Source organism: Astyanax mexicanus, chromosome 5 (genome assembly GCF_023375975.1).
Source record: "Astyanax mexicanus isolate ESR-SI-001 chromosome 5, AstMex3_surface, whole genome shotgun sequence".
Classification (NCBI taxonomy): domain Eukaryota; kingdom Metazoa; phylum Chordata; class Actinopteri; order Characiformes; family Acestrorhamphidae; genus Astyanax; species Astyanax mexicanus.
The window spans coordinates 35,935,528-37,050,026 of NC_064412.1; positions in this window are offsets into that span (position 1 = coordinate 35,935,528).

A 1,114,499-nucleotide genomic window follows, 5' to 3' on the forward strand; every position below is an offset into this window, starting at 1 on the left:
GGTCCAACATTTTTTTGGTCTCAAAATTTTTCGAATTTTTTTTTGGTCCAAAATTTTTTTGGTCCCAAAATTTTTCGAAGTTTTTTTTGGTCCAAAATTTTTTTGGTCCCAAAATTTTTCGAAGTTTTTTTGGGTGAAAATTTTTTTGGTCCCAAAATTTTTCGATGTTTTTTTTGGTGAAAATTTTTTTGGTCCCAAAATTTTTCGAAGTTTTTTTTGGGTGAAAATTTTTTTGGTCCCAAAATTTTTCGAAGTTTTTTTTGGTCCAAAATTTTTTTGGTCTCAAAATTTTTCGAAGTTTTTTTTGGTCCAAAATTTTTTTGGTACCAAAATTTTTCGAAGTTTTTTTTGGGTGAAAATTTTTTTGGTCCCAAAATTTTTCGAAGTTTTTTTTGGTCCAAAATTTTTTTGGTCCCAAAATTTTTCGAAGTTTTTTTTGGGTGAAAATTTTTTTGGTCCCAAAATTTTTCGAAGTTTTTTTTGGTCCAAAATTTTTTTGGTCTCAAAATTTTTCGAAGTTTTTTTTGGTCCAAAATTTTTTTGGTCCCAAAATTTTTCGAAGTTTTTTTTGGTCCAAAATTTTTTTGGTCCCAAAATTTTTCGAAGTTTTTTTTGGGTGAAAATTTTTTTGGTCCCAAAATTTTTCGAAATTTTTTTTGGGTGAAAATTTTTTTGGTCCCAAAATTTTTCGACGTTTTTTTTGGTCCAAAATTTTTTTGGTCTCAAAATTTTTCGAATTTTTTTTTGGTCCAAAATTTTTTTGGTCCCAAAATTTTTCGAAGTTTTTTTTGGTCCAAAATTTTTTTGGTCCCAAAATTTTTCGAAGTTTTTTTGGGTGAAAATTTTTTTGGTCCCAAAATTTTTCGATGTTTTTTTTGGTGAAAATTTTTTTGGTCCCAAAATTTTTCGAAGTTTTTTTTGGGTGAAAATTTTTTTGGTCCCAAAATTTTTCGAAGTTTTTTTTGGTCCAAAATTTTTTTGGTCTCAAAATTTTTCGAAGTTTTTTTGGTCCAAAATTTTTTTGGTCCCAAAATTTTTCGAAGTTTTTTTTGGGTGAAATTTTTTTTGGTCCCAAAATTTTTCGAAGTTTTTTTTGGGTGAAAATTTTTTTGGTCCCAAAATTTTTCGAAGTTTTTTTTGGTCCAAAATTTTTTTGGTCCCAAAATTTTTCGAAGTTTTTTTTGGGTGAAAATTTTTTTGGTCCAAAAATTTTTCGAAGTTTTTTTTGGTCCAAAATTTTTTTGGTCTCAAAATTTTTCGAAGTTTTTTTTGGTCCAAAATTTTTTTGGTACCGAAATTTTTCGAAGTTTTTTTTGGGTGAAAATTTTTTTGGTCCCAAAATTTTTCGAAGTTTTTTTTGGGTGAAAATTTTTTTGGTCCCAAAATTTTTCGAAGTTTTTTTTGGTCCAAAATTTTTTTGGTCCCAAAATTTTTCGAAGTTTTTTTTTGGTCCAAAATTTTTTTGGTCCCTAAATTTTTCGAAGTTTTTTTTGGTCCAACATTTTTTTGGTCTCAAAATTTTTCGAAGTTTTTTTTGGTCCAAAATTTTTTTGGTCCCAAAATTTTTCGAAGTTTTTTTTGGGTGAAAATTTTTTTGGTCCCAAAATTTTTCGAAGTTTTTTTTGGGTGAAAATTTTTTTGGTCCCAAAATTTTTCGAAATTTTTTTTGGGTGAAAATTTTTTTGGTCCCAAAATTTTTCGAAGTTTTTTTTGGTCCAAAATTTTTTTGGTCTCAAAATTTTTCGAATTTTTTTTTGGTCCAAAATTTTTTTGGTCCCAAAATTTTTCGAAGTTTTTTTTGGTCCAAAATTTTTTTGGTCCCAAAATTTTTCGAAGTTTTTTTGGGTGAAAATTTTTTTGGTCCCAAAATTTTTCGATGTTTTTTTTGGTGAAAATTTTTTTGGTCCCAAAATTTTTCGAAGTTTTTTTTGGGTGAAAATTTTTTTGGTCCCAAAATTTTTCGAAGTTTTTTTTGGTCCAAAATTTTTTTGGTCTCAAAATTTTTCGAAGTTTTTTTAGTCCAAAATTTTTTTGGTCCCAAAATTTTTCGAAGTTTTTTTTGGGTGAAAATTTTTTTGGTCCCAAAATTTTTCGAAGTTTTTTTTGGGTGAAAATTTTTTTGGTCCCAAAATTTTTCGAAGTTTTTTTTGGTCCAAAATTTTTTTGGTACCAAAATTTTTCGAAGTTTTTTTTGGGTGAAAATTTTTTTGGTCCCAAAATTTTTCGAAGTTTTTTTTGGGTGAAAATTTTTTTGGTCCCAAAATTTTTCGAAGTTTTTTTTGGTCCAAAATTTTTTTGGTCCCAAAATTTTTCGAAGTTTTTTTTTGGTCCAAAATTTTTTTGGTCCCTAAATTTTTCGAAGTTTTTTTTGGTCCAAAATTTTTTTGGTCCCAAAATTTTTTGAAGTTTTTTTTTGGTCCAAAATTTTTTTGGTCCCAAAATTTTTTGAAGTTTTTTTTGGTCCAACATTTTTTTGGTCTCAAAATTTTTCGAAGTTTTTTTTGGTCCAAAATTTTTTTGGTCCCAAAATTTTTCGAAGTTTTTTTTGGGTGAAAATTTTTTTGGTCCCAAAATTTTTCGAAGTTTTTTTTGGGTGAAAATTTTTTTGGTCCCAAAATTTTTCGAAATTTTTTTTGGGTGAAAATTTTTTTGGTCCCAAAATTTTTCGATGTTTTTTTTGGTGAAAATTTTTTTGGTCCCAAAATTTTTCGAAGTTTTTTTTGGGTGAAAATTTTTTTGGTCCCAAAATTTTTCGAAGTTTTTTTTGGTCCAAAATTTTTTTGGTCTCAAAATTTTTCGAAGTTTTTTTAGTCCAAAATTTTTTTGGTCCCAAAATTTTTCGAAGTTTTTTTTGGGTGAAAATTTTTTTGGTCCCAAAATTTTTCGAAGTTTTTTTTGGGTGAAAATTTTTTTGGTCCCAAAATTTTTCGAAGTTTTTTTTGGTCCAAAATTTTTTTGGTCCCAAAATTTTTCGAAGTTTTTTTTGGGTGAAAATTTTTTTGGTCCAAAAATTTTTCGAAGTTTTTTTTGGTCCAAAATTTTTTTGGTCTCAAAATTTTTCGAAGTTTTTTTTGGTCCAAAATTTTTTTGGTCCCAAAATTTTTCGAAGTTTTTTTTGGGTGAAAATTTTTTTGGTCCCAAAATTTTTCGAAGTTTTTTTTGGTCCAAAATTTTTTTGGTCTCAAAATTTTTCGAATTTTTTTTTGGTCCAAAATTTTTTTGGTCCCAAAATTTTTCGAAGTTTTTTTTGGTCCAAAATTTTTTTGGTCCCAAAATTTTTCGAAGTTTTTTTGGGTGAAAATTTTTTTGGTCCCAAAATTTTTCGAAGTTTTTTTTGGTGAAAATTTTTTTGGTCCCAAAATTTTTCGAAGTTTTTTTTGGGTGAAAATTTTTTTGGTCCCAAAATTTTTCGAAGTTTTTTTTGGTCCAAAATTTTTTTGGTCTCAAAATTTTTCGAAGTTTTTTTGGTCCAAAATTTTTTTGGTCCCAAAATTTTTCGAAGTTTTTTTTGGGTGAAAATTTTTTTGGTCCCAAAATTTTTCGAAGTTTTTTTTGGGTGAAAATTTTTTTGGTCCCAAAATTTTTCGAAGTTTTTTTTGGTCCAAAATTTTTTTGGTCCCAAAATTTTTCGAAGTTTTTTTTGGGTGAAAATTTTTTTGGTCCAAAAATTTTTCGAAGTTTTTTTTGGTCCAAAATTTTTTTGGTCTCAAAATTTTTCGAAGTTTTTTTTGGTCCAAAATTTTTTTGGTACCAAAATTTTTCGAAGTTTTTTTTGGGTGAAAATTTTTTTGGTCCCAAAATTTTTCGAAGTTTTTTTTGGGTGAAAATTTTTTTGGTCCCAAAATTTTTCGAAGTTTTTTTTTGGTCCAAAATTTTTTTGGTCCCTAAATTTTTCGAAGTTTTTTTTGGTCCAACATTTTTTTGGTCTCAAAATTTTTCGAAGTTTTTTTTGGTCCAAAATTTTTTTGGTCCCAAAATTTTTCGAAGTTTTTTTTGGTCCAAAATTTTTTTGGTCTCAAAATTTTTCGAAGTTTTTTTTGGTCCAAAATTTTTTTGGTCCCAAAATTTTTCGAAGTTTTTTTTGGGTGAAAATTTTTTTGGTCCCAAAATTTTTCGAAGTTTTTTTTGGTCCAAAATTTTTTTGGTCTCAAAATTTTTCGAAGTTTTTTTTGGTCCAAAATTTTTTTGGTCTCAAAATTTTTCGAAGTTTTTTTTGGTCCAAAATTTTTTTGGTCCCAAAATTTTTCGAAATTTTTTTTGGGTGAAAATTTTTTTGGTCCCAAAATTTTTCGAAGTTTTTTTTGGTCCAAAATTTTTTTGGTCCCAAAATTTTTCGAAGTTTTTTTTGGGTGAAAATTTTTTTGGTCCAAAAATTTTTCGAAGTTTTTTTTGGTCCAAAATTTTTTTGGTCTCAAAATTTTTCGAAGTTTTTTTTGGTCCAAAATTTTTTTGGTACCAAAATTTTTCGAAGTTTTTTTTGGGTGAAAATTTTTTTGGTCCCAAAATTTTTCGAAGTTTTTTTTGGGTGAAAATTTTTTTGGTCCCAAAATTTTTCGAAGTTTTTTTTTGGTCCAAAATTTTTTTGGTCCCTAAATTTTTCGAAGTTTTTTTTGGTCCAACATTTTTTTGGTCTCAAAATTTTTCGAAGTTTTTTTTGGTCCAAAATTTTTTTGGTCCCAAAATTTTTCGAAGTTTTTTTTGGTCCAAAATTTTTTTGGTCTCAAAATTTTTCGAAGTTTTTTTTGGTCCAAAATTTTTTTGGTCCCAAAATTTTTCGAAGTTTTTTTTGGGTGAAAATTTTTTTGGTCCCAAAATTTTTCGAAGTTTTTTTTGGTCCAAAATTTTTTTGGTCTCAAAATTTTTCAAAGTTTTTTTTGGTCCAAAATTTTTTTGGTCTCAAAATTTTTCGAAGTTTTTTTTGGGTGAAAATTTTTTTGGTCCAAAAATTTTTCGAAGTTTTTTTTGGTCCAAAATTTTTTTGGTCTCAAAATTTTTAGAAGTTTTTTTTGGTCCAAAATTTTTTTGGTACCAAAATTTTTCGAAGTTTTTTTTGGGTGAAAATTTTTTTGGTCCCAAAATTTTTCGAAGTTTTTTTTGGGTGAAAATTTTTTTGGTCCCAAAATTTTTCGAAGTTTTTTTTTGGTCCAAAATTTTTTTGGTCCCTAAATTTTTCGAAGTTTTTTTTGGTCCAACATTTTTTTGGTCTCAAAATTTTTCGAAGTTATTTTTGGTCCAAAATTTTTTTGGTCCCAAAATTTTTCGAAGTTTTTTTTGGTCCAAAATTTTTTTGGTCTCAAAATTTTTCGAAGTTTTTTTTGGTCCAAAATTTTTTTGGTCCCAAAATTTTTCTAAGTTTTTTTTGGTCCAAAATTTTTTTGGTCCCAAAATTTTTCAAAGTTTTTTTTGGTCCAAAATTTTTTTGGTCCCAAAATTTTTCGAAATTTTTTTTGGGTGAAAATTTTTTTGGTCCCAAAATTTTTCGAAATTTTTTTTGGGTGAAAATTTTTTTGGTCCCAAAATTTTTCGAAGTTTTTTTTGGTCCAAAATTTTTTTGGTCTCAAAATTTTTCGAATTTTTTTTTGGTCCAAAATTTTTTTGGTCCCAAAATTTTTCGAAGTTTTTTTTGGTCCAAAATTTTTTTGGTCCCAAAATTTTTCGAAGTTTTTTTGGGTGAAAATTTTTTTGGTCCCAAAATTTTTCGATTTTTTTTTTGGTGAAAATTATTTTGGTCCCAAAATTTTTCAAAAATTTTTTTGGGTGAAAATTTTTTTGGTCCCAAAATTTTTCGAAGTTTTTTTTGGTCCAAAATTTTTTTGGTCTCAAAATTTTTCGAAGTTTTTTTGGTCCAAAATTTTTTTGGTCCCAAAATTTTTCGAAGTTTTTTTTGGGTGAAAATTTTTTTGGTCCCAAAATTTTTCGAAGTTTTTTTTGGGTGAAAATTTTTTTGGTCCCAAAATTTTTCGAAGTTTTTTTTTGGTCCAAAATTTTTTTGGTCCCTAAATTTTTCGAAGTTTTTTTTGGTCCAACATTTTTTTGGTCTCAAAATTTTTCGAAGTTTTTTTTGGTCCAAAATTTTTTTGGTCCCAAAATTTTTCGAAGTTTTTTTTGGTCCAAAATTTTTTTGGTCTCAAAATTTTTCGAAGTTTTTTTTGGTCCAAAATTTTTTTGGTCCCAAAATTTTTCGAAGTTTTTTTTGGGTGAAAATTTTTTTGGTCCCAAAATTTTTCGAAGTTTTTTTTGGTCCAAAATTTTTTTGGTCTCAAAATTTTTCGAAGTTTTTTTTGGTCCAAAATTTTTTTGGTCTCAAAATTTTTCGAAGTTTTTTTTGGTCCAAAATTTTTTTGGTCCCAAAATTTTTCGAAATTTTTTTTGGGTGAAAATTTTTTTGGTCCCAAAATTTTTCGAAGTTTTTTTTGGTCCAAAATTTTTTTGGTCCCAAAATTTTTCGAAGTTTTTTTTGGGTGAAAATTTTTTTGGTCCAAAAATTTTTCGAAGTTTTTTTTGGTCCAAAATTTTTTTGGTCTCAAAATTTTTCGAAGTTTTTTTTGGTCCAAAATTTTTTTGGTACCAAAATTTTTCGAAGTTTTTTTTGGGTGAAAATTTTTTTGGTCCCAAAATTTTTCGAAGTTTTTTTTGGGTGAAAATTTTTTTGGTCCCAAAATTTTTCGAAGTTTTTTTTTGGTCCAAAATTTTTTTGGTCCCTAAATTTTTCGAAGTTTTTTTTGGTCCAACATTTTTTTGGTCTCAAAATTTTTCGAAGTTTTTTTTGGTCCAAAATTTTTTTGGTCCCAAAATTTTTCGAAGTTTTTTTTGGTCCAAAATTTTTTTGGTCTCAAAATTTTTCGAAGTTTTTTTTGGTCCAAAATTTTTTTGGTCCCAAAATTTTTCGAAGTTTTTTTTGGGTGAAAATTTTTTTGGTCCCAAAATTTTTCGAAGTTTTTTTTGGTCCAAAATTTTTTTGGTCTCAAAATTTTTCAAAGTTTTTTTTGGTCCAAAATTTTTTTGGTCTCAAAATTTTTCGAAGTTTTTTTTGGGTGAAAATTTTTTTGGTCCAAAAATTTTTCGAAGTTTTTTTTGGTCCAAAATTTTTTTGGTCTCAAAATTTTTAGAAGTTTTTTTTGGTCCAAAATTTTTTTGGTACCAAAATTTTTCGAAGTTTTTTTTGGGTGAAAATTTTTTTGGTCCCAAAATTTTTCGAAGTTTTTTTTGGGTGAAAATTTTTTTGGTCCCAAAATTTTTCGAAGTTTTTTTTTGGTCCAAAATTTTTTTGGTCCCTAAATTTTTCGAAGTTTTTTTTGGTCCAACATTTTTTTGGTCTCAAAATTTTTCGAAGTTATTTTTGGTCCAAAATTTTTTTGGTCCCAAAATTTTTCGAAGTTTTTTTTGGTCCAAAATTTTTTTGGTCTCAAAATTTTTCGAAGTTTTTTTTGGTCCAAAATTTTTTTGGTCCCAAAATTTTTCTAAGTTTTTTTTGGTCCAAAATTTTTTTGGTCCCAAAATTTTTCAAAGTTTTTTTTGGTCCAAAATTTTTTTGGTCCCAAAATTTTTCGAAATTTTTTTTGGGTGAAAATTTTTTTGGTCCCAAAATTTTTCGAAATTTTTTTTGGGTGAAAATTTTTTTGGTCCCAAAATTTTTCGAAGTTTTTTTTGGTCCAAAATTTTTTTGGTCTCAAAATTTTTCGAATTTTTTTTTGGTCCAAAATTTTTTTGGTCCCAAAATTTTTCGAAGTTTTTTTTGGTCCAAAATTTTTTTGGTCCCAAAATTTTTCGAAGTTTTTTTGGGTGAAAATTTTTTTGGTCCCAAAATTTTTCGATTTTTTTTTTGGTGAAAATTATTTTGGTCCCAAAATTTTTCAAAAATTTTTTTGGGTGAAAATTTTTTTGGTCCCAAAATTTTTCGAAGTTTTTTTTGGTCCAAAATTTTTTTGGTCTCAAAATTTTTCGAAGTTTTTTTGGTCCAAAATTTTTTTGGTCCCAAAATTTTTCGAAGTTTTTTTTGGGTGAAAATTTTTTTGGTCCCAAAATTTTTCGAAGTTTTTTTTGGGTGAAAATTTTTTTGGTCCCAAAATTTTTCGAAGTTTTTTTTGGTCCAAAATTTTTTTGGTCCCAAAATTTTTCGAAGTTTTTTTTGGGTGAAAATTTTTTTGGTCCAAAAATTTTTCGAAGTTTTTTTTGGGTGAAAATTTTTTTGGTCTCAAAATTTTTCGAAGTTTTTTTTGGTCCAAAATTTTTTTGGTACCAAAATTTTTCGAAGTTTTTTTTGGGTGAAAATTTTTTTGGTCCCAAAATTTTTCGAAGTTTTTTTTGGGTGAAAATTTTTTTGGTCCCAAAATTTTTCGAAGTTTTTTTTGGTCCAAAATTTTTTTGGTCCCAAAATTTTTCGAAGTTTTTTTTTGGTCCAAAATTTTTTTGGTCCCAAAATTTTTCGAAGTTTTTTTTGGTCCAACATTTTTTTGGTCCCAAAATTTTTCGAAGTTTTTTTTTGGTCCAAAATTTTTTTGGTCCCAAAATTTTTCGAAATTTTTTTTGGGTGAAAATTTTTTTGGTCCCAAAATTTTTCGAAGTTTTTTTTGGTCCAAAATTTTTTTGGTCCCAAAATTTTTCGAAGTTTTTTTTGGGTGAAAATTTTTTTGGTCCAAAAATTTTTCGAAGTTTTTTTTGGTCCAAAATTTTTTTGGTCTCAAAATTTTTCGAAGTTTTTTTTGGTCCAAAATTTTTTTGGTACCAAAATTTTTCGAAGTTTTTTTTGGGTGAAAATTTTTTTGGTCCCAAAATTTTTCGAAGTTTTTTTTGGGTGAAAATTTTTTTGGTCCCAAAATTTTTCGAAGTTTTTTTTTGGTCCAAAATTTTTTTGGTCCCTAAATTTTTCGAAGTTTTTTTTGGTCCAACATTTTTTTGGTCTCAAAATTTTTCGAAGTTTTTTTTGGTCCAAAATTTTTTTGGTCCCAAAATTTTTCGAAGTTTTTTTTGGTCCAAAATTTTTTTGGTCTCAAAATTTTTCGAAGTTTTTTTTGGTCCAAAATTTTTTTGGTCCCAAAATTTTTCGAAGTTTTTTTTGGGTGAAAATTTTTTTGGTCCCAAAATTTTTCGAAGTTTTTTTTGGTCCAAAATTTTTTTGGTCTCAAAATTTTTCGAAGTTTTTTTTGGTCCAAAATTTTTTTGGTCTCAAAATTTTTCGAAGTTTTTTTTGGGTGAAAATTTTTTTGGTCCAAAAATTTTTCGAAGTTTTTTTTGGTCCAAAATTTTTTTGGTCTCAAAATTTTTAGAAGTTTTTTTTGGTCCAAAATTTTTTTGGTACCAAAATTTTTCGAAGTTTTTTTTGGGTGAAAATTTTTTTGGTCCCAAAATTTTTCGAAGTTTTTTTTGGGTGAAAATTTTTTTGGTCCCAAAATTTTTCGAAGTTTTTTTTTGGTCCAAAATTTTTTTGGTCCCTAAATTTTTCGAAGTTTTTTTTGGTCCAACATTTTTTTGGTCTCAAAATTTTTCGAAGTTTTTTTTGGTCCAAAATTTTTTTGGTCCCAAAATTTTTCGAAGTTTTTTTTGGTCCAAAATTTTTTTGGTCTCAAAATTTTTCGAAGTTTTTTTTGGTCCAAAATTTTTTTGGTCCCAAAATTTTTCGAAGTTTTTTTTGGTCCAAAATTTTTTTGGTCCCAAAATTTTTCAAAGTTTTTTTTGGTCCAAAATTTTTTTGGTCCCAAAATTTTTCGAAATTTTTTTTGGGTGAAAATTTTTTTGGTCCCAAAATTTTTCGAAATTTTTTTTGGGTGAAAATTTTTTTGGTCCCAAAATTTTTCGAAGTTTTTTTTGGTCCAAAATTTTTTTGGTCTCAAAATTTTTCGAATTTTTTTTTGGTCCAAAATTTTTTTGGTCCCAAAATTTTTCGAAGTTTTTTTTGGTCCAAAATTTTTTTGGTCCCAAAATTTTTCGAAGTTTTTTTGGGTGAAAATTTTTTTGGTCCCAAAATTTTTCGATGTTTTTTTTGGTGAAAATTTTTTTGGTCCCAAAATTTTTCAAAGTTTTTTTTGGGTGAAAATTTTTTTGGTCCCAAAATTTTTCGAAGTTTTTTTTGGTCCAAAATTTTTTTGGTCCCAAAATTTTTCGAAGTTTTTTTTGGTCCAAAATTTTTTTGGTCCCAAAATTTTTCGAAGTTTTTTTTGGTCCAAAATTTTTTTGGTCCCAAAATTTTTCGAAGTTTTTTTTGGTCCAAAATTTTTTTGGTCCCAAAATTTTTCGAAGTTTTTTTGGGTGAAAATTTTTTTGGTCCCAAAATTTTTCGATGTTTTTTTTGGTGAAAATTTTTTTGGTCCCAAAATTTTTCGAAGTTTTTTTTGGGTGAAAATTTTTTTGGTCCCAAAATTTTTCGAAGTTTTTTTTGGGTGAAAATTTTTTTGGTCCCAAAATTTTTCGAAGTTTTTTTTTGGTCCAAAATTTTTTTGGTCCCTAAATTTTTCGAAGTTTTTTTTGGTCCAACATTTTTTTGGTCTCAAAATTTTTCGAAGTTTTTTTTGGTCCAAAATTTTTTTGGTCCCAAAATTTTTCGAAGTTTTTTTTGGTCCAAAATTTTTTTGGTCTCAAAATTTTTCGAAGTTTTTTTTGGTCCAAAATTTTTTTGGTCTCAAAATTTTTTGAAGTTTTTTTTGGGTGAAAATTTTTTTGGTCCCAAAATTTTTCGAAGTTTTTTTTGGTCCAAAATTTTTTTGGTCTCAAAATTTTTCGAAGTTTTTTTTGGTCCAAAATTTTTTTGGTCTCAAAATTTTTCGAAGTTTTTTTGGTCCAAAATTTTTTTGGTCCCAAAATTTTTCGAAGTTTTTTTTGGTCCAAAATTTTTTTGGTCCCAAAATTTTTCGAAATTTTTTTTGGGTGAAAATTTTTTTGGTCCCAAAATTTTTCGAAGTTTTTTTTGGTCCAAAATTTTTTTGGTCCCAAAATTTTTCGAAGTTTTTTTTGGGTGAAAATTTTTTTGGTCCAAAAATTTTTCGAAGTTTTTTTTGGTCCAAAATTTTTTTGGTCTCAAAATTTTTCGAAGTTTTTTTTGGTCCAAAATTTTTTTGGTACCAAAATTTTTCGAAGTTTTTTTTGGGTGAAAATTTTTTTGGTCCCAAAATTTTTCGAAGTTTTTTTTGGGTGAAAATTTTTTTGGTCCCAAAATTTTTCGAAGTTTTTTTTGGTCCAAAATTTTTTTGGTCCCTAAATTTTTCGAAGTTTTTTTTGGTCCAACATTTTTTTGGTCTCAAAATTTTTCGAAGTTTTTTTTGGTCCAAAATTTTTTTGGTCCCAAAATTTTTCGAAGTTTTTTTTGGTCCAAAATTTTTTTGGTCTCAAAATTTTTCGAAGTTTTTTTTGGTCCAAAATTTTTTTGGTCCCAAAATTTTTCGAAGTTTTTTTTGGGTGAAAATTTTTTTGGTCCCAAAATTTTTCGAAGTTTTTTTTGGTCCAAAATTTTTTTGGTCTCAAAATTTTTCGAAGTTTTTTTTGGTCCAAAATTTTTTTGGTCTCAAAATTTTTCGAAGTTTTTTTTGGTCCAAAATTTTTTTGGTCCAAAAATTTTTCGAAGTTTTTTTTGGTCCAAAATTTTTTTGGTCCCAAAATTTTTCGAAGTTTTTTTTGGTCCAAAATTTTTTTGGTCCCAAAATTTTTCGAAGTTTTTTTTGGGTGAAAATTTTTTTGGTCCCAAAATTTTTCGAAGTTTTTTTTTGGTCCAAAATTTTTTTGGTCCCAAAATTTTTCGAAGTTTTTTTTGGGTGAAAATTTTTTTGGTCCCAAAATTTTTCGAAGTTTTTTTTGGTCCAAAATTTTTTTGGTCTCAAAATTTTTCGAAGTTTTTTTTGGTCCAAAATTTTTTTGGTCCCAAAATTTTTCGAAGTTTTTTTTGGTCCAAAATTTTTTTGGTCCCAAAATTTTTCGAAGTTTTTTTTGGTCCAAAATTTTTTTGGTCCCAAAATTTTTCGAAATTTTTTTTGGGTGAAAATTTTTTTGGTCCCAAAATTTTTCGAAATTTTTTTTGGGTGAAAATTTTTTTGGTCCCAAAATTTTTCGAAGTTTTTTTTGGTCCAAAATTTTTTTGGTCTCAAAATTTTTCGAATTTTTTTTTGGTCCAAAATTTTTTTGGTCCCAAAATTTTTCGAAGTTTTTTTTGGTCCAAAATTTTTTTGGTCCCAAAATTTTTCGAAGTTTTTTTGGGTGAAAATTTTTTTGGTCCCAAAATTTTTCGATGTTTTTTTTGGTGAAAATTTTTTTGGTCCCAAAATTTTTCGAAGTTTTTTTTGGGTGAAAATTTTTTTGGTCCCAAAATTTTTCGAAGTTTTTTTTGGTCCAAAATTTTTTTGGTCTCAAAATTTTTCGAAGTTTTTTTGGTCCAAAATTTTTTTGGTCCCAAAATTTTTCGAAGTTTTTTTTGGGTGAAAATTTTTTTGGTCCCAAAATTTTTCGAAGTTTTTTTTGGGTGAAAATTTTTTTGGTCCCAAAATTTTTCGAAGTTTTTTTTGGTCCAAAATTTTTTTGGTCCCAAAATTTTTCGAAGTTTTTTTTGGGTGAAAATTTTTTTGGTCCCAAAATTTTTCGAAGTTTTTTTTGGTCCAAAATTTTTTTGGTCTCAAAATTTTTCGAAGTTTTTTTTGGTCCAAAATTTTTTTGGTACCAAAATTTTTCGAAGTTTTTTTTGGGTGAAAATTTTTTTGGTCCCAAAATTTTTCGAAGTTTTTTTTGGGTGAAAATTTTTTTGGTCCCAAAATTTTTCGAAGTTTTTTTTGGTCCAAAATTTTTTTGGTCCCAAAATTTTTCGAAGTTTTTTTTTGGTCCAAAATTTTTTTGGTCCCAAAATTTTTCGAAGTTTTTTTTGGGTGAAAATTTTTTTGGTCCCAAAATTTTTCGAAGTTTTTTTTTGGTCCAAAATTTTTTTGGTCCCAAAATTTTTCGAAGTTTTTTTTGGGTGAAAATTTTTTTGGTCCCAAAATTTTTCGAAGTTTTTTTTGGTCCAAAATTTTTTTGGTCTCAAAATATTTCGAAGTTTTTTTTGGTCCAAAATTTTTTTGGTCCCAAAATTTTTCGAAGTTTTTTTTGGTCCAAAATTTTTTTGGTCCCAAAATTTTTCGAAGTTTTTTTGGGTGAAAATTTTTTTGGTCCCAAAATTTTTCGATGTTTTTTTTGGTGAAAATTTTTTTGGTCCCAAAATTTTTCGAAGTTTTTTTTGGGTGAAAATTTTTTTGGTCCCAAAATTTTTCGAAGTTTTTTTTGGTCCAAAATTTTTTTGGTCTCAAAATTTTTCGAAGTTTTTTTGGTCCAAAATTTTTTTGGTCCCAAAATTTTTCGAAGTTTTTTTTGGGTGAAAATTTTTTTGGTCCCAAAATTTTTCGAAGTTTTTTTTGGGTGAAAATTTTTTTGGTCCCAAAATTTTTCGAAGTTTTTTTTGGTCCAAAATTTTTTTGATCCCAAAATTTTTCGAAGTTTTTTTTGGGTGAAAATTTTTTTGGTCCAAAAATTTTTCGAAGTTTTTTTTGGTCCAAAATTTTTTTGGTCTCAAAATTTTTCGAAGTTTTTTTTGGTCCAAAATTTTTTTGGTACCAAAATTTTTCGAAGTTTTTTTTGGGTGAAAATTTTTTTGGTCCCAAAATTTTTCGAAGTTTTTTTTGGGTGAAAATTTTTTTGGTCCCAAAATTTTTCGAAGTTTTTTTTGGTCCAAAATTTTTTTGGTCCCAAAATTTTTCGAAGTTTTTTTTTGGTCCAAAATTTTTTTGGTCCCAAAATTTTTCGAAGTTTTTTTTGGTCCAACATTTTTTTGGTCTCAAAATTTTTCGAAGTTTTTTTTGGTCCAAAATTTTTTTGGTCCCAAAATTTTTCGAAGTTTTTTTTGGTCCAAAATTTTTTTGGTCCCAAAATTTTTCGAAGTTTTTTTTGGGTGAAAATTTTTTTGGTCCCAAAATTTTTCGATGTTTTTTTTGGGTGAAAATTTTTTTGGTCACAAAATTTTTCGAAGTTTTTTTTGGGTGAAAATTTTTTTGGTCCCAAAATTTTTCGAAGTTTTTTTTGGTCCAAAATTTTTTTGGTCCCAAAATTTTTCGAAGTTTTTTTTGGGTTTAAATTTTTTTGGTCCCAAAATTTTTCGAAGTTTTTTTTGGGTGAAAATTTTTTTGGTCCCAAAATTTTTCGAAGTTTTTTTTGGTCCAAAATTTTTTTGGTCTCAAAATTTTTCGAAGTTTTTTTTGGTCCAAAATTTTTTTGGTCCCAAAATTTTTCGAAGTTTTTTTTGGGTGAAAATTTTTTTGGTCCCAAAATTTTTCGAAGTTTTTTTTGGTCCAAAATGTTTTTGGTCTCAAAATTTTTCGAAGTTTTTTTGGTCCAAAATTTTTTTGGTCCCAAAATTTTTCGAAGTTTTTTTTGGGTGAAAATTTTTTTGGTCCCAAAATTTTTCGAAGTTTTTTTTGGGTGAAAATTTTTTTGGTCCCAAAATTTTTCGAAGTTTTTTTTGGTCCAAAATTTTTTTGGTCCCAAAATTTTTCGAAGTTTTTTTTGGGTGAAAATTTTTTTGGTCCCAAAATTTTTCGAAGTTTTTTTTTGGTCCAAAATTTTTTTGGTCTCAAAATTTTTCGAAGTTTTTTTTGGTCCAAAATTTTTTTGGTCTCAAAATTTTTCGAAGTTTTTTTGGTCCAAAATTTTTTTGGTCCCAAAATTTTTCGAAGTTTTTTTTGGGTGAAAATTTTTTTGGTCCCAAAATTTTTCGAAGTTTTTTTTGGGTGAAAATTTTTTTGGTCCCAAAATTTTTCGAAAATTTTTTTGGGTGAAAATTTTTTTGGTCCCAAAATTTTCCGAAGTTTTTTTTGGGTGAAAATTTTTTTGGTCCCAAAATTTTTCGAAGTTTTTTTTTGGTCCAAAATTTTTTTGGTCCCAAAATTTTTCGAAGTTTTTTTTGGTCCAACATTTTTTTGGTCTCAAAATTTTTCGAATTTTTTTTTGGTCCAACATTTTTTTGGTCTCAAAATTTTTCGAATTTTTTTTTGGTCCAAAATTTTTTTGGTCCCAAAATTTTTCGAAGTTTTTTTGGGTGAAAATTTTTTTGGTCCCAAAATTTTTCGATGTTTTTTTTGGTGAAAATTTTTTTGGTCCCAAAATTTTTCGAAGTTTTTTTTGGGTGAAAATTTTTTTGGTCCCAAAATTTTTCGAAGTTTTTTTTGGTCCAAAATTTTTTTGGTCTCAAAATTTTTCGAAGTTTTTTTTGGTCCAAAATTTTTTTGGTCCCAAAATTTTTCGAAGTTTTTTTTGGTCCAAAATTTTTTTGGTCCCAAAATTTTCGAAGTTTTTTTTGGTCCAAAATGTTTTTGGTCTCAAAATTTTTCGAAGTTTTTTTGGTCCAAAATTTTTTTGGTCCCAAAATTTTTCGAAGTTTTTTTGGTCCAAAATTTTTTTGGTCCCAAAATTTTTCGAAGTTTTTTTTGGGTGAAAATTTTTTTGGTCCCAAAATTTTTCGAAGTTTTTTTTGGTCCAAAATTTTTTTGGTCCAAAAAATTATTCGAAGTTTTTTTTGGGTGAAAATTTTTTTGGTCCCAAAATTTTTCGAAGTTTTTTTTGGGTGAAAATTTTTTTGGTCCCAAAATTTTTCGAAGTTTTTTTTGGTCCAAAATTTTTTTGGTCCCAAAATTTTTCTAAGTTTTTTTTGGTCCAAAATTTTTTTGGTCCCAAAATTTTTCGAAGTTTTTTTTGGTCCAAAATTTTTTTGGTCCAAAATTTTTTTGGTCCAAAATTTTTTTGGTCTCAAAATTTTTCGAAGTTTTTTTGGTCAAAAATTTTTTTGGTCCCAAAATTTTTCGAAGTTTTTTTTGGGTGAAAATTTTTTTGGTCCCAAAATTTTTCGAAGTTTTTTTTGGGTGAAAATTTTTTTGGTCCCAAAATTTTTCGAAGTTTTTTTTGGTCCAAAATTTTTTAGGTCCCAAAATTTTTCGAAGTTTTTTTGGGTGAAAATTTTTTTGGTCCCAAAATTTTTCGAAGTTTTTTTTGGGTGAAAATTTTTTTGGTCCCAAAATTTTTCGAAGTTTTTTTTGGTCCAAAATTTTTTTGGTCCCAAAATTTTTCGAAGTTTTTTTGGGTGAAAATTTTTTTGGTCCCAAAATTTTTCGAAGTTTTTTTTGGTCCAAAATTTTTTTGGTCCCAAAATTTTTCGAAGTTTTTTTGGGTGAAAATTTTTTTGGTCCCAAAATTTTTCGAAGTTTTTTTTGGTCCAAAATTTTTTTGGTCTCAAAATTTTTCGAAGTTTTTTTTGGTCCAAAATTTTTTTGGTCCCAAAATTTTTCGAAGTTTTTTTTCGGTGAAAATTTTTTTGGTCCCAAAATTTTTCGAAGTTTTTTTTGGTCCAAAATGTTTTTGGTCTCAAAATTTTTCGAAGTTTTTTTGGTCCAAAATTTTTTTGGTCCCAAAATTTTTCGAAGTTTTTTTTGGGTGAAAATTTTTTTGGTCCCAAAATTTTTCGAAGTTTTTTTTGGGTGAAAATTTTTTTGGTCCCAAAATTTTTCGAAGTTTTTTTTGGTCCAAAATTTTTTTGGTCCCAAAATTTTTCGAAGTTTTTTTTGGGTGAAAATTTTTTTGGTCCCAAAATTTTTCGAAGTTTTTTTTTGGTCCAAAATTTTTTTGGTCTCAAAATTTTTCGAAGTTTTTTTTGGTCCAAAATTTTTTTGGTCTCAAAATTTTTCGAAGTTTTTTTGGTCCAAAATTTTTTTGGTCCCAAAATTTTTCGAAGTTTTTTTGGGTGAAAATTTTTTTGGTCCCAAAATTTTTCGAAGTTTTTTTTGGTCCAAAATTTTTTTGGTCTCAAAATTTTTCGAAGTTTTTTTTGGTCCAAAATTTTTTTGGTCCCAAAATTTTTCGAAGTTTTTTTTCGGTGAAAATTTTTTTGGTCCCAAAATTTTTCGAAGTTTTTTTTGGTCCAAAATGTTTTTGGTCTCAAAATTTTTCGAAGTTTTTTTGGTCCAAAATTTTTTTGGTCCCAAAATTTTTCGAAGTTTTTTTTGGGTGAAAATTTTTTTGGTCCCAAAATTTTTCGAAGTTTTTTTTGGGTGAAAATTTTTTTGGTCCCAAAATTTTTCGAAGTTTTTTTTGGTCCAAAATTTTTTTGGTCCCAAAATTTTTCGAAGTTTTTTTTGGGTGAAAATTTTTTTGGTCCCAAAATTTTTCGAAGTTTTTTTTTGGTCCAAAATTTTTTTGGTCTCAAAATTTTTCGAAGTTTTTTTTGGTCCAAAATTTTTTTGGTCTCAAAATTTTTCGAAGTTTTTTTGGTCCAAAATTTTTTTGGTCCCAAAATTTTTCGAAGTTTTTTTTGGGTGAAAATTTTTTTGGTCCCAAAATTTTTCGAAGTTTTTTTTGGGTGAAAATTTTTTTGGTCCCAAAATTTTTCGAAGTTTTTTTTGGTCCAAAATTTTTTTGGTCTCAAAATTTTTCGAAGTTTTTTTTGGTCCAAAATTTTTTTGGTACCAAAATTTTTCGAAGTTTTTTTTGGGTGAAAATTTTTTTGGTCCCAAAATTTTTCGAAGTTTTTTTTGGGTGAAAATTTTTTTGGTCCCAAAATTTTTCGAAGTTTTTTTTGGTCCAAAATTTTTTTGGTCCCAAAATTTTTCGAAGTTTTTTTTTGGTCCAAAATTTTTTTGGTCCCAAAATTTTTCGAAGTTTTTTTTGGTCCAACATTTTTTTGGTCTCAAAATTTTTCGAAGTTTTTTTTGGTCCAAAATTTTTTTGGTCCCAAAATTTTTCGAAGTTTTTTTTGGTCCAAAATTTTTTTGGTCCCAAAATTTTTCGAAGTTTTTTTTGGGTGAAAATTTTTTTGGTCCCAAAATTTTTCGATGTTTTTTTTTGGGTGAAAATTTTTTTGGTCACAAAATTTTTCGAAGTTTTTTTTGGGTGAAAATTTTTTTGGTCCCAAAATTTTTCGAAGTTTTTTTTGGTCCAAAATTTTTTTGGTCCCAAAATTTTTCGAAGTTTTTTTTGGGTTTAAATTTTTTTGGTCCCAAAATTTTTCGAAGTTTTTTTTGGGTGAAAATTTTTTTGGTCCCAAAATTTTTCGAAGTTTTTTTTGGTCCAAAATTTTTTTGGTCTCAAAATTTTTCGAAGTTTTTTTTGGTCCAAAATTTTTTTGGTCCCAAAATTTTTCGAAGTTTTTTTTGGGTGAAAATTTTTTTGGTCCCAAAATTTTTCGAAGTTTTTTTTGGTCCAAAATGTTTTTGGTCTCAAAATTTTTCGAAGTTTTTTTGGTCCAAAATTTTTTTGGTCCCAAAATTTTTCGAAGTTTTTTTTGGGTGAAAATTTTTTTGGTCCCAAAATTTTTCGAAGTTTTTTTTGGGTGAAAATTTTTTTGGTCCCAAAATTTTTCGAAGTTTTTTTTGGTCCAAAATTTTTTTGGTCCCAAAATTTTTCGAAGTTTTTTTTGGGTGAAAATTTTTTTGGTCCCAAAATTTTTCGAAGTTTTTTTTTGGTCCAAAATTTTTTTGGTCTCAAAATTTTTCGAAGTTTTTTTTGGTCCAAAATTTTTTTGGTCTCAAAATTTTTCGAAGTTTTTTTGGTCCAAAATTTTTTTGGTCCCAAAATTTTTCGAAGTTTTTTTTGGGTGAAAATTTTTTTGGTCCCAAAATTTTTCGAAGTTTTTTTTGGGTGAAAATTTTTTTGGTCCCAAAATTTTTCGAAAATTTTTTTGGGTGAAAATTTTTTTGGTCCCAAAATTTTCCGAAGTTTTTTTTGGGTGAAAATTTTTTTGGTCCCAAAATTTTTCGAAGTTTTTTTTTGGTCCAAAATTTTTTTGGTCCCAAAATTTTTCGAAGTTTTTTTTGGTCCAACATTTTTTTGGTCTCAAAATTTTTCGAATTTTTTTTTGGTCCAACATTTTTTTGGTCTCAAAATTTTTCGAATTTTTTTTTGGTCCAAAATTTTTTTGGTCCCAAAATTTTTCGAAGTTTTTTTGGGTGAAAATTTTTTTGGTCCCAAAATTTTTCGATGTTTTTTTTGGTGAAAATTTTTTTGGTCCCAAAATTTTTCGAAGTTTTTTTTGGGTGAAAATTTTTTTGGTCCCAAAATTTTTCGAAGTTTTTTTTGGTCCAAAATTTTTTTGGTCTCAAAATTTTTCGAAGTTTTTTTTGGTCCAAAATTTTTTTGGTCCCAAAATTTTTCGAAGTTTTTTTTGGTCCAAAATTTTTTTGGTCCCAAAATTTTTCGAAGTTTTTTTTGGTCCAAAATGTTTTTGGTCTCAAAATTTTTCGAAGTTTTTTTGGTCCAAAATTTTTTTGGTCCCAAAATTTTTCGAAGTTTTTTTGGTCCAAAATTTTTTTGGTCCCAAAATTTTTCGAAGTTTTTTTTGGGTGAAAATTTTTTTGGTCCCAAAATTTTTCGAAGTTTTTTTTGGTCCAAAATTTTTTTGGTCCAAAAAATTATTCGAAGTTTTTTTTGGGTGAAAATTTTTTTGGTCCCAAAATTTTTCGAAGTTTTTTTTGGGTGAAAATTTTTTTGGTCCCAAAATTTTTCGAAGTTTTTTTTGGTCCAAAATTTTTTTGGTCCCAAAATTTTTCGAAGTTTTTTTTGGTCCAAAATTTTTTTGGTCCCAAAATTTTTCGAAGTTTTTTTTGGTCCAAAATTTTTTTGGTCCAAAATTTTTTTGGTCCAAAATTTTTTTGGTCTCAAAATTTTTCGAAGTTTTTTTGGTCCAAAATTTTTTTGGTCCCAAAATTTTTCGAAGTTTTTTTTGGGTGAAAATTTTTTTGGTCCCAAAATTTTTCGAAGTTTTTTTTGGGTGAAAATTTTTTTGGTCCCAAAATTTTTCGAAGTTTTTTTTGGTCCAAAATTTTTTTGGTCCCAAAATTTTTCGAAGTTTTTTTGGGTGAAAATTTTTTTGGTCCCAAAATTTTTCGAAGTTTTTTTTGGGTGAAAATTTTTTTGGTCCCAAAATTTTTCGAAGTTTTTTTTGGTCCAAAATTTTTTTGGTCCCAAAATTTTTCGAAGTTTTTTTGGGTGAAAATTTTTTTGGTCCCAAAATTTTTCGAAGTTTTTTTTGGTCCAAAATTTTTTTGGTCCCAAAATTTTTCGAAGTTTTTTTGGGTGAAAATTTTTTTGGTCCCAAAATTTTTCGAAGTTTTTTTTGGTCCAAAATTTTTTTGGTCTCAAAATTTTTCGAAGTTTTTTTTGGTCCAAAATTTTTTTGGTCCCAAAATTTTTCGAAGTTTTTTTTCGGTGAAAATTTTTTTGGTCCCAAAATTTTTCGAAGTTTTTTTTGGTCCAAAATGTTTTTGGTCTCAAAATTTTTCGAAGTTTTTTTGGTCCAAAATTTTTTTGGTCCCAAAATTTTTCGAAGTTTTTTTTGGGTGAAAATTTTTTTGGTCCCAAAATTTTTCGAAGTTTTTTTTGGGTGAAAATTTTTTTGGTCCCAAAATTTTTCGAAGTTTTTTTTGGTCCAAAATTTTTTTGGTCCCAAAATTTTTCGAAGTTTTTTTTGGGTGAAAATTTTTTTGGTCCCAAAATTTTTCGAAGTTTTTTTTTGGTCCAAAATTTTTTTGGTCTCAAAATTTTTCGAAGTTTTTTTTGGTCCAAAATTTTTTTGGTCTCAAAATTTTTCGAAGTTTTTTTGGTCCAAAATTTTTTTGGTCCCAAAATTTTTCGAAGTTTTTTTGGGTGAAAATTTTTTTGGTCCCAAAATTTTTCGAAGTTTTTTTTGGTCCAAAATTTTTTTGGTCTCAAAATTTTTCGAAGTTTTTTTTGGTCCAAAATTTTTTTGGTCCCAAAATTTTTCGAAGTTTTTTTTCGGTGAAAATTTTTTTGGTCCCAAAATTTTTCGAAGTTTTTTTTGGTCCAAAATGTTTTTGGTCTCAAAATTTTTCGAAGTTTTTTTGGTCCAAAATTTTTTTGGTCCCAAAATTTTTCGAAGTTTTTTTTGGGTGAAAATTTTTTTGGTCCCAAAATTTTTCGAAGTTTTTTTTGGGTGAAAATTTTTTTGGTCCCAAAATTTTTCGAAGTATTTATTGGTCCAAAATTTTTTTGGTCCCAAAATTTTTCGAAGTTTTTTTTGGTCCAAAATTTTTTTGGTCCCAAAATTTTTCGAAGTTTTTTTTTGGTCCAAAATTTTTTTGGTCTCAAAATTTTTCGAAGTTTTTTTTGGTCCAAAATTTTTTTGGTCTCAAAATTTTTCGAAGTTTTTTTGGTCCAAAATTTTTCGAAGTTTTTTTTGGGTGAAAATTTTTTTGGTCCCAAAATTTTTCGAAGTTTTTTTTGGGTGAAAATTTTTTTGGTCCCAAAATTTTTCGAAGTTTTTTTTGGTCCAAAATTTTTTTGGTCCCAAAATTTTTCGAAGTTTTTTTGGGTGAAAATTTTTTTGGTCCCAAAATTTTTCGAAGTTTTTTTTGGTCCAAAATGTTTTTGGTCTCAAAATTTTTCGAAGTTTTTTTGGTCCAAAATTTTTTTGGTCCCAAAATTTTTCGAAGTTTTTTTTGGGTGAAAATTTTTTTGGTCCCAAAATTTTTCGAAGTTTTTTTTGGGTGAAAATTTTTTTGGTCCCAAAATTTTTCGAAGTTTTTTTTGGTCCAAAATTTTTTTGGTCCCAAAATTTTTCGAAGTTTTTTTTGGGTGAAAATTTTTTTGGTCCCAAAATTTTTCGAAGTTTTTTTTTGGTCCAAAATTTTTTTGGTCTCAAAATTTTTCGAAGTTTTTTTTGGTCCAAAATTTTTTTGGTCTCAAAATTTTTCGAAGTTTTTTTTGGTCCAAAATTTTTTTGGTCCCAAAATTTTTCGAAGTTTTTTTTCGGTGAAAATTTTTTTGGTCCCAAAATTTTTCGAAGTTTTTTTTGGTCCAAAATGTTTTTGGTCTCAAAATTTTTCGAAGTTTTTTTGGTCCAAAATTTTTTTGGTCCCAAAATTTTTCGAAGTTTTTTTTGGGTGAAAGTTTTTTTGGTCCCAAAATTTTTCGAAGTTTTTTTTGGGTGAAAATTTTTTTGGTCCCAAAATTTTTCGAAGTTTTTTTTGGGTGAAAATTTTTTTGGTCCCAAAATTTTTCGAAGTTTTTTTTGGGTGAAAATTTTTTTGTTCCCAAAATTTTTCGAAGTTTTTTTTGGTCCCAAAATTTTTCGAAGTTTTTTTTGGGTGAAAATTTTTTTGGTCCCAAAATTTTTCGAAGTTTTTTTTGGTCCCAAAATTTTTCGAAGTTTTTTTTGGTCCAAAATTTTTTTGGTCCCAAAATTTTTCGAAGTTTTTTTTGGGTGAAAATTTTTTTGGTCCCAAAATTTTTAGAAGTTTTTTTTGGGTGAAAATTTTTTTGGTCCCAAAATTTTTCGAAGTTTTTTTTGGTCCAAAATTTTTTTGGTCCCAAAATCTTTCGAAGTTTTTTTTGGGTGAAAATTTTTTTGGTCCCAAAATTTTTCGAAGTTTTTTTTGGTCCCAAAATTTTTCGAAGTTTTTTTTGGGTGAAAATTTTTTTGGTCCCAAAATTTTTCGAAGTTTTTTTTGGTCCAAAATTTTTTTGGTCCCAAAATTTTTCGAAGTTTTTTTTGGTCCAAAATTTTTTTGGTCCCAAAATTTTTCGAAGTTTTTTTTGGGTGAAAATTTTTTTGGTCCCAAAATTTTTTGAAGTTTTTTTTGGGTGAAAATTTTTTTGGTCCCAAAATTTTTCGAAGTTTTTTTTGGTCCAAAATTTTTTTGGTCCGAAAATTTTTCGAAGTTTTTTTTGGGTGAAAATTTTTTTGGTCCCAAAATTTTTCGAAGTTTTTTTTGGTCCAAAATTTTTTTGGTCCCAAAATTTTTCGAAGTTTTTTTTGGTCCAAAATTTTTTTGGTCCAAAATTTTTTTGGTCCAAAATTTTTTTGGTCCCAAAATTTTTCGAAGTTTTTTTGGGTGAAAATTTTTTTGGTCCCAAAATTTTTCGATGTTTTTTTTGGTGAAAATTTTTTTGGTCCCAAAATTTTTCGAAGTTTTTTTTGGGTGAAAATTTTTTTGGTCCCAAAATTTTTCGAAGTTTTTTTTGGTCCAAAATTTTTTTGGTCTCAAAATTTTTCGAAGTTTTTTTGGTCCAAAATTTTTTTGGTCCCAAAATTTTTCGAAGTTTTTTTTGGGTGAAAATTTTTTTGGTCCCAAAATTTTTCGAAGTTTTTTTTGGGTGAAAATTTTTTTGGTCCCAAAATTTTTCGAAGTTTTTTTTGGTCCAAAATTTTTTTGGTCCCAAAATTTTTCGAAGTTTTTTTTGGGTGAAAATTTTTTTGGTCCAAAAATTTTTCGAAGTTTTTTTTGGTCCAAAATTTTTTTGGTCTCAAAATTTTTCGAAGTTTTTTTTGGTCCAAAATTTTTTTGGTACCAAAATTTTTCGAAGTTTTTTTTGGGTGAAAATTTTTTTGGTCCCAAAATTTTTCGAAGTTTTTTTTGGGTGAAAATTTTTTTGGTCCCAAAATTTTTCGAAGTTTTTTTTGGTCCAAAATTTTTTTGGTCCCAAAATTTTTCGAAGTTTTTTTTTGGTCCAAAATTTTTTTGGTCCCAAAATTTTTCGAAGTTTTTTTTGGTCCAACATTTTTTTGGTCTCAAAATTTTTCGAAGTTTTTTTTGGTCCAAAATTTTTTTGGTCCCAAAATTTTTCGAAGTTTTTTTTGGTCCAAAATTTTTTTGGTCTCAAAATTTTTCGAAGTTTTTTTTGGGTGAAAATTTTTTTGGTCCCAAAATTTTTCGATGTTTTTTTTGGGTGAAAATTTTTTTGGTCACAAAATTTTTCGAAGTTTTTTTTGGGTGAAAATTTTTTTGGTCCCAAAATTTTTCGAAGTTTTTTTTGGTCCAAAATTTTTTTGGTCCCAAAATTTTTCGAAGTTTTTTTTGGGTGAAAATTTTTTTGGTCCCAAAATTTTTCGAAGTTTTTTTTGGGTGAAAATTTTTTTGGTCCCAAAATTTTTCGAAGTTTTTTTTGGTCCAAAATGTTTTTGGTCTCAAAATTTTTCGAAGTTTTTTTGGTCCAAAATTTTTTTGGTCCCAAAATTTTTCGAAGTTTTTTTTGGGTGAAAATTTTTTTGGTCCCAAAATTTTTCGAAGTTTTTTTTGGGTGAAAATTTTTTTGGTCCCAAAATTTTTCGAAGTTTTTTTTGGGTGAAAATTTTTTTGGTCCCAAAATTTTTCGAAGTTTTTTTTGGGTGAAAATTTTTTTGGTCCCAAAATTTTTCGAAGTTTTTTTTTGGTCCAAAATTTTTTTGGTCTCAAAATTTTTCGAAGTTTTTTTTGGTCCAAAATTTTTTTGGTCTCAAAATTTTTCGAAGTTTTTTTGGTCCAAAATTTTTTTGGTCCCAAAATTTTTCGAAGTTTTTTTTGGGTGAAAATTTTTTTGGTCCCAAAATTTTTCGAAGTTTTTTTTGGGTGAAAATTTTTTTGGTCCCAAAATTTTTCGAAATTTTTTTTGGGTGAAAATTTTTTTGGTCCCAAAATTTTCCGAAGTTTTTTTTGGGTGAAAATTTTTTTGGTCCCAAAATTTTTCGAAGTTTTTTTTTGGTCCAAAATTTTTTTGGTCCCAAAATTTTTCGAAGTTTTTTTTGGTCCAACATTTTTTTGGTCTCAAAATTTTTCGAATTTTTTTTTGGTCCAAAATTTTTTTGGTCCCAAAATTTTTCGAAGTTTTTTTTGGTCCAAAATTTTTTTGGTCCCAAAATTTTTCGAAGTTTTTTTGGGTGAAAATTTTTTTGGTCCCAAAATTTTTCGATGTTTTTTTTGGTGAAAATTTTTTTGGTCCCAAAATTTTTCGAAGTTTTTTTTGGGTGAAAATTTTTTTGGTCCCAAAATTTTTCGAAGTTTTTTTTGGTCCAAAATTTTTTTGGTCTCAAAATTTTTCGAAGTTTTTTTTGGTCCAAAATTTTTTTGGTCCCAAAATTTTTCGAAGTTTTTTTTGGTCCAAAATTTTTTTGGTCCCAAAATTTTTCGAAGTTTTTTTTGGTCCAAAATTTTTTTGGTCCCAAAATTTTTCGAAGTTTTTTTTGGGTGAAAATTTTTTTGGTCCCAAAATTTTTCGAAGTTTTTTTTGGTCCAAAATTTTTTTGGTCCCAAAATTTTTCGAAGTTTTTTTTGGTCAAAAATTTTTTTGGTCCCAAAATTTTTCGAAGTTTTTTTTGGTCCAAAATTTTTTTGGTCCAAAATTTTTTTGGTCTCAAAATTTTTCGAAGTTTTTTTGGTCCAAATTTTTTTTGGTCCCAAAATTTTTCGAAGTTTTTTTTGGGTGAACATTTTTTTGGTCCCAAAATTTTTCGAAGTTTTTTTTGGGTGAAAATTTTTTTGGTCCCAAAATTTTTCGAAGTTTTTTTTGGTCCAAAATTTTTTTGGTCCCAAAATTTTTCGAAGTTTTTTTGGGTGAAATTTTTTTTGGTCCCAAAATTTTTCGAAGTTTTTTTTGGTCCAAAATTTTTTTGGTCTCAAAATTTTTCGAAGTTTTTTTTGGTCCAAAATTTTTTTGGTCCCAAAATTTTTCGAAGTTTTTTTTCGGTGAAAATTTTTTTGGTCCCAAAATTTTTCGAAGTTTTTTTTGGTCCAAAATGTTTTTGGTCTCAAAATTTTTCGAAGTTTTTTTGGTCCAAAATTTTTTTGGTCCCAAAATTTTTCGAAGTTTTTTTTGGGTGAAAATTTTTTTGGTCCCAAAATTTTTCGAAGTTTTTTTTGGGTGAAAATTTTTTTGGTCCCAAAATTTTTCGAAGTTTTTTTTGGTCCAAAATTTTTTTGGTCCCAAAATTTTTCGAAGTTTTTTTTGGGTGAAAATTTTTTTGGTCCCAAAATTTTTCGAAGTTTTTTTTTGGTCCAAAATTTTTTTGGTCTCAAAATTTTTCGAAGTTTTTTTGGTCCAAAATTTTTTTGGTCCCAAAATTTTTCGAAGTTTTTTTTGGTCCAAAATGTTTTTGGTCTCAAAATTTTTCGAAGTTTTTTTGGTCCAAAATTTTTTTGGTCCCAAAATTTTTCGAAGTTTTTTTTGGGTGAAAATTTTTTTGGTCCCAAAATTTTTCGAAGTTTTTTTTGGGTGAAAATTTTTTTGGTCCCAAAATTTTTCGAAGTTTTTTTTGGTCCAAAATTTTTTTGGTCCCAAAATTTTTCGAAGTTTTTTTTGGGTGAAAATTTTTTTGGTCCCAAAATTTTTCGAAGTTTTTTTTTGGTCCAAAATTTTTTTGGTCTCAAAATTTTTCGAAGTTTTTTTTGGTCCAAAATTTTTTTGGTCTCAAAATTTTTCGAAGTTTTTTTGGTCCAAAATTTTTTTTGGTCCCAAAATTTTTCGAAGTTTTTTTTGGGTGAAAATTTTTTTGGTCCCAAAATTTTTCGAAGTTTTTTTTGGGTGAAAATTTTTTTAATCCCAAAATTTTTCGAAATTTTTTTTGGGTGAAAATTTTTTTGGTCCCAAAATTTTCCGAAGTTTTTTTTGGGTGAAAATTTTTTTGGTCCCAAAATTTTTCGAAGTTTTTTTTTGGTCCAAAATTTTTTTGGTCCCAAAATTTTTCGAAGTTTTTTTTGGTCCAACATTTTTTTGGTCTCAAAATTTTTCGAATTTTTTTTTGGTCCAAAATTTTTTTGGTCCCAAAATTTTTCGAAGTTTTTTTTGGTCCAAAATTTTTTTGGTCCCAAAATTTTTCGAAGTTTTTTTTCGGTGAAAATTTTTTTGGTCCCAAAATTTTTCGAAGTTTTTTTTGGTCCAAATTGTTTTTGGTCTCAAAATTTTTCGAAGTTTTTTTGGTCCAAAATTTTTTTGGTCCCAAAATTTTTCGAAGTTTTTTTTGGGTGAAAATTTTTTTGGTCCCAAAATTTTCCGAAGTTTTTTTTGGGTGAAAATTTTTTTGGTCCCAAAATTTTTCGAAGTTTTTTTTGGTCCAAAATTTTTTTGGTCCCAAAATTTTTCGAAGTTTTTTTTGGGTGAAAATTTTTTTGGTCCCAAAATTTTTCGAAGTTTTTTTTTGGTCCAAAATTTTTTTGGTCTCAAAATTTTTCGAAGTTTTTTTTGGTCCAAAATTTTTTTGGTCTCAAAATTTTTCGAAGTTTTTTTGGTCCAAAATTTTTTTGGTCCCAAAATTTTTCGAAGTTTTTTTTGGGTGAAAATTTTTTTGGTCCCAAAATTTTTCGAAGTTTTTTTTGGGTGAAAATTTTTTTGGTCCCAAAATTTTTCGAAGTTTTTTTTGGTCCAAAATTTTTTTGGTCCCAAAATTTTTCGAAGTTTTTTTGGGTGAAAATTTTTTTGGTCCCAAAATTTTTCGAAGTTTTTTTTGGTCCAAAATTTTTTTGGTCTCAAAATTTTTCGAAGTTTTTTTTGGTCCAAAATTTTTTTGGTCCCAAAATTTTTCAAAGTTTTTTTTGGGTGAAAATTTTTTTGGTCCCAAAATTTTTCGAAGTTTTTTTTGGTCCAAAATGTTTTTGGTCTCAAAATTTTTCGAAGTTTTTTTGGTCCAAAATTTTTTTGGTCCCAAAATTTTTCGAAGTTTTTTTTGGGTGAAAATTTTTTTGGTCCCAAAATTTTTCGAAGTTTTTTTTGGGTGAAAATTTTTTTGATCCCAAAATTTTTCGAAGTTTTTTTTGGTCCAAAATTTTTTTGGTCCCAAAATTTTTCGAAGTTTTTTTTGGGTGAAAATTTTTTTGGTCCCAAAATTTTTCGAAGTTTTTTTTTGGTCCAAAATTTTTTTGGTCTCAAAATTTTTCGAAGTTTTTTTTGGTCCAAAATTTTTTTGGTCTCAAAATTTTTCGAAGTTTTTTTGGTCCAAAATTTTTTTTGGTCCCAAAATTTTTCGAAGTTTTTTTTGGGTGAAAATTTTTTTGGTCCCAAAATTTTTCGAAGTTTTTTTTGGGTGAAAATTTTTTTAATCCCAAAATTTTTCGAAATTTTTTTTGGGTGAAAATTTTTTTGGTCCCAAAATTTTCCGAAGTTTTTTTTGGGTGAAAATTTTTTTGGTCCCAAAATTTTTCGAAGTTTTTTTTTGGTCCAAAATTTTTTTGGTCCCAAAATTTTTCGAAGTTTTTTTTGGTCCAACATTTTTTTGGTCTCAAAATTTTTCGAATTTTTTTTTGGTCCAAAATTTTTTTGGTCCCAAAATTTTTCGAAGTTTTTTTTGGTCCAAAATTTTTTTGGTCCCAAAATTTTTCGAAGTTTTTTTGGGTGAAAATTTTTTTGGTCCCAAAATTTTTCGATGTTTTTTTTTGGTGAAATTTTTTTTGGTCCCAAAATTTTTCGAAGTTTTTTTTGGGTGAAAATTTTTTTGGTCCCAAAATTTTTCGAAGTTTTTTTTGGTCCAAAATTTTTTTGGTCTCAAAATTTTTCGAAGTTTTTTTTGGTCCAAAATTTTTTTGGTCCCAAAATTTTTCGAAGTTTTTTTTGGGTGAAAATTTTTTTGGTCCCAAAATTTTTCGAAGTTTTTTTTGGTCCAAAATTTTTTTGGTCTCAAAATTTTTCGAAGTTTTTTTTGGTCCAAAATTTTTTTGGTCCCAAAATTTTTCGAAGTTTTTTTTGGGTGAAAATTTTTTTGGTCCCAAAATTTTTCGAAGTTTTTTTTGGTCCAAAATGTTTTTGGTCTCAAAATTTTTCGAAGTTTTTTTTGGTCCAAAATTTTTTTGGTCCCAAAATTTTTCGAAGTTTTTTTTGGGTGAAAATTTTTTTGGTCCCAAAATTTTTCGAAGTTTTTTTTGGGTGAAAATTTTTTTGGTCCCAAAATTTTTCGAAGTTTTTTTTTGGTCCAAAATTTTTTTGGTCTCAAAATTTTTCGAAGTTTTTTTGGTCCAAAATTTTTTTGGTCTCAAAATTTTTCGAAGTTTTTTTTGGTCCAAAATTTTTTTGGTCTCAAAATTTTTCGAAGTTTTTTGGTCCAAAATTTTTTTGGTCCCAAAATTTTTCGAAGTTTTTTTTGGGTGAAAATTTTTTTGGTCCCAAAATTTTTCGAAATTTTTTTTGGGTGAAAATTTTTTGGTCCCAAAATTTTCTGAAGTTTTTTTTGGGTGAAAATTTTTTTGGTCCCAAAATTTTTCGAAATTTTTTTTGGGTGAAAATTTTTCGAAGTTTTTTTTGGGTGAAAATTTTTTTGGTCCCAAATTTTTTCGAAGTTTTTTTTTGGTCCAAAATTTTTTTGGTCTCAAAATTTTTCGAATTTTTTTTTGGTCCAAAATTTTTTTGGTCTCAAAATTTTTCGAAGTTTTTTTGGTCCAAAATTTTTTTGGTCCAAAATTTTTTTGGTCCCAAAATTTTTCGAAGTTTTTTTTGGGTGAAAATTTTTTTGGTCCCAAAATTTTTCGAAGTTTTTTTTGGGTGAAAATTTTTTTGGTCCCAAAATTTTTCGAAATTTTTTTTGGGTGAAAATTTTTTTGGTCCCAAAATTTTCCGAAGTTTTTTTTGGGTGAAAATTTTTTTGGTCCCAAAATTTTTCGAAGTTTTTTTTTGGTCCAAAATTTTTTTGGTCCCAAAATTTTTCGAAGTTTTTTTTGGTCCAAAATTTTTTTGGTCCCAAAATTTTTCGAAGTTTTTTTTGGGTGAAAATTTTTTTGGTCCAAAAATTTTTCGAAGTTTTTTTTGGTCCAAAATTTTTTTGGTCTCAAAATTTTTCGAAGTTTTTTTTGGTCCAAAATTTTTTTGGTCCCAAAATTTTCTGAAGTTTTTTTTGGGTGAAAATTTTTTTGGTCCCAAAATTTTTCGAAATTTTTTTTGGGTGAAAATTTTTCGAAGTTTTTTTTGGGTGAAAATTTTTTTGGTCCCAAATTTTTTCGAAGTTTTTTTTTGGTCCAAAATTTTTTTGGTCTCAAAATTTTTCGAAGTTTTTTTTGGTCCAAAATTTTTTTAGTCTCAAAATTTTTCGAAGTTTTTTTGGTCCAAAATTTTTTTGGTCCAAAATTTTTTTGGTCCCAAAATTTTTCGAAGTTTTTTTTGGGTGAAAATTTTTTTGGTCCCAAAATTTTTCGAAGTTTTTTTTGGGTGAAAATTTTTTTGGTCCCAAAATTTTTCGAAATTTTTTTTGGGTGAAAATTTTTTTGGTCCCAAAATTTTCCGAAGTTTTTTTTGGGTGAAAATTTTTTTGGTCCCAAAATTTTTCGAAGTTTTTTTTTGGTCCAAAATTTTTTTGGTCCCAAAATTTTTCGAAGTTTTTTTTGGTCCAACATTTTTTTGGTCTCAAAATTTTTCGAATTTTTTTTTGGTCCAAAATTTTTTTGGTCCCAAAATTTTTCGAAGTTTTTTTTGGTCCAAAATTTTTTTGGTCCCAAAATTTTTCGAAGTTTTTTTGGGTGAAAATTTTTTTGGTCCCAAAATTTTTCGATGTTTTTTTTGGTGAAAATTTTTTTGGTCCCAAAATTTTTCGAAGTTTTTTTTGGGTGAAAATTTTTTTGGTCCCAAAATTTTTCGAAGTTTTTTTTGGTCCAAAATTTTTTTGGTCTCAAAATTTTTCGAAGTTTTTTTTGGTCCAAAATTTTTTTGGTCCCAAAATTTTTCGAAGTTTTTTTTGGTCCAAAATTTTTTTGGTCCCAAAATTTTTCGAAGTTTTTTTTGGTCCAAAATGTTTTTGGTCTCAAAATTTTTCGAAGTTTTTTTGGTCCAAAATTTTTTTGGTCCCAAAATTTTTCGAAGTTTTTTTTGGGTGAAAATTTTTTTGGTCCCAAAATTTTTCGAAGTTTTTTTTGGGTGAAAATTTTTTTGGTCCCAAAATTTTTCGAAGTTTTTTTTGGTCCAAAATTTTTTTGGTCCCAAAATTTTTCGAAGTTTTTTTTGGTCCAAAATTTTTTTGGTCCCAAAATTTTTCGAAGTTTTTTTTGGTCCAAAATGTTTTTGGTCTCAAAATTTTTCGAAGTTTTTTTGGTCCAAAATTTTTTTGGTCCCAAAATTTTTCGAAGTTTTTTTTGGGTGAAAATTTTTTTGGTCCCAAAATTTTTCGAAGTTTTTTTTGGGTGAAAATTTTTTTGGTCCCAAAATTTTTCGAAGTTTTTTTTGGTCCAAAATTTTTTTGGTCCCAAAATTTTTCGAAGTTTTTTTTCGGTGAAAATTTTTTTGGTCCCAAAATTTTTCGAAGTTTTTTTTGGTCCAAAATGTTTTTGGTCTCAAAATTTTTCGAAGTTTTTTTGGTCCAAAATTTTTTTGGTCCCAAAATTTTTCGAAGTTTTTTTTGGGTGAAAATTTTTTTGGTCCCAAAATTTTTCGAAGTTTTTTTTGGGTGAAAATTTTTTTGGTCCCAAAATTTTTCGAAGTTTTTTTTGGTCCAAAATTTTTTTGGTCCCAAAATTTTTCGAAGTTTTTTTTGGGTGAAAATTTTTTTGGTCCCAAAATTTTTCGAAGTTTTTTTTTGGTCCAAAATTTTTTTGGTCTCAAAATTTTTCGAAGTTTTTTTTGGTCCAAAATTTTTTTGGTCTCAAAATTTTTCGAAGTTTTTTTGGTCCAAAATTTTTTTGGTCCCAAAATTTTTCGAAGTTTTTTTTGGGTGAAAATTTTTTTGGTCCCAAAATTTTTCGAAGTTTTTTTTGGGTGAAAATTTTTTTGGTCCCAAAATTTTTCGAAGTTTTTTTTGGTCCAAAATTTTTTTGGTCCCAAAATTTTTCGAAGTTTTTTTGGGTGAAAATTTTTTTGGTCCCAAAATTTTCCGAAGTTTTTTTTGGTCCAAAATTTTTTTGGTCCCAAAATTTTTCGAAGTTTTTTTTGGGTGAAAATTTTTTTGGTCCCAAAATTTTTCGAAGTTTTTTTTGGGTGAAAATTTTTTTGGTCTCAAAATTTTTCGAAGTTTTTTTTGGTCCAAAATTTTTTTGGTCTCAAAATTTTTCGAAGTTTTTTTTGGTCCAAAATTTTTTTGGTCCCAAAATTTTTCGAAGTTTTTTTTGGGTGAAAATTTTTTTGGTCCCAAAATTTTTCGAAGTTTTTTTTGGTCCAAAATTTTTTTGGTCCCAAAATTTTTCAAAGTTTTTTTTGGATGAAAATTTTTTTGGTCCTAAAATTTTTCGAAGTTTTTTTTGGTCCAAAATTTTTTTGGTCTCAAAATTTTTCGAAGTTTTTTTGGTCCAAAATTTTTTTGTTCCCAAAATTTTTCGATGTTTTTTTTGGGTGAAAATTTTTTTGGTCCCAAAATTTTTCGAAGTTTTTTTTGGGTGAAATTTTTTTTGGTCCCAAAATTTTTCGAAGTTTTTTTTGGTCCAAAATTTTTTTGGTCCCAAAATTTTTCGAAGTTTTTTTTGGGTGAAAAATTTTTTGGTCTCAAAATTTTTCGAAGTTTTTTTTGGTCCAAAATTTTTTTGGTCTCAAAATTTTTCGAAGTTTTTTTTGGTCCAAAATTTTTTTGGTCCCAAAATTTTTCGAAGTTTTTTTTGGGTGAAAATTTTTTTGGTCCCAAAATTTTTCGAAGTTTTTTTTGGTCCAAAATTTTTTTGGTCCCAAAATTTTTCGAAGTTTTTTTTGGGTGAAAATTTTTTTGGTCCCAAAATTTTTCGAAGTTTTTTTTGGTCCAAAATTTTTTTGGTCCCAAAATTTTTCGAAGTTTTTTTTGGGTGAAAAATTTTTTGGTCCCAAAATTTTTCGAAGTTTTTTTTGGTCCAAAATTTTTTTGGTCCCAAAATTTTTCAAAGTTTTTTTTGGATGAAAATTTTTTTGGTCCCAAAATTTTTCGAAGTTTTTTTTGGTCCAAAATTTTTTTGTTCCCAAAATTTTTCGATGCTTTTTTTGGGTGAAAATTTTTTTGGTCCCAAAATTTTTCGAAGTTTTTTTTGGGTGAAATTTTTTTTGGTCCCAAAATTTTTCGAAGTTTTTTTTGGATGAAAATTTTTTTGGTCTCAAAATTTTTCGAAGTTTTTTTGGTCCAAAATTTTTTTGTTCCCAAAATTTTTCGATGCTTTTTTTGGGTGAAAATTTTTTTGGTCCCAAAATTTTTCGAAGTTTTTTTTGGGTGAAATTTTTTTTGGTCCCAAAATTTTTCGAAGTTTTTTTTGGTCCAAAATTTTTTTGGTCCCAAAATTTTTCGAAGTTTTTTTTGGGTGAAAAACTTTTTGGTCTCAAAATTTTTCGAAGTTTTTTTTGGTCCAAAATTTTTTTGGTCTCAAAATTTTTCGAAGTTTTTTTGTGGTCCAAAATTTTTTGGTCTCAAAATTTTTCGAAGTTTTTTTTGGTCCAAAATTTTTTTGGTCTCAAAATTTTTCGAAGTTTTTTTTGGTCCAAAATTTTTTTGGTCCCAAAATTTTTCGAAGTTTTTTTTGGGTGAAAATTTTTTTGGTCCCAAAATTTTTCGAAGTTTTTTTTGGGTGAAAATTTTTTTGGTCCCAAAATTTTTCGAAGTTTTTTTTGGGTGAAAATTTTTTTGGTCCCAAAATTTTTCGAAGTTTTTTTTGGTCCAAAATTTTTTTGGTCCCAAAATTTTTCGAAGTTTTTTTTGGGTGAAATTTTTTTTGGTCCCAAAATTTTTCGAAGTTTTTTTTGGTCCAAAATTTTTTTGGTCCCAAAATTTTTCGAAGTTTTTTTTGGGTGAAAAATTTTTTGGTCTCAAAATTTTTCGAAGTTTTTTTTGGTCCAAAATTTTTTTGGTCTCAAAATTTTTCGAAGTTTTTTTGTGGTCCAAAATTTTTTGGTCTCAAAATTTTTCGAAGTTTTTTTTGGTCCAAAATTTTTTTGGTCTCAAAATTTTTCGAAGTTTTTTTTGGTCCAAAATTTTTTTGGTCCCAAAATTTTTCGAAGTTTTTTTTGGGTGAAAATTTTTTTGGTCCCAAAATTTTTCGAAGTTTTTTTTGGGTGAAAATTTTTTTGGTCCCAAAATTTTTCGAAGTTTTTTTTGGGTGAAAATTTTTTTGGTCCCAAAATTTTTCGAAGTTTTTTTTGGTCCAAAATTTTTTTGGTCCCAAAATTTTTCGAAGTTTTTTTTGGGTGAAAATTTTTTTGGTCCCAAAATTTTTCGAAGTTTTTTTTGGGTGAAAATTTTTTTGGTCCCAAAATTTTTCGAAGTTTTTTTTGGTCCAAAATTTTTTTGGTCCCAAAATTTTTCGAAGTTTTTTTTGGGTGAAAATTTTTTTGGTCCCAAAATTTTTCGATGTTTTTTTTGGGTGAAAATTTTTTTGGTCCCAAAATTTTTCGATGTTTTTTTTGGGTGAAAATTTTTTTGGTCCCAAAATTTTCCGAAGTTTTTTTTTGGTCCAAAATTTTTTTGGTCCCAAAATTTTTCGAAATTCTTTTTGGTCCAAAATTTTTTTGGTCCCAAAATTTTTCAAAGTTTTTTTTGGTCCAAAATTTTTTTGGTCCCAAAATTTTTCGATGTTTTTTTTGGGTGAAAATTTTTTTGGTCCCAAAATTTTTCGATGTTTTTTTTGGGTGAAAATTTTTTTGGTCCCAAAATTTTTCGAAGTTTTTTTTGGTCCAAAATTTTTTTGGTCCCAAAATTTTTTGAAGTTTTTTTTGGTCCAAAATTTTTTTGGTCCCAAAATTTTTCGAAGTTTTTTTTGGTCCAAAATTTTTTTGGTCCCAAAATTTTTCGAAGTTTTTTTTTGTTCCAAAATTTTTTTGGTCCCAAAATTTTTCGAAGTTTTTTTTGGTCCAAAATTTTTTTGGTCCGAAAATTTTTCGAAGTTTTTTTTGGTCCAAAATTTTTTGGTCCCAAAATTTTTCGAAGTTTTTTTTGGGTGAAAATTTTTTTGGTCCCAAAATTTTTCGAAGTTTTTTTTGGTCCAAAATTTTTTTGGTCCGAAAATTTTTCGAAGTTTTTTTTGGGTGAAAATTTTTTTGGTCCCAAAATTTTTCGATGTTTTTTTTGGGTGAAAATTTTTTTGGTCCCAAAATTTTTCAAAGTTTTTTTTGGGTGAAAATTTTTTTGGTCCCAAAATTTTTCAAAGTTTTTTTTGGGTGAAAATTTTTTTGGTCCCAAAATTTTTCAAAGTTTTTTTTGGGTGAAAATTTTTTTGGTCCCAAAATTTTTCGAAGTTTTTTTTGGGTGAAAATTTTTTTGGTCCCAAAATTTTTCGAAGTTTTTTTTGGTCCAAAATTTTTTTGGTCCCAAAATTTTTCGAAGTTTTTTTTTGGTCCAAAATTTTTTTGGTCCCAAAATTTTTCGAAGTTTTTTTTGGGTGAAAATTTTTTTGGTCCCAAAATTTTTCGAAGTTTTTTTTGGTCCAAAATTTTTTTGGTCCGAAAATTTTTCGAAGTTTTTTTTGGTCCAAAATTTTTTGGTCCCAAAATTTTTCGAAGTTTTTTTTGGGTGAAAATTTTTTTGGTCCCAAATTTTTTTTGGTCCCAAAATTTTTCGAAGTTTTTTTTGGGTGAAAATTTTTTTGGTCCCAAAATTTTTCGAAGTTTTTTTTGGGTGAAATTTTTTTTGGTCCCAAAATTTTTCGAAGTTTTTTTTGGTCCAAAATTTTTTTGGTCCCAAAATTTTTCGAATTTTTTTTTGGGTGAAAATTTTTTTGGTCCCAAAATTTTTCGATGTTTTTTTTGGGTGAAAATTTTTTTGGTCCCAAAATTTTTCGATGTTTTTTTGGGTGAAAATTTTTTTGGTCCCAAAATTTTGAGAAGTTTTTTTTTGGTCCAAAATTTTTTTGGTCCCAAAATTTTTCGAAGTTCTTTTTGGTCCAAAATTTTTTTGGTCCCAAAATTTTTCGAAGTTTTTTTTGGTCCAAAATTTTTTTGGTGCGAAAATTTTTCGAAGTTTTTTTTGGTCCAAAATTTTTTGGTCCCAAAATTTTTCGAAGTTTTTTTTGGGTGAAAATTTTTTTGGTCCCAAATTTTTTTTGGTCCCAAAATTTTTCGAAGTTTTTTTTGGGTGAAAATTTTTTTGGTCCCAAAATTTTTCGAAGTTTTTTTTGGGTGAAAATTTTTTTGGTCCCAAAATTTTTCGAAGTTTTTTTTGGGTGAAAATTTTTTTGGTCCCAAAATTTTTCGAAGTTTTTTTTAGGTGAAAATTTTTTTGGTCCCAAAATCTTTCGAAGTTTTTTTTGGTCCAAAATTTTTTTGGTCCCAAAATTTTTCGAAGTTTTTTTTGGGTGAAAATTTTTTTGGTCCCAAAATTTTTCGAAGTTTTTTTTGGGTGAAAATTTTTTTGGTCCCAAAATTTTTCGAAGTTTTTTTTGGTCCAAAATTTTTTTGGTCCCAAAATTTTTCGAAGTTTTTTTTGGGTGAAAATTTTTTTGGTCCCAAAATTTTTCGATGTTTTTTTTGGGTGAAAATTTTTTTGGTCCCAAAATTTTTCGATGTTTTTTTTGGGTGAAAATTTTTTTGGTCCCAAAATTTTCCGAACTTTTTTTTGGTCCAAAATTTTTTTGGTCCCAAAATTTTTCGAAGTTCTTTTTGGTCCAAAATTTTTTTGGTCCCAAAATTTTTCGAAGTTTATTTTGGGTGAAGATTTTTTTGGTCCCAAAATTTTTCGAAGTTTTTTTTGGTCCAAAATTTTTTTGGTCCCAAAATTTTTCGAAGTTTTTTTTGGGTGAAAATTTTTTTGGTCCCAAAATTTTTCGAAGTTTTTTTTGGGTGAAAATTTTTTTGGTCCCAAAATTTTTCGAAGTTTTTTTTGGTCCAAAATTTTTTTGGTCCCAAAATTTTTCGAAGTTTTTTTTGGGTGAAAATTTTTTTGGTCCCAAAATTTTTCGATGTTTTTTTTTTGGGTGAAAATTTTTTTGGTCCCAAAATTTTTCGATGTTTTTTTTGGGTGAAAATTTTTTTGGTCCCAAAATTTTCCGAAGTTTTTTTTTGGTCCAAAATTTTTTTGGTCCCAAAATTTTTCGAAGTTCTTTTTGGTCCAAAATTTTTTTGGTCCCAAAATTTTTCGAAGTTTTTTTTGGTCCAAAATTTTTTTGGTCCGAAAATTTTTCGAAGTTTTTTTTGGTCCAAAATTTTTTGGTCCCAAAATTTTTCGAAGTTTTTTTTGGGTGAAAATTTTTTTGGTCCCAAAATTTTTCGAAGTTTTTTTTGGTCCAAAATTTTTTGGTCCCAAAATTTTTCGAAGTTTTTTTGGTCCAAAATTTTTTGGTCCCAAAATTTTTCGAAGTTTTTTTTGGGTGAAAATTTTTTTGGTCCCAAAATTTTTCGAAGTTTTTTTTGGTCCAAAATTTTTTGGTCCCAAAATTTTTCGAAGTTTTTTTTGGGTGAAAATTTTTTTGGTCCCAAATTTTTTTTGGTCCCAAAATTTTTCGAAGTTTTTTTTGGGTGAAAATTTTTTTGGTCCCAAAATTTTTCGAAGTTTTTTTTGGGTGAAAATTTTTTTGGTCCCAAAATTTTTCGAAGTTTTTTTTTGGTCCAAAATTTTTTTGGTCCCAAAATTTTTCGAAGTTTTTTTTGGTCCAAAATTTTTTTGGTCCCAAAATTTTTCGATGTTTTTTTTGGGTGAAAATTTTTTTGGTCCCAAAATTTTCCGAAGTTTTTTTTGGTCCAAAATTTTTTTGGTCCCAAAATTTTTCGAAGTTTTTTTTGGGTGAAAATTTTTTTGGTCCCAAAATTTTTTCGAAGTTTTTTTTGGGTGAAAATTTTTTTGGTCCCAAAATTTTCCGAAGTTTTTTTTGGTCCAAAATTTTTTTGGTCCCATAATTTTTCGAAGTTTTTTTTTGGTCCAAAATTTTTTTGGTCCCAAAATTTTTCGAAGTTTTTTTTGGTCCAAAATTTTTTGGGTCCCAAAATTTTTCGAAGTTTTTTTTGGGTGAAAATTTTTTTGGTCCAAAATTTTTTTGGTCCGAAAATTTTTCGAAGTTTTTTTTGGTCCAAAATTTTTTGGTCCCAAAATTTTTCGAAGTTTTTTTTGGGTGAAAATTTTTTTGGTCCCAAATTTTTTTTGGTCTCAAAATTTTTTTGGGTGAAAATTTTTTTGGTCCCAAAATTTTTCGAAGTTTTTTTTGGTCCAAAATTTTTTTGGTCCCAAAATTTTTCGAAGTTTATTTTGGGTGAAGATTTTTTTGGTCCCAAAATTTTTCGAAGTTTTTTTTGGTCCAAAATTTTTTTGGTCCCAAAATTTTTCGAAGTTTTTTTTGGGTGAAAATTTTTTTGGTCCCAAAATTTTTCGAAGTTTTTTTTGGGTGAAAATTTTTTTGGTCCCAAAATTTTTCGAAGTTTTTTTTGGTCCAAAATTTTTTTGGTCCCAAAATTTTTCGAAGTTTTTTTTGGGTGAAAAATTTTTTGGTCCCAAAATTTTTCGATGTTTTTTTTGGGTGAAAATTTTTTTGGTCCCAAAATTTTTCGATGTTTTTTTTGGGTGAAAATTTTTTTGGTCCCAAAATTTTCCGAAGTTTTTTTTTGGTCCAAAATTTTTTTGGTCCCAAAATTTTTCGAAGTTCTTTTTGGTCCAAAATTTTTTTGGTCCCAAAATTTTTCGAAGTTTTTTTTGGTCCAAAATTTTTTTGGTCCGAAAATTTTTCGAAGTTTTTTTTGGTCCAAAATTTTTTGGTCCCAAAATTTTTCGAAGTTTTTTTTGGGTGAAAATTTTTTTGGTCCCAAATTTTTTTTGGTCCCAAAATTTTTCGAAGTTTTTTTTGGGTGAAAATTTTTTGGTCCCAAAATTTTTCGAAGTTTTTTTTGGGTGAAAATTTTTTTGGTCCCAAAATTTTTCGAAGTTTTTTTTTGGTCCAAAATTTTTTTGGTCCCAAAATTTTTCGAAGTTTTTTTTGGGTGAAAATTTTTTGGTCCCAAAATTTTTCGAAGTTTTTTTTGGGTGAAAATTTTTTTGGTCCCAAAATTTTTCGAAGTTTTTTTTTGGTCCAAAATTTTTTTGGTCCGAAAATTTTTCGAAGTTTTTTTTGGTCCAAAATTTTTTTGGTCCCAAAATTTTTCGAAGTTTTTTTTTGGTCCAAAATTTTTTTGGTCCCAAAATTTTTCGAAGTTTTTTTTGGGTGAAAATTTTTTTGGTCCCAAAATTTTTCGAAGTTTTTTTTGGTCCAAAATTTTTTTGGTCCGAAAATTTTTCGAAGTTTTTTTTGGTCCAAAATTTTTTGGTCCCAAAATTTTTCGAAGTTTTTTTTGGGTGAAAATTTTTTTGGTCCCAAAATTTTTCGAAGTTTTTTTTGGTCCAAAATTTTTTTGGTCCCAAAATTTTTCGAAGTTTTTTTTGGGTGAAAATTTTTTTGGTCCCAAAATTTTTCGAAGTTTTTTTTGGGTGAAAATTTTTTTTCGAAGTTTTTTATGGTCCAAAATTTTTTTGGTCCCAAAATTTTTCGAAGTTTTTTTTGGGTGAAAATTTTTTTGGTCCCAAAATTTTTCGAAGTTTTTTTTGGGTGAAAATTTTTTTGGTCCCAAAATTTTTCGATGTTTTTTTTGGGTGAAAATTTTTTTGGTCCCAAAATTTTTCGAAGTTTTTTTTGGTCCAAAATTTTTTTGGTCCCAAAATTTTTTGATGTTTTTTTTGGGTGAAAATTTTTTTGGTCCCAAAATTTTTCGAAGTTTTTTTTGGTCCAAAATTTTTTTGGTCCCAAAATTTTTCGAAGTTTTTTTTTGTTCCAAAATTTTTTTGGTCCCAAAATTTTTCGAAGTTTTTTTTGGTCCAAAATTTTTTTGGTCCGAAAATTTTTCGAAGTTTTTTTTGGGTGAAAATTTTTTTGGTCCCAAAATTTTTCGAAGTTTTTTTTTGGTCCAAAATTTTTTTGGTCTCAAAATTTTTCGAAGTTTTTTTTGGTCCAAAATTTTTTTGGTCTCAAAATTTTTCGAAGTTTTTTTGGTCCAAAATTTTTTTGGTCCCAAAATTTTTCGAAGTTTTTTTTGGGTGAAAATTTTTTTGGTCCCAAAATTTTTCGAAGTTTTTTTTGGGTGAAAATTTTTTTGGTCCCAAAATTTTTCGAAATTTTTTTTGGGTGAAAATTTTTTTGGTCCCAAAATTTTCCGAAGTTTTTTTTGGGTGAAAATTTTTTTGGTCCCAAAATTTTTCGAAGTTTTTTTTTGGTCCAAAATTTTTTTGGTCCCAAAATTTTTCGAAGTTTTTTTTGGTCCAACATTTTTTTGGTCTCAAAATTTTTCGAATTTTTTTTTGGTCCAAAATTTTTTTGGTCCCAAAATTTTTCGAAGTTTTTTTTGGTCCAAAATTTTTTTGGTCCCAAAATTTTTCGAAGTTTTTTTGGGTGAAAATTTTTTTGGTCCCAAAATTTTTCGATGTTTTTTTTGGTGAAAATTTTTTTGGTCCCAAAATTTTTCGAAGTTTTTTTTGGGTGAAAATTTTTTTGGTCCCAAAATTTTTCGAAGTTTTTTTTGGTCCAAAATTTTTTTGGTCTCAAAATTTTTCGAAGTTTTTTTTGGTCCAAAATTTTTTTGGTCCCAAAATTTTTCGAAGTTTTTTTTGGTCCAAAATTTTTTTGGTCCCAAAATTTTTCGAAGTTTTTTTTGGTCCAAAATTTTTTTGGTCCCAAAATTTTTCGAAGTTTTTTTTGGGTGAAAATTTTTTTGGTCCCAAAATTTTTCGAAGTTTTTTTTGGTCCAAAATTTTTTTGGTCCCAAAATTTTTCGAAGTTTTTTTTGGTCAAAAATTTTTTTGGTCCCAAAATTTTTCGAAGTTTTTTTTGGTCCAAAATTTTTTTGGTCCAAAATTTTTTTGGTCTCAAAATTTTTCGAAGTTTTTTTGGTCCAAATTTTTTTTGGTCCCAAAATTTTTCGAAGTTTTTTTTGGGTGAACATTTTTTTGGTCCCAAAATTTTTCGAAGTTTTTTTTGGGTGAAAATTTTTTTGGTCCCAAAATTTTTCGAAGTTTTTTTTGGTCCAAAATTTTTTTGGTCCCAAAATTTTTCGAAGTTTTTTTGGGTGAAATTTTTTTTGGTCCCAAAATTTTTCGAAGTTTTTTTTGGTCCAAAATTTTTTTGGTCTCAAAATTTTTCGAAGTTTTTTTTGGTCCAAAATTTTTTTGGTCCCAAAATTTTTCGAAGTTTTTTTTCGGTGAAAATTTTTTTGGTCCCAAAATTTTTCGAAGTTTTTTTTGGTCCAAAATGTTTTTGGTCTCAAAATTTTTCGAAGTTTTTTTGGTCCAAAATTTTTTTGGTCCCAAAATTTTTCGAAGTTTTTTTTGGGTGAAAATTTTTTTGGTCCCAAAATTTTTCGAAGTTTTTTTTGGGTGAAAATTTTTTTGGTCCCAAAATTTTTCGAAGTTTTTTTTGGTCCAAAATTTTTTTGGTCCCAAAATTTTTCGAAGTTTTTTTTGGGTGAAAATTTTTTTGGTCCCAAAATTTTTCGAAGTTTTTTTTTGGTCCAAAATTTTTTTGGTCTCAAAATTTTTCGAAGTTTTTTTTGGTCCAAAATTTTTTTGGTCTCAAAATTTTTCGAAGTTTTTTTGGTCCAAAATTTTTTTGGTCCCAAAATTTTTCGAAGTTTTTTTTGGGTGAAAATTTTTTTGGTCCCAAAATTTTTCGAAGTTTTTTTTGGGTGAAAATTTTTTTGGTCCCAAAATTTTTCGAAGTTTTTTTTGGTCCAAAATTTTTTTGGTCCCAAAATTTTTCGAAGTTTTTTTGGGTGAAAATTTTTTTGGTCCCAAAATTTTTCGAAGTTTTTTTTGGTCCAAAATTTTTTTGGTCTCAAAATTTTTCGAAGTTTTTTTTGGTCCAAAATTTTTTTGGTCCCAAAATTTTTCAAAGTTTTTTTTGGGTGAAAATTTTTTTGGTCCCAAAATTTTTCGAAGTTTTTTTTGGTCCAAAATGTTTTTGGTCTCAAAATTTTTCGAAGTTTTTTTGGTCCAAAATTTTTTTGGTCCCAAAATTTTTCGAAGTTTTTTTTGGGTGAAAATTTTTTTGGTCCCAAAATTTTTCGAAGTTTTTTTTGGGTGAAAATTTTTTTGGTCCCAAAATTTTTCGAAGTTTTTTTTGGTCCAAAATTTTTTTGGTCCCAAAATTTTTCGAAGTTTTTTTTGGGTGAAAATTTTTTTGGTCCCAAAATTTTTCGAAGTTTTTTTTTGGTCCAAAATTTTTTTGGTCTCAAAATTTTTCGAAGTTTTTTTTGGTCCAAAATTTTTTTGGTCTCAAAATTTTTCGAAGTTTTTTTGGTCCAAAATTTTTTTTGGTCCCAAAATTTTTCGAAGTTTTTTTTGGGTGAAAATTTTTTTGGTCCCAAAATTTTTCGAAGTTTTTTTTGGGTGAAAATTTTTTTAATCCCAAAATTTTTCGAAATTTTTTTTGGGTGAAAATTTTTTTGGTCCCAAAATTTTCCGAAGTTTTTTTTGGGTGAAAATTTTTTTGGTCCCAAAATTTTTCGAAGTTTTTTTTTGGTCCAAAATTTTTTTGGTCCCAAAATTTTTCGAAGTTTTTTTTGGTCCAACATTTTTTTGGTCTCAAAATTTTTCGAATTTTTTTTTGGGTCCAAAATTTTTTTGGTCCCAAAATTTTTCGAAGTTTTTTTTGGTCCAAAATTTTTTTGGTCCCAAAATTTTTCGAAGTTTTTTTTCGGTGAAAATTTTTTTGGTCCCAAAATTTTTCGAAGTTTTTTTTGGTCCAAAATGTTTTTGGTCTCAAAATTTTTCGAAGTTTTTTTGGTCCAAAATTTTTTTGGTCCCAAAATTTTTCGAAGTTTTTTTTGGGTGAAAATTTTTTTGGTCCCAAAATTTTCCGAAGTTTTTTTTGGGTGAAAATTTTTTTGGTCCCAAAATTTTTCGAAGTTTTTTTTGGTCCAAAATTTTTTTGGTCCCAAAATTTTTCGAAGTTTTTTTTGGGTGAAAATTTTTTTGGTCCCAAAATTTTTCGAAGTTTTTTTTTGGTCCAAAATTTTTTTGGTCTCAAAATTTTTCGAAGTTTTTTTTGGTCCAAAATTTTTTTGGTCTCAAAATTTTTCGAAGTTTTTTTGGTCCAAAATTTTTTTGGTCCCAAAATTTTTCGAAGTTTTTTTTGGGTGAAAATTTTTTTGGTCCCAAAATTTTTCGAAGTTTTTTTTGGGTGAAAATTTTTTTGGTCCCAAAATTTTTCGAAGTTTTTTTTGGTCCAAAATTTTTTTGGTCCCAAAATTTTTCGAAGTTTTTTTGGGTGAAAATTTTTTTGGTCCCAAAATTTTTCGAAGTTTTTTTTGGTCCAAAATTTTTTTGGTCTCAAAATTTTTCGAAGTTTTTTTTGGTCCAAAATTTTTTTGGTCCCAAAATTTTTCAAAGTTTTTTTTGGGTGAAAATTTTTTTGGTCCCAAAATTTTTCGAAGTTTTTTTTGGTCCAAAATGTTTTTGGTCTCAAAATTTTTCGAAGTTTTTTTGGTCCAAAATTTTTTTGGTCCCAAAATTTTTCGAAGTTTTTTTTGGGTGAAAATTTTTTTGGTCCCAAAATTTTTCGAAGTTTTTTTTTGGGTGAAAATTTTTTTGGTCCCAAAATTTTTCGAAGTTTTTTTTGGTCCAAAATTTTTTTGGTCCCAAAATTTTTCGAAGTTTTTTTTGGGTGAAAATTTTTTTGGTCCCAAAATTTTTCGAAGTTTTTTTTTGGTCCAAAATTTTTTTGGTCTCAAAATTTTTCGAAGTTTTTTTTGGTCCAAAATTTTTTTGGTCTCAAAATTTTTCGAAGTTTTTTTGGTCCAAAATTTTTTTTGGTCCCAAAATTTTTCGAAGTTTTTTTTGGGTGAAAATTTTTTTGGTCCCAAAATTTTTCGAAGTTTTTTTTGGGTGAAAATTTTTTTAATCCCAAAATTTTTCGAAATTTTTTTTGGGTGAAAATTTTTTTGGTCCCAAAATTTTCCGAAGTTTTTTTTGGGTGAAAATTTTTTTGGTCCCAAAATTTTTCGAAGTTTTTTTTTGGTCCAAAATTTTTTTGGTCCCAAAATTTTTCGAAGTTTTTTTTGGTCCAACATTTTTTTGGTCTCAAAATTTTTCGAATTTTTTTTTGGTCCAAAATTTTTTTGGTCCCAAAATTTTTCGAAGTTTTTTTTGGTCCAAAATTTTTTTGGTCCCAAAATTTTTCGAAGTTTTTTTGGGTGAAAATTTTTTTGGTCCCAAAATTTTTCGATGTTTTTTTTTGGTGAAATTTTTTTTGGTCCCAAAATTTTTCGAAGTTTTTTTTGGGTGAAAATTTTTTTGGTCCCAAAATTTTTCGAAGTTTTTTTTGGTCCAAAATTTTTTTGGTCTCAAAATTTTTCGAAGTTTTTTTTGGTCCAAAATTTTTTTGGTCCCAAAATTTTTCGAAGTTTTTTTTGGGTGAAAATTTTTTTGGTCCCAAAATTTTTCGAAGTTTTTTTTGGTCCAAAATGTTTTTGGTCTCAAAATTTTTCGAAGTTTTTTTGGTCCAAAATTTTTTTGGTCCCAAAATTTTTCGAAGTTTTTTTTGGGTGAAAATTTTTTTGGTCCCAAAATTTTTCGAAGTTTTTTTTGGGTGAAAATTTTTTTGGTCCCAAAATTTTTCGAAGTTTTTTTTGGTCCAAAATTTTTTTGGTCCCAAAATTTTTCGAAGTTTTTTTTGGGTGAAAATTTTTTTGGTCCCAAAATTTTTCGAAGTTTTTTTTGGGTGAAAATTTTTTTGGTCCCAAAATTTTTCGAAGTTTTTTTTGGTCCAAAATTTTTTTGGTCCCAAAATTTTTCGAAGTTTTTTTGGGTGAAAATTTTTTTGGTCCCAAAATTTTTCGAAGTTTTTTTTGGTCCAAAATTTTTTTGGTCTCAAAATTTTTCGAAGTTTTTTTTGGTCCAAAATTTTTTTGGTCCCAAAATTTTTCGAAGTTTTTTTTGGGTGAAAATTTTTTTGGTCCCAAAATTTTTCGAAGTTTTTTTTGGTCCAAAATGTTTTTGGTCTCAAAATTTTTCGAAGTTTTTTTGGTCCAAAATTTTTTTGGTCCCAAAATTTTTCGAAGTTTTTTTTGGGTGAAAATTTTTTTGGTCCCAAAATTTTTCGAAGTTTTTTTTGGGTGAAAATTTTTTTGGTCCCAAAATTTTTCGAAGTTTTTTTTTGGTCCAAAATTTTTTTGGTCTCAAAATTTTTCGAAGTTTTTTTGGTCCAAAATTTTTTTGGTCTCAAAATTTTTCGAAGTTTTTTTTGGTCCAAAATTTTTTTGGTCTCAAAATTTTTCGAAGTTTTTTGGTCCAAAATTTTTTTGGTCCCAAAATTTTTCGAAGTTTTTTTTGGGTGAAAATTTTTTTGGTCCCAAAATTTTTCGAAATTTTTTTTGGGTGAAAATTTTTTGGTCCCAAAATTTTCTGAAGTTTTTTTTGGGTGAAAATTTTTTTGGTCCCAAAATTTTTCGAAATTTTTTTTGGGTGAAAATTTTTCGAAGTTTTTTTTGGGTGAAAATTTTTTTGGTCCCAAATTTTTTCGAAGTTTTTTTTTGGTCCAAAATTTTTTTGGTCTCAAAATTTTTCGAATTTTTTTTTGGTCCAAAATTTTTTTGGTCTCAAAATTTTTCGAAGTTTTTTTGGTCCAAAATTTTTTTGGTCCAAAATTTTTTTGGTCCCAAAATTTTTCGAAGTTTTTTTTGGGTGAAAATTTTTTTGGTCCCAAAATTTTTCGAAGTTTTTTTTGGGTGAAAATTTTTTTGGTCCCAAAATTTTTCGAAATTTTTTTTGGGTGAAAATTTTTTTGGTCCCAAAATTTTCCGAAGTTTTTTTTGGGTGAAAATTTTTTTGGTCCCAAAATTTTTCGAAGTTTTTTTTTGGTCCAAAATTTTTTTGGTCCCAAAATTTTTCGAAGTTTTTTTTGGTCCAAAATTTTTTTGGTCCCAAAATTTTTCGAAGTTTTTTTTGGGTGAAAATTTTTTTGGTCCAAAAATTTTTCGAAGTTTTTTTTGGTCCAAAATTTTTTTGGTCTCAAAATTTTTCGAAGTTTTTTTTGGTCCAAAATTTTTTTGGTCCCAAAATTTTCTGAAGTTTTTTTTGGGTGAAAATTTTTTTGGTCCCAAAATTTTTCGAAATTTTTTTTGGGTGAAAATTTTTCGAAGTTTTTTTTGGGTGAAAATTTTTTTGGTCCCAAATTTTTTCGAAGTTTTTTTTTGGTCCAAAATTTTTTTGGTCTCAAAATTTTTCGAAGTTTTTTTTGGTCCAAAATTTTTTTGGTCTCAAAATTTTTCGAAGTTTTTTTGGTCCAAAATTTTTTTGGTCCAAAATTTTTTTGGTCCCAAAATTTTTCGAAGTTTTTTTTGGGTGAAAATTTTTTTGGTCCCAAAATTTTTCGAAGTTTTTTTTGGGTGAAAATTTTTTTGGTCCCAAAATTTTTCGAAGTTTTTTTTGGTCCAAAATTTTTTTGGTCCCAAAATTTTTCGAAGTTTTTTTGGGTGAAAATTTTTTTGGTCCCAAAATTTTTCGAAGTTTTTTTTGGTCCAAAATTTTTTTGGTCTCAAAATTTTTCGAAGTTTTTTTTGGTCCAAAATTTTTTTGGTCCCAAAATTTTTCAAAGTTTTTTTTGGGTGAAAATTTTTTTGGTCCCAAAATTTTTCGAAGTTTTTTTTGGTCCAAAATGTTTTTGGTCTCAAAATTTTTCGAAGTTTTTTTGGTCCAAAATTTTTTTGGTCCCAAAATTTTTCGAAGTTTTTTTTGGGTGAAAATTTTTTTGGTCCCAAAATTTTTCGAAGTTTTTTTTGGGTGAAAATTTTTTTGGTCCCAAAATTTTTCGAAGTTTTTTTTGGTCCAAAATTTTTTTGGTCCCAAAATTTTTCGAAGTTTTTTTTGGGTGAAAATTTTTTTGGTCCCAAAATTTTTCGAAGTTTTTTTTTGGTCCAAAATTTTTTTGGTCTCAAAATTTTTCGAAGTTTTTTTTGGTCCAAAATTTTTTTGGTCTCAAAATTTTTCGAAGTTTTTTTGGTCCAAAATTTTTTTTGGTCCCAAAATTTTTCGAAGTTTTTTTTGGGTGAAAATTTTTTTGGTCCCAAAATTTTTCGAAGTTTTTTTTGGGTGAAAATTTTTTTAATCCCAAAATTTTTCGAAATTTTTTTTGGGTGAAAATTTTTTTGGTCCCAAAATTTTCCGAAGTTTTTTTTGGGTGAAAATTTTTTTGGTCCCAAAATTTTTCGAAGTTTTTTTTTGGTCCAAAATTTTTTTGGTCCCAAAATTTTTCGAAGTTTTTTTTGGTCCAACATTTTTTTGGTCTCAAAATTTTTCGAATTTTTTTTTGGTCCAAAATTTTTTTGGTCCCAAAATTTTTCGAAGTTTTTTTTGGTCCAAAATTTTTTTGGTCCCAAAATTTTTCGAAGTTTTTTTGGGTGAAAATTTTTTTGGTCCCAAAATTTTTCGATGTTTTTTTTTGGTGAAATTTTTTTTGGTCCCAAAATTTTTCGAAGTTTTTTTTGGGTGAAAATTTTTTTGGTCCCAAAATTTTTCGAAGTTTTTTTTGGTCCAAAATTTTTTTGGTCTCAAAATTTTTCGAAGTTTTTTTTGGTCCAAAATTTTTTTGGTCCCAAAATTTTTCGAAGTTTTTTTTGGGTGAAAATTTTTTTGGTCCCAAAATTTTTCGAAGTTTTTTTTGGTCCAAAATGTTTTTGGTCTCAAAATTTTTCGAAGTTTTTTTGGTCCAAAATTTTTTTGGTCCCAAAATTTTTCGAAGTTTTTTTTGGGTGAAAATTTTTTTGGTCCCAAAATTTTTCGAAGTTTTTTTTGGGTGAAAATTTTTTTGGTCCCAAAATTTTTCGAAGTTTTTTTTGGTCCAAAATTTTTTTGGTCCCAAAATTTTTCGAAGTTTTTTTTGGGTGAAAATTTTTTTGGTCCCAAAATTTTTCGAAGTTTTTTTTGGGTGAAAATTTTTTTGGTCCCAAAATTTTTCGAAGTTTTTTTTGGTCCAAAATTTTTTTGGTCCCAAAATTTTTCGAAGTTTTTTTGGGTGAAAATTTTTTTGGTCCCAAAATTTTTCGAAGTTTTTTTTGGTCCAAAATTTTTTTGGTCTCAAAATTTTTCGAAGTTTTTTTTGGTCCAAAATTTTTTTGGTCCCAAAATTTTTCGAAGTTTTTTTTGGGTGAAAATTTTTTTGGTCCCAAAATTTTTCGAAGTTTTTTTTGGTCCAAAATGTTTTTGGTCTCAAAATTTTTCGAAGTTTTTTTGGTCCAAAATTTTTTTGGTCCCAAAATTTTTCGAAGTTTTTTTTGGGTGAAAATTTTTTTGGTCCCAAAATTTTTCGAAGTTTTTTTTGGGTGAAAATTTTTTTGGTCCCAAAATTTTTCGAAGTTTTTTTTTGGTCCAAAATTTTTTTGGTCTCAAAATTTTTCGAAGTTTTTTTGGTCCAAAATTTTTTTGGTCTCAAAATTTTTCGAAGTTTTTTTTGGTCCAAAATTTTTTTGGTCTCAAAATTTTTCGAAGTTTTTTGGTCCAAAATTTTTTTGGTCCCAAAATTTTTCGAAGTTTTTTTTGGGTGAAAATTTTTTTGGTCCCAAAATTTTTCGAAATTTTTTTTGGGTGAAAATTTTTTGGTCCCAAAATTTTCTGAAGTTTTTTTTGGGTGAAAATTTTTTTGGTCCCAAAATTTTTCGAAATTTTTTTTGGGTGAAAATTTTTCGAAGTTTTTTTTGGGTGAAAATTTTTTTGGTCCCAAATTTTTTCGAAGTTTTTTTTTGGTCCAAAATTTTTTTGGTCTCAAAATTTTTCGAATTTTTTTTTGGTCCAAAATTTTTTTGGTCTCAAAATTTTTCGAAGTTTTTTTGGTCCAAAATTTTTTTGGTCCAAAATTTTTTTGGTCCCAAAATTTTTCGAAGTTTTTTTTGGGTGAAAATTTTTTTGGTCCCAAAATTTTTCGAAGTTTTTTTTGGGTGAAAATTTTTTTGGTCCCAAAATTTTTCGAAATTTTTTTTGGGTGAAAATTTTTTTGGTCCCAAAATTTTCCGAAGTTTTTTTTGGGTGAAAATTTTTTTGGTCCCAAAATTTTTCGAAGTTTTTTTTTGGTCCAAAATTTTTTTGGTCCCAAAATTTTTCGAAGTTTTTTTTGGTCCAAAATTTTTTTGGTCCCAAAATTTTTCGAAGTTTTTTTTGGGTGAAAATTTTTTTGGTCCAAAAATTTTTCGAAGTTTTTTTTGGTCCAAAATTTTTTTGGTCTCAAAATTTTTCGAAGTTTTTTTTGGTCCAAAATTTTTTTGGTCCCAAAATTTTCTGAAGTTTTTTTTGGGTGAAAATTTTTTTGGTCCCAAAATTTTTCGAAATTTTTTTTGGGTGAAAATTTTTCGAAGTTTTTTTTGGGTGAAAATTTTTTTGGTCCCAAATTTTTTCGAAGTTTTTTTTTGGTCCAAAATTTTTTTGGTCTCAAAATTTTTCGAAGTTTTTTTTGGTCCAAAATTTTTTTGGTCTCAAAATTTTTCGAAGTTTTTTTGGTCCAAAATTTTTTTGGTCCAAAATTTTTTTGGTCCCAAAATTTTTCGAAGTTTTTTTTGGGTGAAAATTTTTTTGGTCCCAAAATTTTTCGAAGTTTTTTTTGGGTGAAAATTTTTTTGGTCCCAAAATTTTTCGAAATTTTTTTTGGGTGAAAATTTTTTTGGTCCCAAAATTTTCCGAAGTTTTTTTTGGGTGAAAATTTTTTTGGTCCCAAAATTTTTCGAAGTTTTTTTTTGGTCCAAAATTTTTTTGGTCCCAAAATTTTTCGAAGTTTTTTTTGGTCCAACATTTTTTTGGTCTCAAAATTTTTCGAATTTTTTTTTGGTCCAAAATTTTTTTGGTCCCAAAATTTTTCGAAGTTTTTTTTGGTCCAAAATTTTTTTGGTCCCAAAATTTTTCGAAGTTTTTTTGGGTGAAAATTTTTTTGGTCCCAAAATTTTTCGATGTTTTTTTTGGTGAAAATTTTTTTGGTCCCAAAATTTTTCGAAGTTTTTTTTGGGTGAAAATTTTTTTGGTCCCAAAATTTTTCGAAGTTTTTTTTGGTCCAAAATTTTTTTGGTCTCAAAATTTTTCGAAGTTTTTTTTGGTCCAAAATTTTTTTGGTCCCAAAATTTTTCGAAGTTTTTTTTGGTCCAAAATTTTTTTGGTCCCAAAATTTTTCGAAGTTTTTTTTGGTCCAAAATGTTTTTGGTCTCAAAATTTTTCGAAGTTTTTTTGGTCCAAAATTTTTTTGGTCCCAAAATTTTTCGAAGTTTTTTTTGGGTGAAAATTTTTTTGGTCCCAAAATTTTTCGAAGTTTTTTTTGGGTGAAAATTTTTTTGGTCCCAAAATTTTTCGAAGTTTTTTTTGGTCCAAAATTTTTTTGGTCCCAAAATTTTTCGAAGTTTTTTTTGGGTGAAAATTTTTTTGGTCCCAAAATTTTTCGAAGTTTTTTTTGGGTGAAAATTTTTTTGGTCCCAAAATTTTTCGAAGTTTTTTTTGGTCCAAAATTTTTTTGGTCCCAAAATTTTTCGAAGTTTTTTTTGGGTGAAAATTTTTTTGGTCCCAAAATTTTTCGAAGTTTTTTTTGGTCCAAAATTTTTTTGGTACCAAAATTTTTCGAAGTTTTTTTTGGTCCAAAAATATTTTTGGTCCCAAAATTTTTCGAAGTTTTTTTTGGTCCAAAATTTTTTTGGTCCAAAATTTTTTTGGTCTCAAAATTTTTCGAAGTTTTTTTGGTCCAAAATTTTTTTGGTCCCAAAATTTTTCGAAGTTTTTTTTGGGTGAACATTTTTTTGGTCCCAAAATTTTTCGAAGTTTTTTTTGGGTGAAAATTTTTTTGGTCCCAAAATTTTTCGAAGTTTTTTTTGGTCCAAAATTTTTTTGGTCCCAAAATTTTTCGAAGTTTTTTTGGGTGAAATTTTTTTTGGTCCCAAAATTTTTCGAAGTTTTTTTTGGTCCAAAATTTTTTTGGTCTCAAAATTTTTCGAAGTTTTTTTTGGTCCAAAATTTTTTTGGTCCCAAAATTTTTCGAAGTTTTTTTTCGGTGAAAATTTTTTTGGTCCCAAAATTTTTCGAAGTTTTTTTTGGTCCAAAATGTTTTTGGTCTCAAAATTTTTCGAAGTTTTTTTGGTCCAAAATTTTTTTGGTCCCAAAATTTTTCGAAGTTTTTTTTGGTCCAAAATTTTTTTGGTCTCAAAATTTTTCGAAGTTTTTTTTGGTCCAAAATTTTTTTGGTCCCAAAATTTTTCGAAGTTTTTTTTGGGTGAAAATTTTTTTGGTCCCAAAATTTTTCGAAGTTTTTTTTGGTCCAAAATTTTTTTGGTCCCAAAATTTTTCAAAGTTTTTTTTGGATGAAAATTTTTTTGGTCCTAAAATTTTTCGAAGTTTTTTTTGGTCCAAAATTTTTTTGGTCTCAAAATTTTTCGAAGTTTTTTTTGGTCCAAAATTTTTTTGGTCCCAAAATTTTTCGAAGTTTTTTTTCGGTGAAAATTTTTTTGGTCCCAAAATTTTTCGAAGTTTTTTTTGGTCCAAAATTTTTTTGGTCCCAAAATTTTTCGAAGTTTTTTTTGGTCCAAAATTTTTTTGGTCCCAAAATTTTTCGAAGTTTTTTTTGGGTGAAAATTTTTTTGGTCCAAAAATTTTTCGAAGTTTTTTTTGGTCCAAAATTTTTTTGGTCTCAAAATTTTTCGAAGTTTTTTTTGGTCCAAAATTTTTTTGGTCCCAAAATTTTCTGAAGTTTTTTTTGGGTGAAAATTTTTTTGGTCCCAAAATTTTTCGAAATTTTTTTTGGGTGAAAATTTTTCGAAGTTTTTTTTGGGTGAAAATTTTTTTGGTCCCAAATTTTTTCGAAGTTTTTTTTTGGTCCAAAATTTTTTTGGTCTCAAAATTTTTCGAAGTTTTTTTTGGTCCAAAATTTTTTTGGTCTCAAAATTTTTCGAAGTTTTTTTGGTCCAAAATTTTTTTGGTCCAAAATTTTTTTGGTCCCAAAATTTTTCGAAGTTTTTTTTGGGTGAAAATTTTTTTGGTCCCAAAATTTTTCGAAGTTTTTTTTGGGTGAAAATTTTTTTGGTCCCAAAATTTTTCGAAATTTTTTTTGGGTGAAAATTTTTTTGGTCCCAAAATTTTCCGAAGTTTTTTTTGGGTGAAAATTTTTTTGGTCCCAAAATTTTTTGGAAGTTTTTTTTTGGTCCAAAATTTTTTTGGTCCCAAAATTTTTCGAAGTTTTTTTTGGTCCAACATTTTTTTGGTCTCAAAATTTTTCGAATTTTTTTTTGGTCCAAAATTTTTTTGGTCCCAAAATTTTTCGAAGTTTTTTTTGGTCCAAAATTTTTTTGGTCCCAAAATTTTTCGAAGTTTTTTTGGGTGAAAATTTTTTTGGTCCCAAAATTTTTCGATGTTTTTTTTGGTGAAAATTTTTTTGGTCCCAAAATTTTTCGAAGTTTTTTTTGGGTGAAAATTTTTTTGGTCCCAAAATTTTTCGAAGTTTTTTTTGGTCCAAAATTTTTTTGGTCTCAAAATTTTTCGAAGTTTTTTTTGGTCCAAAATTTTTTTGGTCCCAAAATTTTTCGAAGTTTTTTTTGGTCCAAAATTTTTTTGGTCCCAAAATTTTTCGAAGTTTTTTTTGGTCCAAAATGTTTTTGGTCTCAAAATTTTTCGAAGTTTTTTTGGTCCAAAATTTTTTTGGTCCCAAAATTTTTCGAAGTTTTTTTTGGGTGAAAATTTTTTTGGTCCCAAAATTTTTCGAAGTTTTTTTTGGGTGAAAATTTTTTTGGTCCCAAAATTTTTCGAAGTTTTTTTTGGTCCAAAATTTTTTTGGTCCCAAAATTTTTCGAAGTTTTTTTTGGGTGAAAATTTTTTTGGTCCCAAAATTTTTCGAAGTTTTTTTTGGGTGAAAATTTTTTTGGTCCCAAAATTTTTCGAAGTTTTTTTTGGTCCAAAATTTTTTTGGTCCCAAAATTTTTCGAAGTTTTTTTTGGGTGAAAATTTTTTTGGTCCCAAAATTTTTCGAAGTTTTTTTTGGTCCAAAATTTTTTTGGTACCAAAATTTTTCGAAGTTTTTTTTGGTCCAAAAATATTTTTGGTCCCAAAATTTTTCGAAGTTTTTTTTGGTCCAAAATTTTTTTGGTCCAAAATTTTTTTGGTCTCAAAATTTTTCGAAGTTTTTTTGGTCCAAAATTTTTTTGGTCCCAAAATTTTTCGAAGTTTTTTTTGGGTGAACATTTTTTTGGTCCCAAAATTTTTCGAAGTTTTTTTTGGGTGAAAATTTTTTTGGTCCCAAAATTTTTCGAAGTTTTTTTTGGTCCAAAATTTTTTTGGTCCCAAAATTTTTCGAAGTTTTTTTGGGTGAAATTTTTTTTGGTCCCAAAATTTTTCGAAGTTTTTTTTGGTCCAAAATTTTTTTGGTCTCAAAATTTTTCGAAGTTTTTTTTGGTCCAAAATTTTTTTGGTCCCAAAATTTTTCGAAGTTTTTTTTCGGTGAAAATTTTTTTGGTCCCAAAATTTTTCGAAGTTTTTTTTGGTCCAAAATGTTTTTGGTCTCAAAATTTTTCGAAGTTTTTTTGGTCCAAAATTTTTTTGGTCCCAAAATTTTTCGAAGTTTTTTTTGGTCCAAAATTTTTTTGGTCTCAAAATTTTTCGAAGTTTTTTTTGGTCCAAAATTTTTTTGGTCCCAAAATTTTTCGAAGTTTTTTTTGGGTGAAAATTTTTTTGGTCCCAAAATTTTTCGAAGTTTTTTTTGGTCCAAAATTTTTTTGGTCCCAAAATTTTTCAAAGTTTTTTTTGGATGAAAATTTTTTTGGTCCTAAAATTTTTCGAAGTTTTTTTTGGTCCAAAATTTTTTTGGTCTCAAAATTTTTCGAAGTTTTTTTTGGTCCAAAATTTTTTTGGTCCCAAAATTTTTCGAAGTTTTTTTTCGGTGAAAATTTTTTTGGTCCCAAAATTTTTCGAAGTTTTTTTTGGTCCAAAATGTTTTTGGTCTCAAAATTTTTCGAAGTTTTTTTGGTCCAAAATTTTTTTGGTCCCAAAATTTTTCGAAGTTTTTTTTGGTCCAAAATTTTTTTGGTCTCAAAATTTTTCGAAGTTTTTTTTGGTCCAAAATTTTTTTGGTCCCAAAATTTTTCGAAGTTTTTTTTCGGTGAAAATTTTTTTGGTCCCAAAATTTTTCGAAGTTTTTTTTGGTCCAAAATGTTTTTGGTCTCAAAATTTTTCGAAGTTTTTTTGGTCCAAAATTTTTTTGGTCCCAAAATTTTTCGAAGTTTTTTTTGGTCCAAAATTTTTTTGGTCTCAAAATTTTTCGAAGTTTTTTTTGGTCCAAAATTTTTTTGGTCCCAAAATTTTTCGAAGTTTTTTTTGGGTGAAAATTTTTTTGGTCCCAAAATTTTTCGAAGTTTTTTTTGGTCCAAAATTTTTTTGGTCCCAAAATTTTTCAAAGTTTTTTTTGGATGAAAATTTTTTTGGTCCTAAAATTTTTCGAAGTTTTTTTTGGTCCAAAATTTTTTTGGTCTCAAAATTTTTCGAAGTTTTTTTGGTCCAAAATTTTTTTGTTCCCAAAATTTTTCGATGTTTTTTTTGGGTGAAAATTTTTTTGGTCCCAAAATTTTTCGAAGTTTTTTTTGGGTGAAATTTTTTTTGGTCCCAAAATTTTTCGAAGTTTTTTTTGGTCCAAAATTTTTTTGGTCCCAAAATTTTTCGAAGTTTTTTTTGGGTGAAAAATTTTTTGGTCTCAAAATTTTTCGAAGTTTTTTTTGGTCCAAAATTTTTTTGGTCTCAAAATTTTTCGAAGTTTTTTTTGGTCCAAAATTTTTTTGGTCCCAAAATTTTTCGAAGTTTTTTTTGGGTGAAAATTTTTTTGGTCCCAAAATTTTTCGAAGTTTTTTTTGGTCCAAAATTTTTTTGGTCCCAAAATTTTTCGAAGTTTTTTTTGGGTGAAAAATTTTTTGGTCCCAAAATTTTTCGAAGTTTTTTTTGGTCCAAAATTTTTTTGGTCCCAAAATTTTTCAAAGTTTTTTTTGGTCCAAAATTTTTTTGGTCCCAAAATTTTTCAAAGTTTTTTTTGGATGAAAATTTTTTTGGTCCCAAAATTTTTCGAAGTTTTTTTTGGTCCAAAATTTTTTTGGTCTCAAAATTTTTCGAAGTTTTTTTGGTCCAAAATTTTTTTGTTCCCAAAATTTTTCGATGCTTTTTTTGGGTGAAAATTTTTTTGGTCCCAAAATTTTTCGAAGTTTTTTTTGGGTGAAATTTTTTTTGGTCCCAAAATTTTTCGAAGTTTTTTTTGGTCCAAAATTTTTTTGGTCCCAAAATTTTCGAAGTTTTTTTTGGGTGAAAAATTTTTTGGTCTCAAAATTTTTCGAAGTTTTTTTTGGTCCAAAATTTTTTTGGTCTCAAAATTTTTCGAAGTTTTTTTGTGGTCCAAAATTTTTTGGTCTCAAAATTTTTCGAAGTTTTTTTTGGTCCAAAATTTTTTTGGTCTCAAAATTTTTCGAAGTTTTTTTTGGTCCAAAATTTTTTTGGTCCCAAAATTTTTCGAAGTTTTTTTTGGGTGAAAATTTTTTTGGTCCCAAAATTTTTCGAAGTTTTTTTTGGGTGAAAATTTTTTTGGTCCCAAAATTTTTCGAAGTTTTTTTTGGGTGAAAATTTTTTTGGTCCCAAAATTTTTCGAAGTTTTTTTTGGTCCAAAATTTTTTTGGTCCCAAAATTTTTCGAAGTTTTTTTTGGGTGAAAATTTTTTTGGTCCCAAAATTTTTCGAAGTTTTTTTTGGGTGAAAATTTTTTTGGTCCCAAAATTTTTCGAAGTTTTTTTTGGTCCAAAATTTTTTTGGTCCCAAAATTTTTCGAAGTTTTTTTTGGGTGAAAATTTTTTTGGTCCCAAAATTTTTCGATGTTTTTTTTGGGTGAAAATTTTTTTGGTCCCAAAATTTTTCGATGTTTTTTTTGGGTGAAAATTTTTTTGGTCCCAAAATTTTCCGAAGTTTTTTTTTGGTCCAAAATTTTTTTGGTCCCAAAATTTTTCGAAGTTCTTTTTGGTCCAAAATTTTTTTGGTCCCAAAATTTTTCAAAGTTTTTTTTGGTCCAAAATTTTTTTGGTCCCAAAATTTTTCGATGTTTTTTTTGGGTGAAAATTTTTTTGGTCCCAAAATTTTTCGATGTTTTTTTTGGGTGAAAATTTTTTTGGTCCCAAAATTTTTCGAAGTTTTTTTTGGTCCAAAATTTTTTTGGTCCCAAAATTTTTCGAAGTTTTTTTTGGTCCAAAATTTTTTTGGTCCCAAAATTTTTCGAAGTTTTTTTTGGTCCAAAATTCTTTTGGTCCCAAAATTTTTCGAAGTTTTTTTTTGTTCCAAAATTTTTTTGGTCCCAAAATTTTTCGAAGTTTTTTTTGGTCCAAAATTTTTTTGGTCCGAAAATTTTTCGAAGTTTTTTTTGGTCCAAAATTTTTTGGTCCCAAAATTTTTCGAAGTTTTTTTTGGGTGAAAATTTTTTTGGTCCCAAAATTTTTCGAAGTTTTTTTTGGTCCAAAATTTTTTTGGTCCGAAAATTTTTCGAAGTTTTTTTTGGGTGAAAATTTTTTTGGTCCCAAAATTTTTCGATGTTTTTTTTGGGTGAAAATTTTTTTGGTCCCAAAATTTTTCAAAGTTTTTTTTGGGTGAAAATTTTTTTGGTCCCAAAATTTTTCAAAGTTTTTTTTGGGTGAAAATTTTTTTGGTCCCAAAATTTTTCAAAGTTTTTTTTGGGTGAAAATTTTTTTGGTCCCAAAATTTTTCGAAGTTTTTTTTGGGTGAAAATTTTTTTGGTCCCAAAATTTTTCGAAGTTTTTTTTGGTCCAAAATTTTTTTGGTCCCAAAATTTTTCGAAGTTTTTTTTTGGTCCAAAATTTTTTTGGTCCCAAAATTTTTCGAAGTTTTTTTTGGGTGAAAATTTTTTTGGTCCCAAAATTTTTCGAAGTTTTTTTTGGTCCAAAATTTTTTTGGTCCGAAAATTTTTCGAAGTTTTTTTTGGTCCAAAATTTATTGGTCCCAAAATTTTTCGAAGTTTTTTTTGGGTGAAAATTTTTTTGGTCCCAAATTTTTTTTGGTCCCAAAATTTTTCGAAGTTTTTTTTGGGTGAAAATTTTTTTGGTCCCAAAATTTTTCGAAGTTTTTTTTGGGTGAAATTTTTTTTGGTCCCAAAATTTTTCGAAGTTTTTTTTGGTCCAAAATTTTTTTGGTCCCAAAATTTTTCGAATTTTTTTTTGGGTGAAAATTTTTTTGGTCCCAAAATTTTTCGATGTTTTTTTTGGGTGAAAATTTTTTTGGTCCCAAAATTTTTCGATGTTTTTTTGGGTGAAAATTTTTTTGGTCCCAAAATTTTGAGAAGTTTTTTTTTGGTCCAAAATTTTTTTGGTCCCAAAATTTTTCGAAGTTCTTTTTGGTCCAAAATTTTTTTGGTCCCAAAATTTTTCGAAGTTTTTTTTGGTCCAAAATTTTTTTGGTGCGAAAATTTTTCGAAGTTTTTTTTGGTCCAAAATTTTTTGGTCCCAAAATTTTTCGAAGTTTTTTTTGGGTGAAAATTTTTTTGGTCCCAAATTTTTTTTGGTCCCAAAATTTTTCGAAGTTTTTTTTGGGTGAAAATTTTTTTGGTCCCAAAATTTTTCGAAGTTTTTTTTGGGTGAAAATTTTTTTGGTCCCAAAATTTTTCGAAGTTTTTTTTGGGTGAAAATTTTTTTGGTCCCAAAATTTTTCGAAGTTTTTTTTAGGTGAAAATTTTTTTGGTCCCAAAATCTTTCGAAGTTTTTTTTGGTCCAAAATTTTTTTGGTCCCAAAATTTTTCGAAGTTTTTTTTGGGTGAAAATTTTTTTGGTCCCAAAATTTTTCGAAGTTTTTTTTGGGTGAAAATTTTTTTGGTCCCAAAATTTTTCGAAGTTTTTTTTGGTCCAAAATTTTTTTGGTCCCAAAATTTTTCGAAGTTTTTTTTGGGTGAAAATTTTTTTGGTCCCAAAATTTTTCGATGTTTTTTTTGGGTGAAAATTTTTTTGGTCCCAAAATTTTTCGATGTTTTTTTTGGGTGAAAATTTTTTTGGTCCCAAAATTTTCCGAACTTTTTTTTGGTCCAAAATTTTTTTGGTCCCAAAATTTTTCGAAGTTCTTTTTGGTCCAAAATTTTTTTGGTCCCAAAATTTTTCAAAGTTTTTTTTGGTCCAAAATTTTTTTGGTCCCAAAATTTTTCGAAGTTTATTTTGGGTGAAGATTTTTTTGGTCCCAAAATTTTTCGAAGTTTTTTTTGGTCCAAAATTTTTTTGGTCCCAAAATTTTTCGAAGTTTTTTTTGGGTGAAAATTTTTTTGGTCCCAAAATTTTTCGAAGTTTTTTTTGGGTGAAAATTTTTTTGGTCCCAAAATTTTTCGAAGTTTTTTTTGGTCCAAAATTTTTTTGGTCCCAAAATTTTTCGAAGTTTTTTTTGGGTGAAAATTTTTTTGGTCCCAAAATTTTTCGATGTTTTTTTTGGGTGAAAATTTTTTTGGTCCCAAAATTTTTCGATGTTTTTTTTGGGTGAAAATTTTTTTGGTCCCAAAATTTTCCGAAGTTTTTTTTTGGTCCAAAATTTTTTTGGTCCCAAAATTTTTCGAAGTTCTTTTTGGTCCAAAATTTTTTTGGTCCCAAAATTTTTCGAAGTTTTTTTTGGTCCAAAATTTTTTTGGTCCGAAAATTTTTCGAAGTTTTTTTTGGTCCAAAATTTTTTGGTCCCAAAATTTTTCGAAGTTTTTTTTGGGTGAAAATTTTTTTGGTCCCAAAATTTTTCGAAGTTTTTTTTGGTCCAAAATTTTTTGGTCCCAAAATTTTTCGAAGTTTTTTTGGTCCAAAATTTTTTGGTCCCAAAATTTTTCGAAGTTTTTTTTGGGTGAAAATTTTTTTGGTCCCAAAATTTTTCGAAGTTTTTTTTGGTCCAAAATTTTTTGGTCCCAAAATTTTTCGAAGTTTTTTTTGGGTGAAAATTTTTTTGGTCCCAAATTTTTTTTGGTCCCAAAATTTTTCGAAGTTTTTTTTGGGTGAAAATTTTTTTGGTCCCAAAATTTTTCGAAGTTTTTTTTGGGTGAAAATTTTTTTGGTCCCAAAATTTTTCGAAGTTTTTTTTTGGTCCAAAATTTTTTTGGTCCCAAAATTTTTCGAAGTTTTTTTTGGTCCAAAATTTTTTTGGTCCCAAAATTTTTCGATGTTTTTTTTGGGTGAAAATTTTTTTGGTCCCAAAATTTTCCGAAGTTTTTTTTGGTCCAAAATTTTTTTGGTCCCAAAATTTTTCGAAGTTTTTTTTGGGTGAAAATTTTTTTGGTCCCAAAATTTTTTCGAAGTTTTTTTTGGGTGAAAATTTTTTTGGTCCCAAAATTTTCCGAAGTTTTTTTTGGTCCAAAATTTTTTTGGTCCCATAATTTTTCGAAGTTTTTTTTTGGTCCAAAATTTTTTTGGTCCCAAAATTTTTCGAAGTTTTTTTTGGTCCAAAATTTTTTGGGTCCCAAAATTTTTCGAAGTTTTTTTTGGGTGAAAATTTTTTTGGTCCAAAATTTTTTTGGTCCGAAAATTTTTCGAAGTTTTTTTTGGTCCAAAATTTTTTGGTCCCAAAATTTTTCGAAGTTTTTTTTGGGTGAAAATTTTTTTGGTCCCAAATTTTTTTTGGTCCCAAAATTTTTTTGGGTGAAAATTTTTTTGGTCCCAAAATTTTTCGAAGTTTTTTTTGGTCCAAAATTTTTTTGGTCCCAAAATTTTTCGAAGTTTATTTTGGGTGAAGATTTTTTTGGTCCCAAAATTTTTCGAAGTTTTTTTTGGTCCAAAATTTTTTTGGTCCCAAAATTTTTCGAAGTTTTTTTTGGGTGAAAATTTTTTTGGTCCCAAAATTTTTCGAAGTTTTTTTTGGGTGAAAATTTTTTTGGTCCCAAAATTTTTCGAAGTTTTTTTTGGTCCAAAATTTTTTTGGTCCCAAAATTTTTCGAAGTTTTTTTTGGGTGAAAAATTTTTTGGTCCCAAAATTTTTCGATGTTTTTTTTGGGTGAAAATTTTTTTGGTCCCAAAATTTTTCGATGTTTTTTTTGGGTGAAAATTTTTTTGGTCCCAAAATTTTCCGAAGTTTTTTTTTGGTCCAAAATTTTTTTGGTCCCAAAATTTTTCGAAGTTCTTTTTGGTCCAAAATTTTTTTGGTCCCAAAATTTTTCGAAGTTTTTTTTGGTCCAAAATTTTTTTGGTCCGAAAATTTTTCGAAGTTTTTTTTGGTCCAAAATTTTTTGGTCCCAAAATTTTTCGAAGTTTTTTTTGGGTGAAAATTTTTTTGGTCCCAAATTTTTTTTGGTCCCAAAATTTTTCGAAGTTTTTTTTGGGTGAAAATTTTTTGGTCCCAAAATTTTTCGAAGTTTTTTTTGGGTGAAAATTTTTTTGGTCCCAAAATTTTTCGAAGTTTTTTTTTGGTCCAAAATTTTTTTGGTCCCAAAATTTTTCGAAGTTTTTTTTGGGTGAAAATTTTTTGGTCCCAAAATTTTTCGAAGTTTTTTTTGGGTGAAAATTTTTTTGGTCCCAAAATTTTTCGAAGTTTTTTTTTGGTCCAAAATTTTTTTGGTCCGAAAATTTTTCGAAGTTTTTTTTGGTCCAAAATTTTTTTGGTCCCAAAATTTTTCGAAGTTTTTTTTTGGTCCAAAATTTTTTTGGTCCCAAAATTTTTCGAAGTTTTTTTTGGGTGAAAATTTTTTTGGTCCCAAAATTTTTCGAAGTTTTTTTTGGTCCAAAATTTTTTTGGTCCGAAAATTTTTCGAAGTTTTTTTTGGTCCAAAATTTTTTGGTCCCAAAATTTTTCGAAGTTTTTTTTGGGTGAAAATTTTTTTGGTCCCAAAATTTTTCGAAGTTTTTTTTGGTCCAAAATTTTTTTGGTCCCAAAATTTTTCGAAGTTTTTTTTGGGTGAAAATTTTTTTGGTCCCAAAATTTTTCGAAGTTTTTTTTGGGTGAAAATTTTTTTGGTCCCAAAATTTTTCGAAGTTTTTTTTGGTCCAAAATTTTTTTGGTCCCAAAATTTTTCGAAGTTTTTTTTGGGTGAAAATTTTTTTGGTCCCAAAATTTTTCGAAGTTTTTTTTGGGTGAAAATTTTTTTGGTCCCAAAATTTTTCGATGTTTTTTTTGGGTGAAAATTTTTTTGGTCCCAAAATTTTTCGAAGTTTTTTTTGGTCCAAAATTTTTTTGGTCCCAAAATTTTTTGATGTTTTTTTTGGGTGAAAATTTTTTTGGTCCCAAAATTTTTCGAAGTTTTTTTTGGTCCAAAATTTTTTTGGTCCCAAAATTTTTCGAAGTTTTTTTTTGTTCCAAAATTTTTTTGGTCCCAAAATTTTTCGAAGTTTTTTTTGGTCCAAAATTTTTTTGGTCCGAAAATTTTTCGAAGTTTTTTTTGGTCCAAAATTTTTTGGTCCCAAAATTTTTCGAAGTTTTTTTTGGGTGAAAATTTTTTTGGTCCCAAATTTTTTTTGGTCCCAAAATTTTTCGAAGTTTTTTTTGGGTGAAAATTTTTTTGGTCCCAAAATTTTTCGAAGTTTTTTTTGGTCCAAAATTTTTTTGGTCCCAAAATTTTTCGAAGTTTATTTTGGGTGAAGATTTTTTTGGTCCCAAAATTTTTCGAAGTTTTTTTTGGTCCAAAATTTTTTTGGTCCCAAAATTTTTCGAAGTTTTTTTTGGTCCAAAATTTTTTTGGTCCCAAAATTTTTCGAAGTTTTTTTTGGGTGAAATTTTTTTTGGTCCCAAAATTTTTCGAAGTTTTTTTTGGGTGAAATTTTTTTTGGTCCCAAAATTTTTCGAATTTTTTTTTGGGTGAAAATTTTTTTGGTCCAAAATTTTTTTGGTCCGAAAATTTTTCGAAGTTTTTTTTGGTCCAAAATTTTTTGGTCCCAAAATTTTTCGAAGTTTTTTTTGGGTGAAAATTTTTTTGGTCCCAAATTTTTTTTGGTCCCAAAATTTTTCGAAGTTTTTTTTGGGTGAAAATTTTTTTGGTCCCAAAATTTTTCGAAGTTTTTTTTGGGTGAAAATTTTTTTGGTCCCAAAATTTTTCGAAGTTTTTTTTTGGTCCAAAATTTTTTTGGTCCCAAAATTTTTCGAAGTTTTTTTTGGTCCAAAATTTTGTTGGTCCCAAAATTTTTCGAAGTTTTTTTTTGGTCCAAAATTTTTTTGGTCCCAAAATTTTTCGAAGTTTTTTTTGGTCCAAAATTTTTTTGGTCCCAAAATTTTTCGAAGTTTTTTTTGGGTGAAAATTTTTTTGGTCCCAAAATTTTTCGATGTTTTTTTTGGGTGAAAATTTTTTTGGTCCCAAAATTTTTCGAAGTTTTTTTTGGTCCAAAATTTTTTTGGTCCGAAAATTTTTCGAAGTTTTTTTTGGTCCAAAATTTTTTTGGTCCCAAAATTTTTCGAAGTTTTTTTTTGGTCCAAAATTTTTTTGGTCCCAAAATTTTTCGAAGTTTTTTTTGGGTGAAAATTTTTTTGGTCCCAAAATTTTTCGAAGTTTTTTTTGGTCCAAAATTTTTTTGGTCCGAAAATTTTTCGAAGTTTTTTTTGGTCCAAAATTTTTTGGTCCCAAAATTTTTCGAAGTTTTTTTTGGGTGAAAATTTTTTTGGTCCCAAATTTTTTTTGGTCCCAAAATTTTTCGAAGTTTTTTTTGGGTGAAAATTTTTTTGGTCCCAAAATTTTTCGAAGTTTTTTTTGGTCCAAAATTTTTTTGGTCCCAAAATTTTTCGAAGTTTTTTTTGGGTGAAAATTTTTTTGGTCCCAAAATTTTTCGAAGTTTTTTTTGGGTGAAAATTTTTTTGGTCCCAAAATTTTTCGAAGTTTTTTTTGGTCCAAAATTTTTTTGGTCCCAAAATTTTTCGAAGTTTTTTTTGGGTGAAAATTTTTTTGGTCCCAAAATTTTTCGAAGTTTTTTTTGGGTGAAATTTTTTTTGGTCCCAAAATTTTTCGATGTTTTTTTTGGGTGAAAATTTTTTTGGTCCCAAAATTTTTCGAAGTTTTTTTTGGTCCAAAATTTTTTTGGTCCCAAAATTTTTTGATGTTTTTTTTGGGTGAAAATTTTTTTGGTCCCAAAATTTTTCGAAGTTTTTTTTGGTCCAAAATTTTTTTGGTCCCAAAATTTTTCGAAGTTTTTTTTTGTTCCAAAATTTTTTTGGTCCCAAAAATTTTCGAAGTTTTTTTTGGTCCAAAATTTTTTTGGTCCGAAAATTTTTCGAAGTTTTTTTTGGTCCAAAATTTTTTGGTCCCAAAATTTTTCGAAGTTTTTTTTGGGTGAAAATTTTTTTGGTCCCAAATTTTTTTTGGTCCCAAAATTTTTCGAAGTTTTTTTTGGGTGAAAATTTTTTTGGTCCCAAAATTTTTCGAAGTTTTTTTTGGTCCAAAATTTTTTTGGTCCCAAAATTTTTCGAAGTTTTTTTTGGGTGAAGATTTTTTTGGTCCCAAAATTTTTCGAAGTTTTTTTTGGTCCAAAATTTTTTTGGTCCCAAAATTTTTCGAATTTTTTTTTGGGTGAAAATTTTTTTGGTCCCAAAATTTTTCGATGTTTTTTTTGGGTGAAATTTTTTTTGGTCCCAAAATTTTTCGATGTTTTTTTTGGGTGAAAATTTTTTTGGTCCCAAAATTTTGAGAAGTTTTTTTTTGGTCCAAAATTTTTTTGGTCCCAAAATTTTTCGAATTTTTTTTTGGGTGAAAATTTTTTTGGTCCCAAAATTTTTCGATGTTTTTTTTGGGTGAAAATTTTTTTGGTCCCAAAATTTTTCGATGTTTTTTTTGGGTGAAAATTTTTTTGGTCCCAAAATTTTGAGAAGTTTTTTTTTGGTCCAAAATTTTTTTGGTCCCAAAATTTTTCGAAGTTCTTTTTGGTCCAAAATTTTTTTGGTCCCAAAATTTTTCGAAGTTTTTTTTGGTCCAAAATTTTTTTGGTCCGAAAATTTTTCGAAGTTTTTTTTGGTCCAAAATTTTTTGGTCCCAAAATTTTTCGAAGTTTTTTTTGGTCCAAAATTTTTTTGGTCCCAAAATTTTTCGAAGTTTTTTTTGGGTGAAATTTTTTTTGGTCCCAAAATTTTTCGAAGTTTTTTTTGGGTGAAATTTTTTTTGGTCCCAAAATTTTTCGAATTTTTTTTTGGGTGAAAATTTTTTTGGTCCAAAATTTTTTTGGTCCGAAAATTTTTCGAAGTTTTTTTTGGTCCAAAATTTTTTGGTCCCAAAATTTTTCGAAGTTTTTTTTGGGTGAAAATTTTTTTGGTCCCAAATTTTTTTTGGTCCCAAAATTTTTCGAAGTTTTTTTTGGGTGAAAATTTTTTTGGTCCCAAAATTTTTCGAAGTTTTTTTTGGGTGAAAATTTTTTTGGTCCCAAAATTTTTCGAAGTTTTTTTTTGGTCCAAAATTTTTTTGGTCCCAAAATTTTTCGAAGTTTTTTTTGGTCCAAAATTTTGTTGGTCCCAAAATTTTTCGAAGTTTTTTTTTGGTCCAAAATTTTTTTGGTCCCAAAATTTTTCGAAGTTTTTTTTGGTCCAAAATTTTTTTGGTCCCAAAATTTTTCGAAGTTTTTTTTGGGTGAAAATTTTTTTGGTCCCAAAATTTTTCGATGTTTTTTTTGGGTGAAAATTTTTTTGGTCCCAAAATTTTTCGAAGTTTTTTTTGGTCCAAAATTTTTTTGGTCCGAAAATTTTTCGAAGTTTTTTTTGGTCCAAAATTTTTTTGGTCCCAAAATTTTTCGAAGTTTTTTTTTGGTCCAAAATTTTTTTGGTCCCAAAATTTTTCGAAGTTTTTTTTGGGTGAAAATTTTTTTGGTCCCAAAATTTTTCGAAGTTTTTTTTGGTCCAAAATTTTTTTGGTCCGAAAATTTTTCGAAGTTTTTTTTGGTCCAAAATTTTTTGGTCCCAAAATTTTTCGAAGTTTTTTTTGGGTGAAAATTTTTTTGGTCCCAAATTTTTTTTGGTCCCAAAATTTTTCGAAGTTTTTTTTGGGTGAAAATTTTTTTGGTCCCAAAATTTTTCGAAGTTTTTTTTGGTCCAAAATTTTTTTGGTCCCAAAATTTTTCGAAGTTTTTTTTGGGTGAAAATTTTTTTGGTCCCAAAATTTTTCGAAGTTTTTTTTGGGTGAAAATTTTTTTGGTCCCAAAATTTTTCGAAGTTTTTTTTGGTCCAAAATTTTTTTGGTCCCAAAATTTTTCGAAGTTTTTTTTGGGTGAAAATTTTTTTGGTCCCAAAATTTTTCGAAGTTTTTTTTGGGTGAAATTTTTTTTGGTCCCAAAATTTTTCGATGTTTTTTTTGGGTGAAAATTTTTTTGGTCCCAAAATTTTTCGAAGTTTTTTTTGGTCCAAAATTTTTTTGGTCCCAAAATTTTTTGATGTTTTTTTTGGGTGAAAATTTTTTTGGTCCCAAAATTTTTCGAAGTTTTTTTTGGTCCAAAATTTTTTTGGTCCCAAAATTTTTCGAAGTTTTTTTTTGTTCCAAAATTTTTTTGGTCCCAAAAATTTTCGAAGTTTTTTTTGGTCCAAAATTTTTTTGGTCCGAAAATTTTTCGAAGTTTTTTTTGGTCCAAAATTTTTTGGTCCCAAAATTTTTCGAAGTTTTTTTTGGGTGAAAATTTTTTTGGTCCCAAATTTTTTTTGGTCCCAAAATTTTTCGAAGTTTTTTTTGGGTGAAAATTTTTTTGGTCCCAAAATTTTTCGAAGTTTTTTTTGGTCCAAAATTTTTTTGGTCCCAAAATTTTTCGAAGTTTTTTTTGGGTGAAGATTTTTTTGGTCCCAAAATTTTTCGAAGTTTTTTTTGGTCCAAAATTTTTTTGGTCCCAAAATTTTTCGAAGTTTTTTTTGGTCCAAAATTTTTTTGGTCCCAAAATTTTTCGAAGTTTTTTTTGGGTGAAATTTTTTTTGGTCCCAAAATTTTTCGAAGTTTTTTTTGGTCCAAAATTTTTTTGGTCCCAAAATTTTTCGAATTTTTTTTTGGGTGAAAATTTTTTTGGTCCCAAAATTTTTCGATGTTTTTTTTGGGTGAAAATTTTTTTGGTCCCAAAATTTTGAGAAGTTTTTTTTGGTCCAAAATTTTTTTGGTCCCAAAATTTTTCGAAGTTCTTTTTGGTCCAAAATTTTTTTGGTCCCAAAATTTTTCGAAGTTTTTTTTGGTCCAAAATTTTTTTGGTCCCAAAATTTTTCGAATTTTTTTTTGGGTGAAAATTTTTTTGGTCCCAAAATTTTTCGATGTTTTTTTTGGGTGAAATTTTTTTTGGTCCCAAAATTTTTCGATGTTTTTTTTGGGTGAAAATTTTTTTGGTCCCAAAATTTTGAGAAGTTTTTTTTTGGTCCAAAATTTTTTTGGTCCCAAAATTTTTCGAATTTTTTTTTGGGTGAAAATTTTTTTGGTCCCAAAATTTTTCGATGTTTTTTTTGGGTGAAAATTTTTTTGGTCCCAAAATTTTTCGATGTTTTTTTTGGGTGAAAATTTTTTTGGTCCCAAAATTTTGAGAAGTTTTTTTTTGGTCCAAAATTTTTTTGGTCCCAAAATTTTTCGAAGTTCTTTTTGGTCCAAAATTTTTTTGGTCCCAAAATTTTTCGAAGTTTTTTTTGGTCCAAAATTTTTTTGGTCCGAAAATTTTTCGAAGTTTTTTTTGGTCCAAAATTTTTTGGTCCCAAAATTTTTCGAAGTTTTTTTTGGGTGAAAATTTTTTTGGTCCCAAATTTTTTCGAAGTTTTTTTTGGGTGAAAATGTTTTTGGTCCCAAAATTTTTCGAAGTTTTTTTTTGGTCCAAAATTTTTTTGGTCCCAAAATTTTTGGAAGTTTTTTTTGGTCCAAAATTTTTTTGGTCCCAAAATTTTTCGAAGTTTTTTTTTGGTCCAAAATTTTTTTGGTCCCAAAATTTTTCGAAGTTTTTTTTGGGTGAAAATTTTTTTGGTCCCAAAATTTTTCGAAGTTTTTTTTGGGTGAAAATTTTTTTGGTCCCAAAATTTTTCGAAGTTTTTTTTGGTCCAAAATTTTTTTGGTCCCAAAATTTTTCGAAGTTTTTTTTGTGTGAAAATTTTTTTGGTCCCAAAATTTTTCGAAGTTTTTTTTGGGTGAAAATTTTTTTGGTCCCAAAATTTTTCGAAGTTTTTTTTGGTCCAAAATTTTTTTGGTCCCAAAATTTTTCGAAGTTTTTTTTGGGTGAAAATTTTTTTGGTCCCAAAATTTTTCGATGTTTTTTTTGGGTGAAAATTTTTTTGGTCCCAAAATTTTTCGATGTTTTTTTTGGGTGAAAATTTTTTTGGTCCCAAAATTTTCCGAAGTTTTTTTTTGGTCCAAAATTTTTTTGGTCCCAAAATTTTTCGAAGTTCTTTTTGGTCCAAAATTTTTTTGGTCCCAAAATTTTTCGAAGTTTTTTTTGGTCCAAAATTTTTTTGGTCCCAAAATTTTTCGAAGTTTATTTTGGGTGAAGATTTTTTTGGTCCCAAAATTTTTCGAAGTTTTTTTTGGTCCAAAATTTTTTTGGTCCCAAAATTTTTCGAAGTTTTTTTTGGGTGAAAATTTTTTTGGTCCCAAAATTTTTCGAAGTTTTTTTTGGGTGAAAATTTTTTTGGTCCCAAAATTTTTCGAAGTTTTTTTTGGTCCAAAATTTGTTTGGTCCCAAAATTTTTCGATGTTTTTTTTGGGTGAAAATTTTTTTGGTCCCAAAATTTTTCGATGTTTTTTTTGGGTGAAAATTTTTTTGGTCCCAAAATTTTCCGAAGTTTTTTTTTGGTCCAAAATTTTTTTGGTCCCAAAATTTTTCGAAGTTCTTTTTGGTCCAAAATTTTTTTGGTCCCAAAATTTTTCGAAGTTTTTTTTGGTCCAAAATTTTTTTGGTCCGAAAATTTTTCGAAGTTTTTTTTGGTCCAAAATTTTTTGGTCCCAAAATTTTTCGAAGTTTTTTTTGGGTGAAAATTTTTTTGGTCCCAAAATTTTTCGAAGTTTTTTGTGGTCCAAAATTTTTTGGTCCCAAAATTTTTCGAAGTTTTTTTGGTCCAAAATTTTTTGGTCCCAAAATTTTTCGAAGTTTTTTTTGGGTGAAAATTTTTTTGGTCCCAAAATTTTTCGAAGTTTTTTTTGGTCCAAAATTTTTTGGTCCCAAAATTTTTCGAAGTTTTTTTTGGGTGAAAATTTTTTTGGTCCCAAATTTTTTTTGGTCCCAAAATTTTTCGAAGTTTTTTTTGGGTGAAAATTTTTTTGGTCCCAAAATTTTTCGAAGTTTTTTTTGGGTGAAAATTTTTTTGGTCCCAAAATTTTTCGAAGTTTTTTTTTGGTCCAAAATTTTTTTGGTCCCAAAATTTTTCGAAGTTTTTTTTGGTCCAAAATTTTTTTGGTCCCAAAATTTTTCGATGTTTTTTTTTGGTCCAAAATTTTTTTGGTCCCAAAATTTTTCGAAGTTTTTTTTGGTCCAAAATTTGTTTGGTCCCAAAATTTTTCGATGTTTTTTTTGGGTGAAAATTTTTTTGGTCCCAAAATTTTTCGAAGTTTTTTTTGGTCCAAAATTTGTTTGGTCCCAAAATTTTTCGATGTTTTTTTTGGGTGAAAATTTTTTTGGTCCCAAAATTTTTCGATGTTTTTTTTGGGTGAAAATTTTTTTGGTCCCAAAATTTTCCGAAGTTTTTTTTTGGTCCAAAATTTTTTTGGTCCCAAAATTTTTCGAAGTTCTTTTTGGTCCAAAATTTTTTTGGTCCCAAAATTTTTCGAAGTTTTTTTTGGTCCAAAATTTTTTTGGTCCGAAAATTTTTCGAAGTTTTTTTTGGTCCAAAATTTTTTGGTCCCAAAATTTTTCGAAGTTTTTTTTGGGTGAAAATTTTTTTGGTCCCAAAATTTTTCGAAGTTTTTTGTGGTCCAAAATTTTTTGGTCCCAAAATTTTTCGAAGTTTTTTTGGTCCAAAATTTTTTGGTCCCAAAATTTTTCGAAGTTTTTTTTGGGTGAAAATTTTTTTGGTCCCAAAATTTTTCGAAGTTTTTTTTGGTCCAAAATTTTTTGGTCCCAAAATTTTTCGAAGTTTTTTTTGGGTGAAAATTTTTTTGGTCCCAAATTTTTTTTGGTCCCAAAATTTTTCGAAGTTTTTTTTGGGTGAAAATTTTTTTGGTCCCAAAATTTTTCGAAGTTTTTTTTGGGTGAAAATTTTTTTGGTCCCAAAATTTTTCGAAGTTTTTTTTTGGTCCAAAATTTTTTTGGTCCCAAAATTTTTCGAAGTTTTTTTTGGTCCAAAATTTTTTTGGTCCCAAAATTTTTCGATGTTTTTTTTTGGTCCAAAATTTTTTTGGTCCCAAAATTTTTCGAAGTTTTTTTTGGGTGAAAATTTTTTTGGTCCCAAAATTTTTCAAAGTTTTTTTTGGGTGAAAATTTTTTTGGTCCCAAAATTTTTCGAAGTTTTTTTTTGGGTGAAAATTTTTTTGGTCCCAAAATTTTTCGAAGTTTTTTTTGGGTGAAAATTTTTTTGGTCCCAAAATTTTTCGAAGTTTTTTTTGGTCCAAAATTTTTTGGTCCCAAAATTTTTCGAAGTTTTTTTTGGGTGAAATTTTTTTTGGTCCCAAATTTTTTTTGGTCCCAAAATTTTTCGAAGTTTTTTTTGGGTGAAAATTTTTTTGGTCCCAAAATTTTTCGAAGTTTTTTTTGGGTGAAAATTTTTTTGGTCCCAAAATTTTTCGAAGTTTTTTTTTGGTCCAAAATTTTTTTGGTCCCAAAATTTTTCGAAGTTTTTTTTGGTCCAAAATTTTGTTGGTCCCAAAATTTTTCGAAGTTTTTTTTTGGTCCAAAATTTTTTTGGTCCCAAAATTTTTCGAAGTTTTTTTTGGTCCAAAATTTTTTTGGTCCCAAAATTTTTCGAAGTTTTTTTTGGGTGAAAATTTTTTTGGTCCCAAAATTTTTCGATGTTTTTTTTGGGTGAAAATTTTTTTGGTCCCAAAATTTTTCGAAGTTTTTTTTGGTCCAAAATTTTTTTGGTCCGAAAATTTTTCGAAGTTTTTTTTGGTCCAAAATTTTTTTGGTCCCAAAATTTTTCGAAGTTTTTTTTTGGTCCAAAATTTTTTTGGTCCCAAAATTTTTCGAAGTTTTTTTTGGGTGAAAATTTTTTTGGTCCCAAAATTTTTCGAAGTTTTTTTTGGTCCAAAATTTTTTTGGTCCGAAAATTTTTCGAAGTTTTTTTTGGTCCAAAATTTTTTGGTCCCAAAATTTTTCGAAGTTTTTTTTGGGTGAAAATTTTTTTGGTCCCAAATTTTTTTTGGTCCCAAAATTTTTCGAAGTTTTTTTTGGGTGAAAATTTTTTTGGTCCCAAAATTTTTCGAAGTTTTTTTTGGTCCAAAATTTTTTTGGTCCCAAAATTTTTCGAAGTTTTTTTTGGGTGAAAATTTTTTTGGTCCCAAAATTTTTCGAAGTTTTTTTTGGGTGAAAATTTTTTTGGTCCCAAAATTTTTCGAAGTTTTTTTTGGTCCAAAATTTTTTTGGTCCCAAAATTTTTCGAAGTTTTTTTTGGGTGAAAATTTTTTTGGTCCCAAAATTTTTCGAAGTTTTTTTTGGGTGAAAATTTTTTTGGTCCCAAAATTTTTCGATGTTTTTTTTGGGTGAAAATTTTTTTGGTCCCAAAATTTTTCGAAGTTTTTTTTGGTCCAAAATTTTTTTGGTCCCAAAATTTTTTGATGTTTTTTTTGGGTGAAAATTTTTTTGGTCCCAAAATTTTTCGAAGTTTTTTTTGGTCCAAAATTTTTTTGGTCCCAAAATTTTTCGAAGTTTTTTTTTGTTCCAAAATTTTTTTGGTCCCAAAATTTTTCGAAGTTTTTTTTGGTCCAAAATTTTTTTGGTCCGAAAATTTTTCGAAGTTTTTTTTGGTCCAAAATTTTTTGGTCCCAAAATTTTTCGAAGTTTTTTTTGGGTGAAAATTTTTTTGGTCCCAAATTTTTTTTGGTCCCAAAATTTTTCGAAGTTTTTTTTGGGTGAAAATTTTTTTGGTCCCAAAATTTTTCGAAGTTTTTTTTGGTCCAAAATTTTTTTGGTCCCAAAATTTTTCGAAGTTTATTTTGGGTGAAGATTTTTTTGGTCCCAAAATTTTTCGAAGTTTTTTTTGGTCCAAAATTTTTTTGGTCCCAAAATTTTTCGAAGTTTTTTTTGGTCCAAAATTTTTTTGGTCCCAAAATTTTTCGAAGTTTTTTTTGGGTGAAATTTTTTTTGGTCCCAAAATTTTTCGAAGTTTTTTTTGGTCCAAAATTTTTTTGGTCCCAAAATTTTTCGAATTTTTTTTTGGGTGAAAATTTTTTTGGTCCAAAATTTTTTTGGTCCGAAAATTTTTCGAAGTTTTTTTTGGTCCAAAATTTTTTGGTCCCAAAATTTTTCGAAGTTTTTTTTGGGTGAAAATTTTTTTGGTCCCAAATTTTTTTTGGTCCCAAAATTTTTCGAAGTTTTTTTTGGGTGAAAATTTTTTTGGTCCCAAAATTTTTCGAAGTTTTTTTTGGGTGAAAATTTTTTTGGTCCCAAAATTTTTCGAAGTTTTTTTTTGGTCCAAAATTTTTTTGGTCCGAAAATTTTTCGAAGTTTTTTTTGGTCCAAAATTTTGTTGGTCCCAAAATTTTTCGAAGTTTTTTTTTGGTCCAAAATTTTTTTGGTCCCAAAATTTTTCGAAGTTTTTTTTGGTCCAAAATTTTTTTGGTCCCAAAATTTTTCGAAGTTTTTTTTGGTCCAAAATTTTTTTGGTCCGAAAATTTTTCGAAGTTTTTTTTGGTCCAAAATTTTTTGGTCCCAAAATTTTTCGAAGTTTTTTTTGGGTGAAAATTTTTTTGGTCCCAAATTTTTTTTGGTCCCAAAATTTTTCGAAGTTTTTTTTGGGTGAAAATTTTTTTGGTCCCAAAATTTTTCGAAGTTTTTTTTGGTCCAAAATTTTTTTGGTCCCAAAATTTTTCGAAGTTTTTTTTGGTCCAAAATTTTTTTGGTCCCAAAATTTTTCGAAGTTTTTTTTGGGTGAAAATTTTTTTGGTCCCAAAATTTTTCGAAGTTTTTTTTGGTCCAAAATTTTTTTGGTCCCAAAATTTTTCGAAGTTTTTTTTGGGTGAAAATTTTTTTGGTCCCAAAATTTTTCGAAGTTTTTTTTGGGTGAAAATTTTTTTGGTCCCAAAATTTTTCGATGTTTTTTTTGGGTGAAAATTTTTTTGGTCCCAAAATTTTTCGAAGTTTTTTTTGGTCCAAAATTTTTTTGGTCCCAAAATTTTTTGATGTTTTTTTTGGGTGAAAATTTTTTTGGTCCCAAAATTTTTCGAAGTTTTTTTTGGTCCAAAATTTTTTTGGTCCCAAAATTTTTCGAAGTTTTTTTTTGTTCCAAAATTTTTTTGGTCCCAAAATTTTTCGAAGTTTTTTTTGGTCCAAAATTTTTTTGGTCCGAAAATTTTTCGAAGTTTTTTTTGGTCCAAAATTTTTTGGTCCCAAAATTTTTCGAAGTTTTTTTTGGGTGAAAATTTTTTTGGTCCCAAATTTTTTTTGGTCCCAAAATTTTTCGAAGTTTTTTTTGGGTGAAAATTTTTTTGGTCCCAAAATTTTTCGAAGTTTTTTTTGGTCCAAAATTTTTTTGGTCCCAAAATTTTTCGAAGTTTATTTTGGGTGAAGATTTTTTTGGTCCCAAAATTTTTCGAAGTTTTTTTTGGTCCAAAATTTTTTTGGTCCCAAAATTTTTCGAAGTTTTTTTTGGTCCAAAATTTTTTTGGTCCCAAAATTTTTCGAAGTTTTTTTTGGGTGAAATTTTTTTTGGTCCCAAAATTTTTCGAAGTTTTTTTTGGTCCAAAATTTTTTTGGTCCCAAAATTTTTCGAATTTTTTTTTGGGTGAAAATTTTTTTGGTCCCAAAATTTTTCGATGTTTTTTTTGGGTGAAAATTTTTTTGGTCCCAAAATTTTGAGAAGTTTTTTTTTGGTCCAAAATTTTTTTGGTCCCAAAATTTTTCGAAGTTCTTTTTGGTCCAAAATTTTTTTGGTCCCAAAATTTTTCGAAGTTTTTTTTGGTCCAAAATTTTTTTGGTCCCAAAATTTTTCGAATTTTTTTTTGGGTGAAAATTTTTTTGGTCCCAAAATTTTTCGATGTTTTTTTTGGGTGAAATTTTTTTTGGTCCCAAAATTTTTCGATGTTTTTTTTGGGTGAAAATTTTTTTGGTCCCAAAATTTTGAGAAGTTTTTTTTTGGTCCAAAATTTTTTTGGTCCCAAAATTTTTCGAATTTTTTTTTGGGTGAAAATTTTTTTGGTCCCAAAATTTTTCGATGTTTTTTTTGGGTGAAAATTTTTTTGGTCCCAAAATTTTTCGATGTTTTTTTTGGGTGAAAATTTTTTTGGTCCCAAAATTTTGAGAAGTTTTTTTTTGGTCCAAAATTTTTTTGGTCCCAAAATTTTTCGAAGTTCTTTTTGGTCCAAAATTTTTTTGGTCCCAAAATTTTTCGAAGTTTTTTTTGGTCCAAAATTTTTTTGGTCCGAAAATTTTTCGAAGTTTTTTTTGGTCCAAAATTTTTTGGTCCCAAAATTTTTCGAAGTTTTTTTTGGGTGAAAATTTTTTTGGTCCCAAATTTTTTCGAAGTTTTTTTTGGGTGAAAATTTTTTTGGTCCCAAAATTTTTCGAAGTTTTTTTTTGGTCCAAAATTTTTTTGGTCCCAAAATTTTTCGAAGTTTTTTTTGGGTGAAAATTTTTTTGGTCCCAAAATTTTTCGAAGTTTTTTTTGGTCCAAAATTTTTTTGGTCCGAAAATTTTTCGAAGTTTTTTTTGGTCCAAAATTTTTTGGTCCCAAAATTTTTCGAAGTTTTTTTTGGGTGAAAATTTTTTTGGTCCCAAATTTTTTTTGGTCCCAAAATTTTTCGAAGTTTTTTTTGGGTGAAAATTTTTTTGGTCCCAAAATTTTTCGAAGTTTTTTTTGGTCCAAAATTTTTTTGGTCCCAAAATTTTTCGAAGTTTTTTTTGGTCCAAAATTTTTTTGGTCCCAAAATTTTTCGAAGTTTTTTTTGGGTGAAAATTTTTTTGGTCCCAAAATTTTTCGAAGTTTTTTTTGGTCCAAAATTTTTTTGGTCCCAAAATTTTTCGAAGTTTTTTTTGGGTGAAAATTTTTTTGGTCCCAAAATTTTTCGAAGTTTTTTTTGGGTGAAAATTTTTTTGGTCCCAAAATTTTTCGATGTTTTTTTTGGGTGAAAATTTTTTTGGTCCCAAAATTTTTCGAAGTTTTTTTTGGTCCAAAATTTTTTTGGTCCCAAAATTTTTTGATGTTTTTTTTGGGTGAAAATTTTTTTGGTCCCAAAATTTTTCGAAGTTTTTTTTGGTCCAAAATTTTTTTGGTCCCAAAATTTTTCGAAGTTTTTTTTTGTTCCAAAATTTTTTTGGTCCCAAAATTTTTCGAAGTTTTTTTTGGTCCAAAATTTTTTTGGTCCGAAAATTTTTCGAAGTTTTTTTTGGTCCAAAATTTTTTGGTCCCAAAATTTTTCGAAGTTTTTTTTGGGTGAAAATTTTTTTGGTCCCAAATTTTTTTTGGTCCCAAAATTTTTCGAAGTTTTTTTTGGGTGAAAATTTTTTTGGTCCCAAAATTTTTCGAAGTTTTTTTTGGTCCAAAATTTTTTTGGTCCCAAAATTTTTCGAAGTTTATTTTGGGTGAAGATTTTTTTGGTCCCAAAATTTTTCGAAGTTTTTTTTGGTCCAAAATTTTTTTGGTCCCAAAATTTTTCGAAGTTTTTTTTGGTCCAAAATTTTTTTGGTCCCAAAATTTTTCGAAGTTTTTTTTGGGTGAAATTTTTTTTGGTCCCAAAATTTTTCGAAGTTTTTTTTGGTCCAAAATTTTTTTGGTCCCAAAATTTTTCGAATTTTTTTTTGGGTGAAAATTTTTTTGGTCCCAAAATTTTTCGATGTTTTTTTTGGGTGAAAATTTTTTTGGTCCCAAAATTTTGAGAAGTTTTTTTTTGGTCCAAAATTTTTTTGGTCCCAAAATTTTTCGAAGTTCTTTTTGGTCCAAAATTTTTTTGGTCCCAAAATTTTTCGAAGTTTTTTTTGGTCCAAAATTTTTTTGGTCCCAAAATTTTTCGAATTTTTTTTTGGGTGAAAATTTTTTTGGTCCCAAAATTTTTCGATGTTTTTTTTGGGTGAAATTTTTTTTGGTCCCAAAATTTTTCGATGTTTTTTTTGGGTGAAAATTTTTTTGGTCCCAAAATTTTGAGAAGTTTTTTTTTGGTCCAAAATTTTTTTGGTCCCAAAATTTTTCGAATTTTTTTTTGGGTGAAAATTTTTTTGGTCCCAAAATTTTTCGATGTTTTTTTTGGGTGAAAATTTTTTTGGTCCCAAAATTTTTCGATGTTTTTTTTGGGTGAAAATTTTTTTGGTCCCAAAATTTTGAGAAGTTTTTTTTTGGTCCAAAATTTTTTTGGTCCCAAAATTTTTCGAAGTTCTTTTTGGTCCAAAATTTTTTTGGTCCCAAAATTTTTCGAAGTTTTTTTTGGTCCAAAATTTTTTTGGTCCGAAAATTTTTCGAAGTTTTTTTTGGTCCAAAATTTTTTGGTCCCAAAATTTTTCGAAGTTTTTTTTGGGTGAAAATTTTTTTGGTCCCAAATTTTTTCGAAGTTTTTTTTGGGTGAAAATTTTTTTGGTCCCAAAATTTTTGGAAGTTTTTTTTTGGTCCAAAATTTTTTTGGTCCCAAAATTTTTGGAAGTTTTTTTTGGTCCAAAATTTTTTTGGTCCCAAAATTTTTCGAAGTTTTTTTTGGTCCAAAATTTTTTTGTTCCGAAAATTTTTCGAAGTTTTTTTTGGTCCAAAATTTTTTGGTCCCAAAATTTTTCGAAGTTTTTTTTGGGTGAAAATTTTTTTGGTCCCAAATTTTTTCGAAGTTTTTTTTGGGTGAAAATTTTTTTGGTCCCAAAATTTTTCGAAGTTTTTTTTTGGTCCAAAATTTTTTTGGTCCCAAAATTTTTGGAAGTTTTTTTTGGTCCAAAATTTTTTTGGTCCCAAAATTTTTCGAAGTTTTTTTTTGGTCCAAAATTTTTTTGGTCCCAAAATTTTTCGAAGTTTTTTTTGGGTGAAAATTTTTTTGGTCCCAAAATTTTTCGAAGTTTTTTTTGGGTGAAAATTTTTTTGGTCCCAAAATTTTTCGAAGTTTTTTTTGGTCCAAAATTTTTTTGGTCCCAAAATTTTTCGAAGTTTTTTTTGTGTGAAAATTTTTTTGGTCCCAAAATTTTTCGAAGTTTTTTTTGGGTGAAAATTTTTTTGGTCCCAAAATTTTTCGAAGTTTTTTTTGGTCCAAAATTTTTTTGGTCCCAAAATTTTTCGAAGTTTTTTTTGGGTGAAAATTTTTTTGGTCCCAAAATTTTTCGATGTTTTTTTTGGGTGAAAATTTTTTTGGTCCCAAAATTTTTCGATGTTTTTTTTGGGTGAAAATTTTTTTGGTCCCAAAATTTTCCGAAGTTTTTTTTTGGTCCAAAATTTTTTTGGTCCCAAAATTTTTCGAAGTTCTTTTTGGTCCAAAATTTTTTTGGTCCCAAAATTTTTCGAAGTTTTTTTTGGTCCAAAATTTTTTTGGTCCCAAAATTTTTCGAAGTTTATTTTGGGTGAAGATTTTTTTGGTCCCAAAATTTTTCGAAGTTTTTTTTGGTCCAAAATTTTTTTGGTCCCAAAATTTTTCGAAGTTTTTTTTGGGTGAAAATTTTTTTGGTCCCAAAATTTTTCGAAGTTTTTTTTGGGTGAAAATTTTTTTGGTCCCAAAATTTTTCGAAGTTTTTTTTGGTCCAAAATTTGTTTGGTCCCAAAATTTTTCGATGTTTTTTTTGGGTGAAAATTTTTTTGGTCCCAAAATTTTTCGATGTTTTTTTTGGGTGAAAATTTTTTTGGTCCCAAAATTTTCCAAAGTTTTTTTTTGGTCCAAAATTTTTTTGGTCCCAAAATTTTTCGAAGTTCTTTTTGGTCCAAAATTTTTTTGGTCCCAAAATTTTTCGAAGTTTTTTTTGGTCCAAAATTTTTTTGGTCCCAAAATTTTTCGAAGTTTTTTTTGGGTGAAAATTTTTTTGGTCCCAAAATTTTTCGAAGTTTTTTTTGGTCCAAAATTTTTTTGGTCCCAAAATTTTTCGAAGTTTTTTTTGGTCCAAAATTTTTTTGGTCCCAAAATTTTTCGAAGTTTTTTTTGGGTGAAAATTTTTTTGGTCCCAAAATTTTTCGAAGTTTTTTTTGGTCCAAAATTTTTTTGGTCCCAAAATTTTTCGAAGTTTTTTTTGGGTGAAAATTTTTTTGGTCCCAAAATTTTTCGAAGTTTTTTTTGGGTGAAAATTTTTTTGGTCCCAAAATTTTTCGATGTTTTTTTTGGGTGAAAATTTTTTTGGTCCCAAAATTTTTCGAAGTTTTTTTTGGTCCAAAATTTTTTTGGTCCCAAAATTTTTTGATGTTTTTTTTGGGTGAAAATTTTTTTGGTCCCAAAATTTTTCGAAGTTTTTTTTGGTCCAAAATTTTTTTGGTCCCAAAATTTTTCGAAGTTTTTTTTTGTTCCAAAATTTTTTTGGTCCCAAAATTTTTCGAAGTTTTTTTTGGTCCAAAATTTTTTTGGTCCGAAAATTTTTCGAAGTTTTTTTTGGTCCAAAATTTTTTGGTCCCAAAATTTTTCGAAGTTTTTTTTGGGTGAAAATTTTTTTGGTCCCAAATTTTTTTTGGTCCCAAAATTTTTCGAAGTTTTTTTTGGGTGAAAATTTTTTTGGTCCCAAAATTTTTCGAAGTTTTTTTTGGTCCAAAATTTTTTTGGTCCCAAAATTTTTCGAAGTTTATTTTGGGTGAAGATTTTTTTGGTCCCAAAATTTTTCGAAGTTTTTTTTGGTCCAAAATTTTTTTGGTCCCAAAATTTTTCGAAGTTTTTTTTGGTCCAAAATTTTTTTGGTCCCAAAATTTTTCGAAGTTTTTTTTGGGTGAAATTTTTTTTGGTCCCAAAATTTTTCGAAGTTTTTTTTGGTCCAAAATTTTTTTGGTCCCAAAATTTTTCGAATTTTTTTTTGGGTGAAAATTTTTTTGGTCCCAAAATTTTTCGATGTTTTTTTTGGGTGAAAATTTTTTTGGTCCCAAAATTTTGAGAAGTTTTTTTTTGGTCCAAAATTTTTTTGGTCCCAAAATTTTTCGAAGTTCTTTTTGGTCCAAAATTTTTTTGGTCCCAAAATTTTTCGAAGTTTTTTTTGGTCCAAAATTTTTTTGGTCCCAAAATTTTTCGAATTTTTTTTTGGGTGAAAATTTTTTTGGTCCCAAAATTTTTCGATGTTTTTTTTGGGTGAAATTTTTTTTGGTCCCAAAATTTTTCGATGTTTTTTTTGGGTGAAAATTTTTTTGGTCCCAAAATTTTGAGAAGTTTTTTTTTGGTCCAAAATTTTTTTGGTCCCAAAATTTTTCGAAGTTCTTTTTGGTCCAAAATTTTTTTGGTCCCAAAATTTTTCGAAGTTTTTTTTGGTCCAAAATTTTTTTGGTCCGAAAATTTTTCGAAGTTTTTTTTGGTCCAAAATTTTTTGGTCCCAAAATTTTTCGAAGTTTTTTTTGGGTGAAAATTTTTTTGGTCCCAAATTTTTTCGAAGTTTTTTTTGGGTGAAAATTTTTTTGGTCCCAAAATTTTTCGAAGTTTTTTTTTGGTCCAAAATTTTTTTGGTCCCAAAATTTTTCGAAGTTTTTTTTGGGTGAAAATTTTTTTGGTCCCAAAATTTTTCGAAGTTTTTTTTGGTCCAAAATTTTTTTGGTCCGAAAATTTTTCGAAGTTTTTTTTGGTCCAAAATTTTTTGGTCCCAAAATTTTTCGAAGTTTTTTTTGGGTGAAAATTTTTTTGGTCCCAAATTTTTTTTGGTCCCAAAATTTTTCGAAGTTTTTTTTGGGTGAAAATTTTTTTGGTCCCAAAATTTTTCGAAGTTTTTTTTGGTCCAAAATTTTTTTGGTCCCAAAATTTTTCGAAGTTTTTTTTGGTCCAAAATTTTTTTGGTCCCAAAATTTTTCGAAGTTTTTTTTGGGTGAAAATTTTTTTGGTCCCAAAATTTTTCGAAGTTTTTTTTGGTCCAAAATTTTTTTGGTCCCAAAATTTTTCGAAGTTTTTTTTGGGTGAAAATTTTTTTGGTCCCAAAATTTTTCGAAGTTTTTTTTGGGTGAAAATTTTTTTGGTCCCAAAATTTTTCGATGTTTTTTTTGGGTGAAAATTTTTTTGGTCCCAAAATTTTTCGAAGTTTTTTTTGGTCCAAAATTTTTTTGGTCCCAAAATTTTTTGATGTTTTTTTTGGGTGAAAATTTTTTTGGTCCCAAAATTTTTCGAAGTTTTTTTTGGTCCAAAATTTTTTTGGTCCCAAAATTTTTCGAAGTTTTTTTTTGTTCCAAAATTTTTTTGGTCCCAAAATTTTTCGAAGTTTTTTTTGGTCCAAAATTTTTTTGGTCCGAAAATTTTTCGAAGTTTTTTTTGGTCCAAAATTTTTTGGTCCCAAAATTTTTCGAAGTTTTTTTTGGGTGAAAATTTTTTTGGTCCCAAATTTTTTTTGGTCCCAAAATTTTTCGAAGTTTTTTTTGGGTGAAAATTTTTTTGGTCCCAAAATTTTTCGAAGTTTTTTTTGGTCCAAAATTTTTTTGGTCCCAAAATTTTTCGAAGTTTATTTTGGGTGAAGATTTTTTTGGTCCCAAAATTTTTCGAAGTTTTTTTTGGTCCAAAATTTTTTTGGTCCCAAAATTTTTCGAAGTTTTTTTTGGTCCAAAATTTTTTTGGTCCCAAAATTTTTCGAAGTTTTTTTTGGGTGAAATTTTTTTTGGTCCCAAAATTTTTCGAAGTTTTTTTTGGTCCAAAATTTTTTTGGTCCCAAAATTTTTCGAATTTTTTTTTGGGTGAAAATTTTTTTGGTCCCAAAATTTTTCGATGTTTTTTTTGGGTGAAAATTTTTTTGGTCCCAAAATTTTGAGAAGTTTTTTTTTGGTCCAAAATTTTTTTGGTCCCAAAATTTTTCGAAGTTCTTTTTGGTCCAAAATTTTTTTGGTCCCAAAATTTTTCGAAGTTTTTTTTGGTCCAAAATTTTTTTGGTCCCAAAATTTTTCGAATTTTTTTTTGGGTGAAAATTTTTTTGGTCCCAAAATTTTTCGATGTTTTTTTTGGGTGAAATTTTTTTTGGTCCCAAAATTTTTCGATGTTTTTTTTGGGTGAAAATTTTTTTGGTCCCAAAATTTTGAGAAGTTTTTTTTTGGTCCAAAATTTTTTTGGTCCCAAAATTTTTCGAATTTTTTTTTGGGTGAAAATTTTTTTGGTCCCAAAATTTTTCGATGTTTTTTTTGGGTGAAAATTTTTTTGGTCCCAAAATTTTTCGATGTTTTTTTTGGGTGAAAATTTTTTTGGTCCCAAAATTTTGAAAAGTTTTTTTTTGGTCCAAAATTTTTTTGGTCCCAAAATTTTTCGAAGTTCTTTTTGGTCCAAAATTTTTTTGGTCCCAAAATTTTTCGAAGTTTTTTTTGGTCCAAAATTTTTTTGGTCCGAAAATTTTTCGAAGTTTTTTTTGGTCCAAAATTTTTTGGTCCCAAAATTTTTCGAAGTTTTTTTTGGGTGAAAATTTTTTTGGTCCCAAATTTTTTCGAAGTTTTTTTTGGGTGAAAATTTTTTTGGTCCCAAAATTTTTGGAAGTTTTTTTTTGGTCCAAAATTTTTTTGGTCCCAAAATTTTTGGAAGTTTTTTTTGGTCCAAAATTTTTTTGGTCCCAAAATTTTTCGAAGTTTTTTTTGGTCCAAAATTTTTTTGGTCCGAAAATTTTTCGAAGTTTTTTTTGGTCCAAAATTTTTTGGTCCCAAAATTTTTCGAAGTTTTTTTTGGGTGAAAATTTTTTTGGTCCCAAATTTTTTCGAAGTTTTTTTTGGGTGAAAATTTTTTTGGTCCCAAAATTTTTCGAAGTTTTTTTTTGGTCCAAAATTTTTTTGGTCCCAAAATTTTTGGAAGTTTTTTTTGGTCCAAAATTTTTTTGGTCCCAAAATTTTTCGAAGTTTTTTTTTGGTCCAAAATTTTTTTGGTCCCAAAATTTTTCGAAGTTTTTTTTGGGTGAAAATTTTTTTGGTCCCAAAATTTTTCGAAGTTTTTTTTGGGTGAAAATTTTTTTGGTCCCAAAATTTTTCGAAGTTTTTTTTGGTCCAAAATTTTTTTGGTCCCAAAATTTTTCGAAGTTTTTTTTGTGTGAAAATTTTTTTGGTCCCAAAATTTTTCGAAGTTTTTTTTGGGTGAAAATTTTTTTGGTCCCAAAATTTTTCGAAGTTTTTTTTGGTCCAAAATTTTTTTGGTCCCAAAATTTTTCGAAGTTTTTTTTGGGTGAAAATTTTTTTGGTCCCAAAATTTTTCGATGTTTTTTTTGGGTGAAAATTTTTTTGGTCCCAAAATTTTTCGATGTTTTTTTTGGGTGAAAATTTTTTTGGTCCCAAAATTTTCCGAAGTTTTTTTTTGGTCCAAAATTTTTTTGGTCCCAAAATTTTTCGAAGTTCTTTTTGGTCCAAAATTTTTTTGGTCCCAAAATTTTTCGAAGTTTTTTTTGGTCCAAAATTTTTTTGGTCCCAAAATTTTTCGAAGTTTATTTTGGGTGAAGATTTTTTTGGTCCCAAAATTTTTCGAAGTTTTTTTTGGTCCAAAATTTTTTTGGTCCCAAAATTTTTCGAAGTTTTTTTTGGGTGAAAATTTTTTTGGTCCCAAAATTTTTCGAAGTTTTTTTTGGGTGAAAATTTTTTTGGTCCCAAAATTTTTCGAAGTTTTTTTTGGTCCAAAATTTGTTTGGTCCCAAAATTTTTCGATGTTTTTTTTGGGTGAAAATTTTTTTGGTCCCAAAATTTTTCGATGTTTTTTTTGGGTGAAAATTTTTTTGGTCCCAAAATTTTCCAAAGTTTTTTTTTGGTCCAAAATTTTTTTGGTCCCAAAATTTTTCGAAGTTCTTTTTGGTCCAAAATTTTTTTGGGCCCAAAATTTTTCGAAGTTTTTTTTGGTCCAAAATTTTTTTGGTCCGAAAATTTTTCGAAGTTTTTTTTGGTCCAAAATTTTTTGGTCCCAAAATTTTTCGAAGTTTTTTTTGGGTGAAAATTTTTTTGGTCCCAAAATTTTTCGAAGTTTTTTGTGGTCCAAAATTTTTTGGTCCCAAAATTTTTCGAAGTTTTTTTGGTCCAAAATTTTTTGGTCCCAAAATTTTTCGATGTTTTTTTTGGGTGAAAATTTTTTTGGTCCCAAAATTTTGAGAAGTTTTTTTTTGGTCCAAAATTTTTTTGGTCCCAAAATTTTTCGAAGTTCTTTTTGGTCCAAAATTTTTTTGGTCCCAAAATTTTTCGAAGTTTTTTTTGGTCCAAAATTTTTTTGGTCCGAAAATTTTTCGAAGTTTTTTTTGGTCCAAAATTTTTTGGTCCCAAAATTTTTCGAAGTTTTTTTTGGGTGAAAATTTTTTTGGTCCCAAATTTTTTCGAAGTTTTTTTTGGGTGAAAATTTTTTTGGTCCCAAAATTTTTCGAAGTTTTTTTTTGGTCCAAAATTTTTTTGGTCCCAAAATTTTTGGAAGTTTTTTTTGGTCCAAAATTTTTTTGGTCCCAAAATTTTTCGAAGTTTTTTTTGGTCCAAAATTTTTTTGGTCCGAAAATTTTTCGAAGTTTTTTTTGGTCCAAAATTTTTTGGTCCCAAAATTTTTCGAAGTTTTTTTTGGGTGAAAATTTTTTTGGTCCCAAATTTTTTCGAAGTTTTTTTTGGGTGAAATTTTTTTTGGTCCCAAAATTTTTCGAAGTTTTTTTTGGTCCAAAATTTTTTTGGTCCCAAAATTTTTCGAATTTTTTTTTGGGTGAAAATTTTTTTGGTCCAAAATTTTTTTGGTCCGAAAATTTTTCGAAGTTTTTTTTGGTCCAAAATTTTTTGGTCCCAAAATTTTTCGAAGTTTTTTTTGGGTGAAAATTTTTTTGGTCCCAAATTTTTTTTGGTCCCAAAATTTTTCGAAGTTTTTTTTGGGTGAAAATTTTTTTGGTCCCAAAATTTTTCGAAGTTTTTTTTGGGTGAAAATTTTTTTGGTCCCAAAATTTTTCGAAGTTTTTTTTTGGTCCAAAATTTTTTTGGTCCCAAAATTTTTCGAAGTTTTTTTTGGTCCAAAATTTTGTTGGTCCCAAAATTTTTCGAAGTTTTTTTTTGGTCCAAAATTTTTTTGGTCCCAAAATTTTTCGAAGTTTTTTTTGGTCCAAAATTTTTTTGGTCCCAAAATTTTTCGAAGTTTTTTTTGGGTGAAAATTTTTTTGGTCCCAAAATTTTTCGATGTTTTTTTGGGTGAAAATTTTTTTGGTCCCAAAATTTTTCGAAGTTTTTTTTGGTCCAAAATTTTTTTGGTCCGAAAATTTTTCGAAGTTTTTTTTGGTCCAAAATTTTTTTGGTCCCAAAATTTTTCGAAGTTTTTTTTTGGTCCAAAATTTTTTTGGTCCCAAAATTTTTCGAAGTTTTTTTTGGGTGAAAATTTTTTTGGTCCCAAAATTTTTCGAAGTTTTTTTTGGTCCAAAATTTTTTTGGTCCGAAAATTTTTCGAATTTTTTTTTGGTCCAAAATTTTTTGGTCCCAAAATTTTTCGAAGTTTTTTTTGGGTGAAAATTTTTTTGGTCCCAAATTTTTTTTGGTCCCAAAATTTTTCGAAGTTTTTTTTGGGTGAAAATTTTTTTGGTCCCAAAATTTTTCGAAGTTTTTTTTGGTCCAAAATTTTTTTGGTCCCAAAATTTTTCGAAGTTTTTTTTGGTCCAAAATTTTTTTGGTCCCAAAATTTTTCGAAGTTTTTTTTGGGTGAAAATTTTTTTGGTCCCAAAATTTTTCGAAGTTTTTTTTGGTCCAAAATTTTTTTGGTCCCAAAATTTTTCGAAGTTTTTTTTGGGTGAAAATTTTTTTGGTCCCAAAATTTTTCGAAGTTTTTTTTGGGTGAAAATTTTTTTGGTCCCAAAATTTTTCGATGTTTTTTTTGGGTGAAAATTTTTTTGGTCCCAAAATTTTTCGAAGTTTTTTTTGGTCCAAAATTTTTTTGGTCCCAAAATTTTTTGATGTTTTTTTTGGGTGAAAATTTTTTTGGTCCCAAAATTTTTCGAAGTTTTTTTTGGTCCAAAATTTTTTTGGTCCCAAAATTTTTCGAAGTTTTTTTTTGTTCCAAAATTTTTTTGGTCCCAAAATTTTTCGAAGTTTTTTTTGGTCCAAAATTTTTTTGGTCCGAAAATTTTTCGAAGTTTTTTTTGGTCCAAAATTTTTTGGTCCCAAAATTTTTCGAAGTTTTTTTTGGGTGAAAATTTTTTTGGTCCCAAATTTTTTTTGGTCCCAAAATTTTTCGAAGTTTTTTTTGGGTGAAAATTTTTTTGGTCCCAAAATTTTTCGAAGTTTTTTTTGGTCCAAAATTTTTTTGGTCCCAAAATTTTTCGAAGTTTATTTTGGGTGAAGATTTTTTTGGTCCCAAAATTTTTCGAAGTTTTTTTTGGTCCAAAATTTTTTTGGTCCCAAAATTTTTCGAAGTTTTTTTTGGTCCAAAATTTTTTTGGTCCCAAAATTTTTCGAAGTTTTTTTTGGGTGAAATTTTTTTTGGTCCCAAAATTTTTCGAAGTTTTTTTTGGTCCAAAATTTTTTTGGTCCCAAAATTTTTCGAATTTTTTTTTGGGTGAAAATTTTTTTGGTCCCAAAATTTTTCGATGTTTTTTTTGGGTGAAAATTTTTTTGGTCCCAAAATTTTGAGAAGTTTTTTTTTGGTCCAAAATTTTTTTGGTCCCAAAATTTTTCGAAGTTCTTTTTGGTCCAAAATTTTTTTGGTCCCAAAATTTTTCGAAGTTTTTTTTGGTCCAAAATTTTTTTGGTCCCAAAATTTTTCGAATTTTTTTTTGGGTGAAAATTTTTTTGGTCCCAAAATTTTTCGATGTTTTTTTTGGGTGAAATTTTTTTTGGTCCCAAAATTTTTCGATGTTTTTTTTGGGTGAAAATTTTTTTGGTCCCAAAATTTTGAGAATTTTTTTTTGGTCCAAAATTTTTTTGGTCCCAAAATTTTTCGAATTTTTTTTTGGGTGAAAATTTTTTTGGTCCCAAAATTTTTCGATGTTTTTTTTGGGTGAAAATTTTTTTGGTCCCAAAATTTTTCGATGTTTTTTTTGGGTGAAAATTTTTTTGGTCCCAAAATTTTGAGAAGTTTTTTTTTGGTCCAAAATTTTTTTGGTCCCAAAATTTTTCGAAGTTCTTTTTGGTCCAAAATTTTTTTGGTCCCAAAATTTTTCGAAGTTTTTTTTGGTCCAAAATTTTTTTGGTCCGAAAATTTTTCGAAGTTTTTTTTGGTCCAAAATTTTTTGGTCCCAAAATTTTTCGAAGTTTTTTTTGGGTGAAAATTTTTTTGGTCCCAAATTTTTTCGAAGTTTTTTTTGGGTGAAAATTTTTTTGGTCCCAAAATTTTTCGAAGTTTTTTTTTGGTCCAAAATTTTTTTGGTCCCAAAATTTTTGGAAGTTTTTTTTGGTCCAAAATTTTTTTGGTCCCAAAATTTTTCGAATTTTTTTTTGGTCCAAAATTTTTTTGGTCCGAAAATTTTTCGAAGTTTTTTTTGGTCCAAAATTTTTTGGTCCCAAAATTTTTCGAAGTTTTTTTTGGGTGAAAATTTTTTTGGTCCCAAATTTTTTCGAAGTTTTTTTTGGGTGAAAATTTTTTTGGTCCCAAAATTTTTCGAAGTTTTTTTTTGGTCCAAAATTTTTTTGGTCCCAAAATTTTTGGAAGTTTTTTTTGGTCCAAAATTTTTTTGGTCCCAAAATTTTTCGAAGTTTTTTTTTGGTCCAAAATTTTTTTGGTCCCAAAATTTTTCGAAGTTTTTTTTGGGTGAAAATTTTTTTGGTCCCAAAATTTTTCGAAGTTTTTTTTGGGTGAAAATTTTTTTGGTCCCAAAATTTTTCGAAGTTTTTTTTGGTCCAAAATTTTTTTGGTCCCAAAATTTTTCGAAGTTTTTTTTGTGTGAAAATTTTTTTGGTCCCAAAATTTTTCGAAGTTTTTTTTGGGTGAAAATTTTTTTGGTCCCAAAATTTTTCGAAGTTTTTTTTGGTCCAAAATTTTTTTGGTCCCAAAATTTTTCGAAGTTTTTTTTGGGTGAAAATTTTTTTGGTCCCAAAATTTTTCGATGTTTTTTTTGGGTGAAAATTTTTTTGGTCCCAAAATTTTTCGATGTTTTTTTTGGGTGAAAATTTTTTTGGTCCCAAAATTTTCCGAAGTTTTTTTTTGGTCCAAAATTTTTTTGGTCCCAAAATTTTTCGAAGTTCTTTTTGGTCCAAAATTTTTTTGGTCCCAAAATTTTTCGAAGTTTTTTTTGGTCCAAAATTTTTTTGGTCCCAAAATTTTTCGAAGTTTATTTTGGGTGAAGATTTTTTTGGTCCCAAAATTTTTCGAAGTTTTTTTTGGTCCAAAATTTTTTTGGTCCCAAAATTTTTCGAAGTTTTTTTTGGGTGAAAATTTTTTTGGTCCCAAAATTTTTCGAAGTTTTTTTTGGGTGAAAATTTTTTTGGTCCCAAAATTTTTCGAAGTTTTTTTTGGTCCAAAATTTGTTTGGTCCCAAAATTTTTCGATGTTTTTTTTGGGTGAAAATTTTTTTGGTCCCAAAATTTTTCGATGTTTTTTTTGGGTGAAAATTTTTTTGGTCCCAAAATTTTCCGAAGTTTTTTTTTGGTCCAAAATTTTTTTGGTCCCAAAATTTTTCGAAGTTCTTTTTGGTCCAAAATTTTTTTGGTCCCAAAATTTTTCGAAGTTTTTTTTGGTCCAAAATTTTTTTGGTCCGAAAATTTTTCGAAGTTTTTTTTGGTCCAAAATTTTTTGGTCCCAAAATTTTTCGAAGTTTTTTTTGGGTGAAAATTTTTTTGGTCCCAAAATTTTTCGAAGTTTTTTGTGGTCCAAAATTTTTTGGTCCCAAAATTTTTCGAAGTTTTTTTGGTTCAAAATTTTTTGGTCCCAAAATTTTTCGATGTTTTTTTTGGGTGAAAATTTTTTTGGTCCCAAAATTTTGAGAAGTTTTTTTTTGGTCCAAAATTTTTTTGGTCCCAAAATTTTTCGAAGTTCTTTTTGGTCCAAAATTTTTTTGGTCCCAAAATTTTTCGAAGTTTTTTTTTGGTCCAAAATTTTTTTGGTCCGAAAATTTTTCGAAGTTTTTTTTGGTCCAAAATTTTTTGGTCCCAAAATTTTTCGAAGTTTTTTTTGGGTGAAAATTTTTTTGGTCCCAAATTTTTTCGAAGTTTTTTTTGGGTGAAAATTTTTTTGGTCCCAAAATTTTTCGAAGTTTTTTTTTGGTCCAAAATTTTTTTGGTCCCAAAATTTTTGGAAGTTTTTTTTGGTCCAAAATTTTTTTGGTCCCAAAATTTTTCGAAGTTTTTTTTGGTCCAAAATTTTTTTGGTCCGAAAATTTTTCGAAGTTTTTTTTGGTCCAAAATTTTTTGGTCCCAAAATTTTTCGAAGTTTTTTTTGGGTGAAAATTTTTTTGGTCCCAAATTTTTTCGAAGTTTTTTTTGGGTGAAAATTTTTTTGGTCCCAAAATTTTTCGAAGTTTTTTTTTGGTCCAAAATTTTTTTGGTCCCAAAATTTTTGGAAGTTTTTTTTGGTCCAAAATTTTTTTGGTCCCAAAATTTTTCGAAGTTTTTTTTTGGTCCAAAATTTTTTTGGTCCCAAAATTTTTCGAAGTTTTTTTTGGGTGAAAATTTTTTTGGTCCCAAAATTTTTCGAAGTTTTTTTTGGGTGAAAATTTTTTTGGTCCCAAAATTTTTCGAAGTTTTTTTTGGTCCAAAATTTTTTTGGTCCCAAAATTTTTCGAAGTTTTTTTTGTGTGAAAATTTTTTTGGTCCCAAAATTTTTCGAAGTTTTTTTTGGGTGAAAATTTTTTTGGTCCCAAAATTTTTCGAAGTTTTTTTTGGTCCAAAATTTTTTTGGTCCCAAAATTTTTCGAAGTTTTTTTTGGGTGAAAATTTTTTTGGTCCCAAAATTTTTCGATGTTTTTTTTGGGTGAAAATTTTTTTGGTCCCAAAATTTTTCGATGTTTTTTTTGGGTGAAAATTTTTTTGGTCCCAAAATTTTCCGAAGTTTTTTTTTGGTCCAAAATTTTTTTGGTCCCAAAATTTTTCGAAGTTCTTTTTGGTCCAAAATTTTTTTGGTCCCAAAATTTTTCGAAGTTTTTTTTGGTCCAAAATTTTTTTGGTCCCAAAATTTTTCGAAGTTTATTTTGGGTGAAGATTTTTTTGGTCCCAAAATTTTTCGAAGTTTTTTTTGGTCCAAAATTTTTTTGGTCCCAAAATTTTTCGAAGTTTTTTTTGGGTGAAAATTTTTTTGGTCCCAAAATTTTTCGAAGTTTTTTTTGGGTGAAAATTTTTTTGGTCCCAAATTTTTTCGAAGTTTTTTTTGGGTGAAAATTTTTTTGGTCCCAAAATTTTTCGAAGTTTTTTTTTGGTCCAAAATTTTTTTGGTCCCAAAATTTTTGGAAGTTTTTTTTGGTCCAAAATTTTTTTGGTCCCAAAATTTTTCGAAGTTTTTTTTGGTCCAAAATTTTTTTGGTCCGAAAATTTTTCGAAGTTTTTTTTGGTCCAAAATTTTTTGGTCCCAAAATTTTTCGAAGTTTTTTTTGGGTGAAAATTTTTTTGGTCCCAAATTTTTTCGAAGTTTTTTTTGGGTGAAAATTTTTTTGGTCCCAAAATTTTTCGAAGTTTTTTTTTGGTCCAAAATTTTTTTGGTCCCAAAATTTTTGGAAGTTTTTTTTGGTCCAAAATTTTTTTGGTCCCAAAATTTTTCGAAGTTTTTTTTTGGTCCAAAATTTTTTTGGTCCCAAAATTTTTCGAAGTTTTTTTTGGGTGAAAATTTTTTTGGTCCCAAAATTTTTCGAAGTTTTTTTTGGGTGAAAATTTTTTTGGTCCCAAAATTTTTCGAAGTTTTTTTTGGTCCAAAATTTTTTTGGTCCCAAAATTTTTCGAAGTTTTTTTTGTGTGAAAATTTTTTTGGTCCCAAAATTTTTCGAAGTTTTTTTTGGGTGAAAATTTTTTTGGTCCCAAAATTTTTCGAAGTTTTTTTTGGTCCAAAATTTTTTTGGTCCCAAAATTTTTCGAAGTTTTTTTTGGGTGAAAATTTTTTTGGTCCCAAAATTTTTCGATGTTTTTTTTGGGTGAAAATTTTTTTGGTCCCAAAATTTTTCGATGTTTTTTTTGGGTGAAAATTTTTTTGGTCCCAAAATTTTCCGAAGTTTTTTTTTGGTCCAAAATTTTTTTGGTCCCAAAATTTTTCGAAGTTCTTTTTGGTCCAAAATTTTTTTGGTCCCAAAATTTTTCGAAGTTTTTTTTGGTCCAAAATTTTTTTGGTCCCAAAATTTTTCGAAGTTTATTTTGGGTGAAGATTTTTTTGGTCCCAAAATTTTTCGAAGTTTTTTTTGGGTGAAAATTTTTTTGGTCCCAAATTTTTTTTGGTCCCAAAATTTTTCGAAGTTTTTTTTGTGTGAAAATTTTTTTGGTCCCAAAATTTTTCGAAGTTTTTTTTGGGTGAAAATTTTTTTGGTCCCAAAATTTTTCGAAGTTTTTTTTGGTCCAAAATTTTTTTGGTCCCAAAATTTTTCGAAGTTTTTTTTGGGTGAAAATTTTTTTGGTCCCAAAATTTTTCGATGTTTTTTTTGGGTGAAAATTTTTTTGGTCCCAAAATTTTTCGATGTTTTTTTTGGGTGAAAATTTTTTTGGTCCCAAAATTTTCCGAAGTTTTTTTTTGGTCCAAAATTTTTTTGGTCCCAAAATTTTTCGAAGTTCTTTTTGGTCCAAAATTTTTTTGGTCCCAAAATTTTTCGAAGTTTTTTTTGGTCCAAAATTTTTTTGGTCCCAAAATTTTTCGAAGTTTATTTTGGGTGAAGATTTTTTTGGTCCCAAAATTTTTCGAAGTTTTTTTTGGTCCAAAATTTTTTTGGTCCCAAAATTTTTCGAAGTTTTTTTTGGGTGAAAATTTTTTTGGTCCCAAAATTTTTCGAAGTTTTTTTTGGGTGAAAATTTTTTTGGTCCCAAAATTTTTCGAAGTTTTTTTTGGTCCAAAATTTGTTTGGTCCCAAAATTTTTCGATGTTTTTTTTGGGTGAAAATTTTTTTGGTCCCAAAATTTTTCGATGTTTTTTTTGGGTGAAAATTTTTTTGGTCCCAAAATTTTCCGAAGTTTTTTTTTGGTCCAAAATTTTTTTGGTCCCAAAATTTTTCGAAGTTCTTTTTGGTCCAAAATTTTTTTGGTCCCAAAATTTTTCGAAGTTTTTTTTGGTCCAAAATTTTTTTGGTCCGAAAATTTTTCGAAGTTTTTTTTGGTCCAAAATTTTTTGGTCCCAAAATTTTTCGAAGTTTTTTTTGGGTGAAAATTTTTTTGGTCCCAAAATTTTTCGAAGTTTTTTGTGGTCCAAAATTTTTTGGTCCCAAAATTTTTCGAAGTTTTTTTGGTCCAAAATTTTTTGGTCCCAAAATTTTTCGAAGTTTTTTTTGGGTGAAAATTTTTTTGGTCCCAAAATTTTTCGAATTTTTTTTTGGTCCAAAATTTTTTGGTCCCAAAATTTTTCGAAGTTTTTTTTGGGTGAAAATTTTTTTGGTCCCAAATTTTTTTTGGTCCCAAAATTTTTCGAAGTTTTTTTTGGGTGAAAATTTTTTTGGTCCCAAAATTTTTCGAAGTTTTTTTTGGGTGAAAATTTTTTTGGTCCCAAAATTTTTCGAAGTTTTTTTTTGGTCCAAAATTTTTTTGGTCCCAAAATTTTTCGAAGTTTTTTTTGGTCCAAAATTTTTTTGGTCCCAAAATTTTTCGATGTTTTTTTTGGGTGAAAATTTTTTTGGTCCCAAAATTTTCCGAAGTTTTTTTTGGTCCAAAATTTTTTTGGTCCCAAAATTTTTCGAAGTTTTTTTTGGGTGAAAATTTTTTTGGTCCCAAAATTTTTCGAAGTTTTTTTTGGGTGAAAATTTTTTTGGTCCCAAAATTTTCCGAAGTTTTTTTTGGTCCAAAATTTTTTTGGTCCCATAATTTTTCGAAGTTTTTTTTTGGTCCAAAATTTTTTTGGTCCCAAAATTTTTCGAAGTTTTTTTTGGTCCAAAATTTTTTGGGTCCCAAAATTTTTCGAAGTTTTTTTTGGGTGAAAATTTTTTTGGTCCAAAATTTTTTTGGTCCGAAAATTTTTCGAAGTTTTTTTTGGTCCAAAATTTTTTGGTCCCAAAATTTTTCGAAGTTTTTTTTGGGTGAAAATTTTTTTGGTCCCAAATTTTTTTTGGTCCCAAAATTTTTTTGGGTGAAAATTTTTTTGGTCCCAAAATTTTTCGAAGTTTTTTTTGGTCCAAAATTTTTTTGGTCCCAAAATTTTTCGAAGTTTATTTTGGGTGAAGATTTTTTTGGTCCCAAAATTTTTCGAAGTTTTTTTTGGTCCAAAATTTTTTTGGTCCCAAAATTTTTCGAAGTTTTTTTTGGGTGAAAATTTTTTTGGTCCCAAAATTTTTCGAAGTTTTTTTTGGGTGAAAATTTTTTTGGTCCCAAAATTTTTCGAAGTTTTTTTTGGTCCAAAATTTTTCGAAGTTTTTTTTGGGTGAAAAATTTTTTGGTCCCAAAATTTTTCGATGTTTTTTTTGGGTGAAAATTTTTTTGGTCCCACAATTTTTCGAAGTTTTTTTTGGGTGAAAATTTTTTTGGTCCCAAAATTTTTCGAAGTTTTTTTTTGGTCCAAAATTTTTTTGGTCCCAAAATTTTTCGAAGTTTTTTTTGGTCCAAAATTTTTTTGGTCCCAAAATTTTTCGATGTTTTTTTTGGGTGAAAATTTTTTTGGTCCCAAAATTTTCCGAAGTTTTTTTTGGTCCAAAATTTTTTTGGTCCCAAAATTTTTCGAAGTTTTTTTTGGGTGAAAATTTTTTTGGTCCCAAAATTTTTCGAAGTTTTTTTTGGGTGAAAATTTTTTTGGTCCCAAAATTTTCCGAAGTTTTTTTTGGTCCAAAATTTTTTTGGTCCCATAATTTTTCGAAGTTTTTTTTTGGTCCAAAATTTTTTTGGTCCCAAAATTTTTCGAAGTTTTTTTTGGTCCAAAATTTTTTGGGTCCCAAAATTTTTCGAAGTTTTTTTTGGGTGAAAATTTTTTTGGTCCAAAATTTTTTTGGTCCGAAAATTTTTCGAAGTTTTTTTTGGTCCAAAATTTTTTGGTCCCAAAATTTTTCGAAGTTTTTTTTGGGTGAAAATTTTTTTGGTCCCAAATTTTTTTTGGTCCCAAAATTTTTTTGGGTGAAAATTTTTTTGGTCCCAAAATTTTTCGAAGTTTTTTTTGGTCCAAAATTTTTTTGGTCCCAAAATTTTTCGAAGTTTATTTTGGGTGAAGATTTTTTTGGTCCCAAAATTTTTCGAAGTTTTTTTTGGTCCAAAATTTTTTTGGTCCCAAAATTTTTCGAAGTTTTTTTTGGGTGAAAATTTTTTTGGTCCCAAAATTTTTCGAAGTTTTTTTTGGGTGAAAATTTTTTTGGTCCCAAAATTTTTCGAAGTTTTTTTTGGTCCAAAATTTTTTTGGTCCCAAAATTTTTCGAAGTTTTTTTTGGGTGAAAAATTTTTTGGTCCCAAAATTTTTCGATGTTTTTTTTGGGTGAAAATTTTTTTGGTCCCACAATTTTTCGATGTTTTTTTTGGGTGAAAATTTTTTTGGTCCCAAAATTTTCCGAAGTTTTTTTTTGGTCCAAAATTTTTTTGGTCCCAAAATTTTTCGAAGTTCTTTTTGGTCCAAAATTTTTTTGGTCCCAAAATTTTTCGAAGTTTTTTTTGGTCCAAAATTTTTTTGGTCCGAAAATTTTTCGAAGTTTTTTTTGGTCCAAAATTTTTTGGTCCCAAAATTTTTCGAAGTTTTTTTTGGGTGAAAATTTTTTTGGTCCCAAATTTTCCGAAGTTTTTTTTGGTCCAAAATTTTTTTGGTCCCAAAATTTTTCGAAGTTTTTTTTGGGTGAAAATTTTTTTGGTCCCAAAATTTTTCGAAGTTTTTTTTGGGTGAAAATTTTTTTGGTCCCAAAATTTTCCGAAGTTTTTTTTGGTCCAAAATTTTTTTGGTCCCATAATTTTTCGAAGTTTTTTTTGGTCCAAAATTTTTTTGGTCCCAAAATTTTTCGAAGTTTTTTTTGGTCCAAAATTTTTTGGGTCCCAAAATTTTTCGAAGTTTTTTTTGGGTGAAAATTTTTTTGGTCCAAAATTTTTTTGGTCCGAAAATTTTTCGAAGTTTTTTTTGGTCCAAAATTTTTTGGTCCCAAAATTTTTCGAAGTTTTTTTTGGGTGAAAATTTTTTTGGTCCCAAATTTTTTTTGGTCCCAAATTTTTTTGGGTGAAAATTTTTTTGGTCCCAAAATTTTTCGAAGTTTTTTTTGGTCCAAAATTTTTTTGGTCCCAAAATTTTTCGAAGTTTATTTTGGGTGAAGATTTTTTTGGTCCCAAAATTTTTCGAAGTTTTTTTTGGTCCAAAATTTTTTTGGTCCCAAAATTTTTCGAAGTTTTTTTTGGGTGAAAATTTTTTTGGTCCCAAAATTTTTCGAAGTTTTTTTTGGGTGAAAATTTTTTTGGTCCCAAAATTTTTCGAAGTTTTTTTTGGTCCAAAATTTTTTTGGTCCCAAAATTTTTCGAAGTTTTTTTTGGGTGAAAAATTTTTTGGTCCCAAAATTTTTCGATGTTTTTTTTGGGTGAAAATTTTTTTGGTCCCAAAATTTTTCGATGTTTTTTTTGGGTGAAAATTTTTTTGGTCCCAAAATTTTCCGAAGTTTTTTTTTGGTCCAAAATTTTTTTGGTCCCAAAATTTTTCGAAGTTCTTTTTGGTCCAAAATTTTTTTGGTCCCAAAATTTTTCGAAGTTTTTTTTGGTCCAAAATTTTTTTGGTCCGAAAATTTTTCGAAGTTTTTTTTGGTCCAAAATTTTTTGGTCCCAAAATTTTTCGAAGTTTTTTTTGGGTGAAAATTTTTTTGGTCCCAAATTTTTTTTGGTCCCAAAATTTTTCGAAGTTTTTTTTGGGTGAAAATTTTTTGGTCCCAAAATTTTTCGAAGTTTTTTTTGGGTGAAAATTTTTTTGGTCCCAAAATTTTTCGAAGTTTTTTTTTTGGTCCAAAATTTTTTTGGTCCCAAAATTTTTCGAAGTTTTTTTTGGGTGAAAAATTTTTTGGTCCCAAAATTTTTCGATGTTTTTTTTGGGTGAAAATTTTTTTGGTCCCAAAATTTTTCGATGTTTTTTTTGGGTGAAAATTTTTTTGGTCCCAAAATTTTCCGAAGTTTTTTTTTGGTCCAAAATTTTTTTGGTCCCAAAATTTTTCGAAGTTCTTTTTGGTCCAAAATTTTTTTGGTCCCAAAATTTTTCGAAGTTTTTTTTGGTCCAAAATTTTTTTGGTCCGAAAATTTTTCGAAGTTTTTTTTGGTCCAAAATTTTTTGGTCCCAAAATTTTTCGAAGTTTTTTTTGGGTGAAAATTTTTTTGGTCCCAAATTTTTTTTGGTCCCAAAATTTTTCGAAGTTTTTTTTGGGTGAAAATTTTTTGGTCCCAAAATTTTTCGAAGTTTTTTTTGGGTGAAAATTTTTTTGGTCCCAAAATTTTTCGAAGTTTTTTTTTGGTCCAAAATTTTTTTGGTCCCAAAATTTTTCGAAGTTTTTTTTGGTCCAAAATTTTTTTGGTCCCAAAATTTTTCGAAGTTTTTTTTTGGTCCAAAATTTTTTTGGTCCCAAAATTTTTCGAAGTTTTTTTTGGTCCAAAATTTTTTTGGTCCCAAAATTTTTCGATGTTTTTTTTGGGTGAAAATTTTTTTGGTCCCAAAATTTTCCGAAGTTTTTTTTGGTCCAAAATTTTTTTGGTCCCAAAATTTTTCGAAGTTTTTTTTGGGTTAAAATTTTTTTGGTCCCAAAATTTTTCGAAGTTTTTTTTGGGTGAAAATTGTTTTGGTCCCAAAATTTTCCGAAGTTTTTTTTGGTCCAAAATTTTTTTGGTCCCATAATTTTTCGAAGTTTTTTTTTGGTCCAAAATTTTTTTGGTCCCAAAATTTTTCGAAGTTTTTTTTGGTCCAAAATTTTTTGGGTCCCAAAATTTTTCGAAGTTTTTTTTGGGTGAAAATTTTTTTGGTCCAAAATTTTTTTGGTCCGAAAATTTTTCGAAGTTTTTTTTGGTCCAAAATTTTTTGGTCCCAAAATTTTTCGAAGTTTTTTTTGGGTGAAAATTTTTTTGGTCCCAAATTTTTTTTGGTCCCAAAATTTTTTTGGGTGAAAATTTTTTTGGTCCCAAAATTTTTCGAAGTTTTTTTTGGTCCAAAATTTTTTTGGTCCCAAAATTTTTCGAAGTTTATTTTGGGTGAAGATTTTTTTGGTCCCAAAATTTTTCGAAGTTTTTTTTTGGTCCAAAATTTTTTTGGTCCCAAAATTTTTCGAAGTTTTTTTTGGTCCAAAATTTTTTTGGTCCCAAAATTTTTCGAAGTTTTTTTTTGGTCCAAAATTTTTTTGGTCCCAAAATTTTTCGAAGTTTTTTTTGGTCCAAAATTTTTTTGGTCCCAAAATTTTTCGATGTTTTTTTTGGGTGAAAATTTTTTTGGTCCCAAAATTTTCCGAAGTTTTTTTTGGTCCAAAATTTTTTTGGTCCCAAAATTTTTCGAAGTTTTTTTTGGGTGAAAATTTTTTTGGTCCCAAAATTTTTCGAAGTTTTTTTTGGGTGAAAATTTTTTTGGTCCCAAAATTTTCCGAAGTTTTTTTTGGTCCAAAATTTTTTTGGTCCCATAATTTTTCGAAGTTTTTTTTTGGTCCAAAATTTTTTTGGTCCCAAAATTTTTCGAAGTTTTTTTTGGTCCAAAATTTTTTGGGTCCCAAAATTTTTCGAAGTTTTTTTTGGGTGAAAATTTTTTTGGTCCAAAATTTTTTTGGTCCGAAAATTTTTCGAAGTTTTTTTTGGTCCAAAATTTTTTTGTCCCAAAATTTTTCGAAGTTTTTTTTGGGTGAAAATTTTTTTGGTCCCAAAATTTTTTTGGGTGAAAATTTTTTTGGTCCCAAAATTTTTCGAAGTTTTTTTTGGTCCAAAATTTTTTTGGTCCCAAAATTTTTCGAAGTTTATTTTGGGTGAAGATTTTTTTGGTCCCAAAATTTTTCGAAGTTTTTTTTGGTCCAAAATTTTTTTGGTCCCAAAATTTTTCGAAGTTTTTTTTGGGTGAAAATTTTTTTGGTCCCAAAATTTTTCGAAGTTTTTTTTGGGTGAAAATTTTTTTGGTCCCAAAATTTTTCGAAGTTTTTTTTGGTCCAAAATTTTTTTGGTCCCAAAATTTTTCGAAGTTTTTTTTGGGTGAAAAATTTTTTGGTCCCAAAATTTTTCGATGTTTTTTTTGGGTGAAAATTTTTTTGGTCCCAAAATTTTTCGAAGTTTTTTTTGGGTGAAAATTTTTTTGGTCCCAAAATTTTCCGAAGTTTTTTTTGGGTGAAAATTTTTTTGGTCCCAAAATTTTTCGAAGTTTTTTTTGGGTGAAAATTTTTTTGGTCCCAAAATTTTCCGAAGTTTTTTTTGGTCCAAAATTTTTTGGTCCCAAAATTTTTCGAAGTTTTTTTTGGGTGAAAATTTTTTTGGTCCCAAAATTTTTCGAAGTTTTTTTTGGTCCAAAATTTTTTGGTCCCAAAATTTTTCGAAGTTTTTTTTGGGTGAAAATTTTTTTGGTCCCAAATTTTTTTTGGTCCCAAAATTTTTCGAAGTTTTTTTTGGGTGAAAATTTTTTTGGTCCCAAAATTTTTCGAAGTTTTTTTTGGGTGAAAATTTTTTTGGTCCCAAAATTTTCCGAAGTTTTTTTTTGGTCCAAAATTTTTTTGGTCCCAAAATTTTTCAAAGTTTTTTTTGGGTGAAAATTTTTTTGGTCCCAAAATTTTTCGAAGTTTTTTTTTGGGTGAAAATTTTTTTGGTCCCAAAATTTTTCGAAGTTTTTTTTGGGTGAAAATTTTTTTGGTCCCAAAATTTTTCGAAGTTTTTTTTGGTCCAAAATTTTTTGGTCCCAAAATTTTTCGAAGTTTTTTTTGGGTGAAAATTTTTTTGGTCCCAAATTTTTTTTGGTCCCAAAATTTTTCGAAGTTTTTTTTGGGTGAAAATTTTTTTGGTCCCAAAATTTTTCGAAGTTTTTTTTGGGTGAAAATTTTTTTGGTCCCAAAATTTTTCGAAGTTTTTTTTTGGTCCAAAATTTTTTTGGTCCCAAAATTTTTCGAAGTTTTTTTTGGTCCAAAATTTTGTTGGTCCCAAAATTTTTCGAAGTTTTTTTTTTGGTCCAAAATTTTTCGAAGTTTTTTTTGGGTGAAAATTTTTTTGGTCCCAAAATTTTTCGAAGTTTTTTTTGGGTGAAAATTTTTTTGGTCCCAAAATTTTTCGAAGTTTTTTTTGGTCCAAAATTTTTTTGGTCCCAAAATTTTTCGAAGTTTTTTTTGGGTGAAAATTTTTTTGGTCCCAAAATTTTTCGATGTTTTTTTTGGGTGAAAATTTTTTTGGTCCCAAAATTTTTCGAAGTTTTTTTTGGTCCAAAATTTTTTTGGTCCGAAAATTTTTCGAAGTTTTTTTTGGTCCAAAATTTTTTTGGTCCCAAAATTTTTCGAAGTTTTTTTTGGGTGAAAATTTTTTTGGTCCCAAAATTTTCCGAAGTTTTTTTTGGTCCAAAATTTTTTTGGTCCCAAAATTTTTCGAAGTTTTTTTTGGGTGAAAATTTTTTTGGTCCCAAAATTTTTCGAAGTTTTTTTTGGGTGAAAATTTTTTTGGTCCCAAAATTTTCAGAAGTTTTTTTTGGTCCAAAATTTTTTTGGTCCCATAATTTTTCGAAGATTTTTTTGGTCCAAAATTTTTTGGTCCCAAAATTTTTCGAAGTTTTTTTTGGGTGAAAATTTTTTTGGTCCCAAAATTTTTTTGGTCCCAAAATTTTTCGAAGTTTTTTTTGGGTGAAAATTTTTTTGGTCCCAAAATTTTTCGAAGTTTTTTTTGGGTGAAAATTTTTTTGGTCCCAAAATTTTTCGAAGTTTTTTTTGGTCCAAAATTTTTTGGTCCCAAAATTTTTCGAAGTTTTTTTTGGGTGAAAATTTTTTTGGTCCCAAATTTTTTTTGGTCCCAAAATTTTTCGAAGTTTTTTTTGGGTGAAAATTTTTTTGGTCCCAAAATTTTTCGAAGTTTTTTTTGGGTGAAAATTTTTTTGGTCCCAAAATTTTCCGAAGTTTTTTTTTGGTCCAAAATTTTTTTGGTCCCAAAATTTTTCGAAGTGTTTTTTGGTCCAAAATTTTTTTGGTCCCAAAATTTTTCGAAGTTTTTTTTTGGTCCAAAATTTTTTTGGTCCCAAAATTTTTCGAAGTTTTTTTTGGGTGAAAATTTTTTTGGTCCCAAAATTTTTCAAAGTTTTTTTTGGGTGAAAATTTTTTTGGTCCCAAAATTTTTCGAAGTTTTTTTTTGGGTGAAAATTTTTTTGGTCCCAAAATTTTTCGAAGTTTTTTTTGGGTGAAAATTTTTTTGGTCCCAAAATTTTTCGAAGTTTTTTTTGGTCCAAAATTTTTTGGTCCCAAAATTTTTCGAAGTTTTTTTTGGGTGAAAATTTTTTTGGTCCCAAATTTTTTTTGGTCCCAAAATTTTTCGAAGTTTTTTTTGGGTGAAAATTTTTTTGGTCCCAAAATTTTTCGAAGTTTTTTTTGGGTGAAAATTTTTTTGGTCCCAAAATTTTTCGAAGTTTTTTTTTGGTCCAAAATTTTTTTGGTCCCAAAATTTTTCGAAGTTTTTTTTGGTCCAAAATTTTGTTGGTCCCAAAATTTTTCGAAGTTTTTTTTTTGGTCCAAAATTTTTTTGGTCCCAAAATTTTTCGAAGTTTTTTTTGGTCCAAAATTTTTTTGGTCCCAAAATTTTTCGATGTTTTTTTTGGGTGAAAATTTTTTTGGTCCCAAAATTTTCCGAAGTTTTTTTTGGTCCAAAATTTTTTTGGTCCCAAAATTTTTCGAAGTTTTTTTTGGGTGAAAATTTTTTTGGTCCCAAAATTTTTCGAAGTTTTTTTTGGGTGAAAATTTTTTTGGTCCCAAAATTTTCCGAAGTTTTTTTTGGTCCAAAATTTTTTTGGTCCCATAATTTTTCGAAGTTTTTTTTTGGTCCAAAATTTTTTTGGTCCCAAAATTTTTCGAAGTTTTTTTTGGTCCAAAATTTTTTGGGTCCCAAAATTTTTCGAAGTTTTTTTTGGGTGAAAATTTTTTTGGTCCAAAATTTTTTTAGTCCGAAAATTTTTCGAAGTTTTTTTTGGTCCAAAATTTTTTTGTCCCAAAATTTTTCGAAGTTTTTTTTGGGTGAAAATTTTTTTGGTCCCAAAATTTTTTTGGGTGAAAATTTTTTTGGTCCCAAAATTTTTCGAAGTTTTTTTTGGTCCAAAATTTTTTTGGTCCCAAAATTTTTCGAAGTTTATTTTGGGTGAAGATTTTTTTGGTCCCAAAATTTTTCGAAGTTTTTTTTGGTCCAAAATTTTTTTGGTCCCAAAATTTTTCGAAGTTTTTTTTTGGTGAAAATTTTTTTGGTCCCAAAATTTTTCGAAGTTTTTTTTGGGTGAAAATTTTTTTGGTCCCAAAATTTTTCGAAGTTTTTTTTGGGTGAAAATTTTTTTGGTCCCAAAATTTTTCGAAGTTTTTTTTGGTCCAAAATTTTTTGGTCCCAAAATTTTTCGAAGTTTTTTTTGGGTGAAAATTTTTTTGGTCCCAAATTTTTTTTGGTCCCAAAATTTTTCGAAGTTTTTTTTGGGTGAAAATTTTTTTGGTCCCAAAATTTTTCGAAGTTTTTTTTGGGTGAAAATTTTTTTGGTCCCAAAATTTTCCGAAGTTTTTTTTTGGTCCAAAATTTTTTTGGTCCCAAAATTTTTCGAAGTGTTTTTTGGTCCAAAATTTTTTTGGTCCCAAAATTTTTCGAAGTTTTTTTTTGGTCCAAAATTTTTTTGGTCCCAAAATTTTTCGAAGTTTTTTTTGGGTGAAAATTTTTTTGGTCCCAAAATTTTTCAAAGTTTTTTTTGGGTGAAAATTTTTTTGGTCCCAAAATTTTTCGAAGTTTTTTTTTGGGTGAAAATTTTTTTGGTCCCAAAATTTTTCGAAGTTTTTTTTGGGTGAAAATTTTTTTGGTCCCAAAATTTTTCGAAGTTTTTTTTGGTCCAAAATTTTTTGGTCCCAAAATTTTTCGAAGTTTTTTTTGGGTGAAAATTTTTTTGGTCCCAAATTTTTTTTGGTCCCAAAATTTTTCGAAGTTTTTTTTGGGTGAAAATTTTTTTGGTCCCAAAATTTTTCGAAGTTTTTTTTGGGTGAAAATTTTTTTGGTCCCAAAATTTTTCGAAGTTTTTTTTTGGTCCAAAATTTTTTTGGTCCCAAAATTTTTCGAAGTTTTTTTTGGTCCAAAATTTTGTTGGTCCCAAAATTTTTCGAAGTTTTTTTTTTGGTCCAAAATTTTTTTGGTCCCAAAATTTTTCGAAGTTTTTTTTGGTCCAAAATTTTTTTGGTCCCAAAATTTTTCGATGTTTTTTTTGGGTGAAAATTTTTTTGGTCCCAAAATTTTCCGAAGTTTTTTTTGGTCCAAAATTTTTTTGGTCCCAAAATTTTTCGAAGTTTTTTTTGGGTGAAAATTTTTTTGGTCCCAAAATTTTTCGAAGTTTTTTTTGGGTGAAAATTTTTTTGGTCCCAAAATTTTCCGAAGTTTTTTTTGGTCCAAAATTTTTTTGGTCCCATAATTTTTCGAAGTTTTTTTTTGGTCCAAAATTTTTTTGGTCCCAAAATTTTTCGAAGTTTTTTTTGGTCCAAAATTTTTTGGTCCCAAAATTTTTCGAAGTTTTTTTTGGGTGAAAATTTTTTTGGTCCAAAATTTTTTTAGTCCGAAAATTTTTCGAAGTTTTTTTTGGTCCAAAATTTTTTTGTCCCAAAATTTTTCGAAGTTTTTTTTGGGTGAAAATTTTTTTGGTCCCAAAATTTTTTTGGGTGAAAATTTTTTTGGTCCCAAAATTTTTCGAAGTTTTTTTTGGTCCAAAATTTTTTTGGTCCCAAAATTTTTCGAAGTTTATTTTGGGTGAAGATTTTTTTGGTCCCAAAATTTTTCGAAGTTTTTTTTGGTCCAAAATTTTTTTGGTCCCAAAATTTTTCGAAGTTTTTTTTTGGTGAAAATTTTTTTGGTCCCAAAATTTTTCGAAGTTTTTTTTGGGTGAAAATTTTTTTGGTCCCAAAATTTTTCGAAGTTTTTTTTGGTCCAAAATTTTTTTGGTCCCAAAATTTTTCGAAGTTTTTTTTGGGTGAAAAATTTTTTGGTCCCAAAATTTTTCGATGTTTTTTTTGGGTGAAAATTTTTTTGGTCCCAAAATTTTTCGAAGTTTTTTTTGGGTGAAAATTTTTTTGGTCCCAAAATTTTCCGAAGTTTTTTTTGGGTGAAAATTTTTTTGGTCCCAAAATTTTTCGAAGTTTTTTTTGGGTGAAAATTTTTTTGGTCCCAAAATTTTCCGAAGTTTTTTTTGGTCCAAAATTTTTTGGTCCCAAAATTTTTCGAAGTTTTTTTTGGGTGAAAATTTTTTTGGTCCCAAAATTTTTCGAAGTTTTTTTTGGTCCAAAATTTTTTGGTCCCAAAATTTTTCGAAGTTTTTTTTGGGTGAAAATTTTTTTGGTCCCAAATTTTTTTTGGTCCCAAAATTTTTCGAAGTTTTTTTTGGGTGAAAATTTTTTTGGTCCCAAAATTTTTCGAAGTTTTTTTTGGGTGAAAATTTTTTTGGTCCCAAAATTTTCCGAAGTTTTTTTTTGGTCCAAAATTTTTTTGGTCCCAAAATTTTTCAAAGTTTTTTTTGGGTGAAAATTTTTTTGGTCCCAAAATTTTTCGAAGTTTTTTTTTGGGTGAAAATTTTTTTGGTCCCAAAATTTTTCGAAGTTTTTTTTGGGTGAAAATTTTTTTGGTCCCAAAATTTTTCGAAGTTTTTTTTGGTCCAAAATTTTTTGGTCCCAAAATTTTTCGAAGTTTTTTTTGGGTGAAAATTTTTTTGGTCCCAAATTTTTTTTGGTCCCAAAATTTTTCGAAGTTTTTTTTGGGTGAAAATTTTTTTGGTCCCAAAATTTTTCGAAGTTTTTTTTGGGTGAAAATTTTTTTGGTCCCAAAATTTTTCGAAGTTTTTTTTTGGTCCAAAATTTTTTTGGTCCCAAAATTTTTCGAAGTTTTTTTTGGTCCAAAATTTTGTTGGTCCCAAAATTTTTCGAAGTTTTTTTTTTGGTCCAAAATTTTTTTGGTCCCAAAATTTTTCGAAGTTTTTTTTGGGTGAAAATTTTTTTGGTCCCAAAATTTTTCGAAGTTTTTTTTGGGTGAAAATTTTTTTGGTCCCAAAATTTTTCGAAGTTTTTTTTGGTCCAAAATTTTTTTGGTCCCAAAATTTTTCGAAGTTTTTTTTGGGTGAAAATTTTTTTGGTCCCAAAATTTTTCGATGTTTTTTTTGGGTGAAAATTTTTTTGGTCCCAAAATTTTTCGAAGTTTTTTTTGGTCCAAAATTTTTTTGGTCCGAAAATTTTTCGAAGTTTTTTTTGGTCCAAAATTTTTTTGGTCCCAAAATTTTTCGAAGTTTTTTTTGGGTGAAAATTTTTTTGGTCCCAAAATTTTCCGAAGTTTTTTTTGGTCCAAAATTTTTTTGGTCCCAAAATTTTTCGAAGTTTTTTTTGGGTGAAAATTTTTTTGGTCCCAAAATTTTTCGAAGTTTTTTTTGGGTGAAAATTTTTTTGGTCCCAAAATTTTCAGAAGTTTTTTTTGGTCCAAAATTTTTTTGGTCCCATAATTTTTCGAAGGTTTTTTTTGGTCCAAAATTTTTTTGGTCCCAAAATTTTTCGAAGTTTTTTTTAGTCCAAAATTTTTTGGGTCCCAAAATTTTTCGAAGTTTTTTTTGGGTGAAACTTTTTTTGGTCCCAAAATTTTTCGAAGTTTTTTTTGGGTGAAAATTTTTTTGGTCCAAAATTTTTTTGGTCCGAAAATTTTTCGAAGTTTTTTTTGGTCCAAAATTTTTTGGTCCCAAAATTTTTCGAAGTTTTTTTTGGGTGAAAATTTTTTTGGTCCCAAATTTTTTTTGGTCCCAAAATTTTTCGAAGTTTTTTTTGGGTGAAAATTTTTTTGGTCCCAAAATTTTTCGAAGTTTTTTTTGGTCCAAAATTTTTTTGGTCCCAAAATTTTTCGAAGTTTATTTTGGGTGAAGATTTTTTTGGTCCCAAAATTTTTCGAAGTTTTTTTTGGTCCAAAATTTTTTGGTCCCAAAATTTTTCGAAGTTTTTTTTGGGTGAAAATTTTTTTAGACCCAAATTTTTTTTGGTCCCAAAATTTTTCGAAGTTTTTTTTGGGTGAAAATTTTTTTGGTCCCAAAATTTTTCGAAGTTTTTTTTGGGTGAAAATTTTTTTGGTCCCAAAATTTTTCGAAGTTTTTTTTTGGTCCAAAATTTTTTTGGTCCCAAAATTTTTCGAAGTTTTTTTTGGTCCAAAATTTTGTTGGTCCCAAAATTTTTCGAAGTTTTTTTTTTGGTCCAAAATTTTTTTGGTCCCAAAATTTTTCGAAGTTTTTTTTGGGTGAAAATTTTTTTGGTCCCAAAATTTTTCTAAGTTTTTTTTGGGTGAAAATTTTTTTGGTCCCAAAATTTTTCGAAGTTTTTTTTGGTCCAAAATTTTTTTGGTCCCAAAATTTTTCGATGTTTTTTTTGGGTGAAAATTTTTTTGGTCCCAAAATTTTTCGAAGTTTTTTTTTGGTCCAAAATTTTTTTGGTCCCAAAATTTTTCGAAGTTTTTTTTGGTCCAAAATTTTGTTGGTCCCAAAATTTTTCGAAGTTTTTTTTTTGGTCCAAAATTTTTTTGGTCCCAAAATTTTTCGAAGTTTTTTTTGGGTGAAAATTTTTTTGGTCCCAAAATTTTTCGAAGTTTTTTTTGGGTGAAAATTTTTTTGGTCCCAAAATTTTTCGAAGTTTTTTTTGGTCCAAAATTTTTTTGGTCCCAAAATTTTTCGATGTTTTTTTTGGGTGAAAATTTTTTTGGTCCCAAAATTTTTCGAAGTTTTTTTTGGTCCAAAATTTTTTTGGTCCGAAAATTTTTCGAAGTTTTTTTTGGTCCAAAATTTTTTTGGTCCCAAAATTTTTCGAAGTTTTTTTTGGGTGAAAATTTTTTTGGTCCCAAAATTTTCCGAAGTTTTTTTTGGTCCAAAATTTTTTTGGTCCCAAAATTTTTCGAAGTTTTTTTTGGGTGAAAATTTTTTTGGTCCCAAAATTTTTCGAAGTTTTTTTTGGGTGAAAATTTTTTTGGTCCCAAAATTTTCCGAAGTTTTTTTTGGTCCAAAATTTTTTTGGTCCCATAATTTTTCGAAGTTTTTTTTTGGTCCAAAATTTTTTTGGTCCCAAAATTTTTCGAAGTTTTTTTTGGTCCAAAATTTTTTGGGTCCCAAAATTTTTCGAAGTTTTTTTTGGGTGAAACTTTTTTTGGTCCCAAAATTTTTCGAAGTTTTTTTTGGGTGAAAATTTTTTTGGTCCAAAATTTTTTTGGTCCGAAAATTTTTCGAAGTTTTTTTTGGTCCAAAATTTTTTGGTCCCAAAATTTTTCGAAGTTTTTTTTGGGTGAAAATTTTTTTGGTCCCAAATTTTTTTTGGTCCCAAAATTTTTCGAAGTTTTTTTTGGGTGAAAATTTTTTTGGTCCCAAAATTTTTCGAAGTTTTTTTTGGTCCAAATTTTTTTTGGTCCCAAAATTTTTCGAAGTTTTTTTTGGGTGAAAATTTTTTTGGTCCCAAAATTTTTCGAAGTTTTTTTTGGGTGAAAATTTTTTTGGTCCCAAAATTTTTCGAAGTTTTTGTTGGTCCAAAATTTTTTTGGTCCCAAAATTTTTCGAAGTTTTTTTTGGGTGAAAATTTTTTTGGTCCCAAAATTTTTCGATGTTTTTTTTGGGTGAAAATTTTTTTGGTCCCAAAATTTTTTGATGTTTTTTTTGGGTGAAAATTTTTTTGGTCCCAAAATTTTCCGAAGTTTTTTTTTTGGTCCAAAATTTTTTTGGTCCCAAAATTTTTCGAAGTTTTTTTTGGGTGAAAATTTTTTTGGTCCCAAAATTTTTCGAAGTTTTTTTTGGGTGAAAATTTTTTTGGTCCCAAAATTTTTCGAAGTTTTTTTTGGTCCAAAATTTTTTTGGTCCCAAAATTTTTCGAAGTTTTTTTTGGGTGAAAATTTTTTTGGTCCCAAAATTTTTCGAAGTTTTTTTTGGGTGAAAATTTTTTTGGTCCCAAAATTTTTCGAAGTTTTTTTTGGTCCAAAATTTTTTTGGTCCCAAAATTTTTCGATGTTTTTTTTGGGTGAAAATTTTTTTGGTCCCAAAATTTTTCGAAGTTTTTTTTGGTCCAAAATTTTTTTGGTCCGAAAATTTTTCGAAGTTTTTTTTGGTCCAAAATTTTTTTGGTCCCAAAATTTTTCGAAGTTTTTTTTGGGTGAAAATTTTTTTGGTCCCAAAATTTTCCGAAGTTTTTTTTGGTCCAAAATTTTTTTGGTCCCAAAATTTTTCGAAGTTTTTTTTGGGTGAAAATTTTTTTGGTCCCAAAATTTTTCGAAGTTTTTTTTGGGTGAAAATTTTTTTGGTCCCAAAATTTTCCGAAGTTTTTTTTGGTCCAAAATTTTTTTGGTCCCATAATTTTTCGAAGTTTTTTTTTGGTCCAAAATTTTTTTGGTCCCAAAACTTTTCGAAGTTTTTTTTGGTCCAAAATTTTTTGGGTCCCAAAATTTTTCGAAGTTTTTTTTGGGTGAAACTTTTTTTGGTCCCAAAATTTTTCGAAGTTTTTTTTGGGTGAAAATTTTTTTGGTCCAAAATTTTTTTGGTCCGAAAATTTTTCGAAGTTTTTTTTGGTCCAAAATTTTTTGGTCCCAAAATTTTTCGAAGTTTTTTTTGGGTGAAAATTTTTTTGGTCCCAAATTTTTTTTGGTCCCAAAATTTTTCGAAGTTTTTTTTGGGTGAAAATTTTTTTGGTCCCAAAATTTTTCGAAGTTTTTTTTGGTCCAAATTTTTTTTGGTCCCAAAATTTTTCGAAGTTTTTTTTGGGTGAAAATTTTTTTGGTCCCAAAATTTTTCGAAGTTTTTTTTGGGTGAAAATTTTTTTGGTCCCAAAATTTTTCGAAGTTTTTGTTGGTCCAAAATTTTTTTGGTCCCAAAATTTTTCGAAGTTTTTTTTGGGTGAAAATTTTTTTGGTCCCAAAATTTTTCGATGTTTTTTTTGGGTGAAAATTTTTTTGGTCCCAAAATTTTTTGATGTTTTTTTTGGGTGAAAATTTTTTTGGTCCCAAAATTTTCCGAAGTTTTTTTTTGGTCCAAAATTTTTTTGGTCCCAAAATTTTTCGAAGTTCTTTTTGGTCCAAAAATTTTTTGGTCCCAAAATTTTTCGAAGTTTTTTTTGGTCCAAAATTTTTTTGGTCCCAAAATTTTTCGAAGTTTATTTTGGGTGAAGATTTTTTTGGTCCCAAAATTTTTCGAAGTTTTTTTTGGGTGAAAATTTTTTTGGTCCCAAAATTTTTCGAAGTTTTTTTTGGTCCAAAATTTTTTTGGTCCCAAAATTTTTCGAAGTTCTTTTTGGTCCAAAATTTTTTTGGTCCCAAAATTTTTCGAAGTTTTTTTTGGTCCAAAATTTTTTTGGTCCGAAAATTTTTCGAAGTTTTTTTTGGTCCAAAATTTTTTGGTCCCAAAATTTTTCGAAGTTTTTTTTGGGTGAAAATTTTTTTGGTCCCAAATTTTTTTTGGTCCCAAAATTTTTCGAAGTTTTTTTTGGGTGAAAATTTTTTTGGTCCCAAATTTTTTCGATGTTTTTTTTGGGTGAAAATTTTTTTGGTCCCAAAATTTTTCGAAGTTTTTTTTGGGTGAAAATTTTTTTGGTCCCAAAATTTTTCGAAGTTTTTTTTTGGTCCAAAATTTTTTTGGTCCCAAAATTTTTCGAAGTTTTTTTTGGGTGAAAATTTTTTTGGTCCCAAAATTTTTCGAAGTTTTTTTTGGTCCAAAATTTTTTGGTCCCAAAATTTTTCGAAGTTTTTTTTGGGTGAAAATTTTTTTGGTCCCAAATTTTTTTTGGTCCCAAAATTTTTCGAAGTTTTTTTTGGGTGAAAATTTTTTTGGTCCCAAAATTTTTCGAAGTGTTTTTTTGGTCCAAAATTTTTTTGGTCCCAAAATTTTTCGAAGTTTTTTTTGGTCCAAAATTTTTTTGGTCCCAAAATTTTTTGAAGTTTTTTTTTGGTCCAAAATTTTTTTGGTCCCAAAATTTTTCGATGTTTTTTTTGGGTGAAAATTTTTTTGGTCCCAAAATTTTTCGAAGTTTTTTTTGGGTGAAAATTTTTTTGGTCCCAAAAAATTTCGAAGTTTTTTTTGGGTGAAAATTTTTTTGGTCCCAAAATTTTTCGAAGTTTTTTTTGGTCCAAAATTTTTTTGGTCCCAAAATTTTTCGAAGTTTTTTTTGGTCCAAAATTTTTTTGGTCCCAAAATTTTTAGAAATTTTTTTTGGGTGAAAATTTTTTTGGTCCCAAAATTTTTTGAAGTTTTTTTTGGTCCAAAATTTTTTGGTCCCAAAATTTTTCGAAGTTTTTTTTGGGTGAAAATTTTTTTGGTCCCAAAATTTTTCGAAGTTTTTTTGGTCCAAAATTTTTTTGGTCCCAAAAATTTTCGAAGTTTTTTTTGGGTGAAAATTTTTTTGGTCCCAAAATTTTTCGAAGTTTTTTTGGTCCAAAATTTTTTTGGTCCCAAAATTTTTCAAAGTTTTTTTTGGTCCAAAATTTTTTTGGTCCCAAAATTTTTCGAAGTTTTTTTTGGGTGAAAATTTTTTTGGTCCCAAAATTTTTCGAAGTTTTTTTTTGGTCCAAAATTTTTTTGGTCCCAAAATTTTTCGAAGTTTTTTTTGGTCCAAAATTTTTCGAAGTTTTTTTTGGGTGAAAATTTTTTTGGTCCCAAAAAATTTCGAAGTTTTTTTTGGGTGAAAATTTTTTTGGTCCCAAAATTTTTCGAAGTTTTTTTGGTCCAAAATTTTTTTGGTCCCAAAATTTTTCGAAGTTTTTTTTGGTCCAAAATTTTTTTGGTCCCAAAATTTTTTTGGTCCCAAAATTTTTCGAAGTTTTTTTTGGTCCAAAATTTTTTTGGTCCCAAAATTTTTCGAAGTTTTTTTTGGGTGAAAATTTTTTTGGTCCCAAAATTTTTCGAAGTTTTTTTTGGTCCAAAATTTTTTTGGTCTCAAAATTTTTCGAAGTTTTTTTTGGTCCAAAATTTTTTTGGTCCCAAAATTTTTCGAAGTTTTTTTTGGTCCAAAATTTTTCGAATTTTTTTTTTGGGTGAAAATATTTTTGGTCCCAAAATTTTTCGAAGTTTTTTTTGGGTGAAAATTTTTTTGGTCCCAAAATTTTTCGAAGTTTTTTTTGGTCCAAAATTTTTTTGGTCCCAAAATTTTTCGAAGTTTTTTTTGGGTGAAAATTTTTTTGGTCCCAAAATTTTTCGAAGTTTTTTTTGGGTGAAAATTTTTTTGGTCCCAAAATTTTCCGAAGTTTTTTTTGGTCCAAAATTTTTTTGGTCCCATAATTTTTCGAAGTTTTTTTTTGGTCCAAAATTTTTTTGGTCCCAAAATTTTTCGAAGTTTTTTTTGGTCCAAAATTTTTTGGGTCCCAAAATTTTTCGAAGTTTTTTTTGGGTGAAACTTTTTTTGGTCCCAAAATTTTTCGAAGTTTTTTTTGGGTGAAAATTTTTTTGGTCCAAAATTTTTTTGGTCCGAAAATTTTTCGAAGTTTTTTTTGGTCCAAAATTTTTTGGTCCCAAAATTTTTCGAAGTTTTTTTTGGGTGAAAATTTTTTTGGTCCCAAATTTTTTTTGGTCCCAAAATTTTTCGAAGTTTTTTTTGGGTGAAAATTTTTTTGGTCCCAAAATTTTTCGAAGTTTTTTTTGGTCCAAATTTTTTTTGGTCCCAAAATTTTTCGAAGTTTTTTTTGGGTGAAAATTTTTTTGGTCCCAAAATTTTTCGAAGTTTTTTTTGGGTGAAAATTTTTTTGGTCCCAAAATTTTTCGAAGTTTTTGTTGGTCCAAAATTTTTTTGGTCCCAAAATTTTTCGAAGTTTTTTTTGGGTGAAAATTTTTTTGGTCCCAAAATTTTTCGATGTTTTTTTTGGGTGAAAATTTTTTTGGTCCCAAAATTTTTTGATGTTTTTTTTGGGTGAAAATTTTTTTGGTCCCAAAATTTTCCGAAGTTTTTTTTTGGTCCAAAATTTTTTTGGTCCCAAAATTTTTCGAAGTTCTTTTTGGTCCAAAAATTTTTTGGTCCCAAAATTTTTCGAAGTTTTTTTTGGTCCAAAATTTTTTTGGTCCCAAAATTTTTCGAAGTTTATTTTGGGTGAAGATTTTTTTGGTCCCAAAATTTTTCGAAGTTTTTTTTGGTCCAAAATTTTTTTGGTCCCAAAATTTTTCGAAGTTTCTTTTGGGTGAAAATTTTTTTGGTCCCAAAATTTTTCGAAGTTTTTTTTGGGAGAAAATTTTTTTGGTCCCAAAATTTTTCGAAGTTTTTTTTGGTCCAAAATTTTTTTGGTCCCAAAATTTTTCGAAGTTCTTTTTGGTCCAAAATTTTTTTGGTCCCAAAATTTTTCGAAGTTTTTTTTGGTCCAAAATTTTTTTGGTCCGAAAATTTTTCGAAGTTTTTTTTGGTCCAAAATTTTTTGGTCCCAAAATTTTTCGAAGTTTTTTTTGGGTGAAAATTTTTTTGGTCCCAAATTTTTTTTGGTCCCAAAATTTTTCGAAGTTTTTTTTGGGTGAAAATTTTTTTGGTCCCAAATTTTTTCGATGTTTTTTTTGGGTGAAAATTTTTTTGGTGCCAAAATTTTTCGAAGTTTTTTTTGGGTGAAAATTTTTTTGGTCCCAAAATTTTTCGAAGTTTTTTTTGGTCCAAAATTTTTTGGTCCCAAAATTTTTCGAAGTTTTTTTTGGGTGAAAATTTTTTTGGTCCCAAATTTTTTTTGGTCCCAAAATTTTTCGAAGTTTTTTTTGGGTGAAAATTTTTTTGGTCCCAAAATTTTTCGAAGTTTTTTTTGGGTGAAAATTTTTTTGGTCCCAAAATTTTTCGAAGTTTTTTTTTGGTCCAAAATTTTTTTGGTCCCAAAATTTTTCGAAGTTTTTTTTGGTCCAAAATTTTTTTGGTCCCAAAATTTTTCGAAGTTTTTTTTTGGTCCAAAATTTTTTTGGTCCCAAAATTTTTCGATGTTTTTTTTGGGTGAAAATTTTTTTGGTCCTAAAATTTTCCGAAGTTTTTTTTGGTCCAAAATTTTTTTGGTCCCAAAATTTTTCGAAGTTTTTTTTGGGTGAAAATTTTTTTGGTCCCAAAATTTTTCGAAGTTTTTTTTGGGTGAAAATTTTTTTGGTCCCAAAATTTTCCGAAGTTTTTTTTGGTCCAAAATTTTTTTGGTCCCATAATTTTTCGAAGTTTTTTTTGGTCCAAAATTTTTTGGGTCCCAAAATTTTTCGAAGTTTTTTTTGGGTGAAAATTTTTTTGGTCCTAAAATTTTTCAAGGTTTTTTTTGGGTGAAAATTTTTTTGGTCCAAAATTTTTTTGGTCCGAAAATTTTTCGAAGTTTTTTTTGGTCCAAAATTTTTTGGTCCCAAAATTTTTCGAAGTTTTTTTTGGGTGAAAATTTTTTTGGTCCCAAATTTTTTTTGGTCCCAAAATTTTTCGAAGTTTTTTTTGGGTGAAAATTTTTTTGGTCCCAAAATTTTTCGATGTTTTTTTTGGGTGAAAATTTTTTTCGTCCCAAAATTTTTCGAAGTTTTTTTTGGGTGAAAATTTTTTTGGTCCCAAAATTTTTCGAAGTTTTTTTTGGTCCAAAATTTTTTTGGTCCCAAAATTTTTCGAAGTTTTTTTTGGGTGAAAATTTTTTTGGTCCCAAAATTTTTCGAAGTTTTTTTTGGTCCAAAATTTTTTTGGTCCCAAAATTTTTCGAAGTTTTTTTGGTCCAAAATTTTTTTGGTCCCAAAAATTTTCGAAGTTTTTTTTGGGTGAAAATTTTTTTGGTCCCAAAATTTTTCGAAGTTTTTTTGGTCCAAAATTTTTTTGGTCCCAAAAATTTTCGAAGTTTTTTTTGGGTGAAAATTTTTTTGGTCCCAAAATTTTTCGAAGTTTTTTTGGTCCAAAATTTTTTTGGTCCCAAAATTTTTCAAAGTTTTTTTTGGTCCAAAATTTTTTTGGTCCCAAAATTTTTCGAAGTTTTTTTTGGGTGAAAATTTTTTTGGTCCCAAAATTTTTCGAAGTTTTTTTTTGGTCCAAAATTTTTTTGGTCCCAAAATTTTTCGAAGTTTTTTTTGGTCCAAAATTTTTCGAAGTTTTTTTTGGGTGAAAATTTTTTTGGTCCCAAAAAATTTCGAAGTTTTTTTTGGGTGAAAATTTTTTTGGTCCCAAAATTTTTCGAAGTTTTTTTGGTCCAAAATTTTTTTGGTCCCAAAATTTTTCGAAGTTTTTTTTGGTCCAAAATTTTTTTGGTCCCAAAATTTTTTTGGTCCCAAAATTTTTCGAAGTTTTTTTTGGTCCAAAATTTTTTTGGTCCCAAAATTTTTCGAAGTTTTTTTTGGGTGAAAATTTTTTTGGTCCCAAAATTTTTCGAAGTTTTTTTTGGTCCAAAATTTTTTTGGTCTCAAAATTTTTCGAAGTTTTTTTTGGTCCAAAATTTTTTTGGTCCCAAAATTTTTCGAAGTTTTTTTTGGTCCAAAATTTTTCGAATTTTTTTTTTGGGTGAAAATATTTTTGGTCCCAAAATTTTTCGAAGTTTTTTTTGGGTGAAAATTTTTTTGGTCCCAAAATTTTTCGAAGTTTTTTTTGGTCCAAAATTTTTTTGGTCCCAAAATTTTTCGAAGTTTTTTTTGGGTGAAAATTTTTTTGGTCCCAAAATTTTTCGAAGTTTTTTTTGGGTGAAAATTTTTTTGGTCCCAAAATTTTCCGAAGTTTTTTTTGGTCCAAAATTTTTTTGGTCCCATAATTTTTCGAAGTTTTTTTTTGGTCCAAAATTTTTTTGGTCCCAAAATTTTTCGAAGTTTTTTTTGGTCCAAAATTTTTTGGGTCCCAAAATTTTTCGAAGTTTTTTTTGGGTGAAACTTTTTTTGGTCCCAAAATTTTTCGAAGTTTTTTTTGGGTGAAAATTTTTTTGGTCCAAAATTTTTTTGGTCCGAAAATTTTTCGAAGTTTTTTTTGGTCCAAAATTTTTTGGTCCCAAAATTTTTCGAAGTTTTTTTTGGGTGAAAATTTTTTTGGTCCCAAATTTTTTTTGGTCCCAAAATTTTTCGAAGTTTTTTTTGGGTGAAAATTTTTTTGGTCCCAAAATTTTTCGAAGTTTTTTTTGGTCCAAATTTTTTTTGGTCCCAAAATTTTTCGAAGTTTTTTTTGGGTGAAAATTTTTTTGGTCCCAAAATTTTTCGAAGTTTTTTTTGGGTGAAAATTTTTTTGGTCCCAAAATTTTTCGAAGTTTTTGTTGGTCCAAAATTTTTTTGGTCCCAAAATTTTTCGAAGTTTTTTTTGGGTGAAAATTTTTTTGGTCCCAAAATTTTTCGATGTTTTTTTTGGGTGAAAATTTTTTTGGTCCCAAAATTTTTTGATGTTTTTTTTGGGTGAAAATTTTTTTGGTCCCAAAATTTTCCGAAGTTTTTTTTTGGTCCAAAATTTTTTTGGTCCCAAAATTTTTCGAAGTTCTTTTTGGTCCAAAAATTTTTTGGTCCCAAAATTTTTCGAAGTTTTTTTTGGTCCAAAATTTTTTTGGTCCCAAAATTTTTCGAAGTTTATTTTGGGTGAAGATTTTTTTGGTCCCAAAATTTTTCGAAGTTTTTTTTGGTCCAAAATTTTTTTGGTCCCAAAATTTTTCGAAGTTTCTTTTGGGTGAAAATTTTTTTGGTCCCAAAATTTTTCGAAGTTTTTTTTGGGAGAAAATTTTTTTGGTCCCAAAATTTTTCGAAGTTTTTTTTGGTCCAAAATTTTTTTGGTCCCAAAATTTTTCGAAGTTCTTTTTGGTCCAAAATTTTTTTGGTCCCAAAATTTTTCGAAGTTTTTTTTGGTCCAAAATTTTTTTGGTCCGAAAATTTTTCGAAGTTTTTTTTGGTCCAAAATTTTTTGGTCCCAAAATTTTTCGAAGTTTTTTTTGGGTGAAAATTTTTTTGGTCCCAAATTTTTTTTGGTCCCAAAATTTTTCGAAGTTTTTTTTGGGTGAAAATTTTTTTGGTCCCAAATTTTTTCGATGTTTTTTTTGGGTGAAAATTTTTTTGGTGCCAAAATTTTTCGAAGTTTTTTTTGGGTGAAAATTTTTTTGGTCCCAAAATTTTTCGAAGTTTTTTTTGGTCCAAAATTTTTTGGTCCCAAAATTTTTCGAAGTTTTTTTTGGGTGAAAATTTTTTTGGTCCCAAATTTTTTTTGGTCCCAAAATTTTTCGAAGTTTTTTTTGGGTGAAAATTTTTTTGGTCCCAAAATTTTTCGAAGTTTTTTTTGGGTGAAAATTTTTTTGGTCCCAAAATTTTTCGAAGTTTTTTTTTGGTCCAAAATTTTTTTGGTCCCAAAATTTTTCGAAGTTTTTTTTGGTCCAAAATTTTTTTGGTCCCAAAATTTTTCGAAGTTTTTTTTTGGTCCAAAATTTTTTTGGTCCCAAAATTTTTCGATGTTTTTTTTGGGTGAAAATTTTTTTGGTCCTAAAATTTTCCGAAGTTTTTTTTGGTCCAAAATTTTTTTGGTCCCAAAATTTTTCGAAGTTTTTTTTGGGTGAAAATTTTTTTGGTCCCAAAATTTTTCGAAGTTTTTTTTGGGTGAAAATTTTTTTGGTCCCAAAATTTTCCGAAGTTTTTTTTGGTCCAAAATTTTTTTGGTCCCATAATTTTTCGAAGTTTTTTTTGGTCCAAAATTTTTTGGGTCCCAAAATTTTTCGAAGTTTTTTTTGGGTGAAAATTTTTTTGGTCCTAAAATTTTTCAAGGTTTTTTTTGGGTGAAAATTTTTTTGGTCCAAAATTTTTTTGGTCCGAAAATTTTTCGAAGTTTTTTTTGGTCCAAAATTTTTTGGTCCCAAAATTTTTCGAAGTTTTTTTTGGGTGAAAATTTTTTTGGTCCCAAATTTTTTTTGGTCCCAAAATTTTTCGAAGTTTTTTTTGGGTGAAAATTTTTTTGGTCCCAAAATTTTTCGATGTTTTTTTTGGGTGAAAATTTTTTTCGTCCCAAAATTTTTCGAAGTTTTTTTTGGGTGAAAATTTTTTTGGTCCCAAAATTTTTCGAAGTTTTTTTTGGTCCAAAATTTTTTTGGTCCCAAAATTTTTCGAAGTTTTTTTTGGGTGAAAATTTTTTTGGTCCCAAAATTTTTCGAAGTTTTTTTTGGTCCAAAATTTTTTTGGTCCCAAAATTTTTCGAAGTTTTTTTTGGTCCAAAATTTTTTTGGTCCCAAAATTTTTCGAAATTTTTTTTGGGTGAAAATTTTTTTGGTCCCAAAATTTTTCGAAGTTTTTTTTGGGTGAAAATTTTTTTGGTCCCAAAATTTTTCGAAGTTTTTTTTGGGTGAAAATTTTTTTGGTCCCAAAAAATTTCGAAGTTTTTTTTGGGTGAAAATTTTTTTGGTCCCAAAATTTTTCGAAGTTTTTTTTGGTCCAAAATTTTTCGAAGTTTTTTTTGGTCCAAAATTTTTTTGGTCCCAAAATTTTTAGAAATTTTTTTTGGGTGAAAATTTTTTTGGTCCCAAAATTTTTTGAAGTTTTTTTTGGTCCAAAATTTTTTGGTCCCAAAATTTTTCGAAGTTTTTTTTGGGTGAAAATTTTTTTGGTCCCAAAATTTTTCGAAGTTTTTTTGGTCCAAAATTTTTTTGGTCCCAAAAATTTTCGAAGTTTTTTTTGGGTGAAAATTTTTTTGGTCCCAAAATTTTTCGAAGTTTTTTTTGGTCCAAAATTTTTTGGTCCCAAAATTTTTCGAAGTTTTTTTTGGGTGAAAATTTTTTTGGTCCCAAATTTTTTTTGGTCCCAAAATTTTTCGAAGTTTTTTTTGGGTGAAAATTTTTTTGGTCCCAAAATTTTTCGAAGTTTTTTTTGGGTGAAAATTTTTTTGGTCCCAAAATTTTTCGAAGTTTTTTTTTGGTCCAAAATTTTTTTGGTCCCAAAATTTTTCGAAGTTTTTTTTGGTCCAAAATTTTTTTGGTCCCAAAATTTTTCGAAGTTTTTTTTTGGTCCAAAATTTTTTTGGTCCCAAAATTTTTCGATGTTTTTTTTGGGTGAAAATTTTTTTGGTCCTAAAATTTTCCGAAGTTTTTTTTGGTCCAAAATTTTTTTGGTCCCAAAATTTTTCGAAGTTTTTTTTGGGTGAAAATTTTTTTGGTCCCAAAATTTTTCGAAGTTTTTTTTGGGTGAAAATTTTTTTGGTCCCAAAATTTTCCGAAGTTTTTTTTGGTCCAAAATTTTTTGGTCCCATAATTTTTCGAAGTTTTTTTTGGTCCAAAATTTTTTGGGTCCCAAAATTTTTCGAAGTTTTTTTTGGGTGAAAATTTTTTTGGTCCCAAAATTTTTCGAAGTTTTTTTTGGGTGAAAATTTTTTTGGTCCAAAATTTTTTTGGTCCGAAAATTTTTCGAAGTTTTTTTTGGTCCAAAATTTTTTGGTCCCAAAATTTTTCGAAGTTTTTTTTGGGTGAAAATTTTTTTGGTCCCAAATTTTTTTTGGTCCCAAAATTTTTCGAAGTTTTTTTTGGGTGAAAATTTTTTTGGTCCCAAAATTTTTCGATGTTTTTTTTGGGTGAAAATTTTTTTGGTCCCAAAATTTTTCGAAGTTTTTTTTGGGTGAAAATTTTTTTGGTCCCAAAATTTTTCGAAGTTTTTTTTGGTCCAAAATTTTTTTGGTCCCAAAATTTTTCGAAGTTTTTTTTTGGTCCAAAATTTTTTTGGTCCCAAAATTTTTCGATGTTTTTTTTGGGTGAAAATTTTTTTGGTCCCAAAATTTTCCGAAGTTTTTTTTGGTCCAAATTTTTTTTGGTCCCAAAATTTTTCGAAGTTTTTTTTGGGTGAAAATTTTTTTGGTCCCAAAATTTTTCGAAGTTTTTTTTGGGTGAAAATTTTTTTGGTCCCAAAATTTTCCGAAGTTTTTTTTGGTCCAAAATTTTTTTGGTCCCATAATTTTTCGAAGTTTTTTTTGGTCCAAAATTTTTTGGGTCCCAAAATTTTTCGAAGTTTTTTTTGGGTGAAAATTTTTTTGGTCCCAAAATTTTTCGAAGTTTTTTTTGGGTGAAAATTTTTTTGGTCCAAAATTTTTTTGGTCCCAAAATTTTTCGAAGTTTTTTTTGGTCCAAAATTTTTTGGTCCCAAAATTTTTCGAAGTTTTTTTTGGGTGAAAATTTTTTTGGTCCCAAATTTTTTTTGGTCCCAAAATTTTTCGAAGTTTTTTTTGGGTGAAAATTTTTTTGGTCCCAAAATTTTTCGAAGTTTTTTTTTGGTCCAAAATTTTTTTGGTCCCAAAATTTTTCGAAGTTTTTTTTGGTCCAAAATTTTTTTGGTCCCAAAATTTTTCGAAGTTTTTTTTTGGTCCAAAATTTTTTTGGTCCCAAAATTTTTCGATGTTTTTTTTGGGTGAAAATTTTTTTGGTCCCAAAATTTTCCGAAGTTTTTTTTGGTGCAAAATTTTTTTGGTCCCAAAATTTTTCGAAGTTTTTTTTGGGTGAAAATTTTTTTGGTCCCAAAATTTTTCGAAGTTTTTTTTGGGTGAAAATTTTTTTGGTCCCAAAATTTTCCGAAGTTTTTTTTGGTCCAAAATTTTTTTGGTCCCATAATTTTTCGAAGTTTTTTTTGGTCCAAAATTTTTTGGGTCCCAAAATTTTTCGAAGTTTTTTTTGGGTGAAAATTTTTTTGGTCCCAAAATTTTTCGAAGTTTTTTTTGGGTGAAAATTTTTTTGGTCCAAAATTTTTTTGGTCCGAAAATTTTTCGAAGTTTTTTTTGGTCCAAAATTTTTTGGTCCCAAAATTTTTCGAAGTTTTTTTTGGGTGAAAATTTTTTTGGTCCCAAATTTTTTTTGGTCCCAAAATTTTTCGAAGTTTTTTTTGGGTGAAAATTTTTTGGTCCCAAAATTTTTCGAAGTTTTTTTTGGGTGAAAATTTTTTTGGTCCCAAAATTTTTCGAAGTTTTTTTTTGGTCCAAAATTTTTTTGGTCCCAAAATTTTTCGAAGTTTTTTTTGGTCCAAAATTTTTTTGGTCCCAAAATTTTTCGAAGTTTTTTTTTGGTCCAAAATTTTTTTGGTCCCAAAATTTTTCGATGTTTTTTTTGGGTGAAAATTTTTTTGGTCCCAAAATTTTCCGAAGTTTTTTTTGGTCCAAATTTTTTTTGGTCCCAAAATTTTTCGAAGTTTTTTTTGGGTGAAAATTTTTTTGGTCCCAAAATTTTTCGAAGTTTTTTTTGGGTGAAAATTTTTTTGGTCCCAAAATTTTCCGAAGTTTTTTTTGGTCCAAAATTTTTTTGGTCCCATAATTTTTCGAAGTTTTTTTTGGTCCAAAATTTTTTGGGTCCCACAATTTTTCGAAGTTTTTTTTGGGTGAAAATTTTTTTGGTCCCAAAATTTTTCGAAGTTTTTTTTGGGTGAAAATTTTTTTGGTCCAAAATTTTTTTGGTCCCAAAATTTTTCGAAGTTTTTTTTGGTCCAAAATTTTTTGGTCCCAAAATTTTTCGAAGTTTTTTTTGGGTGAAAATTTTTTTGGTCCCAAAATTTTTTTGGTCCCAAAATTTTTCGAAGTTTTTTTTGGGTGAAAATTTTTTTGGTCCAAAATTTTTTTGGTCCGAAAATTTTTCGAAGTTTTTTTTGGTCCAAAATTTTTTGGTCCCAAAATTTTTCGAAGTTTTTTTTGGGTGAAAATTTTTTTGGTCCCAAATTTTTTTTGGTCCCAAAATTTTTCAAAGTTTTTTTTGGGTGAAAATTTTTTGGTCCCAAAATTTTTCGAAGTTTTTTTTGGGTGAAAATTTTTTTGGTCCCAAAATTTTTCGAAGTTTTTTTTTGGTCCAAAATTTTTTTGGTCCCAAAATTTTTCGAAGTTTTTTTTGGTCCAAAATTTTTTTGGTCCCAAAATTTTTCGAAGTTTTTTTTTGGTCCAAAATTTTTTTGGTCCCAAAATTTTTCGATGTTTTTTTTGGGTGAAAATTTTTTTGGTCCCAAAATTTTCCGAAGTTTTTTTTGGTCCAAAATTTTTTGGTCCCAAAATTTTTCAGAGTTTTTTTTGGGTGAAAATTTTTTTGGTCCCAAAATTTTTCGAAGTTTTTTTTGGGTGAAAATTTTTTTGGTCCCAAATTTTTTTTGGTCCCAAAATTTTTCGAAGTTTTTTTTGGGTGAAAATTTTTTTGGTCCCAAAATTTTTCGATGTTTTTTTTGGGTGAAAATTTTTTTGGTCCCAAAATTTTTTGATGTTTTTTTTGGGTGAAAATTTTTTTGGTCCCAAAATTTTCCGAAGTTTTTTTTTGGTCCAAAATTTTTTTGGTCCCAAAATTTTTCGAAGTTCTTTTTGGTCCAAAAATTTTTTGGTCCCAAAATTTTTCGAAGTTTTTTTTGGTCCAAAATTTTTTTGGTCCCAAAATTTTTCGAAGTTTATTTTGGGTGAAAATTTTTTTGGTCCCAAAATTTTTCGAAGTTTTTTTTGGTCCAAAATTTTTTTGGTCCCAAAATTTTTCGAAGTTTTTTTTGGGTGAAAATTTTTTTGGTCCCAAAATTTTTCGAAGTTTTTTTTGGTCCAAAATTTTTTGGTCCCAAAATTTTTCGATGTTTTTTTTGGGTGAAAATTTTTTTGGTCCCAAAATTTTTCGAAGTTTTTTTTGGGTGAAAATTTTTTTGGTCCCAAAATTTTTCGAAGTTTTTTTTGGTCCAAAATTTTTTTGGTCCCAAAATTTTTCGAAGTTTTTTTTGGGTGAAAATTTTTTTGGTCCCAAAATTTTTCGAAGTTTTTTTTGGTCCAAAATTTTTTGGTCCCAAAATTTTTCGAAGTTTTTTTTGGGTGAAAATTTTTTTGGTCCCAAATTTTTTTTGGTCCCAAAATTTTTCGAAGTTTTTTTTGGGTGAAAATTTTTTTGGTCCCAAAATTTTTCGAAGTTTTTTTTGGGTGAAAATTTTTTTGGTCCCAAAATTTTTCGAAGTTTTTTTTTGGTCCAAAATTTTTTTGGTCCCAAAATTTTTCGAAGTTTTTTTTGGTCCAAAATTTTTTTGGTCCCAAAATTTTTCGAAGTTTTTTTTTGGTCCAAAATTTTTTTGGTCCCAAAATTTTTCGATGTTTTTTTTGGGTGAAAATTTTTTTGGTCCTAAAATTTTCCGAAGTTTTTTTTGGTCCAAAATTTTTTTGGTCCCAAAATTTTTCGAAGTTTTTTTTGGGTGAAAATTTTTTTGGTCCCAAAATTTTTCGAAGTTTTTTTTGGGTGAAAATTTTTTTGGTCCCAAAATTTTCCGAAGTTTTTTTTGGTCCAAAATTTTTTTGGTCCCATAATTTTTCGAAGTTTTTTTTGGTCCAAAATTTTTTGGGTCCCAAAATTTTTCGAAGTTTTTTTTGGGTGAAAATTTTTTTGGTCCAAAATTTTTTTGGTCCGAAAATTTTTCGAAGTTTTTTTTGGGTGAAAATTTTTTGGTCCCAAAATTTTTCGAAGTTTTTTTTGGGTGAAAATTTTTTTGGTCCCAAATTTTTTTTGGTCCCAAAATTTTTCGAAGTTTTTTTTGGGTGAAAATTTTTTTGGTCCCAAAATTTTTCGATGTTTTTTTTGGGTGAAAATTTTTTTGGTCCCAAAATTTTTCGAAGTTTTTTTTGGGTGAAAATTTTTTTGGTCCCAAAATTTTTCGAAGTTTTTTTTTGGTCCAAAATTTTTTTGGTCCCAAAATTTTTCGAAGTTTTTTTTGGGTGAAAATTTTTTTGGTCCCAAAATTTTTCGAAGTTTTTTTTGGTCCAAAATTTTTTGGTCCCAAAATTTTTCGAAGTTTTTTTTGGGTGAAAATTTTTTTGGTCCCAAAATTTTTCGATGTTTTTTTTGGGTGAAAATTTTTTTGGTCCCAAAATTTTTCGAAGTTTTTTTTGGTCCAAAATTTTTTTGGTCCGAAAATTTTTCGAAGTTTTTTTTGGTCCAAAATTTTTTTGGTCCCAAAATTTTTCGAAGTTTTTTTTGGGTGAAAATTTTTTTGGTCCCAAAATTTTCCGAAGTTTTTTTTGGTCCAAAATTTTTTTGGTCCCAAAATTTTTCGAAGTTTTTTTTGGGTGAAAATTTTTTTGGTCCCAAAATTTTTCGAAGTTTTTTTTGGGTGAAAATTTTTTTGGTCCCAAAATTTTCCGAAGTTTTTTTTGGTCCAAAATTTTTTTGGTCCCATAATTTTTCGAAGTTTTTTTTTGGTCCAAAATTTTTTTGGTCCCAAAATTTTTCGAAGTTTTTTTTGGTCCAAAATTTTTTGGGTCCCAAAATTTTTCTAAGTTTTTTTTGGGTGAAACTTTTTTTGGTCCCAAAATTTTTCGAAGTTTTTTTTGGGTGAAAATTTTTTTGGTCCAAAATTTTTTTGGTCCGAAAATTTTTCGAAGTTTTTTTTGGTCCAAAATTTTTTGGTCCCAAAATTTTTCGAAGTTTTTTTTGGGTGAAAATTTTTTTGGTCCCAAATTTTTTTTGGTCCCAAAATTTTTCGAAGTTTTTTTTGGGTGAAAATTTTTTTGGTCCCAAAATTTTTCGAAGTTTTTTTTGGTCCAAAATTTTTTTGGTCCCAAAATTTTTCGAAGTTTATTTTGGGTGAAGATTTTTTTGGTCCCAAAATTTTTCGAATTTTTTTTTGGTCCAAAATTTTTTGGTCCCAAAATTTTTCGAAGTTTTTTTTGGGTGAAAATTTTTTTGGTCCCAAATTTTTTTTGGTCCCAAAATTTTTCGAAGTTTTTTTTGGGTGAAAATTTTTTTGGTCCCAAAATTTTTCGAAGTTTTTTTTGGGTGAAAATTTTTTTGGTCCCAAAATTTTTCGAAGTTTTTTTTTGGTCCAAAATTTTTTTGGTCCCAAAATTTTTCGAAGTTTTTTTTGGTCCAAAATTTTGTTGGTCCCAAAATTTTTCGAAGTTTTTTTTTTGGTCCAAAATTTTTTTGGTCCCAAAATTTTTCAAAGTTTTTTTTGGGTGAAAATTTTTTTGGTCCCAAAATTTTTCGAAGTTTTTTTTGGGTGAAAATTTTTTTGGTCCCAAAATTTTTCGAAGTTTTTTTTGGTCCAAAATTTTTTTGGTCCCAAAATTTTTCGAAGTTTTTTTTGGGTGAAAATTTTTTTGGTCCCAAAATTTTTCGATGTTTTTTTTGGGTGAAAATTTTTTTGGTCCCAAAATTTTTCGAAGTTTTTTTTGGTCCAAAATTTTTTTGGTCCGAAAATTTTTCGAAGTTTTTTTTGGTCCAAAATTTTTTTGGTCCCAAAATTTTTCGAAGTTTTTTTTGGGTGAAAATTTTTTTGGTCCCAAAATTTTCCGAAGTTTTTTTTGGTCCAAAATTTTTTTGGTCCCAAAATTTTTCGAAGTTTTTTTTGGGTGAAAATTTTTTTGGTCCCAAAATTTTTCGAAGTTTTTTTTGGGTGAAAATTTTTTTGGTCCCAAAATTTTCCGAAGTTTTTTTTGGTCCAAAATTTTTTTGGTCCCATAATTTTTCGAAGTTTTTTTTTGGTCCAAAATTTTTTTGGTCCCAAAATTTTTCGAAGTTTTTTTTGGTCCAAAATTTTTTGGGTCCCAAAATTTTTCGAAGTTTTTTTTGGGTGAAACTTTTTTTGGTCCCAAAATGTTTCGAAGTTTTTTTTGGGTGAAAATTTTTTTGGTCCAAAATTTTTTTGGTCCGAAAATTTTTCGAAGTTTTTTTTGGTCCAAAATTTTTTGGTCCCAAAATTTTTCGAAGTTTTTTTTGGGTGAAAATTTTTTTGGTCCCAAATTTTTTTTGGTCCCAAAATTTTTCGAAGTTTTTTTTGGGTGAAAATTTTTTTGGTCCCAAAATTTTTCGAAGTTTTTTTTCGTCCAAAATTTTTTTGGTCCCAAAATTTTTCGAAGTTTTTTTTGGGTGAAAATTTTTTTGGTCCCAAAATTTTTCGAAGTTTTTTTTGGGTGAAAATTTTTTTGGTCCCAAAATTTTTCGAAGTTTTTGTTGGTCCAAAATTTTTTTGGTCCCAAAATTTTTCGAAGTTTTTTTTGGGTGAAAATTTTTTTGGTCCCAAAATTTTTCGATGTTTTTTTTGGGTGAAAATTTTTTTGGTCCCAAAATTTTTTGATGTTTTTTTTGGGTGAAAATTTTTTTGGTCCCAAAATTTTCCGAAGTTTTTTTTTGGTCCAAAATTTTTTTGGTCCCAAAATTTTTCGAAGTTCTTTTTGGTCCAAAAATTTTTTGGTCCCAAAATTTTTCGAAGTTTTTTTTGGTCCAAAATTTTTTTGGTCCCAAAATTTTTCGAAGTTTATTTTGGGTGAAGATTTTTTTGGTCCCAAAATTTTTCGAAGTTTTTTTTGGTCCAAAATTTTTTTGGTCCCAAAATTTTTCGAAGTTTCTTTTGGGTGAAAATTTTTTTGGTCCCAAAATTTTTCGAAGTTTTTTTTGGGTGAAAATTTTTTTGGTCCCAAAATTTTTCGAAGTTTTTTTTGGTCCAAAATTTTTTTGGTCCCAAAATTTTTCGAAGTTCTTTTTGGTCCAAAATTTTTTTGGTCCCAAAATTTTTCGAAGTTTTTTTTGGTCCAAAATTTTTTTGGTCCGAAAATTTTTCGAAGTTTTTTTTGGTCCAAAATTTTTTGGTCCCAAAATTTTTCGAAGTTTTTTTTGGGTGAAAATTTTTTTGGTCCCAAAATTTTTTTGGTCCCAAAATTTTTCGAAGTTTTTTTTGCGTGAAAATTTTTTTGGTCCCAAAATTTTTCGATGTTTTTTTTGGGTGAAAATTTTTTTGGTCCCAAAATTTTTCGAAGTTTTTTTTGGGTGAAAATTTTTTTGGTCCCAAAATTTTTCGAAGTTTTTTTTTGGTCCAAAATTTTTTTGGTCCCAAATTTTTTTTGGTCCCAAAATTTTTCGAAGTTTTTTTTGGGTGAAAATTTTTTTGGTCCCAAAATTTTTCGATGTTTTTTTTGGGTGAAAATTTTTTTGGTCCCAAAATTTTTCGAAGTTTTTTTTGGGTGAAAATTTTTTTGGTCCCAAAATTTTTCGAAGTTTTTTTTTGGTCCAAAATTTTTTTGGTCCAAAAATTTTTCGAAGTTTTTTTTGGGTGAAAATTTTTTTGGTCCCAAATTTTTTTTGGTCCCAAAATTTTTCGAAGTTTTTTTTGGGTGAAAATTTTTTTGGTCCCAAAATTTTTCGAAGTTTTTTTTGGGTGAAAATTTTTTTGGTCCCAAAATTTTTCGAAGTTTTTTTTTGGTCCAAAATTTTTTTGGTCCCAAAATTTTTCGAAGTTTTTTTTGGTCCAAAATTTTTTTGGTCCCAAAATTTTTCGAAGTTTTTTTTTGGTCCAAAATTTTTTTGGTCCCAAAATTTTTCGATGTTTTTTTTGGGTGAAAATTTTTTTGGTCCCAAAATTTTCCGAAGTTTTTTTTGGTCCAAATTTTTTTTGGTCCCAAAATTTTTCGAAGTTTTTTTTGGGTGAAAATTTTTTTGGTCCCAAAATTTTTCGAAATTTTTTTTGGGTGAAAATTTTTTTGGTCCCAAAATTTTCCGAAGTTTTTTTTGGTCCAAAATTTTTTTGGTCCCATAATTTTTCGAAGTTTTTTTTGGTCCAAAATTTTTTGGGTCCCAAAATTTTTCGAAGTTTTTTTTGGGTGAAAATTTTTTTGGTCCAAAATTTTTTTGGTCCCAAAATTTTTCGAAGTTTTTTTTGGTCCAAAATTTTTTGGTCCCAAAATTTTTCGAAGTTTTTTTTGGGTGAAAATTTTTTTGGTCCCAAATTTTTTTTGGTCCCAAAATTTTTCGAAGTTTTTTTTGGGTGAAAATTTTTTTGGTCCCAAAATTTTTCGAAGTTTTTTTTGGGTGAAAATTTTTTTGGTCCCAAATTTTTTTTGGTCCCAAAATTTTTCGAAGTTTTTTTTGGGTGAAAATTTTTTTGGTCCCAAAATTTTTCGAAGTTTTTTTTGGGTGAAAATTTTTTTGGTCCCAAAATTTTTCGAAGTTTTTTTTTGGTCCAAAATTTTTTTGGTCCCAAAATTTTTCGAAGTTTTTTTTGGTCCAAAATTTTTTTGGTCCCAAAATTTTTCGAAGTTTTTTTTTGGTCCAAAATTTTTTTGGTCCCAAAATTTTTCGATGTTTTTTTTGGGTGAAAATTTTTTTGGTCCTAAAATTTTCCGAAGTTTTTTTTGGTCCAAAATTTTTTTGGTCCCAAAATTTTTCGAAGTTTTTTTTGGGTGAAAATTTTTTTGGTCCCAAAATTTTTCGAAGTTTTTTTTGGGTGAAAATTTTTTTGGTCCCAAAATTTTCCGAAGTTTTTTTTGGTCCAAAATTTTTTTGGTCCCATAATTTTTCGAAGTTTTTTTTGGTCCAAAATTTTTTGGGTCCCAAAATTTTTCGAAGTTTTTTTTGGGTGAAAATTTTTTTGGTCCCAAAATTTTTCGAAGTTTTTTTTGGGTGAAAATTTTTTTGGTCCAAAATTTTTTTGGTCCGAAAATTTTTCGAAGTTTTTTTTGGTCCAAAATTTTTTGGTCCCAAAATTTTTCGAAGTTTTTTTTGGGTGAAAATTTTTTTGGTCCCAAATTTTTTTTGGTCCCAAAATTTTTCGAAGTTTTTTTTGGGTGAAAATTTTTTTGGTCCCAAAATTTTTCGATGTTTTTTTTGGGTGAAAATTTTTTTGGTCCCAAAATTTTTCGAAGTTTTTTTTGGGTGAAAATTTTTTTGGTCCCAAAATTTTTCGAAGTTTTTTTTTGGTCCAAAATTTTTTTGGTCCCAAAATTTTTCGAAGTTTTTTTTTGGTCCAAAATTTTTTTGGTCCCAAAATTTTTCGAAGTTTTTTTTTGGTCCAAAATTTTTTTGGTCCCAAAATTTTTCGATGTTTTTTTTGGGTGAAAATTTTTTTGGTCCCAAAATTTTCCGAAGTTTTTTTTGGTCCAAATTTTTTTTGGTCCCAAAATTTTTCGAAGTTTTTTTTGGGTGAAAATTTTTTTGGTCCCAAAATTTTTCGAAATTTTTTTTGGGTGAAAATTTTTTTGGTCCCAAAATTTTCCGAAGTTTTTTTTGGTCCAAAATTTTTTTGGTCCCATAATTTTTCGAAGTTTTTTTTGGTCCAAAATTTTTTGGGTCCCAAAATTTTTCGAAGTTTTTTTTGGGTGAAAATTTTTTTGGTCCAAAATTTTTTTGGTCCCAAAATTTTTCGAAGTTTTTTTTGGTCCAAAATTTTTTGGTCCCAAAATTTTTCGAAGTTTTTTTTGGGTGAAAATTTTTTTGGTCCCAAATTTTTTTTGGTCCCAAAATTTTTCGAAGTTTTTTTTGGGTGAAAATTTTTTTGGTCCCAAAATTTTTCGAAGTTTTTTTTGGGTGAAAATTTTTTTGGTCCCAAATTTTTTTTGGTCCCAAAATTTTTCGAAGTTTTTTTTGGGTGAAAATTTTTTTGGTCCCAAAATTTTTCGAAGTTTTTTTTGGGTGAAAATTTTTTTGGTCCCAAAATTTTTCGAAGTTTTTTTTTGGTCCAAAATTTTTTTGGTCCCAAAATTTTTCGAAGTTTTTTTTGGTCCAAAATTTTTTTGGTCCCAAAATTTTTCGAAGTTTTTTTTTGGTCCAAAATTTTTTTGGTCCCAAAATTTTTCGATGTTTTTTTTGGGTGAAAATTTTTTTGGTCCTAAAATTTTCCGAAGTTTTTTTTGGGTGAAAATTTTTTTGGTCCCAAAATTTTTCGAAGTTTTTTTTGGGTGAAAATTTTTTTGGTCCCAAATTTTTTTTGGTCCCAAAATTTTTCGAAGTTTTTTTTGGGTGAAAATTTTTTTGGTCCCAAAATTTTTCGAAGTTTTTTTTGGGTGAAAATTTTTTTGGTCCCAAAATTTTTCGAAGTTTTTTTTTGGTCCAAAATTTTTTTGGTCCCAAAATTTTTCGAAGTTTTTTTTGGTCCAAAATTTTTTTGGTCCCAAAATTTTTCGAAGTTTTTTTTTGGTCCAAAATTTTTTTGGTCCCAAAATTTTTCGATGTTTTTTTTGGGTGAAAATTTTTTTGGTCCTAAAATTTTCCGAAGTTTTTTTTGGTCCAAAATTTTTTTGGTCCCAAAATTTTTCGAAGTTTTTTTTGGGTGAAAATTTTTTTGGTCCCAAAATTTTTCGAAGTTTTTTTTGGGTGAAAATTTTTTTGGTCCCAAAATTTTCCGAAGTTTTTTTTGGTCCAAAATTTTTTTGGTCCCATAATTTTTCGAAGTTTTTTTTGGTCCAAAATTTTTTGGGTCCCAAAATTTTTCGAAGTTTTTTTTGGGTGAAAATTTTTTTGGTCCCAAAATTTTTCGAAGTTTTTTTTGGGTGAAAATTTTTTTGGTCCAAAATTTTTTTGGTCCGAAAATTTTTCGAAGTTTTTTTTGGTCCAAAATTTTTTGGTCCCAAAATTTTTCGAAGTTTTTTTTGGGTGAAAATTTTTTTGGTCCCAAATTTTTTTTGGTCCCAAAATTTTTCGAAGTTTTTTTTGGGTGAAAATTTTTTTGGTCCCAAAATTTTTCGATGTTTTTTTTGGGTGAAAATTTTTTTGGTCCCAAAATTTTTCGAAGTTTTTTTTGGGTGAAAATTTTTTTGGTCCCAAAATTTTTCGAAGTTTTTTTTTGGTCCAAAATTTTTTTGGTCCCAAAATTTTTCGAAGTTTTTTTTTGGTCCAAAATTTTTTTGGTCCCAAAATTTTTCGAAGTTTTTTTTTGGTCCAAAATTTTTTTGGTCCCAAAATTTTTCGATGTTTTTTTTGGGTGAAAATTTTTTTGGTCCCAAAATTTTCCGAAGTTTTTTTTGGTCCAAATTTTTTTTGGTCCCAAAATTTTTCGAAGTTTTTTTTGGGTGAAAATTTTTTTGGTCCCAAAATTTTTCGAAATTTTTTTTGGGTGAAAATTTTTTTGGTCCCAAAATTTTCCGAAGTTTTTTTTGGTCCAAAATTTTTTTGGTCCCATAATTTTTCGAAGTTTTTTTTGGTCCAAAATTTTTTGGGTCCCAAAATTTTTCGAAGTTTTTTTTGGGTGAAAATTTTTTTGGTCCAAAATTTTTTTGGTCCCAAAATTTTTCGAAGTTTTTTTTGGTCCAAAATTTTTTGGTCCCAAAATTTTTCGAAGTTTTTTTTGGGTGAAAATTTTTTTGGTCCCAAATTTTTTTTGGTCCCAAAATTTTTCGAAGTTTTTTTTGGGTGAAAATTTTTTTGGTCCCAAAATTTTTCGAAGTTTTTTTTGGGTGAAAATTTTTTTGGTCCCAAATTTTTTTTGGTCCCAAAATTTTTCGAAGTTTTTTTTGGGTGAAAATTTTTTTGGTCCCAAAATTTTTCGAAGTTTTTTTTGGGTGAAAATTTTTTTGGTCCCAAAATTTTTCGAAGTTTTTTTTTGGTCCAAAATTTTTTTGGTCCCAAAATTTTTCGAAGTTTTTTTTGGTCCAAAATTTTTTTGGTCCCAAAATTTTTCGAAGTTTTTTTTTGGTCCAAAATTTTTTTGGTCCCAAAATTTTTCGATGTTTTTTTTGGGTGAAAATTTTTTTGGTCCTAAAATTTTCCGAAGTTTTTTTTGGTCCAAAATTTTTTTGGTCCCAAAATTTTTCGAAGTTTTTTTTGGGTGAAAATTTTTTTGGTCCCAAAATTTTTCGAAGTTTTTTTTGGGTGAAAATTTTTTTGGTCCCAAAATTTTCCGAAGTTTTTTTTGGTCCAAAATTTTTTTGGTCCCATAATTTTTCGAAGTTTTTTTTGGTCCAAAATTTTTTGGGTCCCAAAATTTTTCGAAGTTTTTTTTGGGTGAAAATTTTTTTGGTCCCAAAATTTTTCGAAGTTTTTTTTGGGTGAAAATTTTTTTGGTCCAAAATTTTTTTGGTCCGAAAATTTTTCGAAGTTTTTTTTGGTCCAAAATTTTTTGGTCCCAAAATTTTTCGAAGTTTTTTTTGGGTGAAAATTTTTTTGGTCCCAAATTTTTTTTGGTCCCAAAATTTTTCGAAGTTTTTTTTGGGTGAAAATTTTTTTGGTCCCAAAATTTTTCGATGTTTTTTTTGGGTGAAAATTTTTTTGGTCCCAAAATTTTTCGAAGTTTTTTTTGGGTGAAAATTTTTTTGGTCCCAAAATTTTTCGAAGTTTTTTTTTGGTCCAAAATTTTTTTGGTCCCAAAATTTTTCGAAGTTTTTTTTTGGTCCAAAATTTTTTTGGTCCCAAAATTTTTCGAAGTTTTTTTTGGTCCAAAATTTTTTTGGTCCCAAAATTTTTCGAAGTTTTTTTTTGGTCCAAAATTTTTTTGGTCCCAAAATTTTTCGATGTTTTTTTTGGGTGAAAATTTTTTTGGTCCCAAAATTTTCCGAAGTTTTTTTTGGTCCAAATTTTTTTTGGTCCCAAAATTTTTCGAAGTTTTTTTTGGGTGAAAATTTTTTTGGTCCCAAAATTTTTCGAAATTTTTTTTGGGTGAAAATTTTTTTGGTCCCAAAATTTTCCGAAGTTTTTTTTGGTCCAAAATTTTTTTGGTCCCATAATTTTTCGAAGTTTTTTTTGGTCCAAAATTTTTTGGGTCCCAAAATTTTTCGAAGTTTTTTTTGGGTGAAAATTTTTTTGGTCCCAAAATTTTTCGAAGTTTTTTTTGGGTGAAAATTTTTTTGGTCCAAAATTTTTTTGGTCCCAAAATTTTTCGAAGTTTTTTTTGGTCCAAAATTTTTTGGTCCCAAAATTTTTCGAAGTTTTTTTTGGGTGAAAATTTTTTTGGTCCCAAATTTTTTTTGGTCCCAAAATTTTTCGAAGTTTTTTTTGGGTGAAAATTTTTTTGGTCCCAAAATTTTTCGAAGTTTTTTTTGGGTGAAAATTTTTTTGGTCCCAAATTTTTTTTGGTCCCAAAATTTTTCGAAGTTTTTTTTGGGTGAAAATTTTTTTGGTCCCAAAATTTTTCGAAGTTTTTTTTGGGTGAAAATTTTTTTGGTCCCAAAATTTTTCGAAGTTTTTTTTTGGTCCAAAATTTTTTTGGTCCCAAAATTTTTCGAAGTTTTTTTTGGTCCAAAATTTTTTTGGTCCCAAAATTTTTCGAAGTTTTTTTTTGGTCCAAAATTTTTTTGGTCCCAAAATTTTTCGATGTTTTTTTTGGGTGAAAATTTTTTTGGTCCTAAAATTTTCCGAAGTTTTTTTTGGTCCAAAATTTTTTTGGTCCCAAAATTTTTCGAAGTTTTTTTTGGGTGAAAATTTTTTTGGTCCCAAAATTTTTCGAAGTTTTTTTTGGGTGAAAATTTTTTTGGTCCCAAAATTTTCCGAAGTTTTTTTTGGTCCAAAATTTTTTTGGTCCCATAATTTTTCGAAGTTTTTTTTGGGTGAAAATTTTTTTGGTCCCAAAATTTTTCGAAGTTTTTTTTGGGTGAAAATTTTTTTGGTCCAAAATTTTTTTGGTCCAAAATTTTTTGGGTCCCAAAATTTTTCGAAGTTTTTTTTGGGTGAAAATTTTTTTGGTCCCAAAATTTTTCGAAGTTTTTTTTGGGTGAAAATTTTTTTGGTCCAAAATTTTTTTGGTCCGAAAATTTTTCGAAGTTTTTTTTGGTCCAAAATTTTTTGGTCCCAAAATTTTTCGAAGTTTTTTTTGGGTGAAAATTTTTTTGGTCCCAAATTTTTTTTGGTCCCAAAATTTTTCGAAGTTTTTTTTGGGTGAAAATTTTTTTGGTCCCAAAATTTTTCGATGTTTTTTTTGGGTGAAAATTTTTTTGGTCCCAAAATTTTTCGAAGTTTTTTTTGGGTGAAAATTTTTTTGGTCCCAAAATTTTTCGAAGTTTTTTTTTGGTCCAAAATTTTTTTGGTCCCAAAATTTTTCGAAGTTTTTTTTGGGTGAAAATTTTTTTGGTCCCAAAATTTTTCGAAGTTTTTTTTGGTCCAAATTTTTTTGGTCCCAAAATTTTTCGAAGTTTTTTTTGGGTGAAAATTTTTTTGGTCCCAAATTTTTTTTGGTCCCAAAATTTTTCGAAGTTTTTTTTGGGTGAAAATTTTTTTGGTCCCAAAATTTTTCGAAGTTTTTTTTGGGTGAAAATTTTTTTGGTCCCAAAATTTTTCGAAGTTTTTTTTTGGTCCAAAATTTTTTTGGTCCCAAAATTTTTCGAAGTTTTTTTTGGTCCAAAATTTTTTTGGTCCCAAAATTTTTCGAAGTTTTTTTTTGGTCCAAAATTTTTTTGGTCCCAAAATTTTTCGATGTTTTTTTGGGTGAAAATTTTTTTGGTCCCAAAATTTTCCGAAGTTTTTTTTGGTCCAAATTTTTTTTGGTCCCAAAATTTTTCGAAGTTTTTTTTGGGTGAAAATTTTTTTGGTCCCAAAATTTTTCGAAGTTTTTTTTGGGTGAAAATTTTTTTGGTCCCAAATTTTTTTTGGTCCCAAAATTTTTCGAAGTTTTTTTTGGGTGAAAATTTTTTTGGTCCCAAAATTTTTCGAAGTTTTTTTTGGGTGAAAATTTTTTTGGTCCCAAATTTTTTTTGGTCCCAAAATTTTTCGAAGTTTTTTTTGGGTGAAAATTTTTTTGGTCCCAAAATTTTTCGAAGTTTTTTTTGGGTGAAAATTTTTTTGGTCCCAAAATTTTTCGAAGTTTTTTTTTGGTCCAAAATTTTTTTGGTCCCAAAATTTTTCGAAGTTTTTTTTGGTCCAAAATTTTTTTGGTCCCAAAATTTTTCGAAGTTTTTTTTTGGTCCAAAATTTTTTTGGTCCCAAAATTTTTCGATGTTTTTTTTGGGTGAAAATTTTTTTGGTCCTAAAATTTTCCGAAGTTTTTTTTGGTCCAAAATTTTTTTGGTCCCAAAATTTTTCGAAGTTTTTTTTGGGTGAAAATTTTTTTGGTCCCAAAATTTTTCGAAGTTTTTTTTGGGTGAAAATTTTTTTGGTCCCAAAATTTTCCGAAGTTTTTTTTGGTCCAAAATTTTTTTGGTCCCATAATTTTTCGAAGTTTTTTTTGGTCCAAAATTTTTTGGGTCCCAAAATTTTTCGAAGTTTTTTTTGGGTGAAAATTTTTTTGGTCCCAAAATTTTTCGAAGTTTTTTTGGGTGAAAATTTTTTTGGTCCAAAATTTTTTTGGTCCCAAAATTTTTCGAAGTTTTTTTTGGTCCAAAATTTTTTTGGTCCCAAAATTTTTCGAAGTTTTTTTTGGGTGAAAATTTTCGAAGTTTTTTTTGGGTGAAAATGTTTTTGGTCCCAAAATTTTTCGAAGTTTTTTTTGGTCCAAAATTTTTTTGGTCTCAAAATTTTTCGAAGTTTTTTTGGTCCAAAATTTTTTGGTCCCAAAATTTTTCGAAGTTTTTTTTGGGTGAAAATTTTTTTGGTCCCAAAATTTTTCAAAGTTTTTTTTGGGTGAAAATTTTTTTGGTCCCAAAATTTTTCGAAGTTTTTTTTGGGTGAAAATTTTTTTGGTCCCAAAATTTTTCGAAGTTTTTTTTTGGTCCAAAATTTTTTTGGTCCCAAAAATTTTTCGAAGTTTTTTTTGGTCCAAAATTTTTTTGGTCCCAAAATTTTTCGAAGTTTTTTTTGGGTGAAAATTTTCGAAGTTTTTTTTGGGTGAAAATTTTTTTGGTCCCAAAATTTTTCGAAGTTTTTTTTGGTCCAAAATTTTTTTGGTCTCAAAATTTTTCGAAGTTTTTTTGGTCCAAAATTTTTTGGTCCCAAAATTTTTCGAAGTTTTTTTTGGGTGAAAATTTTTTTGGTCCCAAAATTTTTCAAAGTTTTTTTTGGGTGAAAATTTTTTTGGTCCCAAAATTTTTCGAAGTTTTTTTTGGGTGAAAATTTTTTTGGTCCCAAAATTTTTCGAAGTTTTTTTTTGGTCCAAAATTTTTTTGGTCCCAAAAATTTTTCGAAGTTTTTTTTGGTCCAAAATTTTTTTGGTCCCAAAATTTTTCGAAGTTTTTTTTGGGTGAAAATATTTTTGGTCCCAAAATTTTTCGAAGTTTTTTTTGGTCCAAAATTTTTTTGGTCTCAAAATTTTTCGAAGTTTTTTTGGTCCAAAATTTTTTTGGTCCCAAAATTTTTCGAAGTTTTTTTTGGGTGAAAATTTTTTTGGTCCCAAAATTTTTCGATGTTTTTTTTGGGTGAAAATTTTTTTGGTCACAAAATTTTTCGAAGTTTTTTTTGGGTGAAATTTTTTTTGGTCCCAAAATTTTTCGAAGTTTTTTTTGGTCCAAATTTTTTTTGGTCCCAAAATTTTTCGAAGTTTTTTTTGGTCCAAAATTTTTTTGGTCCCAAAATTTTTCGAAGTTTTTTTTGGGTGAAAATTTTCGAAGTTTTTTTTGGGTGAAAATTTTTTTGGTCCCAAAATTTTTCGAAGTTTTTTTTGGGTGAAAATTTTTTTGGTCCCAAAATTTTTCGATGTTTTTTTTGGGTGAAAATTTTTTTGGTCACAAAATTTTTCGATGTTTTTTTTGGGTGAAAATTTTTTTGGTCACAAAATTTTTCGAAGTTTTTTTTGGGTGAAATTTTTTTTGGTCCAAAAATTTTTCGAAGTTTTTTTTGGTCCAAAATTTTTTTGGTCCCAAAATTTTTCGAAGTTTTTTTGGGGTGAAAATTTTTTTGGTCCCAAAATTTTTCGAAGTTTTTTTTGGTCCAAAATTTTTTTGGTCCCAAAATGTTTCGAAGTTTTTTTTGGGTGAAAATTTTCGAAGTTTTTTTTGGGTGAAAATTTTTTTGGTCCCAAAATTTTTCGAAGTTTTTTTTGGTCCAAAATTTTTTTGGTCTCAAAATTTTTCGAAGTTTTTTTGGTCCAAAATTTTTTTGGTCCCAAAATTTTTCGAAGTTTTTTTTGGGTGAAAATTTTTTTGGTCCCAAAATTTTTCGAAGTTTTTTTTGGGTGAAAATTTTTTTGGTCCCAAAATTTTTAGAAGTTTTTTTTGGGTGAAAATTTTTTTGGTCCCAAAATTTTTCGAATTTTTTTTTGGGTGAAAATTTTTTTGGTCCCAAAATTTTTCTAAGTTTTTTTTGGTCCAAAATTTTTTTGGTCCCAAAATTTTTCGAAGTTTTTTTTGGGTGAAAATATTTTTGGTCCCAAAATTTTTCGAAGTTTTTTTTGGTCCAAAATTTTTTTGGTCTCAAAATTTTTCGAAGTTTTTTTGGTCCAAAATTTTTTTGGTCCCAAAATTTTTCGAAGTTTTTTTTGGGTGAAAATTTTTTTGGTCCCAAAATTTTTCGATGTTTTTTTTGGGTGAAAATTTTTTTGGTCCCAAAATTTTTCGACGTTTTTTTTTGGTCCAAAATTTTTTTGGTCCCAAAAATTTTTCGAAGTTTTTTTTGGTCCAAAATTTTTTTGGTCTCAAAATTTTTCGAAGTTTTTTTGGTCCAAAATTTTTTTGGTCCCAAAATTTTTCGAAGTTTTTTTTGGGTGAAAATATTTTTGGTCCCAAAATTTTTCGAAGTTTTTTTTGGTCCAAAATTTTTTTGGTCTCAAAATTTTTCGAAGTTTTTTTGGTCCAAAATTTTTTTGGTCCCAAAATTTTTCGAAGTTTTTTTTGGGTGAAAATTTTTTTGGTCCCAAAATTTTTCGATGTTTTTTTTGGGTGAAAATTTTTTTGGTCCCAAAATTTTTCGAAGTTTTTTTTTGGTCCAAAATTTTTTTGGTCCCAAAAATTTTTCGAAGTTTTTTTTGGTCCAAAATTTTTTTGGTCCCAAAATTTTTCGAAGTTTTTTTTGGGTGAAAATATTTTTGGTCCCAAAATTTTTCGAAGTTTTTTTTGGTCCAAAATTTTTTTGGTCTCAAAATTTTTCGAAGTTTTTTTGGTCCAAAATTTTTTTGGTCCCAAAATTTTTCGAAGTTTTTTTTGGGTGAAAATTTTTTTGGTCCCAAAATTTTTCGATGTTTTTTTTGGGTGAAAATTTTTTTGGTCACAAAATTTTTCGAAGTTTTTTTTGGGTGAAATTTTTTTTGGTCCCAAAATTTTTCGAAGTTTTTTTTGGTCCAAAATTTTTTTGGTCCCAAAATTTTTCGAAGTTTTTTTTGGGTGAAAATTTTTTTGGTCCCAAAATTTTTCGAAGTTTTTTTTGGGTGAAAATTTTCGAAGTTTTTTTTGGGTGAAAATTTTTTTGGTCCCAAAATTTTTCGAAGTTTTTTTTGGTCCAAAATTTTTTTGGTCTCAAAATTTTTCGAAGTTTTTTTGGTCCAAAATTTTTCGAAGTTTTTTTTGGGTGAAAATTTTTTTGGTCCCAAAATTTTTCGATGTTTTTTTTGGGTGAAAATTTTTTTGGTCACAAAATTTTTCGATGTTTTTTTTGGGTGAAAATTTTTTTGGTCCCAAAATTTTTCGAAGTTTTTTTTGGGTGAAATTTTTTTTGGTCCAAAAATTTTTCGAAGTTTTTTTTGGTCCAAAATTTTTTTGGTCCCAAAATTTTTCGAAGTTTTTTTTGGGTGAAAATTTTTTTGGTCCCAAAATTTTTCGAAGTTTTTTTTGGTCCAAAATTTTTTTGGTCCCAAAATGTTTCGAAGTTTTTTTTGGGTGAAAATTTTCGAAGTTTTTTTTGGGTGAAAATTTTTTTGGCCCCAAAATTTTTTGAAGTTTTTTTTGGTCCAAAATTTTTTTGGTCTCAAAATTTTTCGAAGTTTTTTTGGTCCAAAATTTTTTTGGTCCCAAAATTTTTCGAAGTTTTTTTTGGGTGAAAATTTTTTTGGTCCCAAAATTTTTCGAAGTTTTTTTTGGGTGAAAATTTTTTTGGTCCCAAAATTTTTAGAAGTTTTTTTTGGGTGAAAATTTTTTTGGTCCCAAAATTTTTCGAAGTTTTTTTTGGGTGAAAATTTTTTTGGTCCCAAAATTTTTCGAAGTTTTTTTGGTCCAAAATTTTTTTGGTCCCAAAATTTTTCGAAGTTTTTTTTGGGTGAAAATTTTTTTGGTCCCAAAATTTTTCGATGTTTTTTTTGGGTGAAAATTTTTTTGGTCCCAAAATTTTTCGAAGTTTTTTTTGGGTGAAAATTTTTTTGGTCCCAAAATTTTTCGAAGTTTTTTTTGGTCCAAAATTTTTTTGGTCCCAAAATTTTTCGAAGTTTTTTTTGGGTGAAAATTTTCGAAGTTTTTTTTGGGTGAAAATTTTTTTGGTCCCAAAATTTTTCGAAGTTTTTTTTGGTCCAAAATTTTTTTGGTCCCAAAATTTTTCGAAGTTTTTTTTGGTCCAAAATTTTTTTGGTCTCAAAATTTTTCGAAGTTTTTTTGGTCCAAAATTTTTTGGTCCCAAAATTTTTCGAAGTTTTTTTTGGGTGAAAATTTTTTTGGTCCCAAAATTTTTCGAAGTTTTTTTTGGTCCAAAATTTTTTTGGTCCCAAAATTTTTCGAAGTTTTTTTTGGTCCAAAATTTTTTTGGTCCCAAAATTTTTCGAAGTTTTTTTTGGGTGAAAATTTTTTTGGTCCCAAAATTTTTCGAAGTTTTTTTTTGGTCCAAAATTTTTTTGGTCCCAAAAATTTTTCGAAGTTTTTTTTGGTCCAAAATTTTTTTGGTCCCAAAATTTTTCGAAGTTTTTTTTGGGTGAAAATATTTTTGGTCCCAAAATTTTTCGAAGTTTTTTTTGGTCCAAAATTTTTTTGGTCTCAAAATTTTTCGAAGTTTTTTTGGTCCAAAATTTTTTTGGTCGCAAAATTTTTCGAAGTTTTTTTTGGGTGAAAATTTTTTTGGTCCCAAAATTTTTCGATGTTTTTTTTGGGTGAAAATTTTTTTGGTCACAAAATTTTTCGAAGTTTTTTTTGGGTGAAATTTTTTTTGGTCCAAAAATTTTTCGAAGTTTTTTTTGGTCCAAAATTTTTCGAAGTTTTTTTTGGGTGAAAATTTTTTTGGTCCCAAAATTTTTCGAAGTTTTTTTTGGTCCAAAATTTTTTTGGTCCCAAAATGTTTCGAAGTTTTTTTTGGGTGAAAATTTTCGAAGTTTTTTTTGGGTGAAAATTTTTTTGGTCCCAAAATTTTTCGAAGTTTTTTTTGGTCCAAAATTTTTTTGGTCTCAAAATTTTTCGAAGTTTTTTTGGTCCAAAATTTTTTTGGTCCCAAAATTTTTCGAAGTTTTTTTTTGGGTGAAAATTTTTTTGGTCCCAAAATTTTTCGATGTTTTTTTTGGGTGAAAATTTTTTTGGTCCCAAAATTTTTCGAAGTTTTTTTTGGGTGAAATTTTTTTTGGTCCCAAAATTTTTCGAAGTTTTTTTTGGGTGAAATTGTTTTTGGTCCCAAAATTTTTCGAAGTTTTTTTTGGGTGAAATTGTTTTTGGTCCCAAAATTTTCCGAAGTTTTTTTTGGTCCAAAATTTTTTTGGTCCCAAAATTTTTCGAAGTTTTTTTTGGGTGAAAATTTTCGAAGTTTTTTTTGGGTGAAATTTTTTTTGGTCCCAAAATTTTTCGAAGTTTTTTTTGGTCCAAAATTTTTTTGGTCTCAAAATTTTTCGAAGTTTTTTTGGTCCAAAATTTTTTGGTCCCAAAATTTTTCGAAGTTTTTTTTGGGTGAAATTTTTTTTGGTCCCAAAATTTTTCGAAGTTTTTTTTGGTCCAAAATTTTTTGGGTCCCAAAATTTTTCGAAGTTTTTTTTGGGTGAAAATTTTTTTGGTCCCAAAATTTTTCGAAGTTTTTTTTGGGTGAAAATTTTTTTGGTCCAAAATTTTTTTGGTCCCAAAATTTTTCGAAGTTTTTTTTGGTCCAAAATTTTTTGGTCCCAAAATTTTTCGAAGTTTTTTTTGGGTGAAAATTTTTTTGGTCCCAAATTTTTTTTGGTCCCAAAATTTTTCGAAGTTTTTTTTGGGTGAAAATTTTTTTGGTCCCAAAATTTTTCGAAGTTTTTTTTTGGTCCAAAATTTTTTTGGTCCCAAAATTTTTCGAAGTTTTTTTTGGTCCAAAATTTTTTTGGTCCCAAAATTTTTCGAAGTTTTTTTTTGGTCCAAAATTTTTTTGGTCCCAAAATTTTTCGATGTTTTTTTTGGGTGAAAATTTTTTTGGTCCCAAAATTTTCCGAAGTTTTTTTTGGTGCAAAATTTTTTTGGTCCCAAAATTTTTCGAAGTTTTTTTTGGGTGAAAATTTTTTTGGTCCCAAAATTTTTCGAAGTTTTTTTTGGGTGAAAATTTTTTTGGTCCCAAAATTTTCCGAAGTTTTTTTTGGTCCAAAATTTTTTTGGTCCCATAATTTTTCGAAGTTTTTTTTGGTCCAAAATTTTTTGGGTCCCAAAATTTTTCGAAGTTTTTTTTGGGTGAAAATTTTTTTGGTCCCAAAATTTTTCGAAGTTTTTTTTGGGTGAAAATTTTTTTGGTCCAAAATTTTTTTGGTCCGAAAATTTTTCGAAGTTTTTTTTGGTCCAAAATTTTTTGGTCCCAAAATTTTTCGAAGTTTTTTTTGGGTGAAAATTTTTTTGGTCCCAAATTTTTTTTGGTCCCAAAATTTTTCGAAGTTTTTTTTGGGTGAAAATTTTTTGGTCCCAAAATTTTTCGAAGTTTTTTTTGGGTGAAAATTTTTTTGGTCCCAAAATTTTTCGAAGTTTTTTTTTGGTCCAAAATTTTTTTGGTCCCAAAATTTTTCGAAGTTTTTTTTGGTCCAAAATTTTTTTGGTCCCAAAATTTTTCGAAGTTTTTTTTTGGTCCAAAATTTTTTTGGTCCCAAAATTTTTCGATGTTTTTTTTGGGTGAAAATTTTTTTGGTCCCAAAATTTTCCGAAGTTTTTTTTGGTCCAAATTTTTTTTGGTCCCAAAATTTTTCGAAGTTTTTTTTGGGTGAAAATTTTTTTGGTCCCAAAATTTTTCGAAGTTTTTTTTGGGTGAAAATTTTTTTGGTCCCAAAATTTTCCGAAGTTTTTTTTGGTCCAAAATTTTTTTGGTCCCATAATTTTTCGAAGTTTTTTTTGGTCCAAAATTTTTTGGGTCCCACAATTTTTCGAAGTTTTTTTTGGGTGAAAATTTTTTTGGTCCCAAAATTTTTCGAAGTTTTTTTTGGGTGAAAATTTTTTTGGTCCAAAATTTTTTTGGTCCCAAAATTTTTCGAAGTTTTTTTTGGTCCAAAATTTTTTGGTCCCAAAATTTTTCGAAGTTTTTTTTGGGTGAAAATTTTTTTGGTCCCAAAATTTTTTTGGTCCCAAAATTTTTCGAAGTTTTTTTTGGGTGAAAATTTTTTTGGTCCAAAATTTTTTTGGTCCGAAAATTTTTCGAAGTTTTTTTTGGTCCAAAATTTTTTGGTCCCAAAATTTTTCGAAGTTTTTTTTGGGTGAAAATTTTTTTGGTCCCAAATTTTTTTTGGTCCCAAAATTTTTCAAAGTTTTTTTTGGGTGAAAATTTTTTGGTCCCAAAATTTTTCGAAGTTTTTTTTGGGTGAAAATTTTTTTGGTCCCAAAATTTTTCGAAGTTTTTTTTTGGTCCAAAATTTTTTTGGTCCCAAAATTTTTCGAAGTTTTTTTTGGTCCAAAATTTTTTTGGTCCCAAAATTTTTCGAAGTTTTTTTTTGGTCCAAAATTTTTTTGGTCCCAAAATTTTTCGATGTTTTTTTTGGGTGAAAATTTTTTTGGTCCCAAAATTTTCCGAAGTTTTTTTTGGTCCAAAATTTTTTGGTCCCAAAATTTTTCAGAGTTTTTTTTGGGTGAAAATTTTTTTGGTCCCAAAATTTTTCGAAGTTTTTTTTGGGTGAAAATTTTTTTGGTCCCAAATTTTTTTTGGTCCCAAAATTTTTCGAAGTTTTTTTTGGGTGAAAATTTTTTTGGTCCCAAAATTTTTCGATGTTTTTTTTGGGTGAAAATTTTTTTGGTCCCAAAATTTTTTGATGTTTTTTTTGGGTGAAAATTTTTTTGGTCCCAAAATTTTCCGAAGTTTTTTTTTGGTCCAAAATTTTTTTGGTCCCAAAATTTTTCGAAGTTCTTTTTGGTCCAAAAATTTTTTGGTCCCAAAATTTTTCGAAGTTTTTTTTGGTCCAAAATTTTTTTGGTCCCAAAATTTTTCGAAGTTTATTTTGGGTGAAAATTTTTTTGGTCCCAAAATTTTTCGAAGTTTTTTTTGGTCCAAAATTTTTTTGGTCCCAAAATTTTTCGAAGTTTTTTTTGGGTGAAAATTTTTTTGGTCCCAAAATTTTTCGAAGTTTTTTTTGGTCCAAAATTTTTTGGTCCCAAAATTTTTCGATGTTTTTTTTGGGTGAAAATTTTTTTGGTCCCAAAATTTTTCGAAGTTTTTTTTGGGTGAAAATTTTTTTGGTCCCAAAATTTTTCGAAGTTTTTTTTGGTCCAAAATTTTTTTGGTCCCAAAATTTTTCGAAGTTTTTTTTGGGTGAAAATTTTTTTGGTCCCAAAATTTTTCGAAGTTTTTTTTGGTCCAAAATTTTTTGGTCCCAAAATTTTTCGAAGTTTTTTTTGGGTGAAAATTTTTTTGGTCCCAAATTTTTTTTGGTCCCAAAATTTTTCGAAGTTTTTTTTGGGTGAAAATTTTTTTGGTCCCAAAATTTTTCGAAGTTTTTTTTGGGTGAAAATTTTTTTGGTCCCAAAATTTTTCGAAGTTTTTTTTTGGTCCAAAATTTTTTTGGTCCCAAAATTTTTCGAAGTTTTTTTTGGTCCAAAATTTTTTTGGTCCCAAAATTTTTCGAAGTTTTTTTTTGGTCCAAAATTTTTTTGGTCCCAAAATTTTTCGATGTTTTTTTTGGGTGAAAATTTTTTTGGTCCTAAAATTTTCCGAAGTTTTTTTTGGTCCAAAATTTTTTTGGTCCCAAAATTTTTCGAAGTTTTTTTTGGGTGAAAATTTTTTTGGTCCCAAAATTTTTCGAAGTTTTTTTTGGGTGAAAATTTTTTTGGTCCCAAAATTTTCCGAAGTTTTTTTTGGTCCAAAATTTTTTTGGTCCCATAATTTTTCGAAGTTTTTTTTGGTCCAAAATTTTTTGGGTCCCAAAATTTTTCGAAGTTTTTTTTGGGTGAAAATTTTTTTGGTCCAAAATTTTTTTGGTCCGAAAATTTTTCGAAGTTTTTTTTGGGTGAAAATTTTTTGGTCCCAAAATTTTTCGAAGTTTTTTTTGGGTGAAAATTTTTTTGGTCCCAAATTTTTTTTGGTCCCAAAATTTTTCGAAGTTTTTTTTGGGTGAAAATTTTTTTGGTCCCAAAATTTTTCGATGTTTTTTTTGGGTGAAAATTTTTTTGGTCCCAAAATTTTTCGAAGTTTTTTTTGGGTGAAAATTTTTTTGGTCCCAAAATTTTTCGAAGTTTTTTTTTGGTCCAAAATTTTTTTGGTCCCAAAATTTTTCGAAGTTTTTTTTGGGTGAAAATTTTTTTGGTCCCAAAATTTTTCGAAGTTTTTTTTGGTCCAAAATTTTTTGGTCCCAAAATTTTTCGAAGTTTTTTTTGGGTGAAAATTTTTTTGGTCCCAAAATTTTTCGATGTTTTTTTTGGGTGAAAATTTTTTTGGTCCCAAAATTTTTCGAAGTTTTTTTTGGTCCAAAATTTTTTTGGTCCGAAAATTTTTCGAAGTTTTTTTTGGTCCAAAATTTTTTTGGTCCCAAAATTTTTCGAAGTTTTTTTTGGGTGAAAATTTTTTTGGTCCCAAAATTTTCCGAAGTTTTTTTTGGTCCAAAATTTTTTTGGTCCCAAAATTTTTCGAAGTTTTTTTTGGGTGAAAATTTTTTTGGTCCCAAAATTTTTCGAAGTTTTTTTTGGGTGAAAATTTTTTTGGTCCCAAAATTTTCCGAAGTTTTTTTTGGTCCAAAATTTTTTTGGTCCCATAATTTTTCGAAGTTTTTTTTTGGTCCAAAATTTTTTTGGTCCCAAAATTTTTCGAAGTTTTTTTTGGTCCAAAATTTTTTGGGTCCCAAAATTTTTCTAAGTTTTTTTTGGGTGAAACTTTTTTTGGTCCCAAAATTTTTCGAAGTTTTTTTTGGGTGAAAATTTTTTTGGTCCAAAATTTTTTTGGTCCGAAAATTTTTCGAAGTTTTTTTTGGTCCAAAATTTTTTGGTCCCAAAATTTTTCGAAGTTTTTTTTGGGTGAAAATTTTTTTGGTCCCAAATTTTTTTTGGTCCCAAAATTTTTCGAAGTTTTTTTTGGGTGAAAATTTTTTTGGTCCCAAAATTTTTCGAAGTTTTTTTTGGTCCAAAATTTTTTTGGTCCCAAAATTTTTCGAAGTTTATTTTGGGTGAAGATTTTTTTGGTCCCAAAATTTTTCGAATTTTTTTTTGGTCCAAAATTTTTTGGTCCCAAAATTTTTCGAAGTTTTTTTTGGGTGAAAATTTTTTTGGTCCCAAATTTTTTTTGGTCCCAAAATTTTTCGAAGTTTTTTTTGGGTGAAAATTTTTTTGGTCCCAAAATTTTTCGAAGTTTTTTTTGGGTGAAAATTTTTTTGGTCCCAAAATTTTTCGAAGTTTTTTTTTGGTCCAAAATTTTTTTGGTCCCAAAATTTTTCGAAGTTTTTTTTGGTCCAAAATTTTGTTGGTCCCAAAATTTTTCGAAGTTTTTTTTTTGGTCCAAAATTTTTTTGGTCCCAAAATTTTTCAAAGTTTTTTTTGGGTGAAAATTTTTTTGGTCCCAAAATTTTTCGAAGTTTTTTTTGGGTGAAAATTTTTTTGGTCCCAAAATTTTTCGAAGTTTTTTTTGGTCCAAAATTTTTTTGGTCCCAAAATTTTTCGAAGTTTTTTTTGGGTGAAAATTTTTTTGGTCCCAAAATTTTTCGATGTTTTTTTTGGGTGAAAATTTTTTTGGTCCCAAAATTTTTCGAAGTTTTTTTTGGTCCAAAATTTTTTTGGTCCGAAAATTTTTCGAAGTTTTTTTTGGTCCAAAATTTTTTTGGTCCCAAAATTTTTCGAAGTTTTTTTTGGGTGAAAATTTTTTTGGTCCCAAAATTTTCCGAAGTTTTTTTTGGTCCAAAATTTTTTTGGTCCCAAAATTTTTCGAAGTTTTTTTTGGGTGAAAATTTTTTTGGTCCCAAAATTTTTCGAAGTTTTTTTTGGGTGAAAATTTTTTTGGTCCCAAAATTTTCCGAAGTTTTTTTTGGTCCAAAATTTTTTTGGTCCCATAATTTTTCGAAGTTTTTTTTTGGTCCAAAATTTTTTTGGTCCCAAAATTTTTCGAAGTTTTTTTTGGTCCAAAATTTTTTGGGTCCCAAAATTTTTCGAAGTTTTTTTTGGGTGAAACTTTTTTTGGTCCCAAAATGTTTCGAAGTTTTTTTTGGGTGAAAATTTTTTTGGTCCAAAATTTTTTTGGTCCGAAAATTTTTCGAAGTTTTTTTTGGTCCAAAATTTTTTGGTCCCAAAATTTTTCGAAGTTTTTTTTGGGTGAAAATTTTTTTGGTCCCAAATTTTTTTTGGTCCCAAAATTTTTCGAAGTTTTTTTTGGGTGAAAATTTTTTTGGTCCCAAAATTTTTCGAAGTTTTTTTTCGTCCAAAATTTTTTTGGTCCCAAAATTTTTCGAAGTTTTTTTTGGGTGAAAATTTTTTTGGTCCCAAAATTTTTCGAAGTTTTTTTTGGGTGAAAATTTTTTTGGTCCCAAAATTTTTCGAAGTTTTTGTTGGTCCAAAATTTTTTTGGTCCCAAAATTTTTCGAAGTTTTTTTTGGGTGAAAATTTTTTTGGTCCCAAAATTTTTCGATGTTTTTTTTGGGTGAAAATTTTTTTGGTCCCAAAATTTTTTGATGTTTTTTTTGGGTGAAAATTTTTTTGGTCCCAAAATTTTCCGAAGTTTTTTTTTGGTCCAAAATTTTTTTGGTCCCAAAATTTTTCGAAGTTCTTTTTGGTCCAAAAATTTTTTGGTCCCAAAATTTTTCGAAGTTTTTTTTGGTCCAAAATTTTTTTGGTCCCAAAATTTTTCGAAGTTTATTTTGGGTGAAGATTTTTTTGGTCCCAAAATTTTTCGAAGTTTTTTTTGGTCCAAAATTTTTTTGGTCCCAAAATTTTTCGAAGTTTCTTTTGGGTGAAAATTTTTTTGGTCCCAAAATTTTTCGAAGTTTTTTTTGGGTGAAAATTTTTTTGGTCCCAAAATTTTTCGAAGTTTTTTTTGGTCCAAAATTTTTTTGGTCCCAAAATTTTTCGAAGTTCTTTTTGGTCCAAAATTTTTTTGGTCCCAAAATTTTTCGAAGTTTTTTTTGGTCCAAAATTTTTTTGGTCCGAAAATTTTTCGAAGTTTTTTTTGGTCCAAAATTTTTTGGTCCCAAAATTTTTCGAAGTTTTTTTTGGGTGAAAATTTTTTTGGTCCCAAAATTTTTTTGGTCCCAAAATTTTTCGAAGTTTTTTTTGCGTGAAAATTTTTTTGGTCCCAAAATTTTTCGATGTTTTTTTTGGGTGAAAATTTTTTTGGTCCCAAAATTTTTCGAAGTTTTTTTTGGGTGAAAATTTTTTTGGTCCCAAAATTTTTCGAAGTTTTTTTTTGGTCCAAAATTTTTTTGGTCCCAAATTTTTTTTGGTCCCAAAATTTTTCGAAGTTTTTTTTGGGTGAAAATTTTTTTGGTCCCAAAATTTTTCGATGTTTTTTTTGGGTGAAAATTTTTTTGGTCCCAAAATTTTTCGAAGTTTTTTTTGGGTGAAAATTTTTTTGGTCCCAAAATTTTTCGAAGTTTTTTTTTGGTCCAAAATTTTTTTGGTCCAAAAATTTTTCGAAGTTTTTTTTGGGTGAAAATTTTTTTGGTCCCAAATTTTTTTTGGTCCCAAAATTTTTCGAAGTTTTTTTTGGGTGAAAATTTTTTTGGTCCCAAAATTTTTCGAAGTTTTTTTTGGGTGAAAATTTTTTTGGTCCCAAAATTTTTCGAAGTTTTTTTTTGGTCCAAAATTTTTTTGGTCCCAAAATTTTTCGAAGTTTTTTTTGGTCCAAAATTTTTTTGGTCCCAAAATTTTTCGAAGTTTTTTTTTGGTCCAAAATTTTTTTGGTCCCAAAATTTTTCGATGTTTTTTTTGGGTGAAAATTTTTTTGGTCCCAAAATTTTCCGAAGTTTTTTTTGGTCCAAATTTTTTTTGGTCCCAAAATTTTTCGAAGTTTTTTTTGGGTGAAAATTTTTTTGGTCCCAAAATTTTTCGAAATTTTTTTTGGGTGAAAATTTTTTTGGTCCCAAAATTTTCCGAAGTTTTTTTTGGTCCAAAATTTTTTTGGTCCCATAATTTTTCGAAGTTTTTTTTGGTCCAAAATTTTTTGGGTCCCAAAATTTTTCGAAGTTTTTTTTGGGTGAAAATTTTTTTGGTCCAAAATTTTTTTGGTCCCAAAATTTTTCGAAGTTTTTTTTGGTCCAAAATTTTTTGGTCCCAAAATTTTTCGAAGTTTTTTTTGGGTGAAAATTTTTTTGGTCCCAAATTTTTTTTGGTCCCAAAATTTTTCGAAGTTTTTTTTGGGTGAAAATTTTTTTGGTCCCAAAATTTTTCGAAGTTTTTTTTGGGTGAAAATTTTTTTGGTCCCAAATTTTTTTTGGTCCCAAAATTTTTCGAAGTTTTTTTTGGGTGAAAATTTTTTTGGTCCCAAAATTTTTCGAAGTTTTTTTTGGGTGAAAATTTTTTTGGTCCCAAAATTTTTCGAAGTTTTTTTTTGGTCCAAAATTTTTTTGGTCCCAAAATTTTTCGAAGTTTTTTTTGGTCCAAAATTTTTTTGGTCCCAAAATTTTTCGAAGTTTTTTTTTGGTCCAAAATTTTTTTGGTCCCAAAATTTTTCGATGTTTTTTTTGGGTGAAAATTTTTTTGGTCCTAAAATTTTCCGAAGTTTTTTTTGGTCCAAAATTTTTTTGGTCCCAAAATTTTTCGAAGTTTTTTTTGGGTGAAAATTTTTTTGGTCCCAAAATTTTTCGAAGTTTTTTTTGGGTGAAAATTTTTTTGGTCCCAAAATTTTCCGAAGTTTTTTTTGGTCCAAAATTTTTTTGGTCCCATAATTTTTCGAAGTTTTTTTTGGTCCAAAATTTTTTGGGTCCCAAAATTTTTCGAAGTTTTTTTTGGGTGAAAATTTTTTTGGTCCCAAAATTTTTCGAAGTTTTTTTTGGGTGAAAATTTTTTTGGTCCAAAATTTTTTTGGTCCGAAAATTTTTCGAAGTTTTTTTTGGTCCAAAATTTTTTGGTCCCAAAATTTTTCGAAGTTTTTTTTGGGTGAAAATTTTTTTGGTCCCAAATTTTTTTTGGTCCCAAAATTTTTCGAAGTTTTTTTTGGGTGAAAATTTTTTTGGTCCCAAAATTTTTCGATGTTTTTTTTGGGTGAAAATTTTTTTGGTCCCAAAATTTTTCGAAGTTTTTTTTGGGTGAAAATTTTTTTGGTCCCAAAATTTTTCGAAGTTTTTTTTTGGTCCAAAATTTTTTTGGTCCCAAAATTTTTCGAAGTTTTTTTTTGGTCCAAAATTTTTTTGGTCCCAAAATTTTTCGAAGTTTTTTTTTGGTCCAAAATTTTTTTGGTCCCAAAATTTTTCGATGTTTTTTTTGGGTGAAAATTTTTTTGGTCCCAAAATTTTCCGAAGTTTTTTTTGGTCCAAATTTTTTTTGGTCCCAAAATTTTTCGAAGTTTTTTTTGGGTGAAAATTTTTTTGGTCCCAAAATTTTTCGAAATTTTTTTTGGGTGAAAATTTTTTTGGTCCCAAAATTTTCCGAAGTTTTTTTTGGTCCAAAATTTTTTTGGTCCCATAATTTTTCGAAGTTTTTTTTGGTCCAAAATTTTTTGGGTCCCAAAATTTTTCGAAGTTTTTTTTGGGTGAAAATTTTTTTGGTCCAAAATTTTTTTGGTCCCAAAATTTTTCGAAGTTTTTTTTGGTCCAAAATTTTTTGGTCCCAAAATTTTTCGAAGTTTTTTTTGGGTGAAAATTTTTTTGGTCCCAAATTTTTTTTGGTCCCAAAATTTTTCGAAGTTTTTTTTGGGTGAAAATTTTTTTGGTCCCAAAATTTTTCGAAGTTTTTTTTGGGTGAAAATTTTTTTGGTCCCAAATTTTTTTTGGTCCCAAAATTTTTCGAAGTTTTTTTTGGGTGAAAATTTTTTTGGTCCCAAAATTTTTCGAAGTTTTTTTTGGGTGAAAATTTTTTTGGTCCCAAAATTTTTCGAAGTTTTTTTTTGGTCCAAAATTTTTTTGGTCCCAAAATTTTTCGAAGTTTTTTTTGGTCCAAAATTTTTTTGGTCCCAAAATTTTTCGAAGTTTTTTTTTGGTCCAAAATTTTTTTGGTCCCAAAATTTTTCGATGTTTTTTTTGGGTGAAAATTTTTTTGGTCCTAAAATTTTCCGAAGTTTTTTTTGGTCCAAAATTTTTTTGGTCCCAAAATTTTTCGAAGTTTTTTTTGGGTGAAAATTTTTTTGGTCCCAAAATTTTTCGAAGTTTTTTTTGGGTGAAAATTTTTTTGGTCCCAAAATTTTCCGAAGTTTTTTTTGGTCCAAAATTTTTTTGGTCCCATAATTTTTCGAAGTTTTTTTTGGTCCAAAATTTTTTGGGTCCCAAAATTTTTCGAAGTTTTTTTTGGGTGAAAATTTTTTTGGTCCCAAAATTTTTCGAAGTTTTTTTTGGGTGAAAATTTTTTTGGTCCAAAATTTTTTTGGTCCGAAAATTTTTCGAAGTTTTTTTTGGTCCAAAATTTTTTGGTCCCAAAATTTTTCGAAGTTTTTTTTGGGTGAAAATTTTTTTGGTCCCAAATTTTTTTTGGTCCCAAAATTTTTCGAAGTTTTTTTTGGGTGAAAATTTTTTTGGTCCCAAAATTTTTCGATGTTTTTTTTGGGTGAAAATTTTTTTGGTCCCAAAATTTTTCGAAGTTTTTTTTGGGTGAAAATTTTTTTGGTCCCAAAATTTTTCGAAGTTTTTTTTTGGTCCAAAATTTTTTTGGTCCCAAAATTTTTCGAAGTTTTTTTTTGGTCCAAAATTTTTTTGGTCCCAAAATTTTTCGAAGTTTTTTTTGGTCCAAAATTTTTTTGGTCCCAAAATTTTTCGAAGTTTTTTTTTGGTCCAAAATTTTTTTGGTCCCAAAATTTTTCGATGTTTTTTTTGGGTGAAAATTTTTTTGGTCCCAAAATTTTCCGAAGTTTTTTTTGGTCCAAATTTTTTTTGGTCCCAAAATTTTTCGAAGTTTTTTTTGGGTGAAAATTTTTTTGGTCCCAAAATTTTTCGAAATTTTTTTTGGGTGAAAATTTTTTTGGTCCCAAAATTTTCCGAAGTTTTTTTTGGTCCAAAATTTTTTTGGTCCCATAATTTTTCGAAGTTTTTTTTGGTCCAAAATTTTTTGGGTCCCAAAATTTTTCGAAGTTTTTTTTGGGTGAAAATTTTTTTGGTCCCAAAATTTTTCGAAGTTTTTTTTGGGTGAAAATTTTTTTGGTCCAAAATTTTTTTGGTCCCAAAATTTTTCGAAGTTTTTTTTGGTCCAAAATTTTTTGGTCCCAAAATTTTTCGAAGTTTTTTTTGGGTGAAAATTTTTTTGGTCCCAAATTTTTTTTGGTCCCAAAATTTTTCGAAGTTTTTTTTGGGTGAAAATTTTTTTGGTCCCAAAATTTTTCGAAGTTTTTTTTGGGTGAAAATTTTTTTGGTCCCAAATTTTTTTTGGTCCCAAAATTTTTCGAAGTTTTTTTTGGGTGAAAATTTTTTTGGTCCCAAAATTTTTCGAAGTTTTTTTTGGGTGAAAATTTTTTTGGTCCCAAAATTTTTCGAAGTTTTTTTTTGGTCCAAAATTTTTTTGGTCCCAAAATTTTTCGAAGTTTTTTTTGGTCCAAAATTTTTTTGGTCCCAAAATTTTTCGAAGTTTTTTTTTGGTCCAAAATTTTTTTGGTCCCAAAATTTTTCGATGTTTTTTTTGGGTGAAAATTTTTTTGGTCCTAAAATTTTCCGAAGTTTTTTTTGGTCCAAAATTTTTTTGGTCCCAAAATTTTTCGAAGTTTTTTTTGGGTGAAAATTTTTTTGGTCCCAAAATTTTTCGAAGTTTTTTTTGGGTGAAAATTTTTTTGGTCCCAAAATTTTCCGAAGTTTTTTTTGGTCCAAAATTTTTTTGGTCCCATAATTTTTCGAAGTTTTTTTTGGGTGAAAATTTTTTTGGTCCCAAAATTTTTCGAAGTTTTTTTTGGGTGAAAATTTTTTTGGTCCAAAATTTTTTTGGTCCAAAATTTTTTGGGTCCCAAAATTTTTCGAAGTTTTTTTTGGGTGAAAATTTTTTTGGTCCCAAAATTTTTCGAAGTTTTTTTTGGGTGAAAATTTTTTTGGTCCAAAATTTTTTTGGTCCGAAAATTTTTCGAAGTTTTTTTTGGTCCAAAATTTTTTGGTCCCAAAATTTTTCGAAGTTTTTTTTGGGTGAAAATTTTTTTGGTCCCAAATTTTTTTTGGTCCCAAAATTTTTCGAAGTTTTTTTTGGGTGAAAATTTTTTTGGTCCCAAAATTTTTCGATGTTTTTTTTGGGTGAAAATTTTTTTGGTCCCAAAATTTTTCGAAGTTTTTTTTGGGTGAAAATTTTTTTGGTCCCAAAATTTTTCGAAGTTTTTTTTTGGTCCAAAATTTTTTTGGTCCCAAAATTTTTCGAAGTTTTTTTTGGGTGAAAATTTTTTTGGTCCCAAAATTTTTCGAAGTTTTTTTTGGTCCAAATTTTTTTGGTCCCAAAATTTTTCGAAGTTTTTTTTGGGTGAAAATTTTTTTGGTCCCAAATTTTTTTTGGTCCCAAAATTTTTCGAAGTTTTTTTTGGGTGAAAATTTTTTTGGTCCCAAAATTTTTCGAAGTTTTTTTTGGGTGAAAATTTTTTTGGTCCCAAAATTTTTCGAAGTTTTTTTTTGGTCCAAAATTTTTTTGGTCCCAAAATTTTTCGAAGTTTTTTTTGGTCCAAAATTTTTTTGGTCCCAAAATTTTTCGAAGTTTTTTTTTGGTCCAAAATTTTTTTGGTCCCAAAATTTTTCGATGTTTTTTTGGGTGAAAATTTTTTTGGTCCCAAAATTTTCCGAAGTTTTTTTTGGTCCAAATTTTTTTTGGTCCCAAAATTTTTCGAAGTTTTTTTTGGGTGAAAATTTTTTTGGTCCCAAAATTTTTCGAAGTTTTTTTTGGGTGAAAATTTTTTTGGTCCCAAATTTTTTTTGGTCCCAAAATTTTTCGAAGTTTTTTTTGGGTGAAAATTTTTTTGGTCCCAAAATTTTTCGAAGTTTTTTTTGGGTGAAAATTTTTTTGGTCCCAAATTTTTTTTGGTCCCAAAATTTTTCGAAGTTTTTTTTGGGTGAAAATTTTTTTGGTCCCAAAATTTTTCGAAGTTTTTTTTGGGTGAAAATTTTTTTGGTCCCAAAATTTTTCGAAGTTTTTTTTTGGTCCAAAATTTTTTTGGTCCCAAAATTTTTCGAAGTTTTTTTTGGTCCAAAATTTTTTTGGTCCCAAAATTTTTCGAAGTTTTTTTTTGGTCCAAAATTTTTTTGGTCCCAAAATTTTTCGATGTTTTTTTTGGGTGAAAATTTTTTTGGTCCTAAAATTTTCCGAAGTTTTTTTTGGTCCAAAATTTTTTTGGTCCCAAAATTTTTCGAAGTTTTTTTTGGGTGAAAATTTTTTTGGTCCCAAAATTTTTCGAAGTTTTTTTTGGGTGAAAATTTTTTTGGTCCCAAAATTTTCCGAAGTTTTTTTTGGTCCAAAATTTTTTTGGTCCCATAATTTTTCGAAGTTTTTTTTGGTCCAAAATTTTTTGGGTCCCAAAATTTTTCGAAGTTTTTTTTGGGTGAAAATTTTTTTGGTCCCAAAATTTTTCGAAGTTTTTTTGGGTGAAAATTTTTTTGGTCCAAAATTTTTTTGGTCCCAAAATTTTTCGAAGTTTTTTTTGGTCCAAAATTTTTTTGGTCCCAAAATTTTTCGAAGTTTTTTTTGGGTGAAAATTTTCGAAGTTTTTTTTGGGTGAAAATGTTTTTGGTCCCAAAATTTTTCGAAGTTTTTTTTGGTCCAAAATTTTTTTGGTCTCAAAATTTTTCGAAGTTTTTTTGGTCCAAAATTTTTTGGTCCCAAAATTTTTCGAAGTTTTTTTTGGGTGAAAATTTTTTTGGTCCCAAAATTTTTCAAAGTTTTTTTTGGGTGAAAATTTTTTTGGTCCCAAAATTTTTCGAAGTTTTTTTTGGGTGAAAATTTTTTTGGTCCCAAAATTTTTCGAAGTTTTTTTTTGGTCCAAAATTTTTTTGGTCCCAAAAATTTTTCGAAGTTTTTTTTGGTCCAAAATTTTTTTGGTCCCAAAATTTTTCGAAGTTTTTTTTGGGTGAAAATTTTCGAAGTTTTTTTTGGGTGAAAATTTTTTTGGTCCCAAAATTTTTCGAAGTTTTTTTTGGTCCAAAATTTTTTTGGTCTCAAAATTTTTCGAAGTTTTTTTGGTCCAAAATTTTTTGGTCCCAAAATTTTTCGAAGTTTTTTTTGGGTGAAAATTTTTTTGGTCCCAAAATTTTTCAAAGTTTTTTTTGGGTGAAAATTTTTTTGGTCCCAAAATTTTTCGAAGTTTTTTTTGGGTGAAAATTTTTTTGGTCCCAAAATTTTTCGAAGTTTTTTTTTGGTCCAAAATTTTTTTGGTCCCAAAAATTTTTCGAAGTTTTTTTTGGTCCAAAATTTTTTTGGTCCCAAAATTTTTCGAAGTTTTTTTTGGGTGAAAATATTTTTGGTCCCAAAATTTTTCGAAGTTTTTTTTGGTCCAAAATTTTTTTGGTCTCAAAATTTTTCGAAGTTTTTTTGGTCCAAAATTTTTTTGGTCCCAAAATTTTTCGAAGTTTTTTTTGGGTGAAAATTTTTTTGGTCCCAAAATTTTTCGATGTTTTTTTTGGGTGAAAATTTTTTTGGTCACAAAATTTTTCGAAGTTTTTTTTGGGTGAAATTTTTTTTGGTCCCAAAATTTTTCGAAGTTTTTTTTGGTCCAAATTTTTTTTGGTCCCAAAATTTTTCGAAGTTTTTTTTGGTCCAAAATTTTTTTGGTCCCAAAATTTTTCGAAGTTTTTTTTGGGTGAAAATTTTCGAAGTTTTTTTTGGGTGAAAATTTTTTTGGTCCCAAAATTTTTCGAAGTTTTTTTTGGGTGAAAATTTTTTTGGTCCCAAAATTTTTCGATGTTTTTTTTGGGTGAAAATTTTTTTGGTCACAAAATTTTTCGATGTTTTTTTTGGGTGAAAATTTTTTTGGTCACAAAATTTTTCGAAGTTTTTTTTGGGTGAAATTTTTTTTGGTCCAAAAATTTTTCGAAGTTTTTTTTGGTCCAAAATTTTTTTGGTCCCAAAATTTTTCGAAGTTTTTTTTGGGTGAAAATTTTTTTGGTCCCAAAATTTTTCGAAGTTTTTTTTGGTCCAAAATTTTTTTGGTCCCAAAATGTTTCGAAGTTTTTTTTGGGTGAAAATTTTCGAAGTTTTTTTTGGGTGAAAATTTTTTTGGTCCCAAAATTTTTCGAAGTTTTTTTTGGTCCAAAATTTTTTTGGTCTCAAAATTTTTCGAAGTTTTTTTGGTCCAAAATTTTTTTGGTCCCAAAATTTTTCGAAGTTTTTTTTGGGTGAAAATTTTTTTGGTCCCAAAATTTTTCGAAGTTTTTTTTGGGTGAAAATTTTTTTGGTCCCAAAATTTTTAGAAGTTTTTTTTGGGTGAAAATTTTTTTGGTCCCAAAATTTTTCGAATTTTTTTTTGGGTGAAAATTTTTTTGGTCCCAAAATTTTTCTAAGTTTTTTTTGGTCCAAAATTTTTTTGGTCCCAAAATTTTTCGAAGTTTTTTTTGGGTGAAAATATTTTTGGTCCCAAAATTTTTCGAAGTTTTTTTTGGTCCAAAATTTTTTTGGTCTCAAAATTTTTCGAAGTTTTTTTGGTCCAAAATTTTTTTGGTCCCAAAATTTTTCGAAGTTTTTTTTGGGTGAAAATTTTTTTGGTCCCAAAATTTTTCGATGTTTTTTTTGGGTGAAAATTTTTTTGGTCCCAAAATTTTTCGACGTTTTTTTTTGGTCCAAAATTTTTTTGGTCCCAAAAATTTTTCGAAGTTTTTTTTGGTCCAAAATTTTTTTGGTCTCAAAATTTTTCGAAGTTTTTTTGGTCCAAAATTTTTTTGGTCCCAAAATTTTTCGAAGTTTTTTTTGGGTGAAAATATTTTTGGTCCCAAAATTTTTCGAAGTTTTTTTTGGTCCAAAATTTTTTTGGTCTCAAAATTTTTCGAAGTTTTTTTGGTCCAAAATTTTTTTGGTCCCAAAATTTTTCGAAGTTTTTTTTGGGTGAAAATTTTTTTGGTCCCAAAATTTTTCGATGTTTTTTTTGGGTGAAAATTTTTTTGGTCCCAAAATTTTTCGAAGTTTTTTTTTGGTCCAAAATTTTTTTGGTCCCAAAAATTTTTCGAAGTTTTTTTTGGTCCAAAATTTTTTTGGTCCCAAAATTTTTCGAAGTTTTTTTTGGGTGAAAATATTTTTGGTCCCAAAATTTTTCGAAGTTTTTTTTGGTCCAAAATTTTTTTGGTCTCAAAATTTTTCGAAGTTTTTTTGGTCCAAAATTTTTTTGGTCCCAAAATTTTTCGAAGTTTTTTTTGGGTGAAAATTTTTTTGGTCCCAAAATTTTTCGATGTTTTTTTTGGGTGAAAATTTTTTTGGTCACAAAATTTTTCGAAGTTTTTTTTGGGTGAAATTTTTTTTGGTCCCAAAATTTTTCGAAGTTTTTTTTGGTCCAAAATTTTTTTGGTCCCAAAATTTTTCGAAGTTTTTTTTGGGTGAAAATTTTTTTGGTCCCAAAATTTTTCGAAGTTTTTTTTGGGTGAAAATTTTCGAAGTTTTTTTTGGGTGAAAATTTTTTTGGTCCCAAAATTTTTCGAAGTTTTTTTTGGTCCAAAATTTTTTTGGTCTCAAAATTTTTCGAAGTTTTTTTGGTCCAAAATTTTTCGAAGTTTTTTTTGGGTGAAAATTTTTTTGGTCCCAAAATTTTTCGATGTTTTTTTTGGGTGAAAATTTTTTTGGTCACAAAATTTTTCGATGTTTTTTTTGGGTGAAAATTTTTTTGGTCCCAAAATTTTTCGAAGTTTTTTTTGGGTGAAATTTTTTTTGGTCCAAAAATTTTTCGAAGTTTTTTTTGGTCCAAAATTTTTTTGGTCCCAAAATTTTTCGAAGTTTTTTTTGGGTGAAAATTTTTTTGGTCCCAAAATTTTTCGAAGTTTTTTTTGGTCCAAAATTTTTTTGGTCCCAAAATGTTTCGAAGTTTTTTTTGGGTGAAAATTTTCGAAGTTTTTTTTGGGTGAAAATTTTTTTGGTCCCAAAATTTTTTGAAGTTTTTTTTGGTCCAAAATTTTTTTGGTCTCAAAATTTTTCGAAGTTTTTTTGGTCCAAAATTTTTTTGGTCCCAAAATTTTTCGAAGTTTTTTTTGGGTGAAAATTTTTTTGGTCCCAAAATTTTTCGAAGTTTTTTTTGGGTGAAAATTTTTTTGGTCCCAAAATTTTTAGAAGTTTTTTTTGGGTGAAAATTTTTTTGGTCCCAAAATTTTTCGAAGTTTTTTTTGGGTGAAAATTTTTTTGGTCCCAAAATTTTTCGAAGTTTTTTTTGGTCCAAAATTTTTTTGGTCCCAAAATTTTTCGAAGTTTTTTTTGGGTGAAAATATTTTTGGTCCCAAAATTTTTCGAAGTTTTTTTTGGTCCAAAATTTTTTTGGTCTCAAAATTTTTCGAAGTTTTTTTGGTCCAAAATTTTTTTGGTCCCAAAATTTTTCGAAGTTTTTTTTGGGTGAAAATTTTTTTGGTCCCAAAATTTTTCGATGTTTTTTTTGGGTGAAAATTTTTTTGGTCCCAAAATTTTTCGAAGTTTTTTTTGGGTGAAAATTTTTTTGGTCCCAAAATTTTTCGAAGTTTTTTTTGGTCCAAAATTTTTTTGGTCCCAAAATTTTTCGAAGTTTTTTTTGGGTGAAAATTTTCGAAGTTTTTTTTGGGTGAAAATTTTTTTGGTCCCAAAATTTTTCGAAGTTTTTTTTGGTCCAAAATTTTTTTGGTCTCAAAATTTTTCGAAGTTTTTTTGGTCCAAAATTTTTTGGTCCCAAAATTTTTCGAAGTTTTTTTTGGGTGAAAATTTTTTTGGTCCCAAAATTTTTCGAAGTTTTTTTTGGTCCAAAATTTTTTTGGTCCCAAAATTTTTCGAAGTTTTTTTTGGTCCAAAATTTTTTTGGTCCCAAAATTTTTCGAAGTTTTTTTTGGGTGAAAATTTTTTTGGTCCCAAAATTTTTCGAAGTTTTTTTTTGGTCCAAAATTTTTTTGGTCCCAAAAATTTTTCGAAGTTTTTTTTGGTCCAAAATTTTTTTGGTCCCAAAATTTTTCGAAGTTTTTTTTGGGTGAAAATATTTTTGGTCCCAAAATTTTTCGAAGTTTTTTTTGGTCCAAAATTTTTTTGGTCTCAAAATTTTTCGAAGTTTTTTTGGTCCAAAATTTTTTTGGTCGCAAAATTTTTCGAAGTTTTTTTTGGGTGAAAATTTTTTTGGTCCCAAAATTTTTCGATGTTTTTTTTGGGTGAAAATTTTTTTGGTCACAAAATTTTTCGAAGTTTTTTTTGGGTGAAATTTTTTTTGGTCCAAAAATTTTTCGAAGTTTTTTTTGGTCCAAAATTTTTCGAAGTTTTTTTTGGGTGAAAATTTTTTTGGTCCCAAAATTTTTCGAAGTTTTTTTTGGTCCAAAATTTTTTTGGTCCCAAAATGTTTCGAAGTTTTTTTTGGGTGAAAATTTTCGAAGTTTTTTTTGGGTGAAAATTTTTTTGGTCCCAAAATTTTTCGAAGTTTTTTTTGGTCCAAAATTTTTTTGGTCTCAAAATTTTTCGAAGTTTTTTTGGTCCAAAATTTTTTTGGTCCCAAAATTTTTCGAAGTTTTTTTTTGGGTGAAAATTTTTTTGGTCCCAAAATTTTTCGATGTTTTTTTTGGGTGAAAATTTTTTTGGTCCCAAAATTTTTCGAAGTTTTTTTTGGGTGAAATTTTTTTTGGTCCCAAAATTTTTCGAAGTTTTTTTTGGGTGAAATTGTTTTTGGTCCCAAAATTTTTCGAAGTTTTTTTTGGGTGAAATTGTTTTTGGTCCCAAAATTTTCCGAAGTTTTTTTTGGTCCAAAATTTTTTTGGTCCCAAAATTTTTCGAAGTTTTTTTTGGGTGAAAATTTTCGAAGTTTTTTTTGGGTGAAATTTTTTTTGGTCCCAAAATTTTTCGAAGTTTTTTTTGGTCCAAAATTTTTTTGGTCTCAAAATTTTTCGAAGTTTTTTTGGTCCAAAATTTTTTGGTCCCAAAATTTTTCGAAGTTTTTTTTGGGTGAAATTTTTTTTGGTCCCAAAATTTTTCGAAGTTTTTTTTGGTCCAAAATTTTTTTGGTCTCAAAATTTTTCGAAGTTTTTTTGGTCCAAAATTTTTTGGTCCCAAAATTTTTCGAAGTTTTTTTTGGGTGAAAATTTTTTTGGTCCCAAAATTTTTCGAAGTTTTTTTTGGTCCAAAATTTTTTTGGTCTCAAAATTTTTCGAAGTTTTTTTTGGGTGAAAATTTTTTTGGTCCAAAATTTTTTTGGTCCCAAAATTTTTCGAAGTTTTTTTTGGGTGAAAATTTTTTTGGTCCCAAAATTTTTTGAAGTTTTTTTTGGTCCAAAATTTTTTGGTCCCAAAATTTTTCGAAGTTTTTTTTGGTCCAAAATTTTTTTGGTCCCAAAATTTTTCGAAGTTTTTTTTGGGTGAAAATTTTTTTGGTCCCAAAATTTTTCGAAGTTTTTTTTCGGTCCAAAATTTTTTTGGTCTCAAAATTTTTCGAAGTTTTTTTGGTCCAAAATTTTTTTGGTCCCAAAATTTTTCGAAGTTTTTTTTGGGTGAAAATTTTTTTGGTCCCAAAAATTTTCGAAGTTTTTTTTGGGTGAAAATTTTTTTGGTCCCAAAAATTTTCGAAGTTTTCTTGGTCCAAAATTTTTTTGGTCCCAAAATTTTTCGAAGTTTTTTTTGGTCCAAAATTTTTTTGGTCCCAAAATTTTTCGAAGTTTTTTTTGGGTGAAAATTTTTTTGGTCCCAAAATTTTTCGAAGTTTTTTTTGGGTGAAAATTTTTTTGGTCCCAAAATTTTTCGAAGTTTTTTTTCGGTCCAAAATTTTTTTGGTCTCAAAATTTTTCGAAGTTTTTTTGGTCCATAATTTTTTTGGTCCCAAAATTTTTCGAAGTTTTTTTTGGGTGAAAATTTTTTTGGTCCCAAAAATTTTTGAAGTTTTTTTTGGGTGAAAATTTTTTTGGTCCCAAAAATTTTCGAAGTTTTTTTGGTCCAAAATTTTTTTGGTCCCAAAATTTTTCGAAGTTTTTTTTGGTCCAAAATTTTTTTGGTCCCAAAATTTTTCGAAGTTTTTTTTGGGTGAAAATTTTTTTGGTCCCAAAATTTTTCGAAGTTTTTTTTGGGTGAAAATTTTTTTGGTCCCAAAATTTTTCGAAGTTTTTTTTGGTCCAAAATTTTTTTGGTCCCAAAATTTTTCGAAGTTTTTTTTGGTCCAAAATTTTTTTGGTCCCAAAATTTTTCGAAGTTTTTTTTGGGTGAAAATTTTTTTGGTCCCAAAATTTTTCGAAGTTTTTTTTGGGTGAAATTTTTTTTGGTCCCAAAATTTTTCGACGTTTTTTTTGGTCCAAAATTTTTTTGGTCCCAAAATTTTTCGAAGTTTTTTTTGGGTGAAAATTTTTTTGGTCCCAAAATTTTTCGAAGTTTTTTTGGGTGAAAATTTTTTTGGTCCCAAAATTTTTCGAAGTTTTTTTTGGGTGAAAATTTTTTTGGTCCCAAAATTTTTCGAAGTTTTTTTTGGGTGAAAATTTTTTTGGTCCCAAAATTTTTCGATGTTTTTTTTGGGTGAAAATTTTTTTGGTCCCAAAATTTTTCGAAGTTTTTTTTGGGTGAAATTTTTTTTGGTCCCAAAATTTTCCGAAGTTTTTTTTGGTCCAAAATTTTTTTGGTCCCAAAATTTTTCGAAGTTTTTTTTGGTCCAAAATTTTTTTGGTCCCAAAATTTTTCGAAGTTTTTTTTGGGTGAAAATTTTTTTGGTCCCAAAATTTTTCAAAGTTTTTTTTGGTCCAAAATTTTTTTGGTCCCAAAATTTTTCGAAGTTTTTTTTGGGTGAAAATTTTTTTGGTCCCAAAATTTTTCGAAGTTTTTTTTGGGTGAAAATTTTTTTGGTCCCAAAATTTTTCGAAGTTTTTTTTGGGTGAAAATTTTTTTGGTCCCAAAATTTTTCAAAGTTTTTTTTGGTCCAAAATTTTTTTGGTCCCAAAATTTTTCGAAGTTTTTTTTGGGTGAAAATTTTTTTGGTCCCAAAATTTTTCGAAGTTTTTTTTGGTCCAAAATTTTTCGAAGTTTTTTTTGGGTGAAAATATTTTTGGTCCCAAAATTTTTCAAAGTTTTTTTTGGTCCAAAATTTTTTGGTCCCAAAATTTTTCGAAGTTTTTTTTGGTCCAAAATTTTTTTGGTCCCAAAATTTTTCGAAGTTTTTTTTGGTCCAAAATTTTTTTGGTCCCAAAATTTTTCGAAGTTTTTTTTGGGTGAAAATATTTTTGGTCCCAAAATTTTTCAAAGTTTTTTTTGGTCCAAAATTTTTTGGTCCCAAAATTTTTCGAAGTTTTTTTTGGTCCAAAATTTTTCGAAGTTTTTTTTGGGTGAAAATATTTTTGGTCCCAAAATTTTTCAAAGTTTTTTTTGGTCCAAAATGTTTTGGTCCCAAAATTTTTCGAAGTTTTTTTTGGTCCAAAATTTTTTTGGTCCCAAAATTTTTCGAAGTTTTTTTTGGGTGAAAATTTTTTTGGTCCCAAAATTTTTCGAAGTTTTTTTTGGGTGAAAATTTTTTTGGTCCCAAAATTTTTTGAAGTTTTTTTTGGTCCAAAATTTTTTTGGTCCCAAAATTTTTCGAAGTTTTTTTTGGGTGAAAATTTTTTTGGTCCCAAAATTTTTCGAAGTTTTTTTTTCGGTCCAAAATTTTTTTGGTCTCAAAATTTTTCGAAGTTTTTTTGGTCCAAAATTTTTTTGGTCCCAAAATTTTTCGAAGTTTTTTTTGGGTGAAAATTTTTTTGGTCCCAAAAATTTTCGAAGTTTTTGTTGGGTGAAAATTTTTTTGGTCCCAAAAATTTTCGAAGTTTTTTTGGTCCAAAATTTTTTTGGTCCCAAAATTTTTCGAAGTTTTTTTTGGTCCAAAATTTTTTTGGTCCCAAAATTTTTCGAAGTTTTTTTTGGGTGAAAATTTTTTTGGTCCCAAAATTTTTCGAAGTTTTTTTTGGGTGAAAATTTTTTTGGTCCCAAAATTTTTCGAAGTTTTTTTTCGGTCCAAAATTTTTTTGGTCTCAAAATTTTTCGAAGTTTTTTTGGTCCATAATTTTTTTGGTCCCAAAATTTTTCGAAGTTTTTTTTGGGTGAAAATTTTTTTGGTCCCAAAAATTTTTGAAGTTTTTTTGGTCCAAAATTTTTTTGGTCCCAAAAATTTTCGAAGTTTTTTTGGTCCAAAATTTTTTTGGTCCCAAAATTTTTCGAAGTTTTTTTTGGTCCAAAATTTTTTTGGTCCCAAAATTTTTCGAAGTTTTTTTTGGGTGAAAATTTTTTGGTCCCAAAATTTTTCGAAGTTTTTTTTGGTCCAAAATTTTTTGGTCCCAAAATTTTTCGAAGTTTTTTTTGGTCCAAAATTTTTTTGGTCCCAAAATTTTTCGAAGTTTTTTTTGGGTGAAAATTTTTTTGGTCCCAAAATTTTTTGAAGTTTTTTTTGGTCCAAAATTTTTTTGGTCCCAAAATTTTTCGAAATTTTTTTTGGGTGAAAATTTTTTTGGTCCCAAAATTTTTCGAAGTTTTTTTTGGGTGAAAATTTTTTTGGTCCCAAAATTTTTCAAAGTTTTTTTTGGGTGAAAATTTTTTTGGTCCCAAAAATTTTCGAAGTTTTTTTTGGGTGAAAATTTTTTTGGTCCCAAAATTTTTCGAAGTTTTTTTTGGTCCAAAATTTTTTTGGTCTCAAAATTTTTCGAAGTTTTTTTGGTCCAAAATTTTTTTGGTCCCAAAATTTTTCGAAGTTTTTTTTGGGTGAAAATTTTTTTGGTCCCAAAATTTTTCGAAGTTTTTTTTGGTCCAAATTTTTTTTGGTCCCAAAATTTTTCGAAGTTTTTTTTGGGTGAAAATCTTTTTGGTCCCCAAATTTTTCGAAGTTTTTTTTGGTCCAAAATTTTTTTGGTCCCAAAATTTTTCGATGTTTTTTTTGGGTGAAAATTTTTTTGGTTCCAAAATTTTTCGAAGTTTTTTTTGGGTGAAATTTTTTTGGTCCCAAAATTTTTCGAAGTTTTTTTTGGTCCAAAATTTTTTTGGTCCCAAAATTTTTCGAAGTTTTTTTTGGGTGAAAATTTTTTTGGTCCCAAAATTTTTCGAAGTTTTTTTTGGGTGAAAATTTTTTTGGTCCCAAAATTTTTCGAAGTTTTTTTCGGTCCAAAATTTTTTTGGTCTCAAAATTTTTCGAAGTTTTTTTGGTCCAAAATTTTTTTGGTCCCAAAATTTTTCGAAGTTTTTTTTGGTCCAAAATTTTTTGGTCCCAAAATTTTTCGAAGTTTTTTTTGGTCCAAAATTTTTTTGGTCCCAAAATTTTTCGAAGTTTTTTTTGGGTGAAAATTTTTTTGGTCCCAAAATTTTTTGAAGTTTTTTTTGGGTGAAAATTTTTTTGGTCCCAAAATTTTTCGAAATTTTTTTTGGGTGAAAATTTTTTTGGTCCCAAAATTTTTCGAAGTTTTTTTTGGGTGAAAATTTTTTTGGTCCCAAAATTTTTCGAAGTTTTTTTTGGGTGAAAATTTTTTTGGTCCCAAAAATTTTCGAAGTTTTTTTTGGGTGAAAATTTTTTTGGTCCCAAAATTTTTCGAAGTTTTTTTTGGTCCAAAATTTTTTTGGTCTCAAAATTTTTCGAAGTTTTTTTGGTCCAAAATTTTTTTGGTCCCAAAATTTTTCGAAGTTTTTTTTGGGTGAAAATCTTTTTGGTCCCCAAATTTTTCGAAGTTTTTTTTGGTCCAAAATTTTTTTGGTCCCAAAATTTTTCGATGTTTTTTTTGGGTGAAAATTTTTTTGGTTCCAAAATTTTTCGAAGTTTTTTTTGGGTGAAATTTTTTTGGTCCCAAAATTTTTCGAAGTTTTTTTTGGTCCAAAATTTTTTTGGTCCCAAAATTTTTCGAAGTTTTTTTTGGGTGAAAATTTTTTTGGTCCCAAAATTTTTCGAAGTTTTTTTTGGGTGAAAATTTTTTTGGTCCCAAAATTTTTCGAAGTTTTTTTTGGGTGAAAATTTTTTTGGTCCCAAAATTTTTCGAAGTTTTTTTCGGTCCAAAATTTTTTTGGTCTCAAAATTTTTCGAAGTTTTTTTGGTCCAAAATTTTTTTGGTCCCAAAATTTTTCGAAGTTTTTTTTGGGTGAAAATTTTTTTGGTCCCAAAAATTTTCGAAGTTTTTTTTGGGTGAAAATTTTTTTGGTCCCAAAAATTTTCGAAGTTTTTTTGGTCCAAAATTTTTTTGGTCCCAAAATTTTTCGAAGTTTTTTTTGGTCCAAAATTTTTTTGGTCCCAAAATTTTTCGAAGTTTTTTTTGGGTGAAAATTTTTTTGGTCCCAAAATTTTTCAAAGTTTTTTTTGGTCCAAAATTTTTTTGGTCCCAAAATTTTTCGAAGTTTTTTTTGGGTGAAAATTTTTTTGGTCCCAAAATTTTTCGAAGTTTTTTTTGGGTGAAAATTTTTTTGGTCCCAAAATTTTTCGAAGTTTTTTTTGGGTGAAAATTTTTTTGGTCCCAAAATTTTTCGAAGTTTTTTTTGGGTGAAAATTTTTTTGGTCCCAAAATTTTTCGAAGTTTTTTTTGGTCCAAAATTTTTTTGGTCCCAAAATTTTTCGAAGTTTTTTTTGGGTGAAAATTTTTTTGGTCCCAAAATTTTTCGAAGGTTTTTTTGGTCCAAAATTTTTCGAAGTTTTTTTTGGGTGAAAATATTTTTGGTCCCAAAATTTTTCACAGTTTTTTTTGGTCCAAAATTTTTTGGTCCCAAAATTTTTCGAAGTTTTTTTTGGTGAAAATTTTTTTGGTCCCAAAATTTTTCGAAGTTTTTTTTGGTCCAAAATTGTTTTGGTCCCAAAATTTTTCGAAGTTTTTTTTGGGTGAAAATATTTTTGGTCCCAAAATTTTTCAAAGTTTTTTTTGGTCCAAAATTTTTTGGTCCCAAAATTTTTCGAAGTTTTTTTTGGTCCAAAATTTTTCGAAGTTTTTTTTGGGTGAAAATATTTTTGGTCCCAAAATTTTTCAAAGTTTTTTTTGGTCCAAAATTTTTTGGTCCCAAAATTTTTCAAAGTTTTTTTTGGTCCAAAATTTTTTTGGTCCCAAAATTTTTCGAAGTTTTTTTTGGGTGAAAATTTTTTTGGTCCCAAAATTTTTCGAAGTTTTTTTTGGGTGAAAATTTTTTTGGTCCCAAAATTTTTTGAAGTTTTTTTTGGTCCAAAATTTTTTTGGTCCCAAAATTTTTCGAAGTTTTTTTTGGGTGAAAATTTTTTTGGTCCCAAAATTTTTCGAATTTTTTTTTTCGGTCCAAAATTTTTTTGGTCTCAAAATTTTTCGAAGTTTTTTTGGTCCAAAATTTTTTTGGTCCCAAAATTTTTCGAAGTTTTTTTTGGGTGAAAATTTTTTTGGTCCCAAAAATTTTCGAAGTTTTTGTTGGGTGAAAATTTTTTTGGTCCCAAAAATTTTCGAAGTTTTTTTGGTCCAAAATTTTTTTGGTCCCAAAATTTTTCGAAGTTTTTTTTGGTCCAAAATTTTTTTGGTCCCAAAATTTTTCGAAGTTTTTTTTGGGTGAAAATTTTTTTGGTCCCAAAATTTTTCGAAGTTTTTTTTGGGTGAAAATTTTTTTGGTCCCAAAATTTTTCGAAGTTTTTTTTCGGTCCAAAATTTTTTTGGTCTCAAAATTTTTCGAAGTTTTTTTGGTCCATAATTTTTTTGGTCCCAAAATTTTTCGAAGTTTTTTTTGGGTGAAAATTTTTTTGGTCCCAAAAATTTTTGAAGTTTTTTTTGGGTGAAAATTTTTTTGGTCCCAAAAATTTTCGAAGTTTTTTTGGTCCAAAATTTTTTTGGTCCCAAAATTTTTCGAAGTTTTTTTTGGTCCAAAATTTTTTTGGTCCCAAAATTTTTCGAAGTTTTTTTTGGGTGAAAATTTTTTTGGTCCCAAAATTTTTCGAAGTTTTTTTTGGGTGAAAATTTTTTTGGTCCCAAAATTTTTCGAAGTTTTTTTTGGTCCAAAATTTTTTGGTCCCAAAATTTTTCGAAGTTTTTTTTGGTCCAAAATTTTTTTGGTCCCAAAATTTTTCGAAGTTTTTTTTGGGTGAAAATTTTTTTGGTCCCAAAATTTTTCGAAGTTTTTTTTCGGTCCAAAATTTTTTTGGTCTCAAAATTTTTCGAAGTTTTTTTGGTCCATAATTTTTTTGGTCCCAAAATTTTTCGAAGTTTTTTTTGGGTGAAAATTTTTTTGGTCCCAAAAATTTTTGAAGTTTTTTTTGGGTGAAAATTTTTTTGGTCCCAAAAATTTTCGAAGTTTTTTTGGTCCAAAATTTTTTTGGTCCCAAAATTTTTCGAAGTTTTTTTTGGTCCAAAATTTTTTTGGTCCCAAAATTTTTCGAAGTTTTTTTTGGGTGAAAATTTTTTTGGTCCCAAAATTTTTCGAAGTTTTTTTTGGATGAAAATTTTTTTGGTCCCAAAATTTTTCGAAGTTTTTTTTGGTCCAAAATTTTTTGGTCCCAAAATTTTTCGAAGTTTTTTTTGGTCCAAAATTTTTTTGGTCCCAAAATTTTTCGAAGTTTTTTTTGGGTGAAAATTTTTTTGGTCCCAAAATTTTTTGAAGTTTTTTTTGGGTGAAAATTTTTTTGGTCCCAAAATTTTTCGAAATTTTTTTTGGGTGAAAATTTTTTTGGTCCCAAAATTTTTCAAAGTTTTTTTTGGGTGAAAATTTTTTTGGTCCCAAAAATTTTCGAAGTTTTTTTTGGGTGAAAATTTTTTTGGTCCCAAAATTTTTCGAAGTTTTTTTTGGTCCAAAATTTTTTTGGTCTCAAAATTTTTCGAAGTTTTTTTGGTCCAAAATTTTTTTGGTCCCAAAATTTTTCGAAGTTTTTTTTGGGTGAAAATTTTTTTGGTCCCAAAATTTTTCGAAGTTTTTTTTGGTCCAAATTTTTTTTGGTCCCCAAATTTTTCGAAGTTTTTTTTGGTCCAAAATTTTTTTGGTCCCAAAATTTTTCGATGTTTTTTTTGGGTGAAAATTTTTTTGGTTCCAAAATTTTTCGAAGTTTTTTTTGGGTGAAATTTTTTTGGTCCCAAAATTTTTCGAAGTTTTTTTTGGTCCAAAATTTTTTTGGTCCCAAAATTTTTCGAAGTTTTTTTTGGGTGAAAATTTTTTTGGTCCCAAAATTTTTCGAAGTTTTTTTTGGGTGAAAATTTTTTTGGTCCCAAAATTTTTCGAAGTTTTTTTCGGTCCAAAATTTTTTTGGTCTCAAAATTTTTCGAAGTTTTTTTGGTCCAAAATTTTTTTGGTCCCAAAATTTTTCGAAGTTTTTTTTGGGTGAAAATTTTTTTGGTCCCAAAAATTTTCGAAGTTTTTTTTGGGTGAAAATTTTTTTGGTCCCAAAAATTTTTGAAGTTTTTTTGGTCCAAAATTTTTTTGGTCCCAAAATTTTTCGAAGTTTTTTTTGGTCCAAAATTTTTTGGTCCCAAAATTTTTCGAAGTTTTTTTTGGTCCAAAATTTTTTTGGTCCCAAAATTTTTCGAAGTTTTTTTTGGGTGAAAATTTTTTTGGTCCCAAAATTTTTCGAAGTTTTTTTTGGTCCAAAATTTTTTTGGTCCCAAAATTTTTCGAAATTTTTTTTGGGTGAAAATTTTTTTGGTCCCAAAATTTTTCGAAGTTTTTTTTGGGTGAAAATTTTTTTGGTCCCAAAATTTTTCGAAGTTTTTTTTGGGTGAAAATTTTTTTGGTCCCAAAAATTTTCGAAGTTTTTTTTGGGTGAAAATTTTTTTGGTCCCAAAATTTTTCGAAGTTTTTTTTGGTCCAAAATTTTTTTGGTCTCAAAATTTTTCGAAGTTTTTTTGGTCCAAAATTTTTTTGGTCCCAAAATTTTTCGAAGTTTTTTTTGGGTGAAAATTTTTTTGGTCCCAAAATTTTTCGAAGTTTTTTTTGGTCCAAATTTTTTTTGGTCCCAAAATTTTTCGAAGTTTTTTTTGGGTGAAAATCTTTTTGGTCCCCAAATTTTTCGAAGTTTTTTTGGTCCAAAATTTTTTTGGTCCCAAAATTTTTCGAAGTTTTTTTTGGTCCAAAATTTTTCGAAGTTTTTTTTGGGTGAAAATTTTTTTGGTCCCAAAAATTTTTGAAGTTTTTTTGGTCCAAAATTTTTTTGGTCCCAAAATTTTTCGAAGTTTTTTTTGGTCCAAAATTTTTTTGGTCCCAAAATTTTTCGAAGTTTTTTTTGGGTGAAAATTTTTTTGGTCCCAAAATTTTTCGAAGTTTTTTTTGGGTGAAAATTTTTTTGGTCCCAAAATTTTTCGAAGTTTTTTTTGGTCCAAAATTTTTTTGGTCCCAAAATTTTTCGAAGTTTTTTTTGGTCCAAAATTTTTTTGGTCCCAAAATTTTTCGAAGTTTTTTTTGGGTGAAAATTTTTTTGGTCCCAAAATTTTTCGAAGTTTTTTTTGGGTGAAAATTTTTTTGGTCCCAAAATTTTTCGAAGTTTTTTTTGGGTGAAAATTTTTTTGGTCCCAAAATTTTTTGAAGTTTTTTTTGGTCCAAAATTTTTTTGGTCCCAAAATTTTTCGAAATTTTTTTTGGGTGAAAATTTTTTTGGTCCCAAAATTTTTCGAAGTTTTTTTTGGGTGAAAATTTTTTTGGTCCCAAAATTTTTCAAAGTTTTTTTTGGGTGAAAATTTTTTTGGTCCCAAAAATTTTCGAAGTTTTTTTTGGGTGAAAATTTTTTTGGTCCCAAAATTTTTCGAAGTTTTTTTTGGTCCAAAATTTTTTTGGTCTCAAAATTTTTCGAAGTTTTTTTGGTCCAAAATTTTTTTGGTCCCAAAATTTTTCGAAGTTTTTTTTGGGTGAAAATTTTTTTGGTCCCAAAATTTTTCGAAGTTTTTTTTGGTCCAAATTTTTTTTGGTCCCAAAATTTTTCGAAGTTTTTTTTGGGTGAAAATCTTTTTGGTCCCCAAATTTTTCGAAGTTTTTTTTGGTCCAAAATTTTTTTGGTCCCAAAATTTTTCGATGTTTTTTTTGGGTGAAAATTTTTTTGGTTCCAAAATTTTTCGAAGTTTTTTTTGGGTGAAATTTTTTTGGTCCCAAAATTTTTCGAAGTTTTTTTTGGTCCAAAATTTTTTTGGTCCCAAAATTTTTCGAAGTTTTTTTTGGGTGAAAATTTTTTTGGTCCCAAAATTTTTCGAAGTTTTTTTTGGGTGAAAATTTTTTTGGTCCCAAAATTTTTCGAAGTTTTTTTCGGTCCAAAATTTTTTTGGTCTCAAAATTTTTCGAAGTTTTTTTGGTCCAAAATTTTTTTGGTCCCAAAATTTTTCGAAGTTTTTTTTGGTCCAAAATTTTTTGGTCCCAAAATTTTTCGAAGTTTTTTTTGGTCCAAAATTTTTTTGGTCCCAAAATTTTTCGAAGTTTTTTTTGGGTGAAAATTTTTTTGGTCCCAAAATTTTTTGAAGTTTTTTTTGGTCCAAAATTTTTTTGGTCCCAAAATTTTTCGAAATTTTTTTTGGGTGAAAATTTTTTTGGTCCCAAAATTTTTCGAAGTTTTTTTTGGGTGAAAATTTTTTTGGTCCCAAAATTTTTCGAAGTTTTTTTTGGGTGAAAATTTTTTTGGTCCCAAAAATTTTCGAAGTTTTTTTTGGGTGAAAATTTTTTTGGTCCCAAAATTTTTCGAAGTTTTTTTTGGTCCAAAATTTTTTTGGTCTCAAAATTTTTCGAAGTTTTTTTGGTCCAAAATTTTTTTGGTCCCAAAATTTTTCGAAGTTTTTTTTGGGTGAAAATTTTTTTGGTCCCAAAATTTTTCGAAGTTTTTTTTGGTCCAAATTTTTTTTGGTCCCAAAATTTTTCGAAGTTTTTTTTGGGTGAAAATCTTTTTGGTCCCCAAATTTTTCGAAGTTTTTTTTGGTCCAAAATTTTTTTGGTCCCAAAATTTTTCGATGTTTTTTTTGGGTGAAAATTTTTTTGGTTCCAAAATTTTTCGAAGTTTTTTTTGGGTGAAAATTTTTTTGGTCCCAAAATTTTTCGAAGTTTTTTTTTGGTCCAAAATTTTTTTGGTCCCAAAATTTTTCGAAGTTTTTTTTGGGTGAAAATTTTTTTGGTCCCAAAATTTTTCGAAGTTTTTTTTGGTCCAAATTTTTTTGGTCCCAAAATTTTTCGAAGTTTTTTTTGGGTGAAAATTTTTTTGGTCCCAAATTTTTTTTGGTCCCAAAATTTTTCGAAGTTTTTTTTGGGTGAAAATTTTTTTGGTCCCAAAATTTTTCGAAGTTTTTTTTGGGTGAAAATTTTTTTGGTCCCAAAATTTTTCGAAGTTTTTTTTTGGTCCAAAATTTTTTTGGTCCCAAAATTTTTCGAAGTTTTTTTTGGTCCAAAATTTTTTTGGTCCCAAAATTTTTCGAAGTTTTTTTTTGGTCCAAAATTTTTTTGGTCCCAAAATTTTTCGATGTTTTTTTTGGGTGAAAATTTTTTTGGTCCCAAAATTTTCCGAAGTTTTTTTTGGTCCAAATTTTTTTTGGTCCCAAAATTTTTCGAAGTTTTTTTTGGGTGAAAATTTTTTTGGTCCCAAAATTTTTCGAAGTTTTTTTTGGGTGAAAATTTTTTTGGTCCCAAATTTTTTTTGGTCCCAAAATTTTTCGAAGTTTTTTTTGGGTGAAAATTTTTTTGGTCCCAAAATTTTTCGAAGTTTTTTTTGGGTGAAAATTTTTTTGGTCCCAAATTTTTTTTGGTCCCAAAATTTTTCGAAGTTTTTTTTGGGTGAAAATTTTTTTGGTCCCAAAATTTTTCGAAGTTTTTTTTGGGTGAAAATTTTTTTGGTCCCAAAATTTTTCGAAGTTTTTTTTTGGTCCAAAATTTTTTTGGTCCCAAAATTTTTCGAAGTTTTTTTTGGTCCAAAATTTTTTTGGTCCCAAAATTTTTCGAAGTTTTTTTTTGGTCCAAAATTTTTTTGGTCCCAAAATTTTTCGATGTTTTTTTTGGGTGAAAATTTTTTTGGTCCTAAAATTTTCCGAAGTTTTTTTTGGTCCAAAATTTTTTTGGTCCCAAAATTTTTCGAAGTTTTTTTTGGGTGAAAATTTTTTTGGTCCCAAAATTTTTCGAAGTTTTTTTTGGGTGAAAATTTTTTTGGTCCCAAAATTTTCCGAAGTTTTTTTTGGTCCAAAATTTTTTTGGTCCCATAATTTTTCGAAGTTTTTTTTGGTCCAAAATTTTTTGGGTCCCAAAATTTTTCGAAGTTTTTTTTGGGTGAAAATTTTTTTGGTCCCAAAATTTTTCGAAGTTTTTTTGGGTGAAAATTTTTTTGGTCCAAAATTTTTTTGGTCCCAAAATTTTTCGAAGTTTTTTTTGGTCCAAAATTTTTTTGGTCCCAAAATTTTTCGAAGTTTTTTTTGGGTGAAAATTTTCGAAGTTTTTTTTGGGTGAAAATTTTTTTGGTCCCAAAATTTTTCGAAGTTTTTTTTGGTCCAAAATTTTTTTGGTCTCAAAATTTTTCGAAGTTTTTTTGGTCCAAAATTTTTTGGTCCCAAAATTTTTCGAAGTTTTTTTTGGGTGAAAATTTTTTTGGTCCCAAAATTTTTCAAAGTTTTTTTTGGGTGAAAATTTTTTTGGTCCCAAAATTTTTCGAAGTTTTTTTTGGGTGAAAATTTTTTTGGTCCCAAAATTTTTCGAAGTTTTTTTTTGGTCCAAAATTTTTTTGGTCCCAAAAATTTTTCGAAGTTTTTTTTGGTCCAAAATTTTTTTGGTCCCAAAATTTTTCGAAGTTTTTTTTGGGTGAAAATTTTCGAAGTTTTTTTTGGGTGAAAATTTTTTTGGTCCCAAAATTTTTCGAAGTTTTTTTTGGTCCAAAATTTTTTTGGTCTCAAAATTTTTCGAAGTTTTTTTGGTCCAAAATTTTTTGGTCCCAAAATTTTTCGAAGTTTTTTTTGGGTGAAAATTTTTTTGGTCCCAAAATTTTTCAAAGTTTTTTTTGGGTGAAAATTTTTTTGGTCCCAAAATTTTTCGAAGTTTTTTTTGGGTGAAAATTTTTTTGGTCCCAAAATTTTTCGAAGTTTTTTTTTGGTCCAAAATTTTTTTGGTCCCAAAAATTTTTCGAAGTTTTTTTTGGTCCAATATTTTTTTGGTCCCAAAATTTTTCGAAGTTTTTTTTGGGTGAAAATATTTTTGGTCCCAAAATTTTTCGAAGTTTTTTTTGGTCCAAAATTTTTTTGGTCTCAAAATTTTTCGAAGTTTTTTTGGTCCAAAATTTTTTTGGTCCCAAAATTTTTCGAAGTTTTTTTTGGGTGAAAATTTTTTTGGTCCCAAAATTTTTCGATGTTTTTTTTGGGTGAAAATTTTTTTGGTCACAAAATTTTTCGAAGTTTTTTTTGGGTGAAATTTTTTTTGGTCCCAAAATTTTTCGAAGTTTTTTTTGGTCCAAATTTTTTTTGGTCCCAAAATTTTTCGAAGTTTTTTTTGGTCCAAAATTTTTTTGGTCCCAAAATTTTTCGAAGTTTTTTTTGGGTGAAAATTTTCGAAGTTTTTTTTGGGTGAAAATTTTTTTGGTCCCAAAATTTTTCGAAGTTTTTTTTGGGTGAAAATTTTTTTGGTCCCAAAATTTTTCGATGTTTTTTTTGGGTGAAAATTTTTTTGGTCACAAAATTTTTCGATGTTTTTTTTGGGTGAAAATTTTTTTGGTCACAAAATTTTTCGAAGTTTTTTTTGGGTGAAATTTTTTTTGGTCCAAAAATTTTTCGAAGTTTTTTTTGGTCCAAAATTTTTTTGGTCCCAAAATTTTTCGAAGTTTTTTTTGGGTGAAAATTTTTTTGGTCCCAAAATTTTTCGAAGTTTTTTTTGGTCCAAAATTTTTTTGGTCCCAAAATTTTTCGAAGTTTTTTTTGGGTGAAAATTTTCGAAGTTTTTTTTTGGGTGAAAATTTTTTTGGTCCCAAAATTTTTCGAAGTTTTTTTTGGTCCAAAATTTTTTTGGTCTCAAAATTTTTCGAAGTTTTTTTGGTCCAAAATTTTTTTGGTCCCAAAATTTTTCGAAGTTTTTTTTGGGTGAAAATTTTTTTGGTCCCAAAATTTTTCGAAGTTTTTTTTGGGTGAAAATTTTTTTGGTCCCAAAATTTTTAGAAGTTTTTTTTGGGTGAAAATTTTTTTGGTCCCAAAATTTTTCGAATTTTTTTTTGGGTGAAAATTTTTTTGGTCCCAAAATTTTTCGAAGTTTTTTTTGGGTGAAAATTTTTTTGGTCCCAAAATTTTTCGAAGTTTTTTTTGGGTGAAAATTTTTTTGGTCCCAAAATTTTTAGAAGTTTTTTTTGGGTGAAAATTTTTTTGGTCCCAAAATTTTTCGAATTTTTTTTTGGGTGAAAATTTTTTTGGTCCCAAAATTTTTCGAAGTTTTTTTTGGTCCAAAATTTTTTTGGTCCCAAAATTTTTCGAAGTTTTTTTTGGGTGAAAATATTTTTGGTCCCAAAATTTTTCGAAGTTTTTTTTGGTCCAAAATTTTTTTGGTCTCAAAATTTTTCGAAGTTTTTTTGGTCCAAAATTTTTTTGGTCCCAAAATTTTTCGAAGTTTTTTTTGGGTGAAAATTTTTTTGGTCCCAAAATTTTTCGAAGTTTTTTTTTGGTCCAAAATTTTTTTGGTCCCAAAAATTTTTCGAAGTTTTTTTTGGTCCAAAATTTTTTTGGTCTCAAAATTTTTCGAAGTTTTTTTGGTCCAAAATTTTTTTGGTCCCAAAATTTTTCGAAGTTTTTTTTGGGTGAAAATATTTTTGGTCCCAAAATTTTTCGAAGTTTTTTTTGGTCCAAAATTTTTTTGGTCTCAAAATTTTTCGAAGTTTTTTTGGTCCAAAATTTTTTTGGTCCCAAAATTTTTCGAAGTTTTTTTTGGGTGAAAATTTTTTTGGTCCCAAAATTTTTCGATGTTTTTTTTGGGTGAAAATTTTTTTGGTCCCAAAATTTTTCGAAGTTTTTTTTTGGTCCAAAATTTTTTTGGTCCCAAAAATTTTTCGAAGTTTTTTTTGGTCCAAAATTTTTTTGGTCCCAAAATTTTTCGAAGTTTTTTTTGGGTGAAAATATTTTTGGTCCCAAAATTTTTCGAAGTTTGGTCCCAAAATTTTTCGATGTTTTTTTTGGGTGAAAATTTTTTTGGTCCCAAAATTTTTCGAAGTTTTTTTTTGGTCCAAAATTTTTTTGGTCCCAAAAATTTTTCGAAGTTTTTTTTGGTCCAAAATTTTTTTGGTCCCAAAATTTTTCGAAGTTTTTTTTGGGTGAAAATATTTTTGGTCCCAAAATTTTTCGAAGTTTTTTTTGGTCCAAAATTTTTTTGGTCTCAAAATTTTTCGAAGTTTTTTTGGTCCAAAATTTTTTTGGTCCCAAAATTTTTCGAAGTTTTTTTTGGGTGAAAATTTTTTTGGTCCCAAAATTTTTCGATGTTTTTTTTGGGTGAAAATTTTTTTGGTCACAAAATTTTTCGAAGTTTTTTTTGGGTGAAATTTTTTTTGGTCCCAAAATTTTTCGAAGTTTTTTTTGGTCCAAAATTTTTTTGGTCCCAAAATTTTTCGAAGTTTTTTTTGGGTGAAAATTTTTTTGGTCCCAAAATTTTTCGAAGTTTTTTTTGGGTGAAAATTTTCGAAGTTTTTTTTGGGTGAAAATTTTTTTGGTCCCAAAATTTTTCGAAGTTTTTTTTGGTCCAAAATTTTTTTGGTCTCAAAATTTTTCGAAGTTTTTTTGGTCCAAAATTTTTCGAAGTTTTTTTTGGGTGAAAATTTTTTTGGTCCCAAAATTTTTCGATGTTTTTTTTGGGTGAAAATTTTTTTGGTCACAAAATTTTTCGATGTTTTTTTTGGGTGAAAATTTTTTTGGTCCCAAAATTTTTCGAAGTTTTTTTTGGGTGAAATTTTTTTTGGTCCAAAAATTTTTCGAAGTTTTTTTTGGTCCAAAATTTTTTTGGTCCCAAAATTTTTCGAAGTTTTTTTTGGGTGAAAATTTTTTTGGTCCCAAAATTTTTCGAAGTTTTTTTTGGTCCAAAATTTTTTTGGTCCCAAAATGTTTCGAAGTTTTTTTTGGGTGAAAATTTTCGAAGTTTTTTTTGGGTGAAAATTTTTTTGGTCCCAAAATTTTTTGAAGTTTTTTTTGGTCCAAAATTTTTTTGGTCTCAAAATTTTTCGAAGTTTTTTTGGTCCAAAATTTTTTTGGTCCCAAAATTTTTCGAAGTTTTTTTTGGGTGAAAATTTTTTTGGTCCCAAAATTTTTCGATGTTTTTTTTGGGTGAAAATTTTTTTGGTCACAAAATTTTTCGAAGTTTTTTTTGGGTGAAATTTTTTTTGGTCCCAAAATTTTTCGAAGTTTTTTTTGGTCCAAAATTTTTTTGGTCCCAAAATTTTTCGAAGTTTTTTTTGGGTGAAAATTTTTTTGGTCCCAAAATTTTTCGAAGTTTTTTTTGGGTGAAAATTTTCGAAGTTTTTTTTGGGTGAAAATTTTTTTGGTCCCAAAATTTTTCGAAGTTTTTTTTGGTCCAAAATTTTTTTGGTCTCAAAATTTTTCGAAGTTTTTTTGGTCCAAAATTTTTCGAAGTTTTTTTTGGGTGAAAATTTTTTTGGTCCCAAAATTTTTCGATGTTTTTTTTGGGTGAAAATTTTTTTGGTCACAAAATTTTTCGATGTTTTTTTTGGGTGAAAATTTTTTTGGTCCCAAAATTTTTCGAAGTTTTTTTTGGGTGAAATTTTTTTTGGTCCAAAAATTTTTCGAAGTTTTTTTTGGTCCAAAATTTTTTTGGTCCCAAAATTTTTCGAAGTTTTTTTTGGGTGAAAATTTTTTTGGTCCCAAAATTTTTCGAAGTTTTTTTTGGTCCAAAATTTTTTTGGTCCCAAAATGTTTCGAAGTTTTTTTTGGGTGAAAATTTTCGAAGTTTTTTTTGGGTGAAAATTTTTTTGGTCCCAAAATTTTTTGAAGTTTTTTTTGGTCCAAAATTTTTTTGGTCTCAAAATTTTTCGAAGTTTTTTTGGTCCAAAATTTTTTTGGTCCCAAAATTTTTCGAAGTTTTTTTTGGGTGAAAATTTTTTTGGTCCCAAAATTTTTCGAAGTTTTTTTTGGGTGAAAATTTTTTTGGTCCCAAAATTTTTAGAAGTTTTTTTTGGGTGAAAATTTTTTTGGTCCCAAAATTTTTCGAAGTTTTTTTTGGGTGAAAATTTTTTTGGTCCCAAAATTTTTCGAAGTTTTTTTTGGTCCAAAATTTTTTTGGTCCCAAAATTTTTCGAAGTTTTTTTTGGGTGAAAATATTTTTGGTCCCAAAATTTTTCGAAGTTTTTTTTGGTCCAAAATTTTTTTGGTCTCAAAATTTTTCGAAGTTTTTTTGGTCCAAAATTTTTTTGGTCCCAAAATTTTTCGAAGTTTTTTTTGGGTGAAAATTTTTTTGGTCCCAAAATTTTTCGATGTTTTTTTTGGGTGAAAATTTTTTTGGTCCCAAAATTTTTCGAAGTTTTTTTTGGGTGAAAATTTTTTTGGTCCCAAAATTTTTCGAAGTTTTTTTTGGTCCAAAATTTTTTTGGTCCCAAAATTTTTCGAAATTTTTTTTGGGTGAAAATTTTCGAAGTTTTTTTTGGGTGAAAATTTTTTTGGTCCCAAAATTTTTCGAAGTTTTTTTTGGTCCAAAATTTTTTTGGTCTCAAAATTTTTCGAAGTTTTTTTGGTCCAAAATTTTTTGGTCCCAAAATTTTTCGAAGTTTTTTTTGGGTGAAAATTTTTTTGGTCCCAAAATTTTTCGAAGTTTTTTTTGGTCCAAAATTTTTTTGGTCCCAAAATTTTTCGAAGTTTTTTTTGGTCCAAAATTTTTTTGGTCCCAAAATTTTTCGAAGTTTTTTTTGGGTGAAAATTTTTTTGGTCCCAAAATTTTTCGAAGTTTTTTTTTGGTCCAAAATTTTTTTGGTCCCAAAAATTTTTCGAAGTTTTTTTTGGTCCAAAATTTTTTTGGTCCCAAAATTTTTCGAAGTTTTTTTTGGGTGAAAATATTTTTGGTCCCAAAATTTTTCGAAGTTTTTTTTGGTCCAAAATTTTTTTGGTCTCAAAATTTTTCGAAGTTTTTTTGGTCCAAAATTTTTTTGGTCCCAAAATTTTTCGAAGTTTTTTTGGGTGAAAATTTTTTTGGTCCCAAAATTTTTCGATGTTTTTTTTGGGTGAAAATTTTTTTGGTCACAAAATTTTTCGAAGTTTTTTTTGGGTGAAATTTTTTTTGGTCCAAAAATTTTTCGAAGTTTTTTTTGGTCCAAAATTTTTTTGGTCCCAAAATTTTTCGAAGTTTTTTTTGGGTGAAAATTTTTTTGGTCCCAAAATTTTTCGAAGTTTTTTTTGGTCCAAAATTTTTTTGGTCCCAAAATGTTTCGAAGTTTTTTTTGGGTGAAAATTTTCGAAGTTTTTTTTGGGTGAAAATTTTTTTGGTCCCAAAATTTTTCGAAGTTTTTTTTGGTCCAAAATTTTTTTGGTCTCAAAATTTTTCGAAGTTTTTTTGGTCCAAAATTTTTTTGGTCCCAAAATTTTTCGAAGTTTTTTTTTGGGTGAAAATTTTTTTGGTCCCAAAATTTTTCGATGTTTTTTTTGGGTGAAAATTTTTTTGGTCACAAAATTTTTCGAAGTTTTTTTTGGGTGAAATTTTTTTTGGTCCCAAAATTTTTCGAAGTTTTTTTTGGGTGAAATTGTTTTTGGTCCCAAAATTTTTCGAAGTTTTTTTTGGGTGAAATTGTTTTTGGTCCCAAAATTTTCCGAAGTTTTTTTTGGTCCAAAATTTTTTTGGTCCCAAAATTTTTCGAAGTTTTTTTTGGGTGAAAATTTTCGAAGTTTTTTTTGGGTGAAATTTTTTTTGGTCCCAAAATTTTTCGAAGTTTTTTTTGGTCCAAAATTTTTTTGGTCTCAAAATTTTTCGAAGTTTTTTTGGTCCAAAATTTTTTGGTCCCAAAATTTTTCGAAGTTTTTTTTGGGTGAAATTTTTTTTGGTCCCAAAATTTTTCGAAGTTTTTTTTGGTCCAAAATTTTTTTGGTCTCAAAATTTTTCGAAGTTTTTTTGGTCCAAAATTTTTTGGTCCCAAAATTTTTCGAAGTTTTTTTTGGGTGAAAATTTTTTTGGTCCCAAAATTTTTCGAAGTTTTTTTTGGTCCAAAATTTTTTTGGTCTCAAAATTTTTCGAAGTTTTTTTTGGGTGAAAATTTTTTTGGTCCAAAATTTTTTTGGTCCCAAAATTTTTCGAAGTTTTTTTTGGGTGAAAATTTTTTTGGTCCCAAAATTTTTTGAAGTTTTTTTTGGTCCAAAATTTTTTGGTCCCAAAATTTTTCGAAGTTTTTTTTGGTCCAAAATTTTTTTGGTCCCAAAATTTTTTGAAGTTTTTTTTGGGTGAAAATTTTTTTGGTCCCAAAATTTTTTGAAGTTTTTTTTGGTCCAAAATTTTTTTGGTCCCAAAATTTTTCGAAGTTTTTTTTGGGTGAAAATTTTTTTGGTCCCAAAATTTTTTGAAGTTTTTTTTGGTCCAAAATTTTTTTGGTCCCAAAATTTTTCGAAGTTTTTTTTGGGTGAAAATTTTTTTGGTCCCAAAATTTTTCGAAGTTTTTTTTCGGTCCAAAATTTTTTTGGTCTCAAAATTTTTCGAAGTTTTTTTGGTCCAAAATTTTTTTGGTCCCAAAATTTTTCGAAGTTTTTTTTGGGTGAAAATTTTTTTGGTCCCAAAAATTTTCGAAGTTTTTTTTGGGTGAAAATTTTTTTGGTCCCAAAAATTTTCGAAGTTTTCTTGGTCCAAAATTTTTTTGGTCCCAAAATTTTTCGAAGTTTTTTTTGGTCCAAAATTTTTTTGGTCCCAAAATTTTTCGAAGTTTTTTTTGGGTGAAAATTTTTTTGGTCCCAAAATTTTTCGAAGTTTTTTTTGGGTGAAAATTTTTTTGGTCCCAAAATTTTTCGAAGTTTTTTTTCGGTCCAAAATTTTTTTGGTCTCAAAATTTTTCGAAGTTTTTTTGGTCCATAATTTTTTTGGTCCCAAAATTTTTCGAAGTTTTTTTTGGGTGAAAATTTTTTTGGTCCCAAAAATTTTTGAAGTTTTTTTTGGGTGAAAATTTTTTTGGCCCCAAAAATTTTCGAAGTTTTTTTGGTCCAAAATTTTTTTGGTCCCAAAATTTTTCGAAGTTTTTTTTGGTCCAAAATTTTTTTGGTCCCAAAATTTTTCGAAGTTTTTTTTGGGTGAAAATTTTTTTGGTCCCAAAATTTTTCGAAGTTTTTTTTGGGTGAAAATTTTTTTGGTCCCAAAATTTTTCGAAGTTTTTTTTGGTCCAAAATTTTTTTGGTCCCAAAATTTTTCGAAGTTTTTTTTGGTCCAAAATTTTTTTGGTCCCAAAATTTTTCGAAGTTTTTTTTGGGTGAAAATTTTTTTGGTCCCAAAATTTTTCGAAGTTTTTTTTGGGTGAAATTTTTTTTGGTCCCAAAATTTTTCGACGTTTTTTTTGGTCCAAAATTTTTTTGGTCCCAAAATTTTTCGAAGTTTTTTTTGGGTGAAAATTTTTTTGGTCCCAAAATTTTTCGAAGTTTTTTTGGGTGAAAATTTTTTTGGTCCCAAAATTTTTCGAAGTTTTTTTTGGGTGAAAATTTTTTTGGTCCCAAAATTTTTCGAAGTTTTTTTTGGGTGAAAATTTTTTTGGTCCCAAAATTTTTCGATGTTTTTTTTGGGTGAAAATTTTTTTGGTCCCAAAATTTTTCGAAGTTTTTTTTGGGTGAAATTTTTTTTGGTCCCAAAATTTTCCGAAGTTTTTTTTGGTCCAAAATTTTTTTGGTCCCAAAATTTTTCGAAGTTTTTTTTGGTCCAAAATTTTTTTGGTCCCAAAATTTTTCGAAGTTTTTTTTGGGTGAAAATTTTTTTGGTCCCAAAATTTTTCAAAGTTTTTTTTGGTCCAAAATTTTTTTGGTCCCAAAATTTTTCGAAGTTTTTTTTGGGTGAAAATTTTTTTGGTCCCAAAATTTTTCGAAGTTTTTTTTGGGTGAAAATTTTTTTGGTCCCAAAATTTTTCGAAGTTTTTTTTGGGTGAAAATTTTTTTGGTCCCAAAATTTTTCAAAGTTTTTTTTGGTCCAAAATTTTTTTGGTCCCAAAATTTTTCGAAGTTTTTTTTGGGTGAAAATTTTTTTGGTCCCAAAATTTTTCGAAGTTTTTTTTGGTCCAAAATTTTTCGAAGTTTTTTTTGGGTGAAAATATTTTTGGTCCCAAAATTTTTCAAAGTTTTTTTTGGTCCAAAATTTTTTGGTCCCAAAATTTTTCGAAGTTTTTTTTGGTCCAAAATTTTTTTGGTCCCAAAATTTTTCGAAGTTTTTTTTGGTCCAAAATTTTTTTGGTCCCAAAATTTTTCGAAGTTTTTTTTGGGTGAAAATATTTTTGGTCCCAAAATTTTTCAAAGTTTTTTTTGGTCCAAAATTTTTTGGTCCCAAAATTTTTCGAAGTTTTTTTTGGTCCAAAATTTTTCGAAGTTTTTTTTGGGTGAAAATATTTTTGGTCCCAAAATTTTTCAAAGTTTTTTTTGGTCCAAAATGTTTTGGTCCCAAAATTTTTCGAAGTTTTTTTTGGTCCAAAATTTTTTTGGTCCCAAAATTTTTCGAAGTTTTTTTTGGGTGAAAATTTTTTTGGTCCCAAAATTTTTCGAAGTTTTTTTTGGGTGAAAATTTTTTTGGTCCCAAAATTTTTTGAAGTTTTTTTTGGTCCAAAATTTTTTTGGTCCCAAAATTTTTCGAAGTTTTTTTTGGGTGAAAATTTTTTTGGTCCCAAAATTTTTCGAAGTTTTTTTTTCGGTCCAAAATTTTTTTGGTCTCAAAATTTTTCGAAGTTTTTTTGGTCCAAAATTTTTTTGGTCCCAAAATTTTTCGAAGTTTTTTTTGGGTGAAAATTTTTTTGGTCCCAAAAATTTTCGAAGTTTTTGTTGGGTGAAAATTTTTTTGGTCCCAAAAATTTTCGAAGTTTTTTTGGTCCAAAATTTTTTTGGTCCCAAAATTTTTCGAAGTTTTTTTTGGTCCAAAATTTTTTTGGTCCCAAAATTTTTCGAAGTTTTTTTTGGGTGAAAATTTTTTTGGTCCCAAAATTTTTCGAAGTTTTTTTTGGGTGAAAATTTTTTTGGTCCCAAAATTTTTCGAAGTTTTTTTTCGGTCCAAAATTTTTTTGGTCTCAAAATTTTTCGAAGTTTTTTTGGTCCATAATTTTTTTGGTCCCAAAATTTTTCGAAGTTTTTTTTGGGTGAAAATTTTTTTGGTCCCAAAAATTTTTGAAGTTTTTTTGGTCCAAAATTTTTTTGGTCCCAAAAATTTTCGAAGTTTTTTTGGTCCAAAATTTTTTTGGTCCCAAAATTTTTCGAAGTTTTTTTTGGTCCAAAATTTTTTTGGTCCCAAAATTTTTCGAAGTTTTTTTTGGTCCAAAATTTTTTTGGTCCCAAAATTTTTCGAAGTTTTTTTTGGGTGAAAATTTTTTTGGTCCCAAAATTTTTCGAAGTTTTTTTTGGTCCAAAATTTTTTGGTCCCAAAATTTTTCGAAGTTTTTTTTGGTCCAAAATTTTTTTGGTCCCAAAATTTTTCGAAGTTTTTTTTGGGTGAAAATTTTTTTGGTCCCAAAATTTTTTGAAGTTTTTTTTGGTCCAAAATTTTTTTGGTCCCAAAATTTTTCGAAATTTTTTTTGGGTGAAAATTTTTTTGGTCCCAAAATTTTTCGAAGTTTTTTTTGGGTGAAAATTTTTTTGGTCCCAAAATTTTTCAAAGTTTTTTTTGGGTGAAAATTTTTTTGGTCCCAAAAATTTTCGAAGTTTTTTTTGGGTGAAAATTTTTTTGGTCCCAAAATTTTTCGAAGTTTTTTTTGGTCCAAAATTTTTTTGGTCTCAAAATTTTTCGAAGTTTTTTTGGTCCAAAATTTTTTTGGTCCCAAAATTTTTCGAAGTTTTTTTTGGGTGAAAATTTTTTTGGTCCCAAAATTTTTCGAAGTTTTTTTTGGTCCAAATTTTTTTTGGTCCCAAAATTTTTCGAAGTTTTTTTTGGGTGAAAATCTTTTTGGTCCCCAAATTTTTCGAAGTTTTTTTTGGTCCAAAATTTTTTTGGTCCCAAAATTTTTCGATGTTTTTTTTGGGTGAAAATTTTTTTGGTTCCAAAATTTTTCGAAGTTTTTTTTGGGTGAAATTTTTTTGGTCCCAAAACTTTTCGAAGTTTTTTTTGGTCCAAAATTTTTTTGGTCCCAAAATTTTTCGAAGTTTTTTTTGGGTGAAAATTTTTTTGGTCCCAAAATTTTTCGAAGTTTTTTTTGGGTGAAAATTTTTTTGGTCCCAAAATTTTTCGAAGTTTTTTTCGGTCCAAAATTTTTTTGGTCTCAAAATTTTTCGAAGTTTTTTTGGTCCAAAATTTTTTTGGTCCCAAAATTTTTCGAAGTTTTTTTTGGTCCAAAATTTTTTGGTCCCAAAATTTTTCGAAGTTTTTTTTGGTCCAAAATTTTTTTGGTCCCAAAATTTTTCGAAGTTTTTTTTGGGTGAAAATTTTTTTGGTCCCAAAATTTTTTGAATTTTTTTTTGGGTGAAAATTTTTTTGGTCCCAAAATTTTTCGAAATTTTTTTTGGGTGAAAATTTTTTTGGTCCCAAAATTTTTCGAAGTTTTTTTTGGGTGAAAATTTTTTTGGTCCCAAAATTTTTCGAAGTTTTTTTTGGGTGAAAATTTTTTTGGTCCCAAAAATTTTCGAAGTTTTTTTTGGGTGAAAATTTTTTTGGTCCCAAAATTTTTCGAAGTTTTTTTTGGTCCAAAATTTTTTTGGTCTCAAAATTTTTCGAAGTTTTTTTGGTCCAAAATTTTTTTGGTCCCAAAATTTTTCGAAGTTTTTTTTGGGTGAAAATCTTTTTGGTCCCCAAATTTTTCGAAGTTTTTTTTGGTCCAAAATTTTTTTGGTCCCAAAATTTTTCGATGTTTTTTTTGGGTGAAAATTTTTTTGGTTCCAAAATTTTTCGAAGTTTTTTTTGGGTGAAATTTTTTTGGTCCCAAAATTTTTCGAAGTTTTTTTTGGTCCAAAATTTTTTTGGTCCCAAAATTTTTCGAAGTTTTTTTTGGGTGAAAATTTTTTTGGTCCCAAAATTTTTCGAAGTTTTTTTTGGGTGAAAATTTTTTTGGTCCCAAAATTTTTCGAAGTTTTTTTTGGGTGAAAATTTTTTTGGTCCCAAAATTTTTCGAAGTTTTTTTCGGTCCAAAATTTTTTTGGTCTCAAAATTTTTCGAAGTTTTTTTGGTCCAAAATTTTTTTGGTCCCAGAATTTTTCGAAGTTTTTTTTGGGTGAAAATTTTTTTGGTCCCAAAAATTTTCGAAGTTTTTTTTGGGTGAAAATTTTTTTGGTCCCAAAAATTTTCGAAGTTTTTTTGGTCCAAAATTTTTTTGGTCCCAAAATTTTTCGAAGTTTTTTTTGGTCCAAAATTTTTTTGGTCCCAAAATTTTTCGAAGTTTTTTTTGGGTGAAAATTTTTTTGGTCCCAAAATTTTTCAAAGTTTTTTTTGGTCCAAAATTTTTTTGGTCCCAAAATTTTTCGAAGTTTTTTTTGGTCCAAAATTTTTTTGGTCCCAAAATTTTTCGAAGTTTTTTTTGGGTGAAAATTTTTTTGGTCCCAAAATTTTTCGAAGTTTTTTTTGGGTGAAAATTTTTTTGGTCCCAAAATTTTTCGAAGTTTTTTTTGGGTGAAAATTTTTTTGGTCCCAAAATTTTTCGAAGTTTTTTTTGGTCCAAAATTTTTTTGGTCCCAAAATTTTTCGAAGTTTTTTTTGGGTGAAAATTTTTTTGGTCCCAAAATTTTTCGAAGGTTTTTTTGGTCCAAAATTTTTCGAAGTTTTTTTTGGGTGAAAATATTTTTGGTCCCAAAATTTTTCACAGTTTTTTTTGGTCCAAAATTTTTTGGTCCCAAAATTTTTCGAAGTTTTTTTTGGTCCAAAATTTTTTTGGTCCCAAAATTTTTCGAAGTTTTTTTTGGTCCAAAATTTTTTTGGTCCCAAAATTTTTCGAAGTTTTTTTTGGGTGAAAATATTTTTGGTCCCAAAATTTTTCAAAGTTTTTTTTGGTCCAAAATTTTTTGGTCCCAAAATTTTTCGAAGTTTTTTTTGGTCCAAAATTTTTCGAATTTTTTTTGGGTGAAAATATTTTTGGTCCCAAAATTTTTCAAAGTTTTTTTTGGTCCAAAATTTTTTGGTCCCAAAATTTTTCAAAGTTTTTTTTGGTCCAAAATTTTTTTGGTCCCAAAATTTTTCGAAGTTTTTTTTGGGTGAAAATTTTTTTGGTCCCAAAATTTTTCGAAGTTTTTTTTGGGTGAAAATTTTTTTGGTCCCAAAATTTTTTGAAGTTTTTTTTGGTCCAAAATTTTTTTGGTCCCAAAATTTTTCGAAGTTTTTTTTGGGTGAAAATTTTTTTGGTCCCAAAATTTTTCGAATTTTTTTTTTCGGTCCAAAATTTTTTTGGTCTCAAAATTTTTCGAAGTTTTTTTGGTCCAAAATTTTTTTGGTCCCAAAATTTTTCGAAGTTTTTTTTGGGTGAAAATTTTTTTGGTCCCAAAAATTTTCGAAGTTTTTGTTGGGTGAAAATTTTTTTGGTCCCAAAAATTTTCGAAGTTTTTTTGGTCCAAAATTTTTTTGGTCCCAAAATTTTTCGAAGTTTTTTTTGGTCCAAAATTTTTTTGGTCCCAAAATTTTTCGAAGTTTTTTTTGGGTGAAAATTTTTTTGGTCCCAAAATTTTTCGAAGTTTTTTTTGGGTGAAAATTTTTTTGGTCCCAAAATTTTTCGAAGTTTTTTTTCGGTCCAAAATTTTTTTGGTCTCAAAATTTTTCGAAGTTTTTTTGGTCCATAATTTTTTTGGTCCCAAAATTTTTCGAAGTTTTTTTTGGGTGAAAATTTTTTTGGTCCCAAAAATTTTTGAAGTTTTTTTTGGGTGAAAATTTTTTTGGTCCCAAAAATTTTCGAAGTTTTTTTGGTCCAAAATTTTTTTGGTCCCAAAATTTTTCGAAGTTTTTTTTGGTCCAAAATTTTTTTGGTCCCAAAATTTTTCGAAGTTTTTTTTGGGTGAAAATTTTTTTGGTCCCAAAATTTTTCGAAGTTTTTTTTGGGTGAAAATTTTTTTGGTCCCAAAATTTTTCGAAGTTTTTTTTGGTCCAAAATTTTTTGGTCCCAAAATTTTTCGAAGTTTTTTTTGGTCCAAAATTTTTTTGGTCCCAAAATTTTTCGAAGTTTTTTTTGGGTGAAAATTTTTTTGGTCCCAAAATTTTTCGAAGTTTTTTTTCGGTCCAAAATTTTTTTGGTCTCAAAATTTTTCGAAGTTTTTTTGGTCCATAATTTTTTTGGTCCCAAAATTTTTCGAAGTTTTTTTTGGGTGAAAATTTTTTTGGTCCCAAAAATTTTTGAAGTTTTTTTTGGGTGAAAATTTTTTTGGTCCCAAAAATTTTCGAAGTTTTTTTGGTCCAAAATTTTTTTGGTCCCAAAATTTTTCGAAGTTTTTTTTGGTCCAAAATTTTTTTGGTCCCAAAATTTTTCGAAGTTTTTTTTGGGTGAAAATTTTTTTGGTCCCAAAATTTTTCGAAGTTTTTTTTGGATGAAAATTTTTTTGGTCCCAAAATTTTTCGAAGTTTTTTTTGGTCCAAAATTTTTTGGTCCCAAAATTTTTCGAAGTTTTTTTTGGTCCAAAATTTTTTTGGTCCCAAAATTTTTCGAAGTTTTTTTTGGGTGAAAATTTTTTTGGTCCCAAAATTTTTTGAAGTTTTTTTTGGGTGAAAATTTTTTTGGTCCCAAAATTTTTCGAAATTTTTTTTGGGTGAAAATTTTTTTGGTCCCAAAATTTTTCAAAGTTTTTTTTGGGTGAAAATTTTTTTGGTCCCAAAAATTTTCGAAGTTTTTTTTGGGTGAAAATTTTTTTGGTCCCAAAATTTTTCGAAGTTTTTTTTGGTCCAAAATTTTTTTGGTCTCAAAATTTTTCGAAGTTTTTTTGGTCCAAAATTTTTTTGGTCCCAAAATTTTTCGAAGTTTTTTTTGGGTGAAAATTTTTTTGGTCCCAAAATTTTTCGAAGTTTTTTTTGGTCCAAATTTTTTTTGGTCCCCAAATTTTTCGAAGTTTTTTTTGGTCCAAAATTTTTTTGGTCCCAAAATTTTTCGATGTTTTTTTTGGGTGAAAATTTTTTTGGTTCCAAAATTTTTCGAAGTTTTTTTTGGGTGAAATTTTTTTGGTCCCAAAATTTTTCGAAGTTTTTTTTGGTCCAAAATTTTTTTGGTCCCAAAATTTTTCGAAGTTTTTTTTGGGTGAAAATTTTTTTGGTCCCAAAATTTTTCGAAGTTTTTTTTGGGTGAAAATTTTTTTGGTCCCAAAATTTTTCGAAGTTTTTTTCGGTCCAAAATTTTTTTGGTCTCAAAATTTTTCGAAGTTTTTTTGGTCCAAAATTTTTTTGGTCCCAAAATTTTTCGAAGTTTTTTTTGGGTGAAAATTTTTTTGGTCCCAAAAATTTTCGAAGTTTTTTTTGGGTGAAAATTTTTTTGGTCCCAAAAATTTTTGAAGTTTTTTTGGTCCAAAATTTTTTTGGTCCCAAAATTTTTCGAAGTTTTTTTTGGTCCAAAATTTTTTGGTCCCAAAATTTTTCGAAGTTTTTTTTGGTCCAAAATTTTTTTGGTCCCAAAATTTTTCGAAGTTTTTTTTGGGTGAAAATTTTTTTGGTCCCAAAATTTTTCGAAGTTTTTTTTGGTCCAAAATTTTTTTGGTCCCAAAATTTTTCGAAATTTTTTTTGGGTGAAAATTTTTTTGGTCCCAAAATTTTTCGAAGTTTTTTTTGGGTGAAAATTTTTTTGGTCCCAAAATTTTTCGAAGTTTTTTTTGGGTGAAAATTTTTTTGGTCCCAAAAATTTTCGAAGTTTTTTTTGGGTGAAAATTTTTTTGGTCCCAAAATTTTTCGAAGTTTTTTTTGGTCCAAAATTTTTTTGGTCTCAAAATTTTTCGAAGTTTTTTTGGTCCAAAATTTTTTTGGTCCCAAAATTTTTCGAAGTTTTTTTTGGGTGAAAATTTTTTTGGTCCCAAAATTTTTCGAAGTTTTTTTTGGTCCAAATTTTTTTTGGTCCCAAAATTTTTCGAAGTTTTTTTTGGGTGAAAATCTTTTTGGTCCCCAAATTTTTCGAAGTTTTTTTGGTCCAAAATTTTTTTGGTCCCAAAATTTTTCGAAGTTTTTTTTGGTCCAAAATTTTTCGAAGTTTTTTTTGGGTGAAAATTTTTTTGGTCCCAAAAATTTTTGAAGTTTTTTTGGTCCAAAATTTTTTTGGTCCCAAAAATTTTCGAAGTTTTTTTGGTCCAAAATTTTTTTGGTCCCAAAATTTTTCGAAGTTTTTTTTGGTCCAAAATTTTTTTGGTCCCAAAATTTTTCGAAGTTTTTTTTGGGTGAAAATTTTTTTGGTCCCAAAATTTTTCGAAGTTTTTTTTGGGTGAAAATTTTTTTGGTCCCAAAATTTTTCGAAGTTTTTTTTGGTCCAAAATTTTTTTGGTCCCAAAATTTTTCGAAGTTTTTTTTGGTCCAAAATTTTTTTGGTCCCAAAATTTTTCGAAGTTTTTTTTGGGTGAAAATTTTTTTGGTCCCAAAATTTTTCGAAGTTTTTTTTGGGTGAAAATTTTTTTGGTCCCAAAATTTTTCGAAGTTTTTTTTGGGTGAAAATTTTTTTGGTCCCAAAATTTTTTGAAGTTTTTTTTGGTCCAAAATTTTTTTGGTCCCAAAATTTTTCGAAATTTTTTTTGGGTGAAAATTTTTTTGGTCCCAAAATTTTTCGAAGTTTTTTTTGGGTGAAAATTTTTTTGGTCCCAAAATTTTTCGAAGTTTTTTTTGGGTGAAAATTTTTTTGGTCCCAAAAATTTTCGAAGTTTTTTTTGGGTGAAAATTTTTTTGGTCCCAAAATTTTTCGAAGTTTTTTTTGGTCCAAAATTTTTTTGGTCTCAAAATTTTTCGAAGTTTTTTTGGTCCAAAATTTTTTTGGTCCCAAAATTTTTCGAAGTTTTTTTTGGGTGAAAATTTTTTTGGTCCCAAAATTTTTCGAAGTTTTTTTTGGTCCAAATTTTTTTTGGTCCCAAAATTTTTCGAAGTTTTTTTTGGGTGAAAATCTTTTTGGTCCCCAAATTTTTCGAAGTTTTTTTTGGTCCAAAATTTTTTTGGTCCCAAAATTTTTCGATGTTTTTTTTGGGTGAAAATTTTTTTGGTTCCAAAATTTTTCGAAGTTTTTTTTGGGTGAAATTTTTTTGGTCCCAAAATTTTTCGAAGTTTTTTTTGGTCCAAAATTTTTTTGGTCCCAAAATTTTTCGAAGTTTTTTTTGGGTGAAAATTTTTTTGGTCCCAAAATTTTTCGAAGTTTTTTTTGGGTGAAAATTTTTTTGGTCCCAAAATTTTTCGAAGTTTTTTTTGGGTGAAAATTTTTTTGGTCCCAAAATTTTTCGAAGTTTTTTTCGGTCCAAAATTTTTTTGGTCTCAAAATTTTTCGAAGTTTTTTTGGTCCAAAATTTTTTTGGTCCCAAAATTTTTCGAAGTTTTTTTTGGGTGAAAATTTTTTTGGTCCCAAAAATTTTCGAAGTTTTTTTTGGGTGAAAATTTTTTTGGTCCCAAAAATTTTCGAAGTTTTTTTGGTCCAAAATTTTTTTGGTCCCAAAATTTTTCGAAGTTTTTTTTGGTCCAAAATTTTTTTGGTCCCAAAATTTTTCAAAGTTTTTTTTGGGTGAAAATTTTTTTGGTCCCAAAATTTTTCAAAGTTTTTTTTGGTCCAAAATTTTTTTGGTCCCAAAATTTTTCGAAGTTTTTTTTGGGTGAAAATTTTTTTGGTCCCAAAATTTTTCGAAGTTTTTTTTGGGTGAAAATTTTTTTGGTCCCAAAATTTTTCGAAGTTTTTTTTGGGTGAAAATTTTTTTGGTCCCAAAATTTTTCAAAGTTTTTTTTGGTCCAAAATTTTTTTGGTCCCAAAATTTTTCGAAGTTTTTTTTGGTCCAAAATTTTTTTGGTCCCAAAATTTTTCGAAGTTTTTTTTTGGGTGAAAATTTTTTTGGTCCCAAAATTTTTCGAAGTTTTTTTTGGTCCAAAATTTTTTTGGTCCCAAAATTTTTCGAAGTTTTTTTTGGGTGAAAATTTTTTTGGTCCCAAAATTTTTCGAAGTTTTTTTTGGTCCAAAATTTTTCGAAGTTTTTTTTTGGGTGAAAATATTTTTGGTCCCAAAATTTTTCAAAGTTTTTTTTGGTCCAAAATTTTTTGGTCCCAAAATTTTTCGAAGTTTTTTTTGGTCCAAAATTTTTTTTGGTCCCAAAATTTTTCGAAGTTTTTTTGGGTGAAAATCTTTTTGGTCCCCAAATTTTTCGAAGTTTTTTTTGGTCCAAAATTTTTTTGGTCCCAAAATTTTTCGATGTTTTTTTTGGGTGAAAATTTTTTTGGTTCCAAAATTTTTCGAAGTTTTTTTTGGGTGAAATTTTTTTGGTCCCAAAATTTTTCGAAGTTTTTTTTGGTCCAAAATTTTTTTGGTCCCAAAATTTTTCGAAGTTTTTTTTGGGTGAAAATTTTTTTGGTCCCAAAATTTTTCGAAGTTTTTTTTGGGTGAAAATTTTTTTGGTCCCAAAATTTTTCGAAGTTTTTTTCGGTCCAAAATTTTTTTGGTCTCAAAATTTTTCGAAGTTTTTTTGGTCCAAAATTTTTTTGGTCCCAAAATTTTTCGAAGTTTTTTTTGGTCCAAAATTTTTTGGTCCCAAAATTTTTCGAAGTTTTTTTTGGTCCAAAATTTTTTTGGTCCCAAAATTTTTCGAAGTTTTTTTTGGGTGAAAATTTTTTTGGTCCCAAAATTTTTTGAAGTTTTTTTTGGTCCAAAATTTTTTTGGTCCCAAAATTTTTCGAAATTTTTTTTGGGTGAAAATTTTTTTGGTCCCAAAATTTTTCGAAGTTTTTTTTGGGTGAAAATTTTTTTGGTCCCAAAATTTTTCGAAGTTTTTTTTGGGTGAAAATTTTTTTGGTCCCAAAAATTTTCGAAGTTTTTTTTGGGTGAAAATTTTTTTGGTCCCAAAATTTTTCGAAGTTTTTTTTGGTCCAAAATTTTTTTGGTCTCAAAATTTTTCGAAGTTTTTTTGGTCCAAAATTTTTTTGGTCCCAAAATTTTTCGAAGTTTTTTTTGGGTGAAAATTTTTTTGGTCCCAAAATTTTTCGAAGTTTTTTTTGGTCCAAATTTTTTTTGGTCCCAAAATTTTTCGAAGTTTTTTTTGGGTGAAAATCTTTTTGGTCCCCAAATTTTTCGAAGTTTTTTTTGGTCCAAAATTTTTTTGGTCCCAAAATTTTTCGATGTTTTTTTTGGGTGAAAATTTTTTTGGTTCCAAAATTTTTCGAAGTTTTTTTTGGGTGAAATTTTTTTGGTCCCAAAATTTTTCGAAGTTTTTTTTGGTCCAAAATTTTTTTGGTCCCAAAATTTTTCGAAGTTTTTTTTGGGTGAAAATTTTTTTGGTCCCAAAATTTTTCGAAGTTTTTTTTGGGTGAAAATTTTTTTGGTCCCAAAATTTTTCGAAGTTTTTTTTGGGTGAAAATTTTTTTGGTCCCAAAATTTTTCGAAGTTTTTTTCGGTCCAAAATTTTTTTGGTCTCAAAATTTTTCGAAGTTTTTTTGGTCCAAAATTTTTTTGGTCCCAAAATTTTTCGAAGTTTTTTTTGGGTGAAAATTTTTTTGGTCCCAAAAATTTTCGAAGTTTTTTTTGGGTGAAAATTTTTTTGGTCCCAAAAATTTTCGAAGTTTTTTTGGTCCAAAATTTTTTTGGTCCCAAAATTTTTCGAAGTTTTTTTTGGTCCAAAATTTTTTTGGTCCCAAAATTTTTCGAAGTTTTTTTTGGGTGAAAATTTTTTTGGTCCCAAAATTTTTCAAAGTTTTTTTTGGTCCAAAATTTTTTTGGTCCCAAAATTTTTCGAAGTTTTTTTTGGGTGAAAATTTTTTTGGTCCCAAAATTTTTCGAAGTTTTTTTTGGGTGAAAATTTTTTTGGTCCCAAAATTTTTCGAAGTTTTTTTTGGGTGAAAATTTTTTTGGTCCCAAAATTTTTCAAAGTTTTTTTTGGTCCAAAATTTTTTTGGTCCCAAAATTTTTCGAAGTTTTTTTTGGTCCAAAATTTTTTTGGTCCCAAAATTTTTCGAAGTTTTTTTTGGGTGAAAATTTTTTTGGTCCCAAAATTTTTCGAAGTTTTTTTTGGTCCAAAATTTTTTTGGTCCCAAAATTTTTCGAAGTTTTTTTTGGGTGAAAATTTTTTTGGTCCCAAAATTTTTCGAAGTTTTTTTTGGTCAAAAATTTTTCGAAGTTTTTTTTGGGTGAAAATATTTTTGGTCCCAAAATTTTTCAAAGTTTTTTTTGGTCCAAAATTTTTTGGTCCCAAAATTTTTCGAAGTTTTTTTTGGTCCAAAATTTTTTTGGTCCCAAAATTTTTCGAAGTTTTTTTTGGTCCAAAATTTTTCGAAGTTTTTTTTGGGTGAAAATATTTTTGGTCCCAAAATTTTTCAAAGTTTTTTTTGGTCCAAAATTTTTTGGTCCCAAAATTTTTCGAAGTTTTTTTTGGTCCAAAATTTTTCGAAGTTTTTTTTGGGTGAAAATATTTTTGGTCCCAAAATTTTTCAAAGTTTTTTTTGGTCCAAAATTTTTTGGTCCCAAAATTTTTCGAAGTTTTTTTTGGTCCAAAATTTTTTTGGTCCCAAAATTTTTCGAAGTTTTTTTTGGGTGAAAATTTTTTTGGTCCCAAAATTTTTCGAAGTTTTTTTTGGGTGAAAATTTTTTTGGTCCCAAAATTTTTTGAAGTTTTTTTTGGTCCAAAATTTTTTTGGTCCCAAAATTTTTCGAAGTTTTTTTTGGGTGAAAATTTTTTTGGTCCCAAAATTTTTCGAAGTTTTTTTTTCGGTCCAAAATTTTTTTGGTCTCAAAATTTTTCGAAGTTTTTTTGGTCCAAAATTTTTTTGGTCCCAAAATTTTTCGAAGTTTTTTTTGGGTGAAAATTTTTTTGGTCCCAAAAATTTTCGAAGTTTTTGTTGGGTGAAAATTTTTTTGGTCCCAAAAATTTTCGAAGTTTTTTTGGTCCAAAATTTTTTTGGTCCCAAAATTTTTCGAAGTTTTTTTTGGTCCAAAATTTTTTTGGTCCCAAAATTTTTCGAAGTTTTTTTTGGGTGAAAATTTTTTTGGTCCCAAAATTTTTCAAAGTTTTTTTTGGTCCAAAATTTTTTTGGTCCCAAAATTTTTCGAAGTTTTTTTTGGGTGAAAATTTTTTTGGTCCCAAAATTTTTCGAAGTTTTTTTTGGGTGAAAATTTTTTTGGTCCCAAAATTTTTCAAAGTTTTTTTTGGTCCAAAATTTTTTTGGTCCCAAAATTTTTCGAAGTTTTTTTTGGTCCAAAATTTTTTTGGTCCCAAAATTTTTCGAAGTTTTTTTTGGGTGAAAATTTTTTTGGTCCCAAAATTTTTCGAAGTTTTTTTTGGTCCAAAATTTTTTTGGTCCCAAAATTTTTCGAAGTTTTTTTTGGGTGAAAATTTTTTTGGTCCCAAAATTTTTCGAAGTTTTTTTTGGTCCAAAATTTTTCGAAGTTTTTTTTGGGTGAAAATATTTTTGGTCCCAAAATTTTTCAAAGTTTTTTTTGGTCCAAAATTTTTTGGTCCCAAAATTTTTCGAAGTTTTTTTTGGTCCAAAATTTTTTTGGTCCCAAAATTTTTCGAAGTTTTTTTTGGTCCAAAATTTTTTTGGTCCCAAAATTTTTCGAAGTTTTTTTTGGGTGAAAATATTTTTGGTCCCAAAATTTTTCAAAGTTTTTTTTGGTCCAAAATTTTTTGGTCCCAAAATTTTTCGAAGTTTTTTTTGGTCCAAAATTTTTCGAAGTTTTTTTTGGGTGAAAATATTTTTGGTCCCAAAATTTTTCAAAGTTTTTTTTGGTCCAAAATTTTTTGGTCCCAAAATTTTTCGAAGTTTTTTTTGGTCCAAAATTTTTTTGGTCCCAAAATTTTTCGAAGTTTTTTTTGGGTGAAAATTTTTTTGGTCCCAAAATTTTTCGAAGTTTTTTTTGGGTGAAAATTTTTTTGGTCCCAAAATTTTTTGAAGTTTTTTTTGGTCCAAAATTTTTTTGGTCCCAAAATTTTTCGAAGTTTTTTTTGGGTGAAAATTTTTTTGGTCCCAAAATTTTTCGAAGTTTTTTTTTCGGTCCAAAATTTTTTTGGTCTCAAAATTTTTCGAAGTTTTTTTGGTCCAAAATTTTTTTGGTCCCAAAATTTTTCGAAGTTTTTTTTGGGTGAAAATTTTTTTGGTCCCAAAAATTTTCGAAGTTTTTGTTGGGTGAAAATTTTTTTGGTCCCAAAAATTTTCGAAGTTTTTTTGGTCCAAAATTTTTTTGGTCCCAAAATTTTTCGAAGTTTTTTTTGGTCCAAAATTTTTTTGGTCCCAAAATTTTTCGAAGTTTTTTTTGGGTGAAAATTTTTTTGGTCCCAAAATTTTTCGAAGTTTTTTTTGGGTGAAAATTTTTTTGGTCCCAAAATTTTTCGAAGTTTTTTTTCGGTCCAAAATTTTTTTGGTCTCAAAATTTTTCGAAGTTTTTTTGGTCCATAATTTTTTTGGTCCCAAAATTTTTCGAAGTTTTTTTTGGGTGAAAATTTTTTTGGTCCCAAAAATTTTTGAAGTTTTTTTTGGGTGAAAATTTTTTTGGTCCCAAAAATTTTCGAAGTTTTTTTGGTCCAAAATTTTTTTGGTCCCAAAATTTTTCGAAGTTTTTTTTGGTCCAAAATTTTTTTGGTCCCAAAATTTTTCGAAGTTTTTTTTGGGTGAAAATTTTTTTGGTCCCAAAATTTTTCGAAGTTTTTTTTGGGTGAAAATTTTTTTGGTCCCAAAATTTTTCGAAGTTTTTTTTGGTCCAAAATTTTTTGGTCCCAAAATTTTTCGAAGTTTTTTTTGGTCCAAAATTTTTTTGGTCCCAAAATTTTTCGAAGTTTTTTTTGGGTGAAAATTTTTTTGGTCCCAAAATTTTTTGAAGTTTTTTTTGGTCCAAAATTTTTTTGGTCCCAAAATTTTTCGAAATTTTTTTTGGGTGAAAATTTTTTTGGTCCCAAAATTTTTCGAAGTTTTTTTTGGGTGAAAATTTTTTTGGTCCCAAAATTTTTCAAAGTTTTTTTTGGGTGAAAATTTTTTTGGTCCCAAAAATTTTCGAAGTTTTTTTTGGGTGAAAATTTTTTTGGTCCCAAAATTTTTCGAAGTTTTTTTTGGTCCAAAATTTTTTTGGTCTCAAAATTTTTCGAAGTTTTTTTGGTCCAAAATTTTTTTGGTCCCAAAATTTTTCGAAGTTTTTTTTGGGTGAAAATTTTTTTGGTCCCAAAATTTTTCGAAGTTTTTTTTGGTCCAAATTTTTTTTGGTCCCCAAATTTTTCGAAGTTTTTTTTGGTCCAAAATTTTTTTGGTCCCAAAATTTTTCGATGTTTTTTTTGGGTGAAAATTTTTTTGGTTCCAAAATTTTTCGAAGTTTTTTTTGGGTGAAATTTTTTTGGTCCCAAAATTTTTCGAAGTTTTTTTTGGTCCAAAATTTTTTTGGTCCCAAAATTTTTCGAAGTTTTTTTTGGTCCAAAATTTTTTTGGTCCCAAAATTTTTCGAAGTTTTTTTTGGGTGAAAATTTTTTTGGTCCCAAAATTTTTCGAAGTTTTTTTCGGTCCAAAATTTTTTTGGTCTCAAAATTTTTCGAAGTTTTTTTGGTCCAAAATTTTTTTGGTCCCAAAATTTTTCGAAGTTTTTTTTGGGTGAAAATTTTTTTGGTCCCAAAAATTTTCGAAGTTTTTTTTGGGTGAAAATTTTTTTGGTCCCAAAAATTTTTGAAGTTTTTTTGGTCCAAAATTTTTTTGGTCCCAAAATTTTTCGAAGTTTTTTTTGGTCCAAAATTTTTTGGTCCCAAAATTTTTCGAAGTTTTTTTTGGTCCAAAATTTTTTTGGTCCCAAAATTTTTCGAAGTTTTTTTTGGGTGAAAATTTTTTTGGTCCCAAAATTTTTTGAAGTTTTTTTTGGTCCAAAATTTTTTTGGTCCCAAAATTTTTCGAAATTTTTTTTGGGTGAAAATTTTTTTGGTCCCAAAATTTTTCGAAGTTTTTTTTGGGTGAAAATTTTTTTGGTCCCAAAATTTTTCGAAGTTTTTTTTGGGTGAAAATTTTTTTGGTCCCAAAAATTTTCGAAGTTTTTTTTGGGTGAAAATTTTTTTGGTCCCAAAATTTTTCGAAGTTTTTTTTGGTCCAAAATTTTTTTGGTCTCAAAATTTTTCGAAGTTTTTTTGGTCCAAAATTTTTTTGGTCCCAAAATTTTTCGAAGTTTTTTTTGGGTGAAAATCTTTTTGGTCCCCAAATTTTTCGAAGTTTTTTTTGGTCCAAAATTTTTTTGGTCCCAAAATTTTTCGATGTTTTTTTTGGGTGAAAATTTTTTTGGTTCCAAAATTTTTCGAAGTTTTTTTTGGGTGAAATTTTTTTGGTCCCAAAATTTTTCGAAGTTTTTTTTGGTCCAAAATTTTTTTGGTCCCAAAATTTTTCGAAGTTTTTTTTGGGTGAAAATTTTTTTGGTCCCAAAATTTTTCGAAGTTTTTTTTGGGTGAAAATTCTTTTGGTCCCAAAATTTTTCGAAGTTTTTTTCGGTCCAAAATTTTTTTGGTCTCAAAATTTTTCGAATTTTTTTTTGGTCCAAAATTTTTTTGGTCCCAAAATTTTTCGAAGTTTTTTTTGGGTGAAAATTTTTTTGGTCCCAAAATTTTTCGAAGTTTTTTTTGGGTGAAAATTTTTTTGGTCCCAAAATTTTTCGAAGTTTTTTTTGGGTGAAAATTTTTTTGGTCCCAAAAATTTTCGAAGTTTTTTTTGGGTGAAAATTTTTTTGGTCCCAAAATTTTTCGAAGTTTTTTTTGGTCCAAAATTTTTTTGGTCTCAAAATTTTTCGAAGTTTTTTTGGTCCAAAATTTTTTTGGTCCCAAAATTTTTCGAAGTTTTTTTTGGGTGAAAATCTTTTTGGTCCCCAAATTTTTCGAAGTTTTTTTTGGTCCAAAATTTTTTTGGTCCCAAAATTTTTCGATGTTTTTTTTGGGTGAAAATTTTTTTGGTTCCAAAATTTTTCGAAGTTTTTTTTGGGTGAAATTTTTTTGGTCCCAAAATTTTTCGAAGTTTTTTTTGGTCCAAAATTTTTTTGGTCCCAAAATTTTTCGAAGTTTTTTTTGGGTGAAAATTTTTTTGGTCCCAAAATTTTTCGAAGTTTTTTTTGGGTGAAAATTCTTTTGGTCCCAAAATTTTTCGAAGTTTTTTTCGGTCCAAAATTTTTTTGGTCTCAAAATTTTTCGAATTTTTTTTTGGTCCAAAATTTTTTTGGTCCCAAAATTTTTCGAAGTTTTTTTTGGGTGAAAATTTTTTTGGTCCCAAAATTTTTCGAAGTTTTTTTTGGGTGAAAATTTTTTTGGTCCCAAAATTTTTCGAAGTTTTTTTCGGTCCCAAATTTTTTTGGTCTCAAAATTTTTCGAAGTTTTTTTGGTCCAAAATTTTTTTGGTCCCAAAATTTTTCGAAGTTTTTTTTGGGTGAAAATTTTTTTGGTCCCAAAAATTTTCGAAGTTTTTTTTGGGTGAAAATTTTTTTGGTCCCAAAAATTTTCGAAGTTTTTTTGGTCCAAAATTTTTTTGGTCCCAAAATTTTTCGAAGTTTTTTTTGGTCCAAAATTTTTTTGGTCCCAAAATTTTTCGAAGTTTTTTTTGGGTGAAAATTTTTTTGGTCCCAAAATTTTTCGAAGTTTTTTTTGGGTGAAAATTTTTTTGGTCCCAAAATTTTTCGAAGTTTTTTTTGGTCCAAAATTTTTTGGTCCCAAAATTTTTCGAAGTTTTTTTTGGTCCAAAATTTTTTTGGTCCCAAAAATTTTCGAAGTTTTTTTTGGGTGAAATATTTTTTTGGTCCCAAAATTTTTCGAAGTTTTTTTGGTCCCAAAATTTTTCGAAGTTTTTTTTGGTCCAAAATTTTTTTGGTCCCAAAATTTTTCGAAGTTTTTTTTGGGTGAAAATTTTTTTGGTCCCAAAATTTTTCGAAGTTTTTTTTGGGTGAAAATTTTTTTGGTCCCAAAATTTTTCGAAGTTTTTTTTGGTCCAAAATTTTTTGGTCCCAAAATTTTTCGAAGTTTTTTTTGGTCCAAAATTTTTTTGGTCCCAAAAATTTTCGAAGTTTTTTTTGGGTGAAATATTTTTTTGGTCCCAAAATTTTTCGAAGTTTTTTTGGTCCAAAATTTTTTTGGTCCAAAATTTTTTGGTCCCAAAATTTTTAGAAGTTTTTTTGGTCCAAAATTTTTTTTGTCCCAAAATTTTTCGAAGTTTTTTTGGTCCAAAATTTTTTTGGTCCCAAAATTTTTCGAAGTTTTTTTTGGTCCAAAATTTTTTTGGTCCCAAAATTTTTCGAAGTTTTTTTTGGGTGAAAATTTTTTTGGTCCCAAAAATTTTCGAAGTTTTTTTTGGGTGAAAGTTTTTTTGGTCCCAAAATTTTTCGAAGTTTTTTTTGGTCCAAAATTTTTTTGGTCCCAAAATTTTTCGAAGTTTTTTTTGGGTGAAAATTTTTTTCGTCCCAAAATTTTTCGAAGTTTTTTTTGGTCCAAAATTTTTTTGGTCTCAAAATTTTTCGAAGTTTTTTTTGGTCCAAAATTTTTTTGGTCCCAAAATTTTTCGAAGTTTTTTTTGGGTGAAAATTTTTTTGGTCCCAAAATTTTTCGAAGTTTTTTTTGGGTGAAAATTTTTTTGGTCCCAAAATTTTTCGAAGTTTTTTTTGGTCCAAAATTTTTTTGGTCCCAAAATTTTTCGAAGTTTTTTTTTGGTGAAAATTTTTTTGGTCCCAAAATTTTTCGAAGTTTTTTTTGGTCCAAAATTTTTTTGGTCCCAAAATTTTTCGAAGTTTTTTTTGGGTGAAAATTTTTTTGGTCCCAAAATTTTTCGAAGTTTTTTTTGGTCCAAAATTTTTTTGGTCCCAAAATTTTTCGAAGTTTTTTTTGGTCCAAAATTTTTTTGGTCCCAAAATTTTTCGAAGTTTTTTTTGGGTGAAAATTTTTTTGGTCCCAAAATTTTTCGAAGTTTTTTTTGGTCCAAAATTTTTTTGGTCCCAAAATTTTTCGAAGTTTTTTTTGGGTGAAAATTTTTTTGCTCCAAAATTTTTTTGGTCCCAAAATTTTTCGAAGTTTTTTTTGGGTGAAAATTTTTTTGGTCCCAAAATTTTTTGAAGTTTTTTTTGGTCCAAAATTTTTTTGGTCCCAAAATTTTTCGAATTTTTTTTTGGGTGAAAATTTTTTTGGTCCCAAAATTTTTTGAAGTTTTTTTTGGTCCAAAATTTTTTTGGTCCCAAAATTTTTCGAAATTTTTTTTGGGTGAAAATTTTTTTGGTCCCAAAATTTTTCGAAGTTTTTTTGGGGTGAAATTTTTTTTGGTCCCAAAATTTTTCGAAGTTTTTTTTGGGTGAAAATTTTTTTGGTCCCAAAAATTTTCGAAGTTTTTTTTGGGTGAAAATTTTTTTGGTCCCAAAATTTTTCGAAGTTTTTTTGGTCCAAAATTTTTTTGGTCCCAAAATTTTTCGAAGTTTTTTTTGGTCCAAAATTTTTTTGGTCCCAAAATTTTTCGAAGTTTTTTTTGGGTGAAAATTTTTTTGGTCCCAAAATTTTTCGAAGTTTTTTTTGGTCCAAAATTTTTTTGGTCCCAAAATTTTTCGAAGTTTTTTTTGGGTGAAAATTTTTTTGGTCCCAAAATTTTTTGAAGTTTTTTTTGGTCCAAAATTTTTTTGGTCCCAAAATTTTTCGAATTTTTTTTTGGGTGAAAATTTTTTTGGTCCCAAAATTTTTTGAAGTTTTTTTTGGTCCAAAATTTTTTTGGTCCCAAAATTTTTCGAAATTTTTTTTGGGTGAAAATTTTTTTGGTCCCAAAATTTTTTTGGTCCCAAAATTTTTCGAATTTTTTTTTGGGTGAAAATTTTTTTGGTCTCAAAATTTTTTGAAGTTTTTTTTGGTCCAAAATTTTTTTGGTCCCAAAATTTTTCAAAATTTTTTTTGGGTGAAAATTTTTTTGGTCCCAAAATTTTTCGAAGTTTTTTTGGGGTGAAAATTTTTTTGGTCCCAAGATTTTTCGAAGTTTTTTTTGGGTGAAAATTTTTTTGGTCCCAAAAATTTTCGAAGTTTTTTTTGGGTGAAAATTTTTTTGGTCCCAAAATTTTTCGAAGTTTTTTTGGTCCAAAATTTTTTTGGTCCCAAAATTTTTCGAAGTTTTTTTTGGTCCAAAATTTTTTTGGTCCCAAAATTTTTCGAATTTTTTTTTGGGTGAAAATTTTTTTGGTCCCAAAATTTTTCGAAGTTTTTTTTGGTCCAAAATTTTTTTGGTCCCAAAATTTTTCGAAGTTTTTTTTGGGTGAAAATTTTTTTGGTCCCAAAATTTTTCGAAGTTTTTTTTGGTCCAAAATTTTTTTGGTCTCAAAATTTTTCGAAGTTTTTTTGGTCCAAAATTTTTTTGGTCCCAAAATTTTTCGAAGTTTTTTTTGGGTGAAAATTTTTTTGGTCCCAATATTTTTCGAACTTTTTTGGTCCAAAATTTTTTTGGTCCCAAAATTTTTCGAAGTTTTTTTTGGGTGCAAATTTTTTTGGTCCCAAAATTTTTCGAAGTTTTTTTTGGTCCAAAATTTTTTTGGTCCCAAAATTTTTCGAAGTTTTTTTTGGGTGAAAATTTTTTTGGTCCCAAAATTTTTCGAAGTTTTTTTTGGTCCAAAATTTTTTTGGTCTCAAAATTTTTCGAAGTTTTTTTGGTCCAAAATGTTTTTGGTCCCAAAATTTTTCGAAGTTTTTTTTGGGTGAAAATTTTTTTGGTCCCAAAATTTTTCGAAGTTTTTTCTGGTCCAAAATTTTTCGAAGTTTTTTTTGGGTGAAAATATTTTTGGTCCCAAAATTTTTCGAAGTTTTTTTTGGGTGAAAATTTTTTTGGTCCCAAAATTTTTCGAAGTTTTTTTTGGTCCAAAATTTTTCGAAGTTTTTTTTGGGTGAAAATATTTTTGGTCCCAAAATTTTTCGAAGTTTTTTTTGGTCCAAAATTTTTCGAAGTTTTTTTTGGGTGAAAATATTTTTGGTCCCAAAATTTTTCGAAGTTTTTTTTGGGTGAAAATTTTTTTGGTCCCAAAATTTTTCGAAGTTTTTTTTGGTCCAAAATTTTTCGAAGTTTTTTTTGGGTGAAAATATTTTTGGTCCCAAAATTTTTCGAAGTTTTTTTTGGGTGAAAATTTTTTTGGTCCCAAAATTTTTCGAAGTTTTTTTTGGTCCAAAATTTTTTTGGTCCCAAAATTTTTCGAAATTTTTTTTGGTCCAAAATTTTTTTGGTCTCAAAATTTTTCGAAGTTTTTTTGGTCCAAAATTTTTTTGGTCCCAAAATTTTTCGAAGTTTTTTTTGGTCCAAAATTTTTTTGGTCCCAAAATTTTTCGATGTTTTTTTTGGGTGAAAATTTTTTTGGTCCCAAAATTTTTCGAAGTTTTTTTTGGGTGAAAATTTTTTTGGTCCCAAAATTTTTCGAAGTTTTTTTTTGGTCCAAAATTTTTTTGGTCCCAAAATTTTTCGAAGTTTTTTTTGGGTGAAAATTTTTTTGGTCCCAAAATTTTTCGAAATTTTCTTTGGGTGAAAATTTTTTTGGTCCCAAAATTTTTCGAAGTTTTTTTTGGGTGAAAATTTTTTTGGTCCCAAAATTTTTCGAAGTTTTTTTTGGGTGAAAATTTTTTTGGTCCCAAAATTTTTCGATGTTTTTTTTGGTCCAAAATTTTTTTGGTCCCAAAATTTTTCGAAGTTTTTTTTGGTCCAAAATTTTTTTGGTCCCAAAATTTTTCGAAGTTTTTTTGGGGTGAAAATTTTTTTGGTCCCAAAATTTTTCGAAGTTTTTTTTGGGTGAAAATTTTTTTGGTCCCAAAAATTTTCGAAGTTTTTTTTGGGTGAAAATTTTTTTGGTCCCAAAATTTTTCGAAGTTTTTTTGGTCCAAAATTTTTTTGGTCCCAAAATTTTTCGAAGTTTTTTTTGGTCCAAAATTTTTTTGGTCCCAAAATTTTTCGAAGTTTTTTTTGGGTGAAAATTTTTTTGGTCCCAAAATTTTTCGAAGTTTTTTTTGGTCCAAAATTTTTTTGGTCCCAAAATTTTTCGAAGTTTTTTTTGGGTGAAAATTTTTTTGGTCCCAAAATTTTTCGAAGTTTTTTTTGGTCCAAAATTTTTTTGGTCTCAAAATTTTTCGAAGTTTTTTTGGTCCAAAATTTTTTTGGTCCCAAAATTTTTCGAAGTTTTTTTTGGGTGAAAATTTTTTTGGTCCCAAAATTTTTCGAAGTTTTTTTTGGTCCAAAATTTTTTTGGTCCCAAAATTTTTCGAAGTTTTTTTTGGGTGAAAATTTTTTTGGTCCCAAAATTTTTCGAAGTTTTTTTTGGTCCAAAATTTTTTTGGTCCCAAAATTTTTCGAAGTTTTTTTTGGGTGAAAATTTTTTTGGTCCCAAAATTTTTCGAAGTTTTTTTTGGTCCAAAATTTTTTTGGTCTCAAAATTTTTCGAAGTTTTTTTGGTCCAAAATTTTTTTGGTCCCAAAATTTTTCGAAGTTTTTTTTGGGTGAAAATTTTTTTGGTCCCAAAATTTTTCGAAGTTTTTTTTGGTCCAAAATTTTTTTGGTCCCAAAATTTTTCGAAGTTTTTTTTGGGTGAAAATTTTTTTGGTCCCAAAATTTTTCGAAGTTTTTTTTGGTCCAAAATTTTTTTGGTCTCAAAATTTTTCGAAGTTTTTTTGGTCCAAAATTTTTTTGGTCCCAAAATTTTTCGAAGTTTTTTTTGGGTGAAAATTTTTTTGGTCCCAAAATTTTTCGAAGTTTTTTTTGGTCCAAAATTTTTTTGGTCCCAAAATTTTTCGAAGTTTTTTTTGGGTGAAAATTTTTTTGGTCCCAAAATTTTTCGAAGTTTTTTTTGGTCCAAAATTTTTTTGGTCCCAAAATTTTTCGAAGGTTTTTTTGGGTGAAAATTTTTTTGGTCCCAAAATTTTTCGAAGTTTTTTTTGGTCCAAAATTTTTTTGGTCTCAAAATTTTTCGAAGTTTTTTTGGTCCAAAATTTTTTTGGTCCCAAAATTTTTCGAAGTTTTTTTTGGGTGAAAATTTTTTTGGTCCCAAATTTTTTCGAAGTTTTTTTTGGTCCAAAATTTTTTTGGTCCCAAAATTTTTCGAAGTTTTTTTTGGGTGAAAATTGTTTTGGTCCCAAAATTTTTCGAAGTTTTTTTGGTCCAAAATTTTTTTGGTCCCAAAATTTTTCGAAGTTTTTTTTGGTCCAAAATTTTTTTGGTCCCAAAATTTTTCGAAGTTTTTTTTGGGTGAAAATTTTTTTGGTCCCAAAATTTTTCGAAGTTTTTTTTGGTCCAAAATTTTTTTGGTCCCAAAATTTTTCGAAGTTTTTTTTGGGTGAAAATTTTTTTGGTCCCAAAATTTTTCGAAGTTTTTTTTGGTCCAAAATTTTTTTGGTCTCAAAATTTTTCGAAGTTTTTTTGGTCCAAAATTTTTTTGGTCCCAAAATTTTTCGAAATTTTCTTTGGGTGAAAATTTTTTTGGTCCCAAAATTTTTCGAAGTTTTTTTTGGGTGAAAATTTTTTTGGTCCCAAAATTTTTCGAAGTTTTTTTTGGGTGAAAATTTTTTTGGTCCCAAAATTTTTCGATGTTTTTTTTGGTCCAAAATTTTTTTGGTCCCAAAATTTTTCGAAGTTTTTTTTGGTCCAAAATTTTTTTGGTCCCAAAATTTTTCGAAGTTTTTTTGGGGTGAAAATTTTTTTGGTCCCAAAATTTTTCGAAGTTTTTTTTGGGTGAAAATTTTTTTGGTCCCAAAAATTTTCGAAGTTTTTTTTGGGTGAAAATTTTTTTGGTCCCAAAATTTTTCGAAGTTTTTTTGGTCCAAAATTTTTTTGGTCCCAAAATTTTTCGAAGTTTTTTTTGGTCCAAAATTTTTTTGGTCCCAAAATTTTTCGAAGTTTTTTTTGGGTGAAAATTTTTTTGGTCCCAAAATTTTTCGAAGTTTTTTTTGGTCCAAAATTTTTTTGGTCCCAAAATTTTTCGAAGTTTTTTTTGGGTGAAAATTTTTTTGGTCCCAAAATTTTTCGAAGTTTTTTTTGGTCCAAAATTTTTTTGGTCTCAAAATTTTTCGAAGTTTTTTTGGTCCAAAATTTTTTTGGTCCCAAAATTTTTCGAAGTTTTTTTTGGGTGAAAATTTTTTTGGTCCCAAAATTTTTCGAAGTTTTTTTTGGTCCAAAATTTTTTTGGTCCCAAAATTTTTCGAAGTTTTTTTTGGGTGAAAATTTTTTTGGTCCCAAAATTTTTCGAAGTTTTTTTTGGTCCAAAATTTTTTTGGTCCCAAAATTTTTCGAAGTTTTTTTTGGGTGAAAATTTTTTTGGTCCCAAAATTTTTCGAAGTTTTTTTTGGTCCAAAATTTTTTTGGTCTCAAAATTTTTCGAAGTTTTTTTGGTCCAAAATTTTTTTGGTCCCAAAATTTTTCGAAGTTTTTTTTGGGTGAAAATTTTTTTGGTCCCAAAATTTTTCGAAGTTTTTTTTGGTCCAAAATTTTTTTGGTCCCAAAATTTTTCGAAGTTTTTTTTGGGTGAAAATTTTTTTGGTCCCAAAATTTTTCGAAGTTTTTTTTGGTCCAAAATTTTTTTGGTCTCAAAATTTTTCGAAGTTTTTTTGGTCCAAAATTTTTTTGGTCCCAAAATTTTTCGAAGTTTTTTTTGGGTGAAAATTTTTTTGGTCCCAAAATTTTTCGAAGTTTTTTTTGGTCCAAAATTTTTTTGGTCCCAAAATTTTTCGAAGTTTTTTTTGGGTGAAAATTTTTTTGGTCCCAAAATTTTTCGAAGTTTTTTTTGGTCCAAAATTTTTTTGGTCCCAAAATTTTTCGAAGGTTTTTTTGGGTGAAAATTTTTTTGGTCCCAAAATTTTTCGAAGTTTTTTTTGGTCCAAAATTTTTTTGGTCTCAAAATTTTTCGAAGTTTTTTTGGTCCAAAATTTTTTTGGTCCCAAAATTTTTCGAAGTTTTTTTTGGGTGAAAATTTTTTTGGTCCCAAATTTTTTCGAAGTTTTTTTTGGTCCAAAATTTTTTTGGTCCCAAAATTTTTCGAAGTTTTTTTTGGGTGAAAATTGTTTTGGTCCCAAAATTTTTCGAAGTTTTTTTGGTCCAAAATTTTTTTGGTCCCAAAATTTTTCGAAGTTTTTTTTGGTCCAAAATTTTTTTGGTCCCAAAATTTTTCGAAGTTTTTTTTGGGTGAAAATTTTTTTGGTCCCAAAATTTTTCGAAGTTTTTTTTGGTCCAAAATTTTTTTGGTCCCAAAATTTTTCGAAGTTTTTTTTGGGTGAAAATTTTTTTGGTCCCAAAATTTTTCGAAGTTTTTTTTGGTCCAAAATTTTTTTGGTCTCAAAATTTTTCGAAGTTTTTTTGGTCCAAAATTTTTTTGGTCCCAAAATTTTTCGAAGTTTTTTTTGGGTGAAAATTTTTTTGGTCCCAAAATTTTTCGAAGTTTTTTTTGGTCCAAAATTTTTTTGGTCCCAAAATTTTTCGAAGTTTTTTTTGGTCCAAAATTTTTCGAAGTTTTTTTTGGGTGAAAATATTTTTGGTCCCAAAATTTTTCGAAGTTTTTTTTGGGTGAAAATTTTTTTGGTCCCAAAATTTTTCGAAGTTTTTTTTGGTCCAAAATTTTTTTGGTCCCAAAATTTTTCGAAATTTTTTTTGGTCCAAAATTTTTTTGGTCTCAAAATTTTTCGAAGTTTTTTTGGTCCAAAATTTTTTTGGTCCCAAAATTTTTCGATGTTTTTTTTGGGTGAAAATTTTTTTGGTCCCAAAATTTTTCGAAGTTTTTTTTGGGTGAAAATTTTTTTGGTCCCAAAATTTTTCGAAGTTTTTTTTTGGTCCAAAATTTTTTTGGTCCCAAAATTTTTCGAAGTTTTTTTTGGGTGAAAATTTTTTTGGTCCCAAAATTTTTCGAAATTTTCTTTGGGTGAAAATTTTTTTGGTCCCAAAATTTTTCGAAGTTTTTTTTGGGTGAAAATTTTTTTGGTCCCAAAATTTTTCGAAGTTTTTTTTGGGTGAAAATTTTTTTGGTCCCAAAATTTTTCGATGTTTTTTTTGGGTGAAAATTTTTTTGGTCCCAAAATTTTTCGATGTTTTTTTTGGTCCAAATTTTTTTTGGTCCCAAAATTTTTCGAAGTTTTTTTTGGGTGAAAATTTTTTTGGTCCCAAAATTTTTCGAAGTTTTTTTTGGTCCAAAATTTTTTTGGTCTCAAAATTTTTCGAAGTTTTTTTGGTCCAAAATTTTTTTGGTCCCAAAATTTTTCGAAGTTTTTTTTGGGTGAAAATTTTTTTGGTCCCAAAATTTTTCAAAGTTTTTTTTGGTCCAAAATTTTTTTGGTCTCAAAATTTTTCGAAGTTTTTTTGGTCCAAAATCTTTTTGGTCCCAAAATTTTTCGAAGTTTTTTTTGGGTGAAAATTTTTTTGGTCCCAAAATTTTTTGAAGTTTTTTTTGGTCCAAAATTTTTTGGTCCCAAAATTTTTCGAAGTTTTTTTTGTTCCAAAATTTTTTTGGTCCCAAAATTTTTCAAAGTTTTTTTTGGTCCAAAATTTTTTTGGTCCCAAAATTTTTCGAAATTTTTTTTGGGTGAAAATTTTTTTGGTCCCAAAATTTTTCGATGTTTTTTTTGGGTGAAAATTTTTTTGGTTCCAAAATTTTTCGAAGTTTTTTTTGGGTGAAATTTTTTTGGTCCCAAAATTTTTCGAAGTTTTTTTTGGTCCAAAATTTTTTTGGTCCCAAAATTTTTCGAAGTTTTTTTTTGGGTGAAAATTTTTTTGGTCCCAAAATTTTTCGAAGTTTTTTTTGGGTGAAAATTTTTTTGGTCCCAAAATTTTTCGAAGTTTTTTTCGGTCCAAAATTTTTTTGGTCTCAAAATTTTTCGAAGTTTTTTTGGTCCAAAATTTTTTTGGTCCCAAAATTTTTCGAAGTTTTTTTTGGGTGAAAATTTTTTTGGTCCCAAAAATTTTCGAAGTTTTTTTTGGGTGAAAATTTTTTTGGTCCCAAAAATTTTTGAAGTTTTTTTGGTCCAAAATTTTTTTGGTCCCAAAATTTTTCGAAGTTTTTTTTGGTCCAAAATTTTTTGGTCCCAAAATTTTTCGAAGTTTTTTTTGGTCCAAAATTTTTTTGGTCCCAAAATTTTTCGAAGTTTTTTTTGGGTGAAAATTTTTTTGGTCCCAAAATTTTTCGAAGTTTTTTTTGGGTGAAAATTTTTTTGGTCCCAAAATTTTTCGATGTTTTTTTTGGTCCAAAATTTTTTTGGTCCCAAAATTTTTCGAAGTTTTTTTTGGTCCAAAATTTTTTTGGTCCCAAAATTTTTCGAAGTTTTTTTGGGGTGAAAATTTTTTTGGTCCCAAAATTTTTCGAAGTTTTTTTTGGGTGAAAATTTTTTTGGTCCCAAAAATTTTCGAAGTTTTTTTTGGGTGAAAATTTTTTTGGTCCCAAAATTTTTCGAAGTTTTTTTGGTCCAAAATTTTTTTGGTCCCAAAATTTTTCGAAGTTTTTTTTGGTCCAAAATTTTTTTGGTCCCAAAATTTTTCGAAGTTTTTTTTGGGTGAAAATTTTTTTGGTCCCAAAATTTTTCGAAGTTTTTTTTGGTCCAAAATTTTTTTGGTCCCAAAATTTTTCGAAGTTTTTTTTGGGTGAAAATTTTTTTGGTCCCAAAATTTTTCGAAGTTTTTTTTGGTCCAAAATTTTTTTGGTCTCAAAATTTTTCGAAGTTTTTTTGGTCCAAAATTTTTTTGGTCCCAAAATTTTTCGAAGTTTTTTTTGGGTGAAAATTTTTTTGGTCCCAAAATTTTTCGAAGTTTTTTTTGGTCCAAAATTTTTTTGGTCCCAAAATTTTTCGAAGTTTTTTTTGGGTGAAAATTTTTTTGGTCCCAAAATTTTTCGAAGTTTTTTTTGGTCCAAAATTTTTTTGGTCCCAAAATTTTTCGAAGTTTTTTTTGGGTGAAAATTTTTTTGGTCCCAAAATTTTTCGAAGTTTTTTTTGGTCCAAAATTTTTTTGGTCTCAAAATTTTTCGAAGTTTTTTTGGTCCAAAATTTTTTTGGTCCCAAAATTTTTCGAAGTTTTTTTTGGGTGAAAATTTTTTTGGTCCCAAAATTTTTCGAAGTTTTTTTTGGTCCAAAATTTTTTTGGTCCCAAAATTTTTCGAAGTTTTTTTTGGGTGAAAATTTTTTTGGTCCCAAAATTTTTCGAAGTTTTTTTTGGTCCAAAATTTTTTTGGTCTCAAAATTTTTCGAAGTTTTTTTGGTCCAAAATTTTTTTGGTCCCAAAATTTTTCGAAGTTTTTTTTGGGTGAAAATTTTTTTGGTCCCAAAATTTTTCGAAGTTTTTTTTGGTCCAAAATTTTTTTGGTCCCAAAATTTTTCGAAGTTTTTTTTGGGTGAAAATTTTTTTGGTCCCAAAATTTTTCGAAGTTTTTTTTGGTCCAAAATTTTTTTGGTCCCAAAATTTTTCGAAGGTTTTTTTGGGTGAAAATTTTTTTGGTCCCAAAATTTTTCGAAGTTTTTTTTGGTCCAAAATTTTTTTGGTCTCAAAATTTTTCGAAGTTTTTTTGGTCCAAAATTTTTTTGGTCCCAAAATTTTTCGAAGTTTTTTTTGGGTGAAAATTTTTTTGGTCCCAAATTTTTTCGAAGTTTTTTTTGGTCCAAAATTTTTTTGGTCCCAAAATTTTTCGAAGTTTTTTTTGGGTGAAAATTGTTTTGGTCCCAAAATTTTTCGAAGTTTTTTTGGTCCAAAATTTTTTTGGTCCCAAAATTTTTCGAAGTTTTTTTTGGTCCAAAATTTTTTTGGTCCCAAAATTTTTCGAAGTTTTTTTTGGGTGAAAATTTTTTTGGTCCCAAAATTTTTCGAAGTTTTTTTTGGTCCAAAATTTTTTTGGTCCCAAAATTTTTCGATGTTTTTTTTGGGTGAAAATTTTTTTGGTCCCAAAATTTTTCGAAGTTTTTTTTTGGGTGAAAATTTTTTTGGTCCCAAAATTTTTCGAAGTTTTTTTTGGTCCAAAATTTTTTTGGTCCCAAAATTTTTCGAAGTTTTTTTTTGGGTGAAAATTTTTTTGGTCCCAAAAATTTTCGAAGTTTTTTTTGGGTGAAAATTTTTTTGGTCCCAAAATTTTTCGAAGTTTTTTTGGTCCAAAATTGTTTTGGTCCCAAAAATTTTCGAAGTTTTTTTTGGGTGAAAATTTTTTTGGTCCCAAAATTTTTCGAAGTTTTTTTTGGGTGAAAATTTGTTTGGTCCCAAAATTTTTCGAAGTTTTTTTTGGTCCAAAATTTTTTTGGTCCCAAAATTTTTCGAAGTTTTTTTTGGGTGAAAATTTTTTTGGTCCCAAAATTTTTCGAAGTTTTTTTTGGTCCAAAATTTTTTTGGTCTCAAAATTTTTCGAAGTTTTTTTTGGGTGAAAATTTTTTTGGTCCCAAAATTTTTCGAAGTTTTTTTTGGTCCAAAATTTTTTTGGTCCCAAAATTTTTCGAAGTTTTTTTTGGGTGAAAATTTTTTTGGTCCCAAAATTTCTTGAAGTTTTTTTTGGTCCAAAATTTTTTTGGTCCCAAAATTTTTCGAAATTTTTTTTGGGTGAAAATTTTTTTGGTCCCAAAATTTTTCGAAGTTTTTTTGGTCCAAAATTGTTTTGGTCCCAAAATTTTTCGAAGTTTTTTTTGGTCCAAAATTTTTTTGGTCCCAAAATTTTTCGAAGTTTTTTTTGGGTGAAAATTTTTTTGGTCCCAAAATTTTTCGAAGTTTTTTTTGGGTGAAAATTTTTTTGGTCCCAAAATTTTTCGAAGTTTTTTTTGGGTGAAAATTTTTTTGGTCCCAAAATTTTTTGAAGTTTTTTTTTGGTCCAAAATTTTTTTGGTCCCAAAATTTTTCGAAGTTTTTTTTGGGTGAAAATTTTTTTGGTCCCAAAATTTTTCGAAGTTTTTTTTGGGTGAAAATTTTTTTGGTCCCAAAATTTTTCGAAGTTTTTTTTGGTCCAAAATTTTTTTGGTCCCAAAATTTTTCGAAGTTTTTTTTGGGTGAAATTTTTTTTGGTCCCAAAATTGTTCGAAGTTTTTTTTTGGTCCAAAATTTTTTTGGTCCCAAAATTTTTCGATGTTTTTTTTGGGTGAAAATTTTTTTGGTCCCAAAATTTTTCGAAGTTTTTTTTTGGGTGAAAATTTTTTTGGTCCCAAAATTTTTCGAAGTTTTTTTGGTCCAAAATTGTTTTGGTCCCAAAATTTTTCGAAGTTTTTTTTGGTCCAAAATTTTTTTGGTCCCAAAATTTTTCGAAGTTTTTTTTGGGTGAAAATTTTTTTGGTCCCAAAATTTTTCGAAGTTTTTTTTGGGTGAAAATTTTTTTGGTCCCAAAATTTTTCGAAGTTTTTTTTGGGTGAAAATTTTTTTGGTCCCAAAATTTTTTGAAGTTTTTTTTTGGTCCAAAATTTTTTTGGTCCCAAAATTTTTCGAAGTTTTTTTTGGGTGAAAATTTTTTTGGTCCCAAAATTTTTCGAAGTTTTTTTTGGGTGAAAATTTTTTTGGTCCCAAAATTTTTCGAAGTTTTTTTTGGTCCAAAATTTTTTTGGTCCCAAAATTTTTCGAAGTTTTTTTTGGGTGAAAATTTTTTTGGTCCCAAAATTGTTCGAAGTTTTTTTTTGGTCCAAAATTTTTTTGGTCCCAAAATTTTTCGATGTTTTTTTTGGGTGAAAATTTTTTTGGTCCCAAAATTTTTCGAAGTTTTTTTTTGGGTGAAAATTTTTTTGGTCCCAAAATTTTTCGAAGTTTTTTTTGGTCCAAAATTTTTTTGGTCCCAAAATTTTTCGAAGTTTTTTTTGGGTGAAAATTTTTTTGGTCCCAAAATTTTTTGAAGTTTTTTTTGGTCCAAAATTTTTTTGGTCCCAAAATTTTTCGAAATTTTTTTTTGGGGAAAATTTTTTTGGTCCCAAAATTTTTTGAAGTTTTTTTTGGTCCAAAATTTTTTTGGTCCCAAAATTTTTCGAAATTTTTTTTGGGTGAAAATTTTTTTGGTCCCAAAATTTTTCGAAGTTTTTTTTGGGTGAAAATTTTTTTGGTCCCAAAATTTTTCGAAGTTTTTTTTGGGTGAAAATTTTTTTGGTCCCAAAAATTTTCGAAGTTTTTTTTGGGTGAAAATTTTTTTGGTCCCAAAATTTTTCGAAGTTTTTTTGGTCCAAAATTGTTTTGGTCCCAAAATTTTTCGAAGTTTTTTTTGGTCCAAAATTTTTTTGGTCTCAAAATTTTTCGAAGTTTTTTTTGGGTGAAAATTTTTTTGGTCCCAAAATTTTTCGAAGTTTTTTTTGGTCCAAAATTTTTTTGGTCCCAAAATTTTTCGATGTTTTTTTTGGGTGAAAATTTTTTTGGTCCCAAAATTTTTCGAAGTTTTTTTTTGGGTGAAAATTTTTTTGGTCCCAAAATTTTTCGAAGTTTTTTTTGGTCCAAAATTTTTTTGGTCCCAAAAATTTTCGAAGTTTTTTTTGGGTGAAAATTTTTTTGGTCCCAAAATTTTTCGAAGTTTTTTTGGTCCAAAATTTTTTTGGTCCCAAAATTTTTCGAAGTTTTTTTTGGTCCAAAATTTTTTTGGTCCCAAAATTTTTCGAAGTTTTTTTTGGGTGAAAATTTTTTTGGTCCCAAAATTTTTCGAAGTTCTTTTTGGTCCAAAAGTTTTTTGGTCCCAAAATTTTTCGAAGTTTTTTTTGGGTGAAAATTTTTTTGGTCCCAAAATTTTTCGAAGTTCTTTTTGGTCCAAAAGTTTTTTGGTCCCAAAATTTTTCGAAGTTTTTTTTGGGTGAAAATTTTTTTGGTCCCAAAATTTTTCGAAGTTTTTTTTGGTCCAAAATTTTTTTGGTCTCAAAATTTTTCGAAGTTTTTTTTGGTCCAAAATTTTTTTGGTCCCAAAATTTTTCGAAGTATTTTTTGGGTGAAAAGTTTTTTGGTCCCAAAATTTTTCGAAGTTTTTTTTGGGTGAAAATTTTTTTGGTCCCAAAATTTTTCGAAGTTTTTTTTGGTCCAAAATTTTTTTGGTCCCAAAATTTTTCGATGTTTTTTTTGGGTGAAAATTTTTTTGGTCCCAAAATTTTTCGAAGTTTTTTTTTGGGTGAAAATTTTTTTGGTCCCAAAATTTTTCGAAGTTTTTTTTGGTCCAAAATTTTTTTGGTCCCAAAAATTTTCGAAGTTTTTTTTGGGTGAAAATTTTTTTGGTCCCAAAATTTTTCGAAGTTTTTTTGGTCCAAAATTTTTTTGGTCCCAAAATTTTTCGAAGTTTTTTTTGGTCCAAAATTTTTTTGGTCCCAAAATTTTTCGAAGTTTTTTTTGGGTGAAAATTTTTTTGGTCCCAAAATTTTTCGAAGTTCTTTTTGGTCCAAAAGTTTTTTGGTCCCAAAATTTTTCGAAGTTTTTTTTGGGTGAAAATTTTTTTGGTCCCAAAATTTTTCGAAGTTCTTTTTGGTCCAAAAGTTTTTTGGTCCCAAAATTTTTCGAAGTTTTTTTTGGGTGAAAATTTTTTTGGTCCCAAAATTTTTCGAAGTTTTTTTTGGGTGAAAATTTTTTTGGTCCCAAAATTTTTCGAAGTTTTTTTTGGTCCAAAATTTTTTTGGTCCCAAAATTTTTCGAAGTTTTTTTTGGGTGAAAATTTTTTTGGTCCCAAAATTGTTCGAAGTTTTTTTTTGGTCCAAAATTTTTTTGGTCCCAAAATTTTTCGATGTTTTTTTTGGGTGAAAATTTTTTTGGTCCCAAAATTTTTCGAAGTTTTTTTTTGGGTGAAAATTTTTTTGGTCCCAAAATTTTTCGAAGTTTTTTTTGGTCCAAAATTTTTTTGGTCCCAAAATTTTTCGAAGTTTTTTTTGGGTGAAAATTTTTTTGGTCCCAAAATTTTTTGAAGTTTTTTTTGGTCCAAAATTTTTTTGGTCCCAAAATTTTTCGAAATTTTTTTTTGGGGAAAATTTTTTTGGTCCCAAAATTTTTTGAAGTTTTTTTTGGTCCAAAATTTTTTTGGTCCCAAAATTTTTCGAAATTTTTTTTGGGTGAAAATTTTTTTGGTCCCAAAATTTTTCGAAGTTTTTTTTGGGTGAAAATTTTTTTGGTCCCAAAATTTTTCGAAGTTTTTTTTGGGTGAAAATTTTTTTGGTCCCAAAAATTTTCGAAGTTTTTTTTGGGTGAAAATTTTTTTGGTCCCAAAATTTTTCGAAGTTTTTTTGGTCCAAAATTGTTTTGGTCCCAAAATTTTTCGAAGTTTTTTTTGGTCCAAAATTTTTTTGGTCTCAAAATTTTTCGAAGTTTTTTTTGGGTGAAAATTTTTTTGGTCCCAAAATTTTTCGAAGTTTTTTTTGGTCCAAAATTTTTTTGGTCCCAAAATTTTTCGATGTTTTTTTTGGGTGAAAATTTTTTTGGTCCCAAAATTTTTCGAAGTTTTTTTTTGGGTGAAAATTTTTTTGGTCCCAAAATTTTTCGAAGTTTTTTTTGGTCCAAAATTTTTTTGGTCCCAAAAATTTTCGAAGTTTTTTTTGGGTGAAAATTTTTTTGGTCCCAAAATTTTTCGAAGTTTTTTTGGTCCAAAATTTTTTTGGTCCCAAAATTTTTCGAAGTTTTTTTTGGTCCAAAATTTTTTTGGTCCCAAAATTTTTCGAAGTTTTTTTTGGGTGAAAATTTTTTTGGTCCCAAAATTTTTCGAAGTTCTTTTTGGTCCAAAAGTTTTTTGGTCCCAAAATTTTTCGAAGTTTTTTTTGGGTGAAAATTTTTTTGGTCCCAAAATTTTTCGAAGTTCTTTTTGGTCCAAAAGTTTTTTGGTCCCAAAATTTTTCGAAGTTTTTTTTGGGTGAAAATTTTTTTGGTCCCAAAATTTTTCGAAGTTTTTTTTGGTCCAAAATTTTTTTGGTCTCAAAATTTTTCGAAGTTTTTTTTGGTCCAAAATTTTTTTGGTCCCAAAATTTTTCGAAGTATTTTTTGGGTGAAAAGTTTTTTGGTCCCAAAATTTTTCGAAGTTTTTTTTGGGTGAAAATTTTTTTGGTCCCAAAATTTTTCGAAGTTTTTTTTGGTCCAAAATTTTTTTGGTCCCAAAATTTTTCGAAGTTTTTTTTGGGTGAAAATTTTTTTGGTCGCAAAATTTTTCGAAGTTTTTTTTGGTCCAAAATTTTTTTGGTCCCAAAATTTTTCGAAGTTTTTTTTGGTCCAAAATTTTTCGAAGTTTTTTTTGGGTGAAAATATTTTTGGTCCCAAAATTTTTCGAAGTTTTTTTTGGTCCAAAATTTTTTTGGTCCCAAAATTTTTCGAAGTTTTTTTTGGTCCAAAATTTTTTTGGTCTCAAAATTTTTCGAAGTTTTTTTGGTCCAAAATTTTTTTGGTCCCAAAATTTTTCGAAGTTTTTTTTGGTCCAAAATTTTTTTGGTCCCAAAATTTTTCGATGTTTTTTTTGGGTGAAAATTTTTTTGGTCCCAAAATTTTTTGAAGTTTTTTTTGGGTGAAAATTTTTTTGGTCCCAAAATTTTTCGAAGTTTTTTTTGGGTGAAAATTTTTTTGGTCCCAAAATTTTTTGAAGTTTTTTTTTGGTCCAAAATTTTTTTGGTCCCAAAATTTTTCGAAGTTTTTTTTGGTCCAAAATTTTTTTGGTCCCAAAATTTTTCGATGTTTTTTTTGGGTGAAAATTTTTTTGGTCCCAAAATTTTTCGATGTTTTTTTTGGGTGAAAATTTTTTTGGTCCAAAATTTTTTTGGTCCCAAAATTTTTCGAAGTTTTTTTTGGGTGAAAATTTTTTTGGTCCCAAAATTTTTCGAAGTTTTTTTTGGTCCAAAATTTTTTTGGTCCCAAAATTTTTCGATGTTTTTTTTGGGTGAAAATTTTTTTGGTCCCAAAATTTTTCGAAGTTTTTTTTTGGGTGAAAATTTTTTTGGTCCCAAAATTTTTCGAAGTTTTTTTTGGTCCAAAATTTTTTTGGTCCCAAAATTTTTCGAAGTTTTTTTTGGGTGAAAATTTTTTTGGTCCCAAAATTTTTTGAAGTTTTTTTTGGTCCAAAATTTTTTTGGTCTCAAAATTTTTCGAAATTTTTTTTTGGGGAAAATTTTTTTGGTCCCAAAATTTTTTGAAGTTTTTTTTGGTCCAAAATTTTTTTGGTCCCAAAATTTTTCGAAATTTTTTTTGGGTGAAAATTTTTTTGGTCCCAAAATTTTTCGAAGTTTTTTTTGGGTGAAAATTTTTTTGGTCCCAAAATTTTTCGAAGTTTTTTTTGGGTGAAAATTTTTTTGGTCCCAAAAATTTTCGAAGTTTTTTTTGGGTGAAAATTTTTTTGGTCCCAAAATTTTTCGAAGTTTTTTTGGTCCAAAATTGTTTTGGTCCCAAAATTTTTCGAAGTTTTTTTTGGTCCAAAATTTTTTTGGTCCCAAAATTTTTCGAAGTTTTTTTTGGGTGAAAATTTTTTTGGTCCCAAAATTTTTCGAAGTTTTTTTTGGTCCAAAATTTTTTTGGTCCCAAAATTTTTCGAAGTTTTTTTTGGGTGAAAATTTTTTTGGTCACAAAATTTTTCGAAGTTTTTTTGGTCCAAAATTTTTTTGGTCTCAAAATTTTTCGAAGTTTTTTTTGGGTGAAAATTTTTTTGGTCCCAAAATTTTTCGAAGTTTTTTTTGGTCCAAAATTTTTTTGGTCCCAAAATTTTTCGAAGTTTTTTTTGGGTGAAAATTTTTTTGGTCCCAAAATTTCTTGAAGTTTTTTTTGGTCCAAAATTTTTTTGGTCCCAAAATTTTTCGAAATTTTTTTTGGGTGAAAATTTTTTTGGTCCCAAAATTTTTCGAAGTTTTTTTTGGGTGAAAATTTTTTTGGTCCCAAAATTTTTCGAAGTTTTTTTGGTCCAAAATTGTTTTGGTCCCAAAATTTTTCGAAGTTTTTTTTGGTCCAAAATTTTTTTGGTCCCAAAATTTTTCGAAGTTTTTTTTGGGTGAAAATTTTTTTGGTCCCAAAATTTTTCGAAGTTTTTTTTGGGTGAAAATTTTTTTGGTCCCAAAATTTTTCGAAGTTTTTTTTGGTCCAAAATTTTTTTGGTCCCAAAATTTTTCGAAGTTTTTTTTGGGTGAAAATTTTTTTGGTCCCAAAATTTTTCGAAGTTTTTTTTGGTCCAAAATTTTTTTGGTCCCAAAATTTTTCGAAGTTTTTTTTGGTCCAAAATTTTTCGAAGTTTTTTTTGGGTGAAAATTTTTTTGGTCCCAAAATTTTTCGAAGTTTTTTTTGGTCCAAAATTTTTTTGGTCCCAAAATTTTTCGAAGTTTTTTTTTGGTCCAAAATTTTTCGAAGTTTTTTTTGGGTGAAAATATTTTTGGTCCCAAAATTTTTCGAAGTTTTTTTTGGTCCAAAATTTTTTTGGTCCCAAAATTTTTCGAAGTTTTTTTTGGTCCAAAATTTTTTTGGTCTCAAAATTTTTCGAAGTTTTTTTGGTCCAAAATTTTTTTGGTCCCAAAATTTTTCGAAGTTTTTTTTGGTCCAAAATTTTTTTGGTCCCAAAATTTTTCGATGTTTTTTTTGGGTGAAAATTTTTTTGGTCCCAAAATTTTTTGAAGTTTTTTTTGGGTGAAAATTTTTTTGGTCCCAAAATTTTTCGAAGTTTTTTTTGGGTGAAAATTTTTTTGGTCCCAAAATTTTTTGAAGTTTTTTTTTGGTCCAAAATTTTTTTGGTCCCAAAATTTTTCGAAGTTTTTTTTGGTCCAAAATTTTTTTGGTCCCAAAATTTTTCGATGTTTTTTTTGGGTGAAAATTTTTTTGGTCCCAAAATTTTTCGAAGTTTTTTTTTGGGTGAAAATTTTTTTGGTCCCAAAATTTTTCGAAGTTTTTTTTTGGTCCAAAATTTTTTTGGTCCCAAAATTTTTCGAAGTTTTTTTTGGGTGAAAATTTTTTTGGTCCCAAAATTTTTCGAAGTTTTTTTTGGTCCAAAATTTTTTTGGTCCCAAAATTTTTCGATGTTTTTTTTGGGTGAAAATTTTTTTGGTCCCAAAATTTTTCGAAGTTTTTTTTGGGGTGAAAATTTTTTTGGTCCCAAAATTTTTCTGGTCCCAAAATTTTTCGAAGTTTTTTTTTGGGTGAAAATTTTTTTGGTCCAAAATTTTTTTGGTCCCAAAATTTTTCGAAGTTTTTTTTGGGTGAAAATTTTTTTGGTCCCAAAATTTTTCGAAGTTTTTTTTGGTCCAAAATTTTTTTGGTCCCAAAATTTTTCGAAGTTTTTTTTGGTCCAAAATTTTTCGAAGTTTTTTTTGGGTGAAAATTTTTTTGGTCCCAAAATTTTTCGAAGTTTTTTTTTGGTCCAAAATTTTTTTGGTCCCAAAATTTTTCGAAGTTTTTTTTGGTCCAAAATTTTTCGAAGTTTTTTTTGGGTGAAAATATTTTTGGTCCCAAAATTTTTCGAAGTTTTTTTTGGTCCAAAATTTTTTTGGTCCCAAAATTTTTCGAAGTTTTTTTTGGTCCAAAATTTTTTTGGTCTCAAAATTTTTCGAAGTTTTTTTGGTCCAAAATTTTTTTGGTCCCAAAATTTTTCGAAGTTTTTTTTGGTCCAAAATTTTTTTGGTCCCAAAATTTTTCGATGTTTTTTTTGGGTGAAAATTTTTTTGGTCCCAAAATTTTTTGAAGTTTTTTTTGGGTGAAAATTTTTTTGGTCCCAAAATTTTTCGAAGTTTTTTTTGGGTGAAAATTTTTTTGGTCCCAAAATTTTTTGAAGTTTTTTTTTGGTCCAAAATTTTTTTGGTCCCAAAATTTTTCGAAGTTTTTTTTGGTCCAAAATTTTTTTGGTCCCAAAATTTTTCGATGTTTTTTTTGGGTGAAAATTTTTTTGGTCCCAAAATTTTTCGAAGTTTTTTTTTGGGTGAAAATTTTTTTGGTCCCAAAATTTTTCGAAGTTTTTTTTTGGTCCAAAATTTTTTTGGTCCCAAAATTTTTCGAAGTTTTTTTTGGGTGAAAATTTTTTTGGTCCCAAAATTTTTCGAAGTTTTTTTTGGTCCAAAATTTTTTTGGTCCCAAAATTTTTCGATGTTTTTTTTGGGTGAAAATTTTTTTGGTCCCAAAATTTTTCGAAGTTTTTTTTTGGGTGAAAATTTTTTTGGTCCCAAAATTTTTCGAAGTTTTTTTTGGTCCAAAATTTTTTTGGTCCCAAAATTTTTCGAAGTTTTTTTTGGGTGAAAATTTTTTTGGTCCCAAAATTTTTTGAAGTTTTTTTTGGTCCAAAATTTTTTTGGTCTCAAAATTTTTCGAAATTTTTTTTTGGGGAAAATTTTTTTGGTCCCAAAATTTTTTGAAGTTTTTTTTGGTCCAAAATTTTTTTGGTCCCAAAATTTTTCGAAATTTTTTTTGGGTGAAAATTTTTTTGGTCCCAAAATTTTTCGAAGTTTTTTTTGGGTGAAAATTTTTTTGGTCCCAAAAATTTTCGAAGTTTTTTTTGGGTGAAAATTTTTTTGGTCCCAAAATTTTTCGAAGTTTTTTTGGTCCAAAATTGTTTTGGTCCCAAAATTTTTCGAAGTTTTTTTTGGTCCAAAATTTTTTTGGTCCCAAAATTTTTCGAAGTTTTTTTTGGGTGAAAATTTTTTTGGTCCCAAAATTTTTCGAAGTTTTTTTTGGTCCAAAATTTTTTTGGTCCCAAAATTTTTCGAAGTTTTTTTTGGGTGAAAATTTTTTTGGTCCCAAAATTTTTCGAAGTTTTTTTTGGTCCAAAATTTTTTTGGTCTCAAAATTTTTCGAAGTTTTTTTTGGGTGAAAATTTTTTTGGTCCCAAAATTTTTCGAAGTTTTTTTTGGTCCAAAATTTTTTTGGTCCCAAAATTTTTCGAAGTTTTTTTTGGGTGAAAATTTTTTTGGTCCCAAAATTTCTTGAAGTTTTTTTTGGTCCAAAATTTTTTTGGTCCCAAAATTTTTCGAAATTTTTTTTGGGTGAAAATTTTTTTGGTCCCAAAATTTTTCGAAGTTTTTTTTGGGTGAAAATTTTTTTGGTCCCAAAATTTTTCGAAGTTTTTTTCGTCCAAAATTGTTTTGGTCCCAAAATTTTTCGAAGTTTTTTTTGGTCCAAAATTTTTTTGGTCCCAAAATTTTTCGAAGTTTTTTTTGGGTGAAAATTTTTTTGGTCCCAAAATTTTTCGAAGTTTTTTTTGGGTGAAAATTTTTTTGGTCCCAAAATTTTTCGAAGTTTTTTTTGGTCCAAAATTTTTTTGGTCCCAAAATTTTTCGAAGTTTTTTTTGGGTGAAAATTTTTTTGGTCCCAAAATTTTTCGAAGTTTTTTTTGGTCCAAAATTTTTTTGGTCCCAAAATTTTTCGAAGTTTTTTTTGGTCCAAAATTTTTCGAAGTTTTTTTTGGGTGAAAATTTTTTTGGTCCCAAAATTTTTCGAAGTTTTTTTTGGTCCAAAATTTTTTTGGTCTCAAAATTTTTCGAAGTTTTTTTGGTCCAAAATTTTTTTGGTCCCAAAATTTTTCGAAGTTTTTTTTGGTCCAAAATTTTTTTGGTCCCAAAATTTTTCGATGTTTTTTTTGGGTGAAAATTTTTTTGGTCCCAAAATTTTTCGAAGTTTTTTTTGGGTGAAAATTTTTTTGGTCCCAAAATTTTTCGAAGTTTTTTTTTGGTCCAAAATTTTTTTGGTCCCAAAATTTTTCGATGTTTTTTTTGGGTGAAAATTTTTTTGGTCCCAAAATTTTTCGAAGTTTTTTTTGGTCCAAAATTTTTTTGGTCCCAAAATTTTTCGAAGTTTTTTTTGGTCCAAAATTTTTCGAAGTTTTTTTTGGTCCAAAATTTTTTTGGTCCCAAAATTTTTCGAAGTTTTTTTTGGTCCAAAATTTTTTTGGTCCCAAAATTTTTCGAAGTTTTTTTTGGTCCAAAATTTTTCGAAGTTTTTTTTGGGTGAAAATTTTTTTGGTCCCAAAATTTTTTTAAGTTTTTTTTTGGTCCAAAATTTTTTTGGTCCCAAAATTTTTCGAAGTTTTTTTTGGTCCAAAATTTTTTTGGTCCCAAAATTTTTCGATGTTTTTTTTGGGTGAAAATTTTTTTGGTTCCAAAATTTTTCGAAGTTTTTTTTTGGGTGAAAATTTTTTTGGTCCCAAAATTTTTCGAAGTTTTTTTTTGGTCCAAAATTTTTTTGGTCCCAAAATTTTTCGAAGTTTTTTTTGGGTGAAAAATTTTTTGGTCCCAAAATTTTTCGAAGTTTTTTTTGGTCCAAAATTTTTTTGGTCCCAAAATTTTTCGATGTTTTTTTTGGGTGAAAATTTTTTTGGTCCCAAAATTTTTCGAAGTTTTTTTTGGTCCAAAATTTTTTTGGTCCCAAAATTTTTCGAAGTTTTTTTTGGTCCAAAATTTTTTTGGTCCCAAAATTTTTCGAAGTTTTTTTTGGGTGAAAATTTTTTTGGTCCCAAAATTTTTCAAAGTTTTTTTTGGTCCAAAATTTTTTGGTCCCAAAATTTTTCGAAGTTTTTTTTGGTCCAAAATTTTTTTGGTCCCAAAATTTTTCGAAGTTTTTTTTGGTCCAAAATTTTTTTGGTCCCAAAATTTTTCGAAGTTTTTTTTGGGTGAAAATTTTTTTGGTCCCAAAATTTTTCGAAGTTTTTTTTTGGTCCAAAATTTTTTTGGTCCCAAAATTTTTCGAAGTTTTTTTTGGGTGAAAATTTTTTTGGTCCCAAAATTTTTCGAAGTTTTTTTTGGGTGAAAATTTTTTTGGTCCCAAAATTTTTCGAAGTTTTTTTTGGGTGAAAATTTTTTTGGTCCCAAAATTTTTCGAAGTTTTTTTTGGGTGAAAATTTTTTTGGTCCCAAAATTTTTCGATGTTTTTTTTGGGTGAAAATTTTTTTGGTCCCAAAATTTTTCGAAGTTTTTTTTTGGGTGAAAATTTTTTTGGTCCCAAAATTTTTCGAAGTTTTTTTTGGTCCAAAATTTTTTTAGTCCCAAAATTTTTCGAAGTTTTTTTTGGGTGAAAATTTTTTTGGTCCCAAAATTTTTCGAAGTTTTTTTTGGGTGAAAATTTTTTTGGTCCCAAAAATTTTCGAAGTTTTTTTTGGTCCAAAATTTTTTTGGTCCCAAAATTTTTCGAAATTTTTTTTTGGGGAAAATTTTTTTGGTCCCAAAATTTTTTGAAGTTTTTTTTGGTCCAAAATTTTTTTGGTCCCAAAATTTTTCGAAATTTTTTTTGGGTGAAAATTTTTTTGGTCCCAAAATCTTTCGAAGTTTTTTTTGGTCCAAAATTTTTTTGGTCCCAAAATTTTTCGAAGTTTTTTTTGGTCCAAAATTTTTCGAAGTTTTTTTTGGGTGAAAATTTTTTTGGTCCCAAAATTTTTCGAAGTTTTTTTTGGTCCAAAATTTTTTTGGTCTCAAAATTTTTCGAAGTTTTTTTGGTCCAAAATTTTTTTGGTCCCAAAATTTTTCGATGTTTTTTTTGGGTGAAAATTTTTTTGGTCCCAAAATTTTTCGAAGTTTTTTTTTGGGTGAAAATTTTTTTGGTCCCAAAATTTTTCGAAGTTTTTTTTTGGTCCAAAATTTTTTTGGTCCCAAAATTTTTCGAAGTTTTTTTTGGGTGAAAATTTTTTTGGTCCCAAAATTTTTCGAAGTTTTTTTTTGGTGAAAATTTTTTTGGTCCCAAAATTTTTCCAAGTTTTTTTTTTGGTCCAAAATTTTTTTGGTCCCAAAATTTTTCGAAGTTTTTTTTGGGTGAAAATTTTTTTGGTCCCAAAATTTTTCGAAGTTTTTTTTTGGGTGAAAATTTTTTTGGTCCCAAAATTTTTCGAAGTTTTTTTTGGGTGAAAATTTTTTTGGTCCCAAAATTTTTCGAAGTTTTTTTTGGGTGAAAATTTTTTTGGTCCCAAAATTTTTCGATGTTTTTTTTGGGTGAAAATTTTTTTGGTCCCAAAATTTTTCGAAGTTTTTTTTTGGGTGAAAATTTTTTTGGTCCCAAAATTTTTCGAAGTTTTTTTTGGTCCAAAATTTTTTTAGTCCCAAAATTTTTCGAAGTTTTTTTTGGGTGAAAATTTTTTTGGTCCCAAAATTTTTCGAAGTTTTTTTTGGGTGAAAATTTTTTTGGTCCCAAAAATTTTCGAAGTTTTTTTTGGTCCAAAATTTTTTTGGTCCCAAAATTTTTCGAAATTTTTTTTTGGGGAAAATTTTTTTGGTCCCAAAATTTTTTGAAGTTTTTTTTGGTCCAAAATTTTTTTGGTCCCAAAATTTTTCGAAATTTTTTTTGGGTGAAAATTTTTTTGGTCCCAAAATTTTTCGAAGTTTTTTTTGGTCCAAAATTTTTTTGGTCCCAAAATTTTTCGAAGTTTTTTTTGGTCCAAAATTTTTCGAAGTTTTTTTTGGGTGAAAATTTTTTTGGTCCCAAAATTTTTCGAAGTTTTTTTTGGTCCAAAATTTTTTTGGTCCCAAAATTTTTCGATGTTTTTTTTGGGTGAAAATTTTTTTGGTCCCAAAATTTTTCGAAGTTTTTTTTTGGGTGAAAATTTTTTTGGTCCCAAAATTTTTCGAAGTTTTTTTTTGGTCCAAAATTTTTTTGGTCCCAAAATTTTTCGAAGTTTTTTTTGGGTGAAAATTTTTTTGGTCCCAAAATTTTTCGAAGTTTTTTTTTGGTGAAAATTTTTTTGGTCCCAAAATTTTTCGAAGTTTTTTTTGGTCCAAAATTTTTTTGGTCCCAAAATTTTTCGATGTTTTTTTTGGGTGAAAATTTTTTTGGTCCCAAAATTTTTCGAAGTTTTTTTTTGGGTGAAAATTTTTTTGGTCCCAAAATTTTTCGAAGTTTTTTTTGGTCCAAAATTTTTTTGGTCCCAAAATTTTTCGAAGTTTTTTTTGGGTGAAAATTTTTTTGGTCCCAAAATTTTTTGAAGTTTTTTTTGGTCCAAAATTTTTTTGGTCCCAAAATTTTTCGAAATTTTTTTTTGGGGAAAATTTTTTTGGTCCCAAAATTTTTTGAAGTTTTTTTTGGTCCAAAATTTTTTTGGTCCCAAAATTTTTCGAAATTTTTTTTGGGTGAAAATTTTTTTGGTCCCAAAATTTTTCGAAGTTTTTTTTGGTCCAAAATTTTTTTGGTCCCAAAATTTTTCGAAGTTTTTTTTGGTCCAAAATTTTTCGAAGTTTTTTTTGGGTGAAAATTTTTTTGGTCCCAAAATTTTTCGAAGTTTTGTTTGGTCCAAAATTTTTTTGGTCTCAAAATTTTTCGAAGTTTTTTTGGTCCAAAATTTTTTTGGTCCCAAAATTTTTCGATGTTTTTTTTGGGTGAAAATTTTTTTGGTCCCAAAATTTTTCGAAGTTTTTTTTGGGTGAAAATTTTTTTGGTCCCAAAATTTTTCGAAGTTTTTTTTTGGTCCAAAATTTTTTTGGTCCCAAAATTTTTCGAAGTTTTTTTTGGGTGAAAATATTTTTGGTCCCAAAATTTTTCGAAGTTTTTTTTGGTCCAAAATTTTTTTGGTCCCAAAATTTTTCGAAGTTTTTTTTGGTCCAAAATTTTTTTGGTCCCAAAATTTTTCGAAGTTTTTTTTGGTCCAAAATTTTTTTGGTCCCAAAATTTTTCGATGTTTTTTTTGGGTGAAAATTTTTTTGGTCCCAAAATTTTTTGAAGTTTTTTTTGGGTGAAAATTTTTTTGGTCCCAAAATTTTTCGAAGTTTTTTTTGGGTGAAAATTTTTTTGGTCCCAAAATTTTTTGAAGTTTTTTTTTGGTCCAAAATTTTTTTGGTCCCAAAATTTTTCGAAGTTTTTTTTGGTCCAAAATTTTTTTGGTCCCAAAATTTTTCGATGTTTTTTTTGGGTGAAAATTTTTTTGGTCCCAAAATTTTTCGAAGTTTTTTTTTGGGTGAAAATTTTTTTGGTCCCAAAATTTTTCGAAGTTTTTTTTTGGTCCAAAATTTTTTTGGTCCCAAAATTTTTCGAAGTTTTTTTTGGGTGAAAATTTTTTTGGTCCCAAAATTTTTCGAAGTTTTTTTTGGTCCAAAATTTTTTTGGTCCCAAAATTTTTCGATGTTTTTTTTGGGTGAAAATTTTTTTGGTCCCAAAATTTTTCGAAGTTTTTTTTTGGGTGAAAATTTTTTTGGTCCCAAAATTTTTCGAAGTTTTTTTTGGTCCAAAATTTTTTTGGTCCCAAAATTTTTCGAAGTTTTTTTTGGGTGAAAATTTTTTTGGTCCCAAAATTTTTTGAAGTTTTTTTTGGTCCAAAATTTTTTTGGTCTCAAAATTTTTCGAAATTTTTTTTTGGGGAAAATTTTTTTGGTCCCAAAATTTTTTGAAGTTTTTTTTGGTCCAAAATTTTTTTGGTCCCAAAATTTTTCGAAATTTTTTTTGGGTGAAAATTTTTTTGGTCCCAAAATTTTTCGAAGTTTTTTTTGGGTGAAAATTTTTTTGGTCCCAAAATTTTTCGAAGTTTTTTTTGGGTGAAAATTTTTTTGGTCCCAAAAATTTTCGAAGTTTTTTTTGGGTGAAAATTTTTTTGGTCCCAAAATTTTTCGAAGTTTTTTTGGTCCAAAATTGTTTTGGTCCCAAAATTTTTCGAAGTTTTTTTTGGTCCAAAATTTTTTTGGTCCCAAAATTTTTCGAAGTTTTTTTTGGGTGAAAATTTTTTTGGTCCCAAAATTTTTCGAAGTTTTTTTTGGTCCAAAATTTTTTTGGTCCCAAAATTTTTCGAAGTTTTTTTTGGGTGAAAATTTTTTTGGTCCCAAAATTTTTCGAAGTTTTTTTTGGTCCAAAATTTTTTTGGTCTCAAAATTTTTCGAAGTTTTTTTTGGGTGAAAATTTTTTTGGTCCCAAAATTTTTCGAAGTTTTTTTTGGTCCAAAATTTTTTTGGTCCCAAAATTTTTCGAAGTTTTTTTTGGGTGAAAATTTTTTTGGTCCCAAAATTTCTTGAAGTTTTTTTTGGGTGAAAATTTTTTTGGTCCCAAAATTTTTCGAAGTTTTTTTTGGGTGAAAATTTTTTTGGTCCCAAAATTTTTCGAAGTTTTTTTGGTCCAAAATTGTTTTGGTCCCAAAATTTTTCGAAGTTTTTTTTGGTCCAAAATTTTTTTGGTCCCAAAATTTTTCGAAGTTTTTTTTGGGTGAAAATTTTTTTGGTCCCAAAATTTTTCGAAGTTTTTTTTGGGTGAAAATTTTTTTGGTCCCAAAATTTTTCGAAGTTTTTTTTGGTCCAAAATTTTTTTGGTCCCAAAATTTTTCGAAGTTTTTTTTGGGTGAAAATTTTTTTGGTCCCAAAATTTTTCGAAGTTTTTTTTGGTCCAAAATTTTTTTGGTCCCAAAATTTTTCGAAGTTTTTTTTGGTCCAAAATTTTTCGAAGTTTTTTTTGGGTGAAAATTTTTTTGGTCCCAAAATTTTTCGAAGTTTTTTTTGGTCCAAAATTTTTTTGGTCTCAAAATTTTTCGAAGTTTTTTTGGTCCAAAATTTTTTTGGTCCCAAAATTTTTCGAAGTTTTTTTTGGTCCAAAATTTTTTTGGTCCCAAAATTTTTCGATGTTTTTTTTGGGTGAAAATTTTTTTGGTCCCAAAATTTTTCGAAGTTTTTTTTGGGTGAAAATTTTTTTGGTCCCAAAATTTTTCGAAGTTTTTTTTTGGTCCAAAATTTTTTTGGTCCCAAAATTTTTCGAAGTTTTTTTTGGGTGAAAATTTTTTTGGTCCCAAAATTTTTCGAAGTTTTTTTTGGGTGAAAATTTTTTTGGTCCCAAAATTTTTCGAAGTTTTTTTTGGGTGAAATTTTTTTTGGTCCCAAAATTTTTCGAAGTTTTTTTTGGGTGAAAGTTTTTTTCGTCCCAAAATTTTTCGATGTTTTTTTTGGGTGAAAATTTTTTTGGTCCCAAAATTTTTCGAAGTTTTTTTTGGTCCAAAATTTTTTTGGTCCCAAAATTTTTCGAAGTTTTTTTTGGTCCAAAATTTTTCGAAGTTTTTTTTGGGTGAAAATATTTTTGGTCCCAAAATTTTTCGAAGTTTTTTTTGGTCCAAAATTTTTTTGGTCCCAAAATTTTTCGAAGTTTTTTTTGGTCCAAAATTTTTTTGGTCCCAAAATTTTTCGATGTTTTTTTTGGGTGAAAATTTTTTTGGTTCCAAAATTTTTCGAAGTTTTTTTTTGGGTGAAAATTTTTTTGGTCCCAAAATTTTTCGAAGTTTTTTTTTGGTCCAAAATTTTTTTGGTCCCAAAATTTTTCGAAGTTTTTTTTGGGTGAAAAATTTTTTGGTCCCAAAATTTTTCGAAGTTTTTTTTGGTCCAAAATTTTTTTGGTCCCAAAATTTTTCGATGTTTTTTTTGGGTGAAAATTTTTTTGGTCCCAAAATTTTTCGAAGTTTTTTTTGGTCCAAAATTTTTTTGGTCCCAAAATTTTTCGAAGTTTTTTTTGGTCCAAAATTTTTTTGGTCCCAAAATTTTTCGAAGTTTTTTTTGGGTGAAAATTTTTTTGGTCCCAAAATTTTTCAAAGTTTTTTTTGGTCCAAAATTTTTTGGTCCCAAAATTTTTCGAAGTTTTTTTTGGTCCAAAATTTTTTTGGTCCCAAAATTTTTCGAAGTTTTTTTTGGTCCAAAATTTTTTTGGTCCCAAAATTTTTCGAAGTTTTTTTTGGGTGAAAATTTTTTTGGTCCCAAAATTTTTCGAAGTTTTTTTTTGGTCCAAAATTTTTTTGGTCCCAAAATTTTTCGAAGTTTTTTTTGGGTGAAAATTTTTTTGGTCCCAAAATTTTTCGAAGTTTTTTTTGGGTGAAAATTTTTTTGGTCCCAAAATTTTTCGAAGTTTTTTTTGGGTGAAAATTTTTTTGGTCCCAAAATTTTTCGAAGTTTTTTTTGGGTGAAAATTTTTTTGGTCCCAAAATTTTTCGATGTTTTTTTTGGGTGAAAATTTTTTTGGTCCCAAAATTTTTCGAAGTTTTTTTTTGGGTGAAAATTTTTTTGGTCCCAAAATTTTTCGAAGTTTTTTTTGGTCCAAAATTTTTTTGGTCCCAAAATTTTTCGAAGTTTTTTTTGGGTGAAAATTTTTTTGGTCCCAAAATTTTTCGAAGTTTTTTTTGGGTGAAAATTTTTTTGGTCCCAAAAATTTTCGAAGTTTTTTTTGGTCCAAAATTTTTTTGGTCCCAAAATTTTTCGAAATTTTTTTTTGGGGAAAATTTTTTTGGTCCCAAAATTTTTTGAAGTTTTTTTTGGTCCAAAATTTTTTTGGTCCCAAAATTTTTCGAAATTTTTTTTGGGTGAAAATTTTTTTGGTCCCAAAATTTTTCGAAGTTTTTTTTGGTCCAAAATTTTTTTGGTCCCAAAATTTTTCGAAGTTTTTTTTGGTCCAAAATTTTTCGAAGTTTTTTTTGGGTGAAAATTTTTTTGGTCCCAAAATTTTTCGAAGTTTTTTTTGGTCCAAAATTTTTTTGGTCTCAAAATTTTTCGAAGTTTTTTTGGTCCAAAATTTTTTTGGTCCCAAAATTTTTCGATGTTTTTTTTGGGTGAAAATTTTTTTGGTCCCAAAATTTTTCGAAGTTTTTTTTTGGGTGAAAATTTTTTTGGTCCCAAAATTTTTCGAAGTTTTTTTTTGGTCCAAAATTTTTTTGGTCCCAAAATTTTTCGAAGTTTTTTTTTGGTCCAAAATTTTTTTGGTCCCAAAATTTTTCGAAGTTTTTTTTTGGTGAAAATTTTTTGGTCCCAAAATTTTTCGAAGTTTTTTTTGGTCCAAAATTTTTTTGGTCCCAAAATTTTTCGATGTTTTTTTTGGGTGAAAATTTTTTTGGTCCCAAAATTTTTCGAAGTTTTTTTTTGGGTGAAAATTTTTTTGGTCCCAAAATTTTTCGAAGTTTTTTTTGGTCCAAAATTTTTTTGGTCCCAAAATTTTTCGAAGTTTTTTTTGGGTGAAAATTTTTTTGGTCCCAAAATTTTTTGAAGTTTTTTTTGGTCCAAAATTTTTTTGGTCCCAAAATTTTTCGAAATTTTTTTTTGGGGAAAAATTTTTTGGTCCCAAAATTTTTTGAAGTTTTTTTTGGTCCAAAATTTTTTTGGTCCCAAAATTTTTCGAAATTTTTTTTGGGTGAAAATTTTTTTGGTACCAAAATTTTTCGAAGTTTTTTTTGGTCCAAAAATTTTTTGGTCCCAAAATTTTTCGAAGTTTTTTTTGGTCCAAAATTTTTCGAAGTTTTTTTTGGGTGAAAATTTTTTTGGTCCCAAAATTTTTCGAAGTTTTTTTTGGTCCAAAATTTTTTTGGTCTCAAAATTTTTCGAAGTTTTTTTGGTCCAAAATTTTTTTGGTCCCAAAATTTTTCGATGTTTTTTTTGGGTGAAAATTTTTTTGGTCCCAAAATTTTTCGAAGTTTTTTTTGGGTGAAAATTTTTTTGGTCCCAAAATTTTTCGAAGTTTTTTTTTGGTCCAAAATTTTTTTGGTCCCAAAACTTTTCGAAGTTTTTTTTGGGTGAAAATTTTTTTGGTCCCAAAATTTTTCGAAGTTTTTTTTGGGTGAAATTTTTTTGGTCCCAAAATTTTTCGAAGTTTTTTTTGGGTGAAAATTTTTTTGGTCCCAAAATTTTTCGAAGTTTTTTTTGGGTGAAAGTTTTTTTCGTCCCAAAATTTTTCGATGTTTTTTTTGGGTGAAAATTTTTTTGGTCCCAAAATTTTTCGAAGTTTTTTTTGGTCCAAAATTTTTTTGGTCCCAAAATTTTTCGAAGTTTTTTTTGGTCCAAAATTTTTCGAAGTTTTTTTTGGGTGAAAATATTTTTGGTCCCAAAATTTTTCGAAGTTTTTTTTGGTCCAAAATTTTTTTGGTCCCAAAATTTTTCGAAGTTTTTTTTGGTCCAAAATTTTTTTGGTCCCAAAATTTTTCGAAGTTTTTTTTGGTCCAAAATTTTTCGAAGTTTTTTTTGGGTGAAAATTTTTTTGGTCCCAAAATTTTTTGAAGTTTTTTTTTGGTCCAAAATTTTTTTGGTCCCAAAATTTTTCGATGTTTTTTTTGGGTGAAAATTTTTTTGGTCCCAAAATTTTTCGAAGTTTTTTTTTGGGTGAAAATTTTTTTGGTCCCAAAATTTTTCGAAGTTTATTTTTGGTCCAAAATTTTTTTGGTCCCAAAATTTTTTGAAGTTTTTTTTGGGTGAAAATTTTTTTGGTCCCAAAATTTTTCGAAGTTTTTTTTGGTCCAAAATTTTTTTGGTCCCAAAATTTTTCGATGTTTTTTTTGGGTGAAAATTTTTTTGGTCCCAAAATTTTTCGAAGTTTTTTTTTGGGTGAAAATTTTTTTGGTCCCAAAATTTTTCGAAGTTTTTTTTGGTCCAAAATTTTTTTGGTCCCAAAATTTTTCGAAGTTTTTTTTGGGTGAAAATTTTTTTGGTCCCAAAATTTTTCGAAGTTTTTTTTGGGTGAAAATTTTTTTGGTCCCAAAATTTTTCGAAGTTTTTTTTGGGTGAAAGTTTTTTTCGTCCCAAAATTTTTCGATGTTTTTTTTGGGTGAAAATTTTTTTGGTCCCAAAATTTTTCGAAGTTTTTTTTGGGTGAAAGTTTTTTTCGTCCCAAAATTTTTCGATGTTTTTTTTGGGTGAAAATTTTTTTGGTCCCAAAATTTTTCGAAGTTTTTTTTGGTCCAAAATTTTTTTGGTCCCAAAATTTTTCGAAGTTTTTTTTGGTCCAAAATTTTTCGAAGTTTTTTTTGGGTGAAAATATTTTTGGTCCCAAAATTTTTCGAAGTTTTTTTTGGTCCAAAATTTTTTTGGTCCCAAAATTTTTCGAAGTTTTTTTTGGTCCAAAATTTTTTTGGTCCCAAAATTTTTCGAAGTTTTTTTTGGTCCAAAATTTTTCGAAGTTTTTTTTGTGTGAAAATTTTTTTGGTCCCAAAATTTTTTGAAGTTTTTTTTTGGTCCAAAATTTTTTTGGTCCCAAAATTTTTCGAAGTTTTTTTTGGTCCAAAATTTTTTTGGTCCCAAAATTTTTCGATGTTTTTTTTGGGTGAAAATTTTTTTGGTCCCAAAATTTTTCGAAGTTTTTTTTTGGGTGAAAATTTTTTTGGTCCCAAAATTTTTCGAAGTTTTTTTTTGGTCCAAAATTTTTTTGGTCCCAAAATTTTTCGAAGTTTTTTTTTGGGTGAAAATTTTTTTGGTCCCAAAATTTTTCGAAGTTTTTTTTGGTCCAAAATTTTTTTGGTCCCAAAATTTTTCGATGTTTTTTTTGGGTGAAAATTTTTTTGGTCCCAAAATTTTTCAAAGTTTTTTTTTGGGTGAAAATTTTTTTGGTCCCAAAATTTTTCGAAGTTTTTTTTGGGTGAAAATTTTTTTGGTCCCAAAATTTTTCGAAGTTTTTTTTGGTCCAAAATTTTTTTGGTCCCAAAATTTTTTGAAGTTTTTTTTGGTCCAAAATTTTTTTGGTCCCAAAATTTTTCGAAATTTTTTTTGGGGGAAAATTTTTTTGGTCCCAAAATTTTTCGAAGTTTTTTTTGGTCCAAAATTTTTTTGGTCCCAAAATTTTTCGAAATTTTTTTTGGGTGAAAATTTTTTTGGTCCCAAAATTTTTCGAAGTTTTTTTTGGTCCAAAATTTTTTTGGTCCCAAAATTTTTCGAAGTTTTTTTTGGTCCAAAATTTTTCGAAGTTTTTTTTGGGTGAAAATTTTTTTGGTCCCAAAATTTTTCGAAGTTTTTTTTGGTCCAAAATTTTTTTGGTCCCAAAATTTTTCGAAGTTTTTTTTGGTCCAAAATTTTTCGAAGTTTTTTTTGGGTGAAAATATTTTTGGTCCCAAAATTTTTCGAAGTTTTTTTTGGTCCAAAATTTTTTTGGTCCCAAAATTTTTCGATGTTTTTTTTGGGTGAAAATTTTTTTGGTCCCAAAATTTTTCAAAGTTTTTTTTTGGGTGAAAATTTTTTTGGTCCCAAAATTTTTCGAAGTTTTTTTTGGGTGAAAATTTTTTTGGTCCCAAAATTTTTCGAAGTTTTTTTTGGTCCAAAATTTTTTTGGTCCCAAAATTTTTTGAAGTTTTTTTTGGTCCAAAATTTTTTTGGTCCCAAAATTTTTCGAAATTTTTTTTGGGGGAAAATTTTTTTGGTCCCAAAATTTTTCGAAGTTTTTTTTGGTCCAAAATTTTTTTGGTCCCAAAATTTTTCGAAATTTTTTTTGGGTGAAAATTTTTTTGGTCCCAAAATTTTTCGAAGTTTTTTTTGGTCCAAAATTTTTTTGGTCCCAAAATTTTTCGAAGTTTTTTTTGGTCCAAAATTTTTCGAAGTTTTTTTTGGGTGAAAATTTTTTTGGTCCCAAAATTTTTCGAAGTTTTTTTTGGTCCAAAATTTTTTTGGTCCCAAAATTTTTCGAAGTTTTTTTTGGTCCAAAATTTTTCGAAGTTTTTTTTGGGTGAAAATATTTTTGGTCCCAAAATTTTTCGAAGTTTTTTTTGGTCCAAAATTTTTTTGGTCCCAAAATTTTTCGATGTTTTTTTTGGGTGAAAATTTTTTTGGTTCCAAAATTTTTCGAAGTTTTTTTTTGGGTGAAAATTTTTTTGGTCCCAAAATTTTTCGAAGTTTTTTTTTGGTCCAAAATTTTTTTGGTCCCAAAATTTTTCGAAGTTTTTTTAGGGTGAAAAATTTTTTGGTCCCAAAATTTTTCGAAGTTTTTTTTGGTCCAAAATTTTTTTGGTCCCAAAATTTTTCGATGTTTTTTTTGGGTGAAAATTTTTTTGGTCCCAAAATTTTTCGAAGTTTTTTTTGGTCCAAAATTTTTTTGGTCCCAAAATTTTTCGAAGTTTTTTTTGGTCCAAAATTTTTTTGGTCCCAAAATTTTTCGAAGTTTTTTTTGGGTGAAAATTTTTTTGGTCCCAAAATTTTTCAAAGTTTTTTTTGGTCCAAAATTTTTTGGTCCCAAAATTTTTCGAAGTTTTTTTTGGTCCAAAATTTTTTTGGTCCCAAAATTTTTCGAAGTTTTTTTTGGTCCAAAATTTTTTTGGTCCCAAAATTTTTCGAAGTTTTTTTTGGGTGAAAATTTTTTTGGTCCCAAAATTTTTCGAAGTTTTTTTTTGGTCCAAAATTTTTTTGGTCCCAAAATTTTTCGAAGTTTTTTTTGGGTGAAAATTTTTTTGGTCCCAAAATTTTTCGAAGTTTTTTTTGGGTGAAAATTTTTTTGGTCCCAAAATTTTTCGAAGTTTTTTTTGGGTGAAAATTTTTTTGGTCCCAAAATTTTTCGAAGTTTTTTTTGGGTGAAAATTTTTTTGGTCCCAAAATTTTTCGATGTTTTTTTTGGGTGAAAATTTTTTTGGTCCCAAAATTTTTCGAAGTTTTTTTTTGGGTGAAAATTTTTTTGGTCCCAAAATTTTTCGAAGTTTTTTTTGGTCCAAAATTTTTTTAGTCCCAAAATTTTTCGAAGTTTTTTTTGGGTGAAAATTTTTTTGGTCCCAAAATTTTTCGAAGTTTTTTTTGGGTGAAAATTTTTTTGGTCCCAAAAATTTTCGAAGTTTTTTTTGGTCCAAAATTTTTTTGGTCCCAAAATTTTTCGAAATTTTTTTTTGGGGAAAATTTTTTTGGTCCCAAAATTTTTTGAAGTTTTTTTTGGTCCAAAATTTTTTTGGTCCCAAAATTTTTCGAAATTTTTTTTGGGTGAAAATTTTTTTGGTCCCAAAATTTTTCGAAGTTTTTTTTGGTCCAAAATTTTTTTGGTCCCAAAATTTTTCGAAGTTTTTTTTGGTCCAAAATTTTTCGAAGTTTTTTTTGGGTGAAAATTTTTTTGGTCCCAAAATTTTTCGAAGTTTTTTTTGGTCCAAAATTTTTTTGGTCTCAAAATTTTTCGAAGTTTTTTTGGTCCAAAATTTTTTTGGTCCCAAAATTTTTCGATGTTTTTTTTGGGTGAAAATTTTTTTGGTCCCAAAATTTTTCGAAGTTTTTTTTTGGGTGAAAATTTTTTTGGTCCCAAAATTTTTCAAAGTTTTTTTTTGGTCCAAAATTTTTTTGGTCCCAAAATTTTTCGAAGTTTTTTTTTGGTCCAAAATTTTTTTGGTCCCAAAATTTTTCGAAGTTTTTTTTTGGTGAAAATTTTTTGGTCCCAAAATTTTTCGAAGTTTTTTTTGGTCCAAAATTTTTTTGGTCCCAAAATTTTTCGATGTTTTTTTTGGGTGAAAATTTTTTTGGTCCCAAAATTTTTCGAAGTTTTTTTTTGGGTGAAAATTTTTTTGGTCCCAAAATTTTTCGAAGTTTTTTTTGGTCCAAAATTTTTTTGGTCCCAAAATTTTTCGAAGTTTTTTTTGGGTGAAAATTTTTTTGGTCCCAAAATTTTTTGAAGTTTTTTTTGGTCCAAAATTTTTTTGGTCCCAAAATTTTTCGAAATTTTTTTTTGGGGAAAATTTTTTTGGTCCCAAAATTTTTTGAAGTTTTTTTTGGTCCAAAATTTTTTTGGTCCCAAAATTTTTCGAAATTTTTTTTGGGTGAAAATTTTTTTGGTACCAAAATTTTTCGAAGTTTTTTTTGGTCCAAAATTTTTTTGGTCCCAAAATTTTTCGAAGTTTTTTTTGGTCCAAAATTTTTCGAAGTTTTTTTTGGGTGAAAATTTTTTTGGTCCCAAAATTTTTCGAAGTTTTTTTTGGTCCAAAATTTTTTTGGTCTCAAAATTTTTCGAAGTTTTTTTGGTCCAAAATTTTTTTGGTCCCAAAATTTTTCGATGTTTTTTTTGGGTGAAAATTTTTTTGGTCCCAAAATTTTTCGAAGTTTTTTTTGGGTGAAAATTTTTTTGGTCCCAAAATTTTTCGAAGTTTTTTTTTGGTCCAAAATTTTTTTGGTCCCAAAATTTTTCGAAGTTTTTTTTGGGTGAAAATTTTTTTGGTCCCAAAATTTTTCGAAGTTTTTTTTGGGTGAAATTTTTTTGGTCCCAAAATTTTTCGAAGTTTTTTTTGGGTGAAAATTTTTTTGGTCCCAAAATTTTTCGAAGTTTTTTTTGCGTGAAAGTTTTTTTCGTCCCAAAATTTTTCGATGTTTTTTTTGGGTGAAAATTTTTTTGGTCCCAAAATTTTTCGAAGTTTTTTTTGGTCCAAAATTTTTTTGGTCCCAAAATTTTTCGAAGTTTTTTTTGGTCCAAAATTTTTCGAAGTTTTTTTTGGGTGAAAATATTTTTGGTCCCAAAATTTTTCGAAGTTTTTTTTGGTCCAAAATTTTTTTGGTCCCAAAATTTTTCGAAGTTTTTTTTGGTCCAAAATTTTTTTGGTCCCAAAATTTTTCGAAGTTTTTTTTGGTCCAAAATTTTTCGAAGTTTTTTTTGGGTGAAAATTTTTTTGGTCCCAAAATTTTTTGAAGTTTTTTTTTGGTCCAAAATTTTTTTGGTCCCAAAATTTTTCGATGTTTTTTTTGGGTGAAAATTTTTTTGGTCCCAAAATTTTTCGAAGTTTTTTTTTGGGTGAAAATTTTTTTGGTCCCAAAATTTTTCGAAGTTTATTTTTGGTCCAAAATTTTTTTGGTCCCAAAATTTTTCGAAGTTTTTTTTGGGTGAAAATTTTTTTGGTCCCAAAATTTTTCGAAGTTTTTTTTGGTCCAAAATTTTTTTGGTCCCAAAATTTTTCGATGTTTTTTTTGGGTGAAAATTTTTTTGGTCCCAAAATTTTTCGAAGTTTTTTTTTGGGTGAAAATTTTTTTGGTCCCAAAATTTTTCGAAGTTTTTTTTGGTCCAAAATTTTTTTGGTCCCAAAATTTTTCGAAGTTTTTTTTGGGTGAAAATTTTTTTGGTCCCAAAATTTTTCGAAGTTTTTTTTGGGTGAAAATTTTTTTGGTCCCAAAATTTTTCGAAGTTTTTTTTGGGTGAAAGTTTTTTTCGTCCCAAAATTTTTCGATGTTTTTTTTGGGTGAAAATTTTTTTGGTCCCAAAATTTTTCGAAGTTTTTTTTGGTCCAAAATTTTTTTGGTCCCAAAATTTTTCGAAGTTTTTTTTGGTCCAAAATTTTTCGAAGTTTTTTTTGGGTGAAAATATTTTTGGTCCCAAAATTTTTCGAAGTTTTTTTTGGTCCAAAATTTTTTTGGTCCCAAAATTTTTCGAAGTTTTTTTTGGTCCAAAATTTTTTTGGTCCCAAAATTTTTCGAAGTTTTTTTTGGTCCAAAATTTTTCGAAGTTTTTTTTGGGTGAAAATTTTTTTGGTCCCAAAATTTTTTGAAGTTTTTTTTTGGTCCAAAATTTTTTTGGTCCCAAAATTTTTCGAAGTTTTTTTTGGTCCAAAATTTTTTTGGTCCCAAAATTTTTCGATGTTTTTTTTGGGTGAAAATTTTTTTGGTCCCAAAATTTTTCGAAGTTTTTTTTTGGGTGAAAATTTTTTTGGTCCCAAAATTTTTCGAAGTTTTTTTTTGGTCCAAAATTTTTTTGGTCCCAAAATTTTTCGAAGTTTTTTTTTGGGTGAAAATTTTTTTGGTCCCAAAATTTTTCGAAGTTTTTTTTGGTCCAAAACTTTTTTGGTCCCAAAATTTTTCGATGTTTTTTTTGGGTGAAAATTTTTTTGGTCCCAAAATTTTTTGAAGTTTTTTTTGGTCCAAAATTTTTTTGGTCCCAAAATTTTTCGAAATTTTTTTTGGGGGAAAATTTTTTTGGTCCCAAAATTTTTTGAAGTTTTTTTTGGTCCAAAATTTTTTTGGTCCCAAAATTTTTCGAAATTTTTTTTGGGTGAAAATTTTTTTTTGTCCCAAAATTTTTCGAAGTTTTTTTTGGTCCAAAATTTTTTTGGTCCCAAAATTTTTCGAAGTTTTTTTTGGTCCAAAATTTTTCGAAGTTTTTTTTGGGTGAAAATTTTTTTGGTCCCAAAATTTTTCGAAGTTTTTTTTGGTCCAAAATTTTTTTGGTCTCAAAATTTTTCGAAGTTTTTTTGGTCCAAAATTTTTTTGGTCCCAAAATTTTTCGATGTTTTTTTTGGGTGAAAATTTTTTTGGTCCCAAAATTTTTCGAAGTTTTTTTTGGGTGAAAATTTTTTTGGTCCCAAAATTTTTCGAAGTTTTTTTTTGGTCCAAAATTTTTTTGGTCCCAAAATTTTTCGAAGTTTTTTTTGGGTGAAAATTTTTTTGGTCCCAAAATTTTTCGAAGTTTTTTTTGGGTGAAATTTTTTTGGTCCCAAAATTTTTTGAAGTTTTTTTTGGGTGAAAATTTTTTTGGTCCCAAAATTTTTCGAAGTTTTTTTTTGGGTGAAAATTTTTTTGGTCCCAAAATTTTTCGATGTTTTTTTTGGGTGAAAATTTTTTTGGTCCCAAAATTTTTCGAAGTTTTTTTTGGGTGAAAATTTTTTTGGTCCCAAAATTTTTTGAAGTTTTTTTTGGTCCAAAATTTTTTTGGTCCCAAAATTTTTCGAAATTTTTTTTGGGGGAAACTTTTTTTGGTCCCAAAATTTTTTGAAGTTTTTTTTGCTCCAAAATTTTTTTGGTCCCAAAATTTTTCGAAATTTTTTTTGGGTGAAAATTTTTTTGGTCCCAAAATTTTTCGAAGTTTTTTTTGGTCCAAAATTTTTTTGGTCCCAAAATTTTTCGAAGTTTTTTTTGGTCCAAAATTTTTCGAAGTTTTTTTTGGGTGAAAATTTTTTTGGTCCCAAAATTTTTCGAAGTTTTTTTTGGTCCAAAGTTTTTTTGGTCTCAAAATTTTTCGAAGTTTTTTTGGTCCAAAATTTTTTTGGTCCCAAAATTTTTCGATGTTTTTTTTGGGTGAAAATTTTTTTGGTCCCAAAATTTTTCGAAGTTTTTTTGGGTGAAAATTTTTTTGGTCCCAAAATTTTTCGAAGTTTTTTTTTGGTCCAAAATTTTTTTGGTCCCAAAATTTTTCGAAGTTTTTTTTGGGTGAAAATTTTTTTGGTCCCAAAATTTTTCGAAGTTTTTTTTGGGTGAAATTTTTTTGGTCCCAAAATGTTTCGAAGTTTTTTTTGGGTGAAAATTTTTTTGGTCCCAAAATTTTTCGAAGTTTTTTTTGGGTGAAAGTTTTTTTCGTCCCAAAATTTTTCGATGTTTTTTTTGGGTGAAAATTTTTTTGGTCCCAAAATTTTTCGAAGTTTTTTTTGGTCCAAAATTTTTTTGGTCCCAAAATTTTTCGAAGTTTTTTTTGGTCCAAAATTTTTCGAAGTTTTTTTTGGGTGAAAATATTTTTGGTCCCAAAATTTTTCGAAGTTTTTTTTGGTCCAAAATTTTTTTGGTCCCAAAATTTTTCGAAGTTTTTTTTGGTCCAAAATTTTTTTGGTCCAAAATTTTTCGACGTTTTTTTTGGGTGAAAATATTTTTGGTCCCAAAATTTTTCGAAGTTTTTTTTGGGTGAAAATTTTTTTGGTCCCAAAATTTTTTGAAGTTTTTTTTGGTCCAAAATTATTTGGTCCCAAAATTTTTCGAAGTTTTTTTTGGTCCAAAATTTTTTTGGTCCCAAAATTTTTCGAAGTTTTTTTTGGTCCAAAATTTTTTTGGTCCCAAAATTTTTCGAAATTTTTTTTGGGTGAAAATTTTTTTGGTCCCAAAATTTTTCGAAGTTTTTTTTGGGTGAAAATTTTTTTGGTCCCAAAATTTTTCGAAGTTTTTTTTGGGTGAAAATTTTTTTGGTCCCAAAAATTTTCGAAGTTTTTTTTGGGTGAAAATTTTTTTGGTCCCAAAATTTTTCGAAGTTTTTTTTGGGTGAAAATTTTTTTGGTCCCAAAATTTTTCGAAGTTTTTTTTGGTCCAAAATTTTTTTGGTCCCAAAATTTTTCGAAGTTTTTTTTGGGTGAAAATTTTTTTGGTCCCAAAATTTTTCGAAGTTTTTTTGGTCCAAAATTTTTTTGGTCCCAAAATTTTTCGAAGTTTTTTTTTTGGTGAAAATATTTTTGGTCCCAAAATTTTTCGAAGTTTTTTTTGGGTGAAAATTTTTTTGGTCCCAAAATTTTTTGAAGTTTTTTTTGGTCCAAAATTTTTTGGTCCCAAAATTTTTCGAAGTTTTTTTTGGTCCAAAATTTTTTTGGTCCCAAAATTTTTCAAAGTTTTTTTTGGTCCAAAATTTTTTTGGTCCCAAAATTTTTCGAAATTTTTTTTGGGTGAAAATTTTTTTGGTCCCAAAATTTTTCGAAGTTTTTTTTGGGTGAAAATTTTTTTGGTCCCAAAATTTTTCGAAGTTTTTTTTGGGTGAAAATTTTTTTGGTCCCAAAATTTTTCGAAGTTTTTTTTGGTCCAAATTTTTTTTGGTCCCAAAATTTTTCGAAGTTTTTTTTGGGTGAAAATTTTTTTGGTCCCAAAATTTTTCGAAGTTTTTTTTGGTCCAAAATTTTTTTGGTCCCAAAATTTTTCGAAGTTTTTTTTGGTCCAAAATTTTTCGAAGTTTTTTTTGGGTGAAAATATTTTTGGTCCCAAAATTTTTCGAAGTTTTTTTTGGGTGAAAATTTTTTTGGTCCCAAAATTTTTCGAAGTTTTTTTTGGTCCAAAATTTTTTTGGTCCCAAAATTTTTCGAAGTTTTTTTTGGTCCAAAATTTTTTTGGTCTCAAAATTTTTCGAAGTTTTTTTGGTCCAAAATTTTTTTGGTCCCAAAATTTTTCGATGTTTTTTTTGGGTGAAAATTTTTTTGGTCCCCAAATTTTTCGAAGTTTTTTTTGGGTGAAAATTTTTTTGGTCCCAAAATTTTTCGAAGTTTTTTTTTGATCCAAAATTTTTTTGGTCCCAAAATTTTTCGAAGTTTTTTTTGGGTGAAAATTTTTTTGGTCCCAAAATTTTTCGAAGTTTTTTTTGGGTGAACATTTTTTTGGTCACAAAATTTTTCGAAGTTTTTTTTGGTCCAAAATTTTTTTGGTCCCAAAATTTTTCGAAATTTTTTTTGGTCCAAAATTTTTTTGGTCTCAAAATTTTTCGAAGTTTTTTTGGTCCAAAATTTTTTTGGTCCCAAAATTTTTCGAAGTTTTTTTTGGTCCAAAATTTTTTTGGTCCCAAAATTTTTCGATGTTTTTTTTGGGTGAAAATTTTTTTGGTCCCAAAATTTTTCGAAGTTTTTTTTGGGTGAAAATTTTTTTGGTCCCAAAATTGTTCGAAGTTTTTTTTGGGTGAAAATTTTTTTGGTCCCAAAATTTTTCGAAGTTTTTTTTGGGTGAAAATTTTTTTGGTCCCAAAATTTTTCGATGTTTTTTTTGGGTGAAAATTTTTTTGGTCCCAAAATTTTTCGATGTTTTTTTTGGTCCAAAATTTTTTTGGTCCCAAAATTTTTCGAAGTTTTTTTTGGGTGAAAATTTTTTTGGTCCCAAAATTTTTCGAAGTTTTTTTTGGTCCAAAATTTTTTTGGTCTCAAAATTTTTCGAAGTTTTTTTGGTCCAAAATTTTTTTGGTCCCAAAATTTTTCGAAGTTTTTTTGGGGTGAAAATTTTTTTGGTCCCAAAATTTTTCGAAGTTTTTTTTGGTCCAAAATTTTTTTGGTCCAAAATTTTTCGACGTTTTTTTTGGGTGAAAATATTTTTGGTCCCAAAATTTTTCGAAGTTTTTTTTGGGTGAAAATTTTTTTGGTCCCAAAATTTTTTGAAGTTTTTTTTGGTCCAAAATTATTTGGTCCCAAAATTTTTCGAAGTTTTTTTTGGTCCAAAATTTTTTTGGTCCCAAAATTTTTCGAAGTTTTTTTTGGTCCAAAATTTTTTTGGTCTCAAAATTTTTCGAAGTTTTTTTGGTCCAAAATTTTTTTGGTCCCAAAATTTTTCGAAGTTTTTTTTTGGGTGAAAATTTTTTTGGTCCCAAAATTTTTCGATGTTTTTTTTGGGTGAAAATTTTTTTGGTCCCAAAATTTTTCGAAGTTTTTTTTGGGTGAAATTTTTTTTGGTCCCAAAATTTTCCGAAGTTTTTTTTGGTCCAAAATTTTTTTGGTCCCAAAATTTTTCGAAGTTTTTTTTGGGTGAAAATTTTTTTGGTCCCAAAATTTTTCGAAGTTTTTTTTGGGTGAAAATTTTTTTGGTCCCAAAATTTTTCGAAGTTTTTTTTGGGTGAAAATTTTTTTGGTCCAAAATTTTTTTGGTCCCAAAATTTTTCGAAGTTTTTTTTGGGTGAAAATTTTTTTGGTCCCAAAATTTTTTGAAGTTTTTTTTGGTCCAAAATTTTTTGGTCCCAAAATTTTTCGAAGTTTTTTTTGGTCCAAAATTTTTTTGGTCCCAAAATTTTTTGAAGTTTTTTTTGGGTGAAAATTTTTTTGGTCCCAAAATTTTTTGAAGTTTTTTTTGGTCCAAAATTTTTTTGGTCCCAAAATTTTTCGAAGTTTTTTTTGGGTGAAAATTTTTTTGGTCCCAAAATTTTTTGAAGTTTTTTTTGGTCCAAAATTTTTTTGGTCCCAAAATTTTTCGAAGTTTTTTTTGGGTGAAAATTTTTTGGTCCCAAAATTTTTCGAAGTTTTTTTTCGGTCCAAAATTTTTTTGGTCTCAAAATTTTTCGAAGTTTTATTGGTCCAAAATTTTTTTGGTCCCAAAATTTTTCGAAGTTTTTTTTGGGTGAAAATTTTTTTGGTCCCAAAAATTTTCGAAGTTTTTTTTGGGTGAAAATTTTTTTGGTCCCAAAAATTTTCGAAGTTTTTTTGGTCCAAAATTTTTTTGGTCCCAAAATTTTTCGAAGTTTTTTTTGGTCCAAAATTTTTTTGGTCCCAAAATTTTTCGAAGTTTTTTTTGGGTGAAAATTTTTTTGGTCCCAAAATTTTTCGAAGTTTTTTTTGGGTGAAAATTTTTTTGGTCCCAAAATTTTTCGAAGTTTTTTTTCGGTCCAAAATTTTTTTGGTCTCAAAATTTTTCGAAGTTTTTTTGGTCCATAATTTTTTTGGTCCCAAAATTTTTCGAAGTTTTTTTTGGGTGAAAATTTTTTTGGTCCCAAAAATTTTTGAAGTTTTTTTTGGGTGAAAATTTTTTTGGTCCCAAAAATTTTCGAAGTTTTTTTGGTCCAAAATTTTTTTGGTCCCAAAATTTTTCGAAGTTTTTTTTGGTCCAAAATTTTTTTGGTCCCAAAATTTTTCGAAGTTTTTTTTGGGTGAAAATTTTTTTGGTCCCAAAATTTTTCGAAGTTTTTTTTGGTCCAAAATTTTTTTGGTCTCAAAATTTTTCGAAGTTTTTTTGGTCCAAAATTTTTTTGGTCCCAAAATTTTTCGAAGTTTTTTTTTGGGTGAAAATTTTTTTGGTCCCAAAATTTTTCGATGTTTTTTTGGGTGAAAATTTTTTTGGTCCCAAAATTTTTCGAAGTTTTTTTTGGGTGAAATTTTTTTTGGTCCCAAAATTTTCCGAAGTTTTTTTTGGTCCAAAATTTTTTTGGTCCCAAAATTTTTCGAAGTTTTTTTTGGGTGAAAATTTTTTTGGTCCCAAAATTTTTCGAAGTTTTTTTTGGGTGAAAATTTTTTTGGTCCCAAAATTTTTCGAAGTTTTTTTTGGGTGAAAATTTTTTTGGTCCAAAATTTTTTTGGTCCCAAAATTTTTCGAAGTTTTTTTTGGGTGAAAATTTTTTTGGTCCCAAAATTTTTTGAAGTTTTTTTTGGTCCAAAATTTTTTGGTCCCAAAATTTTTCGAAGTTTTTTTTGGTCCAAAATTTTTTTGGTCCCAAAATTTTTTGAAGTTTTTTTTGGGTGAAAATTTTTTTGGTCCCAAAATTTTTTGAAGTTTTTTTTGGTCCAAAATTTTTTTGGTCCCAAAATTTTTCGAAGTTTTTTTTGGGTGAAAATTTTTTTGGTCCCAAAATTTTTTGAAGTTTTTTTTGGTCCAAAATTTTTTTGGTCCCAAAATTTTTCGAAGTTTTTTTTGGGTGAAAATTTTTTGGTCCCAAAATTTTTCGAAGTTTTTTTTCGGTCCAAAATTTTTTTGGTCTCAAAATTTTTCGAAGTTTTATTGGTCCAAAATTTTTTTGGTCCCAAAATTTTTCGAAGTTTTTTTTGGGTGAAAATTTTTTTGGTCCCAAAAATTTTCGAAGTTTTTTTTGGGTGAAAATTTTTTTGGTCCCAAAAATTTTCGAAGTTTTTTTGGTCCAAAATTTTTTTGGTCCCAAAATTTTTCGAAGTTTTTTTTGGTCCAAAATTTTTTTGGTCCCAAAATTTTTCGAAGTTTTTTTTGGGTGAAAATTTTTTTGGTCCCAAAATTTTTCGAAGTTTTTTTTGGGTGAAAATTTTTTTGGTCCCAAAATTTTTCGAAGTTTTTTTTGGTCCAAAATTTTTTTGGTCCCAAAATTTTTCGAAGTTTTTTTTGGTCCAAAATTTTTTTGGTCCCAAAATTTTTCGAAGTTTTTTTTGGGTGAAAATTTTTTTGGTCCCAAAATTTTTCGAAGTTTTTTTTGGGTGAAAATTTTTTTGGTCCCAAAATTTTTCGAAGTTTTTTTTGGTCCAAAATTTTTTTGGTCCCAAAATTTTTCGAAGTTTTTTTTGGGTGAAAATTTTTTTGGTCCCAAAATTTTTCGAAGTTTTTTTGGGTGAAAATTTTTTTGGTCCCAAAATTTTTCGAAGTTTTTTTTGGGTGAAAATTTTTTTGGTCCCAAAATTTTTCGAAGTTTTTTTTGGGTGAAAATTTTTTTGGTCCCAAAATTTTTCGATGTTTTTTTTGGGTGAAAATTTTTTTGGTCCCAAAATTTTTCGAAGTTTTTTTTGGGTGAAATTTTTTTTGGTCCCAAAATTTTCCGAAGTTTTTTTTGGTCCAAAATTTTTTTGGTCCCAAAATTTTTCGAAGTTTTTTTTGGTCCAAAATTTTTTTGGTCCCAAAATTTTTCGAAGTTTTTTTTGGGTGAAAATTTTTTTGGTCCCAAAATTTTTCAAAGTTTTTTTTGGTCCAAAATTTTTTTGGTCCCAAAATTTTTCGAAGTTTTTTTTGGGTGAAAATTTTTTTGGTCCCAAAATTTTTCGAAGTTTTTTTTGGGTGAAAATTTTTTTGGTCCCAAAATTTTTCGAAGTTTTTTTTGGGTGAAAATTTTTTTGGTCCCAAAATTTTTCAAAGTTTTTTTTGGTCCAAAATTTTTTTGGTCCCAAAATTTTTCGAAGTTTTTTTTGGTCCAAAATTTTTTTGGTCCCAAAATTTTTCGAAGTTTTTTTTGGGTGAAAATTTTTTTGGTCCCAAAATTTTTCGAAGTTTTTTTTGGTCCAAAATTTTTTTGGTCCCAAAATTTTTCGAAGTTTTTTTTGGGTGAAAATTTTTTTGGTCCCAAAATTTTTCGAAGTTTTTTTTGGTCCAAAATTTTTCGAAGTTTTTTTTGGGTGAAAATTTTTTTGGTCCCAAAATTTTTCGAAGTTTTTTTTGGTCCAAAATTTTTCGAAGTTTTTTTTGGGTGAAAATATTTTTGGTCCCAAAATTTTTCAAAGTTTTTTTTGGTCCAAAATTTTTTTGGTCCCAAAATTTTTCGAAGTTTTTTTTGGTCCAAAATTTTTTTGGTCCCAAAATTTTTCGAAGTTTTTTTTGGGTGAAAATATTTTTGGTCCCAAAATTTTTCAAAGTTTTTTTTGGTCCAAAATTTTTTGGTCCCAAAATTTTTCGAAGTTTTTTTTGGTCCAAAATTTTTCGAAGTTTTTTTTGGGTGAAAATATTTTTGGTCCCAAAATTTTTCAAAGTTTTTTTTGGTCCAAAATGTTTTGGTCCCAAAATTTTTCGAAGTTTTTTTTGGTCCAAAATTTTTTTGGTCCCAAAATTTTTCGAAGTTTTTTTTGGGTGAAAATTTTTTTGGTCCCAAAATTTTTCGAAGTTTTTTTTGGGTGAAAATTTTTTTGGTCCCAAAATTTTTTGAAGTTTTTTTTGGTCCAAAATTTTTTTGGTCCCAAAATTTTTCGAAGTTTTTTTTGGGTGAAAATTTTTTTGGTCCCAAAATTTTTCGAAGTTTTTTTTTCGGTCCAAAATTTTTTTGGTCTCAAAATTTTTCGAAGTTTTTTTGGTCCAAAATTTTTTTGGTCCCAAAATTTTTCGAAGTTTTTTTTGGGTGAAAATTTTTTTGGTCCCAAAAATTTTCGAAGTTTTTGTTGGGTGAAAATTTTTTTGGTCCCAAAAATTTTCGAAGTTTTTTTGGTCCAAAATTTTTTTGGTCCCAAAATTTTTCGAAGTTTTTTTTGGTCCAAAATTTTTTTGGTCCCAAAATTTTTCGAAGTTTTTTTTGGGTGAAAATTTTTTTGGTCCCAAAATTTTTCGAAGTTTTTTTTGGGTGAAAATTTTTTTGGTCCCAAAATTTTTCGAAGTTTTTTTTCGGTCCAAAATTTTTTTGGTCTCAAAATTTTTCGAAGTTTTTTTGGTCCATAATTTTTTTGGTCCCAAAATTTTTCGAAGTTTTTTTTGGGTGAAAATTTTTTTGGTCCCAAAAATTTTTGAAGTTTTTTTGGTCCAAAATTTTTTTGGTCCCAAAAATTTTCGAAGTTTTTTTGGTCCAAAATTTTTTTGGTCCCAAAATTTTTCGAAGTTTTTTTTGGTCCAAAATTTTTTTGGTCCCAAAATTTTTCGAAGTTTTTTTTGGGTGAAAATTTTTTTGGTCCCAAAATTTTTCGAAGTTTTTTTTGGGTGAAAATTTTTTTGGTCCCAAAATTTTTCGAAGTTTTTTTTGGTCCAAAATTTTTTGGTCCCAAAATTTTTCGAAGTTTTTTTTGGTCCAAAATTTTTTTGGTCCCAAAATTTTTCGAAGTTTTTTTTGGGTGAAAATTTTTTTGGTCCCAAAATTTTTTGAAGTTTTTTTTGGTCCAAAATTTTTTTGGTCCCAAAATTTTTCGAAATTTTTTTTGGGTGAAAATTTTTTTGGTCCCAAAATTTTTCGAAGTTTTTTTTGGGTGAAAATTTTTTTGGTCCCAAAATTTTTCAAAGTTTTTTTTGGGTGAAAATTTTTTTGGTCCCAAAAATTTTCGAAGTTTTTTTTGGGTGAAAATTTTTTTGGTCCCAAAATTTTTCGAAGTTTTTTTTGGTCCAAAATTTTTTTGGTCTCAAAATTTTTCGAAGTTTTTTTGGTCCAAAATTTTTTTGGTCCCAAAATTTTTCGAAGTTTTTTTTGGGTGAAAATTTTTTTGGTCCCAAAATTTTTCGAAGTTTTTTTTGGTCCAAATTTTTTTTGGTCCCAAAATTTTTCGAAGTTTTTTTTGGGTGAAAATCTTTTTGGTCCCCAAATTTTTCGAAGTTTTTTTTGGTCCAAAATTTTTTTGGTCCCAAAATTTTTCGATGTTTTTTTTGGGTGAAAATTTTTTTGGTTCCAAAATTTTTCGAAGTTTTTTTTGGGTGAAATTTTTTTGGTCCCAAAATTTTTCGAAGTTTTTTTTGGTCCAAAATTTTTTTGGTCCCAAAATTTTTCGAAGTTTTTTTTGGGTGAAAATTTTTTTGGTCCCAAAATTTTTCGAAGTTTTTTTTGGGTGAAAATTTTTTTGGTCCCAAAATTTTTCGAAGTTTTTTTCGGTCCAAAATTTTTTTGGTCTCAAAATTTTTCGAAGTTTTTTTGGTCCAAAATTTTTTTGGTCCCAAAATTTTTCGAAGTTTTTTTTGGTCCAAAATTTTTTGGTCCCAAAATTTTTCGAAGTTTTTTTTGGTCCAAAATTTTTTTGGTCCCAAAATTTTTCGAAGTTTTTTTTGGGTGAAAATTTTTTTGGTCCCAAAATTTTTTGAAGTTTTTTTTGGGTGAAAATTTTTTTGGTCCCAAAATTTTTCGAAATTTTTTTTGGGTGAAAATTTTTTTGGTCCCAAAATTTTTCGAAGTTTTTTTTGGGTGAAAATTTTTTTGGTCCCAAAATTTTTCGAAGTTTTTTTTGGGTGAAAATTTTTTTGGTCCCAAAAATTTTCGAAGTTTTTTTTGGGTGAAAATTTTTTTGGTCCCAAAATTTTTCGAAGTTTTTTTTGGTCCAAAATTTTTTTGGTCTCAAAATTTTTCGAAGTTTTTTTGGTCCAAAATTTTTTTGGTCCCAAAATTTTTCGAAGTTTTTTTTGGGTGAAAATTTTTTTGGTCCCAAAATTTTTTGAAGTTTTTTTTGGTCCAAATTTTTTTTGGTCCCAAAATTTTTCGAAGTTTTTTTTGGGTGAAAATCTTTTTGGTCCCCAAATTTTTCGAAGTTTTTTTTGGTCCAAAATTTTTTTGGTCCCAAAATTTTTCGATGTTTTTTTTGGGTGAAAATTTTTTTGGTTCCAAAATTTTTCGAAGTTTTTTTTGGGTGAAATTTTTTTGGTCCCAAAATTTTTCGAAGTTTTTTTTGGTCCAAAATTTTTTTGGTCCCAAAATTTTTCGAAGTTTTTTTTGGGTGAAAATTTTTTTGGTCCCAAAATTTTTCGAAGTTTTTTTTGGGTGAAAATTTTTTTGGTCCCAAAATTTTTCGAAGTTTTTTTTGGGTGAAAATTTTTTTGGTCCCAAAATTTTTCGAAGTTTTTTTCGGTCCAAAATTTTTTTGGTCTCAAAATTTTTCGAAGTTTTTTTTGGGTGAATATTTTTTTGGTCCCAAAAATTTTCGAAGTTTTTTTTGGGTGAAAATTTTTTTGGTCCCAAAAATTTTCGAAGTTTTTTTTGGGTGAAAATTTTTTTGGTCCCAAAAATTTTCGAAGTTTTTTTGGTCCAAAATTTTTTTGGTCCCAAAATTTTTCGAAGTTTTTTTTGGTCCAAAATTTTTTTGGTCCCAAAATTTTTCGAAGTTTTTTTTGGGTGAAAATTTTTTTGGTCCCAAAATTTTTCAAAGTTTTTTTTGGTCCAAAATTTTTTTGGTCCCAAAATTTTTTGAAGTTTTTTTTGGGTGAAAATTTTTTTGGTCCCAAAATTTTTCGAAGTTTTTTTTGGGTGAAAATTTTTTTGGTCCCAAAATTTTTCGAAGTTTTTTTTGGGTGAAAATTTTTTTGGTCCCAAAATTTTTCAAAGTTTTTTTTGGTCCAAAATTTTTTTGGTCCCAAAATTTTTCGAAATTTTTTTTGGTCCAAAATTTTTTTGGTCCCAAAATTTTTCGAAGTTTTTTTTGGGTGAAAATTTTTTTGGTCCCAAAATTTTTCGAAGTTTTTTTTGGTCCAAAATTTTTTTGGTCCCAAAATTTTTCGAAGTTTTTTTTGGGTGAAAATTTTTTTGGTCCCAAAATTTTTCGAAGTTTTTTTTGGTCCAAAATTTTTCGAAGTTTTTTTTGGGTGAAAATATTTTTGGTCCCAAAATTTTTCAAAGTTTTTTTTGGTCCAAAATTTTTTGGTCCCAAAATTTTTCGAAGTTTTTTTTGGTCCAAAATTTTTTTGGTCCCAAAATTTTTCGAAGTTTTTTTTGGTCCAAAATTTTTTTGGTCCCAAAATTTTTCGAAGTTTTTTTTGGGTGAAAATATTTTTGGTCCCAAAATTTTTCAAAGTTTTTTTTGGTCCAAAATTTTTTGGTCCCAAAATTTTTCGAAGTTTTTTTTGGTCCAAAATTTTTCGAAGTTTTTTTTGGGTGAAAATATTTTTGGTCCCAAAATTTTTCAAAGTTTTTTTTGGTCCAAAATTTTTTGGTCCCAAAATTTTTCGAAGTTTTTTTTGGTCCAAAATTTTTTTGGTCCCAAAATTTTTCGAAGTTTTTTTTGGGTGAAAATTTTTTTGGTCCCAAAATTTTTCGAAGTTTTTTTTGGGTGAAAATTTTTTTGGTCCCAAAATTTTTTGAAGTTTTTTTTGGGTGAAAATTTTTTTGGTCCCAAAATTTTTCGAAATTTTTTTTGGGTGAAAATTTTTTTGGTCCCAAAATTTTTCGAAGTTTTTTTTGGGTGAAAATTTTTTTGGTCCCAAAATTTTTCGAAGTTTTTTTTGGGTGAAAATTTTTTTGGTCCCAAAAATTTTCGAAGTTTTTTTTGGGTGAAAATTTTTTTGGTCCCAAAATTTTTCGAAGTTTTTTTTGGTCCAAAATTTTTTTGGTCTCAAAATTTTTCGAAGTTTTTTTGGTCCAAAATTTTTTTGGTCCCAAAATTTTTCGAAGTTTTTTTTGGGTGAAAATTTTTTTGGTCCCAAAATTTTTCGAAGTTTTTTTTGGTCCAAATTTTTTTTGGTCCCAAAATTTTTCGAAGTTTTTTTTGGGTGAAAATCTTTTTGGTCCCCAAATTTTTCGAAGTTTTTTTTGGTCCAAAATTTTTTTGGTCCCAAAATTTTTCGATGTTTTTTTTGGGTGAAAATTTTTTTGGTTCCAAAATTTTTCGAAGTTTTTTTTGGGTGAAATTTTTTTGGTCCCAAAATTTTTCGAAGTTTTTTTTGGTCCAAAATTTTTTTGGTCCCAAAATTTTTCGAAGTTTTTTTTGGGTGAAAATTTTTTTGGTCCCAAAATTTTTCGAAGTTTTTTTTGGGTGAAAATTTTTTTGGTCCCAAAATTTTTCGAAGTTTTTTTTGGGTGAAAATTTTTTTGGTCCCAAAATTTTTCGAAGTTTTTTTCGGTCCAAAATTTTTTTGGTCTCAAAATTTTTCGAAGTTTTTTTGGTCCAAAATTTTTTTGGTCCCAAAATTTTTCGAAGTTTTTTTTGGGTGAAAATTTTTTTGGTCCCAAAAATTTTCGAAGTTTTTTTTGGGTGAAAATTTTTTTGGTCCCAAAAATTTTCGAAGTTTTTTTGGTCCAAAATTTTTTTGGTCCCAAAATTTTTCGAAGTTTTTTTTGGTCCAAAATTTTTTTGGTCCCAAAATTTTTCGAAGTTTTTTTTGGGTGAAAATTTTTTTGGTCCCAAAATTTTTCGAAATTTTTTTTGGGTGAAAATTTTTTTGGTCCCAAAATTTTTCGAAGTTTTTTTTGGGTGAAAATTTTTTTGGTCCCAAAATTTTTCGAAGTTTTTTTTGGGTGAAAATTTTTTTGGTCCCAAAAATTTTCGAAGTTTTTTTTGGGTGAAAATTTTTTTGGTCCCAAAATTTTTCGAAGTTTTTTTTGGTCCAAAATTTTTTTGGTCTCAAAATTTTTCGAAGTTTTTTTGGTCCAAAATTTTTTTGGTCCCAAAATTTTTCGAAGTTTTTTTTGGGTGAAAATTTTTTTGGTCCCAAAATTTTTCGAAGTTTTTTTTGGTCCAAATTTTTTTTGGTCCCAAAATTTTTCGAAGTTTTTTTTGGGTGAAAATCTTTTTGGTCCCCAAATTTTTCGAAGTTTTTTTTGGTCCAAAATTTTTTTGGTCCCAAAATTTTTCGATGTTTTTTTTGGGTGAAAATTTTTTTGGTTCCAAAATTTTTCGAAGTTTTTTTTGGGTGAAATTTTTTTGGTCCCAAAATTTTTCGAAGTTTTTTTTGGTCCAAAATTTTTTTGGTCCCAAAATTTTTCGAAGTTTTTTTTGGGTGAAAATTTTTTTGGTCCCAAAATTTTTCGAAGTTTTTTTTGGGTGAAAATTTTTTTGGTCCCAAAATTTTTCGAAGTTTTTTTTGGGTGAAAATTTTTTTGGTCCCAAAATTTTTCGAAGTTTTTTTCGGTCCAAAATTTTTTTGGTCTCAAAATTTTTCGAAGTTTTTTTGGTCCAAAATTTTTTTGGTCCCAAAATTTTTCGAAGTTTTTTTTGGGTGAAAATTTTTTTGGTCCCAAAAATTTTCGAAGTTTTTTTTGGGTGAAAATTTTTTTGGTCCCAAAAATTTTCGAAGTTTTTTTGGTCCAAAATTTTTTTGGTCCCAAAATTTTTCGAAGTTTTTTTTGGTCCAAAATTTTTTTGGTCCCAAAATTTTTCGAAGTTTTTTTTGGGTGAAAATTTTTTTGGTCCCAAAATTTTTCAAAGTTTTTTTTGGTCCAAAATTTTTTTGGTCCCAAAATTTTTCGAAGTTTTTTTTGGGTGAAAATTTTTTTGGTCCCAAAATTTTTCGAAGTTTTTTTTGGGTGAAAATTTTTTTGGTCCCAAAATTTTTCGAAGTTTTTTTTGGGTGAAAATTTTTTTGGTCCCAAAATTTTTCAAAGTTTTTTTTGGTCCAAAATTTTTTTGGTCCCAAAATTTTTCGAAATTTTTTTTGGTCCAAAATTTTTTTGGTCCCAAAATTTTTCGAAGTTTTTTTTGGGTGAAAATTTTTTTGGTCCCAAAATTTTTCGAAGTTTTTTTTGGTCCAAAATTTTTTTGGTCCCAAAATTTTTCGAAGTTTTTTTTGGGTGAAAATTTTTTTGGTCCCAAAATTTTTCGAAGTTTTTTTTGGTCCAAAATTTTTCGAAGTTTTTTTTGGGTGAAAATATTTTTGGTCCCAAAATTTTTCAAAGTTTTTTTTGGTCCAAAATTTTTTGGTCCCAAAATTTTTCGAAGTTTTTTTTGGTCCAAAATTTTTTTGGTCCCAAAATTTTTCGAAGTTTTTTTTGGTCCAAAATTTTTTTGGTCCCAAAATTTTTCGAAGTTTTTTTTGGGTGAAAATATTTTTGGTCCCAAAATTTTTCAAAGTTTTTTTTGGTCCAAAATTTTTTGGTCCCAAAATTTTTCGAAGTTTTTTTTGGTCCAAAATTTTTCGAAGTTTTTTTTGGGTGAAAATATTTTTGGTCCCAAAATTTTTCAAAGTTTTTTTTGGTCCAAAATTTTTTGGTCCCAAAATTTTTCGAAGTTTTTTTTGGTCCAAAATTTTTTTGGTCCCAAAATTTTTCGAAGTTTTTTTTGGGTGAAAATTTTTTTGGTCCCAAAATTTTTCGAAGTTTTTTTTGGGTGAAAATTTTTTTGGTCCCAAAATTTTTTGAAGTTTTTTTTGGTCCAAAATTTTTTTGGTCCCAAAATTTTTCGAAGTTTTTTTTGGGTGAAAATTTTTTTGGTCCCAAAATTTTTCGAATTTTTTTTTTCGGTCCAAAATTTTTTTGGTCTCAAAATTTTTCGAAGTTTTTTTGGTCCAAAATTTTTTTGGTCCCAAAATTTTTCGAAGTTTTTTTTGGGTGAAAATTTTTTTGGTCCCAAAAATTTTCGAAGTTTTTGTTGGGTGAAAATTTTTTTGGTCCCAAAAATTTTCGAAGTTTTTTTGGTCCAAAATTTTTTTGGTCCCAAAATTTTTCGAAGTTTTTTTTGGTCCAAAATTTTTTTGGTCCCAAAATTTTTCGAAGTTTTTTTTGGGTGAAAATTTTTTTGGTCCCAAAATTTTTCGAAGTTTTTTTTGGGTGAAAATTTTTTTGGTCCCAAAATTTTTCGAAGTTTTTTTTCGGTCCAAAATTTTTTTGGTCTCAAAATTTTTCGAAGTTTTTTTGGTCCATAATTTTTTTGGTCCCAAAATTTTTCGAAGTTTTTTTTGGGTGAAAATTTTTTTGGTCCCAAAAATTTTTGAAGTTTTTTTTGGGTGAAAATTTTTTTGGTCCCAAAAATTTTCGAAGTTTTTTTGGTCCAAAATTTTTTTGGTCCCAAAATTTTTCGAAGTTTTTTTTGGTCCAAAATTTTTTTGGTCCCAAAATTTTTCGAAGTTTTTTTTGGGTGAAAATTTTTTTGGTCCCAAAATTTTTCGAAGTTTTTTTTGGGTGAAAATTTTTTTGGTCCCAAAATTTTTCGAAGTTTTTTTTGGTCCAAAATTTTTTGGTCCCAAAATTTTTCGAAGTTTTTTTTGGTCCAAAATTTTTTTGGTCCCAAAATTTTTCGAAGTTTTTTTTGGGTGAAAATTTTTTTGGTCCCAAAATTTTTTGAAGTTTTTTTTGGTCCAAAATTTTTTTGGTCCCAAAATTTTTCGAAATTTTTTTTGGGTGAAAATTTTTTTGGTCCCAAAATTTTTCGAAGTTTTTTTTGGGTGAAAATTTTTTTGGTCCCAAAATTTTTCAAAGTTTTTTTTGGGTGAAAATTTTTTTGGTCCCAAAATTTTTCGAAGTTTTTTTTGGTCCAAATTTTTTTTGGTCCCCAAATTTTTCGAAGTTTTTTTTGGTCCAAAATTTTTTTGGTCCCAAAATTTTTCGATGTTTTTTTTGGGTGAAAATTTTTTTGGTTCCAAAATTTTTCGAAGTTTTTTTTGGGTGAAATTTTTTTGGTCCCAAAATTTTTCGAAGTTTTTTTTGGTCCAAAATTTTTTTGGTCCCAAAATTTTTCGAAGTTTTTTTTGGGTGAAAATTTTTTTGGTCCCAAAATTTTTCGAAGTTTTTTTTGGGTGAAAATTTTTTTGGTCCCAAAATTTTTCGAAGTTTTTTTCGGTCCAAAATTTTTTTGGTCTCAAAATTTTTCGAAGTTTTTTTGGTCCAAAATTTTTTTGGTCCCAAAATTTTTCGAAGTTTTTTTTGGGTGAAAATTTTTTTGGTCCCAAAAATTTTCGAAGTTTTTTTTGGGTGAAAATTTTTTTGGTCCCAAAAATTTTTGAAGTTTTTTTGGTCCAAAATTTTTTTGGTCCCAAAATTTTTCGAAGTTTTTTTTGGTCCAAAATTTTTTGGTCCCAAAATTTTTCGAAGTTTTTTTTGGTCCAAAATTTTTTTGGTCCCAAAATTTTTCGAAGTTTTTTTTGGGTGAAAATTTTTTTGGTCCCAAAATTTTTTGAAGTTTTTTTTGGTCCAAAATTTTTTTGGTCCCAAAATTTTTCGAAATTTTTTTTGGGTGAAAATTTTTTTGGTCCCAAAATTTTTCGAAGTTTTTTTTGGGTGAAAATTTTTTTGGTCCCAAAATTTTTCGAAGTTTTTTTTGGGTGAAAATTTTTTTGGTCCCAAAAATTTTCGAAGTTTTTTTTGGGTGAAAATTTTTTTGGTCCCCAAATTTTTCGAAGTTTTTTTTGGTCCAAAATTTTTTTGGTCTCAAAATTTTTCGAAGTTTTTTTGGTCCAAAATTTTTTTGGTCCCAAAATTTTTCGAAGTTTTTTTTGGGTGAAAATTTTTTTGGTCCCAAAATTTTTCGAAGTTTTTTTTGGTCCAAATTTTTTTTGGTCCCAAAATTTTTCGAAGTTTTTTTTGGGTGAAAATCTTTTTGGTCACCAAATTTTTCGAAGTTTTTTTGGTCCAAAATTTTTTTGGTCCCAAAATTTTTCGAAGTTTTTTTTGGTCCAAAATTTTTCGAAGTTTTTTTTGGGTGAAAATTTTTTTGGTCCCAAAAATTTTTGAAGTTTTTTTGGTCCAAAATTTTTTTGGTCCCAAAAATTTTCGAAGTTTTTTTGGTCCAAAATTTTTTTGGTCCCAAAATTTTTAGAAGTTTTTTTTGGTCCAAAATTTTTTTGGTCCCAAAATTTTTCGAAGTTTTTTTTGGGTGAAAATTTTTTTGGTCCCAAAATTTTTCGAAGTTTTTTTTGGGTGAAAATTTTTTTGGTCCCAAAATTTTTCGAAGTTTTTTTTGGTCCAAAATTTTTTGGTCCCAAAATTTTTCGAAGTTTTTTTTGGTCCAAAATTTTTTTGGTCCCAAAATTTTTCGAAGTTTTTTTTGGGTGAAAATTTTTTTGGTCCCAAAATTTTTTGAAGTTTTTTTTGGTCCAAAATTTTTTTGGTCCCAAAATTTTTCGAAATTTTTTTTGGGTGAAAATTTTTTTGGTCCCAAAATTTTTCGAAGTTTTTTTTGGGTGAAAATTTTTTTGGTCCCAAAATTTTTCAAAGTTTTTTTTGGGTGAAAATTTTTTTGGTCCCAAAAATTTTCGAAGTTTTTTTTGGGTGAAAATTTTTTTGGTCCCAAAATTTTTCGAAGTTTTTTTTGGTCCAAAATTTTTTTGGTCTCAAAATTTTTCGAAGTTTTTTTGGTCCAAAATTTTTTTGGTCCCAAAATTTTTCGAAGTTTTTTTTGGGTGAAAATTTTTTTGGTCCCAAAATTTTTCGAAGTTTTTTTTGGTCCAAATTTTTTTTGGTCCCAAAATTTTTCGAAGTTTTTTTTGGGTGAAAATCTTTTTGGTCCCCAAATTTTTCGAAGTTTTTTTTGGTCCAAAATTTTTTTGGTCCCAAAATTTTTCGATGTTTTTTTTGGGTGAAAATTTTTTTGGTTCCAAAATTTTTCGAAGTTTTTTTTGGGTGAAATTTTTTTGGTCCCAAAATTTTTCGAAGTTTTTTTTGGTCCAAAATTTTTTTGGTCCCAAAATTTTTCGAAGTTTTTTTTGGGTGAAAATTTTTTTGGTCCCAAAATTTTTCGAAGTTTTTTTTGGGTGAAAATTTTTTTGGTCCCAAAATTTTTCGAAGTTTTTTTCGGTCCAAAATTTTTTTGGTCTCAAAATTTTTCGAAGTTTTTTTGGTCCAAAATTTTTTTGGTCCCAAAATTTTTCGAAGTTTTTTTTGGTCCAAAATTTTTTGGTCCCAAAATTTTTCGAAGTTTTTTTTGGTCCAAAATTTTTTTGGTCCCAAAATTTTTCGAAGTTTTTTTTGGGTGAAAATTTTTTTGGTCCCAAAATTTTTTGAAGTTTTTTTTGGTCCAAAATTTTTTTGGTCCCAAAATTTTTCGAAATTTTTTTTGGGTGAAAATTTTTTTGGTCCCAAAATTTTTCGAAGTTTTTTTTGGGTGAAAATTTTTTTGGTCCCAAAATTTTTCGAAGTTTTTTTTGGGTGAAAATTTTTTTGGTCCCAAAAATTTTCGAAGTTTTTTTTGGGTGAAAATTTTTTTGGTCCCAAAATTTTTCGAAGTTTTTTTTGGTCCAAAATTTTTTTGGTCTCAAAATTTTTCGAAGTTTTTTTGGTCCAAAATTTTTTTGGTCCCAAAATTTTTCGAAGTTTTTTTTGGGTGAAAATTTTTTTGGTCCCAAAATTTTTCGAAGTTTTTTTTGGTCCAAATTTTTTTTGGTCCCAAAATTTTTCGAAGTTTTTTTTGGGTGAAAATCTTTTTGGTCCCCAAATTTTTCGAAGTTTTTTTTGGGTGAAATTTTTTTGGTCCCAAAATTTTTCGAAGTTTTTTTTGGTCCAAAATTTTTTTGGTCCCAAAATTTTTCGAAGTTTTTTTTGGGTGAAAATTTTTTTGGTCCCAAAATTTTTCGAAGTTTTTTTTGGGTGAAAATTTTTTTGGTCCCAAAAATTTTCAAAGTTTTTTTTGGGTGAAAATTTTTTTGGTCCCAAAAATTTTCGAAGTTTTTTTTGTCCAAAATTTTTTTGGTCCCAAAATTTTTCGAAGTTTTTTTTGGTCCAAAATTTTTTTGGTCCCAAAATTTTTCGAAGTTTTTTTTGGGTGAAAATTTTTTTGGTCCCAAAATTTTTCAAAGTTTTTTTTGGTCCAAAATTTTTTTGGTCCCAAAATTTTTCGAAGTTTTTTTTGGGTGAAAATTTTTTTGGTCCCAAAATTTTTCGAAGTTTTTTTTGGGTGAAAATTTTTTTGGTCCCAAAATTTTTCGAAGTTTTTTTTGGGTGAAAATTTTTTTGGTCCCAAAATTTTTCAAAGTTTTTTTTGGTCCAAAATTTTTTTGGTCCCAAAATTTTTCGAAGTTTTTTTTGGTCCAAAATTTTTTTGGTCCCAAAATTTTTCGAAGTTTTTTTTGGGTGAAAATTTTTTTGGTCCCAAAATTTTTCGAAGTTTTTTTTGGTCCAAAATTTTTTTGGTCCCAAAATTTTTCGAAGTTTTTTTTGGGTGAAAATTTTTTTGGTCCCAAAATTTTTCGAAGTTTTTTTTGGTCCAAAATTTTTCGAAGTTTTTTTTGGGTGAAAATATTTTTGGTCCCAAAATTTTTCAAAGTTTTTTTTGGTCCAAAATTTTTTGGTCCCAAAATTTTTCGAAGTTTTTTTTGGTCCAAAATTTTTTTGGTCCCAAAATTTTTCGAAGTTTTTTTTGGTCCAAAATTTTTTTGGTCCCAAAATTTTTCGAAGTTTTTTTTGGGTGAAAATATTTTTGGTCCCAAAATTTTTCAAAGTTTTTTTTGGTCCAAAATTTTTTGGTCCCAAAATTTTTCGAAGTTTTTTTTGGTCCAAAATTTTTCGAAGTTTTTTTTGGGTGAAAATATTTTTGGTCCCAAAATTTTTCAAAGTTTTTTTTGGTCCAAAATTTTTTGGTCCCAAAATTTTTCGAAGTTTTTTTTGGTCCAAAATTTTTTTGGTCCCAAAATTTTTCGAAGTTTTTTTTGGGTGAAAATTTTTTTGGTCCCAAAATTTTTCGAAGTTTTTTTTGGGTGAAAATTTTTTTGGTCCCAAAAATTTTCGAAGTTTTTTTGGTCCAAAATTTTTTTGGTCCCAAAATTTTTCGAAGTTTTTTTTGGTCCAAAATTTTTTTGGTCCCAAAATTTTTCGAAGTTTTTTTTGGGTGAAAATTTTTTTGGTCCCAAAATTTTTCGAAGTTTTTTTTGGGTGAAAATTTTTTTGGTCCCAAAATTTTTCGAAGTTTTTTTTCGGTCCAAAATTTTTTTGGTCTCAAAATTTTTCGAAGTTTTTTTGGTCCATAATTTTTTTGGTCCCAAAATTTTTCGAAGTTTTTTTTGGGTGAAAATTTTTTTGGTCCCAAAAATTTTTGAAGTTTTTTTTGGGTGAAAATTTTTTTGGTCCCAAAAATTTTCGAAGTTTTTTTGGTCCAAAATTTTTTTGGTCCCAAAATTTTTCGAAGTTTTTTTTGGTCCAAAATTTTTTTGGTCCCAAAATTTTTCGAAGTTTTTTTTGGGTGAAAATTTTTTTGGTCCCAAAATTTTTCGAAGTTTTTTTTGGGTGAAAATTTTTTTGGTCCCAAAATTTTTCGAAGTTTTTTTTGGTCCAAAATTTTTTGGTCCCAAAATTTTTCGAAGTTTTTTTTGGTCCAAAATTTTTTTGGTCCCAAAATTTTTCGAAGTTTTTTTTGGTCCAAAATTTTTTTGGTCCCAAAATTTTTCGAAATTTTTTTTGGGTGAAAATTTTTTTGGTCCCAAAATTTTTCGAAGTTTTTTTTGGGTGAAAATTTTTTTGGTCCCAAAATTTTTCAAAGTTTTTTTTGGGTGAAAATTTTTTTGGTCCCAAAAATTTTCGAAGTTTTTTTTGGGTGAAAATTTTTTTGGTCCCAAAATTTTTCGAAGTTTTTTTTGGTCCAAAATTTTTTTGGTCTCAAAATTTTTCGAAGTTTTTTTGGTCCAAAATTTTTTTGGTCCCAAAATTTTTCGAAGTTTTTTTTGGGTGAAAATTTTTTTGGTCCCAAAATTTTTCGAAGTTTTTTTTGGTCCAAATTTTTTTTGGTCCCCAAATTTTTCGAAGTTTTTTTTGGTCCAAAATTTTTTTGGTCCCAAAATTTTTCGATGTTTTTTTTGGGTGAAAATTTTTTTGGTTCCAAAATTTTTCGAAGTTTTTTTTGGGTGAAATTTTTTTGGTCCCAAAATTTTTCGAAGTTTTTTTTGGTCCAAAATTTTTTTGGTCCCAAAATTTTTCGAAGTTTTTTTTGGGTGAAAATTTTTTTGGTCCCAAAATTTTTCGAAGTTTTTTTTGGGTGAAAATTTTTTTGGTCCCAAAATTTTTCGAAGTTTTTTTCGGTCCAAAATTTTTTTGGTCTCAAAATTTTTCGAAGTTTTTTTGGTCCAAAATTTTTTTGGTCCCAAAATTTTTCGAAGTTTTTTTTGGGTGAAAATTTTTTTGGTCCCAAAAATTTTCGAAGTTTTTTTTGGGTGAAAATTTTTTTGGTCCCAAAAATTTTTGAAATTTTTTTGGTCCAAAATTTTTTTGGTCCCAAAATTTTTCGAAGTTTTTTTTGGTCCAAAATTTTTTGGTCCCAAAATTTTTCGAAGTTTTTTTTGGTCCAAAATTTTTTTGGTCCCAAAATTTTTCGAAGTTTTTTTTGGGTGAAAATTTTTTTGGTCCCAAAATTTTTTGAAGTTTTTTTTGGTCCAAAATTTTTTTGGTCCCAAAATTTTTCGAAATTTTTTTTGGGTGAAAATTTTTTTGGTCCCAAAATTTTTCGAAGTTTTTTTTGGGTGAAAATTTTTTTGGTCCCAAAATTTTTCGAAGTTTTTTTTGGGTGAAAATTTTTTTGGTCCCAAAAATTTTCGAAGTTTTTTTTGGGTGAAAATTTTTTTGGTCCCAAAATTTTTCGAAGTTTTTTTTGGTCCAAAATTTTTTTGGTCTCAAAATTTTTCGAAGTTTTTTTGGTCCAAAATTTTTTTGGTCCCAAAATTTTTCGAAGTTTTTTTTGGGTGAAAATTTTTTTGGTCCCAAAATTTTTCGAAGTTTTTTTTGGTCCAAATTTTTTTTGGTCCCAAAATTTTTCGAAGTTTTTTTTGGGTGAAAATCTTTTTGGTCCCCAAATTTTTCGAAGTTTTTTTTGGTCCAAAATTTTTTTGGTCCCAAAATTTTTCGATGTTTTTTTTGGGTGAAAATTTTTTTGGTTCCAAAATTTTTCGAAGTTTTTTTTGGGTGAAATTTTTTTGGTCCCAAAATTTTTCGAAGTTTTTTTTGGTCCAAAATTTTTTTGGTCCCAAAATTTTTCGAAGTTTTTTTTGGGTGAAAATTTTTTTGGTCCCAAAATTTTTCGAAGTTTTTTTTGGGTGAAAATTCTTTTGGTCCCAAAATTTTTCGAAGTTTTTTTCGGTCCAAAATTTTTTGGTCCCAAAATTTTTCGAAGTTTTTTTTGGTCCAAAATTTTTTTGGTCCCAAAAATTTTCGAAGTTTTTTTTGGGTGAAATATTTTTTTGGTCCCAAAATTTTTCGAAGTTTTTTTGGTCCCAAAATTTTTCGAAGTTTTTTTTGGTCCAAAATTTTTTTGGTCCCAAAATTTTTCGAAGTTTTTTTTGGGTGAAAATTTTTTTGGTCCCAAAATTTTTCGAAGTTTTTTTTGGGTGAAAATTTTTTTGGTCCCAAAATTTTTCGAAGTTTTTTTTGGTCCAAAATTTTTTGGTCCCAAAATTTTTCGAAGTTTTTTTTGGTCCAAAATTTTTTTGGTCCCAAAAATTTTCGAAGTTTTTTTTGGGTGAAATATTTTTTTGGTCCCAAAATTTTTCGAAGTTTTTTTGGTCCAAAATTTTTTTAGTCCCAAAATTTTTCGAAGTTTTTTTTGGTCCAAAATTTTTTGGTCCCAAAATTTTTCGAAGTTTTTTTTGGGTGAAAATTTTTTTGGTCCCAAAATTTTTCGAAGTTTTTTTTGGTCCAAAATTTTTTTGGTCTCAAAATTTTTCGAAGTTTTTTTTGGTCCAAAATTTTTTTGGTCCCAAAATTTTTCGAAGTTTTTTTTGGGTGAAAATTTTTTTGGTCCCAAAATTTTTCGAAGTTTTTTTTGGGTGAAAATATTTTTGGTCCCAAAATTTTTTGAAGTTTTTTTTGGTCCAAAATGTTTTTGGTCCCAAAATTTTTCGAAGTTTTTTTTGGGTGAAAATTTTTTTGGTCCCAAAATTTTTCGAAGTTTTTTTTGGTCCAAAATTTTTTTGGTCCCAAAATTTTTCGAAGTTTTTTTTGGGTGAAAATTTTTTTGGTCCCAAAATTTTTAGAAGTTTTTTTGGTCCAAAATTTTTTTTGTCCCAAAATTTTTCGAAGTTTTTTTGGTCCAAAATTTTTTTGGTCCCAAAATTTTTCGAAGTTTTTTTTGGTCCAAAATTTTTTTGGTCCCAAAATTTTTCGAAGTTTTTTTTGGGTGAAAATTTTTTTGGTCCCAAAAATTTTCGAAGTTTTTTTTGGGTGAAAATTTTTTTGGTCCCAAAATTTTTCGAAGTTTTTTTTGGTCCAAAATTTTTTTGGTCCCAAAATTTTTCGAAGTTTTTTTTGGGTGAAAATTTTTTTCGTCCCAAAATTTTTCGAAGTTTTTTTTGGTCCAAAATTTTTTTGGTCTCAAAATTTTTCGAAGTTTTTTTTGGTCCAAAATTTTTTTGGTCCCAAAATTTTTCGAAGTTTTTTTTGGGTGAAAATTTTTTTGGTCCCAAAATTTTTCGAAGTTTTTTTTGGTCCAAAATTTTTTTGGTCCCCAAATTTTTCGAAGTTTTTTTTGGGTGAAAATTTTTTTGGTCCCAAAATTTTTAGAAGTTTTTTTGGTCCAAAATTTTTTTTGTCCCAAAATTTTTCGAAGTTTTTTTGGTCCAAAATTTTTTTGGTCCCAAAATTTTTCGAAGTTTTTTTTGGTCCAAAATTTTTTTGGTCCCAAAATTTTTCGAATTTTTTTTGGGTGAAAATTTTTTTGGTCCCAAAAATTTTCGAAGTTTTTTTTGGGTGAAAATTTTTTTGGTCCCAAAATTTTTCGAAGTTTTTTTTGGTCCAAAATTTTTTTGGTCCCAAAATTTTTCGAAGTTTTTTTTGGGTGAAAATTTTTTTCGTCCCAAAATTTTTCGAAGTTTTTTTTGGTCCAAAATTTTTTTGGTCTCAAAATTTTTCGAAGTTTTTTTTGGTCCAAAATTTTTTTGGTCCCAAAATTTTTCGAAGTTTTTTTTGGGTGAAAATTTTTTTGGTCCCAAAATTTTTCGAAGTTTTTTTTGGGTGAAAATTTTTTTGGTCCCAAAATTTTTCGAAGTTTTTTTTGGTCCAAAATTTTTTTGGTCCCAAAATTTTTCGAAGTTTTTTTTGGGTGAAAATTTTTTTGGTCCCAAAATTTTTCGAAGTTTTTTTTGGTCCAAAATTTTTTTGGTCCCAAAATTTTTCGAAGTTTTTTTTGGGTGAAAATTTTTTTGGTCCCAAAATTTTTCGAAGTTTTTTTTGGTCCAAAATTTTTTTGGTCCCAAAATTTTTCGAAGTTTTTTTTGGTCCAAAATTTTTTTGGTCCCAAAATTTTTCGAAGTTTTTTTTGGTCCAAAATTTTTTTGGTCCCAAAATTTTTCGAAGTTTTTTTTGGTCCAAAATTTTTTTGGTCCCAAAATTTTTCGAAGTTTTTTTTGGGTGAAAATTTTTTTGGTCCAAAATTTTTTTGGTCCCAAAATTTTTCGAAGTTTTTTTTGGGTGAAAATTTTTTTGGTCCCAAAATTTTTTGAAGTTTTTTTTGGTCCAAAATTTTTTGGTCCCAAAATTTTTCGAAGTTTTTTTTGGTCCAAAATTTTTCGAAAATTTTTTTGGCTGAAAATTTTTTTGGTCCCAAAAATTTTCGAAGTTTTTTTTGGGTGAAAATTTTTTTGGTCCCAAAAATTTTCGAAGTTTTTTTTGGGTGAAAATTTTTTTGGTCCCAAAATTTTTCGAAGTTTTTTTTGGTCCAAAATTTTTTTGGTCCCAAAATTTATCGAAGTTTTTTTTGGTCCAAAATTTTTTTGGTCCCAAAATTTTTCGAAGTTTTTTTTGGTCCAAAATTTTTTTGGTCCCAAAATTTTTCGAAGTTTTTTTTGGTCCAAAATTTTTTTGGTCCCAAAATTTTTCGAAGTTTTTTTGGTCCAAAATTTTTTTGGTCTCAAAATTTTTCAAGATTTTTTGGTCCAAAATTTTTTTGGTCCCAAAATTTTTCGAAGTTTTTTTTGGGTGAAAATTTTTTTGGTCCCAAAATTTTTCGAAGTTTTTTTTGGGTGAAAATTTTTTTGGTCCCAAAATTTTTCGAAGTTTTTTTTGGTCCAAAATTTTTTTGGTCCCAAAATTTTTCGAAGTTTTTTTTGGTCCAAAATTTTTTTGGTCCCAAAATTTTTCGAAGTTTTTTTTGGGTGAAAATTTTTTTGGTCCCAAAATTTTTCAAAGTTTTTTTTGGTCCAAAATTTTTTGGTCCCAAAATTTTTCGAAGTTTTTTTTGGTCCAAAATTTTTCGAAAATTTTTTTGGTTGAAAATTTTTTTGGTCCCAAAAATTTTCGAAGTTTTTTTTGGGTGAAAATTTTTTTGGTCCCAAAAATTTTCGAAGTTTTTTTTGGGTGAAAATTTTTTTGGTCCCAAAATTTTTCGAAGTTTTTTTTGGTCCAAAATTTTTTTGGTCCCAAAATTTATCGAAGTTTTTTTTGGTCCAAAATTTTTTTGGTCCCAAAATTTTTCGAAGTTTTTTTTGGTCCAAAATTTTTTTGGTCCCAAAATTTTTCGAAGTTTTTTTTGGTCCAAAATTTTTTTGGTCCCAAAATTTTTAGAAGTTTTTTTGGTCCAAAATTTTTTTGGTCTCAAAATTTTTCGAAGATTTTTTGGTCCAAAATTTTTTTGGTCCCAAAATTTTTCGAAGTTTTTTTTGGGTGAAAATTTTTTTGGTCCCAAAATTTTTCGAAGTTTTTTTTGGGTGAAAATTTTTTTGGTCCCAAAATTTTTCGAAGTTTTTTTTGGTCCAAAATTTTTTTGGTCCCAAAATTTTTCGAAGTTTTTTTTGGTCCAAAATTTTTTTGGTCCCAAAATTTTTCGAAGTTTTTTTTGGGTGAAAATTTTTTTGGTCCCAAAATTTTTCAAAGTTTTTTTTGGTCCAAAATTTTTTGGTCCCAAAATTTTTCGAAGTTTTTTTTGGTCCAAAATTTTTTTGGTCCCAAAATTTTTCGAAGTTTTTTTTGGTCCAAAATTTTTTTGGTCCCAAAATTTTTCGAAGTTTTTTTTGGGTGAAAATTTTTTTGGTCCCAAAATTTTTCGAAGTTTTTTTTTGGTCCAAAATTTTTTTGGTCCCAAAATTTTTCGAAGTTTTTTTTGGGTGAAAATTTTTTTGGTCCCAAAATTTTTCGAAGTTTTTTTTGGGTGAAAATTTTTTTGGTCCCAAAATTTTTCGAAGTTTTTTTTGGGTGAAAATTTTTTTGGTCCCAAAATTTTTCGAAGTTTTTTTTGGGTGAAAATTTTTTTGGTCCCAAAATTTTTCGATGTTTTTTTTGGGTGAAAATTTTTTTGGTCCCAAAATTTTTCGAGGTTTTTTTTTGGGTGAAAATTTTTTTGGTCCCAAAATTTTTCGAAGTTTTTTTTGGTCCAAAATTTTTTTAGTCCCAAAATTTTTCGAAGTTTTTTTTGGGTGAAAATTTTTTTGGTCCCAAAATTTTTCGAAGTTTTTTTTGGGTGAAAATTTTTTTGGTCCCAAAAATTTTCGAAGTTTTTTTTGGGTGAAAATTTTTTTGGTCCCAAAATTTTTCGAAGTTTTTTTGGTCCAAAATTTTTTTGGTCCCAAAATTTTTCGAAGTTTTTTTTGGTCCAAAATATTTTTGGTCCCAAAATTTTTCGAAGTTTTTTTTGGGTGAAAATTTTTTTGGTCCCAAAATTTTTCGAAGTTTTTTTTGGTCCAAAAGTTTTTTGGTCCCAAAATTTTTCGAAGTTTTTTTTGGGTGAAAATTTTTTTGGTCCCAAAATTTTTCGAAGTTTTTTTTGGTCCAAAATTTTTTTGGTCCCAAAATTTTTCGAAGTTTTTTTTGGTCCAAAATTTTTTTGGTCTCAAAATTTTTCGAAGTTTTTTTGGTCCAAAATTTTTTTGGTCCCAAAATTTTTCGAAGTTTTTTTTGGTCCAAAATTTTTTTGGTCCCAAAATTTTTCGAAGTTTTTTTTGGGTGAAAATTTTTTTGGTCCCAAAATTTTTCGAAGTTTTTTTTGGGTGAAAATTTTTTTGGTCCCAAAATTTTTCGAAGTTTTTTTTGGGTGAAAATTTTTTTGGTCCCAAAATTTTTCGATGTTTTTTTTGGGTGAAAATTTTTTTGGTCCCAAAATTTTTCGAAGTTTTTTTTTGGGTGAAAATTTTTTTGGTCCCAAAATTTTTCGAAGTTTTTTTTGGTCCAAAATTTTTTTAGTCCCAAAATTTTTCGAAGTTTTTTTTGGGTGAAAATTTTTTTGGTCCCAAAATTTTTCGAAGTTTTTTTTGGTCCCAAATTTTTTTGGTCCCAAAATTTTTCGAAGTTTTTTTTGGGTGAAAATTTTTTTGGTCCCAAAATTTTTCGAAGTTTTTTTTGGTCCAAAATTTTTTTGGTCTCAAAATTTTTCGAAGTTTTTTTGGTCCAAAATTTTTTTGGTCCCAAAATTTTTCGAAGTTTTTTTTGGTCCAAAATTTTTTTGGTCCCAAAATTTTTCGAAGTTTTTTTTGGGTGAAAATTTTTTTGGTCCCAAAATTTTTCGAAGTTTTTTTTGGTCCAAAATTTTTTTGGTCCCAAAATTTTTCGAAGTTTTTTTTGGGTGAAAATTTTTTTGGTCCCAAAATTTTTCGAAGTTTTTTTTGGTCCAAAATTTTTTTGGTCCCAAAATTTTTCGATGTTTTTTTTGGGTGAAAATTTTTTTATTCCCAAAATTTTTCGAAGTTTTTTTTTGGGTGAAAATTTTTTTGGTCCCAAAATTTTTCGAAGTTTTTTTTGGTCCAAAATTTTTTTGGTCCCAAAATTTTTTGAAGTTTTTTTTGGTCCAAAATTTTTTTGGTCTCAAAATTTTTCGAAGTTTTTTTGGTCCAAAATTTTTTTGGTCCCAAAATTTTTCGAAGTTTTTTTTGGGTGAAAATTTTTTTGGTCCCAAAATTTTTCGAAGTTTTTTTTGGTCCAAAATGTTTTTGGTCCCAAAATTTTTCGAAGTTTTTTTTGGGTGAAAATTTTTTTGGTCCCAAAATTTTTCGAAGTTTTTTTTGGTCCAAAATTTTTTTGGTCCCAAAATTTTTCGATGTTTTTTTTGGGTGAAAATTTTTTTGGTCCCAAAATTTTTCGAAGTTTTTTTTTGGGTGAAAATTTTTTGGTCCCAAAATTTTTCGAAGTTTTTTTTGGTCCAAAATTTTTTTGGTCCCAAAATTTTTCGAAGTTTTTTTTGGGTGAAAATTTTTTTGGTCCCAAAATTTTTTGAAGTTTTTTTTGGTCCAAAATTTTTTTGGTCCCAAAATTTTTCGAATTTTTTTTTGGGTGAAAATTTTTTTGGTCCCAAAATTTTTTGAAGTTTTTTTTGGTCCAAAATTTTTTTGGTCCCAAAATTTTTCGAAATTTTTTTTGGTCCAAAATTTTTTTGGTCCCAAAATTTTTCGAAGTTTTTTTGGGGTGAAATTTTTTTTGGTCCCAAAATTTTTCGAAGTTTTTTTTGGGTGAAAATTTTTTTGGTCCCAAAAATTTTCGAAGTTTTTTTTGGGTGAAAATTTTTTTGGTCCCAAAATTTTTCGAAGTTTTTTTGGTCCAAAATTTTTTTGGTCCCAAAATTTTTCGAAGTTTTTTTTGGTCCAAAATTTTTTTGGTCCCAAAATTTTTCGAAGTTTTTTTTGGGTGAAAATTTTTTTGGTCCCAAAATTTTTCGAAGTTTTTTTTGGTCCAAAATTTTTTTGGTCCCAAAATTTTTCGAAGTTTTTTTTGGGTGAAAATTTTTTTGGTCCCAAAATTTTTTGAAGTTTTTTTTGGTCCAAAATTTTTTTGGTCCCAAAATTTTTCGAATTTTTTTTTGGGTGAAAATTTTTTTGGTCCCAAAATTTTTTGAAGTTTTTTTTGGTCCAAAATTTTTTTGGTCCCAAAATTTTTCGAAATTTTTTTTGGGTGAAAATTTTTTTGGTCCCAAAATTTTTCGAAGTTTTTTTTTGGGTGAAAATTTTTTGGTCCCAAAATTTTTCGAAGTTTTTTTTGGTCCAAAATTTTTTTGGTCCCAAAATTTTTCGAAGTTTTTTTTGGGTGAAAATTTTTTTGGTCCCAAAATTTTTTGAAGTTTTTTTTGGTCCAAAATTTTTTTGGTCCCAAAATTTTTCGAATTTTTTTTTGGGTGAAAATTTTTTTGGTCCCAAAATTTTTTGAAGTTTTTTTTGGTCCAAAATTTTTTTGGTCCCAAAATTTTTCGAAATTTTTTTTGGGTGAAAATTTTTTTGGTCCCAAAATTTTTCGAAGTTTTTTTGGGGTGAAATTTTTTTTGGTCCCAAAATTTTTCGAAGTTTTTTTTGGGTGAAAATTTTTTTGGTCCCAAAAATTTTCGAAGTTTTTTTTGGGTGAAAATTTTTTTGGTCCCAAAATTTTTCGAAGTTTTTTTGGTCCAAAATTTTTTTGGTCCCAAAATTTTTCGAAGTTTTTTTTGGTCCAAAATTTTTTTGGTCCCAAAATTTTTCGAAGTTTTTTTTGGGTGAAAATTTTTTTGGTCCCAAAATTTTTCGAAGTTTTTTTTGGTCCAAAATTTTTTTGGTCCCAAAATTTTTCGAAGTTTTTTTTGGGTGAAAATTTTTTTGGTCCCAAAATTTTTTGAAGTTTTTTTTGGTCCAAAATTTTTTTGGTCCCAAAATTTTTCGAATTTTTTTTTGGGTGAAAATTTTTTTGGTCCCAAAATTTTTTGAAGTTTTTTTTGGTCCAAAATTTTTTTGGTCCCAAAATTTTTCGAAATTTTTTTTGGGTGAAAATTTTTTTGGTCCCAAAATTTTTTTGGTCCCAAAATTTTTCGAAGTTTTTTTTGGTCCAAAATTTTTTTGGTCCCAAAATTTTTCGAAGTTTTTTTTGGGTGAAAATTTTTTTGGTCCCAAAATTTTTCGAAGTTTTTTTTGGTCCAAAATTTTTTTGGTCCCAAAATTTTTCGAAGTTTTTTTTGGTCCAAAATTTTTTTGGTCCCAAAATTTTTCGAAGTTTTTTTTGGGTGAAAATTTTTTTGGTCCCAAAATTTTTCGAAGTTTTTTTTGGTCCAAAATTTTTTTGGTCCCAAAATTTTTCGAAGTTTTTTTTGGGTGAAAATTTTTTTGGTCCAAAATTTTTTTGGTCCCAAAATTTTTCGAAGTTTTTTTTGGGTGAAAATTTTTTTGGTCCCAAAATTTTTTGAAGTTTTTTTTGGTCCAAAATTTTTTGGTCCCAAAATTTTTCGAAGTTTTTTTTGGTCCAAAATTTTTCGAAAATTTTTTTGGGTGAAAATTTTTTTGGTCCCAAAAATTTTCGAAGTTTTTTTTGGGTGAAAATTTTTTTGGTCCCAAAAATTTTCGAAGTTTTTTTTGGGTGAAAATTTTTTTGGTCCCAAAATTTTTCGAAGTTTTTTTTGGTCCAAAATTTTTTTGGTCCCAAAATTTATCGAAGTTTTTTTTGGTCCAAAATTTTTTTGGTCCCAAAATTTTTCGAAGTTTTTTTTGGTCCAAAATTTTTTTGGTCCCAAAATTTTTCGAAGTTTTTTTTGGTCCAAAATTTTTTTGGTCCCAAAATTTTTCGAAGTTTTTTTGGTCCAAAATTTTTTTGGTCTCAAAATTTTTCGAAGATTTTTTGGTCCAAAATTTTTTTGGTCCCAAAATTTTTCGAAGTTTTTTTTGGGTGAAAATTTTTTTGGTCCCAAAATTTTTCGAAGTTTTTTTTGGGTGAAAATTTTTTTGGTCCCAAAATTTTTCGAAGTTTTTTTTGGTCCAAAATTTTTTTGGTCCCAAAATTTTTCGAAGTTTTTTTTGGTCCAAAATTTTTTTGGTCCCAAAATTTTTCGAAGTTTTTTTTGGGTGAAAATTTTTTTGGTCCCAAAATTTTTCGAAGTTTTTTTTGGTCCAAAATTTTTTTGGTCCCAAAATTTTTCGAAGTTTTTTTTGGGTGAAAATTTTTTTGGTCCCAAAATTTTTCGAAGTTTTTTTTGGGTGAAAATTTTTTTGGTCCCAAAATTTTTCGATGTTTTTTTTGGGTGAAAATTTTTTTGGTCCCAAAATTTTTCGAAGTTTTTTTTTGGGTGAAAATTTTTTTGGTCCCAAAATTTTTCGAAGTTTTTTTTGGTCCAAAATTTTTTTAGTCCCAAAATTTTTCGAAGTTTTTTTTGGGTGAAAATTTTTTTGGTCCCAAAATTTTTCGAAGTTTTTTTTGGGTGAAAATTTTTTTGGTCCCAAAAATTTTCGAAGTTTTTTTTGGGTGAAAATTTTTTTGGTCCCAAAATTTTTCGAAGTTTTTTTGGTCCAAAATTTTTTTGGTCCCAAAATTTTTCGAAGTTTTTTTTGGTCCAAAATATTTTTGGTCCCAAAATTTTTCGAAGTTTTTTTTGGGTGAAAATTTTTTTGGTCCCAAAATTTTTCGAAGTTTTTTTTGGTCCAAAAGTTTTTTGGTCCCAAAATTTTTCGAAGTTTTTTTTGGGTGAAAATTTTTTTGGTCCCAAAATTTTTCGAAGTTTTTTTTGGTCCAAAATTTTTTTGGTCTCAAAATTTTTCGAATTTTTGGTCCAAAATTTTTTTGGTCCCAAAATTTTTCGAAGTTTTTTTTGGGTGAAAATTTTTTTGGTCCCAAAATTTTTCAAAGTTTTTTTTGGTCCAAAATTTTTTTGGTCCCAAAATTTTTCGAAATTTTTTTTGGTCCAAAATTTTTCGAAGTTTTTTTTGGGTGAAAATTTTTTTGGTCCCAAAATTTTTCGAAGTTTTTTTTGGTCCAAAATTTTTTTGGTCCCAAAATTTTTCGAAGTTTTTTTGGTCCAAAATTTTTTTGGTCTCAAAATTTTTCGAAGATTTTTTGGTCCAAAATTTTTTTGGTCCCAAAATTTTTCGAAGTTTTTTTTGGGTGAAAATTTTTTTGGTCCCAAAATTTTTCGAAGTTTTTTTTGGGTGAAAATTTTTTTGGTCCCAAAATTTTTCGAAGTTTTTTTTGGTCCAAAATTTTTTTGGTCCCAAAATTTTTCGAAGTTTTTTTTGGTCCAAAATTTTTTTGGTCCAAAAATTTTTCGAAGTTTTTTTTGGGTGAAAATTTTTTTGGTCCCAAAATTTTTCGAAGTTTTTTTTTGGTCCAAAATTTTTTTGGTCCCAAAATTTTTCGAAGTTTTTTTTGGGTGAAAATTTTTTTGGTCCCAAAATTTTTCGAAGTTTTTTTTGGGTGAAAATTTTTTTGGTCCCAAAATTTTTCGAAGTTTTTTTTGGGTGAAAATTTTTTTGGTCCCAAAATTTTTCGAAGTTTTTTTTGGGTGAAAATTTTTTTGGTCCCAAAATTTTTCGATGTTTTTTTTGGGTGAAAATTTTTTTGGTCCCAAAATTTTTCGAAGTTTTTTTTTGGGACCAAAAATTTTTTTGGTCCCAAAATTTTTCGAAGTTTTTTTTGGTCCAAAATTTTTTTAGTCCCAAAATTTTTCGAAGTTTTTTTTGGGTGAAAATTTTTTTGGTCCCAAAATTTTTCGAAGTTTTTTTTGGGTGAAAATTTTTTTGGTCCCAAAAATTTTCGAAGTTTTTTTTGGGTGAAAATTTTTTTGGTCCCAAAATTTTTCGAAGTTTTTTTGGTCCAAAATTTTTTTGGTCCCAAAATTTTTTGAAGTTTTTTTTGGTCCAAAATATTTTTGGTCCCAAAATTTTTCGAAGTTTTTTTTGGGTGAAAATTTTTTTGGTCCCAAAATTTTTCGAAGTTTTTTTTGGTCCAAAAGTTTTTTGGTCCCAAAATTTTTCGAAGTTTTTTTTGGGTGAAAATTTTTTTGGTCCCAAAATTTTTCGAAGTTTTTTTTGGTCCAAAATTTTTTTGGTCTCAAAATTTTTCGAATTTTTGGTCCAAAATTTTTTTTTGGTCCAAAATTTTTTTGGTCCCAAAATTTTTCGAAGTTTTTTTTGGGTGAAAATTTTTTTGGTCCCAAAATTTTTCGAAGATTTTTTGGTCCAAAATTTTTTTGGTCCCAAAATTTTTCGAAGTTTTTTTTGGGTGAAAATTTTTTTGGTCCCAAAATTTTTTGAAGTTTTTTTTGGTCCAAAATTTTTTTGGTCCCAAAATTTTTCGAAATTTTTTTTGGGTGAAAATTTTTTTGGTCCCAAAATTTTTCGAAGTTTTTTTGGGGTGAAATTTTTTTTGGTCCCAAAATTTTTCGAAGTTTTTTTTGGGTGAAAATTTTTTTGGTCCCAAAAATTTTCGAAGTTTTTTTTGGGTGAAAATTTTTTTGGTCCCAAAATTTTTCGAAGTTTTTTTGGTCCAAAATTTTTTTGGTCCCAAAATTTTTCGAAGTTTTTTTTGGTCCAAAATTTTTTTGGTCCCAAAATTTTTCGAAGTTTTTTTTGGGTGAAAATTTTTTTGGTCCCAAAATTTTTCGAAGTTTTTTTTGGTCCAAAATTTTTTTGGTCCCAAAATTTTTCGAAGTTTTTTTTGGGTGAAAATTTTTTTGGTCCCAAAATTTTTTGAAGTTTTTTTTGGTCCAAAATTTTTTTGGTCCCAAAATTTTTCGAATTTTTTTTTGGGTGAAAATTTTTTTGGTCCCAAAATTTTTTGAAGTTTTTTTTGGTCCAAAATTTTTTTGGTCCCAAAATTTTTCGAAATTTTTTTTGGGTGAAAATTTTTTTGGTCCCAAAATTTTTTTGGTCCCAAAATTTTTCGAATTTTTTTTTGGGTGAAAATTTTTTTGGTCCCAAAATTTTTTGAAGTTTTTTTTGGTCCAAAATTTTTTTGGTCCCAAAATTTTTCGAAATTTTTTTTGGGTGAAAATTTTTTTGGTCCCAAAATTTTTCGAAGTTTTTTTGGGGTGAAAATTTTTTTGGTCCCAAAATTTTTCGAAGTTTTTTTTGGGTGAAAATTTTTTTGGTCCCAAAAATTTTCGAAGTTTTTTTTGGGTGAAAATTTTTTTGGTCCCAAAATTTTTCGAAGTTTTTTTGGTCCAAAATTTTTTTGGTCCCAAAATTTTTCGAAGTTTTTTTTGGTCCAAAATTTTTTTGGTCCCAAAATTTTTCGAATTTTTTTTTGGGTGAAAATTTTTTTGGTCCCAAAATTTTTCGAAGTTTTTTTTGGGTGAAAATTTTTTTGGTCCCAAAATTTTTCGAAGTTTTTTTTGGGTGAAAATTTTTTTGGTCCCAAAATTTTTCGATGTTTTTTTTGGGTGAAAATTTTTTTGGTCCCAAAATTTTTCGAAGTTTTTTTTTGGGTGAAAATTTTTTTGGTCCCAAAATTTTTCGAAGTTTTTTTTGGTCCAAAATTTTTTTAGTCCCAAAATTTTTCGAAGTTTTTTTTGGGTGAAAATTTTTTTGGTCCCAAAATTTTTCGAAGTTTTTTTTGGTCCCAAATTTTTTTGGTCCCAAAATTTTTCGAAGTTTTTTTTGGGTGAAAATTTTTTTGGTCCCAAAATTTTTCGAAGTTTTTTTTGGTCCAAAATTTTTTTGGTCTCAAAATTTTTCGAAGTTTTTTTGGTCCAAAATTTTTTTGGTCCCAAAATTTTTCGAAGTTTTTTTTGGTCCAAAATTTTTTTGGTCCCAAAATTTTTCGAAGTTTTTTTTGGGTGAAAATTTTTTTGGTCCCAAAATTTTTCGAAGTTTTTTTTGGTCCAAAATTTTTTTGGTCCCAAAATTTTTCGAAGTTTTTTTTGGGTGAAAATTTTTTTGGTCCCAAAATTTTTCGAAGTTTTTTTTGGTCCAAAATTTTTTTGGTCCCAAAATTTTTCGATGTTTTTTTTGGGTGAAAATTTTTTTATTCCCAAAATTTTTCGAAGTTTTTTTTTGGGTGAAAATTTTTTTGGTCCCAAAATTTTTCGAAGTTTTTTTTGGTCCAAAATTTTTTTGGTCCCAAAATTTTTCGAAGTTTTTTTTGGTCCAAAATTTTTTTGGTCTCAAAATTTTTCGAAGTTTTTTTGGTCCAAAATTTTTTTGGTCCCAAAATTTTTCGAAGTTTTTTTTGGGTGAAAATTTTTTTGGTCCCAAAATTTTTCGAAGTTTTTTTTGGTCCAAAATGTTTTTGGTCCCAAAATTTTTCGAAGTTTTTTTTGGGTGAAAATTTTTTTGGTCCCAAAATTTTTCGAAGTTTTTTTTGGTCCAAAATTTTTTTGGTCCCAAAATTTTTCGATGTTTTTTTTGGGTGAAAATTTTTTTGGTCCCAAAATTTTTCGAAGTTTTTTTTTGGGTGAAAATTTTTTGGTCCCAAAATTTTTCGAAGTTTTTTTTGGTCCAAAATTTTTTTGGTCCCAAAATTTTTCGAAGTTTTTTTTGGGTGAAAATTTTTTTGGTCCCAAAATTTTTTGAAGTTTTTTTTGGTCCAAAATTTTTTTGGTCCCAAAATTTTTCGAATTTTTTTTTGGGTGAAAATTTTTTTGGTCCCAAAATTTTTTGAAGTTTTTTTTGGTCCAAAATTTTTTTGGTCCCAAAATTTTTCGAAATTTTTTTTGGGTGAAAATTTTTTTGGTCCCAAAATTTTTCGAAGTTTTTTTGGGGTGAAATTTTTTTTGGTCCCAAAATTTTTCGAAGTTTTTTTTGGGTGAAAATTTTTTTGGTCCCAAAAATTTTCGAAGTTTTTTTTGGGTGAAAATTTTTTTGGTCCCAAAATTTTTCGAAGTTTTTTTGGTCCAAAATTTTTTTGGTCCCAAAATTTTTCGAAGTTTTTTTTGGTCCAAAATTTTTTTGGTCCCAAAATTTTTCGAAGTTTTTTTTGGGTGAAAATTTTTTTGGTCCCAAAATTTTTCGAAGTTTTTTTTGGTCCAAAATTTTTTTGGTCCCAAAATTTTTCGAAGTTTTTTTTGGGTGAAAATTTTTTTGGTCCCAAAATTTTTTGAAGTTTTTTTTGGTCCAAAATTTTTTTGGTCCCAAAATTTTTCGAATTTTTTTTTGGGTGAAAATTTTTTTGGTCCCAAAATTTTTTGAAGTTTTTTTTGGTCCAAAATTTTTTTGGTCCCAAAATTTTTCGAAATTTTTTTTGGGTGAAAATTTTTTTGGTCCCAAAATTTTTTTGGTCCCAAAATTTTTCGAATTTTTTTTTGGGTGAAAATTTTTTTGGTCCCAAAATTTTTTGAAGTTTTTTTTGGTCCAAAATTTTTTTGGTCCCAAAATTTTTCGAAATTTTTTTTGGGTGAAAATTTTTTTGGTCCCAAAATTTTTCGAAGTTTTTTTGGGGTGAAAATTTTTTTGGTCCCAAAATTTTTCGAAGTTTTTTTTGGGTGAAAATTTTTTTGGTCCCAAAAATTTTCGAAGTTTTTTTTGGGTGAAAATTTTTTTGGTCCCAAAATTTTTCGAAGTTTTTTTGGTCCAAAATTTTTTTGGTCCCAAAATTTTTCGAAGTTTTTTTTGGTCCAAAATTTTTTTGGTCCCAAAATTTTTCGAATTTTTTTTTGGGTGAAAATTTTTTTGGTCCCAAAATTTTTCGAAGTTTTTTTTGGTCCAAAATTTTTTTGGTCCCAAAATTTTTCGAAGTTTTTTTTGGGTGAAAATTTTTTTGGTCCCAAAATTTTTCGAAGTTTTTTTTGGTCCAAAATTTTTTTGGTCTCAAAATTTTTCGAAGTTTTTTTGGTCCAAAATTTTTTTGGTCCCAAAATTTTTTGAAGTTTTTTTTGGGTGAAAATTTTTTTGGTCCCAATATTTTTCGAACTTTTTTGGTCCAAAATTTTTTTGGTCCCAAAATTTTTCGAAGTTTTTTTTGGGTGCAAATTTTTTTGGTCCCAAAATTTTTCGAAGTTTTTTTGGTCCAAAATTTTTTTGGTCCCAAAATTTTTCGAAGTTTTTTTTGGTCCAAAATTTTTTTGGTCCCAAAATTTTTCGAAGTTTTTTTTGGGTGAAAATTTTTTTGGTCCCAAAATTTTTCGAAGTTTTTTTTGGTCCAAAATCTTTTTGGTCCCAAAATTTTTCGAAGTTTTTTTTGGGTGAAAATTTTTTTGGTCCCAAAATTTTTCGAAGTTTTTTTTGGTCCAAAATTTTTTTGGTCTCAAAATTTTTCGAAGTTTTTTTGGTCCAAAATGTTTTTGGTCCCAAAATTTTTCGAAGTTTTTTTTGGGTGAAAATTTTTTTGGTCCCAAAATTTTTCGAAGTTTTTTTTGGTCCAAAATTTTTCGAAGTTTTTTTTGGGTGAAAATATTTTTGGTCCCAAAATTTTTCGAAGTTTTTTTTGGGTGAAAATTTTTTTGGTCCCAAAATTTTTCGAAGTTTTTTTTGGTCCAAAATTTTTCGAAGTTTTTTTTGGGTGAAAATATTTTTGGTCCCAAAATTTTTCGAAGTTTTTTTTGGTCCAAAATTTTTCGAAGTTTTTTTTGGGTGAAAATATTTTTGGTCCCAAAATTTTTCGAAGTTTTTTTTGGGTGAAAATTTTTTTGGTCCCAAAATTTTTCGAAGTTTTTTTTGGTCCAAAATTTTTCGAAGTTTTTTTTGGGTGAAAATATTTTTGGTCCCAAAATTTTTCGAAGTTTTTTTTGGGTGAAAATTTTTTTGGTCCCAAAATTTTTCGAAGTTTTTTTTGGTCCAAAATTTTTTTGGTCCCAAAATTTTTCGAAATTTTTTTTGGTCCAAAATTTTTTTGGTCTCAAAATTTTTCGAAGTTTTTTTGGTCCAAAATTTTTTTGGTCCCAAAATTTTTCGAAGTTTTTTTTGGTCCAAAATTTTTTTGGTCCCAAAATTTTTCGATGTTTTTTTTGGGTGAAAATTTTTTTGGTCCCAAAATTTTTCGAAGTTTTTTTTGGGTGAAAATTTTTTTGGTCCCAAAATTTTTCGAAGTTTTTTTTTGGTCCAAAATTTTTTTGGTCCCAAAATTTTTCGAAGTTTTTTTTGGGTGAAAATTTTTTTGGTCCCAAAATTTTTCGAAATTTTCTTTGGGTGAAAATTTTTTTGGTCCCAAAATTTTTCGAAGTTTTTTTTGGGTGAAAATTTTTTTGGTCCCAAAATTTTTCGAAGTTTTTTTTGGGTGAAAATTTTTTTGGTCCCAAAATTTTTCGATGTTTTTTTTGGGTGAAAATTTTTTTGGTCCCAAAATTTTTCGATGTTTTTTTGGTCCAAAATTTTTTTGGTCCCAAAATTTTTCGAAGTTTTTTTTGGGTGAAAATTTTTTTGGTCCCAAAATTTTTCGAAGTTTTTTTTGGTCCAAAATTTTTTTGGTCCCAAAATTTTTCGAAATTTTTTTTGGGTGAAAATTTTTTTGGTCCCAAAATTTTTCGAAGTTTTTTTGGGGTGAAAATTTTTTTGGTCCCAAAATTTTTCGAAGTTTTTTTTGGGTGAAAATTTTTTTGGTCCCAAAAATTTTCGAAGTTTTTTTTGGGTGAAAATTTTTTTGGTCCCAAAATTTTTCGAAGTTTTTTTGGTCCAAAATTTTTTTGGTCCCAAAATTTTTCGAAGTTTTTTTTGGTCCAAAATTTTTTTGGTCCCAAAATTTTTCGAAGTTTTTTTTGGGTGAAAATTTTTTTGGTCCCAAAATTTTTCGAAGTTTTTTTTGGTCCAAAATTTTTTTGGTCCCAAAATTTTTCGAAGTTTTTTTTGGGTGAAAATTTTTTTGGTCCCAAAATTTTTCGAAGTTTTTTTTGGTCCAAAATTTTTTTGGTCTCAAAATTTTTCGAAGTTTTTTTGGTCCAAAATTTTTTTGGTCCCAAAATTTTTCGAAGTTTTTTTTGGGTGAAAATTTTTTTGGTCCCAAAATTTTTCGAAGTTTTTTTTGGTCCAAAATTTTTTTGGTCCCAAAATTTTTCGAAGTTTTTTTTGGGTGAAAATTTTTTTGGTCCCAAAATTTTTCGAAGTTTTTTTGGTCCAAAATTTTTTTGGTCCCAAAATTTTTCGAAGTTTTTTTTGGTCCAAAATTTTTTTGGTCCCAAAATTTTTCGAAGTTTTTTTTGGGTGAAAATTTTTTTGGTCCCAAAATTTTTCGAAGTTTTTTTGGTCCAAAATTTTTTTGGTCCCAAAATTTTTCGAAGTTTTTTTTGGTCCAAAATTTTTTTGGTCCCAAAATTTTTCGAAGTTTTTTTTGGGTGAAAATTTTTTTGGTCCCAAAATTTTTCGAAGTTTTTTTTGGTCCAAAATTTTTTTGGTCCCAAAATTTTTCGAAGTTTTTTTTGGGTGAAAATTTTTTTGGTCCCAAAATTTTTCGAAGTTTTTTTTGGTCCAAAATTTTTTTGGTCTCAAAATTTTTCGAAGTTTTTTTGGTCCAAAATTTTTTTGGTCCCAAAATTTTTCGAAGTTTTTTTTGGGTGAAAATTTTTTTGGTCCCAAAATTTTTCGAAGTTTTTTTTGGTCCAAAATTTTTTTGGTCCCAAAATTTTTCGAAGTTTTTTTTGGTCCAAAATTTTTTTGGTCCCAAAATTTTTCGAAGTTTTTTTTGGTCCAAAATTTTTCGAAGTTTTTTTTGGGTGAAAATATTTTTGGTCCCAAAATTTTTCGAAGTTTTTTTTGGGTGAAAATTTTTTTGGTCCCAAAATTTTTCGAAGTTTTTTTTGGTCCAAAATTTTTTTGGTCCCAAAATTTTTCGAAATTTTTTTTGGTCCAAAATTTTTTTGGTCTCAAAATTTTTCGAAGTTTTTTTGGTCCAAAATTTTTTTGGTCCCAAAATTTTTTGAAGTTTTTTTTGGTCCAAAATTTTTTTGGTCCCAAAATTTTTCGATGTTTTTTTTGGGTGAAAATTTTTTTGGTCCCAAAATTTTTCGAAGTTTTTTTTGGGTGAAAATTTTTTTGGTCCCAAAATTTTTCGAAGTTTTTTTTTGGTCCAAAATTTTTTTGGTCCCAAAATTTTTCGAAGTTTTTTTTGGGTGAAAATTTTTTTGGTCCCAAAATTTTTCGAAATTTTCTTTGGGTGAAAATTTTTTTGGTCCCAAAATTTTTCGAAGTTTTTTTTGGGTGAAAATTTTTTTGGTCCCAAAATTTTTCGAAGTTTTTTTTGGGTGAAAATTTTTTTGGTCCCAAAATTTTTCGATGTTTTTTTTGGGTGAAAATTTTTTTGGTCCCAAAATTTTTCGATGTTTTTTTTGGTCCAAATTTTTTTTGGTCCCAAAATTTTTCGATGTTTTTTTTGGGTGAAAAGTTTTTTGGTCCCAAAATTTTTCGAAGTTTTTTTTGGTCCAAAATTTTTTTGGTCTCAAAATTTTTCGAAGTTTTTTTGGTCCAAAATTTTTTTGGTCCCAAAATTTTTCGAAGTTTTTTTTGGGTGAAAATTTTTTTGGTCCCAAAATTTTTTGAAGTTTTTTTTGGTCCAAAATTTTTTGGTCCCAAAATTTTTCGAAGTTTTTTTTGTTCCAAAATTTTTTTGGTCCCAAAATTTTTCAAAGTTTTTTTTGGGTGAAAATTTTTTTGGTCCCAAAATTTTTCGAAATTTTTTTTGGGTGAAAATTTTTTTGGTCCCAAAATTTTTCGAAGTTTTTTTTGGGTGAAAATTTTTTTGGTCCCAAAATTTTTCGAAGTTTTTTTTGGGTGAAAATTTTTTTGGTCCCAAAAATTTTCGAAGTTTTTTTTGGGTGAAAATTTTTTTGGTCCCAAAATTTTTCGAAGTTTTTTTTGGTCCAAAATTTTTTTGGTCCCAAAATTTTTCGAAGTTTTTTTTGGGTGAAAATTTTTTTGATCCCAAAATTTTTCGAAATTTTTTTTGGTCCAAAATTGTTTTGGTCCCAAAATTTTTCGAAGTTTTTTTTGGGTGAAAATTTTTTTGGTCCCAAAATTTTTCGAAGTTTTTTTTGGTCCAAAATTTTTTTGGTCTCAAAATTTTTCGAAGTTTTTTTGGTCCAAAATTTTTCGAAGTTTTTTTTGGTCCAAAATTTTTTTGGTCCCAAAATTTTTCGAAGTTTTTTTTGGGTGAAAATGTTTTTGGTCCCAAAATTTTTCGAAGTTTTTTTTGGTCCAAAATTTTTTTGGTCTCAAAATTTTTCGAAGTTTTTTTGGTCCAAAATTTTTTTGGTCCCAAAATTTTTCGAAGTTTTTTTTGGGTGAAATTTTTTTTGGTCCCAAAATTTTTCGATGTTTTTTTTGGGTGAAAATTTTTTGGTCACAAAATTTTTCGAAGTTTTTTTTGGGTGAAATTTTTTTTGGTCCCAAAATTTTTCGAAGTTTTTTTTGGTCCAAAATTTTTTTGGTCCCAAAATTTTTCGAAGTTTTTTTTGGTCCAAAATTTTTTTGGTCCCAAAATTTTTCGAAGTTTTTTTTGGGTGAAAATTTTTTTGGTCCCAAAATTTTTCGAATTTTTTTTTGGTCCAAAATTTTTTTGGTCCCAAAATTTTTCGAAGTTTTTTTTGGTCCAAAATTTTTTTGGTCCCAAAATTTTTCGAAGTTTTTTTTGGGTGAAAATTTTTTTGGTCCCAAAATTTTTCGAAGTTTTTTTTGGGTGAAAATTTTTTTGGTCCCAAAATTTTTCGAAGTTTTTTTTGGGTGAAAATTTTTTTGGTCCCAAAATTTTTCGAAGTTTTTTTTGGGTGAAAATTTTTTTGGTCCCAAAATTTTTCGAAGTTTTTTTTGGTCCAAAATTTTTTTGGTCCCAAAATTTTTCGAAGTTTTTTTTGGTCCAAATTTTTTTTGGTCCCAAAATTTTTCGAAGTTTTTTTTGGGTGAAAATTTTTTTGGTCACAAAATTTTTCGAAGTTTTTTTAGGTGAAATTTTTTTTGGTCCCAAAATTTTTCAAAGTTTTTTTTGGGTGAAAATTTTTTTGGTCCCAAAATTTTTCGAAGTTTTTTTTGGGTGAAAATTTTTTTGGTCCCAAAATTTTTCGAAGTTTTTTTTGGGTGAAATTTTTTTTGGTCCCAAAATTTTCCGAAGTTTTTTTTGGTCCAAAATTTTTTTGGTCCCAAAATTTTTCGAAGTTTTTTTTGGTCCAAAATTTTTTTGGTCCCAAAATTTTTCGAAGTTTTTTTTGGGTGAAAATATTTTTGGTCCCAAAATTTTTCGAAGTTTTTTTTGGTCCAAAATTTTTTTGGTCTCAAAATTTTTCGAAGTTTTTTTGGTCCAAAATTTTTTTGGTCCCAAAATTTTTCGAAGTTTTTTTTGGGTGAAATTTTTTTTGGTCCCAAAATTTTTCGATGTTTTTTTTGGGTGAAAATTTTTTTGGTCACAAAATTTTTCGAAGTTTTTTTTGGGTGAAATTTTTTTTGGTCCCAAAATTTTTCGAAGTTTTTTTTGGTCCCAAAATTTTTCGAAGTTTTTTTTGGGTGAAAATTTTTTTGGTCCCAAAATTTTTCGAAGTTTTTTTTGGTCCAAAATTTTTTTGGTCCCAAAATTTTTCGAAGTTTTTTTTGGGTGAAAATTTTTTTGGTCCCAAAATTTTTCGAATTTTTTTTTGGTCCAAAATTTTTTTGGTCCCAAAATTTTTCGAAGTTTTTTTTGGGTGAAAAATTTTTTGGTCCCAAAATTTTTCAAAGTTTTTTTGGTCCAAAATTTTTTTGGTCCCAAAATTTTTCGAAGTTTTTTTTGGTCCAAAATTTTTTTGGTCCCAAAATTTTTTGAAGTTTTTTTTGGGTGAAAATTTTTTTGGTCCCAAAATTTTTCGAAGTTTTTTTTGGTCCAAAATTTTTTTTGGTCCCAAAATTTTTCGAAGTTTTTTTTGGGTGAAAATATTTTTGGTCCCAAAATTTTTCGAATTTTTTTTTGGTCCAAAATTTTTTTGGTCTCAAAATTTTTCGAAGTTTTTTTGGTCCAAAATTTTTTTGGTCCCAAAATTTTTCGATGTTTTTTTTGGGTGAAAATTTTTTTGGTCACAAACTTTTTCGAAGTTTTTTTTGGTCCAAAATTTTTTTGGTCCCAAAATTTTTCGAAGTTTTTTTGGTCCAAAATTTTTTTGGTCCCAAAATTTTTCGAAGTTTTTTTTGGGTGAAAATTTTTTTGGTCCCAAAATTTTTCGAAGTTTTTTTTGGGTGAAAATTTTTTTGGTCCCAAAATTTTTCGAAGTTTTTTTTGGTCCAAAATTTTTTTGGTCTCAAAATTTTTCGATGTTTTTTTGGTCCAAAATTTTTTTGGTCCCAAAATTTTTCGAAGTTTTTTTTTGGGTGAAAATTTTTTTGGTCCCAAAATTTTTCGAAGTTTTTTTTGGTCCAAAATTTTGTTGGTCCCAAAATTTTTCGAAGTTTTTTTTGGGTGAAAATTTTTTTGGTCCCAAAATTTTTCGAAGTTTTTTTTGGGTGAAAATTTTTTTGGTCCCAAAAATTTTCGAAGTTTTTTTTTGGGTGAAAATTTTTTTGGTCCCAAAATTTTTCGAAGTTTTTTTTGGTCCAAAATTTTTTTGGTCCCAAAATTTTTCGAAGTTTTTTTTGGGTGAAAATTTTTTTGATCCCAAAATTTTTCGAAATTTTTTTTGGTCCAAAATTGTTTTGGTCCCAAAATTTTTCGAAGTTTTTTTTGGGTGAAAATTTTTTTGGTCCCAAAATTTTTCGAAGTTTTTTTTGGTCCAAAATTTTTTTGGTCTCAAAATTTTTCGAAGTTTTTTTGGTCCAAAATTTTTCGAAGTTTTTTTTGGTCCAAAATTTTTTTGGTCCCAAAATTTTTCGAAGTTTTTTTTGGGTGAAAATATTTTTGGTCCCAAAATTTTTCGAAGTTTTTTTTGGTCCAAAATTTTTTTGGTCTCAAAATTTTTCGAAGTTTTTTTGGTCCAAAATTTTTTTGGTCCCAAAATTTTTCGAAGTTTTTTTTGGGTGAAATTTTTTTTGGTCCCAAAATTTTTCGATGTTTTTTTTGGGTGAAAATTTTTTGGTCACAAAATTTTTCGAAGTTTTTTTTGGGTGAAATTTTTTTTGGTCCCAAAATTTTTTGAAGTTTTTTTTGGTCCAAAATTTTTTTGGTCCCAAAATTTTTCGAAGTTTTTTTTGGTCCAAAATTTTTTTGGTCCCAAAATTTTTCGAAGTTTTTTTTGGGTGAAAATTTTTTTGGTCCCAAAATTTTTCGAATTTTTTTTTGGTCCAAAATTTTTTTGGTCCCAAAATTTTTCGAAGTTTTTTTTGGTCCAAAATTTTTTTGGTCCCAAAAATTTTCGAAGTTTTTTTTGGGTGAAAATTTTTTTGGTCCCAAAATTTTTCAAAGTTTTTTTGGGTGAAAATTTTTTTGGTCCCAAAATTTTTCGAAGTTTTTTTTGGTCCCAAAATTTTTCGAAGTTTTTTTTGGGTGAAAATTTTTTTGGTCCCAAAATTTTTTGAAGTTTTTTTTGGGTGAAAATTTTTTTGGTCCCAAAATTTTTCAAAGTTTTTTTTGGGTGAAAATTTTTTTGGTCCCAAAATTTTTCGATGTTTTTTTTGGGTGAAAATTTTTTGGTCACAAAATTTTTCGAAGTTTTTTTTGGGTGAAAATTTTTTTGGTCCCAAAAATTTTCGAAGTTTTTTTTGGGTGAAAATTTTTTTGGTCCCAAAATTTTTCGAAGTTTTTTTTGGTCCAAAATTTTTTTGGTCCCAAAATTTTTCGAAGTTTTTTTTGGGTGAAAATTTTTTTGATCCCAAAATTTTTCGAAATTTTTTTTGGTCCAAAATTGTTTTGGTCCCAAAATTTTTCGAAGTTTTTTTTGGGTGAAAATTTTTTTGGTCCCAAAATTTTTCGAAGTTTTTTTTGGTCCAAAATTTTTTTGGTCTCAAAATTTTTCGAAGTTTTTTTGGTCCAAAATTTTTCGAAGTTTTTTTTGGTCCAAAATTTTTTTGGTCCCAAAATTTTTCGAAGTTTTTTTTGGGTGAAAATGTTTTTGGTCCCAAAATTTTTCGAAGTTTTTTTTGGTCCAAAATTTTTTTGGTCTCAAAATTTTTCGAAGTTTTTTTGGTCCAAAATTTTTTTGGTCCCAAAATTTTTCGAAGTTTTTTTTGGGTGAAATTTTTTTTGGTCCCAAAATTTTTCGATGTTTTTTTTGGGTGAAAATTTTTTGGTCACAAAATTTTTCGAAGTTTTTTTTGGGTGAAATTTTTTTTGGTCCCAAAATTTTTCGAAGTTTTTTTTGGTCCAAAATTTTTTTGGTCCCAAAATTTTTCGAAGTTTTTTTTGGTCCAAAATTTTTTTGGTCCCAAAATTTTTCGAAGTTTTTTTTGGGTGAAAATTTTTTTGGTCCCAAAATTTTTCGAATTTTTTTTTGGTCCAAAATTTTTTTGGTCCCAAAATTTTTCGAAGTTTTTTTTGGTCCAAAATTTTTTTGGTCCCAAAATTTTTCGAAGTTTTTTTTGGGTGAAAATTTTTTTGGTCCCAAAATTTTTCGAAGTTTTTTTTGGGTGAAAATTTTTTTGGTCCCAAAATTTTTCGAAGTTTTTTTTGGGTGAAAATTTTTTTGGTCCCAAAATTTTTCGAAGTTTTTTTTGGGTGAAAATTTTTTTGGTCCCAAAATTTTTCGAAGTTTTTTTTGGTCCAAAATTTTTTTGGTCCCAAAATTTTTCGAAGTTTTTTTTGGTCCAAATTTTTTTTGGTCCCAAAATTTTTCGAAGTTTTTTTTGGGTGAAAATTTTTTTGGTCACAAAATTTTTCGAAGTTTTTTTAGGTGAAATTTTTTTTGGTCCCAAAATTTTTCAAAGTTTTTTTTGGGTGAAAATTTTTTTGGTCCCAAAATTTTTCGAAGTTTTTTTTGGGTGAAAATTTTTTTGGTCCCAAAATTTTTCGAAGTTTTTTTTGGGTGAAATTTTTTTTGGTCCCAAAATTTTCCGAAGTTTTTTTTGGTCCAAAATTTTTTTGGTCCCAAAATTTTTCGAAGTTTTTTTTGGTCCAAAATTTTTTTGGTCCCAAAATTTTTCGAAGTTTTTTTTGGGTGAAAATATTTTTGGTCCCAAAATTTTTCGAAGTTTTTTTTGGTCCAAAATTTTTTTGGTCTCAAAATTTTTCGAAGTTTTTTTGGTCCAAAATTTTTTTGGTCCCAAAATTTTTCGAAGTTTTTTTTGGGTGAAATTTTTTTTGGTCCCAAAATTTTTCGATGTTTTTTTTGGGTGAAAATTTTTTTGGTCACAAAATTTTTCGAAGTTTTTTTTGGGTGAAATTTTTTTTGGTCCCAAAATTTTTCGAAGTTTTTTTTGGTCCCAAAATTTTTCGAAGTTTTTTTTGGGTGAAAATTTTTTTGGTCCCAAAATTTTTCGAAGTTTTTTTTGGTCCAAAATTTTTTTGGTCCCAAAATTTTTCGAAGTTTTTTTTGGGTGAAAATTTTTTTGGTCCCAAAATTTTTCGAATTTTTTTTTGGTCCAAAATTTTTTTGGTCCCAAAATTTTTCGAAGTTTTTTTTGGGTGAAAAATTTTTTGGTCCCAAAATTTTTCAAAGTTTTTTTGGTCCAAAATTTTTTTGGTCCCAAAATTTTTCGAAGTTTTTTTTGGTCCAAAATTTTTTTGGTCCCAAAATTTTTTGAAGTTTTTTTTGGGTGAAAATTTTTTTGGTCCCAAAATTTTTCGAAGTTTTTTTTGGTCCAAAATTTTTTTTGGTCCCAAAATTTTTCGAAGTTTTTTTTGGGTGAAAATATTTTTGGTCCCAAAATTTTTCGAAGTTTTTTTTGGTCCAAAATTTTTTTGGTCTCAAAATTTTTCGAAGTTTTTTTGGTCCAAAATTTTTTTGGTCCCAAAATTTTTCGATGTTTTTTTTGGGTGAAAATTTTTTTGGTCACAAACTTTTTCGAAGTTTTTTTTGGTCCAAAATTTTTTTGGTCCCAAAATTTTTCGAAGTTTTTTTGGTCCAAAATTTTTTTGGTCCCAAAATTTTTCGAAGTTTTTTTTGGGTGAAAATTTTTTTGGTCCCAAAATTTTTCGAAGTTTTTTTTGGGTGAAAATTTTTTTGGTCCCAAAATTTTTCGAAGTTTTTTTTGGTCCAAAATTTTTTTGGTCTCAAAATTTTTCGATGTTTTTTTGGTCCAAAATTTTTTTGGTCCCAAAATTTTTCGAAGTTTTTTTTTGGGTGAAAATTTTTTTGGTCCCAAAATTTTTCGAAGTTTTTTTTGGTCCAAAATTTTGTTGGTCCCAAAATTTTTCGAAGTTTTTTTTGGGTGAAAATTTTTTTGGTCCCAAAATTTTTCGAAGTTTTTTTTGGGTGAAAATTTTTTTGGTCCCAAAAATTTTCGAAGTTTTTTTTTGGGTGAAAATTTTTTTGGTCCCAAAATTTTTCGAAGTTTTTTTTGGTCCAAAATTTTTTTGGTCCCAAAATTTTTCGAAGTTTTTTTTGGGTGAAAATTTTTTTGATCCCAAAATTTTTCGAAATTTTTTTTGGTCCAAAATTGTTTTGGTCCCAAAATTTTTCGAAGTTTTTTTTGGGTGAAAATTTTTTTGGTCCCAAAATTTTTCGAAGTTTTTTTTGGTCCAAAATTTTTTTGGTCTCAAAATTTTTCGAAGTTTTTTTGGTCCAAAATTTTTCGAAGTTTTTTTTGGTCCAAAATTTTTTTGGTCCCAAAATTTTTCGAAGTTTTTTTTGGGTGAAAATATTTTTGGTCCCAAAATTTTTCGAAGTTTTTTTTGGTCCAAAATTTTTTTGGTCTCAAAATTTTTCGAAGTTTTTTTGGTCCAAAATTTTTTTGGTCCCAAAATTTTTCGAAGTTTTTTTTGGGTGAAAATTTTTTTGGTCCCAAAATTTTTCGATGTTTTTTTTGGGTGAAAATTTTTTGGTCACAAAATTTTTCGAAGTTTTTTTTGGGTGAAATTTTTTTTGGTCCCAAAATTTTTTGAAGTTTTTTTTGGTCCAAAATTTTTTTGGTCCCAAAATTTTTCGAAGTTTTTTTTGGTCCAAAATTTTTTTGGTCCCAAAATTTTTCGAAGTTTTTTTTGGGTGAAAATTTTTTTGGTCCCAAAATTTTTCGAATTTTTTTTTGGTCCAAAATTTTTTTGGTCCCAAAATTTTTCGAAGTTTTTTTTGGTCCAAAATTTTTTTGGTCCCAAAAATTTTCGAAGTTTTTTTTGGGTGAAAATTTTTTTGGTCCCAAAATTTTTCAAAGTTTTTTTGGGTGAAAATTTTTTTGGTCCCAAAATTTTTCGAAGTTTTTTTTGGTCCCAAAATTTTTCGAAGTTTTTTTTGGGTGAAAATTTTTTTGGTCCCAAAATTTTTTGAAGTTTTTTTTGGGTGAAAATTTTTTTGGTCCCAAAATTTTTCAAAGTTTTTTTTGGGTGAAAATTTTTTTGGTCCCAAAATTTTTCGAAGTTTTTTTTGGTCCCAAAATTTTTCGAAGTTTTTTTTGGGTGAAAATTTTTTTGGTCCCAAAATTTTTCGAAGTTTTTTTTGGTCCAAAATTTTTTTGGTCCCAAAATTTTTCGAAGTTTTTTTTGGTCCAAAATTTTTTTGGTCCCAAAATTTTTCGAAGTTTTTTTTGGGTGAAAATTTTTTTGGTCCCAAAATTTTTCGAAGTTTTTTTTGGTCCAAAATTTTTTTGGTCCCAAAATTTTTCGAAGTTTTTTTTGGGTGCAATTTTTTTTGGTCCCAAAATTTTCCGAAGTTTTTTTTGGTCCAAAATTTTTTTGGTCCCAAAATTTTTCGAAGTTTTTTTTGGTCCAAAATTTTTTTGGTCCCAAAATTTTTCGAAGTTTTTTTTGGGTGAAAATGTTTTTGGTCCCAAAATTTTTCGAAGTTTTTTTTGGGTGAAAATTTTTTTGGTCCCAAAATTTTCCGAAGTTTTTTTTGGTCCAAAATTTTTTTGGTCTCAAAATTTTTCGAAGTTTTTTTTGGTCCAAAATTTTTTTGGTCCCAAAATTTTTCGAAGTTTTTTTTGGGTGAAAATTTTTTTGGTCCCAAAATTTTTCGAAGTTTTTTTTGGTCCAAAATTTTTTTGGTCCCAAAATTTTTCGAAGTTTTTTTTGGTCCAAAATTTTTTTGGTCCCAAAATTTTTCGAAGTTTTTTTTGGGTGAAAATATTTTTGGTCCCAAAATTTTTCGAAGTTTTTTTTGGTCCAAATTTTTTTTGGTCTCAAAATTTTTCGAAGTTTTTTTGGTCCAAAATTTTTTTGGTCCCAAAATTTTTCGATGTTTTTTTTGGGTGAAAATTTTTTTGGTCATAAAATTTTTCGAAGTTTTTTTGGGTGAAATTTTTTTTGGTCCCAAAATTTTTCGAAGTTTTTTTTGGTCCAAAATTTTTTTGGTCCCAAAATTTTTCGAAGTTTTTTTTGGGTGAAAATTTTTTTGGTCCCAAAATTTTTCGAAGTTTTTTTTGGGTGAAAATTTTTTTGGTCCCAAAATTTTTCGAAGTTTTTTTTGGGTGAAAATTTTTTTGGTCCCAAAATTTTTCGAAGTTTTTTTTGGGTGAAAATTTTTTTGGTCCCAAAATTTTTCGAAGTTTTTTTTGGTCCAAAATTTTTTTGGTCCCAAAATTTTTCGAAGTTTTTTTTGGTCCAAATTTTTTTTGGTCCCAAAATTTTTCGAAGTTTTTTTTGGGTGAAAATTTTTTTGGTCACAAAATTTTTCGAAGTTTTTTTAGGTGAAATTTTTTTTGGTCCCAAAATTTTTCAAAGTTTTTTTTGGGTGAAAATTTTTTTGGTCCCAAAATTTTTCGAAGTTTTTTTTGGGTGAAAATTTTTTTGGTCCCAAAATTTTTCGAAGTTTTTTTTGGGTGAAATTTTTTTTGGTCCCAAAATTTTCCGAAGTTTTTTTTGGTCCAAAATTTTTTTGGTCCCAAAATTTTTCGAAGTTTTTTTTGGTCCAAAATTTTTTTGGTCCCAAAATTTTTCGAAGTTTTTTTTGGGTGAAAATATTTTTGGTCCCAAAATTTTTCGAAGTTTTTTTTGGTCCAAAATTTTTTTGGTTTCAAAATTTTTCGAAGTTTTTTTGGTCCAAAATTTTTTTGGTCCCAAAATTTTTCGAAGTTTTTTTTGGGTGAAATTTTTTTTGGTCCCAAAATTTTTCGATGTTTTTTTTGGGTGAAAATTTTTTTGGTCACAAAATTTTTCGAAGTTTTTTTTGGGTGAAATTTTTTTTGGTCCCAAAATTTTTCGAAGTTTTTATTGGTCCCAAAATTTTTCGAAGTTTTTTTTGGGTGAAAATTTTTTTGGTCCCAAAATTTTTCGAAGTTTTTTTTGGGTGAAAATTTTTTTGGTCCCAAAATTTTTCGAAGTTTTTTTTGGGTGAAAATTTTTTTGGTCCCAAAATTTTTCGAATTTTTTTTTGGTCCAAAATTTTTTTGGTCCCAAAATTTTTCGAAGTTTTTTTTGGGTGAAAAATTTTTTGGTCCCAAAATTTTTCAAAGTTTTTTTGGTCCAAAATTTTTTTGGTCCCAAAATTTTTCGAAGTTTTTTTTGGTCCAAAATTTTTTTGGTCCCAAAATTTTTCGAAGTTTTTTTTGGGTGAAAATTTTTTTGGTCCCAAAATTTTTCGAAGTTTTTTTTGGTCCAAAATTTTTTTTGGTCCCAAAATTTTTCGAAGTTTTTTTTGGGTGAAAATATTTTTGGTCCCAAAATTTTTCGAAGTTTTTTTTGGTCCAAAATTTTTTTGGTCTCAAAATTTTTCGAAGTTTTTTTGGTCCAAAATTTTTTTGGTCCCAAAATTTTTCGATGTTTTTTTTGGGTGAAAATTTTTTTGGTCACAAAATTTTTCGAAGTTTTTTTGGGTGAAATTTTTTTTGGTCCCAAAATTTTTCGAAGTTTTTTTTGGTCCAAAATTTTTTTGGTCCCAAAATTTTTCGAAGTTTTTTTTGGGTGAAAATTTTTTTGGTCCCAAAATTTTTCGAAGTTTTTTTTGGGTGAAAATTTTTTTGGTCCCAAAATTTTTCGAAGTTTTTTTTGGTCCAAAATTTTTTTGGTCTCAAAATTTTTCGATGTTTTTTTGGTCCAAAATTTTTTTGGTCCCAAAATTTTTCGAAGTTTTTTTTGGGTGAAAATTTTTTTGGTCCCAAAATTTTTCGAAGTTTTTTTTGGGTGAAAATTTTTTTGGTCCCAAAATTTTTCGAAGTTTTTTTTGGTCCAAAATTTTTTTGGTCTCAAAATTTTTCGATGTTTTTTTGGTCCAAAATTTTTTTGGTCCCAAAATTTTTCGAAGTTTTTTTTTGGGTGAAAATTTTTTTGGTCCCAAAATTTTTCGAAGTTTTTTTTGGTCCAAAATTTTGTTGGTCTCAAAATTTTTCGAAGTTTTTTTTGGTCCAAAATTTTTTTGGTCCCAAAATTTTTCGAAGTTTTTTTTGGGTGAAAATTTTTTTGGTCCCAAAATTTTTCGAAGTTTTTTTTGGTCCAAAATTTTTTTGGTCTCAAAATTTTTCGATGTTTTTTTGGTCCAAAATTTTTTTGGTCCCAAAATTTTTCGAAGTTTTTTTTGGGTGAAAATTTTTTTGGTCCCAAAATTTTTCGAAGTTTTTTTTTGGTCCAAAATTTTTTTTGTCCCAAAATTTTTCGAAGTTTTTTTTGGTCTAACATTTTTTTGGTCTCAAAATTTTTCGAAGTTTTTTTTGGTCCAAAATTTTTTTGGTCCCAAAATTTTTCGAAGTTTTTTTTGGGTGAAAATTTTTTTGGTCCCAAAATTTTTCGATGTTTTTTTTGGGTGAAAATTTTTTTGGTCCCAAAATTTTTCGAAGTTTTTTTTGGGTGAAAATTTTTTTGGTCCCAAAATTTTTCGAAGTTTTTTTTGGTCCAAAATTTTTTTGGTCTCAAAATTTTTCGATGTTTTTTTGGTCCAAAATTTTTTTGGTCCCAAAATTTTTCGAAGTTTTTTTTTGGGTGAAAATTTTTTTGGTCCCAAAATTTTTCGAAGTTTTTTTTGGTCCAAAATTTTGTTGGTCCCAAAATTTTTCGAAGTTTTTTTTGGTCCAAAATTTTTTTGGTCCCAAAATTTTTCGAAGTTTTTTTTGGTCCAAAATTTTTTTGGTCCCAAAATTTTTCGAAGTTTTTTTTGGGTGAAAATATTTTTGGTCCCAAAATTTTTCGAAGTTTTTTTTGGTCCAAAATTTTTTTGGTCCCAAAATTTTTCGAAGTTTTTTTTGGTCCAAAATTTTTTTGGTCCCAAAATTTTTCGAAGTTTTTTTTGGGTGAAAATTTTTTTGTTCTCAATATTTTTCGAAGTTTTTTTTGGTCCAAAATTTTTTTGGTCCCAAAAATTTTCGAAGTTTTTTTTGGGTGAAAATTTTTTTGGTCACAAAATTTTTCGAAGTTTTTTTTGGGTGAATATTTTTTTGGTCCCAAAATTTTTCGAAGTTTTTTTTGGTCCAAAATTTTTTTGGTCACAAAATTTTTCGAATCTTTTTTTTGGGTGAAATTTTTTTTGGTCCCAAAATTTTTCGAAGTTTTTTTTGGGTGAAAATTTTTTTGGTCCCAAAATTTTTCGAAGTTTTTTTTGGGTGAAAATTTTTTTGGTCAAAAATTTTTTTGGTCCCAAAATTTTTCGAAGTTTTTTTTGGTCCAAATTTTTTTTGGTCCCAAAATTTTCCGAAGTTTTGTTTGGTCCAAAAAGTTTTTGGTCCCAAAATTTTTCGAAGTTTTTTTTGGGTGAAAATTTTTTTGGTCACAAAATTTTTCGAAGTTTTTTTTGGGTGAAAATTTTTTTGGTCCCAAAATTTTTCGAAGTTTTTTTTGGTCCAAAATTTTTTTGGTCACAAAATTTTTCGAAGTTTTTTTTGGGTGAAAATTTTTTTGGTCCCAAAATTTTTCGAAGTTTTTTTTGGGTGAAATTTTTTTTGGTCCCAAAATTTTGCGAAGTTTTTTTTGGTCCAAAATTTTTTTGGTCCCAAAATTTTTCGAAGTTTTTTTTTGGTGAAAATTTTTTTGTTCCCAAAATTTTTCGAAGTTTTTTTTGGGTGAAAATTTTTTTGGTCCCAAAATTTTTCGAAGTTTTTTTTGGGTTAAAATTTTTTTGGTCCAAAATTTTTTTGGTCCCAAAATTTTTCGAAGTTTTTTTTGGGTGAAAATTTTTTTGGTCCCAAAATTTTTTGAAGTTTTTTTTGGTCCAAAATTTTTTGGTCCCAAAATTTTTCGAAGTTTTTTTTGGTCAAAAATTTTTTTGGTCCCAAAATTTTTCGAAGTTTTTTTTGTTCCAAATTTTTTTTGGTCCCAAAATTTTCCGAAGTTTTGTTTGGTCCAAAAAGTGTTTGGTCCCAAAATTTTTCGAAGTTTTTTTTGGGTGAAAATTTTTTTGGTCCCAAAATTTTTCGAAGTTTTTATTGGGTGAAATTTTTTTTGGTCCCAAAATTTTGCGAAGTTTTTTTTGGTCCAAAATTTTTTTGGTCCCAAAATTTTTCGAAGTTTTTTTTGGGTGAAAAGTTTTTTGTTCCCAAAATTTTTCGAAGTTTTTTTTGGGTGAAAATTTTTTTGGTCCCAAAATTTTTCGAAGTTTTTTTTGGGTTAAAATTTTTTTGGTCCAAAATTTTTTTGGTCCCAAAATTTTTCGAAGTTTTTTTTGGTCCAAAATTTTTTTGGTTCCCAAAATTTTTCCAAATTTTTTTTGCGTGAAAATTTTTTTGGTCCCAAAATTTTTCGAAGTTTTTTTTTGTCCAAAATTTTTTTGGTCCCAAAATTTTTCGAAGTTTTTTTTGGTCCAAAATTTTTTTGGTCCCAAAATTTTTCGAAGTTTTTTTTGGGTGAAAATTTTTTTGGTCCCAAAATTTTTCGAAGTTTTTTTTGGTCCAAAATTTTTTTGGTCCCAAAATTTTTCGAAGTTTTTTTTGGGTGAAAATTTTTTTGGTCAAAAATTTTTTTGATCCCAAAATTTTTCGAAGTTTTTTTTGGGTGAAAATTTTTTTGGTCAAAAATTTTTTTGATCCCAAAATTTTTCGAAGTTTTTTTTGGTCCAAATTTTTTTTGGTCCCAAAATTTTCCGAAGTTTTGTTTGGTCCAAAAAGTTTTTGGTCCCAAAATTTTTCGAAGTTTTTTTTGGGTGAAAATTTTTTTGGTCCCAAAATTTTTCGAAGTTTTTTTTGGGTGAAAATTTTTTTGGTCCCAAAATTTTTCGAATTTTTTTTTGGGTGAAAATTTTTTTGGTCCCAAAATTTTTCGAAGTTTTTTTTGGTCCAAAATTTTTTTGGTCCCAAAATTTTTCGAAGTTTTTTTTGGGTGAAAATTTTTTTGGTCCCAAAATTTTTCGAAGTTTTTTTTGGTCCAAAATTTTTTTGGTCCCAAAATTTTTCGAAGTTTTTTTTGGGTGAAAATTTTTTTGGTCCCAAAATTTTTTGAAGTTTTTTTTGGTCCAAAATTTTTTTGGTCCCAAAATTTTTCGAAGTTTTTTTTGGGTGAAAATTTTTTTGGTCCCAAAATTTTTCGAAGTTTTTTTTGGGTGAAAATTTTTTTGGTCAAAAATTTTTTTGGTCCCAAAATTTTTCGAAGTTTTTTTTGGTCCAAATTTTTTTTGGTCCCAAAATTTTCCGAAGTTTTGTTTGGTCCAAAAAGTTTTTGGTCCCAAAATTTTTCGAAGTTTTTTTTGGGTGAAAATTTTTTTGGTCACAAAATTTTTCGAAGTTTTTTTTGGGTGAAAATTTTTTTGGTCCCAAAATTTTTCGAAGTTTTTTTTGGTCCAAAATTTTTTTGGTCACAAAATTTTTCGAAGTTTTTTTTGGGTGAAAATTTTTTTGGTCCCAAAATTTTTCGAAGTTTTTTTTGGGTGAAATTTTTTTTGGTCCCAAAATTTTGCGAAGTTTTTTTTGGTCCAAAATTTTTTTGGTCCCAAAATTTTTCGAAGTTTTTTTTTGGTGAAAATTTTTTTGTTCCCAAAATTTTTCGAAGTTTTTTTTGGGTGAAAATTTTTTTGGTCCCAAAATTTTTCGAAGTTTTTTTTGGGTTAAAATTTTTTTGGTCCAAAATTTTTTTGGTCCCAAAATTTTTCGAAGTTTTTTTTGGGTGAAAATTTTTTTGGTCCCAAAATTTTTTGAAGTTTTTTTTGGTCCAAAATTTTTTGGTCCCAAAATTTTTCGAAGTTTTTTTTGGTCAAAAATTTTTTTGGTCCCAAAATTTTTCGAAGTTTTTTTTGTTCCAAATTTTTTTTGGTCCCAAAATTTTCCGAAGTTTTGTTTGGTCCAAAAAGTGTTTGGTCCCAAAATTTTTCGAAGTTTTTTTTGGGTGAAAATTTTTTTGGTCCCAAAATTTTTCGAAGTTTTTATTGGGTGAAATTTTTTTTGGTCCCAAAATTTTGCGAAGTTTTTTTTGGTCCAAAATTTTTTTGGTCCCAAAATTTTTCGAAGTTTTTTTTGGGTGAAAAGTTTTTTGTTCCCAAAATTTTTCGAAGTTTTTTTTGGGTGAAAATTTTTTTGGTCCCAAAATTTTTCGAAGTTTTTTTTGGGTTAAAATTTTTTTGGTCCAAAATTTTTTTGGTCCCAAAATTTTTCGAAGTTTTTTTTGGTCCAAAATTTTTTTGGTTCCCAAAATTTTTCGAAATTTTTTTTGGGTGAAAATTTTTTTGGTCCCAAAATTTTTCGAAGTTTTTTTTTGTCCAAAATTTTTTTGGTCCCAAAATTTTTCGAAGTTTTTTTTGGTCCAAAATTTTTTTGGTCCCAAAATTTTTCGAAGTTTTTTTTGGGTGAAAATTTTTTTGGTCCCAAAATTTTTCGAAGTTTTTTTTGGTCCAAAATTTTTTTGGTCCCAAAATTTTTCGAAGTTTTTTTTGGGTGAAAATTTTTTTGGTCAAAAATTTTTTTGATCCCAAAATTTTTCGAAGTTTTTTTTGGGTGAAAATTTTTTTGGTCAAAAATTTTTTTGATCCCAAAATTTTTCGAAGTTTTTTTTGGTCCAAATTTTTTTTGGTCCCAAAATTTTCCGAAGTTTTGTTTGGTCCAAAAAGTTTTTGGTCCCAAAATTTTTCGAAGTTTTTTTTGGGTGAAAATTTTTTTGGTCCCAAAATTTTTCGAAGTTTTTTTTGGGTGAAAATTTTTTTGGTCCCAAAATTTTTCGAATTTTTTTTTGGGTGAAAATTTTTTTGGTCCCAAAATTTTTCGAAGTTTTTTTTGGTCCAAAATTTTTTTGGTCCCAAAATTTTTCGAAGTTTTTTTTGGGTGAAAATTTTTTTGGTCCCAAAATTTTTCGAAGTTTTTTTTGGTCCAAAATTTTTTTGGTCCCAAAATTTTTCGAAGTTTTTTTTGGGTGAAAATTTTTTTGGTCCCAAAATTTTTTGAAGTTTTTTTTGGTCCAAAATTTTTTTGGTCCCAAAATTTTTCGAAGTTTTTTTTGGGTGAAAATTTTTTTGGTCCCAAAATTTTTCGAAGTTTTTTTTGGGTGAAAATTTTTTTGGTCCCAAAATTTTTCGAAGTTTTTTTTGGTCCAAAATTTTTTTGGTCCCAAAATTTTTCGAAGTTTTTTTTGGGTGAAAATTTTTTTGGTCCCAAAATTTTTCGAAGTTTTTTTTGGTCCAAAATTTTTTTGGTCCCAAAATTTTTCGAAGTTTTTTTTGGGTGAAAATTTTTTTGGTCCCAAAATTTTCGAAGTTTTTTTTGGTCCAAAATTTTTTTGGTCCCAAAATTTTTCGAAGTTTTTTTTGGTCCAACATTTTTTTGGTCACAAAATTTTTCGAAGTTTTTTTTGGGTGAAATTTTTTTTGGTCCCAAAATTTTCCGAAGTTTTTTTTGGTCCAAAATTTTTTTGTTCCCAAAATTTTTCGAAGTTTTTTTTGGGTGAAAATTTTTTTGTTCCCAAAATTTTCGAAGTTTTTTTTGGTCCAAAATTTTTTTGGTCCCAAAATTTTTTGAAGTTTTTTTTGGTCCAAAATTTTTTGGTCCCAAAATTTTTCGAAGTTTTTTTTGGTCCAAAATTTTTTTGGTCCCAAAATTTTTCGAAATTTTTTTTGGGTGAAAATTTTTTTGGTCCCAAAATTTTTCGAAGTTTTTTTTGGTCCAAAATTTTTTTGGTCCCAAAATTTTTCGAAGTTTTTTTTGGGTGAAAATTTTTTTGGTCCCAAAATTTTTCGAAGTTTTTTTTGGTCCAAAATTTTTTTGGTCCCAAAATTTTTCGAAGTTTTTTTTGGTCCAAAATTTTTTTGGTCCCAAAATTTTTTGAAGTTTTTTTTGGTCCAAAATTTTTTTGGTCCCAAAATTTTTCGAAGTTTTTTTTGGGTGAAAATTTTTTTGGTCCCAAAATTTTTCGAAGTTTTTTTTGGGTGAAAATTTTTTTGGTCCCAAAATTTTTCGAAGTTTTTTTTGGTCCAAAATTTTTTTGGTCCCAAAATTTTTCGAAGTTTTTTTTGGGTGAAAATTTTTTTGGTCCCAAAATTTTTCGAAGTTTTTTTTGGTCCAAAATTTTTTTGGTCCCAAAATTTTTCGAAGTTTTTTTTGGGTGAAAATTTTTTTGGTCCCAAAATTTTCGAAGTTTTTTTTGGTCCAAAATTTTTTTGGTCCCAAAATTTTTCGAAGTTTTTTTTGGTCCAACATTTTTTTGGTCACAAAATTTTTCGAAGTTTTTTTTGGGTGAAATTTTTTTTGGTCCCAAAATTTTCCGAAGTTTTTTTTGGTCCAAAATTTTTTTGTTCCCAAAATTTTTCGAAGTTTTTTTTGGGTGAAAATTTTTTTGGTCCCAAAATTTTTCGAAGTTTTTTTTGGTCCAAAATTTTTTTGGTCACAAAATTTTTCGAAGTTTTTTTTGGGTGAAAATTTTTTTGGTCCCAAAATTTTCGAAGTTTTTTTTGGTCCAAAATTTTTTTGGTCCCAAAATTTTTCGAAGTTTTTTTTGGTCCAACATTTTTTTGGTCACAAAATTTTTCGAAGTTTTTTTTGGGTGAAATTGTTTTTGGTCCCAAAATTTTCCGAAGTTTTTTTTGGTCCCAAAATTTTCCGAAGTTTTTTTTGGTCCAAAATTTTTTTGTTCCCAAAATTTTTCGAAGTTTTTTTTGGGTGAAAATTTTTTTGGTCCCAAAATTTTTCGAAGTTTTTTTTGGTCCAAAATTTTTTTGGTCCCAAAATTTTTCGAAGTTTTTTTTGGGTGAAAATTTTTTTGGTCCCAAAATTTTTCTAAGTTTTTTTTGGTCCGAAATTTTTTTGGTCCCAAAATTTTTCGAAGTTTTTTTTGGGTGAAAATTTTTTTGGTCCCAAAATTTTTTGAAGTTTTTTTTGGTCCAAAATTTTTTTGGTCCCAAAATTTTTAGAAGTTTTTTTTGGGTGAAAATTTTTTTGGTCCCAAAATTTTTCGAAGTTTTTTTTGGTCCAAAATTTTTTTGTTCCCAAAATTTTTCGAAGTTTTTTTTGGGTGAAAATTTTTTTGGTCCCAAAATTTTTCGAAGTTTTTTTTGGTCCAAAATTTTTTTGGTCACAAAATTTTTCGAAGTTTTTTTTGGGTGAAAATTTTTTTGGTCCCAAAATTTTCGAAGTTTTTTTTGGTCCAAAATTTTTTTGGTCCCAAAATTTTTCGAAGTTTTTTTTGGTCCAACATTTTTTTGGTCACAAAATTTTTCGAAGTTTTTTTTGGGTGAAATTTTTTTTGGTCCCAAAATTTTCCGAAGTTTTTTTTGGTCCAAAATTTTTTTGGTCCCAAAATTTTTCGAAGTTTTTTTTGGGTGAAAATTTTTTTGGTCCCAAAATTTTTCGAAGTTTTTTTTTGGGTGAAAATTTTTTTGGTCCCAAAATTTTTCGAAGTTTTTTTTGGGTGAAAATTTTTTTGGTCAAAAATTTTTTTGATCCCAAAATTTTTCGAAGTTTTTTTTGGTCCAAATTTTTTTTGGTCCCAAAATTTTCCGAAGTTTTTTTTGGTCCAAAAAGTTTTTGGTCCCAAAATTTTTCGAAGTTTTTTTTGGGTGAAAATTTTTTTGGTCCCAAAATTTTTCGAAGTTTTTTTTGGGTGAAAATTTTTTTGGTCCCAAAATTTTTCGAAGTTTTTTTTGGTCCAAAATTTTTCGAAGTTTTTTTTGGTCCAAAATTTTTTTGGTCACAAAATTTTTCGAAGTTTTTTTTGGGTGAAAATTTTTTTGGTCCCAAAATTTTTCGAAGTTTTTTTTGGGTGAAATTTTTTTTGGTCCCAAAATTTTGCGAAGTTTTTTTTGGTCCAAAATTTTTTTGGTCCCAAAATTTTTCGAAGTTTTTTTTGGGTGAAAATTTTTTTGGTCCCAAAATTTTTCGAAGTTTTTTTTGGTCCAAAATTTTTTTGGTCCCAAAATGTTTCGAAGTTTATTTTGGTCCAAAATTTTTTTGGTCCCAAAATTTTTCGAAGTTTTTTTTTGGGTGAAAATTTTTTTGTTCCCAAAATTTTTCGAAGTTTTTTTTGGGTGAAAATTTTTTTGGTCCCAAAATTTTTCGAAGTTTTTTTTGGGTTAAAATTTTTTTGGTCCAAAATTTTTTTGGTCCCAAAATTTTTCGAAGTTTTTTTTGGGTGAAAATTTTTTTGGTCCCAAAATTTTTTGAAGTTTTTTTTGGTCCAAAATTTTTTGGTCCCAAAATTTTTCGAAGTTTTTTTTGGTCAAAAATTTTTTTGGTCCCAAAATTTTTCGAAGTTTTTTTTGGTCCAAATTTTTTTTGGTCCCAAAATTTTCCGAAGTTTTGTTTGGTCCAAAAAGTTTTTGGTCCCAAAATTTTTCGAAGTTTTTTTTGGGTGAAAATTTTTTTGGTCTCAAAATTTTTCGAAGTTTTTTTTGGGTGAAATTTTTTTGGTCCCAAAATTTTGCGAAGTTTTTTTTGGTCCAAAATTTTTTTGGTCCCAAAATTTTTCGAAGTTTTTTTTGGGTGAAAATTTTTTTGTTCCCAAAATTTTTCGAAGTTTTTTTTGGGTGAAAATTTTTTTGGTCCCAAAATTTTTCGAAGTTTTTTTTGGGTTAAAATTTTTTTGGTCCAAAATTTTTTTGGTCCCAAAATTTTTCGAAGTTTTTTTGGGTGAAAATTTTTTTGGTCCCAAAATTTTTTGAAGTTTTTTTTGGTCCAAAATTTTTTGGTCCCAAAATTTTTCGAAGTTTTTTTTGGTCCAAAATTTTTTTGGTCCCAAAATTTTTCGAAATTTTTTTTGGGTGAAAATTTTTTTGGTCCCAAAATTTTTCGAAGTTTTTTTTGGTCCAAAATTTTTTTGGTCCCAAAATTTTTCGAAGTTTTTTTTGGGTGAAAATTTTTTTGGTCCCAAAATTTTTCGAAGTTTTTTTTGGTCCAAAATTTTTTTGGTCCCAAAATGTTTCGAAGTTTTTTTTGGTCCAAAATTTTTTTGGTCCCAAAATTTTTCGAAGTTTTTTTTGGGTGAAAATGTTTTTGTTCCCAAAATTTTTCGAAGTTTTTTTTGGGTGAAAATTTTTTTGGTCCCAAAATTTTTCGAAGTTTTTTTTGGGTTAAAATTTTTTTGGTCCAAAATTTTTTTGGTCCCAAAATTTTTCGAAGTTTTTTTTGGGTGAAAATTTTTTTGGTCCCAAAATTTTTTGAAGTTTTTTTTGGTCCAAAATTTTTTGGTCCCAAAATTTTTCGAAGTTTTTTTTGGTCAAAAATTTTTTTGGTCCCAAAATTTTTCGAAGTTTTTTTTGGTCCAAATTTTTTTTGGTCCCAAAATTTTCCGAAGTTTTGTTTGGTCCAAAAAGTTTTTGGTCCCAAAATTTTTCGAAGTTTTTTTTGGGTGAAAATTTTTTTGGTCTCAAAATTTTTCGAAGTTTTTTTTGGGTGAAATTTTTTTGGTCCCAAAATTTTGCGAAGTTTTTTTTGGTCCAAAATTTTTTTGGTCCCAAAATTTTTCGAAGTTTTTTTTGGGTGAAAATTTTTTTGTTCCCAAAATTTTTCGAAGTTTTTTTTGGGTGAAAATTTTTTTGGTCCCAAAATTTTTCGAAGTTTTTTTTGGGTTAAAATTTTTTTGGTCCAAAATTTTTTTGGTCCCAAAATTTTTCGAAGTTTTTTTTTGGGTGAAAATTTTTTTGGTCCCAAAATTTTTTGAAGTTTTTTTTGGTCCAAAATTTTTTGGTCCCAAAATTTTTCGAAGTTTTTTTTGGTCCAAAATTTTTTTGGTCCCAAAATTTTTCGAAATTTTTTTTGGGTGAAAATTTTTTTGGTCCCAAAATTTTTCGAAGTTTTTTTTGGTCCAAAATTTTTTTGGTCCCAAAATTTTTCGAAGTTTTTTTTGGGTGAAAATTTTTTTGGTCCCAAAATTTTTCGAAGTTTTTTTTGGTCCAAAATTTTTTTGGTCCCAAAATTTTTCGAAGTTTTTTTTGGTCCAAAATTTTTTTGGTCCCAAAATTTTTCGAAGTTTTTTTTGGGTGAAAATTTTTTTGTTCTCACTATTTTTCGAAGTTTTTTTTGGTCCAAAATTTTTTTGGTCCCAAAAATTTTCGAAGTTTTTTTTGGGTGAAAATTTTTTTGGTCCCAAAATTTTTCGAAGTTTTTTTTGGTCCAAAATTTTTTTGGTCTCAAAATTTTTTGAAGTTTTTTTTGGTCCAAAATTTTTTTGGTCCCAAAATTTTTCGAAGTTTTTTTTGGGTGAAAATTTTTTTGGTCCCAAAATTTTTCGAAGTTTTTTTTGGGTGAAAATTTTTTTGGTCCCAAAATTTTTCGAAGTTTTTTTTGGTCCAAAATTTTTTTGGTCACAAAATTTTTTGAAGTTTTTTTTGGGTGAAAATTTTTTTGGTCCCAAAATTTTTCGAAGTTTTTTTTGGTCCAAAGTTTTTTTGGTCACAAAATTTTTCGAAGCTTTTTTTTGGGTGAAATTTTTTTTGGTCCCAAAATTTTTCGAAGTTTTTTTTGGTCCGAAATTTTTTTGTTCCCAAAATTTTTCGAAGTTTTTTTTGGGTGAAAATTTTTTTGGTCCCAAAATTTTTCGAAGTTGTTTTTGGGTTAAAATTTTTTTGGTCCAAAATTTTTTTGGTCCCAAAATTTTTCGAAGTTTTTTTTGGGTGAAAATTTTTTTGGTCCCAAAATTTTTTGAAGTTTTTTTTGGTCCAAAATTTTTTGGTCCCAAAATTTTTCGAAGTTTTTTTTGGTCCAAAATTTTTTTGGTCCCAAAATTTTTCGAAATTTTTTTTGGGTGAAAATTTTTTTGGTCCCAAAATTTTTCGAAGTTTTTTTTGGTCCAAAATTTTTTTGGTCCCAAAATTTTTCGAAGTTTTTTTTGGGTGAAAATTTTTTTGGTCCCAAAATTTTTCGAAGTTTTTTTTGGTCCAAAATTTTTTTGGTCCCAAAATTTTTCGAAGTTTTTTTTGGGTGAAAATTTTTTTGGTCCCAAAATTTTTTGAAGTTTTTTTTGGTCCAAAATTTTTTGGTCCCAAAATTTTTCGAAGTTTTTTTTGGTCAAAAATTTTTTTGGTCCCAAAATTTTTCGAAGTTTTTTTTGGGTGAAAATTTTTTTGTTCCCAAAATTTTTCGAAGTTTTTTTTGGGTGAAAATTTTTTTGGTCCCAAAATTTTTCGAAGTTTTTTTTGGGTTAAAATTTTTTTGGTCCAAAATTTTTTTGGTCCCAAAATTTTTCGAAGTTTTTTTTGGGTGAAAATTTTTTTGGTCCCAAAATTTTTTGAAGTTTTTTTTGGTCCAAAATTTTTTGGTCCCAAAATTTTTCGAAGTTTTTTTTGGTCCAAAATTTTTTTGGTCCCAAAATTTTTCGAAATTTTTTTTGGGTGAAAATTTTTTTGGTCCCAAAATTTTTCGAAGTTTTTTTTGGTCCAAAATTTTTTTGGTCCCAAAATTTTTCGAAGTTTTTTTTGGGTGAAAATTTTTTTGGTCCCAAAATTTTTCGAAGTTTTTTTTGGTCCAAAATTTTTTTGGTCCCAAAATGTTTCGAAGTTTTTTTTGGTCCAAAATTTTTTTGGTCCCAAAATTTTTCGAAGTTTTTTTTGGGTGAAAATGTTTTTGTTCCCAAAATTTTTCGAAGTTTTTTTTGGGTGAAAATTTTTTTGGTCCCAAAATTTTTCGAAGTTTTTTTTGGGTTAAAATTTTTTTGGTCCAAAATTTTTTTGGTCCCAAAATTTTTCGAAGTTTTTTTTGGGTGAAAATTTTTTTGGTCCCAAAATTTTTTGAAGTTTTTTTTGGTCCAAAATTTTTTGGTCCCAAAATTTTTCGAAGTTTTTTTTGGTCAAAAATTTTTTTGGTCCCAAAATTTTTCGAAGTTTTTTTTGGTCCAAATTTTTTTTGGTCCCAAAATTTTCCAAAGTTTTGTTTGGTCCAAAAAGTTTTTGGTCCCAAAATTTTTCGAAGTTTTTTTTGGGTGAAAATTTTTTTGGTCTCAAAATTTTTCGAAGTTTTTTTTGGGTGAAATTTTTTTGGTCCCAAAATTTTGCGAAGTTTTTTTTGGTCCAAAATTTTTTTGGTCCCAAAATTTTTCGAAGTTTTTTTTGGGTGAAAATTTTTTGTTCCCAAAATTTTTCGAAGTTTTTTTTGGGTGAAAATTTTTTTGGTCCCAAAATTTTTCGAAGTTTTTTTTGGGTTAAATTTTTTTTGGTCCAAAATTTTTTTGGTCCCAAAATTTTTCGAAGTTTTTTTTGGGTGAAAATTTTTTTGGTCCCAAAATTTTTTGAAGTTTTTTTTGGTCCAAAATTTTTTGGTCCCAAAATTTTTCGAAGTTTTTTTTGGTCCAAAATTTTTTTGGTCCCAAAATTTTTCGAAATTTTTTTTGGGTGAAAATTTTTTTGGTCCCAAAATTTTTCGAAGTTTTTTTTGGTCCAAAATTTTTTTGGTCCCAAAATTTTTCGAAGTTTTTTTTTGGGTGAAAATTTTTTTGGTCCCAAAATTTTTCGAAGTTTTTTTTGGTCCAAAATTTTTTTGGTCCCAAAATTTTTCGAAGTTTTTTTTGGTCCAAAATTTTTTTGGTCCCAAAATTTTTCGAAGTTTTTTTTGGGTGAAAATTTTTTTGTTCTCACTATTTTTCGAAGTTTTTTTTGGTCCAAAATTTTTTTGGTCCCAAAAATTTTCGAAGTTTTTTTTGGGTGAAAATTTTTTTGGTCCCAAAATTTTTCGAAGTTTTTTTTGGTCCAAAATTTTTTTGGTCTCAAAATTTTTTGAAGTTTTTTTTGGTCCAAAATTTTTTTGGTCCCAAAATTTTTCGAAGTTTTTTTTGGGTGAAAATTTTTTTGGTCCCAAAATTTTTCGAAGTTTTTTTTGGGTGAAAATTTTTTTGGTCCCAAAATTTTTCGAAGTTTTTTTTGGTCCAAAATTTTTTTGGTCACAAAATTTTTTGAAGTTTTTTTTGGGTGAAAATTTTTTTGGTCCCAAAATTTTTCGAAGTTTTTTTTGGTCCAAAGTTTTTTTGGTCACAAAATTTTTCGAAGCTTTTTTTTGGGTGAAATTTTTTTTGGTCCCAAAATTTTTCGAAGTTTTTTTTGGGTGAAAATTTTTTTGGTCCCAAAATTTTTCGAAGTTTTTTTTGGTCCAAAATTTTTTTGTTCCCAAAATTTTTCGAAGTTTTTTTTGGGTGAAAATTTTTTTGGTCCCAAAATTTTTCGAAGTTGTTTTTGGGTTAAAATTTTTTTGGTCCAAAATTTTTTTGGTCCCAAAATTTTTCGAAGTTTTTTTTGGGTGAAAATTTTTTTGGTCCCAAAATTTTTTGAAGTTTTTTTTGGTCCAAAATTTTTTGGTCCCAAAATTTTTCGAAGTTTTTTTTGGTCCAAAATTTTTTTGGTCCCAAAATTTTTCGAAATTTTTTTTGGGTGAAAATTTTTTTGGTCCCAAAATTTTTCGAAGTTTTTTTTGGTCCAAAATTTTTTTGGTCCCAAAATTTTTCGAAGTTTTTTTTGGGTGAAAATTTTTTTGGTCCCAAAATTTTTCGAAGTTTTTTTTGGTCCAAAATTTTTTTGGTCCCAAAATTTTTCGAAGTTTTTTTTGGTCCAAAATTTTTTTGGTCCCAAAATTTTTCGAAGTTTTTTTTGGGTGAAAATTTTTTTGTTCCCAAAATTTTTCGAAGTTTTTTTTGGGTGAAAATTTTTTTGGTCCCAAAATTTTTCGAAGTTTTTTTTGGGTTAAAATTTTTTTGGTCCAAAATTTTTTTGGTCCCAAAATTTTTCGAAGTTTTTTTTGGGTGAAAATTTTTTTGGTCCCAAAATTTTTTGAAGTTTTTTTTGGTCAAAAATTTTTTTGGTCCCAAAATTTTTCGAAGTTTTTTTTGGTCCAAATTTTTTTTGGTCCCAAAATTTTCCGAAGTTTTGTTTGGTCCAAAAAGTTTTTGGTCCCAAAATTTTTCGAAGTTTTTTTTGGGTGAAAATTTTTTTGGTCCCAAAATTTTTCGAAGTTTTTTTTGGGTGAAATTTTTTTTGGTCCCAAAATTTTGCGAAGTTTTTTTTGGTCCAAAATTTTTTTGGTCCCAAAATTTTTCGAAGTTTTTTTTGGGTGAAAATTTTTTTGTTCCCAAAATTTTTCGAAGTTTTTTTTGGGTGAAAATTTTTTTGGTCCCAAAATTTTTCGAAGTTTTTTTTGGGTGAAAATTTTTTTGGTCCAAAATTTTTTTGGGCCCAAAATTTTTCGAAGTTTTTTTTGGGTGAAAATTTTTTTGGTCCCAAAATTTTTCGAAGTTTTTTTTGGGTGAAAATTTTTTTGGTCCCAAAATTTTTCGAAGTTTTTTTTGGGTGAAAATTTTTTTGGTCCCAAAATTTTTCGAAGTTTTTTTTGGGTGAAAATTTTTTTGGTCCCAAAATTTTTCGAAGTTTTTTTTGGGTGAAAATTTTTTTGGTCCAAAAATTTTTCGAAGTTTTTTTTGGGTGAAAATTTTTTTGGTCCCAAAATTTTTCGAAGTTTTTTTTGGTCCAAAATTTTTTTGGTCCCAAAATTTTTCGAAGTTTTTTTTGGGTGAAAATGTTTTTGGTCCCAAAATTTTTCGAAGTTGTTTTTGGGTTAAAATTTTTTTGGTCCAAAATTTTTTTGGTCCCAAAATTTTTCGAAGTTTTTTTTGGGTGAAAATTTTTTTGGTCCCAAAATTTTTCGAAATTTTTTTTGGGTGAAAATTTTTTTGGTCCCAAAATTTTTCGAAGTTTTTTTTGGTCCAAAATTTTTTTGGTCCCAAAATTTTTCGAAGTTTTTTTTGGTCCAAAATTTTTTTGGTCCCAAAATTTTTCGAAGTTTTTTTTGGGTGAAAATTTTTTTGGTCCCAAAATTTTTCGAAGTTTTTTTTGGTCCAAAATTTTTTTGGTCCCAAAATTTTTCGAAGTTTTTTTTGGTCCAAAATTTTTTTGGTCCCAAAATTTTTCGAAGTTTTTTTTGGGTGAAAATTTTTTTGTTCTCACTATTTTTCGAAGTTTTTTTTGGTCCAAAATTTTTTTGGTCCCAAAAATTTTCGAAGTTTTTTTTGGGTGAAAATTTTTTTGGTCCCAAAATTTTTCGAAGTTTTTTTTGGTCCAAAATTTTTTTGGTCTCAAAATTTTTTGAAGTTTTTTTTGGTCCAAAATTTTTTTGGTCCCAAAATTTTTCGAAGTTTTTTTTGGGTGAAAATTTTTTTGGTCCCAAAATTTTTCGAAGTTTTTTTTGGGTGAAAATTTTTTTGGTCCCAAAATTTTTCGAAGTTTTTTTTGGTCCAAAATTTTTTTGGTCACAAAATTTTTTGAAGTTTTTTTTGGGTGAAAATTTTTTTGGTCCCAAAATTTTTCGAAGTTTTTTTTGGTCCAAAGTTTTTTTGGTCACAAAATTTTTCGAAGCTTTTTTTTGGGTGAAATTTTTTTTGGTCCCAAAATTTTTCGAAGTTTTTTTTGGGTGAAAATTTTTTTGGTCCCAAAATTTTTCGAAGTTTTTTTTGGTCCAAAATTTTTTTGTTCCCAAAATTTTTCGAAGTTTTTTTTGGGTGAAAATTTTTTTGGTCCCAAAATTTTTCGAAGTTGTTTTTGGGTTAAAATTTTTTTGGTCCAAAATTTTTTTGGTCCCAAAATTTTTCGAAGTTTTTTTTGGGTGAAAATTTTTTTGGTCCCAAAATTTTTTGAAGTTTTTTTTGGTCCAAAATTTTTTGGTCCCAAAATTTTTCGAAGTTTTTTTTGGTCCAAAATTTTTTTGGTCCCAAAATTTTTCGAAATTTTTTTTGGGTGAAAATTTTTTTGGTCCCAAAATTTTTCGAAGTTTTTTTTGGTCCAAAATTTTTTTGGTCCCAAAATTTTTCGAAGTTTTTTTTGGGTGAAAATTTTTTTGGTCCCAAAATTTTTCGAAGTTTTTTTTGGTCCAAAATTTTTTTGGTCCCAAAATTTTTCGAAGTTTTTTTTGGTCCAAAATTTTTTTGGTCCCAAAATTTTTCGAAGTTTTTTTTGGGTGAAAATTTTTTTGTTCCCAAAATTTTTCGAAGTTTTTTTTGGGTGAAAATTTTTTTGGTCCCAAAATTTTTCGAAGTTTTTTTTGGGTTAAAATTTTTTTGGTCCAAAATTTTTTTGGTCCCAAAATTTTTCGAAGTTTTTTTTGGGTGAAAATTTTTTTGGTCCCAAAATTTTTTGAAGTTTTTTTTGGTCAAAAATTTTTTTGGTCCCAAAATTTTTCGAAGTTTTTTTTGGTCCAAATTTTTTTTGGTCCCAAAATTTTCCGAAGTTTTGTTTGGTCCAAAAAGTTTTTGGTCCCAAAATTTTTCGAAGTTTTTTTTGGGTGAAAATTTTTTTGGTCCCAAAATTTTTCGAAGTTTTTTTTGGGTGAAATTTTTTTTGGTCCCAAAATTTTGCGAAGTTTTTTTTGGTCCAAAATTTTTTTGGTCCCAAAATTTTTCGAAGTTTTTTTTGGGTGAAAATTTTTTTGTTCCCAAAATTTTTCGAAGTTTTTTTTGGGTGAAAATTTTTTTGGTCCCAAAATTTTTCGAAGTTTTTTTTGGGTGAAAATTTTTTTGGTCCAAAATTTTTTTGGGCCCAAAATTTTTCGAAGTTTTTTTTGGGTGAAAATTTTTTTGGTCCCAAAATTTTTCGAAGTTTTTTTTGGGTGAAAATTTTTTTGGTCCCAAAATTTTTCGAAGTTTTTTTTGGGTGAAAATTTTTTTGGTCCCAAAATTTTTCGAAGTTTTTTTTGGGTGAAAATTTTTTTGGTCCCAAAATTTTTCGAAGTTTTTTTTGGGTGAAAATTTTTTTGGTCCAAAAATTTTTCGAAGTTTTTTTTGGGTGAAAATTTTTTTGGTCCCAAAATTTTTCGAAGTTTTTTTTGGTCCAAAATTTTTTTGGTCCCAAAATTTTTCGAAGTTTTTTTTGGGTGAAAATGTTTTTGGTCCCAAAATTTTTCGAAGTTGTTTTTGGGTTAAAATTTTTTTGGTCCAAAATTTTTTTGGTCCCAAAATTTTTCGAAGTTTTTTTTGGGTGAAAATTTTTTTGGTCCCAAAATTTTTCGAAATTTTTTTTGGGTGAAAATTTTTTTGGTCCCAAAATTTTTCGAAGTTTTTTTTGGTCCAAAATTTTTTTGGTCCCAAAATTTTTCGAAGTTTTTTTTGGTCCAAAATTTTTTTGGTCCCAAAATTTTTCGAAGTTTTTTTTGGGTGAAAATTTTTTTGGTCCCAAAATTTTTCGAAGTTTTTTTTGGTCCAAAATTTTTTTGGTCCCAAAATTTTTCGAAGTTTTTTTTGGTCCAAAATTTTTTTGGTCCCAAAATTTTTCGAAGTTTTTTTTGGGTGAAAATTTTTTTGTTCCCAAAATTTTTCGAAGTTTTTTTTGGGTGAAAATTTTTTTGGTCCCAAAATTTTTCGAAGTTTTTTTTGGGTTAAAATTTTTTTGGTCCAAAATTTTTTTGGTCCCAAAATTTTTCGAAGTTTTTTTTGGGTGAAAATTTTTTTGGTCCCAAAATTTTTTGAAGTTTTTTTTGGTCAAAAATTTTTTTGGTCCCAAAATTTTTCGAAGTTTTTTTTGGTCCAAATTTTTTTTGGTCCCAAAATTTTCCGAAGTTTTGTTTGGTCCAAAAAGTTTTTGGTCCCAAAATTTTTCGAAATTTTTTTTGGGTGAAAATTTTTTTGGTCCCAAAATTTTTCGAAGTTTTTTTTGGGTGAAATTTTTTTTGGTCCCAAAATTTTGCGAAGTTTTTTTTGGTCCAAAATTTTTTTGGTCCCAAAATTTTTCGAAGTTTTTTTTGGGTGAAAATTTTTTTGTTCCCAAAATTTTTCGAAGTTTTTTTGGGTGAAAATTTTTTTGGTCCCAAAATTTTTCGAAGTTTTTTTTGGGTGAAAATTTTTTTGGTCCAAAATTTTTTTGGGCCCAAAATTTTTCGAAGTTTTTTTTGGGTGAAAATTTTTTTGGTCCCAAAATTTTTCGAAGTTTTTTTTGGTCCAAAATTTTTTTGGTCCCAAAATTTTTCGAAATTTTTTTTGGGTGAAAATTTTTTTGGTCCCAAAATTTTTCGAAGTTTTTTTTGGTCCAAAATTTTTTTGGTCCCAAAATTTTTCGAAGTTTTTTTTGGGTGAAAATTTTTTTGGTCCCAAAATTTTTCGAAGTTTTTTTTGGTCCAAAATTTTTTTGGTCCCAAAATTTTTCGAAGTTTTTTTTGGTCCAAAATTTTTTTGGTCCCAAAATTTTTCGAAGTTTTTTTTGGGTGAAAATTTTTTTGTTCCCAAAATTTTTCGAAGTTTTTTTTGGGTGAAAATTTTTTTGGTCCCAAAATTTTTCGAAGTTTTTTTTGGGTTAAAATTTTTTTGGTCCAAAATTTTTTTGGTCCCAAAATTTTTCGAAGTTTTTTTTGGGTGAAAATTTTTTTGGTCCCAAAATTTTTTGAAGTTTTTTTTGGTCAAAAATTTTTTTGGTCCCAAAATTTTTCGAAGTTTTTTTTGGTCCAAATTTTTTTTGGTCCCAAAATTTTCCGAAGTTTTGTTTGGTCCAAAAAGTTTTTGGTCCCAAAATTTTTCGAAGTTTTTTTTGGGTGAAAATTTTTTTGGTCCCAAAATTTTTCGAAGTTTTTTTTGGGTGAAATTTTTTTTGGTCCCAAAATTTTGCGAAGTTTTTTTTGGTCAAAAATTTTTTTGGTCCCAAAATTTTTCGAAGTTTTTTTTGGGTGAAAATTTTTTTGTTCCCAAAATTTTTCGAAGTTTTTTTTGGGTGAAAATTTTTTTGGTCCCAAAATTTTTCGAAGTTTTTTTTGGGTGAAAATTTTTTTGGTCCAAAATTTTTTTGGGCCCAAAATTTTTCGAAGTTTTTTTTGGGTGAAAATTTTTTTGGTCCCAAAATTTTTCGAAGTTTTTTTTGGGTGAAAATTTTTTTGGTCCCAAAATTTTTCGAAGTTTTTTTTGGGTGAAAATTTTTTTGGTCCCAAAATTTTTCGAAGTTTTTTTTGGGTGAAAATTTTTTTGGTCCCAAAATTTTTCGAAGTTTTTTTTGGGTGAAAATTTTTTTGGTCCAAAAATTTTTCGAAGTTTTTTTTGGGTGAAAATTTTTTTGGTCCCAAAATTTTTCGAAGTTTTTTTTGGTCCAAAATTTTTTTGGTCCCAAAATTTTTCGAAGTTTTTTTTGGGTGAAAATTTTTTTGGTCCCAAAATTTTTCGAAGTTGTTTTTGGGTTAAAATTTTTTTGGTCCAAAATTTTTTTGGTCCCAAAATTTTTCGAAGTTTTTTTTGGGTGAAAATTTTTTTGGTCCCAAAATTTTTTGAAGTTTTTTTTGGTCCAAAATTTTTTGGTCCCAAAATTTTTCGAAGTTTTTTTTGGTCCAAAATTTTTTTGGTCCCAAAATTTTTCGAAATTTTTTTTGGGTGAAAATTTTTTTTGTCCCAAAATTTTTCGAAGTTTTTTTTGGTCCAAAATTTTTTTGGTCCCAAAATTTTTCGAAGTTTTTTTTGGTCCAAAATTTTTTTGGTCCCAAAATTTTTCGAAGTTTTTTTTGGTCCAAAATTTTTTTGGTCCCAAAATTTTTCGAAGTTTTTTTTGGTCCAAAATTTTTTTGGTCCCAAAATTTTTCGAAGTTTTTTTTGGGTGAAAATTTTTTTGTTCCCAAAATTTTTCGAAGTTTTTTTTGGGTGAAAATTTTTTTGGTCCCAAAATTTTTCGAAGTTTTTTTTGGGTGAAAATTTTTTTGGTCCAAAATTTTTTTGGGCCCAAAATTTTTCGAATTTTTTTTTGGGTGAAAATTTTTTTGGTCCCAAAATTTTTCGAAGTTTTTTTTGGATGAAAATTTTTTTGGTCCCAAAATTTTTCGAAGTTTTTTTTGGGTGAAAATTTTTTTGGTCCCAAAATTTTTCGAAGTTTTTTTTGGGTGAAAATTTTTTTGGTCCCAAAATTTTTCGAAGTTTTTTTTGGGTGAAAATTTTTTTGGTCCAAAAATTTTTCGAAGTTTTTTTTGGGTGAAAATTTTTTTGGTCCCAAAATTTTTCGAAGTTTTTTTTGGTCCAAAATTTTTTTGGTCCCAAAATTTTTCGAAGTTTTTTTTGGGTGAAAATTTTTTTGGTCCCAAAATTTTTCGAAGTTGTTTTTGGGTTAAAATTTTTTTGGTCCAAAATTTTTTTGGTCCCAAAATTTTTCGAAGTTTTTTTTGGGTGAAAATTTTTTTGGTCCCAAAATTTTTTGAAGTTTTTTTTGGTCCAAAATTTTTTGGTCCCAAAATTTTTCGAAGTTTTTTTTGGTCCAAAATTTTTTTGGTCCCAAAATTTTTCGAAATTTTTTTTGGGTGAAAATTATTTTGGTCCCAAAATTTTTCGAAGTTTTTTTTGGTCCAAAATTTTTTTGGTCCCAAAATTTTTCGAAGTTTTTTTTGGGTGAAAATTTTTTTGGTCCCAAAATTTTTTGAAGTTTTTTTTGGTCCAAAATTTTTTTGGTCCCAAAATTTTTCGAAGTTTTTTTTGGTCCAAAATTTTTTTGGTCCCAAAATTTTTCGAAGTTTTTTTTGGGTGAAAATTTTTTTGTTCCCAAAATTTTTCGAAGTTTTTTTTGGGTGAACATTTTTTTGGTCCCAAAATTTTTCGAAGTTTTTTTTGGGTTAAAATTTTTTTGGTCCAAAATTTTTTTATTCCCAAAATTTTTCGAAGTTTTTTTTGGGTGAAAATTTTTTTGGTCCCAAAATTTTTTGAAGTTTTTTTTGGTCAAAAATTTTTTTGGTCCCAAAATTTTTCGAAGTTTTTTTTGGTCCAAATTTTTTTTGGTCCCAAAATTTTCCGAAGTTTTGTTTGGTCCAAAAAGTTTTTGGTCCCAAAATTTTTCGAAGTTTTTTTTGGGTGAAAATTTTTTTGGTCCCAAAATTTTTCGAAGTTTTTTTTGGGTGAAATTTTTTTTGGTCCCAAAATTTTGCGAAGTTTTTTTTGGTCCAAAATTTTTTTGGTCCCAAAATTTTTCGAAGTTTTTTTTGGGTGAAAATTTTTTTGTTCCCAAAATTTTTCGAAGTTTTTTTTGGGTGAAAATTTTTTTGGTCCCAAAATTTTTCGAAGTTTTTTTTGGGTGAAAATTTTTTTGGTCCAAAATTTTTTTGGGCCCAAAATTTTTCGAAGTTTTTTTTGGGTGAAAATTTTTTTGGTCCCAAAATTTTTCGAAGTTTTTTTTGGGTGAAAATTTTTTTGGTCCCAAAATTTTTCGAAGTTTTTTTTGGGTGAAAATTTTTTTGGTCCCAAAATTTTTCGAAGTTTTTTTTGGGTGAAAATTTTTTTGGTCCCAAAATTTTTCGAAGTTTTTTTTGGGTGAAAATTTTTTTGGTCCAAAAATTTTTCGAAGTTTTTTTTGGGTGAAAATTTTTTTGGTCCCAAAATTTTTCGAAGTTTTTTTTGGTCCAAAATTTTTTTGGTCCCAAAATTTTTCGAAGTTTTTTTTGGTCCAAAATTTTTTTGGTCCCAAAATTTTTCGAAGTTTTTTTTGGGTGAAAATTTTTTTGGTCCCAAAATTTTCCGAAGTTTTTTTTGGTCCAAAATTTTTTTGGTCCCAAAATTTTTCGAAGTTTTTTTTGGGTGAAAATTTTTTTGGTCCCAAAATTTTTCGAAGTTTTTTTTGGGTGAAAATTTTTTTGGTCCAAAATTTTTCGAAGTTTTTTTTGGGTGAAAATTTTTTTGGGTGAAAATTTTTTTGGTCCCAAAATTTTTCGAAGTTTTTTTTGGGTGAAAATTTTTTTGGTCCCAAAATTTTTCGAAGTTTTTTTTGGTCCAAAATTTTTTTGGTCCCAAAATTTTTCGAATTTTTTTTTGGTCCAAAATTTTTTTGGTCCCAAAATTTTTCGAAGTTTTTTTTGGGTGAAAATTTTTTTGGTCCCAAAATTTTCCGAAGTTTTTTTTGGTCCAAAATTTTTTTGGTCCCAAAATTTTTCGAAGTTTTTTTTGGGTGAAAATTTTTTTGGTCCCAAAATTTTTCGAAGTTTTTTTTGGGTGAAAATTTTTTTGGTCCCAAAATTTTTCGAAGTTTTTTTTGGGTGAAAATTTTTTTGGGTGAAAATTTTTTTGGTCCCAAAATTTTTCGAAGTTTTTTTTGGTCCAAAATTTTTTTGGTCCCAAAAGTTTTCGAAGTTTTTTTTGGTCCAAAATTTTTTTGGTCCCAAAATTTTTCGAAGTTTTTTTTGGTCCAAAATTTTTTTGGTCCCAAAATTTTTCGAAGTTTTTTTTGGGTGAAAATTTTTTTGGTCCCAAAATTTTTCGAAGTTTTTTTTGGGTGAAAATTTTTTTGGTCCCAAAATTTTTCGAAGTTTTTTTTGGGTGAAAATTTTTTTGGTCCCAAAATTTTTCGAAGTTTTTTTTGGGTGAAAATTTTTTTGGTCCCAAAATTTTTCGAAGTTTTTTTTGGGTGAAAATTTTTTTGGTCCCAAAATTTTCCGAAGTTTTTTTTGGTCCAAAATTTTTTTGGTCCCAAAATTTTTCGAAGTTTTTTTTGGGTGAAAATTTTTTTGGTCCCAAAATTTTTCGAAGTTTTTTTTGGGTGAAAATTTTTTTGGTCCCAAAATTTTTCGAAGTTTTTTTTGGGTGAAAATTTTTTTGGGTGAAAATTTTTTTGGTCCCAAAATTTTTCGAAGTTTTTTTTGGTCCAAAATTTTTTTGGTCCCAAAATTTTTCGAAGTTTTTTTTGGTCCAAAATTTTTTTGGTCCCAAAATTTTTCGAAGTTTTTTTTGGGTGAAAATTTTTTTGGTCCCAAAATTTTTTGAAGTTTTTTTTGGTCCAAAATTTTTTGGTCCCAAAATTTTTCGAAGTTTTTTTTGGGTGAAAATTTTTTTGGTCCCAAAATTTTTCGAAGTTTTTTTTGGGTGAAAATTTTTTTGGTCCAAAAATTTTTCGAAGTTTTTTTTGGGTGAAAATTTTTTTGGTCCCAAAATTTTTCGAAGTTTTTTTTGGTCCAAAATTTTTTTGGTCCCAAAATTTTTCGAAGTTTTTTTTGGTCCAAAATTTTTTTGGTCCCAAAATTTTTCGAAGTTTTTTTTGGGTGAAAATTTTTTTGGTCCCAAAATTTTCCGAAGTTTTTTTTGGTCCAAAATTTTTTTGGTCCCAAAATTTTTCGAAGTTTTTTTTGGGTGAAAATTTTTTTGGTCCCAAAATTTTTCGAAGTTTTTTTTGGGTGAAAATTTTTTTGGTCCCAAAATTTTTCGAAGTTTTTTTTGGGTGAAAATTTTTTTGGGTGAAAATTTTTTTGGTCCCAAAATTTTTTGAAGTTTTTTTTGGTCCAAAATTTTTTGGTCCCAAAATTTTTCGAAGTTTTTTTTGGGTGAAAATTTTTTTGGTCCCAAAATTTTTCGAAGTTTTTTTTGGGTGAAAATTTTTTTGGTCCAAAAATTTTTCGAAGTTTTTTTTGGGTGAAAATTTTTTTGGTCCCAAAATTTTTCGAAGTTTTTTTTGGTCCAAAATTTTTTTGGTCCCAAAATTTTTCGAAGTTTTTTTTGGTCCAAATTTTTTTTGGTCCCAAAATTTTTCGAAGTTTTTTTTGGGTGAAAATTTTTTTGGTCCCAAAATTTTCCGAAGTTTTTTTTGGTCCAAAATTTTTTTGGTCCCAAAATTTTTCGAAGTTTTTTTTGGGTGAAAATTTTTTTGGTCCCAAAATTTTTCGAAGTTTTTTTTGGGTGAAAATTTTTTTGGTCCCAAAATTTTTCGAAGTTTTTTTTGGGTGAAAATTTTTTTGGGTGAAAATTTTTTTGGTCCCAAAATTTTTCGAAGTTTTTTTTGGTCCAAAATTTTTTTGGTCCCAAAATTTTTCGAAGTTTTTTTTGGGTGAAAATTTTTTTGGTCCCAAAATTTTTCGAAGTTTTTTTTGGGTGAAAATTTTTTTGGTCCCAAAATTTTTCGAAGTTTTTTTTGGTCCAAAATTTTTTTGGTCCCAAAATTTTTCGAAGTTTTTTTTGGTCCAAAATTTTTTTGGTCCCAAAATTTTTCGAAGTTTTTTTTGGGTGAAAATTTTTTTGGTCCCAAAATTTTCCGAAGTTTTTTTTGGTCCAAAATTTTTTTGGTCCCAAAATTTTTCGAAGTTTTTTTTGGGTGAAAATTTTTTTGGTCCCAAAATTTTTCGAAGTTTTTTTTGGGTGAAAATTTTTTTGGTCCCAAAATTTTTCGAAGTTTTTTTTGGGTGAAAATTTTTTTGGGTGAAAATTTTTTTGGTCCCAAAATTTTTTGAAGTTTTTTTTGGTCCAAAATTTTTTTGGTCCCAAAATTTTTCGAAGTTTTTTTTGGTCCAAAATTTTTTTGGTCCCAAAATTTTTCGAAGTTTTTTTTGGTCCAAAATTTTTTTGGTCCCAAAATTTTTCGAAGTTTTTTTTGGGTGAAAATTTTTTTGGTCCCAAAATTTTCCGAAGTTTTTTTTGGTCCAAAATTTTTTTGGTCCCAAAATTTTTCGAAGTTTTTTTTGGGTGAAAATTTTTTTGGTCCCAAAATTTTTCGAAGTTTTTTTTGGGTGAAAATTTTTTTGGTCCCAAAATTTTTCGAAGTTTTTTTTGGGTGAAAATTTTTTTGGTCCCAAAATTTTTCGAAGTTTTTTTTGGGTGAAAATTTTTTTGGTCCCAAAATTTTTCGAAGTTTTTTTTGGGTGAAAATTTTTTTGGTCCCAAAATTTTCCGAAGTTTTTTTTGGTCCAAAATTTTTTTGGTCCCAAAATTTTTCGAAGTTTTTTTTGGGTGAAAATTTTTTTGGTCCCAAAATTTTTCGAAGTTTTTTTTGGGTGAAAATTTTTTTGGTCCCAAAATTTTTCGAAGTTTTTTTTGGGTGAAAATTTTTTTGGGTGAAAATTTTTTTGGTCCCAAAATTTTTCGAAGTTTTTTTTGGTCCAAAATTTTTTTGGTCCCAAAATTTTTCGAAGTTTTTTTTGGTCCAAAATTTTTTTGGTCCCAAAATTTTTCGAAGTTTTTTTTGGGTGAAAATTTTTTTGGTCCCAAAATTTTTTGAAGTTTTTTTTGGTCCAAAATTTTTTGGTCCCAAAATTTTTCGAAGTTTTTTTTGGTCAAAAATTTTTTTGGTCCCAAAATTTTTCGAAGTTTTTTTTGGTCCAAATTTTTTTTGGTCCCAAAATTTTCCGAAGTTTTGTTTGGTCCAAAAAGTTTTTGGTCCCAAAATTTTTCGAAGTTTTTTTTGGGTGAAAATTTTTTTGGTCCCAAAATTTTTCGAAGTTTTTTTTGGGTGAAATTTTTTTTGGTCCCAAAATTTTGCGAAGTTTTTTTTGGTCCAAAATTTTTTTGGTCCCAAAATTTTTCGAAGTTTTTTTTGGGTGAAAATTTTTTTGTTCCCAAAATTTTTCGAAGTTTTTTTTGTGTGAAAATTTTTTTGGTCCCAAAATTTTTCGAAGTTTTTTTTGGGTTAAAATTTTTTTGGTCCAAAATTTTTTTGGGCCCAAAATTTTTCGAAGTTTTTTTTGGGTGAAAATTTTTTTGGTCCCAAAATTTTTCGAAGTTTGTTTTGGGTGAAAATTTTTTTGGTCCCAAAATTTTTCGAAGTTTTTTTTGGGTGAAAATTTTTTTGGTCCCAAAATTTTTCGAAGTTTTTTTTGGGTGAAAATTTTTTTGGTCCAAAAATTTTTCGAAGTTTTTTTTGGGTGAAAATTTTTTTGGTCCCAAAATTTTTCGAAGTTTTTTTTGGGTGAAAATTTTTTTGGTCCCAAAATTTTTCGAAGTTTTTTTTGGGTGAAAATTTTTTTGGTCCCAAAAATTTTCGAAGTTTTTTTTGGGTGAAAATTTTTTTGGTCCCAAAATTTTTCGAAGTTTTTTTTGGGTGAAAATTTTTTTGGTCCCAAAATTTTTCGAAGTTTTTTTTGGTCCAAAATTTTTTTGGTCCCAAAATTTTTCGAAGTTTTTTTTGGGTGAAAATTTTTTTGGTCCCAAAATTTTTCGAAGTTTTTTTTGGTCCAAAATTTTTTTGGTCTCAAAATTTTTCGAAGTTTTTTTGGTCCAAAATTTTTTTGGTCCCAAAATTTTTCGAAGTTTTTTTTGGGTGAAAATTTTTTTGGTCCCAAAATTTTTCGAAGTTTTTTTTGGTCCAAAATTTTTTTGGTCCCAAAATTTTTCGAAGTTTTTTTTGGTCCAAAATTTTTTTGGTCCCAAAATTTTTCGAAGTTTTTTTTGGGTGAAAATTTTTTTGGTCCCAAAATTTTTCGAAGTTTTTTTTGGTCCAAAATTTTTTTGGTCCCAAAATTTTTCGAAGTTTTTTTTGGTCCAAAATTTTTCGAAGTTTTTTTTGGGTGAAAATTTTTTTGGTCCCAAAATTTTTCGAAGTTTTTTTTGGGTGAAAATTTTTTTGGTCCCAAAATTTTTCGAAGTTTTTTTTGGTCCAAAATTTTTTTGGTCCCAAAATTTTCCGAAGTTTTTTTTGGTCCAAAATTTTTTTGGTCCCAAAATTTTTCGAAGTTTTTTTTGGGTGAAAATTTTTTTGGTCCCAAAATTTTTCGAAGTTTTTTTTGGTCCAAAATTTTTTTGGTCTCAAAATTTTTCGAAGTTTTTTTGGTCCAAAATTTTTTTGGTCCCAAAATTTTTCGAAGTTTTTTTTGGGTGAAAATTTTTTTGGTCCCAAAATTTTTCGAAGTTTTTTTTGGTCCAAAATTTTTTTGGTCCCAAAATTTTTCGAAGTTTTTTTTGGTCCAAAATTTTTTTGGTCCCAAAATTTTTCGAAGTTTTTTTTGGGTGAAAATTTTTTTGGTCCCAAAATTTTTCGAAGTTTTTTTTGGTCCAAAATTTTTTTGGTCCCAAAATTTTTCGAAGTTTTTTTTGGTCCAAAATTTTTCGAAGTTTTTTTTGGGTGAAAATTTTTTTGGTCCCAAAATTTTTCGAAGTTTTTTTTGGGTGAAAATTTTTTTGGTCCCAAAATTTTTCGAAGTTTTTTTTGGGTGAAAATTTTTTTGGTCCCAAAATTTTTCGAAGTTTTTTTTGGGTGAAAATTTTTTTGGTCCCAAAATTTTTCGAAGTTTTTTTTGGGTGAAAATTTTTTTGGTCCCAAAATTTTTCGAAGTTTTTTTTGGGTGAAAATTTTTTTGGTCCCAAAATTTTCCGAAGTTTTTTTTGGTCCAAAATTTTTTTGGTCCCAAAATTTTTCGAAGTTTTTTTTGGGTGAAAATTTTTTTGGTCCCAAAATTTTTCGAAGTTTTTTTTGGTCCAAAATTTTTTTGGTCCCAAAATTTTTCGAAGTTTTTTTTGGGTGAAAATTTTTTTGGTCCCAAAATTTTTCGAAGTTTTTTTTGGGTGAAATTTTTTTTGGTCCCAAAATTTTTCGAAGTTTTTTTTGGTCCAAAATTTTTTTAGTCCCAAAATTTTTCGAAGTTTTTTTTGGGTGAAAATTTTTTTGGTCCCAAAATTTTTCGAAGTTTTTTTTGGTCCAAAATTTTTTTGGTCCCAAAATTTTTCGAAGTTTTTTTTGGGTGAACATTTTTTTGGTCCAAAATTTTTTTGGTCCCAAAATTTTTCGAAGTTTTTTTTGGTCCAAAATTTTTTTGGTCTCAAAATTTTTCGAAGTTTTTTTGGTCCAAAATTTTTTTGGTCCCAAAATTTTTCGAAGTTTTTTTTGGGTGAAAATTTTTTTGGTCCCAAAATTTTTCGAAGTTTTTTTTGGTCCAAAATTTTTTTGGTCCCAAAATTTTTCGAAGTTTTTTTTGGTCCAAAATTTTTTTGGTCCCAAAATTTTTCGAAGTTTTTTTTGGGTGAAAATTTTTTTGGTCCCAAAATTTTTCGAAGTTTTTTTTGGTCCAAAATTTTTTTGGTCCCAAAATTTTTCGAAGTTTTTTTTGGTCCAAAATTTTTCGAAGTTTTTTTTGGGTGAAAATTTTTTTGGTCCCAAAATTTTTCGAAGTTTTTTTTGGGTGAAAATTTTTTTGGTCCCAAAATTTTTCGAAGTTTTTTTTGGGTGAAAATTTTTTTGGTCCCAAAATTTTTCGAAGTTTTTTTTGGGTGAAAATTTTTTTGGTCCCAAAATTTTTCGAAGTTTTTTTTTGGTCCAAAATTTTTTTGGTCCCAAAATTTTTCGAAGTTTTTTTTGGTCCAAAATTTTTTTGGTCCCAAAATTTTTCGAAGTTTTTTTTGGGTGAAAATTTTTTTGGTCCCAAAATTTTCCGAAGTTTTTTTTGGTCCAAAATTTTTTTGGTCCCAAAATTTTTCGAAGTTTTTTTTGGGTGAAAATTTTTTTGGTCCCAAAATTTTTTTGGTCCCAAAATTTTTCGAAGTTTTTTTTGGGTGAAAATTTTTTTGGTCCCAAAATTTTTCGAAGTTTTTTTTGGGTGAAATTTTTTTTGGTCCCAAAATTTTTCGAAGTTTTTTTTGGTCCAAAATTTTTTTGGTCCCAAAATTTTTCGAAGTTTTTTTTGGGTGAAAATTTTTTTGGTCCCAAAATTTTTCGAAGTTTTTTTTGGTCCAAAATTTTTTTGGTCCCAAAATTTTTCGAAGTTTTTTTTGGGTGAACATTTTTTTGGTCCAAAATTTTTTTGGTCCCAAAATTTTTCGAAGTTTTTTTTGGTCCAAATTTTTTTTGGTCCCAAAATTTTCTGAAGTTTTTTTTGGTCCAAAATTTTTTTGGTCCCAAAATTTTTCGAAGTTTTTTTTGGGTGAAAATTTTTTTGGTCCCAAAATTTTTCGAAGTTTTTTTTGGGTGAAAATTTTTTTGGTCCCAAAATTTTTCGAAGTTTTTTTTGGTCCAAAATTTTTTTGGTCCCAAAATTTTTCGAAGTTTTTTTTGGGTGAAAATTTTTTTGGTCCCAAAATTTTTCGAAGTTTTTTTTGGTCCAAAATTTTTTTGGTCCCAAAATTTTTCGAAGTTTTTTTTGGGTGAACATTTTTTTGGTCCAAAATTTTTTTGGTCCCAAAATTTTTCGAAGTTTTTTTTGGTCCAAATTTTTTTTGGTCCCAAAATTTTCTGAAGTTTTTTTTGGTCCAAAATTTTTTTGGTCCCAAAATTTTTCGAAGTTTTTTTTGGGTGAAAATTTTTTTGGTCCCAAAATTTTTCGAAGTTTTTTTTGGGTGAAAATTTTTTTGGTCCCAAAATTTTTCGAAGTTTTTTTTGGTCCAAAATTTTTTTGGTCCCAAAATTTTTCGAAGTTTTTTTTGGGTGAAAATTTTTTTGGTCCCAAAATTTTCAGAAGTTTTTTTTGGTCCAAAATTTTTTTGGTCCCAAAATTTTTTCGAAGTTTTTTTTGGTCCAAAATTTTTTTGGTCCCAAAATTTTTCGAAGTTTTTTTTGGGTGAAAATTTTTTTGGTCCCAAAATTTTTCGAAGTTTTTTTTGGGTGAAAATTTTTTTGGTCCCAAAATTTTTCGAAGTTTTTTTTGGGTGAAAATTTTTTTGGTCCCAAAATTTTTCGAAGTTTTTTTTGGGTGAAAATTTTTTTGGTCCCAAAATTTTTCGAAGTTTTTTTTGGGTGAACATTTTTTTGGTCCAAAATTTTTTTGGTCCCAAAATTTTTCGAAGTTTTTTTTGGTCCAAATTTTTTTTGGTCCCAAAATTTTCTGAAGTTTTTTTTGGTCCAAAATTTTTTTGGTCCCAAAATTTTTCGAAGTTTTTTTTGGGTGAAAATTTTTTTGGTCCCAAAATTTTTCGAAGTTTTTTTTGGGTGAAAATTTTTTTGGTCCCAAAATTTTTCGAAGTTTTTTTTGGTCCAAAATTTTTTTGGTCCCAAAATTTTTCGAAGTTTTTTTTGGGTGAAAATTTTTTTGGTCCCAAAATTTTTCGAAGTTTTTTTTGGTCCAAAATTTTTTTGGTCCCAAAATTTTTCGAAGTTTTTTTTGGGTGAACATTTTTTTGGTCCAAAATTTTTTTGGTCCCAAAATTTTTCGAAGTTTTTTTTGGTCCAAATTTTTTTTGGTCCCAAAATTTTCTGAAGTTTTTTTTGGTCCAAAATTTTTTTGGTCCCAAAATTTTTCGAAGTTTTTTTTGGGTGAAAATTTTTTTGGTCCCAAAATTTTTCGAAGTTTTTTTTGGGTGAAAATTTTTTTGGTCCCAAAATTTTTCGAAGTTTTTTTTGGTCCAAAATTTTTTTGGTCCCAAAATTTTTCGAAGTTTTTTTTGGGTGAAAATTTTTTTGGTCCCAAAATTTTCAGAAGTTTTTTTTGGTCCAAAATTTTTTTGGTCCCAAAATTTTTCGAAGTTTTTTTTGGTCCAAAATTTTTTTGGTCCCAAATTTTTTCGAAGTTTTTTTTGGGTGAAAATTTTTTTGGTCCCAAAATTTTTCGAAGTTTTTTTTGGGTGAAAATTTTTTTGGTCCCAAAATTTTTCGAAGTTTTTTTTGGGTGAAAATTTTTTTGGTCCCAAAATTTTTCGAAGTTTTTTTTGGGTAAAAATGTTTTTGGTCCAAAAATTTTTCGAAGTTTTTTTTGGGTGAAAATTTTTTTGGTCCCAAAATTTTTCGAAGTTTTTTTTGGTCCAAAATTTTTTTGGTCCCAAAATTTTTCGAAGTTTTTTTTGGGTGAAAATTTTTTTGGTCCCAAAATTTTTCGAAGTTTTTTTTGGTCCAAAATTTTTTTGGTCCCAAAATTTTTCGAAGTTTTTTTTGGGTGAAATTTTTTTTGGTCCCAAAATTTTTCGAAGTTTTTTTTGGTCCAAAATTTTTTTGGTCCCAAAATTTTTCGAAGTTTTTTTTGGGTGAAATTTTTTTTGGTCCCAAAATTTTGCGAAGTTTTTTTTGGTCCAAAATTTTTTTGGTCCCAAAATTTTTCGAAGTTTTTTTTGGGTGAAAATTTTTTTGTTCCCAAAATTTTTCGAAGTTTTTTTTGTGTGAAAATTTTTTTGGTCCCAAAATTTTTCGAAGTTTTTTTTGGGTTAAAATTTTTTTGGTCCAAAATTTTTTTGGGCCCAAAATTTTTCGAAGTTTTTTTTGGGTGAAAATTTTTTGGTCCCAAAATTTTTCGAAGTTTTTTTTGGGTGAAAATTTTTTTGGTCCCAAAATTTTTCGAAGTTTTTTTTGGGTGAAAATTTTTTTGGTCCCAAAATTTTTCGAAGTTTTTTTTGGGTGAAAATTTTTTTGGTCCCAAAATTTTTCGAAGTTTTTTTTGGGTGAAAATTTTTTTGGTCCCAAAATTTTTCGAAGTTTTTTTTGGGTGAAAATTTTTTTGGTCCAAAAATTTTTCAAAGTTTTTTTTGGGTGAAAATTTTTTTGGTCCCAAAATTTTTCGAAGTTTTTTTTTGGTCCAAAATTTTTTTGGTCCCAAAATTTTTCGAAGTTTTTTTTGGGTGAAAATTTTTTTGGTCCCAAAATTTTTCGAAGTTTTTTTTGGTCCAAAATTTTTTTGGTCCCAAAATTTTTCGAAGTTTTTTTTGGGTGAACATTTTTTTGGTCCAAAATTTTTTTGGTCCCAAAATTTTTCGAAGTTTTTTTTGGTCCAAATTTTTTTTGGTCCCAAAATTTTCTGAAGTTTTTTTTGGTCCAAAATTTTTTTGGTCCCAAAATTTTTCGAAGTTTTTTTTGGGTGAAAATTTTTTTGGTCCCAAAATTTTTCGAAGTTTTTTTTGGGTGCAAATTTTTTTGGTCCCAAAATTTTTCGAAGTTTTTTTTGGTCCAAAATTTTTTTGGTCCCAAAATTTTTCGAAGTTTTTTTTGGGTGAAAATTTTTTTGGTCCCAAAATTTTTCGAAGTTTTTTTTGGTCCAAAATTTTTTTGGTCCCAAAATTTTTCGAAGTTTTTTTTGGGTGAACATTTTTTTGGTCCAAAATTTTTTTGGTCCCAAAATTTTTCGAAGTTTTTTTTGGTCCAAATTTTTTTTGGTCCCAAAATTTTCTGAAGTTTTTTTTGGTCCAAAATTTTTTTGGTCCCAAAATTTTTCGAAGTTTTTTTTGGGTGAAAATTTTTTTGGTCCCAAAATTTTTCGAAGTTTTTTTTGGGTGAAAATTTTTTTGGTCCCAAAATTTTTCAAAGTTTTTTTTGGTCCAAAATTTTTTTGGTCCCAAAATTTTTCGAAGTTTTTTTTGGGTGAAAATTTTTTTGGTCCCAAAATTTTCAGAAGTTTTTTTTGGTCCAAAATTTTTTTGGTCCCAAAATTTTTTCGAAGTTTTTTTTGGTCTAAAATTTTTTTGGTCCCAAAATTTTTCGAAGTTTTTTTTGGGTGAAAATTTTTTTGGTCCCAAAATTTTTCGAAGTTTTTTTTGGGTGAAAATTTTTTTGGTCCCAAAATTTTTCGAAGTTTTTTTTGGGTGAAAATTTTTTTGGTCCCAAAATTTTTCGAAGTTTTTTTTGGGTGAAAATTTTTTTGGTCCCAAAATTTTTCGAAGTTTTTTTTGGGTGAACATTTTTTTGGTCCAAAATTTTTTTGGTCCCAAAATTTTTCGAAGTTTTTTTTGGTCCAAATTTTTTTTGGTCCCAAAATTTTCTGAAGTTTTTTTTGGTCCAAAATTTTTTTGGTCCCAAAATTTTTCGAAGTTTTTTTTGGGTGAAAATTTTTTTGGTCCCAAAATTTTTCGAAGTTTTTTTTGGGTGAAAATTTTTTTGGTCCCAAAATTTTTCGAAGTTTTTTTTGGTCCAAAATTTTTTTGGTCCCAAAATTTTTCGAAGTTTTTTTTGGGTGAAAATTTTTTTGGTCCCAAAATTTTTCGAAGTTTTTTTTGGTCCAAAATTTTTTTGGTCCCAAAATTTTTCGAAGTTTTTTTTGGGTGAACATTTTTTTGGTCCAAAATTTTTTTGGTCCCAAAATTTTTCGAAGTTTTTTTTGGTCCAAATTTTTTTTGGTCCCAAAATTTTCTGAAGTTTTTTTTGGTCCAAAATTTTTTTGGTCCCAAAATTTTTCGAAGTTTTTTTTGGGTGAAAATTTTTTTGGTCCCAAAATTTTTCGAAGTTTTTTTTGGGTGAAAATTTTTTTGGTCCCAAAATTTTTCGAAGTTTTTTTTGGTCCAAAATTTTTTTGGTCCCAAAATTTTTCGAAGTTTTTTTTGGGTGAAAATTTTTTTGGTCCCAAAATTTTCAGAAGTTTTTTTTGGTCCAAAATTTTTTTGGTCCCAAAATTTTTCGAAGTTTTTTTTGGTCCAAAATTTTTTTGGTCCCAAATTTTTTCGAAGTTTTTTTTGGGTGAAAATTTTTTTGGTCCCAAAATTTTTCGAAGTTTTTTTTGGGTGAAAATTTTTTTGGTCCCAAAATTTTTCGAAGTTTTTTTTGGTCCAAAATTTTTTTGGTCCCAAAATTTTTCGAAGTTTTTTTTGGGTGAAAATTTTTTTGGTCCCAAAATTTTTCGAAGTTTTTTTTGGTCCAAAATTTTTTTGGTCCCAAAATTTTTCGAAGTTTTTTTTGGGTGAAATTTTTTTTGGTCCCAAAATTTTTCGAAGTTTTTTTTGGTCCAAAATTTTTTTGGTCCCAAAATTTTTCGAAGTTTTTTTTGGGTGAAATTTTTTTTGGTCCCAAAATTTTGCGAAGTTTTTTTTGGTCCAAAATTTTTTTGGTCCCAAAATTTTTCGAAGTTTTTTTTGGGTGAAAATTTTTTTGTTCCCAAAATTTTTCGAAGTTTTTTTTGTGTGAAAATTTTTTTGGTCCCAAAATTTTTCGAAGTTTTTTTTGGGTTAAAATTTTTTTGGTCCAAAATTTTTTTGGGCCCAAAATTTTTCGAAGTTTTTTTTGGGTGAAAATTTTTTTGGTCCCAAAATTTTTCGAAGTTTTTTTTGGGTGAAAATTTTTTTGGTCCCAAAATTTTTCGAAGTTTTTTTTGGGTGAAAATTTTTTTGGTCCCAAAATTTTTCGAAGTTTTTTTTGGGTGAAAATTTTTTTGGTCCCAAAATTTTTCGAAGTTTTTTTTGGGTGAAAATTTTTTTGGTCCCAAAATTTTTCGAAGTTTTTTTTGGGTGAAAATTTTTTTGGTCCAAAAATTTTTCAAAGTTTTTTTTGGGTGAAAATTTTTTTGGTCCCAAAATTTTTCGAAGTTTTTTTTTGGTCCAAAATTTTTTTGGTCCCAAAATTTTTCGAAGTTTTTTTTGGTCCAAAATTTTTTTGGTCCCAAAATTTTTCGAAGTTTTTTTTGGGTGAAAATTTTTTTGGTCCCAAAATTTTCCGAAGTTTTTTTTGGTCCAAAATTTTTTTGGTCCCAAAATTTTTCGAAGTTTTTTTTGGGTGAAAATTTTTTTGGTCCCAAAATTTTTCGAAGTTTTTTTTGGGTGAAAATTTTTTTGGTCCCAAAATTTTTCGAAGTTTTTTTTGGTCCAAAATTTTTTTGGTCCCAAAATTTTTCGAAGTTTTTTTTGGGTGAAAATTTTTTTGGTCCCAAAATTTTCAGAAGTTTTTTTTGGTCCAAAATTTTTTTGGTCCCAAAATTTTTCGAAGTTTTTTTTGGTCCAAAATTTTTTTGGTCCCAAAATTTTTCGAAGTTTTTTTTGGGTGAAAATTTTTTTGGTCCCAAAATTTTTCGAAGTTTTTTTTGGGTGAAAATTTTTTTGGTCCCAAAATTTTTCGAAGTTTTTTTTGGGTGAAAATTTTTTTGGTCCCAAAATTTTTCGAAGTTTTTTTTGGGTAAAAATGTTTTTGGTCCAAAAATTTTTCGAAGTTTTTTTTGGGTGAAAATTTTTTTGGTCCCAAAATTTTTCGAAGTTTTTTTTGGTCCAAAATTTTTTTGGTCCCAAAATTTTTCGAAGTTTTTTTTGGGTGAAAATTTTTTTGGTCCCAAAATTTTTCGAAGTTTTTTTTGGTCCAAAATTTTTTTGGTCCCAAAATTTTTCGAAGTTTTTTTTGGGTGAAATTTTTTTTGGTCCCAAAATTTTTCGAAGTTTTTTTTGGTCCAAAATTTTTTTGGTCCCAAAATTTTTCGAAGTTTTTTTTGGGTGAAATTTTTTTTGGTCCCAAAATTTTGCGAAGTTTTTTTTGGTCCAAAATTTTTTTGGTCCCAAAATTTTTCGAAGTTTTTTTTGGGTGAAAATTTTTTTGTTCCCAAAATTTTTCGAAGTTTTTGTTGGGTGAAAATTTTTTTGGTCCCAAAATTTTTCGAAGTTTTTTTTGGTCCAAAATTTTTTTGGTCCCAAAATTTTTCGAAGTTTTTTTTGGTCCAAAATTTTTTTGGTCCCAAAATTTTTCGAAGTTTTTTTTGGGTGAAAATTTTTTTGGTCCCAAAATTTTCCGAAGTTTTTTTTAGTCCAAAATTTTTTTGGTCCCAAAATTTTTCGAAGTTTTTTTTGGTCCAAAATTTTTTTGGTCCCAAAATTTTTCGAAGTTTTTTTTGGGTGAAAATTTTTTTGGTCCCAAAATTTTTCGAAGTTTTTTTTGGGTGAAAATTTTTTTGGTCCAAAAATTTTTCAAAGTTTTTTTTGGGTGAAAATTTTTTTGGTCCCAAAATTTTTCGAAGTTTTTTTTTGGTCCAAAATTTTTTTGGTCCCAAAATTTTTCGAAGTTTTTTTTGGTCCAAAATTTTTTTGGTCCCAAAATTTTTCGAAGTTTTTTTTGGGTGAAAATTTTTTTGGTCCCAAAATTTTCCGAAGTTTTTTTTGGTCCAAAATTTTTTTGGTCCCAAAATTTTTCGAAGTTTTTTTTGGGTGAAAATTTTTTTGGTCCCAAAATTTTTCGAAGTTTTTTTTGGGTGAAAATTTTTTTGGTCCCAAAATTTTTCGAAGTTTTTTTTGGTCCAAAATTTTTTTGGTCCCAAAATTTTTCGAAGTTTTTTTTGGGTGAAAATTTTTTTGGTCCCAAAATTTTCAGAAGTTTTTTTTGGTCCAAAATTTTTTTGGTCCCAAAATTTTTCGAAGTTTTTTTTGGTCCAAAATTTTTTTGGTCCCAAAATTTTTCGAAGTTTTTTTTGGGTGAAAATTTTTTTGGTCCCAAAATTTTTCGAAGTTTTTTTTGGGTGAAAATTTTTTTGGTCCCAAAATTTTTCGAAGTTTTTTTTGGGTGAAAATTTTTTTGGTCCCAAAATTTTTCGAAGTTTTTTTTGGGTAAAAATGTTTTTGGTCCAAAAATTTTTCGAAGTTTTTTTTGGGTGAAAATTTTTTTGGTCCCAAAATTTTTCGAAGTTTTTTTTGGTCCAAAATTTTTTTGGTCCCAAAATTTTTCGAAGTTTTTTTTGGGTGAAAATTTTTTTGGTCCCAAAATTTTTCGAAGTTTTTTTTGGTCCAAAATTTTTTTGGTCCCAAAATTTTTCGAAGTTTTTTTTGGGTGAAATTTTTTTTGGTCCCAAAATTTTTCGAAGTTTTTTTTGGTCCAAAATTTTTTTGGTCCCAAAATTTTTCGAAGTTTTTTTTGGGTGAAATTTTTTTTGGTCCCAAAATTTTGCGAAGTTTTTTTTGGTCCAAAATTTTTTTGGTCCCAAAATTTTTCGAAGTTTTTTTTGGGTGAAAATTTTTTTGTTCCCAAAATTTTTCGAAGTTTTTGTTGGGTGAAAATTTTTTTGGTCCCAAAATTTTTCGAAGTTTTTTTTGGTCCAAAATTTTTTTGGTCCCAAAATTTTTCGAAGTTTTTTTTGGTCCAAAATTTTTTTGGTCCCAAAATTTTTCGAAGTTTTTTTTGGGTGAAAATTTTTTTGGTCCCAAAATTTTCCGAAGTTTTTTTTAGTCCAAAATTTTTTTGGTCCCAAAATTTTTCGAAGTTTTTTTTGGTCCAAAATTTTTTTGGTCCCAAAATTTTTCGAAGTTTTTTTTGGGTGAAAATTTTTTTGGTCCCAAAATTTTTCGAAGTTTTTTTTGGGTGAAAATTTTTTTGGTCCCAAAATTTTTCGAAGTTTTTTTTGGTCCAAAATTTTTTTGGTCCCAAAATTTTTCGAAGTTTTTTTTGGGTGAAAATTTTTTTGGTCCCAAAATTTTTCGAAGTTTTTTTTGGTCCAAAATTTTTTTGGTCCCAAAATTTTTCGAAGTTTTTTTTGGGTGAAAATTTTTTTGGTCCCAAAATTTTCAGAAGTTTTTTTTGGTCCAAAATTTTTTTGGTCCCAAAATTTTTCGAAGTTTTTTTTGGTCCAAAATTTTTTTGGTCCCAAAATTTTTCGAAGTTTTTTTTGGGTGAAAATTTTTTTGGTCCCAAAATTTTTCGAAGTTTTTTTTGGGTGAAAATTTTTTTGGTCCCAAAATTTTTCGAAGTTTTTTTTGGGTGAAAATTTTTTTGGTCCCAAAATTTTTCGAAGTTTTTTTTGGGTGAAAATGTTTTTGGTCCAAAAATTTTTCGAAGTTTTTTTTGGGTGAAAATTTTTTTGGTCCCAAAATTTTTCGAAGTTTTTTTTGGTCCAAAATTTTTTTGGTCCCAAAATTTTTCGAAGTTTTTTTTGGTCCAAAATTTTTTTGGTCCCAAAATTTTTCGAAGTTTTTTTTGGTCCAAAATTTTTTTGGTCCCAAAATTTTTCGAAGTTTTTTTTGGGTGAAAATTTTTTTGGTCCCAAAATTTTTCGAAGTTTTTTTTGGTCCAAAATTTTTTTGGTCCCAAAATTTTTCGAAGTTTTTTTTGGGTGAAATTTTTTTTGGTCCCAAAATTTTGCGAAGTTTTTTTTGGTCCAAAATTTTTTTGGTCCCAAAATTTTTCGAAGTTTTTTTTGGGTGAAAATTTTTTTGTTCCCAAAATTTTTCGAAGTTTTTTTTGTGTGAAAATTTTTTTGGTCCCAAAATTTTTCGAAGTTTTTTTTGGGTGAAAATTTTTTTGGTCCCAAAATTTTTCGAAGTTTTTTTTGGGTAAAAATGTTTTTGGTCCAAAAATTTTTCGAAGTTTTTTTTGGGTGAAAATTTTTTTGGTCCCAAAATTTTTCGAAGTTTTTTTTGGTCCAAAATTTTTTTGGTCCCAAAATTTTTCGAAGTTTTTTTTGGGTGAAAATTTTTTTGGTCCCAAAATTTTTCGAAGTTTTTTTTGGTCCAAAATTTTTTTGGTCCCAAAATTTTTCGAAGTTTTTTTTGGGTGAAATTTTTTTTGGTCCCAAAATTTTTCGAAGTTTTTTTTGGTCCAAAATTTTTTTGGTCCCAAAATTTTTCGAAGTTTTTTTTGGGTGAAATTTTTTTTGGTCCCAAAATTTTGCGAAGTTTTTTTTGGTCCAAAATTTTTTTGGTCCCAAAATTTTTCGAAGTTTTTTTTGGGTGAAAATTTTTTTGTTCCCAAAATTTTTCGAAGTTTTTGTTGGGTGAAAATTTTTTTGGTCCCAAAATTTTTCGAAGTTTTTTTTGGTCCAAAATTTTTTTGGTCCCAAAATTTTTCGAAGTTTTTTTTGGTCCAAAATTTTTTTGGTCCCAAAATTTTTCGAAGTTTTTTTTGGGTGAAAATTTTTTTGGTCCCAAAATTTTCCGAAGTTTTTTTTAGTCCAAAATTTTTTTGGTCCCAAAATTTTTCGAAGTTTTTTTTGGTCCAAAATTTTTTTGGTCCCAAAATTTTTCGAAGTTTTTTTTGGGTGAAAATTTTTTTGGTCCCAAAATTTTTCGAAGTTTTTTTTGGGTGAAAATTTTTTTGGTCCCAAAATTTTTCGAAGTTTTTTTTGGTCCAAAATTTTTTTGGTCCCAAAATTTTTCGAAGTTTTTTTTGGGTGAAAATTTTTTTGGTCCCAAAATTTTTCGAAGTTTTTTTTGGTCCAAAATTTTTTTGGTCCCAAAATTTTTCGAAGTTTTTTTTGGGTGAAAATTTTTTTGGTCCCAAAATTTTCAGAAGTTTTTTTTGGTCCAAAATTTTTTTGGTCCCAAAATTTTTCGAAGTTTTTTTTGGTCCAAAATTTTTTTGGTCCCAAAATTTTTCGAAGTTTTTTTTGGGTGAAAATTTTTTTGGTCCCAAAATTTTTCGAAGTTTTTTTTGGGTGAAAATTTTTTTGGTCCCAAAATTTTTCGAAGTTTTTTTTGGGTGAAAATTTTTTTGGTCCCAAAATTTTTCGAAGTTTTTTTTGGGTGAAAATGTTTTTGGTCCAAAAATTTTTCGAAGTTTTTTTTGGGTGAAAATTTTTTTGGTCCCAAAATTTTTCGAAGTTTTTTTTGGTCCAAAATTTTTTTGGTCCCAAAATTTTTCGAAGTTTTTTTTGGTCCAAAATTTTTTTGGTCCCAAAATTTTTCGAAGTTTTTTTTGGTCCAAAATTTTTTTGGTCCCAAAATTTTTCGAAGTTTTTTTTGGGTGAAAATTTTTTTGGTCCCAAAATTTTTCGAAGTTTTTTTTGGTCCAAAATTTTTTTGGTCCCAAAATTTTTCGAAGTTTTTTTTGGGTGAAATTTTTTTTGGTCCCAAAATTTTGCGAAGTTTTTTTTGGTCCAAAATTTTTTTGGTCCCAAAATTTTTCGAAGTTTTTTTTGGGTGAAAATTTTTTTGTTCCCAAAATTTTTCGAAGTTTTTTTTGTGTGAAAATTTTTTTGGTCCCAAAATTTTTCGAAGTTTTTTTTGGGTTAAAATTTTTTTGGTCCAAAATTTTTTTGGGCCCAAAATTTTTCGAAGTTTTTTTTGGGTGAAAATTTTTTTGGTCCCAAAATTTTTCGAAGTTTTTTTTGGGTTAAAATTTTTTTGGTCCAAAATTTTTTTGGGCCCAAAATTTTTCGAAGTTTTTTTTGGGTGAAAATTTTTTTGGTCCCAAAATTTTTCGAAGTTTTTTTTGGGTGAAAATTTTTTTGGTCCCAAAATTTTTCGAAGTTTTTTTTGGGTGAAAATTTTTTTGGTCCCAAAATTTTTCGAAGTTTTTTTTGGGTGAAAATTTTTTTGGTCCCAAAATTTTTCGAAGTTTTTTTTGGGTGAAAATTTTTTTGGTCCAAAAATTTTTCGAAGTTTTTTTTGGGTGAAAATTTTTTTGGTCCCAAAATTTTTCGAAGTTTTTTTTTGGTCCAAAATTTTTTTGGTCCCAAAATTTTTCGAAGTTTTTTTTGGTCCAAAATTTTTTTGGTCCCAAAATTTTTCGAAGTTTTTTTTGGGTGAAAATTTTTTTGGTCCCAAAATTTTCCGAAGTTTTTTTTGGTCCAAAATTTTTTTGGTCCCAAAATTTTTCGAAGTTTTTTTTGGGTGAAAATTTTTTTGGTCCCAAAATTTTTCGAAGTTTTTTTTGGTCCAAAATTTTTTTGGTCCCAAAATTTTTCGAAGTTTTTTTTGGGTGAAAATTTTTTTGGTCCCAAAATTTTTCGAAGTTTTTTTTGGTCCAAAATTTTTTTGGTCCCAAAATTTTTCGAAGTTTTTTTTGGGTGAAAATTTTTTTGGTCCCAAAATTTTTCGAAGTTTTTTTTGGTCCAAAATTTTTTTGGTCCCAAAATTTTTCGAAGTTTTTTTTGGGTGAAAATTTTTTTGGTCCAAAATTTTTTTGGTCCCAAAATTTTTCGAAGTTTTTTTTGGTCCAAATTTTTTTTGGTCCCAAAATTTTCTGAAGTTTTTTTTGGTCCAAAATTTTTTTGGTCCCAAAATTTTTCGAAGTTTTTTTTGGGTGAAAATTTTTTTGGTCCCAAAATTTTTCGAAGTTTTTTTTGGGTGAAAATTTTTTTGGTCCCAAAATTTTTCGAAGTTTTTTTTGGTCCAAAATTTTTTTGGTCCCAAAATTTTTCGAAGTTTTTTTTGGTCCAAAATTTTTTTGGTCCCAAAATTTTCAGAAGTTTTTTTTGGTCCAAAATTTTTTTGGTCCCAAAATTTTTCGAAGTTTTTTTTGGTCCAAAATTTTTTTGGTCCCAAAATTTTTCGAAGTTTTTTTTGGGTGAAAATTTTTTTGGTCCCAAAATTTTTCGAAGTTTTTTTTGGGTGAAAATTTTTTTGGTCCCAAAATTTTTCGAAGTTTTTTTTGGGTGAAAATTTTTTTGGTCCCAAAATTTTTCGAAGTTTTTTTTGGGTGAAAATGTTTTTGGTCCAAAAATTTTTCGAAGTTTTTTTTGGGTGAAAATTTTTTTGGTCCCAAAATTTTTCGAAGTTTTTTTTGGTCCAAAATTTTTTTGGTCCCAAAATTTTTCGAAGTTTTTTTTGGTCCAAAATTTTTTTGGTCCCAAAATTTTTCGAAGTTTTTTTTGGGTGAAAATTTTTTTGGTCCCAAAATTTTTCGAAGTTTTTTTTGGGTGAAAATTTTTTTGGTCCCAAAATTTTTCGAAGTTTTTTTTGGGTGAAAATTTTTTTGGTCCCAAAATTTTTCGAAGTTTTTTTTGGGTGAAAATTTTTTTGGTCCCAAAATTTTTCGAAGTTTTTTTTGGTCCAAAATTTTTTTGGTCCCAAAATTTTTCGAAGTTTTTTTTGGGTGAAAATTTTTTTGGTCCCAAAATTTTTCGAAGTTTTTTTTGGGTGAAAATTTTTTTGGTCCCAAAATTTTTCGAAGTTTTTTTTGGTCCAAAATTTTTTTGGTCCCAAAATTTTTCGAAGTTTTTTTTGGGTGAAAATGTTTTTGGTCCCAAAATTTTTCGAAGTTTTTTTTGGTCCAAAATTTTTTTGGTCCCAAAATTTTTCGAAGTTTTTTTTGGGTGAAAATTTTTTTGGGTGAAAATTTTTTTGGTCCCAAAATTTTTCGAAGTTTTTTTTGGTCCAAATTTTTTTTGGTCCCAAAATTTTCTGAAGTTTTTTTTGGTCCAAAATTTTTTTGGTCCCAAAATTTTTCGAAGTTTTTTTTGGGTGAAAATTTTTTTGGTCCCAAAATTTTTCGAAGTTTTTTTTGGGTGAAAATTTTTTTGGTCCCAAAATTTTTCGAAGTTTTTTTTGGGTGAAAATTTTTTTGGTCCCAAAATTTTTCGAAGTTTTTTTTGGTCCAAAATTTTTTTGGTCCCAAAATTTTTCGAAGTTTTTTTTGGGTGAAAATTTTTTTGGTCCCAAAATTTTTCGAAGTTTTTTTTGGTCCAAAATTTTTTTGGTCCCAAAATTTTTCGAAGTTTTTTTTGGTCCAAAATTTTTTTGGTCCCAAAATTTTTCGAAGTTTTTTTTGGGTGAAAATTTTTTTGGTCCCAAAATTTTTCGAAGTTTTTTTTGGGTGAAAATTTTTTTGGTCCCAAAATTTTTCGAAGTTTTTTTTGGGTGAAAATTTTTTTGGTCCCAAAATTTTTCGAAGTTTTTTTTGGTCCAAAATTTTTTTGGTCCCAAAATTTTTCGAAGTTTTTTTTGGTCCAAAATTTTTTTGGTCCCAAAATTTTTCGAAGTTTTTTTTGGGTGAAAATTTTTTTGGTCCCAAAATTTTTCGAAGTTTTTTTTGGTCCAAAATTTTTTTGGTCCCAAAAATTTTCGAAGTTTTTTTTGGGTGAAAATTTTTTTGGTCCCAAAATTTTTCGAAGTTTTTTTTGGTCCAAAATTTTTTTGGTCCCAAAATTTTTCGAAGTTTTTTTTGGGTGAAAATTTTTTTGGTCCAAAATTTTTTTGGTCCCAAAATTTTTCGAAGTTTTTTTTGGTCCAAATTTTTTTTGGTCCCAAAATTTTCTGAAGTTTTTTTTGGTCCAAAATTTTTTTGGTCCCAAAATTTTTCGAAGTTTTTTTTGGGTGAAAATTTTTTTGGTCCCAAAATTTTTCGAAGTTTTTTTTGGGTGAAAATTTTTTTGGTCCCAAAATTTTTCGAAGTTTTTTTTGGGTGAAAATTTTTTTGGTCCCAAAATTTTTCGAAGTTTTTTTTGGTCCAAAATTTTTTTGGTCCCAAAATTTTTCGAAGTTTTTTTTGGGTGAAAATTTTTTTGGTCCCAAAATTTTTCGAAGTTTTTTTTGGTCCAAAATTTTTTTGGTCCCAAAATTTTTCGAAGTTTTTTTTGGTCCAAAATTTTTTTGGTCCCAAAATTTTTCGAAGTTTTTTTTGGGTGAAAATTTTTTTGGTCCCAAAATTTTCCGAAGTTTTTTTTGGTCCAAAATTTTTTTGGTCCCAAAATTTTTCGAAGTTTTTTTTGGGTGAAAATTTTTTTGGTCCCAAAATTTTTCGAAGTTTTTTTTGGGTGAAAATTTTTTTGGTCCCAAAATTTTTCGAAGTTTTTTTTGGGTGAAAATTTTTTTGGTCCCAAAATTTTTCGAAGTTTTTTTTGGGTGAAAATTTTTTTGGTCCCAAAATTTTTCGAAGTTTTTTTTGGGTGAAAATTTTTTTGGTCCCAAAATTTTTCGAAGTTTTTTTTGGGTGAAAATTTTTTTGGTCCCAAAATTTTTCGAAGTTTTTTTTGGTCCAAAATTTTTTTGGTCCCAAAATTTTTCGAAGTTTTTTTTGGTCCAAAATTTTTTTGGTCCCAAAATTTTTCGAAGTTTTTTTTGGGTGAAAATTTTTTTGGTCCCAAAATTTTCCTAAGTTTTTTTTGGTCCAAAATTTTTTTGGTCCCAAAATTTTTCGAAGTTTTTTTTGGGTGAAAATTTTTTTGGTCCCAAAATTTTTCGAAGTTTTTTTTGGTCCAAAATTTTTTTGGTCCCAAAATTTTTCGAAGTTTTTTTTGGGTGAAAATTTTTTTGGTCCCAAAATTTTTCGAAGTTTTTTTTGGGTGAAAATTTTTTTGGTCCCAAAATTTTTCGAAGTTTTTTTTGGTCCAAAATTTTTTTGGTCCCAAAATTTTTCGAAGTTTTTTTTGGGTGAAAATTTTTTTGGTCCCAAAATTTTTCGAAGTTTTTTTTGGTCCAAAATTTTTTTGGTCCCAAAATTTTTCGAAGTTTTTTTTGGGTGAAAATTTTTTTGGTCCAAAATTTTTTTGGTCCCAAAATTTTTTGAAGTTTTTTTTGGTCCAAATTTTTTTTGGTCCCAAAATTTTCTGAAGTTTTTTTTGGTCCAAAATTTTTTTGGTCCCAAAATTTTTCGAATTTTTTTTTGGGTGAAAATTTTTTTGGTCCCAAAATTTTTCGAAGTTTTTTTTGGGTGAAAATTTTTTTGGTCCCAAAATTTTTCGAAGTTTTTTTTGGTCCAAAATTTTTTTGGTCCCAAAATTTTTCGAAGTTTTTTTTGGGTGAAAATTTTTTTGGTCCCAAAATTTTTCGAAGTTTTTTTTGGGTGAAAATTTTTTTGGTCCCAAAATTTTTCGAAGTTTTTTTTGGTCCAAAATTTTTTTGGTCCCAAAATTTTTCGAAGTTTTTTTTGGGTGAAAATTTTTTTGGTCCCAAAATTTTTCGAAGTTTTTTTTGGTCCAAAATTTTTTTGGTCCCAAAATTTTTCGAAGTTTTTTTTGGTCCAAAATTTTTTTGGTCCCAAAATTTTTTGAAGTTTTTTTTGGTCCAAATTTTTTTTGGTCCCAAAATTTTCTGAAGTTTTTTTTGGTCCAAAATTTTTTTGGTCCCAAAATTTTTCGAAGTTTTTTTTGGGTGAAAATTTTTTTGGTCCCAAAATTTTTCGAAGTTTTTTTTGGGTGAAAATTTTTTTGGTCCCAAAATTTTTCGAAGTTTTTTTTGGTCCAAAATTTTTTTGGTCCCAAAATTTTTCGAAGTTTTTTTTGGTCCAAAATTTTTTTGGTCCCAAAATTTTTCAGAAGTTTTTTTTGGTCCAAAATTTTTTTGGTCCCAAAATTTTTCGAAGTTTTTTTTGGTCCAAAATTTTTTTGGTCCCAAAATTTTTCGAAGTTTTTTTTGGGTGAAAATTTTTTTGGTCCCAAAATTTTTCGAAGTTTTTTTTGGGTGAAAATTTTTTTGGTCCCAAAATTTTTCGAAGTTTTTTTTGGGTGAAAATTTTTTTGGTCCCAAAATTTTTCGAAGTTTTTTTTGGGTGAAAATGTTTTTGGTCCAAAAATTTTTCGAAGTTTTTTTTGGGTGAAAATTTTTTTGGTCCCAAAATTTTTCGAAGTTTTTTTTGGTCCAAAATTTTTTTGGTCCCAAAATTTTTCGAAGTTTTTTTTGGTCCAAAATTTTTTTGGTCCCAAAATTTTTCGAAGTTTTTTTTGGGTGAAAATTTTTTTGGTCCCAAAATTTTTCGAAGTTTTTTTTGGGTGAAAATTTTTTTGGTCCCAAAATTTTTCGAAGTTTTTTTTGGGTGAAAATTTTTTTGGTCCCAAAATTTTTCGAAGTTTTTTTTGGGTGAAAATTTTTTTGGTCCCAAAATTTTTCGAAGTTTTTTTTGGTCCAAAATTTTTTTGGTCCCAAAATTTTTCGAAGTTTTTTTTGGGTGAAAATTTTTTTGGTCCCAAAATTTTTCGAAGTTTTTTTTGGGTGAAAATTTTTTTGGTCCCAAAATTTTTCGAAGTTTTTTTTGGTCCAAAATTTTTTTGGTCCCAAAATTTTTCGAAGTTTTTTTTGGGTGAAAATGTTTTTGGTCCCAAAATTTTTCGAAGTTTTTTTTGGTCCAAAATTTTTTTGGTCCCAAAATTTTTCGAAGTTTTTTTTGGGTGAAAATTTTTTTGGGTGAAAATTTTTTTGGTCCCAAAATTTTTCGAAGTTTTTTTTGGTCCAAATTTTTTTTGGTCCCAAAATTTTCTGAAGTTTTTTTTGGTCCAAAATTTTTTTGGTCCCAAAATTTTTCGAAGTTTTTTTTGGGTGAAAATTTTTTTGGTCCCAAAATTTTTCGAAGTTTTTTTTGGGTGAAAATTTTTTTGGTCCCAAAATTTTTCGAAGTTTTTTTTGGTCCAAAATTTTTTTGGTCCCAAAATTTTTCGAAGTTTTTTTTGGGTGAAAATTTTTTTGGTCCAAAATTTTTTTGGTCCCAAAATTTTTCGAAGTTTTTTTTGGTCCAAATTTTTTTTGGTCCCAAAATTTTCTGAAGTTTTTTTTGGTCCAAAATTTTTTTGGTCCCAAAATTTTTCGAAGTTTTTTTTGGGTGAAAATTTGTTTGGTCCCAAAATTTTTCGAAGTTTTTTTTGGGTGAAAATTTTTTTGGTCCCAAAATTTTTCGAAGTTTTTTTTGGGTGAAAATTTTTTTGGTCCCAAAATTTTTCGAAGTTTTTTTTGGTCCAAAATTTTTTTGGTCCCAAAATTTTTCGAAGTTTTTTTTGGGTGAAAATTTTTTTGGTCCCAAAATTTTTCGAAGTTTTTTTTGGTCCAAAATTTTTTTGGTCCCAAAATTTTTCGAAGTTTTTTTTGGTCCAAAATTTTTTTGGTCCCAAAATTTTTCGAAGTTTTTTTTGGGTGAAAATTTTTTTGGTCCCAAAATTTTCCGAAGTTTTTTTTGGTCCAAAATTTTTTTGGTCCCAAAATTTTTCGAAGTTTTTTTTGGGTGAAAATTTTTTTGGTCCCAAAATTTTTCGAAGTTTTTTTTGGGTGAAAATTTTTTTGGTCCCAAAATTTTTCGAAGTTTTTTTTGGGTGAAAATTTTTTTGGTCCCAAAATTTTTCGAAGTTTTTTTTGGGTGAAAATTTTTTTGGTCCCAAAATTTTTCGAAGTTTTTTTTGGGTGAAAATTTTTTTGGTCCCAAAATTTTTCGAAGTTTTTTTTGGGTGAAAATTTTTTTGGTCCCAAAATTTTTCGAAGTTTTTTTTGGTCCAAAATTTTTTTGGTCCCAAAATTTTTCGAAGTTTTTTTTGGTCCAAAATTTTTTTGGTCCCAAAATTTTTCGAAGTTTTTTTTGGTCCAAAATTTTTTTGGTCCCAAAATTTTTCGAAGTTTTTTTTGGTCCAAAATTTTTTTGGTCCCAAAATTTTTCGAAGTTTTTTTTGGGTGAAAATTTTTTTGGTCCCAAAATTTTCCGAAGTTTTTTTTGGTCCAAAATTTTTTTGGTCCCAAAATTTTTCGAAGTTTTTTTTGGGTGAAAATTTTTTTGGTCCCAAAATTTTTCGAAGTTTTTTTTGGGTGAAAATTTTTTTGGTCCCAAAATTTTTCGAATTTTTTTTTGGGTGAAAATTTTTTTGGTCCCAAAATTTTTCGAAGTTTTTTTTGGGTGAAAATTTTTTTGGTCCCAAAATTTTTCGAAGTTTTTTTTGGGTGAAAATTTTTTTGGTCCCAAAATTTTTCGAAGTTTTTTTTGGGTGAAAATTTTTTTGGTCCCAAAATTTTTCGAAGTTTTTTTTGGTCCAAAATTTTTTTGGTCCCAAAATTTTTCGAAGTTTTTTTTGGTCCAAAATTTTTTTGGTCCCAAAATTTTTCGAAGTTTTTTTTTGGGTGAAAATTTTTTTGGTCCCAAAATTTTCCGAAGTTTTTTTTGGTCCAAAATTTTTTTGGTCCCAAAATTTTTCGAAGTTTTTTTTGGGTGAAAATTTTTTTGGTCCCAAAATTTTTCGAAGTTTTTTTTGGTCCAAAATTTTTTTGGTCCCAAAATTTTTCGAAGTTTTTTTTGGGTGAAAATTTTTTTGGTCCCAAAATTTTTCGAAGTTTTTTTTGGGTGAAAATTTTTTTGGTCCCAAAATTTTTCGAAGTTTTTTTTGGTCCAAAATTTTTTTGGTCCCAAAATTTTTCGAAGTTTTTTTTGGGTGAAAATTTTTTTGGTCCCAAAATTTTTCGAAGTTTTTTTTGGTCCAAAATTTTTTTGGTCCCAAAATTTTTCGAAGTTTTTTTTGGGTGAAAATTTTTTTGGTCCAAAATTTTTTTGGTCCCAAAATTTTTTGAAGTTTTTTTTGGTCCAAATTTTTTTTGGTCCCAAAATTTTCTGAAGTTTTTTTTGGTCCAAAATTTTTTTGGTCCCAAAATTTTTCGAATTTTTTTTTGGGTGAAAATTTTTTTGGTCCCAAAATTTTTCGAAGTTTTTTTTGGGTGAAAATTTTTTTGGTCCCAAAATTTTTCGAAGTTTTTTTTGGTCCAAAATTTTTTTGGTCCCAAAATTTTTCGAAGTTTTTTTTGGGTGAAAATTTTTTTGGTCCCAAAATTTTTCGAAGTTTTTTTTGGGTGAAAATTTTTTTGGTCCCAAAATTTTTCGAAGTTTTTTTTGGGTGAAAATTTTTTTGGTCCCAAAATTTTTCGAAGTTTTTTTTGGGTGAAAATTTTTTTGGTCCCAAAATTTTTCGAAGTTTTTTTTGGGTGAAAATTTTTTTGGTCCCAAAATTTTTCGAAGTTTTTTTTGGTCCAAAATTTTTTTGGTCCCAAAATTTTTCGAAGTTTTTTTTGGTCCAAAATTTTTTTGGTCCCAAAATTTTTCGAAGTTTTTTTTGGTCCAAAATTTTTTTGGTCCCAAAATTTTTCGAAGTTTTTTTTGGTCCAAAATTTTTTTGGTCCCAAAATTTTTCGAAGTTTTTTTTGGGTGAAAATTTTTTTGGTCCCAAAATTTTCCGAAGTTTTTTTTGGTCCAAAATTTTTTTGGTCCCAAAATTTTTCGAAGTTTTTTTTGGGTGAAAATTTTTTTGGTCCCAAAATTTTTCGAAGTTTTTTTTGGGTGAAAATTTTTTTGGTCCCAAAATTTTTCGAAGTTTTTTTTGGGTGAAAATTTTTTTGGTCCCAAAATTTTTCGAAGTTTTTTTTGGGTGAAAATTTTTTTGGTCCCAAAATTTTTCGAAGTTTTTTTTGGGTGAAAATTTTTTTGGTCCCAAAATTTTTCGAAGTTTTTTTTGGGTGAAAATTTTTTTGGTCCCAAAATTTTTCGAAGTTTTTTTTGGTCCAAAATTTTTTTGGTCCCAAAATTTTTCGAAGTTTTTTTTGGTCCAAAATTTTTTTGGTCCCAAAATTTTTCGAAGTTTTTTTTTGGGTGAAAATTTTTTTGGTCCCAAAATTTTCCGAAGTTTTTTTTGGTCCAAAATTTTTTTGGTCCCAAAATTTTTCGAAGTTTTTTTTGGGTGAAAATTTTTTTGGTCCCAAAATTTTTCGAAGTTTTTTTTGGTCCAAAATTTTTTTGGTCCCAAAATTTTTCGAAGTTTTTTTTGGGTGAAAATTTTTTTGGTCCCAAAATTTTTCGAAGTTTTTTTTGGGTGAAAATTTTTTTGGTCCCAAAATTTTTCGAAGTTTTTTTTGGTCCAAAATTTTTTTGGTCCCAAAATTTTTCGAAGTTTTTTTTGGGTGAAAATTTTTTTGGTCCCAAAATTTTTCGAAGTTTTTTTTGGTCCAAAATTTTTTTGGTCCCAAAATTTTTCGAAGTTTTTTTTGGGTGAAAATTTTTTTGGTCCAAAATTTTTTTGGTCCCAAAATTTTTTGAAGTTTTTTTTGGTCCAAATTTTTTTTGGTCCCAAAATTTTCTGAAGTTTTTTTTGGTCCAAAATTTTTTTGGTCCCAAAATTTTTCGAATTTTTTTTTGGGTGAAAATTTTTTTGGTCCCAAAATTTTTCGAAGTTTTTTTTGGGTGAAAATTTTTTTGGTCCCAAAATTTTTCGAAGTTTTTTTTGGTCCAAAATTTTTTTGGTCCCAAAATTTTTCGAAGTTTTTTTTGGGTGAAAATTTTTTTGGTCCCAAAATTTTTCGAAGTTTTTTTTGGGTGAAAATTTTTTTGGTCCCAAAATTTTTCGAAGTTTTTTTTGGGTGAAAATTTTTTTGGTCCCAAAATTTTTCGAAGTTTTTTTTGGTCCAAAATTTTTTTGGTCCCAAAATTTTTCGAAGTTTTTTTTGGGTGAAAATTTTTTTGGTCCCAAAATTTTTCGAAGTTTTTTTTGGTCCCAAAATTTTTCGAAGTTTTTTTTGGGTGAAAATTTTTTTGGTCCCAAAATTTTCCGAAGTTTTTTTTGGTCCAAAATTTTTTTGGTCCCAAAATTTTTCGAAGTTTTTTTTGGGTGAAAATTTTTTTGGTCCCAAAATTTTTCGAAGTTTTTTTTGGGTGAAAATTTTTTTGGTCCCAAAATTTTTCGAAGTTTTTTTTGGGTGAAAATTTTTTTGGTCCCAAAATTTTTCGAAGTTTTTTTTGGGTGAAAATTTTTTTGGTCCCAAAATTTTTCGAAGTTTTTTTTGGGTGAAAATTTTTTTGGTCCCAAAATTTTTCGAAGTTTTTTTTGGGTGAAAATTTTTTTGGTCCCAAAATTTTTCGAAGTTTTTTTTGGTCCAAAATTTTTTTGGTCCCAAAATTTTTCGAAGTTTTTTTTGGTCCAAAATTTTTTTGGTGCCAAAATTTTTCGAAGTTTTTTTTGGGTGAAAATTTTTTTGGTCCCAAAATTTTCCGAAGTTTTTTTTGGTCCAAAATTTTTTTGGTCCCAAAATTTTTCGAAGTTTTTTTTGGGTGAAAATTTTTTTGGTCCCAAAATTTTTCGAAGTTTTTTTTGGTCCAAAATTTTTTTGGTCCCAAAATTTTTCGAAGTTTTTTTTGGGTGAAAATTTTTTTGGTCCCAAAATTTTTCGAAGTTTTTTTTGGGTGAAAATTTTTTTGGTCCCAAAATTTTTCGAAGTTTTTTTTGGTCCAAAATTTTTTTGGTCCCAAAATTTTTCGAAGTTTTTTTTGGGTGAAAATTTTTTTGGTCCCAAAATTTTTCGAAGTTTTTTTTGGTCCAAAATTTTTTTGGTCCCAAAATTTTTCGAAGTTTTTTTTGGGTGAAAATTTTTTTGGTCCAAAATTTTTTTGGTCCCAAAATTTTTTGAAGTTTTTTTTGGTCCAAATTTTTTTTGGTCCCAAAATTTTCTGAAGTTTTTTTTGGTCCAAAATTTTTTTGGTCCCAAAATTTTTCGAATTTTTTTTTGGGTGAAAATTTTTTTGGTCCCAAAATTTTTCGAAGTTTTTTTTGGGTGAAAATTTTTTTGGTCCCAAAATTTTTCGAAGTTTTTTTTGGTCCAAAATTTTTTTGGTCCCAAAATTTTTCGAAGTTTTTTTTGGGTGAAAATTTTTTTGGTCCCAAAATTTTTCGAAGTTTTTTTTGGGTGAAAATTTTTTTGGTCCCAAAATTTTTCGAAGTTTTTTTTGGGTGAAAATTTTTTTGGTCCCAAAATTTTTCGAAGTTTTTTTTGGTCCAAAATTTTTTTGGTCCCAAAATTTTTCGAAGTTTTTTTTGGGTGAAAATTTTTTTGGTCCCAAAATTTTTCGAAGTTTTTTTTGGTCCAAAATTTTTTTGGTCCCAAAATTTTTCGAAGTTTTTTTTGGTCCAAAATTTTTTTGGTCCCAAAATTTTTCGAAGTTTTTTTTGGGTGAAAATTTTTTTGGTCCCAAAATTTTCCGAAGTTTTTTTTGGTCCAAAATTTTTTTGGTCCCAAAATTTTTCGAAGTTTTTTTTGGGTGAAAATTTTTTTGGTCCCAAAATTTTTCGAAGTTTTTTTTGGGTGAAAATTTTTTTGGTCCCAAAATTTTTCGAAGTTTTTTTTGGGTGAAAATTTTTTTGGTCCCAAAATTTTTCGAAGTTTTTTTTGGGTGAAAATTTTTTTGGTCCCAAAATTTTTCGAAGTTTTTTTTGGGTGAAAATTTTTTTGGTCCCAAAATTTTTCGAAGTTTTTTTTGGGTGAAAATTTTTTTGGTCCCAAAATTTTTCGAAGTTTTTTTTGGGTGAAAATTTTTTTGGTCCCAAAATTTTTCGAAGTTTTTTTTGGGTGAAAATTTTTTTGGTCCCAAAATTTTTCGAAGTTTTTTTTGGGTGAAAATTTTTTTGGTCCCAAAATTTTTCGAAGTTTTTTTTGGGTGAAAATTTTTTTGGTCCCAAAATTTTTCGAAGTTTTTTTTGGGTGAAAATTTTTTTGGTCCCAAAATTTTTCGAAGTTTTTTTTGGTCCAAAATTTTTTTGGTCCCAAAATTTTTCGAAGTTTTTTTTGGTCCAAAATTTTTTTGGTGCCAAAATTTTTCGAAGTTTTTTTTGGGTGAAAATTTTTTTGGTCCCAAAATTTTCCGAAGTTTTTTTTGGTCCAAAATTTTTTTGGTCCCAAAATTTTTCGAAGTTTTTTTTGGGTGAAAATTTTTTTGGTCCCAAAATTTTTCGAAGTTTTTTTTGGTCCAAAATTTTTTTGGTCCCAAAATTTTTCGAAGTTTTTTTTGGGTGAAAATTTTTTTGGTCCCAAAATTTTTCGAAGTTTTTTTTGGGTGAAAATTTTTTTGGTCCCAAAATTTTTCGAAGTTTTTTTTGGTCCAAAATTTTTTTGGTCCCAAAATTTTTCGAAGTTTTTTTTGGGTGAAAATTTTTTTGGTCCCAAAATTTTTCGAAGTTTTTTTTGGTCCAAAATTTTTTTGGTCCCAAAATTTTTCGAAGTTTTTTTTGGGTGAAAATTTTTTTGGTCCAAAATTTTTTTGGTCCCAAAATTTTTTGAAGTTTTTTTTGGTCCAAATTTTTTTTGGTCCCAAAATTTTCTGAAGTTTTTTTTGGTCCAAAATTTTTTTGGTCCCAAAATTTTTCGAATTTTTTTTTGGGTGAAAATTTTTTTGGTCCCAAAATTTTTCGAAGTTTTTTTTGGGTGAAAATTTTTTTGGTCCCAAAATTTTTCGAAGTTTTTTTTGGTCCAAAATTTTTTTGGTCCCAAAATTTTTCGAAGTTTTTTTTGGGTGAAAATTTTTTTGGTCCCAAAATTTTTCGAAGTTTTTTTTGGGTGAAAATTTTTTTGGTCCCAAAATTTTTCGAAGTTTTTTTTGGGTGAAAATTTTTTTGGTCCCAAAATTTTTCGAAGTTTTTTTTGGTCCAAAATTTTTTTGGTCCCAAAATTTTTCGAAGTTTTTTTTGGGTGAAAATTTTTTTGGTCCCAAAATTTTTCGAAGTTTTTTTTGGTCCAAAATTTTTTTGGTCCCAAAATTTTTCGAAGTTTTTTTTGGTCCAAAATTTTTTTGGTCCCAAAATTTTTCGAAGTTTTTTTTGGGTGAAAATTTTTTTGGTCCCAAAATTTTCCGAAGTTTTTTTTGGTCCAAAATTTTTTTGGTCCCAAAATTTTTCGAAGTTTTTTTTGGGTGAAAATTTTTTTGGTCCCAAAATTTTTCGAAGTTTTTTTTGGGTGAAAATTTTTTTGGTCCCAAAATTTTTCGAAGTTTTTTTTGGGTGAAAATTTTTTTGGTCCCAAAATTTTTCGAAGTTTTTTTTGGGTGAAAATTTTTTTGGTCCCAAAATTTTTCGAAGTTTTTTTTGGGTGAAAATTTTTTTGGTCCCAAAATTTTTCGAAGTTTTTTTTGGGTGAAAATTTTTTTGGTCCCAAAATTTTTCGAAGTTTTTTTTGGTCCAAAATTTTTTTGGTCCCAAAATTTTTCGAAGTTTTTTTTGGTCCAAAATTTTTTTGGTCCCAAAATTTTTCGAAGTTTTTTTTGGGTGAAAATTTTTTTGGTCCCAAAATTTTCCGAAGTTTTTTTTGGTCCAAAATTTTTTTGGTCCCAAAATTTTTCGAAGTTTTTTTTGGGTGAAAATTTTTTTGGTCCCAAAATTTTTCGAAGTTTTTTTTGGTCCAAAATTTTTTTGGTCCCAAAATTTTTCGAAGTTTTTTTTGGGTGAAAATTTTTTTGGTCCCAAAATTTTTCGAAGTTTTTTTTGGGTGAAAATTTTTTTGGTCCCAAAATTTTTCGAAGTTTTTTTTGGTCCAAAATTTTTTTGGTCCCAAAATTTTTCGAAGTTTTTTTTGGGTGAAAATTTTTTTGGTCCCAAAATTTTTCGAAGTTTTTTTTGGTCCAAAATTTTTTTGGTCCCAAAATTTTTCGAAGTTTTTTTTGGGTGAAAATTTTTTTGGTCCAAAATTTTTTTGGTCCCAAAATTTTTTGAAGTTTTTTTTGGTCCAAATTTTTTTTGGTCCCAAAATTTTCTGAAGTTTTTTTTGGTCCAAAATTTTTTTGGTCCCAAAATTTTTCGAATTTTTTTTTGGGTGAAAATTTTTTTGGTCCCAAAATTTTTCGAAGTTTTTTTTGGGTGAAAATTTTTTTGGTCCCAAAATTTTTCGAAGTTTTTTTTGGTCCAAAATTTTTTTGGTCCCAAAATTTTTCGAAGTTTTTTTTGGGTGAAAATTTTTTTGGTCCCAAAATTTTTCGAAGTTTTTTTTGGGTGAAAATTTTTTTGGTCCCAAAATTTTTCGAAGTTTTTTTTGGGTGAAAATTTTTTTGGTCCCAAAATTTTTCGAAGTTTTTTTTGGTCCAAAATTTTTTTGGTCCCAAAATTTTTCGAAGTTTTTTTTGGGTGAAAATTTTTTTGGTCCCAAAATTTTTCGAAGTTTTTTTTGGTCCAAAATTTTTTTGGTCCCAAAATTTTTCGAAGTTTTTTTTGGTCCAAAATTTTTTTGGTCCCAAAATTTTTCGAAGTTTTTTTTGGGTGAAAATTTTTTTGGTCCCAAAATTTTCCGAAGTTTTTTTTGGTCCAAAATTTTTTTGGTCCCAAAATTTTTCGAAGTTTTTTTTGGGTGAAAATTTTTTTGGTCCCAAAATTTTTCGAAGTTTTTTTTGGTCCAAAATTTTTTTGGTCCCAAAATTTTTCGAAGTTTTTTTTGGGTGAAAATTTTTTTGGTCCCAAAATTTTTCGAAGTTTTTTTTGGGTGAAAATTTTTTTGGTCCCAAAATTTTTCTAAGTTTTTTTTGGGTGAAAATTTTTTTGGTCCCAAAATTTTTCGAAGTTTTTTTTGGGTGAAAATTTTTTTGGTCCCAAAATTTTTCGAAGTTTTTTTTGGTCCAAAATTTTTTTGGTCCCAAAATTTTTCGAAGTTTTTTTTGGTCCAAAATTTTTTTGGTCCCAAAATTTTTCGAAGTTTTTTTTGGGTGAAAATTTTTTTGGTCCCAAAATTTTCCGAAGTTTTTTTTGGTCCAAAATTTTTTTGGTCCCAAAATTTTTCGAAGTTTTTTTTGGGTGAAAATTTTTTTGGTCCCAAAATTTTTCGAAGTTTTTTTTGGTCCAAAATTTTTTTGGTCCCAAAATTTTTCGAAGTTTTTTTTGGGTGAAAATTTTTTTGGTCCCAAAATTTTTCGAAGTTTTTTTTGGGTGAAAATTTTTTTGGTCCCAAAATTTTTCGAAGTTTTTTTTGGTCCAAAATTTTTTTGGTCCCAAAATTTTTCGAAGTTTTTTTTGGGTGAAAATTTTTTTGGTCCCAAAATTTTTCGAAGTTTTTTTTGGTCCAAAATTTTTTTGGTCCCAAAATTTTTCGAAGTTTTTTTTGGGTGAAAATTTTTTTGGTCCAAAATTTTTTTGGTCCCAAAATTTTTTGAAGTTTTTTTTGGTCCAAATTTTTTTTGGTCCCAAAATTTTCTGAAGTTTTTTTTGGTCCAAAATTTTTTTGGTCCCAAAATTTTTCGAATTTTTTTTTGGGTGAAAATTTTTTTGGTCCCAAAATTTTTCGAAGTTTTTTTTGGGTGAAAATTTTTTTGGTCCCAAAATTTTTCGAAGTTTTTTTTGGTCCAAAATTTTTTTGGTCCCAAAATTTTTCGAAGTTTTTTTTGGTCCAAAATTTTTTTGGTCCCAAAATTTTTCGAAGTTTTTTTTGGGTGAAAATTTTTTTGGTCCCAAAATTTTTCGAAGTTTTTTTTGGGTGAAAATTTTTTTGGTCCCAAAATTTTTCGAAGTTTTTTTTGGGTGAAAATTTTTTTGGTCCCAAAATTTTTCGAAGTTTTTTTTGGGTGAAAATTTTTTTGGTCCCAAAATTTTTCGAAGTTTTTTTTGGGTGAAAATTTTTTTGGTCCAAAAATTTTTCGAAGTTTTTTTTGGGTGAAAATTTTTTTGGTCCCAAAATTTTTCGAAGTTTTTTTTGGTCCAAAATTTTTTTGGTCCCAAAATTTTTCGAAGTTTTTTTTGGTCCAAAATATTTTTGGTCCCAAAATTTTTCGAAGTTTTTTTTGGGTGAAAATTTTTTTGGTCCCAAAATTTTCCGAAGTTTTTTTTGGTCCAAAATTTTTTTGGTCCCAAAATTTTTCGAAGTTTTTTTTGGGTGAAAATTTTTTTGGTCCCAAAATTTTTCGAAGTTTTTTTTGGTCCAAAATTTTTTTGGTCCCAAAATTTTTCGAAGTTTTTTTTGGGTGAAAATTTTTTTGGTCCCAAAATTTTTCGAAGTTTTTTTTGGGTGAAAATTTTTTTGGTCCCAAAATTTTTCGAAGTTTTTTTTGGTCCAAAATTTTTTTGGTCCCAAAATTTTTCGAAGTTTTTTTTGGGTGAAAATTTTTTTGGTCCCAAAATTTTTCGAAGTTTTTTTTGGTCCAAAATTTTTTTGGTCCCAAAATTTTTCGAAGTTTTTTTTGGGTGAAAATTTTTTTGGTCCAAAATTTTTTTGGTCCCAAAATTTTTCGAAGTTTTTTTTGGTCCAAATTTTTTTTGGTCCCAAAATTTTCTGAAGTTTTTTTTGGTCCAAAATTTTTTTGGTCCCAAAATTTTTCGAAGTTTTTTTTGGGTGAAAATTTTTTTGGTCCCAAAATTTTTCGAAGTTTTTTTTGGGTGAAAATTTTTTTGGTCCCAAAATTTTTCGATTTTTTTTTTGGGTGAAAATTTTTTTGGTCCCAAAATTTTTCGAAGTTTTTTTTGGTCCAAAATTTTTTTGGTCCCAAAATTTTTCGAAGTTTTTTTTGGTCCAAAATATTTTTGGTCCCAAAATTTTTCGAAGTTTTTTTTGGGTGAAAATTTTTTTGGTCCCAAAATTTTCCGAAGTTTTTTTTGGTCCAAAATTTTTTTGGTCCCAAAATTTTTCGAAGTTTTTTTTGGGTGAAAATTTTTTTGGTCCCAAAATTTTTCGAAGTTTTTTTTGGTCCAAAATTTTTTTGGTCCCAAAATTTTTCGAAGTTTTTTTTGGGTGAAAATTTTTTTGGTCCCAAAATTTTTCGAAGTTTTTTTTGGGTGAAAATTTTTTTGGTCCCAAAATTTTTCGAAGTTTTTTTTGGTCCAAAATTTTTTTGGTCCCAAAATTTTTCGAAGTTTTTTTTGGGTGAAAATTTTTTTGGTCCCAAAATTTTTCGAAGTTTTTTTTGGTCCAAAATTTTTTTGGTCCCAAAATTTTTCGAAGTTTTTTTTGGGTGAAAATTTTTTTGGTCCAAAATTTTTTTGGTCCCAAAATTTTTCGAAGTTTTTTTTGGTCCAAATTTTTTTTGGTCCCAAAATTTTCTGAAGTTTTTTTTGGTCCAAAATTTTTTTGGTCCCAAAATTTTTCGAAGTTTTTTTTGGGTGAAAATTTTTTTGGTCCCAAAATTTTTCGAAGTTTTTTTTGGGTGAAAATTTTTTTGGTCCCAAAATTTTTCGATTTTTTTTTTGGGTGAAAATTTTTTTGGTCCCAAAATTTTTCGAAGTTTTTTTTGGTCCAAAATTTTTTTGGTCCCAAAATTTTTCGAAGTTTTTTTTGGGTGAAAATTTTTTTGGTCCCAAAATTTTTCGAAGTTTTTTTTGGTCCAAAATTTTTTTGGTCCCAAAATTTTTCGAAGTTTTTTTTGGTCCAAAATTTTTTTGGTCCCAAAATTTTTCGAAGTTTTTTTTGGGTGAAAATTTTTTTGGTCCCAAAATTTTCCGAAGTTTTTTTTGGTCCAAAATTTTTTTGGTCCCAAAATTTTTCGAAGTTTTTTTTGGGTGAAAATTTTTTTGGTCCCAAAATTTTTCGAAGTTTTTTTTGGGTGAAAATTTTTTTGGTCCCAAAATTTTTCGAAGTTTTTTTTGGGTGAAAATTTTTTTGGTCCCAAAATTTTTCGAAGTTTTTTTTGGGTGAAAATTTTTTTGGTCCCAAAATTTTTCGAAGTTTTTTTTGGGTGAAAATTTTTTTGGTCCCAAAATTTTTCGAAGTTTTTTTTGGGTGAAAATTTTTTTGGTCCCAAAATTTTTCGAAGTTTTTTTTGGTCCAAAATTTTTTTGGTCCCAAAATTTTTCGAAGTTTTTTTTGGTCCAAAATTTTTTTGGTCCCAAAATTTTTCGAAGTTTTTTTTGGGTGAAAATTTTTTTGGTCCAAAATTTTTTTGGTCCCAAAATTTTTTGAAGTTTTTTTTGGTCCAAATTTTTTTTGGTCCCAAAATTTTCTGAAGTTTTTTTTGGTCCAAAATTTTTTTGGTCCCAAAATTTTTCGAATTTTTTTTTGGGTGAAAATTTTTTTGGTCCCAAAATTTTTCGAAGTTTTTTTTGGGTGAAAATTTTTTTGGTCCCAAAATTTTTCGAAGTTTTTTTTGGTCCAAAATTTTTTTGGTCCCAAAATTTTTCGAAGTTTTTTTTGGGTGAAAATTTTTTTGGTCCCAAAATTTTTCGAAGTTTTTTTTGGGTGAAAATTTTTTTGGTCCCAAAATTTTTCGAAGTTTTTTTTGGGTGAAAATTTTTTTGGTCCCAAAATTTTTCGAAGTTTTTTTTGGTCCAAAATTTTTTTGGTCCCAAAATTTTTCGAAGTTTTTTTTGGGTGAAAATTTTTTTGGTCCCAAAATTTTTCGAAGTTTTTTTTGGTCCAAAATTTTTTTGGTCCCAAAATTTTTCGAAGTTTTTTTTGGTCCAAAATTTTTTTGGTCCCAAAATTTTTCGAAGTTTTTTTTGGGTGAAAATTTTTTTGGTCCCAAAATTTTCCGAAGTTTTTTTTGGTCCAAAATTTTTTTGGTCCCAAAATTTTTCGAAGTTTTTTTTGGGTGAAAATTTTTTTGGTCCCAAAATTTTTCGAAGTTTTTTTTGGGTGAAAATTTTTTTGGTCCCAAAATTTTTCGAAGTTTTTTTTGGGTGAAAATTTTTTTGGTCCCAAAATTTTTCGAAGTTTTTTTTGGGTGAAAATTTTTTTGGTCCCAAAATTTTTCGAAGTTTTTTTTGGGTGAAAATTTTTTTGGTCCCAAAATTTTTCGAAGTTTTTTTTGGTCCAAAATTTTTTTGGTCCCAAAATTTTTCGAAGTTTTTTTTGGTCCAAAATTTTTTTGGTCCCAAAATTTTTCGAAGTTTTTTTTGGGTGAAAATTTTTTTGGTCCCAAAATTTTCCGAAGTTTTTTTTGGTCCAAAATTTTTTTGGTCCCAAAATTTTTCGAAGTTTTTTTTGGGTGAAAATTTTTTTGGTCCCAAAATTTTTCGAAGTTTTTTTTGGTCCAAAATTTTTTTGGTCCCAAAATTTTTCGAAGTTTTTTTTGGGTGAAAATTTTTTTGGTCCCAAAATTTTTCGAAGTTTTTTTTGGGTGAAAATTTTTTTGGTCCCAAAATTTTTCGAAGTTTTTTTTGGTCCAAAATTTTTTTGGTCCCAAAATTTTTCGAAGTTTTTTTTGGGTGAAAATTTTTTTGGTCCCAAAATTTTTCGAAGTTTTTTTTGGTCCAAAATTTTTTTGGTCCCAAAATTTTTCGAAGTTTTTTTTGGGTGAAAATTTTTTTGGTCCAAAATTTTTTTGGTCCCAAAATTTTTTGAAGTTTTTTTTGGTCCAAATTTTTTTTGGTCCCAAAATTTTCTGAAGTTTTTTTTGGTCCAAAATTTTTTTGGTCCCAAAATTTTTCGAATTTTTTTTTGGGTGAAAATTTTTTTGGTCCCAAAATTTTTCGAAGTTTTTTTTGGGTGAAAATTTTTTGGTCCCAAAATTTTTCGAAGTTTTTTTTGGTCCAAAATTTTTTTGGTCCCAAAATTTTTCGAAGTTTTTTTTGGTCCAAAATTTTTTTGGTCCCAAAATTTTTCGAAGTTTTTTTTGGGTGAAAATTTTTTTGGTCCCAAAATTTTTCGAAGTTTTTTTTGGGTGAAAATTTTTTTGGTCCCAAAATTTTTCGAAGTTTTTTTTGGTCCAAAATTTTTTTGGTCCCAAAATTTTTCGAAGTTTTTTTTGGGTGAAAATTTTTTTGGTCCCAAAATTTTTCGAAGTTTTTTTTGGGTGAAAATTTTTTTGGTCCCAAAATTTTTCGAAGTTTTTTTTGGTCCAAAATTTTTTTGGTCCCAAAATTTTTCGAAGTTTTTTTTGGGTGAAAATTTTTTTGGTCCCAAAATTTTTCGAAGTTTTTTTTGGGTGAAAATTTTTTTGGTCCCAAAATTTTTCGAAGTTTTTTTTGGGTGAAAATTTTTTTGGTCCCAAAATTTTTCGAAGTTTTTTTTGGTCCAAAATTTTTTTGGTCCCAAAATTTTTCGAAGTTTTTTTTGGGTGAAAATTTTTTTGGTCCCAAAATTTTTCGAAGTTTTTTTTGGTCCAAAATTTTTTTGGTCCCAAAATTTTTCGAAGTTTTTTTTGGTCCAAAATTTTTTTGGTCCCAAAATTTTTCGAAGTTTTTTTTGGGTGAAAATTTTTTTGGTCCCAAAATTTTCCGAAGTTTTTTTTGGTCCAAAATTTTTTTGGTCCCAAAATTTTTCGAAGTTTTTTTTGGGTGAAAATTTTTTTGGTCCCAAAATTTTTCGAAGTTTTTTTTGGGTGAAAATTTTTTTGGTCCCAAAATTTTTCGAAGTTTTTTTTGGGTGAAAATTTTTTTGGTCCCAAAATTTTTCGAAGTTTTTTTTGGGTGAAAATTTTTTTGGTCCCAAAATTTTTCGAAGTTTTTTTTGGGTGAAAATTTTTTTGGTCCCAAAATTTTTCGAAGTTTTTTTTGGGTGAAAATTTTTTTGGTCCCAAAATTTTTCGAAGTTTTTTTTGGTCCAAAATTTTTTTGGTCCCAAAATTTTTCGAAGTTTTTTTTGGTCCAAAATTTTTTTGGTCCCAAAATTTTTCGAAGTTTTTTTTGGGTGAAAATTTTTTTGGTCCCAAAATTTTCCGAAGTTTTTTTTGGTCCAAAATTTTTTTGGTCCCAAAATTTTTCGAAGTTTTTTTTGGGTGAAAATTTTTTTGGTCCCAAAATTTTTCGAAGTTTTTTTTGGTCCAAAATTTTTTTGGTCCCAAAATTTTTCGAAGTTTTTTTTGGGTGAAAATTTTTTTGGTCCCAAAATTTTTCGAAGTTTTTTTTGGGTGAAAATTTTTTTGGTCCCAAAATTTTTCGAAGTTTTTTTTGGTCCAAAATTTTTTTGGTCCCAAAATTTTTCGAAGTTTTTTTTGGGTGAAAATTTTTTTGGTCCCAAAATTTTTCGAAGTTTTTTTTGGTCCAAAATTTTTTTGGTCCCAAAATTTTTCGAAGTTTTTTTTGGGTGAAAATTTTTTTGGTCCAAAATTTTTTTGGTCCCAAAATTTTTTGAAGTTTTTTTTGGTCCAAATTTTTTTTGGTCCCAAAATTTTCTGAAGTTTTTTTTGGTCCAAAATTTTTTTGGTCCCAAAATTTTTCGAATTTTTTTTTGGGTGAAAATTTTTTTGGTCCCAAAATTTTTCGAAGTTTTTTTTGGGTGAAAATTTTTTTGGTCCCAAAATTTTTCGAAGTTTTTTTTGGTCCAAAATTTTTTTGGTCCCAAAATTTTTCGAAGTTTTTTTTGGTCCAAAATTTTTTTGGTCCCAAAATTTTTCGAAGTTTTTTTTGGGTGAAAATTTTTTTGGTCCCAAAATTTTTCGAAGTTTTTTTTGGGTGAAAATTTTTTTGGTCCCAAAATTTTTCGAAGTTTTTTTTGGTCCAAAATTTTTTTGGTCCCAAAATTTTTCGAAGTTTTTTTTGGGTGAAAATTTTTTTGGTCCCAAAATTTTTCGAAGTTTTTTTTGGGTGAAAATTTTTTTGGTCCCAAAATTTTTCGAAGTTTTTTTTGGTCCAAAATTTTTTTGGTCCCAAAATTTTTCGAAGTTTTTTTTGGGTGAAAATTTTTTTGGTCCCAAAATTTTTCGAAGTTTTTTTTGGTCCAAAATTTTTTTGGTCCCAAAATTTTTCGAAGTTTTTTTTGGTCCAAAATTTTTTTGGTCCAAAATTTTTTTGGTCCCAAAATTTTTCGAAGTTTTTTTTGGTCCAAATTTTTTTTGGTCCCAAAATTTTCTGAAGTTTTTTTTGGTCCAAAATTTTTTTGGTCCCAAAATTTTTCGAAGTTTTTTTTGGGTGAAAATTTTTTTGGTCCCAAAATTTTTCGAAGTTTTTTTTGGGTGAAAATTTTTTTGGTCCCAAAATTTTTCGATTTTTTTTTTGGGTGAAAATTTTTTTGGTCCCAAAATTTTTCGAAGTTTTTTTTGGTCCAAAATTTTTTTGGTCCCAAAATTTTTCGAAGTTTTTTTTGGGTGAAAATTTTTTTGGTCCCAAAATTTTTCGAAGTTTTTTTTGGTCCAAAATTTTTTTGGTCCCAAAATTTTTCGAAGTTTTTTTTGGTCCAAAATTTTTTTGGTCCCAAAATTTTTCGAAGTTTTTTTTGGGTGAAAATTTTTTTGGTCCCAAAATTTTCCGAAGTTTTTTTTGGTCCAAAATTTTTTTGGTCCCAAAATTTTTCGAAGTTTTTTTTGGGTGAAAATTTTTTTGGTCCCAAAATTTTTCGAAGTTTTTTTTGGGTGAAAATTTTTTTGGTCCCAAAATTTTTCGAAGTTTTTTTTGGGTGAAAATTTTTTTGGTCCCAAAATTTTTCGAAGTTTTTTTTGGGTGAAAATTTTTTTGGTCCCAAAATTTTTCGAAGTTTTTTTTGGGTGAAAATTTTTTTGGTCCCAAAATTTTTCGAAGTTTTTTTTGGGTGAAAATTTTTTTGGTCCCAAAATTTTTCGAAGTTTTTTTTGGTCCAAAATTTTTTTGGTCCCAAAATTTTTCGAAGTTTTTTTTGGTCCAAAATTTTTTTGGTCCCAAAATTTTTCGAAGTTTTTTTTGGGTGAAAATTTTTTTGGTCCCAAAATTTTCCGAAGTTTTTTTTGGTCCAAAATTTTTTTGGTCCCAAAATTTTTCGAAGTTTTTTTTGGTCCAAAATTTTTTTGGTCCCAAAATTTTTCGAAGTTTTTTTTTGGTCCAAAATTTTTTTGGTCCCAAAATTTTTCGAAGTTTTTTTTGGTCCAAAATTTTTTTGGTCCCAAAATTTTTCGAAGTTTTTTTTGGGTGAAAATTTTTTTGGGTGAAAATTTTTTTGGTCCCAAAATTTTTCGAAGTTTTTTTTGGTCCAAAATTTTTTTGGTCCCAAAATTTTTCGAAGTTTTTTTTGGTCCAAAATTTTTTTGGTCCCAAAATTTTTCGAAGTTTTTTTTTGGTCCAAAATTTTTTTGGTCCCAAAATTTTTCGAAGTTTTTTTTGGTCCAAAATTTTTTTGGTCCCAAAATTTTTCGAAGTTTTTTTTGGGTGAAAATTTTTTTGGTCCCAAAATTTTCCGAAGTTTTTTTTGGTCCAAAATTTTTTTGGTCCCAAAATTTTTCGAAGTTTTTTTTGGGTGAAAATTTTTTTGGTCCCAAAATTTTTCGAAGTTTTTTTTGGTCCAAAATTTTTTTGGTCCCAAAATTTTTCGAAGTTTTTTTTGGGTGAAAATTTTTTTCGTCCCAAAATTTTTCGAAGTTTTTTTTGGGTGAAAATTTTTTTGGTCCCAAAATTTTTCGAAGTTTTTTTTGGTCCAAAATTTTTTTGGTCCCAAAATTTTTCGAAGTTTTTTTTGGGTGAAAATTTTTTTGGTCCCAAAATTTTTCGAAGTTTTTTTTGGTCCAAAATTTTTTTGGTCCCAAAATTTTTCGAAGTTTTTTTTGGGTGAAAATTTTTTTGGTCCAAAATTTTTTTGGTCCAAAATTTTTTTGGTCCCAAAATTTTTCGAAGTTTTTTTTGGTCCAAATTTTTTTTGGTCCCAAAATTTTCTGAAGTTTTTTTTGGTCCAAAATTTTTTTGGTCCCAAAATTTTTCGAAGTTTTTTTTGGGTGAAAATTTTTTTGGTCCCAAAATTTTTCGAAGTTTTTTTTGGGTGAAAATTTTTTTGGTCCCAAAATTTTTCGAAGTTTTTTTTGGTCCAAAATTTTTTTGGTCCCAAAATTTTTCGAAGTTTTTTTTGGGTGAAAATTTTTTTGGTCCCAAAATTTTCAGAAGTTTTTTTTGGTCCAAAATTTTTTTGGTCCCAAAATTTTTCGAAGTTTTTTTTGGTCCAAAATTTTTTTGGTCCCAAAATTTTTCGAAGTTTTTTTTGGGTGAAAATTTTTTTGGTCCCAAAATTTTTCGAAGTTTTTTTTGGTCCAAAATTTTTTTGGTCCCAAAATTTTTCGAAGTTTTTTTTGGGTGAAAATTTTTTTGGTCCAAAATTTTTTTGGTCCAAAATTTTTTTGGTCCCAAAATTTTTTTGGTCCCAAAATTTTTCGAAGTTTTTTTTGGTCCAAATTTTTTTTGGTCCCAAAATTTTCTGAAGTTTTTTTTGGTCCAAAATTTTTTTGGTCCCAAAATTTTTCGAAGTTTTTTTTGGGTGAAAATTTTTTTGGTCCCAAAATTTTTCGAAGTTTTTTTTGGGTGAAAATTTTTTTGGTCCCAAAATTTTTCGAAGTTTTTTTTGGTCCAAAATTTTTTTGGTCCCAAAATTTTTCGAAGTTTTTTTTGGGTGAAAATTTTTTTGGTCCCAAAATTTTCAGAAGTTTTTTTTGGTCCAAAATTTTTTTGGTCCCAAAATTTTTCGAAGTTTTTTTTGGTCCAAAATTTTTTTGGTCCCAAAATTTTTCGAAGTTTTTTTTGGGTGAAAATTTTTTTGGTCCCAAAATTTTTCGAAGTTTTTTTTGGTCCAAAATTTTTTTGGTCCCAAAATTTTTCGAAGTTTTTTTTGGTCCAAAATTTTTTTGGTCCCAAAATTTTTCGAAGTTTTTTTTGGGTGAAAATTTTTTTGGTCCCAAAATTTTCCGAAGTTTTTTTTGGTCCAAAATTTTTTTGGTCCCAAAATTTTTCGAAGTTTTTTTTGGGTGAAAATTTTTTTGGTCCCAAAATTTTTCGAAGTTTTTTTTGGGTGAAAATTTTTTTGGTCCCAAAATTTTTCGAAGTTTTTTTTGGGTGAAAATTTTTTTGGTCCCAAAATTTTTCGAAGTTTTTTTTGGGTGAAAATTTTTTTGGTCCCAAAATTTTTCGAAGTTTTTTTTGGGTGAAAATTTTTTTGGTCCCAAAATTTTTCGAAGTTTTTTTTGGGTGAAAATTTTTTTGGTCCCAAAATTTTTCGAAGTTTTTTTTGGTCCAAAATTTTTTTGGTCCCAAAATTTTTCGAAGTTTTTTTTGGTCCAAAATTTTTTTGGTCCCAAAATTTTTCGAAGTTTTTTTTGGGTGAAAATTTTTTTGGTCCCAAAATTTTCCGAAGTTTTTTTTGGTCCAAAATTTTTTTGGTCCCAAAATTTTTCGAAGTTTTTTTTGGTCCAAAATTTTTTTGGTCCCAAAATTTTTCGAAGTTTTTTTTTGGTCCAAAATTTTTTTGGTCCCAAAATTTTTCGAAGTTTTTTTTGGTCCAAAATTTTTTTGGTTCCAAAATTTTTCGAAGTTTTTTTTGGGTGAAAATTTTTTTGGGTGAAAATTTTTTTGGTCCCAAAATTTTTCGAAGTTTTTTTTGGTCCAAAATTTTTTTGGTCCCAAAATTTTTCGAAGTTTTTTTTGGTCCAAAATTTTTTTGGTCCCAAAATTTTTCGAAGTTTTTTTTTGGTCCAAAATTTTTTTGGTCCCAAAATTTTTCGAAGTTTTTTTTGGTCCAAAATTTTTTTGGTCCCAAAATTTTTCGAAGTTTTTTTTGGGTGAAAATTTTTTTGGTCCCAAAATTTTCCGAAGTTTTTTTTGGTCCAAAATTTTTTTGGTCCCAAAATTTTTCGAAGTTTTTTTTGGGTGAAAATTTTTTTGGTCCCAAAATTTTTCGAAGTTTTTTTTGGTCCAAAATTTTTTTGGTCCCAAAATTTTTCGAAGTTTTTTTTGGGTGAAAATTTTTTTCGTCCCAAAATTTTTCGAAGTTTTTTTTGGGTGAAAATTTTTTTGGTCCCAAAATTTTTCGAAGTTTTTTTTGGTCCAAAATTTTTTTGGTCCCAAAATTTTTCGAAGTTTTTTTTGGGTGAAAATTTTTTTGGTCCCAAAATTTTTCGAAGTTTTTTTTGGTCCAAAATTTTTTTGGTCCCAAAATTTTTCGAAGTTTTTTTTGGGTGAAAATTTTTTTGGTCCAAAATTTTTTTGGTCCAAAATTTTTTTGGTCCCAAAATTTTTCGAAGTTTTTTTTGGTCCAAATTTTTTTTGGTCCCAAAATTTTCTGAAGTTTTTTTTGGTCCAAAATTTTTTTGGTCCCAAAATTTTTCGAAGTTTTTTTTGGGTGAAAATTTTTTTGGTCCCAAAATTTTTCGAAGTTTTTTTTGGGTGAAAATTTTTTTGGTCCCAAAATTTTTCGAAGTTTTTTTTGGTCCAAAATTTTTTTGGTCCCAAAATTTTTCGAAGTTTTTTTTGGGTGAAAATTTTTTTGGTCCCAAAATTTTCAGAAGTTTTTTTTGGTCCAAAATTTTTTTGGTCCCAAAATTTTTCGAAGTTTTTTTTGGTCCAAAATTTTTTTGGTCCCAAAATTTTTCGAAGTTTTTTTTGGGTGAAAATTTTTTTGGTCCCAAAATTTTTCGAAGTTTTTTTTGGGTGAAAATTTTTTTGGTCCCAAAATTTTTCGAAGTTTTTTTTGGGTGAAAATTTTTTTGGTCCCAAAATTTTTCGAAGTTTTTTTTGGGTGAAAATGTTTTTGGTCCAAAAATTTTTCGAAGTTTTTTTTGGGTGAAAATTTTTTTGGTCCCAAAATTTTTCGAAGTTTTTTTTGGTCCAAAATTTTTTTGGTCCCAAAATTTTTCGAAGTTTTTTTTGGTCCAAAATTTTTTTGGTCCCAAAATTTTTCGAAGTTTTTTTTGGGTGAAAATTTTTTTGGTCCCAAAATTTTTCGAAGTTTTTTTTGGTCCAAAATTTTTTTGGTCCCAAAATTTTTCGAAGTTTTTTTTGGGTGAAATTTTTTTTGGTCCCAAAATTTTGCGAAGTTTTTTTTGGTCCAAAATTTTTTTGGTCCCAAAATTTTTCGAAGTTTTTTTTGGGTGAAAATTTTTTTGGTCCCAAAATTTTCCGAAGTTTTTTTTGGTCCAAAATTTTTTTGGTCCCAAAATTTTTCGAAGTTTTTTTTGGGTGAAAATTTTTTTGGTCCCAAAATTTTTCGAAGTTTTTTTTGGGTGAAAATTTTTTTGGTCCCAAAATTTTTCGAAGTTTTTTTTGGGTGAAAATTTTTTTGGTCCAAAATTTTTTTGGTCCCAAAATTTTTCGAAGTTTTTTTTGGTCCAAATTTTTTTGGTCCCAAAATTTTTCGAAGTTTTTTTTGGTCCAAAATTTTTTTGGTCCCAAAATTTTTCGAAGTTTTTTTTGGGTGAAAATTTTTTTGGTCCCAAAATTTTCCGAAGTTTTTTTTGGTCCAAAATTTTTTTGGTCCCAAAATTTTTCGAAGTTTTTTTTGGGTGAAAATTTTTTTGGTCCCAAAATTTTTCGAAGTTTTTTTTGGTCCAAAATTTTTTTGGTCCCAAAATTTTTCGAAGTTTTTTTTGGGTGAAAATTTTTTTGGTCCAAAATTTTTTTGGTCCCAAAATTTTTCGAAGTTTTTTTTGGTCCAAATTTTTTTTGGTCCCAAAATTTTCCGAAGTTTTTTTTTGGTCCACAATTTTTTTGGTCCCAAAATTTTTCGAAATTTTTTTTGGGTGAAAATTTTTTTGGTCCCAAAATTTTCCGAAGTTTTTTTTGGTCCAAAATTTTTTTGGTCCCAAAATTTTTCGAAGTTTTTTTTGGGTGAAAATTTTTTTGGTCCCAAAATTTTTCGAAGTTTTTTTTGGGTGAAAATTTTTTTGGGTGAAAATTTTTTTGGTCCCAAAATTTTTCGAAGTTTTTTTTGGGTGAAAATTTTTTTGGTCCCAAAATTTTTCGAAGTTTTTTTTGGTCCAAAATTTTTTTGGTCCCAAAATTTTTCGAAGTTTTTTTTTGGGTGAAAATTTTTTTGGTCCCAAAATTTTTCGAAGTTTTTTTTGGTCCAAAATTTTTTTGGTCCCAAAATTTTTCGAAGTTTTTTTTGGGTGAAAATTTTTTTGGTCCCAAAATTTTTCGAAGTTTTTTTTGGTCCAAAATTTTTTTGGTCCCAAAATTTTTCGAAGTTTTTTTGGGTGAAAATTTTTTTGGTCCCAAAATTTTCCGAAGTTTTTTTTGGTCCAAAATTTTTTTGGTCCCAAAATTTTTCGAAGTTTTTTTTGGGTGAAAATTTTTTTGGTCCCAAAATTTTTCGAAGTTTTTTTTGGGTGAAAATTTTTTTGGGTGAAAATTTTTTTGGTCCCAAAATTTTTCGAAGTTTTTTTTGGGTGAAAATTTTTTTGGTCCCAAAATTTTTCGAAGTTTTTTTTGGTCCAAAATTTTTTTGGTCCCAAAATTTTTCGAAGTTTTTTTTTTGGGTGAAAATTTTTTTGGTCCCAAAATTTTTCGAAGTTTTTTTTGGTCCAAAATTTTTTTGGTCCCAAAATTTTTCGAAGATTTTTTTGGGTGAAAATTTTTTTGGTCCCAAAATTTTTCGAAGTTTTTTTTGGGTGAAAATTTTTTTGGTCCCAAAATTTTCCGAAGTTTTTTTTGGTCCAAAATTTTTTTGGTCCCAAAATTTTTCGAAGTTTTTTTTGGGTGAAAATTTTTTTGGTCCCAAAATTTTCCGAAGTTTTTTTTGGTCCAAAATTTTTTTGGTCCCAAAATTTTTCGAAGTTTTTTTTGGGTGAAAATTTTTTTGGTCCCAAAATTTTTCGAAGTTTTTTTTGGGTGAAAATTTTTTTGGTCCCAAAATTTTTCGAAGTTTTTTTTGGGTGAAAATTTTTTTGGTCCCAAAATTTTTCGAAGTTTTTTTTGGGTGAAAATTTTTTTGGTCCCAAAATTTTTCGAAGTTTTTTTTGGGTGAAAATTTTTTTGGTCCCAAAATTTTTCGAAGTTTTTTTTGGGTGAAAATTTTTTTGGTCCCAAAATTTTTCGAAGTTTTTTTTGGGTGAAAATTTTTTTGGTCCCAAAATTTTTCGAAGTTTTTTTTGGGTGAAAATTTTTTTGGTCCCAAAATTTTTCGAAGTTTTTTTTGGGTGAAAATTTTTTTGGTCCCAAAATTTTTCGAAGTTTTTTTTGGGTGAAAATTTTTTTGGTCCCAAAATTTTTCGAAGTTTTTTTTGGGTGAAAATTTTTTTGGTCCAAAATTTTTTTGGTCCCAAAATTTTTCGAAGTTTTTTTTGGGTGAAAATTTTTTTGGTCCCAAAATTTTTCGAAGTTTTTTTTGGGTGAAAATTTTTTTGGTCACAAAATTTTTCGAAGTTTTTTTTGGGTGAAAATTTTTTTGGTCCCAAAATTTTTCGAAGTTTTTTTTTGGTGAAAATTTTTTTGGTCCCAAAATTTTTCGAAGTTTTTTTTGGGTGAAAATTTTTTGGTCCAAAATTTTTTTGGTCCCAAAATTTTTCGAAGTTTTTTTTGGGTGAAAATTTTTTTGGTCCCAAAATTTTTCGAAGTTTTTTTTGGGTGAAAATTTTTTTGGTCCAAAATTTTTTTGGTCCCAAAATTTTTCGAAGTTTTTTTTGGTCCAAATTTTTTTTGGTCCCAAAATTTTTTTGGTCCCAAAATTTTTCGAAGTTTTTTTTTTTCCAAAATTTTTTTGGTCCCAAAATTTTTCGAAGTTTTTTTTGGGTGAAAATTTTTTTGGTCCCAAAATTTTTCGAAGTTTTTTTTGGTCCAAAATTTTTTTGGTCCCAAAATTTTTCGAAGTTTTTTTTGGTCCAAAATTTTTTTGGTCCCAAAATTTTTCGAAGTTTTTTTTGGGTGAAAATTTTTTTGGTCCCAAAATTTTTCGAAGTTTTTTTTGGGTGAAAATTTTTTTGGTCCCAAAATTTTCCGAAGTTTTTTTTGGGTGAAAATTTTTTTGGTCCCAAAATTTTCCGAAGTTTTTTTTGGGTGAAAATTTTTTTGGTCCCAAAATTTTTCGAAGTTTTTTTTGGTCCAAAATTTTTTTGGTCCCAAAATTTTTCGAAGTTTTTTTTGGGTGAACATTTTTTTGGTCCCAAAATTTTTCGAAGTTTTTTTTGGGTGAAAATTTTTTTGGTCCCAAAATTTTTCGAAGTTTTTTTTGGGTGAAAATTTTTTTGAACCCAAAATTTTTCGATGTTTTTTTTGGGTGAAAATTTTTTTGTTCCCAAAATTTTTCGAAGTTTTTTTTGGGTGAAATTTTTTTTGGTCCCAAAATTTTCCGAAGTTTTTTTTGGGTGAAAATTTTTTTGGTCCCAAAATTTTCCGAAGTTTTTTTTGGGTGAAAATTTTTTTGGTCCCAAAATTTTTCGAAGTTTTTTTTGGTCCAAAATTTTTTTGGTCCCAAAATTTTTCGAAGTTTTTTTTGGGTGAAAATTTTTTTGGTCCCAAAATTTTTCGAAGTTTTTTTTGGGTGAAAATTTTTTTGGTCCCAAAATTTTTCGATGTTTTTTTTGGGTGAAAATTTTTTTGTTCCCAAAATTTTTCGAAGTTTTTTTTGGGTGAAATTTTTTTTGGTCCCAAAATTTTCCGAAGTTTTTTTTGGGTGAAAATTTTTTTGGTCCCAAAATTTTCCGAAGTTTTTTTTGGGTGAAAATTTTTTTGGTCCCAAAATTTTTCGAAGTTTTTTTTGGGTGAAAATTTTTTTGGTCCCAAAATTTTTCGAAGTTTTTTTTGGGTGAAAATTTTTTTGGTCCCAAAATTTTTCGATGTTTTTTTTGGGTGAAAATTTTTTTGTTCCCAAAATTTTTCGAAGTTTTTTTTGGGTGAAATTTTTTTTGGTCCCAAAATTTTCCGAAGTTTTTTTTGGGTGAAAATTTTTTTGGTCCCAAAATTTTCCGAAGTTTTTTTTGGTCCAAAATTTTTTTGGTCCCAAAATTTTTCGAAGTTTTTTTTGGTCCAAAATTTTTTTGGTCCCAAAATTTTTCGAAGTTTTTTTTGGGTGAAAATTTTTTTGGTCCCAAAATTTTTCGAAGTTTTTTTTGGGTGAAAATTTTTTTGGTCCCAAAATTTTTCGAAGTTTTTTTTGGGTGAAAATTTTTTTGGTCCAAAATTTTTTTGGTCCCAAAATTTTTCGAAGTTTTTTTTGGGTGAAAATTTTTTTGGTCCCAAAATTTTTCGATGTTTTTTTTGGGTGAAAATTTTTTTATTCCCAAAATTTTTCGAAGTTTTTTTTGGGTGAAATTTTTTTGTTCCCAAAATTTTTCGAAGTTTTTTTTGGGTGAAAATTTTTTTGGTCCCAAAATTTTTCGAAGTTTTTTTTGGGTGAAAATTTTTTTGGTCCCAAAATTTTTCGAAGTTTTTTTTGGTCCAAAATTTTTTTGGTCACAAAATTTTTCGAAGTTTTTTTTGGGTGAAATTTTTTTTGGTCCCAAAATTTTTCGAAGTTTTTTTTGGGTGAAAATTTTTTTGGTCCCAAAATTTTTCGAAGTTTTTTTTGGGTGAAAATTTTTTTGGTCCCAAAATTTTTCGAAGTTTTTTTTGGTCCAAAATTTTTTTGGTCCCAAAATTTTTCGAAGTTTTTTTTGGGTGAAAATTTTTTTGGTCCCAAAATTTTTCGAAGTTTTTTTTGTTCCAAAATCTTTTTGGTCCCAAAATTTTTCGAAGTTTTTTTTGGGCGAAAATTTTTTTGGTCCCAAAATTTTTCGAAGTTTTTTTTGGGTGAAAATTTTTTTGGTCCCAAAATTTTTCGATGTTTTTTTTGGGTGAAAATTTTTTTGTTCCCAAAATTTTTCGAAGTTTTTTTTGGGTGAAATTTTTTTTGGTCCCAAAATTTTCCGAAGTTTTTTTTGGTTGAAAATTTTTTTGGTCCCAAAATTTTCCGAAGTTTTTTTTGGGTGAAAATTTTTTTGGTCCCAAAATTTTTCGAAGTTTTTTTTGGTCCAAAATTTTTTTGGTCCCAAAATTTTTCGATGTTTTTTTTGGGTGAAAATTTTTTTGGTCCCAAAATTTTTCGAAGTTTTTTTTGGTCCAAAATTTTTTTGGTCCCAAAATTTTTCGAAGTTTTTTTTGGGTGAAAATTTTTTTGGTCCAAAAAATTTTTCGAAGTTTTTTTTGGTCCAAAATCTTTTTGGTCCCAAAATTTTTCGAAGTTTTTTTTGGGTGAAAATTTTTTTGGTCCCAAAATTTTTCGAAGTTTTTTTTGGGTGAAAATTTTTTTGGTCCCAAAATTTTTCGAAGTTTTTTTTGGGTGAAAATTTTTTTGGTCCCAAAATTTTTCGATGTTTTTTTTGGGTGAAAATTTTTTTGGTCCCAAAATTTTCCGAAGTTTTTTTTGGGTGAAAATTTTTTTGGTCCCAAAATTTTCCGAAGTTTTTTTTGGGTGAAAATTTTTTTGGTCCCAAAATTTTTCGAAGTTTTTTTTGGTCCAAAATTTTTTTGGTCCCAAAATTTTTCGAAGTTTTTTTTGGGTGAAAATTTTTTTGGTCCCAAAATTTTTCGAAGTTTTTTTTGGGTGAAAATTTTTTTGGTCCAAAATTTTTTTGGTCCCAAAATTTTTCGAAGTTTTTTTTGGGTGAAAATTTTTTTGGTCCCAAAATTTTTCGATGTTTTTTTTGGGTGAAAATTTTTTTGTTCCCAAAATTTTTCGAAGTTTTTTTTGGGTGAAATTTTTTTTGGTCCCAAAATTTTCCGAAGTTTTTTGTGGTCCAAAATTTTTTTGGTCCCAAAATTTTTCGAAGTTTTTTTTGGGTGAAATTTTTTTTGTTCCCAAAATTTTTCGAAGTTTTTTTTGGGTGAAAATTTTTTTGGTCCCAAAATTTTTCGAAGTTTTTTTTGGGTTAAAATTTTTTTGGTCCAAAATTTTTTTGGTCCCAAAATTTTTCGAAGTTTTTTTTGGGTGAAAAGTTTTTTCGTCCCAAAATTTTTTAAAGTTTTTTTTGGTCCAAAATTTTTTGGTCCCAAAATTTTTCGAAGTTTTTTTTGGTCCAAAATTTTTTTGGTCCCAAAATTTTTTGAAGTTTTTTTTGGGTGAAAATTTTTTTGGTCCCAAAATTTTTTGAAGTTTTTTTTGGTCCAAAATTTTTTTGGTCCCAAAATTTTTTTGGTCCCAAAATTTTTCGAAATTTGTTTTGGGTGAAAATTTTTTTGGTCCCAAAATTTTTCGAAGTTTTTTTTGGGTGAAAATTTTTTTGGTCCCAAAAATTTTCGAAGTTTTTTTTGGGTGAAAATTTTTTTGGTCCCAAAATTTTTCGAAGTTTTTTTTGGTCCAAAATTTTTTTGGTCCCAAAATTTTTCGAAGTTTTTTTTGGGTGAAAAGTTTTTTGGTCCCAAAATTTTTCGAAGTTTTTTTTGGTCCAAAATTTTTTTGGTCCCAAAATTTTTCGAAGTTTTTTTTGGTCCAAAATTTTTTTGGTCCCAAAATTTTTCGAAGTTTTTTTTGGGTGAAAATTTTTTTGGTCTCAAAATTTTTCGAAGTTTTTTTTGGTCCAAAATTTTTTTGGTCCCAAAATTTTTCGAAGTTTTTTTTGGGTGAAAATTTTTTTGTTCCCAAAATTTTTCGAAGTTTTTTTTGGGTGAAATTTTTTTTGGTCCCAAAATTTTGCGAAGTTTTTTTTGGTCCAAAATTTTTTTGGTCCCAAAATTTTTCGAAGTTTTTTTTGGGTGAAAATTTTTTTGTTCCCAAAATTTTTCGAAGTTTTTTTTGGGTGAAAATTTTTTTGGTCCCAAAATTTTTCGAAGTTTTTTTTGGGTTAAAATTTTTTTGGTCCAAAATTTTTTTGGTCCCAAAATTTTTCGAAGTTTTTTTTGGGTGAAAATTTTTTTGGTCCCAAAATTTTTTGAAGTTTTTTTTGGTCCAAAATTTTTTGGTCCCAAAATTTTTCGAAGTTTTTTTTGGTCCCAAAATTTTTTGAAGTTTTTTTTGTGTGAAAATTTTTTTGGTCCCAAAATTTTTTGAAGTTTTTTTTGGGTGAAAATTTTTTTGGTCCCAAAATTTTTCGATGTTTTTTTTTGGGTGAAAATTTTTTTGTTCCCAAAATTTTTCGAAGTTTTTTTTGGGTGAAATTTTTTTTGGTCCCAAAATTTTCCGAAGTTTTTTTTGGGTGAAAATTTTTTTGGTCCCAAAATTTTCCGAAGTTTTTTTTGGGTGAAAATTTTTTTGGTCCCAAAATTTTTCGAAGTTTTTTTTGGTCCAAAATTTTTTTGGTCCCAAAATTTTTCGAAGTTTTTTTTGGGTGAAAATTTTTTTGGTCCCAAAATTTTTCGAAGTTTTTTTTGGGTGAAAATTTTTTTGGTCCCAAAATTTTTCGATGTTTTTTTTGGGTGAAAATTTTTTTGTTCCCAAAATTTTTCGAAGTTTTTTTTGGGTGAAATTTTTTTTGGTCCCAAAATTTTTCGAAGTTTTTTTTGGGTGAAAATTTTTTTGTTCCCAAAATTTTTCGAAGTTTTTTTTGGTCCAAAATTTTTTTGGTCCCAAAATTTTTCGAAGTTTTTTTTGGGTGAAAATTTTTTTGGTCTCAAAATTTTTCGAAGTTTTTTTTGGTCCAAAATTTTTTTGGTCCCAAAATTTTTCGAAGTTTTTTTTGGGTGAAAATTTTTTTGTTCCCAAAATTTTTCGAAGTTTTTTTTGGGTGAAATTTTTTTTGGTCCCAAAATTTTGCGAAGTTTTTTTTGGGTGAAAATTTTTTTGGTCCCAAAATTTTTCGAAGTTTTTTTTGGTCCAAAATTTTTTTGGTCCGAAAATTTTTCGAAGTTTTTTTTGGGTGAAAATTTTTTTGGTCCCAAAATTTTTCGAAGTTTGTTTTGGGTGAAAATTTTTTTGGTCCCAAAATTTTTCGAAGTTTTTTTTGGGTGAAAATTTTTTTGGTCCAAAATTTTTTTGGTCCCAAAATTTTTCGAAGTTTTTTTTGGGTGAAAATTTTTTTGGTCCCAAAATTTTTCGATGTTTTTTTTGGGTGAAAATTTTTTTGTTCCCAAAATTTTTCGAAGTTTTTTTTGGGTGAAATTTTTTTTGGTCCCAAAATTTTCCGAAGTTTTTTGTGGTCCAAAATTTTTTTGGTCCCAAAATTTTTCGAAGTTTTTTTTGGGTGAAATTTTTTTTGTTCCCAAAATTTTTCGAAGTTTTTTTTGGGTGAAAATTTTTTTGGTCCCAAAATTTTTCGAAGTTTTTTTTGGGTTAAAATTTTTTTGGTCCAAAATTTTTTTGGTCCCAAAATTTTTCGAAGTTTTTTTTGGGTGAAAAGTTTTTTCGTCCCAAAATTTTTTAAAGTTTTTTTTGGTCCAAAATTTTTTGGTCCCAAAATTTTTCGAAGTTTTTTTTTGGTCCAAAATTTTTTTGGTCCCAAAATTTTTTGAAGTTTTTTTTGGGTGAAAATTTTTTTGGTCCCAAAATTTTTTGAAGTTTTTTTTGGTCCAAAATTTTTTTGGTCCCAAAATTTTTTTGGTCCCAAAATTTTTCGAAATTTGTTTTGGGTGAAAATTTTTTTGGTCCCAAAATTTTTCGAAGTTTTTTTTGGGTGAAAATTTTTTTGGTCCCAAAATTTTTCGAAGTTTTTTTTGGGTGAAAATTTTTTTGGTCCCAAAAATTTTCGAAGTTTTTTTTGGGTGAAAATTTTTTTGGTCCCAAAATTTTTCGAAGTTTTTTTTGGTCCAAAATTTTTTTGGTCCCAAAATTTTTCGAAGTTTTTTTTGGGTGAAAATTTTTTTGGTCCCAAAATTTTTCGAAGTTTTTTTTGGTCCAAAATTTTTTTGGTCCCAAAATTTTTCGAAGTTTTTTTTGGTCCAAAATTGTTTTGGTCCGAAAATTTTTCGAAGTTTTTTTTGGGTGAAAATTTTTTTGGTCTCAAAATTTTTCGAAGTTTTTTTTGGTCCAAAATTTTTTTGGTCCCAAAATTTTTCGAAGTTTTTTTTGGGTGAAAATTTTTTTGGTCCCAAAATTTTGCGAAGTTTTTTTTGGTCCAAAATTTTTTTGGTCCCAAAATTTTTCGAAGTTTTTTTTGGGTGAAAATTTTTTTGTTCCCAAAATTTTTCGAAGTTTTTTTTGGGTGAAAATTTTTTTGGTCCCAAAATTTTTCGAAGTTTTTTTTGGGTTAAAATTTTTTTGGTCCAAAATTTTTTTGGTCCCAAAATTTTTCGAAGTTTTTTTTTGGGTGAAAATTTTTTTGGTCCCAAAATTTTTTGAAGTTTTTTTTGGTCCAAAATTTTTTGGTCCCAAAATTTTTCGAAGTTTTTTTTGGTCCCAAAATTTTTTGAAGTTTTTTTTGTGTGAAAATTTTTTTGGTCCCAAAATTTTTTGAAGTTTTTTTTGGGTGAAAATTTTTTTGGTCCCAAAATTTTTCGATGTTTTTTTTGGGTGAAAATTTTTTTGTTCCCAAAATTTTTCGAAGTTTTTTTTGGGTGAAATTTTTTTTGGTCCCAAAATTTTCCGAAGTTTTTTTTGGGTGAAAATTTTTTTGGTCCCAAAATTTTCCGAAGTTTTTTTTGGGTGAAAATTTTTTTGGTCCCAAAATTTTTCGAAGTTTTTTTTGGTCCAAAATTTTTTTGGTCCCAAAATTTTTCGAAGTTTTTTTTGGGTGAAAATTTTTTTGGTCCCAAAATTTTTCGAAGTTTTTTTTGGGTGAAAATTTTTTTGGTCCCAAAATTTTTCGATGTTTTTTTTGGGTGAAAATTTTTTTGTTCCCAAAATTTTTCAAAGTTTTTTTTGGGTGAAATTTTTTTTGGTCCCAAAATTTTCCGAAGTTTTTTTTGGGTGAAAATTTTTTTGGTCCCAAAATTTTCCGAAGTTTTTTTTGGGTGAAAATTTTTTTGGTCCCAAAATTTTTCGAAGTTTTTTTTGGTCCAAAATTTTTTTGGTCCCAAAATTTTTCGAAGTTTTTTTTGGGTGAAAATTTTTTTGGTCCCAAAATTTTTCGAAGTTTTTTTTGGGTGAAAATTTTTTTGGTCCCAAAATTTTTCGAAGTTTTTTTTGGGTGAAAATTTTTTTGGTCCAAAATTTTTTTGGTCCCAAAATTTTTCGAAGTTTTTTTTGGGTGAAAATTTTTTTGGTCCCAAAATTTTTCGATGTTTTTTTTGGGTGAAAATTTTTTTGTTCCCAAAATTTTTCGAAGTTTTTTTTGGGTGAAATTTTTTTTGGTCCCAAAATTTTCCGAAGTTTTTTGTGGTCCAAAATTTTTTTGGTCCCAAAATTTTTCGAAGTTTTTTTTGGGTGAAATTTTTTTTGTTCCCAAAATTTTTCGAAGTTTTTTTTGGGTGAAAATTTTTTTGGTCCCAAAATTTTTCGAAGTTTTTTTTGGGTTAAAATTTTTTTGGTCCAAAATTTTTTTGGTCCCAAAATTTTTCGAAGTTTTTTTTGGGTGAAAAGTTTTTTCGTCCCAAAATTTTTTAAAGTTTTTTTTGGTCCAAAATTTTTTGGTCCCAAAATTTTTCGAAGTTTTTTTTGGTCCAAAATTTTTTTGGTCCCAAAATTTTTTGAAGTTTTTTTGGGTGAAAATTTTTTTGGTCCCAAAATTTTTTGAAGTTTTTTTTGGTCCAAAATTTTTTTGGTCCAGAAATTTTTTTGGTCCCAAAATTTTTCGAAATTTGTTTTGGGTGAAAATTTTTTTGGTCCCAAAATTTTTCGAAGTTTTTTTTGGGTGAAAATTTTTTTGGTCCCAAAGTTTTTCGAAGTTTTTTTTGGGTGAAAATTTTTTTGGTCCCAAAAATTTTCGAAGTTTTTTTTGGGTGAAAATTTTTTTGGTCCCAAAATTTTTCGAAGTTTTTTTTGGTCCAAAATTTTTTTGGTCCCAAAATTTTTCGAAGTTTTTTTTGGGTGAAAATTTTTTTGGTCCCAAAATTTTTCGAAGTTTTTTTTGGTCCAAAATTTTTTTGGTCCCAAAATTTTTCGAAGTTTTTTTTGGGTGAAAATTTTTTTGGTCTCAAAATTTTTCGAAGTTTTTTTTGGGTGAAAATTTTTTTGGTCCCAAAATTTTTCGAAGTTTTTTTTGGGTGAAAATTTTTTTGTTCCCAAAATTTTTCGAAGTTTTTTTTGGGTGAAAATTTTTTTGGTCCCAAAATTTTGCGAAGTTTTTTTTGGTCCAAAATTTTTTTGGTCCCAAAATTTTTCGAAGTTTTTTTTGGTCCAAAATTTTTTTGGTCCCAAAATTTTTCGAAGTTTTTTTTGGGTGAAAATTTTTTTGTTCCCAAAATTTTTCGAAGTTTTTTTTGGGTGAAATTTTTTTTGGTCCCAAAATTTTGCGAAGTTTTTTTTGGTCCAAAATTTTTTTGGTCCCAAAATTTTTCGAAGTTTTTTTTGGGTGAAAATTTTTTTGTTCCCAAAATTTTTCGAAGTTTTTTTTGGGTGAAAATTTTTTTGGTCCCAAAATTTTTCGAAGTTTTTTTTGGGTTAAAATTTTTTTGGTCCAAAATTTTTTTGGTCCCAAAATTTTTCGAAGTTTTTTTTGGGTGAAAATTTTTTTGGTCCCAAAATTTTTTGAAGTTTTTTTTGGTCCAAAATTTTTTGGTCCCAAAATTTTTCGAAGTTTTTTTTGGTCCCAAAATTTTTTGAAGTTTTTTTTGTGTGAAAATTTTTTTGGTCCCAAAATTTTTTGAAGTTTTTTTTGGGTGAAAATTTTTTTGGTCCCAAAATTTTTCGATGTTTTTTTTGGGTGAAAATTTTTTTGTTCCCAAAATTTTTCGAAGTTTTTTTTGGTTGAAATTTTTTTTGGTCCCAAAATTTTCCGAAGTTTTTTTTGGGTGAAAATTTTTTTGGTCCCAAAATTTTCCGAAGTTTTTTTTGGGTGAAAATTTTTTTGGTCCCAAAATTTTTCGAAGTTTTTTTTGGTCCAAAATTTTTTTGGTCCCAAAATTTTTCGAAGTTTTTTTTGGGTGAAAATTTTTTTGGTCCCAAAATTTTTCGAAGTTTTTTTTGGGTGAAAATTTTTTTGGTCCCAAAATTTTTCGATGTTTTTTTTGGGTGAAAATTTTTTTGTTCCCAAAATTTTTCGAAGTTTTTTTTGGGTGAAATTTTTTTTGGTCCCAAAATTTTCCGAAGTTTTTTTTGGGTGAAAATTTTTTTGGTCCCAAAATTTTCCGAAGTTTTTTTTGGGTGAAAATTTTTTTGGTCCCAAAATTTTTCGAAGTTTTTTTTGGTCCAAAATTTTTTTGGTCCCAAAATTTTTCGAAGTTTTTTTTGGGTGAAAATTTTTTTGGTCCCAAAATTTTTCGAAGTTTTTTTTGGGTGAAAATTTTTTTGGTCCCAAAATTTTTCGAAGTTTTTTTTGGGTGAAAATTTTTTTGGTCCAAAATTTTTTTGGTCCCAAAATTTTTCGAAGTTTTTTTTGGGTGAAAATTTTTTTGGTCCCAAAATTTTTCGATGTTTTTTTTGGGTGAAAATTTTTTTGTTCCCAAAATTTTTCAAAGTTTTTTTTGGGTGAAATTTTTTTTGGTCCCAAAATTTTCCGAAGTTTTTTTTGGTCCAAAATTTTTTTGGTCCCAAAATTTTTCGAAGTTTTTTTTGGGTGAAAATTTTTTTGGTCCCAAAATTTTTCGAAGTTTTTTTTGGGTGAAAATTTTTTTGGTCCCAAAATTTTTCGATGTTTTTTTTGGGTGAAAATTTTTTTGTTCCCAAAATTTTTCGAAGTTTTTTTTGGGTGAAATTTTTTTTGGTCCCAAAATTTTCCGAAGTTTTTTTTGGGTGAAAATTTTTTTGGTCCCAAAATTTTCCGAAGTTTTTTTTGGGTGAAAATTTTTTTGGTCCCAAAATTTTTCGAAGTTTTTTTTGGTCCAAAATTTTTTTGGTCCCAAAATTTTTCGAAGTTTTTTTTGGGTGAAAATTTTTTTGGTCCCAAAATTTTTCGAAGTTTTTTTTGGGTGAAAATTTTTTTGGTCCCAAAATTTTTCGAAGTTTTTTTTGGGTGAAAATTTTTTTGGTCCAAAATTTTTTTGGTCCCAAAATTTTTCGAAGTTTTTTTTGGGTGAAAATTTTTTTGGTCCCAAAATTTTTCGATGTTTTTTTTGGGTGAAAATTTTTTTGTTCCCAAAATTTTTCAAAGTTTTTTTTGGGTGAAATTTTTTTTGGTCCCAAAATTTTCCGAAGTTTTTTGTGGTCCAAAATTTTTTTGGTCCCAAAATTTTTCGAAGTTTTTTTTGGGTGAAAATTTTTTTGGTCCCAAAATTTTTCGAAGTTTTTTTTGGGTGAAAATTTTTTTGGTCCCAAAGTTTTTCGAAGTTTTTTTTGGGTGAAAATTTTTTTGGTCCCAAAAATTTTCGAAGTTTTTTTTGGGTGAAAATTTTTTTGGTCCCAAAGTTTTTCGAAGTTTTTTTTTGGTCCAAAATTTTTTTGGTCCCAAAATTTTTCGAAGTTTTTTTTGGGTGAAAATTTTTTTGGTCCCAAAATTTTTCGAAGTTTTTTTTGGTCCAAAATTTTTTTGGTCCCAAAATTTTTCGAAGTTTTTTTTGGTCCAAAATTTTTTTGGTCCCAAAATTTTTCGAAGTTTTTTTTGGGTGAAAATTTTTTTGGTCTCAAAATTTTTCGAAGTTTTTTTTGGTCCAAAATTTTTTTGGTCCCAAAATTTTTAGAAGTTTTTTTTGGGTGAAAATTTTTTGTTCCCAAAATTTTTCGAAGTTTTTTTTGGGTGAAAATTTTTTTGGTCCCAAAATTTTGCGAAGTTTTTTTTGGTCCAAAATTTTTTTGGTCCCAAAATTTTTCGAAGTTTTTTTTGGTCCAAAATTTTTTTGGTCCCAAAATTTTTCGAAGTTTTTTTTGGGTGAAAATTTTTTTGGTCTCAAAATTTTTCGAAGTTTTTTTTGGTCCAAAATTTTTTTGGTCCCAAAATTTTTCGAAGTTTTTTTTGGGTGAAAATTTTTTTGTTCCCAAAATTTTTCGAAGTTTTTTTTGTGTGAAATTTTTTTTGGTCCCAAAATTTTGCGAAGTTTTTTTTGGTCCAAAATTTTTTTGGTCCCAAAATTTTTCGAAGTTTTTTTTTGGGTGAAAATTTTTTTTTGAAGTTTTTTTTGATCCAAAATTTTTTGGTCCCAAAATTTTTCGAAGTTTTTTTTGGTCCCAAAATTTTTTGAAGTTTTTTTTGTGTGAAAATTTTTTTGGTCCCAAAATTTTTCGAAGTTTTTTTTTGGTCCAAAATTTTTTTGGTCCCAAAATTTTTCGAAGTTTTTTTTGGGTGAAAATTTTTTTGGTCCCAAAATTTTTCGATGTTTTTTTTGGGTGAAAATTTTTTTGGTCCCAAAATTTTTCGAAGTTTTTTTTGGGTGAAAATTTTTTTGGTCCCAAAATTTTTCGAAGTTTTTTTTGGGTGAAAATTTTTTTGGTCCCAAAATTTTTCGAAGTTTTTTTTGGTCCAAAATTTTTTTGGTCCCAAAATTTTTCGAAGTTTTTTTTGGTCCAAAATTTTTTTGGTCCCAAAATTTTTTGAAGTTTTTTTTTGGTCCAAAATTTTTTTGGTCCCAAAATTTTTCGAAGTTTTTTTTGGGTGAAAATTTTTTTGGTCCCAAAATTTTTCGAAGTTTTTTTTGGTCCAAAATTTTTTTGGTCCGAAAATTTTTCGAAGTTTTTTTTGGTCCAAAATTTTTTGGTCCCAAAATTTTTCGAAGTTTTTTTTGGGTGAAAATTTTTTTGGTCCCAAATTTTTTCGAAGTTTTTTTTGGGTGAAATTTTTTTTGGTCCCAAAATTTTGCGAAGTTTTTTTTGGTCCAAAATGTTTTTGGTCCCAAAATTTTTCGAAGTTTTTTTTGGGTGAAAATTTTTTTTTGAAGTTTTTTTTGATCCAAAATTTTTTGGTCCCAAAATTTTTCGAAGTTTTTTTTGGTCCCAAAATTTTTTGAAGTTTTTTTTGTGTGAAAATTTTTTTGGTCCCAAAATTTTTCGAAGTTTTTTTTTGGTCCAAAATTTTTTTGGTCCCAAAATTTTTCGAAGTTTTTTTTGGGTGAAAATTTTTTTGGTCCCAAAATTTTTCGATGTTTTTTTGGGTGAAAATTTTTTTGGTCCCAAAATTTTTCGAAGTTTTTTTTGGGTGAAAATTTTTTTGGTCCCAAAATTTTTCGAAGTTTTTTTTGGGTGAAAATTTTTTTGGTCCCAAAATTTTTCGAAGTTTTTTTTGGTCCAAAATTTTTTTGGTCCCAAAATTTTTCGAAGTTTTTTTTGGTCCAAAATTTTTTTGGTCCCAAAATTTTTTGAAGTTTTTTTTTGGTCCAAAATTTTTTTGGTCCCAAAATTTTTCGAAGTTTTTTTTGGGTGAAAATTTTTTTGGTCCCAAAATTTTTCGAAGTTTTTTTTGGTCCAAAATTTTTTTGGTCCGAAAATTTTTCGAAGTTTTTTTTGGTCCAAAATTTTTTGGTCCCAAAATTTTTCGAAGTTTTTTTTGGGTGAAAATTTTTTTGGTCCCAAATTTTTTTTTGTCCCAAAATTTTTCGAAGTTTTTTTTGGGTGAAAATTTTTTTGGTCCCAAAATTTTTCGAAGTTTTTTTTGGTCCAAAATTTTTTTGGTCCCAAAATTTTTCGAAGTTTATTTTGGGTGAAAATTTTTTTGGTCCCAAAATTTTCTGAAGTTTTTTTTGGTCCAAAATTTTTTTGGTCCCAAAATTTTTCGAAGTTTTTTTTGGGTGAAAATTTTTTTGGTCCCAAAATTTTTCGAAGTTTTTTTTGGTCCAAAATTTTTTTGGTCCCAAAATTTTTCGAAGTTTTTTTTGGGTGAAAATTTTTTTGGTCCCAAAATTTTTCGATGTTTTTTTTGGGTGAAAATTTTTTTGGTCCCAAAATTTTTCGAAGTTTTTTTTTGGTCCAAAATTTTTTTGGTCCCAAAATTTTTCGATGTTTTTTTTGGTCCAAAATTTTTTTGGTCCCAAAATTTTTCGAAGTTTTTTTTTGGTCCAAAATTTTTTTGGTCCCAAAATTTTTCGAAGTTTTTTTTGGTCCAAAATTTTTTTGGTCCCAAAATTTTTCGAAGTTTTTTTTGGGTGAAAATTTTTTTGGTCCCAAAATTTTTCGAAGTTTTTTTTGGGTGAAAATTTTTTTGGTCCCAAAATTTTTCGATGTTTTTTTTGGGTGAAAATTTTTTTGTTCCCAAAATTTTTCGAAGTTTTTTTTGGGTGAAATTTTTTTTGGTCCCAAAATTTTCCGAAGTTTTTTTTGGGTGAAAATTTTTTTGGTCCCAAAATTTTCCGAAGTTTTTTTTGGGTGAAAATTTTTTTGGTCCCAAAATTTTTCGAAGTTTTTTTTGGTCCAAAATTTTTTTGGTCCCAAAATTTTTCGAAGTTTTTTTTGGGTGAAAATTTTTTTGGTCCCAAAATTTTTCGAAGTTTTTTTTGGGTGAAAATTTTTTTGGTCCCAAAATTTTTCGAAGTTTTTTTTGGGTGAAAATTTTTTTGGTCCAAAATTTTTTTGGTCCCAAAATTTTTCGAAGTTTTTTTTGGGTGAAAATTTTTTTGGTCCCAAAATTTTTCGATGTTTTTTTTGGGTGAAAATTTTTTTGTTCCCAAAATTTTTCGAAGTTTTTTTTGGGTGAAATTTTTTTGGTCCCAAAATTTTTCGAAGTTTTTTTTGGGTGAAAATTTTTTTGGTCCCAAAGTTTTTCGAAGTTTTTTTTGGGTGAAAATTTTTTTGGTCCCAAAAATTTTCGAAGTTTTTTTTGGGTGAAAATTTTTTTGGTCCCAAAGTTTTTCGAAGTTTTTTTTTGGTCCAAAATTTTTTTGGTCCCAAAATTTTTCGAAGTTTTTTTTGGGTGAAAATTTTTTTGGTCCCAAAATTTTTCGAAGTTTTTTTTGGTCCAAAATTTTTTTGGTCCCAAAATTTTTCGAAGTTTTTTTTGGTCCAAAATTTTTTTGGTCCCAAAATTTTTCGAAGTTTTTTTTGGGTGAAAATTTTTTTGGTCTCAAAATTTTTCGAAGTTTTTTTTGGTCCAAAATTTTTTTGGTCCCAAAATTTTTAGAAGTTTTTTTTGGGTGAAAATTTTTTGTTCCCAAAATTTTTCGAAGTTTTTTTTGGGTGAAAATTTTTTTGGTCCCAAAATTTTGCGAAGTTTTTTTTGGTCCAAAATTTTTTTGGTCCCAAAATTTTTCGAAGTTTTTTTTGGTCCAAAATTTTTTTGGTCCCAAAATTTTTCGAAGTTTTTTTTGGGTGAAAATTTTTTTGGTCTCAAAATTTTTCGAAGTTTTTTTTGGTCCAAAATTTTTTTGGTCCCAAAATTTTTCGAAGTTTTTTTTGGGTGAAAATTTTTTTGTTCCCAAAATTTTTCGAAGTTTTTTTTGGGTGAAATTTTTTTTGGTCCCAAAATTTTGCGAAGTTTTTTTTGGTCCAAAATTTTTTTGGTCCCAAAATTTTTCGAAGTTTTTTTTGGGTGAAAATTTTTTTTTGAAGTTTTTTTTGATCCAAAATTTTTTGGTCCCAAAATTTTTCGAAGTTTTTTTTGGTCCCAAAATTTTTTGAAGTTTTTTTTGTGTGAAAATTTTTTTGGTCCCAAAATTTTTTGAAGTTTTTTTTGGGTGAAAATTTTTTTGGTCCCAAAATTTTTCGATGTTTTTTTTGGGTGAAAATTTTTTTGTTCCCAAAATTTTTCGAAGTTTTTTTTGGGTGAAATTTTTTTTGGTCCCAAAATTTTCCGAAGTTTTTTTTGGGTGAAAATTTTTTTGGTCCCAAAATTTTTCGAAGTTTTTTTTGGGTGAAAATTTTTTTGGTCCCAAAATTTTTCGAAGTTTTTTTTGGTCCAAAATTTTTTTGGTCCCAAAATTTTTCGAAGTTTTTTTTGGGTGAAAATTTTTTTGGTCCCAAAATTTTTTGAAGTTTTTTTTGGGTGAAAATTTTTTTGGTCCCAAAATTTTTCGATGTTTTTTTTGGGTGAAAATTTTTTTGTTCCCAAAATTTTTCGAAGTTTTTTTTGGGTGAAATTTTTTTTGGTCCCAAAATTTTCCGAAGTTTTTTTTGGGTGAAAATTTTTTTGGTCCCAAAATTTTCCGAAGTTTTTTTTGGGTGAAAATTTTTTTGGTCCCAAAATTTTTCGAAGTTTTTTTTGGTCCAAAATTTTTTTGGTCCCAAAATTTTTCGAAGTTTTTTTTGGGTGAAAATTTTTTTGGTCCCAAAATTTTTAGAAGTTTTTTTTGGGTGAAAATTTTTTTGGTCCCAAAATTTTTCGAAGTTTTTTTTGGGTGAAAATTTTTTTGGTCCAAAATTTTTTTGGTCCCAAAATTTTTCGAAGTTTTTTTTGGGTGAAATTTTTTTTGGTCCCAAAATTTTCCGAAGTTTTTTTTGGGTGAAAATTTTTTTGGTCCCAAAATTTTCCGAAGTTTTTTTTGGGTGAAAATTTTTTTGGTCCCAAAATTTTTCGAAGTTTTTTTTGGTCCAAAATTTTTTTGGTCCCAAAATTTTTCGAAGTTTTTTTTGGGTGAAAATTTTTTTGGTCCCAAAATTTTTCGAAGTTTTTTTTGGGTGAAATTTTTTTTGGTCCCAAAATTTTGCGAAGTTTTTTTTGGTCCAAAATTTTTTTGGTCCCAAAATTTTTCGAAGTTTTTTTTGGGTGAAAATTTTTTTTTGAAGTTTTTTTTGATCCAAAATTTTTTGGTCCCAAAATTTTTCGAAGTTTTTTTTGGTCCCAAAATTTTTTGAAGTTTTTTTTGTGTGAAAATTTTTTTGGTCCCAAAATTTTTTGAAGTTTTTTTTGGGTGAAAATTTTTTTGGTCCCAAAATTTTTCGATGTTTTTTTTGGGTGAAAATTTTTTTGTTCCCAAAATTTTTCGAAGTTTTTTTTGGGTGAAATTTTTTTTGGTCCCAAAATTTTCCGAAGTTTTTTTTGGGTGAAAATTTTTTTGGTCCCAAAATTTTTCGAAGTTTTTTTTGGGTGAAAATTTTTTTGGTCCCAAAATTTTTCGAAGTTTTTTTTGGTCCAAAATTTTTTTGGTCCCAAAATTTTTCGAAGTTTTTTTTGGGTGAAAATTTTTTTGGTCCCAAAATTTTTCGAAGTTTTTTTTGGTTGAAAATTTTTTTGGTCCCAAAATTTTTCGATGTTTTTTTTGGGTGAAAATTTTTTTGTTCCCAAAATTTTTCGAAGTTTTTTTTGGGTGAAATTTTTTTTGGTCCCAAAATTTTCCGAAGTTTTTTTTGGGTGAAAATTTTTTTGGTCCCAAAATTTTCCGAAGTTTTTTTTGGGTGAAAATTTTTTTGGTCCCAAAATTTTTCGAAGTTTTTTTTGGTCCAAAATTTTTTTGGTCCCAAAATTTTTCGAAGTTTTTTTTGGGTGAAAATTTTTTTTGGTCCCAAAAGTTTTCGAAGTTTTTTTTGGGTGAAATTTTTTTTGGTCCCAAAATTTTTCGAAGTTTTTTTTGGGTGAAAATTTTTTTGGTCCAAAATTTTTTTGGTCCCAAAATTTTTCGAAGTTTTTTTTGGGTGAAAATTTTTTTGGTCTCAAAATTTTTCGAAGTTTTTTTTGGTCCAAAATTTTTTTGGTCCCAAAATTTTTAGAAGTTTTTTTTGGGTGAAAATTTTTTTTTGAAGTTTTTTTTGATCCAAAATTTTTTGGTCCCAAAATTTTTCGAAGTTTTTTTTGGGTGAAAATTTTTTTGGTCCCAAAATTTTTCGAAGTTTTTTTTGGGTGAAATTTTTTTTTGAAGTTTTTTTTGATCCAAAATTTTTTGGTCCCAAAATTTTTCGAAGTTTTTTTTGGTCCCAAAATTTTTTGAAGTTTTTTTTGTGTGAAAATTTTTTTGGTCCCAAAATTTTTTGAAGTTTTTTTTGGGTGAAAATTTTTTTGGTCCCAAAATTTTTCGATGTTTTTTTTGGGTGAAAATTTTTTTGTTCCCAAAATTTTTCGAAGTTTTTTTTGGGTGAAATTTTTTTTGGTCCCAAAATTTTCCGAAGTTTTTTTTGGGTGAAAATTTTTTTGGTCCCAAAATTTTTCGAAGTTTTTTTTGGGTGAAAATTTTTTTGGTCCCAAAATTTTTCGAAGTTTTTTTTGGTCCAAAATTTTTTTGGTCCCAAAATTTTTCGAAGTTTTTTTTGGGTGAAAATTTTTTTGGTCCCAAAATTTTTTGAAGTTTTTTTTGGGTGAAAATTTTTTTGGTCCCAAAATTTCTCGATGTTTTTTTTGGGTGAAAATTTTTTTGTTCCCAAAATTTTTCGAAGTTTTTTTTGGGTGAAATTTTTTTTGGTCCCAAAATTTTCCGAAGTTTTTTTTGGGTGAAAATTTTTTTGGTCCCAAAATTTTCCGAAGTTTTTTTTGGGTGAAAATTTTTTTGGTCCCAAAATTTTTCGAAGTTTTTTTTGGTCCAAAATTTTTTTGGTCCCAAAATTTTTCGAAGTTTTTTTTGGGTGAAAATTTTTTTGGTCCCAAAATTTTTAGAAGTTTTTTTTGGGTGAAAATTTTTTTGGTCCCAAAATTTTTCGAAGTTTTTTTTGGGTGAAAATTTTTTTGGTCCAAAATTTTTTTGGTCCCAAAATTTTTCGAAGTTTTTTTTGGGTGAAATTTTTTTTGGTCCCAAAATTTTCCGAAGTTTTTTTTGGGTGAAAATTTTTTTGGTCCCAAAATTTTCCGAAGTTTTTTTTGGGTGAAAATTTTTTTGGTCCCAAAATTTTTCGAAGTTTTTTTTGGTCCAAAATTTTTTTGGTCCCAAAATTTTTCGAAGTTTTTTTTGGGTGAAAATTTTTTTGGTCCCAAAATTTTTCGAAGTTTTTTTTGGGTGAAATTTTTTTTGGTCCCAAAATTTTGCGAAGTTTTTTTTGGTCCAAAATTTTTTTGGTCCCAAAATTTTTCGAAGTTTTTTTTGGGTGAAAATTTTTTTTTGAAGTTTTTTTTGATCCAAAATTTTTTGGTCCCAAAATTTTTCGAAGTTTTTTTTGGTCCCAAAATTTTTTGAAGTTTTTTTTGTGTGAAAATTTTTTTGGTCCCAAAATTTTTTGAAGTTTTTTTTGGGTGAAAATTTTTTTTGTTCCCAAAATTTTTCGATGTTTTTTTTGGGTGAAAATTTTTTTGTTCCCAAAATTTTTCGAAGTTTTTTTTGGGTGAAATTTTTTTTGGTCCCAAAATTTTCCGAAGTTTTTTTTGGGTGAAAATTTTTTTGGTCCCAAAATTTTTCGAAGTTTTTTTTGGGTGAAAATTTTTTTGGTCCCAAAATTTTTCGAAGTTTTTTTTGGTCCAAAATTTTTTTGGTCCCAAAATTTTTCGAAGTTTTTTTTGGGTGAAAATTTTTTTGGTCCCAAAATTTTTCGAAGTTTTTTTTGGGTGAAAATTTTTTTGGTCCCAAAATTTTTCGATGTTTTTTTTGGGTGAAAATTTTTTTGTTCCCAAAATTTTTCGAAGTTTTTTTTGGGTGAAATTTTTTTTGGTCCCAAAATTTTCCGAAGTTTTTTTTGGGTGAAAATTTTTTTGGTCCCAAAATTTTCCGAAGTTTTTTTTGGGTGAAAATTTTTTTGGTCCCAAAATTTTTCGAAGTTTTTTTTGGTCCAAAATTTTTTTGGTCCCAAAATTTTTCGAAGTTTTTTTTGGGTGAAAATTTTTTTTGGTCCCAAAAGTTTTCGAAGTTTTTTTTGGGTGAAATTTTTTTTGGTCCCAAAATTTTTCGAAGTTTTTTTTGGGTGAAAATTTTTTTGGTCCAAAATTTTTTTGGTCCCAAAATTTTTCGAAGTTTTTTTTGGGTGAAAATTTTTTTGGTCTCAAAATTTTGCGAAGTTTTTTTTGGTCCAAAATTTTTTTGGTCCCAAAATTTTTCGAAGTTTTTTTTGGGTGAAAATTTTTTTTTGAAGTTTTTTTTGATCCAAAATTTTTTGGTCCCAAAATTTTTCGAAGTTTTTTTGGTCCCAAAATTTTTTGAAGTTTTTTTTGTGTGAAAATTTTTTTGGTCCCAAAATTTTTTGAAGTTTTTTTTGGGTGAAAATTTTTTTGGTCCCAAAATTTTTCGATGTTTTTTTTGGGTGAAAATTTTTTTGTTCCCAAAATTTTTCGAAGTTTTTTTTGGGTGAAATTTTTTTTGGTCCCAAAATTTTCCGAAGTTTTTTTTGGGTGAAAATTTTTTTGGTCCCAAAATTTTTCGAAGTTTTTTTTGGTCCAAAATTTTTTTGGTCCCAAAATTTTTCGAAGTTTTTTTTGGGTGAAAATTTTTTTGGTCCCAAAATTTTTTGAAGTTTTTTTTGGGTGAAAATTTTTTTGGTCCCAAAATTTTTCGATGTTTTTTTTGGGTGAAAATTTTTTTGTTCCCAAAATTTTTCGAAGTTTTTTTTGGGTGAAATTTTTTTTGGTCCCAAAATTTTCCGAAGTTTTTTTTGGGTGAAAATTTTTTTGGTCCCAAAATTTTCCGAAGTTTTTTTTGGGTGAAAATTTTTTTGGTCCCAAAATTTTTCGAAGTTTTTTTTGGTCCAAAATTTTTTTGGTCCCAAAATTTTTCGAAGTTTTTTTTGGGTGAAAATTTTTTTGGTCCCAAAATTTTTAGAAGTTTTTTTTGGGTGAAAATTTTTTTGGTCCCAAAATTTTTCGAAGTTTTTTTTGGGTGAAAATTTTTTTGGTCCAAAATTTTTTTGGTCCCAAAATTTTTCGAAGTTTTTTTTGGGTGAAATTTTTTTTGGTCCCAAAATTTTCCGAAGTTTTTTTTGGGTGAAAATTTTTTTGGTCCCAAAATTTTCCGAAGTTTTTTTTGGGTGAAAATTTTTTTGGTCCCAAAATTTTTCGAAGTTTTTTTTGGTCCAAAATTTTTTTGGTCCCAAAATTTTTCGAAGTTTTTTTTGGGTGAAAATTTTTTTGGTCCCAAAATTTTTCGAAGTTTTTTTTGGGTGAAATTTTTTTTGGTCCCAAAATTTTGCGAAGTTTTTTTTGGTCCAAAATTTTTTTGGTCCCAAAATTTTTCGAAGTTTTTTTTGGGTGAAAATTTTTTTTTGAAGTTTTTTTTGATCCAAAATTTTTTGGTCCCAAAATTTTTCGAAGTTTTTTTTGGTCCCAAAATTTTTCGAAGTTTTTTTTGTGTGAAAATTTTTTTGGTCCCAAAATTTTTTGAAGTTTTTTTTGGGTGAAAATTTTTTTGGTCCCAAAATTTTTCGATGTTTTTTTTGGGTGAAAATTTTTTTGTTCCCAAAATTTTTCGAAGTTTTTTTTGGGTGAAATTTTTTTTGGTCCCAAAATTTTCCGAAGTTTTTTTTGGGTGAAAATTTTTTTGGTCCCAAAATTTTTCGAAGTTTTTTTTGGGTGAAAATTTTTTTGGTCCCAAAATTTTTCGAAGTTTTTTTTGGTCCAAAATTTTTTTGGTCCCAAAATTTTTCGAAGTTTTTTTTGGGTGAAAATTTTTTTGGTCCCAAAATTTTTCGAAGTTTTTTTTGGGTGAAAATTTTTTTGGTCCCAAAATTTTTCGATGTTTTTTTTGGGTGAAAATTTTTTTGTTCCCAAAATTTTTCGAAGTTTTTTTTGGGTGAAATTTTTTTTGGTCCCAAAATTTTCCGAAGTTTTTTTTGGGTGAAAATTTTTTTGGTCCCAAAATTTTCCGAAGTTTTTTTTGGGTGAAAATTTTTTTGGTCCCAAAATTTTTCGAAGTTTTTTTTGGTCCAAAATTTTTTTGGTCCCAAAATTTTTCGAAGTTTTTTTTGGGTGAAATTTTTTTTTGGTCCCAAAAGTTTTCGAAGTTTTTTTTGGGTGAAATTTTTTTTGGTCCCAAAATTTTTCGAAGTTTTTTTTGGGTGAAAATTTTTTTGGTCCAAAATTTTTTTGGTCCCAAAATTTTTCGAAGTTTTTTTTGGGTGAAAATTTTTTTGGTCTCAAAATTTTTCGAAGTTTTTTTTGGTCCAAAATTTTTTTGGTCCCAAAATTTTTAGAAGTTTTTTTTGGGTGAAAATTTTTTTGTTCCCAAAATTTTTCGAAGTTTTTTTTGGGTGAAAATTTTTTTGGTCCCAAAATTTTGCGAAGTTTTTTTTGGTCCAAAATTTTTTTGGTCCCAAAATTTTTCGAAGTTTTTTTTGGTCCAAAATTTTTTTGGTCCCAAAATTTTTCGAAGTTTTTTTTGGGTGAAAATTTTTTTGGTCTCAAAATTTTTCGAAGTTTTTTTTGGTCCAAAATTTTTTTGGTCCCAAAATTTTTCGAAGTTTTTTTTGGGTGAAAATTTTTTTGTTCCCAAAATTTTTCGAAGTTTTTTTTGGGTGAAATTTTTTTTGGTCCCAAAATTTTGCGAAGTTTTTTTTGGTCCAAAATTTTTTTGGTCCCAAAATTTTTCGAAGTTTTTTTTGGGTGAAAATTTTTTTGTTCCCAAAATTTTTCGAAGTTTTTTTTGGGTGAAAATTTTTTTGGTCCCAAAATTTTTCGAAGTTTTTTTTGGGTTAAAATTTTTTTGGTCCAAAATTTTTCGAAGTTTTTTTTGGGTTAAAATTTTTTTGGTCCAAAATTTTTTTGGTCCCAAAATTTTTCGAAGTTTTTTTTGGGTGAAAATTTTTTTGGTCCCAAAATTTTTCGAAGTTTTTTTTGGGTGAAAATTTTTTTGGTCCCAAAATTTTTCGAAGTTTTTTTTGGGTTAAAATTTTTTTGGTCCAAAATTTTTTTGGTCCCAAAATTTTTCGAAGTTTTTTTTGGGTGAAAATTTTTTTGGTCCCAAAATTTTTTGAAGTTTTTTTTGGTCCAAAATTTTTTGGTCCCAAAATTTTTCGAAGTTTTTTTTGGTCCCAAAATTTTTTGAAGTTTTTTTTGTGTGAAAATTTTTTTGGTCCCAAAATTTTTTGAAGTTTTTTTTGGGTGAAAATTTTTTTGGTCCCAAAATTTTTCGATGTTTTTTTTGGGTGAAAATTTTTTTGTTCCCAAAATTTTTCGAAGTTTTTTTTGGGTGAAATTTTTTTTGGTCCCAAAATTTTCCGAAGTTTTTTTTGGGTGAAAATTTTTTTGGTCCCAAAATTTTCCGAAGTTTTTTTTGGGTGAAAATTTTTTTGGTCCCAAAATTTTTCGAAGTTTTTTTTGGTCCAAAATTTTTTTGGTCCCAAAATTTTTCGAAGTTTTTTTTGGGTGAAAATTTTTTTGGTCCCAAAATTTTTCGAAGTTTTTTTTGGGTGAAAATTTTTTTGGTCCCAAAATTTTTCGATGTTTTTTTTGGGTGAAAATTTTTTTGTTCCCAAAATTTTTCGAAGTTTTTTTTGGGTGAAATTTTTTTTGGTCCCAAAATTTTCCGAAGTTTTTTTTGGGTGAAAATTTTTTTGGTCCCAAAATTTTCCGAAGTTTTTTTTGGGTGAAAATTTTTTTGGTCCCAAAATTTTTCGAAGTTTTTTTTGGTCCAAAATTTTTTTGGTCCCAAAATTTTTCGAAGTTTTTTTTGGGTGAAAATTTTTTTGGTCCCAAAATTTTTCGAAGTTTTTTTTGGGTGAAAATCTTTTTGGTCCCAAAATTTTTCGAAGTTTTTTTTGGGTGAAAATTTTTTTGGTCCAAAATTTTTTTGGTCCCAAAATTTTTCGAAGTTTTTTTTGGGTGAAAATTTTTTTGGTCCCAAAATTTTTCGATGTTTTTTTTGGGTGAAAATTTTTTTGTTCCCAAAATTTTTCGAAGTTTTTTTTGGGTGAAATTTTTTTTGGTCCCAAAATTTTCCGAAGTTTTTTGTGGTCCAAAATTTTTTTGGTCCCAAAATTTTTCGAAGTTTTTTTTGGGTGAAATTTTTTTTGTTCCCAAAATTTTTCGAAGTTTTTTTTGGGTGAAAATTTTTTTGGTCCCAAAATTTTTCGAAGTTTTTTTTGGGTTAAAATTTTTTTGGTCCAAAATTTTTTTGGTCCCAAAATTTTTCGAAGTTTTTTTTGGGTGAAAAGTTTTTTCGTCCCAAAATTTTTTAAAGTTTTTTTTGGTCCAAAATTTTTTGGTCCCAAAATTTTTTGAAGTTTTTTTTGGGTGAAAATTTTTTTGGTCCCAAAATTTTTCGAAGTTTTTTTTGGGTGAAAATTTTTTTGGTCCCAAAATTTTTCGAAGTTTTTTTTGGGTGAAAATTTTTTTGGTCCCAAAAATTTTCGAAGTTTTTTTTGGGTGAAAATTTTTTTGGTCCCAAAATTTTTCGAAGTTTTTTTTGGTCCAAAATTTTTTTGGTCCCAAAATTTTTCGAAGTTTTTTTTGGGTGAAAATTTTTTTGGTCCCAAAATTTTTCGAAGTTTTTTTTGGTCCAAAATTTTTTTGGTCCCAAAATTTTTCGAAGTTTTTTTTGGTCCAAAATTTTTTTGGTCCCAAAATTTTTCGAAGTTTTTTTTGGGTGAAAATTTTTTTGGTCTCAAAATTTTTCGAAGTTTTTTTTGGTCCAAAATTTTTTTGGTCCCAAAATTTTTCGAAGTTTTTTTTGGGTGAAAATTTTTTTGTTCCCAAAATTTTTCGAAGTTTTTTTTGGGTGAAATTTTTTTTGGTCCCAAAATTTTGCGAAGTTTTTTTTGGTCCAAAATTTTTTTGGTCCCAAAATTTTTCGAAGTTTTTTTTGGGTGAAAATTTTTTTGTTCCCAAAATTTTTCGAAGTTTTTTTTGGGTGAAAATTTTTTTGGTCCCAAAATTTTTTGAAGTTTTTTTTGGTCCAAAATTTTTTGGTCCCAAAATTTTTCGAAGTTTTTTTTGGTCCCAAAATTTTTTGAAGTTTTTTTTGTGTGAAAATTTTTTTGGTCCCAAAATTTTTTGAAGTTTTTTTTGGTCCAAAATTTTTTTGGTCCCAAAATTTTTCGAAATTTTTTTTGGGTGAAACTTTTTTTGGTCCCAAAATTTTTCGAAGTTTTTTTTGGGTGAAAATTTTTTTGGTCCCAAAATTTTTCGAAGTTTTTTTTGGGTGAAAATTTTTTTGGTCCCAAAAATTTTCGAAGTTTTTTTTGGGTGAAAATTTTTTTGGTCCCAAAATTTTTCGAAGTTTTTTTTGGTCCAAAATTTTTTTGGTCCCAAAATTTTTCGAAGTTTTTTTTGGGTGAAAATTTTTTTGGTCCCAAAATTTTTCGAAGTTTTTTTTGGTCCAAAATTTTTTTGGTCCCAAAATTTTTCGAAGTTTTTTTTGGTCCAAAATTTTTTTGGTCCCAAAATTTTTCGGAGTTTTTTTTGGGTGAAAATTTTTTTGGTCTCAAAATTTTTCGAAGTTTTTTTTGGTCCAAAATTTTTTTGGTCCCAAAATTTTTCGAAGTTTTTTTTGGGTGAAAATTTTTTTGGTCTCAAAATTTTTCGAAGTTTTTTTTGGTCCAAAATTTTTTTGGTCCCAAAATTTTTCGAAGTTTTTTTTGGGTGAAAATTTTTTTGTTCCCAAAATTTTTCGAAGTTTTTTTTGGGTGAAAATTTTTTTGTTCCCAAAATTTTTCGAAGTTTTTTTTGGGTGAAATTTTTTTTGGTCCCAAAATTTTCCGAAGTTTTTTTTGGGTGAAAATTTTTTTGGTCCCAAAATTTTTCGAAGTTTTTTTTGGGTGAAAATTTTTTTGGTCCCAAAATTTTTCGAAGTTTTTTTTGGTCCAAAATTTTTTTGGTCCCAAAATTTTTCGAAGTTTTTTTTGGGTGAAAATTTTTTTGGTCCCAAAATTTTTCGAAGTTTTTTTTGGGTGAAAATTTTTTTGGTCCCAAAATTTTCCGAAGTTTTTTTTGGGTGAAAATTTTTTTGGTCCCAAAATTTTTCGAAGTTTTTTTTGGTCCAAAATTTTTTTGGTCCCAAAATTTTTCGAAGTTTTTTTTGGGTGAAAATTTTTTTGGTCCCAAAATTTTTCGAAGTTTTTTTTGGGTGAAAATTTTTTTGGTCCCAAAATTTTTCGAAGTTTTTTTTGGGTGAAAATTTTTTTGGTCCAAAATTTTTTTGGTCCCAAAATTTTTCGAAGTTTTTTTTGGGTGAAAATTTTTTTGGTCTCAAAATTTTTCGAAGTTTTTTTTGGTCCAAAATTTTTTTGGTCCCAAAATTTTTAGAAGTTTTTTTTGGGTGAAAATTTTTTTGTTCCCAAAATTTTTCGAAGTTTTTTTTGGGTGAAAATTTTTTTGGTCCCAAAATTTTGCGAAGTTTTTTTTGGTCCAAAATTTTTTTGGTCCCAAAATTTTTCGAAGTTTTTTTTGGTCCAAAATTTTTTTGGTCCCAAAATTTTTCGAAGTTTTTTTTGGGTGAAAATTTTTTTGGTCTCAAAATTTTTCGAAGTTTTTTTTGGTCCAAAATTTTTTTGGTCCCAAAATTTTTCGAAGTTTTTTTTGGGTGAAAATTTTTTTGTTCCCAAAATTTTTCGAAGTTTTTTTTGGGTGAAATTTTTTTTGGTCCCAAAATTTTGCGAAGTTTTTTTTGGTCCAAAATTTTTTTGGTCCCAAAATTTTTCGAAGTTTTTTTTGGGTGAAAATTTTTTTGTTCCCAAAATTTTTCGAAGTTTTTTTTGGGTGAAAATTTTTTTGGTCCCAAAATTTTTCGAAGTTTTTTTTGGGTTAAAATTTTTTTGGTCCAAAATTTTTTTGGTCCCAAAATTTTTCGAAGTTTTTTTTTGGGTGAAAATTTTTTTGGTCCCAAAATTTTTTGAAGTTTTTTTTGGTCCAAAATTTTTTGGTCCCAAAATTTTTCGAAGTTTTTTTTGGTCCCAAAATTTTTTGAAGTTTTTTTTGTGTGAAAATTTTTTTGGTCCCAAAATTTTTTGAAGTTTTTTTTGGGTGAAAATTTTTTTGGTCCCAAAATTTTTCGATGTTTTTTTTGGGTGAAAATTTTTTTGTTCCCAAAATTTTTCGAAGTTTTTTTTGGGTGAAATTTTTTTTGGTCCCAAAATTTTCCGAAGTTTTTTTTGGGTGAAAATTTTTTTGGTCCCAAAATTTTCCGAAGTTTTTTTTGGGTGAAAATTTTTTTGGTCCCAAAATTTTTCGAAGTTTTTTTTGGTCCAAAATTTTTTTGGTCCCAAAATTTTTCGAAGTTTTTTTTGGGTGAAAATTTTTTTGGTCCCAAAATTTTTCGAAGTTTTTTTTGGGTGAAAATTTTTTTGGTCCCAAAATTTTTCGATGTTTTTTTTGGGTGAAAATTTTTTTGTTCCCAAAATTTTTCGAAGTTTTTTTTGGGTGAAATTTTTTTTGGTCCCAAAATTTTCCGAAGTTTTTTTTGGGTGAAAATTTTTTTGGTCCCAAAATTTTCCGAAGTTTTTTTTGGGTGAAAATTTTTTTGGTCCCAAAATTTTTCGAAGTTTTTTTTGGTCCAAAATTTTTTTGGTCCCAAAATTTTTCGAAGTTTTTTTTGGGTGAAAATTTTTTTGGTCCCAAAATTTTTCGAAGTTTTTTTTGGGTGAAAATTTTTTTGGTCCCAAAATTTTTCGAAGTTTTTTTTGGGTGAAAATTTTTTTGGTCCAAAATTTTTTTGGTCCCAAAATTTTTCGAAGTTTTTTTTGGGTGAAAATTTTTTTGGTCCCAAAATTTTTCGATGTTTTTTTTGGGTGAAAATTTTTTTGTTCCCAAAATTTTTCGAAGTTTTTTTTGGGTGAAATTTTTTTTGGTCCCAAAATTTTCCGAAGTTTTTTGTGGTCCAAAATTTTTTTGGTCCCAAAATTTTTCGAAGTTTTTTTTGGGTGAAATTTTTTTTGTTCCCAAAATTTTTCGAAGTTTTTTTTGGGTGAAAATTTTTTTGGTCCCAAAATTTTTCGAAGTTTTTTTTGGGTTAAAATTTTTTTGGTCCAAAATTTTTTTGGTCCCAAAATTTTTCGAAGTTTTTTTTGGGTGAAAAGTTTTTTCGTCCCAAAATTTTTTAAAGTTTTTTTTGGTCCAAAATTTTTTGGTCCCAAAATTTTTTGAAGTTTTTTTTGGGTGAAAATTTTTTTGGTCCCAAAATTTTTCGAAGTTTTTTTTGGGTGAAAATTTTTTTGGTCCCAAAATTTTTCGAAGTTTTTTTTGGGTGAAAATTTTTTTGGTCCCAAAAATTTTCGAAGTTTTTTTTGGGTGAAAATTTTTTTGGTCCCAAAATTTTTCGAAGTTTTTTTTGGTCCAAAATTTTTTTGGTCCCAAAATTTTTCGAAGTTTTTTTTGGGTGAAAATTTTTTTGGTCCCAAAATTTTTCGAAGTTTTTTTTGGTCCAAAATTTTTTTGGTCCCAAAATTTTTCGAAGTTTTTTTTGGTCCAAAATTTTTTTGGTCCCAAAATTTTTCGAAGTTTTTTTTGGGTGAAAATTTTTTTGTTCCCAAAATTTTTCGAAGTTTTTTTTGGGTGAAATTTTTTTTGGTCCCAAAATTTTGCGAAGTTTTTTTTGGTCCAAAATTTTTTTGGTCCCAAAATTTTTCGAAGTTTTTTTTGGGTGAAAATTTTTTTGTTCCCAAAATTTTTCGAAGTTTTTTTTGGGTGAAAATTTTTTTGGTCCCAAAATTTTTTGAAGTTTTTTTTGGTCCAAAATTTTTTGGTCCCAAAATTTTTCGAAGTTTTTTTTGGTCCCAAAATTTTTTGAAGTTTTTTTTGTGTGAAAATTTTTTTGGTCCCAAAATTTTTTGAAGTTTTTTTTGTGTGAAAATTTTTTTGGTCCCAAAATTTTTCGAAATTTTTTTTGGGTGAAACTTTTTTTGGTCCCAAAATTTTTCGAAGTTTTTTTTGGGTGAAAATTTTTTTGGTCCCAAAATTTTTCGAAGTTTTTTTTGGGTGAAAATTTTTTTGGTCCCAAAAATTTTCGAAGTTTTTTTTGGGTGAAAATTTTTTTGGTCCCAAAATTTTTCGAAGTTTTTTTTGGTCCAAAATTTTTTTGGTCCCAAAATTTTTCGAAGTTTTTTTTGGGTGAAAATTTTTTTGGTCCCAAAATTTTTCGAAGTTTTTTTTGGTCCAAAATTGTTTTGGTCCCAAAATTTTTCGAAGTTTTTTTTGGTCCAAAATTTTTTTGGTCCCAAAATTTTTCGAAGTTTTTTTTGGGTGAAAATTTTTTTGGTCTCAAAATTTTTCGAAGTTTTTTTTGGTCCAAAATTTTTTTGGTCCCAAAATTTTTCGAAGTTTTTTTTGGGTGAAAATTTTTTTGGTCTCAAAATTTTTCGAAGTTTTTTTTGGTCCAAAATTTTTTTGGTCCCAATATTTTTCGAAGTTTTTTTTGGGTGAAAATTTTTTTGGTCTCAAAATTTTTCGAAGTTTTTTTTGGTCCAAAATTTTTTTGGTCCCAAAATTTTTCGAAGTTTTTTTTGGGTGAAAATTTTTTTGTTCCCAAAATTTTTCGAAGTTTTTTTTGGGTGAAATTTTTTTTGGTCCCAAAATTTTGCGAAGTTTTTTTTGGTCCAAAATTTTTTTGGTCCCAAAATTTTTCGAAGTTTTTTTTGGGTGAAAATTTTTTTTTGAAGTTTTTTTTGATCCAAAATTTTTTGGTCCCAAAATTTTTCGAAGTTTTTTTTGGTCCCAAAATTTTTTGAAGTTTTTTTTGTGTGAAAATTTTTTTGGTCCCAAAATTTTTTGAAGTTTTTTTTGGGTGAAAATTTTTTTGGTCCCAAAATTTTTCGATGTTTTTTTTGGGTGAAAATTTTTTTGTTCCCAAAATTTTTCGAAGTTTTTTTTGGGTGAAATTTTTTTTGGTCCCAAAATTTTCCGAAGTTTTTTTTGGGTGAAAATTTTTTTGGTCCCAAAATTTTTCGAAGTTTTTTTTGGGTGAAAATTTTTTTGGTCCCAAAATTTTTCGAAGTTTTTTTTGGTCCAAAATTTTTTTGGTCCCAAAATTTTTCGAAGTTTTTTTTGGGTGAAAATTTTTTTGGTCCCAAAATTTTTTGAAGTTTTTTTTGGGTGAAAATTTTTTTGGTCCCAAAATTTTTCGATGTTTTTTTTGGGTGAAAATTTTTTTGTTCCCAAAATTTTTCGAAGTTTTTTTTGGGTGAAATTTTTTTTGGTCCCAAAATTTTCCGAAGTTTTTTTTGGGTGAAAATTTTTTTGGTCCCAAAATTTTCCGAAGTTTTTTTTGGGTGAAAATTTTTTTGGTCCCAAAATTTTTCGAAGTTTTTTTTGGTCCAAAATTTTTTTGGTCCCAAAATTTTTCGAAGTTTTTTTTGGGTGAAAATTTTTTTGGTCCCAAAATTTTTAGAAGTTTTTTTTGGGTGAAAATTTTTTTGGTCCCAAAATTTTTCGAAGTTTTTTTTGGGTGAAAATTTTTTTGGTCCAAAATTTTTTTGGTCCCAAAATTTTTCGAAGTTTTTTTTGGGTGAAATTTTTTTTGGTCCCAAAATTTTCCGAAGTTTTTTTTGGGTGAAAATTTTTTTGGTCCCAAAATTTTCCGAAGTTTTTTTTGGGTGAAAATTTTTTTGGTCCCAAAATTTTTCGAAGTTTTTTTTGGTCCAAAATTTTTTTGGTCCCAAAATTTTTCGAAGTTTTTTTTGGGTGAAAATTTTTTTGGTCCCAAAATTTTTCGAAGTTTTTTTTGGGTGAAATTTTTTTTGGTCCCAAAATTTTGCGAAGTTTTTTTTGGTCCAAAATTTTTTTGGTCCCAAAATTTTTCGAAGTTTTTTTTGGGTGAAAATTTTTTTTTGAAGTTTTTTTTGATCCAAAAATTTTTGGTCCCAAAATTTTTCGAAGTTTTTTTTGGTCCCAAAATTTTTTGAAGTTTTTTTTGTGTGAAAATTTTTTTGGTCCCAAAATTTTTTGAAGTTTTTTTTGGGTGAAAATTTTTTTGGTCCCAAAATTTTTCGATGTTTTTTTTGGGTGAAAATTTTTTTGTTCCCAAAATTTTTCGAAGTTTTTTTTGGGTGAAATTTTTTTTGGTCCCAAAATTTTCCGAAGTTTTTTTTGGGTGAAAATTTTTTTGGTCCCAAAATTTTTCGAAGTTTTTTTTGGGTGAAAATTTTTTTGGTCCCAAAATTTTTCGAAGTTTTTTTTGGTCCAAAATTTTTTTGGTCCCAAAATTTTTCGAAGTTTTTTTTGGGTGAAAATTTTTTTGGTCCCAAAATTTTTCGAAGTTTTTTTTGGGTGAAAATTTTTTTGGTCCCAAAATTTTTCGATGTTTTTTTTGGGTGAAAATTTTTTTGTTCCCAAAATTTTTCAAAGTTTTTTTTGGGTGAAATTTTTTTTGGTCCCAAAATTTTCCGAAGTTTTTTTTGGGTGAAAATTTTTTTGGTCCCAAAATTTTCCGAAGTTTTTTTTGGGTGAAAATTTTTTTGGTCCCAAAATTTTTCGAAGTTTTTTTTGGTCCAAAATTTTTTTGGTCCCAAAATTTTTCGAAGTTTTTTTTGGGTGAAAATTTTTTTTGGTCCCAAAAGTTTTCGAAGTTTTTTTTGGGTGAAATTTTTTTTGGTCCCAAAATTTTTCGAAGTTTTTTTTGGGTGAAAATTTTTTTGGTCCAAAATTTTTTTGGTCCCAAAATTTTTCGAAGTTTTTTTTGGGTGAAAATTTTTTTGGTCTCAAAATTTTTCGAAGTTTTTTTTGGTCCAAAATTTTTTTGGTCCCAAAATTTTTAGAAGTTTTTTTTGGGTGAAAATTTTTTTGTTCCCAAAATTTTTCGAAGTTTTTTTTGGGTGAAAATTTTTTTGGTCCCAAAATTTTGCGAAGTTTTTTTTGGTCCAAAATTTTTTTGGTCCCAAAATTTTTCGAAGTTTTTTTTGGTCCAAAATTTTTTTGGTCCCAAAATTTTTCGAAGTTTTTTTTGGGTGAAAATTTTTTTGGTCTCAAAATTTTTCGAAGTTTTTTTTGGTCCAAAATTTTTTTGGTCCCAAAATTTTTCGAAGTTTTTTTTGGGTGAAAATTTTTTTGTTCCCAAAATTTTTCGAAGTTTTTTTTGGGTGAAATTTTTTTTGGTCCCAAAATTTTGCGAAGTTTTTTTTGGTCCAAAATTTTTTTGGTCCCAAAATTTTTCGAAGTTTTTTTTGGGTGAAAATTTTTTTGTTCCCAAAATTTTTCGAAGTTTTTTTTGGGTGAAAATTTTTTTGGTCCCAAAATTTTTCGAAGTTTTTTTTGGGTTAAAATTTTTTTGGTCCAAAATTTTTTTGGTCCCAAAATTTTTCGAAGTTTTTTTTGGGTGAAAATTTTTTTGGTCCCAAAATTTTTTGAAGTTTTTTTTGGTCCAAAATTTTTTGGTCCCAAAATTTTTCGAAGTTTTTTTTGGTCCCAAAATTTTTTGAAGTTTTTTTTGTGTGAAAATTTTTTTGGTCCCAAAATTTTTTGAAGTTTTTTTTGGGTGAAAATTTTTTTGGTCCCAAAATTTTTCGATGTTTTTTTTGGGTGAAAATTTTTTTGTTCCCAAAATTTTTCGAAGTTTTTTTTGGGTGAAATTTTTTTTGGTCCCAAAATTTTCCGAAGTTTTTTTTGGGTGAAAATTTTTTTGGTCCCAAAATTTTCCGAAGTTTTTTTTGGGTGAAAATTTTTTTGGTCCCAAAATTTTTCGAAGTTTTTTTTGGTCCAAAATTTTTTTGGTCCCAAAATTTTTCGAAGTTTTTTTTGGGTGAAAATTTTTTTGGTCCCAAAATTTTTCGAAGTTTTTTTTGGGTGAAAATTTTTTTGGTCCCAAAATTTTTCGATGTTTTTTTTGGGTGAAAATTTTTTTGTTCCCAAAATTTTTCGAAGTTTTTTTTGGGTGAAATTTTTTTTGGTCCCAAAATTTTCCGAAGTTTTTTTTGGGTGAAAATTTTTTTGGTCCCAAAATTTTCCGAAGTTTTTTTTGGGTGAAAATTTTTTTGGTCCCAAAATTTTTCGAAGTTTTTTTTGGTCCAAAATTTTTTTGGTCCCAAAATTTTTCGAAGTTTTTTTTGGGTGAAAATTTTTTTGGTCCCAAAATTTTTCGAAGTTTTTTTTGGGTGAAAATTTTTTTGGTCCAAAATTTTTTTGGTCCCAAAATTTTTCGAAGTTTTTTTTGGGTGAAAATTTTTTTGGTCCCAAAATTTTTCGATGTTTTTTTTGGGTGAAAATTTTTTTGTTCCCAAAATTTTTCGAAGTTTTTTTTGGGTGAAATTTTTTTTGGTCCCAAAATTTTCCGAAGTTTTTTGTGGTCCAAAATTTTTTTGGTCCCAAAATTTTTCGAAGTTTTTTTTGGGTGAAATTTTTTTTGTTCCCAAAATTTTTCGAAGTTTTTTTTGGGTGAAAATTTTTTTGGTCCCAAAATTTTTCGAAGTTTTTTTTGGGTTAAAATTTTTTTGGTCCAAAATTTTTTTGGTCCCAAAATTTTTCGAAGTTTTTTTTGGGTGAAAAGTTTTTTCGTCCCAAAATTTTTTAAAGTTTTTTTTGGTCCAAAATTTTTTGGTCCCAAAATTTTCCGAAGTTTTTTTTGGGTGAAAATTTTTTTGGTCCCAAAATTTTCCGAAGTTTTTTTTGGGTGAAAATTTTTTTGGTCCCAAAATTTTTCGAAGTTTTTTTTGGTCCAAAATTTTTTTGGTCCCAAAATTTTTCGAAGTTTTTTTTGGGTGAAAATTTTTTTGGTCCCAAAATTTTTCGAAGTTTTTTTTGGGTGAAAATTTTTTTGGTCCAAAATTTTTTTGGTCCCAAAATTTTTCGAAGTTTTTTTTGGGTGAAAATTTTTTTGGTCCCAAAATTTTTCGATGTTTTTTTTGGGTGAAAATTTTTTTGTTCCCAAAATTTTTCGAAGTTTTTTTTGGGTGAAATTTTTTTTGGTCCCAAAATTTTCCGAAGTTTTTTGTGGTCCAAAATTTTTTTGGTCCCAAAATTTTTCGAAGTTTTTTTTGGGTGAAATTTTTTTGGTCCCAAAATTTTTTGAAGTTTTTTTTGGTCCAAAATTTTTTGGTCCCAAAATTTTTCGAAGTTTTTTTTGGTCCCAAAATTTTTTGAAGTTTTTTTTGTGTGAAAATTTTTTTGGTCCCAAAATTTTTTGAAGTTTTTTTTGTGTGAAAATTTTTTTGGTCCCAAAATTTTTCGAAATTTTTTTTGGGTGAAACTTTTTTTGGTCCCAAAATTTTTCGAAGTTTTTTTTGGGTGAAAATTTTTTTGGTCCCAAAATTTTTCGAAGTTTTTTTTGGGTGAAAATTTTTTTGGTCCCAAAAATTTTCGAAGTTTTTTTTGGGTGAAAATTTTTTTGGTCCCAAAATTTTTCGAAGTTTTTTTTGGTCCAAAATTTTTTTGGTCCCAAAATTTTTCGAAGTTTTTTTTGGGTGAAAATTTTTTTGGTCCCAAAATTTTTCGAAGTTTTTTTTGGTCCAAAATTGTTTTGGTCCCAAAATTTTTCGAAGTTTTTTTTGGTCCAAAATTTTTTTGGTCCCAAAATTTTTCGAAGTTTTTTTTGGGTGAAAATTTTTTTGGTCTCAAAATTTTTCGAAGTTTTTTTTGGTCCAAAATTTTTTTGGTCCCAAAATTTTTCGAAGTTTTTTTTGGGTGAAAATTTTTTTGGTCTCAAAATTTTTCGAAGTTTTTTTTGGTCCAAAATTTTTTTGGTCCCAATATTTTTCGAAGTTTTTTTTGGGTGAAAATTTTTTTGGTCTCAAAATTTTTCGAAGTTTTTTTTGGTCCAAAATTTTTTTGGTCCCAAAATTTTTCGAAGTTTTTTTTGGGTGAAAATTTTTTTGTTCCCAAAATTTTTCGAAGTTTTTTTTGGGTGAAATTTTTTTTGGTCCCAAAATTTTGCGAAGTTTTTTTTGGTCCAAAATTTTTTTGGTCCCAAAATTTTTCGAAGTTTTTTTTGGGTGAAAATTTTTTTTTGAAGTTTTTTTTGATCCAAAATTTTTTGGTCCCAAAATTTTTCGAAGTTTTTTTTGGTCCCAAAATTTTTTGAAGTTTTTTTTGTGTGAAAATTTTTTTGGTCCCAAAATTTTTTGAAGTTTTTTTTGGGTGAAAATTTTTTTGGTCCCAAAATTTTTCGATGTTTTTTTTGGGTGAAAATTTTTTTGTTCCCAAAATTTTTCGAAGTTTTTTTTGGGTGAAATTTTTTTTGGTCCCAAAATTTTCCGAAGTTTTTTTTGGGTGAAAATTTTTTTGGTCCCAAAATTTTTCGAAGTTTTTTTTGGGTGAAAATTTTTTTGGTCCCAAAATTTTTCGAAGTTTTTTTTGGTCCAAAATTTTTTTGGTCCCAAAATTTTTCGAAGTTTTTTTTGGGTGAAAATTTTTTTGGTCCCAAAATTTTTTGAAGTTTTTTTTGGGTGAAAATTTTTTTGGTCCCAAAATTTTTCGATGTTTTTTTTGGGTGAAAATTTTTTTGTTCCCAAAATTTTTCGAAGTTTTTTTTGGGTGAAAATTTTTTTGGTCCCAAAATTTTCCGAAGTTTTTTTTGGGTGAAAATTTTTTTGGTCCCAAAATTTTCCGAAGTTTTTTTTGGGTGAAAATTTTTTTGGTCCCAAAATTTTTCGAAGTTTTTTTTGGTCCAAAATTTTTTTGGTCCCAAAATTTTTCGAAGTTTTTTTTGGGTGAAAATTTTTTTGGTCCCAAAATTTTTAGAAGTTTTTTTTGGGTGAAAATTTTTTTGGTCCCAAAATTTTTCGAAGTTTTTTTTGGGTGAAAATTTTTTTGGTCCAAAATTTTTTTGGTCCCAAAATTTTTCGAAGTTTTTTTTGGGTGAAATTTTTTTTGGTCCCAAAATTTTCCGAAGTTTTTTTTGGGTGAAAATTTTTTTGGTCCCAAAATTTTCCGAAGTTTTTTTTGGGTGAAAATTTTTTTGGTCCCAAAATTTTTCGAAGTTTTTTTTGGGTGAAATTTTTTTTGGTCCCAAAATTTTGCGAAGTTTTTTTTGGTCCAAAATTTTTTTGGTCCCAAAATTTTTCGAAGTTTTTTTTGGGTGAAAATTTTTTTGGTCCCAAAATTTTTCGAAGTTTTTTTTGGGTGAAAATTTTTTTGGTCCCAAAATTTTTCGAAGTTTTTTTTGGTCCAAAATTTTTTTGGTCCCAAAATTTTTCGAAGTTTTTTTTGGGTGAAAATTTTTTTGGTCCCAAAATTTTTCGAAGTTTTTTTTGGGTGAAATTTTTTTTGGTCCCAAAATTTTGCGAAGTTTTTTTTGGTCCAAAATTTTTTTGGTCCCAAAATTTTTCGAAGTTTTTTTTGGGTGAAAATTTTTTTTTTGAAGTTTTTTTTGATCCAAAATTTTTTGGTCCCAAAATTTTTCGAAGTTTTTTTTGGTCCCAAAATTTTTTGAAGTTTTTTTTGTGTGAAAATTTTTTTGGTCCCAAAATTTTTTGAAGTTTTTTTTGGGGTGAAAATTTTTTTGGTCCCAAAATTTTTCGATGTTTTTTTTGGGTGAAAATTTTTTTGTTCCCAAAATTTTTCGAAGTTTTTTTTGGGTGAAATTTTTTTTGGTCCCAAAATTTTCCGAAGTTTTTTTTGGGTGAAAATTTTTTTGGTCCCAAAATTTTTCGAAGTTTTTTTTGGGTGAAAATTTTTTTGGTCCCAAAATTTTTCGAAGTTTTTTTTGGTCCAAAATTTTTTTGGTCCCAAAATTTTTCGAAGTTTTTTTTGGGTGAAAATTTTTTTGGTCCCAAAATTTTTCGAAGTTTTTTTTGGGTGAAAATTTTTTTGGTCCCAAAATTTTTCGATGTTTTTTTTGGGTGAAAATTTTTTTGTTCCCAAAATTTTTCGAAGTTTTTTTTGGGTGAAATTTTTTTTGGTCCCAAAATTTTCCGAAGTTTTTTTTGGGTGAAAATTTTTTTGGTCCCAAAATTTTCCGAAGTTTTTTTTGGGTGAAAATTTTTTTGGTCCCAAAATTTTTCGAAGTTTTTTTTGGTCCAAAATTTTTTTGGTCCCAAAATTTTTCGAAGTTTTTTTTGGGTGAAAATTTTTTTTGGTCCCAAAAGTTTTCGAAGTTTTTTTTGGGTGAAATTTTTTTTGGTCCCAAAATTTTTCGAAGTTTTTTTTGGGTGAAAATTTTTTTGGTCCAAAATTTTTTTGGTCCCAAAATTTTTCGAAGTTTTTTTTGGGTGAAAATTTTTTTGGTCTCAAAATTTTTCGAAGTTTTTTTTGGTCCAAAATTTTTTTGGTCCCAAAATTTTTAGAAGTTTTTTTTGGGTGAAAATTTTTTTGTTCCCAAAATTTTTCGAAGTTTTTTTTGGGTGAAAATTTTTTTGGTCCCAAAATTTTGCGAAGTTTTTTTTGGTCCAAAATTTTTTTGGTCCCAAAATTTTTCGAAGTTTTTTTTGGTCCAAAATTTTTTTGGTCCCAAAATTTTTCGAAGTTTTTTTTGGGTGAAAATTTTTTTGGTCTCAAAATTTTTCGAAGTTTTTTTTGGTCCAAAATTTTTTTGGTCCCAAAATTTTTCGAAGTTTTTTTTGGGTGAAAATTTTTTTGTTCCCAAAATTTTTCGAAGTTTTTTTTGGGTGAAATTTTTTTTGGTCCCAAAATTTTGCGAAGTTTTTTTTGGTCCAAAATTTTTTTGGTCCCAAAATTTTTCGAAGTTTTTTTTGGGTGAAAATTTTTTTGTTCCCAAAATTTTTCGAAGTTTTTTTTGGGTGAAAATTTTTTTGGTCCCAAAATTTTTCGAAGTTTTTTTTGGGTTAAAATTTTTTTGGTCCAAAATTTTTTTGGTCCCAAAATTTTTCGAAGTTTTTTTTGGGTGAAAATTTTTTTGGTCCCAAAATTTTTTGAAGTTTTTTTTGGTCCAAAATTTTTTGGTCCCAAAATTTTTCGAAGTTTTTTTTGGTCCCAAAATTTTTTGAAGTTTTTTTGTGTGAAAATTTTTTTGGTCCCAAAATTTTTTGAAGTTTTTTTTGGGTGAAAATTTTTTTGGTCCCAAAATTTTTCGATGTTTTTTTTGGGTGAAAATTTTTTTGTTCCCAAAATTTTTCGAAGTTTTTTTTGGGTGAAATTTTTTTTGGTCCCAAAATTTTCCGAAGTTTTTTTTGGGTGAAAATTTTTTTGGTCCCAAAATTTTCCGAAGTTTTTTTTGGGTGAAAATTTTTTTGGTCCCAAAATTTTTCGAAGTTTTTTTTGGTCCAAAATTTTTTTGGTCCCAAAATTTTTCGAAGTTTTTTTTGGGTGAAAATTTTTTTGGTCCCAAAATTTTTCGAAGTTTTTTTTGGGTGAAAATTTTTTTGGTCCCAAAATTTTTCGATGTTTTTTTTGGGTGAAAATTTTTTTGTTCCCAAAATTTTTCGAAGTTTTTTTTGGGTGAAATTTTTTTTGGTCCCAAAATTTTCCGAAGTTTTTTTTGGGTGAAAATTTTTTTGGTCCCAAAATTTTCCGAAGTTTTTTTTGGGTGAAAATTTTTTTGGTCCCAAAATTTTTCGAAGTTTTTTTTGGTCCAAAATTTTTTTGGTCCCAAAATTTTTCGAAGTTTTTTTTGGGTGAAAATTTTTTTGGTCCCAAAATTTTTCGAAGTTTTTTTTGGGTGAAAATTTTTTTGGTCCAAAATTTTTTTGGTCCCAAAATTTTTCGAAGTTTTTTTTGGGTGAAAATTTTTTTGGTCCCAAAATTTTTCGATGTTTTTTTTGGGTGAAAATTTTTTTGTTCCCAAAATTTTTCGAAGTTTTTTTTGGGTGAAATTTTTTTTGGTCCCAAAATTTTCCGAAGTTTTTTGTGGTCCAAAATTTTTTTGGTCCCAAAATTTTTCGAAGTTTTTTTTGGGTGAAATTTTTTTTGTTCCCAAAATTTTTCGAAGTTTTTTTTGGGTGAAAACTTTTTTGGTCCCAAAATTTTTCGAAGTTTTTTTTGGGTTAAAATTTTTTTGGTCCAAAATTTTTTTGGTCCCAAAATTTTTCGAAGTTTTTTTTGGGTGAAAAGTTTTTTCGTCCCAAAATTTTTTAAAGTTTTTTTTGGTCCAAAATTTTTTGGTCCCAAAATTTTCCGAAGTTTTTTTTGGGTGAAAATTTTTTTGGTCCCAAAATTTTCCCAAGTTTTTTTTGGGTGAAAATTTTTTTGGTCCCAAAATTTTTCGAAGTTTTTTTTGGTCCAAAATTTTTTTGGTCCCAAAATTTTTCGAAGTTTTTTTTGGGTGAAAATTTTTTTGGTCCCAAAATTTTTCGAAGTTTTTTTTGGGTGAAAATTTTTTTGGTCCAAAATTTTTTTGGTCCCAAAATTTTTCGAAGTTTTTTTTGGGTGAAAATTTTTTTGGTCCCAAAATTTTTCGATGTTTTTTTTGGGTGAAAATTTTTTTGTTCCCAAAATTTTTCGAAGTTTTTTTTGGGTGAAATTTTTTTTGGTCCCAAAATTTTCCGAAGTTTTTTGTGGTCCAAAATTTTTTTGGTCCCAAAATTTTTCGAAGTTTTTTTTGGGTGAAATTTTTTTTGTTCCCAAAATTTTTCGAAGTTTTTTTTGGGTGAAAATTTTTTTGGTCCCAAAATTTTTCGAAGTTTTTTTTGGGTTAAAATTTTTTTGGTCCAAAATTTTTTTGGTCCCAAAATTTTTCGAAGTTTTTTTTGGGTGAAAAGTTTTTTCGTCCCAAAATTTTTTAAAGTTTTTTTTGGTCCAAAATTTTTTGGTCCCAAAATTTTTTGAAGTTTTTTTTGGGTGAAAATTTTTTTGGTCCCAAAATTTTTCGAAGTTTTTTTTGGGTGAAAATTTTTTTGGTCCCAAAATTTTTCGAAGTTTTTTTTGGGTGAAAATTTTTTTGGTCCCAAAAATTTTCGAAGTTTTTTTTGGGTGAAAATTTTTTTGGTCCCAAAATTTTTCGAAGTTTTTTTTGGTCCAAAATTTTTTTGGTCCCAAAATTTTTCGAAGTTTTTTTTGGGTGAAAATTTTTTTGGTCCCAAAATTTTTCGAAGTTTTTTTTGGTCCAAAATTTTTTTGGTCCCAAAATTTTTCGAAGTTTTTTTTGGTCCAAAATTTTTTTGGTCCCAAAATTTTTCGAAGTTTTTTTTGGGTGAAAATTTTTTTGGTCTCAAAATTTTTCGAAGTTTTTTTTGGTCCAAAATTTTTTTGGTCCCAAAATTTTTCGAAGTTTTTTTTGGGTGAAAATTTTTTTGTTCCCAAAATTTTTCGAAGTTTTTTTTGGGTGAAATTTTTTTTGGTCCCAAAATTTTGCGAAGTTTTTTTTGGTCCAAAATTTTTTTGGTCCCAAAATTTTTCGAAGTTTTTTTTGGGTGAAAATTTTTTTGTTCCCAAAATTTTTCGAAGTTTTTTTTGGGTGAAAATTTTTTTGGTCCCAAAATTTTTTGAAGTTTTTTTTGGTCCAAAATTTTTTGGTCCCAAAATTTTTCGAAGTTTTTTTTGGTCCAAAAATTTTTTGAAGTTTTTTTTGTGTGAAAATTTTTTTGGTCCCAAAATTTTTTGAAGTTTTTTTTGGTCCAAAATTTTTTTGGTCCCAAAATTTTTCGAAATTTTTTTTGGGTGAAACTTTTTTTGGTCCCAAAATTTTTCGAAGTTTTTTTTGGGTGAAAATTTTTTTGGTCCCAAAATTTTTCGAAGTTTTTTTTGGGTGAAAATTTTTTTGGTCCCAAAAATTTTCGAAGTTTTTTTTGGGTGAAAATTTTTTTGGTCCCAAAATTTTTCGAAGTTTTTTTTGGTCCAAAATTTTTTTGGTCCCAAAATTTTTCGAAGTTTTTTTTGGGTGAAAATTTTTTTGGTCCCAAAATTTTTCGAAGTTTTTTTTGGTCCAAAATTTTTTTGGTCCCAAAATTTTTCGAAGTTTTTTTTCGTCCAAAATTTTTTTGGTCCCAAAATTTTTCGGAGTTTTTTTTGGGTGAAAATTTTTTTGGTCTCAAAATTTTTCGAAGTTTTTTTTGGTCCAAAATTTTTTTGGTCCCAAAATTTTTCGAAGTTTTTTTTGGGTGAAAATTTTTTTGTTCCCAAAATTTTTCGAAGTTTTTTTTGGGTGAAAATTTTTTTGTTCCCAAAATTTTTCGAAGTTTTTTTTGGGTGAAATTTTTTTTGGTCCCAAAATTTTCCGAAGTTTTTTTTGGGTGAAAATTTTTTTGGTCCCAAAATTTTTCGAAGTTTTTTTTGGGTGAAAATTTTTTTGGTCCCAAAATTTTTCGAAGTTTTTTTTGGTCCAAAATTTTTTTGGTCCCAAAATTTTTCGAAGTTTTTTTTGGGTGAAAATTTTTTTGGTCCCAAAATTTTTCGAAGTTTTTTTTGGGTGAAAATTTTTTTGGTCCCAAAATTTTTCGATGTTTTTTTTGGGTGAAAATTTTTTTGTTCCCAAAATTTTTCGAAGTTTTTTTTGGGTGAAATTTTTTTTGGTCCCAAAATTTTCCGAAGTTTTTTTTGGGTGAAAATTTTTTTGGTCCCAAAATTTTCCGAAGTTTTTTTTGGGTGAAAATTTTTTTGGTCCCAAAATTTTTCGAAGTTTTTTTTGGTCCAAAATTTTTTTGGTCCCAAAATTTTTCGAAGTTTTTTTTGGGTGAAAATTTTTTTGGTCCCAAAATTTTTCGAAGTTTTTTTTGGGTGAAAATTTTTTTGGTCCCAAAATTTTTCGAAGTTTTTTTTGGGTGAAAATTTTTTTGGTCCAAAATTTTTTTGGTCCCAAAATTTTTCGAAGTTTTTTTTGGGTGAAAATTTTTTTGGTCTCAAAATTTTTCGAAGTTTTTTTTGGTCCAAAATTTTTTTGGTCCCAAAATTTTTAGAAGTTTTTTTTGGGTGAAAATTTTTTTGTTCCCAAAATTTTTCGAAGTTTTTTTTGGGTGAAAATTTTTTTGGTCCCAAAATTTTGCGAAGTTTTTTTTGGTCCAAAATTTTTTTGGTCCCAAAATTTTTCGAAGTTTTTTTTGGTCCAAAATTTTTTTGGTCCCAAAATTTTTCGAAGTTTTTTTTGGGTGAAAATTTTTTTGGTCTCAAAATTTTTCGAAGTTTTTTTTGGTCCAAAATTTTTTTGGTCCCAAAATTTTTCGAAGTTTTTTTTGGGTGAAAATTTTTTTGTTCCCAAAATTTTTCGAAGTTTTTTTTGGGTGAAATTTTTTTTGGTCCCAAAATTTTGCGAAGTTTTTTTTGGTCCAAAATTTTTTTGGTCCCAAAATTTTTCGAAGTTTTTTTTGGGTGAAAATTTTTTTGTTCCCAAAATTTTTCGAAGTTTTTTTTGGGTGAAAATTTTTTTGGTCCCAAAATTTTTCGAAGTTTTTTTTGGGTTAAAATTTTTTTGGTCCAAAATTTTTTTGGTCCCAAAATTTTTCGAAGTTTTTTTTTGGGTGAAAATTTTTTTGGTCCCAAAATTTTTTGAAGTTTTTTTTGGTCCAAAATTTTTTGGTCCCAAAATTTTTCGAAGTTTTTTTTGGTCCCAAAATTTTTTGAAGTTTTTTTTGTGTGAAAATTTTTTTGGTCCCAAAATTTTTTGAAGTTTTTTTTGGGTGAAAATTTTTTTGGTCCCAAAATTTTTCGATGTTTTTTTTGGGTGAAAATTTTTTGTTCCCAAAATTTTTCGAAGTTTTTTTTGGGTGAAATTTTTTTTGGTCCCAAAATTTTCCGAAGATTTTTTTGGGTGAAAATTTTTTTGGTCCCAAAATTTTCCGAAGTTTTTTTTGGGTGAAAATTTTTTTGGTCCCAAAATTTTTCGAAGTTTTTTTTGGTCCAAAATTTTTTTGGTCCCAAAATTTTTCGAAGTTTTTTTTGGGTGAAAATTTTTTTGGTCCCAAAATTTTTCGAAGTTTTTTTTGGGTGAAAATTTTTTTGGTCCCAAAATTTTTCGATGTTTTTTTTGGGTGAAAATTTTTTTGTTCCCAAAATTTTTCGAAGTTTTTTTTGGGTGAAAATTTTTTTGGTCCCAAAATTTTTCGATGTTTTTTTTGGGTGAAAATTTTTTTGTTCCCAAAATTTTTCGAAGTTTTTTTTGGGTGAAATTTTTTTTGGTCCCAAAATTTTCCGAAGTTTTTTTTGGGTGAAAATTTTTTTGGTCCCAAAATTTTCCGAAGTTTTTTTTGGGTGAAAATTTTTTTGGTCCCAAAATTTTTCGAAGTTTTTTTTGGTCCAAAATTTTTTTGGTCCCAAAATTTTCCGAAGTTTTTTTTGGGTGAAAATTTTTTTGGTCCCAAAATTTTTCGAAGTTTTTTTTGGTCCAAAATTTTTTTGGTCCCAAAATTTTTCGAAGTTTTTTTTGGTCCAAAATTTTTTTGGTCCCAAAATTTTTCGAAGTTTTTTTTGGGTGAAAATTTTTTTGGTCCCAAAATTTTTCGAAGTTTTTTTTGGGTGAAAATTTTTTTGGTCCCAAAATTTTTCGAAGTTTTTTTTGGGTGAAAATTTTTTTGGTCCAAAATTTTTTTGGTCCCAAAATTTTTCGAAGTTTTTTTTGGGTGAAAATTTTTTTGGTCTCAAAATTTTTCGAAGTTTTTTTTGGTCCAAAATTTTTTTGGTCCCAAAATTTTTAGAAGTTTTTTTTGGGTGAAAATTTTTTTGTTCCCAAAATTTTTCGAAGTTTTTTTTGGGTGAAAATTTTTTTGGTCCCAAAATTTTGCGAAGTTTTTTTTGGTCCAAAATTTTTTTGGTCCCAAAATTTTTCGAAGTTTTTTTTGGTCCAAAATTTTTTTGGTCCCAAAATTTTTCGAAGTTTTTTTTGGGTGAAAATTTTTTTGGTCTCAAAATTTTTCGAAGTTTTTTTTGGTCCAAAATTTTTTTGGTCCCAAAATTTTTCGAAGTTTTTTTTGGGTGAAAATTTTTTTGTTCCCAAAATTTTTCGAAGTTTTTTTTGGGTGAAATTTTTTTTGGTCCCAAAATTTTGCGAAGTTTTTTTTGGTCCAAAATTTTTTTGGTCCCAAAATTTTTCGAAGTTTTTTTTGGGTGAAAATTTTTTTGTTCCCAAAATTTTTCGAAGTTTTTTTTGGGTGAAAATTTTTTTGGTCCCAAAATTTTTCGAAGTTTTTTTTGGGTTAAAATTTTTTTGGTCCAAAATTTTTTTGGTCCCAAAATTTTTCGAAGTTTTTTTTTGGGTGAAAATTTTTTTGGTCCCAAAATTTTTTGAAGTTTTTTTTGGTCCAAAATTTTTTGGTCCCAAAATTTTTCGAAGTTTTTTTTGGTCCCAAAATTTTTTGAAGTTTTTTTTGTGTGAAAATTTTTTTGGTCCCAAAATTTTTTGAAGTTTTTTTTGGGTGAAAATTTTTTTGGTCCCAAAATTTTTCGATGTTTTTTTTGGGTGAAAATTTTTTGTTCCCAAAATTTTTCGAAGTTTTTTTTGGGTGAAATTTTTTTTGGTCCCAAAATTTTCCGAAGATTTTTTTGGGTGAAAATTTTTTTGGTCCCAAAATTTTCCGAAGTTTTTTTTGGGTGAAAATTTTTTTGGTCCCAAAATTTTTCGAAGTTTTTTTTGGTCCAAAATTTTTTTGGTCCCAAAATTTTTCGAAGTTTTTTTTGGGTGAAAATTTTTTTGGTCCCAAAATTTTTCGAAGTTTTTTTTGGGTGAAAATTTTTTTGGTCCCAAAATTTTTCGATGTTTTTTTTGGGTGAAAATTTTTTTGTTCCCAAAATTTTTCGAAGTTTTTTTTGGGTGAAATTTTTTTTGGTCCCAAAATTTTCCGAAGTTTTTTTTGGGTGAAAATTTTTTTGGTCCCAAAATTTTCCGAAGTTTTTTTTGGGTGAAAATTTTTTTGGTCCCAAAATTTTTCGAAGTTTTTTTTGGTCCAAAATTTTTTTGGTCCCAAAATTTTTCGAAGTTTTTTTTGGGTGAAAATTTTTTTGGTCCCAAAATTTTTCGAAGTTTTTTTTGGGTGAAAATTTTTTTGGTCCCAAAATTTTTCGAAGTTTTTTTTGGGTGAAAATTTTTTTGGTCCAAAATTTTTTTGGTCCCAAAATTTTTCGAAGTTTTTTTTGGGTGAAAATTTTTTTGGTCCCAAAATTTTTCGATGTTTTTTTTGGGTGAAAATTTTTTTGTTCCCAAAATTTTTCGAAGTTTTTTTTGGGTGAAATTTTTTTTGGTCCCAAAATTTTCCGAAGTTTTTTGTGGTCCAAAATTTTTTTGGTCCCAAAATTTTTCGAAGTTTTTTTTGGGTGAAATTTTTTTTGTTCCCAAAATTTTTCGAAGTTTTTTTTGGGTGAAAATTTTTTTGGTCCCAAAATTTTTCGAAGTTTTTTTTGGGTTAAAATTTTTTTGGTCCAAAATTTTTTTGGTCCCAAAATTTTTCGAAGTTTTTTTTGGGTGAAAAGTTTTTTCGTCCCAAAATTTTTTAAAGTTTTTTTTGGTCCAAAATTTTTTGGTCCCAAAATTTTTTGAAGTTTTTTTTGGGTGAAAATTTTTTTGGTCCCAAAATTTTTCGAAGTTTTTTTTGGGTGAAAATTTTTTTGGTCCCAAAATTTTTCGAAGTTTTTTTTGGGTGAAAATTTTTTTGGTCCCAAAAATTTTCGAAGTTTTTTTTGGGTGAAAATTTTTTTGGTCCCAAAATTTTTCGAAGTTTTTTTTGGTCCAAAATTTTTTTGGTCCCAAAATTTTTCGAAGTTTTTTTTGGGTGAAAATTTTTTTGGTCCCAAAATTTTTCGAAGTTTTTTTTGGTCCAAAATTTTTTTGGTCCCAAAATTTTTCGAAGTTTTTTTTGGTCCAAAATTTTTTTGGTCCCAAAATTTTTCGAAGTTTTTTTTGGGTGAAAATTTTTTTGTTCCCAAAATTTTTCGAAGTTTTTTTTGGGTGAAATTTTTTTTGGTCCCAAAATTTTGCGAAGTTTTTTTTGGTCCAAAATTTTTTTGGTCCCAAAATTTTTCGAAGTTTTTTTTGGGTGAAAATTTTTTTGTTCCCAAAATTTTTCGAAGTTTTTTTTGGGTGAAAATTTTTTTGGTCCCAAAATTTTTTGAAGTTTTTTTTGGTCCAAAATTTTTTGGTCCCAAAATTTTTCGAAGTTTTTTTTGGTCCCAAAATTTTTTGAAGTTTTTTTTGTGTGAAAATTTTTTTGGTCCCAAAATTTTTTGAAGTTTTTTTTGTGTGAAAATTTTTTTGGTCCCAAAATTTTTCGAAATTTTTTTTGGGTGAAACTTTTTTTGGTCCCAAAATTTTTCGAAGTTTTTTTTGGGTGAAAATTTTTTTGGTCCCAAAATTTTTCGAAGTTTTTTTTGGGTGAAAATTTTTTTGGTCCCAAAAATTTTCGAAGTTTTTTTTGGGTGAAAATTTTTTTGTTCCCAAAATTTTTCGAAGTTTTTTTTGGGTGAAATTTTTTTTGGTCCCAAAATTTTGCGAAGTTTTTTTTGGTCCAAAATTTTTTTGGTCCCAAAATTTTTCGAAGTTTTTTTTGGGTGAAAATTTTTTTGTTCCCAAAATTTTTCGAAGTTTTTTTTGGGTGAAAATTTTTTTGGTCCCAAAATTTTTTGAAGTTTTTTTTGGTCCAAAATTTTTTGGTCCCAAAATTTTTCGAAGTTTTTTTTGGTCCCAAAATTTTTTGAAGTTTTTTTTGTGTGAAAATTTTTTTGGTCCCAAAATTTTTTGAAGTTTTTTTTGTGTGAAAATTTTTTTGGTCCCAAAATTTTTCGAAATTTTTTTTGGGTGAAACTTTTTTTGGTCCCAAAATTTTTCGAAGTTTTTTTTGGGTGAAAATTTTTTTGGTCCCAAAATTTTTCGAAGTTTTTTTTGGGTGAAAATTTTTTTGGTCCCAAAAATTTTCGAAGTTTTTTTTGGGTGAAAATTTTTTTGGTCCCAAAATTTTTCGAAGTTTTTTTTGGTCCAAAATTTTTTTGGTCCCAAAATTTTTCGAAGTTTTTTTTGGGTGAAAATTTTTTTGGTCCCAAAATTTTTCGAAGTTTTTTTTGGTCCAAAATTGTTTTGGTCCCAAAATTTTTCGAAGTTTTTTTTGGTCCAAAATTTTTTTGGTCCCAAAATTTTTCGAAGTTTTTTTTGGGTGAAAATTTTTTTGGTCTCAAAATTTTTCGAAGTTTTTTTTGGTCCAAAATTTTTTTGGTCCCAAAATTTTTCGAAGTTTTTTTTGGGTGAAAATTTTTTTGGTCTCAAAATTTTTCGAAGTTTTTTTTGGTCCAAAATTTTTCGAAGTTTTTTTTGGGTGAAAATTTTTTTGTTCCCAAAATTTTTCGAAGTTTTTTTTGGGTGAAATTTTTTTGGTCCAAAATTTTTTTGGTCCCAAAATTTTTCGAAGTTTTTTTTGGGTGAAAATTTTTTTGGTCCCAAAATTTTTTGAAGTTTTTTTTGGTCCAAAATTTTTTGGTCCCAAAATTTTTCGAAGTTTTTTTTGGTCCAAAATTTTTTTGGTCCCAAAATTTTTTGAAGTTTTTTTTGGGTGAAAATTTTTTTGGTCCCAAAAATTTTCGAAGTTTTTTTTGGGTGAAAATTTTTTTGGTCCCAAAATTTTTCGAAGTTTTTTTTGGTCCAAAATTTTTTTGGTCCCAAAATTTTTCGAAGTTTTTTTTGGGTGAAAATTTTTTTGGTCCCAAAATTTTTCGAAGTTTTTTTTGGTCCAAAATTTTTTTGGTCCCAAAATTTTTCGAAGTTTTTTTTGGTCCAAAATTTTTTTGGTCCCAAAATTTTTCGAAGTTTTTTTTGGGTGAAAATTTTTTTGTTCCCAAAATTTTTCGAAGTTTTTTTTGGGTGAAATTTTTTTTGGTCCCAAAATTTTGCGAAGTTTTTTTTGGTCCAAAATTTTTTTGGTCCCAAAATTTTTCGAAGTTTTTTTTGGGTGAAAATTTTTTTGTTCCCAAAATTTTTCGAAGTTTTTTTTGGGTGAAAATTTTTTTGGTCCCAAAATTTTTTGAAGTTTTTTTTGGTCCAAAATTTTTTGGTCCCAAAATTTTTCGAAGTTTTTTTTGGTCCCAAAATTTTTTGAAGTTTTTTTTGTGTGAAAATTTTTTTGGTCCCAAAATTTTTTGAAGTTTTTTTTGTGTGAAAATTTTTTTGGTCCCAAAATTTTTCGAAATTTTTTTTGGGTGAAACTTTTTTTGGTCCCAAAATTTTTCGAAGTTTTTTTTGGGTGAAAATTTTTTTGGTCCCAAAATTTTTCGAAGTTTTTTTTGGGTGAAAATTTTTTTGGTCCCAAAAATTTTCGAAGTTTTTTTTGGGTGAAAATTTTTTGGTCCCAAAATTTTTCGAAGTTTTTTTTGGTCCAAAATTTTTTTGGTCCCAAAATTTTTTGAAGTTTTTTTTGGGTGAAAATTTTTTTGGTCCCAAAAATTTTCGAAGTTTTTTTTGGGTGAAAATTTTTTTGGTCCCAAAATTTTTCGAAGTTTTTTTTGGTCCAAAATTTTTTTGGTCCCAAAATTTTTCGAAGTTTTTTTTGGGTGAAAATTTTTTTGGTCCCAAAATTTTTCGAAGTTTTTTTTGGTCCAAAATTTTTTTGGTCCCAAAATTTTTCGAAGTTTTTTTTGGTCCAAAATTTTTTTGGTCCCAAAATTTTTCGAAGTTTTTTTTGGGTGAAAATTTTTTTGTTCCCAAAATTTTTCGAAGTTTTTTTTGGGTGAAATTTTTTTTGGTCCCAAAATTTTGCGAAGTTTTTTTTGGTCCAAAATTTTTTTGGTCCCAAAATTTTTCGAAGTTTTTTTTGGGTGAAAATTTTTTTGTTCCCAAAATTTTTCGAAGTTTTTTTTGGGTGAAAATTTTTTTGGTCCCAAAATTTTTTGAAGTTTTTTTTGGTCCAAAATTTTTTGGTCCCAAAATTTTTCGAAGTTTTTTTTGGTCCCAAAATTTTTTGAAGTTTTTTTTGTGTGAAAATTTTTTTGGTCCCAAAATTTTTTGAAGTTTTTTTTGTGTGAAAATTTTTTTGGTCCCAAAATTTTTCGAAATTTTTTTTGGGTGAAACTTTTTTTGGTCCCAAAATTTTTCGAAGTTTTTTTTGGGTGAAAATTTTTTTGGTCCCAAAATTTTTCGAAGTTTTTTTTGGGTGAAAATTTTTTTGGTCCCAAAAATTTTCGAAGTTTTTTTTGGGTGAAAATTTTTTTGGTCCCAAAATTTTTCGAAGTTTTTTTTGGTCCAAAATTTTTTTGGTCCCAAAATTTTTCGAAGTTTTTTTTGGGTGAAAATTTTTTTGGTCCCAAAATTTTTCGAAGTTTTTTTTGGTCCAAAATTGTTTTGGTCCCAAAATTTTTCGAAGTTTTTTTTGGTCCAAAATTTTTTTGGTCCCAAAATTTTTCGAAGTTTTTTTTGGGTGAAAATTTTTTTGGTCTCAAAATTTTTCGAAGTTTTTTTTGGTCCAAAATTTTTTTGGTCCCAAAATTTTTCGAAGTTTTTTTTGGGTGAAAATTTTTTTGGTCTCAAAATTTTTCGAAGTTTTTTTTGGTCCAAAATTTTTCGAAGTTTTTTTTGGGTGAAAATTTTTTTGTTCCCAAAATTTTTCGAAGTTTTTTTTGGGTGAAATTTTTTTGGTCCAAAATTTTTTTGGTCCCAAAATTTTTCGAAGTTTTTTTTGGGTGAAAATTTTTTTGGTCCCAAAATTTTTTGAAGTTTTTTTTGGTCCAAAATTTTTTGGTCCCAAAATTTTTCGAAGTTTTTTTTGGTCCAAAATTTTTTTGGTCCCAAAATTTTTTGAAGTTTTTTTTGGGTGAAAATTTTTTTGGTCCCAAAATTTTTCGAAGTTTTTTTTTGGGTGAAAATTTTTTTGGTCCCAAAATTTTTCGAAGTTTTTTTTGGGTGAATATTTTTTTGGTCCCAAAAATTTTCGAAGTTTTTTTTGGGTGAAAATTTTTTTGGTCCCAAAATTTTTCGAAGTTTTTTTTGGTCCAAAATTTTTTTGGTCCCAAAATTTTTCGAAGTTTTTTTTGGGTGAAAATTTTTTTGGTCCCAAAATTTTTCGAAGTTTTTTTTGGTCCAAAATTTTTTTGGTCCCAAAATTTTTCGAAGTTTTTTTTGGGTGAAAATTTTTTTGGTCCCAAAATTTTTCGAAGTTTTTTTTGGTCCAAAATTTTTTTGGTCTCAAAATTTTTCGAAGTTTTTTTGGTCCAAAATTTTTTTGGTCCCAAAATTTTTCGAAGTTTTTTTTGGGTGAAAATTTTTTTGGTCCCAAAATTTTTCGAAGTTTTTTTTGGGTGAAAATTTTTTTGGTCCCAAAATTTTTCGAAGTTTTTTTTGGTCCAAAATTGTTTTGGTCCCAAAAATTTTCGAAGTTTTTTTTGGGTGAAAATTTTTTTGGTCCCAAAATTTTTCGAAGTTTTTTTGGTCCAAAATTTTTTTGGTCCCAAAATTTTTCGAAGTTTTTTTTGGTCCAAAATTTTTTTGGTCCCAAAATTTTTCGAAGTTTTTTTTGGTCCAAAATTTTTTTGGTCCCAAAATTTTTCGAAGTTTTTTTTGGTCCAAAATTTTTTTGGTCCCAAAATTTTTCGAAGTTTTTTTTGGTCCAAAATTTTTTTGGTCCCAAAATTTTTCGAAGATTTTTTTGGTCCCAAAAATTTTCGAAGTTTTTTTTGGGTGAAAATGTTTTTGGTCCCAAAATTTTTCGAAGTTTTTTTTGGGTGAAAATTTTTTTGGTCCCAAAATTTTTCGAAGTTTTTTTTGGTCCAAAATTTTTTTGGTCCCAAAATTTTTCGAAGTTTTTTTTGGGTGAAAATTTTTTTGGTCCCAAAAATTTTCGAAGTTTTTTTTGGTCCAAAATTTTTTTGGTCTCAAAATTTTTCGAAGTTTTTTTGGACCAAAATTTTTTTGGTCCCAAAATTTTTCGAAGTTTTTTTTGGGTGAAAATTTTTTTGGTCCCAAAATTTTTCAAAGTTTTTTTTGGGTGAAAATTTTTTTGGTCCCAAAATTTTTCGAAGTTTTTTTTGGTCCAAAATTTTTTTGGTCCCAAAATTTTTCGAAGTTTTTTTTGGGTGAAATTTTTTTTGGTCCCAAAATTTTTCGAAGTTTTTTTTGGTCCAAAATTTTTTTGGTCCCAAAATTTTTCGAAGTTTTTTTTGGTCCAAAATTTTTCGAAGTTTTTTTTGGGTGAAAATATTTTTGGTCCCAAAATTTTTCGAAGTTTTTTTTGAGTGAAAATTTTTTTGGCCCCAAAATTTTTTGAAGTTTTTTTTGGTCCAAAATTTTTTGGTCCCAAAATTTTTCGAAGTTTTTTTTGGTCCAAAATTTTTTTGGTCCCAAAATTTTTTGAAGTTTTTTTTGGGTGAAAATTTTTTTGGTCCCAAAATTTTTTGAAGTTTTTTTTGGTCCCAAAATTTTTCGAAGTTTTTTTTGGGTGAAAATTTTTTTGGTCCCAAAATTTTTCGAAGTCTTTTTTGGGTGAAAATTTTTTTGGTCCCAAAATTTTTCGAAGTTTTTTTTGGGTGAAAATTTTTTTGGTCCCAAAATTTTTCGAAGTTTTTTTGGTCCAAAATTTTTTTGGTCCCAAAATTTTTCGAAGTTTTTTTTGGTCCAAAATTTTTTTGGTCTCAAAATTTTTCGAAGTTTTTTTGGTCCAAAATTTTTTTGGTCCCAAAATGTTTCGAAGTTTTTTTTGGGTGAAAATTTTTTTGGTCCCAAAATTTTTCGAAGTTTTTTTTGGGTGAAAATTTTTTTGGTCCCAAAATTTTTCGAAGTTTTTTTTGGGTGAATATTTTTTTGGTCCCAAAAATTTTCGAAGTTTTTTTTGGGTGAAAATTTTTTTGGTCCCAAAATTTTTCGAAGTTTTTTTTGGTCCAAAATTTTTTTGGTCCCAAAATTTTTCGAAGTTTTTTTTGGGTGAAAATTTTTTTGGTCCCAAAATTTTTCGAAGTTTTTTTTGGGTGAAAATTTTTTTGGTCCCAAAATTTTTCGAAGTTTTTTTTGGTCCAAAATTTTTTTGGTCCCAAAATTTTTCGAAGTTTTTTTTGGGTGAAAATTTTTTTGGTCCCAAAATTTTTCGAAGTTTTTTTTGGTCCAAAATTTTTTTGGTCTCAAAATTTTTCGAAGTTTTTTTGGTCCAAAATTTTTTTGGTCCCAAAATTTTTCGAAGTTTTTTTTGGTCCAAAATTTTTTTGGTCCCAAAATTTTTCGAAGTTTTTTTTGGGTGAAAATTTTTTTGGTCTCAAAATTTTTCGAAGTTTTTTTTGGTCCAAAATTTTTCGAAGTTTTTTTTGGGTGAAAATTTTTTTGTTCCCAAAATTTTTCGAAGTTTTTTTTGGGTGAAATTTTTTTGGTCCAAAATTTTTTTGGTCCCAAAATTTTTCGAAGTTTTTTTTGGGTGAAAATTTTTTTGGTCCCAAAATTTTTTGAAGTTTTTTTTGGTCCAAAATTTTTTGGTCCCAAAATTTTTCGAAGTTTTTTTTGGTCCAAAATTTTTTTGGTCCCAAAATTTTTTGAAGTTTTTTTTGGGTGAAAATTTTTTTGGTCCCAAAAATTTTCGAAGTTTTTTTTGGGTGAAAATTTTTTTGGTCCCAAAATTTTTCGAAGTTTTTTTTGGTCCAAAATTTTTTTGGTCCCAAAATTTTTCGAAGTTTTTTTTGGGTGAAAATTTTTTTGGTCCCAAAATTTTTCGAAGTTTTTTTTGGTCCAAAATTTTTTTGGTCCCAAAATTTTTCGAAGTTTTTTTTGGTCCAAAATTTTTTTGGTCCCAAAATTTTTCGAAGTTTTTTTTGGGTGAAAATTTTTTTGTTCCCAAAATTTTTCGAAGTTTTTTTTGGGTGAAATTTTTTTTGGTCCCAAAATTTTGCGAAGTTTTTTTTGGTCCAAAATTTTTTTGGTCCCAAAATTTTTCGAAGTTTTTTTTGGGTGAAAATTTTTTTGTTCCCAAAATTTTTCGAAGTTTTTTTTGGGTGAAAATTTTTTTGGTCCCAAAATTTTTTGAAGTTTTTTTTGGTCCAAAATTTTTTGGTCCCAAAATTTTTCGAAGTTTTTTTTGGTCCCAAAATTTTTTGAAGTTTTTTTTGTGTGAAAATTTTTTTGGTCCCAAAATTTTTTGAAGTTTTTTTTGTGTGAAAATTTTTTTGGTCCCAAAATTTTTCGAAATTTTTTTTGGGTGAAACTTTTTTTGGTCCCAAAATTTTTCGAAGTTTTTTTTGGGTGAAAATTTTTTTGGTCCCAAAATTTTTCGAAGTTTTTTTTGGGTGAAAATTTTTTTGGTCCCAAAAATTTTCGAAGTTTTTTTTGGGTGAAAATTTTTTTGGTCCCAAAATTTTTCGAAGTTTTTTTTGGTCCAAAATTTTTTTGGTCCCAAAATTTTTCGAAGTTTTTTTTGGGTGAAAATTTTTTTGGTCCCAAAATTTTTCGAAGTTTTTTTTGGTCCAAAATTGTTTTGGTCCCAAAATTTTTCGAAGTTTTTTTTGGTCCAAAATTTTTTTGGTCCCAAAATTTTTCGAAGTTTTTTTTGGGTGAAAATTTTTTTGGTCTCAAAATTTTTCGAAGTTTTTTTTGGTCCAAAATTTTTTTGGTCCCAAAATTTTTCGAAGTTTTTTTTGGGTGAAAATTTTTTTGGTCTCAAAATTTTTCGAAGTATTTTTTGGTCCAAAATTTTTCGAAGTTTTTTTTGGGTGAAAATTTTTTTGTTCCCAAAATTTTTCGAAGTTTTTTTTGGGTGAAATTTTTTTGGTCCAAAATTTTTTTGGTCCCAAAATTTTTCGAAGTTTTTTTTGGGTGAAAATTTTTTTGGTCCCAAAATTTTTTGAAGTTTTTTTTGGTCCAAAATTTTTTGGTCCCAAAATTTTTCGAAGTTTTTTTTGGTCCAAAATTTTTTTGGTCCCAAAATTTTTTGAAGTTTTTTTTGGGTGAAAATTTTTTTGGTCCCAAAATTTTTCGAAGTTTTTTTTTGGGTGAAAATTTTTTTGGTCCCAAAATTTTTCGAAGTTTTTTTTGGGTGAATATTTTTTTGGTCCCAAAAATTTTCGAAGTTTTTTTTGGGTGAAAATTTTTTTGGTCCCAAAATTTTTCGAAGTTTTTTTTGGTCCAAAATTTTTTTGGTCCCAAAATTTTTCGAAGTTTTTTTTGGGTGAAAATTTTTTTGGTCCCAAAATTTTTCGAAGTTTTTTTTGGTCCAAAATTTTTTTGGTCCCAAAATTTTTCGAAGTTTTTTTTGGGTGAAAATTTTTTTGGTCCCAAAATTTTTCGAAGTTTTTTTTGGTCCAAAATTTTTTTGGTCTCAAAATTTTTCGAAGTTTTTTTGGTCCAAAATTTTTTTGGTCCCAAAATTTTTCGAAGTTTTTTTTGGGTGAAAATTTTTTTGGTCCCAAAATTTTTCGAAGTTTTTTTTGGGTGAAAATTTTTTTGGTCCCAAAATTTTTCGAAGTTTTTTTTGGTCCAAAATTGTTTTGGTCCCAAAAATTTTCGAAGTTTTTTTTGGGTGAAAATTTTTTTGGTCCCAAAATTTTTCGAAGTTTTTTTGGTCCAAAATTTTTTTGGTCCCAAAATTTTTCGAAGTTTTTTTTGGTCCAAAATTTTTTTGGTCCCAAAATTTTTCGAAGTTTTTTTTGGTCCAAAATTTTTTTGGTCCCAAAATTTTTCGAAGTTTTTTTTGGTCCAAAATTTTTTTGGTCCCAAAATTTTTCGAAGTTTTTTTTGGTCCAAAATTTTTTTGGTCCCAAAATTTTTCGAAGATTTTTTTGGTCCCAAAAATTTTCGAAGTTTTTTTTGGGTGAAAATGTTTTTGGTCCCAAAATTTTTCGAAGTTTTTTTTGGGTGAAAATTTTTTTGGTCCCAAAATTTTTCGAAGTTTTTTTTGGTCCAAAATTTTTTTGGTCCCAAAATTTTTCGAAGTTTTTTTTGGGTGAAAATTTTTTTGGTCCCAAAAATTTTCGAAGTTTTTTTTGGTCCAAAATTTTTTTGGTCTCAAAATTTTTCGAAGTTTTTTTGGACCAAAATTTTTTTGGTCCCAAAATTTTTCGAAGTTTTTTTTGGGTGAAAATTTTTTTGGTCCCAAAATTTTTCAAAGTTTTTTTTGGGTGAAAATTTTTTTGGTCCCAAAATTTTTCGAAGTTTTTTTTGGTCCAAAATTTTTTTGGTCCCAAAATTTTTCGAAGTTTTTTTTGGGTGAAATTTTTTTTGGTCCCAAAATTTTTCGAAGTTTTTTTTGGTCCAAAATTTTTTTGGTCCCAAAATTTTTCGAAGTTTTTTTTGGTCCAAAATTTTTCGAAGTTTTTTTTGGGTGAAAATATTTTTGGTCCCAAAATTTTTCGAAGTTTTTTTTGAGTGAAAATTTTTTTGGCCCCAAAATTTTTTGAAGTTTTTTTTGGTCCAAAATTTTTTGGTCCCAAAATTTTTCGAAGTTTTTTTTGGTCCAAAATTTTTTTGGTCCCAAAATTTTTTGAAGTTTTTTTTGGGTGAAAATTTTTTTGGTCCCAAAATTTTTTGAAGTTTTTTTTGGTCCCAAAATTTTTCGAAGTTTTTTTTGGGTGAAAATTTTTTTGGTCCCAAAATTTTTCGAAGTCTTTTTTGGGTGAAAATTTTTTTGGTCCCAAAATTTTTCGAAGTTTTTTTTGGGTGAAAATTTTTTTGGTCCCAAAATTTTTCGAAGTTTTTTTGGTCCAAAATTTTTTTGGTCCCAAAATTTTTCGAAGTTTTTTTTGGTCCAAAATTTTTTTGGTCTCAAAATTTTTCGAAGTTTTTTTGGTCCAAAATTTTTTTGGTCCCAAAATGTTTCGAAGTTTTTTTTGGGTGAAAATTTTTTTGGTCCCAAAATTTTTCGAAGTTTTTTTTGGGTGAAAATTTTTTTGGTCCCAAAATTTTTCGAAGTTTTTTTTGGGTGAATATTTTTTTGGTCCCAAAAATTTTCGAAGTTTTTTTTGGGTGAAAATTTTTTTGGTCCCAAAATTTTTCGAAGTTTTTTTTGGTCCAAAATTTTTTTGGTCCCAAAATTTTTCGAAGTTTTTTTTGGGTGAAAATTTTTTTGGTCCCAAAATTTTTCGAAGTTTTTTTTGGGTGAAAATTTTTTTGGTCCCAAAATTTTTCGAAGTTTTTTTTGGTCCAAAATTTTTTTGGTCCCAAAATTTTTCGAAGTTTTTTTTGGGTGAAAATTTTTTTGGTCCCAAAATTTTTCGAAGTTTTTTTTGGTCCAAAATTTTTTTGGTCTCAAAATTTTTCGAAGTTTTTTTGGTCCAAAATTTTTTTGGTCCCAAAATTTTTCGAAGTTTTTTTTGGGTGAAAATTTTTTTGGTCCCAAAATTTTTCGAAGTTTTTTTTGGGTGAAAATTTTTTTGGTCCCAAAATTTTTCGAAGTTTTTTTTGGTCCAAAATTGTTTTGGTCCCAAAATTTTTCGAAGTTTTTTTTGGTCCAAAATTTTTCGAAGTTTTTTTTGGGTGAAAATATTTTTGGTCCCAAAATTTTTCAAAGTTTTTTTTGGGTGAAAATTTTTTTGGTCCCAAATTTTTTCGAAGTTTTTTTTGGGTGAAAATTTTTTTGGTCCCAAAATTTTTCGAAGTTTTTTTTGGGTGAAAATTTTTTGGTCCCAAAAATTTTCGAAGTTTTTTTTGGGTGAAAATTTTTTTGGTCCCAAAATTTTTCGAAGTTTTTTTTGGTCCAAAATTTTTTTGGTCCCAAAATTTTTCGAAGTTTTTTTTGGGTGAAAATTTTTTTGGTCCCAAAATTTTTCGAAGTTTTTTTTGGTCCAAAATTTTTTTGGTCTCAAAATTTTTCGAAGTTTTTTTGGTCCAAAATTTTTTTGGTCCCAAAATTTTTCGAAGTTTTTTTTGGGTGAAAATTTTTTTGGTCCCAAAATTTTTCGAAGTTTTTTTTGGGTGAAAATTTTTTTGGTCCCAAAATTTTTCGAAGTTTTTTTTGGTCCAAAATTTTTTTGGTCCCAAAATTTTTCGAAGTTTTTTTTGGTCCAAAATTTTTCGAAGTTTTTTTTGGGTGAAAATATTTTTGGTCCCAAAATTTTTCAAAGTTTTTTTTGGGTGAAAATTTTTTTGGTCCCAAATTTTTTCGAAGTTTTTTTTGGGTGAAAATTTTTTTGGTCCCAAAATTTTTCGAAGTTTTTTTTGGGTGAAAATTTTTTGGTCCCAAAAATTTTCGAAGTTTTTTTTGGGTGAAAATTTTTTTGGTCCCAAAATTTTTCGAAGTTTTTTTGGTCCAAAATTTTTTTGGTCCCAAAATTTTTCGAAGTTTTTTTTGGTCCAAAATTTTTTTGGTCCCAAAATTTTTCGAAGTTTTTTTTGGTCCAAAATTTTTTTGGTCCCAAAATTTTTCGAAGTTTTTTTTGGTCCAAAATTTTTTTGGTCCCAAAATTTTTCGAAGTTTTTTTTGGGTGAAAATTTTTTTGGTCCCAAAATTTTTCGAAGATTTTTTTGGTCCCAAAAATTTTCGAAGTTTTTTTTGGGTGAAAATGTTTTTGGTCCCAAAATTTTTCGAAGTTTTTTTTGGGTGAAAATTTTTTTGGTCCCAAAATTTTTCGAAGTTTTTTTTGGTCCAAAATTTTTTTGGTCCCAAAATTTTTCGAAGTTTTTTTTGGGTGAAAATTTTTTTGGTCCCAAAAATTTTGGAAGTTTTTTTTGGTCCAAAATTTTTTTGGTCTCAAAATTTTTCGAAGTTTTTTTGGACCAAAATTTTTTTGGTCCCAAAATTTTTCGAAGTTTTTTTTGGGTGAAAATTTTTTTGGTCCCAAAATTTTTCAAAGTTTTTTTTGGGTGAAAATTTTTTTGGTCCCAAAATTTTTCGAAGTTTTTTTTGGTCCAAAATTTTTTTGGTCCCAAAATTTTTCGAAGTTTTTTTTGGGTGAAATTTTTTTTGGTCCCAAAATTTTTCGAAGTTTTTTTTGGTCCAAAATTTTTTTGGTCCCAAAATTTTTCGAAGTTTTTTTTGGTCCAAAATTTTTCGAAGTTTTTTTTGGGTGAAAATATTTTTGGTCCCAAAATTTTTCGAAGTTTTTTTTGAGTGAAAATTTTTTTGGCCCCAAAATTTTTTGAAGTTTTTTTTGGTCCAAAATTTTTTGGTCCCAAAATTTTTCGAAGTTTTTTTTGGTCCAAAATTTTTTTGGTCCCAAAATTTTTCGAAGTTTTTTTTGGGTGAAAATTTTTTTGGTCCCAAAATTTTTCGAAGTTTTTTTTGGTCCAAAATTTTTTTGGTCTCAAAATTTTTCGAAGTTTTTTTGGTCCAAAATTTTTTTGGTCCCAAAATTTTTCGAAGTTTTTTTTGGGTGAAAATTTTTTTGGTCCCAAAATTTTTCGAAGTTTTTTTTGGGTGAAAATTTTTTTGGTCCCAAAATTTTTCGAAGTTTTTTTTGGTCCAAAATTGTTTTGGTCCCAAAATTTTTCGAAGTTTTTTTTGGTCCAAAATTTTTCGAAGTTTTTTTTGGGTGAAAATATTTTTGGTCCCAAAATTTTTCAAAGTTTTTTTTGGGTGAAAATTTTTTTGGTCCCAAATTTTTTCGAAGTTTTTTTTGGGTGAAAATTTTTTTGGTCCCAAAATTTTTCGAAGTTTTTTTTGGGTGAAAATTTTTTTGGTCCCAAAAATTTTCGAAGTTTTTTTTGGGTGAAAATTTTTTTGGTCCCAAAATTTTTCGAAGTTTTTTTGGTCCAAAATTTTTTTGGTCCCAAAATTTTTCGAAGTTTTTTTTGGTCCAAAATTTTTTTGGTCCCAAAATTTTTCGAAGTTTTTTTTGGTCCAAAATTTTTTTGGTCCCAAAATTTTTCGAAGTTTTTTTTGGTCCAAAATTTTTTTGGTCCCAAAATTTTTCGAAGTTTTTTTTGGGTGAAAATTTTTTTGGTCCCAAAATTTTTCGAAGATTTTTTTGGTCCCAAAAATTTTCGAAGTTTTTTTTGGGTGAAAATGTTTTTGGTCCCAAAATTTTTCGAAGTTTTTTTTGGGTGAAAATTTTTTTGGTCCCAAAATTTTTCGAAGTTTTTTTTGGTCCAAAATTTTTTTGGTCCCAAAATTTTTCGAAGTTTTTTTTGGGTGAAAATTTTTTTGGTCCCAAAAATTTTCGAAGTTTTTTTTGGTCCAAAATTTTTTTGGTCTCAAAATTTTTCGAAGTTTTTTTGGACCAAAATTTTTTTTGTCCCAAAATTTTTCGAAGTTTTTTTTGGGTGAAAATTTTTTTGGTCCCAAAATTTTTCAAAGTTTTTTTTGGGTGAAAATTTTTTTGGTCCCAAAATTTTTCGAAGTTTTTTTTGGTCCAAAATTTTTTTGGTCCCAAAATTTTTCGAAGTTTTTTTTGGTCCAAAATTTTTTTGGTCCCAAAATTTTTCGAAGTTTTTTTTGGTCCAAAATTTTTCGAAGTTTTTTTTGGGTGAAAATATTTTTGGTCCCAAAATTTTTCGAAGTTTTTTTTGAGTGAAAATTTTTTTGGCCCCAAAATTTTTTGAAGTTTTTTTTGGTCCAAAATTTTTTGGTCCCAAAATTTTTCGAAGTTTTTTTTGGTCCAAAATTTTTTTGGTCCCAAAATTTTTTGAAGTTTTTTTTGGGTGAAAATTTTTTTGGTCCCAAAATTTTTTGAAGTTTTTTTTGGTCCAAAATTTTTTTGGTCCCAAAATTTTTCGAAATTTTTTTTGGGTGAAAATTTTTTTGGTCCCAAAATTTTTCGAAGTTTTTTTTGGGTGAAAATTTTTTTGGTCCCAAAATTTTTCGAAGTTTTTTTTGGGTGAAAATTTTTTTGGTCCCAAAAATTTTCGAAGTTTTTTTTGGGTGAAAATTTTTTTGGTCCCAAAATTTTTCGAAGTTTTTTTGGTCCAAAATTTTTTTGGTCCCAAAATTTTTCGAAGTTTTTTTTGGTCCAAAATTTTTTTGGTCTCAAAATTTTTCGAAGTTTTTTTGGTCCAAAATTTTTTTGGTCCCAAAATGTTTCGAAGTTTTTTTTGGGTGAAAACTTTTTTGGTCCCAAAATTTTTCGAAGTTTTTTTTGGGTGAAAATTTTTTTGGTCCCAAAATTTTTCGAAGTTTTTTTTGGGTGAAAATATTTTTGGTCCCAAAATTTTTCGAAGTTTTTTTTGAGTGAAAATTTTTTTGGCCCCAAAATTTTTTGAAGTTTTTTTTGGTCCAAAATTTTTTGGTCCCAAAATTTTTCGAAGTTTTTTTTGGTCCAAAATTTTTTTGGTCCCAAAATTTTTCGAAGTTTTTTTTGGGTGAAAATTTTTTTGGTCCCAAAATTTTTCGAAGTTTTTTTTGGTCCAAAAGTTTTTTTGGTCTCAAAATTTTTCGAAGTTTTTTTGGTCCAAAATTTTTTTGGTCCCAAAATTTTTCGAAGTTTTTTTTGGGTGAAAATTTTTTTGGTCCCAAAATTTTTCGAAGTTTTTTTTGGGTGAAAATTTTTTTGGTCCCAAAATTTTTCGAAGTTTTTTTTGGTCCAAAATTGTTTTGGTCCCAAAATTTTTCGAAGTTTTTTTTGGTCCAAAATTTTTCGAAGTTTTTTTTGGGTGAAAATATTTTTGGTCCCAAAATTTTTCAAAGTTTTTTTTGGGTGAAAATTTTTTTGGTCCCAAATTTTTTCGAAGTTTTTTTTGGGTGAAAATTTTTTTGGTCCCAAAATTTTTCGAAGTTTTTTTTGGGTGAAAATTTTTTTGGTCCCAAAAATTTTCGAAGTTTTTTTTGGGTGAAAATTTTTTTGGTCCCAAAATTTTTCGAAGTTTTTTTGGTCCAAAATTTTTTTGGTCCCAAAATTTTTCGAAGTTTTTTTTGGTCCAAAATTTTTTTGGTCCCAAAATTTTTCGAAGTTTTTTTTGGTCCAAAATTTTTTTGGTCCCAAAATTTTTCGAAGTTTTTTTTGGTCCAAAATTTTTTTGGTCCCAAAATTTTTCGAAGTTTTTTTTGGGTGAAAATTTTTTTGGTCCCAAAATTTTTCGAAGATTTTTTTGGTCCCAAAAATTTTCGAAGTTTTTTTTGGGTGAAAATGTTTTTGGTCCCAAAATTTTTCGAAGTTTTTTTTGGGTGAAAATTTTTTTGGTCCCAAAATTTTTCGAAGTTTTTTTTGGTCCAAAATTTTTTTGGTCCCAAAATTTTTCGAAGTTTTTTTTGGGTGAAAATTTTTTTGGTCCCAAAAATTTTCGAAGTTTTTTTGGACCAAAATTTTTTTGGTCCCAAAATTTTTCGAAGTTTTTTTGGACCAAAATTTTTTTGGTCCCAAAATTTTTCGAAGTTTTTTTTGGGTGAAAATTTTTTTGGTCCCAAAATTTTTCAAAGTTTTTTTTGGGTGAAAATTTTTTTGGTCCCAAAATTTTTCGAAGTTTTTTTTGGTCCAAAATTTTTTTGGTCCCAAAATTTTTCGAAGTTTTTTTTGGGTGAAATTTTTTTTGGTCCCAAAATTTTTCGAAGTTTTTTTTGGGTGAAAATTTTTTTGGTCCCAAAATTTTTCAAAGTTTTTTTTGGGTGAAAATTTTTTTGGTCCCAAAATTTTTCGAAGTTTTTTTTGGCCCAAATTTTTTTGGTCCCAAAATTTTTTGAAGTTTTTTTTGGGTGAAAATTTTTTTGGTCCCAAAATTTTTTGAAGTTTTTTTTGGTCCAAAATTTTTTTGGTCCCAAAATTTTTCGAAATTTTTTTTGGGTGAAAATTTTTTTGGTCCCAAAATTTTTCGAAGTTTTTTTTGGGTGAAAATTTTTTTGGTCCCAAAATTTTTCGAAGTTTTTTTTGGTCCAAAATTTTTTTGGTCCCAAAATTTTTCGAAGTTTTTTTTGGTCCAAAATTTTTCGAAGTTTTTTTTGGGTGAAAATATTTTTGGTCCCAAAATTTTTCAAAGTTTTTTTTGGGTGAAAATTTTTTTGGTCCCAAAATTTTTCGAAGTTTTTTTTGGTCCAAAATTTTTTTGGTCCCAAAATTTTTCGAAGTTTTTTTTGGGTGAAATTTTTTTTGGTCCCAAAATTTTTCGAAGTTTTTTTTGGTCCAAAATTTTTTTGGTCCCAAAATTTTTCGAAGTTTTTTTTGGTCCAAAATTTTTCGAAGTTTTTTTTGGGTGAAAATATTTTTGGTCCCAAAATTTTTCGAAGTTTTTTTTGAGTGAAAATTTTTTTGGCCCCAAAATTTTTTGAAGTTTTTTTTGGTCCAAAATTTTTTGGTCCCAAAATTTTTCGAAGTTTTTTTTGGTCCAAAATTTTTTTGGTCCCAAAATTTTTCGAAGTTTTTTTTGGGTGAAAATTTTTTTGGTCCCAAAATTTTTCGAAGTTTTTTTTGGTCCAAAATTTTTTTGGTCTCAAAATTTTTCGAAGTTTTTTTGGTCCAAAATTTTTTTGGTCCCAAAATTTTTCGAAGTTTTTTTTGGGTGAAAATTTTTTTGGTCCCAAAATTTTTCGAAGTTTTTTTTGGGTGAAAATTTTTTTGGTCCCAAAATTTTTCGAAGTTTTTTTTGGTCCAAAATTGTTTTGGTCCCAAAATTTTTCGAAGTTTTTTTTGGTCCAAAATTTTTCGAAGTTTTTTTTGGGTGAAAATATTTTTGGTCCCAAAATTTTTCAAAGTTTTTTTTGGGTGAAAATTTTTTTGGTCCCAAATTTTTTCGAAGTTTTTTTTGGGTGAAAATTTTTTTGGTCCCAAAATTTTTCGAAGTTTTTTTTGGGTGAAAATTTTTTTGGTCCCAAAAATTTTCGAAGTTTTTTTTGGGTGAAAATTTTTTTGGTCCCAAAATTTTTCGAAGTTTTTTTGGTCCAAAATTTTTTTGGTCCCAAAATTTTTCGAAGTTTTTTTTGGTCCAAAATTTTTTTGGTCCCAAAATTTTTCGAAGTTTTTTTTGGTCCAAAATTTTTTTGGTCCCAAAATTTTTCGAAGTTTTTTTTGGTCCAAAATTTTTTTGGTCCCAAAATTTTTCGAAGTTTTTTTTGGGTGAAAATTTTTTTGGTCCCAAAATTTTTCGAAGATTTTTTTGGTCCCAAAATTTTTCGAAGTTTTTTTTGGGTGAAAATGTTTTTGGTCCCAAAATTTTTCGAAGTTTTTTTTGGGTGAAAATTTTTTTGGTCCCAAAATTTTTCGAAGTTTTTTTTGGTCCAAAATTTTTTTGGTCCCAAAATTTTTCGAAGTTTTTTTTGGGTGAAAATTTTTTTGGTCCCAAAATTTTTCGAAGTTTTTTTTGGTCCAAAATTTTTTTGGTCCCAAAATTTTTCGAAGTTTTTTTTGGGTGAAAATTTTTTTGGTCCCAAAATTTTTCAAAGTTTTTTTTGGGTGAAAATTTTTTTGGTCCCAAAATTTTTCGAAGTTTTTTTTGGTCCAAAATTTTTTTGGTCCCAAAATTTTTCGAAGTTTTTTTTGGTCCAAAATTTTTTTGGTCCCAAAATTTTTCGAAGTTTTTTTTGGTCCAAAATTTTTCGAAGTTTTTTTTGGGTGAAAATATTTTTGGTCCCAAAATTTTTCGAAGTTTTTTTTGAGTGAAAATTTTTTTGGCCCCAAAATTTTTTGAAGTTTTTTTTGGTCCAAAATTTTTTGGTCCCAAAATTTTTCGAAGTTTTTTTTGGTCCAAAATTTTTTTGGTCCCAAAATTTTTTGAAGTTTTTTTTGGGTGAAAATTTTTTTGGTCCCAAAATTTTTTGAAGTTTTTTTTGGTCCAAAATTTTTTTGGTCCCAAAATTTTTCGAAATTTTTTTTGGGTGAAAATTTTTTTGGTCCCAAAATTTTTCGAAGTTTTTTTTGGGTGAAAATTTTTTTGGTCCCAAAATTTTTCGAAGTTTTTTTTGGGTGAAAATTTTTTTGGTCCCAAAAATTTTCGAAGTTTTTTTTGGGTGAAAATTTTTTTGGTCCCAAAATTTTTCGAAGTTTTTTTGGTCCAAAATTTTTTTGGTCCCAAAATTTTTCGAAGTTTTTTTTGGTCCAAAATTTTTTTGGTCTCAAAATTTTTCGAAGTTTTTTTGGTCCAAAATTTTTTTGGTCCCAAAATGTTTCGAAGTTTTTTTTGGGTGAAAACTTTTTTGGTCCCAAAATTTTTCGAAGTTTTTTTTGGGTGAAAATTTTTTTGGTCCCAAAATTTTTCGAAGTTTTTTTTGGTCCAAAATTTTTTTGGCCCCAAAATTTTTCGAAGTTTTTTTTGGGTGAAAATTTTTTTGGTCCCAAAATTTTTCGAAGTTTTTTTTGGTCCAAAATTTTTTTGGTCCCAAAATTTTTCGAAGTTTTTTTTGGTCCAAAATTTTTCGAAGTTTTTTTTGGGTGAAAATATTTTTGGTCCCAAAATTTTTCGAAGTTTTTTTTGAGTGAAAATTTTTTTGGCCCCAAAATTTTTTGAAGTTTTTTTTGGTCCAAAATTTTTTGGTCCCAAAATTTTTCGAAGTTTTTTTTGGTCCAAAATTTTTTTGGTCCCAAAATTTTTCGAAGTTTTTTTTGGGTGAAAATTTTTTTGGTCCCAAAATTTTTCGAAGTTTTTTTTGGTCCAAAAGTTTTTTTGGTCTCAAAATTTTTCGAAGTTTTTTTGGTCCAAAATTTTTTTGGTCCCAAAATTTTTCGAAGTTTTTTTTGGGTGAAAATTTTTTTGGTCCCAAAATTTTTCGAAGTTTTTTTTGGGTGAAAATTTTTTTGGTCCCAAAATTTTTCGAAGTTTTTTTTGGTCCAAAATTGTTTTGGTCCCAAAATTTTTCGAAGTTTTTTTTGGTCCAAAATTTTTCGAAGTTTTTTTTGGGTGAAAATATTTTTGGTCCCAAAATTTTTCAAAGTTTTTTTTGGGTGAAAATTTTTTTGGTCCCAAATTTTTTCGAAGTTTTTTTTGGGTGAAAATTTTTTTGGTCCCAAAATTTTTCGAAGTTTTTTTTGGGTGAAAATTTTTTTGGTCCCAAAAATTTTCGAAGTTTTTTTTGGGTGAAAATTTTTTTGGTCCCAAAATTTTTCGAAGTTTTTTTGGTCCAAAATTTTTTTGGTCCCAAAATTTTTCGAAGTTTTTTTTGGTCCAAAATTTTTTTGGTCCCAAAATTTTTCGAAGTTTTTTTTGGTCCAAAATTTTTTTGGTCCCAAAATTTTTCGAAGTTTTTTTTGGTCCAAAATTTTTTTGGTCCCAAAATTTTTCGAAGTTTTTTTTGGGTGAAAATTTTTTTGGTCCCAAAATTTTTCGAAGATTTTTTTGGTCCCAAAAATTTTCGAAGTTTTTTTTGGGTGAAAATGTTTTTGGTCCCAAAATTTTTCGAAGTTTTTTTTGGGTGAAAATTTTTTTGGTCCCAAAATTTTTCGAAGTTTTTTTTGGTCCAAAATTTTTTTGGTCCCAAAATTTTTCGAAGTTTTTTTTGGGTGAAAATTTTTTTGGTCCCAAAATTTTTCGAAGTTTTTTTTGGTCCAAAATTTTTTTGGTCCCAAAATTTTTCGAAGTTTTTTTTGGTCCAAAATTTTTCGAAGTTTTTTTTGGGTGAAAATATTTTTGGTCCCAAAATTTTTCGAAGTTTTTTTTGAGTGAAAATTTTTTTGGCCCCAAAATTTTTTGAAGTTTTTTTTGGTCCAAAATTTTTTGGTCCCAAAATTTTTCGAAGTTTTTTTTGGTCCAAAATTTTTTTGGTCCCAAAATTTTTCGAAGTTTTTTTTGGGTGAAAATTTTTTTGGTCCCAAAATTTTTCGAAGTTTTTTTTGGTCCAAAATTTTTTTGGTCTCAAAATTTTTCGAAGTTTTTTTGGTCCAAAATTTTTTTGGTCCCAAAATTTTTCGAAGTTTTTTTTGGGTGAAAATTTTTTTGGTCCCAAAATTTTTCGAAGTTTTTTTTGGGTGAAAATTTTTTTGGTCCCAAAATTTTTCGAAGTTTTTTTTGGTCCAAAATTGTTTTGGTCCCAAAATTTTTCGAAGTTTTTTTTGGTCCAAAATTTTTCGAAGTTTTTTTTGGGTGAAAATATTTTTGGTCCCAAAATTTTTCAAAGTTTTTTTTGGGTGAAAATTTTTTTGGTCCCAAATTTTTTCGAAGTTTTTTTTGGGTGAAAATTTTTTTGGTCCCAAAATTTTTCGAAGTTTTTTTTGGGTGAAAATTTTTTTGGTCCCAAAAATTTTCGAAGTTTTTTTTGGGTGAAAATTTTTTTGGTCCCAAAATTTTTCGAAGTTTTTTTGGTCCAAAATTTTTTTGGTCCCAAAATTTTTCGAAGTTTTTTTTGGTCCAAAATTTTTTTGGTCCCAAAATTTTTCGAAGTTTTTTTTGGTCCAAAATTTTTTTGGTCCCAAAATTTTTCGAAGTTTTTTTTGGTCCAAAATTTTTTTGGTCCCAAAATTTTTCGAAGTTTTTTTTGGGTGAAAATTTTTTTGGTCCCAAAATTTTTCGAAGATTTTTTTGGTCCCAAAATTTTTCGAAGTTTTTTTTGGGTGAAAATGTTTTTGGTCCCAAAATTTTTCGAAGTTTTTTTTGGGTGAAAATTTTTTTGGTCCCAAAATTTTTCGAAGTTTTTTTTGGTCCAAAATTTTTTTGGTCCCAAAATTTTTCGAAGTTTTTTTTGGGTGAAAATTTTTTTGGTCCCAAAATTTTTCGAAGTTTTTTTTGGTCCAAAATTTTTTTGGTCCCAAAATTTTTCGAAGTTTTTTTTGGGTGAAAATTTTTTTGGTCCCAAAATTTTTCAAAGTTTTTTTTGGGTGAAAATTTTTTTGGTCCCAAAATTTTTCGAAGTTTTTTTTGGTCCAAAATTTTTTTGGTCCCAAAATTTTTCGAAGTTTTTTTTGGTCCAAAATTTTTTTGGTCCCAAAATTTTTCGAAGTTTTTTTTGGGTGAAAATTTTTTTGGTCCCAAAATTTTTCAAAGTTTTTTTTGGGTGAAAATTTTTTTGGTCCCAAAATTTTTCGAAGTTTTTTTTGGTCCAAAATTTTTTTGGTCCCAAAATTTTTCGAAGTTTTTTTTGGTCCAAAATTTTTTTGGTCCCAAAATTTTTCGAAGTTTTTTTTGGGTGAAAATTTTTTTGGTCCCAAAATTTTTCGAAGTTTTTTTTGGGTGAAAATTTTTTTGGTCCCAAAATTTTTCGAAGTTTTTTTTGGTCCAAAATTGTTTTGGTCCCAAAATTTTTCGAAGTTTTTTTTGGTCCAAAATTTTTCGAAGTTTTTTTTGGGTGAAAATATTTTTGGTCCCAAAATTTTTCAAAGTTTTTTTTGGGTGAAAATTTTTTTGGTCCCAAATTTTTTCGAAGTTTTTTTTGGGTGAAAATTTTTTTGGTCCCAAAATTTTTCGAAGTTTTTTTTGGGTGAAAATTTTTTTGGTCCCAAAAATTTTCGAAGTTTTTTTTGGGTTAAAATTTTTTTGGTCCCAAAATTTTTCGAAGTTTTTTTGGTCCAAAATTTTTTTGGTCCCAAAATTTTTCGAAGTTTTTTTTGGTCCAAAATTTTTTTGGTCCCAAAATTTTTCGAAGTTTTTTTTGGTCCAAAATTTTTTTGGTCCCAAAATTTTTCGAAGTTTTTTTTGGTCCAAAATTTTTTTGGTCCCAAAATTTTTCGAAGTTTTTTTTGGGTGAAAATTTTTTTGGTCCCAAAATTTTTCGAAGATTTTTTTGGTCCCAAAAATTTTCGAAGTTTTTTTTGGGTGAAAATGTTTTTGGTCCCAAAATTTTTCGAAGTTTTTTTTGGTCCAAAATTTTTTTGGTCCCAAAATTTTTCGAAGTTTTTTTTGGTCCAAAATTTTTTTGGTCCCAAAATTTTTCGAAGTTTTTTTTGGGTGAAAATTTTTTTGGTCCCAAAATTTTTCGAAAATTTTTTTGGTCCCAAAAATTTTCGAAGTTTTTTTTGGGTGAAAATGTTTTTGGTCCCAAAATTTTTCGAAGTTTTTTTTGGGTGAAAATTTTTTTGGTCCCAAAATTTTTCGAAGTTTTTTTTGGTCCAAAATTTTTTTGGTCCCAAAATTTTTCGAAGTTTTTTTTGGGTGAAAATTTTTTTGGTCCCAAAAATTTTCGAAGTTTTTTTTGGTCCAAAATTTTTTTGGTCTCAAAATTTTTCGAAGTTTTTTTGGACCAAAATTTTTTTGGTCCCAAAATTTTTCGAAGTTTTTTTTGGGTGAAAATTTTTTTGGTCCCAAAATTTTTCAAAGTTTTTTTTGGGTGAAAATTTTTTTGGTCCCAAAATTTTTCGAAGTTTTTTTTGGTCCAAAATTTTTTTGGTCCCAAAATTTTTCGAAGTTTTTTTTGGGTGAAATTTTTTTTGGTCCCAAAATTTTTCGAAGTTTTTTTTGGGTGAAAATTTTTTTGGTCCCAAAATTTTTCAAAGTTTTTTTTGGGTGAAAATTTTTTTGGTCCCAAAATTTTTCGAAGTTTTTTTTGGTCCAAAATTTTTTTGGTCCCAAAATTTTTTGAAGTTTTTTTTGGGTGAAAATTTTTTTGGTCCCAAAATTTTTTGAAGTTTTTTTTGGTCCAAAATTTTTTTGGTCCCAAAATTTTTCGAAATTTTTTTTGGGTGAAAATTTTTTTGGTCCCAAAATTTTTCGAAGTTTTTTTTGGGTGAAAATTTTTTTGGTCCCAAAATTTTTCGAAGTTTTTTTTGGGTGAAAATTTTTTTGGTCCCAAAAATTTTCGAAGTTTTTTTTGGGTGAAAATTTTTTTGGTCCCAAAATTTTTCGAAGTTTTTTTGGTCCAAAATTTTTTTGGTCCCAAAATTTTTCGAAGTTTTTTTTGGTCCAAAATTTTTTTGGTCTCAAAATTTTTCGAAGTTTTTTTGGTCCAAAATTTTTTTGGTCCTAAAATGTTTCGAAGTTTTTTTTGGGTGAAAATTTTTTTGGTGCCAAAATTTTTCGAAGTTTTTTTTGGGTGAAAATTTTTTTGGTCCCAAAATTTTTCGAAGTTTTTTTTGGTCCAAAATTTTTTTGGTCCCAAAATTTTTCGAAGTTTTTTTTGGGTGAAAATTTTTTTGGTCCCAAAATTTTTCGAAGTTTTTTTTGGTCCAAAATTTTTTTGGTCCCAAAATTTTTCGAAGTTTTTTTTGGGTGAAAATTTTTTTGGTCCCAAAATTTTTCGAAGTTTTTTTTGGTCCAAAATTTTTTTGGTCCCAAAATTTTTCGAAGTTTTTTTTGGGTGAAAATTTTTTTGGTCCCAAAATTTTTCGAAGTTTTTTTTGGTCCAAAATTTTTTTGGTCCCAAAATTTTTCGAAGTTTTTTTTGGGTGAAAATTTTTTTTTTCCCAAAATTTTTCGAAGTTTTTTTTGGTTGAAAATTTTTTTGGTCCCAAAATTTTTCGAAGTTTTTTTTGGGTGAAAATTTTTTTGGTCCCAAAATTTTTCGAAGTTTTTTTTGGGTGAAAATTTTTTTGGTCCCAAAATTTTTCGAAGTTTTTTTTGGGTGAAAATTTTTTTGGTCCCAAAATTTTTCGAAGTTTTTTTTGGGTGAAAATTTTTTTGGTCCCAAAATTTTTCGATGTTTTTTTTGGGTGAAAATTTTTTTGGTCCCAAAATTTTTCGAAGTTTTTTTTGGGTGAAAATTTTTTTGGTCCCAAAATTTTTCGAAGTTTTTTTTGGGTGAAAATTTTTTTGGTCCCAAAAATTTTCGAAGTTTTTTTTGGGTGAAAATTTTTTTGGTCCCAAAATTTTTCGAAGTTTTTTTGGTCCAAAATTTTTTTGGTCCAAAATTTTTCGAAGTTTTTTTTGGTCCAAAATTTTTTTGGTCCCAAAATTTTTCGAAGTTTTTTTTGGGTGAAAATTTTTTTGGTCCCAAAATTTTTCGAAGTTTTTTTTGGTCCAAAATTTTTTTGGTCCCAAAATTTTTCGAAGTTTTTTTTGGGTGAAAATTTTTTTGGTCCCAAAATTTTTCGAAGTTTTTTTTGGTCCAAAATTTTTTTGGTCTCAAAATTTTTCGAAGTTTTTTTGGTCCAAAATTTTTTTGGTCCCAAAATTTTTCGAAGTTTTTTTTGGGTGAAAATTTTTTTGGTCCCAAAATTTTTCGAAGTTTTTTTTGGGTGAAAATTTTTTTGGTCCCAAAATTTTTCGAAGTTTTTTTTGGTCCCAAATTTTTTCGAATTTTTTTTTGGGTGAAAATTTTTTTGGTCCCAAAATTTTTCGAAGTTTTTTTTGGTCCAAAATTTTTTTGGTCCCAAAATTTTTCGAAGTTTTTTTTGGGTGAAAATTTTTTTGGTCCCAAAATTTTTCGAAGTTTTTTTTGGGTGAAAATTTTTTTGGTCCCAAAATTTTTCGAAGTTTTTTTTGATGGAAAATTTTTTTGGTCCCAAAATTTTTCGAAGTTTTTTTTGGTCCAAAATTTTTTTGGTCCCAAAATTTTTCGAAGTGTTTTTTGGGTGAAAATTTTTTTTTTGGTCCCAAAATTTTTCGATGTTTTTTTTGGGTGAAAATTTTTTTGGTCCCAAAATTTTTCGAAGTTTTTTTTGGGTGAAATTTTTTTTGGTCCCAAAATTTTCCGAAGTATTTTTTGGTCCAAAATTTTTTTGGTCCCAAAATTTTTCGAAGTTTTTTTTGGGTGAAAATTTTTTTGGTCCCAAAATTTTTCGAAGTTTTTTTTGGTCCAAAATTGTTTTGGTCCCAAAATTTTTCGAAGTTTTTTTTGGTCCAAAATTTTTCGAAGTTTTTTTTGGGTGAAAATATTTTTGGTCCCAAAATTTTTCAAAGTTTTTTTTGGGTGAAAATTTTTTTGGTCCCAAATTTTTTCGAAGTTTTTTTTGGGTGAAAATTTTTTTGGTCCCAAAATTTTTCGAAGTTTTTTTTGGGTGAAAATTTTTTTGGTCCCAAAAATTTTCGAAGTTTTTTTTGGGTGAAAATTTTTTTGGTCCCAAAATTTTTCGAAGTTTTTTTGGTCCAAAATTTTTTTGGTCCCAAAATTTTTCGAAGTTTTTTTTGGTCCAAAATTTTTTTGGTCCCAAAATTTTTCGAAGTTTTTTTTGGTCCAAAATTTTTTTGGTCCCAAAATTTTTCGAAGTTTTTTTTGGTCCAAAATTTTTTTGGTCCCAAAATTTTTCGAAGTTTTTTTTGGGTGAAAATTTTTTTGGTCCCAAAATTTTTCGAAGATTTTTTTGGTCCCAAAATTTTTCGAAGTTTTTTTTGGGTGAAAATGTTTTTGGTCCCAAAATTTTTCGAAGTTTTTTTTGGGTGAAAATTTTTTTGGTCCCAAAATTTTTCGAAGTTTTTTTTGGTCCAAAATTTTTTTGGTCCCAAAATTTTTCGAAGTTTTTTTTGGGTGAAAATTTTTTTGGTCCCAAAATTTTTCGAAGTTTTTTTTGGTCCAAAATTTTTTTGGTCCCAAAATTTTTCGAAGTTTTTTTTGGGTGAAAATTTTTTTGGTCCCAAAATTTTTCAAAGTTTTTTTTGGGTGAAAATTTTTTTGGTCCCAAAATTTTTCGAAGTTTTTTTTGGTCCAAAATTTTTTTGGTCCCAAAATTTTTCGAAGTTTTTTTTGGTCCAAAATTTTTTTGGTCCCAAAATTTTTCGAAGTTTTTTTTGGGTGAAAATTTTTTTGGTCCCAAAATTTTTCAAAGTTTTTTTTGGGTGAAAATTTTTTTGGTCCCAAAATTTTTCGAAGTTTTTTTTGGTCCAAAATTTTTTTGGTCCCAAAATTTTTCGAAGTTTTTTTTGGTCCAAAATTTTTTTGGTCCCAAAATTTTTCGAAGTTTTTTTTGGGTGAAAATTTTTTTGGTCCCAAAATTTTTCGAAGTTTTTTTTGGGTGAAAATTTTTTTGGTCCCAAAATTTTTCGAAGTTTTTTTTGGTCCAAAATTGTTTTGGTCCCAAAATTTTTCGAAGTTTTTTTTGGTCCAAAATTTTTCGAAGTTTTTTTTGGGTGAAAATATTTTTGGTCCCAAAATTTTTCAAAGTTTTTTTTGGGTGAAAATTTTTTTGGTCCCAAATTTTTTCGAAGTTTTTTTTGGGTGAAAATTTTTTTGGTCCCAAAATTTTTCGAAGTTTTTTTTGGGTGAAAATTTTTTTGGTCCCAAAAATTTTCGAAGTTTTTTTTGGGTGAAAATTTTTTTGGTCCCAAAATTTTTCGAAGTTTTTTTGGTCCAAAATTTTTTTGGTCCCAAAATTTTTCGAAGTTTTTTTTGGTCCAAAATTTTTTTGGTCCCAAAATTTTTCGAAGTTTTTTTTGGTCCAAAATTTTTTTGGTCCCAAAATTTTTCGAAGTTTTTTTTGGTCCAAAATTTTTTTGGTCCCAAAATTTTTCGAAGTTTTTTTTGGGTGAAAATTTTTTTGGTCCCAAAATTTTTCGAAGATTTTTTTGGTCCCAAAAATTTTCGAAGTTTTTTTTGGGTGAAAATGTTTTTGGTCCCAAAATTTTTCGAAGTTTTTTTTGGTCCAAAATTTTTTTGGTCCCAAAATTTTTCGAAGTTTTTTTTGGTCCAAAATTTTTTTGGTCCCAAAATTTTTCGAAGTTTTTTTTGGGTGAAAATTTTTTTGGTCCCAAAATTTTTCGAAGATTTTTTTGGTCCCAAAAATTTTCGAAGTTTTTTTTGGGTGAAAATGTTTTTGGTCCCAAAATTTTTCGAAGTTTTTTTTGGGTGAAAATTTTTTTGGTCCCAAAATTTTTCGAAGTTTTTTTTGGTCCAAAATTTTTTTGGTCCCAAAATTTTTCGAAGTTTTTTTTGGGTGAAAATTTTTTTGGTCCCAAAAATTTTCGAAGTTTTTTTTGGTCCAAAATTTTTTTGGTCTCAAAATTTTTCGAAGTTTTTTTGGACCAAAATTTTTTTGGTCCCAAAATTTTTCGAAGTTTTTTTTGGGTGAAAATTTTTTTGGTCCCAAAATTTTTCAAAGTTTTTTTTGGGTGAAAATTTTTTTGGTCCCAAAATTTTTCGAAGTTTTTTTTGGTCCAAAATTTTTTTGGTCCCAAAATTTTTCGAAGTTTTTTTTGGGTGAAATTTTTTTTGGTCCCAAAATTTTTCGAAGTTTTTTTTGGGTGAAAATTTTTTTGGTCCCAAAATTTTTCAAAGTTTTTTTTGGGTGAAAATTTTTTTGGTCCCAAAATTTTTCGAAGTTTTTTTTGGTCCAAAATTTTTTTGGTCCCAAAATTTTTTGAAGTTTTTTTTGGGTGAAAATTTTTTTGGTCCCAAAATTTTTTGAAGTTTTTTTTGGTCCAAAATTTTTTTGGTCCCAAAATTTTTCGAAATTTTTTTTGGGTGAAAATTTTTTTGGTCCCAAAATTTTTCGAAGTTTTTTTTGGGTGAAAATTTTTTTGGTCCCAAAATTTTTCGAAGTTTTTTTTGGGTGAAAATTTTTTTGGTCCCAAAAATTTTCGAAGTTTTTTTTGGGTGAAAATTTTTTTGGTCCCAAAATTTTTCGAAGTTTTTTTGGTCCAAAATTTTTTTGGTCCCAAAATTTTTCGAAGTTTTTTTTGGTCCAAAATTTTTTTGGTCTCAAAATTTTTCGAAGTTTTTTTGGTCCAAAATTTTTTTGGTCCTAAAATGTTTCGAAGTTTTTTTTGGGTGAAAATTTTTTTGGTCCCAAAATTTTTCGAAGTTTTTTTTGGGTGAAAATTTTTTTGGTCCCAAAATTTTTCGAAGTTTTTTTTGGTCCAAAATTTTTTTGGTCCCAAAATTTTTCGAAGTTTTTTTTGGGTGAAAATTTTTTTGGTCCCAAAATTTTTCGAAGTTTTTTTTGGTCCAAAATTTTTTTGGTCCCAAAATTTTTCGAAGTTTTTTTTGGGTGAAAATTTTTTTGGTCCCAAAATTTTTCGAAGTTTTTTTTGGTCCAAAATTTTTTTGGTCCCAAAATTTTTCGAAGTTTTTTTTGGGTGAAAATTTTTTTGGTCCCAAAATTTTTCGAAGTTTTTTTTGGTCCAAAATTTTTTTGGTCCCAAAATTTTTCGAAGTTTTTTTTGGGTGAAAATTTTTTTTTTCCCAAAATTTTTCGAAGTTTTTTTTGGTTGAAAATTTTTTTGGTCCCAAAATTTTTCGAAGTTTTTTTTGGGTGAAAATTTTTTTGGTCCCAAAATTTTTCGAAGTTTTTTTTGGGTGAAAATTTTTTTGGTCCCAAAATTTTTCGAAGTTTTTTTTGGGTGAAAATTTTTTTGGTCCCAAAATTTTTCGAAGTTTTTTTTGGGTGAAAATTTTTTTGGTCCCAAAATTTTTCGATGTTTTTTTTGGGTGAAAATTTTTTTGGTCCCAAAATTTTTCGAAGTTTTTTTTGGGTGAAAATTTTTTTGGTCCCAAAATTTTTCGAAGTTTTTTTTGGGTGAAAATTTTTTTGGTCCCAAAAATTTTCGAAGTTTTTTTTGGGTGAAAATTTTTTTGGTCCCAAAATTTTTCGAAGTTTTTTTGGTCCAAAATTTTTTTGGTCCAAAATTTTTCGAAGTTTTTTTTGGGTGAAAATTTTTTTGGTCCCAAAATTTTTCGAAGTTTTTTTTGGGTGAAAATTTTTTTGGTCCCAAAATTTTTCGAAGTTTTTTTTGGTCCAAAATTTTTTTGGTCCCAAAATTTTTCGAAGTTTTTTTTGGGTGAAAATTTTTTTGGTCCCAAAATTTTTCGAAGTTTTTTTTGGTCCAAAATTTTTTTGGTCTCAAAATTTTTCGAAGTTTTTTTGGTCCAAAATTTTTTTGGTCCCAAAATTTTTCGAAGTTTTTTTTGGGTGAAAATTTTTTTGGTCCCAAAATTTTTCGAAGTTTTTTTTGGGTGAAAATTTTTTTGGTCCCAAAATTTTTCGAAGTTTTTTTTGATCCCAAATTTTTTCGAATTTTTTTTTGGGTGAAAATTTTTTTGGTCCCAAAATTTTTCGAAGTTTTTTTTGGTCCAAAATTTTTTTGGTCCCAAAATTTTTCGAAGTTTTTTTTGGGTGAAAATTTTTTTGGTCCCAAAATTTTTCGAAGTTTTTTTTGGGTGAAAATTTTTTTGGTCCCAAAATTTTTCGAAGTTTTTTTTGATGGAAAATTTTTTTGGTCCCAAAATTTTTCGAAGTTTTTTTTGGTCCAAAATTTTTTTGGTCCCAAAATTTTTCGAAGTGTTTTTTGGGTGAAAATTTTTTTGGTCCCAAAATTTTTCGATGTTTTTTTTGGGTGAAAATTTTTTTGGTCCCAAAATTTTTCGAAGTTTTTTTTGGGTGAAATTTTTTTTGGTCCCAAAATTTTCCGAAGTATTTTTTGGTCCAAAATTTTTTTGGTCCCAAAATTTTTCGAAGTTTTTTTTGGTTGAAAATTTTTTTGGTCCCAAAATTTTTCGAAGTTTTTTTTGGGTGAAAATTTTTTTGGTCCCAAAATTTTTTGAAGTTTTTTTTGGTCCAAAATTTTTTTGGTCCCAAAATATTTCGAAGTTTTTTTTGGTCCAAAATTTTTTCGAAGTTTTTTTTGGTCCCAAAATTTTTCGAAGTTTTTTTTGGTCCAAAATTTTTTTGGTCCCAAAATTTTTCGAAGTTTTTTTTGGGTGAAAATTTTTTTGGTCCCAAAATTTTTCGAAGTTTTTTTTTGGTCCAAAATTTTTTTGGTCTCAAAATTTTTCGAAGTTTTTTGGTCCAAAATTTTTTTGGTCCCAAAATTTTTCGAAGTTTTTTTTGGGTGAAATTTTTTTTGGTCCCAAAATTTTTCGAAGTTTTTTTTGGTCCAAAATTTTTTTGGTCTCAAAATTTTTCGAAGTTTTTTTGGTCCAAAATTTTTTTGGTCCCAAAATTTTTCGAAGTTTTTTTTGGGTGAAAATTTTTTTGGTCCCAAAATTTTTCGAAGTTTTTTTTGGGTCAAAATTTTTTTGGTCCCAAAATTTTTCAAACTTTTTTCTAGCTCAAAATTATTTTGGGTCAAAATTGTTTCGAACTTTTTTGTGGGTCAAAATTTTTTTGGTCCCAAAATTTTTCGAACTTTTTTTTGGGTCAAAATTTTTTTAGTCCCAAAATTTTTCAAACTTTTTTTTGGGTAAAATTTTTTTCGAAGCTTTTTTTGGGTCAAACTTTTTTTGGTCCCAAAATTTTTCGAACTTTTTTTTGGCTCAAAATTTTTTTTGGGTCAAAATTTTTTTGGTCCCAAAATTTTTCGAACTTTTTTTTGGGTCAAAATTTTTTTGTTCCCAAAATTTTTCGAACTTTTTTTTTGGTCAAAATTTTTTTGGTCCCAAAATTTTTCAAAATTTTTTTTGGCTCAAAATTTTTTTCGGTCAAAATTTTTTCGAACATTTTTTTTGGGTCAAAATTTTTTTGGTCCCAAAATTTTTTTTGGCTCAAAATTTTTTTGGCTCAAAATTTTTTCGAACATTTTTTTTGGTCAAAATTTTTTTGGCTCAAAATTTTTTCGAACATTTTTTTTGGTCAAAATTTTTTTGGTCCCAAAATTTTTCGGACTCTTTTTTTGGCTCAAAAGTTTTTTGGTCCCAAAATTTTTCGAACTTTTTTTTGGGTCAAAATTTTTTTGGTCCCAAAATTTTTAAAACTTTTTTTTGAGTCAAAATTTTTTCGAAGTTTTTTTTGGGTCAAAATTTTTTTGGTCCCAAAATTTTTCAAACTTTTTTTTGGCTCAAAATTTTTTTGGGTCAAAATTTTTTCGAACTTTTTTTGGGTCAAAATTTTTTTGGTCCCAAAATTTTTCGAACTTTTTTTTGGGTCAAAATTTTTTTGATCCCAAAATTTTTCGAACTTTTTTTTGGCTCAAAATTTTTTTGGTCCCAAAATTTTTCGAAGTTTTTTTTGGTCCAAAATTTTTTTGGTCCCAAAATTTTTCGAAGTTTTTTTGGGTGAAAATTTTTTTGGTCCCAAAATTTTTCGAAGTTTTTTTTTGGTCCAAAATTTTTTTGGTCTCAAAATTTTTCGAAGTTTTTTGGTCCAAAATTTTTTTGGTCCCAAAATTTTTCGAAGTTTTTTTTGGGTGAAATTTTTTTTGGTCCCAAAATTTTTCGAAGTTTTTTTTGGTCCAAAATTTTTTTGGTCTCAAAATTTTTCGAAGTTTTTTTGGTCCAAAATTTTTTTGGTCCCAAAATTTTTCGAAGTTTTTTTTGGGTGAAAATTTTTTTGGTCCCAAAATTTTTCGAAGTTTTTTTTGGGTGAAAATTTTTTTGGTCCCAAAATTTTTCGAAGTTTTTTTTGGGTCAAAATTTTTTTGGGTCAAAATTGTTTCGAACTTTTTTTTGGGTCAAAATTTTTTTGGTCCCAAAATTTTTCGAACTTTTTTTTGGGTCAAAATTTTTTTAGTCCCAAAATTTTTCAAACTTTTTTTTGGGTAAAATTTTTTTCGAAGCTTTTTTTGGGTCAAACTTTTTTTGGTCCCAAAATTTTTCGAACTTTTTTTTGGCTCAAAATTTTTTTTGGGTCAAAATTTTTTGGTCCCAAAATTTTTCGAACTTTTTTTTGGGTCAAAATTTTTTTGTTCCCAAAATTTTTCGAACTTTTTTTTTGGTCAAAATTTTTTTGGTCCCAAAATTTTTCAAAATTTTTTTTGGCTCAAAATTTTTTTCGGTCAAAATTTTTTCGAACATTTTTTTTGGGTCAAAATTTTTTTGGTCCCAAAATTTTTTTTGGCTCAAAATTTTTTTGGCTCAAAATTTTTTCGAACATTTTTTTTGGTCAAAATTTTTTTGGCTCAAAATTTTTTCGAACATTTTTTTTGGTCAAAATTTTTTTGGTCCCAAAATTTTTCGGACTCTTTTTTTGGCTCAAAAGTTTTTTGGTCCCAAAATTTTTCGAACTTTTTTTTGGGTCAAAATTTTTTTGGTCCCAAAATTTTTAAAACTTTTTTTTGAGTCAAAATTTTTTCGAAGTTTTTTTTGGGTCAAAATTTTTTTGGTCCCAAAATTTTTCAAACTTTTTTTTGGCTCAAAATTTTTTTGGGTCAAAATTTTTTCGAACTTTTTTTGGGTCAAAATTTTTTTGGTCCCAAAATTTTTCGAACTTTTTTTTGGGTCAAAATTTTTTTGATCCCAAAATTTTTCGAACTTTTTTTTGGCTTAAAATTTTTTTGGTCCCAAAATTTTTCGAACTTTTTTTTGGGTGAAAATTTTTTTGGGTCAAAATTTTTTCGAACTTTTTTTTTGGGTCAAAATTTGTTTGGTCCCATAATTTTTCGAACTTTTTTTTGGGTCAAAATTTTTTTGGTCCCAAAATTTTTCGAACTTTTTTTTTGGTGAAAATTTTTTTGGTCCCAAAATTTTTCAAAATTTTTTTTGGCTCAAAATTTTTTTGGGTCAAAATTTTTTCGAACATTTTTTTTGGGTCAAAATTTTTTTGGTCCCAAAATTTTTTTTGGCTCAAAATTTTTTTGGGTCAAAATATTTTCGAACATTTTTTTTGGTCAAAAGTTTTTTGGTCCAAAAAATTTTTAGACCTTTTTTTTGGCTCAAAATTTTTTTGGGTCAAAATTTTTTCGAACTTTTTTTTGGGTCAAAATTTTTTTGGTCCCAAAATTTTTCAAACTTTTTTTTGGCTCAAAATTTTTTTGGGTCAAAATTTTTCGAACTTTTTTTTTGGTCAAAATTTTTTTGGTCCCAAAATTTTTCAAAATTTTTTTTGGCTCAAAATTTTTTTTGGCTCAAAATTTTTTTGGGTCAAAATATTTTCGAACATTTTTTTGGGTCAAAATTTTTTTGGTCCCAAACTTTTTTTTGGTTCAAAAGTTTTTTGGGTCAAAATTTTTTCGAACTTTTTTTTGGGTCAAAATTTTTTTGGTCCCAAAATTTTTCGAAGTTTTTTTTGGTCCAAAATTTTTTTGGTCTCAAAATTTTTCGAAGTTTTTTGGTCCAAAATTTTTTTGGTCCCAAAATTTTTCGAAGTTTTTTTTGGGTGAAAATTTTTTTGGTCCCAAAATTTTTCGAAGTTTTTTTTGGTCCAAAATTTTTTTGGTCTCAAAATTTTTCGAAGTTTTTTTGGTCCAAAATTTTTTTGGTCCCAAAATTTTTCGAAGTTTTTTTTGGGTGAAAATTTTTTTGGTCCCAAAATTTTTCGAAGTTTTTTTTGGGTCAAAATTTTTTTGGTCCCAAAATTTTTCAAACTTTTTTCTAGCTCAAAATTATTTTGGGTCAAAATTGTTTCGAACTTTTTTTTGGGTCAAAATTTTTTTGGTCCCAAAATTTTTCGAACTTTTTTTTGGGTCAAAATTTTTTTAGTCCCAAAATTTTTCAAACTTTTTTTTGGGTCAAATTTTTTTGGGTCAAAATTTTTTCGAACTTTTTTTGGGTCAAAATTTTTTTGGGTCAAAATTTTTCGAACTTTTTTTTTGGTCAAAATTTTTTTGGTCCCAAAATTTTTCAAAATTTTTTTGGGTCAAAATTTTTTCGAACATGTTTTTTGGGTCAAAATTTTTTTGGTCCCAAAATTTTTTTTGGCTCAAAATTTTTTTGGGTCAAAATATTTTCGAACATTTTTTTGGGTCAAAATTTTTTTGGTCCCAAACTTTTTTTTGGCTCAAAAGTTTTTTGGGTCAAAATTTTTTCGAACTTTTTTTTGGGTCAAAATTTTTTTGGTCCCAAAATTTTTCAAACTTTTTTTTGGCTCAAAATTTTTTTGGGTCAAAATTTTTTCGAAGTTTTTTTTGGGTCAAAATTGTTTTGGTCCCAAATTTTTTCGAACTTTTTTTTGGGTCAAAATTTTTTTGGTCCCAAAATTTTTCAAACTTTTTTCTGGCTCAAAATTATTTTGGGTCAAAATTGTTAAGAACTTTTTTTTGGGTCAAAATTTTTTTGGGTCAAAATTTTTTCGAACATTTTTTTTGGGTCAAAATTTTTTTGGTCCCAAAATTTTTTTTGGCTCAAAATTTTTTTGGGTCAAAATATTTTCGAACATTTTTTTTGGTCAAAAGTTTTTTGGTCCAAAAAATTTTTAGACCTTTTTTTTGGCTCAAAATTTTTTTGGGTCAAAATTTTTTCGAACTTTTTTTTGGGTCAAAATTTTTTTGGTCCCAAAATTTTTCAAACTTTTTTTTGGCTCAAAATTTTTTTGGGTCAAAATTTTTCGAACTTTTTTTTTGGTCAAAATTTTTTTGGTCCCTAAATTTTTCAAAATTTTTTTTGGCTCAAAATTTTTTTGGGTCAAAATTTTTTCGAACATTTTTTTTGGGTCAAAATTTTTTTGGTCCCAAAATTTTTTTTGGCTCAAAATTTTTTTGGGTCAAAATATTTTCGAACATTTTTTTGGGTCAAAATTTTTTTGGTCCCAAACTTTTTTTTGGTTCAAAAGTTTTTTGGGTCAAAATTTTTTCGAACTTTTTTTTGGGTCAAAATTTTTTTGGTCCCAAAATTTTTCGAAGTTTTTTTTGGTCCAAAATTTTTTTGGTCTCAAAATTTTTCGAAGTTTTTTGGTCCAAAATTTTTTTGGTCCCAAAATTTTTCGAAGTTTTTTTTGGGTGAAAATTTTTTTGGTCCCAAAATTTTTCGAAGTTTTTTTTGGTCCAAAATTTTTTTGGTCTCAAAATTTTTCGAAGTTTTTTTGGTCCAAAATTTTTTTGGTCCCAAAATTTTTCGAAGTTTTTTTTGGGTGAAAATTTTTTTGGTCCCAAAATTTTTCGAAGTTTTTTTTGGGTCAAAATTTTTTTGGTCCCAAAATTTTTCAAACTTTTTTCTAGCTCAAAATTATTTTGGGTCAAAATTGTTTCGAACTTTTTTTTGGGTCAAAATTTTTTTGGTCCCAAAATTTTTCGAACTTTTTTTTGGGTCAAAATTTTTTTAGTCCCAAAATTTTTCAAACTTTTTTTTGGGTCAAATTTTTTTCGAAGCTTTTTTTGGGTCAAACTTTTTTTGGTCCCAAAATTTTTCGAACTTTTTTTTGGTTCAAAATTTTTTTTGGGTCAAAATTTTTTTGGTCCCAAAATTTTTCGAACTTTTTTTTTGGGTCAAAATTTTTTTGTTCCCAAAATTTTTCGAACTTTTTTTTTGGTCAAAATTTTTTTGGTCCCAAAATTTTTCAAAATTTTTTTTGGCTCAAAATTTTTTTGGGTCAAAATTTTTTCGAACATTTTTTTTGGGTCAAAATTTTTTTGGTCCCAAATTTTTTTTTGGCTCAAAATTTTTTTGGCTCAAAATTTTTTCGAACATTTTTTTTTGTCAAAATTTTTTTGGCTCAAAATTTTTTCGAACATTTTTTTTGGTCAAAATTTTTTTGGTCCCAAAATTTTTCGGACTCTTTTTTTGGCTCAAAAGTTTTTTGGTCCCAAAATTTTTCGAACTTTTTTTTGGGTCAAAATTTTTTTGGTCCCAAAATTTTTAAAACTTTTTTTTGAGTCAAAATTTTTTCGAAGTTTTTTTTGGGTCAAAATTTTTTTGGTCCCAAAATTTTTCAAACTTTTTTTTGGCTCAAAATTTTTTTGGGTCAAAATTTTTTCGAACTTTTTTTGGGTCAAAATTTTTTTGGTCCCAAAATTTTTCGAACTTTTTTTTGGGTCAAAATTTTTTTGATCCCAAAATTTTTCGAACTTTTTTTTGGCTCAAAATTTTTTTGGTCCCAAAATTTTTCGAACTTTTTTTTGGCTCAAAATTTTTTTGGGTCAAAATTTTTTCGAACTTTTTTTTTGGGTCAAAATTTGTTTGGTCCCATAATTTTTCGAACTTTTTTTTGGGTCAAAATTTTTTTGGTCCCAAAATTTTTCGAACTTTTTTTTTGGTGAAAATTTTTTTGGTCCCAAAATTTTTCAAAATTTTTTTTGGCTCAAAATTTTTTTGGTCCCAAAATTTTTTTTGGCTCAAAATTTTTTTGGGTCAAAATATTTTCGAACATTTTTTTTGGTCAAAAGTTTTTTGGTCCAAAAAATTTTTCGACCTTTTTTTTGGCTCAAAATTTTTTTGGGTCAAAATGTTTTCGAACTTTTTTTTGGGTCAAAATTTTTTTGGTCCCAAAATTTTTCAAACTTTTTTTTGGCTCAAAATTTTTTTGGGTCAAAATTTTTCGAACTTTTTTTTTGGTCAAAATTTTTTTGGTCCCAAAATTTTTCAAAATTTTTTTGGGTCAAAATTTTTTCGAACATTTTTTTTGGGTCAAAATTTTTTTGGTCCCAAAATTTTTTTTGGCTCAAAATTTTTTTGGGTCAAAATATTTTCGAACATTTTTTTGGGTCAAAATTTTTTTGGTCCCAAACTTTTTTTTGGCTCAAAAGTTTTTTGGGTCAAAATTTTTTCGAACTTTTTTTTGGGTCAAAATTTTTTTGGTCCCAAAATTTTTCAAACTTTTTTTTGGCTCAAAATTTTTTTGGGTCAAAATTTTTTCGAAGTTTTTTTTGGGTCAAAATTGTTTTGGTCCCAAATTTTTTCGAACTTTTTTTTGGGTCAAAATTTTTTTGGTCCCAAAATTTTTCAAACTTTTTTCTGGCTCAAAATTATTTTGGGTCAAAATTGTTAAGAACTTTTTTTTGGGTCAAAATTTTTTCGAAGTTTTTTTTGGGTCAAAATTTTTTTGGTCCCAAAATTTTTCAAACTTTTTTTTGGCTCAAAATTTTTTCAAAGTTTTTTTTGGGTCAAAATTTTTTTGGTCCCAAAATTTTTCAAACTTTTTTTTGGCTCAAAATTTTTTCAAAGTTTTTTTTGGGTCAAAATTGTTTTGGTCCCAAATTTTTTCGAACTATTTTTTTGGTTCAAAATGTTTTTGGTCCCAAAATTTTTAAAACTTTTTTTGGGTCAAAATTTTTTCGAAGTTTTTTTTGGGTCAAAATGTTTTTGGTCCCAAAATTTTTCAAACTTTTTTTTGGCTCAAAATTTTTTTGCGTCAAAATTTTTTCGAAGTTTTTTTTGGGTCAAAATTTTTTTGGTCCCAAAATTTTTCGAACTTTTTTTTGGCTCAAAATTTTTTTGGTCCCAAAAAATTTTTCGAACTTTTTTTTTGGGTCAAATTTTTTTTGGTCCCAAAATTTTTCGAAGTTTTTTTTGTCTCAAAATTTTTTTGGTCCCAAAATTTTTCGAACTTTTTTTTGGCTCCAAATTTTTTTGGTCCCAAAATTTTTCGAAATTTTTTTTGGCTCAAAATTTTTTCGAAGTTTTTTTTGGGTCAAAATTTTTTTGGTCCCAAAATTTTTCAAACTTTTTTTGGAGTCAAAATTTTTTCGAAGTTTTTTTTTGCTCAAAATTTTTTCGAAGTTTTTTTTTGGGTCAAAATTTTTTTGGTCTTAAAATTTTTCGAACTTTTTTTTGGCTCAAAATTTTTTTGGTCCCAAAATGTTTCGAACTTTTTTTAGGTCAAAATTTTTTTGGTCCCAAAATTTTTCGAACTTATTTTTGGCTCAAAATTTTTTTAGGTCAAAATTTTTTCGAACTTTTTTTTGGGTAAAAATTTTTTTGGTCCCAAAATTTTTCGAACTTTTTTTTGAGTCAAAATTTTTTCGAAGTTTTTTTTGGCTCAAAATTTTTTTGGGTCAAAATTTTTTCGAAGTTTTTTTTTGGGTCAAAATTTTTTTGGTCCCAAATTTTTTCGAAGTTTTTTTTGGGTCAAAATTTTTTTGGTCCCAAAGTTTTTCAAACTTTTTTCTTGCTCAAAATTATTTTGGGTCAAAATTGTTTCGAACTTTTTTTTGGGTCAAAATTTTTTTGGTCCCAAAATTTTTCGAACTTTTTTTTGGGTCAAAATTTTTTTAGTCCCAAAATTTTTCAAACTTTTTTTTGGGTCAAATTTTTTTCGAAGCTTTTTTTGGGTCAAACTTTTTTTGGTCCCAAAATTTTTCGAACTTTTTTTGGCTCAAAATTTTTTTGTGGTCAAAATTTTTTCGAACTTTTTTTGGGTCAAAATTTTTTTGGTCCCAAAATTTTTCGAACTTTTTTTTGGGTCAAAATTTTTTTGGTCCCAAAATTTTTCGAACTTTTTTTTTGGTCAAAATTTTTTTGGTCCAAAAATTTTTCAAAATTTTTTTTGGATCACAATTTTTTTGGGTCAAAATTTTTTCGAACATTTTTTTTGGGTCAAAATTTTTTTGGTACCAAAATTTTTCGAAGTTTTTTTTGGGTCAAAATTTTTTTGGTCCCAAAATTTTTAACATTTTTTTTTACTCAAAATTTTTTTGGGTCAAAATTTTTTCGAACTTTTTTTTGGGTCAAAATTTTTTTGGTCCCAAAATTTTTTGAACTTTTTTTTGGGTCAAAATTTTTTTAGTCCCAAAATTTTTCAAACTTTTTTTTGGGTCAAATTTTTTTCGAAGCTTTTTTTGGGTCAAACTTTTTTTGGTCCCAAAATTTTTCGAACTTTTTTTTGGCTCAAAATTTTTTTGGGTCAAAATTTTTTCGAAGTTTTTTTTGGCTCAAAATTTTTTTGGGTCAAAATTTTTTCGAAGTTTTTTTCGGGTCAAATTTTTTTTGGTCCCAAAATTTTTCGAACTTTTTTTTGGGTCAAAATTTTTTTGGTCCCAAAGTTTTTCAAACTTTTTTCTAGCTCAAAATTATTTTGGGTCAAAATTGTTTCGAACTTTTTTTTGGGTCAAAATTTTTTTGGTCCCAAAATTTTTCGAACTTTTTTTTGGGTCAAAATTTTTTTGGTCCCAAAATTTTTCGAACTTTTTTTTGGGTCAAAATTTTTTTGGTACCAAAATTTTTCGAACTTTTTTTTTGGTCAAAATTTTTTTGGTCCAAAAATTTTTCAAAATTTTTTTGGGTCAAAATTTTTTTGGGTCAAAATTTTTTCGAACATTTTTTTTGGGTCAAAATTTTTTTGGTACCAAAATTTTTCGAAGTTTTTTTTGGGTCAAAATTTTTTTGGTCCCAAAATTTTTAACATTTTTTTTTACTCAAAATTTTTTTGGGTCAAAATTTTTTCGAACTTTTTTTTGGGTCAAAATTTTTTTGGTCCCAAAATTTTTTGAACTTTTTTTTGGGTCAAAATTTTTTTAGTCCCAAAATTTTTCAAACTTTTTTTTGGGTCAAATTTTTTTCGAAGCTTTTTTTGGGTCAAACTTTTTTTGGTCCCAAAATTTTTCGAACTTTTTTTTGGCTCAAAATTTTTTTGGGTCAAAATTTTTTCGAACTTTTTTTTGGCTCAAAATTTTTTTGGGTCAAAATTTTTTCGAAGTTTTTTTTGGGTCAAATTTTTTTTGGTCCCAAATTTTTTCGAAGTTTTTTTTGGGTCAAAATTTTTTTGGTCCCAAAGTTTTTCAAACTTTTTTCTAGCTCAAAATTATTTTGGGTCAAAATTGTTTCGAACTTTTTTTTGGGTCAAAATTTTTTTGGTCCCAAAATTTTTCGAACTTTTTTTTGGGTCAAAATTTTTTTAGTCCCAAAATTTTTCGAACTTTTTTTTGGGTCAAATTTTTTTCGAAGCTTTTTTTGGGTCAAACTTTTTTTGGTCCCAAAATTTTTCGAACTTTTTTTTGGCACAAAATTTTTTTTGGGTCAAAATTTTTTCGAACTTTTTTTGGGTCAAAATTTTTTTGGTCCCAAAATTTTTCGAACTTTTTTTTGGGTCGAAATTTTTTTGTTCCCAAAATTTTTCGAACTTTTTTTTTGGTCAAAATTTTTTTGGTCCAAAAATTTTTCAAAATTTTTTTTGGGTCAAAATTTTTTCGAAGATTTTTTTTGGGTCAAAATTTTTTTGCTCCCAAAATTTTTAACATTTTTTTTTACTCAAAATTTTTTTGGGTCAAAATTTTTTCGAACTATTTTTTGGGTCAAAAATGTTTTGGTCCCAAAATTTTTCTAACTTTTTTTTGGCTCAAAATTTTTTTGGGTCAAAATTTTTTCGAAGTTTTTTTTGGGTCAAATTTTTTTTGGTCCCAAATTTTTTTGAAGTTTTTTTTGGGTCAAAATTTTTTTGGTCCCAAAGTTTTTCAAACTTTTTTCTAGCTCAAAATTATTTTGGGTCAAAATTGTTTCGAACTTTTTTTTGGGTCAAAATTTTTTTGGTCCCAAAATTTTTCGAATTTTTTTTTGGGTCAAAATTTTTTTAGTCCCAAAATTTTTCGAACTTTTTTTTGGGTCAAATTTTTTTCGAAGCTTTTTTTGGGTCAAACTTTTTTTGGTCCCAAAATTTTTCGAACTTTTTTTTGGCACAAAATTTTTTTTGGGTCAAAATTTTTTCGAACTTTTTTTGGGTCAAAATTTTTTTGGTCCCAAAATTTTTCGAACTTTTTTTTGGGTCAAAATTTTTTTGTTCCCAAAATTTTTCGAACTTTTTTTTTGGTCAAAATTTTTTTGGTCCAAAAATTTTTCAAAATTTTTTTTGGGTCAAAATTTTTTCGAACATTTTTTTTGGGTCAAAATTTTTTTGCTCCCAAAATTTTTAACATTTTTTTTTACTCAAAATTTTTTTGGGTCAAAATTTTTTCGAACTTTTTTTTGGGTCAAAAATTTTTTGGTCCCAAAATTTTTCTAACTTTTTTTTGGCTCAAAATTTTTTTGGGTCAAAATTTTTTCGAAGTTTTTTTTGGGTCAAATTTTTTTTGGTCCCAAATTTTTTTGAAGTTTTTTTTGGGTCAAAATTTTTTTGGTCCCAAAGTTTTTCAAACTTTTTTCTAGCTCAAAATTATTTTGGGTCAAAATTGTTTCGAACTTTTTTTTGGGTCAAAATTTTTTTGGTCCCAAAATTTTTCTAACTTTTTTTTGGGTCAAATTTTTTTCGAAGCTTTTTTTGGGTCAAACTTTTTTTGGTCCCAAAATTTTTCGAACTTTTTTTTGGCACAAAATTTTTTTTGGGTCAAAATTTTTTCGAACCTTTTTTGGGTCAAAATTTTTTTGGTCCCAAAATTTTTCGAACTTTTTTTTGGGTCAAAATTTTTTTGTTCCCAAAATTTTTCGAACTTTTTTTTTGGTCAAAATTTTTTTGGTCCAAAAATTTTTCAAAATTTTTTTTGGGTCAAAATTTTTTCGAACATTTTTTTTGGGTCAAAATTTTTTTGCTCCCAAAATTTTTAACATTTTTTTTACTCAAAATTTTTTTGGGTCAAAATTTTTTCGAACTTTTTTTTGGGTCAAAATTTTTTTGGTCCCAAAATTTTTCTAACTTTTTTTTGGGTCAAAATTTTTTTAGTCCCAAAATTTTTCAAACTTTTTTTTGGGTCAAATTTTTTTCGAAGCTTTTTTTGGGTCAAACTTTTTTTGGTCCCAAAATTTTTCGAACTTTTTTTTGGCTCAAAATTTTTTTGGGTCAAAATTTTTTCGAACTTTTTTTGGGTCAAAATTTTTTTGGGTCAAAATTTTTTCGAACTTTTTTTTTGGGTCAAAATTTTTTTGGTCCCATAATTTTTCGAACTTTTTTTTGGGTCAAAATTTTTTTGGTCCCAAAATTTTTCGAACTTTTTTTTTGGTCAAAATTTTTTTGGTCCCAAAATTTTTCAAAAATTTTTTTGGCTCAAAATTTTTTTGGGTCAAAATTTTTTCGAACATTTTTTTTGGGTCAAAATTTTTTTGGTCCCAAAATTTTTTTTGGCTCAAAATTTTTTTGGGTCAAAATTTTTTCGAACATTTTTTTTGGTCAAAATTTTTTTGGTCCCAAAATTTTTCAAACTTTTTTTTGGGTCAAATTTTTTTCGAAGCTTTTTTTGGGTCAAACTTTTTTTGGTCCCAAAATTTTTCGAACTTTTTTTGGCTCAAAATTTTTTTTGGGTCAAAATTTTTTCGAACTTTTTTTGGGTCAAAATTTTTTTGGTCCCAAAATTTTTCGAACTTTTTTTTGGGTCAAAATTTTTTTGGTCCCAAAATTTTTCGAACTTTTTTTTTGGTCAAAATTTTTTTGGTCCAAAAATTTTTCAAAATTTTTTTTGGGTCAAAATTTTTTTGGGTCAAAATTTTTTCGAACATTTTTTTTGGGTCAAAATGTTTTTGGTACCAAAATTTTTCGAAGTTTTTTTTGGGTCAAAATTTTTTTGGTCCCAAAATTTTTAACATTTTTTTTTACTCAAAATTTTTTTGGGTCAAAATTTTTTCGAACTTTTTTTTGGGTCAAAATTTTTTTGGTCCCAAAATTTTTCGAACTTTTTTTTGGGTCAAAATTTTTTTAGTCCCAAAATTTTTCAAACTTTTTTTGGGGTCAAATTTTTTTCGAAGCTTTTTTTGGGTCAAACTTTTTTTGGTCCCAAAATTTTTCGAACTTTTTTTTGGCTCAAAATTTTTTTGGTTCAAAATTTTTTCGAACTTTTTTTTGGTTCAAAATTTTTTTGGTCCCAAAATTTTTAAAACTTTTTTTGGGTCAAAATTTTTTCGAAGTTTTTTTTGGGTCAAAATGTTTTTGGTCCCAAAATTTTTCAAACTTTTTTTTGGCTCAAAATTTTTTTGCGTCAAAATTTTTTCGAAGTTTTTTTTGGGTCAAAATTTTTTTGGGTCAAAATTTTTTCGAACATTTTTTTTGGGTCAAAATTTTTTTGGTACCAAAATTTTTCGAAGTTTTTTTTGGGTCAAAATTTTTTTGGTCCCAAAATTTTTAACATTTTTTTTTACTCAAAATTTTTTTGGGTCAAAATTTTTTTGGTCCCAAAATTTTTAACATTTTTTTTTACTCAAAATTTTTTTGGGTCAAAATTTTTTCGAACTTTTTTTTGGGTCAAACTTTTTTTGGTCCCAAAATTTTTCGAACTTTTTTTTGGCTCAAAATTTTTTTGGGTCAAAATTTTTTCGAACTTTTTTTGGGTCAAAATTTTTTTGGGTCAAAATTTTTTCGAACTTTTTTTTTGGGTCAAAATTTTTTTGGTCCCATAATTTTTCGAACTTTTTTTTGGGTCAAAATTTTTTTGGTCCCAAAATTTTTCGAACTTTTTTTTTGGTCAAAATTTTTTTGGTCCCAAAATTTTTCAAAAATTTTTTTGGCTCAAAATTTTTTTGGGTCAAAATTTTTTCGAACATTTTTTTTGGGTCAAAATTTTTTTGGTCCCAAAATTTTTTTTGGCTCAAAATTTTTTTGGGTCAAAATTTTTTCGAACATTTTTTTTGGTCAAAATTTTTTTGGTCCCAAAATTTTTCAAACTTTTTTTTGGGTCAAATTTTTTTCGAAGCTTTTTTTGGGTCAAACTTTTTTTGGTCCCAAAATTTTTCGAACTTTTTTTGGCTCAAAATTTTTTTTGGGTCAAAATTTTTTCGAACTTTTTTTGGGTCAAAATTTTTTTGGTCCCAAAATTTTTCGAACTTTTTTTTGGGTCAAAATTTTTTTGGTCCCAAAATTTTTCGAACTTTTTTTTTGGTCAAAATTTTTTTGGTCCAAAAATTTTTCAAAATTTTTTTTGGGTCAAAATTTTTTTGGGTCAAAATTTTTTCGAACATTTTTTTTGGGTCAAAATGTTTTTGGTACCAAAATTTTTCGAAGTTTTTTTTGGGTCAAAATTTTTTTGGTCCCAAAATTTTTAACATTTTTTTTACTCAAAATTTTTTTGGGTCAAAATTTTTTCGAACTTTTTTTTGGGTCAAAATTTTTTTGGTCCCAAAATTTTTCGAACTTTTTTTTGGGTCAAAATTTTTTTAGTCCCAAAATTTTTCAAACTTTTTTTGGGGTCAAATTTTTTTCGAAGCTTTTTTTGGGTCAAACTTTTTTTGGTCCCAAAATTTTTCGAACTTTTTTTTGGCTCAAAATTTTTTTGGGTCAAAATTTTTTCGAACTTTTTTTTGGTTCAAAATTTTTTTGGTCCCAAAATTTTTAAAACTTTTTTTGGGTCAAAATTTTTTCGAAGTTTTTTTTGGGTCAAAATGTTTTTGGTCCCAAAATTTTTCAAACTTTTTTTTGGCTCAAAATTTTTTTGCGTCAAAATTTTTTCGAAGTTTTTTTTGGGTCAAAATTTTTTTGGGTCAAAATTTTTTCGAACATTTTTTTTGGGTCAAAATTTTTTTGGTACCAAAATTTTTCGAAGTTTTTTTTGGGTCAAAATTTTTTTGGTCCCAAAATTTTTAACATTTTTTTTTACTCAAAATTTTTTTGGGTCAAAATTTTTTTGGTCCCAAAATTTTTAACATTTTTTTTTACTCAAAATTTTTTTGGGTCAAAATTTTTTCGAACTTTTTTTTGGGTCAAAATTTTTTTGGTCCCAAAATTTTTCGAACTTTTTTTTGGGTCAAAATTTTTTTAGTCCCAAAATTTTTCAAACTTTTTTTTGGGTAAAATTTTTTTCGAAGCTTTTTTTGGGTCAAACTTTTTTTGGTCCCAAAATTTTTCGAACTTTTTTTTGGCTCAAAATTTTTTTGGGTCAAAATTTTTTCGAACTTTTTTTTGGCTCAAAATTTTTTTGGGTCAAAATTTTTTCGAACTTTTTTTTGGGTCAAAATTTTTTTGGTCCCAAAATTTTTAAAACTTTTTTTGGGTCAAAATTTTTTCGAAGTTTTTTTTGGGTCAAAATGTTTTTGGTCCCAAAATTTTACAAACTTTTTTTTGGCTCAAAATTTTTTTGCGTCAAAATTTTTTCGAAGTTTTTTTTGGGTCAAAATTTTTTTGGGTCAAAATTTTTTCGAACATTTTTTTTGGGTCAAAATTTTTTTGGTACCAAAATTTTTCGAAGTTTTTTTTGGGTCAAAATTTTTTTGGTCCCAAAATTTTTAACATTTTTTTTTACTCAAAATTTTTTTGGGTCAAAATTTTTTTGGTCCCAAAATTTTTAACATTTTTTTTTACTCAAAATTTTTTTGGGTCAAAATTTTTTCGAACTTTTTTTTGGGTCAAAATTTTTTTGAAGTTTTTTTTGGGTCCAAATTTTTGTGTCCCAAAATTTTTCAAACTTTTTTTTGGCTCAAAATTTTTTTGGGTCAAAATTTTTTCGAAGTTTTTTTTGGGTCAAAATTTTTCGAACTTTTTTTTGGCTCAACATTTTTTCGAAGTTTTCTTTGGGTTCAACATTTTTCAAACTTTTTTTTGGCTCAAAATTTTTTTGGTCTCAAAATTTTTTCGAAGTTTTTTTTGGGTCAAAATTTTTTTGGTCAAAATTTTTCGAACTTTTTTTTGGCTCAACATTTTTTCGAAGTTTTTTTTGGGTTCAACATTTTTCAAACTTTTTTTTGGGTCAAAATTTTTTTGGTCTCAAAATTTTTCAAACTTTTTTTTGGGTCAAATTTTTTTCGAAGTTTTTTTTGGGTCAAAATTTTTTCGTTCCAAAATTTTTCAAACTTTTTTTTGGCTCAAACTTTTTTTGGGTCAAATTTTTTTCGAACCTTTTTTTTGGGTCAAAATTTTTTTGGTCCCAAAATTTTTTGAACTTTTTTTTGGGTCAAAATTTTTTTGGTCCCAAAATTTTTCGAACTTTTTTTTGGCTCAAAATTTTTTTGGGTCAAAATTTTTTCGAACTTTTTTTTGGCTCAAAATTTTTTTGGTCCCAAAATTTTTCGAACTTTTTTTTGGGTCAAAATTTTTTTTGGTCCCAAAATTTTTCAAACTTTTTTTTGGCTCAAAAATTTTTTCGGTCAAAATTTTTTCAAACTTTTTTTTGGGTCAAATTTCTTTGGTCCCAAAATTTTTCGAAGTTTTTTTTGGGTCAACATTTTTTTGGTTCCAAAATTTTTCGAACTTTTTTTTGGGTCAAAACTTTTTTTGGTCCCAAAATTTTTCGAACTTTTTTTTGGGTCAAAATTTTTTTGGTCCCAAAATTTTTCCAACTTTTTTTGGGTCAAAAATTTTTTCGAAGTTTTTTTTGGGTCAAACTTTTTTTGGTCCCAAAATTTTTCGAACTTTTTTTTGGCTCAAAATTTTTTTGGGTCAAAATTTTTTCGAACTTTTTTTTGGGTCAAAATTTTTTTGGTCCCAAAATTTTTCGAACTTTTTTTTTGGTCAAAATTTTTTCGAACTTTTTTTTGGCTCAAAATTTTTTCGAAGTTTTTTTTGGGTTCAACATTTTACAAACTTGTTTTTTGGGTCAACATTTTTTTGGTCCCAAAATTTTTCGAATTTTTTTTTGGGTCAAAATTTTTTTTGTCCCAAAATTTTTCAAACTGTTTTTTGGGTCAAATTTTTTTCGAAGTTTTTTTGGGTCAAACTTTTTTTGGTCCCAAAATTTTTCGAACTTTTTTTTGGCTCAAAATTTTTTTGTGTCAAAATTTTTTCGAACTTTTTTTTGGGTCAAAATTTTTTTGGTCCCAAAATTTTTCGAACTTTTTTTTTGGTCAAAATTTTTTTTGGTCCCAAAATTTTTCAAACTTTTTTTTGGCTCAAAATTTTTTTGGGTCAAAATTTTTTCAAACTTTTTTTTTGGGTCAAATTTTTTTGGTCCCAAAATTTTTCGAAGTTTTTTTTGGGTCAACATTTGTTTGGTTCCAAAATTTTTCAAACTTTTTTTTGGGTCAAAATTTTTTTGGTCCCAAGATTTTTCAAACTTTTTTTTGGCTCAAAATTTTTTTTGGTCAAAATTTTTGGAACTTTTTTTTGGGTCAAAATTTTTTTGGTCCCAAAATTTTTCAAACTTTTTTTTGGCTCAAAATTTTTTTGGGTCAAAATTTTTTCGAAGTTTTTTTTTGGGTCAAAATTTTTTTGGTCCCAAAATTTTTCGAACTTTTTTTTGGCTCAAAACTTTTTCGAAGTTTTTTTTGGGTTCAACATTTTTCAAACTTTTTTTTGGGTCAAAATTTTTTTGGTCTCAAAATTTTTCAAACTTTTTTTTGGGTCAAATTTTTTTCGAAGTTTTTTTTGGGTCAAAATTTTTTTGGTTCCAAAATTTTTCTAACTTTTTTTTGGGTCAAAATTTTTTTGGTCCCAAAATTTTTAGAACTTTTTTTTGGCTCAAAATTTTTTTGGGTCAAAATTTTTTCGAACTTTTTTTTGGGTCAAAATTTTTTTGGTCCCAAAATTTTTCGAACTTTTTTTTGGGTCAAAATTTTTTTTGGTCCCAAAATTTTTCGAACTTTTTTTTGGCTCAAAAATTTTTTGGGTCAAAATTTTTTCAAACTTTTTTTGGGGTCAAATTTTTTTGGTCCCAAAATTTTTCGAAGTTTTTTTTGGGTCAACATTTTTTTGGTTCCAAAATTTTTCAAACTTTTTTTTGGGTCAAAACTTTTTTTGGTCCCAAAATTTTTTGAACTTTTTTTTGGGTCAAAATTTTTTTGGTCCCAAGATTTTTCAAACTTTTTTTTGGCTCAAAATTTTTTTGGTCAAAATTTTTCGAACTTTTTTTTGGGTCAAAATTTTTTCAAACTTTTTTTTGGGTCAAATTTTTTTGGTCCCAAAATTTTTCGAAGTTTTTTTTGGGTCAACATTTTTTTGGTTCCAAAATTTTTCAAACTTTTTTTTGGGTCAAAACTTTTTTTGGTCCCAAAATTTTTCGAACTTTTTTTGGGTCAAAATTTTTTTGGTCCCAAGATTTTTCAAACTTTTTTTTGGCTCAAAATTTTTTTGGTCCCAAAATTTTTCAAACTTTTTTTGGGTCAAAATTTTTTTCGAACTTTTTTTTGGGTCAAACTTTTTTTGGTCCCAAAATTTTTCGAACTTTTTTTTGGCTCAAAATTTTTTTGGGTCAAAATTTTTTCGAACTTTTTTTTGGCTCAAAATTTTTTTGGTCCCAAAATTTTTCGAACTTTTTTTTTAGTCAAAATTTTTTCGAACTTTTTTTTGGCTCAAAATTTTTTCGAAGTTTTTTTTGGGTTCAACATTTTACAAACTTGTTTTTTGGGTCAACATTTTTTTGGTCCCAAAATTTTTCGAATTTTTTTTTGGGTCAAAATTTTTTTAGTCCCAAAATTTTTCAAACTTTTTTTTGGGTCAAATTTTTTTCGAAGTTTTTTTTTGGTCAAACTTTTTTTGGTCCCAAAATTTTTCGAACTTTTTTTTGGCTCAAAATTTTTTTGGGTCAAAATTTTTTCGAACTTTTTTTTGGGTCAAAATTTTTTTGGTCCCAAAATTTTTCGAACTTTTTTTTTGGTCAAAATTTTTTTTGGTCCCAAAATTTTTCAAACTTTTTTTTGGCTCAAAATTTTTTTGGGTCAAAATTTTTTCAAACTTTTTTTTGGGTCAAATTTTTTTGGTCCCAAAATTTTTCGAAGTTTTTTTTGGGTCAACATTTTTTTGGTTCCAAAATTTTTCAAACTTTTTTTTGGGTCAAAATTTTTTTGGTCCCAAGATTTTTCAAACTTTTTTTTGGCTCAAAATTTTTTTTGGTCAAAATTTTTCGAACTTTTTTTTGGGTCAAAATTTTTTTGGTCTCAAAATTTTTCAAACTTTTTTTTGGGTCAAAATTTTTTTGGTCCCAAAATTTTTTTAACTTTTTTTTGGGTCAAAATTTTTTTGGTCCCAAAATTTTTCGAACTTTTTTTTCGGTCAAAATTTTTTTAGGTGAAAATTTTTCAAACTTTTTTTTGGCTCAAAATTTTTTCGAAGTTTTTTTTGGTCAAAATTTTTTTGGTCCCAAAATATTTCAAACTTTTTTTTGGCTCAAAATTTTTTTGGGTCAAAATTTTTTCAAACTTTTTTTTGGGTCAAATTTTTTTGGTCCCAAAATTTTTCGAAGTTTTTTTTGGGTCAAAATTTTTTTTGGTCAAAATTTTTCGAACTTTTTTTTGGGTCAAAATTTTTTTGGTCCCAAAATTTTTCAAACTTTTTTTGGGTCAAAATTTTTTCGAAGTTTTTTTTGGGTCCAAATTTTTGTGTCCCAAAATTTTTCAAACTTTTTTTTGGCTCAAAATTTTTTTGGGTCAAAATTTTTTCGAAGTTTTTTTTGGGTCAAAATTTTTTTGGTCAAACTTTTTCGAACTTTTTTTTGGCCCAACATTTTTTCGAAGTTTTTTTGGGTTCAACATTTTTCAAACTTTTTTTTGGGTCAAAATTTTTTTGGTCTCAAAATTTTTCAAACTTTTTTTTGGGTCAAATTTTTTTCGAAGTTTTTTTTGGGTCAAAATTTTTTCGTCCCAAAATTTTTCAAACTTTTTTTTGGCTCAAACTTTTTTTGGGTCAAAATTTTTTTGAACCTTTTTTTGGGTCAAAATTTTTTTGGTCCCAAAATTTTTTGAACTTTTTTTTGGGTCAAAATTAGTTTGGTCCCAAAATTTTTCGAACTTTTTTTTGGGTCAAAATTTTTTTGGTCTCAAAATTTTTCAAACTTTTTTTTGGGTCAAATTTTTATTCGAAGTTTTTTTTGGGTCAAAAATTTTTTCGTCCCAAAATTTTTTGACCTTTTTTTTGGCTCAAAATTTTTTTGGGTCAAAATTTTTTTGGTCTCAAAATTTTTCAAACTTTTTTTTGGGTCAAATTTTTTTCGAAGTTTTTTTTGGGTCAAAATTTTTTCGTCCCAAAATTTTTCAAACTTTTTTTTGGCTCAAACTTTTTTTGGGTCAAAATTTTTTCGAACCTTTTTTTGGGTCAAAATTTTTTTGGTCCCAAAATTTTTTGAACTTTTTTTTGGGTCAAAATTAGTTTGGTCCCAAAATTTTTCGAACTTTTTTTTGGCTCAAAATTTTTTCGAAGTTTTTTTTGGGTCAAAATTTTTTTGGTCTCAAAATTTTTCAAACTTTTTTTTGGGTCAAAATTTTTTTGGTCTCAAAATTTTTCAAACTTTTTTTTGGGTCAAAATTTTTTTGGTCTCAAAATTTTTCAAACTTTTTTTTGGGTCAAATTTTTATTCGAAGTTTTTTTTGGGTCAAAAATTTTTTCGTCCCAAAATTTTTCGACCTTTTTTTTGGCTCAAAATTTTTTTGGGTCAAAATTTTTTCGAACTTTTTTTTGGGTCAAAATTTTTTTGGTCCCAAGATTTTTCGAACTTTTTTTTGGCTCAAAATTTTTTTGGGTGAAAATTTTTCAAACTTGTTTTTGGGTCAAAATTTTTTCGAAGTTTTTTTTGGGTCAAAAATTTTTCAAACTTTTTTTTGGCTCAAAATTTTTTTTGGTAAAAATTTTTCGAACTTTTTTTTGGGTCAAAATTTTTTTGGTCCAAAAATTTTTCGAACTTTTTTTGGCTCAAAAATTTTTTGGGTCAAAATTTTTTCGAACTTTTTTTGGGTCAAAATTTTTTCAAACTTTTTTTTTGGGTCAAAATTTTTTTGGTCCCAAAATTTTTCAAACTTTTTTTTGGGTCAAATTTTTTTTGGTCTCAAAATTTTTCGAAATTTTGTTTGGCTCAAAATTTTTTTGGGTCAAAATGTTTTCGAACTTTTTTTTGGGTCAAAATTTTTTTGGTCCCAAAATTTTTCTGACTTTTTTTTTGGTCAAAATTTTTTTGGTCCCAAAATTTTTCGAACTTTTTTTTTGGTCAAAATTTTTTCGAACTTTTTTTTGGCTCAAAATTTTTTCGAAGTTTTTTTTGGGTTCAACATTTTACAAACTTGTTTTTTGGGTCAACATTTTTTTGGTCCCAAAATTTTTCGAATTTTTTTTTGGGTCAAAATTTTTTTGGTCCCAAAATTTTTCGAACTTTTTTTTGGGTTAAAATTTTTTTTGGTCCCAAAATTTTTCGAACTTTTTTTTGGCTCAAAATTTTTTTTTCCAGCTACAGGCTTCTGCCCAGCTACAGGCTTCTGCCCATTCACAGGTTTCTGTCCATTTACAAGCTTCTGCCCAGCTAGAGGCTTCTGCCCATTCACAGGCTTCTGCCCAGCTACAGGCTTCTGCCCAGCTACAGGCTTCTGCCCAGCTACAGGCTTCTGCCCATTCACAGGCTTCTGCCCAGCTACAGGCTTCTGCCCAGCTACAGGCTTCTGCCCATTCACAGGCTTCTGCCCAGCTACAGTTTTCTGCCCAGCTACAGGCTTCTGCCCATTCACAGGCTTCTGCCCAGCTACAGGCTTCTGCCCAGCTACAGGCTTCTGCCCATTCACAGGCTTCTGCCCAGCTACAGGCTTCTGCCCAGCCACAGGCTTCTGCCCAGCTACAGGCTTCTGCCCATTCACAGGCTTCTGCCCAGCTACAGGCTTCTGCCCAGCTACAGGCTTCTGCCCATTCACAGGCTTCTGTCCATTTATAGGCTTCTGCCCAGCTAGAGGCTTCTGCTCATTCACAGGCTTCTGCCCAGCTACAGGCTTCTGCCCAGCTACAGGCTTCTGCCCAGCTACAGGCTTCTGCCCATTCACAGGCTTCTGCCCAGGTACAGGCTTTTGCCCATTCACAGGCTTCTGTCCAGGTACAGGCTTCTGTCCATTCACAGGCTTCTGCCCAGCTACAGGCTTCTGCCCAGCTACAGGCTTCTGCCCATTCACAGGCTTCTGCCCAGCTACAGGCTTCTGCCCAGCTACAGGCTTCTGCCTATTCACAGGCTTCTGCCCAGCTACAGGCTTTTTTCCCAGCAACATGCTTTTGCCCATTCACCGGCTTCTGCCCAGCTACAGGCTTCTGCCCAGCTACAGGCTTCTGCCAATTCACAGGCTTCTGCCCAGCTACAGGCTTCTGCCCAGCTACAGGCTTCTGTCCATTTACAGGCTTCTGTCCATTTACAGGCTTCTGACAAGCTACAAGCTTCTGCCCAGGTACAGGCTTCTGCCCATTCACAGGCTTCTGCCCAGCTACAGGCTTCTGCCCATTCACAGGCTTCTGCCCATTCACAGGCTTCTGCCCATTCACAGGCTTCTGCACAGCTACAGGCTTCTGCACAGCTACAGGCTTCTGCCCATTCACAGGCTTCTGCCCAGCTACAGGCTTCTACCCATTCACAGGCTTCTGCCCATTCATAGGCTTCTAGCCGGCTACAGGATTTTGCCCATTCACAGGCTTCTGGCCAGGTACAAGCTTCTGCCCATTCACAGGCTTCTGGCCAGGTACAGGCTTCTGCCCATTCACAGGCTTCTGCCCAGTCACAGGTATCTGCCCAGCTACAGGCTTCTGACCATTCACAGGCTTCTGCCCATTCACAGGCTTCTGCCCATTCACAAGCTTCTGCCCAGCTACAGGCTTCTGCACAGCTACAGGCTTCTGCCCATTCACAGGCTTCTGCCCAGGTACAGGCTTCTGTCCATTCACAGGCTTCTGCCCAGCTACAGGCTTCTGCACAGCTACAGGCTTCTGCCCATTCACAGGCTTCTGCCCAGCTACAGGCTTATGCCCAGCTACAGGCTTCTGCCCATTCACAGGCTTCTGCCCAGTCACAGGTATCTGCCCAGCTACAGGCTTCTGACCATTCACAGGCTTCTGCCCATTCACAGGCTTCTACCCAGTTACAGGCTTTTGCCCAGGAACAGGCTTTTGCCCATTCACCGGCTTCTGCCCAGCTACAGGCTTCTGCCCAGCTACAGGCTTCTGCCCATTCAAAGGCTTCTGCCCAGCAACAGGCTTCTGCCCAGCTACAGGCTTCCGCCCATTCACAGGCTTCTGTCCATTTACAGGCTTCTGCCCAGCTAGAGGCTTCTGCCCATTCACAGGCTTCTGCCCAGCTACAGGCTTCTGCCCATTCACAGGCTTCTGCCCATTCACAGGCTTCTGCCCAGCTACAGGCTTCTGCACAGCTACAGGCTTCTGCCCATTCACAGGCTTCTGCCCAGGTACAGGCTTCTGCCCATTCACAGGCTTCTGCCCAGCTACAGGCTTCTGCCCATTCACAGGCTTCTGCCCATTCACAGGTTTCTGCCCATTCACAGGCTTCTGCCCAGCTACAGGCTTTTTTTCCCAGCAACAGGCTTTTGCCCATTCACCGGCTTCTGCCCAGCTACAGGCTTCTGCCCAGCTACAGGCTTCTGCCAATTCACAGGCTTCTGCCCAGCTACAGGCTTCTGCCCAGCTACAGGCTTCTGTCCATTTACAGGCTTCTGTCCATTTACAGGCTTCTGACAAGCTACAAGCTTCTGCCCAGCTACAGGCTTCTGCCCATTCACAGGCTTCTGCCCAGCTACAGGCTTCTGCCCATTCACAGGCTTCTGCCCAGCTACAGGCTTCTGCACAGCTACAGGCTTCTGCCCATTCACAGGCTTCTGCCCAGGTACAGGCTTCTGCCCATTCACAGGCTTCTGCCCAGCTACAGGCTTCTGCCCATTCACAGGCTTCTGCCCAGCTACAGTTTTCTGCCCAGGTACAGGCTTCTGTCCATTCACAGGCTTCTGCCCAGCTATAGGCTTCTGCCCAGCTACAGGCTTCTGCCCAGCTACAGGCTTTTGCCCATTCACAGGCTTCTGCCCAGTCACAGGTATCTGCCCAGCTACAGGCTTCTGACCATTCACAGGCTTCTGCCCATTCACAGGCTTCTGCCCAGCTGCAGGCTTTTGCCCAGCAACAGGCTTTTGCCCATTCACCGGCTTCTGCCCAGCTACAGGCTTCTGCCCAGCTACAGGCTTCTGCCCATTCACAGGCTTCTGCCCAGCAACAGGCTTCTGCCCAGCTACAGGCTTCTGCCCTTTCACAGGCTTCTGTCCATTTACAGGCTTCTGCCCAGCTAGAGGCTTCTGCGCATTCACAGGCTTCTGCCCAGCTACAGGCTTCTGCCCAGCTACAGGCTTCTGCCCATTCACAGGCTTCTGCCCATTCACAGGCTTCTGCCCAGCTACAGGCTTCTGCACAGCTACAGGCTTCTGCCCATTCACAGGCTTCTGCCCAGGTACAGGCTTCTGTCCATTTACAGGCTTCTGCCCAGCTACAGGCTTCTGCCCAGCTACAGGCTTCTGCCCATTCACAGGCTTCTGCCCAGGTACAGGCTTCTGCCCATTCACAGGCTTCTGCACAGCTACAGTTTTCTGCCCAGGTACAGGCTTCTGTCCATTCACAGGCTTCTGCCCAGCTACAGGCTTCTGCCCAGCTACAGGCTTCTGCACATTCACAGGCTTCTGCCCAGCTACAGGCTTCTGCCCATTCATAGGCTTCTGTCCATTTACAGGCTTCTGCCCATTCACAGGCTTCTGCCCAGGTACAGGCTTCTGCCCATTCACAGGCTTCTGCCCAGCTACAGGCTTCTGCCCATTCACAGGCTTCTGCCCATTCACAGGTTTCTGCCCAGCTACAGGCTTCTGACCATTCACAGGCTTCTGCCCATTCACAGGCTTCTGCCCAGCTACAGGCTTTTTTCCCAGCAACAGGCTTTTGCCCATTCACCGGCTTCTGCCCAGCTACAGGCTTCTGCCCAGCTACAGGCTTCTGCCAATTCACAGGCTTCTTCCCAGCTACAGGCTTCTGCCCATCTACAGGCTTCTGTCCATTTACAGGCTTCTGTCCATTTACAGGCTTCTGACAAGCTACAAGCTTCTGCCCAGCTACAGGCTTCTGCCCATTCACAGGCTTCTGCCCTGCTACAGGCTTCTGCCCATTAACAGGCTTCTGCCCATTCACAGGCTTCTGCACAGCTACAGGCTTCTGCACAGCTACAGGCTTCTGCCCATTCACAGACTTCTGCCCAGGTACAGGCTTCTGCCCATTCACAGGCCTCTGCCCAGCTACAGTTTTCTGCCCAGGTACAGGCTTCTGCCCAGCTACAGGCTTCTGCCCAGCTACAGGCTTCTGCCCAGCTACAGGCTTTTGCCCATTCACAGGTTTCTGGCCAGGTACAGGCTTCTGCCCATTCATAGGCTTCTGCCCAGCTACAGGCTTTTGCCCATTCACAGGCTTCTGGCCAGGTACAGGCTTCTGCCCATTCACAGACTTCTGCCCAGCTACAGGCTTTTGCCCAGCAACAGGCTTTTGCCCATTCACCGGCTTCTGCCCAGCTACAGGCTTCTGCCCAGCTACAGGCTTCTGCCCATTCACAGGCTTCTGCCCAGTCACAGGTATCTGCCCAGCTACAGGCTTCTGACCATTAACAGGCTTCTGCCCATTCACAGGCTTCTGCCCAGCTACAGGCTTTTGCCCAGCAACAGGCTTTTGCCCAATCACCGGCTTCTGCCCAGCTACAGGCTTCTGCCCAGCTACAGGCTTCTGCCCATTCACAGGCTTCTGCCCAGCTACAGGCTTCTGCCCAGCTGCAGGCTTCTGCCCATTCACAGGCTTCTGCCCATTCACAGGCTTCTGCCCAGCTACAGGCTTCTGCACAGCTACAGGCTTCTGCCCAGGTACAGGCTTCTGTCCATTCACAGGCTTCTGCCCAGCTACAGGCTTCTGCCCATTCACAGGCTTCTGCCCATTCACAGGCTTCTGCCCAGCTACAGGCTTCTGCAGAGCTTCAGGCTTCTGCCCATTCACAGGCTTCTGCCCAGCTACAGTTTTCTGCCCAGGTACAGGCTTCTGTCCATTCACAGGCTTCTGGCCACCTACAGGCTTCTGCCCAGCTACAGGCTTCTGCCCATTCACAGGCTTCTGCCCAGCTACAGGCTTCTGCCCATTCACAGGCTTCTGTCCAGCTACAGGCTTCTGCTCAGCTACAGGCTTCTGCCCATTCACATGCTTCTGCCCATTCACAGGCTTCTGCCCAGCTACAGGCTTTTGCCCATTCACAGGCTTCTGGCCAGGTACAGGCTTCTGCCCATTCACAGGCTTCTGGCCAGGTACAGGCTTCTGCCCATTCACAGGCTTCTGCCCATTCATAGGTTTCTGCCCAGCTACAGGCTTCTGCCCATTCACAGGCTTCTGCCCAGCTACAGGCTTCTGCACAGCTACAGGCTTCTGCCCATTCACAGGCTTCTGCCCAGGTCCAGGCTTCTGCCCATTCACAGGCTTCAGCACAGCTATAGTTTTCTGCCCAGGTACAGGCTTCTGTTCATTCACAGGCTTCTGCCCAGCTACAGGCTTCTGCCCAGCTACAGGCTTCTGCCCATTCACAGGCTTCTGCCCAGCTACAGGCTTCTACCCATTCACAGGCTTCTGCCCAGCAACAGGCTTCTAGCCGGCTACAGGCTTTTGCCCATTCACAGGCTTCTGGCCAGGTACAGGCTTCTGCCCATTCACAGGCTTCTGGCCAGGTACAGGCTTCTGCCCATTCACAGGCTTCTGCCCAGTCACAGGTATCTGCCCAGCTACAGGCTTCTGACCATTCACAGGCTTCTGCCCATTCACAGGCTTCTGCCCATTCACATGCTTCTGCCCAGCTACAGGCTTCTGCACAGCTACAGGCTTCTGCCCATTCACAGGCTTCTGCCCAGGTACAGGCTTCTGTCCATTCACAGGCTTCTGCCCAGCTACAGGCTTCTGCACAGCTACAGGCTTCTGCCCATTCACAGGCTTCTGCCCAGCTACAGGCTTATGCCCAGCTACAGGCTTCTGCCCATTCACAGGCTTCTGCCCATTCACAGCTTTCTGCCCATTCACAGGCTTCTGCCCAGCTACAGGCTTTTTTTCCCAGCAACAGGCTTTTGCCCATTCACCGGCTTCTGCCCAGCTACAGGCTTCTGCCCAGCTACAGGCTTCTGCCAATTCACAGGCTTCTGCCCAGCTACAGGCTTCTGCCCAGCTACAGGCTTCTGTCCATTTACAGGCTTCTGTCCATTTACAGGCTTCTGACAAGCTACAAGCTTCTGCCCAGCTACAGGCTTCTGCCCATTCACAGGCTTCTGCCCAGCTACAGGCTTCTGCCCATTCACAGGCTTCTGCCCATTCACAGGCTTCTGCACAGCTACAGGCTTCTGCCCATTCACAGGCTTCTGCCCAGGTACAGGCTTCTGCCCATTCACAGGCTTCTGCCCAGCTACAGGCTTCTGCCCATTCACAGGCTTCTGCCCAGCTACAGTTTTCTGCCCAGGTACAGGCTTCTGTCCATTCACAGGCTTCTGCCCAGCTATAGGCTTCTGCCCAGCTATAGGCTTCTGCCCAGCTACAGGCTTTTGCCCATTCACAGGCTTCTGCCCAGTCACAGGTATCTGCCCAGCTACAGGCTTCTGACCATTCACAGGCTTCTGCCCATTCACAGGCTTCTGCCCATTCACAGGCTTCTGCCCAGCTACAGGCTTCTGCACAGCTACAGGCTTCTGCCCATTCACAGGCTTCTGCCCAGGTACAGGCTTCTGTCCATTCACAGGCTTCTGCCCAGCTACAGGCTTCTGCACAGCTACAGGCTTCTGCCCATTCACAGGCTTCTGCCCAGCTACAGGCTTATGCCCAGCTACAGGCTTCTGCCCATTCACAGGCTTCTGCCCAGCTACAGTTTTCTGCCCAGGTACAGGCTTCTGTCCATTCACAGGCTTCTGCCCAGCTACAGGCTTCTGCCCAGCTACAGGCTTCTGCCCATTCACAGGCTTCTGCCCAGCTACAGGCTTTTACCCATTCACAGGCTTCTGGCCAGGTACAGGCTTCTGCCCATTCACAGGCTTCTGGCCAGGTACAGGCTTCTGCCCATTCACAGGCTTCTGCCCAGTCACAGGTATCTGCCCAGCTACAGGCTTCTGACCATTCACAGGCTTCTGCCCATTCACAGGCTTCTACCCAGCTACAGGCTTTTGCCCAGCAACAGGCTTTTGCCCATTCACCGGCTTCTGCCCAGCTACAGGCTTCTGCCCAGCTACAGGCTTCTGCCCATTCACAGGCTTCTACCCAGCTACAGGCTTTTGCCCAGCTACAGGCTTCTGCCCATTCACAGGCTTCTGTCCATTTAAAGGCTTCTGCCCAGCTAGAGGCTTCTGCCCATTCACAGGCTTCTGCCCAGCTTCAGGCTTTTGCCCATTCACAGGCTTCTGGCCAGGTAAAGGCTTCTGCCCATTCACAGGCTTCTGCCCAGTCACAGGTATCTTCCCAGCTACAGGCTTCTGACCATTCACAGGCTTCTGCCCATTCACAGGCTTCTGCCCAGCTACAGGCTTTTGCCCAGCAACAGGCTTTTGCCCATTCACCGGCTTCTGCCCAGCTACAGGCTTCTGCCCAGCTACAGGCTTCTGCCCATTCACAGGCTTCTGCCCAGCTACAGGCTTATGCCCAGCTACAGGCTTCTGCCCATTCACAGGCTTCTGCCCAGCTACAGTTTTCTGCCCAGGTACAGGCTTCTGTCCATTCACAGGCTTCTGCCCACCTACAGGCTTCTGCCCAGCTACAGGCTTCTGCCCATTCACAGGCTTCTGCCCAGCTACAGGCTTTTGCCCATTCACAGGCTTCTGGCCAGGTACAGGCTTCTGCCCATTCACAGGCTTCTGGCCAGGTACAGGCTTCTGCCCATTCACAGGCTTCTGCCCAGTCACAGGTATCTGCCCAGCTACAGGCTTCTGACCATTCACAGGCTTCTGCCCATTCACAGGCTTCTACCCAGCTACAGGCTTTTGCCCAGCAACAGGCTTTTGCCCATTCACCGGCTTCTGCCCAGCTACAGGCTTCTGCCCAGCTACAGGCTTCTGCCCATTCACAGGCTTCTACCCAGCTACAGGCTTCTGCCCAGCTACAGGCTTCTGCCCATTCACAGGCTTCTGTCCATTTAAAGGCTTCTGCCCAGCTAGAGGCTTCTGCCCATTCACAGGCTTCTGCCCAGCTTCAGGCTTTTGCCCATTCACAGGCTTCTGGCCAGGTAAAGGCTTCTGCCCATTCACAGGCTTCTGCCCAGTCACAGGTATCTTCCCAGCTACAGGCTTCTGACCATTCACAGGCTTCTGCCCATTCACAGGCTTCTGCCCAGCTACAGGCTTTTGCCCAGCAACAGGCTTTTGCCCATTCACCGGCTTCTGCCCAGCTACAGGCTTCTGCCCAGCTACAGGCTTCTGCCCATTCACAGGCTTCTGCCCAGCTACAGGCTTCTGCCCAGCTACAGGCTTCTGCCCATTCATAGGCTTCTGTCCATTTACAGGCTTCTGCCCAGCTAGAGGCTTCTGCCCATTCACAGGCTTCTGCCCAGCTACAGGCTTCTGCCCATTCACAGGCTTCTGCCCATTCACAGGCTTCTGCCCAGCTACAGGCTTCTGCACAGCTACAGGCTTCTGCCCATTCACAGGCTTCTGGCCAGGTACAGGCTTCTGCCCAGCTACAGGCTTTTGCCCATTCACAGGCTTCTGCCCATTCACAGGCTTCTAGCCGGCTACAGGCTTTTGCCCATTCACAGGCTTCTGGCCAGGTACAGGCTTCTGCCCATTCACAGGCTTCTGGCCAGGTACAGGCTTCTGCCCATTCGCAGGCTTCTGCCCAGTCACAGGTATCTGCCCAGCTACAGGCTTCTGACCATTCACAGGCTTCTGCCCATTCACAGGCTTCTGCCCATTCACAGGCTTCTGCCCAGCTACAGGCTTCTGGCCAGGTACAGGCTTCTGCCCATTCACAGGCTTCTGCCCAGGTACAGGCTTCTGTCCATTCACAGGCTTCTGCCCAGCTACAGGCTTCTGCACAGCTACAGGCTTCTGCCCATTCACAGGCTTCTGCCCAGCTACAGGCTTATGCCCAGCTACAGGCTTCTGCCCATTCACAGGCTTCTGCCCAGCTACAGTTTTCTGCCCAGGTACAGGCTTCTGTCCATTCACAGGCTTCTGCCCACCTACAGGCTTCTGCCCAGCTACAGGCTTCTGCCCATTCACAGGCTTCTGCCCAGCTACAGGCTTTTGCCCATTCACAGGCTTCTGGCCAGGTACAGGCTTCTGCCCATTCACAGGCTTCTGGCCAGGTACAGGCTTCTGCCCATTCACAGGCTTCTGCCCAGTCACAGGTATCTGCCCAGCTACAGGCTTCTGACCATTCACAGGCTTCTGCCCATTCACAGGCTTCTACCCAGCTACAGGCTTTTGCCCAGCAACAGGCTTTTGCCCATTCACCGGCTTCTGCCCAGCTACAGGCTTCTGCCCAGCTACAGGCTTCTGCCCATTCACAGGCTTCTACCCAGCTACAGGCTTCTGCCCAGCTACAGGCTTCTGCCCATTCACAGGCTTCTGTCCATTTAAAGGCTTCTGCCCAGCTAGAGGCTTCTGCCCATTCACAGGCTTCTGCCCAGCTTCAGGCTTTTGCCCATTCACAGGCTTCTGGCCAGGTAAAGGCTTCTGCCCATTCACAGGCTTCTGCCCAGTCACAGGTATCTTCCCAGCTACAGGCTTCTGACCATTCACAGGCTTCTGCCCATTCACAGGCTTCTGCCCAGCTACAGGCTTTTGCCCAGCAACAGGCTTTTGCCCATTCACCGGCTTCTGCCCAGCTACAGGCTTCTGCCCAGCTACAGGCTTCTGCCCATTCACAGGCTTCTGCCCAGCTACAGGCTTCTGCCCAGCTACAGGCTTCTGCCCATTCATAGGCTTCTGTCCATTTACAGGCTTCTGCCCAGCTAGAGGCTTCTGCCCATTCACAGGCTTCTGCCCAGCTACAGGCTTCTGCCCATTCACAGGCTTCTGCCCATTCACAGGCTTCTGCCCAGCTACAGGCTTCTGCCCAGCTAGAGGCTTCTGCCCATTCACAGGCTTCTGCCCAGCTACAGGCTTCTGCCCATTCACAGGCTTCTGCCCATTCACAGGCTTCTGCCCAGCTACAGGCTTCTGCACAGCTTCAGGCTTTTGCACATTCACAGGCTTCTGCCCAGGTACAGGCTTCTGCACAGCTACAGGCTTCTGCCCATTCACAGGCTTCTGCCCAGGTACAGGCTTCTGCCCATTCACAGGCTTCTGCCCAGCTACAGGCTTCTGCCCATTCACAGGCTTCTGCCCATTCACAGGTTTCTGCCCAGCTACAGGCTTCTGACCATTCACAGGCTTCTGCCCATTCACAGGCTTCTGCCCAGCTACAGGCTTTTTTCCCAGCAACAGGCTTTTGCCCATTCACCGGCTTCTGCCCAGCTACAGGCTTCTGTCCAGCTACAGGCTTCTGCCAATTCACAGGCTTCTGCCCAGCTACAGGCTTCTGCCCAGCTACAGGCATTTACAGGCTTCTGTCCATTTACAGGCTTCTGACAAGCTACAAGCTTCTGCCGAGCTACAGGCTTCTGCCCATTCACAGGCTTCTGCCCAGCTACAGGCTTCTGCCCATTCACAGGCTTCTGCCCATTCACAGGCTTCTGCCCAGCTACAGGCTTCTGACCATTCACAGGCTTCTGCCCATTCACAGGCTTCTGCCCAGCTACAGGCTTCTGCACAGCTACAGGCTTCTGCCCATTCACAGGCTTCTGCCCAGCTACAGGCTTATGCCCAGCTACAGGCTTCTGCCCATTCACAGGCTTCTGCCCAGCTACAGTTTTCTGCCCAGGTACAGGCTTCTGTCCATTCACAGGCTTCTGCCCACCTACAGGCTTCTGCCCAGCTACAGGCTTCTGCCCATTCACAGGCTTCTGCCCAGCTACAGGCTTTTGCCCATTCACAGGCTTCTGGCCAGGTACAGGCTTCTGCCCATTCACAGGCTTCTGGCCAGGTACAGGCTTCTGCCCATTCACAGGCTTCTGGCCAGGTACAGGCTTCTGCCCATTCACAGGCTTCTGGCCAGGTACAGGCTTCTGCCCATTCACAGGCTTCTGCCCAGTCACAGGTATCTGCCCAGCTACAGGCTTCTGACCATTCACAGGCTTCTGCCCATTCACAGGCTTCTACCCAGCTACAGGCTTTTGCCCAGCAACAGGCTTTTGCCCATTCACCGGCTTCTGCCCAGCTACAGGCTTCTGCCCAGCTACAGGCTTCTGCCCAGCTACAGGCTTCTGCCCATTCACAGGCTTCTACCCAGCTACAGGCTTCTGCCCAGCTACAGGCTTCTGCCCAGCTACAGGCTTCTGCCCATTCACAGGCTTCTGTCCATTTAAAGGCTTCTGCCCAGCTAGAGGCTTCTGCCCATTCACAGGCTTCTGCCCAGCTTCAGGCTTTTGCCCATTCACAGGCTTCTGGCCAGGTAAAGGCTTCTGCCCATTCACAGGCTTCTGCCCAGTCACAGGTATCTTCCCAGCTACAGGCTTCTGACCATTCACAGGCTTCTGCCCATTCACAGGCTTCTGCCCAGCTACAGGCTTTTGCCCAGCAACAGGCTTTTGCCCATTCACCGGCTTCTGCCCAGCTACAGGCTTCTGCCCAGCTACAGGCTTCTGCCCATTCACAGGCTTCTGCCCAGCTACAGGCTTCTGCCCAGCTACAGGCTTCTGCCCATTCATAGGCTTCTGTCCATTTACAGGCTTCTGCCCAGCTAGAGGCTTCTGCCCATTCACAGGCTTCTGCCCATTCACAGGCTTCTGCCCATTCACAGGCTTCTGCCCAGCTACAGGCTTCTGCACAGCTACAGGCTTCTGCCCATTCACAGGCTTCTGCCCAGGTACAGGCTTCTGCCCATTCACAGGCTTCTGCCCAGCTACAGGCTTCTGCCCATTCACAGGCTTCTGCCCATTCACAGGTTTCTGCCCAGCTACAGGCTTCTGACCATTCACAGGCTTCTGCCCATTCACAGGCTTCTGCCCAGCTACAGGCTTTTTTCCCAGCAACAGGCTTCTGCCCATTCACAGGCTTCTGCCCAGCTTCAGGCTTTTGCACATTCACAGGCTTCTGCCCAGCTACAGGCTTCTGCACAGCTACAGGCTTCTGCCCATTCACAGGCTTCTGCCCAGGTACAGGCTTCTGCCCATTCACAGGCTTCTGCCCAGCTACAGGCTTCTGCCCATTCACAGGCTTCTGCCCATTCACAGGTTTCTGCCCAGCTACAGGCTTCTGACCATTCACAGGCTTCTGCCCATTCACAGGCTTCTGCCCAGCTACAGGCTTTTTTCCCAGCAACAGGCTTTTGCCCATTCACCGGCTTCTGCCCAGCTACAGGCTTCTGTCCAGCTACAGGCTTCTGCCAATTCACAGGCTTCTGCCCAGCTACAGGCTTCTGCCCAGCTACAGGCTTCTGTCCATTTACAGGCTTCTGTCCATTTACAGGCTTCTGACAAGCTACAAGCTTCTGCCCAGCTACAGGCTTCTGCCCATTCACAGGCTTCTGCCCAGCTACAGGCTTCTGCCCATTCACAGGCTTCTGCCCATTCACAGGCTTCTGCCCAGCTACAGGCTTCTGACCATTCACAGGCTTCTGCCCATTCACAGGCTTCTACCCAGCTACAGGCTTTTGCCCAGCAACAGGCTTTTGCCCATTCACCGGCTTCTGCCCAGCTACAGGCTTCTGCCCAGCTACAGGCTTCTGCCCATTCACAGGCTTCTGCCCAGCTACAGGCTTCTGCCCAGCTACAGGCTTCTGCCCATTCACAGGCTTCTGTCCATTTACAGGCTTCTGCCCAGCTAGAGGCTTCTGCCCATTCACAGGCTTCTGCCCAGCTTCAGGCTTTTGCCCATTCACAGGCTTCTGGCCAGGTACAGGCTTCTGCCCATTCACAGGCTTCTGCCCAGCTACAGGCTTCTGACCATTCACAGGCTTCTGCCCATTCACAGGCTTCTGCCCAGCAACAGGCTTTTGCCCAGCAACAGGCTTTTGCCCATTCACCGGCTTCTGCCCAGCTACAGGCTTCTGCCCAGCTACAGGCTTCTGCCCATTCACAGGCTTCTGCCCAGCTACAGGCTTCTGCCCAGCTACAGGCTTCTGTCCATTTACAGGCTTCTGTAAATTTACAGGCTTCTGCCCAGCTAGAGGCTTCTGCCCATTCACAGGCTTCTGCCCAGCTTCAGGCTTTTGCCCATTCACAGGCTTCTGGCCAGGTAAAGGCTTCTGCCCATTCACAGGCTTCTGCCCAGTCACAGGTATCTTCCCAGCTACAGGCTTCTGACCATTCACAGGCTTCTGCCCATTCACAGGCTTCTGCCCAGCTACAGGCTTTTGCCCAGCAACAGGCTTTTGCCCATTCACCGGCTTCTGCCCAGCTACAGGCTTCTGCCCAGCTACAGGCTTCTGCCCATTCACAGGCTTCTGCCCAGCTACAGGCTTCTGCCCAGCTACAGGCTTCTGCCCATTCATAGGCTTCTGTCCATTTACAGGCTTCTGCCCAGCTAGAGGCTTCTGCCCATTCACAGGCTTCTGCCCAGCTACAGGCTTCTGCCCATTCACAGGCTTCTGCCCATTCACAGGCTTCTGCCCAGCTACAGGCTTCTGCACAGCTACAGGCTTCTGCCCATTCACAGGCTTCTGGCCAGGTACAGGCTTCTGCCCAGCTACAGGCTTTTGCCCATTCACAGGCTTCTGCCCATTCACAGGCTTCTAGCCGGCTACAGGCTTTTGCCCATTCACAGGCTTCTGGCCAGCTACAGGCTTCTGCCCATTCACAGGCTTCTGGCCAGGTACAGGCTTATGCCCAGCTACAGGCTTCTGCCCATTCACAGGCTTCTGCCCAGCTACAGTTTTCTGCCCAGGTACAGGCTTCTGTCCATTCACAGGCTTCTGCCCACCTACAGGCTTCTGCCCAGCTACAGGCTTCTGCCCATTCACAGGCTTCTGCCCAGCTACAGGCTTTTGCCCATTCACAGGCTTCTGGCCAGGTACAGGCTTCTGCCCATTCACAGGCTTCTGGCCAGGTACAGGCTTCTGCCCATTCACAGGCTTCTGCCCAGTCACAGGTATCTGCCCAGCTACAGGCTTCTGACCATTCACAGGCTTCTGCCCATTCACAGGCTTCTACCCAGCTACAGGCTTTTGCCCAGCAACAGGCTTTTGCCCATTCACCGGCTTCTGCCCAGCTACAGGCTTCTGCCCAGCTACAGGCTTCTGCCCATTCACAGGCTTCTACCCAGCTACAGGCTTCTGCCCAGCTACAGGCTTCTGCCCATTCACAGGCTTCTGTCCATTTAAAGGCTTCTGCCCAGCTAGAGGCTTCTGCCCATTCACAGGCTTCTGCCCAGCTTCAGGCTTTTGCCCATTCACAGGCTTCTGGCCAGGTAAAGGCTTCTGCCCATTCACAGGCTTCTGCCCAGTCACAGGTATCTTCCCAGCTACAGGCTTCTGACCATTCACAGGCTTCTGCCCATTCACAGGCTTCTGCCCAGCTACAGGCTTTTGCCCAGCAACAGGCTTTTGCCCATTCACCGGCTTCTGCCCAGCTACAGGCTTCTGCCCAGCTACAGGCTTCTGCCCATTCACAGGCTTCTGCCCAGCTACAGGCTTCTGCCCAGCTACAGGCTTCTGCCCATTCATAGGCTTCTGTCCATTTACAGGCTTCTGCCCAGCTAGAGGCTTCTGCCCATTCACAGGCTTCTGCCCAGCTACAGGCTTCTGCCCATTCACAGGCTTCTGCCCATTCACAGGCTTCTGCCCAGCTACAGGCTTCTGCACAGCTACAGGCTTCTGCCCATTCACAGGCTTCTGCCCAGGTACAGGCTTCTGCCCATTCACAGGCTTCTGCCCAGCTACAGGCTTCTGCCCATTCACAGGCTTCTGCCCATTCACAGGTTTCTGCCCAGCTACAGGCTTCTGACCATTCACAGGCTTCTGCCCATTCACAGGCTTCTGCCCAGCTACAGGCTTTTTTCCCAGCAACAGGATTCTGCCCATTCACAGGCTTCTGCCCAGCTTCAGGCTTTTGCACATTCACAGGCTTCTGCCCAGCTACAGGCTTCTGCACAGCTACAGGCTTCTGCCCATTCACAGGCTTCTGCCCAGGTACAGGCTTCTGCCCATTCACAGGCTTCTGCCCAGCTAAAGGCTTCTGCCCATTCACAGGCTTCTGCCCATTCACAGGTTTCTGCCCAGCTACAGGCTTCTGACCATTCACAGGCTTCTGCCCATTCACAGGCTTCTGCCCAGCTACAGGCTTTTTTCCCAGCAACAGGCTTTTGCCCATTCACCGGCTTCTGCCCAGCTACAGGCTTCTGTCCAGCTACAGGCTTCTGCCAATTCACAGGCTTCTGCCCAGCTACAGGCTTCTGCCCAGCTACAGGCTTCTGTCCATTTACAGGCTTCTGTCCATTTACAGGCTTCTGACAAGCTACAAGCTTCTGCCCAGCTACAGGCTTCTGCCCATTCACAGGCTTCTGCCCAGCTACAGGCTTCTGCCCATTCACAGGCTTCTGCCCATTCACAGGCTTCTGCCCAGCTACAGGCTTCTGACCATTCACAGGCTTCTGCCCATTCACAGGCTTCTACCCAGCTACAGGCTTTTGCCCAGCAACAGGCTTTTGCCCATTCACCGGCTTCTGCCCAGCTACAGGCTTCTGCCCAGCTACAGGCTTCTGCCCGTTCACAGGCTTCTGCCCAGCTACAGGCTTCTGCCCAGCTACAGGCTTCTGCCCATTCACAGGCTTCTGTCCATTTACAGGCTTCTGCCCAGCTAGAGGCTTCTGCCCATTCACAGGCTTCTGCCCAGCTTCAGGCTTTTGCCCATTCACAGGCTTCTGGCCAGGTACAGGCTTCTGCCCATTCACAGGCTTCTGCCCAGCTACAGGCTTCTGACCATTCACAGGCTTCTGCCCATTCACAGGCTTCTGCCCAGCAACAGGCTTTTGCCCAGCAACAGGCTTTTGCCCATTCACCGGCTTCTGCCCAGCTACAGGCTTCTGCCCAGCTACAGGCTTCTGCCCATTCACAGGCTTCTGCCCAGCTACAGGCTTCTGCCCAGCTACAGGCTTCTGTCCATTTACAGGCTTCTGTCCATTTACAGGCTTCTGACAAGCTACAAGCTTCTGCCCAGCTACAGGCTTCTGCCCATTCACAGGCTTCTGCCCAGCAACAGGCTTCTGCCCATTCACAGGCTTCTGCCCAGCTACAGGCTTCTGACCATTCACAGGCTTCTAGCTATTCACAGGCTTCTACCCAGCTACAGGCTTTTGCCCAGCAACAGGCTTTTGCCCATTCACCGGCTTCTGCCCAGCTACAGGCTTCTGCCCAGCTACAGGCTTCTGCCCATTCACAGGCTTCTGCCCAGCTACAGGCTTCTGCCCAGCTACAGGCTTCTGCCCATTCACAGGCTTCTGTCCATTTACAGGCTTCTGCCCAGCTAGATGCTTCTGCCCATTCACAGGCTTCTGCCCAGCTTCAGGCTTATGCCCATTCACAGGCTTCTGGCCAGGTACAGGTTTCTGCCCATTCACAGGCTTCTGCACATTCACAGGCTTCTGCCCAGCTACAGGCTTTTGCCCAGCAACAGGCTTTTGCCCATTCACCGGCTACAGCTACAGGCTTCTGCCCATTCACAGGCTTCTGCCCAGCTACAGGCTTCTGCCCATTCACAGGCTTCTGCCCATTCACAGGTTTCTGCCCAGCTACAGGCTTCTGACCATTCACAGGCTTCTGCCCATTCACAGGCTTCTGCCCAGCTACAGGCTTTTTTCCCAGCAACAGGCTTTTGCCCATTCACCGGCTTCTGCCCAGCTACAGGATTCTGCCCAGCTACAGGCTTCTGCCAATTCACAGGCTTCTGCCCAGCTACAGGCTTCTGTCCAGCTACAGGCTTCTGTCCATTTACAGGCTTCTGTCCATTTACAGGCTTCTGACAAGCTACAAGCTTCTGCCCAGCTACAGGCTTCTGCCCATTCACAGGCTTCTGCCCAGCTACAGGCTTCTGCCCATTCACAGGCTTCTGCCCATTCACAGGCTTCTGCACAGCTACAGGCTTCTGCACAGCTACAGGCTTCTGCCCATTCACAGGCTTCTGCCCAGGTACAGGCTTCTGCCCATTCACAGGCTTCTGCCCAGCTACAGGCATCTGCCCATTCACAGGCTTCTGCCCAGCTACAGTTTTCTGCCCAGTTACAGGCTTCTGTCCATTCACAGGCTTCTGCCCAGCTACAGGCTTCTGCCCAGCTACAGGCTTTTGCCCATTCACAGGCATCTGGCCAGGTACAGGCTTCTGCCCATTCACAGGCTTCTGGCCAGGTACAGGCTTTTGCCCATTCACCGGCTTCTGCCCAGCTACAGGCTTCTGCCCAGCTACAGGCTTCTACCCATTCACAGGCTTCTGCCCATTCACAGGCTTCTAGCCGGCTACAGGCTTTTGCCCATTCACAGGCTTCTGGCCAGGTACAGGCTTCTGCCCATTCACAGGCTTCTGGCCAGGTACAGGCTTATGCCCATTCACAGGCTTCTGGCCAGGTACAGGTATCTGCCTAGCTACAGGCTTCTGACCATTCACAGGCTTCTGCCCATTCACAGGCTTCTGCCCATTCACAGGCTTCTGCCCAGCTATAGGCTTCTGCACAGCTACAGGCTTCTGCCCATTCACAGGCTTCTGCCCAGGTACAGGCTTCTGCCCATTCACAGGCTTCTGCCCAGCTACAGGCTTCTGCCCATTCACAGGCTTCTGCCCATTCACAGGTTTCTGCCCATCTACAGGCTTCTGACCATTCACAGGCTTCTGCCCATTCACCGGCTTCTGCCCAGCTACAGGCTTCTGCCAATTCACAGGCTTCTGCCCAGGTACAGGCTTCTGCCCAGCTACAGGCTTCTGTCCATTTACAGGCTTCTGTCCATTTACAGGCTTCTGACAAGCTACAAGCTTCTGCCCAGCTACAGGCTTCTGCCCATTCACAGGCTTCTGCCCAGCTACAGGCTTCTGCCCATTCACAGGCTTCTGCCCATTCACAGGCTTCTGCCCAGCTACAGGCTTCTGACCATTCACAGGCTTCTGCCCATTCACAGGCTTCTACCCAGCTACAGGCTTTTGCCCAGCAACAGGCTTTTGCCCATTCACCGGCTTCTGCCCAGCTACAGGCTTCTGCCCAGCTACAGGCTTCTGCCCATTCACAGGCTTCTGCCCAGCTACAGGCTTCTGCCCAGCAACAGGCTTCTGCCCATTCACAGGCTTCTGTCCATTTACAGGTTTCTGCCCAGCAAGAGGCTTCTGCCCATTCACAGGCTTCTGCCCAGCTTCAGGCTTTTGCCCATTCACAGGCTTCTGGCCAGGTACAGGCTTCTGCCCATTCACAGGCTTCTGCCCAGCTACAGGATTCTGACCATTCACAGGCTTCTGCCCATTCACAGGCTTCTGCCCAGCAACAGGCTTTTGCCCAGCAACAGGCTTTTGCCCATTCACCGGCTTCTGCCCAGCTACAGGCTTCTGCCCAGCTACAGGCTTCTGCCCATTCACAGGCTTCTGCCCAGCTACAGGCTTCTGCCCAGCTACAGGCTTCTGTCCATTTACATGCTTCTGTCCATTTACAGGCTTCTGACAAGCTACAAGCTTCTGCCCAGCTACAGGCTTCTGCCCATTCACAGGCTTCTGCCCAGCAACAGGCTTCTGCCCATTCACAGGCTTCTGCCCATTCACAGGCTTCTGCCCAGCTACAGGCTTCTGACCATTCACAGGCTTCTGCCCATTCACAGGCTTCTACCCAGCTACAGGCTTTTGCCCAGCAACAGGCTTTTGCTCATTCACCGGCTTCTGCCCAGCTACAGGCTTCTGCCCAGCTACAGGCTTCTGCCCATTCACAGGCTTCTGCCCAGCTACAGGCTTCTGCCCAGCTACAGGCTTCTGCCCATTCACAGGCTTCTGTCCATTTGCAGGCTTCTGCCCAGCTAGAGGCTTCTGCCCATTCACAGGCTTCTGCCCAGCTTCAGGCTTTTGCCCATTCACAGGCTTCTGGCCAGGTACAGGTTTCTGCCCATTCACAGGCTTCTGCACATTCACAGGCTTCTGCCCAGCTACAGGCTTTTGCCCAGCAACAGGCTTTTGCCCATTCACCGGCTACAGCTACAGGCTTCTGCCCATTCACAGGCTTCTGCCCAGCTACAGGCTTCTGCCCATTCACAGGCTTCTGCCCATTCACAGGTTTCTGCCCAGCTACAGGCTTCTGACCATTCACAGGCTTCTGCCCATTCACAGGCTTCTGACCATTCACAGGCTTCTGCCCATTCACAGGCTTCTGCCCAGCTACAGGCTTCTGCCCAGCTACAGGCTTCTGCCAATTCACAGGCTTCTGCCCAGCTACAGGCTTCTGCCCAGCTACAGGCTTCTGTCCATTTACAGGCTTCTGTCCATTTACAGGCTTCTGACAAGCTACAAGCTTCTGCCCAGCTACAGGCTTCTGCCCATTCACAGGCTTCTGCCCAGCTACAGGCTTCTGCCCATTCACAGGCTTCTGCCCATTCACAGGCTTCTGCACAGCTACAGGCTTCTGCACAGCTACAGGCTTCTGCCCATTCACAGGCTTCTGCCCAGGTACAGGCTTCTGCCCATTCACAGGCTTCTGCCCAGCTACAGGCATCTGCCCATTCACAGGCTTCTGTCCAGCTACAGTTTTCTGCCCAGGTACAGGCTTCTGTCCATTCACAGGCTTCTGCCCAGCTACAGGCTTCTGCCCAGCTACAGGCTTTTGCGCATTCACAGGCATCTGGCCAGGTACAGGCTTCTGCCCATTCACAGGCTTCTGGCCAGGTACAGGCTTTTGCCCATTCACCGGCTTCTGCCCATTCACAGGCTTCTGCCCATTCACAGGCTTCTGCCCAGCTATAGGCTTCTGCACAGCTACAGGCTTCTGCCCATTCACAGGCTTCTGCCCAGGTACAGGCTTCTGCCCATTCACAGGCTTCTGCCCAGCTACAGGCTTCTGCCCATTCACAGGCTTCTGCCCATTCACAGGTTTCTGCCCAGCTACAGGCTTCTGACCATTCACAGGCTTCTGCCCATTCACCGGCTTCTGCCCAGCTACAGGCTTCTGCCCAGCTACAGGCTTCTGCCAATTCACAGGCTTCTGCCCAGGTACAGGCTTCTGCCCAGCTACAGGCTTCTGTCCATTTACAGGCTTCTGTCCATTTACAGGCTTCTGACAAGCTACAAGCTTCTGCCCAGCTACAGGCTTCTGCCCATTCACAGGCTTCTGCCCAGCTACAGGCTTCTGCCCATTCACAGGCTTCTGCCCATTCACAGGCTTCTGCCCAGCTACAGGCTTCTGACCATTCACAGGCTTCTGCCCATTCACAGGCTTCTACCCAGCTACAGGCTTTTGCCCAGCAACAGGCTTTTGCCCATTCACCGGCTTCTGCCCAGCTACAGGCTTCTGCCCAGCTACAGGCTTCTGCCCATTCACAGGCTTCTGCCCAGCTACAGGCTTCTGCCCAGCTACAGGCTTCTGCCCATTCACAGGCTTCTGTCCATTTACAGGCTTCTGCCCAGCTAGAGGCTTCTGCCCATTCACAGGCTTCTGCCCAGCTTCAGGCTTTTGCCCATTCACAGGCTTCTGGCCAGGTACAGGCTTCTGCCCATTCACAGGCTTCTGCCCAGCTACAGGCTTCTGACCATTCACAGGCTTCTGCCCATTCACAGGCTTCTGCCCAGCAACAGGCTTTTGCCCAGCAACAGGCTTTTGCCCATTCACCGGCTTCTGCCCAGCTACAGGCTTCTGCCCAGCTACAGGCTTCTGCCCATTCACAGGCTTCTGCCCAGCTACAGGCTTCTGCCCAGCTACAGGCTTCTGTCCATTTACATGCTTCTGTCCATTTACAGGCTTCTGACAAGCTACAAGCTTCTGCCCAGCTACAGGCTTCTGCCCATTCACAGGCTTCTGCCCAGCAACAGGCTTCTGCCCATTCACAGGCTTCTGCCCATTCACAGGCTTCTGCCCAGCTACAGGCTTCTGACCATTCACAGGCTTCTGCCCATTCACAGGCTTCTACCCAGCTACAGGCTTTTGCCCAGCAACAGGCTTTTGCTCATTCACCGGCTTCTGCCCAGCTACAGGCTTCTGCCCAGCTACAGGCTTCTGCCCATTCACAGGCTTCTGCCCAGCTACAGGCTTCTGCCCAGCTACAGGCTTCTGCCCATTCACAGGCTTCTGTCCATTTGCAGGCTACTGCCCAGCTAGAGGCTTCTGCCCATTCACAGGCTTCTGCCCAGCTTCAGGCTTTTGCCCATTCACAGGCTTCTGGCCAGGTACAGGTTTCTGCCCATTCACAGGCTTCTGCACATTCACAGGCTTCTGCCCAGCTACAGGCTTTTGCCCAGCAACAGGCTTTTGCCCATTCACCGGCTACAGCTACAGGCTTCTGCCCATTCACAGGCTTCTGCCCAGCTACAGGCTTCTGCCCATTCACAGGCTTCTGCCCATTCACAGGTTTCTGCCCAGCTACAGGCTTCTGACCATTCACAGGCTTCTGCCCATTCACAGGCTTCTGACCATTCACAGGCTTCTGCCCATTCACAGGCTTCTGCCCAGCTACAGGCTTCTGCCCAGCTACAGGCTTCTGCCAATTCACAGGCTTCTGCCCAGCTACAGGCTTCCGCCCAGCTACAGGCTTCTGTCCATTTACAGGCTTCTGTCCATTTACAGGCTTCTGACAAGCTACAAGCTTCTGCCCAGCTACAGGCTTCTGCCCATTCACAGGCTTCTGCCCAGCTACAGGCTTCTGCCCATTCACAGGCTTCTGCCCATTCACAGGCTTCTGCACAGCTACAGGCTTCTGCACAGCTACAGGCTTCTGCCCATTCACAGGCTTCTGCCCAGGTACAGGCTTCTGCCCATTCACAGGCTTCTGCCCAGCTACAGGCATCTGCCCATTCACAGGCTTCTGTCCAGCTACAGTTTTCTGCCCAGGTACAGGCTTCTGTCCATTCACAGTCTTCTGCCCAGCTACAGGCTTCTGCCCAGCTACAGGCTTTTGCCCATTCACAGGCATCTGGCCAGGTACAGGCTTCTGCCCATTCACAGGCTTCTGGCCAGGTACAGGCTTTTGCCCATTCACCGGCTTCTGCCCAGCTACAGGCTTCTGCCCAGCTACAGGCTTCTACCCATTCACAGGCTTCTGCCCATTCACAGGCTTCTAGCCGGCTACAGGCTTTTGCCCATTCACAGGCTTCTGGCCAGGTACAGGCTTCTGCCCATTCACAGGCTTCTGGCCAGGTACAGGCTTCTGCCCATTCACAGGCTTCTGCCCAGTCACAGGTATCTGCCCAGCTACAGGCTTCTGACCATTCACAGGCTTCTGCCCATTCACAGGCTTCTGCCCATTCACAGGCTTCTGCCCATTCACAGGCTTCTGCCCAGCTATAGGCTTCTGCACAGCTACAGGCTTCTGCCCATTCACAGGCTTCTGCCCAGGTACAGGCTTCTGTCCATTCACAGGCTTCTGCCCAGCTACAGGCTTCTGCACAGCTACAGGCTTCTGCCCATTCACAGGCTTCTGCCCAGCTACAGGCTTATGCCCAGCTACAGGCTTCTGCCCATTCACAGGCTTCTGCCCAGCTACAGTTTTCTGCCCAGGTACAGGCTTCTGTCCATTCACAGGCTTCTGCCCACCTACAGGCTTCTGCCCAGCTACAGGCTTCTGCCCATTCACAGGCTTCTGCCCAGCTACAGGCTTTTGCCCATTCACAGGCTTCTGGCCAGGTACAGGCTTCTGCCCATTCACAGGCTTCTGGCCAGGTACAGGCTTCTGCCCATTCACAGGCTTCTGCCCAGTCACAGGTATCTGCCCAGCTATAGGCTTCTGACCATTCACAGGCTTCTGCCCATTCACAGGCTTCTACCCAGCTTCAGGCTTTTGCCCAGCAACAGGCTTTTGCCCATTCACAGGCTTCTGCCCAGCTACAGGCTTCTGAAGAGCTTCAGGCTTCTGCCCATTCACAGGCTTCTGCCCAGCTACAGTTTTCTGCCCAGGTACAGGCTTCTGTCCATTCACAGGCTTCTGCCCACCTACAGGCTTCTGCCCAGCTACAGGCTTCTGCCCATTCACAGGCTTCTGCCCAGCTACAGGCTTCTGCCCATTCACAGGCTTCTGTCCAGCTACAGGCTTCTGCTCAGCTACAGGCTTCTGCCCATTCACATGCTTCTGCCCATTCACAGGCTTCTGCCCAGCTACAGGCTTTTGCCCATTCACAGGCTTCTGGCCAGGTACAGGCTTCTGCCCATTCACAGGCTTCTGGCCAGGTACAGGCTTCTGCCAATTCACAGGCTTCTGCCCATTCACAGGTTTCTGCCCAGCTACAGGCTTCTGCCCATTCACAGGCTTCTGCCCAGCTACAGGCTTCTGCACAGCTACAGGCTTCTGCCCATTCACAGGCTTCTGCCCAGGTACAGGCTTCTGCCCATTCACAGGCTTCTGTACAGCTACAGTTTTCTGCCCAGGTACAGGCTTCTGTCCATTCACAGGCTTCTGCCCAGCTACAGGCTTCTGCCCAGCTACAGGCTTCTGCCCATTCACAGGCTTCTGCCGAGCTACAGGCTTCTACCCATTCACAGGCTTCTGCCCATTCACAGGCTTCTAGCCGGCTACAGGCTTTTGCCCATTCACAGGCTTCTGGCCAGGTACAGGCTTCTGCCCATTCACAGGCTTCTGGCCAGGTACAGGCTTCTACCCATTCACAGGCTTCTGCCCAGTCACAGGTATCTGCCCAGCTACAGGCTTCTGACCATTCACAGGCTTCTGCCCATTCACAGGCTTCTGCCCATTCACAGGCTTCTGACCATTCACAGGCTTCTGCCCATTCACAGGCTTCTGCCCAGCTACAGGCTTCTGCACAGCTACAGGCTTCTGCCCATTCACAGGCTTCTGCCCAGGTACAGGCTTTTGTCCATTCACAGGCTTCTGCCCAGCTACAGGCTTCTGCACAGCTACAGGCTTCTGCCCATTCACAGGCTTCTGCCCAGCTACAGGCTTATGCCCAGCTACAGGCTTCTGCCCATTCACAGGCTTCTGCCCAGCTACAGTTTTCTGCCCAGGTACAGGCTTCTGTCCATTCACAGGCTTCTGCCCACCTACAGGCTTCTGCCCAGCTACAGGCTTCTGCCCAGCTACAGGCTTCTGCCCATTCACAGGCTTCTGCCCAGCTACAGGCTTTTGCCCATTCACAGGCTTCTGGCCAGGTACAGGCTTCTGCCCATTCACAGGCTTCTGGCCAGGTACAGGCTTCTGCCCATTCACAGGCTTCTGCCCAGTCACAGGTATCTGCCCAGCTACAGGCTTCTGACCATTCACAGGCTTCTGCCCATTCACAGGCTTCTACCCAGCTACAGGCTTTTGCCCAGCAACAGGCTTTTGCCCATTCACCGGCTTCTGCCCAGCTACAGGCTTCTGCCCAGCTACAGGCTTCTGCCCATTCACAGGCTTCTGCCCAGCTACAGGCTTCTGCCCATTCACAGGCTTCTGTCCATTTACAGGCTTCTGCCCAGCTAGAGGCTTCTGCCCATTCACAGGCTTCTGCCCAGCTTCAGGCTTTTGCCCATTCACAGGCTTTTGGCCAGGTACAGGCTTCTGCCCATTCACAGGCTTCTGCCCAGTCACAGGTATCTTCCCAGCTACAGGCTTCTGACCATTCACAGGCTTCTGCCCATTCACAGGCTTCTGCCCAGCTGCAGGCTTTTGCCCAGCAACAGGCTTTTGCCCATTCACCGGCTTCTGCCCAGCTACAGGCTTCTGCCCAGCTACAGGCTTCTGCCCATTCACAGGCTTCTGCCCAGCTACAGGCTTCTGCCCAGCTACAGGCTTTTGCCCATTCATAGGCTTCTGTCCATTTACAGGCTTCTGCCCAGCTAGAGGCTTCTGCCCATTCACAGGCTTCTGCCCAGCTACAGGCTTCTGCCCATTCACAGGCTTCTGCCCATTCACAGGCTTCTGCCCAGTTACAGGCTTCTGCACAGCTACAGGCTTCTGCCCATTCACAGGCTTCTGCCCAGGTACAGGCTTCTGCCCATTCACAGGCTTCTGCCCAGCTACAGGCTTCTGCCCATTCACAGGCTTCTGCCCATTCACAGGTTTCTTCCCAGCTACAGGCTTCTGACCATTCACAGGCTTCTGCCCATTCACAGGCTTCTGCCCAGCTACAGGCTTTTTCCCAGCAACAGGCTTTTGCCCATTCACCGGCTTCTGCCCAGCTACAGGCTTCTGCCCAGCTACAGGCTTCTGCCAATTCACAGGCTTCTGCCCAGCTACAGGCTTCTGCCCAGCTACAGGCTTCTGTCCATTTACAGGCTTCTGTCCATTTACAGGCTTCTGACAAGCTACAAGCTTCTGCCCAGCTACAGGCTTCTGCCCATTCACAGGCTTCTGCCCAGCTACAGGCTTCTGCCCATTCACAGGCTTCTGCCCATTCACAGGCTTCTGCACAGCTACAGGCTTCTGCACAGCTACAGGCTTCTGCACAGCTACAGGCTTCTGCCCATTCACAGGCTTCTGCCCAGGTACAGGCTTCTGCCCATTCACAGGCTTCTGCCCAGCTACAGGCTTCTGCCCATTCACAGGCTTCTGCCCAGCTACAGTTTTCTGCCCAGGTACAGGCTTCTGTCCATTCACAGGCTTCTGCCCAGCTACAGGCTTCTGCCCAGCTACAGGCTTTTGCCCATTCACAGGCTTCTGGACAGGTACAGGCTTCTGCCCATTCACAGGCTTCTGCCCAGCCACAGGCTTTTGCCCAGCTACAGGCTTCTGCCCATTCACAGGCTTCTGCCCAGCTACAGGCTTCTGCCCATTCACAGGCTTCTGCCCATTCACAGGTTTCTGCCCAGCTACAGGCTTCTGACCATTCACAGGCTTCTGCCCATTCACAGGCTTCTGCCCAGCTACAGGCTTTTTTCCCAGCAACAGGCTTTTGCCCATTAACCGGCTTCTGCCCAGCTACAGGCTTCTGCCCAGCTACAGGCTTCTGCCAATTCACAGGCTTCTGCCCAGCTACAGGCTTCTGCCCAGCTACAGGCTTCTGTCCATTTACAGGCTTCTGTCCATTTACAGGCTTCTGACAAGCTACAAGCTTCTGCCCAGCTACAGGCTTCTGCCCATTCACAGGCTTCTGCCCAGCTACAGGCTTCTGCCCATTCACAGGCTTCTGCCCATTCACAGGCTTCTGCACAGCTACAGGCTTCTGCACAGCTACAGGCTTCTGCCCATTCACAGGCTTCTGCCCATGCACAGGCTTCTGCCCATTCACAGGTTTCTGCCCAGCTACAGGCTTCTGCCCATTCACAGGCTTCTGCCCAGCTACAGTTTTCTGCCCAGGTACAGGCTTCTGTCCATTCACAGGCTTCTGCCCAGCTACAGGCTTCTGCCCAGCTACAGGCTTCTGCCCAGCTACAGGCTTTTGCCCATTCACAGGCTTCTGGCCAGGTACAGGCTTCTGCCCATTCACAGGCTTCTGCCCAGCTACAGGCTTTTGCCCAGCAACAGGCTTTTGCCCATTCACCGGCTTCTGCCCAGCTACAGGCTTCTGCACAGCTACAGGCTTCTGCCCATTCACAGGCTTCTGCCCAGTCACAGGTATCTGCCCAGCTACAGGCTTCTGACCATTAACAGGCTTCTGCCCATTCACAGGCTTCTGCCCAGCTACAGGCTTTTGCCCAGCAACAGGCTTTTGCCCATTCACCGGCTTCTGCCCAGCTACAGGCTTCTGCCCAGCTACAGGCTTCTGCCCATTCACAGGTTTCTGCCCAGCTACAGGCTTCTGACCATTCACAGGCTTCTGCCCATTCACAGGTTTCTGCCCAGCTACAGGCTTTTTTCCCAGCAACAGGCTTTTGCCCATTCACCGGCTTCTGCCCAGCTACAGGCTTCTGCCCAGCTACAGGCTTCTGCCAATTCACAGGCTTCTGCACAGCTACAGGCTTCTGCACAGCTACAGGCTTCTGCCCATTCACAGGCTTCTGCCCAGGTACAGGCTTCTGCCCATTCACAGGCTTCTGCCCAGCTACAGGCTTCTGCCCATTCACAGGCTTCTGCCCAGCTACAGTTTTCTGCCCAGGTACAGGCTTCTGTCCATTCACAGGCTTCTGCCCAGCTACAGGCTTCTGCCCAGCTACAGGCTTCTGCCCAGCTACAGGCTTTTGCCCAGTCACAGGCTTCTGGCCAGGTACAGGCTTCTGCCCTTTCACAGGCTTCTGCCACGCTACAGGCTTTTGCCCAGCAACAGGCTTCTGCCCAGCTACAGGCTTCTGCCCATTCACAGGCTTCTGCCCATCTACAGGCTTCTGCAGAGCTTCAGGCTTCTGCCCATTCACAGGCTTCTGCCCAGCTACAGTTTTCTGCCCAGGTACAGGCTTCTGTCCATTCACAGGCTTCTGCCCACCTACAGGCTTCTGCCCAGCTACAGGCTTCTGCCCATTCACAGGCTTCTGCCCAGCTACAGGCTTCTGCCCATTCACAGGCTTCTGTCCAGCTACAGGCTTCTGCCCAGCTACAGGCTTCTGCCCATTCACATGCTTCTGCCCATTCACAGGCTTCTGCCCAGCTACAGGCTTTTGCCCATTCACAGGCTTCTGGCCAGGTACAGGCTTCTGCCCATTCACAGGCTTCTGGCCAGGTACAGGATTCTGCCCATTCACAGGCTTCTGCCCATTCACAGGCTTCTGCCCAGCTACAGGCTTCTGCCCATTCATAGGCTTCTGTCCATTTACAGGCTTCTGCGCAGCTAGAGGCTTCTGCCCATTCACAGGCTTCTGCCCAGCTACAGGCTTCTGCCCATTCACAGGCTTCTGCCCATTCACAGGCTTCTGCCCAGCTACAGGCTTCTTCACAGCTACAGGCTTCTGCCCATTCACAGGCTTCTGCCCAGGTACAGGCTTCTGCCCATTCACAGGCTTCTGCCCAGCTACAGGCTTCTGCCCATTCACAGGCTTCTGCCCATTCACAGGTTTCTGCCCAGCTACAGGCTTCTGACCATTCACAGGCTTCTGCCCATTCACAGGCTTCTGCCCAGCTACAGGCTTTTTTCCCAGCAACAGGCTTTTGCCCATTCACCGGCTTCTGCCCAGCTACAGGCTTCTGCCCAGCTACAGGCTTTTGCCCATTCACAGGCTTCTGGCCAGGTACAGGCTTCTGCCCATTCACAGGCTTCTGCCCAGCTACAGGCTTTTGCCCAGCAACAGGCTTTTGCCCATTCACCGGCTTCTGCCCAGCTACAGGCTTCTGCCCAGCTACAGGCTTCTGCCCATTCACAGGCTTCTGCCCATTCACAGGCTTCTGCACAGCTACAGGCTTCTGCACAGCTACAGGCTTCTGCCCATTCACAGGCTTCTGCCCAGGTACAGGCTTCTGCCCATTCACAGGCTTCTGCCCAGCTACAGGCTTCTGCCCATTCACAGGCTTCTGCCCAGCTACAGTTTTCTGCCCAGGTACAGGCTTCTGTCCATTCACAGGCTTCTGCCCAGCTACAGGCTTCTGCCCAGCTACAGGCTTTTGCACATTCACAGGCTTCTGGCCAGGTACAGGCTTCTGCCCATTCACAGGCTTCTGCCCAGCTACAGGCTTTTGCCCAGCAACAGGCTTTTGCCCATTCACTGGCTTCTGCCCAGCTACAGGCTTCTGCCCTGATACAGGCTTCTGCCCATTCACAGGCTTCTGCCCAGTCACAGGTATCTGCCGAGCTACAGGCTTCTGCCCATTCACAGGCTTCTGCCCAGCTACAGGCTTTTGCCCAGCAACAGGCTTTTGCCCATTCACCGGCTTCTGCCCAGCTACAGGCTTCTGCCCAGCTACAGGCTTCTGCCCATTCACAGGCTTCTGCCCAGCTACAGGCTTCTGCCCAGCTGCAGGCTTCTGCCCATTCACAGGCTTCTGCCCATTCACAGGCTTCTGCCCAGCTACAGGCTTCTGCACAGCTACAGGCTTCTGCCCAGGTACAGGCTTCTGTCCATTCACAGGCTTCTGCCCAGCTACAGGCTTCTGCCCAGCTACAGGCTTCTGCCAATTCACAGGCTTCTGCCCAGCTACAGGCTTCTGCAGAGCTTCAGGCTTCTGCACATTCACAGGCTTCTGCCCAGCTACAGTTTTCTGCCCAGGTACAGGCTTCTGTCCATTCACAGGCTTCTGCCCACCTACAGGCTTCTGCCCAGCTACAGGCTTCTGCCCATTCACAGGCTTCTGCCCAGCTACAGGCTTCTGCCCATTCACAGGCTACAGGCTTCTGCTCAGCTACAGGCTTCTGCCCATTCACATGCTTCTGTCCATTCACAGGCTTCTGCCCAGCTACAGGCTTTTGCCCATTCACAGGCTTCTGGCCAGGTACAGGCTTCTGCCCATTCACAGGCTTCTGGCCAGGTACAGGCTTCTGGCCAGGTACAGGCTTCTGCCCATTCACAGGCTTCTGCCCATTCACAGGTTTCTGCCCAGCTACAGGCTTCTGCCCATTCACAGGCTTCTGCCCAGCTACAGGCTTCTGCACAGCTACAGGCTTCTGCCCATTCACAGGCTTCTGCCCAGGTACAGGCTTCTGCCCATTCACAGGCTTCTGCTCAGCTACAGGCTTCTGCCCATTCACAGGCTTCTGCACAGCTACAGTTTTCTGCCCAGGTACAGGCTTCTGTCCATTCACAGGCTTCTGCCCAGCTACAGGCTTCTGCCCAGCTACAGGCTTCTGCCCATTCACAGGCTTCTGCCCAGCTACAGGCTTCTACCCATTCACAGGCTTCTGCCCATTCACAGGCTTCTAGCCGGCTACAGGCTTTTGCCCATTCACAGGCTTCTGGCCAGGTACAGGCTTCTGCCCATTCACAGGCTTCTGGCCAGGTACAGGCTTCTGCCCATTCACAGGCTTCTGCCCAGTCACAGGTATCTGCCCAGCTACAGGCTTCTGACCATTCACAGGCTTCTGCCCATTCACAGGCTTCTGCCCATTCACAGGCTTCTACCCAGCTACAGGCTTCTGCACAGCTACAGGCTTCTGCCCATTCACAGGCTTCTGCCCAGCTACAGGCTTCTGCCCATTCACAGGCTTCTGCCCATTCACAGGCTTCTGCACAGCTACAGGCTTCTGCACAGCTACAGGCTTCTGCCAATTCACAGGCTTCTGCCCAGGTACAGGCTTCTGCCCATTCACAGGCTTCTGCCCAGCTACAGGCTTCTGCCCATTCACAGGCTTCTGCCCAGCTACAGTTTTCTGCCCAGGTACAGGCTTCTGTCCATTCACAGGCTTCTGCCCAGCTACAGGCTTCTGCCCAGCTACAGGCTTTTGCCCATTCACAGGCTTCTGGCCAGGTACAGGCTTCTGCCCATTCACAGGCTTCTGCCCAGCTACAGGCTTTTGCCCAGCAACAGGCTTTTGCCCATTCACCGGCTTCTGCCCAGCTACAGGCTTCTGCCCAGCTACAGGCTTCTGCCCATTCACAGGCTTCTGCCCAGTCACAGGTATCTGCCCAGCTACAGGCTTCTGCCCAGCTACAGGCTTCTGCCCAGCTACAAGCTTCTGCCCATTCACAGGCTTCTGCCCAGCTACAGGCTTCTGCGGAGATTCAGGCTTCTGCCCATTCACAGGCTTCTGCCCAGCTACAGTTTTCTGCCCAGGTACAGGCTTCTGTCCATTCACAGGCTTCTGCCCACCTACAGTCTTCTGCCCAGCTACAGGCTTCTGCCCATTCACAGGCTTCTGCTCAGCTACAGGCTTCTGCCCATTCACAGGCTTCTGTCCAGCTACAGGCTTCTGCTGAGCTACAGGCTTCTGCCCATTCACATGCTTCTGCCCATTCACAGGCTTCTGCCCAGCTACAGGCTTTTGCCCATTCACCGGCTTCTGCCAAGCTACAGGCTTCTGCCCAGCTACAGGCTTCTGCCCATTCACAGGCTTCTGCCCAGCTACAGGCTTCTGCCCAGCTACAGGCTTCTGCCCATTCACAGGCTTCTGTCCATTTACAGGCTTCTGCCCAGCTAGAGGCTTCTGCCCATTCACAGGCTTCTGCCCAGCTACAGGCTTCTGCCCATTCACAGGCTTCTGCCCATTCACAGGCTTCTGCCCAGCTACAGGCTTCTGCACAGCTACAGGCTTCTACCCATTCACAGGCTTCTGCCCAGGTACAGGCTTCTGCCCATTCACAGGCTTCTGCCCAGCTACAGGCTTCTGCCCATTCACAGGCTTCTGCCCATTCACAGGTTTCTGCCCATTCACAGGCTTCTGCCCAGCTACAGGCTTTTTTCCCAGCAACAGGCTTTTGCCCATTCACCGGCTTCTGCCCAGCTACAGACTTCTGCCCAGCTACAGGCTTCTGCCAATTCACAGGCTTCTGCCCAGCTACAGGCTTCTGCCCAGCTACAGGCTTCTGTCCATTTACAGGCTTCTGTCCATTTACAGGCTTCTGACAAGCTACAAGCTTCTGCCCAGCTACAGGCTTCTGCCCATTCACAGGCTTCTGCCCAGCTACAGGCTTCTGCCCAGCTACAGGCTTCTGCCCATTCACAGGCTTCTGCCCATTCACAGGCTTCTGCACAGCTACAGGCTTCTGCCCATTCACAGGCTTCTGCCCAGGTACAGGCTTCTGCCCATTCACAGGCTTCTGACCAGCTACAGGCTTCTGCCCATTCACATGCTTCTGCCCAGCTACAGTTTTCTGCCCAGGTACAGGTTTCTGTCCATTCACAGGCTACTGCCCAGCTATAGGCTTCTGCCCAGCTACAGGCTTCTGCCCAGCTACAGGCTTCTGCCCATTCACATGCTTCTGCCCAGCTACAGTTTTCTGCCCAGGTACAGGTTTCTGTCCATTCACAGGCTTCTGCCCAGCTATAGGCTTCTGCCCAGCTACAGGCTTCTGCCCAGCTACAGGCTTTTGCCCATTCACAGGCTTCTGCCCATTCACAGGCTTCTGCCCAGCTACAGGCTTCTGCACAGCTACAGGCTTCTGCCCATTCACAGGCTTCTGCCCAGGTACAGGCTTCTGCCCATTCACAGGCTTCTGCTCAGCTACAGGCTTCTGCCCATTCACAGGCTTCTGCACAGCTACAGTTTTCTGCCCAGGTACAGGCTTCTGTCCATTCACAGGCTTCTGCCCAGCTACAGGCTTCTGCCCAGCTACAGGCTTCTGCCCATTCACAGGCTTCTGCCCAGCTACAGGCTTCTACCCATTCACAGGCTTCTGCCCATTCACAGGCTTCTAGCCGGCTACAGGCTTTTGCCCATTCAAAGGGGCTTCTGGCCAGGTACAGGCTTCTGCCCATTCACAGGCTTCTGGCCAGGTACAGGCTTCTGCCCATTCACAGGCTTCTGCCCAGTCACAGGTATCTGCCCAGCTACAGGCTTCTGACCATTCACAGGCTTCTGCCCATTCACAGGCTTCTGCCCATTCACAGGCTTCTGCCCAGCTACAGGCTTCTGCACAGCTACAGGCTTCTGCCCATTCACAGGCTTCTGCCCAGGTACAGGCTTCTGTCCATTCACAGGCTTCTGCCCAGCTACAGGCTTCTGCACAGCTACAGGCTTCTGCCCATTCACAGGCTTCTGCCCAGCTACAGGCTTCTGCCCAGCTACAGGCTTCTGCCCATTCACAGGCTTCTGCCCAGCTACAGTTTTCTGCCCAGGTACAGGCTTCTGTCCATTCACAGGCTTCTGCCCAGGTACAGGCTTCTGCCCATTCACAGGCTTCTGCTCATCTACAGGCTTCTGCCCATTCACAGGCTTCTGCACAGCTACAGTTTTCTGCCCAGGTACAGGCTTCTGTCCATTCACAGGCTTCTGCCCAGCTACAGGCTTCTGCCCAGCTACAGGCTTCTGCCCATTCACAGGCTTCTGCCCAGCTACAGGCTTCTACCCATTCACAGGCTTCTGCTCATTCACAGGCTTCTAGATGGCTACAGGCTTTTGCCCATTCACAGGCTTCTGGCCAGGTTCAGGCTTCTGCCCATTCACAGGCTTCTGGCCAGGTACAGGCTTCTGCCCATTCACAGGCTTCTGCCCAGTCACAGGTATCTGCCCAGCTACAGGCTTCTGACCATTCACAGGCTTCTGCCCATTCACAGGCTTCTGCCCATTCACAGGCTTCTGCCCAGCTACAGGCTTCTGCCCATTCACAGGCTTCTGCCCAGTCACAGGTATCTGCCCAGCTACAGGCTTCTGTCCATTCACAGGCTTCTGCCCAGCTACAGGCTTCTGCACAGCTACAGGCTTCTGCCCATTCACAGGCTTCTGCCCAGCTACAGGCTTCTGCCCAGCTACAGGCTTCTGCCCATTCACAGGCTTCTGCCCAGCTACAGTTTTCTGCCCAGGTACAGGCTTCTGTCCATTCACAGGCTTCTGCCCACCTACAGGCTTCTGCCCAGCTACAGGATTCTTCCCATTCACAGGCTTCTGCCCAGCTACAGGCTTTTGCCCATTCACAGGCTTCTGGCCAGGTACAGGCTTCTGGCCATTAACAGGCTTCTGGCCAGGTACAGGCTTCTGCCCATTCACAGGCTTCTGCCCAGTCACAGGTATCTGCCGAGCTACAGGCTTCTGCCCAGCTACAGGCTTCTGCCAATTCACAGGCTTCTGCCCAGCTACAGGCTTCTGCCCAGCTACAGGATTCTGTCCATTTACAGGCTTCTGTCCATTTACAGGCTTCTGAGAAGCTACAAGCTTCTGCCCAGCTACAGGCTTCTGCCCATTCACAGGCTTCTGCCCAGCTACAGGCTTCTGCCCATTCACAGGCTTCTGCCCATTCACAGGCTTCTGCCCATTCACAGGCTTCTGCACAGCTACAGGCTTCTGCCCATTCACAGGCTTCTGCCCAGGTACAGGCTTCTGCCCATTCACAGGCTTCTGCCCAGCTACAGGCTTCTGCCCATTCACAGGCTTCTGCCCAGCTACAGTTTTCTGCCCAGGTACAGGCTTCTGTCCATTCACAGGCTTCTGCCCAGCTATAGGCTTCTGCCCAGCTACAGGCTTCTGTCCAGCTACAGGCTTTTGCCCATTCACAGGCTTCTATCCAGTCACAGGTATCTGCCCAGCTACAGGCTTCTGACCATTCACAGGCTTCTGCCCATTCACAGGCTTCTGCCCAGCTACAGGCTTTTGCCCAGCAACAGGCTTTTGCCCATTCACCGGCTTCTGACCAGCTACAGGCTTCTGCCCAGCTACAGGCTTCTGCCCATTCACAGGCTTCTGCCCAGCAACAGGCTTCTGCCCAGCTACAGGCTTCTGCCCTTTCACAGGCTTCTGTCCATTTACAGGCTTCTGCCCAGCTAGAGGCTTCTGCCCATTCACAGGCTTCTGCCCAGCTACAGGCTTCTGCCCAGCTACAGGCTTCTGCCCATTAACAGGCTTCTGCCCATTCACAGGCTTCTGCCCAGCTACAGGCTTCTGCACAGCTACGGGCTTCTGCCCATTCACAGGCTTCTGCCCAGGTACAGGCTTCTGCCCATTCACAGGCTTCTGCCCAGCTACAGGCTTTTGCCCAGCAACAGGCTTTTGCCCATTCACCGGCTTCTGCCCAGCTACAGGCTTCTGCCCAGCTACAGGCTTCTGCCCATTCACAGGCTTCTGCCCAGCAACAGGCTTCTGCCCAGCTACAGGCTTCTGCCCTTTCACAGGCTTCTGTCCATTTACAGGCTTCTGCCCAGCTAGAGGCTTCTGCCCATTCACAGGCTTCTGCCCAGCTACAGGCTTCTGCCCAGCTACAGGCTTCTGCCCATTCACAGGCTTCTGCCCATTCACAGGCTTCTGCCCAGCTACAGGCTTCTGCACAGCTACGGGCTTCTGCCCATTCACAGGCTTCTGCCCAGGTACAGGCTTCTGTCCATTTACAGGCTTCTGCCCAGCTACAGGCTTCTGCCCAGCTACAGGCTTCTGCCCATTCACAGGCTTCTGCCCAGCTACAGGTTTCTGCCCAGCTACAGGCTTCTGCCCATTCACAGGCTTCTGCCCAGCTACAGGCTTCTGCCCAGCTACAGGCTTCTGCCCATTCACAGGCTTCTGCCCATTCACAGGCTTCTGCCCAGCTACAGGCTTCTGCACAGCTACAGGCTTCTGCCCATTCACAGGCTTCTGCCCAGGTACAGGCTTCTGTCCATTCACAGGCTTCTGCCCAGCTACAGGCTTCTGCCCAGCTACAGGCTTCTGCCCATTCACAATCTTCTGCCCAGCTACAGGCTTCTGCCCAGCTACAGGCTTCTGCCCATTCACAGGCTTCTGCCCAGCTACAGTTTTCTGCCCAGGTACAGGCTTCTGTCCATTCACAGGCTTCTGCCCACCTACAGGCTTCTGCCCAGCTACAGGCTTCTGTCCATTTACAGGCTTCTGTCCATTTACAGGCTTCTGAGAAGCAACAAGCTGCTGCCCAGCTACAGGCTTCTGCCCATTCACAGGCTTCTGCCCAGCTACAGGCTTCTGCCCATTCACAGGCTTCTGCCCATTCACAGGCTTCTGCCCAGGTACAGGCTTCTGCCCATTCACAGGCTTCTGCCCAGCTACAGGCTTCTGCCCATTCACAGGCTTCTGCCCAGCTACAGTTTTCTGCCCAGGTACAGGCTTCTGTCCATTCACAGGCTTCTGCCCAGCTACAGGCTTTTGCCCATTCACAGGCTTCTGGCCAGGTACAGGCTTCTGCCCATTCACAGGCTTCTGCCCAGCTACAGGCTTTTGCCCAGCAACAGACTTTTGCCCATTCACCGGCTTCTGCCCAGCTACAGGCTTCTGCCCATTCACAGGCTTCTGCCCAGTCACAGGTATCTGCCCAGCTACAGGCTTCTGACCATTCACAGGCTTCTGCCCATTCAAAGGCTTCTGCCCAGCTACAGGCTTTTGCCCAGCAACAGGCTTTTGCCCATTCACCGGCTTCTGCCCAGCAACAGGCTTCTGCCCAGCTACAGGCTTCTGCCCATTCACAGGCTTCTGCCCAGCTACAGGCTTCTGCCCAGCTACAGGCTTCTGACCATTCACAGGCTTCTGCCCATTCACAGGCTTCTGCCCAGCTACAGGCTTCTGCACAGCTACAGGCTTCTGCCCATTCACAGGCTTCTGTCCATTCACAGGCTTCTGCCCAGCTACAGGCTTCTGCCCAGCTACAGGCTTCTGCCCATTCACAGGCTTCTGCCCAGCTACAGGCTTCTGCCCAGCTACAGGCTTCTGCCCAGCTACAGGCTTCTGCCCAGCTACAGTTTTCTGCCCAGGTACAGGCTTCTGTCCATTCACAGGCTTCTGCCCAGCTACAGGCTTCTGCCCAGCTACAGTTTTCTGCCCAGCTATAGGCTTCTGCCCAGCTACAGGCTTCTGCCCAGCTACAGGCTTTTGCCCATTCACAGGCTTCTGCCCAGTCACAGGTATCTGCCCAGCTACAGGCTTCTGACCATTCACAGGCTTCTGCCCATTCACAGGCTTCTGCCCAGCTACAGGCTTTTGCCCAGCAACACGCTTTTGCCCATTCACCGGCTTCTGCCCAGCTACAGGCTTCTGCCCAGCTACAGGCTTCTGCCCATTCACAGGCTTCTGCCCAGCAACAGGCTTCTGCCCAGCTACAGGCTTCTGCCCTTTCACAGGCTTCTGTCCATTTACAGGCTTCTGCCCAGCTAGAGGCTTCTGCCCATTCACAGGCTTCTGCCCAGCTACAGGCTTCTGCCCAGCTACAGGCTTCTGCCCATTCACAGGCTTCTGCCCATTCACAGGCTTCTGCCCAGCTACAGGCTTCTGCACAGCTACAGGCTTCTGCCCATTCACAGGCTCCGGCCACGTACAGGCTTCTGTCCATTTACAGGCTTCTGCCCAGCTACAGGCTTCTGCCCAGCTACAGGCTTCTGCCCAGCTACAGGCTTCTGCCCATTCACAGGCTTCTGCCCAGCTACAGGCTTCTGCCCAGCTACAGGCTTCTGCCCATTCACAGGCTTCTGCCCAGCTACAGGCTTCTGCCCAGCTACAGGCTTCTGCCCATTCACAGGCTTCTGCCCATTCACAGGCTTCTGCCCAGCTTCAGGCTTCTGCACAGCTACAGGCTTCTGCCCATTCACAGGCTTCTGCCCAGGTACAGGCTTCTGTCCATTCACAGGCTTCTGCCCAGCTACAGGCTTCTGCCCAGCTACAGGCTTCTGCCCATTCACAGGCTTCTGCCCAGCTACAGGCTTCTGCCCAGCTACAGGCTTCTGCCCATTCACAGGCTTCTGCCCAGCTACAGTTTTCTGCCCAGGTACAGGCTTCTGTCCATTCACAGGCTTCTGCCCACCTACAGGCTTCTGCCCAGCTACAGCCTTCTGTCCATTTACAGGCTTCTGTCCATTTACAGGCTTCTGACAAGCAACAGGCTTCTGCCCATTCACAGGCTTCTGCCCAGCTACAGGCTTCTGCCCATTCACAGGCTTCTGCCCATTCACAGGCTTCTGCCCATTCACAGGCTTCTGCACAGCTACAGGCTTCTGCACAGCTACAGGCTTCTGCCCATTCACAGGCTTCTGCCCAGGTACAGGCTTCTGCCCATTCACAGGCTTCTGCCCAGCTACAGGCTTCTGCCCATTCACAGGCTTCTGCCCAGCTACAGTTTTCTGCCCAGGTACAGGCTTCTGTCCATTCACAGGCTTCTGCCCAGCTACAGGCTTTTGCCCATTCACAGGCTTCTGGCCAGGTACAGGCTTCTGCCCATTCACAGGCTTCTGCCCAGCTACAGGCTTTTGCCCAGCAACAGGCTTTTGCCCATTCACCGGCTTCTGCCCAGTCACAGGTATCTGCCCAGCTACAGGCTTCTGCCCATTCACAGGCTTCTGCCCAGTCACAGGTATCTGCCCAGCTACAGGCTTCTGACCATTCACAGGCTTCTGCCCATTCAAAGGCTTCTGCCCAGCTACAGGCTTTTGCCCAGCAACAGGCTTTTGCCCATTCACCGGCTTCTGCCCAGCAACAGGCTTCTGCCCATTCACAGGCTTCTGCCCATTCACAGGCTTCTGCCCAGCTACAGGCTTCTGCACAGCTACAGGCTTCTGCCCATTCACAGGCTTCTGCCCAGGTACAGGCTTTTGTCCATTCACAGGCTTCTGCCCAGCTACAGGCTTCTGCCCAGCTACAGGCTTCTGCCCATTCACAGGCTTCTGCCCAGCTACAGGCTTCTGCCCAGCTACAGGCTTCTGCCCATTCACAGGCTTCTGCCCAGCTACAGTTTTCTGCCCAGGTACAGGCTTCTGTCCATTCACAGGCTTCTGCCCAGCTACAGGCTTCTGCCCATTCACAGGCTTCTGCCCATTCACAGGCTTCTGCCCAGCTACAGGCTTCTGTCCATTCACAGGCTTCTGCCCAGCTACAGGCTTCTGCCCATTCACAGACTTCTGCCCATCTACAGGCTTCTGCCCATTCACAGGCTTCTGCCCAGCTACAGGCTTCTGCCCAGCTACAGGCTTCAGCCCATTCACAGGCTTCTGTCCATTTACAGGCTTCTGCCCAGCTACAGGCTTCTGCCCATTCACAGGCTTCTGCCCAGCTACAGGCTTCTGCCCATTCACAGGCTTCTGCCCATTCACAGGCTTCTGCCCAGCTACAGGCTTCTGCACAGCTACAGGCTTCTGCCCGTTCACAGGCTTCTGCCCAGGTACAGGCTTCTGCCCATTCACAGGCTTCTGCTCAGCTACAGGCTTCTGCCCATTCACAGGCTTCTGCCCAGCTACAGTTTTCTGCCCAGCTACAGGCTTCTGCCCATTCACAGGCTTCTGCCCAGCTACAGGCTTCTGCCCAGCTACAGGCTTCTGCCCATTCACAGGCTTCTGCTCAGCTACAGGCTTCTGGCCATTCACAGGCTTCTGCCCAGCTACAGTTTTCTGCCCAGCTACAGGCTTCTGCCCATTCACAGGCTTCTGCCCAGCTACAGGCTTCTGCCCATTCACAGGCTTCTGCCCAGCTACAGGCTTCTGCCCATTCACAGGCTTCTGCCCATTCACAGGCTTCTGCCCAGCTACAGGCTTCTGTACAGCTACAGGCTTCTGCCCATTCACAGGCTTCTGCCCATTCACAGGCTTCTGCCCAGCTACAGGCTTCTGCCCATTCACAGACTTCTGCCCATCTACAGGCTTCTGCCCATTCACAGGCTTCTGCCCAGCTACAGGCTTCTGCCCAGCTACAGGCTTCAGCCCATTCACAGGCTTCTGTCCATTTACAGGCTTCTGCCCAGCTAGAGGCTTCTGCCCATTCACAGGCTTCTGCCCAGCTACAGGCTTCTGCCCATTCACAGGCTTCTGCCCATTCACAGGCTTCTGCCCAGCTACAGGCTTCTGCACAGCTACAGGCTTCTGCCCGTTCACAGGCTTCTGCCCAGGTACAGGCTTCTGCCCATTCACAGGCTTCTGCTCAGCTACAGGCTTCTGCCCATTCACAGGCTTCTGCCCAGCTACAGTTTTCTGCCCAGCTACAGGCTTCTGCCCATTCACAGGCTTCTGCCCAGCTACAGGCTTCTGCCCAGCTACAGGCTTCTGCCCATTCACAGGCTTCTGCCCAGCTACAGGTTTTTGCCCAGCAACAGGCTTCTGCCCAGCTACAGGCTTCTGCCCATTCACAGGCTTCTGCCCAGCTACAGGCTTCTGCCCATTCACAGGCTTCTGCCCAGCTACAGGCTTCTGCCCAGCTACAGGCTTCTGCCCATTCACAGGCTTCTGCCCAGGTACAGGCTTCTGTCCATTCACAGGCTTCTTCCCAGCTACAGGCTTCTGCCCAGCTACAGGCTTCTGCCCAGCTACAGGCTTCTGCCCGTTCACAGGCTTCTGCCCAGCTACAGGCTTCTGCCCAGCTACAGGCTTCTGCCCATTCACAGGCTTCTGCCCGGCTACAGGCTTTTGCCCATTCACAGGCTTCTGCCCAGCTACAGGCTTCTGCATAGCTACAGGCTTCTGCCCATTCACAGGCTTCTGCCCAGGTACAGGGTTCTGTCCATTCACAGGCTTCTGCCCAGCTACAGGCTTCTGCCCAGCTACAGGCTTCTGCCCATTCACAGTCTTCTGCCCAGCTACAGGCTTCTGCCCAGCTACAGGCTTCTGCCCATTCACAGGCTTCTGCCCACCTACAGGCTTCTGCCCAGCTACAGGCTTCTGCCCATTCACAGGCTTCTGCCCAGCTACAGGCTTCTGCCCATTCACAGGCTTCTGCCCATTCACAGGCTTCTGCCCAGCTACAGGCTTCTGCACAGCTACAGGCTTCTGCCCGTTCACAGGCTTCTGCCCAGCTACAGGCTTCTGCCCATTCACAGGCTTCTGCCCAGCTACAGGCTTCTGCCCAGCTACAGGCTTCTGCCCATTCACAGGCTTCTGCCCAGGTACAGGCTTCTGCCCAGCTACAGGCTTCTGCCCAGCTACAGGCTTCTGCCCATTCACAGGCTTCTGCCCAGCTACAGTTTTCTGCCCAGGTACAGGCGTCTGCCCATTCACAGGCTTCTGCCCAGCTACAGGCTTCTGCCCAGCTACAGGCTTCTGCCCATTCACAGGCTTCTGCCCAGGTACAGGCTTTTGTCCATTCACAGGCTTCTTCCCAGCTACAGGCTTCTGCCCAGCTACAGGCTTCTGCCCATTCACAGGCTTCTGCCCAGCTACAGGCTTCTGCCCAGCTACAGGCTTCTGCCCATTCACAGGCTTCTGCCCAGCTACAGGCTTCTGCCCATTCACAGGCTTCTGCCCATTCACAGGCATCTGCCCAGCTACAGGCTTCTGCACAGCTACAGGCTTCTGCCCGTTCACCGGCTTCTGCCCAGGTACAGGCTTCTGCCCAGGTACAGGCTTCTGCCCATTCACAGTCTTCTGCCCAGCTACAGGCTTCTGCCCAGCTACAGGCTTCTGCCCATTCACAGGCTTCTGCCCAGCTACAGGCTTCTGCCCAGCTACAGGCTTCTGCCCATTCACAGGCTTCTGCCCAGCTACAGTTTTCTGCCCAGGTACAGGCTTCTGTCCATTCACAGGCTTCTGCCCAGCTACAGGCTTCTGCCCAGCTACAGGCTTCTGCCCATTCACAGGCTTCTGCCCAGCTACAGGCTTCTGCCCATTCACAGGCTTCTGCCCTTTCACAGGCTTCTGCCCAGCTACAGGCTTCTGCACAGCTACAGGCTTCTGCCCATTCACAGGCTTCTGCCCATTCACAGGCTTCTGCCCAGCTACAGGCTTCTGCCCATTCACAGGCTTCTGCCCATTCACAGGCTTCTGCCCAGCTACAGGCTTCTGCCCAGCTACAGGCTTCTGCCCAGCTACAGGCTTCAGCCCATTCACAGGCTTCTGTCCATTTACAGGCTTCTGCCCAGCTAGAGGCTTCTGCCCATTCACAGGCTTCTGCCCAGCTACAGGCTTCTGCCCAGCTACAGGCTTCTGCCCATTCACAGGCTTCTGCCCAGCTACAGGCTTCTGCACAGCTACAGGCTTCTGCCCATTCACAGGCTTCTGCCCATTCACAGGCTTCTGCCCAGCAACACGCTTTTGCCCATTCACCGGCTTCTGCCCAGCTACAGGCTTCTGCCCAGCTACAGGCTTCTGCCCATTCACAGGCTTCTGCCCAGCAACAGGCTTCTGCCCAGCTACAGGCTTCTGCCCTTTCACAGGCTTCTGTCCATTTACAGGCTTCTGCCCAGGTACAGGCTTCTGTCCATTCACAGGCTTCTGCCCAGCTACAGGCTTCTGCACAGCTACAGGCTTCTGCCCATTCACAGGCTTCTGCCCAGCTACAGGCTTCTGCCCAGCTACAGGCTTCTGCCCATTCACAGGCTTCTGCCCAGCTACAGTTTTCTGCCCAGGTACAGGCTTCTGTCCATTCACAGGCTTCTGCCCAGGTACAGGCTTCTGCCCATTCACAGGCTTCTGCTCAGCTACAGGCTTCTGCCCATTCACAGGCTTCTGCACAGCTACAGTTTTCTGCCCAGGTACAGGCTTCTGTCCATTCACAGGCTTCTGCCCAGCTACAGGCTTCTGCCCAGCTACAGGCTTCTGCCCATTCACAGGCTTCTGCCCAGCTACAGGCTTCTACCCATTCACAGGCTTCTGCCCATTCACAGGCTTCTAGACGGCTACAGGCTTTTGCCCATTCACAGGCTTCTGGCCAGGTACAGGCTTCTGCCCATTCACAGGCTTCTGGCCAGGTACAGGCTTCTGCCCATTCACAGGCTTCTGCCCAGTCACAGGTATCTGCCCAGCTACAGGCTTCTGACCATTCACAGGCTTCTGCCCATTCACAGGCTTCTGCCCATTCACAGGCTTCTGCCCAGCTACAGGCTTCTGCCCATTCACAGGCTTCTGCCCAGTCACAGGTATCTGCCCAGCTACAGGCTTCTGTCCATTCACAGGCTTCTGCCCAGCTACAGGCTTCTGCACAGCTACAGGCTTCTGCCCATTCACAGGCTTCTGCCCAGCTACAGGCTTCTGCCCAGCTACAGGCTTCTGCCCATTCACAGGCTTCTGCCCAGCTACAGTTTTCTGTCCATTCACAGGCTTCTGCCCAGCTACAGGCTTCTGCCCAGCTACAGGCTTCTGCCCATTCACAGGCTTCTGCCCAGCTACAGGCTTCTGCCCAGCTACAGGCTTCTGCCCATTCACAGGCTTCTGCCCAGCTACAGTTTTCTGCCCAGGTACAGGCTTCTGTCCATTCACAGGCTTCTGCCCACCTACAGGCTTCTGCCCAGCTACAGGCTTCTGTCCATTTACAGGCTTCTGTCCATTTACAGGCTTCTGACAAGCAACAAGCTGCTGCCCAGCTACAGGCTTCTGCCCATTCACAGGCTTCTGCCCAGCTACAGGCTTCTGCCCATTCACAGGCTTCTGCCCATTCACAGGCTTCTGCACAGCTACAGGCTTCTGCACAGCTACAGGCTTCTGCCCATTCACAGGCTTCTGCCCAGGTACAGGCTTCTGCCCATTCACAGGCTTCTGCCCAGCTACAGGCTTCTGCCCATTCACAGGCTTCTGCCCAGCTACAGTTTTCTGCCCAGGTACAGGCTTCTGTCCATTCATAGGCTTCTGCCCAGCTACAGGCTTTTGCCCATTCACAGGCTTCTGGCCAGGTACAGGCTTCTTCCCATTCACAGGCTTCTGCCCAGCTACAGGCTTTTGCCCAGCAACAGGCTTTTGCCCATTCACCGGCTTCTGCCCAGTCACAGGTATCTGCCCAGCTACAGGCTTCTGCCCATTCACAGGCTTCTGCCCAGTCACAGGTATCTGCCCAGCTACAGGCTTCTGACCATTCACAGGCTTCTGCCCATTCAAAGGCTTCTGCCCAGCTACAGGCTTTTGCCCAGCAACAGGCTTTTGCCCATTCACCGGCTTCTGCCCAGCAACAGGCTTCTGCCCAGCTACAGGCTTCTGCCCATTCACAGGCTTCTGCCCAGCTACCGGCTTCTGCCCAGCTACAGGCTTCTGCCCATTCACAGGCTTCTGCCCATTCACAGGCTTCTGCCCAGCTACAGGCTTCTGCACAGCTACAGGCTTCTGCCCATTCACAGGCTTCTGCCCAGGTACAGGCTTCTGTCCATTCACAGGCTTCTGCCCAGCTACAGGCTTCTGCCCAGCTACAGGCTTCTGCCCATTCACAGGCTTCTGCCCAGCTACAGGCTTCTGCCCAGCTACAGGCTTCTGCCCATTCACAGGCTTCTGCCCAGCTACAGTTTTCTGCCCAGGTACAGGCTTCTGTCCATTCACAGGCTTCTGCCCAGCTACAGGCTTCTGCCCATTCACAGGCTTCTGCCCATTCACAGGCTTCTGCCCAGCTACAGGCTTCTGTACAGCTACAGGCTTCTGCCCAGCTACAGGCTTCTGCCCATTCACAGGCTTCTGCCCATTCACAGGCTTCTGCACAGCTACAGGCTTCTGCCCATTCACAGGCTTCTGCCCAGGTACAGGCTTCTGCCCATTCACAGGCTTCTGACCAGCTACAGGCTTCTGCCCATTCACATGCTTCTGCCCAGCTACAGTTTTCTGCCCAGGTACAGGTTTCTGTCCATTCACAGGCTACTGCCCAGCTATAGGCTTCTGCCCAGCTACAGGCTTCTGCCCAGCTACAGGCTTCTGCCCATTCACATGCTTCTGCCCAGCTACAGTTTTCTGCCCAGGTACAGGTTTCTGTCCATTCACAGGCTTCTGCCCAGCTATAGGCTTCTGCCCAGCTACAGGCTTCTGCCCAGCTACAGGCTTTTGCCCATTCACAGGCTTCTGCCCATTCACAGGCTTCTGCCCAGCTACAGGCTTCTGCACAGCTACAGGCTTCTGCCCATTCACAGGCTTCTGCCCAGGTACAGGCTTCTGCCCATTCACAGGCTTCTGCTCAGCTACAGGCTTCTGCCCATTCACAGGCTTCTGCCCAGGTACAGGCTTCTGTCCATTCACAGGCTTCTGCCCAGCAACAGGCTTCTGCCCAGCTACAGGCTTCTGCCCATTCACAGGCTTCTGCCCAGCTACCGGCTTCTGCCCAGCTACAGGCTTCTGCCCATTCACAGGCTTCTGCCCATTCACAGGCTTCTGCCCAGCTACAGGCTTCTGCACAGCTACAGGCTTCTGCCCATTCACAGGCTTCTGCCCAGGTACAGGCTTCTGTCCATTCACAGGCTTCTGCCCAGCTACAGGCTTCTGCCCAGCTACAGGCTTCTGCCCATTCACAGGCTTCTGCCCAGCTACAGGCTTCTGCCCAGCTACAGGCTTCTGCCCATTCACAGGCTTCTGCCCAGCTACAGTTTTCTGCCCAGGTACAGGCTTCTGTCCATTCACAGGCTTCTGCCCAGCTACAGGCTTCTGCCCATTCACAGGCTTCTGCCCATTCACAGGCTTCTGCCCAGCTACAGGCTTCTGTACAGCTACAGGCTTCTGCCCAGCTACAGGCTTCTGCCCATTCACAGGCTTCTGCCCATTCACAGGCTTCTGCACAGCTACAGGCTTCTGCCCATTCACAGGCTTCTGCCCAGGTACAGGCTTCTGCCCATTCACAGGCTTCTGACCAGCTACAGGCTTCTGCCCATTCACATGCTTCTGCCCAGCTACAGTTTTCTGCCCAGGTACAGGTTTCTGTCCATTCACAGGCTACTGCCCAGCTATAGGCTTCTGCCCAGCTACAGGCTTCTGCCCAGCTACAGGCTTCTGCCCATTCACATGCTTCTGCCCAGCTACAGTTTTCTGCCCAGGTACAGGTTTCTGTCCATTCACAGGCTTCTGCCCAGCTATAGGCTTCTGCCCAGCTACAGGCTTCTGCCCAGCTACAGGCTTTTGCCCATTCACAGGCTTCTGCCCATTCACAGGCTTCTGCCCAGCTACAGGCTTCTGCACAGCTACAGGCTTCTGCCCATTCACAGGCTTCTGCCCAGGTACAGGCTTCTGCCCATTCACAGGCTTCTGCTCAGCTACAGGCTTCTGCCCATTCACAGGCTTCTGCCCAGGTACAGGCTTCTGTCCATTCACAGGCTTCTGCCCAGCTACAGGCTTCTGCCCAGCTACAGGCTTCTGCCCATTCACAGGCTTCTGCCCAGCTACAGGCTTCTACCCATTCACAGGCTTCTGCCCATTCACAGGCTTCTAGCCGGCTACAGGCTTTTGCCCATTCACAGGCTTCTGGCCAGGTACAGGCTTCTGCCCATTCACAGGCTTCTGGCCAGGTACAGGCTTCTGCCCATTCACAGGCTTCTGCCCAGTCACAGGTATCTGCCCAGCTACAGGCTTCTGACCATTCACAGGCTTCTGCCCATTCACAGGCTTCTGCCCATTCACAGGCTTCTGCCCAGCTACAGGCTTCTGCACAGCTACAGGCTTCTGCCCATTCACAGGCTTCTGCCCAGGTACAGGCTTCTGTCCATTCACAGGCTTCTGCCCAGCTACAGGCTTCTGCACAGCTACAGGCTTCTGCCCATTCACAGGCTTCTGCCCAGCTACAGGCTTCTGCCCAGCTACAGGCTTCTGCCCATTCACAGGCTTCTGCCCAGCTACAGTTTTCTGCCCAGGTACAGGCTTCTGTCCATTCACAGGCTTCTGCCCAGGTACAGGCTTCTGCCCATTCACAGGCTTCTGCTCAGCTACAGGCTTCTGCCCATTCACAGGCTTCTGCACAGCTACAGTTTTCTGCCCAGGTACAGGCTTCTGTCCATTCACAGGCTTCTGCCCAGCTACAGGCTTCTGCCCAGCTACAGGCTTCTGCCCATTCACAGGCTTCTGCCCAGCTACAGGCTTCTACCCATTCACAGGCTTCTGCCCATTCACAGGCTTCTAGACGGCTACAGGCTTTTGCCCATTCACAGGCTTCTGGCCAGGTACAGGCTTCTGCCCATTCACAGGCTTCTGGCCAGGTACAGGCTTCTGCCCATTCACAGGCTTCTGCCCAGTCACAGGTATCTGCCCAGCTACAGGCTTCTGACCATTCACAGGCTTCTGCCCATTCACAGGCTTCTGCCCATTCACAGGCTTCTGCCCAGCTACAGGCTTCTGCCCATTCACAGGCTTCTGCCCAGTCACAGGTATCTGCCCAGCTACAGGCTTCTGTCCATTCACAGGCTTCTGCCCAGCTACAGGCTTCTGCACAGCTACAGGCTTCTGCCCATTCACAGGCTTCTGCCCAGCTACAGGCTTCTGCCCAGCTACAGGCTTCTGCCCATTCACAGGCTTCTGCCCAGCTACAGTTTTCTGCCCAGGTACAGGCTTCTGTCCATTCACAGGCTTCTGCCCACCTACAGGCTTCTGCCCAGCTACAGGCTTCTTCCCATTCACAGGCTTCTGCCCAGCTACAGGCTTTTGCCCATTCACAGGCTTCTGGCCAGGTACAGGCTTCTGCCCATTCACAGGCTTCTGGCCAGGTACAGGCTTCTGCCCATTCACAGGCTTCTGCCCAGTCACAGGTATCTGCCGAGCTACAGGCTTCTGCCCAGCTACAGGCTTCTGCCAATTCACAGGCTTCTGCCCAGCTACAGGCTTCTGCCCAGCTACAGGATTCTGTCCATTTACAGGCTTCTGTCCATTTACAGGCTTCTGAGAAGCTACAAGCTTCTGCCCAGCTACAGGCTTCTGCCCATTCACAGGCTTCTGCCCAGCTACAGGCTTCTGCCCATTCACAGGCTTCTGCCCATTCACAGGCTTCTGCCCATTCACAGGCTTCTGCACAGCTACAGGCTTCTGCCCATTCACAGGCTTCTGCCCAGGTACAGGCTTCTGCCCATTCACAGGCTTCTGCCCAGCTACAGGCTTCTGCCCATTCACAGGCTTCTGCCCAGCTACAGTTTTCTGCCCAGGTACAGGCTTCTGTCCATTCACAGGCTTCTGCCCAGCTATAGGCTTCTGCCCAGCTACAGGCTTCTGTCCAGCTACAGGCTTTTGCCCATTCACAGGCTTCTATCCAGTCACAGGTATCTGCCCAGCTACAGGCTTCTGACCATTCACAGGCTTCTGCCCATTCACAGGCTTCTGCCCAGCTACAGGCTTTTGCCCAGCAACAGGCTTTTGCCCATTCACCGGCTTCTGACCAACTACAGGCTTCTGCCCAGCTACAGGCTTCTGCCCATTCACAGGCTTCTGCCCAGCAACAGGCTTCTGCCCAGCTACAGGCTTCTGCCCTTTCACAGGCTTCTGTCCATTTACAGGCTTCTGCCCAGCTAGAGGCTTCTGCCCATTCACAGGCTTCTGCCCAGCTACAGGCTTCTGCCCAGCTACAGGCTTCTGCCCATTAACAGGCTTCTGCCCATTCACAGGCTTCTGCCCAGCTACAGGCTTCTGCACAGCTACGGGCTTCTGCCCATTCACAGGCTTCTGCCCAGGTACAGGCTTCTGCCCATTCACAGGCTTCTGCCCAGCTACAGGCTTTTGCCCAGCAACAGGCTTTTGCCCATTCACCGGCTTCTGCCCAGCTACAGGCTTCTGCCCAGCTACAGGCTTCTGCCCAGCAACAGGCTTCTGCCCAGCAACAGGCTTCTGCCCAGCTACAGGCTTCTGCCCTTTCACAGGCTTCTGTCCATTTACAGGCTTCTGCCCAGCTAGAGGCTTCTGCCCATTCACAGGCTTCTGCCCAGCTACAGGCTTCTGCCCAGCTACAGGCTTCTGCCCATTCACAGGCTTCTGCCCATTCACAGGCTTCTGCCCAGCTACAGGCTTCTGCACAGCTACGGGCTTCTGCCCATTCACAGGCTTCTGCCCAGGTACAGGCTTCTGTCCATTTACAGGCTTCTGCCCAGCTACAGGCTTCTGCCCAGCTACAGGCTTCTGCCCATTCACAGGCTTCTGCCCAGCTACAGGCTTCTGCCCAGCTACAGGCTTCTGCCCATTCACAGGCTTCTGCCCAGCTACAGGCTTCTGCCCAGCTACAGGCTTCTGCCCATTCACAGGCTTCTGCCCATTCACAGGCTTCTGCCCAGCTACAGGCTTCTGCACAGCTACAGGCTTCTGCCCATTCACAGGCTTCTGCCCAGGTACAGGCTTCTGTCCATTCACAGGCTTCTGCCCAGCTACAGGCTTCTGCCCAGCTACAGGCTTCTGCCCATTCACAGGCTTCTGCCCAGCTACAGGCTTCTGCCCAGCTACAGGCTTCTGCCCATTCACAGGCTTCTGCCCAGCTACAGTTTTCTGCCCAGGTACAGGCTTCTGTCCATTCACAGGCTTCTGCCCACCTACAGGCTTCTGCCCAGCTACAGGCTTCTGTCCATTTACAGGCTTCTGTCCATTTACAGGCTTCTGAGAAGCAACAAGCTGCTGCCCAGCTACAGGCTTCTGCCCATTCACAGGCTTCTGCCCAGCTACAGGCTTCTGCCCATTCACAGGCTTCTGCCCATTCACAGGCTTCTGCACAGCTACAGGCTTCTGCACAGCTACAGGCTTCTGCCCATTCACAGGCTTCTGCCCAGGTACAGGCTTCTGCCCATTCACAGGCTTCTGCCCAGCTACAGGCTTCTGCCCATTCACAGGCTTCTGCCCAGCTACAGTTTTCTGCCCAGGTACAGGCTTCTGTCCATTCACAGGCTTCTGCCCAGCTACAGGCTTTTGCCCATTCACAGGCTTCTGGCCAGGTACAGGCTTCTGCCCATTCACAGGCTTCTGCCCAGCTACAGGCTTTTGCCCAGCAACAGGCTTTTGCCCATTCACCGGCTTCTGCCCAGCTACAGGCTTCTGCCCATTCACAGGCTTCTGCCCAGTCACAGGTATCTGCCCAGCTACAGGCTTCTGACCATTCACAGGCTTCTGCCCATTCAAAGGCTTCTGCCCAGCTACAGGCTTTTGCCCAGCAACAGGCTTTTGCCCATTCACCGGCTTCTGCCCAGCAACAGGCTTCCGCCCAGCTACAGGCTTCTGCCCATTCACAGGCTTCTGCCCAGCTACAGGCTTCTGCCCAGCTACAGGCTTCTGCCCATTCACAGGCTTCTGCCCATTCACAGGCTTCTGCCCAGCTACAGGCTTCTGCACAGCTACAGGCTTCTGCCCATTCACAGGCTTCTGTCCATTCACAGGCTTCTGCCCAGCTACAGGCTTCTGCCCAGCTACAGGCTTCTGCCCATTCACAGGCTTCTGCCCAGCTACAGGCTTCTGCCCAGCTACAGGCTTCTGCCCAGCTACAGGCTTCTGCCCAGCTACAGTTTTCTGCCCAGGTACAGGCTTCTGTCCATTCACAGGCTTCTGCCCAGCTACAGGCTTCTGCCCAGCTACAGTTTTCTGCCCAGCTATAGGCTTCTGCCCAGCTACAGGCTTCTGCCCAGCTACAGGCTTTTGCCCATTCACAGGCTTCTGCCCAGTCACAGGTATCTGCCCAGCTACAGGCTTCTGACCATTCACAGGCTTCTGCCCATTCACAGGCTTCTGCCCAGCTACAGGCTTTTGCCCAGCAACACGCTTTTGCCCATTCACCGGCTTCTGCCCAGCTACAGGCTTCTGCCCAGCTACAGGCTTCTGCCCATTCACAGGCTTCTGCCCAGCAACAGGCTTCTGCCCAGCTACAGGCTTCTGCCCTTTCACAGGCTTCTGTCCATTTACAGGCTTCTGCCCAGCTAGAGGCTTCTGCCCATTCACAGGCTTCTGCCCAGCTACAGGCTTCTGCCCAGCTACAGGCTTCTGCCCATTCACAGGCTTCTGCCCACTCACAGGCTTCTGCCCAGCTACAGGCTTCTGCACAGCTACAGGCTTCTGCCCATTCACAGGCTCCGGCCACGTACAGGCTTCTGTCCATTTACAGGCTTCTGCCCAGCTACAGGCTTCTGCCCAGCTACAGGCTTCTGCCCAGCTACAGGCTTCTGCCCATTCACAGGCTTCTGCCCAGCTACAGGCTTCTGCCCAGCTACAGGCTTCTGCCCATTCACAGGCTTCTGCCCAGCTACAGGCTTCTGCCCAGCTACAGGCTTCTGCCCATTCACAGGCTTCTGCCCATTCACAGGCTTCTGCCCAGCTACAGGCTTATGCACAGCTACAGGCTTCTGCCCATTCACAGGCTTCTGCCCAGGTACAGGCTTCTGTCCATTCACAGGCTTCTGCCCAGCTACAGGCTTCTGCCCAGCTACAGGCTTCTGCCCATTCACAGGCTTCTGCCCAGCTACAGGCTTCTGCCCAGCTACAGGCTTCTGCCCATTCACAGGCTTCTGCCCAGCTACAGTTTTCTGCCCAGGTACAGGCTTCTGTCCATTCACAGGCTTCTGCCCACCTACAGGCTTCTGCCCAGCTACAGCCTTCTGTCCATTTACAGGCTTCTGTCCATTTACAGGCTTCTGACAAGCAACAAGCTGCTGCCCAGCTACAGGCTTCTGCCCATTCACAGGCTTCTGCCCAGCTACAGGCTTCTGCCCATTCACAGGCTTCTGCCCATTCACAGGCTTCTGCCCAGGTACAGGCTTCTGCACAGCTACAGGCTTCTGCCCATTCACAGGCTTCTGCCCAGGTACAGGCTTCTGCCCATTCACAGGCTTCTGCCCAGCTACAGGCTTCTGCCCATTCACAGGCTTCTGCCCAGCTACAGTTTTCTGCCCAGGTACAGCCTTCTGTCCATTCACAGGCTTCTGCCCAGCTACAGGCTTTTGCCCATTCACAGGCTTCTGGCCAGGTACAGGCTTCTGCCCATTCACAGGCTTCTGCCCAGCTACAGGCTTTTGCCCAGCAACAGGCTTTTGCCCATTCACCGGCTTCTGCCCAGTCACAGGTATCTGCCCAGCTACAGGCTTCTGCCCATTCACAGGCTTCTGCCCAGTCACAGGTATCTGCCCAGCTACAGGCTTCTGACCATTCACAGGCTTCTGCCCATTCAAAGGCTTCTGCCCAGCTACAGGCTTTTGCCCAGCAACAGGCTTTTGCCCATTCACCGGCTTCTGCCCAGCAACAGGCTTCTGCCCAGCTACAGGCTTCTGCCCATTCACAGGCTTCTGCCCAGCTACAGGCTTCTGCCCAGCTACAGGCTTCTGCCCATTCACAGGCTTCTGCCCATTCACAGGCTTCTGCCCAGCTACAGGCTTCTGCACAGCTACAGGCTTCTGCCCATTCACAGGCTTCTGCCCAGGTACAGGCTTCTGTCCATTCACAGGCTTCTGCCCAGCTACAGGCTTCTGCCCAGCTACAGGCTTCTGCCCATTCACAGGCTTCTGCCCAGCTACAGGCTTCTGCCCAGCTACAGGCTTCTGCCCATTCACAGGCTTCTGCCCAGCTACAGTTTTCTGCCCAGGTACAGGCTTCTGTCCATTCACAGGCTTCTGCCCAGCTACAGGCTTCTGCCCATTCACAGGCTTCTGCCCATTCACAGGCTTCTGCCCAGCTACAGGCTTCTGTACAGCTACAGGCTTCTGCCCATTCACAGGCTTCTGCCCATTCACAGGCTTCTGCCCAGCTACAGGCTTCTGCCCATTCACAGACTTCTGCCCATCTACAGGCTTCTGCCCATTCACAGGCTTCTGCCCAGCTACAGGCTTCTGCCCAGCTACAGGCTTCAGCCCATTCACAGGCTTCTGTCCATTTACAGGCTTCTGCCCAGCTACAGGCTTCTGCCCATTCACAGGCTTCTGCCCAGCTACAGGCTTCTGCCCATTCACAGGCTTCTGCCCATTCACAGGCTTCTGCCCAGCTACAGGCTTCTGCACAGCTACAGGCTTCTGCCCGTTCACAGGCTTCTGCCCAGGTACAGGCTTCTGCCCATTCACAGGCTTCTGCTCAGCTACAGGCTTCTGTCCATTCACAGGCTTCTGCCCAGCTACAGGCTTCTGCCCATTCACAGGCTTCTGCCCATTCACAGGCTTCTGCCCAGCTACAGGCTTCTGTACAGCTACAGGCTTCTGCCCATTCACAGGCTTCTGCCCATTCACAGGCTTCTGCCCAGCTACAGGCTTCTGCCCATTCACAGACTTCTGCCCATCTACAGGCTTCTGCCCATTCACAGGCTTCTGCCCAGCTACAGGCTTCTGCCCAGCTACAGGCTTCAGCCCATTCACAGGCTTCTGTCCATTTACAGGCTTCTGCCCAGCTACAGGCTTCTGCCCATTCACAGGCTTCTGCCCAGCTACAGGCTTCTGCCCATTCACAGGCTTCTGCCCATTCACAGGCTTCTGCCCAGCTACAGGCTTCTGCACAGCTACAGGCTTCTGCCCGTTCACAGGCTTCTGCCCAGGTACAGGCTTCTGCCCATTCACAGGCTTCTGCTCAGCTACAGGCTTCTGCCCATTCACAGGCTTCTGCCCAGCTACAGTTTTCTGCCCAGCTACAGGCTTCTGCCCATTCACAGGCTTCTGCCCAGCTACAGGCTTCTGCCCAGCTACAGGCTTCTGCCCATTCACAGGCTTCTGCTCAGCTACAGGCTTCTGGCCATTCACAGGCTTCTGCCCAGCTACAGTTTTCTGCCCAGCTACAGGCTTCTGCCCATTCACAGGCTTCTGCCCAGCTACAGGCTTCTGCCCATTCACAGGCTTCTGCCCAGCTACAGGCTTCTGCCCATTCACAGGCTTCTGCCCATTCACAGGCTTCTGCCCAGCTACAGGCTTCTGTACAGCTACAGGCTTCTGCCCATTCACAGGCTTCTGCCCATTCACAGGCTTCTGCCCAGCTACAGGCTTCTGCCCATTCACAGACTTCTGCCCATCTACAGGCTTCTGCCCATTCACAGGCTTCTGCCCAGCTACAGGCTTCTGCCCAGCTACAGGCTTCAGCCCATTCACAGGCTTCTGTCCATTTACAGGCTTCTGCCCAGCTAGAGGCTTCTGCCCATTCACAGGCTTCTGCCCAGCTACAGGCTTCTGCCCATTCACAGGCTTCTGCCCATTCACAGGCTTCTGCCCAGCTACAGGCTTCTGCACAGCTACAGGCTTCTGCCCGTTCACAGGCTTCTGCCCAGGTACAGGCTTCTGCCCATTCACAGGCTTCTGCTCAGCTACAGGCTTCTGCCCATTCACAGGCTTCTGCCCAGCTACAGTTTTCTGCCCAGCTACAGGCTTCTGCCCATTCACAGGCTTCTGCCCAGCTACAGGCTTCTGCCCAGCTACAGGCTTCTGCCCATTCACAGGCTTCTGCCCAGCTACAGGTTTTTGCCCAGCAACAGGCTTCTGCCCAGCTACAGGCTTCTGCCCATTCACAGGCTTCTGCCCAGCTACAGGCTTCTGCCCAGCTACAGGCTTCTGCCCATTCACAGGCTTCTGCCCAGCTACAGGCTTCTGCCCAGCTACAGGCTTCTGCCCATTCACAGGCTTCTGCCCAGGTACAGGCTTCTGTCCATTCACAGGCTTCTTCCCAGCTACAGGCTTCTGCCCAGCTACAGGCTTCTGCCCGTTCACAGGCTTCTGCCCAGCTACAGGCTTCTGCCCAGCTACAGGCTTCTGCCCATTCACAGGCTTCTGCCCGGCTACAGGCTTTTGCCCATTCACAGGCTTCTGCCCAGCTACAGGCTTCTGCATAGCTACAGGCTTCTGCCCATTCACAGGCTTCTGCCCAGGTACAGGGTTCTGTCCATTCACAGGCTTCTGCCCAGCTACAGGCTTCTGCCCAGCTACAGGCTTCTGCCCATTCACAGTCTTCTGCCCAGCTACAGGCTTCTGCCCAGCTACAGGCTTCTGCCCATTCACAGGCTTCTGCCCACCTACAGGCTTCTGCCCAGCTACAGGCTTCTGCCCATTCACAGGCTTCTGCCCAGCTACAGGCTTCTGCCCATTCACAGGCTTCTGCCCATTCACAGGCTTCTGCCCAGCTACAGGCTTCTGCACAGCTACAGGCTTCTGCCCGTTCACAGGCTTCTGCCCAGCTACAGGCTTCTGCCCATTCACAGGCTTCTGCCCAGCTACAGGCTTCTGCCCAGCTACAGGCTTCTGCCCATTCACAGGCTTCTGCCCAGGTACAGGCTTCTGCCCAGCTACAGGCTTCTGCCCAGCTACAGGCTTCTGCCCATTCACAGGCTTCTGCCCAGCTACAGTTTTCTGCCCAGGTACAGGCGTCTGCCCATTCACAGGCTTCTGCCCAGCTACAGGCTTCTGCCCAGCTACAGGCTTCTGCCCATTCACAGGCTTCTGCCCAGGTACAGGCTTCTGCCCATTCACAGTCTTCTGCCCAGCTACAGGCTTCTGCCCAGCTACAGGCTTCTGCCCATTCACAGGCTTCTGCCCAGCTACAGGCTTCTGCCCAGCTACAGGCTTCTGCCCATTCACAGGCTTCTGCCCAGCTACAGTTTTCTGCCCAGGTACAGGCTTCTGTCCATTCACAGGCTTCTGCCCAGCTACAGGCTTCTGCCCAGCTACAGGCTTCTGCCCATTCACAGGCTTCTGCCCAGCTACAGGCTTCTGCCCATTCACAGGCTTCTGCCCTTTCACAGGCTTCTGCCCAGCTACAGGCTTCTGCACAGCTACAGGCTTCTGCCCATTCACAGGCTTCTGCCCATTCACAGGCTTCTGCCCAGCTACAGGCTTCTGCCCATTCACAGACTTCTGCCCAGCTACAGGCTTCTGCCCATTCACAGGCTTCTGCCCAGCTACAGGCTTCTGCCCAGCTACAGGCTTCAGCCCATTCACAGGCTTCTGTCCATTTACAGGCTTCTGCCCAGCTAGAGGCTTCTGCCCATTCACAGGCTTCTGCCCAGCTACAGGCTTCTGCCCAGCTACAGGCTTCTGCCCATTCACAGGCTTCTGCCCAGCTACAGGCTTCTGCCCATTCACAGGCTTCTGCCCATTCACAGGCTTCTGCCCAGCTACAGGCTTCTGCCCAGCTACAGGCTTCTGCACAGCTACAGGCTTCTGCCCATTCACAGGCTTCTGCCCATTCACAGGCTTCTGCCCAGCAACACGCTTTTGCCCATTCACCGGCTTCTGCCCAGCTACAGGCTTCTGCCCAGCTACAGGCTTCTGCCCAGCTACAGGCTTCTGCCCATTCACAGGCTTCTGCCCATTCACAGGCTTCTGCCCAGCTACAGGCTTCTGCACAGCTACAGGCTTCTGCCCATTCACAGGCTTCTGCCCAGGTACAGGCTTCTGTCCATTCACAGGCTTCTGCCCAGCTACAGGCTTCTGCCCAGCTACAGGCTTCTGCCCATTCACAGGCTTCTGCCCAGCTACAGGCTTCTGCCCAGCTACAGGCTTCTGCCCATTCACAGGCTTCTGCCCAGCTACAGTTTTCTGCCCAGGTACAGGCTTCTGTCCATTCACAGGCTTCTGCCCACCTACAGGCTTCTGCCCAGCTACAGGCTTCTGTCCATTTACAGGCTTCTGTCCATTTACAGGCTTCTGACAAGCAACAAGCTGCTGCCCAGCTACAGGCTTCTGCCCATTCACAGGCTTCTGCCCAGCTACAGGCTTCTGCCCATTCACAGGCTTCTGCCCATTCACAGGCTTCTGCCCAGCTACAGGCTTCTGCACAGCTACAGGCTTCTGCCCATTCACAGGCTTCTGCCCAGGTACAGGCTTCTGCCCATTCACAGGCTTCTGCCCAGCTACAGGCTTCTGCCCATTCACAGGCTTCTGCCCAGCTACAGTTTTCTGCCCAGGTACAGGCTTCTGTCCATTCATAGGCTTCTGCCCAGCTACAGGCTTTTGCCCATTCACAGGCTTCTGGCCAGGCACAGGCTTCTTCCCATTCACAGGCTTCTGCCCAGCTACAGGCTTTTGCCCAGCAACAGGCTTTTGCCCATTCACCGGCTTCTGCCCAGTCACAGGTATCTGCCCAGCTACAGGCTTCTGCCCATTCACAGGCTTCTGCCCAGTCACAGGTATCTGCCCAGCTACAGGCTTCTGACCATTCACAGGCTTCTGCCCATTCAAAGGCTTCTGCCCAGCTACAGGCTTTTGCCCAGCAACAGGCTTTTGCCCATTCACCGGCTTCTGCCCAGCAACAGGCTTCTGCCCAGCTACAGGCTTCTGCCCATTCACAGGCTTCTGCCCAGCTACCGGCTTCTGCCCAGCTACAGGCTTCTGCCCATTCACAGGCTTCTGCCCATTCACAGGCTTCTGCCCAGCTACAGGCTTCTGCACAGCTACAGGCTTCTGCCCATTCACAGGCTTCTGCCCAGGTACAGGCTTCTGTCCATTCACAGGCTTCTGCGCAGCTACAGGCTTCTGCCCAGCTACAGGCTTCTGCCCATTCACAGGCTTCTGCCCAGCTACAGGCTTCTGCCCAGCTACAGGCTTCTGCCCATTCACAGGCTTCTGCCCAGCTACAGTTTTCTGCCCAGGTACAGGCTTCTGTCCATTCACAGGCTTCTGCCCAGCTACAGGCTTCTGCCCATTCACAGGCTTCTGCCCATTCACAGGCTTCTGCCCAGCTACAGGCTTCTGTACAGCTACAGGCTTCTGCCCATTCACAGGCTTCTGCCCATTCACAGGCTTCTGCCCAGCTACAGGCTTCTGCCCATTCACAGACTTCTGCCCATCTACAGGCTTCTGCCCATTCACAGGCTTCTGCCCAGCTACAGGCTTCTGCCCAGCTACAGGCTTCAGCCCATTCACAGGCTTCTGTCCATTTACAGGCTTCTGCCCAGCTACAGGCTTCTGCCCATTCACAGGCTTCTGCCCAGCTACAGGCTTCTGCCCATTCACAGGCTTCTGCCCATTCACAGGCTTCTGCCCAGCTACAGGCTTCTGCACAGCGACAGGCTTCTGCCCGTTCACAGGCTTCTGCCCAGGTACAGGCTTCTGCCCATTCACAGGCTTCTGTTCAGCTACAGGCTTCTGCCCATTCACAGGCTTCTGCCCAGCTACAGTTTTCTGCCCAGCTACAGGCTTCTGCCCATTCACAGGCTTCTGCCCAGCTACAGGCTTCTGCCCAGCTACAGGCTTCTGCCCATTCACAGGCTTCTGCTCAGCTACAGGCTTCTGGCCATTCACAGGCTTCTGCCCAGCTACAGGCTTCTGCCCATTCACAGGCTTCTGCCCAGCTACAGGCTTCTGCCCATTCACAGGCTTCTGCCCAGCTACAGGCTTCTGCCCATTCACAGGCTTCTGCCCATTCACAGGCTTCTGCCCAGCTACAGGCTTCTGTACAGCTACAGGCTTCTGCCCATTCACAGGCTTCTGCCCATTCACAGGCTTCTGCCCAGCTACAGGCTTCTGCCCATTCACAGACTTCTGCCCATCTACAGGCTTCTGCCCATTCACAGGCTTCTGCCCAGCTACAGGCTTCTGCCCAGCTACAGGCTTCAGCCCATTCACAGGCTTCTGTCCATTTACAGGCTTCTGCCCAGCTAGAGGCTTCTGCCCATTCACAGGCTTCTGCCCAGCTACAGGCTTCTGCCCATTCACAGGCTTCTGCCCATTCACAGGCTTCTGCCCAGCTACAGGCTTCTGCACAGCTACAGGCTTCTGCCCGTTCACAGGCTTCTGCCCAGGTACAGGCTTCTGCCCATTCACAGGCTTCTGCTCAGCTACAGGCTTCTGCCCATTCACAGGCTTCTGCCCAGCTACAGTTTTCTGCCCAGCTACAGGCTTCTGCCCATTCACAGGCTTCTGCCCAGCTACAGGCTTCTGCCCAGCTACAGGCTTCTGCCCATTCACAGGCTTCTGCCCAGCTACAGGTTTTTGCCCAGCAACAGGCTTCTGCCCAGCTACAGGCTTCTGCCCATTCACAGGCTTCTGCCCAGCTACAGGCTTCTGCCCAGCTACAGGCTTCTGCCCATTCACAGGCTTCTGCCCAGCTACAGGCTTCTGCCCAGCTACAGGCTTCTGCCCATTCACAGGCTTCTGCCCAGGTACAGGCTTCTGTCCATTCACAGGCTTCTTCCCAGCTACAGGCTTCTGCCCAGCTACAGGCTTCTGCCCGTTCACAGGCTTCTGCCCAGCTACAGGCTTCTGCCCAGCTACAGGCTTCTGCCCATTCACAGGCTTCTGCCCGGCTACAGGCTTTTGCCCATTCACAGGCTTCTGCCCAGCTACAGGCTTCTGCATAGCTACAGGCTTCTGCCCATTCACAGGCTTCTGCCCAGGTACAGGGTTCTGTCCATTCACAGGCTTCTGCCCAGCTACAGGCTTCTGCCCAGCTACAGGCTTCTGCCCATTCACAGTCTTCTGCCCAGCTACAGGCTTCTGCCCAGCTACAGGCTTCTGCCCATTCACAGGCTTCTGCCCACCTACAGGCTTCTGCCCAGCTACAGGCTTCTGCCCATTCACAGGCTTCTGCCCAGCTACAGGCTTCTGCCCATTCACAGACTTCTGCCCATTCACAGGCTTCTGCCCAGCTACAGGCTTCTGCACAGCTACAGGCTTCTGCCCGTTCACAGGCTTCTGCCCAGCTACAGGCTTCTGCCCATTCACAGGCTTCTGCCCAGCTACAGGCTTCTGCCCAGCTACAGGCTTCTGCCCATTCACAGGCTTCTGCCCAGGTACAGGCTTCTGCCCAGCTACAGGCTTCTGCCCAGCTACAGGCTTCTGCCCATTCACAGGCTTCTGCCCAGCTACAGTTTTCTGCCCAGGTACAGGCGTCTGCCCATTCACAGGCTTCTGCCCAGCTACAGGCTTCTGCCCAGCTACAGGCTTCTGCCCATTCACAGGCTTCTGCCCAGGTACAGGCTTTTGTCCATTCACAGGCTTCTTCCCAGCTACAGGCTTCTGCCCAGCTACAGGCTTCTGCCCATTCACAGGCTTCTGCCCAGCTAAAGGCTTCTGCCCATTCACAGGCTTCTGCCCATTCACAGGCTTCTGCCCAGCTACAGGCTTCTGTACAGCTACAGGCTTCTGCCCATTCACAGGCTTCTGCCCATTCACAGGCTTCTGCCCAGCTACAGGCTTCTGCCCATTCACAGGCTTCTGCCCAGGTACAGGGTTCTGTCCATTCACAGGCTTCTGCCCAGCTACAGGCTTCTGCCCAGCTACAGGCTTCTGCCCATTCACAGGCTTCTGCCCAGCTACAGGCTTCTGCCCAGCTACAGGCTTCTGCCCATTCAAAGGCTTCTGCCCAGCTACAGTTTTCTGCCCAGGTACAGGCTTCTGTCCATTCACAGGCTTCTGCCCACCTACTGGCTTCTGCCCAGCTACAGGCTTCTGCCCATTCACAGGCTTCTGCCCAGCTACAGGCTTCTGCCCATTCACAGGCTTCTGCCCATTCACAGGCTTCTGCCCAGCTACAGGCTTCTGCACAGCTACAGGCTTCTGCCCGTTCACAGGCTTCTGCCCAGGTACAGGCTTCTGCCCATTCACAGTCTTCTGCCCAGCTACAGGCTTCTGCCCAGCTACAGGCTTCTGCCCATTCACAGGCTTCTGCCCAGCTACAGGCTTCTGCCCTGCTACAGGCTTCTGCCCATTCACAGGCTTCTGCCCAGCTACAGGCTTCTGTACAGCTACAGGCTTCTGCCCATTCACAGGCTTCTGCCCATTCACAGGCTTCTGCCCAGCTACAGGCTTCTGCCCATTCACAGACTTCTGCCCAGCTACAGGCTTCTGCCCATTCACAGGCTTCTGCCCAGCTACAGGCTTCTGCCCAGCTACAGGCTTCAGCCCATTCACAGGCTTCTGTCCATTTACAGGCTTCTGCCCAGCTAGAGGCTTCTGCCCATTCAGAGGCTTCTGCCCAGCTACAGGCTTCTGCCCATTCACAGGCTTCTGCCCATTCACAGGCTTCTGCCCAGCTACAGGCTTCTGCACAGCTACAGGCTTCTGCCCGTTCACAGGCTTCTGCCCAGGTACAGGCTTCTGCCCATTCACAGGCTTCTGCTCAGCTACAGGCTTCTGCCCATTCACAGGCTTCTGCCCAGCTACAGTTTTCTGCCCAGCTACAGGCTTCTGCCCATTCACAGGCTTCTGCCCAGCTACAGGCTTCTTCCCATTCACAGGCTTCTGCCCATTCACAGGCTTCTGCCCAGCTACAGGCTTCTGCACAGCTACAGGCTTCTGCCCGTTCACAGGCTTCTGCCCAGGTACAGGCTTCTGCCCATTCACAGGCTTCTGCTCAGCTACAGGCTTCTGCCCATTCACAGGCTTCTGCCCAGATACAGTTTTCTGCCCAGCTACAGGCTTCTGCCCATTCACAGGCTTCTGCCCAGCTACAGGCTTCTTCCCATTCACAGGCTTCTGCCCAGCTACAGTGTTTTGCCCAGCAACAGGCTTTTGCCCATTCACCGGCTTCTGCCCAGCAACAGGCTTCTGCCCAGCTACAGGCTTCTGCCCATTCACAGGCTTCTGCCCAGCTACCGGCTTCTGCCCAGCTACAGGCTTCTGCCCATTCACAGGCTTCTGCCCATTCACAGGCTTCTGCCCAGCTACAGGCTTCTGCACAGCTACAGGCTTCTGCCCATTCACAGGCTTCTGCCCAGGTACAGGCTTCTGTCCATTCACAGGCTTCTGCCCAGCTACAGGCTTCTGCCCAGCTACAGGCTTCTGCCCATTCACAGGCTTCTGCCCAGCTACAGGCTTCTGCCCAGCTACAGGCTTCTGCCCATTCACAGGCTTCTGCCCAGCTACAGTTTTCTGCCCAGGTACAGGCTTCTGTCCATTCACAGGCTTCTGCCCAGCTACAGGCTTCTGCCCATTCACAGGCTTCTGCCCATTCACAGGCTTCTGCCCAGCTACAGGCTTCTGTACAGCTACAGGCTTCTGCCCATTCACAGGCTTCTGCCCATTCACAGGCTTCTGCCCAGCTACAGGCTTCTGCCCATTCACAGACTTCTGCCCATCTACAGGCTTCTGCCCATTCACAGGCTTCTGCCCAGCTACAGGCTTCTGCCCAGCTACAGGCTTCAGCCCATTCACAGGCTTCTGTCCATTTACAGGCTTCTGCCCAGCTACAGGCTTCTGCCCATTCACAGGCTTCTGCCCAGCTACAGGCTTCTGCCCATTCACAGGCTTCTGCCCATTCACAGGCTTCTGCCCAGCTACAGGCTTCTGCACAGCTACAGGCTTCTGCCCGTTCACAGGCTTCTGCCCAGGTACAGGCTTCTGCCCATTCACAGGCTTCTGTTCAGCTACAGGCTTCTGCCCATTCACAGGCTTCTGCCCAGCTACAGTTTTCTGCCCAGCTACAGGCTTCTGCCCATTCACAGGCTTCTGCCCAGCTACAGGCTTCTGCCCAGCTACAGGCTTCTGCCCATTCACAGGCTTCTGCTCAGCTACAGGCTTCTGGCCATTCACAGGCTTCTGCCCAGCTACAGGCTTCTGCCCATTCACAGGCTTCTGCCCAGCTACAGGCTTCTGCCCATTCACAGGCTTCTGCCCAGCTACAGGCTTCTGCCCATTCACAGGCTTCTGCCCATTCACAGGCTTCTGCCCAGCTACAGGCTTCTGTACAGCTACAGGCTTCTGCCCATTCACAGGCTTCTGCCCATTCACAGGCTTCTGCCCAGATACAGGCTTCTGCCCATTCACAGACTTCTGCCCATCTACAGGCTTCTGCCCATTCACAGGCTTCTGCCCAGCTACAGGCTTCTGCCCAGCTACAGGCTTCAGCCCATTCACAGGCTTCCTTCCATTTACAGGCTTCTGCCCAGCTAGAGGCTTCTGCCCATTCACAGGCTTCTGCCCAGCTACAGGCTTCTGCCCATTCACAGGCTTCTGCCCATTCACAGGCTTCTGCCCAGCTACAGGCTTCTGCACAGCTACAGGCTTCTGCCCGTTCACAGGCTTCTGCCCAGGTACAGGCTTCTGCCCATTCACAGGCTTCTGCACAGCTACAGGCTTCTGCCCATTCACAGGCTTCTGCCCAGCTACAGTTTTCTGCCCAGCTACAGGCTTCTGCCCATTCACAGGCTTCTGCCCAGCTACAGGCTTCTGCCCAGCTACAGGCTTCTGCCCATTCACAGGCTTCTGCCCAGCTACAGGTTTTTGCCCAGCAACAGGCTTCTGCCCAGCTACAGGCTTCTGCCCATTCACAGGCTTCTGCCCAGCTACAGGCTTCTGCCCAGCTACAGGCTTCTGCCCATTCACAGGCTTCTGCCCAGCTACAGGCTTCTGCCCAGCTACAGGCTTCTGCCCATTCACAGGCTTCTGCCCTGGTACAGGCTTCTGTCCATTCACAGGCTTCTTCCCAGCTACAGGCTTCTGCCCAGCTACAGGCTTCTGCCCGTTCACAGGCTTCTGCCCAGCTACAGGCTTCTGCCCAGCTACAGGCTTCTGCCCATTCACAGGCTTCTGCCCGGCTACAGGCTTTTGCCCATTCACAGGCTTCTGCCCAGCTACAGGCTTCTGCATAGCTACAGGCTTCTGCCCATTCACAGGCTTCTGCCCAGGTACAGGGTTCTGTCCATTCACAGGCTTCTGCCCAGCTACAGGCTTCTGCCCAGCTACAGGCTTCTGCCCATTCACAGTCTTCTGCCCAGCTACAGGCTTCTGCCCAGCTACAGGCTTCTGCCCATTCACAGGCTTCTGCCCACCTACAGGCTTCTGCCCAGCTACAGGCTTCTGCCCATTCACAGGCTTCTGCCCAGCTACAGGCTTCTGCCCATTCACAGGCTTCTGCCCATTCACAGGCTTCTGCCCAGCTACAGGCTTCTGCACAGCTACAGGCTTCTGCCCGTTCACAGGCTTCTGCCCAGCTACAGGCTTCTGCCCATTCACAGGCTTCTGCCCAGCTACAGGCTTCTGCCCAGCTACAGGCTTCTGCCCATTCACAGGCTTCTGCCCAGGTACAGGCTTCTGCCCAGCTACAGGCTTCTGCCCAGCTACAGGCTTCTGCCCATTCACAGGCTTCTGCCCAGCTACAGTTTTCTGCCCAGGTACAGGCGTCTGCCCATTCACAGGCTTCTGCCCAGCTACAGGCTTCTGCCCAGCTACAGGCTTCTGCCCATTCACAGGCTTCTGCCCAGGTACAGGCTTTTGTCCATTCACAGGCTTCTTCCCAGCTACAGGCTTCTGCCCAGCTACAGGCTTCTGCCCATTCACAGACTTCTGCCCAGCTACAGGCTTCTGCCCATTCACAGGCTTCTGCCCATTCACAGGCTTCTGCCCAGCTACAGGCTTCTGTACAGCTACAGGCTTCTGCCCATTCACAGGCTTCTGCCCATTCACAGGCTTCTGCCCAGCTACAGGCTTCTGCCCATTCACAGGCTTCTGCCCAGGTACAGGGTTCTGTCCATTCACAGGCTTCTGCCCAGCTACAGGCTTCTGCCCAGCTACAGGCTTCTGCCCATTCACAGGCTTCTGCCCAGCTACAGGCTTCTGCCCAGCTACAGGCTTCTGCCCATTCAAAGGCTTCTGCACAGCTACAGTTTTCTGCCCAGGTACAGGCTTCTGTCCATTCACAGGCTTCTGCCCACCTACTGGCTTCTGCCCAGCTACAGGCTTCTGCCCATTCACAGGCTTCTGCCCAGCTACAGGCTTCTGCCCATTCACAGGCTTCTGCCCATTCACAGGCTTCTGCCCAGCTACAGGCTTCTGCACAGCTACAGGCTTCTGCCCGTTCACAGGCTTCTGCCCAGGTACAGGCTTCTGCCCATTCACAGTCTTCTGCCCAGCTACAGGCTTCTGCCCAGCTACAGGCTTCTGCCCATTCACAGGCTTCTGCCCAGCTACAGGCTTCTGCCCTGCTACAGGCTTCTGCCCATTCACAGGCTTCTGCCCAGCTACAGGCTTCTGTACAGCTACAGGCTTCTGCCCATTCACAGGCTTCTGCCCATTCACAGGCTTCTGCCCAGCTACAGGCTTCTGCCCATTCACAGACTTCTGCCCAGCTACAGGCTTCTGCCCATTCACAGGCTTCTGCCCAGCTACAGGCTTCTGCCCAGCTACAGGCTTCAGCCCATTCACAGGCTTCTGTCCATTTACAGGCTTCTGCCCAGCTAGAGGCTTCTGCCCATTCAGAGGCTTCTGCCCAGCTACAGGCTTCTGCCCATTCACAGGCTTCTGCCCATTCACAGGCTTCTGCCCAGCTACAGGCTTCTGCACAGCTACAGGCTTCTGCCCGTTCACAGGCTTCTGCCCAGGTACAGGCTTCTGCCCATTCACAGGCTTCTGCTCAGCTACAGGCTTCTGCCCAATCACAGGCTTCTGCCCAGCTACAGTTTTCTGCCCAGCTACAGGCTTCTGCCCATTCACAGGCTTCTGCCCAGCTACAGGCTTCTGCCCATTCACAGGCTTCTGTCCATTTACAGGCTTCTGCCCAGCTAGAGGCTTCTGCCCATTCAGAGGCTTCTGCCCAGCTACAGGCTTCTGCCCATTCACAGGCTTCTGCCCATTCACAGGCTTCTGCCCAGCTACAGGCTTCTGCACAGCTACAGGCTTCTGCCCGTTCACAGGCTTCTGCCCAGGTACAGGCTTCTGCCCATTCACAGGCTTCTGCTCAGCTACAGGCTTCTGCCCATTCACAGGCTTCTGCCCAGCTACAGTTTTCTGCCCAGCTACAGGCTTCTGCCCATTCACAGGCTTCTGCCCAGCTACAGGCTTCTTCCCATTCACAGGCTTCTGCCCATTCACAGGCTTCTGCCCAGCTACAGGCTTCTGCCCGTTCACAGGCTTCTGCCCAGGTACAGGCTTCTGCCCATTCACAGGCTTCTGCTCAGCTACAGGCTTCTGCCCATTCACAGGCTTCTGCCCAGATACAGTTTTCTGCCCAGCTACAGGCTTCTGCCCATTCACAGGCTTCTGCCCAGCTACAGGCTTCTTCCCATTCACAGGCTTCTGCCCAGCTACAGGTTTTTGCCCAGCAACAGGCTTCTGCCCAGCTACAGGCTTCTGCCCATTCACAGGCTTCTGCCCAGCTACAGGCTTCTGCCCAGCTACAGGCTTCTGCCCATTCACAGGCTTCTGCCCAGCTACAGGCTTCTGCCCATTCACAGGCTTCTTCCCAGGTACAGGCTTCTGTCCATTCACAGGCTTCTTCCCAGCTACAGGCTTCTGCCCAGCTACAGGCTTCTGCCCATTCACAGGCTTCTGCCCAGCTACAGGCTTCTGCCCAGCTACAGGCTTCTGCCCATTCACAAGCTTCTGCCCGGCTACAGGCTTTTGCCCATTCACAGGCTTCTGCCCAGCTACAGGCTTTTGCCCAGCAACAGGCTTTTGCCCATTCACCGGCTTCTGCATAGCTACAGGCTTCTGCCCAGCTACAGGCTTCTGCCCATTCACAGGCTTCTGCCCAGCTACAGGCTTCTGCCCATTCACAGGCTTCTGCCCATTCACAGGCTTCTGCCCAGCTACAGGCTTCTGCACAGCTACAGGCTTCTGCCCGTTCACCGGCTTCTGCCCAGGTACAGGCTTCTGCCCATTCACAGTCTTCTGCCCAGCTACAGGCATCTGCCCAGCTACAGGCTTCTGCCCATTCACAGGCTTCTGCCCAGCTACAGGCTTCTGCCCAGCTACAGGCTTCTGCCCATTCACAGGCTTCTGCCCAGCTACAGTTTTCTGCCCAGGTACAGGCTTCTGTCCATTCACAGGCTTCTGCCCAGCTACAGTTTTCTGCCCAGCTACAGGCTTCTGCCCATTCACAGGCTTCTGCCCAGCTACAGGCTTCTTCCCATTCACAGGCTTCTGCCCATTCACAGGCTTCTGCCCAGCTACAGGCTTCTGCACAGCTACAGGCTTCTGCCCGTTCACAGGCTTCTGCCCAGGTACAGGCTTCTGCCCATTCACAGGCTTCTGCTCAGCTACAGGCTTCTGCCCATTCACAGGCTTCTGCCCAGCTACAGTTTTCTGCCCAGCTAAAGGCTTCTGCCCATTCACAGGCTTCTGCCCATTCACAGGCTTCTGCCCAGCTACAGGCTTCTGCACAGCTACAGGCTTCTGCCCGTTCACAGGCTTCTGCCCAGGTACAGGCTTCTGCCCATTCACAGGCTTCTGCTCAGCTACAGGCTTCTGCCCATTCACAGGCTTCTGCCCAGCTACAGTTTTCTGCCCAGCTACAGGCTTCTGCCCATTCACAGGCTTCTGCCCAGCTACAGGCTTCTTCCCATTCACAGGCTTCTGCCCATTCACAGGCTTCTGCCCAGCTACAGGCTTCTGCCCGTTCACAGGCTTCTGCCCAGGTACAGGCTTCTGCCCATTCACAGGCTTCTGCTCAGCTACAGGCTTCTGCCCATTCACAGGCTTCTGCCCAGATACAGTTTTCTGCCCAGCTACAGGCTTCTGCCCATTCACAGGCTTCTGCCCAGCTACAGGCTTCTTCCCATTCACAGGCTTCTGCCCAGCTACAGGTTTTTGCCCAGCAACAGGCTTCTGCCCAGCTACAGGCTTCTGCCCATTCACAGGCTTCTGCCCAGCTACAGGCTTCTGCCCAGCTACAGGCTTCTGCCCATTCACAGGCTTCTGCCCAGCTACAGGCTTCTGCCCATTCACAGGCTTCTTCCCAGGTACAGGCTTCTGTCCATTCACAGGCTTCTTCCCAGCTACAGGCTTCTGCCCAGCTACAGGCTTCTGCCCATTCACAGGCTTCTGCCCAGCTACAGGCTTCTGCCCAGCTACAGGCTTCTGCCCATTCACAGGCTTCTGCCCGGCTACAGGCTTTTGCCCATTCACAGGCTTCTGCCCAGCTACAGGCTTTTGCCCAGCAACAGGCTTTTGCCCATTCACCGGCTTCTGCATAGCTACAGGCTTCTGCCCAGCTACAGGCTTCTGCCCATTCACAGGCTTCTGCCCAGCTACAGGCTTCTGCCCATTCACAGGCTTCTGCCCATTCACAGGCTTCTGCCCAGCTACAGGCTTCTGCACAGCTACAGGCTTCTGCCCGTTCACCGGCTTCTGCCCAGGTACAGGCTTCTGCCCATTCACAGTCTTCTGCCCAGCTACAGGCATCTGCCCAGCTACAGGCTTCTGCCCATTCACAGGCTTCTGCCCAGCTACAGGCTTCTGCCCAGCTACAGGCTTCTGCCCATTCACAGGCTTCTGCCCAGCTACAGTTTTCTGCCCAGGTACAGGCTTCTGTCCATTCACAGGCTTCTGCCCAGCTACAGTTTTCTGCCCAGCTACAGGCTTCTGCCCATTCACAGGCTTCTGCCCAGCTACAGGCTTCTTCCCATTCACAGGCTTCTGCCCATTCACAGGCTTCTGCCCAGCTACAGGCTTCTGCACAGCTACAGGCTTCTGCCCGTTCACAGGCTTCTGCCCAGGTACAGGCTTCTGCCCATTCACAGGCTTCTGCTCAGCTACAGGCTTCTGCCCATTCACAGGCTTCTGCACAGCTACAGCCTTCTGCCCGTTCACAGGCTTCTGCCCAGCTACAGGCTTCTGCCCATTCACAGGCTTCTGCCCAGCTACAGGCTTCTGCCCAGCTACAGGCTTCTGCCCATTCACAGGCTTCTGCCCAGCTACAGGCTTCTGCACAGCTACATGCTTCTGCCCATTCACAGGCTTCTGCCCATTCACAGGCTTCTGCCCAGCTACAGGCTTCTGCCCATTCACAGACTTCTGCCCAGCTACAGGCTTCTGCCCATTCACAGGCTTCTGCCCAGCTACAGGCTTCTGCCCAGCTACAGGCTTCAGCCCATTCACAGGCTTCTGTCCATTTACAGGCTTCTGCCCAGCTAGAGGCTTCTGCCCATTCACAGGCTTCTGCCCAGCTACAGGCTTCTGCCCAGCTACAGGCTTCTGCACAGCTACAGGCTTCTGCCCATTCACAGGCTTCTGCCCATTCACAGGCTTCTGCCCAGCTACAGGCTTCTGCCCATTCACAGGCTTCTGCCCAGCTACAGGCTTCTGCCCAGCTACAGGCTTCTGCCCATTCACAGGCTTCTGCCCAGCTACAGGCTTCTGCCCAGCTACAGGCTTCTACCCATTCACAGGCGTCTGTCCATTTACAGGCTTCTGCCCAGCTAGAGGCTTCTGCCCATTCACAGGCTTCTGCCCAGCTGCAGGCTTCTGCCCAGCTACAGGCTTCTGCCCATTCACAGGCTTCTGTCCATTTACAGGCTTCTGCCCAGCTAGAGGCTTCTGCCGATTCACAGGCTTCTGCCCAGCTACAGGCTTCTGCCCAGCTACAGGCTTCTGCCCATTCACAGGCTTCTGCCCAGGTACAGGTTTCTGCCCATTAACAGGCTTCTGCCCATTCACAGGCTTCTGCCCAGCTACAGGCTTCTGCATAGCTACAGGCTTCTGCCCATTCACAGGCTTCTGCCCAGGTACAGGGTTCTGTCCATTCACAGGCTTCTGCCCAGCTACAGGCTTCTGCCCAGCTACAGGCTTCTGCCCATTCACAGGCATCTGCCCAGCTACAGGCTTCTGCCCAGCTACAGGCTTCTGCCCAGCTACAGGCTTCTGTCCATTTACAGGCTTCTGCCCAGCTAGAGGCTTCTGCCCATTCACAGGCTTCTGCCCAGCTACAGGCTTCTGCCCAGCTACAGGCTTCTGCCCAGGTACAGGCTTCTGCCCATTCACAGGCTTCTGCCCATTCACAGGCTTCTGCCCAGCTACAGGCTTCTGCATAGCTACAGGCTTCTGCCCATTCACAGGCTTCTGCCCAGGTACAGGGTTCTGTCCATTCACAGGCTTCTGCCCAGCTACAGGCTTCTGCCCAGCTACAGGCTTCTGCCCATTCACAGGCTTCTGCCCAGCTACAGGCTTCTGCCCAGCTACAGGCTTCTGCCCATTCAAAGGCTTCTGCCCAGCTACAGTTTTCTGCCCAGGTACAGGCTTCTGTCCATTCACAGGCTTCTGCCCACCTACTGGCTTCTGCCCAGCTACAGGCTTCTGCCCATTCACAGGCTTCTGCCCAGCTACAGGCTTCTGCCCATTCACAGGCTTCCGCCCATTCACAGGCTTCTGCCCAGCTACAGGCTTCTGCACAGCTACAGGCTTCTGCCCGTTCACAGGCTTCTGCCCAGGTACAGGCTTCTGCCCATTCACAGGCTTCTGCCCAGCTACAGGCTTCTGCCCAGCTACAGGCTTCTGCCCATTCACAGGCTTCTGCCCAGCTACAGGCTTCTGCCCTGCTACAGGCTTCTGCCCATTCACAGGCTTCTGCCCAGCTACAGTTTTCTGCCCAGGTACAGGCTTCTGTCCATTCACAGGCTTCTGCCCAGCTACAGGCTTCTGCCCATTCACAGGCTTCTGCCCATTCACAGGCTTCTGCCCAGCTACAGGCTTCTGTACAGCTACAGGCTTCTGCCCATTCACAGGCTTCTGCCCATTCACAGGCTTCTGCCCAGCTACAGGCTTCTGCCCATTCACAGACTTCTGCCCATCTACAGGCTTCTGCCCATTCACAGGCTTCTGCCCAGCTACAGGCTTCTGCCCAGCTACAGGCTTCAGCCCATTCACAGGCTTCTGTCCATTTACAGGCTTGTGCCCAGCTACAGGCTTCTGCCCATTCACAGGCTTCTGCCCAGCTACAGGCTTCTGCCCATTCACAGGCTTCTGCCCATTCACAGGCTTCTGCCCAGCTACAGGCTTCTGCACAGCTACAGGCTTCTGCCCGTTCACAGGCTTCTGCCCAGGTACAGGCTTCTGCCCATTCACAGGCTTCTGTTCAGCTACAGGCTTCTGCCCATTCACAGGCTTCTGCCCAGCTACAGTTTTCTGCCCAGCTACAGGCTTCTGCCCATTCACAGGCTTCTGCCCAGCTACAGGCTTCTGCCCAGCTACAGGCTTCTGCCCATTCACAGGCTTCTGCTCAGCTACAGGCTTCTGGCCATTCACAGGCTTCTGCCCAGCTACAGGCTTCTGCCCATTCACAGGCTTCTGCCCAGCTACAGGCTTCTGCCCATTCACAGGCTTCTGCCCAGCTACAGGCTTCTGCCCATTCACAGGCTTCTGCCCATTCACAGGCTTCTGCCCAGCTACAGGCTTCTGTACAGCTACAGGCTTCTGCCCATTCACAGGCTTCTGCCCATTCACAGGCTTCTGCCCAGCTACAGGCTTCTGCCCATTCACAGACTTCTGCCCATCTACAGGCTTCTGCCCATTCACAGGCTTCTGCCCAGCTACAGGCTTCTGCCCAGCTACAGGCTTCAGCCCATTCACAGGCTTCTGTCCATTTACAGGCTTCTGCCCAGCTAGAGGCTTCTGCCCATTCACAGGCTTCTGCCCAGCTACAGGCTTCTGCCCATTCACAGGCTTCTGCCAATTCACAGGCTTCTGCCCAGCTACAGGCTTCTGCACAGCTACAGGCTTCTGCCCGTTCACAGGCTTCTGCCCAGGTACAGGCTTCTGCCCATTCACAGGCTTCTGCTCAGCTACAGGCTTCTGCCCATTCACAGGCTTCTGCCCAGCTACAGTTTTCTGCCCAGCTACAGGCTTCTGCCCATTCACAGGCTTCTGCCCAGCTACAGGCTTCTGCCCAGCTACAGGCTTCTGCCCATTCACAGGCTTCTGCCCAGCTACAGGTTTTTGCCCAGCAACAGGCTTCTGCCCAGCTACAGGCTTCTGCCCATTCACAGGCTTCTGCCCAGCTACAGGCTTCTGCCCAGCTACAGGCTTCTGCCCATTCACAGGCTTCTGCCCAGCTACAGGCTTCTGCCCAGCTACAGGCTTCTGCCCATTCACAGGCTTCTGCCCAGGTACAGGCTTCTGTCCATTCACAGGCATCTTCCCAGCTACAGTTTTCTGCCCAGGTACAGGCTTCTGTCCATTCACAGGCTTCTGCCCAGCTACAGGCTTCTGCCCATTCACAGGCTTCTGCCCATTCACAGGCTTCTGCCCAGCTACAGGCTTCTGTACAGCTACAGGCTTCTGCCCATTCACAGGCTTCTGCCCATTCACAGGCTTCTGCCCAGCTACAGGCTTCTGCCCATTCACAGACTTCTGCCCATCTACAGGCTTCTGCCCATTCACAGGCTTCTGCCCAGCTACAGGCTTCTGCCCAGCTACAGGCTTCAGCCCATTCACAGGCTTCTGTCCATTTACAGGCTTCTGCCCAGCAACAGGCTTCTGCCCATTCACAGGCTTCTGCCCAGCTACAGGCTTCTGCCCATTCACAGGCTTCTGCCCATTCACAGGCTTCTGCCCAGCTACAGGCTTCTGCACAGCTACAGGCTTCTGCCCGTTCACAGGCTTCTGCCCAGGTACAGGCTTCTGCCCATTCACAGGCTTCTGCTCAGCTACAGGCTTCTGCCCATTCACAGGCTTCTGCCCAGCTACAGTTTTCTGCCCAGCTACAGGCTTCTGCCCATTCACAGGCTTCTGCCCAGCTACAGGCTTCTGCCCAGCTACAGGCTTCTGCCCATTCACAGGCTTCTGCTCAGCTACAGGCTTCTGGCCATTCACAGGCTTCTGCCCAGCTACAGTTTCCTGCCCAGCTACAGGCTTCTGCCCATTCACAGGCTTCTGCCCAGCTACAGGCTTCTGCCCATTCACAGGCTTCTGCCCAGCTACAGGCTTCTGCCCATTCACAGGCTTCTGCCCATTCACAGGCTTCTGCCCAGCTACAGGCTTCTGTACAGCTACAGGCTTCTGCCCATTCACAGGCTTCTGCCCATTCACAGGCTTCTGCCCAGCTACAGACTTCTGCCCATTCACAGACTTCTACACATCTACAGGCTTCTGCCCATTCACAGGCTTCTGCCCATTCACAGGCTTCTGCCCAGCTACAGGCTTCTGCATAGCTACAGGCTTCTGCCCATTCACAGGCTTCTGCCCAGGTACAGGGTTCTGTCCATTCACAGGCTTCTGCCCAGCTACAGGCTTCTGCCCAGCTACAGGCTTCTGCCCATTCACAGGCTTCTGCCCAGCTACAGGCTTCTGCCCAGCTACAGGCTTCTGCCCATTCAAAGGCTTCTGCCCAGCTACAGTTTTCTGCCCAGGTACAGGCTTCTGTCCATTCACAGGCTTCTGCCCACCTACTGGCTTCTGCCCAGCTACAGGCTTCTGCCCATTCACAGGCTTCTGCCCAGCTACAGGCTTCTGCCCATTCACAGGCTTCCGCCCATTCACAGGCTTCTGCCCAGCTACAGGCTTCTGCACAGCTACAGGCTTCTGCCCGTTCACAGGCTTCTGCCCAGGTACAGGCTTCTGCCCATTCACAGGCTTCTGCCCAGCTACAGGCTTCTGCCCAGCTACAGGCTTCTGCCCATTCACAGGCTTCTGCCCAGCTACAGGCTTCTGCCCTGCTACAGGCTTCTGCCCATTCACAGGCTTCTGCCCAGCTACAGTTTTCTGCCCAGGTACAGGCTTCTGTCCATTCACAGGCTTCTGCCCAGCTACAGGCTTCTGCCCATTCACAGGCTTCTGCCCATTCACAGGCTTCTGCCCAGCTACAGGCTTCTGTACAGCTACAGGCTTCTGCCCATTCACAGGCTTCTGCCCATTCACAGGCTTCTGCCCAGCTACAGGCTTCTGCCCATTCACAGACTTCTGCCCATCTACAGGCTTCTGCCCATTCACAGGCTTCTGCCCAGCTACAGGCTTCTGCCCAGCTACAGGCTTCAGCCCATTCACAGGCTTCTGTCCATTTACAGGCTTGTGCCCAGCTACAGGCTTCTGCCCATTCACAGGCTTCTGCCCAGCTACAGGCTTCTGCCCATTCACAGGCTTCTGCCCATTCACAGGCTTCTGCCCAGCTACAGGCTTCTGCACAGCTACAGGCTTCTGCCCGTTCACAGGCTTCTGCCCAGGTACAGGCTTCTGCCCATTCACAGGCTTCTGTTCAGCTACAGGCTTCTGCCCATTCACAGGCTTCTGCCCAGCTACAGTTTTCTGCCCAGCTACAGGCTTCTGCCCATTCACAGGCTTCTGCCCAGCTACAGGCTTCTGCCCAGCTACAGGCTTCTGCCCATTCACAGGCTTCTGCTCAGCTACAGGCTTCTGGCCATTCACAGGCTTCTGCCCAGCTACAGGCTTCTGCCCATTCACAGGCTTCTGCCCAGCTACAGGCTTCTGCCCATTCACAGGCTTCTGCCCAGCTACAGGCTTCTGCCCATTCACAGGCTTCTGCCCATTCACAGGCTTCTGCCCAGCTACAGGCTTCTGTACAGCTACAGGCTTCTGCCCATTCACAGGCTTCTGCCCATTCACAGGCTTCTGCCCAGCTACAGGCTTCTGCCCATTCACAGACTTCTGCCCATCTACAGGCTTCTGCCCATTCACAGGCTTCTGCCCAGCTACAGGCTTCTGCCCAGCTACAGGCTTCAGCCCATTCACAGGCTTCTGTCCATTTACAGGCTTCTGCCCAGCTAGAGGCTTCTGCCCATTCACAGGCTTCTGCCCAGCTACAGGCTTCTGCCCATTCACAGGCTTCTGCCAATTCACAGGCTTCTGCCCAGCTACAGGCTTCTGCACAGCTACAGGCTTCTGCCCGTTCACAGGCTTCTGCCCAGGTACAGGCTTCTGCCCATTCACAGGCTTCTGCTCAGCTACAGGCTTCTGCCCATTCACAGGCTTCTGCCCAGCTACAGTTTTCTGCCCAGCTACAGGCTTCTGCCCATTCACAGGCTTCTGCCCAGCTACAGGCTTCTGCCCAGCTACAGGCTTCTGCCCATTCACAGGCTTCTGCCCAGCTACAGGTTTTTGCCCAGCAACAGGCTTCTGCCCAGCTACAGGCTTCTGCCCATTCACAGGCTTCTGCCCAGCTACAGGCTTCTGCCCAGCTACAGGCTTCTGCCCATTCACAGGCTTCTGCCCAGCTACAGGCTTCTGCCCAGCTACAGGCTTCTGCCCATTCACAGGCTTCTGCCCAGGTACAGGCTTCTGTCCATTCACAGGCATCTTCCCAGCTACAGTTTTCTGCCCAGGTACAGGCTTCTGTCCATTCACAGGCTTCTGCCCAGCTACAGGCTTCTGCCCATTCACAGGCTTCTGCCCATTCACAGGCTTCTGCCCAGCTACAGGCTTCTGTACAGCTACAGGCTTCTGCCCATTCACAGGCTTCTGCCCATTCACAGGCTTCTGCCCAGCTACAGGCTTCTGCCCATTCACAGACTTCTGCCCATCTACAGGCTTCTGCCCATTCACAGGCTTCTGCCCAGCTACAGGCTTCTGCCCAGCTACAGGCTTCAGCCCATTCACAGGCTTCTGTCCATTTACAGGCTTCTGCCCAGCAACAGGCTTCTGCACATTCACAGGCTTCTGCCCAGCTACAGGCTTCTGCCCATTCACAGGCTTCTGCCCATTCACAGGCTTCTGCCCAGCTACAGGCTTCTGCACAGCTACAGGCTTCTGCCCGTTCACAGGCTTCTGCCCAGGTACAGGCTTCTGCCCATTCACAGGCTTCTGCTCAGCTACAGGCTTCTGCCCATTCACAGGCTTCTGCCCAGCTACAGTTTTCTGCCCAGCTACAGGCTTCTGCCCATTCACAGGCTTCTGCCCAGCTACAGGCTTCTGCCCAGCTACAGGCTTCTGCCCATTCACAGGCTTCTGCTCAGCTACAGGCTTCTGGCCATTCACAGGCTTCTGCCCAGCTACAGTTTCCTGCCCAGCTACAGGCTTCTGCCCATTCACAGGCTTCTGCCCAGCTACAGGCTTCTGCCCATTCACAGGCTTCTGCCCAGCTACAGGCTTCTGCCCATTCACAGGCTTCTGCCCATTCACAGGCTTCTGCCCAGCTACAGGCTTCTGTACAGCTACAGGCTTCTGCCCATTCACAGGCTTCTGCCCATTCACAGGCTTCTGCCCAGCTACAGACTTCTGCCCATTCACAGACTTCTACACATCTACAGGCTTCTGCCCATTCACAGGCTTCTGCCCAGCTACAGGCTTCTGCCCAGCTACAGGCTTCAGCCCATTCACAGGCTTCTGTCCATTTACAGGCTTCTGCCCAGCTAGAGGCTTCTGCCCATTCACAGGCTTCTGCCCAGCTACAGGCTTCTGCCCATTCACAGGCTTCTGCCCATTCACAGGCTTCTGCCCAGCTACAGGCTTCTGCACAGCTACAGGCTTCTGCCCGTTAACAGGCTTCTGCCCAGGTACAGGCTTCTGCCCATTCACAGGCTTCTGCTCAGCTACAGGCTTCTGCCCATTCACAGGCTTCTGCCCAGCTACAGTTTTCTGCCCAGCTACAGGCTTCTGCCCATTCACAGGCTTCTGCCCAGCTACAGGCTTCTGCCCAGCTACAGGCTTCTGCCCATTCACAGGCTTCTGCCCAGCTACAGGTTTTTGCCCAGCAACAGGCTTCTGCCCAGCTACAGGCTTCTGCCCATTCACAGGCTTCTGCCCAGCTACAGGCTTCTGCCCAGCTACAGGCTTCTGCCCATTCACAGGCTTCTGCCCAGCTACAGGCTTCTGCCCAGCTACAGGCTTCTGCCCATTCACAGGCTTCTGCCCAGGTACAGGCTTCTGTCCATTCACAGGCTTCTTCCCAGCTACAGGCTTCTGCCCAGCTACAGGCTTCTGCCCGTTCACAGGCTTCTGCCCAGCTACAGGCTTCTGCCCAGCTACAGGCTTCTGCCCATTCACAGGCTTCTGCCCGGCTACAGGCTTTTGCCCATTCACAGGCTTCTGCCCAGCTACAGGCTTCTGCATAGCTACAGGCTTCTGCCCATTCACAGGCTTCTGCCCAGGTACAGGGTTCTGTCCATTCACAGGCTTCTGCCCAGCTACAGGCTTCTGCCCAGCTACAGGCTTCTGCCCATTCACAGTCTTCTGCCCAGCTACAGGCTTCTGCCCAGCTACAGGCTTCTGCCCATTCACAGGCTTCTGCCCACCTACAGGCTTCTGCCCAGCTACAGGCTTCTGCCCATTCACATGCTTCTGCCCAGCTACAGGCTTCTGCCCATTCACAGGCTTCTGCCCATTCACAGGCTTCTGCCCAGCTACAGGCTTCTGCACAGCTACAGGCTTCTGCCCGTTCACAGGCTTCTGCCCAGCTACAGGCTTCTGCCCATTCACAGGCTTCTGCCCAGCTACAGGCTTCTGCCCAGCTACAGGCTTCTGCCCATTCACAGGCTTCTGCCCAGGTACAGGCTTCTGCCCAGCTACAGGCTTCTGCCCAGCTACAGGCTTCTGCCCATTCACAGGCTTCTGCCCAGCTACAGTTTTCTGCCCAGGTACAGGCGTCTGCCCATTCACAGGCTTCTGCCCAGCTACAGGCTTCTGCCCAGCTACAGGCTTCTGCCCATTCACAGGCTTCTGCCCAGGTACAGGCTTTTGTCCATTCACAGGCTTCTTCCCAGCTACAGGCTTCTGCCCAGCTACAGGCTTCTGCCCATTCACAGGCTTCTGCCCAGCTACAGGCTTCTGCCCAGCTACAGGCTTCTGCCCATTCACAGGCTTCTGCCCAGCTACAGGCTTCTGCCCATTCACAGGCTTCTGCCCATTCACAGGCTTCTGCCCAGCTACAGGCTTCTGCACAGCTACAGGCTTCTGCCCGTTCACCGGCTTCTGCCCAGGTACAGGCTTCTGCCCAGGTACAGGCTTCTGCCCATTCACAGTCTTCTGCCCAGCTACAGGCTTCTGCCCAGCTACAGGCTTCTGCCCATTCACAGGCTTCTGCCCAGCTACAGGCTTCTGCCCAGCTACAGGCTTCTGCCCATTCACAGGCTTCTGCCCAGCTACAGTTTTCTGCCCAGGTACAGGCTTCTGTCCATTCACAGGCTTCTGCCCAGCTACAGGCTTCTGCCCAGCTACAGGCTTCTGCCCATTCACAGGCTTCTGCCCAGCTACAGGCTTCTGCCCATTCACAGGCTTCTGCCCTTTCACAGGCTTCTGCCCAGCTACAGGCTTCTGCACAGCTACAGGCTTCTGCCCATTCACAGGCTTCTGCCCATTCACAGGCTTCTGCCCAGCTACAGGCTTCTGCCCATTCACAGACTTCTGCCCAGCTACAGGCTTCTGCCCATTCACAGGCTTCTGCCCAGCTACAGGCTTCTGCCCAGCTACAGGCTTCAGCCCATTCACAGGCTTCTGTCCATTTACAGGCTTCTGCCCAGCTAGAGGCTTCTGCCCATTCACAGGCTTCTGCCCAGCTACAGGCTTCTGCCCAGCTACAGGCTTCTGCCCATTCACAGGCTTCTGCCCAGCTACAGGCTTCTGCCCATTCACAGGCTTCTGCCCATTCACAGGCTTCTGCCCAGCTACAGGCTTCTGCACAGCTACAGGCTTCTGCCCATTCACAGGCTTCTGCCCATTCACAGGCTTCTGCCCAGCAACACGCTTTTGCCCATTCACCGGCTTCTGCCCAGCTACAGGCTTCTGCCCAGCTACAGGCTTCTGCCCATTCACAGGCTTCTGCCCAGCAACAGGCTTCTGCCCAGCTACAGGCTTCTGCCCTTTCACAGGCTTCTGTCCATTTACAGGCTTCTGCCCAGCTAGAGGCTTCTGCCCATTCACAGGCTTCTGCCCAGCTACAGGCTTCTGCCCAGCTACAGGCTTCTGCCCATTCACAGGCTTCTGCCCATTCACAGGCTTCTGCCCAGCTACAGGCTTCTGCACAGCTACAGGCTTCTGCCCATTCACAGGCTTCTGCCCAGGTACAGGCTTCTGTCCATTTACAGGCTTCTGCCCAGCTACAGGCTTCTGCCCAGCTACAGGCTTCTGCCCAGCTACAGGCTTCTGCCCATTCACAGGCTTCTGCCCAGCTACAGGCTTCTGCCCAGCTACAGGCTTCTGCCCATTCACAGGCTTCTGCCCAGCTACAGGCTTCTGCCCAGCTACAGGCTTCTGCCCATTCACAGGCTTCTGCCCATTCACAGGCTTCTGCCCAGCTACAGGCTTCTGCACAGCTACAGGCTTCTGCCCATTCACAGGCTTCTGCCCAGGTACAGGCTTCTGTCCATTCACAGGCTTCTGCCCAGCTACAGGCTTCTGCCCAGCTACAGGCTTCTGCCCATTCACAGGCTTCTGCCCAGCTACAGGCTTCTGCCCAGCTACAGGCTTCTGCCCATTCACAGGCTTCTGCCCAGCTACAGTTTTCTGCCCAGGTACAGGCTTCTGTCCATTCACAGGCTTCTGCCCACCTACAGGCTTCTGCCCAGCTACAGGCTTCTGTCCATTTACAGGCTTCTGTCCATTTACAGGCTTCTGACAAGCAACAAGCTGCTGCCCAGCTACAGGCTTCTGCCCATTCACAGGCTTCTGCCCAGCTACAGGCTTCTGCCCATTCACAGGCTTCTGCCCATTCACAGGCTTCTGCACAGCTACAGGCTTCTGCACAGCTACAGGCTTCTGCCCATTCACAGGCTTCTGCCCAGGTACAGGCTTCTGCCCATTCACAGGCTTCTGCCCAGCTACAGGCTTCTGCCCATTCACAGGCTTCTGCCCAGCTACAGTTTTCTGCCCAGGTACAGGCTTCTGTCCATTCACAGGCTTCTGCCCAGCTACAGGCTTTTGCCCATTCACAGGCTTCTGGCCAGGTACAGGCTTCTGCCCATTCACAGGCTTCTGCCCAGCTACAGGCTTTTGCCCAGCAACAGGCTTTTGCCCATTCACCGGCTTCTGCCCAGTCACAGGTATCTGCCCAGCTACAGGCTTCTGCCCATTCACAGGCTTCTGCCCAGTCACAGGTATCTGCCCAGCTACAGGCTTCTGACCATTCACAGGCTTCTGCCCATTCAAAGGCTTCTGCCCAGCTACAGGCTTTTGCCCAGCAACAGGCTTTTGCCCATTCACCGGCTTCTGCCCAGCAACAGGCTTCTGCCCAGCTACAGGCTTCTGCCCATTCACAGACTTCTGCCCAGCTACAGGCTTCTGCCCATTCACAGGCTTCTGCCCAGCTACAGGCTTCTGCCCAGCTACAGGCTTCAGCCCATTCACAGGCTTCTGTCCATTTACAGGCTTCTGCCCAGCTAGAGGCTTCTGCCCATTCACAGGCTTCTGCCCAGCTACAGGCTTCTGCCCAGCTACAGGCTTCTGCCCATTCACAGGCTTCTGCCCAGCTACAGGCTTCTGCCCATTCACAGGCTTCTGCCCATTCACAGGCTTCTGCCCAGCTACAGGCTTCTGCACAGCTACAGGCTTCTGCCCATTCACAGGCTTCTGCCCATTCACAGGCTTCTGCCCAGCAACACGCTTTTGCCCATTCACCGGCTTCTGCCCAGCTACAGGCTTCTGCCCAGCTACAGGCTTCTGCCCATTCACAGGCTTCTGCCCAGCAACAGGCTTCTGCCCAGCTACAGGCTTCTGCCCTTTCACAGGCTTCTGTCCATTTACAGGCTTCTGCCCAGCTAGAGGCTTCTGCCCATTCACAGGCTTCTGCCCAGCTACAGGCTTCTGCCCAGCTACAGGCTTCTGCCCATTCACAGGCTTCTGCCCATTCACAGGCTTCTGCCCAGCTACAGGCTTCTGCACAGCTACAGGCTTCTGCCCATTCACAGGCTTCTGCCCAGGTACAGGCTTCTGTCCATTTACAGGCTTCTGCCCAGCTACAGGCTTCTGCCCAGCTACAGGCTTCTGCCCAGCTACAGGCTTCTGCCCATTCACAGGCTTCTGCCCAGCTACAGGCTTCTGCCCAGCTACAGGCTTCTGCCCATTCACAGGCTTCTGCCCAGCTACAGGCTTCTGCCCAGCTACAGGCTTCTGCCCATTCACAGGCTTCTGCCCATTCACAGGCTTCTGCCCAGCTACAGGCTTCTGCACAGCTACAGGCTTCTGCCCATTCACAGGCTTCTGCCCAGGTACAGGCTTCTGTCCATTCACAGGCTTCTGCCCAGCTACAGGCTTCTGCCCAGCTACAGGCTTCTGCCCATTCACAGGCTTCTGCCCAGCTACAGGCTTCTGCCCAGCTACAGGCTTCTGCCCATTCACAGGCTTCTGCCCAGCTACAGTTTTCTGCCCAGGTACAGGCTTCTGTCCATTCACAGGCTTCTGCCCACCTACAGGCTTCTGCCCAGCTACAGGCTTCTGTCCATTTACAGGCTTCTGTCCATTTACAGGCTTCTGACAAGCAACAAGCTGCTGCCCAGCTACAGGCTTCTGCCCATTCACAGGCTTCTGCCCAGCTACAGGCTTCTGCCCATTCACAGGCTTCTGCCCATTCACAGGCTTCTGCACAGCTACAGGCTTCTGCACAGCTACAGGCTTCTGCCCATTCACAGGCTTCTGCCCAGGTACAGGCTTCTGCCCATTCACAGGCTTCTGCCCAGCTACAGGCTTCTGCCCATTCACAGGCTTCTGCCCAGCTACAGTTTTCTGCCCAGGTACAGGCTTCTGTCCATTCACAGGCTTCTGCCCAGCTACAGGCTTTTGCCCATTCACAGGCTTCTGGCCAGGTACAGGCTTCTGCCCATTCACAGGCTTCTGCCCAGCTACAGGCTTTTGCCCAGCAACAGGCTTTTGCCCATTCACCGGCTTCTGCCCAGTCACAGGTATCTGCCCAGCTACAGGCTTCTGCCCATTCACAGGCTTCTGCCCAGTCACAGGTATCTGCCCAGCTACAGGCTTCTGACCATTCACAGGCTTCTGCCCATTCAAAGGCTTCTGCCCAGCTACAGGCTTTTGCCCAGCAACAGGCTTTTGCCCATTCACCGGCTTCTGCCCAGCAACAGGCTTCTGCCCAGCTACAGGCTTCTGCCCATTCACAGGCTTCTGCCCAGCTACCGGCTTCTGCCCAGCTACAGGCTTCTGCCCATTCACAGGCTTCTGCCCATTCACAGGCTTCTGCCCAGCTACAGGCTTCTGCACAGCTACAGGCTTCTGCCCATTCACAGGCTTCTGCCCAGGTACAGGCTTCTGTCCATTCACAGGCTTCTGCCCAGCTACAGGCTTCTGCCCAGCTACAGGCTTCTGCCCATTCACAGGCTTCTGCCCAGCTACAGGCTTCTGCCCAGCTACAGGCTTCTGCCCATTCACAGGCTTCTGCCCAGCTACAGTTTTCTGCCCAGGTACAGGCTTCTGTCCATTCACAGGCTTCTGCCCAGCTACAGGCTTCTGCCCATTCACAGGCTTCTGCCCATTCACAGGCTTCTGCCCAGCTACAGGCTTCTGTACAGCTACAGGCTTCTGCCCATTCACAGGCTTCTGCCCATTCACAGGCTTCTGCCCAGCTACAGACTTCTGCCCATTCACAGACTTCTGCCCATCTACAGGCTTCTGCCCATTCACAGGCTTCTGCCCAGCTACAGGCTTCTGCCCAGCTACAGGCTTCAGCCCATTCACAGGCTTCTGTCCATTTACAGGCTTCTGCCCAGCTACAGGCTTCTGCCCATTCACAGGCTTCTGCCCAGCTACAGGCTTCTGCCCATTCACAGGCTTCTGCTCATTCACAGGCTTCTGCCCAGCTACAGGCTTCTGCACAGCTACAGGCTTCTGCCCGTTCACAGGCTTCTGCCCAGGTACAGGCTTCTGCCCATTCACAGGCTTCTGTTCAGCTACAGGCTTCTGCCCATTCACAGGCTTCTGCCCAGCTACAGTTTTCTGCCCAGCTACAGGCTTCTGCCCATTCACAGGCTTCTGCCCAGCTACAGGCTTTTGCCCAGCAACAGGCTTTTGCCCATTCACCGGCTTCTGCCCAGCTACAGGCTTCTGCCCATTCACAGGCTTCTGCCCAGTCACAGGTATCTGCCCAGCTACAGGCTTCTGACCATTCACAGGCTTCTGCCCATTCAAAGGCTTCTGCCCAGCTACAGGCTTTTGCCCAGCAACAGGCTTTTGCCCATTCACCGGCTTCTGCCCAGCAACAGGCTTCTGCCCAGCTACAGGCTTCTGCCCATTCACAGGCTTCTGCCCAGCTACAGGCTTCTGCCCAGCTACAGGCTTCTGCCCATTCACAGGCTTCTGCCCAATCACAGGCTTCTGCCCAGCTACAGGCTTCTGCACAGCTACAGGCTTCTGCCCATTCACAGGCTTCTGTCCATTCACAGGCTTCTGCCCAGCTACAGGCTTCTGCCCAGCTACAGGCTTCTGCCCATTCACAGGCTTCTGCCCAGCTACAGGCTTCTGCCCAGCTACAGGCTTCTGCCCAGGTACAGGCTTCTGCCCAGCTACAGTTTTCTGCCCAGGTACAGGCTTCTGTCCATTCACAGGCTTCTGCCCAGCTACAGGCTTCTGCCCAGCTACAGTTTTCTGCCCAGCTATAGGCTTCTGCCCAGCTACAGGCTTCTGCCCAGCTACAGGCTTTTGCCCATTCACAGGCTTCTGCCCAGTCACAGGTATCTGCCCAGCTACAGGCTTCTGACCATTCACAGGCTTCTGCCCATTCACAGGCTTCTGCCCAGCTACAGGCTTTTGCCCAGCAACACGCTTTTGCCCATTCACCGGCTTCTGCCCAGCTACAGGCTTCTGCCCAGCTACAGGCTTCTGCCCATTCACAGGCTTCTGCCCAGCAACAGGCTTCTGCCCAGCTACAGGCTTCTGCCCTTTCACAGGCTTCTGTCCATTTACAGGCTTCTGCCCAGCTAGAGGCTTCTGCCCATTCACAGGCTTCTGCCCAGCTACAGGCTTCTGCCCAGCTTCAGGCTTCTGCCCATTCACAGGCTTCTGCCCATTCACAGGCTTCTGCCCAGCTACAGGCTTCTGCACAGCTACAGGCTTCTGCCCATTCACAGGCTCCGGCCACGTACAGGCTTCTGTCCATTTACAGGCTTCTGCCCAGCTACAGGCTTCTGCCCAGCTACAGGCTTCTGCCCAGCTACAGGCTTCTGCCCATTCACAGGCTTCTGCCCAGCTACAGGCTTCTGCCCAGCTACAGGCTTCTGCCCATTCACAGGCTTCTGCCCAGGTACAGGCTTCTGCCCAGCTACAGGCTTCTGCCCATTCACAGGCTTCTGCCCATTCACAGGCTTCTGCCCAGCTACAGGCTTCTGCACAGCTACAGGCTTCTGCCCATTCACAGGCTTCTGCCCAGGTACAGGCTTCTGTCCATTCACAGGCTTCTGCCCAGCTACAGGCTTCTGCCCAGCTACAGGCTTCTGCCCATTCACAGGCTTCTGCCCAGCTACAGGCTTCTGCCCAGCTACAGGCTTCTGCCCATTCACAGGCTTCTGCCCAGCTACAGTTTTCTGCCCAGGTACAGGCTTCTGTCCATTCACAGGCTTCTGCCCACCTACAGGCTTCTGCCCAGCTACAGCCTTCTGTCCATTTACAGGCTTCTGTCCATTTACAGGCTTCTGACAAGCAACAAGCTGCTGCCCAGCTACAGGCTTCTGCCCATTCACAGGCTTCTGCCCAGCTACAGGCTTCTGCCCATTCACAGGCTTCTGCCCATTCACAGGCTTCTGCACAGCTACAGGCTTCTGCACAGCTACAGGCTTCTGCCCATTCACAGGCTTCTGCCCAGGTACAGGCTTCTGCCCATTCACAGGCTTCTGCCCAGCTACAGGCTTCTGCCCATTCACAGGCTTCTGCCCAGCTACAGTTTTCTGCCCAGGTACAGGCTTCTGTCCATTCACAGGCTTCTGCCCAGCTACAGGCTTTTGCCCATTCACAGGCTTCTGGCCAGGTACAGGCTTCTGCCCATTCACAGGCTTCTGCCCAGCTACAGGCTTTTGCCCAGCAACAGGCTTTTGCCCATTCACCGGCTTCTGCCCAGTCACAGGTATCTGCCCAGCTACAGGCTTCTGCCCATTCACAGGCTTCTGCCCAGTCACAGGTATCTGCCCAGCTACAGGCTTCTGACCATTCACAGGCTTCTGCCCATTCAAAGGCTTCTGCCCAGCTACAGGCTTTTGCCCAGCAACAGGCTTTTGCCCATTCACCGGCTTCTGCCCAGCAACAGGCTTCTGCCCAGCTACAGGCTTCTGCCCATTCACAGGCTTCTGCCTAGCTACAGGCTTCTGCCCAGCTACAGGCTTCTGCCCATTCACAGGCTTCTGCCCATTCACAGGCTTCTGCCCAGCTACAGGCTTCTGCACAGCTACAGGCTTCTGCCCATTCACAGGCTTCTGCCCAGGTACAGGCTTCTGTCCATTCACAGGCTTCTGCCCAGCTACAGGCTTCTGCCCAGCTACAGGCTTCTGCCCATTCACAGGCTTCTGCCCAGCTACAGGCTTCTGCCCAGCTACAGGCTTCTGCCCATTCACAGGCTTCTGCCCAGCTACAGTTTTCTGCCCAGGTACAGGCTTCTGTCCATTCACAGGCTTCTGCCCAGCTACAGGCTTCTGCCCATTCACAGGCTTCTGCCCATTCACAGGCTTCTGCCCAGCTACAGGCTTCTGTACAGCTACAGGCTTCTGCCCATTCACAGGCTTCTGCCCATTCACAGGCTTCTGCCCAGCTACAGGCTTCTGCCCATTCACAGACTTCTGCCCATCTACAGGCTTCTGCCCATTCACAGGCTTCTGCCCAGCTACAGGCTTCTGCCCAGCTACAGGCTTCAGCCCATTCACAGGCTTCTGTCCATTTACAGGCTTCTGCCCAGCTACAGGCTTCTGCCCATTCACAGGCTTCTGCCCAGCTACAGGCTTCTGCCCATTCACAGGCTTCTGCCCATTCACAGGCTTCTGCCCAGCTACAGGCTTCTGCACAGCTACAGGCTTCTGCCCGTTCAACAGGCTTCTGCCCAGGTACAGGCTTCTGCCCATTCACAGGCTTCTGCTCAGCTACAGGCTTCTGCCCATTCACAGGCTTCTGCCCAGCTACAGTTTTCTGCCCAGCTACAGGCTTCTGCCCATTCACAGGCTTCTGCCCAGCTACAGGCTTCTGCCCAGCTACAGGCTTCTGCCCATTCACAGGCTTCTGCTCAGCTACAGGCTTCTGGCCATTCACAGGCTTCTGCCCAGCTACAGTTTTCTGCCCAGCTACAGGCTTCTGCCCATTCACAGGCTTCTGCCCAGCTACAGGCTTCTGCCCATTCACAGGCTTCTGCCCAGCTACAGGCTTCTGCCCATTCACAGGCTTCTGCCCATTCACAGGCTTCTGCCCAGCTACAGGCTTCTGTACAGCTACAGGCTTCTGCCCATTCACAGGCTTCTGCCCGTTCACAGGCTTCTGCCCATCTACAGGCTTCTGCCCATTCACAGGCTTCTGCCCAGCTACAGGCTTCTGCCCAGCTACAGGCTTCAGCCCATTCACAGGCTTCTGTCCATTTACAGGCTTCTGCCCAGCTAGAGGCTTCTGCCCATTCACAGGCTTCTGCCCAGCTACAGGCTTCTGCCCATTCACAGGCTTCTGCCCATTCACAGGCTTCTGCCCAGCTACAGGCTTCTGCACAGCTACAGGCTTCTGCCCGTTCACAGGCTTCTGCCCAGGTACAGGCTTCTGCCCATTCACAGGCTTCTGCTCAGCTACAGGCTTCTGCCCATTCACAGGCTTCTGCCCAGCTACAGTTTTCTGCCCAGCTACAGGCTTCTGCCCATTCACAGGCTTCTGCCCAGCTACAGGCTTCTGCCCAGCTACAGGCTTCTGCCCATTCACAGGCTTCTGCCCAGCTACAGGTTTTTGCCCAGCAACAGGCTTCTGCCCAGCGACAGGCTTCTGCCCATTCACAGGCTTCTGCCCAGCTACAGGCTTCTGCCCAGCTACAGGCTTCTGCCCATTCACAGGCTTCTGCCCAGCTACAGGCTTCTGCCCAGCTACAGGCTTCTGCCCATTCACAGGCTTCTGCCCAGGTACAGGCTTCTGTCCATTCACAGGCTTCTTCCCAGCTACAGGCTTCTGCCCAGCTACAGGCTTCTGCCCGTTCACAGGCTTCTGCCCAGCTACAGGCTTCTGCCCAGCTACAGGCTTCTGCCCATTCACAGGCTTCTGCCCGGCTACAGGCTTTTGCCCATTCACAGGCTTCTGCCCAGCTACAGGCTTCTGCATAGCTACAGGCTTCTGCCCATTCACAGGCTTCTGCCCAGGTACAGGGTTCTGTCCATTCACAGGCTTCTGCCCAGCTACAGGCTTCTGCCCAGCTACAGGCTTCTGCCCATTCACAGTCTTCTGCCCAGCTACAGGCTTCTGCCCAGCTACAGGCTTCTGCCCATTCACAGGCTTCTGCCCACCTACAGGCTTCTGCCCAGCTACAGGCTTCTGCCCATTCACAGGCTTCTGCCCAGCTACAGGCTTCTGCCCATTCACAGGCTTCTGCCCATTCACAGGCTTCTGCCCAGCTACAGGCTTCTGCACAGCTACAGGCTTCTGCCCGTTCACAGGCTTCTGCCCAGCTACAGGCTTCTGCCCATTCACAGGCTTCTGCCCAGCTACAGGCTTCTGCCCAGCTACAGGCTTCTGCCCATTCACAGGCTTCTGCCCAGGTACAGGCTTCTGCCCAGCTACAGGCTTCTGCCCAGCTACAGGCTTCTGCCCATTCACAGGCTTCTGCCCAGCTACAGTTTTCTGCCCAGGTACAGGCGTCTGCCCATTCACAGGCTTCTGCCCAGCTACAGGCTTCTGCCCAGCTACAGGCTTCTGCCCATTCACAGGCTTCTGCCCAGGTACAGGCTTTTGTCCATTCACAGGCTTCTTCCCAGCTACAGGCTTCTGCCCAGCTACAGGCTTCTGCCCATTCACAGGCTTCTGCCCAGCTACAGGCTTCTGCCCAGCTACAGGCTTCTGCCCATTCACAGGCTTCTGCCCAGCTACAGGCTTCTGCCCATTCACAGGCTTCTGCCCATTCACAGGCTTCTGCCCAGCTACAGGCTTCTGCACAGCTACAGGCTTCTGCCCGTTCACCGGCTTCTGCCCAGGTACAGGTTTCTGCCCAGGTACAGGCTTCTGCCCATTCACAGTCTTCTGCCCAGCTACAGGCTTCTGCCCAGCTACAGGCTTCTGCCCATTCACAGGCTTCTGCCCAGCTACAGGCTTCTGCCCAGCTACAGGCTTCTGCCCATTCACAGGCTTCTGCCCAGCTACAGTTTTCTGCCCAGGTACAGGCTTCTGTCCATTCACAGGCTTCTGCCCAGCTACAGGCTTCTGCCCAGCTACAGGCTTCTGCCCATTCACAGGCTTCTGCCCAGCTACAGGCTTCTGCCCATTCACAGGCTTCTGCCCTTTCACAGGCTTCTGCCCAGCTACAGGCTTCTGCACAGCTACAGGCTTCTGCCCATTCACAGGCTTCTGCCCATTCACAGGCTTCTGCCCAGCTACAGGCTTCTGCCCATTCACAGACTTCTGCCCAGCTACAGGCTTCTGCCCATTCACAGGCTTCTGCCCAGCTACAGGCTTCTGCCCAGCTACAGGCTTCAGCCCATTCACAGGCTTCTGTCCATTTACAGGCTTCTGCCCAGCTAGAGGCTTCTGCCCATTCACAGGCTTCTGCCCAGCTACAGGCTTCTGCCCAGCTACAGGCTTCTGCCCATTCACAGGCTTCTGCCCAGCTACAGGCTTCTGCCCATTCACAGGCTTCTGCCCATTCACAGGCTTCTGCCCAGCTACAGGCTTCTGCACAGCTACAGGCTTCTGCCCATTCACAGGCTTCTGCCCATTCACAGGCTTCTGCCCAGCAACACGCTTTTGCCCATTCACCGGCTTCTGCCCAGCTACAGGCTTCTGCCCAGCTACAGGCTTCTGCCCATTCACAGGCTTCTGCCCAGCAACAGGCTTCTGCCCAGCTACAGGCTTCTGCCCTTTCACAGGCTTCTGTCCATTTACAGGCTTCTGCCCAGCTAGAGGCTTCTGCCCATTCACAGGCTTCTGCCCAGCTACAGGCTTCTGCCCAGCTACAGGCTTCTGCCCATTCACAGGCTTCTGCCCATTCACAGGCTTCTGCCCAGCTACAGGCTTCTGCACAGCTACAGGCTTCTGCCCATTCACAGGCTTCTGCCCAGGTACAGGCTTCTGTCCATTTACAGGCTTCTGCCCAGCTACAGGCTTCTGCCCAGCTACAGGCTTCTGCCCAGCTACAGGCTTCTGCCCATTCACAGGCTTCTGCCCAGCTACAGGCTTCTGCCCAGCTACAGGCTTCTGCCCATTCACAGGCTTCTGCCCAGCTACAGGCTTCTGCCCAGCTACAGGCTTCTGCCCATTCACAGGCTTCTGCCCATTCACAGGCTTCTGCCCAGCTACAGGCTTCTGCACAGCAACAGGCTTCTGCCCATTCACAGGCTTCTGCCCAGGTACAGGCTTCTGTCCATTCACAGGCTTCTGCCCAGCTACAGGCTTCTGCCCAGCTACAGGCTTCTGCCCATTCACAGGCTTCTGCCCAGCTACAGGCTTCTGCCCAGCTACAGGCTTCTGCCCATTCACAGGCTTCTGCCCAGCTACAGTTTTCTGCCCAGGTACAGGCTTCTGTCCATTCACAGGCTTCTGCCCACCTACAGGCTTCTGCCCAGCTACAGGCTTCTGTCCATTTACAGGCTTATGTCCATTTACAGGCTTCTGACAAGCAACAAGCTGCTGCCCAGCTACAGGCTTCTGCCCATTCACAGGCTTCTGCCCAGCTACAGGCTTCTGCCCATTCACAGGCTTCTGTCCATTCACAGGCTTCTGCACAGCTACAGGCTTCTGCACAGCTACAGGCTTCTGCCCATTCACAGGCTTCTGCCCAGGTACAGGCTCTGCCCATTCACAGGCTTCTGCCCAGCTACAGGCTTCTGCCCATTCACAGGCTTCTGCCCAGCTACAGTATTCTGCCCAGGTACAGGCTTCTGTCCATTCACAGGCTTCTGCCCAGCTACAGGCTTTTGCCCATTCACAGGCTTCTGGCCAGGTACAGGCTTCTGCCCATTCACAGGCTTCTGCCCAGCTACAGGCTTTTGCCCAGCAACAGGCTTTTGCCCATTCACCGGCTTCTGCCCAGTCACAGGTATCTGCCCAGCTACAGGCTTCTGCCCATTCACAGGCTTCTGCCCAGTCACAGGTATCTGCCCAGCTACAGGCTTCTGACCATTCACAGGCTTCTGCCCATTCAAAGGCTTCTGCCCAGCTACAGGCTTTTGCCCAGCAACAGGCTTTTGCCCATTCACCGGCTTCTGCCCAGCAACAGGCTTCTGCCCAGCTACAGGCTTCTGCCCATTCACAGGCTTCTGCCCAGCTACCGGCTTCTGCCCAGCTACAGGCTTCTGCCCATTCACAGGCTTCTGCCCATTCACAGGCTTCTGCCCAGCTACAGGCTTCTGCACAGCTACAGGCTTCTGCCCAGCTACAGGCTTCTGCCCATTCACAGGCTTCTGCCCAGCTACAGGCTTCTGCCCAGCTACAGGCTTCAGCCCATTCACAGGCTTCTGTCCATTTACAGGCTTCTGCCCAGCTAGAGGCTTCTGCCCATTCACAGGCTTCTGCCCAGCTACAGGCTTCTGCCCAGCTACAGGCTTCTGCCCATTCACAGGCTTCTGCCCAGCTACAGGCTTCTGCCCATTCACAGGCTTCTGCCCATTCACAGGCTTCTGCCCAGCTACAGGCTTCTGCACAGCTACAGGCTTCTGCCCATTCACAGGCTTCTGCCCATTCACAGGCTTCTGCCCAGCAACACGCTTTTGCCCATTCACCGGCTTCTGCCCAGCTACAGGCTTCTGCCCAGCTACAGGCTTCTGCCCATTCACAGGCTTCTGCCCAGCAACAGGCTTCTGCCCAGCTACAGGCTTCTGCCCTTTCACAGGCTTCTGTCCATTTACAGGCTTCTGCCCAGCTAGAGGCTTCTGCCCATTCACAGGCTTCTGCCCAGCTACAGGCTTCTGCCCAGCTACAGGCTTCTGCCCATTCACAGGCTTCTGCCCATTCACAGGCTTCTGCCCAGCTACAGGCTTTTGCACAGCTACAGGCTTCTGCCCATTCACAGGCTTCTGCCCAGGTACAGGCTTCTGTCCATTTACAGGCTTCTGCCCAGCTACAGGCTTCTGCCCAGCTACAGGCTTCTGCCCAGCTACAGGCTTCTGCCCATTCACAGGCTTCTGCCCAGCTACAGGCTTCTGCCCAGCTACAGGCTTCTGCCCATTCACAGGCTTCTGCCCAGCTACAGGCTTCTGCCCAGCTACAGGCTTCTGCCCATTCACAGGCTTCTGCCCATTCACAGGCTTCTGCCCAGCTACAGGCTTCTGCACAGCAACAGGCTTCTGCCCATTCACAGGCTTCTGCCCAGGTACAGGCTTCTGTCCATTCACAGGCTTCTGCCCAGCTACAGGCTTCTGCCCAGCTACAGGCTTCTGCCCATTCACAGGCTTCTGCCCAGCTACAGGCTTCTGCCCAGCTACAGGCTTCTGCCCATTCACAGGCTTCTGCCCAGCTACAGTTTTCTGCCCAGGTACAGGCTTCTGTCCATTCACAGGCTTCTGCCCACCTACAGGCTTCTGCCCAGCTACAGGCTTCTGTCCATTTACAGGCTTATGTCCATTTACAGGCTTCTGACAAGCAACAAGCTGCTGCCCAGCTACAGGCTTCTGCCCATTCACAGGCTTCTGCCCAGCTACAGGCTTCTGCCCATTCACAGGCTTCTGTCCATTCACAGGCTTCTGCACAGCTACAGGCTTCTGCACAGCTACAGGCTTCTGCCCATTCACAGGCTTCTGCCCAGGTACAGGCTCTGCCCATTCACAGGCTTCTGCCCAGCTACAGGCTTCTGCCCATTCACAGGCTTCTGCCCAGCTACAGTATTCTGCCCAGGTACAGGCTTCTGTCCATTCACAGGCTTCTGCCCAGCTACAGGCTTTTGCCCATTCACAGGCTTCTGGCCAGGTACAGGCTTCTGCCCATTCACAGGCTTCTGCCCAGCTACAGGCTTTTGCCCAGCAACAGGCTTTTGCCCATTCACCGGCTTCTGCCCAGTCACAGGTATCTGCCCAGCTACAGGCTTCTGCCCATTCACAGGCTTCTGCCCAGTCACAGGTATCTGCCCAGCTACAGGCTTCTGACCATTCACAGGCTTCTGCCCATTCAAAGGCTTCTGCCCAGCTACAGGCTTTTGCCCAGCAACAGGCTTTTGCCCATTCACCGGCTTCTGCCCAGCAACAGGCTTCTGCCCAGCTACAGGCTTCTGCCCATTCACAGGCTTCTGCCCAGCTACCGGCTTCTGCCCAGCTACAGGCTTCTGCCCATTCACAGGCTTCTGCCCATTCACAGGCTTCTGCCCAGCTACAGGCTTCTGCACAGCTACAGGCTTCTGCCCAGCTACAGGCTTCTGCCCATTCACAGGCTTCTGCCCAGCTACAGGCTTCTGCCCAGCTACAGGCTTCTGCCCATTCACAGGCTTCTGCCCAGCTACAGGCTTCTGCCCAGCTACAGGCTTCTGCCCATTCACAGGCTTCTGCCCATTCACAGGCTTCTGCCCAGCTACAGGCTTCTGCACAGCAACAGGCTTCTGCCCATTCACAGGCTTCTGCCCAGGTACAGGCTTCTGTCCATTCACAGGCTTCTGCCCAGCTACAGGCTTCTGCCCAGCTACAGGCTTCTGCCCATTCACAGGCTTCTGCCCAGCTACAGGCTTCTGCCCAGCTACAGGCTTCTGCCCATTCACAGGCTTCTGCCCAGCTACAGTTTTCTGCCCAGGTACAGGCTTCTGTCCATTCACAGGCTTCTGCCCACCTACAGGCTTCTGCCCAGCTACAGGCTTCTGTCCATTTACAGGCTTATGTCCATTTACAGGCTTCTGACAAGCAACAAGCTGCTGCCCAGCTACAGGCTTCTGCCCATTCACAGGCTTCTGCCCAGCTACAGGCTTCTGCCCATTCACAGGCTTCTGCCCATTCACAGGCTTCTGCACAGCTACAGGCTTCTGCACAGCTACAGGCTTCTGCCCATTCACAGGCTTCTGCCCAGGTACAGGCTCTGCCCATTCACAGGCTTCTGCCCAGCTACAGGCTTCTGCCCATTCACAGGCTTCTGCCCAGCTACAGTATTCTGCCCAGGTACAGGCTTCTGTCCATTCACAGGCTTCTGCCCAGCTACAGGCTTTTGCCCATTCACAGGCTTCTGGCCAGGTACAGGCTTCTGCCCATTCACAGGCTTCTGCCCAGCTACAGGCTTTTGCCCAGCAACAGGCTTTTGCCCATTCACCGGCTTCTGCCCAGTCACAGGTATCTGCCCAGCTACAGGCTTCTGCCCATTCACAGGCTTCTGCCCAGTCACAGGTATCTGCCCAGCTACAGGCTTCTGACCATTCACAGGCTTCTGCCCATTCAAAGGCTTCTGCCCAGCTACAGGCTTTTGCCCAGCAACAGGCTTTTGCCCATTCACCGGCTTCTGCCCAGCAACAGGCTTCTGCCCAGCTACAGGCTTCTGCCCATTCACAGGCTTCTGCCCAGCTACCGGCTTCTGCCCAGCTACAGGCTTCTGCCCATTCACAGGCTTCTGCCCATTCACAGGCTTCTGCCCAGCTACAGGCTTCTGCACAGCTACAGGCTTCTGCCCATTCACAGGCTTCTGCCCAGGTACAGGCTTCTGTCCATTCACAGGCTTCTGCCCAGCTACAGGCTTCTGCCCATTCACAGGCTTCTGCCCAGCTACAGGCTTCTGCCCAGCTACAGGCTTCTGCCCATTCACAGGCTTCTGCCCAGCTACAGTTTTCTGCCCAGGTACAGGCTTCTGTCCATTCACAGGCTTCTGCCCAGCTACAGGCTTCTGCCCATTCACAGGCTTCTGCCCATTCACAGGCTTCTGCCCAGCTACAGGCTTCTGTACAGCTACAGGCTTCTGCCCATTCACAGGCTTCTGCCCATTCACAGGCTTCTGCCCAGCTACAGGCTTCTGCCCATTCACAGACTTCTGCCCATCTACAGGCTTCTGCCCATTCAAAGGCTTCTGCCCAGGTACAGGCTTCTGCCCAGCTACAGGCTTCAGCCCATTCACAGGCTTCTGTCCATTTACAGGCTTCTGCCCAGCTACAGGCTTCTGCCCAGCTACAGGCTTCTGCCCATTCACAGGCTTCTGCCCAGCTACAGGCTTCTGCCCATTCACAGGCTTCTGCCCATTCACAGGCTTCTGCCCAGCTACAGGCTTCTGCACAGCTACAGGCTTCTGCCCGTTCACAGGCTTCTGCCCAGGTACAGGCTTCTGCCCATTCACAGGCTTCTGTTCAGCTACAGGCTTCTGCCCATTCACAGGCTTCTGCCCAGCTACAGTTTTCTGCCCAGCTACAGGCTTCTGCCCATTCACAGGCTTCTGCCCAGCTACAGGCTTCTGCCCAGCTACAGGCTTCTGCCCATTCACAGGCTTCTGCTCAGCTACAGGCTTCTGGCCATTCACAGGCTTCTGCCCAGCTACAGGCTTCTGCCCATTCACAGGCTTCTGCCCAGCTACAGGCTTCTGCCCATTCACAGGCTTCTGCCCAGCTACAGGCTTCTGCCCATTCACAGGCTTCTGCCCATTCACAGGCTTCTGCCCAGCTACAGGCTTCTGTACAGCTACAGGCTTCTGCCCATTCACAGGCTTCTGCCCATTCACAGGCTTCTGCCCAGCTACAGGCTTCTGCCCATTCACAGACTTCTGCCCATCTACAGGCTTCTGCCCATTCACAGGCTTCTGCCCAGCTACAGGCTTCTGCCCAGCTACAGGCTTCAGCCCATTCACAGGCTTCTGTCCATTTACAGGCTTCTGCCCAGCTAGAGGCTTCTGCCCATTCACAGGCTTCTGCCCAGCTACAGGCTTCTGCCCATTCACAGGCTTCTGCCCATTCACAGGCTTCTGCCCAGCTACAGGCTTCTGCACAGCTACAGGCTTCTGCCCGTTCACAGGCTTCTGCCCAGGTACAGGCTTCTGCCCATTCACAGGCTTCTGCTCAGCTACAGGCTTCTGCCCATTCACAGGCTTCTGCCCAGCTACAGTTTTCTGCCCAGCTACAGGCTTCTGCCCATTCACAGGCTTCTGCCCAGCTACAGGCTTCTGCCCAGCTACAGGCTTCTGCCCATTCACAGGCTTCTGCCCAGCTACAGGTTTTTGCCCAGCAACAGGCTTCTGCCCAGCTACAGGCTTCTGCCCATTCACAGGCTTCTGCCCAGCTACAGGCTTCTGCCCAGCTACAGGCTTCTGCCCATTCACAGGCTTCTGCCCAGCTACAGGCTTCTGCCCAGCTACAGGCTTCTGCCCATTCACAGGCTTCTGCCCAGGTACAGGCTTCTGTCCATTCACAGGCTTCTTCCCAGCTACAGGCTTCTGCCCAGCTACAGGCTTCTGCCCGTTCACAGGCTTCTGCCCAGCTACAGGCTTCTGCCCAGCTACAGGCTTCTGCCCATTCACAGGCTTCTGCCCGGCTACAGGCTTTTGCCCATTCACAGGCTTCTGCCCAGCTACAGGCTTCTGCATAGCTACAGGCTTCTGCCCATTCACAGGCTTCTGCCCAGGTACAGGGTTCTGTCCATTCACAGGCTTCTGCCCAGCTACAGGCTTCTGCCCAGCTACAGGCTTCTGCCCAGCTACAGGCTTCTGCCCATTCACAGTCTTCTGCCCAGCTACAGGCTTCTGCCCAGCTACAGGCTTCTGCCCATTCACAGGCTTCTGCCCACCTACAGGCTTCTGCCCAGCTACAGGCTTCTGCCCATTCACAGGCTTCTGCCCAGCTACAGGCTTCTGCCCATTCACAGGCTTCTGCCCAGGTACAGGCTTCTGCCCAGCTACAGGCTTCTGCCCAGCTACAGGCTTCTGCCCATTCACAGGCTTCTGCCCAGCTACAGTTTTCTGCCCAGGTACAGGCGTCTGCCCATTCACAGGCTTCTGCCCAGCTACAGGCTTCTGCCCAGCTACAGGCTTCTGCCCATTCACAGGCTTCTGCCCAGGTACAGGCTTTTGTCCATTCACAGGCTTCTTCCCAGCTACAGGCTTCTGCCCAGCTACAGGCTTCTGCCCATTCACAGGCTTCTGCCCAGCTACAGGCTTCTGCCCATTCACAGGCTTCTGCCCATTCACAGGCTTCTGCCCAGCTACAGGCTTCTGTACAGCTACAGGCTTCTGCCCATTCACAGGCTTCTGCCCATTCACAGGCTTCTGCCCAGCTACAGGCTTCTGCCCATTCACAGGCTTCTGCCCAGGTACAGGGTTCTGTCCATTCACAGGCTTCTGCCCAGCTACAGGCTTCTGCCCAGCTACAGGCTTCTGCCCATTCACAGGCTTCTGCCCAGCTACAGGCTTCTGCCCAGCTACAGGCTTCTGCCCATTCAAAGGCTTCTGCCCAGCTACAGTTTTCTGCCCAGGTACAGGCTTCCGTCCATTCACAGGCTTCTGCCCACCTACTGGCTTCTGCCCAGCTACAGGCTTCTGCCCATTCACAGGCTTCTGCCCAGCTACAGGCTTCTGCCCATTCACAGGCTTCTGCCCATTCACAGGCTTCTGCCCAGCTACAGGCTTCTGCACAGCTACAGGCTTCTGCCCGTTCACAGGCTTCTGCCCAGGTACAGGCTTCTGCCCATTCACAGTCTTCTGCCCAGCTACAGGCTTCTGCCCAGCTACAGGCTTCTGCCCATTCACAGGCTTCTGCCCAGCTACAGGCTTCTGCCCTGCTACAGGCTTCTGCCCATTCACAGGCTTCTGCCCAGCTACAGGCTTCTGTACAGCTACAGGCTTCTGCCCATTCACAGGCTTCTGCCCATTCACAGGCTTCTGCCCAGCTACAGGCTTCTGCCCATTCACAGACTTCTGCCCAGCTACAGGCTTCTGCCCATTCACAGGCTTCTGCCCAGCTACAGGCTTCTGCCCAGCTACAGGCTTCAGCCCATTCACAGGCTTCTGTCCATTTACAGGCTTCTGCCCAGCTAGAGGCTTCTGCCCATTCAGAGGCTTCTGCCCAGCTACAGGCTTCTGCCCATTCACAGGCTTCTGCCCATTCACAGGCTTCTGCCCAGCTACAGGCTTCTGCACAGCTACAGGCTTCTGCCCGTTCACAGGCTTCTGCCCAGGTACAGGCTTCTGCCCATTCACAGGCTTCTGCTCAGCTACAGGCTTCTGCCCATTCACAGGCTTCTGCCCAGCTACAGTTTTCTGCCCAGCTACAGGCTTCTGCCCATTCACAGGCTTCTGCCCAGCTACAGGCTTCTTCCCATTCACAGGCTTCTGCCCATTCACAGGCTTCTGCCCAGCTACAGGCTTCTGCACAGCTACAGGCTTCTGCCCGTTCACAGGGTTCTGCCCAGGTACAGGCTTCTGCCCATTCACAGGCTTCTGCTCAGCTACAGGCTTCTGCCCATTCACAGGCTTCTGCCCAGATACAGTTTTCTGCCCAGCTACAGGCTTCTGCCCATTCACAGGCTTCTGCCCAGCTACAGGCTTCTTCCCATTCACAGGCTTCTGCCCAGCTACAGGTTTTTGCCCAGCAACAGGCTTCTGCCCAGCTACAGGCTTCTGCCCATTCACAGGCTTCTGCCCAGCTACAGGCTTCTGCCCAGCTACAGGCTTCTGCCCATTCACAGGCTTCTGCCCAGCTACAGGCTTCTGCCCATTCACAGGCTTCTTCCCAGGTACAGGCTTCTGTCCATTCACAGGCTTCTTCCCAGCTACAGGCTTCTGCCCAGCTACAGGCTTCTGCCCATTCACAGGCTTCTGCCCAGCTACAGGCTTCTGCCCAGCTACAGGCTTCTGCCCATTCACAGGCTTCTGCCCGGCTACAGGCTTTTGCCCATTCACAGGCTTCTGCCCAGCTACAGGCTTTTGCCCAGCAACAGGCTTTTGCCCATTCACCGGCTTCTGCATAGCTACAGGCTTCTGCCCAGCTACAGGCTTCTGCCCATTCACAGGCTTCTGCCCAGCTACAGGCTTCTGCCCATTCACAGGCTTCTGCCCATTCACAGGCTTCTGCCCAGCTACAGGCTTCTGCACAGCTACAGGCTTCTGCCCGTTCACCGGCTTCTGCCCAGGTACAGGCTTCTGCCCATTCACAGTCTTCTGCCCAGCTACAGGCTTCTGCCCAGCTACAGGCTTCTGCCCATTCACAGGCTTCTGCCCAGCTACAGGCTTCTGCCCAGCTACAGGCTTCTGCCCATTCACAGGCTTCTGCCCAGCTACAGTTTTCTGCCCAGGTATAGGCTTCTGTCCATTCACAGGCTTCTGCCCAGCTACAGTTTTCTGCCCAGCTACAGGCTTCTGCCCATTCACAGGCTTCTGCCCAGCTACAGGCTTCTTCCCATTCACAGGCTTCTGCCCATTCACAGGCTTCTGCCCAGCTACAGGCTTCTGCACAGCTACAGGCTTCTGCCCGTTCACAGGCTTCTGCCCAGGTACAGGCTTCTGCCCATTCACAGGCTTCTGCTCAGCTACAGGCTTCTGCCCATTCACAGGCTTCTGCCCAGCTACAGTTTTCTGCCCAGGTACAGGCTTCTGCCCATTCACAGGCTTCTGCCCAGCTACAGGCTTCTTCCCATTCACAGGCTTCTGCCCAGCTACAGGTTTTTGCCCAGCAACAGGCTTCTGCCCAGCTACAGGCTTCTGCCCATTCACAGGCTTCTGCCCAGCTACAGGCTTCTGCCCAGCTACAGGCTTCTGCCCATTCACAGGCTTCTGCCCAGCTACAGGCTTCTGCCCATTCACAGGCTTCTGCCCAGGTACAGGCTTCTGTCCATTCACAGGCTTCTTCCCAGCTACAGGCTTCTGCCCAGCTACAGGCTTCTGCCCATTCACAGGCTTCTGCCCAGCTACAGGCTTCTGCCCAGCTACAGGCTTCTGCCCATTCACAGGCTTCTGCCCGGCTACAGGCTTTTGCCCATTCACAGGCTTCTGCCCAGCTACAGGCTTTTGCCCAGCAACAGGCTTTTGCCCATTCACCGGCTTCTGCATAGCTACAGGCTTCTGCCCAGCTACAGGCTTCTGCCCATTCACAGGCTTCTGCCCAGCTACAGGCTTCTGCCCATTCACAGGCTTCTGCCCATTCACAGGCTTCTGCCCAGCTACAGGCTTCTGCACAGCTACAGGCTTCTGCCCGTTCACCGGCTTCTGCCCAGGTACAGGCTTCTGCCCATTCACAGTCTTCTGCCCAGCTACAGGCTTCTGCCCAGCTACAGGCTTCTGCCCAGCTACAGGCTTCTGCACAGCTACAGGCTTCTGCCCGTTCACCGGCTTCTGCCCAGGTACAGGCTTCTGCCCATTCACAGTCTTCTGCCCAGCTACAGGCTTCTGCCCAGCTACAGGCTTCTGCCCATTCACAGGCTTCTGCCCAGCTACAGGCTTCTGCCCAGCTACAGGCTTCTGCCCATTCACAGGCTTCTGCCCAGCTACAGTTTTCTGCCCAGGTACAGGCTTCTGTCCATTCACAGGCTTCTGCCCACCTACAGGCTTCTGCCAAGCTACAGGCTTCTGCCCATTCACAGGCTTCTGCCCAGCTACAGGCTTCTGCCCATTCACAGGCTTCTGCCCATTCACAGGCTTCTGCCCAGCTACAGGCTTCTGCACAGCTACAGCCTTCTGCCCGTTCACAGGCTTCTGCCCAGCTACAGGCTTCTGCCCATTCACAGGCTTCTGCCCAGCTACAGGCTTCTGCCCAGCTACAGGCTTCTGCCCATTCACAGGCTTCTGCCCAGCTACAGGCTTCTGCACAGCTACATGCTTCTGCCCATTCACAGGCTTCTGCCCATTCACAGGCTTCTGCCCAGCTACAGGCTTCTGCCCATTCACAGACTTCTGCCCAGCTACAGGCTTCTGCCCATTCACAGGCTTCTGCCCAGCTACAGGCTTCTGCCCAGCTACAGGCTTCAGCCCATTCACAGGCTTCTGTCCATTTACAGGCTTCTGCCCAGCTAGAGGCTTCTGCCCATTCACAGGCATCTGCCCAGCTACAGGCTTCTGCCCAGCTACAGGCTTCTGCCCATTCACAGGCTTCTGCCCAGCTACAGGCTTCTGCCCATTCACAGGCTTCTGCCCATTCACAGGCTTCTGCCCAGCTACAGGCTTCTGCACAGCTACAGGCTTCTGCCCATTCACAGGCTTCTGCCCATTCACAGGCTTCTGCCCAGCTACAGGCTTCTGCCCATTCACAGGCTTCTGCCCAGCTACAGGCTTCTGCCCAGCTACAGGCTTCTGCCCATTCACAGGCTTCTGCCCAGCTACAGGCTTCTGTCCATTTACAGGCTTCTGCCCAGCTAGAGGCTTCTGCCCATTCACAGGCTTCTGCCCAGCTACAGGCTTCTGCCCAGCTACAGGCTTCTGCCCATTCACAGGCTTCTGTCCATTTACAGGCTTCTGCCCAGCTAGAGGCTTCTGCCGATTCACAGGCTTCTGCCCAGCTACAGGCTTCTGCCCAGCTACAGGCTTCTGCCCATTCACAGGCTTCTGCCCAGGTACAGGTTTCTGCCCATTCACAGGCTTCTGCCCATTCACAGGCTTCTGCCCAGCTACAGGCTTCTGCATAGCTACAGGCTTCTGCCCATTCACAGGCTTCTGCCCAGGTACAGGGTTCTGTCCATTCACAGGCTTCTGCCCAGCTACAGGCTTCTGCCCAGCTACAGGCTTCTGCCCATTCACAGGCATCTGCCCAGCTACAGGCTTCTGCCCAGCTACAGGCTTCTGCCCAGCTACAGGCTTCTGTCCATTTACAGGCTTCTGCCCAGCTAGAGGCTTCTGCCCATTCACAGGCTTCTGCCCAGCTACAGGCTTCTGCCCAGCTACAGGCTTCTGCCCAGGTACAGGCTTCTGCATAGCTACAGGCTTCTGCCCATTCACAGGCTTCTGCCCAGGTACAGGGTTCTGTCCATTCACAGGCTTCTGCCCAGCTACAGGCTTCTGCCCAGCTACAGGCTTCTGCCCAGGTACAGGCTTCTGCCCATTCACAGGCTTCTGCCCATTCACAGGCTTCTGCCCAGCTACAGGCTTCTGCATAGCTACAGGCTTCTGCCCATTCACAGGCTTCTGCCCAGGTACAGGGTTCTGTCCATTCACAGGCTTCTGCCCAGCTACAGGCTTCTGCCCAGCTACAGGCTTCTGCCCATTCACAGGCTTCTGCCCAGCTACAGGCTTCTTCCCATTCACAGGCTTCTGCCCATTCACAGGCTTCTGCCCAGCTACAGGCTTCTGCACAGCTACAGGCTTCTGCCCGTTCACAGGGTTCTGCCCAGGTACAGGCTTCTGCCCATTCACAGGCTTCTGCTCAGCTACAGGCTTCTGCCCATTCACAGGCTTCTGCCCAGATACAGTTTTCTGCCCAGCTACAGGCTTCTGCCCATTCACAGGCTTCTGCCCAGCTACAGGCTTCTTCCCATTCACAGGCTTCTGCCCAGCTACAGGTTTTTGCCCAGCAACAGGCTTCTGCCCAGCTACAGGCTTCTGCCCATTCACAGGCTTCTGCCCAGCTACAGGCTTCTGCCCAGCTACAGGCTTCTGCCCATTCACAGGCTTCTGCCCAGCTACAGGCTTCTGCCCATTCACAGGCTTCTTCCCAGGTACAGGCTTCTGTCCATTCACAGGCTTCTTCCCAGCTACAGGCTTCTGCCCAGCTACAGGCTTCTGCCCATTCACAGGCTTCTGCCCAGCTACAGGCTTCTGCCCAGCTACAGGCTTCTGCCCATTCACAGGCTTCTGCCCGGCTACAGGCTTTTGCCCATTCACAGGCTTCTGCCCAGCTACAGGCTTTTGCCCAGCAACAGGCTTTTGCCCATTCACCGGCTTCTGCATAGCTACAGGCTTCTGCCCAGCTACAGGCTTCTGCCCATTCACAGGCTTCTGCCCAGCTACAGGCTTCTGCCCATTCACAGGCTTCTGCCCATTCACAGGCTTCTGCCCAGCTACAGGCTTCTGCACAGCTACAGGCTTCTGCCCGTTCACCGGCTTCTGCCCAGGTACAGGCTTCTGCCCATTCACAGTCTTCTGCCCAGCTACAGGCTTCTGCCCAGCTACAGGCTTCTGCCCATTCACAGGCTTCTGCCCAGCTACAGGCTTCTGCCCAGCTACAGGCTTCTGCCCATTCACAGGCTTCTGCCCAGCTACAGTTTTCTGCCCAGGTATAGGCTTCTGTCCATTCACAGGCTTCTGCCCAGCTACAGTTTTCTGCCCAGCTACAGGCTTCTGCCCATTCACAGGCTTCTGCCCAGCTACAGGCTTCTTCCCATTCACAGGCTTCTGCCCATTCACAGGCTTCTGCCCAGCTACAGGCTTCTGCACAGCTACAGGCTTCTGCCCGTTCACAGGCTTCTGCCCAGGTACAGGCTTCTGCCCATTCACAGGCTTCTGCTCAGCTACAGGCTTCTGCCCATTCACAGGCTTCTGCCCAGCTACAGTTTTCTGCCCAGCTAAAGGCTTCTGCCCATTCACAGGCTTCTGCCCAGCTACAGGCTTCTTCCCATTCACAGGCTTCTGCCCAGCTACAGGTTTTTGCCCAGCAACAGGCTTCTGCCCAGCTACAGGCTTCTGCCCATTCACAGGCTTCTGCCCAGCTACAGGCTTCTGCCCAGCTACAGGCTTCTGCCCATTCACAGGCTTCTGCCCAGCTACAGGCTTCTGCCCATTCACAGGCTTCTGCCCAGGTACAGGCTTCTGTCCATTCACAGGCTTCTTCCCAGCTACAGGCTTCTGCCCAGCTACAGGCTTCTGCCCATTCACAGGCTTCTGCCCAGCTACAGGCTTCTGCCCAGCTACAGGCTTCTGCCCATTCACAGGCTTCTGCCCGGCTACAGGCTTTTGCCCATTCACAGGCTTCTGCCCAGCTACAGGCTTTTGCCCAGCAACAGGCTTTTGCCCATTCACCGGCTTCTGCATAGCTACAGGCTTCTGCCCAGCTACAGGCTTCTGCCCATTCACAGGCTTCTGCCCAGCTACAGGCTTCTGCCCATTCACAGGCTTCTGCCCATTCACAGGCTTCTGCCCAGCTACAGGCTTCTGCACAGCTACAGGCTTCTGCCCGTTCACCGGCTTCTGCCCAGGTACAGGCTTCTGCCCATTCACAGTCTTGTGCCCAGCTACAGGCTTCTGCCCAGCTACAGGCTTCTGCCCAGCTACAGGCTTCTGCACAGCTACAGGCTTCTGCCCGTTCACCGGCTTCTGCCCAGGTACAGGCTTCTGCCCATTCACAGTCTTCTGCCCAGCTACAGGCTTCTGCCCAGCTACAGGCTTCTGCCCATTCACAGGCTTCTGCCCAGCTACAGGCTTCTGCCCAGCTACAGGCTTCTGCCCATTCACAGGCTTCTGCCCAGCTACAGTTTTCTGCCCAGGTACAGGCTTCTGTCCATTCACAGGCTTCTGCCCACCTACAGGCTTCTGCCCAGCTACAGGCTTCTGCCCATTCACAGGCTTCTGCCCAGCTACAGGCTTCTGCCCATTCACAGGCTTCTGCCCATTCACAGGCTTCTGCCCAGCTACAGGCTTCTGCACAGCTACAGCCTTCTGCCCGTTCACAGGCTTCTGCCCAGCTACAGGCTTCTGCCCATTCACAGGCTTCTGCCCAGCTACAGGCTTCTGCCCAGCTACAGGCTTCTGCCCATTCACAGGCTTCTGCCCAGCTACAGGCTTCTGCACAGCTACATGCTTCTGCCCATTCACAGGCTTCTGCCCATTCACAGGCTTCTGCCCAGCTACAGGCTTCTGCCCATTCACAGACTTCTGCCCAGCTACAGGCTTCTGCCCATTCACAGGCTTCTGCCCAGCTACAGGCTTCTGCCCAGCTACAGGCTTCAGCCCATTCACAGGCTTCTGTCCATTTACAGGCTTCTGCCCAGCTAGAGGCTTCTGCCCATTCACAGGCATCTGCCCAGCTACAGGCTTCTGCCCAGCTACAGGCTTCTGCCCATTCACAGGCTTCTGCCCAGCTACAGGCTTCTGCCCATTCACAGGCTTCTGCCCATTCACAGGCTTCTGCCCAGCTACAGGCTTCTGCACAGCTACAGGCTTCTGCCCATTCACAGGCTTCTGCCCATTCACAGGCTTCTGCCCAGCTACAGGCTTCTGCCCATTCACAGGCTTCTGCCCAGCTACAGGCTTCTGCCCAGCTACAGGCTTCTGCCCATTCACAGGCTTCTGCCCAGCTACAGGCTTCTGCCCAGCTACAGGCTTCTACCCATTCACAGGCTTCTGTCCATTTACAGGCTTCTGCCCAGCTAGAGGCTTCTGCCCATTCACAGGCTTCTGCCCAGCTACAGGCTTCTGCCCAGCTACAGGCTTCTGCCCATTCACAGGCTTCTGTCCATTTACAGGCTTCTGCCCAGCTAGAGGCTTCTGCCGATTCACAGGCTTCTGCCCAGCTACAGGCTTCTGCCCAGCTACAGGCTTCTGCCCATTCACAGGCTTCTGCCCAGGTACAGGTTTCTGCCCATTCACAGGCTTCTGCCCATTCACAGGCTTCTGCCCAGCTACAGGCTTCTGCATAGCTACAGGCTTCTGCCCATTCACAGGCTTCTGCCCAGGTACAGGGTTCTGTCCATTCACAGGCTTCTGCCCAGCTACAGGCTTCTGCCCAGCTACAGGCTTCTGCCCATTCACAGGCATCTGCCCAGCTACAGGCTTCTGCCCAGCTACAGGCTTCTGCCCAGCTACAGGCTTCTGTCCATTTACAGGCTTCTGCCCAGCTAGAGGCTTCTGCCCATTCACAGGCTTCTGCCCAGCTACAGGCTTCTGCCCAGCTACAGGCTTCTGCCCAGGTACAGGCTTCTGCCCATTCACAGGCTTCTGCCCATTCACAGGCTTCTGCCCAGCTACAGGCTTCTGCATAGCTACAGGCTTCTGCCCATTCACAGGCTTCTGCCCAGGTACAGGGTTCTGTCCATTCACAGGCTTCTGCCCAGCTACAGGCTTCTGCCCAGCTACAGGCTTCTGCCCATTCACAGGCTTCTGCCCAGCTACAGGCTTCTGCCCAGCTACAGGCTTCTGCCCATTCAAAGGCTTCTGCCCAGCTACAGTTTTCTGCCCAGGTACAGGCTTCTGTCCATTCACAGGCTTCTGCCCACCTACTGGCTTCTGCCCAGCTACAGGCTTCTGCCCATTCACAGGCTTCTGCCCAGCTACAGGCTTCTGCCCATTCACAGGCTTCTGCCCATTCACAGGCTTCTGCCCAGCTACAGGCTTCTGCACAGCTACAGGCTTCTGCCCGTTCACAGGCTTCTGCCCAGGTACAGGCTTCTGCCCATTCACAGGCTTCTGCCCAGCTACAGGCTTCTGCCCTGCTACAGGCTTCTGCCCATTCACAGGCTTCTGCCCAGCTACAGTTTTCTGCCCAGGTACAGGCTTCTGTCCATTCACAGGCTTCTGCCCACCTACAGGCTTCTGCCCAGCTACAGGCTTCTGCCCATTCACAGGCTTCTGCCCAGCTACAGGCTTCTGCCCATTCACAGGCTTCTGCCCATTCACAGGCTTCTGCCCAGCTACAGGCTTCTGCACAGCTACAGGCTTCTGCCCGTTCACAGGCTTCTGCCCAGGTAAAGGCTTCTGCCCATTCACAGGCTTCTGCTCAGCTACAGGCTTCTGCCCATTCACAGGCTTCTGCCCAGCTACAGTTTTCTGCCCAGCTACAGGCTTCTGCCCATTCAAAGGCTTCTGCCCAGCTACAGGCTTCTGCCCAGCTACAGGCTTCTGCCCATTCACAGGCTTCTGCCCAGCTACAGGCTTCTGCCCAGGTACAGGCTTCTGTCCATTCACAGGCTTCTGCCCACCTACTGGCTTCTGCCCAGCTACAGGCTTCTGCCCATTCACAGGCTTCTGCCCAGCTACAGGCTTCTGCCCATTCACAGGCTTCTGCCCAGCTACAGGCTTCTGCACAGCTACAGGTTTCTGCCCGTTCACAGGCTTCTGCCCAGGTACAGGCTTCTGCCCATTCACAGGCTTCTGCCCAGCTACAGTTTTCTGCCCAGGTACAGGCTTCTGTCCATTCACAGGCTTCTGCCCACCTACAGGCTTCTGCCCAGCTACAGGCTTCTGCCCATTCACAGGCTTCTGCCCAGCTACAGGCTTCTGCCCATTCACAGGCTTCTGCCCAGCTACAGGTTTTTGCCCAGCAACAGGCTTTTGCCCAGCTACAGGCTTCTGCCCAGCTACAGGCTTCTGCCCATTCACAGGCTTCTGACCATTTACAGGCTTCTGCCCAGCTAGAGGCTTCTGCCCATTCACAGGCTTCTGCCCAGCTACAGGCTTCTGCCCAGCTACAGGCTTCTGCCCATTCACAGGCTTCTGCCCAGCTACAGGCTTCTGCCCATTCACAGGCTTCTGCCCATTCACAGGCTTCTGCCAAGCTACAGGCTTCTGCACAGCTACAGGTTTCTGCCCGTTCACAGGCTTCTGCCCAGGTACAGGCTTCTGCCCATTCACAGGCTTCTGCCCAGCTACAGTTTTCTGCCCAGGTACAGGCTTCTGCCCATTCACAGGCTCCTGCCCAGCTACAGGCTTCTGCCCATTCACAGGCTTCTGCCCAGCTACAGGCTTCTGCCCAGCTACAGGCTTCTGCCCAGGTACAGGTTTCTGCCCATTCACAGGCTTCTGCCCATTCACAGGCTTCTGCCCAGCTACAGGCTTCTGCATAGCTACAGGCTTCTGCCCATTCACAGGCTTCTGCTCAGCTACAGGCTTCTGCCCATTCACAGGCTTCTGCCCAGCTACAGTTTTCTGCCCAGCTACAGGCTTCTGCCCATTCACAGGCTTCTGCCCAGCTACAGGCTTCTGCCCAGCTACAGGCTTCTGCCCATTCACAGGCTTCTGCCCAGCTACAGGCTTCTGCCCAGCTACAGGCTTCTGCCCATTCACAGGCTTCTGCCCCAGCTACAGGCTTCTGCCCATTCACAGGCTTCTGCCCAGCTACAGGCTTCTGCCCATTCACAGGCTTCTGCCCAGCTTCAGGCTTCTGCCCATTCACAGGCTTCTGCTCAGCTACAGGCTTCTGCCCAGGTACAGGCTTCTGCCCATTCACAGGCTTCTGCCCAGCTACAGGCTTCTGTCCATTCACAGGCTTCTGCCCATTCACAGGCTTCTGCCCAGCTACAGGCTTCTGCACAGCTACAGGCTTCTGCCCATTCACAGGCTTCTGCCCATTCACAGGCTTCTGATCATTCACAGGCTTCTGCCCAGCTACAGGCTTCTGCACAGCTACAGGCTTCTGCCCATTCACAGGCTTCTGTCCATTTACAGGCTTCTGCCCAGCTAGAGGCTTCTGCCCATTCACAGGCTTCTGCCCAGCTACAGGCTTCTGCCCATTCACAGGCTTCTGTCCATTTACAGGCTTCTGCCCAGCTAGAGGCTTCTGCCCATTCACAGGCTTCTGCCCAGCTACAGGCTTCTGCCCATTCACAGGCTTCTGCCCAGCTACAGTTATCTGCCCAGGTACAGGCTTCTGTCCATTCACAGGCTTCTGCCCATTCACAGGCTTCTGGCCAGGTACAGGTTTCTGGCCAGGTACAGGCTTCTGCCCATTCACAGGCTTCTGCCCATTCACAGGCTTCTGTCCATTTACAGGCTTCTGCCCAGCTAGAGGCTTCTGCTCATTCACAGGCTTCTGCCCAGCTACAGGCTTCTGCCCAGCTACAGGCTTCTGCCCATTCACAGGCTTCTGCCCAGGTACAGGCTTCTGCCCATTCACAGGCTTCTGCCCATTCACAGGCTTCTGCCCAGCTACAGGCTTCTGCATAGCTACAGGCTTCTGCCCATTCACAGGCTTCTGCCCATTCACAGGCTTCTGCCCAGCTACAGGCTTCTGCATAGCTACAGGCTTCTGCCCATTCACAGGCTTCTGCCCAGGTACAGGCTTCTGCCCATTCACAGGCTTCTGCCCAGCTACAGGCTTCTGCCCAGCTACAGGCTTCTGCCCATTCACAGGCTTCTGCCCAGCTACAGGCTTCTGCCCAGCTACAGGCTTCTGCCCATTCACAGGCTTCTGCCCAGCTACAGTTTTCTGCCCAGGTACAGGCTTCTGTCCATTCACAGGCTTCTGCCCACCTACTGGCTTCTGCCCAGCTACAGGCTTCTGCCCATTCACAGGCTTCTGCCCAGCTACAGGCTTCTGCCCATTCACAGGCTTCTGCCCAGCTACAGGCTTCTGCACAGCTACAGGTTTCTGCCCGTTCACAGGCTTCTGCCCAGGTACAGGCTTCTGCCCATTCACAGGCTTCTGCCCAGCTACAGTTTTCTGCCCAGGTACAGGCTTCTGTCCATTCACAGGCTTCTGCCCACCTACAGGCTTCTGCCCAGCTACAGGCTTCTGCCCATTCACAGGCTTCTGCCCAGCTACAGGCTTCTGCCCATTCACAGGCTTCTGCCCAGCTACAGGTTTTTGCCCAGCAACAGGCTTTTGCCCAGCTACAGGCTTCTGCCCAGCTACAGGCTTCTGCCCATTCACAGGCTTCTGTCCATTTACAGGCTTCTGCCCAGCTAGAGGCTTCTGCCCATTCACAGGCTTCTGCCCAGCTACAGGCTTCTGCCCAGCTACAGGCTTCTGCCCATTCACAGGCTTCTGCCCAGCTACAGGCTTCTGCCCATTCACAGGCTTCTGCCCATTCACAGGCTTCTGCCCAGCTACAGGCTTCTGCACAGCTACAGGTTTCTGCCCGTTCACAGGCTTCTGCCCAGGTACAGGCTTCTGCCCATTCACAGGCTTCTGCCCAGCTACAGTTTTCTGCCCAGGTACAGGCTTCTGCCCATTCACAGGCTTCTGCCCAGCTACAGGATTCTGCCCATTCACAGGCTTCTTCCCAGCTACAGGCTTCTGCCCATTCACAGGCTTCTGCACAGCTACAGGTTTTTGCCCAGCAACAGGCTTTTGCCCAGCTACAGGCTTCTGCCCAGCTACAGGCTTCTGCCCAGCTACAGGCTTCTGCCCATTCACAGGCTTCTGCCCAGCTACAGGGTTCTGCCCATTCACAGGCTTCTGCCCATTCACAGGCTTCTGCCCAGTTACAGGCTTCTGCACAGCTACAGGCTTCTGCACAGCTACAGGCTTCTGCCCGTTCACCGTCTTCTGCCCAGGTACAGGCTTCTGCCCATTCACAGTCTTCTGCCCAGCTACAGGCTTCTGCTCAGCTACAGGCTTCTGCCCATTCACAGGCTTCTGCCCATTCACAGGCTTCTGCCCATTCACAGGCTTCTGCCCAGCTACAGGCTTCTGCCCATTCACAGGCTTCTGTCCATTTACAGGCTTCTGCCCAGCTAGAGGCTTCTGCCCATTCACAGGCTTCTGCCCAGCTACAGGCTTCTGCCCATTCACAGGCTTCTGCCCAGCTACAGTTTTCTGCCCAGGTACAGGCTTCTGTACATTCACAGGCTTCTGGCCAGGTACAGGCTTCTGCCCATTCACAGGCTTCTGGCCAGGTACAGGCTTCTGCCCATTCACAGGCTTCTGCCCAGTCACAGGTATCTGCCCAGCTACAGGCTTCTGACCATTCACAGGCTTCTGCCCATTCACAGGCTTTTGCCCATTCACCGGCTTCTGCCCAGCTACAGGCTTCTGCCCATTCACAGGCTTCTGTCCATTTACAGGCTTCTGCCCAGCTAGAGGCTTCTGCCCATTCACAGGCTTCTGCCCAGCTACAGGCTTCTGCCCATTCACAGGCTTCTGCCCATTCACAGGCTTCTGCCCGGCTACAGGCTTTTGCCCATTCACAGGCTTCTGCCCAGCTACAGGCTTTTGCCCATTCACCGGCTTCTACATAGCTACAGGCTTCTGCCCAGCTACAGGCTTCTGCCCATTAACAGGCTTCTGCCCAGCTACAGGCTTCTGCATAGCTACAGGCTTCTGCCCAGCAACAGGCTTTTGCCCATTCACCGGCTTCTGCATAGCTACAGGCTTCTGCCCAGCTACAGGCTTCTGCCCATTCACAGGCTTCTGCCCAGCTACAGGCTTCTGCCCATTCACAGGCTTCTGCCCATTCACAGGCTTCCGCCCAGCTACAGGCTTCTGCACAGCTACAGGCTTCTGCCCATTCACAGGCTTCTGCCCAGGTACAGGCTTCTGCCCATTCACAGGCTTCTGCCCATTCACAGGCTTCTGCCCAGCTACAGGCTTCTGCATAGCTACAGGCTTCTGCCCATTCACAGGCTTCTGCCCAGCTACAGGCTTCTGCCCAGCTACAGGCTTCTGCCCATTCACAGGCTTCTGCCCAGCTACAGTTTTCTGCCCAGGTACAGGCTTCTGTCCATTCACAGGCTTCTGCCCACCTACAGGCTTCTGCCCAGCTACAGGCTTCTGCCCATTCACAGGCTTCTGCCCAGCTACAGGCTTCTGCCCATTCACAGGCTTCTGCCCATTCACAGGCTTCTGCCCAGCTACAGGCTTCTGCACAGCTACAGGCTTCTTCCCGTTCACAGGCTTCTGCCCAGGTACAGGCTTCTGCCCATTCACAGGCTTCTGCCCAGCTACAGGCTTCTGCCCAGCTACAGGCTTCTGCCGATTCACAGGCTTCTGCCCATTCACAGGCTTCTGCCCAGTCACAGGTATCTGCCCAGCTACAGGCTTCTGACCATTCACAGGCTTCTGCCCATTCACAGGCTTTTGTCCATTCACCGGCTTCTGCCCAGTTACAGGCTTCTGTTCAGCTACAGGCTTCTGCCCATTCACAGGCTTCTGCCCAGCTACAGTTTTCTGCCCAGCTACAGGCTTCTGCCCGTTCACAGGCTTCTGCCCAGCTACAGGCTTCTGCCCAGCTACAGGCTTCTGCCCATTCACAGGCTTCTGCCCGGCTACAGGCTTTTGCCCATTCACAGGCTTCTGCCCAGCTACAGGCTTCTGCATAGCTACAGGCTTCTGCCCATTCACAGGCTTCTGCCCAGGTACAGGGTTCTGTCCATTCACAGGCTTCTGCCCAGCTACAGGCTTCTGCCCAGCTACAGGCTTCTGCCCATTCACAGTCTTCTGCCCAGCTACAGGCTTCTGCCCAGCTACAGGCTTCTGCCCATTCACAGGCTTCTGCCCACCTACAGGCTTCTGCCCAGCTACAGGCTTCTGCCCATTCACAGGCTTCTGCCCAGCTACAGGCTTCTGCCCATTCACAGGCTTCTGCCCATTCACAGGCTTCTGCCCAGCTACAGGCTTCTGCACAGCTACAGGCTTCTGCCCGTTCACAGGCTTCTGCCCAGCTACAGGCTTCTGCCCATTCACAGGCTTCTGCCCAGCTACAGGCTTCTGCCCAGCTACAGGCTTCTGCCCATTCACAGGCTTCTGCCCAGGTACAGGCTTCTGCCCAGCTACAGGCTTCTGCCCAGCTACAGGCTTCTGCCCATTCACAGGCTTCTGCCCAGCTACAGTTTTCTGCCCAGGTACAGGCGTCTGCCCATTCACAGGCTTCTGCCCAGCTACAGGCTTCTGCCCAGCTACAGGCTTCTGCCCATTCACAGGCTTCTGCCCAGGTACAGGCTTTTGTCCATTCACAGGCTTCTTCCCAGCTACAGGCTTCTGCCCAGCTACAGGCTTCTGCCCATTCACAGGCTTCTGCCCAGCTACAGGCTTCTGCCCAGCTACAGGCTTCTGCCCATTCACAGGCTTCTGCCCAGCTACAGGCTTCTGCCCATTCACAGGCTTCTGCCCATTCACAGGCTTCTGCCCAGCTACAGGCTTCTGCACAGCTACAGGCTTCTGCCCGTTCACCGGCTTCTGCCCAGGTACAGGTTTCTGCCCAGGTACAGGCTTCTGCCCATTCACAGTCTTCTGCCCAGCTACAGGCTTCTGCCCAGCTACAGGCTTCTGCCCATTCACAGGCTTCTGCCCAGCTACAGGCTTCTGCCCAGCTACAGGCTTCTGCCCATTCACAGGCTTCTGCCCAGCTACAGTTTTCTGCCCAGGTACAGGCTTCTGTCCATTCACAGGCTTCTGCCCAGCTACAGGCTTCTGCCCAGCTACAGGCTTCTGCCCATTCACAGGCTTCTGCCCAGCTACAGGCTTCTGCCCATTCACAGGCTTCTGCCCTTTCACAGGCTTCTGCCCAGCTACAGGCTTCTGCACAGCTACAGGCTTCTGCCCATTCACAGGCTTCTGCCCATTCACAGGCTTCTGCCCAGCTACAGGCTTCTGCCCATTCACAGACTTCTGCCCAGCTACAGGCTTCTGCCCATTCACAGGCTTCTGCCCAGCTACAGGCTTCTGCCCAGCTACAGGCTTCAGCCCATTCACAGGCTTCTGTCCATTTACAGGCTTCTGCCCAGCTAGAGGCTTCTGCCCATTCACAGGCTTCTGCCCAGCTACAGGCTTCTGCCCAGCTACAGGCTTCTGCCCATTCACAGGCTTCTGCCCAGCTACAGGCTTCTGCCCATTCACAGGCTTCTGCCCATTCACAGGCTTCTGCCCAGCTACAGGCTTCTGCACAGCTACAGGCTTCTGCCCATTCACAGGCTTCTGCCCATTCACAGGCTTCTGCCCAGCAACACGCTTTTGCCCATTCACCGGCTTCTGCCCAGCTACAGGCTTCTGCCCAGCTACAGGCTTCTGCCCATTCACAGGCTTCTGCCCAGCAACAGGCTTCTGCCCAGCTACAGGCTTCTGCCCTTTCACAGGCTTCTGTCCATTTACAGGCTTCTGCCCAGCTAGAGGCTTCTGCCCATTCACAGGCTTCTGCCCAGCTACAGGCTTCTGCCCAGCTACAGGCTTCTGCCCATTCACAGGCTTCTGCCCATTCACAGGCTTCTGCCCAGCTACAGGCTTCTGCACAGCTACAGGCTTCTGCCCATTCACAGGCTTCTGCCCAGGTACAGGCTTCTGTCCATTTACAGGCTTCTGCCCAGCTACAGGCTTCTGCCCAGCTACAGGCTTCTGCCCAGCTACAGGCTTCTGCCCATTCACAGGCTTCTGCCCAGCTACAGGCTTCTGCCCAGCTACAGGCTTCTGCCCATTCACAGGCTTCTGCCCAGCTACAGGCTTCTGCCCAGCTACAGGCTTCTGCCCATTCACAGGCTTCTGCCCATTCACAGGCTTCTGCCCAGCTACAGGCTTCTGCACAGCAACAGGCTTCTGCCCATTCACAGGCTTCTGCCCAGGTACAGGCTTCTGTCCATTCACAGGCTTCTGCCCAGCTACAGGCTTCTGCCCAGCTACAGGCTTCTGCCCATTCACAGGCTTCTGCCCAGCTACAGGCTTCTGCCCAGCTACAGGCTTCTGCCCATTCACAGGCTTCTGCCCAGCTACAGTTTTCTGCCCAGGTACAGGCTTCTGTCCATTCACAGGCTTCTGCCCACCTACAGGCTTCTGCCCAGCTACAGGCTTCTGTCCATTTACAGGCTTATGTCCATTTACAGGCTTCTGACAAGCAACAAGCTGCTGCCCAGCTACAGGCTTCTGCCCATTCACAGGCTTCTGCCCAGCTACAGGCTTCTGCCCATTCACAGGCTTCTGCCCATTCACAGGCTTCTGCACAGCTACAGGCTTCTGCACAGCTACAGGCTTCTGCCCATTCACAGGCTTCTGCCCAGGTACAGGCTCTGCCCATTCACAGGCTTCTGCCCAGCTACAGGCTTCTGCCCATTCACAGGCTTCTGCCCAGCTACAGTATTCTGCCCAGGTACAGGCTTCTGTCCATTCACAGGCTTCTGCCCAGCTACAGGCTTTTGCCCATTCACAGGCTTCTGGCCAGGTACAGGCTTCTGCCCATTCACAGGCTTCTGCCCAGCTACAGGCTTTTGCCCAGCAACAGGCTTTTGCCCATTCACCGGCTTCTGCCCAGTCACAGGTATCTGCCCAGCTACAGGCTTCTGCCCATTCACAGGCTTCTGCCCAGTCACAGGTATCTGCCCAGCTACAGGCTTCTGACCATTCACAGGCTTCTGCCCATTCAAAGGCTTCTGCCCAGCTACAGGCTTTTGCCCAGCAACAGGCTTTTGCCCATTCACCGGCTTCTGCCCAGCAACAGGCTTCTGCCCAGCTACAGGCTTCTGCCCATTCACAGGCTTCTGCCCAGCTACCGGCTTCTGCCCAGCTACAGGCTTCTGCCCATTCACAGGCTTCTGCCCATTCACAGGCTTCTGCCCAGCTACAGGCTTCTGCACAGCTACAGGCTTCTGCCCATTCACAGGCTTCTGCCCAGGTACAGGCTTCTGTCCATTCACAGGCTTCTGCCCAGCTACAGGCTTCTGCCCATTCACAGGCTTCTGCCCAGCTACAGGCTTCTGCCCAGCTACAGGCTTCTGCCCATTCACATGCTTCTGCCCAGCTACAGTTTTCTGCCCAGGTACAGGCTTCTGTCCATTCACAGGCTTCTGCCCAGCTACAGGCTTCTGCCCATTCACAGGCTTCTGCCCATTCACAGGCTTCTGCCCAGCTACAGGCTTCTGTACAGCTACAGGCTTCTGCCCATTCACAGGCTTCTGCCCATTCACAGGCTTCTGCCCAGCTACAGGCTTCTGCCCATTCACAGACTTCTGCCCATCTACAGGCTTCTGCCCATTCAAAGGCTTCTGCCCAGGTACAGGCTTCTGCCCAGCTACAGGCTTCAGCCCATTCACAGGCTTCTGTCCATTTACAGGCTTCTGCCCAGCTACAGGCTTCTGCCCAGCTACAGGCTTCTGCCCATTCACAGGCTTCTGCCCAGCTACAGGCTTCTGCCCATTCACAGGCTTCTGCCCATTCACAGGCTTCTGCCCAGCTACAGTATTCTGCCCAGGTACAGGCTTCTGTCCATTCACAGGCTTCTGCCCAGCTACAGGCTTTTGCCCATTCACAGGCTTCTGGCCAGGTACAGGCTTCTGCCCATTCACAGGCTTCTGCCCAGCTACAGGCTTTTGCCCAGCAACAGGCTTTTGCCCATTCACCGGCTTCTGCCCAGTCACAGGTATCTGCCCAGCTACAGGCTTCTGCCCATTCACAGGCTTCTGCCCAGTCACAGGTATCTGCCCAGCTACAGGCTTCTGACCATTCACAGGCTTCTGCCCATTCAAAGGCTTCTGCCCAGCTACAGGCTTTTGCCCAGCAACAGGCTTTTGCCCATTCACCGGCTTCTGCCCAGCAACAGGCTTCTGCCCAGCTACAGGCTTCTGCCCATTCACAGGCTTCTGCCCAGCTACCGGCTTCTGCCCAGCTACAGGCTTCTGCCCATTCACAGGCTTCTGCCCATTCACAGGCTTCTGCCCAGCTACAGGCTTCTGCACAGCTACAGGCTTCTGCCCATTCACAGGCTTCTGCCCAGGTACAGGCTTCTGTCCATTCACAGGCTTCTGCCCAGCTACAGGCTTCTGCCCATTCACAGGCTTCTGCCCAGCTACAGGCTTCTGCCCAGCTACAGGCTTCTGCCCATTCACAGGCTTCTGCCCAGCTACAGTTTTCTGCCCAGGTACAGGCTTCTGTCCATTCACAGGCTTCTGCCCAGCTACAGGCTTCTGCCCATTCACAGGCTTCTGCCCATTCACAGGCTTCTGCCCAGCTACAGGCTTCTGTACAGCTACAGGCTTCTGCCCATTCACAGGCTTCTGCCCATTCACAGGCTTCTGCCCAGCTACAGGCTTCTGCCCATTCACAGACTTCTGCCCATCTACAGGCTTCTGCCCATTCAAAGGCTTCTGCCCAGGTACAGGCTTCTGCCCAGCTACAGGCTTCAGCCCATTCACAGGCTTCTGTCCATTTACAGGCTTCTGCCCAGCTACAGGCTTCTGCCCAGCTACAGGCTTCTGCCCATTCACAGGCTTCTGCCCAGCTACAGGCTTCTGCCCATTCACAGGCTTCTGCCCATTCACAGGCTTCTGCCCAGCTACAGGCTTCTGCACAGCTACAGGCTTCTGCCCGTTCACAGGCTTCTGCCCAGGTACAGGCTTCTGCCCATTCACAGGCTTCTGTTCAGCTACAGGCTTCTGCCCATTCACAGGCTTCTGCCCAGCTACAGTTTTCTGCCCAGCTACAGGCTTCTGCCCATTCACAGGCTTCTGCCCAGCTACAGGCTTCTGCCCAGCTACAGGCTTCTGCCCATTCACAGGCTTCTGCTCAGCTACAGGCTTCTGGCCATTCACAGGCTTCTGCCCAGCTACAGGCTTCTGCCCATTCACAGGCTTCTGCCCAGCTACAGGCTTCTGCCCATTCACAGGCTTCTGCCCAGCTACAGGCTTCTGCCCATTCACAGGCTTCTGCCCATTCACAGGCTTCTGCCCAGCTACAGGCTTCTGTACAGCTACAGGCTTCTGCCCATTCACAGGCTTCTGCCCATTCACAGGCTTCTGCCCAGCTACAGGCTTCTGCCCATTCACAGACTTCTGCCCATCTACAGGCTTCTGCCCATTCACAGGCTTCTGCCCAGCTACAGGCTTCTGCCCAGCTACAGGCTTCAGCCCATTCACAGGCTTCTGTCCATTTACAGGCTTCTGCCCAGCTAGAGGCTTCTGCCCATTCACAGGCTTCTGCCCAGCTACAGGCTTCTGCCCATTCACAGGCTTCTGCCCATTCACAGGCTTCTGCCCAGCTACAGACTTCTGCACAGCTACAGGCTTCTGCCCGTTCACAGGCTTCTGCCCAGGTACAGGCTTCTGCCCATTCACAGGCTTCTGCTCAGCTACAGGCTTCTGCCCATTCACAGGCTTCTGCCCAGCTACAGTTTTCTGCCCAGCTACAGGCTTCTGCCCATTCACAGGCTTCTGCCCAGCTACAGGCTTCTGCCCAGCTACAGGCTTCTGCCCATTCACAGGCTTCTGCCCAGCTACAGGTTTTTGCCCAGCAACAGGCTTCTGCCCAGCTACAGGCTTCTGCCCATTCACAGGCTTCTGCCCAGCTACAGGCTTCTGCCCAGCTACAGGCTTCTGCCCATTCACAGGCTTCTGCCCAGCTACAGGCTTCTGCCCAGCTACAGGCTTCTGCCCATTCACAGGCTTCTGCCCAGGTACAGGCTTCTGTCCATTCACAGGCTTCTTCCCAGCTACAGGCTTCTGCCCAGCTACAGGCTTCTGCCCGTTCACAGGCTTCTGCCCAGCTACAGGCTTCTGCCCAGCTACAGGCTCCTGCCCATTCACAGGCTTCTGCCCGGCTACAGGCTTTTGCCCATTCACAGGCTTCTGCCCAGCTACAGGCTTCTGCATAGCTACAGGCTTCTGCCCATTCACAGGCTTCTGCCCAGGTACAGGGTTCTGTCCATTCACAGGCTTCTGCCCAGCTACAGGCTTCTGCCCAGCTACAGGCTTCTGCCCATTCACAGTCTTCTGCCCAGCTACAGGCTTCTGCCCAGCTACAGGCTTCTGCCCATTCACAGGCTTCTGCCCATTCACAGGCTTCTGCCCAGCTACAGGCTTCTGTACAGCTACAGGCTTCTGCCCATTCACAGGCTTCTGCCCATTCACAGGCTTCTGGCCAGGTACAGGCTTCTGCCCATTCACAGGCTTCTGCCCAGTCACAGGTATCTGCCCAGCTACAGGCTTCTGACCATTCACAGGCTTCTGCCCATTCACAGGCTTCTGCCCAGCTACAGGCTTTTGCCCAGCAACAGGCTTTTGCCCATTCACAGGCTTCTGCCCAGCTACAGTTTTCTGCCCAGGTACAGGCTTCTGTCCATTCACAGGCTTCTGCCCAGCTACAGGCTTCTGCCCAGCTACAGGCTTCTACCCATTCACAGGCTTTTGCCCAGCAACAGGCTTTTGCCCATTCACCGGCTTCTGCCTAGCTACAGGCTTCTGCCCAGCTACAGGCTTCTGCCCATTCACAGGCTTCTGCCCAGCTACAGGCTTCTGCCCAGCTACAGGCTTCTGCCCATTCACAGGCTTCTGTCCATTTACAGGCTTCTGTCCATTTACAGGCTTCTGCCCAGCTACAGGATTCTGCCCATTCACAGGCTTCTGTCCATTTACAGGCTTCTGCCCAGCTAGAGGCTTCTGCCCATTCACAGGCTTCTGCCCAGCTACAGGCTTCTGCCCAGCTACAGGCTTATGCCCATTCACAGGCTTCTGCCCAGCTACAGGCTTCTGCCAATTCACAGGCTTCTGCCCATTCACAGACTTCTGCCCAGCTACAGGCTTCTGCACAGCTACAGGCTTCTGCCCATTCACAGGCTTCTGCCCAGGTACAGGCTTCTGCCCATTCACAGGCTTTTGCCCAGCAACAGGCTTTTGCCCATTCACCGGCTTCTGCCCAGCTACAGGCTTCTGCCCAGCTACAGGCTTCTGCCCATTCACCGGCTTCTGCCCAGCTACAGGCTTCTGCCCAGCTACAGGCTTCTGCCCATTCACAGGCTTCTGTCCATTTACAGGCTTCTGACCAGCTAGAGGCTTCTGCCCATTCACAGGCTTCTGCCTAGCTACAGGCTTCTGCCCATTCACAGGCTTCTGCCCAGCTAGAGGCTTCTGCCCATTCACAGGCTTCTGCCTAGCTAGAGGCTTCTGCCCATTCACAGGCTTCTGCCCAGCTACAGTTTTCTGCCCAGGTACAGGCTTCTGTCCATTCACAGGCTTCTGCCCAGCTACAGGCTTCTGCCCAGCTACAGGCTTCTACCCATTCACAGGCTTCTGCCCAGCTACAGGCTTCTGCCCAGCTACAGGCTTCTGCCCATTCACAGGCTTCTGCCCAGCTACAGGTTTCTGCCCAGCTACAGGCTTCTGCCCATTCACAGGCTTCTGCCCATTCACAGGCTTCTGCCCAGCTACACTCTTCTGCCCAGCTACACTCTTCTGCCGAGCTACAGGCTTCTGCCCAGCTACAGGCTTCTGCCCAGCTACAGGCTTCTGCCCATTCACAGGCTTCTGCCCAGCTACAGGCTTCTGCACAGCTACAGGCTTCTGTCCATTTACAGGTTTCTGCCCATTCACAGGATTCTGCCCAGCTACAGGCTTCTGCCCAGGTAAAGGCTTCTGCCCATTCACAGGCTTCTGCCCATTCACAGGCTTCTGCCCAGCTACAGGCTTTTGTCCATTCACAGGCTTCTGGCCAGGTACAGGCTTCTGCCCATTCACAGGCTTCTGCCCAGCTACAGGCTTCTGCCAATTCACAGGCTTCTGCCCATTCACAGACTTCTGCCCAGCTACAGACCTCTGCCCAGCTACAGGCTTCTGCCAATTCACCGGCTTCTGCCCAGCTACAGGCTTCTGCCCAGCTACAGGCTTCTGCCAATCCACAGGCTACTGCCCAGCTACAGGCTTCTGCCCAGCTACAGGCTTCTGTCCATTTACAGGCTTCTGCCCAGCTACAGGCTTCTGCCCAGCTACAGGCTTCTGTCCATTTACAGGCTTCTGTCCATTCACAGGCTTCTGACCAGCTACAAGCTTCTGCCCAGCTACAGGCTTCTGCCCATTCACAGGCTTCTGCCCAGCTACAGGCTTCTGCCCAGCTACAGGCTTCTGCCCATTCACAGGCTTCTGCCCAGCTACAGGCCTCTGCCCAGCTACAGGCTTCTGCCCATTCACAGGCTTCTGCCCAGCTACAGGCTTCTGCCCATTCACAGGCTTCTGCCCATTCACAGGCTTCTGCCCAGCTACAGGCTTCTGCCCATTCACAGGCTTCTGCCCAGTCACAGGTATCTGCCCAGCTACAGACTTCTGACCATTCACAGGCTTCTGCCCATTCACAGGCTTCTGCCCAGCTACAGGCTTTTGCCCAGCTACAGGCTTCTGCCCATTCACAGGCTTCTGCCCAGCTACAGGCTTCTGCCCAGCTACAGGCTTCTGCCCATTCACAGGCTTCTGTCCATTTACAGGCTTCTGCCCAGCTAGAGGCTTCTGCCCATTCACAGGCTTCTGCCCAGCTACAGGCTTCTGCCCATTCACAGGCTTCTGCCCAGCTACAGTTTTCTGCCCAGGTACAGGCTTCTGCCCAGCTACAGGCTTCTGCCCATTCACAGGCTTCTGCCCATTCACAGGCTTCTGCCCATTCACAGGCTTCTGCCCGGCTACAGGCTTCTGCCCGGCTACAGGCTTCTGCCCATTCACAGGCTTCTGCCCATTCACAGGCTTCTGCCCGGCTACAGGCTTCTGCCCGGCTACAGGCTTCTGCCCATTCACAGGCTTCTGGCCAGGTACAGGCTTCTGCCCATTCACAGGCTTCTGCCCATTCACAGGCTTCTGCTCATTCACAGGCTTCTGCCCGGCTACAGGCTTTTGCCCATTCACAGGCTTCTGGCCAGGTACAGGCTTCTGCCCATTCACAGGCTTCTGGCCAGGTACAGGCTTCTGCCCATTCACAGGCTTCTGCCCAGCTACAGGCTTTTGCCCAGCAACAGGCTTTTGCCCATTCACCGGCTTCTGCCCAGCTACAGGCTTCTGCCCAGCTACAGGCTTCTGCCCATTCACAGGCTTCTGCCCAGCTACAGGCTTCTGCCCAGCTACAGGCTTCTGCCCATTCACAGGCTTCTGCCCAGCTACAGGCTTCTGCCCAGCTACAGGCTTCTGCCCATTCACAGGCTTCTGCCCAGCTACAGGCTTCTGCCCAGCTACAGGCTTCTGCCCAGCAACAGGCTTCTGCCCATTCACAGGCTTCTGCCCAGCTACAGGCTTCTGCCCAGCAACAGGCTTCTGCCCATTCACAGGCTTCTGCCCAGCTACAGGCCTCTGCCCAGCTACAGGCTTCTGCCAATTCACAGGCTTCTGCCCAGCTACAGGCTTCTGCCCAGCTACAGGCTTCTGTCCATTTACAGGCTTCTGCCCATTCACAGGCTTCTGACCAGCTACAAGCTACTGCCCAACTACAGGCTTCTGCCCATTCACAGGCTTCTGCCCAGGTACAGGCTTCTGTCCATTCACAGGCTTCTGCCCAGCTACAGGCTTCTGCCCAGCTACAGGCTTCTACACATTCACAGGCTTCTGCCCAGCTACAGGCCTCTCCCCAGCTACAGGCTTCTGCCAATTCACAGGCTTCTGCCCAGCTACAGGCTTCTGCCCAGCTACAGGCTTCTGCCCAGCTACAGGCTTCTGTCCATTTACAGGCTTCTGTCCATTTACAGGCTTCTGACCTGCTACAAGCTTCTGCCCAACTACAGGCTTCTGCCCATTCACAGGCTTCTGCCCATTCACAGGCTTCTGCCCATTCACAGGCTTCTGCTCATTCACAGGCTTCTGCCCGGCTACAGGCTTTTGCCCATTCACAGGCTTCTGGCCAGGTACAGGCTTCTGCCCATTCACAGGCTTCTGGCCAGGTACAGGCTTCTGCCCATTCACAGGCTTCTGCCCAGCTACAGGCTTTTGCCCAGCAACAGGCTTTTGCCCATTCACCGGCTTCTGCCCAGCTACAGGCTTCTGCCCAGCTACAGGCTTCTGCCCATTCACAGGCTTCTGCCCAGCTACAGGCTTCTGCCCAGCTACAGGCTTCTGCCCATTCACAGGCTTCTGCCCAGCTACAGGCTTCTGCCCAGCTACAGGCTTCTGCCCATTCACAGGCTTCTGCCCAGCTACAGGCTTCTGCCCAGCTACAGGCTTCTGCCCAGCAACAGGCTTCTGCCCATTCACAGGCTTCTGCCCAGCTACAGGCTTCTGCCCAGCAACAGGCTTCTGCCCATTCACAGGCTTCTGCCCAGCTACAGGCCTCTGCCCAGCTACAGGCTTCTGCCAATTCACAGGCTTCTGCCCAGCTACAGGCTTCTGCCCAGCTACAGGCTTCTGTCCATTTACAGGCTTCTGCCCATTCACAGGCTTCTGACCAGCTACAAGCTACTGCCCAACTACAGGCTTCTGCCCATTCACAGGCTTCTGCCCAGGTACAGGCTTCTGTCCATTCACAGGCTTCTGCCCAGCTACAGGCTTCTGCCCAGCTACAGGCTTCTACACATTCACAGGCTTCTGCCCAGCTACAGGCCTCTCCCCAGCTACAGGCTTCTGCCAATTCACAGGCTTCTGCCCAGCTACAGGCTTCTGCCCAGCTACAGGCTTCTGCCCAGCTACAGGCTTCTGTCCATTTACAGGCTTCTGTCCATTTACAGGCTTCTGACCTGCTACAAGCTTCTGCCCAACTACAGGCTTCTGCCCATTCACAGGCTTCTGCCCAGCTACAGGCTTCTGCCGATTCACAGGCTTCTGCCCATTCACAGGCTTCTGCACAGCTACAGGCTTCTGCACAGCTACAGGCTTCTGCCCATTCACAGGCTTCTGCCCAGCTACAGGCTTCTGCCCATTCACAGGCTTCTGCCCAGCTACAGGCTTCTGCCCAGCTACAGGCTTCTGCCCATTCACAGGCTTCTGCCCAGCTACAGGCTTCTGCCCATTCACAGGCTTCTGCCCAGCTACAGGCTTCTGCCCAGCTACAGGCTTCTGCCCATTCAGGCTTCTGTCCATTTACAGGCTTCTGCCCAGCGAGAGCCTTCTGCCCATTCACAGGCTTCTGCCCAGCTACAGGCTTCTGCCCAGCTACAGACTTCTTCCCATTCACAGGCTTCTGCCCAGCTACAGGCTTCTGCCCATTCACAGGCTTCTGCCCAGCTACAGGCTTCTGCCCATTCACAGGCTTCTGTCCATTTACAGGCTTTTACCCAGCTAGAGGCTTCTGCCCATTCACAGGCTTCTGCCCAGCTACGGGCTTCTGCCCAGCTACAGGCTTCTGCCCATTCACAGGCTTCTGCCCAGCTACAGGCTTCTGCCCATTCACCGGCTTCTGCCCATTCACCGGCTTCTGCCCAGCTACAGGCTTCTGCCCAGCTACAGGCTTCTGCCCATTCACAGGCTTCTGTCCATTTACAGGCTTCTGCCCAGCTAGAGGCTTCTGCCCATTCACAGGCTTCTGCCTAGCTACAGGCTTCTGCCCATTCACAGGCTTCTGCCCAGCTAGAGGCTTCTGCCCATTCACAGGCTTCTGCCTAGCTAGAGGCTTCTGCCCATTCACAGGCTTCTGCCCAGCTACAGTTTTCTGCCCAGGTACAGGCTTCTGTCCATTCACAGGCTTCTGCCCAGCTACAGGCTTCTGCCCAGCTACAGGCTTCTACCCATTCACAGGCTTCTGCCCAGCTACAGGCTTCTGCCCAGCTACAGGCTTCTGCCCATTCACAGGCTTCTGCCCAGCTACAGGTTTCTGCCCAGCTACAGGCTTCTGCCCATTCACAGGCTTCTGCCCATTCACAGGCTTCTGCCCAGCTACAGGCTTCTGCCGAGCTACAGGCTTCTGCCCAGCTACAGGCTTCTGCCCAGCTACAGGCTTCTGCCCATTCACAGGCTTCTGCCCAGCTACAGGCTTCTGCACAGCTACAGGCTTCTGTCCATTTACAGGTTTCTGCCCATTCACAGGATTCTGCCCAGCTACAGGCTTCTGCCCAGGTAAAGGCTTCTGCCCATTCACAGGCTTCTGCCCAGCTACAGGCTTTTGTCCATTCACAGGCTTCTGGCCAGGTACAGGCTTCTGCCCATTCACAGGCTTCTGCCCAGCTACAGGCTTCTGCCAATTCACAGGCTTCTGCCCATTCACAGACTTCTGCCCAGCTACAGACCTCTGCCCAGCTACAGGCTTCTGCCAATTCACCGGCTTCTGCCCAGCTACAGGCTTCTGCCCAGCTACAGGCTTCTGCCAATCCACAGGCTACTGCTCAGCTACAGGCTTCTGCCCAGCTACAGGCTTCTGTCCATTTACAGGCTTCTGCCCAGCTACAGGCTTCTGCCCAGCTACAGGCTTCTGTCCATTTACAGGCTTCTGTCCATTCACAGGCTTCTGACCAGCTACAAGCTTCTGCCCAGCTACAGGCTTCTGCCCATTCACAGGCTTCTGCCCAGCTACAGGCTTCTGCCCAGCTACAGGCTTCTGCCCATTCACAGGCTTCTGCCCAGCTACAGGCCTCTGCCCAGCTACAGGCTTCTGCCCATTCACAGGCTTCTGCCCAGCTACAGGCTTCTGCCCATTCACAGGCTTCTGCCCATTCACAGGCTTCTGGCCAGGTACAGGCTTCTGCCCATTCACAGGCTTCTGCCCAGTCACAGGTATCTGCCCAGCTACAGGCTTCTGACCATTCACAGGCTTCTGCCCATTCACAGGCTTCTGCCCAGCTACAGGCTTTTGCCCAGCAACAGGCTTTTGCCCATTCACAGGCTTCTGCCCAGCTACAGTTTTCTGCCCAGGTACAGGCTTCTGTCCATTCACAGGCTTCTGCCCAGCTACAGGCTTCTGCCCAGCTACAGGCTTCTACCCATTCACAGGCTTTTGCCCAGCAACAGGCTTTTGCCCATTCACCGGCTTCTGCCTAGCTACAGGCTTCTGCCCAGCTACAGGCTTCTGCCCATTCACAGGCTTCTGCCCAGCTACAGGCTTCTGCCCAGCTACAGGCTTCTGCCCATTCACAGGCTTCTGTCCATTTACAGGCTTCTGTCCATTTACAGGCTTCTGCCCAGCTACAGGATTCTGCCCATTTACAGGCTTCTGTCCATTTACAGGCTTCTGCCCAGCTAGAGGCTTCTGCCCATTCACAGGCTTCTGCCCAGCTACAGGCTTCTGCCCAGCTACAGGCTTATGCCCATTCACAGGCTTCTGCCCAGCTACAGGCTTCTGCCAATTCACAGGCTTCTGCCCATTCACAGGCTTCTGCCCAGCTACAGGCTTCTGCACAGCTACAGGCTTCTGCCCATTCACAGGCTTCTGCCCAGGTACAGGCTTCTGCCCATTCACAGGCTTTTGCCCAGCAACAGGCTTTTGCCCATTCACCGGCTTCTGCCCAGCTACAGGCTTCTGCCCAGCTACAGGCTTCTGCCCATTCACCGGCTTCTGCCCAGCTACAGGCTTCTGCCCAGCTACAGGCTTCTGCCCATTCACAGGCTTCTGTCCATTTACAGGCTTCTGCCCAGCTAGAGGCTTCTGCCCATTCACAGGCTTCTGCCTAGCTACAGGCTTCTGCCCATTCACAGGCTTCTGCCCAGCTAGAGGCTTCTGCCCATTCACAGGCTTCTGCCTAGCTAGAGGCTTCTGCCCATTCACAGGCTTCTGCCCAGCTACAGTTTTCTGCCCAGGTACAGGCTTCTGTCCATTCACAGGCTTCTGCCCAGCTACAGGCTTCTGCCCAGCTACAGGCTTCTACCCATTCACAGGCTTCTGCCCAGCTACAGGCTTCTGCCCAGCTACAGGCTTCTGCCCATTCACAGGCTTCTGCCCAGCTACAGGTTTCTGCCCAGCTACAGGCTTCTGCCCATTCACAGGCTTCTGCCCATTCACAGGCTTCTGCCCAGCTACACTCTTCTGCCGAGCTACAGGCTTCTGCCCAGCTACAGGCTTCTGCCCAGCTACAGGCTTCTGCCCATTCACAGGCTTCTGCCCAGCTACAGGCTTCTGCACAGCTACAGGCTTCTGTCCATTTACAGGTTTCTGCCCATTCACAGGATTCTGCCCAGCTACAGGCTTCTGCCCAGGTAAAGGCTTCTGCCCATTCACAGGCTTCTGCCCATTCACAGGCTTCTGCCCAGCTACAGGCTTTTGTCCATTCACAGGCTTCTGGCCAGGTACAGGCTTCTGCCCATTCACAGGCTTCTGCCCAGCTACAGGCTTCTGCCAATTCACAGGCTTCTGCCCATTCACAGACTTCTGCCCAGCTACAGACCTCTGCCCAGCTACAGGCTTCTGCCAATTCACCGGCTTCTGCCCAGCTACAGGCTTCTGCCCAGCTACAGGCTTCTGCCAATCCACAGGCTACTGCCCAGCTACAGGCTTCTGCCCAGCTACAGGCTTCTGTCCATTTACAGGCTTCTGCCCAGCTACAGGCTTCTGCCCAGCTACAGGCTTCTGTCCATTTACAGGCTTCTGTCCATTCACAGGCTTCTGACCAGCTACAAGCTTCTGCCCAGCTACAGGCTTCTGCCCATTCACAGGCTTCTGCCCAGCTACAGGCTTCTGCCCAGCTACAGGCTTCTGCCCATTCACAGGCTTCTGCCCAGCTACAGGCCTCTGCCCAGCTACAGGCTTCTTCCCATTCACAGGCTTCTGCCCATTCACAGGCTTCTGCCCAGCTACAGGCTTTTGCCCATTCACAGGCTTCTGGCCAGGTACAGGCTTCTGCCCATTCACAGGCTTCTGGCCATTCACAGGTTTTTGCCCAGCTACAGGCTTCTGACCATTCACAGGCTTCTGCCCATTTACAGGCTTCTGCCCAGCTACAGTTTTCTGACCAGGTACAGGCTTCTGTCCATTCACAGGCTTCTGCCCAGCTACAGGCCTCTGCCCAGCTACAGGCTTCTGCCAATTCACAGGCTTCTGCCCAGCTACAGGCTTCTGCCCATTCACCGGCTTCTGCCCAGCTACAGGCTTCTGCCCAGCTACAGGCTTCTGCCCATTCACTGGCTTCTGCCCAGCTACAGGCTTCTGCCCAGCTACAGGCTTCTGCCCATTCACAGGCTTCTGCACAGCTACAGGCTTCTGCCCAGCTACAGGCTTCTGCCCATTCACAGGCTTCTGCCCATTAACAGGCTTCTGCCCATTAACAGGCTTCTGCCCAGCTACAGGCTTCTGCCAATTCACAGGCTTCTGCCCAGCTACAGGCTTCTGCCTATTCACAGGCTTCTGCCCAGCTACAGGCTTCTGCCCAGCTACAGGCTTCTGCCCATTCACCGGCTTCTGCCCAGCTACAGGCTTCTGCCCAGCCACAGGCTTCTGCCCATTCACAGGCTTCTGCCCAGCTACAGGCTTCTGCCCAGCTACAGGCTTCTGCCCATTCACAGGCTTCTGCCCAGCTACAGGCTTCTGCCCAGCTACAGGCTTCTGCCCATTCACAGGCTTCTGTCCATTTACAGGCTTCTGCCCAGCTAGAGGCTTCTGCCCATTCACAGGCTTCTGCCCAGCTACAGGCCTCTGCCCATTCACAGGCTTCTGCCCAGCTACAGGCTTCTGCCCAGCTACAGGCTTCTGCCCATTCACAGGCTTCTGCCCATTCACAGGCTTCTGCCCAGCTACAGGCTTTTGCCCATTCACAGGCTTCTGGCCAGGTACAGGCTTCTGCCCATTCACAGGCTTCTGGCCATTCACAGGTTTTTGCCCAGCTACAGGCTTCTGACCATTCACAGGCTTCTGCCCATTCACAGGCTTCTGCCCAGCTACAGTTTTCTGCCCAGGTACAGGCTTCTGTCCATTCACAGGCTTCTGCCCAGCTACAGGCCTCTGCCCAGCTACAGGCTTCTGCCAATTCACAGGCTTCTGCCCAGCTACAGGCTTCTGCCCAGCTAGAGGCTTCTGCCCATTCACAGGCTTCTGCCCAGCTACAGGCTTCTGCCCAGCTACAGGCTTCTGCCCATTCACAGGCTTCTGCCCATTCACAGGCTTCTGCCCAGCTACAGGCCTCTGCCCAGCTACAGGCTTCTGCCAATTCACAGGCTTCTGCCCAGCTACAGGCTTCTGCCCATTCACAGGCTTCTGCCCAGCTACAGGCCTCTGCCCAGCTACAGGCTTCTGCCCATTCACCGGCTTCTGCCCAGCTACAGGCTTCTGCCCAGCTACAGGCTTCTGCCCATTCACAGGCTTCTGTCCATTTACAGGCTTCTGCCCAGCTAGAGGCTTCTGCCCATTCACAGGCTTCTGCCCAGCTACAGGCTTCTGCCCATTCACAGGCTTCTGCCCAGCTACAGGCTTCTGCCCAGCTACAGGCTTCTGCCCATTCACAGGCTTCTGCCCATTCACAGGCTTCTGCCCAGCTACAGGCTTCTGCCTATTCACAGGCTTCTGCCCAGCTACAGGCTTCTGCCCATTCACAGGCTTCTGCCCATTCACAGGCTTCTGCCCAGCTACAGGCTTCTGCCCATTCACAGGCTTCTGCCCAGCTACAGCCTTCTGCCCAGCTACAGGCTTCTGCCCATTCAACGGCTTCTGCCCAGCTACAGGCTTCTGCCCATTCACAGGCTTCTGCCCAGCTACAGGCTTCTGCCCAGCTACAGGCTTCTGCCCATTCACAGGCTTCTGCCCAGCTACAGGCCTCTGCCCAGCTACAGGCTTCTACCAATTCACAGGCTTCTGCCCAGCTACAGGCTTCTGCCTATTCACAGGCTTCTGCCCAGCTACAGGCTTCTGCCCATTCACCGGCTTCTGCCCAGCTACAGGCTTCTGCCCAGCTACAGGCTTCTGCCCATTCACCGGCTTCTGCCCAGCTACAGGCTTCTGCCCAGCTACAGGCTTCTGCCCATTCACCGGCTTCTGCCCAGCTACAGGCCTCTGCCCAGCTACAGGCTTCTACCAATTCACAGGCTTCTGCCCAGCTACAGGCTTCTGCCTATTCACAGGCTTCTGCCCAGCTACAGGCTTCTGCCCAGCTACAGGCTTCTGCCCAGCTACAGGCTTCTGCCCATTCACCGGCTTCTGCCCAGCTACAGGCTTCTGCCCAGCTACAGGCTTCTGCCCATTCACAGGCTTCTGCCCAGCTACAGGCTTCTGCCCAGCTACAGGCTTCTGCCCATTCACAGGCTTCTGTCCATTTACAGGCTTCTGCCCAGCTAGAGGCTTCTGCCCATTCACAGGCTTCTGCCCAGCTACAGGCCTCTGCCCATTCACAGGCTTCTGCCCAGCTACAGGCTTCTGCCCAGCTACAGGCTTCTGCCCATTCACAGGCTTCTGCCCAGCTACAGGCTTCTGCCCAGGTACAGGCTTCTGTCCATTCACAGGCTTCTGCCCATTTACAGGCTTCTGTCCATTTACAGGCTTCTGCCCAGCTAGAGGCTTCTGCACATTCACCGGCTTCTGCCCAGCTACAGGCTTCTGCCCATTCACAGGCTTCTGCCCAGCTACAGGCTTCTGCCTAGCTACAGGCTTCTTCCCATTCACAGGCTTCTGCCCAGCTACAGGCCTCTGCCCAGCTACAGGCTTCTACCAATTCACAGGCTTCTGCCCAGCTACAGGCTTCTGCCTATTCACAGGCTTCTGCCCAGCTACAGGCTTCTGCCCAGCTACAGGCTTCTGCCCATTCACCGGCTTCTGCCCAGCTACAGGCTTCTGCCCAGCTACAGGCTTCTGCCCATTCACCGGCTTCTGTCCAGCTACAGGCCTCTGCCCAGCTACAGGCTTCTACCAATTCACAGGCTTCTGCCCAGCTACAGGCTTCTGCCTATTCACAGGCTTCTGCCCAGCTACAGGCTTCTGCCCAGCTACAGGCTTCTGCCCATTCACCGGCTTCTGCCCAGCTACAGGCTTCTGCCCAGCTACAGGCTTCTGCCCATTCACAGGCTTCTGCCCAGCTACAGGCTTCTGCCCAGCTACAGGCTTCTGCCCATTCACAGGCTTCTGTCCATTTACAGGCTTCTGCCCAGCTAGAGGCTTCTGCCCATTCTCAGGCTTCTGCCCAGCTACAGGCCTCTGCCCATTCACAGGCTTCTGCCCAGCTACAGGCTTCTGTCCAGCTACAGGCTTCTGCCCATTCACAGGCTTCTGCCCAGCTACAGTTTTCTGCCCAGGTACAGGCTTCTGTCCATTCACAGGCTTCTGCCCATTTACAGGCTTCTGTCCATTTACAGGCTTCTGACCAGCTACAAGCTTCTGCCCAGCTACAGGCTTCTGCCCATTCACAGGCTTCAGCTACAGTTTTCTGCCCAGGTACAGGCTTCTGTCCATTCACAGGCTTCTGTCCATTTACAGGCTTCTGTCCATTTACAGGCTTCTGACCAGCTACAAGCTTCTGCCCAACTACAGGCTTCTGCCCATTCACAGGCTTATGCCCAGCTACAGGCTTCTGCCCATTCACAGGCTTCTGCCCATTCACAGGCTTCTGCCCAGCTACAGGCTTCTGCACAGCTACAGGCTTCTGCCCATTCACAGGCTTCTGCCCAGCTACAGGCTTCTGCCCATTCACAGGCTTCTGTCCAGCTACAGGCTTCTGCCCATTCACAGGCTTCTGCCCACCTACAGGCTTCTGCCCAGCTACAGGCTTCTGCCCATTCACAGGCTTCTGCCCAGCTACAGGCTTCTGCCCAGCTACAGGCTTCTGCCCATTCACAGGCTTCTGACCAGCTACAGGCTTCTGCCCAGCTACAGGCTTCTGCCCATTCACAGGCTTCTGCCCATTCACAGGCTTCTGGCCAGGTACAGGCTTCTGCCCATTCACAGGCCTCTGGCCAGGTACAGGCTTCTGCCAATTCACAGGCTTCTGCCCAGCTACAGGCCTCTGCCCAGCTACAGGCTTCTACCAATTCACAGGCTTCTGCCCAGCTACAGGCTTCTGCCTATTCACAGGCTTCTGCCCAGCTACAGGCTTCTGCCCAGCTACAGGCTTCTGCCCAGCTACAGGCTTCTGCCCAGCTACAGGCTTCTGCCCATTCAAAGGCTTCTGCCCAGCTACAGGCTTCTGCCCAGCTACAGGCTTCTGCCCATTCACAGGCTTCTGTCCATTTACAGGCTTCTGCCCAGCTAGAGGCTTCTGCCCATTCACAGGCTTCTGCCCAGCTACAGGCCTCTGCCCATTCACAGGCTTCTGCCCAGCTACAGGCTTCTGCCCAGCTACAGGCTTCTGCCCATTCACAGGCTTCTGCCCAGCTACAGGCTTCTGCCCAGGTACAGGCTTCTGTCCATTCACAGGCTTCTGCCCATTTACACTCTTCTGTCCATTTACAGGCTTCTGACCAGCTACAAGCTTCTGCCCAACTACAGGCTTCTGCCCATTCACAGGCTTCTGCCCAGCTACAGCCTTCTGCCCAGCTACAGGCTTCTGCACATTCACCGGCTTCTGCCCAGCTACAGGCTTCTGCCCATTCACAGGCTTCTGCCCAGCTACAGGCTTCTGCCTAGCTACAGGCTTCTGCTCATTCACAGGCTTCTGCCCAGCTACAGGCCTCTGCCCAGCTACAGGCTTCTACCAATTCACAGGCTTCTGCCCAGCTACAGGCTTCTGCCTATTCACAGGCTTCTGCCCAGCTACAGGCTTCTGCACAGCTACAGGCTTCAGCCCATTCACCGGCTTCTGCCCAGCTACAGGCTTCTGCCCAGCTACAGGCTTCTGCCCATTCACCGGCTTCTGCCCAGCTACAGGCCTCTGCCCAGCTACAGGCTTCTACCAATTCATAGGCTTCTGCTCAGCTACAGGCTTCTGCCTATTCACAGGCTTCTGCCCAGCTACAGGCTTCTGCCCAGCTACAGGCTTCTGCCCATTCACCGGCTTCTGCCCAGCTACAGGCTTCTGCCTATTCACAGGCTTCTGCCCAGCTACAGGCTTCTGCCCAGCTACAGGCTTCTGCCCATTCACCGGCTTCTGCCCAGCTACAGGCTTCTGCCCAGCTACAGGCTTCTGCCCATTCACCGGCTTCTGCCCAGCTACAGGCCTCTGCCCAGCTACAGGCTTCTACCAATTCACAGGCTTCTGCTCAGCTACAGGCTTCTGCCTATTCACAGGCTTCTGCCCAGCTACAGGCTTCTGCCCAGCTACAGGCTTCTGCCCATTCACCGGCTTCTGCCCAGCTACAGGCTTCTGCCCAGCTACAGGCTTCTGCCCATTCACAGGCTTCTGCCCAGCTACAGGCTTCTGCCCAGCTACAGGCTTCTGCCCATTCACTGGCTTCTGTCCATTTACAGGCTTCTGCCCAGCTAGAGGCTTCTGCCCATTCTCAGGCTTCTGCCCAGCTACAGGCCTCTGCCCATTCACAGGCTTCTGCCCAGCTACAGGCTTCTGTCCAGCTACAGGCTTCTGCCCATTCACAGGCTTCTGCCCAGCTACAGTTTTCTGCCCAGGTACAGGCTTCTGTCCATTCACAGGCTTCTGCCCATTTACAGGCTTCTGTCCATTTACAGGCTTCTGACCAGCTACAAGCTTCTGCCCAACTACAGGCTTCTGCCCATTCACAGGCTTCTGCCCATTCACAGGCTTCTGTCCATTTTCTGCCCAGGTACAGGCTTCTGTCCATTCACAGGCTTCTGTCCATTTACAGGCTTCTGTCCATTTACAGGCTTCTGACCAGCTACAAGCTTCTGCCCAACTACAGGCTTCTGCCCATTCACAGGCTTCTGCCCAGCTACAGGCTTCTGCCCATTCACAGGCTTCTGCCCATTCACAGGCTTCTGCCCAGCTACAGGCTTCTGCACAGCTACAGGCTTCTGCCCATTCACAGGCTTCTGCCCATCTACAGGCTTCTGCCCATTCACAGGCTTCTGCCCAGCTACAGGCTTCTGCCCATTCACAGGCTTCTGCCCACCTACAGGCTTCTGCCCAGCTACAGGCTTCTGCCCATTCACAGGCTTCTGCCCAGCTACAGGCTTCTGCCCAGCTACAGGCTTCTGCCCATTCACAGGCTTCTGACCAGCTACAGGCTTCTGCCCAGCTACAGGCTTCTGCCCATTCACAGGCTTCTGCCCATTCACAGGCTTCTGGCCAGGTACAGGCTTCTGCCCATTCACAGGCCTCTGGCCAGGTACAGGCTTCTGCCCATTCACAGGCTTCTGCCCAGCTACAGGCTTTTGCCCAGCAACAGGCTTTTGCCCATTCACCGGCTTCTGCCCATCTACAGGCTTCTCCCCAGCTACAGGCTTCTGCCCAGCTACAGGCTTCTGCCCAGCTACAGGCTTCTGCCCATTCACAGGCTTCTGCCCAGCTACAGGCTTCTGCCCAGCTACAGGCTTCTGCCCATTCACAGGCTTCTGCCCATTAACAGGCTTCTGCCCAGCTACAGGCCTCTGCCCAGCTACAGGCTTCTGCCAATTCACAGGCTTCTGCCCAGCTACAGGCTTCTGCCTATTCACAGGCTTCTGCCCTGCTACAGGCTTCTGCCCAGCTACAGGCTTCTGCCCATTCACCGGCTTCTGCCCAGCTACAGGCTTCTGCCCAGCTACAGGCTTCTGCCCATTCACAGGCTTCTGCCCAGCTACAGGCTTCTGCCCAGCTACAGACTTCTGCCCATTCACAGGCTTCTGTCCATTTACAGGCTTCTGCCCAGCTAGAGGCTTCTGCCCATTCACAGGCTTCTGCCCAGCTACAGGCTTCTGCCCATTCACAGGCTTCTGCCCACCTACAGGCTTCTGCCCAGCTACAGGCTTCTGCCCATTCACAGGCTTCTGCCCAGCTACAGGCTTCTGCCCAGCTACAGGCTTCTGCCCAGCTACAGGCTTCTGCCCATTCACAGGCTTCTGCCCATTCACAGGCTTCTGCCCATTCACAGGCTTCTGGCCAGGTACAGGCTTCTGCCCATTCACAGGCCTCTGGCCAGCTACAGGCTTCTGCCCATTCACAGGCTTTTGCCCAGCTACAGGCTTTTGCCCAGCTACAGGCTTCTGCCCATTCACCGGCTTCTGCCCAGCTACAGGCTTCTACCAATTCAGAGGCTTCTGCCCAGCTACAGGCTTCTGCCTATTCACAGGCTTCTGCCCAGCTACAGGCTTCTGCCCAGCTACAGGCTTCTGCCCATTCACCGGCTTCTGCCCAGCTACAGGCTTCTGCCCACCTACAGGCTTCTGCCCATTCACAGGCTTCTGCCCAGCTACAGGCTTATGCCCATTCACCGGCTTCTGCACAGCTACAGGCCTCTGCCCAGCTACAGGCTTCTACCAATTCACAGGCTTCTGCCCAGCTACAGGCTTCTGCCTATTCACAGGCTTCTGCCCAGCTACAGGCTTCTGCCCAGCTACAGGCCTCTGCCCATTCACAGGCTTCTGCCCAGCTACAGGCTTCTGCCCAGCTACAGGCTTCTGCCCATTCACAGGCTTCTGCCCAGCTACAGGCTTCTGCCCAGCTACAGGCTTCTGCCCATTCACAGGCTTCTGTCCATTTACAGGCTTCTGCCCAGCTAGAGGCTTCTGCCCATTCACAGGCTTCTGCCCAGCTACAGGCCTCTGCCCATTCACAGGCTTCTGCCCAGCTACAGGCTTCTGCCCAGCTACAGGCTTCTGCCCAATCACAGGCTTCTGCCCAGCTACAGGCTTCTGCCCAGCTACAGGCTTCTGCCCATTCACAGGCTTCTGTCCATTTACAGGCTTCTGCCCAGCTAGAGGCTTCTGCCCATTCACAGGCTTCTGCCCAGCTACAGGCCTCTGCCCATTTACAGGCTTCTGCCCAGCTAGAGGCTTCTGCCCATTCACAGGCTTCTGCCCAGCTACAGGCCTCTGCCCATTCACAGGCTTCTGCCCAGCTACAGGCTTCTGCCCAGCTACAGGCTTCTGCCCATTCACAGGCTTCTGCCCATTCACAGGCTTCTGCCCAGCTACAGGCCTCTGCCCAGCTACAGGCTTCTGCCAATTCACAGGCTTCTGCCCAGCTACAGGCTTCTGCCCATTCACAGGCTTCTGCCCAGCTACAGCCTTCTGCCCAGCTACAGGCTTCTGCCCATTCACAGGCTTCTGCCCAGCTACAGGCTTCTGCCCATTCACAGGCTTCTGCCCAGCTACAGGCCTCTGCCCAGCTACAGGCTTCTACCAATTCACAGGCTTCTGCCCAGCTACAGGCTTCTGCCCAGCTACAGGCTTCTGCCCATTTACAGGCTTCTGCCCAGCTAGAGGCTTCTGCCCATTCACAGTCTTCTGCCCAGCTACAGGCCTCTGCCCATTCACAGGCTTCTGCCCAGCTACAGGCTTCTGCCCAGCTACAGGCTTCTGCACATTCACAGGCTTCTGCCCAGCTACAGTTTTCTGCCCAGGTACAGGCTTCTGTCCATTCACAGGCTTCTGACCAGCTACAGGCTTCTGCCCATTCACAGGCTTCTGCCCAGCTACAGGCTTCTGCCCAGCTACAGGCTTCTGCCCATTCACAGGCTTCTGCCCATTCACAGGCTTCTGCCCAGCTACAGGCCACTGCCCAGCTACAGGCTTCTGCCAATTCACAGGCTTCTGCCCAGCTACAGGCTTCTGCCCATTCACAGGCTTCTGCCCAGCTACAGCCTTCTGCCCAGCTACAGGCTTCTGCCCATTCACCGGCTTCTGCCGAGCTACAGGCTTCTGCCCATTCACAGGCTTCTGCCCAGCTACAGGCTTCTGCCCAGCTACAGGCTTCTGCCCATTCACAGGCTTCTGCCCAGCTACAGGCCTCTGCCCAGCTACAGGCTTCTACCAATTCACAGGCTTCTGCCCAGCTACAGGCTTCTGCCCAATCACAGGCTTCTGTCCATTTACAGGCTTCTGCCCAGCTAGAGGCTTCTGCCCATTCACAGTCTTCTGCCCAGCTACAGGCCTCTGCCCATTCACAGGCTTCTGCCCAGCTACAGGCTTCTGCCCAGCTACAGGCTTCTGCCCAGGTACAGGCTTCTGTCCATTCACAGGCTTCTGCCCATTTACAGGCTTCTGTCCATTTACAGGCTTCTGACCAGCTACAAGCTTCTGCCCAACTACAGGCTTCTGCCCATTCACAGGCTTCAGCTACAGTTTTCTGCGCAGGTACAGGCTTCTGCCCATTCACAGGCTTCTGCCCATTCACAGGCTTCTGCCCAGCTACAGGCTTCTGCACAGCTACAGGCTTTTTTTCCCAGAAACAGGCTTTTGCCCATTCACCGGCTTCTGCCCAGCTACAGACTTCTGCCCAGCTACAGGCTTCTGCCAATTCACAGGCTTCTGCCCAGCTACAGGCTTCTGCCCAGCTACAGGCTTCTGTCCATTTACAGGCTTCTGTCCATTTACAGGCTTCTGACAAGCTACAAGCTTCTGCCCAGCTACAGGCTTCTGCCCATTCACAGGCTTCTGCCCAGCTACAGGCTTCTGCCCATTCACAGGCTTCTGCCCATTCACAGGCTTCTGCACAGCTACAGGCTTCTGCCCATTCACAGGCTTCTGCCCAGGTACAGGCTTCTGCCCATTCACAGGCTTCTGACCATTCACAGGCTTCTGCCCAGCTACAGTTTTCTGCCCAGGTACAGGCTTCTGTCCATTCACAGGCTTCTTCCCAGCTATAGGCTTCTGCCCAGCTACAGGCTTCTGCCCAGCTACAGGCTTTTGCCCATTCACAGGCTTCTGCCCAGTCACAGGTATCTGCCCAGCTACAGGCTTCTGACCATTCACAGGCTTCTGCCCATTCACAGGCTTCTGCACAGCTACAGGCTTCTGCCCATTCACAGGCTTCTGCCCAGGTACAGGCTTCTGCCCATTCACAGGCTTCTGCCCATTCACAGGCTTCTGCCCAGCTACAGTTTTCTGCCCAGGTACAGGCTTCTGTCCATTTACAGGCTTCTGCCCAGCTAGAGGCTTCTGCCCATTCACAGTCTTCTGCCCAGCTACAGGCCTCTGCCCATTCACAGGCTTCTGCCCAGCTACAGGCTTCTGCCCAGCTACAGGCTTCTGCACATTCACAGGCTTCTGCCCAGCTACAGTTTTCTGCCCAGGTACAGGCTTCTGTCCATTCACAGGCTTCTGACCAGCTACAGGCTTCTGCCCATTCACAGGCTTCTGCCCAGCTACAGGCTTCTGCCCAGCTACAGGCTTCTGCCCATTCACAGGCTTCTGCCCATTCACAGGCTTCTGCCCAGCTACAGGCCTCTGCCCAGCTACAGGCTTCTGCCAATTCACAGGCTTCTGCCCAGCTACAGGCTTCTGCCCATTCACAGGCTTCTGCCCAGCTACAGCCTTCTGCCCAGCTACAGGCTTCTGCCCATTCACCGACTTCTGCCGAGCTACAGGCTTCTGCCCATTCACAGGCTTCTGCCCAGCTACAGGCTTCTGCCCAGCTACAGGCTTCTGCCCATTCACAGGCTTCTGCCCAGCTACAGGCCTCTGCCCAGCTACAGGCTTCTACCAATTCACAGGCTTCTGCCCAGCTACAGGCTTCTGCCCAATCACAGGCTTCTGTCCATTTACAGGCTTCTGCCCAGCTAGAGGCTTCTGCCCATTCACAGTCTTCTGCCCAGCTACAGGCCTCTGCCCATTCACAGGCTTCTGCCCAGCTACAGGCTTCTGCCCAGCTACAGGCTTCTGCCCATTCACAGGCTTCTGCCCAGCTACAGTTTTCTGCCCAGGTACAGGCTTCTGTCCATTCACAGGCTTCTGCCCATTTACAGGCTTCTGTCCATTTACAGGCTTCTGACCAGCTACAAGCTTCTGCCCAACTACAGGCTTCTGCCCATTCACAGGCTTCAGCTACAGTTTTCTGCGCAGGTACAGGCTTCTGCCCATTCACAGGCTTCTGCCCATTCACAGGCTTCTGCCCAGCTACAGGCTTCTGCACAGCTACAGGCTTTTTTTCCCAGAAACAGGCTTTTGCCCATTCACCGGCTTCTGCCCAGCTACAGACTTCTGCCCAGCTACAGGCTTCTGCCAATTCACAGGCTTCTGCCCAGCTACAGGCTTCTGCCCAGCTACAGGCTTCTGTCCATTTACAGGCTTCTGTCCATTTACAGGCTTCTGACAAGCTACAAGCTTCTGCCCAGCTACAGGCTTCTGCCCATTCACAGGCTTCTGCCCAGCTACAGGCTTCTGCCCATTCACAGGCTTCTGCCCATTCACAGGCTTCTGTACAGCTACAGGCTTCTGCCCATTCACAGGCTTCTGCCCAGGTACAGGCTTCTGCCCATTCACAGGCTTCTGACCATTCACAGGCTTCTGCCCAGCTACAGTTTTCTGCCCAGGTACAGGCTTCTGTCCATTCACAGGCTTCTTCCCAGCTATAGGCTTCTGCCCAGCTACAGGCTTCTGCCCAGCTACAGGCTTTTGCCCATTCACAGGCTTCTGCCCAGTCACAGGTATCTGCCCAGCTACAGGCTTCTGACCATTCACAGGCTTCTGCCCATTCACAGGCTTCTGCACAGCTACAGGCTTCTGCCCATTCACAGGCTTCTGCCCAGGTACAGGCTTCTGCCCATTCACAGGCTTCTGCCCATTCACAGGCTTCTGCCCAGCTACAGTTTTCTGCCCAGGTACAGGCTTCTGTCCATTCACAGGCTTCTGCCCAGCTATAGGCTTCTGCCCACCTACAGGCTTCTGCCCAGCTACAGGCTTTTGCCCATTCACAGGCTTCTGCCCAGTCACAGGTATCTGCCCAGCTACAGGCTTCTGACCATTCACAGGCTTCTGCCCATTCACAGGCTTCTGCCCAGCTACAGGCTTTTGCCCAGCAACAGGCTTTTGCCCATTCACCGGCTTCTGCCCAGCTACAGGCTTCTGCCCAGCTACAGGCTTCTGCCCATTCACAGGCTTCTGCCCAGCAACAGGCTTCTGCCCAGCTACAGGCTTCTGCCCTTTCACAGGCTTCTGTCCATTTACAGGCTTCTGCCCAGCTAGAGGCTTCTGCCCATTCACAGGCTTCTGCCCAGCTACAGGCTTCTGCCCAGCTACAGGCTTTGCCCATTCACAGGCTTCTGCCCATTCACAGGCTTCTGCCCAGCTACAGGCTTCTGCACAGCTACAGGCTTCTGCCCATTCACAGGCTTCTGCCCAGGTACAGGCTTCTGTCCATTTACAGGCTTCTGCCCAGCTACAGGCTTCTGCCCAGCTACAGGCTTCTGCCCATTCACAGGCTTCTGCCCAGCTACAGGCTTCTGCCCAGCTACAGGCTTCTGCCCATTCACAGGCTTCTGCCCATTCACAGGCTTCTGCCCAGCTACAGGCTTCTGCACAGCTACAGGCTTCTGCCCATTCACAGGCTTCTGCCCAGGTACAGGCTTCTGTCCATTCACAGGCTTCTGCCCAGCTACAGGCTTCTGCCCAGCTACAGGCTTCTGCCCATTCACAGGCTTCTGCCCAGCTACAGGCTTCTGCCCAGCTACAGGCTTCTGCCCATTCACAGGCTTCTGCCCAGCTACAGTTTTCTGCCCAGCTACAGTTTTCTGCCCAGGTACAGGCTTCTGTCCATTCACAGGCTTCTGCCCAGCTACAGGCTTCTGCCCATTCACAGGCTTCTGCCCAGCTACAGGCATCTGCCCATTCAAAGGCTTCTGCCCAGCTACAGGCTTCTGCCCAGCTACAGGCTTCTGCCCATTCACAGGCTTCTGCCCATTCACAGGCTTCTGCCCATTCACAGGCTTCTGCCCAGCTACAGGTTTTTGCCCATTTACAGGCTTCTGCCCAGCTACAGGTTTTTGCCCATTCACAGGCTTCTGGCCAGGTACAGGCTTCTGCCCATTCACAGGCTTCTGCCCATTCACAGGTTTCTGCCCAGCTACAGGCTTCTGCCCATTCACAGACCTCTGCCCAGCTACAGGCTTCTGCACAGCTACAGGCTTCTGCCCATTCACAGGCTTCTGCCCAGGTACAGGCTTCTGGCCATTCACAGGCTTCTGCTCAGCTACAGGCTTCTGCCCATTCACAGGCTTCTGCCCAGCTACAGTTTTCTGCCCAGGTACAGGCTTCTGTCCATTCACAGGCTTCTGCCCAGCTACAGGCTTCTGCCCATTCACAGGCTTCTGCCCAGCTACAGGCTTCTACCCATTCACAGGCTTCTGCCCATTCACAGGCTTCTAGCCGGCTACAGGCTTTTGCCCATTCACAGGCTTCTGGCCAGGTACAGGCTTCTGCCCATTCACAGGCGTCTGGCCAGGTACAGGCTTCTGCCCATTCACAGGCTTTTGCCCAGTCACAAGTATCTGCCCAGCTACAGGCTTCTGACCATTCACAGGCTTCTGCCCATTCACAGGCTTCTGCCCAGATACAGGCTTCTGCCCAGCTACAGGCTTCTGCCCATTCACAGGCTTCTGCCCAGCTACAGGCTTCTGCCCATTCACAGGCTTCTGCCCAGCTACAGGCTTCTGCCCAGCTACAATCTTCTGCCCATTCACAGGCTTCTGCCCAGCTACAGGCTTCTGCCCAGCTACAGGCTTCTGCCCATTCACAGGCTTCTGCCCAGCTACAGTTTTCTGCCCAGGTACAGGCTTCTGTCCATTCACAGGCTTCTGCCCACCTACAGGCTTCTGCCCACCTACAGGCTTCTGCCCATTCACAGGCTTCTGCCCAGCTACAGGCTTCTGGCCAGGTACAGGCTCCTGCCCATTCACAGGCCTCTGGCCAGGTACAGGCTTCTGCCCATTCACAGGCTTCTGCCCAGTCACAGGTATCTGCCCAGCTACAGGCTTCTGACCATTCACAGGCTTCTGCCCATTCACAGGCTTCTGCCCAGTCACAGGTATCTGCCCAGCTACAGGCTTCTGACCATTCACAGGCTTCTGCCCATTCACAGGCTTCTGCCCAGCTACAGGCTTTTGCCCAGCAACAGGCTTTTGCCCATTCACCGGCTTCTGCCTAGCTACAGGCTTCTGCCCAGCTACAGGCTTCTGCCCATTCACAGGCTTCTGCCCAGCTACAGGCTTCTGCCCAGCTACAGGCTTCTGCCCATTCACAGGCTTCTGTCCATTTACAGGCTTCTGCCCAGCTAGAGGCTTCTGCCCAGCTACAGGATTCTGCCCATTCACAGGCTTCTGTCCATTTACAGGCTTCTGCCCAGCTAGAGGCTTCTGCCCATTCACAGGCTTCTGCCCAGCTACAGGCTTCTGCCCAGCTACAGGCTTATGCCCATTCACAGGCTTCTGCCCAGCTACAGGCTAATGCCAATTCACAGGCTTCTGCCCATTCACAGGCTTCTGCCCAGCTACAGGCTTCTGCACAGCTACAGGCTTCTGCCCATTCACAGGCTTCTGCCCAGGTACAGGCTTCTGCCCATTCACAGGCTTTTGCCCAGCAACAGGCTTTTGCCCATTCACCGGCTTCTGCCTAGCTACAGGCTTCTGCCCAGCTACAGGCTTCTGCCCATTCACAGGCTTCTGCCCAGCTACAGGCTTCTGCCCAGCTACAGGCTTCTGCCCATTCACAGGCTTCTGTCCATTTACAGGCTTCTGTCCATTTACAGGCTTCTGCCCAGCTACAGGATTCTGCCCATTCACAGGCTTCTGTCCATTTACAGGCTTCTGCCCAGCTAGAGGCTTCTGCCCATTCACAGGCTTCTGCCCAGCTACAGGCTTCTGCCCAGCTACAGGCTTATGCCCATTCACAGGCTTCTGCCCAGCTACAGGCTTCTGCCAATTCACAGGCTTCTGCCCATTCACAGGCTTCTGCCCAGCTACAGGCTTCTGCACAGCTACAGGCTTCTGCCCATTCACAGGCTTCTGCCCAGGTACAGGCTTCTGCCCATTCACAGGCTTTTGCCCAGCAACAGGCTTTTGCCCATTCACTGGCTTCTGCCCAGCTACAGGCTTCTGCCCATTCACCGGCTTCTGCCCATTCACCGGCTTCTGCCCAGCTACAGGCTTCTGCCCAGCTACAGGCTTCTGCCCATTCACAGGCTTCTGTCCATTTACAGGCTTCTGCCCAGCTAGAGGCTTCTGCCCATTCACAGGCTTCTGCCTAGCTACAGGCTTCTGCCCATTCACAGGCTTCTGCCCAGCTAGAGGCTTCTGCCCATTCACAGGCTTCTGCCTAGCTAGAGGCTTCTGCCCATTCACAGGCTTCTGCCCAGCTACATTTTTCTGCCCAGGTACAGGCTTCTGTCCATTCACAGGCTTCTGCCCAGCTACAGGCTTCTGCCCAGCTACAGGCTTCTACCCATTCACAGGCTTCTGCCCAGCTACAGGCTTCTGCCCAGCTACAGGCTTCTGCCCATTCACAGGCTTCTGCCCAGCTACAGGTTTCTGCCCAGCTACAGGCTTCTGCCCATTCACAGGCTTCTGCCCATTCACAGGCTTCTGCCCAGCTACAGGCTTCTGCCGAGCTACAGGCTTCTGCCCAGCTACAGGCTTCTGCCCAGCTACAGGCTTCTGCCCATTCACAGGCTTCTGCCCAGCTACAGGCTTCTGCACAGCTACAGGCTTCTGTCCATTTACAGGTTTCTGCCCATTCACAGGATTCTGCCCAGCTACAGGCTTCTGCCCAGGTAAAGGCTTCTGCCCATTCACAGGCTTCTGCCCAGCTACAGGCTTTTGTCCATTCACAGGCTTCTGGCCAGGTACAGGCTTCTGCCCATTCACAGGCTTGTGCCCAGCTACAGGCTTCTGCCAATTCACAGGCTTCTGCCCATTCACAGACTTCTGCCCAGCTACAGACCTCTGCCCAGCTACAGGCTTCTGCCAATTCACCGGCTTCTGCCCAGCTACAGGCTTCTGCCCAGCTACAGGCTTCTGCCAATCCACAGGCTACTGCCCAGCTACAGGCTTCTGCCCAGCTACAGGCTTCTGTCCATTTACAGGCTTCTGCCCAGCTACAGGCTTCTGCCCAGCTACAGGCTTCTGTCCATTTACAGGCTTCTGTCCATTCACAGGCTTCTGACCAGCTACAAGCTTCTGCCCAGCTACAGGCTTCTGCCCATTCACAGGCTTCTGCCCAGCTACAGGCTTCTGCCCAGCTACAGGCTTCTGCCCATTCACAGGCTTCTGCCCAGCTACAGGCCTCTGCCCAGCTACAGGCTTCTGCCCATTCACAGGCTTCTGCCCAGCTACAGGCTTCTGCCCATTCACAGGCTTCTGCCCATTCACAGGCTTCTGGCCAGGTACAGGCTTCTGCCCATTCACAGGCTTCTGCCCAGTCACAGGTATCTGCCCAGCTACAGGCTTCTGACCATTCACAGGCTTCTGCCCATTCACAGGCTTCTGCCCAGCTACAGGCTTTTGCCCAGCAACAGGCTTTTGCCCATTCACAGGCTTCTGCCCAGCTACAGTTTTCTGCCCAGGTACAGGCTTCTGTCCATTCACAGGCTTCTGCCCAGCTACAGGCTTCTGCCCAGCTACAGGCTTCTACCCATTCACAGGCTTTTGCCCAACAACAGGCTTTTGCCCATTCACCGGCTTCTGCCTAGCTACAGGCTTCTGCCCAGCTACAGGCTTCTGCCCATTCACAGGCTTCTGCCCAGCTACAGGCTTCTGCCCAGCTACAGGCTTCTGCCCATTCACAGGCTTCTGTCCATTTACAGGCTTCTGTCCATTTACAGGCTTCTGCCCAGCTACAGGATTCTGCCCATTCACAGGCTTCTGTCCATTTACAGGCTTCTGCCCAGCTAGAGGCTTCTGCCCATTCACAGGCTTCTGCCCAGCTACAGGCTTCTGCCCAGCTACAGGCTTATGCCCATTCACAGGCTTCTGCCCAGCTACAGGCTTCTGCCAATTCACAGGCTTCTGCCCATTCACAGGCTTCTGCCCAGCTACAGGCTTCTTCACAGCTACAGGCTTCTGCCCATTCACAGGCTTCTGCCCAGGTACAGGCTTCTGCCCATTCACAGGCTTTTGCCCAGCAACAGGCTTTTGCCCATTCACCGGCTTCTGCCCAGCTACAGGCTTCTGCCCAGCTACAGGCTTCTGCCCATTCACCGGCTTCTGCCCAGCTACAGGCTTCTGCCCAGCTACAGGCTTCTGCCCATTCACAGGCTTCTGTCCATTTACAGGCTTCTGCCCAGCTAGAGGCTTCTGCCCATTCACAGGCTTCTGCCTAGCTACAGGCTTCTGCCCATTCACAGGCTTCTGCCCAGCTAGAGGCTTCTGCCCATTCACAGGCTTCTGCCTAGCTAGAGGCTTCTGCCCATTCACAGGCTTCTGCCCAGCTACAGTTTTCTGCCCAGGTACAGGCTTCTGTCCATTCACAGGCTTCTGCCCAGCTACAGGCTTCTGCCCAGCTACAGGCTTCTACCCATTCACAGGCTTCTGCCCAGCTACAGGCTTCTGCCCAGCTACAGGCTTCTGCCCATTCACAGGCTTCTGCCCAGCTACAGGTTTCTGCCCAGCTACAGGCTTCTGCCCATTCACAGGCTTCTGCCCATTCACAGGCTTCTGCCCAGCTACACTCTTCTGCCCAGCTACACTCTTCTGCCGAGCTACAGGCTTCTGCCCAGCTACAGGCTTCTGCCCAGCTACAGGCTTCTGCCCAGCTACAGGCTTCTGCCCATTCACAGGCTTCTGCCCAGCTACAGGCTTCTGCACAGCTACAGGCTTCTGTCCATTTACAGGTTTCTGCCCATTCACAGGATTCTGCCCAGCTACAGGCTTCTGCCCAGGTAAAGGCTTCTGCCCATTCACAGGCTTCTGCCCATTCACAGGCTTCTGCCCAGCTACAGGCTTTTGTCCATTCACAGGCTTCTGGCCAGGTACAGGCTTCTGCCCATTCACAGGCTTCTGCCCAGCTACAGGCTTCTGCCAATTCACAGGCTTCTGCCCATTCACAGACTTCTGCCCAGCTACAGACCTCTGCCCAGCTACAGGCTTCTGCCAATTCACCGGCTTCTGCCCAGCTACAGGCTTCTGCCCAGCTACAGGCTTCTGCCAATCCACAGGCTACTGCCCAGCTACAGGCTTCTGCCCAGCTACAGGCTTCTGTCCATTTACAGGCTTCTGCCCAGCTACAGGCTTCTGCCCAGCTACAGGCTTCTGTCCATTTACAGGCTTCTGTCCATTCACAGGCTTCTGACCAGCTACAAGCTTCTGCCCAGCTACAGGCTTCTGCCCATTCACAGGCTTCTGCCCAGCTACAGGCTTCTGCCCAGCTACAGGCTTCTGCCCATTCACAGGCTTCTGCCCAGCTACAGGCCTCTGCCCAGCTACAGGCTTCTGCCCATTCACAGGCTTCTGCCCAGCTACAGGCTTCTGCCCATTCACAGGCTTCTGCCCATTCACAGGCTTCTGCCCAGCTACAGGCTTCTGCCCATTCACAGGCTTCTGCCCAGTCACAGGTATCTGCCCAGCTACAGACTTCTGACCATTCACAGGCTTCTGCCCATTCACAGGCTTCTGCCCAGCTACAGGCTTTTGCCCAGCTACAGGCTTCTGCCCATTCACAGGCTTCTGCCCAGCTACAGGCTTCTGCCCAGCTACAGGCTTCTGCCCATTCACAGGCTTCTGTCCATTTACAGGCTTCTGCCCAGCTAGAGGCTTCTGCCCATTCACAGGCTTCTGCCCAGCTACAGGCTTCTGCCCATTCACAGGCTTCTGCCCAGCTACAGTTTTCTGCCCAGGTACAGGCTTCTGCCCAGCTACAGGCTTCTGCCCATTCACAGGCTTCTGCCCATTCACAGGCTTCTGCCCATTCACAGGCTTCTGCCCGGCTACAGGCTTCTGCCCGGCTACAGGCTTCTGCCCATTCACAGGCTTCTGCCCATTCACAGGCTTCTGCCCGGCTACAGGCTTCTGCCCGGCTACAGGCTTCTGCCCATTCACAGGCTTCTGGCCAGGTACAGGCTTCTGCCCATTCACAGGCTTCTGCCCATTCACAGGCTTCTGCTCATTCACAGGCTTCTGCCCGGCTACAGGCTTTTGCCCATTCACAGGCTTCTGGCCAGGTACAGGCTTCTGCCCATTCACAGGCTTCTGGCCAGGTACAGGCTTCTGCCCATTCACAGGCTTCTGCCCAGCTACAGGCTTTTGCCCAGCAACAGGCTTTTGCCCATTCACCGGCTTCTGCCCAGCTACAGGCTTCTGCCCAGCTACAGGCTTCTGCCCATTCACAGGCTTCTGCCCAGCTACAGGCTTCTGCCCAGCTACAGGCTTCTGCCCATTCACAGGCTTCTGCCCAGCTACAGGCTTCTGCCCAGCTACAGGCTTCTGCCCATTCACAGGCTTCTGCCCAGCTACAGGCTTCTGCCCAGCTACAGGCTTCTGCCCAGCAACAGGCTTCTGCCCATTCACAGGCTTCTGCCCAGCTACAGGCTTCTGCCCAGCAACAGGCTTCTGCCCATTCACAGGCTTCTGCCCAGCTACAGGCCTCTGCCCAGCTACAGGCTTCTGCCAATTCACAGGCTTCTGCCCAGCTACAGGCTTCTGCCCAGCTACAGGCTTCTGTCCATTTACAGGCTTCTGCCCATTCACAGGCTTCTGACCAGCTACAAGCTACTGCCCAACTACAGGCTTCTGCCCATTCACAGGCTTCTGCCCAGGTACAGGCTTCTGTCCATTCACAGGCTTCTGCCCAGCTACAGGCTTCTGCCCAGCTACAGGCTTCTACACATTCACAGGCTTCTGCCCAGCTACAGGCCTCTCCCCAGCTACAGGCTTCTGCCAATTCACAGGCTTCTGCCCAGCTACAGGCTTCTGCCCAGCTACAGGCTTCTGCCCAGCTACAGGCTTCTGTCCATTTACAGGCTTCTGTCCATTTACAGGCTTCTGACCTGCTACAAGCTTCTGCCCAACTACAGGCTTCTGCCCATTCACAGGCTTCTGCCCAGCTACAGGCTTCTGCCGATTCACAGGCTTCTGCCCATTCACAGGCTTCTGCACAGCTACAGGCTTCTGCACAGCTACAGGCTTCTGCCCATTCACAGGCTTCTGCCCAGCTACAGGCTTCTGCCCATTCACAGGCTTCTGCCCAGCTACAGGCTTCTGCCCAGCTACAGGCTTCTGCCCATTCACAGGCTTCTGCCCAGCTACAGGCTTCTGCCCATTCACAGGCTTCTGCCCAGCTACAGGCTTCTGCCCAGCTACAGGCTTCTGCCCATTCAGGCTTCTGTCCATTTACAGGCTTCTGCCCAGCGAGAGCCTTCTGCCCATTCACAGGCTTCTGCCCAGCTACAGGCTTCTGCCCAGCTACAGACTTCTTCCCATTCACAGGCTTCTGCCCAGCTACAGGCTTCTGCCCATTCACAGGCTTCTGCCCAGCTACAGGCTTCTGCCCATTCACAGGCTTCTGTCCATTTACAGGCTTTTACCCAGCTAGAGGCTTCTGCCCATTCACAGGCTTCTGCCCAGCTACGGGCTTCTGCCCAGCTACAGGCTTCTGCCCATTCACAGGCTTCTGCCCAGCTACAGGCTTCTGCCCATTCACCGGCTTCTGCCCATTCACCGGCTTCTGCCCAGCTACAGGCTTCTGCCCAGCTACAGGCTTCTGCCCATTCACAGGCTTCTGTCCATTTACAGGCTTCTGCCCAGCTAGAGGCTTCTGCCCATTCACAGGCTTCTGCCTAGCTACAGGCTTCTGCCCATTCACAGGCTTCTGCCCAGCTAGAGGCTTCTGCCCATTCACAGGCTTCTGCCTAGCTAGAGGCTTCTGCCCATTCACAGGCTTCTGCCCAGCTACAGTTTTCTGCCCAGGTACAGGCTTCTGTCCATTCACAGGCTTCTGCCCAGCTACAGGCTTCTGCCCAGCTACAGGCTTCTACCCATTCACAGGCTTCTGCCCAGCTACAGGCTTCTGCCCAGCTACAGGCTTCTGCCCATTCACAGGCTTCTGCCCAGCTACAGGTTTCTGCCCAGCTACAGGCTTCTGCCCATTCACAGGCTTCTGCCCATTCACAGGCTTCTGCCCAGCTACAGGCTTCTGCCGAGCTACAGGCTTCTGCCCAGCTACAGGCTTCTGCCCAGCTACAGGCTTCTGCCCATTCACAGGCTTCTGCCCAGCTACAGGCTTCTGCACAGCTACAGGCTTCTGTCCATTTACAGGTTTCTGCCCATTCACAGGATTCTGCCCAGCTACAGGCTTCTGCCCAGGTAAAGGCTTCTGCCCATTCACAGGCTTCTGCCCATTCACAGGCTTCTGCCCAGCTACAGGCTTTTGTCCATTCACAGGCTTCTGGCCAGGTACAGGCTTCTGCCCATTCACAGGCTTCTGCCCAGCTACAGGCTTCTGCCAATTCACAGGCTTCTGCCCATTCACAGACTTCTGCCCAGCTACAGACCTCTGCCCAGCTACAGGCTTCTGCCAATTCACCGGCTTCTGCCCAGCTACAGGCTTCTGCCCAGCTACAGGCTTCTGCCAATCCACAGGCTACTGCTCAGCTACAGGCTTCTGCCCAGCTACAGGCTTCTGTCCATTTACAGGCTTCTGCCCAGCTACAGGCTTCTGCCCAGCTACAGGCTTCTGTCCATTTACAGGCTTCTGTCCATTCACAGGCTTCTGACCAGCTACAAGCTTCTGCCCAGCTACAGGCTTCTGCCCATTCACAGGCTTCTGCCCAGCTACAGGCTTCTGCCCAGCTACAGGCTTCTGCCCATTCACAGGCTTCTGCCCAGCTACAGGCCTCTGCCCAGCTACAGGCTTCTGCCCATTCACAGGCTTCTGCCCAGCTACAGGCTTCTGCCCATTCACAGGCTTCTGCCCATTCACAGGCTTCTGGCCAGGTACAGGCTTCTGCCCATTCACAGGCTTCTGCCCAGTCACAGGTATCTGCCCAGCTACAGGCTTCTGACCATTCACAGGCTTCTGCCCATTCACAGGCTTCTGCCCAGCTACAGGCTTTTGCCCAGCAACAGGCTTTTGCCCATTCACAGGCTTCTGCCCAGCTACAGTTTTCTGCCCAGGTACAGGCTTCTGTCCATTCACAGGCTTCTGCCCAGCTACAGGCTTCTGCCCAGCTACAGGCTTCTACCCATTCACAGGCTTTTGCCCAGCAACAGGCTTTTGCCCATTCACCGGCTTCTGCCTAGCTACAGGCTTCTGCCCAGCTACAGGCTTCTGCCCATTCACAGGCTTCTGCCCAGCTACAGGCTTCTGCCCAGCTACAGGCTTCTGCCCATTCACAGGCTTCTGTCCTTTTACAGGCTTCTGTCCTTTTACAGGCTTCTGCCCAGCTACAGGATTCTGCCCATTTACAGGCTTCTGTCCATTTACAGGCTTCTGCCCAGCTAGAGGCTTCTGCCCATTCACAGGCTTCTGCCCAGCTACAGGCTTCTGCCCAGCTACAGGCTTATGCCCATTCACAGGCTTCTGCCCAGCTACAGGCTTCTGCCAATTCACAGGCTTCTGCCCATTCACAGGCTTCTGCCCAGCTACAGGCTTCTGCACAGCTACAGGCTTCTGCCCATTCACAGGCTTCTGCCCAGGTACAGGCTTCTGCCCATTCACAGGCTTTTGCCCAGCAACAGGCTTTTGCCCATTCACCGGCTTCTGCCCAGCTACAGGCTTCTGCCCAGCTACAGGCTTCTGCCCATTCACCGGCTTCTGCCCAGCTACAGGCTTCTGCCCAGCTACAGGCTTCTGCCCATTCACAGGCTTCTGTCCATTTACAGGCTTCTGCCCAGCTAGAGGCTTCTGCCCATTCACAGGCTTCTGCCTAGCTACAGGCTTCTGCCCATTCACAGGCTTCTGCCCAGCTAGAGGCTTCTGCCCATTCACAGGCTTCTGCCTAGCTAGAGGCTTCTGCCCATTCACAGGCTTCTGCCCAGCTACAGTTTTCTGCCCAGGTACAGGCTTCTGTCCATTCACAGGCTTCTGCCCAGCTACAGGCTTCTGCCCAGCTACAGGCTTCTACCCATTCACAGGCTTCTGCCCAGCTACAGGCTTCTGCCCAGCTACAGGCTTCTGCCCATTCACAGGCTTCTGCCCAGCTACAGGTTTCTGCCCAGCTACAGGCTTCTGCCCATTCACAGGCTTCTGCCCATTCACAGGCTTCTGCCCAGCTACACTCTTCTGCCGAGCTACAGGCTTCTGCCCAGCTACAGGCTTCTGCCCAGCTACAGGCTTCTGCCCATTCACAGGCTTCTGCCCAGCTACAGGCTTCTGCACAGCTACAGGCTTCTGTCCATTTACAGGTTTCTGCCCATTCACAGGATTCTGCCCAGCTACAGGCTTCTGCCCAGGTAAAGGCTTCTGCCCATTCACAGGCTTCTGCCCATTCACAGGCTTCTGCCCAGCTACAGGCTTTTGTCCATTCACAGGCTTCTGGCCAGGTACAGGCTTCTGCCCATTCACAGGCTTCTGCCCAGCTACAGGCTTCTGCCAATTCACAGGCTTCTGCCCATTCACAGACTTCTGCCCAGCTACAGACCTCTGCCCAGCTACAGGCTTCTGCCAATTCACCGGCTTCTGCCCAGCTACAGGCTTCTGCCCAGCTACAGGCTTCTGCCAATCCACAGGCTACTGCCCAGCTACAGGCTTCTGCCCAGCTACAGGCTTCTGTCCATTTACAGGCTTCTGCCCAGCTACAGGCTTCTGCCCAGCTACAGGCTTCTGTCCATTTACAGGCTTCTGTCCATTCACAGGCTTCTGACCAGCTACAAGCTTCTGCCCAGCTACAGGCTTCTGCCCATTCACAGGCTTCTGCCCAGCTACAGGCTTCTGCCCAGCTACAGGCTTCTGCCCATTCACAGGCTTCTGCCCAGCTACAGGCCTCTGCCCAGCTACAGGCTTCTGCCCATTCACAGGCTTCTGCCCAGCTACAGGCTTCTGCCCATTCACAGGCTTCTGCCCATTCACAGGCTTCTGCCCAGCTACAGGCTTCTGCCCATTCACAGGCTTCTGCCCAGTCACAGGTATCTGCCCAGCTACAGACTTCTGACCATTCACAGGCTTCTGCCCATTCACAGGCTTCTGCCCAGCTACAGGCTTTTGCCCAGCTACAGGCTTCTGCCCATTCACAGGCTTCTGCCCAGCTACAGGCTTCTGCCCAGCTACAGGCTTCTGCCCATTCACAGGCTTCTGTCCATTTACAGGCTTCTGCCCAGCTAGAGGCTTCTGCCCATTCACAGGCTTCTGCCCAGCTACAGGCTTCTGCCCATTCACAGGCTTCTGCCCAGCTACAGTTTTCTGCCCAGGTACAGGCTTCTGCCCAGCTACAGGCTTCTGCCCATTCACAGGCTTCTGCCCATTCACAGGCTTCTGCCCATTCACAGGCTTCTGCCCGGCTACAGGCTTCTGCCCGGCTACAGGCTTCTGCCCATTCACAGGCTTCTGCCCATTCACAGGCTTCTGCCCGGCTACAGGCTTCTGCCCGGCTACAGGCTTCTGCCCATTCACAGGCTTCTGGCCAGGTACAGGCTTCTGCCCATTCACAGGCTTCTGCCCATTCACAGGCTTCTGCCCATTCACAGGCTTCTGCCCGGCTACAGGCTTTTGCCCATTCACAGGCTTTTGCCCAGCAACAGGCTTTTGCCCATTCACCGGCTTCTGCCCAGCTACAGGCTTCTGCCCAGCTACAGGCTTCTGCCCATTCACAGGCTTCTGCCCAGCTACAGGCTTCTGCCCAGCTACAGGCTTCTGCCCATTCACAGGCTTCTGCCCAGCTACAGGCTTCTGCCCAGCTACAGGCTTCTGCCCATTCACAGGCTTCTGCCCAGCTACAGGCTTCTGCCCAGCTACAGGCTTCTGCCCAGCAACAGGCTTCTGCCCATTCACAGGCTTCTGCCCAGCTACAGGCCTCTGCCCAGCTACAGGCTTCTGCCAATTCACAGGCTTCTGCCCAGCTACAGGCTTCTGCCCAGCTACAGGCTTCTGTCCATTTACAGGCTTCTGTCCATTTACAGGCTTCTGACCAGCTACAAGCTACTGCCCAACTACAGGCTTCTGCCCATTCACAGGCTTCTGCCCAGGTACAGGCTTCTGTCCATTCACAGGCTTCTGCCCAGCTACAGGCTTCTGCCCAGCTACAGGCTTCTGCCCATTCACAGGCTTCTGCCCAGCTACAGGCCTCTCCCCAGCTACAGGCTTCTGCCAATTCACAGGCTTCTGCCCAGCTACAGGCTTCTGCCCAGCTACAGGCTTCTGCCCAGCTACAGGCTTCTGTCCATTTACAGGCTTCTGTCCATTTACAGGCTTCTGACCAGCTACAAGCTTCTGCCCAACTACAGGCTTCTGCCCATTCACAGGCTTCTGCCCAGCTACAGGCTTCTGCCGATTCACAGGCTTCTGCCCATTCACAGGCTTCTGCACAGCTACAGGCTTCTGCACAGCTACAGGCTTCTGCCCATTCACAGGCTTCTGCCCAGCTACAGGCTTCTGCCCATTCACAGGCTTCTGCCCAGCTACAGGCTTCTGCCCAGCTACAGGCTTCTGCCCATTCACAGGCTTCTGCCCAGCTACAGGCTTCTGCCCATTCACAGGCTTCTGCCCAGCTACAGGCTTCTGCCCAGCTACAGGCTTCTGCCCATTCAGGCTTCTGTCCATTTACAGGCTTCTGCCCAGCGAGAGCCTTCTGCCCATTCACAGGCTTCTGCCCAGCTACAGGCTTCTGCCCAGCTACAGACTTCTTCCCATTCACAGGCTTCTGCCCAGCTACAGGCTTCTGCCCAGCTACAGGCTTCTGCCCAGCTACAGGCTTCTGCCCATTCACAGGCTTCTGCCGATTCACAGGCTTCTGCCCAGCTACAGGCCTCTGCCCAGCTACAGGCTTTTGCCCATTCACAGGCTTCTGGCCAGGTACAGGCTTCTGCCCATTCACAGGCTTCTGGCCAGGTACAGGCTTCTGCCCATTCACAGGCTTCTGCCCATTCACAGGTTTCTGCCCAGCTACAGGCTTCTGCCCATTCACAGGCTTCTGCCCAGCTACAGGCTTCTGCACAGCTACAGGCTTCTGCCCATTCACAGGCTTCTGCCCAGGTACAGGCTTCTGCCCATTCACAGGCTTGTGCTCAGCTACAGGCTTCTGCCCATTGACATGCTTCTGCCCAGCTACAGTTTTCTGCCCAGGTACAGGCTTCTGTCCATTCACAGGCCTCTGCCCAGCTACAGGCTTCTGCCCAGCTACAGGCTTCTGCCCATTCACAGGCTTCTGCCCAGCTACAGGCTTCTGCCCAGCTACAGGCTTCTGCCCATTCACAGGCTTCTGTCCATTTACAGGCTTCTGCCCAGCTAGAGGCTTCTGCCCATTCACAGGCTTCAGCCCAGCTACAGGCTTCTGCCCATTCACAGGCTTCTGCCCAGCTACAGTTTTCTGCCCAGGTACAGGCTTCTGCCCATTCACAGGCTTCTGCCCAGCTACAGGCTTCTGCCCAGCTACAGGCTTCTGCCCAGCTACAGGCTTCTGCCCAGCTACAGGCTTCTGCCCATTCACAGGCTTCTGCCGATTCACAGGCTTCTGCCCAGCTACAGGCCTCTGCCCAGCTACAGGCTTTTGCCCATTCACAGGCTTCTGGCCAGGTACAGGCTTCTGCCCATTCACAGGCTTCTGGCCAGGTACAGGCTTCTGCCCATTCACAGGCTTCTGCCCATTCACAGGTTTCTGCCCAGCTACAGGCTTCTGCCCATTCACAGGCTTCTGCCCAGCTACAGGCTTCTGCACAGCTACAGGCTTCTGCCCATTCACAGGCTTCTGCCCAGGTACAGGCTTCTGCCCATTCACAGGCTTGTGCTCAGCTACAGGCTTCTGCCCATTGACATGCTTCTGCCCAGCTACAGTTTTCTGCCCAGGTACAGGCTTCTGTCCATTCACAGGCCTCTGCCCAGCTACAGGCTTCTGCCCATTCACAGGCTTCTGCCCAGCTACAGGCTTCTGCCCATTCACAGGCTTCTGCCCATTCACAGGCCTCTGCCCGGTTACAGGCTTTTGCCCATTCACAGGCTTCTGGCCAGTTACAGGCTTCTGCCCATTCACAGGCTTCTGGCCAGATACAGGCTTCTGCCCATTCACAGGCTTCTGCCCAGTCACAGGTATCTGCCCAGCTACAGGCTTCTGACCATTCACCGGCTTCTGCCCAGCTACAGGCTTCTGCCCAGCTACAGGCTTCTGCCCATTCACAGGCTTCTGCCCAGCTACAGGCTTCTGCCCAGCTACAGGCTTCTGCCCATTCACAGGCTTCTGTCCATTTACAGGCTTCTGCCCAGCTAGAGGCTTCTGCCCATACACAGGCTTCTGCCCAGCTACAGCCTTCTGCCCAGCTACAGGCTTCTGCCCATTCACCGGCTTCTGCCCAGCTACAGGCTTCTGCCCATTCACAGGCTTCTGCCCAGCTACAGGCTTCTGCCCAGCTACAGGCTTCTGCCCATTCACAGGCTTCTGCCCAGCTACAGGCCTCTGCCCAGCTACAGGCTTCTACCAATTCACAGGCTTCTGCCCAGCTACAGGCTTCTGCCTATTCACAGGCTTCTGCCCAGCTACAGGCTTCTGCCCAGCTACAGGCTTCTGCTCATTCACAGGCTTCTGCCCAGCTACAGCCTTCTGCCCAGCTACAGGCTTCTGCCCATTCACCGGCTTCTGCCCAGCTACAGGCTTCTGCCCATTCACAGGCTTCTGCCCAGCTACAGGCTTCTGCCCAGCTACAGGCTTCTGACCATTCACAGGCTTCTGCCCAGCTACAGGCCTCTGCCCAGCTACAGGCTTCTACCAATTCACAGGCTTCTGCCCAGCTAGAGGCTTCTGCCCAGCTACAGGCTTCTGCCTATTCACAGGCTTCTGCCCAGCTACAGGCTTCTGCCCAGCTACAGGCTTCTGCCCATTCACCGGCTTCTGCCCATTCACCGGCTTCTGCCCAGCTACAGGCTTCTGCCCAGCTACAGGCTTCTGCCCATTCACCGGCTTCTGCCCAGCTACAGGCCTCTGCCCAGCTACAGGCTTCTACCAATTCACAGGCTTCTGCCCAGCTACAGGCTTCTGCCTATTCACAGGCTTCTGCCCAGCTACAGGCTTCTGCCCAGCTACAGGCTTCTGCCCATTCACCGGCTTCTGCCCAGCTACAGGCTTCTGCCCAGCTACAGGCTTCTGCCCATTCACCGGCTTCTGCCCAGCTACAGGCTTCTGCCCAGCTACAGGCTTCTGCCCATTCACAGGCTTCTGTCCATTCACAGGCTTCTGCCCAGCTAGAGGCTTCTGCCCATTCACAGGCTTCTGCCCAGCTACAGGCCTCTGCCCATTCACAGGCTTCTGCCCAGCTACAGGCTTCTGCCCAGCTTCAGGCTTCTGCCCATTCACAGGCTTCTGCCCAGCTACAGTTTTCTGCCCAGGTACAGGCTTCTGTCCATTCACAGGCTTCTGCCCAGCTACAGGCTTCTGCCCAGCTACAGGCTTCTGCCCATTCACAGGCTTCTGCCCAGCTACAGGCTTCTGCCCAGCTACAGGCTTCTGCCCATTCACAGGCTTCTGCCCAGCTACAGGCTTCTGCCCAACTACAGGCTTCTGCCCATTCACAGGCTTCTGCCCATTCACAGGCCTCTTCCCAGCTATAGGCTTCTGCCCATTCACAGGCTTCTGCCCAGCTACAGTTTTCTGCCCAGGTACAGGCTTCTGTCCATTCACAGGCTTCTGCCCAGTGTGGGGCCTAAAAATAGGATATCGAAGATCGATAGATCTGAATCCCCATACGTGTGAGCAGCAAGCCTTGTATGAGCAAGTTCATTAGGTTCGCTCATCTCCTGTTTGCTCTTTCTGTAACAAATTGTATGTACCTGGCACGGGAGACAACTGCTATAGATAACAAACCATAATTGGATGAGTTCCCAGGAGATAATTGGATGAGTTCCCAGGAACCGCCATCTCTAAGTTTATTAGCCAAACCAGATGTCCACCTAGGCCCAGCTCTCACGGGAACATCATAACAGGTGAAGGTCATATCTTTTAAAAAAAACATACCATGCTGATTTGATTACAATTATGTTTAATTATGGGAAAAATGGCACCGCGCCCAGAGACGTGACCGGAAAAACCTCCCTAAAGATGGTCATGTTTGAGAACAATTATGTTCAACCGATGTATGGTTATATAACGGTAAAAGGTGGAGCCTGAAGCCCCCACCTTTTGTTCACCCAAAAACTGTATAAAAATGTGTGTAAAGCTTTGTCCCTTCAGAAGATTTGAACTCTCTTGACTGAACCTGGCTGACTTCAAGCAATAAAAGATCATCTTAAGAACTGCGAAGAGCTTCGTCTTCTCCTTTCTTTAACTGAGGAACTCGTCTGTTATTTTATCTTCTTTCTTTTGAACTTAGAATATTTTACATCGATGTTTGAATAGATAATTTAAAGAGCTTAACTTAGCTAACCAAGGCTTCCCTTTAAGGGGAGCCTAAGAGTCGTCCAAATTAGCACGACACCAGCTATCGGCTTCTGCCCAGCTACAGGCTTCTGACCATTCACAGGCTTCTGCCCAGCTACAGGCTTCTGCCCAGCTACAGGCTTCTGCCCATTCACAGGCTTCTGCCCAGCTACAGGCTTCTGCCCATCTACAGTCTTCTGTCCATTCACAGGCTTCTGCCCATTCACAGGCTTCTGCCCAGCTACAGGCCTCTGCCCAGCTACAGGCTTCTGCCAATTCACAGGCTTCTGCCCAGCTACAGGCTTCTGCCCAGCTACAGGCTTCTGCCCATTCACAGGCTTCTGCCCATTCACAGGCTTCTGCCCAGCTACAGGCTTGTGCCCATTCACAGGCTTCTGCCCATTCACAGGCTTCTGGCCAGGTACAGGCTTCTGCCCATTCACAGGCCTCTGGCCAGGTACAGGCTTCTGCCCATTCACAGGCTTCTGCCCAGCTACAGGCTTTTGCCCAGCAACAGGCTTTTGCCCATTCACCGGCTTCTGCCCAGCTACAGGCTTCTCCCCAGCTACAGGCTTCTGCCCATTCACAGGCTTCTGCCCAGCTACAGGCCTCTGCCCAGCTACAGGCTTCTGCCAATTCATAGGCTTCTGCCCAGCTACAGGCTTCTGCCCAGCTACAGGCTTCTGTCCATTTACAGGCTTCTGTCCATTTACAGGCTTCTGACCAGCTACAAGCTTCTGCCCAACTACAGGCTTCTGCCCATTCACAGGCTTCTGCCCAGCTACAGGCTTCTGCCCACTCACAGGCTTCTGCCCATTCACAGGCTTCTGCCCAGCTACAGGCTTCTGCACAGCTACAGGCTTCTGCCCGTTCACAGGCTTCTGCCGAGCTACAGGCTTCTGCCCATTCACAGGCTTCTGCCCAGCTACAGGCTTCTGCCCATTCACAGGCTTCTGCCCACCTACAGGCTTCTGCCCAGCTATAGGCTTCTGCCCATTCACAGGCTTCTGCCCAGCTACAGGCTTCTGCCCAGCTACAGGCTTCTGCCCATTCACAGGCTTCTGCCCAGCTACAGGCTTCTGCCCAGCTACAGGCTTCTGCCCATTCACAGGCTTCTGCCCATTCACAGGCTTCTGGCCAGGTACAGGCTTCTGCCCATTCACAGGCCTCTGGCCAGGTACAGGCTTCTGCCCATTCACAGGCTTCTGCCCAGCTACAGGCTTTTGCCCAGCAACAGGCTTTTGCCCATTCACCGGCTTCTGCCCAGCTACAGGCTTCTCCCCAGCTACAGGCTTCTGCCCATGCACAGGCTTCTGCCCAGCTACAGGCTTCTGCCCAGCTACAGGCTTCTGCCCATTCACAGGCTTCTGTCCATTTACAGGCTTCTGCCCAGCTAGAGGCTTCTGCCCATTCACAGGCTTCTGCCCAGCTATAGGCTTCTGTCCAGCTACAGGCTTCTGCCCATTCACAGGCTTCTGCCCAGCTACAGGCTTCTGCCCATTCACAGGCTTCTGCCCAGCTACAGGCTTCTGCCCATTCACAGGCTTCTGTCCATTTACAGGCTTCTGCCCAGCTAGAGGCTTCTGCCCAGCTACAGGCTTCTGCCCATTCACAGGCTTCTGTCCATTTACAGGCTTCTGCCCAGCTAGAGGCTTCTGCCCATTCACAGGCTTCTGCCCAGCTACAGGCTTCTGCCCAGCTACAGGCTTCTGCCCAGCAACAGGCTTCTGCCCATTCACAGGCTTCTGCCCAGCTACAGGCTTCTGCCCAGCAACAGGCTTCTGCCCATTCACAGGCTTCTGCCCAGCTACAGGCCTCTGCCCAGCTACAGGCTTCTACCAATTCACAGGCTTCTGCCCAGCTACAGGCTTCTGCCTATTCACAGGCTTCTGCCCAGCTACAGGCTTCTGCCCAGCTACAGGCTTCTGCCCATTCACCGGCTTCTGCCCAGCTACAGGCTTCTGCCCAGCTACAGGCTTCTGCCCATTCACCGGCTTCTGCCCAGCTACAGGCTTCTGCCCAGCTACAGGCTTCTGCCCATTCACAGGCTTCTGTCCATTCACAGGCTTCTGCCCAGCTAGAGGCTTCTGCCCATTCACAGGCTTCTGCCCAGCTACAGGCCTCTGCCCATTCACAGGCTTCTGCCCAGCTACAGGCTTCTGCCCAGCTTCAGGCTTCTGCCCATTCACAGGCTTCTGCCCAGCTACAGTTTTCTGCCCAGGTACAGGCTTCTGTCCATTCACAGGCTTCTGCCCAGCTACAGGCTTCTGCCCAGCTACAGGCTTCTGCCCATTCACAGGCTTCTGCCCAGCTACAGGCTTCTGCCCAGCTACAGGCTTCTGCCCATTCACAGGCTTCTGCCCAGCTACAGGCTTCTGCCCAACTACAGGCTTCTGCCCATTCACAGGCTTCTGCCCATTCACAGGCCTCTTCCCAGCTATAGGCTTCTGCCCATTCACAGGCTTCTGCCCAGCTACAGTTTTCTGCCCAGGTACAGGCTTCTGTCCATTCACAGGCTTCTGCCCAGTGTGGGGCCTAAAAATAGGATATCGAAGATCGATAGATCTGAATCCCCATACGTGTGAGCAGCAAGCCTTGTATGAGCAAGTTCATTAGGTTCGCTCATCTCCTGTTTGCTCTTTCTGTAACAAATTGTATGTACCTGGCACGGGAGACAACTGCTATAGATAACAAACCATAATTGGATGAGTTCCCAGGAGATAATTGGATGAGTTCCCAGGAACCGCCATCTCTAAGTTTATTAGCCAAACCAGATGTCCACCTAGGCCCAGCTCTCACGGGAACATCATAACAGGTGAAGGTCATATCTTTTAAAAAAAACATACCATGCTGATTTGATTACAATTATGTTTAATTATGGGAAAAATGGCACCGCGCCCAGAGACGTGACCGGAAAAACCTCCCTAAAGATGGTCATGTTTGAGAACAATTATGTTCAACCGATGTATGGTTATATAACGGTAAAAGGTGGAGCCTGAAGCCCCCACCTTTTGTTCACCCAAAAACTGTATAAAAATGTGTGTAAAGCTTTGTCCCTTCAGAAGATTTGAACTCTCTTGACTGAACCTGGCTGACTTCAAGCAATAAAAGATCATCTTAAGAACTGCGAAGAGCTTCGTCTTCTCCTTTCTTTAACTGAGGAACTCGTCTGTTATTTTATCTTCTTTCTTTTGAACTTAGAATATTTTACATCGATGTTTGAATAGATAATTTAAAGAGCTTAACTTAGCTAACCAAGGCTTCCCTTTAAGGGGAGCCTAAGAGTCGTCCAAATTAGCACGACACCAGCTATCGGCTTCTGCCCAGCTACAGGCTTCTGACCATTCACAGGCTTCTGCCCAGCTACAGGCTTCTGCCCAGCTACAGGCTTCTGCCCATTCACAGGCTTCTGCCCAGCTACAGGCTTCTGCCCATCTACAGTCTTCTGTCCATTCACAGGCTTCTGCCCATTCACAGGCTTCTGCCCAGCTACAGGCCTCTGCCCAGCTACAGGCTTCTGCCAATTCACAGGCTTCTGCCCAGCTACAGGCTTCTGCCCAGCTACAGGCTTCTGCCCATTCACAGGCTTCTGCCCATTCACAGGCTTCTGCCCAGCTACAGGCTTGTGCCCATTCACAGGCTTCTGCCCATTCACAGGCTTCTGGCCAGGTACAGGCTTCTGCCCATTCACAGGCCTCTGGCCAGGTACAGGCTTCTGCCCATTCACAGGCTTCTGCCCAGCTACAGGCTTTTGCCCAGCAACAGGCTTTTGCCCATTCACCGGCTTCTGCCCAGCTACAGGCTTCTCCCCAGCTACAGGCTTCTGCCCATTCACAGGCTTCTGCCCAGCTACAGGCCTCTGCCCAGCTACAGGCTTCTGCCAATTCATAGGCTTCTGCCCAGCTACAGGCTTCTGCCCAGCTACAGGCTTCTGTCCATTTACAGGCTTCTGTCCATTTACAGGCTTCTGACCAGCTACAAGCTTCTGCCCAACTACAGGCTTCTGCCCATTCACAGGCTTCTGCCCAGCTACAGGCTTCTGCCCACTCACAGGCTTCTGCCCATTCACAGGCTTCTGCCCAGCTACAGGCTTCTGCACAGCTACAGGCTTCTGCCCGTTCACAGGCTTCTGCCGAGCTACAGGCTTCTGCCCATTCACAGGCTTCTGCCCAGCTACAGGCTTCTGCCCATTCACAGGCTTCTGCCCACCTACAGGCTTCTGCCCAGCTATAGGCTTCTGCCCATTCACAGGCTTCTGCCCAGCTACAGGCTTCTGCCCAGCTACAGGCTTCTGCCCATTCACAGGCTTCTGCCCAGCTACAGGCTTCTGCCCAGCTACAGGCTTCTGCCCATTCACAGGCTTCTGCCCATTCACAGGCTTCTGGCCAGGTACAGGCTTCTGCCCATTCACAGGCCTCTGGCCAGGTACAGGCTTCTGCCCATTCACAGGCTTCTGCCCAGCTACAGGCTTTTGCCCAGCAACAGGCTTTTGCCCATTCACCGGCTTCTGCCCAGCTACAGGCTTCTCCCCAGCTACAGGCTTCTGCCCATGCACAGGCTTCTGCCCAGCTACAGGCTTCTGCCCAGCTACAGGCTTCTGCCCATTCACAGGCTTCTGTCCATTTACAGGCTTCTGCCCAGCTAGAGGCTTCTGCCCATTCACAGGCTTCTGCCCAGCTATAGGCTTCTGTCCAGCTACAGGCTTCTGCCCATTCACAGGCTTCTGCCCAGCTACAGGCTTCTGCCCATTCACAGGCTTCTGCCCAGCTACAGGCTTCTGCCCATTCACAGGCTTCTGTCCATTTACAGGCTTCTGCCCAGCTAGAGGCTTCTGCCCAGCTACAGGCTTCTGCCCATTCACAGGCTTCTGTCCATTTACAGGCTTCTGCCCAGCTAGAGGCTTCTGCCCATTCACAGGCTTCTGCCCAGCTACAGGCTTCTGCCCAGCTACAGGCTTCTGCCCAGCTACAGGCTTCTGCCCATTCACAGACTTCTGCCCATTCACAGGCTTCTGCCCATTCACAGGCTTCTGCCCAGCTACAGGCTTCTGCACAGCTACAGGCTTCTGCCCATTCACAGGCTTCTGCCCAGGTACAGGCTTCTGCCCATTCACAGGCTTCTGCCAAGCTACAGGCTTCTGCCCATTCACAGGCTTCTGCCCAGCTACAGGCTTCTGCCCAGCTACAGGCTTCTGCCCATTCACAGGCTTCTGCCCAGCTACAGGCTTCTGCCCAGCTACAGGCTTCTGCCCATTCACAGGCTTCTGCCCATTCACAGGCTTCTGCCCAGCTACAGGCCTCTGCCCAGCTACAGGCTTCTGCCAATTCACAGGCTTCTGCCCAGCTACAGGCTTCTGCCCAGCTACAGGCTTCTGTCCATTTACAGGCTTCTGTCCATTTACAGGCTTCTGACCAGCTACAAGCTTCTGCCCAGCTACAGGCTTCTGCCCATTTACAGGCTTCTGCCCAGCTACAGGCTTCTGCCCATTCACAGGCATCTGCCCATTCACAGGCTTCTGCCCAGCTACAGGCTGCTGCACAGCTACAGGCTTCTGCCCATTCACAGGCTTCTGCCCAGGTACAGGCTTCTGTCCATTCACAGGCTTCTGTCCATTCACAGGCTTCTGTCCATTCACAGGCTTCTGCCCAGCTACAGTTTTCTGCCCAGGTACAGGCTTCTGTCCATTCACAGGCTTCTGCCCACCTACAGGCTTCTACCCAGCTACAGGCTTCTGCCCATTCACAGGCTTCTGCCCAGCTACAGGCTTCTGCCCATTCACAGGCTTCTGCCCAGCTACAGGCTTCTGCCCAGCTACAGGCTTCTGCCCATTCACAGGCTTCTGCCCATTCACAGGCTTCTGCCCAGCTACAGGGTTTTGCCCATTCACAGGCTTCTGCCCAGCTACAGGCTTTTGCCCAGCAACAGGCTTTTGCCCATTCACCAGCTTCTGCCCAGCTACAGGCTTCTGCCCAGCTACAGGCTTCTGCCAATTCACAGGCTTCTGCCCAGCTACAGGCTTCTGCCCAGCTACAGGCTTCTGTCCATTTACAGGCTTCTGTCCATTTACAGGCTTCTGACCAGCTACAAGCTTCTGCCCAGCTACAGGCTTCTGCCCAGCTACAGTTTTCTGCCCAGCTACAGGCTTCTGCACAGCTACAGGCTTCTGCCCATTCACAGGCTTCTGCCCAGCTACAGGCTTCTGCCCATTCACAGGCTTCTGCTCAGCTACAGGCTTCTTCCCATTTTCAGAGGCTTCTGCCCAGCTACAGTTTTCTGCCCAGGTACAGGCTTCTGTCCATTTACAGGCTTCTGCCCAGCTACAGGCTTCTGCACAGCTACAGGCTTCTGCCCGTTCACAGGCTTCTGCCCAGGTACAGGCTTCTGCCCAGCTACAGGCTTCTGCCCATTCACAGGCTTCTGCCCAGCTACAGGCTTCTGCTCAGCTACAGGCATCTGCCCATTCACAGGCTTCTGCCCAGCTACAGGCTTCTGCCCAGCTACAGGCTTCTGCCCATTCACAGGCTTCTGCCCAGCTACAGGCTTCTGCCCAGCTACAGGCTTCTGCCCATTCACAGGCTTCTGCCCAGCTACAGTTTTCTGCCCATGTACAGGCTTCTGTCCATTCACAGGCTTCTGCCCACCTACAGGCTTCTGCCCAGCTACAGGCTTCTGCCCATTCACAGGCTTCTGCCCAGCTACAGGCTTCTGCCCAGCTACAGGCTTCTGCCCAGCTACAGTTTTCTGCCCAGGTACAGGCTTCTGTCCATTTACAGGCTTCTGCCCAGCTAGAGGCTTCTGCCCATTCACAGGCTTCTGCCCAGCTACAGGCTTCTGCCCAGCTACAGGCTTCTGCCCATTCACAGGCTTCTGCCCAGCTACAGGCTTCTGCCCAGCTACAGGCTTCTGCCCATTCACAGGCTTCTGCCCAGCTACAGTTTTCTGCCCAGGTACAGGCTTCTGTCCATTCACAGGCTTCTGCCCACCTACAGGCTTCTGCCCAGCTACAGGCTTCTGCCCATTCACAGGCTTCTGCCCAGCTAAAGGCTTCTGCCCATTCACAGGCTTCTGCCCATTCACAGGCTTCTGCCCATTCACAGGCTTCTGCCCAGCTACAGGCTTCTGCACGTTCACAGGCTTCTGCGCAGGTACAGGCTTCTGCCCAGCTACAGGCTTCTGCCCATTCACAGGCTTCTGCCCAGCTACAGGCTTCTGCCCAGCTACAGGCATCTGCCCATTCACAGGCTTCTGCCCAGCTACAGGCTTCTGCCCAGCTACAGGCTTCTGCCCATTCAGAGGCTTCTGCCCAGCTACAGGCTTCTGCCCATTCACAGGCTTCTGCCCAGCTACAGTTTTCTGCCCATGTACAGGCTTCTGTCCATTCACAGGCTTCTGCCCACCTACAGGCTTCTGCCCAGCTACAGGCTTCTGGCCATTCACAGGCTTCTGCCCAGCTACAGGCTTCTGCCCATTCACAGGCTTCTGCCCAGCTACAGGCTTCTGCACAGCTACAGGCTTCTGCCCGTTCACAGGCTTCTGCCCAGGTACAGGCTTCTGCCCATTCACAGGCTTCTGCTCAGCTACAGGCTTCTGCCCATTCACAGGCTTCTGCCCAGCTACAGTTTTGTGCCCAGCTACAGGCTTCTGCCCATTCACAGGCTTCTGCCCAGCTACAGGCTTCTGCCCATTCACAGGCTTCTGCCCATTCACAGGCTTCTGCCCAGCTACAGGCTTCTGCACAGCTACAGGCTTCTGCCCGTTCACAGGCTTCTGCCCAGGTACAGGCTTCTGCCCAGCTACAGGCTTCTGCCCATTCACAGGCTTCTGCCCAGCTACAGGCTTCTGCTCAGCTACAGGCATCTGCCCATTCACAGGCTTCTGCCCAGCTACAGGCTTCTGCCCAGCTACAGGCTTCTGCCCATTCACAGGCTTCTGCCCAGCTACAGGCTTCTGCCCAGCTACAGGCTTCTGCCCATTCACAGGCTTCTGCCCAGCTACAGTTTTCTGCCCATGTACAGGCTTCGGTCCATTCACAGGCTTCTGCCCACCTAGAGGCTTCTGCCCAGCTACAGGCTTCTGCCCATTCACAGGCTTCTGCCCAGCTACAGGCTTCTGCCCATTCACAGGCTTCTGCCCATTCACAGGCTTCTGCCCAGCTACAGGCTTCTGCACAGCTACAGGCTTCTGCCCGTTCACAGGCTTCTGCCCAGGTACAGGCTTCTGCCCATTCACAGGCTTCTGCTCAGCTACAGGCTTCTGCCGATTCACAGGCTTCTGCCCAGCTACAGTTTTCTGCCCAGCTACAGGCTTCTGCCCATTCACAGGCTTCTGCCCAGCTACAGGCTTCTGCCCAGCTACAGGCTTCTGCCCATTCACAGGCTTCTGCCCAGCTACAGGCTTTTGCCCATTCACAGGCTTCTGGCCAGGCACAGGCTTCTGCCCATTCACAGGCTTCTGCCCAGTCACAGGTATCTGCCCAGCTACAGGCTTCTGACCATTCACAGGCTTCTGCCCATTCACAGGCTTCTGCCCAGCTACAGGCTTTTGCCCAGCAACAGGCTTTTGACCATTCACCGAATTCTGCCCAGCTACAGGCTTCTGCCCAGCTACAGGCTTCTGCCCAGTCACAGGTATCTGCCCAGCTACAGGCTTCTGACCATTCACAGGCTTCTGCCCATTCACAGGCTTCTGCCCAGCTACAGGCTTTTGCCCAGCAACAGGCTTTTGCCCATTCACAGGCTTCTGCTCAGTCACAGGTATCTGCCCAGCTACAGGCTTCTGACCATTCACAGGCTTCTGCCCATTCACAGGCTTCTGCCCAGCTACAGGCTTCTGCCCAGGTACAGGCTTCTGCCCATTCACAGGCTTCTGCTCAGCTACAGGCTTCTGCCCATTCACAGGCTTCTGCCCAGCTACAGTTTTGTGCCCAGCTACAGGCTTCTGCCCATTCACAGGCTTCTGCCCAGCTACAGGCTTCTGCCCATTCACAGGCTTCTGCCCATTCACAGGCTTCTGCCCAGCTACAGGCTTCTGCACAGCTACAGGCTTCTGCCCGTTCACAGGCTTCTGCCCAGGTACAGGCTTCTGCCCAGCTACAGGCTTCTGCCCATTCACAGGCTTCTGCCCAGCTACAGGCTTCTGCTCAGCTACAGGCATCTGCCCATTCACAGGCTTCTGCCCAGCTACAGGCTTCTGCCCAGCTACAGGCTTCTGCCCATTCACAGGCTTCTGCCCAGCTACAGGCTTCTGCCCAGCTACAGGCTTCTGCCCATTCACAGGCTTCTGCCCAGCTACAGTTTTCTGCCCATGTACAGGCTTCTGTCCATTCACAGGCTTCTGCCCACCTACAGGCTTCTGCCCAGCTACAGGCTTCTGCCCATTCACAGGCTTCTGCCCAGCTACAGGCTTCTGCCCATTCACAGGCTTCTGCCCATTCACAGGCTTCTGCCCAGCTACAGGCTTCTGCACAGCTACAGGCTTCTGCCCGTTCACAGGCTTCTGCCCAGGTACAGGCTTCTGCCCATTCACAGGCTTCTGCTCAGCTACAGGCTTCTGCCGATTCACAGGCTTCTGCCCAGCTACAGTTTTCTGCCCAGCTACAGGCTTCTGCCCATTCACAGGCTTCTGCCCAGCTACAGGCTTCTGCCCAGCTACAGGCTTCTGCCCATTCACAGGCTTCTGCCCAGCTACAGGCTTTTGCCCATTCACAGGCTTCTGGCCAGGTACAGGCTTCTGCCCATTCACAGGCTTCTGCCCAGTCACAGGTATCTGCCCAGCTACAGGCTTCTGACCATTCACAGGCTTCTACCCATTCACAGGCTTCTGCCCAGCTACAGGCTTTTGCCCAGCAACAGGCTTTTGCCCATTCACCGAATTCTGCCCAGCTACAGGCTTCTGCCCAGCTACAGGCTTCCGCCCAGCAACAGGCTTTTGCCCATTCACCGAATTCTGCCCAGCTACAGGCTTCTGCCCAGCTACAGGCTTCTGCCCAGTCACAGGTATCTGCCCAGCTACAGGCTTCTGACCATTCACAGGCTTCTGCCCATTCACAGGCTTCTGCCCAGCTACAGGCTTTTGCCCAGCAACAGGCTTTTGCCCATTCACCGAATTCTACCCAGCTACAGGCTTCTGCCCAGCTACAGGCTTCTGCCCATTCACAGGCTTCTGCCCAGCTACAGGCTTCTGCCCATTCACAGGCTTCTGCCCAGCTACAGGCTTCTGCCCAGCTACAGGCTTCTGCCCATTCACAGGCTTCTGTCCATTTACAGGCTTCTGCCCAGCTAGAGGCTTCTGCCCATTCACAGGCTTCTGCCCAGCTACAGGCTTCTGCACAGCTACAGGCTTCTGCCCATTCACAGGCTTCTGCCCAGGTACAGGCTTCTGTCCATTCACAGGCTTCTGCCCAGCTACAGGCTTCTGCCCAGCTACAGGCTTCTGCCAATTCACAGGCTTCTGCCAAGGTACAGGCTTCTGTCCATTCACAGGCTTCTGCCCAGGTACAGGCTTCTGCCCATTCACAGGCTTCTGCCCAGCTACAGGCTTCTGCACAGCTACAGGCTTCTGCCCATTCACAGGCTTCTGCCCAGGTACAGGCTTCTGTCCATTCACAGGCTTCTGCCCAGCTACAGGCTTCTGCACAGCTACAGGCTTCTGCCCATTCACAGGCTTCTGCCCAGGTACAGGCTCCTGCCCATTCACAGGCTTCTGCCCAGCTACAGTTTTCTGCCCAGCTACAGGCTTCTGCCCATTCACAGGCTTCTGCCCAGCTACAGGCTTCTGCCCAGCTACAGGCTTCTGCCCATTCACAGGCTTCTGCCCAGCTACAGTTTTCTGCCCAGCTACAGGCTTCTGCCCATTCACAGGCTTCTGCCCATTCACAGGCTTCTGCCCAGTCACAGGTATCTGCCCAGCTACAGGCTTCTGACCATTCACAGGCTTCTGCCCATTCACAGGCTTCTGCCCAGCTACAGGCTTTTGCCCAGAAACAGGCTTTTGCCCATTCACCGAATTCTGCCCAGCTACAGGCTTCTGCCCAGCTACAGGCTTCTGCCCATTCACAGGCTTCTGCGCAGCTACAGGCTTCTGCCCAGCTACAGGCTTCTGCCCATTCACAGGCTTCTGTCCATTTACAGGCTTCTGCCCAGCTAGAGGCTTCTGCCCATTCACAGGCTTCTGCCCAGCTACAGGCTTCTGCCCAGCTACAGGCTTCTGCCCATTCACAGGCTTCTGCCCAGGTACAGGCTTCTGCCCATTCACAGGCTTCTGCCCAGCTACAGGCTTCTGCACAGCTACAGGCTTCTGCCCATTCACAGGCTTCTGCCCAGGTACAGGCTTCTGTCCATTCACAGGCTTCTGCCCAGCTACAGGCTTCTGCCCAGCTACAGGCTTCTGCCAATTCACAGTCTTCTGCCAAGGTACAGGCTTCTGTCCATTCACAGGCTTCTGCCCAGGTACAGGCTTCTGCCCATTCACAGGCTTCTGCCCAGCTACAGTCTTCTGCACAGCTACAGGCTTCTGCCCATTCACAGGCTTCTGCCCAGGTACAGGCTTCTGTCCATTCACAGGCTTCTGCCCAGCTACAGGCTACTGCACAGCTACAGGCTTCTGCCCATTCACAGGCTTCTGCCCAGGTACAGGCTCCTGCCCATTCACAGGCTTCTGCCCAGCTACAGTTTTCTGCCCAGCTACAGGCTTCTGCCCATTCACAGGCTTCTGCCCAGCTACAGGCTTCTGCCCAGCTACAGGCTTCTGCCCATTCACAGGCTTCTGCCCAGCTACAGGCTTTTGCCCATTCACAGGCTTCTGGCCAGGTACAGGCTTCTGCCCATTCACAGGCTTCTGCCCAGTCACAGGTATCTGCCCAGCTACAGGCTTCTGACCATTCACAGGCTTCTGCCCATTCACAGGCTTCTGCCCAGCTACAGGCTTTTGCCCAGAAACAGGCTTTTGCCCATTCACCGAATTCTGCCCAGCTACAGGCTTCTGCCCAGCTACAGGCTTCTGCCCATTCACAGGCTTCTGCCCAGCTACAGGCTTCTGCTCAGCTACAGGCATCTGCCCATTCACAGGCTTCTGCCCAGCTACAGGCTTCTGCCCAGCTACAGGCTTCTGCCCATTCACAGGCTTCTGCCCAGCTACAGGCTTCTGCCCAGCTACAGGCTTCTGCCCATTCACAGGCTTCTGCCCATCTACAGTTTTCTGCCCATGTACAGGCTTCTGTCCATTCACAGGCTTCTGCCCACCTACAGGCTTCTGCCCAGATACAGGCTTCTGCCCATTCACAGGCTTCTGCCCAGCTACAGGCTTCTGCCCATTCACAGGCTTCTGCCCATTCACAGGCTTCTGCCCAGCTACAGGCTTCTGCACAGCTACAGGCTTCTGCCCGTTCACAGGCTTCTGCCCAGGTACAGGCTTCTGCCCATTCACAGGCTTCTGCTCAGCTACAGGCTTCTGCCGATTCACAGGCTTCTGCCCAGCTACAGTTTTCTGCCCAGCTACAGGCTTCTGCCCATTCACAGGCTTCTGCCCAGCTACAGGCTTCTGCCCAGCTACAGGCTTCTGCCCATTCACAGGCTTCTGCCCAGCTACAGGCTTTTGCCCATTCACAGGCTTCTGGCCAGGTACAGGCTTCTGCCCATTCACAGGCTTCTGCCCAGTCACAGGTATCTGCCCAGCTACAGGCTTCTGACCATTCACAGGCTTCTGCCCATTCACAGGCTTCTGCCCAGCTACAGGCTTTTGCTTAGCAACAGGCTTTTGCCCATTCACCGAATTCTGCCCAGCTACAGGCTTCTGCCCAGCTACAGGCTTCCGCCCAGCAACAGGCTTTTGCCCATTCACCGAATTCTGCCCAGCTACAGGCTTCTGCCCAGCTAAAGGCTTCTGCCCAGTCACAGGTATCTGCCCAGCTACAGGCTTCTGACCATTCACAGGCTTCTGCCCATTCACAGGCTTCTGCCCAGCTACAGGCTTTTGCCCAGCAACAGGCTTTTGCCCATTCACCGAATTCTACCCAGCTACAGGCTTCTGCCCAGCTACAGGCTTCTGCCCATTCACAGGCTTCTGCCCAGCTACAGGCTTCTGCCCAGCTACAGGCTTCTGCCCATTCACAGGCTTCTGTCCATTTACAGGCTTCTGCCCAGCTAGAGGCTTCTGCCCATTCACAGGCTTCTGCCCAGCTACAGGCTTCTGCCCAGCCACAGGCTTCTGCCCATTCACAGGCTTCTGCCCAGGTACAGGCTTCTGCCCATTCACAGGCTTCTGCCCAGCTACAGGCTTCTGCACAGCTACAGGCTTCTGCCCATTCACAGGCTTCTGCCCAGGTACAGGCTTCTGTCCATTCACAGGCTTCTGCCCAGCTACAGGCTTCTGCCCAGCTACAGGCTTCTGCCAATTCACAGGCTTCTGCCAAGGTACAGGCTTCTGTCCATTCACAGGCTTCTGCCCAGGTACAGGCTTCTGCCCATTCACAGGCTTCTGCCCAGCTACAGGCTTCTGCACAGCTACAGGCTTCTGCCCATTCACAGGCTTCTGCCCAGGTACAGGCTTCTGTCCATTCACAGGCTTCTGCCCAGCTACAGGCTTCTGCACAGCTACAGGCTTCTGCCCATTCACAGGCTTCTGCCCAGGTACAGGCTCCTGCCCATTCACAGGCTTCTGCCCAGCTACAGTTTTCTGCCCAGCTACAGGCTTCTGCCCATTCACAGGCTTCTGCCCAGCTACAGGCTTCTGCCCAGCTACAGGCTTCTGCCCATTCACAGGCTTCTGCCCAGCTACAGGCTTTTGCCCATTCACAGGCTTCTGGCCAGGTACAGGCTTCTGCCCATTCACAGGCTTCTGCCCAGTCACAGGTATCTGCCCAGCTACAGGCTTCTGACCATTCACAGGCTTCTGCCCATTCACAGGCTTCTGCCCAGCTACAGGCTTTTGCCCAGAAACAGGCTTTTGCCCATTCACCGAATTCTGCCCAGCTACAGGCTTCTGCCCAGCTACAGGCTTCTGCCCATTCACAGGCTTCTGCGCAGCTACAGGCTTCTGCCCAGCTACAGGCTTCTGCCCATTCACAGGCTTCTGTCCATTTACAGGCTTCTGCCCAGCTAGAGGCTTCTGCCCATTCACAGGCTTCTGCCCAGCTACAGGCTTCTGCCCAGCTACAGGCTTCTGCCCATTCACAGGCTTCTGCCCAGGTACAGGCTTCTGCCCATTCACAGGCTTCTGCCCAGCTACAGGCTTCTGCACAGCTACAGGCTTCTGCCCATTCACAGGCTTCTGCCCAGGTACAGGCTTCTGTCCATTCACAGGCTTCTGCCCAGCTACAGGCTTCTGCCCAGCTACAGGCTTCTGCCAATTCACAGGCTTCTGCCAAGGTACAGGCTTCTGTCCATTCACAGGCTTCTGCCCAGCTACAGGCTTCTGCCCAGCTACAGGCTTCTGCCCATTCACAGGCTTCTGCCCAGCTACAGGCTTCTGCCCAGCTACAGGCTTCTGCCCATTCACAGGCTTCTGCCCATTCACAGGCTTCTGCCCAGCTACAGGCTTCTGCCCAGCTACAGGCTTCTGCCCATTCACAGGCTTCTGCCCAGGTACAGGCTTCTGCCCATTCACAGGCTTCTGCCCAGCTACAGGCTTCTGCACAGCTACAGGCTTCTGCCCATTCACAGGCTTCTACCCAGGTACAGGCTTCTGCCCATTCACAGGCTTCTGCCCAGCTACAGGCTTCTGCACAGCTACAGGCTTCTGCCCATTCACAGGCTTCTACCCAGGCACAGGCTTCTGCCCATTCACAGGCTTCTGCCCAGCTACAGGCTTCTGCACAGCTACAGGCTTCTGCCCATTCACAGGCTTCTGCCCAGGTACAGGCTTCTGTCCATTCACAGGCTTCTGCCCAGCTACAGGCTTCTGCCCAGCTACAGGCTTCAAATCAAATCAAATCAAATTTATTTGTATAGCGCTTTTTACAACAGGTGTTGGCACAAAGCAGCTTTACAGAAACATGATTACAGGACAAAGAATCAGGCAAAACATTACACATAGAATATACATAATACAGAACCCCCAGTGAGCGCGGAGGCAAGGAAAAACTCCCTCAGAGCTGCAGGAGGAGGAAGAAACCTTGGGAGGACCAAGACTCACATTAAAGGGGGGACCATCCTACCACTGGTCAAACGGCTTTTAAATAGAAATTTAAAAAGTCTTTTATACATCTATATAGGTTTTATGTACTCAGGAGTGTAATAGCGCCACTAATGGCTTGGATGTAATCTGTAGTGGAGAGTAAGATGGATGATGAGCAGCTGATCTGTGGTGGTGGTGGAGAAGAGCTGACTTCAGAAACTTCCATCAGTCTGGCCGGAGAGGAGACGCGAGAGCCTGAGGGTCCAACATCGGTATCGGGTCAGACAGGTGGGCAGTCAGTAACTCGGAGGAAGGCAGAGAGATGGAATTAGTTTTGACTGGATTTATGCAAAACTGAGAATATTAAAACATTATCAGAGTGTGGCAAATGACTCCGGCAGAACTGAATAAAACAGCCTAACTAAAGGCAGAGAGCCAGAAGGTAACATAGACATGGAGGCACCCTGAAACACCAGCATCCACCCACTCCACCGTCCACAAACCTGAGTGACCGTGTGCAGTGGGAGAACAACAGCACCAGCATCTCAGTTTACCACAATTTCCTCTGTCCATGAACCCCTGAATCTGCAGCCTTATCTAAAGGGAAAAACATTAATTACCAAAAGCTAAACTAAACAAGTAAGTTTTCAGTCTAGACTTAAAGATTGAGACTGTGTCTGAGTCCCGAACATATTCGGGGAGATTATTCCAGAGTTGAGGCGCTTTATAAGAGAAAGCTCTTCCTCCTGCAGAGCTCCTCTGAATTTTAGGCACTACTAATAAACCAGCACCCTGAGATCTGAGTAATCGCGGTGGTTCATAACAGGAGATGAGGTCTTGTAAATACTCAGGAGCGAGCCCGTGTAGGGCTTTATACGTTAACAGGAGAATTTTATAGTCTATGCGGAATTTGACTGGAAGCCAGTGCAGTGCTGATAGTACTGGACTAATATGGTCAAATTTTCTAGTTTTAGTAAGGACCCTGGCTGCAGCATTTTGAACTAGCTGAAGTTTATTTAAGTTACTGCCGGAACATCCAGACAGTAGCGCATTACAATAATCTAGCCTTGAGGTAATAAAGGCATGTACTAATTTTTCTGTGTCATGCAGTGATAGGGCATTTCTTAGCTTGGCGATGTTACGGAGGTGTAGAAAAGCTGTTCTAGTAACATTAGATATGTGTTTATCGAATGCTAGATCTGAATCTATGATAACTCCAAGGTTTTTAGCTGCTGAACCAGGGGTGGCTGAGAAGTCAGCCAGATTTAGCATTAAGTCTGATAATTTATTTCTAGCAGCTTTGGGGCCTAATAGGCTTCTGCCCATTCACAGGCTTCTGCCAAGGTACAGGCTTCTGTCCATTCACAGGCTTCTGCCCAGCTACAGGCTTCTGCCCAGCTACAGGCTTCTGCCCATTCACAGGCTTCTGCCCAGCTACAGGCTTCTGCCCAGCTACAGGCTTCTGCCCATTCACAGGCTTCTGCCCAGCTACAGTTTTCTGCCCAGGTACAGGCTTCTGCCCAGGTACAGGCTTCTGCCCACCTACAGGCTTCTGCCCAGCTACAGGCTTCTGCCCATTCACAGGCTTCTGCCCAGCTACAGGCTTCTGCCCAGCTACAGGCTTCTGCCCATTCACAGGCTTCTGCCCATTCACAGGTTTCTGCCCAGCTACAGGCTTCTGCCCATTCACAGGCTTCTGCCCAGCTACAGGCTTCTGCACAGCTACAGGCTTCTGCCCATTCACAGGCTTCTGTCCATTCACAGGCTTCTGCCCATTCACAGGCTTCTGCTCAGCTACAGGCTTCTGCCCATTCACAGGCTTCTGCCCAGCTACAGTTTTCTGCCCAGGTACAGGCTTCTGTCCATTCACAGGCTTCTGCCCAGATACAGGCTTCTGCCCAGCTACAGGCTTCTGCCCATTCACAGCCTTCTGCCCATTCACAGGTTTCTGCCCAGCTACAGGCTTCTGCCCATTCACAGGCTTCTGCTCAGCTACAGGCTTCTGCCCAGCTACAGGCTTCTGCCCATTCACAGGCTTCTGTCCATTTACAGGCTTCTGCCCAGCTAGAGGCTTCTGCCCATTCACAGGCTTCTGCCCAGCTACAGGCTTCTGCCCAGCTACAGGCTTCTGCCCATTCACAGGCTTCTGCCCAGGTACAGGCTTCTGCCCATTCACAGGCTTCTGCCCAGCTACAGGCTTCTGCACAGCTACAGGCTTCTGCCCATTCACAGGCTTCTGCCCAGGTACAGGCTTCTGTCCATTCACAGGCTTCTGCCCAGCTACAGGCTTCTGCCCAGCTACAGGCTTCTGCCAATTCACAGGCTTCTGCCAAGGTACAGGCTTCTGTCCATTCACAGGCTTCTGCCCAGCTACAGGCTTCTGCCCAGCTACAGGCTTCTGCCCATTCACAGGCTTCTGCCCAGCTACAGGCTTCTGCCCAGCTACAGGCTTCTGCCCATTCACAGGCTTCTGCCCATTCACAGGCTTCTGCCCAGCTACAGGCTTCTGCCCAGCTACAGGCTTCTGCCCATTCACAGGCTTCTGCCCAGGTACAGGCTTCTGCCCATTCACAGGCTTCTGCCCAGCTACAGGCTTCTGCACAGCTACAGGCTTCTGCCCATTCACAGGCTTCTACCCAGGTACAGGCTTCTGCCCATTCACAGGCTTCTGCCCAGCTACAGGCTTCTGCACAGCTACAGGCTTCTGCCCATTCACAGGCTTCTACCCAGGCACAGGCTTCTGCCCATTCACAGGCTTCTGCCCAGCTACAGGCTTCTGCACAGCTACAGGCTTCTGCCCATTCACAGGCTTCTGCCCAGGTACAGGCTTCTGTCCATTCACAGGCTTCTGCCCAGCTACAGGCTTCTGCCCAGCTACAGGCTTCAAATCAAATCAAATCAAATTTATTTGTATAGCGCTTTTTACAACAGGTGTTGGCACAAAGCAGCTTTACAGAAACATGATTACAGGACAAAGAATCAGGCAAAACATTACACATAGAATATACATAATACAGAACCCCCAGTGAGCGCGGAGGCAAGGAAAAACTCCCTCAGAGCTGCAGGAGGAGGAAGAAACCTTGGGAGGACCAAGACTCACATTAAAGGGGGGACCATCCTACCACTGGTCAAACGGCTTTTAAATAGAAATTTAAAAAGTCTTTTATACATCTATATAGGTTTTATGTACTCAGGAGTGTAATAGCGCCACTAATGGCTTGGATGTAATCTGTAGTGGAGAGTAAGATGGATGATGAGCAGCTGATCTGTGGTGGTGGTGGAGAAGAGCTGACTTCAGAAACTTCCATCAGTCTGGCCGGAGAGGAGACGCGAGAGCCTGATGGTCCAACATCGGTATCGGGTCAGACAGGTGGGCAGTCAGTAACTCGGAGGAAGGCAGAGAGATGGAATTAGTTTTGACTGGATTTATGCAAAACTGAGAATATTAAAACATTATCAGAGTGTGGCAAATGACTCCGGCAGAACTGAATAAAACAGCCTAACTAAAGGCAGAGAGCCAGAAGGTAACATAGACATGGAGGCACCCTGAAACACCAGCATCCACCCACTCCACCGTCCACAAACCTGAGTGACCGTGTGCAGTGGGAGAACAACAGCACCAGCATCTCAGTTTACCACAATTTCCTCTGTCCATGAACCCCTGAATCTGCAGCCTTATCTAAAGGGAAAAACATTAATTACCAAAAGCTAAACTAAACAAGTAAGTTTTCAGTCTAGACTTAAAGATTGAGACTGTGTCTGAGTCCCGAACATATTCGGGGAGATTATTCCAGAGTTGAGGCGCTTTATAAGAGAAAGCTCTTCCTCCTGCAGAGCTCCTCTGAATTTTAGGCACTACTAATAAACCAGCACCCTGAGATCTGAGTAATCGCGGTGGTTCATAACAGGAGATGAGGTCTTGTAAATACTCAGGAGCGAGCCCGTGTAGGGCTTTATACGTTAACAGGAGAATTTTATAGTCTATGCGGAATTTGACTGGAAGCCAGTGCAGTGCTGATAGTACTGGACTAATATGGTCAAATTTTCTAGTTTTAGTAAGGACCCTGGCTGCAGCATTTTGAACTAGCTGAAGTTTATTTAAGTTACTGCCGGAACATCCAGACAGTAGCGCATTACAATAATCTAGCCTTGAGGTAATAAAGGCATGTACTAATTTTTCTGTGTCATGCAGTGATAGGGCATTTCTTAGCTTGGCGATGTTACGGAGGTGTAGAAAAGCTGTTCTAGTAACATTAGATATGTGTTTATCGAATGCTAGATCTGAATCTATGATAACTCCAAGGTTTTTAGCTGCTGAACCAGGGGTGGCTGAGAAGTCAGCCAGATTTAGCATTAAGTCTGATAATTTATTTCTAGCAGCTTTGGGGCCTAATAGGCTTCTGCCCATTCACAGGCTTCTGCCAAGGTACAGGCTTCTGTCCATTCACAGGCTTCTGCCCAGCTACAGGCTTCTGCCCAGCTACAGGCTTCTGCCCATTCACAGGCTTCTGCCCAGCTACAGGCTTCTGCCCAGCTACAGGCTTCTGCCCATTCACAGGCTTCTGCCCAGCTACAGTTTTCTGCCCAGGTACAGGCTTCTGCCCAGGTACAGGCTTCTGCCCACCTACAGGCTTCTGCCCAGCTACAGGCTTCTGCCCATTCACAGGCTTCTGCCCAGCTACAGGCTTCTGCCCAGCTACAGGCTTCTGCCCATTCACAGGCTTCTGCCCATTCACAGGTTTCTGCCCAGCTACAGGCTTCTGCCCATTCACAGGCTTCTGCCCAGCTACAGGCTTCTGCACAGCTACAGGCTTCTGCCCATTCACAGGCTTCTGTCCATTCACAGGCTTCTGCCCATTCACAGGCTTCTGCTCAGCTACAGGCTTCTGCCCATTCACAGGCTTCTGCCCAGCTACAGTTTTCTGCCCAGGTACAGGCTTCTGTCCATTCACAGGCTTCTGCCCAGATACAGGCTTCTGCCCAGCTACAGGCTTCTGCCCATTCACAGCCTTCTGCCCATTCACAGGTTTCTGCCCAGCTACAGGCTTCTGCCCATTCACAGGCTTCTGCTCAGCTACAGGCTTCTGCCCAGCTACAGGCTTCTGCCCATTCACAGGCTTCTGCCCATTCACAGGCTTCTGCCCAGGTACAGGCTTCTGTCCATTCACAGGCTTCTGCCCATTCACAGGCTTCTTCCCAGCTACAGGCTTCTGCCCATTCACAGGCTTCTGCCCAGCTACAGGCTTCTGCCCAGCTACAGGCTTCTGCCCATTCACAGGCTTCTGCCCATTCACAGGCTTCTGCCCAGCTAGAGGATTCTGCCCATTCACAGGCTTCTGCCCAGCTACAGGCTTCTGCCCAGCTACAGGCTTCTGCCCATTCACAGGCTTCTGCCCAGCTACAGGCTTCTGCCCATTCAAAGGCTTCTGCCCATTCACAGGCTTCTGCCCAGCTACAGGCTTCTTTACAGCTACAGGCTTCTGCCCATTCACAGGCTTCTGCCCATTCACAGGCTTCTGCCCAGCTACAGGCTTCTGCCCATTCACAGGCTTCTGTCCATTTACAGGCTTCTGCCCAGCTAGAGGCTTCTGCCCATTCACAGGCTTCTGCCCAGCTACAGTTTTCTGCCCAGCTACAGGCTTCTGCCCATTCACAGGCTTCTGTCCATTTACAGGCTTCTGCCCAGCTAGAGGCTTCTGCCCATTCACAGGCTTCTGCCCAGCTACAGGCTTCTGCCCAGCTACAGGCTTCTGCCCATTCACAGGCTTCTGCCCAGCTACAGGCTTCTGCCCATTCACAGGCTTCTGCCCATTCACAGGCTTCTGCCCAGCTACAGGCTTCTGCACAGCTACAGGCTTCTGCCCATTCACAGGCTTCTGCCCAGGTACAGGCTTCTGCCCATTCACAGGCTTCTGCCAAGCTACAGGCTTCTGCCCATTCACAGGCTTCTGCCCAGCTACAGGCTTCTGCCCAGCTATAGGCTTCTGCCCATTCACAGGCTTCTGCCCAGCTACAGGCTTCTGCCCAGCTACAGGCTTCTGCCCATTCACAAGTTTCTGCCCATTCACAGGCTTCTGCCCAGCTACAGGCCTCTGCCCAGCTACAGGCTTCTGCCAATTCACAGGCTTCTGCCCTGCTACAGGCTTCTGCCCAGCTACAGGCTTCTGTCCATTTACAGGCTTCTGTCCATTTACAGGCTTCTGACCAGCTACAAGCTTCTGCCCAGCTACAGGCTTCTGCCCATTTACAGGCTTCTGCCCAGCTACAGGCTTCTGCCCATTCACAGGCATCTGCCCATTCACAGGCTTCTGCCCAGCTACAGGCTGCTGCACAGCTACAGGCTTCTGCCCATTCACAGGCTTCTGCCTAGGTACAAGCTTCTGTCCATTCACAGGCTTCTGTCCATTCACAGGCTTCTGTCCATTCACAGGCTTCTGCCCAGCTACAGTTTTCTGCCCAGGTACAGGCTTCTGTCCATTCACAGGCTTCTGCCCACCTACAGGCTTCTGCCCAGCTACAGGCTTCTGCCCATTCACAGGCTTCTGCCCAACTACAGGCTTCTGACCAGCTACAGGCTTCTGCCCATTCACAGGCTTCTGCCCAGCTACAGGCTTCTGCCCAGCTACAGGCTTCTGCCCATTCACAGGCTTCTGCCCATTCACAGGCTTCTGCCCAGCTACAGGCTTTTGCCCATTCACAGGCTTCTGCCCAGCTACAGGCTTTTGCCCAGCAACAGGCTTTTGCCCATTCACCAGCTTCTGCCCAGCTACAGGCTTCTGCCCATTCACAGGCTTCTGCCCAGCTACAGGCTTTTGCCCATTCACAGGCTTCTGGCCAGGTACAGGCTTCTGCCCATTCACAGGCTTCTGCCCAGTCACAGGTATCTGCCCAGCTACAGGCTTCTGACCATTCACAGGCTTCTGCCCATTCACAGGCTTCTGCCCAGCTACAGGCTTTTGCCCAGCAACAGGCTTTTGCCCATTCACCGAATTCTGCCCAGCTACAGGCTTCTGCCCAGATACAGGCTTCTGCCCATTCACAGGCTTCTGCCCAGCTAAAGGCTTCTGCCCAGCTACAGGCTTCTGCCCATTCACAGGCTTCTGTCCATTTACAGGCTTCTGCCCAGCTAGAGGCTTCTGCCCATTCACAGGCTTCTGCCCAGCTACAGGCTTCTGCCCAGCTACAGGCTTCTGCCCATTCACAGGCTTCTGCCCAGGTACAGGCTTCTGCCCATTCACAGGCTTCTGCCCAGCTACAGGCTTCTGCACAGCTACAGGCTTCTGCCCATTCACAGGCTTCTGCCCAGGTACAGGCTTCTGTCCATTCACAGGCTTCTGCCCAGCTACAGGCTTCTGCCCAGCTACAGGCTTCTGCCAATTCACAGGCTTCTGCCAAGGTACAGGCTTCTGTCCATTCACAGGCTTCTGCCCAGGTACAGGCTTCTGCCCATTCACAGGCTTCTGCCCAGCTACAGGCTTCTGCACAGCTACAGGCTTCTGCCCATTCACAGGCTTCTGCCCATTCACAGGCTTCTGGCCAGGTACAGGCTTCTGCCCATTCACAGGCTTCTGCCCAGTCACAGGTATCTGCCCAGCTACAGGCTTCTGACCATTCACAGGCTTCTGCCCATTCACAGGCTTCTGCCCAGCTACAGGCTTTTGCCCAGAAACAGGCTTTTGCCCATTCACCGAATTCTGCCCAGCTACAGGCTTCTGCCCAGCTACAGGCTTCTGCCCATTCACAGGCTTCTGCGCAGCTACAGGCTTCTGCCCAGCTACAGGCTTCTGCCCATTCACAGGCTTCTGTCCATTTACAGGCTTCTGCCCAGCTAGAGGCTTCTGCCCATTCACAGGCTTCTGCCCAGCTACATGCTTCTGCCCAGCTACAGGCTTCTGCCCATTCACAGGCTTCTGCCCATTCACAGGCTTCTGCCCAGGTACAGGCTTCTGCCCATTCACAGGCTTCTGCCCAGCTACAGTCTTCTGCACAGCTACAGGCTTCTGCCCATTCACAGGCTTCTGCCCAGGTTCAGGCTTCTGTCCATTCACAGGCTTCTGCCCAGCTACAGGCTTCTGCCCAGCTACAGGCTTCTGCCAATTCACAGGCTTCTGCCAAGGTACAGGCTTCTGTCCATTCACAGGCTTCTGCCCAGCTACAGCCTTCTTCCCAGCTACAGGCTTCTGCCCATTCACAGGCTTCTGCCCAGCTACAGGCTTCTGCCCAGCTACAGGCTTCTGCCCATTCACAGGCTTCTGCCCATTCACAGGCTTCTGCCCAGCTACAGGCTTCTGCCCAGCTACAGGCTTCTGCCCATTCACAGGCTTCTGCCCAGGTACAGGCTTCTGCCCATTCACAGGCTTCTGCCCAGCTACAGGCTTCTGCACAGCTACAGGCTTCTGCCCATTCACAGGCTTCTGCCCAGGTACAGGCTTCTGCCCATTCACAGGCTTCTGCCCAGCTACAGGCTTCTGCACAGCTACAGGCTTCTGCCCATTCACAGGCTTCTGCCCAGGTACAGGCTTCTGTCCATTCACAGGCTTCTGCCCAGCTACAGGCTTCTGCCCAGCTACAGGCTTCTGCCCATTCACAGGCTTCTGCCAAGGTACAGGCTTCTGTCCATTCACAGGCTTCTGCCCAGCTACAGGCTTCTGCCCAGCTACAGGCTTCTGCCCATTCACAGGCTTCTGCCCAGCTACAGGCTTCTGCCCAGCTACAGGCTTCTGCCCATTCACAGGCTTCTGCCCAGCTACAGTTTTCTGCCCAGGTACAGGCTTCTGCCCAGGTACAGGCTTCTGCCCACCTACAGGCTTCTGCCCAGCTACAGGCTTCTGCCCATTCACAGGCTTCTGCCCAGCTACAGGCTTCTGCCCAGCTACAGGCTTCTGCCCATTCACAGGCTTCTGCCCATTCACAGGTTTCTGCCCAGCTACAGGCTTCTGCCCATTCACAGGCTTCTGCCCAGCTACAGGCTTCTGCACAGCTACAGGCTTCTGCCCATTCACAGGCTTCTGCCCATTCACAGGCTTCTGCTCAGCTACAGGCTTCTGCCCATTCACAGGCTTCTGCCCAGCTACAGTTTTCTGTCCATTCACAGGCTTCTGCCCAGATACAGGCTTCTGCCCAGATACAGGCTTTTGCCCAGCTACAGGCTTCTGCCCATTCACAGCCTTCTGCCCATTCACAGGTTTCTGCCCAGCTACAGGCTTCTGCCCATTCACAGGCTTCTGCCCAGGTACAGGCTTCAGCACAGCTACAGGCTTCTGCCCATTCACAGGCTTCTGCTCAGCTACAGGCTTCTGCCCAGCTACAGGCTTCTGCCCATTCACAGGCTTCTGCCCATTCACAGGCTTCTGCAAAGGTACAGGCTTCTGTCCATTCACAGGCTTCTGCCCATTCACAGGCTTCTTCCCAGCTACAGGCTTCTGCCCATTCACAGGCTTCTTCCCAGCTACAGGCTTCTGCCCATTCACAGGCTTCTGCCCAGCTACAGGCTTCTGCCCAGCTACAGGCTTCTGCCCATTCACAGGCTTCTGCCCATTCACAGGCTTCTGCCCAGCTAGAGGCTTCTGCCCATTCACAGGCTTCTGCCCATTCACAGGCTTCTGCCCAGCTACAGGCTTCTGCCCAGCTACAGGCTTCTGCCCATTCACAGGCTTCTGCCCAGCTACAGGCTTCTGCCCATTCAAAGGCTTCTGCCCATTCACAGGCTTCTGCCCAGCTACAGGCTTCTTTACAGCTACAGGCTTCTGCCCATTCACAGGCTTCTGCCCATTCACAGGCTTCTGCCCAGCTACAGGCTTCTGCCCATTCACAGGCTTCTGTCCATTTACAGGCTTCTGCCCAGCTAGAGGCTTCTGCCCATTCACAGGCTTCTGCCCAGCTACAGGCTTCTGCCCATTCACAGGCTTCTGCCCAGCTACAGTTTTCTGCCCAGGTACAGGCTTCTGTCCATTCACAGGCTTCTGCCCATTCACAGGCTTCTGGCCAGGTACAGGCTTCTGGCCAGGTACAGGCTTCTGCCCATTCACAGGCTTCTGCCCAGTCACAGGTATCTGCCCAGCTACAGGCTTCTGACCATTCACAGGCTTCTGCCCATTCACAGGCTTCTGCCCAGCTACAAGCTTCTGTCCATTCACAGGCTTCTGCCCATTCACAGGCTTCTGCCCATTCACAGGCTTCTGCCCAGCTACAGGCTTTTGCCCATTCACAGGCTTCTGCCCAGCTACAGGCTTTTGCCCAGCAACAGGCTTTTGCCCATTCACCGGCTTCTGCCCAGCTACAGGCTTCTGCCCAGCTACAGGCTTCTGCCAATTCACAGGCTTCTGCCCAGCTACAGGCTTCTGCCCAGCTACAGGCTTCTGTCCATTTACAGGCTTCTGTCCATTTACAGGCTTCTGACCAGCTACAAGCTTCTGCCCAGCTACAGGCTTCTGCCCAGCTACAGTTTTCTGCCCAGCTACAGGCTTCTGCACAGCTACAGGCTTCTGCCCATTCACAGGCTTCTGCCCAGCTACAGGCTTCTGCCCATTCACAGGCTTCTGTCCATTTACAGGCTTCTGCCCAGCTAGAGGCTTCTGGCCATTCACAGGCTTCTGCCCAGCTACAGGCTTCTGCCCAGCTACAGGCTTCTGCCCATTCACAGGCTTCTGCCCAGCTACAGGCTTCTGCCCAGCTACAGGCTTCTGCCCATTCACAGGCTTCTGCCCAGCTACAGTTTTCTGCCCAGGTACAGGCTTCTGTCCATTCACAGGCTTCTGCCCACCTACAGGCTTCTGCCCAGCTACAGGCTTCTGCCCATTCACAGGCTTCTGCCCAGCTACAGGCTTCTGCCCATTCACAGGCTTCTGCCCATTAACAGGCTTCTGCCCAGCTACAGGCTTCTGCACAGCTACAGGCTTCTGCCCGTTCACAGGCTTCTGCCCAGGTACAGGCTTCTGCCCAGGTACAGGCTTCTGCCCAGCTACAGGCTTCTGCCCATTCACAGGCTTCTGCCCAGCTACAGGCTTCTGCCCAGCTACAGGCTTCTGCCCATTCACAGGCTTCTGCCCAGCTACAGGCTTCTGCCCATTCACAGGCTTCTGCCCAGCTACAGTTTTCTGCCCAGGTACAGGCTTCTGTCCATTCACAGGCTTCTGCCCACCTACAGGCTTCTGCCCAGCTACAGGCTTCTGCCCATTCACAGGCTTCTGCCCAGCTACAGGCTTCTGCCCATTCACAGGCTTCTGCCCATTCACAGGCTTCTGCCCAGCTACAGGCTTCTGCACAGCTACAGGCTTCTGCCCGTTCACAGGCTTCTGCCCAGGTACAGGCTTCTGCCCAGCTACAGGCTTCTGCCCATTCACAGGCTTCTGCCCAGCTACAGGCTTCTGCCCAGCTACAGGCTTCTGCCCAGCTACAGGCTTCTGCCCATTCACAGGCTTCTGCCCAGCTACAGGCTTCTGCCCAGCTACAGGCTTCTGCCCATTCACAGGCTTCTGCCCAGCTACAGGCTTCTGCCCAGCTACAGGCTTCTGCCCATTCACAGGCTTCTGCCCAGCTACAGTTTTCTGCCCAGGTACAGGCTTCTGTCCATTCACAGGCTTCTGCCCACCTACAGGCTTCTGCCCAGCTACAGGCTTCTGCCCATTCACAGGCTTCTGCTCAGCTACAGGCTTCTGCCCAGCTACAGGCTTCTGCCCATTCACAGGCTTCTGCCCATTCACAGGCTTCTGCCCAGGTACAGGCTTCTGTCCATTCACAGGCTTCTGCCCATTCACAGGCTTCTTCCCAGCTACAGGCTTCTGCCCATTCACAGGCTTCTGCCCAGCTACAGGCTTCTGCCCAGCTACAGGCTTCTGCCCATTCACAGGCTTCTGTCCATTTACAGGCTTCTGCCCAGCTAGAGGCTTCTGCCCATTCACAGGCTTCTGCCCAGCTACAGGCTTCTGCCCAGCCACAGGCTTCTGCCCATTCACAGGCTTCTGCCCAGGTACAGGCTTCTGCCCATTCACAGGCTTCTGCCCAGCTACAGGCTTCTGCACAGCTACAGGCTTCTGCCCATTCACAGGCTTCTGCCCAGGTACAGGCTTCTGTCCATTCACAGTCTTCTGCACAGCTACAGGCTTCTGCCAATTCACAGGCTTCTGCCAAGGTACAGGCTTCTGTCCATTTACAGGCTTCTGCCCAGCTAGAGGCTTCTGCCCATTCACAGGCTTCTGCCCAGCTACAGGCTTCTGCCCAGCTACAGGCTTCTGCCCATTCACAGGCTTCTGCCCAGGTACAGGCTTCTGCCCATTCACAGGCTTCTGCCCAGCTACAGGCTTCTGCACAGCTACAGGCTTCTGCCCATTCACAGGCTTCTGCCCAGGTACAGGCTTCTGTCCATTCACAGGCTTCTGCCCAGCTACAGGCTTCTGCCCAGCTACAGGCTTCTGCCAATTCACAGGCTTCTGCCAAGGTACAGGCTTCTGTCCATTCACAGGCTTCTGCCCAGGTACAGGCTTCTGCCCATTCACAGGCTTCTGCCCAGCTACAGGCTTCTGCACAGCTACAGGCTTCTGCCCATTCACAGGCTTCTGCCCATTCACAGGCTTCTGGCCAGGTACAGGCTTCTGCCCATTCACAGGCTTCTGCCCAGTCACAGGTATCTGCCCAGCTACAGGCTTCTGACCATTCACAGGCTTCTGCCCATTCACAGGCTTCTGCCCAGCTACAGGCTTTTGCCCAGAAACAGGCTTTTGCCCATTCACCGAATTCTGCCCAGCTACAGGCTTCTGCCCAGCTACAGGCTTCTGCCCATTCACAGGCTTCTGCGCAGCTACAGGCTTCTGCCCAGCTACAGGCTTCTGCCCATTCACAGGCTTCTGTCCATTTACAGGCTTCTGCCCAGCTAGAGGCTTCTGCCCATTCACAGGCTTCTGCCCAGCTACATGCTTCTGCCCAGCTACAGGCTTCTGCCCAGCTACAGGCTTCTGCCCAGCTACAGGCTTCTGCCCAGCTACAGGCTTCTGCCCATTCACAGGCTTCTGCCCAGCTACAGGCTTCTGCCCAGCTACAGGCTTCTGCCCATTCACAGGCTTCTGCCCAGCTACAGGCTTCTGCCCAGCTACAGGCTTCTGCCCATTCACAGGCTTCTGCCCAGCTACAGTTTTCTGCCCAGGTACAGGCTTCTGTCCATTCACAGGCTTCTGCCCACCTACAGGCTTCTGCCCAGCTACAGGCTTCTGCCCATTCACAGGCTTCTGCTCAGCTACAGGCTTCTGCCCAGCTACAGGCTTCTGCCCATTCACAGGCTTCTGCCCATTCACAGGCTTCTGCCCAGGTACAGGCTTCTGTCCATTCACAGGCTTCTGCCCATTCACAGGCTTCTTCCCAGCTACAGGCTTCTGCCCATTCACAGGCTTCTGCCCAGCTACAGGCTTCTGCCCAGCTACAGGCTTCTGCCCATTCACAGGCTTCTGTCCATTTACAGGCTTCTGCCCAGCTAGAGGCTTCTGCCCATTCACAGGCTTCTGCCCAGCTACAGGCTTCTGCCCAGCCACAGGCTTCTGCCCATTCACAGGCTTCTGCCCAGGTACAGGCTTCTGCCCATTCACAGGCTTCTGCCCAGCTACAGGCTTCTGCACAGCTACAGGCTTCTGCCCATTCACAGGCTTCTGCCCAGGTACAGGCTTCTGTCCATTCACAGTCTTCTGCACAGCTACAGGCTTCTGCCAATTCACAGGCTTCTGCCAAGGTACAGGCTTCTGTCCATTTACAGGCTTCTGCCCAGCTAGAGGCTTCTGCCCATTCACAGGCTTCTGCCCAGCTACAGGCTTCTGCCCAGCTACAGGCTTCTGCCCATTCACAGGCTTCTGCCCAGGTACAGGCTTCTGCCCATTCACAGGCTTCTGCCCAGCTACAGGCTTCTGCACAGCTACAGGCTTCTGCCCATTCACAGGCTTCTGCCCAGGTACAGGCTTCTGTCCATTCACAGGCTTCTGCCCAGCTACAGGCTTCTGCCCAGCTACAGGCTTCTGCCAATTCACAGGCTTCTGCCAAGGTACAGGCTTCTGTCCATTCACAGGCTTCTGCCCAGGTACAGGCTTCTGCCCATTCACAGGCTTCTGCCCAGCTACAGGCTTCGGCACAGCTACAGGCTTCTGCCCATTCACAGGCTTCTGCCCATTCACAGGCTTCTGGCCAGGTACAGGCTTCTGCCCATTCACAGGCTTCTGCCCAGTCACAGTTATCTGCCCAGCTACAGGCTTCTGACCATTCACAGGCTTCTGCCCATTCACAGGCTTCTGCCCAGCTACAGGCTTTTGCCCAGAAACAGGCTTTTGCCCATTCACCGAATTCTGCCCAGCTACAGGCTTCTGCCCAGCTACAGGCTTCTGCCCATTCACAGGCTTCTGCGCAGCTACAGGCTTCTGCCCAGCTACAGGCTTCTGCCCATTCACAGGCTTCTGTCCATTTACAGGCTTCTGCCCAGCTAGAGGCTTCTGCCCATTCACAGGCTTCTGCCCAGCTACATGCTTCTGCCCAGCTACAGGCTTCTGCCCATTCACAGGCTTCTGCCCATTCACAGGCTTCTGCCCAGGTACAGGCTTCTGCCCATTCACAGGCTTCTGCCCAGCTACAGTCTTCTGCACAGCTACAGGCTTCTGCCCATTCACAGGCTTCTGCCCAGGTACAGGCTTCTGTCCATTCACAGGCTTCTGCCCAGCTACAGGCTTCTGCCCAGCTACAGGCTTCTGCCAATTCACAGGCTTCTGCCAAGGTACAGGCTTCTGTCCATTCACAGGCTTCTGCCCAGCTACAGCCTTCTTCCCAGCTACAGGCTTCTGCCCATTCACAGGCTTCTGCCCAGCTACAGGCTTCTGCCCAGCTACAGGCTTCTGCCCATTCACAGGCTTCTGCCCATTCACAGGCTTCTGCCCAGCTACAGGCTTCTGCCCAGCTACAGGCTTCTGCCCATTCACAGGCTTCTGCCCAGGTACAGGCTTCTGCCCATTCACAGGCTTCTGCCCAGCTACAGGCTTCTGCACAGCTACAGGCTTCTGCCCATTCACAGGCTTCTGCCCAGGTACAGGCTTCTGCCCATTCACAGGCTTCTGCCCAGCTACAGGCTTCTGCACAGCTACAGGCTTCTGCCCATTCACAGGCTTCTGCCCAGGTACAGGCTTCTGTCCATTCACAGGCTTCTGCCCAGCTACAGGCTTCTGCCCAGCTACAGGCTTCTGCCCATTCACAGGCTTCTGCCAAGGTACAGGCTTCTGTCCATTCACAGGCTTCTGCCCAGCTACAGGCTTCTGCCCAGCTACAGGCTTCTGCCCATTCACAGGCTTCTGCCCAGCTACAGGCTTCTGCCCAGCTACAGGCTTCTGCCCATTCACAGGCTTCTGCCCAGCTACAGTTTTCTGCCCAGGTACAGGCTTCTGCCCAGGTACAGGCTTCTGCCCACCTACAGGCTTCTGCCCAGCTACAGGCTTCTGCCCATTCACAGGCTTCTGCCCAGCTACAGGCTTCTGCCCAGCTACAGGCTTCTGCCCATTCACAGGCTTCTGCCCATTCACAGGTTTCTGCCCAGCTACAGGCTTCTGCCCATTCACAGGCTTCTGCCCAGCTACAGGCTTCTGCACAGCTACAGGCTTCTGCCCATTCACAGGCTTCTGCTCAGCTACAGGCTTCTGCCCATTCACAGGCTTCTGCCCAGCTACAGTTTTCTGTCCATTCACAGGCTTCTGCCCAGATACAGGCTTCTGCCCAGATACAGGCTTCTGCCCAGATACAGGCTTTTGCCCAGCTACAGGCTTCTGCCCATTCACAGCCTTCTGCCCATTCACAGGTTTCTGCCCAGCTACAGGCTTCTGCCCATTCACAGGCTTCTGCCCAGGTACAGGCTTCAGCACAGCTACAGGCTTCTGCCCATTCACAGGCTTCTGCTCAGCTACAGGCTTCTGCCCAGCTACAGGCTTCTGCCCATTCACAGGCTTCTGCCCATTCACAGGCTTCTGCAAAGGTACAGGCTTCTGTCCATTCACAGGCTTCTGCCCATTCACAGGCTTCTTCAAAGCTACAGGCTTCTGCCCATTCACAGGCTTCTTTCCAGCTACAGGCTTCTGCCCATTCACAGGCTTCTGCCCAGCTACAGGCTTCTGCCCAGCTACAGGCTTCTGCCCATTCACAGGCTTCTGCCCATTCACAGGCTTCTGCCCAGCTAGAGGCTTCTGCCCATTCACAGGCTTCTGCCCAGCTACAGGCTTCTGCCCAGCTACAGGCTTCTGCCCATTCACAGGCTTCTGCCCAGCTACAGGCTTCTGCCCATTCAAAGGCTTCTGCCCATTCACAGGCTTCTGCCCAGCTACAGGCTTCTTTACAGCTACAGGCTTCTGCCCATTCACAGGCTTCTGCCCATTCACAGGCTTCTGCCCAGCTACAGGCTTCTGCCCATTCACAGGCTTCTGTCCATTTACAGGCTTCTGCCCAGCTAGAGGCTTCTGCCCATTCACAGGCTTCTGTCCAGCTACAGGCTTCTGCCCATTCACAGGCTTCTGCCCAGCTACAGTTTTCTGCCCAGGTACAGGCTTCTGTCCATTCACAGGCTTCTGCCCATTCACAGGCTTCTGGCCAGGTACAGGCTTCTGGCCAGGTACAGGCTTCTGCCCATTCACAGGCTTCTGCCCAGTCACAGGTATCTGCCCAGCTACAGGCTTCTGACCATTCACAGGCTTCTGCCCATTCACAGGCTTCTGCCCAGCTACAAGCTTCTGTCCATTCACAGGCTTCTGCCCATTCACAGGCTTCTGCCCATTCACAGGCTTCTGCCCAGCTACAGGCTTTTGCCCATTCACAGGCTTCTGCCCAGCTACAGGCTTTTGCCCAGCAACAGGCTTTTGCCCATTCACCGGCTTCTGCCCAGCTACAGGCTTCTGCCCAGCTACAGGCTTCTGCCAATTCACAGGCTTCTGCCCAGCTACAGGCTTCTGCCCAGCTACAGGCTTCTGTCCATTTACAGGCTTCTGTCCATTTACAGGCTTCTGACCAGCTACAAGCTTCTGCCCAGCTACAGGCTTCTGCCCAGCTACAGTTTTCTGCCCAGCTACAGGCTTCTGCACAGCTACAGGCTTCTGCCCATTCACAGGCTTCTGCCCAGCTACAGGCTTCTGCCCATTCACAGGCTTCTGTCCATTTACAGGCTTCTGCCCAGCTAGAGGCTTCTGCCCATTCACAGGCTTCTGCCCAGCTACAGGCTTCTGCCCAGCTACAGGCTTCTGCCCATTCACAGGCTTCTGCCCAGCTACAGGCTTCTGCCCAGCTACAGGCTTCTGCCCATTCACAGGCTTCTGCCCAGCTACAGTTTTCTGCCCAGGTACAGGCTTCTGTCCATTCACAGGCTTCTGCCCACCTACAGGCTTCTGCCCAGCTACAGGCTTCTGCCCATTCACAGGCTTCTGCCCAGCTACAGGCTTCTGCCCATTCACAGGCTTCTGCCCATTAACAGGCTTCTGCCCAGCTACAGGCTTCTGCACAGCTACAGGCTTCTGCCCGTTCACAGGCTTCTGCCCAGGTACAGGCTTCTGCCCAGGTACAGGCTTCTGCCCAGCTACAGGCTTCTGCCCATTCACAGGCTTCTGCCCAGCTACAGGCTTCTGCCCAGCTACATGCTTCTGCCCATTCACAGGCTTCTGCCCAGCTACAGGCTTCTGCCCATTCACAGGCTTCTGCCCAGCTACAGTTTTCTGCCCAGGTACAGGCTTCTGTCGATTCACAGGCTTCTGCCCACCTACAGGCTTCTGCCCAGCTACAGGCTTCTGCCCATTCACAGGCTTCTGCCCAGCTACAGGCTTCTGCCCATTCACAGGCTTCTGCCCATTCACAGGCTTCTGCCCAGCTACAGGCTTCTGCACAGCTACAGGCTTCTGCCCGTTCACAGGCTTCTGCCCAGGTACAGGCTTCTGCCCAGCTACAGGCTTCTGCCCATTCACAGGCTTCTGCCCAGCTACAGGCTTCTGCCCAGCTACAGGCTTCTGCCCAGCTACAGGCTTCTGCCCATTCACAGGCTTCTGCCCAGCTACAGGCTTCTGCCCAGCTACAGGCTTCTGCCCATTCACAGGCTTCTGCCCAGCTACAGGCTTCTGCCCAGCTACAGGCTTCTGCCCATTCACAGGCTTCTGCCCAGCTACAGTTTTCTGCCCAGGTACAGGCTTCTGTCCATTCACAGGCTTCTGCCCACCTACAGGCTTCTGCCCATCTACAGGCTTCTGCCCATTCACAGGCTTCTGCTCAGCTACAGGCTTCTGCCCAGCTACAGGCTTCTGCCCATTCACAGGCTTCTGCCCATTCACAGGCTTCTGCCCAGGTACAGGCTTCTGTCCATTCACAGGCTTCTGCCCATTCACAGGCTTCTTCCCAGCTACAGGCTTCTGCCCATTCACAGGCTTCTGCCCAGCTACAGGCTTCTGCCCAGCTACAGGCTTCTGCCCATTCACAGGCTTCTGTCCATTTACAGGCTTCTGTCCAGCTAGAGGCTTCTGCCCATTCACAGGCTTCTGCCCAGCTACAGGCTTCTGCCCAGCCACAGGCTTCTGCCCATTCACAGGCTTCTGCCCAGGTACAGGCTTCTGCCCATTCACAGGCTTCTGCCCAGCTACAGGCTTCTGCACAGCTACAGGCTTCTGCCCATTCACAGGCTTCTGCCCAGGTACAGGCTTCTGTCCATTCACAGGCTTCTGCCCAGCTACAGGCTTCTGCCCAGCTACAGGCTTCTGCCAATTCACAGGCTTCTGCCAAGGTACAGGCTTCTGTCCATTCACAGGCTTCTGCCCAGGTACAGGCTTCTGCCCATTCACAGGCTTCTGCCCAGCTACAGGCTTCTGCACAGCTACAGGCTTCTGCCCATTCACAGGCTTCTGCCCAGGTACAGGCTTCTGTCCATTCACAGGCTTCTGTCCATTCACAGGCTTCTGCCCAGCTACAGGCTTCTGCAGAGCTACAGGCTTCTGCCCATTCACAGGCTTCTGCCCAGGTACAGGCTCCTGCCCATTCACAGGCTTCTGCCCAGCTACAGTTTTCTGCCCAGCTACAGGCTTCTGCCCATTCACAGGCTTCTGCCCAGCTACAGGCTTCTGCCCAGCTACAGGCTTCTGCCCATTCACAGGCTTCTGCCCAGCTACAGGCTTTTGCCCATTCACAGGCTTCTGGCCAGGTACAGGCTTCTGCCCATTCACAGGCTTCTGCCCAGTCACAGGTATCTGCCCAGCTACAGGCTTCTGACCATTCACAGGCTTCTGCCCATTCACAGGCTTCTGCCCAGCTACAGGCTTTTGCCCAGAAACAGGCTTTTGCCCATTCACCGAATTCTGCCCAGCTACAGGCTTCTGCCCAGCTACAGGCTTCTGCCCATTCACAGGCTTCTGCGCAGCTACAGGCTTCTGCCCAGCTACAGGCTTCTGCCCATTCACAGGCTTCTGTCCATTTACAGGCTTCTGCCCAGCTAGAGGCTTCTGCCCATTCACAGGCTTCTGCCCAGCTACAGGCTTCTGCCAGCTACAGGCTTCTGCCCATTCACAGGCTTCTGCCCAGGTACAGGCTTCTGCCCATTCACAGGCTTCTGCCCAGCTACAGGCTTCTGCACAGCTACAGGCTTCTGCCCATTCACAGGCTTCTGCCCAGGTACAGGCTTCTGTCCATTCACAGGCTTCTGCCCAGCTACAGGCTTCTGCCCAGCTACAGGCTTCTGCCAATTCACAGGCTTCTGCCAAGGTACAGGCTTCTGTCCATTCACAGGCTTCTGCCCAGCTACAGGCTTCTGCCCAGCTACAGGCTTCTGCCCATTCACAGGCTTCTGTCCAGCTACAGGCTTCTGCCCAGCTACAGGCTTCTGCCCATTCACAGGCTTCTGCCCAGTCACAGGTATCTGCCCAGCTACAGGCTTCTGACCATTCACAGGCTTCTGCCCATTCACAGGCTTCTGCCCAGCTACAGGCTTTTGCCCAGAAACAGGCTTTTGCCCATTCACCGAATTCTGCCCAGCTACAGGCTTCTGCCCAGCTACAGGCTTCTGCCCATTCACAGGCTTCTGCGCAGCTACAGGCTTCTGCCCAGCTACAGGCTTCTGCCCATTCACAGGCTTCTGTCCATTTACAGGCTTCTGCCCAGCTAGAGGCTTCTGCCCATTCACAGGCTTCTGCCCAGCTACAGGCTTCTGCCAGCTACAGGCTTCTGCCCATTCACAGGCTTCTGCCCAGGTACAGGCTTCTGCCCATTCACAGGCTTCTGCCCAGCTACAGGCTTCTGCACAGCTACAGGCTTCTGCCCATTCACAGGCTTCTGCCCAGGTACAGGCTTCTGTCCATTCACAGGCTTCTGCCCAGCTACAGGCTTCTGCCCAGCTACAGGCTTCTGCCAATTCACAGGCTTCTGCCAAGGTACAGGCTTCTGTCCATTCACAGGCTTCTGCCCAGCTACAGGCTTCTGCCCAGCTACAGGCTTCTGCCCATTCACAGGCTTCTGCCCAGCTACAGGCTTCTGCCCAGCTACAGGCTTCTGCCCATTCACAGGCTTCTGCCCATTCACAGGCTTCTGCCCAGCTACAGGCTTCTGCCCAGCTACAGGCTTCTGCCCATTCACAGGCTTCTGCCCAGGTACAGGCTTCTGCCCATTCACAGGCTTCTGCCCAGCTACAGGCTTCTGCACAGCTACAGGCTTCTGCCCATTCACAGGCTTCTGCCCAGGTACAGGCTTCTGCCCATTCACAGGCTTCTGCCCAGCTACAGGCTTCTGCACAGCTACAGGCTTCTGTCCATTCACAGGCTTCTGCCCAGGTACAGGCTTCTGTCCATTCACAGGCTTCTGCCCAGCTACAGGCTTCTGCCCAGCTACAGGCTTCTGCCCATTCATAGGCTTCTGCCAAGGTACAGGCTTCTGTCCATTCACAGGCTTCTGCCCAGCTACAGGCTTCTGCCCAGCTACAGGCTTCTGCCCATTCACAGGCTTCTGCCCAGCTACAGGCTTCTGCCCAGCTACAGGCTTCTGCCCATTCACAGGCTTCTGCCCACCTACAGGCTTCTGCCCAGCTACAGGCTTCTGCCCATTCACAGGCTTCTGCCCAGCTACAGGCTTCTGCCCAGCTACAGGCTTCTGCCCATTCACAGGCTTCTGCCCATTCACAGGTTTCTGCCCAGGTACAGGCTTCTGCCCATTCACAGGCTTCTGCCCAGCTACAGGCTTCTGCACAGCTACAGGCTTCTGCCCATTCACAGGCTTCTGTCCCTTCACAGGCTTCTGCCCATTCACAGGCTTCTGCTCAGCTACAGGCTTCTGCCCATTCACAGGCTTCTGCCCAGCTACAGTTTTCTGCCCAGGTACAGGCTTCTGTCCATTCACAGGCTTCTGCCCAGATACAGGCTTCTGCCCAGCTACAGGCTTCTGCCCATTCACAGCCTTCTGCCCATTCGAGACTCAAGACTCAAGATGGCGCCAGTGTGTGGGGCTTGCCGTCTGTCGCTTCTGGCGCTGTGCGTGGTTGTGGTGTTGGTGCTTTTTGGTGTTGAAAATGCAAACTCTCTTTTGGTGTATGATCGCCAAACACTGATGGACCTTCGGTTCCCTGCCAGCTTTTCGCTGGATAAAGAGTCGGATCGCGGTGGACATAAAACGCTACCACCGTTTCTTTCGGGGATACCAGCTTACCTGTGCCACGCCCCGGCTCCAACTCCTCGCCGAAAACGCCATCGCCGGCGTGGGAAACGCAGCGGCAAACTGGCGAGGATGAAGGCCTTAGTATTGGAGGGTATCTCACGGTCTGTATGCGGCGCGATGCCTCGCTTTTCTCTCTCACGGCGCTTTCTGGACCCTGTTGGCGAATGTTTGGTGCCTGTCGTGGATCGGGATGGAGTGTTTCAACCTCGCGGTCCCTGCTCCCCTCGACTCCGCCGGCGTGGAGTAAATCTGCGTAATTTGCGGTCTTTGTGTAGGACTCCCTGTACCTCTAACGTTGCGGATATGCCGGCTCCTGCTAGGTTTGGCGTGATAAACGCCAGATCGCTGACAAACAAAACTTTTATTATCAAGGATTTCTTCACCTCGAAAGGACTGGACTTTCTTTGCGTGACCGAGACATGGCTGGGTACTGGTGAGTCCGATGCTTTCACTGAACTTTTACCACTGGATTGCTCCTTTATGAACTCCCCGCGGATGTCGGGCCGAGGGGGAGGCATAGCAACTGTCTTTAAGAATGATTATAAATGTAAACAGCTATCTCATCTATCCCTACACGGCAGCTTTGAACTGAGTGCTTTTGAAGTTGGTCGCTCTCACACAGTGTTGTGTGCAGTGGTGTATAGACCTCCCAAATATAATAAGGAATTTATTAATGACTTTTCTGTTTTTTTTGGCTGAAATTATGCCTAATTATGACCGTGTCCTGATTGTAGGAGATTTTAATATTCATGTCTGTTGTCCTGAAAAACCAATGGTAAAGGACTTTTTAAATCTTATTGATTCTTTTAGTCTCGTGCAATCTGTGGTGGGATCTACACATGAACTTGGACACACACTTGACTTGGTGCTATCATATGGTCTGCCTGTTTCAAATCTGGAGATCTGTGACGCTGTTTTCTCAGATCATAAGCCTGTGATTTTTGATGTTCTTCTTACAGACAGTAGCACTGGTAAATTGTGCGCCCCTGTTAGGCGCTGTCGTATTATAAACCATTCCACTGCTGATCAGTTCTCGGATGTTTTCAGTCAGAAAAACCTTTTTAATGAGTCTAAGTCAAACAGCTCGGAGGAGCTTAGCTCTTTGTTTCACTCTACCTGCCAAACTGTTATGGACTTTGTGGCTCCTTTAAAAATCAGGAAACCAAAAGCTAAATCTGAGCCCTGGCTAAATGACACTACTCGTGCTGTTAAACGTGAATGCCGTAGAGCTGAGCGGAAGTGGAAAAAGGATAAATTGCAAGTGTCTTTTCAATCATTAAGGGAGTGTTGGCGTCTCTATCAGAAAGTTGTGAAAGATGAAAAAAGAAAACATTTTTCCGAAATTATTCTGTCTAACACTCACAAGCCTTATGTTCTGTTTCAGACTATTAATAAGGTTCTTAATGCTTCCCAGACCACCTGTATAGAGAATTCTCCTGCTGTTTGTGAAAATTTTCTACACTTTTTTATTAATAAGATTGCTCTTACTAGGGCACAAATCACTGTTCCCTCAAACGACCCCTCAGTTTCTGTCCCCTGTGATGCTATTTTTAATACTTTTGAGTCTGTATCTCTGTCCTGTGTACAGAAGATTGTTGATCAGTTAAAGCCCTCAGGCTCTCCAAACGATGCTGTCCCTCCACGACTTTTTAAAGAGGTTTTTCCTACTATAGGACTTTCGGTTCTTGAAATTGTAAACAGTAGTCTACTTACAGGTGTAGTTCCACAAAACCTAAAACATGCAGTAGTACAACCTCTGATCAAAAAACCTGGTCTGGATCCTACAGTGCTTGCAAATTTCAGACCCATTTCAAAATTGCCCTTTTTGTCAAAAATCCTGGAAAAGGTTGTTTATAGCCAGCTAATGTTTTTTCTGGAGGAGAACAATATTCTTGATATTTTTCAATCTGGTTTTAAAACTTTGCATAGCACGGAATCAGCTCTCTTAAGAGTTTTTAACGATATCTTTGTATTCACTGATTCTGGTGACTGTGCTGTTCTCTTACTCCTTGATTTAACTGCTGCTTTTGATACAGTGGACCATGAAATTCTGATCTCCCGCTTGGAGCAGTGGGTGGGCATTGGGGGCATAGCCCTGAAATGGTTCAGGTCATTTTTAACTGATAGAACGTTCTGTATTAGCCTTGCCGATTCTAAGTCAACTTCTGCACCTTTCCCTTGTGGGGTTCCACAGGGCTCAATATTAGCCCCACTGCTTTTTTCCCTGTATCTGCTCCCTCTTGGTTCCATACTCAGGAAGCATGGAATTTCTTTTCACTGCTATGCAGACGATTGTCAAATCTATGTGCCACTAAAGAAAAAAGATAAGTGCTCTATTGGACCTCTGTTAAAATGTCTTGAGGACATAAAAGCATGGTTGGCGGGTAACTTTCTTAAGCTAAACGAAGATAAGACAGAAGTGATGGTCTTCGGTGGCACCACTGGGTCCCAACCGGTAGATCTAGGTTCTTTGGCTCAGTATACTAAACCTATCATTACAAATCTGGGAGTAAAAATGGACTCAGATCTCAAGCTGGACACTCAAATCAAAGCAGTGGTAAAATCAAGCTTTTTTCACCTGAGACAGCTGGCCAAAATAAAATCTGTTGTCCCAAAAACACAGTTTGAGACAGTAATCCATGCCTTTGTTACCACCCGGTTGGATTACTGTAACTCACTGTATACGGGAGTTAGTGGCTTTTCTCTCGCCCGGTTACAATCTGTACAAAATGCAGCAGCACGGCTTTTAACTGGCACACGTAAATATGAGCACATTTCCCCCATTTTAGTCTCACTCCACTGGTTGCCCATTTATTTTAGGATTCATTTTAAAATCCTTTTATTTACTTTTAAATCTCTAAATGGTCTAGCACCACCCTACCTTTCAGAGCTGCTACACATCTACAAGCCCACACGCTCGCTCAGGTCAGCTGACCAACTGCTCCTAAGTGTCCCAAAAACCAAATACAAGTTTAGAGGGGACCGTGCCTTCGCTGTAGTGGCACCTAGGTTATGGAATAGTTTGCCCCTGCACATCAGACAGGCCTCCACACTATCCAGTTTTAAATCGCTTCTTAAAACCTACCTCTTCTCCTTAGCTTTTGATACCTAAAGTGTTGATTGTATTGATTGTTGTATGTACCTATTTCTATTCTTATTATTCTTTTATTTTATGTACAGCACTTTGTCCTTTCTTCGAAAGTGTTAAAGTGCTATATAAATAAAGGTGGATTGGATTGGATTGGCATTCACAGGTTTCTGCCCAGCTACAGGCTTCTGCCCATTCACAGGCTTCTGCCCAGGTACAGGCTTCAGCACAGCTACAGGCTTCTGCCCATTCACAGGCTTCTGCCCAGGTACAGGCTTCTGCCCATTCACAGGCTTCTGCTCAGCTACAGGCTTCTGCCCAGCTACAGGCTTCTGCCCATTCACAGGCTTCTGCCCATTCACAGGCTTCTGCCCAGGTACAGGCTTCTGTCCATTCACAGGCTTCTGCCCATTCACAGGCTTCTTCCCAGCTACAGGCTTCTGCCCATTCACAGGCTTCTGCCCAGCTACAGGCTTCTGCCCAGCTACAGGCTTCTGCCCATTCACAGGCTTCTGCCCATTCACAGGCTTCTGCCCAGCTAGAGGATTCTGCCCATTCACAGGCTTCTGCCCAGCTACAGGCTTCTGCCCAGCTACAGGCTTCTGCCCATTCACAGGCTTCTGCCCAGCTACAGGCTTCTGCCCATTCAAAGGCTTCTGCCCATTCACAGGCTTCTGCCCAGCTACAGGCTTCTTTACAGCTACAGGCTTCTGCCCATTCACAGGCTTCTGCCCATTCACAGGCTTCTGCCCAGCTACAGGCTTCTGCCCATTCACAGGCTTCTGTCCATTTACAGGCTTCTGCCCAGCTAGAGGCTTCTGCCCATTCACAGGCTTCTGCCCAGCTACAGTTTTCTGCCCAGCTACAGGCTTCTGCCCATTCACAGGCTTCTGTCCATTTACAGGCTTCTGCCCAGCTAGAGGCTTCTGCCCATTCACAGGCTTCTGCCCAGCTACAGGCTTCTGCCCAGCTACAGGCTTCTGCCCATTCACAGGCTTCTGCCCAGCTACAGGCTTCTGCCCATTCACAGGCTTCTGCCCATTCACAGGCTTCTGCCCAGCTACAGGCTTCTGCACAGCTACAGGCTTCTGCCCATTCACAGGCTTCTGCCCAGGTACAGGCTTCTGCCCATTCACAGGCTTCTGCCAAGCTACAGGCTTCTGCCCATTCACAGGCTTCTGCCCAGCTACAGGCTTCTGCCCAGCTACAGGCTTCTGCCCATTCACAGGCTTCTGCCCAGCTACAGGCTTCTGCCCAGCTACAGGCTTCTGCCCATTCACAGGCTTCTGCCCATTCACAGGCTTCTGCCCAGCTACAGGCCTCTGCCCAGCTACAGGCTTCTGCCAATTCACAGGCTTCTGCCCAGCTACAGGCTTCTGCCCAGCTACAGGCTTCTGTCCATTTACAGGCTTCTGTCCATTTACAGGCTTCTGACCAGCTACAAGCTTCTGCCCAGCTACAGGCTTCTGCCCATTTACAGGCTTCTGCCCAGCTACAGGCTTCTGCCCATTCACAGGCATCTGCCCATTCACAGGCTTCTGCCCAGCTACAGGCTGCTGCACAGCTACAGGCTTCTGCCCATTCACAGGCTTCTGCCTAGGTACAGGCTTCTGTCCATTCACAGGCTTCTGTCCATTCACAGGCTTCTGTCCATTCACAGGCTTCTGCCCAGCTACAGTTTTCTGCCCAGGTACAGGCTTCTGTCCATTCACAGGCTTCTGCCCACCTACAGGCTTCTGCCCAGCTACAGGCTTCTGCCCATTCACAGGCTTCTGCCCAACTACAGGCTTCTGCCCAGCTACAGGCTTCTGCCCATTCACAGGCTTCTGCCCAGCTACAGGCTTCTGCCCAGCTACAGGCTTCTGCCCATTCACAGGCTTCTGCCCATTCACAGGCTTCTGCCCAGCTACAGGCTTTTGCCCATTCACAGGCTTCTGCCCAGCTACAGGCTTTTGCCCAGCAACAGGCTTTTGCCCATTCACCAGCTTCTGCCCAGCTACAGGCTTCTGCCCATTCACAGGCTTCTGCCCAGCTACAGGCTTTTGCCCATTCACAGGCTTCTGGCCAGGTACAGGCTTCTGCCCATTCACAGGCTTCTGCCCAGTCACAGGTATCTGCCCAGCTACAGGCTTCTGACCATTCACAGGCTTCTGCCCATTCACAGGCTTCTGCCCAGCTACAGGCTTTTGCCCAGCAACAGGCTTTTGCCCATTCACCGAATTCTGCCCAGCTACAGGCTTCTGCCCAGATACAGGCTTCTGCCCATTCACAGGCTTCTGCCCAGCTACAGGCTTCTGCCCAGCTACAGGCTTCTGCCCATTCACAGGCTTCTGTCCATTTACAGGCTTCTGCCCAGCTAGAGGCTTCTGCCCATTCAAAGGCTTCTGCCCAGCTACAGGCTTCTGCCCAGCTACAGGCTTCTGCCCATTCACAGGCTTCTGCCCAGGTACAGGCTTCTGCCCATTCACAGGCTTCTGCCCAGCTACAGGCTTCTGCACAGCTACAGGCTTCTGCCCATTCACAGGCTTCTGCCCAGGTACAGGCTTCTGTCCATTCACAGGCTTCTGCCCAGCTACAGGCTTCTGCCCAGCTACAGGCTTCTGCCAATTCACAGGCTTCTGCCAAGGTACAGGCTTCTGTCCATTCACAGGCTTCTGCCCAGGTACAGGCTTCTGCCCAATCACAGGCTTCTGCCCATTCACAGGCTTCTGCCCATTCACAGGCTTCTGGCCAGGTACAGGCTTCTGCCCATTCACAGGCTTCTGCCCAGTCACAGGTATCTGCCCAGCTACAGGCTTCTGACCATTCACAGGCTTCTGCCCATTCACAGGCTTCTGCCCAGCTACAGGCTTTTGCCCAGAAACAGGCTTTTGCCCATTCACCGAATTCTGCCCAGCTACAGGCTTCTGCCCAGCTACAGGCTTCTGCCCATTCACAGGCTTCTGCGCAGCTACAGGCTTCTGCCCAGCTACAGGCTTCTGCCCATTCACAGGCTTCTGTCCATTTACAGGCTTCTGCCCAGCTAGAGGCTTCTGCCCATTCACAGGCTTCTGCCCAGCTACATGCTTCTGCCCAGCTACAGGCTTCTGCCCATTCACAGGCTTCTGCCCAGGTACAGGCTTCTGCCCATTCACAGGCTTCTGCCCAGCTACAGGCTTCTGCACAGCTACAGGCTTCTGCCCATTCACAGGCTTCTGCCCAGGTACAGGCTTCTGTCCATTCACAGGCTTCTGCCCAGCTACAGGCTTCTGCCCAGCTACAGGCTTCTGCCAATTCACAGGCTTCTGCCAAGGTACAGGCTTCTGTCCATTCACAGGCTTCTGCCCAGCTACAGCCTTCTTCCCAGCTACAGGCTTCTGCCCATTCACAGGCTTCTGCCCAGCTACAGGCTTCTGCCCAGCTACAGGCTTCTGCCCATTCACAGGCTTCTGCCCATTCACAGGCTTCTGCCCAGCTACAGGCTTCTGCCCAGCTACAGGCTTCTGCCCATTCACAGGCTTCTGCCCAGGTACAGGCTTCTGCCCATTCACAGGCTTCTGCCCAGCTACAGGCTTCTGCACAGCTACAGGCTTCTGCCCATTCACAGGCTTCTGCCCAGGTACAGGCTTCTGCCCATTAACAGGCTTCTGCCCAGCTACAGGCTTCTGCACAGCTACAGGCTTCTGCCCATTCACAGGCTTCTGCCCAGGTACAGGCTTCTGTCCATTCACAGGCTTCTGCCCAGCTACAGGCTTCTGCCCAGCTACAGGCTTCTGCCCATTCACAGGCTTCTGCCAAGGTACAGGCTTCTGTCCATTCACAGGCTTCTGCCCAGCTACAGGCTTCTGCCCAGCTACAGGCTTCTGCCCATTCACAGGCTTCTGCCCAGCTACAGGCTTATGCCCAGCTACAGGCTTCTGCCCATTCACAGGCTTCTGCCCAGCTACAGTTTTCTGCCCAGGTACAGGCTTCTGCCCAGGTACAGGCTTCTGCCCACCTACAGGCTTATGCCCAGCTACAGGCTTCTGCCCATTCACAGGCTTCTGCCCAGCTACAGGCTTCTGCCCAGCTACAGGCTTCTGCCCATTCACAGGTTTCTGCCCAGCTACAGGCTTCTGCCCATTCACAGGCTTCTGCCCAGCTACAGGCTTCTGCACAGCTACAGGCTTCTGCCCATTCACAGGCTTCTGTCCATTCACAGGCTTCTGCCCATTTACAGGCTTCTGCTCAGCTACAGGCTTCTGCCCATTCACAGGCTTCTGCCCAGCTACAGTTTTCTGTCCATTCACAGGCTTCTGCCCAGATACAGGCTTCTGCCCAGATACAGGCTTTTGCCCAGCTACAGGCTTCTGCCCATTCACAGCCTTCTGCCCATTCACAGGTTTCTGCCCAGCTACAGGCTTCTGCCCATTCACAGGCTTCTGCCCAGGTACAGGCTTCAGCACAGCTACAGGCTTCTGCCCATTCACAGGCTTCTGCTCAGCTACAGGCTTCTGCCCAGCTACAGGCTTCTGCCCATTCACAGGCTTCTGCCCATTCACAGGCTTCTGCCCAGGTACAGGCTTCTGTCCATTCACAGGCTTCTGCCCATTCACAGGCTTCTTCCCAGCTACAGGCTTCTGCCCATTCACAGGCTTCTGCCCAGGTACAGGCTTCTGCCCATTCACAGGCTTCTTCCCAGCTACAGGCTTCTGCCCATTCACAGGCTTCTGCCCAGCTACAGGCTTCTGCCCAGCTACAGGCTTCTGCCCATTCACAGGCTTCTGCCCATTCACAGGCTTCTGCCCAGCTAGAGGCTTCTGCCCATTCACAGGCTTCTGCCCAGCTACAGGCTTCTGCCCAGTTACAGGCTTCTGCCCATTCACAGGCTTCTGCCCAGCTACAGGCTTCTGCCCATTCAAAGGCTTCTGCCCATTCACAGGCTTCTGCCCAGCTACAGGCTTCTTTACAGCTACAGGCTTCTGCCCATTCACAGGCTTCTGCCCATTCACAGGCTTCTGCCCAGCTACAGGCTTCTGCCCATTCACAGGCTTCTGTCCATTTACAGGCTTCTGCCCATTCACAGGCTTCTGCCCATTCACAGGCTTCTGCCCAGCTACAGGCTTCTGCCCATTCACAGGCTTCTGTCCATTTACAGGCTTCTGCCCAGCTAGAGGCTTCCGCCCATTCACAGGCTTCTGCCCAGCTACAGGCTTCTGCCCATTCACAGGCTTCTGCCCAGCTACAGTTTTCTGCCCAGGTACAGGCTTCTGTCCATTCTCAGGCTTCTGCCCATTCACAGGCTTCTGGCCAGGTACAGGCTTCTGGCCAGGTACAGGCTTCTGCCCATTCACAGGCTTCTGCCCAGTCACAGGTATCTGCCCAGCTACAGGCTTCTGACCATTCACAGGCTTCTGCCCATTCACAGGCTTCTGCCCAGCTACAAGCTTCTGTCCATTCACAGGCTTCTGCCCATTCACAGGCTTCTGCCCATTCACAGGCTTCTGCCCAGCTACAGGCTTTTGCCCTTTCACAGGCTTCTGCCCAGCTACAGGCTTTTGCCCAGCAACAGGCTTTTGCCCATTCACCGGCTTCTGCCCAGCTACAGGCTTCTGCCCAGCTACAGGCTTCTGCCAATTCACAGGCTTCTGCCCAGCTACAGGCTTCTGCCCAGCTACAGGCTTCTGTCCATTTACAGGCTTCTGTCCATTTACAGGCTTCTGACCAGCTACAAGCTTCTACCCAGCTACAGGCTTCTGCCCAGCTACAGTTTTCTGCCCAGCTACAGGCTTCTGCACAGCTACAGGCTTCTGCCCATTCACAGGCTTCTGCCCAGCTACAGGCTTCTGCCCATTCACAGGCTTCTGTCCATTTACAGGCTTCTGCCCAGCTAGAGGCTTCTGCCCAGCTAGAGGCTTCTGCCCATTCACAGGCTTCTGCCCAGCTACAGGCTTCTGCCCAGCTACAGGCTTCTGCCCATTCACAGGCTTCTGCCCAGCTACAGGCTTCTGCCCAGCTACAGGCTTCTGCCCATTCACAGGCTTCTGCCCAGCTACAGTTTTCTGCCCAGGTACAGGCTTCTGTCCATTCACAGGCTTCTGCCCACCTACAGGCTTCTGCCCAGCTACAGGCTTCTGCCCATTCACAGGCTTCTGCCCAGCTACAGGCTTCTGCCCATTCACAGGCTTCTGCCCATTAACAGGCTTCTGCCCAGCTACAGGCTTCTGCACAGCTACAGGCTTCTGCCCGTTCACAGGCTTCTGCCCAGGTACAGGCTTCTGCCCAGGTACAGGCTTCTGCCCAGCTACAGGCTTCTGCCCATTCACAGGCTTCTGCCCAGCTACAGGCTTCTGCCCAGCTACAGGCTTCTGCCCATTCACAGGCTTCTGCCCAGCTACAGGCTTCTGCCCATTCACAGGCTTCTGCCCAGCTACAGTTTTCTGCCCAGGTACAGGCTTCTGTCCATTCACAGGCTTCTGCCCACCTACAGGCTTCTGCCCAGCTACAGGCTTCTGCCCATTCACAGGCTTCTGCCCAGCTACAGGCTTCTGCCCATTCACAGGCTTCTGCCCATTCACAGGCTTCTGCCCAGCTACAGGCTTCTGCAAAGCTACAGGCTTCTGCCCGTTCACAGGCTTCTGCCCAGGTACAGGCTTCTGCCCAGCTACAGGCTTCTGCCCATTCACAGGCTTCTGCCCAGCTACAGGCTTCTGCCCAGCTACAGGCTTCTGCCCAGCCACAGGCTTCTGCCCATTCACAGGCTTCTGCCCAGCTACAGGCTTCTGCCCAGCTACAGGCTTCTGCCCATTCACAGGCTTCTGCCCAGCTACAGGCTTCTGCCCAGCTACAGGCTTCTGCCCATTCACAGGCTTCTGCCCAGCTACAGTTTTCTGCCCAGGTACAGGCTTCTGTCCATTCACAGGCTTCTGCCCACCTACAGGCTTCTGCCCAGCTACAGGCTTCTGCCCATTCACAGGCTTCTGCCCAGCTACAGGCTTCTGCCCATTCACAGGCTTCTGCCCATTCACAGGCTTCTGCCCAGCTACAGGCTTCTGCACAGCTACAGGCTTCTGCCCGTTCACAGGCTTCTGCCCAGGTACAGGCTTCTGCCCATTCACAGGCTTTTGCTCAGCTACAGGCTTCTGCCCAGCTACAGTTTTCTGCCCAGCTACAGTTTTCTGCCCAGCTACAGGCTTCTGCCCATTCACAGGCTTCTGCCCAGCTACAGGCTTCTGCCCAGCTACAGGCTTCTGCCCATTCACAAGCTTCTGCCCAGCTACAGGCTTTTGCCCATTCACAGGCTTCTGGCCAGGTACAGGCTTCTGCCCATTCACAGGCTTCTGCCCAGTCACAGGTATCTGCCCAGCTACAGGCTTCTGATCATTCACAGGCTTCTGCCCATTCACAGGCTTCTGCCCAGCTACAGGCTTTTGCCCAGCAACAGGCTTTTGCCCACAGGCTTCTGCCCAGCTACAGGCTTCTGCCCAGCTACAGGCTTCTGCCCAGCTACAGGCTTCTGCCCATTCACAGGCTTCTGCCCAGCTACAGGCTTCTGCCCAGCTACAGGCTTCTGCCCATTCACAGGCTTCTGCCCAGCTACAGGCTTCTGCCCAGCTACAGGCTTCTGCCCATTCACAGGCTTCTGCCCAGCTACAGTTTTCTGCCCAGGTACAGGCTTCTGTCCATTCACAGGCTTCTGCCCACCTACAGGCTTCTGCCCAGCTACAGGCTTCTGCCCATTCACAAATCAAATCAAATCAAATTTATTTGTATAGCGCTTTTTACAACAGGTGTTGGCACAAAGCAGCTTTACAGAAACATGATTACAGGACAAAGAATCAGGAAAACATTAAACATAGAAAATACAGAATACAGAACCCCCAGTGAGCGCGGAGGCAAGGAAAAACTCCCTCAGAGCTGCAGGAGGAGGAAGAAACCTTGGGAGGACCAAGACTCACATTAAAGGGGGGACCATCCTACCACTGGTCAAACGGCTTTTAAATAGAAATTTAAAAAGTCTTTTATACATCCATATAGGTTTTATGTACTCAGGAGTGTAATAGCGCCACTAATGGCTTGGATGTAATCTGTAGTGGAGAGTAAGATGGTCGATGAGCAGCTGATCTGTGGTGGTGGTGGAGAAGAGCTGACTTCAGAAACTTCCATCAGTCTGGCCGGACAGGAGACGCGAGAGCCTGAGGGTCCAACATCGGTATCGGGTCAGACAGGTGGGCAGTCAGTAACTCGGAGGAAGGCAGAGAGATGGAATTAGTTTTGACTGGATTTATGCAAAACTGAGAATATTAAAACATTATCAGAGTGTGGCAAATGACTCCGGCAGAACTGAATAAAACAGCCTAACTAAAGGCAGAGAGCCAGAAGGTAACATAGACATGGAGGCACCCTGAAACACCAGCATCCACCCACTCCACCGTCCACAAACCTGAGTGACCGTGTGCAGTGGGAGAACAACAGCACCAGCATCTCAGTTTACCACAATTTCCTCTGTCCATGAACCCCTGAATCTGCAGCCTTATCTAAAGGGAAAAACATTAATTACCAAAAGCTAAACTAAACAAGTAAGTTTTCAGTCTAGACTTAAAGATTGAGACTGTGTCTGAGTCCCGAACATATTCGGGGAGATTATTCCAGAGTTGAGGCGCTTTATAAGAGAAAGCTCTTCCTCCTGCAGAGCTCCTCTGAATTTTAGGCACTACTAATAAACCAGCACCCTGAGATCTGAGTAATCGCGGTGGTTCATAACAGGAGATGAGGTCTTGTAAATACTCAGGAGCGAGCCGGTGTAGGGCTTTATACGTTAACAGGAGAATTTTATAGTCTATGCGGAATTTGACTGGAAGCCAGTGCAGTGCTGATAGTACTGGACTAATATGGTCAAATTTTCTAGTTTTAGTAAGGACCCTGGCTGCAGCATTTTGAACTAGCTGAAGTTTATTTAAGTTACTGCCGGAACATCCAGACAGTAGCGCATTACAATAATCTAGCCTTGAGGTAATAAAGGCATGTACTAATTTTTCTGCGTCATGCAGTGATAGGGCATTTCTTAGCTTGGCGATGTTACGGAGGTGTAGAAAAGCTGTTCTAGTAACATTAGATATGTGTTTATCGAATGCTAGATCTGAATCTATGATAACTCCAAGGTTTTTAGCTGCTGAACCAGGGGTGGCTGAGAAGTCAGCCAGATTTAGCATTAAGTCTGATAATTTATTTCTAGCAGCTTTGGGGCCTAATAGGAGAACTTCTGTTTTATCACTATTTAATAGGAGGAAGTTGTGCGACATCCATGATTTTACATCTTCTACACAATCCTCGATTTTCTTTAATCTCACTCTGTCGTCAGGTTTGGCTGATATGAAGAGCTGCGTGTCATCCGCATAACAATGAAAATTCACATTGTGTTTTCTAATAACTTTGCCCAGTGGGAGCATATATAATGTAAATAATAACGGTCCTAATATAGAGCCTTGTGGAATTCCATATCTTACCTTGGTATAACTGGAAGACATATCATTTATCCTCACAAACTGATAGCGATCGGTTAAGTACGATTTAAACCATGCTAAGGCAGTTCCGGTTACACCGACCATGTTCTCTAGTCTTTCTAAAAGGATAGTATGATCTATTGTATCAAAGGCTGCGCTCAGATCGAGAAGTACGAGTAAGGAAACACAGCCTTGGTCGGCGGCTATAAGTAGATCGTTTGTTATTCTAACTAAAGCTGTCTCAGTGCTATGATAAGGCCTAAATCCAGATTGAAATTTTTCATAGATCTGGTTTCTTTGCAGGTAAGAGCAAAGTTGTTGGGCTACAGCTTTTTCTAAAATCTTAGAAATAAAGGGTAAGTTTGAAATAGGTCTATAGTTAGACAGTACACTAGGATCAAGATTTGGTTTCTTGATCAGAGGTTTAATTACAGCTGTTTTAAAGGCTTTGGGTACATGGCCCAGGGCGAGCGATGAGTTTACTATCATTAACAGAGGTTTAATTATATCTGGCAGTACCTGTTTTAATAATTTTGTGGGAACAGCATCAAGTGTGCAGGTTGTGCTGTTTGAAGAGGAGATAATTTTCTCTAGTTCTAGCTGTGGAAGTGGGTTAAAGACTTCCAACCTAACTTCAGTAACAGAGTTTTGTTCTAGATCAGCCAGACCAGATGACAGAGAGGATGTAATATTTATCTGTTTAATTTTATCCCGAATGTTTTCAATTTTACTATTGAAGAAGTCCATAAAATCGTTGCTGGTGTAAATGGCTGGAATCTGAGGTTCAGTACCTGCCTGGTTTTTAGTTAATTTGGAAATAACACTAAAGAGAACTCTAGGATTATTTTTATTTATCTCGATCTGTGAGGCCAGATATGCTGAGCGGGCTTTATTAAGTTCTTTTCTATATTTAACAAGACTGTCTTTCCACGCAGAGTGAAACACTTCCAGTTTAGTTGATCGATATTTACGCTCTAAATTTCGTACTAACTGCTTTAAGGTACGAGTTTGATCATTGTACCATGGTGCGAGCTTTTTCTGTCTCTCTATTTTGTGTTTAAGGGGTGCTACAACATCTAAGGTAGAGCGAAAGGTATTTTCTAAACCTTCGGTTAGTTTGTCTAGTTCTACTGGGTCTATAGGAGAGTACATTAGAGTTGATAAGTCTGGAAGCTTATCTGTAAATTGTTGGACTGTAAAAGGCGTAATTGAACGTTTTACAGAGTAGCTAGGGGATGTACGTATATTATGACTAAGATGTAATTTAAATGAAATAAGGTAATGATCTGAAATTGCGGAGGTTTGAGAACGAATATTCGGGTTATCTATGCTCACACCCAGGGTCAAAACTAAATCCAGAGTATGATTACAGTAATGAGTAGGTCCTGTTATATTTTGAATAATACCAACTGAGTCTAAAATCGATGTGAATGCCTTTTTTAATGGATCATCCAATTTTTCGAAATGAATGTTGAAGTCTCCAACTATAATCACTTTATCATTACTTACTGCTAAGTCTGTGACAAAATCACTAAATTCTTTTAAAAATTCTAAATAGGGCCCTGGTGGTCTGTAGATGTTAATTAAAGAAAATGCATTCTTTTTTGTAACTGGATTAATTATACTGGTGTAAAGAAGCTCAAAAGAAGTAAAATTTTCATAGTGTTTCTGATTGCTAACTAAGGTACTTTGGAAAAATATGCAGACCCCACCTCCTCTACCGGACAATCTCGGATTGTGTATATAATTATAGCCTGCAGGGGTGGCTTCATTTAATGCTACATATTCGTTTGGCCTAATCCAGGTTTCTGTCAGACACAGAACATCGAATTTCTGATCAGTTATCATTTCATTCACCAGAACTGCTTTTGAATTTAGAGATCTAATATTAAGTAAACCAATCTTTAGGCTTGAAATGTTAGTACTACAGTCTGGATATGATTGTTTAATATAAGTTAAGTTATTTAGATTTACTGTTTTAGTTTTTTGATGTTTTTGTTTGACTCGGGGGACAGACACAGTCTGAATACATTGGTATCTAGGTAACGTCTCTTTGCAGCTCGCAGACGGTCGGTTAAGCCTCTCTGTCTGCGGCCTGGTCCCGGCTCTGGATTGTCAGCAGCTTCTAATACTACTCTGCCGACTAACTAAAAGACTATGAGCTATGCTGCATGAAAGTAAGGCAGCACCCTCCCGCGTGGGGTGGACACCATCCCTACCTAAAAGACCAGGCTTGCCCTCAAAGTGTAGCCAGTTATCTATAAAGCCCACATGATTTTCTGCACACCACTTGGACATCCAGCGGTTCAGCGAAGAAAGCCTGCTGTAAGCTTCATTCACAGGCTTCTGCCCAGCTACAGGCTTCTGCCCATTCACAGGCTTCTGCCCATTCACAGGCTTCTGCCCAGCTACAGGCTTCTGCCCATTCACAGGCTTCTGCCCAGCTACAGGCTTCTGCCCAGCTACAGGCTTCTGCCCATTCACAGGCTTCTGCCCAGGTACAGGCTTCTGCCCATTCACAGGCTTCTGCCCAGCTACAGGCTTCTGCACAGCTACAGGCTTCTGCCCATTCACAGGCTTCTGCCCAGGTACAGGCTTCTGTCCATTCACAGGCTTCTGCCCAGCTACAGGCTTCTGCCCAGCTACAGGCTTCTGCCCATTCACAGGCTTCTGCCAAGGTACAGGCTTCTGTCCATTCACAGGCTTCTGCCCAGCTACAGGCTTCTGCCCAGCTACAGGCTTCTGCCCATTCACAGGCTTCTGCCCAGCTACAGGCTTCTGCCCAGCTACAGGCTTCTGCCCATTCACAGGCTTCTGCCCAGCTACAGGCTTCTGCCCAGCTACAGGCTTCTGCACAGCTACAGGCTTCTGCCCGTTCACAGGCTTCTGCCCAGGTACAGGCTTCTGCCCATTCACAGGCTTCTGCTCAGCTACAGGCTTCTGCCGATTCACAGGCTTCTGCCCAGTCACAGGTATCTGCCCAGCTACAGGCTTCTGCCCATTCACAGGCTTCTGCCCAGCTACAGGCTTCTGCCCATTCACAGGCTTCTGCCCATTCACAGGCTTCTGCCCAGCTACAGGCTTCTGCACAGCTACAGGCTTCTGCCCGTTCACAGGCTTCTGCCCAGGTACAGGCTTCTGCCCATTCACAGGCTTCTGCTCAGCTACAGGCTTCTGCCGATTCACAGGCTTCTGCCCAGCTACAGTTTTCTGCCCAGCTACAGGCTTCTGCCCATTCACAGGCTTCTGCCCAGCTACAGGCTTCTGCCCAGCTACAGGCTTCTGCCCATTCACAGGCTTCTGCCCAGCTACAGGCTTTTGCCCATTCACAGGCTTCTGGCCAGGTACAGGCTTCTGCCCATTCACAGGCTTCTGCCCAGTCACAGGTATCTGCCCAGCTACAGGCTTCTGACCATTCACAGGCTTCTGCCCATTCACAGGCTTCTGCCCAGCTACAAGCTTCTGCCCATTCACAGGCTTCTGCCCAGCTACAGGCTTTTGCCCAGCAACAGGCTTTTGCCCATTCACCGAATTCTGCCCAGCTACAGGCTTCTGCCCAGATACAAGCTTCTGCCCATTCACAGGCTTCTGCCCAGCTACAGGCTTCTGCCCAGCTACAGGCTTCTGCCCATTCACAGGATTCTGTCCATTTACAGGCTTCTGCCCAGCTAGAGGCTTCTGCCCATTCACAGGCTTCTGCCCAGCTACAGGCTTCTGCCCAGCTACAGGCTTCTGCCCATTCACAGGCTTCTGCCCAGGTACAGGCTTCTGCCCATTCACAGGCTTCTGCCCAGCTACAGGCTTCTGCACAGCTACAGGCTTCTGCCCATTCACAGGCTTCTGCCCAGGTACAGGCTTCTGTCCATTCACAGGCTTCTGCCCAGCTACAGGCTTCTGCCCAGCTACAGGCTTCTGCCAATTCACAGGCTTCTGCCAAGGTACAGGCTTCTGTCCATTCACAGGCTTCTGCCCAGGTACAGGCTTCTGCCCATTCACAGGCTTCTGCCCAGCTACAGGCTTCTGCACAGCTACAGGCTTCTGCCCATTCACAGGCTTCTGCCCAGGTACAGGCTTCTGTCCATTCACAGGCTTCTGCCCAGCTACAGGCTTCTGCACAGCTACAGGCTTCTGCCCAGCTACAGGCTTCTGCCCATCCACAGGCTTCTGCCCAGCTACAGTCTTTTGCCCATTCACAGGCTTCTGGCCAGGTACAGGCTTCTGCCCATTCACAGGCTTCTGCCCAGTCACAGGTATCTGCCCAGCTACAGGCTTCTGACCATTCACAGGCTTCTGCCCATTCACAGGCTTCTGCCCAGCTACAGGCTTTTGCCCAGAAACAGGCTTTTGCCCATTCACCGAATTCTGCCCAGCTACAGGCTTCTGCCCAGCTACAGGCTTCTGCCCATTCACAGGCTTCTGCGCAGCTACAGGCTTCTGCCCCGCTACAGGCTTCTGCCCATTCACAGGCTTCTGTCCATTTACAGGCTTCTGCCCAGCTAGAGGCTTCTGCCCATTCACAGGCTTCTGCCCAGCTACAGGCTTCTGCCCAGCTACAGGCTTCTGCCCAGCTACAGGCTTCTGCCCATTCACAGGCTTCTGTCCATTTACAGGCTTCTGCCCAGCTAGAGGCTTCTGCCCATTCACAGGCTTCTGCCCAGCTACAGGCTTCTGCCCAGCTACAGGCTTCTGCCCATTCACAGGCTTCTGCCCAGGTACAGGCTTCTGCCCATTCACAGGCTTCTGCCCAGCTACAGGCTTCTGCACAGCTACAGGCTTCTGCCCATTCACAGGCTTCTGCCCAGGTACAGGCTTCTGTCCATTCACAGGCTTCTGCCAAGCTACAGGCTTCTGCCCAGCTACAGGCTTCTGCCAATTCACAGGCTTCTGCCAAGGTACAGGCTTCTGTCCATTCACAGGCTTCTGCCCAGCTACAGCCTTCTTCCCAGCTACAGGCTTCTGCCCATTCACAGGCTTCTGCCCAGCTACAGGCTTCTGCCCAGCTACAGGCTTCTGCCCATTCACAGGCTTCTACCCATTCACAGGCTTCTGCCCAGCTACAGGCTTCTGCCCAGCTACAGGCTTCTGCCCATTCACAGGCTTCTGCCCAGGTACAGGCTTCTGCCCATTCACAGGCTTCTGCCCAGCTACAGGCTTCTGCACAGCTACAGGCTTCTGCCCATTCACAGGCTTCTGCCCAGGTACAGGCTTCTGCCCATTCACAGGCTTCTGCCCAGCTACAGGCTTCTGCACAGCTACAGGCTTCTGCCCATTCACAGGCTTCTGCCCAGGTACAGGCTTCTGTCCATTCACAGGCTTCTGCCCAGCTACAGGCTTCTGCCCAGCTACAGGCTTCTGCCCATTCACAGGCTTCTGCCAAGGTACAGGCTTCTGTCCATTCACAGGCTTCTGCCCAGCTACAGGCTTCTGCCCAGCTACAGGCTTCTGCCCATTCACAGGCTTCTGCCCAGCTACAGGCTTCTGCCCAGCTACAGGCTTCTGCCCATTCACAGGCTTCTGCCCAGCTACAGTTTTCTGCCCAGGTACAGGCTTCTGCCCAGGTACAGGCTTCTGCCCACCTACAGGCTTCTGCCCAGCTACAGGCTTCTGCCCAGCTACAGGCTTCTGCCCATTCACAGGCTTCTGCCCAGCTACAGGCTTCTGCCCAGCTACAGGCTTCTGCCCATTCACAGGCTTCTGCCCATTCACAGGTTTCTGCCCAGCTACAGGCTTCTGCCCATTCACAGGCTTCTGCCCAGCTACAGGCTTCTGCACAGCTACAGGCTTCTGCCCATTCACAGGCTTCTGTCCATTCACAGGCTTCTGCCCATTCACAGGCTTCTGCTCAGCTACAGGCTTCTGCCCATTCACAGGCTTCTGCCCAGCTACAGTTTTCTGCCCAGGTACAGGCTTCTGTCCATTCACAGGCTTCTGCCCAGATACAGGCTTCTAACCAGCTACAGGCTTCTGCCCATTCACAGCCTTCTGCCCATTCACAGGTTTCTGCCCAGCTACAGGCTTCTGCCCATTCACAGGCTTCTGCCCAGGTACAGGCTTCAGCACAGCTACAGGCTTCTGCCCATTCACAGGCTTCTGCTCAGCTACAGGCTTCTGCCCAGCTACAGGCTTCTGCCCATTCACAGGCTTCTGCCCATTCACAGGCTTCTGCCCAGGTACAGGCTTCTGTCCATTCACAGGCTTCTGCCCATTCACAGGCTTCTTCCCAGCTACAGGCTTCTGCCCATTCACAGGCTTCTTCCCAGCTACAGGCTTCTGCCCATTCACAGGCTTCTGCCCAGCTACAGGCTTCTGCCCAGCTACAGGCTTCTGCCCATTCACAGGCTTCTGCCCATTCACAGGCTTCTGCCCAGCTAGAGTCTTCTGCCCATTCACAGGCTTCTGCCCAGCTACAGGCTTCTGCCCAGCTACAGGCTTCTGCCCATTCACAGGCTTCTGCCCAGCTACAGGCTTCTGCCCATTCAAAGGCTTCTGCCCATTCACAGGCTTCTGCCCAGCTACAGGCTTCTTTACAGCTACAGGCTTCTGCCCATTCACAGGCTTCTGCCCATTCACAGGCTTCTGCCCAGCTACAGGCTTCTGCCCATTCACAGGCTTCTGTCCATTTACAGGCTTCTGCCCAGCTAGAGGCTTCTGCCCATTCACAGGCTTCTGCCCAGCTACAGGCTTCTGCCCATTCACAGGCTTCTGCCCAGCTACAGTTTTCTGCCCAGGTACAGGCTTCTGTCCATTCACAGGCTTCTGCCCATTCACAGGCTTCTGCCCATTCACAGGCTTCTGCCCAGCTACAGGCTTCTGCCCAGCTACAGGCTTCTGCCCATTCACAGGCTTCTGCCCAGGTACAGGCTTCTGCCCATTCACAGGCTTCTGCCCAGCTACAGGCTTCTGCACAGCTACAGGCTTCTGCCCATTCACAGGCTTCTGCCCAGGTACAGGCTTCTGCCCATTCACAGGCTTCTGCCCAGCTACAGGCTTCTGCACAGCTACAGGCTTCTGCCCATTCACAGGCTTCTGCCCAGGTACAGGCTTCTGTCCATTCACAGGCTTCTGCCCAGCTACAGGCTTCTGCCCAGCTACAGGCTTCTGCCCAGCTACAGGCTTCTGCCCATTCACAGGCTTCTGCCAAGGTACAGGCTTCTGTCCATTCACAGGCTTCTGCCCAGCTACAGGGTTCTGCCCAGCTACAGGCTTCTGCCCATTCACAGGCTTCTGCCCAGCTACAGGCTTCTGCCCAGCTACAGGCTTCTGCACATTCACAGGCTTCTGCCCAGCTACAGGCTTCTGCCCAGCTACAGGCTTCTGCCCAGGTACAGGCTTCTGCCCACCTACAGGCTTCTGCCCAGCTACAGGCTTCTGCCCATTCACAGGCTTCTGCCCAGCTACAGGCTTCTGCCCATTCACAGGCTTCTGCCCAGCTACAGGCTTCTGCCCAGCTACAGGCTTCTGCCCATTCACAGGCTTCTGCCCAGGTACAGGCTTCTGCCCATTCACAGGCTTCTGCCCAGCTACAGGCTTCTGCACAGCTACAGGCTTCTGCCCATTCACAGGCTTCTGCCCAGGTACAGGCTTCTGTCCATTCACAGGCTTCTGCCCAGCTACAGGCTTCTGCCCAGCTACAGGCTTCTGCCCATTCACAGGCTTCTGCCAAGGTACAGGCTTCTGTCCATTCACAGGCTTCTGCCCAGGTACAGGCTTCTGCCCATTCACAGGCTTCTGCCCATTCACAGGCTTCTGCCCAGCTACAGGCTTCTGCATAGCTACAGGCTTCTGCCCATTCACAGGCTTCTGCCCAGCTACAGGCTTCTGCCCAGCTACAGGCTTCTGCCCATTCACAGGCTTCTGACCAGCTACAGTTTTCTGCCCAGGTACAGGCTTCTGTCCATTCACAGGCTTCTGCCCACCTACAGGCTTCTGCCCAGCTACAGGCTTCTGCCAATTCACAGGCTTCTGCCCAGCTACAGGCTTCTGCCCATTCACAGGCTTCTGCCCATTCACAGGCTTCTGCCCAGCTACAGGCTTCTGCACAGCTACAGGCTTCTGCCCGTTCACAGGCTTCTGCCCAGGTACAGGCTTCTGCCCATTCACAGGCTTCTGCCCAGCTACAGGCTTCTGCCCAGCTACAGGCTTCTGCCCATTCACAGGCTTCTGCCCAGCTACAGGCTTCTGCCCAGCTACAGGCTTCTGCCCATTCACAGGCTTCTGCCCAGGTACAGGCTTCTGCCCATTCACAGTCTTCTGCCCACCTACAGGCTTCTAAACAGCTACAGGCTTCTGCCCATTCACAGGCTTCTGCCCAGCTACAGGCTTCTGCCCATTCACAGGCTTCTGCCCAGCTACAGGCTTCTGCCCAGCTACAGGCTTCTGCCCATTCACAGACTTCTGCCCGTTCACAGGTTTCTGCCCAGCTACAGGCTTCTGCCCATTCACAGGCTTCTGCCCAGCTACAGGCTTCTGCACAGCTACAGGCTTCTGCCCATTCACAGGCTTCTGCCCAGGTACAGGCTTCTGCCCATTCACAGGCTTCTGCTCAGCTACAGGCTTCTGCCCATTCACAGGCTTCTACCCAGCTACAGTTTTCTGCCCAGGTATAGGCTTCTGTACATTCACAGGCTTCTGCCCAGATACAGGCTTCTGCCCAGCTACAGGCTTCTGCCCATTCACAGGCTTCTGCCCAGCTACAGGCTTCTGCCCATTCACAGGCTTCTGCCCAAATCACAGGCTTCTACCCGGCTACAGGCTTTTGCCCATTCACAGGCTTCTGCCCAGCTACAGGCTTTTGCCCATTCACCGGCTTCTGCATAGCTACAGGCTTCTGCCCAGCTACAGGCTTCTGCCCATTAACAGGCTTCTGCCCAGCTACAGGCTTCTGCCCATTCACAGGCTTCTGCCCAGCTACAGGCTTTTGCCCAGCAACAGGCTTCTGCCCATTCACAGGCTTCTGCCCAGCTACAGGCTTCTGCCCAGCTACAGGCTTCAGCCCATTCACAGGCTTCTGTCCATTTACAGGCTTCTGCCCAGCTAGAGGCTTCTGCCCATTCACAGGCTTCTGCCCAGCTACAGGCTTCTGCCCATTCACAGGCTTCTGCCCATTCACAGGCTTCTGCCCAGCTACAGGCTTCTGCACAGCTACAGGCTTCTGCCCGTTCACAGGCTTCTGCCCAGGTACAGGCTTCTGCCCATTCACAGGCTTCTGCTCAGCTACAGGCTTCTGCCCATTCACAGGCTTCTGCCCAGCTACAGTTTTCTGCCCAGCTACAGGCTTCTGCCCATTCACAGGCTTCTGCCCAGCTACAGGCTTCTGCCCAGCTACAGGCTTCTGCCCAGCTACAGGCTTCTGCCCAGCTACAGGTTTTTGCCCAGCAACAGGCTTCTGCCCAGCTACAGGCTTCTGCCCATTCACAGGCTTCTGCCCAGCTACAGGCTTCTGCCCAGCTACAGGCTTCTGCCCATTCACAGGCTTCTGCCCAGCTACAGGCTTCTGCCCAGCTACAGGCTTCTGCCCAGCTACAGGCTTCTGCCCATTCACAGGCTTCTGCCCAGGTACAGGCTTCTGTCCATTCACAGGCTTCTTCCCAGCTACAGGCTTCTGCCCAGCTACAGGCTTCTGCCCATTCACAGGCTTCTGCCCAGCTACAGGCTTCTGCCCAGCTACAGGCTTCTGCCCATTCACAGGCTTCTGCCCGGCTAAAGGCTTTTGCCCATTCACAGGCTTCTGCCCAGCTACAGGCTTTTGCCCAGCAACAGGCTTTTGCCCATTCACCGGCTTCTGCATAGCTACAGGCTTCTGCCCAGCTACAGGCTTCTGCCCATTCACAGGCTTCTGCCCAGCTACAGGCTTCTGCCCATTCACAGGCTTCTGCCCATTCACAGGCTTCTGCCCAGCTACAGGCTTCTGCACAGCTACAGGCTTCTGCCCATTCACCGGCTTCTGCCCAGGTACAGGCTTCTGCCCATTCACAGTCTTCTGCCCAGCTACAGGCTTCTGCCCAGCTACAGGCTTCTGCCCATTCACAGGCTTCTGCCCAGCTACAGGCTTCTGCCCAGCTACAGGCTTCTGCCCATTCACAGGCTTCTGCCCAGCTACAGTTTTCTGCCCAGGTACAGGCTTCTGCCCATTCACAGTCTTCTGCCCAGCTACAGGCTTCTGCCCAGCTACAGGCTTCTGCCCATTCACAGGCTTCTGCCCAGCTACAGGCTTCTGCCCAGCTACAGGCTTCTGCCCATTCACAGGCTTCTGCCCAGCTACAGGCTTCTGCCCAGCTACAGGCTTCTGCCCATTCACAGACTTCTGCCCATTCACAGGTTTCTGCCCAGCTACAGGCTTCTGCCCATTCACAGGCTTCTGCCCAGCTACAGGCTTCTGCCCATTCACAGGCTTCTGCCCATTCACAGGCTTCTTTCCGGCTACAGGCTTTTGCCCATTCACAGGCTTCTGCCCAGCTACAGGCTTTTGCCCATTCACCGGCTTCTGCATAGCTACAGGCTTCTGCCCAGCTACAGGCTTCTGCCCATTAACAGGCTTCTGCCCAGCTACAGGCTTCTGCCCATTCACAGGCCTCTGCCCAGCTACAGGCTTTTGCCCAGCAACAGGCTTTTGCCCAGCAACAGGCTTTTGCCCATTCACCGGCTTCTGCATAGCTACAGGCTTCTGCCCAGCTACAGGCTTCTGCCCATTCACAGGCTTCTGCCCAGCTACAGGCTTCTGCCCATTCACAGGCTTCTGCCCATTCACAGGCTTCTGCCCAGCTACAGGCTTCTGCACAGCTACAGGCTTCTTCCCGTTCACCGGCTTCTGCCCAGGTACAGGCTTCTGCCCATTCACAGGCTTCTGCCCATTCACAGGCTTCTGCCCAGCTACAGGCTTCTGCATAGCTACAGGCTTCTGCCCATTCACAGGCTTCTGCCCAGCTACAGGCTTCTGCCCATTCACAGGCTTCTGCCCAGCTACAGGCTTTTGCCCATTCACCGGCTTCTGCATAGCTACAGGCTTCTGCCCAGCTACAGGCTTCTGCCCATTCACAGGCTTCTGCCCAGCTACAGGCTTCTGCCCATTCACAGGCTTCTGCCCATTCACAGGCTTCTGCCCAGCTACAGGCTTCTGCACAGCTACAGGCTTCTGCCCATTCACAGGCTTCTGCCCAGGTACAGGCTTCTGCCCATTCACAGGCTTCTGCCCATTCACAGGCTTCTGCCCAGCTACAGGCTTCTGCATAGCTACAGGCTTCTGCCCATTCACAGGCTTCTGCCCAGCTACAGGCTTCTGCCCAGCTACAGGCTTCTGCCCATTCACAGGCTTCTGCCCAGCTACAGTTTTCTGCCCAGGTACAGGCTTCTGTCCATTCACAGGCTTCTGCCCACCTACAGGCTTCTGCCCACCTACAGGCTTCTGCCCAGCTACAGGCTTCTGCCCATTCACAGGCTTCTGCCCATTCACAGGCTTCTGCCCATTCACAGGCTTCTGCCCATTCACAGGCTTCTGCCCAGCTACAGGCTTCTGCACAGCTACAGGCTTCTGCCCGTTCACAGGCTTCTGCCCAGGTACAGGCTTCTGCCCATTCACAGGCTTCTGCCCAGCTACAGGCTTCTGCCCAGCTACAGGCTTCTGCCCATTCACAGGCTTCTGCCCAGCTACAGGCTTCTGCCCAGCTACAGGCTTCTGCCCATTCACAGGCTTCTGCCCAGCTACAGGCTTCTGCCCAGCTACAGGCTTCTGCCCATTCACAGACTTCTGCCCATTCACAGGTTTCTGCCCAGCTACAGGCTTCTGCCCATTCACAGGCTTCTGCCCAGCTACAGGCTTCTGCACAGCTACAGGCTTCTGCCCATTCACAGGCTTCTGCCCAGCTACAGGCTTCTGCCCAGCTACAGGCTTCTGCCCATTCACAGGCTTCTGCCCAGGTACAGGCTTCTGCCCATTCACAGGCTTCTGCCCATTCACAGGCTTCTGCCCAGCTACAGGCTTCTGCATAGCTACAGGCTTCTGCCCATTCACAGGCTTCTGCCCAGCTACATGCTTCTGCCCAGCTACAGGCTTCTGCCCATTCACAGGCTTCTGCCCAGCTACAGTTTTCTGCCCAGGTACAGGCTTCTGTCCATTCACAGGCTTCTGCCCACCTACAGGCTTCTGCCCAGCTACAGGCTTCTGCCCATTCACAGGCTTCTGCCCAGCTACAGGCTTCTGCCCATTCACAGGCTTCTGCCCATTCACAGGCTTCTGCCCAGCTACAGGCTTCTGCACAGCTACAGGCTTCTGCCCGTTCACAGGCTTCTGCCCAGCTACAGGCTTCTGCCCATTCACAGGCTTCTGCCCAGCTACAGGCTTCTGCCCATTCACAGGCTTCTGCCCAGCTACAGGCTTCTGCCCAGCTACAGGCTTCTGCCCATTAACAGGCTTCTGCCCAGCTACAGGCTTCTGCCCAGCTACAGGCTTCTGCCCATTCACAGGCTTCTGCCCAGGTACAGGCTTCTGCCCATTCACAGGCTTCTGCCCACCTACAGGCTTCTGCCCAGCTACAGGCTTCTGCCCATTCACAGGCTTCTGCCCAGCTACAGGCTTCTGCCCATTCACAGGCTTCTGCCCAGCTACAGGCTTCTGCCCAGCTACAGGCTTCTGCCCATTCACAGACTTCTGCCCATTCACAGGTTTCTGCCCAGCTACAGGCTTCTGCCCATTCACAGGCTTCTGCCCAGCTACAGGCTTCTGCACAGCTACAGGTTTCTGCCCATTCACAGGCTTCTACCCAGGTACAGGCTTCTGCCCATTCACAGGCTTCTGCTCAGCTACAGGCTTCTGCCCATTCACAGGCTTCTACCCAGCTACAGTTTTCTGCCCAGGTATAGGCTTCTGTACATTCACAGGCTTCTGCCCAGATACAGGCTTCTGCCCAGCTACAGGCTTCTGCCCATTCACAGGCTTCTGCCCAGCTACAGGCTTCTGCCCATTCACAGGCTTCTGCCCAATTCACAGGCTTCTGCCCGGCTACAGGCTTTTGCCCATTCACAGGCTTCTGCCCAGCTACAGGCTTCTGCCCATTCACAGGCTTCTGCCCAGCTACAGGCTTCTGCCCATTCACAGGCTTCTGCCCATTCACAGGCTTCTGCCCAGCTACAGGCTTCTGCACAGCTACAGGCTTCTGCCCAGGTACAGGCTTCTGCCCAGCTACAGGCTTCTTTACAGCTACAGGCTTCTGCCCATTCACAGGCTTCTGCCCATTCACAGGCTTCTGCCCATTCACAGGCTTCTGCCCAGCTACAGGCTTCTTTACAGCTACAGGCTTCTGCCCATTCACAGGCTTCTGCCCATTCACAGGCTTCTGCCCAGGTACAGGCTTCTGCCCATTCACAGGCTTCTGCTCAGCTACAGGCTTCTGCCCATTCACAGGCTTCTGCCCAGCTACAGTTTTCTGCCCAGGTACAGGCTTCTGTCCATTCACAGGCTTCTGCCCATTCACAGGCTTCTGCTCAGCTACAGGCTTCTGCCCATTCACAGGCTTCTGCCCATTCACAGTTTTCTGCCCAGGTACAGGCTTCTGTCCATTCACAGGCTTCTGTCCAGATACAGGCTTCTGCCCAGCTACAGGCTTCTGCCCATTCACAGGCTTCTGCCCAATTCACAGGCTTCTGCCCGGCTACAGGCTTTTGCCCATTCACAGGCTTCTGCCCAGCTACAGGCTTCTGCCCATTCACAGGCTTCTGCCCAGCTACAGGCTTCTGCCCATTCATAGGCTTCTGCCCATTCACAGGCTTCTGCCCAGCTACAGGCTTCTGCACAGCTACAGGCTTCTGCCCAGGTACAGGCTTCTGCCCAGCTACAGGCTTCTTTACAGCTACAGGCTTCTGCCCATTCACAGGCTTCTGCACATTCACAGGCTTCTGCCCAGCTACAGGCTTCTTTACAGCTACAGGGTTCTGCCCATTCACAGGCTTCTGCCCAGGTACAGGCTTCTGCCCATTCACAGGCTTCTGCTCAGCTACAGGCTTCTGCCCATTCACAGGCTTCTGCCCAGCTACAGTTTTCTGCCCAGGTACAGGCTTCTGTCCATTCACAGGCTTCTGCCCATTCACAGGCTTCTGCTCAGCTACAGGCTTCTGCCCATTCACAGGCTTCTGCCCATTCACAGTTTTCTGCCCAGGTACAAGCTTCTGTCCATTCACAGGCTTCTGCCCAGATACAGGCTTCTGCCCAGCTACAGGCTTCTGCCCATTCACAGGCTTCTGCCCATTCACAGGTTTCTGCCCAGCTACAGGCTTCTGCCCATTCACAGGCTTCTGCCCAGCTACAGGCTTCAGCACAGCTACAGGCTTCTGCCCATTCACAGGCTTCTGCCCAGGTACAGGCTTCTGCCCATTCACAGGCTTCTGCTCAGCTACAGGCTTCTGCCCAGCTACCGGCTTCTGCCCATTCACAGGCTTCTGCCCATTCACAGGCTTCTGCCCAGGTACAGGCTTCTGTCCATTCACAGGCTTCTGCCCATTCACAGGCTTCTGCCCAGCTACAGGCTTCTGCCCATTCACAGGCTTCTGCCCAGCTACAGGCTTCTGCCCAGCTACAGGCTTCTGCCCATTCACAGGCTTCTGTCCATTCACAGGCTTCTGCCCAGCTAGAGGCTTCTGCCCATTCACAGGCTTCTGCCCAGCTACAGGCTTCTGCCCAGCTACAGGCTTCTGCCCATTCACAGGCTTCTGCCCAGCTACAGGCTTCTGCCCATTCACAGGCTTCTGCCCATTCACAGGCTTCTGCCCAGCTACAGGCTTCTTTACAGCTACAGGCTTCTGCCCATTCACAGGCTTCTGCCCATTCACAGGCTTCTGCCCAGCTACAGGCTTCTGCCCATTCACAGGCTTCTGCCCATTCACAGGCTTCTGCCCAGCTACAGGCTTTTGCCCAGCAACAGGCTTTTGCCCATTCACCGAATTCTGCCCAGCTACAGGCTTCTGCCCAGCTACAGGCTTCTGCCCATTCACAGGCTTCTGCCCAGCTACAGGCTTCTGCCCAGCTACAGGCTTCTGCCCATTCACAGGCTTCTGTCCATTTACAGGCTTCTGCCCAGCTAGAGGCTTCTGCCCATTCACAGGCTTCTGCCCAGCTACAGGCTTCTGCCCAGCTACAGGCTTCTGCCCATTCACAGGCTTCTGCCCAGGTATAGGCTTCTGCCCATTCACAGGCTTCTGCCCAGCTACAGGCTTCTGCACAGCTAAAGGCTTCTGCCCATTCACAGGCTTCTGCCCAGGTACAGGCTTCTGTCCATTCACAGGCTTCTGCCCAGCTACAGGCTTCTGCCCAGCTACAGGCTTCTGCCCAGCTACAGGCTTCTGCCCAGCTACAGGCTTCTGCCCATTCACAGGCTTCTGCCAATTCACAGGCTTCTGCCCAGCTACAGGCTTCTGCCCAGCTACAGGCTTCTGCCCAGCTACAGGCTTCTGCCCATTCACAGGCTTCTGCCCATTCACAGGCTTCTGCCCATTCACAGGCTTCTGCCCAGGTACAGGCTTCTGCCCATTCACAGGCTTCTGCCCAGCTACAGGCTTCTGCACAGCTACAGGCTTCTGCCCATTCACAGGCTTCTGCCCAGGTACAGGCTTCTGTCCATTCACAGGCTTCTGCCCAGCTACAGGCTTCTGCCCAGCTACAGGCTTCTGCCCATTCACAGGCTTCTGCCCAGCTACAGTTTTCTGCCCAGGTACAGGCTTCTGTCCATTCACAGGCTTCTGCCCACCTACAGGCTTCTGCCCAGCTACAGGCTTCTGCCCATTCACAGGCTTCTGCCCAGCTACAGGCTTCTGCCCATTCACAGGCTTCTGCCCAGCTACAGGCTTCTGCCCAGCTACAGGCTTCTGCCCATTCACAGGCTTCTGCCCATCCACAGGTTTCTGCCCAGCTACAGGCTTCTGCCCATTCACAGGCTTCTGCCCAGCTACAGGCTTCTGCAGAGCTACAGGCTTCTGCCCATTCACAGGCTTCTGCCCAGGTACAGGCTTCTGCCCATTCACAGGCTTCTGCTCAGCTACAGGCTTCTGCCCATTCACAGGCTTCTGCCCAGCTACAGTTTTCTGCCCAGGTACAGGCTTCTGTCCATTCACAGGCTTCTGCCCAGATACAGGCATCTGCCCAGCTACAGGCTTCTGCCCATTCACAGGCTTCTGCCCAGCTACAGGCTTCTGCCCATTCACAGGCTTCTGCCCATTCACAGGCTTCTGCCCAGCTACAGGCTTCTGCCCATTCACCGGCTTCTGCATAGCTACAGGCTTCTGCCCAGCTACAGGCTTCTGCCCATTCACAGGCTTCTGCCCAGCTACAGGCTTCTGCCCATTCACAGGCTTCTGCCCAGCTACAGGTTTTTGCCCAGCAACAGGCTTCTGCCCAGCTACAGGCTTCTGCCCATTCACAGGCTTCTGCCCAGCTACAGGCTTCTGCCCAGCTACAGGCTTCTGCCCATTCACAGGCTTCTGCCCAGCTACAGGCTTCTGCCCAGCTACAGGCTTCTGCCCATTCACAGGCTTCTGCCCAGGTACAGGCTTCTGTCCATTCACAGGCTTCTTCCCAGCTACAGGCTTCTGCACAGCTACAGGCTTCTGCCCATTCACAGGCTTCTGCCCAGCTACAGGCTTCTGCCCAGCTACAGGCTTCTGCCCATTCACAGGCTTCTGTCCGGCTACAGGCTTTTGCCCATTCACAGGCTTCTGCCCAGCTACAGGCTTTTGCCCAGCAACAGGCTTTTGCCCATTCACAGGCTTCTGCCAAGCTACTGGCTTCTGCCCATTCACAGGCTTCTGCCCATTCACAGGCTTCTGCCCAGCTACAGGCTTCTGCACAGCTACAGGCTTCTGCCCGTTCACCGGCTTCTGCCCAGGTACAGGCTTCTGCCCATTCACAGTCTTCTGCCCAGCTACAGGCTTCTGCCCAGCTACAGGCTTCTGCCCATTCACAGGCTTCTGCCCAGCTACAGGCTTCTGCCCATCTACAGGCTTCTGCCCATTCACAGGCTTCTGCCCAGCTACAGTTTTCTGCCCAGGTACAGGCTTCTGTCCATTCACAGGCTTCTGCCCACCTACAGGCTTCTGCCCAGCTACAGGCTTCTGCCCATTCACAGGCTTCTGCCCAGCTACAGGCTTCTGCCCATTCACAGGCTTCTGCCCATTCACAGGCTTCTGCCCAGCTACAGGCTTCTGCACAGCTACAGGCTTCTGCCCGTTCACAGGCTTCTGCCCAGCTACAGGCTTCTGCCCATTCACAGGCTTCTGCCCAGCTACAGGCTTCTGCCCAGCTACAGGCTTCTGCCCATTCACAGGCTTCTGCCCAGCTACAGGCTTCTGCCCATTCACAGGCTTCTGCCCAGCTACAGGCTTCTGCCCAGCTACAGGCTTCTGCACAGCTACAGGCTTCTGCCCATTCACAGGCTTCTGCCCATTCACAGACTTCTGCCCAGCTACAGGCTTCTGCCCATTCACAGGCTTCTGAACAGCTACAGGCTTCTGCCCAGCTACAGGCTTCAGCCCATTCACAGGCTTCTGTCCATTTACAGGCTTCTGCCCAGCTAGAGGCTTCTGCCCATTCACAGGCTTCTGCCCAGCTACAGGCTTCTGCCCAGCTACAGGCTTCTGCCCATTCACAGGCTTCTGCCCAGCTACAGGCTTCTGCCCATTCACAGGCTTCTGCACATTCACAGGCTTCTGCCCAGTCACAGGCTTCTGCCCAGCTACAGGCTTCTGCCCATTCACAGGCTTCTGCCCATTCACAGGCTTCTGCCCAGCTACAGGCTTCTGCACAGCTACAGGCTTCTGCCCATTCACAGGCTTCTGCCCAGCTACAGGCTTCTGCCCAGCTACAGGCTTCTGCCCATTCACTGGCTTTTGCCCAGGTACAGGCTTCTGTCCATTCACAGGCTTCTGCCCAGCTACAGGCTTCTGCCCAGCTACAGGCTTCTGCCCATTCACAGGCTTCTGCCCAGCTACAGTTTTCTGCCCAGGTACAGGCTTCTGCCCATTCACAGGCTTCTGCCCAGCTACAGGCTTCTGCCCAGCTACAGGCTTCTGCCCATTCACAGGCTTCTGCCCAGGTACAGGCTTCTGTCCATTCACAGGCTTCTTCCCAGCTACAGGCTTCTGCCCAGCTACAGGCTTCTGCCCAGCTACAGGCTTCTGCCCATTCACAGGCTTCTGCCCAGCTACAGGCTTCTGCCCAGCTACAGGCTTCTGCCCATTCACAGGCTTCTGCCCGGCTACAGGCTTTTGCCCATTCACAGGCTTCTGCCCAGCTACAGGCTTTTGCCCAGCAACAGGCTTTTGCCCATTCACCGGCTTCTGCATAGCTACAGGCTTCTGCCCAGCTACAGGCTTCTGCCCATTCACAGGCTTCTGCCCAGCTACAGGCTTCTGCCCATTCACAGGCTTCTGCCCATTCACAGGCTTCTGCACAGCTACAGGCTTCTGCCCGTTCACCGGCTTCTGCCCAGGTACAGGCTTCTGCACATTCACAGTCTTCTGCCCAGCTACAGGCTTCTGCCCAGCTACAGGCTTCTGCCCATTCACAGGCTTCTGCCCAGCTACAGGCTTCTGCCCAGCTACAGGCTTCTGCCCATTCACAGGCTTCTGCCCAGCTACAGTTTTCTGCCCAGGTACAGGCTTCTGTCCATTCACAGGCTTCTGCCCAGCTACAGGCTTCTGCCCAGCTACAGGCTTCTGCCCATTCACAGGCTTCTGCCCAGCTACAGGCTTCTGCCCATTCACAGGCTTCTGCCGATTCACAGGCTTCTGCCCAGCTACAGGCTTCTGCACAGCTACAGGCTTCTGCCCATTCACAGGCTTCTGCCCATTCACAGGCTTCTGCCCAGCTACAGGCTTCTGCCCATTCACAGACTTCTGCCCAGCTACAGGCTTCTGCCCATTCACAGGCTTTTGCCCAGCTACAGGCTTCAGCCCATTCACAGGCTTCTGTCCATTTACAGGCTTCTGCCCAGCTAGAGGCTTCTGCCCATTCACAGGCTTCTGCCCAGCTACAGGCTTCTGCCCAGCTACAGGCTTCTGCCCATTCACAGGCTTCTGCCCAGCTACAGGCTTCTGCCCATTCACTGGCTTCTGCCCATTCACAGGCTTCTGCCCAGCTACAGGCTTCTGCCCATTCACAGGCTTCTGCCCAGCTACAGGCTTCTGCCCAGCTACAGGCTTCTGCCCATTCACAGGCTTCTGCCCAGCTACAGGCTTCTGCCCAGCTACAGGCTTCTGCCCATTCACAGGCTTCTGCCCAGCTACAGGCTTCTGCCCAGCTACAGGCTACTGCCCACTCACAGGCTTCTGCCCAGCTACAGGCTTTTGCCCAGCAACAGGCTTTTGCCCATTCACCGGCTTCTGCATAGCTACAGGCTTCTGCCCAGCTACAGGCTTCTGCCCATTCACAGGCTTCTGCCCAGCTACAGGCTTCTGCCCATTCACAGGCTTCTGCCCATTCACAGGCTTCTGCCCAGCTACAGGCTTCTGCACAGCTACAGGCTTCTGCCCATTCACAGGCTTCTGCCCAGGTACAGGCTTCTGCCCATTCACAGGCTTCTGCCCATTCACAGGCTTCTGCCCAGCTACAGGCTTCTGCATAGCTACAGGCTTCTGCCCATTCACAGGCTTCTGCCCAGCTACAGGCTTCTGCCCAGCTACAGGCTTCTGCCCATTCACAGGCTTCTGCCCAGCTACAGTTTTCTGCCCAGGTACAGGCTTCTGTCCATTCACAGGCTTCTGCCCACCTACAGGCTTCTGCCCAGCTACAGGCTTCTGCCCATTCACAGGCTTCTGCCCAGCTACAGGCTTCTGCCCATTCACAGGCTTCTGCCCATTCACAGGCTTCTGCCCAGCTACAGGCTTCTGCATAGCTACAGGCTTCTGCCCGTTCACAGGCTTCTGCCCAGGTACAGGCTTCTGCCCATTCACAGGCTTCTGCCCAGCTACAGGCTTCTGCCCAGCTACAGGCTTCTGCCCATTCACAGGCTTCTGCCCGTTCACAGGCTTCTGCCCAGGTACAGGCTTCTGCCCATTCACAGGCTTCTGCCCAGCTACAGGCTTCTGCCCAGCTACAGGCTTCTGCCCATTCACAGGCTTCTGCCCAGCTACAGGCTTCTGCCCAGCTACAGGCTTCTGCCCATTCACAGGCTTCTGCCCAGGTACAGGCTTCTGCCCATTCACAGTCTTCTGCCCACCTACAGGCTTCTGCCCAGCTACAGGCTTCTGCCCATTCACAGGCTTCTGCCCAGCTACAGGCTTCTGCCCATTCACAGGCTTCTGCCCAGCTACAGGCTTCTGCCCAGCTACAGGCTTCTGCCCATTCACAGACTTCTGCCCGTTCACAGGTTTCTGCCCAGCTACAGGCTTCTGCCCATTCACAGGCTTCTGCCCAGCTACAGGCTTCTGCACAGCTACAGGCTTCTGCCCATTCACAGGCTTCTGCCCAGGTACAGGCTTCTGCCCATTCACAGGCTTATGCTCAGCTACAGGCTTCTGCCCATTCACAGGCTTCTACCCAGCTACAGTTTTCTGCCCAGGTATAGGCTTCTGTACATTCACAGGCTTCTGCCCAGATACAGGCTTCTGCCCAGCTACAGGCTTCTGCCCATTCACAGGCTTCTGCCCAGCTACAGGCTTCTGCCCATTCACAGGCTTCTGCCCAAATCACAGGCTTCTACCCGGCTACAGGCTTTTGCCCATTCACAGGCTTCTGCCCAGCTACAGGCTTTTGCCCATTCACCGGCTTCTGCATAGCTACTGGCTTCTGCCCAGCTACAGGCTTCTGCCCATTAACAGGCTTCTGCCCAGCTACAGGCTTCTGCCCATTCACAGGCTTCTGCCCAGCTACAGGCTTTTGCCCAGCAACAGGCTTTTGCCCATTCACCGGCTTCTGCATAGCTACAGGCTTCTGCCCAGCTACAGGCTTCTGCCCATTCACAGGCTTCTGCCCAGCTACAGGCTTCTGCCCATTCACAGGCTTCTGCCCATTCACAGGCTTCTGCCCAGCTACAGGCTTCTGCACAGCTACAGGCTTCTGCCCAGGCACAGGCTTCTGCCCATTCACAGTCTTCTGCCCAGCTACAGGCTTCTGCACAGCTACAGGCTTCTGCCCATTCACAGGCTTCTGCCCAGCTACAGGCTTCTGCCCAGCTACAGGCTTCTGCCCATTCACAGGCTTCTGCCCAGCTACAGGCTTTTGCCCAGCAACAGGCTTTTGCCCATTCACCGGCTTCTGCATAGCTACAGGCTTCTGCCCAGCTACAGGCTTCTGCCCATTCACAGGCTTCTGCCCAGCTACAGGCTTCTGCCCATTCACAGGCTTCTGCCCATTCACAGGCTTCTGCCCAGCTACAGGCTTCTGCACAGCTACAGGCTTCTGCCCAGGTACAGGCTTCTGCCCATTCACAGTCTTCTGCCCAGCTACAGGCTTCTGCCCAGCTACAGGCTTCTGCCCATTCACAGGCTTCTGCCCAGCTACAGGCTTCTGCCCAGCTACAGGCTTCTGCCCATTCACAGGCTTCTGCCCAGCTACAGTTTTCTGTCCAGGTACAGGCTTCTGTCCATTCACAGGCTTATGCCGACCTACAGGCTTCTGCCCAGCTACAGGCTTCTGCCCATTCACAGGCTTCTGCCCAGCTACAGGCTTCTGCCCATTCACAGGCTTCTGCCCATTCACAGGCTTCTGCCCAGCTACAGGCTTCTGCACAGCTACAGGCTTCTGCCCGTTCACAGGCTTCTGCCCAGGTACAGGCTTCTGCCCATTCACAGGCTTCTGCCCAGCTACAGGCTTCTGCCCAGCTACAGGCTTCTGCCCATACACAGGCTTCTGCCCAGCTACAGGCTTCTGCCCAGCTACAGGCTTCTGCCCATTCACAGGCTTCTGCCCAGGTACAGGCTTCTGTCCATTCACAGGCTTCTGCCCAGCTACAGGCTTCTGCCCAGCTACAGGCTTCTGCCCATTCACAGGCTTCTGCCCAGCTACAGGCTTCTGCCCAGCTACAGGCTTCTGCCCATTCACAGGCTTCTGCCCAGGTACAGGCTTCTACCCATTCACAGGCTTCTGCCCAGCTACAGGCTTCTTTCCATTCACAGGCTTCTGCCCACCTACAGGCTTCTGCCCAGCTACAGGCTTCTGCCCGTTCACAGGCTTCTGCCCAGGTACAGGCTTCTGCCCATTCACAGGCTTCTGCCCAGCTACAGGCTTCTGCCCATTCACAGGCTTCTGCCCAGCTACAGGCTTCTGTCCATTCACAGGCTTCTGCCCACCTACAGGCTTCTGCCCAGCTACAGGCTTCTGCCCGTTCACAGGCTTCTGCCCAGGTACAGGCTTCTGCCCATTCACAGGCTTCTGCCCAGCTACAGGCTTCTGCCCAGCTACAGGCTTCTGCCCATTCACAGGCTTCTGCCCAGCTACAGGCTTCTGCCCATTCACAGGCTTCTGCCCAGGTACAGGCTACTGTCCATTCACAGGCTTCTGCCCAGCTACAGGCTTCTGCCCATTCACAGGCTTCTGCCCAGCAACAGGCTTCTGCCCAGCTACAGGCTTCTGCCCATTCACAGGCTTCTGCCCAGCTACAGTTTTCTGCTCAGGTACAGGCTTCTGTCCATTCACAGGCTTCTGCCCACCTACAGGCTTCTGCCCAGCTACAGGCTTCTGCCCATTCACAGGCTTCTGCACAGCTACAGGCTTCTGCCCATTCACAGGCTTCTGCCCAGCTACAGACTTCTGCCCAGCTACAGGCTTCTGCCCATTCACAGACTTCTGCCCATTCACAGGCTTCTGCCCAGCTACAGGCTTCTGCCCATTCACAGGCTTCTGCCCATTCACAGGCTTCTGCCCAGCTACAGGCTTCTGCCCATTCACAGACTTCTGCCCATTCACAGGTTTCTGCCCAGCTACAGGCTTCTGCCCATTCACAGGCTTCTGCCCAGCTACAGGCTTCTGCACAGCTACAGGCTTCTGCCCATTCACAGGCTTCTGCCCAGGTACAGGCTTCTGCCCATTCACAGGCTTCTGCTCAGCTACAGGCTTTTGCCCAGCAACAGGCTTTTGCCCATTCACCGGCTTCTGCATAGCTACAGGCTTCTGCCCAGCTACAGGCTTCTGCCCATTCACAGGCTTCTGCCCAGGTACAGGCTTCTGCCCATTCACAGGCTTCTGCCCAGCTACAGGCTTCTGCCCAGCTACAGGCTTCTGCCCATTCACAGGCTTCTGCCCGTTCACAGGCTTCTGCCCAGGTACAGGCTTCTGCCCATTCACAGGCTTCTGCCCAGCTACAGGCTTCTGCCCAGCTACAGGCTTCTGCCCATTCACAGGCTTCTGCCCAGCTACAGGCTTCTGCCCAGCTACAGGCTTCTGCCCATTCACAGGCTTCTGCCCAGGTACAGGCTTCTGCCCATTCACAGTCTTCTGCCCACCTACAGGCTTCTGCCCAGCTACAGGCTTCTGCCCATTCACAGGCTTCTGCCCAGCTACAGGCTTCTGCCCATTCACAGGCTTCTGCCCAGCTACAGGCTTCTGCCCAGCTACAGGCTTCTGCCCATTCACAGACTTCTGCCCGTTCACAGGTTTCTGCCCAGCTACAGGCTTCTGCCCATTCACAGGCTTCTGCCCAGCTACAGGCTTCTGCACAGCTACAGGCTTCTGCCCATTCACAGGCTTCTGCCCAGCTACAGGCTTCTGCCCATTCACAGGCTTCTGCTCAGCTACAGGCTTCTGCCCATTCACAGGCTTCTACCCAGCTACAGTTTTCTGCCCAGGTATAGGCTTCTGTACATTCACAGGCTTCTGCCCAGATACAGGCTTCTGCCCAGCTACAGGCTTCTGCCCATTCACAGGCTTCTGCCCAGCTACAGGCTTCTGCCCATTCACAGGCTTCTGCCCAAATCACAGGCTTCTACCCGGCTACAGGCTTTTGCCCATTCACAGGCTTCTGCCCAGCTACAGGCTTTTGCCCATTCACCGGCTTCTGCATAGCTACAGGCTTCTGCCCAGCTACAGGCTTCTGCCCATTAACAGGCTTCTGCCCAGCTACAGGCTTCTGCCCATTCACAGGCTTCTGCCCAGCTACAGGCTTTTGCCCAGCAACAGGCTTTTGCCCATTCACCGGCTTCTGCATAGCTACAGGCTTCTGCCCAGCTACAGGCTTCTGCCCATTCACAGGCTTCTGCCCAGCTACAGGCTTCTGCCCATTCACAGGCTTCTGCCCATTCACAGGCTTCTGCCCAGCTACAGGCTTCTGCACAGCTACAGGCTTCTGCCCAGGCACAGGCTTCTGCCCATTCACAGTCTTCTGCCCAGCTACAGGCTTCTGCACAGCTACAGGCTTCTGCCCATTCACAGGCTTCTGCCCAGCTACAGGCTTCTGCCCAGCTACAGGCTTCTGCCCATTCACAGGCTTCTGCCCAGCTACAGGCTTTTGCCCAGCAACAGGCTTTTGCCCATTCACCGGCTTCTGCATAGCTACAGGCTTCTGCCCAGCTACAGGCTTCTGCCCATTCACAGGCTTCTGCCCAGCTACAGGCTTCTGCCCATTCACAGGCTTCTGCCCATTCACAGGCTTCTGCCCAGCTACAGGCTTCTGCACAGCTACAGGCTTCTGCCCAGGTACAGGCTTCTGCCCATTCACAGTCTTCTGCCCAGCTACAGGCTTCTGCCCAGCTACAGGCTTCTGCCCATTCACAGGCTTCTGCCCAGCTACAGGCTTCTGCCCAGCTACAGGCTTCTGCCCATTCACAGGCTTCTGCCCAGCTACAGTTTTCTGTCCAGGTACAGGCTTCTGTCCATTCACAGGCTTATGCCCACCTACAGGCTTCTGCCCAGCTACAGGCTTCTGCCCATTCACAGGCTTCTGCCCAGCTACAGGCTTCTGCCCATTCACAGGCTTCTGCCCATTCACAGGCTTCTGCCCAGCTACAGGCTTCTGCACAGCTACAGGCTTCTGCCCGTTCACAGGCTTCTGCCCAGGTACAGGCTTCTGCCCATTCACAGGCTTCTGCCCAGCTACAGGCTTCTGCCCAGCTACAGGCTTCTGCCCATACACAGGCTTCTGCCCAGCTACAGGCTTCTGCCCAGCTACAGGCTTCTGCCCATTCACAGGCTTCTGCCCAGGTACAGGCTTCTGTCCATTCACAGGCTTCTGCCCAGCTACAGGCTTCTGCCCAGCTACAGGCTTCTGCCCATTCACAGGCTTCTGCCCAGCTACAGGCTTCTGCCCAGCTACAGGCTTCTGCCCATTCACAGGCTTCTGCCCAGGTACAGGCTTCTACTAATTCACAGGCTTCTGCCCAGCTACAGGCTTCTGTCCATTCACAGGCTTCTGCCCACCTACAGGCTTCTGCCCAGCTACAGGCTTCTGCCCGTTCACAGGCTTCTGCCCAGGTACAGGCTTCTGTCCATTCACAGGCTTCTGCCCAGCTACAGGCTTCTGCCCATTCACAGGCTTCTGCCCAGCTACAGGCTTCTGTCCATTCACAGGCTTCTGCCCACCTACAGGCTTCTGCCCAGCTACAGGCTTCTGCCCGTTCACAGGCTTCTGCCCAGGTACAGGCTTCTGCCCATTCACAGGCTTCTGCCCAGCTACAGGCTTCTGCCCAGCTACAGGCTTCTGCCCATTCACAGGCTTCTGCCCAGCTACAGGCTTCTGCCCATTCACAGGCTTCTGCCCAGGTACAGGCTACTGTCCATTCACAGGCTTCTGCCCAGCTACAGGCTTCTGCCCATTCACAGGCTTCTGCCCATTCACAGGCTTCTGCCCAGCTACAGGCTTCTGCCCAGCTACAGGCTTCTGCCCATTCACAGGCTTCTGCCCAGCTACAGTTTTCTGCTCAGGTACAGGCTTCTGTCCATTCACAGGCTTCTGCCCACCTACAGGCTTCTGCCCAGCTACAGGCTTCTGCCCATTCACAGGCTTCTGCACAGCTACAGGCTTCTGCCCATTCACAGGCTTCTGCCCAGCTACAGACTTCTGCCCAGCTACAGGCTTCTGCCCATTCACAGACTTCTGCCCATTCACAGGCTTCTGCCCAGCTACAGGCTTCTGCCCATTCACAGGCTTCTGCCCATTCACAGGCTTCTGCCCAGCTACAGGCTTCTGCCCATTCACAGACTTCTGCCCATTCACAGGTTTCTGCCCAGCTACAGGCTTCTGCCCATTCACAGGCTTCTGCCCAGCTACAGGCTTCTGCACAGCTACAGGCTTCTGCCCATTCACAGGCTTCTGCCCAGGTACAGGCTTCTGCCCATTCACAGGCTTCTGCTCAGCTACAGGCTTTTGCCCAGCAACAGGCTTTTGCCCATTCACCGGCTTCTGCATAGCTACAGGCTTCTGCCCAGCTACAGGCTTCTGCCCATTCACAGGCTTCTGCCCAGCTACAGGCTTCTGCCCATTCACAGGCTTCTGCCCATTCACAGGCTTCTGCCCAGCTACAGGCTTCTGCACAGCTACAGGCTTCTGCCCGTTCACCGGCTTCTGCCCAGGTACAGGCTTCTGCCCATTCACAGTCTTCTGCCCAGCTACAGGCTTCTGCCCAGCTACAGGCTTCTGCCCATTCACAGGCTTCTGTCCATATACAGGCTTCTGCCCAGCTAGAGGCTTCTGCCCATTCACAGGCTTCTGCCCAGCTACATGCTTCTGCCCAGCTACAGCCTTCTGCCCATTCACAGGCTTCTGCCCAGGTACAGGCTTCTGCCCATTCACAGGCTTCTGCCCATTCACAGGCTTCTGCCCAGCTACAGGCTTCTGCATAGCTACAGGCTTCTGCCCATTCACAGGCTTCTGCCCAGGTACAGGGTTCTGTCCATTCACAGGCTTCTGCCCAGCTACAGGCTTCTGCCCAGCTACAGGCTTCTGCCCATTCACAGGCATCTGCCCAGCTACAGGCTTCTGCCCAGCTACAGCCTTCTGCCCATTCACAGGCTTCTGCCCAGCTACAGTTTTCTGCCCAGGTACAGGCTTCTGTCCATTCACAGGCTTCTGCCCACCTACTGGCTTCTGCCCAGCTACAGGCTTCTGCCCATTCACAGGCTTCTGCCCAGCTACAGGCTTCTGCCCATTCACAGGCTTCTACCCATTCACAGGCTTCTGCCCAGCTACAGGCTTCTGCACAGCTACAGGCTTCTGCCCGTTCACAGGCTTCTGCCCAGCTACAGGTTTCTGCCCATTCACAGGCTTCTGCCCAGCTACAGGCTTCTGCCCAGCTACAGGCTTCTGCCCATTCACAAGCTTCTGTCCATTTACAGGCTTCTGCCCAGCTAGAGGCTTCTGCCCATTCACAGGCTTCTGCCCAGCTACAGGCTTCTGCCCAGCTACAGGCTTCTGCCCATTCACAGGCTTCTGCCCAGCTACAGGCTTCTGCCCATTCACAGGCTTCTGCCCATTCACAGGCTTCTGCCCAGCTACAGGCTTCTGTACAGCTACAGGCTTCTGCCCATTCACAGGCTTCTGCCCATTCACAGGCTTCTGTCCATTTACCGGCTTCTGCCCAGCTAGAGGCTTCTGCCCATTCACAGGCTTCTGCCCAGCTACAGGCTTCTGCCCATTCACAGGCTTCTGCCCATTCACAGGCTTCTGCCCAGCTACAGGCTTCTGCACAGCTACAGGCTTCTGCCCGTTCACAGGCTTCTGCCCAGGTACAGGCTTCTGCCCATTCACAGGCTTCTGCTCAGCTACAGGCTTCTGCCCATTCACAGGCTTATGCCCAGCTACAGTTTTCTGCCCAGCTACAGGCTTCTGCCCATTCACAGGCTTCTGCCCAGCTACAGGCTTCTGCCCAGCTACAGGCTTCTGCCCATTCACAGGCTTCTGCCCAGCTACAGGTTTTTGCCCAGCAACAGGCTTCTGCCCAGCTACAGGCTTCTGCCCATTCACAGGCTTCTGCCCAGCTACAGGCTTCTGCCCAGCTACAGGCTTCTGCCCATTCACAGGCTTCTGCCCAGCTACAGGCTTCTGCCCAGCTACAGGCTTCTGCCCATTCACAGGCTTCTGCCCAGGTACAGGCTTCTGTCCATTCACAGGCTTCTTCCCAGCTACAGGCTTCTGCCCAGCTACAGGCTTCTGCCCATTCACAGGCTTCTGCCCATTCACAGGCTTCTGCCCAGCTATAGGCTTCTGCCCAGCTACAGGCTTCTGCCCATTCACAGGCTTCTGCCCGGCTACAGGCTTTTGCCCATTCACAGGCTTCTGCCCAGCTACAGGCTTTTGCCCAGCAACAGGCTTTTGCCCATTCACCGGCTTCTGCATAGCTACAGGCTTCTGCCCAGCTACAGGCTTCTGCCCATTCACAGGCTTCTGCCCAGCTACAGGCTTCTGCCCATTCACAGGCTTCTGCCCATTCACAGGCTTCTGCCCAGCTACAGGCTTCTGCACAGCTACAGGCTTCTGCCCGTTCACCGGCTTCTGCCCAGGTACAGGCTTCTGCCCATTCACAGTCTTCTGCCCAGCTACAGGCTTCTGCCCAGCTACAGGCTTCTGCCCATTCACAGGCTTCTGCCCAGCTACAGGCTTCTGCCCAGCTACAGGCTTCTGCCCATTCACAGGCTTCTACCCAGCTACAGTTTTCTGCCCAGCTACAGGCTTCTGCCCATTCACAGTCTTCTGCCCAGCTACAGGCTTCTCCCGAGCTACAGGCTTCTGCCCATTCACAGGCTTCTGCCCAGCTACAGGCTTCTGCCCAGCTACAGGCTTCTGCCCATTCACAGGCTTCTGCCCAGCTACAGTTTTCTGCCCAGGTACAGGCTTCTGTCCATTCACAGGCTTCTGCCCAGCTACAGGCTCCTGCACAGCTACAGGCTTCTGCCCGTTCACAGGCTTCTGCCCAGCTACAGGCTTCTGCCCATTCACAGGCTTCTGCCCAGCTACAGGCTTCTGCCCAGCTACAGGCTTCTGCCCATTCACAGGCTTCTGCCCAGGTACAGGCTTCTGTCCATTCACAGGCTTCTGCCCAGCTACAGGCTTCTGCCCAGCTACAGGCTTCTGCCCATTCGCAGGCTTCTGCCCAGCTACAGTTTTCTGCCCAGGTACAGGCTTCTGCCCATTCACAGGCTTCTGCTCAGCTACAGGCTTCTGCCCAGCTACAGGCTTCTGCCCAGCTACAGGCTTCTGTCCATTCACAGGCTTCTTCCCAGCTACAGGCTTCTGCCCAGCTACAGGCTTCTGCCCATTCACAGGCTTCTGCCCAGCTACAGGCTTCTGCCCAGCTACAGGCTTCTGCCCATTCACAGGCTTCTGCCCGGCTACAGGCTTTTGCCCATTCACAGGCTTCTGCCCAGCTACAGGCTTTTGCCCAGCAACAGGCTTTTGCCCATTCACCGGCTTCTGCATAGCTACAGGCTTCTGCCCAGCTACAGGCTTCTGCCCATTCACAGGCTTCTGCCCAGCTACAGGCTTCTGCCCATTCACAGGCTTCTGCCCATTCACAGGCTTCTGCCCAGCTACAGGCTTCTGCACAGCTACAGGCTTCTGCCCGTTCACCGGCTTCTGACCAGGTACAGGCTTCTGCCCATTCACAGTCTTCTGCCCAGCTACAGGCTTCTGCCCAGCTACAGGCTTCTGCCCATTCACAGGCTTCTGCCCAGCTACAGTTTTCTGCCCAGGTGCAGGCTTCTGTCCATTCACAGGCTTCTGCCCACCTACTGGCTTCTGCCCAGCTACAGTCTTCTGCCCATTCACAGGCTTCTGCCCAGCTACAGGCTTCTGCCCATTCACAGACTTCTACCCATTCACAGGCTTCTGCCCAGCTACAGGCTTCTGCACAGCTACAGGCTTCTGCCCGTTCACAGGCTTCTGCCCAGCTACAGGTTTCTGCCCATTCACAGGCTTCTGCCCAGCTACAGGCTTCTGCCCAGCTACAGGCTTCTGCCCATTCACAAGCTTCTGTCCATTTACAGGCTTCTGCCCAGCTAGAGGCTTCTGCCCATTCACAGGCTTCTGCCCAGCTACAGGCTTCTGCCCAGCTACAGGCTTCTGCCCATTCACAGGCTTCTGCTCAGCTACAGGCTTCTGCCCAGCTACAGGCTTCTGCCCAGCTACAGGCTTCTGCCCATTCACAGGCTTCTGTCCATTTACAGGCTTCTGCCCAGCTAGAGGCTTCTGCCCATTCACAGGCTTCTGCCCAGCTACAGGCTTCTGCCCATTCACAGGCTTCTGCCCATTCACAGGCTTCTGCCCGGCTACAGGTTTTTGCCCATTCACAGGCTTCTGCCCAGCTACAGGCTTTTGCCCATTCACCGGCTTCTGCATAGCTACAGGCTTCTGCCCAGCTACAGGCTTCTGCCCATTAACAGGCTTCTGCCCAGCTACAGGCTTCTGCCCATTCACAGGCTTCTGCCCAGCTACAGTTTTCTGCCCAGGTACAGGCTTCTGTCCATTCACAGGCTTCTGCCCACCTACAGGCTTCTGCCCAGCTACACGCTTCTGCCCATTCACAGGCTTCTGCCCAGCTACAGGCTTCTGCCCATTCACAGGCTTCTGCCCATTCACAGGCTTCTGCCCAGCTACAGGCTTCTGCACAGCTACAGGCTTCTGCCCGATCACAGGCTTCTGCCCAGGTACAGGCTTCTGCCCATTCACAGGCTTCTGCCCAGCTACAGGCTTCTGCCCAGCTACAGGCTTCTGCCCATTCACAGGCTTCTGCCCAGCTACAGGCTTCTGCCCAGCTACAGGCTTCTGCCCATTCACAGGCTTCTGCCCAGGTACAGGCTTCTGCCCATTCACAGGCTTCTGCCCACCTACAGGCTTCTGCCCAGCTACAGGCTTCTGCCCATTCACAGGCTTCTGCCCACCTACAGGCTTCTGCCCAGCTACAGGCTTCTGCCCATTCACAGGCTTCTGCCCAGCTACAGGCTTCTGCCCATTCACAGTCTTCTGCCCTTTCACAGGCTTCTGCCCAGCTACAGGCTTCTGCACAGCTACAGGCTTCTGCCCATTCACAGGCTTCTGCCCATTCACAGGCTTCTGCCCAGCTACAGGCTTCTGCCCAGCTACAGGCTTCTGCCCATTCACAGACTTCTGCCCATTCACAGGTTTCTGCCCAGCTACAGGCTTCTGCCCATTCACAGGCTTCTGCCCAGCTACAGGCTTCTGCACAGCTACAGGCTTCTGCCCATTCACAGGCTTCTGCCCAGGTACAGGCTTCTGCCCATTCACAGGCTTCTGCTCAGCTACAGGCTTCTGCCCATTCACAGGCTTCTACCCAGCTACAGTTTTCTGCCCAGGTATAGGCTTCTGTACATTCACAGGCTTCTGCCCAGATACAGGCTTCTGCCCAGCTACAGGCTTCTGCCCATTCACAGGCTTCTGCCCAGCTACAGGCTTCTGCCCATTCACAGGCTTCTGCCCAAATCACAGGCTTCTACCCGGCTACAGGCTTTTGCCCATTCACAGGCTTCTGCCCAGCTACAGGCTTTTGCCCATTCACCGGCTTCTGCATAGCTACAGGCTTCTGCCCAGCTGCAGGCTTCTGCCCATTAACAGGCTTCTGCCCAGCTACAGGCTTCTGCCCATTCACAGGCTTCTGCCCAGCTACAGGCTTTTGCCCAGCAACAGGCTTTTGCCCATTCACCGGCTTCTGCATAGCTACAGGCTTCTGCCCAGCTACAGGCTTCTGCCCATTCACAGGCTTCTGCCCAGCTACAGGCTTCTGCCCATTCACAGGCTTCTGCCCAGCTACAGGCTTCTGCCCATTCACAGGCTTCTGCCCATTCACAGGCTTCTGCCCAGCTACAGGCTTCTGCCCATTCACAGGCTTCTGCCCATTCACAGGCTTCTGCCCAGCTACAGGCTTCTGCACAGCTACAGGCTTCTGCCCAGGCACAGGCTTCTGCCCATTCACAGTCTTCTGCCCAGCTACAGGCTTCTGCACAGCTACAGGCTTCTGCCCAGCTACAGGCTTCTGCCCATTCACAGGCTTCTGCCCAGCTACAGGCTTTTGCCCAGCAACAGGCTTTTGCCCATTCACCGGCTTCTGCATAGCTACAGGCTTCTGCCCAGCTACAGGCTTCTGCCCATTCACAGGCTTCTGCCCAGCTAAAGGCTTCTGCCCATTCACAGGCTTCTGCCCATTCACAGGCTTCTGCCCAGCTACAGGCTTCTGCACAGCTACAGGCTTCTGCCCAGGTACAGGCTTCTGCCCATTCACAGTCTTCTGCCCAGCTACAGGCTTCTGCCCAGCTACAGGCTTCTGCCCATTCACAGGCTTCTGCCCAGCTACAGGCTTCTGCCCAGTTACAGGCTTCTGCCCATTCACAGGCTTCTGCCCAGCTACAGTTATCTGCCCAGGTACAGGCTTCTGTCCATTCACAGGCTTCTGCCCACCTACAGGCTTCTGCCCAGCTACAGGCTTCTGCCCATTCACAGGCTTCTGCCCAGCTATAGGCTTCTGCCCATTCACAGGCTTCTGCCCATTCACAGGCTTCTGCCCAGCTACAGGCTTCTGCACAGCTACAGGCTTCTGCCCCTTCACAGGCTTCTGCCCAGGTACAGGCTTCTGCCCATTCACAGGCTTCTGCCCAGCTACAGGCTTCTGCCCAGCTACAGGCTTCTGCCCATTCACAGGCTTCTGCCCAGCTACAGGCTTCTGCCCAGCTACAGGCTTCTGCCCATTCACAGGCTTCTGCCCAGGTACATGCTTCTGTCCATTCACAGGCTTCTGCCCAGCTACAGGCTTCTGACCAGCTACAGGCTTCTGCCCATTCACAGGCTTCTGCCCAGCTACAGGCTTCTGCCCAGCTACAGGCTTCTGCCCATTCACAGGCTTCTGCCCAGCTACAGTTTTGTGCTCAGGTACAGGCTTCTGTCCATTCACAGGCTTCTGCCCACCTACAGGCTTCTGCCCAGCTACAGGCTTCTGTCCATTCACAGGCTTCTGCCCAGCTACAGGCTTCTGCCCATTCACAGGCTTCTGCCCAGCTACAGGCTTCTGCCCAGCTACAGGCTTCTGCCCATTCACAGGCTTCTGCCCAGCTACAGTTTTCTGCTCAGGTACAGGCTTCTGTCCATTCACAGGCTTCTGCCCACCTACAGGCTTCTGCCCAGCTACAGGCTTCTGCCCATTCACAGGCTTCTCCACAGCTACAGGCTTCTGCCCATTCACAGGCTTCTGCCCAGCTACAGACTTCTGCCCAGCTAAAGGCTTCTGCCCATTCACAGACTTCTGCCCATTCACAGGCTTCTGCCCAGCTACAGGCTTCTGCCCATTCACAGGCTTCTGCCCAGCTACAGGCTTCTGCCCATTCACAGGCTTCTGCCCATTCACAGGCTTCTGCCCAGCTACAGGCTTCTGCCCATTCACAGACTTCTGCCCATTCACAGGTTTATGCCCAGCTACAGGCTTCTGCCCATTCACAGGCTTCTGCCCAGCTACAGGCTTCTGCACAGCTACAGGCTTCTGCCCATTCACAGGCTTCTGCCCAGGTACAGGCTTCTGCCCATTCACAGGCTTCTGCTCAGCTACAGGCTTTTGCCCAGCAACAGGCTTTTGCCCATTCACCGTCTTCTGCATAGCTACAGGCTTCTGCCCAGCTACAGGCTTCTGCCCATTCACAGGCTTCTGCCCAGCTACAGGCTTCTGCCCATTCACAGGCTTCTGCCCATTCACAGGCTTCTGCCCAGCTACAGGCTTCTGCACAGCTACAGGCTTCTGCCCGTTCACCGGCTTCTGCCCAGGTACAGGCTTCTGCCCATTCACAGTCTTCTGCCCAGCTACAGGCTTCTGCCCATTCACAGGCTTCTGTCCATTTACAGGCTTCTGCCCAGCTAGAGGCTTCTGCCCATTCACAGGCTTCTGCCCAGCTACAGGCTTCTGCCCAGCTACAGCCTTCTGCCCATTCACAGGCTTCTGCCCAGGTACAGGCTTCTGCCCATTCACAGGCTTCTGCCCATACACAGGCTTCTGCCCAGCTACAGGCTTCTGCATAGCTACAGGCTTCTGCCCATTCACAGGCTTCTGCCCAGGTACAGGGTTCTGTCCATTCACAGGCTTCTGCCCAGCTACAGGCTTCTGCCCAGCTACAGGCTTCTGCCCATTCACAGGCATCTGCCCAGCTATAGGCTTCTGCCCAGCTATAGGCTTCTGCCCATTCACAGGCTTCTGCCCAGCTACAGTTTTCTGCCCAGGTACAGGCTTCTGTCCATTCACAGGCTTCTGCCCACCTACTGGCTTCTGCCCAGCTACAGGCTTCTGCCCATTCACAGGCTTCTGCCCAGCTAAAGGCTTCTGCCCATTCACAGGCTTCTACCCATTCACAGGCTTCTGCCCAGCTACAGGCTTCTGCACAACTACAGGCTTCTGCCCGTTCACAGGCTTCTGCCCAGCTACAGGTTTCTGCCCATTCACAGGCTTCTGCCCAGCTACAGGCTTCTGCCCAGCTACAGGCTTCTGCCCATTCACAAGCTTCTGTCCATTTACAGGCTTCTGCCCAGCTAGAGGCTTCTGCCCATTCACAGGCTTCTGCTCAGCTACAGGCTACTGCCCAGCTACAGGCTTCTGCCCATTCACAGGCTTCTGCCCAGCTACAGGCTTCTGCCCATTCACAGGCTTCTGCCCATTCACAGGCTTCTGCCCATTCACAGGCTTCTGCCCAGCTACAGGCTTCTGTACAGCTACAGGCTTCTGCCCATTCACAGGCTTCTGCCCATTCACAGGCTTCTGCCCAGCTACAGGCTTCTGCCCATTCACAGGCTTCTGCCCAGCTACAGGCTTCTGCCCAGCTACAGGCTTCAGCCCATTCACAGGCTTCTGTCCATTTACAGGCTTCTGCCCAGCTAGAGGCTTCTGCCCATTCACAGGCTTCTGCCCAGCTACAGGCTTCTGCCCATTCACAGGCTTCTGCCCATTCACAGGCTTCTGCCCAGCTACAGGCTTCTGCCCAGCTACAGGCTTCTGCCCAGCTACAGGCTTCTGCCCATTCACAGACTTCTGCCCATTCACAGGTTTCTGTCCAGCTACAGGCTTCTGCCCATTCACAGGCTTCTGCCCAGCTACAGGCTTCTGCACAGCTACAGGGTTCTGCCCATTCACAGGCTTCTGCCCAGGTACAGGCTTCTGCCCATTCACAGGCTTCTGCTCAGCTACAGGCTTCTGCCCATTCACAGGCTTCTACCCAGCTACAGTTTTCTGCCCAGGTATAGGCTTCTGTACATTCACAGGCTTCTGCCCAGATACAGGCTTCTGCCCAGCTACAGGCTTCTGCCCATTCACAGGCTTCTGCCCAGCTACAGGCTTCTGCCCATTCACAGGCTTCTGCCCAAATCACAGGCTTCTACCCGGCTACAGGCTTTTGCCCATTCACAGGCTTCTGCCCAGCTACAGGCTTTTGCCCATTCACCGGCTTCTGCATAGCTACAGGCTTCTGCCCAGCTACAGGCTTCTGCCCATTAACAGGCTTCTGCCCAGCTACAGGCTTCTGCCCATTCACAGGCTTCTGCCCAGCTACAGGCTTTTGCCCAGCAACAGGCTTTTGCCCATTCACCGGCTTCTGCATAGCTACAGGCTTCTGCCCAGCTACAGGCTTCTGCCCATTCACAGGCTTCTGCCCAGCTACAGGCTTCTGCCCATTCACAGGCTTCTGCCCATTCACAGGCTTCTGCCCAGCTACAGGCTTCTGCACAGCTACAGGCTTCTGCCCAGGCACAGGCTTCTGCCCATTCACAGTCTTCTGCCCAGCTACAGGCTTCTGCCCAGCTACAGGCTTCTGCCCATTCACAGGCTTCTGCCCAGCTACAGGCTTCTGCCCATTCACAGGCTTCTGCCCATTCACAGGCTTCTGCCCAGCTACAGTTATCTGCCCAGGTACAGGCTTCTGTCCATTCACAGGCTTCTGCCCACCTACAGGCTTCTGCCCAGCTACAGGCTTCTGCCCATTCACAGGCTTCTGCCCAGCTACAGGCTTCTGCCCATTCACAGGCTTCTGCCCATTCACAGGCTTCTGCCCAGCTACAGTTATCTGCCCAGGTACAGGCTTCTGTCCATTCACAGGCTTCTGCCCACCTACAGGCTTCTGCCCAGCTACAGGCTTCTGCCCATTCACAGGCTTCTGCCCAGCTACAGGCTTCTGCCCATTCACAGGCTTCTGCCCAGCTACAGGCTTCTGCCCATTCACAGGCTTCTGCCCATTCACAGGCTTCTGCCCAGCTACAGGCTTCTGTACAGCTACAGGCTTCTGCCCATTCACAGGCTTCTGCCCATTCACAGGCTTCTGCCCAGCTACAGGCTTCTGCCCATTCACAGGCTTCTGCCCAGCTACAGGCTTCTGCCCAGCTACAGGCTTCAGCCCATTCACAGGCTTCTGTCCATTTACAGGCTTCTGCCCAGCTAGAGGCTTCTGCCCATTCACAGGCTTCTGCCCAGCTACAGGCTTCTGCCCATTCACAGGCTTCTGCCCATTCACAGGCTTCTGCCCAGCTACAGGATTCTGCACAGCTACAGGCTTCTGCCCGTTCACAGGCTTCTGCCCAGGTACAGGCTTCTGCCCATTCACAGGCTTCTGCTCAGCTACAGGCTTCTGCCCATTCACAGGCTTCTGCCCAGCTACAGTTTTCTGCCCAGCTACAGGCTTCTGCCCATTCAAAGGCTTCTGCCCAGCTACAGGCTTCTGCCCAGCTACAGGCTTCTGCCCATTCACAGGCTTCTGCCCAGCTACAGGTTTTTGCCCAGCAACAGGCTTCTGCCCAGCTACAGGCTTCTGCCCATTCACAGGCTTCTGCCCAGCTACAGGCTTCTGCCCAGCTACAGGCTTCTGCCCATTCACAGGCTTCTGCCCAGCTACAGGCTTCTGCCCAGCTACAGGCTTCTGCCCATTCACAGGCTTCTGCCCAGGTACAGGCTTCTGTCCATTCACAGGCTTCTTCCCAGCTACAGGCTTCTGCCCAGCTACAGGCTTCTGCCCATTCACAGGCTTCTGCCCAGCTACAGGCTTCTGCCCAGCTACAGGCTTCTGCCCATTCACAGGCTTCTGCCCGGCTAAAGGCTTTTGCCCATTCACAGGCTTCTGCCCAGCTACAGGCTTTTGCCCAGCAACAGGCTTTTGCCCATTCACCGGCTTCTGCATAGCTACAGGCTTCTGCCCAGCTACAGGCTTCTGCCCATTCACAGGCTTCTGCCCAGCTACAGGCTTCTGCCCATTCACAGGCTTCTGCCCATTCACAGGCTTCTGCCCAGCTACAGGCTTCTGCACAGCTACAGGCTTCTGCCCGTTCACCGGCTTCTGCCCAGGTACAGGCTTCTGCCCATTCACAGTCTTCTGCCCAGCTACAGGCTTCTGCCCATTCACAAGCTTCTGTCCATTTACAGGCTTCTGCCCAGCTAGAGGCTTCTGCCCATTCACAGGCTTCTGCCCAGCTACAGGCTTCTGCCCAGCTACAGGCTTCTGCCCATTCACAGGCTTCTGCTCAGCTACAGGCTTCTGCCCAGCTACAGGCTTCTGCCCATTCACAGGCTTCTGTCCATTTACAGGCTTCTGCCCAGCTAGAGGCTTCTGCCCATTCACAGGCTTCTGCCCAGCTACAGGCTTCTGCCCATTCACAGGCTTCTGCCCATTCACAGGCTTCTGCCCGGCTACAGGCTTTTGCCCATTCACAGGCTTCTGCCCAGCTACAGGCTTTTGCCCATTCACCGGCTTCTGCATAGCTACAGGCTTCTGCCCAGCTACAGGCTTCTGCCCATTAACAGGCTTCTGCCCAGCTACAGGCTTCTGCCCATTCACAGGCCTCTGCCCAGCTACAGGCTTTTGCCCAGCAACAGGCTTTTGCCCATTCACCGGCTTCTGCATAGCTACAGGCTTCTGCCCAGCTACAGGCTTCTGCCCATTCACAGGCTTCTGCCCAGCTACAGGCTTCTGCCCATTCACAGGCTTCTGCCCATTCACAGTCTTCTGCCCAGCTACAGGCTTCTGCCCAGCTACAGGCTTCTGCACAGCTACAGGCTTCTGCCCGTTCACCGGCTTCTGCCCAGGTACAGGCTTCTGCCCATTCACAGTCTTCTGCCCAGCTACAGGCTTCTGCCCAGCTACAGGCTTCTGCCCATTCACAGGCTTCTGCCCAGCTACAGGCTTCTGCCCATTCACAGGCTTCTGCCCAGCTACAGGCTTTTGCCCATTCACCGGCTTCTGCATAGCTACAGGCTTCTGCCCAGCTACAGGCTTCTGCCCATTCACAGGCTTCTGCCCAGCTACAGGCTTCTGCCCATTCACAGGCTTCTGCCCATTCACAGGCTTCTGCCCAGCTACAGGCTTCGGCACAGCTACAGGCTTCTGCCCATTCACAGGCTTCTGCCCAGGTACAGGCTTCTGCCCATTCACAGGCTTCTGCCCATTCACAGGCTTCTGCCCAGCTACAGGCTTCTGCATAGCTACAGGCTTCTGCCCATTCACAGGCTTCTGCCCAGCTACAGGCTTCTGCCCAGCTACAGGCTTCTGCCCATTCACAGGCTTCTGCCCAGCTACAGTTTTCTGCCCAGGTACAGGCTTCTGTCCATTCACAGGCTTCTGCCCACCTACAGGCTTCTGCCCAGCTACAGGCTTCTGCCCATTCACAGGCTTCTGCCCATTCACAGGCTTCTGCCCATTCACAGGCTTCTGCCCAGCTACAGGCTTCTGCACAGCTACAGGCTTCTGCCCGTTCACAGGCTTCTGCCCAGGTACAGGCTTCTGCCCATTCACAGGCTTCTGCCCAGCTACAGGCTTCTGCCCAGCTACAGGCTTCTGCCCATTCACAGGCTTCTGCCCAGCTACAGGCTTCTGCCAAGCTACAGGCTTCTGCCCATTCACAGGCTTCTGCCCAGCTACAGGCTTCTGCCCAGCTACAGGCTTCTGCCCATTCACAGACTTCTGCCCATTCACAGGTTTCTGCCCAGCTACAGGCTTCTGCCCATTCACAGGCTTCTGCCCAGCTACAGGCTTCTGCACAGCTACTGGCTTCTGCCCATTCACAGGCTTCTGCCCAGCTACAGGCTTCTGCCCATTCACAGGCTTCTGCCCAGCTACAGGCTTCTGCCCAGCTACAGGCTTCTGCCCATTCACAGACTTCTGCCCATTCACAGGTTTCTGCCCAGCTACAGGATTCTGCCCAGCTACAGGCTTCTGCCCATTCACAGGCTTCTGCCCAGCTACAGGCTTCTGCACAGCTACAGGCTTCTGCCCATTCACAGGCTTCTGCCCAGCTACAGGCTTCTGCCCAGCTACAGGCTTCTGCCCATTCACAGGCTTCTGCCCAGGTACAGGCTTCTGCCCATTCACAGGCTTCTGCCCAGCTACAGGCTTCTGCCCATTCACAGGCTTCTGCCCAGCTACAGGCTTCTGCCCAGCTACAGGCTTCTGCCCATTCACAGGCTTCTGCCCAGCTACAGGCTTCTGCCCAGCTACAGGCTTCTGCCCATTCACAGGCTTCTGCCCAGGTACAGGCTTCTGCCCATTCACAGGCTTCTGCCCACCTACAGGCTTCTGCCCAGCTACAGGCTTCTGCCCATTCACAGGCTTCTGCCCAGCTACAGGCTTCTGCCCATTCACAGGCTTCTGCCCAGCTACAGGCTTCTGCCCAGCTACAGGCTTCTGCCCATTCACAGACTTCTGCCCATTCACAGGTTTCTGCCCAGCTACAGGCTTCTGCCCATTCACAGGCTTCTGCCCAGCTACAGGCTTCTGCACAGCTACAGGCTTCTGCCCATTCACAGGCTTCTACCCAGGTACAGGCTTCTGCCCATTCACAGGCTTCTGCTCAGCTACAGGCTTCTGCCCATTCACAGGCTTCTACCCAGCTACAGTTTTCTGCCCAGGTATAGGCTTCTGTACATTCACAGGCTTCTGCCCAGATACAGGCTTCTGCCCAGCTACAGGCTTCTGCCCATTCACAGGCTTCTGCCCAGCTACAGGCTTCTGCCCATTCACAGGTTTCTGCCCAATTCACAGGCTTCTGCCCGGCTACAGGCTTTTGCCCATTCACAGGCTTCTGCCCAGCTACAGGCTTCTGCCCATTCACAGGCTTCTGCCCAGCTACAGGCTTCTGCCCATTCACAGGCTTCTGCCCATTCACAGGCTTCTGCCCAGCTACAGGCTTCTGCACAGCTACAGGCTTCTGCCCAGGTACAGGCTTCTGCCCAGCTACAGGCTTCTTTACAGCTACAGGCTTCTGCCCATTCACAGGCTTCTGCCCATTCACAGGCTTCTGCCCATTCACAGGCTTCTGCCCAGCTACAGGCTTCTTTACAGCTACAGGCTTCTGCCCATTCACAGGCTTCTGCCCATTCACAGGCTTCTGCCCATTCACAGGCTTCTGCCCAGGTACAGGCTTCTGCCCATTCACAGGCTTCTGCTCAGCTACAGGCTTCTGCCCATTCACAGGCTTCTGCCCAGCTACAGTTTTCTGCCCAGGTACAGTTTTCTGCCCAGGTACAGGCTTCTGTCCATTCACAGGCTTCTGCCCATTCACAGGCTTCTGCTCAGCTACAGGCTTCTGCCCATTCACAGGCTTCTGCCCATTCACAGTTTTCTGCCCAGGTACAGGCTTCTGTCCATTCACATGCTTCTGCCCAGATACAGGCTTCTGCCCAGCTACAGGCTTCTGCCCATTCACAGGCTTCTGCCCAATTCACAGGCTTCTGCCCGGCTACAGGCTTTTGCCCATTCACAGGCTTCTGCCCAGCTACAGGCTTCTGCCCATTCACAGGCTTCTGCCCAGCTACAGGCTTCTGCCCATTCATAGGCTTCTGCCCATTCACAGGCTTCTGCCCAGCTACAGGCTTCTGCACAGCTACAGGCTTCTGCCCAGGTACAGGCTTCTGCCCAGCTACAGGCTTCTTTACAGCTACAGGCTTCTGCCCATTCACAGGCTTCTGCCCATTCACAGGCTTCTGCCCATTCACAGGCTTCTGCCCAGCTACAGGCTTCTTTACAGCTATAGGCTTCTGCCCATTCACAGGCTTCTGCCCATTCACAGGCTTCTGCCCAGGTACAGGCTTCTGCCCAGCTACAGGCTTCTTTACAGCTACAGGCTTCTGCCCATTCACAGGCTTCTGCCCATTCACAGGCTTCTGCCCAGCTACAGGCTTCTGCCCATTCACAGGCTTCTGCCCAATTCACAGGCTTCTGCCCGGCTACAGGCTTTTGCCCATTCACAGGCTTCTGCCCAGCTACAGGCTTCTGCCCATTCACAGGCTTCTGCCCAGCTACAGGCTTCTGCCCATTCATAGGCTTCTGCCCATTCACAGGCTTCTGCCCAGCTACAGGCTTCTGCACAGCTACAGGCTTCTGCCCAGGTACAGGCTTCTGCCCAGCTACAGGCTTCTTTACAGCTACAGGCTTCTGCCCATTCACAGGCTTCTGCCCATTCACAGGCTTCTGCCCATTCACAGGCTTCTGCCCAGCTACAGGCTTCTTTACAGCTACAGGCTTCTGCCCATTCACAGGCTTCTGCCCATTCACAGGCTTCTGCCCAGGTACAGGCTTCTGCCCATTCACAGGCTTCTGCTCAGCTACAGGCTTCTGCCCATTCACAGGCTTCTGCCCAGCTACAGTTTTCTGCCCAGGTACAGGCTTCTGTCCATTCACAGGCTTCTGCCCATTCACAGGCTTCTGCTCAGCTACAGGCTTCTGCCCATTCACAGGCTTCTGCCCATTCACAGTTTTCTGCCCAGGTACAAGCTTCTGTCCATTCACAGGCTTCTGCCCAGATACAGGCTTCTGCCCAGCTACAGGCTTCTGCCCATTCACAGGCTTCTGCCCATTCACAGGTTTCTGCCCAGCTACAGGCTTCTGCCCATTCACAGGCTTCTGCCCAGCTACAGGCTTCAGCACAGCTACAGGCTTCTGCCCATTCACAGGCTTCTGCCCAGGTACAGGCTTCTGCCCATTCACAGGCTTCTGCTCAGCTACAGGCTTCTGCCCAGCTACCGGCTTCTGCCCATTCACAGGCTTCTGCCCATTCACAGGCTTCTGCCCAGGTACAGGCTTCTGTCCATTCACAGGCTTCTGCCCATTCACAGGCTTCTGCCCAGCTACAGGCTTCTGCCCAGCTACAGGCTTCTGCACAGCTAAAGGCTTCTGCCCATTCACAGGCTTCTGCCCAGCTACAGGCTTCTGCACAGCTACAGGCTTCTGCCCATTCACAGGCTTCTGCCCAGGTACAGGCTTCTGCCCATTCACAGGCTTCTGCCCAGCTACAGGCTTCTGCACAGCTACAGGCTTCTGCCCATTCACAGGCTTCTGCCCAGGTACAGGCTTCTGTCCATTCACAGGCTTCTGCCCAGCTACAGGCTTCTGCCCAGCTACAGGCTTCTGCCCAGCTACAGGCTTCTGCCCATTCACAGGCTTCTGCCAAGGTACAGGCTTCTGTCCATTCACAGGCTTCTGCCCAGCTACAGGGTTCTGCCCAGCTACAGGCTTCTGCCCATTCACAGGCTTCTGCCCAGCTACAGGCTTCTGCCCAGCTACAGGCTTCTGCCCATTCACAGGCTTCTGCCCAGCTACAGTTTTCTGCCCAGGTACAGGCTTCTGCCCAGGTACAGGCTTCTGCCCACCTACAGGCTTCTGCCCAGCTACAGGCTTCTGCCCATTCACAGGCTTCTGCCCAGCTACAGGCTTCTGCCCATTCACAGGCTTCTGCCCAGCTACAGGCTTCTGCCCAGCTACAGGCTTCTGCCCATTCACAGGCTTCTGCCCAGGTACAGGCTTCTGCCCATTCACAGGCTTCTGCCCAGCTACAGGCTTCTGCACAGCTACAGGCTTCTGCCCATTCACAGGCTTCTGCCCAGGTACAGGCTTCTGTCCATTCACAGGCTTCTGCCCAGCTACAGGCTTCTGCCCAGCTACAGGCTTCTGCCCATTCACAGGCTTCTGCCAAGGTACAGGCTTCTGTCCATTCACAGGCTTCTGCCCAGCTACAGGCTTCTGCCCAGCTACAGGCTTCTGCCCATTCACAGGCTTCTGCCCAGCTACAGGCTTCTGCCCAGCTACAGGCTTCTGCCCATTCACAGGCTTCTGCCCAGCTACAGGCTTCTGCCCAGCTACAGGCTTCTGCACAGCTACAGGCTTCTGCCCGTTCACAGGCTTCTGCCCAGGTACAGGCTTCTGCCCATTCACAGGCTTCTGCTCAGCTACAGGCTTCTGCCGATTCACAGGCTTCTGCCCAGTCACAGGTATCTGCCCAGCTACAGGCTTCTGCCCATTCACAGGCTTCTGCCCAGCTACAGGCTTCTGCCCATTCACAGGCTTCTGCCCATTCACAGGCTTCTGCCCAGCTACAGGCTTCTGCACAGCTACAGGCTTCTGCCCGTTCACAGGCTTCTGCCCAGGTACAGGCTTCTGCCCATTCACAGGCTTCTGCTCAGCTACAGGCTTCTGCCGATTCACAGGCTTCTGCCCAGCTACAGTTTTCTGCCCAGCTACAGGCTTCTGCCCATTCACAGGCTTCTGCCCAGCTACAGGCTTCTGCCCAGCTACAGGCTTCTGCCCATTCACAGGCTTCTGCCCAGCTACAGGCTTTTGCCCATTCACAGGCTTCTGGCCAGGTACAGGCTTCTGCCCATTCACACGCTTCTGCCCAGTCACAGGTATCTGCCCAGCTACAGGCTTCTGACCATTCACAGGCTTCTGCCCATTCACAGGCTTCTGCCCAGCTACAAGCTTCTGCCCATTCACAGGCTTCTGCCCAGCTACAGGCTTTTGCCCAGCAACAGGCTTTTGCCCATTCACCGAATTCTGCCCAGCTACAGGCTTCTGCCCAGATACAAGCTTCTGCCCATTCACAGGCTTCTGCCCAGCTACAGGCTTCTGCCCAGCTACAGGCTTCTGCCCATTCACAGGATTCTGTCCATTTACAGGCTTCTGCCCAGCTAGAGGCTTCTGCCCATTCACAGGCTTCTGCCCAGCTACAGGCTTCTGCCCAGCTACAGGCTTCTGCCCATTCACAGGCTTCTGCCCAGGTACAGGCTTCTGCCCATTCACAGGCTTCTGCCCAGCTACAGGCTTCTGCACAGCTACAGGCTTCTGCCCATTCACAGGCTTCTGCCCAGGTACAGGCTTCTGTCCATTCACAGGCTTCTGCCCTGCTACAGGCTTCTGCCCAGCTACAGGCTTCTGCCAATTCACAGGCTTCTGCCAAGGTACAGGCTTCTGTCCATTCACAGGCTTCTGCCCAGGTACAGGCTTCTGCCCATTCACAGGCTTCTGCCCAGCTACAGGCTTCTGCACAGCTACAGGCTTCTGCCCATTCACAGGCTTCTGCCCAGGTACAGGCTTCTGTCCATTCACAGGCTTCTGCCCAGCTACAGTCTTTTGCCCATTCACAGGCTTCTGGCCAGGTACAGGCTTCTGCCCATTCACAGGCTTCTGCCCAGTCACAGGTATCTGCCCAGCTACAGGCTTCTGACCATTCACAGGCTTCTGCCCATTCACAGGCTTCTGCCCAGCTACAGGCTTTTGCCCAGAAACAGGCTTTTGCCCATTCACCGAATTCTGCCCAGCTACAGGCTTCTGCACAGCTACAGGCTTCTGCCCAGCTACAGGCTTCTGCCCATTCACAGGCTTCTGCCCAGCTACAGTCTTTTGCCCATTCACAGGCTTCTGGCCAGGTACAGGCTTCTGCCCATTCACAGGCTTCTGCCCAGTCACAGGTATCTGCCCAGCTACAGGCTTCTGACCATTCACAGGCTTCTGCCCATTCACAGGCTTCTGCCCAGCTACAGGCTTTTGCCCAGAAACAGGCTTTTGCCCATTCACCGAATTCTGCCCAGCTACAGGCTTCTGCCCAGCTACAGGCTTCTGCCCATTCACAGGCTTCTGCGCAGCTACAGGCTTCTGCCCCGCTACAGGCTTCTGCCCATTCACAGGCTTCTGTCCATTTACAGGCTTCTGCCCAGCTAGAGGCTTCTGCCCATTCACAGGCTTCTGCCCAGCTACAGGCTTCTGCCCAGCTACAGGCTTCTGCCCAGCTACAGGCTTCTGCCCATTCACAGGCTTCTGTCCATTTACAGGCTTCTGCCCAGCTAGAGGCTTCTGCCCATTCACAGGCTTCTGCCCAGCTACAGGCTTCTGCCCAGCTACAGGCTTCTGCCCATTCACAGGCTTCTGCCCATTCACAGGCTTCTGCCCATTCACAGGCTTCTGCCCAGCTACAGGCTTCTGCACAGCTACAGGCTTCTGCCCATTCACAGGCTTCTGCCCAGGTACAGGCTTCTGTCCATTCACAGGCTTCTGCCAAGCTACAGGCTTCTGCCCAGCTACAGGCTTCTGCCAATTCACAGGCTTCTGCCAAGGTACAGGCTTCTGTCCATTCACAGGCTTCTGCCCAGCTACAGCCTTCTTCCCAGCTACAGGCTTCTGCCCATTCACAGGCTTCTGCCCAGCTACAGGCTTCTGCCCAGCTACAGGCTTCTGCCCATTCACAGGCTTCTACCCATTCACAGGCTTCTGCCCAGCTACAGGCTTCTGCCCAGCTACAGGCTTCTGCCCATTCACAGGCTTCTGCCCAGGTACAGGCTTCTGCCCATTCACAGGCTTCTGCCCAGCTACAGGCTTCTGCACAGCTACAGGCTTCTGCCCATTCACAGGCTTCTGCCCAGGTACAGGCTTCTGCCCATTCACAGGCTTCTGCCCAGCTACAGGCTTCTGCACAGCTACAGGCTTCTGCCCATTCACAGGCTTCTGCCCAGGTACAGGCTTCTGTCCATTCACAGGCTTCTGCCCAGCTACAGGCTTCTGCCCAGCTACAGGCTTCTGCCCATTCACAGGCTTCTGCCAAGGTACAGGCTTCTGTCCATTCACAGGCTTCTGCCCAGCTACAGGCTTCTGCCCAGCTACAGGCTTCTGCCCATTCACAGGCTTCTGCCCAGCTACAGGCTTCTGCCCAGCTACAGGCTTCTGCCCATTCACAGGCTTCTGCCCAGCTACAGTTTTCTGCCCAGGTACAGGCTTCTGCCCAGGTACAGGCTTCTGCCCACCTACAGGCTTCTGCCCAGCTACAGGCTTCTGCCCATTCACAGGCTTCTGCCCAGCTACAGGCTTCTGCCCAGCTACAGGCTTCTGCCCATTCACAGGCTTCTGCCCATTCACAGGTTTCTGCCCAGCTACAGGCTTCTGCCCATTCACAGGCTTCTGCCCAGCTACAGGCTTCTGCACAGCTACAGGCTTCTGCCCATTCACAGGCTTCTGTCCATTCACAGGCTTCTGCCCATTCACAGGCTTCTGCTCAGCTACAGGCTTCTGCCCATTCACAGGCTTCTGCCCAGCTACAGTTTTCTGCCCAGGTACAGGCTTCTGTCCATTCACAGGCTTCTGCCCAGATACAGGCTTCTAACCAGCTACAGGCTTCTGCCCATTCACAGCCTTCTGCCCATTCACAGGTTTCTGCCCAGCTACAGGCTTCTGCCCATTCACAGGCTTCTGCCCAGGTACAGGCTTCAGCACAGCTACAGGCTTCTGCCCATTCACAGGCTTCTGCTCAGCTACAGGCTTCTGCCCAGCTACAGGCTTCTGCCCATTCACAGGCTTCTGCCCATTCACAGGCTTCTGCCCAGGTACAGGCTTCTGTCCATTCACAGGCTTCTGCCCATTCACAGGCTTCTTCCCAGCTACAGGCTTCTGCCCATTCACAGGCTTCTTCCCAGCTACAGGCTTCTGCCCATTCACAGGCTTCTGCCCAGCTACAGGCTTCTGCCCAGCTACAGGCTTCTGCCCATTCACAGGCTTCTGCCCATTCACAGGCTTCTGCCCAGCTAGAGTCTTCTGCCCATTCACAGGCTTCTGCCCAGCTACAGGCTTCTGCCCAGCTACAGGCTTCTGCCCATTCACAGGCTTCTGCCCAGCTACAGGCTTCTGCCCATTCAAAGGCTTCTGCCCATTCACAGGCTTCTGCCCAGCTACAGGCTTCTTTACAGCTACAGGCTTCTGCCCATTCACAGGCTTCTGCCCATTCACAGGCTTCTGCCCAGCTACAGGCTTCTGCCCATTCACAGGCTTCTGTCCATTTACAGGCTTCTGCCCAGCTAGAGGCTTCTGCCCATTCACAGGCTTCTGCCCAGCTACAGGCTTCTGCCCATTCACAGGCTTCTGCCCAGCTACAGTTTTCTGCCCAGGTACAGGCTTCTGTCCATTCACAGGCTTCTGCCCATTCACAGGCTTCTGCCCATTCACAGGCTTCTGCCCAGCTACAGGCTTCTGCCCAGCTACAGGCTTCTGCCCATTCACAGGCTTCTGCCCAGCTACAGGCTTCTGCCCAGCTACAGGCTTCTGCCCATTCACAGGCTTCTGCCCAGGTACAGGCTTCTGCCCATTCACAGGCTTCTGCCCAGCTACAGGCTTCTGCACAGCTACAGGCTTCTGCCCATTCACAGGCTTCTGCCCAGGTACAGGCTTCTGCCCATTCACAGGCTTCTGCCCAGCTACAGGCTTCTGCACAGCTACAGGCTTCTGCCCATTCACAGGCTTCTGCCCAGGTACAGGCTTCTGTCCATTCACAGGCTTCTGCCCAGCTACAGGCTTCTGCCCAGCTACAGGCTTCTGCCCAGCTACAGGCTTCTGCCCATTCACAGGCTTCTGCCAAGGTACAGGCTTCTGTCCATTCACAGGCTTCTGCCCAGCTACAGGCTTCTGCCCAGCTACAGGCTTCTGCCCATTCACAGGCTTCTGCCCAGCTACAGGCTTCTGCCCAGCTACAGGCTTCTGCCCATTCACAGGCTTCTGCCCAGCTACAGTTTTCTGCCCAGGTACAGGCTTCTGCCCAGGTACAGGCTTCTGCCCACCTACAGGCTTCTGCCCAGCTACAGGCTTCTGCCCATTCACAGGCTTCTGCCCAGCTACAGGCTTCTGCCCAGCTACAGGCTTCTGCCCATTCACAGGCTTCTGTCCATTCACAGGCTTCTGCCCATTCACAGGCTTCTGCTCAGCTACAGGCTTCTGCCCATTCACAGGCTTCTGCCCAGCTACAGTTTTCTGCCCATTCACAGGCTTCTGCCCAGCTACAGGCTTCTGCCCAGCTACAGGCTTCTGCCCATTCACAGGCTTCTGTCCATTCACAGGCTTCTGCCCATTCACAGGTTTCTGCCCAGCTACAGGCTTCTGCCCATTCACAGGCTTCTGCCCAGGTACAGGCTTCAGCACAGCTACAGGCTTCTGCCCATTCACAGGCTTCTGCCCATTCACAGGCTTCTGCCCATTCACAGGCTTCTGCTCAGCTACAGGCTTCTGCCCAGCTACAGGCTTCTGCCCATTCACAGGCTTCTGCCCATTCACAGGCTTCTGCCCAGGTACAGGCTTCTGTCCATTCACAGGCTTCTGCCCATTCACAGGCTTCTTCCCAGCTACAGGCTTCTGCCCATTCACAGGCTTCTGCCCAGCTACAGGCTTCTGCCCAGCTACAGGCTTCTGCCCATTCACAGGCTTCTGCCCATTCACAGGCTTCTGCCCAGCTAGAGGATTCTGCCCATTCACAGGCTTCTGCCCAGCTACAGGCTTCTGCCCAGCTACAGGCTTCTGCCCATTCACAGGCTTCTGCCCAGCTACAGGCTTCTGCCCATTCAAAGGCTTCTGCCCATTCACAGGCTTCTGCCCAGCTACAGGCTTCTTTACAGTTACAGGCTTCTGCCCATTCACAGGCTTCTGCCCATTCACAGGCTTCTGCCCAGCTACAGGCTTCTGCCCATTCACAGGCTTCTGTCCATTTACAGGCTTCTGCCCAGCTAGAGGCTTCTGCCCATTCACAGGCTTCTGCCCAGCTACAGTTTTCTGCCCAGCTACAGGCTTATGCCCATTCACAGGCTTCTGTCCATTTACAGGCTTCTGCCCAGCTAGAGGCTTCTGCCCATTCACAGGCTTCTGCCCAGCTACAGGCTTCTGCCCAGCTACAGGCTTCTGCCCATTCACAGGCTTCTGCCCAGCTACAGGCTTCTGCCCATTCACAGGCTTCTGCCCATTCACAGGCTTCTGCCCAGCTACAGGCTTCTGCACAGCTACAGGCTTCTGCCCATTCACAGGCTTCTGCCCAGGTACAGGCTTCTGCCCATTCACAGGCTTCTGCCAAGCTACAGGCTTCTGCCCATTCACAGGCTTCTGCCCAGCTACAGGCTTCTGCCCATTCACAGGCTTCTGCCCATTCACAGGCTTCTGCCCAGCTACAGGCTTCTGCCCAGCTACAGGCTTCTGCCCATTCACAGGCTTCTGCCCATTCACAGGCTTCTGCCCAGCTACAGGCCTCTGCCCAGCTACAGGCTTCTGCCAATTCACAGGCTTCTGCCCAGCTACAGGCTTCTGCCCAGCTACAGGCTTCTGTCCATTTACAGGCTTCTGTCCATTTACAGGCTTCTGACCAGCTACAAGCTTCTGCCCAGCTACAGGCTTCTGCCCATTTACAGGCTTCTGCCCAGCTACAGGCTTCTGCCCATTCACAGGCATCTGCCCATTCACAGGCTTCTGCCCAGCTACAGGCTGCTGCACAGCTACAGGCTTCTGCCCATTCACAGGCTTCTGCCTAGGTACAGGCTTCTGTCCATTCACAGGCTTCTGTCCATTCACAGGCTTCTGTCCATTCACAGGCTTCTGCCCAGCTACAGTTTTCTGCCCAGGTACAGGCTTCTGTCCATTCACAGGCTTCTGCCCACCTACAGGCTTCTGCCCATTCACAGGCTTCTGCCCATTCACAGGCTTCTGCCCAACTACAGGCTTCTGCCCAGCTACAGGCTTCTGCCCAGCTACAGGCGTCTGCCCATTCACAGGCTTCTGCCCAGCTACAGGCTTCTGCCCAGCTACAGGCTTCTGCCAATTCACAGGCTTCTGCCCATTCACAGGCTTCTGCCCAGCTACAGGCTTTTGCCCATTCACAGGCTTCTGCCCAGCTACAGGCTTTTGCCCAGCAACAGGCTTTTGCCTATTCACCAGCTTCTGCCCAGCTACAGGCTTCTGCCCATTCACAGGCTTCTGCCCAGCTACAGGCTTTTGCCCATTCACAGGCTTCTGGCCAGGTACAGGCTTCTGCCCATTCACAGGCTTCTGCCCAGTCACAGGTATCTGCCCAGCTACAGGCTTCTGACCATTCACAGGCTTCTGCCCATTCACAGGCTTCTGCCCAGCTACAGGCTTTTGCCCAGCAACAGGCTTTTGCCCATTCACCGAATTCTGCCCAGCTACAGGCTTTTGCCCAGATACAGGCTTCTGCCCATTCACAGGCTTCTGCCCAGCTACAGGCTTCTGCCCAGCTACAGGCTTCTGCCCATTCACAGGCTTCTGTCCATTTACAGGCTTCTGCCCAGCTAGAGGCTTCTGCCCATTCACAGGCTTCTGCCCAGCTACAGGCTTCTGCCCAGCTACAGGCTTCTGCCCATTCACAGGCTTCTGCCCAGGTACAGGCTTCTGCCCATTCACAGGCTTCTGCCCAGCTACAGGCTTCTGCACAGCTACAGGCTTCTGCCCATTCACAGGCTTCTGCCCAGGTACAGGCTTCTGTCCATTCACAGGCTTCTGCCCAGCTACAGGCTTCTGCCCAGCTACAGGCTTCTGCCCAGCTACAGGCTTCTGCCAATTCACAGGCTTCTGCCAAGGTACAGGCTTCTGTCCATTCACAGGCTTCTGCCCAGGTACAGGCTTCTGCCCATTCACAGGCTTCTGCCCAGCTACAGGCTTCTGCACAGCTACAGGCTTCTGCCCATTCACAGGCTTCTGCCCAGGTACAGGCTTCTGTCCATTCACAGGCTTCTGCCCAGCTACAGGCTTCTGCACAGCTACAGGCTTCTGCCCATTCACAGGCTTCTGCCCAGGTACAGGCTCCTGCCCATTCACAGGCTTCTGCCCAGCTACAGTTTTCTGCCCAGCTACAGGCTTCTGCCCATTCACAGGCTTCTGCCCAGCTACAGGCTTCTGCCCAGCTACAGGCTTCTGCCCATTCACAGGCTTCTGCCCAGCTACAGGCTTTTGCCCATTCACAGGCTTCTGGCCAGGTACAGGCTTCTGCCCATTCACAGGCTTCTGCCCAGTCACAGGTATCTGCCCAGCTACAGGCTTCTGACCATTCACAGGCTTCTGCCCATTCACAGGCTTCTGCCCAGCTACAGGCTTTTGCCCAGCAACAGGCTTTTGCCCATTCACCGAATTCTGCCCAGCTACAGGCTTTTGCCCAGATACAGGCTTCTGCCCATTCACAGGCTTCTGCCCAGCTACAGGCTTCTGCCCAGCTACAGGCTTCTGCCCAGCTACAGGCTTCTGCCCATTCACAGGCTTCTGTCCATTTACAGGCTTCTGCCCAGCTAGAGGCTTCTGCCCATTCACAGGCTTCTGCCCAGCTACAGGCTTCTGCCCAGCTACAGGCTTCTGCCCATTCACAGGCTTCTGCCCAGGTACAGGCTTCTGCCCATTCACAGGCTTCTGCCCAGCTACAGGCTTCTGCACAGCTACAGGCTTCTGCCCATTCACAGGCTTCTGCCCAGGTACAGGCTTCTGTCCATTCACAGGCTTCTGCACAGCTACAGGCTTCTGCCCAGCTACAGGCTTCTGCCAATTCACAGGCTTCTGCCAAGGTACAGGCTTCTGTCCATTCACAGGCTTCTGCCCAGGTACAGGCTTCTGCCCATTCACAGGCTTCTGCCCAGCTACAGGCTTCTGCACAGCTACAGGCTTCTGCCCATTCACAGGCTTCTGCCCAGGTACAGGCTTCTGTCCATTCACAGGCTTCTGCCCAGCTACAGGCTTCTGCACAGCTACAGGCTTCTGCCCATTCACAGGCTTCTGCCCAGGTACAGGCTCCTGCCCATTCACAGGCTTCTGCCCAGCTACAGTTTTCTGCCCAGCTACAGGCTTCTGCCCATTCACAGGCTTCTGCCCAGCTACAGGCTTCTGCCCAGCTACAGGCTTCTGCCCATTCACAGGCTTCTGCCCAGCTACAGGCTTTTGCCCATTCACAGGCTTCTGGCCAGGTACAGGCTTCTGCCCATTCACAGGCTTCTGCCCAGTCACAGGTATCTGCCCAGCTACAGGCTTCTGACCATTCACAGGCTTCTGCCCATTCACAGGCTTCTGCCCAGCTACAGGCTTTTGCCCAGAAACAGGCTTTTGCCCATTCACCGAATTCTGCCCAGCTACAGGCTTCTGCCCAGCTACAGGCTTCTGCCCATTCACAGGCTTCTGCGCAGCTACAGGCTTCTGCCCAGCTACAGGCTTCTGCCCATTCACAGGCTTCTGTCCATTTACAGGCTTCTGCCCAGCTAGAGGCTTCTGCCCATTCACAGGCTTCTGCCCAGCTACAGGCTTCTGCCCATTCACAGGCTTCTGCCCAGCTACAGGCTTCTGCACAGCTACAGGCTTCTGCCCATTCACAGGCTTCTGCCCAGCTACAGGCTTCTGCCCAGCTACATGCTTCTGCCAATTCACAGGCTTCTGCCAAGGTACAGGCTTCTGTCCATTCACAGGCTTCTGCCCAGCTACAGCCTTCTTCCCAGCTACAGGCTTCTGCCCATTCACAGGCTTCTGCCCAGCTACAGGCTTCTGCCCAGCTACAGGCTTCTGCCCATTCACAGGCTTCTGCCCATTCACAGGCTTCTGCCCAGCTACAGGCTTCTGCCCAGCTACAGGCTTCTGCCCATTCACAGGCTTCTGCCCAGGTACAGGCTTCTGCCCATTCACAGGCTTCTGCCCAGCTACAGGCTTCTGCACAGCTACAGGCTTCTGCCCATTCACAGGCTTCTGCCCAGGTACAGGCTTCTGCCCATTCACAGGCTTCTGCCCAGCTACAGGCTTCTGCACAGCTACAGGCTTCTGCCCATTCACAGGCTTCTGCCCAGCTACAGTTTTCTGCCCAGGTACAGGCTTCTGCCCAGGTACAGGCTTCTGCCCACCTACAGGCTTCTGCCCAGCTACAGGCTTCTGCCCATTCACAGTCTTCTGCCCAGCTACAGGCTTCTGCCCATTCACAGGCTTCTGCCCAGCTACAGGCTTCTGCCCAGCTACAGGCTTCTGCCCATTCACAGGCTTCTGCCCATTCACAGGTTTCTGCCCAGCTACAGGCTTCTGCCCATTCACAGGCTTCTGCCCAGCTACAGGCTTCTGCACAGCTACAGGCTTCTGCCCATTCACAGGCTTCTGTCCATTCACAGGCTTCTGCCCATTCACAGGCTTCTGCTCAGCTACAGGCTTCTGCCCATTCACAGGCTTCTGCCCAGCTACAGTTTTCTGTCCATTCACAGGCTTCTGCCCAGATACAGGCTTCTGCCCAGATACAGGCTTCTGCCCAGCTACAGGCTTCTGCCCATTCACAGCCTTCTGCCCATTCACAGGTTTCTGCCCAGCTACAGGCTTCTGCCCATTCACAGGCTTCTGCCCAGGTACAGGCTTCAGCACAGCTACAGGTTTCTGCCCATTCACAGGCTTCTGCTCAGCTACAGGCTTCTGCCCAGCTACAGGCTTCTGCCCATTCACAGGCTTCTGCCCATTCACAGGCTTCTGCCCAGGTACAGGCTTCTGTCCATTCACAGGCTTCTGCCCATTCACAGGCTTCTTCCCAGCTACAGGCTTCTGCCCATTCACAGGCTTCTTCCCAGCTACAGGCTTCTGCCCATTCACAGGCTTCTTCCCAGCTACAGGCTTCTGCCCATTCACAGGCTTCTTCCCAGCTACAGGCTTCTGCCCATTCACAGGCTTCTGCCCAGCTACAGGCTTCTGCCCAGCTACAGGCTTCTGCCCATTCACAGGCTTCTGCCCATTCACAGGCTTCTGCCCAGCTAGAGGCTTCTGCCCATTCACAGGCTTCTGCCCAGCTACAGGCTTCTGCCCAGCTACAGGCTTCTGCCCATTCACAGGCTTCTGCCCAGCTACAGGCTTCTGCCCATTCAAAGGCTTCTGCCCATTCACAGGCTTCTGCCCATTCACAGGCTTCTTTACAGCTACAGGCTTCTGCCCATTCACAGGCTTCTGCCCATTCACAGGCTTCTGCCCAGCTACAGGCTTCTGCCCATTCACAGGCTTCTGTCCATTTACAGGCTTCTGCCCAGCTAGAGGCTTCTGCCCATTCACAGGCTTCTGCCCAGCTACAGGCTTCTGCCCATTCACAGGCTTCTGCCCAGCTACAGTTTTCTGCCCAGGTACAGGCTTCTGTCCATTCACAGGCTTCTGCCCATTCACAGGCTTCTGGCCAGGTACAGGCTTCTGGCCAGGTACAGGCTTCTGCCCAGCTACAAGCTTCTGTCCATTCACAGGCTTCTGCCCATTCACAGGCTTCTGCCCATTCACAGGCTTCTGCCCAGCTACAGGCTTTTGCCCATTCACAGGCTTCTGCCCAGCTACAGGCTTTTGCCCAGCAACAGGCTTTTGCCCATTCACCGGCTTCTGCCCAGCTACAGGCTTCTGCCCAGCTACAGGCTTCTGCCAATTCACAGGCTTCTGCCCAGCTACAGGCTTCTGCCCAGCTACAGGCTTCTGTCCATTTACAGGCTTCTGTCCATTTACAGGCTTCTGACCAGCTACAAGCTTCTGCCCAGCTACAGGCTTCTGCCCAGCTACAGTTTTCTGCCCAGCTACAGGCTTCTGCACAGCTACAGGCTTCTGCCCATTCACAGGCTTCTGCCCAGCTACAGGCTTCTGCCCATTCACAGGCTTCTGTCCATTTACAGGCTTCTGCCCAGCTAGAGGCTTCTGCCCATTCACAGGCTTCTGCCCAGCTACAGGCTTCTGCCCAGCTACAGGCTTCTGCCCATTCACAGGCTTCTGCCCAGCTACAGGCTTCTGCCCAGCTACAGGCTTCTGCCCATTCACAGGCTTCTGCACAGCTACAGTTTTCTGCCCATGTACAGGCTTCTGTCCATTCACAGGCTTCTGCCCACCTACAGGCTTCTGCCCAGCTACAGGCTTCTGCCCATTCACAGGCTTCTGCCCAGCTACAGGCTTATGCCCATTCACAGGCTTCTGCCCAGCTACAGTTTTCTGCCCATGTACAGGCTTCTGTCCATTCACAGGCTTCTGCCCACCTACAGGCTTCTGCCCAGCTACAGGCTTCTGCCCATTCACAGGCTTCTGCCCACCTACAGGCTTCTGCCCAGCTACAGGCTTCTGCCCATTCACAGGCTTCTGCCCAGCTACAGGCTTCTGCCCATTCACAGGCTTCTGCCCATTCACAGGCTTCTGCCCAGCTACAGGCTTCTGCCCATTCACAGGCTTCTGCCCAGCTACAGGCTTCTGCCCAGCTACAGGCTTCTGCCCATTCACAGGCTTCTGCCCAGGTACAGGCTTCTGCCCATTCACAGGCTTCTGCCCAGCTACAGGCTTCTGCACAGCTACAGGCTTCTGCACAGCTACAGGCTTCTGCCCATTCACAGGCTTCTGCCCAGGTACAGGCTTCTGTCCATTCACAGGCTTCTGCCCAGCTACAGGCTTCTGCCCAGCTACAGGCTTCTGCCCATTCACAGGCTTCTGCCAAGGTACAGGCTTCTGTCCATTCACAGGCTTCTGCCCAGCTACAGGCTTCTGCCCAGCTACAGGCTTCTGCCCATTCACAGGCTTCTGCCCAGCTACAGGCTTCTGCCCAGCTACAGGCTTCTGCCCATTCACAGGCTTCTGCCCATTCACAGGCTTCTGCCCAGCTACAGGCTTCTGCCCAGCTACAGGCTTCTGCCCATTCACAGGCTTCTGCCCAGGTACAGGCTTCTGCCCATTCACAGGCTTCTGCCCAGCTACAGGCTTCTGCCCAGCTACAGGCTTCTGCCCAGCTACAGGCTTCTGCCCATTCACAGGCTTCTGCCCAGCTACAGGCTTCTGCCCATTCAAAGGCTTCTGCCCATTCACAGGCTTCTGCCCAGCTACAGGCTTCTTTACAGCTACAGGCTTCTGCTCAGTCACAGGCTTCTGCCCATTCACAGGCTTCTGCCCAGCTACAGGCTTCTGCCCATTCACAGGCTTCTGTCCATTTACAGGCTTCTGCCCAGCTAGAGGCTTCTGCCCATTCACAGGCTTCTGCCCAGCTACAGGCTTCTGCCCATTCTCAGGCTTCTGCCCAGCTACAGTTTTCTGCCCAGGTACAGGCTTCTGTCCATTCACAGGCTTCTGCCCATTCACAGGCTTCTGGCCAGGTACAGGCTTCTGGCCAGGTACAGGCTTCTGCCCATTCACAGGCTTCTGCCTAGTCACAGGTATCTGCCCAGCTACAGGCTTCTGCCCATTCACAGGCTTCTGCCCAGCTACAGGCTTCTGCCCATTCACAGGCTTCTGCCCATTCACAGGCTTCTGCCCAGCTACAGGCTTCTGCACAGCTACAGGCTTCTGCCCGTTCACGGGCTTCTGCCCAGGTACAGGCTTCTGCCCATTCACAGGCTTCTGGCCAGGTACAGGCTTCTGCCCATTCACAGGCTTCTGCCCAGTCACAGGCTTCTGCTCAGCTACAGGCTTCTGCCGATTCACAGGCTTCTGCCCAGCTACAGTTTTCTGCCCAGCTACAGGCTTCTGCCCATTCACAGGCTTCTGCCCAGCTACAGGCTTCTGCCCAGCTACAGGCTTCTGCCCATTCACAGGCTTCTGCCCAGCTACAGGCTTTTGCCCATTCACAGGCTTCTGGCCAGGTACAGGCTTCTGCCCATTCACAGGCTTCTGCCCAGTCACAGGTATCTGCCCAGCTACAGGCTTTTGCCCAGCAACAGGCTTTTGCCCATTCACCGAATTCTGCCCAGCTACAGGCTTCTGCCCAGATACAGGCTTCTGCCCATTCACAGGCTTCTGCCCAGCTACAGGCTTCTGCCCAGCTACAGGCTTCTGCCCATTCACAGGATTCTGTCCATTTACAGGCTTCTGCCCAGCTAGAGGCTTCTGCCCATTCACAGGCTTCTGCCCAGCTACAGGCTTCTGCCCAGCTACAGGCTTCTGCCCATTCACAGGCTTCTGCCCAGGTACAGGCTTCTGCCCATTCACAGGCTTCTGCCCAGCTACAGGCTTCTGCACAGCTACAGGCTTCTGCCCATTCACAGGCTTCTGCCCAGGTACAGGCTTCTGTCCATTCACAGGCTTCTGCCCAGCTACAGGCTTCTGCACAGCTACAGGCTTCTGCCCATTCACAGGCTTCTGCCCAGGTACAGGCTCCTGCCCATTCACAGGCTTCTGCCCAGCTACAGTTTTCTGCCCAGCTATAGGCTTCTGCCCATTCACAGGCTTCTGCCCAGCTACAGGCTTCTGCCCAGCTACAGGCTTCTGCCCAGCTACAGGCTTCTGCCCATTCACAGGCTTCTGCCCAGCTACAGGCTTTTGCCCATTCACAGGCTTCTGGCCAGGTACAGGCTTCTGCCCATTCACAGGCTTCTGCCCAGTCACAGGTATCTGCCCAGCTACAGGCTTCTGACCATTCACAGGCTTCTGCCCATTCACAGGCTTCTGCCCAGCTACAGGCTTTTGCCCAGAAACAGGCTTTTGCCCATTCACCGAATTCTGCCCACCTACAGGCTTCTGCCCAGCTACAGGCTTCTGCCCATTCACAGGCTTCTGCCCACCTACAGGCTTCTGCCCAGCTACAGGCTTCTGCCCATTCACAGGCTTCTGCCCAGCTACAGGCTTCTGCCCATTCACAGGCTTCTGCCCATTCACAGGCTTCTGCCCAGCTACAGGCTTCTGCCCATTCACAGGCTTCTGCCCAGCTACAGGCTTCTGCCCAGCTACAGGCTTCTGCCCATTCACAGGCTTCTGCCCAGGTACAGGCTTCTGCCCATTCACAGGCTTCTGCCCAGCTACAGGCTTCTGCACAGCTACAGGCTTCTGCACAGCTACAGGCTTCTGCCCATTCACAGGCTTCTGCCCAGGTACAGGCTTCTGTCCATTCACAGGCTTCTGCCCAGCTACAGGCTTCTGCCCAGCTACAGGCTTCTGCCCATTCACAGGCTTCTGCCAAGGTACAGGCTTCTGTCCATTCACAGGCTTCTGCCCAGCTACAGGCTTCTGCCCAGCTACAGGCTTCTGCCCATTCACAGGCTTCTGCCCAGCTACAGGCTTCTGCCCAGCTACAGGCTTCTGCCCATTCACAGGCTTCTGCCCATTCACAGGCTTCTGCCCAGCTACAGGCTTCTGCCCAGCTACAGGCTTCTGCCCATTCACAGGCTTCTGCCCAGGTACAGGCTTCTGCCCATTCACAGGCTTCTGCCCAGCTACAGGCTTCTGCCCAGCTACAGGCTTCTGCCCAGCTACAGGCTTCTGCCCATTCACAGGCTTCTGCCCAGCTACAGGCTTCTGCCCATTCAAAGGCTTCTGCCCATTCACAGGCTTCTGCCCAGCTACAGGCTTCTTTACAGCTACAGGCTTCTGCTCAGTCACAGGCTTCTGCCCATTCACAGGCTTCTGCCCAGCTACAGGCTTCTGCCCATTCACAGGCTTCTGTCCATTTACAGGCTTCTGCCCAGCTAGAGGCTTCTGCCCATTCACAGGCTTCTGCCCAGCTACAGGCTTCTGCCCATTCTCAGGCTTCTGCCCAGCTACAGTTTTCTGCCCAGGTACAGGCTTCTGTCCATTCACAGGCTTCTGCCCATTCACAGGCTTCTGGCCAGGTACAGGCTTCTGGCCAGGTACAGGCTTCTGCCCATTCACAGGCTTCTGCCTAGTCACAGGTATCTGCCCAGCTACAGGCTTCTGCCCATTCACAGGCTTCTGCCCAGCTACAGGCTTCTGCCCATTCACAGGCTTCTGCCCATTCACAGGCTTCTGCCCAGCTACAGGCTTCTGCACAGCTACAGGCTTCTGCCCGTTCACGGGCTTCTGCCCAGGTACAGGCTTCTGCCCATTCACAGGCTTCTGGCCAGGTACAGGCTTCTGCCCATTCACAGGCTTCTGCCCAGTCACAGGCTTCTGCTCAGCTACAGGCTTCTGCCGATTCACAGGCTTCTGCCCAGCTACAGTTTTCTGCCCAGCTACAGGCTTCTGCCCATTCACAGGCTTCTGCCCAGCTACAGGCTTCTGCCCAGCTACAGGCTTCTGCCCATTCACAGGCTTCTGCCCAGCTACAGGCTTTTGCCCATTCACAGGCTTCTGGCCAGGTACAGGCTTCTGCCCATTCACAGGCTTCTGCCCAGTCACAGGTATCTGCCCAGCTACAGGCTTTTGCCCAGCAACAGGCTTTTGCCCATTCACCGAATTCTGCCCAGCTACAGGCTTCTGCCCAGATACAGGCTTCTGCCCATTCACAGGCTTCTGCCCAGCTACAGGCTTCTGCCCAGCTACAGGCTTCTGCCCATTCACAGGATTCTGTCCATTTACAGGCTTCTGCCCAGCTAGAGGCTTCTGCCCATTCACAGGCTTCTGCCCAGCTACAGGCTTCTGCCCAGCTACAGGCTTCTGCCCATTCACAGGCTTCTGCCCAGGTACAGGCTTCTGCCCATTCACAGGCTTCTGCCCAGCTACAGGCTTCTGCACAGCTACAGGCTTCTGCCCATTCACAGGCTTCTGCCCAGGTACAGGCTTCTGTCCATTCACAGGCTTCTGCCCAGCTACAGGCTTCTGCACAGCTACAGGCTTCTGCCCATTCACAGGCTTCTGCCCAGGTACAGGCTCCTGCCCATTCACAGGCTTCTGCCCAGCTACAGTTTTCTGCCCAGCTATAGGCTTCTGCCCATTCACAGGCTTCTGCCCAGCTACAGGCTTCTGCCCAGCTACAGGCTTCTGCCCAGCTACAGGCTTCTGCCCATTCACAGGCTTCTGCCCAGCTACAGGCTTTTGCCCATTCACAGGCTTCTGGCCAGGTACAGGCTTCTGCCCATTCACAGGCTTCTGCCCAGTCACAGGTATCTGCCCAGCTACAGGCTTCTGACCATTCACAGGCTTCTGCCCATTCACAGGCTTCTGCCCAGCTACAGGCTTTTGCCCAGAAACAGGCTTTTGCCCATTCACCGAATTCTGCCCAGCTACAGGCTTCTGCCCAGCTACAGGCTTCTGCCCATTCACAGGCTTCTGCGCAGCTACAGGCTTCTGCCCAGCTACAGGCTTCTGCCCATTCACAGGCTTCTGTCCATTTACAGGCTTCTGCCCAGCTAGAGGCTTCTGCCCATTCACAGGCTTCTGCCCAGCTACAGGCTTCTGCCCAGCTACAGGCTTCTGCCCATTCACAGGCTTCTGCCCAGGTACAGGCTTCTGCCCATTCACAGGCTTCTGCCCAGCTACAGGCTTCTGCACAGCTACAGGCTTCTGCCCATTCACAGGCTTCTGCCCAGGTACAGGCTTCTGTCCATTCACAGGCTTCTGCCCAGCTACAGGCTTCTGCCCAGCTACAGGCTTCTGCCAATTCACAGGCTTCTGCCAAGGTACAGGCTTCTGTCCATTCACAGGCTTCTGCCCAGCTACAGCCTTCTTCCTAGCTACAGGCTTCTGCCCATTCACAGGCTTCTGCCCAGCTACAGGCTTCTGCCCAGCTACAGGCTTCTGCCCATTCACAGGCTTCTGCCCATTCACAGGCTTCTGCCCAGCTACAGGCTTCTGCCCAGCTACAGGCTTCTGCCCATTCACAGGCTTCTGCCCAGGTACAGGCTTCTGCCCATTCACAGGCTTCTGCCCAGCTACAGGCTTCTGCACAGCTACAGGCTTCTGCCCATTCACAGGCTTCTGCCCAGGTACAGGCTTCTGCCCATTCACAGGCTTCTGCCCAGCTACAGGCTTCTGCACAGCTACAGGCTTCTGCCCATTCACAGGCTTCTGCCCAGGTACAGGCTTCTGTCCATTCACAGGCTTCTGCCCAGCTACAGGCTTCTGCCCAGCTACAGGCTTCTGCCCATTCACAGGCTTCTGCCAAGGTACAGGCTTCTGTCCATTCACAGGCTTCTGCCCAGCTACAGGCTTCTGCCCAGCTACAGGCTTCTGCCCATTCACAGGCTTCTGCCCAGCTACAGGCTTCTGCCCAGCTACAGGCTTCTGCCCATTCACAGGCTTCTGCCCAGCTACAGTTTTCTGCCCAGGTACAGGCTTCTGCCCAGGTACAGGCTTCTGCCCACCTACAGGCTTCTGCCCAGCTACAGGCTTCTGCCCATTCACAGGCTTCTGCCCAGCTACAGGCTTCTGCCCAGCTACAGGCTTCTGCCCATTCACAGGCTTCTGCCCATTCACAGGTTTCTGCCCAGCTACAGGCTTCTGCCCATTCACAGGCTTCTGCCCAGCTACAGGCTTCTGCACAGCTACAGGCTTCTGCCCATTCACAGGCTTCTGTCCATTCACAGGCTTCTGCCCATTCACAGGCTTCTGCTCAGCTACAGGCTTCTGCCCATTCACAGGCTTCTGCCCAGCTACAGTTTTCTGCCCAGGTACAGGCTTCTGTCCATTCACAGGCTTCTGCCCAGATACAGGCTTCTGCCCAGCTACAGGCTTCTGCCCATTCACAGCCTTCTGCCCATTCACAGGTTTCTGCCCAGCTACAGGCTTCTGCCCATTCACAGGCTTCTGCCCAGGTACAGGCTTCAGCACAGCTACAGGCTTCTGCCCATTCACAGGCTTCTGCTCAGCTACAGGCTTCTGCCCAGCTACAGGCTTCTGCCCATTCACAGGCTTCTGCCCATTCACAGGCTTCTGCCCAGGTACAGGCTTCTGTCCATTCACAGGCTTCTGCCCATTCACAGGCTTCTTCCCAGCTACAGGCTTCTGCCCATTCACAGGCTTCTTCCCAGCTACAGGCTTCTGCCCATTCACAGGCTTCTGCCCAGCTACAGGCTTCTGCCCAGCTACAGGCTTCTGCCCATTCACAGGCTTCTGCCCATTCACAGGCTTCTGCACAGCTACAGGCTTCTGCCCATTCACAGGCTTCTGCCCAGGTACAGGCTCCTGCCCATTCACAGGCTTCTGCCCAGCTACAGTTTTCTGCCCAGCTACAGGCTTCTGCCCATTCACAGGCTTCTGCCCAGCTACAGGCTTCTGCCCAGCTACAGGCTTCTGCCCAGCTACAGGCTTCTGCCCATTCACAGGCTTCTGCCCAGCTACAGGCTTTTGCCCATTCACAGGCTTCTGGCCAGGTACAGGCTTCTGCCCATTCACAGGCTTCTGCCCAGTCACAGGTATCTGCCCAGCTACAGGCTTCTGACCATTCACAGGCTTCTGCCCATTCACAGGCTTCTGCCCAGCTACAGGCTTTTGCCCAGAAACAGGTTTTTGCCCATTCACCGAATTCTGCCCAGCTACAGGCTTCTGCACAGCTACAGGCTTCTGCCCATTCACAGGCTTCTGCGCAGCTACAGGCTTCTGCCCAGCTACAGGCTTCTGCCCATTCACAGGCTTCTGTCCATTTACAGGCTTCTGCCCAGCTAGAGGCTTCTGCCCATTCACAGGCTTCTGCCCAGCTACAGGCTTCTGCCCAGCTACAGGCTTCTGCCCATTCACAGGCTTCTGCCCAGGTACAGGCTTCTGCACATTCACAGGCTTCTGCCCAGCTACAGGCTTCTGCACAGCTACAGGCTTCTGCCCATTCACAGGCTTCTGCCCAGGTACAGGCTTCTGTCCATTCACAGGCTTCTGCCCAGCTACAGGCTTCTGCCCAGCTACAGGCTTCTGCCAATTCACAGGCTTCTGCCAAGGTACAGGCTTCTGTCCATTCACAGGCTTCTGCCCAGCTACAGCCTTCTTCCCAGCTACAGGCTTCTGCCCATTCACAGGCTTCTGTCCATTCACAGGCTTCTGCCCATTCACAGGCTTCTGCTCAGCTACAGGCTTCTGCCCATTCACAGGCTTCTGCCCAGCTACAGTTTTCTGCCCAGGTACAGGCTTCTGTCCATTCACAGGCTTCTGCCCAGATACAGGCTTCTGCCCAGCTACAGGCTTCTGCCCATTCACAGCCTTCTGCCCATTCACAGGTTTCTGCCCAGCTACAGGCTTCTGCCCATTCACAGGCTTCTGCCCAGGTACAGGCTTCAGCACAGCTACAGGCTTCTGCCCATTCACAGGCTTCTGCCCAGGTACAGGCTTCTGCCCATTCACAGGCTTCTGCTCAGCTACAGGCTTCTGCCCAGCTACAGGCTTCTGCCCATTCACAGGCTTCTGCCCATTCACAGGCTTCTGCCCAGGTACAGGCTTCTGTCCATTCACAGGCTTCTGCCCATTCACAGGCTTCTTCCCAGCTACAGGCTTCTGCCCATTCACAGGCTTCTGCCTAGCTACAGGCTTCTGCCCAGCTACAGGCTTCTGCCCATTCACAGGCTTCTGCCCATTCACAGGCTTCTGCCCAGCTAGAGGATTCTGCCCATTCACAGGCTTCTGCCCAGCTACAGGCTTCTGCCCAGCTACAGGCTTCTGCCCATTCACAGGCTTCTGCCCAGCTACAGGCTTCTGCCCATTCAAAGGCTTCTGCCCATTCACAGGCTTCTGCCCAGCTACAGGCTTCTTTACAGCTACAGGCTTCTGCCCATTCACAGGCTTCTGCCCATTCACAGGCTTCTGCCCAGCTACAGGCTTCTGCCCATTCACAGGCTTCTGTCCATTTACAGGCTTCTGCCCAGCTAGAGGCTTCTGCCCATTCACAGGCTTCTGCCCAGCTACAGTTTTCTGCCCAGCTACAGGCTTATGCCCATTCACAGGCTTCTGTCCATTTACAGGCTTCTGCCCAGCTAGAGGCTTCTGCCCATTCACAGGCTTCTGCCCAGCTACAGGCTTCTGCCCAGCTACAGGCTTCTGCCCAGCTACAGGCTTCTGCCAATTCACAGGCTTCTGCCCATTCACAGGCTTCTGCCCAGCTACAGGCTTCTGCCCATTTACAGGCTTCTGCCCATTCACAGGCTTCTGCCCAGCTACAGGCCTCTGCCCAGCTACAGGCTTCTGCCAATTCACAGGCTTCTGCCCAGCTACAGGCTTCTGCCCAGCTACAGGCTTCTGTCCATTTACAGGCTTCTGCCCAGGTACAGGCTTCTGACCAGCTACAAGCTTCTGCCCAGCTACAGGCTTCTGCCCAGCTACAGGCTTCTGCCCATTCACAGGCTTCTGCCCATTCACAGGCTTCTGCCCAGCTACAGGCCTCTGCCCAGCTACAGGCTTCTGCCAATTCACAGGCTTCTGCCCAGCTACAGGCTTCTGCCCAGCTACAGGCTTCTGCCCATTCACAGGCTTCTGCCCAGGTACAGGCTTCTGCCCATTCACAGGCTTCTGTCCATTTACAGGCTTCTGCCCAGGTACAGGCTTCTGACCAGCTACAAGCTTCTGCCCAGCTACAGGCTTCTGCCCAGCTACAGGCTTCTGCCCATTCACAGGCTTCTGCCCATTCACAGGCTTCTGCCCAGCTACAGGCCTCTGCCCAGCTACAGGCTTCTGCCAATTCACAGGCTTCTGCCCAGCTACAGGCTTCTGCCCAGCTACAGGCTTCTGCCCATTCACAGGCTTCTGCCCAGGTACAGGCTTCTGCCCATTCACAGGCTTCTGCCCAGCTACAGGCTTCTGCACAGCTACAGGCTTCTGCCCATTCACAGGCTTCTGCCCAGGTACAGGCTTCTGTCCATTCACAGGCTTCTGCCCAGCTACAGGCTTCTGCCCAGCTACAGGCTTCTGCCAATTCACAGGCTTCTGCCAAGGTACAGGCTTCTGTCCATTCACAGGCTTCTGCCCAGCTACAGCCTTCTTCCCAGCTACAGGCTTCTGCCCATTCACAGGCTTCTGTCCATTCACAGGCTTCTGCCCATTCACAGGCTTCTGCTCAGCTACAGGCTTCTGCCCATTCACAGGCTTCTGCCCAGCTACAGTTTTCTGCCCAGGTACAGGCTTCTGTCCATTCACAGGCTTCTGCCCAGATACAGGCTTCTGCCCAGCTACAGGCTTCTGCCCATTCACAGCCTTCTGCCCATTCACAGGTTTCTGCCCAGCTACAGGCTTCTGCCCATTCACAGGCTTCTGCCCAGGTACAGGCTTCAGCACAGCTACAGGCTTCTGCCCATTCACAGGCTTCTGCCCAGGTACAGGCTTCTGCCCATTCACAGGCTTCTGCTCAGCTACAGGCTTCTGCCCAGCTACAGGCTTCTGCCCATTCACAGGCTTCTGCCCATTCACAGGCTTCTGCCCAGGTACAGGCTTCTGTCCATTCACAGGCTTCTGCCCAGCTACAGGCTTCTGCCCAGCTACAGGCTTCTGCCCATTCACAGGCTTCTGCCCATTCACAGGCTTCTGCCCAGCTAGAGGATTCTGCCCATTCACAGGCTTCTGCCCAGCTACAGGCTTCTGCCCAGCTACAGGCTTCTGCCCATTCACAGGCTTCTGCCCAGCTACAGGCTTCTGCCCATTCAAAGGCTTCTGCCCATTCACAGGCTTCTGCCCAGCTACAGGCTTCTTTACAGCTACAGGCTTCTGCCCATTCACAGGCTTCTGCCCATTCACAGGCTTCTGCCCAGCTACAGGCTTCTGCCCATTCACAGGCTTCTGTCCATTTACAGGCTTCTTCCCAGCTAGAGGCTTCTGCCCATTCACAGGCTTCTGCCCAGCTACAGTTTTCTGCCCAGCTACAGGCTTATGCCCATTCACAGGCTTCTGTCCATTTACAGGATTCTGCCCAGCTAGAGGCTTCTGCCCATTCACAGGCTTCTGCCCAGCTACAGGCTTCTGCCCAGCTACAGGCTTCTGCCCATTCACAGGCTTCTGCCCAGCTACAGGCTTCTGCCCATTCACAGGCTTCTGCCCAGCTACAGGCTTCTGCACAGCTACAGGCTTCTGCCCATTCACAGGCTTCTGCCCAGGTACAGGCTTCTGCCCATTCACAGGCTTCTGCCAAGCTACAGGCTTCTGCCCATTCACAGGCTTCTGCCCAGCTACAGGCTTCTGCCCAGCTACAGGCTTCTGCCCATTCACAGGCTTCTGCCCAGCTACAGGCTTCTGCCCAGCTACAGGCTTCTGCCCATTCACAGGCTTCTGCCCATTCACAGGCTTCTGCCCAGCTACAGGCCTCTGCCCAGCTACAGGCTTCTGCCAATTCACAGGCTTCTGCCCAGCTACAGGCTTCTGCCCAGCTACAGGCTTCTGTCCATTTACAGGCTTCTGTCCATTTACAGGCTTCTGACCAGCTACAAGCTTCTGCCCAGCTACAGGCTTCTGCCCATTTACAGGCTTCTGCCCAGCTACAGGCTTCTGCCCATTCACAGGCATCTGCCCATTCACAGGCTTCTGCCCAGCTACAGGCTGCTGCACAGCTACAGGCTTCTGCCCATTCACAGGCTTCTGCCTAGGTACAGGCTTCTGTCCATTCACAGGCTTCTGTCCATTCACAGGCTTCTGTCCATTCACAGGCTTCTGCCCAGCTACAGTTTTCTGCCCAGGTACAGGCTTCTGTCCATTCACAGGCTTCTGCCCACCTACAGGCTTCTGCCCAGCTACAGGCTTCTGCCCATTCACAGGCTTCTGCCCAACTACAGGCTTCTGCCCAGCTACAGGCTGCTGCACAGCTACAGGCTTCTGCCCATTCACAGGCTTCTGCCTAGGTACAGGCTTCTGTCCATTCACAGGCTTCTGTCCATTCACAGGCTTCTGTCCATTCACAGGCTTCTGCCCAGCTACAGTTTTCTGCCCAGGTACAGGCTTCTGTCCATTCACAGGCTTCTGCCCACCTACAGGCTTCTGCCCAGCTACAGGCTTCTGCCCATTCACAGGCTTCTGCCCAACTACAGGCTTCTGCCCAGCTACAGGCGTCTGCCCATTCACAGGCTTCTGCCCAGCTACAGGTTTCTGCCCAGCTACAGGCTTCTGCCAATTCACAGGCTTCTGCCCATTCACAGGCTTCTGCCCAGCTACAGGCTTTTGCGCATTCACAGGCTTCTGCCCAGCTACAGGCTTTTGCCCAGCAACAGGCTTTTGCCCATTCACCAGCTTCTGCCCAGCTACAGGCTTCTGCCCATTCACAGGCTTCTGCCCAGCTACAGGCTTTTGCCCATTCACAGGCTTCTGGCCAGGTACAGGCTTCTACCCATTCACAGGCTTCTGCCCAGTCACAGGTATCTGCCCAGCTACAGGCTTCTGACCATTCACAGGCTTCTGCCCATTCACAGGCTTCTGCCCAGCTACAGGCTTTTGCCCAGCAACAGGCTTTTGCCCATTCACCGAATTCTGCCCAGCTACAGGCTTTTGCCCAGATACAGGCTTCTGCCCATTCACAGGCTTCTGCCCAGCTACAGGCTTCTGCCCAGCTACAGGCTTCTGCCCATTCACAGGCTTCTGTCCATTTACAGGCTTCTGCCCAGCTAGAGGCTTCTGCCCAGCTACAGGCTTCTGCCCAGCTACAGGCTTCTGCCCAGCTACAGGCTTCTGCCCATTCACAGGCTTCTGCCCAGGTACAAGCTTCTGCCCATTCACAGGCTTCTGCCCAGCTACAGGCTTCTGCACAGCTACAGGCTTCTGCCCATTCACAGGCTTCTGCCCAGGTACAGGCTTCTGTCCATTCACAGGCTTCTGCCCAGCTACAGGCTTCTGCCCAGCTACAGGCTTCTGCCAATTCACAGGCTTCTGCCAAGGTACAGGCTTCTGTCCATTCACAGGCTTCTGCCCAGGTACAGGCTTCTGCCCATTCACAGGCTTCTGCCCAGCTACAGGCTTCTGCACAGCTACAGGCTTCTGCTCATTCACAGGCTTCTGCCCAGCTACAGCCTTCTGCCCAGCTACAGGCTTCTGCCCATTCACCGGCTTCTGCCCAGCTACAGGCTTCTGCCCAGCTACAGGCTTCTGCTCATTCACAGGCTTCTGCCCAGCTACAGCCTTCTGCCCAGCTACAGGCTTCTGCCCATTCACCGGCTTCTGCCCAGCTACAGGCTTCTGCCCATTCACAGGCTTCTGCCCAGCTACAGGCTTCTGCCCAGCTACAGGCTTCTGACCATTCACAGGCTTCTGCCCAGCTACAGGCCTCTGCCCAGCTACAGGCTTCTACCAATTCACAGGCTTCTGCCCAGCTAGAGGCTTCTGCCCAGCTACAGGCTTCTGCCTATTCACAGGCTTCTGCCCAGCTACAGGCTTCTGCCCAGCTACAGGCTTCTGCCCATTCACCGGCTTCTGCCCATTCACCGGCTTCTGCCCAGCTACAGGCTTCTGCCCAGCTACAGGCTTCTGCCCATTCACCGGCTTCTGCCCAGCTACAGGCCTCTGCCCAGCTACAGGCTTCTACCAATTCACAGGCTTCTGCCCAGCTACAGGCTTCTGCCTATTCACAGGCTTCTGCCCAGCTACAGGCTTCTGCCCAGCTACAGGCTTCTGCCCATTCACCGGCTTCTGCCCAGCTACAGGCTTCTGCCCAGCTACAGGCTTCTGCCCATTCACCGGCTTCTGCCCAGCTACAGGCTTCTGCCCAGCTACAGGCTTCTGCCCATTCACAGGCTTCTGTCCATTCACAGGCTTCTGCCCAGCTAGAGGCTTCTGCCCATTCACAGGCTTCTGCCCAGCTACAGGCCTCTGCCCATTCACAGGCTTCTGCCCAGCTACAGGCTTCTGCCCAGCTTCAGGCTTCTGCCCATTCACAGGCTTCTGCCCAGCTACAGTTTTCTGCCCAGGTACAGGCTTCTGTCCATTCACAGGCTTCTGCCCAGCTACAGGCTTCTGCCCAGCTACAGGCTTCTGCCCATTCACAGGCTTCTGCCCAGCTACAGGCTTCTGCCCAGCTACAGGCTTCTGCCCATTCACAGGCTTCTGCCCAGCTACAGGCTTCTGCCCAACTACAGGCTTCTGCCCATTCACAGGCTTCTGCCCATTCACAGGCCTCTTCCCAGCTATAGGCTTCTGCCCATTCACAGGCTTCTGCCCAGCTACAGTTTTCTGCCCAGGTACAGGCTTCTGTCCATTCACAGGCTTCTGCCCAGTGTGGGGCCTAAAAATAGGATATCGAAGATCGATAGATCTGAATCCCCATACGTGTGAGCAGCAAGCCTTGTATGAGCAAGTTCATTAGGTTCGCTCATCTCCTGTTTGCTCTTTCTGTAACAAATTGTATGTACCTGGCACGGGAGACAACTGCTATAGATAACAAACCATAATTGGATGAGTTCCCAGGAGATAATTGGATGAGTTCCCAGGAACCGCCATCTCTAAGTTTATTAGCCAAACCAGATGTCCACCTAGGCCCAGCTCTCACGGGAACATCATAACAGGTGAAGGTCATATCTTTTAAAAAAAACATACCATGCTGATTTGATTACAATTATGTTTAATTATGGGAAAAATGGCACCGCGCCCAGAGACGTGACCGGAAAAACCTCCCTAAAGATGGTCATGTTTGAGAACAATTATGTTCAACCGATGTATGGTTATATAACGGTAAAAGGTGGAGCCTGAAGCCCCCACCTTTTGTTCACCCAAAAACTGTATAAAAATGTGTGTAAAGCTTTGTCCCTTCAGAAGATTTGAACTCTCTTGACTGAACCTGGCTGACTTCAAGCAATAAAAGATCATCTTAAGAACTGCGAAGAGCTTCGTCTTCTCCTTTCTTTAACTGAGGAACTCGTCTGTTATTTTATCTTCTTTCTTTTGAACTTAGAATATTTTACATCGATGTTTGAACAGATAATTTAAAGAGCTTAACTTAGCTAACCAAGGCTTCCCTTTAAGGGGAGCCTAAGAGTCGTCCAAATTAGCACGACACCAGCTATCGGCTTCTGCCCAGCTACAGGCTTCTGACCATTCACAGGCTTCTGCCCAGCTACAGGCTTCTGCCCAGCTACAGGCTTCTGCCCATTCACAGGCTTCTGCCCAGCTACAGGCTTCTGCCCATCTACAGTCTTCTGTCCATTCACAGGCTTCTGCCCATTCACAGGCTTCTGCCCAGCTACAGGCCTCTGCCCAGCTACAGGCTTCTGCCAATTCACAGGCTTCTGCCCAGCTACAGGCTTCTGCCCAGCTACAGGCTTCTGCCCATTCACAGGCTTCTGCCCATTCACAGGCTTCTGCCCAGCTACAGGCTTGTGCCCATTCACAGGCTTCTGCCCATTCACAGGCTTCTGGCCAGGTACAGGCTTCTGCCCATTCACAGGCCTCTGGCCAGGTACAGGCTTCTGCCCATTCACAGGCTTCTGCCCAGCTACAGGCTTTTGCCCAGCAACAGGCTTTTGCCCATTCACCGGCTTCTGCCCAGCTACAGGCTTCTCCCCAGCTACAGGCTTCTGCCCATTCACAGGCTTCTGCCCAGCTACAGGCCTCTGCCCAGCTACAGGCTTCTGCCAATTCATAGGCTTCTGCCCAGCTACAGGCTTCTGCCCAGCTACATGCTTCTGTCCATTTACAGGCTTCTGTCCATTTACAGGGTTCTGACCAGCTACAAGCTTCTGCCCAACTACAGGCTTCTGCCCATTCACAGGCTTCTGCCCAGCTACAGGCTTCTGCCCACTCACAGGCTTCTGCCCATTCACAGGCTTCTGCCCAGCTACAGGCTTCTGCACAGCTACAGGCTTCTGCCCGTTCACAGGCTTCTGCCGAGCTACAGGCTTCTGCCCATTCACAGGCTTCTGCCCAGCTACAGGCTTCTGCCCATTCACAGGCTTCTGCCCACCTACAGGCTTCTGCCCAGCTATAGGCTTCTGCCCATTCACAGGCTTCTGCCAGCTACAGGCTTCTGCCCAGCTACAGGCTTCTGCCCATTCACAGGCTTCTGCCCAGCTACAGGCTTCTGCCCAGCTACAGGCTTCTGCCCATTCACAGGCTTCTGCCCATTCACAGGCTTCTGGCCAGGTACAGGCTTCTGCCCATTCACAGGCCTCTGGCCAGGTACAGGCTTCTGCCCATTCACAGGCTTCTGCCCAGCTACAGGCTTTTGCCCAGCAACAGGCTTTTGCCCATTCACCGGCTTCTGCCCAGCTACAGGCTTCTCCCCAGCTACAGGCTTCTGCCCATGCACAGGCTTCTGCCCAGCTACAGGCTTCTGCCCAGCTACAGGCTTCTGCCCATTCACAGGCTTCTGTCCATTTACAGGCTTCTGCCCAGCTAGAGGCTTCTGCCCATTCACAGGCTTCTGCCCAGCTATAGGCTTCTGTCCAGCTACAGGCTTCTGCCCATTCACAGGCTTCTGCCCAGCTACAGGCTTCTGCCCATTCACAGGCTTCTGCCCAGCTACAGGCTTCTGCCCATTCACAGGCTTCTGTCCATTTACAGGCTTCTGCCCAGCTAGAGGCTTCTGCCCAGCTACAGGCTTCTGCCCATTCACAGGCTTCTGTCCATTTACAGGCTTCTGCCCAGCTAGAGGCTTCTGCCCATTCACAGGCTTCTGCCCAGCTACAGGCTTCTGCCCAGCTACAGGCTTCTGCCCAGCTACAGGCTTCTGCCCATTCACAGACTTCTGCCCATTCACAGGCTTCTGCCCATTCACAGGCTTCTGCCCAGCTACAGGCTTCTGCACAGCTACAGGCTTCTGCCCATTCACAGGCTTCTGCCCAGGTACAGGCTTCTGCCCATTCACAGGCTTCTGCCAAGCTACAGGCTTCTGCCCATTCACAGGCTTCTGCCCAGCTACAGGCTTCTGCCCAGCTACAGGCTTCTGCCCATTCACAGGCTTCTGCCCAGCTACAGGCTTCTGCCCAGCTACAGGCTTCTGCCCATTCACAGGCTTCTGCCCATTCACAGGCTTCTGCCCAGCTACAGGCCTCTGCCCAGCTACAGGCTTCTGCCAATTCACAGGCTTCTGCCCAGCTACAGGCTTCTGCCCAGCTACAGGCTTCTGTCCATTTACAGGCTTCTGTCCATTTACAGGCTTCTGACCAGCTACAAGCTTCTGCCCAGCTACAGGCTTCTGCCCATTTACAGGCTTCTGCCCAGCTACAGGCTTCTGCCCATTCACAGGCATCTGCCCATTCACAGGATTCTGCCCAGCTACAGGCTGCTGCACAGCTACAGGCTTCTGCCCATTCACAGGCTTCTGCCCAGGTACAGGCTTCTGTCCATTCACAGGCTTCTGTCCATTCACAGGCTTCTGTCCATTCACAGGCTTCTGCCCAGCTACAGTTTTCTGCCCAGGTACAGGCTTCTGTCCATTCACAGGCTTCTGCCCACCTACAGGCTTCTACCCAGCTACAGGCTTCTGCCCATTCACAGGCTTCTGCCCAGCTACAGGCTTCTGCCCATTCACAGGCTTCTGCCCAGCTACAGGCTTCTGCCCAGCTACAGGCTTCTGCCCATTCACAGGCTTCTGCCCATTCACAGGCTTCTGCCCAGCTACAGGCTTTTGCCCATTCACAGGCTTCTGCCCAGCTACAGGCTTTTGCCCAGCAACAGGCTTTTGCCCATTCACCAGCTTCTGCCCAGCTACAGGCTTCTGCCCAGCTACAGGCTTCTGCCAATTCACAGGCTTCTGCCCAGCTACAGGCTTCTGCCCAGCTACAGGCTTCTGTCCATTTACAGGCTTCTGTCCATTTACAGGCTTCTGACCAGCTACAAGCTTCTGCCCAGCTACAGGCTTCTGCCCAGCTACAGTTTTCTGCCCAGCTACAGGCTTCTGCACAGCTACAGGCTTCTGCCCATTCACAGGCTTCTGCCCAGCTACAGGCTTCTGCCCATTCACAGGCTTCTGCTCAGCTACAGGCTTCTTCCCATTTTCAGAGGCTTCTGCCCAGCTACAGTTTTCTGCCCAGGTACAGGCTTCTGTCCATTTACAGGCTTCTGCCCAGCTACAGGCTTCTGCACAGCTACAGGCTTCTGCCCGTTCACAGGCTTCTGCCCAGGTACAGGCTTCTGCCCAGCTACAGGCTTCTGCCCATTCACAGGCTTCTGCCCAGCTACAGGCTTCTGCTCAGCTACAGGCATCTGCCCATTCACAGGCTTCTGCCCAGCTACAGGCTTCTGCCCAGCTACAGGCTTCTGCCCATTCACAGGCTTCTGCCCAGCTACAGGCTTCTGCCCAGCTACAGGCTTCTGCCCATTCACAGGCTTCTGCCCAGCTACAGTTTTCTGCCCATGTACAGGCTTCTGTCCATTCACAGGCTTCTGCCCACCTACAGGCTTCTGCCCAGCTACAGGCTTCTGCCCATTCACAGGCTTCTGCCCAGCTACAGGCTTCTGCCCAGCTACAGGCTTCTGCCCAGCTACAGTTTTCTGCCCAGGTACAGGCTTCTGTCCATTTACAGGCTTCTGCCCAGCTAGAGGCTTCTGCCCATTCACAGGCTTCTGCCCAGCTACAGGCTTCTGCCCAGCTACAGGCTTCTGCCCATTCACAGGCTTCTGCCCAGCTACAGGCTTCTGCCCAGCTACAGGCTTCTGCCCATTCACAGGCTTCTGCCCAGCTACAGTTTTCTGCCCAGGTACAGGCTTCTGTCCATTCACAGGCTTCTGCCCACCTACAGGCTTCTGCCCAGCTACAGGCTTCTGCCCATTCACAGGCTTCTGCCCAGCTACAGGCTTCTGCCCATTCACAGGCTTCTGCCCATTCACAGGCTTCTGCCCATTCACAGGCTTCTGCCCAGCTACAGGCTTCTGCACGTTCACAGGCTTCTGCGCAGGTACAGGCTTCTGCCCAGCTACAGGCTTCTGCCCATTCACAGGCTTCTGCCCAGCTACAGGCTTCTGCCCAGCTACAGGCATCTGCCCATTCACAGGCTTCTGCCCAGCTACAGGCTTCTGCCCAGCTACAGGCTTCTGCCCATTCACAGGCTTCTGCCCAGCTACAGGCTTCTGCCCATTCACAGGCTTCTGCCCAGCTACAGTTTTCTGCCCATGTACAGGCTTCTGTCCATTCACAGGCTTCTGCCCACCTACAGGCTTCTGCCCAGCTACAGGCTTCTGGCCATTCACAGGCTTCTGCCCAGCTACAGGCTTCTGCCCATTCACAGGCTTCTGCCCAGCTACAGGCTTCTGCACAGCTACAGGCTTCTGCCCGTTCACAGGCTTCTGCCCAGGTACAGGCTTCTGCCCATTCACAGGCTTCTGCTCAGCTACAGGCTTCTGCCCATTCACAGGCTTCTGCCCAGCTACAGTTTTGTGCCCAGCTACAGGCTTCTGCCCATTCACAGGCTTCTGCCCAGCTACAGGCTTCTGCCCATTCACAGGCTTCTGCCCATTCACAGGCTTCTGCCCAGCTACAGGCTTCTGCACAGCTACAGGCTTCTGCCCGTTCACAGGCTTCTGCCCAGGTACAGGCTTCTGCCCAGCTACAGGCTTCTGCCCATTCACAGGCTTCTGCCCAGCTACAGGCTTCTGCTCAGCTACAGGCATCTGCCCATTCACAGGCTTCTGCCCAGCTACAGGCTTCTGCCCAGCTACAGGCTTCTGCCCATTCACAGGCTTCTGCCCAGCTACAGGCTTCTGCCCAGCTACAGGCTTCTGCCCATTCACAGGCTTCTGCCCAGCTACAGTTTTCTGCCCATGTACAGGCTTCGGTCCATTCACAGGCTTCTGCCCACCTAGAGGCTTCTGCCCAGCTACAGGCTTCTGCCCATTCACAGGCTTCTGCCCAGCTACAGGCTTCTGCCCATTCACAGGCTTCTGCCCATTCACAGGCTTCTGCCCAGCTACAGGCTTCTGCACAGCTACAGGCTTCTGCCCGTTCACAGGCTTCTGCCCAGGTACAGGCTTCTGCCCATTCACAGGCTTCTGCTCAGCTACAGGCTTCTGCCGATTCACAGGCTTCTGCCCAGCTACAGTTTTCTGCCCAGCTACAGGCTTCTGCCCATTCACAGGCTTCTGCCCAGCTACAGGCTTCTGCCCAGCTACAGGCTTCTGCCCATTCACAGGCTTCTGCCCAGCTACAGGCTTTTGCCCATTCACAGGCTTCTGGCCAGGCACAGGCTTCTGCCCATTCACAGGCTTCTGCCCAGTCACAGGTATCTGCCCAGCTACAGGCTTCTGACCATTCACAGGCTTCTGCCCATTCACAGGCTTCTGCCCAGCTACAGGCTTTTGCCCAGCAACAGGCTTTTGACCATTCACCGAATTCTGCCCAGCTACAGGCTTCTGCCCAGCTACAGGCTTCTGCCCAGTCACAGGTATCTGCCCAGCTACAGGCTTCTGACCATTCACAGGCTTCTGCCCATTCACAGGCTTCTGCCCAGCTACAGGCTTTTGCCCAGCAACAGGCTTTTGCCCATTCACAGGCTTCTGCTCAGTCACAGGTATCTGCCCAGCTACAGGCTTCTGACCATTCACAGGCTTCTGCCCATTCACAGGCTTCTGCCCAGCTACAGGCTTCTGCCCAGGTACAGGCTTCTGCCCATTCACAGGCTTCTGCTCAGCTACAGGCTTCTGCCCATTCACAGGCTTCTGCCCAGCTACAGTTTTGTGCCCAGCTACAGGCTTCTGCCCATTCACAGGCTTCTGCCCAGCTACAGGCTTCTGCCCATTCACAGGCTTCTGCCCATTCACAGGCTTCTGCCCAGCTACAGGCTTCTGCACAGCTACAGGCTTCTGCCCGTTCACAGGCTTCTGCCCAGGTACAGGCTTCTGCCCAGCTACAGGCTTCTGCCCATTCACAGGCTTCTGCCCAGCTACAGGCTTCTGCTCAGCTACAGGCATCTGCCCATTCACAGGCTTCTGCCCAGCTACAGGCTTCTGCCCAGCTACAGGCTTCTGCCCATTCACAGGCTTCTGCCCAGCTACAGGCTTCTGCCCAGCTACAGGCTTCTGCCCATTCACAGGCTTCTGCCCAGCTACAGTTTTCTGCCCATGTACAGGCTTCTGTCCATTCACAGGCTTCTGCCCACCTACAGGCTTCTGCCCAGCTACAGGCTTCTGCCCATTCACAGGCTTCTGCCCAGCTACAGGCTTCTGCCCATTCACAGGCTTCTGCCCATTCACAGGCTTCTGCCCAGCTACAGGCTTCTGCACAGCTACAGGCTTCTGCCCGTTCACAGGCTTCTGCCCAGGTACAGGCTTCTGCCCATTCACAGGCTTCTGCTCAGCTACAGGCTTCTGCCGATTCACAGGCTTCTGCCCAGCTACAGTTTTCTGCCCAGCTACAGGCTTCTGCCCATTCACAGGCTTCTGCCCAGCTACAGGCTTCTGCCCAGCTACAGGCTTTTGCCCATTCACAGGCTTCTGCCCAGCTACAGGCTTTTGCCCATTCACAGGCTTCTGGCCAGGTACAGGCTTCTGCCCATTCACAGGCTTCTGCCCAGTCACAGGTATCTGCCCAGCTACAGGCTTCTGACCATTCACAGGCTTCTGCCCATTCACAGGCTTCTGCCCAGCTACAGGCTTTTGCCCAGCAACAGGCTTTTGCCCATTCACCGAATTCTGCCCAGCTACAGGCTTCTGCCCAGCTACAGGCTTCCGCCCAGCAACAGGCTTTTGCCCATTCACCGAATTCTGCCCAGCTACAGGCTTCTGCCCAGCTACAGGCTTCTGCCCAGTCACAGGTATCTGCCCAGCTACAGGCTTCTGACCATTCACAGGCTTCTGCCCATTCACAGGCTTCTGCCCAGCTACAGGCTTTTGCCCAGCAACAGGCTTTTGCCCATTCACCGAATTCTACCCAGCTACAGGCTTCTGCCCAGCTACAGGCTTCTGCCCATTCACAGGCTTCTGCCCAGCTACAGGCTTCTGCCCATTCACAGGCTTCTGCCCAGCTACAGGCTTCTGCCCAGCTACAGGCTTCTGCCCATTCACAGGCTTCTGTCCATTTACAGGCTTCTGCCCAGCTAGAGGCTTCTGCCCATTCACAGGCTTCTGCCCAGCTACAGGCTTCTGCACAGCTACAGGCTTCTGCCCATTCACAGGCTTCTGCCCAGGTACAGGCTTCTGTCCATTCACAGGCTTCTGCCCAGCTACAGGCTTCTGCCCAGCTACAGGCTTCTGCCAATTCACAGGCTTCTGCCAAGGTACAGGCTTCTGTCCATTCACAGGCTTCTGCCCAGGTACAGGCTTCTGCCCATTCACAGGCTTCTGCCCAGCTACAGGCTTCTGCACAGCTACAGGCTTCTGCCCATTCACAGGCTTCTGCCCAGGTACAGGCTTCTGTCCATTCACAGGCTTCTGCCCAGCTACAGGCTTCTGCACAGCTACAGGCTTCTGCCCATTCACAGGCTTCTGCCCAGGTACAGGCTCCTGCCCATTCACAGGCTTCTGCCCAGCTACAGTTTTCTGCCCAGCTACAGGCTTCTGCCCATTCACAGGCTTCTGCCCAGCTACAGGCTTCTGCCCAGCTACAGGCTTCTGCCCATTCACAGGCTTCTGCCCAGCTACAGGCTTTTGCCCATTCACAGGCTTCTGGCCAGGTACAGGCTTCTGCCCATTCACAGGCTTCTGCCCAGTCACAGGTATCTGCCCAGCTACAGGCTTCTGACCATTCACAGGCTTCTGCCCATTCACAGGCTTCTGCCCAGCTACAGGCTTTTGCCCAGAAACAGGCTTTTGCCCATTCACCGAATTCTGCCCAGCTACAGGCTTCTGCCCAGCTACAGGCTTCTGCCCATTCACAGGCTTCTGCGCAGCTACAGGCTTCTGCCCAGCTACAGGCTTCTGCCCATTCACAGGCTTCTGTCCATTTACAGGCTTCTGCCCAGCTAGAGGCTTCTGCCCATTCACAGGCTTCTGCCCAGCTACAGGCTTCTGCCCAGCTACAGGCTTCTGCCCATTCACAGGCTTCTGCCCAGGTACAGGCTTCTGCCCATTCACAGGCTTCTGCCCAGCTACAGGCTTCTGCACAGCTACAGGCTTCTGCCCATTCACAGGCTTCTGCCCAGGTACAGGCTTCTGTCCATTCACAGGCTTCTGCCCAGCTACAGGCTTCTGCCCAGCTACAGGCTTCTGCCAATTCACAGTCTTCTGCCAAGGTACAGGCTTCTGTCCATTCACAGGCTTCTGCCCAGGTACAGGCTTCTGCCCATTCACAGGCTTCTGCCCAGCTACAGGCTTCTGCACAGCTACAGGCTTCTGCCCATTCACAGGCTTCTGCCCAGGTACAGGCTTCTGTCCATTCACAGGCTTCTGCCCAGCTACAGGCTACTGCACAGCTACAGGCTTCTGCCCATTCACAGGCTTCTGCCCAGGTACAGGCTCCTGCCCATTCACAGGCTTCTGCCCAGCTACAGTTTTCTGCCCAGCTACAGGCTTCTGCCCATTCACAGGCTTCTGCCCAGCTACAGGCTTCTGCCCAGCTACAGGCTTCTGCCCATTCACAGGCTTCTGCCCAGCTACAGGCTTTTGCCCATTCACAGGCTTCTGGCCAGGTACAGGCTTCTGCCCATTCACAGGCTTCTGCCCAGTCACAGGTATCTGCCCAGCTACAGGCTTCTGACCATTCACAGGCTTCTGCCCATTCACAGGCTTCTGCCCAGCTACAGGCTTTTGCCCAGAAACAGGCTTTTGCCCATTCACCGAATTCTGCCCAGCTACAGGCTTCTGCCCAGCTACAGGCTTCTGCCCATTCACAGGCTTCTGCCCAGCTACAGGCTTCTGCTCAGCTACAGGCATCTGCCCATTCACAGGCTTCTGCCCAGCTACAGGCTTCTGCCCAGCTACAGGCTTCTGCCCATTCACAGGCTTCTGCCCAGCTACAGGCTTCTGCCCAGCTACAGGCTTCTGCCCATTCACAGGCTTCTGCCCATCTACAGTTTTCTGCCCATGTACAGGCTTCTGTCCATTCACAGGCTTCTGCCCACCTACAGGCTTCTGCCCAGATACAGGCTTCTGCCCATTCACAGGCTTCTGCCCAGCTACAGGCTTCTGCCCATTCACAGGCTTCTGCCCATTCACAGGCTTCTGCCCAGCTACAGGCTTCTGCACAGCTACAGGCTTCTGCCCGTTCACAGGCTTCTGCCCAGGTACAGGCTTCTGCCCATTCACAGGCTTCTGCTCAGCTACAGGCTTCTGCCGATTCACAGGCTTCTGCCCAGCTACAGTTTTCTGCCCAGCTACAGGCTTCTGCCCATTCACAGGCTTCTGCCCAGCTACAGGCTTCTGCCCAGCTACAGGCTTCTGCCCATTCACAGGCTTCTGCCCAGCTACAGGCTTTTGCCCATTCACAGGCTTCTGGCCAGGTACAGGCTTCTGCCCATTCACAGGCTTCTGCCCAGTCACAGGTATCTGCCCAGCTACAGGCTTCTGACCATTCACAGGCTTCTGCCCATTCACAGGCTTCTGCCCAGCTACAGGCTTTTGCTTAGCAACAGGCTTTTGCCCATTCACCGAATTCTGCCCAGCTACAGGCTTCTGCCCAGCTATAGGCTTCCGCCCAGCAACAGGCTTTTGCCCATTCACCGAATTCTGCCCAGCTACAGGCTTCTGCCCAGCTACAGGCTTCTGCCCAGTCACAGGTATCTGCCCAGCTACAGGCTTCTGACCATTCACAGGCTTCTGCCCATTCACAGGCTTCTGCCCAGCTACAGGCTTTTGCCCAGCAACAGGCTTTTGCCCATTCACCGAATTCTACCCAGCTACAGGCTTCTGCCCAGCTACAGGCTTCTGCCCATTCACAGGCTTCTGCCCAGCTACAGGCTTCTGCCCAGCTACAGGCTTCTGCCCATTCACAGGCTTCTGTCCATTTACAGGCTTCTGCCCAGCTAGAGGCTTCTGCCCATTCACAGGCTTCTGCCCAGCTACAGGCTTCTGCCCAGCCACAGGCTTCTGCCCATTCACAGGCTTCTGCCCAGGTACAGGCTTCTGCCCATTCACAGGCTTCTGCCCAGCTACAGGCTTCTGCACAGCTACAGGCTTCTGCCCATTCACAGGCTTCTGCCCAGGTACAGGCTTCTGTCCATTCACAGGCTTCTGCCCAGCTACAGGCTTCTGCCCAGCTACAGGCTTCTGCCAATTCACAGGCTTCTGCCAAGGTACAGGCTTCTGTCCATTCACAGGCTTCTGCCCAGGTACAGGCTTCTGCCCATTCACAGGCTTCTGCCCAGCTACAGGCTTCTGCACAGCTACAGGCTTCTGCCCATTCACAGGCTTCTGCCCAGGTACAGGCTTCTGTCCATTCACAGGCTTCTGCCCAGCTACAGGCTTCTGCACAGCTACAGGCTTCTGCCCATTCACAGGCTTCTGCCCAGGTACAGGCTCCTGCCCATTCACAGGCTTCTGCCCAGCTACAGTTTTCTGCCCAGCTACAGGCTTCTGCCCATTCACAGGCTTCTGCCCAGCTACAGGCTTCTGCCCAGCTACAGGCTTCTGCCCATTCACAGGCTTCTGCCCAGCTACAGGCTTTTGCCCATTCACAGGCTTCTGGCCAGGTACAGGCTTCTGCCCATTCACAGGCTTCTGCCCAGTCACAGGTATCTGCCCAGCTACAGGCTTCTGACCATTCACAGGCTTCTGCCCATTCACAGGCTTCTGCCCAGCTACAGGCTTTTGCCCAGAAACAGGCTTTTGCCCATTCACCGAATTCTGCCCAGCTACAGGCTTCTGCCCAGCTACAGGCTTCTGCCCATTCACAGGCTTCTGCGCAGCTACAGGCTTCTGCCCAGCTACAGGCTTCTGCCCATTCACAGGCTTCTGTCCATTTACAGGCTTCTGCCCAGCTAGAGGCTTCTGCCCATTCACAGGCTTCTGCCCAGCTACAGGCTTCTGCCCAGCTACAGGCTTCTGCCCATTCACAGGCTTCTGCCCAGGTACAGGCTTCTGCCCATTCACAGGCTTCTGCCCAGCTACAGGCTTCTGCACAGCTACAGGCTTCTGCCCATTCACAGGCTTCTGCCCAGGTACAGGCTTCTGTCCATTCACAGGCTTCTGCCCAGCTACAGGCTTCTGCCCAGCTACAGGCTTCTGCCAATTCACAGGCTTCTGCCAAGGTACAGGCTTCTGTCCATTCACAGGCTTCTGCCCAGCTACAGGCTTCTGCCCAGCTACAGGCTTCTGCCCATTCACAGGCTTCTGCCCAGCTACAGGCTTCTGCCCAGCTACAGGCTTCTGCCCATTCACAGGCTTCTGCCCATTCACAGGCTTCTGCCCAGCTACAGGCTTCTGCCCAGCTACAGGCTTCTGCCCATTCACAGGCTTCTGCCCAGGTACAGGCTTCTGCCCATTCACAGGCTTCTGCCCAGCTACAGGCTTCTGCACAGCTACAGGCTTCTGCCCATTCACAGGCTTCTACCCAGGTACAGGCTTCTGCCCATTCACAGGCTTCTGCCCAGCTACAGGCTTCTGCACAGCTACAGGCTTCTGCCCATTCACAGGCTTCTACCCAGGCACAGGCTTCTGCCCATTCACAGGCTTCTGCCCAGCTACAGGCTTCTGCACAGCTACAGGCTTCTGCCCATTCACAGGCTTCTGCCCAGGTACAGGCTTCTGTCCATTCACAGGCTTCTGCCCAGCTACAGGCTTCTGCCCAGCTACAGGCTTCAAATCAAATCAAATCAAATTTATTTGTATAGCGCTTTTTACAACAGGTGTTGGCACAAAGCAGCTTTACAGAAACATGATTACAGGACAAAGAATCAGGCAAAACATTACACATAGAATATACATAATACAGAACCCCCAGTGAGCGCGGAGGCAAGGAAAAACTCCCTCAGAGCTGCAGGAGGAGGAAGAAACCTTGGGAGGACCAAGACTCACATTAAAGGGGGGACCATCCTACCACTGGTCAAACGGCTTTTAAATAGAAATTTAAAAAGTCTTTTATACATCTATATAGGTTTTATGTACTCAGGAGTGTAATAGCGCCACTAATGGCTTGGATGTAATCTGTAGTGGAGAGTAAGATGGATGATGAGCAGCTGATCTGTGGTGGTGGTGGAGAAGAGCTGACTTCAGAAACTTCCATCAGTCTGGCCGGAGAGGAGACGCGAGAGCCTGAGGGTCCAACATCGGTATCGGGTCAGACAGGTGGGCAGTCAGTAACTCGGAGGAAGGCAGAGAGATGGAATTAGTTTTGACTGGATTTATGCAAAACTGAGAATATTAAAACATTATCAGAGTGTGGCAAATGACTCCGGCAGAACTGAATAAAACAGCCTAACTAAAGGCAGAGAGCCAGAAGGTAACATAGACATGGAGGCACCCTGAAACACCAGCATCCACCCACTCCACCGTCCACAAACCTGAGTGACCGTGTGCAGTGGGAGAACAACAGCACCAGCATCTCAGTTTACCACAATTTCCTCTGTCCATGAACCCCTGAATCTGCAGCCTTATCTAAAGGGAAAAACATTAATTACCAAAAGCTAAACTAAACAAGTAAGTTTTCAGTCTAGACTTAAAGATTGAGACTGTGTCTGAGTCCCGAACATATTCGGGGAGATTATTCCAGAGTTGAGGCGCTTTATAAGAGAAAGCTCTTCCTCCTGCAGAGCTCCTCTGAATTTTAGGCACTACTAATAAACCAGCACCCTGAGATCTGAGTAATCGCGGTGGTTCATAACAGGAGATGAGGTCTTGTAAATACTCAGGAGCGAGCCCGTGTAGGGCTTTATACGTTAACAGGAGAATTTTATAGTCTATGCGGAATTTGACTGGAAGCCAGTGCAGTGCTGATAGTACTGGACTAATATGGTCAAATTTTCTAGTTTTAGTAAGGACCCTGGCTGCAGCATTTTGAACTAGCTGAAGTTTATTTAAGTTACTGCCGGAACATCCAGACAGTAGCGCATTACAATAATCTAGCCTTGAGGTAATAAAGGCATGTACTAATTTTTCTGTGTCATGCAGTGATAGGGCATTTCTTAGCTTGGCGATGTTACGGAGGTGTAGAAAAGCTGTTCTAGTAACATTAGATATGTGTTTATCGAATGCTAGATCTGAATCTATGATAACTCCAAGGTTTTTAGCTGCTGAACCAGGGGTGGCTGAGAAGTCAGCCAGATTTAGCATTAAGTCTGATAATTTATTTCTAGCAGCTTTGGGGCCTAATAGGCTTCTGCCCATTCACAGGCTTCTGCCAAGGTACAGGCTTCTGTCCATTCACAGGCTTCTGCCCAGCTACAGGCTTCTGCCCAGCTACAGGCTTCTGCCCATTCACAGGCTTCTGCCCAGCTACAGGCTTCTGCCCAGCTACAGGCTTCTGCCCATTCACAGGCTTCTGCCCAGCTACAGTTTTCTGCCCAGGTACAGGCTTCTGCCCAGGTACAGGCTTCTGCCCACCTACAGGCTTCTGCCCAGCTACAGGCTTCTGCCCATTCACAGGCTTCTGCCCAGCTACAGGCTTCTGCCCAGCTACAGGCTTCTGCCCATTCACAGGCTTCTGCCCATTCACAGGTTTCTGCCCAGCTACAGGCTTCTGCCCATTCACAGGCTTCTGCCCAGCTACAGGCTTCTGCACAGCTACAGGCTTCTGCCCATTCACAGGCTTCTGTCCATTCACAGGCTTCTGCCCATTCACAGGCTTCTGCTCAGCTACAGGCTTCTGCCCATTCACAGGCTTCTGCCCAGCTACAGTTTTCTGCCCAGGTACAGGCTTCTGTCCATTCACAGGCTTCTGCCCAGATACAGGCTTCTGCCCAGCTACAGGCTTCTGCCCATTCACAGCCTTCTGCCCATTCACAGGTTTCTGCCCAGCTACAGGCTTCTGCCCATTCACAGGCTTCTGCTCAGCTACAGGCTTCTGCCCAGCTACAGGCTTCTGCCCATTCACAGGCTTCTGCCCATTCACAGGCTTCTGCCCAGGTACAGGCTTCTGTCCATTCACAGGCTTCTGCCCATTCACAGGCTTCTTCCCAGCTACAGGCTTCTGCCCATTCACAGGCTTCTGCCCAGCTACAGGCTTCTGCCCAGCTACAGGCTTCTGCCCATTCACAGGCTTCTGCCCATTCACAGGCTTCTGCCCAGCTAGAGGATTCTGCCCATTCACAGGCTTCTGCCCAGCTACAGGCTTCTGCCCAGCTACAGGCTTCTGCCCATTCACAGGCTTCTGCCCAGCTACAGGCTTCTGCCCATTCAAAGGCTTCTGCCCATTCACAGGCTTCTGCCCAGCTACAGGCTTCTTTACAGCTACAGGCTTCTGCCCATTCACAGGCTTCTGCCCATTCACAGGCTTCTGCCCAGCTACAGGCTTCTGCCCATTCACAGGCTTCTGTCCATTTACAGGCTTCTGCCCAGCTAGAGGCTTCTGCCCATTCACAGGCTTCTGCCCAGCTACAGTTTTCTGCCCAGCTACAGGCTTCTGCCCATTCACAGGCTTCTGTCCATTTACAGGCTTCTGCCCAGCTAGAGGCTTCTGCCCATTCACAGGCTTCTGCCCAGCTACAGGCTTCTGCCCAGCTACAGGCTTCTGCCCATTCACAGGCTTCTGCCCAGCTACAGGCTTCTGCCCATTCACAGGCTTCTGCCCATTCACAGGCTTCTGCCCAGCTACAGGCTTCTGCACAGCTACAGGCTTCTGCCCATTCACAGGCTTCTGCCCAGGTACAGGCTTCTGCCCATTCACAGGCTTCTGCCAAGCTACAGGCTTCTGCCCATTCACAGGCTTCTGCCCAGCTACAGGCTTCTGCCCAGCTATAGGCTTCTGCCCATTCACAGGCTTCTGCCCAGCTACAGGCTTCTGCCCAGCTACAGGCTTCTGCCCATTCACAAGTTTCTGCCCATTCACAGGCTTCTGCCCAGCTACAGGCCTCTGCCCAGCTACAGGCTTCTGCCAATTCACAGGCTTCTGCCCTGCTACAGGCTTCTGCCCAGCTACAGGCTTCTGTCCATTTACAGGCTTCTGTCCATTTACAGGCTTCTGACCAGCTACAAGCTTCTGCCCAGCTACAGGCTTCTGCCCATTTACAGGCTTCTGCCCAGCTACAGGCTTCTGCCCATTCACAGGCATCTGCCCATTCACAGGCTTCTGCCCAGCTACAGGCTGCTGCACAGCTACAGGCTTCTGCCCATTCACAGGCTTCTGCCTAGGTACAAGCTTCTGTCCATTCACAGGCTTCTGTCCATTCACAGGCTTCTGTCCATTCACAGGCTTCTGCCCAGCTACAGTTTTCTGCCCAGGTACAGGCTTCTGTCCATTCACAGGCTTCTGCCCACCTACAGGCTTCTGCCCAGCTACAGGCTTCTGCCCATTCACAGGCTTCTGCCCAACTACAGGCTTCTGACCAGCTACAGGCTTCTGCCCATTCACAGGCTTCTGCCCAGCTACAGGCTTCTGCCCAGCTACAGGCTTCTGCCCATTCACAGGCTTCTGCCCATTCACAGGCTTCTGCCCAGCTACAGGCTTTTGCCCATTCACAGGCTTCTGCCCAGCTACAGGCTTTTGCCCAGCAACAGGCTTTTGCCCATTCACCAGCTTCTGCCCAGCTACAGGCTTCTGCCCATTCACAGGCTTCTGCCCAGCTACAGGCTTTTGCCCATTCACAGGCTTCTGGCCAGGTACAGGCTTCTGCCCATTCACAGGCTTCTGCCCAGTCACAGGTATCTGCCCAGCTACAGGCTTCTGACCATTCACAGGCTTCTGCCCATTCACAGGCTTCTGCCCAGCTACAGGCTTTTGCCCAGCAACAGGCTTTTGCCCATTCACCGAATTCTGCCCAGCTACAGGCTTCTGCCCAGATACAGGCTTCTGCCCATTCACAGGCTTCTGCCCAGCTAAAGGCTTCTGCCCAGCTACAGGCTTCTGCCCATTCACAGGCTTCTGTCCATTTACAGGCTTCTGCCCAGCTAGAGGCTTCTGCCCATTCACAGGCTTCTGCCCAGCTACAGGCTTCTGCCCAGCTACAGGCTTCTGCCCATTCACAGGCTTCTGCCCAGGTACAGGCTTCTGCCCATTCACAGGCTTCTGCCCAGCTACAGGCTTCTGCACAGCTACAGGCTTCTGCCCATTCACAGGCTTCTGCCCAGGTACAGGCTTCTGTCCATTCACAGGCTTCTGCCCAGCTACAGGCTTCTGCCCAGCTACAGGCTTCTGCCAATTCACAGGCTTCTGCCAAGGTACAGGCTTCTGTCCATTCACAGGCTTCTGCCCAGGTACAGGCTTCTGCCCATTCACAGGCTTCTGCCCAGCTACAGGCTTCTGCACAGCTACAGGCTTCTGCCCATTCACAGGCTTCTGCCCATTCACAGGCTTCTGGCCAGGTACAGGCTTCTGCCCATTCACAGGCTTCTGCCCAGTCACAGGTATCTGCCCAGCTACAGGCTTCTGACCATTCACAGGCTTCTGCCCATTCACAGGCTTCTGCCCAGCTACAGGCTTTTGCCCAGAAACAGGCTTTTGCCCATTCACCGAATTCTGCCCAGCTACAGGCTTCTGCCCAGCTACAGGCTTCTGCCCATTCACAGGCTTCTGCGCAGCTACAGGCTTCTGCCCAGCTACAGGCTTCTGCCCATTCACAGGCTTCTGTCCATTTACAGGCTTCTGCCCAGCTAGAGGCTTCTGCCCATTCACAGGCTTCTGCCCAGCTACATGCTTCTGCCCAGCTACAGGCTTCTGCCCATTCACAGGCTTCTGCCCATTCACAGGCTTCTGCCCAGGTACAGGCTTCTGCCCATTCACAGGCTTCTGCCCAGCTACAGTCTTCTGCACAGCTACAGGCTTCTGCCCATTCACAGGCTTCTGCCCAGGTTCAGGCTTCTGTCCATTCACAGGCTTCTGCCCAGCTACAGGCTTCTGCCCAGCTACAGGCTTCTGCCAATTCACAGGCTTCTGCCAAGGTACAGGCTTCTGTCCATTCACAGGCTTCTGCCCAGCTACAGCCTTCTTCCCAGCTACAGGCTTCTGCCCATTCACAGGCTTCTGCCCAGCTACAGGCTTCTGCCCAGCTACAGGCTTCTGCCCATTCACAGGCTTCTGCCCATTCACAGGCTTCTGCCCAGCTACAGGCTTCTGCCCAGCTACAGGCTTCTGCCCATTCACAGGCTTCTGCCCAGGTACAGGCTTCTGCCCATTCACAGGCTTCTGCCCAGCTACAGGCTTCTGCACAGCTACAGGCTTCTGCCCATTCACAGGCTTCTGCCCAGGTACAGGCTTCTGCCCATTCACAGGCTTCTGCCCAGCTACAGGCTTCTGCACAGCTACAGGCTTCTGCCCATTCACAGGCTTCTGCCCAGGTACAGGCTTCTGTCCATTCACAGGCTTCTGCCCAGCTACAGGCTTCTGCCCAGCTACAGGCTTCTGCCCATTCACAGGCTTCTGCCAAGGTACAGGCTTCTGTCCATTCACAGGCTTCTGCCCAGCTACAGGCTTCTGCCCAGCTACAGGCTTCTGCCCATTCACAGGCTTCTGCCCAGCTACAGGCTTCTGCCCAGCTACAGGCTTCTGCCCATTCACAGGCTTCTGCCCAGCTACAGTTTTCTGCCCAGGTACAGGCTTCTGCCCAGGTACAGGCTTCTGCCCACCTACAGGCTTCTGCCCAGCTACAGGCTTCTGCCCATTCACAGGCTTCTGCCCAGCTACAGGCTTCTGCCCAGCTACAGGCTTCTGCCCATTCACAGGCTTCTGCCCATTCACAGGTTTCTGCCCAGCTACAGGCTTCTGCCCATTCACAGGCTTCTGCCCAGCTACAGGCTTCTGCACAGCTACAGGCTTCTGCCCATTCACAGGCTTCTGCCCATTCACAGGCTTCTGCTCAGCTACAGGCTTCTGCCCATTCACAGGCTTCTGCCCAGCTACAGTTTTCTGTCCATTCACAGGCTTCTGCCCAGATACAGGCTTCTGCCCAGATACAGGCTTTTGCCCAGCTACAGGCTTCTGCCCATTCACAGCCTTCTGCCCATTCACAGGTTTCTGCCCAGCTACAGGCTTCTGCCCATTCACAGGCTTCTGCCCAGGTACAGGCTTCAGCACAGCTACAGGCTTCTGCCCATTCACAGGCTTCTGCTCAGCTACAGGCTTCTGCCCAGCTACAGGCTTCTGCCCATTCACAGGCTTCTGCCCATTCACAGGCTTCTGCAAAGGTACAGGCTTCTGTCCATTCACAGGCTTCTGCCCATTCACAGGCTTCTTCCCAGCTACAGGCTTCTGCCCATTCACAGGCTTCTTCCCAGCTACAGGCTTCTGCCCATTCACAGGCTTCTGCCCAGCTACAGGCTTCTGCCCAGCTACAGGCTTCTGCCCATTCACAGGCTTCTGCCCATTCACAGGCTTCTGCCCAGCTAGAGGCTTCTGCCCATTCACAGGCTTCTGCCCATTCACAGGCTTCTGCCCAGCTACAGGCTTCTGCCCAGCTACAGGCTTCTGCCCATTCACAGGCTTCTGCCCAGCTACAGGCTTCTGCCCATTCAAAGGCTTCTGCCCATTCACAGGCTTCTGCCCAGCTACAGGCTTCTTTACAGCTACAGGCTTCTGCCCATTCACAGGCTTCTGCCCATTCACAGGCTTCTGCCCAGCTACAGGCTTCTGCCCATTCACAGGCTTCTGTCCATTTACAGGCTTCTGCCCAGCTAGAGGCTTCTGCCCATTCACAGGCTTCTGCCCAGCTACAGGCTTCTGCCCATTCACAGGCTTCTGCCCAGCTACAGTTTTCTGCCCAGGTACAGGCTTCTGTCCATTCACAGGCTTCTGCCCATTCACAGGCTTCTGGCCAGGTACAGGCTTCTGGCCAGGTACAGGCTTCTGCCCATTCACAGGCTTCTGCCCAGTCACAGGTATCTGCCCAGCTACAGGCTTCTGACCATTCACAGGCTTCTGCCCATTCACAGGCTTCTGCCCAGCTACAAGCTTCTGTCCATTCACAGGCTTCTGCCCATTCACAGGCTTCTGCCCATTCACAGGCTTCTGCCCAGCTACAGGCTTTTGCCCATTCACAGGCTTCTGCCCAGCTACAGGCTTTTGCCCAGCAACAGGCTTTTGCCCATTCACCGGCTTCTGCCCAGCTACAGGCTTCTGCCCAGCTACAGGCTTCTGCCAATTCACAGGCTTCTGCCCAGCTACAGGCTTCTGCCCAGCTACAGGCTTCTGTCCATTTACAGGCTTCTGTCCATTTACAGGCTTCTGACCAGCTACAAGCTTCTGCCCAGCTACAGGCTTCTGCCCAGCTACAGTTTTCTGCCCAGCTACAGGCTTCTGCACAGCTACAGGCTTCTGCCCATTCACAGGCTTCTGCCCAGCTACAGGCTTCTGCCCATTCACAGGCTTCTGTCCATTTACAGGCTTCTGCCCAGCTAGAGGCTTCTGGCCATTCACAGGCTTCTGCCCAGCTACAGGCTTCTGCCCAGCTACAGGCTTCTGCCCATTCACAGGCTTCTGCCCAGCTACAGGCTTCTGCCCAGCTACAGGCTTCTGCCCATTCACAGGCTTCTGCCCAGCTACAGTTTTCTGCCCAGGTACAGGCTTCTGTCCATTCACAGGCTTCTGCCCACCTACAGGCTTCTGCCCAGCTACAGGCTTCTGCCCATTCACAGGCTTCTGCCCAGCTACAGGCTTCTGCCCATTCACAGGCTTCTGCCCATTAACAGGCTTCTGCCCAGCTACAGGCTTCTGCACAGCTACAGGCTTCTGCCCGTTCACAGGCTTCTGCCCAGGTACAGGCTTCTGCCCAGGTACAGGCTTCTGCCCAGCTACAGGCTTCTGCCCATTCACAGGCTTCTGCCCAGCTACAGGCTTCTGCCCAGCTACAGGCTTCTGCCCATTCACAGGCTTCTGCCCAGCTACAGGCTTCTGCCCATTCACAGGCTTCTGCCCAGCTACAGTTTTCTGCCCAGGTACAGGCTTCTGTCCATTCACAGGCTTCTGCCCACCTACAGGCTTCTGCCCAGCTACAGGCTTCTGCCCATTCACAGGCTTCTGCCCAGCTACAGGCTTCTGCCCATTCACAGGCTTCTGCCCATTCACAGGCTTCTGCCCAGCTACAGGCTTCTGCACAGCTACAGGCTTCTGCCCGTTCACAGGCTTCTGCCCAGGTACAGGCTTCTGCCCAGCTACAGGCTTCTGCCCATTCACAGGCTTCTGCCCAGCTACAGGCTTCTGCCCAGCTACAGGCTTCTGCCCAGCTACAGGCTTCTGCCCATTCACAGGCTTCTGCCCAGCTACAGGCTTCTGCCCAGCTACAGGCTTCTGCCCATTCACAGGCTTCTGCTCAGCTACAGGCTTCTGCCCAGCTACAGGCTTCTGCCCATTCACAGGCTTCTGCCCAGCTACAGTTTTCTGCCCAGGTACAGGCTTCTGTCCATTCACAGGCTTCTGCCCACCTACAGGCTTCTGCCCAGCTACAGGCTTCTGCCCATTCACAGGCTTCTGCTCAGCTACAGGCTTCTGCCCAGCTACAGGCTTCTGCCCATTCACAGGCTTCTGCCCATTCACAGGCTTCTGCCCAGGTACAGGCTTCTGTCCATTCACAGGCTTCTGCCCATTCACAGGCTTCTTCCCAGCTACAGGCTTCTGCCCATTCACAGGCTTCTGCCCAGCTACAGGCTTCTGCCCAGCTACAGGCTTCTGCCCATTCACAGGCTTCTGTCCATTTACAGGCTTCTGCCCAGCTAGAGGCTTCTGCCCATTCACAGGCTTCTGCCCAGCTACAGGCTTCTGCCCAGCCACAGGCTTCTGCCCATTCACAGGCTTCTGCCCAGGTACAGGCTTCTGCCCATTCACAGGCTTCTGCCCAGCTACAGGCTTCTGCACAGCTACAGGCTTCTGCCCATTCACAGGCTTCTGCCCAGGTACAGGCTTCTGTCCATTCACAGTCTTCTGCACAGCTACAGGCTTCTGCCAATTCACAGGCTTCTGCCAAGGTACAGGCTTCTGTCCATTTACAGGCTTCTGCCCAGCTAGAGGCTTCTGCCCATTCACAGGCTTCTGCCCAGCTACAGGCTTCTGCCCAGCTACAGGCTTCTGCCCATTCACAGGCTTCTGCCCAGGTACAGGCTTCTGCCCATTCACAGGCTTCTGCCCAGCTACAGGCTTCTGCACAGCTACAGGCTTCTGCCCATTCACAGGCTTCTGCCCAGGTACAGGCTTCTGTCCATTCACAGGCTTCTGCCCAGCTACAGGCTTCTGCCCAGCTACAGGCTTCTGCCAATTCACAGGCTTCTGCCAAGGTACAGGCTTCTGTCCATTCACAGGCTTCTGCCCAGGTACAGGCTTCTGCCCATTCACAGGCTTCTGCCCAGCTACAGGCTTCTGCACAGCTACAGGCTTCTGCCCATTCACAGGCTTCTGCCCATTCACAGGCTTCTGGCCAGGTACAGGCTTCTGCCCATTCACAGGCTTCTGCCCAGTCACAGGTATCTGCCCAGCTACAGGCTTCTGACCATTCACAGGCTTCTGCCCATTCACAGGCTTCTGCCCAGCTACAGGCTTTTGCCCAGAAACAGGCTTTTGCCCATTCACCGAATTCTGCCCAGCTACAGGCTTCTGCCCAGCTACAGGCTTCTGCCCATTCACAGGCTTCTGCGCAGCTACAGGCTTCTGCCCAGCTACAGGCTTCTGCCCATTCACAGGCTTCTGTCCATTTACAGGCTTCTGCCCAGCTAGAGGCTTCTGCCCATTCACAGGCTTCTGCCCAGCTACATGCTTCTGCCCAGCTACAGGCTTCTGCCCAGCTACAGGCTTCTGCCCAGCTACAGGCTTCTGCCCAGCTACAGGCTTCTGCCCAGCTACAGGCTTCTGCCCATTCACAGGCTTCTGCCCAGCTACAGTTTTCTGCCCAGGTACAGGCTTCTGTCCATTCACAGGCTTCTGCCCACCTACAGGCTTCTGCCCAGCTACAGGCTTCTGCCCATTCACAGGCTTCTGCTCAGCTACAGGCTTCTGCCCAGCTACAGGCTTCTGCCCATTCACAGGCTTCTGCCCATTCACAGGCTTCTGCCCAGGTACAGGCTTCTGTCCATTCACAGGCTTCTGCCCATTCACAGGCTTCTTCCCAGCTACAGGCTTCTGCCCATTCACAGGCTTCTGCCCAGCTACAGGCTTCTGCCCAGCTACAGGCTTCTGCCCATTCACAGGCTTCTGCCCAGGTACAGGCTTCTGTCCATTCACAGGCTTCTGCCCATTCACAGGCTTCTTCCCAGCTACAGGCTTCTGCCCATTCACAGGCTTCTGCCCAGCTACAGGCTTCTGCCCAGCTACAGGCTTCTGCCCATTCACAGGCTTCTGTCCATTTACAGGCTTCTGCCCAGCTAGAGGCTTCTGCCCATTCACAGGCTTCTGCCCAGCTACAGGCTTCTGCCCAGCCACAGGCTTCTGCCCATTCACAGGCTTCTGCCCAGGTACAGGCTTCTGCCCATTCACAGGCTTCTGCCCAGCTACAGGCTTCTGCACAGCTACAGGCTTCTGCCCATTCACAGGCTTCTGCCCAGGTACAGGCTTCTGTCCATTCACAGTCTTCTGCACAGCTACAGGCTTCTGCCAATTCACAGGCTTCTGCCAAGGTACAGGCTTCTGTCCATTTACAGGCTTCTGCCCAGCTAGAGGCTTCTGCCCATTCACAGGCTTCTGCCCAGCTACAGGCTTCTGCCCAGCTACAGGCTTCTGCCCATTCACAGGCTTCTGCCCAGGTACAGGCTTCTGCCCATTCACAGGCTTCTGCCCAGCTACAGGCTTCTGCACAGCTACAGGCTTCTGCCCATTCACAGGCTTCTGCCCAGGTACAGGCTTCTGTCCATTCACAGGCTTCTGCCCAGCTACAGGCTTCTGCCCAGCTACAGGCTTCTGCCAATTCACAGGCTTCTGCCAAGGTACAGGCTTCTGTCCATTCACAGGCTTCTGCCCAGGTACAGGCTTCTGCCCATTCACAGGCTTCTGCCCAGCTACAGGCTTCTGCACAGCTACAGGCTTCTGCCCATTCACAGGCTTCTGCCCATTCACAGGCTTCTGGCCAGGTACAGGCTTCTGCCCATTCACAGGCTTCTGCCCAGTCACAGTTATCTGCCCAGCTACAGGCTTCTGACCATTCACAGGCTTCTGCCCATTCACAGGCTTCTGCCCAGCTACAGGCTTTTGCCCAGAAACAGGCTTTTGCCCATTCACCGAATTCTGCCCAGCTACAGGCTTCTGCCCAGCTACAGGCTTCTGCCCATTCACAGGCTTCTGCGCAGCTACAGGCTTCTGCCCAGCTACAGGCTTCTGCCCATTCACAGGCTTCTGTCCATTTACAGGCTTCTGCCCAGCTAGAGGCTTCTGCCCATTCACAGGCTTCTGCCCAGCTACATGCTTCTGCCCAGCTACAGGCTTCTGCCCATTCACAGGCTTCTGCCCATTCACAGGCTTCTGCCCAGGTACAGGCTTCTGCCCATTCACAGGCTTCTGCCCAGCTACAGTCTTCTGCACAGCTACAGGCTTCTGCCCATTCACAGGCTTCTGCCCAGGTACAGGCTTCTGTCCATTCACAGGCTTCTGCCCAGCTACAGGCTTCTGCCCAGCTACAGGCTTCTGCCAATTCACAGGCTTCTGCCAAGGTACAGGCTTCTGTCCATTCACAGGCTTCTGCCCAGCTACAGCCTTCTTCCCAGCTACAGGCTTCTGCCCATTCACAGGCTTCTGCCCAGCTACAGGCTTCTGCCCAGCTACAGGCTTCTGCCCATTCACAGGCTTCTGCCCATTCACAGGCTTCTGCCCAGCTACAGGCTTCTGCCCAGCTACAGGCTTCTGCCCATTCACAGGCTTCTGCCCAGGTACAGGCTTCTGCCCATTCACAGGCTTCTGCCCAGCTACAGGCTTCTGCACAGCTACAGGCTTCTGCCCATTCACAGGCTTCTGCCCAGGTACAGGCTTCTGCCCATTCACAGGCTTCTGCCCAGCTACAGGCTTCTGCACAGCTACAGGCTTCTGCCCATTCACAGGCTTCTGCCCAGGTACAGGCTTCTGTCCATTCACAGGCTTCTGCCCAGCTACAGGCTTCTGCCCAGCTACAGGCTTCTGCCCATTCACAGGCTTCTGCCAAGGTACAGGCTTCTGTCCATTCACAGGCTTCTGCCCAGCTACAGGCTTCTGCCCAGCTACAGGCTTCTGCCCATTCACAGGCTTCTGCCCAGCTACAGGCTTCTGCCCAGCTACAGGCTTCTGCCCATTCACAGGCTTCTGCCCAGCTACAGTTTTCTGCCCAGGTACAGGCTTCTGCCCAGGTACAGGCTTCTGCCCACCTACAGGCTTCTGCCCAGCTACAGGCTTCTGCCCATTCACAGGCTTCTGCCCAGCTACAGGCTTCTGCCCAGCTACAGGCTTCTGCCCATTCACAGGCTTCTGCCCATTCACAGGTTTCTGCCCAGCTACAGGCTTCTGCCCATTCACAGGCTTCTGCCCAGCTACAGGCTTCTGCACAGCTACAGGCTTCTGCCCATTCACAGGCTTCTGCCCATTCACAGGCTTCTGCTCAGCTACAGGCTTCTGCCCATTCACAGGCTTCTGCCCAGCTACAGTTTTCTGTCCATTCACAGGCTTCTGCCCAGATACAGGCTTCTGCCCAGATACAGGCTTTTGCCCAGCTACAGGCTTCTGCCCATTCACAGCCTTCTGCCCATTCACAGGTTTCTGCCCAGCTACAGGCTTCTGCCCATTCACAGGCTTCTGCCCAGGTACAGGCTTCAGCACAGCTACAGGCTTCTGCCCATTCACAGGCTTCTGCTCAGCTACAGGCTTCTGCCCAGCTACAGGCTTCTGCCCATTCACAGGCTTCTGCCCATTCACAGGCTTCTGCAAAGGTACAGGCTTCTGTCCATTCACAGGCTTCTGCCCATTCACAGGCTTCTTCAAAGCTACAGGCTTCTGCCCATTCACAGGCTTCTTTCCAGCTACAGGCTTCTGCCCATTCACAGGCTTCTGCCCAGCTACAGGCTTCTGCCCAGCTACAGGCTTCTGCCCATTCACAGGCTTCTGCCCATTCACAGGCTTCTGCCCAGCTAGAGGCTTCTGCCCATTCACAGGCTTCTGCCCAGCTACAGGCTTCTGCCCAGCTACAGGCTTCTGCCCATTCACAGGCTTCTGCCCAGCTACAGGCTTCTGCCCATTCAAAGGCTTCTGCCCATTCACAGGCTTCTGCCCAGCTACAGGCTTCTTTACAGCTACAGGCTTCTGCCCATTCACAGGCTTCTGCCCATTCACAGGCTTCTGCCCAGCTACAGGCTTCTGCCCATTCACAGGCTTCTGTCCATTTACAGGCTTCTGCCCAGCTAGAGGCTTCTGCCCATTCACAGGCTTCTGTCCAGCTACAGGCTTCTGCCCATTCACAGGCTTCTGCCCAGCTACAGTTTTCTGCCCAGGTACAGGCTTCTGTCCATTCACAGGCTTCTGCCCATTCACAGGCTTCTGGCCAGGTACAGGCTTCTGGCCAGGTACAGGCTTCTGCCCATTCACAGGCTTCTGCCCAGTCACAGGTATCTGCCCAGCTACAGGCTTCTGACCATTCACAGGCTTCTGCCCATTCACAGGCTTCTGCCCAGCTACAAGCTTCTGTCCATTCACAGGCTTCTGCCCATTCACAGGCTTCTGCCCATTCACAGGCTTCTGCCCAGCTACAGGCTTTTGCCCATTCACAGGCTTCTGCCCAGCTACAGGCTTTTGCCCAGCAACAGGCTTTTGCCCATTCACCGGCTTCTGCCCAGCTACAGGCTTCTGCCCAGCTACAGGCTTCTGCCAATTCACAGGCTTCTGCCCAGCTACAGGCTTCTGCCCAGCTACAGGCTTCTGTCCATTTACAGGCTTCTGTCCATTTACAGGCTTCTGACCAGCTACAAGCTTCTGCCCAGCTACAGGCTTCTGCCCAGCTACAGTTTTCTGCCCAGCTACAGGCTTCTGCACAGCTACAGGCTTCTGCCCATTCACAGGCTTCTGCCCAGCTACAGGCTTCTGCCCATTCACAGGCTTCTGTCCATTTACAGGCTTCTGCCCAGCTAGAGGCTTCTGCCCATTCACAGGCTTCTGCCCAGCTACAGGCTTCTGCCCAGCTACAGGCTTCTGCCCATTCACAGGCTTCTGCCCAGCTACAGGCTTCTGCCCAGCTACAGGCTTCTGCCCATTCACAGGCTTCTGCACAGCTACAGTTTTCTGCCCATGTACAGGCTTCTGTCCATTCACAGGCTTCTGCCCACCTACAGGCTTCTGCCCAGCTACAGGCTTCTGCCCATTCACAGGCTTCTGCCCAGCTACAGGCTTATGCCCATTCACAGGCTTCTGCCCAGCTACAGGCTTCTGCCCAGCTACAGGCTTCTGCCCATTCACAGGCTTCTGCCCAGCTACAGGCTTCTGCCCAGCTACAGGCTTCTGCCCATTCACAGGCTTCTGCCCAGCTACAGTTTTCTGCCCAGGTACAGGCTTCTGTCCATTCACAGGCTTCTGCCCACCTACAGGCTTCTGCCCAGCTACAGGCTTCTGCCCATTCACAGGCTTCTGCCCAGCTACAGGCTTCTGCCCATTCACAGGCTTCTGCCCATTCACAGGCTTCTGCCCAGCTACAGGCTTCTGCCCATTCACAGGCTTCTGCCCAGCTACAGGCTTCTGCCCAGCTACAGGCTTCTGCCCATTCACAGGCTTCTGCCCAGGTACAGGCTTCTGCCCATTCACAGGCTTCTGCCCAGCTACAGGCTTCTGCACAGCTACAGGCTTCTGCACAGCTACAGGCTTCTGCCCATTCACAGGCTTCTGCCCAGGTACAGGCTTCTGTCCATTCACAGGCTTCTGCCCAGCTACAGGCTTCTGCCCAGCTACAGGCTTCTGCCCATTCACAGGCTTCTGCCAAGGTACAGGCTTCTGTCCATTCACAGGCTTCTGCCCAGCTACAGGCTTCTGCCCAGCTACAGGCTTCTGCCCATTCACAGGCTTCTGCCCAGCTACAGGCTTCTGCCCAGCTACAGGCTTCTGCCCATTCACAGGCTTCTGCCCATTCACAGGCTTCTGCCCAGCTACAGGCTTCTGCCCAGCTACAGGCTTCTGCCCATTCACAGGCTTCTGCCCAGGTACAGGCTTCTGCCCATTCACAGGCTTCTGCCCAGCTACAGGCTTCTGCTCAGTCACAGGCTTCTGCCCATTCACAGGCTTCTGCCCAGCTACAGGCTTCTGCCCATTCACAGGCTTCTGTCCATTTACAGGCTTCTGCCCAGCTAGAGGCTTCTGCCCATTCACAGGCTTCTGCCCAGCTACAGGCTTCTGCCCATTCTCAGGCTTCTGCCCAGCTACAGTTTTCTGCCCAGGTACAGGCTTCTGTCCATTCACAGGCTTCTGCCCATTCACAGGCTTCTGGCCAGGTACAGGCTTCTGGCCAGGTACAGGCTTCTGCCCATTCACAGGCTTCTGCCCAGTCACAGGTATCTGCCCAGCTACAGGCTTCTGCCCATTCACAGGCTTCTGCCCAGCTACAGGCTTCTGCCCATTCACAGGCTTCTGCCCATTCACAGGCTTCTGCCCAGCTACAGGCTTCTGCACAGCTACAGGCTTCTGCCCGTTCACGGGCTTCTGCCCAGGTACAGGCTTCTGCCCATTCACAGGCTTCTGGCCAGGTACAGGCTTCTGCCCATTCACAGGCTTCTGCCCAGTCACAGGCTTCTGCTCAGCTACAGGCTTCTGCCGATTCACAGGCTTCTGCCCAGCTACAGTTTTCTGCCCAGCTACAGGCTTCTGCCCATTCACAGGCTTCTGCCCAGCTACAGGCTTCTGCCCAGCTACAGGCTTCTGCCCATTCACAGGCTTCTGCCCAGCTACAGGCTTTTGCCCATTCACAGGCTTCTGGCCAGGTACAGGCTTCTGCCCATTCACAGGCTTCTGCCCAGTCACAGGTATCTGCCCAGCTACAGGCTTCTGACCATTCACAGGCTTCTGCCCATTCACAGGCTTCTGCCCAGCTACAGGCTTTTGCCCAGCAACAGGCTTTTGCCCATTCACCGAATTCTGCCCAGCTACAGGCTTCTGCCCAGATACAGGCTTCTGCCCATTCACAGGCTTCTGCCCAGCTACAGGCTTCTGCCCAGCTACAGGCTTCTGCCCATTCACAGGATTCTGTCCATTTACAGGCTTCTGCCCAGCTAGAGGCTTCTGCCCATTCACAGGCTTCTGCCCAGCTACAGGCTTCTGCCCAGCTACAGGCTTCTGCCCATTCACAGGCTTCTGCCCAGGTACAGGCTTCTGCCCATTCACAGGCTTCTGCCCAGCTACAGGCTTCTGCACAGCTACAGGCTTCTGCCCATTCACAGGCTTCTGCCCAGGTACAGGCTTCTGTCCATTCACAGGCTTCTGCCCAGCTACAGGCTTCTGCACAGCTACAGGCTTCTGCCCATTCACAGGCTTCTGCCCAGGTACAGGCTCCTGCCCATTCACAGGCTTCTGCCCAGCTACAGTTTTCTGCCCAGCTATAGGCTTCTGCCCATTCACAGGCTTCTGCCCAGCTACAGGCTTCTGCCCAGCTACAGGCTTCTGCCCAGCTACAGGCTTCTGCCCATTCACAGGCTTCTGCCCAGCTACAGGCTTTTGCCCATTCACAGGCTTCTGGCCAGGTACAGGCTTCTGCCCATTCACAGGCTTCTGCCCAGTCACAGGTATCTGCCCAGCTACAGGCTTCTGACCATTCACAGGCTTCTGCCCATTCACAGGCTTCTGCCCAGCTACAGGCTTTTGCCCAGAAACAGGCTTTTGCCCATTCACCGAATTCTGCCCAGCTACAGGCTTCTGCCCAGCTACAGGCTTCTGCCCATTCACAGGCTTCTGCGCAGCTACAGGCTTCTGCCCAGCTACAGGCTTCTGCCCATTCACAGGCTTCTGTCCATTTACAGGCTTCTGCCCAGCTAGAGGCTTCTGCCCATTCACAGGCTTCTGCCCAGCTACAGGCTTCTGCCCAGCTACAGGCTTCTGCCCATTCACAGGCTTCTGCCCAGGTACAGGCTTCTGCCCATTCACAGGCTTCTGCCCAGCTACAGGCTTCTGCACAGCTACAGGCTTCTGCCCATTCACAGGCTTCTGCCCAGGTACAGGCTTCTGTCCATTCACAGGCTTCTGCCCAGCTACAGGCTTCTGCCCAGCTACAGGCTTCTGCCAATTCACAGGCTTCTGCCAAGGTACAGGCTTCTGTCCATTCACAGGCTTCTGCCCAGCTACAGCCTTCTTCCTAGCTACAGGCTTCTGCCCATTCACAGGCTTCTGCCCAGCTACAGGCTTCTGCCCAGCTACAGGCTTCTGCCCATTCACAGGCTTCTGCCCATTCACAGGCTTCTGCCCAGCTACAGGCTTCTGCCCAGCTACAGGCTTCTGCCCATTCACAGGCTTCTGCCCAGGTACAGGCTTCTGCCCATTCACAGGCTTCTGCCCAGCTACAGGCTTCTGCACAGCTACAGGCTTCTGCCCATTCACAGGCTTCTGCCCAGGTACAGGCTTCTGCCCATTCACAGGCTTCTGCCCAGCTACAGGCTTCTGCACAGCTACAGGCTTCTGCCCATTCACAGGCTTCTGCCCAGGTACAGGCTTCTGTCCATTCACAGGCTTCTGCCCAGCTACAGGCTTCTGCCCAGCTACAGGCTTCTGCCCATTCACAGGCTTCTGCCAAGGTACAGGCTTCTGTCCATTCACAGGCTTCTGCCCAGCTACAGGCTTCTGCCCAGCTACAGGCTTCTGCCCATTCACAGGCTTCTGCCCAGCTACAGGCTTCTGCCCAGCTACAGGCTTCTGCCCATTCACAGGCTTCTGCCCAGCTACAGTTTTCTGCCCAGGTACAGGCTTCTGCCCAGGTACAGGCTTCTGCCCACCTACAGGCTTCTGCCCAGCTACAGGCTTCTGCCCATTCACAGGCTTCTGCCCAGCTACAGGCTTCTGCCCAGCTACAGGCTTCTGCCCATTCACAGGCTTCTGCCCATTCACAGGTTTCTGCCCAGCTACAGGCTTCTGCCCATTCACAGGCTTCTGCCCAGCTACAGGCTTCTGCACAGCTACAGGCTTCTGCCCATTCACAGGCTTCTGTCCATTCACAGGCTTCTGCCCATTCACAGGCTTCTGCTCAGCTACAGGCTTCTGCCCATTCACAGGCTTCTGCCCAGCTACAGTTTTCTGCCCAGGTACAGGCTTCTGTCCATTCACAGGCTTCTGCCCAGATACAGGCTTCTGCCCAGCTACAGGCTTCTGCCCATTCACAGCCTTCTGCCCATTCACAGGTTTCTGCCCAGCTACAGGCTTCTGCCCATTCACAGGCTTCTGCCCAGGTACAGGCTTCAGCACAGCTACAGGCTTCTGCCCATTCACAGGCTTCTGCTCAGCTACAGGCTTCTGCCCAGCTACAGGCTTCTGCCCATTCACAGGCTTCTGCCCATTCACAGGCTTCTGCCCAGGTACAGGCTTCTGTCCATTCACAGGCTTCTGCCCATTCACAGGCTTCTTCCCAGCTACAGGCTTCTGCCCATTCACAGGCTTCTTCCCAGCTACAGGCTTCTGCCCATTCACAGGCTTCTGCCCAGCTACAGGCTTCTGCCCAGCTACAGGCTTCTGCCCATTCACAGGCTTCTGCCCATTCACAGGCTTCTGCACAGCTACAGGCTTCTGCCCATTCACAGGCTTCTGCCCAGGTACAGGCTTCTGCCCATTCACAGGCTTCTGCCCAGCTACAGGCTTCTGCCCAGCTACAGGCTTCTGCCCAGCTACAGGCTTCTGCCCATTCACAGGCTTCTGCCCAGCTACAGGCTTTTGCCCATTCACAGGCTTCTGGCCAGGTACAGGCTTCTGCCCATTCACAGGCTTCTGCCCAGTCACAGGTATCTGCCCAGCTACAGGCTTCTGACCATTCACAGGCTTCTGCCCATTCACAGGCTTCTGCCCAGCTACAGGCTTTTGCCCAGAAACAGGCTTTTGCCCATTCACCGAATTCTGCCCAGCTACAGGCTTCTGCCCAGCTACAGGCTTCTGCCCATTCACAGGCTTCTGCGCAGCTACAGGCTTCTGCCCAGCTACAGGCTTCTGCCCATTCACAGGCTTCTGTCCATTTACAGGCTTCTGCCCAGCTAGAGGCTTCTGCCCATTCACAGGCTTCTGCCCAGCTACAGGCTTCTGCACAGCTACAGGCTTCTGCCCATTCACAGGCTTCTGCCCAGGTACAGGCTTCTGCACATTCACAGGCTTCTGCCCAGCTACAGGCTTCTGCACAGCTACAGGCTTCTGCCCATTCACAGGCTTCTGCCCAGGTACAGGCTTCTGTCCATTCACAGGCTTCTGCCCAGCTACAGGCTTCTGCCCAGCTACAGGCTTCTGCCAATTCACAGGCTTCTGCCAAGGTACAGGCTTCTGTCCATTCACAGGCTTCTGCCCAGCTACAGCCTTCTTCCCAGCTACAGGCTTCTGCCCATTCACAGGCTTCTGTCCATTCACAGGCTTCTGCCCATTCACAGGCTTCTGCTCAGCTACAGGCTTCTGCCCATTCACAGGCTTCTGCCCAGCTACAGTTTTCTGCCCAGGTACAGGCTTCTGTCCATTCACAGGCTTCTGCCCAGATACAGGCTTCTGCCCAGCTACAGGCTTCTGCCCATTCACAGCCTTCTGCCCATTCACAGGTTTCTGCCCAGCTACAGGCTTCTGCCCATTCACAGGCTTCTGCCCAGGTACAGGCTTCAGCACAGCTACAGGCTTCTGCCCATTCACAGGCTTCTGCCCAGGTACAGGCTTCTGCCCATTCACAGGCTTCTGCTCAGCTACAGGCTTCTGCCCAGCTACAGGCTTCTGCCCATTCACAGGCTTCTGCCCATTCACAGGCTTCTGCCCAGGTACAGGCTTCTGTCCATTCACAGGCTTCTGCCCATTCACAGGCTTCTTCCCAGCTACAGGCTTCTGCCCATTCACAGGCTTCTGCCTAGCTACAGGCTTCTGCCCAGCAACAGGCTTCTGCCCATTCACAGGCTTCTGCCCATTCACAGGCTTCTGCCCAGCTAGAGGATTCTGCCCATTCACAGGCTTCTGCCCAACTACAGGCTTCTGCCCAGCTACAGGCTTCTGCCCATTCACAGGCTTCTGCCCAGCTACAGGCTTCTGCCCATTCAAAGGCTTCTGCCCATTCACAGGCTTCTGCCCAGCTACAGGCTTCTTTACAGCTACAGGCTTCTGCCCATTCACAGGCTTCTGCCCATTCACAGGCTTCTGCCCAGCTACAGGCTTCTGCCCATTCACAGGCTTCTGTCCATTTACAGGCTTCTGCCCAGCTAGAGGCTTCTGCCCATTCACAGGCTTCTGCCCAGCTACAGTTTTCTGCCCAGCTACAGGCTTATGCCCATTCACAGGCTTCTGTCCATTTACAGGCTTCTGCCCAGCTAGAGGCTTCTGCCCATTCACAGGCTTCTGCCCAGCTACAGGCTTCTGCCCAGCTACAGGCTTCTGCCCAGCTACAGGCTTCTGCCAATTCACAGGCTTCTGCCCATTCACAGGCTTCTGCCCAGCTACAGGCTTCTGCCCATTTACAGGCTTCTGCCCATTCACAGGCTTCTGCCCAGCTACAGGCCTCTGCCCAGCTACAGGCTTCTGCCAATTCACAGGCTTCTGCCCAGCTACAGGCTTCTGCCCAGCTACAGGCTTCTGTCCATTTACAGGCTTCTGCCCAGGTACAGGCTTCTGACCAGCTACAAGCTTCTGCCCAGCTACAGGCTTCTGCCCAGCTACAGGCTTCTGCCCATTCACAGGCTTCTGCCCATTCACAGGCTTCTGCCCAGCTACAGGCCTCTGCCCAGCTACAGGCTTCTGCCAATTCACAGGCTTCTGCCCAGCTACAGGCTTCTGCCCAGCTACAGGCTTCTGCCCATTCACAGGCTTCTGCCCAGGTACAGGCTTCTGCCCATTCACAGGCTTCTGTCCATTTACAGGCTTCTGCCCAGGTACAGGCTTCTGACCAGCTACAAGCTTCTGCCCAGCTACAGGCTTCTGCCCAGCTACAGGCTTCTGCCCATTCACAGGCTTCTGCCCATTCACAGGCTTCTGCCCAGCTACAGGCCTCTGCCCAGCTACAGGCTTCTGCCAATTCACAGGCTTCTGCCCAGCTACAGGCTTCTGCCCAGCTACAGGCTTCTGCCCATTCACAGGCTTCTGCCCAGGTACAGGCTTCTGCCCATTCACAGGCTTCTGCCCAGCTACAGGCTTCTGCACAGCTACAGGCTTCTGCCCATTCACAGGCTTCTGCCCAGGTACAGGCTTCTGTCCATTCACAGGCTTCTGCCCAGCTACAGGCTTCTGCCCAGCTACAGGCTTCTGCCAATTCACAGGCTTCTGCCAAGGTACAGGCTTCTGTCCATTCACAGGCTTCTGCCCAGCTACAGCCTTCTTCCCAGCTACAGGCTTCTGCCCATTCACAGGCTTCTGTCCATTCACAGGCTTCTGCCCATTCACAGGCTTCTGCTCAGCTACAGGCTTCTGCCCATTCACAGGCTTCTGCCCAGCTACAGTTTTCTGCCCAGGTACAGGCTTCTGTCCATTCACAGGCTTCTGCCCAGATACAGGCTTCTGCCCAGCTACAGGCTTCTGCCCATTCACAGCCTTCTGCCCATTCACAGGTTTCTGCCCAGCTACAGGCTTCTGCCCATTCACAGGCTTCTGCCCAGGTACAGGCTTCAGCACAGCTACAGGCTTCTGCCCATTCACAGGCTTCTGCCCAGGTACAGGCTTCTGCCCATTCACAGGCTTCTGCTCAGCTACAGGCTTCTGCCCAGCTACAGGCTTCTGCCCATTCACAGGCTTCTGCCCATTCACAGGCTTCTGCCCAGGTACAGGCTTCTGTCCATTCACAGGCTTCTGCCCAGCTACAGGCTTCTGCCCAGCTACAGGCTTCTGCCCATTCACAGGCTTCTGCCCATTCACAGGCTTCTGCCCAGCTAGAGGATTCTGCCCATTCACAGGCTTCTGCCCAGCTACAGGCTTCTGCCCAGCTACAGGCTTCTGCCCATTCACAGGCTTCTGCCCAGCTACAGGCTTCTGCCCATTCAAAGGCTTCTGCCCATTCACAGGCTTCTGCCCAGCTACAGGCTTCTTTACAGCTACAGGCTTCTGCCCATTCACAGGCTTCTGCCCATTCACAGGCTTCTGCCCAGCTACAGGCTTCTGCCCATTCACAGGCTTCTGTCCATTTACAGGCTTCTTCCCAGCTAGAGGCTTCTGCCCATTCACAGGCTTCTGCCCAGCTACAGTTTTCTGCCCAGCTACAGGCTTATGCCCATTCACAGGCTTCTGTCCATTTACAGGATTCTGCCCAGCTAGAGGCTTCTGCCCATTCACAGGCTTCTGCCCAGCTACAGGCTTCTGCCCAGCTACAGGCTTCTGCCCATTCACAGGCTTCTGCCCAGCTACAGGCTTCTGCCCATTCACAGGCTTCTGCCCAGCTACAGGCTTCTGCACAGCTACAGGCTTCTGCCCATTCACAGGCTTCTGCCCAGGTACAGGCTTCTGCCCATTCACAGGCTTCTGCCAAGCTACAGGCTTCTGCCCATTCACAGGCTTCTGCCCAGCTACAGGCTTCTGCCCAGCTACAGGCTTCTGCCCATTCACAGGCTTCTGCCCAGCTACAGGCTTCTGCCCAGCTACAGGCTTCTGCCCATTCACAGGCTTCTGCCCATTCACAGGCTTCTGCCCAGCTACAGGCCTCTGCCCAGCTACAGGCTTCTGCCAATTCACAGGCTTCTGCCCAGCTACAGGCTTCTGCCCAGCTACAGGCTTCTGTCCATTTACAGGCTTCTGTCCATTTACAGGCTTCTGACCAGCTACAAGCTTCTGCCCAGCTACAGGCTTCTGCCCATTTACAGGCTTCTGCCCAGCTACAGGCTTCTGCCCATTCACAGGCATCTGCCCATTCACAGGCTTCTGCCCAGCTACAGGCTGCTGCACAGCTACAGGCTTCTGCCCATTCACAGGCTTCTGCCTAGGTACAGGCTTCTGTCCATTCACAGGCTTCTGTCCATTCACAGGCTTCTGTCCATTCACAGGCTTCTGCCCAGCTACAGTTTTCTGCCCAGGTACAGGCTTCTGTCCATTCACAGGCTTCTGCCCACCTACAGGCTTCTGCCCAGCTACAGGCTTCTGCCCATTCACAGGCTTCTGCCCAACTACAGGCTTCTGCCCAGCTACAGGCGTCTGCCCATTCACAGGCTTCTGCCCAGCTACAGGTTTCTGCCCAGCTACAGGCTTCTGCCAATTCACAGGCTTCTGCCCATTCACAGGCTTCTGCCCAGCTACAGGCTTTTGCGCATTCACAGGCTTCTGCCCAGCTACAGGCTTTTGCCCAGCAACAGGCTTTTGCCCATTCACCAGCTTCTGCCCAGCTACAGGCTTCTGCCCATTCACAGGCTTCTGCCCAGCTACAGGCTTTTGCCCATTCACAGGCTTCTGGCCAGGTACAGGCTTCTACCCATTCACAGGCTTCTGCCCAGTCACAGGTATCTGCCCAGCTACAGGCTTCTGACCATTCACAGGCTTCTGCCCATTCACAGGCTTCTGCCCAGCTACAGGCTTTTGCCCAGCAACAGGCTTTTGCCCATTCACCGAATTCTGCCCAGCTACAGGCTTTTGCCCAGATACAGGCTTCTGCCCATTCACAGGCTTCTGCCCAGCTACAGGCTTCTGCCCAGCTACAGGCTTCTGCCCATTCACAGGCTTCTGTCCATTTACAGGCTTCTGCCCAGCTAGAGGCTTCTGCCCAGCTACAGGCTTCTGCCCAGCTACAGGCTTCTGCCCAGCTACAGGCTTCTGCCCATTCACAGGCTTCTGCCCAGGTACAGGCTTCTGCCCATTCACAGGCTTCTGCCCAGCTACAGGCTTCTGCACAGCTACAGGCTTCTGCCCATTCACAGGCTTCTGCCCAGGTACAGGCTTCTGTCCATTCACAGGCTTCTGCCCAGCTACAGGCTTCTGCCCAGCTACAGGCTTCTGCCAATTCACAGGCTTCTGCCAAGGTACAGGCTTCTGTCCATTCACAGGCTTCTTCCCAGCTACAGGCTTCTGCCCAGCTACAGGCTTCTGCCCAGCTACAGGCTTCTGCCCATTCACAGGCTTCTGCCCAGCTACAGGCTTCTGCCCAGCTACAGGCTTCTGCCCATTCACAGGCTTCTGCCCATTCACAGTCTTCTGACCAGCTACAGGCTTCTGCCCAGCTACAGTTTTCTGCCCAGCTACAGGCTTCTGCACAGCTACAGGCTTCTGCCCATTCACAGGCTTCTGCCCAGCTACAGGCTTCTGCCCATTCACAGGCTTCTGTCCATTTACAGGCTTCTGCCCAGCTAGAGGCTTCTGCCCATTCACAGGCTTCTGCCCAGCTACAGGCTTCTGCCCAGCTACAGGCTTCTGCCCATTCACAGGCTTCTGCCCATCTACAGGCTTCTGCCCAGCTACAGGCTTCTGCCCATTCACAGGCTTCTGCCCAGCTACAGTTTTCTGCCCAGGTACAGGCTTCTGTCCATTCACAGGCTTCTGCCCACCTACAGGCTTCTGCCCAGCTACAGGCTTCTGCCCATTCACAGGCTTCTGCCCAGCTACAGGCTTCTGCCCATTCACAGGCTTCTGCCCATTAACAGGCTTCTGCCCAGCTACAGGCTTCTGCACAGCTACAGGCTTCTGCCCGTTCACAGGCTTCTGCCCAGGTACAGGCTTCTGCCCAGGTACAGGCTTCTGCCCAGCTACAGGCTTCTGCCCATTCACAGGCTTCTGCCCAGCTACAGGCTTCTGCCCAGCTACAGGCTTCTGCCCATTCACAGGCTTCTGCCCAGCTACAGGCTTCTGCCCATTCACAGGCTTCTGCCCAGCTACAGTTTTCTGCCCAGGTACAGGCTTCTGTCCATTCACAGGCTTCTGCCCACCTACAGGCTTCTGCCCAGCTACAGGCTTCTGCCCAGCTACAGGCTTCTGCCCATTCACAGGCTTCTGCCCAGCTACAGGCTTCTGCCCATTCACAGGCTTCTGCCCATTCACAGGCTTCTGCCCATTCACAGGCTTCTGCCCAGCTACAGGCTTCTGCACAGCTACAGGCTTCTGCCCGTTCACAGGCTTCTGCCCAGCTACAGGCTTCTGCACAGCTACAGGCTTCTGCCCATTCACAGGCTTCTGCCCAGCTACAGGCTTCTGCCCATTCACAGGCTTCTGTCCATTTACAGGCTTCTGCCCAGCTAGAGGCTTCTGCCCATTCACAGGCTTCTGCCCAGCTACAGGCTTCTGCCCATTCACAGGCTTCTGCCCAGCTACAGGCTTCTGCCCAGCTACAGGCTTCTGCCCATTCACAGGCTTCTGCCCAGCTACAGGCTTTTGCCCATTCACAGGCTTCTGGCCAGGTACAGGCTTCTGCCCATTCACAGGCTTCTGCCCAGTCACAGGTATCTGCCCAGCTACAGGCTTCTGACCATTCACAGGCTTCTGCCCATTCACAGGCTTCTGCCCAGCTACAGGCTTTTGCCCAGCAACAGGCTTTTGCCCATTCACCGAATTCTGCCCAGCTACAGGCTTCTGCCCAGCTACAGGCTTCTGCCCTTTCACAGGCTTCTGCCCAGTTACAGTTTTCTGCCCAGGTACAGGCTTCTGTCCATTCACAGGCTTCTGCCCACCTACAGGCTTCTGCCCAGCTACAGGCTTCTGCCCATTCACAGGCTTCTGCCCAGCTACAGGCTTCTGCCCATTCACAGGCTTCTGCCCATTCACAGGCTTCTGCCCAGCTACAGGCTTCTGCACAGCTATAGGCTTCTGCCCGTTCACAGGCTTCTGCCCAGGTACAGGCTTCTGCCCAGCTACAGGCTTCTGCCCATTCACAGGCTTCTGCCCAGCTACAGGCTTCTGCCCAGCTACAGGCTTCTGCCCACCTACAGGCTTCTGCCCATTCACAGGCTTCTGCCCAGCTACAGGCTTCTGCCCAGCTACAGGCTTCTGCCCATTCACAGGCTTCTGCCCAGCTACAGGCTTCTGCCCAGCTACAGGCTTCTGCCCATTCACAGGCTTCTGCCCAGCTACAGTTTTCTGCCCAGGTACAGGCTTCTGTCCATTCACAGGCTTCTGCCCACCTACAGGCTTCTGCCCAGCTACAGGCTTCTGCCCATTCACAGGCTTCTGCCCAGCTACAGGCTTCTGCCCATTCACAGGCTTCTGCCCATTCACAGGCTTCTGCCCAGCTACAGGCTTCTGCACAGCTACAGGCTTCTGCCCGTTCACAGGCTTCTGCCCAGGTACAGGCTTCTGCCCATTCACAGGCTTTTGCTCAGCTACAGGCTTCTGCCCAGCTACAGTTTTCTGCCCAGCTACAGTTTTCTGCCCAGCTACAGGCTTCTGCCCATTCACAGGCTTCTGCCCAGCTACAGGCTACTGCCCAGCTACAGGCTTCTGCCCATTCACAGGCTTCTGCCCAGCTACAGGCTTTTGCCCATTCACAGGCTTCTGGCCAGGTACAGGCTTCTGCCCATTCACAGGCTTCTGCCCAGTCACAGGTATCTGCCCAGCTACAGGCTTCTGATCATTCACAGGCTTCTGCCCATTCACAGGCTTCTGCCCATTCACAGGCTTCTGCCCAGCTACAGGCTTTTGCCCAGCAACAGGATTTTGCCCACAGGCTTCTGCCCAGCTACAGGCTTCTGCCCAGCTACAGGCTTCTGCCCAGCTACAGGCTTCTGCCCATTCACAGGCTTCTGCCCAGCTACAGGCTTCTGCCCAGCTACAGGCTTCTGCCCATTCACAGGCTTCTGCCCAGCTACAGGCTTCTGCCCAGCTACAGGCTTCTGCCCATTCACAGGCTTCTGCCCAGCTACAGTTTTCTGCCCAGGTACAGGCTTCTGTCCATTCACAGGCTTCTGCCCACCTACAGGCTTCTGCCCAGCTACAGGCTTCTGCCCAGCTACAGGCTTCTGCCCATTCACAGGCTTCTGCCCATTCACAGGCTTCTGCCCAGCTACAGGCTTCTGCACAGCTACAGGCTTCTGCCCGTTCACAGGCTTCTGCCCAGGTACAGGCTTCTGCCCATTCACAGGCTTTTGCTCAGCTACAGGCTTCTGCCCAGCTACAGTTTTCTGCCCAGCTACAGTTTTCTGCCCAGCTACAGGCTTCTGCCCATTCACAGGCTTCTGCCCAGCTACAGGCTTCTGCCCATTCACAGGCTTCTGCCCAGCTACAGGCTTTTGCCCATTCACAGGCTTCTGGCCAGGTACAGGCTTCTGCCCATTCACAGGCTTCTGCCCAGTCACAGGTATCTGCCCAGCTACAGGCTTCTGATCATTCACAGGCTTCTGCCCATTCACAGGCTTCTGCCCAGCTACAGGCTTTTGCCCAGCAACAGGCTTTTGCCCATTCACCGAATTCTGCCCAGCTACAGGCTTCTGCCCAGCTACAGGCTTCTGCCCATTCACAGGCTTCTGCCCAGCTACAGGCTTCTGCCCAGCTACAGGCTTCTGCCCAGCTACAGGCTTCTGCCCATTCACAGGCTTCTGCCCAGCTACAGGCTTCTGCCCAGCTACAGGCTTCTGCCCATTCACAGGCTTCTGCCCAGCTACAGGCTTCTGCCCATTCACAGGCTTCTGCCCAGCTACAGGCTTCTGCCCAGCTACAGGCTTCTGCCCATTCACAGGCTTCTGCCCAGGTACAGGCTTCTGCCCATTCACAGGCTTCTGCCCAGCTACAGGCTTCTGCCCATTCACAGGCTTCTGCCCAGGTACAGGCTTCTGTCCATTCACAGGCTTCTGCCCAGCTACAGGCTTCTGCCCAGCTACAGGCTTCTGCCCATTCACAGGCTTCTGCCAAGGTACAGGCTTCTGTCCATTCACAGGCTTCTGCCCAGCTACAGGCTTCTGCCCAGCTACAGGCTTCTGCCCATTCACAGGCTTCTGCCCAGCTACAGGCTTCTGCCCAGCTACAGGCTTCTGCCCATTCACAGGCTTCTGCCCATTCACAGGCTTCTGCCCAGCTACAGGCTTCTGCCCAGCTACAGGCTTCTGCCCATTCACAGGCTTCTGCCCAGGTACAGGCTTCTGCCCATTCACAGGCTTCTGCCCAGCTACAGGCTTCTGCCCAGCTACAGGCTTCTGCCCAGCTACAGGCTTCTGCCCATTCACAGGCTTCTGCCCAGCTACAGGCTTCTGCCCATTCAAAGGCTTCTGCCCATTCACAGGCTTCTGCCCAGCTACAGGCTTCTTTACAGCTACATGCTTCTGCCCATTCACAGGCTTCTGCCCATTCACAGGCTTCTGCCCAGCTACAGGCTTCTGCCCATTCACAGGCTTCTGTCCATTTACAGGCTTCTGCCCAGCTAGAGGCTTCTGCCCATTCACAGGCTTCTGCCCAGCTACAGGCTTCTGCCCATTCACAGGCTTCTGTCCATTTACAGGCTTCTGCCCAGCTACAGGCTTCTGCCCATTCACAGGCTTCTGTCCATTTACAGGCTTCTGCCCAGCTAGAGGCTTCTGCCCATTCACAGGCTTCTGCCCATTCACAGGCTTCTGCCCAGCCACAGGCTTCTGCCCATTCACAGGCTTCTGCCCAGCTACAGTTTTCTGCCCAGGTACAGGCTTCTGTCCATTCACAGGCTTCTGCCCATTCACAGGCTTCTGGCCAGGTACAGGCTTCTGGCCAGGTACAGGCTTCTGCCCATTCACAGGCTTCTGCCCAGTCACAGGTATCTGCCCAGCTACAGGCTTCTGACCAATCACAGGCTTCTGCCCATTCACAGGCTTCTGCCCAGCTACAGGCTTCTGCCCATTCACAGGCTTCTGACCAATCACAGGCTTCTGCCCATTCACAGGCTTCTGCCCAGCTACAGGCTTCTGCCCATTCACAGGCTTTTGCCCATTCACCGGCTTCTGCCCAGCTACAGGCTTCTGCCCAGCTACAGGCTTCTGCCCATTCACAGGCTTCTGCCCAGCTACAGGCTTCTGCCCAGCTACAGGCTTCTGCCCATTCACATGCTTCTGTCCATTTACAGGCTTCTGCCCAGCTAGAGGCTTCTGCCCATTCACAGGCTTCTGCCCAGCTACAGGCTTCTGCCCAGCTACAGGCTTCTGCCCATTCACAGGCTTCTGCCCAGCTACAGGCTTCTGCCCAGCTACAGGCTTCTGCCCATTCACAGGCTTCTGCCCAGCTAGAGTTTTCTGCCCAGCTACAGGCTTCTGTCCATTCACAGGCTTCTGCCCAGCTACAGGCTTCTGACCATTCACAGGCTTCTGCCCATTCACAGGCTTCTGCCCAGCTACAGGCTTCTGCCCATTCACAGGCTTTTGCCCATTCACCGGCTTCTGCCCAGCTACAGGCTTCTGCCCATTCACAGGCTTCTGCCCAGCTACAGGCTTCTGCCCAGCTACAGGCTTCTGCCCAGCTACAGGCTTCTGCCCATTCACAGGCTTCTGTCCATTTACAGGCTTCTGCCCAGCTAGAGGCTTCTGCCCATTCACAGGCTTCTGCCCATTCACAGGCTTCTGCTCAGCTACAGGCTTCTGCCCATTCACAGGCTTCTGCCCAGCTACAGTTTTCTGCCCAGCTACAGGCTTCTGCCCATTCACAGGCTTCTGCCCAGCTACAGGCTTCTGCCAAGCTACAGGCTTCTGCCCATTCACAGGCTTCTGCCCAGCTACAGGCTTCTGCCCAGCTACAGGCTTCTGCCCATTCACAGGCTTCTGCCCCAGCTACAGGCTTCTGCCCATTCACAGGCTTCTGCCCAGCTACAGGCTTCTGCCCATTCACAGGCTTCTGCCCAGCTACAGGCTTCTGCCCATTCACAGGCTTCTGCTCAGCTACAGGCTTCTGCCCAGGTACAGGCTTCTGCCCATTCACAGGCTTCTGCCCAGCTACAGGCTTCTGCCCATTCACAGGCTTCTGCCCATTCACAGGCTTCTGCCCAGCTACAGGCTTCTGCACAGCTACAGGCTTCTGCCCATTCACAGGCTTCTGCCCATTCACAGGCTTCTGATCATTCACAGGCTTCTGCCCAGCTACAGGCTTCTGCACAGCTACAGGCTTCTGCCCATTCACAGGCTTCTGCCTATTCACAGGCTTCTGCCCAGCTACAGGCTTCTGCCCATTCACAGGCTTCTGTCCATTTACAGGCTTCAGCCCAGCTACAGGCTTCTGCCCATTCACAGGCTTCTGCCCAGCTACAGGCTTCTGCCCAGCTACAGGCTTCTGCCCAGCTACAGGCTTCTGCCCATTCACAGGCTTCTGCCCAGCTACAGGCTTCTGCCCATTCACAGGCTTCTGTCCATTTACAGGCTTCTGCCCAGCTAGAGGCTTCTGCTCATTCACAGGCTTCTGCCCAGCTACAGGCTTCTGCCCAGCTACAGGCTTCTGCCCATTCACAGGCTTCTGCCCAGGTACAGGCTTCTGCCCATTCACAGGCTTCTGCCCATTCACAGGCTTCTGCCCAGCTACAGGCTTCTGCATAGCTACAGGCTTCTGCCCATTCACAGGCTTCTGCCCAGGTACAGGCTTCTGCCCATTCACAGGCTTCTGCCCATTCACAGGCTTCTGCCCAGCTACAGGCTTCTGCATAGCTACAGGCATCTGCCCATTCACAGGCTTCTGCCCAGGTACAGGCTTCTGTCCATTCACAGGCTTCTGCCCAGCTACAGGCTTCTGCCCAGCTACAGGCTTCTGCCCATTCACAGGCTTCTGCCCAGCTACAGGCTTCTGCCCAGCTACAGGCTTCTGCCCATTCACAGGCTTCTGCCCAGCTACAGTTTTCTGCCCAGGTACAGGCTTCTGTCCATTCACAGGCTTCTGCCCACCTACTGGCTTCTGCCCAGCTACAGGCTTCTGCCCATTCACAGGCTTCTGCCCAGCTACAGGCTTCTGCCCAGCTACAGGCTTCTGCCCATTCACAGGCTTCTGCCCAGCTACAGTTTTCTGCCCAGGTACAGGCTTCTGTCCATTCACAGGCTTCTGCCCACCTACTGGCTTCTGCCCAGCTACAGGCTTCTGCCCATTCACAGGCTTCTGCCCAGCTACAGGCTTCTGCCCATTCACAGGCTTCTGCCCAGGTACAGGCTTCTGTCCATTCACAGGCTTCTTCCCAGCTACAGGCTTCTGCCCAGCTACAGGCTTCTGCCCAGCTACAGGCTTCTGCCCATTCACAGGCTTCTGCCCAGCTACAGGCTTCTGCCCAGCTACAGGCTTCTGCCCATTCACAGGCATCTGCCCGGCTACAGGCTTTTGCCCATTCACAGGCTTCTGCCCAGCTACAGGCTTTTGCCCAGCAACAGGCTTTTGCCCATTCACCGGCTTCTGCATAGCTACAGGCTTCTGCCCAGCTACAGGCTTCTGCCCATTCACAGGCTTCTGCCCAGCTACAGGCTTCTGCCCATTCACAGGCTTCTGCCCAGCTACAGGCTTCTGCACAGCTACAGGTTTCTGCCCGTTCACAGGCTTCTGCCCAGGTACAGGCTTCTGCCCATTCACAGGCTTCTGCCCAGCTACAATTTTCTGCCCAGGTACAGGCTTCTGTCCATTCACAGGCTTCTGCCCACCTACAGGCTTCTGCCCAGCTACAGGCTTCTGCCCATTCACAGGCTTCTTCCCAGCTACAGGCTTCTGCCCATTCACAGGCTTCTGCCCAGCTACAGGTTTTTGGCCAGCAACAGGCTTTTGCCCAGCTACAGGCTTCTGCCCAGCTACAGGCTTCTGCCCATTCACAGGCTTCTGTCCATTTACAGGCTTCTGCCCAGCTAGAGGATTCTGCCCATTCACAGGCTTCTGTACAGCTACAGGCTTCTGCCCAGCTACAGGCTTCTGCCCATTCACAGGCTTCTGCCCAGCTACAGGCTTCTGCCCATTCACAGGCTTCTGCCCATTCACAGGCTTCTGCCCAGGTACAGGCTTCTGCCCATTCACAGTCTTCTGCCCAGCTACAGGCTTCTGCTCAGCTACAGGCTTCTGCCCCTTCACAGCCTTCTGCCCATTCACAGGCTTCTGCCCATTCACAGGCTTCTGCCCAGCTACAGGCTTCTGCCCATTCACAGGCTTCTGTCCATTTACAGGCTTCTGCCCAGCTAGAGGCTTCTGCCCATTCACAGGCTTCTGCCCAGCTACAGTTTTCTGCCCAGGTACAGGCTTCTGTACATTCACAGGCTTCTGGCCAGGTACAGGCTTCTGCCCATTCACAGGCTTCTGGCCAGGTACAGGCTTCTGCCCATTCTCAGGCTTCTGCCCAGTCACAGGTATCTGCCCAGCTACAGGCTTCTGACCATTCACAGGCTTCTGCCCATTCACAGGCTTTTGCCCATTCACCGGCTTCTGCCCAGCTACAGGCTTCTGCCCAGGTACAGGCTTCTGCCTATTCACAGGCTTCTGCCCAGCTACAGGCTTCTGCCCAGCTACAGGCTTCTGCCCAGCTACAGGCTTCTGCCCATTCACAGGCTTCTGTCCATTTACAGGCTTCTGTCCATTTACAGGCTTCTGCCCAGCTAGAGGCTTCTGCCCATTCACAGGCTTCTGCCCAGCTACAGGCTTCTGCCCAGCTACAGGCTTCTGCCCATCTACAGGCTTCTGCCCATTCACAGGCTTCTGCCCAGCTACAGGCTTCTGCCCAGCTACAGGCTTCTGCCCATTCACAGGCTTCTGCCCAGCTACAGTTTTCTGCCCAGCTACAGGCTTCTGCCCATTCACAGGCTTCTGCCCATTCACAGTCTTCTGACCAGCTACAGGCTTCTGCCCAGCTACAGGCTTCTGCCCAGCTACAGGCTTCTGCCCATTCACAGGCTTCTGCTCAGCTACAGGCTTCTGCCCAGCTACAGGCTTCTGCCCAGCTACAGGCTTCTGCCCATTCACAGGCTTCTGTCCATTTACAGGCTTCTGCCCAGCTAGAGGCTTCTGCCCATTCACAGGCTTCTGCCCAGCTACAGGCTTCTGCCCATTCACAGGCTTCTGCCCATTCACAGGCTTCTGCCCGGCTACAGGCTTTTGCCCATTTAGAGGCTTCTGCCCAGCTACAGGCTTTTGCCCATTCACCGGCTTCTGCATAGCTACAGGCTTCTGCCCAGCTACAGGCTTTTGCCCATTCACCGGCTTCTGCATAGCTACAGGCTTCTGCCCAGCTACAGGCTTCTGCCCATTAACAGGCTTCTGCCCAGCTACAGGCTTCTGCCCATTCACAGGCTTCTGCCCAGCTACAGGCTTTTGCCCAGCAACAGGCTTTTGTCCATTCACCGGCTTCTGCATAGCTACAGGCTTCTGCCCAGCTACAGGCTTCTGCCCATTCACAGGCTTCTGCCCAGCTACAGGCTTCTGCCCATTCACAGGCTTCTGCCCATTCACAGGCTTCTGCCCAGCTACAGGCTTCTGCACAGCTACAGGCTTCTGCCCGTTCACCGGCTTCTGCCCAGGTACAGGCTTCTGCCCATTCACAGGCTTCTGCCCATTCACAGGCTTCTGCCCAGCTACAGGCTTCTGCCCAGCTACAGGCTTCTGCCCCTTCACAGGCTTCTGCCCAGCTACAGGCCTTTGCCCAGCAACAGGCTTTTGCCCATTCACCAGCTTCTGCATAGCTACAGGCTTCTGCCCAGCTACAGGCTTCTGCCCATTCACAGGCTTCTGCCCAGCTACAGGCTTCTGCCCATTCACAGGCTTCTGCCCATTCACAGGCTTCTGCCCAGCTACAGGCTTCTGCACAGCTACAGGCTTCTGCCCATTCACAGGCTTCTGCCCAGGTACAGGCTTCTGCCCATTCACAGGCATCTGCCCATTCACAGGCTTCTGCCCAGCTACAGGCTTCTGCATAGCTACAGGCTTCTGCCCATTCACAGGCTTCTGCCCAGCTACAGGCTTCTGCCCAGCTACAGGCTTCTGCCCAGCTACAGGCTTCTGCCCATTCACAGGCTTCTGCCCAGATACAGTTTTCTGCCCAGGTACAGGCTTCTGTCCATTCACAGGCTTCTGCCCACCTACAGGCTTCTGCCCAGCTACAGGCTTCTGCCCATTCACAGGCTTCTGCCCAGCTACAGGCTTCTGCCCATTCACAGGCTTCTGCCCATTCACAGGCTTCTGCCCAGCTACAGGCTTCTGCACAGCTACAGGCTTCTGCCCGTTCACAGGCTTCTGCCCAGGTACAGGCTTCTGCCCATTCACAGGCTTCTGCCCAGCTACAGGCTTCTGCCCAGCTACAGGCTTCTGCCCATTCACAGGCTTCTGCCCAGTCACAGGTATCTGCCCAGCTACAGGCTTCTGACCATTCACAGGCTTCTGCCCATTCACAGGCTTTTGCCCATTCACCGGCTTCTGCCCAGCTACAGGCTTCTGCCCAGGTACAGGCTTCTGCCTATTCACAGGCTTCTGCCCAGCTACAGGCTTCTGCCCAGCTACAGGCTTCTGCCCAGCTACAGGCTTCTGCCCATTCACAGGCTTCTGTCCATTTACAGGCTTCTGTCCATTTACAGGCTTCTGCCCAGCTAGAGGCTTCTGCCCATTCACAGGCTTCTGCCCAGCTACAGGCTTCTGCCCAGCTACAGGCTTCTGCCCATCTACAGGCTTCTGCCCATTCACAGGCTTCTGCCCAGCTACAGGCTTCTGCCCAGCTACAGGCTTCTGCCCATTCACAGGCTTCTGCCCAGCTACAGTTTTCTGCCCAGCTACAGGCTTCTGCCCATTCACAGGCTTCTGCCCAGCTACAGGCTTCTGCCCAGCTACAGGCTTCTGCCCATTCACAGTCTTCTGACCAGCTACAGGCTTCTGCCCAGCTACAGGCTTCTGCCCAGCTACAGGCTTCTGCCCATTCACAGGCTTCTGCTCAGCTACAGGCTTCTGCCCAGCTACAGGCTTCTGCCCAGCTACAGGCTTCTGCCCATTCACAGGCTTCTGTCCATTTACAGGCTTCTGCCCAGCTAGAGGCTTCTGCCCATTCACAGGCTTCTGCCCAGCTACAGGCTTCTGCCCATTCACAGGCTTCTGCCCATTCACAGGCTTCTGCCCGGCTACAGGCTTTTGCCCATTCAGAGGCTTCTGCCCAGCTACAGGCTTTTGCCCATTCACCGGCTTCTGCATAGCTACAGGCTTCTGCCCAGCTACAGGCTTTTGCCCATTCACCGGCTTCTGCATAGCTACAGGCTTCTGCCCAGCTACAGGCTTCTGCCCATTAACAGGCTTCTGCCCAGCTACAGGCTTCTGCCCATTCACAGGCTTCTGCCCAGCTACAGGCTTTTGCCCAGCAACAGGCTTTTGTCCATTCACCGGCTTCTGCATAGCTACAGGCTTCTGCCCAGCTACAGGCTTCTGCCCATTCACAGGCTTCTGCCCAGCTACAGGCTTCTGCCCATTCACAGGCTTCTGCCCATTCACAGGCTTCTGCCCAGCTACAGGCTTCTGCACAGCTACAGGCTTCTGCCCGTTCACCGGCTTCTGCCCAGCTACAGGCTTCTGCCCAGCTACAGGCTTCTGCCCATTCACAGGCTTCTGCCCAGATACAGTTTTCTGCCCAGGTACAGGCTTCTGTCCATTCACAGGCTTCTGCCCACCTACAGGCTTCTGCCCAGCTACAGGCTTCTGCCCATTCACAGGCTTCTGCCCAGCTACAGGCTTCTGCCCATTCACAGGCTTCTGCCCATTCACAGGCTTCTGCCCAGCTACAGGCTTCTGCACAGCTACAGGCTTCTGCCCGTTCACAGGCTTCTGCCCAGGTACAGGCTTCTGCCCATTCACAGGCTTCTGCCCAGCTACAGGCTTCTGCCCAGCTACAGGCTTCTGCCCATTCACAGGCTTCTGCCCAGCTACAGGCTTCTGCCCAGCTACAGGCTTCTGCCCATTCACAGGCTTCTGCCCAGGTACAGGCTTCTGCCCATTCACAGGCTTCTGCCCACCTACAGGCTTCTGCCCAGCTACAGGCTTCTGCCCATTCACAGGCTTCTGCCCAGCTACAGGCTTCTGCCCATTCACAGGCTTCTGCCCAGCTACAGGCTTCTGCCCAGCTACAGGCTTCTGCCCATTCACAGACTTCTGCCCGTTCACAGGTTTCTGCCCAGCTACAGGCTTCTGCCCATTCACAGGCTTCTGCCCAGCTACAGGCTTCTGCACAGCTACAGGCTTCTGCCCATTCACAGGCTTCTGCCCAGGTACAGGCTTCTGCCCATTCACAGGCTTCTGCTCAGGTACAGGCTTCTGCCCATTCACAGGCTTCTGTCCATTTACAGGCTTCTGCCCAGCTAGAGGCTTCTGCTCATTCACAGGCTTCTGCCCAGCTACAGGCTTCTGCCCAGCTACAGGCTTCTGCCCATTCACAGGCTTCTGCCCAGGTACAGGCTTCTGCCCATTCACAGGCTTCTGCCCATTCACAGGCTTCTGCCCAGCTACAGGCTTCTGCATAGCTACAGGCTTCTGCCCATTCACAGGCTTCTGCCCAGGTACAGGCTTCTGCCCATTCACAGGCTTCTGCCCATTCACAGGCTTCTGCCCAGCTACAGGCTTCTGCATAGCTACAGGCATCTGCCCATTCACAGGCTTCTGCCCAGGTACAGGCTTCTGTCCATTCACAGGCTTCTGCCCAGCTACAGGCTTCTGCCCAGCTACAGGCTTCTGCCCATTCACAGGCTTCTGCCCAGCTACAGGCTTCTGCCCAGCTACAGGCTTCTGCCCATTCACAGGCTTCTGCCCAGCTACAGTTTTCTGCCCAGGTACAGGCTTCTGTCCATTCACAGGCTTCTGCCCACCTACTGGCTTCTGCCCAGCTACAGGCTTCTGCCCATTCACAGGCTTCTGCCCAGCTACAGGCTTCTGCCCAGCTACAGGCTTCTGCCCATTCACAGGCTTCTGCCCAGCTACAGTTTTCTGCCCAGGTACAGGCTTCTGTCCATTCACAGGCTTCTGCCCACCTACTGGCTTCTGCCCAGCTACAGGCTTCTGCCCATTCACAGGCTTCTGCCCAGCTACAGGCTTCTGCCCATTCACAGGCTTCTGCCCAGGTACAGGCTTCTGTCCATTCACAGGCTTCTTCCCAGCTACAGGCTTCTGCCCAGCTACAGGCTTCTGCCCAGCTACAGGCTTCTGCCCATTCACAGGCTTCTGCCCAGCTACAGGCTTCTGCCCAGCTACAGGCTTCTGCCCATTCACAGGCATCTGCCCGGCTACAGGCTTTTGCCCATTCACAGGCTTCTGCCCAGCTACAGGCTTTTGCCCAGCAACAGGCTTTTGCCCATTCACCGGCTTCTGCATAGCTACAGGCTTCTGCCCAGCTACAGGCTTCTGCCCATTCACAGGCTTCTGCCCAGCTACAGGCTTCTGCCCATTCACAGGCTTCTGCCCAGCTACAGGCTTCTGCACAGCTACAGGTTTCTGCCCGTTCACAGGCTTCTGCCCAGGTACAGGCTTCTGCCCATTCACAGGCTTCTGCCCAGCTACAGTTTTCTGCCCAGGTACAGGCTTCTGTCCATTCACAGGCTTCTGCCCACCTACAGGCTTCTGCCCAGCTACAGGCTTCTGCCCATTCACAGGCTTCTTCCCAGCTACAGGCTTCTGCCCATTCACAGGCTTCTGCCCAGCTACAGGTTTTTGGCCAGCAACAGGCTTTTGCCCAGCTACCGGCTTCTGCCCAGCTACAGGCTTCTGCCCATTCACAGGCTTCTGTCCATTTACAGGCTTCTGCCCAGCTAGAGGATTCTGCCCATTCACAGGCTTCTGCCCAGCTACAGGCTTCTGCCCAGCTACAGGCTTCTGCCCATTCACAGGCTTCTGCCCAGCTAGAGGCTTCTGCCCATTCACAGGCTTCTGCCCATTCACAGGCTTCTGCCCAGGTACAGGCTTCTGCCCATTCACAGTCTTCTGCCCAGCTACAGGCTTCTGCTCAGCTACAGGCTTCTGCCCCTTCACAGCCTTCTGCCCATTCACAGGCTTCTGCCCATTCACAGGCTTCTGCCCAGCTACAGGCTTCTGCCCATTCACAGGCTTCTGTCCATTTACAGGCTTCTGCCCAGCTAGAGGCTTCTGCCCATTCACAGGCTTCTGCCCAGCTACAGTTTTCTGCCCAGGTACAGGCTTCTGTACATTCACAGGCTTCTGGCCAGGTACAGGCTTCTGCCCATTCACAGGCTTCTGGCCAGGTACAGGCTTCTGCCCATTCACAGGCTTCTGCCCAGTCACAGGTATCTGCCCAGCTACAGGCTTCTGACCATTCACAGGCTTCTGCCCATTCACAGGCTTTTGCCCATTCACCGGCTTCTGCCCAGCTACAGGCTTCTGCCCAGGTACAGGCTTCTGCCTATTCACAGGCTTCTGCCCAGCTACAGGCTTCTGCCCAGCTACAGGCTTCTGCCCAGCTACAGGCTTCTGCCCATTCACAGGCTTCTGTCCATTTACAGGCTTCTGTCCATTTACAGGCTTCTGCCCAGCTAGAGGCTTCTGCCCATTCACAGGCTTCTGCCCAGCTACAGGCTTCTGCCCAGCTACAGGCTTCTGCCCATCTACAGGCTTCTGCCCATTCACAGGCTTCTGCCCAGCTACAGGCTTCTGCCCAGCTACAGGCTTCTGCCCATTCACAGGCTTCTGCCCAGCTACAGTTTTCTGCCCAGCTACAGGCTTCTGCCCATTCACAGGCTTCTGCCCAGCTACAGGCTTCTGCCCAGCTACAGGCTTCTGCCCATTCACAGTCTTCTGACCAGCTACAGGCTTCTGCCCAGCTACAGGCTTCTGCCCAGCTACAGGCTTCTGCCCATTCACAGGCTTCTGCTCAGCTACAGGCTTCTGCCCAGCTACAGGCTTCTGCCCAGCTACAGGCTTCTGCCCATTCACAGGCTTCTGTCCATTTACAGGCTTCTGCCCAGCTAGAGGCTTCTGCCCATTCACAGGCTTCTGCCCAGCTACAGGCTTCTGCCCATTCACAGGCTTCTGCCCATTCACAGGCTTCTGCCCGGCTACAGGCTTTTGCCCATTCAGAGGCTTCTGCCCAGCTACAGGCTTTTGCCCATTCACCGGCTTCTGCATAGCTACAGGCTTCTGCCCAGCTACAGGCTTTTGCCCATTCACCGGCTTCTGCATAGCTACAGGCTTCTGCCCAGCTACAGGCTTCTGCCCATTAACAGGCTTCTGCCCAGCTACAGGCTTCTGCCCATTCACAGGCTTCTGCCCAGCTACAGGCTTTTGCCCAGCAACAGGCTTTTGTCCATTCACCGGCTTCTGCATAGCTACAGGCTTCTGCCCAGCTACAGGCTTCTGCCCATTCACAGGCTTCTGCCCAGCTACAGGCTTCTGCCCATTCACAGGCTTCTGCCCATTCACAGGCTTCTGCCCAGCTACAGGCTTCTGCACAGCTACAGGCTTCTGCCCGTTCACCGGCTTCTGCCCAGGTACAGGCTTCTGCCCATTCACAGGCTTCTGCCCATTCACAGGCTTCTGCCCAGCTACAGGCTTCTGCATAGCTACAGGCTTCTGCCCATTCACAGGCTTCTGCCCAGCTACAGGCTTCTGCCCAGCTACAGGCTTCTGCCCATTCACAGGCTTCTGCCCAGCTACAGGCCTTTGCCCAGCAACAGGCTTTTGCCCATTCACCGGCTTCTGCATAGCTACAGGCTTCTGCCCAGCTACAGGCTTCTGCCCATTCACAGGCTTCTGCCCAGCTACAGGCTTCTGCCCATTCACAGGCTTCTGCCCATTCACAGGCTTCTGCCCAGCTACAGGCTTCTGCACAGCTACAGGCTTCTGCCCATTCACAGGCTTCTGCCCAGGTACAGGCTTCTGCCCATTCACAGGCATCTGCCCATTCACAGGCTTCTGCCCAGCTACAGGCTTCTGCATAGCTACAGGCTTCTGCCCATTCACAGGCTTCTGCCCAGCTACAGGCTTCTGCCCAGCTACAGGCTTCTGCCCAGCTACAGGCTTCTGCCCATTCACAGGCTTCTGCCCAGATACAGTTTTCTGCCCAGGTACAGGCTTCTGTCCATTCACAGGCTTCTGCCCACCTACAGGCTTCTGCCCAGCTACAGGCTTCTGCCCATTCACAGGCTTCTGCCCAGCTACAGGCTTCTGCCCATTCACAGGCTTCTGCCCATTCACAGGCTTCTGCCCAGCTACAGGCTTCTGCACAGCTACAGGCTTCTGCCCGTTCACAGGCTTCTGCCCAGGTACAGGCTTCTGCCCATTCACAGGCTTCTGCCCAGCTACAGGCTTCTGCCCAGCTACAGGCTTCTGCCCATTCACAGGCTTCTGCCCAGCTACAGGCTTCTGCCCAGCTACAGGCTTCTGCCCATTCACAGGCTTCTGCCCAGGTACAGGCTTCTGCCCATTCACAGGCTTCTGCCCACCTACAGGCTTCTGCCCAGCTACAGGCTTCTGCCCATTCACAGGCTTCTGCCCAGCTACAGGCTTCTGCCCATTCACAGGCTTCTGCCCAGCTACAGGCTTCTGCCCAGCTACAGGCTTCTGCCCATTCACAGACTTCTGCCCGTTCACAGGTTTCTGCCCAGCTACAGGCTTCTGCACAGCTACAGGCTTCTGCCCATTCACAGGCTTCTGCCCAGGTACAGGCTTCTGCCCATTCACAGGCTTCTGCTCAGGTACAGGCTTCTGCCCATTCACAGGCTTCTACCCAGCTACAGTTTTCTGCCCAGGTATAGGCTTCTGTACATTCACAGGCTTCTGCCCAGATACAGGCTTCTGCCCAGCTACAGGCTTCTGCCCATTCACAGGCTTCTGCCCAGCTACAGGCTTCTGCCCATTCACAGGCTTCTGCCCAAATCACAGGCTTCTACCCGGCTACAGGCTTTTGCCCATTCACAGGCTTCTGCCCAGCTACAGGCTTTTGCCCATTCACCGGCTTCTGCATAGCTACAGGCTTCTGCCCAGCTACAGGCTTCTGCCCATTAACAGGCTTCTGCCCAGCTACAGGCTTCTGCCCATTCACAGGCTTCTGCCCAGCAACAGGCTTTTGCCCATTCACCGGCTTCTGCATAGCTACAGGCTTCTGCATAGCTACAGGCTTCTGCCCAGCTACAGGCTCCTGCCCATTCACAGGCTTCTGCCCAGCTACAGGCTTCTGCCCATTCACAGGCTTCTGCCCATTCACAGGCTTCTGCCCAGCTACAGGCTTCTGCACAGCTACAGGCTTCTGCCCAGGCACAGGCTTCTGCCCATTCACAGTCTTCTGCCCAGCTACAGGCTTCTGCCCAGCTACAGGCTTCTGCCCATTCACAGGCTTCTGCCCAGCTACAGGCTTCTGCCCAGCTACAGGCTTCTGCCCATTCACAGGCTTCTGCCCAGCTACAGGCTTTTGCCCAGCAACAGGCTTTTGCCCATTCACCGGCTTCTGCATAGCTACAGGCTTCTGCCCAGCTACAGGCTTCTGCCCATTCACAGGCTTCTGCCCAGCTACAGGCTTCTGCCCATTCACAGGCTTCTGCCCATTCACAGGCTTCTGCCCAGCTACAGGCTTCTGCACAGCTACAGGCTTCTGCCCAGGTACAGACTTCTGCCCATTCACAGTCTTCTGCCCAGCTACAGGCTTCTGCCCAGCTACAGGCTTCTGCCCATTCACAGGCTTCTGCCCAGCTACAGGCTTCTGCCCAGCTACAGGCTTCTGCCCATTCACAGGCTTCTGCCCAGCTACAGCTTTCTGCCCAGGTACAGGCTTCTGTCCATTCACAGGCTTCTGCCCACCTACAGGCTTCTGCCCACCTACAGGCTTCTGCCCAGCTACAGGCTTCTGCCCATTCACAGGCTTCTGCCCAGCTACAGGCTTCTGCCCATTCACAGGCTTCTGCCCATTCACAGGCTTCTGCTCAGCTACAGGCTTCTGCACAGCTACAGGCTTCTGCCCGTTCACAGGCTTCTGCCCAGGTACAGGCTTCTGCCCATTCACAGGCTTCTGCCCAGCTACAGGCTTCTGCCCAGCTACAGGCTTCTGCCCATTCACAGGCTTCTGCCCAGCTACAGTTTTCTGCTCAGGTACAGGCTTCTGTCCATTCACAGGCTTCTGCCCACCTACAGGCTTCTGCCCAGCTACAGGCTTCTGCCCGTTCACAGGCTTCTGCCCAGGTACAGGCTTCTGCCCATTCACAGGCTTCTGCCCAGCTACAGGCTTCTGCCCAGCTACAGGCTTCTGCCCATTCACAGGCTTCTGCCCAGCTACAGGCTTCTGCCCAGCTACAGGCTTCTGCCCATTCACAGGCTTCTGCCCAGGTACAGGCTTCTGTCCATTCACAGGCTTCTGCCCAGCTACAGGCTTCTGCCCATTCACAGGCTTCTGCCCAGCTACAGGCTTCTGCCCAGCTACAGGCTTCTGCCCATTCACAGGCTTCTGCCCAGCTACAGTTTTCTGCTCAGGTACAGGCTTCTGTCCATTCACAGGCTTCTGCCCACCTACAGGCTTCTGCCCAGCTACAGTCTTCTGCCCATTCACAGGCTTCTGCACAGCTACAGGCTTCTGCCCATTCACAGGCTTCTGCCCAGCTACAGACTTCTGCCCAGCTACAGGCTTCTGCCCATTCACAGACTTCTGCCCATTCACAGGCTTCTGCCCAGCTACAGGCTTCTGCCCATTCACAGGCTTCTGCCCAGCTACAGGCTTCTGCCCATTCACAGGCTTCTGCCCATTCACAGGCTTCTGCCCAGCTACAGGCTTCTGCCCATTCACAGACTTCTGCCCATTCACAGGTTTCTGCCCAGCTACAGGCTTCTGCCCATTCACAGGCTTCTGCCCAGCTACAGGCTTCTGCACAGCTACAGGCTTCTGCCCATTCACAGGCTTCTGCCCAGGTACAGGCTTCTGCCCATTCACAGGCTTCTGCTCAGCTATAGGCTTTTGCCCAGCAACAGGCTTTTGCCCATTCACCGGCTTCTGCATAGCTACAGGCTTCTGCCCAGCTACAGGCTTCTGCCCATTCACAGGCTTCTGCCCAGCTACAGGCTTCTGCCCATTCACAGGCTTCTGCCCATTCACAGGCTTCTGCCCAGCTACAGGCTTCTGCACAGCTACAGGCTTCTGCCCGTTCACCGGCTTCTGCCCAGGTACAGGCTTCTGCCCATTCACAGTCTTCTGCCCAGCTACAGGCTTCTGCCCAGCTACAGGCTTCTGCCCATTCACAGGCTTCTGTCCATTTACAGGCTTCTGCCCAGCTAGAGGCTTCTGCCCATTCACAGGCTTCTGCCCAGCTACAGGCTTCTGCCCAGCTACAGCCTTCTGCCCATTCACAGGCTTCTGCCCAGGTACAGGCTTCTGCCCATTCACAGGCTTCTGCCCATTCACAGGCTTCTGCCCAGCTACAGGCTTCTGCATAGCTACAGGCTTCTGCCCATTCACAGGCTTCTGCCCAGGTACAGGGTTCTGTCCATTCACAGGCTTCTGCCCAGCTACAGGCTTCTGCCCAGCTACAGGCTTCTGCCCATTCACAGGCATCTGCCCAGCTACAGGCTTCTGCCCAGCTACAGGCTTCTGCCCATTCACAGGCTTCTGCCCAGCTTCAGTTTTCTGCCCAGGTACAGGCTTCTGTCCATTCACAGGCTTCTGCCCACCTACTGGCTTCTGCCCAGCTACAGGCTTCTGCCCATTCACAGGCTTCTGCCCAGCTACAGGCTTCTGCCCATTCACAGGCTTCTACCCATTCACAGGCTTCTGCCCAGCTACAGGCTTCTGCACAGCTACAGGCTTCTGCCCGTTCACAGGCTTCTGCCCAGCTACAGGTTTCTGCCCATTCACAGGCTTCTGCCCAGCTACAGGCTTCTGCCCAGCTACAGGCTTCTGCCCATTCACAAGCTTCTGTCCATTTACAGGCTTCTGCCCAGCTAGAGGCTTCTGCCCATTCACAGGCTTCTGCCCAGCTACAGGCTTCTGCCCAGCTACAGGCTTCTGCCCATTCACAGGCTTCTGCCCAGCTACAGGCTTCTGCCCATTCACAGGCTTCTGCCCATTCACAGGCTTCTGCCCAGCTACAGGCTTCTGTACAGCTACAGGCTTCTGCCCATTCACAGGCTTCTGCCCATTCACAGGCTTCTGCCCAGCTACAGGCTTCTGCCCATTCACAGGCTTCTGCCCAGCTACAGGCTTCTGCCCAGCTACAGGCTTCTGCCCAGCTACAGGCTTCAGCCCATTCACAGGCTTCTGTCCATTTACCGGCTTCTGCCCATTCACAGGCTTCTGCCCAGCTACAGGCTTCTGCCCATTCACAGGCTTCTGCCCATTCACAGGCTTCTGCCCAGCTACAGGCTTCTGCACAGCTACAGGCTTCTGCCCGTTCACAGGCTTCTGCCCAGCTACAGGCTTCTGCACAGCTACAGGCTTCTGCCCGTTCACCGGCTTCTGCCCAGGTACAGGCTTCTGCCCATTCACAGTCTTCTGCCCAGCTACAGGCTTCTGCCCAGCTACAGGCTTCTGCCCATTCACAGGCTTCTGCCCAGCTACAGGCTTCTGCCCAGCTACAGGCTTCTGCCCATTCACAGGCTTCTGCCCAGCTACAGTTTTCTGCCCAGGTACAGGCTTCTGCCCATTCACAGTCTTCTGCCCAGCTACAGGCTTCTGCCCAGCTACAGGCTTCTGCCCATTCACAGGCTTCTGCCCAGCTACAGGCTTCTGCCCAGCTACAGGCTTCTGCCCATTCACAGGCTTCTGCCCAGCTACAGTTTTCTGCCCAGGTACAGGCTTCTGTCCATTCACAGGCTTCTGCCCAGCTACAGGCTCCTGCACAGCTACAGGCTTCTGCCCGTTCACAGGCTTCTGCCCAGCTACAGGCTTCTGCCCATTCACAGGCTTCTGCCCAGCTACAGGCTTCTGCCCAGCTACAGGCTTCTGCCCATTCACAGGCTTCTGCCCAGGTACAGGCTTCTGTCCATTCACAGGCTTCTGCCCAGCTACAGGCTTCTGCCCAGCTACAGGCTTCTGCCCATTCGCAGGCTTCTGCCCAGCTACAGTTTTCTGCCCAGGTACAGGCTTCTGCCCATTCACAGGCTTCTGCCCAGCTACAGGCTTCTGCCCAGCTACAGGCTTCTGCCCAGCTACAGGCTTCTGCCCATTCACAGGCTTCTGCCCAGGTACAGGCTTCTGTCCATTCACAGGCTTCTTCCCAGCTACAGGCTTCTGCCCAGCTACAGGCTTCTGCCCATTCACAGGCTTCTGCCCAGCTACAGGCTTCTGCCCAGCTACAGGCTTCTGCCCAGCTACAGGCTTCTGCCCAGCTACAGGCTTCTGCCCATTCACAGGCTTCTGCCCAGCTACAGGCTTCTGCCCAGCTACAGGCTTCTGCCCATTCACAGGCTTCTGCCCAGGTACAGGCTTCTGTCCATTCACAGGCTTCTGCCCAGCTACAGGCTTCTGCCCATTCACAGGCTTCTGCCCAGCTACAGGCTTCTGCCCAGCTACAGGCTTCTGCCCATTCACAGGCTTCTGCCCAGCTACAGTTTTCTGCTCAGGTACAGGCTTCTGTCCATTCACAGGCTTCTGCCCACCTACAGGCTTCTGCCCAGCTACAGTCTTCTGCCCATTCACAGGCTTCTGCCCAGGTACAGGCTTCTGTCCATTCACAGGCTTCTTCCCAGCTACAGGCTTCTGCCCAGCTACAGGCTTCTGCCCATTCACAGGCTTCTGCCCAGCTACAGGCTTCTGCCCAGCTACAGGCTTCTGCACAGCTACAGGCTTCTGCCCAGCTACAGGCTTCTGCCCATTCACAGGCTTCTGCCCAGCTACAGGCTTCTGCCCAGCTACAGGCTTCTGCCCATTCACAGGCTTCTGCCCAGGTACAGGCTTCTGTCCATTCACAGGCTTCTGCCCAGCTACAGGCTTCTGCCCATTCACAGGCTTCTGCCCAGCTACAGGCTTCTGCCCAGCTACAGGCTTCTGACCATTCACAGGCTTCTGCCCAGCTACAGTTTTCTGCTCAGGTACAGGCTTCTGTCCATTCACAGGCTTCTGCCCACCTACAGGCTTCTGCCCAGCTACAGTCTTCTGCCCATTCACAGGCTTCTGCACAGCTACAGGCTTCTGCCCATTCACAGGCTTCTGCCCAGCTACAGACTTCTGCCCAGCTACAGGCTTCTGCCCATTCACAGACTTCTGCCCATTCACAGGCTTCTGCCCAGCTACAGGCTTCTGCCCATTCACAGGCTTCTGCCCAGCTACAGGCTTCTGCCCATTCACAGGCTTCTGCCCATTCACAGGCTTCTGCCCAGCTACAGGCTTCTGCCCATTCACAGACTTCTGCCCATTCACAGGTTTCTGCCCAGCTACAGGCTTCTGCCCATTCACAGGCTTCTGCCCAGCTACAGGCTTCTGCACAGCTACAGGCTTCTGCCCATTCACAGACTTCTGCCCAGGTACAGGCTTCTGCCCATTCACAGGCTTCTGCTCAGCTACAGGCTTTTGCCCAGCAACAGGCTTTTGCCCATTCACCGGCTTCTGCATAGCTACAGGCTTCTGCCCAGCTACAGGCTTCTGCCCATTCACAGGCTTCTGCCCAGCTACAGGCTTCTGCCCATTCACAGGCTTCTGCCCATTCACAGGCTTCTGCCCAGCTACAGGCTTCTGCACAGCTACAGGCTTCTGCCCGTTCACCGGCTTCTGCCCAGGTACAGGCTTCTGCCCATTCACAGTCTTCTGCCCAGCTACAGGCTTCTGCCCAGCTACAGGCTTCTGCCCATTCACAGGCTTCTGTCCATTTACAGGCTTCTGCCCAGCTAGAGGCTTCTGCCCATTCACAGGCTTCTGCCCAGCTACAGGCTTCTGCCCAGCTACAGCCTTCTGCCCATTCACAGGCTTCTGCCCAGGTACAGGCTTCTGCCCATTCACAGGCTTCTGCCCATTCACAGGCTTCTGCCCAGCTACAGGCTTCTGCATAGCTACAGGCTTCTGCCCATTCACAGGCTTCTGCCCAGGTACAGGGTTCTGTCCATTCACAGGCTTCTGCCCAGCTACAGGCTTCTGCCCAGCTACAGGCTTCTGCCCATTCACAGGCATCTGCCCAGCTACAGGCTTCTGCCCAGCTACAGGCTTCTGCCCATTCACAGGCTTCTGCCCAGCTTCAGTTTTCTGCCCAGGTACAGGCTTCTGTCCATTCACAGGCTTCTGCCCACCTACTGGCTTCTGCCCAGCTACAGGCTTCTGCCCATTCACAGGCTTCTGCCCAGCTACAGGCTTCTGCCCATTCACAGGCTTCTACCCATTCACAGGCTTCTGCCCAGCTACAGGCTTCTGCACAGCTACAGGCTTCTGCCCGTTCACAGGCTTCTGCCCAGCTACAGGTTTCTGCCCATTCACAGGCTTCTGCCCAGCTACAGGCTTCTGCCCATCTACAGGCTTCTGCCCATTCACAAGCTTCTGTCCATTTACAGGCTTCTGCCCAGCTAGAGGCTTCTGCCCATTCACAGGCTTCTGCCCAGCTACAGGCTTCTGCCCAGCTACAGGCTTCTGCCCATTCACAGGCTTCTGCCCAGCTACAGGCTTCTGCCCATTCACAGGCTTCTGCCCATTCACAGGCTTCTGCCCAGCTACAGGCTTCTGTACAGCTACAGGCTTCTGCCCATTCACAGGCTTCTGCCCATTCACAGGCTTCTGCCCAGCTACAGGCTTCTGCCCATTCACAGGCTTCTGCCCAGCTACAGGCTTCTGCCCAGCTACAGGCTTCAGCCCATTCACAGGCTTCTGTCCATTTACCGGCTTCTGCCCATTCACAGGCTTCTGCCCAGCTACAGGCTTCTGCCCATTCACAGGCTTCTGCCCATTCACAGGCTTCTGCCCAGCTACAGGCTTCTGCACAGCTACAGGCTTCTGCCCGTTCACAGGCTTCTGCCCAGCTACAGGCTTCTGCACAGCTACAGGCTTCTGCCCGTTCACCGGCTTCTGCCCAGGTACAGGCTTCTGCCCATTCACAGTCTTCTGCCCAGCTACAGGCTTCTGCCCAGCTACAGGCTTCTGCCCATTCACAGGCTTCTGCCCAGCTACAGGCTTCTGCCCAGCTACAGGCTTCTGCCCATTCACAGGCTTCTGCCCAGCTACAGTTTTCTGCCCAGGTACAGGCTTCTGCCCATTCACAGTCTTCTGCCCAGCTACAGGCTTCTGCCCAGCTACAGGCTTCTGCCCATTCACAGGCTTCTGCCCAGCTACAGGCTTCTGCCCAGCTACAGGCTTCTGCCCATTCACAGGCTTCTGCCCAGCTACAGTTTTCTGCCCAGGTACAGGCTTCTGTCCATTCACAGGCTTCTGCCCAGCTACAGGCTCCTGCACAGCTACAGGCTTCTGCCCGTTCACAGGCTTCTGCCCAGCTACAGGCTTCTGCCCATTCACAGGCTTCTGCCCAGCTACAGGCTTCTGCCCAGCTACAGGCTTCTGCCCATTCACAGGCTTCTGCCCAGGTACAGGCTTCTGTCCATTCACAGGCTTCTGCCCAGCTACAGGCTTCTGCCCAGCTACAGGCTTCTGCCCATTCGCAGGCTTCTGCCCAGCTACAGTTTTCTGCCCAGGTACAGGCTTCTGCCCATTCACAGGCTTCTGCCCAGCTACAGGCTTCTGCCCAGCTACAGGCTTCTGCCCAGCTACAGGCTTCTGCCCATTCACAGGCTTCTGCCCAGGTACAGGCTTCTGTCCATTCACAGGCTTCTTCCCAGCTACAGGCTTCTGCCCAGCTACAGGCTTCTGCCCATTCACAGGCTTCTGCCCAGCTACAGGCTTCTGCCCAGCTACAGGCTTCTGCCCATTCACAGGCTTCTGCCCAGGTACAGGCTTCTGTCCATTCACAGGCTTCTGCCCAGCTACAGGCTTCTGCCCAGCTACAGGCTTCTGCCCATTCGCAGGCTTCTGCCCAGCTACAGTTTTCTGCCCAGGTACAGGCTTCTGCCCATTCACAGGCTTCTGCCCAGCTACAGGCTTCTGCCCAGCTACAGGCTTCTGCCCAGCTACAGGCTTCTGCCCATTCGCAGGCTTCTGCCCAGCTACAGTTTTCTGCCCAGGTACAGGCTTCTGACCATTCACAGGCTTCTGCCCAGCTACAGGCTTCTGCCCAGCTACAGGCTTCTGCCCAGCTACAGGCTTCTGCCCATTCACAGGCTTCTGCCCAGGTACAGGCTTCTGTCCATTCACAGGCTTCTTCCCAGCTACAGGCTTCTGCCCAGCTACAGGCTTCTGCCCATTCACAGGCTTCTGCCCAGCTACAGGCTTCTGCCCAGCTACAGGCTTCTGCCCATTCACAGGCTTCTGCCCAGCTACAGGCTTCTGCCCATTCACAGGCTTCTACCCATTCACAGGCTTCTGCCCAGCTACAGGCTTCTGCACAGCTACAGGCTTCTGCCCGTTCACAGGCTTCTGCCCAGCTACAGGTTTCTGCCCATTCACAGGCTTCTGCCCAGCTACAGGCTTCTGCCCAGCTACAGGCTTCTGCCCAGCTACAGGCTTCTGCCCATTCACAAGCTTCTGTCCATTTACAGGCTTCTGCCCAGCTAGAGGCTTCTGCCCAGCTACAGGCTTCTGCCCAGCTACAGGGCTCTGCCCATTCACAGGCTTCTGCTCAGCTACAGGCTTCTGCCCAGCTACAGGCTTCTGCCCAGCTACAGGCTTCTGCCCATTCACAGGCTTATGTCCATTTACAGGCTTCTGCCCAGCTAGAGGCTTCTGCCCATTCACAGGCTTCTGCCCAGCTACAGGCTTCTGCCCATTCACAGGCTTCTGCCCATTCACAGGCTTCTGCCCGGCTACAGGCTTTTGCCCATTCACAGGCTTCTGCCCAGCTACAGGCTTTTGCCCATTCACCGGCTTCTGCATAGCTACAGGCTTCTGCCCAGCTACAGGCTTCTGCCCATTAACAGGCTTCTGCCCAGCTACAGGCTTCTGCCCATTCACAGGCTTCTGCCCAGCTACAGGCTTTTGCCCAGCAACAGGCTTTTGCCCATTCACAGGCTTCTGCCCATTCACAGGCTTCTGCCCAGCTACAGGCTTCTGCATAGCTACAGGCTTCTTCCCGTTCACCGGCTTCTGCCCAGGTACAGGCTTCTGCCCATTCACAGGCTTCTGCCCATTCACAGGCTTCTGCCCAGCTACAGGCTTCTGCATAGCTACAGGCTTCTGCCCATTCACAGGCTTCTGCCCAGCTACAGGCTTCTGCCCAGCTACAGGCTTCTGCCTATTCACAGGCTTCTGCCCAGCTACAGGCTTTTGCCCAGCAACAGGCTTTTGCCCATTCACCGGCTTCTGCATAGCTACAGGCTTCTGCCCAGCTACAGGCTTCTGCCCATTCACAGGCTTCTGCCCAGCTACAGGCTTCTGCCCATTCACAGGCTTCTGCCCATTCACAGGCTTCTGCCCAAGTACAGGCTTCTGCACAGCTACAGGCTTCTGCCCATTCACAGGCTTCTGCCCAGGTACAGGCTTCTGCCCATTCACAGGCTTCTGCCCAGCTACAGGCTTCTGCATAGCTACAGGCTTCTGCCCATTCACAGGCTTCTGCCCAGCTACAGGCTTCTGCCCAGCTACAGGCTTCTGCCCATTCACAGGCTTCTGCCCAGCTACAGTTTTCTGCCCAGGTACAGGCTTCTGTCCATTCACAGGCTTCTGCCCACCTACAGGCTTCTGCCCAGCTACAGGCTTCTGCCCATTCACAGGCTTCTGCCCAGCTACAGGCTTCTGCCCATTCACAGGCTTCTGCCCATTCACAGGCTTCTGCCCAGCTACAGGCTTCTGCACAGCTACAGGCTTCTGCCCGTTCACAGACTTCTGCCCAGGTACAGGCTTCTGCCCATTCACAGGCTTCTGCCCAGCAACAGGCTTCTGCCCAGCTACAGGCTTCTGCCCATTCACAGGCTTCTGCCCAGCTACAGGCTTCTGCCCAGCTACAGGCTTCTGCCCATTCACAGGCTTCTGCCCAGCTACAGGCTTCTGCCCAGCTACAGGCTTCTGCCCATTCACAGACTTCTGCCCATTCACAGGTTTCTGCCCAGCTACAGGCTTCTGCCCAGCTACAGGCTTCTGCCCATTCACAGGCTTCTGCCCAGGTACAGGCTTCTGTCCATTCACAGGCTTCTTCCCAGCTACAGGCTTCTGCCCAGCTACAGGCTTCTGCCCATTCACAGGCTTCTGCCCAGCTACAGGCTTCTGCCCAGCTACAGGCTTCTGCCCATTCACAGGCTTCTGCCCAGCTACAGGCTTCTGCCCATTCACAGGCTTCTACCCATTCACAGGCTTCTGCCCAGCTACAGGCTTCTGCACAGCTACAGGCTTCTGCCCGTTCACAGGCTTCTGCCCAGCTACAGGTTTCTGCCCATTCACAGGCTTCTGCCCAGCTACAGGCTTCTGCCCAGCTACAGGCTTCTGCCCAGCTACAGGCTTCTGCCCATTCACAAGCTTCTGTCCATTTACAGGCTTCTGCCCAGCTAGAGGCTTCTGCCCAGCTACAGGCTTCTGCCCAGCTACAGGGCTCTGCCCATTCACAGGCTTCTGCTCAGCTCCAGGCTTCTGCCCAGCTACAGGCTTCTGCCCAGCTACAGGCTTCTGCCCATTCACAGGCTTATGTCCATTTACAGGCTTCTGCCCAGCTAGAGGCTTCTGCCCATTCACAGGCTTCTGCCCAGCTACAGGCTTCTGCCCATTCACAGGCTTCTGCCCATTCACAGGCTTCTGCCCGGCTACAGGCTTTTGCCCATTCACAGGATTCTGCCCAGCTACAGGCTTTTGCCCATTCACCGGCTTCTGCATAGCTACAGGCTTCTGCCCAGCTACAGGCTTCTGCCCATTAACAGGCTTCTGCCCAGCTACAGGCTTCTGCCCATTCACAGGCTTCTGCCCAGCTACAGGCTTTTGCCCAGCAACAGGCTTTTGCCCATTCACAGGCTTCTGCCCATTCACAGGCTTCTGCCCAGCTACAGGCTTCTGCATAGCTACAGGCTTCTTCCCGTTCACCGGCTTCTGCCCAGGTACAGGCTTCTGCCCATTCACAGGCTTCTGCCCATTCACAGGCTTCTGCCCAGCTACAGGCTTCTGCATAGCTACAGGCTTCTGCCCATTCACAGGCTTCTGCCCAGCTACAGGCTTCTGCCCAGCTACAGGCTTCTGCCTATTCACAGGCTTCTGCCCAGCTACAGGCTTTTGCCCAGCAACAGGCTTTTGCCCATTCACCGGCTTCTGCATAGCTACAGGCTTCTGCCCAGCTACAGGCTTCTGCCCATTCACAGGCTTCTGCCCAGCTACAGGCTTCTGCCCATTCACAGGCTTCTGCCCATTCACAGGCTTCTGCCCAAGTACAGGCTTCTGCACAGCTACAGGCTTCTGCCCATTCACAGGCTTCTGCCCAGGTACAGGCTTCTGCCCATTCACAGGCTTCTGCCCAGCTACAGGCTTCTGCATAGCTACAGGCTTCTGCCCATTCACAGGCTTCTGCCCAGCTACAGGCTTCTGCCCAGCTACAGGCTTCTGCCCATTCACAGGCTTCTGCCCAGCTACAGTTTTCTGCCCAGGTACAGGCTTCTGTCCATTCACAGGCTTCTGCCCACCTACAGGCTTCTGCCCAGCTACAGGCTTCTGCCCATTCACAGGCTTCTGCCCAGCTACAGGCTTCTGCCCATTCACAGGCTTCTGCCCATTCACAGGCTTCTGCCCAGCTACAGGCTTCTGCACAGCTACAGGCTTCTGCCCGTTCACAGACTTCTGCCCAGGTACAGGCTTCTGCCCATTCACAGGCTTCTGCCCAGCAACAGGCTTCTGCCCAGCTACAGGCTTCTGCCCATTCACAGGCTTCTGCCCAGCTACAGGCTTCTGCCCAGCTACAGGCTTCTGCCCATTCACAGGCTTCTGCCCAGCTACAGGCTTCTGCCCAGCTACAGGCTTCTGCCCATTCACAGACTTCTGCCCATTCACAGGTTTCTGCCCAGCTACAGGCTTCTGCCCATTCACAGGCTTCTGCCCAGCTACAGGCTTCTGCACAGCTACAGGCTTCTGCCCATTCACAGGCTTCTGCCCAGCTACAGGCTTCTGCCCATTCACAGGCTTCTGCCCAGCTACAGGCTTCTGCCCAGCTACAGGCTTCTGCCCAGCTACAGGCTTCTGCCCATTCACAGACTTCTGCCCATTCACAGGTTTCTGCCCAGCTACAGGCTTCTGCCCATTCACAGGCTTCTGCCCAGCTACAGGCTTCTGCACAGCTACAGGCTTCTGCCCATTCACAGGCTTCTGCCCAGCTACAGGCTTCTGCCCAGCTACAGGCTTCTGCCCATTCACAGGCTTCTGCCCAGGTACAGGCTTCTGCCCATTCACAGGCTTCTGCCCATTCACAGGCTTCTGCCCAGCTACAGGCTTCTGCATAGCTACAGGCTTCTGCCCATTCACAGGCTTCTGCCCAGCTACAGGCTTCTGCCCAGCTACAGGCTTCTGCCCATTCACAGGCTTCTGCCCAGCTACAGTTTTCTGCCCAGGTACAGGCTTCTGTCAATTCACAGGCTTCTGCCCACCTACAGGCTTCTGCCCAGCTACAGGCTTCTGCCCATTCACAGGCTTCTGCCCAGCTACAGGCTTCTGCCCATTCACAGGCTTCTGCCCATTCACAGGCTTCTGCCCAGCTACAGGCTTCTGCACAGCTACAGGCTTCTGCCCGTTCACAGGCTTCTGCCCAGGTACAGTTTTCTGCCCATTCACAGGCTTCTGCCCAGCTACAGGCTTCTGCCCATTCACAGGCTTCTGCCCAGCTACAGGCTTCTGCCCAGCTACAGGCTTCTGCCCATTCACAGGCTTCTGCCCAGCTACAGGCTTCTGCCCAGCTACAGGCTTCTGCCCAGCTACAGGCTTCTGCCCATTCACAGGCTTCTGCCCAGCTACAGGCTTCTGCCCAGCTACAGGCTTCGGCCCATTCACAGGCTTCTGCCCAGCTACAGGCTTCTGCCCAGCTACAGGCTTCTGCCCATTCACAGGCTTCTGCCCAGCTACAGGCTTCTGCCCAGCTACAGGCTTCTGCCCATTCACAGACTTCTGCCCATTCACAGGTTTCTGCCCAGCTACAGGCTTCTGCCCATTCACAGGCTTCTGCCCAGCTACAGGCTTCTGCACAGCTACAGGCTTCTGCCCATTCACAGGCTTCTGCCCAGTTACAGGCTTCTGCCCATTCACAGGCTTCTGCCCAGCTACAGGCTTCTGCCCAGCTACAGGCTTCTGCCCATTCACAGACTTCTGCCCATTCACAGGTTTCTGCCCAGCTACAGGCTTCTGCCCATTCACAGGCTTCTGCCCAGCTACAGGCTTCTGCACAGCTACAGGCTTCTGCCCATTCACAGGCTTCTGCCCAGCTACAGGCTTCTGCCCAGCTACAGGCTTCTGCCCATTCACAGGCTTCTGCCCAGGTACAGGCTTCTGCCCATTCACAGGCTTCTGCCCATTCACAGGCTTCTGCCCAGCTACAGGCTTCTGCATAGCTACAGGCTTCTGCCCATTCACAGGCTTCTGCCCAGCTACAGGCTTCTGCCCAGCTACAGGCTTCTGCCCATTCACAGGCTTCTGCCCAACTACAGTTTTCTGCCCAGGTACAGGCTTCTGTCCATTCACAGGCTTCTGCCCACCTACAGGCTTCTGCCCAGCTACAGGCTTCTGCCCATTCACAGGCTTCTGCCCAGCTACAGGCTTCTGCCCATTCACAGGCTTCTGCCCATTCACAGGCTTCTGCCCAGCTACAGGCTTCTGCACAGCTACAGGCTTCTGCCCGTTCACAGGCTTCTGCCCAGGTACAGGCTTCTGCCCATTCACAGGCTTCTGCCCAGCTACAGGCTTCTGCCCATTCACAGGCTTCTGCCCAGCTACAGGCTTCTGCCCAGCTACAGGCTTCTGCCCATTCACAGGCTTCTGCCCAGCTACAGGCTTCTGCCCAGCTACAGGCTTCTGCCCATTCACAGGCTTCTGCCCAGGTACAGGCTTCTGCCCATTCACAGGCTTCTGCCCACCTACAGGCTTCTGCCCAGCTACAGGCTTCTGCCCATTCACAGGCTTCTGCCCAGCTACAGGCTTCTGCCCATTCACAGGCTTCTGCCCAATTCACAGGCTTCTGCCCGGCTACAGGCTTTTGCCCATTCACAGGCTTCTGCCCAGCTACAGGCTTCTGCCCATTCACAGGCTTCTGCCCAGCTACAGGCTTCTGCCCATTCACAGGCTTCTGCCCATTCACAGGCTTCTGCCCAGCTACAGGCTTCTGCACAGCTACAGGCTTCTGCCCAGGTACAGGCTTCTGCCCATTCACAGTCTTCTGCCCAGCTACAGTCTTCTGCCCAGCTACAGGCTTCTGCCCATTCACAGGCTTCTGCCCAGCTACAGGCTTCTGCCCAGCTACAGGCTTCTGCCCATTCACAGGCTTCTGCCCAGCTACAGTTTTCTGCCCAGGTACAGGCTTCTGTCCATTCACAGGCTTCTGCCCACCTACAGGCTTCTGCCCAGCTACAGGCTTCTGCCCATTCACAGGCTTCTGCCCATTCACAGGCTTCTGCCCAGCGACAGGCTTCTGCACAGCTACAGGCTTCTGCCCGTTCACAGGCTTCTGCCCAGGTACAGGCTTCTGCCCATTCACAGGCTTCTGCCCAGCTACAGGCTTCTGCCCAGCTACAGGCTTCTGCCCAGCTACAGGCTTCTGCCCATTCACAGGCTTCTGCCCAGCTACAGGCTTCTGCCCAGCTACAGGCTTCTGCCCATTCACAGGCTTCTGCCCAGGTACAGGCTTCTGTCCATTCACAGGCTTCTGCCCAGCTACAGGCTTCTGCCCAGCTACAGGCTTCTGCCCATTCACAGGCTTCTGCCCAGCTACAGGCTTCTGCCCAGCTACAGGCTTCTGCCCATTCACAGGCTTCTGCCCAGCTACAGTTTTCTGCTCAGGTACAGGCTTCTGTCCATTCACAGGCTTCTGCCCACCTACAGGCTTCTGCCCAGCTACAGGCTTCTGCCCATTCACAGGCTTCTGCCCAGCGACAGGCTTCTGCACAGCTACAGGCTTCTGCCCGTTCACAGGCTTCTGCCCAGGTACAGGCTTCTGCCCATTCACAGGCTTCTGCCCAGCTACAGGCTTCTGCCCAGCTACAGGCTTCTGCCCAGCTACAGGCTTCTGCCCATTCACAGGCTTCTGCCCAGCTACAGGCTTCTGCCCAGCTACAGGCTTCTGCCCATTCACAGGCTTCTGCCCAGGTACAGGCTTCTGTCCATTCACAGGCTTCTGCCCAGCTACAGGCTTCTGCCCAGCTACAGGCTTCTGCCCATTCACAGGCTTCTGCCCAGCTACAGGCTTCTGCCCAGCTACAGGCTTCTGCCCATTCACAGGCTTCTGCCCAGCTACAGTTTTCTGCTCAGGTACAGGCTTCTGTCCATTCACAGGCTTCTGCCCAGCTACAGGCTTCTGCCCGTTCACAGGCTTCTGCCCAGGTACAGGCTTCTGCCCATTCACAGGCTTCTGCCCAGCTACAGGCTTCTGCCCAGCTACAGGCTTCTGCCCATTCACAGGCTTCTGCCCAGCTACAGGCTTCTGCCCAGCTACAGGCTTCTGCCCATTCACAGGCTTCTGCCCAGGTACAGGCTTCTGCTCAGGTACAGGCTTCTGTCCATTCACAGGCTTCTGCCCACCTACAGGCTTCTGCCCAGCTACAGGCTTCTGCCCATTCACAGGCTTCTGCACAGCTACAGGCTTCTGCCCATTCACAGGCTTCTGCCCAGCTACAGACTTCTGCCCAGCTACAGGCTTCTGCCCATTCACAGACTTCTGCCCATTCACAGGCTTCTGCCCAGCTACAGGCTTCTGCCCATTCACAGGCTTCTGCCCAGCTACAGGCTTCTGCCCATTCACAGGCTTCTGCCCAGCTACAGGCTTCTGCCCATTCACAGACTTCTGCCCATTCACAGTTTTCTGCCCAGCTACAGGCTTCTGCCCATTCACAGGCTTCTGCCCAGCTTCAGGCTTCTGCACAGCTACAGGCTTCTGCCCATTCACAGGCTTCTGCCCAGGTACAGGCTTCTGCCCATTCACAGGCTTCTGCTCAGCTACAGGCTTTTGCCCAGCAACAGGCTTTTGCCCATTCACCGGCTTCTGCATAGCTACAGGCTTCTGCCCAGCTACAGGCTTCTGCCCATTCACAGGCTTCTGCCCAGCTACAGGCTTCTGCCCATTCACAGGCTTCTGCCCATTCACAGGCTTCTGCCCAGCTACAGGCTTCTGCACAGCTACAGGCTTCTGCCCGTTCACCGGCTTCTGCCCAGGTACAGGCTTCTGCCCATTCACAGTCTTCTGCCCAGCTACAGGCTTCTGCCCAGCTACAGGCTTCTGCCCATTCACAGGCTTCTGTCCATTTACAGGCTTCTGCCCAGCTAGAGGCTTCTGCCCATTCACAGGCTTCTGCCCAGCTACAGGCTTCTGCCCAGCTACAGCCTTCTGCCCATTCACAGGCTTCTGCCCAGGTACAGGCTTCTGCCCATTCACAGGCTTCTGCCCATTCACAGGCTTCTGCCCAGCTACAGGCTTCTGCATAGCTACAGGCTTCTGCCCATTCACAGGTTTCTGCCCAGGTACAGGGTTCTGTCCATTCACAGGCTTCTGCCCAGCTACAGGCTTCTGCCCAGCTACAGTCTTCTGCCCATTCACAGGCATCTGCCCAGCTACAGGCTTCTGCCCAGCTACAGGCTTCTGCCCATTCACAGGCTTCTGCCCAGCTACAGTTTTCTGCCCAGGTACAGGCTTCTGTCCATTCACAGGCTTCTGCCCACCTACTGACTTCTGCCCAGCTACAGGCTTCTGCCCATTCACAGGCTTCTGCCCAGCTACAGGCTTCTGCCCATTCACAGGCTTCTACCCATTCACAGGCTTCTGCCCAGCTACAGGCTTCTGCACAGCTACAGGCTTCTGCCCGTTCACAGGCTTCTGCCCAGCTACAGGTTTCTGCCCATTCACAGGCTTCTGCCCAGCTACAGGCTTCTGCCCAGCTACAGGCTTCTGCCCATTCACAAGCTTCTGTCCATTTACAGGCTTCTGCCCAGCTAGAGGCTTCTGCCCATTCACAGGCTTCTGCCCAGCTACAGGCTTCTGCCCAGCTACAGGCTTCTGCCCATTCACAGGCTTCTGCCCAGCTACAGGCTTCTGCCCATTCACAGGCTTCTGCCCATTCACAGGCTTCTGCCCAGCTACAGGCTTCTGTACAGCTACAGACTTCTGCCCATTCACAGGCTTCTGCCCATTCACAGGCTTCTGCCCAGCTACAGGCTTCTGCCCATTCACAGACTTCTGCCCAGCTACAGGCTTCTGCCCATTCACAGGCTTCTGCCCAGCTACAGGCTTCTGCCCAGCTACAGGCTTCAGCCCATTCACAGGCTTCTGTCCATTTACAGGCTTCTGCCCAGCTAGAGGCTTCTGCCCATTCACAGGCTTCTGCCCAGCTACAGGCTTCTGCCCATTCACAGGCTTCTGCCCATTCACAGGCTTCTGCCCAGCTACAGGCTTCTGCACAGCTACAGGCTTCTGCCCGTTCACAGGCTTCTGCCCAGGTACAGGCTTCTGCCCATTCACAGGCTTCTGCTCAGCTACAGGCTTCTGCCCATTCACAGGCTTCTGCCCAGCTACAGTTTTCTGCCCAGCTACAGGCTTCTGCCCATTCACAGGCTTCTGCCCAGCTACAGGCTTCTGCCCAGCTACAGGCTTCTGCCCATTCACAGGCTTCTGCCCAGCTACAGGTTTTTGCCCAGCAACAGGCTTCTGCCCAGCTACAGGCTTCTGCCCATTCACAGGCTTCTGCCCAGCTACAGGCTTCTGCCCAGCTACAGGCTTCTGCCCATTCACAGGCTTCTGCCCAGCTACAGGCTTCTGCCCAGCTACAGGCTTCTGCCCATTCACAGGCTTCTGCCCAGGTACACGCTTCTGTCCATTCACAGGCTTCTTCCCAGCTACAGGCTTCTGCCCAGCTACAGGCTTCTGCCCATTCACAGGCTTCTGCCCAGCTACAGGCTTCTGCCCAGCTACAGGCTTCTGCCCATTCACAGGCTTCTGCCCGGCTACAGGCTTTTGCCCATTCACAGGCTTCTGCCCAGCTACAGGCTTTTGCCCAGCAACAGGCTTTTGCCCATTCACCGGCTTCTGCCTAGCTACAGGCATCTGCCCAGCTACAGGCTTCTGCCCATTCACAGGCTTCTGCCCAGCTACAGGCTTCTGCCCATTCACAGGCTTCTGCCCATTCACAGGCTTCTGCCCAGCTACAGGCTTCTGCACAGCTACAAGCTTCTGCCCGTTCACCGGCTTCTGCCCAGGTACAGGCTTCTGCCCATTCACAGTCTTCTGCCCAGCTACAGGCTTCTGCCCAGCTACAGGCTTCTGCCCATTCACAGGCTTCTGCCCAGCTACAGGCTTCTGCCCAGCTACAGGCTTCTGCCCATACACAGGCTTCTGCCCAGCTACAGTTTTCTGCCCAGGTATAGGCTTCTGTCCATTCACAGGCTTCTGCCCACCTACAGGCTTCTGCCCAGCTACAGGCTTCTGCCCATTCACAGGCTTCTGCCCAGCTACAGGCTTCTGCCCATTCACAGGCTTCTGCCCATTCACAGGCTTCTGCCCAGCTACAGGCTTCTGCACAGCTACAGGCTTCTGCCCGTTCACAGGCTTCTGCCCAGCTACAGGCTTCTGCCCATTCACAGGCTTCTGCCCAGCTACAGGCTTCTGCCCAGCTACAGGCTTCTGCCCATTCACAGGCTTCTGCCCAGGTAAAGGCTTCTGTCCATTCACAGGCTTCTGCCCAGCTACAGGCTTCTGCCCAGCTACATGCTTCTGCCCATTCACAGGCTTCTGCCCAGCTACAGTTTTCTGCCCAGGTACAGGCTTCTGCCCATTCACAGGCTTCTGCCCAGCTACAGGCTTCTGCCCAGCTACAGGCTTCTGCCCATTCACAGGCTTCTGCCCAGGTACAGGCTTCTGTCCGTTCACAGGCTTCTTCCCAGCTACAGGCTTCTGCCCAGCTACAGGCTTCTGCCCATTCACAGGCTTCTGCCCAGCTACAGGCTTCTGCCCAGCTACAGGCTTCTGCCCATTCACAGGCTTCTGCCCGGCTACAGGCTTTTGCCCATTCACAGGCTTCTGCCCAGCTACAGGCTTTTGCCCAGCAACAGGCTTTTGCCCATTCACCGGCTTCTGCATAGCTACAGGCTTCTGCCCAGCTACAGGCTTCTGCCCATTCACAGGCTTCTGCCCAGCTACAGGCTTCTGCCCATTCACAGGCTTCTGCCCATTCACAGGCTTCTGCCTAGCTACAGGCTTCTGCACAGCTACAGGCTTCTGCCCGTTCACCGGCTTCTGCCCAGGTACAGGCTTCTGCCCATTCACAGTCTTCTGCCCAGCTACAGGCTTCTGCCCAGCTACAGGCTTCTGCCCATTCACAGGCTGCTGCATAGCTACAGGCTTCTGCCCAGCTACAGGCTTCTGCCCATTCACAGAATTCTGCCCAGCTACAGGCTTCTGCCCATTCACAGGCTTCTGCCCATTCACAGGCTTCTGCCTAGCTACAGGCTTCTGCACAGCTACAGGCTTCTGCCCGTTCACCGGCTTCTGCCCAGCTACAGGCTTCTGCCCATTCACAGGCTTCTGCCCAGCTACAGGCTTCTGCCCAGCTACAGGCTTCTGCCCATTCACAGGCTTCTGCCCAGCTACAGGCTTCTGCCCAGCTACAGGCTTCTGCCCATTCACAGGCTTCTGCCCAGGTACAGGCTTCTGCCCATTCACAGGCTTCTGCCCACCTACAGGCTTCTGCCCAGCTACAGGCTTCTGCCCATTCACAGGCTTCTGCCCAGCTACAGGCTTCTGCCCATTCACAGGCTTCTGCCCAGCTACAGGCTTCTGCCCAGCTACAGGCTTCTGCCCATTCACAGACTTCTGCCCATTCACAGGTTTCTGCCCAGCTACAGGCTTCTGCCCATTCACAGGCTTCTGCCCAGCTACAGGCTTCTGCACAGCTACAGGCTTCTGCCCATTCACAGGCTTCTGCCCAGGTACAGGCTTCTGCCCATTCACAGGCTTCTGCTCAGCTACAGGCTTCTGCCCATTCACAGGCTTCTACCCAGCTACAGTTTTCTGCCCAGGTATAGGCTTCTGTACATTCACAGGATTCTGCCCAGATACAGGCTTCTGCCCAGCTACAGGCTTCTGCCCATTCACAGGCTTCTGCCCAGCTACAGGCTTCTGCCCATTCACAGGCTTCTGCCCAATTCACAGGCTTCTGCCCGGCTACAGGCTTTTGCCCATTCACAGGCTTCTGGCCAGCTACAGGCTTTTGCCCATTCACCGGCTTCTGCATAGCTGCAGGCTTCTGCCCAGCTACAGGCTTCTGCCCATTAACAGGCTTCTGCCCAGCTACAGGCTTCTGCCCATTCACAGGCTTCTGCCCAGCTACAGGCTTTTGCCCAGCAACAGGCTTTTGCCCATTCACCGGCTTCTGCATAGCGACAGGCTTCTGCCCAGCTACAGGCTTCTGCCCATTCACAGGCTTCTGCCCAGCTACAGGCTTCTGCCCATTCACAGGCTTCTGCCCATTCACAGGCTTCTGCCCAGCTACAGGCTTCTGCACAGCTACAGGCTTCTGCCCAGGTGCAGGCTTCTGCCCATTCACAGTCTTCTGCCCAGCTACAGGCTTCTGCACAGCTACAGGCTTCTGCCCATTCACAGGCTTCTGCCCAGCTACAGGCTTCTGCCCAGCTACAGGCTTCTGCCCATTCACAGGCTTCTGCCCAGCTACAGTTTTCTGCCCAGGTACAGGCTTCTGTCCATTCACAGGCTTCTGCCCACCTACAGGCTTCTGCCCAGCTACAGGCTTCTGCCCATTCACAGGATTCTGCCCAGCTACAGGCTTCTGCCCAGCTACAGGCTTCTGCCCATTCACAGGCTTCTGCCCATTCACAGGCTTCTGCCCAGCTACAGGCTTCTGCACAGCTACAGGCTTCTGCCCGTTCACAGGCTTCTGCCCAGGTACAGGCTTCTGCCCATTCACAGGCTTCTGCCCAGCTACAGGCTTCTGCCCAGCTACAGGCTTCTGCCCATTCACAGGCTTCTGCCCAGCTACAGGCTTCTGCCCAGCTACAGGCTTCTGCCCATTCACAGGCTTCTGCCCAGGTAGAGGCTTCTGTCCATTCACAGGCTTCTGCCCAGCTACAGGCTTCTGCCCAGCTACAGGCTTCTGCCCATTCACAGGCTTCTGCCCAGCTACAGGCTTCTGCCCAGCTACAGGCTTCTGCCCATTCACAGGCTTCTGCCCAGCTACAGTTTTCTGCTCAGTTACAGGCTTCTGTCCATTCACAGGCTTCTGCCCACCTACAGGCTTCTGCCCAGCTACAGGCTTCTGCCCGTTCACAGGCTTCTGCCCAGGTACAGGCTTCTGTCCATTCACAGGCTTCTGCCCAGCTACAGGCTTCTGCCCAGCTACAGGCTTCTGCCCATTCACAGGCTTCTGCCCAGCTACAGGCTTCTGCCCAGCTACAGGCTTCTGCCCATTCACAGGCTTCTGCCCAGGTACAGGCTTCTGTCCATTCACAGGCTTCTGCCCAGCTACAGGCTTCTGCCCAGCTACAGGCTTCTGCCCATTCACAGGCTTCTGCCCAGCTACAGGCTTCTGCCCAGCTACAGGCTTCTGCCCATTCACAGGCTTCTGCCCACCTACAGGCTTCTGCCCAGCTACAGGCTTCTGCCCATTCACAGGCTTCTGCACAGCTACAGGCTTCTGCCCATTCACAGGCTTCTGCCCAGCTACAGACTTCTGCCCAGCTACAGGCTTCTGCCCATTCACAGACTTCTGCCCATTCACAGGCTTCTGCCCAGCTACAGGCTTCTGCCCATTCACAGGCTTCTGCCCAGCTACAGGCTTCTGCCCATTCACAGGCTTCTGCCCATTCACAGGCTTCTGCCCAGCTACAGGCTTCTGCCCATTCACAGACTTCTGCCCATTCACAGTTTTCTGCCCAGCTACAGGCTTCTGCCTATTCACAGGCTTCTGCCCAGCTACAGGCTTCTGCACAGCTACAGGCTTCTGCCCATTCACAGGCTTCTGCCCAGGTACAGGCTTCTGCCCATTCACAGGCTTCTGCTCAGCTACAGGCTTTTGCCCAGCAACAGGCTTTTGCCCATTCACCGGCTTCTGCATAGCTACAGGCTTCTGCCCAGCTACAGGCTTCTGCCCATTCACAGGCTTCTGCCCAGCTACAGGCTTCTGCCCATTCACAGGCTTCTGCCCATTCACAGGCTTCTGCCCAGCTACAGGCTTCTGCACAGCTACAGGCTTCTGCCCGTTCACCGGCTTCTGCCCAGGTACAGGCTTCTGCCCATTCACAGTCTTCTGCCCAGCTACAGGCTTCTGCCCAGCTACAGGCTTCTGCCCATTCACAGGCTTCTGTCCATTTACAGGCTTCTGCCCAGCTAGAGGCTTCTGCCCATTCACCGGCTTCTGCCCAGCTACAGGCTTCTGCACAGCTACAGCCTTCTGCCCATTCACAGGCTTCTGCCCAGGTACAGGCTTCTGCCCATTCACAGGCTTCTGCCCATTCACAGGCTTCTGCCCAGCTACAGGCTTCTGCATAGCTACAGGCTTCTGCCCATTCACAGGCTTCTGCCCAGGTACAGGGTTCTGTCCATTCACAGGCTTCTGCCCAGCTACAGGCTTCTGCCCAGCTACAGGCTTCTGCCCATTCACAGGCATCTGCCCAGCTACAGGCTTCTGCCCAGCTACAGGCTTCTGCCCATTCACAGGCTTCTTCCCAGCTACAGTTTTCTGCCCAGGTACAGGCTTCTGTCCATTCACAGGCTTCTGCCCACCTACTGGCTTCTGCCCAGCTACAGGCTTCTGCCCATTCACAGGCTTCTGCCCAGCTACAGGCTTCTGCCCATTCACAGGCTTCTACCCAATCACAGGCTTCTGCCCAGCTACAGGCTTCTGCACAGCTACAGGCTTCTGCCCGTTCACAGGCTTCTGCCCAGCTACAGGTTTCTGCCCATTCACAGGCTTCTGCCCAGCTACAGGCTTCTGCCCAGCTACAGGCTTCTGCCCATTCACAAGCTTCTGTCCATTTACAGGCTTCTGCCCAGCTAGAGGCTTCTGCCCATTCACAGGCTTCTGCCCAGCTACAGGCTTCTGCCCAGCTACAGGCTTCTGCCCATTCACAGGCTTCTGCCCAGCTACAGGCTTCTGCCCATTCACAGGCTTCTGCCCATTCACAGGCTTCTGCCCAGCTACAGGCTTCTGTACAGCTACAGGCTTCTGCCCATTCACAGGCTTCTGCCCATTCACAGGCTTCTGCCCAGCTACAGGCTTCTGCCCATTCACAGACTTCTGCCCAGCTACAGGCTTCTGCCCATTCACAGGCTTCTGCCCAGCTACAGGCTTCTGCCCAGCTACAGGCTTCAGCCCATTCACAGGCTTCTGTCCATTTACAGGCTTCTGCCCAGCTACAGGCTTCTGCATAGCTACAGGCTTCTGCCCATTCACAGGCTTCTGCCCAGGTACAGGGTTCTGTCCATTCACAGGCTTCTGCCCAGCTACAGGCTTCTGCCCAGCTACAGGCTTCTGCCCATTCACAGGCATCTGCCCAGCTACAGGCTTCTGCCCAGCTACAGGCTTCTGCCCATTCACAGGCTTCTTCCCAGCTACAGTTTTCTGCCCAGGTACAGGCTTCTGTCCATTCACAGGCTTCTGCCCACCTACTGGCTTCTGCCCAGCTACAGGCTTCTGCCCATTCACAGGCTTCTGCCCAGCTACAGGCTTCTGCCCATTCACAGGCTTCTACCCATTCACAGGCTTCTGCCCAGCTACAGTCTTCTGCACAGCTACAGGCTTCTGTACAGCTACAGGCTTCTGCCCATTCACAGGCTTCTGCCCATTCACAGGCTTCTGCCCATTCACAGGCTTCTGCCCAGCTACAGGCTTCTGCCCATTCACAGACTTCTGCCCAGCTACAGGCTTCTGCCCATTCACAGGCTTCTGCCCAGCTACAGGCTTCTGCCCAGCTACAGGCTTCAGCCCATTCACAGGCTTCTGTCCATTTACAGGCTTCTGCCCAGCTAGAGGCTTCTGCCCATTCACAGGCTTCTGCCCAGCTACAGGCTTCTGCCCATTCACAGGCTTCTGCCCATTCACAGGCTTCTGCCCAGCTACAGGCTTCTGCACAGCTACAGGCTTCTGCCCGTTCACAGGCTTCTGCCCAGGTACAGGCTTCTGCCCATTCACAGGCTTCTGCCCAGCTACAGTTTTCTGCCCAGCTACAGGCTTCTGCCCATTCACAGGCTTCTGCCCAGCTACAGGCTTCTGCCCAGCTACAGGCTTCTGCCCATTCACAGGCTTCTGCCCAGCTACAGGTTTTTGCCCAGCAACAGGCTTCTGCCCAGCTACAGGCTTCTGCCCATTCACAGGCTTCTGCCCAGCTACAGGCTTCTGCCCAGCTACAGGCTTCTGCCCATTCACAGGCTTCTGCCCAGGTACAGGCTTCTGTCCATTCACAGGCTTCTTCCCAGCTACAGGCTTCTGCCCAGCTACAGGCTTCTGCCCATTCACAGGCTTCTGCCCAGCTACAGGCTTCTGCCCAGCCACAGGCTTCTGCCCATTCACAGGCTTCTGCCCGGCTACAGGCTTTTGCCCATTCACAGGCTTCTGCCCAGCTACAGGCTTCTGCCCAGCTACAGGTTTCTGCCCATTCACAGGCTTCTGCCCAGCTACAGGCTTCTGCCCAGCTACAGGCTTCTGCCCATTCACAGGCTTCTGCCCAGCTACAGGCTTCTGCCCATTCACAGGCTTCTGCCCATTCACAGGCTTCTGCCCAGCTACAGGCTTCTGCACAGCTACAGGCTTCTGCCCGTTCACCGGCTTCTGCCCAGGTACAGGCTTCTGCCCATTCACAGTCTTCTGCCCAGCTACAGGCTTCTGCCCAGCTACAGGCTTCTGCCCATTCACAGGCTTCTGCCCAGCTACAGGCTTCTGCCCAGCTACAGGCTTCTGCCCATTCACAGGCTTCTGCCCAGCTACAGTTTTCTGCCCAGGTACAGGCTTCTGTCCATTCACAGGCTTCTGCCCACCTACAGGCTTCGGCCCAGCTACAGGCTTCTGCCCATTCACAGGCTTCTGCCCAGCTACAGGCTTCTGCCCATTCACAGGCTTCTGCCCATTCACAGGCTTCTGCCCAGCTACAGGCTTCTGCACAGCTACAGGCTTCTGCCCGTTCACAGGCTTCTGCCCAGCTACAGGCTTCTGCCCATTCACAGGCTTCTGCCCAGCTACAGGCTTCTGCCCAGCTACAGGCTTCTGCCCATTCACAGGCTTCTGCCCAGGTACAGGCTTCTGTCCATTCACAGGCTTCTGCCCAGCTACATGCTTCTGCCCATTCACAGGCTTCTGCCCAGCTACAGTTTTCTGCCCAGGTACAGGCTTCTGCCCATTCACAGGCTTCTGCCCAGCTACAGGCTTCTGCCCAGCTACAGGCTTCTGCCCATTCACAGGCTTCTGCCCAGGTACAGGCTTCTGTCCATTCACAGGCTTCTTCCCAGCTACAGGCTTCTGCCCAGCTACAGGCTTCTGCCCATTCACAGGCTTCTGCACAGCTACAGGCTTCTGCCCAGCTACAGGCTTCTGCCCATTCACAGGCTTCTGCCTGGCTACAGCCTTTTGCCCATTCACAGGCTTCTGCCCAGCTACAGGCTTTTGCCCAGCAACAGGCTTTTGCCCATTCACCGGCTTCTGCATAGCTACAGGCTTCTGCCCAGCTACAGGCTTCTGCCCATTCACAGGCTTCTGCCCAGCTACAGGCTTCTGCCCATTCACAGGCTTCTGCCCATTCACAGGCTTCTGCCCAGCTACAGGCTTCTGCCCAGCTACAGGCTTCTGCCCATTCACAGGCTTCTGCCCAGCTACAGGTTTTTGCCCAGCAACAGGCTTCTGCCCAGCTACAGGCTTCTGCCCATTCACAGGCTTCTGCCCAGCTACAGGCTTCTGCCCAGCTACAGGCTTCTGCCCATTCACAGGCTTCTGCCCAGGTACAGGCTTCTGTCCATTCACAGGCTTCTTCCCAGCTACAGGCTTCTGCCCAGCTACAGGCTTCTGCCCATTCACAGGCTTCTGCCCAGCTACAGGCTTCTGCCCAGCCACAGGCTTCTGCCCATTCACAGGCTTCTGCCCGGCTACAGGCTTTTGCCCATTCACAGGCTTCTGCCCAGCTACAGGCTTCTGCCCAGCTACAGGTTTCTGCCCATTCACAGGCTTCTGCCCAGCTACAGGCTTCTGCCCAGCTACAGGCTTCTGCCCATTCACAGGCTTCTGCCCAGCTACAGGCTTCTGCCCATTCACAGGCTTCTGCCCATTCACAGGCTTCTGCCCAGCTACAGGCTTCTGCACAGCTACAGGCTTCTGCCCGTTCACCGGCTTCTGCCCAGGTACAGGCTTCTGCCCATTCACAGTCTTCTGCCCAGCTACAGGCTTCTGCCCAGCTACAGGCTTCTGCCCATTCACAGGCTTCTGCCCAGCTACAGGCTTCTGCCCAGCTACAGGCTTCTGTCCATTCACAGGCTTCTTCCCAGCTACAGGCTTCTGCCCAGCTACAGGCTTCTGCCCATTCACAGGCTTCTGCACAGCTACAGGCTTCTGCCCAGCTACAGGCTTCTGCCCATTCACAGGCTTCTGCCCGGCTACAGCCTTTTGCCCATTCACAGGCTTCTGCCCAGCTACAGGCTTTTGCCCAGCAACAGGCTTTTGCCCATTCACCGGCTTCTGCATAGCTACAGGCTTCTGCCCAGCTACAGGCTTCTGCCCATTCACAGGCTTCTGCCCAGCTACAGGCTTCTGCCCATTCACAGGCTTCTGCCCATTCACAGGCTTCTGCCTAGCTACAGGCTTCTGCACAGCTACAGGCTTCTGCCCGTTCACCGGCTTCTGCCCAGGTACAGGCTTCTGCCCATTCACAGTCTTCTGCCCAGCTACAGGCTTCTGCCCAGCTACAGGCTTCTGCCCATTCACAGGCTTCTGCCCAGCTACAGGCTTCTGCCCAGCTACAGGCTTCTGCCCATTCACAGGCTTCTGCCCAGCTACAGTTTTCTGCCCAGGTACAGGCTTCTGTCCATTCACAGGCTTCTGCCCAGCTACAGGCTTCTGCCCATTCACAGGCTTCTGCCCAGCTACAGGCTTCTGCCCATTCACAGGCTTCTGCCCTTTCACAGGCTTCTGCCCAGCTACAGGCTTCTGCCCAGCTACAGGCTTCTGCCCATTCACAGACTTCTGCCCAGCTACAGGCTTCTGCCCATTCACAGGCTTCTGCCCAGCTACAGGCTTCTGCCCAGCTACAGGCTTCAGCCCATTCACAGGCTTCTGTCCATTTACAGGCTTCTGCCCAGCTAGAGGCTTCTGCCCATTCACAGGCTTCTGCCCAGCTACAGGCTTCTGCCCAGCTACAGGCTTCTGCCCATTCACAGGCTTCTGCCCAGCTACAGGCTTCTGCCCATTCACAGGCTTCTGCCCAGCTACAGGCTTCTGCCCATTCACAGGCTTCTGCCCATTCATAGGCTTCTGCCCAGCTACAGGCTTCTGCACAGCTACAGGCTTCTGCCCATTCACAGGCTTCTGCCCAGCTACAGGCTTCTGCCCATTCACAGGCTTCTGCCCAGCTACAGGCTTCTGCCCATTCACAGGCTTCTGCCCATTCACAGGCTTCTGCCCAGCTACAGGCTTCTGCCCAGCTACAGGCTTCTGCCCATTCACAGGCTTCTGCCCAGCTACAGGTTTTTGCCCAGCAACAGGCTTCTGCCCAGCTACAGGCTTCTGCCCATTCACAGGCTTCTGCCCAGCTACAGGCTTCTGCCCAGCTACAGGCTTCTGCCCATTCACAGGCTTCTGCCCAGGTACAGGCTTCTGTCCATTCACAGGCTTCTTCCCAGCTACAGGCTTCTGCCCAGCTACAGGCTTCTGCCCATTCACAGGCTTCTGCCCAGCTACAGGCTTCTGCCCAGCCACAGGCTTCTGCCCATTCACAGGCTTCTGCCCGGCTACAGACTTTTGCCCATTCACAGGCTTCTGCCCAGCTACAGGCTTCTGCCCAGCTACAGGTTTCTGCCCATTCACAGGCTTCTGCCCAGCTACAGGCTTCTGCCCAGCTACAGGCTTCTGCCCATTCACAGGCTTCTGCCCAGCTACAGGCTTCTGCCCATTCACAGGCTTCTGCCCATTCACAGGCTTCTGCCCAGCTACAGGCTTCTGCACAGCTACAGGCTTCTGCCCGTTCACCGGCTTCTGCCCAGGTACAGGCTTCTGCCCATTCACAGTCTTCTGCCCAGCTACAGGCTTCTGCCCAGCTACAGGCTTCTGCCCATTCACAGGCTTCTGCCCAGCTACAGGCTTCTGCCCAGCTACAGGCTTCTGTCCATTCACAGGCTTCTTCCCAGCTACAGGCTTCTGCCCAGCTACAGGCTTCTGCCCATTCACAGGCTTCTGCACAGCTACAGGCTTCTGCCCAGCTACAGGCTTCTGCCCATTCACAGGCTTCTGCCCGGCTACAGCCTTTTGCCCATTCACAGGCTTCTGCCCAGCTACAGGCTTTTGCCCAGCAACAGGCTTTTGCCCATTCACCGGCTTCTGCATAGCTACAGGCTTCTGCCCAGCTACAGGCTTCTGCCCATTCACAGGCTTCTGCCCAGCTACAGGCTTCTGCCCATTCACAGGCTTCTGCCCATTCACAGGCTTCTGCCTAGCTACAGGCTTCTGCACAGCTACAGGCTTCTGCCCGTTCACCGGCTTCTGCCCAGGTACAGGCTTCTGCCCATTCACAGTCTTCTGCCCAGCTACAGGCTTCTGCCCAGCTACAGGCTTCTGCCCATTCACAGGCTTCTGCCCAGCTACAGGCTTCTGCCCAGCTACAGGCTTCTGCCCATTCACAGGCTTCTGCCCAGCTACAGTTTTCTGCCCAGGTACAGGCTTCTGTCCATTCACAGGCTTCTGCCCAGCTACAGGCTTCTGCCCATTCACAGGCTTCTGCCCAGCTACAGGCTTCTGCCCAGCTACAGGCTTCTGCCCATTCACAGGCTTCTGCCCTTTCACAGGCTTCTGCCCAGCTACAGGCTTCTGCCCAGCTACAGGCTTCTGCCCATTCACAGACTTCTGCCCAGCTACAGGCTTCTGCCCATTCACAGGCTTCTGCCCAGCTACAGGCTTCTGCCCAGCTACAGGCTTCAGCCCATTCACAGGCTTCTGTCCATTTACAGGCTTCTGCCCAGCTAGAGGCTTCTGCCCATTCACAGGCTTCTGCCCAGCTACAGGCTTCTGCCCAGCTACAGGCTTCTGCCCATTCACAGGCTTCTGCCCAGCTACAGGCTTCTGCCCATTCACAGGCTTCTGCCCAGCTACAGGCTTCTGCCCATTCACAGGCTTCTGCCCATTCATAGGCTTCTGCCCAGCTACAGGCTTCTGCACAGCTACAGGCTTCTGCCCATTCACAGGCTTCTGCCCAGCTACAGGCTTCTGCCCATTCACAGGCTTCTGCCCAGCTACAGGCTTCTGCCCAGCTACAGGCTTCTGCCCATTCACAGGCTTCTGCCCAGCTACAGGCTTCTGCCCAGCTACAGGCTTCTGCCCATTCACAGGCTTCTGTCCATTTACAGGCTTCTGCCCAGCTAGAGGCTTCTGCCCATTCACAGGCTTCTGCCCAGCTACAGGCTTCTGCCCAGCTACAGGCTTCTGCCCATTCACAGACTTCTGCCCAGCTACAGGCTTCTGCCCATTCACAGGCTTCTGCCCAGCTACAGGCTTCTGCCCAGCTACAGGCTTCAGCCCATTCACAGGCTTCTGTCCATTTACAGGCTTCTGCCCAGCTAGAGGCTTCTGCCCATTCACAGGCTTCTGCCCAGCTACAGGCTTCTGCCCAGCTACAGGCTTCTGCCCATTCACAGGCTTCTGCCCAGCTACAGGCTTCTGCCCATTCACAGGCTTCTGCCCAGCTACAGGCTTCTGCCCATTCACAGGCTTCTGCCCATTCATAGGCTTCTGCCCAGCTACAGGCTTCTGCACAGCTACAGGCTTCTGCCCATTCACAGGCTTCTGCCCAGCTACAGGCTTCTGCCCATTCACAGGCTTCTGCCCAGCTACAGGCTTCTGCCCAGCTACAGGCTTCTGCCCATTCACAGGCTTCTGCCCAGCTACAGGCTTCTGCCCAGCTACAGGCTTCTGCCCATTCACAGGCTTCTGTCCATTTACAGGCTTCTGCCCAGCTAGAGGCTTCTGCCCATTCACAGGCTTCTGCCCAGCTACAGGCTTCTGCCCAGCTACAGGCTTCTGCCCATTCACAGGCTTCTGTCCATTTAAAGGCTTCTGCCCAGATAGAGGCTTCTGCCGATTCACAGGCTTCTGCCCAGCTACAGGCTTCTGCCCAGCTACAGGCTTCTGCCCATTCACAGGCTTCTGCCCATTCACAGGCTTCTGCTCAGCTACAGGCTTCTGCATAGCTACAGGCTTCTGCCCATTCACAGGCTTCTGCCCAGGTACAGGGTTCTGTCCATTCACAGGCTTCTGCCCAGCTACAGGCTTCTGCCCAGCTACAGGCTTCTGCCCATTCACAGGCATCTGCCCAGCTACAGGCTTCTGCCCAGCTACAGGCTTCTGCCCAGCTACAGGCTTCTGCCCAGCTACAGGCTTCTGTCCATTTACAGGCTTCTGCCCAGCTAGAGGCTTCTGCCCATTCACAGGCTTCTGCCCAGCTACAGGCTTCTGCCCAGCTACAGGCTTCTGCCCAGCTACAGGCTTCTGCCCAGGTACAGGCTTCTGCCCATTCACAGGCTTCTGCCCATTCACAGGCTTCTGCCCAGCTACAGGCTTCTGCATAGCTACAGTTTTCTGCCCATTCACAGGCTTCTGCCCAGGTACAGGGTTCTGTCCATTCACAGGCTTCTGCCCAGCTACAGGCTTCTGCCCAGCTACAGGCTTCTGCCCATTCACAGGCTTCTGCCCAGCTACAGGCTTCTGCCCAGCTACAGGCTTCTGCCCATTCAAAGGCTTCTGCCCAGCTACAGTTTTCTGCCCAGGTACAGGCTTCTGTCCATTCACAGGCTTCTGCCAACCTACTGGCTTCTGCCCAGCTACAGGCTTCTGCCCATTCACAGGCTTCTGCCCAGCTACAGGCTTCTGCCCAGCTACAGGCTTCTGCCCATTCACAGGCTTCTGCCCATTCACAGGCTTCTGCCCAGCTACAGGCTTCTGCACAGCTACAGGCTTCTGCCCGTTCACAGGCTTCTGCCCAGGTACAGTCTTCTGCCCATTCACAGGCTTCTGCCCAGCTACAGGCTTCTGCCCAGCTACAGGCTTCTGCCCATTCACAGGCTTCTGCCCAGCTACAGGCTTCTGCCCTGCTACAGGCTTCTGCCCATTCACAGGCTTCTGCCCAGCTACAGGCTTCTGTACAGCTACAGGCTTCTGCCCATTCACAGGCTTCTGCCCATTCACAGGCTTCTGCCCAGCTACAGGCTTCTGCCCATTCACAGACTTCTGCCCAGCTACAGGCTTCTGCCCATTCACAGGCTTCTGCCCAGCTACAGGCTTCTGCCCAGCTACAGGCTTCAGCCCATTCACAGGCTTCTGTCCATTTACAGGCTTCTGCCCAGCTAGAGGCTTCTGCCCATTCACAGGCTTCTGCCCAGCTACAGGCTTCTGCCCATTCACAGGCTTCTGCCCATTCACAGGCTTCTGCCCAGCTACAGGCTTCTGCACAGCTACAGGCTTCTGCCCATTCACAGGCTTCTGCCCAGGTACAGGCTTCTGCCCATTCACAGGCTTCTGCTCAGCTACAGGCTTCTGCCCATTCACAGGCTTCTGCCCAGCTACAGTTTTCTGCCCAGCTACAGGCTTCTGCCCATTCACAGGCTTCTGCCCAGCTACAGGCTTCTGCCCATCTACAGGCTTCTTCCCATTCACAGGCTTCTGCCCAGCAACAGGTTTTTGCCCAGCAACAGGCTTCTGCCCAGCTACAGGCTTCTGCCCATTCACAGGCTTCTGCCAAGCTACAGGCTTCTGCCCAGCTACAGGCTTCTGCCCATTCACAGGCTTCTGCCCAGCTACAGGCTTCTGCCCAGCTACAGGCTTCTGCCCATTCACAGGCTTCTGCCCAGGTACAGGCTTCTGTCCATTCACAGGCTTCTTCCCAGCTACAGGCTTCTGCCCAGCTACAGGCTTCTGCCCATTCACAGGCTTCTGCCCAGCTACAGGCTTCTGCCCAGCTACAGGCTTCTGCCCATTCACAGGCTTCTGCCCGGCTACAGGCTTTTGCCCATTCACAGGCTTCTGCCCAGCTACAGGCTTTTGCCCAGCAACAGGCTTTTGCCCATTCACCGGCTTCTGCATAGCTACAGGCTTCTGCCCAGCTACAGGCTTCTGCCCATTCACAGGCTTCTGCCCAGCTACAGGCTTCTGCCCATTCACAGGCTTCTGCCCATTCACAGGCTTCTGCCCAGCTACAGGCTTCTGCACAGCTACAGGCTTCTGCCCGTTCATCGGCTTCTGCCCAGGTGCAGGCTTCTGCCCATTCACAGTCTTCTGCCCAGCTACAGGCTTCTGCCCAGCTACAGGCTTCTGCCCATTCACAGGCTTCTGCCCAGCTACAGGCTTCTGCCCAGCTACAGGCTTCTGCCCAGCTACAGGCTTCTGCCCATTCACAGGCTTCTGCCCAGCTACAGTTTTCTGCCCAGGTACAGGCTTCTGTCCATTCACAGGCTTCTGCCCACCTACAGGCTTCTGCCCAGCTACAGGCTTCTGCCCATTCACAGGCTTCTGCCCAGCTACAGGCTTCTGCCCATTCACAGGCTTCTGCCCATTCACAGGCTTCTGCCCAGCTACAGGCTTCTGCACAGCTACAGGCTTCTGCCCGTTCACAGGCTTCTGCCCAGCTACAGGCTTCTGCCCATTCACAGGCTTCTGCCCAGCTACAGGCTTCTGCCCAGCTACAGGCTTCTGCCCATTCACAGGCTTCTGCCCAGGTACAGGCTTCTGTCCATTCACAGGCTTCTGCCCAGCTACAGGCTTCTGCCCAGCTACAGGCTTCTGCCCATTCACAGTCTTCTGCCCAGCTACAGTTTTCTGCCCAGGTACAGGCTTCTGCCCATTCACAGGCTTCTGCCCAGCTACAGGCTTCTGCCTAGCTACAGGCTTCTGCCCATTCACAGGCTTCTGCCCAGGTACAGGCTTCTGTCCATTCACAGGCTTCTTCCCAGCTACAGGCTTCTGCCCAGCTACAGGCTTCTGCCCATTCACAGGCTTCTGCCCAGCTACAGGCTTCTGCCCAGCTACAGGCTTCTGCCCATTCACAGGCTTCTGCCCGGCTACAGGCTTTTGCCCATTCACAGGCTTCTGCCCAGCTACAGGCTTTTGCCCAGCAACAGGCTTTTGCCCATTCACCGGCTTCTGCATAGATACAGGCTTCTGCCCAGCTATAGGCTTCTGCCCATTCACAGGCTTCTGCCCAGCTACAGGCTTCTGCCCATTCACAGGCTTCTGCCCATTCACAGGCTTCTGCCCAGCTACAGGCTTCTGCACAGCTACAGGCTTCTGCCCGTTCACCGGCTTCTGCCCAGGTACAGGCTTCTGCCCATTCACAGTCTTCTGCCCAGCTACAGGCTTCTGCCCAGCTACAGGCTTCTGCCCATTCACAGGCTTCTGCCCAGCTACAGGCTTCTGCCCATTCACAGGCTTCTGCCCAGGTACAGGCTTCTGTCCATTCACAGGCTTCTTCCCAGCTACAGGCTTCTGCCCAGCTACAGGCTTCTGCCCATTCACAGGCTTCTGCCCAGCTACAGGCTTCTGCCCAGCTACAGGCTTCTGCCCATTCACAGGCTTCTGCCCGGCTACAGGCTTTTGCCCATTCACAGGCTTCTGCCCAGCTACAGGCTTTTGCCCAGCAACAGGCTTTTGCCCATTCACCGGCTTCTGCATAGCTACAGGCTTCTGCCCAGCTACAGGCTTCTGCCCATTCACAGGCTTCTGCCCAGCTACAGGCTTCTGCCCATTCACAGGCTTCTGCCCATTCACAGGCTTCTGCCCAGCTACAGGCTTCTGCACAGCTACAGGCTTCTGCCCGTTCACCGGCTTCTGCCCAGGTACAGGCTTCTGCCCATTCACAGTCTTCTGCCCAGCTACAGGCTTCTGCCCAGCTACAGGCTTCTGCCCATTCACAGGCTTCTGCCCAGCTACAGGCTTCTGCCCAGCTACAGGCTTCTGCCCATTCACAGGCTTCTGCCCAGCTACAGTTTTCTGCCCAAGTACAGGCTTCTGTCCATTCACAGGCTTCTGCCCAGCTACAGGCTTCTGCCCAGCTACAGGCTTCTGCCCATTCACAGGCTTCTGCCCAGCTACAGGCTTCTGCCCATTCACAGTCTTCTGCCCTTTCACAGGCTTCTGCCCAGCTACAGGCTTCTGCACAGCTACAGGCTTCTGCCCATTCACAGGCTTCTGCCCATTCACAGGCTTCTGCCCAGCTACATGCTTCTGCCCATTCACAGGCTTCTGCCCAGCTACAGGCTTCTGCCCATTCACAGGCTTCTGCCCATTCACAGGCTTCTGCCCAGCTACAGGCTTCTGCACAGCTACAGGCTTCTGCCCATTCACAGGCTTCTGCCCATTCACAGGCTTCTGCCCAGCTACAGGCTTCTGCCCATTCACAGGCTTCTGCACAGCTACAGGCTTCTGCCCAGCTAGAGGCTTCTGCCCATTCACAGGCTTCTGCCCAGCTACAGGCTTCTGCCCAGCTACAGGCTTCTGCCCAGCTACAGGCTTCTGCCCAGGTACAGGCTTCTGCCCATTCACAGGCTTCTGCCCATTTACAGGCTTCTGCCCAGCTACAGGCTTCTGCATAGCTACAGGCTTCTGCCCATTCACAGGCTTCTGCCCAGGTACAGGGTTCTGTCCATTCACAGGCTTCTGCCCAGCTACAGGCTTCTGCCCAGCTACAGGCTTCTGCCCATTCACAGGCTTCTGCCCAGCTACAGGCTTCTGCCCAGCTACAGGCTTCTGCCCATTCAAAGGCTTCTGCCCAGCTACAGTTTTCTGCCCAGGTACAGGCTTCTGTCCATTCACAGGCTTCTGCCCACCTACTGGCTTCTGCCCAGCTACAGGCTTCTGCCCATTCACAGGCTTCTGCCCAGCTACAGGCTTCTGCCCATTCACAGGCTTCTGCCCATTCACAGGCTTCTGCCCAGCTACAGGCTTCTGCACAGCTACAGGCTTCTGCCCGTTCACAGGCTTCTGCCCAGGTACAGGCTTCTGCCCATTCACAGGCTTCTGCCCAGCTACAGGCTTCTGCCCAGCTACATGCTTCTGCCCATTCACAGGCTTCTGCCCAGCTACAGGCTTCTGCCCTTCTACAGGCTTCTGCCCATTCACAGGCTTCTGCCCAGCTACAGTTTTCTGCCCAGATACAGGCTTCTGTCCATTCACAGGCTTCTGCCCACCTACAGGCTTCTGCCCAGCTACAGGCTTCTGCCCATTCACAGGCTTCTGCCCAGCTACAGGCTTCTGCCCATTCACAGGCTTCTGGACATTCACAGGCTTCTGCCCAGCTACAGGCTTCTGCATAGCTACAGGCTTCTGCCCGTTCACAGGCTTCTGCCCAGGTACAGGCTTCTGCCCATTCACAGGCTTCTGCCCAGCTACAGGCTTCTGCCCATTCACAGGCTTCTGCCCAGCTACAGTTTTCTGCCCAGCTACAGGCTTCTGCCCATTCACAGGCTTCTGCCCAGCTATAGGCTTCTGCCCAGCTACAGGCTTCTGCCCATTCACAGGCTTCTGCCCCAGCTACAGGCTTCTGCCCATTCACAGGCTTCTGCCCAGCTACAGGCTTCTGCCCATTCACAGGCTTCTGCCCAGCTACAGGCTTCTGCCCATTCACAGGCTTCTGCTCAGCTACAGGCTTCTGCCCAGGTACAGGCTTCTGCCCATTAACAGGCTTCTGCCCAGCTACAGGCTTCTGCCCATTCACAGGCTTCTGCCCATTCACAGGCTTCTGCCCAGCTACAGGCTTCTGCACAGCTACAGGCTTCTGCCCAGCTACAGTTTTCTGCCCAGGTACAGGCTTCTGTCCATTCACAGGCTTCTGCCCACCTACTGGCTTCTGCCCAGCTACAGGCTTCTGCCCATTCACAGGCTTCTGCCCAGCTAAAGGCTTCTGCCCATTCACAGGCTTCTACCCATTCACAGGCTTCTGCCCAGCTACAGGCTTCTGCACAGCTACAGGCTTCTGCCCGTTCACAGGCTTCTGCCCAGCTACAGGTTTCTGCCCATTCACAGGCTTCTGCCCAGCTACAGGCTTCTGCCCAGCTACAGGCTTCTGCCCATTCACAAGCTTCTGTCCATTTACAGGCTTCTGCCCAGCTAGAGGCTTCTGCACAGCTACAGGCTTCTGCCCGTTCACAGGCTTCTGCCCAGCTACAGGTTTCTGCCCATTCACAGGCTTCTGCCCAGCTACAGGCTTCTGCCCAGCTACAGGCTTCTGCCCATTCACAAGCTTCTGTCCATTTACAGGCTTCTGCCCAGCTAGAGGCTTCTGCCCATTCACAGGCTTCTGCCCAGCTACAGGCTTCTGTACAGCTACAGGCTTCTGCACAGCTACAGGCTTCTGCCCATTCACAGGCTTCTGCCCATTCACAGGCTTCTGCCCAGCTACAGGCTTCTGCCCATTCACAGGCTTCTGTCCAGCTACAGGCTTCTGCCCAGCTACAGGCTTCAGCCCATTCACAGGCTTCTGTCCATTTACAGGCTTCTGCCCAGCTAGAGGCTTCTGCCCATTCACAGGCTTCTGCCCAGCTACAGGCTTCTGCCCATTCACAGGCTTCTGCCCATTCACAGGCTTCTGCCCAGCTACAGGCTTCTGCACAGCTACAGGCTTCTGCCCGTTCACAGGCTTCTGCCCAGGTAATGGCTTCTGCCCATTCACAGGCTTCTGCTCAGCTACAGGCTTCTGCCCATTCACAGGCTTCTGCCCAGATAGAGGCTTCTGCCCATTCACAGGCTTCTGCCCAGCTACAGGCTTCTGCCCAGCTACAGCCTTCTGCCCATTCACAGGCTTCTGCCCATTCACAGGCTTCTGCCCAGCTACAGGCTTCTGCATAGCTACAGGCTTCTGCCCATTCACAGGCTTCTGCCCAGGTACAGGGTTCTGTCCATTCACAGGCTTCTGCCCAGCTACAGGCTTCTGCCCAGCTACAGGCTTCTGCCCATTCACAGGCATCTGCCCAGCTACAGGCTTCTGCCCAGCTACAGGCTTCTGCCCATTCACAGGCTTCTGCCCAGCTACAGTTTTCTGCCCAGGTACAGGCTTCTGTCCATTCACAGGCTTCTGCCCACCTACTGGCTTCTTCCCATCTACAGGCTTCTGCCCATTCACAGGCTTCTGCCCAGCTAAAGGCTTCTGCCCATTCACAGGCTTCTACCCATTCACAGGCTTCTGCCCAGCTACAGGCTTCTGCACAGCTACAGGCTTCTGCCCGTTCACAGGCTTCTGCCCAGCTACAGGTTTCTGCCCATTCGCAGGCTTCTGCCCAGCTACAGGCTTCTGCCCATTCACAAGCTTCTGTCCATTTACAGGCTTCTGCCCAGCTAGAGGCTTCTGCCCATTCACAGGCTTCTGCCCAGCTACAGGCTTCTGCCCAGCTACAGGCTTCTGCCCATTCACAGGCTTCTGCCCAGCTACAGGCTTCTGCCCATTCACAGGCTTCTGCCCATTCACAGGCTTCTGCCCAGCTACAGGCTTCTGCCCAGCTACAGGCTTCAGCCCATTCACAGGCTTCTGTCCATTTACAGGCTTCTGCCCAGCTAGAGGCTTCTGCCCATTCACAGGCTTCTGCCCAGCTACAGGCTTCTGCCCATTCACAGGCTTCTGTCCATTCACAGGCTTCTGCCCAGCTACAGGCTTCTGCACAGCTACAGGCTTCTGCCCGTTCACAGGCTTCTGCCCAGGTACAGGCTTCTGCCCATTCACAGGCTTCTGCTCAGCTACAGGCTTCTGCCCATTCACAGGCTTCTGCCCAGCTACAGTTTTCTGCCCAGCTACAGGCTTCTGCCCATTCAAAGGCTTCTGCCCAGCTACAGGCTTCTGCCCAGCTACAGGCTTCTGCCCATTCACAGGCTTCTGCCCAGCTACAGGTTTTTGCCCAGCAACAGGCTTCTGCCCAGCTACAGGCTTCTGCCCATTCACAGGCTTCTGCCCAGCTACAGGCTTCTGCCCAGCTACAGGCTTCTGCCCATTCACAGGCTTCTGCCCAGCTACAGGCTTCTGCCCAGCTACAGGCTTCTGCCCATTCACAGGCTTCTGCCCAGGTACAGGCTTCTGTCCATTCACAGGCTTCTTCCCAGCTACAGGCTTCTGCCCAGCTACAGGCTTCTGCCCATTCACAGGCTTCTGCCCAACTACAGGCTTCTGCCCAGCTACAGGCTTCTGCCCATTCACAGGCTTCTGCCCGGCTAAAAGGCTTTTGCCCATTCACAGGCTTCTGCCCAGCTACAGGCTTTTGCCCAGCAACAGGCTTTTGCCCATTCACCGGCTTCTGCATAGCTACAGGCTTCTGCCCAGCTACAGGCTTCTGCCCATTCACAGGCTTCTGCCCAGCTACAGGCTTCTGCCCATTCACAGGCTTCTGCCCATTCACAGGCTTCTGCCCAGCTACAGGCTTCTGCACAGCTACAGGCTTCTGCCCGTTCACCGGCTTCTGCCCAGGTACAGGCTTCTGCCCATTCACAGTCTTCTGCCCAGCTACAGGCTTCTGCCCATTCACAAGCTTCTGTCCATTTACAGGCTTCTGCCCAGCTAGAGTCTTCTGCCCATTCACAGGCTTCTGCCCAGCTACAGGCTTCTGCCCAGCTACAGGCTTCTGCCCATTCACAGGCTTCTGCTCAGCTACAGGCTTCTGCCCAGCTACAGGCTTCTGCCCATTCACAGGCTTCTGTCCATTTACAGGCTTCTGCCCAGCTAGAGGCTTCTGCCCATTCACAGGCTTCTGCCCAGCTACAGGCTTCTGCCCATTCACAGGCTTCTGCCCATTCACAGGCTTCTGCCCGGCTACAGGCTTCTGCCCATTCACAGGCTTCTGTCCATTTACAGGCTTCTGCCCAGCTAGAGGCTTCTGCCCATTCACAGGCTTCTGCCCAGCTACAGGCTTCTGCCCAGCTAGAGGCTTCTGCCCATTCACAGGCTTCTGCCCAGCTACAGGCTTCTGCCCATTAACAGGCTTCTGCCCAGCTACAGGCTTCTGCCCATTCACAGGCCTCTGACCAGCTACAGGCTTTTGCCCAGCAACAGGCTTTTGCCCATTCACCGGCTTCTGCATAGCTACAGGCTTCTGCCCAGCTACAGGCTTCTGCCCATTCACAGGCTTCTGCCCAGCTACAGGCTTCTGCCCATTCACAGGTTTCTGCCCATTCACAGGCTTCTGCCCATTCACAGGCTTCTGCCCAGCTACAGGCTTCTGCACAGCTACAGGCTTCTGCCCGTTCACCGGCTTCTGCCCAGGTACAGGCTTCTGCCCATTCACAGTCTTCTGCCCAGCTACAGGCTTCTGCCCAGCTACAGGCTTCTGCCCATTCACAGGCTTCTGCCCAGCTACAGGCTTCTGCCCATTCACAGGCTTCTGCCCAGCTACAGGCTTTTGCCCATTCACCGGCTTCTGCATAGCTACAGGCTTCTGCCCAGCTACAGGCTTCTGCCCATTCACAGGCTTCTGCCCAGCTACAGGCTTCTGCCCATTCACAGGCTTCTGCCCATTCACAGGCTTCTGCCCAGCTACAGGCTTCGGCACAGCTACAGGCTTCTGCCCATTCACAGGCTTCTGCCCAGGTACAGGCTTCTGCCCATTCACAGGCTTCTGCCCATTCACAGGCTTCTGCCCAGCTACAGGCTTCTGCATAGCTACAGGCTTCTGCCCATTCACAGGCTTCTGCCCAGCTACAGGCTTCTGCCCAGCTACAGGCTTCTGCCCATTCACAGGCTTCTGCCCAGCTACAGTTTTCTGCCCAGGTACAGGCTTCTGTCCATTCACAGGCTTCTGCCCACCTACAGGCTTCTGCCCAGCTACAGGCTTCTGCCCATTCACAGGCTTCTGCCCATTCACAGGCTTCTGCCCATTCACAGGCTTCTGCCCATTCACAGGCTTCTGCCCAGCTACAGGCTTCTGCACAGCTACAGGCTTCTGCCCGTTCACAGGCTTCTGCCCAGGTACAGGCTTCTGCCCATTCACAGGCTTCTGCCCAGCTACAGGCTTCTGCCCAGCTACAGGCTTCTGCCCATTCACAGGCTTCTGCCCAGCTACAGGCTTCTGCCAAGCTACAGGCTTCTGCCCATTCACAGGCTTCTGCCCAGCTACAGGCTTCTGCCCAGCTACAGGCTTCTGCCCATTCACAGACTTCTGCCCATTCACAGGTTTCTGCCCAGCTACAGGCTTCTGCCCATTCACAGGCTTCTGCCCAGCTACAGGCTTCTGCACAGCTACTGGCTTCTGCCCATTCACAGGCTTCTGCCCAGCTACAGGCTTCTGCCCATTCACAGGCTTCTGCCCAGCTACAGGCTTCTGCCCAGCTACAGGCTTCTGCCCATTCACAGACTTCTGCCCATTCACAGGTTTCTGCCCAGCTACAGGATTCTGCCCAGCTACAGGCTTCTGCCCATTCACAGGCTTCTGCCCAGCTACAGGCTTCTGCACAGCTACAGGCTTCTGCCCATTCACAGGCTTCTGCCCAGCTACAGGCTTCTGCCCAGCTACAGGCTTCTGCCCATTCACAGGCTTCTGCCCAGGTACAGGCTTCTGCCCATTCACAGGCTTCTGCCCATTCACAGGCTTCTGCCCATTCACAGGCTTCTGCCCAGCTACAGGCTTCTGCATAGCTACAGGCTTCTGCCCATTCACAGGCTTCTGCCCAGCTACAGGCTTCTGCCCAGCTACAGGCTTCTGCCCATTCACAGGCTTCTGCCCAGCTACAGTTTTCTGCCCAGGTACAGGCTTCTGTCCATTCACAGGCTTCTGCCCACCTACAGGCTTCTGCCCAGCTACAGGCTTCTGCCCATTCACAGGCTTCTGCCCAGCTACAGGCTTCTGCCCATTCACAGGCTTCTGCCCATTCACAGGCTTCTGCCCAGCAACAGGCTTCTGCACAGCTACAGGCTTCTGCCCGTTCACAGGCTTCTGCCCAGGTACAGGCTTCTGCCCATTCACAGGCTTCTGCCCAGCTACAGGCTTCTGCCCATTCACAGGCTTCTGCCCAGCTACAGGCTTCTGCCCAGCTACAGGCTTCTGCCCATTCACAGGCTTCTGCCCAGCTACAGGCTTCTGCCCAGCTACAGGCTTCTGCCCATTCACAGGCTTCTGCCCAGGTACAGGCTTCTGCCCATTCACAGGCTTCTGCCCACCTACAGGCTTCTGCCCAGCTACAGGCTTCTGCCCATTCACAGGCTTCTGCCCAGCTACAGGCTTCTGCCCATTCACAGGCTTCTGCCCAGCTACAGGCTTCTGCCCAGCTACAGGCTTCTGCCCATTCACAGACTTCTGCCCATTCACAGGTTTCTGCCCAGCTACAGGCTTCTGCCCATTCACAGGCTTCTGCCCAGCTACAGGCTTCTGCACAGCTACAGGCTTCTGCCCATTCACAGGCTTCTACCCAGGTACAGGCTTCTGCCCATTCACAGGCTTCTGCTCAGCTACAGGCTTCTGCCCATTCACAGGCTTCTACCCAGCTACAGTTTTCTGCCCAGGTATAGGCTTCTGTACATTCACAGGCTTCTGCCCAGATACAGGCTTCTGCCCAGCTACAGGCTTCTGCCCATTCACAGGCTTCTGCCCGGCTACAGGCTTTTGCCCATTCACAGGCTTCTGCCCAGCTACAGGCTTCTGCCCATTCACAGGCTTCTGCCCAGCTACAGGCTTCTGCCCATTCACAGGCTTCTGCCCATTCACAGGCTTCTGCCCAGCTACAGGCTTCTGCACAGCTACAGGCTTCTGCCCAGGTACAGGCTTCTGCCCAGCTACAGGCTTCTTTACAGCTACAGGCTTCTGCCCATTCACAGGCTTCTGCCCATTCACAGGCTTCTGCCCATTCACAGGCTTCTGCCCAGCTACAGGCTTCTTTACAGCTACAGGCTTCTGCCCATTCACAGGCTTCTGCCCATTCACAGGCTTCTGCCCATTCACAGGCTTCTGCCCAGGTACAGGCTTCTGCCCATTCACAGGCTTCTGCTCAGCTACAGGCTTCTGCCCATTCACAGGCTTCTGCCCAGCTACAGTTTTCTGCCCAGGTACAGGCTTCTGTACATTCACAGGCTTCTGCCCATTCACAGGCTTCTGCTCAGCTACAGGCTTCTGCCCATTCACAGGCTTCTGCCCATTCACAGTTTTCTGCCCAGGTACAGGCTTCTGTCCATTCACAGGCTTCTGCCCAGATACAGGCTTCTGCCCAGCTACAGGCTTCTGCCCATTCACAGGCTTCTGCCCAATTCACAGGCTTCTGCCCGGCTACAGGCTTTTGCCCATTCACAGGCTTCTGCCCAGCTACAGGCTTCTGCCCATTCACAGGCTTCTGCCCAGCTACAGGCTTCTGCCCATTCATAGGCTTCTGCCCATTCACAGGCTTCTGCCCAGCTACAGGCTTCTGCACAGCTACAGGCTTCTGCCCAGGTACAGGCTTCTGCCCAGCTACAGGCTTCTTTACAGCTACAGGCTTCTGCCCATTCACAGGCTTCTGCCCATTCACAGGCTTCTGCCCATTCACAGGCTTCTGCCCATTCACAGGCTTCTGCCCAGCTACAGGCTTCTTTACGGCTACAGGCTTCTGCCCATTCACAGGCTTCTGCCCATTCACAGGCTTCTGCCCAGGTACAGGCTTCTGCCCAGCTACAGGCTTCTTTACAGCTACAGGCTTCTGCCCATTCACAGGCTTCTGCCCATTCACAGGCTTCTGCCCAGCTACAGGCTTCTGCCCATTCACAGGCTTCTGCCCAATTCACAGGCTTCTGCCCGGCTACAGGCTTTTGCCCATTCACGGGCTTCTGCCCAGCTACAGGCTTCTGCCCATTCACAGGCTTCTGCCCAGCTACAGGCTTCTGCCCATTCATAGGCTTCTGCCCATTCACAGGCTTCTCCCCAGCTACAGGCTTCTGCACAGCTACAGGCTTCTGCCCAGGTACAGGCTTCTGCCCAGCTACAGGCTTCTTTACAGCTACAGGCTTCTGCCCATTCACAGGCTTCTGCCCATTCACAGGCTTCTGCCCATTCACAGGCTTCTGCCCAGCTACAGGCTTCTTTACAGCTACAGGCTTCTGCCCATTCACAGGCTTCTGCCCATTCACAGGCTTCTGCCCAGGTACAGGCTTCTGCCCATTCACAGGCTTCTGCTCAGCTACAGGCTTCTGCCCATTCACAGGCTTCTGCCCAGCTACAGTTTTCTGCCCAGGTACAGGCTTCTGTCCATTCACAGGCTTCTGCCCATTCACAGGCTTCTGCTCAGCTACAGGCTTCTGCCCATTCACAGGCTTCTGTCCATTCACAGGCTTCTGCCCAGGTACAAGCTTCTGTCCATTCACAGGCTTCTGCCCAGATACAGGCTTCTGCCCAGCTACAGGCTTCTGCCCATTCACAGGCTTCTGCCCATTCACAGGTTTCTGCCCAGCTACAGGCTTCTGCCCATTCACAGGCTTCTGCCCAGCTACAGGCTTCAGCACAGCTACAGGCTTCTGCCCATTCACAGGCTTCTGCCCAGGTACAGGCTTCTGCCCATTCACAGGCTTCTGCTCAGCTACAGGCTTCTGCCCAGCTACCGGCTTCTGCCCATTCACAGGCTTCTGCCCATTCACAGGCTTCTGCCCAGGTACAGGCTTCTGTCCATTCACAGGCTTCTGCCCATTCACAGGCTTCTGCCCAGCTACAGGCTTCTGCCCAGGTACAGGCTTCTGTCCAGCTACAGGCTTCTGCCCAGCTACAGGCTTCTGCCCATTCACAGGCTTCTGTCCATTCACAGGCTTCTGCCCAGCTAGAGGCTTCTGCCCATTCACAGGCTTCTGCCCAGCTACAGGCTTCTGCCCAGCTACAGGCTTCTGCCCATTCACAGGCTTCTGCCCAGCTACAGGTTTCTGCCCATTCACAGGCTTCTGCCCAGCTACAGGCTTCTGCCCATTCACAAGCTTCTGTCCATTTACAGGCTTCTGCCCAGCTAGAGGCTTCTGCCCATTCACAGGCTTCTGCCCAGCTAAAGGCTTCTGCCCATTCACAGGCTTCTACCCATTCACAGGCTTCTGCCCAGCTACAGGCTTCTGCACAGCTACAGGCTTCTGCCCATTCACAGGCTTCTGCCCATTCACAGGCTTCTGCCCAGCTACAGGCTTCTGTACAGCTACAGGCTTCTGCCCATTCACAGGCTTCTGCCCATTCACAGGCTTCTGCCCAGCTACAGGCTTCTGCCCATTCACAGGCTTCTGCCCAGCTACAGGCTTCTGCCCAGCTACAGGCTTCAGCCCATTCACAGGCTTCTGTCCATTTACAGGCTTCTGCCCAGCTAGAGGCTTCTGCCCATTCACAGGCTTCTGCCCAGCTACAGGCTTCTGCCCATTCACAGGCTTCTGTCCATTCACAGGCTTCTGCCCAGCTACAGGCTTCTGCACAGCTACAGGCTTCTGCCCGTTCACAGGCTTCTGCCCAGGTACAGGCTTCTGCCCATTCACAGGCTTCTGCTCAGCTACAGGCTTCTGCCCATTCACAGGCTTCTGCCCAGCTACAGTTTTCTGCCCAGCTACAGGCTTCTGCCCATTCAAAGGCTTCTGCCCAGCTACAGGCTTCTGCCCAGCTACAGGCTTCTGCCCATTCACAGGCTTCTGCCCAGCTACAGGTTTTTGCCCAGCAACAGGCTTCTGCCCAGCTACAGGCTTCTGCCCATTCACAGGCTTCTGCCCAGCTACAGGCTTCTGCCCAGCTACAGGCTTCTGCCCATTCACAGGCTTCTGCCCAGCTACAGGCTTCTGCCCAGCTACAGGCTTCTGCCCATTCACAGGCTTCTGCCCAGGTACAGGCTTCTGTCCATTCACAGGCTTCTTCCCAGCTACAGGCTTCTGCCCAGCTACAGGCTTCTGCCCATTCACAGGCTTCTGCCCAGCTACAGGCTTCTGCCCAGCTACAGGCTTCTGCCCATTCACAGGCTTCTGCCCGGCTAAAGGCTTTTGCCCATTCACAGGCTTCTGCCCAGCTACAGGCTTTTGCCCAGCAACAGGCTTTTGCCCATTCACCGGCTTCTGCATAGCTACAGGCTTCTGCCCAGCTACAGGCTTCTGCCCATTCACAGGCTTCTGCCCAGCTACAGGCTTCTGCCCATTCACAGGCTTCTGCCCATTCACAGGCTTCTGCCCAGCTACAGGCTTCTGCACAGCTACAGGCTTCTGCCCGTTCACCGGCTTCTGCCCGTTCACCGGCTTCTGCCCAGGTACAGGCTTCTGCCCATTCACAGTCTTCTGCCCAGCTACAGGCTGCTGCCCATTCACAAGCTTCTGTCCATTTACAGGCTTCTGCCCAGCTAGAGGCTTCTGCCCATTCACAGGCTTCTGCCCAGCTACAGGCTTCTGCCCAGCTACAGGCTTCTGCCCATTCACAGGCTTCTGCTCAGCTACAGGCTTCTGCCCAGCTACAGGCTTCTGCCCATTCACAGGCTTCTGTCCATTTACAGGCTTCTGCCCAGCTAGAGGCTTCTGCCCATTCACAGGCTTCTGCCCAGCTACAGGCTTCTGCCCATTCACAGGCTTCTGCCCATTCACAGGCTTCTGCCCGGCTACAGGCTTTTGCCCATTCACAGGCTTCTGCCCAGCTACAGGCTTTTGCCCATTCACCGGCTTCTGCATAGCTACAGGCTTCTGCCCAGCTACAGGCTTCTGCCCATTAACAGGCTTCTGCCCAGCTACAGGCTTCTGCCCATTCACAGGCCTCTGACCAGCTACAGGCTTTTGCCCAGCAACAGGCTTTTGCCCATTCACCGGCTTCTGCATAGCTACAGGCTTCTGCCCAGCTACAGGCTTCTGCCCATTCACAGGCTTCTGCCCAGCTACAGGCTTCTGCCCATTCACAGGTTTCTGCCCATTCACAGGCTTCTGCCCATTCACAGGCTTCTGCCCAGCTACAGGCTTCTGCACAGCTACAGGCTTCTGCCCGTTCACCGGCTTCTGCCCAGGTACAGGCTTCTGCCCATTCACAGTCTTCTGCCCAGCTACAGGCTTCTGCCCAGCTACAGGCTTCTGCCCATTCACAGGCTTCTGCCCAGCTACAGGCTTCTGCCCATTCACAGGCTTCTGCCCAGCTACAGGCTTTTGCCCATTCACCGGCTTCTGCATAGCTACAGGCTTCTGCCCAGCTACAGGCTTCTGCCCATTCACAGGCTTCTGCCCAGCTACAGGCTTCTGCCCATTCACAGGCTTCTGCCCATTCACAGGCTTCTGCCCAGCTACAGGCTTCGGCACAGCTACAGGCTTCTGCCCATTCACAGGCTTCTGCCCAGGTACAGGCTTCTGCCCATTCACAGGCTTCTGCCCATTCACAGGCTTCTGCCCAGCTACAGGCTTCTGCATAGCTACAGGCTTCTGCCCATTCACAGGCTTCTGCCCAGCTACAGGCTTCTGCCCAGCTACAGGCTTCTGCCCATTCACAGGCTTCTGCCCAGCTACAGTTTTCTGCCCAGGTACAGGCTTCTGTCCATTCACAGGCTTCTGCCCACCTACAGGCTTCTGCCCAGCTACAGGCTTCTGCCCATTCACAGGCTTCTGCCCATTCACAGGCTTCTGCCCATTCACAGGCTTCTGCCCATTCACAGGCTTCTGCCCAGCTACAGGCTTCTGCACAGCTACAGGCTTCTGCCCGTTCACAGGCTTCTGCCCAGGTACAGGCTTCTGCCCATTCACAGGCTTCTGCCCAGCTACAGGCTTCTGCCCAGCTACAGGCTTCTGCCCATTCACAGGCTTCTGCCCAGCTACAGGCTTCTGCCAAGCTACAGGCTTCTGCCCATTCACAGGCTTCTGCCCAGCTACAGGCTTCTGCCCAGCTACAGGCTTCTGCCCATTCACAGACTTCTGCCCATTCACAGGTTTCTGCCCAGCTACAGGCTTCTGCCCATTCACAGGCTTCTGCCCAGCTACAGGCTTCTGCACAGCTACTGGCTTCTGCCCATTCACAGGCTTCTGCCCAGCTACAGGCTTCTGCCCATTCACAGGCTTCTGCCCAGCTACAGGCTTCTGCCCAGCTACAGGCTTCTGCCCATTCACAGACTTCTGCCCATTCACAGGTTTCTGCCCAGCTACAGGATTCTGCCCAGCTACAGGCTTCTGCCCATTCACAGGCTTCTGCCCAGCTACAGGCTTCTGCCCAGCTACAGGCTTCTGCCCATTCACAGGCTTCTTCCCAGCTACAGGCTTCTGCCCAGCTACAGGCTTCTGCACAGCTACAGGCTTCTGCCCATTCACAGGCTTCTGCCCATTCACAGACTTCTGCCCAGCTACAGGCTTCTGCCCATTCACAGGCTTCTGCCCAGCTACAGGCTTCTGCCCAGCTACAGGCTTCAGCCCATTCACAGGCTTCTGTCCATTTACAGGCTTCTGCCCAGCTAGAGGCTTCTGCCCATTCACAGGCTTCTGCCCAGCTACAGGCTTCTGCCCAGCTACAGGCTTCTGCCCATTCACAGGCTTCTGCCCAGCTACAGGCTTCTGCCCATTCACAGGCTTCTGCACATTCACAGGCTTCTGCCCAGTCACAGACTTCTGCCCAGCTACAGGCTTCTGCCCATTCACAGGCTTCTGCCCATTCACAGGCTTCTGCCCAGCTACAGGCTTCTGCACAGCTACAGGCTTCTGCCCATTCACAGGCTTCTGCCCAGCTACAGGCTTCTGCCCAGCTACAGGCTTCTGCCCATTCACAGGCTTTTGCCCAGGTACAGGCTTCTGTCCATTCACAGGCTTCTGCCCAGCTACAGGCTTCTGCCCAGCTACAGGCTTCTGCCCATTCACAGGCTTCTGCCCAGCTACAGTTTTCTGCCCAGGTACAGGCTTCTGCCCATTCACAGGCTTCTGCCCAGCTACAGGCTTCTGCCCAGCTACAGGCTTCTGCCCATTCACAGGCTTCTGCCCAGGTACAGGCTTCTGTCCATTCACAGGCTTCTTCCCAGCTACAGGCTTCTGCCCAGCTACAGGCTTCTGTCCATTCACAGGCTTCTTCCCAGCTACAGGCTTCTGCCCAGCTACAGGCTTCTGCCCAGCTACAGGCTTCTGCCCATTCACAGGCTTCTGCCCGGCTACAGGCTTTTGCCCATTCACAGGCTTCTGCCCAGCTACAGGCTTTTGCCCAGCAACAGGCTTTTGCCCATTCACCGGCTTCTGCATAGCTACAGGCTTCTGCCCAGCTACAGGCTTCTGCCCATTCACAGGCTTCTGCCCAGCTACAGGCTTCTGCCCATTCACAGGCTTCTGCCCATTCACAGGCTTCTGCCCAGCTACAGGCTTCTGCACAGCTACAGGCTTCTGCCCGTTCACCGGCTTCTGCCCAGGTACAGGCTTCTGCCCATTCACAGTCTTCTGCCCAGCTACAGGCTTCTGCCCAGCTACAGGCTTCTGCCCATTCACAGGCTTCTGCCCACCTACAGGCTTCTGCCCAGCTACAGGCTTCTGCCCATTCACAGGCTTCTGCCCAGCTACAGGCTTCTGCCCATTCACAGGCTTCTGCCCATTCACAGGCTTCTGCCCAGCTACAGGCTTCTGCACAGCTACAGGCTTCTGCCCGTTCACAGGCTTCTGCCCAGGTACAGGCTTCTGCCCATTCACAGTCTTCTGCCCACCTACAGGCTTCTGCCCAGCTACAGGCTTCTGCCCATTCACAGGCTTCTGCCCAGCTACAGGCTTCTGCCCATTCACAGGCTTCTGCCCAGCTACAGGCTTCTGCCCAGCTACAGGCTTCTGCCCATTCACAGACTTCTGCCCGTTCACAGGTTTCTGCCCAGCTACAGGCTTCTGCCCATTCACAGGCTTCTGCCCAGCTACAGGCTTCTGCACAGCTACAGGCTTCTGCCCATTCACAGGCTTCTGCCCAGGTACAGGCTTCTGCCCATTCACAGGCTTCTGCTCAGCTACAGGCTTCTGCCCATTCACAGGCTTCTACCCAGCTACAGTTTTCTGCCCAGGTATAGGCTTCTGTACATTCACAGGCTTCTGCCCAGATACAGGCTTCTGCCCAGCTACAGGCTTCTGCCCATTCACAGGCTTCTGCCCACCTACAGGCTTCTGCCCAGCTACAGGCTTCTGCCCATTCACAGGCTTCTGCCCAGCTACAGGCTTCTGCCCATTCACAGGCTTCTGCCCAGCTACAGGCTTCTGCCCAGCTACAGGCTTCTGCCCATTCACAGACTTCTGCACGTTCACAGGTTTCTGCCCAGCTACAGGCTTCTGCCCATTCACAGGCTTCTGCCCAGCTACAGGCTTCTGCACAGCTACAGGCTTCTGCCCATTTACAGGCTTCTGCCCAGGTATAGGCTTCTGCCCATTCACAGGCTTCTGCTCAGCTACAGGCTTCTGCCCATTCACAGGCTTCTACCCAGCTACAGTTTTCTGCCCAGGTATAGGCTTCTGTACATTCACAGGCTTCTGCCCAGATACAGGCTTCTGCCCAGCTACAGGCTTCTGCCCATTCACAGGCTTCTGCCCAGCTACAGGCTTCTGCCCATTCACAGGCTTCTGCCCAAATCACAGGCTTCTACCCGGCTACAGGCTTTTGCCCATTCACAGGCTTCTGCCCAGCTACAGGCTTTTGCCCATTCACCGGCTTCTGCATAGCTACAGGCTTCTGCCCAGCTACAGGCTTCTGCCCATTAACAGGCTTCTGCCCAGCTACAGGCTTCTGCCCATTCACAGGCTTCTGCCCAGCTACAGGCTTTTGCCCAGCAACAGGCTTCTGCCCATTCACAGGCTTCTGCCCAGCTACAGGCTTCTGCCCAGCTACAGGCTTCAGCCCATTCACAGGCTTCTGTCCATTTACAGGCTTCTGCCCAGCTAGAGGCTTCTGCCCATTCACACGCTTCTGCCCAGCTACAGTCTTCTGCCCATTCACAGGCTTCTGCCCATTCACAGGCTTCTGCCCAGCTACAGGCTTCTGCACAGCTACAGGCTTCTGCCCGTTCACAGGCTTCTGCCCAGGTACAGGCTTCTGCCCATTCACAGGCTTCTGCTCAGCTACAGGCTTCTGCCCATTCACAGGCTTCTGCCCAGCTACAGTTTTCTGCCCAGCTACAGGCTTCTGCCCATTCACAGGCTTCTGCCCAGCTACAGGCTTCTGCCCAGCTACAGGCTTCTGCCCATTCACAGGCTTCTGCCCAGCTACAGGTTTTTGCCCAGCAACAGGCTTCTGCCCAGCTACAGGCTTCTGCCCATTCACAGGCTTCTGCCCAGCTACAGGCTTCTGCCCAGCTACAGGCTTCTGCCCATTCACAGGCTTCTGCCCAGCTACAGGCTTCTGCCCAGCTACAGGCTTCTGCCCATTCACAGGCTTCTGCCCAGGTACAGGCTTCTGTCCATTCACAGGCTTCTTCCCAGCTACAGGCTTCTGCCCAGCTACAGGCTTCTGCCCATTCACAGGCTTCTGCCCAGCTACAGGCTTCTGCCCAGCTACAGGCTTCTGCCCATTCACAGGCTTCTGCCCGGCTAAAGGCTTTTGCCCATTCACAGGCTTCTGCCCAGCTACAGGCTTTTGCCCAGCAACAGGCTTTTGCCCATTCACCGGCTTCTGCATAGCTACAGGCTTCTGCCCAGCTACAGGCTTCTGCCCATTCACAGGCTTCTGCCCAGCTACAGGCTTCTGCCCATTCACAGGCTTCTGCCCATTCACAGGCTTCTGCCCAGCTACAGGCTTCTGCACAGCTACAGGCTTCTGCCCGTTCACCGGCTTCTGCCCAGGTACAGGCTTCTGCCCATTCACAGTCTTCTGCCCAGCTACAGGCTTCTGCCCAGCTACAGGCTTCTGCCCATTCACAGGCTTCTGCCCAGCTACAGGCTTCTGCCCAGCTACAGGCTTCTGCCCATTCACAGGCTTCTGCCCAGCTACAGTTTTCTGCCCAGGTACAGGCTTCTGCCCATTCACAGTCTTCTGCCCAGCTACAGGCTTCTGCCCAGCTACAGGCTTCTGCCCATTCACAGGCTTCTGCCCAGCTACAGGCTTCTGCCCAGCTACAGGCTTCTGCCCATTCACAGGCTTCTGCCCAGCTACAGTTTTCTGCCCAGGTACAGGCTTCTGTCCATTCACAGGCTTCTGCCCAGCTACAGGCTTCTGCACAGCTACAGGCTTCTGCCCGTTCACAGGCTTCTGCCCAGCTACAGGCTTCTGCCCATTCACAGGCTTCTGCCCAGCTACAGGCTTCTGCCCAGCTACAGGCTTCTGCCCATTCACAGGCTTCTGCCCAGGTACAGGCTTCTGTCCATTCACAGGCTTCTGCCCAGCTACAGGCTTCTGCCCATTCACAGGCTTCTGCCCAGCTACAGGCTTCTGCCCAGCTACAGGCTTCTGCCCATTCACAGGCTTCTGCCCGGCTACAGGCTTTTGCCCATTCACAGGCTTCTGCCCAGCTACAGGCTTTTGCCCAGCAACAGGCTTTTGCCCATTCACCGGCTTCTGCATAGCTACAGGCTTCTGCCCAGCTACAGGCTTCTGCCCATTCACAGGCTTCTGCCCAGCTACAGGCTTCTGCCCATTCACAGGCTTCTGCCCATTCACAGGCTTCTGCCCAGCTACAGGCTTCTGCACAGCTACAGGCTTCTGCCCGTTCACCGGCTTCTGCCCAGGTACAGGCTTCTGCCCATTCACAGTCTTCTGCCCAGCTACAGGCTTCTGCCCAGCTACAGGCTTCTGCCCATTCACAGGCTTCTGCCCAGCTACATTTTTCTGCCCAGGTACAGGCTTCTGTCCATTCACAGGCTTCTGCCCACCTACTGGCTTCTGCCCAGCTACAGTCTTCTGCCCATTCACAGGCTTCTGCCCAGGTACAGGCTTCTGCCCATTCACAGGCTTCTGCCCATTCACAGGCTTCTGCCCAGCTACAGGCTTCTGCATAGCTACAGGCTTCTGCCCAATCACAGGCTTCTGCCCAGCTACAGGCTTCTGCCCAGCTACAGGCTTCTGCCCATTCACAGGCTTCTGACCAGCTACAGTTTTCTGCCCAGGTACAGGCTTCTGTCCATTCACAGGCTTCTGCCCACCTACAGGCTTCTGCCCAGCTACAGGCTTCTGCCCATTCACAGGCTTCTGCCCAGCTACAGGCTTCTGCCCATTCACAGGCTTCTGCCCATTCACAAGCTTCTGCCCAGCTACAGGCTTCTGCACAGCTACAGGCTTCTGCCCGTTCACAGGCTTCTGCCCAGGTACAGGCTTCTGCCCATTCACAGGCTTCTGCCCAGCTACAGGCTTCTGCCCAGCTACAGGCTTCTGCCCATTCACAGGCTTCTGCCCAGCTACAGGCTTCTGCCCAGCTACAGGCTTCTGCCCATTCACAGGCTTCTGCCCAGGTACAGGCTTCTGCCCATTCACAGTCTTCTGCCCACCTACAGGCTTCTAAACAGCTACAGGCTTCTGCCCATTCACAGGCTTCTGCCCAGCTACAGGCTTCTGCCCATTCACAGGCTTCTGCCCAGCTACAGGCTTCTGCCCAGCTACAGGCTTCTGCCCATTCACAGACTTCTGCCCGTTCACAGGTTTCTGCCCAGCTACAGGCTTCTGCCCATTCACAGGCTTCTGCCCAGCTACAGGCTTCTGCACAGCTACAGGCTTCTGCCCATTCACAGGCTTCTGCCCAGGTACAGGCTTCTGCCCATTCACAGGCTTCTGCTCAGCTACAGGCTTCTGCCCATTCACAGGCTTCTACCCAGCTACAGTTTTCTGCCCAGGTATAGGCTTCTGTACATTCACAGGCTTCTGCCCAGATACAGGCTTCTGCCCAGCTACAGGCTTCTGCCCATTCACAGGCTTCTGCCCAGCTACAGGCTTCTGCCCATTCACAGGCTTCTGCCCAAATCACAGGCTTCTACCCGGCTACAGGCTTTTGCCCATTCACAGGCTTCTGCCCAGCTACAGGCTTTTGCCCATTCACCGGCTTCTGCATAGCTACAGGCTTCTGCCCAGCTACAGGCTTCTGCCCATTAACAGGCTTCTGCCCAGCTACAGGCTTCTGCCCATTCACAGGCTTCTGCCCAGCTACAGGCTTTTGCCCAGCAACAGGCTTCTGCCCATTCACAGGCTTCTGCCCAGCTACAGGCTTCTGCCCAGCTACAGGCTTCAGCCCATTCACAGGCTTCTGTCCATTTACAGGCTTCTGCCCAGCTAGAGGCTTCTGCCCATTCACAGGCTTCTGCCCAGCTACAGGCTTCTGCCCATTCACAGGCTTCTGCCCATTCACAGGCTTCTGCCCAGCTACAGGCTTCTGCACAGCTACAGGCTTCTGCCCGTTCACAGGCTTCTGCCCAGGTACAGGCTTCTGCCCATTCACAGGCTTCTGCTCAGCTACAGGCTTCTGCCCATTCACAGGCTTCTGCCCAGCTACAGTTTTCTGCCCAGCTACAGGCTTCTGCCCATTCACAGGCTTCTGCCCAGCTACAGGCTTCTGCCCAGCTACAGGCTTCTGCCCAGCTACAGGCTTCTGCCCAGCTACAGGTTTTTGCCCAGCAACAGGCTTCTGCCCAGCTACAGGCTTCTGCCCATTCACAGGCTTCTGCCCAGCTACAGGCTTCTGCCCAGCTACAGGCTTCTGCCCATTCACAGGCTTCTGCCCAGCTACAGGCTTCTGCCCAGCTACAGGCTTCTGCCCAGCTACAGGCTTCTGCCCATTCACAGGCTTCTGCCCAGGTACAGGCTTCTGTCCATTCACAGGCTTCTTCCCAGCTACAGGCTTCTGCCCAGCTACAGGCTTCTGCCCATTCACAGGCTTCTGCCCAGCTACAGGCTTCTGCCCAGCTACAGGCTTCTGCCCATTCACAGGCTTCTGCCCGGCTAAAGGCTTTTGCCCATTCACAGGCTTCTGCCCAGCTACAGGCTTTTGCCCAGCAACAGGCTTTTGCCCATTCACCGGCTTCTGCATAGCTACAGGCTTCTGCCCAGCTACAGGCTTCTGCCCATTCACAGGCTTCTGCCCAGCTACAGGCTTCTGCCCATTCACAGGCTTCTGCCCATTCACAGGCTTCTGCCCAGCTACAGGCTTCTGCACAGCTACAGGCTTCTGCCCGTTCACCGGCTTCTGCCCAGGTACAGGCTTCTGCCCATTCACAGTCTTCTGCCCAGCTACAGGCTTCTGCCCAGCTACAGGCTTCTGCCCATTCACAGGCTTCTGCCCAGCTACAGGCTTCTGCCCAGATACAGGCTTCTGCCCATTCACAGGCTTCTGCCCAGCTACAGTTTTCTGCCCAGGTACAGGCTTCTGCCCATTCACAGTCTTCTGCCCAGCTACAGGCTTCTGCCCAGCTACAGGCTTCTGCCCATTCACAGGCTTCTGCCCAGCTACAGGCTTCTGCCCAGCTACAGGCTTCTGCCCATTCACAGGCTTCTGCCCAGCTACAGTTTTCTGCCCAGGTACAGGCTTCTGTCCATTCACAGGCTTCTGCCCAGCTACAGGCTTCTGCACAGCTACAGGCTTCTGCCCGTTCACAGGCTTCTGCCCAGCTACAGGCTTCTGCCCATTCACAGGCTTCTGCCCAGCTACAGGCTTCTGCCCAGCTACAGGCTTCTGCCCATTCACAGGCTTCTGCCCAGGTACAGGCTTCTGTCCATTCACAGGCTTCTGCCCAGCTACAGGCTTCTGCCCAGCTACAGGCTTCTGCCCATTCACAGGCTTCTGCCCAGCTACAGTTTTCTGCCCAGGTACAGGCTTCTGCCCATTCACAGGCTTCTGCCCAGCTACAGGCTTCTGCCCAGCTACAGGCTTCTGCCCATTCACAGGCTTCTGCCCAGCTACAGGCTTCTGCCCAGCTACAGGCTTCTGCCCAGCTACAGGCTTCTGCCCATTCACAGGCTTCTGCCCAGGTACAGGCTTCTGTCCATTCACAGGCTTCTTCCCAGCTACAGGCTTCTGCCCAGCTACAGGCTTCTGCCCATTCACAGGTTTCTGCCCAGCTACAGGCTTCTGCCCAGCTACAGGCTTCTGCCCATTCACAGGCTTCTGCCCGGCTACAGGCTTTTGCCCATTCACAGGCTTCTGCCCAGCTACAGGCTTTTGCCCAGCAACAGGCTTTTGCCCATTCACCGGCTTCTGCATAGCTACAGGCTTCTGCACAGCTACAGGCTTCTGCCCGTTCACCGGCTTCTGCCCAGGTACAGGCTTCTGCCCATTCACAGTCTTCTGCCCAGCTACAGGCTTCTGCCCAGCTACAGGCTTCTGCCCATTCACAGGCTTCTGCCCAGCTACATTTTTCTGCCCAGGTACAGGCTTCTGTCCATTCACAGGCTTCTGCCCATCTACTGGCTTCTGCCCAGCTACAGTCTTCTGCCCATTCACAGGCTTCTGCCCAGCTACAGGCTTCTGCCCATTCACAGGCTTCTACCCATTCACAGGCTTCTGCCCAGCTACAGGCTTCTGCACAGCTACAGGCTTCTGCCCGTTCACAGGCTTCTGCCCAGCTACAGGTTTCTGCCCATTCACAGGCTTCTGCCCAGCTACAGGCTTCTGCCCAGCTACAGGCTTCTGCCCATTCACAAGCTTCTGTCCATTTACAGGCTTCTGCCCAGCTAGAGGCTTCTGCCCATTCACAGGCTTCTGCCCAGCTACAGGCTTCTGCCCAGCTACAGGCTTCTGCCCATTCACAGGCTTCTGCTCAGCTACAGGCTTCTGCCCAGCTACAGGCTTCTGCCCAGCTACAGGCTTCTGCCCATTCACAGGCTTCTGTCCATTTACAGGCTTCTGCCCAGCTAGAGGCTTCTGCCCATTCACAGGCTTCTGCCCAGCTACAGGCTTCTGCCCATTCACAGGCTTCTGCCCATTCACAGGCTTCTGCCCGGCTACAGGCTTTTGCCCATTCACAGGCTTCTGCCCAGCTACAGGCTTTTGCCCATTCACCGACTTCTGTATAGCTACAGGCTTCTGCCCAGCTACAGGCTTCTGCCCATTAACAGGCTTCTGCCCAGCTACAGGCTTCTGCCCATTCACAGGCTTCTGCCCAGCTACAGGCTTTTGCCCAGCAACAGGCTTTTGCCCATTCACCGGCTTCTGCATAGCTACAGGCTTCTGCCCAGCTACAGGCTTCTGCCCATTCACAGGCTTCTGCCCAGCTACAGGCTTCTGCCCATTCACAGGCTTCTGCCCATTCACAGGCTTCTGCCCATTCACAGACTTCTGCCCAGCTACAGGCTTCTGCACAGCTACAGGCTTCTGCCCGTTCACCGGCTTCTGCCCAGGTACAGGCTTCTGCCCATTCACAGTCTTCTGCCCAGCTACAGGCTTCTGCCCAGCTACAGGCTTCTGCCCATTCACAGGCTTCTGCCCAGCTACAGTTTTCTGCCCAGGTACAGGCTTCTGTCCATTCACAGGCTTCTGCCCACCTACTGGCTTCTGCCCAGCTACAGGCTTCTGCCCATTCACAGGCTTCTGCCCAGCTACAGGCTTCTGCCCATTCACAGGCTTCTACCCATTCACAGGCTTCTGCCCAGCTACAGGCTTCTGCACAGCTACAGGCTTCTGCCCGTTCACAGGCTTCTGCCCAGCTACAGGTTTCTGCCCATTCACAGGCTTCTGCCCAGCTACAGGCTTCTGCCCAGCTACAGGCTTCTGCCCATTCACAAGCTTCTGTCCATTTACAGGCTTCTGCCCAGCTAGAGGCTTCTGCCCATTCACAGGCTTCTGCCCAGCTACAGGCTTCTGCCCAGCTACAGGCTTCTGCCCATTCACAGGCTTCTGCTCAGCTACAGGCTTCTGCCCAGCTACAGGCTTCTGCCCATTCACAGGCTTCTGTCCATTTACAGGCTTCTGCCCAGCTAGAGGCTTCTGCCCATTCACAGGCTTCTGCCCAGCTACAGGCTTCTGCCCATTCACAGGCTTCTGCCCATTCACAGGCTTCTGCCCGGCTACAGGCTTTTGCCCATTCACAGGCTTCTGCCCAGCTACAGGCTTTTGCCCATTCACCGGCTTCTGCATAGCTACAGGCTTCTGCCCAGCTACAGGCTTCTGCCCATTAACAGGCTTCTGCCCAGCTACAGGCTTCTGCCCATTCACAGGCCTCTGCCCAGCTACAGGCTTTTGCCCAGCAACAGGCTTTTGCCCATTCACCGGCTTCTGCATAGCTACAGGCTTCTGCCCAGCTACAGGCTTCTGCCCATTCACAGGCTTCTGCCCAGCTACAGGCTTCTGCCCATTCACAGGCTTCTGCCCATTCACAGGCTTCTGCCCAGCTACAGGCTTCTGCACAGCTACAGGCTTCTTCCCGTTCACCGGCTTCTGCCCAGGTACAGGCTTCTGCCCATTCACAGGCTTCTGCCCATTCACAGGCTTCTGCCCAGCTACAGGCTTCTGCATAGCTACAGGCTTCTGCCCATTCACAGGCTTCTGCCCAGCTACAGGCTTCTGCCCATTCACAGGCTTCTGCCCAGCTACAGGCTTTTGCCCATTCACCGGCTTCTGCATAGCTACAGGCTTCTGCCCAGCTACAGGCTTCTGCCCATTCACAGGCTTCTGCCCAGCTACAGGCTTCTGCCCATTCACAGGCTTCTGCCCAGCTACAGGCTTCTGCATAGCTACAGGCTTCTGCCCATTCACAGGCTTCTGCCCAGCTACAGGCTTCTGCCCATTCACCGGCTTCTGCCCAGGTACAGGCTTCTGCCCATTCACAGGCTTCTGCCCATTCACAGGCTTCTGCCCAGCTACAGGCTTCTGCATAGCTACAGGCTTCTGCCCATTCACAGGCTTCTGCCCAGCTACAGGCTTCTGCCCATTCACAGGCTTCTGCCCAGCTACAGGCTTCTGCCCATTCACCGGCTTCTGCCCAGGTACAGGCTTCTGCCCATTCACAGGCTTCTGCCCATTCACAGGCTTCTGCCCAGCTACAGGCTTCTGCATAGCTACAGGCTTCTGCCCATTCACAGGCTTCTGCCCAGCTACAGGCTTCTGCCCATTCACAGGCTTCTGCCCAGCTACAGGCTTTTGCCCATTCACCGGCTTCTGCATAGCTACAGGCTTCTGCCCAGCTACAGGCTTCTGCCCATTCACAGGCTTCTGCCCAGCTACAGGCTTCTGCCCATTCACAGGCTTCTGCCCATTCACAGGCTTCTGCCCAGCTACAGGCTTCTGCACAGCTACAGGCTTCTGCCCATTCACAGGCTTCTGCCCAGGTACAGGCTTCTGCCCATTCACAGGCTTCTGCCCATTCACAGGCTTCTGCCCAGCTACAGGCTTCTGCATAGCTACAGGCTTCTGCCCATTCACAGGCTTCTGCCCAGCTACAGGCTTCTGCCCATTCACAGGCTTCTGCCCAGCTACAGTTTTCTGCCCAGGTACAGGCTTCTGTCCATTCACAGGCTTCTGCCCACCTACTGGCTTCTGCCCAGCTACAGGCTTCTGCCCATTCACAGGCTTCTGCCCAGCTAAAGGCTTCTGCCCATTCACAGGCTTCTACCCATTCACAGGCTTCTGCCCAGCTACAGGCTTCTGCACAACTACAGGCTTCTGTCCGTTCACAGGCTTCTGCCCAGCTACAGGTTTCTGCCCATTCACAGGCTTCTGCCCAGCTACAGGCTTCTGCCCAGCTACAGGCTTCTGCCCATTCACAAGCTTCTGTCCATTTACAGGCTTCTGCCCAGCTAGAGGCTTCTGCCCATTCACAGGCTTCTGCCCAGCTACAGGCTTCTGCCCAGCTACAGGCTTCTGCCCATTCACAGGCTTCTGCCCAGCTACAGGCTTCTGCCCATTCACAGGCTTCTGCCCATTCACAGGCTTCTGCCCATTCACAGGCTTCTGCCCAGCTACAGGCTTCTGTACAGCTACAGGCTTCTGCCCATTCACAGGCTTCTGCCCATTCACAGGCTTCTGCCCAGCTACAGGCTTCTGCCCATTCACAGGCTTCTGCCCAGCTACAGGCTTCTGCCCAGCTACAGGCTTCAGCCCATTCACAGGCTTCTGTCCATTTACAGGCTTCTGCCCAGCTAGAGGCTTCTGCCCATTCACAGGCTTCTGCCCAGCTACAGGCTTCTGCCCAGCTACAGGCTTCTGCCCATTCACAGGCTTCTGCCCATTCACAGGCTTCTGCCCAGCTACAGGCTTCTGCCCAGCTACAGGCTTTTGCCCAGCTACAGGCTTCTGCCCATTCACAGACTTCTGCCCATTCACAGGTTTCTGCCCAGCTACAGGCTTCTGCCCATTCACAGGCTTCTGCACAGCTACAGGCTTCTGCACAGCTACAGGCTTCTGCCCATTCACAGGCTTCTGCCCAGGTACAGGCTTCTGCCCATTCACAGGCTTCTGCTCAGCTACAGGCTTCTGCCCATTCAGAGGCTTCTACCCAGCTACAGTTTTCTGCCCAGGTATAGGCTTCTGTACATTCACAGGCTTCTGCCCAGATACAGGCTTCTGCCCAGCTACAGGCTTCTGCCCATTCACAGGCTTCTGCCCAGCTACAGGCTTCTGCCCATTCACAGGCTTCTGCCCAAATCACAGGCTTCTACCCGGCTACAGGCTTTTGCCCATTCACAGGCTTCTGCCCAGCTACAGGCTTTTGCCCATTCACCGGCTTCTGCATAGCTACAGGCTTCTGCCCAGCTACAGGCTTCTGCCCATTAACAGGCTTCTGCCCAGCTACAGGCTTCTGCCCATTCACAGGCTTCTGCCCAGCTACAGGCTTTTGCCCAGCAACAGGCTTTTGCCCATTCACCGGCTTCTGCATAGCTACAGGCTTCTGCCCAGCTACAGGCTTCTGCCCATTCACAGGCTTCTGCCCAGCTACAGGCTTCTGCCCATTCACAGGCTTCTGCCCATTCACAGGCTTCTGCCCAGCTACAGGCTTCTGCACAGCTACAGGCTTCTGCCCAGGCACAGGCTTCTGCCCATTCACAGTCTTCTGCCCAGCTACAGGCTTCTGCACAGCTACAGGCTTCTGCCCATTCACAGGCTTCTGCCCAGCTACAGGCTTCTGCCCAGCTACAGGCTTCTGCCCATTCACAGGCTTCTGCCCAGCTACAGGCTTTTGCCCAGCAACAGGCTTTTGCCCATTCACCGGCTTCTGCATAGCTACAGGCTTCTGCCCAGCTACAGGCTTCTGCCCATTCACAGGCTTCTGCCCAGCTACAGGCTTCTGCCCATTCACAGGCTTCTGCCCATTCACAGGCTTCTGCCCAGCTACAGGCTTCTGCACAGCTACAGGCTTCTGCCCAGGTACAGGCTTCTGCCCATTCACAGTCTTCTGCCCAGCTACAGGCTTCTGCCCAGCTACAGGCTTCTGCCCATTCACAGGCTTCTGCCCAGCTACAGGCTTCTGCCCAGTTACAGGCTTCTGCCCATTCACAGGCTTCTGCCCAGCTACAGTTATCTGCCCAGGTACAGGCTTCTGTCCATTCACAGGCTTCTGCCCACCTACAGGCTTCTGCCCAGCTACAGGCTTCTGCCCATTCACAGGCTTCTGCCCAGCTACAGGATTCTGCCCATTCACAGGCTTCTGCCCATTCACAGGCTTCTGCCCAGCTACAGGCTTCTGCACAGCTACAGGCTTCTGCCCGTTCACAGGCTTCTGCCGAGGTACAGGCTTCTGCCCATTCACAGTCTTCTGCCCAGCTACAGGCTTCTGCCCAGCTACAGGCTTCTGCCCATTCACAGGCTTCTGCCCAGCTACAGGCTTCTGCCCAGCTACAGGCTTCTGCCCATTCACAGGCTTCTGCCCAGGTACAGGCTTCTGTCCATTCACAGGCTTCTGCCCAGCTACAGGCTTCTGCCCAGCTACAGGCTTCTGCCCATTCACAGGCTTCTGCCCAGCTACAGGCTTCTGCCCAGCTACAGGCTTCTGCCCATTCACAGGCTTCTGCCCAGCTACAGTTTTCTGCTCAGGTACAGGCTTCTGTCCATTCACAGGCTTCTGCCCACCTACAGGCTTCTGCCCAGCTACAGGCTTCTGTCCATTCACAGGCTTCTGCCCAGCTACAGGCTTCTGCCCATTCACAGGCTTCTGCCCAGCTACAGGCTTCTGCCAGCTACAGGCTTCTGCCCATTCACAGGCTTCTGCCCAGCTACAGTTATCTGCCCAGGTACAGGCTTCTGTCCATTCACAGGCTTCTGCCCACCTACAGGCTTCTGCCCAGCTACAGGCTTCTGCCCATTCACAGGCTTCTGCCCAGCTATAGGCTTCTGCCCATTCACAGGCTTCTGCCCATTCACAGGCTTCTGCCCAGCTACATGCTTCTGCACAGCTACAGGCTTCTGCCCGTTCACAGGCTTCTGCCCAGGTACAGGCTTCTGCCCATTCACAGGCTTCTGCCCAGCTACAGGCTTCTGCCCAGCTACAGGCTTCTGCCCATTCACAGGCTTCTGCCCAGCTACAGGCTTCTGCCCAGCTACAGGCTTCTGCCCATTCACAGGCTTCTGCCCAGGTACATGCTTCTGTCCATTCACAGGCTTCTGCCCAGCTACAGGCTTCTGCCCAGCTACAGGCTTCTGCCCATTCACAGGCTTCTGCCCAGCTACAGGCTTCTGCCCAGCTACAGGCTTCTGCCCATTCACAGGCTTCTGCCCAGCTACAGTTTTCTGCTCAGGTACAGGCTTCTGTCCATTCACAGGCTTCTGCCCACCTACAGGCTTCTGCCCAGCTACAGGCTTCTGTCCATTCACAGGCTTCTGCCCAGCTACAGGCTTCTGCCCATTCACAGGCTTCTGCCCAGCTACAGGCTTCTGCCCAGCTACAGGCTTCTGCCCATTCACAGGCTTCTGCCCAGCTACAGTTTTCTGCTCAGGTACAGGCTTCTGTCCATTCACAGGCTTCTGCCCACCTACAGGCTTCTGCCCAGCTACAGGCTTCTGCCCATTCACAGGCTTCTCCACAGCTACAGGCTTCTGCCCATTCACAGGCTTCTGCCCAGCTACAGACTTCTGCCCAGCTAAAGGCTTCTGCCCATTCACAGACTTCTGCCCATTCACAGGCTTCTGCCCAGCTACAGGCTTCTGCCCATTCACAGGCTTCTGCCCAGCTACAGGCTTCTGCCCATTCACAGGCTTCTGCCCATTCACAGGCTTCTGCCCAGCTACAGGCTTCTGCCCATTCACAGACTTCTGCCCATTCACAGGTTTCTGCCCAGCTACAGGCTTCTGCCCATTCACAGGCTTCTGCCCAGCTACAGGCTTCTGCACAGCTACAGGCTTCTGCCCATTCACAGGCTTCTGCCCAGGTACAGGCTTCTGCCCCTTCACAGGCTTCTGCTCAGCTACAGGCTTTTGCCCAGCAACAGGCTTTTGCCCATTCACCGTCTTCTGCATAGCTACAGGCTTCTGCCCAGCTACAGGCTTCTGCCCATTCACAGGCTTCTGCCCAGCTACAGGCTTCTGCCCATTCACAGGCTTCTGCCCATTCACAGACTTCTGCCCAGCTACAGGCTTCTGCACAGCTACAGGCTTCTGCCCGTTCACCGGCTTCTGCCCAGGTACAGGCTTCTGCCCATTCACAGTCTTCTGCCCAGCTACAGGCTTCTGCCCATTCACAGGCTTCTGTCCATTTACAGGCTTCTGCCCAGCTAGAGGCTTCTGCCCATTCACAGGCTTCTGCCCAGCTACAGGCTTCTGCCCAGCTACAGCCTTCTGCCCAGCTACAGCCTTCTGCCCAGGTACAGGCTTCTGCCCATTCACAGGCTTCTGCCCATTCACAGGCTTCTGCCCAGCTACAGGCTTCTGCATAGCTACAGGCTTCTGCCCATTCACAGGCTTCTGCCCAGGTACAGGGTTCTGTCCATTCACAGGCTTCTGCCCAGCTACAGGCTTCTGCCCAGCTACAGGCTTCTGCCCATTCACAGGCATCTGCCCAGCTATAGGCTTCTGCCCAGCTACAGGCTTCTGCCCATTCACAGGCTTCTGCCCAGCTACAGTTTTCTGCCCAGGTACAGGCTTCTGTCCATTCACAGGCTTCTGCCCACCTACTGGCTTCTGCCCAGCTACAGGCTTCTGCCCATTCACAGGCTTCTGCCCAGCTAAAGGCTTCTGCCCATTCACAGGCTTCTACCCATTCACAGGCTTCTGCCCAGCTACAGGCTTCTGCACAACTACAGGCTTCTGCCCGTTCACAGGCTTCTGCCCAGCTACAGGTTTCTGCCCATTCACAGGCTTCTGCCCAGCTACAGGCTTCTGCCCAGCTACAGGCTTCTGCCCATTCACAAGCTTCTGTCCATTTACAGGCTTCTGCCCAGCTACAGGCTTCTGCCCATTCACAGGCTTCTGCCCAGCTACAGGCTTCTGCCCAGCTACAGGCTTCTGCCCATTCACAGGCTTCTGCCCAGCTACAGGCTTCTGCCCATTCACAGGCTTCTGCCCATTCACAGGCTTCTGCCCAGCTACAGGCTTCTGTACAGCTACAGGCTTCTGCCCATTCACAGGCTTCTTCCCATTCACAGGCTTCTGCCCAGCTACAGGCTTCTGCCCATTCACAGGCTTCTGCCCAGCTACAGGCTTCTGCCCAGCTATAGGCTTCAGCCCATTCACAGGCTTCTGTCCATTTACAGGCTTCTGCCCAGCTAGAGGCTTCTGCCCATTCACAGGCTTCTGCCCAGCTACAGGCTTCTGCCCATTCACAGGCTTCTGCCCATTCACAGGCTTCTGCCCAGCTACAGGCTTCTGCCCAGCTACAGGCTTCTGCCCAGCTACAGGCTTCTGCCCATTCACAGACTTCTGCCCATTCACAGGTTTCTGCCCAGCTACAGGCTTCTGCCCATTCACAGGCTTCTGCCCAGCTACAGGCTTCTGCACAGCTACAGGCTTCTGCCCATTCACAGGCTTCTGCCCAGGTACAGGCTTCTGCCCATTCACAGGCTTCTGCTCAGCTACAGGCTTCTGCCCATTCACAGGCTTCTACCCAGCTACAGTTTTCTGCCCAGGTATAGGCTTCTGTACATTCACAGGCTTCTGCCCAGATACAGGCTTCTGCCCAGCTACAGGCTTCTGCCCATTCACAGGCTTCTGCCCAGCTACAGGCTTCTGCCCATTCACAGGCTTCTGCCCAAATCACAGGCTTCTACCCGGCTACAGGCTTTTGCCCATTCACAGGCTTCTGCCCAGCTACAGGCTTTTGCCCATTCACCGGCTTCTGCATAGCTACAGGCTTCTGCCCAGCTACAGGCTTCTGCCCATTAACAGGCTTCTGCCCAGCTACAGGCTTCTGCCCATTCACAGGCTTCTGCCCAGCTACAGGCTTTTGCCCAGCAACAGGCTTTTGCCCATTCACTGGCTTCTGCATAGCTACAGGCTTCTGCCCAGCTACAGGCTTCTGCCCATTCACAGGCTTCTGCCCAGCTACAGGCTTCTGCCCATTCACAGGCTTCTGCCCATTCACAGGCTTCTGCCCAGCTACAGGCTTCTGCACAGCTACAGGCTTCTGCCCAGGCACAGGCTTCTGCCCATTCACAGTCTTCTGCCCAGCTACAGGCTTCTGCACAGCTACAGGCTTCTGCCCATTCACAGGCTTCTGCCCAGCTACAGGCTTCTGCCCAGCTACAGGCTTCTGCCCATTCACAGGCTTCTGCCCAGCTACAGGCTTTTGCCCAGCAACAGGCTTTTGCCCATTCACCGGCTTCTGCATAGCTACAGGCTTCTGCCCAGCTACAGGCTTCTGCCCATTCACAGGCTTCTGCCCAGCTACAGGCTTCTGCCCATTCACAGTCTTCTGCCCAGCTACAGGCTTCTGCCCAGCTACAGGCTTCTGCCCATTCACAGGTTCTGCCCAGCTACAGGCTTCTGCCCAGTTACAGGCTTCTGCCCATTCACAGGCTTCTGCCCAGCTACAGTTATCTGCCCAGGTACAGGCTTCTGTCCATTCACAGGCTTCTGCCCACCTACAGGCTTCTGCCCAGCTACAGGCTTCTGCCCATTCACAGGCTTCTGCCCAGCTACAGGCTTCTGCCCATTCACAGGCTTCTGCCCATTCACAGGCTTCTGCCCAGCTACAGGCTTCTGCACAGCTACAGGCTTCTGCCCGTTCACAGGCTTCTGCCGAGGTACAGGCTTCTGCCCATTCACAGGCTTCTGCCCAGCTACAGGCTTCTGCCCAGCTACAGGCTTCTGCCCATTCACAGGCTTCTGCCCAGCTACAGGCTTCTGCCCAGCTACAGGCTTCTGCCCATTCACAGGCTTCTGCCCAGGTACAGGCTTCTGTCCATTCACAGGCTTCTGCCCAGCTACAGGCTTCTGCCCAGCTACAGGCTTCTGCCCATTCACAGGCTTCTGCCCAGCTACAGGCTTCTGCCCAGCTACAGGCTTCTGCCCATTCACAGGCTTCTGCCCAGCTACAGTTTTCTGCTCAGGTACAGGCTTCTGTCCATTCACAGGCTTCTGCCCAGCTACAGGCTTCTGCCCAGCTACAGGCTTCTGTCCATTCACAGGCTTCTGCCCAGCTACAGGCTTCTGCCCATTCACAGGCTTCTGCCCAGCTACAGGCTTCTGCCAGCTACAGGCTTCTGCCCATTCACAGGCTTCTGCCCAGCTACAGTTTTCTGCTCAGGTACAGGCTTCTGTCCATTTACAGGCTTCTGCCCACCTACAGGCTTCTGCCCAGCTACAGGCTTCTGCCCATTCACAGGCTTCTGCACAGCTACAGGCTTCTGCCCATTCACAGGCTTCTGCCCAGCTACAGACTTCTGCACAGCTACAGGCTTCTGCCCATTCACAGACTTCTGCCCATTCACAGGCTTCTGCCCAGCTACAGGCTTCTGCCCATTCACAGGCTTCTGCCCAGCTACAGGCTTCTGCCCATTCACAGACTTCTGCCCATTCACAGGTTTCTGCCCAGCTACAGGCTTCTGCCCATTCACAGACTTCTGCCCATTCACAGGTTTCTGCCCAGCTACAGGCTTCTGCCCATTCACAGGCTTCTGCCCAGCTACAGGCTTCTGCACAGCTACAGGCTTCTGCCCATTCACAGGCTTCTGCCCAGGTACAGGCTTCTGCCCATTCACAGGCTTCTGCTCAGCTACAGGCTTTTGCCCAGCAACAGGCTTTTGCCCATTCACCGGCTTCTGCATAGCTACAGGCTTCTGCCCAGCTACAGGCTTCTGCCCATTCACAGGCTTCTGCCCAGCTACAGGCTTCTGCCCATTCACAGGCTTCTGCCCATTCACAGGCTTCTGCCCAGCTACAGGCTTCTGCACAGCTACAGGCTTCTGCCCGTTGACCGGCTTCTGCCCAGGTACAAGCTTCTGCCCATTCACAGTCTTCTGCCCAGCTACAGGCTTCTGCCCAGCTACAGGCTTCTGCCCATTCACAGGCTTCTGTCCATTTACAGGCTTCTGCCCAGCTAGAGGCTTCTGCCCATTCACAGGCTTCTGCCCAGCTACAGGCTTCTGCCCAGCTACAGCCTTCTGCCCCTTCACAGGCTTCTGCCCAGGTACAGGCTTCTGCCCATTCACAGGCTTCTGCCCATTCACAGGCTTCTGCCCAGCTACAGGCTTCTGCATAGCTACAGGCTTCTGCCCATTCACAGGCTTCTGCCCAGGTACAGGGTTCTGTCCATTCACAGGCTTCTGCCCAGCTACAGGCTTCTGCCCAGCTACAGGCTTCTGCCCATTCACAGGCATCTGCCCAGCTATAGGCTTCTGCCCAGCTACAGGCTTCTGCCCATTCACAGGCTTCTGCCCAGCTACAGTTTTCTGCCCAGGTACAGGCTTCTGTCCATTCACAGGCTTCTGCCCACCTACTGGCTTCTGCCCAGCTACAGGCTTCTGCCCATTCACAGGCTTCTGCCCAGCTAAAGGCTTCTGCCCATTCACAGGCTTCTACCCATTCACAGGCTTCTGCCCAGCTACAGGCTTCTGCACAGCTACAGGCTTCTGCCCGTTCACAGGCTTCTGCCCAGCTACAGGTTTCTGCCCATTCACAGGCTTCTGCCCAGCTACAGGCTTCTGCCCAGCTACAGGCTTCTGCCCATTCACAAGCTTCTGTCCATTTACAGGCTTCTGCCCAGCTAGAGGCTTCTGCCCATTCACAGGCTTCTGCCCAGCTACAGGCTTCTACCCAGCTACAGGCTTCTGCCCATTCACAGGCTTCTGCCCAGCTACAGGCTTCTGCCCATTCACAGGCTTCTGCCCATTCACAGACTTCTGCCCAGCTACAGGCTTCTGTACAGCTACAGGCTTCTGCCCAGCTAGAGGCTTCTGCCCATTCACAGGCTTCTGCCCAGCTACAGGCTTCTGCCCAGCTACAGCCTTCTGCCCCTTCACAGGCTTCTGCCCAGGTACAGGCTTCTGCCCATTCACAGGCTTCTGCCCATTCACAGGCTTCTGCCCAGCTACAGGCTTCTGCATAGCTACAGGCTTCTGCCCATTCACAGGCTTCTGCCCAGGTACAGGGTTCTGTCCATTCACAGGCTTCTGCCCAGCTACAGGCTTCTGCCCAGCTACAGGCTTCTGCCCATTCACAGGCATCTGCCCAGCTATAGGCTTCTGCCCAGCTACAGGCTTCTGCCCATTCACAGGCTTCTGCCCAGCTACAGTTTTCTGCCCAGGTACAGGCTTCTGTCCATTCACAGGCTTCTGCCCACCTACTGGCTTCTGCCCAGCTACAGGCTTCTGCCCATTCACAGGCTTCTGCCCAGCTAAAGGCTTCTGCCCATTCACAGGCTTCTACCCATTCACAGGCTTCTGCCCAGCTACAGGCTTCTGCACAGCTACAGGCTTCTGCCCGTTCACAGGCTTCTGCCCAGCTACAGGTTTCTGCCCATTCACAGGCTTCTGCCCAGCTACAGGCTTCTGCCCAGCTACAGGCTTCTGCCCATTCACAAGCTTCTGTCCATTTACAGGCTTCTGCCCAGCTAGAGGCTTCTGCCCATTCACAGGCTTCTGCCCAGCTACAGGCTTCTGCCCAGCTACAGGCTTCTGCCCATTCACAGGCTTCTGCCCAGCTACAGGCTTCTGCCCATTCACAGGCTTCTGCCCATTCACAGACTTCTGCCCAGCTACAGGCTTCTGTACAGCTACAGGCTTCTGCCCATTCACAGGCTTCTGCCCATTCACAGGCTTCTGCCCAGCTACAGGCTTCTGCCCATTCACAGGCTTCTGCCCAGCTACAGGCTTCTGCCCAGCTACAGGCTTCAGCCCATTCACAGGCTTCTGTCCATTTACAGGCTTCTGCCCAGCTAGAGGCTTCTGCCCATTCACAGGCTTCTGCCCAGCTACAGGCTTCTGCCCAGCTACAGGCTTCTGCCCATTCACAGGCTTCTGTCCATTTACAGGCTTCTGCCCAGCTAGAGGCTTCTGCCCATTCACAGGCTTCTGCCCAGCTACAGGCTTCTGCCCAGCTACAGCCTTCTGCCCATTCACAGGCTTCTGCCCAGGTACAGGCTTCTGCCCATTCACAGGCTTCTGCCCATTCACAGGCTTCTGCCCAGCTACAGGCTTCTGCATAGCTACAGGCTTCTGCCCATTCACAGGCTTCTGCCCAGGTACAGGGTTCTGTCCATTCACAGGCTTCTGCCCAGCTACAGGCTTCTGCCCAGCTACAGGCTTCTGCCCATTCACAGGCATCTGCACAGCTATAGGCTTCTGCCCAGCTACAGGCTTCTGCCCATTCACAGGCTTCTGCCCAGCTACAGTTTTCTGCCCAGGTACAGGCTTCTGTCCATTCACAGGCTTCTGCCCAGCTACAGGCTTCTGCCCAGCTACAGGCTTCTGCCCATTCACAGGCTTCTGCCCAGCTAAAGGCTTCTGCCCATTCACAGGCTTCTACCCATTCACAGGCTTCTGCACAGCTACAGGCTTCTGCCCGTTCACAGGCTTCTGCCCAGCTACAGGTTTCTGCCCATTCACAGGCTTCTGCCCAGCTACAGGCTTCTGCCCAGCTACAGGCTTCTGCCCATTCACAAGCTTCTGTCCATTTACAGGCTTCTGCCCAGCTAGAGGCTTCTGCCCATTCACAGGCTTCTGCCCAGCTACAGGCTTCTGCCCAGCTACAGGCTTCTGCCCATTCACAGGCTTCTGCCCAGCTACAGGCTTCTGCCCATTCACAGGCTTCTGCCCATTCACAGGCTTCTGCCCAGCTACAGGCTTCTGTACAGCTACAGGCTTCTGCCCATTCACAGGCTTCTGCCCATTCACAGGCTTCTGCCCAGCTACAGGCTTCTGCCCATTCACAGGCTTCTGCCCAGCTACAGGCTTCTACCCAGCTACAGGCTTCAGCCCATTCACAGGCTTCTGTCCATTTACAGGCTTCTGCCCAGCTAGAGGCTTCTGCCCATTCACAGGCTTCTGCCCAGCTACAGGCTTCTGCCCATTCACAGGCTTCTGCCCATTCACAGGCTTCTGCCCAGCTACAGGCTTCTGCCCAGCTACAGGCTACTGCCCACTCACAGGCTTCTGCCCAGCTACAGGCTTTTGCCCAGCAACAGGCTTTTGCCCATTCACCGGCTTCTGCCCAGCTACAGGCTTCTGCCCAGCTACAGGCTTCTGCCCATTCACAGGCTTCTGCCCAGCTACAGGCTTCTGCCCAGCTACAGGCTTCTGCCCATTCACAGGCTTCTGCCCAGCTACAGGCTTCTGCCCAGCTACAGGCTACTGCCCACTCACAGGCTTCTGCCCAGCTACAGGCTTTTGCCCAGCAACAGGCTTTTGCCCATTCACCGGCTTCTGCATAGCTACAGGCTTCTGCCCAGCTACAGGCTTCTGCCCATTCACAGGCTTCTGCCCAGCTACAGGCTTCTGCCCATTCACATGCTTCTGCCCATTCACAGGCTTCTGCCCAGCTACAGGCTTCTGCACAGCTACAGGCTTCTGCCCATTCACAGGCTTCTGCCCAGGTACAGGCTTCTGCCCATTCACAGGCTTCTGCCCATTCACAGGCTTCTGCCCAGCTACAGGCTTCTGCATAGCTACAGGCTTCTGCCCATTCACAGGCTTCTGCCCAGCTACAGGCTTCTGCCCAGCTACAGGCTTCTGCCCATTCACAGGCTTCTGCCCAGCTACAGTTTTCTGCCCAGGTACAGGCTTCTGTCCATTCACAGGCTTCTGCCCACCTACAGGCTTCTGCCCAGCTACAGGCTTCTGCCCATTCACAGGCTTCTGCCCAGCTACAGGCTTCTGCCCATTCACAGGCTTCTGCCCATTCACAGGCTTCTGCCCAGCTACAGGCTTCTGCACAGCTACAGGCTTCTGCCCGTTCACAGGCTTCTGCCCAGGTACAGGCTTCTGCCCAGCTACAGGCTTCTGCCCAGCTACAGGCTTCTGCCCATTCACAGGCTTCTGCCCAGCTACAGGCTTCTGCCCAGCTACAGGCTTCTGCCCATTCACAGGCTTCTGCCCAGGTACAGGCTTCTGCCCATTCACAGTCTTCTGCCCACCTACAGGCTTCTGCCCAGCTACAGGCTTCTGCCCATTCACAGGCTTCTGCCCAGCTACAGGCTTCTGCCCATTCACAGGCTTCTGCCCAGCTACAGGCTTCTGCCCAGCTACAGGCTTCTGCCCATTCACAGACTTCTGCCCGTTCACAGGTTTCTGCCCAGCTACAGGCTTCTGCCCATTCACAGGCTTCTGCCCAGCTACAGGCTTCTGCACAGCTACAGGCTTCTGCCCATTCACAGGCTTCTGCCCAGGTACAGGCTTCTGCCCATTCACAGGCTTCTGCTCAGCTACAGGCTTCTGCCCATTCACAGGCTTCTACCCAGCTACAGTTTTCTGCCCAGGTATAGGCTTCTGTACATTCACAGGCTTCTGCCCAGATACAGGCTTCTGCCCAGCTACAGGCTTCTGCCCATTCACAGGCTTCTGCCCAGCTACAGGCTTCTGCCCATTCACAGGCTTCTGCCCAAATCACAGGCTTCTACCCGGCTACAGGCTTTTGCCCATTCACAGGCTTCTGCCCAGCTACAGGCTTTTGCCCATTCACCGGCTTCTGCATAGCTACAGGCTTCTGCCCAGCTACAGGCTTCTGCCCATTAACAGGCTTCTGCCCAGCTACAGGCTTCTGCCCATTCACAGGCTTCTGCCCAGCTACAGGCTTTTGCCCAGCAACAGGCTTTTGCCCATTCACCAGCTTCTGCATAGCTACAGGCTTCTGCCCAGCTACAGGCTTCTGCCCATTCACAGGCTTCTGCCCAGCTACAGGCTTCTGCCCATTCACAGGCTTCTGCCCATTCACAGGCTTCTGCCCAGCTACAGGCTTCTGCACAGCTACAGGCTTCTGCCCAGGCACAGGCTTCTGCCCATTCACAGTCTTCTGCCCAGCTACAGGCTTCTGCACAGCTACAGGCTTCTGCCCATTCACAGGCTTCTGCCCAGCTACAGGCTTCTGCCCAGCTACAGGCTTCTGCCCATTCACAGGCTTCTGCCCAGCTACAGGCTTTTGCCCAGCAACAGGCTTTTGCCCATTCACCGGCTTCTGCATAGCTACAGGCTTCTGCCCAGCTACAGGCTTCTGCCCATTCACAGGCTTCTGCCCAGCTACAGGCTTCTGCCCATTCACAGGCTTCTGCCCATTCATAGGCTTCTGCCCAGCTACAGGCTTCTGCACAGCTACAGGCTTCTGCCCAGGTACAGGCTTCTGCCCATTCACAGTCTTCTGCCCAGCTACAGGCTTCTGCCCAGCTACAGGCTTCTGCCCATTCACAGGCTTCTGCCCAGCTACAGGCTTCTGCCCAGCTACAGGCTTCTGCCCATTCACAGGCTTCTGCCCAGCTACAGTTTTCTGTCCAGGTACAGGCTTCTGTCCATTCACAGGCTTCTGCCCACCTACAGGCTTCTGCCCAGCTACAGGCTTCTGCCCATTCACAGGCTTCTGCCCAGCTACAGGCTTCTGCCCATTCACAGGCTTCTGCCCATTCACAGGCTTCTGCCCAGCTACAGGCTTCTGCACAGCTACAGGCTTCTGCCCGTTCACAGGCTTCTGCCCAGGTACAGGCTTTTGCCCAGCAACAGGCTTCTGCCCAGCTACAGGCTTCTGCCCAGCTACAGGCTTCTGCCCATTCACAGGCTTCTGCCCAGCTACAGGCTTCTGCCCAGCTACAGGCTTCTGCCCATTCACAGGCTTCTGCCCAGGTACAGGCTTCTACCCATTCACAGGCTTCTGCCCAGCTACAGGCTTCTGTCCATTCACAGGCTTCTGCCCACCTACAGGCTTCTGCCCAGCTACAGGCTTCTGCCCGTTCACAGGCTTCTGCCCAGGTACAGGCTTCTGCCCATTCACAGGCTTCTGCCCAGGTACAGGCTTCTGCCCATTCACAGGCTTCTGCCCAGCTACAGGCTTTTGTCCATTCACAGGCTTCTGCCCACCTACAGGCTTCTGCCCAGCTACAGGCTTCTGCCCGTTCACAGGCTTCTGCCCAGGTACAGGCTTCTGCCCATTCACAGGCTTCTGCCCAGCTACAGGCTTCTGCCCAGCTACAGGCTTCTGCCCATTCACAGGCTTCTGCCCAGCTACAGGCTTCTGCCCATTCACAGGCTTCTGCCCAGGTACAGGCTACTGTCCATTCACAGGCTTCTGCCCAGCTACAGGCTTCTGCCCATTCACAGGCTTCTGCCCAGCTACAGGCTTCTGCCCAGCTACAGGCTTCTGCCCATTCACAGGCTTCTGCCCAGCTACAGTTTTCTGCTCAGGTACAGGCTTCTGTCCATTCACAGGCTTCTGCCCACCTACAGGCTTCTGCCCAGCTACAGGCTTCTGCCCATTCACAGGCTTCTGCACAGCTACAGGCTTCTGCCCATTCACAGGCTTCTGCCCAGCTACAGACTTCTGCCCAGCTACAGGCTTCTGCCCATTCACAGACTTCTGCCCATTCACAGGCTTCTGCCCAGCTACAGGCTTCTGCCCATTCACAGGCTTCTGCCCATTCACAGGCTTCTGCCCAGCTACAGGCTTCTGCCCATTCACAGACTTCTGCCCATTCACAGGTTTCTGCCCAGCTACAGGCTTCTGCCCATTCACAGGCTTCTGCCCAGCTACAGGCTTCTGCACAGCTACAGGCTTCTGCCCATTCACAGGCTTCTGCCCAGGAACAGGCTTCTGCCCATTCACAGGCTTCTGCTCAGCTACAGGCTTTTGCCCAGCAACAGGCTTTTGCCCATTCACCGGCTTCTGCATAGCTACAGGCTTCTGCCCAGCTACAGGCTTCTGCCCATTCACAGGCTTCTGCCCAGCTACAGGCTTCTGCCCATTCACAGGCTTCTGCCCATTCACAGGCTTCTGCCCAGCTACAGGCTTCTGCACAGCTACAGGCTTCTGCCCGTTCACCGGCTTCTGCCCAGGTACAGGCTTCTGCCCATTCACAGTCTTCTGCCCAGCTACAGGCTTCTGCCCAGCTACAGGCTTCTGCCCATTCACAGGCTTCTGTCCATTTACAGGCTTCTGCCCAGCTAGAGGCTTCTGCCCATTCACAGGCTTCTGCCCAGCTACAGGCTTCTGCCCAGCTACAGCCTTCTGCCCATTCACAGGCTTCTGCCCAGGTACAGGCTTCTGCCCATTCACAGGCTTCTGCCCATTCACAGGCTTCTGCCCAGCTACAGGCTTCTGCATAGCTACAGGCTTCTGCCCATTCACAGGCTTCTGCCAAGGTACAGGGTTCTGTCCATTCACAGGCTTCTGCCCAGCTACAGGCTTCTGCCCAGCTACAGGCTTCTGCCCATTCACAGGCATCTGCCCAGCTACAGGCTTCTGCCCAGCTACAGCCTTCTGCCCATTCACAGGCTTCTGCCCAGCTACAGTTTTCTGCCCAGGTACAGGCTTCTGTCCATTCACAGGCTTCTGCCCACCTACTGGCTTCTGCCCAGCTACAGGCTTCTGCCCATTCACAGGCTTCTGCCCAGCTACAGGCTTCTGCCCATTCACAGGCTTCTACCCATTCACAGGCTTCTGCCCAGCTACAGGCTTCTGCACAGCTACAGGCTTCTGCCCGTTCACAGGCTTCTGCCCAGCTACAGGTTTCTGCCCATTCACAGGCTTCTGCCCAGCTACAGGCTTCTGCCCAGCTACAGGCTTCTGCCCATTCACAAGCTTCTGTCCATTTACAGGCTTCTGCCCAGCTAGAGGCTTCTGCCCATTCACAGGCTTCTGCCCAGCTACAGGCTTCTGCCCAGCTACAGGCTTCTGCCCATTCACAGGCTTCTGCCCAGCTACAGGCTTCTGCCCATTCACAGGCTTCTGCCCATTCACAGGCTTCTGCCCAGCTACAGGCTTCTGTACAGCTACAGGCTTCTGCCCATTCACAGGCTTCTGCCCATTCACAGGCTTCTGTCCATTTACCGGCTTCTGCCCAGCTAGAGGCTTCTGCCCATTCACAGGCTTCTGCCCAGCTACAGGCTTCTGCCCATTCACAGGCTTCTGCCCATTCACAGGCTTCTGCCCAGCTACAGGCTTCTGCACAGCTACAGGCTTCTGCCCGTTCACAGGCTTCTGCCCAGGTACAGGCTTCTGCCCATTCACAGGCTTCTGCTCAGCTACAGGCTTCTGCCCATTCACAGGCTTATGCCCAGCTACAGTTTTCTGCCCAGCTACAGGCTTCTGCCCATTCACAGGCTTCTGCCCAGCTACAGGCTTCTGCCCAGCTACAGGCTTCTGCCCATTCACAGGCTTCTGCCCAGCTACAGGTTTTTGCCCAGCAACAGGCTTCTGCCCAGCTACAGGCTTCTGCCCATTCACAGGCTTCTGCCCAGCTACAGGCTTCTGCCCAGCTACAGGCTTCTGCCCATTCACAGGCTTCTGCCCAGCTACAGGCTTCTGCCCAGCTACAGGCTTCTGCCCATTCACAGGCTTCTGCCCAGGTACAGGCTTCTGTCCATTCACAGGCTTCTTCCCAGCTACAGGCTTCTGCCCAGCTACAGGCTTCTGCCCATTCACAGGCTTCTGCCCAGCTATAGGCTTCTGCCCAGCTACAGGCTTCTGCCCATTCACAGGCTTCTGCCCGGCTACAGGCTTTTGCCCATTCACAGGCTTCTGCCCAGCTACAGGCTTTTGCCCAGCAACAGGCTTTTGCCCATTCACCGGCTTCTGCATAGCTACAGGCTTCTGCCCAGCTACAGGCTTCTGCCCATTCACAGGCTTCTGCCCAGCTACAGGCTTCTGCCCATTCACAGGCTTCTGCCCATTCACAGGCTTCTGCACAGCTACAGGCTTCTGCACAGCTACAGGCTTCTGCCCGTTCACCGGCTTCTGCCCAGGTACAGGCTTCTGCCCATTCACAGTCTTCTGCCCAGCTACAGGCTTCTGCCCAGCTACAGGCTTCTGCCCATTCACAGGCTTCTGCCCAGCTACAGGCTTCTGCCCAGCTACAGGCTTCTGCCCATTCACAGGCTTCTGCCCAGCTACAGTTTTCTGCCCAGGTACAGGCTTCTGCCCATTCACAGTCTTCTGCCCAGCTACAGGCTTCTCCCGAGCTACAGGCTTCTGCCCATTCACAGGCTTCTGCCCAGCTACAGGCTTCTGCCCAGCTACAGGCTTCTGCCCATTCACAGGCTTCTGCCCAGCTACAGTTTTCTGCCCAGGTACAGGCTTCTGTCCATTCACAGGCTTCTGCCCAGCTACAGGCTCCTGCACAGCTACAGGCTTCTGCCCGTTCACAGGCTTCTGCCCAGCTACAGGCTTCTGCCCATTCACAGGCTTCTGCCCAGCTACAGGCTTCTGCCCAGCTACAGGCTTCTGCCCATTCACAGGCTTCTGCCCAGGTACAGGCTTCTGTCCATTCACAGGCTTCTGCCCAGCTACAGGCTTCTGCCCAGCTACAGGCTTCTGCCCATTCGCAGGCTTCTGCCCAGCTACAGTTTTCTGCCCAGGTACAGGCTTCTGCCCATTCACAGGCTTCTGCCCAGCTACAGGCTTCTGCCCAGCTACAGGCTTCTGCCCAGCTACAGGCTTCTGTCCATTCACAGGCTTCTTCCCAGCTACAGGCTTCTGCCCAGCTACAGGCTTCTGCCCATTCACAGGCTTCTGCCCAGCTACAGGCTTCTGCCCAGCTACAGGCTTCTGCCCATTCACAGGCTTCTGCCCGGCTACAGGCTTTTGCCCATTCACAGGCTTCTGCCCAGCTACAGGCTTTTGCCCAGCAACAGGCTTTTGCCCATTCACCGGCTTCTGCATAGCTACAGGCTTCTGCCCAGCTACAGGCTTCTGCCCATTCACAGGCTTCTGCCCAGCTACAGGCTTCTGCCCATTCACAGGCTTCTGCCCATTCACAGGCTTCTGCCCAGCTACAGGCTTCTGCACAGCTACAGGCTTCTGCCCGTTCACCGGCTTCTGCCCAGGTACAGGCTTCTGCCCATTCACAGTCTTCTGCCCAGCTACAGGCTTCTGCCCAGCTACAGGCTTCTGCCCATTCACAGGCTTCTGCCCAGCTACAGGCTTCTGCCCAGCTACAGGCTTCTGCCCATTCACAGGCTTCTGCCCAGCTACAGTTTTCTGCCCAGGTACAGGCTTCTGTCCATTCACAGGCTTCTGCCCACCTACAGGCTTCTGCCCAGCTACAGGCTTCTGCCCATTCACAGGCTTCTGCCCAGCTACAGGCTTCTGCCCATTCACAGGCTTCTGCCCATTCACAGGCTTCTGCCCAGCTACAGGCTTCTGCACAGCTACAGCCTTCTGCCCGTTCACAGGCTTCTGCCCAGCTACAGGCTTCTGCCCATTCACAGGCTTCTGCCCAGCTACAGGCTTCTGCCCAGCTACAGGCTTCTGCCCATTCACAGGCTTCTGCCCAGCTACAGGCTTCTGCACAGCTACATGCTTCTGCCCATTCACAGGCTTCTGCCCATTCACAGGCTTCTGCCCAGCTACAGGCTTCTGCCCATTCACAGACTTCTGCCCAGCTACAGGCTTCTGCCCAGCTACAGGCTTCTGCCCATTCACAGGCTTCTGCCCAGCTACAGGCTTCTGCCCAGCTACAGGCTTCTGCACAGCTACAGGCTTCTGCCCGTTCACCGGCTTCTGCCCAGGTACAGGCTTCTGCCCATTCACAGTCTTCTGCCCAGCTACAGGCTTCTGCCCAGCTACAGGCTTCTGCCCATTCACAGGCTTCTGCCCAGCTACAGGCTTCTGCCCAGCTACAGGCTTCTGCCCATTCACAGGCTTCTGCCCAGCTACAGTTTTCTGCCCAGGTACAGGCTTCTGTCCATTCACAGGCTTCTGCCCACCTACAGGCTTCTGCCCAGCTACAGGCTTCTGCCCATTCACAGGCTTCTGCCCAGCTACAGGCTTCTGCCCATTCACAGGCTTCTGCCCATTCACAGGCTTCTGCCCAGCTACAGGCTTCTGCACAGCTACAGCCTTCTGCCCGTTCACAGGCTTCTGCCCAGCTACAGGCTTCTGCCCATTCACAGGCTTCTGCCCAGCTACAGGCTTCTGCCCAGCTACAGGCTTCTGCCCATTCACAGGCTTCTGCCCAGCTACAGGCTTCTGCACAGCTACATGCTTCTGCCCATTCACAGGCTTCTGCCCATTCACAGGCTTCTGCCCAGCTACAGGCTTCTGCCCATTCACAGACTTCTGCCCAGCTACAGGCTTCTGCCCAGCTACAGGCTTCTGCCCATTCACAGGCTTCTGCCCAGCTACAGGCTTCTGCCCAGCTACAGGCTTCTGCCCATTCACAGGCTTCTGCCCAGCTACAGTTTTCTGCCCAGGTACAGGCTTCTGCCCATTCACAGTCTTCTGCCCAGCTACAGGCTTCTCCCGAGCTACAGGCTTCTGCCCATTCACAGGCTTCTGCCCAGCTACAGGCTTCTGCCCAGCTACAGGCTTCTGCCCATTCACAGGCTTCTGCCCAGCTACAGGCTTCTGCCCAGCTACAGGCTTCTGCACAGCTACAGGCTTCTGCCCGTTCACCGGCTTCTGCCCAGGTACAGGCTTCTGCCCATTCACAGTCTTCTGCCCAGCTACAGGCTTCTGCCCAGCTACAGGCTTCTGCCCATTCACAGGCTTCTGCCCAGCTACAGGCTTCTGCCCAGCTACAGGCTTCTGCCCATTCACAGGCTTCTGCCCAGATACAGTTTTCTGCCCAGGTACAGGCTTCTGTCCATTCACAGGCTTCTGCCCACCTACAGGCTTCTGCCCAGCAACAGGCTTCTGCCCATTCACAGGCTTCTGCCCAGCTACAGGCTTCTGCCCATTCACAGGCTTCTGCCCATTCACAGGCTTCTGCCCAGCTACAGGCTTCTGCACAGCTACAGCCTTCTGCCCGTTCACAGGCTTCTGCCCAGCTACAGGCTTCTGCCCATTCACAGGCTTCTGCCCAGCTACAGGCTTCTGCCCAGCTACAGGCTTCTGCCCATTCACAGGCTTCTGCCCAGCTACAGGCTTCTGCACAGCTACATGCTTCTGCCCATTCACAGGCTTCTGCCCATTCACAGGCTTCTGCCCAGCTACAGGCTTCTGCCCATTCACAGACTTCTGCCCAGCTACAGGCTTCTGCCCAGCTACAGGCTTCTGCCCATTCACAGGCTTCTGCCCAGCTACAGGCTTCTGCCCAGCTACAGGCTTCTGCCCATTCACAGGCTTCTGCCCAGCTACAGTTTTCTGCCCAGGTACAGGCTTCTGCCCATTCACAGTCTTCTGCCCAGCTACAGGCTTCTCCCGAGCTACAGGCTTCTGCCCATTCACAGGCTTCTGCCCAGCTACAGGCTTCTGCCCAGCTACAGGCTTCTGCCCATTCACAGGCTTCTGCCCAGCTACAGTTTTCTGCCCAGGTACAGGCTTCTGTCCATTCACAGGCTTCTGCCCAGCTACAGGCTCCTGCACAGCTACAGGCTTCTGCCCGTTCACAGGCTTCTGCCCAGCTACAGGCTTCTGCCCATTCACAGGCTTCTGCCCAGCTACAGGCTTCTGCCCATTCACAGGCTTCTGCCCATTCACAGGCTTCTGCCCAGGTACAGGCTTCTGTCCATTCACAGGCTTCTGCCCAGCTACAGGCTTCTGCCCAGCTACAGGCTTCTGCCCATTCGCAGGCTTCTGCCCAGCTACAGTTTTCTGCCCAGGTACAGGCTTCTGCCCATTCACAGGCTTCTGCCCAGCTACAGGCTTCTGCCCAGCTACAGGCTTCTGCCCAGCTACAGGCTTCTGTCCATTCACAGGCTTCTTCCCAGCTACAGGCTTCTGCCCAGCTACAGGCTTCTGCCCATTCACAGGCTTCTGCCCAGCTACAGGCTTCTGCCCAGCTACAGGCTTCTGCCCATTCACAGGCTTCTGCCCGGCTACAGGCTTTTGCCCATTCACAGGCTTCTGCCCAGCTACAGGCTTTTGCCCAGCAACAGGCTTTTGCCCATTCACCGGCTTCTGCATAGCTACAGGCTTCTGCCCAGCTACAGGCTTCTGCCCATTCACAGGCTTCTGCCCAGCTAGAGGCTTCTGCCCATTCACAGGCTTCTGCCCAGCTACAGGCTTCTGCCCATTCACAGGCTTCTGCCCATTCACAGGCTTCTGCCCGGCTACAGGCTTTTGCCCATTCACAGGCTTCTGCCCAGCTACAGGCTTTTGCCCATTCACCGGCTTCTACATAGCTACAGGCTTCTGCCCAGCTACAGGCTTCTGCCCATTAACAGGCTTCTGCCCAGCTACAGGCTTCTGCATAGCTACAGGCTTCTGCCCAGCAACAGGCTTTTGCCCATTCACCGGCTTCTGCATAGCTACAGGCTTCTGCCCAGCTACAGGCTTCTGCCCATTCACAGGCTTCTGCCCAGCTACAGGCTTCTGCCCATTCACAGGCTTCTGCCCATTCACAGGCTTCCGCCCAGCTACAGGCTTCTGCACAGCTACAGGCTTCTGCCCATTCACAGGCTTCTGCCCAGGTACAGGCTTCTGCCCATTCACAGGCTTCTGCCCATTCACAGGCTTCTGCCCAGCTACAGGCTTCTGCATAGCTACAGGCTTCTGCCCATTCACAGGCTTCTGCCCAGCTACAGGCTTCTGCCCAGCTACAGGCTTCTGCCCATTCACAGGCTTCTGCCCAGCTACAGTTTTCTGCCCAGGTACAGGCTTCTGTCCATTCACAGGCTTCTGCCCACCTACAGGCTTCTGCCCAGCTACAGGCTTCTGCCCATTCACAGGCTTCTGCCCAGCTACAGGCTTCTGCCCATTCACAGGCTTCTGCCCATTCACAGGCTTCTGCCCAGCTACAGGCTTCTGCACAGCTACAGGCTTCTTCCCGTTCACAGGCTTCTGCCCAGGTACAGGCTTCTGCCCATTCACAGGCTTCTGCCCAGCTACAGGCTTCTGCCCAGCTACAGGCTTCTGCCGATTCACAGGCTTCTGCCCATTCACAGGCTTCTGCCCAGTCACAGGTATCTGCCCAGCTACAGGCTTCTGACCATTCACAGGCTTCTGCCCATTCACAGGCTTTTGTCCATTCACCGGCTTCTGCCCAGTTACAGGCTTCTGTTCAGCTACAGGCTTCTGCCCATTCACAGGCTTCTGCCCAGCTACAGTTTTCTGCCCAGCTACAGGCTTCTGCCCGTTCACAGGCTTCTGCCCAGCTACAGGCTTCTGCCCAGCTACAGGCTTCTGCCCATTCACAGGCTTCTGCCCGGCTACAGGCTTTTGCCCATTCACAGGCTTCTGCCCAGCTACAGGCTTCTGCATAGCTACAGGCTTCTGCCCATTCACAGGCTTCTGCCCAGGTACAGGGTTCTGTCCATTCACAGGCTTCTGCCCAGCTACAGGCTTCTGCCCAGCTACAGGCTTCTGCCCATTCACAGTCTTCTGCCCAGCTACAGGCTTCTGCCCAGCTACAGGCTTCTGCCCATTCACAGGCTTCTGCCCACCTACAGGCTTCTGCCCAGCTACAGGCTTCTGCCCATTCACAGGCTTCTGCCCAGCTACAGGCTTCTGCCCATTCACAGGCTTCTGCCCATTCACAGGCTTCTGCCCAGCTACAGGCTTCTGCACAGCTACAGGCTTCTGCCCGTTCACAGGCTTCTGCCCAGCTACAGGCTTCTGCCCATTCACAGGCTTCTGCCCAGCTACAGGCTTCTGCCCAGCTACAGGCTTCTGCCCATTCACAGGCTTCTGCCCAGGTACAGGCTTCTGCCCAGCTACAGGCTTCTGCCCAGCTACAGGCTTCTGCCCATTCACAGGCTTCTGCCCAGCTACAGTTTTCTGCCCAGGTACAGGCGTCTGCCCATTCACAGGCTTCTGCCCAGCTACAGGCTTCTGCCCAGCTACAGGCTTCTGCCCATTCACAGGCTTCTGCCCAGGTACAGGCTTTTGTCCATTCACAGGCTTCTTCCCAGCTACAGGCTTCTGCCCAGCTACAGGCTTCTGCCCATTCACAGGCTTCTGCCCAGCTACAGGCTTCTGCCCAGCTACAGGCTTCTGCCCATTCACAGGCTTCTGCCCAGCTACAGGCTTCTGCCCATTCACAGGCTTCTGCCCATTCACAGGCTTCTGCCCAGCTACAGGCTTCTGCACAGCTACAGGCTTCTGCCCGTTCACCGGCTTCTGCCCAGGTACAGGTTTCTGCCCAGGTACAGGCTTCTGCCCATTCACAGTCTTCTGCCCAGCTACAGGCTTCTGCCCAGCTACAGGCTTCTGCCCATTCACAGGCTTCTGCCCAGCTACAGGCTTCTGCCCAGCTACAGGCTTCTGCCCATTCACAGGCTTCTGCCCAGCTACAGTTTTCTGCCCAGGTACAGGCTTCTGTCCATTCACAGGCTTCTGCCCAGCTACAGGCTTCTGCCCAGCTACAGGCTTCTGCCCATTCACAGGCTTCTGCCCAGCTACAGGCTTCTGCCCATTCACAGGCTTCTGCCCTTTCACAGGCTTCTGCCCAGCTACAGGCTTCTGCACAGCTACAGGCTTCTGCCCATTCACAGGCTTCTGCCCATTCACAGGCTTCTGCCCAGCTACAGGCTTCTGCCCATTCACAGACTTCTGCCCAGCTACAGGCTTCTGCCCATTCACAGGCTTCTGCCCAGCTACAGGCTTCTGCCCAGCTACAGGCTTCAGCCCATTCACAGGCTTCTGTCCATTTACAGGCTTCTGCCCAGCTAGAGGCTTCTGCCCATTCACAGGCTTCTGCCCAGCTACAGGCTTCTGCCCAGCTACAGGCTTCTGCCCATTCACAGGCTTCTGCCCAGCTACAGGCTTCTGCCCATTCACAGGCTTCTGCCCATTCACAGGCTTCTGCCCAGCTACAGGCTTCTGCACAGCTACAGGCTTCTGCCCATTCACAGGCTTCTGCCCATTCACAGGCTTCTGCCCAGCAACACGCTTTTGCCCATTCACCGGCTTCTGCCCAGCTACAGGCTTCTGCCCAGCTACAGGCTTCTGCCCATTCACAGGCTTCTGCCCAGCAACAGGCTTCTGCCCAGCTACAGGCTTCTGCCCTTTCACAGGCTTCTGTCCATTTACAGGCTTCTGCCCAGCTAGAGGCTTCTGCCCATTCACAGGCTTCTGCCCAGCTACAGGCTTCTGCCCAGCTACAGGCTTCTGCCCATTCACAGGCTTCTGCCCATTCACAGGCTTCTGCCCAGCTACAGGCTTCTGCACAGCTACAGGCTTCTGCCCATTCACAGGCTTCTGCCCAGGTACAGGCTTCTGTCCATTTACAGGCTTCTGCCCAGCTACAGGCTTCTGCCCAGCTACAGGCTTCTGCCCAGCTACAGGCTTCTGCCCATTCACAGGCTTCTGCCCAGCTACAGGCTTCTGCCCAGCTACAGGCTTCTGCCCATTCACAGGCTTCTGCCCAGCTACAGGCTTCTGCCCAGCTACAGGCTTCTGCCCATTCACAGGCTTCTGCCCATTCACAGGCTTCTGCCCAGCTACAGGCTTCTGCACAGCAACAGGCTTCTGCCCATTCACAGGCTTCTGCCCAGGTACAGGCTTCTGTCCATTCACAGGCTTCTGCCCAGCTACAGGCTTCTGCCCAGCTACAGGCTTCTGCCCATTCACAGGCTTCTGCCCAGCTACAGGCTTCTGCCCAGCTACAGGCTTCTGCCCATTCACAGGCTTCTGCCCAGCTACAGTTTTCTGCCCAGGTACAGGCTTCTGTCCATTCACAGGCTTCTGCCCACCTACAGGCTTCTGCCCAGCTACAGGCTTCTGTCCATTTACAGGCTTATGTCCATTTACAGGCTTCTGACAAGCAACAAGCTGCTGCCCAGCTACAGGCTTCTGCCCATTCACAGGCTTCTGCCCAGCTACAGGCTTCTGCCCATTCACAGGCTTCTGCCCATTCACAGGCTTCTGCACAGCTACAGGCTTCTGCACAGCTACAGGCTTCTGCCCATTCACAGGCTTCTGCCCAGGTACAGGCTCTGCCCATTCACAGGCTTCTGCCCAGCTACAGGCTTCTGCCCATTCACAGGCTTCTGCCCAGCTACAGTATTCTGCCCAGGTACAGGCTTCTGTCCATTCACAGGCTTCTGCCCAGCTACAGGCTTTTGCCCATTCACAGGCTTCTGGCCAGGTACAGGCTTCTGCCCATTCACAGGCTTCTGCCCAGCTACAGGCTTTTGCCCAGCAACAGGCTTTTGCCCATTCACCGGCTTCTGCCCAGTCACAGGTATCTGCCCAGCTACAGGCTTCTGCCCATTCACAGGCTTCTGCCCAGTCACAGGTATCTGCCCAGCTACAGGCTTCTGACCATTCACAGGCTTCTGCCCATTCAAAGGCTTCTGCCCAGCTACAGGCTTTTGCCCAGCAACAGGCTTTTGCCCATTCACCGGCTTCTGCCCAGCAACAGGCTTCTGCCCAGCTACAGGCTTCTGCCCATTCACAGGCTTCTGCCCAGCTACCGGCTTCTGCCCAGCTACAGGCTTCTGCCCATTCACAGGCTTCTGCCCATTCACAGGCTTCTGCCCAGCTACAGGCTTCTGCACAGCTACAGGCTTCTGCCCATTCACAGGCTTCTGCCCAGGTACAGGCTTCTGTCCATTCACAGGCTTCTGCCCAGCTACAGGCTTCTGCCCATTCACAGGCTTCTGCCCAGCTACAGGCTTCTGCCCAGCTACAGGCTTCTGCCCATTCACAGGCTTCTGCCCAGCTACAGTTTTCTGCCCAGGTACAGGCTTCTGTCCATTCACAGGCTTCTGCCCAGCTACAGGCTTCTGCCCATTCACAGGCTTCTGCCCATTCACAGGCTTCTGCCCAGCTACAGGCTTCTGTACAGCTACAGGCTTCTGCCCATTCACAGGCTTCTGCCCATTCACAGGCTTCTGCCCAGCTACAGGCTTCTGCCCATTCACAGACTTCTGCCCATCTACAGGCTTCTGCCCATTCAAAGGCTTCTGCCCAGGTACAGGCTTCTGCCCAGCTACAGGCTTCAGCCCATTCACAGGCTTCTGTCCATTTACAGGCTTCTGCCCAGCTACAGGCTTCTGCCCAGCTACAGGCTTCTGCCCATTCACAGGCTTCTGCCCAGCTACAGGCTTCTGCCCATTCACAGGCTTCTGCCCATTCACAGGCTTCTGCCCAGCTACAGGCTTCTGCACAGCTACAGGCTTCTGCCCGTTCACAGGCTTCTGCCCAGGTACAGGCTTCTGCCCATTCACAGGCTTCTGTTCAGCTACAGGCTTCTGCCCATTCACAGGCTTCTGCCCAGCTACAGTTTTCTGCCCAGCTACAGGCTTCTGCCCATTCACAGGCTTCTGCCCAGCTACAGGCTTCTGCCCAGCTACAGGCTTCTGCCCATTCACAGGCTTCTGCTCAGCTACAGGCTTCTGGCCATTCACAGGCTTCTGCCCAGCTACAGGCTTCTGCCCATTCACAGGCTTCTGCCCAGCTACAGGCTTCTGCCCATTCACAGGCTTCTGCCCAGCTACAGGCTTCTGCCCATTCACAGGCTTCTGCCCATTCACAGGCTTCTGCCCAGCTACAGGCTTCTGTACAGCTACAGGCTTCTGCCCATTCACAGGCTTCTGCCCATTCACAGGCTTCTGCCCAGCTACAGGCTTCTGCCCATTCACAGACTTCTGCCCATCTACAGGCTTCTGCCCATTCACAGGCTTCTGCCCAGCTACAGGCTTCTGCCCAGCTACAGGCTTCAGCCCATTCACAGGCTTCTGTCCATTTACAGGCTTCTGCCCAGCTAGAGGCTTCTGCCCATTCACAGGCTTCTGCCCAGCTACAGGCTTCTGCCCATTCACAGGCTTCTGCCCATTCACAGGCTTCTGCCCAGCTACAGGCTTCTGCACAGCTACAGGCTTCTGCCCGTTCACAGGCTTCTGCCCAGGTACAGGCTTCTGCCCATTCACAGGCTTCTGCTCAGCTACAGGCTTCTGCCCATTCACAGGCTTCTGCCCAGCTACAGTTTTCTGCCCAGCTACAGGCTTCTGCCCATTCACAGGCTTCTGCCCAGCTACAGGCTTCTGCCCAGCTACAGGCTTCTGCCCATTCACAGGCTTCTGCCCAGCTACAGGTTTTTGCCCAGCAACAGGCTTCTGCCCAGCTACAGGCTTCTGCCCATTCACAGGCTTCTGCCCAGCTACAAGCTTCTGCCCAGCTACAGGCTTCTGCCCATTCACAGGCTTCTGCCCAGCTACAGGCTTCTGCCCAGCTACAGGCTTCTGCCCATTCACAGGCTTCTGCCCAGGTACAGGCTTCTGTCCATTCACAGGCTTCTTCCCAGCTACAGGCTTCTGCCCAGCTACAGGCTTCTGCCCGTTCATAGGCTTCTGCCCAGCTACAGGCTTCTGCCCAGCTACAGGCTTCTGCCCATTCACAGGCTTCTGCCCGGCTACAGGCTTTTGCCCATTCACAGGCTTCTGCCCAGCTACAGGCTTCTGCATAGCTACAGGCTTCTGCCCATTCACAGGCTTCTGCCCAGGTACAGGGTTCTGTCCATTCACAGGCTTCTGCCCAGCTACAGGCTTCTGCCCAGCTACAGGCTTCTGCCCATTCACAGTCTTCTGCCCAGCTACAGGCTTCTGCCCAGCTACAGGCTTCTGCCCATTCACAGGCTTCTGCCCATTCACAGGCTTCTGCCCAGCTACAGGCTTCTGTACAGCTACAGGCTTCTGCCCATTCACAGGCTTCTGCCCATTCACAGGCTTCTGGCCAGGTACAGGCTTCTGCCCATTCACAGGCTTCTGCCCAGTCACAGGTATCTGCCCAGCTACAGGCTTCTGACCATTCACAGGCTTCTGCCCATTCACAGGCTTCTGCCCAGCTACAGGCTTTTGCCCAGCAACAGGCTTTTGCCCATTCACAGGCTTCTGCCCAGCTACAGTTTTCTGCCCAGGTACAGGCTTCTGTCCATTCACAGGCTTCTGCCCAGCTACAGGCTTCTGCCCAGCTACAGGCTTCTACCCATTCACAGGCTTTTGCCCAGCAACAGGCTTTTGCCCATTCACCGGCTTCTGCCTAGCTACAGGCTTCTGCCCAGCTACAGGCTTCTGCCCATTCACAGGCTTCTGCCCAGCTACAGGCTTCTGCCCAGCTACAGGCTTCTGCCCATTCACAGGCTTCTGTCCATTTACAGGCTTCTGTCCATTTACAGGCTTCTGCCCAGCTAGAGGCTTCTGCCCATTCACAGGCTTCTGCCCAGCTACAGGCTTCTGCCCAGCTACAGGCTTATGCCCATTCACAGGCTTCTGCCCAGCTACAGGCTTCTGCCAATTCACAGGCTTCTGCCCATTCACAGGCTTCTGCCCAGCTACAGGCTTCTGCACAGCTACAGGCTTCTGCCCATTCACAGGCTTCTGCCCAGGTACAGGCTTCTGCCCATTCACAGGCTTTTGCCCAGCAACAGGCTTTTGCCCATTCACCGGCTTCTGCCCAGCTACAGGCTTCTGCCCAGCTACAGGCTTCTGCCCATTCACCGGCTTCTGCCCAGCTACAGGCTTCTGCCCAGCTACAGGCTTCTGCCCATTCACAGGCTTCTGTCCATTTACAGGCTTCTGCCCAGCTAGAGGCTTCTGCCCATTCACAGGCTTCTGCCTAGCTACAGGCTTCTGCCCATTCACAGGCTTCTGCCCAGCTAGAGGCTTCTGCCCATTCACAGGCTTCTGCCTAGCTAGAGGCTTCTGCCCATTCACAGGCTTCTGCCCAGCTACAGTTTTCTGCCCAGGTACAGGCTTCTGTCCATTCACAGGCTTCTGCCCAGCTACAGGCTTCTGCCCAGCTACAGGCTTCTACCCATTCACAGGCTTCTGCCCAGCTACAGGCTTCTGCCCAGCTACAGGCTTCTGCCCATTCACAGGCTTCTGCCCAGCTACAGGTTTCTGCCCAGCTACAGGCTTCTGCCCATTCACAGGCTTCTGCCCATTCACAGGCTTCTGCCCAGCTACACTCTTCTGCCCAGCTACACTCTTCTGCCGAGCTACAGGCTTCTGCCCAGCTACAGGCTTCTGCCCAGCTACAGGCTTCTGCCCATTCACAGGCTTCTGCCCAGCTACAGGCTTCTGCACAGCTACAGGCTTCTGTCCATTTACAGGTTTCTGCCCATTCACAGGATTCTGCCCAGCTACAGGCTTCTGCCCAGGTAAAGGCTTCTGCCCATTCACAGGCTTCTGCCCATTCACAGGCTTCTGCCCAGCTACAGGCTTTTGTCCATTCACAGGCTTCTGGCCAGGTACAGGCTTCTGCCCATTCACAGGCTTCTGCCCAGCTACAGGCTTCTGCCAATTCACAGGCTTCTGCCCATTCACAGACTTCTGCCCAGCTACAGACCTCTGCCCAGCTACAGGCTTCTGCCAATTCACCGGCTTCTGCCCAGCTACAGGCTTCTGCCCAGCTACAGGCTTCTGCCAATCCACAGGCTACTGCCCAGCTACAGGCTTCTGCCCAGCTACAGGCTTCTGTCCATTTACAGGCTTCTGCCCAGCTACAGGCTTCTGCCCAGCTACAGGCTTCTGTCCATTTACAGGCTTCTGTCCATTCACAGGCTTCTGACCAGCTACAAGCTTCTGCCCAGCTACAGGCTTCTGCCCATTCACAGGCTTCTGCCCAGCTACAGGCTTCTGCCCAGCTACAGGCTTCTGCCCATTCACAGGCTTCTGCCCAGCTACAGGCCTCTGCCCAGCTACAGGCTTCTGCCCATTCACAGGCTTCTGCCCAGCTACAGGCTTCTGCCCATTCACAGGCTTCTGCCCATTCACAGGCTTCTGCCCAGCTACAGGCTTCTGCCCATTCACAGGCTTCTGCCCAGTCACAGGTATCTGCCCAGCTACAGACTTCTGACCATTCACAGGCTTCTGCCCATTCACAGGCTTCTGCCCAGCTACAGGCTTTTGCCCAGCTACAGGCTTCTGCCCATTCACAGGCTTCTGCCCAGCTACAGGCTTCTGCCCAGCTACAGGCTTCTGCCCATTCACAGGCTTCTGTCCATTTACAGGCTTCTGCCCAGCTAGAGGCTTCTGCCCATTCACAGGCTTCTGCCCAGCTACAGGCTTCTGCCCATTCACAGGCTTCTGCCCAGCTACAGTTTTCTGCCCAGGTACAGGCTTCTGCCCAGCTACAGGCTTCTGCCCATTCACAGGCTTCTGCCCATTCACAGGCTTCTGCCCATTCACAGGCTTCTGCCCGGCTACAGGCTTCTGCCCGGCTACAGGCTTCTGCCCATTCACAGGCTTCTGCCCATTCACAGGCTTCTGCCCGGCTACAGGCTTCTGCCCGGCTACAGGCTTCTGCCCATTCACAGGCTTCTGGCCAGGTACAGGCTTCTGCCCATTCACAGGCTTCTGCCCATTCACAGGCTTCTGCTCATTCACAGGCTTCTGCCCGGCTACAGGCTTTTGCCCATTCACAGGCTTCTGGCCAGGTACAGGCTTCTGCCCATTCACAGGCTTCTGGCCAGGTACAGGCTTCTGCCCATTCACAGGCTTCTGCCCAGCTACAGGCTTTTGCCCAGCAACAGGCTTTTGCCCATTCACCGGCTTCTGCCCAGCTACAGGCTTCTGCCCAGCTACAGGCTTCTGCCCATTCACAGGCTTCTGCCCAGCTACAGGCTTCTGCCCAGCTACAGGCTTCTGCCCATTCACAGGCTTCTGCCCAGCTACAGGCTTCTGCCCAGCTACAGGCTTCTGCCCATTCACAGGCTTCTGCCCAGCTACAGGCTTCTGCCCAGCTACAGGCTTCTGCCCAGCAACAGGCTTCTGCCCATTCACAGGCTTCTGCACAGCTACAGGCTTCTGCACAGCTACAGGCTTCTGCCCATTCACAGGCTTCTGCCCAGCTACAGGCTTCTGCCCATTCACAGGCTTCTGCCCAGCTACAGGCTTCTGCCCAGCTACAGGCTTCTGCCCATTCACAGGCTTCTGCCCAGCTACAGGCTTCTGCCCATTCACAGGCTTCTGCCCAGCTACAGGCTTCTGCCCAGCTACAGGCTTCTGCCCATTCAGGCTTCTGTCCATTTACAGGCTTCTGCCCAGCGAGAGCCTTCTGCCCATTCACAGGCTTCTGCCCAGCTACAGGCTTCTGCCCAGCTACAGACTTCTTCCCATTCACAGGCTTCTGCCCAGCTACAGGCTTCTGCCCATTCACAGGCTTCTGCCCAGCTACAGGCTTCTGCCCATTCACAGGCTTCTGTCCATTTACAGGCTTTTACCCAGCTAGAGGCTTCTGCCCATTCACAGGCTTCTGCCCAGCTACGGGCTTCTGCCCAGCTACAGGCTTCTGCCCATTCACAGGCTTCTGCCCAGCTACAGGCTTCTGCCCATTCACCGGCTTCTGCCCATTCACCGGCTTCTGCCCAGCTACAGGCTTCTGCCCAGCTACAGGCTTCTGCCCATTCACAGGCTTCTGTCCATTTACAGGCTTCTGCCCAGCTAGAGGCTTCTGCCCATTCACAGGCTTCTGCGTAGCTACAGGCTTCTGCCCATTCACAGGCTTCTGCCCAGCTAGAGGCTTCTGCCCATTCACAGGCTTCTGCCTAGCTAGAGGCTTCTGCCCATTCACAGGCTTCTGCCCAGCTACAGTTTTCTGCCCAGGTACAGGCTTCTGTCCATTCACAGGCTTCTGCCCAGCTACAGGCTTCTGCCCAGCTACAGGCTTCTACCCATTCACAGGCTTCTGCCCAGCTACAGGCTTCTGCCCAGCTACAGGCTTCTGCCCATTCACAGGCTTCTGCCCAGCTACAGGTTTCTGCCCAGCTACAGGCTTCTGCCCATTCACAGGCTTCTGCCCATTCACAGGCTTCTGCCCAGCTACAGGCTTCTGCCGAGCTACAGGCTTCTGCCCAGCTACAGGCTTCTGCCCAGCTACAGGCTTCTGCCCATTCACAGGCTTCTGCCCAGCTACAGGCTTCTGCACAGCTACAGGCTTCTGTCCATTTACAGGTTTCTGCCCATTCACAGGATTCTGCCCAGCTACAGGCTTCTGCCCAGGTAAAGGCTTCTGCCCATTCACAGGCTTCTGCCCATTCACAGGCTTCTGCCCAGCTACAGGCTTTTGTCCATTCACAGGCTTCTGGCCAGGTACAGGCTTCTGCCCATTCACAGGCTTCTGCCCAGCTACAGGCTTCTGCCAATTCACAGGCTTCTGCCCATTCACAGACTTCTGCCCAGCTACAGACCTCTGCCCAGCTACAGGCTTCTGCCAATTCACCGGCTTCTGCCCAGCTACAGGCTTCTGCCCAGCTACAGGCTTCTGCCAATCCACAGGCTACTGCTCAGCTACAGGCTTCTGCCCAGCTACAGGCTTCTGTCCATTTACAGGCTTCTGCCCAGCTACAGGCTTCTGCCCAGCTACAGGCTTCTGTCCATTTACAGGCTTCTGTCCATTCACAGGCTTCTGACCAGCTACAAGCTTCTGCCCAGCTACAGGCTTCTGCCCATTCACAGGCTTCTGCCCAGCTACAGGCTTCTGCCCAGCTACAGGCTTCTGCCCATTCACAGGCTTCTGCCCAGCTACAGGCCTCTGCCCAGCTACAGGCTTCTGCCCATTCACAGGCTTCTGCCCAGCTACAGGCTTCTGCCCATTCACAGGCTTCTGCCCATTCACAGGCTTCTGGCCAGGTACAGGCTTCTGCCCATTCACAGGCTTCTGCCCAGTCACAGGTATCTGCCCAGCTACAGGCTTCTGACCATTCACAGGCTTCTGCCCATTCACAGGCTTCTGCCCAGCTACAGGCTTTTGCCCAGCAACAGGCTTTTGCCCATTCACAGGCTTCTGCCCAGCTACAGTTTTCTGCCCAGGTACAGGCTTCTGTCCATTCACAGGCTTCTGCCCAGCTACAGGCTTCTGCCCAGCTACAGGCTTCTACCCATTCACAGGCTTTTGCCCAGCAACAGGCTTTTGCCCATTCACCGGCTTCTGCCTAGCTACAGGCTTCTGCCCAGCTACAGGCTTCTGCCCATTCACAGGCTTCTGCCCAGCTACAGGCTTCTGCCCAGCTACAGGCTTCTGCCCATTCACAGGCTTCTGTCCATTTACAGGCTTCTGTCCATTTACAGGCTTCTGCCCAGCTACAGGATTCTGCCCATTTACAGGCTTCTGTCCATTTACAGGCTTCTGCCCAGCTAGAGGCTTCTGCCCATTCACAGGCTTCTGCCCAGCTACAGGCTTCTGCCCAGCTACAGGCTTATGCCCATTCACAGGCTTCTGCCCAGCTACAGGCTTCTGCCAATTCACAGGCTTCTGCCCATTCACAGGCTTCTGCCCAGCTACAGGCTTCTGCACAGCTACAGGCTTCTGCCCATTCACAGGCTTCTGCCCAGGTACAGGCTTCTGCCCATTCACAGGCTTTTGCCCAGCAACAGGCTTTTGCCCATTCACCGGCTTCTGCCCAGCTACAGGCTTCTGCCCAGCTACAGGCTTCTGCCCATTCACCGGCTTCTGCCCAGCTACAGGCTTCTGCCCAGCTACAGGCTTCTGCCCATTCACAGGCTTCTGTCCATTTACAGGCTTCTGCCCAGCTAGAGGCTTCTGCCCATTCACAGGCTTCTGCCTAGCTACAGGCTTCTGCCCATTCACAGGCTTCTGCCCAGCTAGAGGCTTCTGCCCATTCACAGGCTTCTGCCTAGCTAGAGGCTTCTGCCCATTCACAGGCTTCTGCCCAGCTACAGTTTTCTGCCCAGGTACAGGCTTCTGTCCATTCACAGGCTTCTGCCCAGCTACAGGCTTCTGCCCAGCTACAGGCTTCTACCCATTCACAGGCTTCTGCCCAGCTACAGGCTTCTGCCCAGCTACAGGCTTCTGCCCATTCACAGGCTTCTGCCCAGCTACAGGTTTCTGCCCAGCTACAGGCTTCTGCCCATTCACAGGCTTCTGCCCATTCACAGGCTTCTGCCCAGCTACACTCTTCTGCCGAGCTACAGGCTTCTGCCCAGCTACAGGCTTCTGCCCAGCTACAGGCTTCTGCCCATTCACAGGCTTCTGCCCAGCTACAGGCTTCTGCACAGCTACAGGCTTCTGTCCATTTACAGGTTTCTGCCCATTCACAGGATTCTGCCCAGCTACAGGCTTCTGCCCAGGTAAAGGCTTCTGCCCATTCACAGGCTTCTGCCCATTCACAGGCTTCTGCCCAGCTACAGGCTTTTGTCCATTCACAGGCTTCTGGCCAGGTACAGGCTTCTGCCCATTCACAGGCTTCTGCCCAGCTACAGGCTTCTGCCAATTCACAGGCTTCTGCCCATTCACAGACTTCTGCCCAGCTACAGACCTCTGCCCAGCTACAGGCTTCTGCCAATTCACCGGCTTCTGCCCAGCTACAGGCTTCTGCCCAGCTACAGGCTTCTGCCAATCCACAGGCTACTGCCCAGCTACAGGCTTCTGCCCAGCTACAGGCTTCTGTCCATTTACAGGCTTCTGCCCAGCTACAGGCTTCTGCCCAGCTACAGGCTTCTGTCCATTTACAGGCTTCTGTCCATTCACAGGCTTCTGACCAGCTACAAGCTTCTGCCCAGCTACAGGCTTCTGCCCATTCACAGGCTTCTGCCCAGCTACAGGCTTCTGCCCAGCTACAGGCTTCTGCCCATTCACAGGCTTCTGCCCAGCTACAGGCCTCTGCCCAGCTACAGGCTTCTTCCCATTCACAGGCTTCTGCCCATTCACAGGCTTCTGCCCAGCTACAGGCTTTTGCCCATTCACAGGCTTCTGGCCAGGTACAGGCTTCTGCCCATTCACAGGCTTCTGGCCATTCACAGGTTTTTGCCCAGCTACAGGCTTCTGACCATTCACAGGCTTCTGCCCATTCACAGGCTTCTGCCCAGCTACAGTTTTCTGACCAGGTACAGGCTTCTGTCCATTCACAGGCTTCTGCCCAGCTACAGGCCTCTGCCCAGCTACAGGCTTCTGCCAATTCACAGGCTTCTGCCCAGCTACAGGCTTCTGCCCATTCACCGGCTTCTGCCCAGCTACAGGCTTCTGCCCAGCTACAGGCTTCTGCCCATTCACTGGCTTCTGCCCAGCTACAGGCTTCTGCCCAGCTACAGGCTTCTGCCCATTCACAGGCTTCTGCCCAGCTACAGGCTTCTGCCCAGCTACAGGCTTCTGCCCATTCACAGGCTTCTGCCCATTAACAGGCTTCTGCCCATTAACAGGCTTCTGCCCAGCTACAGGCTTCTGCCAATTCACAGGCTTCTGCCCAGCTACAGGCTTCTGCCTATTCACAGGCTTCTGCCCAGCTACAGGCTTCTGCCCAGCTACAGGCTTCTGCCCATTCACCGGCTTCTGCCCAGCTACAGGCTTCTGCCCAGCCACAGGCTTCTGCCCATTCACAGGCTTCTGCCCAGCTACAGGCTTCTGCCCAGCTACAGGCTTCTGCCCATTCACAGGCTTCTGCCCAGCTACAGGCTTCTGCCCAGCTACAGGCTTCTGCCCATTCACAGGCTTCTGTCCATTTACAGGCTTCTGCCCAGCTAGAGGCTTCTGCCCATTCACAGGCTTCTGCCCAGCTACAGGCCTCTGCCCATTCACAGGCTTCTGCCCAGCTACAGGCTTCTGCCCAGCTACAGGCTTCTGCCCATTCACAGGCTTCTGCCCATTCACAGGCTTCTGCCCAGCTACAGGCTTTTGCCCATTCACAGGCTTCTGGCCAGGTACAGGCTTCTGCCCATTCACAGGCTTCTGGCCATTCACAGGTTTTTGCCCAGCTACAGGCTTCTGACCATTCACAGGCTTCTGCCCATTCACAGGCTTCTGCCCAGCTACAGTTTTCTGCCCAGGTACAGGCTTCTGTCCATTCACAGGCTTCTGCCCAGCTACAGGCCTCTGCCCAGCTACAGGCTTCTGCCAATTCACAGGCTTCTGCCCAGCTACAGGCTTCTGCCCAGCTAGAGGCTTCTGCCCATTCACAGGCTTCTGCCCAGCTACAGGCTTCTGCCCAGCTACAGGCTTCTGCCCATTCACAGGCTTCTGCCCATTCACAGGCTTCTGCCCAGCTACAGGCCTCTGCCCAGCTACAGGCTTCTGCCAATTCACAGGCTTCTGCCCAGCTACAGGCTTCTGCCCATTCACAGGCTTCTGCCCAGCTACAGGCCTCTGCCCAGCTACAGGCTTCTGCCCATTCACCGGCTTCTGCCCAGCTACAGGCTTCTGCCCAGCTACAGGCTTCTGCCCATTCACAGGCTTCTGTCCATTTACAGGCTTCTGCCCAGCTAGAGGCTTCTGCCCATTCACAGGCTTCTGCCCAGCTACAGGCTTCTGCCCATTCACAGGCTTCTGCCCAGCTACAGGCTTCTGCCCAGCTACAGGCTTCTGCCCATTCACAGGCTTCTGCCCATTCACAGGCTTCTGCCCAGCTACAGGCTTCTGCCTATTCACAGGCTTCTGCCCAGCTACAGGCTTCTGCCCATTCACAGGCTTCTGCCCATTCACAGGCTTCTGCCCAGCTACAGGCTTCTGCCCATTCACAGGCTTCTGCCCAGCTACAGCCTTCTGCCCAGCTACAGGCTTCTGCCCATTCAACGGCTTCTGCCCAGCTACAGGCTTCTGCCCATTCACAGGCTTCTGCTCAGCTACAGGCTTCTGCCCAGCTACAGGCTTCTGCCCATTCACAGGCTTCTGCCCAGCTACAGGCCTCTGCCCAGCTACAGGCTTCTACCAATTCACAGGCTTCTGCCCAGCTACAGGCTTCTGCCTATTCACAGGCTTCTGCCCAGCTACAGGCTTCTGCCATTCACCGGCTTCTGCCCAGCTACAGGCTTCTGCCCAGCTACAGGCTTCTGCCCATTCACCGGCTTCTGCCCAGCTACAGGCTTCTGCCCAGCTACAGGCTTCTGCCCATTCACCGGCTTCTGCCCAGCTACAGGCCTCTGCCCAGCTACAGGCTTCTACCAATTCACAGGCTTCTGCCCAGCTACAGGCTTCTGCCTATTCACAGGCTTCTGCCCAGCTACAGGCTTCTGCCCAGCTACAGGCTTCTGCCCAGCTACAGGCTTCTGCCCATTCACCGGCTTCTGCCCAGCTACAGGCTTCTGCCCAGCTACAGGCTTCTGCCCATTCACAGGCTTCTGCCCAGCTACAGGCTTCTGCCCAGCTACAGGCTTCTGCCCATTCACAGGCTTCTGTCCATTTACAGGCTTCTGCCCAGCTAGAGGCTTCTGCCCATTCACAGGCTTCTGCCCAGCTACAGGCCTCTGCCCATTCACAGGCTTCTGCCCAGCTACAGGCTTCTGCCCAGCTACAGGCTTCTGCCCATTCACAGGCTTCTGCCCAGCTACAGGCTTCTGCCCAGGTACAGGCTTCTGTCCATTCACAGGCTTCTGCCCATTTACAGGCTTCTGTCCATTTACAGGCTTCTGCCCAGCTAGAGGCTTCTGCACATTCACCGGCTTCTGCCCAGCTACAGGCTTCTGCCCATTCACAGGCTTCTGCCCAGCTACAGGCTTCTGCCTAGCTACAGGCTTCTTCCCATTCACAGGCTTCTGCCCAGCTACAGGCCTCTGCCCAGCTACAGGCTTCTACCAATTCACAGGCTTCTGCCCAGCTACAGGCTTCTGCCTATTCACAGGCTTCTGCCCAGCTACAGGCTTCTGCCCAGCTACAGGCTTCTGCCCATTCACCGGCTTCTGCCCAGCTACAGGCTTCTGCCCAGCTACAGGCTTCTGCCCATTCACCGGCTTCTGTCCAGCTACAGGCCTCTGCCCAGCTACAGGCTTCTACCAATTCACAGGCTTCTGCCCAGCTACAGGCTTCTGCCTATTCACAGGCTTCTGCCCAGCTACAGGCTTCTGCCCAGCTACAGGCTTCTGCCCATTCACCGGCTTCTGCCCAGCTACAGGCTTCTGCCCAGCTACAGGCTTCTGCCCATTCACAGGCTTCTGCCCAGCTACAGGCTTCTGCCCAGCTACAGGCTTCTGCCCATTCACAGGCTTCTGTCCATTTACAGGCTTCTGCCCAGCTAGAGGCTTCTGCCCATTCTCAGGCTTCTGCCCAGCTACAGGCCTCTGCCCATTCACAGGCTTCTGCCCAGCTACAGGCTTCTGTCCAGCTACAGGCTTCTGCCCATTCACAGGCTTCTGCCCAGCTACAGTTTTCTGCCCAGGTACAGGCTTCTGTCCATTCACAGGCTTCTGCCCATTTACAGGCTTCTGTCCATTTACAGGCTTCTGACCAGCTACAAGCTTCTGCCCAGCTACAGGCTTCTGCCCATTCACAGGCTTCAGCTACAGTTTTCTGCCCAGGTACAGGCTTCTGTCCATTCACAGGCTTCTGTCCATTTACAGGCTTCTGTCCATTTACAGGCTTCTGACCAGCTACAAGCTTCTGCCCAACTACAGGCTTCTGCCCATTCACAGGCTTATGCCCAGCTACAGGCTTCTGCCCATTCACAGGCTTCTGCCCATTCACAGGCTTCTGCCCAGCTACAGGCTTCTGCACAGCTACAGGCTTCTGCCCATTCACAGGCTTCTGCCCAGCTACAGGCTTCTGCCCATTCACAGGCTTCTGTCCAGCTACAGGCTTCTGCCCATTCACAGGCTTCTGCCCACCTACAGGCTTCTGCCCAGCTACAGGCTTCTGCCCATTCACAGGCTTCTGCCCAGCTACAGGCTTCTGCCCAGCTACAGGCTTCTGCCCATTCACAGGCTTCTGACCAGCTACAGGCTTCTGCCCAGCTACAGGCTTCTGCCCATTCACAGGCTTCTGCCCATTCACAGGCTTCTGGCCAGGTACAGGCTTCTGCCCATTCACAGGCCTCTGGCCAGGTACAGGCTTCTGCCAATTCACAGGCTTCTGCCCAGCTACAGGCCTCTGCCCAGCTACAGGCTTCTACCAATTCACAGGCTTCTGCCCAGCTACAGGCTTCTGCCTATTCACAGGCTTCTGCCCAGCTACAGGCTTCTGCCCAGCTACAGGCTTCTGCCCAGCTACAGGCTTCTGCCCAGCTACAGGCTTCTGCCCATTCAAAGGCTTCTGCCCAGCTACAGGCTTCTGCCCAGCTACAGGCTTCTGCCCATTCACAGGCTTCTGTCCATTTACAGGCTTCTGCCCAGCTAGAGGCTTCTGCCCATTCACAGGCTTCTGCCCAGCTACAGGCCTCTGCCCATTCACAGGCTTCTGCCCAGCTACAGGCTTCTGCCCAGCTACAGGCTTCTGCCCATTCACAGGCTTCTGCCCAGCTACAGGCTTCTGCCCAGGTACAGGCTTCTGTCCATTCACAGGCTTCTGCCCATTTACACTCTTCTGTCCATTTACAGGCTTCTGACCAGCTACAAGCTTCTGCCCAACTACAGGCTTCTGCCCATTCACAGGCTTCTGCCCAGCTACAGCCTTCTGCCCAGCTACAGGCTTCTGCACATTCACCGGCTTCTGCCCAGCTACAGGCTTCTGCCCATTCACAGGCTTCTGCCCAGCTACAGGCTTCTGCCTAGCTACAGGCTTCTGCTCATTCACAGGCTTCTGCCCAGCTACAGGCCTCTGCCCAGCTACAGGCTTCTACCAATTCACAGGCTTCTGCCCAGCTACAGGCTTCTGCCTATTCACAGGCTTCTGCCCAGCTACAGGCTTCTGCACAGCTACAGGCTTCAGCCCATTCACCGGCTTCTGCCCAGCTACAGGCTTCTGCCCAGCTACAGGCTTCTGCCCATTCACCGGCTTCTGCCCAGCTACAGGCCTCTGCCCAGCTACAGGCTTCTACCAATTCATAGGCTTCTGCTCAGCTACAGGCTTCTGCCTATTCACAGGCTTCTGCCCAGCTACAGGCTTCTGCCCAGCTACAGGCTTCTGCCCATTCACCGGCTTCTGCCCAGCTACAGGCTTCTGCCTATTCACAGGCTTCTGCCCAGCTACAGGCTTCTGCCCAGCTACAGGCTTCTGCCCATTCACCGGCTTCTGCCCAGCTACAGGCTTCTGCCCAGCTACAGGCTTTTGCCCATTCACCGGCTTCTGCCCAGCTACAGGCCTCTGCCCAGCTACAGGCTTCTACCAATTCACAGGCTTCTGCTCAGCTACAGGCTTCTGCCTATTCACAGGCTTCTGCCCAGCTACAGGCTTCTGCCCAGCTACAGGCTTCTGCCCATTCACCGGCTTCTGCCCAGCTACAGGCTTCTGCCCAGCTACAGGCTTCTGCCCATTCACAGGCTTCTGCCCAGCTACAGGCTTCTGCCCAGCTACAGGCTTCTGCCCATTCACTGGCTTCTGTCCATTTACAGGCTTCTGCCCAGCTAGAGGCTTCTGCCCATTCTCAGGCTTCTGCCCAGCTACAGGCCTCTGCCCATTCACAGGCTTCTGCCCAGCTACAGGCTTCTGTCCAGCTACAGGCTTCTGCCCATTCACAGGCTTCTGCCCAGCTACAGTTTTCTGCCCAGGTACAGGCTTCTGTCCATTCACAGGCTTCTGCCCATTTACAGGCTTCTGTCCATTTACAGGCTTCTGACCAGCTACAAGCTTCTGCCCAACTACAGGCTTCTGCCCATTCACAGGCTTCTGCCCATTCACAGGCTTCTGTCCATTTTCTGCCCAGGTACAGGCTTCTGTCCATTCACAGGCTTTTGTCCATTTACAGGCTTCTGTCCATTTACAGGCTTCTGACCAGCTACAAGCTTCTGCCCAACTACAGGCTTCTGCCCATTCACAGGCTTCTGCCCAGCTACAGGCTTCTGCCCATTCACAGGCTTCTGCCCATTCACAGGCTTCTGCCCAGCTACAGGCTTCTGCACAGCTACAGGCTTCTGCCCATTCACAGGCTTCTGCCCATCTACAGGCTTCTGCCCATTCACAGGCTTCTGCCCAGCTACAGGCTTCTGCCCATTCACAGGCTTCTGCCCACCTACAGGCTTCTGCCCAGCTACAGGCTTCTGCCCATTCACAGGCTTCTGCCCAGCTACAGGCTTCTGCCCAGCTACAGGCTTCTGCCCATTCACAGGCTTCTGACCAGCTACAGGCTTCTGCCCAGCTACAGGCTTCTGCCCATTCACAGGCTTCTGCCCATTCACAGGCTTCTGGCCAGGTACAGGCTTCTGCCCATTCACAGGCCTCTGGCCAGGTACAGGCTTCTGCCCATTCACAGGCTTCTGCCCAGCTACAGGCTTTTGCCCAGCAACAGGCTTTTGCCCATTCACCGGCTTCTGCCCATCTACAGGCTTCTCCCCAGCTACAGGCTTCTGCCCAGCTACAGGCTTCTGCCCAGCTACAGGCTTCTGCCCATTCACAGGCTTCTGCCCAGCTACAGGCTTCTGCCCAGCTACAGGCTTCTGCCCATTCACAGGCTTCTGCCCATTAACAGGCTTCTGCCCAGCTACAGGCCTCTGCCCAGCTACAGGCTTCTGCCAATTCACAGGCTTCTGCCCAGCTACAGGCTTCTGCCTATTCACAGGCTTCTGCCCTGCTACAGGCTTCTGCCCAGCTACAGGCTTCTGCCCATTCACCGGCTTCTGCCCAGCTACAGGCTTCTGCCCAGCTACAGGCTTCTGCCCATTCACAGGCTTCTGCCCAGCTACAGGCTTCTGCCCAGCTACAGACTTCTGCCCATTCACAGGCTTCTGTCCATTTACAGGCTTCTGCCCAGCTAGAGGCTTCTGCCCATTCACAGGCTTCTGCCCAGCTACAGGCTTCTGCCCATTCACAGGCTTCTGCCCACCTACAGGCTTCTGCCCAGCTACAGGCTTCTGCCCATTCACAGGCTTCTGCCCAGCTACAGGCTTCTGCCCAGCTACAGGCTTCTGCCCAGCTACAGGCTTCTGCCCATTCACAGGCTTCTGCCCATTCACAGGCTTCTGCCCATTCACAGGCTTCTGGCCAGGTACAGGCTTCTGCCCATTCACAGGCCTCTGGCCAGCTACAGGCTTCTGCCCATTCACAGGCTTTTGCCCAGCTACAGGCTTTTGCCCAGCTACAGGCTTCTGCCCATTCACCGGCTTCTGCCCAGCTACAGGCTTCTACCAATTCAGAGGCTTCTGCCCAGCTACAGGCTTCTGCCTATTCACAGGCTTCTGCCCAGCTACAGGCTTCTGCCCAGCTACAGGCTTCTGCCCATTCACCGGCTTCTGCCCAGCTACAGGCTTCTGCCCACCTACAGGCTTCTGCCCATTCACAGGCTTCTGCCCAGCTACAGGCTTATGCCCATTCACCGGCTTCTGCACAGCTACAGGCCTCTGCCCAGCTACAGGCTTCTACCAATTCACAGGCTTCTGCCCAGCTACAGGCTTCTGCCTATTCACAGGCTTCTGCCCAGCTACAGGCTTCTGCCCAGCTACAGGCCTCTGCCCATTCACAGGCTTCTGCCCAGCTACAGGCTTCTGCCCAGCTACAGGCTTCTGCCCATTCACAGGCTTCTGCCCAGCTACAGGCTTCTGCCCAGCTACAGGCTTCTGCCCATTCACAGGCTTCTGTCCATTTACAGGCTTCTGCCCAGCTAGAGGCTTCTGCCCATTCACAGGCTTCTGCCCAGCTACAGGCCTCTGCCCATTCACAGGCTTCTGCCCAGCTACAGGCTTCTGCCCAGCTACAGGCTTCTGCCCAATCACAGGCTTCTGCCCAGCTACAGGCTTCTGCCCAGCTACAGGCTTCTGCCCATTCACAGGCTTCTGTCCATTTACAGGCTTCTGCCCAGCTAGAGGCTTCTGCCCATTCACAGGCTTCTGCCCAGCTACAGGCCTCTGCCCATTTACAGGCTTCTGCCCAGCTAGAGGCTTCTGCCCATTCACAGGCTTCTGCCCAGCTACAGGCCTCTGCCCATTCACAGGCTTCTGCCCAGCTACAGGCTTCTGCCCAGCTACAGGCTTCTGCCCATTCACAGGCTTCTGCCCATTCACAGGCTTCTGCCCAGCTACAGGCCTCTGCCCAGCTACAGGCTTCTGCCAATTCACAGGCTTCTGCCCAGCTACAGGCTTCTGCCCATTCACAGGCTTCTGCCCAGCTACAGCCTTCTGCCCAGCTACAGGCTTCTGCCCATTCACAGGCTTCTGCCCAGCTACAGGCTTCTGCCCATTCACAGGCTTCTGCCCAGCTACAGGCCTCTGCCCAGCTACAGGCTTCTACCAATTCACAGGCTTCTGCCCAGCTACAGGCTTCTGCCCAGCTACAGGCTTCTGCCCATTTACAGGCTTCTGCCCAGCTAGAGGCTTCTGCCCATTCACAGTCTTCTGCCCAGCTACAGGCCTCTGCCCATTCACAGGCTTCTGCCCAGCTACAGGCTTCTGCCCAGCTACAGGCTTCTGCACATTCACAGGCTTCTGCCCAGCTACAGTTTTCTGCCCAGGTACAGGCTTCTGTCCATTCACAGGCTTCTGACCAGCTACAGGCTTCTGCCCATTCACAGGCTTCTGCCCAGCTACAGGCTTCTGCCCAGCTACAGGCTTCTGCCCATTCACAGGCTTCTGCCCATTCACAGGCTTCTGCCCAGCTACAGGCCACTGCCCAGCTACAGGCTTCTGCCAATTCACAGGCTTCTGCCCAGCTACAGGCTTCTGCCCATTCACAGGCTTCTGCCCAGCTACAGCCTTCTGCCCAGCTACAGGCTTCTGCCCATTCACCGGCTTCTACCGAGCTACAGGCTTCTGCCCATTCACAGGCTTCTGCCCAGCTACAGGCTTCTGCCCAGCTACAGGCTTCTGCCCATTCACAGGCTTCTGCCCAGCTACAGGCCTCTGCCCAGCTACAGGCTTCTACCAATTCACAGGCTTCTGCCCAGCTACAGGCTTCTGCCCAATCACAGGCTTCTGTCCATTTACAGGCTTCTGCCCAGCTAGAGGCTTCTGCCCATTCACAGTCTTCTGCCCAGCTACAGGCCTCTGCCCATTCACAGGCTTCTGCCCAGCTACAGACTTCTGCCCAGCTACAGGCTTCTGCCCAGGTACAGGCTTCTGTCCATTCACAGGCTTCTGCCCATTTACAGGCTTCTGTCCATTTACAGGCTTCTGACCAGCTACAAGCTTCTGCCCAACTACAGGCTTCTGCCCATTCACAGGCTTCAGCTACAGTTTTCTGCGCAGGTACAGGCTTCTGCCCATTCACAGGCTTCTGCCCATTCACAGGCTTCTGCCCAGCTACAGGCTTCTGCACAGCTACAGGCTTTTTTTCCCAGAAACAGGCTTTTGCCCATTCACCGGCTTCTGCCCAGCTACAGACTTCTGCCCAGCTACAGGCTTCTGCCAATTCACAGGCTTCTGCCCAGCTACAGGCTTCTGCCCAGCTACAGGCTTCTGTCCATTTACAGGCTTCTGTCCATTTACAGGCTTCTGACAAGCTACAAGCTTCTGCCCAGCTACAGGCTTCTGCCCATTCACAGGCTTCTGCCCAGCTACAGGCTTCTGCCCATTCACAGGCTTCTGCCCATTCACAGGCTTCTGCACAGCTACAGGCTTCTGCCCATTCACAGGCTTCTGCCCAGGTACAGGCTTCTGCCCATTCACAGGCTTCTGACCATTCACAGGCTTCTGCCCAGCTACAGTTTTCTGCCCAGGTACAGGCTTCTGTCCATTCACAGGCTTCTTCCCAGCTATAGGCTTCTGCCCAGCTACAGGCTTCTGCCCAGCTACAGGCTTTTGCCCATTCACAGGCTTCTGCCCAGTCACAGGTATCTGCCCAGCTACAGGCTTCTGACCATTCACAGGCTTCTGCCCATTCACAGGCTTCTGCACAGCTACAGGCTTCTGCCCATTCACAGGCTTCTGCCCAGGTACAGGCTTCTGCCCATTCACAGGCTTCTGCCCATTCACAGGCTTCTGCCCAGCTACAGTTTTCTGCCCAGGTACAGGCTTCTGTCCATTTACAGGCTTCTGCCCAGCTAGAGGCTTCTGCCCATTCACAGTCTTCTGCCCAGCTACAGGCCTCTGCCCATTCACAGGCTTCTGCCCAGCTACAGGCTTCTGCCCAGCTACAGGCTTCTGCACATTCACAGGCTTCTGCCCAGCTACAGTTTTCTGCCCAGGTACAGGCTTCTGTCCATTCACAGGCTTCTGACCAGCTACAGGCTTCTGCCCATTCACAGGCTTCTGCCCAGCTACAGGCTTCTGCCCAGCTACAGGCTTCTGCCCATTCACAGGCTTCTGCCCATTCACAGGCTTCTGCCCAGCTACAGGCCTCTGCCCAGCTACAGGCTTCTGCCAATTCACAGGCTTCTGCCCAGCTACAGGCTTCTGCCCATTCACAGGCTTCTGCCCAGCTACAGCCTTCTGCCCAGCTACAGGCTTCTGCCCATTCACCGACTTCTGCCGAGCTACAGGCTTCTGCCCATTCACAGGCTTCTGCCCAGCTACAGGCTTCTGCCCAGCTACAGGCTTCTGCCCATTCACAGGCTTCTGCCCAGCTACAGGCCTCTGCCCAGCTACAGGCTTCTACCAATTCACAGGCTTCTGCCCAGCTACAGGCTTCTGCCCAATCACAGGCTTCTGTCCATTTACAGGCTTCTGCCCAGCTAGAGGCTTCTGCCCATTCACAGTCTTCTGCCCAGCTACAGGCCTCTGCCCATTCACAGGCTTCTGCCCAGCTACAGGCTTCTGCCCAGCTACAGGCTTCTGCCCATTCACAGGCTTCTGCCCAGCTACAGTTTTCTGCCCAGGTACAGGCTTCTGTCCATTCACAGGCTTCTGCCCATTTACAGGCTTCTGTCCATTTACAGGCTTCTGACCAGCTACAAGCTTCTGCCCAACTACAGGCTTCTGCCCATTCACAGGCTTCAGCTACAGTTTTCTGCGCAGGTACAGGCTTCTGCCCATTCACAGGCTTCTGCCCATTCACAGGCTTCTGCCCAGCTACAGGCTTCTGCACAGCTACAGGCTTTTTTTCCCAGAAACAGGCTTTTGCCCATTCACCGGCTTCTGCCCAGCTACAGACTTCTGCCCAGCTACAGGCTTCTGCCAATTCACAGGCTTCTGCCCAGCTACAGGCTTCTGCCCAGCTACAGGCTTCTGTCCATTTACAGGCTTCTGTCCATTTACAGGCTTCTGACAAGCTACAAGCTTCTGCCCAGCTACAGGCTTCTGCCCATTCACAGGCTTCTGCCCAGCTACAGGCTTCTGCCCATTCACAGGCTTCTGCCCATTCACAGGCTTCTGTACAGCTACAGGCTTCTGCCCATTCACAGGCTTCTGCCCAGGTACAGGCTTCTGCCCATTCACAGGCTTCTGACCATTCACAGGCTTCTGCCCAGCTACAGTTTTCTGCCCAGGTACAGGCTTCTGTCCATTCACAGGCTTCTTCCCAGCTATAGGCTTCTGCCCAGCTACAGGCTTCTGCCCAGCTACAGGCTTTTGCCCATTCACAGGCTTCTGCCCAGTCACAGGTATCTGCCCAGCTACAGGCTTCTGACCATTCACAGGCTTCTGCCCATTCACAGGCTTCTGCACAGCTACAGGCTTCTGCCCATTCACAGGCTTCTGCCCAGGTACAGGCTTCTGCCCATTCACAGGCTTCTGCCCATTCACAGGCTTCTGCCCAGCTACAGTTTTCTGCCCAGGTACAGGCTTCTGTCCATTCACAGGCTTCTGCCCAGCTATAGGCTTCTGCCCACCTACAGGCTTCTGCCCAGCTACAGGCTTTTGCCCATTCACAGGCTTCTGCCCAGTCACAGGTATCTGCCCAGCTACAGGCTTCTGACCATTCACAGGCTTCTGCCCATTCACAGGCTTCTGCCCAGCTACAGGCTTTTGCCCAGCAACAGGCTTTTGCCCATTCACCGGCTTCTGCCCAGCTACAGGCTTCTGCCCAGCTACAGGCTTCTGCCCATTCACAGGCTTCTGCCCAGCAACAGGCTTCTGCCCAGCTACAGGCTTCTGCCCTTTCACAGGCTTCTGTCCATTTACAGGCTTCTGCCCAGCTAGAGGCTTCTGCCCATTCACAGGCTTCTGCCCAGCTACAGGCTTCTGCCCAGCTACAGGCTTTGCCCATTCACAGGCTTCTGCCCATTCACAGGCTTCTGCCCAGCTACAGGCTTCTGCACAGCTACAGGCTTCTGCCCATTCACAGGCTTCTGCCCAGGTACAGGCTTCTGTCCATTTACAGGCTTCTGCCCAGCTACAGGCTTCTGCCCAGCTACAGGCTTCTGCCCATTCACAGGCTTCTGCCCAGCTACAGGCTTCTGCCCAGCTACAGGCTTCTGCCCATTCACAGGCTTCTGCCCATTCACAGGCTTCTGCCCAGCTACAGGCTTCTGCACAGCTACAGGCTTCTGCCCATTCACAGGCTTCTGCCCAGGTACAGGCTTCTGTCCATTCACAGGCTTCTGCCCAGCTACAGGCTTCTGCCCAGCTACAGGCTTCTGCCCATTCACAGGCTTCTGCCCAGCTACAGGCTTCTGCCCAGCTACAGGCTTCTGCCCATTCACAGGCTTCTGCCCAGCTACAGTTTTCTGCCCAGCTACAGTTTTCTGCCCAGGTACAGGCTTCTGTCCATTCACAGGCTTCTGCCCAGCTACAGGCTTCTGCCCATTCACAGGCTTCTGCCCAGCTACAGGCATCTGCCCATTCAAAGGCTTCTGCCCAGCTACAGGCTTCTGCCCAGCTACAGGCTTCTGCCCATTCACAGGCTTCTGCCCATTCACAGGCTTCTGCCCATTCACAGGCTTCTGCCCAGCTACAGGTTTTTGCCCATTTACAGGCTTCTGCCCAGCTACAGGTTTTTGCCCATTCACAGGCTTCTGGCCAGGTACAGGCTTCTGCCCATTCACAGACCTCTGCCCAGCTACAGGCTTCTGCACAGCTACAGGCTTCTGCCCATTCACAGGCTTCTGCCCAGGTACAGGCTTCTGGCCATTCACAGGCTTCTGCTCAGCTACAGGCTTCTGCCCATTCACAGGCTTCTGCCCAGCTACAGTTTTCTGCCCAGGTACAGGCTTCTGTCCATTCACAGGCTTCTGCCCAGCTACAGGCTTCTGCCCATTCACAGGCTTCTGCCCAGCTACAGGCTTCTACCCATTCACAGGCTTCTGCCCATTCACAGGCTTCTAGCCGGCTACAGGCTTTTGCCCATTCACAGGCTTCTGGCCAGGTACAGGCTTCTGCCCATTCACAGGCGTCTGGCCAGGTACAGGCTTCTGCCCATTCACAGGCTTTTGCCCAGTCACAAGTATCTGCCCAGCTACAGGCTTCTGACCATTCACAGGCTTCTGCCCATTCACAGGCTTCTGCCCAGATACAGGCTTCTGCCCAGCTACAGGCTTCTGCCCATTCACAGGCTTCTGCCCAGCTACAGGCTTCTGCCCATTCACAGGCTTCTGCCCAGCTACAGGCTTCTGCCCAGCTACAATCTTCTGCCCATTCACAGACTTCTGCCCAGCTACAGGCTTCTGCCCAGCTACAGGCTTCTGCCCATTCACAGGCTTCTGCCCAGCTACAGTTTTCTGCCCAGGTACAGGCTTCTGTCCATTCACAGGCTTCTGCCCACCTACAGGCTTCTGCCCACCTACAGGCTTCTGCCCATTCACAGGCTTCTGCCCAGCTACAGGCTTCTGGCCAGGTACAGGCTCCTGCCCATTCACAGGCCTCTGGCCAGGTACAGGCTTCTGCCCATTCACAGGCTTCTGCCCAGTCACAGGTATCTGCCCAGCTACAGGCTTCTGACCATTCACAGGCTTCTGCCCATTCACAGGCTTCTGCCCAGTCACAGGTATCTGCCCAGCTACAGGCTTCTGACCATTCACAGGCTTCTGCCCATTCACAGGCTTCTGCCCAGCTACAGGCTTTTGCCCAGCAACAGGCTTTTGCCCATTCACCGGCTTCTGCCTAGCTACAGGCTTCTGCCCAGCTACAGGCTTCTGCCCATTCACAGGCTTCTGCCCAGCTACAGGCTTCTGCCCAGCTACAGGCTTCTGCCCATTCACAGGCTTCTGTCCATTTACAGGCTTCTGCCCAGCTAGAGGCTTCTGCCCAGCTACAGGATTCTGCCCATTCACAGGCTTCTGTCCATTTACAGGCTTCTGCCCAGCTAGAGGCTTCTGCCCATTCACAGGCTTCTGCCCAGCTACAGGCTTCTGCCCAGCTACAGGCTTATGCCCATTCACAGGCTTCTGCCCAGCTACAGGCTAATGCCAATTCACAGGCTTCTGCCCATTCACAGGCTTCTGCCCAGCTACAGGCTTCTGCACAGCTACAGGCTTCTGCCCATTCACAGGCTTCTGCCCAGGTACAGGCTTCTGCCCATTCACAGGCTTTTGCCCAGCAACAGGCTTTTGCCCATTCACCGGCTTCTGCCTAGCTACAGGCTTCTGCCCAGCTACAGGCTTCTGCCCATTCACAGGCTTCTGCCCAGCTACAGGCTTCTGCCCAGCTACAGGCTTCTGCCCATTCACAGGCTTCTGTCCATTTACAGGCTTCTGTCCATTTACAGGCTTCTGCCCAGCTACAGGATTCTGCCCATTCACAGGCTTCTGTCCATTTACAGGCTTCTGCCCAGCTAGAGGCTTCTGCCCATTCACAGGCTTCTGCCCAGCTACAGGCTTCTGCCCAGCTACAGGCTTATGCCCATTCACAGGCTTCTGCCCAGCTACAGGCTTCTGCCAATTCACAGGCTTCTGCCCATTCACAGGCTTCTGCCCAGCTACAGGCTTCTGCACAGCTACAGGCTTCTGCCTATTCACAGGCTTCTGCCCAGGTACAGGCTTCTGCCCATTCACAGGCTTTTGCCCAGCAACAGGCTTTTGCCCATTCACTGGCTTCTGCCCAGCTAAAGGCTTCTGCCCATTCACCGGCTTCTGCCCATTCACCGGCTTCTGCCCAGCTACAGGCTTCTGCCCAGCTACAGGCTTCTGCCCATTCACAGGCTTCTGTCCATTTACAGGCTTCTGCCCAGCTAGAGGCTTCTGCCCATTCACAGGCTTCTGCCTAGCTACAGGCTTCTGCCCATTCACAGGCTTCTGCCCAGCTAGAGGCTTCTGCCCATTCACAGGCTTCTGCCTAGCTAGAGGCTTCTGCCCATTCACAGGCTTCTGCCCAGCTACATTTTTCTGCCCAGGTACAGGCTTCTGTCCATTCACAGGCTTCTGCCCAGCTACAGGCTTCTGCCCAGCTACAGGCTTCTACCCATTCACAGGCTTCTGCCCAGCTACAGGCTTCTGCCCAGCTACAGGCTTCTGCCCATTCACAGGCTTCTGCCCAGCTACAGGTTTCTGCCCAGCTACAGGCTTCTGCCCATTCACAGGCTTCTGCCCATTCACAGGCTTCTGCCCAGCTACAGGCTTCTGCCGAGCTACAGGCTTCTGCCCAGCTACAGGCTTCTGCCCAGCTACAGGCTTCTGCCCATTCACAGGCTTCTGCCCAGCTACAGGCTTCTGCACAGCTACAGGCTTCTGTCCATTTACAGGTTTCTGCCCATTCACAGGATTCTGCCCAGCTACAGGCTTCTGCCCAGGTAAAGGCTTCTGCCCATTCACAGGCTTCTGCCCAGCTACAGGCTTTTGTCCATTCACAGGCTTCTGGCCAGGTACAGGCTTCTGCCCATTCACAGGCTTGTGCCCAGCTACAGGCTTCTGCCAATTCACAGGCTTCTGCCCATTCACAGACTTCTGCCCAGCTACAGACCTCTGCCCAGCTACAGGCTTCTGCCAATTCACCGGCTTCTGCCCAGCTACAGGCTTCTGCCCAGCTACAGGCTTCTGCCAATCCACAGGCTACTGCCCAGCTACAGGCTTCTGCCCAGCTACAGGCTTCTGTCCATTTACAGGCTTCTGCCCAGCTACAGGCTTCTGCCCAGCTACAGGCTTCTGTCCATTTACAGGCTTCTGTCCATTCACAGGCTTCTGACCAGCTACAAGCTTCTGCCCAGCTACAGGCTTCTGCCCATTCACAGGCTTCTGCCCAGCTACAGGCTTCTGCCCAGCTACAGGCTTCTGCCCATTCACAGGCTTCTGCCCAGCTACAGGCCTCTGCCCAGCTACAGGCTTCTGCCCATTCACAGGCTTCTGCCCAGCTACAGGCTTCTGCCCATTCACAGGCTTCTGCCCATTCACAGGCTTCTGGCCAGGTACAGGCTTCTGCCCATTCACAGGCTTCTGCCCAGTCACAGGTATCTGCCCAGCTACAGGCTTCTGACCATTCACAGGCTTCTGCCCATTCACAGGCTTCTGCCCAGCTACAGGCTTTTGCCCAGCAACAGGCTTTTGCCCATTCACAGGCTTCTGCCCAGCTACAGTTTTCTGCCCAGGTACAGGCTTCTGTCCATTCACAGGCTTCTGCCCAGCTACAGGCTTCTGCCCAGCTACAGGCTTCTACCCATTCACAGGCTTTTGCCCAGCAACAGGCTTTTGCCCATTCACCGGCTTCTGCCTAGCTACAGGCTTCTGCCCAGCTACAGGCTTCTGCCCATTCACAGGCTTCTGCCCAGCTACAGGCTTCTGCCCAGCTACAGGCTTCTGCCCATTCACAGGCTTCTGTCCATTTACAGGCTTCTGTCCATTTACAGGCTTCTGCCCAGCTACAGGATTCTGCCCATTCACAGGCTTCTGTCCATTTACAGGCTTCTGCCCAGCTAGAGGCTTCTGCCCATTCACAGGCTTCTGCCCAGCTACAGGCTTCTGCCCAGCTACAGGCTTATGCCCATTCACAGGCTTCTGCCCAGCTACAGGCTTCTGCCAATTCACAGGCTTCTGCCCATTCACAGGCTTCTGCCCAGCTACAGGCTTCTGCACAGCTACAGGCTTCTGCCCATTCACAGGCTTCTGCCCAGGTACAGGCTTCTGCCCATTCACAGGCTTTTGCCCAGCAACAGGCTTTTGCCCATTCACCGGCTTCTGCCCAGCTACAGGCTTCTGCCCAGCTACAGGCTTCTGCCCATTCACCGGCTTCTGCCCAGCTACAGGCTTCTGCCCAGCTACAGGCTTCTGCCCATTCACAGGCTTCTGTCCATTTACAGGCTTCTGCCCAGCTAGAGGCTTCTGCCCATTCACAGGCTTCTGCCTAGCTACAGGCTTCTGCCCATTCACAGGCTTCTGCCCAGCTAGAGGCTTCTGCCCATTCACAGGCTTCTGCCTAGCTAGAGGCTTCTGCCCATTCACAGGCTTCTGCCCAGCTACAGTTTTCTGCCCAGGTACAGGCTTCTGTCCATTCACAGGCTTCTGCCCAGCTACAGGCTTCTGCCCAGCTACAGGCTTCTACCCATTCACAGGCTTCTGCCCAGCTACAGGCTTCTGCCCAGCTACAGGCTTCTGCCCATTCACAGGCTTCTGCCCAGCTACAGGTTTCTGCCCAGCTACAGGCTTCTGCCCATTCACAGGCTTCTGCCCATTCACAGGCTTCTGCCCAGCTACACTCTTCTGCCCAGCTACACTCTTCTGCCGAGCTACAGGCTTCTGCCCAGCTACAGGCTTCTGCCCAGCTACAGGCTTCTGCCCATTCACAGGCTTCTGCCCAGCTACAGGCTTCTGCACAGCTACAGGCTTCTGTCCATTTACAGGTTTCTGCCCATTCACAGGATTCTGCCCAGCTACAGGCTTCTGCCCAGGTAAAGGCTTCTGCCCATTCACAGGCTTCTGCCCATTCACAGGCTTCTGCCCAGCTACAGGCTTTTGTCCATTCACAGGCTTCTGGCCAGGTACAGGCTTCTGCCCATTCACAGGCTTCTGCCCAGCTACAGGCTTCTGCCAATTCACAGGCTTCTGCCCATTCACAGACTTCTGCCCAGCTACAGACCTCTGCCCAGCTACAGGCTTCTGCCAATTCACCGGCTTCTGCCCAGCTACAGGCTTCTGCCCAGCTACAGGCTTCTGCCAATCCACAGGCTACTGCCCAGCTACAGGCTTCTGCCCAGCTACAGGCTTCTGTCCATTTACAGGCTTCTGCCCAGCTACAGGCTTCTGCCCAGCTACAGGCTTCTGTCCATTTACAGGCTTCTGTCCATTCACAGGCTTCTGACCAGCTACAAGCTTCTGCCCAGCTACAGGCTTCTGCCCATTCACAGGCTTCTGCCCAGCTACAGGCTTCTGCCCAGCTACAGGCTTCTGCCCATTCACAGGCTTCTGCCCAGCTACAGGCCTCTGCCCAGCTACAGGCTTCTGCCCATTCACAGGCTTCTGCCCAGCTACAGGCTTCTGCCCATTCACAGGCTTCTGCCCATTCACAGGCTTCTGCCCAGCTACAGGCTTCTGCCCATTCACAGGCTTCTGCCCAGTCACAGGTATCTGCCCAGCTACAGACTTCTGACCATTCACAGGCTTCTGCCCATTCACAGGCTTCTGCCCAGCTACAGGCTTTTGCCCAGCTACAGGCTTCTGCCCATTCACAGGCTTCTGCCCAGCTACAGGCTTCTGCCCAGCTACAGGCTTCTGCCCATTCACAGGCTTCTGTCCATTTACAGGCTTCTGCCCAGCTAGAGGCTTCTGCCCATTCACAGGCTTCTGCCCAGCTACAGGCTTCTGCCCATTCACAGGCTTCTGCCCAGCTACAGTTTTCTGCCCAGGTACAGGCTTCTGCCCAGCTACAGGCTTCTGCCCATTCACAGGCTTCTGCCCATTCACAGGCTTCTGCCCATTCACAGGCTTCTGCCCGGCTACAGGCTTCTGCCCGGCTACAGGCTTCTGCCCATTCACAGGCTTCTGCCCATTCACAGGCTTCTGCCCGGCTACAGGCTTCTGCCCGGCTACAGGCTTCTGCCCATTCACAGGCTTCTGGCCAGGTACAGGCTTCTGCCCATTCACAGGCTTCTGCCCATTCACAGGCTTCTGCTCATTCACAGGCTTCTGCCCGGCTACAGGCTTTTGCCCATTCACAGGCTTCTGGCCAGGTACAGGCTTCTGCCCATTCACAGGCTTCTGGCCAGGTACAGGCTTCTGCCCATTCACAGGCTTCTGCCCAGCTACAGGCTTTTGCCCAGCAACAGGCTTTTGCCCATTCACCGGCTTCTGCCCAGCTACAGGCTTCTGCCCAGCTACAGGCTTCTGCCCATTCACAGGCTTCTGCCCAGCTACAGGCTTCTGCCCAGCTACAGGCTTCTGCCCATTCACAGGCTTCTGCCCAGCTACAGGCTTCTGCCCAGCTACAGGCTTCTGCCCATTCACAGGCTTCTGCCCAGCTACAGGCTTCTGCCCAGCTACAGGCTTCTGCCCAGCAACAGGCTTCTGCCCATTCACAGGCTTCTGCCCAGCTACAGGCTTCTGCCCAGCAACAGGCTTCTGCCCATTCACAGGCTTCTGCCCAGCTACAGGCCTCTGCCCAGCTACAGGCTTCTGCCAATTCACAGGCTTCTGCCCAGCTACAGGCTTCTGCCCAGCTACAGGCTTCTGTCCATTTACAGGCTTCTGCCCATTCACAGGCTTCTGACCAGCTACAAGCTACTGCCCAACTACAGGCTTCTGCCCATTCACAGGCTTCTGCCCAGGTACAGGCTTCTGTCCATTCACAGGCTTCTGCCCAGCTACAGGCTTCTGCCCAGCTACAGGCTTCTACACATTCACAGGCTTCTGCCCAGCTACAGGCCTCTCCCCAGCTACAGGCTTCTGCCAATTCACAGGCTTCTGCCCAGCTACAGGCTTCTGCCCAGCTACAGGCTTCTGCCCAGCTACAGGCTTCTGTCCATTTACAGGCTTCTGTCCATTTACAGGCTTCTGACCTGCTACAAGCTTCTGCCCAACTACAGGCTTCTGCCCATTCACAGGCTTCTGCCCAGCTACAGGCTTCTGCCGATTCACAGGCTTCTGCCCATTCACAGGCTTCTGCACAGCTACAGGCTTCTGCACAGCTACAGGCTTCTGCCCATTCACAGGCTTCTGCCCAGCTACAGGCTTCTGCCCATTCACAGGCTTCTGCCCAGCTACAGGCTTCTGCCCAGCTACAGGCTTCTGCCCATTCACAGGCTTCTGCCCAGCTACAGGCTTCTGCCCATTCACAGGCTTCTGCCCAGCTACAGGCTTCTGCCCAGCTACAGGCTTCTGCCCATTCAGGCTTCTGTCCATTTACAGGCTTCTGCCCAGCGAGAGCCTTCTGCCCATTCACAGGCTTCTGCCCAGCTACAGGCTTCTGCCCAGCTACAGACTTCTTCCCATTCACAGGCTTCTGCCCAGCTACAGGCTTCTGCCCATTCACAGGCTTCTGCCCAGCTACAGGCTTCTGCCCATTCACAGGCTTCTGTCCATTTACAGGCTTTTACCCAGCTAGAGGCTTCTGCCCATTCACAGGCTTCTGCCCAGCTACGGGCTTCTGCCCAGCTACAGGCTTCTGCCCATTCACAGGCTTCTGCCCAGCTACAGGCTTCTGCCCATTCACCGGCTTCTGCCCATTCACCGGCTTCTGCCCAGCTACAGGCTTCTGCCCAGCTACAGGCTTCTGCCCATTCACAGGCTTCTGTCCATTTACAGGCTTCTGCCCAGCTAGAGGCTTCTGCCCATTCACAGGCTTCTGCCTAGCTACAGGCTTCTGCCCATTCACAGGCTTCTGCCCAGCTAGAGGCTTCTGCCCATTCACAGGCTTCTGCCTAGCTAGAGGCTTCTGCCCATTCACAGGCTTCTGCCCAGCTACAGTTTTCTGCCCAGGTACAGGCTTCTGTCCATTCACAGGCTTCTGCCCAGCTACAGGCTTCTGCCCAGCTACAGGCTTCTACCCATTCACAGGCTTCTGCCCAGCTACAGGCTTCTGCCCAGCTACAGGCTTCTGCCCATTCACAGGCTTCTGCCCAGCTACAGGTTTCTGCCCAGCTACAGGCTTCTGCCCATTCACAGGCTTCTGCCCATTCACAGGCTTCTGCCCAGCTACAGGCTTCTGCCGAGCTACAGGCTTCTGCCCAGCTACAGGCTTCTGCCCAGCTACAGGCTTCTGCCCATTCACAGGCTTCTGCCCAGCTACAGGCTTCTGCACAGCTACAGGCTTCTGTCCATTTACAGGTTTCTGCCCATTCACAGGATTCTGCCCAGCTACAGGCTTCTGCCCAGGTAAAGGCTTCTGCCCATTCACAGGCTTCTGCCCATTCACAGGCTTCTGCCCAGCTACAGGCTTTTGTCCATTCACAGGCTTCTGGCCAGGTACAGGCTTCTGCCCATTCACAGGCTTCTGCCCAGCTACAGGCTTCTGCCAATTCACAGGCTTCTGCCCATTCACAGACTTCTGCCCAGCTACAGACCTCTGCCCAGCTACAGGCTTCTGCCAATTCACCGGCTTCTGCCCAGCTACAGGCTTCTGCCCAGCTACAGGCTTCTGCCAATCCACAGGCTACTGCTCAGCTACAGGCTTCTGCCCAGCTACAGGCTTCTGTCCATTTACAGGCTTCTGCCCAGCTACAGGCTTCTGCCCAGCTACAGGCTTCTGTCCATTTACAGGCTTCTGTCCATTCACAGGCTTCTGACCAGCTACAAGCTTCTGCCCAGCTACAGGCTTCTGCCCATTCACAGGCTTCTGCCCAGCTACAGGCTTCTGCCCAGCTACAGGCTTCTGCCCATTCACAGGCTTCTGCCCAGCTACAGGCCTCTGCCCAGCTACAGGCTTCTGCCCATTCACAGGCTTCTGCCCAGCTACAGGCTTCTGCCCATTCACAGGCTTCTGCCCATTCACAGGCTTCTGGCCAGGTACAGGCTTCTGCCCATTCACAGGCTTCTGCCCAGTCACAGGTATCTGCCCAGCTACAGGCTTCTGACCATTCACAGGCTTCTGCCCATTCACAGGCTTCTGCCCAGCTACAGGCTTTTGCCCAGCAACAGGCTTTTGCCCATTCACAGGCTTCTGCCCAGCTACAGTTTTCTGCCCAGGTACAGGCTTCTGTCCATTCACAGGCTTCTGCCCAGCTACAGGCTTCTGCCCAGCTACAGGCTTCTACCCATTCACAGGCTTTTGCCCAGCAACAGGCTTTTGCCCATTCACCGGCTTCTGCCTAGCTACAGGCTTCTGCCCAGCTACAGGCTTCTGCCCATTCACAGGCTTCTGCCCAGCTACAGGCTTCTGCCCAGCTACAGGCTTCTGCCCATTCACAGGCTTCTGTCCTTTTACAGGCTTCTGTCCTTTTACAGGCTTCTGCCCAGCTACAGGATTCTGCCCATTTACAGGCTTCTGTCCATTTACAGGCTTCTGCCCAGCTAGAGGCTTCTGCCCATTCACAGGCTTCTGCCCAGCTACAGGCTTCAGCCCAGCTACAGGCTTATGCCCATTCACAGGCTTCTGCCCAGCTACAGGCTTCTGCCAATTCACAGGCTTCTGCCCATTCACAGGCTTCTGCCCAGCTACAGGCTTCTGCACAGCTACAGGCTTCTGCCCATTCACAGGCTTCTGCCCAGGTACAGGCTTCTGCCCATTCACAGGCTTTTGCCCAGCAACAGGCTTTTGCCCATTCACCGGCTTCTGCCCAGCTACAGGCTTCTGCCCAGCTACAGGCTTCTGCCCATTCACCGGCTTCTGCCCAGCTACAGGCTTCTGCCCAGCTACAGGCTTCTGCCCATTCACAGGCTTCTGTCCATTTACAGGCTTCTGCCCAGCTAGAGGCTTCTGCCCATTCACAGGCTTCTGCCTAGCTACAGGCTTCTGCCCATTCACAGGCTTCTGCCCAGCTAGAGGCTTCTGCCCATTCACAGGCTTCTGCCTAGCTAGAGGCTTCTGCCCATTCACAGGCTTCTGCCCAGCTACAGTTTTCTGCCCAGGTACAGGCTTCTGTCCATTCACAGGCTTCTGCCCAGCTACAGGCTTCTGCCCAGCTACAGGCTTCTACCCATTCACAGGCTTCTGCCCAGCTACAGGCTTCTGCCCAGCTACAGGCTTCTGCCCATTCACAGGCTTCTGCCCAGCTACAGGTTTCTGCCCAGCTACAGGCTTCTGCCCATTCACAGGCTTCTGCCCATTCACAGGCTTCTGCCCAGCTACACTCTTCTGCCGAGCTACAGGCTTCTGCCCAGCTACAGGCTTCTGCCCAGCTACAGGCTTCTGCCCATTCACAGGCTTCTGCCCAGCTACAGGCTTCTGCACAGCTACAGGCTTCTGTCCATTTACAGGTTTCTGCCCATTCACAGGATTCTGCCCAGCTACAGGCTTCTGCCCAGGTAAAGGCTTCTGCCCATTCACAGGCTTCTGCCCATTCACAGGCTTCTGCCCAGCTACAGGCTTTTGTCCATTCACAGGCTTCTGGCCAGGTACAGGCTTCTGCCCATTCACAGGCTTCTGCCCAGCTACAGGCTTCTGCCAATTCACAGGCTTCTGCCCATTCACAGACTTCTGCCCAGCTACAGACCTCTGCCCAGCTACAGGCTTCTGCCAATTCACCGGCTTCTGCCCAGCTACAGGCTTCTGCCCAGCTACAGGCTTCTGCCAATCCACAGGCTACTGCCCAGCTACAGGCTTCTGCCCAGCTACAGGCTTCTGTCCATTTACAGGCTTCTGCCCAGCTACAGGCTTCTGCCCAGCTACAGGCTTCTGTCCATTTACAGGCTTCTGTCCATTCACAGGCTTCTGACCAGCTACAAGCTTCTGCCCAGCTACAGGCTTCTGCCCATTCACAGGCTTCTGCCCAGCTACAGGCTTCTGCCCAGCTACAGGCTTCTGCCCATTCACAGGCTTCTGCCCAGCTACAGGCCTCTGCCCAGCTACAGGCTTCTGCCCATTCACAGGCTTCTGCCCAGCTACAGGCTTCTGCCCATTCACAGGCTTCTGCCCATTCACAGGCTTCTGCCCAGCTACAGGCTTCTGCCCATTCACAGGCTTCTGCCCAGTCACAGGTATCTGCCCAGCTACAGACTTCTGACCATTCACAGGCTTCTGCCCATTCACAGGCTTCTGCCCAGCTACAGGCTTTTGCCCAGCTACAGGCTTCTGCCCATTCACAGGCTTCTGCCCAGCTACAGGCTTCTGCCCAGCTACAGGCTTCTGCCCATTCACAGGCTTCTGTCCATTTACAGGCTTCTGCCCAGCTAGAGGCTTCTGCCCATTCACAGGCTTCTGCCCAGCTACAGGCTTCTGCCCATTCACAGGCTTCTGCCCAGCTACAGTTTTCTGCCCAGGTACAGGCTTCTGCCCAGCTACAGGCTTCTGCCCATTCACAGGCTTCTGCCCATTCACAGGCTTCTGCCCATTCACAGGCTTCTGCCCGGCTACAGGCTTCTGCCCGGCTACAGGCTTCTGCCCATTCACAGGCTTCTGCCCATTCACAGGCTTCTGCCCGGCTACAGGCTTCTGCCCGGCTACAGGCTTCTGCCCATTCACAGGCTTCTGGCCAGGTACAGGCTTCTGCCCATTCACAGGCTTCTGCCCATTCACAGGCTTCTGCCCATTCACAGGCTTCTGCCCGGCTACAGGCTTTTGCCCATTCACAGGCTTTTGCCCAGCAACAGGCTTTTGCCCATTCACCGGCTTCTGCCCAGCTACAGGCTTCTGCCCAGCTACAGGCTTCTGCCCATTCACAGGCTTCTGCCCAGCTACAGGCTTCTGCCCAGCTACAGGCTTCTGCCCATTCACAGGCTTCTGCCCAGCTACAGGCTTCTGCCCAGCTACAGGCTTCTGCCCATTCACAGGCTTCTGCCCAGCTACAGGCTTCTGCCCAGCTACAGGCTTCTGCCCAGCAACAGGCTTCTGCCCATTCACAGGCTTCTGCCCAGCTACAGGCCTCTGCCCAGCTACAGGCTTCTGCCAATTCACAGGCTTCTGCCCAGCTACAGGCTTCTGCCCAGCTACAGGCTTCTGTCCATTTACAGGCTTCTGTCCATTTACAGGCTTCTGACCAGCTACAAGCTACTGCCCAACTACAGGCTTCTGCCCATTCACAGGCTTCTGCCCAGGTACAGGCTTCTGTCCATTCACAGGCTTCTGCCCAGCTACAGGCTTCTGCCCAGCTACAGGCTTCTGCCCATTCACAGGCTTCTGCCCAGCTACAGGCCTCTCCCCAGCTACAGGCTTCTGCCAATTCACAGGCTTCTGCCCAGCTACAGGCTTCTGCCCAGCTACAGGCTTCTGCCCAGCTACAGGCTTCTGTCCATTTACAGGCTTCTGTCCATTTACAGGCTTCTGACCAGCTACAAGCTTCTGCCCAACTACAGGCTTCTGCCCATTCACAGGCTTCTGCCCAGCTACAGGCTTCTGCCGATTCACAGGCTTCTGCCCATTCACAGGCTTCTGCACAGCTACAGGCTTCTGCACAGCTACAGGCTTCTGCCCATTCACAGGCTTCTGCCCAGCTACAGGCTTCTGCCCATTCACAGGCTTCTGCCCAGCTACAGGCTTCTGCCCAGCTACAGGCTTCTGCCCATTCACAGGCTTCTGCCCAGCTACAGGCTTCTGCCCATTCACAGGCTTCTGCCCAGCTACAGGCTTCTGCCCAGCTACAGGCTTCTGCCCATTCAGGCTTCTGTCCATTTACAGGCTTCTGCCCAGCGAGAGCCTTCTGCCCATTCACAGGCTTCTGCCCAGCTACAGGCTTCTGCCCAGCTACAGACTTCTTCCCATTCACAGGCTTCTGCCCAGCTACAGGCTTCTGCCCAGCTACAGGCTTCTGCCCAGCTACAGGCTTCTGCCCATTCACAGGCTTCTGCCGATTCACAGGCTTCTGCCCAGCTACAGGCCTCTGCCCAGCTACAGGCTTTTGCCCATTCACAGGCTTCTGGCCAGGTACAGGCTTCTGCCCATTCACAGGCTTCTGGCCAGGTACAGGCTTCTGCCCATTCACAGGCTTCTGCCCATTCACAGGTTTCTGCCCAGCTACAGGCTTCTGCCCATTCACAGGCTTCTGCCCAGCTACAGGCTTCTGCCCAGCTACAGGCTTCTGCCCATTCACAGGCTTCTGCCCAGCTACAGGCTTCTGCCCAGCTACAGGCTTCTGCCCATTCACAGGCTTCTGCCCAGCTACAGGCTTCTGCCCAGCTACAGGCTTCTGCCCAGCAACAGGCTTCTGCCCATTCACAGGCTTCTGCCCAGCTACAGGCCTCTGCCCAGCTACAGGCTTCTGCCAATTCACAGGCTTCTGCCCAGCTACAGGCTTCTGCCCAGCTACAGGCTTCTGTCCATTTACAGGCTTCTGTCCATTTACAGGCTTCTGACCAGCTACAAGCTACTGCCCAACTACAGGCTTCTGCCCATTCACAGGCTTCTGCCCAGGTACAGGCTTCTGTCCATTCACAGGCTTCTGCCCAGCTACAGGCTTCTGCCCAGCTACAGGCTTCTGCCCATTCACAGGCTTCTGCCCAGCTACAGGCCTCTCCCCAGCTACAGGCTTCTGCCAATTCACAGGCTTCTGCCCAGCTACAGGCTTCTGCCCAGCTACAGGCTTCTGCCCAGCTACAGGCTTCTGTCCATTTACAGGCTTCTGTCCATTTACAGGCTTCTGACCAGCTACAAGCTTCTGCCCAACTACAGGCTTCTGCCCATTCACAGGCTTCTACCCAGCTACAGGCTTCTGCCGATTCACAGGCTTCTGCCCATTCACAGGCTTCTGCACAGCTACAGGCTTCTGCACAGCTACAGGCTTCTGCCCATTCACAGGCTTCTGCCCAGCTACAGGCTTCTGCCCATTCACAGGCTTCTGCCCAGCTACAGGCTTCTGCCCAGCTACAGGCTTCTGCCCATTCACAGGCTTCTGCCCAGCTACAGGCTTCTGCCCATTCACAGGCTTCTGCCCAGCTACAGGCTTCTGCCCAGCTACAGGCTTCTGCCCATTCAGGCTTCTGTCCATTTACAGGCTTCTGCCCAGCGAGAGCCTTCTGCCCATTCACAGGCTTCTGCCCAGCTACAGGCTTCTGCCCAGCTACAGACTTCTTCCCATTCACAGGCTTCTGCCCAGCTACAGGCTTCTGCCCAGCTACAGGCTTCTGCCCAGCTACAGGCTTCTGCCCATTCACAGGCTTCTGCCGATTCACAGGCTTCTGCCCAGCTACAGGCCTCTGCCCAGCTACAGGCTTTTGCCCATTCACAGGCTTCTGGCCAGGTACAGGCTTCTGCCCATTCACAGGCTTCTGGCCAGGTACAGGCTTCTGCCCATTCACAGGCTTCTGCCCATTCACAGGTTTCTGCCCAGCTACAGGCTTCTGCCCATTCACAGGCTTCTGCCCAGCTACAGGCTTCTGCACAGCTACAGGCTTCTGCCCATTCACAGGCTTCTGCCCAGGTACAGGCTTCTGCACAGCTACAGGCTTCTGCCCATTCACAGGCTTCTGCCCAGGTACAGGCTTCTGCCCATTCACAGGCTTGTGCTCAGCTACAGGCTTCTGCCCATTGACATGCTTCTGCCCAGCTACAGTTTTCTGCCCAGGTACAGGCTTCTGTCCATTCACAGGCCTCTGCCCAGCTACAGGCTTCTGCCCAGCTACAGGCTTCTGCCCATTCACAGGCTTCTGCCCAGCTACAGGCTTCTGCCCAGCTACAGGCTTCTGCCCATTCACAGGCTTCTGTCCATTTACAGGCTTCTGCCCAGCTAGAGGCTTCTGCCCATTCACAGGCTTCAGCCCAGCTACAGGCTTCTGCCCATTCACAGGCTTCTGCCCAGCTACAGTTTTCTGCCCAGGTACAGGCTTCTGCCCATTCACAGGCTTCTGCCCAGCTACAGGCTTCTGCCCAGCTACAGGCTTCTGCCCAGCTACAGGCTTCTGCCCAGCTACAGGCTTCTGCCCATTCACAGGCTTCTGCCGATTCACAGGCTTCTGCCCAGCTACAGGCCTCTGCCCAGCTACAGGCTTTTGCCCATTCACAGGCTTCTGGCCAGGTACAGGCTTCTGCCCATTCACAGGCTTCTGGCCAGGTACAGGCTTCTGCCCATTCACAGGCTTCTGCCCATTCACAGGTTTCTGCCCAGCTACAGGCTTCTGCCCATTCACAGGCTTCTGCCCAGCTACAGGCTTCTGCACAGCTACAGGCTTCTGCCCATTCACAGGCTTCTGCCCAGGTACAGGCTTCTGCCCATTCACAGGCTTGTGCTCAGCTACAGGCTTCTGCCCATTGACATGCTTCTGCCCAGCTACAGTTTTCTGCCCAGGTACAGGCTTCTGTCCATTCACAGGCCTCTGCCCAGCTACAGGCTTCTGCCCATTCACAGGCTTCTGCCCAGCTACAGGCTTCTGCCCATTCACAGGCTTCTGCCCATTCACAGGCCTCTGCCCGGTTACAGGCTTTTGCCCATTCACAGGCTTCTGGCCAGTTACAGGCTTCTGCCCATTCACAGGCTTCTGGCCAGATACAGGCTTCTGCCCATTCACAGGCTTCTGCCCAGTCACAGGTATCTGCCCAGCTACAGGCTTCTGACCATTCACCGGCTTCTGCCCAGCTACAGGCTTCTGCCCAGCTACAGGCTTCTGCCCATTCACAGGCTTCTGCCCAGCTACAGGCTTCTGCCCAGCTACAGGCTTCTGCCCATTCACAGGCTTCTGTCCATTTACAGGCTTCTGCCCAGCTAGAGGCTTCTGCCCATACACAGGCTTCTGCCCAGCTACAGCCTTCTGCCCAGCTACAGGCTTCTGCCCATTCACCGGCTTCTGCCCAGCTACAGGCTTCTGCCCATTCACAGGCTTCTGCCCAGCTACAGGCTTCTGCCCAGCTACAGGCTTCTGCCCATTCACAGGCTTCTGCCCAGCTACAGGCCTCTGCCCAGCTACAGGCTTCTACCAATTCACAGGCTTCTGCCCAGCTACAGGCTTCTGCCTATTCACAGGCTTCTGCCCAGCTACAGGCTTCTGCCCAGCTACAGGCTTCTGCTCATTCACAGGCTTCTGCCCAGCTACAGCCTTCTGCCCAGCTACAGGCTTCTGCCCATTCACCGGCTTCTGCCCAGCTACAGGCTTCTGCCCATTCACAGGCTTCTGCCCAGCTACAGGCTTCTGCCCAGCTACAGGCTTCTGACCATTCACAGGCTTCTGCCCAGCTACAGGCCTCTGCCCAGCTACAGGCTTCTACCAATTCACAGGCTTCTGCCCAGCTAGAGGCTTCTGCCCAGCTACAGGCTTCTGCCTATTCACAGGCTTCTGCCCAGCTACAGGCTTCTGCCCAGCTACAGGCTTCTGCCCATTCACCGGCTTCTGCCCATTCACCGGCTTCTGCCCAGCTACAGGCTTCTGCCCAGCTACAGGCTTCTGCCCATTCACCGGCTTCTGCCCAGCTACAGGCCTCTGCCCAGCTACAGGCTTCTACCAATTCACAGGCTTCTGCCCAGCTACAGGCTTCTGCCTATTCACAGGCTTCTGCCCAGCTACAGGCTTCTGCCCAGCTACAGGCTTCTGCCCATTCACCGGCTTCTGCCCAGCTACAGGCTTCTGCCCAGCTACAGGCTTCTGCCGATTCACCGGCTTCTGCCCAGCTACAGGCTTCTGCCCAGCTACAGGCTTCTGCCCATTCACAGGCTTCTGTCCATTCACAGGCTTCTGCCCAGCTAGAGGCTTCTGCCCATTCACAGGCTTCTGCCCAGCTACAGGCCTCTGCCCATTCACAGGCTTCTGCCCAGCTACAGGCTTCTGCCCAGCTTCAGGCTTCTGCCCATTCACAGGCTTCTGCCCAGCTACAGTTTTCTGCCCAGGTACAGGCTTCTGTCCATTCACAGGCTTCTGCCCAGCTACAGGCTTCTGCCCAGCTACAGGCTTCTGCCCATTCACAGGCTTCTGCCCAGCTACAGGCTTCTGCCCAGCTACAGGCTTCTGCCCATTCACAGGCTTCTGCCCAGCTACAGGCTTCTGCCGATTCACAGGCTTCTGCCCATTCACAGGCTTCTGCACAGCTACAGGCTTCTGCACAGCTACAGGCTTCTGCCCATTCACAGGCTTCTGCCCAGCTACAGGCTTCTGCCCATTCACAGGCTTCTGCCCAGCTACAGGCTTCTGCCCAGATACAGGCTTCTGCCCATTCACAGGCTTCTGCCCAGCTACAGGCTTCTGCCCATTCACAGGCTTCTGCCCAGCTACAGGCTTCTGCCCAGCTACAGGCTTCTGCCCATTCAGGCTTCTGTCCATTTACAGGCTTCTGCCCAGCGAGAGCCTTCTGCCCATTCACAGGCTTCTGCCCAGCTACAGGCTTCTGCCCAGCTACAGACTTCTTCCCATTCACAGGCTTCTGCCCAGCTACAGGCTTCTGCCCATTCACAGGCTTCTGCCCAGCTACAGGCTTCTGCCCATTCACAGGCTTCTGTCCATTTACAGGCTTTTACCCAGCTAGAGGCTTCTGCCCATTCACAGGCTTCTGCCCAGCTACGGGCTTCTGCCCAGCTACAGGCTTCTGCCCATTCACAGGCTTCTGCCCAGCTACAGGCTTCTGCCCATTCACCGGCTTCTGCCCATTCACCGGCTTCTGCCCAGCTACAGGCTTCTGCCCAGCTACAGGCTTCTGCCCATTCACAGGCTTCTGTCCATTTACAGGCTTCTGCCCAGCTAGAGGCTTCTGCCCATTCACAGGCTTCTGCCTAGCTACAGGCTTCTGCCCATTCACAGGCTTCTGCCCAGCTAGAGGCTTCTGCCCATTCACAGGCTTCTGCCTAGCTAGAGGCTTCTGCCCATTCACAGGCTTCTGCCCAGCTACAGTTTTCTGCCCAGGTACAGGCTTCTGTCCATTCACAGGCTTCTGCCCAGCTACAGGCTTCTGCCCAGCTACAGGCTTCTACCCATTCACAGGCTTCTGCCCAGCTACAGGCTTCTGCCCAGCTACAGGCTTCTGCCCATTCACAGGCTTCTGCCCAGCTACAGGTTTCTGCCCAGCTACAGGCTTCTGCCCATTCACAGGCTTCTGCCCATTCACAGGCTTCTGCCCAGCTACAGGCTTCTGCCGAGCTACAGGCTTCTGCCCAGCTACAGGCTTCTGCCCAGCTACAGGCTTCTGCCCATTCACAGGCTTCTGCCCAGCTACAGGCTTCTGCACAGCTACAGGCTTCTGTCCATTTACAGGTTTCTGCCCATTCACAGGATTCTGCCCAGCTACAGGCTTCTGCCCAGGTAAAGGCTTCTGCCCATTCACAGGCTTCTGCCCATTCACAGGCTTCTGCCCAGCTACAGGCTTTTGTCCATTCACAGGCTTCTGGCCAGGTACAGGCTTCTGCCCATTCACAGGCTTCTGCCCAGCTACAGGCTTCTGCCAATTCACAGGCTTCTGCCCATTCACAGACTTCTGCCCAGCTACAGACCTCTGCCCAGCTACAGGCTTCTGCCAATTCACCGGCTTCTGCCCAGCTACAGGCTTCTGCCCAGCTACAGGCTTCTGCCAATCCACAGGCTACTGCTCAGCTACAGGCTTCTGCCCAGCTACAGGCTTCTGTCCATTTACAGGCTTCTGCCCAGCTACAGGCTTCTGCCCAGCTACAGGCTTCTGTCCATTTACAGGCTTCTGTCCATTCACAGGCTTCTGACCAGCTACAAGCTTCTGCCCAGCTACAGGCTTCTGCCCATTCACAGGCTTCTGCCCAGCTACAGGCTTCTGCCCAGCTACAGGCTTCTGCCCATTCACAGGCTTCTGCCCAGCTACAGGCCTCTGCCCAGCTACAGGCTTCTGCCCATTCACAGGCTTCTGCCCAGCTACAGGCTTCTGCCCATTCACAGGCTTCTGCCCATTCACAGGCTTCTGGCCAGGTACAGGCTTCTGCCCATTCACAGGCTTCTGCCCAGTCACAGGTATCTGCCCAGCTACAGGCTTCTGACCATTCACAGGCTTCTGCCCATTCACAGGCTTCTGCCCAGCTACAGGCTTTTGCCCAGCAACAGGCTTTTGCCCATTCACAGGCTTCTGCCCAGCTACAGTTTTCTGCCCAGGTACAGGCTTCTGTCCATTCACAGGCTTCTGCCCAGCTACAGGCTTCTGCCCAGCTACAGGCTTCTACCCATTCACAGGCTTTTGCCCAGCAACAGGCTTTTGCCCATTCACCGGCTTCTGCCTAGCTACAGGCTTCTGCCCAGCTACAGGCTTCTGCCCATTCACAGGCTTCTGCCCAGCTACAGGCTTCTGCCCAGCTACAGGCTTCTGCCCATTCACAGGCTTCTGTCCTTTTACAGGCTTCTGTCCTTTTACAGGCTTCTGCCCAGCTACAGGATTCTGCCCATTTACAGGCTTCTGTCCATTTACAGGCTTCTGCCCAGCTAGAGGCTTCTGCCCATTCACAGGCTTCTGCCCAGCTACAGGCTTCAGCCCAGCTACAGGCTTATGCCCATTCACAGGCTTCTGCCCAGCTACAGGCTTCTGCCAATTCACAGGCTTCTGCCCATTCACAGGCTTCTGCCCAGCTACAGGCTTCTGCACAGCTACAGGCTTCTGCCCATTCACAGGCTTCTGCCCAGGTACAGGCTTCTGCCCATTCACAGGCTTTTGCCCAGCAACAGGCTTTTGCCCATTCACCGGCTTCTGCCCAGCTACAGGCTTCTGCCCAGCTACAGGCTTCTGCCCATTCACCGGCTTCTGCCCAGCTACAGGCTTCTGCCCAGCTACAGGCTTCTGCCCATTCACAGGCTTCTGTCCATTTACAGGCTTCTGCCCAGCTAGAGGCTTCTGCCCATTCACAGGCTTCTGCCTAGCTACAGGCTTCTGCCCATTCACAGGCTTCTGCCCAGCTAGAGGCTTCTGCCCATTCACAGGCTTCTGCCTAGCTAGAGGCTTCTGCCCATTCACAGGCTTCTGCCCAGCTACAGTTTTCTGCCCAGGTACAGGCTTCTGTCCATTCACAGGCTTCTGCCCAGCTACAGGCTTCTGCCCAGCTACAGGCTTCTACCCATTCACAGGCTTCTGCCCAGCTACAGGCTTCTGCCCAGCTACAGGCTTCTGCCCATTCACAGGCTTCTGACCAGCTACAGGTTTCTGCCCAGCTACAGGCTTCTGCCCATTCACAGGCTTCTGCCCATTCACAGGCTTCTGCCCAGCTACACTCTTCTGCCGAGCTACAGGCTTCTGCCCAGCTACAGGCTTCTGCCCAGCTACAGGCTTCTGCCCATTCACAGGCTTCTGCCCAGCTACAGGCTTCTGCACAGCTACAGGCTTCTGTCCATTTACAGGTTTCTGCCCATTCACAGGATTCTGCCCAGCTACAGGCTTCTGCCCAGGTAAAGGCTTCTGCCCATTCACAGGCTTCTGCCCATTCACAGGCTTCTGCCCAGCTACAGGCTTTTGTCCATTCACAGGCTTCTGGCCAGGTACAGGCTTCTGCCCATTCACAGGCTTCTGCCCAGCTACAGGCTTCTGCCAATTCACAGGCTTCTGCCCATTCACAGACTTCTGCCCAGCTACAGACCTCTGCCCAGCTACAGGCTTCTGCCAATTCACCGGCTTCTGCCCAGCTACAGGCTTCTGCCCAGCTACAGGCTTCTGCCAATCCACAGGCTACTGCCCAGCTACAGGCTTCTGCCCAGCTACAGGCTTCTGTCCATTTACAGGCTTCTGCCCAGCTACAGGCTTCTGCCCAGCTACAGGCTTCTGTCCATTTACAGGCTTCTGTCCATTCACAGGCTTCTGACCAGCTACAAGCTTCTGCCCAGCTACAGGCTTCTGCCCATTCACAGGCTTCTGCCCAGCTACAGGCTTCTGCCCAGCTACAGGCTTCTGCCCATTCACAGGCTTCTGCCCAGCTACAGGCCTCTGCCCAGCTACAGGCTTCTGCCCATTCACAGGCTTCTGCCCAGCTACAGGCTTCTGCCCATTCACAGGCTTCTGCCCATTCACAGGCTTCTGCCCAGCTACAGGCTTCTGCCCATTCACAGGCTTCTGCCCAGTCACAGGTATCTGCCCAGCTACAGACTTCTGACCATTCACAGGCTTCTGCCCATTCACAGGCTTCTGCCCAGCTACAGGCTTTTGCCCAGCTACAGGCTTCTGCCCATTCACAGGCTTCTGCCCAGCTACAGGCTTCTGCCCAGCTACAGGCTTCTGCCCATTCACAGGCTTCTGTCCATTTACAGGCTTCTGCCCAGCTAGAGGCTTCTGCCCATTCACAGGCTTCTGCCCAGCTACAGGCTTCTGCCCATTCACAGGCTTCTGCCCAGCTACAGTTTTCTGCCCAGGTACAGGCTTCTGCCCAGCTACAGGCTTCTGCCCATTCACAGGCTTCTGCCCATTCACAGGCTTCTGCCCATTCACAGGCTTCTGCCCGGCTACAGGCTTCTGCCCGGCTACAGGCTTCTGCCCATTCACAGGCTTCTGCCCATTCACAGGCTTCTGCCCGGCTACAGGCTTCTGCCCGGCTACAGGCTTCTGCCCATTCACAGGCTTCTGGCCAGGTACAGGCTTCTGCCCATTCACAGGCTTCTGCCCATTCACAGGCTTCTGCCCATTCACAGGCTTCTGCCCGGCTACAGGCTTTTGCCCATTCACAGGCTTTTGCCCAGCAACAGGCTTTTGCCCATTCACCGGCTTCTGCCCAGCTACAGGCTTCTGCCCAGCTACAGGCTTCTGCCCATTCACAGGCTTCTGCCCAGCTACAGGCTTCTGCCCAGCTACAGGCTTCTGCCCATTCACAGGCTTCTGCCCAGCTACAGGCTTCTGCCCAGCTACAGGCTTCTGCCCATTCACAGGCTTCTGCCCAGCTACAGGCTTCTGCCCAGCTACAGGCTTCTGCCCAGCAACAGGCTTCTGCCCATTCACAGGCTTCTGCCCAGCTACAGGCCTCTGCCCAGCTACAGGCTTCTGCCAATTCACAGGCTTCTGCCCAGCTACAGGCTTCTGCCCAGCTACAGGCTTCTGTCCATTTACAGGCTTCTGTCCATTTACAGGCTTCTGACCAGCTACAAGCTACTGCCCAACTACAGGCTTCTGCCCATTCACAGGCTTCTGCCCAGGTACAGGCTTCTGTCCATTCACAGGCTTCTGCCCAGCTACAGGCTTCTGCCCAGCTACAGGCTTCTGCCCATTCACAGGCTTCTGCCCAGCTACAGGCCTCTCCCCAGCTACAGGCTTCTGCCAATTCACAGGCTTCTGCCCAGCTACAGGCTTCTGCCCAGCTACAGGCTTCTGCCCAGCTACAGGCTTCTGTCCATTTACAGGCTTCTGTCCATTTACAGGCTTCTGACCAGCTACAAGCTTCTGCCCAACTACAGGCTTCTGCCCATTCACAGGCTTCTGCCCAGCTACAGGCTTCTGCCGATTCACAGGCTTCTGCCCATTCACAGGCTTCTGCACAGCTACAGGCTTCTGCACAGCTACAGGCTTCTGCCCATTCACAGGCTTCTGCCCAGCTACAGGCTTCTGCCCATTCACAGGCTTCTGCCCAGCTACAGGCTTCTGCCCAGCTACAGGCTTCTGCCCATTCACAGGCTTCTGCCCAGCTACAGGCTTCTGCCCATTCACAGGCTTCTGCCCAGCTACAGGCTTCTGCCCAGCTACAGGCTTCTGCCCATTCAGGCTTCTGTCCATTTACAGGCTTCTGCCCAGCGAGAGCCTTCTGCCCATTCACAGGCTTCTGCCCAGCTACAGGCTTCTGCCCAGCTACAGACTTCTTCCCATTCACAGGCTTCTGCCCAGCTACAGGCTTCTGCCCAGCTACAGGCTTCTGCCCAGCTACAGGCTTCTGCCCATTCACAGGCTTCTGCCGATTCACAGGCTTCTGCCCAGCTACAGGCCTCTGCCCAGCTACAGGCTTTTGCCCATTCACAGGCTTCTGGCCAGGTACAGGCTTCTGCCCATTCACAGGCTTCTGGCCAGGTACAGGCTTCTGCCCATTCACAGGCTTCTGCCCATTCACAGGTTTCTGCCCAGCTACAGGCTTCTGCCCATTCACAGGCTTCTGCCCAGCTACAGGCTTCTGCCCAGCTACAGGCTTCTGCCCATTCACAGGCTTCTGCCCAGCTACAGGCTTCTGCCCAGCTACAGGCTTCTGCCCATTCACAGGCTTCTGCCCAGCTACAGGCTTCTGCCCAGCTACAGGCTTCTGCCCAGCAACAGGCTTCTGCCCATTCACAGGCTTCTGCCCAGCTACAGGCCTCTGCCCAGCTACAGGCTTCTGCCAATTCACAGGCTTCTGCCCAGCTACAGGCTTCTGCCCAGCTACAGGCTTCTGTCCATTTACAGGCTTCTGTCCATTTACAGGCTTCTGACCAGCTACAAGCTACTGCCCAACTACAGGCTTCTGCCCATTCACAGGCTTCTGCCCAGGTACAGGCTTCTGTCCATTCACAGGCTTCTGCCCAGCTACAGGCTTCTGCCCAGCTACAGGCTTCTGCCCATTCACAGGCTTCTGCCCAGCTACAGGCCTCTCCCCAGCTACAGGCTTCTGCCAATTCACAGGCTTCTGCCCAGCTACAGGCTTCTGCCCAGCTACAGGCTTCTGCCCAGCTACAGGCTTCTGTCCATTTACAGGCTTCTGTCCATTTACAGGCTTCTGACCAGCTACAAGCTTCTGCCCAACTACAGGCTTCTGCCCATTCACAGGCTTCTGCCCAGCTACAGGCTTCTGCCGATTCACAGGCTTCTGCCCATTCACAGGCTTCTGCACAGCTACAGGCTTCTGCACAGCTACAGGCTTCTGCCCATTCACAGGCTTCTGCCCAGCTACAGGCTTCTGCCCATTCACAGGCTTCTGCCCAGCTACAGGCTTCTGCCCAGCTACAGGCTTCTGCCCATTCACAGGCTTCTGCCCAGCTACAGGCTTCTGCCCATTCACAGGCTTCTGCCCAGCTACAGGCTTCTGCCCAGCTACAGGCTTCTGCCCATTCAGGCTTCTGTCCATTTACAGGCTTCTGCCCAGCGAGAGCCTTCTGCCCATTCACAGGCTTCTGCCCAGCTACAGGCTTCTGCCCAGCTACAGACTTCTTCCCATTCACAGGCTTCTGCCCAGCTACAGGCTTCTGCCCAGCTACAGGCTTCTGCCCAGCTACAGGCTTCTGCCCATTCACAGGCTTCTGCCGATTCACAGGCTTCTGCCCAGCTACAGGCCTCTGCCCAGCTACAGGCTTTTGCCCATTCACAGGCTTCTGGCCAGGTACAGGCTTCTGCCCATTCACAGGCTTCTGGCCAGGTACAGGCTTCTGCCCATTCACAGGCTTCTGCCCATTCACAGGTTTCTGCCCAGCTACAGGCTTCTGCCCATTCACAGGCTTCTGCCCAGCTACAGGCTTCTGCACAGCTACAGGCTTCTGCCCATTCACAGGCTTCTGCCCAGGTACAGGCTTCTGCACAGCTACAGGCTTCTGCCCATTCACAGGCTTCTGCCCAGGTACAGGCTTCTGCCCATTCACAGGCTTGTGCTCAGCTACAGGCTTCTGCCCATTGACATGCTTCTGCCCAGCTACAGTTTTCTGCCCAGGTACAGGCTTCTGTCCATTCACAGGCCTCTGCCCAGCTACAGGCTTCTGCCCAGCTACAGGCTTCTGCCCATTCACAGGCTTCTGCCCAGCTACAGGCTTCTGCCCAGCTACAGGCTTCTGCCCATTCACAGGCTTCTGTCCATTTACAGGCTTCTGCCCAGCTAGAGGCTTCTGCCCATTCACAGGCTTCAGCCCAGCTACAGGCTTCTGCCCATTCACAGGCTTCTGCCCAGCTACAGTTTTCTGCCCAGGTACAGGCTTCTGCCCATTCACAGGCTTCTGCCCAGCTACAGGCTTCTGCCCAGCTACAGGCTTCTGCCCAGCTACAGGCTTCTGCCCAGCTACAGGCTTCTGCCCATTCACAGGCTTCTGCCGATTCACAGGCTTCTGCCCAGCTACAGGCCTCTGCCCAGCTACAGGCTTTTGCCCATTCACAGGCTTCTGGCCAGGTACAGGCTTCTGCCCATTCACAGGCTTCTGGCCAGGTACAGGCTTCTGCCCATTCACAGGCTTCTGCCCATTCACAGGTTTCTGCCCAGCTACAGGCTTCTGCCCATTCACAGGCTTCTGCCCAGCTACAGGCTTCTGCACAGCTACAGGCTTCTGCCCATTCACAGGCTTCTGCCCAGGTACAGGCTTCTGCCCATTCACAGGCTTGTGCTCAGCTACAGGCTTCTGCCCATTGACATGCTTCTGCCCAGCTACAGTTTTCTGCCCAGGTACAGGCTTCTGTCCATTCACAGGCCTCTGCCCAGCTACAGGCTTCTGCCCATTCACAGGCTTCTGCCCAGCTACAGGCTTCTGCCCATTCACAGGCTTCTGCCCATTCACAGGCCTCTGCCCGGTTACAGGCTTTTGCCCATTCACAGGCTTCTGGCCAGTTACAGGCTTCTGCCCATTCACAGGCTTCTGGCCAGATACAGGCTTCTGCCCATTCACAGGCTTCTGCCCAGTCACAGGTATCTGCCCAGCTACAGGCTTCTGACCATTCACCGGCTTCTGCCCAGCTACAGGCTTCTGCCCAGCTACAGGCTTCTGCCCATTCACAGGCTTCTGCCCAGCTACAGGCTTCTGCCCAGCTACAGGCTTCTGCCCATTCACAGGCTTCTGTCCATTTACAGGCTTCTGCCCAGCTAGAGGCTTCTGCCCATACACAGGCTTCTGCCCAGCTACAGCCTTCTGCCCAGCTACAGGCTTCTGCCCATTCACCGGCTTCTGCCCAGCTACAGGCTTCTGCCCATTCACAGGCTTCTGCCCAGCTACAGGCTTCTGCCCAGCTACAGGCTTCTGCCCATTCACAGGCTTCTGCCCAGCTACAGGCCTCTGCCCAGCTACAGGCTACTACCAATTCACAGGCTTCTGCCCAGCTACAGGCTTCTGCCTATTCACAGGCTTCTGCCCAGCTACAGGCTTCTGCCCAGCTACAGGCTTCTGCTCATTCACAGGCTTCTGCCTAGCTACAGCCTTCTGCCCAGCTACAGGCTTCTGCCCATTCACCGGCTTCTGCCCAGCTACAGGCTTCTGCCCATTCACAGGCTTCTGCCCAGCTACAGGCTTCTGCCCAGCTACAGGCTTCTGACCATTCACAGGCTTCTGCCCAGCTACAGGCCTCTGCCCAGCTACAGGCTTCTACCAATTCACAGGCTTCTGCCCAGCTAGAGGCTTCTGCCCAGCTACAGGCTTCTGCCTATTCACAGGCTTCTGCCCAGCTACAGGCTTCTGCCCAGCTACAGGCTTCTGCCCATTCACCGGCTTCTGCCCATTCACCGGCTTCTGCCCAGCTACAGGCTTCTGCCCAGCTACAGGCTTCTGCCCATTCACCGGCTTCTGCCCAGCTACAGGCCTCTGCCCAGCTACAGGCTTCTACCAATTCACAGGCTTCTGCCCAGCTACAGGCTTCTGCCTATTCACAGGCTTCTGCCCAGCTACAGGCTTCTGCCCAGCTACAGGCTTCTGCCCATTCACCGGCTTCTGCCCAGCTACAGGCTTCTGCCCAGCTACAGGCTTCTGCCCATTCACCGGCTTCTGCCCAGCTACAGGCTTCTGCCCAGCTACAGGCTTCTGCCCATTCACAGGCTTCTGTCCATTCACAGGCTTCTGCCCAGCTAGAGGCTTCTGCCCATTCACAGGCTTCTGCCCAGCTACAGGCCTCTGCCCATTCACAGGCTTCTGCCCAGCTACAGGCTTCTGCCCAGCTTCAGGCTTCTGCCCATTCACAGGCTTCTGCCCAGCTACAGTTTTCTGCCCAGGTACAGGCTTCTGTCCATTCACAGGCTTCTGCCCAGCTACAGGCTTCTGCCCAGCTACAGGCTTCTGCCCATTCACAGGCTTCTGCCCAGCTACAGGCTTCTGCCCAGCTACAGGCTTCTGCCCATTCACAGGCTTCTGCCCAGCTACAGGCTTCTGCCCAACTACAGGCTTCTGCCCATTCACAGGCTTCTGCCCATTCACAGGCCTCTTCCCAGCTATAGGCTTCTGCCCATTCACAGGCTTCTGCCCAGCTACAGTTTTCTGCCCAGGTACAGGCTTCTGTCCATTCACAGGCTTCTGCCCAGTGTGGGGCCTAAAAATAGGATATCGAAGATCGATAGATCTGAATCCCCATACGTGTGAGCAGCAAGCCTTGTATGAGCAAGTTCATTAGGTTCGCTCATCTCCTGTTTGCTCTTTCTGTAACAAATTGTATGTACCTGGCACGGGAGACAACTGCTATAGATAACAAACCATAATTGGATGAGTTCCCAGGAGATAATTGGATGAGTTCCCAGGAACCGCCATCTCTAAGTTTATTAGCCAAACCAGATGTCCACCTAGGCCCAGCTCTCACGGGAACATCATAACAGGTGAAGGTCATATCTTTTAAAAAAAACATACCATGCTGATTTGATTACAATTATGTTTAATTATGGGAAAAATGGCACCGCGCCCAGAGACGTGACCGGAAAAACCTCCCTAAAGATGGTCATGTTTGAGAACAATTATGTTCAACCGATGTATGGTTATATAACGGTAAAAGGTGGAGCCTGAAGCCCCCACCTTTTGTTCACCCAAAAACTGTATAAAAATGTGTGTAAAGCTTTGTCCCTTCAGAAGATTTGAACTCTCTTGACTGAACCTGGCTGACTTCAAGCAATAAAAGATCATCTTAAGAACTGCGAAGAGCTTCGTCTTCTCCTTTCTTTAACTGAGGAACTCGTCTGTTATTTTATCTTCTTTCTTTTGAACTTAGAATATTTTACATCGATGTTTGAATAGATAATTTAAAGAGCTTAACTTAGCTAACCAAGGCTTCCCTGTAAGGGGAGCCTAAGAGTCGTCCAAATTAGCACGACACCAGCTATCGGCTTCTGCCCAGCTACAGGCTTCTGACCATTCACAGGCTTCTGCCCAGCTACAGGCTTCTGCCCAGCTACAGGCTTCTGCCCATTCACAGGCTTCTGCCCAGCTACAGGCTTCTGCCCATCTACAGTCTTCTGTCCATTCACAGGCTTCTGCCCATTCACAGGCTTCTGCCCAGCTACAGGCCTCTGCCCAGCTACAGGCTTCTGCCAATTCACAGGCTTCTGCCCAGCTACAGGCTTCTGCCCAGCTACAGGCTTCTGCCCATTCACAGGCTTCTGCCCATTCACAGGCTTCTGCCCAGCTACAGGCTTGTGCCCATTCACAGGCTTCTGCCCATTCACAGGCTTCTGGCCAGGTACAGGCTTCTGCCCATTCACAGGCCTCTGGCCAGGTACAGGCTTCTGCCCATTCACAGGCTTCTGCCCAGCTACAGGCTTTTGCCCAGCAACAGGCTTTTGCCCATTCACCGGCTTCTGCCCAGCTACAGGCTTCTCCCCAGCTACAGGCTTCTGCCCATTCACAGGCTTCTGCCCAGCTACAGGCCTCTGCCCAGCTACAGGCTTCTGCCAATTCATAGGCTTCTGCCCAGCTACAGGCTTCTGCCCAGCTACAGGCTTCTGTCCATTTACAGGCTTCTGTCCATTTACAGGCTTCTGACCAGCTACAAGCTTCTGCCCAACTACAGGCTTCTGCCCATTCACAGGCTTCTGCCCAGCTACAGGCTTCTGCCCACTCACAGGCTTCTGCCCATTCACAGGCTTCTGCCCAGCTACAGGCTTCTGCACAGCTACAGGCTTCTGCCCGTTCACAGGCTTCTGCCGAGCTACAGGCTTCTGCCCATTCACAGGCTTCTGCCCAGCTACAGGCTTCTGCCCATTCACAGGCTTCTGCCCACCTACAGGCTTCTGCCCAGCTATAGGCTTCTGCCCATTCACAGGCTTCTGCCCAGCTACAGGCTTCTGCCCAGCTACAGGCTTCTGCCCATTCACAGGCTTCTGCCCAGCTACAGGCTTCTGCCCAGCTACAGGCTTCTGCCCATTCACAGGCTTCTGCCCATTCACAGGCTTCTGGCCAGGTACAGGCTTCTGCCCATTCACAGGCCTCTGGCCAGGTACAGGCTTCTGCCCATTCACAGGCTTCTGCCCAGCTACAGGCTTTTGCCCAGCAACAGGCTTTTGCCCATTCACCGGCTTCTGCCCAGCTACAGGCTTCTGTCCAGCTACAGGCTTCTGCCCATGCACAGGCTTCTGCCCAGCTACAGGCTTCTGCCCAGCTACAGGCTTCTGCCCATTCACAGGCTTCTGTCCATTTACAGGCTTCTGCCCAGCTAGAGGCTTCTGCCCATTCACAGGCTTCTGCCCAGCTATAGGCTTCTGTCCAGCTACAGGCTTCTGCCCATTCACAGGCTTCTGCCCAGCTACAGGCTTCTGCCCATTCACAGGCTTCTGCCCAGCTACAGGCTTCTGTCCATTCACAGGCTTCTGTCCATTCACAGGCTTCTGTCCATTCACAGGCTTCTGCCCAGCTACAGTTTTCTGCCCAGGTACAGGCTTCTGTCCATTCACAGGCTTCTGCCCACCTACAGGCTTCTACCCAGCTACAGGCTTCTGCCCATTCACAGGCTTCTGCCCAGCTACAGGCTTCTGCCCATTCACAGGCTTCTGCCCAGCTACAGGCTTCTGCCCAGCTACAGGCTTCTGCCCATTCACAGGCTTCTGCCCATTCACAGGCTTCTGCCCAGCTACAGGGTTTTGCCCATTCACAGGCTTCTGCCCAGCTACAGGCTTTTGCCCAGCAACAGGCTTTTGCCCATTCACCAGCTTCTGCCCAGCTACAGGCTTCTGCCCAGCTACAGGCTTCTGCCAATTCACAGGCTTCTGCCCAGCTACAGGCTTCTGCCCAGCTACAGGCTTCTGTCCATTTACAGGCTTCTGTCCATTTACAGGCTTCTGACCAGCTACAAGCTTCTGCCCAGCTACAGGCTTCTGCCCAGCTACAGTTTTCTGCCCAGCTACAGGCTTCTGCACAGCTACAGGCTTCTGCCCATTCACAGGCTTCTGCCCAGCTACAGGCTTCTGCCCATTCACAGGCTTCTGCTCAGCTACAGGCTTCTTCCCATTTTCAGAGGCTTCTGCCCAGCTACAGTTTTCTGCCCAGGTACAGGCTTCTGTCCATTTACAGGCTTCTGCCCAGCTACAGGCTTCTGCACAGCTACAGGCTTCTGCCCGTTCACAGGCTTCTGCCCAGGTACAGGCTTCTGCCCAGCTATAGGCTTCTGCCCATTCACAGGCTTCTGCCCAGCTACAGGCTTCTGCTCAGCTACAGGCATCTGCCCATTCACAGGCTTCTGCCCAGCTACAGGCTTCTGCCCAGCTACAGGCTTCTGCCCATTCACAGGCTTCTGCCCAGCTACAGGCTTCTGCCCAGCTACAGGCTTCTGCCCATTCACAGGCTTCTGCCCAGCTACAGTTTTCTGCCCATGTACAGGCTTCTGTCCATTCACAGGCTTCTGCCCACCTACAGGCTTCTGCCCAGCTACAGGCTTCTGCCCATTCACAGGCTTCTGCCCAGCTACAGGCTTCTGCCCAGCTACAGGCTTCTGCCCAGCTACAGTTTTCTGCCCAGGTACAGGCTTCTGTCCATTTACAGGCTTCTGCCCAGCTAGAGGCTTCTGCCCATTCACAGGCTTCTGCCCAGCTACAGGCTTCTGCCCAGCTACAGGCTTCTGCCCATTCACAGGCTTCTGCCCAGCTACAGGCTTCTGCCCAGCTACAGGCTTCTGCCCATTCACAGGCTTCTGCCCAGCTACAGTTTTCTGCCCAGGTACAGGCTTCTGTCCATTCACAGGCTTCTGCCCACCTACAGGTTTCTGCCCAGCTACAGGCTTCTGCCCATTCACAGGCTTCTGCCCAGCTACAGGCTTCTGCCCATTCACAGGCTTCTGCCCATTCACAGGCTTCTGCCCATTCACAGGCTTCTGCCCAGCTACAGGCTTCTGCACGTTCACAGGCTTCTGCGCAGGTACAGGCTTCTGCCCAGCTACAGGCTTCTGCCCATTCACAGGCTTCTGCCCAGCTACAGGCTTCTGCCCAGCTACAGGCATCTGCCCATTCACAGGCTTCTGCCCAGCTACAGGCTTCTGCCCAGCTACAGGCTTCTGCCCATTCACAGGCTTCTGCCCAGCTACAGGCTTCTGCCCATTCACAGGCTTCTGCCCAGCTACAGTTTTCTGCCCATGTACAGGCTTCTGTCCATTCACAGGCTTCTGCCCACCTACAGGCTTCTGCCCAGCTACAGGCTTCTGGCCATTCACAGGCTTCTGCCCAGCTACAGGCTTCTGCCCATTCACAGGCTTCTGCCCAGCTACAGGCTTCTGCACAGCTACAGGCTTCTGCCCGTTCACAGGCTTCTGCCCAGGTACAGGCTTCTGCCCATTCACAGGCTTCTGTTCAGCTACAGGCTTCTGCCCATTCACAGGCTTCTGCCCAGCTACAGTTTTGTGCCCAGCTACAGGCTTCTGCCCATTCACAGGCTTCTGCCCAGCTACAGGCTTCTGCCCATTCACAGGCTTCTGCCCATTCACAGGCTTCTGCCCAGCTACAGGCTTCTGCACAGCTACAGGCTTCTGCCCGTTCACAGGCTTCTGCCCAGGTACAGGCTTCTGCCCAGCTACAGGCTTCTGCCCATTCACAGGCTTCTGCCCAGCTACAGGCTTCTGCTCAGCTACAGGCATCTGCCCATTCACAGGCTTCTGCCCAGCTACAGGCTTCTGCCCAGCTACAGGCTTCTGCCCATTCACAGGCTTCTGCCCAGCTACAGGCTTCTGCCCAGCTACAGGCTTCTGCCCATTCACAGGCTTCTGCCCAGCTACAGTTTTCTGCCCATGTACAGGCTTCGGTCCATTCACAGGCTTCTGCCCACCTAGAGGCTTCTGCCCAGCTACAGGCTTCTGCCCATTCACAGGCTTCTGCCCAGCTACAGGCTTCTGCCCATTCACAGGCTTCTGCCCATTCACAGGCTTCTGCCCAGCTACAGGCTTCTGCACAGCTACAGGCTTCTGCCCGTTCACAGGCTTCTGCCCAGGTACAGGCTTCTGCCCATTCACAGGCTTCTGCTCAGCTACAGGCTTCTGCCGATTCACAGGCTTCTGCCCAGCTACAGTTTTCTGCCCAGCTACAGGCTTCTGCCCATTCACAGGCTTCTGCCCAGCTACAGGCTTCTGCCCAGCTACAGGCTTCTGCCCATTCACAGGCTTCTGCCCAGCTACAGGCTTTTGCCCATTCACAGGCTTCTGGCCAGGCACAGGCTTCTGCCCATTCACAGGCTTCTGCCCAGTCACAGGTATCTGCCCAGCTACAGGCTTCTGACCATTCACAGGCTTCTGCCCATTCACAGGCTTCTGCCCAGCTACAGGCTTTTGCCCAGCAACAGGCTTTTGACCATTCACCGAATTCTGCCCAGCTACAGGCTTCTGCCCAGCTACAGGCTTCTGCCCAGTCACAGGTATCTGCCCAGCTACAGGCTTCTGACCATTCACAGGCTTCTGCCCATTCACAGGCTTCTGCCCAGCTACAGGCTTTTGCCCAGCAACAGGCTTTTGCCCATTCACAGGCTTCTGCTCAGTCACAGGTATCTGCCCAGCTACAGGCTTCTGACCATTCACAGGCTTCTGCCCATTCACAGGCTTCTGCCCAGCTACAGGCTTCTGCCCAGGTACAGGCTTCTGCCCATTCACAGGCTTCTGCTCAGCTACAGGCTTCTGCCCATTCACAGGCTTCTGCCCAGCTACAGTTTTGTGCCCAGCTACAGGCTTCTGCCCATTCACAGGCTTCTGCCCAGCTACAGGCTTCTGCCCATTCACAGGCTTCTGCCCATTCACAGGCTTCTGCCCAGCTACAGGCTTCTGCACAGCTACAGGCTTCTGCCCGTTCACAGGCTTCTGCCCAGGTACAGGCTTCTGCCCAGCTACAGGCTTCTGCCGATTCACAGGCTTCTGCCCAGCTACAGGCTTCTGCTCAGCTACAGGCATCTGCCCATTCACAGGCTTCTGCCCAGCTACAGGCTTCTGCCCAGCTACAGGCTTCTGCCCATTCACAGGCTTCTGCCCAGCTACAGGCTTCTGCCCAGCTACAGGCTTCTGCCCATTCACAGGCTTCTGCCCAGCTACAGTTTTCTGCCCATGTACAGGCTTCTGTCCATTCACAGGCTTCTGCCCACCTACAGGCTTCTGCCCAGCTACAGGCTTCTGCCCATTCACAGGCTTCTGCCCAGCTACAGGCTTCTGCCCATTCACAGGCTTCTGCCCATTCACAGGCTTCTGCCCAGCTACAGGCTTCTGCACAGCTACAGGCTTCTGCCCGTTCACAGGCTTCTGCCCAGGTACAGGCTTCTGCCCATTCACAGGCTTCTGCTCAGCTACAGGCTTCTGCCGATTCACAGGCTTCTGCCCAGCTACAGTTTTCTGCCCAGCTACAGGCTTCTGCCCATTCACAGGCTTCTGCCCAGCTACAGGCTTCTGCCCAGCTACAGGCTTCTGCCCATTCACAGGCTTCTGCCCAGCTACAGGCTTTTGCCCATTCACAGGCTTCTGGCCAGGTACAGGCTTCTGCCCATTCACAGGCTTCTGCCCAGTCACAGGTATCTGCCCAGCTACAGGCTTCTGACCATTCACAGGCTTCTGCCCATTCACAGGCTTCTGCCCAGCTACAGGCTTTTGCCCAGCAACAGGCTTTTGCCCATTCACCGAATTCTGCCCAGCTACAGGCTTCTGCCCAGCTACAGGCTTCCGCCCAGCAACAGGCTTTTGCCCATTCACCGAATTCTGCCCAGCTACAGGCTTCTGCCCAGCTACAGGCTTCTGCCCAGTCACAGGTATCTGCCCAGCTACAGGCTTCTGACCATTCACAGGCTTCTGCCCATTCACAGGCTTCTGCCCAGCTACAGGCTTTTGCCCAGCAACAGGCTTTTGCCCATTCACCGAATTCTACCCAGCTACAGGCTTCTGCCCAGCTACAGGCTTCTGCCCATTCACAGGCTTCTGCCCAGCTACAGGCTTCTGCCCATTCACAGGCTTCTGCCCAGCTACAGGCTTCTGCCCAGCTACAGGCTTCTGCCCATTCACAGGCTTCTGTCCATTTACAGGCTTCTGCCCAGCTAGAGGCTTCTGCCCATTCACAGGCTTCTGCCCAGCTACAGGCTTCTGCACAGCTACAGGCTTCTGCCCATTCACAGGCTTCTGCCCAGGTACAGGCTTCTGTCCATTCACAGGCTTCTGCCCAGCTACAGGCTTCTGCCCAGCTACAGGCTTCTGCCAATTCACAGGCTTCTGCCAAGGTACAGGCTTCTGTCCATTCACAGGCTTCTGCCCAGGTACAGGCTTCTGCCCATTCACAGGCTTCTGCCCAGCTACAGGCTTCTGCACAGCTACAGGCTTCTGCCCATTCACAGGCTTCTGCCCAGGTACAGGCTTCTGTCCATTCACAGGCTTCTGCCCAGCTACAGGCTTCTGCACAGCTACAGGCTTCTGCCCATTCACAGGCTTCTGCCCAGGTACAGGCTCCTGCCCATTCACAGGCTTCTGCCCAGCTACAGTTTTCTGCCCAGCTACAGGCTTCTGCCCATTCACAGGCTTCTGCCCAGCTACAGGCTTCTGCCCAGCTACAGGCTTCTGCCCATTCACAGGCTTCTGCCCAGCTACAGGCTTTTGCCCATTCACAGGCTTCTGGCCAGGTACAGGCTTCTGCCCATTCACAGGCTTCTGCCCAGTCACAGGTATCTGCCCAGCTACAGGCTTCTGACCATTCACAGGCTTCTGCCCATTCACAGGCTTCTGCCCAGCTACAGGCTTTTGCCCAGAAACAGGCTTTTGCCCATTCACCGAATTCTGCCCAGCTACAGGCTTCTGCCCAGCTACAGGCTTCTGCCCATTCACAGGCTTCTGCGCAGCTACAGGCTTCTGCCCAGCTACAGGCTTCTGCCCATTCACAGGCTTCTGTCCATTTACAGGCTTCTGCCCAGCTAGAGGCTTCTGCCCATTCACAGGCTTCTGCCCAGCTACAGGCTTCTGCCCAGCTACAGGCTTCTGCCCATTCACAGGCTTCTGCCCAGGTACAGGCTTCTGCCCATTCACAGGCTTCTGCCCAGCTACAGGCTTCTGCACAGCTACAGGCTTCTGCCCATTCACAGGCTTCTGCCCAGGTACAGGCTTCTGTCCATTCACAGGCTTCTGCCCAGCTACAGGCTTCTGCCCAGCTACAGGCTTCTGCCAATTCACAGTCTTCTGCCAAGGTACAGGCTTCTGTCCATTCACAGGCTTCTGCCCAGGTACAGGCTTCTGCCCATTCACAGGCTTCTGCCCAGCTACAGGCTTCTGCACAGCTACAGGCTTCTGCCCATTCACAGGCTTCTGCCCAGGTACAGGCTTCTGTCCATTCACAGGCTTCTGCCCAGCTACAGGCTACTGCACAGCTACAGGCTTCTGCCCATTCACAGGCTTCTGCCCAGGTACAGGCTCCTGCCCATTCACAGGCTTCTGCCCAGCTACAGTTTTCTGCCCAGCTACAGGCTTCTGCCCATTCACAGGCTTCTGCCCAGCTACAGGCTTCTGCCCAGCTACAGGCTTCTGCCCATTCACAGGCTTCTGCCCAGCTACAGGCTTTTGCCCATTCACAGGCTTCTGGCCAGGTACAGGCTTCTGCCCATTCACAGGCTTCTGCCCAGTCACAGGTATCTGCCCAGCTACAGGCTTCTGACCATTCACAGGCTTCTGCCCATTCACAGGCTTCTGCCCAGCTACAGGCTTTTGCCCAGAAACAGGCTTTTGCCCATTCACCGAATTCTGCCCAGCTACAGGCTTCTGCCCAGCTACAGGCTTCTGCCCATTCACAGGCTTCTGCCCAGCTACAGGCTTCTGCTCAGCTACAGGCATCTGCCCATTCACAGGCTTCTGCCCAGCTACAGGCTTCTGCCCAGCTACAGGCTTCTGCCCATTCACAGGCTTCTGCCCAGCTACAGGCTTCTGCCCAGCTACAGGCTTCTGCCCATTCACAGGCTTCTGCCCATCTACAGTTTTCTGCCCATGTACAGGCTTCTGTCCATTCACAGGCTTCTGCCCACCTACAGGCTTCTGCCCAGATACAGGCTTCTGCCCATTCACAGGCTTCTGCCCAGCTACAGGCTTCTGCCCATTCACAGGCTTCTGCCCATTCACAGGCTTCTGCCCAGCTACAGGCTTCTGCACAGCTACAGGCTTCTGCCCGTTCACAGGCTTCTGCCCAGGTACAGGCTTCTGCCCATTCACAGGCTTCTGCTCAGCTACAGGCTTCTGCCGATTCACAGGCTTCTGCCCAGCTACAGTTTTCTGCCCAGCTACAGGCTTCTGCCCATTCACAGGCTTCTGCCCAGCTACAGGCTTCTGCCCAGCTACAGGCTTCTGCCCATTCACAGGCTTCTGCCCAGCTACAGGCTTTTGCCCATTCACAGGCTTCTGGCCAGGTACAGGCTTCTGCCCATTCACAGGCTTCTGCCCAGTCACAGGTATCTGCCCAGCTACAGGCTTCTGACCATTCACAGGCTTCTGCCCATTCACAGGCTTCTGCCCAGCTACAGGCTTTTGCTTAGCAACAGGCTTTTGCCCATTCACCGAATTCTGCCCAGCTACAGGCTTCTGCCCAGCTACAGGCTTCCGCCCAGCAACAGGCTTTTGCCCATTCACCGAATTCTGCCCAGCTACAGGCTTCTGCCCAGCTACAGGCTTCTGCCCAGTCACAGGTATCTGCCCAGCTACAGGCTTCTGACCATTCACAGGCTTCTGCCCATTCACAGGCTTCTGCCCAGCTACAGGCTTTTGCCCAGCAACAGGCTTTTGCCCATTCACCGAATTCTACCCAGCTACAGGCTTCTGCCCAGCTACAGGCTTCTGCCCATTCACAGGCTTCTGCCCAGCTACAGGCTTCTGCCCAGCTACAGGCTTCTGCCCATTCACAGGCTTCTGTCCATTTACAGGCTTCTGCCCAGCTAGAGGCTTCTGCCCATTCACAGGCTTCTGCCCAGCTACAGGCTTCTGCCCAGCCACAGGCTTCTGCCCATTCACAGGCTTCTGCCCAGGTACAGGCTTCTGCCCATTCACAGGCTTCTGCCCAGCTACAGGCTTCTGCACAGCTACAGGCTTCTGCCCATTCACAGGCTTCTGCCCAGGTACAGGCTTCTGTCCATTCACAGGCTTCTGCCCAGCTACAGGCTTCTGCCCAGCTACAGGCTTCTGCCAATTCACAGGCTTCTGCCAAGGTACAGGCTTCTGTCCATTCACAGGCTTCTGCCCAGGTACAGGCTTCTGCCCATTCACAGGCTTCTGCCCAGCTACAGGCTTCTGCACAGCTACAGGCTTCTGCCCATTCACAGGCTTCTGCCCAGGTACAGGCTTCTGTCCATTCACAGGCTTCTGCCCAGCTACAGGCTTCTGCACAGCTACAGGCTTCTGCCCATTCACAGGCTTCTGCCCAGGTACAGGCTCCTGCCCATTCACAGGCTTCTGCCCAGCTACAGTTTTCTGCCCAGCTACAGGCTTCTGCCCATTCACAGGCTTCTGCCCAGCTACAGGCTTCTGCCCAGCTACAGGCTTCTGCCCATTCACAGGCTTCTGCCCAGCTACAGGCTTTTGCCCATTCACAGGCTTCTGGCCAGGTACAGGCTTCTGCCCATTCACAGGCTTCTGCCCAGTCACAGGTATCTGCCCAGCTACAGGCTTCTGACCATTCACAGGCTTCTGCCCATTCACAGGCTTCTGCCCAGCTACAGGCTTTTGCCCAGAAACAGGCTTTTGCCCATTCACCGAATTCTGCCCAGCTACAGGCTTCTGCCCAGCTACAGGCTTCTGCCCATTCACAGGCTTCTGCGCAGCTACAGGCTTCTGCCCAGCTACAGGCTTCTGCCCATTCACAGGCTTCTGTCCATTTACAGGCTTCTGCCCAGCTAGAGGCTTCTGCCCATTCACAGGCTTCTGCCCAGCTACAGGCTTCTGCCCAGCTACAGGCTTCTGCCCATTCACAGGCTTCTGCCCAGGTACAGGCTTCTGCCCATTCACAGGCTTCTGCCCAGCTACAGGCTTCTGCACAGCTACAGGCTTCTGCCCATTCACAGGCTTCTGCCCAGGTACAGGCTTCTGTCCATTCACAGGCTTCTGCCCAGCTACAGGCTTCTGCCCAGCTACAGGCTTCTGCCAATTCACAGGCTTCTGCCAAGGTACAGGCTTCTGTCCATTCACAGGCTTCTGCCCAGCTACAGGCTTCTGCCCAGCTACAGGCTTCTGCCCATTCACAGGCTTCTGCCCAGCTACAGGCTTCTGCCCAGCTACAGGCTTCTGCCCATTCACAGGCTTCTGCCCATTCACAGGCTTCTGCCCAGCTACAGGCTTCTGCCCAGCTACAGGCTTCTGCCCATTCACAGGCTTCTGCCCAGGTACAGGCTTCTGCCCATTCACAGGCTTCTGCCCAGCTACAGGCTTCTGCACAGCTACAGGCTTCTGCCCATTCACAGGCTTCTACCCAGGTACAGGCTTCTGCCCATTCACAGGCTTCTGCCCAGCTACAGGCTTCTGCACAGCTACAGGCTTCTGCCCATTCACAGGCTTCTACCCAGGCACAGGCTTCTGCCCATTCACAGGCTTCTGCCCAGCTACAGGCTTCTGCACAGCTACAGGCTTCTGCCCATTCACAGGCTTCTGCCCAGGTACAGGCTTCTGTCCATTCACAGGCTTCTGCCCAGCTACAGGCTTCTGCCCAGCTACAGGCTTCAAATCAAATCAAATCAAATTTATTTGTATAGCGCTTTTTACAACAGGTGTTGGCACAAAGCAGCTTTACAGAAACATGATTACAGGACAAAGAATCAGGCAAAACATTACACATAGAATATACATAATACAGAACCCCCAGTGAGCGCGGAGGCAAGGAAAAACTCCCTCAGAGCTGCAGGAGGAGGAAGAAACCTTGGGAGGACCAAGACTCACATTAAAGGGGGGACCATCCTACCACTGGTCAAACGGCTTTTAAATAGAAATTTAAAAAGTCTTTTATACATCTATATAGGTTTTATGTACTCAGGAGTGTAATAGCGCCACTAATGGCTTGGATGTAATCTGTAGTGGAGAGTAAGATGGATGATGAGCAGCTGATCTGTGGTGGTGGTGGAGAAGAGCTGACTTCAGAAACTTCCATCAGTCTGGCCGGAGAGGAGACGCGAGAGCCTGAGGGTCCAACATCGGTATCGGGTCAGACAGGTGGGCAGTCAGTAACTCGGAGGAAGGCAGAGAGATGGAATTAGTTTTGACTGGATTTATGCAAAACTGAGAATATTAAAACATTATCAGAGTGTGGCAAATGACTCCGGCAGAACTGAATAAAACAGCCTAACTAAAGGCAGAGAGCCAGAAGGTAACATAGACATGGAGGCACCCTGAAACACCAGCATCCACCCACTCCACCGTCCACAAACCTGAGTGACCGTGTGCAGTGGGAGAACAACAGCACCAGCATCTCAGTTTACCACAATTTCCTCTGTCCATGAACCCCTGAATCTGCAGCCTTATCTAAAGGGAAAAACATTAATTACCAAAAGCTAAACTAAACAAGTAAGTTTTCAGTCTAGACTTAAAGATTGAGACTGTGTCTGAGTCCCGAACATATTCGGGGAGATTATTCCAGAGTTGAGGCGCTTTATAAGAGAAAGCTCTTCCTCCTGCAGAGCTCCTCTGAATTTTAGGCACTACTAATAAACCAGCACCCTAAGATCTGAGTAATCGCGGTGGTTCATAACAGGAGATGAGGTCTTGTAAATACTCAGGAGCGAGCCCGTGTAGGGCTTTATACGTTAACAGGAGAATTTTATAGTCTATGCGGAATTTGACTGGAAGCCAGTGCAGTGCTGATAGTACTGGACTAATATGGTCAAATTTTCTAGTTTTAGTAAGGACCCTGGCTGCAGCATTTTGAACTAGCTGAAGTTTATTTAAGTTACTGCCGGAACATCCAGACAGTAGCGCATTACAATAATCTAGCCTTGAGGTAATAAAGGCATGTACTAATTTTTCTGTGTCATGCAGTGATAGGGCATTTCTTAGCTTGGCGATGTTACGGAGGTGTAGAAAAGCTGTTCTAGTAACATTAGATATGTGTTTATCGAATGCTAGATCTGAATCTATGATAACTCCAAGGTTTTTAGCTGCTGAACCAGGGGTGGCTGAGAAGTCAGCCAGATTTAGCATTAAGTCTGATAATTTATTTCTAGCAGCTTTGGGGCCTAATAGGCTTCTGCCCATTCACAGGCTTCTGCCAAGGTACAGGCTTCTGTCCATTCACAGGCTTCTGCCCAGCTACAGGCTTCTGCCCAGCTACAGGCTTCTGCCCATTCACAGGCTTCTGCCCAGCTACAGGCTTCTGCCCAGCTACAGGCTTCTGCCCATTCACAGGCTTCTGCCCAGCTACAGTTTTCTGCCCAGGTACAGGCTTCTGCCCAGGTACAGGCTTCTGCCCACCTACAGGCTTCTGCCCAGCTACAGGCTTCTGCCCATTCACAGGCTTCTGCCCAGCTACAGGCTTCTGCCCAGCTACAGGCTTCTGCCCATTCACAGGCTTCTGCCCATTCACAGGTTTCTGCCCAGCTACAGGCTTCTGCCCATTCACAGGCTTCTGCCCAGCTACAGGCTTCTGCACAGCTACAGGCTTCTGCCCATTCACAGGCTTCTGTCCATTCACAGGCTTCTGCCCATTCACAGGCTTCTGCTCAGCTACAGGCTTCTGCCCATTCACAGGCTTCTGCCCAGCTACAGTTTTCTGCCCAGGTACAGGCTTCTGTCCATTCACAGGCTTCTGCCCAGATACAGGCTTCTGCCCAGCTACAGGCTTCTGCCCATTCACAGCCTTCTGCCCATTCACAGGTTTCTGCCCAGCTACAGGCTTCTGCCCATTCACAGGCTTCTGCTCAGCTACAGGCTTCTGCCCAGCTACAGGCTTCTGCCCATTCACAGGCTTCTGTCCATTTACAGGCTTCTGCCCAGCTAGAGGCTTCTGCCCATTCACAGGCTTCTGCCCAGCTACAGGCTTCTGCCCAGCTACAGGCTTCTGCCCATTCACAGGCTTCTGCCCAGGTACAGGCTTCTGCCCATTCACAGGCTTCTGCCCAGCTACAGGCTTCTGCACAGCTACAGGCTTCTGCCCATTCACAGGCTTCTGCCCAGGTACAGGCTTCTGTCCATTCACAGGCTTCTGCCCAGCTACAGGCTTCTGCCCAGCTACAGGCTTCTGCCAATTCACAGGCTTCTGCCAAGGTACAGGCTTCTGTCCATTCACAGGCTTCTGCCCAGCTACAGGCTTCTGCCCAGCTACAGGCTTCTGCCCATTCACAGGCTTCTGCCCAGCTACAGGCTTCTGCCCAGCTACAGGCTTCTGCCCATTCACAGGCTTCTGCCCATTCACAGGCTTCTGCCCAGCTACAGGCTTCTGCCCAGCTACAGGCTTCTGCCCATTCACAGGCTTCTGCCCAGGTACAGGCTTCTGCCCATTCACAGGCTTCTGCCCAGCTACAGGCTTCTGCACAGCTACAGGCTTCTGCCCATTCACAGGCTTCTACCCAGGTACAGGCTTCTGCCCATTCACAGGCTTCTGCCCAGCTACAGGCTTCTGCACAGCTACAGGCTTCTGCCCATTCACAGGCTTCTACCCAGGCACAGGCTTCTGCCCATTCACAGGCTTCTGCCCAGCTACAGGCTTCTGCACAGCTACAGGCTTCTGCCCATTCACAGGCTTCTGCCCAGGTACAGGCTTCTGTCCATTCACAGGCTTCTGCCCAGCTACAGGCTTCTGCCCAGCTACAGGCTTCAAATCAAATCAAATCAAATTTATTTGTATAGCGCTTTTTACAACAGGTGTTGGCACAAAGCAGCTTTACAGAAACATGATTACAGGACAAAGAATCAGGCAAAACATTACACATAGAATATACATAATACAGAACCCCCAGTGAGCGCGGAGGCAAGGAAAAACTCCCTCAGAGCTGCAGGAGGAGGAAGAAACCTTGGGAGGACCAAGACTCACATTAAAGGGGGGACCATCCTACCACTGGTCAAACGGCTTTTAAATAGAAATTTAAAAAGTCTTTTATACATCTATATAGGTTTTATGTACTCAGGAGTGTAATAGCGCCACTAATGGCTTGGATGTAATCTGTAGTGGAGAGTAAGATGGATGATGAGCAGCTGATCTGTGGTGGTGGTGGAGAAGAGCTGACTTCAGAAACTTCCATCAGTCTGGCCGGAGAGGAGACGCGAGAGCCTGAGGGTCCAACATCGGTATCGGGTCAGACAGGTGGGCAGTCAGTAACTCGGAGGAAGGCAGAGAGATGGAATTAGTTTTGACTGGATTTATGCAAAACTGAGAATATTAAAACATTATCAGAGTGTGGCAAATGACTCCGGCAGAACTGAATAAAACAGCCTAACTAAAGGCAGAGAGCCAGAAGGTAACATAGACATGGAGGCACCCTGAAACACCAGCATCCACCCACTCCACCGTCCACAAACCTGAGTGACCGTGTGCAGTGGGAGAACAACAGCACCAGCATCTCAGTTTACCACAATTTCCTCTGTCCATGAACCCCTGAATCTGCAGCCTTATCTAAAGGGAAAAACATTAATTACCAAAAGCTAAACTAAACAAGTAAGTTTTCAGTCTAGACTTAAAGATTGAGACTGTGTCTGAGTCCCGAACATATTCGGGGAGATTATTCCAGAGTTGAGGCGCTTTATAAGAGAAAGCTCTTCCTCCTGCAGAGCTCCTCTGAATTTTAGGCACTACTAATAAACCAGCACCCTGAGATCTGAGTAATCGCGGTGGTTCATAACAGGAGATGAGGTCTTGTAAATACTCAGGAGCGAGCCCGTGTAGGGCTTTATACGTTAACAGGAGAATTTTATAGTCTATGCGGAATTTGACTGGAAGCCAGTGCAGTGCTGATAGTACTGGACTAATATGGTCAAATTTTCTAGTTTTAGTAAGGACCCTGGCTGCAGCATTTTGAACTAGCTGAAGTTTATTTAAGTTACTGCCGGAACATCCAGACAGTAGCGCATTACAATAATCTAGCCTTGAGGTAATAAAGGCATGTACTAATTTTTCTGTGTCATGCAGTGATAGGGCATTTCTTAGCTTGGCGATGTTACGGAGGTGTAGAAAAGCTGTTCTAGTAACATTAGATATGTGTTTATCGAATGCTAGATCTGAATCTATGATAACTCCAAGGTTTTTAGCTGCTGAACCAGGGGTGGCTGAGAAGTCAGCCAGATTTAGCATTAAGTCTGATAATTTATTTCTAGCAGCTTTGGGGCCTAATAGGCTTCTGCCCATTCACAGGCTTCTGCCAAGGTACAGGCTTCTGTCCATTCACAGGCTTCTGCCCAGCTACAGGCTTCTGCCCAGCTACAGGCTTCTGCCCATTCACAGGCTTCTGCCCAGCTACAGGCTTCTGCCCAGCTACAGGCTTCTGCCCATTCACAGGCTTCTGCCCAGCTACAGTTTTCTGCCCAGGTACAGGCTTCTGCCCAGGTACAGGCTTCTGCCCACCTACAGGCTTCTGCCCAGCTACAGGCTTCTGCCCATTCACAGGCTTCTGCCCAGCTACAGGCTTCTGCCCAGCTACAGGCTTCTGCCCATTCACAGGCTTCTGCCCATTCACAGGTTTCTGCCCAGCTACAGGCTTCTGCCCATTCACAGGCTTCTGCCCAGCTACAGGCTTCTGCACAGCTACAGGCTTCTGCCCATTCACAGGCTTCTGTCCATTCACAGGCTTCTGCCCATTCACAGGCTTCTGCTCAGCTACAGGCTTCTGCCCATTCACAGGCTTCTGCCCAGCTACAGTTTTCTGCCCAGGTACAGGCTTCTGTCCATTCACAGGCTTCTGCCCAGATACAGGCTTCTGCCCAGCTACAGGCTTCTGCCCATTCACAGCCTTCTGCCCATTCACAGGTTTCTGCCCAGCTACAGGCTTCTGCCCATTCACAGGCTTCTGCTCAGCTACAGGCTTCTGCCCAGCTACAGGCTTCTGCCCATTCACAGGCTTCTGCCCATTCACAGGCTTCTGCCCAGGTACAGGCTTCTGTCCATTCACAGGCTTCTGCCCATTCACAGGCTTCTTCCCAGCTACAGGCTTCTGCCCATTCACAGGCTTCTGCCCAGCTACAGGCTTCTGCCCAGCTACAGGCTTCTGCCCATTCACAGGCTTCTGCCCATTCACAGGCTTCTGCCCAGCTAGAGGATTCTGCCCATTCACAGGCTTCTGCCCAGCTACAGGCTTCTGCCCAGCTACAGGCTTCTGCCCATTCACAGGCTTCTGCCCAGCTACAGGCTTCTGCCCATTCAAAGGCTTCTGCCCATTCACAGGCTTCTGCCCAGCTACAGGCTTCTTTACAGCTACAGGCTTCTGCCCATTCACAGGCTTCTGCCCATTCACAGGCTTCTGCCCAGCTACAGGCTTCTGCCCATTCACAGGCTTCTGTCCATTTACAGGCTTCTGCCCAGCTAGAGGCTTCTGCCCATTCACAGGCTTCTGCCCAGCTACAGTTTTCTGCCCAGCTACAGGCTTCTGCCCATTCACAGGCTTCTGTCCATTTACAGGCTTCTGCCCAGCTAGAGGCTTCTGCCCATTCACAGGCTTCTGCCCAGCTACAGGCTTCTGCCCAGCTACAGGCTTCTGCCCATTCACAGGCTTCTGCCCAGCTACAGGCTTCTGCCCATTCACAGGCTTCTGCCCATTCACAGGCTTCTGCCCAGCTACAGGCTTCTGCACAGCTACAGGCTTCTGCCCATTCACAGGCTTCTGCCCAGGTACAGGCTTCTGCCCATTCACAGGCTTCTGCCAAGCTACAGGCTTCTGCCCATTCACAGGCTTCTGCCCAGCTACAGGCTTCTGCCCAGCTATAGGCTTCTGCCCATTCACAGGCTTCTGCCCAGCTACAGGCTTCTGCCCAGCTACAGGCTTCTGCCCATTCACAAGTTTCTGCCCATTCACAGGCTTCTGCCCAGCTACAGGCCTCTGCCCAGCTACAGGCTTCTGCCAATTCACAGGCTTCTGCCCTGCTACAGGCTTCTGCCCAGCTACAGGCTTCTGTCCATTTACAGGCTTCTGTCCATTTACAGGCTTCTGACCAGCTACAAGCTTCTGCCCAGCTACAGGCTTCTGCCCATTTACAGGCTTCTGCCCAGCTACAGGCTTCTGCCCATTCACAGGCATCTGCCCATTCACAGGCTTCTGCCCAGCTACAGGCTGCTGCACAGCTACAGGCTTCTGCCCATTCACAGGCTTCTGCCTAGGTACAAGCTTCTGTCCATTCACAGGCTTCTGTCCATTCACAGGCTTCTGTCCATTCACAGGCTTCTGCCCAGCTACAGTTTTCTGCCCAGGTACAGGCTTCTGTCCATTCACAGGCTTCTGCCCACCTACAGGCTTCTGCCCAGCTACAGGCTTCTGCCCATTCACAGGCTTCTGCCCAACTACAGGCTTCTGACCAGCTACAGGCTTCTGCCCATTCACAGGCTTCTGCCCAGCTACAGGCTTCTGCCCAGCTACAGGCTTCTGCCCATTCACAGGCTTCTGCCCATTCACAGGCTTCTGCCCAGCTACAGGCTTTTGCCCATTCACAGGCTTCTGCCCAGCTACAGGCTTTTGCCCAGCAACAGGCTTTTGCCCATTCACCAGCTTCTGCCCAGCTACAGGCTTCTGCCCATTCACAGGCTTCTGCCCAGCTACAGGCTTTTGCCCATTCACAGGCTTCTGGCCAGGTACAGGCTTCTGCCCATTCACAGGCTTCTGCCCAGTCACAGGTATCTGCCCAGCTACAGGCTTCTGACCATTCACAGGCTTCTGCCCATTCACAGGCTTCTGCCCAGCTACAGGCTTTTGCCCAGCAACAGGCTTTTGCCCATTCACCGAATTCTGCCCAGCTACAGGCTTCTGCCCAGATACAGGCTTCTGCCCATTCACAGGCTTCTGCCCAGCTAAAGGCTTCTGCCCAGCTACAGGCTTCTGCCCATTCACAGGCTTCTGTCCATTTACAGGCTTCTGCCCAGCTAGAGGCTTCTGCCCATTCACAGGCTTCTGCCCAGCTACAGGCTTCTGCCCAGCTACAGGCTTCTGCCCATTCACAGGCTTCTGCCCAGGTACAGGCTTCTGCCCATTCACAGGCTTCTGCCCAGCTACAGGCTTCTGCACAGCTACAGGCTTCTGCCCATTCACAGGCTTCTGCCCAGGTACAGGCTTCTGTCCATTCACAGGCTTCTGCCCAGCTACAGGCTTCTGCCCAGCTACAGGCTTCTGCCAATTCACAGGCTTCTGCCAAGGTACAGGCTTCTGTCCATTCACAGGCTTCTGCCCAGGTACAGGCTTCTGCCCATTCACAGGCTTCTGCCCAGCTACAGGCTTCTGCACAGCTACAGGCTTCTGCCCATTCACAGGCTTCTGCCCATTCACAGGCTTCTGGCCAGGTACAGGCTTCTGCCCATTCACAGGCTTCTGCCCAGTCACAGGTATCTGCCCAGCTACAGGCTTCTGACCATTCACAGGCTTCTGCCCATTCACAGGCTTCTGCCCAGCTACAGGCTTTTGCCCAGAAACAGGCTTTTGCCCATTCACCGAATTCTGCCCAGCTACAGGCTTCTGCCCAGCTACAGGCTTCTGCCCATTCACAGGCTTCTGCGCAGCTACAGGCTTCTGCCCAGCTACAGGCTTCTGCCCATTCACAGGCTTCTGTCCATTTACAGGCTTCTGCCCAGCTAGAGGCTTCTGCCCATTCACAGGCTTCTGCCCAGCTACATGCTTCTGCCCAGCTACAGGCTTCTGCCCATTCACAGGCTTCTGCCCATTCACAGGCTTCTGCCCAGGTACAGGCTTCTGCCCATTCACAGGCTTCTGCCCAGCTACAGTCTTCTGCACAGCTACAGGCTTCTGCCCATTCACAGGCTTCTGCCCAGGTTCAGGCTTCTGTCCATTCACAGGCTTCTGCCCAGCTACAGGCTTCTGCCCAGCTACAGGCTTCTGCCAATTCACAGGCTTCTGCCAAGGTACAGGCTTCTGTCCATTCACAGGCTTCTGCCCAGCTACAGCCTTCTTCCCAGCTACAGGCTTCTGCCCATTCACAGGCTTCTGCCCAGCTACAGGCTTCTGCCCAGCTACAGGCTTCTGCCCATTCACAGGCTTCTGCCCATTCACAGGCTTCTGCCCAGCTACAGGCTTCTGCCCAGCTACAGGCTTCTGCCCATTCACAGGCTTCTGCCCAGGTACAGGCTTCTGCCCATTCACAGGCTTCTGCCCAGCTACAGGCTTCTGCACAGCTACAGGCTTCTGCCCATTCACAGGCTTCTGCCCAGGTACAGGCTTCTGCCCATTCACAGGCTTCTGCCCAGCTACAGGCTTCTGCACAGCTACAGGCTTCTGCCCATTCACAGGCTTCTGCCCAGGTACAGGCTTCTGTCCATTCACAGGCTTCTGCCCAGCTACAGGCTTCTGCCCAGCTACAGGCTTCTGCCCATTCACAGGCTTCTGCCAAGGTACAGGCTTCTGTCCATTCACAGGCTTCTGCCCAGCTACAGGCTTCTGCCCAGCTACAGGCTTCTGCCCATTCACAGGCTTCTGCCCAGCTACAGGCTTCTGCCCAGCTACAGGCTTCTGCCCATTCACAGGCTTCTGCCCAGCTACAGTTTTCTGCCCAGGTACAGGCTTCTGCCCAGGTACAGGCTTCTGCCCACCTACAGGCTTCTGCCCAGCTACAGGCTTCTGCCCATTCACAGGCTTCTGCCCAGCTACAGGCTTCTGCCCAGCTACAGGCTTCTGCCCATTCACAGGCTTCTGCCCATTCACAGGTTTCTGCCCAGCTACAGGCTTCTGCCCATTCACAGGCTTCTGCCCAGCTACAGGCTTCTGCACAGCTACAGGCTTCTGCCCATTCACAGGCTTCTGCCCATTCACAGGCTTCTGCTCAGCTACAGGCTTCTGCCCATTCACAGGCTTCTGCCCAGCTACAGTTTTCTGTCCATTCACAGGCTTCTGCCCAGATACAGGCTTCTGCCCAGATACAGGCTTTTGCCCAGCTACAGGCTTCTGCCCATTCACAGCCTTCTGCCCATTCACAGGTTTCTGCCCAGCTACAGGCTTCTGCCCATTCACAGGCTTCTGCCCAGGTACAGGCTTCAGCACAGCTACAGGCTTCTGCCCATTCACAGGCTTCTGCTCAGCTACAGGCTTCTGCCCAGCTACAGGCTTCTGCCCATTCACAGGCTTCTGCCCATTCACAGGCTTCTGCAAAGGTACAGGCTTCTGTCCATTCACAGGCTTCTGCCCATTCACAGGCTTCTTCCCAGCTACAGGCTTCTGCCCATTCACAGGCTTCTTCCCAGCTACAGGCTTCTGCCCATTCACAGGCTTCTGCCCAGCTACAGGCTTCTGCCCAGCTACAGGCTTCTGCCCATTCACAGGCTTCTGCCCATTCACAGGCTTCTGCCCAGCTAGAGGCTTCTGCCCATTCACAGGCTTCTGCCCATTCACAGGCTTCTGCCCAGCTACAGGCTTCTGCCCAGCTACAGGCTTCTGCCCATTCACAGGCTTCTGCCCAGCTACAGGCTTCTGCCCATTCAAAGGCTTCTGCCCATTCACAGGCTTCTGCCCAGCTACAGGCTTCTTTACAGCTACAGGCTTCTGCCCATTCACAGGCTTCTGCCCATTCACAGGCTTCTGCCCAGCTACAGGCTTCTGCCCATTCACAGGCTTCTGTCCATTTACAGGCTTCTGCCCAGCTAGAGGCTTCTGCCCATTCACAGGCTTCTGCCCAGCTACAGGCTTCTGCCCATTCACAGGCTTCTGCCCAGCTACAGTTTTCTGCCCAGGTACAGGCTTCTGTCCATTCACAGGCTTCTGCCCATTCACAGGCTTCTGGCCAGGTACAGGCTTCTGGCCAGGTACAGGCTTCTGCCCATTCACAGGCTTCTGCCCAGTCACAGGTATCTGCCCAGCTACAGGCTTCTGACCATTCACAGGCTTCTGCCCATTCACAGGCTTCTGCCCAGCTACAAGCTTCTGTCCATTCACAGGCTTCTGCCCATTCACAGGCTTCTGCCCATTCACAGGCTTCTGCCCAGCTACAGGCTTTTGCCCATTCACAGGCTTCTGCCCAGCTACAGGCTTTTGCCCAGCAACAGGCTTTTGCCCATTCACCGGCTTCTGCCCAGCTACAGGCTTCTGCCCAGCTACAGGCTTCTGCCAATTCACAGGCTTCTGCCCAGCTACAGGCTTCTGCCCAGCTACAGGCTTCTGTCCATTTACAGGCTTCTGTCCATTTACAGGCTTCTGACCAGCTACAAGCTTCTGCCCAGCTACAGGCTTCTGCCCAGCTACAGTTTTCTGCCCAGCTACAGGCTTCTGCACAGCTACAGGCTTCTGCCCATTCACAGGCTTCTGCCCAGCTACAGGCTTCTGCCCATTCACAGGCTTCTGTCCATTTACAGGCTTCTGCCCAGCTAGAGGCTTCTGGCCATTCACAGGCTTCTGCCCAGCTACAGGCTTCTGCCCAGCTACAGGCTTCTGCCCATTCACAGGCTTCTGCCCAGCTACAGGCTTCTGCCCAGCTACAGGCTTCTGCCCATTCACAGGCTTCTGCCCAGCTACAGTTTTCTGCCCAGGTACAGGCTTCTGTCCATTCACAGGCTTCTGCCCACCTACAGGCTTCTGCCCAGCTACAGGCTTCTGCCCATTCACAGGCTTCTGCCCAGCTACAGGCTTCTGCCCATTCACAGGCTTCTGCCCATTAACAGGCTTCTGCCCAGCTACAGGCTTCTGCACAGCTACAGGCTTCTGCCCGTTCACAGGCTTCTGCCCAGGTACAGGCTTCTGCCCAGGTACAGGCTTCTGCCCAGCTACAGGCTTCTGCCCATTCACAGGCTTCTGCCCAGCTACAGGCTTCTGCCCAGCTACAGGCTTCTGCCCATTCACAGGCTTCTGCCCAGCTTCAGGCTTCTGCCCATTCACAGGCTTCTGCCCAGCTACAGTTTTCTGCCCAGGTACAGGCTTCTGTCCATTCACAGGCTTCTGCCCACCTACAGGCTTCTGCCCAGCTACAGGCTTCTGCCCATTCACAGGCTTCTGCCCAGCTACAGGCTTCTGCCCATTCACAGGCTTCTGCCCATTCACAGGCTTCTGCCCAGCTACAGGCTTCTGCACAGCTACAGGCTTCTGCCCGTTCACAGGCTTCTGCCCAGGTACAGGCTTCTGCCCAGCTACAGGCTTCTGCCCATTCACAGGCTTCTGCCCAGCTACAGGCTTCTGCCCAGCTACAGGCTTCTGCCCAGCTACAGGCTTCTGCCCATTCACAGGCTTCTGCCCAGCTACAGGCTTCTGCCCAGCTACAGGCTTCTGCCCATTCACAGGCTTCTGCCCAGCTACAGGCTTCTGCCCAGCTACAGGCTTCTGCCCATTCACAGGCTTCTGCCCAGCTACAGTTTTCTGCCCAGGTACAGGCTTCTGTCCATTCACAGGCTTCTGCCCACCTACAGGCTTCTGCCCAGCTACAGGCTTCTGCCCATTCACAGGCTTCTGCTCAGCTACAGGCTTCTGCCCAGCTACAGGCTTCTGCCCATTCACAGGCTTCTGCCCATTCACAGGCTTCTGCCCAGGTACAGGCTTCTGTCCATTCACAGGCTTCTGCCCATTCACAGGCTTCTTCCCAGCTACAGGCTTCTGCCCATTCACAGGCTTCTGCCCAGCTACAGGCTTCTGCCCAGCTACAGGCTTCTGCCCATTCACAGGCTTCTGTCCATTTACAGGCTTCTGCCCAGCTAGAGGCTTCTGCCCATTCACAGGCTTCTGCCCAGCTACAGGCTTCTGCCCAGCCACAGGCTTCTGCCCATTCACAGGCTTCTGCCCAGGTACAGGCTTCTGCCCATTCACAGGCTTCTGCCCAGCTACAGGCTTCTGCACAGCTACAGGCTTCTGCCCATTCACAGGCTTCTGCCCAGGTACAGGCTTCTGTCCATTCACAGTCTTCTGCACAGCTACAGGCTTCTGCCAATTCACAGGCTTCTGCCAAGGTACAGGCTTCTGTCCATTTACAGGCTTCTGCCCAGCTAGAGGCTTCTGCCCATTCACAGGCTTCTGCCCAGCTACAGGCTTCTGCCCAGCTACAGGCTTCTGCCCATTCACAGGCTTCTGCCCAGGTACAGGCTTCTGCCCATTCACAGGCTTCTGCCCAGCTACAGGCTTCTGCACAGCTACAGGCTTCTGCCCATTCACAGGCTTCTGCCCAGGTACAGGCTTCTGTCCATTCACAGGCTTCTGCCCAGCTACAGGCTTCTGCCCAGCTACAGGCTTCTGCCAATTCACAGGCTTCTGCCAAGGTACAGGCTTCTGTCCATTCACAGGCTTCTGCCCAGGTACAGGCTTCTGCCCATTCACAGGCTTCTGCCCAGCTACAGGCTTCTGCACAGCTACAGGCTTCTGCCCATTCACAGGCTTCTGCCCATTCACAGGCTTCTGGCCAGGTACAGGCTTCTGCCCATTCACAGGCTTCTGCCCAGTCACAGGTATCTGCCCAGCTACAGGCTTCTGACCATTCACAGGCTTCTGCCCATTCACAGGCTTCTGCCCAGCTACAGGCTTTTGCCCAGAAACAGGCTTTTGCCCATTCACCGAATTCTGCCCAGCTACAGGCTTCTGCCCAGCTACAGGCTTCTGCCCATTCACAGGCTTCTGCGCAGCTACAGGCTTCTGCCCAGCTACAGGCTTCTGCCCATTCACAGGCTTCTGTCCATTTACAGGCTTCTGCCCAGCTAGAGGCTTCTGCCCATTCACAGGCTTCTGCCCAGCTACATGCTTCTGCCCAGCTACAGGCTTCTGCCCAGCTACAGGCTTCTGCCCAGCTACAGGCTTCTGCCCAGCTACAGGCTTCTGCCCATTCACAGGCTTCTGCCCAGCTACAGGCTTCTGCCCAGCTACAGGCTTCTGCCCATTCACAGGCTTCTGCCCAGCTACAGGCTTCTGCCCAGCTACAGGCTTCTGCCCATTCACAGGCTTCTGCCCAGCTACAGTTTTCTGCCCAGGTACAGGCTTCTGTCCATTCACAGGCTTCTGCCCACCTACAGGCTTCTGCCCAGCTACAGGCTTCTGCCCATTCACAGGCTTCTGCTCAGCTACAGGCTTCTGCCCAGCTACAGGCTTCTGCCCATTCACAGGCTTCTGCCCATTCACAGGCTTCTGCCCAGGTACAGGCTTCTGTCCATTCACAGGCTTCTGCCCATTCACAGGCTTCTTCCCAGCTACAGGCTTCTGCCCATTCACAGGCTTCTGCCCAGCTACAGGCTTCTGCCCAGCTACAGGCTTCTGCCCATTCACAGGCTTCTGTCCATTTACAGGCTTCTGCCCAGCTAGAGGCTTCTGCCCATTCACAGGCTTCTGCCCAGCTACAGGCTTCTGCCCAGCCACAGGCTTCTGCCCATTCACAGGCTTCTGCCCAGGTACAGGCTTCTGCCCATTCACAGGCTTCTGCCCAGCTACAGGCTTCTGCACAGCTACAGGCTTCTGCCCATTCACAGGCTTCTGCCCAGGTACAGGCTTCTGTCCATTCACAGTCTTCTGCACAGCTACAGGCTTCTGCCAATTCACAGGCTTCTGCCAAGGTACAGGCTTCTGTCCATTTACAGGCTTCTGCCCAGCTAGAGGCTTCTGCCCATTCACAGGCTTCTGCCCAGCTACAGGCTTCTGCCCAGCTACAGGCTTCTGCCCATTCACAGGCTTCTGCCCAGGTACAGGCTTCTGCCCATTCACAGGCTTCTGCCCAGCTACAGGCTTCTGCACAGCTACAGGCTTCTGCCCATTCACAGGCTTCTGCCCAGGTACAGGCTTCTGTCCATTCACAGGCTTCTGCCCAGCTACAGGCTTCTGCCCAGCTACAGGCTTCTGCCAATTCACAGGCTTCTGCCAAGGTACAGGCTTCTGTCCATTCACAGGCTTCTGCCCAGGTACAGGCTTCTGCCCATTCACAGGCTTCTGCCCAGCTACAGGCTTCTGCACAGCTACAGGCTTCTGCCCATTCACAGGCTTCTGCCCATTCACAGGCTTCTGGCCAGGTACAGGCTTCTGCCCATTCACAGGCTTCTGCCCAGTCACAGTTATCTGCCCAGCTACAGGCTTCTGACCATTCACAGGCTTCTGCCCATTCACAGGCTTCTGCCCAGCTACAGGCTTTTGCCCAGAAACAGGCTTTTGCCCATTCACCGAATTCTGCCCAGCTACAGGCTTCTGCCCAGCTACAGGCTTCTGCCCATTCACAGGCTTCTGCGCAGCTACAGGCTTCTGCCCAGCTACAGGCTTCTGCCCATTCACAGGCTTCTGTCCATTTACAGGCTTCTGCCCAGCTAGAGGCTTCTGCCCATTCACAGGCTTCTGCCCAGCTACATGCTTCTGCCCAGCTACAGGCTTCTGCCCATTCACAGGCTTCTGCCCATTCACAGGCTTCTGCCCAGGTACAGGCTTCTGCCCATTCACAGGCTTCTGCCCAGCTACAGTCTTCTGCACAGCTACAGGCTTCTGCCCATTCACAGGCTTCTGCCCAGGTACAGGCTTCTGTCCATTCACAGGCTTCTGCCCAGCTACAGGCTTCTGCCCAGCTACAGGCTTCTGCCAATTCACAGGCTTCTGCCAAGGTACAGGCTTCTGTCCATTCACAGGCTTCTGCCCAGCTACAGCCTTCTTCCCAGCTACAGGCTTCTGCCCATTCACAGGCTTCTGCCCAGCTACAGGCTTCTGCCCAGCTACAGGCTTCTGCCCATTCACAGGCTTCTGCCCATTCACAGGCTTCTGCCCAGCTACAGGCTTCTGCCCAGCTACAGGCTTCTGCCCATTCACAGGCTTCTGCCCAGGTACAGGCTTCTGCCCATTCACAGGCTTCTGCCCAGCTACAGGCTTCTGCACAGCTACAGGCTTCTGCCCATTCACAGGCTTCTGCCCAGGTACAGGCTTCTGCCCATTCACAGGCTTCTGCCCAGCTACAGGCTTCTGCACAGCTACAGGCTTCTGCCCATTCACAGGCTTCTGCCCAGGTACAGGCTTCTGTCCATTCACAGGCTTCTGCCCAGCTACAGGCTTCTGCCCAGCTACAGGCTTCTGCCCATTCACAGGCTTCTGCCAAGGTACAGGCTTCTGTCCATTCACAGGCTTCTGCCCAGCTACAGGCTTCTGCCCAGCTACAGGCTTCTGCCCATTCACAGGCTTCTGCCCAGCTACAGGCTTCTGCCCAGCTACAGGCTTCTGCCCATTCACAGGCTTCTGCCCAGCTACAGTTTTCTGCCCAGGTACAGGCTTCTGCCCAGGTACAGGCTTCTGCCCACCTACAGGCTTCTGCCCAGCTACAGGCTTCTGCCCATTCACAGGCTTCTGCCCAGCTACAGGCTTCTGCCCAGCTACAGGCTTCTGCCCATTCACAGGCTTCTGCCCATTCACAGGTTTCTGCCCAGCTACAGGCTTCTGCCCATTCACAGGCTTCTGCCCAGCTACAGGCTTCTGCACAGCTACAGGCTTCTGCCCATTCACAGGCTTCTGCCCATTCACAGGCTTCTGCTCAGCTACAGGCTTCTGCCCATTCACAGGCTTCTGCCCAGCTACAGTTTTCTGTCCATTCACAGGCTTCTGCCCAGATACAGGCTTCTGCCCAGATACAGGCTTTTGCCCAGCTACAGGCTTCTGCCCATTCACAGCCTTCTGCCCATTCACAGGTTTCTGCCCAGCTACAGGCTTCTGCCCATTCACAGGCTTCTGCCCAGGTACAGGCTTCAGCACAGCTACAGGCTTCTGCCCATTCACAGGCTTCTGCTCAGCTACAGGCTTCTGCCCAGCTACAGGCTTCTGCCCATTCACAGGCTTCTGCCCATTCACAGGCTTCTGCAAAGGTACAGGCTTCTGTCCATTCACAGGCTTCTGCCCATTCACAGGCTTCTTCAAAGCTACAGGCTTCTGCCCATTCACAGGCTTCTTTCCAGCTACAGGCTTCTGCCCATTCACAGGCTTCTGCCCAGCTACAGGCTTCTGCCCAGCTACAGGCTTCTGCCCATTCACAGGCTTCTGCCCATTCACAGGCTTCTGCCCAGCTAGAGGCTTCTGCCCATTCACAGGCTTCTGCCCAGCTACAGGCTTCTGCCCAGCTACAGGCTTCTGCCCATTCACAGGCTTCTGCCCAGCTACAGGCTTCTGCCCATTCAAAGGCTTCTGCCCATTCACAGGCTTCTGCCCAGCTACAGGCTTCTTTACAGCTACAGGCTTCTGCCCATTCACAGGCTTCTGCCCATTCACAGGCTTCTGCCCAGCTACAGGCTTCTGCCCATTCACAGGCTTCTGTCCATTTACAGGCTTCTGCCCAGCTAGAGGCTTCTGCCCATTCACAGGCTTCTGTCCAGCTACAGGCTTCTGCCCATTCACAGGCTTCTGCCCAGCTACAGTTTTCTGCCCAGGTACAGGCTTCTGTCCATTCACAGGCTTCTGCCCATTCACAGGCTTCTGGCCAGGTACAGGCTTCTGGCCAGGTACAGGCTTCTGCCCATTCACAGGCTTCTGCCCAGTCACAGGTATCTGCCCAGCTACAGGCTTCTGACCATTCACAGGCTTCTGCCCATTCACAGGCTTCTGCCCAGCTACAAGCTTCTGTCCATTCACAGGCTTCTGCCCATTCACAGGCTTCTGCCCATTCACAGGCTTCTGCCCAGCTACAGGCTTTTGCCCATTCACAGGCTTCTGCCCAGCTACAGGCTTTTGCCCAGCAACAGGCTTTTGCCCATTCACCGGCTTCTGCCCAGCTACAGGCTTCTGCCCAGCTACAGGCTTCTGCCAATTCACAGGCTTCTGCCCAGCTACAGGCTTCTGCCCAGCTACAGGCTTCTGTCCATTTACAGGCTTCTGTCCATTTACAGGCTTCTGACCAGCTACAAGCTTCTGCCCAGCTACAGGCTTCTGCCCAGCTACAGTTTTCTGCCCAGCTACAGGCTTCTGCACAGCTACAGGCTTCTGCCCATTCACAGGCTTCTGCCCAGCTACAGGCTTCTGCCCATTCACAGGCTTCTGTCCATTTACAGGCTTCTGCCCAGCTAGAGGCTTCTGCCCATTCACAGGCTTCTGCCCAGCTACAGGCTTCTGCCCAGCTACAGGCTTCTGCCCATTCACAGGCTTCTGCCCAGCTACAGGCTTCTGCCCAGCTACAGGCTTCTGCCCATTCACAGGCTTCTGCCCAGCTACAGTTTTCTGCCCAGGTACAGGCTTCTGTCCATTCACAGGCTTCTGCCCACCTACAGGCTTCTGCCCAGCTACAGGCTTCTGCCCATTCACAGGCTTCTGCCCAGCTACAGGCTTCTGCCCATTCACAGGCTTCTGCCCATTAACAGGCTTCTGCCCAGCTACAGGCTTCTGCACAGCTACAGGCTTCTGCCCGTTCACAGGCTTCTGCCCAGGTACAGGCTTCTGCCCAGGTACAGGCTTCTGCCCAGCTACAGGCTTCTGCCCATTCACAGGCTTCTGCCCAGCTACAGGCTTCTGCCCAGCTACATGCTTCTGCCCATTCACAGGCTTCTGCCCAGCTACAGGCTTCTGCCCATTCACAGGCTTCTGCCCAGCTACAGTTTTCTGCCCAGGTACAGGCTTCTGTCCATTCACAGGCTTCTGCCCACCTACAGGCTTCTGCCCAGCTACAGGCTTCTGCCCATTCACAGGCTTCTGCCCAGCTACAGGCTTCTGCCCATTCACAGGCTTCTGCCCATTCACAGGCTTCTGCCCAGCTACAGGCTTCTGCACAGCTACAGGCTTCTGCCCGTTCACAGGCTTCTGCCCAGGTACAGGCTTCTGCCCAGCTACAGGCTTCTGCCCATTCACAGGCTTCTGCCCAGCTACAGGCTTCTGCCCAGCTACAGGCTTCTGCCCAGCTACAGGCTTCTGCCCATTCACAGTCTTCTGCCCAGCTACAGGCTTCTGCCCAGCTACAGGCTTCTGCCCATTCACAGGCTTCTGCCCAGCTACAGGCTTCTGCCCAGCTACAGGCTTCTGCCCATTCACAGGCTTCTGCCCAGCTACAGTTTTCTGCCCAGGTACAGGCTTCTGTCCATTCACAGGCTTCTGCCCACCTACAGGCTTCTGCCCATCTACAGGCTTCTGCCCATTCACAGGCTTCTGCTCAGCTACAGGCTTCTGCCCAGCTACAGGCTTCTGCCCATTCACAGGCTTCTGCCCATTCACAGGCTTCTGCCCAGGTACAGGCTTCTGTCCATTCACAGGCTTCTGCCCATTCACAGGCTTCTTCCCAGCTACAGGCTTCTGCCCATTCACAGGCTTCTGCCCAGCTACAGGCTTCTGCCCAGCTACAGGCTTCTGCCCATTCACAGGCTTCTGTCCATTTACAGGCTTCTGTCCAGCTAGAGGCTTCTGCCCATTCACAGGCTTCTGCCCAGCTACAGGCTTCTGCCCAGCCACAGGCTTCTGCCCATTCACAGGCTTCTGCCCAGGTACAGGCTTCTGCCCATTCACAGGCTTCTGCCCAGCTACAGGCTTCTGCACAGCTACAGGCTTCTGCCCATTCACAGGCTTCTGCCCAGGTACAGGCTTCTGTCCATTCACAGGCTTCTGCCCAGCTACAGGCTTCTGCCCAGCTACAGGCTTCTGCCCATTCACAGGCTTCTGCCCAGGTACAGGCTTCTGCCCATTCACAGGCTTCTGCCCAGCTACAGGCTTCTGCACAGCTACAGGCTTCTGCCCATTCACAGGCTTCTGCCCAGGTACAGGCTTCTGTCCATTCACAGGCTTCTGTCCATTCACAGGCTTCTGCCCAGCTACAGGCTTCTGCAGAGCTACAGGCTTCTGCCCATTCACAGGCTTCTGCCCAGGTACAGGCTCCTGCCCATTCACAGGCTTCTGCCCAGCTACAGTTTTCTGCCCAGCTACAGGCTTCTGCCCATTCACAGGCTTCTGCCCAGCTACAGGCTTCTGCCCAGCTACAGGCTTCTGCCCATTCACAGGCTTCTGCCCAGCTACAGGCTTTTGCCCATTCACAGGCTTCTGGCCAGGTACAGGCTTCTGCCCATTCACAGGCTTCTGCCCAGTCACAGGTATCTGCCCAGCTACAGGCTTCTGACCATTCACAGGCTTCTGCCCATTCACAGGCTTCTGCCCAGCTACAGGCTTTTGCCCAGAAACAGGCTTTTGCCCATTCACCGAATTCTGCCCAGCTACAGGCTTCTGCCCAGCTACAGGCTTCTGCCCATTCACAGGCTTCTGCGCAGCTACAGGCTTCTGCCCAGCTACAGGCTTCTGCCCATTCACAGGCTTCTGTCCATTTACAGGCTTCTGCCCAGCTAGAGGCTTCTGCCCATTCACAGGCTTCTGCCCAGCTACAGGCTTCTGCCAGCTACAGGCTTCTGCCCATTCACAGGCTTCTGCCCAGGTACAGGCTTCTGCCCATTCACAGGCTTCTGCCCAGCTACAGGCTTCTGCACAGCTACAGGCTTCTGCCCATTCACAGGCTTCTGCCCAGGTACAGGCTTCTGTCCATTCACAGGCTTCTGCCCAGCTACAGGCTTCTGCCCAGCTACAGGCTTCTGCCAATTCACAGGCTTCTGCCAAGGTACAGGCTTCTGTCCATTCACAGGCTTCTGCCCAGCTACAGGCTTCTGCCCAGCTACAGGCTTCTGCCCATTCACAGGCTTCTGCCCAGCTACAGGCTTCTGCCCAGCTACAGGCTTCTGCCCATTCACAGGCTTCTGCCCAGTCACAGGTATCTGCCCAGCTACAGGCTTCTGACCATTCACAGGCTTCTGCCCATTCACAGGCTTCTGCCCAGCTACAGGCTTTTGCCCAGAAACAGGCTTTTGCCCATTCACCGAATTCTGCCCAGCTACAGGCTTCTGCCCAGCTACAGGCTTCTGCCCATTCACAGGCTTCTGCGCAGCTACAGGCTTCTGCCCAGCTACAGGCTTCTGCCCATTCACAGGCTTCTGTCCATTTACAGGCTTCTGCCCAGCTAGAGGCTTCTGCCCATTCACAGGCTTCTGCCCAGCTACAGGCTTCTGCCAGCTACAGGCTTCTGCCCATTCACAGGCTTCTGCCCAGGTACAGGCTTCTGCCCATTCACAGGCTTCTGCCCAGCTACAGGCTTCTGCACAGCTACAGGCTTCTGCCCATTCACAGGCTTCTGCCCAGGTACAGGCTTCTGTCCATTCACAGGCTTCTGCCCAGCTACAGGCTTCTGCCCAGCTACAGGCTTCTGCCAATTCACAGGCTTCTGCCAAGGTACAGGCTTCTGTCCATTCACAGGCTTCTGCCCAGCTACAGGCTTCTGCCCAGCTACAGGCTTCTGCCCATTCACAGGCTTCTGCCCAGCTACAGGCTTCTGCCCAGCTACAGGCTTCTGCCCATTCACAGGCTTCTGCCCATTCACAGGCTTCTGCCCAGCTACAGGCTTCTGCCCAGCTACAGGCTTCTGCCCATTCACAGGCTTCTGCCCAGGTACAGGCTTCTGCCCATTCACAGGCTTCTGCCCAGCTACAGGCTTCTGCACAGCTACAGGCTTCTGCCCATTCACAGGCTTCTGCCCAGGTACAGGCTTCTGCCCATTCACAGGCTTCTGCCCAGCTACAGGCTTCTGCACAGCTACAGGCTTCTGTCCATTCACAGGCTTCTGCCCAGGTACAGGCTTCTGTCCATTCACAGGCTTCTGCCCAGCTACAGGCTTCTGCCCAGCTACAGGCTTCTGCCCATTCATAGGCTTCTGCCAAGGTACAGGCTTCTGTCCATTCACAGGCTTCTGCCCAGCTACAGGCTTCTGCCCAGCTACAGGCTTCTGCCCATTCACAGGCTTCTGCCCAGCTACAGGCTTCTGCCCAGCTACAGGCTTCTGCCCATTCACAGGCTTCTGCCCACCTACAGGCTTCTGCCCAGCTACAGGCTTCTGCCCATTCACAGGCTTCTGCCCAGCTACAGGCTTCTGCCCAGCTACAGGCTTCTGCCCATTCACAGGCTTCTGCCCATTCACAGGTTTCTGCCCAGGTACAGGCTTCTGCCCATTCACAGGCTTCTGCCCAGCTACAGGCTTCTGCACAGCTACAGGCTTCTGCCCATTCACAGGCTTCTGTCCCTTCACAGGCTTCTGCCCATTCACAGGCTTCTGCTCAGCTACAGGCTTCTGCCCATTCACAGGCTTCTGCCCAGCTACAGTTTTCTGCCCAGGTACAGGCTTCTGTCCATTCACAGGCTTCTGCCCAGATACAGGCTTCTGCCCAGCTACAGGCTTCTGCCCATTCACAGCCTTCTGCCCATTCGAGACTCAAGACTCAAGATGGCGCCAGTGTGTGGGGCTTGCCGTCTGTCGCTTCTGGCGCTGTGCGTGGTTGTGGTGTTGGTGCTTTTTGGTGTTGAAAATGCAAACTCTCTTTTGGTGTATGATCGCCAAACACTGATGGACCTTCGGTTCCCTGCCAGCTTTTCGCTGGATAAAGAGTCGGATCGCGGTGGACATAAAACGCTACCACCGTTTCTTTCGGGGATACCAGCTTACCTGTGCCACGCCCCGGCTCCAACTCCTCGCCGAAAACGCCATCGCCGGCGTGGGAAACGCAGCGGCAAACTGGCGAGGATGAAGGCCTTAGTATTGGAGGGTATCTCACGGTCTGTATGCGGCGCGATGCCTCGCTTTTCTCTCTCACGGCGCTTTCTGGACCCTGTTGGCGAATGTTTGGTGCCTGTCGTGGATCGGGATGGAGTGTTTCAACCTCGCGGTCCCTGCTCCCCTCGACTCCGCCGGCGTGGAGTAAATCTGCGTAATTTGCGGTCTTTGTGTAGGACTCCCTGTACCTCTAACGTTGCGGATATGCCGGCTCCTGCTAGGTTTGGCGTGATAAACGCCAGATCGCTGACAAACAAAACTTTTATTATCAAGGATTTCTTCACCTCGAAAGGACTGGACTTTCTTTGCGTGACCGAGACATGGCTGGGTACTGGTGAGTCCGATGCTTTCACTGAACTTTTACCACTGGATTGCTCCTTTATGAACTCCCCGCGGATGTCGGGCCGAGGGGGAGGCATAGCAACTGTCTTTAAGAATGATTATAAATGTAAACAGCTATCTCATCTATCCCTACACGGCAGCTTTGAACTGAGTGCTTTTGAAGTTGGTCGCTCTCACACAGTGTTGTGTGCAGTGGTGTATAGACCTCCCAAATATAATAAGGAATTTATTAATGACTTTTCTGGTTTTTTTGGCTGAAATTATGCCTAATTATGACCGTGTCCTGATTGTAGGAGATTTTAATATTCATGTCTGTTGTCCTGAAAAACCAATGGTAAAGGACTTTTTAAATCTTATTGATTCTTTTAGTCTCGTGCAATCTGTGGTGGGATCTACACATGAACTTGGACACACACTTGACTTGGTGCTATCATATGGTCTGCCTGTTTCAAATCTGGAGATCTGTGACGCTGTTTTCTCAGATCATAAGCCTGTGATTTTTGATGTTCTTCTTACAGACAGTAGCACTGGTAAATTGTGCGCCCCTGTTAGGCGCTGTCGTATTATAAACCATTCCACTGCTGATCAGTTCTCGGATGTTTTCAGTCAGAAAAACCTTTTTAATGAGTCTAAGTCAAACAGCTCGGAGGAGCTTAGCTCTTTGTTTCACTCTACCTGCCAAACTGTTATGGACTTTGTGGCTCCTTTAAAAATCAGGAAACCAAAAGCTAAATCTGAGCCCTGGCTAAATGACACTACTCGTGCTGTTAAACGTGAATGCCGTAGAGCTGAGCGGAAGTGGAAAAAGGATAAATTGCAAGTGTCTTTTCAATCATTAAGGGAGTGTTGGCGTCTCTATCAGAAAGTTGTGAAAGATGAAAAAAGAAAACATTTTTCCGAAATTATTCTGTCTAACACTCACAAGCCTTATGTTCTGTTTCAGACTATTAATAAGGTTCTTAATGCTTCCCAGACCACCTGTATAGAGAATTCTCCTGCTGTTTGTGAAAATTTTCTACACTTTTTTATTAATAAGATTGCTCTTACTAGGGCACAAATCACTGTTCCCTCAAACGACCCCTCAGTTTCTGTCCCCTGTGATGCTATTTTTAATACTTTTGAGTCTGTATCTCTGTCCTGTGTACAGAAGATTGTTGATCAGTTAAAGCCCTCAGGCTCTCCAAACGATGCTGTCCCTCCACGACTTTTTAAAGAGGTTTTTCCTACTATAGGACTTTCGGTTCTTGAAATTGTAAACAGTAGTCTACTTACAGGTGTAGTTCCACAAAACCTAAAACATGCAGTAGTACAACCTCTGATCAAAAAACCTGGTCTGGATCCTACAGTGCTTGCAAATTTCAGACCCATTTCAAAATTGCCCTTTTTGTCAAAAATCCTGGAAAAGGTTGTTTATAGCCAGCTAATGTTTTTTCTGGAGGAGAACAATATTCTTGATATTTTTCAATCTGGTTTTAAAACTTTGCATAGCACGGAATCAGCTCTCTTAAGAGTTTTTAACGATATCTTTGTATTCACTGATTCTGGTGACTGTGCTGTTCTCTTACTCCTTGATTTAACTGCTGCTTTTGATACAGTGGACCATGAAATTCTGATCTCCCGCTTGGAGCAGTGGGTGGGCATTGGGGGCATAGCCCTGAAATGGTTCAGGTCATTTTTAACTGATAGAACGTTCTGTATTAGCCTTGCCGATTCTAAGTCAACTTCTGCACCTTTCCCTTGTGGGGTTCCACAGGGCTCAATATTAGCCCCACTGCTTTTTTCCCTGTATCTGCTCCCTCTTGGTTCCATACTCAGGAAGCATGGAATTTCTTTTCACTGCTATGCAGACGATTGTCAAATCTATGTGCCACTAAAGAAAAAAGATAAGTGCTCTATTGGACCTCTGTTAAAATGTCTTGAGGACATAAAAGCATGGTTGGCGGGTAACTTTCTTAAGCTAAACGAAGATAAGACAGAAGTGATGGTCTTCGGTGGCACCACTGGGTCCCAACCGGTAGATCTAGGTTCTTTGGCTCAGTATACTAAACCTATCATTACAAATCTGGGAGTAAAAATGGACTCAGATCTCAAGCTGGACACTCAAATCAAAGCAGTGGTAAAATCAAGCTTTTTTCACCTGAGACAGCTGGCCAAAATAAAATCTGTTGTCCCAAAAACACAGTTTGAGACAGTAATCCATGCCTTTGTTACCACCCGGTTGGATTACTGTAACTCACTGTATACGGGAGTTAGTGGCTTTTCTCTCGCCCGGTTACAATCTGTACAAAATGCAGCAGCACGGCTTTTAACTGGCACACGTAAATATGAGCACATTTCCCCCATTTTAGTCTCACTCCACTGGTTGCCCATTTATTTTAGGATTCATTTTAAAATCCTTTTATTTACTTTTAAATCTCTAAATGGTCTAGCACCACCCTACCTTTCAGAGCTGCTACACATCTACAAGCCCACACGCTCGCTCAGGTCAGCTGACCAACTGCTCCTAAGTGTCCCAAAAACCAAATACAAGTTTAGAGGGGACCGTGCCTTCGCTGTAGTGGCACCTAGGTTATGGAATAGTTTGCCCCTGCACATCAGACAGGCCTCCACACTATTAAGTTTTAAATCGCTTCTTAAAACCTACCTCTTCTCCTTAGCTTTTGATACCTAAAGTGTTGATTGTATTGATTGTTGTATGTACCTATTTCTATTCTTATTATTCTTTTATTTTATGTACAGCACTTTGTCCTTTCTTCGAAAGTGTTAAAGTGCTATATAAATAAAGGTGGATTGGATTGGATTGGCATTCACAGGTTTCTGCCCAGCTACAGGCTTCTGCCCATTCACAGGCTTCTGCCCAGGTACAGGCTTCAGCACAGCTACAGGCTTCTGCCCATTCACAGGCTTCTGCCCAGGTACAGGCTTCTGCCCATTCACAGGCTTCTGCTCAGCTACAGGCTTCTGCCCAGCTACAGGCTTCTGCCCATTCACAGGCTTCTGCCCATTCACAGGCTTCTGCCCAGGTACAGGCTTCTGTCCATTCACAGGCTTCTGCCCATTCACAGGCTTCTTCCCAGCTACAGGCTTCTGCCCATTCACAGGCTTCTGCCCAGCTACAGGCTTCTGCCCAGCTACAGGCTTCTGCCCATTCACAGGCTTCTGCCCATTCACAGGCTTCTGCCCAGCTAGAGGATTCTGCCCATTCACAGGCTTCTGCCCAGCTACAGGCTTCTGCCCAGCTACAGGCTTCTGCCCATTCACAGGCTTCTGCCCAGCTACAGGCTTCTGCCCATTCAAAGGCTTCTGCCCATTCACAGGCTTCTGCCCAGCTACAGGCTTCTTTACAGCTACAGGCTTCTGCCCATTCACAGGCTTCTGCCCATTCACAGGCTTCTGCCCAGCTACAGGCTTCTGCCCATTCACAGGCTTCTGTCCATTTACAGGCTTCTGCCCAGCTAGAGGCTTCTGCCCATTCACAGGCTTCTGCCCAGCTACAGTTTTCTGCCCAGCTACAGGCTTCTGCCCATTCACAGGCTTCTGTCCATTTACAGGCTTCTGCCCAGCTAGAGGCTTCTGCCCATTCACAGGCTTCTGCCCAGCTACAGGCTTCTGCCCAGCTACAGGCTTCTGCCCATTCACAGGCTTCTGCCCAGCTACAGGCTTCTGCCCATTCACAGGCTTCTGCCCATTCACAGGCTTCTGCCCAGCTACAGGCTTCTGCACAGCTACAGGCTTCTGCCCATTCACAGGCTTCTGCCCAGGTACAGGCTTCTGCCCATTCACAGGCTTCTGCCCATTCACAGGCTTCTGCCCATTCACAGGCTTCTGCCCAGCTACAGGCTTCTGCCCAGCTACAGGCTTCTGCCCATTCACAGGCTTCTGCCCAGCTACAGGCTTCTGCCCAGCTACAGGCTTCTGCCCATTCACAGGCTTCTGCCCATTCACAGGCTTCTGCCCAGCTACAGGCCTCTGCCCAGCTACAGGCTTCTGCCAATTCACAGGCTTCTGCCCAGCTACAGGCTTCTGCCCAGCTACAGGCTTCTGTCCATTTACAGGCTTCTGTCCATTTACAGGCTTCTGACCAGCTACAAGCTTCTGCCCAGCTACAGGCTTCTGCCCATTTACAGGCTTCTGCCCAGCTACAGGCTTCTGCCCATTCACAGGCATCTGCCCATTCACAGGCTTCTGCCCAGCTACAGGCTGCTGCACAGCTACAGGCTTCTGCCCATTCACAGGCTTCTGCCTAGGTACAGGCTTCTGTCCATTCACAGGCTTCTGTCCATTCACAGGCTTCTGTCCATTCACAGGCTTCTGCCCAGCTACAGTTTTCTGCCCAGGTACAGGCTTCTGTCCATTCACAGGCTTCTGCCCACCTACAGGCTTCTGCCCAGCTACAGGCTTCTGCCCATTCACAGGCTTCTGCCCAACTACAGGCTTCTGCCCAGCTACAGGCTTCTGCCCATTCACAGGCTTCTGCCCAGCTACAGGCTTCTGCCCAGCTACAGGCTTCTGCCCATTCACAGGCTTCTGCCCATTCACAGGCTTCTGCCCAGCTACAGGCTTTTGCCCATTCACAGGCTTCTGCCCAGCTACAGGCTTTTGCCCAGCAACAGGCTTTTGCCCATTCACCAGCTTCTGCCCAGCTACAGGCTTCTGCCCATTCACAGGCTTCTGCCCAGCTACAGGCTTTTGCCCATTCACAGGCTTCTGGCCAGGTACAGGCTTCTGCCCATTCACAGGCTTCTGCCCAGTCACAGGTATCTGCCCAGCTACAGGCTTCTGACCATTCACAGGCTTCTGCCCATTCACAGGCTTCTGCCCAGCTACAGGCTTTTGCCCAGCAACAGGCTTTTGCCCATTCACCGAATTCTGCCCAGCTACAGGCTTCTGCCCAGATACAGGCTTCTGCCCATTCACAGGCTTCTGCCCAGCTACAGGCTTCTGCCCAGCTACAGGCTTCTGCCCATTCACAGGCTTCTGTCCATTTACAGGCTTCTGCCCAGCTAGAGGCTTCTGCCCATTCAAAGGCTTCTGCCCAGCTACAGGCTTCTGCCCAGCTACAGGCTTCTGCCCATTCACAGGCTTCTGCCCAGGTACAGGCTTCTGCCCATTCACAGGCTTCTGCCCAGCTACAGGCTTCTGCACAGCTACAGGCTTCTGCCCATTCACAGGCTTCTGCCCAGGTACAGGCTTCTGTCCATTCACAGGCTTCTGCCCAGCTACAGGCTTCTGCCCAGCTACAGGCTTCTGCCAATTCACAGGCTTCTGCCAAGGTACAGGCTTCTGTCCATTCACAGGCTTCTGCCCAGGTACAGGCTTCTGCCCAATCACAGGCTTCTGCCCATTCACAGGCTTCTGCCCATTCACAGGCTTCTGGCCAGGTACAGGCTTCTGCCCATTCACAGGCTTCTGCCCAGTCACAGGTATCTGCCCAGCTACAGGCTTCTGACCATTCACAGGCTTCTGCCCATTCACAGGCTTCTGCCCAGCTACAGGCTTTTGCCCAGAAACAGGCTTTTGCCCATTCACCGAATTCTGCCCAGCTACAGGCTTCTGCCCAGCTACAGGCTTCTGCCCATTCACAGGCTTCTGCGCAGCTACAGGCTTCTGCCCAGCTACAGGCTTCTGCCCATTCACAGGCTTCTGTCCATTTACAGGCTTCTGCCCAGCTAGAGGCTTCTGCCCATTCACAGGCTTCTGCCCAGCTACATGCTTCTGCCCAGCTACAGGCTTCTGCCCATTCACAGGCTTCTGCCCAGGTACAGGCTTCTGCCCATTCACAGGCTTCTGCCCAGCTACAGGCTTCTGCACAGCTACAGGCTTCTGCCCATTCACAGGCTTCTGCCCAGGTACAGGCTTCTGTCCATTCACAGGCTTCTGCCCAGCTACAGGCTTCTGCCCAGCTACAGGCTTCTGCCAATTCACAGGCTTCTGCCAAGGTACAGGCTTCTGTCCATTCACAGGCTTCTGCCCAGCTACAGCCTTCTTCCCAGCTACAGGCTTCTGCCCATTCACAGGCTTCTGCCCAGCTACAGGCTTCTGCCCAGCTACAGGCTTCTGCCCATTCACAGGCTTCTGCCCATTCACAGGCTTCTGCCCAGCTACAGGCTTCTGCCCAGCTACAGGCTTCTGCCCATTCACAGGCTTCTGCCCAGGTACAGGCTTCTGCCCATTCACAGGCTTCTGCCCAGCTACAGGCTTCTGCACAGCTACAGGCTTCTGCCCATTCACAGGCTTCTGCCCAGGTACAGGCTTCTGCCCATTAACAGGCTTCTGCCCAGCTACAGGCTTCTGCACAGCTACAGGCTTCTGCCCATTCACAGGCTTCTGCCCAGGTACAGGCTTCTGTCCATTCACAGGCTTCTGCCCAGCTACAGGCTTCTGCCCAGCTACAGGCTTCTGCCCATTCACAGGCTTCTGCCAAGGTACAGGCTTCTGTCCATTCACAGGCTTCTGCCCAGCTACAGGCTTCTGCCCAGCTACAGGCTTCTGCCCATTCACAGGCTTCTGCCCAGCTACAGGCTTCTGCCCAGCTACAGGCTTCTGCCCATTCACAGGCTTCTGCCCAGCTACAGTTTTCTGCCCAGGTACAGGCTTCTGCCCAGGTACAGGCTTCTGCCCACCTACAGGCTTCTGCCCAGCTACAGGCTTCTGCCCATTCACAGGCTTCTGCCCAGCTACAGGCTTCTGCCCAGCTACAGGCTTCTGCCCATTCACAGGTTTCTGCCCAGCTACAGGCTTCTGCCCATTCACAGGCTTCTGCCCAGCTACAGGCTTCTGCACAGCTACAGGCTTCTGCCCATTCACAGGCTTCTGTCCATTCACAGGCTTCTGCCCATTTACAGGCTTCTGCTCAGCTACAGGCTTCTGCCCATTCACAGGCTTCTGCCCAGCTACAGTTTTCTGTCCATTCACAGGCTTCTGCCCAGATACAGGCTTCTGCCCAGATACAGGCTTTTGCCCAGCTACAGGCTTCTGCCCATTCACAGCCTTCTGCCCATTCACAGGTTTCTGCCCAGCTACAGGCTTCTGCCCATTCACAGGCTTCTGCCCAGGTACAGGCTTCAGCACAGCTACAGGCTTCTGCCCATTCACAGGCTTCTGCTCAGCTACAGGCTTCTGCCCAGCTACAGGCTTCTGCCCATTCACAGGCTTCTGCCCATTCACAGGCTTCTGCCCAGGTACAGGCTTCTGTCCATTCACAGGCTTCTGCCCATTCACAGGCTTCTTCCCAGCTACAGGCTTCTGCCCATTCACAGGCTTCTGCCCAGGTACAGGCTTCTGCCCATTCACAGGCTTCTTCCCAGCTACAGGCTTCTGCCCATTCACAGGCTTCTGCCCAGCTACAGGCTTCTGCCCAGCTACAGGCTTCTGCCCATTCACAGGCTTCTGCCCATTCACAGGCTTCTGCCCAGCTAGAGGCTTCTGCCCATTCACAGGCTTCTGCCCAGCTACAGGCTTCTGCCCAGTTACAGGCTTCTGCCCATTCACAGGCTTCTGCCCAGCTACAGGCTTCTGCCCATTCAAAGGCTTCTGCCCATTCACAGGCTTCTGCCCAGCTACAGGCTTCTTTACAGCTACAGGCTTCTGCCCATTCACAGGCTTCTGCCCATTCACAGGCTTCTGCCCAGCTACAGGCTTCTGCCCATTCACAGGCTTCTGTCCATTTACAGGCTTCTGCCCATTCACAGGCTTCTGCCCATTCACAGGCTTCTGCCCAGCTACAGGCTTCTGCCCATTCACAGGCTTCTGTCCATTTACAGGCTTCTGCCCAGCTAGAGGCTTCTGCCCATTCACAGGCTTCTGCCCAGCTACAGGCTTCTGCCCATTCACAGGCTTCTGCCCAGCTACAGTTTTCTGCCCAGGTACAGGCTTCTGTCCATTCTCAGGCTTCTGCCCATTCACAGGCTTCTGGCCAGGTACAGGCTTCTGGCCAGGTACAGGCTTCTGCCCATTCACAGGCTTCTGCCCAGTCACAGGTATCTGCCCAGCTACAGGCTTCTGACCATTCACAGGCTTCTGCCCATTCACAGGCTTCTGCCCAGCTACAAGCTTCTGTCCATTCACAGGCTTCTGCCCATTCACAGGCTTCTGCCCATTCACAGGCTTCTGCCCAGCTACAGGCTTTTGCCCATTCACAGGCTTCTGCCCAGCTACAGGCTTTTGCCCAGCAACAGGCTTTTGCCCATTCACCGGCTTCTGCCCAGCTACAGGCTTCTGCCCAGCTACAGGCTTCTGCCAATTCACAGGCTTCTGCCCAGCTACAGGCTTCTGCCCAGCTACAGGCTTCTGTCCATTTACAGGCTTCTGTCCATTTACAGGCTTCTGACCAGCTACAAGCTTCTACCCAGCTACAGGCTTCTGCCCAGCTACAGTTTTCTGCCCAGCTACAGGCTTCTGCACAGCTACAGGCTTCTGCCCATTCACAGGCTTCTGCCCAGCTACAGGCTTCTGCCCATTCACAGGCTTCTGTCCATTTACAGGCTTCTGCCCAGCTAGAGGCTTCTGCCCAGCTAGAGGCTTCTGCCCATTCACAGGCTTCTGCCCAGCTACAGGCTTCTGCCCAGCTACAGGCTTCTGCCCATTCACAGGCTTCTGCCCAGCTACAGGCTTCTGCCCAGCTACAGGCTTCTGCCCATTCACAGGCTTCTGCCCAGCTACAGTTTTCTGCCCAGGTACAGGCTTCTGTCCATTCACAGGCTTCTGCCCACCTACAGGCTTCTGCCCAGCTACAGGCTTCTGCCCATTCACAGGCTTCTGCCCAGCTACAGGCTTCTGCCCATTCACAGGCTTCTGCCCATTAACAGGCTTCTGCCCAGCTACAGGCTTCTGCACAGCTACAGGCTTCTGCCCGTTCACAGGCTTCTGCCCAGGTACAGGCTTCTGCCCAGGTACAGGCTTCTGCCCAGCTACAGGCTTCTGCCCATTCACAGGCTTCTGCCCAGCTACAGGCTTCTGCCCAGCTACAGGCTTCTGCCCATTCACAGGCTTCTGCCCAGCTACAGGCTTCTGCCCATTCACAGGCTTCTGCCCAGCTACAGTTTTCTGCCCAGGTACAGGCTTCTGTCCATTCACAGGCTTCTGCCCACCTACAGGCTTCTGCCCAGCTACAGGCTTCTGCCCATTCACAGGCTTCTGCCCAGCTACAGGCTTCTGCCCATTCACAGGCTTCTGCCCATTCACAGGCTTCTGCCCAGCTACAGGCTTCTGCAAAGCTACAGGCTTCTGCCCGTTCACAGGCTTCTGCCCAGGTACAGGCTTCTGCCCAGCTACAGGCTTCTGCCCATTCACAGGCTTCTGCCCAGCTACAGGCTTCTGCCCAGCTACAGGCTTCTGCCCAGCTACAGGCTTCTGCCCATTCACAGGCTTCTGCCCAGCTACAGGCTTCTGCCCAGCTACAGGCTTCTGCCCATTCACAGGCTTCTGCCCAGCTACAGGCTTCTGCCCAGCTACAGGCTTCTGCCCATTCACAGGCTTCTGCCCAGCTACAGTTTTCTGCCCAGGTACAGGCTTCTGTCCATTCACAGGCTTCTGCCCACCTACAGGCTTCTGCCCAGCTACAGGCTTCTGCCCATTCACAGGCTTCTGCCCAGCTACAGGCTTCTGCCCATTCACAGGCTTCTGCCCATTCACAGGCTTCTGCCCAGCTACAGGCTTCTGCACAGCTACAGGCTTCTGCCCGTTCACAGGCTTCTGCCCAGGTACAGGCTTCTGCCCATTCACAGGCTTTTGCTCAGCTACAGGCTTCTGCCCAGCTACAGTTTTCTGCCCAGCTACAGTTTTCTGCCCAGCTACAGGCTTCTGCCCATTCACAGGCTTCTGCCCAGCTACAGGCTTCTGCCCAGCTACAGGCTTCTGCCCATTCACAAGTTTCTGCCCAGCTACAGGCTTTTGCCCATTCACAGGCTTCTGGCCAGGTACAGGCTTCTGCCCATTCACAGGCTTCTGCCCAGTCACAGGTATCTGCCCAGCTACAGGCTTCTGATCATTCACAGGCTTCTGCCCATTCACAGGCTTCTGCCCAGCTACAGGCTTTTGCCCAGCAACAGGCTTTTGCCCACAGGCTTCTGCCCAGCTACAGGCTTCTGCCCAGCTACAGGCTTCTGCCCAGCTACAGGCTTCTGCCCATTCACAGGCTTCTGCCCAGCTACAGGCTTCTGCCCAGCTACAGGCTTCTGCCCATTCACAGGCTTCTGCCCAGCTACAGGCTTCTGCCCAGCTACAGGCTTCTGCCCATTCACAGGCTTCTGCCCAGCTACAGTTTTCTGCCCAGGTACAGGCTTCTGTCCATTCACAGGCTTCTGCCCACCTACAGGCTTCTGCCCAGCTACAGGCTTCTGCCCATTCACAAATCAAATCAAATCAAATCAAATTTATTTGTATAGCGCTTTTTACAACAGGTGTTGGCACAAAGCAGCTTTACAGAAACATGATTACAGGACAAAGAATCAGGAAAACATTAAACATAGAAAATACAGAATACAGAACCCCCAGTGAGCGCGGAGGCAAGGAAAAACTCCCTCAGAGCTGCAGGAGGAGGAAGAAACCTTGGGAGGACCAAGACTCACATTAAAGGGGGGACCATCCTACCACTGGTCAAACGGCTTTTAAATAGAAATTTAAAAAGTCTTTTATACATCCATATAGGTTTTATGTACTCAGGAGTGTAATAGCGCCACTAATGGCTTGGATGTAATCTGTAGTGGAGAGTAAGATGGTCGATGAGCAGCTGATCTGTGGTGGTGGTGGAGAAGAGCTGACTTCAGAAACTTCCATCAGTCTGGCCGGACAGGAGACGCGAGAGCCTGAGGGTCCAACATCGGTATCGGGTCAGACAGGTGGGCAGTCAGTAACTCGGAGGAAGGCAGAGAGATGGAATTAGTTTTGACTGGATTTATGCAAAACTGAGAATATTAAAACATTATCAGAGTGTGGCAAATGACTCCGGCAGAACTGAATAAAACAGCCTAACTAAAGGCAGAGAGCCAGAAGGTAACATAGACATGGAGGCACCCTGAAACACCAGCATCCACCCACTCCACCGTCCACAAACCTGAGTGACCGTGTGCAGTGGGAGAACAACAGCACCAGCATCTCAGTTTACCACAATTTCCTCTGTCCATGAACCCCTGAATCTGCAGCCTTATCTAAAGGGAAAAACATTAATTACCAAAAGCTAAACTAAACAAGTAAGTTTTCAGTCTAGACTTAAAGATTGAGACTGTGTCTGAGTCCCGAACATATTCGGGGAGATTATTCCAGAGTTGAGGCGCTTTATAAGAGAAAGCTCTTCCTCCTGCAGAGCTCCTCTGAATTTTAGGCACTACTAATAAACCAGCACCCTGAGATCTGAGTAATCGCGGTGGTTCATAACAGGAGATGAGGTCTTGTAAATACTCAGGAGCGAGCCGGTGTAGGGCTTTATACGTTAACAGGAGAATTTTATAGTCTATGCGGAATTTGACTGGAAGCCAGTGCAGTGCTGATAGTACTGGACTAATATGGTCAAATTTTCTAGTTTTAGTAAGGACCCTGGCTGCAGCATTTTGAACTAGCTGAAGTTTATTTAAGTTACTGCCGGAACATCCAGACAGTAGCGCATTACAATAATCTAGCCTTGAGGTAATAAAGGCATGTACTAATTTTTCTGCGTCATGCAGTGATAGGGCATTTCTTAGCTTGGCGATGTTACGGAGGTGTAGAAAAGCTGTTCTAGTAACATTAGATATGTGTTTATCGAATGCTAGATCTGAATCTATGATAACTCCAAGGTTTTTAGCTGCTGAACCAGGGGTGGCTGAGAAGTCAGCCAGATTTAGCATTAAGTCTGATAATTTATTTCTAGCAGCTTTGGGGCCTAATAGGAGAACTTCTGTTTTATCACTATTTAATAGGAGGAAGTTGTGCGACATCCATGATTTTACATCTTCTACACAATCCTCGATTTTCTTTAATCTCACTCTGTCGTCAGGTTTGGCTGATATGAAGAGCTGCGTGTCATCCGCATAACAATGAAAATTCACATTGTGTTTTCTAATAACTTTGCCCAGTGGGAGCATATATAATGTAAATAATAACGGTCCTAATATAGAGCCTTGTGGAATTCCATATCTTACCTTGGTATAACTGGAAGACATATCATTTATCCTCACAAACTGATAGCGATCGGTTAAGTACGATTTAAACCATGCTAAGGCAGTTCCGGTTACACCGACCATGTTCTCTAGTCTTTCTAAAAGGATAGTATGATCTATTGTATCAAAGGCTGCGCTCAGATCGAGAAGTACGAGTAAGGAAACACAGCCTTGGTCGGCGGCTATAAGTAGATCGTTTGTTATTCTAACTAAAGCTGTCTCAGTGCTATGATAAGGCCTAAATCCAGATTGAAATTTTTCATAGATCTGGTTTCTTTGCAGGTAAGAGCAAAGTTGTTGGGCTACAGCTTTTTCTAAAATCTTAGAAATAAAGGGTAAGTTTGAAATAGGTCTATAGTTAGACAGTACACTAGGATCAAGATTTGGTTTCTTGATCAGAGGTTTAATTACAGCTGTTTTAAAGGCTTTGGGTACATGGCCCAGGGCGAGCGATGAGTTTACTATCATTAACAGAGGTTTAATTATATCTGGCAGTACCTGTTTTAATAATTTTGTGGGAACAGCATCAAGTGTGCAGGTTGTGCTGTTTGAAGAGGAGATAATTTTCTCTAGTTCTAGCTGTGGAAGTGGGTTAAAGACTTCCAACCTAACTTCAGTAACAGAGTTTTGTTCTAGATCAGCCAGACCAGATGACAGAGAGGATGTAATATTTATCTGTTTAATTTTATCCCGAATGTTTTCAATTTTACTATTGAAGAAGTCCATAAAATCGTTGCTGGTGTAAATGGCTGGAATCTGAGGTTCAGTACCTGCCTGGTTTTTAGTTAATTTGGAAATAACACTAAAGAGAACTCTAGGATTATTTTTATTTATCTCGATCTGTGAGGCCAGATATGCTGAGCGGGCTTTATTAAGTTCTTTTCTATATTTAACAAGACTGTCTTTCCACGCAGAGTGAAACACTTCCAGTTTAGTTGATCGATATTTACGCTCTAAATTTCGTACTAACTGCTTTAAGGTACGAGTTTGATCATTGTACCATGGTGCGAGCTTTTTCTGTCTCTCTATTTTGTGTTTAAGGGGTGCTACAACATCTAAGGTAGAGCGAAAGGTATTTTCTAAACCTTCGGTTAGTTTGTCTAGTTCTACTGGGTCTATAGGAGAGTACATTAGAGTTGATAAGTCTGGAAGCTTATCTGTAAATTGTTGGGCTGTAAAAGGCGTAATTGAACGTTTTACAGAGTAGCTAGGGGATGTACGTATATTATGACTAAGATGTAATTTAAATGAAATAAGGTAATGATCTGAAATTGCGGAGGTTTGAGAACGAATATTCGGGTTATCTATGCTCACACCCAGGGTCAAAACTAAATCCAGAGTATGATTACAGTAATGAGTAGGTCCTGTTATATTTTGAATAATACCAACTGAGTCTAAAATCGATGTGAATGCCTTTTTTAATGGATCATCCAATTTTTCGAAATGAATGTTGAAGTCTCCAACTATAATCACTTTATCATTACTTACTGCTAAGTCTGTGACAAAATCACTAAATTCTTTTAAAAATTCTAAATAGGGCCCTGGTGGTCTGTAGATGTTAATTAAAGAAAATGCATTCTTTTTTGTAACTGGATTAATTATACTGGTGTAAAGAAGCTCAAAAGAAGTAAAATTTTCATAGTGTTTCTGATTGCTAACTAAGGTACTTTGGAAAAATATGCAGACCCCACCTCCTCTACCGGACAATCTCGGATTGTGTATATAATTATAGCCTGCAGGGGTGGCTTCATTTAATGCTACATATTCGTTTGGCCTAATCCAGGTTTCTGTCAGACACAGAACATCGAATTTCTGATCAGTTATCATTTCATTCACCAGAACTGCTTTTGAATTTAGAGATCTAATATTAAGTAAACCAATCTTTAGGCTTGAAATGTTAGTACTACAGTCTGGATATGATTGTTTAATATAAGTTAAGTTATTTAGATTTACTGTTTTAGTTTTTTGATGTTTTTGTTTGACTCGGGGGACAGACACAGTCTGAATACATTGGTATCTAGGTAACGTCTCTTTGCAGCTCGCAGACGGTCGGTTAAGCCTCTCTGTCTGCGGCCTGGTCCCGGCTCTGGATTGTCAGCAGCTTCTAATACTACTCTGCCGACTAACTAAAAGACTATGAGCTATGCTGCATGAAAGTAAGGCAGCACCCTCCCGCGTGGGGTGGACACCATCCCTACCTAAAAGACCAGGCTTGCCCTCAAAGTGTAGCCAGTTATCTATAAAGCCCACATGATTTTCTGCACACCACTTGGACATCCAGCGGTTCAGCGAAGAAAGCCTGCTGTAAGCTTCATTCACAGGCTTCTGCCCAGCTACAGGCTTCTGCCCATTCACAGGCTTCTGCCCATTCACAGGCTTCTGCCCAGCTACAGGCTTCTGCCCATTCACAGGCTTCTGCCCAGCTACAGGCTTCTGCCCAGCTACAGGCTTCTGCCCATTCACAGGCTTCTGCCCAGGTACAGGCTTCTGCCCATTCACAGGCTTCTGCCCAGCTACAGGCTTCTGCACAGCTACAGGCTTCTGCCCATTCACAGGCTTCTGCCCAGGTACAGGCTTCTGTCCATTCACAGGCTTCTGCCCAGCTACAGGCTTCTGCCCAGCTACAGGCTTCTGCCCATTCACAGGCTTCTGCCAAGGTACAGGCTTCTGTCCATTCACAGGCTTCTGCCCAGCTACAGGCTTCTGCCCAGCTACAGGCTTCTGCCCATTCACAGGCTTCTGCCCAGCTACAGGCTTCTGCCCAGCTACAGGCTTCTGCCCATTCACAGGCTTCTGCCCAGCTACAGGCTTCTGCCCAGCTACAGGCTTCTGCACAGCTACAGGCTTCTGCCCGTTCACAGGCTTCTGCCCAGGTACAGGCTTCTGCCCATTCACAGGCTTCTGCTCAGCTACAGGCTTCTGCCGATTCACAGGCTTCTGCCCAGTCACAGGTATCTGCCCAGCTACAGGCTTCTGCCCATTCACAGGCTTCTGCCCAGCTACAGGCTTCTGCCCATTCACAGGCTTCTGCCCATTCACAGGCTTCTGCCCAGCTACAGGCTTCTGCACAGCTACAGGCTTCTGCCCGTTCACAGGCTTCTGCCCAGGTACAGGCTTCTGCCCATTCACAGGCTTCTGCTCAGCTACAGGCTTCTGCCGATTCACAGGCTTCTGCCCAGCTACAGTTTTCTGCCCAGCTACAGGCTTCTGCCCATTCACAGGCTTCTGCCCAGCTACAGGCTTCTGCCCAGCTACAGGCTTCTGCCCATTCACAGGCTTCTGCCCAGCTACAGGCTTTTGCCCATTCACAGGCTTCTGGCCAGGTACAGGCTTCTGCCCATTCACAGGCTTCTGCCCAGTCACAGGTATCTGCCCAGCTACAGGCTTCTGACCATTCACAGGCTTCTGCCCATTCACAGGCTTCTGCCCAGCTACAAGCTTCTGCCCATTCACAGGCTTCTGCCCAGCTACAGGCTTTTGCCCAGCAACAGGCTTTTGCCCATTCACCGAATTCTGCCCAGCTACAGGCTTCTGCCCAGATACAAGCTTCTGCCCATTCACAGGCTTCTGCCCAGCTACAGGCTTCTGCCCAGCTACAGGCTTCTGCCCATTCACAGGATTCTGTCCATTTACAGGCTTCTGCCCAGCTAGAGGCTTCTGCCCATTCACAGGCTTCTGCCCAGCTACAGGCTTCTGCCCAGCTACAGGCTTCTGCCCATTCACAGGCTTCTGCCCAGGTACAGGCTTCTGCCCATTCACAGGCTTCTGCCAAGCTACAGGCTTCTGCCCATTCACAGGCTTCTGCCCAGCTACAGGCTTCTGCCCATTCACAGGCTTCTGCCCATTCACAGGCTTCTGCCCAGCTACAGGCTTCTGCCCAGCTACAGGCTTCTGCCCATTCACAGGCTTCTGCCCATTCACAGGCTTCTGCCCAGCTACAGGCCTCTGCCCAGCTACAGGCTTCTGCCAATTCACAGGCTTCTGCCCAGCTACAGGCTTCTGCCCAGCTACAGGCTTCTGTCCATTTACAGGCTTCTGTCCATTTACAGGCTTCTGACCAGCTACAAGCTTCTGCCCAGCTACAGGCTTCTGCCCATTTACAGGCTTCTGCCCAGCTACAGGCTTCTGCCCATTCACAGGCATCTGCCCATTCACAGGCTTCTGCCCAGCTACAGGCTGCTGCACAGCTACAGGCTTCTGCCCATTCACAGGCTTCTGCCTAGGTACAGGCTTCTGTCCATTCACAGGCTTCTGTCCATTCACAGGCTTCTGTCCATTCACAGGCTTCTGCCCAGCTACAGTTTTCTGCCCAGGTACAGGCTTCTGTCCATTCACAGGCTTCTGCCCACCTACAGGCTTCTGCCCATTCACAGGCTTCTGCCCATTCACAGGCTTCTGCCCAACTACAGGCTTCTGCCCAGCTACAGGCTTCTGCCCAGCTACAGGCGTCTGCCCATTCACAGGCTTCTGCCCAGCTACAGGCTTCTGCCCAGCTACAGGCTTCTGCCAATTCACAGGCTTCTGCCCATTCACAGGCTTCTGCCCAGCTACAGGCTTTTGCCCATTCACAGGCTTCTGCCCAGCTACAGGCTTTTGCCCAGCAACAGGCTTTTGCCTATTCACCAGCTTCTGCCCAGCTACAGGCTTCTGCCCATTCACAGGCTTCTGCCCAGCTACAGGCTTTTGCCCATTCACAGGCTTCTGCCCAGCTACAGGCTTTTGCCCAGCAACAGGCTTTTGCCTATTCACCAGCTTCTGCCCAGCTACAGGCTTCTGCCCATTCACAGGCTTCTGCCCAGCTACAGGCTTTTGCCCATTCACAGGCTTCTGGCCAGGTACAGGCTTCTGCCCATTCACAGGCTTCTGCCCAGTCACAGGTATCTGCCCAGCTACAGGCTTCTGACCATTCACAGGCTTCTGCCTATTCACAGGCTTCTGCCCAGCTACAGGCTTTTGCCCAGCAACAGGCTTTTGCCCATTCACCGAATTCTGCCCAGCTACAGGCTTTTGCCCAGATACAGGCTTCTGCCCATTCACAGGCTTCTGCCCAGCTACAGGCTTCTGCCCAGCTACAGGCTTCTGCCCATTCACAGGCTTCTGTCCATTTACAGGCTTCTGCCCAGCTAGAGGCTTCTGCCCATTCACAGGCTTCTGCCCAGCTACAGGCTTCTGCCCAGCTACAGGCTTCTGCCCATTCACAGGCTTCTGCCCAGGTACAGGCTTCTGCCCATTCACAGGCTTCTGCCCAGCTACAGGCTTCTGCACAGCTACAGGCTTCTGCCCATTCACAGGCTTCTGCCCAGGTACAGGCTTCTGTCCATTCACAGGCTTCTGCCCAGCTACAGGCTTCTGCCCAGCTACAGGCTTCTGCCCAGCTACAGGCTTCTGCCAATTCACAGGCTTCTGCCAAGGTACAGGCTTCTGTCCATTCACAGGCTTCTGCCCAGGTACAGGCTTCTGCCCATTCACAGGCTTCTGCCCAGCTACAGGCTTCTGCACAGCTACAGGCTTCTGCCCATTCACAGGCTTCTGCCCAGGTACAGGCTTCTGTCCATTCACAGGCTTCTGCCCAGCTACAGGCTTCTGCACAGCTACAGGCTTCTGCCCATTCACAGGCTTCTGCCCAGGTACAGGCTCCTGCCCATTCACAGGCTTCTGCCCAGCTACAGTTTTCTGCCCAGCTACAGGCTTCTGCCCATTCACAGGCTTCTGCCCAGCTACAGGCTTCTGCCCAGCTACAGGCTTCTGCCCATTCACAGGCTTCTGCCCAGCTACAGGCTTTTGCCCATTCACAGGCTTCTGGCCAGGTACAGGCTTCTGCCCATTCACAGGCTTCTGCCCAGTCACAGGTATCTGCCCAGCTACAGGCTTCTGACCATTCACAGGCTTCTGCCCATTCACAGGCTTCTGCCCAGCTACAGGCTTTTGCCCAGCAACAGGCTTTTGCCCATTCACCGAATTCTGCCCAGCTACAGGCTTTTGCCCAGATACAGGCTTCTGCCCATTCACAGGCTTCTGCCCAGCTACAGGCTTCTGCCCAGCTACAGGCTTCTGCCCAGCTACAGGCTTCTGCCCATTCACAGGCTTCTGTCCATTTACAGGCTTCTGCCCAGCTAGAGGCTTCTGCCCATTCACAGGCTTCTGCCCAGCTACAGGCTTCTGCCCAGCTACAGGCTTCTGCCCATTCACAGGCTTCTGCCCAGGTACAGGCTTCTGCCCATTCACAGGCTTCTGCCCAGCTACAGGCTTCTGCACAGCTACAGGCTTCTGCCCATTCACAGGCTTCTGCCCAGGTACAGGCTTCTGTCCATTCACAGGCTTCTGCACAGCTACAGGCTTCTGCCCAGCTACAGGCTTCTGCCAATTCACAGGCTTCTGCCAAGGTACAGGCTTCTGTCCATTCACAGGCTTCTGCCCAGGTACAGGCTTCTGCCCATTCACAGGCTTCTGCCCAGCTACAGGCTTCTGCACAGCTACAGGCTTCTGCCCATTCACAGGCTTCTGCCCAGGTACAGGCTTCTGTCCATTCACAGGCTTCTGCCCAGCTACAGGCTTCTGCACAGCTACAGGCTTCTGCCCATTCACAGGCTTCTGCCCAGGTACAGGCTCCTGCCCATTCACAGGCTTCTGCCCAGCTACAGTTTTCTGCCCAGCTACAGGCTTCTGCCCATTCACAGGCTTCTGCCCAGCTACAGGCTTCTGCCCAGCTACAGGCTTCTGCCCATTCACAGGCTTCTGCCCAGCTACAGGCTTTTGCCCATTCACAGGCTTCTGGCCAGGTACAGGCTTCTGCCCATTCACAGGCTTCTGCCCAGTCACAGGTATCTGCCCAGCTACAGGCTTCTGACCATTCACAGGCTTCTGCCCATTCACAGGCTTCTGCCCAGCTACAGGCTTTTGCCCAGAAACAGGCTTTTGCCCATTCACCGAATTCTGCCCAGCTACAGGCTTCTGCCCAGCTACAGGCTTCTGCCCATTCACAGGCTTCTGCGCAGCTACAGGCTTCTGCCCAGCTACAGGCTTCTGCCCATTCACAGGCTTCTGTCCATTTACAGGCTTCTGCCCAGCTAGAGGCTTCTGCCCATTCACAGGCTTCTGCCCAGCTACAGGCTTCTGCCCATTCACAGGCTTCTGCCCAGCTACAGGCTTCTGCACAGCTACAGGCTTCTGCCCATTCACAGGCTTCTGCCCAGCTACAGGCTTCTGCCCAGCTACAGGCTTCTGCCAATTCACAGGCTTCTGCCAAGGTACAGGCTTCTGTCCATTCACAGGCTTCTGCCCAGCTACAGCCTTCTTCCCAGCTACAGGCTTCTGCCCATTCACAGGCTTCTGCCCAGCTACAGGCTTCTGCCCAGCTACAGGCTTCTGCCCATTCACAGGCTTCTGCCCATTCACAGGCTTCTGCCCAGCTACAGGCTTCTGCCCAGCTACAGGCTTCTGCCCATTCACAGGCTTCTGCCCAGGTACAGGCTTCTGCCCATTCACAGGCTTCTGCCCAGCTACAGGCTTCTGCACAGCTACAGGCTTCTGCCCATTCACAGGCTTCTGCCCAGGTACAGGCTTCTGCCCATTCACAGGCTTCTGCCCAGCTACAGGCTTCTGCACAGCTACAGGCTTCTGCCCATTCACAGGCTTCTGCCCAGCTACAGTTTTCTGCCCAGGTACAGGCTTCTGCCCAGGTACAGGCTTCTGCCCACCTACAGGCTTCTGCCCAGCTACAGGCTTCTGCCCATTCACAGGCTTCTGCCCAGCTACAGGCTTCTGCCCATTCACAGGCTTCTGCCCAGCTACAGGCTTCTGCCCAGCTACAGGCTTCTGCCCATTCACAGGCTTCTGCCCATTCACAGGTTTCTGCCCAGCTACAGGCTTCTGCCCATTCACAGGCTTCTGCCCAGCTACAGGCTTCTGCACAGCTACAGGCTTCTGCCCATTCACAGGCTTCTGTCCATTCACAGGCTTCTGCCCATTCACAGGCTTCTGCTCAGCTACAGGCTTCTGCCCATTCACAGGCTTCTGCCCAGCTACAGTTTTCTGTCCATTCACAGGCTTCTGCCCAGATACAGGCTTCTGCCCAGATACAGGCTTCTGCCCAGCTACAGGCTTCTGCCCATTCACAGCCTTCTGCCCATTCACAGGTTTCTGCCCAGCTACAGGCTTCTGCCCATTCACAGGCTTCTGCCCAGGTACAGGCTTCAGCACAGCTACAGGTTTCTGCCCATTCACAGGCTTCTGCTCAGCTACAGGCTTCTGCCCAGCTACAGGCTTCTGCCCATTCACAGGCTTCTGCCCATTCACAGGCTTCTGCCCAGGTACAGGCTTCTGTCCATTCACAGGCTTCTGCCCATTCACAGGCTTCTTCCCAGCTACAGGCTTCTGCCCATTCACAGGCTTCTTCCCAGCTACAGGCTTCTGCCCATTCACAGGCTTCTTCCCAGCTACAGGCTTCTGCCCATTCACAGGCTTCTTCCCAGCTACAGGCTTCTGCCCATTCACAGGCTTCTGCCCAGCTACAGGCTTCTGCCCAGCTACAGGCTTCTGCCCATTCACAGGCTTCTGCCCATTCACAGGCTTCTGCCCAGCTAGAGGCTTCTGCCCATTCACAGGCTTCTGCCCAGCTACAGGCTTCTGCCCAGCTACAGGCTTCTGCCCATTCACAGGCTTCTGCCCAGCTACAGGCTTCTGCCCATTCAAAGGCTTCTGCCCATTCACAGGCTTCTGCCCATTCACAGGCTTCTTTACAGCTACAGGCTTCTGCCCATTCACAGGCTTCTGCCCATTCACAGGCTTCTGCCCAGCTACAGGCTTCTGCCCATTCACAGGCTTCTGTCCATTTACAGGCTTCTGCCCAGCTAGAGGCTTCTGCCCATTCACAGGCTTCTGCCCAGCTACAGGCTTCTGCCCATTCACAGGCTTCTGCCCAGCTACAGTTTTCTGCCCAGGTACAGGCTTCTGTCCATTCACAGGCTTCTGCCCATTCACAGGCTTCTGGCCAGGTACAGGCTTCTGGCCAGGTACAGGCTTCTGCCCATTCACAGGCTTCTGCCCAGTCACAGGTATCTGCCCAGCTACAGGCTTCTGACCATTCACAGGCTTCTGCCCATTCACAGGCTTCTGCCCAGCTACAAGCTTCTGTCCATTCACAGGCTTCTGCCCATTCACAGGCTTCTGCCCATTCACAGGCTTCTGCCCAGCTACAGGCTTTTGCCCATTCACAGGCTTCTGCCCAGCTACAGGCTTTTGCCCAGCAACAGGCTTTTGCCCATTCACCGGCTTCTGCCCAGCTACAGGCTTCTGCCCAGCTACAGGCTTCTGCCAATTCACAGGCTTCTGCCCAGCTACAGGCTTCTGCCCAGCTACAGGCTTCTGTCCATTTACAGGCTTCTGTCCATTTACAGGCTTCTGACCAGCTACAAGCTTCTGCCCAGCTACAGGCTTCTGCCCAGCTACAGTTTTCTGCCCAGCTACAGGCTTCTGCACAGCTACAGGCTTCTGCCCATTCACAGGCTTCTGCCCAGCTACAGGCTTCTGCCCATTCACAGGCTTCTGTCCATTTACAGGCTTCTGCCCAGCTAGAGGCTTCTGCCCATTCACAGGCTTCTGCCCAGCTACAGGCTTCTGCCCAGCTACAGGCTTCTGCCCATTCACAGGCTTCTGCCCAGCTACAGGCTTCTGCCCAGCTACAGGCTTCTGCCCATTCACAGGCTTCTGCACAGCTACAGTTTTCTGCCCATGTACAGGCTTCTGTCCATTCACAGGCTTCTGCCCACCTACAGGCTTCTGCCCAGCTACAGGCTTCTGCCCATTCACAGGCTTCTGCCCAGCTACAGGCTTATGCCCATTCACAGGCTTCTGCCCAGCTACAGGCTTCTGCCCAGCTACAGGCTTCTGCCCATTCACAGGCTTCTGCCCAGCTACAGGCTTCTGCCCAGCTACAGGCTTCTGCCCATTCACAGGCTTCTGCCCAGCTACAGTTTTCTGCCCAGGTACAGGCTTCTGTCCATTCACAGGCTTCTGCCCACCTACAGGCTTCTGCCCAGCTACAGGCTTCTGCCCATTCACAGGCTTCTGCCCAGCTACAGGCTTCTGCCCATTCACAGGCTTCTGCCCATTCACAGGCTTCTGCCCAGCTACAGGCTTCTGCCCATTCACAGGCTTCTGCCCAGCTACAGGCTTCTGCCCAGCTACAGGCTTCTGCCCATTCACAGGCTTGTGCCCAGGTACAGGCTTCTGCCCATTCACAGGCTTCTGCCCAGCTACAGGCTTCTGCACAGCTACAGGCTTCTGCACAGCTACAGGCTTCTGCCCATTCACAGGCTTCTGCCCAGGTACAGGCTTCTGTCCATTCACAGGCTTCTGCCCAGCTACAGGCTTCTGCCCAGCTACAGGCTTCTGCCCATTCACAGGCTTCTGCCAAGGTACAGGCTTCTGTCCATTCACAGGCTTCTGCCCAGCTACAGGCTTCTGCCCAGCTACAGGCTTCTGCCCATTCACAGGCTTCTGCCCAGCTACAGGCTTCTGCCCAGCTACAGGCTTCTGCCCATTCACAGGCTTCTGCCCATTCACAGGCTTCTGCCCAGCTACAGGCTTCTGCCCAGCTACAGGCTTCTGCCCATTCACAGGCTTCTGCCCAGGTACAGGCTTCTGCCCATTCACAGGCTTCTGCCCAGCTACAGGCTTCTGCTCAGTCACAGGCTTCTGCCCATTCACAGGCTTCTGCCCAGCTACAGGCTTCTGCCCATTCACAGGCTTCTGTCCATTTACAGGCTTCTGCCCAGCTAGAGGCTTCTGCCCATTCACAGGCTTCTGCCCAGCTACAGGCTTCTGCCCATTCTCAGGCTTCTGCCCAGCTACAGTTTTCTGCCCAGGTACAGGCTTCTGTCCATTCACAGGCTTCTGCCCATTCACAGGCTTCTGGCCAGGTACAGGCTTCTGGCCAGGTACAGGCTTCTGCCCATTCACAGGCTTCTGCCCAGTCACAGGTATCTGCCCAGCTACAGGCTTCTGCCCATTCACAGGCTTCTGCCCAGCTACAGGCTTCTGCCCATTCACAGGCTTCTGCCCATTCACAGGCTTCTGCCCAGCTACAGGCTTCTGCACAGCTACAGGCTTCTGCCCGTTCACGGGCTTCTGCCCAGGTACAGGCTTCTGCTCATTCACAGGCTTCTGGCCAGGTACAGGCTTCTGCCCATTCACAGGCTTCTGCCCAGTCACAGGCTTCTGCTCAGCTACAGGCTTCTGCCGATTCACAGGCTTCTGCCCAGCTACAGTTTTCTGCCCAGCTACAGGCTTCTGCCCATTCACAGGCTTCTGCCCAGCTACAGGCTTCTGCCCAGCTACAGGCTTCTGCCCATTCACAGGCTTCTGCCCAGCTACAGGCTTTTGCCCATTCACAGGCTTCTGGCCAGGTACAGGCTTCTGCCCATTCACAGGCTTCTGCCCAGTCACAGGTATCTGCCCAGCTACAGGCTTCTGACCATTCACAGGCTTCTGCCCATTCACAGGCTTCTGCCCAGCTACAGGCTTTTGCCCAGCAACAGGCTTCTGCCCATTCTCAGGCTTCTGCCCAGCTACAGTTTTCTGCCCAGGTACAGGCTTCTGTCCATTCACAGGCTTCTGCCCATTCACAGGCTTCTGGCCAGGTACAGGCTTCTGGCCAGGTACAGGCTTCTGCCCATTCACAGGCTTCTGCCCAGTCACAGGTATCTGCCCAGCTACAGGCTTCTGCCCATTCACAGGCTTCTGCCCAGCTACAGGCTTCTGCCCATTCACAGGCTTCTGCCCATTCACAGGCTTCTGCCCAGCTACAGGCTTCTGCACAGCTACAGGCTTCTGCCCGTTCACGGGCTTCTGCCCAGGTACAGGCTTCTGCTCATTCACAGGCTTCTGGCCAGGTACAGGCTTCTGCCCATTCACAGGCTTCTGCCCAGTCACAGGCTTCTGCTCAGCTACAGGCTTCTGCCGATTCACAGGCTTCTGCCCAGCTACAGTTTTCTGCCCAGCTACAGGCTTCTGCCCATTCACAGGCTTCTGCCCAGCTACAGGCTTCTGCCCAGCTACAGGCTTCTGCCCATTCTGCCCATTCTGCCAATTCACAGGCTTCTGCCAAGGTACAGGCTTCTGTCCATTCACAGGCTTCTGCCCAGCTACAGCCTTCTTCCTAGCTACAGGCTTCTGCCCATTCACAGGCTTCTGCCCAGCTACAGGCTTCTGCCCAGCTACAGGCTTCTGCCCATTCACAGGCTTCTGCCCATTCACAGGCTTCTGCCCAGCTACAGGCTTCTGCCCAGCTACAGGCTTCTGCCCATTCACAGGCTTCTGCCCAGCTACAGGCTTCTGCCCATTCAAAGGCTTCTGCCCATTCACAGGCTTCTGCCCAGCTACAGGCTTCTTTACAGCTACAGGCTTCTGCCCATTCACAGGCTTCTGCCCATTCACAGGCTTCTGCCCAGCTACAGGCTTCTGTCCATTCACAGGCTTCTGTCCATTTACAGGCTTCTGCCCAGCTAGAGGCTTCTGCCCATTCACAGGCTTCTGCCCAGCTACAGTTTTCTGCCCAGCTACAGGCTTATGCCCATTCACAGGCTTCTGTCCATTTACAGGCTTCTGCCCAGCTAGAGGCTTCTGCCCATTCACAGGCTTCTGCCCAGCTACAGGCTTCTGCCCAGCTACAGGCTTCTGCCCAGCTACAGGCTTCTGCCAATTCACAGGCTTCTGCCCATTCACAGGCTTCTGCCCAGCTACAGGCTTCTGCCCATTTACAGGCTTCTGCCCATTCACAGGCTTCTGCCCAGCTACAGGCCTCTGCCCAGCTACAGGCTTCTGCCAATTCACAGGCTTCTGCCCAGCTACAGGCTTCTGCCCAGCTACAGGCTTCTGTCCATTTACAGGCTTCTGCCCAGGTACAGGCTTCTGACCAGCTACAAGCTTCTGCCCAGCTACAGGCTTCTGCCCAGCTACAGGCTTCTGCCCATTCACAGGCTTCTGCCCATTCACAGGCTTCTGCCCAGCTACAGGCCTCTGCCCAGCTACAGGCTTCTGCCAATTCACAGGCTTCTGCCCAGCTACAGGCTTCTGCCCAGCTACAGGCTTCTGCCCATTCACAGGCTTCTGCCCAGGTACAGGCTTCTGCCCATTCACAGGCTTCTGTCCATTTACAGGCTTCTGCCCAGGTACAGGCTTCTGACCAGCTACAAGCTTCTGCCCAGCTACAGGCTTCTGCCCAGCTACAGGCTTCTGCCCATTCACAGGCTTCTGCCCATTCACAGGCTTCTGCCCAGCTACAGGCCTCTGCCCAGCTACAGGCTTCTGCCAATTCACAGGCTTCTGCCCAGCTACAGGCTTCTGCCCAGCTACAGGCTTCTGCCCATTCACAGGCTTCTGCCCAGGTACAGGCTTCTGCCCATTCACAGGCTTCTGCCCAGCTACAGGCTTCTGCACAGCTACAGGCTTCTGCCCATTCACAGGCTTCTGCCCAGGTACAGGCTTCTGTCCATTCACAGGCTTCTGCCCAGCTACAGGCTTCTGCCCAGCTACAGGCTTCTGCCAATTCACAGGCTTCTGCCAAGGTACAGGCTTCTGTCCATTCACAGGCTTCTGCCCAGCTACAGCCTTCTTCCCAGCTACAGGCTTCTGCCCATTCACAGGCTTCTGTCCATTCACAGGCTTCTGCCCATTCACAGGCTTCTGCTCAGCTACAGGCTTCTGCCCATTCACAGGCTTCTGCCCAGCTACAGTTTTCTGCCCAGGTACAGGCTTCTGTCCATTCACAGGCTTCTGCCCAGATACAGGCTTCTGCCCAGCTACAGGCTTCTGCCCATTCACAGCCTTCTGCCCATTCACAGGTTTCTGCCCAGCTACAGGCTTCTGCCCATTCACAGGCTTCTGCCCAGGTACAGGCTTCAGCACAGCTACAGGCTTCTGCCCATTCACAGGCTTCTGCCCAGGTACAGGCTTCTGCCCATTCACAGGCTTCTGCTCAGCTACAGGCTTCTGCCCAGCTACAGGCTTCTGCCCATTCACAGGATTCTGCCCATTCACAGGCTTCTGCCCAGGTACAGGCTTCTGTCCATTCACAGGCTTCTGCCCAGCTACAGGCTTCTGCCCAGCTACAGGCTTCTGCCCATTCACAGGCTTCTGCCCATTCACAGGCTTCTGCCCAGCTAGAGGATTCTGCCCATTCACAGGCTTCTGCCCAGCTACAGGCTTCTGCCCAGCTACAGGCTTCTGCCCATTCACAGGCTTCTGCCCAGCTACAGGCTTCTGCCCATTCAAAGGCTTCTGCCCATTCACAGGCTTCTGCCCAGCTACAGGCTTCTTTACAGCTACAGGCTTCTGCCCATTCACAGGCTTCTGCCCATTCACAGGCTTCTGCCCAGCTACAGGCTTCTGCCCATTCACAGGCTTCTGTCCATTTACAGGCTTCTTCCCAGCTAGAGGCTTCTGCCCATTCACAGGCTTCTGCCCAGCTACAGTTTTCTGCCCAGCTACAGGCTTATGCCCATTCACAGGCTTCTGTCCATTTACAGGATTCTGCCCAGCTAGAGGCTTCTGCCCATTCACAGGCTTCTGCCCAGCTACAGGCTTCTGCCCAGCTACAGGCTTCTGCCCATTCACAGGCTTCTGCCCAGCTACAGGCTTCTGCCCATTCACAGGCTTCTGCCCAGCTACAGGCTTCTGCACAGCTACAGGCTTCTGCCCATTCACAGGCTTCTGCCCAGGTACAGGCTTCTGCCCATTCACAGGCTTCTGCCAAGCTACAGGCTTCTGCCCATTCACAGGCTTCTGCCCAGCTACAGGCTTCTGCCCAGCTACAGGCTTCTGCCCATTCACAGGCTTCTGCCCAGCTACAGGCTTCTGCCCAGCTACAGGCTTCTGCCCATTCACAGGCTTCTGCCCATTCACAGGCTTCTGCCCAGCTACAGGCCTCTGCCCAGCTACAGGCTTCTGCCAATTCACAGGCTTCTGCCCAGCTACAGGCTTCTGCCCAGCTACAGGCTTCTGTCCATTTACAGGCTTCTGTCCATTTACAGGCTTCTGACCAGCTACAAGCTTCTGCCCAGCTACAGGCTTCTGCCCATTTACAGGCTTCTGCCCAGCTACAGGCTTCTGCCCATTCACAGGCATCTGCCCATTCACAGGCTTCTGCCCAGCTACAGGCTGCTGCACAGCTACAGGCTTCTGCCCATTCACAGGCTTCTGCCTAGGTACAGGCTTCTGTCCATTCACAGGCTTCTGTCCATTCACAGGCTTCTGTCCATTCACAGGCTTCTGCCCAGCTACAGTTTTCTGCCCAGGTACAGGCTTCTGTCCATTCACAGGCTTCTGCCCACCTACAGGCTTCTGCCCAGCTACAGGCTTCTGCCCATTCACAGGCTTCTGCCCAACTACAGGCTTCTGCCCAGCTACAGGCGTCTGCCCATTCACAGGCTTCTGCCCAGCTACAGGTTTCTGCCCAGCTACAGGCTTCTGCCAATTCACAGGCTTCTGCCCATTCACAGGCTTCTGCCCAGCTACAGGCTTTTGCGCATTCACAGGCTTCTGCCCAGCTACAGGCTTTTGCCCAGCAACAGGCTTTTGCCCATTCACCAGCTTCTGCCCAGCTACAGGCTTCTGCCCATTCACAGGCTTCTGCCCAGCTACAGGCTTTTGCCCATTCACAGGCTTCTGGCCAGGTACAGGCTTCTACCCATTCACAGGCTTCTGCCCAGTCACAGGTATCTGCCCAGCTACAGGCTTCTGACCATTCACAGGCTTCTGCCCATTCACAGGCTTCTGCCCAGCTACAGGCTTTTGCCCAGCAACAGGCTTTTGCCCATTCACCGAATTCTGCCCAGCTACAGGCTTTTGCCCAGATACAGGCTTCTGCCCATTCACAGGCTTCTGCCCAGCTACAGGCTTCTGCCCAGCTACAGGCTTCTGCCCATTCACAGGCTTCTGTCCATTTACAGGCTTCTGCCCAGCTAGAGGCTTCTGCCCAGCTACAGGCTTCTGCCCAGCTACAGGCTTCTGCCCAGCTACAGGCTTCTGCCCATTCACAGGCTTCTGCCCAGGTACAGGCTTCTGCCCATTCACAGGCTTCTGCCCAGCTACAGGCTTCTGCACAGCTACAGGCTTCTGCCCATTCACAGGCTTCTGCCCAGGTACAGGCTTCTGTCCATTCACAGGCTTCTGCCCAGCTACAGGCTTCTGCCCAGCTACAGGCTTCTGCCAATTCACAGGCTTCTGCCAAGGTACAGGCTTCTGTCCATTCACAGGCTTCTGCCCAGGTACAGGCTTCTGCCCATTCACAGGCTTCTGCCCAGCTACAGGCTTCTGCACAGCTACAGGCTTCTGCCCATTCACAGGCTTCTGCCCAGGTACAGGCTTCTGTCCATTCACAGGCTTCTGCCCAGCTACAGGCTTCTGCACAGCTACAGGCTTCTGCCCATTCACAGGCTTCTGCCCAGGTACAGGCTCCTGCCCATTCACAGGCTTCTGCCCAGCTACAGTTTTCTGCCCAGCTACAGGCTTCTGCCCATTCACAGGCTTCTGCCCAGCTACAGGCTTCTGCCCAGCTACAGGCTTCTGCCCATTCACAGGCTTCTGCCCAGCTACAGGCTTTTGCCCATTCACAGGCTTCTGGCCAGGTACAGGCTTCTGCCCATTCACAGGCTTCTGCCCAGTCACAGGTATCTGCCCAGCTACAGGCTTCTGACCATTCACAGGCTTCTGCCCATTCACAGGCTTCTGCCCAGCTACAGGCTTTTGCCCAGAAACAGGCTTTTGCCCATTCACCGAATTCTGCCCAGCTACAGGCTTCTGCCCAGCTACAGGCTTCTGCCCATTCACAGGCTTCTGTGCAGCTACAGGCTTCTGCCCAGCTACAGGCTTCTGCCCATTCACAGGCTTCTGTCCATTTACAGGCTTCTGCCCAGCTAGTGGCTTCTGCCCATTCACAGGCTTCTGCCCAGCTACAGGCTTCTGCCCTGCTACAGCCTTCTGCCCATTCACAGGCTTCTGCCCAGGTACAGGCTTCTGCCCATTCACAGGCTTCTGCCCAGCTACAGGCTTCTGCACAGCTACAGGCTTCTGCCCATTCACAGGCTTCTGCCCAGGTACAGGCTTCTGTCCATTCACAGGTTTCTGCCCAGCTACAGGCTTCTGCCCAGCTACAGGCTTCTGCCCATTCACAGGCTTCTGCCAAGGTACAGGCTTCTGTCCATTCACAGGCTTCTGCCCAGCTACAGGCTTCTGCCCAGCTACAGGCTTCTGCCCATTCACAGGCTTCTGCCCAGCTACAGGCTTCTGCCCAGCTACAGGCTTCTGCCCATTCACAGGCTTCTGCCCAGCTACAGTTTTCTGCCCAGGTACAGGCTTCTGCCCAGGTACAGGCTTCTGCCCACCTACAGGCTTCTGCCCAGCTACAGGCTTCTGCCCATTCACAGGCTTCTGCCCAGCTACAGGCTTCTGCCCAGCTACAGGCTTCTGCCCATTCACAGGCTTCTGCCCATTCACAGGTTTCTGCCCAGCTACAGGCTTCTGCCCATTCACAGGCTTCTGCCCAGCTACAGGCTTCTGCACAGCTACAGGCTTCTGCCCATTCACAGGCTTCTGTCCATTCACAGGCTTCTGCCCATTCACAGGCTTCTGCTCAGCTACAGGCTTCTGCCCATTCACAGGCTTCTGCCCAGCTACAGTTTTCTGTCCATTCACAGGCTTCTGCCCAGATACAGGCTTCTGCCCAGATACAGGCTTCTGCCCAGCTACAGGCTTCTGCCCATTCACAGCCTTCTGCCCATTCACAGGTTTCTGCCCAGCTACAGGCTTCTGCCCATTCACAGGCTTCTGCCCAGGTACAGGCTTCAGCACAGCTACAGGCTTCTGCCCATTCACAGGCTTCTGCTCAGCTACAGGCTTCTGCCCAGCTACAGGCTTCTGCCCATTCACAGGCTTCTGCCCATTCACAGGCTTCTGCCCAGGTACAGGCTTCTGTCCATTCACAGGCTTCTGCCCATTCACAGGCTTCTTCCCAGATACAGGCTTCTGCCCATTCACAGGCTTCTTCCCAGCTACAGGCTTCTGCCCATTCACAGGCTTCTGCCCAGCTACAGGCTTCTGCCCAGCTACAGGCTTCTGCCCATTCACAGGCTTCTGCCCATTCACAGGCTTCTGCCCAGCTAGAGGCTTCTGCCCATTCACAGGCTTCTGCCCAGCTACAGGCTTCTGCCCAGCTACAGGCTTCTGCCCATTCACAGGCTTCTGCCCAGCTACAGGCTTCTGCCCATTCAAAGGCTTCTGCCCATTCACAGGCTTCTGCCCAGCTACAGGCTTCTTTACAGCTACAGGCTTCTGCCCATTCACAGGCTTCTGCCCATTCACAGGCTTCTGCCCAGCTACAGGCTTCTGCCCATTCACAGGCTTCTGCCCAGCTACAGGCTTTTGCCCATTCACAGGCTTCTGGCCAGGTACAGGCTTCTGCCCATTCACAGGCTTCTGCCCAGTCACAGGTATCTGCCCAGCTACAGGCTTCTGATCATTCACAGGCTTCTGCCCATTCACAGGCATCTGCCCAGCTACAGGCTTTTGCCCAGCAACAGGCTTTTGCCCACAGGCTTCTGCACAGCTACAGGCTTCTGCCCAGCTACAGGCTTCAGCCCAGCTACAGGCTTCTGCCCATTCACAGGCTTCTGCCCAGCTACAGGCTTCTGCCCAGCTACAGGCTTCTGCCCATTCACAGGCTTCTGCCCAGCTACAGGCTTCTGCCCAGGTACAGGCTTCTTCCCATTCACAGGCTTCTGCCCAGCTACAGTTTTCTGCCCAGGTACAGGCTTCTGTCCATTCACAGGCTTCTGCCCACCTACAGGCTTCTGCCCAGCTACAGGCTTCTGCCCATTCACAGGCTTCTGCCCAGCTACAGGCTTCTGCCCATTCACAGGCTTCTGCCCATTCACAGGCTTCTGCCCAGCTACAGGCTTCTGCACAGCTACAGGCTTCTGCCCGTTCACAGGCTTCTGCCCAGGTACAGGCTTCTGCCCATTCACAGGCTTTTGCTCAGCTACAGGCTTCTGCCCAGCTACAGTTTTCTGCCCAGCTACAGTTTTCTGCCCAGCTACAGGCTTCTGCCCATTCACAGGCTTCTGCCCAGCTACAGGCTTCTGCCCAGCTACAGGCTTCTGCCCATTCACAGGCTTCTGCCCAGCTACAGGCTTTTGCCCATTCACAGGCTTCTGGCCAGGTACAGGCTTCTGCCCATTCACAGGCTTCTGCCCATTCACAGGCTTCTGCCCAGTCACAGGTATCTGCCCAGCTACAGGCTTCTGATCATTCACAGGCTTCTGTCCATTCACAGGCTTCTGCCCAGCTACAGGCTTTTGCCCAGCAACAGGCTTTTGCCCATTCACCGAATTCTGCCCAGCTACAGGCTTCTGCCCAGCTACAGGCTTCTGCCCATTCACAGGCTTCTGCCCAGCTACAGGCTTCTGCCCAGCTACAGGCTTCTGCCCATTCACAGGCTTCTGCCCAGCTACAGGCTTCTGCCCATTCACAGGCTTCTGCCCAGCTACAGGCTTCTGCCCAGCTACAGGCTTCTGCCCATTCACAGGCTTCTGCCCAGGTACAGGCTTCTGCCCATTCACAGGCTTCTGCCCAGCTACAGGCTTCTGCACAGCTACAGGCTTCTGCCCATTCACAGGCTTCTGCCCAGGTACAGGCTTCTGTCCATTCACAGGCTTCTGCCCAGCTACAGGCTTCTGCCCAGCTACAGGCTTCTGCCCATTCACAGGCTTCTGCCAAGGTACAGGCTTCTGTCCATTCACAGGCTTCTGCCCAGCTACAGGCTTCTGCCCAGCTACAGGCTTCTGCCCATTCACAGGCTTCTGCCCAGCTACAGGCTTCTGCCCAGCTACAGGCTTCTGCCCATTCACAGGCTTCTGCCCATTCACAGGCTTCTGCCCAGCTACAGGCTTCTGCCCAGCTACAGGCTTCTGCCCAGCTACAGGCTTCTGCCCATTCACAGGCTTCTGCCCAGGTACAGGCTTCTGCCCATTCACAGGCTTCTGCCCAGCTACAGGCTTCTGCCCAGCTACAGGCTTCTGCCCAGCTACAGGCTTCTGCCCATTCACAGGCTTCTGCCCAGCTACAGGCTTCTGCCCATTCAAAGGCTTCTGCCCATTCACAGGCTTCTGCCCAGCTACAGGCTTCTTTACAGCTACAGGCTTCTGCCCATTCACAGGCTTCTGCCCATTCACAGGCTTCTGCCCAGCTACAGGCTTCTGACCATTCACAGGCTTCTGTCAATTTACAGGCTTCTGCCCAGCTACAGGCTTCTGCCCATTCACAGGCTTCTGCCCATTCACAGGCTTCTGCCCAGCTACAGGCTTCTGCACAGCTACAGGCTTCTGCCCGTTCACAGGCTTCTGCCCAGGTACAGGCTTCTGCCCATTCACAGGCTTTTGCTCAGCTACAGGCTTCTGCCCAGCTACAGTTTTCTACCCAGCTACAGTTTTCTGCCCAGCTACAGGCTTCTGCCCATTCACAGGCTTCTGCCCAGCTACAGGCTTCTGCCCAGCTACAGGCTTCTGCCCATTCACAGGCTTCTGCCCAGCTACAGGCTTTTGCCCATTCACAGGCTTCTGGCCAGGTACAGGCTTCTGCCCATTCACAGGCTTCTGCCCAGTCACAGGTATCTGCCCAGCTACAGGCTTCTGATCATTCACAGGCTTCTGTCCATTCACAGGCTTCTGCCCAGCTACAGGCTTTTGCCCAGCAACAGGCTTTTGCCCATTCACCGAATTCTGCCCAGCTACAGGCTTCTGCCCAGCTACAGGCTTCTGCCCATTCACAGGCTTCTGCCCAGCTACAGGCTTCTGCCCAGCTACAGGCTTCTGCCCATTCACAGGCTTCTGCCCAGCTACAGGCTTCTGCCCATTCACAGGCTTCTGCCCAGCTACAGGCTTCTGCCCAGCTACAGGCTTCTGCCCATTCACAGGCTTCTGCCCAGGTACAGGCTTCTGCCCATTCACAGGCTTCTGCCCAGCTACAGGCTTCTGCACAGCTACAGGCTTCTGCCCATTCACAGGCTTCTGCCCAGGTACAGGCTTCTGTCCATTCACAGGCTTCTGCCCAGCTACAGGCTTCTGCCCAGCTACAGGCTTCTGCCCATTCACAGGCTTCTGCCAAGGTACAGGCTTCTGTCCATTCACAGGCTTCTGCCCAGCTACAGGCTTCTGCCCATTCACAGGCTTCTGCCCAGCTACAGGCTTCTGCCCAGCTACAGGCTTCTGCCCATTCACAGGCTTCTGCCCATTCACAGGCTTCTGCCCAGCTACAGGCTTCTGCCCAGCTACAGGCTTCTGCCCATTCACAGGCTTCTGCCCAGGTACAGGCTTCTGCCCATTCACAGGCTTCTGCCCAGCTACAGGCTTCTGCCCAGCTACAGGCTTCTGCCCAGCTACAGGCTTCTGCCCATTCACAGGCTTCTGCCCAGCTACAGGCTTCTGCCCATTCAAAGGCTTCTGCCCATTCACAGGCTTCTGCCCAGCTACAGGCTTCTTTACAGCTACAGGCTTCTGCCCATTCACAGGCTTCTGCCCATTCACAGGCTTCTGCCCAGCTACAGGCTTCTGACCATTCACAGGCTTCTGTCAATTTACAGGCTTCTGCCCAGCTAGAGGCTTCTGCCCATTCACAGGCTTCTGCCCAGCTACAGGCTTCTGCCCATTCACAGGCTTCTGCCCAGCTACAGTTTTCTGCCCAGGTACAGGCTTCTGTCCATTCACAGGCTTCTGCCCATTCACAGGCTTCTGGCCAGGTACAGGCTTCTGGCCAGGTACAGGCTTCTGCCCATTCACAGGCTTCTTTCCAGTCACAGGTATCTGCCCAGCTACAGGCTTCTGCCCATTCACAGGCTTCTGCCCAGCTACAGGCTTCTGCCCATTCACAGGCTTCTGCCCATTCACAGGCTTCTGCCCAGCTATAGGCTTCTGCACAGCTAAAGGCTTCTGCCCGTTCACAGGCTTCTGCCCAGGTACAGGCTTCTGCCCATTCACAGGCTTCTGCTCAGCTACAGGCTTCTGCCGATTCACAGGCTTCTGCCCAGCTACAGTTTTCTGCCCAGCTACAGGCTTCTGCCCATTCACAGGCTTCTGCCCAGCTACAGGCTTCTGCCCAGCTACAGGCTTCTGCCCATTCACAGGCTTCTGCCCAGCTACAGGCTTTTGCCCATTCACAGGCTTCTGGCCAGGTACAGGCTTCTGCCCATTCACAGGCTTCTGCCCAGTCACAGGTATCTGCCCAGCTACAGGCTTCTGACCATTCACAGGCTACTGCCCATTCACAGGCTTCTGCCCAGCTACAGGCTTTTGCCCAGCAACAGGCTTTTGCCCATTCACCGAATTCTGCCCAGCTACAGGCTTCTGTCCATTCACAGGCTTCTGCCCAGCTACAGGCTTCTGCCCAGCTACAGGCTTCTGCCAATTCAAGGGCTTCTGCCAAGGTACAGGCTTCTGTCCATTCACAGGCTTCTGCCCAGCTACAGCCTTCTTCCCAGCTACAGGCTTCTGCCCATTCACAGGCTTCTGCCCAGCTACAGGCTTCTGCCCAGCTACAGGCTTCTGCCCATTCACAGGCTTCTGCCCATTCACAGGCTTCTGCCCAGCTACAGGCTTCTGCCCAGCTACAGGCTTCTGCCCATTCACAGGCTTCTGCCCAGGTACAGGCTTCTGCCCATTCACAGGCTTCTGCCCAGCTACAGGCTTCTGCACAGCTACAGGCTTCTGCCCATTCACAGGCTTCTGCCCAGGTACAGGCTTCTGCCCATTCACAGGTTTCTGCCCAGCTACAGGCTTCTGCACAGCTACAGGCTTCTGCCCATTCACAGGCTTCTGCCCAGGTACAGGCTTCTGTCCATTCACAGGCTTCTGCCCAGCTACAGGCTTCTGCCCAGCTACAGGCTTCTGCCCATTCACAGGCTTCTGCCAAGGTACAGGCTTCTGTCCATTCACAGGCTTCTGCCCAGCTACAGGCTTCTGCCCAGCTACAGGCTTCTGCCCATTCACAGGCTTCTGCCCAGCTACAGGCTTCTGCCCAGCTACAGGCTTCTGCCCATTCACAGGCTTCTGCCCAGCTACAGATTTCTGCCCAGGTACAGGCTTCTGCCCAGGTACAGGCTTCTGCCCACCTACAGGCTTCTGCCCAGCTACAGGCTTCTGCCCATTCACAGGCTTCTGCCCAGCTACAGGCTTCTGCCCAGCTACAGGCTTCTGCCCATTCACAGGCTTCTGCCCATTCACAGGTTTCTGCCCAGCTACAGGCTTCTGCCCATTCACAGGCTTCTGCCCAGCTACAGGGTTCTGCACAGCTACAGGCTTCTGCCCATTCACAGGCTTCTGTCCATTCACAGGCTTCTGCCCAATCACAGGCTTCTGCTCAGCTACAGGCTTCTGCCCATTCACAGGCTTCTGCCCAGCTACAGTTTTCTGCCCAGGTACAGGCTTCTGTCCATTCACAGGCTTCTGCCCAGATACAGGCTTCTGCCCAGCTACAGGCTTCTGCCCATTCACAGCCTTCTGCCCATTCACAGGTTTCTGCCCAGCTACAGGCTTCTGCCCATTCACAGGCTTCTGCCCAGGTACAGGCTTCAGCACAGCTACAGGCTTCTGCCCATTCACAGGCTTCTGCTCAGCTACAGGCTTCTGCCCAGCTACAGGCTTCTGCCCATTCACAGGCTTCTGCCCATTCACAGGCTTCTGCCCAGGTACAGGCTTCTGTCCATTCACAGGCTTCTGCCCATTCACAGTCTTCTTCCCAGCTACAGGCTTCTGCCCATTCACAGGCTTCTTCCCAGCTACAGGCTTCTGCCCATTCACAGGCTTCTGCCCAGCTACAGGCTTCTGCCCAGCTACAGGCTTCTGCCCATTCACAGGCTTCTGCCCATTCACAGGCTTCTGCCCAGCTAGAGGCTTCTGCCCATTCACAGGCTTCTGCCCAGCTACAGGCTTCTGCCCAGCTACAGGCTTCTGCCCATTCACAGGCTTCTGCCCAGCTACAGGCTTCTGCCCATTCAAAGGCTTCTGCCCATTCACAGGCTTCTGCCCAGCTACAGGCTTCTTTACAGCTACAGGCTTCTGCCCATTCACAGGCTTCTGCCCATTCACAGGCTTCTGCCCAGCTACAGGCTTCTGCCCATTCACAGGCTTCTGTCCATTTACAGGCTTCTGCCCAGTTAGAGGCTTCTGCCCATTCACAGGCTTCTGCCCAGCTACAGGCTTCTGCCCATTCACAGGCTTCTGCCCAGCTACAGTTTTCTGCCCAGGTACAGGCTTCTGTCCATTCACAGGCTTCTGCCCATTCACAGGCTTCTGGCCAGGTACAGGCTTCTGCCCATTCACAGGCTTCTGCCCAGTCACAGGTATCTGCCCAGCTACAGGCTTCTGACCATTCACAGGCTTCTGCCCATTCACAGGCTTCTGCCCAGCTACAAGCTTCTGTCCATTCACAGGCTTCTGCCCATTCACAGGCTTCTGCCCATTCACAGGCTTCTGCCCAGCTACATGCTTTTGCCCATTCACAGGCTTCTGCCCAGCTACAGGCTTTTGCCCAGCAACAGGCTTTTGCCCATTCACCGGCTTCTGCCCAGCTACAGGCTTCTGCCCAGCTACAGGCTTCTGCCAATTCACAGGCTTCTGCCCAGCTACAGGCTTCTGCCCAGCTACAGGCTTCTGTCCATTTACAGGCTTCTGTCCATTTACAGGCTTCTGACCAGCTACAAGCTTCTGCCCAGCTACAGGCTTCTGCCCAGCTACAGTTTTCTGCCCAGCTACAGGCTTCTGCACAGCTACAGGCTTCTGCCGATTCACAGGCTTCTGCCCAGCTACAGGCTTCTGCCCAGAAACAGGCTTTTGCCCATTCACCGAATTCTGCCCAGCTACAGGCTTCTGCCCAGCTACAGGCTTCTGCCCATTCACAGGCTTCTGCGCAGCTACAGGCTTCTGCCCAGATGCAGGCTTCTGCCCATTCACAGGCTTCTGTCCATTTACAGGCTTCTGCCCAGCTAGAGGCTTCTGCCCATTCACAGGCTTCTGCCCAGCTACAGGCTTCTGCCCAGCTACAGGCTTCTGCCCATTCACAGGCTTCTGCCCAGGTACAGGCTTCTGCCCATTCACAGGCTTCTGCCCAGCTACAGGCTTCTGCACAGCTACAGGCTTCTGCCCATTCACAGGCTTCTGCCCAGGTACAGGCTTCTGTCCATTCACAGGCTTCTGCCCAGCTACAGGCTTCTGCCCAGCTACAGGCTTCTGCCAATTCACAGGCTTCTGCCAAGGTACAGGCTTCTGTCCATTCACAGGCTTCTGCCCAGCTACAGCCTTCTTCCCAGCTACAGGCTTCTGCCCATTCACAGGCTTCTGCCCAGCTACAGGCTTCTGCCCAGCTACAGGCTTCTGCCCATTCACAGGCTTCTGCCCGTTCACAGGCTTCTGCCCAGCTACAGGCTTCTGCCCAGCTACAGGCTTCTGCCCATTCACAGGCTTCTGCCCAGGTACAGGCTTCTGCCCATTCACAGGCTTCTGCCCAGCTACAGGCTTCTGCACAGCTACAGGCTTCTGCCCATTCACAGGCTTCTGCCCAGGTACAGGCTTCTGCACAGCTACAGGCTTCTGCCCATTCACAGGCTTCTGCCCAGGTACAGGCTTCTGTCCATTCACAGGCTTCTGCCCAGCTACAGGCTTCTGCCCAGCTACAGGCTTCTGCCCATTCACAGGCTTCTGCCAAGGTACAGGCTTCTGTCCATTCACAGGCTTCTGCCCAGCTACAGGCTTCTGCCCAGCTACAGGCTTCTGCCCATTCACAGGCTTCTGCCCAGCTACAGGCTTCTGCCCAGCTACAGGCTTCTGCCCATTCACAGGCTTCTGCCCAGCTACAGTTTTCTGCCCAGGTACAGGCTTCTGCCCAGGTACAGGCTTCTGCCCACCTACAGGCTTCTGCCCAGCTACAGGCTTCTGCCCATTCACAGGCTTCTGCCCAGCTACAGGCTTCTGCCCAGCTACAGGCTTCTGCCCATTCACAGGCTTCTGCCCATTCACAGGTTTCTGCCCAGCTACAGGCTTCTGCCCATTCACAGGCTTCTGCCCAGCTACAGGCTTCTGCACAGCTACAGGCTTCTGCCCATTCACAGGCTTCTGTCCATTCACAGGCTTCTGCCCATTCACAGGCTTCTGCTCAGCTACAGGCTTCTGCCCATTCACAGGCTTCTGCCCAGCTACAGTTTTCTGCCCAGGTACAGGCTTCTGTCCATTCACAGGCTTCTGCCCAGATACAGGCTTCTGCCCAGCTACAGGCTTCTGCCCATTCACAGCCTTCTGCCCATTCACAGGTTTCTGCCCAGCTACAGGCTTCTGCCCATTCACAGGCTTCTGCTCAGCTACAGGCTTCTGCCCAGCTACAGGCTTCTGCCCATTCACAGGCTTCTGCCCATTCACAGGCTTCTGCCCAGGTACAGGCTTCTGTCCATTCACAGGCTTCTGCCCATTCACAGGCTTCTTCCCAGCTACAGGCTTCTGCCCATTCACAGGCTTCTTCCCAGCTACAGGCTTCTGCCCATTCACAGGCTTCTGCCCAGCTACAGGCTTCTGCCCAGCTACAGGCTTCTGCCCATTCACAGGCTTCTGCCCATTCACAGGCTTCTGCCCAGCTAGAGGCTTCTGCCCATTCACAGGCTTCTGCCCAGCTACAGGCTTCTGCCCAGCTACAGGCTTCTGCCCATTCACAGGCTTCTGCCCAGCTACAGGCTTCTGCCCATTCAAAGGCTTCTGCCCATTCACAGGCTTCTGCCCAGCTACAGGCTTCTTTACAGCTACAGGCTTCTGCCCATTCACATGCTTCTGCCCATTCACAGGCTTCTGCCCAGGTACAGGCTTCTGTCCATTCACAGGCTTCTGCCCATTCACAGGCTTCTTCCCAGCTACAGGCTTCTGCCCATTCACAGGCTTCTTCCCAGCTACAGGCTTCTGCCCATTCACAGGCTTCTGCCCAGCTACAGGCTTCTGCCCAGCTACAGGCTTCTGCCCATTCACAGGCTTCTGCCCATTCACAGGCTTCTGCCCAGCTAGAGGCTTCTGCCCATTCACAGGCTTCTGCCCAGCTACAGGCTTCTGCCCAGCTACAGGCTTCTGCCCATTCACAGGCTTCTGCCCAGCTACAGGCTTCTGCCCATTCAAAGGCTTCTGCCCATTCACAGGCTTCTGCCCAGCTACAGGCTTCTTTACAGCTACAGGCTTCTGCCCATTCACATGCTTCTGCCCATTCACAGGCTTCTGCCCAGCTACAGGCTTCTGCCCATTCACAGGCTTCTGCCCAGCTACAGTTTTCTGCCCAGGTACAGGCTTCTGTCCATTCACAGGCTTCTGCCCATTCACAGGCTTCTGGCCAGGTACAGGCTTCTGGCCAGGTACAGGCTTCTGCCCATTCACAGGCTTCTGCCCAGTCACAGGTATCTGCCCAGCTACAGGCTTCTGACCATTCACAGGCTTCTGCCCATTCACAGGCTTCTGCCCAGCTACAAGCTTCTGTCCATTCACAGGCTTCTGCCCATTCACAGGCTTCTGCCCATTCACAGGCTTCTGCCCAGCTACAGGCTTTTGCCCATTCACAGGCTTCTGCCCAGCTACAGGCTTTTGCCCAGCAACAGGCTTTTGCCCATTCACCGGCTTCTGCCCAGCTACAGGCTTCTAACCAGCTACAGGCTTCTGCCAATTCACAGGCTTCTGCCCAGCTACAGGCTTCTGCCCAGCTACAGGCTTCTGTCCATTTACAGGCTTCTGTCCATTTACAGGCTTCTGACCAGCTACAAGCTTCTGCCCAGCTACAGGCTTCTGCCCAGCTACAGTTTTCTGCCCAGCTACAGGCTTCTGCACAGCTACAGGCTTCTGCCCATTCACAGGCTTCTGCCCAGCTACAGGCTTCTGCCCATTCACAGGCTTCTGTCCATTTACAGGCTTCTGCCCAGCTAGAGGCTTCTGCCCATTCACAGGCTTCTGCCCAGCTACAGGCTTCTGCCCAGCTACAGGCTTCTGCCCATTCACAGGCTTCTGCCCATCTACAGGCTTCTGCCCAGCTACAGGCTTCTGCCCATTCACAGGCTTCTGCCCAGCTACAGTTTTCTGCCCAGGTACAGGCTTCTGTCCATTCACAGGCTTCTGCCCACCTACAGGCTTCTGCCCAGCTACAGGCTTCTGCCCATTCACAGGCTTCTGCCCAGCTACAGGCTTCTGCCCATTCACAGGCTTCTGCCCATTAACAGGCTTCTGCCCAGCTACAGGCTTCTGCACAGCTACAGGCTTCTGCCCGTTCACAGGCTTCTGCCCAGGTACAGGCTTCTGCCCAGGTACAGGCTTCTGCCCAGCTACAGGCTTCTGCCCATTCACAGGCTTCTGCCCAGCTACAGGCTTCTGCCCAGCTACAGGCTTCTGCCCATTCACAGGCTTCTGCCCAGCTACAGGCTTCTGCCCATTCACAGGCTTCTGCCCAGCTACAGTTTTCTGCCCAGGTACAGGCTTCTGTCCATTCACAGGCTTCTGCCCACCTACAGGCTTCTGCCCAGCTACAGGCTTCTGCCCAGCTACAGGCTTCTGCCCATTCACAGGCTTCTGCCCAGCTACAGGCTTCTGCCCATTCACAGGCTTCTGCCCATTCACAGGCTTCTGCCCATTCACAGGCTTCTGCCCAGCTACAGGCTTCTGCACAGCTACAGGCTTCTGCCCGTTCACAGGCTTCTGCCCAGCTACAGGCTTCTGCACAGCTACAGGCTTCTGCCCATTCACAGGCTTCTGCCCAGCTACAGGCTTCTGCCCATTCACAGGCTTCTGTCCATTTACAGGCTTCTGCCCAGCTTGAGGCTTCTGCCCATTCACAGGCTTCTGCCCAGCTACAGGCTTCTGCCCATTCACAGGCTTCTGCCCAGCTACAGGCTTCTGCCCAGCTACAGGCTTCTGCCCATTCACAGGCTTCTGCCCAGCTACAGGCTTTTGCCCATTCACAGGCTTCTGGCCAGGTACAGGCTTCTGCCCATTCACAGGCTTCTGCCCAGTCACAGGTATCTGCCCAGCTACAGGCTTCTGACCATTCACAGGCTTCTGCCCATTCACAGGCTTCTGCCCAGCTACAGGCTTTTGCCCAGCAACAGGCTTTTGCCCATTCACCGAATTCTGCCCAGCTACAGGCTTCTGCCCAGCTACAGGCTTCTGCCCTTTCACAGGCTTCTGCCCAGTTACAGTTTTCTGCCCAGGTACAGGCTTCTGTCCATTCACAGGCTTCTGCCCACCTACAGGCTTCTGCCCAGCTACAGGCTTCTGCCCATTCACAGGCTTCTGCCCAGCTACAGGCTTCTGCCCATTCACAGGCTTCTGCCCATTCACAGGCTTCTGCCCAGCTACAGGCTTCTGCACAGCTATAGGCTTCTGCCCGTTCACAGGCTTCTGCCCAGGTACAGGCTTCTGCCCAGCTACAGGCTTCTGCCCATTCACAGGCTTCTGCCCAGCAACAGGCTTCTGCCCAGCTACAGGCTTCTGCCCACCTACAGGCTTCTGCCCATTCACAGGCTTCTGCCCAGCTACAGGCTTCTGCCCAGCTACAGGCTTCTGCCCATTCACAGGCTTCTGCCCAGCTACAGGCTTCTGCCCAGCTACAGGCTTCTGCCCATTCACAGGCTTCTGCCCAGCTACAGTTTTCTGCCCAGGTACAGGCTTCTGTCCATTCACAGGCTTCTGCCCACCTACAGGCTTCTGCCCAGCTACAGGCTTCTGCCCATTCACAGGCTTCTGCCCAGCTACAGGCTTCTGCCCATTCACAGGCTTCTGCCCATTCACAGGCTTCTGCCCAGCTACAGGCTTCTGCACAGCTACAGGCTTCTGCCCGTTCACAGGCTTCTGCCCAGGTACAGGCTTCTGCCCATTCACAGGCTTTTGCTCAGCTACAGGCTTCTGCCCAGCTACAGTTTTCTGCCCAGCTACAGTTTTCTGCCCAGCTACAGGCTTCTGCCCATTCACAGGCTTCTGCCCAGCTACAGGCTACTGCCCAGCTACAGGCTTCTGCCCATTCACAGGCTTCTGCCCAGCTACAGGCTTTTGCCCATTCACAGGCTTCTGCCCAGGTACAGGCTTCTGTCCATTCACAGGCTTCTGCCCATTCACAGTCTTCTTCCCAGCTACAGGCTTCTGCCCATTCACAGGCTTCTTCCCAGCTACAGGCTTCTGCCCATTCACAGGCTTCTGCCCAGCTACAGGCTTCTGCCCAGCTACAGGCTTCTGCCCATTCACAGGCTTCTGCCCATTCACAGGCTTCTGCCCAGCTAGAGGCTTCTGCCCATTCACAGGCTTCTGCCCAGCTACAGGCTTCTGCCCAGCTACAGGCTTCTGCCCATTCACAGGCTTCTGCCCAGCTACAGGCTTCTGCCCATTCAAAGGCTTCTGCCCATTCACAGGCTTCTGCCCAGCTACAGGCTTCTTTACAGCTACAGGCTTCTGCCCATTCACAGGCTTCTGCCCATTCACAGGCTTCTGCCCAGCTACAGGCTTCTGCCCATTCACAGGCTTCTGTCCATTTACAGGCTTCTGCCCAGTTAGAGGCTTCTGCCCATTCACAGGCTTCTGCCCAGCTACAGGCTTCTGCCCATTCACAGGCTTCTGCCCAGCTACAGTTTTCTGCCCAGGTACAGGCTTCTGTCCATTCACAGGCTTCTGCCCATTCACAGGCTTCTGGCCAGGTACAGGCTTCTGGCCAGGTACAGGCTTCTGCCCATTCACAGGCTTCTGCCCAGTCACAGGTATCTGCCCAGCTACAGGCTTCTGACCATTCACAGGCTTCTGCCCATTCACAGGCTTCTGCCCAGCTACAAGCTTCTGTCCATTCACAGGCTTCTGCCCATTCACAGGCTTCTGCCCATTCACAGGCTTCTGCCCAGCTACAGGCTTTTGCCCATTCACAGGCTTCTGCCCAGCTACAGGCTTTTGCCCAGCAACAGGCTTTTGCCCATTCACCGGCTTCTGCCCAGCTACAGGCTTCTGCCCAGCTACAGGCTTCTGCCAATTCACAGGCTTCTGCCCAGCTACAGGCTTCTGCCCAGCTACAGGCTTCTGTCCATTTACAGGCTTCTGTCCATTTACAGGCTTCTGACCAGCTACAAGCTTCTGCCCAGCTACAGGCTTCTGCCCAGCTACAGTTTTCTGCCCAGCTACAGGCTTCTGCACAGCTACAGGCTTCTGCCGATTCACAGGCTTCTGCCCAGCTACAGGCTTCTGCCCAGAAACAGGCTTTTGCCCATTCACCGAATTCTGCCCAGCTACAGGCTTCTGCCCAGCTACAGGCTTCTGCCCATTCACAGGCTTCTGCGCAGCTACAGGCTTCTGCCCAGATGCAGGCTTCTGCCCATTCACAGGCTTCTGTCCATTTACAGGCTTCTGCCCAGCTAGAGGCTTCTGCCCATTCACAGGCTTCTGCCCAGCTACAGGCTTCTGCCCAGCTACAGGCTTCTGCCCATTCACAGGCTTCTGCCCAGGTACAGGCTTCTGCCCATTCACAGGCTTCTGCCCAGCTACAGGCTTCTGCACAGCTACAGGCTTCTGCCCATTCACAGGCTTCTGCCCAGGTACAGGCTTCTGTCCATTCACAGGCTTCTGCCCAGCTACAGGCTTCTGCCCAGCTACAGGCTTCTGCCAATTCACAGGCTTCTGCCAAGGTACAGGCTTCTGTCCATTCACAGGCTTCTGCCCAGCTACAGCCTTCTTCCCAGCTACAGGCTTCTGCCCATTCACAGGCTTCTGCCCAGCTACAGGCTTCTGCCCAGCTACAGGCTTCTGCCCATTCACAGGCTTCTGCCCGTTCACAGGCTTCTGCCCAGCTACAGGCTTCTGCCCAGCTACAGGCTTCTGCCCATTCACAGGCTTCTGCCCAGGTACAGGCTTCTGCCCATTCACAGGCTTCTGCCCAGCTACAGGCTTCTGCACAGCTACAGGCTTCTGCCCATTCACAGGCTTCTGCCCAGGTACAGGCTTCTGCACAGCTACAGGCTTCTGCCCATTCACAGGCTTCTGCCCAGGTACAGGCTTCTGTCCATTCACAGGCTTCTGCCCAGCTACAGGCTTCTGCCCAGCTACAGGCTTCTGCCCATTCACAGGCTTCTGCCAAGGTACAGGCTTCTGTCCATTCACAGGCTTCTGCCCAGCTACAGGCTTCTGCCCAGCTACAGGCTTCTGCCCATTCACAGGCTTCTGCCCAGCTACAGGCTTCTGCCCAGCTACAGGCTTCTGCCCATTCACAGGCTTCTGCCCAGCTACAGTTTTCTGCCCAGGTACAGGCTTCTGCCCAGGTACAGGCTTCTGCCCACCTACAGGCTTCTGCCCAGCTACAGGCTTCTGCCCATTCACAGGCTTCTGCCCAGCTACAGGCTTCTGCCCAGCTACAGGCTTCTGCCCATTCACAGGCTTCTGCCCATTCACAGGTTTCTGCCCAGCTACAGGCTTCTGCCCATTCACAGGCTTCTGCCCAGCTACAGGCTTCTGCACAGCTACAGGCTTCTGCCCATTCACAGGCTTCTGTCCATTCACAGGCTTCTGCCCATTCACAGGCTTCTGCTCAGCTACAGGCTTCTGCCCATTCACAGGCTTCTGCCCAGCTACAGTTTTCTGCCCAGGTACAGGCTTCTGTCCATTCACAGGCTTCTGCCCAGATACAGGCTTCTGCCCAGCTACAGGCTTCTGCCCATTCACAGCCTTCTGCCCATTCACAGGTTTCTGCCCAGCTACAGGCTTCTGCCCATTCACAGGCTTCTGCTCAGCTACAGGCTTCTGCCCAGCTACAGGCTTCTGCCCATTCACAGGCTTCTGCCCATTCACAGGCTTCTGCCCAGGTACAGGCTTCTGTCCATTCACAGGCTTCTGCCCATTCACAGGCTTCTTCCCAGCTACAGGCTTCTGCCCATTCACAGGCTTCTTCCCAGCTACAGGCTTCTGCCCATTCACAGGCTTCTGCCCAGCTACAGGCTTCTGCCCAGCTACAGGCTTCTGCCCATTCACAGGCTTCTGCCCATTCACAGGCTTCTGCCCAGCTAGAGGCTTCTGCCCATTCACAGGCTTCTGCCCAGCTACAGGCTTCTGCCCAGCTACAGGCTTCTGCCCATTCACAGGCTTCTGCCCAGCTACAGGCTTCTGCCCATTCAAAGGCTTCTGCCCATTCACAGGCTTCTGCCCAGCTACAGGCTTCTTTACAGCTACAGGCTTCTGCCCATTCACATGCTTCTGCCCATTCACAGGCTTCTGCCCAGGTACAGGCTTCTGTCCATTCACAGGCTTCTGCCCATTCACAGGCTTCTTCCCAGCTACAGGCTTCTGCCCATTCACAGGCTTCTTCCCAGCTACAGGCTTCTGCCCATTCACAGGCTTCTGCCCAGCTACAGGCTTCTGCCCAGCTACAGGCTTCTGCCCATTCACAGGCTTCTGCCCATTCACAGGCTTCTGCCCAGCTAGAGGCTTCTGCCCATTCACAGGCTTCTGCCCAGCTACAGGCTTCTGCCCAGCTACAGGCTTCTGCCCATTCACAGGCTTCTGCCCAGCTACAGGCTTCTGCCCATTCAAAGGCTTCTGCCCATTCACAGGCTTCTGCCCAGCTACAGGCTTCTTTACAGCTACAGGCTTCTGCCCATTCACATGCTTCTGCCCATTCACAGGCTTCTGCCCAGCTACAGGCTTCTGCCCATTCACAGGCTTCTGCCCAGCTACAGTTTTCTGCCCAGGTACAGGCTTCTGTCCATTCACAGGCTTCTGCCCATTCACAGGCTTCTGGCCAGGTACAGGCTTCTGGCCAGGTACAGGCTTCTGCCCATTCACAGGCTTCTGCCCAGTCACAGGTATCTGCCCAGCTACAGGCTTCTGACCATTCACAGGCTTCTGCCCATTCACAGGCTTCTGCCCAGCTACAAGCTTCTGTCCATTCACAGGCTTCTGCCCATTCACAGGCTTCTGCCCATTCACAGGCTTCTGCCCAGCTACAGGCTTTTGCCCATTCACAGGCTTCTGCCCAGCTACAGGCTTTTGCCCAGCAACAGGCTTTTGCCCATTCACCGGCTTCTGCCCAGCTACAGGCTTCTAACCAGCTACAGGCTTCTGCCAATTCACAGGCTTCTGCCCAGCTACAGGCTTCTGCCCAGCTACAGGCTTCTGTCCATTTACAGGCTTCTGTCCATTTACAGGCTTCTGACCAGCTACAAGCTTCTGCCCAGCTACAGGCTTCTGCCCAGCTACAGTTTTCTGCCCAGCTACAGGCTTCTGCACAGCTACAGGCTTCTGCCCATTCACAGGCTTCTGCCCAGCTACAGGCTTCTGCCCATTCACAGGCTTCTGTCCATTTACAGGCTTCTGCCCAGCTAGAGGCTTCTGCCCATTCACAGGCTTCTGCCCAGCTACAGGCTTCTGCCCAGCTACAGGCTTCTGCCCATTCACAGGCTTCTGCCCATCTACAGGCTTCTGCCCAGCTACAGGCTTCTGCCCATTCACAGGCTTCTGCCCAGCTACAGTTTTCTGCCCAGGTACAGGCTTCTGTCCATTCACAGGCTTCTGCCCACCTACAGGCTTCTGCCCAGCTACAGGCTTCTGCCCATTCACAGGCTTCTGCCCAGCTACAGGCTTCTGCCCATTCACAGGCTTCTGCCCATTAACAGGCTTCTGCCCAGCTACAGGCTTCTGCACAGCTACAGGCTTCTGCCCGTTCACAGGCTTCTGCCCAGGTACAGGCTTCTGCCCAGGTACAGGCTTCTGCCCAGCTACAGGCTTCTGCCCATTCACAGGCTTCTGCCCAGCTACAGGCTTCTGCCCAGCTACAGGCTTCTGCCCATTCACAGGCTTCTGCCCAGCTACAGGCTTCTGCCCATTCACAGGCTTCTGCCCAGCTACAGTTTTCTGCCCAGGTACAGGCTTCTGTCCATTCACAGGCTTCTGCCCACCTACAGGCTTCTGCCCAGCTACAGGCTTCTGCCCAGCTACAGGCTTCTGCCCATTCACAGGCTTCTGCCCAGCTACAGGCTTCTGCCCATTCACAGGCTTCTGCCCATTCACAGGCTTCTGCCCATTCACAGGCTTCTGCCCAGCTACAGGCTTCTGCACAGCTACAGGCTTCTGCCCGTTCACAGGCTTCTGCCCAGCTACAGGCTTCTGCACAGCTACAGGCTTCTGCCCATTCACAGGCTTCTGCCCAGCTACAGGCTTCTGCCCATTCACAGGCTTCTGTCCATTTACAGGCTTCTGCCCAGCTAGAGGCTTCTGCCCATTCACAGGCTTCTGCCCAGCTACAGGCTTCTGCCCATTCACAGGCTTCTGCCCAGCTACAGGCTTCTGCCCAGCTACAGGCTTCTGCCCATTCACAGGCTTCTGCCCAGCTACAGGCTTTTGCCCATTCACAGGCTTCTGGCCAGGTACAGGCTTCTGCCCATTCACAGGCTTCTGCCCAGTCACAGGTATCTGCCCAGCTACAGGCTTCTGACCATTCACAGGCTTCTGCCCATTCACAGGCTTCTGCCCAGCTACAGGCTTTTGCCCAGCAACAGGCTTTTGCCCATTCACCGAATTCTGCCCAGCTACAGGCTTCTGCCCAGCTACAGGCTTCTGCCCTTTCACAGGCTTCTGCCCAGTTACAGTTTTCTGCCCAGGTACAGGCTTCTGTCCATTCACAGGCTTCTGCCCACCTACAGGCTTCTGCCCAGCTACAGGCTTCTGCCCATTCACAGGCTTCTGCCCAGCTACAGGCTTCTGCCCATTCACAGGCTTCTGCCCATTCACAGGCTTCTGCCCAGCTACAGGCTTCTGCACAGCTATAGGCTTCTGCCCGTTCACAGGCTTCTGCCCAGGTACAGGCTTCTGCCCAGCTACAGGCTTCTGCCCATTCACAGGCTTCTGCCCAGCTACAGGCTTCTGCCCAGCTACAGGCTTCTGCCCACCTACAGGCTTCTGCCCATTCACAGGCTTCTGCCCAGCTACAGGCTTCTGCCCAGCTACAGGCTTCTGCCCATTCACAGGCTTCTGCCCAGCTACAGGCTTCTGCCCAGCTACAGGCTTCTGCCCATTCACAGGCTTCTGCCCAGCTACAGTTTTCTGCCCAGGTACAGGCTTCTGTCCATTCACAGGCTTCTGCCCACCTACAGGCTTCTGCCCAGCTACAGGCTTCTGCCCATTCACAGGCTTCTGCCCAGCTACAGGCTTCTGCCCATTCACAGGCTTCTGCCCATTCACAGGCTTCTGCCCAGCTACAGGCTTCTGCACAGCTACAGGCTTCTGCCCGTTCACAGGCTTCTGCCCAGGTACAGGCTTCTGCCCATTCACAGGCTTTTGCTCAGCTACAGGCTTCTGCCCAGCTACAGTTTTCTGCCCAGCTACAGTTTTCTGCCCAGCTACAGGCTTCTGCCCATTCACAGGCTTCTGCCCAGCTACAGGCTACTGCCCAGCTACAGGCTTCTGCCCATTCACAGGCTTCTGCCCAGCTACAGGCTTTTGCCCATTCACAGGCTTCTGGCCAGGTACAGGCTTCTGCCCATTCACAGGCTTCTGCCCAGTCACAGGTATCTGCCCAGCTACAGGCTTCTGATCATTCACAGGCTTCTGCCCATTCACAGGCTTCTGCCCATTCACAGGCTTCTGCCCAGCTACAGGCTTTTGCCCAGCAACAGGATTTTGCCCACAGGCTTCTGCCCAGCTACAGGCTTCTGCCCAGCTACAGGCTTCTGCCCAGCTACAGGCTTCTGCCCATTCACAGGCTTCTGCCCAGCTACAGGCTTCTGCCCAGCTACAGGCTTCTGCCCATTCACAGGCTTCTGCCCAGCTACAGGCTTCTGCCCAGCTACAGGCTTCTGCCCATTCACAGGCTTCTGCCCAGCTACAGTTTTCTGCCCAGGTACAGGCTTCTGTCCATTCACAGGCTTCTGCCCACCTACAGGCTTCTGCCCAGCTACAGGCTTCTGCCCAGCTACAGGCTTCTGCCCATTCACAGGCTTCTGCCCATTCACAGGCTTCTGCCCAGCTACAGGCTTCTGCACAGCTACAGGCTTCTGCCCGTTCACAGGCTTCTGCCCAGGTACAGGCTTCTGCCCATTCACAGGCTTTTGCTCAGCTACAGGCTTCTGCCCAGCTACAGTTTTCTGCCCAGCTACAGTTTTCTGCCCAGCTACAGGCTTCTGCCCATTCACAGGCTTCTGCCCAGCTACAGGCTTCTGCCCATTCACAGGCTTCTGCCCAGCTACAGGCTTTTGCCCATTCACAGGCTTCTGGCCAGGTACAGGCTTCTGCCCATTCACAGGCTTCTGCCCAGTCACAGGTATCTGCCCAGCTACAGGCTTCTGATCATTCACAGGCTTCTGCCCATTCACAGGCTTCTGCCCAGCTACAGGCTTTTGCCCAGCAACAGGCTTTTGCCCATTCACCGAATTCTGCCCAGCTACAGGCTTCTGCCCAGCTACAGGCTTCTGCCCATTCACAGGCTTCTGCCCAGCTACAGGCTTCTGCCCAGCTACAGGCTTCTGCCCAGCTACAGGCTTCTGCCCATTCACAGGCTTCTGCCCAGCTACAGGCTTCTGCCCAGCTACAGGCTTCTGCCCATTCACAGGCTTCTGCCCAGCTACAGGCTTCTGCCCATTCACAGGCTTCTGCCCAGCTACAGGCTTCTGCCCAGCTACAGGCTTCTGCCCATTCACAGGCTTCTGCCCAGGTACAGGCTTCTGCCCATTCACAGGCTTCTGCCCAGCTACAGGCTTCTGCCCATTCACAGGCTTCTGCCCAGGTACAGGCTTCTGTCCATTCACAGGCTTCTGCCCAGCTACAGGCTTCTGCCCAGCTACAGGCTTCTGCCCATTCACAGGCTTCTGCCAAGGTACAGGCTTCTGTCCATTCACAGGCTTCTGCCCAGCTACAGGCTTCTGCCCAGCTACAGGCTTCTGCCCATTCACAGGCTTCTGCCCAGCTACAGGCTTCTGCCCAGCTACAGGCTTCTGCCCATTCACAGGCTTCTGCCCATTCACAGGCTTCTGCCCAGCTACAGGCTTCTGCCCAGCTACAGGCTTCTGCCCATTCACAGGCTTCTGCCCAGGTACAGGCTTCTGCCCATTCACAGGCTTCTGCCCAGCTACAGGCTTCTGCCCAGCTACAGGCTTCTGCCCAGCTACAGGCTTCTGCCCATTCACAGGCTTCTGCCCAGCTACAGGCTTCTGCCCATTCAAAGGCTTCTGCCCATTCACAGGCTTCTGCCCAGCTACAGGCTTCTTTACAGCTACAGGCTTCTGCCCATTCACAGGCTTCTGCCCATTCACAGGCTTCTGCCCAGCTACAGGCTTCTGCCCATTCACAGGCTTCTGTCCATTTACAGGCTTCTGCCCAGCTAGAGGCTTCTGCCCATTCACAGGCTTCTGCCCAGCTACAGGCTTCTGCCCATTCACAGGCTTCTGTCCATTTACAGGCTTCTGCCCAGCTACAGGCTTCTGCCCATTCACAGGCTTCTGTCCATTTACAGGCTTCTGCCCAGCTAGAGGCTTCTGCCCATTCACAGGCTTCTGCCCATTCACAGGCTTCTGCCCAGCCACAGGCTTCTGCCCATTCACAGGCTTCTGCCCAGCTACAGTTTTCTGCCCAGGTACAGGCTTCTGTCCATTCACAGGCTTCTGCCCATTCACAGGCTTCTGGCCAGGTACAGGCTTCTGGCCAGGTACAGGCTTCTGCCCATTCACAGGCTTCTGCCCAGTCACAGGTATCTGCCCAGCTACAGGCTTCTGACCAATCACAGGCTTCTGCCCATTCACAGGCTTCTGCCCAGCTACAGGCTTCTGCCCATTCACAGGCTTCTGACCAATCACAGGCTTCTGCCCATTCACAGGCTTCTGCCCAGCTACAGGCTTCTGCCCATTCACAGGCTTTTGCCCATTCACCGGCTTCTGCCCAGCTACAGGCTTCTGCCCAGCTACAGGCTTCTGCCCATTCACAGGCTTCTGCCCAGCTACAGGCTTCTGCCCAGCTACAGGCTTCTGCCCATTCACATGCTTCTGTCCATTTACAGGCTTCTGCCCAGCTAGAGGCTTCTGCCCATTCACAGGCTTCTGCCCAGCTACAGGCTTCTGCCCAGCTACAGGCTTCTGCCCATTCACAGGCTTCTGCCCAGCTACAGGCTTCTGCCCAGCTACAGGCTTCTGCCCATTCACAGGCTTCTGCCCAGCTAGAGTTTTCTGCCCAGCTACAGGCTTCTGTCCATTCACAGGCTTCTGCCCAGCTACAGGCTTCTGACCATTCACAGGCTTCTGCCCATTCACAGGCTTCTGCCCAGCTACAGGCTTCTGCCCATTCACAGGCTTTTGCCCATTCACCGGCTTCTGCCCAGCTACAGGCTTCTGCCCATTCACAGGCTTCTGCCCAGCTACAGGCTTCTGCCCAGCTACAGGCTTCTGCCCAGCTACAGGCTTCTGCCCATTCACAGGCTTCTGTCCATTTACAGGCTTCTGCCCAGCTAGAGGCTTCTGCCCATTCACAGGCTTCTGCCCATTCACAGGCTTCTGCTCAGCTACAGGCTTCTGCCCATTCACAGGCTTCTGCCCAGCTACAGTTTTCTGCCCAGCTACAGGCTTCTGCCCATTCACAGGCTTCTGCCCAGCTACAGGCTTCTGCCAAGCTACAGGCTTCTGCCCATTCACAGGCTTCTGCCCAGCTACAGGCTTCTGCCCAGCTACAGGCTTCTGCCCATTCACAGGCTTCTGCCCCAGCTACAGGCTTCTGCCCATTCACAGGCTTCTGCCCAGCTACAGGCTTCTGCCCATTCACAGGCTTCTGCCCAGCTACAGGCTTCTGCCCATTCACAGGCTTCTGCTCAGCTACAGGCTTCTGCCCAGGTACAGGCTTCTGCCCATTCACAGGCTTCTGCCCAGCTACAGGCTTCTGCCCATTCACAGGCTTCTGCCCATTCACAGGCTTCTGCCCAGCTACAGGCTTCTGCACAGCTACAGGCTTCTGCCCATTCACAGGCTTCTGCCCATTCACAGGCTTCTGATCATTCACAGGCTTCTGCCCAGCTACAGGCTTCTGCACAGCTACAGGCTTCTGCCCATTCACAGGCTTCTGCCTATTCACAGGCTTCTGCCCAGCTACAGGCTTCTGCCCATTCACAGGCTTCTGTCCATTTACAGGCTTCAGCCCAGCTACAGGCTTCTGCCCATTCACAGGCTTCTGCCCAGCTACAGGCTTCTGCCCAGCTACAGGCTTCTGCCCAGCTACAGGCTTCTGCCCATTCACAGGCTTCTGCCCAGCTACAGGCTTCTGCCCATTCACAGGCTTCTGTCCATTTACAGGCTTCTGCCCAGCTAGAGGCTTCTGCTCATTCACAGGCTTCTGCCCAGCTACAGGCTTCTGCCCAGCTACAGGCTTCTGCCCATTCACAGGCTTCTGCCCAGGTACAGGCTTCTGCCCATTCACAGGCTTCTGCCCATTCACAGGCTTCTGCCCAGCTACAGGCTTCTGCATAGCTACAGGCTTCTGCCCATTCACAGGCTTCTGCCCAGGTACAGGCTTCTGCCCATTCACAGGCTTCTGCCCATTCACAGGCTTCTGCCCAGCTACAGGCTTCTGCATAGCTACAGGCATCTGCCCATTCACAGGCTTCTGCCCAGGTACAGGCTTCTGTCCATTCACAGGCTTCTGCCCAGCTACAGGCTTCTGCCCAGCTACAGGCTTCTGCCCATTCACAGGCTTCTGCCCAGCTACAGGCTTCTGCCCAGCTACAGGCTTCTGCCCATTCACAGGCTTCTGCCCAGCTACAGTTTTCTGCCCAGGTACAGGCTTCTGTCCATTCACAGGCTTCTGCCCACCTACTGGCTTCTGCCCAGCTACAGGCTTCTGCCCATTCACAGGCTTCTGCCCAGCTACAGGCTTCTGCCCAGCTACAGGCTTCTGCCCATTCACAGGCTTCTGCCCAGCTACAGTTTTCTGCCCAGGTACAGGCTTCTGTCCATTCACAGGCTTCTGCCCACCTACTGGCTTCTGCCCAGCTACAGGCTTCTGCCCATTCACAGGCTTCTGCCCAGCTACAGGCTTCTGCCCATTCACAGGCTTCTGCCCAGGTACAGGCTTCTGTCCATTCACAGGCTTCTTCCCAGCTACAGGCTTCTGCCCAGCTACAGGCTTCTGCCCAGCTACAGGCTTCTGCCCATTCACAGGCTTCTGCCCAGCTACAGGCTTCTGCCCAGCTACAGGCTTCTGCCCATTCACAGGCATCTGCCCGGCTACAGGCTTTTGCCCATTCACAGGCTTCTGCCCAGCTACAGGCTTTTGCCCAGCAACAGGCTTTTGCCCATTCACCGGCTTCTGCATAGCTACAGGCTTCTGCCCAGCTACAGGCTTCTGCCCATTCACAGGCTTCTGCCCAGCTACAGGCTTCTGCCCATTCACAGGCTTCTGCCCAGCTACAGGCTTCTGCAAAGCTACAGGTTTCTGCCCGTTCACAGGCTTCTGCCCAGGTACAGGCTTCTGCCCATTCACAGGCTTCTGCCCAGCTACAGTTTTCTGCCCAGGTACAGGCTTCTGTCCATTCACAGGCTTCTGCCCACCTACAGGCTTCTGCCCAGCTACAGGCTTCTGCCCATTCACAGGCTTCTTCCCAGCTACAGGCTTCTGCCCATTCACAGGCTTCTGCCCAGCTACAGGTTTTTGGCCAGCAACAGGCTTTTGCCCAGCTACCGGCTTCTGCCCAGCTACAGGCTTCTGCCCATTCACAGGCTTCTGTCCATTTACAGGCTTCTGCCCAGCTAGAGGATTCTGCCCATTCACAGGCTTCTGTACAGCTACAGGCTTCTGCCCAGCTACAGGCTTCTGCCCATTCACAGGCTTCTGCCCAGCTACAGGCTTCTGCCCATTCACAGGCTTCTGCCCATTCACAGGCTTCTGCCCAGGTACAGGCTTCTGCCCATTCACAGTCTTCTGCCCAGCTACAGGCTTCTGCTCAGCTACAGGCTTCTGCCCCTTCACAGCCTTCTGCCCATTCACAGGCTTCTGCCCATTCACAGGCTTCTGCCCAGCTACAGGCTTCTGCCCATTCACAGGCTTCTGTCCATTTACAGGCTTCTGCCCAGCTAGAGGCTTCTGCCCATTCACAGGCTTCTGCCCAGCTACAGTTTTCTGCCCAGGTACAGGCTTCTGTACATTCACAGGCTTCTGGCCAGGTACAGGCTTCTGCCCATTCACAGGCTTCTGGCCAGGTACAGGCTTCTGCCCATTCACAGGCTTCTGCCCAGTCACAGGTATCTGCCCAGCTACAGGCTTCTGACCATTCACAGGCTTCTGCCCATTCACAGGCTTTTGCCCATTCACCGGCTTCTGCCCAGCTACAGGCTTCTGCCCAGGTACAGGCTTCTGCCTATTCACAGGCTTCTGCCCAGCTACAGGCTTCTGCCCAGCTACAGGCTTCTGCCCAGCTACAGGCTTCTGCCCATTCACAGGCTTCTGTCCATTTACAGGCTTCTGTCCATTTACAGGCTTCTGCCCAGCTAGAGGCTTCTGCCCATTCACAGGCTTCTGCCCAGCTACAGGCTTCTGCCCAGCTACAGGCTTCTGCCCATCTACAGGCTTCTGCCCATTCACAGGCTTCTGCCCAGCTACAGGCTTCTGCCCAGCTACAGGCTTCTGCCCATTCACAGGCTTCTGCCCAGCTACAGTTTTCTGCCCAGCTACAGGCTTCTGCCCATTCACAGGCTTCTGCCCATTCACAGTCTTCTGACCAGCTACAGGCTTCTGCCCAGCTACAGGCTTCTGCCCAGCTACAGGCTTCTGCCCATTCACAGGCTTCTGCTCAGCTACAGGCTTCTGCCCAGCTACAGGCTTCTGCCCAGCTACAGGCTTCTGCCCATTCACAGGCTTCTGTCCATTTACAGGCTTCTGCCCAGCTAGAGGCTTCTGCCCATTCACAGGCTTCTGCCCAGCTACAGGCTTCTGCCCATTCACAGGCTTCTGCCCATTCACAGGCTTCTGCCCGGCTACAGGCTTTTGCCCATTTAGAGGCTTCTGCCCAGCTACAGGCTTTTGCCCATTCACCGGCTTCTGCATAGCTACAGGCTTCTGCCCAGCTACAGGCTTTTGCCCATTCACCGGCTTCTGCATAGCTACAGGCTTCTGCCCAGCTACAGGCTTCTGCCCATTAACAGGCTTCTGCCCAGCTACAGGCTTCTGCCCATTCACAGGCTTCTGCCCAGCTACAGGCTTTTGCCCAGCAACAGGCTTTTGTCCATTCACCGGCTTCTGCATAGCTACAGGCTTCTGCCCAGCTACAGGCTTCTGCCCATTCACAGGCTTCTGCCCAGCTACAGGCTTCTGCCCATTCACAGGCTTCTGCCCATTCACAGGCTTCTGCCCATTCACAGGCTTCTGCCCAGCTACAGGCTTCTGCACAGCTACAGGCTTCTGCCCGTTCACCGGCTTCTGCCCAGGTACAGGCTTCTGCCCATTCACAGGCTTCTGCCCATTCACAGGCTTCTGCCCAGCTACAGGCTTCTGCCCAGCTACAGGCTTCTGCCCCTTCACAGGCTTCTGCCCAGCTACAGGCCTTTGCCCAGCAACAGGCTTTTGCCCATTCACCGGCTTCTGCATAGCTACAGGCTTCTGCCCAGCTACAGGCTTCTGCCCATTCACAGGCTTCTGCCCAGCTACAGGCTTCTGCCCATTCACAGGCTTCTGCCCATTCACAGGCTTCTGCCCAGCTACAGGCTTCTGCACAGCTACAGGCTTCTGCCCATTCACAGGCTTCTGCCCAGGTACAGGCTTCTGCCCATTCACAGGCATCTGCCCATTCACAGGCTTCTGCCCAGCTACAGGCTTCTGCATAGCTACAGGCTTCTGCCCATTCACAGGCTTCTGCCCAGCTACAGGCTTCTGCCCAGCTACAGGCTTCTGCCCAGCTACAGGCTTCTGCCCATTCACAGGCTTCTGCCCAGATACAGTTTTCTGCCCAGGTACAGGCTTCTGTCCATTCACAGGCTTCTGCCCACCTACAGGCTTCTGCCCAGCTACAGGCTTCTGCCCATTCACAGGCTTCTGCCCAGCTACAGGCTTCTGCCCATTCACAGGCTTCTGCCCATTCACAGGCTTCTGCCCAGCTACAGGCTTCTGCACAGCTACAGGCTTCTGCCCGTTCACAGGCTTCTGCCCAGGTACAGGCTTCTGCCCATTCACAGGCTTCTGCCCAGCTACAGGCTTCTGCCCAGCTACAGGCTTCTGCCCATTCACAGGCTTCTGCCCAGTCACAGGTATCTGCCCAGCTACAGGCTTCTGACCATTCACAGGCTTCTGCCCATTCACAGGCTTTTGCCCATTCACCGGCTTCTGCCCAGCTACAGGCTTCTGCCCAGGTACAGGCTTCTGCCTATTCACAGGCTTCTGCCCAGCTACAGGCTTCTGCCCAGCTACAGGCTTCTGCCCAGCTACAGGCTTCTGCCCATTCACAGGCTTCTGTCCATTTACAGGCTTCTGTCCATTTACAGGCTTCTGCCCAGCTAGAGGCTTCTGCCCATTCACAGGCTTCTGCCCAGCTACAGGCTTCTGCCCAGCTACAGGCTTCTGCCCATCTACAGGCTTCTGCCCATTCACAGGCTTCTGCCCAGCTACAGGCTTCTGCCCAGCTACAGGCTTCTGCCCATTCACAGGCTTCTGCCCAGCTACAGTTTTCTGCCCAGCTACAGGCTTCTGCCCATTCACAGGCTTCTGCCCAGCTACAGGCTTCTGCCCAGCTACAGGCTTCTGCCCATTCACAGTCTTCTGACCAGCTACAGGCTTCTGCCCAGCTACAGGCTTCTGCCCAGCTACAGGCTTCTGCCCATTCACAGGCTTCTGCTCAGCTACAGGCTTCTGCCCAGCTACAGGCTTTTGCCCAGCTAGAGGCTTCTGCCCATTCACAGGCTTCTGCCCAGCTACAGGCTTCTGCCCATTCACAGGCTTCTGCCCATTCACAGGCTTCTGCCCGGCTACAGGCTTTTGCCCATTCAGAGGCTTCTGCCCAGCTACAGGCTTTTGCCCATTCACCGGCTTCTGCATAGCTACAGGCTTCTGCCCAGCTACAGGCTTTTGCCCATTCACCGGCTTCTGCATAGCTACAGGCTTCTGCCCAGCTACAGGCTTCTGCCCATTAACAGGCTTCTGCCCAGCTACAGGCTTCTGCCCATTCACAGGCTTCTGCCCAGCTACAGGCTTTTGCCCAGCAACAGGCTTTTGTCCATTCACCGGCTTCTGCATAGCTACAGGCTTCTGCCCAGCTACAGGCTTCTGCCCATTCACAGGCTTCTGCCCAGCTACAGGCTTCTGCCCATTCACAGGCTTCTGCCCATTCACAGGCTTCTGCCCAGCTACAGGCTTCTGCACAGCTACAGGCTTCTGCCCGTTCACCGGCTTCTGCCCAGGTACAGGCTTCTGCCCATTCACAGGCTTCTGCCCATTCACAGGCTTCTGCCCAGCTACAGGCTTCTGCATAGCTACAGGCTTCTGCCCATTCACAGGCTTCTGCCCAGCTACAGGCTTCTGCCCAGCTACAGGCTTCTGCCCATTCACAGGCTTCTGCCCAGCTACAGGCCTTTGCCCAGCAACAGGCTTTTGCCCATTCACCGGCTTCTGCATAGCTACAGGCTTCTGCCCAGCTACAGGCTTCTGCCCATTCACAGGCTTCTGCCCAGCTACAGGCTTCTGCCCATTCACAGGCTTCTGCCCATTCACAGGCTTCTGCCCAGCTACAGGCTTCTGCACAGCTACAGGCTTCTGCCCATTCACAGGCTTCTGCCCAGGTACAGGCTTCTGCCCATTCACAGGCATCTGCCCATTCACAGGCTTCTGCCCAGCTACAGGCTTCTGCATAGCTACAGGCTTCTGCCCATTCACAGGCTTCTGCCCAGCTACAGGCTTCTGCCCAGCTACAGGCTTCTGCCCAGCTACAGGCTTCTGCCCATTCACAGGCTTCTGCCCAGATACAGTTTTCTGCCCAGGTACAGGCTTCTGTCCATTCACAGGCTTCTGCCCACCTACAGGCTTCTGCCCAGCTACAGGCTTCTGCCCATTCACAGGCTTCTGCCCAGCTACAGGCTTCTGCCCATTCACAGGCTTCTGCCCATTCACAGGCTTCTGCCCAGCTACAGGCTTCTGCACAGCTACAGGCTTCTGCCCGTTCACAGGCTTCTGCCCAGGTACAGGCTTCTGCCCATTCACAGGCTTCTGCCCAGCTACAGGCTTCTGCCCAGCTACAGGCTTCTGCCCATTCACAGGCTTCTGCCCAGCTACAGGCTTCTGCCCAGCTACAGGCTTCTGCCCATTCACAGGCTTCTGCCCAGGTACAGGCTTCTGCCCATTCACAGGCTTCTGCCCACCTACAGGCTTCTGCCCAGCTACAGGCTTCTGCCCATTCACAGGCTTCTGCCCAGCTACAGGCTTCTGCCCATTCACAGGCTTCTGCCCAGCTACAGGCTTCTGCCCAGCTACAGGCTTCTGCCCATTCACAGACTTCTGCCCGTTCACAGGTTTCTGCCCAGCTACAGGCTTCTGCCCATTCACAGGCTTCTGCCCAGCTACAGGCTTCTGCACAGCTACAGGCTTCTGCCCATTCACAGGCTTCTGCCCAGGTACAGGCTTCTGCCCATTCACAGGCTTCTGCTCAGGTACAGGCTTCTGCCCATTCACAGGCTTCTGTCCATTTACAGGCTTCTGCCCAGCTAGAGGCTTCTGCTCATTCACAGGCTTCTGCCCAGCTACAGGCTTCTGCCCAGCTACAGGCTTCTGCCCATTCACAGGCTTCTGCCCAGGTACAGGCTTCTGCCCATTCACAGGCTTCTGCCCATTCACAGGCTTCTGCCCAGCTACAGGCTTCTGCATAGCTACAGGCTTCTGCCCATTCACAGGCTTCTGCCCAGGTACAGGCTTCTGCCCATTCACAGGCTTCTGCCCATTCACAGGCTTCTGCCCAGCTACAGGCTTCTGCATAGCTACAGGCATCTGCCCATTCACAGGCTTATGCCCAGGTACAGGCTTCTGTCCATTCACAGGCTTCTGCCCAGCTACAGGCTTCTGCCCAGCTACAGGCTTCTGCCCATTCACAGGCTTCTGCCCAGCTACAGGCTTCTGCCCAGCTACAGGCTTCTGCCCATTCACAGGCTTCTGCCCAGCTACAGTTTTCTGCCCAGGTACAGGCTTCTGTCCATTCACAGGCTTCTGCCCACCTACTGGCTTCTGCCCAGCTACAGGCTTCTGCCCATTCACAGGCTTCTGCCCAGCTACAGGCTTCTGCCCAGCTACAGGCTTCTGCCCATTCACAGGCTTCTGCCCAGCTACAGTTTTCTGCCCAGGTACAGGCTTCTGTCCATTCACAGGCTTCTGCCCACCTACTGGCTTCTGCCCAGCTACAGGCTTCTGCCCATTCACAGGCTTCTGCCCAGCTACAGGCTTCTGCCCATTCACAGGCTTCTGCCCAGGTACAGGCTTCTGTCCATTCACAGGCTTCTTCCCAGCTACAGGCTTCTGCCCAGCTACAGGCTTCTGCCCAGCTACAGGCTTCTGCCCATTCACAGGCTTCTGCCCAGCTACAGGCTTCTGCCCAGCTACAGGCTTCTGCCCATTCACAGGCATCTGCCCGGCTACAGGCTTTTGCCCATTCACAGGCTTCTGCCCAGCTACAGGCTTTTGCCCAGCAACAGGCTTTTGCCCATTCACCGGCTTCTGCATAGCTACAGGCTTCTGCCCAGCTACAGGCTTCTGCCCATTCACAGGCTTCTGCCCAGCTACAGGCTTCTGCCCATTCACAGGCTTCTGCCCAGCTACAGGCTTCTGCACAGCTACAGGTTTCTGCCCGTTCACAGGCTTCTGCCCAGGTACAGGCTTCTGCCCATTCACAGGCTTCTGCCCAGCTACAGTTTTCTGCCCAGGTACAGGCTTCTGTCCATTCACAGGCTTCTGCCCACCTACAGGCTTCTGCCCAGCTACAGGCTTCTGCCCATTCACAGGCTTCTTCCCAGCTACAGGCTTCTGCCCATTCACAGGCTTCTGCCCAGCTACAGGTTTTTGGCCAGCAACAGGCTTTTGCCCAGCTACCGGCTTCTGCCCAGCTACAGGCTTCTGCCCATTCACAGGCTTCTGTCCATTTACAGGCTTCTGCCCAGCTAGAGGATTCTGCCCATTCACAGGCTTCTGCCCAGCTACAGGCTTCTGCCCAGCTACAGGCTTCTGCCCATTCACAGGCTTCTGCCCAGCTAGAGGCTTCTGCCCATTCACAGGCTTCTGCCCATTCACAGGCTTCTGCCCAGGTACAGGCTTCTGCCCATTCACAGTCTTCTGCCCAGCTACAGGCTTCTGCTCAGCTACAGGCTTCTGCCCCTTCACAGCCTTCTGCCCATTCACAGGCTTCTGCCCATTCACAGGCTTCTGCCCAGCTACAGGCTTCTGCCCATTCACAGGCTTCTGTCCATTTACAGGCTTCTGCCCAGCTAGAGGCTTCTGCCCATTCACAGGCTTCTGCCCAGCTACAGTTTTCTGCCCAGGTACAGGCTTCTGTACATTCACAGGCTTCTGGCCAGGTACAGGCTTCTGCCCATTCACAGGCTTCTGGCCAGGTACAGGCTTCTGCCCATTCACAGGCTTCTGCCCAGTCACAGGTATCTGCCCAGCTACAGGCTTCTGACCATTCACAGGCTTCTGCCCATTCACAGGCTTTTGCCCATTCACCGGCTTCTGCCCAGCTACAGGCTTCTGCCCAGGTACAGGCTTCTGCCTATTCACAGGCTTCTGCCCAGCTACAGGCTTCTGCCCAGCTACAGGCTTCTGCCCAGCTACAGGCTTCTGCCCATTCACAGGCTTCTGTCCATTTACAGGCTTCTGTCCATTTACAGGCTTCTGCCCAGCTAGAGGCTTCTGCCCATTCACAGGCTTCTGCCCAGCTACAGGCTTCTGCCCAGCTACAGGCTTCTGCCCATCTACAGGCTTCTGCCCATTCACAGGCTTCTGCCCAGCTACAGGCTTCTGCCCAGCTACAGGCTTCTGCCCATTCACAGGCTTCTGCCCAGCTACAGTTTTCTGCCCAGCTACAGGCTTCTGCCCATTCACAGGCTTCTGCCCAGCTACAGGCTTCTGCCCAGCTACAGGCTTCTGCCCATTCACAGTCTTCTGACCAGCTACAGGCTTCTGCCCAGCTACAGGCTTCTGCCCAGCTACAGGCTTCTGCCCATTCACAGGCTTCTGCTCAGCTACAGGCTTCTGCCCAGCTACAGGCTTCTGCCCAGCTACAGGCTTCTGCCCATTCACAGGCTTCTGTCCATTTACAGGCTTCTGCCCAGCTAGAGGCTTCTGCCCATTCACAGGCTTCTGCCCAGCTACAGGCTTCTGCCCATTCACAGGCTTCTGCCCATTCACAGGCTTCTGCCCGGCTACAGGCTTTTGCCCATTCAGAGGCTTCTGCCCAGCTACAGGCTTTTGCCCATTCACCGGCTTCTGCATAGCTACAGGCTTCTGCCCAGCTACAGGCTTTTGCCCATTCACCGGCTTCTGCATAGCTACAGGCTTCTGCCCAGCTACAGGCTTCTGCCCATTAACAGGCTTCTGCCCAGCTACAGGCTTCTGCCCATTCACAGGCTTCTGCCCAGCTACAGGCTTTTGCCCAGCAACAGGCTTTTGTCCATTCACCGGCTTCTGCATAGCTACAGGCTTCTGCCCAGCTACAGGCTTCTGCCCATTCACAGGCTTCTGCCCAGCTACAGGCTTCTGCCCATTCACAGGCTTCTGCCCATTCACAGGCTTCTGCCCAGCTACAGGCTTCTGCACAGCTACAGGCTTCTGCCCGTTCACCGGCTTCTGCCCAGGTACAGGCTTCTGCCCATTCACAGGCTTCTGCCCATTCACAGGCTTCTGCCCAGCTACAGGCTTCTGCATAGCTACAGGCTTCTGCCCATTCACAGGCTTCTGCCCAGCTACAGGCTTCTGCCCAGCTACAGGCTTCTGCCCATTCACAGGCTTCTGCCCAGCTACAGGCCTTTGCCCAGCAACAGGCTTTTGCCCATTCACCGGCTTCTGCATAGCTACAGGCTTCTGCCCAGCTACAGGCTTCTGCCCATTCACAGGCTTCTGCCCAGCTACAGGCTTCTGCCCATTCACAGGCTTCTGCCCATTCACAGGCTTCTGCCCAGCTACAGGCTTCTGCACAGCTACAGGCTTCTGCCCATTCACAGGCTTCTGCCCAGGTACAGGCTTCTGCCCATTCACAGGCATCTGCCCATTCACAGGCTTCTGCCCAGCTACAGGCTTCTGCATAGCTACAGGCTTCTGCCCATTCACAGGCTTCTGCCCAGCTACAGGCTTCTGCCCAGCTACAGGCTTCTGCCCAGCTACAGGCTTCTGCCCATTCACAGGCTTCTGCCCAGATACAGTTTTCTGCCCAGGTACAGGCTTCTGTCCATTCACAGGCTTCTGCCCACCTACAGGCTTCTGCCCAGCTACAGGCTTCTGCCCATTCACAGGCTTCTGCCCAGCTACAGGCTTCTGCCCATTCACAGGCTTCTGCCCATTCACAGGCTTCTGCCCAGCTACTGGCTTCTGCACAGCTACAGGCTTCTGCCCGTTCACAGGCTTCTGCCCAGGTACAGGCTTCTGCCCATTCACAGGCTTCTGCCCAGCTACAGGCTTCTGCCCAGCTACAGGCTTCTGCCCATTCACAGGCTTCTGCCCAGCTACAGGCTTCTGCCCAGCTACAGGCTTCTGCCCATTCACAGGCTTCTGCCCAGGTACAGGCTTCTGCCCATTCACAGGCTTCTGCCCACCTACAGGCTTCTGCCCAGCTACAGGCTTCTGCCCATTCACAGGCTTCTGCCCAGCTACAGGCTTCTGCCCATTCACAGGCTTCTGCCCAGCTACAGGCTTCTGCCCAGCTACAGGCTTCTGCCCATTCACAGACTTCTGCCCGTTCACAGGTTTCTGCCCAGCTACAGGCTTCTGCCCATTCACAGGCTTCTGCCCAGCTACAGGCTTCTGCACAGCTACAGGCTTCTGCCCATTCACAGGCTTCTGCCCAGGTACAGGCTTCTGCCCATTCACAGGCTTCTGCTCAGGTACAGGCTTCTGCCCATTCACAGGCTTCTACCCAGCTACAGTTTTCTGCCCAGGTATAGGCTTCTGTACATTCACAGGCTTCTGCCCAGATACAGGCTTCTGCCCAGCTACAGGCTTCTGCCCATTCACAGGCTTCTGCCCAGCTACAGGCTTCTGCCCATTCACAGGCTTCTGCCCAAATCACAGGCTTCTACCCGGCTACAGGCTTTTGCCCATTCACAGGCTTCTGCCCAGCTACAGGCTTTTGCCCATTCACCGGCTTCTGCATAGCTACAGGCTTCTGCCCAGCTACAGGCTTCTGCCCATTAACAGGCTTCTGCCCAGCTACAGGCTTCTGCCCATTCACAGGCTTCTGCCCAGCAACAGGCTTTTGCCCATTCACCGGCTTCTGCATAGCTACAGGCTTCTGCATAGCTACAGGCTTCTGCCCAGCTACAGGCTCCTGCCCATTCACAGGCTTCTGCCCAGCTACAGGCTTCTGCCCATTCACAGGCTTCTGCCCATTCACAGGCTTCTGCCCAGCTACAGGCTTCTGCACAGCTACAGGCTTCTGCCCAGGCACAGGCTTCTGCCCATTCACAGTCTTCTGCCCAGCTACAGGCTTCTGCCCAGCTACAGGCTTCTGCCCATTCACAGGCTTCTGCCCAGCTACAGGCTTCTGCCCAGCTACAGGCTTCTGCCCATTCACAGGCTTCTGCCCAGCTACAGGCTTTTGCCCAGCAACAGGCTTTTGCTTATTCACCGGCTTCTGCATAGCTACAGGCTTCTGCCCAGCTACAGGCTTCTGCCCATTCACAGGCTTCTGCCCAGCTACAGGCTTCTGCCCATTCACAGGCTTCTGCCCATTCACAGGCTTCTGCCCAGCTACAGGCTTCTGCACAGCTACAGGCTTCTGCCCAGGTACAGACTTCTGCCCATTCACAGTCTTCTGCCCAGCTACAGGCTTCTGCCCAGCTACAGGCTTCTGCCCATTCACAGGCTTCTGCCCAGCTACAGGCTTCTGCCCAGCTACAGGCTTCTGCCCATTCACAGGCTTCTGCCCAGCTACAGCTTTCTGCCCAGGTACAGGCTTCTGTCCATTCACAGGCTTCTGCCCACCTACAGGCTTCTGCCCACCTACAGGCTTCTGCCCAGCTACAGGCTTCTGCCCATTCACAGGCTTCTGCCCAGCTACAGGCTTCTGCCCATTCACAGGCTTCTGCCCATTCACAGGCTTCTGCTCAGCTACAGGCTTCTGCACAGCTACAGGCTTCTGCCCGTTCACAGGCTTCTGCCCAGGTACAGGCTTCTGCCCATTCACAGGCTTCTGCCCAGCTACAGGCTTCTGCCCAGCTACAGGCTTCTGCCCATTCACAGGCTTCTGCCCAGCTACAGTTTTCTGCTCAGGTACAGGCTTCTGTCCATTCACAGGCTTCTGCCCACCTACAGGCTTCTGCCCAGCTACAGGCTTCTGCCCGTTCACAGGCTTCTGCCCAGGTACAGGCTTCTGCCCATTCACAGGCTTCTGCCCAGCTACAGGCTTCTGCCCAGCTACAGGCTTCTGCCCATTCACAGGCTTCTGCCCAGCTACAGGCTTCTGCCCAGCTACAGGCTTCTGCCCATTCACAGGCTTCTGCCCAGGTACAGGCTTCTGTCCATTCACAGGCTTCTGCCCAGCTACAGGCTTCTGCCCATTCACAGGCTTCTGCCCAGCTACAGGCTTCTGCCCAGCTACAGGCTTCTGCCCATTCACAGGCTTCTGCCCAGCTACAGTTTTCTGCTCAGGTACAGGCTTCTGTCCATTCACAGGCTTCTGCCCACCTACAGGCTTCTGCCCAGCTACAGTCTTCTGCCCATTCACAGGCTTCTGCACAGCTACAGGCTTCTGCCCATTCACAGGCTTCTGCCCAGCTACAGACTTCTGCCCAGCTACAGGCTTCTGCCCATTCACAGACTTCTGCCCATTCACAGGCTTCTGCCCAGCTACAGGCTTCTGCCCATTCACAGGCTTCTGCCCAGCTACAGGCTTCTGCCCATTCACAGGCTTCTGCCCATTCACAGGCTTCTGCCCAGCTACAGGCTTCTGCCCATTCACAGACTTCTGCCCATTCACAGGTTTCTGCCCAGCTACAGGCTTCTGCCCATTCACAGGCTTCTGCCCAGCTACAGGCTTCTGCACAGCTACAGGCTTCTGCCCATTCACAGGCTTCTGCCCAGGTACAGGCTTCTGCCCATTCACAGGCTTCTGCTCAGCTATAGGCTTTTGCCCAGCAACAGGCTTTTACCCATTCACCGGCTTCTGCATAGCTACAGGCTTCTGCCCAGCTACAGGCTTCTGCCCATTCACAGGCTTCTGCCCAGCTACAGGCTTCTGCCCATTCACAGGCTTCTGCCCATTCACAGGCTTCTGCCCAGCTACAGGCTTCTGCACAGCTACAGGCTTCTGCCCGTTCACCGGCTTCTGCCCAGGTACAGGCTTCTGCCCATTCACAGTCTTCTGCCCAGCTACAGGCTTCTGCCCAGCTACAGGCTTCTGCCCATTCACAGGCTTCTGTCCATTTACAGGCTTCTGCCCAGCTAGAGGCTTCTGCCCATTCACAGGCTTCTGCCCAGCTACAGGCTTCTGCCCATCTACAGCCTTCTGCCCATTCACAGGCTTCTGCCCAGGTACAGGCTTCTGCCCATTCACAGGCTTCTGCCCATTCACAGGCTTCTGCCCAGCTACAGGCTTCTGCATAGCTACAGGCTTCTGCCCATTCACAGGCTTCTGCCCAGGTACAGGGTTCTGTCCATTCACAGGCTTCTGCCCAGCTACAGGCTTCTGCCCAGCTACAGGCTTCTGCCCATTCACAGGCATCTGCCCAGCTACAGGCTTCTGCCCAGCTACAGGCTTCTGCCCATTCACAGGCTTCTGCCCAGCTTCAGTTTTCTGCCCAGGTACAGGCTTCTGTCCATTCACAGGCTTCTGCCCACCTACTGGCTTCTGCCCAGCTACAGGCTTCTGCCCATTCACAGGCTTCTGCCCAGCTACAGGCTTCTGCCCATTCACAGGCTTCTACCCATTCACAGGCTTCTGCCCAGCTACAGGCTTCTGCACAGCTACAGGCTTCTGCCCGTTCACAGGCTTCTGCCCAGCTACAGGTTTCTGCCCATTCACAGGCTTCTGCCCAGCTACAGGCTTCTGCCCAGCTACAGGCTTCTGCCCATTCACAAGCTTCTGTCCATTTACAGGCTTCTGCCCAGCTAGAGGCTTCTGCCCATTCACAGGCTTCTGCCCAGCTACAGGCTTCTGCCCAGCTACAGGCTTCTGCCCATTCACAGGCTTCTGCCCAGCTACAGGCTTCTGCCCATTCACAGGCTTCTGCCCATTCACAGGCTTCTGCCCAGCTACAGGCTTCTGTACAGCTACAGGCTTCTGCCCATTCACAGGCTTCTGCCCATTCACAGGCTTCTGCCCAGCTACAGGCTTCTGCCCATTCACAGGCTTCTGCCCAGCTACAGGCTTCTGCCCAGCTACAGGCTTCTGCCCAGCTACAGGCTTCAGCCCATTCACAGGCTTCTGTCCATTTACCGGCTTCTGCCCATTCACAGGCTTCTGCCCAGCTACAGGCTTCTGCCCATTCACAGGCTTCTGCCCATTCACAGGCTTCTGCCCAGCTACAGGCTTCTGCACAGCTACAGGCTTCTGCCCGTTCACAGGCTTCTGCCCAGCTACAGGCTTCTGCACAGCTACAGGCTTCTGCCCGTTCACCGGCTTCTGCCCAGGTACAGGCTTCTGCCCATTCACAGTCTTCTGCCCAGCTACAGGCTTCTGCCCAGCTACAGGCTTCTGCCCATTCACAGGCTTCTGCCCAGCTACAGGCTTCTGCCCAGCTACAGGCTTCTGCCCATTCACAGGCTTCTGCCCAGCTACAGTTTTCTGCCCAGGTACAGGCTTCTGCCCATTCACAGTCTTCTGCCCAGCTACAGGCTTCTGCCCAGCTACAGGCTTCTGCCCATTCACAGGCTTCTGCCCAGCTACAGGCTTCTGCCCAGCTACAGGCTTCTGCCCATTCACAGGCTTCTGCCCAGCTACAGTTTTCTGCCCAGGTACAGGCTTCTGTCCATTCACAGGCTTCTGCCCAGCTACAGGCTCCTGCACAGCTACAGGCTTCTGCCCGTTCACAGGCTTCTGCCCAGCTACAGGCTTCTGCCCATTCACAGGCTTCTGCCCAGCTACAGGCTTCTGCCCAGCTACAGGCTTCTGCCCATTCACAGGCTTCTGCCCAGGTACAGGCTTCTGTCCATTCACAGGCTTCTGCCCAGCTACAGGCTTCTGCCCAGCTACAGGCTTCTGCCCATTCGCAGGCTTCTGCCCAGCTACAGTTTTCTGCCCAGGTACAGGCTTCTGCCCATTCACAGGCTTCTGCCCAGCTACAGGCTTCTGCCCAGCTACAGGCTTCTGCCCAGCTACAGGCTTCTGCCCATTCACAGGCTTCTGCCCAGGTACAGGCTTCTGTCCATTCACAGGCTTCTTCCCAGCTACAGGCTTCTGCCCAGCTACAGGCTTCTGCCCATTCACAGGCTTATGCCCAGCTACAGGCTTCTGCCCAGCTACAGGCTTCTGCCCAGCTACAGGCTTCTGCCCAGCTACAGGCTTCTGCCCATTCACAGGCTTCTGCCCAGCTACAGGCTTCTGCCCAGCTACAGGCTTCTGCCCATTCACAGGCTTCTGCCCAGGTACAGGCTTCTGTCCATTCACAGGCTTCTGCCCAGCTACAGGCTTCTGCCCATTCACAGGCTTCTGCCCAGCTACAGGCTTCTGCCCAGCTACAGGCTTCTGCCCATTCACAGGCTTCTGCCCAGCTACAGTTTTCTGCTCAGGTACAGGCTTCTGTCCATTCACAGGCTTCTGCCCACCTACAGGCTTCTGCCCAGCTACAGTCTTCTGCCCATTCACAGGCTTCTGCCCAGGTACAGGCTTCTGTCCATTCACAGGCTTCTTCCCAGCTACAGGCTTCTGCCCAGCTACAGGCTTCTGCCCATTCACAGGCTTCTGCCCAGCTACAGGCTTCTGCCCAGCTACAGGCTTCTGCACAGCTACAGGCTTCTGCCCAGCTACAGGCTTCTGCCCATTCACAGGCTTCTGCCCAGCTACAGGCTTCTGCCCAGCTACAGGCTTCTGCCCATTCACAGGCTTCTGCCCAGGTACAGGCTTCTGTCCATTCACAGGCTTCTGCCCAGCTACAGGCTTCTGCCCATTCACAGGCTTCTGCCCAGCTACAGGCTTCTGCCCAGCTACAGGCTTCTGACCATTCACAGGCTTCTGCCCAGCTACAGTTTTCTGCTCAGGTACAGGCTTCTGTCCATTCACAGGCTTCTGCCCACCTACAGGCTTCTGCCCAGCTACAGTCTTCTGCCCATTCACAGGCTTCTGCACAGCTACAGGCTTCTGCCCATTCACAGGCTTCTGCCCAGCTACAGACTTCTGCCCAGCTACAGGCTTCTGCCCATTCACAGACTTCTGCCCATTCACAGGCTTCTGCCCAGCTACAGGCTTCTGCCCATTCACAGGCTTCTGCCCAGCTACAGGCTTCTGCCCATTCACAGGCTTCTGCCCATTCACAGGCTTCTGCCCAGCTACAGGCTTCTGCCCATTCACAGACTTCTGCCCATTCACAGGTTTCTGCCCAGCTACAGGCTTCTGCCCATTCACAGGCTTCTGCCCAGCTACAGGCTTCTGCACAGCTACAGGCTTCTGCCCATTCACAGGCTTCTGCCCAGGTACAGGCTTCTGCCCATTCACAGGCTTCTGCTCAGCTACAGGCTTTTGCCCAGCAACAGGCTTTTGCCCATTCACCGGCTTCTGCATAGCTACAGGCTTCTGCCCAGCTACAGGCTTCTGCCCATTCACAGGCTTCTGCCCAGCTACAGGCTTCTGCCCATTCACAGGCTTCTGCCCATTCACAGGCTTCTGCCCAGCTACAGGCTTCTGCACAGCTACAGGCTTCTGCCCGTTCACCGGCTTCTGCCCAGGTACAGGCTTCTGCCCATTCACAGTCTTCTGCCCAGCTACAGGCTTCTGCCCAGCTACAGGCTTCTGCCCATTCACAGGCTTCTGTCCATTTACAGGCTTCTGCCCAGCTAGAGGCTTCTGCCCATTCACAGGCTTCTGCCCAGCTACAGGCTTCTGCCCAGCTACAGCCTTCTGCCCATTCACAGGCTTCTGCCCAGGTACAGGCTTCTGCCCATTCACAGGCTTCTGCCCATTCACAGGCTTCTGCCCAGCTACAGGCTTCTGCATAGCTACAGGCTTCTGCCCATTCACAGGCTTCTGCCCAGGTACAGGGTTCTGTCCATTCACAGGCTTCTGCCCAGCTACAGGCTTCTGCCCAGCTACAGGCTTCTGCCCATTCACAGGCATCTGCCCAGCTACAGGCTTCTGCCCAGCTACAGGCTTCTGCCCATTCACAGGCTTCTGCCCAGCTTCAGTTTTCTGCCCAGGTACAGGCTTCTGTCCATTCACAGGCTTCTGCCCACCTACTGGCTTCTGCCCAGCTACAGGCTTCTGCCCATTCACAGGCTTCTGCCCAGCTACAGGCTTCTGCCCATTCACAGGCTTCTACCCATTCACAGGCTTCTGCCCAGCTACAGGCTTCTGCACAGCTACAGGCTTCTGCCCGTTCACAGGCTTCTGCCCAGCTACAGGTTTCTGCCCATTCACAGGCTTCTGCCCAGCTACAGGCTTCTGCCCATCTACAGGCTTCTGCCCATTCACAAGCTTCTGTCCATTTACAGGCTTCTGCCCAGCTAGAGGCTTCTGCCCATTCACAGGCTTCTGCCCAGCTACAGGCTTCTGCCCAGCTACAGGCTTCTGCCCATTCACAGGCTTCTGCCCAGCTACAGGCTTCTGCCCATTCACAGGCTTCTGCCCATTCACAGGCTTCTGCCCAGCTACAGGCTTCTGTACAGCTACAGGCTTCTGCCCATTCACAGGCTTCTGCCCATTCACAGGCTTCTGCCCAGCTACAGGCTTCTGCCCATTCACAGGCTTCTGCCCAGCTACAGGCTTCTGCCCAGCTACAGGCTTCAGCCCATTCACAGGCTTCTGTCCATTTACCGGCTTCTGCCCATTCACAGGCTTCTGCCCAGCTACAGGCTTCTGCCCATTCACAGGCTTCTGCCCATTCACAGGCTTCTGCCCAGCTACAGGCTTCTGCACAGCTACAGGCTTCTGCCCGTTCACAGGCTTCTGCCCAGCTACAGGCTTCTGCACAGCTACAGGCTTCTGCCCGTTCACCGGCTTCTGCCCAGGTACAGGCTTCTGCCCATTCACAGTCTTCTGCCCAGCTACAGGCTTCTGCCCAGCTACAGGCTTCTGCCCATTCACAGGCTTCTGCCCAGCTACAGGCTTCTGCCCAGCTACAGGCTTCTGCCCATTCACAGGCTTCTGCCCAGCTACAGTTTTCTGCCCAGGTACAGGCTTCTGCCCATTCACAGTCTTCTGCCCAGCTACAGGCTTCTGCCCAGCTACAGGCTTCTGCCCATTCACAGGCTTCTGCCCAGCTACAGGCTTCTGCCCAGCTACAGGCTTCTGCCCATTCACAGGCTTCTGCCCAGCTACAGTTTTCTGCCCAGGTACAGGCTTCTGTCCATTCACAGGCTTCTGCCCAGCTACAGGCTCCTGCACAGCTACAGGCTTCTGCCCGTTCACAGGCTTCTGCCCAGCTACAGGCTTCTGCCCATTCACAGGCTTCTGCCCAGCTACAGGCTTCTGCCCAGCTACAGGCTTCTGCCCATTCACAGGCTTCTGCCCAGGTACAGGCTTCTGTCCATTCACAGGCTTCTGCCCAGCTACAGGCTTCTGCCCAGCTACAGGCTTCTGCCCATTCGCAGGCTTCTGCCCAGCTACAGTTTTCTGCCCAGGTACAGGCTTCTGCCCATTCACAGGCTTCTGCCCAGCTACAGGCTTCTGCCCAGCTACAGGCTTCTGCCCAGCTACAGGCTTCTGCCCATTCACAGGCTTCTGCCCAGGTACAGGCTTCTGTCCATTCACAGGCTTCTTCCCAGCTACAGGCTTCTGCCCAGCTACAGGCTTCTGCCCATTCACAGGCTTCTGCCCAGCTACAGGCTTCTGCCCAGCTACAGGCTTCTGCCCATTCACAGGCTTCTGCCCAGGTACAGGCTTCTGTCCATTCACAGGCTTCTGCCCAGCTACAGGCTTCTGCCCAGCTACAGGCTTCTGCCCATTCGCAGGCTTCTGCCCAGCTACAGTTTTCTGCCCAGGTACAGGCTTCTGCCCATTCACAGGCTTCTGCCCAGCTACAGGCTTCTGCCCAGCTACAGGCTTCTGCCCAGCTACAGGCTTCTGCCCATTCGCAGGCTTCTGCCCAGCTACAGTTTTCTGCCCAGGTACAGGCTTCTGACCATTCACAGGCTTCTGCCCAGCTACAGGCTTCTGCCCAGCTACAGGCTTCTGCCCAGCTACAGGCTTCTGCCCATTCACAGGCTTCTGCCCAGGTACAGGCTTCTGTCCATTCACAGGCTTCTTCCCAGCTACAGGCTTCTGCCCAGCTACAGGCTTCTGCCCATTCACAGGCTTCTGCCCAGCTACAGGCTTCTGCCCAGCTACAGGCTTCTGCCCATTCACAGGCTTCTGCCCAGCTACAGGCTTCTGCCCATTCACAGGCTTCTACCCATTCACAGGCTTCTGCCCAGCTACAGGCTTCTGCACAGCTACAGGCTTCTGCCCGTTCACAGGCTTCTGCCCAGCTACAGGTTTCTGCCCATTCACAGGCTTCTGCCCAGCTACAGGCTTCTGCCCAGCTACAGGCTTCTGCCCAGCTACAGGCTTCTGCCCATTCACAAGCTTCTGTCCATTTACAGGCTTCTGCCCAGCTAGAGGCTTCTGCCCAGCTACAGGCTTCTGCCCAGCTACAGGGCTCTGCCCATTCACAGGCTTCTGCTCAGCTACAGGCTTCTGCCCAGCTACAGGCTTCTGCCCAGCTACAGGCTTCTGCCCATTCACAGGCTTATGTCCATTTACAGGCTTCTGCCCAGCTAGAGGCTTCTGCCCATTCACAGGCTTCTGCCCAGCTACAGGCTTCTGCCCATTCACAGGCTTCTGCCCATTCACAGGCTTCTGCCCGGCTACAGGCTTTTGCCCATTCACAGGCTTCTGCCCAGCTACAGGCTTTTGCCCATTCACCGGCTTCTGCATAGCTACAGGCTTCTGCCCAGCTACAGGCTTCTGCCCATTAACAGGCTTCTGCCCAGCTACAGGCTTCTGCCCATTCACAGGCTTCTGCCCAGCTACAGGCTTTTGCCCAGCAACAGGCTTTTGCCCATTCACAGGCTTCTGCCCATTCACAGGCTTCTGCCCAGCTACAGGCTTCTGCATAGCTACAGGCTTCTTCCCGTTCACCGGCTTCTGCCCAGGTACAGGCTTCTGCCCATTCACAGGCTTCTGCCCATTCACAGGCTTCTGCCCAGCTACAGGCTTCTGCATAGCTACAGGCTTCTGCCCATTCACAGGCTTCTGCCCAGCTACAGGCTTCTGCCCAGCTACAGGCTTCTGCCTATTCACAGGCTTCTGCCCAGCTACAGGCTTTTGCCCAGCAACAGGCTTTTGCCCATTCACCGGCTTCTGCATAGCTACAGGCTTCTGCCCAGCTACAGGCTTCTGCCCATTCACAGGCTTCTGCCCAGCTACAGGCTTCTGCCCATTCACAGGCTTCTGCCCATTCACAGGCTTCTGCCCAAGTACAGGCTTCTGCACAGCTACAGGCTTCTGCCCATTCACAGGCTTCTGCCCAGGTACAGGCTTCTGCCCATTCACAGGCTTCTGCCCAGCTACAGGCTTCTGCATAGCTACAGGCTTCTGCCCATTCACAGGCTTCTGCCCAGCTACAGGCTTCTGCCCAGCTACAGGCTTCTGCCCATTCACAGGCTTCTGCCCAGCTACAGTTTTCTGCCCAGGTACAGGCTTCTGTCCATTCACAGGCTTCTGCCCACCTACAGGCTTCTGCCCAGCTACAGGCTTCTGCCCATTCACAGGCTTCTGCCCAGCTACAGGCTTCTGCCCATTCACAGGCTTCTGCCCATTCACAGGCTTCTGCCCAGCTACAGGCTTCTGCACAGCTACAGGCTTCTGCCCGTTCACAGACTTCTGCCCAGGTACAGGCTTCTGCCCATTCACAGGCTTCTGCCCAGCAACAGGCTTCTGCCCAGCTACAGGCTTCTGCCCATTCACAGGCTTCTGCCCAGCTACAGGCTTCTGCCCAGCTACAGGCTTCTGCCCATTCACAGGCTTCTGCCCAGCTACAGGCTTCTGCCCAGCTACAGGCTTCTGCCCATTCACAGACTTCTGCCCATTCACAGGTTTCTGCCCAGCTACAGGCTTCTGCCCATTCACAGGCTTCTGCCCAGCTACAGGCTTCTGCACAGCTACAGGCTTCTGCCCATTCACAGGCTTCTGCCCAGCTACAGGCTTCTGCCCATTCACAGGCTTCTGCCCAGCTACAGGCTTCTGCCCAGCTACAGGCTTCTGCCCAGCTACAGGCTTCTGCCCATTCACAGACTTCTGCCCATTCACAGGTTTCTGCCCAGCTACAGGCTTCTGCCCATTCACAGGCTTCTGCCCAGCTACAGGCTTCTGCACAGCTACAGGCTTCTGCCCATTCACAGGCTTCTGCCCAGCTACAGGCTTCTGCCCAGCTACAGGCTTCTGCCCATTCACAGGCTTCTGCCCAGGTACAGGCTTCTGCCCATTCACAGGCTTCTGCCCATTCACAGGCTTCTGCCCAGCTACAGGCTTCTGCATAGCTACAGGCTTCTGCCCATTCACAGGCTTCTGCCCAGCTACAGGCTTCTGCCCAGCTACAGGCTTCTGCCCATTCACAGGCTTCTGCCCAGCTACAGTTTTCTGCCCAGGTACAGGCTTCTGTCCATTCACAGGCTTCTGCCCACCTACAGGCTTCTGCCCAGCTACAGGCTTCTGCCCATTCACAGGCTTCTGCCCAGCTACAGGCTTCTGCCCATTCACAGGCTTCTGCCCATTCACAGGCTTCTGCCCAGCTACAGGCTTCTGCACAGCTACAGGCTTCTGCCCGTTCACAGGCTTCTGCCCAGGTACAGTTTTCTGCCCATTCACAGGCTTCTGCCCAGCTACAGGCTTCTGCCCATTCACAGGCTTCTGCCCAGCTACAGGCTTCTGCCCAGCTACAGGCTTCTGCCCATTCACAGGCTTCTGCCCAGCTACAGGCTTCTGCCCAGCTACAGGCTTCTGCCCAGCTACAGGCTTCTGCCCATTCACAGGCTTCTGCCCAGCTACAGGCTTCTGCCCAGCTACAGGCTTCGGCCCATTCACAGGCTTCTGCCCAGCTACAGGCTTCTGCCCAGCTACAGGCTTCTGCCCATTCACAGGCTTCTGCCCAGCTACAGGCTTCTGCCCAGCTACAGGCTTCTGCCCATTCACAGACTTCTGCCCATTCACAGGTTTCTGCCCAGCTACAGGCTTCTGCCCATTCACAGGCTTCTGCCCAGCTACAGGCTTCTGCACAGCTACAGGCTTCTGCCCATTCACAGGCTTCTGCCCAGTTACAGGCTTCTGCCCATTCACAGGCTTCTGCCCAGCTACAGGCTTCTGCCCAGCTACAGGCTTCTGCCCATTCACAGACTTCTGCCCATTCACAGGTTTCTGCCCAGCTACAGGCTTCTGCCCATTCACAGGCTTCTGCCCAGCTACAGGCTTCTGCACAGCTACAGGCTTCTGCCCATTCACAGGCTTCTGCCCAGCTACAGGCTTCTGCCCAGCTACAGGCTTCTGCCCATTCACAGGCTTCTGCCCAGGTACAGGCTTCTGCCCATTCACAGGCTTCTGCCCATTCACAGGCTTCTGCCCAGCTACAGGCTTCTGCATAGCTACAGGCTTCTGCCCATTCACAGGCTTCTGCCCAGCTACAGGCTTCTGCCCAGCTACAGGCTTCTGCCCATTCACAGGCTTCTGCCCAACTACAGTTTTCTGCCCAGGTACAGGCTTCTGTCCATTCACAGGCTTCTGCCCACCTACAGGCTTCTGCCCAGCTACAGGCTTCTGCCCATTCACAGGCTTCTGCCCAGCTACAGGCTTCTGCCCATTCACAGGCTTCTGCCCATTCACAGGCTTCTGCCCAGCTACAGGCTTCTGCACAGCTACAGGCTTCTGCCCGTTCACAGGCTTCTGCCCAGGTACAGGCTTCTGCCCATTCACAGGCTTCTGCCCAGCTACAGGCTTCTGCCCATTCACAGGCTTCTGCCCAGCTACAGGCTTCTGCCCAGCTACAGGCTTCTGCCCATTCACAGGCTTCTGCCCAGCTACAGGCTTCTGCCCAGCTACAGGCTTCTGCCCATTCACAGGCTTCTGCCCAGGTACAGGCTTCTGCCCATTCACAGGCTTCTGCCCACCTACAGGCTTCTGCCCAGCTACAGGCTTCTGCCCATTCACAGGCTTCTGCCCAGCTACAGGCTTCTGCCCATTCACAGGCTTCTGCCCAATTCACAGGCTTCTGCCCGGCTACAGGCTTTTGCCCATTCACAGGCTTCTGCCCAGCTACAGGCTTCTGCCCATTCACAGGCTTCTGCCCAGCTACAGGCTTCTGCCCATTCACAGGCTTCTGCCCATTCACAGGCTTCTGCCCAGCTACAGGCTTCTGCACAGCTACAGGCTTCTGCCCAGGTACAGGCTTCTGCCCATTCACAGTCTTCTGCCCAGCTACAGGCTTCTGCCCAGCTACAGGCTTCTGCCCATTCACAGGCTTCTGCCCAGCTACAGGCTTCTGCCCAGCTACAGGCTTCTGCCCATTCACAGGCTTCTGCCCAGCTACAGTTTTCTGCCCAGGTACAGGCTTCTGTCCATTCACAGGCTTCTGCCCACCTACAGGCTTCTGCCCAGCTACAGGCTTCTGCCCATTCACAGGCTTCTGCCCATTCACAGGCTTCTGCCCAGCGACAGGCTTCTGCACAGCTACAGGCTTCTGCCCGTTCACAGGCTTCTGCCCAGGTACAGGCTTCTGCCCATTCACAGGCTTCTGCCCAGCTACAGGCTTCTGCCCAGCTACAGGCTTCTGCCCAGCTACAGGCTTCTGCCCATTCACAGGCTTCTGCCCAGCTACAGGCTTCTGCCCAGCTACAGGCTTCTGCCCATTCACAGGCTTCTGCCCAGGTACAGGCTTCTGTCCATTCACAGGCTTCTGCCCAGCTACAGGCTTCTGCCCAGCTACAGGCTTCTGCCCATTCACAGGCTTCTGCCCAGCTACAGGCTTCTGCCCAGCTACAGGCTTCTGCCCATTCACAGGCTTCTGCCCAGCTACAGTTTTCTGCTCAGGTACAGGCTTCTGTCCATTCACAGGCTTCTGCCCACCTACAGGCTTCTGCCCAGCTACAGGCTTCTGCCCATTCACAGGCTTCTGCCCAGCGACAGGCTTCTGCACAGCTACAGGCTTCTGCCCGTTCACAGGCTTCTGCCCAGGTACAGGCTTCTGCCCATTCACAGGCTTCTGCCCAGCTACAGGCTTCTGCCCAGCTACAGGCTTCTGCCCAGCTACAGGCTTCTGCCCATTCACAGGCTTCTGCCCAGCTACAGGCTTCTGCCCAGCTACAGGCTTCTGCCCATTCACAGGCTTCTGCCCAGGTACAGGCTTCTGTCCATTCACAGGCTTCTGCCCAGCTACAGGCTTCTGCCCAGCTACAGGCTTCTGCCCATTCACAGGCTTCTGCCCAGCTACAGGCTTCTGCCCAGCTACAGGCTTCTGCCCATTCACAGGCTTCTGCCCAGCTACAGTTTTCTGCTCAGGTACAGGCTTCTGTCCATTCACAGGCTTCTGCCCAGCTACAGGCTTCTGCCCGTTCACAGGCTTCTGGCCAGGTACAGGCTTCTGCCCATTCACAGGCTTCTGCCCAGCTACAGGCTTCTGCCCAGCTACAGGCTTCTGCCCATTCACAGGCTTCTGCCCAGCTACAGGCTTCTGCCCAGCTACAGGCTTCTGCCCATTCACAGGCTTCTGCCCAGGTACAGGCTTCTGTCCATTCACAGGCTTCTGCCCAGCTACAGGCTTCTGCCCAGCTACAGGCTTCTGCCCATTCACAGGCTTCTGCCCAGCTACAGGCTTCTGCCCAGCTACAGGCTTCTGCCCATTCACAGGCTTCTGCCCAGCTACAGTTTTCTGCTCAGGTACAGGCTTCTGTCCATTCACAGGCTTCTGCCCACCTACAGGCTTCTGCCCAGCTACAGGCTTCTGCCCATTCACAGGCTTCTGCACAGCTACAGGCTTCTGCCCATTCACAGGCTTCTGCCCAGCTACAGACTTCTGCCCAGCTACAGGCTTCTGCCCATTCACAGACTTCTGCCCATTCACAGGCTTCTGCCCAGCTACAGGCTTCTGCCCATTCACAGGCTTCTGCCCAGCTACAGGCTTCTGCCCATTCACAGGCTTCTGCCCAGCTACAGGCTTCTGCCCATTCACAGACTTCTGCCCATTCACAGTTTTCTGCCCAGCTACAGGCTTCTGCCCATTCACAGGCTTCTGCCCAGCTTCAGGCTTCTGCACAGCTACAGGCTTCTGCCCATTCACAGGCTTCTGCCCAGGTACAGGCTTCTGCCCATTCACAGGCTTCTGCTCAGCTACAGGCTTTTGCCCAGCAACAGGCTTTTGCCCATTCACCGGCTTCTGCATAGCTACAGGCTTCTGCCCAGCTACAGGCTTCTGCCCATTCACAGGCTTCTGCCCAGCTACAGGCTTCTGCCCATTCACAGGCTTCTGCCCATTCACAGGCTTCTGCCCAGCTACAGGCTTCTGCACAGCTACAGGCTTCTGCCCGTTCACCGGCTTCTGCCCAGGTACAGGCTTCTGCCCATTCACAGTCTTCTGCCCAGCTACAGGCTTCTGCCCAGCTACAGGCTTCTGCCCATTCACAGGCTTCTGTCCATTTACAGGCTTCTGCCCAGCTAGAGGCTTCTGCCCATTCACAGGCTTCTGCCCAGCTACAGGCTTCTGCCCAGCTACAGCCTTCTGCCCATTCACAGGCTTCTGCCCAGGTACAGGCTTCTGCCCATTCACAGGCTTCTGCCCATTCACAGGCTTCTGCCCAGCTACAGGTTTCTGCATAGCTACAGGCTTCTGCCCATTCACAGGCTTCTGCCCAGGTACAGGGTTCTGTCCATTCACAGGCTTCTGCCCAGCTACAGGCTTCTGCCCAGCTACAGTCTTCTGCCCATTCACAGGCATCTGCCCAGCTACAGGCTTCTGCCCAGCTACAGGCTTCTGCCCATTCACAGGCTTCTGCCCAGCTACAGTTTTCTGCCCAGGTACAGGCTTCTGTCCATTCACAGGCTTCTGCCCACCTACTGACTTCTGCCCAGCTACAGGCTTCTGCCCATTCACAGGCTTCTGCCCAGCTACAGGCTTCTGCCCATTCACAGGCTTCTACCCATTCACAGGCTTCTGCCCAGCTACAGGCTTCTGCACAGCTACAGGCTTCTGCCCGTTCACAGGCTTCTGCCCAGCTACAGGTTTCTGCCCATTCACAGGCTTCTGCCCAGCTACAGGCTTCTGCCCAGCTACAGGCTTCTGCCCATTCACAAGCTTCTGTCCATTTACAGGCTTCTGCCCAGCTAGAGGCTTCTGCCCATTCACAGGCTTCTGCCCAGCTACAGGCTTCTGCCCAGCTACAGGCTTCTGCCCATTCACAGGCTTCTGCCCAGCTACAGGCTTCTGCCCATTCACAGGCTTCTGCCCATTCACAGGCTTCTGCCCAGCTACAGGCTTCTGTACAGCTACAGACTTCTGCCCATTCACAGGCTTCTGCCCATTCACAGGCTTCTGCCCAGCTACAGGCTTCTGCCCATTCACAGACTTCTGCCCAGCTACAGGCTTCTGCCCATTCACAGGCTTCTGCCCAGCTACAGGCTTCTGCCCAGCTACAGGCTTCAGCCCATTCACAGGCTTCTGTCCATTTACAGGCTTCTGCCCAGCTAGAGGCTTCTGCCCATTCACAGGCTTCTGCCCAGCTACAGGCTTCTGCCCATTCACAGGCTTCTGCCCATTCACAGGCTTCTGCCCAGCTACAGGCTTCTGCACAGCTACAGGCTTCTGCCCGTTCACAGGCTTCTGCCCAGGTACAGGCTTCTGCCCATTCACAGGCTTCTGCTCAGCTACAGGCTTCTGCCCATTCACAGGCTTCTGCCCAGCTACAGTTTTCTGCCCAGCTACAGGCTTCTGCCCATTCACAGGCTTCTGCCCAGCTACAGGCTTCTGCCCAGCTACAGGCTTCTGCCCATTCACAGGCTTCTGCCCAGCTACAGGTTTTTGCCCAGCAACAGGCTTCTGCCCAGCTACAGGCTTCTGCCCATTCACAGGCTTCTGCCCAGCTACAGGCTTCTGCCCAGCTACAGGCTTCTGCCCATTCACAGGCTTCTGCCCAGCTACAGGCTTCTGCCCAGCTACAGGCTTCTGCCCATTCACAGGCTTCTGCCCAGGTACACGCTTCTGTCCATTCACAGGCTTCTTCCCAGCTACAGGCTTCTGCCCAGCTACAGGCTTCTGCCCATTCACAGGCTTCTGCCCAGCTACAGGCTTCTGCCCAGCTACAGGCTTCTGCCCATTCACAGGCTTCTGCCCGGCTACAGGCTTTTGCCCATTCACAGGCTTCTGCCCAGCTACAGGCTTTTGCCCAGCAACAGGCTTTTGCCCATTCACCGGCTTCTGCCTAGCTACAGGCATCTGCCCAGCTACAGGCTTCTGCCCATTCACAGGCTTCTGCCCAGCTACAGGCTTCTGCCCATTCACAGGCTTCTGCCCATTCACAGGCTTCTGCCCAGCTACAGGCTTCTGCACAGCTACAAGCTTCTGCCCGTTCACCGGCTTCTGCCCAGGTACAGGCTTCTGCCCATTCACAGTCTTCTGCCCAGCTACAGGCTTCTGCCCAGCTACAGGCTTCTGCCCATTCACAGGCTTCTGCCCAGCTACAGGCTTCTGCCCAGCTACAGGCTTCTGCCCATACACAGGCTTCTGCCCAGCTACAGTTTTCTGCCCAGGTATAGGCTTCTGTCCATTCACAGGCTTCTGCCCACCTACAGGCTTCTGCCCAGCTACAGGCTTCTGCCCATTCACAGGCTTCTGCCCAGCTACAGGCTTCTGCCTATTCACAGGCTTCTGCCCATTCACAGGCTTCTGCCCAGCTACAGGCTTCTGCACAGCTACAGGCTTCTGCCCGTTCACAGGCTTCTGCCCAGCTACAGGCTTCTGCCCATTCACAGGCTTCTGCCCAGCTACAGGCTTCTGCCCAGCTACAGGCTTCTGCCCATTCACAGGCTTCTGCCCAGGTAAAGGCTTCTGTCCATTCACAGGCTTCTGCCCAGCTACAGGCTTCTGCCCAGCTACATGCTTCTGCCCATTCACAGGCTTCTGCCCAGCTACAGTTTTCTGCCCAGGTACAGGCTTCTGCCCATTCACAGGCTTCTGCCCAGCTACAGGCTTCTGCCCAGCTACAGGCTTCTGCCCATTCACAGGCTTCTGCCCAGGTACAGGCTTCTGTCCGTTCACAGGCTTCTTCCCAGCTACAGGCTTCTGCCCAGCTACAGGCTTCTGCCCATTCACAGGCTTCTGCCCAGCTACAGGCTTCTGCCCAGCTACAGGCTTCTGCCCATTCACAGGCTTCTGCCCGGCTACAGGCTTTTGCCCATTCACAGGCTTCTGCCCAGCTACAGGCTTTTGCCCAGCAACAGGCTTTTGCCCATTCACCGGCTTCTGCATAGCTACAGGCTTCTGCCCAGCTACAGGCTTCTGCCCATTCACAGGCTTCTGCCCAGCTACAGGCTTCTGCCCATTCACAGGCTTCTGCCCATTCACAGGCTTCTGCCTAGCTACAGGCTTCTGCACAGCTACAGGCTTCTGCCCGTTCACCGGCTTCTGCCCAGGTACAGGCTTCTGCCCATTCACAGTCTTCTGCCCAGCTACAGGCTTCTGCCCAGCTACAGGCTTCTGCCCATTCACAGGCTGCTGCATAGCTACAGGCTTCTGCCCAGCTACAGGCTTCTGCCCATTCACAGAATTCTGCCCAGCTACAGGCTTCTGCCCATTCACAGGCTTCTGCCCATTCACAGGCTTCTGCCTAGCTACAGGCTTCTGCACAGCTAAAGGCTTCTGCCCGTTCACCGGCTTCTGCCCAGCTACAGGCTTCTGCCCATTCACAGGCTTCTGCCCAGCTACAGGCTTCTGCCCAGCTACAGGCTTCTGCCCATTCACAGGCTTCTGCCCAGCTACAGGCTTCTGCCCAGCTACAGGCTTCTGCCCATTCACAGGCTTCTGCCCAGGTACAGGCTTCTGCCCATTCACAGGCTTCTGCCCACCTACAGGCTTCTGCCCAGCTACAGGCTTCTGCCCATTCACAGGCTTCTGCCCAGCTACAGGCTTCTGCCCATTCACAGGCTTCTGCCCAGCTACAGGCTTCTGCCCAGCTACAGGCTTCTGCCCATTCACAGACTTCTGCCCATTCACAGGTTTCTGCCCAGCTACAGGCTTCTGCCCATTCACAGGCTTCTGCCCAGCTACAGGCTTCTGCACAGCTACAGGCTTCTGCCCATTCACAGGCTTCTGCCCAGGTACAGGCTTCTGCCCATTCACAGGCTTCTGCTCAGCTACAGGCTTCTGCCCATTCACAGGCTTCTACCCAGCTACAGTTTTCTGCCCAGGTATAGGCTTCTGTACATTCACAGGATTCTGCCCAGATACAGGCTTCTGCCCAGCTACAGGCTTCTGCCCATTCACAGGCTTCTGCCCAGCTACAGGCTTCTGCCCATTCACAGGCTTCTGCCCAATTCACAGGCTTCTGCCCGGCTACAGGCTTTTGCCCATTCACAGGCTTCTGGCCAGCTACAGGCTTTTGCCCATTCACCGGCTTCTGCATAGCTACAGGCTTCTGCCCAGCTACAGGCTTCTGCCCATTAACAGGCTTCTGCCCAGCTACAGGCTTCTGCCCATTCACAGGCTTCTGCCCAGCTACAGGCTTTTGCCCAGCAACAGGCTTTTGCCCATTCACCGGCTTCTGCATAGCGACAGGCTTCTGCCCAGCTACAGGCTTCTGCCCATTCACAGGCTTCTGCCCAGCTACAGGCTTCTGCCCATTCACAGGCTTCTGCCCATTCACAGGCTTCTGCCCAGCTACAGGCTTCTGCACAGCTACAGGCTTCTGCCCAGGTGCAGGCTTCTGCCCATTCACAGTCTTCTGCCCAGCTACAGGCTTCTGCCCAGCTACAGGCTTCTGCCCATTCACAGGCTTCTGCCCAGCTACAGGCTTCTGCCCAGCTACAGGCTTCTGCCCATTCACAGGCTTCTGCCCAGCTACAGTTTTCTGCCCAGGTACAGGCTTCTGTCCATTCACAGGCTTCTGCCCACCTACAGGCTTCTGCCCAGCTACAGGCTTCTGCCCATTCACAGGATTCTGCCCAGCTACAGGCTTCTGCCCAGCTACAGGCTTCTGCCCATTCACAGGCTTCTGCCCATTCACAGGCTTCTGCCCAGCTACAGGCTTCTGCACAGCTACAGGCTTCTGCCCGTTCACAGGCTTCTGCCCAGGTACAGGCTTCTGCCCATTCACAGGCTTCTGCCCAGCTACAGGCTTCTGCCCAGCTACAGGCTTCTGCCCATTCACAGGCTTCTGCCCAGCTACAGGCTTCTGCCCAGCTACAGGCTTCTGCCCATTCACAGGCTTCTGCCCAGGTAGAGGCTTCTGTCCATTCACAGGCTTCTGCCCAGCTACAGGCTTCTGCCCAGCTACAGGCTTCTGCCCATTCACAGGCTTCTGCCCAGCTACAGGCTTCTGCCCAGCTACAGGCTTCTGCCCATTCACAGGCTTCTGCCCAGCTACAGTTTTCTGCTCAGTTACAGGCTTCTGTCCATTCACAGGCTTCTGCCCACCTACAGGCTTCTGCCCAGCTACAGGCTTCTGCCCGTTCACAGGCTTCTGCCCAGGTACAGGCTTCTGTCCATTCACAGGCTTCTGCCCAGCTACAGGCTTCTGCCCAGCTACAGGCTTCTGCCCATTCACAAGCTTCTGCCCAGCTACAGGCTTCTGCCCAGCTACAGGCTTCTGCCCATTCACAGGCTTCTGCCCAGGTACAGGCTTCTGTCCATTCACAGGCTTCTGCCCAGCTACAGGCTTCTGCCCAGCTACAGGCTTCTGCCCATTCACAGGCTTCTGCCCAGCTACAGGCTTCTGCCCAGCTACAGGCTTCTGCCCATTCACAGGCTTCTGCCCACCTACAGGCTTCTGCCCAGCTACAGGCTTCTGCCCATTCACAGGCTTCTGCACAGCTACAGGCTTCTGCCCATTCACAGGCTTCTGCCCAGCTACAGACTTCTGCCCAGCTACAGGCTTCTGCCCATTCACAGACTTCTGCCCATTCACAGGCTTCTGCCCAGCTACAGGCTTCTGCCCATTCACAGGCTTCTGCCCAGCTACAGGCTTCTGCCCATTCACAGGCTTCTGCCCATTCACAGGCTTCTGCCCAGCTACAGGCTTCTGCCCATTCACAGACTTCTGCCCATTCACAGTTTTCTGCCCAGCTACAGGCTTCTGCCTATTCACAGGCTTCTGCCCAGCTACAGGCTTCTGCACAGCTACAGGCTTCTGCCCATTCACAGGCTTCTGCCCAGGTACAGGCTTCTGCCCATTCACAGGCTTCTGCTCAGCTACAGGCTTTTGCCCAGCAACAGGCTTTTGCCCATTCACCGGCTTCTGCATAGCTACAGGCTTCTGCCCAGCTACAGGCTTCTGCCCATTCACAGGCTTCTGCCCAGCTACAGGCTTCTGCCCATTCACAGGCTTCTGCCCATTCACAGGCTTCTGCCCAGCTACAGGCTTCTGCACAGCTACAGGCTTCTGCCCGTTCACCGGCTTCTGCCCAGGTACAGGCTTCTGCCCATTCACAGTCTTCTGCCCAGCTACAGGCTTCTGCCCAGCTACAGGCTTCTGCCCATTCACAGGCTTCTGTCCATTTACAGGCTTCTGCCCAGCTAGAGGCTTCTGCCCATTCACCGGCTTCTGCCCAGCTACAGGCTTCTGCACAGCTACAGCCTTCTGCCCATTCACAGGCTTCTGCCCAGGTACAGGCTTCTGCCCATTCACAGGCTTCTGCCCATTCACAGGCTTCTGCCCAGCTACAGGCTTCTGCATAGCTACAGGCTTCTGCCCATTCACAGGCTTCTGCCCAGGTACAGGGTTCTGTCCATTCACAGGCTTCTGCCCAGCTACAGGCTTCTGCCCAGCTACAGGCTTCTGCCCATTCACAGGCATCTGCCCAGCTACAGGCTTCTGCCCAGCTACAGGCTTCTGCCCATTCACAGGCTTCTTCCCAGCTACAGTTTTCTGCCCAGGTACAGGCTTCTGTCCATTCACAGGCTTCTGCCCACCTACTGGCTTCTGCCCAGCTACAGGCTTCTGCCCATTCACAGGCTTCTGCCCAGCTACAGGCTTCTGCCCATTCACAGGCTTCTACCCAATCACAGGCTTCTGCCCAGCTACAGGCTTCTGCACAGCTACAGGCTTCTGCCCGTTCACAGGCTTCTGCCCAGCTACAGGTTTCTGCCCATTCACAGGCTTCTGCCCAGCTACAGGCTTCTGCCCAGCTACAGGCTTCTGCCCATTCACAAGCTTCTGTCCATTTACAGGCTTCTGCCCAGCTAGAGGCTTCTGCCCATTCACAGGCTTCTGCCCAGCTACAGGCTTCTGCCCAGCTACAGGCTTCTGCCCATTCACAGGCTTCTGCCCAGCTACAGGCTTCTGCCCATTCACAGGCTTCTGCCCATTCACAGGCTTCTGCCCAGCTACAGGCTTCTGTACAGCTACAGGCTTCTGCCCATTCACAGGCTTCTGCCCATTCACAGGCTTCTGCCCAGCTACAGGCTTCTGCCCATTCACAGACTTCTGCCCAGCTACAGGCTTCTGCCCATTCACAGGCTTCTGCCCAGCTACAGGCTTCTGCCCAGCTACAGGCTTCAGCCCATTCACAGGCTTCTGTCCATTTACAGGCTTCTGCCCAGCTACAGGCTTCTGCATAGCTACAGGCTTCTGCCCATTCACAGGCTTCTGCCCAGGTACAGGGTTCTGTCCATTCACAGGCTTCTGCCCAGCTACAGGCTTCTGCCCAGCTACAGGCTTCTGCCCATTCACAGGCATCTGCCCAGCTACAGGCTTCTGCCCAGCTACAGGCTTCTGCCCATTCACAGGCTTCTTCCCAGCTACAGTTTTCTGCCCAGGTACAGGCTTCTGTCCATTCACAGGCTTCTGCCCACCTACTGGCTTCTGCCCAGCTACAGGCTTCTGCCCATTCACAGGCTTCTGCCCAGCTACAGGCTTCTGCCCATTCACAGGCTTCTACCCATTCACAGGCTTCTGCCCAGCTACAGTCTTCTGCACAGCTACAGGCTTCTGTACAGCTACAGGCTTCTGCCCATTCACAGGCTTCTGCCCATTCACAGGCTTCTGCCCATTCACAGGCTTCTGCCCAGCTACAGGCTTCTGCCCATTCACAGACTTCTGCCCAGCTACAGGCTTCTGCCCATTCACAGGCTTCTGCCCAGCTACAGGCTTCTGCCCAGCTACAGGCTTCAGCCCATTCACAGGCTTCTGTCCATTTACAGGCTTCTGCCCAGCTAGAGGCTTCTGCCCATTCACAGGCTTCTGCCCAGCTACAGGCTTCTGCCCATTCACAGGCTTCTGCCCATTCACAGGCTTCTGCCCAGCTACAGGCTTCTGCACAGCTACAGGCTTCTGCCCGTTCACAGGCTTCTGCCCAGGTACAGGCTTCTGCCCATTCACAGGCTTCTGCCCAGCTACAGTTTTCTGCCCAGCTACAGGCTTCTGCCCATTCACAGGCTTCTGCCCAGCTACAGGCTTCTGCCCAGCTACAGGCTTCTGCCCATTCACAGGCTTCTGCCCAGCTACAGGTTTTTGCCCAGCAACAGGCTTCTGCCCAGCTACAGGCTTCTGCCCATTCACAGGCTTCTGCCCAGCTACAGGCTTCTGCCCAGCTACAGGCTTCTGCCCATTCACAGGCTTCTGCCCAGGTACAGGCTTCTGTCCATTCACAGGCTTCTTCCCAGCTACAGGCTTCTGCCCAGCTACAGGCTTCTGCCCATTCACAGGCTTCTGCCCAGCTACAGGCTTCTGCCCAGCCACAGGCTTCTGCCCATTCACAGGCTTCTGCCCGGCTACAGGCTTTTGCCCATTCACAGGCTTCTGCCCAGCTACAGGCTTCTGCCCAGCTACAGGTTTCTGCCCATTCACAGGCTTCTGCCCAGCTACAGGCTTCTGCCCAGCTACAGGCTTCTGCCCATTCACAGGCTTCTGCCCAGCTACAGGCTTCTGCCCATTCACAGGCTTCTGCCCATTCACAGGCTTCTGCCCAGCTACAGGCTTCTGCACAGCTACAGGCTTCTGCCCGTTCACCGGCTTCTGCCCAGGTACAGGCTTCTGCCCATTCAAAGTCTTCTGCCCAGCTACAGGCTTCTGCCCAGCTACAGGCTTCTGCCCATTCACAGGCTTCTGCCCAGCTACAGGCTTCTGCCCAGCTACAGGCTTCTGCCCATTCACAGGCTTCTGCCCAGCTACAGTTTTCTGCCCAGGTACAGGCTTCTGTCCATTCACAGGCTTCTGCCCACCTACAGGCTTCGGCCCAGCTACAGGCTTCTGCCCATTCACAGGCTTCTGCCCAGCTACAGGCTTCTGCCCATTCACAGGCTTCTGCCCATTCACAGGCTTCTGCCCAGCTACAGGCTTCTGCACAGCTACAGGCTTCTGCCCGTTCACAGGCTTCTGCCCAGCTACAGGCTTCTGCCCATTCACAGGCTTCTGCCCAGCTACAGGCTTCTGCCCAGCTACAGGCTTCTGCCCATTCACAGGCTTCTGCCCAGGTACAGGCTTCTGTCCATTCACAGGCTTCTGCCCAGCTACATGCTTCTGCCCATTCACAGGCTTCTGCCCAGCTACAGTTTTCTGCCCAGGTACAGGCTTCTGCCCATTCACAGGCTTCTGCCCAGCTACAGGCTTCTGCCCAGCTACAGGCTTCTGCCCATTCACAGGCTTCTGCCCAGGTACAGGCTTCTGTCCATTCACAGGCTTCTTCCCAGCTACAGGCTTCTGCCCAGCTACAGGCTTCTGCCCATTCACAGGCTTCTGCACAGCTACAGGCTTCTGCCCAGCTACAGGCTTCTGCCCATTCACAGGCTTCTGCCTGGCTACAGCCTTTTGCCCATTCACAGGCTTCTGCCCAGCTACAGGCTTTTGCCCAGCAACAGGCTTTTGCCCATTCACCGGCTTCTGCATAGCTACAGGCTTCTGCCCAGCTACAGGCTTCTGCCCATTCACAGGCTTCTGCCCAGCTACAGGCTTCTGCCCATTCACAGGCTTCTGCCCATTCACAGGCTTCTGCCCAGCTACAGGCTTCTGCCCAGCTACAGGCTTCTGCCCATTCACAGGCTTCTGCCCAGCTACAGGTTTTTGCCCAGCAACAGGCTTCTGCCCAGCTACAGGCTTCTGCCCATTCACAGGCTTCTGCCCAGCTACAGGCTTCTGCCCAGCTACAGGCTTCTGCCCATTCACAGGCTTCTGCCCAGGTACAGGCTTCTGTCCATTCACAGGCTTCTTCCCAGCTACAGGCTTCTGCCCAGCTACAGGCTTCTGCCCATTCACAGGCTTCTGCCCAGCTACAGGCTTCTGCCCAGCCACAGGCTTCTGCCCATTCACAGGCTTCTGCCCGGCTACAGGCTTTTGCCCATTCACAGGCTTCTGCCCAGCTACAGGCTTCTGCCCAGCTACAGGTTTCTGCCCATTCACAGGCTTCTGCCCAGCTACAGGCTTCTGCCCAGCTACAGGCTTCTGCCCATTCACAGGCTTCTGCCCAGCTACAGGCTTCTGCCCATTCACAGGCTTCTGCCCATTCACAGGCTTCTGCCCAGCTACAGGCTTCTGCACAGCTACAGGCTTCTGCCCGTTCACCGGCTTCTGCCCAGGTACAGGCTTCTGCCCATTCACAGTCTTCTGCCCAGCTACAGGCTTCTGCCCAGCTACAGGCTTCTGCCCATTCACAGGCTTCTGCCCAGCTACAGGCTTCTGCCCAGCTACAGGCTTCTGTCCATTCACAGGCTTCTTCCCAGCTACAGGCTTCTGCCCAGCTACAGGCTTCTGCCCATTCACAGGCTTCTGCACAGCTACAGGCTTCTGCCCAGCTACAGGCTTCTGCCCATTCACAGGCTTCTGCCCGGCTACAGCCTTTTGCCCATTCACAGGCTTCTGCCCAGCTACAGGCTTTTGCCCAGCAACAGGCTTTTGCCCATTCACCGGCTTCTGCATAGCTACAGGCTTCTGCCCAGCTACAGGCTTCTGCCCATTCACAGGCTTCTGCCCAGCTACAGGCTTCTGCCCATTCACAGGCTTCTGCCCATTCACAGGCTTCTGCCTAGCTACAGGCTTCTGCACAGCTACAGGCTTCTGCCCGTTCACCGGCTTCTGCCCAGGTACAGGCTTCTGCCCATTCACAGTCTTCTGCCCAGCTACAGGCTTCTGCCCAGCTACAGGCTTCTGCCCATTCACAGGCTTCTGCCCAGCTACAGGCTTCTGCCCAGCTACAGGCTTCTGCCCATTCACAGGCTTCTGCCCAGCTACAGTTTTCTGCCCAGGTACAGGCTTCTGTCCATTCACAGGCTTCTGCCCAGCTACAGGCTTCTGCCCATTCACAGGCTTCTGCCCAGCTACAGGCTTCTGCCCATTCACAGGCTTCTGCCCTTTCACAGGCTTCTGCCCAGCTACAGGCTTCTGCCCAGCTACAGGCTTCTGCCCATTCACAGACTTCTGCCCAGCTACAGGCTTCTGCCCATTCACAGGCTTCTGCCCAGCTACAGGCTTCTGCCCAGCTACAGGCTTCAGCCCATTCACAGGCTTCTGTCCATTTACAGGCTTCTGCCCAGCTAGAGGCTTCTGCCCATTCACAGGCTTCTGCCCAGCTACAGGCTTCTGCCCAGCTACAGGCTTCTGCCCATTCACAGGCTTCTGCCCAGCTACAGGCTTCTGCCCATTCACAGGCTTCTGCCCAGCTACAGGCTTCTGCCCATTCACAGGCTTCTGCCCATTCATAGGCTTCTGCCCAGCTACAGGCTTCTGCACAGCTACAGGCTTCTGCCCATTCACAGGCTTCTGCCCAGCTACAGGCTTCTGCCCATTCACAGGCTTCTGCCCAGCTACAGGCTTCTGCCCATTCACAGGCTTCTGCCCATTCACAGGCTTCTGCCCAGCTACAGGCTTCTGCCCAGCTACAGGCTTCTGCCCATTCACAGGCTTCTGCCCAGCTACAGGTTTTTGCCCAGCAACAGGCTTCTGCCCAGCTACAGGCTTCTGCCCATTCACAGGCTTCTGCCCAGCTACAGGCTTCTGCCCAGCTACAGGCTTCTGCCCATTCACAGGCTTCTGCCCAGGTACAGGCTTCTGTCCATTCACAGGCTTCTTCCCAGCTACAGGCTTCTGCCCAGCTACAGGCTTCTGCCCATTCACAGGCTTCTGCCCAGCTACAGGCTTCTGCCCAGCCACAGGCTTCTGCCCATTCACAGGCTTCTGCCCGGCTACAGACTTTTGCCCATTCACAGGCTTCTGCCCAGCTACAGGCTTCTGCCCAGCTACAGGTTTCTGCCCATTCACAGGCTTCTGCCCAGCTACAGGCTTCTGCCCAGCTACAGGCTTCTGCCCATTCACAGGCTTCTGCCCAGCTACAGGCTTCTGCCCATTCACAGGCTTCTGCCCATTCACAGGCTTCTGCCCAGCTACAGGCTTCTGCACAGCTACAGGCTTCTGCCCGTTCACCGGCTTCTGCCCAGGTACAGGCTTCTGCCCATTCACAGTCTTCTGCCCAGCTACAGGCTTCTGCCCAGCTACAGGCTTCTGCCCATTCACAGGCTTCTGCCCAGCTACAGGCTTCTGCCCAGCTACAGGCTTCTGTCCATTCACAGGCTTCTTCCCAGCTACAGGCTTCTGCCCAGCTACAGGCTTCTGCCCATTCACAGGCTTCTGCACAGCTACAGGCTTCTGCCCAGCTACAGGCTTCTGCCCATTCACAGGCTTCTGCCCGGCTACAGCCTTTTGCCCATTCACAGGCTTCTGCCCAGCTACAGGCTTTTGCCCAGCAACAGGCTTTTGCCCATTCACCGGCTTCTGCATAGCTACAGGCTTCTGCCCATTCACAGGCTTCTGCCTAGCTACAGGCTTCTGCACAGCTACAGGCTTCTGCCCGTTCACCGGCTTCTGCCCAGGTACAGGCTTCTGCCCATTCACAGTCTTCTGCCCAGCTACAGGCTTCTGCCCAGCTACAGGCTTCTGCCCATTCACAGGCTTCTGCCCAGCTACAGGCTTCTGCCCAGCTACAGGCTTCTGCCCATTCACAGGCTTCTGCCCAGCTACAGTTTTCTGCCCAGGTACAGGCTTCTGTCCATTCACAGGCTTCTGCCCAGCTACAGGCTTCTGCCCATTCACAGGCTTCTGCCCAGCTACAGGCTTCTGCCCATTCACAGGCTTCTGCCCTTTCACAGGCTTCTGTCCAGCTACAGGCTTCTGCCCAGCTACAGGCTTCTGCCCATTCACAGACTTCTGCCCAGCTACAGGCTTCTGCCCATTCACAGGCTTCTGCCCAGCTACAGGCTTCTGCCCAGCTACAGGCTTCAGCCCATTCACAGGCTTCTGTCCATTTACAGGCTTCTGCCCAGCTAGAGGCTTCTGCCCATTCACAGGCTTCTGCCCAGCTACAGGCTTCTGCCCAGCTACAGGCTTCTGCCCATTCACAGGCTTCTGCCCAGCTACAGGCTTCTGCCCATTCACAGGCTTCTGCCCAGCTACAGGCTTCTGCCCATTCACAGGCTTCTGCCCATTCATAGGCTTCTGCCCAGCTACAGGCTTCTGCACAGCTACAGGCTTCTGCCCATTCACAGGCTTCTGCCCAGCTACAGGCTTCTGCCCATTCACAGGCTTCTGCCCAGCTACAGGCTTCTGCCCAGCTACAGGCTTCTGCCCATTCACAGGCTTCTGCCCAGCTACAGGCTTCTGCCCAGCTACAGGCTTCTGCCCATTCACAGGCTTCTGTCCATTTACAGGCTTCTGCCCAGCTAGAGGCTTCTGCCCATTCACAGGCTTCTGCCCAGCTACAGGCTTCTGCCCAGCTACAGGCTTCTGCCCATTCACAGACTTCTGCCCAGCTACAGGCTTCTGCCCATTCACAGGCTTCTGCCCAGCTACAGGCTTCTGCCCAGCTACAGGCTTCAGCCCATTCACAGGCTTCTGTCCATTTACAGGCTTCTGCCCAGCTAGAGGCTTCTGCCCATTCACAGGCTTCTGCCCAGCTACAGGCTTCTGCCCAGCTACAGGCTTCTGCCCATTCACAGGCTTCTGCCCAGCTACAGGCTTCTGCCCATTCACAGGCTTCTGCCCAGCTACAGGCTTCTGCCCATTCACAGGCTTCTGCCCATTCATAGGCTTCTGCCCAGCTACAGGCTTCTGCACAGCTACAGGCTTCTGCCCATTCACAGGCTTCTGCCCAGCTACAGGCTTCTGCCCATTCACAGGCTTCTGCCCAGCTACAGGCTTCTGCCCAGCTACAGGCTTCTGCCCATTCACAGGCTTCTGCCCAGCTACAGGCTTCTGCCCAGCTACAGGCTTCTGCCCATTCACAGGCTTCTGTCCATTTACAGGCTTCTGCCCAGCTAGAGGCTTCTGCCCATTCACAGGCTTCTGCCCAGCTACAGGCTTCTGCCCAGCTACAGGCTTCTGCCCATTCACAGGCTTCTGTCCATTTAAAGGCTTCTGCCCAGCTAGAGGCTTCTGCCGATTCACAGGCTTCTGCCCAGCTACAGGCTTCTGCCCAGCTACAGGCTTCTGCCCATTCACAGGCTTCTGCCCATTCACAGGCTTCTGCTCAGCTACAGGCTTCTGCATAGCTACAGGCTTCTGCCCATTCACAGGCTTCTGCCCAGGTACAGGGTTCTGTCCATTCACAGGCTTCTGCCCAGCTACAGGCTTCTGCCCAGCTACAGGCTTCTGCCCATTCACAGGCATCTGCCCAGCTACAGGCTTCTGCCCAGCTACAGGCTTCTGCCCAGCTACAGGCTTCTGCCCAGCTACAGGCTTCTGTCCATTTACAGGCTTCTGCCCAGCTAGAGGCTTCTGCCCATTCACAGGCTTCTGCCCAGCTACAGGCTTCTGCCCAGCTACAGGCTTCTGCCCAGCTACAGGCTTCTGCCCAGGTACAGGCTTCTGCCCATTCACAGGCTTCTGCCCATTCACAGGCTTCTGCCCAGCTACAGGCTTCTGCATAGCTACAGTTTTCTGCCCATTCACAGGCTTCTGCCCAGGTACAGGGTTCTGTCCATTCACAGGCTTCTGCCCAGCTACAGGCTTCTGCCCAGCTACAGGCTTCTGCCCATTCACAGGCTTCTGCCCAGCTACAGGCTTCTGCCCAGCTACAGGCTTCTGCCCATTCAAAGGCTTCTGCCCAGCTACAGTTTTCTGCCCAGGTACAGGCTTCTGTCCATTCACAGGCTTCTGCCAACCTACTGGCTTCTGCCCAGCTACAGGCTTCTGCCCATTCACAGGCTTCTGCCCAGCTACAGGCTTCTGCCCAGCTACAGGCTTCTGCCCATTCACAGGCTTCTGCCCATTCACAGGCTTCTGCCCAGCTACAGGCTTCTGCACAGCTACAGGCTTCTGCCCGTTCACAGGCTTCTGCCCAGGTACAGTCTTCTGCCCATTCACAGGCTTCTGCCCAGCTACAGGCTTCTGCCCAGCTACAGGCTTCTGCCCATTCACAGGCTTCTGCCCAGCTACAGGCTTCTGCCCTGCTACAGGCTTCTGCCCATTCACAGGCTTCTGCCCAGCTACAGGCTTCTGTACAGCTACAGGCTTCTGCCCATTCACAGGCTTCTGCCCATTCACAGGCTTCTGCCCAGCTACAGGCTTCTGCCCATTCACAGACTTCTGCCCAGCTACAGGCTTCTGCCCATTCACAGGCTTCTGCCCAGCTACAGGCTTCTGCCCAGCTACAGGCTTCAGCCCATTCACAGGCTTCTGTCCATTTACAGGCTTCTGCCCAGCTAGAGGCTTCTGCCCATTCACAGGCTTCTGCCCAGCTACAGGCTTCTGCCCATTCACAGGCTTCTGCCCATTCACAGGCTTCTGCCCAGCTACAGGCTTCTGCACAGCTACAGGCTTCTGCCCATTCACAGGCTTCTGCCCAGGTACAGGCTTCTGCCCATTCACAGGCTTCTGCTCAGCTACAGGCTTCTGCCCATTCACAGGCTTCTGCCCAGCTACAGTTTTCTGCCCAGCTACAGGCTTCTGCCCATTCACAGGCTTCTGCCCAGCTACAGGCTTCTGCCCAGCTACAGGCTTCTTCCCATTCACAGGCTTCTGCCCAGCAACAGGTTTTTGCCCAGCAACAGGCTTCTGCCCAGCTACAGGCTTCTGCCCATTCACAGGCTTCTGCCAAGCTACAGGCTTCTGCCCAGCTACAGGCTTCTGCCCATTCACAGGCTTCTGCCCAGCTACAGGCTTCTGCCCAGCTACAGGCTTCTGCCCATTCACAGGCTTCTGCCCAGGTACAGGCTTCTGTCCATTCACAGGCTTCTTCCCAGCTACAGGCTTCTGCCCAGCTACAGGCTTCTGCCCATTCACAGGCTTCTGCCCAGCTACAGGCTTCTGCCCAGCTACAGGCTTCTGCCCATTCACAGGCTTCTGCCCGGCTACAGGCTTTTGCCCATTCACAGGCTTCTGCCCAGCTACAGGCTTTTGCCCAGCAACAGGCTTTTGCCCATTCACCGGCTTCTGCATAGCTACAGGCTTCTGCCCAGCTACAGGCTTCTGCCCATTCACAGGCTTCTGCCCAGCTACAGGCTTCTGCCCATTCACAGGCTTCTGCCCATTCACAGGCTTCTGCCCAGCTACAGGCTTCTGCACAGCTACAGGCTTCTGCCCAGCTACAGGCTTCTGCCCATTCACAGGCTTCTGCCCAGCTACAGGCTTCTGCCCAGCTACAGGCTTCTGCCCAGCTACAGGCTTCTGCCCATTCACAGGCTTCTGCCCAGCTACAGTTTTCTGCCCAGGTACAGGCTTCTGTCCATTCACAGGCTTCTGCCCACCTACAGGCTTCTGCCCAGCTACAGGCTTCTGCCCATTCACAGGCTTCTGCCCAGCTACAGGCTTCTGCCCATTCACAGGCTTCTGCCCATTCACAGGCTTCTGCCCAGCTACAGGCTTCTGCACAGCTACAGGCTTCTGCCCGTTCACAGGCTTCTGCCCAGCTACAGGCTTCTGCCCATTCACAGGCTTCTGCCCAGCTACAGGCTTCTGCCCAGCTACAGGCTTCTGCCCATTCACAGGCTTCTGCCCAGGTACAGGCTTCTGTCCATTCACAGGCTTCTGCCCAGCTACAGGCTTCTGCCCAGCTACAGGCTTCTGCCCATTCACAGTCTTCTGCCCAGCTACAGTTTTCTGCCCAGGTACAGGCTTCTGCCCATTCACAGGCTTCTGCCCAGCTACAGGCTTCTGCCTAGCTACAGGCTTCTGCCCATTCACAGGCTTCTGCCCAGGTACAGGCTTCTGTCCATTCACAGGCTTCTTCCCAGCTACAGGCTTCTGCCCAGCTACAGGCTTCTGCCCATTCACAGGCTTCTGCCCAGCTACAGGCTTCTGCCCAGCTACAGGCTTCTGCCCATTCACAGGCTTCTGCCCGGCTACAGGCTTTTGCCCATTCACAGGCTTCTGCCCAGCTACAGGCTTTTGCCCAGCAACAGGCTTTTGCCCATTCACCGGCTTCTGCATAGATACAGGCTTCTGCCCAGCTATAGGCTTCTGCCCATTCACAGGCTTCTGCCCAGCTACAGGCTTCTGCCCATTCACAGGCTTCTGCCCATTCACAGGCTTCTGCCCAGCTACAGGCTTCTGCACAGCTACAGGCTTCTGCCCGTTCACCGGCTTCTGCCCAGGTACAGGCTTCTGCCCATTCACAGTCTTCTGCCCAGCTACAGGCTTCTGCCCAGCTACAGGCTTCTGCCCATTCACAGGCTTCTGCCCAGCTACAGGCTTCTGCCCAGCTACAGGCTTCTGCCCATTCACAGGCTTCTGCCCAGCTACAGTTTTCTGCCCAAGTACAGGCTTCTGTCCATTCACAGGCTTCTGCCCAGCTACAGGCTTCTGCCCAGCTACAGGCTTCTGCCCATTCACAGGCTTCTGCCCAGCTACAGGCTTCTGCCCATTCACAGTCTTCTGCCCTTTCACAGGCTTCTGCCCAGCTACAGGCTTCTGCACAGCTACAGGCTTCTGCCCATTCACAGGCTTCTGCCCATTCACAGGCTTCTGCCCAGCTACATGCTTCTGCCCATTCACAGGCTTCTGCCCAGCTACAGGCTTCTGCCCATTCACAGGCTTCTGCCCATTCACAGGCTTCTGCCCAGCTACAGGCTTCTGCACAGCTACAGGCTTCTGCCCATTCACAGGCTTCTGCCCATTCACAGGCTTCTGCCCAGCTACAGGCTTCTGCCCATTCACAGGCTTCTGCACAGCTACAGGCTTCTGCCCAGCTAGAGGCTTCTGCCCATTCACAGGCTTCTGCCCAGCTACAGGCTTCTGCCCAGCTACAGGCTTCTGCCCAGCTACAGGCTTCTGCCCAGGTACAGGCTTCTGCCCATTCACAGGCTTCTGCCCATTTACAGGCTTCTGCCCAGCTACAGGCTTCTGCATAGCTACAGGCTTCTGCCCATTCACAGGCTTCTGCCCAGGTACAGGGTTCTGTCCATTCACAGGCTTCTGCCCAGCTACAGGCTTCTGCCCAGCTACAGGCTTCTGCCCATTCACAGGCTTCTGCCCAGCTACAGGCTTCTGCCCAGCTACAGGCTTCTGCCCATTCAAAGGCTTCTGCCCAGCTACAGTTTTCTGCCCAGGTACAGGCTTCTGTCCATTCACAGGCTTCTGCCCACCTACTGGCTTCTGCCCAGCTACAGGCTTCTGCCCATTCACAGGCTTCTGCCCAGCTACAGGCTTCTGCCCATTCACAGGCTTCTGCCCATTCACAGGCTTCTGCCCAGCTACAGGCTTCTGCACAGCTACAGGCTTCTGCCCGTTCACAGGCTTCTGCCCAGGTACAGGCTTCTGCCCATTCACAGGCTTCTGCCCAGCTACAGGCTTCTGCCCAGCTACATGCTTCTGCCCATTCACAGGCTTCTGCCCAGCTACAGGCTTCTGCCCTTCTACAGGCTTCTGCCCATTCACAGGCTTCTGCCCAGCTACAGTTTTCTGCCCAGATACAGGCTTCTGTCCATTCACAGGCTTCTGCCCACCTACAGGCTTCTGCCCAGCTACAGGCTTCTGCCCATTCACAGGCTTCTGCCCAGCTACAGGCTTCTGCCCATTCACAGGCTTCTGGACATTCACAGGCTTCTGCCCAGCTACAGGCTTCTGCATAGCTACAGGCTTCTGCCCGTTCACAGGCTTCTGCCCAGGTACAGGCTTCTGCCCATTCACAGGCTTCTGCCCAGCTACAGGCTTCTGCCCATTCACAGGCTTCTGCCCAGCTACAGTTTTCTGCCCAGCTACAGGCTTCTGCCCATTCACAGGCTTCTGCCCAGCTACAGGCTTCTGCCCAGCTACAGGCTTCTGCCCATTCACAGGCTTCTGCCCCAGCTACAGGCTTCTGCCCATTCACAGGCTTCTGCCCAGCTACAGGCTTCTGCCCATTCACAGGCTTCTGCCCAGCTACAGGCTTCTGCCCATTCACAGGCTTCTGCTCAGCTACAGGCTTCTGCCCAGGTACAGGCTTCTGCCCATTAACAGGCTTCTGCCCAGCTACAGGCTTCTGCCCATTCACAGGCTTCTGCCCATTCACAGGCTTCTGCCCAGCTACAGGCTTCTGCACAGCTACAGGCTTCTGCCCAGCTACAGTTTTCTGCCCAGGTACATTCTTCTGTCCATTCACAGGCTTCTGCCCACCTACTGGCTTCTGCCCAGCTACAGGCTTCTGCCCATTCACAGGCTTCTGCCCAGCTAAAGGCTTCTGCCCATTCACAGGCTTCTACCCATTCACAGGCTTCTGCCCAGCTACAGGCTTCTGCACAGCTACAGGCTTCTGCCCGTTCACAGGCTTCTGCCCAGCTACAGGTTTCTGCCCATTCACAGGCTTCTGCCCAGCTACAGGCTTCTGCCCAGCTACAGGCTTCTGCCCATTCACAAGCTTCTGTCCATTTACAGGCTTCTGCCCAGCTAGAGGCTTCTGCACAGCTACAGGCTTCTGCCCGTTCACAGGCTTCTGCCCAGCTACAGGTTTCTGCCCATTCACAGGCTTCTGCCCAGCTACAGGCTTCTGCCCAGCTACAGGCTTCTGCCCATTCACAAGCTTCTGTCCATTTACAGGCTTCTGCCCAGCTAGAGGCTTCTGCCCATTCACAGGCTTCTGCCCAGCTACAGGCTTCTGTACAGCTACAGGCTTCTGCACAGCTACAGGCTTCTGCCCATTCACAGGCTTCTGCCCATTCACAGGCTTCTGCCCAGCTACAGGCTTCTGCCCATTCACAGGCTTCTGTCCAGCTACAGGCTTCTGCCCAGCTACAGGCTTCAGCCCATTCACAGGCTTCTGTCCATTTACAGGCTTCTGCCCAGCTAGAGGCTTCTGCCCATTCACAGGCTTCTGCCCAGCTACAGGCTTCTGCCCATTCACAGGCTTCTGCCCATTCACAGGCTTCTGCCCAGCTACAGGCTTCTGCACAGCTACAGGCTTCTGCCCGTTCACAGGCTTCTGCCCAGGTAATGGCTTCTGCCCATTCACAGGCTTCTGCTCAGCTACAGGCTTCTGCCCATTCACAGGCTTCTGCCCAGATAGAGGCTTCTGCCCATTCACAGGCTTCTGCCCAGCTACAGGCTTCTGCCCAGCTACAGCCTTCTGCCCATTCACAGGCTTCTGCCCATTCACAGGCTTCTGCCCAGCTACAGGCTTCTGCATAGCTACAGGCTTCTGCCCATTCACAGGCTTCTGCCCAGGTACAGGGTTCTGTCCATTCACAGGCTTCTGCCCAGCTACAGGCTTCTGCCCAGCTACAGGCTTCTGCCCATTCACAGGCATCTGCCCAGCTACAGGCTTCTGCCCAGCTACAGGCTTCTGCCCATTCACAGGCTTCTGCCCAGCTACAGTTTTCTGCCCAGGTACAGGCTTCTGTCCATTCACAGGCTTCTGCCCACCTACTGGCTTCTTCCCATCTACAGGCTTCTGCCCATTCACAGGCTTCTGCCCAGCTAAAGGCTTCTGCCCATTCACAGGCTTCTACCCATTCACAGGCTTCTGCCCAGCTACAGGCTTCTGCACAGCTACAGGCTTCTGCCCGTTCACAGGCTTCTGCCCAGCTACAGGTTTCTGCCCATTCGCAGGCTTCTGCCCAGCTACAGGCTTCTGCCCATTCACAAGCTTCTGTCCATTTACAGGCTTCTGCCCAGCTAGAGGCTTCTGCCCATTCACAGGCTTCTGCCCAGCTACAGGCTTCTGCCCAGCTACAGGCTTCTGCCCATTCACAGGCTTCTGCCCAGCTACAGGCTTCTGCCCATTCACAGGCTTCTGCCCATTCACAGGCTTCTGCCCAGCTACAGGCTTCTGCCCAGCTACAGGCTTCAGCCCATTCACAGGCTTCTGTCCATTTACAGGCTTCTGCCCAGCTAGAGGCTTCTGCCCATTCACAGGCTTCTGCCCAGCTACAGGCTTCTGCCCATTCACAGGCTTCTGTCCATTCACAGGCTTCTGCCCAGCTACAGGCTTCTGCACAGCTACAGGCTTCTGCCCGTTCACAGGCTTCTGCCCAGGTACAGGCTTCTGCCCATTCACAGGCTTCTGCTCAGCTACAGGCTTCTGCCCATTCACAGGCTTCTGCCCAGCTACAGTTTTCTGCCCAGCTACAGGCTTCTGCCCATTCAAAGGCTTCTGCCCAGCTACAGGCTTCTGCCCAGCTACAGGCTTTAGCCCATTCACAGGCTTCTGCCCAGCTACAGGTTTTTGCCCAGCAACAGGCTTCTGCCCAGCTACAGGCTTCTGCCCATTCACAGGCTTCTGCCCAGCTACAGGCTTCTGCCCAGCTACAGGCTTCTGCCCATTCACAGGCTTCTGCCCAGCTACAGGCTTCTGCCCAGCTACAGGCTTCTGCCCATTCACAGGCTTCTGCCCAGGTACAGGCTTCTGTCCATTCACAGGCTTCTTCCCAGCTACAGGCTTCTGCCCAGCTACAGGCTTCTGCCCATTCACAGGCTTCTGCCCAACTACAGGCTTCTGCCCAGCTACAGGCTTCTGCCCATTCACAGGCTTCTGCCCGGCTAAAGGCTTTTGCCCATTCACAGGCTTCTGCCCAGCTACAGGCTTTTGCCCAGCAACAGGCTTTTGCCCATTCACCGGCTTCTGCATAGCTACAGGCTTCTGCCCAGCTACAGGCTTCTGCCCATTCACAGGCTTCTGCCCAGCTACAGGCTTCTGCCCATTCACAGGCTTCTGCCCATTCACAGGCTTCTGCCCAGCTACAGGCTTCTGCACAGCTACAGGCTTCTGCCCGTTCACCGGCTTCTGCCCAGGTACAGGCTTCTGCCCATTCACAGTCTTCTGCCCAGCTACAGGCTTCTGCCCATTCACAAGCTTCTGTCCATTTACAGGCTTCTGCCCAGCTAGAGTCTTCTGCCCATTCACAGGCTTCTGCCCAGCTACAGGCTTCTGCCCAGCTACAGGCTTCTGCCCATTCACAGGCTTCTGCTCAGCTACAGGCTTCTGCCCAGCTACAGGCTTCTGCCCATTCACAGGCTTCTGTCCATTTACAGGCTTCTGCCCAGCTAGAGGCTTCTGCCCATTCACAGGCTTCTGCCCAGCTACAGGCTTCTGCCCATTCACAGGCTTCTGCCCATTCACAGGCTTCTGCCCGGCTACAGGCTTTTGCCCATTCACAGGCTACTGCCCAGCTACAGGCTTTTGCCCATTCACCGGCTTCTGCATAGCTACAGGCTTCTGCCCAGCTACAGGCTTCTGCCCATTAACAGGCTTCTGCCCAGCTACAGGCTTCTGCCCATTCACAGGCCTCTGACCAGCTACAGGCTTTTGCCCAGCAACAGGCTTTTGCCCATTCACCGGCTTCTGCATAGCTACAGGCTTCTGCCCAGCTACAGGCTTCTGCCCATTCACAGGCTTCTGCCCAGCTACAGGCTTCTGCCCATTCACAGGTTTCTGCCCATTCACAGGCTTCTGCCAATTCACAGGCTTCTGCCCAGCTACAGGCTTCTGCACAGCTACAGGCTTCTGCCCGTTCACCGGCTTCTGCCCAGGTACAGGCTTCTGCCCATTCACAGTCTTCTGCCCAGCTACAGGCTTCTGCCCAGCTACAGGCTTCTGCCCATTCACAGGCTTCTGCCCAGCTACAGGCTTCTGCCCATTCACAGGCTTCTGCCCAGCTACAGGCTTTTGCCCATTCACCGGCTTCTGCATAGCTACAGGCTTCTGCCCAGCTACAGGCTTCTGCCCATTCACAGGCTTCTGCCCAGCTACAGGCTTCTGCCCATTCACAGGCTTCTGCCCATTCACAGGCTTCTGCCCAGCTACAGGCTTCGGCACAGCTACAGGCTTCTGCCCATTCACAGGCTTCTGCCCAGGTACAGGCTTCTGCCCATTCACAGGCTTCTGCCCATTCACAGGCTTCTGCCCACCTACAGGCTTCTGCCCAGCTACAGGCTTCTGCCCATTCACAGGCTTCTGCCCAGCTACAGGCTTCTGCCCATTCACAGGCTTCTGCCCATTCACAGGCTTCTGCCCAGCTACAGGCTTCTGCACAGCTACAGGCTTCTGCCCGTTCACAGGCTTCTGCCCAGCTACAGGCTTCTGCCCATTCACAGGCTTCTGCCCAGCTACAGGCTTCTGCCCAGCTACAGGCTTCTGCCCATTCACAGGCTTCTGCCCAGGTACAGGCTTCTGTCCATTCACAGGCTTCTGCCCAGCTACAGGCTTCTGCCCAGCTACAGGCTTCTGCCCATTCACAGTCTTCTGCCCAGCTACAGTTTTCTGCCCAGGTACAGGCTTCTGCCCATTCACAGGCTTCTGCCCAGCTACAGGCTTCTGCCTAGCTACAGGCTTCTGCCCATTCACAGGCTTCTGCCCAGGTACAGGCTTCTGTCCATTCACAGGCTTCTTCCCAGCTACAGGCTTCTGCCCAGCTACAGGCTTCTGCCCATTCACAGGCTTCTGCCCAGCTACAGGCTTCTGCCCAGCTACAGGCTTCTGCCCATTCACAGGCTTCTGCCCGGCTACAGGCTTTTGCCCATTCACAGGCTTCTGCCCAGCTACAGGCTTTTGCCCAGCAACAGGCTTTTGCCCATTCACCGGCTTCTGCATAGATACAGGCTTCTGCCCAGCTATAGGCTTCTGCCCATTCACAGGCTTCTGCCCAGCTACAGGCTTCTGCCCATTCACAGGCTTCTGCCCATTCACAGGCTTCTGCCCAGCTACAGGCTTCTGCACAGCTACAGGCTTCTGCCCGTTCACCGGCTTCTGCCCAGGTACAGGCTTCTGCCCATTCACAGTCTTCTGCCCAGCTACAGGCTTCTGCCCAGCTACAGGCTTCTGCCCATTCACAGGCTTCTGCCCAGCTACAGGCTTCTGCCCAGCTACAGGCTTCTGCCCATTCACAGGCTTCTGCCCAGCTACAGTTTTCTGCCCAAGTACAGGCTTCTGTCCATTCACAGGCTTCTGCCCAGCTACAGGCTTCTGCCCAGCTACAGGCTTCTGCCCATTCACAGGCTTCTGCCCAGCTACAGGCTTCTGCCCATTCACAGTCTTCTGCCCTTTCACAGGCTTCTGCCCAGCTACAGGCTTCTGCACAGCTACAGGCTTCTGCCCATTCACAGGCTTCTGCCCATTCACAGGCTTCTGCCCAGCTACATGCTTCTGCCCATTCACAGGCTTCTGCCCAGCTACAGGCTTCTGCCCATTCACAGGCTTCTGCCCATTCACAGGCTTCTGCCCAGCTACAGGCTTCTGCACAGCTACAGGCTTCTGCCCATTCACAGGCTTCTGCCCTTTCACAGGCTTCTGCCCAGCTACAGGCTTCTGCCCATTCACAGGCTTCTGCACAGCTACAGGCTTCTGCCCAGCTAGAGGCTTCTGCCCATTCACAGGCTTCTGCCCAGCTACAGGCTTCTGCCCAGCTACAGGCTTCTGCCCAGCTACAGGCTTCTGCCCAGGTACAGGCTTCTGCCCATTCACAGGCTTCTGCCCATTTACAGGCTTCTGCCCAGCTACAGGCTTCTGCATAGCTACAGGCTTCTGCCCATTCACAGGCTTCTGCCCAGGTACAGGGTTCTGTCCATTCACAGGCTTCTGCCCAGCTACAGGCTTCTGCCCAGCTACAGGCTTCTGCCCATTCACAGGCTTCTGCCCAGCTACAGGCTTCTGCCCAGCTACAGGCTTCTGCCCATTCAAAGGCTTCTGCCCAGCTACAGTTTTCTGCCCAGGTACAGGCTTCTGTCCATTCACAGGCTTCTGCCCACCTACTGGCTTCTGCCCAGCTACAGGCTTCTGCCCATTCACAGGCTTCTGCCCAGCTACAGGCTTCTGCCCATTCACAGGCTTCTGCCCATTCACAGGCTTCTGCCCAGCTACAGGCTTCTGCACAGCTACAGGCTTCTGCCCGTTCACAGGCTTCTGCCCAGGTACAGGCTTCTGCCCATTCACAGGCTTCTGCCCAGCTACAGGCTTCTGCCCAGCTACATGCTTCTGCCCATTCACAGGCTTCTGCCCAGCTACAGGCTTCTGCCCTTCTACAGGCTTCTGCCCATTCACAGGCTTCTGCCCAGCTACAGTTTTCTGCCCAGATACAGGCTTCTGTCCATTCACAGGCTTCTGCCCACCTACAGGCTTCTGCCCAGCTACAGGCTTCTGCCCATTCACAGGCTTCTGCCCAGCTACAGGCTTCTGCCCATTCACAGGCTTCTGGACATTCACAGGCTTCTGCCCAGCTACAGGCTTCTGCATAGCTACAGGCTTCTGCCCGTTCACAGGCTTCTGCCCAGGTACAGGCTTCTGCCCATTCACAGGCTTCTGCCCAGCTACAGGCTTCTGCCCATTCACAGGCTTCTGCCCAGCTACAGTTTTCTGCCCAGCTACAGGCTTCTGCCCATTCACAGGCTTCTGCCCAGCTACAGGCTTCTGCCCAGCTACAGGCTTCTGCCCATTCACAGGCTTCTGCCCCAGCTACAGGCTTCTGCCCATTCACAGGCTTCTGCCCAGCTACAGGCTTCTGCCCATTCACAGGCTTCTGCCCAGCTACAGGCTTCTGCCCATTCACAGGCTTCTGCTCAGCTACAGGCTTCTGCCCAGGTACAGGCTTCTGCCCATTAACAGGCTTCTGCCCAGCTACAGGCTTCTGCCCATTCACAGGCTTCTGCCCATTCACAGGCTTCTGCCCAGCTACAGGCTTCTGCACAGCTACAGGCTTCTGCCCAGCTACAGTTTTCTGCCCAGGTACAGGCTTCTGTCCATTCACAGGCTTCTGCCCACCTACTGGCTTCTGCCCAGCTACAGGCTTCTGCCCATTCACAGGCTTCTGCCCAGCTAAAGGCTTCTGCCCATTCACAGGCTTCTACCCATTCACAGGCTTCTGCCCAGCTACAGGCTTCTGCACAGCTACAGGCTTCTGCCCGTTCACAGGCTTCTGCCCAGCTACAGGTTTCTGCCCATTCACAGGCTTCTGCCCAGCTACAGGCTTCTGCCCAGCTACAGGCTTCTGCCCATTCACAAGCTTCTGTCCATTTACAGGCTTCTGCCCAGCTAGAGGCTTCTGCACAGCTACAGGCTTCTGCCCGTTCACAGGCTTCTGCCCAGCTACAGGTTTCTGCCCATTCACAGGCTTCTGCCCAGCTACAGGCTTCTGCCCAGCTACAGGCTTCTGCCCATTCACAAGCTTCTGTCCATTTACAGGCTTCTGCCCAGCTAGAGGCTTCTGCCCATTCACAGGCTTCTGCCCAGCTACAGGCTTCTGTACAGCTACAGGCTTCTGCACAGCTACAGGCTTCTGCCCATTCACAGGCTTCTGCCCATTCACAGGCTTCTGCCCAGCTACAGGCTTCTGCCCATTCACAGGCTTCTGTCCAGCTACAGGCTTCTGCCCAGCTACAGGCTTCAGCCCATTCACAGGCTTCTGTCCATTTACAGGCTTCTGCCCAGCTAGAGGCTTCTGCCCATTCACAGGCTTCTGCCCAGCTACAGGCTTCTGCCCATTCACAGGCTTCTGCCCATTCACAGGCTTCTGCCCAGCTACAGGCTTCTGCACAGCTACAGGCTTCTGCCCGTTCACAGGCTTCTGCCCAGGTAATGGCTTCTGCCCATTCACAGGCTTCTGCTCAGCTACAGGCTTCTGCCCATTCACAGGCTTCTGCCCAGATAGAGGCTTCTGCCCATTCACAGGCTTCTGCCCAGCTACAGGCTTCTGCCCAGCTACAGCCTTCTGCCCATTCACAGGCTTCTGCCCATTCACAGGCTTCTGCCCAGCTACAGGCTTCTGCATAGCTACAGGCTTCTGCCCATTCACAGGCTTCTGCCCAGGTACAGGGTTCTGTCCATTCACAGGCTTCTGCCCAGCTACAGGCTTCTGCCCAGCTACAGGCTTCTGCCCATTCACAGGCATCTGCCCAGCTACAGGCTTCTGCCCAGCTACAGGCTTCTGCCCATTCACAGGCTTCTGCCCAGCTACAGTTTTCTGCCCAGGTACAGGCTTCTGTCCATTCACAGGCTTCTGCCCACCTACTGGCTTCTTCCCATCTACAGGCTTCTGCCCATTCACAGGCTTCTGCCCAGCTAAAGGCTTCTGCCCATTCACAGGCTTCTACCCATTCACAGGCTTCTGCCCAGCTACAGGCTTCTGCACAGCTACAGGCTTCTGCCCGTTCACAGGCTTCTGCCCAGCTACAGGTTTCTGCCCATTCGCAGGCTTCTGCCCAGCTACAGGCTTCTGCCCATTCACAAGCTTCTGTCCATTTACAGGCTTCTGCCCAGCTAGAGGCTTCTGCCCATTCACAGGCTTCTGCCCAGCTACAGGCTTCTGCCCAGCTACAGGCTTCTGCCCATTCACAGGCTTCTGCCCAGCTACAGGCTTCTGCCCATTCACAGGCTTCTGCCCATTCACAGGCTTCTGCCCAGCTACAGGCTTCTGCCCAGCTACAGGCTTCAGCCCATTCACAGGCTTCTGTCCATTTACAGGCTTCTGCCCAGCTAGAGGCTTCTGCCCATTCACAGGCTTCTGCCCAGCTACAGGCTTCTGCCCATTCACAGGCTTCTCTCCATTCACAGGCTTCTGCCCAGCTACAGGCTTCTGCACAGCTACAGGCTTCTGCCCGTTCACAGGCTTCTGCCCAGGTACAGGCTTCTGCCCATTCACAGGCTTCTGCTCAGCTACAGGCTTCTGCCCATTCACAGGCTTCTGCCCAGCTACAGTTTTCTGCCCAGCTACAGGCTTCTGCCCATTCAAAGGCTTCTGCCCAGCTACAGGCTTCTGCCCAGCTACAGGCTTCTGCCCATTCACAGGCTTCTGCCCAGCTACAGGTTTTTGCCCAGCAACAGGCTTCTGCCCAGCTACAGGCTTCTGCCCATTCACAGGCTTCTGCCCAGCTACAGGCTTCTGCCCAGCTACAGGCTTCTGCCCATTCACAGGCTTCTGCCCAGCTACAGGCTTCTGCCCAGCTACAGGCTTCTGCCCATTCACAGGCTTCTGCCCAGGTACAGGCTTCTGTCCATTCACAGGCTTCTTCCCAGCTACAGGCTTCTGCCCAGCTACAGGCTTCTGCCCATTCACAGGCTTCTGCCCAACTACAGGCTTCTGCCCAGCTACAGGCTTCTGCCCATTCACAGGCTTCTGCCCGGCTAAAGGCTTTTGCCCATTCACAGGCTTCTGCCCAGCTACAGGCTTTTGCCCAGCAACAGGCTTTTGCCCATTCACCGGCTTCTGCATAGCTACAGGCTTCTGCCCAGCTACAGGCTTCTGCCCATTCACAGGCTTCTGCCCAGCTACAGGCTTCTGCCCATTCACAGGCTTCTGCCCATTCACAGGCTTCTGCCCAGCTACAGGCTTCTGCACAGCTACAGGCTTCTGCCCGTTCACCGGCTTCTGCCCAGGTACAGGCTTCTGCCCATTCACAGTCTTCTGCCCAGCTACAGGCTTCTGCCCATTCACAAGCTTCTGTCCATTTACAGGCTTCTGCCCAGCTAGAGTCTTCTGCCCATTCACAGGCTTCTGCCCAGCTACAGGCTTCTGCCCAGCTACAGGCTTCTGCCCATTCACAGGCTTCTGCTCAGCTACAGGCTTCTGCCCAGCTACAGGCTTCTGCCCATTCACAGGCTTCTGTCCATTTACAGGCTTCTGCCCAGCTAGAGGCTTCTGCCCATTCACAGGCTTCTGCCCAGCTACAGGCTTCTGCCCATTCACAGGCTTCTGCCCATTCACAGGCTTCTGCCCGGCTACAGGCTTTTGCCCATTCACAGGCTACTGCCCAGCTACAGGCTTTTGCCCATTCACCGGCTTCTGCATAGCTACAGGCTTCTGCCCAGCTACAGGCTTCTGCCCATTAACAGGCTTCTGCCCAGCTACAGGCTTCTGCCCATTCACAGGCCTCTGACCAGCTACAGGCTTTTGCCCAGCAACAGGCTTTTGCCCATTCACCGGCTTCTGCATAGCTACAGGCTTCTGCCCAGCTACAGGCTTCTGCCCATTCACAGGCTTCTGCCCAGCTACAGGCTTCTGCCCATTCACAGGTTTCTGCCCATTCACAGGCTTCTGCCCATTCACAGGCTTCTGCCCAGCTACAGGCTTCTGCACAGCTACAGGCTTCTGCCCGTTCACCGGCTTCTGCCCAGGTACAGGCTTCTGCCCATTCACAGTCTTCTGCCCAGCTACAGGCTTCTGCCCAGCTACAGGCTTCTGCCCATTCACAGGCTTCTGCCCAGCTACAGGCTTCTGCCCATTCACAGGCTTCTGCCCAGCTACAGGCTTTTGCCCATTCACCGGCTTCTGCATAGCTACAGGCTTCTGCCCAGCTACAGGCTTCTGCCCATTCACAGGCTTCTGCCCAGCTACAGGCTTCTGCCCATTCACAGGCTTCTGCCCATTCACAGGCTTCTGCCCAGCTACAGGCTTCGGCACAGCTACAGGCTTCTGCCCATTCACAGGCTTCTGCCCAGGTACAGGCTTCTGCCCATTCACAGGCTTCTGCCCATTCACAGGCTTCTGCCCAGCTACAGGCTTCTGCATAGCTACAGGCTTCTGCCCATTCACAGGCTTCTGCCCAGCTACAGGCTTCTGCCCAGCTACAGGCTTCTGCCCATTCACAGGCTTCTGCCCAGCTACAGTTTTCTGCCCAGGTACAGGCTTCTGTCCATTCACAGGCTTCTGCCCACCTACAGGCTTCTGCCCAGCTACAGGCTTCTGCCCATTCACAGGCTTCTGCCCATTCACAGGCTTCTGCCCATTCACAGGCTTCTGCCCATTCACAGGCTTCTGCCCAGCTACAGGCTTCTGCACAGCTACAGGCTTCTGCCCGTTCACAGGCTTCTGCCCAGGTACAGGCTTCTGCCCATTCACAGGCTTCTGCCCAGCTACAGGCTTCTGCCCAGCTACAGGCTTCTGCCCATTCACAGGCTTCTGCCCAGCTACAGGCTTCTGCCAAGCTACAGGCTTCTGCCCATTCACAGGCTTCTGCCCAGCTACAGGCTTCTGCCCAGCTACAGGCTTCTGCCCATTCACAGACTTCTGCCCATTCACAGGTTTCTGCCCAGCTACAGGCTTCTGCCCATTCACAGGCTTCTGCCCAGCTACAGGCTTCTGCACAGCTACTGGCTTCTGCCCATTCACAGGCTTCTGCCCAGCTACAGGCTTCTGCCCATTCACAGGCTTCTGCCCAGCTACAGGCTTCTGCCCAGCTACAGGCTTCTGCCCATTCACAGACTTCTGCCCATTCACAGGTTTCTGCCCAGCTACAGGATTCTGCCCAGCTACAGGCTTCTGCCCATTCACAGGCTTCTGCCCAGCTACAGGCTTCTGCACAGCTACAGGCTTCTGCCCATTCACAGGCTTCTGCCCAGCTACAGGCTTCTGCCCAGCTACAGGCTTCTGCCCATTCACAGGCTTCTGCCCAGGTACAGGCTTCTGCCCATTCACAGGCTTCTGCCCATTCACAGGCTTCTGCCCATTCACAGGCTTCTGCCCAGCTACAGGCTTCTGCATAGCTACAGGCTTCTGCCCATTCACAGGCTTCTGCCCAGCTACAGGCTTCTGCCCAGCTACAGGCTTCTGCCCATTCACAGGCTTCTGCCCAGCTACAGTTTTCTGCCCAGGTACAGGCTTCTGTCCATTCACAGGCTTCTGCCCACCTACAGGCTTCTGCCCAGCTACAGGCTTCTGCCCATTCACAGGCTTCTGCCCAGCTACAGGCTTCTGCCCATTCACAGGCTTCTGCCCATTCACAGGCTTCTGCCCAGCAACAGGCTTCTGCACAGCTACAGGCTTCTGCCCGTTCACAGGCTTCTGCCCAGGTACAGGCTTCTGCCCATTCACAGGCTTCTGCCCAGCTACAGGCTTCTGCCCATTCACAGGCTTCTGCCCAGCTACAGGCTTCTGCCCAGCTACAGGCTTCTGCCCATTCACAGGCTTCTGCCCAGCTACAGGCTTCTGCCCAGCTACAGGCTTCTGCCCATTCACAGGCTTCTGCCCAGGTACAGGCTTCTGCCCATTCACAGGCTTCTGCCCACCTACAGGCTTCTGCCCAGCTACAGGCTTCTGCCCATTCACAGGCTTCTGCCCAGCTACAGGCTTCTGCCCATTCACAGGCTTCTGCCCAGCTACAGGCTTCTGCCCAGCTACAGGCTTCTGCCCATTCACAGACTTCTGCCCATTCACAGGTTTCTGCCCAGCTACAGGCTTCTGCCCATTCACAGGCTTCTGCCCAGCTACAGGCTTCTGCACAGCTACAGGCTTCTGCCCATTCACAGGCTTCTACCCAGGTACAGGCTTCTGCCCATTCACAGGCTTCTGCTCAGCTACAGGCTTCTGCCCATTCACAGGCTTCTACCCAGCTACAGTTTTCTGCCCAGGTATAGGCTTCTGTACATTCACAGGCTTCTGCCCAGATACAGGCTTCTGCCCAGCTACAGGCTTCTGCCCATTCACAGGCTTCTGCCCGGCTACAGGCTTTTGCCCATTCACAGGCTTCTGCCCAGCTACAGGCTTCTGCCCATTCACAGGCTTCTGCCCAGCTACAGGCTTCTGCCCATTCACAGGCTTCTGCCCATTCACAGGCTTCTGCCCAGCTACAGGCTTCTGCACAGCTACAGGCTTCTGCCCAGGTACAGGCTTCTGCCCAGCTACAGGCTTCTTTACAGCTACAGGCTTCTGCCCATTCACAGGCTTCTGCCCATTCACAGGCTTCTGCCCATTCACAGGCTTCTGCCCAGCTACAGGCTTCTTTACAGCTACAGGCTTCTGCCCATTCACAGGCTTCTGCCCATTCACAGGCTTCTGCCCATTCACAGGCTTCTGCCCAGGTACAGGCTTCTGCCCATTCACAGGCTTCTGCTCAGCTACAGGCTTCTGCCCATTCACAGGCTTCTGCCCAGCTACAGTTTTCTGCCCAGGTACAGGCTTCTGTACATTCACAGGCTTCTGCCCATTCACAGGCTTCTGCTCAGCTACAGGCTTCTGCCCATTCACAGGCTTCTGCCCATTCACAGTTTTCTGCCCAGGTACAGGCTTCTGTCCATTCACAGGCTTCTGCCCAGATACAGGCTTCTGCCCAGCTACAGGCTTCTGCCCATTCACAGGCTTCTGCCCAATTCACAGGCTTCTGCCCGGCTACAGGCTTTTGCCCATTCACAGGCTTCTGCCCAGCTACAGGCTTCTGCCCATTCACAGGCTTCTGCCCAGCTACAGGCTTCTGCCCATTCATAGGCTTCTGCCCATTCACAGGCTTCTGCCCAGCTACAGGCTTCTGCACAGCTACAGGCTTCTGCCCAGGTACAGGCTTCTGCCCAGCTACAGGCTTCTTTACAGCTACAGGCTTCTGCCCATTCACAGGCTTCTGCCCATTCACAGGCTTCTGCCCATTCACAGGCTTCTGCCCATTCACAGGCTTCTGCCCAGCTACAGGCTTCTTTACAGCTACAGGCTTCTGCCCATTCACAGGCTTCTGCCCATTCACAGGCTTCTGCCCAGGTACAGGCTTCTGCCCAGCTACAGGCTTCTTTACAGCTACAGGCTTCTGCCCATTCACAGGCTTCTGCCCATTCACAGGCTTCTGCCCAGCTACAGGCTTCTGCCCATTCACAGGCTTCTGCCCAATTCACAGGCTTCTGCCCGGCTACAGGCTTTTGCCCATTCACGGGCTTCTGCCCAGCTACAGGCTTCTGCCCATTCACAGGCTTCTGCCCAGCTACAGGCTTCTGCCCATTCATAGGCTTCTGCCCATTCACAGGCTTCTCCCCAGCTACAGGCTTCTGCACAGCTACAGGCTTCTGCCCAGGTACAGGCTTCTGCCCAGCTACAGGCTTCTTTACAGCTACAGGCTTCTGCCCATTCACAGGCTTCTGCCCATTCACAGGCTTCTGCCCATTCACAGGCTTCTGCCCAGCTACAGGCTTCTTTACAGCTACAGGCTTCTGCCCATTCACAGGCTTCTGCCCATTCACAGGCTTCTGCCCAGGTACAGGCTTCTGCCCATTCACAGGCTTCTGCTCAGCTACAGGCTTCTGCCCATTCACAGGCTTCTGCCCAGCTACAGTTTTCTGCCCAGGTACAGGCTTCTGTCCATTCACAGGCTTCTGCCCATTCACAGGCTTCTGCTCAGCTACAGGCTTCTGCCCATTCACAGGCTTCTGTCCATTCACAGGCTTCTGCCCAGGTACAAGCTTCTGTCCATTCACAGGCTTCTGCCCAGATACAGGCTTCTGCCCAGCTACAGGCTTCTGCCCATTCACAGGCTTCTGCCCATTCACAGGTTTCTGCCCAGCTACAGGCTTCTGCCCATTCACAGGCTTCTGCCCAGCTACAGGCTTCAGCACAGCTACAGGCTTCTGCCCATTCACAGGCTTCTGCCCAGGTACAGGCTTCTGCCCATTCACAGGCTTCTGCTCAGCTACAGGCTTCTGCCCAGCTACCGGCTTCTGCCCATTCACAGGCTTCTGCCCATTCACAGGCTTCTGCCCAGGTACAGGCTTCTGTCCATTCACAGGCTTCTGCCCATTCACAGGCTTCTGCCCAGCTACAGGCTTCTGCCCAGGTACAGGCTTCTGTCCAGCTACAGGCTTCTGCCCAGCTACAGGCTTCTGCCCATTCACAGGCTTCTGTCCATTCACAGGCTTCTGCCCAGCTAGAGGCTTCTGCCCATTCACAGGCTTCTGCCCAGCTACAGGCTTCTGCCCAGCTACAGGCTTCTGCCCATTCACAGGCTTCTGCCCAGCTACAGGTTTCTGCCCATTCACAGGCTTCTGCCCAGCTACAGGCTTCTGCCCATTCACAAGCTTCTGTCCATTTACAGGCTTCTGCCCAGCTAGAGGCTTCTGCCCATTCACAGGCTTCTGCCCAGCTAAAGGCTTCTGCCCATTCACAGGCTTCTACCCATTCACAGGCTTCTGCCCAGCTACAGGCTTCTGCACAGCTACAGGCTTCTGCCCATTCACAGGCTTCTGCCCATTCACAGGCTTCTGCCCAGCTACAGGCTTCTGTACAGCTACAGGCTTCTGCCCATTCACAGGCTTCTGCCCATTCACAGGCTTCTGCCCAGCTACAGGCTTCTGCCCATTCACAGGCTTCTGCCCAGCTACAGGCTTCTGCCCAGCTACAGGCTTCAGCCCATTCACAGGCTTCTGTCCATTTACAGGCTTCTGCCCAGCTAGAGGCTTCTGCCCATTCACAGGCTTCTGCCCAGCTACAGGCTTCTGCCCATTCACAGGCTTCTGTCCATTCACAGGCTTCTGCCCAGCTACAGGCTTCTGCACAGCTACAGGCTTCTGCCCGTTCACAGGCTTCTGCCCAGGTACAGGCTTCTGCCCATTCACAGGCTTCTGCTCAGCTACAGGCTTCTGCCCATTCACAGGCTTCTGCCCAGCTACAGTTTTCTGCCCAGCTACAGGCTTCTGCCCATTCAAAGGCTTCTGCCCAGCTACAGGCTTCTGCCCAGCTACAGGCTTCTGCCCATTCACAGGCTTCTGCCCAGCTACAGGTTTTTGCCCAGCAACAGGCTTCTATCCAGCTACAGGCTTCTGCCCATTCACAGGCTTCTGCCCAGCTACAGGCTTCTGCCCAGCTACAGGCTTCTGCCCATTCACAGGCTTCTGCCCAGCTACAGGCTTCTGCCCAGCTACAGGCTTCTGCCCATTCACAGGCTTCTGCTCAGCTACAGGCTTCTGCCCATTCACAGGCTTCTAACCAGCTACAGTTTTCTGCCCAGGTATAGGCTTCTGTACATTCACAGGCTTCTGCCCCCATACAGGCTTCTGCCCAGCTACAGGCTTCTGCCCATTCACAGGCTTCTGCCCAGCTACAGGCTTCTGCCCATTCACAGGCTTCTGCCCAATTCACAGGCTTCTGCCCGGCTACAGGCTTTTGCCCATTCACAGGCTTCTGCCCAGCTACAGGCTTCTGCCCATTCACAGGCTTCTGCCCAGCTACAGGCTTCTGCCCATTCACAGGCTTCTGCCCATTCACAGGCTTCTGCCCAGCAACAGGCTTCTGCACAGCTACAGGCTTCTGCCCGTTCACAGGCTTCTGCCCAGGTACAGGCTTCTGCCCATTCACAGGCTTCTGCCCAGCTACAGGCTTCTGCCCATTCACAGGCTTCTGCCCAGCTACAGGCTTCTGCCCAGCTACAGGCTTCTGCCCATTCACAGGCTTCTGCCCAGCTACAGGCTTCTGCCCAGCTACAGGCTTCTGCCCATTCACAGGCTTCTGCCCAGGTACAGGCTTCTGCCCATTCACAGGCTTCTGCCCACCTACAGGCTTCTGCCCAGCTACAGGCTTCTGCCCATTCACAGTCTTCTGCCCAGCTACAGGCTTCTGCCCATTCACAGGCTTCTGCCCAGCTACAGGCTTCTGCCCAGCTACAGGCTTCTGCCCATTCACAGACTTCTGCCCATTCACAGGTTTCTGCCCAGCTACAGGCTTCTGCCCATTCACAGGCTTCTGCCCAGCTACAGGCTTCTGCACAGCTACAGGCTTCTGCCCATTCACAGGCTTCTACCCAGGTACAGGCTTCTGCCCATTCACAGGCTTCTGCTCAGCTACAGGCTTCTGCCCATTCACAGGCTTCTACCCAGCTACAGTTTTCTGCCCAGGTATAGGCTTCTGTACATTCACAGGCTTCTGCCCAGATACAGGCTTCTGCCCAGCTACAGGCTTCTGCCCATTCACAGGCTTCTGCCCAGCTACAGGCTTCTGCCCATTCACAGGCTTCTGCCCAATTCACAGGCTTCTGCCCGGCTACAGGCTTTTGCCCATTCACAGGCTTCTGCCCAGCTACAGGCTTCTGCCCATTCACAGGCTTCTGCCCAGCTACAGGCTTCTGCCCATTCACAGGCTTCTGCCCATTCACAGGCTTCTGCCCAGCTACAGGCTTCTGCACAGCTACAGGCTTCTGCCCAGGTACAGGCTTCTGCCCAGCTACAGGCTTCTTTACAGCTACAGGCTTCTGCCCATTCACAGGCTTCTGCCCATTCACAGGCTTCTGCCCATTCACAGGCTTCTGCCCAGCTACAGGCTTCTTTACAGCTACAGGCTTCTGCCCATTCACAGGCTTCTGCCCATTCACAGGCTTCTGCCCATTCACAGGCTTCTGCCCAGGTACAGGCTTCTGCTCATTCACAGGCTTCTGCTCAGCTACAGGCTTCTGCCCATTCACAGGCTTCTGCCCAGCTACAGTTTTCTGCCCAGGTACAGGCTTCTGTACATTCACAGGCTTCTGCCCATTCACAGGCTTCTGCTCAGCTACAGGCTTCTGCCCATTCACAGGCTTCTGCCCATTCACAGTTTTCTGCCCAGGTACAGGCTTCTGTCCATTCACAGGCTTCTGCCCAGATACAGGCTTCTGCCCAGCTACAGGCTTCTGCCCATTCACAGGCTTCTGCCCAATTCACAGGCTTCTGCCCGGCTACAGGCTTTTGCCCATTCACAGGCTTCTGCCCAGCTACAGGCTTCTGCCCATTCACAGGCTTCTGCCCAGCTACAGGCTTCTGCACAGCTACAGGCTTCTGCCCAGGTACAGGCTTCTGCCCAGCTACAGGCTTCTTTACAGCTACAGGCTTCTGCCCATTCACAGGCTTCTGCCCATTCACAGGCTTCTGCCCATTCACAGGCTTCTGCCCAGCTACAGGCTTCTTTACAGCTACAGGCTTCTGCCCATTCACAGGCTTCTGCCCATTCACAGGCTTCTGCCCAGGTACAGGCTTCTGCCCAGCTACAGGCTTCTTTACAGCTACAGGCTTCTGCCCATTCACAGGCTTCTGCCCATTCACAGGCTTCTGCCCAGCTACAGGCTTCTGCCCATTCACAGGCTTCTGCCCAATTCACAGGCTTCTGCCCGGCTACAGGCTTTTGCCCATTCACAGGCTTCTGCCCAGCTACAGGCTTCTGCCCATTCACAGGCTTCTGCCCAGCTACAGGCTTCTGCCCATTCATAGGCTTCTGCCCATTCACAGGCTTCTCCCCAGCTACAGGCTTCTGCTCAGCTACAGGCTTCTGCCCATTCACAGGCTTCTGCCCAGCTACAGTTTTCTGCCCAGGTACAGGCTTCTGTACATTCACAGGCTTCTGCCCATTCACAGGCTTCTGCTCAGCTACAGGCTTCTGCCCATTCACAGGCTTCTGCCCATTCACAGTTTTCTGCCCAGGTACAGGCTTCTGTCCATTCACAGGCTTCTGCCCAGATACAGGCTTCTGCCCAGCTACAGGCTTCTGCCCATTCACAGGCTTCTGCCCAATTCACAGGCTTCTGCCCGGCTACAGGCTTTTGCCCATTCACAGGCTTCTGCCCAGCTACAGGCTTCTGCCCATTCACAGGCTTCTGCCCAGCTACAGGCTTCTGCACAGCTACAGGCTTCTGCCCAGGTACAGGCTTCTGCCCAGCTACAGGCTTCTTTACAGCTACAGGCTTCTGCCCATTCACAGGCTTCTGCCCATTCACAGGCTTCTGCCCATTCACAGGCTTCTGCCCAGCTACAGGCTTCTTTACAGCTACAGGCTTCTGCCCATTCACAGGCTTCTGCCCATTCACAGGCTTCTGCCCAGGTACAGGCTTCTGCCCAGCTACAGGCTTCTTTACAGCTACAGGCTTCTGCCCATTCACAGGCTTCTGCCCATTCACAGGCTTCTGCCCAGCTACAGGCTTCTGCCCATTCACAGGCTTCTGCCCAATTCACAGGCTTCTGCCCGGCTACAGGCTTTTGCCCATTCACAGGCTTCTGCCCAGCTACAGGCTTCTGCCCATTCACAGGCTTCTGCCCAGCTACAGGCTTCTGCCCATTCATAGGCTTCTGCCCATTCACAGGCTTCTCCCCAGCTACAGGCTTCTGCACAGCTACAGGCTTCTGCCCAGGTACAGGCTTCTGCCCAGCTACAGGCTTCTTTACAGCTACAGGCTTCTGCCCATTCACAGGCTTCTGCCCATTCACAGGCTTCTGCCCATTCACAGGCTTCTGCCCAGCTACAGGCTTCTTTACAGCTACAGGCTTCTGCCCATTCACAGGCTTCTGCCCATTCACAGGCTTCTGCCCAGGTACAGGCTTCTGCCCATTCACAGGCTTCTGCTCAGCTACAGGCTTCTGCCCATTCACAGGCTTCTGCCCAGCTACAGTTTTCTGCCCAGGTACAGGCTTCTGTCCATTCACAGGCTTCTGCCCATTCACAGGCTTCTGCTCAGCTACAGGCTTCTGCCCATTCACAGGCTTCTGTCCATTCACAGGCTTCTGCCCAGGTACAAGCTTCTGTCCATTCACAGGCTTCTGCCCAGATACAGGCTTCTGCCCATTCACAGGCTTCTGCCCAGGTACAGGCTTCTGTCCATTCACAGGCTTCTGCCCAGCTACAGGCTTCTGCACAGCTACAGGCTTCTGCCCAGGTACAGGCTTCTGCCCAGCTACAGGCTTCTTTACAGCTACAGGCTTCTGCCCATTCACAGGCTTCTGCCCATTCACAGGCTTCTGCCCATTCACAGGCTTCTGCCCAGCTACAGGCTTCTTTACAGCTACAGGCTTCTGCCCATTCACAGGCTTCTGCCCATTCACAGGCTTCTGCCCAGGTACAGGCTTCTGCCCAGCTACAGGCTTCTTTACAGCTACAGGCTTCTGCCCATTCACAGGCTTCTGCCCATTCACAGGCTTCTGCCCAGCTACAGGCTTCTGCCCATTCACAGGCTTCTGCCCAATTCACAGGCTTCTGCCCGGCTACAGGCTTTTGCCCATTCACAGGCTTCTGCCCAGCTACAGGCTTCTGCCCATTCACAGGCTTCTGCCCAGCTACAGGCTTCTGCCCATTCATAGGCTTCTGCCCATTCACAGGCTTCTCCCCAGCTACAGGCTTCTGCACAGCTACAGGCTTCTGCCCAGGTACAGGCTTCTGCCCAGCTACAGGCTTCTTTACAGCTACAGGCTTCTGCCCATTCACAGGCTTCTGCCCATTCACAGGCTTCTGCCCATTCACAGGCTTCTGCCCAGCTACAGGCTTCTTTACAGCTACAGGCTTCTGCCCATTCACAGGCTTCTGCCCATTCACAGGCTTCTGCCCAGGTACAGGCTTCTGCCCATTCACAGGCTTCTGCTCAGCTACAGGCTTCTGCCCATTCACAGGCTTCTGCCCAGATACAGTTTTCTGCCCAGGTACAGGCTTCTGTCCATTCACAGGCTTCTGCCCATTCACAGGCTTCTGCTCAGCTACAGGCTTCTGCCCATTCACAGGCTTCTGTCCATTCACAGGCTTCTGCCCAGGTACAAGCTTCTGTCCATTCACAGGCTTCTGCCCAGATACAGGCTTCTGCCCAGCTACAGGCTTCTGCCCATTCACAGGCTTCTGCCCATTCACAGGTTTCTGCCCAGCTACAGGCTTCTGCCCATTCACAGGCTTCTGCCCAGCTACAGGCTTCAGCACAGCTACAGGCTTCTGCCCATTCACAGGCTTCTGCCCAGGTACAGGCTTCTGCCCATTCACAGGCTTCTGCTCAGCTACAGGCTTCTGCCCAGCTACCGGCTTCTGCCCATTCACAGGCTTCTGCCCATTCACAGGCTTCTGCCCAGGTACAGGCTTCTGTCCATTCACAGGCTTCTGCCCATTCACAGGCTTCTGCCCAGCTACAGGCTTCTGCCCAGGTACAGGCTTCTGTCCAGCTACAGGCTTCTGCCCAGCTACAGGCTTCTGCCCATTCACAGGCTTCTGTCCATTCACAGGCTTCTGCCCAGCTAGAGGCTTCTGCCCATTCACAGGCTTCTGCCCAGCTACAGGCTTCTGCCCAGCTACAGGCTTCTGCCCATTCACAGGCTTCTGCCCAGCTACAGGCTTCTGCCCATTCACAGGCTTCTGCCCATTCACAGGCTTCTGCCCAGCTACAGGCTTCTTTACAGCTACAGGCTTCTGCCCATTCACAGGCTTCTGCCCATTCACAGGCTTCTGCCCAGCTACAGGCTTCTGCCCATTCACAGGCTTCTGCCCAGCTACAGGCTTCTGCCCATTCACAGGCTTCTGCCCAGCTACAGGCTTCTGCCCAGCTACAGGCTTCTGCCCATTCACAGGCTTCTGTCCATTTACAGGCTTCTGCCCAGCTAGAGGCTTCTGCCCATTCACAGGCTTCTGCCCAGCTACAGGCTTCTGCCCAGCTACAGGCTTCTGCCCATTCACAGGCTTCTGCCCAGGTACAGGCTTCTGCCCATTCACAGGCTTCTGCCCAGCTACAGGCTTCTGCACAGCTAAAGGCTTCTGCCCATTCACAGGCTTCTGCCCAGGTACAGGCTTCTGTCCATTCACAGGCTTCTGCCCAGCTACAGGCTTCTGCCCAGCTACAGGCTTCTGCCCAGCTACAGGCTTCTGCCCAGCTACAGGCTTCTGCCCATTCACAGGCTTCTGCCCATTCACAGGCTTCTGCCCAGCTACAGGCTTCTGCCCAGCTACAGGCTTCTGCCCAGCTACAGGCTTCTGCCCATTCACAGGCTTCTGCCCATTCACAGGCTTCTGCCCATTCACAGGCTTCTGCCCAGGTACAGGCTTCTGCCCATTCACAGGCTTCTGCCCAGCTACAGGCTTCTGCACAGCTACAGGCTTCTGCCCATTCACAGGCTTCTGCCCAGGTACAGGCTTCTGTCCATTCACAGGCTTCTGCCCAGCTACAGGCTTCTGCCCAGCTACAGGCTTCTGCCCATTCACAGGCTTCTGCCCATTCACAGGCTTCTGCCCAGCTACAGGCTTCTGCATAGCTACAGGCTTCTGCCAATTCACAGGCTTCTGCCCATTCACAGGCTTCTGCCCAGCTACAGGCTTCTGCCCAGCTACAGGCTTCTGCCCATTCACAGGCTTCTGCCCAGCTACAGGCTTCTGCCCAGCTACAGGCTTCTGCCCATTCACAGGCTTCTGCCCAGCTACAGTTTTCTGCCCAGGTACAGGCTTCTGTCCATTCACAGGCTTCTGCCCACCTACAGGCTTCTGCCCAGCTACAGGCTTCTGCCCATTCACAGGCTTCTGCCCAGCTACAGGCTTCTGCCCATTCACAGGCTTCTGCCCAGCTACAGGCTTCTGCCCAGCTACAGGCTTCTGCCCATTCACAGGCTTCTGCCCATTCACAGGTTTCTGCCCAGCTACAGGCTTCTGCCCATTCACAGGCTTCTGCCCAGCTACAGGCTTCTGCAGAGCTACAGGCTTCTGCCCATTCACAGGCTTCTGCCCAGGTACAGGCTTCTGCCCATTCACAGGCTTCTGCTCAGCTACAGGCTTCTGCCCATTCACAGGCTTCTGCCCAGCTACAGTTTTCTGCCCAGGTACAGGCTTCTGTCCATTCACAGGCTTCTGCCCAGATACAGGCATCTGCCCAGCTACAGGCTTCTGCCCATTCACAGGCTTCTGCCCAGCTACAGGCTTCTGCCCATTCACAGGCTTCTGCCCATTCACAGGCTTCTTCCCAGCTACAGGCTTCTGCCCATTCACCGGCTTCTGCCCATTCACAGGCTTCTGCCCAGCTACAGGCTTCTGCCCATTCACAGGCTTCTGCCCAGCTACAGGCTTCTGCCCATTCACAGGCTTCTGCCCAGCTACAGGTTTTTGCCCAGCAACAGGCTTCTGCCCAGCTACAGGCTTCTGCCCATTCACAGGCTTCTGCCCAGCTACAGGCTTCTGCCCAGCTACAGGCTTCTGCCCATTCACAGGCTTCTGCCCAGCTACAGGCTTCTGCCCAGCTACAGGCTTCTGCCCATTCACAGGCTTCTGCCCAGGTACAGGCTTCTGTCCATTCACAGGCTTCTTCCCAGCTACAGGCTTCTGCCCAGCTACAGGCTTCTGCCCATTCACAGGCTTCTGCCCAGCTACAGGCTTCTGCCCAGCTACAGGCTTCTGCCCATTCACAGGCTTCTGTCCGGCTACAGGCTTTTGCCCATTCACAGGCTTCTGCCCAGCTACAGGCTTTTGCCCAGCAACAGGCTTTTGCCCATTCACAGGCTTCTGCCAAGCTACAGGCTTCTGCCCATTCACAGGCTTCTGCCCATTCACAGGCTTCTGCCCAGCTACAGGCTTCTGCACAGCTACAGGCTTCTGCCCGTTCACCGGCTTCTGCCCAGGTACAGGCTTCTGCCCATTCACAGTCTTCTGCCCAGCTACAGGCTTCTGCCCAGCTACAGGCTTCTGCCCATTCACAGGCTTCTGCCCAGCTACAGGCTTCTGCCCATCTACAGGCTTCTGCCCATTCACAGGCTTCTGCCCAGCTACAGTTTTCTGCCCAGGTACAGGCTTCTGTCCATTCACAGGCTTCTGCCCACCTACAGGCTTCTGCCCAGCTACAGGCTTCTGCCCATTCACAGGCTTCTGCCCAGGTACAGGCTTCTGTCCATTCACAGGCTTCTTCCCAGCTACAGGCTTCTGCCCAGCTACAGGCTTCTGCCCATTCACAGGCTTCTGCCCAGCTACAGGCTTCTGCCCAGCTACAGGCTTCTGCCCATTCACAGGCTTCTGTCCGGCTACAGGCTTTTGCCCATTCACAGGCTTCTGCCCAGCTACAGGCTTTTGCCCAGCAACAGGCTTTTGCCCATTCACAGGCTTCTGCCAAGCTACAGGCTTCTGCCCATTCACAGGCTTCTGCCCATTCACAGGCTTCTGCCCAGCTACAGGCTTCTGCACAGCTACAGGCTTCTGCCCGTTCACCGGCTTCTGCCCAGGTACAGGCTTCTGCCCATTCACAGTCTTCTGCCCAGCTACAGGCTTCTGCCCAGCTACAGGCTTCTGCCCATTCACAGGCTTCTGCCCAGCTACAGGCTTCTGCCCATCTACAGGCTTCTGCCCATTCACAGGCTTCTGCCCAGCTACAGTTTTCTGCCCAGGTACAGGCTTCTGTCCATTCACAGGCTTCTGCCCACCTACAGGCTTCTGCCCAGCTACAGGCTTCTGCCCATTCACAGGCTTCTGCCCAGCTACAGGCTTCTGCCCATTCACAGGCTTCTGCCCATTCACAGGCTTCTGCCCAGCTACATGCTTCTGCCCAGCTACAGGCTTCTGCCCATTCACAGGCTTCTGCCCAGCTACAGGCTTCTGCCCAGCTACAGGCTTCTGCCCATTCACAGGCTTCTGCCCAGCTACAGGCTTCTGCCCATTCACAGGCTTCTTCCCAGCTACAGGCTTCTGCCCAGCTACAGGCTTCTGCACAGCTACAGGCTTCTGCCCATTCACAGGCTTCTGCCCATTCACAGACTTCTGCCCAGCTACAGGCTTCTGCCCATTCACAGGCTTCTGCCCAGCTACAGGCTTCTGCCCAGCTACAGGCTTCAGCCCATTCACAGGCTTCTGTCCATTTACAGGCTTCTGCCCAGCTAGAGGCTTCTGCCCATTCACAGGCTTCTGCCCAGCTACAGGCTTCTGCCCAGCTACAGGCTTCTGCCCATTCACAGGCTTCTGCCCAGCTACAGGCTTCTGCCCATTCACAGGCTTCTGCACATTCACAGGCTTCTGCCCAGTCACAGACTTCTGCCCAGCTACAGGCTTCTGCCCATTCACAGGCTTCTGCCCATTCACAGGCTTCTGCCCAGCTACAGGCTTCTGCACAGCTACAGGCTTCTGCCCATTCACAGGCTTCTGCCCAGCTACAGGCTTCTGCCCAGCTACAGGCTTCTGCCCATTCACAGGCTTTTGCCCAGGTACAGGCTTCTGTCCATTCACAGGCTTCTGCCCAGCTACAGGCTTCTGCCCAGCTACAGGCTTCTGCCCATTCACAGGCTTCTGCCCAGCTACAGTTTTCTGCCCAGGTACAGGCTTCTGCCCATTCACAGGCTTCTGCCCAGCTACAGGCTTCTGCCCAGCTACAGGCTTCTGCCCATTCACAGGCTTCTGCCCAGGTACAGGCTTCTGTCCATTCACAGGCTTCTTCCCAGCTACAGGCTTCTGCCCAGCTACAGGCTTCTGTCCATTCACAGGCTTCTTCCCAGCTACAGGCTTCTGCCCAGCTACAGGCTTCTGCCCAGCTACAGGCTTCTGCCCATTCACAGGCTTCTGCCCGGCTACAGGCTTTTGCCCATTCACAGGCTTCTGCCCAGCTACAGGCTTTTGCCCAGCAACAGGCTTTTGCCCATTCACCGGCTTCTGCATAGCTACAGGCTTCTGCCCAGCTACAGGCTTCTGCCCATTCACAGGCTTCTGCCCAGCTACAGGCTTCTGCCCATTCACAGGCTTCTGCCCATTCACAGGCTTCTGCCCAGCTACAGGCTTCTGCACAGCTACAGGCTTCTGCCCGTTCACCGGCTTCTGCCCAGGTACAGGCTTCTGCCCATTCACAGTCTTCTGCCCAGCTACAGGCTTCTGCCCAGCTACAGGCTTCTGCCCATTCACAGGCTTCTGCCCACCTACAGGCTTCTGCCCAGCTACAGGCTTCTGCCCATTCACAGGCTTCTGCCCAGCTACAGGCTTCTGCCCATTCACAGGCTTCTGCCCATTCACAGGCTTCTGCCCAGCTACAGGCTTCTGCACAGCTACAGGCTTCTGCCCGTTCACAGGCTTCTGCCCAGGTACAGGCTTCTGCCCATTCACAGTCTTCTGCCCACCTACAGGCTTCTGCCCAGCTACAGGCTTCTGCCCATTCACAGGCTTCTGCCCAGCTACAGGCTTCTGCCCATTCACAGGCTTCTGCCCAGCTACAGGCTTCTGCCCAGCTACAGGCTTCTGCCCATTCACAGACTTCTGCCCGTTCACAGGTTTCTGCCCAGCTACAGGCTTCTGCCCATTCACAGGCTTCTGCCCAGCTACAGGCTTCTGCACAGCTACAGGCTTCTGCCCATTCACAGGCTTCTGCCCAGGTACAGGCTTCTGCCCATTCACAGGCTTCTGCTCAGCTACAGGCTTCTGCCCATTCACAGGCTTCTACCCAGCTACAGTTTTCTGCCCAGGTATAGGCTTCTGTACATTCACATGCTTCTGCCCAGATACAGGCTTCTGCCCAGCTACAGGCTTCTGCCCATTCACAGGCTTCTGCCCACCTACAGGCTTCTGCCCAGCTACAGGCTTCTGCCCATTCACAGGCTTCTGCCCAGCTACAGGCTTCTGCCCATTCACAGGCTTCTGCCCAGCTACAGGCTTCTGCCCAGCTACAGGCTTCTGCCCATTCACAGACTTCTGCACGTTCACAGGTTTCTGCCCAGCTACAGGCTTCTGCCCATTCACAGGCTTCTGCCCAGCTACAGGCTTCTGCACAGCTACAGGCTTCTGCCCATTTACAGGCTTCTGCCCAGGTATAGGCTTCTGCCCATTCACAGGCTTCTGCTCAGCTACAGGCTTCTGCCCATTCACAGGCTTCTACCCAGCTACAGTTTTCTGCCCAGGTATAGGCTTCTGTACATTCACAGGCTTCTGCCCAGATACAGGCTTCTGCCCAGCTACAGGCTTCTGCCCATTCACAGGCTTCTGCCCAGCTACAGGCTTCTGCCCATTCACAGGCTTCTGCCCAAATCACAGGCTTCTACCCGGCTACAGGCTTTTGCCCATTCACAGGCTTCTGCCCAGCTACAGGCTTTTGCCCATTCACCGGCTTCTGCATAGCTACAGGCTTCTGCCCAGCTACAGGCTTCTGCCCATTAACAGGCTTCTGCCCAGCTACAGGCTTCTGCCCATTCACAGGCTTCTGCCCAGCTACAGGCTTTTGCCCAGCAACAGGCTTCTGCCCATTCACAGGCTTCTGCCCAGCTACAGGCTTCTGCCCAGCTACAGGCTTCAGCCCATTCACAGGCTTCTGTCCATTTACAGGCTTCTGCCCAGCTAGAGGCTTCTGCCCATTCACACGCTTCTGCCCAGCTACAGTCTTCTGCCCATTCACAGGCTTCTGCCCATTCACAGGCTTCTGCCCAGCTACAGGCTTCTGCACAGCTACAGGCTTCTGCCCGTTCACAGGCTTCTGCCCAGGTACAGGCTTCTGCCCATTCACAGGCTTCTGCTCAGCTACAGGCTTCTGCCCATTCACAGGCTTCTGCCCAGCTACAGTTTTCTGCCCAGCTACAGGCTTCTGCCCATTCACAGGCTTCTGCCCAGCTACAGGCTTCTGCCCAGCTACAGGCTTCTGCCCATTCACAGGCTTCTGCCCAGCTACAGGTTTTTGCCCAGCAACAGGCTTCTGCCCAGCTACAGGCTTCTGCCCATTCACAGGCTTCTGCCCAGCTACAGGCTTCTGCCCAGCTACAGGCTTCTGCCCATTCACAGGCTTCTGCCCAGCTACAGGCTTCTGCCCAGCTACAGGCTTCTGCCCATTCACAGGCTTCTGCCCAGGTACAGGCTTCTGTCCATTCACAGGCTTCTTCCCAGCTACAGGCTTCTGCCCAGCTACAGGCTTCTGCCCATTCACAGGCTTCTGCCCAGCTACAGGCTTCTGCCCAGCTACAGGCTTCTGCCCATTCACAGGCTTCTGCCCGGCTAAAGGCTTTTGCCCATTCACAGGCTTCTGCCCAGCTACAGGCTTTTGCCCAGCAACAGGCTTTTGCCCATTCACCGGCTTCTGCATAGCTACAGGCTTCTGCCCAGCTACAGGCTTCTGCCCATTCACAGGCTTCTGCCCAGCTACAGGCTTCTGCCCATTCACAGGCTTCTGCCCATTCACAGGCTTCTGCCCAGCTACAGGCTTCTGCACAGCTACAGGCTTCTGCCCGTTCACCGGCTTCTGCCCAGGTACAGGCTTCTGCCCATTCACAGTCTTCTGCCCAGCTACAGGCTTCTGCCCAGCTACAGGCTTCTGCCCATTCACAGGCTTCTGCCCAGCTACAGGCTTCTGCCCAGCTACAGGCTTCTGCCCATTCACAGGCTTCTGCCCAGCTACAGTTTTCTGCCCAGGTACAGGCTTCTGCCCATTCACAGTCTTCTGCCCAGCTACAGGCTTCTGCCCAGCTACAGGCTTCTGCCCATTCACAGGCTTCTGCCCAGCTACAGGCTTCTGCCCAGCTACAGGCTTCTGCCCATTCACAGGCTTCTGCCCAGCTACAGTTTTCTGCCCAGGTACAGGCTTCTGTCCATTCACAGGCTTCTGCCCAGCTACAGGCTTCTGCACAGCTACAGGCTTCTGCCCGTTCACAGGCTTCTGCCCAGCTACAGGCTTCTGCCCATTCACAGGCTTCTGCCCAGCTACAGGCTTCTGCCCAGCTACAGGCTTCTGCCCATTCACAGGCTTCTGCCCAGGTACAGGCTTCTGTCCATTCACAGGCTTCTGCCCAGCTACAGGCTTCTGCCCATTCACAGGCTTCTGCCCAGCTACAGGCTTCTGCCCAGCTACAGGCTTCTGCCCATTCACAGGCTTCTGCCCGGCTACAGGCTTTTGCCCATTCACAGGCTTCTGCCCAGCTACAGGCTTTTGCCCAGCAACAGGCTTTTGCCCATTCACCGGCTTCTGCATAGCTACAGGCTTCTGCCCAGCTACAGGCTTCTGCCCATTCACAGGCTTCTGCCCAGCTACAGGCTTCTGCCCATTCACAGGCTTCTGCCCATTCACAGGCTTCTGCCCAGCTACAGGCTTCTGCACAGCTACAGGCTTCTGCCCGTTCACCGGCTTCTGCCCAGGTACAGGCTTCTGCCCATTCACAGTCTTCTGCCCAGCTACAGGCTTCTGCCCAGCTACAGGCTTCTGCCCATTCACAGGCTTCTGCCCAGCTACATTTTTCTGCCCAGGTACAGGCTTCTGTCCATTCACAGGCTTCTGCCCACCTACTGGCTTCTGCCCAGCTACAGTCTTCTGCCCATTCACAGGCTTCTGCCCAGGTACAGGCTTCTGCCCATTCACAGGCTTCTGCCCATTCACAGGCTTCTGCCCAGCTACAGGCTTCTGCATAGCTACAGGCTTCTGCCCAATCACAGGCTTCTGCCCAGCTACAGGCTTCTGCCCAGCTACAGGCTTCTGCCCATTCACAGGCTTCTGACCAGCTACAGTTTTCTGCCCAGGTACAGGCTTCTGTCCATTCACAGGCTTCTGCCCACCTACAGGCTTCTGCCCAGCTACAGGCTTCTGCCCATTCACAGGCTTCTGCCCAGCTACAGGCTTCTGCCCATTCACAGGCTTCTGCCCATTCACAGGCTTCTGCCCAGCTACAGGCTTCTGCACAGCTACAGGCTTCTGCCCGTTCACAGGCTTCTGCCCAGGTACAGGCTTCTGCCCATTCACAGGCTTCTGCCCAGCTACAGGCTTCTGCCCAGCTACAGGCTTCTGCCCATTCACAGGCTTCTGCCCAGCTACAGGCTTCTGCCCAGCTACAGGCTTCTGCCCATTCACAGGCTTCTGCCCAGGTACAGGCTTCTGCCCATTCACAGTCTTCTGCCCACCTACAGGCTTCTAAACAGCTACAGGCTTCTGCCCATTCACAGGCTTCTGCCCAGCTACAGGCTTCTGCCCATTCACAGGCTTCTGCCCAGCTACAGGCTTCTGCCCAGCTACAGGCTTCTGCCCATTCACAGACTTCTGCCCGTTCACAGGTTTCTGCCCAGCTACAGGCTTCTGCCCATTCACAGGCTTCTGCCCAGCTACAGGCTTCTGCACAGCTACAGGCTTCTGCCCATTCACAGGCTTCTGCCCAGGTACAGGCTTCTGCCCATTCACAGGCTTCTGCTCAGCTACAGGCTTCTGCCCATTCACAGGCTTCTACCCAGCTACAGTTTTCTGCCCAGGTATAGGCTTCTGTACATTCACAGGCTTCTGCCCAGATACAGGCTTCTGCCCAGCTACAGGCTTCTGCCCATTCACAGGCTTCTGCCCAGCTACAGGCTTCTGCCCATTCACAGGCTTCTGCCCAAATCACAGGCTTCTACCCGGCTACAGGCTTTTGCCCATTCACAGGCTTCTGCCCAGCTACAGGCTTTTGCCCATTCACCGGCTTCTGCATAGCTACAGGCTTCTGCCCAGCTACAGGCTTCTGCCCATTAACAGGCTTCTGCCCAGCTACAGGCTTCTGCCCATTCACAGGCTTCTGCCCAGCTACAGGCTTTTGCCCAGCAACAGGCTTCTGCCCATTCACAGGCTTCTGCCCAGCTACAGGCTTCTGCCCAGCTACAGGCTTCAGCCCATTCACAGGCTTCTGTCCATTTACAGGCTTCTGCCCAGCTAGAGGCTTCTGCCCATTCACAGGCTTCTGCCCAGCTACAGGCTTCTGCCCATTCACAGGCTTCTGCCCATTCACAGGCTTCTGCCCAGCTACAGGCTTCTGCACAGCTACAGGCTTCTGCCCGTTCACAGGCTTCTGCCCAGGTACAGGCTTCTGCCCATTCACAGGCTTCTGCTCAGCTACAGGCTTCTGCCCATTCACAGGCTTCTGCCCAGCTACAGTTTTCTGCCCAGCTACAGGCTTCTGCCCATTCACAGGCTTCTGCCCAGCTACAGGCTTCTGCCCAGCTACAGGCTTCTGCCCAGCTACAGGCTTCTGCCCAGCTACAGGTTTTTGCCCAGCAACAGGCTTCTGCCCAGCTACAGGCTTCTGCCCATTCACAGGCTTCTGCCCAGCTACAGGCTTCTGCCCAGCTACAGGCTTCTGCCCATTCACAGGCTTCTGCCCAGCTACAGGCTTCTGCCCAGCTACAGGCTTCTGCCCAGCTACAGGCTTCTGCCCATTCACAGGCTTCTGCCCAGGTACAGGCTTCTGTCCATTCACAGGCTTCTTCCCAGCTACAGGCTTCTGCCCAGCTACAGGCTTCTGCCCATTCACAGGCTTCTGCCCAGCTACAGGCTTCTGCCCAGCTACAGGCTTCTGCCCATTCACAGGCTTCTGCCCGGCTAAAGGCTTTTGCCCATTCACAGGCTTCTGCCCAGCTACAGGCTTTTGCCCAGCAACAGGCTTTTGCCCATTCACCGGCTTCTGCATAGCTACAGGCTTCTGCCCAGCTACAGGCTTCTGCCCATTCACAGGCTTCTGCCCAGCTACAGGCTTCTGCCCATTCACAGGCTTCTGCCCATTCACAGGCTTCTGCCCAGCTACAGGCTTCTGCACAGCTACAGGCTTCTGCCCGTTCACCGGCTTCTGCCCAGGTACAGGCTTCTGCCCATTCACAGTCTTCTGCCCAGCTACAGGCTTCTGCCCAGCTACAGGCTTCTGCCCATTCACAGGCTTCTGCCCAGCTACAGGCTTCTGCCCAGCTACAGGCTTCTGCCCATTCACAGGCTTCTGCCCAGCTACAGTTTTCTGCCCAGGTACAGGCTTCTGCCCATTCACAGTCTTCTGCCCAGCTACAGGCTTCTGCCCAGCTACAGGCTTCTGCCCATTCACAGGCTTCTGCCCAGCTACAGGCTTCTGCCCAGCTACAGGCTTCTGCCCATTCACAGGCTTCTGCCCAGCTACAGTTTTCTGCCCAGGTACAGGCTTCTGTCCATTCACAGGCTTCTGCCCAGCTACAGGCTTCTGCACAGCTACAGGCTTCTGCCCGTTCACAGGCTTCTGCCCAGCTACAGGCTTCTGCCCATTCACAGGCTTCTGCCCAGCTACAGGCTTCTGCCCAGCTACAGGCTTCTGCCCATTCACAGGCTTCTGCCCAGGTACAGGCTTCTGTCCATTCACAGGCTTCTGCCCAGCTACAGGCTTCTGCCCAGCTACAGGCTTCTGCCCATTCACAGGCTTCTGCCCAGCTACAGTTTTCTGCCCAGGTACAGGCTTCTGCCCATTCACAGGCTTCTGCCCAGCTACAGGCTTCTGCCCAGCTACAGGCTTCTGCCCATTCACAGGCTTCTGCCCAGCTACAGGCTTCTGCCCAGCTACAGGCTTCTGCCCAGCTACAGGCTTCTGCCCATTCACAGGCTTCTGCCCAGGTACAGGCTTCTGTCCATTCACAGGCTTCTTCCCAGCTACAGGCTTCTGCCCAGCTACAGGCTTCTGCCCATTCACAGGTTTCTGCCCAGCTACAGGCTTCTGCCCAGCTACAGGCTTCTGCCCATTCACAGGCTTCTGCCCGGCTACAGGCTTTTGCCCATTCACAGGCTTCTGCCCAGCTACAGGCTTTTGCCCAGCAACAGGCTTTTGCCCATTCACCGGCTTCTGCATAGCTACAGGCTTCTGCACAGCTACAGGCTTCTGCCCGTTCACCGGCTTCTGCCCAGGTACAGGCTTCTGCCCATTCACAGTCTTCTGCCCAGCTACAGGCTTCTGCCCAGCTACAGGCTTCTGCCCATTCACAGGCTTCTGCCCAGCTACATTTTTCTGCCCAGGTACAGGCTTCTGTCCATTCACAGGCTTCTGCCCATCTACTGGCTTCTGCCCAGCTACAGTCTTCTGCCCATTCACAGGCTTCTGCCCAGCTACAGGCTTCTGCCCATTCACAGGCTTCTACCCATTCACAGGCTTCTGCCCAGCTACAGGCTTCTGCACAGCTACAGGCTTCTGCCCGTTCACAGGCTTCTGCCCAGCTACAGGTTTCTGCCCATTCACAGGCTTCTGCCCAGCTACAGGCTTCTGCCCAGCTACAGGCTTCTGCCCATTCACAAGCTTCTGTCCATTTACAGGCTTCTGCCCAGCTAGAGGCTTCTGCCCATTCACAGGCTTCTGCCCAGCTACAGGCTTCTGCCCAGCTACAGGCTTCTGCCCATTCACAGGCTTCTGCTCAGCTACAGGCTTCTGCCCAGCTACAGGCTTCTGCCCAGCTACAGGCTTCTGCCCATTCACAGGCTTCTGTCCATTTACAGGCTTCTGCCCAGCTAGAGGCTTCTGCCCATTCACAGGCTTCTGCCCAGCTACAGGCTTCTGCCCATTCACAGGCTTCTGCCCATTCACAGGCTTCTGCCCGGCTACAGGCTTTTGCCCATTCACAGGCTTCTGCCCAGCTACAGGCTTTTGCCCATTCACCGACTTCTGTATAGCTACAGGCTTCTGCCCAGCTACAGGCTTCTGCCCATTAACAGGCTTCTGCCCAGCTACAGGCTTCTGCCCATTCACAGGCTTCTGCCCAGCTACAGGCTTTTGCCCAGCAACAGGCTTTTGCCCATTCACCGGCTTCTGCATAGCTACAGGCTTCTGCCCAGCTACAGGCTTCTGCCCATTCACAGGCTTCTGCCCAGCTACAGGCTTCTGCCCATTCACAGGCTTCTGCCCATTCACAGGCTTCTGCCCATTCACAGACTTCTGCCCAGCTACAGGCTTCTGCACAGCTACAGGCTTCTGCCCGTTCACCGGCTTCTGCCCAGGTACAGGCTTCTGCCCATTCACAGTCTTCTGCCCAGCTACAGGCTTCTGCCCAGCTACAGGCTTCTGCCCATTCACAGGCTTCTGCCCAGCTACAGTTTTCTGCCCAGGTACAGGCTTCTGTCCATTCACAGGCTTCTGCCCACCTACTGGCTTCTGCCCAGCTACAGGCTTCTGCCCATTCACAGGCTTCTGCCCAGCTACAGGCTTCTGCCCATTCACAGGCTTCTACCCATTCACAGGCTTCTGCCCAGCTAAAGGCTTCTGCACAGCTACAGGCTTCTGCCCGTTCACAGGCTTCTGCCCAGCTACAGGTTTCTGCCCATTCACAGGCTTCTGCCCAGCTACAGGCTTCTGCCCAGCTACAGGCTTCTGCCCATTCACAAGCTTCTGTCCATTTACAGGCTTCTGCCCAGCTAGAGGCTTCTGCCCATTCACAGGCTTCTGCCCAGCTACAGGCTTCTGCCCAGCTACAGGCTTCTGCCCATTCACAGGCTTCTGCTCAGCTACAGGCTTCTGCCCAGCTACAGGCTTCTGCCCATTCACAGGCTTCTGTCCATTTACAGGCTTCTGCCCAGCTAGAGGCTTCTGCCCATTCACAGGCTTCTGCCCAGCTACAGGCTTCTGCCCATTCACAGGCTTCTGCCCATTCACAGGCTTCTGCCCGGCTACAGGCTTTTGCCCATTCACAGGCTTCTGCCCAGCTACAGGCTTTTGCCCATTCACCGGCTTCTGCATAGCTACAGGCTTCTGCCCAGCTACAGGCTTCTGCCCATTAACAGGCTTCTGCCCAGCTACAGGCTTCTGCCCATTCACAGGCCTCTGCCCAGCTACAGGCTTTTGCCCAGCAACAGGCTTTTGCCCATTCACCGGCTTCTGCATAGCTACAGGCTTCTGCCCAGCTACAGGCTTCTGCCCATTCACAGGCTTCTGCCCAGCTACAGGCTTCTGCCCATTCACAGGCTTCTGCCCATTCACAGGCTTCTGCCCAGCTACAGGCTTCTGCACAGCTACAGGCTTCTTCCCGTTCACCGGCTTCTGCCCAGGTACAGGCTTCTGCCCATTCACAGGCTTCTGCCCATTCACAGGCTTCTGCCCAGCTACAGGCTTCTGCATAGCTACAGGCTTCTGCCCATTCACAGGCTTCTGCCCAGCTACAGGCTTCTGCCCATTCACAGGCTTCTGCCCAGCTACAGGCTTTTGCCCATTCACCGGCTTCTGCATAGCTACAGGCTTCTGCCCAGCTACAGGCTTCTGCCCATTCACAGGCTTCTGCCCAGCTACAGGCTTCTGCCCATTCACAGGCTTCTGCCCATTCACAGGCTTCTGCCCAGCTACAGGCTTCTGCACAGCTACAGGCTTCTGCCCATTCACAGGCTTCTGCCCAGGTACAGGCTTCTGCCCATTCACAGGCTTCTGCCCATTCACAGGCTTCTGCCCAGCTACAGGCTTCTGCATAGCTACAGGCTTCTGCCCATTCACAGGCTTCTGCCCAGCTACAGGCTTCTGCCCATTCACCGGCTTCTGCCCAGGTACAGGCTTCTGCCCATTCACAGGCTTCTGCCCATTCACAGGCTTCTGCCCAGCTACAGGCTTCTGCATAGCTACAGGCTTCTGCCCATTCACAGGCTTCTGCCCAGCTACAGGCTTCTGCCCATTCACAGGCTTCTGCCCAGCTACAGGCTTTTGCCCATTCACCGGCTTCTGCATAGCTACAGGCTTCTGCCCAGCTACAGGCTTCTGCCCATTCACAGGCTTCTGCCCAGCTACAGGCTTCTGCCCATTCACAGGCTTCTGCCCATTCACAGGCTTCTGCCCAGCTACAGGCTTCTGCACAGCTACAGGCTTCTGCCCATTCACAGGCTTCTGCCCAGGTACAGGCTTCTGCCCATTCACAGGCTTCTGCCCATTCACAGGCTTCTGCCCAGCTACAGGCTTCTGCATAGCTACAGGCTTCTGCCCATTCACAGGCTTCTGCCCAGCTACAGGCTTCTGCCCATTCACAGGCTTCTGCCCAGCTACAGTTTTCTGCCCAGGTACAGGCTTCTGTCCATTCACAGGCTTCTGCCCACCTACTGGCTTCTGCCCAGCTACAGGCTTCTGCCCATTCACAGGCTTCTGCCCAGCTAAAGGCTTCTGCCCATTCACAGGCTTCTACCCATTCACAGGCTTCTGCCCAGCTACAGGCTTCTGCACAACTACAGGCTTCTGTCCGTTCACAGGCTTCTGCCCAGCTACAGGTTTCTGCCCATTCACAGGCTTCTGCCCAGCTACAGGCTTCTGCCCAGCTACAGGCTTCTGCCCATTCACAAGCTTCTGTCCATTTACAGGCTTCTGCCCAGCTAGAGGCTTCTGCCCATTCACAGGCTTCTGCCCAGCTACAGGCTTCTGCCCAGCTACAGGCTTCTGCCCATTCACAGGCTTCTGCCCAGCTACAGGCTTCTGCCCATTCACAGGCTTCTGCCCATTCACAGGCTTCTGCCCATTCACAGGCTTCTGCCCAGCTACAGGCTTCTGTACAGCTACAGGCTTCTGCCCATTCACAGGCTTCTGCCCATTCACAGGCTTCTGCCCAGCTACAGGCTTCTGCCCATTCACAGGCTTCTGCCCAGCTACAGGCTTCTGCCCAGCTACAGGCTTCAGCCCATTCACAGGCTTCTGTCCATTTACAGGCTTCTGCCCAGCTAGAGGCTTCTGCCCATTCACAGGCTTCTGCCCAGCTACAGGCTTCTGCCCAGCTACAGGCTTCTGCCCATTCACAGGCTTCTGCCCATTCACAGGCTTCTGCCCAGCTACAGGCTTCTGCCCAGCTACAGGCTTCTGCCCAGCTACAGGCTTCTGCCCATTCACAGACTTCTGCCCATTCACAGGTTTCTGCCCAGCTACAGGCTTCTGCCCATTCACAGGCTTCTGCACAGCTACAGGCTTCTGCACAGCTACAGGCTTCTGCCCATTCACAGGCTTCTGCCCAGGTACAGGCTTCTGCCCATTCACAGGCTTCTGCTCAGCTACAGGCTTCTGCCCATTCAGAGGCTTCTACCCAGCTACAGTTTTCTGCCCAGGTATAGGCTTCTGTACATTCACAGGCTTCTGCCCAGATACAGGCTTCTGCCCAGCTACAGGCTTCTGCCCATTCACAGGCTTCTGCCCAGCTACAGGCTTCTGCCCATTCACAGGCTTCTGCCCAAATCACAGGCTTCTACCCGGCTACAGGCTTTTGCCCATTCACAGGCTTCTGCCCAGCTACAGGCTTTTGCCCATTCACCGGCTTCTGCATAGCTACAGGCTTCTGCCCAGCTACAGGCTTCTGCCCATTAACAGGCTTCTGCCCAGCTACAGGCTTCTGCCCATTCACAGGCTTCTGCCCAGCTACAGGCTTTTGCCCAGCAACAGGCTTTTGCCCATTCACCGGCTTCTGCATAGCTACAGGCTTCTGCCCAGCTACAGGCTTCTGCCCATTCACAGGCTTCTGCCCAGCTACAGGCTTCTGCCCATTCACAGGCTTCTGCCCATTCACAGGCTTCTGCCCAGCTACAGGCTTCTGCACAGCTACAGGCTTCTGCCCAGGCACAGGCTTCTGCCCATTCACAGTCTTCTGCCCAGCTACAGGCTTCTGCACAGCTACAGGCTTCTGCCCATTCACAGGCTTCTGCCCAGCTACAGGCTTCTGCCCAGCTACAGGCTTCTGCCCATTCACAGGCTTCTGCCCAGCTACAGGCTTTTGCCCAGCAACAGGCTTTTGCCCATTCACCGGCTTCTGCATAGCTACAGGCTTCTGCCCAGCTACAGGCTTCTGCCCATTCACAGGCTTCTGCCCAGCTACAGGCTTCTGCCCATTCACAGGCTTCTGCCCATTCACAGGCTTCTGCCCAGCTACAGGCTTCTGCACAGCTACAGGCTTCTGCCCAGGTACAGGCTTCTGCCCATTCACAGTCTTCTGCCCAGCTACAGGCTTCTGCCCAGCTACAGGCTTCTGCCCATTCACAGGCTTCTGCCCAGCTACAGGCTTCTGCCCAGTTACAGGCTTCTGCCCATTCACAGGCTTCTGCCCAGCTACAGTTATCTGCCCAGGTACAGGCTTCTGTCCATTCACAGGCTTCTGCCCACCTACAGGCTTCTGCCCAGCTACAGGCTTCTGCCCATTCACAGGCTTCTGCCCAGCTACAGGATTCTGCCCATTCACAGGCTTCTGCCCATTCACAGGCTTCTGCCCAGCTACAGGCTTCTGCACAGCTACAGGCTTCTGCCCGTTCACAGGCTTCTGCCGAGGTACAGGCTTCTGCCCATTCACAGTCTTCTGCCCAGCTACAGGCTTCTGCCCAGCTACAGGCTTCTGCCCATTCACAGGCTTCTGCCCAGCTACAGGCTTCTGCCCAGCTACAGGCTTCTGCCCATTCACAGGCTTCTGCCCAGGTACAGGCTTCTGTCCATTCACAGGCTTCTGCCCAGCTACAGGCTTCTGCCCAGCTACAGGCTTCTGCCCATTCACAGGCTTCTGCCCAGCTACAGGCTTCTGCCCAGCTACAGGCTTCTGCCCATTCACAGGCTTCTGCCCAGCTACAGTTTTCTGCTCAGGTACAGGCTTCTGTCCATTCACAGGCTTCTGCCCACCTACAGGCTTCTGCCCAGCTACAGGCTTCTGTCCATTCACAGGCTTCTGCCCAGCTACAGGCTTCTGCCCATTCACAGGCTTCTGCCCAGCTACAGGCTTCTGCCAGCTACAGGCTTCTGCCCATTCACAGGCTTCTGCCCAGCTACAGTTATCTGCCCAGGTACAGGCTTCTGTCCATTCACAGGCTTCTGCCCACCTACAGGCTTCTGCCCAGCTACAGGCTTCTGCCCATTCACAGGCTTCTGCCCAGCTATAGGCTTCTGCCCATTCACAGGCTTCTGCCCATTCACAGGCTTCTGCCCAGCTACATGCTTCTGCACAGCTACAGGCTTCTGCCCGTTCACAGGCTTCTGCCCAGGTACAGGCTTCTGCCCATTCACAGGCTTCTGCCCAGCTACAGGCTTCTGCCCAGCTACAGGCTTCTGCCCATTCACAGGCTTCTGCCCAGCTACAGGCTTCTGCCCAGCTACAGGCTTCTGCCCATTCACAGGCTTCTGCCCAGGTACATGCTTCTGTCCATTCACAGGCTTCTGCCCAGCTACAGGCTTCTGCCCAGCTACAGGCTTCTGCCCATTCACAGGCTTCTGCCCAGCTACAGGCTTCTGCCCAGCTACAGGCTTCTGCCCATTCACAGGCTTCTGCCCAGCTACAGTTTTCTGCTCAGGTACAGGCTTCTGTCCATTCACAGGCTTCTGCCCACCTACAGGCTTCTGCCCAGCTACAGGCTTCTGTCCATTCACAGGCTTCTGCCCAGCTACAGGCTTCTGCCCATTCACAGGCTTCTGCCCAGCTACAGGCTTCTGCCCAGCTACAGGCTTCTGCCCATTCACAGGCTTCTGCCCAGCTACAGTTTTCTGCTCAGGTACAGGCTTCTGTCCATTCACAGGCTTCTGCCCACCTACAGGCTTCTGCCCAGCTACAGGCTTCTGCCCATTCACAGGCTTCTCCACAGCTACAGGCTTCTGCCCATTCACAGGCTTCTGCCCAGCTACAGACTTCTGCCCAGCTAAAGGCTTCTGCCCATTCACAGACTTCTGCCCATTCACAGGCTTCTGCCCAGCTACAGGCTTCTGCCCATTCACAGGCTTCTGCCCAGCTACAGGCTTCTGCCCATTCACAGGCTTCTGCCCATTCACAGGCTTCTGCCCAGCTACAGGCTTCTGCCCATTCACAGACTTCTGCCCATTCACAGGTTTCTGCCCAGCTACAGGCCTCTGCCCATTCACAGGCTTCTGCCCAGCTACAGGCTTCTGCACAGCTACAGGCTTCTGCCCATTCACAGGCTTCTGCCCAGGTACAGGCTTCTGCCCCTTCACAGGCTTCTGCTCAGCTACAGGCTTTTGCCCAGCAACAGGCTTTTGCCCATTCACCGTCTTCTGCATAGCTACAGGCTTCTGCCCAGCTACAGGCTTCTGCCCATTCACAGGCTTCTGCCCAGCTACAGGCTTCTGCCCATTCACAGGCTTCTGCCCATTCACAGACTTCTGCCCAGCTACAGGCTTCTGCACAGCTACAGGCTTCTGCCCGTTCACCGGCTTCTGCCCAGGTACAGGCTTCTGCCCATTCACAGTCTTCTGCCCAGCTACAGGCTTCTGCCCATTCACAGGCTTCTGTCCATTTACAGGCTTCTGCCCAGCTAGAGGCTTCTGCCCATTCACAGGCTTCTGCCCAGCTACAGGCTTCTGCCCAGCTACAGCCTTCTGCCCAGCTACAGCCTTCTGCCCAGGTACAGGCTTCTGCCCATTCACAGGCATCTGCCCAGCTATAGGCTTCTGCCCAGCTACAGGCTTCTGCCCATTCACAGGCTTCTGCCCAGCTACAGTTTTCTGCCCAGGTACAGGCTTCTGTCCATTCACAGGCTTCTGCCCACCTACTGGCTTCTGCCCAGCTACAGGCTTCTGCCCATTCACAGGCTTCTGCCCAGCTAAAGGCTTCTGCCCATTCACAGGCTTCTACCCATTCACAGGCTTCTGCCCAGCTACAGGCTTCTGCACAACTACAGGCTTCTGCCCGTTCACAGGCTTCTGCCCAGCTACAGGTTTCTGCCCATTCACAGGCTTCTGCCCAGCTACAGGCTTCTGCCCAGCTACAGGCTTCTGCCCATTCACAAGCTTCTGTCCATTTACAGGCTTCTGCCCAGCTACAGGCTTCTGCCCATTCACAGGCTTCTGCCCAGCTACAGGCTTCTGCCCAGCTACAGGCTTCTGCCCATTCACAGGCTTCTGCCCAGCTACAGGCTTCTGCCCATTCACAGGCTTCTGCCCATTCACAGGCTTCTGCCCAGCTACAGGCTTCTGTACAGCTACAGGCTTCTGCCCATTCACAGGCTTCTTCCCATTCACAGGCTTCTGCCCAGCTACAGGCTTCTGCCCATTCACAGGCTTCTGCCCAGCTACAGGCTTCTGCCCAGCTATAGGCTTCAGCCCATTCACAGGCTTCTGTCCATTTACAGGCTTCTGCCCAGCTAGAGGCTTCTGCCCATTCACAGGCTTCTGCCCAGCTACAGGCTTCTGCCCATTCACAGGCTTCTGCCCATTCACAGGCTTCTGCCCAGCTACAGGCTTCTGCCCAGCTACAGGCTTCTGCCCAGCTACAGGCTTCTGCCCATTCACAGACTTCTGCCCATTCACAGGTTTCTGCCCAGCTACAGGCTTCTGCCCATTCACAGGCTTCTGCCCAGCTACAGGCTTCTGCACAGCTACAGGCTTCTGCCCATTCACAGGCTTCTGCCCAGGTACAGGCTTCTGCCCATTCACAGGCTTCTGCTCAGCTACAGGCTTCTGCCCATTCACAGGCTTCTACCCAGCTACAGTTTTCTGCCCAGGTATAGGCTTCTGTACATTCACAGGCTTCTGCCCAGATACAGGCTTCTGCCCAGCTACAGGCTTCTGCCCATTCACAGGCTTCTGCCCAGCTACAGGCTTCTGCCCATTCACAGGCTTCTGCCCAAATCACAGGCTTCTACCCGGCTACAGGCTTTTGCCCATTCACAGGCTTCTGCCCAGCTACAGGCTTTTGCCCATTCACCGGCTTCTGCATAGCTACAGGCTTCTGCCCAGCTACAGGCTTCTGCCCATTAACAGGCTTCTGCCCAGCTACAGGCTTCTGCCCATTCACAGGCTTCTGCCCAGCTACAGGCTTTTGCCCAGCAACAGGCTTTTGCCCATTCACTGGCTTCTGCATAGCTACAGGCTTCTGCCCAGCTACAGGCTTCTGCCCATTCACAGGCTTCTGCCCAGCTACAGGCTTCTGCCCATTCACAGGCTTCTGCCCATTCACAGGCTTCTGCCCAGCTACAGGCTTCTGCACAGCTACAGGCTTCTGCCCAGGCACAGGCTTCTGCCCATTCACAGTCTTCTGCCCAGCTACAGGCTTCTGCACAGCTACAGGCTTCTGCCCATTCACAGGCTTCTGCCCAGCTACAGGCTTCTGCCCAGCTACAGGCTTCTGCCCATTCACAGGCTTCTGCCCAGCTACAGGCTTTTGCCCAGCAACAGGCTTTTGCCCATTCACCGGCTTCTGCATAGCTACAGGCTTCTGCCCAGCTACAGGCTTCTGCCCATTCACAGGCTTCTGCCCAGCTACAGGCTTCTGCCCATTCACAGTCTTCTGCCCAGCTACAGGCTTCTGCCCAGCTACAGGCTTCTGCCCATTCACAGGTTCTGCCCAGCTACAGGCTTCTGCCCAGTTACAGGCTTCTGCCCATTCACAGGCTTCTGCCCAGCTACAGTTATCTGCCCAGGTACAGGCTTCTGTCCATTCACAGGCTTCTGCCCACCTACAGGCTTCTGCCCAGCTACAGGCTTCTGCCCATTCACAGGCTTCTGCCCAGCTACAGGCTTCTGCCCATTCACAGGCTTCTGCCCATTCACAGGCTTCTGCCCAGCTACAGGCTTCTGCACAGCTACAGGCTTCTGCCCGTTCACAGGCTTCTGCCGAGGTACAGGCTTCTGCCCATTCACAGGCTTCTGCCCAGCTACAGGCTTCTGCCCAGCTACAGGCTTCTGCCCATTCACAGGCTTCTGCCCAGCTACAGGCTTCTGCCCAGCTACAGGCTTCTGCCCATTCACAGGCTTCTGCCCAGGTACAGGCTTCTGTCCATTCACAGGCTTCTGCCCAGCTACAGGCTTCTGCCCAGCTACAGGCTTCTGCCCATTCACAGGCTTCTGCCCAGCTACAGGCTTCTGCCCAGCTACAGGCTTCTGCCCATTCACAGGCTTCTGCCCAGCTACAGTTTTCTGCTCAGGTACAGGCTTCTGTCCATTCACAGGCTTCTGCCCAGCTACAGGCTTCTGCCCAGCTACAGGCTTCTGTCCATTCACAGGCTTCTGCCCAGCTACAGGCTTCTGCCCATTCACAGGCTTCTGCCCAGCTACAGGCTTCTGCCAGCTACAGGCTTCTGCCCATTCACAGGCTTCTGCCCAGCTACAGTTTTCTGCTCAGGTACAGGCTTCTGTCCATTTACAGGCTTCTGCCCACCTACAGGCTTCTGCCCAGCTACAGGCTTCTGCCCATTCACAGGCTTCTGCACAGCTACAGGCTTCTGCCCATTCACAGGCTTCTGCCCAGCTACAGACTTCTGCACAGCTACAGGCTTCTGCCCATTCACAGACTTCTGCCCATTCACAGGCTTCTGCCCAGCTACAGGCTTCTGCCCATTCACAGGCTTCTGCCCAGCTACAGGCTTCTGCCCATTCACAGACTTCTGCCCATTCACAGGTTTCTGCCCAGCTACAGGCTTCTGCCCATTCACAGACTTCTGCCCATTCACAGGTTTCTGCCCAGCTACAGGCTTCTGCCCATTCACAGGCTTCTGCCCAGCTACAGGCTTCTGCACAGCTACAGGCTTCTGCCCATTCACAGGCTTCTGCCCAGGTACAGGCTTCTGCCCATTCACAGGCTTCTGCTCAGCTACAGGCTTTTGCCCAGCAACAGGCTTTTGCCCATTCACCGGCTTCTGCATAGCTACAGGCTTCTGCCCAGCTACAGGCTTCTGCCCATTCACAGGCTTCTGCCCAGCTACAGGCTTCTGCCCATTCACAGGCTTCTGCCCATTCACAGGCTTCTGCCCAGCTACAGGCTTCTGCACAGCTACAGGCTTCTGCCCGTTGACCGGCTTCTGCCCAGGTACAAGCTTCTGCCCATTCACAGTCTTCTGCCCAGCTACAGGCTTCTGCCCAGCTACAGGCTTCTGCCCATTCACAGGCTTCTGTCCATTTACAGGCTTCTGCCCAGCTAGAGGCTTCTGCCCATTCACAGGCTTCTGCCCAGCTACAGGCTTCTGCCCAGCTACAGCCTTCTGCCCCTTCACAGGCTTCTGCCCAGGTACAGGCTTCTGCCCATTCACAGGCTTCTGCCCATTCACAGGCTTCTGCCCAGCTACAGGCTTCTGCATAGCTACAGGCTTCTGCCCATTCACAGGCTTCTGCCCAGGTACAGGGTTCTGTCCATTCACAGGCTTCTGCCCAGCTACAGGCTTCTGCCCAGCTACAGGCTTCTGCCCATTCACAGGCATCTGCCCAGCTATAGGCTTCTGCCCAGCTACAGGCTTCTGCCCATTCACAGGCTTCTGCCCAGCTACAGTTTTCTGCCCAGGTACAGGCTTCTGTCCATTCACAGGCTTCTGCCCACCTACTGGCTTCTGCCCAGCTACAGGCTTCTGCCCATTCACAGGCTTCTGCCCAGCTAAAGGCTTCTGCCCATTCACAGGCTTCTACCCATTCACAGGCTTCTGCCCAGCTACAGGCTTCTGCACAGCTACAGGCTTCTGCCCGTTCACAGGCTTCTGCCCAGCTACAGGTTTCTGCCCATTCACAGGCTTCTGCCCAGCTACAGGCTTCTGCCCAGCTACAGGCTTCTGCCCATTCACAAGCTTCTGTCCATTTACAGGCTTCTGCCCAGCTAGAGGCTTCTGCCCATTCACAGGCTTCTGCCCAGCTACAGGCTTCTGCCCAGCTACAGGCTTCTGCCCATTCACAGGCTTCTGCCCAGCTACAGGCTTCTGCCCATTCACAGGCTTCTGCCCATTCACAGGCTTCTGCCCAGCTACAGGCTTCTGTACAGCTACAGGCTTCTGCCCATTCACAGGCTTCTGCCCATTCACAGGCTTCTGCCCAGCTACAGGCTTCTGCCCATTCACAGGCTTCTGCCCAGCTACAGGCTTCTGCCCAGCTACAGGCTTCAGCCCATTCACAGGCTTCTGTCCATTTACAGGCTTCTGCCCAGCTAGAGGCTTCTGCCCATTCACAGGCTTCTGCCCAGCTACAGGCTTCTGCCCAGCTACAGGCTTCTGCCCATTCACAGGCTTCTGTCCATTTACAGGCTTCTGCCCAGCTAGAGGCTTCTGCCCATTCACAGGCTTCTGCCCAGCTACAGGCTTCTGCCCAGCTACAGCCTTCTGCCCATTCACAGGCTTCTGCCCAGGTACAGGCTTCTGCCCATTCACAGGCTTCTGCCCATTCACAGGCTTCTGCCCAGCTACAGGCTTCTGCATAGCTACAGGCTTCTGCCCATTCACAGGCTTCTGCCCAGGTACAGGGTTCTGTCCATTCACAGGCTTCTGCCCAGCTACAGGCTTCTGCCCAGCTACAGGCTTCTGCCCATTCACAGGCATCTGCCCAGCTATAGGCTTCTGCCCAGCTACAGGCTTCTGCCCATTCACAGGCTTCTGCCCAGCTACAGTTTTCTGCCCAGGTACAGGCTTCTGTCCATTCACAGGCTTCTGCCCAGCTACAGGCTTCTGCCCAGCTACAGGCTTCTGCCCATTCACAGGCTTCTGCCCAGCTAAAGGCTTCTGCCCATTCACAGGCTTCTACCCATTCACAGGCTTCTGCACAGCTACAGGCTTCTGCCCGTTCACAGGCTTCTGCCCAGCTACAGGTTTCTGCCCATTCACAGGCTTCTGCCCAGCTACAGGCTTCTGCCCAGCTACAGGCTTCTGCCCATTCACAAGCTTCTGTCCATTTACAGGCTTCTGCCCAGCTAGAGGCTTCTGCCCATTCACAGGCTTCTGCCCAGCTACAGGCTTCTGCCCAGCTACAGGCTTCTGCCCATTCACAGGCTTCTGCCCAGCTACAGGCTTCTGCCCATTCACAGGCTTCTGCCCATTCACAGGCTTCTGCCCAGCTACAGGCTTCTGTACAGCTACAGGCTTCTGCCCATTCACAGGCTTCTGCCCATTCACAGGCTTCTGCCCAGCTACAGGCTTCTGCCCATTCACAGGCTTCTGCCCAGCTACAGGCTTCTACCCAGCTACAGGCTTCAGCCCATTCACAGGCTTCTGTCCATTTACAGGCTTCTGCCCAGCTAGAGGCTTCTGCCCATTCACAGGCTTCTGCCCAGCTACAGGCTTCTGCCCATTCACAGGCTTCTGCCCATTCACAGGCTTCTGCCCAGCTACAGGCTTCTGCCCAGCTACAGGCTACTGCCCACTCACAGGCTTCTGCCCAGCTACAGGCTTTTGCCCAGCAACAGGCTTTTGCCCATTCACCGGCTTCTGCCCAGCTACAGGCTTCTGAACAGCTACAGGCTTCTGCCCATTCACAGGCTTCTGCCCAGCTACAGGCTTCTGCCCAGCTACAGGCTTCTGCCCATTCACAGGCTTCTGCCCAGCTACAGGCTTCTGCCCAGCTACAGGCTACTGCCCACTCACAGGCTTCTGCCCAGCTACAGGCTTTTGCCCAGCAACAGGCTTTTGCCCATTCACCGGCTTCTGCATAGCTACAGGCTTCTGCCCAGCTACAGGCTTCTGCCCATTCACAGGCTTCTGCCCAGCTACAGGCTTCTGCCCATTCACATGCTTCTGCCCATTCACAGGCTTCTGCCCAGCTACAGGCTTCTGCACAGCTACAGGCTTCTGCCCATTCACAGGCTTCTGCCCAGGTACAGGCTTCTGCCCATTCACAGGCTTCTGCCCATTCACAGGCTTCTGCCCAGCTACAGGCTTCTGCATAGCTACAGGCTTCTGCCCATTCACAGGCTTCTGCCCAGCTACAGGCTTCTGCCCAGCTACAGGCTTCTGCCCATTCACAGGCTTCTGCCCAGCTACAGTTTTCTGCCCAGGTACAGGCTTCTGTCCATTCACAGGCTTCTGCCCACCTACAGGCTTCTGCCCAGCTACAGGCTTCTGCCCATTCACAGGCTTCTGCCCAGCTACAGGCTTCTGCCCATTCACAGGCTTCTGCCCATTCACAGGCTTCTGCCCAGCTACAGGCTTCTGCACAGCTACAGGCTTCTGCCCGTTCACAGGCTTCTGCCCAGGTACAGGCTTCTGCCCATTCACAGGCTTCTGCCCAGCTACAGGCTTCTGCCCAGCTACAGGCTTCTGCCCATTCACAGGCTTCTGCCCAGCTACAGGCTTCTGCCCAGCTACAGGCTTCTGCCCATTCACAGGCTTCTGCCCAGGTACAGGCTTCTGCCCATTCACAGTCTTCTGCCCACCTACAGGCTTCTGCCCAGCTACAGGCTTCTGCCCATTCACAGGCTTCTGCCCAGCTACAGGCTTCTGCCCATTCACAGGCTTCTGCCCAGCTACAGGCTTCTGCCCAGCTACAGGCTTCTGCCCATTCACAGACTTCTGCCCGTTCACAGGTTTCTGCCCAGCTACAGGCTTCTGCCCATTCACAGGCTTCTGCCCAGCTACAGGCTTCTGCACAGCTACAGGCTTCTGCCCATTCACAGGCTTCTGCCCAGGTACAGGCTTCTGCCCATTCACAGGCTTCTGCTCAGCTACAGGCTTCTGCCCATTCACAGGCTTCTACCCAGCTACAGTTTTCTGCCCAGGTATAGGCTTCTGTACATTCACAGGCTTCTGCCCAGATACAGGCTTCTGCCCAGCTACAGGCTTCTGCCCATTCACAGGCTTCTGCCCAGCTACAGGCTTCTGCCCATTCACAGGCTTCTGCCCAAATCACAGGCTTCTACCCGGCTACAGGCTTTTGCCCATTCACAGGCTTCTGCCCAGCTACAGGCTTTTGCCCATTCACCGGCTTCTGCATAGCTACAGGCTTCTGCCCAGCTACAGGCTTCTGCCCATTAACAGGCTTCTGCCCAGCTACAGGCTTCTGCCCATTCACAGGCTTCTGCCCAGCTACAGGCTTTTGCCCAGCAACAGGCTTTTGCCCATTCACCAGCTTCTGCATAGCTACAGGCTTCTGCCCAGCTACAGGCTTCTGCCCATTCACAGGCTTCTGCCCAGCTACAGGCTTCTGCCCATTCACAGGCTTCTGCCCATTCACAGGCTTCTGCCCAGCTACAGGCTTCTGCACAGCTACAGGCTTCTGCCCAGGCACAGGCTTCTGCCCATTCACAGTCTTCTGCCCAGCTACAGGCTTCTGCACAGCTACAGGCTTCTGCCCATTCACAGGCTTCTGCCCAGCTACAGGCTTCTGCCCAGCTACAGGCTTCTGCCCATTCACAGGCTTCTGCCCAGCTACAGGCTTTTGCCCAGCAACAGGCTTTTGCCCATTCACCGGCTTCTGCATAGCTACAGGCTTCTGCCCAGCTACAGGCTTCTGCCCATTCACAGGCTTCTGCCCAGCTACAGGCTTCTGCCCATTCACAGGCTTCTGCCCATTCATAGGCTTCTGCCCAGCTACAGGCTTCTGCACAGCTACAGGCTTCTGCCCAGGTACAGGCTTCTGCCCATTCACAGTCTTCTGCCCAGCTACAGGCTTCTGCCCAGCTACAGGCTTCTGCCCATTCACAGGCTTCTGCCCAGCTACAGGCTTCTGCCCAGCTACAGGCTTCTGCCCATTCACAGGCTTCTGCCCAGCTACAGTTTTCTGTCCAGGTACAGGCTTCTGTCCATTCACAGGCTTCTGCCCACCTACAGGCTTCTGCCCAGCTACAGGCTTCTGCCCATTCACAGGCTTCTGCCCAGCTACAGGCTTCTGCCCATTCACAGGCTTCTGCCCATTCACAGGCTTCTGCCCAGCTACAGGCTTCTGCACAGCTACAGGCTTCTGCCCGTTCACAGGCTTCTGCCCAGGTACAGGCTTTTGCCCAGCAACAGGCTTCTGCCCAGCTACAGGCTTCTGCCCAGCTACAGGCTTCTGCCCATTCACAGGCTTCTGCCCAGCTACAGGCTTCTGCCCAGCTACAGGCTTCTGCCCATTCACAGGCTTCTGCCCAGGTACAGGCTTCTACCCATTCACAGGCTTCTGCCCAGCTACAGGCTTCTGTCCATTCACAGGCTTCTGCCCACCTACAGGCTTCTGCCCAGCTACAGGCTTCTGCCCGTTCACAGGCTTCTGCCCAGGTACAGGCTTCTGCCCATTCACAGGCTTCTGCCCAGGTACAGGCTTCTGCCCATTCACAGGCTTCTGCCCAGCTACAGGCTTTTGTCCATTCACAGGCTTCTGCCCACCTACAGGCTTCTGCCCAGCTACAGGCTTCTGCCCGTTCACAGGCTTCTGCCCAGGTACAGGCTTCTGCCCATTCACAGGCTTCTGCCCAGCTACAGGCTTCTGCCCAGCTACAGGCTTCTGCCCATTCACAGGCTTCTGCCCAGCTACAGGCTTCTGCCCATTCACAGGCTTCTGCCCAGGTACAGGCTACTGTCCATTCACAGGCTTCTGCCCAGCTACAGGCTTCTGCCCATTCACAGGCTTCTGCCCAGCTACAGGCTTCTGCCCAGCTACAGGCTTCTGCCCATTCACAGGCTTCTGCCCAGCTACAGTTTTCTGCTCAGGTACAGGCTTCTGTCCATTCACAGGCTTCTGCCCACCTACAGGCTTCTGCCCAGCTACAGGCTTCTGCCCATTCACAGGCTTCTGCACAGCTACAGGCTTCTGCCCATTCACAGGCTTCTGCCCAGCTACAGACTTCTGCCCAGCTACAGGCTTCTGCCCATTCACAGACTTCTGCCCATTCACAGGCTTCTGCCCAGCTACAGGCTTCTGCCCATTCACAGGCTTCTGCCCATTCACAGGCTTCTGCCCAGCTACAGGCTTCTGCCCATTCACAGACTTCTGCCCATTCACAGGTTTCTGCCCAGCTACAGGCTTCTGCCCATTCACAGGCTTCTGCCCAGCTACAGGCTTCTGCACAGCTACAGGCTTCTGCCCATTCACAGGCTTCTGCCCAGGTACAGGCTTCTGCCCATTCACAGGCTTCTGCTCAGCTACAGGCTTTTGCCCAGCAACAGGCTTTTGCCCATTCACCGGCTTCTGCATAGCTACAGGCTTCTGCCCAGCTACAGGCTTCTGCCCATTCACAGGCTTCTGCCCAGCTACAGGCTTCTGCCCATTCACAGGCTTCTGCCCATTCACAGGCTTCTGCCCAGCTACAGGCTTCTGCACAGCTACAGGCTTCTGCCCGTTCACCGGCTTCTGCCCAGGTACAGGCTTCTGCCCATTCACAGTCTTCTGCCCAGCTACAGGCTTCTGCCCAGCTACAGGCTTCTGCCCATTCACAGGCTTCTGTCCATTTACAGGCTTCTGCCCAGCTAGAGGCTTCTGCCCATTCACAGGCTTCTGCCCAGCTACAGGCTTCTGCCCAGCTACAGCCTTCTGCCCATTCACAGGCTTCTGCCCAGGTACAGGCTTCTGCCCATTCACAGGCTTCTGCCCATTCACAGGCTTCTGCCCAGCTACAGGCTTCTGCATAGCTACAGGCTTCTGCCCATTCACAGGCTTCTGCCCAGGTACAGGGTTCTGTCCATTCACAGGCTTCTGCCCAGCTACAGGCTTCTGCCCAGCTACAGGCTTCTGCCCATTCACAGGCATCTGCCCAGCTACAGGCTTCTGCCCAGCTACAGCCTTCTGCCCATTCACAGGCTTCTGCCCAGCTACAGTTTTCTGCCCAGGTACAGGCTTCTGTCCATTCACAGGCTTCTGCCCACCTACTGGCTTCTGCCCAGCTACAGGCTTCTGCCCATTCACAGGCTTCTGCCCAGCTACAGGCTTCTGCCCATTCACAGGCTTCTACCCATTCACAGGCTTCTGCCCAGCTACAGGCTTCTGCACAGCTACAGGCTTCTGCCCGTTCACAGGCTTCTGCCCAGCTACAGGTTTCTGCCCATTCACAGGCTTCTGCCCAGCTACAGGCTTCTGCCCAGCTACAGGCTTCTGCCCATTCACAAGCTTCTGTCCATTTACAGGCTTCTGCCCAGCTAGAGGCTTCTGCCCATTCACAGGCTTCTGCCCAGCTACAGGCTTCTGCCCAGCTACAGGCTTCTGCCCATTCACAGGCTTCTGCCCAGCTACAGGCTTCTGCCCATTCACAGGCTTCTGCCCATTCACAGGCTTCTGCCCAGCTACAGGCTTCTGTACAGCTACAGGCTTCTGCCCATTCACAGGCTTCTGCCCATTCACAGGCTTCTGTCCATTTACCGGCTTCTGCCCAGCTAGAGGCTTCTGCCCATTCACAGGCTTCTGCCCAGCTACAGGCTTTTTCCCATTCACAGGCTTCTGCCCATTCACAGGCTTCTGCCCAGCTACAGGCTTCTGCACAGCTACAGGCTTCTGCCCGTTCACAGGCTTCTGCCCAGGTACAGGCTTCTGCCCATTCACAGGCTTCTGCTCAGCTACAGGCTTCTGCCCATTCACAGGCTTATGCCCAGCTACAGTTTTCTGCCCAGCTACAGGCTTCTGCCCATTCACAGGCTTCTGCCCAGCTACAGGCTTCTGCCCAGCTACAGGCTTCTGCCCATTCACAGGCTTCTGCCCAGCTACAGGTTTTTGCCCAGCAACAGGCTTCTGCCCAGCTACAGGCTTCTGCCCATTCACAGGCTTCTGCCCAGCTACAGGCTTCTGCCCAGCTACAGGCTTCTGCCCATTCACAGGCTTCTGCCCAGCTACAGGCTTCTGCCCAGCTACAGGCTTCTGCCCATTCACAGGCTTCTGCCCAGGTACAGGCTTCTGTCCATTCACAGGCTTCTTCCCAGCTACAGGCTTCTGCCCAGCTACAGGCTTCTGCCCATTCACAGGCTTCTGCCCAGCTATAGGCTTCTGCCCAGCTACAGGCTTCTGCCCATTCACAGGCTTCTGCCCGGCTACAGGCTTTTGCCCATTCACAGGCTTCTGCCCAGCTACAGGCTTTTGCCCAGCAACAGGCTTTTGCCCATTCACCGGCTTCTGCATAGCTACAGGCTTCTGCCCAGCTACAGGCTTCTGCCCATTCACAGGCTTCTGCCCAGCTACAGGCTTCTGCCCATTCACAGGCTTCTGCCCATTCACAGGCTTCTGCACAGCTACAGGCTTCTGCACAGCTACAGGCTTCTGCCCGTTCACCGGCTTCTGCCCAGGTACAGGCTTCTGCCCATTCACAGTCTTCTGCCCAGCTACAGGCTTCTGCCCAGCTACAGGCTTCTGCCCATTCACAGGCTTCTGCCCAGCTACAGGCTTCTGCCCAGCTACAGGCTTCTGCCCATTCACAGGCTTCTGCCCAGCTACAGTTTTCTGCCCAGGTACAGGCTTCTGCCCATTCACAGTCTTCTGCCCAGCTACAGGCTTCTCCCGAGCTACAGGCTTCTGCCCATTCACAGGCTTCTGCCCAGCTACAGGCTTCTGCCCAGCTACAGGCTTCTGCCCATTCACAGGCTTCTGCCCAGCTACAGTTTTCTGCCCAGGTACAGGCTTCTGTCCATTCACAGGCTTCTGCCCAGCTACAGGCTCCTGCACAGCTACAGGCTTCTGCCCGTTCACAGGCTTCTGCCCAGCTACAGGCTTCTGCCCATTCACAGGCTTCTGCCCAGCTACAGGCTTCTGCCCAGCTACAGGCTTCTGCCCATTCACAGGCTTCTGCCCAGGTACAGGCTTCTGTCCATTCACAGGCTTCTGCCCAGCTACAGGCTTCTGCCCAGCTACAGGCTTCTGCCCATTCGCAGGCTTCTGCCCAGCTACAGTTTTCTGCCCAGGTACAGGCTTCTGCCCATTCACAGGCTTCTGCCCAGCTACAGGCTTCTGCCCAGCTACAGGCTTCTGCCCAGCTACAGGCTTCTGTCCATTCACAGGCTTCTTCCCAGCTACAGGCTTCTGCCCAGCTACAGGCTTCTGCCCATTCACAGGCTTCTGCCCAGCTACAGGCTTCTGCCCAGCTACAGGCTTCTGCCCATTCACAGGCTTCTGCCCGGCTACAGGCTTTTGCCCATTCACAGGCTTCTGCCCAGCTACAGGCTTTTGCCCAGCAACAGGCTTTTGCCCATTCACCGGCTTCTGCATAGCTACAGGCTTCTGCCCAGCTACAGGCTTCTGCCCATTCACAGGCTTCTGCCCAGCTACAGGCTTCTGCCCATTCACAGGCTTCTGCCCATTCACAGGCTTCTGCCCAGCTACAGGCTTCTGCACAGCTACAGGCTTCTGCCCGTTCACCGGCTTCTGCCCAGGTACAGGCTTCTGCCCATTCACAGTCTTCTGCCCAGCTACAGGCTTCTGCCCAGCTACAGGCTTCTGCCCATTCACAGGCTTCTGCCCAGCTACAGTTTTCTGCCCAGGTACAGGCTTCTGTCCATTCACAGGCTTCTGCCCACCTACTGGCTTCTGCCCAGCTACAGTCTTCTGCCCATTCACAGGCTTCTGCCCAGCTACAGGCTTCTGCCCATTCACAGACTTCTACCCATTCACAGGCTTCTGCCCAGCTACAGGCTTCTGCACAGCTACAGGCTTCTGCCCGTTCACAGGCTTCTGCCCAGCTACAGGTTTCTGCCCATTCACAGGCTTCTGCCCAGCTACAGGCTTCTGCCCAGCTACAGGCTTCTGCCCATTCACAAGCTTCTGTCCATTTACAGGCATCTGCCCAGCTAGAGGCTTCTGCCCATTCACAGGCTTCTGCCCAGCTACAGGCTTCTGCCCAGCTACAGGCTTCTGCCCATTCACAGGCTTCTGCTCAGCTACAGGCTTCTGCCCAGCTACAGGCTTCTGCCCAGCTACAGGCTTCTGCCCATTCACAGGCTTCTGTCCATTTACAGGCTTCTGCCCAGCTAGAGGCTTCTGCCCATTCACAGGCTTCTGCCCAGCTACAGGCTTCTGCCCATTCACAGGCTTCTGCCCATTCACAGGCTTCTGCCCGGCTACAGGCTTTTGCCCATTCACAGGCTTCTGCCCAGCTACAGGCTTTTGCCCATTCACCGGCTTCTGCATAGCTACAGGCTTCTGCCCAGCTACAGGCTTCTGCCCATTAACAGGCTTCTGCCCAGCTACAGGCTTCTGCCCATTCACAGGCTTCTGCCCAGCTACAGTTTTCTGCCCAGGTACAGGCTTCTGTCCATTCACAGGCTTCTGCCCACCTACAGGCTTCTGCCCAGCTACAGGCTTCTGCCCATTCACAGGCTTCTGCCCAGCTACAGGCTTCTGCCCATTCACAGGCTTCTGCCCATTCACAGGCTTCTGCCCAGCTACAGGCTTCTGCACAGCTACAGGCTTCTGCCCGATCACAGGCTTCTGCCCAGGTACAGGCTTCTGCCCATTCACAGGCTTCTGCCCAGCTACAGGCTTCTGCCCAGCTACAGGCTTCTGCCCATTCACAGGCTTCTGCCCAGCTACAGGCTTCTGCCCAGCTACAGGCTTCTGCCCATTCACAGGCTTCTGCCCAGGTACAGGCTTCTGCCCATTCACAGGCTTCTGCCCACCTACAGGCTTCTGCCCAGCTACAGGCTTCTGCCCATTCACAGGCTTCTGCCCACCTACAGGCTTCTGCCCAGCTACAGGCTTCTGCCCATTCACAGGCTTCTGCCCAGCTACAGGCTTCTGCCCATTCACAGGCTTCTGCCCAGCTACAGGCTTCTGCCCAGCTACAGGCTTCTGCCCATTCACAGACTTCTGCCCATTCACAGACTTCTGCCCATTCACAGGTTTCTGCCCAGCTACAGGCTTCTGCCCATTCACAGGCTTCTGCCCAGCTACAGGCTTCTGCACAGCTACAGGCTTCTGCCCATTCACAGGCTTCTGCCCAGGTACAGGCTTCTGCCCATTCACAGGCTTCTGCTCAGCTACAGGCTTCTGCCCATTCACAGGCTTCTACCCAGCTACAGTTTTCTGCCCAGGTATAGGCTTCTGTACATTCACAGGCTTCTGCCCAGATACAGGCTTCTGCCCAGCTACAGGCTTCTGCCCATTCACAGGCTTCTGCCCAGCTACAGGCTTCTGCCCATTCACAGGCTTCTGCCCAAATCACGGGCTTCTACCCGGCTACAGGCTTTTGCCCATTCACAGGCTTCTGCCCAGCTACAGGCTTTTGCCCATTCACCGGCTTCTGCATAGCTACAGGCTTTTGCCCAGCTACAGGCTTCTGCCCATTAACAGGCTTCTGCCCAGCTACAGGCTTCTGCCCATTCACAGGCTTCTGCCCAGCTACAGGCTTTTGCCCAGCAACAGGCTTTTGCCCATTCACCGGCTTCTGCATAGCTACAGGCTTCTGCCCAGCTACAGGCTTCTGCCCATTCACAGGCTTCTGCCCAGCTACAGGCTTCTGCCCATTCACAGGCTTCTGCCCATTCACAGGCTTCTGCCCAGCTACAGGCTTCTGCACAGCTACAGGCTTCTGCCCAGGCACAGGCTTCTGCCCATTCACAGTCTTCTGCCCAGCTACAGGCTTCTGCACAGCTACAGGCTTCTGCCCAGCTACAGGCTTCTGCCCATTCACAGGCTTCTGCCCAGCTACAGGCTTTTGCCCAGCAACAGGCTTTTGCCCATTCACCGGCTTCTGCATAGCTACAGGCTTCTGCCCAGCTACAGGCTTCTGCCCATTCACAGGCTTCTGCCCAGCTACAGGCTTCTGCCCATTCACAGGCTTCTGCCCATTCACAGGCTTCTGCCCAGCTACAGGCTTCTGCACAGCTACAGGCTTCTGCCCAGGTACAGGCTTCTGCCCATTCACAGTCTTCTGCCCAGCTACAGGCTTCTGCCCAGCTACAGGCTTCTGCCCATTCACAGGCTTCTGCCCAGCTACAGGCTTCTGCCCAGTTACAGGCTTCTGCCCATTCACAGGCTTCTGCCCAGCTACAGTTATCTGCCCAGGTACAGGCTTCTGTCCATTCACAGGCTTCTGCCCACCTACAGGCTTCTGCCCAGCTACAGGCTTCTGCCCATTCACAGGCTTCTGCCCAGCTATAGGCTTCTGCCCATTCACAGGCTTCTGCCCATTCACAGGCTTCTGCCCAGCTACAGGCTTCTGCACAGCTACAGGCTTCTGCCCGTTCACAGGCTTCTGCCCAGGTACAGGCTTCTGCCCATTCACAGGCTTCTGCCCAGCTACAGGCTTCTGCCCAGCTACAGGCTTCTGCCCATTCACAGGCTTCTGCCCAGCTACAGGCTTCTGCCCAGCTACAGGCTTCTGCCCATTCACAGGCTTCTGCCCAGGTACATGCTTCTGTCCATTCACAGGCTTCTGCCCAGCTACAGGCTTCTGCCCAGCTACAGGCTTCTGCCCATTCACAGGCTTCTGCCCAGCTACAGGCTTCTGCCCAGCTACAGGCTTCTGCCCATTCACAGGCTTCTGCCCAGCTACAGTTTTCTGCTCAGGTACAGGCTTCTGTCCATTCACAGGCTTCTGCCCACCTACAGGCTTCTGCCCAGCTACAGGCTTCTGTCCATTCACAGGCTTCTGCCCACCTACAGGCTTCTGCCCAGCTACAGGCTTCTGTCCATTCACAGGCTTCTGCCCAGCTACAGGCTTCTGCCCATTCACAGGCTTCTGCCGATTCACAGGCTTCTGCCCAGCTACAGGCTTCTGCCCAGCTACAGGCTTCTGCCCATTCACAGGCTTCTGCCCAGCTACAGGCTTCTGCCCAGCTACAGGCTTCTGCCCATTCACAGGCTTCTGCCCAGCTACAGGCTTCTGCCCAGCTACAGGCTTCTGCCCATTCACAGGCTTCTGCCCAGCTACAGGCTTCTGCCCATTCACAGGCTTCTGTCCATTTACAGGCTTCTGCCCAGCTACAGGCTTCTGCCCAGCTACAGGCTTCTGCCCATTCACAGGCTTCTGTCCATTTACAGGCTTCTGCCCAGCTAGAGGCTTCTGCCGATTCACAGGCTTCTGCCCAGCTACAGGCTTCTGCCCAGCTACAGGCTTCTGCCCATTCACAGGCTTCTGCCCAGGTACAGGTTTCTGCCCATTCACAGGCTTCTGCCCATTCACAGGCTTCTGCCCAGCTACAGGCTTCTGCATAGCTACAGGCTTCTGCCCATTCACAGGCTTCTGCACAGGTACAGGGTTCTGTCCATTCACAGGCTTCTGCCCAGCTACAGGCTTCTGCCCAGCTAGAGGCTTCTGCCCATTCACAGGCTTCTGCCCAGCTACAGGCTTCTGCCCAGCTACAGGCTTCTGCCCAGCTACAGGCTTCTGCCCAGGTACAGGCTTCTGCCCATTCACAGGCTTCTGCCCATTCACAGGCTTCTGCCCAGCTACAGGCTTCTGCATAGCTACAGGCTTCTGCCCATTCACAGGCTTCTGCCCAGCTACAGGGTTCTGTCCATTCACAGGCTTCTGCCCAGCTACAGGCTTCTGCCCAGCTACAGGCTTCTGCCCATTCAAAGGCTTCTGCCCAGCTACAGTTTTCTGCCCAGGTACAGGCTTCTGTCCATTCACAGGCTTCTGCCCACCTACTGGCTTCTGCCCAGCTACAGGCTTCTGCCCATTCACAGGCTTCTGCCCAGCTACAGGCTTCTGCCCATTCACAGGCTTCTGCCCATTCACAGGCTTCTGCCCAGCTACAGGCTTCTGCACAGCTACAGGCTTCTGCCCGTTCACAGGCTTCTGCCCAGGTACAGTCTTCTGCCCATTCACAGGCTTCTGCCCAGCTACAGGCTTCTGCCCAGCTACAGGCTTCTGCCCATTCACAGGCTTCTGCCCAGCTACAGGCTTCTGCCCTGCTACAGGCTTCTGCCCTGCTACAGGCTTCTGCCCATTCACAGGCTTCTGCCCAGCTACAGGCTTCTGTACAGCTACAGGCTTCTGCCCATTCACAGGCTTCTGCCCATTCACAGGCTTCTGCCCAGCTACAGGCTTCTGCCCAGCTACAGGCTTCTGCCCATTCAAAGGCTTCTGCCCAGCTACAGTTTTCTGCCCAGGTACAGGCTTCTGTCCATTCACAGGCTTCTGCCCACCTACTGGCTTCTGCCCAGCTACAGGCTTCTGCCCATTCACAGGCTTCTGCCCAGCTACAGGCTTCTGCCCATTCACAGGCTTCTGCCCATTCACAGGCTTCTGCCCAGCTACAGGCTTCTGCACAGCTACAGGCTTCTGCCCGTTCACAGGCTTCTGCCCAGGTACAGTCTTCTGCCCATTCACAGGCTTCTGCCCAGCTACAGGCTTCTGCCCAGCTACAGGCTTCTGCCCATTCACAGGCTTCTGCCCAGCTACAGGCTTCTGCCCTGCTACAGGCTTCTGCCCTGCTACAGGCTTCTGCCCATTCACAGGCTTCTGCCCAGCTACAGGCTTCTGTACAGCTACAGGCTTCTGCCCATTCACAGGCTTCTGCCCATTCACAGGCTTCTGCCCAGCTACAGGCTTCTGCCCATTCACAGACTTCTGCCCAGCTACAGGCTTCTGCCCATTCACAGGCTTCTGCCCAGCTACAGGCTTCTGCCCAGCTACAGGCTTCAGCCCATTCACAGGCTTCTGTCCATTTACAGGCTTCTGCCCAGCTAGAGGCTTCTGCCCATTCACAGGCTTCTGCCCAGCTACAGGCTTCTGCCCATTCACAGGCTTCTGCCCATTCACAGGCTTCTGCCCAGCTACAGGCTTCTGCACAGCCACAGGCTTCTGCCCATTCACAGGCTTCTGCCCAGGTAAAGGCTTCTGCCCATTCACAGGCTTCTGCTCAGCTACAGGCTTCTGCCCATTCACAGGCTTCTGCCCAGCTACAGTTTTCTGCCCAGCTACAGGCTTCTGCCCATTCACAGGCTTCTGCCCAGCTACAGGCTTCTGCCCAGCTACAGGCTTCTTCCCATTCACAGGCTTCTGCCCAGCTACAGGTTTTTGCCCAGCAACAGGCTTCTGCCCAGCTACAGGCTTCTGCCCATTCACAGGCTTCTGCCCAGCTACAGGCTTCTGCCCATTCACAGGCTTCTGCCCAGCTACAGGCTTCTGCCCAGCTACAGGCTTCTGCCCATTCACAGGCTTCTGCCCAGGTACAGGCTTTTGTCCATTCACAGGCTTCTTCCCAGCTGCAGGCTTCTGCCCAGCTACAGGCTTCTGCCCATTCACAGGCTTCTGCCCAGCTACAGGCTTCTGCCCAGCTACAGGCTTCTGCCCATTCACAGGCTTCTGCCTGGCTACAGGCTTTTGCCCATTCACAGGCTTCTGCCCAGCTACAGGCTTTTGCCCAGCAACAGGCTTTTGCCCATTCACCGGCTTCTGCATAGCTACAGGCTTCTGCCCAGCTACAGGCTTCTGCCCATTCACAGGCTTCTGCCCAGCTACAGGCTTCTGCCCATTCACAGGCTTCTGCCCATTCACAGGCTTCTGCCCAGCTACAGGCTTCTGCACAGCTACAGGCTTCTGCCCATTCACCGGCTTCTGCCCAGGTACAGGCTTCTGCCCATTCACAGTCTTCTGCCCAGCTACAGGCTTCTGCCCAGCTACAGGCTTCTGCCCATTCACAGGCTTCTGCCCAGCTACAGGCTTCTGCCCAGCTACAGGCTTCTGCCCATTCACAGGCTTCTGCCCAGCTACAGTTTTCTGCCCAGGTACAGGCTTCTGTCCATTCACAGGCTTCTGCCCACCTACAGGCTTCTGCCCAGCTACAGGCTTCTGCCCATTCACAGGCTTCTGCCCAGCTACAGGCTTCTGCCCATTCACAGGCTTCTGCCCATTCACAGGCTTCTGCCCAGCTACAGGCTTCTGCACAGCTACAGGCTTCTGCCCGTTCACAGGCTTCTGCCCAGCTACAGGCTTCTGCCCATTCACAGGCTTCTGCCCAGCTACAGGCTTCTGCCCAGCTACAGGCTTCTGCCCATTCACAGGCTTCTGCCCAGGTACAGGCTTCTGTCCATTCACAGGCTTCTGCCCAGCTACAGGCTTCTGCCCATTCACAGGCTTCTGCCCAGATACAGTTTTCTGCCCAGGTACAGGCTTCTGCCCATTCACAGGCTTCTGCCCAGCTACAGGCTTCTGCCCAGCTACAGGCTTCTGCCCATTCACAGGCTTCTGCCCAGGTACAGGCTTCTGTCCATTCACAGGCTTCTTCCCAGCTACAGGCTTTTGCCCAGCAACAGGCTTTTGCCCATTCACCGGCTTCTGCATAGCTACAGGCTTCTGCCCAGCTACAGGCTTCTGCCCATTCACAGGCTTCTGCCCAGCTACAGGCTTCTGCCCAGCTACAGGCTTCTGCCCAGCTACAGGCTTCTGCCCATTCACAGGCTTCTGCCCATTCACAGGCTTCTGCCCAGCTACAGGCTTCTGCACAGCTACAGGCTTCTGCCCGTTCACCGGCTTCTGCCCAGGTACAGGCTTCTGCCCATTCACAGTCTTCTGCCCAGCTACAGGCTTCTGCCCATTCACAGGCTTCTGCCCAGCTACAGGCTTCTGCCCAGCTACAGGCTTCTGCCCATTCACAGGCTTCTGCCCTTTCACAGGCTTCTGCCCAGCTACAGGCTTCTGCACAGCTACAGGCTTCTGCCCATTCACAGGCTTCTGCCCAGCTACAGGCTTCTGCCCATTCACAGGCTTCTGCCCAGCTACAGGCTTCTGCCCAGCTACAGGCTTCTGCCCATTCACAGGCTTCTGCCCAGCTACAGGCTTCTGCCCATTCACAGGCTTCTGTCCATTTACAGGCTTCTGCCCAGCTAGAGGCTTCTGCCCATTCACAGGCTTCTGCCCAGCTACAGGCTTCTGCCCAGCTACAGGCTTCTGCCCATTCACAGGCTTCTGTCCATTTACAGGCTTCTGCCCAGCTAGAGGCTTCTGCCGATTGACAGGCTTCTGCCCATCTACAGGCTTCTGCCCAGCTACAGGCTTCTGCACATTGACAGGCTTCTGCCCAGGCACAGGTTTCTGCCCATTCACAGGCTTCTGCCCATTCACAGGCTTCTGCCCAGCTACAGGCTTCTGCATAGCTACAGGCTTCTGCCCATTCACAGGCTTCTGCCCAGGTACAGGGTTCTGTCCATTCACAGACTTCTGCCCAGCTACAGGCTTCTGCCCAGCTACAGGCTTCTGCCCATTCACAGGCATCTGCGCAGCTACAGGCTTCTGCCCAGCTACAGGCTTCTGCCCAGCTACAAGCTTCTGTCCATTTACAGGCTTCTGCCCAGCTAGAGGCTTCTGCCCATTCACAGGCTTCTGCCCAGCTACAGGCTTCTGCCCAGCTACAGGCTTCTGCCCAGCTACAGGCTTCTGCCCAGGTACAGGCTTCTGCCCATTCACAGGCTTCTGCCCATTCACAGGCTTCTGCCCAGCTACAGGCTTCTGCATAGCTACAGGCTTCTGCCCATTCACAGGCTTCTGCCCAGGTACAGGGTTCTGTCCATTCACAGGCTTCTGCCCAGCTACAGGCTTCTGCCCAGCTACAGGCTTCTGCCCATTCACAGGCTTCTGCCCAGCTACAGGCTTCTGCCCAGCTACAGGCTTCTGCCCATTCAAAGGCTTCTACCCAGCTACAGTTTTCTGCCCAGGTACAGGCTTCTGTCCATTCACAGGCTTCTGCCCACCTACTGGCTTCTGCCCAGCTACAGGCTTCTGCCCATTCACAGGCTTCTGCCCAGCTACAGGCTTCTGCCCATTCACAGGCTTCTGCCCATTCACAGGCTTCTGCCCAGCTACAGGCTTCTGCACAGCTACAGGCTTCTGCCCGTTCACAGGCTTCTGCCCAGGTACAGGCTTCTGCCCATTCACAGGCTTCTGCCCAGCTACAGGCTTCTGCCCAGCTACATGCTTCTGCCCATTCACAGGCTTCTGCCCAGCTACAGGCTTCTTCCCTGCTACAGGCTTCTGCCCATTCACAGGCTTCTGCCCAGCTACAGTTTTCTGCCCAGGTACAGGCTTTTGTCCATTCACAGGCTTCTGCCCACCTACAGGCTTCTGCCCAGCTACAGGCTTCTGCCCATTCACAGGCTTCTGCCCAGCTACAGGCTTCTGCCCATTCACAGGCTTCTGCCCATTCACAGGCTTCTGCCCAGCTACAGGCTTCTGCATAGCTACAGGCTTCTGCCCGTTCACAGGCTTCTGCCCAGGTACAGGCTTCTGCCCATTCACAGGCTTCTGCTCAGCTACAGGCTTCTGCCCATTCACAGGCTTCTGCCCAGCTACAGTTTTCTGCCCAACTACAGGCTTCTGCCCAGCTACAGGCTTCTGCCCATTCACAGGCTTCTGCCCAGCTACAGGCTTCTGCCCAGCTACAGGCTTCTGCCCATTCACAGGCTTCTGCCCCAGCTACAGGCTTCTGCCCATTCACAGGCTTCTGCCCAGCTACAGGCTTCTGCCCATTCACAGGCTTCTGCCCAGCTACAGGCTTCTGCCCATTCACAGGCTTCTGCTCAGCTACAGGCTTCTGCCCAGGTACAGGCTTCTGCCCATTAACAGGCTTCTGCCCAGCTACAGGCTTCTGCCCATTCACAGGCTTCTGCCCATTCACAGGCTTCTGCCCAGCTACAGGCTTCTGCACAGCTACAGGCTTCTGCCCATTCACAGGCTTCTGCCCATTCACAGGCTTCTGCCCATTCACAGGCTTCTGCCCAGCTACAGGCTTCTGCACAGCTACAGGCTTCTGCCCATTCACAGGCTTCTGCATATTCACAGGCTTCTGCCCAGCTACAGGCTTCTGCCCATTCACAGGCTTCTGTCCATTTACAGGCTTCTGCCCAGCTAGAGGCTTCTGCCCATTCACAGGCTTCTGCCCAGCTACAGGCTTCTGCCCATTCACAGGCTTCTGCCCAGCTACAGTTTTCTGCCCAGGTATAGGCTTCTGTCCATTCACAGGCTTCTGCCCATTCACAGGCTTCTGGCCAGGTACAGGTTTCTGGCCAGGTACAGGCTTCTGCCCATTCAAAGGCTTCTGCCCATTCACAGGCTTCTGCCCAGCTACAGGCTTCTGCATAGCTACAGGCTTCTGCCCATTCATAGGCTTCTGCCCAGCTACAGGGTTCTGCATAGCTACAGGCTTCTGCCCATTCACAGGCTTCTGCCCAGGTACAGGCTTCTGTCCATTCACAGGCTTCTGCCCAGCTACAGGCTTCTGCCCAGCTACAGGCTTCTGCCCATTCACAGGCTTCTGCCCAGCTACAGGCTTCTGCCCAGCTACAGGCTTCTGCCCATTCACAGGCTTCTGCCCAGCTACAGTTTTCTGCCCAGGTACAGGCTTCTGTCCATTCACAGGCTTCTGCCCATTCACAGGCTTCTGCCCAGCTACAGGCTTCTGCCCAGCTACAGGCTTCTGCCCATTCACAGGCTTCTGCCCATTCACAGGCTTCTGCCCATTCACAGGCTTCTGCCCAGCTACAGGCTTCTGCCCATTCACAGGCTTCTGTCCATTTACAGGCTTCTGCCCAGCTAGAGCCTTCTGCCCATTCACAGGCTTCTGCCCAGCTACAGGCTTCTGCCCATTCACAGGCTTCTGCCCAGCTACAGTTTTCTATCCAGCTACAGGCTTCTGCCCATTCATAGGCTTCTGCCCAGCTACAGGCTTCTGCCCAGCTACAGGCTTCTGCCCATTCACAGGCTTCTGCCCAGCTACAGGCTTCTGCCCATTCACAGGCTTCTGCTCAGCTACAGGCTTCTGCCCAGGTACAGGCTTCTGCCCATTAACAGGCTTCTGCCCAGCTACAGGCTTCTGCCCATTCACAGGCTTCTGCCCATTCACAGGCTTCTGCCCAGCTACAGGCTTCTGCACAGCTACAGGCTTCTGCCCATTCACAGGCTTCTGCCCATTCACAGGCTTCTGCCCATTCACAGGCTTCTGCCCAGCTACAGGCTTCTGCCCATTCACAGGCTTCTGCATATTCACAGGCTTCTGCCCAGCTACAGGCTTCTGCCCATTCACAGGCTTCTGTCCATTTACAGGCTTCTGCCCAGCTAGAGGCTTCTGCCCATTCACAGGCTTCTGCCCAGCTACAGGCTTCTGCCCATTCACAGGCTTCTGCCCAGCTACAGTTTTCTGCCCAGGTACAGGCTTCTGTCCATTCACAGGCTTCTGCCCATTCACAGGCTTCTGGCCAGGTACAGGTTTCTGGCCAGGTACAGGCTTCTGCCCATTCACAGGCTTCTGCCCATTCACAGGCTTCTGCCCAGCTACAGGCTTCTGCATAGCTACAGGCTTCTGCCCATTCACAGGCTTCTGCCCAGGTACAGGCTTCTGTCCATTCACAGGCTTCTGCCCAGCTACAGGCTTCTGCCCAGCTACAGGCTTCTGCCCATTCACAGGCTTCTGCCCAGCTACAGGCTTCTGCCCAGCTACAGGCTTCTGCCCAGCTACAGGCTTCTGCCCAGCTACAGTTTTCTGCCCAGGTACAGGCTTCTGTCCATTCACAGGCTTCTGCCCATTCACAGGCTTCTGCCCAGCTACAGGCTTCTGCCCAGCTACAGGCTTCTGCCCAGCTACAGGCTTCTGCCCATTCACAGGCTTCTGCCCAGCTACAGGCTTCTGCCCAGCTACAGGCTTCTGCCCATTCACAGGCTTCTGTCCATTTACAGGCTTCTGCCCAGCTAGAGGCTTCTGCTCATTCACAGGCTTCTGCCCAGCTACAGGCTTCTGCCCAGCTAGAGGCTTCTGCCCATTCACAGGCTTCTGCCCATTCACAGGCTTCTGCCCAGCTACAGGCTTCTGCATAGCTACAGGCTTCTGCCCATTCACAGGCTTCTGCCCAGGTACAGGCTTCTGCCCATTCACAGGCTTCTGCCCATTCACAGGCTTCTGCCCAGCTACAGGCTTCTGCATAGCTACAGGCTTCTGCCCATTCACAGGCTTCTGCCCAGGTACAGGCTTCTGTCCATTCACAGGCTTCTGCCCAGCTACAGGCTTCTGCCCAGCTACAGGTTTCTGCCCATTCACAGGCTTCTGCCCAGCTACAGGCTTCTGCCCAGCTACAGGCTTCTGTCCATTCACAGGCTTCTGCCCAGCTACAGTTTTCTGCCCAGGTACAGGCTTCTGTCCATTCACAGGCTTCTGCCCACCTACAGGCTTCTGCCCAGCTACAGGCTTCTGCCCATTCACAGGCTTCTGCCCAGCTACAGGCTTCTGCCCATTCACAGGCTTCTGCCCAGCTACAGGCTTCTGCCCAGCTACAGGCTTCTGCCCATTCACAGGCTTCTGCCCAGCTACAGGCTTCTGCCCAGCTACAGGCTTCTGCCCATTCACAGGCTTCTGCCCAGCTACAGTTTTCTGCCCAGGTACAGGCTTCTGTCCATTCACAGGCTTCTGCCCATTCACAGGCTTCTGCCCAGCTACAGGCTTCTGCCCAGCTACAGGCTTCTGCCCATTCACAGGCTTCTGCCCATTCACAGGCTTCTGCCCATTCACAGGCTTCTGCCCAGCTACAGGCTTCTGCCCATTCACAGGCTTCTGTCCATTTACAGGCTTCTGCCCAGCTAGAGGCTTCTGCCCATTCACAGGCTTCTGCCCAGCTACAGGCTTCTGCCCATTCACAGGCTTCTGCCCAGCTACAGTTTTCTATCCAGCTACAGGCTTCTGCCCATTCACAGGCTTCTGCCCAGCTACAGGCTTCTGCCCAGCTACAGGCTTCTGCCCATTCACAGGCTTCTGCCCAGCTACAGGCTTCTGCCCATTCACAGGCTTCTGCTCAGCTACAGGCTTCTGCCCAGGTACAGGCTTCTGCCCATTAACAGGCTTCTGCCCAGCTACAGGCTTCTGCCCATTCACAGGCTTCTGCCCATTCACAGGCTTCTGCCCAGCTACAGGCTTCTGCACAGCTACAGGCTTCTGCCCATTCACAGGCTTCTGCCCATTCACAGGCTTCTGCCCATTCACAGGCTTCTGCCCAGCTACAGGCTTCTGCACAGCTACAGGCTTCTGCCCATTCACAGGCTTCTGCATATTCACAGGCTTCTGCCCAGCTACAGGCTTCTGCCCATTCACAGGCTTCTGTCCATTTACAGGCTTCTGCCCAGCTAGAGGCTTCTGCCCATTCACAGGCTTCTGCCCAGCTACAGGCTTCTGCCCATTCACAGGCTTCTGTCCATTTACAGGCTTCTGCCCAGCTAGAGGCTTCTGCCCATTCACAGGCTTCTGCCCAGCTACAGGCTTCTGCCCATTCACAGGCTTCTGCCCAGCTACAGTTTTCTGCCCAGGTACAGGCTTCTGTCCATTCACAGGCTTCTGCCCATTCACAGGCTTCTGGCCAGGTACAGGTTTCTGGCCAGGTACAGGCTTCTGCCCATTCACAGGCTTCTGGCCATTCACAGGCTTCTGCCCAGCTACAGGCTTCTGCATAGCTACAGGCTTCTGCCCATTCACAGGCTTCTGCCCAGGTACAGGCTTCTGTCCATTCACAGGCTTCTGCCCAGCTACAGGCTTCTGCCCAGCTACAGGCTTCTGCCCATTCACAGGCTTCTGCCCAGCTACAGGCTTCTGCCCAGCTACAGGCTTCTGCCCATTCACAGGCTTCTGCCCAGCTACAGTTTTCTGCCCAGGTACAGGCTTCTGTCCATTCACAGGCTTCTGCCCATTCACAGGCTTCTGCCCAGCTACAGGCTTCTGCCCAGCTACAGGCTTCTGCCCAGCTACAGGCTTCTGCCCATTCACAGGCTTCTGCCCAGCTACAGGCTTCTGCCCAGCTACAGGCTTCTGCCCATTCACAGGCTTCTGTCCATTTACAGGCTTCTGCCCAGCTAGAGGCTTCTGCTCATTCACAGGCTTCTGCCCAGCTACAGGCTTCTGCCCAGCTAGAGGCTTCTGCCCAGGTACAGGCTTCTGTCCATTCACAGGCTTCTGCCCAGCTACAGGCTTCTGCCCAGCTACAGGCTTCTGCCCATTCACAGGCTTCTGCCCAGCTACAGGCTTCTGCCCAGCTACAGGCTTCTGCCCATTCACAGGCTTCTGCCCAGCTACAGTTTTCTGCCCAGGTACAGGCTTCTGTCCATTCACAGGCTTCTGCCCATTCACAGGCTTCTGCCCAGCTACAGGCTTCTGCCCAGCTACAGGCTTCTGCCCATTCACAGGCTTCTGCCCAGCTACAGTTTTCTGCCCAGGTACAGGCTTCTGTCCATTCACAGGCTTCTGTCCACCCACAGGCTTCTGCCCAGCTACAGGCTTCTGCCCATTCACAGGCTTCTGCCCAGCTACAGGCTTCTGCCCATTCACAGGCTTCTGCACAGCTACAGGTTTTTGCCCAGCAACAGGCTTTTGCACAGCTACAGGCTTCTGCCCAGCTACAGGCTTCTGCCCATTCACAGGCTTCTGTCCATTTACAGGCTTCTGCCCAGCTAGAGGCTTCTGCCCATTCACAGGCTTCTGCCCAGCTACAGGCTTCTGCCCAGCTACAGGCTTCTGCCCAGCTACAGGCTTCTGCCCATTCACAGGCTTCTGCCCAGCTACAGGATTCTGCCCATTCACAGGCTTCTGCCCATTCACAGGCTTCTGCCCAGCTACAGGCTTCTGCACAGCTACAGGTTTCTGCCCGTTCACAGGCTTCTGCCCAGGTACAGGCTTCTGCCCATTCACAGGCTTCTGCCCAGCTACAGTTTTCTGCCCAGGTACAGGCTTCTGTACATTCACAGGCTTCTGCCCACCTACAGGCTTCTGCCCAGCTACAGGCTTCTGCCCATTCACAGGCTTCTGCCCAGCTACAGGCTTCTGCCCATTCACAGGCTTCTGCCCATTCACAGGCTTCTGCCCAGCTACAGGCTTCTGCCCATTCACAGGCTTCTGCCCAGCTACAGGCTTCTGCCCATTCACAGGCTTCTGCCCATTCACAGGCTTCTGCCCAGCTTCAGGCTTCTGCACAGCTACAGGTTTCTGCCCGTTCACAGGCTTCTGCCCAGGTACAGGCTTCTGCCCATTCACAGGCTTCTGCCCAGCTACAGTTTTCTGCCCAGGTACAGGCTTCTGTACATTCACAGGCTTCTGCCCACCTACAGGCTTCTGCCCAGCTACAGGCTTCTGCCCATTCACAGGCTTCTGCCCAGCTACAGGCTTCTGCCCATTCACAGGCTTCTGCCCAGCTACAGGTTTTTGCCCAGCAACAGGCTTTTGCCCAGCTACAGGCTTCTGCCCAGCTACAGGCTTCTGCCCATTCACAGGCTTCTGTCCATTTACAGGCTTCTGCCCAGCTAGAGGCTTCTGCCCATTCACAGGCTTCTGCTCAGCTACAGGCTTCTGCCCAGCTACAGGCTTCTGCCCATTCACAGGCTTCTGCCCAGCTACAGGCTTCTGCCCAGCTACAGGCTTCTGCCCATTCACAGACTTCTGCCCATTCACAGGTTTCTGCCCAGCTACAGGCTTCTGCCCATTCACAGGCTTCTGCCCAGCTACAGGCTTCTGCACAGCTACAGGCTTCTGCCCATTCACAGGCTTCTGCCCAGCTACAGGCTTCTGCACAGCTACAGGCTTCTGCCCATTCACAGGCTTCTGCCCAGGTACAGGCTTCTGCCCATTCACAGGCTTCTGCCCATTCACAGGCTTCTGCCCAGCTACAGGCTTCTGCATAGCTACAGGCTTCTGCCCATTCACAGGCTTCTGCCCAGCTACAGGCTTCTGCCCAGCTACAGGCTTCTGCCCATTCACAGGCTTCTGCCCAGCTACATTTTTCTGCCGAGGTACAGGCTTCTGTCCATTCACAGGCTTCTGCCCACCTACAGGCTTCTCCCCAGCTACAGGCTTCTGCCCATTCACAGGCTTCTACCCAGCTACAGGCTTCTGCCCATTCACAGGCTTCTGCCCATTCACAGGCTTCTGCCCAGCTACAGGCTTCTGCACAGCTACAGGCTTCTGCCCGTTCACAGGCTTCTGCCCAGGTACAGGCTTCTGCCCATTCACAGGCTTCTGCCCAGCTACAGGCTTCTGCCCATTCACAGGCTTCTGCCCAGCTACAGGCTTCTGCCCAGCTACAGGCTTCTGCCCATTCACAGGCTTCTGCCCAGCTACATGCTTCTGCCCAGCTACAGGCTTCTGCCCATTCACAGGCTTCTGCCCAGGTACAGGCTTCTGCCCATTCACAGGCTTCTGCCCACCTACAGGCTTCTGCCCAGCTACAGGCTTCTGCCCATTCACAGGCTTCTGCCCAGCTACAGGCTTCTGCCCATTCACAGGCTTCTGCCCAGCTACAGGCTTCTGCCCAGCTACAGGCTTCTGCCCATTCACAGACTTCTGCCCATTCACAGGTTTCTGCCCAGCTACAGGCTTCTGCCCATTCACAGGCTTCTGCCCAGCTACAGGCTTCTGCACAGCTACAGGCTTCTGCCCATTCACAGGCTTCTGCCCAGGTACAGGCTTCTGCCCATTCACAGGCTTCTGCTCAGCTACAGGCTTCTGCCCATTCACAGGCTTCTACCCAGCTACAGTTTTCTGCCCAGGTATAGGCTTCTGTACATTCACAGGATTCTGCCCAGATACAGGCTTCTGCCCAGCTACAGGCTTCTGCCCATTCACAGGCTTCTGCCCAGCTACAGGCTTCTGCCCATTCACAGGCTTCTGCCCAATTCACAGGCTTCTGCCCGGCTACAGGCTTTTGCCCATTCACAGGCTTCTGGCCAGCTACAGGCTTTTGCCCATTCACCGGCTTCTGCATAACTACAGGCTTCTGCCCAGCTACAGGCTTCTGCCCATTAACAGGCTTCTGCCCAGCTACAGGCTTCTGCCCATTCACAGGCTTCTGCCCAGCTACAGGCTTTTGCCCAGCAACAGGCTTTTGCCCATTCACCGGCTTCTGCATAGCGACAGGCTTCTGCCCAGCTACAGGCTTCTGCCCATTCACAGGCTTCTGCCCAGCTACAGGCTTCTGCCCATTCACAGGCTTCTGCCCATTCACAGGCTTCTGCCCAGCTACAGGCTTCTGCACAGCTACAGGCTTCTGCCCAGGTGCAGGCTTCTGCCCATTCACAGTCTTCTGCCCAGCTACAGGCTTCTGCCCAGCTACAGGCTTCTGCCCATTCACAGGCTTCTGCCCAGCTACAGGCTTCTGCCCAGCTACAGGCTTCTGCCCATTCACAGGCTTCTGCCCAGCTACAGTTTTCTGCCCAGGTACAGGCTTCTGTCCATTCACAGGCTTCTGCCCACCTACAGGCTTCTGCCCAGCTACAGGCTTCTGCCCATTCACAGGCTTCTGCCCAGCTACAGGCTTCTGCCCAGCTACAGGCTTCTGCCCATTCACAGGCTTCTGCCCATTCACAGGCTTCTGCCCAGCTACAGGCTTCTGCACAGCTACAGGCTTCTGCCCGTTCACAGGCTTCTGCCCAGGTACAGGCTTCTGCCCATTCACAGGCTTCTGCCCAGCTACAGGCTTCTGCCCAGCTACAGGCTTCTGCCCATTCACAGGCTTCTGCCCAGCTACAGGCTTCTGCCCAGCTACAGGCTTCTGCCCATTCACAGGCTTCTGCCCAGGTAGAGGCTTCTGTCCATTCACAGGCTTCTGCCCAGCTACAGGCTTCTGCCCAGCTACAGGCTTCTGCCCATTCACAGGCTTCTGCCCAGCTACAGGCTTCTGCCCAGCTACAGGCTTCTGCCCATTCACAGGCTTCTGCCCAGCTACAGTTTTCTGCTCAGTTACAGGCTTCTGTCCATTCACAGGCTTCTGCCCACCTACAGGCTTCTGCCCAGCTACAGGCTTCTGCCCGTTCACAGGCTTCTGCCCAGGTACAGGCTTCTGTCCATTCACAGGCTTCTGCCCAGCTACAGGCTTCTGCCCAGCTACAGGCTTCTGCCCATTCACAGGCTTCTGCCCAGCTACAGGCTTCTGCCCAGCTACAGGCTTCTGCCCATTCACAGGCTTCTGCCCAGGTACAGGCTTCTGTCCATTCACAGGCTTCTGCCCAGCTACAGGCTTCTGCCCAGCTACAGGCTTCTGCCCATTCACAGGCTTCTGCCCAGCTACAGGCTTCTGCCCAGCTACAGGCTTCTGCCCATTCACAGGCTTCTGCCCACCTACAGGCTTCTGCCCAGCTACAGGCTTCTGCCCATTCACAGGCTTCTGCACAGCTACAGGCTTCTGCCCATTCACAGGCTTCTGCCCAGCTACAGACTTCTGCCCAGCTACAGGCTTCTGCCCATTCACAGACTTCTGCCCATTCACAGGCTTCTGCCCAGCTACAGGCTTCTGCCCATTCACAGGCTTCTGCCCAGCTACAGGCTTCTGCCCATTCACAGGCTTCTGCCCATTCACAGGCTTCTGCCCAGCTACAGGCTTCTGCCCAGCTACAGGCTTCTGCCCATTCACAGACTTCTGCCCATTCACAGTTTTCTGCCCAGCTACAGGCTTCTGCCTATTCACAGGCTTCTGCCCAGCTACAGGCTTCTGCACAGCTACAGGCTTCTGCCCATTCACAGGCTTCTGCCCAGGTACAGGCTTCTGCCCATTCACAGGCTTCTGCTCAGCTACAGGCTTTTGCCCAGCAACAGGCTTTTGCCCATTCACCGGCTTCTGCATAGCTACAGGCTTCTGCCCAGCTACAGGCTTCTGCCCATTCACAGGCTTCTGCCCAGCTACAGGCTTCTGCCCATTCACAGGCTTCTGCCCATTCACAGGCTTCTGCCCAGCTACAGGCTTCTGCACAGCTACAGGCTTCTGCCCGTTCACCGGCTTCTGCCCAGGTACAGGCTTCTGCCCATTCACAGTCTTCTGCCCAGCTACAGGCTTCTGCCCAGCTACAGGCTTCTGCCCATTCACAGGCTTCTGTCCATTTACAGGCTTCTGCCCAGCTAGAGGCTTCTGCCCATTCACCGGCTTCTGCCCAGCTACAGGCTTCTGCACAGCTACAGCCTTCTGCCCATTCACAGGCTTCTGCCCAGGTACAGGCTTCTGCCCATTCACAGGCTTCTGCCCATTCACAGGCTTCTGCCCAGCTACAGGCTTCTGCATAGCTACAGGCTTCTGCCCATTCACAGGCTTCTGCCCAGGTACAGGGTTCTGTCCATTCACAGGCTTCTGCCCAGCTACAGGCTTCTGCCCAGCTACAGGCTTCTGCCCATTCACAGGCATCTGCCCAGCTACAGGCTTCTGCCCAGCTACAGGCTTCTGCCCATTCACAGGCTTCTTCCCAGCTACAGTTTTCTGCCCAGGTACAGGCTTCTGTCCATTCACAGGCTTCTGCCCACCTACTGGCTTCTGCCCAGCTACAGGCTTCTGCCCATTCACAGGCTTCTGCCCAGCTACAGGCTTCTGCCCATTCACAGGCTTCTACCCAATCACAGGCTTCTGCCCAGCTACAGGCTTCTGCACAGCTACAGGCTTCTGCCCGTTCACAGGCTTCTGCCCAGCTAAAGGTTTCTGCCCATTCACAGGCTTCTGCCCAGCTACAGGCTTCTGCCCAGCTACAGGCTTCTGCCCATTCACAAGCTTCTGTCCATTTACAGGCTTCTGCCCAGCTAGAGGCTTCTGCCCATTCACAGGCTTCTGCCCAGCTACAGGCTTCTGCCCAGCTACAGGCTTCTGCCCATTCACAGGCTTCTGCCCAGCTACAGGCTTCTGCCCATTCACAGGCTTCTGCCCATTCACAGGCTTCTGCCCAGCTACAGGCTTCTGTACAGCTACAGGCTTCTGCCCATTCACAGGCTTCTGCCCATTCACAGGCTTCTGCCCAGCTACAGGCTTCTGCCCATTCACAGACTTCTGCCCAGCTACAGGCTTCTGCCCATTCACAGGCTTCTGCCCAGCTACAGGCTTCTGCCCAGCTACAGGCTTCAGCCCATTCACAGGCTTCTGTCCATTTACAGGCTTCTGCCCAGCTACAGGCTTCTGCATAGCTACAGGCTTCTGCCCATTCACAGGCTTCTGCCCAGGTACAGGGTTCTGTCCATTCACAGGCTTCTGCCCAGCTACAGGCTTCTGCCCAGCTACAGGCTTCTGCCCATTCACAGGCATCTGCCCAGCTACAGGCTTCTGCCCAGCTACAGGCTTCTGCCCATTCACAGGCTTCTTCCCAGCTACAGTTTTCTGCCCAGGTACAGGCTTCTGTCCATTCACAGGCTTCTGCCCACCTACTGGCTTCTGCCCAGCTACAGGCTTCTGCCCATTCACAGGCTTCTGCCCAGCTACAGGCTTCTGCCCATTCACAGGCTTCTACCCATTCACAGGCTTCTGCCCAGCTACAGTCTTCTGCACAGCTACAGGCTTCTGTACAGCTACAGGCTTCTGCCCATTCACAGGCTTCTGCCCATTCACAGGCTTCTGCCCATTCACAGGCTTCTGCCCAGCTACAGGCTTCTGCCCATTCACAGACTTCTGCCCAGCTACAGGCTTCTGCCCATTCACAGGCTTCTGCCCAGCTACAGGCTTCTGCCCAGCTACAGGCTTCAGCCCATTCACAGGCTTCTGTCCATTTACAGGCTTCTGCCCAGCTAGAGGCTTCTGCCCATTCACAGGCTTCTGCCCAGCTACAGGCTTCTGCCCATTCACAGGCTTCTGCCCATTCACAGGCTTCTGCCCAGCTACAGGCTTCTGCACAGCTACAGGCTTCTGCCCGTTCACAGGCTTCTGCCCAGGTACAGGCTTCTGCCCATTCACAGGCTTCTGCCCAGCTACAGTTTTCTGCCCAGCTACAGGCTTCTGCCCATTCACAGGCTTCTGCCCAGCTACAGGCTTCTGCCCAGCTACAGGCTTCTGCCCATTCACAGGCTTCTGCCCAGCTATAGGTTTTTGCCCAGCAACAGGCTTCTGCCCAGCTACAGGCTTCTGCCCATTCACAGGCTTCTGCCCAGCTACAGGCTTCTGCCCAGCTACAGGCTTCTGCCCATTCACAGGCTTCTGCCCAGGTACAGGCTTCTGTCCATTCACAGGCTTCTTCCCAGCTACAGGCTTCTGCCCAGCTACAGGCTTCTGCCCATTCACAGGCTTCTGCCCAGCTACAGGCTTCTGCCCAGCCACAGGCTTCTGCCCATTCACAGGCTTCTGCCCGGCTACAGGCTTTTGCCCATTCACAGGCTTCTGCCCAGCTACAGGCTTCTGCCCAGCTACAGGTTTCTGCCCATTCACAGGCTTCTGCCCAGCTACAGGCTTCTGCCCAGCTACAGGCTTCTGCCCATTCACAGGCTTCTGCCCAGCTACAGGCTTCTGCCCATTCACAGGCTTCTGCCCATTCACAGGCTTCTGCCCAGCTACAGGCTTCTTCACAGCTACAGGCTTCTGCCCGTTCACCGGCTTCTGCCCAGGTACAGGCTTCTGCCCATTCACAGTCTTCTGCCCAGCTACAGGCTTCTGCCCAGCTACAGGCTTCTGCCCATTCACAGGCTTCTGCCCAGCTACAGGCTTCTGCCCAGCTACAGGCTTCTGCCCATTCACAGGCTTCTGCCCAGCTACAGTTTTCTGCCCAGGTACAGGCTTCTGTCCATTCACAGGCTTCTGCCCACCTACAGGCTTCGGCCCAGCTACAGGCTTCTGCCCATTCACAGGCTTCTGCCCAGCTACAGGCTTCTGCCCATTCACAGGCTTCTGCCCATTCACAGGCTTCTGCCCAGCTACAGGCTTCTGCACAGCTACAGGCTTCTGTCCGTTCACAGGCTTCTGCCCAGCTACAGGCTTCTGCCCATTCACAGGCTTCTGCCCAGCTACAGGCTTCTGCCCAGCTACAGGCTTCTGCCCATTCACAGGCTTCTGCCCAGGTACAGGCTTCTGTCCATTCACAGGCTTCTGCCCAGCTACATGCTTCTGCCCATTCACAGGCTTCTGCCCAGCTACAGTTTTCTGCCCAGGTACAGGCTTCTGCCCATTCACAGGCTTCTGCCCAGCTACAGGCTTCTGCCCAGCTACAGGCTTCTGCCCATTCACAGGCTTCTGCCCAGGTACAGGCTTCTGTCCATTCACAGGCTTCTTCCCAGCTACAGGCTTCTGCCCAGCTACAGGCTTCTGCCCATTCACAGGCTTCTGCACAGCTACAGGCTTCTGCCCAGCTACAGGCTTCTGCCCATTCACAGGCTTCTGCCCGGCTACAGCCTTTTGCCCATTCACAGGCTTCTGCCCAGCTACAGGCTTTTGCCCAGCAACAGGCTTTTGCCCATTCACCGGCTTCTGCATAGCTACAGGCTTCTGCCCAGCTACAGGCTTCTGCCCATTCACAGGCTTCTGCCCAGCTACACGCTTCTGCCCATTCACAGGCTTCTGCCCATTCACAGGCTTCTGCCCAGCTACAGGCTTCTGCCCAGCTACAGGCTTCTGCCCATTCACAGGCTTCTGCCCAGCTACAGGTTTTTGCCCAGCAACAGGCTTCTGCCCAGCTACAGGCTTCTACCCATTCACAGGCTTCTGCCCAGCTACAGGCTTCTGCCCAGCTACAGGCTTCTGCCCATTCACAGGCTTCTGCCCAGGTACAGGCTTCTGTCCATTCACAGGCTTCTTCCCAGCTACAGGCTTCTGCCCAGCTACAGGCTTCTGCCCATTCACAGGCTTCTGCCCAGCTACAGGCTTCTGCCCAGCCACAGGCTTCTGCCCATTCACAGGCTTCTGCCCGGCTACAGGCTTTTGCCCATTCACAGGCTTCTGCCCAGCTACAGGCTTCTGCCCAGCTACAGGTTTCTGCCCATTCACAGGCTTCTGCCCAGCTACAGGCTTCTGCCCAGCTACAGGCTTCTGCCCATTCACAGGCTTCTGCCCAGCTACAGGCTTCTGCCCATTCACAGGCTTCTGCCCATTCACAGGCTTCTGCCCAGCTACAGGCTTCTGCACAGCTACAGGCTTCTGCCCGTTCACCGGCTTCTGCCCAGGTACAGGCTTCTGCCCATTCACAGTCTTCTGCCCAGCTACAGGCTTCTGCCCAGCTACAGGCTTCTGCCCATTCACAGGCTTCTGCCCAGCTACAGGCTTCTGCCCAGCTACAGGCTTCTGTCCATTCACAGGCTTCTTCCCAGCTACAGGCTTCTGCCCAGCTACAGGCTTCTGCCCATTCACAGGCTTCTGCACAGCTACAGGCTTCTGCCCAGCTACAGGCTTCTGCCCATTCACAGGCTTCTGCCCGGCTACAGCCTTTTGCCCATTCACAGGCTTCTGCCCAGCTACAGGCTTTTGCCCAGCAACAGGCTTTTGCCCATTCACCGGCTTCTGCATAGCTACAGGCTTCTGCCCAGCTACAGGCTTCTGCCCATTCACAGGCTTCTGCCCATTCACAGGCTTCTGCCTAGCTACAGGCTTCTGCACAGCTACAGGCTTCTGCCCGTTCACCGGCTTCTGCCCAGGTACAGGCTTCTGCCCATTCACAGTCTTCTGCCCAGCTACAGGCTTCTGCCCAGCTACAGGCTTCTGCCCATTCACAGGCTTCTGCCCAGCTACAGGCTTCTGCCCAGCTACAGGCTTCTGCCCACTCACAGGCTTCTGCCCAGCTACAGTTTTCTGCCCAGGTACAGGCTTCTGTCCATTCACAGGCTTCTGCCCAGCTACAGGCTTCTGCCCATTCACAGGCTTCTGCCCAGCTACAGGCTTCTGCCCATTCACAGGCTTCTGCCCTTTCACAGGCTTCTGCCCAGCTACAGGCTTCTGCCCAGCTACAGGCTTCTGCCCATTCACAGACTTCTGCCCAGCTACAGGCTTCTGCCCATTCACAGGCTTCTGCCCAGCTACAGGCTTCTGCCCAGCTACAGGCTTCAGCCCATTCACAGGCTTCTGTCCATTTACAGGCTTCTGCCCAGCTAGAGGCTTCTGCCCATTCACAGGCTTCTGCCCAGCTACAGGCTTCTGCCCAGCTACAGGCTTCTGCCCATTCACAGGCTTCTGCCCAGCTACAGGCTTCTGCCCATTCACAGGCTTCTGCCCAGCTACAGGCCTCTGCCCATTCACAGGCTTCTGCCCATTCATAGGCTTCTGCCCAGCTACAGGCTTCTGCACAGCTACAGGCTTCTGCCCATTCACAGGCTTCTGCCCAGCTACAGGCTTCTGCCCATTCACAGGCTTCTGCCCAGCTACAGGCTTCTGCCCAGCTACAGGCTTCTGCCCATTCACAGGCTTCTGCCCAGCTACAGGCTTCTGCCCAGCTACAGGCTTCTGCCCATTCACAGGCTTCTGTCCATTTACAGGCTTCTGCCCAGCTAGAGGCTTCTGCCCATTCACAGGCTTCTGCCCAGCTACAGGCTTCTGCCCAGCTACAGGCTTCTGCCCATTCACAGACTTCTGCCCAGCTACAGGCTTCTGCCCATTCACAGGCTTCTGCCCAGCTACAGGCTTCTGCCCAGCTACAGGCTTCAGCCCATTCACAGGCTTCTGTCCATTTACAGGCTTCTGCCCAGCTAGAGGCTTCTGCCCATTCACAGGCTTCTGCCCAGCTACAGGCTTCTGCCCAGCTACAGGCTTCTGCCCATTCACAGGCTTCTGCCCAGCTACAGGCTTCTGCCCATTCACAGGCTTCTGCCCAGCTACAGGCTTCTGCCCATTCACAGGCTTCTGCCCATTCATAGGCTTCTGCCCAGCTACAGGCTTCTGCACAGCTACAGGCTTCTGCCCATTCACAGGCTTCTGCCCAGCTACAGGCTTCTGCCCATTCACAGGCTTCTGCCCAGCTACAGGCTTCTGCCCAGCTACAGGCTTCTGCCCATTCACAGGCTTCTGCCCAGCTACAGGCTTCTGCCCAGCTACAGGCTTCTGCCCATTCACAGGCTTCTGTCCATTTACAGGCTTCTGCCCAGCTAGAGGCTTCTGCCCATTCACAGGCTTCTGCCCAGCTACAGGCTTCTGCCCAGCTACAGGCTTCTGCCCATTCACAGGCTTCTGTCCATTTAAAGGCTTCTGCCCAGCTAGAGGCTTCTGCCGATTCACAGGCTTCTGCCCAGCTACAGGCTTCTGCCCAGCTACAGGCTTCTGCCCATTCACAGGCTTCTGCCCAGGTACAGGTTTCTGCCCATTCACAGGCTTCTGCCCATTCACAGGCTTCTGCTCAGCTACAGGCTTCTGCATAGCTACAGGCTTCTGCCCATTCACAGGCTTCTGCCCAGGTACAGGGTTCTGTCCATTCACAGGCTTCTGCCCAGCTACAGGCTTCTGCCCAGCTACAGGCTTCTGCCCATTCACAGGCATCTGCCCAGCTACAGGCTTCTGCCCAGCTACAGGCTTCTGCCCAGCTACAGGCTTCTGCCCAGCTACAGGCTTCTGTCCATTTACAGGCTTCTGCCCAGCTAGAGGCTTCTGCCCATTCACAGGCTTCTGCCCAGCTACAGGCTTCTGCCCAGCTACAGGCTTCTGCCCAGCTACAGGCTTCTGCCCAGGTACAGGCTTCTGCCCATTCACAGGCTTCTGCCCATTCACAGGCTTCTGCCCAGCTACAGGCTTCTGCATAGCTACAGTTTTCTGCCCATTCACAGGCTTCTGCCCAGGTACAGGGTTCTGTCCATTCACAGGCTTCTGCCCAGCTACAGGCTTCTGCCCAGCTACAGGCTTCTGCCCATTCACAGGCTTCTGCCCAGCTACAGGCTTCTGCCCAGCTACAGGCTTCTGCCCATTCAAAGGCTTCTGCCCAGCTACAGTTTTCTGCCCAGGTACAGGCTTCTGTCCATTCACAGGCTTCTGCCAACCTACTGGCTTCTGCCCAGCTACAGGCTTCTGCCCATTCACAGGCTTCTGCCCAGCTACAGGCTTCTGCCCATTCACAGGCTTCTGCCCATTCACAGGCTTCTGCCCAGCTACAGGCTTCTGCACAGCTACAGGCTTCTGCCCGTTCACAGGCTTCTGCCCAGGTACAGTCTTCTGCCCATTCACAGGCTTCTGCCCAGCTACAGGCTTCTGCCCAGCTACAGGCTTCTGCCCATTCACAGGCTTCTGCCCAGCTACAGGCTTCTGCCCTGCTACAGGCTTCTGCCCATTCACAGGCTTCTGCCCAGCTACAGGCTTCTGTACAGCTACAGGCTTCTGCCCATTCACAGGCTTCTGCCCATTCACAGGCTTCTGCCCAGCTACAGGCTTCTGCCCATTCACAGACTTCTGCCCAGCTACAGGCTTCTGCCCATTCACAGGCTTCTGCCCAGCTACAGGCTTCTGCCCAGCTACAGGCTTCAGCCCATTCACAGGCTTCTGTCCATTTACAGGCTTCTGCCCAGCTAGAGGCTTCTGCCCATTCACAGGCTTCTGCCCAGCTACAGGCTTCTGCCCATTCACAGGCTTCTGCCCATTCACAGGCTTCTGCCCAGCTACAGGCTTCTGCACAGCTACAGGCTTCTGCCCATTCACAGGCTTCTGCCCAGGTACAGGCTTCTGCCCATTCACAGGCTTCTGCTCAGCTACAGGCTTCTGCCCATTCACAGGCTTCTGCCCAGCTACAGTTTTCTGCCCAGCTACAGGCTTCTGCCCATTCACAGGCTTCTGCCCAGCTACAGGCTTCTGCCCAGCTACAGGCTTCTTCCCATTCACAGGCTTCTGCCCAGCAACAGGTTTTTGCCCAGCAACAGGCTTCTGCCCAGCTACAGGCTTCTGCCCATTCACAGGCTTCTGCCAAGCTACAGGCTTCTGCCCAGCTACAGGCTTCTGCCCATTCACAGGCTTCTGCCCAGCTACAGGCTTCTGCCCAGCTACAGGCTTCTGCCCATTCACAGGCTTCTGCCCAGGTACAGGCTTCTGTCCATTCACAGGCTTCTTCCCAGCTACAGGCTTCTGCCCAGCTACAGGCTTCTGCCCATTCACAGGCTTCTGCCCAGCTACAGGCTTCTGCCCAGCTACAGGCTTCTGCCCATTCACAGGCTTCTGCCCGGCTACAGGCTTTTGCCCATTCACAGGCTTCTGCCCAGCTACAGGCTTTTGCCCAGCAACAGGCTTTTGCCCATTCACCGGCTTCTGCATAGCTACAGGCTTCTGCCCAGCTACAGGCTTCTGCCCATTCACAGGCTTCTGCCCAGCTACAGGCTTCTGCCCATTCACAGGCTTCTGCCTATTCACAGGCTTCTGCCCAGCTACAGGCTTCTGCACAGCTACAGGCTTCTGCCCGTTCATCGGCTTCTGCCCAGGTGCAGGCTTCTGCCCATTCACAGTCTTCTACCCAGCTACAGGCTTCTGCCCAGCTACAGGCTTCTGCCCATTCACAGGCTTCTGCCCAGCTACAGGCTTCTGCCCAGCTACAGGCTTCTGCCCAGCTACAGGCTTCTGCCCATTCACAGGCTTCTGCCCAGCTACAGTTTTCTGCCCAGGTACAGGCTTCTGTCCATTCACAGGCTTCTGCCCACCTACAGGCTTCTGCCCAGCTACAGGCTTCTGCCCATTCACAGGCTTCTGCCCATTCACAGGCTTCTGCCCAGCTACAGGCTTCTGCACAGCTACAGGCTTCTGCCCGTTCACAGGCTTCTGCCCAGCTACAGGCTTCTGCCCATTCACAGGCTTCTGCCCAGCTACAGGCTTCTGCCCAGCTACAGGCTTCTGCCCATTCACAGGCTTCTGCCCAGGTACAGGCTTCTGTCCATTCACAGGCTTCTGCCCAGCTACAGGCTTCTGCCCAGCTACAGGCTTCTGCCCATTCACAGTCTTCTGCCCAGCTACAGTTTTCTGCCCAGGTACAGGCTTCTGCCCATTCACAGGCTTCTGCCCAGCTACAGGCTTCTGCCTAGCTACAGGCTTCTGCCCATTCACAGGCTTCTGCCCAGGTACAGGCTTCTGTCCATTCACAGGCTTCTTCCCAGCTACAGGCTTCTGCCCAGCTACAGGCTTCTGCCCATTCACAGGCTTCTGCCCAGCTACAGGCTTCTGCCCAGCTACAGGCTTCTGCCCATTCACAGGCTTCTGCCCGGCTACAGGCTTTTGCCCATTCACAGGCTTCTGCCCAGCTACAGGCTTTTGCCCAGCAACAGGCTTTTGCCCATTCACCGGCTTCTGCATAGATACAGGCTTCTGCCCAGCTATAGGCTTCTGCCCATTCACAGGCTTCTGCCCAGCTACAGGCTTCTGCCCATTCACAGGCTTCTGCCCATTCACAGGCTTCTGCCCAGCTACAGGCTTCTGCACAGCTACAGGCTTCTGCCCGTTCACCGGCTTCTGCCCAGGTACAGGCTTCTGCCCATTCACAGTCTTCTGCCCAGCTACAGGCTTCTGCCCAGCTACAGGCTTCTGCCCATTCACAGGCTTCTGCCCAGCTACAGGCTTCTGCCCATTCACAGGCTTCTGCCCAGGTACAGGCTTCTGTCCATTCACAGGCTTCTTCCCAGCTACAGGCTTCTGCCCAGCTACAGGCTTCTGCCCATTCACAGGCTTCTGCCCAGCTACAGGCTTCTGCCCAGCTACAGGCTTCTGCCCATTCACAGGCTTCTGCCCGGCTACAGGCTTTTGCCCATTCACAGGCTTCTGCCCAGCTACAGGCTTTTGCACAGCAACAGGCTTTTGCCCATTCACCGGCTTCTGCATAGCTACAGGCTTCTGCCCAGCTACAGGCTTCTGCCCATTCACAGGCTTCTGCCCAGCTACAGGCTTCTGCCCATTCACAGGCTTCTGCCCATTCACAGGCTTCTGCCCAGCTACAGGCTTCTGCACAGCTACAGGCTTCTGCCCGTTCACCGGCTTCTGCCCAGGTACAGGCTTCTGCCCATTCACAGTCTTCTGCCCAGCTACAGGCTTCTGCCCAGCTACAGGCTTCTGCCCATTCACAGGCTTCTGCCCAGCTACAGGCTTCTGCCCAGCTACAGGCTTCTGCCCATTCACAGGCTTCTGCCCAGCTACAGTTTTCTGCCCAAGTACAGGCTTCTGTCCATTCACAGGCTTCTGCCCAGCTACAGGCTTCTGCCCAGCTACAGGCTTCTGCCCATTCACAGGCTTCTGCCCAGCTACAGGCTTCTGCCCATTCACAGTCTTCTGCCCTTTCACAGGCTTCTGCCCAGCTACAGGCTTCTGCACAGCTACAGGCTTCTGCCCATTCACAGGCTTCTGCCCATTCACAGGCTTCTGCCCAGCTACATGCTTCTGCCCATTCACAGGCTTCTGCCCAGCTACAGGCTTCTGCCCATTCACAGGCTTCTGCCCCTTCACAGGCTTCTGCCCAGCTACAGGCTTCTGCACAGCTACAGGCTTCTGCCCATTCACAGGCTTCTGCCCATTCACAGGCTTCTGCCCAGCTACAGGCTTCTGCCCATTCACAGGCTTCTGCACAGCTACAGGCTTCTGCCCAGCTAGAGGCTTCTGCCCATTCACAGGCTTCTGCCCAGCTACAGGCTTCTGCCCAGCTACAGGCTTCTGCCCAGCTACAGGCTTCTGCCCAGGTACAGGCTTCTGCCCATTCACAGGCTTCTGCCCATTTACAGGCTTCTGCCCAGCTACAGGCTTCTGCATAGCTACAGGCTTCTGCCCATTCACAGGCTTCTGCCCAGGTACAGGGTTCTGTCCAT